The sequence below is a fragment of the Macrotis lagotis genome, chromosome 7 (assembly GCF_037893015.1).
Source record: "Macrotis lagotis isolate mMagLag1 chromosome 7, bilby.v1.9.chrom.fasta, whole genome shotgun sequence".
NCBI classification, from domain to species: domain Eukaryota; kingdom Metazoa; phylum Chordata; class Mammalia; order Peramelemorphia; family Peramelidae; genus Macrotis; species Macrotis lagotis.
Window position 1 is genome coordinate 85,228,614 of NC_133664.1, and position 924,882 is coordinate 86,153,495.

General features: G+C 35.4%; 1 protein-coding gene across 1 annotated transcript; it reads left to right on the top strand.

The window, feature by feature from the left end:
• The first annotated feature begins 28,389 nt into the window (after positions 1-28,389).
• Positions 28,390-681,820, top strand: LOC141492675 (receptor-type tyrosine-protein phosphatase N2-like). Its single transcript, XM_074193252.1, has 11 exons — positions 28,390-28,555; positions 181,923-182,040; positions 203,298-203,457; positions 227,355-227,820; positions 260,865-261,113; positions 262,847-262,887; positions 264,498-264,883; positions 320,440-320,526; positions 369,828-369,907; positions 657,043-657,107; positions 657,802-681,820. Exons 4-11 carry the CDS (start codon positions 227,688-227,690, stop codon positions 657,907-657,909), a joined length of 1,149 nt encoding a protein of 382 aa, XP_074049353.1. The 5' UTR covers positions 28,390-28,555; positions 181,923-182,040; positions 203,298-203,457; positions 227,355-227,687; the 3' UTR covers positions 657,910-681,820.
• The last annotated feature ends 243,062 nt before the right edge of the window (positions 681,821-924,882 follow it).

Here is a 924,882-nt window from a genome sequence, read left to right on the forward strand (position 1 = left end):
AAGTCACATCCACCTCTTTAATGAGGATCTTCTTTGACTCTGGTGGAGATAACTGATACTTGGGTATCATCTCGTTCAACTCTGCTCTTGTTTCAGCCTTGATTACTTCCTACACCATGAAGGAATATGAGTGTGTGGGTATCTGTCTGTGTGAATGATGTATACACACACACACACACACAGACCTTTTCAAAGATATTGCTGTATTGCTGCCTGGTTGCTACATGCATACAAGTGGTAACAATAACTGAAAAGTCTAATCTATATTTTAGGGCATATTCTCTTATGGTAAGACTATGACTCTAGTTAAGTGTGAAATTAAAAGCAACTCTGCAGAACTGACTGCTTTTGGAGACTGTCCTTTGATTGACATTAGTTCCAGAGGTAGACGAAACTACTAAAAAAAGAGACTAATATTCATCCAATTCCTTTCAAACCAAAGGGAGTCAGGTGATTCAATGGATAAAGAATTAAATTAGGGAGCAGCTAGGTGCTGCAGAAAATAGAGCACCAACCCTGGAGTCAGGAGGACCTGAGTTCAAATTTGGACTCAGATACATAATAATTACCTAGTTGTCTACCAATAATCATTTTACCAGTCTAAAAAATAGTAACAAATTTCAGCTGGAGCAAAAGAGAGTTAAGAATATCAATGTAAAGGAAGATGGCCTAACTCTACCAAAATTTCCTGGGACTGTTTAAGAAATAGAGTAATGGGGGGGGGGGTGGCTAGGTGCTGCAGTGGATAGAGCATCGGCCCTGGAGGCAGGAGCACCTGAGTTCAAATCCGGCCTCAGACACTTAATAATTACCTAGCTGTGAGACCTTGGGCAAGCCACTTAACCCCATTGCCTTGAAAGCCCCTCCCCAAAAAAGAAATAGAGTAATGCATCAGTGGATTAGGACAGGTTCAAAAGGAAAAATAGTAAATGACTGCAGTAATCCCCTATTTGACAAACGCAAAGACATTAGTTTCTGGAATAAGGATTCACTATTGGATAAAAATTGTTGGGAAAACTGGAGAATAGTATGACAAAAACTAGGCATAGACTCACATCTCACTCTATACCAAAATAAGGTCAAAATGGGTACAGGATTTAGACATAAAGGGCCACACCATAGATAAATTAATAGACCAAGAAATAGTCAATAAGATCTATGGAAAGGGGATAAATTTATGACCATGCAAGAAATGGAGTACATTATAACTTGCAAAATGAATGATTTTGACTATATTAAATTAAATATTTTTGCACTAATAAAATCAATGCTGCCAAAATTAGAAGGAAAGAAGAATGCTAGGAAACAAACTTCACAACTAGGAGTTTTGATAAAGGTCCCATTTCTGAAATAAATGGAAAATTGCTTCAAATTTATAAGGTTACAAATCATTCCCCAATTAATAAATGGTCAAAGGATATGAAAAGACAGTTTTCATATTAGGAAATTAAATCTATACATAATCATATTTAAAACTGTCCCAAATAATTATTGATTAGAGAAATGCAGATTAAAACAACTGTGAGGTATCACCTCATACCTGTCAGATGGACTGAGATGATAAAAAAGGGAAATGATCATTGTTGAAGAGGTTGTGGGAAGACAAAGGCATTAATGCATTACTGGTAGAGTTGTGAATGGATCCAACTATTCTGGAGAGCAATATGGAACTATGTCCAAAGAGCAATAAAACTAATCATATCCTTTGACCCAGCAATTCTAATTCTAGGCCTATATCCAGAAGAAATCATGAAAATGAGATGTCCTACATGTTCCAAAATATTCATAGCAGCTCTTTTTTGCAGTGTAAAAGATTTGAAATTGAGGGGTGCCTATCAGTTGGGGAATGGTTGAACAAGTTATGGTACATGAATATCATGGAAAACTATAGTTATGTAAGACACCATAAATGATTGAAATCTAGAGAAGCAGAACCAAGAGAACATTGTACACATTAACAACCACCTTGTGAGTTGATGCAGCTCCTCTCAGCAGTTCAGAGAGCTAGGACAATCGTATTAGACCAGCTATGGGCAATGTTATTCCCATCCAGAGGAGGAAAAAAAAAGCACCAAAAACAAAACAAAGAAAAATCCTTCACATTTAAAATTTTTTTCTTTTATGGACTTCTTTCTCTTTATCCTATTTCCTTCTGTAAACATGTTTAACACAAATGTGTATGTACAATATTAACCTGAGGGGAAGGAAGTAGGAAGGGAGTGTGGAAGGAAACTTAGTAGCAATATGCATTTGCAAATGCATATGAAAAACTTTCATGGCATGTATTTGTAAAAAAGAAAATATCAGTTAAAAATAATTACCTAGCTGTGTGACCTTGGGTGAGTCACTTAACCCTATTGCCTTGCAAAAAAAAAACACAGAGGAAAAAAATAAAAAAAAAGATAGTTAGATTTGGATTCAGGAAGACCTGGGTTTGAAGCCTCTCCAGATATATAATAATATCACCTACTTGTTGAGGTTCAAATTAAATAAAACAGGTAATGAGCTTTGTAATCCTTAAAAGTGACTTGCTTAAAGCAAGCTCATGACAGGTTTGTGGAGGAGTGGTATAAGAAATTAGATTTCTCCATTTCAATGATATTTGTGCTCTCTCACTCTTTTTCTCTCCCCCTCGCATACATACTATATATATATGTGTATGTATATGTGTCAAATGTGTATCATATGTAGCTCACTGTGCTAGGAATTTAGAACAATGCCAAGGTCGACTAAAATAAGTCACACACCTTGCCTTCACACAGCATGCAATGTAATATAAAGGTTTGGCAATCCAGGCAAATGAGAGGTCATTTCTGTCTTTTTAATGGTCTTGTATTCTTTTCCCCGAACCAGACCTAGAATTTCATGAATATAGAAAATTACTGAGTGAGAAAATGCACAAGCTTCAAATGCTGGCGCTGTTTTAGGTGAACTCTGAGGGGTCTTGCAACTCTGACACATGAACCTAATAATGTCCTTTGGGTTACAGGTTTTTTTTCTTAAATAAAGAAGGGTCAGAATTCAGGTGATTTCTTCCTTCATCCCTTTCTTCTCAACTTAGAGTTGAGAAAAGCACAGAATCTTTATAATAAGATTTTCTCATTTGATAGAAGACTTTTACTCGAGTCCAGCTATACTCACTTCCTCCAGAAGTTGCCCATTTCAGTTTTGGATAAATAATTATGATGATGATTTTTCTTATAACAAATTCATCTTTTTGCACCTCTTCCTTGTTCTACTCCCCTTGATTAAGCAGAAGAAATCTAATTCCTTTTCCAGAGAGATGCTTAGTCATTTAAGTCATGTCTGATTCTTTGTGACCCCATTTTGGATGTTTTTCTTTGCAAAGATAATGGAGTACTTTACCATTTCCTCCAATTAATATTTTACAAATGAGGAAACTAAGGAAATCAGAGTTAAATGACTTACCCAGGCTCATATGGCTAGTAAGTGTCTAAATTCAGATTTGAACTTAGGAAGATAAGTCTTCCAGTCTCTAGGTCCAACATACTATCCATTGTACCACCAGCTCCCCCTGAAAACAGCTAGAGATCATCTAATCCAATGCTCTGATTTTATAGATGAGGAAATTGAGGCCTGAGAAAATGAAATGACTTTTTTCAGGGTCACATTAATAGAAAGTAGCAGAGCTGCAATTAGAACCCTGGTCTTTTGATTTCCAAATTCTGTGCTCTTTCTATAATAGAATGGCTAAGTTTTTTTTCTAATTTTTAAAAAGTCTGTCATATCTTAGGCATAAATGGACAACATAAATGAACCTGTATAAAGACCAATTCTGAACAATAGCAAAGTGGTTTATGATGAGGTTTTATTGTTTATTTACCATTTTTTCTGTGTTTTTTGCACCCCTGCCTAATGTCAACAGATCATTTTGAAATGATTGTACCTTGGGAATTGAGTAGGAGGGCGGGTAGAATCATTCTGAGATGGAGAAAAATGGTTCAACAAGGTTAATGTCTCGATTTGAAAATCTATTACTGCTCTCCCCTAAAACATTTAGATTCAAGAGATTGAAAGCCATATTTGATGACATTAACTGATGAATTTTCTTTTCGGGTAAGGCTCAGTGTTGGAGGCTCAGGTGTGGTTCATTTTTGCCAATCAATACTGAGCTGAAGAACACCAGTGCCAGTGAACCTGAATCATTTCTTCCTTGCAAATGGCAGGACCCAAAATTTTCCATTCTTTGAAGCTCCTTGAACTTTAAGCATTCTTACTTCATTTTTAAGGGTTAGAAATCAATAAAAGATTAAATTAAAACCTTGTATCAGTCATATGTTTTAACAAGTCAAATCCCTCTTCAGTATTTAGTAATTATACAAGAGAGGATGAATGACTATTCAAAGAATTCAAATATTTGAGGGTAATGTGAAATATAGGAGAGAAGTAGCAGTGTAGCTAAGTTAACTTAACACTCCAACACAAGGATATGATGGTATTTCTTTCTTTTCAAATTACAATACTTAGATGACTTATTTTTTTTTTAACAAATGGTATTTCCTGCCTCCATATCTCTTGAATTACAGCAAAACTAACCCAAGTAATGCAATGGATATCTTCTGCTGTAGTGAAAGTATAACTGGAAGATCACTATGTTACAGCTAGGAATAGGAAGGGAAATTGTATCTCAGAGTCTGTTTGCACTAGAAATGTCATACTTTTTTGAAATTATTTGTTCAGTTATCAAACATTTATCATCCTTCCCTCCCTCCTCCTGCTCCCTTCTTCAAATGAAAAAAAACAAAAAAACAAAACCCTTGTAACAAATATGTATAGTCAAACAAAATAGATTCCTGAATTGGCTATGTTTAAAATAAAATTTCGTTCTTTAAGCAATCTATTTCCTCTCTCTCAGGAGATGATTTTCATGTTTCGTCATGAGTTACTTAGAATCACAATTGGTCATTCTGTTGAACAGAAACAAGTCTTTCAGAGTTGTTATTCTTTGCATTGTTATTATAGTGTAAAATGTTCTCCTGGTCTTGGTCAATTAATTCTATATCAGTTCATGCAAGTCTTTTTCCAATTTTCTCTGAAACTATCCCTTTCATAATTTCTAAAATTATAAAATATTTCATTATATTCACATGATATACTTTGTTCAGCCATTCATCAATTAATAGACACCCAATTTAGTTTCTAATTCTTTGTCACCATGGAATAATCTAAATATTTTTGTGTGAATGGGTCATTTTAGGGTTAAGTGACTTGCCCAGGGTCACACAGTAAGTGTCTGAAATTTGATTTAAACTCAGGTTCTCCTGACTCCAGAGCCAATACTCTATCTACTGTGCCACCTAACTGCTCAACTCCTCTGCTTGCTTTGATCTCTTTATTCATGGTAATGGATAATGATAATACAAAAGTTTCTTCTTCCTGCAGTGTCCCAAATGGAAGTCTCCTCCCCTTATATGCTACTCATTACTTTTCTAACTAAAACTTCAGTTTAACATCAATTCAGATTATAATTCCTAACTCACTTGAATGATACTTTCACTGACATTCAATTTTCATAGTAGAGCATTCTCATCCAACCATCCAGTTTTTTGTTTCATTGTTTTGTCCAATATTTGTGACCCTACTTTTTCTTGGCAAAGATAATGTGTGTTTTTCAATTTCCTCTTCCAGCTTGTTTTAAGATAAGAAAACTGAGACCAACAGGGTGAAGTGACTTACACAAGGTTATATAAGTAGTAAATGCTTGAGACCAGATATGAATTTAGAAAAGTGAGTCTTCCAGCCTTCAGACCCAGCATTCTATCCATTGTACTAACCAGGCTGTCCATCCATCCATCCATCTTGTTTTAATTAGATGTCAGACTTACAGGAGTAGAGCAAAATTAGATGGAAGGTTGTGTGATGTATGTGAGAAGCAACAATCTGGGAGTCACTAGCTTAGGTGCTAATACTCACTGTGCTACTTAACTGGTAGCTGAACCATGGGGATAAAACTCAGTGTCTCACTCTCAGATATAAAGTGGAAATCATAATACTTATATAGTACAGGGATGATAGACAAGCTTCCAAATATATAATATTGATATATTTATCTGTTTGGATGTAGAAAATAATTTTCTTGGAGAGAGTGGCCAATTTCTTTTTTCATTTTTGTTATTGTCAATGCCCAACTCTGGGTCTTGTCCACAGTAGATAATTTATAAATTCTTGTGGAAGTCATTATAATTTAATATGAGGGAATCCCAGGAAGTGTGTTTTACACACACATACACATACACATACACACACACACACACACATAAACAAAATAAACTATGTAGGAAAAGTTTCCTGGAAAAGGTGTGAAAACTAATTTTAAAGAAAAGGGATTGATATGTTGTAGTGTTTTCTGGAAACTTGTTGTATAGGTTGGTGTTGATTGCATATGTTTCATGGTAAGTAGCTTAACCCTTCAGAGTTAAGTCTTAGATGAGAGATATTCGGGAGATCTCTGTTTCTTGTTTATGGTTAAGCTCATTTTTTGGTCTTGGACAAATTACCTCTCTAGATCTCTATTTTCTTATCTAAAAATGTAGACATTAATCTAATACTCTCTAACATCCCTTCTAGGATAGCTACATGACACAGTGGATAGAATGTTGACCCTAGAGTAAGAAAGAACTGAGTTCAAATTTGACCTTAGATACTAGCTGTGTGACCCTGGGCAACTCACATAATCTTGTTTTCTTCTTTGATAAAATAAGAAGAAATGGCAACCTCTCCAGTAACTTTGCCAAGAAAACTCCCAAAATGGGTTGCAAAAAGTTGAATATTACTGAAGTAACTGAACAACAATTCCCTTGCAGCTCTAAAATTTGAAGAGCAACATTTTTTTTTCCTTCTCCTCTAGTTTCTTTCTTGGTGAGTATTTTTTTTTAAATGATGGAATGTGGACCCCTTTTGTAGTGGCAGGATCTATTCAGTGTGTTTTGCCTTTAAAAATAATTTCATTTAGCTTCCATCCCTTTAGTTCTATTATAGTCTCTTCAAAAATCCATTTAAGGAGATGTTTTCTTCTCTGCTGTGAGCTCACAAAGTGTATGTTGATAACGGTGGAAGTTTTGATAGCCTTTTCAGTCCTGTGCCCTTCAAAAAGCTTTCTGTCTCCCTTATCAAACATTCCATTCCCCTTGCTCTTGGCTCTGATTAAGATATCATAAGAAAATCCTAAAGTTAAGCAACTGTAATTTATTAGATGGGGCTGGGCTGGGCACAAGGTTGTTTTTTCTCATTAACCTCTAGCTACTCAGATCGTGTTTCTGGTTTGGGGAAGCATTGCTAATAAGGGCTCTTCATTTCAGAGAGAGAGAGAGAGCACAGGCACACTAAGCTTCTGAACCCAATCAGAACCAGTCATGCATACGGCAAGTGAAAGTCACATACACATACCCTTCTGAATGTTTCCCCTCTAGGCTGTTTTCTGTGATACCTGGGATTCTTGATGGCCAAGATTACCACTAGCAACAATTTTGCTAGAAGAGAAATTAGGATCTTGTAATTTTCAGTGCCATTGAAGCTTGGCATTTTAATTACTTAATTATTATTTAAAAAATCCTTTGAATCTTTATTATTTCTCTCCTTTCTAGTAGAGTACATGCATCCCAAACCCTTCTCTTCATAATCATACTAATGACCTGATGTGAGGTCTTGTGAGGCTTTGATGTTTTGTCAAGATGTCTTTTGAAGCTTACAGTTCCCCTGTTACAAAAAAAGTGTGAAAGTGCTTGTTCATTGAGTGGTGTGGGAGAATGGGTGGCAGTATCTCTAGGCTGACCCAGATTTCTGAGGTTCCTTCTAAGTATGGGATCCTATATGTTTGTATGATGGTCGTTTCATAAGAAAGTGGTGGAAATGTTATATTTGTAGTTATCAAAACAATAGGAGGTAAAATCTTACAAAATAATTTTGAAATAGATAGACAAAATGGTTCTTTGTTTATTTTTGTCAAGATCAAAGGGAAGTTATTTTACTTCCTTGGACCTCCTATTTAATGGGAACGGTACTATTTGCTCTTCTATCTCATATGGTTGTCATGAAGAACCCTTTGTTATGTTGCTATCAACAGTAGTTGATGTTAAAAATAAAACAAAAAAAGACTCAATGCAAGCTACTTATAGTGAAAGATTACATCAAATTGGAGCAAATTTGATTAGTCTAAAAATGCCAAGTTCATTCTGTACCATTCCTTCTTTAAGTGCTGTCTCATATGTCTGCTTCAGTAGAACCCAAATTCTTGGCTTTAAGTTTATCATTTCTATTGTGAACTTGAGGGAAAATAATTCAACTCCTGGCAAAACCACTGGATGATATCTCTTTTTATCTGTCTTATATCTGGTGCCTGAACAGTATTATAATTTCCCTCTCTCTCCTTGTGAGGGAGGCTCTAATCTTCCTTATTAATAAGCAATTCCAATTTCCTACATGAAATATTACTTAAAAATAATTCTTTGGAATTTATTGCCTTAGAAATGAGATACTTTGATTAGTCAATTGGTTGAACTTAAGAAATCAAAGGGGGGATGGCTAGGTGGCACAGTGGATAGAGTACTGGAGTCAGAAGGACTTGAGTTCAAATATGACCTAAGATAAGTAATACTTACTTAGCTGTGTGACCTTGGGCAAGTCACTTAAACCAATTGTCTTGTGATAACAAAAAAAAGACAGAAAGGAAAGAAAGAAATCTAAACAGAAGGGAACTTAGGGCTCATCTAGACAAATAATCTCCTTTAATAGATAAAGAATCTAAGCCTCAAAGCGATTAAAGATCACTGATTTCTGAGTTATATATCCAGAATTAGAACCTTGTTTGTAGATATTAGTTCAGCTGTAAGGTGAAATCAGTATCCTTGGGTTTAAAAGAAGTTAGATTAGATCTAATGAAAAGTAGTCATCTAAGTTATCTAAGTAGTCATTTAAGATCAATAATATACCAAGGTTCTAGGTTTTTTTTTTCCCCCCAAGGAAAATCTTTGTGGTAGAGTTAATTAGGAAAGAAGATGCTTCTAAAATGGGTAAAAAATAACAAGAAATGAAGTGAAAATTAAATCTGCTTCAAGGTTCTGTTTCATACCCATCAGCTTGGCAAGGATGACAAATGAATAAAATGACAAATGTTGGAAGACTGCAAGAAAAGAGGTCCATTAATGCATTGTTTGGAGCTGTGTGTTGTCTAGACATTCCAGAAAGCCATTTGGAACTATGCCCCCGAAGCTTTGAAACGGTGCATGCCTTTTGACTTAGCGGTACCTCTACTAGATACATATTCAATGACACCAGGGAAAAAAATAAGGGAGCCCAGAGATGCAGAAATATTTCATAGTGACAAATAACTGGGAAGTAAAACTATGCATATCTGTTGGAGACTAGCTAAATAAATTATAATAGAAGAATATGAATAAGTATAAGAAAGGAGAAAATGGACAGTTTCAGAAGAAACTGGGAAACCCTCTAGGTAATTATGTAACATGAAATTAGCAGAACCAAGAGAACAATTTCTAAAATGACAGTATAAAGAAAAACAACTTTGAAAGTCTCTAGATCTATGATTAAGGAATTAACAAACCCTGAATCTAGAGGCTCAAAAATGATGCATGCTCCCTACCTTATAAGAGAGATTCAACAGACTCAAGGAAAAAAAAAAACAAACATTTTTGGATGTGATCAACAAAGAAATTTATTTCAGTTGGCTTGGCATATTTGTATTGAGGGTTTTCTTTTTTCTTCTTCTCCCTCCATTCCTCATTTCTTTCCTTCTTCTCTCTCTCCCTCCCATCTTCCTTTCTCCCTAGTTGGTGGGGGAGGGGGAATAAATAGAATGAAAAAAATAATATTTGTTGATTGGGAAAGTAGAAAACAAAATTTTTGAAAGAAAATTCTACAATTTACTAATCTAGTAATGTAGCAATGTTAAAGCAGTTTGAAATAATGGATAACTGGACTTGGCAGACCTGATATTGAAAATGACATTAAAAGCTTACTCACTGTATGACCCTGGTCAAGTCGCTTAAAATCTCTGAGTCTTGGTTCCTCATCTATAAAAAGGTGATAAATAATGTCCCTACTCCAACAAAGTTGTGAAAATAAAATAAAATAAAATAAAATAATATGTGTTAAGTGCTTAAAAAACTTTGAAGCCTATACAGAAGTGGAAAAGGGAAATAAAAATAAAGGGAGATAATGCTAGAAAATATATAATTAGCGTGGGTTTGGAAGATCAAATAAAACTTCTGGAGAGGGGAAAGTGAAGAAGCAGGGTGTTAATGAAATTTGAAAATTATCTGAAAATCTGGCTGATCATTAAAATGATAAACAGTATAAAGGGAAGCTTAATAACGTATTATGTAGTGATTTTTAATCTTTTAAGATACCTTTGCAACTATTTTCCTCCCTGTTTTCCTCAAAAAAGTTCTGGGAGGTAGTAGAGCAGATATTATTGTTCCTTTCTGCTAAATGGGTAACCTGAGGCATTGAGAGTTAAATTCCCTGTCCCGGGGTGACCCAGTGATCTTGAAAATAAAAATTTTTTGGGGGGGGCTAATCTATTATTTCTTGGGTAGGATTTGCCTTGTTGTCTGACCCAATTGCAAATCATAGTTTCAATGATGCACATTCATCTATTTGGATTTTCTTATACATAGTATATGCAAAGTAAATATAAATCAGGGTGGGTGGAAAGAGCACAAACAAGACTGGGTGGTAGCAAAAGTGACAGGGATAAAAGAATTGCCTCTCTTAAAGGGTAGCACTTGTTTCCTCCCCCACCCCTTCCTTCCTCTTTTCTTCCTCCTTTCCTCCCTCCTTCCTCTCCCTTCCCTTCCCTTATCTATGAATGCAGCATGTAATACTTCTTGATATCCTGAAAGACATCAGGCTATTGGAGATGTATATTAAATGCCTGCTGGTCTCAATCAGAATCCCCCCCCCCCCCCCACACTTTTCTCATGCTTAGTGTCCTGGAGAGTTTGCCCTTCCATGTAAGTGATAAAGTTAGACAGACTCAAAGTTAGACTCTCTTACCATAAGAAACTGTGAGAAAAGAAGAGGAAGGGGTCAGAAATAGAGTGGTAATGTAGTAAAAAAAAGAAAAAAACAAAATGTTCTCTAGATCGAAAGATTAAGCTTAGATAACTCAGGTTATAAGAAACCCAGGTGCACACACACACACACACATACACACACACGAGTTAAAAGGATGAACAAAGACACAAAAGAGAGGACATGGATGGCATAGTAGAACAGAGCCAGAAGGAAGCAGAGGACCTTAATTTAATTTTATTCAATTCAACAAAATTTATAAATTATCTGTGGTTTGTAGTTTGATCTTACCATTCACATATGAAAGAGCTGATAGATTAAGAAGGTCTCTTAATGCAAAGACCTTAAGTGTCTCCAAACTCCTACCAGAAATAACATCTTATAAAATCCCAAATTATATCAGTTATGACAATACAGAAAACACAACAGTACTTGAAGAATTAAAAAATAATCATACAGAGAACAATTGTAAAGTACATAACAGACATGGTCAGGCTGTAACAAGGAACCAGTGAGGAACCTGAAAAGAAAGTAGGGAAAAAAAAGATAGTGCAGGAAAGTAAATGATAGAAAGAGAAGATGAGCCAGTCATGTGTTGTGGGTGAGACATGGAGGCTAAATAGTGCAGGTGCACCCTTGTGAAATCAGGAAAAATCAAGAGAGGGCCTAAATTCTTGGGGAAGTTATGGAAGAGCTTGGATGAGGGTCCTGTGGGATGGTCAGGAATGAATGGATATCCATCTCTGGAGAGTATCCAAAATCAATGAGATCATGGATATGTTATACTAGTTTGTGAGTGTAATATACACAAGTCTTATGTTTGGTACTAAAGATTAAAAAGCTACTATACAGAGCCTATTCTCAGTTTTCAGAAATATGAAGCAAATTTGTTTTTTCTATTATAAAACCTTGACAAATAGAATTATTTCCATCAACAAAGAATCAAAAAAGAGGATTGCAGATGAAAACTTGAATCTTTATTACCAAATTTTGTTTTTAAAAGTTAAAAAAAAGTCATTTCATGTGGAGGTATTAACACAGTGCTGTTTGTTTGCCTCCCCTTCTAGATATCCTTCTGTTCTGTTTAACATAGTGCCTAGCACATAGTGGAAACATAATAAAGGTAGCACCTGAACTAATTTCCTTGAAAAGAAGTTAAGAATTCCAAGAACTGGGGAAGAAGAGGGAGACCATTCCAGACATGGGTTGGGGAACTGCCTAGGTAAAGGCATGAAGGGGAGATGGAGTATCTGTAACTTGAGCAAATGGACTATAGAGTGTTCAAGGACACATCATGCGAACTATCTAAGTGTAATGATTGGAGACAAATCTTGAAGATCTTTAAAGAAAAATCTCATAATAGAGTGCCTCTATAAACATGATCATCACATTTCTAATACATTGCTAAACACAATCTATGATTCCATAGAATAAATGTTGAAGTTAAGAGTAACTATTTTTATAACTGATTCTCTAATGCAAGGTTTCTGCTAGCTCTTAATACACAAAGAGAAGATGACATTTTATTCCTTTGTCTTATATGGACAATAAGATTTGGATTTGCCTAACAATCATTTCTGTGATTCTTCTTCATCACAATTCATAACAGCTCTTAATGAACCACCATTATAAGAATAATTCAGTTTCTCAAAAAGGGAGACTCTTTCAAGTCTTTGCAGGCAGTGTGATTGAATCTCAGATTCTGAATCCTTGAAACCTTTAACCAGAGGGAGTCTCCAGAATTATTTGGCCTTTTCTCTTAGCTTCTAGAAAAAGTTCCCTTCAGCTCTCAGAGCTGGAATGAATCCAAAGTGCATCTAGTCCAGTTTATGTCTAATCAAGAATCAAGTAATTCATTCTCTAGCTCCTCTTTGAAAATCTCCAGTGCTGCAACTCTTGCAACTTTTGGGTGATGTTAACCATTAGGAAGCCTTTCATTTCCTTAAGTCAAAATCTTCTTTCCATTTTCGTCCATCGTTCCATATTCAACCTTCTCAGGCCTTGAAGGGAGTTCCATATAGCAGTTCCAAATCCATTTATCAGTTAAGTCAGTCAATAAACACAAGTATCTGCCATGTGGCAGACATATTGCTATGTGCTGAGGATGCAAAGAAAGGCAAATGACACCTTTTTGCTACTGTGAGTTAGAGGCAGGCCTTGAACTCGGGTCTTTCTGCCCCTACAGTTAGCTTTTTATCCACTGCATTAGGCTTTTTCCCCAAAACCCCTTTAAATACTTATCCCAAAGTTGTCACAGAATGGGTCAGGTAAGTGGTTGAGCACTGGATACTGGGATCAATAAGACCTGATTTCAAATGTGATCACAGATCCTTAATAGCTGTGGGACCCTGGGCAAGCCACTTAACCTCTTCTACAAAAACGGAGATAATGATAACAAATACCTCCTAGGGTTATTGTGAAAATCAAGTGAAGTCATAGTTGTAAAGTGCTTCGCAAAACTAAAATCACTATATGGATGTTAACTCTTGCTATTAATCTGATTTTAAAGTTATAGTTATGAATTCATAGGTCCAGAAGAAGAAAAAAGAGGAAATGACAAAGCTTGATCCCCTGATCTTTGGGAATTTATTATCTAGTTGCGTGACAAGATGCATTCAACAATTAGAAAACATAAACAAGCAATATATAATTAAGTACTAAATTATGTAATCCAGACAATAAATGACACAGTTCAGAAAATGGAGAGTTTGCTCTGTGTTTCCACATTCTTAGCACCATGAATTAAAGTTGAACTTTTTCTTTTTAATTAATTACAGTTGTCCAACAATAGAAGATTCTGTTTTAAGATGAAATAAAGTCAGCACCATTGAAAATCTTCAGAAACTCAATGTCCATTCAGGGATATTTTTGATGCGCTCCCTCTATTCAAAAGAAAATTGAACTAGATGACCAGTAAGGTCTCCTCCAGTTCTAATATTCTGTGATGTTTTTAGACAGACCTCAAACAGCTCAGCATTGGATGTGGGTCAGTCTTTGCAAACTGTTAGCTTTCTCTGCATTGAACCTCTCTGCCAGCAGCTAATTAACCGATCAGACTGAAAACAGTGATTTAACTGCTCTCCTTTCAGTCTCCAGTGAGGCAGCCTTGTAACTGTTAGGCAGTTGGATTCATCTTCTTAGCCATTATTAGATCATTTGGATGATGGGATGAAACAAAGATCATGTTATTCACAGAAAGGGAGAGTTGTTACATTCGGAATCGGAAGCTCTCAGCCAGCTGGTTAGCAGTCCTTGGGACCTCGGGCTCCTTTTTGTTTGCCATTGATCTACCATGTTGCTAATGCATAGGTGGTGTAGGGACATGATTACTACCTTCCGGAAGGAACATCATATTGTTCTTTAGAATAGAAGTGTTTGTGCTGGCCTGGAAGCTGCACCAGTGTTGTCTGTGCCCTGCTCATGAAAGCCTCCATTCGGCCTGGACAGCACCTCCCTTCTGCTCTTTGTCAGTGTATTGCTCTCCAGTTTTAATGAAATAGTTGAAAAAGTCTATGAATTTCCAAGTAAATAGGGCGCCAGCTTATCTACAGGTTTCATTAAGGGCTAAGCTGCTCCAATTCCACCCTCAATCACTCTACCTCTGAAAAGGTGCACAGGCTGAATGACTTATTAAAACTGGCCTGGTACTTGTTTGAGCCACATGCCTGCTTCCTTTGGCCTCAGAAACCATTGTTTTCTTACAGGACCTGCCTCTGACTTTCTGACATTTGCTTGGACGTAGAATAGGAATAGCAGGAGAGGAGTGAAGTAAATAGACATATAGTCCAGAAGGTTTGGGAAATTGTAAATGAACTTGGCCACTAGGCTTCTTCTGTATCTTTAAAAAAATGACTAGATTTCTGCGGTAAATAGAAGGATCCCCCCCCCCCCACACCCGTTAGTATAAGACACTTTTAAGAGGAAATCTCTACTTTAGTGACTCAAAGGACATTTACATTTTCTTCATCACTTTCCAAATGGAAAATTCCAAAACACTGAAAATTCCTTATCTTTTTTGAATTCTAAATTTAATGAGCACAAAGAAATAAAATTTTTATATGCAAAAAACAACAGAAAAATGTGAAAATGTAAAACTGATATGTACTGCTTATTTAAAAAAAATATGATAGGAGCAGCTAGGTGACAGGAGTACTGGCCCTGGAGTCAGGAGGACCTGAGTGCAAATTTAACTTCAGACACTTACTAATTGCCTAGTTGTGTGACCTTGGGCAAGTGACTTAACGTCATGGCCTTAAAAAAAATTTTAAGCTTAAAAAGATATGATAAATTTGGCAAATTGTTTTCAAAACTCTGTTGTTTAATGTTTCTGACTAAACCCCTCTGTTATAGTTTTTAAAAAAGGCTTCAGTGATTCTCTTTAATATATGTATATATACATATACATATATATATATATAAAATGTACATTTTAAGTATAAATTTGGGGTGTTTTTGGAGGAGGAATAGGTAATCCTTATCCTTAGCTTCCCTCCCTCCCTTCTCCAAATACCTATTTCAGTAAAAAAGAGAGAAAAACCCAATTCTTTTAAGAAATAAAGATAATCAAGCAAAAACAAAACCATACACTTGCATTTTCCAGAAATAAAAATCTCATTAAAAAAATAAGACAGGTGTGTCTAGGTGGCATAGTGGATAAAGCACCAGCCTTGGAGTCAGGAATACCTGGGTTCAAATCTGGTCTCAGACACTTAATAATTACCTAGCTGTGTGGCCTTGGGCAAGCCACTTAACCCCATTCGCCTTGCAAAAACCTAAAAAAAAAAAATAAGACTAATCAGCACTCACTTCATACCCTTCCAATTAGCAAATGTGACAAAATGCAAACCTGAAGAAAAGATATATGTGTGTGTGTGTGTGTTTGTATAATTGTATATATACACATATTTGTGTGTATACATTAATTTATAGTTACTGTGAAGTTTTATATATATATATATATATATATATATATATATATATATATATATGGTCATTTACATCTGTAATTGTTTGTAGCAACATTATTTATTGTAGGAAAGGAATAGAACCAAAGTGGGTGTCTATGTGTTGGGGACTGACTAAAGAAAACTGCAGCATATGAATGAAATGTGATAGTGTTTTCCTGAAGAGAGAGGGCACACATATATAAGGAACTTAGAGAAGTATGAGAAGATTTACATGCACCAGTACTGACATAAGAAGAGTAAAAAAAAGATGTTCAATGACTACCACAATGTAAAGGGAAAGATCCTTTAGATACCAAACACTGAGTAAATAAAAAATCAGTGATAGCAATAGAAAAATGTTGAAGCATATCTCCTTTCTCCAGGCAGAGAGGCAGGGAAGACACCAGGCTAGAATATTTCATGTCAGATGCAGTCACTGGGCATTTTTACCTCATAGATTTTTTCTGTGTTATAGTAGAAGATTAGGTCCTAAAGTAGTATTAGCCCCCTTTTCAGTAAATGATCATGATAAAATTAAGTGTGTGCATATTATGTGTGTGTGTGTGTGTGTGTGTGTGTGTGTGCTCAGAGCAAAACAAACAATGACATGGAAATCTCAGAGTAAAAAGAGTCTAGAGCATAGAGAATTTAGGAGAGGGAAATATGAGATAAAACTAGAAAGATAAGATAGAGTCAGATAATAGAAGACTTTGGGTATTGGTATATACGTTCATAAGTATATATTCATAAGTATGTATTCAAATACATTTGCACATATGCTGTACATTTGAACCTATATGCCTACAATATAAAATATGCATTTATAATTTAAAAATGTAGTCTAGGCTTAATATACACAGACATAATTTACCATAACACTCCATTGTGCTGTTAAAGCCTAGTGACATCTTTCATAGAGCAAGCCAAGGACCTGACTGGAATGGAGTGAATCTGTTAGTTACCTCACTTGACCATGAGTACTAATAGAATATTATAGTTGAAGGTAGAGGGTGGTTTGAGAAGGGAGAATATAGATAGAGATCTCTTCTTTGAGTGAACTTCAAAGATTATGTTTTTATAGAAGTAAAAAATCTTCCAAAGAGAAAAGGACCACCTGGAATTCCTAGGGAAGTGTGACTCTCACAGAGAGGAAGAGATTGAGTGTGTGAGATATGGGGGAAGGGGGTATCCTGGAAGAATACTTGAAGGCCTTATATAAGGCAATGTCATTCTGGACTCTCTTGCTAGGGTCTAAAGACTATATGTGAAAAAGGCTTGTAAAGTTAATGTAGTAACCTCATAATAAATTTTGCCTCTTTCCTCTCCATTCTCCAATTCTATACTTCATGGGGCTACTAAAGAAATCTTCCTGTTACTTAGATCTAGCTATACCATCATTCAGTATCGTTTATTGCCTTTTAAGGAAAGTTCAGATTTTTTTACCTGGCATCCAAGACCCTTTCTTATCTGTCTCTGTCATATCTTCCTACTTTTATATTATGTCCTTGAATATTCTTCAGGCTTCAGCCAAACTGTCCTCTTTTTAGTCCTCACATGCCCCCTTAGGTCTTCATGTCTTTGTTTACATTATTCGGTGTGCCTTTTTCTTCTTTACCTGTTGAATCACTAATGATTTTTTAAACACAGCTCACATACCATTTCTTCTATAAAGTATTTCCCCATTGGAGAGTAATCCACATTCTTCACATAGCAGTTTGCCAACCTCAATCTACTTATGTATTAACAGTAATAGCACTTGGAGTTTTTGAAAGAATATGTCATCTCATTGTTCCTTCCAATAATTCTATAATTTTATAAATGAGGAAACAGACTGTGATGCTATATGATATGACCAAGGTCACCAGGCTAGGTGACTGGGGCAGATTTCAAAGTCTTACAGACTTTTCAACTCCATGGCTGTGTGCCTTCACCGAAGGGACAGCTCCTAAACTGGAGCACTGGTATGTAACTGGATTATTCTCACTCCCCATTAAATAGGTTGTCAGTTTTTACTTCTCTTTAAAGTAATTTTGCTGTGTTTTTTGTTTAATTAAAAAGGACACACACACACACACACACACACACACACACACAGAGAGTATAAGAGCTCTTAATTTCATCTGTTAGGTAGATCCATTAATCACCATGGAGAACAAGCTATTATAATAATAGTAAGTTAGGTGGTACAGTGGATAGACTCAAAGTTGGGAAAGTCTATCTGAATCAAGCCCCAGATATTAGCCATATAACCCTAAGAGAGTCACTGAACTCTCAGTCCCAATTTTTTTCCTGTATGAAATGGGGATAAAAATAGCACCTACCTTACAAAGAATCAAATGTACTTAGATATAGAAGTGTCTTGCAAACCTTAAATGACATATAAATAGTGTTGTTGTTATTATTATTATTATCAGTAGCATATTATAGTAATTGAGAATAATTGTTTTGGAGATACACCTTCATGAAACAATATTCTTGGTGCTTGTGGAAAGAATTCTTCCCCGTGTATGTGCAACAATGTAATGATCCATTGGACAAGATCTAAGTCATAAATTTGTGCTTCAGAGATCAAAATCAGCTTTAATTATTGGCCAATGAATGTTCAGAAAGTCAGAAATTCCGTGTTCAGCTGCTTATATTGGCATTAACTGCTTAGCTGAGATTCCCCTTGGTTAATAGCAGCTGAGCCATTTGACACGTATTGTTTTGATTCACGTCAGCATCCCTCATTTGCAGATGATACTTAGAATCTGTAGAAAGCTCAAAACCTCTCATCGGTGGGGAGCTGTCTCAGTGGGGTGTCCACTAGGGGTCACTGTTGTTGCTTATTATAGCCAGACCTCCAAACAGCTGCTTTGGGAGCTGACCAAGGCTGTATGCAAGGGAAGGAGTAAATGAACTCATTTAAAAAAATATAATCCAGCGAGATTGTTTCCTAGGAAGCAGCTACCCTCCATGGACTGATGAATGCTGCAGGTACGGCATAAGCTTCCATTATTACAAGCCTCGGTTTCTCCAAGAAATGCTGCTCTGACGTTTGTCAGCATTTGCTGTTTCAAAGCACTGGGTTAAATTTTCAAGCCCTTCCCCAGGAGGTCCAGTTGTCAAACCTATTATTACTTAACAAGTTTCCCATGCACGTTCTCAGGGAGCTGCTTTAAAATGGACTCACATGCTCTCTTTTGTTGGGGGGGAAGGGAGAAGGGGGTCATCTGGCTTTTGCATAAATAGAATGTGGATATATCTATGTGCTGTTGGCTGATACAGCAGCTTGCAGACTTGAATGCCAGCTCTGGGCTCATTGTCCCTGGAATTGCAGAAAGAAGCGAAGTCGTTGCCTTGTATCAGAAATAGCAAATGTGTTCCAAGCTCTCTTTGATGAGTTCTGCCTAGCCACCCCACAATTCAACCGCCCCTGCTTCCTCGGGGGGCCATTCTCTTTTGCAGAGATTTCCAAAGGGAACTTGTGCCAATCTTGAAGCCCTCCATCGCTGGTCTTCTGTCCTCATTTAATGACTTCTCTCTAAGACTTAGCCTGAATATATTTTGCAAGTACATAGATGCTTGGAACTGCATCATCAAACTAGCTACATTAGACTATGAGTTCTTTGAAGGTTTTGCCTTTCTTTGTATTCCTGGAGCTTAGTACAATGCCTCACATGAATACTTGTTGACTAAACATTCTACCTGCTATTTTCTTCTTCCCAAATAAAGAACATACGCAATTGTAAACCTAAATTCCTGTAATGCATCTAAATATGTATTGTGTCCACCTAAAAATGCTATTTTAGTATTGATGTTACCAAGCATTCACAGAGGACAAAGCACTTTACTACCACAACTACTACTACTACCACTTGTACTACTACTACTACTACTGTTACTACTACTACTACTACTACTACTACTACTGTTACTACTACTTACTACTACTTACTATTCCTACTCCTATTACTCCTACTACTCCTACTGTTACTACTATTATTACTACTACTACTACTACTTACCACCATTACTACTACTGCTACTTACTCCAACTTATTCCTCCTCTTCCTCCTCCTCCTCCTCCTCCCTACATTTATATAATACTTTAAGGCTTGCAAAATACTTCACAAATATCTCATTTTATCCACAACGTTGGATGTCATGTTGATGCTAGGATTTTCCCTTGGGCAATATGCCTGCTAACTGACTTCACTTGCTATAATTTGCAGGAGCTGCCAGAAAATAGCAGGAGTAGTGGAAAAGGGAAGATGGATAAACAATCCTGAAAATTTGAAATAGATAATTGTGGATAAATATTATAACTTTGAATCTAATTACACACTGAAAATATTTCAAAATAATGCCTAAAAGCTAAAAACTACAAGTAACTACAAGCTACAAGTAATCTATAAAATGAACACATACTTTAACAGTTCTCAGACTTGCTGAGTCTTTCTGGGATGCTTCATGGAGCTCAACAGTTATTATAAGCCTGCAATAGTTTGAGTATTGGAGATTTGGCATCAGTAAATGATACAGGTTAATCCAAATTCATTCTTATCAGAAAGCATGAATCTACCTGCTTTCTCCTGGGGTAAAAAAAGGGCCGAGTATGGATCATCTCACTTTTTAGTGATGGAGTAAGATGGAGGTCATTACTCAAGAACTGATGAATCTGTAAGAAAAATTAACTGAAAAATCTAAAGGGTTGGAATTATACACTGCAATTGATGAGAAAATAATCCTTTGATATATGTATGTAGACATACATATGTGTATATATACATAAATACAAATAAATAGAATGCATACATAATTATATGCAACATTCAGTTTTATTATATAATAGAATGTGTATGTCATATACATACATGTAGAATACATGCATACAGTCATGTGTGCAGGCATTCATATACACATGCATTTTTATATACACAGCACCAATACATGCATATATCTGCACGTGTATACCTAATAAAATAAATGCAAATACATAGTATATTAATATAAATATTATATTTATATATGTGCAATATGTATATAGACATATGTGTATATAAGTGTATATGGATATGTAGTTTCAAAACTTTCTCCCTACTAATTTAATTTCTTCACTGACTGACTGACTGTTGTGATTTTCCACATCTGCTTCAGAATGAAGTACTTGTGAAAGTGAGACCATATAAGCACCTCAGAGACTCAAAGGCAAATTTAATTGAACAATTCTCTTCTTAATTTTCACATTCTTAGGATTCCTTTTAAGCACCAGCAAGAGCAATATTTAATGAATAGAAAATATCTTGAGTTAATGATTGATGTAAGCAAGGCTCTGGTCTAGGCTCCATAAAGGATACAAAGAAGTTTCTTAAGGTCCTTGACTTCAGGTAGCTTATAGTTAAGGTTTTTTTTAGGTTTTTGCAAGGCAAATTGAGTTAAATGGCTTGCCCAAGACCACACAGCTAGGTAATTATTAAGTGTCTGAGACCAGATTTGAACCCAGGTACTCCTGACTCCAGGGCCGGTGCTTTATCCACTGTGCCATCTAGCCACCCTTATAGTTTAATTTTGAAGTAATTGTTGGTTTTAAAATTTAAATAAAGGTGAATGTAGTATAAGTAGGAGCAGAATGAGTGATAATGTCAGTTTGTTCTTCATTTTTCAAAGAAGACCATGACATCAGGGAGATGATGCCATGAAAACATATGAATTAGATTTGAATGAGGGGCTTATGTGCTAAATCACCAGCCTCACTTTCTCCTCCAGAGCCATCTGCATCCAATAGCCAGATAATCAGGATGACTAGAGATGGCCCTGGATGGGAGGCAATCAGGGTTAAGTGATTTGTCCAAGATTACACAGCTAGCTATAGACTAGTGTCTGAGGCCACATTTGAACTCTTGTCCTCCTGAATCCAAGGTCAGTGTTCTCATTGCACTACCTAATGCCAGGAAAGGAAGGATGGAAGAGCAAGAGTGTCAGGGAGATTTTCAAGGGGCAGTATGATTGGGAAGTGTGGAAGGGAATGAGAAGGGAATGTGAAAAGGAGTGAGAAGAAAAGGTGAGGGGAAGGGAATGAGAATTTATAGAGCACCTACCACATACAAGGAACCAAGCTAAGCCCTTTACAAATATCTTATTTGAGTAAAATGGTATAAGTAAAAACACAGGAATAGTACTGGATTAAGTGGATTGGAAGGGTAATGACAGTTACTTTTTTGTTTGCATTTATGAATGATGTACCAAGCACATAACTTCCCCCCCTTGATACATAAATCCACGAATTTAGTGGGAAAAAAACCCAACATCTTGATCTTCCAGAAAGAGAAACTAGCCCAGCAAATTCCAGATCATTAAAAAACCCCAAACCAAAAAACCTTGAAACTGTAGTTCTCCTGATAAATAATTTCTTTTGCATCTAAATTATAAAACCCTCATCCTTAGAATAACATTTTAGCCTTGAGTTATTTTCTATGACAATTATAAATAGCTCCCTCTTCATCAATTGGAGAGTGATAATTCAATTTATTTGTTTGATTTAAACCTGCCTTGCTAGTTTGATCTGAAGACACTTCACTTTAGCAGCATAACCAGGGGGAGTGAAGGGAAAACCCAAGACAATGAAAAATGGGGGGGAATGTATTACTGTGCTAGTATGTGTGGGGAATTTAAACTGTTGCTTGGAGAGTATGAGTTTTTAAACTTTTTAGAATTCTGTGCTGTTCAGACAATACTTAGGTGACTCTGACCTAGATCCTACAAAATGATTAAAGTAAATATTAGAGTAAATAAAAATTCTTGCTGTGAGCAGGGAAGTCCATGTAACATAAAATATTCTATGTTCTTTATTTTTTAAAGATTTAACATTTAATCCTAGTTAGGGAAATCAGAGATGAATACAGAGAGGAGTGAATGAAAACTAGAAATATCTCCCTAATTTCTAATACTGCACTGAGGGTATACTTTAAAATTATTCTACAAAGACTGACTTGGATCTGATCTCCTATTTTGATTTTTGACTCTGATTTTACAGGCTAATTTCCAAAAGCACTAGTTTCTACCTTATAGACCACTTTGCTTAATGGAGATGAAAGGTTCTTAAAGTCAAAGGATATTGCATTAAGTAGGATGCAATACAAAACTTAATAGTCATTAAACATCCAATGGGCAGAATTTATTTTGTCTGGATGGTGGGGCTAATGATAAAGTAACAGGGCACAATATTTAATAGTGATTTCTGGTGATATAACATTTTTGAAAGTTATGGTACCTAATATTAGAAGGTAATAATTTGTCTAACCTCTGCCTTTTTCAGACTTTACCTAGGGATAAAGAGGCTGGAGATTATCCAGAGAAGGACAAATGGTATGGGGATGAACATTTCTGTTGTTCAGGCCATATTAATAGGCTAATACTATTAATAACTAATATTTACCTAGGATTTTAAAGTTTGCAGAGTGCTCACATGTATTAACACTTTTAATTCTCACAATCACCCTTGAAGATTAATACTGGTATTATTTCCATTTAACAGATAAGCAAAGTAAGGCTGAGTGTTGTTAAATGGCTTACTCAAGGTAACATAGCTAACAGATATGTGATGTAGGATATGACCTACATCTTGATTTTAAGATTAATACTCTTCACCTTGATAAATAAACGATGACTCTCTTAACTTATTTGAAGAACCTTTCCATGGAAGGGAGATTAGACTTGCTCTCTTTGACGCCATAGGGAATAAGTTGGGGTAGTAGGCAGAAGTTCTGAAGAAGCAGATTTACATTTCCAAGATTTCTTAATGGTTAGAGTTGTCTCAAAGGGAAATGGATTGTCTTGGAAGGCAGTAATTGCATATATTTTTTTATAAAGGGAAAAGATGGAACACAAGTTCATCATGTTTACTGATTTCTTAAAAGCAGACTTGGTGGAGAAGGAGATTGAAGGTTGAGAGAGATGGGGTTACCTCTGGGATTTTATTTTCTCACCTGTCCCATGAAGATAGGCATCACACTGTAACTAGGGAAGCACCACTCTATTTTCTTATTACTCCTGGGATATCAACCTTGATACTTTGAAGTTAATCTCTTCCCATTTTAGGTTGTATTTCCTGAATGGAGTCATTCTAAATTGTGTATCTGTATATAGATAGAGTTTCTTTCTCTCTGTGTGAATATGTACATATATATATATATATATATATATATATATATATACACACAAAGAGAATGAATTGATAAAGTAGTAAAAGAACATACTAAAATATAAAATCTTTTGATAAGAATTAGAATTATATAGGTACCAACTAACAAGGACACAAATTTTTCTAGCAGTAAATTGTAGAAGACAGGAGTGTGTTCTATACGAAAGAGCAAATTAGAATAATTCACTAGGAGTTGGAAATGCATGCTGTATATAGTCTAGGGATGTCTGTGCAAAAGATGTTAGGAGTTTCCATGTATTTTAGAAATAGCACTACCATCAAAATCTAGATTCAGAGCTAGAAAAAACTCTATATGTCAACAAATCTAGCATTCTCATTTCATAGGTGAGGAACTCTTCAGAGACTTTGTCTTAGAAGAGGTAAAGTAAGACCTGTGCAGAGCTCTGTGATGTGAGATGTACTAAGTTGACATAAGATCCCCTAATAATACATTTGAGAAGCTTGAGCAAAGAAGGGGATAATTTCCTGTGAGAAGGTACCAGATTATGGAATCCTGGATTAAAGGACAATTTTAGCTAGGATGTAATAGGGTTTTTTGAGTAAGTGACCAGATCTCTAAATAAGGAAGATCTGATGTCAACCTGAAGGATGTTGGAGGAGTGTAAGTACTTAGAAAGTAAATAGAAAGAGAATTGATTGGATTCAGAGGATCTATGTTCATACCTTTCCTCTTCTACTTGATACCTTGGAGCTTTGTCATCTGTAAAATGAGAGAATTTTTTCAGATGTCTTTTGAAGTACTGTCCGGCTCTAAATTTGTGATCCTATGACTTGTTAGGAAGCATTTGCCTCTGGGAAGATGATAATAACTTTTATTATGGTTGTAGTTATGATAATGTGGGGAAGCTGAAAAATATGAGAGTTTATAGAAGAAGGAATTGACAACACTTGGATAATGATTAGATAAAAGTGGCAAAAGAAGGGGAAAGTCAAAGAAAACATAATGGCTTTGGGTAGATGAGAGTGGATGAGTACTTGTAATGATGGGAATTGAGTAGTCAGAAAGAGAAACAGGACTTCTTACAGTGATAATAAGTTCAGTTTTGAGCAAATTGAGTTTGAGGTTCAGGTATGATATCTAGAACCTGTAGCCAGTTGGAAATATGGGTGTAATAGTTCTCAATTCTTTTGTTTCTCATGAAACATGAGGGATTATGGAACACTGAATATTTAAACTGGCAATAATATAGAAGTATCAGGAGATTCATATTATTTTTTTCCTTCAATAAAAATAGCCATCTTGTTAAAAGATCTTTTCAGGTTCAAAGGTTGATATATTTTTAGGTTAGTGAATATAGGCAAGAGTCAAATTGTGACTATATCATATTACATAAATTAAGTAAAACTTATATTATATAAAACACAATTTCCTTGATCTGTCATAGTGTTGGATAATGTATGGTTTGGTGGATAAAGAGTCAGTCTCAATGGCAAGAGTAACCATTTTCATACTCTTTTTTACAGGACCCTCTCACACAAACAAGATATTTGACACTAGGCAAGTGGCTCAACTTCTCAGGTCTCTTGGCTACTCTCTAAGTTCCTACACATAAACAGATCAACAAAGTGTTGACTGACATTTGTAGAGGCTATTGACTAAGGGGCCATAATAAGGAAGATGTTTTACTAGGGTGGTAGCAATAGAAATAACATAGAGAGGAACAGATATAAAATATTTTAGGAAATGGAAACAACAAACCTTGCACGTGAGAGGCAAAAGAGAATGAAAAGTCAAAGAAAACAGTTTTTAGGCATAGAATATTAGGTAAATCATCATATCACCTATGGGATAAATATAGCAAGAAGGCATTTCTTAATCAAATGAAATCACTTTATCCCAATCAAAAACCCTGGAATAACCTAACAATCCAAAGTTTCATGACATATCTCATGAAACTGATAGTACAGATCTTACTGATTAGTTTCTTTGTATTACATTTTTTCTTTTAAATAATGAAAAAATGTGCTATATTGTTTATTTCCATTCATGTTTTGCTTTGGTTGTTCATTTGTGTCATGTCTAATTATTTGAGACCCCATGGACATTCACTGTCCAGGGGTTTTCCTGGCATAGATTGCCATTTCCTTCAGAAATTAAGTGACTTGCCTAGAGTCAAACAGCTAATAAGTGTCTGAGGTCAAATTTGAACTCTGGTCTTTCTGACTCCGGGTCCAGGTCTCTATCCACTGAGTCATCAGTCTTACCTCCCCATTTATGCTTTAGCAGAGAATTATAGCTAAACCAATTACCTTTTTCCCTCTGGAAATAATTTATTGTATTATATAAATCCACCACAGATAGAGTGGCATAGTCAGAGGAATGAGGGTGAATTACCAAATACTCTGACACTATGTTTTGGTAGGCAAATTATGGTAATTTAGAATATTTTCCTTTAAAAAAAAGATTCTTAAAAGGGACGAGGAAACATCTTCCCAAACAGAGGCCACATTTATTCCCACTTTTTTGTTTGCTTAAAACAAATTGATGCTCTGATTCATCCTTGGACTTGTATCTGTTATGTATACACATACTAATTTTGGTCCAGTTTCTAGGCTGGTCCATGTGGCCCAAGCTTAAAGAGGTGATTGGATTGTTAGTTAATTTGAAGGAACTTCATGGGATAAGTTTCTGATGGTAATCAAAAAGAAAAACTCTTTCTGAAAGTCTAATGCATTATATAATCATTAGTTATTATATTTCTCATCTGGGAAGATAAATCCAAAGATTTGAGTGCAATTTAAGTTGTTTCTAACAAGAACATACAAGCACACATATAGATTAGCTCTTTCCCATACAAAGGATAGGGGGGAGGAACCCAACTAAGAAATTAATTTTGTATATGCATGCTTGCTGGGCTGTGAAGCTCACTAGGGGATGAGGAGAAAAATAGGCCCTGCTCTCTCTCCAAGTACTTTTGGCAAATATTCTGTTTTTATTTAGCCGTTGCATTAATTTCAATGAGGCACTTGTATGAAATGCACAATACTGTGTAACCCTTCATGGAAAAAGGCAATGGTGCTAGGTTTATCTTCCATTGCATGGCCATTGTCTGCCTTCTTTGAGCAGCTGGGCCAGTTGTCTTCCCATATTCTTTAGACTCCGTGAAGTCCCATAGAAATCAATGAGATGCTTGCAATACTTAAGGCTCTATTCTGCTAATCAGATGGAGCTTTGGTCTTAAGCATATATGTGATATCAGACCAGTAATTACTGAGTCAACCTGGCAGAAGACAGAATGTGTTTCTGCTAATTAAACTTGTTGCATTTGAATGGTTTCCTTTGGCTACACTCTAGTAGTAAAACTAGGGTGAACAATAAAAGGAAACCATCCCCCCCCTTCTTTCCTCCCCAAGACCTAAAACTGCAGATGGCTGCACTGTGTGTGAAGCACCTAGTCACTGAATTAGCCTTTTGTGTGCAAGAAAGGAAGGTAATTTGAATGTTTGAACCCCCCACAGGAAGCTTGTCTCAAAATGAACAATTCGCCAAATAAAGACTAATTAGGGCCTAAATTAATTAGAAGGTGTGGTTTGAAAGGACGTTGATGAGAAGAGTCTGTCATTTTAGACAAATGGAATAGAGCTAAATAAATTAGGCCCCATTAATATCTCATTGTTCTGTGAGCAGCTCTCTTTTATTGCATTCATTAGAAACCCTACTTGAATAAGCCTTCACTGGCCATTACTGATTCAGCACTCATTTACTAGAGCCTAACACAGTGTATGTGTTAAAAATATTTCCACAAATCCTCATGGCTTCTGCAAATTAATATTTATATTTTCTGGGTGCTCTGCTTTTCATTTGAGATGCAAGTACTGGATACTATTGTCTTTTTCTTTTTTGTTGTTGTTCACCAACTTGTCAGAAGTGAAAACTCACATTTAAAAAAAAAGAAAGTCAGAGAAAGGAAATTACAAAAAGAATGTGGAGAGGAAAAAGAAAACAAAATAAAGGTGAGAGAAGTAAAAAAAAATCGAATCTTAATGCATTAGTAAATGGTATTTTCTCTTCTAACTTCAAGCTTTCCATGACACATTGTTGCATTATTTTATTTTTAAAGCATCTCCTAACTCCTTCAGAATTCTAATTGTTCTTTGATGACTTTTTAAAGTCAGAATCCTAAGTCTTTCTATCTGTAGTCAGATAAAGTGCACATTGTAAGTATGTTTCTTCCTTATGGTAAATGAAATGTCTTTTTCTCTTTTTCTCTCCCTCTGCCCCCTCCTTTACCCCCTACAGATGGAGTATTTGGAAGATGCCAGCAGGGGCCTGTGATAGACATATACCGCTATGAAGTTTCACCTGCGATTCTTGAGCATCTAAGGACCGTTTTGCAGAAACTCTCCCACAGAGGTACAGTGTGGGTCAAATGGAAAACTTGGTTCATGAATTTAGGATAAGAGCTGTGATAGGTGCTGCATTGATGGACTCTGCAATATTAAGGTTTTTTTTAAGCAAATGATTATCACTTAAATAACCCAGTGAGGCTCATAGTGTTCTTATCTTAGTTATCTTGGAAATTACTTTTACCATGAATCATGATGATCAAGATCAGCAAAATTGTTTTGGTAAAATGCATCCAGAATACAATGTAAATCTGAAAGCAGAGCACTTAACAGAATTTAATTTACATTACCAAAACCCTAAGACAACTTTCCAGAAAAGTGTGTTGTGAATAAGTATCAATGAAAAGTAGAAATACAGGCATTGTAACTTGGTGGATGGATAGCTAAGTTGGTCTCAGGTATGGAGCTATAAGTATCAATGAAAAGTAGAAATACAGGCATTGTAACTTGGTGGATGGATAGCTCAGTTGGTCTCAGGTATGGAGCTAGTTCCAGTTCAGCAGCTGAAAAACTATGACCTTGATTGAGTTTTGAAACCTTGTTTTCTTTTGTTCCTTCTGTAAAATTGAGGTAATAACATCTGACTGTTTATCTAACAGGGATATTAGGAAAAAAGGTAATCTCTGAAAAAATTATTTGTGATGACCAGAATCAAAGACAAAATAATATCACTATTATTAATGTCAAAATGAAGTATCTCTGTATTCAGAAGCTTTATAATGGACTCATATCTAGAGCAAACATACAGAAACATCATGAAACTTTTGAAGAGCTAATTGCATAGTTTCTAAGATAGAAGGCACATGGCCACTTTGAACAGGTGGCCTAGATATGGTTAGGAAGGGACAGGAGTGAAAGGCATTTTTAATTAGTGTTAACATGTATTCTACTATTAAGGTCTTATATAGTTGGGAAGATTACATTCAATTCAGTGTGACGTTTATTTTCTTCTTTTGTGTCACCATTTTGTTTCTAATTCTTGGCATGCCTGAGTCTAGTCTAGGATAAATTTTGTTTTTCAAAATATAATCCAGTTTATCAGGATGATGGACCTTGTTTATACTATGGGGATTCCCAATATTTAATAAGCTATATAGTTCCCCTTGCCCCAACCCAGATAAGTTAGTGAACTTTTGAAGTTTGCATGTCTAGTGTATTCAGTTCTCCATCTGCTAGGAAACCAAGGTTTATAAAAATATAGAAAAATACTCAAAGTATAACTGACAAAATATCTCATCTTCCTTCTTTCTAAAAAAATTTGGTTCTCAAAACTCTTCTAAACACTTATGACCCTAACAATAGCCTTGACTGAATCTTTCTGAAGATGAAATGAGAGGTTGAAAGATTTAGTAAAGGTACCATCAGTATTTTTGTCCAGGTCTCCTATTCAACTTACAAATGTGACAGCCAGGACATTAACTCTCCGTGCTCCATTTGGCTTAGTAATGTTCTGCCACTGGTCCAACAGCCAAAGTCATTACTTCTGTTCTTGGTACATTCCTGGTCTCATCTGTTCCTCTTTCTTCATTTCTCTTCCTGTCCTCCTCTGTTTTTCTTTTTTTCCTCCTTCTAATAGTATTACCCCCCTGGGCCATGTAGTCTCCTAGGAAGCAGAATTCTTGTTTATCTCCAATCAGTTCCTATGTCTTGGTTTTAGTGTATTATGAGAATTAAAGGAAATGAAACCCAATAGAGGACAATATTCTACACTAATTTTATATACATCAGTTCCCTTCTCTCTCCTCTTCTCTGCTTCTACCATCTGCACACAAAGGGCAAGAAAGAAAAAAAATTTATGATTGTTTGCTATTAGTGTCCTATTTGGGTGAAATAGGTGAAAACTTAAACCCTGAAGTATTAATATTTGTGATGAATCCTTGCAAATAGGCACCAACTTTAGTCTCTGTTCAGGAAATTATAAGTGATGCCAGTTTTACCTATTAAATATGAGGAAACTTTAAAATGAAAAAGTTAAATGAAAAATAATTGTTTAAGGTAGTGATTTTAATCTTCATTGTTAGGTTGGGTTAAAAAAAAATCACAGACAATATAGGAACCACATTGTACTTGGAAAGGAGGGAACATCCAATTATTAGTTATATGACCTTAGACAAGTCATTTCTTTTCTAGATGAATCACTTCCTTTGTCTATAAAATGAGAGTGTAGAATTAAGTTACCTGCAATCTTTTTCAGCTCTGAAATACTGTGATTCATGATAGAAATGAAGACATGCAAGACTATTTGACTGAGAGTTAGTATTTGAGTCCAAATCCCAGCTCCAACACTTACTAGCTCAGTGATAAGTCTTTTAACTTCTCTAAGGTTCTGTTGCTTAGCTATAAAGTGGGGATGATATTACTCAGAGAACCCACTTAATTGGAGGCAATATGAAGAAAGTATTCGAGAATTGTTAAGATGCGATGTCAGTGTGAATATTAATTAGGATCCTGAGGCAGAAAAGTATGACACAATATTGATTTGAACTCTTGAGCTTTTTAAAAATATGTTGTCTCAATATATTTCTGGAATCATAGAAAATGAATTAATGAATGAATTGAAAAACATTTGAAGAATTATGATTTCCCAGGCACTGTGCTGAGAAATGGGTAATATCCAAGTAATACTCAAGGGAGAAAGACACAAAAGTTTAGTCCTTGACCTCATGGAACTTACATTCAAATGGAGGATAAAACCCCACAAATAAGACAGTAATGGCATGGTAAAAGTATTTTAATTTGCGAAGTCATAGAAATGGTGAATGAAACAACAGAAAACTCGAGTAATACCCTTTATGCTACAATGGAAATTTTGACTTGATTCATTTTCCTAATTAAAGAAATGCAAAATGTGGGATAGGAACAAGCAATACTTGAAGAGGATGCCTAAAAGACTGGGATAAGTCTTGCTTGTACCTGGGGCTGCCTAAATAGAGTGAATTCTTGCCAGTCAGGAAAGTGCATTTCCAGGGCAGGGATTCCAAACTCAGTAGTTTAGTTTTTCCTGAGACAATCTCAAGAAGTCTGATGATACTGACAAGATAAATGGCACAAACATGACCTTATAGCTAGGATGGACCATAGAGGTCTCCTGATATGTCTCATGGAAATTGAGGCTCACAGAGATTAAAGGATTGGTTTATACAGTTAATAAGTGACAGTGAAGATTTAATCCTAGATTCTATGATATCTTTCTTCATAAATTAATTATTATTGAATCACTGTATTAAAGCTATACTTTCCCCCATTTTATAGCTAATCTTTTAAATGGCAAAGGATAGCTTCTTTTTTTAACCCTTTTTTTCCAATAGTCACTTGTTAACCTTTGCCACCCCTAACTATGTAGCTATAGGAAATGGGCTTTGACAGTCTAATGTCAGTTAAACAATGGAATGTTTCTGACCTTCTGGGACCTGCCACCTGCTCGGACAGGAGTGACAGGTCCCTAGACTCAGTCTCATTTTGTTAGCATATTTTGTGTGAGACCACCCAGTACTCAAGAATGATATGAAAAGCCATTCATCGTGTGAAACCAGCACTTTTGACTAGAAGGGAAAAGGATTTGTGAATGAAAACTCCAACTTTATTCTTGGCGATTTTTTTCCTGAGGGAGGAAGGCAAAGGAAGTATAGATAGAATAATTCACATAGCACCTGTTTATGCAACAGTAACTAGATAACCAGCCTTTAGTTTGAACAAAAATGAAGTTTGCTTAAATCTATATTGCAGCAGGACTCAGACACATAACAGCAACTTCTTGTGTTCATTATTGATAAATAGTATGTACATGGTATCATTAATTTTATCTTACGCTTTGGATTTCTATTACTGACACATATGAGCAGATTGTATTATGTCATCTACTGCCAGCCTCATAACATCCTAGTGAAGAAACAGATTTTAGAACTAGAAGATACCTTCCAGGAAATGTAACAAAATCCCTATTGTTTTTCAGATTAGGGCCTTTGGGGTTCAGAGAAGTTGTGTAAGGGATAGAGTTGGGATTTGAATTCAGATCTCCTGACTTCATTTCCAGCTCCTCTTTATACTTCTTGTTTTCACTATTACTTAGATTTTAGGGGTGAATCAGAGAGAGCCAGAATAAAATCCCTAAAATTCGAGGTTTACATATCAGACTATACTATCTGTTTTTCATTTTCTTTACTACTGGTTCTGGTCTTGAATGTGGAAGGAAAAATTAAAACCATTTTCTGAGAACAAAACAATGGAATGCTATTCATTTATGGCAAGTTAATTCAAGACAGTATTTCCATTGAAATTATAAAGGGAATCAGGATACTAGCTCTTGATTCCATTCTAGCTTTGACATCATCTAGAAGAATTGATTTGAGTAATTTGTATACCTTTGCTTGGCCTCAGTTTTACCCACATAAAATGGGATTAATTCCTTTTTCCACTTTTTAAAATGATTTTATGAGAATATAATTTGATTATTGGTAGAAAAGCACTATGGCATGTTAAAAATAAGTTAGGTGGTGCAGTGGATAGAGCAGCAACTCCGGAGTCAGAAGGACCTGAGTTCAAATTTGGCCTCAGACACTTAATCATTACCTAGCTATGAGACACTGATACAAGTCAATTAACCCCATTACCTTGCAAAAAATCCCCTCCAAAAATAATATACAAATTTTGAGAGTTAGTGTTCATAAATTAAACTTCCAAACACAGGGTAATGGCAGATGTGACTAGATAATAAGTTCATAAGGAAAATACCTGGGAGTCCTAGTGAATTGCAAGCATATCTGCTATGGCTGTCAATAAAGCTAATCAGACCTAGCCTATGTTAAAAGAAGAATAACATTTTTGGTGCTAGAGAGTTGACTTTAGAGTCAGGAAGACTTGGGTTCAAGGTTTATATTGACTGAATGATGCTGGCAAGTCACTAAATCTCTCAGTGCCTCAGGGAAAAACTTTTATTTTAAGTTTATATACGGATTGTTATTCTGTATTGGCAGAGAGAGTTTCCTCATCAGGAATCCCCTATATCATTGAAATCCCAGATCTAGATGTAGTGCCAACTGAGAGAAGATAGAGAGAGAGAGAGAGAGAGAGAGAGAGAGAGAGAAGGAGAAAAGACCTGTTTGTGAAGTTGAAGTAGGAGGGCAGTGAAGTCCAGTGGGGAGTTGTGCCTAGAGGGGACTTACAGGCAGAACAGAAATTTAGATAAAGTGACTTCAAAGGAATATGCTACCTTAGAGAAATAGACCCCTGCCTCTTAATTTGATGTGGATTAACTCAGGATAGAAAGGAATAGATGTGTCCTCTTAGATGAGTGAGCTATTTGTGGGTAAGGAAGGGCTCTCTTGACTTTATGAGCTAAATGTCTTTTATGAGCTGAAAGTGTCTTTTAATTTATAAATTTGTCTGTTTTGTGATTTAAGCCTTGTGATTGTGACTACTTTTCAGCGGAGTTGATGACTCCTTTTGGGATAAATGCCAATACCACATGTCAAGATTCCCAGAATGATAATTTGTATAGATCTGAAGGAAAAAATGTTTTCTTTGTGTGCCTATATCCATGTGGAAGCCTCTGTCTTGAGATAAATGCAACTGATATCATGGGTTTTGTGCATTTGTCTTATTATCCATTAGATTATATGTTCCTTGAAGGTAAGACCCGTGTCACATTTCTTCTTGGTTTTCCTAGTATACTTATTACTTGAAGTCATTTTCTGAGAATAGGAAAAAAAATTGTGTGTAAGGATTCAGAAGCAAATCTGCAGCATAGAACATATGTTTCATCTATTTGGAGGAATTTCATGCTATAGACCAATAGAGGCAGTCCTCCAGAAACAAACAGGTTCTTTTGAAGGACAGATAGGTGTTACAGTGGAAGAGAAGAAAGGTAAATGGAATTGTACCTTTCCTAACTTCAAACATTTCTGTGAAATAAAGGAAGTCTTTTCTAATTACTATACTCTACTAGTTCAGCTGTATGACAGTTATTCATGGAACAAAATACTATGGGTTGAGTTATGAGATTTGTTAGACTTGCCTCCAATGGGTTGGTTTAGAAACAAATACAGAGAGAAAAATTGGGGGTTAAATAGCAGGAAAAAAATCCTGAGAGTTTTCCCTAAATGGAATAGATTTCCCTTAGAAGCAATGATTTCCTGTTCAGTAGATGTCATCAAAAAGAAACTGGACAGGGGTGGCTAGGTGGCGCAGTGGATAAAGCACTGGCCCTGGAGTCAGGAGTACCTGGGTTCAAATCCAGTCTCAGACACTTAATAATTACCTATCTGTGTGGCCTTGGGCAAGTCACTTAACCCCATTTGCCTTGCAAAAACCTAAAAAAAGAAAAAGAAACTGGAAGTTACTTCTTGGAAATGTTATAGGTAGGATTAAATTAGGCTAGATTATTTTTTTTTTTAGGTTAAAGTAGGTTAGATTATTTTTGAAATAGCTCTCTGTGTGTTTGGTTTTGTGATTCTCTTTTTAAAACAGAAGTGGATCTGGTCTAATCACCTCAGTTAAGTTTAATTACCATTGGTGGAATAAAGATCTTCTAAGGTATTCTTATACCTAGAAATGTTATTTTTAAAAATTGTTATCAGAGTATTCCCCAGTTCCCTAATAATGTTCAATGAATTTACTTGCAACTACCTTAGTTATATATTTAATTTTATTATTATATAGTTTCTGTATTTTAAAATTTGGTTTCCTTAATTCATACATTAATTCATTATTATTAATTTATAAGAATTGCTTGAGAATTTTCTGTATGGAAGTCGCTGCAAGGTATTTATTATAAACCCTCTGTCAGATCTACATTTAAAAAAAAAGTCATTGAAAAGTCATCCAGGCTTTCCCAATCCTAAATGGAAAGAAGTTTCTTTCTTTCTTTCCTTCCTTCCTTCCTTCCTTCCTTCCTTCCTTCCTTCCTTCCTTCCTTCCCCTTTATTTTATTTTGTTTTCTTTCTTTTCTTTTCTTTTTTTCTCTTTCTTTCTTTCTCTCTTCTTTCTTTCTTTCTCTTCTTTCTTTCTTTCTTCCTTCCTTCCTTCCTTCCTTCCTTCCTTTCTTTCTTTCTTTCTTTCTTTCTTTCTTTCTTTCTTTCTTTCTTTCTTTCTTTCTTTCTATCAATTTTATCAAAGAGCAGAAAGATTTGCCTGTGCATTCACCAGGATTTTTTGAAGCACTTATAATGATGAATTATTAGTCATAAAATTCTTGGATAGCAAGTTACCCAATGAAGTCCCCAAATCTCAGTAAGTTGACTTTTCTTTATAGGGATGAGCATTTCATAAACAGAGGCACTGTTTTCCCCCTGGCTGATTGTCAATTTGGGCTGAATACCTGAGGTGTGAGTTGGAATAGATGCTCTAACACTGCCATCCTTGCCTGGGCACCACATAGCTAATGGGAATCAGAGCTTGTTTTCTGATCAGTAAAATCAGCCACTCAGGGAGAAGGTCTGATGACTAATTTGTTACAGTTTTGCACTTTCTCACTTCTCCAGGTCATAACTGAGTTCTAAACTCCCAGTTATTTCTTCTTGCAAGACTATAAATAAAATAAAAGCTTGAGTGAGAATGGAGTGGCTCATGACCTGTAAAAAGTGGTTTTGGGAGGGGAGAAAAGAGGGAACAGAACAGGTAGGGATGAGAAATGTAAGAACTAAGCAGAAGGCCTTGCTGGGATCTACATTTGACAGCTGTTATGGAGCTCTCCAAACAGATGGGGCTTCTCCACTGATCATTCCTACTTCATACTAACTACAACCCAACAGCAATAAAAAAGCCACAGACAATTGAATATAAATAATAAAACAAAAACTAGCTCAAATTACTTCATAATTACTTATTGAAAACCTAGAGTATGTCCAGCACTGGACTTAAACAACATTTACTACATGCTTTCTTTTTTTTGCTAAGCACGGTGATAGATATTGGCAATCCAAAGGAAAAAATGAGTCTGTGCTCAAGGATCTTATAGTCTAATTGGAATGATAGCTATACAAATGTAGATAATTTTGTCCTATTTTGTATTTAATAGTTTAAGAAGTACAAAACATAATCTCCACTTACAAGGCATCTACAATCAAATCCATAGTCAGAAGAATCTGAAATTAATTATCTAGAAGACTCAAAATAGTATTTTTTTCTTTCATAGGCTTAGTTAATAGACTATCACTGTATCTGTGCCTATATTTAACATGCTTACTCAACAACATACAAAAAAGGGTGATTTGATTCATTCACATTAAGAATTATAATGTAAGGTAGTCCTGTTAATGTCACTGCAGTATATACCCAGAATGAATGTAATTTTTTTTCTGTATCCTTAGATATCTTTAAGTTTTTTGGTAGTTAACAATGGATTCATTTTTTTCTTCTCTCATTTTTTTGTTTATTATTTGGGAAAGAAATGCTATGATTTTTTTTCTGTAGCCTGTTTTGATAGTGTATTGGTTGAACATGAGAAGTAGAGTAAAGCTTTAGTCACAATTGCCTAGAAGAACATAACTTTCTTAAGGGCAGGGATTTTTGTCTTTATATGTTTTTGTCTAGCACATAATGAAAATGAGTGGAATTGAATGGACACGTACATTTTTGCTACTCTGAGATTCATTTTGATCTAATTATGAATGTATAGAGTGTTTTGACTTTTGGGACATCCTTTATTAATAACTTGCCCTCAATCTTCAAACAGAAGTCCACTTTGCAATCTTGGGCAAGACTTTTGATTTAGCTGTATGACAGTTCCTTTTGTAAAATGAGAAGGTTGTACTGGATGAAGCTATGTAACCCTTCCATCTTTCCATTCTTATCATAAGTCCAAGGGTATAACTATCACAATAAGTATTCAAGAAATGCTTATGGGTTGATGTGAGCTGTGGCCAAATTCCCTTTAGTCTCTGATTTGGAGGATGTGAGAGTTAGGGTATTAGCCATGTTCTCTTCTTGATACCATCTTAGCCTCATCTTCACACTAGAGCTTGCAGGTTTCAGAAAGAATGATGAGAGGAGCCTGAGGTTGCTAGTCAAGGCTCAGGAGAATATATAACAAATTTCTTGTGAATCATTTAATAAAGAAGCCCAAGGATTGCATTCATTGGAATTGCTGGAAATGCTGCTTGCCTCTGATATCTTGATAAAACCCTTGGGAAGCTGAAAATGTTTAGTGGACTTTACTTACTAAATATCAAAAAGTGTTTTCTAGTGCTCAATTATTGACACTCCTTCTGGGAGCTGTTGAAGCAATCTCTCTCTGTCTCTGTCTCTGTCTCTCTGTCTCTCCCTCCCTTCCTCATTTTATCCTTCCCTATTTCTCTGCTTCTCTCTTTCTCTTTCTTTTCTTCCTTCCCTCCTTTCTTCCTCCCCACCATCCAATTTCCTTTCTTCCTTTTTCCACCCCTCTCTTCCCCCCCTTCTTCCTTCTCTCCCTCTTTTCTTCCTTCCTTCTTTTATTTTCTTGCATCTCTCCTTTTTCCTCCCTCCCTCCTTCCTTCATCCCTCCCTCCTTCCTTCTTTCCTTCCCTCCCTTTATCTCTCCTTTTCTCTTCCCTCCCTCCTTCCCTTTATCCATCCTTTCCTCCCTCCCTTCTTCCCCCTCCCTTCCCTCTTTCCTTCTTCCTTGCCTTCCTTGTTTCCTTCCTTCCCTCCCTTCTTCCTTCTCTACTTCTTCTTTCCTTCCCTTCCTCTTATCTCTCCCTCTCTCCTTCCTTCCTCATTTCATCTTTCCTCCCCCATTCCTCCCTGCCTCCCTCCCTCCCTCCCTTCTATCTTCTACCTTTCTCTTTAAGATACAGAATCTTTAAAAAATCTCTCTCTCTCTCTCTCTCTCTCTCTCTCTCTCTCTCTCTCTCTCTCTCTCCATAGACAACATGCAAACAATGCATTAGGGAGGTTTTCTAAACAATGCTGGAGGCCAGTGTTGTAAAGAAGCCATTTCTGTCAGGTCAGCGACACTTTAATTAGACAGTGTTGCCTCTCCCACCTCAGCCCAGTGGTTGTACTTTTCAAACAGCAGGTTTCACCAGTGACACCAGCAGACTGGCTGCAGTTTTGATGCAGCGGGGGAAAAAGAGAGAGTACATTTAATAGACTTGCACAGAAGCCATTACCTTAATGAGGATTTTTCATGGTCTGCTCTTTTTAACCCTAGAGCTTGCAATTGGAAGAGAGGTGGAAGCTCTGACATTTGAAAATCTGTAATACCCCTTAGGGGTTGAGCTCATGAGTCTCCATCCAACCTGGAGATTTACCATTGCTTCAGAATCCTGAACTAGGCTACTGTTCCACTAAGTTTCACGCACTGCCCTGTAAACCATCATAGAAATAGGCAGGATCTAATGTCATTTGCATCTGAATAAATTCATGCTTTTTTTTTCTTCCCCTGCCAAGAGAAATCCAGCATATTCTGCTAGAAAAATTCAGGGCAAGGAATTACTTTAATATGTGTGTGAATTAGGGCAGATAGGGTGGATGCATTGTTTATTACTCCTGATTAATTCCTATCTATAGGTTTTGTATTGGTGGGTGGCTGGGAATCATGTGTTTCCTTTTTGAGGTAGTCATTATTGTCTTCTAGCATCTGGGTCCAAAAGTTCCCTGGACAGCCATGGTTGAATAGGAAAGAAGGAGAGAGTCCTGGGGCTAAGAAAGCAGGGTCACACCTCACTCCCCAATGAACTTCCCATAGCCAATCCTAGAGAAGGGTTAATGGGATCCAGAGGGAGCCGTGTGTATGCCTGCTGGCTAGGCTGGGAGCATGGCTCTACTCGGTGTGGGGTCTCAGAGTTGGAAATAATGGGGCCAGCCCCTGTCCCTGCCCCTCCATGATTGTTTGCCTCTTTAGAAAGCCCCAAGAGAATGTGTAAGAGAGATCAGAATAGCTTCTAAATGTAATGATCAATTAGTGTGTACATATAAAAAGGAAAGCTTCACTTTCCCCCTTTTTTTGGAGGCACTAGAAAACATCCATTGAATGAGAAGCTATAGATAGTATAAGTAAGTATGAAAAGGGATTTTGAGACTAGTTTAGTGTGGGGGTGGAAAATGAGTTTGTGCACAATACCAGGGCCAGACCACACTGATTCTGACTGTCCCTTCTGAAAACCACACAGATGCCTCATCCTGTGAAGAGACTGTCCCCAAGGGCAGCCTCATCGACTGTGTTCTTTATGTCCCATTTCACCACATGGAGCGACCTGTTCAGGGAGTCTTATTCATCAGTTGGTCCTTGACTGATAGGTCCTCACCCTGCTTCTTTTACCCTCTGTTCCTCTTGCTTCAAGCCACCTTTCCCCCCCCCCCTCCTTTTTCCTTTCCACCTCTAGCTCAGCCAATTCAATGAATGCACATGCTAAAAAAAAGAGCTTATAAAGTGACAGTTCAGGTCATTTTATTTACTCTCAGGTTCTTAAACCCTTTAGTAGTCCACTGTAGTCAATGGATCACTTCTTAGAATAATTAAATGCATAAAATAAAATACACAAAAGTGTGAAGGAAACCAATTATATGTAAAACCGAGATGGCCAAATATCAAAACCAAGAATGAGTTCATATACCTGACTTCTCAAATTTTAGTCTGGAATCTCATTATGCCACTCATGCTCAGAACCCATCAGTGGTTCTCTTTTAACTGAATTAACTCTTGATTTTCTTAGTCTAGAATTAGGGGCTCCCCATATGTCCAGGATTGTCTGATACTTGTCCTACCAATGTGTACCTTCTTGTAATGATGATAACAATATATTTGTTGATTTTTTTCCCCTTGTGCCTTTGTTTATTCCCTTTGCCTGAAGTTCCTTTGTTCCCCTATATCTGCTTTTGGAGAGCCTCCAAGGTCAGTAGGGTGCAAACTTGTTTTCAAGGAAGCACAGTAGGGGTCTGAGGTAGGATCCAAATTCTTTTTGATCTTAAGGTTAGCCATAGCATGCTTCTTCTCATAAATCACTTGCCCTCTTTGGTAGAAGGAAGAAGTTGGATTAGGTGAACTCCAGGATTCTCTTGAGCTCTAAATCATATATCTAGCTACTGGAAACATGAGTCTTTTCTCTCATTTTCTTTGATGTTCCACCTATCCCCTGGTACCCTGAGCCTTTGTACTACCTCCTAATTTCCCAGGGGCTTTACTTTCATTCTTTTTCCAGATGTGGTTTACCTGTTCATCACAGTAAATCCTTTATTATTAGAGGATTTCCTTTCATGATTCTTATACATTAGGGGCAGGTAGAATGCTGCTTAGTGGTTAGAGCTTTGGCCCTGAAATCAGGAGGACTCTTCTAGTCTCAGACACTTACTAGCTGTGTGACCTTGGGCAAGTCCCTTAACCCCGATTGCCTCATATCCAGGGCCATCTCCAGTTGTCCTGATCCACTTTTGGTTCTGGTGGAGAAAGTGATGCTGGTGACTTAGCACAGCAGCCCCTCACTCAAATCCAGTTCACCTGCTTGTCCTAACATCATCGCCCTGATGGTATGGGCTTTTTTGAGACCAAAGGAAAAAACAAAGTAAAATAGACAAACAAAATTACACTCCTACCTTGGCTGTCATGACACTTCTAGATGACTAGCTAGTCAAAACACAAACTTTGTAATGATAGATAAGCCACTTATCCTTGTACAGGCTGTCCTCAGGACCTGGAACTTACATACCCTCCTCCCTGAAGCCCCCTTATCTCTCCTTTGTTCTTATAAAACTCAACTCCACTGCTATCCTTAGCTGAAGGCTTTTTCTGATTTCCTCAACAGCTAGTGTTCTTCCTTTAGAATGACCTTGTAGACAGACAGAGACAATTTTGATTATCCTAGAATGGTAATGGCATTGGAGGAAAAGGCGTTCCCTCAAACAATAACAAAAATAGCTAACATGGAATATTTTATGGTTTGCAAAGTACTTTACATATAGTTTCTTATTTGATTCAGACAACCTTCTGGGGGGGGGTATCAGTTATATCTCCATTGATAGAAGAGGAATCTGAGATTAATAGACATTTTGTACTGATTTATTTTGTTTCTTCTAATAGAATGTAAACTCCTAGAGGGGAAAAAAAAAAGCATTCCAGTTTTTGATATGGTATCCCTAGTGCCGACCACAATTATGCGTGTGATTCATAGAGTCACTTAATGAATACTTATCAATGATTACCCTTTCTGAACTGTTTCTTTTTTAATGATTAATGTAGCTATTTATTTATTTATTTTTAGTTTTTACAAGCAGTGGTTTAAGTGACTTGCCCATGGTCACATAACTGGATAATTATTATGTGTCTGAAACCTATGCTCTACCCACTGCACCACCTAGCTGCCCCTGAACTGTTTCTTAATCTGCAAACTGATGATGATGCTGATGATAATTTTAATAGGAATTTAATTTAATAGGAATAAAACTCATAATTATATTATAAAAATAAAGTAAGATAATGTATCATAAGTATAAAATAAGGTAATATATTATAAATATAAAGTAAGACAATAAATAGTACAACTAGATACTTCAGTAGATAGAATGCTAGGCTTGGAATTAGGAAGGCTGTTTCTAGAGTTCAAATCTGACCTCAGACACTAGCTATTGACCTTGGGCAAATCACTTAACCCTTTTTGCTTCAGTTTCTTCCTCTTCCATAAAATAAGCTAGAATAATATCTATCCTACATTCTGGGAGAAGACCATAACATGAGGTGATGCCATGATAAGCAGTATTGAATATGAGTAAGAGGGTGCTGTGCAAAGTCAACAATCTTACGTTCTCCTCCAGAGCCAACTGGATCCAGTGGCCAGATATGAATCAGGATGACTGGAGACTAAGAAGCAATTAGGGTTGAATATCTTGCATAAAGTCACACAGCTAGTAAATATTGGATTGGATTTAAACTCCCGTCCTCCTGGCCCTATGTCCAATACTTTATTCACTACACCATCTAGCTACCCTTAAAATGAGCTGGAAGAGGTAATGGCAAGCCACTCCAGTATCTTTGCCAGTAAAACCTCAAATTGGATCATGAACAGATACACTGAAAGAACTGAACAACCAAAACAAGATAATATACATACAATATCTTTGTTATAGTGAAGTCATGTCATCACTACAGTTGCTAATTTTGTATGAACATGCATTCATATTCGACTGTCTGATAGCAGACTGATCTATTATATTCCAGGAGCATTTACACTTTGAATACAGGGGTTTAGGAGGTCAAATGCCTTGATCCAAAAAAAAGGAATCCTTAATGGCAGGAATTTTGATTATCATAGAATGGTAATGGCATTGGAGGAAAATGGGTTCTCTCAAACAATAATAAAAATAGCTAACATAGAGCATTTTATGGTTTGCAAAGTATTTTTTCATATAATTTCTTATTTGATGCAGACAATAACCTTCTAAGGTGGCTATCAGTTAAATCTCCATTGATAGAGGAGGAATCTGAGATTAATAGACATTAAATGACTTGCCCAGGACCATACAACAATTTTAAGTGTTAGTAAGGATTTAAGCCCAAGTTCATATGACTAAGTCGAGAATTCTTTTGGCTATTTAGCACATGATAGACAACTTGGTTATGTGCCCATTTGCCTGTACTTTTCCTACTTTTTCAGGGTGTCTTTGTGTGTGTGTGTGTGTCTGTGTGTGTGTGTGTGTGTGTGTGTGTGTGTATGAGAGAGAGAGAAGAGACAGACAGACAGATGGACAGACAGAGAGACAGAGACAGACTCAGCTTTGTTTTGGGAATCAGGAATTATGGGTTCTAATCTTAATATATCTATCTATGTGATCATGACCACACTTGCACACATCTCTGGAACTCTTCCCTTATCTGCAACATTATGTAATTTTCACTAGATGATCTTGCAGGTACTTTTTAGTTCTAACATTTCATGATTAGATGATTTTAGAAAGATTTCTTTTTCTTCCTGGTGTCAGAAAGTCTTCAGTTGATGTTAGCATAACAGAATCTTCACTGTGGACAAAGAAAGATAGCTGTGAATTAATTGTGTTTTTTTTCTCTATGAAGATGCACTTATAAGTTCATGTTGTATTTACCATCCTTGTCTACTACAAGCAGCATTATTTCACAGGCAGAGACATTGTTCTCTTGTGTATTAAATTTTTTAAAATACATTTCATTTCTCCTGACAAGCCATTAAAATTCAGCATTTAAATGTCATTCTTTGGCATGTAATTTGCTGTCATGAAAACAACTATGGATTTATTTCTTGGCAAGAATCTCCCAAAGTATTGAGCTATATGTCAAACGTAGGGGGCAGGAGGAAGAATAAGAAAAAAAGTATCATAATTCCTTAAAGGGGAATGAAAAGAAATACCCAAACAATATTAAATAGAACAGAGAAAATCAATATTGACTTCAGCAATTGTTAACTATATGTGACAGCTATTGGAAGATTTGGTTGTTTGATAGGGAAGTGTAACATGTTTATTCTGAATGGGTTTAATGATGATGATGATTCTATAATATAGATCACTCAAGTCTTAGTTTTACCGTGTGTGTGTGTGTGTGTGTGTGTGTGTGTGTGTGTGTGTGTGTGTGTAATTTAGATATGCTCCACCCACTTCTTTCAGCTAACAGCTTATCTCCCTATAGCCACCATTGCTTTTTTCTCTAATTTTGTTAGTATTATTATAAGAAAGTGTTATCTCCAGGATCTCCTTAAGAATCTTAGATATTTCCTGTAGCCAGAATCTAGTTAATTTTTCTTGTTTTCTGAGGTGGCTCATGTTGAATCGTCAAGGAATAGAGCAAAATTAATTTAATTTGTTTTTTTAATAGAGGTCGCAGACTGGCTATGGAATATTGTATCAAACTGTTTATGGACTAGTTAAAGTTATAGATGTGTTCTTCCTCTTCCCTTTTTGTTATTTGTTCCATGGGATGATGCTTGGCAGGGTGGTAAGGTGAGGAAGATAATCTTCAGTCAGAATTTAAACACAAAGTATAAACACAGAATATAAGCACAAAAGTTTATCTGAAATTAATCATAAATGTTGTGGTGCAATTTGGGGAAATGTAGTCAAACCCCAAGTTATTTTCAAGGATGGAGTTCAGAGGGCAGGGAGCATATGGAGGGACTATATGTCAACAGTAACAATATAGGTCCCTAGTCAAAACTATGAGTTTTTTAATTTATTAATATGTGAATGTGAGAGTTGGAGTATAAAGAAAGCTGATTGCCCCAAATTTAAATCTTTCAAATTGTGATGTTGAAGAAGAATTTTGAGAGTTCTTTGGACAGCAAAGAGATCAAATCAATCAATACTTAAAGAAACTAAATTCAGACAATTTCACTGAAAGGTCAAATACCGAAGCTGAAGTTTAAATACTCTAAAGAGGCCTTTGAAAAATACTCTGCTATTGGAAAATATTTAAGCCAAAGGAAAAAGGGATGACCAAGAATGAGATGTACAGATAGTTTAATGGAAGCAGTGAACATGGGTTTGGGCAGACTTTGGGAGATAGTAGAGGACAGAGGAGTCTAACATTCAGTGGTCCAAGGAATCACACAACCAAAAGATTTATACCATAACAACAACAAAAGGGAAGTGTGGTGTTCACTAGAGAAAATAAGTTTCCTTAATTATTTATGGACCTGGGTATGAGTATTTTTTTGTGGGGGAATGGAGTTAAGTCACTTGCCCAAGGTCAGACAGATGAGTAAATATTATGTGTCTGAGGCCCAATTTGAATTGAGGTCCTCCTGACACCAGGGTTGGTGTTCTATCCACTGTACCACCTAGTTGCCCCAGTATGAGCATTTCTGATATTTTTGTTGTTTGTAATAATCTTGTTCTGTATTGAAAAAAAGAACTTAGATATGGATACAGTTTATGTGAGAATTGGGAAGTGAGGCACAGAATTATAAGTACTTGCCTTTCACAATTGAAATAGGATTATGATTAATGTATTATTTTACTGATCAGTTATATATAACTCATTTAAGAGAAAATTGTGCATAAGAAGAAAAATACAAGCAGGGAGGAGGGGAATAGAACTAATACAGATAGAAAAATTTCAGGAATGGCAAACCCTGATGAGGTTAAAGCAAAATTCTATGAAGATCTGGAGACTCTAATGATCAATATGCCAAAAGAGAAGTTTGTAATTCTGGGTGACTTTAATCCTAGAATAGGCACAGATTATCAGACATAACACAGAATCCTTGGGAGAAATTGAGAAGGAAACAGCAAAGGCAGTCAGTAGTCACTTACCATTGAAAATTTATGTATTTCATGATTTTCTTGTCACTAACTCTGCTTTCTACTTACCCAACAACTTGCACATGGCAGGTACTCACAAGGTAGTTAAAAATCATACACATTCTCAAAGTCTCTGAGAAGAGTTTTGGTATAAATTGGTACACATGGGAGGCATTGGCACAGGACCATCCAGAATGTTGTGCCCACATCAAAGAAGGTGCTGTGCACTAAGAGCAAAGCAGGATTGCATTGTCACAAAGGAACTGTGACCTCAGCTTGTGGTTGAGCCTTCCAAATTCATACTGGACTAACCAGTCACAGTCAAAATTGCTGTACCTTGATCCCAACACTGTGATATTAACAGTCTTCTTCATAAACACAACCTACATCACTGTTGTGATAGTGCAATAATGGAGAGTATCATCTCCCATTTCTATAGAGTTTTATGCTTTTAAAATCCTTTAAGCGTATGCTGGGAACCCAGTTAAACACAACTGTAGAGTACTCAGGACTAATGGTACTTGGCATTTTCTGATTTTATAGTTTACTGACTGTTACTAGAAGAGAAAGATGTGGGTTTCAGCTTCATAAACTTGTCAGTGTTGACTTTGTATCACTTCCAAATATTTCTTTAAAATCTTCATATTGGTTTTTCTTTTCAGCACAATACAAGTTAGTCATAGATTTTGGTTTGTTCAATTATCCAACATTCATTGGACATCATGCTTTGTTTCACACGTTAAACCCTTCAAAGTACTTTCACATTGATTATATCATTTGAGCCTCATAAAATTTGCATGAAGTAGATAGGGAAGCTATTGCTTTTCCTGTTGTACAGACAGGCACTCTAAGACTTGGTAAAATTTCAATTATTTGTCTTTCTTTCCATTTATACAATCACTACCCTAATTTAGACCCTCATCATCTCTTCCTTTGAATATTAGAATAACTTCCTAAAATGTCTCCCTGCCTCTGGGCTATTTTGTCTCCAATCTATCTTCCACAAAAAGAACAGTTCTTACTATACCATTCCACTACTTGAGAAGCTCTAGTGAAATTCTCATCTCTAGTATAAAATGAAAACTCATTTGTTTTGATTTTTAAAGATTTTAACAATCCGACTCCTACCTTCCTTTTTTCCAGGTTTATTTTATGGTACTCATTTCCATGTCACTTTTTAGCCAAATCTGCCTTGTTTGCCTTTCCTTTTTCATGTGTTATTGTATCTGTTAGAGGGAAGACAATCTTGGTGAACTGACAGGTAACTGTTTTGGTTAAGAAAAAGTATATTAGGTACAAAAAGGAATAAGAGAACACTTTTCCTGAGAGATTACATGAGCTGTCATCTTTGAAAGAAGCTGAAGAGACATCATCAGGAAATTATTTAATTTTTATCCAGTGGAGAAAAAATTATTGTAAGTGAGATAAAGTGAAGAAAAATCTAGCCAGATTTTGACTGCCATTTTGAGGGATTTGAATGGTGGGACTGAATGGTTCCAATGTTGCTGGAGAAATCAACGGTTGCAGTTGATAGAGGTAGCTTTGACTATGATGTTTCTCACTACTGATGCATTATTGAAACATATAAATATGTCTGTGTTATATATATAAAATGGTTGTAATGACCTTTGCTTAGAATGAAGTGCTTTTTCTTTTTTTAATTAATTAACTTATTTTGAATTTTACATTTTCCCCCTAATTTTGCTTCCCACCCCCCACAGAAGGCAGTCTGTTAGTCTTTATATTGTTTCCATGGTATACATTGATCTGAGTTGACTGTGATGAGAGAATCATATCCTTAAGGAAAAAATCAAGTGTAAGAGATAGCTAAATTAAATTATAAGATAACAGTTTTTTTTAATTAAATATAATGGTCTTTGATCTTTGTTCAAACTCCACAATTCTTTCTCTGGATACAGATGGTATTCTCCATCACAGATACCCTAAAATTGTGCTTGATTGTTGCACTGATGGAATGAGCAAGTCCATTAAGGTTGATCATCATCCTCATGTTGCTGTTAGGGTGTACAATGTTCTTTATGTTCTGTGCATCTCACTCAGCATCAGTTCATGCAAATCCTTCCAGGCTTCCCTGAATTCCCATCCCTCCTGGTTTCTAATAGAACAATAGTATTTCATGACATACATATACCACAGTTTGTTAACTCATTCCCCAATTGAAGGACATTTACTTGATTTCCAATTCTTTGCCATCACAAACAGGGCTGCTATGAATATTTTTGTACAAGTGATGTTTTTACCCTTTTTCATGATCTCTTCAGAGTTTTATACCCAGTAGTGGTATTGCTGGATGAAAGGGTATGCACATTTTTGTTGCCCTTTGGGTGTAATTCCAAATTGCTCTCCAGAAAGGTTGGATGAGTTCACAGCTCCACCAATAATGTATTAGAGTCCCAGATTTCCCACATCCCTTCCAACATTGATCATTGTCCTTTCTGGTCATATTGGCCAGTCTGAGAGGTGTGAAGTGGTACCTCAGAGATGCTTTAATTTGCATTTCTCTAATAAGTAGTGATTTAGAGCAATATTTCATATGACTATGGATTGCTTTGATTTCTTCATCTGTAAATTGCCTTTGTATATCTTTTGCCAATTTGTCAATTGGAGAATGGCTTGATAAAGTGCTCTTTCACCAAAAGCCCTTGCTCATAGCTCAAATGCTTTTAACCTTGGTAGCAGCTTCACACCACTTGTCCAGAAGATGAAATTTGAAAAAGAACTGCTCAGAGGCACAGATGACTCCCACCAGGAGCATTTCAGTTTTGATTTTGCATGTGCCTGTCTCAGTATCAGGCATATGGTTGGTGTTTAATAAATGCTTATTTGATATATTAATGCATGCTAGGTCCATAAATCAAATGGTCCAAATCAAGGGGTTTTTTGACTGCTAATTCATATTCTTTTCACTCTTATTCATCACATTTCCTTCCTTACTGGGTTAATTAGGACAGGGCAAGAGGACTACTGAATATAGCCATAGAAATAAGAAGCATGATTTACATGTTTATAATAGAATAGAATCTTACTTGGATATGTGGAGACAGAGCCTTTAATATTGATTAGTCTATCTTTCTACAATTTAGTGCAAAGCAATAGAAATGGTTTAGCGATAGTGCTCTTGATGTGACTTTATGTAATCTCTTTGTGATACCTCTTTATGGATTGAAATTTTGTAAAGTAAGTGTACCTTTTTAATTGCCCTATGTTATAATTTCAGGGTTAGTTTCCCAATGGTGAAAAGTTGGTTCAAAGCCACATAAATTTTGCTTGCTGCTAAAATATTCCATTTGGTAGGTAGGCAGAAAAATTTTTGTCATCTAGTCAGACTTTAACAAAATTATTATTTATCTTTGTATAGTTTTTTTAAATATTTCCCTCAGTGCCTAGCACCTAGCACAGGACTTTCCCACAATAGGTACTTCATTGTAAATTTTTTGTGAACTGAATGACTGATCAAATTAATGAGTGAATGAATAATAATACGTGATAATATTGAACTGGTGCTTATTGTATGCCAAGCACTTTAACTTATATTTATTATTTCATTTGATCCTCATAATAATCTTAGATTATTATCCTATTTTTTTTTTACTGGTGAGAAAACTGAGGCAAACAGAGCTTAAGTGACTTATCCAGGACCACACAGTTTGGAGGTCTCTGAGACTGGATTCAAAGTCATGGTTTTCTGAATCTACAATTAGTATTCTTTCTTCTGTGCGACCAGATTAGCTTTACTTTCCCCAGAAAAGTCTCCCTTGGAAGTCTTCTGGGATAGGCGTGTAAAGCTATCAAATTTTTAAATTGCTTAAGGAGATGAATTTTGAAATGTGGTATGTTATAGATCTTATTGTTTGGTGGGTAGACGCAAGTTTGAATCATAGCTCTATTGTTTGTTGTGGCATGTTGGGCAGGTCCTTTCACCTTTCTGGGCTCCATTTCTTAAAAAAAATAAGAAGGTTGTATTAAATGATTTTTAATCTCTTTCAAAATTTTCAGAGGCATCCAGGTAATGAGTGGGTAGAGAGAGAACTTGAGTTAAAATTCTGCCTTGGACACTTATTAACTGTGTGATCTTGGATAAATCACTTAATCTGTCTCAGCCTCATCAATAAAATGAGGATAATAATTGCATATACCTTAAAGGATTGTTTTAGGGGTCATATGAAATTTGTAAAAATACTTTGCAAACTTTAAAATATTTAAAATATTGCTATTACTTTTATTATTATTATTATTATTATTATTAATTTCAACTCAATTATTTAACCTATAACTGATTATTTTGAGGAAGGAAGGACTGAATTAATCGATAGAAGGGGACTGATTTCCTTCTAAATTGAAATAGATTACAAAGACAGGAAAGTGTGGTGGAGAGCAGTAGGGGATATAGCTAACATTTGTTTGGCCAGGGAATGGTTTCTTTTTTTTTTTTTAAGATGTTTGCAAGGCAAATGGGGTTAAGTGGCTTGCCCAAGGCCACACAGCTAGGTAATTATTAAGTGTCTGAGACCGGATTTGAACCCAGGTACTCCTGACTCCAAGGCCAGTGCTTTATCCACTACGCCACCTAGCCACCCCTGGGAATGGTATCTTTATCACAAAATGATGAGAAATGAAGTTGGTGAAATTGGGGAGCAGAGAACAGAAGGAGCAAAGTTAATGTAGGGCTTCGAAGGGCAGTTAGATAAGTATCAGTTTGATATAGTTCATGATAAAGGTTCACTCTAGATTCTTGAGCATGAGATTCATATGATAAAAACCTAATATTTTAGGAAGATCATTTTTTACCAGCTTGTATAGCCTGGCTTACAGTTATGAGAAACTCAAAAGGAGGATATTGGTCAGGAGTGAAGCAGTCTAGAAGTAAGACATAAAATGGCAACAGTTGATGTAGATAAGGGAGAAAATCATGGATCCTGAGAGTTAGAACTCCAAAAAGTTTTCAAATAATTATATACCACCTAAACTTTTAAAACTAATTAACTACTAAATAGGGGGATCTTCAAAAACCTCCATCATGATATCTCTATCAAGATGGCTCTGATCTCAGAGTCATGGAACTTGGGTTTAAATCCTAGTCCTCTTTAATGTTAGACAAGACAAAACTTTTCTGGGTTCTAATTTCCTTGTCTGCAAAAGGAAGTTGGTGGGCTTTCAACTTTATTCTTTAATTTTTTTGTAATTATGAGGCAGAATATAAAAAAGAACATTCTTATATACACAGGATATAAAAATGTAATATGAAATTGTTAATTTTCAGTTTTCTACTGCTCACCTAAGAAAGTAGAAAATAATTTTACTTATTTTCAAATCTGTTATGCTTTTTTCTTTTTTTCTTTCTGAATTTTATTATATTCCTTTTTGTGGATTAAGAACTTTCAATAACCTTTTTTGACATAAATTTAAATGAAAAATTACATAGTGAAATGATTTTCATCTTTTTTTAGAAATTCTGAGTTTCAAATTCTTGCACCTTCTTCATCATCCCTGAAATGGCATGTAGTTAGACATAAATTATATATGTGCACCCATGCAAATATATATTTCCATATTAGGCATATTGCAAAAGAAACTAAACCAAAGTAACAACAGGAAAAATAAAGTTAAAAAAACTCCATAACTTCTTTATTTGATGAATTGCATTTTTCATCAAAAGTCCTTCCGAATTGTCTTGTCACTGTCTTGCTGAGAATAGCTATCATTCAAACCTTGTCATTATGCTGTATTACTATTAATGAGTAAAATGTTTTCTTGATTATTCTCACTTCACTTTGCTCACACTCACTTCATTTAAGTGTTTCCAGATTTTTCTGAAAGCTTTCTGCTTATCATTTCTTATAGTACAATAGTATTCCTTCACAATAATATACCACAACTTGTTCAGCTATTCCTCAATTGATGGGTGGATATCCATTCACTATCCAGTTCTTTTCCATCACAAAAAGAATTGCTATAATAATTTCATATATATATATATATATATATATATATATATATATATATATATCCATTTCCTTTTTTTGTCTGTAATCCCTTTGAGATATAGACCTAGGAGTGATATTGTTGGTCAAAGGATATGTCCTCTGAACATAGTTTAAATTGTTTTCCTGAATGGTTGGATTGTACAACTCCACCAATTGTTCCTTAGTGCCCCAGTTTTGCCACATTTACTAAAATATATATAATTTTTTCTGTCACATTAGTCAATCTGATATCTATGAAGTGGTACCTCTAAGGTGTTTTAATTTGCATTTCTATAATGAACAATGTTTTATGACTAAAGATGCCTTTGGTTTCTTCTTCTGAAAACTGCCTGTTTATATGCTTTGACCATTTGTCAACTGGGGAATGACTCATATGCTTATAAATTTGATTCAGTTTTCCATGTTTGAGAAATTAGATTTTTTTTTTTTACTGGAGATACTTGTTTAAAAATTTCCCCAACATTTTTATTTCCTTCCTCTTGCTGCTGGATTTTATTGGGAAAGTATAGAGATGCTGATGATTTATGTGGATTTATTTCATATCATGCTACTCTAATGAAGTTTTAATTATTTCAACTAGTATTTTCTTGATCCTCTGGGTTACTAAAAGTATCCCATCATATCATCTGCAGGGGTGAGAGCTTTTTTGTCTTATTGATTATTCTAATTCCTTCAATTGTTTTTCTTCCCTAATTTGCTGAATCTAATATTTCTAATACATTATTGAATAATAGTGATATGAATATAATTGCCTCACTCTTGATTTTATTGGAACAAATTCTAGCTTACCTTCATTAAACATAATGCTTGCTGATAGTTTTACAGAGATATTACTTGTCATGTTAAGGAAAACTCAAGTTATTCCTATGCTTTCTAGAGTTTTTAATAGGAATGAATATTGTATTTACTCAAGAGGTTTTTCTGCATCAATAGAGATAATCATGATTTTTGTTGGTTTTGTTATTGCTATGGTAAATTATAATTCTTTTAATTCTATGTAGTTTTCCTAATATTGGTCCTTTCTTGGCATAACTTTTTCTAAAACTCTATTGCTCTTACAATTCCCTTCCCTAATTAAAAACAGAATGAAAATAAATTCTTATACCAAATAATCATAGTCAAGCAAAACAAGGTCACACAATGACTGTGTACAAAATTATAGATCTTTTTCTGTATTTAGAGTCCCATACTTCTGCCAGGAGGTGAATAAAATGTTCATTATAGATTCTCTGGAGATGTAGTTGATCATTGTGTTGATCTGTGTTCTAGTTGCTGTGCTTATATATCTATTTTCCTGGTTCTTCTCATTTCACTCTATATCAGTTCTAACCACCCATGATTCTCTAAATTATCTTTTTCCTTACAGCATAATAATATCCCATTATATTTAGATATCACAATATATTCAGCAATTCCCAAGTTGATAGGCACTCTTATAGATTCTAGTTCTTTCCTTTTTAGTATTTCCTTCCCATCCTCCCTTCTGGATCAATAATTTTATTTTCCTTGCAGCTATTCACTTTGCAATATTATCTTCCCTTTTTATCCATACCCTTCAATCCATCCTTGTTTATTTCTTTGATGAGTTTGATAACTTTCTTTGCTAAATTCCATTTGTATTCAATTCTCCCTTGTCCATTTCAGAAAAAAGGAGGATTTTCCTCAAATGTTTGTTCTTTCCTATTTGTACCCTCTTCCAATATACCCCAATTATGGGTAGTAAAGCTTCTTCCTTTATGAACTGGTGTATTCATTTTACCTTCTTTTCAAAGCCTGCAGAATAGCACCAATTCAGTTCTTTGCCATCATAAAGATGTTGTTTTTCTTAAACTCCCACAATATATTTAAAAGGCCATACAATTCAAAAGCAGCACTTGTTTCTTCTTCCCATTATTAGAATGCAAACATTGAATCATCATAAAACCTGTCTAATTATTCATACTGACATTTCTTTGTTTCTCTATATTCTACTCATCTCTGGTCTTTTCGTCAGAAATATTTAAAAGTCCTCTATTCCATTAAAGTCCCATTTTACCTCCCTGTAGGATTTTATTTAGCTTCTCAGATAAGTTATTCTTGGTTAAGTAAGCTTCTGTCTTTTGTGTTTCAGAATAAAGTATTCTAAGAGCTCCTCTTTATAGTACAACCTCCAAGGTCTCATATTCTATTGACTGTGGATCCTTGATTTTTGGATTCTAATATTCTGGATGCACTACTTTTGTCATGAAAAGTTTGAATTTCTTGAGATTTTTTCATTTTTTTCAGGAGGTAATCAGAGTATTTTTTCTATTTTTATCTTACCTCTGGTTCTAATATGACAGGGAACTTTTGATTTATGAAATTAAAATATACAGCTTTTTTAAAATCATGATTGTTCAGAGTCAAATGAATTACTAATTTCTCTCTCCTTGATATGTTTTCTGCATTAATTGTTCTTGATTATATAGATTTTTCATTGAATTGACTTTGTTTTAACATTTCTTGATATTTCATGAAATTAATGCTATTTATTTTAATTTTCAAGGAATTCATTACTTAGGTTTTTCATTTTCTCTTTTCCAAGCTATTTATTCTTCCAATTCTTTCCTTGAAAACTTATATTTTACTTTTTTATGTGTTTCTTTATTTCTTCTAGCTATTTGTGTAGTTCTTGTAGAAAATTCATTTTGTTCCCACCCTCCTTTACAATTGTTATGGATCTCCACACTTGCTTCTTCTTTGGCAGGAGTTTCTTGGATCTAAAATAAATTTTAAACTATTTAAGTATTTTAATTTGCTTTATAAAAATCTCTTCAGTTGAATAGAACGAATATTCAAGCCTTTTTGCTGACATTTGCAGACATTAATGTCCTGGAATGAAATTCCCAGCATTCCCATATTAGTCTCTGCTCCTCTCAGAAGATCCTAAAGTGTCCACTCTGGGGCTTTCTGAGGAAGGGAGAGAGAGAGAGATATGCTCTTGCTGCCTCCAAACAATTTCAGATTTCATGTACTTTTTTCATATGTCGCCAAGCTGGGAACCTGAGCTTTTTTTTGGTCTATATTAGTGCTGCCTTTGCTAGAAATTTCCCTTCCTTTTGCCTGTGGGCTCCTAGCTGTTTTTTGTGCAGTTCAGGTATGGAAGAAGTTCCTTACTGTAATATCTTGTTGGATTTCTTGATTTTCCCTCATTAAAGCAACTCTCTAAGCTAGAGATAGTATGATTCTATGAAGCTGAAATTTCACAAAAGCCAAACTAAAACATATTTATAAATGTAGTTCAGTTTGGGAAGCCATGAAAGGAGGGAAGACTTAATACTGGGCAGTTTTTTGATTGTTTTTTCAATGACTAGATGAATTTCTTTTTAGCAATGTTCCTTCTCCTTTTCTCCTAAGCCATCAATCTAGTTTGTTTTTTGTATAGCACTTTTAGAAACAATGCTTCATCACATGACATATCAGAAGAAAAGGATGGCAGACCCATGCTGAAAACCTATGATGATGATGTAGAGAAAAGGTAAAATTAGTACAATTGAACTTTAAAGTTAAAGCTCTGTAAATTGGTTGGAGGCAGTCATGGAATTGCTAGGAAAATAGAAGGGGGAGGAAAAAGAAGAAGAAAAATATGAGAAAACAAATTCAAGTATTCCACTATTTCATTAATGTACAAGTTACAGAATGCTTTTGAAATGAAGTATTAGTAAAATTCTCAGTCAAAGTCAGGAATTCAAGGGAGTAGATAGCTACTTAAAGATTGCCACTCAGAGGGACACTATGAGATACATCTTTAAATATAATTTAAAAATAAATGTACACAACATTTCTTTCTAGAAAATTCTCCTTTTCTATTCTATTGTGGGGTATTTATTATAGAGAAGACCCAGAGTCTTTGGAGAGAAGGGGCAAATGGAGAGGGTCAAATTTTATATCATGTTTAGGATACACAAAAATGTCTTTTTCCAGTCTTTTGTCAGCACTTCAGGTATATGGGGGAAGGGTATGTCCTTGAATGGATTTCATGTTCTCTTTGAACTATGCCTCCCAGAAACCTTTTTGTCTCTTAAACCCCACTCATCTTCCCACCTCCCCTGTTTCCAAAGTGACTCCTAGCTTCGGTTTTTTTAAAAAAACAAACACTTGATCCATGTTTAATCAAACTTTTCATTTTATTTTAATCTGCAAAACTCAACCACAGACTTCTAGGAGGCATAGTCCAAAGATAATATGGAGTTCATGAAGGAACACATTTGCAATTCTACATAATTTCTGATTTGTACTGGTAAACTAGTGCATTTAAAATTTTTCTTACCACAGAATTACATATAATGTTTTCAAATAAATTGGATCCATGAGCCATACATGTTGTCTACCAGTTACCAAAAAGTTTATAAAAGACATATAAATGGAAGAAGTCTTACTGAGCCACTATTCATTTACCTAGTGGAACAGAGATAGGTGATAAATGCATTAAATAATGAGAACAACTTTGTGTGCTCACTTTGTCACATATACCTGACGATGAGTACTAGGAAGATACTGGTTCAAGTCTTCTTTCTGTTACTACTACCTGTATATAACCTTGGAAAGTCACTTTACCTCTCTTGGATTCACTTTCCTCATCTAAAAAAACCAGAATATTGGGACAAAAAGACTAATTAAGTAAGCTATTAACTTAATCAACCAAAGTTTTTTTCTCAAGCTCTAAATAATAAAGAAATCATTGTTTCCTTTTTATATGACTTCTAATTTTCAAATCCTGTGGGATATTTAAATACACATGTTTCACTGACTGCATAATGCTAGGTTAGTACCCTTGCTCAGATTTGCTAGAAGAGTTTTTTCAGAGCTTCCTCCTCTGCTTCTTCTTTCTTTCTTTTTAGAGTCCAAAAGCATTTCTCATTCTTAAGGAAGGACATCTTTGTTGTTTTGGATTTTAGAAGGGAGACAAAATTCCATTGTTGGTTTACTTATTTATCTTTGATAACTCATTGAAGTCTGTTCCTTATCATCCAGGAATATAAGTTATATCAAGCTTTATTGATATTGATGATCTTCACATGAAATAGGTATAGTTCTGGGGACATGATCTAGGACTATTAAAATGACCAGAGAAATAGTATACTCATTTAAATTATCCCAAAACACTGATTTGTCTAGTCTGTGTTAATGAGCTGAGAAGGATTACATTTTGAGAGACAATGTATTTTATACCAAAATCAAAAAGACCTGTTTCTATTGAACTAGCAATTGAGTCTTTGAGTGAATGAATATTTATAGGGAGAGTTATTTATTTGATCAGAAGGCTAAATTCTTTCTAGAAAAGGAATAGGAATGGAGCAAGATGCAGAGTAGGAAGAGAAGGGCATTAATGTAAAAAACTTGCCTTCTGTTTAAGAGTGGTTAGTATGATGGTCACTGGAGAGCTATGATGTTTACACTGTACTCATTAGTATTTACCAAAAAATGGAGAAAAATATCTCTGAAATCAAGAAAGCTATGGATATCTGTGATGCCTGCTCCTTCTTACGTCATATCAGGGGAAAATTTGACATGTGTACATCATTCAAGCAAATAGAACACTGTTGTACTAGTGGCATTCTGGGAGTATCATACTCACACTCAGATGAAATCATCCATGCCTTGGAGTCATGTAATCTCTCAGTCTCTCTCTCTTTATATATATATATATATATATATATATATATATATATATATATATATATATATATATATATATATATATATACATATATTTATGTGTGTATAAATATGTATATAGATGAAAATACACACATATATATGCAATATATGCATATATATATATATACATATGAAAACAAGGGAAGAGGAAATTTAAAAAAGGAATACAAATAGAAATAAAAGTTTGGAGACTTCCATTGATTTTTTCTTTAAGATTGAGCAACCTGCTATTACTGATATTCTTCATCTTCTTTGTGCTTTGGGCTATTGTCACATTGTTGTGAGATCATGTTGTTTGCATTATCGTTCATGGGAAGGCTGTTTAATCACTTAAATATCTTGCTACCCTCTTATGTTATGAGCAATGAGTCAAAGAGAGAATTTTTTTAAAGTTGTTTTTTCCCAACTTGAAATAAATCAAGGAGCTCCTTGAGGCTAAATTAGAAGTGGAATGACTAAGGAAATAGAAGCAGGATGGATAGATGCTACCTAGTTCTAAAATTTTTTTTCAACCTGTTCAAACTTCCTTTTCAGGTTGCCCTTTTTATGCTAAATTAATATCATTTTAAAAAATATCATATTTATGTATTTTCCAACTACATGCAAAGATAGTTTTGAAGTCATTTTTGCAAGGTTTTGAATTTCATATTTTTCTTCCTCCCTCCCTTCTCTCTTCCTTTTCCCCCTCCCCCTGACAGAAAGCAATCTAATATAGGATCTACATGTATAACCATGCTAAACATAGATCCATATTAATCATTTTGTGAAAGAAGAATCAAGTTTAAATGGGAAACAAACTATTAGCGAGAGGAGGGGAAAAAGCATTGTAACTAAAACAACTTTTAAAAATTGAAGATAGTAATCTTTGACCTGCATCTAAATTCTGTAGTTCCTTCTCTGGATTTGGATGGTATTTTCCAGAACGAGTCTTTTAGAACTGTCTGATTATTGAACTGCTGAAATGAGTAGGTATATCATAGTTGATCTTCACCCAAGATTGCTGTTAGGGTGCACAATCTTCTTCTGGTTCTGCTCACTTCACTCAGCATCACTTCATGCTAGTCTTTCCAGACTATTCTGAAGTCCCATCCCCCATGATTTCTTATAGAGCAATAGTATTCCATCACAATCATATACCACAATTTATTCAGCTGTTCCCCAGTTGATGAGCATCCCCTCAATTTCCTGTTTTTTTGCCACATTGAAAAGAGCTGCTATAAATATGTATGTGCATGCGATTTTTCTACCCTTCTTTGTGATCTCTTTGGGATGCTGACCTAATGGTGGTATTGGTGGATCAAAGGGTATGGACAGTTTTATTGCCTTTTGGGTGTAATTCCATCAAGTATTTTTAAATATCGAAGAGACTGTAAAGTATTGAACACTGAGCTAGTTTATGACTCTAAAGCCAGCTCTCCAGTTCAGTGATTTTCAAATCTTCCTTGACTTTGCTTCTTGCTTTGCATCAGAAATTAATAATTGTTTTTGTTCTTTCAGTTCTGATTCTTCATAACAGTGGACTAAACTGTACATGGGATTTTCTTGGTCAAGATACTGGAATTTTTTTCCATTTCCTCAAGGTCATGTAACTAGTATATATCTGACACGGGGCTTAAACTCTGATCATCCTGATTCCAGGTCTAGTAATCTTTTCACTGAGCTGTCTCACAGTATTTACTATGTCATACTCATTACCTGAGTTCAAATCCATCCTCACACACTTACTAGCTGTGTGATGCTGGGCAGGTCACTTAACCCTGTTTGCCTCAGTTTTCCCATCTGAAAAAATGACCAGAAGATGGAAATGGTAAGCTAATTCTTCATGACCAAATGGGGTCATGAAGAATTAGACACAATTGAAAAGACTGAAGAATAACAAAAAATAACATTAGCATTAACCTTTTGTGTAGGAGATTATCCCTTGGCCCAAAAACGTTGTTTATATTGATATAAGATATATGTCTCTTAAGCCAACTAAGTATAATTGTGTGTATGTATGTGTCTATATAGACACACACATATATGTATGTACACACATACATATGTATCTGGGTATATATATATATATATATATATATATACATGCAGGTATATTTGTAGTTATATCTATGAATCTCATTGGAATCACAGAATAACCTTGTAAGGGAAGTTATACAAAAAGTAATGCCATTTACAAATAAGAAAGTTGACTCTTATAACATGACTATCCCAAGGACCCATAGTGATTAAGAAGCAGAAAAGTCACACAAGCCAGGGTCTTCAAACTATATGATTTAGATTCTTCCCATTATACTGCACTGTTTCTTAGCAGCACTTTAAATGAAAAAAAAATAAGGAACTTCCACTGGCATAGGTGTTGACTTAGTTTTCAAAAACCTTTTCAGGACATTACACATTGCATCTAGCAATATACATCCTCTGTCTCAAGGTATATTCAACTAGTATAAGCAGTTCAAATGCCTGAAAAGGAACCATAGCCATTTTAATGATGAGAAAAGATGAATTGCCAAGCCATTAGCAGTGGGACATGTAGTTTTGATATCATTCCAAAGGGGATGTTGTGTCCTTTCCATGGTTGACAGAGGATTTTAAGGTGGTTTGAGATATGAAGTGGACTTAAGCCCTGGAAGAGAAAAATTCTCTTCTCGAATGTTGTATTCCAATCAACTCAATAAATGCACCCTTTGGGTATGGCACTATTTTTCAGATGTTTCTCCCTAATCCATAGATATTTAGGAATTACTCACCCAACACCATCTCTAGTCAATTTGGACACTGAGGCAAATCACACTGTGTACTTTTCCTTTACTGCCCCAGTGTTTTCACACAACTGCCCCAGTTTTAGACTGCAGAGAATGTTAAGGAAAGAAAGGGACAAGTGTTCAGAGTGAAGTATTCTTGTGAAAGAGGGAGATCTGTTCGTTAACTTTACCTTGGTTTTGATGAGAAGAGAAGGAAGTATGGCTTAACTACATATGTGGCCTTTTCTTATTGTTAATTTGGCATTAGCTAATGCAATAACCTTAAAATAATTTCTTAAATAATTTTTGCAGTTTTAAAAAAAAGTACTGTCACTTCCCATCAGCCCCTCCCTCCCATCTAATTTTTAAAGTAAAGTCATCCAGGTAAAATAGCCAAGGTTAACAACATATATTGTAGTATGCATCATTAGTCTACCCACCTTTGTAATAAGACTAATGAAATAAGTTTCACGTCCTGACTTCTCGGGCTAGATTATTTATTGTATTATTATATTCTGATTTCTTCAAGTTGTTATTCCTACATTGTTTTGGTTGCTGAATACACTTTGTTTCTCGCTTTTACTTTGTTCACTGTGCAGCAGTTAAATGAGGACTTTCTATGTTTCTCTGAATTCTTCATATGCCTCATTTTCTGTGGCAGACTTATATTCCATTAATTCAGATACCTCAATTTATTCAGTTATTTGCTATTCAGAGTTATCTTCTTTGGTCCAATACTGGTAGTATCCTTGTACCAGCTTCTGTCCCCTTCCTGGAACTTGCCAAAGTTGTAGGAACAGAAGAACCAATTCACTGTGCCTCTGCCTTAGCGATGACTTGCTTTTTGCTTTAACTACTGTTATTTCTGTTACTTACCTTTTCACTGTTCATCAACATCTCCAATATTTGGGTTTGGAGAAGGAAAGGAAACTGATAAATAGATGTTGTTACTACATTAGTTAGAAATTCTGGAGGCTGGTTTTTAATCAGCAAAAATGTCAAAACATATATATTTACCAAGAAGCTTGTGGATTATCTATCTATTGTATCATTATCTTATTTCTCAAAATCTTTTTACTAAGATGTAGATAAGAGATAGCCATAATTTGAAAGGAAGGGTATTTCCTTTCAGCAGTGTTATAGAACAAGTTAATATTTTTTTCCATATTTGTTTTATTCTTCAGCAATTTAGCAATTATCAAACCAAAGCCATATGTTTTCTCCAGGAAATAAAGGAACCGGGAGGCTAGGTGGCACAGTGGATAAAGCATCGGCCCTGGAGTCAGGAGTACCTGGGTTCAAATCCAGCCTCAGACACTTAATAATTACCTAGCTGTGTGGCCTTGGGCAAGCTACTTAACCCCATTGCCTTGCAAAAAACCTAAAAAAAAGAAAATAAAGGAACTCAGTCAATAGAAACTTGGCTACTTCTTACTCACTCAAAGCTTTGAGAGGCAGAGAGATTGAAAAAAGAAAGAAAGAAAAGGAAATGACCTAGAAAAATTTTGATGAATCCTTGATGCATGAAGCAAAAGTATTCTCCCATCTTATTTTACAATTTACTTATATTTATTTATAAATTGCTAATATATTAAAGAAAAAAACAACTAGCAAAACCTTTGGCCAAACTAAAGGAAGGAAGAAATATAGGTGAGGAGGATTGAGAGATTTCCCTTCCCAGTAAAAAAGGGAAGAGAAATGAAAAGTGAACTAAACAAAATGTAAGCATTAAGTCAGAGAATGAGTATTAGTCTTGTGGGGTATTTTAATCTCCTATCCCCCAGCATATAATCACTTATTAACGTAACTTCCAGAAAGCAGTAGGAACACATTTTGCATACTACTCTGCAGGTGATTCTTGCTTACAATTAATTTTTTTGTCCCTTGTCATAATTCTTCACTCAATAACTGCTTCATTGAGTTAAAAATATGATTTTGGTCTTGTTTTTACGGAACTTGGTTCCTAAATAGCAACCAAGTCAAATCCAAATATTCAGAGTTTCTAAATATTTGTGAAACTCTCTGCCCCATTCTAAGCCACATCAATTCCAAGGTCTTATAGCAAGGTGTGTGTTCAGAATGACTCTGCTTAGAAAATAAACGATAGTTAAATTTGCCTCCAAATCCTTCATTTTATTGATTGAGGTTGAGGTTAAGAAAATAGGATTCTTTGGTTTTGTTTTGTTGTTATTGGATTAGGACATGAGCAGAGCAATCCCTAGTAATTTTTCATCCAGAGGAAGAACAGTTATATAAAGGGATAAAGACAGTGATCAGATGTGGTATGTGGTGACACAAGATATTTCAACCATGGATTTGGTCATCCTAGGAAAGGAAGCAGTGGAGAGAGCTTTTCCCTTTCCCTTCACTAAAGTCAGAGGAGAAAATGCCGTTCCTGAAGAGGGGAACTGGGGCCAGTTGCCTCTTTGTGGTTGTGCTGGTCTAATAAAAACTAGTGGATGCAAAGTACAGGAACAGTTGACAAGAGGGAATTTGCACCTAAAAGGGCAAACTTCCCTTTGGATGCTGACTCCTTGATAATCCATTTCTCCTTGGGTTAGTTTTGTTTGTGAACCATAATGTCATTATTGATCTGGAAATTAATCACTCAATCAGTATTATTAAATAGTGAATGGTTAAGGCACTCCCCAAGACCGCAGAAAAAATTAGTTTCTACCATTAATAGACTTTTGTCTTAACATACCTGTAGAGGGATTGTGCCTAGAGTTTAGAATAAAGCAATAACAAAAAGTGGTTCTCAAAAGCTTGGCAGTCAGTAACATTGCAGATCACTATAGTTTATGGTGCTCAAAGGGATTGTGAAATCATTTCTTTAATTCTCTATGTAGTCTGAGCTCTGCAGGTCAACTGGAAGGTAGACTGGTACATTGCTTGGGTAACTTACCTCTGAGGGAGCTTTTTAGCAATTGCTGTAAGTGTGAAGCATGACAAACCATGTGATATAGTTATACCTGGTCCAGGTGTTGTGTTGAACAAATGGTAAGTTAAAAAAGCACACAGTCCACAAATTGTGGTACTTTGGTGTTAGGCTTTGTTTGGGGATATTCAGCTGCTGCTTATTGATTAATCCACAGATCTTCCTGAAGTCCAACTGTTTCTAGGAGTTTAGTTTTTGAGGACAGTGTCTGAACTCAGTTGGAAGCTTTAGGAATGCCTCCACTAAAAATTTCTTCTTAGTGTTTGGGGAGAGAAATTGTAAGCTTTTGAAGTTCAACTAAATCACAGAATAAAAATGTAGAATGGGAGATCTGTATGTGTCTGTGTGTGTGTGTGCATGTGACATATACTTTGGAGTTTTAAAGAGCAGAGAGCAATTCTAGCAGATCACCATCAAATGAGGGAGCATGGTTATGGCTTCTCTGCCTTTTGAGACAGTCTTTTCTCCCCCTGTCCCCATCTCCAATCATCCTATGCACTGAATGATGCATCAGTATTTGGAAAACTTACCCATTAAGCAAATGACATTTCCTGATTTCTGAGGCAAATAGGACAAGAGAGGTATTGGTCTGAAACAATCAAATTCAACTGGGAGGTGACCTTTTGGACTGGAAGGACTCATCACCATTAATGGTCTGGAGGGAATTATGGTAGTGTAGCACCAGTGAAGCTGATTCAATGAACTTCTTTTTAGGATCATACACTTAGAGCTGTAAGGGATCTTAGGGATCATCTGGGCCTTAGAGATGTTCTTGTCTACCCTTGAAATTTCAGGTGGGGAAACTGAGGTCCATAGACATTATGTCATTTCCTTGAGGTGACACAGTTATTAAGCAATTTATTTTATGATCTGTATATCTCTGTGGACAAATTAGACAGTCCATATATTTATTGGGAGCCCTGGTATCAAACTCAGAGTTTATAAAGGAGCAATTACCAGCACAATCCTTAAAAATTATCTTTGGCATTAATGAAATCTGATTAGTATTAGCAATTATTTCATCTCCTCCCACCTATTATCTACAGTTTTCTTCCATCTCTGTTGTCTGTTTCCCTTTTAATAACTTCTCAGCTGTCAATGTTCCAATCAATATTGGGCGGGGGTTGTGGGGTAGGGAGAGGGAAAGATGGGAGATGTAGGAAAGTATCCAGTGACACAAGATAATTTTAGACAATAGAGGTGTTCCAAATTCTTTTTTTTACTGAAGGGATTCTTTATACTCATAGATTTGGATATTATTCCAAGCTGTGAGTATAGCTAGGAGTAAGAAGCTTCTGACAGATTTATTGAACCACTGTATGAAGAAAAAGAATAAAGGTTCAGTTCTTGCTATATTGGGTCATAAGAATGTTTAGTATTTAGAGGTTTTGCAAAAATTGAACTTGATACCTTCTGGGAAAGAAATCATCATTTCTAATGTTTGTCTCAAAAATCGCTATTGGGGCAACTAGGTGGTGTGGTAGATAGAGGATTGGCCCTAGAATCAGGAGGACCCGGAGTTCAAATCCAGACTCAAGACACTTAATAATTACCTAGCTGTGTGACCTTGGGCAAGTCACTTAACCCTATTGCCTTGCAAAAACAAACAGGGGAAAAAACTCCTTGAACAGATCCTTAGTTTATGAGGTTATGTGTAGTTGTTACTCTCATCCACATTTCTTTAGAAGTATCTTTTTCAGGGCTAATTCTAGAGAATTCAAGTTCTGAAGTAGGATAATACATGTCTTGTATATCCAAGATGTTTTATTTTTGTGTTGATAGGGGAAAAGAGCAAGACCCTATGGATACATTCCATGTTTCATTGATGCCTGACCCCTTAACAGTCACCACTAAAAGTATTATCAACATAGTGATGTGTTTTCCGTAAAATGGGCAGGCATCTAGTTTATAGGATTCCTTTTTCTTAGTTGTTTAACCAAACATGAGTTCTCTGAGAAATTCAGATTTGGTGGATTTGAGTGATGGACTATGGATTTGATATGTAAAAAATTGGAGAGGTAGATAGTATTTAAAAAAAAAAGAAAGTCAAGGGACAGAGCCAAGATGGTGGCAGGAGAACAGCCTCTCCTAGGAACTTGCTCCAAAATATTTCAAAATCCTTAAAATTATGACACTAACTGAATTTTTGAGAGGCAGAACCTGCAGAAAGATCCAGTAAGGCAATTCTCTAGCCCAAAGTAATCTGAAAAATAATGGGAAGATTCTGTTCCATGGGTTTGGAGGGGGCAGCAGTGGCTGAAGCAAAGGAATTCCAACTTCTGTGAACAGCCCCAGGGTTCCTGGGTGCCTGGGGGCCCTGAGTCCCAGCAGCAGAAGCAATTTTCTGACCTGCCACACCAGGGAGCACCAAGCATGACTTAGAAGACTAGCAGGAAGACCTCTGCCAGCGTGAGCCCAAAGCCCAGGCCCTCAATGTAGCCCAGATCCCAGGAAACAGAAGCAGGCCTGTGGAGCTGCCAGGCAGCTGCTCCCTAAGCACTCAACCCACATAAGGTAGAGGGAGACTGTTGAGGTTTGTCCTCTGTCCCTGGGACAGGATCTTGGGGCTTTGACCATAGAAAGATCCTGGTCACATTCTGGGGCCCCCATAAAACAGGGACTTTCCTCACAGCCCCAGAGCAAAGAGGTGAGCTTGTGGTATTTCATAGACAAGGAGAGCAGTAAGAACCTCACATAAAATCTTGAATGAACTGAGGTCCTTGCAGGGGTGTCCCAATAACACTCAAAAACTCAGGAAGCACCCCCCAAACCAGGCATAGCCTAGGGAAATGAGTAAACAGAAAACAAAGGAGCCTAACTATAAATTACTTTGGTCCCATGAAGGACCAAAATACAACATCTGAATATGAGAAAGTCCAAGCTTCTGCAACTAAAGACTCCAAGAAATATAGAAGTTGGACTCAGGCTATGACAGAGTTCAAAAAAAACTTTGAAAATCAAGAAAGGGAGGTAGAAGAAAAATTGGGAAGAGAAATGAGAGAGATGGAGGACAAACATGAAAATGAAGTCAGCAGCTTAGACAAGGAGTTCCAAAAAATGCTGAAGAAAATAACATATTCAAAACCAGTTAGGTCAGATGGATAAAACAGTTCAAAAAGTTATTGAGGAGAAGAATGCCTTAAAAAGCAGAATTGGGCAGATGGAAAAGGAGATAAGAAAGCTCTCTGAGGAAAACAAATACTTCAAATGTAGAATGGAGCTAAAGGAAGCTGATGACTTTGCAAGAAATCAAGACACAATGATTCAACATTAAAAGAATGAAAACTAGAAGAAAATGTGAAAAAATAACTGATATGGAAAACAGATCCAGGCAGATAATTTAAAAGTTATTGGACTACCTGAAAGTCTTGATCAGGAAAAGAGCCTTGACTTCATTTTTAAAGAATTTCTACAGGAACATTGCCCTGATATCCTAGAAGCAGAGGGTAAAATAGAAATTGAGAGAATCTACCAATCTCCACCAAAAAGAGATCCAAAAATACAACCCCAAGGAATATTATAGTCAAGTTCCAGAACTCCCAAGTCAAAGAGGAAATATTACAAGCAGTCAGAACAAAACAATTTAAATATTGTGGTGCTGTGGGGTTAGGATCACGCAGGATTTAGCAACATCTACATTGAGGACTTGTAGGGCTTGGAATATGATATTCCAGAAGGCAAAAGAGCTTGGAGTGCAACCAAGAATCAACTACTCAGCAAAAGTGAACATCTTCTTCCAGGGGAAAAGATGGACTTTGAATGAAACAGGAATTTCAAATGTTCCTGTTGAAATGACCAGAGCTGAGCAGAAAGTTTGATCTTCAAGTACAGGACTCAGGTGAATCATAGAGACAATAGATGAGAAAGGTAAATTATGAGGAACTGAATGACAATAAACTGTGTGTATTCATGCATGGAAAGATGATAATGATAATACTCATTATGAATACTCTCATTTAATAGAGCAGGTAGAAGGAGCATATGTAGAAAAGATACAGGAGGGAGCTGAATTTGAAGGTGTAATACATTGTAAAAGTGGAGTAAGTGGGTGAAAGGGAAATACTGGGAGGAAGATAAGGAGAGGTAGAATAGACTGAGATATTTCATATAAGAGTCAAGAAATTGCTTTTGCAATGGTGTGGAAGCGGGGGAGGTGAGGGGGAATGAGGGAGCCTTTATTCTCATCAGAATTGGCTCAGAGAGGAACAGCATGCTCACTCTATAGGAGATAGACATCTAGAGGAAAAAGGAGAGAAGGGGGACAGGGGGAAGGGGGGATGTGGGTGATAGAGGAGAGGGTAGATCATGGGAGAGGATAGTCAGATATAATACATTTTCTTTTACTTTTTGCAAGGTGGTTAGATTGGGTGGCCTGTCTGGAACGATGGGACCAGGTGGTTGCTGGGTCTCTGGGGTGGATGTAGACTTGGGGCTTCTTGGCCCCAGGGCTGCTGCTTGGTCCACTGTACCACTCAGCTGCCCCATAGCCCATTCTTGAAGAGGGACAGAATGAAAGTAAGGAGAAAATATAATAGATGATACTGGGGAAGGATGAATGGAGGGAATTACAATCAGCAACAGAAACTGTGGAAAAATATGGAAGTAACTGCTATGATGGATTTATTATAAAGAATGTGATCCACCCGAGACAGAGCTGATGGTATCAGAACACAGACTGAAACACATATTTTCTCTCTTTCTTTCACTTTATTTCTCATGAGGTTTTATATTTTGTGGGGGGCAGTGGGGTATTATGTTTACTCTTACAACAAGAATATTTTAGTAATGTGTAAATAAATTAAAGAAAATTTTAAAAAAGAAAGTCAAAACACCAGGTTCTGACACTTAAAACTTTCTTAACTGTGTGTGACTCCATTGCCATGCAGAAAGAAAGAAAGAAAGAAAGAAAGAAAGAAAGAAAGAAAGAAAGAAAGAAAGAAAGAAAGAAAGAAAGAAAGAAAGAAAGGGTCTGCCTAGGAAAAGAGTTCTTCTAATTTTAAAAATATTTTAATTGAACATGTTAAGTCCATTATCCCTTTTTCTGTTTACATGATAAACTCACTTTTTTCTGATCATATGTGCCTCTGATTAAATATTATGCAACACTTCATGTGAATGGATCATAATGGGTCATGTACTGATTTCTAGTTATATCCATGCATCAACCCATTGTGCCTTTGCGTTGTCCTTTGGATCTCCTGAAATTTTGATTCTTTTGAGATACTGTACGTGTGTGTGTGTGTGTGTGTGTGTGTGTGTGTGTGTGTGTAAATATATATTTATATATTCACACACATATATATATGTATATAGACACAGATAAAGAATTGCTTTAACTCAACTTCTGATGGATTTTTCAGTTTTTCAATCAATTTTTCAATTGATTTTTCAATCAATTCGATATGGCTATCAACATTTGCTTTTAGCACCTCTGACAGGCAGTTAGTTAATGATCTATAAACTAATACTTAAATTTACCAGGGACACGTTCTCTACAAGATCCTATAGTGATTCCTTTGGCAAAGTGAAACAAGTTCTTGCATTAAGACCCTTCTTCCCCCAACCTTACTTGTTTTAAAGGATCAGATTTCTGATTGGTTAGACCACATCTGAGACAGCAAGTTTGCCACTAGCCTTCATTCCCCTCTTTGCTCTGCTTCTGAGGGGAAGGAAACAGCTCCTGATTGGAAAGTCATTCACTCATCATGACCTATAGCTTTCTTTTCTCTTGTCAGAACTGATCAATAAAGGGGAACGATTAGAGGCCCTAGGTGCTTGACATAAGCAGAAATGAATTTAAAAAATATATCTATTAGAGTCCCTGATCCCATGATAAATAGTTAACATTTTAAATTAAACTTAATCATTTGTAACTTCTGGAATTATATGTATATATCTTTATGTGTATCTGTATATAGATGTTGATGTGAACATACATAAAGGATAGATGTATTATACACACACACACACACATACGCACACACACACAAAGAACTGCTTTTTAACTCAATTTCTGATTAATTTTTCAATATATATATAATGTAGCACATATGTCTACAATGTCACATGTATTTGTATTTAGATGCATATATATGTGTGTGCATATATATGGATTTGTATAATATAAAAATAGATTTATATGTAATATATAGTATAGGTGGTTGTTATTATAATAAATAACATGTTGCCTGTAAATTATATAGATATGATATATATCTGAATATTGCATCTGTAGATAAGAAATGCCACTATATTTTACATATGTAGATACATTGTATACATCCTTATCTATTTTATAATATTCATATATCATTAATTTTAAGCCTTAAAAATAAATATTTATGTAACAAATACAATAATATAAATATATATACATACTCACATATATATATATATGTGTGTGTGTGTGTGTATGTATGTATGTATATAGATTAAAGATAGTTTCCTTAATTATATCATTAAGTCAACAGGAAAAAATTGTTTAATTTGTAAGAACTCAGTTTACATGTAGCCATTTAAGAAAATAAACTAAGATGCCATGGAGCTCTGTTCCCTTTGTATACTGCCTCGGGTAATTGACTCTGAGAGAGTCGGTCTTTCAGTTTTCACACTCATTCCTATCAATATCTTTTAAGAAGCAGATTGTCTAATAAGGCATTCAACCTTGGATTTAAAGATCTCCAATTATCCAAGGAGTTTGAAGATTCTACAGCCTGCAATTGCTCACCTAGTCCAACATAAAAAATGAAACATAATTCCCTCCCCCCAACCCTGGCTAGTAATCATGAGTATTGTCTGTTCCTGATGAGCTTGTTTGGGTAGAGCATTGGTGATAATAAATCCAATATTCCTGTTTCTTTAACTGGAGGGAGCCACTTTTGAAGACTAACTCAGATTATTCCCCATCTGTCAGGAATGTCTGCCTTTCCTCACCAGGGAGTCTACTCAACAGATTGAGGATGCCTTACTGTAAAAATAACCCCAGTATTGGAAAAAAATGACAAGAAAAATCTATGTACCTACTAGTTATGATTCAGTTGTGACAATAATCTTTGATTATGAAGTAGTCAATTAGATAGATCAATTCAGTGAGAATTTCTTATGTACCCATACCAAATACATTACTGTGCTAGTTAAACCAAGGAGATATACACTGTAAAATTAAAAACAGTCCCAGCTTTCAAAAAGTTTATATTTTACTGAAGGATACAACATGTAAGTTGGCATGTAAAAATAAGGGAAGTTTGGCAAAGGAGAGAGAGAGAATTACATCGTGAAAGACTTCTTTAGGAGGTAGAAAATGAGTTGATCTTTAAAGGAAATTGATGACTATAAAATCGAGGTAAGAGTGCTTTCCATGCATGGGGCTGAAGATAGCCTAGTCAAAGGTGTGAACTCTGGAGATGAAACACCAAGTTTAGGAAACAGTCAAAAGATCCTGTTTGGCTAGAATATAGAGTGTGAGAAGAGATTGAGGTTAAATAGATTGGGCAAGGTATCTGGAGTCAGATTGTGAAAGACTTAAAATGTCAACCTCTGGAATTTGTTTTTGGTTTTCATGGTTAGACCATGCTTTAGGAAATTTTGCTTTGGCAACTGAATGAAGGATGATCAAGCAGCAGAGAAACTGAATACAGGACACCAAGATAGGAAATTTGAGATATAATTCACTTAAGAAATGTCAAGGTCCTTAGTTCCATGAGCCACTAGTTGAGAACAGATGTGTTTTGGACAACTGCACAGTTTTTAACCTTGGGCTACTCATGCTATGATATTTTCCTCATCAGCAAAAAGAAAGTTGGGAGGGGGAAGAGGTCAGATTTGGGAGTAAAATAATGATTTACTTAAGATACTGATATGTAAAGGTTCAAAAGGTAAATGATGATATGGTACTAGAGCAAACCAGGGAGATTAGGATTGGGTGCTTGTTCGACTCTTGGGTTTGACTCTATGACTCCATTTGAGGTTTTCTTTCAAAGATACTGGAGGGGTTTGCTTTTTCCTTCTCCAGCTCATTTTACAGAAGAGGAAAACGAGGCAAAAACAGGTTAAATGATTTGGTCAAGTTTACACAGCAAGTGGAGACTGAATTTTTAATTCATGAAGACTGATCTTCCTGATTCCAAGCCTAGGGCTCTTTCCATTGTGAGACCTAGCTACCATCAGTATATATAATAATTAAGTCAATGAGAACTGATTAGATAACTATCAAATGCAACTTGTATAAATTTGTCTTTTTAGGCAAAGGGAAACACCAGGAAAAAATAGCATCCCAAGAATCTTCATATCTTGACATTAAAATATGAGCATCACTTGTACACTTGAAAGGAAAATTAAAAACCTATGCAAGGCTGAATATAGTAGGAATTTCTATGATTAAATCCCCTAGAATGTAGAGTGCACTAGACCCAGAGAATTGCAGATTACTCAAAATTTTCTGTTTGTCCCTTTTGACCCCCCATAGCTTTATTCTGATTTTCTCAAATTTCACTTCCTTAAATTCTCTGAGCCAGCCTATTCATGATCTCCTAATTCATTTCATTCAGTTTTCTCTTTCCCAGTGCCTCCTTTGAAATATTCACATCCACTCTTACCCTATTACCACAAGATTTGGATATGGTCCTTAAGAAATATGACCTCTTCAGTTAAAGCATGTATTTCCTTAGACAGTGCTCCAGCATAGCATCTATCTTCCCTATAGGAACTGACAAAGGGAAATGTGGTGGTGCACATTTAGGGTCAGGGCAGAGTTTGAGCTTGAAGGTCAACTTCTCATAATCTAACCAGGTACCTGTATAACAATATTACTAACTACAGTCAGCCTACAGTAGAGCTGTAAGCATTTCACTAGAAATGCATGAAACTATAGGAAACAAAGCTTCTCTCAGATAAGATTATATCCTGCCATGTTTTAGTTTAGACAGCTGCCTGTTTGGCTCTGGTAGGATATTTAGAAGTTTTTATGCATCTAAGAGTTTTACTGAAATGCATTGTAAACTTTGGAAAAGCAATCAGACATTGTGTGTTTATTTGACCCCAATGGTATATCTTTGGAAGCTTTTCTTCATATGAACATGGATGTGTCTTTCTGGTACCCACTACATATTTCATTTATTAAATAAATGTAAAAGTGAGGTCAGGTGGAACACTTTTCTATTTAAAAATTTAAAAGCTAAAAGCTTGTTTTAGGACAGTATTTAGTTTTAATGGAAATGCCACATAGTGGGGGTGGGGTAGGGTTGGTGCCTGCTTTTGAACATGCTAGAGTGGGGGGGTCAGTCTTTGTTCAAAAGAGGCTTCATCTCTCACACGAAAGAACCTTCACCCTCAAGAGAATTAGGTGTATCAACAGAGGAAGAAATTGAGAGCTATCTAAATCTGGAAGCTTACCAGATGGAACAAAAACCCTGGCATTTTTAAAAGAAGGAGGGTGAAGAGAGGAGGGATCCATTTATGAGCTGTATAAAATGTAATTTTGTTTTAAACCTCACTAAAAGCTATATAGGTCATGGAGACAATCAGTCTTTTATTCTTTGAAATAATTCACATTACAGTCTTGTGTATTACTTGCCTTATCAAATGAAAGCCTTTAGACTTGTGTGGGCAGATAATTACAAATTGATTTCTGGACCTCTCATTTTGGGAATGGTTCTTACCCATACCTCCTCCCTCTCTCCCCCCCCTCCCTCTCCTTCTCTCTTATTCAAGCCTCTTATGGTTCTCCTTCCCCCACCAAATCTCATATAGGTGGTAGACTAGTCAAATTAGCTGTTTGGATTCGGTAAACTGCAAAGATATAGGAAACAGCCATTTTTATTTGAAACTGGAAATTGAATTTAAAAAGTGTTGAGTGTACATCCATTCCGACACGGTATTTATTTTGAAACCAAATCCTGCCTCTGTGATCTTCAAACTGGAAAGGATGATAGCAGACTGGAAGCAATAAACCAGGAAGAAATGGCTACGAAGCTCCCAAAATCTATGCTGCAGTCTGTCCTCCTATGTTTTACTTTTTTGCTACAAAATCCATGCTATAAAAGATGGAGAATTTGCTAGAAGATAGAATCCTGGTCACTCACCAAAACATGGACCCTGATCTTAATGCTGAGAAAGACAAAGCTTCAAAAAAAGGAGTATATGTTAATTCTACAACACTATCAACAGGTCTTGTGTGAATTATATGAATTTTGTCAAGTCCTATGCCTTAAAAGTCTTAAGGTTCCCTAAAATAAACTTAGGGTTTTGGATTTCGAGCTAAAAGAGACCTCAGAGGCAATTTCATCTAAGCACCCTGATTTTACATTCAGTAAAACTAATCTCAGAGAGGGAAGTTATCCTAATCGGCATAACAGTTAGAACCCAACACATACTATGTACTAGCAGCTATTTGTGGGATCCTCAGAATCCTGTGTGTCTTAGTTTTCAAATCTATAAGATGAGAGAGTTGGATTTCATTACACCTCCAGGCTCTTCCAGCTCCAAGTCTATGATTAAAATTTAAGGTCATTGAAATAGTAATTTGAAGAGTATGGATTTGAACCCAATTCCCTGAGCTAAATTTTTTGCTAGTGTGTATGTAAAGATATCTGTATATACATGTATATATATACACACCCATGAAGGTACATATATCTTTGTGTCTATATTTATATGTCCAGAGCATAATTATATACATGAATTCCATTACCCAGTAGAAGAGGGAACAGGCAAAATATTTGAAATTCCTTTTTCTTATCAAAGTCTTTTTGGGCTGGTTTGTAGTAATTGATGTTAATTATCTCCTTAACACCCCCCTGCTACTTAGAGAACATTAACTGCTTTTATTTTTTGCCAAGGCAATCCTGAAACTCTAAGCCCTTTTGCCAGTGACTGGGAAGAAGTTTCAAAATAGAAACATTTTCTGTTCTGTTTCCTTTTTACTCATCTGTCATATTCATACACTCCTGAGGTGCACAGGATTTCTCCTATTCCCTTGGGCCTGAGTCAAGAGCATTCTTTAGTTGGAAAGTTAAGATGTATTCACATTTCCAGATGACTGCTAAAATTCTATAGTATAGGAGTGGTTACTCAATTAAGTTTTAGTCCAGAAGGGGCAGTTGGTTGGCTAAGTGGATAAGACATTGGCCTTGGAGTTCAAATCCTGCTTCAGACACTTGATATTTACTAGGTATGTGACCATGGGTAAACCACTTAATCCTGATTGTGTCACATTCAGAGCCATCTGCAGTCATCCTGATTCATGTCTCATCACTGGACTCAAATGACTCTGGAGGAGAAAGTAAGGCTGGTAACTTAGCATAGCCCCCCCTCCTCAAATCCAATCTATGTACTTACCATGGCATCACCTTCCCTGATGCCATGGTCTTCTTTGAGAATGAAGAACAATCATCATCATCATCATTATCATCATCATCATCATCATCATCATCAATCCAGTATCATGCATATTCTATGTTTCAGGTAGTAGTAGTAAGGGATCATCTACCTGGTTTTTTAAGTGAATTGTGCAGATTAGATCAGATATCATGTGCTTGTTTCTGGCCAGTCTATGGGCAGATCAGACATCATCACCAAATATTGGCTTATTCTAGTCATATGATGACCCAGCATTGAATGAACTTAACATTTTTTGTATGAGGTGGCAAACTCTAATCTCTCTATTTTTTCCCCAAATGATGACATTATGTATATGTAGGGGAGGAAGAATGGTAAATACCTCTTCTTTCAAGACTTCAACCCAAGTCATTCAATGAAAAATTCATCCTCCATTATTGTAAGCATTTTAACATGGTACAGAGAGACTTGAACAGGTGAGCTTGCACCTGGGTCCTCTGATTGTCTTTTCTTCATTGCCTTTTCTGAAAAGGTGCCTGACCATTAACTTTGAGGTAGATTTGTCCAAGTTTGGAGATGGCCATGTGAGTTCTAAAAGTCTAAAGGTCCAAGCTTCTTTAAATACAACTGATTAATAGCAAAGAAAATGTAACAGATGGTTGAAGGTAGAAGGAGACAAAAACCTTAACTTGACTTACTACATAAAAAACATGGATATTGAGGAAGACAATACAAAGCCAAAGTGAAATGTAAAATGCCTAATTGGTTCCTTATGAATCATCTTATGTCTGATGAGATTTAAGTATGAGCCTCCAAAGGATTCTGTAACAGCAGCTATAAATTGTTACTGAATCCTCTTTTAAGTTATTATGTTAGAGTGTGTTGGGTTTCAGTATTTTGTGTCTGTGTATGATGTGTCTGATTTATATTGTGTATTGATTATATTCTCCCTTTTTAGAGTCTCAGACATAAAGTTATAGCCTAAGACATGGGCATTTTCTCCATAGTTTCTGGTTTGGAGTCTTTAATAAAAGGGTGCCAAGCTCTCTTCTTATAGGAGGATTTCCTTCCCTTTCTCACTTTTTATTGAGAAATTTAATAATTTAACAATTTAAATAACATCTCCAAAGATGTGTTACTCCTTAGGGTGAGAGTCAGAACTAGAATACAGTTGTCCTGACCCCCCCCTTCTTTGAATGATATCATACTAGATATTTTTATTAGACAAAGAAAGTTTGAATGAATTAAAAAAAACAATTATTGACCACTGTTAATGACATTTATTATTAGATGCTATGCATTGTGCATAGTTACTGGAAATAGGGGGAATTCAGTGGTACAGTGACTAGAGTACTGGTCTTGGAGCAGGGAGGACAGGAGTTCAAATCCAGCCTCATACCATTTGACTCTTACTATGTGACCTTAGGCAAGTCACTTAGCCCTAATTGCTTCCTATCTAGTGCTATCTCCAGTCTTTCTGATAGCCACTGGACCCAGATGGCTCTGGAAGAGAAAGTGAGATTGGTGATTTAGCATAGCACCCCCTCACTCAAATCCAGTTCACATGTTTGTCATGGCATCACCTCCCTGATGTCATGGTCTTTTTTGAGAAAGGACAAACATTATTGTTAGTGCTAGAAATAAGAATACCCAAATCAAAAGAATCCCTACCCTCAAGGAACTTAAATTTTAATGGTGTGGAGGAATATAGAGGAATCATAGCCAGGGAGGGGTGTTTGGGTTTGCTTTAGAAAGTGGTGAATTAATGGTGATTGGATCCATAGGTTGACTCAGTCTTTTTGGGGGGCGTAATGACAACTTTCATTTGATTATGGTTCCAATCCTGGAAAAGAGACATTAAAATAGGACCACCTAGTATGGTGTGCCCTCATCACTGAGGGTATGCTGAGCTCTATAAGCAAGTCAGAAGTGAAGTAGTTCAAAGGGAATATGAGATATATAAAGTTTAGAGTAACCAACCAAGGTTTCCAACTTGTCGTAGAATATTCCCAGCTCATATTGGTTTGATCAGCTACAGTCAAACACACTGTAACTCATCTCTAACATACTGATGTCATTTTGGTTTTTTTGATAATGAAGGATAAGAATCAATCATTTCTTCATGGTTCCAGTACTGGAAAAGGGAGAAATCATTCACCTGGATCTCTTATCTAGGCAATGTCAATTCTTTCCATTGTAATCAGAGTATATGGGGTGCTACGAGAGGACTAGCACCTCTAGTGAGAGGAACTGCTGAGCTCTTTTCAGAGCTCTTACTCACGTTTGGAGTCTGTCACTCAACATTTACTTAGGACTCCAAAAAGTTGTAGTGTGTACAGCAGCCACACCCCTGCAAAACTATCTCAGTAGACAATCTAAACAAGATTGAGGGTAACCAACAGAACTTAAATCTATTTGTGAGTTAAAGGAATACCCTAACCCAAGCATGCAAAGACTCCTTCCAGTGACATGAACAGATGAGAACAATTTCTTCCATTATCCATGAATACAGGTGAAGCAAGCCCTGTGGAATGCTTGCAATGTGGTTGAGACATCAAAAACACTAAGGTCACCAACTCCTGTCACCAATAATCCTGACTTTTGTAACAGGACCTCAGTGACTGTGGAAAAGAATGAGGTTGCCTTACTAAAATTCAGCTCATGTCCAAGTCATTATATCACTTTCGTGTTATCATTGGTCTTTTTCAAAAATAAAAGATGAACAACAGTAACAATTTTAGTGACTAAACCCAATTCTTCCCTATGTCCCTCTAAAGTCTTACATCATATTCTTGACCTTGGAGATAGGGTTGAAGTTGGGGAAGAAAAATTGATCTGATCCCATGGAGAAATTCAAGGATGAAGTCTTGAAGTCTTCACACAGAAGCAAGGTAGTTGGTAGAAACATATCTAGAGAGTATTGTTAATCATGGCTTTAGCCAGATTGAAATTGTGGGACCCTAAGAGATGTGTGTTAATTTGATCATTTGAGCTGGAGTAGATGATTAAGATCTTCTAGCGTGGTTTCTAGTGGAGAAGGGGGCAAGATATCTGGTAAGAAAATGATTGGGAAAAATTCCTTTTAGAAATATTATAACCCAGAGGTTTATACCTCAACTGGTATGATTATGAAAGGCTAACTTTTCCTTTTTTAAAAAATTTACTTATTTTCATCAATATGTACATGTATATTTTTAAGTTAAAAAATTTCCTTCCATACTCCCTTCCCACTCCCCACTCTTCACTAGCGAACAGTCAGGTTAACGTTGTACATACATAGTTTGATAAACATTTACAATTTAGTAATTTTTGGTTTGAGGAATTAGGATTAAGGGAAAGGAGATACATGAGATAATTTTTATAATGTGTTCATGAGATTCTGAAGGGTTGGTTTGTGTGTGTTTTGTTTTGTTTTTCTTCCTCTGGATGGGGATAATATAGTTCACAGCTAGTCTAATACAATTGTCCTAGTTCTCTGGACTGCTGAGAAGAGCTGCTTCTATCAAGGTTATTCATCTTTTCCAATAAAATGTAAGCTTCTTTGGGGGCAGGATTATTTTTGCCTTTTTTTGTCATTTTCCCCCTTAGTCTTATCTTCCAGGTTGTTTTCCCTCCAAAAGATAGAGGAGGGAGAATAATCAAAATGGAAGCTTTCCTGGCTCCATAAAGCACCGGCCCTGGAGTCAGGAGTACCTGGGTTCAAATCTGGCCTCAGACACTTAATAATTACCTAGCCATGTGGCCTTGGGCAAGCCACTTAACCCCATTTACCTTACCAAAAAAACTAATAAAAAAAACATGACTCTAAATTTTTTTCTCTGATAAGTCATTTAACCAAGGCAAGTCTTTTGATCTCTTTGGTCCTCAGTTTCCTCTTCTGTAAAAAGGGGGTTTGGTGTAGGTAATTTATGAGCTTCCTTCCGGTTATTAATCTATAATCCTATATTTCACTGCTAACAATTGTTCACTTCCACATAGATGTATTTTTCCAATCCCCTCTCCAATGTTTTCTTCTGAGGAAAATTTTCTGACTCCTCTGTGGATCCATATTTGGATCTTTAATGAATGCTCCCAGTTCTGAAGCAGGGTAAAAATCCTTTGTGTCCTAATACACCCTCTTTCTAAGATTTTGTGATTAAAATAATTCAAAACTAAGTAGTCATGTTTCTGATCATGAGCCTTTATGGCCTTCTTCTATCAATTAATCTATCATTGGTCCGGTACGCTAAGAGCTTTTAGCTTAATACTTCTTATAATTTGTGTTCTATTGACATTACATTTGAGAAGTCAGAGTCACCTCTGTTTCACCAGGAGATATCAGAGTAAGATTTTAATGGATATTAAAGTATCCTTGTATTGACACAAAGGAACACACAATTCAACTTTCATTTCTTATTTGTGTTAAGGTAGTCCTTTTCTTTGCCTCCCATTTTGGGGAAATATATTTATTGCATTTAGAAAGAACTCATTCTGCAGTTCCAGAGAAGGCATCCTCACTGGGTGGGATATTATTTGGACAGATGGTTCTTTTCTTCTGTTTAACTGTTTTTTAAAAAACCCACTACTTCCCAGTGATAATTGTAGAGTAAAAGCCAGTGACTCGGATATCATGCTCAATTACTCCTTGCTCTTTTGGCTCATCTTGAGGAATTCTAAAGGCCTAATCAATTGGTGATCAAAATTCCTTGGCTAAATACAAAAAATCTCTTTATTCACATCCCAAAGGAGTGCATTGGTCGAGTAGAGATGGTCTCAGGATTTTCAAAGGGTAAATTCTTCATATAGCTAGTTTCCTCAATGGTATGTTTGGATATTGTGTCAATTCACAGAGTTGATGCACTGAGGGAGAATTAATCTTTCCTAATACTTAGAGTACTTTTAAAAATCATAATTCATTTCATTGCATAGTATCATTATTCACAAAGTCTTGAGAGAAAGAACACTAGCTTAAATACTACCTGTCATCACTTATGTGATCTTGGGAAAGTCATAGTCTTTCTAGGTCTCAGATTAAATATCTATCAAATAAGGGATTCAAGTAAATAGTTTTTATATATTCCTTCCAACCCTAAATCATGACCACCTCCCAATGTATAATGGCTTGAGAGTGTCTCAGTTCACCAAGCTCCTATGCAGAAGATAAATTGAATCTGTTATAGAGACCAGCCTGGCAAAGTACATAGTAGCTCATCATCAGCTGACTGACCACAAATGATGAATACATTTGGCATGACAACACATGAAATAAATAAAAATCCAAAATGACTTTTATTCTTGTATCATCTTCCTCTACTTCCATAGAGATACTATACTGATAGTGGTAAAAAGAGGGGAAAAGAAGACATTGAATTGCCCTTTTTATATTGTTTATAGACATTAACTCATATGTAAATACATTATATATCTGATTAGTGATCAATAAATTGAATGAGTGGATGAAAATAGATGAATGGAGAAAAGTATTTTTAGACCCTTGCTTTTTGGAAGTGAACCACATTTATAATGATAAGGACAAGTGACATCAGGAGACAAAAAGATTTCCTACTTAGGTGAATGATTAGATGGCTTCCCCAAGATAACACAGTTAATAAATGATAGTGACAGGATTTGAACAGAAATTCTTGGGCTTCAAATAGTGGCAACAACAATAATTTCTGATGTTTTTGTCCAGTTGTTTCAGTCATGTCCAACGCTTTGTGACCCCAGTTTGGAGTTCTAGACAAAGATACAATAATAGTTTGTTATTTTCTTCTCCAACTCATTTTTCAGAGGAGGATACTGGAGGAAATGGGGTTAAGTGACTTGGCCAGGATCATACAACTAGTGTCTGAGGCCAGTTTTCAGATAAAGAAAATGTCTTCCTGACACCAGACCCAGCTTTCTATCCTCTGCATCACCTACTTGCCTCAACTATCAGTTTGACATTTTAAAATTTGCTAAGTTTTTTATACTGATCTCATCTAATTCTTACAACAACCTTGTGATGTAGGTGTTATGATAATCCAGATGTGGACATAGAGGCAGAAATAGATTAAATAACTTGCTAGAATCAATGAGGTAAAAATTGATAGAAACAGCATTGGAATCTTCACATGCTAGTTGCCATTTTCATTCCTTTGCCCCTCTGTCAACATTAAACTGTTCAGTGGATTTCCCATTTTCACTCCTGAAGTTTTCTGACTCTTATTTTTTCTCAGTGCTTTAATGTTATGGGCAGTTAGTGGATAGAACACTGATCCTGGAGTCAGGAGGTCCTAAGTTCAAATTCGGCATCAGTCACTTGACACTTACTAGGTATGTGACCTTGGGCAGATCAATTAAAATCATTTCCTTACACAAAAAAACACAATGCTTTAATTTTAACAATTCAAATACTGTTTGAAAATATAATTGTTTCTATTATGGCTGAGGGTTAGTACTTGTGAATCCAAGGAACTTATTACTATAGTCAAATACTATTCTATATTTATTAAAGCATTGAACTAATTGAAAATAATGATTTTCTCTTGAGTTGGAGCTTCCTCCTATAAAAGTCTTTGTGATCCTGTCATATCCCCTCCTCTTTTCCATAGTATCCTTCTCCAAAAGCCTCATCACAGGGAGCAGTACGGCTTTCCCTGGGGTGTTAGTTGGCAATATGGTCCTCAGAGAATGAGGTTTGTGATTTTTACTCCTTTTAAGTTAATGAATTGGGCCAGTGAGTCTACAATAGATAGGCATCCAAAGATTTGCTTTGTGTTTGTGTCCCTTTTCCATGCTATTGGTGAATCCCTTTTTTTCCTTTTCCTACCTCACTCTATTTTTCTTCTTTTATCATTTTCCTGTGCCTTTCATCTTCTGCTTCTCTTTTCATCTGCTCTTCGCCCCTCTCCCCTGTGCCCCCACTCTTTTTTCCCTTCATCTCAATCATAATGAAAGTCCTAGTTTAAAAAAATCCCCCAGAGAGGTCCAATTAAATATATAAAACATGGTTTGTGTGTGAAGATCGGAGTCTTTGGGCCCATGAAAAGCAGGAGTCTACAGGTAGAGAATGAGAGATACGAAGGATTCTCCTTGTATTTTCATTCTGACTCCCTCTTTCCTTGGCAGATTATCTGACTGGTTAGGGACATTACTAGGAAATGAGCCTTTGGCAATTTGCCCTTCTCCCCTCTTCCAGCAGTGTAGACAGTTCGTCAAATAATTACATTCTCTAGCAATGTATTGGAGGAAATAAAGCATTTACTAAAGTTTCGTGAGAAACCAAGGCTTTTCTCTCTCTGTCTCCTGGTCTACCCAGGTACAAGCAACCCATTCCTTCCAAAATGGGAACTTTTCTAACCTTGTCTGAGTCTTTTTATGTCTAATTTATATATATATATATTAGTTATCTGTGTAAATGTATTTTCTTTGATGCACCCTTTTGGAGTATATATTTCTCCATGTCAGGGAATGCATTGTTGCTCATTTTTTTATTATACCCAGCACCTATTAGCCATTAATTTGTTGCTGTTATTATTATTATTATTATTTATTATTATTATCAGCAAGATTATCATATTCAGGTACAGGAGACAAAACTACAGAACTTGATTGAGTAAAACTTCAAAATTTCCAAATTTGTAATAATTGGAGTAAAGACTAAAACTTGAGTTGTGCTACTTTATGAAGACAGAATTTGCTAAGCAAATTAATTGCTGGTTTAAAAAAAAAGGTGATATTTTAAAGTTAATTTAAAGACTACTGGGGAGCAGAATTTGAAAGTACCTCCAAACAGTCTTGAAAAGCTACATAACATAGGCATACAAATTATATATATTAATTAGGAATAATTGTAACCTACTCATTAAAGCAAGTCCTCTAAATCCTCTACTAGTCAATACTTGGTTAACCTAATTCTATTTAATGAATAATAAAAAAATCATAGATCACTTTGATGTGGGGCTTTAAGGTTTACAACACGTTTACCCTTTGGGTGAGTATTAATTCTCCCATTTTTACACAGAAAGAAACCAAGACCCAGGTTTTGAAATGACCTGTCTAAAGTCACACACAGATAGTTCTGGGGCCTGGATCAAAACATACATTTCCCGAAACCAAATAAATTCTCTTCCTACTTTCCTTCTACTATACTTGAAAATAATAAAATGGCATTTTGGAGGAAAATTGTATAATTTATATTTCACTAATTCAGAGTGATCTTCCCTTCTCTTAGGTCAAGAATGAAGTTTTTAACCTTTATTTACCTGGGCTTGAATATTTAAAAAAAATAAATGGAGGGACAAGATGGTATGATGACTATTATTTCCTACTCCTTTATTTTGGGAAAAATGATCATGAAATATGATTTTAGACAGGTTGTTATTTTTAGGAAGCCTCATAGGGTAGAGTTTCAGCCAGTAGGGCTTTAGGACCAGGTCCTCATCTATTTACAACTTTACCAAGAAATCTACTTAGATTTCCAGGACTTTCTGTCCCCTGAGTATGAATGAGGGGACCCTGTACTTGTTGGTGGGTGATGCCTTTAGAATTTGACATACTTGCCAGGATAGCAACAAGGTAAAAACTTAGCCTTTTTATGTCAGTCAAGAGTTTCAGGAAACATCAAAGAACAAAGCCTGTTCTGCATACAAAAATTAGTTTCTCTCTGTAGTGCTCTTTTCCTCAGTGATATTGTAGGCTGGACATTTTTCAATTTTTCAGTTACCGAGAGACTTTCTCAGATAAGCTGTATATGGTGACACAAATGAGAAGAACAAAATGGGGAGGGGGAGGATGGAACAGCTCTCAGAGACAGACAGAATTTTTCAGTCCTTCCCCCCGAAGATACTGGAATATTTGTCTAGCCTTTGATCTTGTCCTGCCATCTCTGCTCACTATTTCTTAAATGAAAATAATTGGGGAGAGGGGGGGAGTTAAAATGCTTTGAGTGAATAAATCTATTAGAATCTTGGGCTACTCTGTATATTTCTCTGCCTCTTTATTTTTTCTCTCCTTCTCTCCTAGATGATGTCCTTTTCTCTCCCGAAAGATGTAGCTCTTGCCTTGATCCATCTCTTTCTCTCTTTTTGCTTCTATTTTTCCCTTTCTCTCTTTGTCTCTACGTTTCTGCAAAGGTTTAGTGACAAACATTTCTTGGCTTAGTCACACAGCCCTTATCCCTGTGTTTACTATGCTTCTGAAATAAACTCTATACAGCAGGGTGGGGAGTAATATGTGGGGAGACCTTAGTTTAATAAATTTTTGCTTGCAGTTTTAGGCTGCAGGAAGAAATGGGAGGTAGAAGGACTAGAGGCACCCTTTTTTTGTTTGCAGTTTTAACTTAAAACAAGGACATGGCCGTTTGAATCCTGTTGAATCATCCTCATGAGTGCACTAAGCAAATGGATGATAGGCATAATTATTGGGAAATTTCCATAATTGGAGGAAGCTATAAAACATTACAGAAAACAGTGGTCCCAGGGATGGTGAAAGAATTGCTTTTATAAGGTAGGAAAATAATGGAGGGGAAGTTGGGTGTCTGTCACATTCACTGTATTGAGGCCATGATTCCTTTCAGTGGTTTTTTTGAGAGGAAAAATTCTTTCCCATCCCTGTCTCACCAGAGATTTCTTTTTTTCTGGTGCCAGAAGAACATTCACTCCTACCATCCTCACAGCTGATATTTCCTCTGTATCTAAAGAGCCCTCTGATTTCTCTCACCTTCAGCTAATCCTCCTGAGTTAGTGGGCTATGTCCAAGAAATGATTCAAGTGAGGAAAGCAGAGCCTGGTCCAACATCAGTTTTCTAAATCTGTCTTAAAGTGGTCTCTCCTGTTTAAACAATTATTTTTTAAAGCAGTCATTAAAAATAAATCAAATCTTTGTTCTCAAGGCCTGCCATTTTCCCAGGATTATTATATTTGCTGGTAGGTGGGTTATGTGGGACACTGGGGTACCTAATGATACCTGTGGAGAAACAGAGGACTATTTATAGACTGTGAGCCAGGAACAGAATTGCCTTAATCCTTTCTATAGAAAATAAATTTTAAGTCACCCAACAGAAAGAAGAGATGAATAATCATGATACAACAGAGTTAGCAAGCCTTAACTTGAGATCAGAGTGACAAGGGGGCTAGTTTGTATTGGTATTCTGTTCTCATCCACCACCAAGCTCCCCCTTTCTACTCATTAGAAGGACAGCTATTTATTAATATGCTGGAGATCTCAGTTTGAGTCTTTTAGTATTTCATGCATACTAGCCCATCTCTCTGTTACTCTCTGTCCTTAATACAAGACAAGTTCACTTTATTTTTTTCTTGCTAGTGTACCTCAGTACCAGTTCTTGCATGCAAATGCTAATGGGTAATGATTGGCTTCAGTCTGTTCATGCTCACCATATGTCTTCCCACTGTCCTCCATCCCCCCTGCAATTTTAGTTCTGAGTTCAAGGTGTTTGTGATTCTAAACCATTTACTTAGAAGTTTAATATGCCGCCTCCATTTTACCAGTATCCACATAAATGAGCATGTTTAGAAAACTTTGTCATATGATGTGCTTGTGTGTTGGCAGGGGCAACATTATTTAATAGAAATTGGAAGATGGGCAAAAAGATATCTCGGTTGATGTCCAATTGGAGCCTACATAATAGATTTGGATTTTCTTACCCCCATTATGGTTCTAAGCATAAAACATGTTTGGTGATCACTGTAGAGATGTGTTATAAATCATTTCAAGAGTATGCAAAGAGATATTCTTGGCCACTGGTTCTTAAAAATTTCGTGTGTGTGTGTGTGTGTGTGTGTGAGGTGTTTCAGTTTAAAACTGCCCACTCCTCATCTAGCTGTGCATAAATGTCACACTTTCAAGTCCTGTTGAGTTTACCTTTATAGCATCTCTTGCATATGCCCGCTTCTATCCCCCAGCACTGCCACTGCCTTGGTGCAGACTCTCATCACTTAACACCTAGATTCTTGTCATAGTCTGATGGTTGGTCTTGCTGCCTTTTCCTTCTATAGTCTCTCCTTCACTCAGCTGTCAAATTAATCTTCCTAAAGCACAGATGTGACCATGTTATCCCCCCACCCCCATTCAATAAATTCCAGTGGCTCCCTATCTCTTCAGGATCAAATAAAAATCCTCTGTTTGATGTTCAAAGTCCTTAATAACCTAATCCCTCCTACCTTTCCAGTCTTCTTACACCTTACCCCATTTGCTCTTTGATCGAGTGATGCTGGCTTGCTTGTTCCTCTCATAGAATACTCTGTCTCCAAACTCTAAGAATTCTCACCATCTGTCCCCCCATGCTAAGAATTCTCTCCCTCCTCATCTCTTCCTTCCTTCAGGCCCCAGCTAAAATTCTACAGTGCTCTTTTACAATGAGCTTACTTGAACCACCTTAATGTGAGTGCATTTCATCTGTAGACAATCTCCAATTTTCCTTGTAAGTTGTTTGCATGTTGTCTTCCTTGTTAAACTGTGAGGTAGTTGAGAGCAAGGATTATCTTTTGCCTTTCTTTGTATAGCCAGTACTTAGCACAGTGCCTGGGATTTTAAATAATTGTTTATTAACTGACTGGCAAACTGACTGAATAAAAAGAAATGTATTAAGTGCTATATCCCAGGCTAAGTATTGAGGATATAAATGCAATAATCCATTACAATAGTTACTTTTTTAAGTATAGGGGTGATGTAATGTTTCCTATGATCTCTGTAGTTTCCTCTTCTCTATCTGTAAGAAGTTTATTTTTTGATGAAAAGCTGAGTTCAATAACTCTGAGCTCACAGTTAAGAAATTTCTTATCATTCCAGCATTTGTAAAGTTGCACATACATATTATCTCTAGTTAATTCATATTAATGGAAATTTGATAGTAAAAGGTAGTAGTCAAAGAACAGATTTAAATTATAGTTTCTGTGAACAGTCATTAGCAAGTGGAGTTAGGGGAAAAGCACAGCTTTGCTTGGGACTTCCCTTAGTCTTTGGGTACAATTTTGGCTTCAATTGGGGTCTTCCACTGTAAACATACTGTAATATCAGTACTTCTTTGCCATATTTTAGTCATTCCTTCTTTTTTTCATCCTTCACTGATGATTGTTAGAACACACTATATGAAGGGTAACAAGTAAACCAAAAATGTTTAAGATGGTTCTTGTGGTCAGGACAATTACTATTTAGTGTGGAGATATAATCTTAAAAAAATGTTAAAAAAATTTATATCTAATTGGAAAATGCTTTTTTATTAAAAAAATTAAAAGGGAGTATGATGAAGACTCGGGTTATAGTTTTAATATCGAAGGAAATATTAAATTTCAGTAAGAGATTAGTGATAATAAATACATAATTTTCTTCATCCAAATCTGAACCTCTTGAAGTCTAGCTATGGACATTTGGTTTAGAATCTGTAATATCATGTTTTATGATACAAAGATAAATTTTATAAGAGTCAGGTGAAGAAGAAAAGATTGGTCAGAGAAAACTTCATGGAATAGATGAGGTGCAAATTAGACTTTGAAAAATTAATATATAGAATATGAATGTGTAGAGAAAGAAATGGGGAGGATATTTTAGGTGGTGAGAATAGTATGAGCAAAACCATGGGTATTGGAATGTAATGTATTTGGAGGCTGAGTGAGTTGGAGGAGTGGCAGATGTGTAATGGTGTATTGGGATATCCTAGAGAGGAGATCAAATTCTAGACTAAGGAGTTTGGACTCCATCCTAATTTAAAGACAATTGAGATGTAAATGGTGTATTGTTTTCAGAAAACCTGGGTTCTATTTGGCATAGGGTTGAACTTTCTGTAGCTTTTGATAGATATAGTCATTCCTTAGAGATGTTTGAACTATAGCTTTGGTTTTGTGATAATCATTCCAGGTTGATCACTTCCCCTTCACATTCTGACTACTTTTTGGCAGATTTCTTACCAGAACCCCAGAGTCCCCCTTGTCTAAGAATCACTTTTTAAATGGACAATTTTGAATCTCAAGGGTTTCTAATAGTACCTAACTCTCTTTTTCTTTAGGACTTGGGCCTAGGGCTGCCCACACACGTGTCATGCCAGCTCTGTGCATTCCTAGGCAAGGTTTAGCTCATCAGGGTGGAGGGTAGGGGTAGGACAGCCCCTCCAGGCACTGTACATGTGCAACACCTTGCAGCTTACCCAAAGAACAAAAATTACTAACGATTACATGCAATTAGCAATTGAAATTATTAATGGTGGTGAAAGAATGTGTCTATTCAACAAGTAATTAGTTGTAATTTTTAGTAATTGAAAGTAATTTCTAGCAATTAAATCCCAATTTAGTGCATTTTCTGGGTGTTGCCTTTATTCAGGGGACGGCTCTGATTTTTTTTTTAATTACTTTATTCAGTAACATTTGCTATCTGGTTTTTGTAAAGGGGCAAATTAGATAACCAAACTTTTAGGCTTAAATAACAAGGAGGTTAGTAAGGCCCAATCCATTGAGCTATTTTCCACTTGGAGGGCCATGAAAGGCAGTGTGGCCCCTTGCCTTCTTAATGCCAAGACTCCTCAGGAGAGGGAAAACTTTCCTTCAGTTTGTTCAGTCATTTAAAGAAGGTTGGGCAATGGGCCTGTAGGGAAGAGCTGACACCCTCAGTTCTGCCTCTGCTCCCTTTTCTAATACCTCCCGGTGTGGCCATTCATTTTGTGACTGCCTGCATGAGAGTCTGCAGCTGGCACTCAACTGAATGCCTCTTGCCAATGTACCGGGCAGTGGCAGGGGATTCAGAAGCTGTGACTTTTGGCATGATGGTTGCTATGGACTCAAAGACATGGCCAAATCATAAATGCAGTGAAATCAGATCTGATATGTTTTCATTATATCTTTCTCCTCATTCCCTATCTTTTATTTAATATAAAATTATACTCTATTTCCTTCCAAATTAAAAAAAGCATATGCATTTGTGTGTTCTTTCTCTCTTACTTTCTTTCTCTTCCTCTTCCTCTTTTCCCTTTTTCTCTCTCTTCCTCTTCCTTTCTCTTTTCCCTTTTCTTTTTCCCCTCTCTCCCCCTCTTCCTCTCTCTTCTTCCTTTCTCTTTCTTCCTCTTCTCTCTCTCTCTCTCTCTCTCTCTCTCTCTCTCTCTCTCTCTCTCTCTCTCTCTCCTCCCCCACCCCGTGTGTGTGTGTGTCTTTCACACACACACACACACACACAAACACAGGATCACTAAGCTCACCACAGGGAGAAGAGGTAGGAAACCTAATAATTGATGGATTTAAATATGAAAAGCAGCTGTATGATTGTCTTTGTCTAAAGAAGGAAGTGAGAAGATTTTTATCCCTTATGAAGTCTGTCATCTCTTTTGTCAAGTAGTGAATAAATATTCTGCCTAAACTCTTCAGAAATGAAATGGCTTCAGTTTATCTGGAATTGGGTTTTATTCCCTTTGCAAATTAGCCATTTCAGTTATGCATGACTTCTTTCCACCATTCTGGACTGTAATTGAAACTTTAGTAGTTGATACTGCTTTTACATATTTATTTCCTGTTGAAAATAGTTTAGACCCAAAGCCAGAGATAGGGAAGATGAAAACCTGATCGTGGATATCAACTTTTATGTCTTCTCCCCAAGAAACTGCTGTGACCAAAGTGATTTCCTGTTCAACAGAAACCTGATCCATGTAGGGTTCATATTCGCAGCTACAGCTATGTTTAATAAAATAAAAACTATCATCGCATTTTAGTGAAACCCCCTTTTAAGTTCTTTGGGTCTGAACTATGGTGAATTGTCCCTACCAGCCTTCTGTTTAAGATAATTAGATCAAGCAATTCTAATTTGAGGCAGTAAGCTGACCACAAGCATGAGTAAATTGTGACTGGTGAGACTGAATAGTGTTCACTTTGCATGGGCCCGTCTTGGTGCCTCTGCTCCTATTTCCCTTATGTATAAGGTCTTCTCCTTGCCACTCTCCTTAATTTTATTCTTCAAAGCTCAGTTCAAGGTGTATACACACACATACACACACACACACACACACATATATGCATATATGCATGTGTGCATACATATCTCTGTAGAGTGGTATGATGTGTAAAGATTGCAAGTTCAGAGGAGAGAGAAATGATTGAGGTTTAAAATAGCTAAGATAGGCTTCATGGAAGAAGTATTCCTTGAAGGATGAATTCAAGGATAAAACACACACACACACACACACACACACACACACATATGTTTTATACTGTGTATAGTGTATATAGTATATAAATACTATATATTTATATAGTTAATTATTAGGTTTATAAATAAAATATATTATATCCTAATATATTTAATTATTAATGTATATTATATCAATATATTAATATAATAATATATTATTTAATATATTATTGTGACTATTATACATATTTAATGCTCTATAGGGCAACTAGATGAGTCAGTGAATAAAGTACTGAGGAGGACCTAGGTTCAAATGTGACCTCAGAATCTTGATACTTTCTAGCTGTGTGACCTTGGGAAAGTCACTTAATCCTGATTGGGTCACATCTAGGGCAATCTCCTGTCATCCTGATTCATATCTGGTCACTGGACTCAGATGACTCTGGAGGAGAAAGTGAGGTTGGTGAATTAGCACAGGACCTCCTCACTCAAATCTAATTCATCTGATTTTCATGTCATCACTTTGCTGATGACAAGATCTTTGGAAAATGTAGGATAAACATACATTTTTAATACACACACACACACACACACACACACATATATATGGTGCTTTGCAAATCACAAAGTGTTCTGTAATTACAATTATTTTTATAATTCATTTCATTTTTTACATCTCTTTCAATGGAGTTCAGATAAAAACCAATCTGAGAAAGTCAAAAATGGCTGTAGAATAGGTGTTCTTGACTTTTTTGTTCATCATAGACATTTTGTGCAATCTAGTAAAGTCTGTACTTCCTTTCTTAGAATTGAATTTTACATGCATAGAACAGAATACACAGGAAAACAATTATATTGAAATCCAGTTATCAAAATATTTACAAACATTCAGAAACCATCAAGTTAAGAACCACTGGCCTAGGTTATGTCTCTATGTTGCTATATTTCTCTGTATTTAATCTCCTGTGAACTATTGTTTAGGTGAATAGGTAGGATATGAACCAATTTTCTGTGGGCTCACTGAGAACATCTTTGGGATTGCTGCAATAGCAGAGAGGTTGATAGAGCAGGTATGAACTTCATCCTTTTCCCACATAGTTTTGTTTTCTTTCTTGGTCTCCTTTTTTTTGAAAGGGTTTTTTTTTTTTAATTTCAAGTAAGTTGGGGATGGATAGTGAGTTTTGGTTTGGAGGCATCCATTGAACACCCAAATGAACTAACTTGCATTCACACTGGAAATTTAAGAATGGGGGTATATTCTTATGGAGAATACTATAATACCCTCTTTTAGTGTATGCAAGGTAGCTTTGTTGGAGGGAATATGGAGGAGTTCATATTTGATTATTTAACAAAGACTGTAACAAAATTATTCATGTAAATGGTTTAATTTCTCTCCTCACCAAATTTTTAGTTGAACTGTATTTTGTGAAAGTCTCCTTATGAATGAGTCTTCCTATGAGACAGTAGGTTATTTCATTATATAAACACCATAATTTAGGCAAAAGGAGTGGGTCCAAGAACCAAATGTAACTAAAATAATTTGGCCTCTTCTGCCTGTGAAAATTTCATAAAACGACAGGAGAAGCTCCTGTGAATTTACTGGATCTCTTCTCCTTTACTTTCCTCCCCCAAACTCCCTTTCCTCGGCCTTAACCCCACCCCCCACCCCAGCAGAGCTGAATTACAAGTCTTTCGGTGCTCAGCTTCCTGCTAGGAATCAGTTAAAGTCCTGGAGTTCAAAAAGCACAAGACAGTTCCAACCATTTCCCCAAAGGCTCTGTTTTAAGAAGTAACCAAGACCTCCAACCTACAGTTTCTGTGTTTAGTAAATTATGCCAGGAGGAAGGTCAGGTGTCTAGAAGGAAAGCTTATGTTTTTAGCTTTTCCAAATCATTTGTTAAGGGCAATTCTGCATGGATACCCAGGAGCACCAGCGGTGAGGCACGACCTTTTCCATTTGGGTTTATTCTGTCTTTGTGAACACACAGCAGCTGTACCTGCCAACCTTCCATCAGGCAAAAATGGTTGGGGAGTGATGTGGAAATTGAACAATTATTAGCTTTTTCTTCACTACTTTTACTAAAGGTAAAATATAGGTGAGATGTGAACCCAGGAATATGAAATCTATAATTTAAATAGAGTGATTTATTAAAAATAGATTATATATCAAACATTTAATTGATCAATAAGTATTTATTAAATTCTTATTATGTGCTGGATATTGCCATAATTGGTGGAGATAAAAGGAAAAAGCAATTTCTGTCCTCAAGGAATTTATATTCTAATAGGGAAAGAAGTATATAAAGAGGAACATAGAAATTATATGCATTGCTGGAAGTTAACCTTAGCAAACAAAGGTCTAACATATATGGGTAGGGGGAATGGAGAAAGGAATCAGAGATAACCCTTTTACAGGAGTTTAACCTTGTAAAAAAGTCAGGAATCACAAGAATTTATGGTCTGGAAGGATAGTGCTCTTAAGTGCAAAGGAAGTTTTGTTAATTGGAGAGGCAATGTCATATGTAAGGAATAGAAAATAGAATAATATGGATATACAGTAGATTAAGAGAAGTAGAGTAAAAGAAGGGGTTCAAATATTCATGGATTGAAGTTGACTTTGATGAAGAGGGGAAAAAATTCTCTTCCTCAAAGTTAGGAACAATGGAAGAGATAATGAGGGATGAAGTCAGGGGAAATGAGAGATGTTTGTAGTAAATGACTTTCATGAAGCTTGAGGTGTGATCTTTAGCTGAGGGAAATGGTGAGAGATTGCTTTGGAGGCTTGAGGATAAAAGAAGTTTGGAACAAAAGCTCTGGTGAGTGAGATACACAATTGAGCAGGGAGAAGTAGAACAAACTTGTAGTGAGAGTCCTTTTGAGATTTCCTCACATACATTTGTAGTGAATCCAGGCAGCATAGTTTGATGATTTCTTCTAATTCTATTCTTTGGCATATGGGTAGGTAGGAAGGAAGTAAATGATGAAAGTAATCCAGTATTTGGGTTTCACAAGATGTGCTTGGTAATAATCAAGTGATTCAAGACTAGAGGATAGTGTAGATTTAAATTATTTTACCAAGAGATAGAAATGTGGAAAGAACTCTAGGAGAACCGAAGCTGGTGGAATGGTCTGATGGTATTAGAGATTATGGTAAGGGGGGCAGCTAGGTGGCACAGTCAATAGAGCACCGGCCTTGGAGTCAGGAGTACCTGGGTTCAAATCCGACCTCAGACACTTAATAATTACTTAGCTGTGTGGCCTTGGGCAAGCCACTTAACTCCATTCATTGCCTTGAAAAATCTAAAAAAAAACAAAAGAGAGAGAGATTATGGTAAGAATGAAGAATAAATTTAGACAGTGTGAGATGTAGAGGGAAGGAAATATAAAGTACTATGATTATTTAAGCAAATTTTGAGGTCTTCAATATAAAAATGAAACATATGTGAGAGCAATGGCAAAATCAAGGAATGATCACTCCTGGATATAACTTAAGTAAGATGGAAGGAAATTCACAGAAGCTGAGTAGACTGAGAAACCTAGAAATTAGGGCATCTAAAGGAACAAAAACATTTATCCTGAAGTACCTGGTGGCTGGTAGGTAGTATCTACCAGAATAATTGATTGATTGATTGTAAAAGGCTTCAAAGCATAAAGTTGCTGATTGATGGCAAAAGAGAGAGAAAACTGAAATGTCTTTTCGAAGCCAGAAGTATTCTGATTACCCCAGTGTGGTTCATGGGATCGGGGAATGGTTGGTGAATGAAAGTGCAGTCATCATGGGAGAGCCACTTCGCAGTGAATTCCAGAAGAGGGAAATAGTTAATTGCTAAAAGGAGAAGAAATTTGTTACTGATGGAACAGGCATTTCAGAGAATGTGGTTTAAGAGGCTGGTAGATCTATATGTGGACATTGTGGAAATATAGTGGAGTTGAATAGGAATGAGTGAGAGGACAAAGTAGGGTTGAAGAAAGGGATTTGTTCTTTGAAAGTTGAAAGTAGGGGTGGCTAGGTGGCGGTGCAGTAGATAAAGCTCCAGCCTTGGAGTCAGGAAGACCTGGGGTTCAAATCCTACCTCAGACACTTAATAATTACCTAGCTGTGTGGCCTTGGGCAAGCCACTTAACCCCATTTGCCTTACAAAAACCTAAAAAAAAGTTCTAAGTTTAGACATCTAGGATTATCAAGAATAGGAAGAGAAGGGGTATATCAACTAACCACTGGGGGATGCATAGAAATGTTGGGGTCAGTCAATGAAGGCAGGTGTTTACAAAGGTCAAGCTTTCTAAGTTTCAGCTGTGCTTCCTGTTACGGAGTTGGTTCCAAGGAAGATGCTAGAAGCCTGTCTCCCTAATTGGGAAGTGGTGTGTTCCCTAGAATACTCTCACTGTGTACTAAGGAACTTTGGGGTCTTTTCTCTCCTTTTAATAGGTTGCCTGGGTTCTGGTGATGCTTCTGTAGCTTCAATTTGGGATATATCCCAGGATTTCTGTCAGCAGTTCAAGTCTATTCAATATTTATTGAATGATCGCTCTATGTTTAATCTCTTTTTTTGAATCAGTATTCTCTGCATTGGTCTGCTAAAGACTCCTAATAAACTTCATCTACAGTGGTCCTACTTGCTTTGGCTAAAAGTAGAGACATCTCTTCTTAGAGAAGTTTCAGGGACAATGGAATGATTATTTTTAAATATCTGAAGAGTTTTATGTGGAAGAGTGATCCAGGCCATAGATACCCAAACTAACTGTTACGGAAGGAATTTGGAGAGAAAAAGAATAAGGATAGTATTGGAAAAACTTCATAATAATTAGAGGATTTTAAGACAGATGGGATGGCACTTTAAAATAATGAGTTCTCCCTTATTTGAGATAATTAATCATGGGCTCCTTAATTGTGTAGGTGGTGGGTTTTCAGGTATAGATTGGATTATATGTTTTCTCCAGTACATCTTCATTCTGAAATTCTGAATTTCTGTGACCTAGGAAATCCTCTGTTACATAACATTTTTGGCTAATTGTGTTGTAGGCCAGTGATAGTGGATAGATAAAAAGAAACTGAGCTACCATACCCTTCTCATGTCATTATCATGCTGTCCTTTGCTGGGCTTATTCCCTGCTAGTTTTCATGTCTCTCCTGCTTTGGAGATTGCAGCATTGCTCTATTTGGTATTCTCCAGGGTTTCTCTTCTGCAAGCGGGGTACAGTTTTTCAGTGAATTATGTTAGTTTTCCATTGGGCCTTCACTATACTCTTTAGTTGAAGAACTGTCTTTCATGCCATCAACTCTGTCTATCACCTACTGGGGAAGGCTGTGATTAGGAAGCCTTTCTCCAGGTGGAGGTGGGGGAACTATAGCTTTCCTCAGTCAACTCTTTCAGCCAGTGACTATGAAGATCTTCCTTTCATCCAACCTTTTCAAAGAATTTAATAGATGTTCAAGCTCACATCCCTTATATCTTTTGAGCTCATCTCTTTTCTACTGTCTCGTCTGATTTCTTCATTCCACCTTCTTCTGACCTGTCTTGAGATATCCTCTTTGTGATTATTCAACTCCTTGGCTGGTGAAAACAGCTTTAGGGCTCTTACTTTTTCAAATGGAACATAAACATAATGAATCAACTTCAAAAACTGTTCTTAATTTCCTCAACATACTTGTCTGTTTTATGTAGTCACAAGTCATGTACTAGTAAGGGAAGATTGAAGAGTCTTGTGACCCCTTGTCCCATTTCCCCTCAGCATGAAATCATAGCTTGGCTCATCATGCAAAATTAGATGAAGAGTGCTTTAGAGAAGAAAGAAAAGGCTATGTGAGATCTAAGAGAAAGATTCATTTAATCATTCATTCATTCAACAGACATTTCATAATAATAGTAAATAGCTCCCCTTTGTAGAGCAGAAGGTCTTAACAAATCTATGATATCATTGAATCTTCATGACAACTGGGATATAGTCAAAAGTATTGTTCGCATTTTACAATGAGAAACAAGCTCAGAGAAGACAAGTTATTTATTTTCTCAAGGTCACAGTATTGGGGATTGAACAAGGGCTAGGACCCAGAACTTGTGACTCACAATTCTCTTCCATCATGTCACATTGATTAAGTTAATACCATTTTAACTTTAAATATTTTCTTCTTTACATTTTACTCCCCCCCCTTCCTTGTCTCATGTCACTCATCCTTTTTCTTTTTTCCCCCCCTCTTTATATCTCTAATCAGTCATTAATCTCTTGGGACTTTTTCTATGAGTGAGATTCCTACCAAAACACAGTGTAGGCCCTGATTGTTCTAATTCTTCATTCATAACATTTCAAATTATGAGAGCACACTAATTTTTAATTATAGGCTTTTTCATTTTCAAAAATATATATATATATATACAAAAAAGTTACCTCAGTGTAAGTTTCATTCCCAAAAATTGAATCAGCATTTCTTTTTAACCACCCATAAAGGGAAAGTTACTAGAATCTCAAATCTCATGAAATTGAATCATTATCAGGGACAAGTAAGGTTATTTCTAACAGTTTAAAATAAAATAAAGTTTCCTGCTTTGACTACAGGAAATGTTATATTTGTTTAAATGGTAAGGGAGTAAATTGAACTTTCTAAAATCTCATAGGACTATATGAAATCTCAAAGCAAGGTTAGCTTTTTACTTTCTTGTAGGATAATCCTGAAAGTTACAGGAAAACCTTAGTAGCCTCCTTTCATTATGTGAGACTGAGACACTTGGTAGCACCTTAATAGCTTTGGGTTTGTGAGAGGAACCTTTTCAAAACTGTGTAGTCCAGGGTGTTGGGAAGGCAGAAGTTCTAGTTACAAAGAGACTGAATTTTTCTCTATAAAGTGTGTAGTTCAATACATGGGACATATAGATGATCAACTGTGTTGGAGGAAACTCCTTTCCGCAGTTCAGGAGCAAGGACACTCCTGAGAGATCTGCTATGGACAATGCTATCCACATCCAGAGGGAAAAACTAGTCTGAATGCAGAGCAAAGCATGCTATGTTCACTTTTTAAAAATTTCTTTTATGTTTTTTTTCTTTCTCATGTTTTTCCACTTTAGCTCTAATTCCTCTTTCACAATAAGACTGATATGTAAATATGTTAAATATGATTATACATGTACAATCTATATACAATATATACAAACTATATTAGTTCATTATTTTAGAAATTGGAAAGTAATCACTAACCTAAATATGTTTAAAAAGATTGTGCATGTATAACCTATATCAGATTATTTACTGCCATGGGGGTGGTGAGGGAAGGGAGGGTGATAGAAAAATGTGGAATTCTAAAACTTGCAGAAAGATGAATGATGAAAACTACCTTTGCCTGTAAATGGAAAAAAATGAAATAAAATAAAAAAAAATTTCATTAATAATGAAAATAAGTCATTAACAATAAAATTCCTTTTGTTGAAAAGCACAAAGTAGGTGCTTAATAATGCTTATTCCCTTTACTATATCCTTCTATCACCTAATAGTGTATTACATGTAGTGGATGCTTAATAACTTTTATTTTCATTTGAATACTTCTTAACCAACAGGCAACATGGTATGGTGACAAGAGCACTTGTTGACAAATTAGGGAACCTAAATCAAATTCAAATTCAAAACCTGTCTCCAATGCTGTCTGGTTCCTCTTGGTTCTGTCACTCATCCTTCATAGGTCTGAATTTCCCTATCTTTAAAATGAAGGGACTGGATCAACTGGTCTCTGAGTTTCCTTCTAGTTCTAGTTATATGATCCTGTGATAATTTTAATCTGATCATGAAACCATTACATGACTAATTCACTCAGTTATAAAATTTATGGTATATAAGGAACCATGTTGTCAGTCATTTTAGTTGGATCTGACCTTCATGACTCCATTTGGGGTTTTCTTGGCAAAGATATTAGTTTGCCATTTTCTTCTCCAACTTATTTTCCAGATGAGGTAGCCAAGTCAAACAAAATTAAGTGATTTGCCCAAGATCATACAGCTGGTTAAATATTTAAGGCTGGATTTGAATTGAGGTTTTCTAACTCCAGGTGCAGTGTTCTGTCCTTTTTGCTATCTGCTGTTGCTTAACTGGTAATTTATTAGGTAATTCTCTAGGTGATTATCTAGGTGTTCTCAGTTTCTATCTTTGTTGAGCTATCCTTTTGCTATTCCTAAGTACATCTCTATTTGTTAACTATTGAATAACAATAAATGACTTGTTTTCATGAACCGAAAGGACTGTAGAACAGGCACAGACCCAAATCATTTGTTCATTGGGAGGGCTTTATCTTAGTGGGAACAACTACCTTTTCATATGAGACAGGAGTAAAAGAGGCAGTAGCAGAATGTATCTGAGTGATATAAAATGAAGAGGAGGTGAGGATTTCACAATAGATTGTCCAGCTGAACTGTCTCCAGTCCTCCTGAACTACATTATGCCACTGGATTCAGATGACTTCAGAGGAGAAAGGTGCACGACCCTCTTCTATTCACTTGCATGTCATGGAATCCCTTTCCTGATGAGAATGAAGGACAAATAACAACAATAATAGCTGATCTATGAGTAATCTTAGGCATCATTTAGTCCAACTCCCTTATTTTACAGATAAGGAAATTGAGACTTGCAGGTCATGAGTTCCACAAGTTCACATGGGTTGTAAGTGGCCAAACATGATTCTACCACTCTGACTCCAAATTCAGTGCTGTTTTCCAAGACTTTCTTAATTAATACACCATCTTCCTAATCACTGGTTGCTTTGTCTAGCTTTGTGAATTGGATAATCCATTATCTGCACCTGTTTTCAAATAACCTTTCTAAAAGGAGCTTTGTCTTTTTTTTTTCTATGTACACCTTGAAATACAATTCAAATGCAACAGTTTTTTTTTTTATAAATAAAGGTTTAAAACTGTGGCTCTACACTTATAGAGTAGTTCAGAGGCACTGATCATGATCATGACCATGACCGTGTAGGATGAAATTGTTCATACTGTTGTTTCTGTTGCACTTCCTGGTCTCTCAGCAGTTGTGACTAGTTTGATTCCCTGGGCGAATGGCGATCACAATGCTTCCTATTTCAAGTGAATTGAATCTGCTCAAGCGGGATCAAGGAATGGGAACCCTGAAAGCTTCCTCTTGGCATGGAATGTAAAGACAGGGGTCTACCTAGAAATAAATAACCTGATTGGTTTTAGACATCACATGGATTATTTACTTTTCTGTTCATATTATTTTAAAGATTTTATTTGAGTTTTGAATTTTACAATTTTTCTCCCAATCTTACTTCCCTCCCCCCCACAGAAAGCAATCTGTCAGTCTTTACTTTGTTTCCATGTTGTACATTGATCCAAATTGAGTGTGATGAGAGAGAAATCACTTCCTTAAGAAAGAAACAAAAAGTATAAGAGATAACAAGATCAGACAATAAGATATCTAGCTTTTTTCTAAATTAAAGGGAATAGGCCTTGAAATTTGTTCAAACTCCACGGCTATTTATCTGGATACAGATGCTATTCTCCATTGCAGACAGCCCAAAATTGTACCTGATTGTTGCATTGATGGAATGTGCAAGTCCATCAAGGTCGATCATCACCCCCATGTTGCTGTTAGGGTGTAGGGTGTTTTTCTGGTTCTGCTCACCTCACTCAGCATCACTTCATGCAAATCTCTCCAGGCTTCCCTGAATTCCCATCCCTCTTAGTTTTTAATAGAACAATAGTGTTCCATGACATACGTATACCACAGTTTGCTAAGCCATTTCCCCAGTTGAAGGACATTCACTTAATTTCCAATTCTTTGCCACCACAAACAGGGTTGCTATGAATATTTTTGTACAAGTGATGTTTTTACCCTTTTTTCATCATATCTTCAGGGTATAGACCCAGTGGTGGTATTGCTGGATCAGAGGGTATGCACATTTTTGTTGACCTTTGGGCATAGTTCCAAATTTCTCTCCAGAATGGTTGGATGAGTTCACAGCTCCACCAGCAGTATAATAGTGTCCCAGATTTCCCACAACCCTTCCAACAATGATCATTATCCTTTCTGGTCATATTGGCCAGTCTGAGAGGTGTGAAGTGGTACCTCAGAGAAGCTTTGATTTGCATTTCTCTAATAATTAATGATTCAGAGCAATTTTTCATTTGGCTATGGATTGCTTTGATCTCCTCATCTGTAATTTGCCTTTGCATATCCTTTGACCATTTGTTTATATTATTTTAAAGTAGCCTCTGATAATTAGCAGATACCTACCTTTCCATTCCTCTTAAAATGCAGCAAGCTGGCACTTTTTTAAAAATTTATTTATTTGTTTTTTGCAAAACAGTGGGGTTAAGTGACTTGTCCATGGTCACACAGTGGGGTAATTTTTAAGTGTCTGAAGCTGGATATGAAGTCAGGTCCTCCACTGTGCTACCTAGCAACCCCCTGAGCTGACATTTTAATACTTGACCTTTTTTAGACATTTGTACAATTTATTAATCCTCTTTTATTTTAAGTTTCTAGTAGACACATTTGCAGATCATTAGGTACAAAAATTATGAATAGGCTTATTTATATTTCACTATATAAGATACTAAAGGTATAAAAGAATTAGTATATAGCTAAGTTATATTATAGCTATATTTTCTTCTCAGTACTAGCCAGTAAGAAGTAAGAAATGTAATGTTGCTTAAAATTAAAACAAAACGAACACAGAAACACAGCGGTTAACACAGTGCGTTCCCAAGGTTCATAAACTTTCATAGCAAGAAAGTGTTGGGGCAACTGAATGGATAGAGCACTGGCCCTGGAGTCAAGAGCACCTGAGTTCTAGCTATGTGACCTTGGACAAGTCCCTTAACTCCACTGCCTTGCAAAAACCAAACCAAACAAACAACATATATATACATATATATATATATATATATATATATATATATATATATATATATATATATATATGTATGTTTGTATAGATATATAAGTCTATGCATGTTACTGTTATAGGTGTTAAATGAAATATTTGGAGCAGGGGTCACCCACATCAGCTTTGCCCTCAATTTGGCAGCATTGTGCAAGATGTTTTGAAGATCCTTAAGGCTAGAAAGGCCAGTGAAGGGACACATGAGTATTCTCTCTAATTTTATATGGTTTGTCTGGAGGAACTCTCCACCACTGTAAGCTGGCACCTCCTAGTCACCATATAGTTTCAGTTGCATAGACCACTGAGAAGGTGTGAATTATCTAAGTGTGAATAGCCAGTATGAGTTAGAGGCAGGACTCAACTCATTTCTTCTAACCCTGAGGTCAACTCTCTAGCAGAAGATTTCTATGTTTGTTTTCTGGAGAAATAGCCAGGGAGAAAAATGATTAGTCTATTCCTTGAATCCCTGGGCAAGTTACTTTACATCTGTCTGCTTCAGTTCCCTCTACTGTAATGTGGAGATGATAAAAATAATACCTCAGCTTCCCAGGATTGCAGTGACAATCAAATAAAGCATTTGTGGACCACTTAGCATGTGACTGGCAATACATCTAGTAGGCACCTAATATATCTTTGATCTCTTTCTTCCCCCCCCTTTTCAAAATGATTAGGAGGTTCAAACCTTTCCCCCCTAATCAAATGAGAACAATGAAAATAAAATGGATTCAAACATGACATTGATGAGTTAGAAATTAAAAGAATTTCACTGGCAGAGAAAGTGAAGAAAAGCTAAAGACAACTTGAAAGTTAACAAGAAGGATGGTCACTATCTTCTTATCTTTTTCTATTGAGAACAGAATACTTAAATTACTGTATGAAAAATTCAGGTTAGTTCCAATGGGTAACTTTCTGAAAATGATATTGTTAAGTACTAAACAGCAATAAGAAATAGTTGGTGGAATTCTCTTCATCGAAAGTCTTTTGAATAGGACTGCATTTTTATTATCTGATACGTTAGGCATTTTAGTTATTTGTTGTGCAGTGTTACAGTTTTGTCCAAATTTCTTGACAAAGATTCGGGATTGGATTGTGATTTTCTTCTCTAGTCTATTTTGTTGTTGTTTCATCATAACTGACTCTTTTGATCCTATTTGAGGTTTTCTTGGCATGATACCATAGTGTAGTTTCCTTCTCCAGCTAATTTCACAGGTAAGGAAATTGAGGCAAAGGAGTTGCCCAACATTATGCAGATTATATCTGAGGTCTGATTTGAATTTGGGAAGATGAATCTTTCTGATTCCAGACCCAGGTTCTATAAACTGTCCAAAACACTAGGAGTAAACTGAGCTGGGGGTAATAGAAGGTATGGGGAAAGAGGAATAGGATGCTTTTCAGTTAGGATTTTGTCTCCTAGCTGTGACCACTGTCAACAGTTAGCCAAGCCAGCTGTTAAATGTGGGATGGCAGCCACTCTGTTCTTATGAGTATAACAAAGACTCAGATATATAGTATTTGCTTTAGAAAAGCGGCAATTTGCAGGCTGAGCAACTCCTTTCAATAACAATGTCATAGGGATATTTAGCAGTCAGATTCAGCGTGTGTATTTGCAGCTGCATCATTGACACTCTTATGGTCTATATTGTGTCATTGATCCACTAAGAAATCTCTAATTAGCCCTTGGTATGATAGACTGTAATTGCTTCAGAGAAGCTGTCATGGTCTATTGTGTTACGAATCCACATGCCCTGAAGAACAGTCCAATAAGGCCCCACACCATGGACTGGAGCAGAACTATCTTGAAAGGCAATCCATTGGGTCAGCAATCTATGTTTTTCCATAGCCTTTGAATATATATGTAAATGATAGATGAGGAAGAACCAATGGTATTAGGGTTGTTTTTTTCATTTAATTCTGTGTTGGGAATGGGTTAGAGGACACAACAATAAATGTACAAGTATTGACAAAAATGGGCAGAAGGAAAAAATATGCTACGGTTTTTGATTGAAAGGTTAGAAAAGGAAGAATAGGATTTGGTTAATTTTAGCTGCTAGAATTTAACATAGCTGTTTTTTGTCTTTTGCACATCTGCTAAAAGAAAGAAGGAAGCAAATGAACAATTATTAAGTATCTACTGTGTACTATGTTCTGTGTTAGTTGCTTTCCAAGTCAATTCCCATCAATTGATAATAACAATAACCCATGGAAAGGATGCTGTTATGATCTCCATTTTACATTTGAGAAAACTGAGGCAAATGGAGATTATGTGACTTGTCCAAGATCACAGAGCTAGTAAGAGTCTTACAATGGATTTGAGCTGTCCTCCTGACTCCTGGTCTGGCACTTTATTCCTATACATCCACTCTGTCTAAAGGACTAGAATTTTGTATGCTCTTTAAATTTCTAAAATGTGAAATCCATTTATTCAAGAAGAGAACATTAACTCTCTGAAATCAAAGGATAGCCTTTCTAAAGAAAGATAGTGTGATCTAGTGAAAAGAGCCCTGATTTAGAATTATAGGGACTTGAATTCAAATCCTACTATAATCCCTCTTAGCAGGACCTGCAGTTCTCTGGGCCTCATCTGAAAAATGTTTCTTAAAATGTAAAACATTGGGAGTTGACTTGATTTTTTCTAGTTTCTACTAGCTTAGATCTTTGATCTTAAAAGTAGGTAGGAAATGTTTTACATTCATTTATTTACTTATTAAAAGAACAACATATATTGAGTGCTAGAAACTGAATAATTTACAAAAATACAACAAATTCATATCCTACTTGCCAGGAACTGACACTAAACATTGCTCTTGATAGTCTAACATGGGCAAGGTACTTCTGACACTAACCTTTATGAACCTAGACAAAGTCATTGAACATCTCTGAATCATAACATCTAGAATGAAGGGTTATTATGAGGCTTAAATATAACCTGATAAGCATTTGTTAAGGATCTAGACTAAAGCTTGGGATGCAAAGATAGTCCTTGTTCTTCAGGGACATGACATTCAAAATAATGTGTGTCAATATACATCTGAATTATATTTACTTTATTAATATTACTTGTTAATATTATTGGAGAAGATGTTGCCTATGCCTAGTAGATAAAAAAAGAGCCCCAAAGCCAAGAAGACCTGGGTGTTTGAGCCTCACTCTGGCTCTGAGAGCCTGCACCAGTCATTTCACCTCTTAGTGGTCCAGGCAATTTTCTAAGACTATAAATTGGAGGAAAGGTATAGACCTACCTTGGCAAAAGACATTTCCTTTCTCAAGGACTCCCTATGCCAAGACTAGTCCTTATCTGGATTATTATCCTCATAGCCTATGACACAGTTGAAGGTTCATTAAATTAAAGGTTCATGATTAAAATTTGACTTTGTGAAGGGTTAGGGAATATTTTCCTAGTCTTCAACTTTAACAAGCTTGGACTTCTAAATGGATGTCTTTTACCTCCTTTCAGATAATTATCTATATTTTAAGTGTAGCATGTTAATTAAAGGAACTACCAATGCATTGTGTGACTCTAGTACATTGCATCTAGAAAACAGGCTATAGAGATAATACTTTTTTCTCCTTCTTTCTGTTTTTGTCTCCCTCCTGATTAAGCAGTCTTTAAAATACCAAAGTGAGGTGTAAACATTTTTGAACCTCTTAAATTAAAAAGCTTCCTGAGTGTTCCGGCGGAAGCTTCTGCAGGTGTAACAGCTGTGTAATGTATAAATCATTATAAACAAGGCTTGAAAGTAAGTTGGGCATTTATACTGCAGCTTCTTTGCCCTTTAGCAGTAGAGAAAATTGAAAATACCAGTGCATCCTGAATTCAGAGACTAAGGAGAGAAAAAGCAGGATGTGAGATCACATAGGGTGCCAGAGTTCAGTGAGAACTCAGCAAGTTGAGAATATTAAACAGTCTTGACCCATGCTGAGCTGGACCTGGAGAGCAGATTCACCAGGCATCATCCCTTATGTCAGGACCCTGATTAACAAAGACATTTAAATAATGTCACTGTACTTCATAACAATTTGATCCTATTTTCTCTTTTGTACGACCAATGAATGTAATTTTTTTCCCCAACACAGCTTATTTGAACTCTATCTCCTAACAGTGTCAGACATTGATACTTTGAGTTATTAAACTGGATATGAATTCATTCTTTGGAAATAACAAAGCCTCTGTCTCCTCTTTGATTAAAAGCACAATATTATAGTGGCTTTGATATCATAACCATATTCACTTATTGAGGTAGCTCTTGCCGAAATTCACATCAAACCCTTACATCTGGATATTCCTAGTGATTCTTCTACCTATATTTCAGCCTTTGTCTTAGCCTTGTCTAAATATTACATTGTGACTAAGATTTTACTACATGAGACATCCTCTTCGAAGATCTTCGAGCCTTCCTTAACTGAAGGATAATGAAAGGATTTTCGCTTGGCTGACTTCTTCTGCTTGTTTTCCTTTGTTTCAAACTCCCATCTTGCTTCTGGTTCTGTGCCTGAATATGCCTTTGCTAACATCTTCCCTGGAGAGCATGGAGAAATTTAATGTTAGGCTAGGAGAGAGAAGTTAAATGACAAAGCCACATTTGCCTTCTGAGTATGTTTAAATAATTTCAAGGTTCAGTGATTCCTCCATTGAGCTAAGTGACCCAGTGGCTTATTGTGACAGCAGTGACACAGAGAATAGTGGATGCCATCAAGGTTTGATTCTGATGGCAAAGCCCAGGCAGGAATCCTAAAGAAGGAAGCTTTCTTTGAAAAGGCATTGGCATATGAGATGGCTAGGTGGCGCAGTGGATAGAGCACCGGCCCTGGAGTCAGGAGTACCTGAGTTCAAATGCGGCCTCAGACACTTAATAATTACCTAGATGTGTGGTCTTGGGCAAGCCACTTAACCCCATTGCCTTGTAAAAACTAAAAAAAGAATATGATTTCTCTCTCATCACATTCAACTGAGATCAATGTATACCTTGGAAACAATGTAAAGACTAACAGAATTCCTTCTGTGGGGGCTTGGGGGGAAGCAAGAATGGGGGGAAAATTGTAAAACTCAAATAAATTCTTTCTAAAAGAAATAAGTTATATGTACTCTTTCTAACTGTCCAATTAAAAATACAGTTCTCATGAGTTACAAATATTATCTTTCTGTGAAGGGATCTAAACAGTTTAATCTTATTGATTAATACTTTTGTTTACCTTTTTTTATGCATCTCTTGAGTCTTGTATTGAAGGTTGAATTTCCATTCTAGTCTTTTTATTAGGAAAGCTTGAAAATTCCCTAGTTCATTGAATGTCCATCTTTTTCCCATGAAAGAATATGCTGAGTTTTGTAGGGCAGTTGATTCTTGGGTTGTAATCCAAGTTTCTTTAACCCTCTGTAATATCATATTCCAGGCTTTCTGATTCTTCAATGTTGAACTCCTTAGTCCTATATAATCCTGATTGTGGCTTATTTGATATTTGAATTGCTTCTTTTTGCCCTTTAGCTGATAATTCTGAAATGTGACTACATTAGTCCTTGGAGTTATTATTTATGGAATCTCTTTCAGGAGGTGATCGATGGATTCTTTCAAGACTATTTTACCTTTTATTTCAGGTTATTAGAGCAGTTTCCCTTGATAATTTCCCGAAGCCTATTATTCGGGTTCTTTTTTTTGGTCATGGTTTTCAGGTGGACCCATAATAAGTAAATTATGTCTCCTGAATCTATTTTCCAGGTCATTCATTTTTCCTTTGAGGTACTTTGCATTTTAATCTATTTCTTCAGTCTTTTAATGTTATTTTATGGATACTATTATACAGTTATTAGTTTTCCTACTTGCCCAATTCTCATTATTAAAGATTTATTTTCTTCATTTAACTTTTTTATCTTCTTTTCCATTTGGCCAATTCTACTTTTAAAGATATTGGGGATTTTTGGTCAATTTTTGTGCTTTCTTTTCCAATTTTTTCAGAATTCTCCTGTATAACTCTCATTTATTTCTAAATTTTTCTTCTACCTCTGTTATTTGGTTTTTAAAATCCTTTTTGATGTCTTCCAAGAGAACTTTTTGGTAAGATCAATTTATAATTGCCCTTGAGGCTTCACATATAGTCATTTTGTCACTGCTTTCCTCTTCTGAGATGGCCTTTTGATTTTCCCTGAGATCATGATATATTTTTAGGGTTAGGGTTCTTTTATTCTGCTTGTTTTAAAAATTGAACTTTGTTCCTGGGGTGGAGGGGCACAGTTCAAAGCTTCTTGTTCTGGGGGCCAGGGGTCTGGTCACTGCCTTTCTTTATTGGTACCTCAGGTGCTAGTGATGTGTTCCCTGCATAAGGGTAACTGAACACAGTCCCGCCTTTTGGACCAGTGATCTGGGGCTCACAGTATGTCTTGGCACTGGGGTTGGGGCCCTCATTGATGGCCTGTTATACCACTAGTACACTGAGCTGGGTCTCAGAAACCAATTTATTTATCTGTCCTATGGTTTAGAACCTCCTGCTGTCTTGCCTGATCACTGCCTGGACTGCAGCACCCTCCCCCCTTACCCAAATGTGATAGATGTTTCCTGAAGTCCCTCCAAGATATCTTGAACTAAAACATTGTTTCACTGTCTTTTTGTGGGTCTTGATACTCTAAACTGTTTAGAGAGACTTCATTTAAATTTGTTTCAGAGGGAAACTAGGAAAAACTTGGGGAGTTTAGAAGCTAAGAAACTTCTCTCTATCATTTTGACTCTACCCTAAATATTCTCTTCACTAGTCTCCCCTGTACTCCTTCTGCTCTACCTTTCATGTAGCAGCCAAAAACAAAATTTTCCTGGTTTACAGGTCCATCTTAACCATTCTCTATTCAAAAACATTTTTGTAGTTTTTTTTTCTCTTCATTTCCTGAACGATAAAATGCCAGCTTTCCACTCTGGCATTTAAGATCCTCGGTAATCTGACTTCAGATGACATTATTTCATGGCATTCCCCTTAATTCAGACTGTGTTTCATCTAAATGATTAATCATTTCACTATTTTCTCTTCTTCTGCAGGAATATCTCTTCCTCATAGAGATAACAGATCTGGAAACTGTTTTGTACAACCTCTCAAAAATAGGATCTTAGGTTGATAAGATTTGGTATCAGAAAAGATTGTAAATATTTTCTTGTTCATCCAGAAAAAAATTTTTGACTCTCAAAGTGAAATGTTTTGCTCAGTAGAAAGTTGTTTCTTTGACAATAGAGATTGTGATTACAAGGCTTTGACAGAACCATTAATCTCTGATGTCACTGAACACACCCATGCCTTCTTAAGTCCTGTGACTCTTATTTATAACTTCCTACACAACTTCTACAAGGGACCCAGTTAAAATAGTAGGAGATTTTCCCCTAAGTTTGCTGACATTATGTAGGTAATAGTGGACTAAATTGTGATATACTATGGAGATAAGAGTCCTCAAATGAAAGTCAATAAGACCTAGCTTTGAGTTCTCCCTTAATGATTCCAGGCAATCCTGAATCCTTTTGGGGGCCCCATTTATTCCCCTATAAAAGAAGGAGATTGGACTCATTAACTTAAAAAGTATTTTCCTGTTCTAAATCTGTGATTCTATATTCTGTTATCTTTCACTTGCATCATGATAGATCTCAAATTTCCAGTCATTCTGCTCTTTAAGAATTTTTTTATGTTGATTTATGTACATGGATTTTTTGGGTTTGCACAGAGCCATTTAATCTAATCTGGTTTAGTCAAATCCAGTAAGCATTTATTTAGTGCCTACTCCTTTGCATGGCACAGTACTAGGTATTGGTGACACAAAGACAAAGTGAAAAATTGAGTCTTCCCTCCAGGAGTTTACATTTTATTAAAAAAGTAAAATGGTCAAACATATTTTCATGCATGATTCATAGACTAGGGAGAGAGAACAAATAACTAAGAGCTTCCTTAAGGACATGAAACGAGCTAAGCCTTGGAAGAAGATAGAGATTTTAAAAAATGATGTTGAGGAGAGAAGGCTTTCCAGGTTTGGAACATGAGTTGAGTAAAAGTGTGGAGGCAGGATATGGAAGTAGATTAGTAAATACTGTAGTTTGGCTAAAACCATGAGATAAGCCTGGAAATGTAGGATTAGCCAAACTGTGATGGGCTTCAAATGTCAAGCTGAGGAGTTTGTATTTTTTCCAAGAAGCAAAAGAGAATCAGTGAACATTCTTGAGAAAGCATTAACATGATCAGACTTGTGCCTTATGAAAATTTATTTCAGCAGCTTTCTGAAAGATGAATTAGAGGAAAAAAGAAGATTGGAATCTGGGAGTCCAATTAAGAAGCTGTTATAATACTCTAAGAAAGAGATGAAGATGATTTAGACTAGGCTAGGGTCTCTTTTAGAAAATTGAATGGAAGTGAATTGAGATGGAAAATAGATAAGACTCAGTTACTGATTGTATATGTAGATTGAAGAGAGAGTAAAAATGGAAGGAGGAATCTGAAGTTAAATTACCTCTATGTCTAAATGGATAATGGTGCCATTGACAGACATTGCGAAGTTTGGAAGAGGAGTGGGATTTGAGAGAAAGATAATGAGCTCTGTTTTGAACATATTGAGTTTGATATACCTGTGGGAAAATCCAAGTGGAGTTATACGATTTGCTGTTGATAATGTAGGTCTACAACTTGGCAGTGAAATTAGGAGTGGATAGATAGCTCTCTAGAGGAATGCTCTTTCACCAGTTCCCATGAAGACAGATGAAATCAATAAGAGAGAGGGTATGGGCAAGAGGAAAGTCCAGGAAGAACCTTGGGGAAGTGTTCATGGTTAGGAATAATACACAGCAAAGGAGACCAAGCAGAATGGGTCAAAGAGGTAGAAAGAAAGTCAAAAAAGAATATGACAATCCAGGGAGGAAAACACTTTTGCTAAGAGGAAGGTAAATTGGTTATAAGCTGTTTACAATTATTCCATGTCTCTCCATTGCCCCCTGATAGCAGGTGGCAGAGTGGATAGAACACCAGCCAGGTGGACCTGAGTTCAAATTTGGCCTCAGACACTTAATAATTGCCTAGCTGTATGACCTTGGGCAAGTCATTTAATCCCATTGCCTTAAATAAATTAAAAAAATAAAGCTGGTAGCAGATATATCTACTGTGCTTTAAGGTTTACACATGCAATTAAATCATTTATTACCCAAGTATCTTTAGGGAGTTGGTACCATAGGCATTATCATCCACATTTTATTCTATAGTTTAGGATAATGACACAAAGATTGTCTTGTTTATTATGTTCATATAGCTAGTAAGTATTGGAGATTGGATGTAGTATTCCCCAACTAGATTGAGTATTTCAACTGTGTTTTGATCATCATCATTGTCATTATTATCTTGTTATAGATGATACACAAAATTTGTAAAACACTAAATTATCTCTTGATTTTTTGTGCTGTAGGTGGGTGCCACCAGTTAATCTCCTATTTTAAAAATGAAGAAACTAACAGTTAAGAGACTTTCTCAGTTATTGTTTTCTCCAAAGTAGATAATAGGATCATAAGTCTAGAGCTGGAAGGGACCTTCAGAGAGCTTCTAATCCAACTCCTTAATTTATTTAATAAATGAGGAGACAGACCTCATAGAGGAGAACTGACTTATCTAAGGACACATAAAAAGCAAATGGTAGAGCTGGAACTTGAATTCACTTCATATGATTTCAAGTTCAATGTTTTTTTTTCCTACTGTTCCATACAGTCTTCCTGATGCATTTTGTTAAAATGCTTAGAAGGAGGGATAGTTTGTGGAGCATGTCAGAACATCTGGGAAACCTAGTGTCTCAATAGTTGTAAGATAGTGGCACTCAACTTCCCATTGGCTATAAGCATCAGCGAAACTCACAGCTCTGTGGTAGAAACATGCTGGTTTCAGAGGGCCTGGATTCAAATCCAGTCCCATTGGGTCCTTAAGCAAGTCTCTTAATGTCTTAGGGCCTCATTTTTTCATCTGTAAAATAAGGAGAGTGGAGAAGATAGACTTCAAAATCTCTAATCAGGATCTAAGATCATGTGAGAACTATAAAAAACTATTCTGCATTAGGGTTAGAATTCACTTCAGCATTTTCTGACTACTTCTGGTATTTCTTTCTTATTCCCTGCTTTCAATCTGGGTTCTCCCTGCTTTTAACCTTTGAGATTTGAACCCAACTTCAATAGCAATTGGGTAAACAGTTATTAAGCATATACTATTTCCAAGGCACTCTGATGAGTGCTAGGGAAACAAAGAGCATCTTCCCTTGTTGTTGTTCAGCTGTTTCAGTCATTTCTGACTCTTCTTGACCTCACTTGGGATTTTTCTTTGCCAAAGATATGGAAGAGGTTTGCCACTTCTTTCTCCAGCTCATTTTATAAGATTAAGTGACTTTTTCTGGTAGCTGGTAGGTATCAGAGGGTGAATTTGAACTCAGGAAGATGTCTTCCTAATTCTCAGTCTAGTATTTTATCCATTGTTCCACTTAGTTGCTTCAGCATTCCCTTAGGGAGGCTGAAATCTATTAGTCAAGGTTGCCCTATCTTAGATGATTCACTTGACTCTAGCCTCTAACCTATTGCTTATCTGTCTAGTCATATCTATTATTCCACTCTTTCAAGATGAATTCCTAGACTTAGTCCATCTAGGTTCTCCTGCCCTATTTTGGCTGTGCCTCAGTGTGTCATAGCAAGTCTTTTTCTACCTCAAGTTCAAAGGGAAGTTCAAGGTTAGCAGTAAAAGATCTGGTTATTACTACCAGTAGCACACCATCAAGTTCCCAGATTTCTACTGGACTACACTGTGAGAAAGCCTAAGAGGAACACTGTTTAGGTCAGGTTTATTATTGAGATGAACCACTATTCACACCAGCCAGAACCCAAGGAGGATCTAGAAAAGGAGGAGGGAGGAATGGGTGCCTGAAAAATATGAGGGAGATTTCAGAAGTTCCCAGGCTGAAAGGTGAAGCCAGGGTACCAGGCAGAGAATGAATGCATCTCCAAAGGGAGGCTTGAATATCATAACAACAGGTCCTTGACTCTTTCAAGTGCTGACCATTTGGGCCAGAACTTTGAGCTGAATGCTGAATTTCCAGAGGTGGAGCCCTGTTCCTATTTGGCTGAGGATGTGCCAGGTCTTTTTTTCTCTGGACTCATTGTTTCTGACCTGTCCTAAACCAGAACCTGCAAAGGAAATCTCTGGAGACTGTCCTTTCAGGATTGACAGACAGATCCTTTCAGACCAAAGCAGCTCAGATCAGTTTGCAAGAGCTTCAATGAACAATCCAAGCCTTTTGAGCTTTCCCCATCTTTAGGAGTAGACAGCACTGAATGTCATCAGAAACTTGTTAACATTTGAAACAACTGTTCTGTCCTTAGGAAAAAAAAGAGAGTGGAGTTTGAAAGGCATCTGGTTCTGCCAGGCAACTTGACTGCTAATAATAATTGGGAAGGTGACTTTTCATCTCCCTCATTCTTGCAAATTAACCCTTGACACACTCTTGGGAAGGGTACAATTAAGGAGTTCAGACATTACATATGCTAGCCCTTGCTTACCCTCAGTTGCCATCTCATCTCAGGGAGAGGGCAGTTAAGTGGATAGAATTCAGAGCCTGGAGTCAGGAAGACCTGAGTTCCAATATAACCCCAGATACTGACAGGCCATGAGACCCTGGCTAAGTCACTTAATCTCTGCCTGCCTCAGTTTCTTTATCTATAAAGTTGACATGATAAGGAAACTGAAAGTTGACATGATAATAGTACCTATTTTCTCAGGGTTATTCTTGAGGTTCAAATGAGGTTAGATTTGTAGAGTGTTTAGTACAGTATCTAGCATATAAAAACCTACTATATAAATGTCATCATCATGATCTCATCCCAAACATCCCAAGTGGTGGTAAGAGAATTAACTAGGATCTAGGAATTCTGGGTTTCTCATCTCTTTATGTTATTGCCAATTTATGACCTTGAGCAAGTCAATTAAACTTTCTAAGTCAGAATTTTAAGGATAATAAACTTTCCTAGTCTGTAGATGAGAGTCACTTAGCTACTAAGTATCTGAGGCTGGTTTTGAATTCAGAACTATGAGTCTTCCTGGCTTCAGGACCAGAACTCTAAGTCTGTGCCTCCCTTGCAGCAACTCCTCATTCTCTTTATCCTTTTAGATGCAAATAAAATCCCAAGGTGAATGACAATTCCATCTAATGTTATATTTTCTTTTTCTAACCATTTACTGGCTTGTTTCCTATACTTTGAAACTTTATTTTGGTACTTTATCACTATCTCTAACATTCATCTAGTGCTTTAAGTTAGCAAAGCACTTTGATCATTTGAATTGATCCTCACAACAACCTCTTCTAGGTGAATAGTGCATGTGTGTTCTTCTACCATTTTTGCAGATGCAGCCTCTGTGATTTGTCTCTAGTGACACAGAGGTAAGATTCAAAGGCAGGTGTTTCCTGACTTCTGGTCTAGATCTTTCTTGCTAGGATGCCAATTTGTGTTATTCTCTGATTGTTTTATTATGTAAATCATCATCACCAGGAATGTAATTTCTTAGAAGATAGAAATATTGTCTTCTGTTTTTCCCAGCTTACCTAACGGTGATCAGTAAGTAGTTTATAAATTTCTCTTAAACATACAATCCCAAATATTATTAAATGGATTTTAGGGGTATTTTTGCAAGGCAATGGGGTTAAGTGGCTTGCCCAAGGCCACACAGCTAGGTAATTATTAAGTGTCTGAGGCTGGATTTGAACTCAGGTACTCCTGACTCCAGGGCCAGTACTCTATCCATTGCACCACACAGCTGCCCCTGATTAAATGTTTTAAAGCAAACAGAAAAAAATCTCACAGTAATCAGATTTAGCATGAAATTTTAATGACTCCTTCCAATTTTAGTCAGAAATCTATTTTTATCCCCTTCTTTTTTTATTTTTATCCAAATTATTTTGGATAGTTTAATTCTTAGCAATAGATAGCTGGTAGGACAAGATTCTTTTTTTCCCTGTAGTTATTAATTAGAGAAGCTGCATTTATTTCATGGAGAACTATCTAGGTTTTTGGTGAGAGACTTATGTTCTTGTCTTGTCTAACTGTGTGATCTTAATCGATATGCTCAACTTCTCTGTTCCTGGGATTCCCATTGGGTAAAATGGTGTACAATTTGGGAGCTTCTCATAAATATTCAGGAATTGTAAGGCTAATATTGTTTTTGAATTGTACTAGAGAAAATTTCAATAGAGGACTGTCTATGTCCATAAAAAATATTATATCATAATATTAATAACTTAGTCAGAGTTTCTTAATTGTTTATTATTTTGGTGTCCAAATCTCTGAGATCTCCAATTTCTTTTAATGTAGATCCTAAGCCTTAGTCTGGCACAGACTGAACTCTATTATAAGAATTCAATTTCTTATGATCGAATCACAGTGCCATTATGGACGATCAACAGAAAAATTGTCATTTGTTGTTTGTTGTTCATTTATTCAGTAGTGTCCAAGTCTTTGTGACCCCATGGAGTCTCTCCATGGGGATTTCTTGGCAAAGTTCCTGGACTGGTTTGCTATTAAGTGACTTGCCAAGGGCCAAACAACTAGTTTCCCATGGGCAACTCCACATAGTCAGGTCTTTCCCAGAACATTGAGACTTTTCAGTGGTAAGGTACTGTCAGACAACAAACATGGGGGGGGGGTTAAACCCCACATGCCACTGTGACTAAATGACCCAGGGGTAGGAGACCTGCTCACCAGCACATGGCTACCAGCAGACCCAACCACCACCCTTTGTGGGATGTGAGGGCACCAAGGATAGGCCAGTGTTTCTGGAGGACAGAAGGGGAACCATGGCTCAGGGTGCATCTAGGGATGATCCCAGGACCCTAGCCATGCCAGAGGCAAGGTGAGGGATCTTAGTCTCTTGAATTTCAGTAAGTGTTGAAAAAGTAAGGCCAGGGGGGTGGGGAAAAGGAGAGGTGTGTGAGATGACTCAGGCTAGGTATACAAGGAAACATGACCTCAAAGAGCTGGTTAGGAAAATTATGAAGTATATACTTGCAGAGAGAAGTAATGATGGAAATCTGCCCTAGACCATATAGGCTAAGTGTTTGGAGGAAGGAGAAAAATAATAGAGGGAGTAGAAGAAAGTCAATATGCCCTCAATCCGAAATCTTTTCATCACCTGCTGTGTAGGAAGAGGTGACCAATACACATCAAAATAGATTCATTGATTGTTTAGCTGGAAGCCATGGATCCTCAAATGCAAAATGTTCATATTACAGATAAGACTGAGGTCCATAGAAAACAAATGACTTTTCTGGGCTTTGGGAAAAGCTTGGATCAGAAACTACCTTTCTAACTCCTTATTGGAGTTAGAATTCTTTTTACCACCAAACTGTACTGTAGGGATAGCAGTGAATCAGCAGTAATGGGAGAGGGAAGGAAGAACAAAGTAGAAGGCAGCGATCCATAACCTATAGAGATGGCCCATGCTGTTGTCAGTCCATTTGTTTTCCTCTTTCTCGCTTCCCTGTCACTAGGTCCAACCATGCCCTTTCCTGGCACTCTAGCCAATACCATCACAGTCTCTCCATTACAATTTAGGACTTGGAGTCACACTAGATTAGGCTTAGATTTTGTTTTCTCTTGTCCAGAAGCAGGCTTCTTCCTCACTTCCCAGTCACATTTCCAAGCCAAAGCAATAGATCTACTCTCCCCTTCAAGCTGATTCCCCTTGTTCCCCCCATTAAAATGTAAATTCCTTAACGTAGGAACTATAGCATTTTCTTATATTTGTAGCCCTAACATTTAATACATCACTCAGCACATAGCAGATGGTTAATGAATGTCTCCCTTTCATAATATACTATTATTTCCCACCAGCCCTTCTAATTTCTTACTCCTGACCACCAAACTGTTTTTTGGGTCTTGAATTGCCTTTATGTATGTTCTGCTGTGGGGTAGCATCTCTCTGGCACCCTATTGCTCTCTTGACTCTTTTATTGCTGAGTCTTCAATTCCTTTAACTCTGCTACTGAAAGGAAGTTTGCCTTACTGGCTGTTCATTTGCTATGTTGTTAGGAATTGCTGTTATTGTAGGTCCAGTTCCTTTGCCTACATCCTCTGATATCCTGTGGTCAGCAAATGTCTAACTCTGAACCAAAGAGCCAACTTAGTTTAGATCTGTTCTGTTTGACCTTGGGAATCCAATCTGAATATGAAACCCCCAGGGAACAGTATTCTTTGTATACTCCTTTAAAAAGAGACTCAGTCTTTCATTTTTTCCTTAACCCCTTTATTATCTTTTAAAACACTTTGCTGTGGTTACATTCTCAGTAAATGTTGGGGACCTAGTTGTGTGTTTCTGGTTAACTGGAACCAAGAAATTTTATCATTTGGCCCACCTGCACTCTCACATCTCTGGTTGCCTTTTATCTGCTCTGGCAAATTGGGGCACAGACCTGCTCATCTTCAGGCTATTCTTCATCCAGTCCAGTTGGAAATAAGTTGTATTTCCCACTTCTATTACTGATCTTTCTAGGTTATTTTTTAGATATATCGCTTTTCTGAGTACCGTTTCTATAGTCTGGTATGAAGAAATCATCCTTGCTATTAAGAACATTTCTCCCTTGGGGCACTGAGGTTGTTCAACCACCTTATCTCAGAGCTTTCCTAGCTTTAGAGGAATCACATGACTACTAACATCATTACATGTCATTGATAGTATGTACAAAAAAGTCTTGAAAGCATCTCTTCAGTGTTTCATTTCCAGGTCATGGTTCTTGCTTTAACTACCCCATATCTATATCAATCCTGTTCACCGTTTTTATCTTCCGACTGCTTACTGCCTGTATGGCCTTGGGTTAGTCACTTAGCTTCTTTGGATCTCAGTTTTCTTAATTGTAAAATAGAGAGGTTGCTCCTGATCATGTCTAAGATTACTTCCAGTCTATGGTCCTGTGATCAATTAATTTCTCTTATTTTTTTATTTAATTAACAGATGAATCCTCTATAAATTGTGTATGAATCTCTCAAGAGAGCTAGGAAACTGTTTTTTGACTGGCTATGGACTATATTAGCCCCATCCAGAGAAATAAAAACAAAACAAAACACACACACACACACATACATACAGCAACCAAAACCTTCCAAATGCGATGAACACTTCATAAAAGTTATCTCTTATGTATCTCTTTTTCTTAATCCTATTTCCTCATACCAAAAAATTACTAATTTGTTAACTTGTTTGTACATCACTAACCTGACTGTTCATTGCTGATGGGAGAGGGGTGGAAAGGGAGGATGGAAGGAAATTTTTTTTTTTACTTTAAAATACGCGTGTGCATATGGATGAAAATAAATAAATAAATTTTTAAAAATTGTGTATGAATCGATATTTCCATGTTAAATGTACTCTGCCATTGGCTTATATTATATAATTTACAGTGAGGGGAAGGAATGATAGCTTTAGGTAGATGTAGTCAAGGGAATTTATTGGAATCCTGCCTCTACCACAAATTACCTGTATATCCTTAGATAAATCACTTAACCTCTTTAGAAACAAGAGTTCTCATCTGAATTATGAGGTGGTTAGATATAAGGTGTTTTCCAATACTATATTTGTGATCCTATATGCTCTTAAGCATATAGTCTTTCATTGATTTGAATGAACTACTTTTGACAAAAAAAGTAAATCACAATTAAAAAGAATGATAATCCATTTATGTCTTAGAATTCCTTGAGAATTGTTATCGAAACTATCATTATTTTACTTTATTGACAGGAAAACTGCCTCAGAATAGGGAAGCTATTTACTCATTGTCACACCAACTAGTATCAGAGTCAGAATTGAAACCCAGATTTCCTGAATCCAAACCCAGAAGCCTTTCCTTTCCTATCTCTATATGACAGATGTCTCGGGACCTGGAATTTGGGGTATTGTATTATTAATCCTTAACATTGTCCTTAACTATTGAGGACAACTTAACATTTCTGAAACACCTGAGAACTCCCACTCCTATTTATTTCTATAATATGAACTAGGGCAGTTAGATAAGGTGGCATAATAATGTATTAATTTTGGGAGCAGAAAATCACTATACAATGTAATTTGTACATCATTATTATTATTATCACTATTATTCATTTTGGTACTCACTAAAAGCATATATCTTGATAAGCAGTAACATTATATGCCTATATAACATGGAAGAATAATTCAGTTATCTGGCATCATCAAGGGACAATAGGATACACAAGGTTTTCAGGTAATCGAAACTTAGCCTTTAAAGGCATAAACTTTTTTTTTTTTTGCAAACTGAAACTACTTTTGATGGTAATCATTTTAACGTGTATTGTACCCTTCATCTCTTTTTAATTCAAAACTTTGTTGAAAATCCCTCTAAAATATATGATGCCCATTGGGAAAATTTCCTGATTCAACTGCTTGTAATTGCTAACCTGAGTAAAGCCTTTGTGTGTCCTCCACCTGTGCTTTCTGTAATGTTTGGAAGATGGACAAAGTCCTTAATACTCACAACCTAGCTCCTTTGCTTATGATAGGGCTGAATCCTTAGGCATCGGCCATCCCAATTTTCTGTTAAAAATCTTACCCTTTTATTTCCTCCTGCCTTCTGTTTAATTCAAGCCTTAGTAGTTTGCTGGCACTACAGATAAAGACCTGCATATACTTCATTAAGATAGAGTCAACCCCTCAGGAATCCACTGCCAAGATAAAATTCTCTGTTGCCTTGGGATGTTTTCTTAGTAGAGATAGACAGAGTGAGAGAGGGACCATGGAGAAGGGAGAACTTGGTTATCTGAAAGTAATTGAGGCTAAAATGATAAAATCTAAATTGTGTGTGTGTTTGTGTGTGTGTGTGTGTGTGTGTGTGTGTGTGTGTGTGTGTGTAAGTGTAAAGACTAGGAATTGAGACAGTTCTGCTAAACTTGGCCTGGGGTAAGCAGACCTCTTTTGGAGTACCCCTATCTCTTCCAATTCTCAGGGTTCTACTGTAGAAACAAGCATGCGTTCAGATTTGGAATCTTCCAAGTCTTTGTTACTTAAAGGGAATAATCTCACTTTCCTACCTTAGGAAAGTAGAACCTGATGGACATAACCTAGACTTCAAAGACTTTGCTGCAGCTCAGGATCATTGTTCGAGACATCTAGAAGTCACTCTACAGAACTGCATCTGTGATTTAGGAGAATGGGCCAAATGTCTCCTGGAGCTATTAGTCCTTTTTTCTGGACTAAATTCTCAATCTTAGGCAGTTTTATCTTGTGACTTTCTCCTGCAGTTGAGAGGAAAGAAAATCATTCCTTTTATTCCAGGTTTCAGCTAGTCCTGTCCCTGATGTTTTGTTTTATTGAATTCATTTATAACAAATTATGGTGAGCTCTTGAGATGTTAAATTTCACCTAGGTGAAGAACACATGTTTCCTGTGGAAAAGAGGCTATATCCTTGCTTCATACTGCTCTGAAATACTGGTTCATGACAAAAAGCCTGTGGTTACCTGTAGCTTCTCTCTTCAGAGTATTCCTGAGTAAAGTGTATACCTTTTTGTGTTCTCTCTCCCCAGAGATACTGGTTCAGGTGTGTGTGCATGTCTTCACCCTGCCTCCTGTGTGAATTTTCCTTAAGAAAAGAAAGGGGTGAAGGACATTATCTGCTCTGATGTCTGAATTAAATTGAAATGGATAGTGGCAGGAGCTAGAGACTTCCTAGATCAGATCTGTGCAGTGTGCAAGGAGTGCAGGAGAAAGTGGGAACTATACTTGGGAGGACCCAGAGTCAGTCCTTGGTTATAATGCAAGCACATTTTGTCCCTTGAATTCTATTCTCTTTGTGTTCTTTACCATAAAGTCCAGTGTGGGGGACTGCTGAAAATCTGGCATCTTGTGAATAAATAATAATAATAATAATAATAATAACAATAATAGTAAAGATGGTAGTAGTAGTGGTAGAAGCAGTAGTAGCAGTATCATCTAGGATCATAGCATATTTTGAGGCTTGGAAAGTGTTCAGTATTGTCTGACTCTGTGATCTCATTTGAGATTTTCTTGACAAAGCCCTTGCCATTTCTTCTCCTGATCTTACAAATGGAGAAGTAAGACAAATAGAGTAAATTTACTTGCATAATAAGCTAGTAAATGTCTAAGGTCAGATTTGAACTCAGGGAGATCAATCTTCCTGACTTTAGGCCTATTGTTCTATCCACTGTGCCATCTAGCTGCCCATAAAAGTTTGGAAACTATTTCATGTATATAAGAACCTAATTGAAGAGAATAAAATGTGGTATATAATAAGCAATCTTTCTGATAGGGAAGGAAGGCATCACAAAAATATATATTTATAAAAGTTCTTACAATGTCTATATCTGTTTGTCTGTCTTGGGGTGAAACCTTTGTATGTTTTTCACCTGTGTTTTCTGGAATGTTTGGAAGATGGGGAAAGTCCTTAATACTCACACCTAAATTCTTTGCTTATGATAGGACTGAATTCTCTCCCCCCCCCTTCCTGCTCTATAGAAATACATACATTTCATATACATATATATATATGTATATGTATATATGTGTGTGTATGTGTATACATATATATAATATATATGTATATGATCACATATATACATCTTTCTGCATTGAAATCTTGATTCTTACTCTTGTGTTTGTGTGTGACTATAATCTTGTCACTTCATTTTTCAGCCTTAGCTTTTTACTGTAAAAAAGGAGAAGTAATGATACTTGAACTATTTACCTCCCAGAGTGGTTATGGGAAAAGTCTTCTTGTAGACTTTAAAGCACTTTGCAAGTAGGAGGTTATTATTTGTTGACTCCAACGTTTTTGTTGTTTCTGTTCATGAAGATACTGTCATTTCTTTCCTGATCTCTGCCCCCATTTGTATCCATATCCCATTTTTCTTTTTTTTTTTGAACCTCACAAATGACCAGGACTTTAAAAATCATTCAAAATTGATTGCAGAATGATTGAGATTAGGATTCAGATCCCAACTGTGGCTTTGCCTGGCCATTTTTTCAAGGGCAAAGACAACATTTCTTGTCATTGATCCTGCATAGCATTTTAAACAGAAGTGACATTTAATGGGACTTGTGCTAAGGATTTATTAGTTCAATATATATATTTTTTATTTTATATTTATTAGTTCAATATATATATTTTTAGCAAAGAAAGGCTAAATACCTAAATATGAACCTGAATCTAGCAAAATTCATCATCTCACGTGTTACCTCTGTGATAGTATAGATTTAATAAACTTTTAGTAAAGATGCTATTCCCCTTTAAAAAAATGGTAGCAGCATGGGGTAGTTTAAAAGAATATCAGGCTGGATGTTATGAGGCCTGGATCATATCTTTGCTTGTGTTACGAGTTTTGTGTCCTTGCAGCAGTCACTTAACCTTGGCCAGATCTCCCAGTGGAAAGTAACCTCTGAGGCCACAGAAACTGAATCTAAATAAAAGTTGCCTGACCAGGGCTCTTTCACTCAATAATAAAGGGCATTATTCAGTTTTCTGAGGAAGCTCAACTTCTGAATAACTCTAATCATTATAACCCTTTTTACTTAGATCAGGTCTAAATTACCCACTTTGCAGCTCTCTCCCATCATCATTTGTTCTGCCCATTGGAGTCAAGCAGATATGATCTATTATTTCCTTGATATTGTTCTAGAAATCAGATCTCATACTCATGTCTATACTCTAGGTTAACCATCTCTCCATCTTATTAGAAAAGAAAAAAGAAGTAAAAAATCCCCTTACGAATATGCATACTTAGGCAAAACAAAATCCCTCATTGGCTGTTTCTCAATTTTGTAATCATAGTCCATCAATTTTTTTCTTAAGCTGGATAGCATGCTTCATTAGCAGTCTCATGGAATCATGGCTAGTCCATGGTTAATGTACTTGCAGTTTTCAAATTTGTTTTATTTGTTTTATCATGTTATTGTTGTTATTACATGAAATTGTTTTCCTGGTTTGGTTCTTTATATTCTTCATCAGTTTACTTTTTAATTTATTTTCTTTTGATAGTCTATTTTTTTACATTGTGTTTATTTTCAAATATATCCCTTGTAACAAAGCAAACAAGTAAAACTAATAAAACATTGAAGATTTGCAAGTGCATGCATCTTTTTATAACTATTGTTCCCTTCTTCCTTAAGTATCTATTCTTTTATTTTTTTGCAAGGTAATAGGATTAAGTGACTTGCCCAAGGGTACACAACTAGTAAGTATCAAGTGTCAAAGGCCACATTTGAATTCAAATCTTCCTGACTCCAGGATCCTATTCTTACACACACATTTATAATTCTGTTCTCTAAATCTATCACCCTCTAAAGTGGCCATCATGTTTCATTTGTTCTCTTGAAAATAAGCCTAAATAAAAAAAAAAAGAAAGGAAATCTAAATAATTGGGAAAATATTAATTGTTTATGGTTAGGATGAGCCAATAAAAGCTATTTCTTTTTTTTAAAATTTATTTATTTTCATCCACATGCACATGCATATTTTTAAGTTATAAAACTTCCTTCCACCTTCCCTTCCCACCCCTTTCCTTCAGCAGTGAACAGTCAGGTTAGCATTATACATACATATTTTAGATAAACATGTTTACATATTGATCATTTTCAGTATGAGGAATTAGGATGAAGGGAAAGAGACGCATAAGAGATAATTTTTATAAAGCATTTATCAGATTCTGAAGGGCTGGTTTTTGTTTTATTTTGTTTTGTTTTATTTTTCTTCCTCTGGATGGGGATAGTAGCATTGGTCATAGCCAGTCTGATAAGGTTGTCCTAGCTCTCTGAACTATTGAGAGGAACTGCTTCCTAACATTGATCATCTCACAATGCTGTTGTTGATGTGCAACTGTTCTCTTGGTTCTACTCCCTTCACTCAGCATCAGATCCTGTAAGTCATTCCATGCTTCTCTAGAGTTCGGTCATTTATGGTTTCTTATAGAACAATAATATTCCATAGTTTTCATGTATCATAACTTTTTTTTTCTTTAGGTTTTTGCAAGGCAATGGGGTTAAGTGACTTGCCCAAGGCCACACAGCTAGGTAATTATTAAGTGTCTGAGACCGGATTTGAACCCAAGTACTCCTGACTCCAGGGCCGGTGCTTTATCCACTGCGCCACCTAGCCGCCCCCTCATGTATCATAACTTGTTTAGCCATTCCCCAATTGATGGGCATCCCCTCAATTTCCAATTTTTTGCCACTACAAAAAGAGCTGTTACGAATATTTTGGAACATGTAGGACTTTCCCTTATTTTTTATAATTTCTTCTGGATAAAGACCTGGAATTGGAATTAATACAGACTGTTTCAAAAGTTTTACTGCATTTTTAAACTTTTATAACCTCAAAATAACTGTTAAAAACTTACATAAATCATTTAAATACTTATTGAAATGTATTTTTGAGCTATTTTGTTTTAGTAATTTTTTACAGGACTTCCTAGCAGAATACTTTTAAATGTTATTTTATTTATTCCAAATTACATGCAAAGATCATTGTCAATGTTCATCTTTCTGTAAGCTTTTGAATTTCACATTTTTCTATCACCCTCCCATTCCATCCTTCTCCCCTGGTAATGAGTAATCTGATATAGGTGGTGCTTGTACATATTTCCATATTAGTCATGTTGTGAAAGAAGAATCAGAACTAAAGGGGAAAAAAATTCCATCTGTCATTATGCTTTTATGGGTGTGATACTCAGATTCATAGATTAGTAGAGAAGATCTTCTTCCTTGGTTAGTTTGACCACTTAATCTATCCCTGTTAAACTTTTTTTTGTGTGGTATTCCATCAAACCTGAATGTATCAAAACTTAATTCTTTGAATTATCTAGAGGCTAGGATTACACATAACATTCTTTAAGTCACTGGTAAATAACTGATGAAAGTCTTTACAAAGTTCTAAAATAAATTGGGGACTTATATAGGACAAGAAGATGGTTATGTTGAATTTTAATAAGAAATACATCAATGGTTTAATATTTAAATATTCAAATACTTTTGTAAACTTACAGGTTTTATACTTCTAAAGTTATAAAAGTTTAAAACTACTCTAAAACTTCCAGGATTTTTTTGTAAAATAAAATGTACAATATTGTCTAAAATAATATACTTATTTAATGCCTTTCTAAAAGACTGATTTATGGAACTGGAAAAATTATGATAAAATTCATACGGAGGGGAAAAATCAATAATATCAAAATAAATAATGAAAAGAAATGGAATGAATGGTGTTGGGAAGTATCAAATCAGAAACTATCTTTACTGTAAAGCAGTGATTATTAAAACAATTTCATGCTAGTTAAAAATAAAGGGACTGATCAGTAGAATAATATTTAATATTCTAGCATTTGATAAATATGAAGACCAACTACTGGAATAAGTATTCAATATTTTATAAAACCTGGAAAAATTGAGTAGCATTATGAATATTACATCTTATACCATATATATAATATCAATGTATTTATATATAAAGATAAACTTCAAATACATATATATCCTTGATATAAAATAATACAGCATAAACAAAACATAGAAAAACTATTACTTATCACATCTTTGCATAGAAGAAATATTCAGGGCCAACAATGAATCATTTAATATAAAATATATAATTTTGATTACATTAAATAAATACCAATCATTTATTATTGACCATTTTATCATTAATAAAATATTCTAATCTTAATTGTTTTATGCAAGTTTTTCAAGTTGTTAATTTTTTGATATTGGTGTTTATAGCCTAAATTATTCCTCTAGTTTTGCTCACTTTTCTTTATATCAGTTTATGCACATTTTTTATATTTATTTGAAATCATCTATTTGTTTAACATTAATATAACACAAGACATTTATTCATTCTTCAGTTAATGAACATCCTCTTGTTTGACTTCTTTTAGTTATAGGTCTAGCAGTGGTATAGCTGATCAAAGAGCGTGAAATGTTTAATAATTTTTTTTTTAGGTTTTTTCAAGGCAATGGGGCTACGTGGCTTGCTCAAGGCCACACAGCTAGGTAATTCTTAAGTGTCTGAGGCTGGATTTGAACTCAGGTACTCCTGACTCCAGGGCCAGTGCTCTATCCACTGCGCCACCTAGCCGGCCCTATAATTTTTTAATGTTTAATTGCAATTGGGTAAATGAAGCCATTTATGGCTTCACCAACAGTATATCAATGTGTTTATTTTATTTTCCAGTAAGCCCCATCATTTGTTATTTTATCTTTTTTTTTTGGTCATCTTTGCCAGTCTAATGAGTGTGAGAACATCTTTCTCCAGAGCTTCTTTGATTTGTATTTCTCTAATTGTTAAGAATTTAAAGCATTTAAAAAATATGACTATTAACACCCTGGATTTCTTCCCTTGAGAATGACCAGTTTCTATTATTAAAACATTTTCCAATTTTATAGTGACTTTCATTCTAGAAATTTGGATTATTTCCTTATGTACCTTGCATATGAAGTCTTTATTAGAGAAATTTGCTGCAGAGAATTCTTTCCCTCACTTAATTATTTACCTTTATTTTATTTTATTTTATTTTATTTTCCCACAACTAATCAGGCATTGCCAAACCACAGTTCTAGTTACTCCCATTATTTACTACCTTGATCTTACTTATGTTTTGCTTAAAGGACCTAGAGGGAATAGAGGAAATAACTTCTGACTAAGTCCACTACAACCTGGCCTTCACTATAATGACAAGACAGTCTTACTGCTTTGCCTTATTTTATTCTTTACACTATTCACAGTTGCTCTTTTAAACTTTTGCTACACATTTCACTGAAAAAAGTTGAGGCCATTCACTTAAAATCCCCCCCATCTTTATTTCCTATCACCCTGATATTGTCTGGACTTCTTCGTTTCAATCTTTGATGAGTAGGTGGCCTTTGTTTTTGCCTAGGATAGCTGTCCTTCATATGTCCTTAATATCTTTCTATTTTTCTTCCCCAGTGATTTGGCTCTTTCATCAAACCTATTCTTTCTCTAATCTTCATTTTCTCTCCATTGGTTGGCATTTTCCCTGTTGCTTACCTGCATGCCAAAATCCCTCCTTGCTCATAAAAAAATCCTTACTGTATTCTACCAGATATGATCCACAGTTATCATTAGTCTCTTAATTGTACAATTTAGTGGCTTCTTCTTTCTCCCCATCCTTCCTGGTCTATCTGAAGTCTTTGATACTTTTGACCACATTCACCTCTTGGTACTCTTTTTGCCTCAGTTTTCATAACTCGATTTTTCTTTATTGTGTGATGGTTCTTTTATGTCTCTTTTGCTAAATTTTCATCCTTTTCATACCTAATAACTCTTACTGTTTCCCAGGGCTCTGTCCTATATCTTCTCTCAAAGTTATCTTTCATTACTCATTGATCTCATCAGTTCCTCTGGATGCAGTTATCATCTGCATGATTGCCAGATCTATTTATCCATCTAATCTCTTTCCCTGATTTCTAGTCTCATATTGCTAATGGCCTGTTAGCCATTTCAAACTGGATGTCCTCTAGATATCTCAACTGTAACCTTTTCCAAAAGAGAAATTTTCTTTGTTTAATTTCTTTCCAATTCTTTCCATTTTAGCAATTTTATTCTTATTATAGCAGATACCACCATTCTTGGCTATCACCAAGGTTTATTACCTCATTGTCATCCTTGACTTATTTCTCTTGCTTGCTCATGTATGAAGTCATTCACTGAGTCCTGTAATTTCTTTCTCTCTTTGCATCTAATATGCATCTCTCTGATTCCACTCACATAGCCATGACCCCAATTCTGACCCTGATCACCTCTCACCTAGAATATTACAATAGTGTTCTAATTGATCTCCTTGTCTTGACTCTTGCCATTCTTCCATCTAGTCTTGACAAAGCTGTCAAAGTCTTCCTAAAAATAGGTCTGATCATTTACTTTCCTTCCTCAATGGATTCTTGTGGTTCTATGTTCCTTTCTACCTGAAATATGACATTCTTTGGCATTGACAGCCCATAACCAACTGGTTTCCTCTTGTCTCTTTAGTTTTATCACACATTATTGGATTTCCAATGCCCCATAGTTCAAGCATACTGGTCTTCTTGCTTTTCCTTGTACACAATATTTTATCTCTTATCTCAGTATCTTTCTAGGGACTATTCCTCTTGCCTTGAATGCTCTCTCTCCCAACCTCTAACTCTTAGAATTTCTGACTTCCTTTGGACTCAACTCAAGTGCCCCCCTCCAAGAGACTGAAAGGAAAGGTTAATATTTATATAACACAATTAGGTGCCAGGCACTGTACCATTTCATTCTTACAAGAAGCCCGAGAGGTGGATGCTGTTGATATTCCTATTTTACAGTTGAGGAAACTGAGACAAGCAGAGATTGAATAATATGTCCAGGTCATGTTGCTAGTAAATCTTGAGGGTAGATTTGAACTCACATTTTCCTAACTTCAGGGTCAACTCTCTATCCACTGAGCCCCCTAACTATCCACAAAATAATCCACTGAAATTACAGTGACTATACATTCTAGGTGTTCTGGCACATTCCCTCTTTCAAGAAAATAAAAAAAAAATTAATGAGGCTTGCAAAAGAAATAGTTTTAGGCCAAATCTATTGAAATATTCAATATATTACCAGGTTCTGGTTAAACCATCATTTGAAAACAGTTGTAGACAAAAAGGTTTTTGTTCACTTATAATTTTTCCTTAAAGATATTAGGATATTGATCTGGAGGGATCAGTTAGGTGGCATGGTAGATAAATGCACTTTGGAGCCAGGAATTAAATGCATTATTAAATTCATAATTAAAATCTTGTGGGGCGGCTAGGTGGTGTAGTGGATAGAGCACTGGCCCTGGAGTCAGGAGTACCTGAGTTCAAATAGGACCTCAGACACATACTAATTACCTAGCTGTTTGGCCTTGGGCAAGCCAATTAACCCCATTGCCTTGCAAAAACTAAAAAAAAAATCTCGTGTCAAATACATTCTGTGTGACCCTGGGTCAGTCACTTCATTTTTTTCATTCTCATTTTCCTTGCCTTTAAAATGGGGATAAATAAAAGTCTCATAGGATTGCTGTGAGATCATATGTGATCATTCATATATAACCCTTTTCAAAGTTCTAAGCTTTATATCAGCTTAGCCATTTATCATTTTACATCTGGGGAAACTGTGGTCCAAGAGGTGAAGTAACAATCTGAGGTCATAAGAACAGATTAAATATTCATTGGATGAATCGATGAATAAATACCTGAGCTTATATTGAATATAATGTTCTTCACTTGTAGATAATAGCCTATGTTAGGATGGATCTACTATTATTTCTAATTCTTCTAACCACTAGAGATTCACCAGATCTAAATCATAAAGACAGAATTTTTGGCCTTTTGATGTTTTTCAAAAAGAACACAGTTCTCAGACACCTGCTTAGAATACATTTTTCCGGATACCACAAGAGTAGTTGAATGAATGAATGGATGGATGAATGAAAATAACAATCACAAGTAATATTTATGTAGTGCTTACTTTGTGGCCAGGTAGCGTGCTAAATCATTTATAATTATTATCTCATTGGATACTCAAGAATCCTGGCAGGCAGGTGCTATTATAGATTAATGTTATATTATTTTATTATTTATGTATATATTATATATTTTCAGATACATAAATATTATAGATGAGGAAACTGAGACAAACAGAGGTAAATTGACTTGCCCAGGGTCCTACAGATAGTATCTGAATTTAGTTCTTACTGATTCTAAGCAGAGCACTTTATCCACTTAACTGCTAGGTGGTATGCCAGACTTGGAGTCAAGAAGAATTGAGTTTAATGTGGTTTCAGATGCTTACTAGCTATGGGACTCTGGGCAAATCATTTAATCCTATTTGCTTTAGTTTTCTCATTTGCAAAATGAGTTGGAGAAGGAAATGGCAAACCCCTCCAGTATCTTTGGTTTCTTAAAAAATGTATTTATTTATATTCATCCCTGTGCACATGTATATTTTTAAGTTACAAAATCTCCTTCCACCCTCCCTTCCCAACCCCCTCCCCTCAGCAGCAAACAATCAGGTTAGCATTGTACATACATATTTTGACAAACATATTTACAAATAAGTCATTTTTTGGTTTGAGGAATTAGGATCAAGGAAAGAGACACATGAGATAAAGTTGTACAAAGTGTTCCTCAGATTCTGAAGAGTTGTTTCTTGTGTGTATGTTTCGTGGGGTAGTATAGTCCATAGCTAATCTAATATGGTTGTCCTAGTTCTCTGGACTGCTGAAAGGAGCTGCTTCCATCAAGGTTCCATCTCACAATGTTCTTGTTTTTTTAAATTTATTTTTATTAAAGATATTATTTGAGTCTTACAATCCCCCCCCAATCTTGCTTCCCTCCCCCTGCCCCCCCCCCCACAGAAAGCACTCTGTCAGTCTTTACTTTATTTCCATGTTGTACCTTGATCCAATTTGGGTGTGATAAGAGAGAAATATCCTTAAAGAAGAGAAGAGAAGTCAGAGGTAACAAGATCAGACAATAAGATATCTAGTTTTTTTTTTCTAAATTAAAGGGAATAGTCCTTGCACTTTGTTCAAACTCCACATCTCCTTATCTGGATACAGATGACACTCTCCTTTGCAGACAGCCCAATATTGTTCCCTATTGTTGCACTGATGGAATGAGCAAGTCGTTCAAGGTTGAACATCACTCCAATGTTGCTGATAGGGTGTACAGTGTTTTTTCTGTTTCTGCTCATCTCGCTCAGCATCAGTTCATCACAATGTTCTTGTTGATGTCTACATTGTCCCTCCAATATCTTTGTAAAGAAAATCCCAAGTGGAGTCAAGAAGACATGACTGAAATGACCCAACAATAACAATAGCAGTAGCAGCAGCAACAGCAACAACCAGCTGCTTACTATCTGCAAAGCACTGTTCAGAGCAACGGGGAAACAGAAAAATCAAGATAGTCTCTGCTTATAAGGAGATGGAAGACAAAATACATGAGGTTTCAGATTCAAGGTAGTTATAAAGGTCCCATGGTCTTTAGGCTACAGTGGCAAAGCAGTTGATTAATGAATCTTCTTTAATGCCGTTTCCATTGATAACATTATATCAGTTTTGACAGTGTCAAGGACTTTGGTTTAGAGAAGAGCTGTCCAACTCCTTGCCAACTTGCAAAACATTAAGCATAGCCAATATCAGACTAAAATGTAATTAAGAAATGTTTAGCAAAAGAAAGAAAAATGCAGTGCCACTCAGATAATGCTAATTTGTGGTTTTCTAAGTCAATATGCGGCCATCAGAGTTTAATACCATTATTATACAGGACTTGGTTTCTCTCTCTCTCTCTCTCTCTCTCTCTCTCTCTCTCTCTCTCTCTCTCTCTCTCTCTCTCTCTCTCTCCCCCTCTCCCTCTCCCTCTCCCTCTCCCTCTCCCTCTCCTTCTCCCCTCCCAAGACCTTCTGTAGCAGTGACTGTGAAGGAGATGGAGACTTCAACCCTTGCAGAAGGAATCACCAAGTCATGTCTGCACAGAAATTGGTTGAAGAGATAACCCTTCTAAGGAATGAGCTAGAAGGAGGATCAGTGATCTTAGGGGCACTGCCAATGCCACAAGTCCAGTTTTGGGGTCCCGAGCTGTCTCCACTGAACTTTGAAACGAAATGTGAGCTGAGGTGATGGCAGTAGTCTGATTCATCTGTCACTAAGAACCTTAGCATTAAGAATATGCAGAGATATTGCTGAAATCATGCAAATGTTTATGGCTAGAATAGCTTCCCTAACTTCTCTTGTGAGGTGATTTACTTATGGTGACATCTGGTGACAAATTGTTGAATTGCAACCATCATATCCACAATAAACAAATGGAGATCATCTACATTCTTAGAGCCAAAGGATTATTAGTTTAGAACTGCTATAAACCTCAGAAGTCATCTGGTCTAACTCCCATAATGATGAGGATATGGAGGCTCAGAAAGGTTAAAGGATTTATCTAAGGACATACAAGTAATAAAAGCTGGGATTTAAACCCAGATAATTGTTGTTTTGCAGTCATGTTCAATTTTTTTCTTGCAATCATTTGGAGTTTTTGGCAGAGATAATGAACTACATTTCTGTTTCCTTCTCCAGCTAATTTTATAGATAAGGAAATGGAGACAAATAGGGTTCAGTGACTTGCTTAGGGTCACACAGTAAGAGTCTGAGTCCAGATTTAAACTCAGGAAGATAAGTGCTCCTGAATTCAGGCCAGGAACTCTATCCACTGTACTGCCTAACTGGCCTGTAAATAGATAACACTTATACAGAGTTTTGTACCTAGTAAAGCAGTTTACATACATTTTCTCATTTGATCTTCATAACAACCCTGTGAGTTAGTTGCTTTTTTATCCTCCTTTTATAGGTGAATAAACTAAGACTGAGAAAAGTTAAGTGATTTGATCAGTCACATACCTAGGAAGTATCTGAAGCATGATCCAAACCTTTGTTTTCGTGACTTCCCACATTGACTCCATGCTTTCCTGCTCTCAATCTGTGATTACTTATCCTGTTGTGAGGTGATTTTGGATAATTCAAGATAATGTCATTGGAGTGAATATATTGGCAGGTTCTGTCATACTGCAAAGGTTTTAAGTACAATCTTAGTGAAAGATCCAGGAGGCCTGGAGAGAGACATCTCTGATAGATTAACTATTGGACCATAGCAAAAGAGCAAAAACATTTAAAGTAACTTTTTGTCCTCCTAGTCTTGATAGTTTCTTCAGAAAAGTTAGACATGAAGAGGAAAAGAGGTCAGAAGATCTTTATATAATCTTTAGACAGTCTAGAAGTAATTCTAATTTAACAGTTCATAGTTTCAATACCAAAGTCTTTTGATCTTATGACTCAAAAGTTAGAATACTATAGGAGTACCCAAGACATATTTATATTGATATTTTCACTGTGACATCAGAAGAGATAAAGAAGCTGCAGCCCAAAGGATGGTTATGCTTGTCTTAGAAAAGTACATAGAAGATGTAACTTTTTTAGGTATTCAAAAACAAAAAGAAGTTTTTTTGTGGGAAGTATAGTCACTTTGACTTGCAATACTCATATAAGCAAAAATACCACCATGAGGATAGTTAGATATTATACTCCAACATTTGAGCAGTAGAGAGGGAGAGATCCTCTAAATTAAGCCAAAAAATGAGTTAAATGACCTCAATAAAAACATGGATATAAAGGAGAATGACAAAAAAAGTTTAAAAATACATTTCAAGATGAAGAAATGAAAAAGATCAAAGGCTTGTAAGCTACAACCTATAAATTATGAATACATTCTTCAAGAAGAGAAGTCAGTAGGTACTAGATATAGGGAGCATTGAATGATATTAAAATGTCAGAATGGTCTATAACAGAAAATATAGAAATATGGGAAGAAAATAACTTGTTACTGATGACCAATCACTTCTGAATCTTTAGTCAGTCAGGTCCTTGTTTCCTTGATAAAAGGATGAAAAATAACATCAAATTAAAGGAAAGATTAAGAATAAAAAATGTTGCACATAGCTGAGGCAACTCCAATCTAGCCTATTGAAGCAATTGTTTATGCTATAAAAACTGAACAGGAAATTAAAAGAATAAAATAAACCCCAGATATTAACATGGACCATTGAAACTTCCAAGGCAAATATAACCTAGGAATATCAATTCCTTTTTTGGTTTGCAAGTATAGGACTCAAGATAATTCAACGAAGTCAGAAAAATAGAATTAACTTGGTGTTAATAATTGCTGATCATATGGTCAACTTCTTAAATTTATAAAACCTTTGTGACAACAATCTATAAATTGAAGGTATTGTCTTTGGTGATTAATTCTTATTTAAGTTTCTAATATTTTAAGGAATGAATTATTCATCTTTGAATTCCCAAACCATTAGAATTATTTCACACATGGAGCACTGAAAAGTTATCATCAGGAAAAGGATGGGCTATAGTTATATAGAAGGATAGTCTAAAATGATTCATTTAGGATATGACTACATGTTGTTGAAAGCTTTAAACATTTCATACATTGATGAAAATCCCATGTGAGAATAAAAGTAGAGTTGCAGAAATCATACCCGGCTGTTTGTCTTTCAGGTGCTTCTAAAGTGAGATACACTGTTCTTCCAGAATCTTATCTCTCTCTTTTTTGAAAAAAATGCTATCAGCTTAATATCCATTTACAAGATTTTCAATGATGAGTCCCCACCAATCAAGGGGAGCAAACATTTCAGTGGACTTCCTATATTGGAAAAATTGAATATGGGAATATCACAAAAACATAATAGCAGAATACTGCTACACATACATATATGTGCTTATATGGAAGATAAATATATATGCGCACACACATATTTAGGCCAGTTTTTTTGTTGAAAATGTAGGAAGGATACAGGTAGAATTATTTTCTACCAATATTATCAAATTTTTGCTCATGGAACTGATTCTAGTTCAAAGATGAAAGGTCCTATTTTTCTTATTGTTTGTTGATATTTTTAATTATTGAATGGGGAATATAAGATTGCTTTAGCATTGGATGAACAAAGAACATAATCACAATAAAATGCAAAACTTATAAAACCATATGATTATTTTACTAGATAGAAAAAAATTCTTTCAGAAAGTACAGTACTCATTTATGCTAAAAGCCTTTCAAGGTTTGGGCAGAGATATTTAAAAAACATGTTTAAAAGCATCTATGTACAACCAAAAGTAATCATATATAATGGTGTTAGATGAAAGCATTTGACAATAAATATGAAACTGAAACAAAGATGTCCACTCTCCCATTATTATTTGATAAAGTTCTGGAAATGCTAGCAACAAGTAGTAAGAGATGAGAAATTAAAGGTATAAAGGTAAGTAAAGAGGAGATAAAGCTATCTCTGCTGATGATATGATTAATTAGCATTGATAATAATTGAGATTCAGCAATATTGTAGCTATAAAATAAATTCACAAAAATCAGCAGCATTCCTATTTAATAATAACAAAATCCCAAAAGCAATAGTGGAAAGGAAAATTCCATTCCAATTAACACCAAATTTGTAAAATGTCTGGGATTCAATGTAGCAAAGGACCTAAAAGACTTGTATAGCTTCACTTTGAAAGTGTTCTTTTTTTTTAGGGTTTTTTTTTTGGCAAGGCAAATGGGGTTAAGTGGCTTGCCCAAGGCCACACAGCTAGGTAATTATTAAATGTCTGAGACCGGATTTGAACCCAGGTACTCCTGACTCCAGGGCCGGTGCTTTATCCACTGCACCACCTAGCCACCCCTGAAAGTGTTCTTTAAAGAAATAAAGACAATTTAAATAACTGGAGGAATAATCATTTTTCATGACTAGACAGTGCCACTCTAAATTACAAAACTACCAAGTGCAATAGATATTTTTTAATGCTATACCAGTCAATTCACCAAGAAAATTAATGCTTTATATATAATCATACTTTAATATGTATAATACATATATAGTATGATATACAGATATAATATGTATTATATTATCCACAAATATAATTTGTGTCATATAATTTTTATATATACATATAGATGTTACATTATCATTTCTTAATAAATATATGGTCAAAAGACAGGAATACAGTTTTCCAAAAGCAAAACTGTAAAGTATTCACAATTATATAAAAGAATGCTCCTAATCAGAAATTGTTCAAGAAATGCAAATAAAAACAGCTAAACAGCTCTAAGATTTCACTTCCTACTTTGAAAATTCACCAAGATGACAAAAAAAGTGGCACTAGTCAAAGTTGGAGGACTTGTGGAATGTTAGGCTCACTAATATATTACTGGTGAAGCTGTGAAGCAATATAACTATTTTAGAAACCAATTAAAAATTAATGTATGACTAAAATGTCCATATTCTTAACCAGAAACCTACTGGGCTTAACCTCAAAGAAGCCTTCAAAAAGAAGAAAGTTCCAATGTACCCCAAAATATTTTAAAAAGCACCTTTTGTAGATCACAAGTAATAAAAACAAAGTAGATGTCCATCAGTTGGAGGATGACTAAACAGTTTGTGTTGTATGAATAAACTGTAATATTATTGTACTGTCAGAAATTATATTCACACTCATGTGTATGTATGTATACATAAACATGTATATATTCAAAAATATATATACACAGAGAGAAATATGAAATGAGTTACATAAACACACAGAGTAATGCAGAATCAAGAAAACAGTATACACAGTAACTAAAAATGCAAGTGGAAAGAAAAACATGTTTAAAAAATCATGCATGAAGATAACAAATTCATAATAATAATAATAATAATGAATAATGAATAATAAAAAATAATATAAATAATAAAGTTCAAGCATGACTCAAATGAAAACATATAGGAAGATTGTCTCTAGTCTCCCCATGGGGAGGCGAGATATCTACAGTTGTTATACATTACATATATTTTCAGAGTTTTTAAATGTATTGATGTGTTGGACTATTTTTTTCCTCCTTTTGTTGTCTTTAAAAAACACTACTTGTTATATGAAGTGGTTTTCTGTGAATGGGAAAGGGGAAGGATACTTGGGAAAACTATGATAAGGTAAAATACAGAAGATGGCACAAATGAACATTTTTTAAAAGCATTTAATTAGAGTAAAATGGTACCTTAGAGGCTCTTCTTCATGATGTTTCCCATGAATGCATTAAGATTATACAAGATTTCCTGGAAAATAATGGAGATAGTTTTGGTGAAAGTCTCATTCTTATCAAGCATTTTTTTTTAATCTAAGGTGTTTCCCCCCCTGAAATGGGAGATGTTCAGTGCAGGATGGAAGGAGAAGAGGTATTCCCTCAATTGCTCCAAGATTTCATGACTAGTTTCATCTATACCAAGGCATTCTTAACATTTTGTTTGGAGAAATTATTAGAAGGTGGTATTGTACTTTCCCCTGGGGATCCTGGATAATTTTCTAAAGTTAAATATTCACTTAAATCCTTTAATAGAATTTCAGGGTCAGCTGATTACAATATAGATTCTCAAACAAAAGGAGGATGTAATTGCCAAAGACAATGTGGATCACAGGCACTGATATAGGAAAACTTTGGTTTAGTTTAATGACAACTCCCCAAGTATCAATTCTAAGTTTTGTGATGCTGAGCCATCTTCTTTAGTGAACAGTCTGACTGTCCTTGACTTCATATCTAAAATTGATGATGGCATCATTATCATTGACTGTGCAAGATCTATATTGTTCAGTCTCTCAAGAGCTATGTTTTAAACAAACTGTCATTTCTTAGTAGCAAAGCAAAATGGGAAATCACAATACTTTTCTTGGGCCCTTTATGGGGTTTCCTTCTACTATGATATCTTGCCTTGTTGTTATTATTAGAGCTGACACTTGTACACTGGAAACATCAGTCTAATGAAACTAGTTTCTCAAACTACCTAAACGTGAATGAAACAATTGTTTCAAAAACAAAGTTTATCTGGTTAACTTTAAGACATGTATCTTTCAGATGGTTATCAGGCTGTTTGTACAGATTGTCATCTGAAAGGATTGCACATCAAAGGGTGCCACATACCATGTGATTGCCTGCCCTTGGATTGTATCCATCATCCATCTTCACAGAAATGTTCATGTTAATGGGCTTGTCTCCTGCTGGGTGTTTCTCTCACATACAAAGAGCTTCTGCTGCAAATCCATGGAGTTGGCAGAGGAAAGAAATCATGAGTAAAGCAAATATGTTTGAGGAACATTTCATAAAGTTAGACTCAAGGGACCATTTGTGTAGGTCATCTGCATATATACTGTGACTGAAACCACAGCAACATGAACTTGATGTTTCTTCCTTGATAAGTTCATTCAATGTGAAGGACAATGGTTGGGGCTTTAGAATAAGTCATAAAACAAAACACTGACTGATTCTGCATGTTTCCATACATGATTTCATCTTATTTAGCCTCAGTTGTCTTATCTGTAAAATAAGGGGATTAAATGATATGATCTCGGAATTATGTTCAGTTCAAAATTCTATGGATGTTGAAAAAGCATGTCAAGAACTAAGCTTAGGGACAACTAGGTGGTGCACAAGATAGAGCACCAGCCCTGAAGTCAGGAGGGTCTGAATTCAAATATGGCCTCAGAAACCTAATTGCTAAACTGTGTGGCCCTGGGCAAGTCACTTAAACCCATTAGCTTGGAAATCTGCCCCCTCTCCCCAAAAGAACTAAGCTTAATTCCAAATAGAGTTGTCTTAGTAATAAACAAAGCTATTTATTTATTTTTTTGTCATTCAAGAAAGATTTTATTTATTTTGAGTTTTACAATTTTTCCTCTAATCTTGCTTCCCTCTTCCCACCCCCACAGAAGGCAGTCTGTTAGTCTTTACATTGTTTCTATGATATACGTTGATCTAAATTGAATGTGATAGAGAGAAAAATCATATCTTTAAAGAAGGAAAATAAAGAATAATATCAATATAATATAAAAAGATAACAGTTTTTTTTCTAAGTTAAAGGTAATAGTCTTTGGTCTTTGTTCAAACTCCACGGTTCTTTATCTGGATACAGATGGTATTCTCCATTGCAGACAGCCCAAAGTTGTCCCCGATTGTTGAACTGATGGAATGAGCGAGTTCGTCAAGGTCAATCATCACCCGCCATGTTGCTGTTAGGGTGTACAGTGTTTTTCTGGTTCTGCTCATCTCACTTAGTATCAGTTCATGCAAATCCTTGCAAGCTTCCCTGAATTCCCAACCCTCCCAATAGTGTTCCATGACATACTTATACCACAATTTCTTAAGCCATTCCCCAACTGAAGGACTTTTACTTAATTTCCAATTCTTTGCCACCACAAACAGGGCTGCTATGACTATTTTTGTACAAGTGACATTTTCCCCTTTTTTATCATCTCTTCAGAGTATAGACCCAGTAGTGGTATTGCTGGATCAAAGGGTATGCACATTTTAACCAAAGCTATTTATAAAGCTTCTATTACTATTATTAGTGGTAATAGAAATAATGATATTTATACAATTAAACACTCATGGAAGCATGTTCACTGTAATGCTATCAGATGTAATGTGGAACCCTACATGTCAGAATTTGGAAAATGGAGCAATCTCTGCAATTTTAGTATTATAATTTTCAACTTAAACAATTCCTGTGTATTTATTGTCTTCCTAAAGAGGACTGAAGTAATGCAGATTATTCCTTCTTATTCTTTACCACCATCTTGCACAATCATCTGACAGCTAGAGGTCATGTTACCCCCATCTTCCTGAAAGAGAAAATATAATGAAATATATCATAAATGCTTCTTGCTGAAGGTCATAGAGTAAACATTGGCAAGCTTGAGTATAAGATGCATATTTCTAAATGGATGTGCCTTAGATGGCAACATGCTTTTTTCATGATGCAGTATATAATAGATACTCTCATGAGTATCCAAATATGATGAACAAAACTATTTCTTAGTGTTTTTTCCCATTTATGAGGATGATGAGTGACATTAATAATAATCATAGCCCTTAAGTAATGTAGACAGCCCTATCTAGAGATAACCTTATTTTTCATTATTTATTTCAAGATTCAGTAAATTTGCTTTTTGCTACAGATATTTTAGTTGGCAGATCAATGATTCCATCAATATAGGGATTTCAAAATGAAGGAGTTCCTCCACTTAATATGGTTTGGCAACTTATACAACTTACTGTCATAGAATATTGTCTAGGGTTATACCACCAATGGTGTATGGACCGGAAGAAGAACTATTTGCATTCCAAATTTTGTTTTTAAGACCTGCCTTTTTTTCTAGTGTGACCTGCTACCTTTCATCAACAATGACAACCACAAGAAATGTGTCATTATTATGATGGAGTTCTTTAAGATTTTCAAGACTTCATAGAAGTCTGTAATGCTGTGATCACAAATTTTATAAATATTTTTACATATGGGGAAATTGGGTCACTGAGAAGTCAAGTGACTTTCCTATGCCCATAAAAGAGTAAACATCTAAGACAAAGTTCAAGTAATGTCTCCAGACTCCAGGATAAAAAAGAAGTTATTTGTCTTTTCCCTAAAATACACAAAACACATTTGCTGTTTTACTTTCATTTCTGTTTTATTTTTCAGAGGACTAAATAGACATCTATAGATGTTAGTATGTTAGTATGTCAGTCCTAAAGTTCTGAACCAAGTTTCCTACAGTAATGTTTAGTCAGTCATGGTGTTTATGGACATATACATGCATACATGCACACATGCATACATACATATATACACATGTATGTATGTATATATATATATATGTATATATAATTTCCCATTTCTGTTTTGTTTCATGTTTTATTATTTCTATGCTGGATATCACCATAGTATGGCCCTGGGGTCACTATCGTGTGGTTTCTTCAATGAACACATCCATCTATCCTAACAGAATACCCCAGGACTTTGCTCTCTGGTGTTTTTGCTTCCAAATACTAATTTCTCCAGTTCTGAGCTATGTTACTCAAATCCCATCTTAATCTGTGGATGAAGAAAAAGAATTCATTTTCTGTGGAAAGTACATCATTTCCCCCCTCTTTTTTCCCCTTTGTTTTCATCCATATGCACATGTAGATTTTTAAGTTACAAAATTTCCTTTTACCCACCCTTCCCACCACCATCCCCTAAGTGGTGAACAGGCAGGTTAGCATTGTACATACATATTTTCATAAACAACTTTATGGATTAGTTATTTTTGGTATGAGGAGTTAGGATTAAGGAAAGGAGATATATAGAAGGATAGTTGTTTTTTTTTTTAGGTTTTTGCAAGGCAAATGGGGTAAAGTGGCTTGCCCAAGGCCACACAGCTAGGTAGTTATTAAGTATCTGAGACTGGATTTGAACCCAGGTACTCCTGACTCCAAGGCCGGTGCTTTGTCCACTATGCCATCTAGCCACCCCTGAAAGGAGATATATAAGAGATAATTTTTATGATGTATTCATCAGATTCTGAAGGGTTGTTTTTGCACGCACACATGTGCGTGTGTATGTGTGTGTGTGTGTGTGTGTGTGTGTGTGTGTGTTGTTTTGCTTTGTTTTTCTTGCTCTGGATAGGAATAACATAGCTAGTCTAATACAGTGGTCCTAGCTCTCTGGATTGCTGAGAAGAGTTGCTTCCTTCTAGGTTATTCATCTCATAAGGTTGTTGATGTGTACATTGTTCTTTTGATTCTACTCCTTTTGCTTAGCATAGATCCCTTAAATTATTCTATGCATCTCTAGAGTCTGACCATATATGGTTTTTTATAGAACATAGTGTTTCATAGTATTCGTGAACCATAACTTGTTCAGCCATTTCCCAATTTATGGGCATCCCTTCCAATTCCCAATTCTTTGCCACTACAAAAAGATCTGCTATGAATATTTTGGAAATGTAGAACTCATTTTTCTTTAAGGTCTCACTATAGTTCTCTCTCCACCCATTGGAAATGTGATCATAAATATTATTATTAAAGAATGAAAGTTTTCTATCTTGATATTGTAATAATAGAGACCTGCTATTAATGTGTATATTTGTGCTGACTCTACAGTCTTTCTGTATGTTGTGTCCTTCCATTTCATGATTCTCAGAGGTCTATGTCCTATTTCTTGTCACATATATTTGGTCAGCATAGTCTCTGATTTAAGGTTATTTATGTTCTAACTTAGTGGAAAGGACTTAACATTTTTTAGCATTCACTTTGCTTGGTACCTAGCATAAAAATGCTTGAAAAATACTCAGTGCTTATAGAAACATCTTTGTTGGAAAAAATAGAAGGTCATTCTTTCCTTTTTTCAGTGGAAATTATTTCATGAGAGGTCATTTTCCTTTGCTTTAGAAACAGGGATTATTGGAGTGTATTTTTTCCAGGAGGCAGAGGTTTGAATTATAATAGATGACTTCTTGAGGTCATGGGAACATATGTCCAGCTCAGGGGCTCTTAACCTGTTTTGTCTCATTGATCCCTTTGACTGGCTGGTAAAATGTGTAGGTTCCTTTTCTGAGTAATATTGTTAAATGTATAAAATGAAAGACCTAGTCTCTCAGAGGAAACTAATTGAAATAGCTATTAAAATATAATTTTTAAAAAGTCAAGTTCATAGAGCCTGGGTTAAGATCTCTGGGACTAGAATCTGACCCATTACAGAACTCCATAGGTTTTTTTTTTTTGATTTTTGTTTTTTGTTTTTAATTTTTGGTGTGGTTTCATATTTTAGTGAAACAATAAAAAACCCTAAGAACAAGTTTTAAATCAATTTTTTGTTCAGTGAAATTGAGTTTCCAGATCTTGTAGGGCTTTCCCTGAAGTTGCTTCATCAACAGGTTTTGACCTAGAACATTTTCAGGGCTTAAGGATTTCATTTTTCTCTTTTTCACAAAGGTTTTTGGTAAAATTGAGTTCATTTTAGTACATTATGGACACCCTTTCAAGAATTAATTTTCACTTAAGCTTGTGGGGAAGTTCTACTGTGTGGGATATCTCACTGTGAAACTCCAAGGAATTAGGAAGAAAGATCCAGAAATGTTCTTTGCTTTAAGCAGCACTTTGGAGGTCAGATAGTGGCAAAGTGCTCCATTGCTTTTGGTGGGAACAGATAAGAATGAACTACTTTAGTAGTTACTTCCTATCTATGGAAAGAACATGGCTTTTAGTCTTGTTAAAGAATATTGTCTGGCAAGGACTTTTTTCTGCAAAACAGACATTGGTTTGTATCTCTTCTGGTGTGGTGTCACACCTGAAATTATCATCATAGTTCATTCATGACAAGTGTGTTGCCCCCTCACATTTTTCCAATTAGAGTGATGGGTGTTTGTCTTATGTCTACCACTGCTTCACTTGAGGACTTTCCCCATGGTACTCTATGCTATATATCTTCGCAGTTTCTCTCTCTCTGGAAAATGGAACTACATGTCTCTTACTATCAACAGGATGGATGAGACTGTTGTAAAATTGCTGTTGAGCTGTTTCAGTTGTGTCTGACTCTTCCCAACTTCATTTGGCCTTCTCTTGGTTAAGAGACTGGAGTGGTTTGCTATTTCCTTCTCCATCTCTTTTTCCAGTTGAGGAAACTGAGGCAAACAGAGTTCAGTGACTTGTTTAGGATCACACAGCCCAGTACTCTATGCACTGAACCACCTATGATGAAGTTATTACTTCTGCTTCATCTCTCCCCACTCCAACCCAAATTCCCCAGAAAGCTAATATAAACAAATATTATCGTAATCATTTTAATTCAGTCCCCTCAACAAGAAGTTAATATATTTTAATAGTATATTTTAGATATGAATTTCATTGCTAGAGTTCTAGAATTTGTTGTATTTCTTTCCTAAAATTCATCCATGTAAAGTTGCATGACCTCAAATGGAGTGAAGATGTTTCTGTCCATTGAGTTTTGGGGACATATGTGATCGTTTCTATTTCCCTGAAGTAGTAATAGCTAAATACTTCTAGCAAAATAGCCAAGAAAATTAGAAATCTTGGATTAGATGGATTCGATTATGAGGTGCCTACATGACATCTCAATTAAATAGTGGTTTAAAAATACATAAGAGATTTAGACCTACAAAAGCAGAGTGTATTCTGTGAGCCAACTCAGGTCCACTAATGTCTGTTTTGTTTATAGTCATTTAATACCCAAGAATTTTTCAAAGCCTTCTTTATTTAGAACATAGGGGAATGCAGGAAGGATATATGATATTATTAGTTGGGTTGTCTAAGGAATATTCACCTAACTGACCCCATTTTACAGATGAGGAAAGTGAGACTCAAAATTAAGTGGTTTGCTCAGGTCCACAGAGCTAGCAAGGAGCAGGGGTGCCATTTGAACTTGAAATTTTACTGACTTTCAGTCTAGGACTTGACTCACTATTCCAGGGTTGTTGTTGGAGTTGGGAAGACCTCACTTGACCAGTCAGTCATTAGCTGTGTGACCATGGGTAAATCATGCTACCTCTCTTGCCTCTGTTTTCTATTCAGTCAAGAGTATTTTGGATTAGATCATGCATGAATTTCTTTGATATTTCAACCTTCCGGGACTCTAGCATAAAGTTGAGTATATCAAGAAAAGGTTTTCAGTCCCTCAAGTTGATAGCTAATAATCATTTTCCTTAATGAGTAAGTCAGTCCTATTTCCCTAAATCCACTGATTATTTCCACAAAAGCAGTGCTAAAGAAGCTTGTTACAAAGGGCCCTAGGCTTAAGAGACCACTTAATCCATTTCTCCTTTTTTTCCATGCTTTTAGATGAGGAGCCTGTGGCCCAGAGAGGTTGAGTGCCTTGCCTTGCCTTGGCTAGGATATCACCTGCATCAGAGACACTCTCAATGTGGTTCCTCTGAAACTGCATTCAGTGATCTTTCCACTATAGCTTGTTGCTTAAGTAGTATAAACAATCCAATAATTGGGTGATTAATTCAGTGATATTAGAGTGGGATTTCTGGAAAATTAGTTGTGGCTTTAATATAATATCTTAATAGTATTTTGGAGGGTTGAAACATCATACTATTTATCCTTATCCATTTACCTCCTAGGTTTTATCTCACAATATGGGCCAAACTACCTTCCTTATCTTATATTCTATTACTGGCCTACTTGAAATTTCTCCTTAACTTAAACCAGAATGTCATTTGTATTGACCAAATTTCTCATCATTCCCCTCCATCAAATAGAAAGATAACCTTGTACATTAAAACTTAACATCTTTGCTTAAACTACTCTTTCTATTGGTCAGAGAATAGATAAAGGCAATCCTTGCCCTCAGGAGGTTCATGATCTAATGGGGAAGTCACCAAGATATGTAAAAGCAATACACACAGGATACAAAGAATATAATTAATAAAGGGAACCGGAATAAATAAATGTTTCCTGTGGAAGATGAGATTTTAGTTGGAATTTCATCTGCCTGGAATATTCTTTCCTTGGCTCTCAATTCCCTTATATCTTATCTCAAGGCTTAGTTTCTTCATGAAGTTCATTGTGATATTTACCTAACCTCCCTATTTCATTTATTGCATGCACCATGAATTTGGCATTTACTGTATGGTGAAGTGTGGAGAAGTGGTCTGGAACTTTCATTTAACTGGTAGAGTGAATTCTCTTATGAGGAAATTTTCTCATTCAATGCAGATTAGGATCATCTCTACAGATTAGAGATTTAGAGAGTTTACTAGGAAAGGAGCTAAGTGATTAGAGCAAATGAACATGGTTAGTAGGGTCTGTCATATTATTTAGTTTTTGTCTACCCTGCTTCTTATATTCTGCTATAGTATTTGGAAAGGATATTTGTCTTTTTTAATGTATTAAGTGCCAATTTATGTACCCTTAGCTAATGGGAATCCTTTACCTATACTGTCACAAGAAAGTTTCTTACTTTCTCTTGCTAAAGCTTGAATTTTATCTTCTGTCCAACCTAATGTTCCCTCCTGGCTTGAACCTGAAATCATTTCCTCCAATTTAGTTCTGTCCCTTTTTACCTGGACCAGCCCAGGGAAGAATTGGAAGAGAATGGACTGGAGATGACACTTTATTAGATCTTTACCCATGGTGTTGTTGCTGTTAACCAGTTGTTTTTCAGTCACATCTGACTCTTCATGATCCATTTAGGGTATTCTTGGCAAAGATACTGGAATGGTTTGCCATTTCCTTTTCGAGTTCATTTTACAGAAGAGGAAATTGAGACAAACAAGGTGAAGTGACTTGCTAAGGGTGACACAGTTAGTAAGTCAGATAAGATTTGAACTCAGGAAGATGGACTCTAGGCATTATATCCACTATGCCACCTAGCTGTCACTATGCCATTTAGCTGCAATGACATGCAATTAATATCTAATATCATGAGCCAAAAAAATCAAAGCAGTCTTGAGTTCTATTAAGAAAGGAATAGCTTCAGGGAATAAGGAGAAGATGGTCTGTCTTGGTCAGTTCACAGTTGGTATATTGTGCTCAATTTTGAGAACCATATTTTAGATAAGACACTAATAGACTTGAGAGCATCTAGAGGAGAATAAAAAAGGATTTTTGAGGACCACAAGTTCATGCCATCTGAGAAGTGCTTGCAAAAGGGATTCTTTTTCTCATTATTTAGACTTGATGCCTCTACAGTCCTTTCTGATTATAATGTCTGTCCTTCATTCTCAAAAAATACCACAGTATCAGGAAGGTGATGCCATGACAAGCACATGAATTGGATTTGAGTGAGGGAATGCTGTGCGAAGTCACCAGTCTCACTTTCTCCTCCAGAGCCAACTGGATGCAGTGGCCAGATTTGAATCAGGATGACTGGAGATGGCCCTGGATGAGGGTCAATCAGGGTTAAGTGACTTGTCCAAGATCACACAGCTAGTAAATGTCTGAGACTGGTTTCATATTTCCATCCTCCTGACTCCCTGGCCAGTGCTCTATCCATTGCACCATCTAGCTCTCCCCTTTCTGATTAGAAAATTATGTTGATACAATATTAATAATAATAATAATTAGTATTTACATATCCCTCTAAGGTTTAAAAAAATTTTACAAATATAACCTCATTTGATTCTTACAACAACCTTGTGAAATAGATGCTACTATCCCAATTTTCAAGGGGAAAGCTGAGACTGAGAAAGGTTAGGTGATTTGCCTAATGCAATTTATCCAATAAGCATATGAGGCATTATATGAATTCAGTCTTTCCTGATTCTGAGTCTAATCTTATCCACTCTACCACCTAATTTTGTCTCTATAGAGAGGAATGTTGAACTAGAAAAGATGGGAAGCTCATCTTTCTGATTCTACATTCAAGACTATGTCTACTATGTCACTAAACTGAAGACTAAATAGTCTTCAGACCTTTTTTTAAGACATGGAATGGATGGTGTCTCTCTCTATGTGTATGTATGATGGGACAAGTTATTTTCTCCTTCTCTGCTCCCCCACTTCTTTACCTAGATTGCTGTTAATAGTAAAAATCCTTTAGAAGTAGAGAAGAAAAAAGCCCTATTCAGTAAATTCTGGGGATGCAGAAAGAAGGTGAGCAAGGAACCAGCTGTAATTGAAGTTAGAGACTTCTGATTCCCCTTAATTACTACTCCTGATTTAAAAAACCCATATTTTCAATCTTTATCCTCTCCTAGATCTTACCTACTTAGAATCATATTTCAGAATATAATCTGAGACCATAGAAACTATCATCAATTTGTAGTCAGGGCTGAGGTAGGGAAATTAGTATCCCTACCTTTTCTAGGTGAAAGATGAGATGGTGAATAGAGAAAACGTTCTCATTGATTTCAGGGATGGAGATGATTAGATACTTTCAGCATTTTTAAAACTATATAGAATGCTACTTTACTTGGATGGTATAATTGATCTTATAGATGGAGTCGATGTGTTTTTTAATTTAGGCATGATTTTAAGGGTGGAAAAATTTTCTTTGTACTTACTCTACTCTATCCTTTGGAATATAGGGTTTCTGCTAGTATTTTCCCTAATTCTTTGCATTTGCATTCATTAACTCTTTCTCTCTGTCTTCAGATATTATATATATATATATATATATATATATACATAGACAGATATCTATAATTCTTTCTTTGATAATATTTTATTATGCTGTTTTCAATAAATGTTCCCATATATGAATCTATATTAGATTTTGAGTCCTTTAGTTAGTGTACTAGTTCCATAAATGATATTTTGTAATGTACTTGGCACAGCTCCATTTACAATTGGTGCTTGTTAAATATTTTGTTGGGGCTTCTGTTTACTATTTTTATATTTTGAGAGGTTAGTGATTCATCCTCAACAAAGCAGTTTTTCTCATAAAACCTCTGACTTTGGAAAGTCTAACTTGTATTTTGCAAGTTCTGCAGTAAAACATATTATGTCTCTCTGTTAAAATATAGTAATTCAATACTGGTAAGATATAATTATAATTTCCACATTAAACTCTTGAGTTTATTGGATCTTCTTATCAGTAACTGCCAAGTGATCTTTTTTTAATCCAAAGGTATAATCACAAGAAGATTAATTTCTAAGAATTATCTAATTAAAGGAAGTCTCAGTCAGAAGAAACAGCCAGTAATAAGCAAGGAAAGGCAATCAGGAAATTCGAAATGAAACTGGTAGCCTGAGACTAAAGTGTACTTTTCTAGGTATTAATATCAAATCAATAAAACCTCATTGGAAAAAAGTAAAAAACATAATCACGAGAGACAGCCAAAGGAATGTAGGATCAGAAGTACCATTGTTTGCAGGCTGATGGGGAAATGGTAAGATTCTTTTTTTTTTCCTCAATTGATATTTTATGTAAGAATGCTTAAGAGAGTATGGGATGGGAGTTTGATAAGTATATTTATTAAAGGAGAAATAAAATGAGAACAAAACCCATCCCATATTCTGGTGCAAAACTTGTTAGAATGTAGCAAAACATTATTTGGTGGGAGCATGATAAAAACTGTTGGAAACTATTCTAATGCAGAAGAGATATAAAAAAAAGCCAGCATAGATCTTTGTATTCATTAAATCTCTTCCCCACTAATCCCTTTGTTCTTTTATAACCAGAACAGCATAAGCAAGAGGTATCCTGTCTGTATCTTGACTGGATTAGATTAAGTCAGAAGCCTCCACATTTAGACTTAGTTTTGATTCACTGATACTTCTCAGTGGATTTAAGAAAATGACAATCCCACTGCATAAATCATCCATCTAATTTCTTTTTAGAAATTTTTATGATAGAACAAGATGGTAATGTAAACCTCATTTAAAAAGTAGCCACCGGGACTTAAAAGAACTTTAGGTAGTTATGGCAATATTAAATTCTGACCACTCTTAGAGTTAAAATCAGAGATCCCATTAGGAAGAATACTTTCAAGATAATTTGGTGCCATCCAGGGTATAGTCAAGTTCTTAGTCCCCTACCAGATTTAAAAAGAATCAGAGGAGCAGAGGATTTAGAACAGCAAGAGATCTTGGAGGTTATCTTGTTTAAGATAATTTTTCAATTGAGGAAACTGAGGACCTGAAAGGTTAAGTCAATTATCAAAGGTCACAGAGGAAATAAAGGAAATTCCAGTTCCAGGATATGAACCCAGGTCCCTTGATTCCAAATTCATCACTCTTACTATTTTGCCATAATGATCAGATTTCCTTCCCACCTCCAACCTATATCTACAGTTTCAGTTGTGGAATAGGCAATCCTTATTTGGTGATTATACTCCCCAAAGAGACTGTCCCTTTGTGGTGTAATGCAAGGAGGGGGGGACTGCCAGAAAATCCTTACACGCAAAAATGTTTTCCCTATTTTTACAATTACAAAGCCATTCTTTTGACCTGATCATTATTATCTTTAGACTTTCGACCACCTAGAGCAAATAATAGAGCAAATCCCTAATATTTTAGTGGAAATGAATATTTTAGATGACTCTGAGAGACTAAATATCAGGGAAACAGATTAGCTTTGACTATTATATCAGTCAAGCAGTCAATCAACATTAAGTGTCTTCTATGAGCTTAGCTGCTAAGAGCTGGTGATACAAAAAGGTAAAAGAATTGACCTCAAGGATTGCAATGGGGGCATATGACAAGCAAAAATATATACATACACGCTATATAGTATAAGTAAGAAATAATTAACAGAAGGAGCTTGCTAGAATTAATTGGTATTGGAAAGTTTACTGTAGAAAATGGAATTTTATTTTGTATTTGAGGAAAGTGGGAAGACATAGAGGAGGACAGAGAAATATAGGTATGTGGAATAGGCAGAGAAAATGCTGAGAGTGAGGAAATAGAGTGTCTCCATCATTTTTTTCCTCAGGCTAGTTCTCTGTTCTCATTTGTGTTGGGATGCCATATTTCCCACTTATCCTCTGATGTAGTTTATTTTAGAAAATAAGAATACCTGGAGAATAACCAAGAGACTCAGGGAAAAATTAAATGTTGTATGACTTTACTTGTGTTCAAGAGGGAAAAGCAATATCCCTCTCCTCCCCCACTCTTCTACTACCATGCCTAAATATAAAAATCATATGTAAAATGTATGCCAGAAAAAACTTGTTATCTTCTCATATTAAAAAGAAAAATGATGCTTCAGTGTGTTTAATAAATACATATGTTAGGATATATTAGAACATTCTTATATAGGCTCTATCTAAACTACAGGAGTACTATTTTTTAAGATGGATTCAATGATCTGTTGAATCTCTGCTCCAAATTTTCTCCTTCTACTTTAGATGATTTTTTTTCTTAGCTCTCAAAATATTATTGCTTAATGAACTTAAATTCCAGTCTTCCTGTCTATTATACTCCACTGATTCTCATTGAAAGCACATAAAAAGTTAACTAAGTAGCTACGTGCATCCAGGAGCCTTCTGATCTTGTCAGGAAATCAGAGCTAGGACTCCCTGGCCAAAGTATCTGTTTCCCAATTAACTGGAAGTTTCATATGCCATTTATCTTTAAAAAAGCATTTCCACATTTTCATATAAGCTTAACTAGCCTTTGCTTCATTCATTCATTTAAAAATGTTTGTTGAACATGTACTCTGACCTAGTGTTCAAGGATATTAAAAAAAAATTGAAAGGTGGGGTTGAGTTCAAAGATTTGTAGGGGAGATGAGACATATAAACAACTAGTTATAATATAAAATAAATTATGATAAGTGTATCAGAAAAGTACTTTTGTTTTGAGAAATCTAAGGAAGGAAAAAATATTTCTGTGTTGCTTAGAGCAGGAAAGATATCATAGGAGATGGGTCTTGTAAGATAGCTATAATTTCTATAAATGAAGAAGGTATGGACAGAAAGATATTCTAGGATAGGAGATGGAGTGAAAGAAGACTTAAAGATGGGATATTTTCCCCCTGTATAGCAGAGAATCTTGATTTTTTAAAATTCCTTTGGAAATCTGGTGACATTTAAGGAACCCTTCTCAAAATATATAGGAATATAAAGGACATCAGCTACATTTACGTCCACAACCCCCAAGTAAAGAACAAGTAACCCGGCTTTACTAGTGCACTATGTATGTAAATAGGAATCTTGTGAAATGAGAGTAACAAAATAGATTAGGTCTATATTTCAAAGGACCTTGAATCCAAAGTTCTCCTATAACCCAGAATAAACTATTTGGACTTTTAGTTTGTGAACTAACATGTCTAAAATTTTTTTCATGGAATTCTGAGTTTCTGAAAAAGTCTGGATTTTTCGAAGTAAAAAATTGTCATGACTTACAAACTTTAATAACAGATGTATCTATTATGCTATCTATATGTTGTTTGTCAAGAGTATACACATATAGAAAATGCAGGAGACCTATGGACAGTGATTTGATTTGGTTTTGTGACCCAAAAGTTGCTTGCACGATGATTTGGACTAAATTATTGAACATGCCTGGTAATGTGTGATGCATTATCACACTGCTGGTCAAGTAACTTGGGACAGTACAGAAGAATTAAAAATTATGTAGGGTGAAGTTTTGTTTTATTTTAGTTTTAGAGTAAAATTTCATTTCATTTTTCACTACAGCTAGTTGAGTAAAATCAGGAAAATAAAACTGTGAATTAAATTGCAAAAAATTCATTCTCTTGATGAAACAAACATTCTTGAATTGATAAGAGGACTAAATCTCAACCACAGAAGAAATATAAATATAAAGATACTTAAGGATATATTGGGTCTCCTTCTAGTAATTCTACTATCCAATGTACATTGTGCTGCCAAATTCTTTAGTCCTATGGTTGTAGCAATACTATTAGTGTTTCAAATGATAAACATTACAAATTGGAGTCAGTTTATTTTTTTAGACTAAAATATAATTAATGCAACCCCTAGGAATATGACTAATATTTGTAAAAGGATCAATGAAAATTATTGTAAAAGTTAACTAGCTTGTCTAATACTTTCCAATTTTTAAACACCTATTGATATTGAATAATCACATTCTTCTCAATACATAATTTGTATTAATATTAGATTTGAAAGAAAATGGATAGAATTTTAAAAATTATTCTTATATATATTCTTATATATTTATATATATATATTATATATGATATTATTGATCAATTCACAACTGTATATTGAATTCTCACTGAGCCACGCAATGTACTTGGCACTGGAGGTACAAATATGTAGAATAAAACAATACTTATTGGAAGGCACTTACATTTTAATGGTGAAGGCAGTAAGTGTGGATAAAAATAAGCAGCATAAATACAAAATGAATAACTGCACATTTGCACAGCATAGTTAAATTCCAAATAGTTGACAAGGTTGACAATGGATTTAAAATATTTTGCATTAAAGTTCCATTGAAATATTTGGGAAAAAAATTTTTACAGCATGTTTCTCTGATAAAGACCTCATTTTCATATATAAAGGGAACTGAGTTAAATGTGTAAAAAAAAGCTATTCCTCCATTGGTCAAATGATATAAACAGATAGATTGCAAAAGGAGAAAACAAAGCTATCAATAGTCACATGAAACATATTTTAAATCACTACTGATTAGATAAATGCAAATTAAAACAACTCTGAGGTACCACCTCATACCTATCAGATTGGCTAACATAACAGAAAAGGAAAATTACAAATATTAGAAGGTATATGGAAAAGTTGAGACATTAGTATATTGTTGGTGGAGTTGTGCACTATTCCAGCTGTTTTGAAGAACAATTTGGAACAAGGTCTTAAAAAACTATAAAATTTTGCATGCACTTTGTCTTAACAGGACTACTAATAGGAATGTATCCCAAAGAGATTGAAGAAAATTAGCAAGGGCCTATCTGTGCAAAAATATTTATAGCAGCTCTTTTTGTGGTGGCAGAGAACTGAAAATCAGTTGTGGAGTGACTGAAAAAACTGTAGTAAATGATTGTGATGTAATACCATTGTACTCTAAGAAATGATGACAGAATGGTTGGAAAAAACCAAGACTTATATAAACTCATGCAAAGTGAAGTGAGCAAGAAAACATAACAACAGCAACATTCTAAGGATGGCCAGCTGTGATAGACTTAGCTATTCTGATCAAGACAACGATTCAAAGCAATTCCAAAGGTTCCATGATGAAAAATGCTATCCTTTCCAGAGAGAGAGACAGAGAGACAGAGAGACAGAGAGACAGAGAGAGAGAGAGAGAGAGAGAGAGAGAGAGAGAGAGAGAGAGTGAACTGTTGACTTCTAAATGTAGTTTGAAGTCTACTTTTCTTTTTTAGGTTTGTTTTTTTTTTTGCAAGGCAGTGGGGTTAAGTGGCTTGCCCAAGGCCACACAGCTAGGTAATTCTTAAGTGTCTGAGGTCAGATTTGAACCCAGGTACTCCTGACTCCAAGGCCAGTACTCTATCCACTGTGCCACCTAGCCACCCCTTGAAGCCTACTTTTGAAAATTTTCTTTATTTTTCTTATTTTGTTCATTTTCTTTTGCAGCATGTCTAACATAGAAATATATTTTGCATGCCTCTAAGGGGAAAGGAGAGGGGGAGAATTTTAAATTCACAATGTTATTTTTTTGGGGGGGAGGCAATTGGAGATAAATGACTTGCCCAGGGTCACAAGACTATAAGTATCAGGTCCTCCTGACTCCAGAATTAGTGTTCTATGTATTTCAGAATTTTAAAAAAAATATTTAAGATTGTTTTTGTGTAATTGGGAAATGTTTAATGAATAAATGAAAATCATTTAAAAAGAAAATAAAGTTTCTTTGAAGTTTTGCACAAAATGAAGGGTTTAATCATTTTAGAAAGTTGGAGAATCATTGTTATATTGACTAAGGAGTCATAGTTTTTGAACAGGGACATATTAGCTTAAGAGCAATTCTTTAGGAATATTAATCTGGCAGCATTATATAGGATGAGTTAGAGAGGAGAGAGAGAGAGACTAGACATGATTGAGATGATGGAGAAGCTATTATAGCTTTCTAGATTACTGATCTTCAAATTTTTTGCATTCAGTGTTTTAAGTATTTCTTTAGGACTATAAACTGCAGAGAAGATTCTGGTTTGCATTAGTAGAAGTAGTTTTTTTAATCTGGAAATTCCCTTTATCAATGAAATTGCACCTCTAGTCCCTATTATACTAATTATTATTGATTTTTAAAATTATTAAATACAGAAATTAAAGATAGAAGGATGATTATATAGACAATAGGGAGCCAGAGATGTTGCTTGAGTAGTGAAATTTTACATTCAGACCTGTGCTTAAAAAAATCTATTTGACATCATGTGGATGGTGCTTTAGACAGAGGAGAAACCTTAGAGAGGGAAATAAATCAGACTGCTACTAAAATGGTGCAGGTAATTGATGATAAGGGCTTGTAGCAGGGTGGTGACCATATGTGTAGAGAGAAGGGGACATACATTAGAGATTCTGTTTGTTTGTTTTTTGTTTTTTGGTGTTGTGACTTGCCCAAAGCATAGATAGGTAATTATTAAATGTTTGAGGTCAGATTTGAACTCAGGTTCTCTTGACTCCATTGCCAGTGCTGTGTCTGCTGTAGCAACTAATTGCCCCCCCCCTTAGAGCTATTAAGAGAGAAAATATAATATTTGACAACTTATTGGATATGTAGAGGAAGAGAAAGAAGAATGGAAGGTGACATTGAACCTGTGAATTCATATAATTGGATATATGATGACAGCCTTGAAAGAAGAAAGTTCAGAAGAGGAGTGGGCTTGGAAGAGAAAGGGAGTGTGATAATATGTGGTTTATAACTCATCAATGCTTGATCATCTTGTTCCAGTCATTCTGAACCAGCTTAAATGAAGGAAAGAATAGGGTTCTTTATCATTAGTCACTGACTCAGAGCTGATTACTACTAAGAGTATAGTGGCCATCAGATGATCTGGGGTACAAGGAGTTTTATGCAAGAGAAGAGGGGATTTTCCCAATGGCACCTGTGTAGATACTGTTATGGGTGCTAAGTAATGGTTGATTTTCCTGAATGATTGAGACTTGGATAAGAATGGGGAAGGTGGGAGTTTCTACATTGAAGGGATAGAGTAAAGAAGCAGAGCATGTGGGGGATTAGGATAGGTAACATTTATTGGAGACAAGACAAGATGAGGTCTGATGATGTCACCTTGGTTCATCAAACATTACTTAGGGTCAGGACATGGCCCCATTTCTTGCTTTGAAGACTATTCCTTTAAATTATTCCATCTAATATATATTTATTATCTACCTTCATATGCATACACTATATAATGATAGAGATTCAAAAAATTAACATCAATAAGAAATAAGATTCTATACTAAAGTATTTACAGAGGAAATATAAAAGAGGTGATGAACAAGGTATATTTGAAAAAATAAAAATCATTCTTTTTTATCTGTGTGTTTTTACTGTGAAAGAGAGAAATAATAGCTGTTTATTAATAATAGATTAAATTTATGTAGCACTCTAAGGGGCTTCGTAACTGTCTTGTGTGATAGGTATCCTTGACTTTATTACTGTATTTTACAAATGAGAAAACAGAGGATTGATGGGCCTAAGTGACTTGTCTATAGTGGAAGTAAGAGTGAAAGCCAATTCTTTCTGATTCCAAAGTCAGCACTCTACAAGGCCAGTCTGCCTCCTATTACAGAGATAGCTCTGAATTTTCACTTGTGGATTACAAGGATAAAAGTGATACTATTAATAGATATGTCAGGAGAAGAAATAAAGTTGAGATCAAATTGAAAATACTTGAATTTTATGATTTTTTGGATTCAAGATACATTGTGTTTCTTCTAATTGGTGTGAATATCATGTTGCTTTGGCAAATGCTGGCAGATTTGAGCATCCATCTAGAGGCAAACTTGCTGCTCAATGTGGGTTCATGAATGCTACTCAGAACCCTTCTGCTCACCTTCTCACTCTATCTTCTTTTTTTTTGAGATTTGTGTTTCTAGGAGTGTCAGCTTTCTTAATCCATCTTGTTTTCTACAGCCACAAATACTTCTGGGTTGTACTCTTTCATGGTTTGTGAGTGCCTGAAGACAAATTAATGTGTAGACTCTCTATCATATTCCTTGTTCTCTGGAAGAACATGTCTCTTATTCACCTGTGATCTCCAGTGATAGAAATAATCTTGGGAGATGGCCAGGAGTGTGATGACAGGACTATTTAGCCCAAGGTGTATACAGACCACCCAACAACCTACCACTAATTTAGCAACTATGTGATCAGCAATATCCTCAAGTAAGATTCCATTCCTATAACCAAGCATGCTGTTTTAAGCTGAGAGCTTCAAATGGTGATGCCACTTGCTCTCCAGAGGCAAAGCAATGATTTTATTTTCCCTTTATGTAATTGGCACTGGGAGGTTTACCCATGTGGGGTGGTCTAGTTCTGTTGTTATTGCTCTGATCCTGTTGCAGTAGAGGTGAGAGGAGACTGAGGTAAACCTGTCAGGCCACAGGGTGCTCTGTTTACATCAAATTTCCACCCCCTCTTAAGTGGTGGAGAATTCTGGGGGTTACACCGAGAGCTAGACCTGTGGTTTCTATAGCAACCAGAGAGCCATGCTGCTTAGCATCGGCAAGTGGCAGGGGGACCTTTGCTTTCGACTAATCCTTCTCCAGAGAAGGGCATTGTGCTAAAACTGATTAAGGGGCTAGAAGCAATGGACTTTTGAGCAAAACCTCTACTGGGATCTGTCCAGCATGGTCAGGATCTCTAGCTACCCATGACACTTACTCGTCTTCTCGTTTTGCTTCTGAAATACTTGGGTTTTAGAAATAGTTTATAGTGATCTTTCTAGTAGAGTTCAAATGATGAAAGGCTTAATGTAGAGGACACCTGGGCTAAATATACTAGGTAAATGTTAATTGTTATGGACTCTACAAGCTGAAGGCCACTTTGAAAGCTATTTGCGAGGTTCTGCTTAAAAATTTTAAACATTTGCAAATAGGATTTTCTTCCTATACTGCTTTCAAATTTTCACCAAATTTATAGCCACTCTTTAATGTGCAGTATTGAGGGTGTGGGCTGGGGCATGCCCTATTAGATGATAGGATCACAGAATTTAGAACTGGAAGAGTTAGGTCCCTAGAGGTCATTTAATTCAACCCTTTAATTTTGCTGAAGAATAACCTGAGATCAGTTAGTCAAAAAGCATTTATTATATAAATAAATATCAGACACTATGCTAAGCATTGAGGATTTTAAGGAAGGTCGAAGAAAAAAAATCTCTGCACTTAAGGTACTAATTTTCTAATAAGTGAAACACCATGCAAATAATGATGTATGTATGTGATGTGTGCACAGTAGCTACAAGCAATCTAAAAAAAGAAGGTATTAGCTGTTGTTGGTGGTGGTTGTGTGTGTGTGTTGTGGTGGTGAGGAACTTGTGAAAATCTCTTGTGCGTGTTTGTGTGGGGAGTGGGGGGAAATTTGATCTGAGTTTTGAAGGAATCCAGAAAATCTAATAGTCTTTGATTGGCTGAATGATTTGCACTGAAATGAAACTCTTCTCCCTGATGGCAAAATTCATTTTTTTTAGCTCTAGCTTTTTTTTCTTTTATGTCAAATGGTGGTGGAGGAGGAGGAGAATGTTAATTAGTATTTCACAGAAGAAACATTCCTAAAATTTCTTATCACAGAGATCTCAGCAGACTATGCAAACTACTGTTCAGCTCCCAGTAGTTATTTTGTTATTTTAAAAATCTGGTAGTGAATGCTGCCATTCAGGAAATTGTTTTGAAGGGATAGGAAGAGTTAATGTGCCTGCTACACATAATGTACTTGTGGATGCTCCTTTTTTCACTGTACTGAAGAGAACCATGTACTATCCTCCAGAATAACATTGGCAAGGACAATTTCATGCCTTGTTACCCATCCGGTTTATGAGGATTTTCCCCCTGAAATGATCACAGAACAACAGTCTTCAGAATTTTGTCACCTTTTGATCAGTTCCACCAAGGTTTCCATTCATATATGTTTCTTTGGCTCATTCTTCCCCAACTCATAAAGGATTAAAGTGAGAACACCATGTCAATCTTACTTGATTCCTCACTTTTGTAGCAAAAAATTATCCCCTAAATATCATGACAGCCCTAATCCTTCATCATGACAAGTTCTTTACATTTGCTAATGAAGATACTGTTTTAGAGAAATATGATATAACATAACATCACCATATAATACAATATGATATAATGGTATAGTCCAATATAATATAATGAACATGGCAATATGTTATAATAAATGCCCATTCAATGATATGACTCTTCCTCACCCCTAGCTGTTCAACTTAAGAGAGGTATTGTTCACCTTTTGATGTCCTATGTTCTGTATTATGGTACCCATATAGTACCTTAATCTATAAAGATACTTTTATTTACCATCACTAAATGCTTTCTTTCCTACCCTTTGCACCCTTTTTCTATTTATCCAAATCTTTCTTGAATTTCAGACTTCCTAGTAGATGAGTGCAGTTTTGGATTTTGCTAATATATATATATATATATATATATATATATATATATATATGTATGTATATATCTGATAGGCTTAGTTGCAAACTTGTTAATGTTTTTTTAAATGGTCCCTGATGACTTTGTGAATCTAATTGAAAGTGACTCTGATAAACCCCCAATTACCTGTAAGGTGTGTATATGATACAGTGAAGAAAGGAGGAATTGTGTGTATGTGTTTAAATGAAGATGTGGCTATATCTTATGGATTATATGGTCTCTTTTCTGAAGTCTCAATCTACTCTTGCATGTCACTCTTGGTGGCAAAAATGTCTTCCACTCTTCTTAAAATCAAGATCTTCCCAGAAATATTATTTTGCCACAAATATGCTTGCTACATTGTACTTCAATATTACCAGAAAGTCAGTTCTTAAGTTTTCACCTTTCATTATTTTGTTTCCAGGTTCATTTTATATTCCTCTTTCTTTGTTGTTGGTCTGAATCTGTAATCTCACCAGCACATGAAACTCTCAGAGCACAGACTTTCTCTACCAGTACAGATAGATATCTGGTCTACATTTGCATTCTTCCAGTAGCCTAGAACCTTGAAAAATTGATAGATTTGTCCATGGCCCCATAAAAAGTACAGGTCAGAATCAGCACTTTAACCAAGGTCTTTCTGTAACCAAGTTTAGTCATTTATCTATTATATCTACTATATCACATGACCTAATCATCAAGATAGTTGTCATATAAAAATTGCAGAACAGCTGGAAGTGTGTGACATCTCAAGGTATTACCAACCTTATGATTTCTAAAATCTCAAGTCATGTGAAATTGGCACTTTCATTTCACATCATCTTATATAAAAGATGATTTAAAAACTTATTCTCCTTTAAAAATATAAACTTTCTCTCAAAATTGAACAATTCTGGTGACCACCACATGTGGTAGAGTTCAGTTATGAGACCCTGAGCAAATATCTTTGAGCCTCCATTGTCTCATAAGTAAAATGAGGATAACAATTGCAACAACTTTCAAGATTTGTACTTAGATGAAGTCTGTTGTCATTTTGTACAAGAAAACTCAAACAAAAGAAAAAAGGAAAGAGGAAAAATTTGCTTTAGTCTATATTCAAACAGTGTCAGTTCTTTCTCTGAAGGTAGATAGTATCCTTTGCTAATCCTTTGGGATTGCCTTGGATCATTGTATTGCTAAGAATAGCTAAGCCATTTACAATTCTTTACAATATTGGTGTTCCTGTGTACAATGTTCTGGGTTTGTTTTTTTTACCTCACTATGCGTGAGTTCATGTAAATATTTCCAGGTTTTTCTGAAGTCATCTTACTTGGCATTTCTTATAGAACAATAATATTACATTGCAATCAAGTACCATAATTTGTTTAGCCATTCCCTGAATGATGGGCATCTCTTAAGTAGAGAAATAGCATTATAAATTGTACATATAGATCCTCTTCCTTTTTTGAGGAGGAGGTTTCTTTGGAATATAGCAGTGACATTGATGGGTCAAAAGGTATGCACAGTTTTATAACTCTTTGGCAAAGTTTCAAATTGCCCTGCAGTATGGTTGAATCAGTTCACCACTCTGTCAACAGTATATTAGTATACCAGTTTCCCCACATCCCTTCCAACATTAAACATTCTTCTTTTTTTGTCATATTAGATTATCTGATAGGTGTGACAGGGTACTTCAGAATTGTTTTAATTTGAATTTCTTGAATCAATAGTGATTTAGAGCATTTTTTATATGACTACAGATAGTACAAAACAGACTTATAAGGAAGAACTGGGTCAAAAGAGAAAGACCTAACCAGAAGAAAATAAGAGAAGGGAATACATGATTAGTAATTATGAATATTAATTAAAAATGGGATGAAGTCACTGATAATACAGCAATACATAGCAGAATGGGTTAGAAACTAGACAGCAACAATATGTTCTATGCAAGAAATATTGCAAACAGAAAAGTAAATACTGAGCTAAAATAGGAGACTGTCATAGAATATATTATGCTTAAGCTGAGGTCAAAAAGACAGGGGTAGCAATCATGAGCTCAAGTGCCAAAAAGTAAATAAATTCTTGGTTAGAAGAAATAATAATTTTAAGTAAATTTATTTATTCAGTGCTATCCTAATCAAACTACCAAAATTATTTTATAGAGTTAAGGAAAAAATAACAAAATTCATTTGGATGAGAAAAAGGTGAAGAAAAACTTGGGTATCAATGAAAAGAAAATAGCTTAGCCATACTAAATTTCAAACTGTATTGCAAAGTGTGATGATCATCAAAACAATCTGGCCCTGGCTTAGAAATAGAGTGTGGTATATTGAGGAACAGATTAAGTATATTATACACAGTAGCAAATAACCATGGAAATCTTGCATTTGATAAACAAAGATTCAAGCTTTTGAGACAAAAACTCATTCTATGACTCCTGGAAAAACTGGAAAGCAGTTTGGCAGGAACTATGTATATACCCCAAATCTCACACCATATATTAAGATAAGTCAAACTAGGAAGCTAATCTAGATACAAAGGGAGTTACCAAAAGCAGGATAAGGGAAGAATTCCTGACCAAAAGTCAAAAGGCTATAAAATAGATTAAATTAAATAAGTTTTGAACAAACAAAATCAATGCAGCAAAGATTAGGAAGAATCAAAAAACCTAGGGGAAAATTTTTATAGCAAGTTTCTCTGACAAATGCTTTTTTTTCAAATATATAGAGAATTGGGTCAAAATCATAAGAATATATCTTATTCCACAGTTGATATATGGTCAAATGAAGAAATCAAATCAATCTATAGTCATAGAAAAATGTTCAAAATCACTGTTAATTAGAGACATGCAAATTAAAACAAGTGTGAGGTTCAACTTTACATCTATCAGAATTACTATGACAGGAAAAAATGACAAATATTGGAGGGGATGGGGATAATTGGGACATAATGTGGAGTTGTGAACTGGAGAGTAATTTCGAACTATGCCCAAAGGGCTAAGAAAGTGTCCATATCTCTTTTTAAAAAATTTTTTATTGATGTTTTGCTTTTTCCAAATATATGTTATGAAAGTTTTTTTTAGCATTCATCCATATGCCAATGCATATTTTAAAGTTCCAAAATTGTCTTCCACCCTCCCTTCCCATCCACCTTCCCTTAATGACAAACAAATTGGATTAATATTGTGCTTACACATTGCTTAAGTATGTTTATAGGTTAGACATTTTTGATATGAAGAATTAGGGTTAAGGGAAAGAAACACATGAGAGATATTTTTTTAAAAAAAGTGAATGTGGTGTTCCTCAGATTCTGAAGAATTTTTTTTTTACTTTGTTTTGTTTTTCTTCTGATGGGTATACCATTGTCCATAGCTGGTCTAATAGAGTTGTCCTAGCTCTCTGAACTGCAGAGAGGAGCTGCTTCCATCAGGGTAGATCATCTTGCAATGTTATTGTTAATGTGTACATTGTTCTCTTGATTCTGCTCTCTTCACTCAGTATCAGATTCAGTGATTCCTTCCATGTTCTCTAGAGTCCAAAGATTTATGGTTTCTCATAGAATAATAATATTCCATAGTATACATGTACCATAACTTGTTTAGCCATATTGATGGACATCCCTGAAAATTTTCAATTCTTTTCCACTACAACAAGAATTGCTATGAATATTTTGGATACTGTGGACTTTTCCCATTTTTTTAAATGATTTCTTCTGGATATAGGCCTAGAATTGGAATTTCTAGGTCAAAGGGTCTGAACAATTTTATTGTTCTTTGGGCATAGTTCCATATTGTTCTGCAGAAGGTTCGGATCTGTTCACAACTTCACCAGCAATACATCAATGTCCTAAACCTTCTATAAGCTCTCTAATATCGATCATTTTCCCATTTTCTCATCTTGGCCAATCTGATACATGTGAGGTGATTCCTCATAATTATTTTAGTTTGCATTTCTCTAATCAATAATGATTTGGAACATTTTTTCATATGATCATAAATAACTTTAATGTGTACACCTTTTGATATAGCAATAATACTACTAAGTCTGTTATCTGAAGAGATTTTTTTTAAAGGGGAAGATGACTTTTTTGTACAAAAAAAATTTACAGCTCTTTTTGTGATAACAAAAAGTTGGAAATTGAGGCAATACCCATCAATTGGAGAATTCCTGAAAAAGGTATCATATGTGATTATGATGTAATATAGCAAATAATGAGCAAAATGCTCTCAGAAAAACTTAGACATGTGAACTGATACAAAGTGAAATGATCAGAACTGGTAGAACATTGTACACAGTTATAGTATCATTATAATGATGTAATATAATGATGATAAATATATAAATTTATAAACTTATAAATATATAATTCATATTTATATATAATATATAAAATATATATGATATATGTGATAAATATAATGATGATAATGTAAATGACCCAGTTATTCTTATCAATGCAATAATCCAAGATAAATTTGAAGGACTTAAGATAGAAAATATTCCAGAGGAGGGCAAAGCCAAGATGGCGGTGTAAAGATGGAAATTCCTGGAAACTCATTCCCCAAAAAACTCCAAAAGCCATCAAATTATGACACTAGCCAAAATTTAGAGTGCCAGAACACACAGAAAGACTGAGTGATACAAGAAAACCTAGAAGTTCTGCAGGAAATGTCTGTTTCACCAGGACTGGGGGGTTGGAAAGAACAGCAGCACACTGCAGCTGGGCTGGAGCAAACCCAGTTCCAGCCTTCCAGGAACAGCCTGTGGGGCACCTGGGTCCCCGGGGATGTCTGGATCTGTTGTAGAGGGGGCTTTTTTCCAGACCCCCCTGGCCCAGGGATCACTGGAACAGCTTGAAGGGGAGCTGAGAGAACTCTGCCACACCAGACTGAGTATGGAGCACCAACCTCAAACCTGCCCTGATGTGAGAATCTGCAATAGGAATCAGCAAAGCCACCCAGCACTTGCATAGTTCACAGCCCAGAGAGGTGGGGGAAGAGACTGCAGAGGTCTCTCTGCTCTCCCTGGGGCAGGACTCTGCTGTTGGCTCACACTCAGATCCAGTATGGGCCCCCATACTGCCAGAGCTGAGCAGGGACCCTCCCCACAGCTCCAGGACAGAGGGGATGTCCTGTGGTCTTTCACATACCCAATCACAGGCAAGAGAAATCATAGAGTCTTATAAGACCTTGGAGGAATTAAGATCCCTGTGGAGTGTCTTGTGAAATTACCCCAAAGCCTTGGAAGTGCAGTAAACCAGTTGTAGATAGGCTAAGGAAATGAACAAACAATAGAAAAAGAAGAATCTGACCATAGAAAATTACTTTGGTCCCATGGAAGGTCAAAATACTTTCTCAGAAGCTGACAAAGTCAGAGTTTCTGTATCTAAAACCTCCAACAGAAATAAAAAATGGGCTCAGGCAATGGATGAGCTCAAAAAAAGCCTTTGAAAAGCAATTAAGGGAGGAAAATTGGAGGAGAAATGAGAGAGATACATATAAAACATGAAAACCAAGTCAGCAGCTTGGTGAAAGAAACACAAAAAAATACTGAAGAAAATATCAAGTTAAAAACAAGTTTAGGCCAAATGGAAAAAGCAACCCAAAAAAGCCAAATGGGGAGAAGAATGCATTAAAGAGCAGAATTGGCCCACTGGAAAAGAAGATAAAAAAGCTCTCTGAAGAAAATTACTCCTTCAGATGTAGAATGGAACTAAAGGAAGCTGATGACTGTGAGAAATAAAGAAATAATAAAACAATACCAAAAGAACCAAAATTTTAGAAGAAAATACGAAATATCTCATTGGAAAAACAACTGACCTCGAAAATACATCCAGAAAAGATAGTTTAAAAATTATTAGGTTACCTGAAAATATGACCAGGAAAAGAACCTACACTTCATTTGTCAAGAATTAATACAGCAAAATTGCCCTGAGATCCTAGAAGCAGAGTATAAAATAGAAATTGAGGGAATTTGCCAATCACCTCCTTCCAGGAATATAGCCAAACTCCAAAACTCCCAAGTCAAAGAGAAAATGCTAAAAGCTGCAAGAAACAAACATTTCACCTACCATGTTTCCATAGTCAGGATTACACAAGATCTGGCAGCATCTATATTAAGGGCTCATAGAGCTTGGAATATGATATTCTGGAAGGCAAAAGATCTTGGTTTACAACCAGGAATCAACTACCCAGGAAAACTGAACATCCTCTTTCAGGGGAAAAGAAGGACTTTCAATGAAACAAGGGACTTTAAAACTTTCCTATTGAAACAGCCAGAGATGAACAGAAAGTTTGATCTGCAAGTACTGGACTCTGGTGAACCAGAGAAGGGATGGATGAGAAGGACTAACTATGAGGAACATAATGTTAAACTGCTTGTATTCCTGCATGGGAAGAAGATACTGATAACACATATGAACTTTCTCATTCATAAGAGCAATTAGAAGGAGCATATATCGACAAGGCTCAGGAGGGAGCTGAATATGATGATATAATATACTAAAAAGATGTAGTCAATGGGTGATAAAGCAAAGTATTTGGAGGAAGGGAAAAGAGAAGAAGGAGCTAAGATATTTCACATAAAATATTTAAGAAAAATCTTTTGGAGTAGAGGGGGAAGGTGAGGGGGAATGAGTGAGCCTTCTTTCTTATAAGAAATGGCTCAGAGAGGAAATAAAATACACACTTAATAGGGTATAGAAATCTATCTTATCCTAGAGAAAAATGAGAGGAAATGGATAGGATAAGGAGGAATGGGGGAGGGAAGGAGGGAGTAGGTGATAGAAGAGAGGGAAGATCATGGGAGAAGGTACTCTGATAAAACACACTTCTGAGCAGAGACAGGATGAAAGGAGAAAGGAGAATAAATGAGAGTGTGGAGGGAAATAGTATTAGCAACTGTGGGAAAAAGAAACTTTGCTGGTAGACTTATGATTAAGAAGGCCACTCCTCTCAGAGACAGAGCTGTTGGAATCTGAACACAGACTGAAGAACACTTTTTTTTAATTAAATATTTTATTTGAGTTTTTGAGTTTTTACAATTTTTCCTCCAATCTTACTTCCCCCCCACCAAAAAATCAATCTGTCAGTATTTACTTTGTTTCCATGTTGTACATTGATCCAAATTCAGTGTGATGAGAGAGAAATCATATTCTTAAGGAAGAAACAAAAAGTCTTAGAGATAACAAGATCAGACAATAGGATATCTGTTTTTTTTTCTAAATTAAAGGGAATAGTCTTTGAACTTTGGTCAAACTCCATGGCTCTTTTTCTGGATACAGATGGTATTCTCCATTGCAGACAGCCAAAAATTGTCCCTGAATGTGGCACTGATGGAATGAGTGAGTCCATCAAAGTTGAACATCACCCCCATGTTGCCATTAGGGTGTACAGTGTTTTTCTGGTTCTGCTCATCTCACCCAGCATCAGTTCATGCAAATCCCTCCAGGCTTCCCTGAATTCCCATCCCTCCTGGTTTCTAATAGAACAATAGTGTTCCATGACATACATATTCCACAGTTTTCCTAAGCCATTCCCCAATTGAAGGAAATTTATTTGATTTCCAATTCTTTGCCAGCACTAATAGGGCTGCTATGAATATTTTTGTACAAGTGATGTTTTTACCCTTTTCGATCATGTCTTCAGGGTATAGACCCAGTAGTGGTATTGCTGGGTTCAAGGGTATGCTCATTTTTGTTGCCCTTTGGGTGTAGTTCCAAATTTCCCTCCAGAAAGGTTAAATGAGTTCACAGCTCCACCAACAGTGTAATAGTGTTCCAGATTTCCCACAACCCTTCCAACAATGACCATTATCCTTTCTGGTCATATTGGCCAGTCTGAGAGGTGTGAGGTGGTACCTCAGAGAAGCTTTAATTTGCATTTCTGTAATAATTGATGATTTAGAGCAATTTTTCATATGGTTATGGAATGCTTTGATCTCCTCACCTGTAAATTGCCTTTGCATATCCTTTGACCATTTGGCAATTGGGGAATGGCTTTTTGTTTTAAAAATATGATGCAGTTATCTGTATATTTTAGAAATGAGTCCTTTGTCAGAATCATTAGTTGTAAAGATTGTTTCCTAATTTACTACATTTTATTTGATCTTGGTTATAGTAATTTTATCTGTGCAAAAGCTTTTTAATTTAATGTAGTCAAAATCATCTAGTTTGTTTTTGGTGATGTTCTCCATCTCTTCCTTAGTCATAAACTGCTCCCCTTTCCATAGATCTGACAGGTAAACTGGTCCTTGATCTTCTAATTTGCTTATAGTATTATTTTTTATGTCTAAATCCTGTAACCATTTCGATCTTATCTTGTTAAAGGGTATTAGGTGTTGGTCTAATCTAAGCTTCTTCCATACTAACTTCCAATTTTCCCAGAAGTTTTTATCAAAGAGAGAGAGCTTTTATCCCAATAGCTGGACTTTTTGGGTTTATCAAACAGTAGATTACTATAATTGTTTCCTGCTATTGGACCTATTCTATTCCACTGGTCCAGCACTCTTTCTTAGCCAATACCAAACAGTTTTGATGACTGATGCTTTATAATATAATTTTAGATCAGGTAGGGCTAAGCCCTCTTCTTTTGCACTTTTTTTCATTAAATTCCTGGAAATTCTTGACTTTTTATTTCTCCATATGAATTTACTTACAATTTTTTTCTAACATTAATTTTTTGGAATTTTGATTGGTAGGGCACTAAACAGGTAGTTGAGTTTTTGTAGAATTGTCATTTTTATTATATTAGCTCTACCTATCCATGAGCAATTGATATTTGCTCAGTTATTTAAATATGATTTAATTTTTGTGTGAAGAGTTTTGTAATTGTTTCAAAAGGTTTCTGAGTCTGCCTTGGCTAATAGACTCCCAGGTATTTTATATTGTCTGAGGTTACTTTGAATGGGATTTCTCTTCCTAGCTCTTCCTGCTGTATCTTGCTAGACATATATAGAAAAGTTGAGGATTTATGAGGGTTTATTTTATAACCTGCAACTTTGTGAAGTACACTTTTTTACTCTCTCACTATTCTTGAGGTCTCTCTTAACTTTTGGGGGAGGGGAGGTTTATGTTTACTCTTACAACAAGATTATTGTAATAATATGAAGTAAATAAACCAAAAAAATAAAAAAGCTAAAAATATTATAAAAGAAAAATGTAAAGGAAAAAGAAAATGTTACAGAGAAAGAACTAATATTGTCCGAATACAGACTGAGGCACACTTTTTTAAACTTTATTTTGTCTGTGTATTTGTCTTTGTATTTGTGTCTGTGCTTTCTTTCACAACATGATTAATATGGAAATTTGTTTTGCCCAACTTCACATTATAACTGATATAAAAATGGTTACTATTTCAGAGAGGGGACAGAAGAAAGAGGGAAAGAATATGGAATTCAAGATATTTATAAAAGGAATGTAAAAATTCTTTTTATGTATAATTGGAAAAATAAAATATTTAAAAAATAAATATTCAGGGAAACTACATTTTGCTGAAAAGTACTATAGACAGTAAAGTAATATAAAATTGGTGTAACTCATTTATCTAATAAGTGCATCATTTCTTAAATATATTGGGAACTGAACCAAATTTATAAAAATAAGAGCCATTCCCCATTTGATGAATGGCCAAATGATATTTACAGGCAATTTCCAGAAGAAATTAGAGCTATCTATAATCTTATGAAGGAAATGCTCTAAAAATCACTACTGATTAAAAAATGAAAAATAAAACTACTCTGAAGTATCATCTCTGTTGGATTTGCTAATGTGATAGAAATGAAAAATGACAAATATGGAAAAATTGTGACAAATAATGTACTATTAGTGGGGTTGTTAAGTAATTTGGGGTAACAATTTGGAACTATCTTCAAAGGACTATAATACTATGCATACCCTTGAACTAGTGACACCACTATTAAGTCTGTATATGAAAGAGATCAAATAAAAAGAAAAATACTAAAATATTTATAGCAGCTCTTTTTGTGGTGTCAAGGAACTGGGAATTGAGAGGATTGTGGAAATGTCTGAATAAGTTGTGATATGTGGTCATGATGGAATACTTTAGAAGAAATGATGAGGGGAATGGTTTCAGAAAAACTTGGGATGACCTATATGAATTATTGCAGAGTAAAGTGAGTAGAATCAGATCACTATATACAGTACCAGCAATATTATAATAATGATCAACTGTGAAAGACTTAGATACTCTGATCAATCCAATGATTAAAGACAAAGACAAGGAACTCAAGTTGAAAACTGCTATGAAGAGAGAGATGGAGATGGACTCTGAGTGTAAGAAAGGGAGAATCATCAGAACTAAAGAGGGATATGTGTGGGGGGGTGAGGTGGGTGTATACCTTGCTCAGAGTGAATATGGGGCTGGCCTGTAGAAGAGTTGAAATTATCTTTATAAGGTTCAAATATGTTGGTTTGAGGATACCTCAAAAAAGCTCATTTTAAAAAGGAGCTGGTAACAACTCCAGAATATGATACATCCTCAGGAAAGCGTTTCAAAGCTAATTGGAAATTAGAGATGAATGTACTGGTAGAAGCAGAGAGTATGACAGAAGGAGTAGAAATAGCAAAGGAGAAAGCCTAGGGCATAACTAATTTTCTGGAAGCAGACCCATGGAAAATCTTCTAAGCCAGGCCATGGAGTATTATATATCTGGGGTGTGGTTGTTCTTGATTAGAAGGAAAATTGTAATTGTCTGGGTAAAGAGTATAGAAGGTTCCTAGTATTTTTAATCACTTTATTATTCACTTTGCTTTCATTTGTCAGTTAGATACTGTCTTTGATGAATGTTTCTTGTCTGATCCATATGGTAGAGAATACCTTGCATTGATTCATAATTCTGTCCAAAAGACTTCCACTGGACCTGGTGTAGTTATATGGCCTAGAGTCATGTGGGATCCATGTTACAGTAGATGTCAGCACATTAGTAAGGGAAAAAAACAACTTCCTAACAATTAATGCTTTGCAGAAGAAGGAAAAAAACTTTCTATGGAAGTCACAAGTTCATACTTCTCTCGAGATCTCCAAGTGAAGTTTATTCTACCGACCACTTTTCCATGATATTTTAGAAGGAATTAGATGGACAAAATCTTTCAGTAATTATTGGATCATAGGCTTAAAAGGGACCAAGTCAACTTCGTTATATAAATTTGAGAAAACTGAGGTTAGAAGAAATTATCTCTAGAAAAGCTAAGATGAGCCCTGATACTCTGAGTCCAAGCATGTTCATTCTGTTAATACCATAAGTTTTAGTTGTCAAATTCCATTTGATTATCTGAAGAACTAAGTGATGAAGAGTTACGATTGACCAGAGGCAGGAAAAGAATCAAGGTGTCTCCAATTCCCATTCTAGCATTCTTTCAACCACCCTACCCCCCCCCCCCACTCAGCTTGAAAGCAATTGAGTTTTTAAGGAAAATAAATCATTCCACTTTACTTCTGCTGGGAGTCTCTGTGTATTTGTGTTCATATCTGTACATTACAGTGCTGTTCACATTAGATTAATACTCTTACTAATTACTTGACCCTTGCCCTGTCTATAACCAAAGTTTTATCTTAGCCAATAAGAAATCCACTGTTGGCTCAGCACTTACACTGGTCCCTTGCTGCTAAATTGCAGCCATGCCTAGGTCTATTTATTTTTCTTCTTCCTATTCCTGGTTGCCATGTGCTAAAGTCAGAGTGTGACTGGGAAGGCTTCATCTACAAGGCAAAAAATAATAAATTTATTGATCAAACAATAAAAATAACATAATATTTCCAAGTTATATGATCAATATAAAGTTGACTGGCCATAACTTTGCTGACCTCAGTCCTATCTTTCCTACTTCCATTCAAGGGGATGGGTCTCCTATCACTTGCACTATTAAGCATATGAGATAATCTCCTCTGACAGTCTTCTTTCAGAATACTTCTTTCCTATGACCAGTTACAGTTTTCAGTTCCCTTGGATTTACCTTTTTCTGCATTTAAAAGCAAATGCCAATCATCAGGGATTGTAATCTCTTGGTTTTGTATTATGTGTTCTATTCTTGCCTTTCCCTCTATACTATCTGTACACATCATAGTATCATCACTTGTCCCCATCTAATTCACTAGTTTGCTGTTTTCTTTTTCCAGTGCATTAAGTCAAATAGAGGTTAAATGACTTGCCCAGGGTCACACAGTAAGTTTAAGGCCAAATTTGAACTTAGGTCTTCCTGATTCCAGACCTGGCACTCTACCACTGAACCATCTAACTACCCCCAAAGTGTTTACTTTTGTTGCTTAGTCATATGAGGACATTAAGGCAAACAGGTTTAAATGACTTGCCTGGGATCACAGAAAAACACTTACTATTAATGAATCCAAAAATTATTATTTCAACATCCCCAAGTCTTCTCCCAAGTAATCATAAACAACCTTTTGAATCCCATTCATGCTTTCACTTTTCAAAATATAATCTTTGATTGTCATAATTTCATGTATGTCTGTTAATAAGAATCTAATGAACATTTACTAGAGAGATACTGTGTTAAGTGCTGTGGATGCTAAGAAAGGAAAAAAATGCATACCTTGCCTCAAGGAGATTGCTTTCTAAGGAGGAAGATAACGTGTAAATCACTATATGCATACAAGATATATAGAGAGTAAAAGGGAGGCCACCTCATAAAGAAAGGCAATAATAGGTGGGAGTATTGCAGGTCTCCTGCAGAAGGTGCTATTTGAGCTGATTCTTAAAGAAATTAAGGGAAGTGAAGAGGCATGACATATAGGTCAGGAGGCAGACTCCTAGACCTGAGGGAAAGTCATTTCAAAGATTCAGGAGGTGGAGTGCCTTCAGGAAGGCAGAGTAAACACATCCTGCTGTGAAGCTAAATCCTAGAGTCTGTGAAGTGGAAAGGAATCGTACTAATCATCTAGTCCAATCTTCCTATTTTACATATGAGGAAACTGAGGCAATGACTGGGAATGTGACTAACCCAAAACAACATTAAATTTGTTTATCTCCTGTCTCCTATCTCCTTACCTGTTTACTAAGGGATTTCTAATTCAATTTATCTGCTGTATTTATATTTTGTTACATATGTCCCCAGGCCTTAGAGAAATAGATATAACTGTGATAAATAAATAAATTAATTAATTAATCAGTGAATGTAACCCAACTGAAATCATTAATTTTTAATGAGCTTTGATATCACAAAATCCAGTGTCATTACTGGAAGGTAACATCATGCAATATTTATTATCACAAGTACAGGTGACTATTTTGTAAATCATGTTTCTGTGAACTGTGCACTGACTTGTAGCTTAACATCAACTGAAAATTACAGATGTAAAAGAATTGCTGTCTGGAAAAATACCTTCCTATCTGTCTCCATGTGTTGGTAATTGAAGATGTCCATAATGTTGTAATTGGGACATAAGATATTTGGCATTTTAGAGGTGAGGGATAATAAAACAATACAATTTAAAAACAAAGCCTCCTCAAAATTTGGAGAAAAATTTCATCAAAAAGGAAGTATAAAGAAAGTATCTTGAGAGAAATATTTCTGGTTGATTACCCTTTTTATTATTGAATCCAATTCCCATACCTAATTCCATGAAGAAAAAAGTCCTAGCTTTATTTATTTTATAGCTTAGTGCATTTAGACATCAATACTTTTTCAGTTTTAAATGGTCAAATTATCCTTTATTTGACAATATTATATCCTACCCCCAGTAGAATAGAATGCAAACTCCTTGAGGGCAGGAAATGCTTTATTTTTGTATTTACATCTTTAGTGTCCAGGACAGTACCTGGTACAGGGTAGGGGCAAAATCAATGCTTGCAGGATTGAATTGTTATAATTCGGCTTGATATCCCAGGAAATGGACTTACATCCCAAGTTAGATCATGTCTCCCCAAAATAAAATGCATACTTAAAAAGTGACTGATATGAGCCAGTCAATTTTTAAAATGTATTTTAGTACTACCTCTCATACCCCAGTATGATGATATAGATACTCCACTAAATTTTTAAAAGATAGATTTCAGTGAATGAAAACTTGACTTTGATTTAAACTTGGTAGTTTTCAGTAGAGAACACTGAGAATAATGTGGCTGCATAAGGTACATGTTAAGTAGATGCCTTTTAATTGCCTAATCAATAAAATTCAATAGACCATGCTTTCCTAGTCGAGTATTGTTTATAGGGGTGATATATTTGGAAGAGACCCCCCCCCTTCCATTAAATGATCCCTATTCTAACTAGGTGTTCTACTCTTACAGGCTTCCTAGGGTTATGCCTGAGGAAAATTTGCATCTGCTGAATTTCACAAAGTCTTTATTGGACCTCTCATAAACTCTCAACATCATGATCACTTGTAACCTTGTACTGTCAGGAAAAAGTACATTTTTATAAGAAATTCTGTTTATTTTTTAAATGAAATTTTATTTTATTTTTCTATTAACACTAAAGACATCAAAAAAGAGGGAAAGAATCACTTTGTATAAAAATACAAGACATCAAGTTGTGTAGTGTCAAAGAACTAGAAGCTAAAGGGGTTAGGGGAATGGTTGAACAAATGATTTATAAATATAATGGAATATTCTTGTACCATAAGAAATGAGAAGGGAAGTAGTTTCAGAGTAAATGGGGAAGATTTAGATGATCTGAGGTGCAGTGAAATGATTCAAAAGAGAATTATTTTTATGGTAACAACCATTTAATGACTTTGAAAAAATTTTGAAAGACTGAGAAGTCTGTCCTCTGGTTTTTGACATTGTCTGCAATCATGCATCCTCTTAGAGAAAGCATTAGGAAAACTGAGACTTGATTTAGTTCTGAGCAGAAAATAAGGTTCATTTCTTCTAAGTGCCCCCTCAATTCTTAGCATAATTTAGTATTGAGTAAAAGAAAATAAGAACAAATGAGGGGTCAAAGCCTAAAGGAGGTCACTTCATTGAAATTTTGCTCATACTTTTATATATTTTGATTCCTGTCTTTGAAGTTTGTGGTGCTGTTATTTCTCATTTGATAAATTCTGAAATAAACCATATTTTAAAAATGTTTTTATAAGGTCAGGGATTTTTAAAAATATTTAAAATACAATGGAAGAATGAATGTGCCTCATTATCCAGGAAAATAAACAAGCAGGTCATTAAATCCTAAAGGAATGCTTCTCACAGTACATATATATATATATATATATATATATATATATATATATACACACATATATATCTTTATTTAGTTTTACATTTAAGTAAACAGGAACATTTTAAAGAAATGAAAACTCAAATCTCATTTTTATTTTTTAAAACCAATATTGTTCTACAGAAGGCTATAAATTTATTAGCCCATGACCCTAGGATATCAACATAAGCTTTTGGGAAATATTTGTAGTCTTCTTTTCCATTTAAACCATAAATTATCATTTATCTAAAAGATAATAATGCAATATTACTATTAAATCAACAGTTTCAAGTAGGTTTTGCACAACCATGGCATGTTACTTTATTTTAATTTTGCCATAACCTATACATCTTAAGTAAAAGGATTTTGGGGGAAATACTTAGCTGTAGCCATGGTTGGTGATGGTACTGTTTTGCTCTAAAATTTTCTATCAGATTGGAATAGAAGCTTCCTAGCTTAAATAAAATCACCCCCCAGACAAATTAAGTAGTTGATCCTCTATGGAACTAAACATTTTTTGTGCTAAGGAATGGACCTGAGAATAGGAAGAAATAATAAAATTTCATAATTAATGAAAACTGCAAATAGAAATCATGTATGTACATGGAATGTCAAATGGTGAGTTTAGTTATTGTGGTAGCCCAAGGACCTCATTATAAGGGAATTTCACACTTAGGGCAGCACTATGTCAGAATTAGTGACAATTCAGAGTACCTTCATGTGAAGCAAGGGACAAAAGATAATAAATGGAGAGCATACCAAAGGACTTCTGCTGGGAAATCCAATTAAAATCTACATTTTCTTTTTATGTTTACTGAACACTTTGCCTTAAAATGAGAATTTTATTTTATTTGCTTAATTTTTTTCTCTTTTTTTACTATTAGGAAATATCTCTCCCCACTGAATTGATGCATCATAACCTAGCTAGATGTTATGCTGGAATGAAAGACAGTCTTTTCTTTAACTGTTTATTCTACTGCTAATATGGTAGCACATAAACTGGTTTCAATACATCCATTTTTACTAATGTTATTTTTTAAAAATTTTCAGACATATTTGCTGTCCTTTTCTGTTTTCCCTTTATGTTTCCCCTTCCCCTTCTCCTTACCTTCCTGTTTTCTTTTTCCTTTCCTCTTTAGTTTTTTCCCCTTCTCCTTTTCTCACACTTTCTTCCTCTCTCCTTTTCTTTCTCCTTCCTCCCTCTCCCCTTGCTTCTCTTTCCTTCACTCTTTCCTTCCTTTTATCTGCTCTCATATAATAATATTACATTTTGATTTGTTTGCAAGTATGGATAGTGATAGTTATTTTTTACAAAATCCTCTGTCTCTTGTTTATTACTCAAGGTTCCCCAAAAGTCACAAGAGTTTAGTAAACAAAATGTTCATTATTCTTTCCCATTTTAATTTAACATTGCATTAATGCCTCATTATATTTAACTTCCCACTGGAATGTGAAGTATTAATGGTGTTCTCTTTTTTTCTTTTTATTAGGCTTCTGACATAAAGGTCAGAATATTTTTTTCTTGAATGTTTAAGCTATGAAATAGCTTATGTCACAAATTCTACCACTCTTTCTATAAGGGTTACATAAAACTTATGATATCTGTATCTACAGTAGATATAGATCAATATATACACAACTGTAAGCACCTTTTTGTATATATGTATGCATTTTTAGGAATACATACACATACATATATATGCAACATATATATTATATATATATATCATAAGTATACTTTAATTCAGGGGAAGATTGCTATTTAAGATCTTTGTGAGTGTGTGGACTAATCAGTAAGGAACTTATTATAGTATAGTCTTGCAAAGCTTGTGCAAAGATGTGTCTGACAACATTCTCTTTGACCGTATTCAGAAGTGGGAAACACGCTGAACATTTGGTAACAGCAATCTTATTTTTGCGTAACTGCTTCAGTCACAAGGAGAAACACATGAAATGATGCGGACATCATTTGATGTGTCCTTGAGCTCTGAAAATGGAAGTATGAGATGAGAGTGAGTGCTGTGACTCTGGGGATTGTGGAACAGCAGCTGGAGAAAGTCACGTCTCTGGCTTGACCTATCTGTTGTGAAAATAGGGAAGAAAGCCAATCACACACAATCCTGACCACATTCTGACAGCTAAAGGAAGCATTAACAATTTGCAACACATGGCATGGGGGGCCAGGGTCTGCAATGGAGAGAAATTATTTTCTGATTGAAATAACACAGGAAGTAAAGGGAATCCAGGAAACCCCCCCAGCCAATCCTTTCCCTTTGATCTCTGGTGCTTCAGAATTTAAGCCTTAGGTAAAAATTTTGACTCAGATTTCATAGAACAAAGCTTTATGGATGCTTCAAGAAAGCAGGACTATTTTTGTGTTAAAAATGTGTTGGGTTTTTTTTTTTTTGGTCTCCTGTATTACATCTTGCTATTTGGTGTGGATAGTTTTAGAAAAAAACTCATTTATCCTGGTGTCTCTGAACTCATGCAAAAGTGACTTAGACTAATATTAATGTCTGGCTACAAGGTAGCCAGGCCATCAACTGTCAGTTAGATTTGTTTATCTCTTTGTTGCCTCCTCAAAAGGAGCAAACGCTAGGAGAAAAAAAAAAGATCTTTACTGTAGAGAAATTAAAAATATTTTGATCATCTATATGGGTGGGTCTATGCATGTGATATATATATATATATATATATTTATATGGAGATGGAGATAAACTATGTAATATACATGTATACAAATGCATATGCACACACAAGTATGTATGCCCAAACATATATATATAGTTTACATATGTATGCACACACACAACTATGTAACCCAAAAATTTTATTATAGTTTTTAAGTTTTTACAACTTCAGAAATATAAATTCTATAAACTTTCTGGAAACTCAGTATTTCAAAGGTTATTTAAGTTTTTAAAATATTCTTTTAGAAAAATCAGCAAGTGACTACACACTAGTCATTTTCTAAACTTTGTAAAAACTTCCATTATTTGCTAATCAGAGACTGAAAAGATTACATTTATGATTGTATCCTTAAAATTATCCATTTGTGTGTATATTTATCTTCTGCCTATCTATTTTTATATATCTATGTCTCTATTTTATTGGTTTAATGAGCTTCCATTTTAGAACTTCTTTTGCCAAGGTGGGTCATCACCTCTACAATGAAGAGTTTTAAAGAGTTGCTCTGAGCAGCCACATGTGGCTCACAGCACTCCTGAATGGAAACCAAACCAGAATAAAATGTATTTGGATACAATATAAATAAAAAGAAAAGAAAACATTGATAAGGTTTGTCAAAGTCATTATGTGACTCCAGGGAGCCTTCTATATAGTATGGTGTCCCTATCTCTATTTGAGTTTGACAAGACTAGTCTTAGAGCAGAAGTTAAATGATTATACAAGTAAAATGAGATTTAAACCAAGATCAATTTGGATAGCTTTCATTCCCCTCTTGAACAGGTTTTTCCCCCTTCATATAATATAGACTTATAGTCCTATTATTCAGATAGAAAAATTATTGACCCAAGATAATGAAAGTATTTAATTGAGAAGAAAATGACAAACCAGTAAAGGCTTAATGCTCTTCATGTCATCCACTGTCTCTAGATAAGTGTGAAACTGGTGACAGTTCTCCATCCTAAAAGTGGTTACCATCTGAAGCATGGTATTGCAAAAGTATTGGAAAAAGCAGAAAATCTGATTTTTTTTTAAAATGTGATATGATGGAAATAGCCTAGTCTTGTAGTCAGAAGATTCCACTTTCTTAGTTTTCCTGAATGACTTTAGGGTATTTTACTAAATCTCTAAATGTCTTCATCTATAAAATTTTGAGGGTTGACTCGGTGACCTAAAGATCGATTTCAGTTCTAAATCTATGATCCCATGAATTAAAGGACTCTTGATGCTACCAATGTTTTGAATTCATTTGAACTTGGAAAGGATTACTCACTGAGCTGTTGCAAAGTGTTAGAGGATGAGTTAAAACTGAGCAGTATAGCCCAAAGAACCTCATGGAGTTTGTGGTCTTACTCTGCTTGGCCCTGGTTCTGTCATTCCTTTCCTTCAGTGCCAGATAACCTATTCATTTTATTTTAAATTAACCGATACAATCTGATGAAGCCTGTTCCCTTTGCTTCCTGCCTGAGTGGTCCAGGAAGAGAGGGAGAGAGACTGTCTTATATGTGAAAACAATCTTCATGTTATCTGGAACTATTCAGTGTGTGTGTGTGTGTGTGTGTGTGTGTGTGTGTGTGTGTTTTGTGTGTGTGTGTGAGAGAGAGAGAGAGAGGGGAGAGAGAGAGGGAGACAGAGAGAGAGAGAGACAGAGACAGAGAGAGAGAGACAGAGAGAGAGACAGAGAGACAGAGAGACAGAGAGACAGAGACAGAGAGGGTTTGGAAAACTATTAACTGGGCCCTCTCATCCTGCACCTCTACTTTGACCATTCTTACTCAGCACCTCCCCCTTCCCCATTAATCACTGACAAGGATCATTCCTTCCTATCAGATACTGTAGTTGTAGCTTTGAGGGGGTTGGCATTGTCCATCTGTGGGAGGTCGTAGCTAAAAAAAAATAGACAACCTAGTCAGAACTCCAGCAGAGCTGGTCAATCGGTAACTCAATGTCCTACAATACCTCCCCTTTAAGTGACATGGAAATAATGTGTGTACATTACAACCCTGCTGTGATCCTGGGCAGTCAGCAGAGCAAAATTGTTATAATTGGGGTGTGAGCCAAGAACATCCACTAGGTATGGCGACAGAGACAAAGAGAAAAACAAGACGTTGCCAACCTTTCATTTTGATCGCAGCTGTTAGCTTGGTATGACGGTTTCTTTGTATGGTCTCTTTGTGGAGTTTTTTGTAAGGAGACAACCTCTTTTTCCTTGCTTTCCTCCCTCCTTTATTTCCTTTCTCTCCTCCCTTTCCCTCCCCCTCCTCTTTTTTTTCTTTTATATTTTCTTTTTCCTCTTTTCTTTTCCTTCCTTCCTGGCAGAAAGTGCATAAGGTATATTTTTAAACGTAATTACATTTTCTGGAATGGTGATAGTGTGAAGAATCATGATCGTACTGACCAGAAAGAAGTGAATTATTTTCAAAGTAAGAAATGGCTTTGATTTTTCCATAAGTTTATTGACCCATGTTATCTATTTCCTAGTAAGTTACTTGTTGAAGAAGAATGAAGGTTAGTGGTGTTGGCAGGAAAGAGAATCTCATCATAGAAAGAGTTAATGAGGATATATTCTTTTCTTTTTTCTCTTCTTCTTTTTGTTCTCTCCTGTCTTTCATACCTAGTGTTTATTTTTTAACCTAGGTGACTACTAATAGATTCCAAGAAAGTTTAAAGAAATTATCTTTATCTTCCACTTTATAGCACCATATATTGTAGAAGGGAGAACAGTAAGGAAAGAGACAGGTCAGATGGTGTCTTCTTCATTCCCATTATGATGGTACCTTCCTGGAACCAAATGAAAGATTAGGGTTGAATATCATCAACTATTGAGGCAGAGAAAAAGAGAAGGAGGGAGAGAGAAATAGAGAAGATGTGGAAGAGAGGGAGAACATTGATTAGTAAAATCCACAGGTTATTGTGGAACCTTATTTTAATTGATAGTTGTAGTCTGCACTTACCTCATGAAGTTCTATCTCAAAAGAAAAAAAAACTGACTAATATGTGCTCTATCCTCTACTTTTTTCTTGATTCTCCTCTAACAGAATTCTAATGAGCAGCAAGATAACCACATACAGGTCTAATATATGAAGGAAAAATAAGAGGTGTGGAACAAATTCTTTCAACCAGAACTTGGAAAATTTAAAAGTATAATTTAATAGCAATAGGACTTGGAAATGTTGGGTGGGGTAGATGGGTTAACCTATAGTGAAGAAAAAATAGCTTATATGAGGTGAGTTCTTATAGAATAGGGAGGCAGGATGGCAAGAAGGTTCAGGGAATTTCATTAACTGAACCAAATGAGATTTCTATTTGAATGCTGCCATTCAGCATCTTATGTATCTCTCTTTCATGAAGATTTTCTGGGTTTTTCAAATTTGATAAACTATTGAATAGAGCTATAGGATACCAGAGTACCATTAAGATGTCCTTAAATTTATTTTCATATTTGACACCTTAAAACAAAAATATACCTAATAAATTTCTATACTGATACTTATGATGTTTAGTGATTTCCAGTTATACTTTAGGTTGTTCTCAAAGAACTGTTGAATTAAAGGTGTATATGATTATAGGACTCAACTAGTGTAGGAGTTCTTAACATTGGGTCCATAGATCCCTTAAAGAATAGAATGGCTTTCAAGGGGTTCATGAACTTGGTTAGAAACAATCCATTTTTATCTTTACTAACTTTTAATCAAATTCTTAACTGTCTCCCCATGTCTTTGTCTCCATGTCTTTGTCATTCTGTCACTCTCGTTTCACTGCAAAAATAAAATACATAGGAATATTAAGGAAATTAATTATATTGAATTCTTTATTGAATTTAAAAAATATTCCCCAACAAACTTCAGTTTAAGAATTTCTCTTGTAACTGAAATGTAAGATTTTACTTAATTATTTGGAAATATTGTTCTGACAATGGGTCTATAGGTTTCTTCAGACTGCTGAAGGGGAGGGGGTCATCCATTGTCCATAAAAGGGTTAAATACTCTTCTTTTCTATTTCCCTTCATTCACGGGTGAGGAAACTGATTTCTGGAAGAGTTAAGCGACAATTTTATATAGATACATATAGCCAAAATGGAATTCCTAGATTCTCATGTCTTGATTTAGTAGTCTTTTACAATTCCACATAGAGTTCAAGTTATGGGGTTAGCAAACTATATTCTTTCCATATGATGTCCAGGGAATGTCAATGCCTTGTTCATACAGTGGATTCATGAAAGTCAATATATCTGTAACTAAAAGATCAGCTAATTATTCATTATCTATTAAGCCCCAACTCTGTGCCAGGAACCATGTCACTAGGGACATAAATGTAAAGAATTGAACAGTCAAAAAAAAAAGAATGAAACATTCATCCCTTGAGGGTTTTATATTCCAACAATATATTATATTTCAATTTATCTGTTCTACACAGAAATACAAATTGTTTTAAGACTTGTTCCTCTTTGTTTAAAAAGAAGCAAAAGAAAATAAGAACTGGCAAAATCTTAGTATGGCCTCTCTATGGAGTGTTTAACTCTTAACATTTCCATTTTTAACTCTATTCTGCAGATTTTATATGATTTTATGGAGTTAGAAAGATCTTTGTCTTCTAGTTCTCATTTTACAGATAAGAAAACTGAGACCCAGAGAAATTAGCCAATTTACCCAAGGTTCCATATATAATGGAAGAGTCAGGATTTGAACCCAAATCCTCTGATTCTGAACCCAGCACTCTTCCCATTATTCACACTGCTTCAGAACTCTACTTCATCAACTTTGCTCCAGGAAAGCATTTGTGTGATTGGTTATTGATCACCACATCCTTTCTCCATCTCTGCATTTCAAGCTAATGTGACACTTGATTTTTGCTAGCTGTGGGCAAGTCACTTGGACCCTGAATGCCTTGAATCCAGGGCCATCTCCAGTCATCCTAATTCATATCTGATCACTGAATCCCGATGGCTCTGGAGAAGAAAGTCAGGCTGTGACTTAGCACGGCACCCCCTCGCTCAAATCTAAGTCATGTACTTGTCATGGCATCACCACCCTGATGACATGGTCTTTTTCCACAATGAGGGACAAACTATTATTATTATTATTATTATTATTATTATTGTTATTATTGTTATTATTATTATTATTATTATAAAGTATAGTGAACTATGCTAGGAGCAGCCAATTGCCTAGCTAAGAGTTACTATAAGCATTAATTAGACTCTTAGGTGGTTAACTATCTGCTTTTCCGGAGTCCATTTCTGATATCCTTTCTGTGGGTTACAGTTCTAAATGTTTTTCCTTTATACGAAATGAAATTTCATAGGTCAGGGAGAGATTAATTTTCCTTTTTGCATTCTCTCTTAATATTATTGGTTTCAACTAAAGATGACTATTAAATCTACTTCATTTTCTGGATGAATTGTTACTTTTGAATAAGCATCAATATCAACCAATATGGAAGAGTAGAAAGTTTTGAATTTGGGGCATAAATATATATATATACACAGAACTGGGAGGAATTCCCAGTCCATGCTTTATGTAAAGATGATCTAGAGTCAGAAGGCATGAGTCTAAATTCCCTCATTGCACCGTACCCCCTGTTTTATCTTGAATAGATCATTTAATCTTTCTTGACCTTTTTTTTGTCAGTAAAATAAAGGAGTGGATAAGATAACCTTCAAATTTCCTTTGATATTGGCATCTTTGATGCATTGATCTCAACTCTTTTGTGGAGTATGATGCTGTTGCTAACATGCACAAATGTGTCTTTATGAGTGAATCAGGAACATTACCAGACATCAGTTTTGGGGGGGGGACTATTTTGTTCTGGTCTTTTTTTAATGAGTTCAGGACAGATGAAACAGACCCATCTCTTAGTAGCATCTTTCTTCAAATCATTTGCAATACTTAGATTGTACCTTGCCTTCATGGGTACAATCGATGATTTTCAAGGAATTGTGTTGAACCAAACAAAGCTTCTTAGAGCAACGTATTGTAGGAACTTGTTCTGATTGGTGACATTTTCCTCCATCTTCCATCCTGGGTAATTCCTGGGAGTATTCTAAAATTTAGAAAGGTACAAACAGTTTGAAATCCTGCCACCTGTATGTTTAGAAAGGTGAGATTTGCATTTGAAAAAGATTTTAAGTGGGATCCTGCAGGTAGCTTCTATCTCCTAGATTCTTTTCAGGGTCCTTGCAGAGAGCTTGTTTCTCAACAAGATTACTGTCATATCTGAACACAGCCACCACATATTTTTGCGATGTATGTTCACACTCACATGCACACACATCTGTGCACACACACACACACGCGCACGCGCGCATATATTCATTTATATTTATGCATTCATGGGCTTAGTCTGTGCATGCATATGCATACACATACACACACACATACATACATATCCCCCACACACATATTCAGGGATCTTGATTTGAAGATTTTGGTAATGTGTTTTCGTACGGGGCATAAAAATATATCTCTGTAATTACATGATATTTAGTGATTAGATAATTATGGATAATTGCATGGGGGTAGTTCTAAGAGCTAAAGTGTTACCATAAGATCTAAAATGTACAAATTGCATAATAATTATTCTTGGGAGTTATTTGGTAATTCTGAACATAATTATCATGTGATCTGCAGTGCATGTAATTAATGTATAATCGCATGGATTTTGCCTTCATAACTACACTTCACCCTTGTTATAAAGCTCTTTGTCATAACATTTGAGTATAAATATAATGTAAATTGGCTCCCAGATACAGTACATTAAGCCCCATGATAATTACTTTCATTGTAACGATACCCCCTTATTCCATTCCAAATGCTTGACTCTTTAGCAAGATTGAGTTAAGGGGGAGGAATGACCTGGAGATTCAAAGACTGGGCAGTGTGTCTGATGAGTGGTGTAGGATTATACAAATTGCTCACAAAATGTAACTTTTCCTTATGATTGTCATCCTACTATTTGGAAGCCACTTGATTATCCTTCATAATGTCTAGAAATAACTCTCCTATTTAACCATATCATCTCTCTCTGGTTTAGGGTGCTTTGGTGTCTGTCACTACAACACCAACTGTCTTATTTGAGAGAAACACTTTTGCAGTATTGGGCCTTGAGGACTAGGAAAGTTTGATTAATTAAAAGGCATATAGTAGAGGACAGTCTTCTTGGGATAAATTGTATTGTCAGGTGTGGTTAAAAAAGTAAAAAAAAAATTCTTTTCCCCCAACTACATCTCCCATATTCAGGCATCCCAGTAACTTTACTGAAATGTTTGCATTACCTGAAAGTTGTTTGTTCTCATTTCACAGGTTTCACTTGGCAGGATGATTATACTCAGGGCACTGTAGCCCAAGAACTTGAAAACATCCCCAAAATCTACCAGTGGCACCCTGAATCCTTAGCAAGGGATGGAATCAATTCAATCAGGTAAATTCTTCATGATACTTTTTTCCCATTCCTCTACAGTCTGATCAAGAGAAATATTGTCATTTTCCATTTATACATACATACATATATATATATATGTATATATATATATATATATATATGTAATTTTGAGTCTAATTATAATCAGGCTCCAGGTTCTACCTAATCCTGAAATTTAACATGGACTATAGACAAATTCTGCAATTCTCTATGAATCCTCTATGGAATAGAAAGGAATAATAAGGGTAAATGGTTACTGTGAGGGATTTTGTTTGTAATATTGAATTGGGCAATAAAAAAGAATTGGAAAGGTTAAAAAAACCCTTCACTTACTGTAATAACCTTACCTCATGTCTCATTCTAGGTGAGGTACCCATATTCTGCAGGATTTGTGAATAAAATCTACAATTTTCTCTAACCCCCCCCCCAACCCTTCATATTATATGAAAGTTAGAGCAGGTCTTTTTGATGTGTTAAAAACAGGATTACTCAATAATTAAATGTGATCTAATCTATAGTGGTCCTCCTTCTAGTAATGTAGATTGCAAGTAACTTACATATTTATATGTAGAATATAACCTATGGGCTATCTATCTAAGCTAAAGTTTTATGTAGACTAGATATTATTCATTTTAGGTAGCTGTAGGAATATACATAAAGATTGCCTCTCTTGTAATCTTCATAGCATTAATGATGGGATTTTTCTGGGCTATGTTCCTCTCAATCTATATGCTGAATATATCTGGAGGATTTGCCACTGAGGGTGCAGACTTGTAGTCAGAAAGACACACTGAATTTGAGATGCTCTTTGATATACTGACTGAATATGACTCTGACTCTGACTCACAAAAGAGCAAAAATAGCCCTAAACCTTGAACAGGTTCATAAAATGACTGTAAACTTCTCTATTTAGAAGTAACCTATCAGAGCAAGGTATTAGTTGTCAGTTGAAACTCATTGGTAAAGCAGATTGGTAACAGTTCAGTAAAGAACATAGCCTAAAAGTTGATATTGATAGTTTATAACCTTACATAGAATATCATTTGCTCTTCAGAGAAGCAAAAAGCAAGTATTTTGGCAGCAAAGAGTAATTGTAGCTGGTATACAATCAAAGAAAAATAAATTGTTCCATCAGCAGATATCTCCTCTCCCACTTATTCTGAGGGAGTCTATGAAATTGTATTCCCTTTGTTCATTGTATGGTACTCATTTCCTTATTATTGATTTTATGATTATGTTTAATTACATATCTTCACTTTGAAATGATGTATCTCTGCATTGGTCTGTCTCAAGAAAGATATCATATTAATACTTCTTTCTAAGCTATGATTCTGGATAGATGCTGTCCTGAATAGACCCTTAATCCTGGGTTTAATGTTCAGGAAGAAATATAGAGAGGTAATCCAGGTTATATAAAGATAGCATATAAGCAAATAGAAAGAAATTAAAGTTGGAGAAGGAAGTTAGCAAGGATCAGTTCTCATACCCTTTAGAGTATTTTAGCATCTCGGGACTGAGAAATAGAAGAATAAAGAATACTAAGATTGCCTGAAAAGAGGTTATAGTCAATGCACTTGTTATGTCCTATGGTGTAACATAACTTTCTTTTAGATTTTATTTAATATTTGGTGCTATTGACCTCTACTTAGAAATGTTAAACCTTTTAAAGTACATTACCTAGATGACTTTTTTCCTTTTGGATAAGCCATGATAATGTCTATTTACTATTAGGAATCTCTCTCTGCATTGGTATGTTTAATGCTCTCTCCCTTCCTCCTATTCCCAGTACTGGGTAGGGAGAATAAAAGTCTGATCCAAAAAATTATGGTTTTCCATATGGCATTCTAATCAGTCTGAAGATTGTTCCTTAAAGCCTTCTCTTCTTTGGGTAGCTTGAACCATTATTTTCAGCTATTACTTAACAATCATTTTCTAACCCTTCAATTTTTCACTTTCTATTTTTAGGATTAAATTCTCAGTTTTTCTACTTAATTTTATGAGCTAGATTTGGATTCTTAATTCAAGGAATAACTTGATCAGTATAACTTGCTATTTTCATTTGTAACAATAGCATTATATTAATGATTCCTGTTTTTACTCATAGTAAATCTATTCTCTGCTCATCTGCCATAATGGCTTTCCTAAAGCATAGATTTTACCTTGTCATTCTCTCTCCTTCAGTAAGTGCTACTGACTTCATATAATTTTTAATATCAAATATAAAATCTTCTATTTGGCAATCTGAAGGTGTCACAATCTGACACCTTTCTCCTTTTCACTAAGGCAGGGGGAAGAAACTTTAGGTTGCAGGAGATTGAGGAAGTGATAAGACAGTGAAGGCTGTGAGTGTATTCTTCTTTTGTTGGAAGTTCAATAGGAATAGGGAGGCAAGTTTTAATCCTGTTACTAGATCAAAGAAGGTATGTCTGTTTTTAAAGGACTGGGAACTTTGTATTTGTATGTTTGGGAGTGTGAGATGGTAAAGAGAAAAATGTGGAAGAATAGTGAAAAAAGAGGGATAATTAATGGAACAAGACCTTAAAAGAAACAGGAGAGAATTGGATGGAGGGTACAAGTGAAGGCATTAGATGCTGCAAAGAAGAAATGTAACCCTTCTTTTGTGATGAGATGGATGGAAAAGATGAATGAGATGTATAGAATGAGAGAATTGAAATGGAGGAAACATAGAGTTCACATCAGTGAAAAAATGCAATTACATGTCTTGAATGAGGAAGGATGTGATAGGAGCTTAAAGAAAGGAGAAAATATTGAGAACAATAGGGAATGGTAGAGAGATAAATGAATAAGAAAAAATAATCACTGTGCAGTTGAAATGTAGCCGACTAGTTGAGATTAGATACCTTAAATCCGAGGTGAACCAAATAAACACTATTTCGCAATTTCTTCTAGCAGCTCTGAAGAAGTCTGAGAAATAGATATTAGTAATGTCCTAAAGTTGAGGATTAGCAGTGGTGAGAAAGCTGAGAGACTGGGTGAGCAAAGGATTCAAAAGCATAGAAGAATGACCATAGGATCAAAACTGCGAAGAGAAGAAAATGAGACCAAAATAATTTAATGAACTTGATTCTTGGGAGGAACCAAAGGATTGAAAGAATGATGGCAAAGAGCAGGTATGGGAGGGGAAGAAGAGAAAATAATGGTCAAAGAGGGGTCTCAATTCAGTATCTTGGAGGAATCACTGTATGAAGTACTTGTGACAGCAGGAAACTTTTATAAGTAGATCCAGATAATCTCAAAGGGGAAAGGGACCTCATAGATCAAGTTTAATCTCCTCAATAGCTATCTCAACACATAGTCATGTATAGTATTCCCTTGATGACCTCTAAGAAGGGAAAACTTGCCAGTTGTCAAGGCATTTGTGGCTACTTAGTTAGAAAATTTTTCTTTGCATTCTGCCTGAAATTGCCTCTCTGCAAAATCAATCCAATATATTTTTACTACATTCTTCTTTTAAATATCTTAAATACTTTATAAATTGATATTACCCTTGAAATCTTCTTTACTTTGTAATTAAGAAACCCAGCTCTTTTAATTCAACTTCATTTTCATAGTTTGACATTCCTTCTTCATCCTCATTCCTCTCCTTTTGTCATATTCATATTTATCAATATCCTTCTTAAAGTATAACCCCCAGAAACTAATATAATATATACAACATATAATATGTATGTGTATATAACTGTAACACAATAATTGTATGTCAGTTAGATGGGGTTGTACAATATGTTATGTTCAAATATATATAATATATGTATATACATACTATATATATATATATACATTTATATAGGTGTGAACACATGTGTATACCTCTGATTCTCTGTATCTCTATATATATTATATCACATATTTTATATATCTTTCATAAATTATATGTTTACATATATTGCATATTCTCAATATGGACTTACATATAAGAAGTGATGCACTTTTTTCTACTACCAAAAAGGAAATGAATTAGTATAAATGAAATATAACAGATATATGGGTAGTCTTTTGTTGGTGCTAGGATGTTGAAAGGGAGGACTTCATATTGTTTTATAAATCTTCTATGTAGAATTTATAGTAGAACCAATAAAATGATTATCTAGCATGAGAAGGCAGGCATAGTCTTTTAGCTGTCCTCTTGGACATAGAACCAATAACCATAAGGTCATAGCTCCGCTGAGTTACTGAGATAAACCTCATTGTAATAGATTTGGCCCCTTCTTCTAATTGTTCATATTTTTGGGGATCATAGTTCTATCATCCAAAATTATAATTATCCTGCCTAGTTTCATGCTCTTTGCATCTGTGATAAGCATAACTTCGGTATTCCTCCTGCCATTCCAAGAAATATGGTAACTCAGGACATGATACTTCTAGAATACAAACTCACTTGTGAAGTCATGGAAGAAAATTACAGAAAAAATGAAAAGTCATTGAGAAGAAAATGAACCCACAGAGATCTTACTATGAAATGCAGCTAAGCTAGAATATCCTGAGAGCACTTAACATCAATATACTTCTGCTGATATTGTGTGGAGACAAAATATACTGCAAACAAAGAATTTTGCAGGAGAAACAATGTCATCAAAGAAATGAATGATCAGAAAAAAAAATGTATAAGGAGAACTGCTTGGTCCACAGTGTCTCAATGAATGGATCCTTAGAGATAAACTTAGAGAAGGGTATAAACTAAAGATACACAAACGAGACATTTCATGATGGACTGCACTCCACAAAACTGAAAGAGATGCTCATAGAGATAAGATCACAAAGTCCTTGGACTATGGTTCAAACTGCTTCACAAGACAATTGCAAGAAGAATGCTTTGTGAATCATAAAGTGCCACATAGATAAATTATTATTGCTACCCATTTGCCTGCTTTCCATTCTGTATAAAATCTTTATGAAAATATTATGTACAAGTTCTGAAGAAAAGAGAATATTGATGCATCTTTCTTTGAAGAAAAAGATGGAAGCAACCAGAGTTTCTTAGATGTAATCTGTTGTTGAAAATTATGTCAATAATGAGAATGTGAAATTCCTTTGCAGCTATTGTTTAATAATTTCTAAAAATAATTCAGTGTGTAGAATAAAAAAAAAGTTTTAAAGATACTCTTCGAACCATGGATTCTATAGGTATATGTTAAGATTATAAAAAAACTCTAGAGAAGATATGACTAAAGAAGCTACTTTATTTTTATAGGCAATATGTTCTAACATCTTTTTTGTAGTGGCAAAGAAATGGAAATTTAAGGGATGGCCATCAATTGGGGACTAGTTGAGCAAGTTGTGCTATATGGTTGTGATGGACTACTGTTATGCCATAAGAAATGATAAGTTCAACGATCTTAGAAAAGGCATGGAAAAACTTGCATGGAATAATGTAGAGTGAAATAAACAGAATGAAAATAGCATTGTATTCAGAAACAACAAAATTGCTTTAACAGTGACCTTGAGCAAATCATGATTTTGACTATTTTACATTGCAAAATTAACTAAAAAGAACATATGAAGAAAGTATCCAGAGGAAGAACTAGAAAATAGAAGTATATATAGAATAATTTTACATATATATATACACATACATATATATATATTCATACATACCTGTTTGTGACTGAGAGATGGCTTTATTTAATATGCTAAGTTGGCATCAAGTCAAGTTAAAAACAAATGCTTACCTTTAATCTTTATCAGTGTTAAGAATAAGGTCTTGGTTATAACCCAATAAAAGGATTCCCTAATGATGGTTGCTGTTATTGGTCCATTCTTCAGGAAGGTGATAGCACAACTTACAAGTGAATTAGATTTAAGTGAGGTAAGGCTGTGTAAAATCAACAATCTCATCTTTCTTCTGGAGCCATCTGGGTGTAGCAACAAGATATAGATCTATTTGATCAGAGATGGTCCCAGATTTATTTGGAGATATTGTCTTTTTTTTTTTTACCTAATGATGTCAAAGTTCACTAAATGAAACTGTTTTCAAATTAAAATATACTAATGATATCAAGTTACAAAGGTGAAAACTATAAATTGCTGTGAAATCCACAGCAGTGCAAAAAGAGAATTAATCGTTCAGCCTAAAACAAAGTGGATGAAAAATTCCTATTGTTCAGACTGTCATATCCTGATTAGCCTATGAACTTATACTGATTTCTCTCCTTTCCTCCCTCCCTTCCTCCTCCCTCCCTCCCTTCCTTCCTCTCCTGTTTATCTGCCTTCTCCCCCTCCTCTTTCTTCTGCCTCTTCCTATGAAACCAAGTTGAGTTAAGCCCAGATTGAATAGACAGAGAATATATTAGGCTAATTGATTTCATTGTTTGCAAACTGCCTTCTGCAGAATAGTCCATTTCTTTGGTATCAGTATGCAATGCTATTTAGAAAATTATAATTAACTCCAAAGGCAATGGAACTATACATGATAGACATAAGAAAACTGGAGCCTGCTATTAACAATGAGAAATGGCATAAATTACGAGATGGAGGAAATACATATAAAAGAAAAGGTTGTGGGATAGTCATTGAGTGAAAATGGGAAAAATAGAGGGCATCATAAATACTATGCTTATATCTCTGACATACTGCTAGAACCAGAGGAAAACCCAGTGTCATTATGGAGAACAGGAGATATGCTTTGAAGCGTTTATTACTAAACTTCAAAAAGGATCATATTGGTTATAGAGGAATAATGAAAGTGTTCTGTTCTATTTTAATCAAGGGAGTATCCACACTGACAACCATAGATTCTTCATTGAAAAAAACCTTTATTAAGTACCTCCTTTTTACAAGGAAGGCAGCTAGGTGGCAGAGTGGGCCACAGTTAGGAAAACCTGAGTTCAAATTTAGACTTACATATTTATCAACCGGGTGACCCAAGGAAACTCACTTAACCCGGTTTCCTTAGTTTCCTCTTCTGTAAAATAATTAAGAGAAGAACATGTCATACCACTGCAAAGAGACATATTAATATTTGTGATATGCACCTAGTCAGTACATAGGGGGAAAATGTGTATTTCTCAATTTTTACATAAATAAAAAGAGAGAAGGGATTAAATCAATAAATTGGGCATGATATTTAAAACATTAGGAACTAACAACTAAAACCCTTTTAACACTGAGATAGAAAAACCTTAAAAATCAAAGGAGAGATTAGCAAAATTGAAAGTAAAAAAGAAAAGCAACATTAGACTAATGAATAAAACTAGGAGGATTTTTGTGGAATAGTGGTAGCAAAGAAAGATGCATTACAGGGGATAAACTATTGACACATTTAATTTTTAAAAAAGAGAAGAAAGCTAATATTAAAATAAAAAAGTTAAATTCACAGCCACAGAATTTTATTAATACTTATTTATTAATAAGACAAATATTAATATATCTTACTGCAGTGGCTTTACATTTTCTTCTCCAGATCATTTTACAGAAATGATTAAGAAAACAAGGTTAAGATTCTATACTGGACTGGTGGAAACTTTTTTTTTCTGCCAAGAAACAATTGGTTATTTATAACATTATTCTTGAGCTATATTTGGTCAAACATTTAGTTAATTCACCCCTAAAAAACCAGGTTTATTGAATTTTGTGTCCTGCCTCCATGTGCCTTGGCACCATCAGACCAATATGGCCTATAGAGCCAGAGGTTTCCTAAGTATACCAACTTCAGTTCCAAATGGACATATGATTAAGACAAAAAGGGTACTACTATACCTTAAGGTAATATACCCAAAAGGTAATATTCAGTAACCAAATTAGCAGAGCAGGAAGAAGTTACCTACAAAATATATCTGGTAAAGGAAAAAAAATCATGACTAAGCTAGAGATAGAGAATTTCACAGGAGCTTAAGCAGATAATTTTGATTAAATAAAATTAAAGAGACTGTACATAAATGAAACCATTGTAGCTAAAATTTGAAGAAAAGCAGGAATCAGACAAAAAAATCCATGCATCAAATTCCTTTGATAGAGGTCTCATTTTTAATATATATATATATATATATACATTAAATTGAGTTAAATTTATAAGAATAAGTCAATGTTCATTAGGTAAATGATCAAAGGATATATATTAATAGACAGTTTCCATAGCAAAAAAATCGAAGCTATCAATAGCAAAATTAAAATATGTCACTAATAATTAGAGAATTATAAATTAAAACAACTGTGAGGTCAAATAAATCATACTCGTCAAATTGGGTAAGATGATGAAGGAAAAATACAAATGCTGAAGGAGAATGTGAAAAAATTAGGCATACTGATGCACTATTAAGTGGATCTGTGAATCAATTCAACCATTCTGGAAAGCATTTTGGAACTATATCCCCAAAAGTGTTATATTATGCATATCTTTTTACCCAGTGATAGTTCTACTTGGTTTATATTCCAATATCCAAAGCAGATCATGGAAAGAAAAAAAGGATGCATAGGAATAGCAATGAATTTCCTCTTGTGCTAACAGAAATTTGAAAAGTGAGAGTATTTGCAATTGAGGAATGGCTGGCCAAGTTAAGGTATGTAAATACAGTGGGATACTGTTGTGCTTTAAGATATGGTGATTGGGTTGATTTTGGATGAACTTGGATGAACTATTGCTGTGTGAAATAGGCAGGACTAAACAATTTAAGCAATTATAGTAATAGTATTAAAAATAATGAAACTTAGTAGCTCTACAATAACCAATAATAATTCTGAAGACTCATGATAAAACATGATATCTGCCTGTAGATTCAGGACTAATAGACTCTAAATGTACATTGAAATATTTTTCTTTCATTTTTTCTTGTTTTTGTTTGAGGATGGCATGGCTTACTGAATATTTGTTTTGCATGTGTCTACATATTTGTGATAGATTCTAATTTTCTTACCTGCTTAATGAGTGAGAAAGTGTTGGAGATAGGAGAATAATTTGAAAGTGAAAATAAAATAAAATTAATTTTAAAACAAAGGGAAGCTAGGAGAGAGAACATTTCAGGTATAGGGAACAACCAGTGAAACAACACCAAGTTGGTAGAAAGAGTTTCATGTAGGAGAAACAATGAAAAGACCAGCATTAGTAGATTATAGAAAATTAGGGGGGGGGTTACCAGAAAGATAGGAAGAGACAAGTTTGTGAAGAGCTTTAAAAAATAAAAAAAAAATGGAGGATTTTCTTCAGTTTTTGCCCAAAAGTCCTAGTGTAGTTTCAAGCTTTACTAGTTTTATTGTGTAGGTAGTAGTGAACCTGTGGAATTCATTGAATAAGAGAGTAACATGGTTAGACAGGCACTATAGAAAGGTCACTTTCTTAACACAGCAGGGAAAGACATAAGTGTGGAGAGACTTGAACCACTTAGCTAACCAGGATACTGTCATAATAGTCCAGGTGTGAAGTGATGATGGCCTACACCAGAGTGGCGGTATTATTAGAGAAGAAAAGGGAGTGCATATGAGAGATGTTATAAAAGTAGAAATGACAGGGTTTGGCGCAATTTGGTATATGTGGGTTGAATGAGAGTCAGAAGTTGAATATAAAGCCTATGTTACAAATGTGTTTGACTGGAAGGCTGGTGGTAGCCTTGTTAGTAACTGTGAAGTTTGTAAAAGGACATTTGGAGGAAAATAACTGACTTCAGTTTAGGGTATGTTGAACTTGAGATATCTGTGGTACAATATGCTCAAGTGGTAGCTGTAGATGTTAGGATGGAGGAAAAAAGTTAAGCCTGGTTAAACAGATTTAAGAATCTGCATAGAGATCATAATTGCATCCATGAAAGCTGATGCAATCATCAAGCAATATCATGTAAAGGGAGATAGCACTTGGGTTCCTCCCATTAAGCATTTGTGACCTGGATCCTGCAAAGGATGAAAAAAATGTCCATATAGTGTGAGAAAAATCAGGAGAAACCAATATCATCAAAACCCAAAAAAGGAGAACCTGGAGAAGGGAATTGTGAACAAGAATTAAATGGTATATAGAGTTAATAGGAGTTCAGAGGAAGGAAAGGAAATTTTAGCTCAGTGTGTTTGTGGAAAATGCCATATAGAAGTTTTATAAGACTGTACCAAAGTCCAGTCACAATTTTTTTTAGGTTTTTGCAAGGCAATGGGGTTAAGTGGTTTGCCCAAGGCCACACAGCTAGGTAATTATTGAGTGTCTGAGGCCGGATTTGAACTTAGGGCCTCCTGACTCCAGGGCCAGTGCTTGATCCACCCCTACAGTCACAATAGTTGAGGGAAATGAAAAGAACTCTTCAAGCTTGCCTTTGATTGATGGCAAAATAGGAGTCAGCATCATCCTGATATGTAATATCATAGTAATTAACTTTTAAGTTGACTTTTACCAAGTAATTCTGCCATGAGTAGATTAAATTGTTTTAAATACAATTTGTTGCATCTTAAATATTTTAAAATATTTCCACTATGGTTGTATTGTCAATGGAATATGTTGTGAATATTTAGAAATGAAAGAGATGATCATCAAGAGCCAGCATGAATTTGTCATGCTAGGACATATGAACTGCATTAGCTGTTTTGACAGGTGGCTTCAGATATTCTCTGGTCAAAGAACACATGGATGTCAAAATTACATTTGACAGAGGTCTTTAAACAAAGACTGTCCAAACCAGTTTTTTTGGGGGGGAGGGTTAGACTGAGTTGGTGTTTTATGGAGAGGATTGCTGCTTATACTAAAGATAAGATAGATGATATTTGAGTTCCCTTTAAACTCTGAGATTCTGTTATTCTCTGAATCTTTGGTCAGGGAAGGCTGCCTGGTGGAAACAAAATTTGGTACAGATTCTGAGTTTTAGATCAGCCGAGAAATAAAAAAATTGCATATGGCAGCTGGGTGGTTCAGTGGATGGAGTTGCTACATCTGGATTCAGAAGTACCTGGGTTCATATCTGATATCAGATACTTACTAAAAGAGTGACCTTGAGCAAGTCATTTGCTGCAGCAAACATCCTCATCTGTACTATAAGGATAGTAATCATACCTACCTCTAAGGGTGATTGCAAAGATCAAATAAGATAATAATTGTAAAGTGCTGACAGCACAGTTCCTATCACATAAAAGACTCTGCTTGAATGTTAGCTCTTAGTTATTATATTGGTTACAGTCTTTTCTTATTTGCTTGGATTTTTTCTATGAAACTGAGACAACTTGCTACCATCATTATGACCCCACTTTTCAAAACATGAAGTGCAGCATCTTAGGAAACAGGAAATAGGGTAAACCATAGTGAAAATATTTCAAAATATTTAATATGTAGAAATATTGTATTTAAAGCAATTTTGATCTATTTGTGGCAGAATTACTGGGTGAAAGTCAACTTACCAGTTAATTGCAATGATATTGCACACCGTAATGATGATGACTCCCATTCCCATAATATATTATAGTGTCATAAACAAATCTGTGAGCATGAACAAAGACACAAGGAAGATGAATAAGACAATTTAAAGGTACATTTATGAGATGGTTTTATCTGCATTGATTAGCAATTAGTGAGAAAAGGAGACAAAATACCAGAATGGTAAATTAACTTGAGTTAAATTATACTATGAAAGCATAGAACATAAAATTTCATCCATTATAAAATAGTCAATGAATATGTGCTCTGATTTTGAGGTTTAGAGTCTTCCAGTCATGAAACCTAGAGGTTAAGTGATTCAACAGAAAGAATGCTGGGTTGGGAATCAAAAGACCTGATTTAGAAACTCAACTCTCCACAACATCTCTCACTTTTATAAGGCTATCCTAACAGAAACTGAAAGGTCATGAACATTGTCAACTTAGGGATGAAAAGTTGGAGAAATCAAACAGGCAAACCTGAGTAACTGGCAAACTATTAGCATAAATGATGGCCAGTTATTGCAGTGGGTAAAATGTTGAACCTGGAGTCAGGAAAATCTGAGTTCAGATCTTGTCTCATACACTTATTAGTTGTGTTCCCCCAAACAAATTCTTTAACATGTGTTTACCTCAATTTCCTCATGTGTTTAAATTACGTCTTATTCCATATCCCATTATGTAAAGATAAAATAAGATAATATTTTGTAAGCACTTTACAGACCTTAGAGTGGTTTATAAATGCTGGCTATTGTTATTATTGTTACCATTATTAGGCAAGGAGAGGAGCAGCTAGGTGGTGCAGTGGATAGAGCACCAGCTCTGGAATCAGGAGGACCTCAGTTCAAATTTGGTCTCAGACATTTAATAATTACCTAGATGTGTGACCTTGGGTAAGTCACTTAACCCCATTGCCTTGCAAAAACCAAGAAAAAAATCAGTAAGCAAATAGAATTCAAATAGGTGACATAGTAGTAAAGCACTTGACTTGAAGGCAGAAATACTTGAGTTCAAATCCAAACTCAGACACTTATTAGCTATGTGACCCTGACAAATCACTTACCCATTTCTTTTTCTTCATCTATAAAATATGGAAAATTAGTGAAGAATCAAATTAAATATTTGTAAAGTGTTCGCGAAGCTCAAATACTATGAAAAGGTAATGATGCTGCTGCTGTTCCTGTTGATGTATACAGACAGATTTGGAGTAGAGAGTTTACAATGGTTTTGGTTATATACTCTTTGAAAACAATAATTTCTTCATTTTAAATGGAAAAGAGCTCAGTGTTATTTGGGGGTTCTTTTAGGATGTTAAGAAATGGAAATATTTTTTTTTGAAAATTTTATCATGGAAAAGAGGAACAAGTTTGGTAAAAGTTAACTTTTCATAGTCTTAAGTAGTTGACACATGGTAAACATTTTTTAAGGAATTATTTAATTGGCAAATGTAGGAAAAATTGGTTAATATTCCATGGATCTATAAAGGTATTGCTTATCCTAGATCTATTTTCTTATCCTACAAAACTGACTTTCATGATGTCAATAATTTCTCAGTTCTTATTCTTAACCAGAATATTTTGGTAGTGTTTTAGATGACAAATTATTAGATCACCAATAATATTACTTAACCTTTATCCATGAAAGATGGATAAAAATATTTTGCCTACTAGGTTGGTAAAAATCAACAATCCCCCTTTAAGTATAAGTAAATCTATAGTCAAAGGCATTTTATATGAGATTCAATTGTGAACATATTTGCTATTCCCAAATGGATAACTCTTAATTAGCCCATAAATAAAATCAATATTAAAAAGTCTAAAGGGTTAATTTTTGGGGGAAAAGAATTTCCTTCAATTACCTGCATTAGGGATAGCAAGTAGATTTTCAATATATGCCATAGTTATAACTTTGTTCAAACTCAAACTAGATAACCTTCAAGCTTGAAAAATATAGGCATGGGTAATGAGTATATGCATGTTGATGTAACCCTTAGACCAAGATTAGCTTCTTACCTTTTCCCCTCTCCTCTAGAGACTTTGTTGTGATTTCCATAGATTGCTATAGCAAAAGTAGAATCCTACTGATGGAAAATTCCCAGACTTTGTCACCTGTCTAGCCTTTTAGTCATATATTATTGGGAATAACTGAAATAAGTCCCTATGGACAATTCAGGGAAGTTCTGTGTATATATATCTATATCTATATATCTATATCTATATCTATATCTATAAATATATATATATGTCCATAGATGTGGGAATTCTAAAGTTCTACTGGTCAAGCCCTTTGATGGGTAGAGTTTCCTTTATGGATTTTTTTCCTGGATACATTAAAAAATAGAATTGGAGAGGCAGCTAGGTTGCTCAGTGGATAGAGCACCAACCCCTGGAGCTCAGGAGGATCCGAGTTCAAATCAGACTCAGACACTTAATTACCTGTGTGACTTGGGCAAGTCACTTAACCCCATTGCCTAGCAAAAAACCTAAAAAATTATGAAAAAGTGGGATTGGGAAAGTTAGGTTAGTTCCATTTTAACTATCAATTTTGATAGTTTATTTGCTAAATTCTTCCCAAACATGAGGCATGTTAATTCAAAACCACATAACATTGGAGGACAAAAAAGACACACACTCCCATCAGTCTTATTAGTTCAGGTTACCCCTACAGAATAAAGAAAAGAACATTCTAGGACATCAGTTTAGAATCTGCTTCTATCATTTGTTGACTATGTGACCTTTGGCAAGTAATTTAACTTTGCTGAGGCTCAGTTTCTTTATCTATAAAATAAGCATATTGGATTAGACAACCTCTAAGCTTCATTCCAATACTACATTTATGATCCTATGAACTCTGTGTCTCTGAAATGCCTATGATTTAAAAATTCTCTTTATTTACATTTCATCATAAATTTTATTTGAGTTCCATTCTCCCCCAGTGAGCTTAAGTTTATGCCTGTTCAATGACCAGTTTTCTCCTGTTGTTCATTAAATCTAAAATAACAATTACCACCATTAAAAAAAATTGATCCATCACCCATTTCTTGAGCATTTACTAGGTGCAAAACATTGTGGGAAGGTAGGGTTGGTTCCCATAGCAGCCATAAATTGAGCTACTGTGAATTCCTGAAGAGGATGTTAAATTTTATGTCTCAATGCAATACCTTTTGCATTTCATTACCATGTTTAAAAGAAATAAAGACAAAGAAGAAAATGTTTTGTTTTGTCTGAAAATAAATTAAAAACTGACATTTAAAAGGAATGAATTCATTTATATCATGCAGTGCATTTTTAAACCATTGTTATTCTTTTTACTGTAATCAGCACTTAGATTTCATAGATATTTTAATATTTGAGAAACAAAAATAACTGACATTTATATACAATAGCAGAGAGAGAGAGAGAGAGAGAGTAATTGATAGAATGCCAAACTCAGTTCTTGAAAAACCTGAGTAGAAACACCACTTTGAATACCTGCTAACTCTGTAACCCTGGGAAAGTGAGTTAACCCTTTTGAGTCTCAGTATCCTCAGTTGTAAAAGAAGTTTGGATTGATAGCCTCTAAGGTCCCTTCTAGTTATAAATCTATGAGTTTATGACAATATTAGCTAAATGGCTCTGAGCTAGTCAGTCAGTTTGCCTTAATTTTCTTCATCTACAAAATGGGCATAATAAAACATGTGGAAAAAACTTTGCTAAACTTTAAATGCTATGTAAATATTGTTGTTTTGTTATTATTTCAAATAAATGTATTATATGCACATATACCTACATGATCACATATGTCAGGCGTATTCACTATTGTTAAGTACTAAATTTCTAGAAAAGATGACATTCTAGAAAGTCAATTTATTATAGGTTGAGAATCTAAAGGAATAATACACCCCATGAAGATGGGGACTAGGTCATATCAAAATTGAATCTTGCTATGTCTTCTAGTACTTAGAATCATGCTATATACACAGGAGAAAGAGGGAAGGAAGGAAGGAGGGTGGATGGATGAAGAAAGAAATAAATGTTGGAAGAAAGGAAAGAAGGAAGAAAAGAGAGAAGGAAGGAAAAATGAAGGAAGGAGGAAAGGACGGAGAGAGAGAGAGAGAGAGAGAGAGAGAGAGAGAGAGAGAGAGAGAGAGAGAGAGAAGAAAGGCAGGAAGGATGATGAAAGAAAAAAGGAATGACGCATGAGATAAGGAGAGAAGAGAATGAAAATAAAGATTTATTAAGTTCCTGCTACATGCCTACTAAGACACTATGCTAAATACTCTACAAATAGTATCTTGTTTGATTTCATCACAACTCTCCTAAAGTATCTACTATTATTAGCCCTTTTTTATAGTCCAGGAAATAATCTGAGGCATTAGGGATGAAGTGACTTGGCCAGGTTTATGTATCCAGGAAGTGTCTAAGGCTGGATTTAAACTATGCTCTGCCTGACTTCGGCCCCTGTTCTCTAACCACTACACAATCCAGCATTTATTAAGTATTTCTTATATGTGAACTGTAATCAATTAATTTTTATTGAATGTCCATGTGGTACAGTGCAAAGAATATAGAATTTGCCATCTAGAAACTTGGACTGCTCTCTCGACTATTTTTTATTAATTGGGTGACCTTGGGCAAATCACTCCATCTTTCTAAACTTTAGTTTACTCATCTATAATATGAGAGCATAAGACCAATTGCTCTTTACTGGCCCTTCCAGTTCTAAATGCTACAGACTGAATGGAGAAAAGGTCATCTATTCTCCAATGCTCTTTATGTCATACTAGATGACTAAACCAAACAAACAAAATCTTGCAGAAATTTCATCAAACATACAGTTCCCTCAAAGGTAGAAAGAAGAACATAATGGGAGGTTTATCCTGTGCTATTTATTTTTAGTAAGTGCTTTATGGTCCAAGAGGAAGTCACTCAGGTCATCACCCTGACTACATAACCCAGTAATTCTCCCCCCTCAAACCCTAACAGGGATTACATAGTCTTCCTTTACCACCTAGATTTTAAGACACAAAAGCTATTCAGTCTATTGAGGAATCTGGAAACTAGGAACTTTGCTAAGAATTTTGATTGATAATTCTTAGAATCTTGCCCTTTGGGAAATAGCTAAAGGTTTAAGAACAAGTTTATCAGGAGTAATATTGATTTCTTATTCAAGGTTTAGGAATAATCTCTGAGGTTTGAAGACTGGTCCCTGCCTCGAATGTGTGTGTGTGTGTGTGTGTGTGTGTGTGTGTGTGTGTGTGTGTGTGTGTGTGTGTGCAGGGAAAGGGAATTGGGATCTTTTTAAAGATTAAAAGAGGAGGAGACTTGTAGTGTGGGAGAGAATTTTACAAAAGAGGAGAATCTTGACAATGTTTGCAAGAGGTTGAGCTTTCTTTGGTTGTGTATCTGTGTGTTTTCTGGTAATGGCCATTCTGATGAAATCTTGGGCAACAGGAGAAGCTGCAAATTTGGATGAATGACAAAGCAACTTGTTAAGAAAATGAGGATCTAATTTTCCTGGTATCAGGTCTCTCTAAATTGTATCTGAGGGGTTTACCTGGCCATGAACAGGAAACATTACAGGTTTGGGGATTGGAACTTACCTGTTGCAAAACTTCAGAATGAGTAGTTTCTGGACCTCTACCACCCCTCTAATTAGTTGGGGAAGGGGGAAGAAAATGACTACAGATGATAGGCAAGATAGGGAAAAATAGACAGTACTAGGAACTGTGCTAAGAATGCAAAATGAGGTATCAGCATCCTTGCTCCCATCCTACCAAGGAATAACCCTGCCCCCTTTACAAGAAATTTAATATTTTATAGATACAGGCATGATGTAGGGAGAGGTAGACATAACATTCTGACCTGAGCTTGAATTTGTCCCTAGATTTTGACAAGGTTGTAGGAGTCTGGGCAAATAATTATTAATCTCTTTTGGTCTGTTTACACATCTGCAGAATAGAGATCATAAAATTACTTACCTCACAGGATAATTGTGAGGATCAAATTAATTCATAAATATAAAGTGCTTAGCAAATTAAATCCTATATAAATGTTATTTTATTAATATAATAATAGCACTTATGTATCATTTTAAGCTTTCCAAAATGTTTTATAAATAGTATCACATTTGATTCTCAGTATAGTCCTGGAAGCTAAATACTATTATTATTTCTACTGTACATATGAGGAAATTGATACTGAAAGAGATTAAGTGACATTTCTAGGGTCTCATAGTTAAATGCGTGAGCCAGGATTAGAATTTAGATCCTCCTGATTCCAGGTCCAGTACTCTATCATGATGCTCCCTAACTACATCCCTTCATTTTTGCCTTCCCCAACACCTTTGATATATAAAATTGGTCCTCAGTGATTTCTTGGTACTTGGGTGACAAGAATAAAAACTTATATTAAGAAGATAATCTATTGCTTACCAAGTATTTTTCTCACAATTCTTTGATGTGAAGATGGAATTATCATCATATCTATTTTACATACAAGGAAACTGATGCTCAAGAGGTTATATGACTTTCCTTTGATCTTATATATCTTCTAAATGCTAATGCCAGAATTGGAGCTAAGGTCTCATGTTTCCAAGTCTTTCTTTCTTTTCTGTTTCACATTTCTAATTGTATTCTTCCCTATGGAAAAAAAAGATAGAGATGTAATCATATACTTAGGGTATAAATGCTTGATCTCATGACATAGTACCATAGAGCTGCATATAATAAAAAGTTTGGGTTTTTGAGATACTCAGGACAGGAAGGACATATCGTTAATTCTCTCCAAAGCTTTTTGGGAATCTGTCCCATTGCTTCTGCTTAGCTCTTGGCAAACCATAGTTAACAAATGGGAAAAGAGCCAATCTACACTGGAAGCAGTCTAGATTTAAAAGCATTTCTTCCCCTTCCCCCTATAAAATATGGTTCAGTTGAAAAATTTTAACTTTATGGCTTAGAAAGGTACTTATTAGTACTTGGTGTTGCCATGACTCCAGCAATGGAGTCATAAGAACTGGACCATGATCATTTTCTCACTTTTCTTTTGTTAAACAACACTTGCCTGGAGATACTGTTTTCAAGTCCAGTCAGTTGGAGATGAGAATTGATTAACTTTGCTTGCTGTCTAGTGTTATTATACAAAGAGAGAAATTTCATTTCTTCCTTTCAAATGTCTCCCAGATTGCCCCTTTCCTTTTCATTCCCACTGTCATCATTATGATTCAATACCCTATCAGCTCTTGACTACAGCACTGGCTATCTCCTACCAGCTGACTGCATTCTCTTGGTCCCTCTGGACCATTCAGCATACTGATGTCATTGCTATGATGCTGTGGAAAGAATATTGGATTTCCAGTGAAAAGACTTGAATTCTGTTCATAAGATTTGTTAACTTAGTCAATTTACAATCTCTCTGAACCTCAGTTTCCTCATCTGTTGAAGAAGAATAATATTTTCACATTTTTCATTGGGTTGTGTGAAGAAAGTAGTTAGAAAACTTTTAAGTGCTACGTAAATGTGAGCTAATGGTATTTTTCAAGTATTTCATAAATATAATTATCTTCCAAAAGTACCACTTTCAGCACATAACTTTCCTGTGTAAGAACCTATGGTTCTTTTTAATTCCACAAACATTAATTAAGCTACTGGATGCCAGATGCTGTCCTAGGTTCTGTAAATAACAACAAAAAAAGTTTTAAAAAGTTCTTTCCCTTACAGAACTTATTACTTTATTGTTATTTGCATCCTGTTATACTTCTCTTCTTGTCTTTCTAGGTCTCCCATGATTTGATTTTGCTTCTCTTACTAAGCTCATCTCTTATTGCCCAATTTAGGGCAGCTAGGTGGTACAGTGGATAGAGCACTAGCCTTAGAGTCAGGAGGACGGGAATTCAAATGCAGCCTCAGACACCTGACACTTGAAACTTACAGCCCTGTGACCCTGAGCAAGTCAATTAACCCTGATTGCCTTTTATCCAGGGTTGTCCTGATCCATATCTGGTCACTAGACCCAGATGGTTATGGAGAAGAAGGTGAGGCTGGTGACTTAGCCCAGCACTTCCTCACTCAAATCCAATTCATGTGTTTGTCATGACATCATCTCCCCTGATGACATGGTCTTCTTTGGGAACAAAGGACAAACATCAATGTCTGTTCACAATTTCTCAACATTCTTTGCTAATTTTAATCACTGCCTCTGTGTTTTTGTTCATTCTTTTCCTTCTTCTATATTTTCTAAAACAGACATATGAAATGATTGTAAAAATTTATCTATTCTTCCCTCACAGTTAGTTTACTTAAATTTCAAATTCTAAAACCTACATAAAATTCTCTTTGATATAGTCACATAATGACCACTCTTTGAGTTTGGTTATTCATTAAGGACTTACTAAGTCCATATTTTGTACCAGTCTCTGTACTAGGAGCTGGTGATATATATACAAAAGATCAAAACAAAACAAAAAATATGTTGTTGTTGTTGTGATTGTTCAGTCATCCCCCACTCTTTGTGACCCCAAGAACCATAGCATGTCAGGTCCTTTTAGCTTCCATTATCTCTAAAGTCTGCACATGTTCATGTTTATTGCTACCATGATTCTCTCTATCCATCTCATTCTCTGCTATCCTCTTTTTCATTCTGTCTTCCATCTTTCCCATCAGGATCTTTTCCAATGAGTCCTGTCTTATTTCGCCAAAAGATCTAAGTTTAGGTTTCAGTATTTGACCTTCCAGTAAATAGCCTGAATTTATTTCTTTAAGTATTGGCTGATTTGATCTCTTTGCTGTCCAAGGGATTCCCCCAATATCTTCTTCCAGCACCACAGTTCAAAAGTGTCGATTCTGAAGCTTCCCTTACAGTCCTTCTTCACAGTCATAAATGACTTTGGAAAAACCATAGCTTTGACCTTATGGATATTTGTCAGCTAGGTGATGTCTCTGCATCCAGATTTTCCATAGCTTTCCTTTCAAGGAGCAAGAATGATGTCTTCTATTGGGAAGAGAGAGGGAAGGGGAGGAAGGGGGAAAACATGAATATAGGTAGGTAAATACAATTCAGAGGGGAAATGAAGCTATCAGCTAGGACAATCAAAAAGGACCTTTTGATGGAAGCAGAACATAATTGGAGCCTTGAAGGGAACATGGAATTCCAAGAAGTAGAAGTGAAGAAGAAACCACTTCAAGTTGGGGGAAAAAGATGGCAAATGTATGGAGGCAGAAAATGGGATGCTATATACTTGGGACAACATGGATACTGGTTTGACTGGCATTTACAGTGTATTGGGTGAATTACTGAAACCACTTAGGTAAGTTGCAACTCCCAACTTAGAAGGACATTAAGTCTGAAGAAGGAATATATTTTTCCTGAGGCAATAGGGTACCCCTAAAGAATCTTCTTACAACTTCAGGAACATTATTTTTAAAATCGAGTAGAGAATGAAAAAGAGAGGCAAGAGGCTGAAAAAAATAGAGTTCACTTATGAAGATTTTATAATAGTCAAGGTGAGAGGTGTGTAGGGCCTACACAAGGATGGTTCTCTTATTATTAAAGAGAAAGGAACAGATGGAGAGATGTTAGGGTGGTAAATCTTGTGTAGACAAGACTTGTAAAGTGGATTGGATATGGAATTGAATTAGAAGGAGAAGTTGAGAATGACTCTGAGGTTGTGAATCTAGGGGATTAGAGTGAAGGTTGCCTCTTGGAATAGTGTCTGGATTTTGTTGTATCTATGCTTCAGTTTAATATACTTAATTCTGTATTCCTATTCATTTATATGCATTTCACCTTTCCAGTTAGAATATGAATTCCTTCTGACTTTTGTCTATGTCACATTTCTCTTATATTCCCAGTAGTACAAATGCTGGACATACAATAATCAATTGATGAATTTAATGACAATTAATGACAATAATTAATTGACTTTTTTGTTTGCCTTTTGCTGTATAGGACTTCGAAGCTGAAGATTGATAATAAAAGGTCATCTGCTCTTGAAAAGGATATCAACTTGGCCAAGAGTCTTCAGCAGTATCTTACATACCTGAGAATTCTCAACCATGCCTCGACTCCTGATGTCTATTCCCGAATTAAGAGTGAAGTTGCTGTTCAGGTTGTAACTTGTGACTTTGTCTGACTATATTCTTACCCATTCTGTCTTCTCTCACCTATTCTCTTTTGCAGCGCATTTCTTTTCCTTAGTTATCTCTATATTCTTGGTACTTTTAGAGGTTTCTCACTCTTGAGGATTCTTATGATTTCTGATGCTTTCTGTCAGAAGCTGGGGCAAAATAATGGTGTAGCAGAGTCAGAGCCCCAAAGAACTGGGTTCAAATCCTGTTGCTTAAACTTATTGTTTGAGCAACTCTGTGGACAAGACATGTAAACTTTTGGATGACCAAAATTTACCGAAATTTCTCAGAACTTATCTACAAAATATCTAATAGTTTTAATTTGCTTTGGTGGAAGCAATGGCCCTCTGGATGAAATCATAAGTTATTCTAGTATTTGCATAGGACAATACAAGTTTATTTCTGGTTGTTTTATAAAATAAATAAGTTAGAGATGAAAGTGAGTAGAAATGGAATTACACTTGATCTTTTGTTCATTCATAAGTATTTATTTTCTATAATAGGTCAGACAATATGCTAAGTATTGCTTAGCATATTCTCCGTTCTCAAGAAGCTCGATCTTATACTGTCTTGGCTTCAGGTGGAAAATATACAAATTTACTCAAAGGTTAAAGGAAGCAGCTGCCTATATGTTATGATTTGGTGTAGGAGGAGTACTCTCAGCTATATCGAAGATCAAAAAGGTTTTGAAAGAAATGACTCCTTCCCCACACCTCCATATTTCCTCTCACCTAATTTCTCCAGTGTTTCCTGACAATACCACATAGAGAGCCGTTCCTTCAGAATAAGGCACTGTATCTCTAGAAAGACCCCTGTAAACATGCACACATGCCAAACGTGGACACATGCCATCTGAGTAGGATCATATTTTAATATCAGCAGACACTGAGTACATTAGTGCATGTTTGCTAGCTGTCACTTAATAAAGAGCAGGGCCTGAGGGAATGCTACCAAGGATAGCTAAGTTTGGAGGGGGAAGATGTTCGAAAAGTCTTGAGTGCTCTCTAATGAGAGTAAGAAAAACAGAGAGACCCCAGTAGAAGGCCATGGGCAGCCAGGAAAGAGCAGGAGGCATCACTGGCTCCCTGCTGGGTTTGAGAAGGATAGGTGCTAATAGATAACAAGAGTGTGCTGGACGGGGGAGAGAGATGGCAGACACAATTTTCATGACAAACTTCAATTACATCTCCATGTTACCTCGTGCCAGTCCTGGCTATTGTCATCATCACACCTAAAATTTAATCCCTTGAACATGTCAGCCACATTCTGAGAGGAGTGTGGATCCCAAAGAGCATTTTAAAGAAGCAATGGATAGCCAATGCACTTAAAAATAAATGCGTAGCCATTGTGATACTTGGTTGTTCTCGAGTTGCTAGATTGTGTTTGGGAGAATCAAATCACATTCTGACTGGACTCTGGAGGAAAGGCAGTTGTTTGCTAACTGAGCAATAGCAGAGCCTGGGCACAATCAGATGTGAGACTGCTATACATTCTGACAATCAAAAATGGGACAAGACAGTGAAATGCAAGATGTTCCTTGGCATGCTGGGCATCTGGCAGCTCTCTCCTGCTTGTCTTTGTCATTTCTTCTGAGAAGCATCAGCTTGACAAATTTTCTTTCTTGATACTAAGACTTAAACTAGGTTATTGCTAATCAAATTCCAACCCAGCTGTAGCTACGAAACTAGAAGGGATCTCAGAGCTATCTAGTCTAACGTAATCATTTAATATGAAGCCAGTGTAAGCTCAGATGCATCCTCATTTCATTTCCTGCTCCCACTGAGTTTCCAGAGATAAATCGGCAAACTCCCCATCAGTAGCACCCCCTAAGTGGTCAGTTAGCTAGCTCCCTGTCAGTGACACCCCTCAGTGGTGAATCGGCTAGCTCCCTGTCAGTAGCACCCCTAAGTAATACCAATGATTTGAGCCCCCTATATGTTTACAGGATTATCAGTTAAGAATTATTTAGGCAGTCATCTTAATTTTTTTTAGAAAGGGATATTTACTGAAGTTACAGTGAGTAGCTTTCAATCTAAAATGTCCTTGCAGGTATCTGTGATACACACTGTAAAGAGAATTTAGGTAAAGAGAGTTGAGGTGACTATGGATGACTATGGATAAATGTGGTAAAATTAGATTTAAGAATTTAAAGTTAGGAGACCTTGGTTCAAATTTGAACTTTCCTACTTGTCACTACTATGACCTTGAGTAAGTCACTGAATCTTTCTTTGTCTTAGGATCTTTACTTTTAAAATGAAGTTGATTGGACTGTAAGATTCTTTCTAACTCAGAATCTATAAGCTTATGAAGTCCAAAATGTTTTATAGTATTATAGAATCATTGCTATTAAAACTATTATACTGGTGTCTTGGAGATAAGACTTAGGTATTGTCAGTTCAAAGCATCCTCCTTCAGTTCATTAAAAAAATATTCTTTTCTGATAATCTAAATTTATTTTTCCCCACCAATTGCCCTCTCCTATAGAAAGAGAAAAAGAAAAAGAAAACCTTTGTAACAAATATGCATGGTTAAGCAAAATAAATTTCTGCATTCATGACTGATATGTAATGAGTCTCCTTTTGCATCCTGATTTCATCACATTCCCCTCAAGCGATGGGTAGCATTCTTCATAGTGTGTCTTCTGAAATTATGATTGATTACTACATTTATCAGTGTTCATAGGTCTTTCTTAAATCCCAAATATCTTTTTAAAAAGCAACCAAAACTTATATTCCTATGAACAAAGCATCCACATGTAAAGATATGATACCCAATGTAGAGAAAGGGACTACATGCAGCAAGGGGCTGTGGTTGTATGTGGCTGCAGGTGATTCACCCAGGTACTAAAGCAAAGCCATCATTACTTGTCTTTTGTTCCTGCCTCTGGACTTAAAAAACCCCAGCAACAACAAAGTTTTACCTGCCCTCCTTAAAGCAGAAACTCCCTGAGGGTAAGGACTGGCTTACCTTTTGGATCTGTATTCCTAGCACTTAGTATGGTGCTTAACATAGAAGTCTTAGAGGTCCTATGAATCTGCCTTCCAATCTTTAACACAAGAGATTTCAAATTTCTATAACTCATTAGTGGGAAAATGCTTCATGTTGTCCATCTAATTTTAGCTTCTCATCCACATTTGCAAGTTGGTCAGAGCAGGAATTATTTTTCCTATTTTGTGCATGAGGAAACTGAGTTTAGTATGGTTTACTCAGTGTTGAGCTGCTTGAATTAGAAGTCATCTGAATCTCCTAGAACTCATTTCAAAGAGATTTTGAAGAATTTGTAAACCAATGAGCATTTAAAAAAACATTTTATTTGGAGCTTTAATAACACATAATATTTTGATACAAAGTAGATAGAAAAAAAGGATTGTGCCTGAAACTGTACAAATCTATCCCATATAACTTATGTTTCTCATTTCAGCATATTATAACTTCATCAAACATATTTCAGTGCTGTCCTATTCATCTGCATATCCTTCTGGCTTTTCTTACATGAATTTTTTTAATCATCAATGAAATTTTTATTTTTTAAGTTCTTCTTTTTCTTCTTCTTCTTCTTCTTCTTCTTCTTCTTATTATTATTATTCCCTCACTCTTTTCTTCACTGGAAATAAAAAAGTAAAACTCTGGTAACAGTTATGTTTGTCCTTCTTTCTGAAGAAGACCATGACATCAGGGAGGTGATGCCAGGATGAGCACATGAATAAGATTTGTGTGAGAGGGCACTTTGCTAAGTCACCAGCCTCTCTTTCTCCTCCAGAGTAATCTGAATCCAGTGCCAGATATGAATTAGGATGACTGGAGAGGGCCCTGGCTTCAAGGCAATCAGGGTTAAATAACTTTCCTAAGGTCACACAGCTAGTAAATGTCTTGAGTCTGGATTTGAACTCCTGACTTCCTGCCTCGCAAGACCAGTGCTTTATCCACTGTGCCACCTAGCTGCCCCTTTGTAACAAATAAGTATTTTTAAAAAGAACGAATTTCCACATTTTCTAAATCTGAAAATGTATGTCTCCTTTTACACCCTGAGCCCATGGACAGCATATTTCATCATTGTCTTCTGGAAACTGTTATTTGACTAATATGTTTTAGAAATGAAAAAGAGATAAAGCGACTGACTGAAGGAGGTCTCCCAACACCTAGACTCCTATTCTTTTTTCCCCACACTATTTTCTTCTTAAACAATTTTTAGATACCCTTTCAGTGATCTGTACCAGTTATATCAAAGTCAAATAGAAACAAATCCGTACAGACTGCATATTGACTTAGAAAAACACAAATCAGCTAGCTAAGTTATATTGTATTTTGATTTATTTTGTTAAACGTTTCCCAATTGCATTTTAATCTGTTTAAGCAACATTCAGGAATTAGGGTTCTGAGTTTGTTGTCTCTTTTTCTTGAGTTTTAAGGTCATCTCACTTTAAAGCAGCAGATAAGTGGGGTTGTTGAAATAGTGAGGACAGAAGGGAAAATCTCTGTTTTACTATTGGGGGTAGCCCAGAGAAGGCTTTGACCTGGCAGGGAGACCCCAGAAATGTAAAGTGAGTGTGTTGCTGCTTGCTTCAACTTGGGGCCCACAGCGACGACCTCCCTCCTGGAGGGGAGCTGAGAATAAAGTCAAGCCACCACTGCCTTATGCCTCCAGCTCAATTTTATTACTATTAACTTTTACATATATACTGTTAGGTCTTCTAGGGGTAGAACAAAGAAAATGAGGGAGTGGGGGGTGCACAAGCAGTGTATGCAGCATCTTGTGTTACAGGATAAGGGGGTACATTGGGGGGAGGTGGTAAAGCACAGCTGTGCTCTGTGCCCTTGGGCTGTGGGGGGGAATGACCAGCTCCCAAGGACTCCCGCACCTTATCTCTCAGGGTGGCATGCCAGCTCCTGAGACTGTCCAGGTGGCAGGGCCATTAGAATAGCCTTTGTTCCCACATGAGTGCATGAAGTAGATTCTATTCTGATATAATGCACTTTCAGAGCAGGTTTGGAGCTAGTTGCTATTACTAGGAATCAAATATCTTTTTAAATGGATGAAGAATACATAAGATGTCCCAGAAAGACACCAGTCACATTACCTCATTCATAGTATTTCCAAGGACATTTTTATCTCTTTTAAAATGTAAAGGTAGAGACAAAACTTTCAGAACATACAAATAACTATGTCTACGTCCAAGTGGTGTGCAGATAATAGTATACACTACTAGTACATGGCAATGACTGTTAGGAAGAAAAACGTTGAGGAGGAAATAAGCACCTCCTCATCTATTTTCTCCTTGACCTCAGTGACTTTTCTAGGATGTTGAAGTCTTAGAGGTTATGTGAATCTGCTTTCTCATGGCTCAGATTTCAAATCTCTATAATCCATTAGTGGAAAAATGTTTCCTATGGTCACTCTAATTTTAGTTTCTGACCTCCATTTGCAAGGTGGTCATAGTAGGAATTATTGTTCCCATTTTGGTTATGAAGAAACTGAGTTTAGTATGGTTTACACGGTCATATAACCTCTAAGTGGAGCTTCTTGAATTAGAAGCCATCTAAATCTCCTGATTCCTGGTCCCATGTTCTTTCTGGGACTTCATGCTTCCTCCTAAAGAAAACCACTCTGTCAATTTGGATCACTAGCATAATTTTTCCCCCTTACAATTGTATGCCTTTTTATTTTCAACTGAATGATATGTTCCAATGAAAACAGCTGGTTATGTGTTTGAAAGCCTTTCTATGGTTCGAGTTTGGTCACCTAACAAAAATAAAAGGGAAGGGTAAAGAAAGGAGAACAAAAAGAAAGGAAGGCACTTTAAGCATGAGGTATATTTATTCAGAGTAGCTTAGCATATTAGGATCCCATGAAGCAGCTTGCTCCTATGGAAGAGAATTTTTCCCGAATCTCTTGAACACAGGTAATTTAAATATATATAGATAGATAATCTTTTTTGTTGTATTTGCCCTCTCCTTTGTTTTCCTACTTTTTTTCCTTTATCAAAAGGGGTGATAAAGTGGATTTCTGGATTTCTATAAAGACACATTCTATTATGTCCTCCTAGTATTTATGGTGTGATCAATAGCTGCTAACCAGCCTGTTGTCCAGCAATATTTTTATTTATTTTAATTTTTTACACAAGCTACATACAAAAACACTTTTCAACATTTACTTACAAAACCTTGAGTTCCAAATTCTCTCCCTTCCTCCCATCCCACTTCCCCTCATTGAGAAAGCAAGTTCCTTGGTGTAGGTTAAAATGTGTAGCCATGAAAACCATTACTACAAGTCACATTGCAAAAGCAAACAAAATGCCACTCCCCGGAACACACACACACAAAGAGAAACCTTGAAGTAAATAATAAAATGGAACAAAAAAGTATGCTGCAGTCTGTATAAAAATGTACAGACACCATGAACTCTGTCTTTGGAATGGATAATATTCTTTATCATAAATCCTTCAGATTACTCTTGGGTCATAGCATTGCTAAGAAAAGATCGATATTTTAGAGTTGTTTATACCAACTTTGTATACAGTACATAGCTTGTATAGCAGCTGCTACTTTGTATACAGTACATTTTCTTTTGCATCTGCTCATGTAAGTTTTTTACTGACAACATTCTGTTCATCATTCCCTTAACAAAATAGCATTTCATCTCAATCACATTCCACACTTTCTCCAGCCATTCCCCCCCCAACAGTTGGGCATTTCCATAATCTCCAATTCCTACCACCAGAAGAAAGTTACTATAAACATAGTATACACATAGATTCTTTTCTTCCCATATTTCATCTTTTCTAGAATATAGATCTTTCAGTGGCACTGTTAGACCAAAGGGTAGGCATGGCTTGAAAGCCCTTTGGGCATAGTTCCAAATTCCAGCAATAGTTTTAGTAGGTGAAGTGGGGAGAGAGAATATATTCATTATATGAGGCAATGACTGAAGAGAAACATGGAGAAGAAATGGGCAAATGTGTCACTTCTACGTAGCCTTGATCCCAGCTAAAAGATGAATTTAGGGTCTTCTCCTCAATTGCCTTATTCTTTTTTTTTTTTTTAGTTTTTGCAAGGCAAATGGGGTTAAGTGGCTTGCCCAAGGCCACACAGCTAGGTATTTATTAAGTGTCTGAGACTAGATTTGAACCCAGGTACTCCTGACTCCAAGGCCAGTGTTTTTATCCACTATGCCACCTAGCCGCCCCTCATTGCCTTATTCTTTACAGAATGATGGAGAATAGTAATAATCATCGGTGGCATTTAAATAGTGTTTCAAAGTTCACAAAGAACTTTCTGCACAGTATTTCATTTGATCCTCATGCAACATAATGGGTGAGATACTGCTCTTCTCTCCATTTTATAAATGAGGAAACTGAGGTCAAGAGAGTACAAATGACTTGCAAAGAATCACCCAACTAATTAGTGTCCAAGGAAGGATTTGAATTCAGGTCTTTCTGAATCTCCAATTTAGTGTGGTATCTACATACAATGCCACCCTTCCTTCCATTCTCATAGGGCATCTAATTTACTTTAAACAGGAGCATTTAACTAAGGCTAATAGGAGAGAGCCAACAGATTTTGCAAAAAGACTCAATTCTCCTTGATCTAGGTATAGTGGACAGTGGAATATATATAGTGGACTTAGAATCAGGAAGACAAAAGTTCAAATTCTGCCTCAGATACTTTGCTTATTGACTCACTCTGAACACCTGTGCCTTAGTTTTCTCACCTGTAAAATGGGAGTGATAGGCTGAATGACCTTAGAAGTTCTTTTTATCTCTAAATTTGTGGTCCATTCAATGAAATTTCAAAGTCAAGCTTCATATGAGCAAGTTCAAATAGTACATGGAAAAGATGAATGTCTTCACTCCACTTGCTGTATGCTGCTAAATATCGTCTTCTTTTATCAAAATGAAAAACAATTACATGGACCTGGAACCTTCCTATGGCAGGAAATTCACCTGAAAATCAGCTCTATCCTCAGGTGCAGCCCAACGCAATGGGAGACAGATGAAACAGCTGAAGAACATAATTAAAGAGGCCTCTGTCAATACTTTGTCTTGTCTCACTGTTAGCAACAGGATGGAAGTCCTGAAAGCAGGTATTTAATTAGGTTTTTTAAAAAACTAGAGTAATGGCAAAAACTTGCTGAAATTGAAAATCGGTGGCAGAATATTGGGTATTTCATTCCATGAGTCATCAGGAGGCATTTTATACAATGCCAAAGGGAAATGGGGAACTGCTACTCTTAAGGGGAAAAGTAATTTCTCTCAGTTAACTCAAGGGACTCTTTCAAATTGTCCCTTATGATATTGTGCATGACCCTATGGGAATCCTAATATAAAAGCAAGAATTTTATTAGCTCACTATCTGTTGCTTATTTAGAGGGTGCAGGAAGAAGTGTTCATTAAATTAACTGAAAAAATGTGTATAACCTAAAGGATTTATTAAATCAGTATAATACGCTTCAACACAACCTTTCAAATTCAGGGAAGGTGCCAGTCTGTTTGATGGAGGAGGGGAATAGCACATTGAGCTATGCTGGATAGGCATGAGGAAATTTCTGTCATAGTTCTCTTTCTTCTACTTCTGCAAACTTGAAAAAAGCATTCACTAACAGGAATGCTAGCAGCTAATGATAGTAATGTTAGCAACCAATATTTGTAGAGTTATATAGATGGATGGATGGATAGATAGACAGATAGAAACAGGCGTATATGGATATTTCAAGAGACAAAAATTTATATATGTAGATGATAAATAGATAATCTCATCCTCTAAGAAAGACTTATAGAAAAACATGAATTAAGAATCACAAAGGAAGAAGGTGAATGGAGGATGGGAAAACCACATTTATATTCTTTTTTTTTTTTTTTGCTATAACTCTAATGGGTATTCACTTTGATGAAATCACAGATCAATCTACCAACCAATCTATCAAGTGCCTAGGCACTAGGGAAAAAAAGACCAAAATGAAACAGGCCCTGTCAACAAGGAGTTTATAATTTATTGCAAGAATTCTATAAATTGTAGTTTTCATCTTTCTTTTTTTCTGAATGAAAAAGACACTAAAGAAAATTAGCATTTCTACAAAAAAGAAACAAAAAAGATTGTATATGAAACTTCACATCTAAATTCTATAAATTTTATTTTTCCTTATAAAGTAAAAAATGCAATATAAATAATACATTTTCTCAAAGTATTTTAATATATTTTATTTTCCAATTACATGTTAAAATAATTTAAATTTAAATTTTAAAAACTGTTTAAACAGTGTTTCAAAGTTCATAAAGAATTTTCTGCACAGTATTTCGTTTGATCCTCATGCAACATAATGGGTCAGATACTGCTCCTTTCCATTTTATAAATGAGGAAACTGAGGTCAAGAGAGTACAAATGACTTGCAAAGAGTCACCAACTAATTAGTGTCCAAGGAAGGATTTAAAAATTTAAAGTTTTAAAGTTTTCAGTCCCAAATTCTGTCCTCTCATTTTTCTCCCTACCACTGAAGGTAGACAATTCAATATAGATTATACATGTGAAATCATGTAAAAATTTCTTTATTAATCATTTTTTACAGAAGGATGAATAAAAAATAAGAAGAAAGTAAAAAATGGCATCCTTCCATCTATATGTCAGGGTTGGTTCTTTCTCTGGAGGCAGATAGCATGCTTCATCATTAGTCCTTTGGGATTGTCTTGTATTGTTATTACTGAGAATAGGGAAGTCATTCACTGTTCTTCATCTACAATACTGCTCTTACTGTGCACAACCTTCTGCTTACTTCTCTTTGCATCAATTCATTTAAGTCTTTCCAGGTCTTTTGAAGTCATTCTACTTGTCATTTGTTATAGCATAATAATATTCCATTACAATCATATGGCAGAGCTTATTTAATCAGTCTCTGATTGAACTACATCTTCTCAGAACCTTGTATATTAGGAAGGGCGGGTAATATGCCTGGGGATCTTAATGACCACAGTACCAAGGGGAAAATAGGTTCAGAAAGGTTACATAAGTAAGCTGCATAGTCATGACATGAATGGCCAGTGCTCATTATTCTGCCCCTTGCTTGTATAATATCATAGTGTCTCTATGTCTCTATAATATCATATTTTTGTGTTAACAATGTTTGGGACTTTTGTGGAGGAATTGTCACTGTTGAGACGCTGCTCCTGATGTTACTGAAGGGGAGAGCTATGGCATGATGGAAAGAGCACTGACTTTATCCTACCTCTTTCATTTAGTGACTATGTGACCCTTAAGTAAACCTCCCTGGGCTTTAGTTTCCTTATCTGCAAAACAAAGGAGTGGACCTCTGAGATCCCTTGAAGTTCTCGATACATGATTCTATTACTTAATGGTTTTTCTGTTCCTGTCAATAATTCTTGAGGGATGGGGACAGATCAGCAACAGAAATCTGGGTCTAGAGTCAAAAAGACATGCATTCAGGGGCAGCTAAGTGGCCCAGTGGATACAGTACCTGCCCGGGAGTCAGGATGACCTGAATTCAAGCCCATCCCCAGACACTTATTAATTACTTAGTTATGTGACCTTGGGCAAGTCACTTAACCCCATTTCCTTGCAAAAACCTAAATAAATAAATAAATGAATAAACAAATAAATAAATAAGGCTTGCAGTCAAATCTTACCTCAGACAACTATGTGATTCTGGGCAAGTCACTTCACCCCGTTTGCCTCGGTTTTCTCATCCTTAAAGTGAGCTGAGAAGAAAATGGCAAACTAATTCTGTATCTTTGCCAAGATAATTCCAATTAGGATCCAAAAGAGTTCAGTACAAATAAAACAGAAAACTGACAAATCAAAAAACCAAGCACCTGAACAACAGTAGCATTCTTATCCCCAGAAGAAGGCTATTTTTAAGTAAGAAAGGGGGGAAAGTCTTTATTATATATCTTCCCATTTAAATTCCTACTTTGGGGGAATCCATTTTTTTATTGAAATGACCCTCAGATTTTGATTTTATATGAAGAAATATGATCTTTGTCTGGCTTTATTATGGGGAAAGGGTTTGTGAATGAATGTGACAAGGATCTGATTTCTCTTGCCTAAGGAAAAGCCTAACCTGGAGAATCATCTTTCTCTCCCAGCTTGACTATCTGAATTCAAATGTGGTCTCAGACACTTGCCTCTTATTACCTGTGTGACCTTGGGCAAGGCACTTAACACTGATTGCCTTATACTCAAGGCCATCTCCAGTCCTCCTGATTCATAGTTAGCCACTAGACCTAGATGGCTCCAGAGGAGAAAGTGAGGCTGGTGACTTAGCACAGCACCCCCTCACTCAGATCTAGTCCACTTGCTTATCATGGCATCATTTATTTGATGCCATGGTCTTTGAGAACAAAAGACAAAAACAACATCATCATATGATGGTTAATTGCTCAGTCACAATATCCCTTTTCAAGACCATATATCAAGTTCAAGAGAGCTTTATAGCCTCTTCAAAAAAAATGAAATTATGGATCCTTGAAATTAGAAAGTTCTCTCTTGAACCAAGGAAAAATGCCCCATGCCGATTCTTCATAAGTGATTATGAACCAGAGCTGTCATTTGGGCTTTTCTGGTCACATTAAATAACTTGGACTCTACTGGTCACTTTTCTGTTTTCTTTATTCCCTTGGCTGATGAAATTCCTCAGTTGCAAGTTTGGGTTTTATATGCCACTGACTTTTCTGGGGTGCAAAGCAATTACCAGTTCATGCTTTTATAAATCATCCTCTTCTAATTCCTCTGTCATCAAAAATCTAAATCCACTATAGACAATCTGGGGAGTATTCTGAATTTATTCTCCAAGGAGGTCTTAGCACTGATTACTTGATAAAAGAAACCATGGGGAATAAAATCACTACTCTTTTTAAATCAGGCCAACTAACTCAGAGCTATGGCACCCTAATTGAACTGTTATTGATCACTAAATCAAAATGTTAGTAAGGCATCTGAACTGCTGATGGTAGCAAACAATTTTCTTTGGCTATAGAGTACAGACCTTTTCCACTGTTGCTCAAAAATCCTTTGGCACCTAAATTGTGCTACATAATAATGTTTGAACCATATTCTCATACTGCATCATTTCAATATTTTGAAATTAAACATCTTTATTTAGCATTTCAATAATGTTTGACTTTGAAAAGTCCTTCATAAGAATTTCTTTTCTTCTTCTTCTTCTTCTTAAGATTTACCTGAATTGTAACTCCTCTGTCCTCTTAATATTCACTGTACCTCTCTGGACCTCTTTTCCTCATCTAGAAGACAAGACTGTGAAAATAAAATTATCTTTAAGGTTATTTCCAGCTCTTAAATTCCAAAAGGCTAAAAATGGTCAATGTCCTTTCATCCTTGAGAAAGGAAAGGAAACTGAGGACTAGGGAGGTTAACTGTCTTGGTTAAAGTTTAAGAATAGAAATGGGATGCCCAATCCTAATCTTATCAGATTGTTCCTTTATAGTGATTCCTTAATTTTGAGTTTTAGGGTCTAGGACCAAAGGTACTTTTTCTTACATGAAAATTTTGTTTACAATAATGAAGATGGGAAAAAAACCACAATCACAAGACAGCAATAATTTAATGTTGTGAAATAAGAATGACCAATTCTAGTCCTACAGAATAAAAGTGAGAATATACTTCCTCCAACTCCTTATAAGAGATGGAGGTCTGCAGATTTAGACAACTGTATATAATATCAGACTTTTAATATGTTTATTGGTTTTGCTGGTTTTTCTCTTCTTTTTCCTCCTTTTTTTATTCCCTGTTATAAATGATGGCTCCCTAGAAGTGGAAAGGGGTGAGGATACAGAGATGTAAAAACAAGATGTAATAAAATTCTATTTAAAAAAAATTAAATAAAAGGCAATATGTACATTTCATAATAACCTCTTCTGATTTGAGGTAGAGTCAGGACTGGTTTAATCTCAATTTGATATACTACTTGAGAAGTTTGAGGGTATCAAGAGAAATTGTGGAAATTATAAAACATCTGGAAGGCTAGGTTTCTAGGAATCAATACAAACAATTTATGTTCTTATCATTAACAGTACTTTCCTAGTAGATTCCATCCTAATTCTTCAGTGTGCTTATGATATCACAAGTCAGTCTATAGATAAGGACTACCTATATTAAGATAGAGGGCAGCCTTTCAGACAAAGTTGGAGAGCAAGGTCCAGGCCTCAGATTTTATGGCAGAACATCTAAGGTTTTCTGGCAGAATAAGTAGTGAAGATGATTAGTTCTGTGAACTTGATTTGCCTCTTATGTAGATAGTGGAGCATGTTAACAATTTACAAAACTGCCAACTCTCATGGGGAGTTGAGATAATAGCAGCATTTCAATGTCATCATTTAAGCTCTGGTTTTTCCACAAAAGTAGAAAATATGCATTCCTGATGACAGCATATGATTTTAAACTACAATGTGGTATGGTGGATACTATATTTCTACTATAGATACGTGATCCAAATCTTACGTTATTTAATAATCTTTACAAAGTATAAGCTAGACTCTGCTAATGATTAAACTGATATAATAGTTTCCATGAGATCTGTTTATTCAGAAAACAATTAAGTACCTTCAATGTACAGTAAGTCACAGTGTTATAGACTGTACATAAATATGACTGTAGACTGTAAAATATAAGATAGTCTGTATTTGCACTGAGACACACTAGTTAGAATATAAACATATGATATGTTATATAATGAAATGATTTATTGTAATAATTGGAATAACATAACATGATAATAGAGATCATAAGCATCTGTGAAGTTGAAAAAGAAGGGAAATCATTGTGGAATGAGGAAATTGTAAGAAAGTGAGAAGACTTAAATTGGTTCTTCCAAAAAGAAGTAGGTATCAAAGAGAGGGAGGAGAGGCATTCTAAGTAATGGCAAAAGAAAAAGAAAAATCAAAGAGGTAAGAAGAGTCAAGTCATACTTAGAAGTCAGTGAGTTAAACATATTGACTAGAGTGAAGAACTCCAGAAGAGTTACTGGAGGAAAGCCTAAGCAGATGGTCAACATTTTGGTAGACTTTGAGAACCAGGATTAGGAATTTGAACTTGATTCCTTTGATAATGAGAAGCCATTTGTGGGTTTTGAGCATGATCAGAGCCATGTTTGAGAAAGGCAGTTAATTTTAATCTTAATCCATGATGATTATATCATGAAGTATGTCCTTACCTCTATGTTAGGATAGTGAAATCCTAAATTCTTAGCATTTCAAAGAGAAGTTAGAGGTCATCTACTCCAATATTTTGTATAAATTCCTTCTACATCCCCCCTCCACAAATATCCCTCCTTCTTTTTCAGTGAGCTTGCTCCTTTATGAAGCAGCACATTTAACAAATGATCTAGTTGTTAGAAGTTTTTTCTAATATTGAGTCAGCATCTACCTCTCTGTGATGTCCATTCATTGGAGTCAAATAAATTGAATCTAATTTTTATCTCACATGACAGCTCTCCATATACTTTAAATTATCTGTATTATTCTGTTCCAACCCTGTTTTATTTCTTCTAGCTTAAATATATCCTGTTCTTAAACTGATTCTTTTATTACTTGACTTTAGTACATATTATATCCCAATGATATTCCTCCAAAATCCACTCAAAATTTGATATTTGGGAATGAGCATAGTTCTCTAGGCATTCTCTCATTATACAATTGGTCTATTACCTTCTTTCTTTAAAATACTTCATTGTTTTAATACTTAGAGGATCTGACACTTTTCTGCACATCTCCACCTGGAATGACTTAGTGTTCGAACTTTAAGCACTTTTGTAACCAAAAAATACATTGCCATATAGTCAACAATAATAAGTCTTTCTCAACTTAGTACAACTGGTCTTTACAATATATATATTTGTCCTTCACTGGACTCACATACAAAGACTTTTCACATGAATAGAGTATGCCAGAGATTGATCTTTGCTGACATAACCTTCAAGAATGCAGGGTCATCTCCATGACATAGTGAGGCTCTGGAAGAAGACTTTGGTTCTGGATGCTTTGGGAGTCAGGATGGACTTACTGCTTTCATTATAGTGAATTCATGATGTAGAATCCCTTTGCACAACTGTAGATAGGTAGCTCTTTTGTAAGTTAAAATATTTAGGGAAATGGAGGAGTGAAGTGACTTGTCTAGAGTCACTTTATGATTCAGAGGGAAGAACTGAATGTGATTTTTTTTCCTGATTTCAAGACTGGAGCACTGGGGCACAAGGCCTCTGTATACTTTGTGGAATGACTTGCATTGCACAATTCTTTGACGGGCTTCTCTGTGGATTCTTAATAAGAATACAACAAATTAAGGCATCTTTATCTTTTTCACTTGACATGTTGCTACCATGTTTTCCTTACTCAGCAGTGAACTGAGATATAGCAATCTAATGCATTAAGCTGTATTTATTTGTACTTGATTATATTGGTGACTTGAGGGAATACACTTCTGGTTTGCTGGAAAATCTTCACCATCAAATAAATTTTGAGCATAATGAGAAGCTTTTCTACCAGTCATTTCCAGGATTCCTAATGGTAATTTTGGTGCTGTGCTGTTCAAATTGTATATAGTATACATTTATGGACTGAGGTCTGAAGTCATTTGTTAGCTTGCATTGGAGAAAGTTTATCCATAGAACAAATTCTATTACAAAAATGTCATTACAGGGGCAGCTATAAAGGGTGGTGCAGTGAATAGATCACTGACCCTGGAGTCAGGAGGACCTGAGTTCAAATCCAACCTCAGACACTTAATAATTGCCTTTGTGACTTTGGGCAATCACTTAATGCTCCCCTCCTATTGCCTTGCAAAAACCAAAAGAAAAAATTGGCACTACTGCATTTCTGTATAACAACAAAAAAATTCTATATTTCTTTTTTTTAGATTTTTGCATGACAGTGAGGTTAAGTGATTTGCCCAAGGTCACATATCTAGGTAATAAGTAAGTGTCTGGGTTGGATTTGAACTCAGGTCCTCCTGACTCCAGGGCCAGTGCTCTATTCACTGTGCCACCTAGCTGCCCCAAGATTTCTGTATTTCAATCATTACTGTTCTATGTGTATTGTTCTAAAGCTACCAGTTTCAGTGTAATTCAGGTATCTCCTTAGAATTTGACTACATAGGTTAAATCGTAGTATGATAATGATAAAGTGATTTATCATCCATACTCATGTGAGATTTGTTGCAAATGAAACCTAAGAAATAACCTGACCATGGACAAACTAATGAGTAATTATTATTAACAATAATAACATTATCATCAGCGACAATATTAATAATAATAACTTCTTGTTCTTGTTCTAATTCTTATGATAGGGAGTAGACTTGTGATTTCATTAGAATGGGAAACTTCACAGAAATGGATTTGGGTCATGGCTCTCTCCTTAACTTATAGTCTGAGTTAGTCAAGTGATTTGTCCAGGGTCCCACAATCAGTGTGTGTTTGTGTGTGTGTGTGTGTGTGTGTGTGTGTGTGTGTGTGTCCCAGTTTAACAGATGAGGAATCTAAAACCTCATTTTTTGACTCTAGTACGCTACTGCTTTGATGAACATTGTAGGTGAGATGGCTCCTAAGAAGACTACATTATGGACCAAGTTCTAAACCCAGTCCAGCAGGATCACTAATGTTCAAATGTCCAAGTGAGTGATGTTGAGATGTGGATGTGCCAATGATATGGAGGCTTGATAACTACTTGTCTATGGCGATGTAGAAAAGGTCTCTATATGAATTGAACCAGATGAGTTCTTAGATTTATTTCATTTTTAAGATTTCATGATCTCACCATCTTCTTTCCTTAATGTTAATTCCTTGTGTTCCAGAGAACCAATTATTAAATAGCAACATCATAACCTAAATTCACCACTTTGAAGACCCTAAAACTGGATTGTTCCCCAGTCAAGTGGTTTATTGAAATCTTGTTTTATTTTGCTAAAGGAATTGACAATAGCAGGATACACAAGTAGCTACTTGTTTCCTGGTGAACTTGAATAAAGCAAATGGAGAAGAATCTGTAAGGATCTAAGAAGAGAAGAATTTGAGTTCAAGCTGTGAGATAACTTAGAAAGAGAAGACTATCAAAGAGGAAATTTGAACTGCAGAAATCAGAGACAAAACAAAGGAAAGAGAATCAGTTCAAGAAATATTGAATCTGCAAATCCTTTTTCCTCACCCCATGTCACTTACTAGCTATATGTATTTTTGCAAGTGATTTGATCCCTTGGGATCAGTCATTTGAAGAAGGAAAATGTTAGAGAGGAAAGAGAATGAGTTTGGTTTTGAATATATTCAACACAAAATGCCTAAAGGAGACTCAGGAACTATTCCTCAGGCAGCTAATGGTTCAAGACTGGAGTTTATGGATGAGTTTAAAACTGAATTGAAAAGATTTGAGAGTCATAAAGAGGATGGTTAGAACCATGGGAAATGATTAGATCCCCCTCCCCCAAAGAGAAGGCTCAGGTCAGAGACTAATGAATATCTATGATAAGTATGTGGGAGTTAATTCATGATGGAACAAAGGAAACTGAGAAAGAGCCACCAAACAAGTAAGAGAAAAGTTGTGGGAGATCATAGCCATGAAAATCAAGAGAAGAATGGAGACTAAGCAGGAACTAAGGGTAGTCAGTGTCAAACATCACACTGATTGAGAAGAAGCCATAAGATTAGCTGAGATATTGCTGGTAATCTTGGAAAAAGTAGTTTTAGTTGAGTGCTGGGGATTTAAAATTAAAATGAGCAATGGACAGAGGAGTTGAAAGGTAAAGGAGTGAAGGCAGTAAGTGAGGATAAGTATAGGAATATGGAAGTGAAAGAAAATGAAGGGGTAGTAGAGCCTAGTGAAAGGTTGTTTTTTTTAAAATTCTTAGATAAAACAGAGTATGATTTTAGGCAGTGGGAGAATTAGTAGACAGGGCAATAGTATAGTTGAGGAAAAGGGAAAAAAAGCTTTCAGAAAAGAATGGAGGGGTTGGGGTTGAAAGTAGAACTAGAGAGGATTGAACTTAGCAAAGAAAAAAGCTATGCCCTCCTTGAAGTTAGAAAAAAAAGGCAAAGAAAATGGCTCAAGATCTTGAAAATAGGCCATTTTGATACCAAGAAAAATTGTTCTCCATAATAAATAGTTGATCTATGCTCAATAGAGACCTGTAACAATGTCTCATTATGAAAGGAAGGGGACCCAGAAGTCTTCAGAGGCTGTGCTAGGGAAGCACAAACTCTGGCCCCTTCTAACATTCTTACAAAAGGTTCATATACAATGTATACAGTACATTGTTCCAAAGACCAACTTGTCTGTGTATGGAGTGACTTACTGATATAAGACTGTTGCCTTTGCAATGAGTTTTACATGGTCTCAAAAAATGTATAAAGCAAAGAAAAATACAAAATTATCTTTAGTCCTTGGTGACTTTTATTTATGTGTGGAATTTGACAAAAAAAAAAGGAAGCTCGGAGCATTTTAAAATCATAAGTTCTTAAGATTGTTGTTAAACACTAATTTTGCTGATGGTCTAAATGGGACTTCTTCATTCTGCAGTCCACTAGATATGCAATGAGAGTAAATTAATCCTATAAGTACTAATGATCTTCCCATAAATAGAAAGAGAAGTCAAATGTGAGTTGTACCTCTATGAATATGTGAATCAAAGGATTTTTTCCCTAGAACAGGTAAATAAAGGAGTTGGCCAAGTTGTTTTTATTTTGTGTTCAAAGGCAGCAAGAAACATAGGACAGAACCATCTTATTTTGTAGTAGTCATGATAAATATGTCCAAAAATACCATGGTGATGGTGATGGTGGTAGTGATAACTAACATTTATATAGTGCTTACTATATGTTAAACACTGTGCTAAACACTATAATTATCTCATTTGAACCTCAAAAAATCCTGGAAGGTAGGTAGGTAGATGTTTGGTTGAGGCAAACAAAAGTTAAGAGACTTTCCAAGAGTCAGCAATCTATTTTCTATCATCAGCTATAGAGAATGTGGGGTCAGATAAAGTCTTTGAAGAACTGATTAAAATCCAAACTAATTCAGTTGAATTTGTTGGAAAAAATTAATTTACTTTAAATTTTCACAAATTGTGGTTCAAAAATAAGCAACCAGAGAGGACCAAGGCTTGTAGAATGATTCAAAAAAATCAAAGGCTCAAACCAAAATAAGTGTCAGTTAAGCAGCATTTAAGTATTTAATTATATATGTACATACACACACACCCATACACACACACATATATATATATATATCATATACATATATATACATGCCTTATACATATATAGGTAAATTATCTTGCTAATTATATTTGTATGCATAAAATATTATCTATCGATTTATATACATATGCCTTATTATCATCACAACCCTGAAAATGCTTCATCTTAGATACTTTTTCAATTCTTTGGATTCTATTAACGCCATAAAATTTTTCTTCTGGAATTGAGTCTTAACATGAAAGCTCTATATTTCTTCTGTGATGCTATCAGGGTGTAAACCAGTATACCAAATATGTGTTCCTCTGCATGAGATAAAACTCTTGTCAAAACAATACCAGATTCAGTAAAAGCAAGCCCTCCCCTCCTTTCTCTCCTTCACAGTTCACATATGGCACTTTCTTTGTGAAGGCTATTACACACTGAAAGAGAGAGAGAGAGAGAGAGAGAGAGAGAGAGAGAGAGAGAGAGAGAGAGAGAGAGAATGAGAATGAATGAGAGAGAATGAATAAGAGAGATAATGAGAGAATGAATGAGGGAGAAAATGAGAGAGAGAGAGAGAGAGAGAGAAGAACTTGTATAAGACAAAGTAAAGACAGCATGATTTTTAAGTACTGAGATCTGAAATATGACATTGAAGTCACATTGTCTGTTGAATGAGGTTTGGGCTTCCTGAGACTCCCCTCTGTGTTCTCAAGTCTTACACCAATTTGATGGCATTGTCGATACTGTCTCATTAGGAAGTGTGGGGACAGTCCAGTAGGGGCATGCTTTGTCATGCCAGCAATAGGCATCTCCTGAATTAAGTGTGGCTTGAAAACTGCCTGAGGACTTTCAGTCTGACAGACCAGAATGTTTGATCATGCTCCAAGTTGATCGGGGAGAGAAGTCCAAATTTTGGTTGCTAGTTTCTTTTGACACCTTTGCGCAAGCTATGGAGTAGTGAAGCGAGGAAGGTGCCAATACCCCTGACTTGTATTTGGATGTAGCTAAGACCAATTAAAGCACTAACTGTGAACAGACTTCTTGAGCATTTCTTTATAGGGAATTAATTGTTAATTTCCCAATTGTGGAATAAGCCAAATGGATTGCTAAGAGATAAAGCATTTATTTTTGCAAAAAGGAAAGGCTCTTATTGCCTCATCCTTGCCCTGAAAACCCAAGCCAGGGAGAAAACTGATACTGACCCTATATCTGTTTTCTTATATGTATTTCATATGCATTCAACTGAAAATATATCAATTAATTTCACAATTCGATACTACTTTAATGACAGCACTGATAGATTTGGAGGCAGAGTTTAGAGGTAGATTATTCTGGTATACCTTATTATGAAAGATATTTTCAGAAGCCTTATGCAGTTTAAAGATAAGCTTTATACAGGTTGCCCAAACCAAATGTCTCTAAGATTTAGCTTAAAAGGTCCATGTCATAAAAATAGATGCCAACCAAAAGTTAGAAATTGGTTAAAAAATATTTTTGAAAATTCCTTAAAATTGAGTGTGATCCAAGTATATTAGAAAGAAAAAAAAACATTTAGTGTCATCTTTAAGATATTATTAATAAAAAAGGTACCAGTATTCTAAAACTGTGGCATCTTGAATACCAGTGAATTCAGAGGCAGACTGCACTTTCTGAAAAAGGAAGAAAAAAAAACATGAGGGAAAAGATTCAAAAATGACTCCTCCTCAACCCTTATTATGACTCCTTTATTCATTTAAAAAAAAGACAGTAGGAGAAAGGTGATGGTTCATGAAGTTTTAGAGACTGCCTTTGACCTTTCCTTGCATTTTCAGTGTTTAGCCGAATGTCTGATACATAGTAGATATTTAAAAATATTTATCGAGAAGCTTTGTTGAAAATAAGAGAAAAGAAAATAGAGAATGGTAAAGGAAGGTTAAGTGATGTTATATTTAAAATAAGAGGGGAAGTGAGATTCTATGATCATTGAGTTAGGAATCAAAATGTTACTCTCACAAACCATGCCTCAAAGCCTTTGAAGTCATAGCATGACCTACATTTGGAATTATTGTGTAAGTATAATTTGGGAGACAAGTTTAGTACCTATGATGTTCTACTAGAGTATCCCTTAAAATTGAAAAAAGATCCCTAGAGGTCATCTGGTCCAAAATCCCCATTTTACCAATGAAAATACTGAATTTCAGAAATGTGAAGTTAATAAACATTGATTAAGACCAGATGGGTGGCACTAATGGAGCATTTTATCCCTTCAAAATTCTTTTTTTTTATGTCAATTGGCCTCTAAAAGCAAACGTCATATAAATTATTTAGCCTAGACTTCTACTTTATGGATTTCATTTTACCTTGCTCTTTTATATGAACTCTTTTAAGCCTGGTTTTGCCTATCCAGTATAAATTCTCCAAGTGTGACTATAATTAAAGGCCTTTTGAGTGGGCCTGCAGGGCTTGAACATACTCTGAGGGAAGAAAGGAGTAGCATCGGCACTTTAAAGAGATCTTTTTGTTTGGATCCCAAGCTGTCAGGGCAGTAACCTGACTAGATGCTCAGAGATTGTCCCTTCTCAATCTAAGTTCAGGTCTGAGCTCAAGATCGACACCTGTCCAATTTATTGGAAATAGTTTGAGGATTCATTGTGTTGTAGCATTTTAGATTTTTCTCTCTAATGCCTTTTATTTATTTATTTGTTTGTTTTAAAGAAGAAAACAGTTGAATGAACCAGTTTTAAAAAGTATTTAAATATGTTGAAGAGCCGTCAAAGTCAGTCTTCAAATTTAAACATTATTAAGTGTTTGGTCTCTTTCTTTGACAAATGAAGGGACTGAAGCGCAGAGAGGTTAAGTAAATTGCCTCAAGTCACAAAGATAATTTGTACTAGAACAAAGAACAGAACCCAGATTTCCTGATACCCTGTTCAAATTCCTTTTTACCATAGTATAGAGAGTAATTGAAATTTCTGGTTGTTGAAGAGTTCATCCAGTTTTAACTTTCATGAAAATGCTTTGGCAGCATCATTGATGAATTGACAGGGTATTGAGTGTCTTTTTAAATCACACTATCACTTTAGTAGCATCTATTTTTACATTTATTTTTTAGTAAAATCCAACCCTGAGTTGACTCTTAATCCTTTGTAAAATTCAAATTTTGGAGTTAAACTAAGTAGAAACAAAATTGTCTTGATTATTGCTCTCTCCCAAAACATTTACACACATGCACACAATCCAATAGTAATTTTATCAACATATCTGTAGCTTTAAGGATTACAAAGGTCTTTATATAACCATGAAGAAAGATGATAGAGTGTGATCTTGAGGACAAAGGGCAATTCCAGACCTGTGATTTCCCAGGATGTGGGGAAACACCTTCCACTGGGAGCTAGCTGGGACACTGAAAGATTGAGGAATTTGCCATTGGCTAAATAGTGAATAGATGGCAGGACCAGGTTTTCCTGGTAATGTAATAATTTTTGCCATCCCCTCTTTATGGATAGGAAAGTGGAGGTTCAGAAAGATTAAATGAATTGTCCTTGTAAGTACTAGAGAAGGGATTTGAACCTAATTCTTGTGGCTCCAAATCTTTCTACTCCCTGCAGTGTGAGTACAGATGGAATATATAAATAGATTTTAGGTGCCCCCCCATGTTGCTACTTTTATTTTGTAAATTCATGGTTGTTCATGAACTGTCATGTGGGTACAATGTGATTAGGTTATTTGACTTGGAGTCATAAAGACCTAATTTTGAATCCTGCCTCAGACATAATAGCAGGGTAAATCATTTGCCTCACTCAACCTTAGGTACCTCATCTCTAAAAAAGAAATAGGAATAATACCTCCCTACTACTAAATGAAATATATATGTAAAATACTTTGTCAATTCTAAAGCATACTAGAAATATTAGTTGTTGGTATTAATCTATACATACCACACTATTAATGAGACTTTAAGGATGTTTAGATATCAGTCTAGACTGTCTTAATGAAGTTCTCATGGTTGACTTCTTAGGGATACTCTCATGGGCAGAACTCTGGACTGAATAGAATCAGGGTCTACTCCAATATGGTATCCTTATGTTCTGATCAAGTCAGCCTACCCCCAAAGTAGAACTGTCTTCAGAGGCCTGTTTTTCTTAGAGCAGATTCAAAGTATATGAGCCGATCCATCTGAAGAGAATTACTAATCAAGTCAGAGTGAGGGAAAATCGAAGGTTGGGTACAAACTTTAAAAACCAATTTTGGTCAGAAGATAGCTTATTTATTTGGGAGCTTTTTGGCATGAAATGAAGGTCCTTGCAATTATTCTGATGTAGAATAATGTTTTTAAAAAGAATGATACTTTTGAAATAATTTATTGGCAGACAAAAGATGTCAGAGTCCAATGGGGACTCCCAAACTAAATCCTCTGAGGCCTTCTTTCAAACCTGCCTAGAGTTGACAGGCAACCATTTGGGGGAGAACTGATTTTACATTAATAAAACTAAATATAAATAACTCCCATGAAATGGGGAAAGAGATCAAAAGGACGAGAATCAGACAGCAATTATTTTTTGTTCTGTTGTGTTGTGTTGTGTGTGACTATATGAAGATGCTAATTTAACTTCATGCCAGACATAACTCCAAAAGGAAAGAAATGTTTTATATGCAGATTCTTGCTCAATTGTAGTAATTTGACTTTGTCTTTTTTTTCCCTTTCTCCTCCAGAACAATATCTACCCTGAACGATTACTAAACTACATAGTTCAGAAAGTCAGAGGAAGTAGCCCTGAGCTGGCCTATGTTACTATATCTCATCCAAATTATCCTGATGATCCCTCCCCAAAGGCCTTCAACAAAATCCAGCCAGACACGTACTCCTATAACCTGGATCCAGACATCGACAAACTGAATCTGTTGGCTGCTCTCAAGGCCTATGTGACCCAGAATGTGGCAGAGAGGAACTCTGACAAAGACTCCAGTGGCAGGACTAGAGATGGCCCTCATTTTGGTGATCGGTTCCTCTCTCCATACAATGAAGTCTTCTCCAAAGAGGAGGAAATGGATGTAAAGGCAAAACCACTTTTCTTCCTGAAAACAGGATTGAGAGAGTTAAGACCAGGCTCTGGAATGTCAGTTCAAAAATTAGTGTCTGTGCCTGAGGATGCCAAGCACTCTTTGAGTTCACTGGATGGTAAAGTATCCTTATACCCTTCCTTCCCTAGAACTAGGGTATTCACTCCTGAGCCCTGACCCATGCTTATTGTTACTAGGCCCCAAGCAGTCACTGAATCTTGAGTTCATTATAAATTTTCATGGCTGTGCTTTCCTAGGTCCATTTCAACTGAATTTCAATTTTTTTTGTTATATTCTTAGAATAATGTTTTTAAAGAAGTTTTCAGAACATACTGCACAGGATTGCTGCACAGAATCATTGTGTGACCTATCTACCGTTACTTGCATTAGGACATAATAAATTATATATAGCTTGGGAGCTTCAATCTTTCCAAAGCAAATGACCTTTGGCAACTATAACACAAAGGTGTAGTGGAAATAATCATACCTTTTACACTTGTTAGCTGTGTGAGCATGGGTGGGACACTTCGTTACCTCATCTTTAAAAAGTGAATAATAACTTCAGTTCTTTATTTGCTTATTTATTGTGAGATTCAATTAAGATCTGAGCAAAACACTTGAAAGCACAATACAATGTAGGTGGCTGTTATAGTTGTTATTCCCACAACACTAGTGTGATTGTAAATTTCTTGAAAATATAATCTTATCCATATTTTTACATCTTGAAGCAAATTATTTCTTTGGATAGAATGTTCTTTGGAGTTATAAAATCATGTCCTCATAAATATATCTATAGTATAGGAAAGAGCTTATAGTTGATATGTTTGGAAAGCTTAGACTTGGAAGCTATATGAAAGTTGAAAATACACATCTAAGAAAAAGTTGAGAAAGCATTAGTTTAAAAATGAACTTCTTATTCATTCAAATACTCAAACCTGTTACCAACTTCAATTTGAATAAACTATCATAATGATCATACCTATGGATTCCTTCACATAATGATGTTTTTAAATGTCTAAAATAAAAATATATTGGATTGCAAAGGAAACTAATTATATTGAAATGTATTTATCAAAGTACAAAAAGAAAAATAAAGGTTATGGGTCATAGGTTAGGAACTTTTAATTTAGGTAATCTGACCCTGGTTCCCTTTTTTAAAAAATTAAAATGTACTTCTGGAATTCAGTGATTCTGTGATTCCAGGATTTATTTTGAGCATCTGCTTAACTCAAAGTATCATATAGAACAGTGATATCAAACTCAGATCAAAATCAGAAATCATAAATATTGACTCAGAAAACCATATATTAACATTAACTGTGTTCTATTGTATTTTTTTGGTAAATGCTTTTCAATTACATTTTATTCTGTTTCAGATGCATTAGGGAGTATTGCCATTGTGGGTCTAGCTGTGTTTCATTTCTCTTAAGTAATGCCAGGATTGCTGCCATTAAGCAGTTTCCATTACTAGTAGAAAAAAGATACAGACTAGTGACAGCTAAAATACAAGATGAACTAGTAAAAAGGAAGTGCCATGTGAACAGGACAATTAATATTTTGGTCATCTAAAGGGAGAAGAGAGTACTCTTAGCTGAGATGGTTTCGAAAGATAGAATAAAAATTTCCTGACCCAATAACCCATGGAAAAGTAATATACATGTACACACTTTTTTCCAAACAAGTTTAGGGCCTTTTTCTCTATTACATGTCCCATACTTTGGGCACTTTGGGGATTTAATCAATATTCAACAATTTCAGACACTCAAAGTAAGATCATTTTCCTTTTCAGCCTCTGCAAAAACTGAATACCATTAAATACAATAGCCAAAGAGGCCACTGGTGTAAAGCCAAGGCTGATTAAATGAAACAGTTTCCTCTCATCTCCAGAATCCCTTGTGGAGATGTAGGATACAAATTGGCACCAACTCTGCAAGAAATTTTAAAATAAACTGATAAATTTAACTCTGACAAGTATCAAGTGGGTATAATCTGCAAGCTGGCGGATAGGACCTTTGTCTTGTCCTCTACTGCTAGTTCTTTGACCTCTATTCTTTCAGACTCTACAAGAAAGAAGGTGAACTCAGTATAAGGTGGACAGTATAAGGACAAGCTGATATACAAACAAAATTAAGGCTCACATAAGAGTAACCTGATCAAGATGGAAAATCTAGCTCAACAATTCATTTTCCAATTGCATATAAGGGACAGTCCATCTAGACCAAGAAGGGTGCTGTTTAATGCTGGTAGAAGTGCAAGAAAAAATAAAATCTCAGATTTCAGAAAAGAGAAGTACATTCCCCTATAATTTAGCTGATCACTCATCTGCATCCTAGGAATGGAAACTGCTTGAGGGTAGGAATTGTAACTTCTCTTTTACACTACATTAGTTCTCATGCTGTGTTTTTCAAATATGACTAAAAAGACAACATAACAAATTACACCTCCCCTCATATACTCCCTTAGATAAATTCTTATAACAAATACCAACAGAATATAAGTCTCTCAAAGAATCAGAGAACTGGAAGAGACCATATAGTCCACCCTACTCATTCTCCAGATGAAATATCTGAAACACAAGCTGCAAATGCTATTGCCTTGGTCCCATAGTGTTAGACTTGAGACTAGAAATCCATTTGCTTGATGCTAAATTCAGCTCTTTTTAAGTGCCTTGATGTACTAGGGATGTGGTTGTTCTCTAGATTAAATACTTTCCCTTATTTACCTATTAGCAATGAAACATACTCTCTCCCTCTCCTTTCTCATGCTCTTCTTCTCCCTTTTTTTGACTGAACTTATGGTTTCATTGGTGCCTGAATCTCCCATTGAGAAATTTCCTCTACAGTTTATGTATTTGCACTTTTCTTGCAACTTCTAGATTTAGGGAGGGTCAAATAACCATTCTTTGTCATAGGTAGGATTTTTGATTCAGGTCTTCCTGAATCCCATAGCCAGCTCTCTATCTACTGTGTTGCTTCTGTCAGTCTCTAATTTGTAAGGATTATTAAAGGTGGTGGTGGGGGCATCTCAGATAGTGTGGATTGTGCTCCTCATTGTATGAATCTGGGCAAATTGTTTCCATGCTTTTTTAACCCTAGTTTTTAACCTATAATATGAGAATTGAACTATATAATTCAAATCAATAAGTGCCTTTGATATATAAATCACTATATAAAGATAAAAAACAATATAGTATTTGGCATCAAGGAGCTTGCATTCTTCTTCATTTTGAGGGAGAGAGAAAAATAAATTCTCAAGTAAGCAAAGACAGTCTATATTAAAAAACTAGTGTAATTTCAAGGAAAGGGTGATCATAATTGATAAATTAAGGGAAGTTTCATGTAGGAGGTGGTATCTGCATGGTGATTGTGAACTCTTTGAGGGAACAGATTGTCCTTTGCCGTTCTCTGAAACCTCATCACTTAGAATTTCTTGGAACTGAGTTGGTCTTTAATAAATGTTTTTTTGACTGACTGACTTTGAAGGATGCTAAAGATTCTGCAGTGAGGAGCTGAGGAGGGAGTGTATTTTAGATATGGGAAAACATCCAAGGGAAAAGCAAGGAGGAAGAAGATAGAATAATAACCATGGAGAAGATCAAACTGGATAGTTAAGCTGGAATCAATAAATCGATCAATATTTATTAAGCTCTTAGTATGTGTCAGGCCTGGAGAAGAAAAAAAACATGAAAGGGAATGCTATGAAACCAGACCAGAAAGGTAGATGGAAGCCCAGTAATGCAAAGGGTTCCTTTATGCCAAACTCATGATTTTTCATTTTAGCCTGAAGGAAATAGGGAACCATTGAAGATGGGGGAGCAAGGTCAGCTTTCTAATGTCTCTTCCTTAGGAGTGGGAAGATCTGATATCTAAGGGACAGCTAGGTGGCATAGTGGATAGAACACTGGCCCTGGAGTCAGGAAGTCCTGAGTTTAAAATCTGACTTTTAGACACATTAATAATTACCTAGTTGTTGACCTTGGGCACTTCACTTAACAACATTGCCTTAAATAACCAAATAAATATTTTTAAGAAAGATCTGATATCTAAGACCTCTCCCTGCTCTATTGATCTGTATAGTAGTAGTACTGTATTATCTTACTACTGCATATACAATTGGAAAATGATTTGTTGAGCTAGATCTTCCACCTTGACCAGGGTACACTCCTGTGAGTCTTAATTTTGTTTGTGTGTCAGCTTGTCCTTATCCACATATGTCTGTCAGCTTTACCATTTTTAGACTGAAAACTGTAAGAGAACAAAGTCTACTCTCCATTCATAGAACATCTAATCAGTGTCCCTTTGATAATGATGATTTAAATTTTTGAATCAGAAAACTTCATTGAAACACAGACGTTTGCTCTGAAGAAAATCTGGCCATTTTGAGGTCATTTTCACGTGAAAGGAAACACCTGCTGCCTCTATAATACTTCAAGAAGGCCATTCATATTTGAGTGTAGACTAATGTTGTTCACTGTTCGAAATCTAATTATACCTTTTGGCTAAGAGTTCCATCTCCTCTCTCATCCACCTGATCTCTGGAGCTGAGGTTGTTTTCAATGGATTGTGTACTGGTCACATGAATCGCCTTATGCAGGAGGCTTCCCAGTATGTTTTCCAAGCCAAATCAGCCCAGGTTCCTATTGAATTGAGTGGTTTATCGGTTCAGTTTCAGCAAACCCTTGAATATAAGCTCCCCTCTGCATGCTATGGAAATTCAGCAGAATGAAGCAAAGGAACCATCTGTGTTCTTAAAACTTGTTAATTTAAGACAACTAAGTTCTCATCCAGCATCAGAGGAACACATATCCTTTTGTTTTTGTATATAACTGCAAATTATAGACTTAGAAAGGAAAAAGCTATGGGAGTCCAAAAACAACCTCTTGTCTAGGGCTTATTAACTTTTTGTGTCATGAAATTCTCTGGAAATCTGATGAATCCAATGGACCCCCTTCTCAGAATAATGTTTTTAAAAGTATAAAATGAAATAAAGAGCTTTGTGAAGGAAGGTGATGGCAAGTCAAAATAAAGATGTTTTATTCCCTCTCCAACTCCTGGGATCATACTGAAATCTATTCCTGAATCCCTTCATAAACTGTAGACTTTAGGTTAAAAACCCCTATTTTTGTCTAACTCTCATTTTACAGATGAGAAAATTGAAGCTCTGCTATGGTGAATTATTCACCCATTGTGAATTAGTGATTAGTGACCTTCAGAACTGGTCCTCAAATCCCTTTCACTTTTTTCATTCACACAATGATTTTAAATCCTAAACTTATGTCTGCCACCCAGGATGTTTCTTGGTCATCTCCCCTTGATTAGAGATGATGTGCATTCAGAACATACCAATTAATTTTCATATTATCCTAAACAAACCACCATTAGGAGTGTTGGATGCTCTTAATCCACAAAAGTATATAACAAGACAAATTGCAAAACCAAATAGTTTTTTTTTTTTATTATGTCCCCACCCCACCTCTACTGTTACTCCATATTGCACATAATTGAAATTTAACTGGAGTGAGTACGTGTATGACTGATGTTGGAGCAACCTTCTTGATCTTAGAATCCGGCAATGATTTTGGGATGCCTCTCACAAAAAAAAAAATCTCTATTACTCATGCCCCCAGCCAAGGAATCCCTAGGAAATCAGCATATGGTACATTTTGCTTCCCCCAAAGGCCCTTAAGCTCCTTAGCAAATATTGAGGGTAGCAAGAACACTAAAAACTGAAAAGGATTTACTAAGATAATATATATGCATACATATATATGGATAAATACACACACATATACCATACACATATACATATTCACATGTGTATATATATTAATATATATACACACATACATACATACATATATACATACAAAAAAGACACAGCCAAGTCCATTGATACTCAAAATTGCCCTGACCTTTTCTCACAGGGACCCATATAATTTTTCCAACTTAAAGTATTCCTTTTTTGCTACTTGAGATAACTAGGACGTTGACCCATCTGTGCTTCTCAGAACCTGCACAGTCTGTGTTACTCAGATTAATAGCATGGAGAAAAAAATTAGTTTGCTCCTCCAAGTTGAAATTCTTTGCCTCATTGGTCTTCAGTTCTGTACCAATATGTAGTTCTTCATTCTGTATGCCTTTGCTCCACTGCCATTTGGCCAATGGCATTATTTTATTTATTTTTTTTTTGTTTTTGTCTACTCTTTTTTTACAGTTTTATTTATTTACACATTATGAAAATAGTCTTGTTTTAAGAGTAAGCATAACCCCCCCAAAAAAAAAAGAATAGAAAAGCCTCATGAAGAATAAAGTGAAAGAAAGAGAAAAAACGTTCTTCAATCTGTGTTCAGTTACTATCAGCTCTTGTCTCTGGGGTGGATCACATTCTTTATCAAAGGTCCAACAGAGAAGTTGCTTCCATATTTTTTCCCAGAGTTGTTATTGCTGATTTTATTTCCCTAATTCTATTCATCTCCACTCCCATTTATTCAATTTTTCTCTCTCCTTTCACTTTGTCCCTCCTCAAAAGTGTGCTGTGGGGCAGCTGAGTGCCACAGTGGATAGAGCACTGGCCCTAGAGCCAGGAGGTCCCCACTCAGACACTAAACAACAATTTAGTTGTGTGGTTCCAGGTGGGCCACCCAATCCCATCATTTTACAAAAGAAAAAAGTTTTTTGTATCTATCTACCCTCTCCTATGATCTACCCTCTCCTCTCTCATCTGTACCCACCACCTCACCCCCGTCACTTTTCTCTGATCCTCTTCCCCTCCTGTTTCTTCTAGGATAAGAGATTTCTATATCCTATTTAGAGGGTATGTTGTTTCCTCTTTAAGCCATTTCCAATGAGAATGAAGTCTCTCTCATTTCCCCCTCATCTTCCCCCCCCCCCGCCTTCCGCTCTATGGCAAAAGCTTTTTCTTGATTCTTTTACATGAAATATGTTAGCCTATTCTACCTCTCCTTCCCCTTTCACCCAGTACATTCATTTTTCACTCATTGACTCCATCTTTATAGTATATTATACCTTCATATTCAACTCTCTCCTGTGCCTTTTCTAAATATGCTTCTTCTAACTGCTCTATTGAGATGGTTCAGATGAGTTATCAATCTCATCTTCCATTGCAGAAATGCAAGCAGTTCAATATCATTAAATCCCTCATAATTTGCCCTCCCTGTCTACCCTTTCTATGCTTCACCTGAGTCCTGTATTTGGAGATTAAACTTTCTGTTAAGCTTTGGTCAACAGGAAAGTTTAAAATTCCCCTATTTCATTGAATGTCCATCTTTTCCTCTGGAGGAGGATGTTCAGTTTTGCTGGGTACTTGATTCTCTGTTGTATTCCAAGCCCTTAATGCAGATGTTGCTAAATCCTGTGCAATACTGAATGTAGCTCCATGATATTTGAATTGAATCTGGCTGCTTGTAATATTTACTCTTTTAATGGGAGTTCTGGAATTTGGCTATTCTTGGGAATTATTTTTTTGGATCTCTTTCAGGAAGAGATCATTGAATTCCTTCAATTTCTATTTTACCCTCTGCTTCTAGGATATCAAGGTAATTTTCCTGCAGAAATTCTTTAAAAATGTAGTCAGGGCTCTTTTCCTGATCTTGACTATCAGATAGCCCAAGACTTTTTATATTGGCTCTCCTCAGTTTTCCATGTCAGTTGATTTTCCAATGATATATTTCATGTTTTCCTCTAGTTTTTCATTTTTGGTATTGTTTTATTGTTTCTTGATTTCTCTCAAAGTCATCAGCTTCCTTTAGCTCTATTCTACATTTGAAAGAGTTGTTTTCTTCAGAGAGCTTTAGGATCTCCTTTTCTATCTGTCCAGTTCAGCTTTTTAACATATTCTTCTCCAAATTAACTTTTTGGACTGCTAAAAAACCTAAACTGGTTTTTAACATGTTATTTTCTTTGGCATCTTTTTGTATCTCCTTGATTAAGCTGCTGGCTTGGTTTTCATGTTTTTCCTGCATCTCTCTCATTTCTCTTCCCAATTTTTCCTCTACCTCCATTACTTAATTTTCAAAATCTTTTTGAGATCTTCCATAGCTTGATCCCAGATTCAACTTTTCTTGGACTCTTTGGATACAGAAGCTTGAACTTTGTTGTCTTCTGAGTCTGTGTTTTGATCCTCTATGGGACCAAAGTAATCATCTATGGTCAGATTCTATTTTTTCTGTTTTACTCATTTCTGCAGCCCATATCCTGGTTTCAGGGTGCTTCCCAAGCTTTTTAATGTTTTTGGGACACTCTCACAAGGACCTCAGTTCCTTCAAGGTCTTATAAGAGGCTCTAATTACTCTCCTGGCCTAGATTCTGGTCTGTGCATGACCATAAACTCTCCAATCTGTCCTGTAGCTTTGAGAAGGGTCCCTGTTCTGCTTTGACAATAGGGGACCCCAGACTGTGACCAAGGTCTGTACAAAGCACAGGAGTCCCAGGGATAGTGGAGAGACCTCGACAGTCTTCCCCATCCCTGTACCTTCAGTGGGTTGAGCAGTCTGGAAGCAGTTGCAATGCAGCTACCTGCTGGGTGACTCCACAGGTCTGCTTCCCTTTCCAAGAAAGGGGCTGCATTGAGGGCAACAGCTGCACTGGGGGCCGCACTGGCCTGGGCTCTGGGCTCACTCACTCTGGCAGAGTTTTCCCCACTGATCTGTCAAATTGTGCTTGTTAATCCCTGGGTTGTGAAGTCTGGATACTGGTTCTGCTGCCACGAGCCCATACCCCAAGGGACCCACTCTAGTGCAGCAACCCTGACTGCACTGCCTCACCTTCTGACCCTGGTAAAACAGGGTTTTCTCATGGATTTTCAAGTTACCTTGGACAGGAGAATTGGTTCACTGGATCTGCCTTGGCACTATTTTCTGCTGCTAGATCACCTATCCATCTGCCTCATGGAGGTTCCCTTCAGGTCTTTATCAATGACAGAATCTTTGGTGATCTCTTCCTGCCTCTTCAATCTTCTTAGCCCTCATTCTCCTCTCTGTACTCTACATTCCAGCTACAATGATCTTGCTTTTCCTTGTATATAATACTCCATCTCCTAATTTGGGATCTTTTCCTATGCATGAAATACTATTCTTCCTCATCTCCTCTTGCTGACTTCTCTTTTTTCAAGCTCAAATCTCAACTTCAGGAAATATTTTCTAGCTCCTATATACTTGCTCCTAACATCTTCTGTCTTAGATTATCTCCAGTTTACACTATTGTTTATATTCCATAGGTGCAGTGTATAGATCACTGGTCTTGGATTTAGGAGGACTGGAGTTTGATTTTGGCTTAGACTTATTAGCGGTGTGACTTTGAACAAGTCACTTAACTCTGACTGCCTCACATCCAGAGCCATCTCCAGTCATCCTGATTCATCTCTGATCACAGGACCCAGATGCCTCTGGAAGAGAAAGTGAGGCTTTTGCCTTAGCACAGCTCCCCTCACTCAAATACAATTCATCTGCTTGTCAAGGCATTGTCTCCTTGATGTCCTGGTTTCTTCAAGAACAAAGGTCCAACATTATTATTCTATATGTTTATATAAATGAGGGATTAAATGATGTTGAATTGCTTGTGTTTCTGCATTGGAAGATGATATTGATAACATATAAAATTATTTGCGTGTGGCCTTACCTATTAGAACAAACTCTATGAAAGCAGAATATTCCATGTTCTTACCTTTGTATCTTCAGCACTTAACATGGTACTTTTCACATAGTAAGCACTCAATGAATTTTTTGACTGACTGAATTGAGTCTTAAGTTTGCAAGGATATGAAAGTTTCTATCTTACGTTGACGTCCATCTGCTTACCTGTATCTTTAGGCCCATTATCTTTCTATTTCTCTTTGTCTTTCCTCTGAAACCCATGATCTCTCTTATATAGAAGCAATTTTTCCCTTGTACATTGATTTGAGAGTCACCTGGCAAGAATGGAGGGAGAGGCTTAGCCTACTCTTCTGGAATATGAGCTACACATATATAAAATTCATAATAATAGAATGAAGAGTGGAAGGGTCTTCAAAGTCAGGAAGTATAAAGCAGTATAGTCTTTTTGTAGCTCACTAGGATTCAAAAATCAAAGGTGTCAGATTCTATTTTTTTTCATTTTATCTAGAGAGATAGCATACAATATGATTTCACCCAAACTCATCAATAATCATAAAATTTGGGAGGATAGCATAAGTCATTTGCCTCCTACTGATTTAAGTGTTACTTGGAGAATGGACCACATTCTGCTCAAATTACCCCCCCCCCCCACTTAAGACCTTGTGTTTTTAAGGTATGAGTAAACTGAACGCAATCAAAATTTTAGGTATTATCAAATTTGCCATAGCAGATAAATAGAGCATCCATGTTAAATTGCAAAAGTCCTCAAACCCTGATACCATTTCCTATGTTTAATGTTGTTCAGTCATTCAGTGGGGTTTGACTCTTCCTTGATCCCATTTGAGATTTTCTTGGTAAAGATCCTGAAGTGATTTGCCATTTCCTTCTCCAGCCCATTGAACAGATGAGAAAACTGAGGCAGAGTTAACTGACTTGCATAAGGGTAGCTAAGTGGCACAGTGGATAAAGCACCCATGCTGTAGTCAGGAGGACCTGAGTTCAAATCCGACCTCAGATACTTAATAATTGCCTAGCTGTGTGACCTTGAGCAAGTTGCTTAACCCCCATGGCCTTAAAATAAATAAAATTTTAAGAAAATAACTACAATAAATGACTTGCCCAGGGTCACACAGTTAGTAAGATAAGATTTGAACTTATGAAGATGAATCTTCCTGACTTGAGACTCAGCACTCTATCCACTGTGCCAAAAAGTTGCCCCACTTTTTGAAATACCATCTCCAAAATTTTATTCCTTAGACTATCTAGTGTTACACATAATTGAATAAGAGCTCTTTGAGAAGATATTGACAGTAATAAATTTCCTTCTAAAATATGAAAAATGAAATTTGGTATATATGTTATTACATGCATTCATTTTTCATTTCTCTTCTATTTTGATCTAAAATTTTCCTTTCCTTGAATACTTCTCTGAGAATTATTCATGGGAGTCATAATATTCAATCTTAAAGGGGGACCAGAGAGATTATCTAGACCAAGGTTTCTTAACTTTTTTTTGTTGAGAATCCGTTGGCAATTTTATGCAGTCTATGAACTTCTTGGAATCATGTTTTTAAATGCATAAGATAAATGCAAAGGAAAGCAATCATATTAAAAAAAAACCTGTTAAATATATGTTTTAAAAGCTTTTGATTGCGGGATAAAAATTTGAGCAAAATGATGTTCCACATTTTACAAATAAGATTTTATCCATTGAGATGAAATGATTTGACCAAGATCTCGCAAAGAACTTCCAATGTAGATGCAAGATTTGAGTTACAGACTGCTGATATAAACTAGATTCTTTCTGTTCCAAAGTCACTCATTTGCCTACAAAGACAGTTATTACATGCTTGGTGATGATAATGAAACCTAATTTAATGAAGAATCCTAGAACTTTGAGAACTAGAAAAAAAACACATGGTTCCATTAGTCCATTCCAAGTTGGATACTTTCATACTACTAAAAATTCATGGTACTTAAGAGCAAATGAAACTGAATGGGATTTGTATTGATCTCAAATGAAGCTGATGTGATTAGGAGGCTTACAAAGAATCATTGTTCCTTTTGTGAAGCTCATCACGTTGTCATTTGAAGACCCCTATAGAACTGCCCATTCTCTGTAGTGTAAGCCTGTGCTTGTTGTTTACCAGGAGTCATTGGAAGTTGATCTCCATTTCCAATCCTTACATATTTGATATTTGACATTTTGTGTAATTGCCTTACGATATCACCCTTAAAACACCGAAGGCTACTTAAAATGTCATCCTGAGCAGGTCAGAGCCTCAGTTTTGTGTAGTGCACTTAATGGAACAAAAGAATTACCCAGTTTGATCCTTTTGATCTTTGATTGTGTTCCTATTTCATGTTCCCCATCTGCTCCATCTGGGTTCTGAGGATTTTAAAATGTGCAGCATCTTGCTTTTTCATCTCATGTAGGCTTGTCAGTTCAGAACAGAAAGGATCTTTAGAAATATCTAGTCTATCCTTTTTTTTTACCTTTCCTTATATCTATAGTGCTTAGCATAGTGCCCAGTCCATAGTGGGAACTTACTTTTTTTTTAATTAAATGGTGAATGTGGAAACAAACACAGAGAGAGAGAAAGGGAAATGCCCAAAGTCACAGAAGCAGTACATGGAAGAGGTGATGAGAACATGTTTGAGGAAATGTAGTGTATTAATAAGTCCAAGGAGTTTTGTTACAAAGGGCTGTTTAGCATTCCTTTTTAACATATGTAGGCATCTACTTGGTGTGATAGATAGCATGTTCGACTGAGTTCATATACCATGCCTGGGACACTTAATAGCTATGGAACTGTGAGTAAGTCACATAACCTCTTGTGCCTCAGTTTCCTCATCCATAAAGTTATAGGATTGTATTTGATGGCATCTAAGCTATAGTCACTATAAAACTATCATTATTCAGAACTTGCCTGCATAATTATGCACTAGCCCCTTTTCCAACTTGTGATTTTTTAAATTACAAATTCCTTATATTGAAATCATTTCCAGGGTTAGTTTTTATGGTTAAATTTTTTAAACAGAACTTTAACAGGGCACTTCTTTAAAAAGAACTACAAAATGCAGGTGACCACTTGTTTGGGATGTCTAAGAATATAAAAGATAATTCTGAGCAGGGATATACTAAAACCGTCTTGTTCAGGCTCTTAATTGCCAATTTTTAATGTGAACTTTTACACTTTTAGAAATTGGCAATCAATACAAATCAGGAACTGATTTAATGTTTTGCTGATTGTCTAGACTTAAGAATGTAATGGAGAGAATGTTGATAATGAATATTCAACCAGAAAATAGGTGTTGCAGTCAATTGTTAAATATTTATCCTGATTTTGAGGCACTATCTTCCTGCTCTTTTCTAGTTCTAATGAGGATAAAGAAAGGGAATTGGAGGGAGGGAGATTCTTGGTGGTTTAACAGAAGAGTTTATTGTTGTGATCATTAAATTCTAGGATGGACTGAAGGTGGTGATGAACCTCTGTTAATTGTAGACTCTAACAACAGGCTGCCTGCTTAGGCATTCCTGGGTCCTCTTTTGGCTTTATCAAATGACGGGCCTGAAAGTCAGTGTCATCTTTCTAAGCAAAGGATGTATAGTTTGAGGAGATTCTTTCCCTGACTGCCTCTGTGAGTAGTTACAAGTTCTACCAGAAGAAATTTATGACTTTGGTTTAAGGTATTCCATCTCAGGAAGTATTCTTTTAGAATGGAAAGATCCTCAGGAGGTCAATCCCAAGCCCAAGTATTTTCCATCTCATGGGTGGTAGAGAATCATAGCCTTAGAGATCATCTCGTTCAATCCATACCTGAACAGAAATGCCCTTTTAATTTATTCCCAACATGTAATCATCAAACCTTCACTTAACATTTTCATTGATGGGGGACTTGCTACCTATCAAGGAAAGATAAAAAGAAAGAAGAAAAGTAGGAAAGTAGGAAGGGGAGAGGGAGGAAGGAGGGAAAAAACAAAAATGGAAGAAAAGAATTAAGGAGGGAGAGAGGAAAAAGCAGAGGAAGGAAAGTAGGTAGGGAGGAATAAAGAAGGAAAGAAGGAAATAACAAAGGAACATGGAAAGAAACAACAAAGAAAAGGAAGAGGGAGAAAAGCAGAGGAAGGAAAGGACAGAGGGAGGGAAGAAGGAAGGAAGGAAGGAAAGAAGCAAGAAAGGAATAAAAAAGGAACAAGAAGAGAAGGAAAGAGGAAGGGAAGAAAAAAAGAAAGGATAGTAGGAAGGGAAAAGGACATATGTATTTACTGATTATGTACTTCATGCCACCCATTATGCTAAGTGCTGAGTATACAAATCTCAGCAAGAAGGATGACAATACTTTCCCTCAAGGAGCTTGTATTCTGGTGGAGGAATACAAGTCAGAAAAGGGATCTGGGGTTAGGGAAGGAATGAAACATTAATGGGAGATATGTGGGACTTGAGGAACACCTGTTTCTTTTTAGGATATCTCTGACTTTGTTGGCTTTTTTTAGTTGATATTTCATTTTTCCAATTCCATGTTATGAAAGTTTTTCAATATTCATCCACCTGCATACACATATTTTTAATTTACACAATTTCCTTCCACCCTGACTCCTTACTCCCCTCCCCTTAGTGGCAATCAGGTAAATATCTTACATACAGATTTGTATTTATCATATTTACAGAGTAGTCATTTTCAGTATAAGCATTAAGGAAAAAGGATTAAGGGAAAAGAAAGAAAACCATGAGATAGGAAAGAAATACATGAGAATTTTGTAAAAAGTTAATGTAGAGGTCATTCAGATTTTGTAGGGTTTTTTGTTTTGTTTTTCTTAGCCATTCTCCTTGGCTTTTACTAGCTCTCTAAACTGCTGAGAAGATCTGCATCCATCAAGGTTGATCAATTGAACATATTGTTCTTAGGGTGAATATGCTCTCTTTGTTCTGTTCCCTTCACTCAGCATCAGTTGCTGTAATTCATTCCAGACTCCTCTAGAGTCTGACCATTCATGTTTTCTTATAAAATAGTAGTATTCCATAACATCCATATACCTTAACTTGTTCAGCCATTCCCTAATTGATGGACATCCCCTCAACTTCCAATTCCAAAAAGAGATGCTATGAACATTTTGGAACCTCTGGGACTTTTCCCATTTTTATGGTTTCTTCTGAATATAGGCCTGTTATTGCTCAGTCAAAGGGAATGATGAGCTTTATTGCTCTTTGGGCATAATTCCATATTGCTCTTCAGAATGGTTGGATCAGTTCACAATTCCACCAACAATGCATTAATGTCCCACTCCTCCCACAACCTCTCCAACATTGATTGTTTTCCCTTTTTTGTCATCTTAGTCAATTGGATAGGTGAGGTAAAACCTTATAGTTGTTTAATTTACATTTCTCTAATCAATAGTGATTTGGGACATTTTTTCATATTATATTTAGCTTTTATTTCTTCATTTGAAAACTAAATTTCATATCCTTTGATTATTTATCAGTTGGGGAATGTCTTGTAACCTTATAAATTTGATGCAGTTCTCTATATATTTTAGAAATGAGACCTTTTGGGGAGGCTAGGTGGCACAGTGGATAAAGCACGGGTCCTGAAGTCAGGAGTACCTGGGTTCAAATCTGGTCTCAGACACTTAATAATTACCTAGCTGTATGGCCTTGGGCAAGCCACTTAACCCCATTTGCCTTCCAAAAAAAAAGAAAGAAATGAGACCTTTATTAGAACCCCTAGTTTTTTTCCTACTATTTCCCAATTTTCCTAACAATTTTTGTCAAGTAGTAAATTCTTATCCTAGAAGTTAATGTCTTTGGGTTTGTCAAATAGTGGATTGCTGTAGTCATTTACTACAGTTTCTTTTGAACCTATCCTAATCCACTGATCATTACGCTTTTTCTTAATGAGTACCAGACAGTTTTGGTGACTGCCACTTTAAAGAATAGTTTTTGATGTGCTAGAGCTAGGCCACCTTCCTTTACATTATTTTCATCAATTCCCTTGATATTCTTGTCCTTTTGTTGCTCAAGATAAATTTTGTTATTCTTTTTTTCTAGCTCAGTAAAAATAGTTATTTGGTAGTTTGATTGGAATGGCACTGAATAAGAAATTTAATTTAGGTAGAAATGTCATTTTTATTATATTAATTCAATCTAACCATGAACAATTGAAATTTTCCCAATTGTTTAGGTTTGCCTTTATTTTTGTGAGAATTGCTTTGTAAATGTGTTCATATAGTTTCTGTCTTTGTCTTGGGAGGTAGATTCCCAAGTATTTAATGTCTGCAATTACTTTAAATGGAATTTCTCTCTGTCTATTGCTCTTGGGCTTTGTTATTCATATATAGAAATACTGATTTGTGTGGGTTTATTTTATATCTTGTTACTATCCTGGATTTGTTAATTTTTTCAAGTAGTTTTTTAGGTGATTTTCTTGGGTTCTCCAAATATTATATCATCTGCAAAGAGTGAAAATTTTGCTTCTGCATTGCCAGATCTGATTTCCTTCAATTTATTTTTCTTCTCTTATTGCTAAAGCTAACATTTCAATTATATTCAATACTGTATTGAATGGTAATGGTGATAATGGGCATCCTTATTTTGCCCCTGCTCTTATTTGAAATGCTCCTGATTTATCCCCTTTACATATAATATTTGTTGATGGTTTTAGACAGATTCTACTTAATATTTTAAGGTAAATTGCATTTATTCCTTTATTTTGTAGTGCTTTTAATAGAAGCTTATGTTGTATTTTGTCAAAGGTTTTTTCAGAGTCTAGAGAGAATCATAATATTTCTGTTGGTTTTGTTATTGATGTGTTCAATTATGTTGAGAGTTTTCCTCATATTGAACCATCTCACCTACCTATTAAAAATTATACCTGATCTTAAGGTATTATCCTAGTAATAACTTGTTGTAATCTTATTGATAAAATTTTATTTAAGATTTTTCCATCAATGTTCATTAGGGAGATTGATCTATTATTTGCTGCCTATTTTGGTTCTTCCAGGTTTGATATCAGCACCACATTGGTGCCAGAAAAGGAATTGGTGTCATAAAAAGAATCCTTCTCCTATTTTTTAAGAATAGTTTATGTTAATAGGAATTGATTTTTCCTTACATGTTTGTAAGAGTTCAATTGAAAATCCATCTGGACCTAGAGACTTTTTCTTGGGGAGTTTATTGATGGTTTCTTCAATTTCTTTTTCTGAAATAGGGTTATTTAAGTATTTTATTTCCTCTTCAGTTAATATGGGCAATTTATATTTTTGTAAATATCCATCTATTTTACTCGGGTTATCTAATTTATTGGCATATAGTTTGACAAAATAGCTCTGAATTATCTCTCTTTAATTTCCTCTTCTTTGTTAGTTAGTTTTCCTTTTCATTTATGATACTGGTAATTTGGTTATCTTTTTTTAAAATCAGATTAACCAAAGGTTCATCTATTTTATTATTTTTTTCATAAAACAAATTAGTTTTATTTATTATGTTGATGATTTTCTTGTTTTCAGTTTTATTAATCTCTCCCTTGATTTTCATAATTTCTAATTTGGTGTTTAATTGAGGATCTTTAACTTGTTCTTTTTCTAGCTTTTCTCATTGCATATTTAATTCCTTGATCTCCTCTTTCTCTATTTTATTCATATAAGCTTTTAGAGATGTAAAATTTCCCCCTAACAACTGTCTTGACTGCATTCCATAAATTTTGGCATGATATCTATTTGTTATCATTTTCTTGGATGAAATTATTGACTATTTCTATGATTTGGAGTATGATCCACTCTTTCTTTAAAATTGTTATTTAGTTTCTAATTAATTTTTGCTTTATCTTTCCATGACCCTTTATTACATGTAATTTTTATTGCATCATGATCTGAAAGTATTCCTTTGTTATTTCTGCCTTTCTGCATTTTATATAGGTGCCATGTATTACAGAGAAAAAGATATATTCTTTTTGACCCCATTAAGTTTTCTTCAGAGGTCTATCATATCTAACTTCCCTAAGATTTTATTCACCTCTTTAACTTCCTCCTTGTTTATTTAGTGGTTAGATTTTTCTAGTTCTGAGAGAGGGGAAGTTGAGGTCCTGCATTATTAATGCTTTGTTTTTTATATTTTTATATATGTTTATATAATATATGTTTTTTATATTTTCTTGTAATTCACTCAGCTTTTCCCTCTAGGAATTTGGATGCATACATGTTTGATAATGATATAACTTTGTTGCCTATGGTGACTTTTAGTTTCCTTTCTTATCCTTTTTGATAAGATTGATTTTTGCTTTTTGCTTTATCTTGAGATCAGAATCATTACCCCTAGTTTTTTTTAAGTTCAACTGAAGCATAAAATATTTTGTTCCAATGTTTTACCTTTACCCTTTGTGTATCTCTCTGTTTCAAATGTGTTTCTTGTAAACAACATATTGAAGGATTCTGGCTTTTAATCCATTCTGCTATCCACTACTGTTTTATGGGAGAGTTCATCTCATTACAGTTAAGATTACTAATTCTAAGGGGCGGCTAGGTAGCGTAGTGGATAAAGCACCTGCCTTGAAGTCAGGGTTCAAATCCGGTCTCAGACACTTAATAATTACCTAGCTGTGTGGCCTTGGGCAAGCTACTTTACCCCATTTGCCTTGCAAAAAAACCCTAAAAAAAAGATTACTAATTCTATATTTCCTTCCATGCTATCTTTTCCCAGTTATATTTTTTCTTTCCTTTCCTCTTATTCCTCCTTGCCAAAGTTTTACTCCATTTCCCCTTTAACTTTTCTTTTTAAATTTTAACTTTCAGTTTATTTTCTTTTTTTTTACATAAAACAAAAATTTATTTAAAAGGTTACAAGACATAGGAAGGGCTAGAGAGAGAGAGAAAGAGAGAGATAAAAGAATAGCCAAACAGCCTTGGCTGGGCTATGGTCAGAGAAGACTGAACCTGCCTCAGTTTATTTTCACTTATACATTTGTCTTCCCTTTTATCAATTCCTTCTTCCCTTTTCTTTCCCTCCCCCCACCAATTCCCTGCAGAGTAGGATAGACTTTCAAACTCAAGTGGAAATGTATCTTATTCCCTCTCTGTGATAAATCTATTGAATAAGATTTGTTCAGTGTTCACATCATCCTTTCTTTCCTTCTACTATAATAGATCTTTGTGCTCTTCACTTGATGTTATTTATCTATAGAAGTACTAACAATCAAGTACCATCAATCAAGTCCTATCAATCAAAGTAACATCAATCAAAGGTTGATTAATTGATTGCTTGATAAGCTCAAAGTACTGTCAAAGTAAAATTACAAGTTCATTGACTAATTGCTTAATTGCTTGATAAACAGCATCGCATCCTAGATTCTAAGCCCCTCCCCTCTTCTGTCTCATTAGAAATACCCTTCTCAAAAGTCATGCATCATATCAAATTATAATCACTTTATACCCTACCCCTTTTCAAGTACTCTCCATGAACACACAATGCTCATGAGGTAAATCATCATACATAGCCAAACCATTTATATACCACCCAAGCATGCTCTCTCCCCCACTCCCCCCTTTAGATCCTCAACCATAGACTTTAACTCCTTGTTCACTGAAGTATGGATTAAGAGAAATTCACTTCCTAATCTCTTTAGGTCTAACCCTTCTAAGAAGGTTCCCATCTTGTGCACCTAAAATCATTTCTGATTTAATTTGTAGTCTGGAACACTCTGAAGTTCTCTATTAAGAACTTTACAATTGATTGTAAGGTATGGGAGACACTGTCTCAGGACCACCCAGCATAGGATGTGCTCATCAGATTAAGTGCTTAGAATAAAGTAGGTTAATGGAAAATGAGACACATACATTTAGAGCAAACACCCCAGCTTTTCATCTGGCCTTTTTTCCTCAAATATAGTTGATGTCACCTTGATCCTCTTCAATGGAAAGACAAGAACCAGTCATACCCATATCATTTAAATTCAATCTCTTCAACTATATTCAACCCTTTAACTGTCCCAAGAGAAATACAATTCTCTAGAATTATAATTATGGTCTTGACAGCATTTGTTTTTTCCCCCCCTTTTCATTTACCTTTTTAATGCATCTCTTGAGTCTTCTATTTGGAGATTGAATTCTCTGTTCAGTTCTGGTTTTTTATCAGGATATTTTGAAATTCCTTTTCTTCATTGAGCATCTATCTTTTCCTCTGGCAGAATATGCTGAATTTTGCAGGGTAGTAAATTCTTGGTTATAATTCAAGGTCCTTTGCCCTTCAAAATACAGTATTTCAGGTCCTCTGTTACTTCAGTGTTAAAGCTAAGTCCTGAGTAAGTCTGATTGTGTTTCCTTTGTATTGAAATTATTTCCTTTTTGCTGCTTGCAGTATTTTCTCCTTTATTTGAGAATTCTGGAATTTGGTTATGATAGCGCTTGGAATTTTTATCCTGTGGTCTCTTTCTGGAGGAATTTTGCATATTCTTTCAATGCCTATTTTGTCTTTTTGATCTACCAAATTTGCACAGTTTTCCCTGATAATTTCCTGTAAGTCATTTTCCAGGTTCATTTTTTTATCTAGACTTTCTAGTAATCCATTCATTCTTAAAATATCTCTCCTGGATTTATATTCCAGGTCATTTGTTTTTCCCAAAAGGTACTTTATATTTTCTTCAATTTTTTTAGTCTTTTTATTTTGATGGAATCTTGTAGTCTTGTAGATTTATTTCTATTTGTCCCATTCTAATTTTTAGGTTTTATTTTTTTCAGCTAGCTTTTATGTTTCCTTTTCCACTTGTTCAATTTGAGTTTTAGACGAGTTGTATTTCTTTTTCAGTTGATCAATTTTAGTTTTTGAAGAGTTACGTTTTTCCAGTTGGTTATTTTTACTTTTAAAGGAATTGATTTCTTTGGTCAGTTTTTTAATAATTTTCCTGTATAACTCCCATTTCTTTTTTTTCCATTTTTCTTCTTCTCTTCTTTAATTTTTAGATTTTTTAAAGCTCTTCTATGAGCTTTTGGATTTGAGTCAATTCATAGACTCTTGATACTCTTCCCATCTTCTGCTCCTAAAATCACTTCTGATTTCATTTATAGTCTGGGACATTCTGAAGAACTTTACAATTAATTTTTCACTACTTTGTTCTTCTAAGGTGGCATTGTTATCATCTTTCTCTGCTTAGTAACTTTCTGTAGTGAGGGCTCTTCTTCTCATCTTGATTGTTTGAGCTCTTATCCTGGGAATATAGGGAGGATGAACTCAACTTTTTACACTACAGCTGGATTCTGATCCCTGACTTGTCATTGGCCAAACTGTTGCCTATGCAGTCTAGGCCTGGCCTTTACAAAGGTTTGTTTCTTCCTTTATGTTAAGGTTCTGCCTATGCAGTGGCTTCTTCCCAACCCAGTCCTACTTTTTGCCCCAGTGTTCCCAGGGTTCAGACTTTGTTTAGGGTTGGGACCCTCCCTGGCGGCTTACTTTATAGCTGCTGGTATCTATGCTGTTGTCAAGCTATTGGAACCACTGTGGCTCTCTAATTGGGCTTTTTCCCAGAGAGACAGACCTTCACTGGAGATCCTCCATGATGTCTCCAAATGAAAACTTCTTTGGATCTTGTCTTATTTGTGGGATCTGTAGCTTTAATGTCTTGTGTAGACATTAACATTGTGTATGTAAAAGCTCTGGGAACCTGCTAGCTTGATGCTGCCATCTTGGTTCTGCCCCAGAAGTTCCCTCTCATTGTTAAAAAGTATTTTTCCCCCTCTGAAGATTCACCCTGAAGTCCCACTTCTGAGAGTCAAACAGCAAGAAGCAAGGAATCAAAAGACTTCTTGATCTACTTCAGAGTTTTGCCTAAATCTCACTGTGCTTACATAATCCCAGCTTGCTTACAAATGAGCATCTAAGAAGTCACCAAGAAAATACATGCTCTCCTTTTGCTGTGTAAGATTAAAATTACGTGTACAACTAAATTATATATATATATATATATATAATGTGTGTGTGTTTGTATGTGTGTGTATGGCATAATTTATCTGACAGCAAAGAACACTTTGACTTACTGAGAGGAGACCTTCCACAGTTAGCCCCTTTCCACTGCCCTAAATTTTAGACCTTCCCTGTTGTAATCAACAACCAAAAATCACCTTGAAGAAGTCGTTTCTGACTCTTGCCTTAGAATAGCTTCTGGTCTTTCCCTGCTGCCCATAAGCCTGCTAAATTACTTGGGAGAAAGATCTGTGAATGTTTTGTCTCATCAATCTAATTGGAACTTTTGGAAGGGTTTATTGTACAAGCTTCTTTCTACCTAATATTTCCCTTGATCTTAAAAAAAGCATAGAAAAACTATGACATTTCTTAAGTCTTTGTTTAAGGATCTCAACTGATGGAGAGTGCATTGCCTTCAGGATAGCCTAGTCAATGTTGTGAATCCCTCTATTTGTTAAGTTATTTGTTAAGTTTTTTCTTCTACCAAAATTTGGAACTCCACTGCCTCTCAGTGGGTCCCCTTTAGGATCTTGGGATTGCATAATCATAGGTATAGAAATCAAATAGGGGTTGAAAGACGTGTCCATTTCCCTTGTTGCACAGTGAGGACACTGAAGCACAATACATTTTAATGACTTGTTCAAGGTAACAAAGGTAGTGAGTGACAGACAAGACTCAAAACTAAATCCTCTCCAAATCCAACATGTTTTCCATTACATCTTCAGTCTTGGTTCAAACAAATCAACTCTAATCTTTATATTATAACTAAATCCTGATTACTGAAAATAATGAATCCCATAAAATGGTCACATTATTTAAATCTCCACTCCATCTATTTCCATTGAGTTGGAACCAATTACTGTACTTTACATAATTAGGACTTTGAATAGTACAATTTCAAATATATGCAATCTCTGCAGAGGATTCATTATATGTACCACTTAGGATATTTGCACATAATGTGACCACTTCAGGATATTCATTATTTGAATTAATACAATTCATTATGCTGGAGTATTGTGCTAAGCACTGGATATACAAATGAAAAAAGAAAAAAAAAAGAAAAAAGAAAAACTATCCTTTCCCTCGAGGGGTTTGCAATCCAGTAGGGAAAGACAACATATAAAAGGAACTTCAAAAGATGTAGTGAACTAGAAGGTAATAAGTGTGGAGTATGATATTTCATGCTCACATTGTAACCACAAAAAAACCACTTTTATAAAATGAAGTTATAAAATGAAGTTATCTGTAAAGTTCTGAGCATTCTAAAAAGGAAGGCTTTGGTAGGCATTAAAACTCTGTTGCTCTGCCCTCCCATATTTCAGTCAAGACTCAATGAATCATGATGGATCTTCAATGATTAAAGGTTGTTTTATGTTGTACTTTACCCCAGTCAACTTTTCTCCAGACAGAATATCTTCCCATAGTACCCCCTCACTAAATCCAGTTCATGTGTTTGTCATGGCATTACCTCTCTGATGTCATGTTCTTGGAGAATGAAGGACAAACATCATCCCTCAAATCTTCCTATGGAAGAGTTTTAAGATCTTTCCTTATAGGAAAACAATCTCTGAAATTGCCTGTCTTTGTTAAAATGTGGTACTAAGAACTAAAAGCCCAATGAGACTATCGCATTTCTTGTCATATGGTGTTAGATCAAATCATCCAATGTTATTGATTTGTTTCAAATTCTTGTCACTACCACCTGCCAATATTCAGGACAATCTCTTGCTCTCCGCAATGGCTTTTGCACTTCACTCAGAAATAAAGAATGAAGTTTCAAGTTGAAAAGAGAATTCAGAATCAGAGGGAAACTAGAAGGTTGTAGTTGACAAAAGGATGAAAGTTCAGAGCCCCTGGGAAGGAGCCTAGAAGTTTCACAGGAAGTGATCCTTGAAGACAGAGCTGAGATCAAGATGGCAAGCAGTTGGAAAACAGAAGCAAACATAATGTGCTAAAAACTCATAGGCTGAAATTGAAGAAAAGTCTTCAAGCAGTAAGATGACTATTTTCTTTATGTTATAATAGGAGTCACTGACTGACTTCCCATCCCCCCCAAATACAAGGCTTCCTTGGGCTTTTTTTTTTTTTGGAGCCTTGGGTGGTATCTCCTCAAATAGGTACCGAGGTGAAGTGATAGGACTTGAGGATTACGAATAGACCTCTCCCTCTGTCACAATTGATAATTCTACCAGGTCAGACCTGCAACTGAAGTGGCAAATGGACAGCCTTAGCTCCTACTCACACCTACTGAAGAGCTTCCCCTAAAGGGCAGTGATTTTAAGCTAGGAGAGTCTACTGAGTCTTTTCCTTTAGAGAGGCATTTTTTTCTCTTTGAAATGGTGAGAGGTGCCTTTTGAACATTATTTATTACTTTAGACCATATGTAGATTGGTATTATTTTCTTGTCATAGAACATAGATGTAACCCTGGAAGGGACCTTTGAGATCATCCAATCAACCCCTTGTATTTTACAGATGAACAATGTGAAGCAGAAATTAATTGATCTGCTCAAGACCACACAGCTAGTGAATGACAACCAGGACTCAGATTCAGGCTAGCTCTTAAACTCATAGGGGTCTGTTCAATGGTCAGTGACCCTGGGTGTTGCAGGCAGAGCAGCTGCTGAGGAGGCAGGAGGCTGTTCTAGCCCTAGTTTACTTAATGAAGGCAGAGAACCTGGGGACCTTGTCATAGGGAGTCCACAAGAGCACCTGTGGCCATTAGACTTCCTCCCCCCACCCCAATGTAAGTCTTTTTCCCCCTTCTTATTTCCATTTTGTCTGAAAGCCAACTAGTTCTTTGTTATAAGCATTGAACCTGCAGGAGTGGAGATAAGACTTTCCTGATATAATAGATTCATGGGAAAAGAAAAGAAGTGGTTTCTGTTTTTGGTTAAGGGAGACAAGAGAAGTAGAAATGAAAAGGTTATATTATGAGCTATTCAGTTATGGTGCTTGTCCTAATGGGAAACTTTCCCAAGAATGAACAAAGGATGACGAAAACAACAGCAATGGTGACCGACAAGGAAACACCTTTAATTTTCAAAGTGCATCTTTTATGTTTTCTGTAAAGCAGCCAGCCCTTGTATAGAAGCCCAGAGGGAAAAAAACCCAGTAATGATATTGTTTCTATAGAATTGTCAGGGTCCTCTTTGTTGAAATGCCAGTTTTAGGGAGGAAAGTAGCTGCTGTTTTTCAGCAGGCATTCTTTTCCCTGACTTTGTCAAAATACTTTCCCTTGAGACAAAAGAAAGGGCAGGATTTTGTGTCAGAGGATCTTGGGTCCTCTCTGTGATTTTCAGTAAGTATTTAGCCTCTCTAGGTTTTGGTCTTCTTACCTGTAAAAGGAAGGAAGTTGGTGGAACTAATTATCAGAGCCATTCAGAGGAATCAGATTTGTGTATCCAACCCTCTTGGCTTTCCCAAGCTTCAGCCCTCCATGACCAAATCTTCATTGAGCATCTCAGAATCAAAATGCACCATATCTCAAGCAGAACTCATTATCTTTCACTTAAAATCTAACCTTCTACCTAACCTCCATATTTTTGTTGAAAATATTACTAACTTCTAGTCTCCCAGGTTTGTAACCTCAATGTTATCCTCAACTCTTCACTCTCTTTCACCCCACATGCCCAATTAGTTGCTAAACCTTGATATTTTTACTTCTATTAACATATCCTGTAGCCAGCCTCATCTCTCTAAGCATACAGCTAACCACCTTTGTTTGGGCCCTATCATCTCTCACCTAGATTATTATGTTGGTTATCTAATTGGTCTCCTTGCTTCAAGGCCAGTTCCTCCTCTACAGAGCTGCCAAAATAATTTATCTTAAACTCTGCTCGGGCCATATCACTGTCCTACCTGATAAACTCTAGTGATTCTGTTGGGACTGGGACCAAATATAACTTTCTCTGTCTGGTTCCTTATGTCATTCGCAATCTGGTTCCAATCTATCTTTCTAGTCTCATTATACATTATCCCACTTTCTATCCTTTATGGTCCAGGCAAATTGGCCTTCTCTCTGTTCTTCACATATAATAGGCCATTTCTTATTTCTCTGCATGCCATCTCTTTGGCCATCCCAATGTTTGGAATGCAATTGCTCTTTAACTGTGCTTCATAGAATTCCTCACTTCCTCCAAGCTGCAGCTCAAACATTATCTTCTGCATGAAATCTTTCCTGGTCTACTGACGTTTACATTTTCTAGCTGCAAATAATTGATTTTTTTGTTTTTATATAATTCTATTATAGATGTTGTCTCCACCAAAACATGTAAGCTCATTGAGAAAAGGAATTTTTTCATTTTTAGTTTTGAATGTCTGCCTATAATTTAATATTGTACCTATATATTTTAATGAATATTTGTTAATTCAGTGAAACTGAGGTCATGACTTGAAGATTGATCCTCTATTTTTGATACCCCACTGCTTCTTACATGACTTAATAAGTTGATTAATCAACTATTTTGGTTCCTCTCTCTTAGTTATGTTTTTAAGGGAAGAATTTGGGCTATGATATGTCTGTATTTATGATAGCAATCTATTATACTAAACTATAAAATGACTCTAATAAGAAATCATAGCATTTTAATGCTAAACGGACTTTTATAGATAAATAGGTTGTCTTAAGCAGAGATATATGAATAAGTCCTTTCAAACAAGCCAGAGTATTATTGGGGGTAGGCAGTGTTTCTTCTCCATTGAAAAGTTTTTTTTCCAGTATTGGAGGCAAAACAATATTTTTAAATGTTCCTCTTTTAAATTCAAGCAAAAATCCTTCAGAACAGCAAACCTCTTACTTGATTAAAGGGTAAAGAAATGTGAATGTGGTCTCTCAGAAGATGTAATAATGTTCTAACTGCTTATCTTTGTAAAAATCTGTAAGGTGTCTAGATAACCTCAAACTCTGTTTTCATGTCTTCCATTATTCTGTGAATAAAGCTTTTATTGACCAGGCAAGATTGTCAGTTGGTTACAAAAGCAGTTTCAGAGTCCTGTACTGTCCCTGGTTGATAGGAGGAGGCTATAAAAGACAGAAAGGTTTTTTTTTTCTCACCATGTAGCGTAATAGAGGATTTCTAAGTCCTGTTAGTATGCTTTTTTAAAACCTTTGATTCACCAGAGAGATAGTCACTGTCATTTTAGATGGTTCTGGCTCATTATGATAAGTATTCTTATTCTTGTTCTTGCCACCCCAGAATGATAATGTGTATCCAAGAGGCAATGTGGAATAATAAAGGACCTAAAGTCAGGGATATTTTGGTTTAAATATGCTCCTTAGATACTTTCCAGTTGTGTGACCCTGGGTAAATCACTTAACTTTACTGACACCTAGTTTCTTCACCTTTAAAATAGAGATAATAGTTGCAGAACTTCACAACTTATAAGGTTCAGATATGATAGATAACAAATTGAAAAAATGATGAATTACTATATTGGTATAAACATATATATATATATATATATATATATATATATATATATATACACATAACAACTATTATCATCATAATCAGAGTATTGAAAATCTTTCTCCATTTCTGTATTGGTAGCTAGGTGGAACAGTGGCTTGAGATCTGGGTTTGGAGTCAAGAAGACCCAAGTTCAAATACAACCTTAGATACTTACTAGTTGTATATCTCTGCACAAGTTACTAAACCTCTCAGTCTGTTTGCTCATCTGTAAAATGGATATAATTATAGCACCTCCTTCATAGGATTGTTGTCAGGATCAGATAAAATAATACTTGTAAAGCACTTTTGATGTGTGTTTGCCATATAAGAAGCACTTAATAAATGCTTACTCTATCTTCCTACCCTATTAACATCTACTAGATAGAGTTGTTATAAGGATCAATTGAGATAATAAACATAAAACATTTTGTAAACCTTCAAGTGCTCTATAAAAGGTAGTTTTTGTAACTGGTGCCTGCTTAAAGTCTAAATATTCTTGGGGCAACTAGGTGGTACAGGAGATAGAACACTCACTCTGGAGTCACGAGGAACTGAGTCTAATTTTTACCTCAAATATATGACACTATGAACCCTGATTGTCCTATTAAAAATTATTTCTATAGATCTCTTGTTTGCTACTTTAAATAAAATTATTTCTTCCCAAATACTCTAATTAGTTCTTGGTTGGTCCAAGGGAAAATCAGGGAAGGAAGATGTATGGGTAAAGTTGCAAGTCATCCAGAAAAGAAAAAAGCTAAACTTTGAATCTCTGTATATTACAAGTTTAATAAGAGTCATCAGTGAGCTGCAACAGCAAAAAACGTGCAATTGAAGATGACATTAAAAAGTTATGGTGTCCATAGTGAGGATTTGGTCCTCTGCTGAAGTGAGAGCACTGTGAGTGTTGTGTTCAGTTTTGGATGATAAACTAAATGGCATCTGGAAGAGGGTAACCTCAAATGGTTAAAAACACCCAGAAAATGCCATAGATGGTTAAGTTGGGAAAAAACTTTTTAATCTAGAGAAGGAAGATCAGCTGTTTTCTATGAGGCTAGATTTGTTGAGTGGCATATATGTAGACCACATATGTAGACCAGGAAAGAGTATCATGACAAAAAAAAGTTCAGATTTTTTTTCAGTGAAAGTGAGCCAAAGCTTGCTTTTAAGTAGGGGAATTACTTGAGAATCATGTTTAAGGAGAGGGCATTGGTCAAGTTAGTGAAAGTATAGTCCTTGGGTTCACTTCTGTTATAGGCAGTAGAAATTTCAGGTAAAAAAAAAAGCACTCTTTTCTGCCTCTTGTGAGCCCTTATTTCATTTAAAATACAGTTCCAGGGCCAGTTTCTACTTGAAATCTTCTCTGCTAAGTGCCTCTCTTCCTTCCCCCCATCCCTTCCCTTTTATCTTTCAAACAAAACTTATTTATGTTCATGTTATCTCAATTGAAAGAAGGCAAGTTTCTTGGAGTCACAGTTTGTCATGTTTTTTATATTCCCAGCATCAAGAATCCATTCCACCCATTATTGATGCTTAATTAATGTTTAGTTATTCACTAAATGTATCCTGAGTTTGAATTTGAAAAATTCTATCTAGAATTCCTGGGTATCTAGGCCAATATTGAACATTGAAACTATAAAAGTTTTTTTCTTTGTGATGCAACCATTTTGTAAAGGGTTTGGTGAATTGTAGGCTGAAAGGAGACTTTTGTATGAATTCTTTCTTTTTGCCAGTCTACCTTCCCAGACTTATTTCCTATTAGCTCCTTCCTGGCCCAAATATTCCATCTAATCTGGCCTACATTCTGTTCCCCCAGTTTAGCATCCCATTTCTTATCTTGATGCTTGATGTTTAGAATGAACCTGTTCTTCATTTCTTCCTTCATGGTTGAGCTCAAGTGGTATTGTCTACAAAAAAACTTTTGTCTCCTGAGTTGTTAGTTTTTTCTCTGTCCCAACTATCTATTTATTTATCTTTTTACATGTTTATTTTCCAGTTTAATGTAATTTTGTCTTTATGAAATTAGCAACATCTAGCATAGAATCTTTTTTTTTTTAGATTTTGCAAGGCAATGGGGTTAAGTGGCTTGCCCAAGGCCACACGGCTAGGTAATTATTAAGTGTCTGAGGATGGATTTGAACTCAGGTACTCCTGACTCCAAGGCCAGTGCTCTATCCATTGCGCCACTTAGCCGACCCTAGCATAGAATCTTACACAAGTTCAGGAACTTCATAAATGTTTATTCAATCATTTGCTTACTCATCTTCAGCCAATTTTTTGACTACTTCATTTTAATGTATTGAAATATTTTTGTAATGAAGTAATTTATTTGCTGTTTTGAATCCATTCACTGTTATGTCATTGAATATTTCTGATACTAAACTCATGTCATCTTAAAAATTTCTCAGTGAAGGCAGAAACAATCAGTCATTCTTTGATTATTTGCAAGACTTGTTTCAATATTTGCAAGGCGAGTCTTGAATCATACCCTATTGAAATTCCTTTAAGACCCCAAGGTTCCATTTTCTGATTTGTTAATCACATTTAAATGACACCATGTTGTAGTGCCTAGAAAATTGACTTTGGAATCATAAGGGTTTGTGTTCATATCTCACCTCTGAAACATGCTGTGTTAAGAAGGATAAACTTTGAAAACTTGTCAACATTCAAGGCAATTTCATAATGCTTTAATTTATAAATGAGTTGACCATTTACAGTTAAGGAGGGAGTTTGTATGCTGAGAATTCCTTTATATTGATGAAACCCCAGATATAGACTGCTACCCTTCCCTTTTCAAGTCCAATCTTTGGTCAATAGAAAGAAAAATTTTATGATGTTCTTCTGAATTCTCTACAGCAATAATACTGTTCAATTTTTTTTTTCAACAAGGCAATGGGAAGAGAAAAACCCAATGGTAATTGCTTCCTTATAGCTGTTGCAGTTATTTTATTTTTTTTGCAAGGCAATGGGGTTAAGTGAGACTTGCCCAAGGTCACACAGCTAGATAGTTATTAAGTGTCTGAGGTCAAATTTGAACTCAGGTCCTCCTGACTCCAGTACTAGTGCTCTTTCCACTCAGCTCTATCTAGCTGCCCCTTTTTTTCTTTCTTTTTTTAAAATTTTGTCCCAGTTCCAAAAAAACCACAAAATAGAACTGGCTTCCTATTCCATTATTCCTAGCTGGGGTATTTAGTGATTTGGGCTAGTTTTGAATAATCTAATTTTTTTTCAAAGTAAAGGTTTCAAGTCCCTCAGGACACTCTGCTGCAACAAGTGGGCATGGAAAGGCAGGAGCTGAAACAGTAGTGGCTCAGCTGGAAGCAGACCCCCAGCTCCATCCCAAGATTCAAGATATTTAACTACAGCAGCTTTAATATGCACCATTGGAGCTGGAATTATGGTGGTGCTGGCACCAGACTTGTCTTCCAATCGCTTCTCTTTAAAGGATTTAAAGAGTACTCATTTCAGTTGCAGGGCTCCGAAAGAGTCCTGTATAGCTATTTTCCCTTACTACTGGTATGGGAGTGGATAAGTTGCATGTCTGATGCCTTCCGTGAATATGGTAGTAATTCTCCGGCTCCTGTACATTGGTCAAACAGCCAATATGTGTCAGAGATGAGGCAGGTTATAAAGAGGAAGAGGATTAGCTATGGTACTAAAAATCATTTGAAGAAATGAAGATGTTGGGGGTGGAGGGAGGGCAGTAAGATTAGGAGAAAAAAATATAAAACTCAAAATAATTAAAATCTTTAAAATTTAAGAAAAAATGATGTTTACCCTATAGAAAGCTTGAAGGTTCGAACTTCAAAATCATTTTACTGAAACACCAGAAGTTCTCAAATTTGCACACCCTTTAATGCTTCCCACTTGATGTACCAGAATAGGCTGAGTTCCTCTCTTGTTTCTGGTGCTGAGCTTTCAGCCTATTCAAATTCCTATTATTCGAGGTTGGATGATGAACATATTGGTGAAAACTCTAATTCTGATGAAGGGGAAACAGTACATAGAAAATGTGAACAATCAAGGGGCCATCGTAGTTGTCCTTAATGAGGCAAACTTGTCATCCAGTAGGATCCCCTCGGCCTTGGTCCTGTGCCTCCTCACTACCCTCCAAACCCTTAACTAACTTCCCCATTTCTACTTCCTTTTTGCCCATTGTCTTTCCCCATTGGACTGTAAGCTCCTTGAAGGCGAGGCTTGTAAAATAATCCTAACGCTTCCTTCCAGTTCTGAATTCCATTTCTCTATTTCCTAGACAGGATTGCAAATCTTTTAAGATTCCAGTCTAGGGGCAACCAGGTGGTGCAGTGGATAGAGCACCGGCCCTGGAGTCAGGAGGACCTGAGTTCAAATGTGGCCTCAGACAATTAATAATGACCTAGCTGAGTGGCCTTGGGCAAGCCACTTAACCCCATTGCCTTGCAAAAGCCTAAAAAAATTCTTAAATTAAAAAAAAAAGCAGAATTGGACCTTAGGGGCAGCTAGGTGGCGCAGTGGATAGAGCACTGACCTTGGAGTCAGGAGGACCTGAGTTCAAGTTCAACCTCAGACACTTAATAATGACCTAGCTGTGTGACCTCGGACGAGTCACTTAACTCCATTGCCTTGCAAAAAACTAAAAAACTAAAAAATAAAGAAGACCCCAGCCTCTATATGCCCAGCTGGAGTAGAGTGTGTGGCTTGAAGGGCTGGACAGGGCCCCGAGGGCTCTCTAGTCCAACGCCTAGTTTATAAGATTGAGATGGCATTTGAATCCAGATCCTGAGCCTGTGCTTTTGGGCTTTATACCGCTTTGGTCATCCCCACCCTATTTGTGTGCTGTAAAGCACGATTTATGGAAGGGCGGCATACAAGTCTCTGTAGCTTGACCTTCCTCCCACAATGCCAAGGTGCACTGGAAGGGGGAGGGACTTCCGGCCATCCGGGCCTATTCCCCCCCCCCCGCACATGCGCATTACCTACATTTGGGAGCCACTTCCTGTCTCCTTCTGACACTGGAAACTGGAACTTCCTTCTGCCACTCCCTTCCGGAAACCACCCACCCGCCCCTCCCCCAACCATCTCTTCCAGCTGCAGGAAACTGCTCCATATGGTGGAGGGAGATGACAAAAGTCCAGAATAGGAGCAAATTAACCCAAGATAGGAGATTCAGAGCAGGGCAGCAGGTCAGAGGCCATTCAGCACAGTAAATAAATGAAAAATAAGCTATTTGTCAGCACTCAATTATGTGCCATATACTATTATATTAAATTATATATTATATATGTATTATTTGTATAATATATATAATATAAATATATATATATATATATATATATATATGTATATATAAATTACATACCAGGTAAACAAATATAAAAGAAGCCAGCCCCTGACCTCAGGGAGTTGACTTTCTAATTGGGAAAGGCAGCACATAGAGTGGGAAGTGGTGGCCAGGGAAGGGATGTTTTGGTTGGGAAAATTACAGAGATGGCAACTGGAGTCATCAGGAAATGAAATTTTACACTCTTTCTAGGAGTGACGACAGGAGTTGATTTGACTCTGATTGTTGGATGGGAAGAGCATGAGAGATGAGAGGGATAAGTGTGCCAGCTGCCATACTGAAAAATCCAGGATTTGAAGTCTAAAACTGGAGGCCTGGTCTAGATATGGGATGGGGGCTGCTACTGAAGCATCCCCCAGTGAGAACAATTCCCTCACTTCAGAAATGAGAAACGGAGGTCAAGAAATGTTAAGAAACTTGACTAGGTTCATCCCTGTATTAAATAGAGGAATTGAGATGAAAAACGATGTCTTTGGTAAACAGGGATGAGGGAGGGGACATTATTTCCTCAAGGACTGATGAGTAAAACTAAATGGCAGAACCAGAATTAGAATAAAGATCTAATACTAACTACATGGACAACCCCTTGTGATGCAATAGATTTTGATTCTTCATCCTCCATCCTGAGGAAGGGGCAACCCCTCTTTCACCATTTATTCCCAATGCCCACCTTGAAATCTACTTCTCATTCTTTTTCTATTAACATGTAAGTGGGTGGGGAGGGAAGTAAGATTGGGGGAAAGGTTGTAAAACTCAAAATCTTTAATTAAAAAAAAATGTAAGCAAGTGTTGCATTTATGTGTGTGTGTGTGTGTTTTTGGTAACACAGAAACCTTGATTCACAATGTCCTGAAGGACCTGAGGAAGCAGCAGGGTACTGTGGATAATCTGAGTCCCCTGGAACTGGAAAAGATGGTTGATGTGATCACAGATGCCATGCAAGAATCGAATGTAGAAGTGCCAGGAAACATGGCAGTTGAGGCAGAAGGAGAACAAAGGGAACAAGAAATGAAAGGGGTCAACAGTCTAGAATCAAAAGAATACCAGAATGACTTGGTGGTTGATAATAGTTTACAAGGTGAGAGGCCTTGATTCTTGAATTGTCTCTTGAAATAAAATCTCATCCATGGTCAATTAGATTTTGTATACTGCTTTTTGGGGGGGAGGGAGGGAGGGGTTATTAAGGTGCTGCTGAGAGATGTAAGGGTTATCTGAAAGCTGAGATATGGTTTCTATTGGGGAGACAGGGATTTGTGGTAATGATTTTTATCCGTTTGAACTTTGCTGCTACAAGCTCTCTGAACAGGCTAAATCTACCCAGGCAATTATGTTGAAAGCAAAATCATTGTCTCTAAGGATGTATAATTCTTTGGTGAAAAGACTGAGATTTTAAAAAATAATAATAATATCAAATGTTTGGGATTATGAAGGTAGTTCATATATGGGAACAATAAAATGAACAAAGAATTACTCCAATTTGGGTCTTATGCTGTAGGTCCATGAAGAAGTCAAAGATCATTCCCCAGACAATAGCATTCCATTTGATTGAGATTGTCAAGAGACAATCCTGGTCTTCTACCTTCAGGACAACTTCCTGATAAGCTGGTCATTACTTAGATTTATTGAAGATTAATATCTACTCCTGCTGCTGCTCTTTGAAAGGGGTCAGTCAGGATGTGAAGAATGTCCATAAGTCTGCTTAAAACAAAGCCTGGCTTGACTTCATACGAAAAAAATAATGTTTTTATTATTGGAAAAGTCAGCTCCTCGTCAGCACAAATTTCCATTGATCAACAAATGTTGATTCAATATCTACATTCTAAATGATGAGTGATACAAGGATCTCAAAGCACACTTAGTGAACCTTGAAGAGTTATTGTGTAGTTGCTTTTTAGTTATATCTAAGTCTTAATGGCACTTTTTTCATGACAAAGATACTAAAGTGGTTTGCCATTTCTTTCTTCAGTTCATTTTACTGATGAGGAAACTGAGACAAACAGGGCTAAGAGGCTTGTCTAGAGTCACATAGTAATTGTCTGAGGCTGGATTTGAACTCAAGAAGAGTTTTCCTGACCCCTTGTATGGTACTCTGTCTGCTGTGCCACGTAACTGCCCCCTAGTTTTTGAACAGTTAGCACTATTCTTTTCCCCCATCGTTCATTTGTTAAACATCTGTATGCTATTTTTGATATTTAATTAGGAGAAAATCTGGGGTTTCCCCCATCCCACTAACAGCCTCAACCATTTAATTATATAAATAATATAAACATCAATTAAAATATTAATATAAACATTAATTAAAACAAGCCTTTCTATACACAGTAGAACAAAAAAAAGATTCTGCATGAAATCTCAATTCTACATTATGAGGGCAGTTGCTTTAAACACTATGCAATAGTTTTGACAGGTAACCTGAAATCTGTTCATCTGAATACTTTTAATTCTGAGAAGTCAGTTTAATAGTGCTATATGCTTGTGGCTTTATTTTATTATTGCATAAACATGAATGACTGCCAGGCATTCTAGATATTTTGTTGATTTGGGCAAGAAGAGTTAAGATACTAAGTTGGGCAATGATGTATGACTGAAATGGATGTATATCCCTCAGCTTTTATCCCACTTGAATGAATAAGAACACTATTTCCTGCATTCCAAGTAGATTTAGTTTATCTTTTTAATTAGAACAGTTCATTGCCAATCTACACTATAAAGGCAGTATGCTATATGATTATCTGATTTAAATATGATATGACACCTAGCAGTGATATGAGAATGATGAGAATGTTGATAAGAATTTCATATCTTTTACAGGTAACAGATTGCGGGAAAGTGATGATGGAGTTGATGAGAAGGTAAAATCTTTCTCTTTTTTTTTTCATTGTAATATATGTCATGGGGAGGTTTATTAATTCTGGTATGGCTGTAAATGATATAACAGTTCTTTCTAGAAGGAAATCAGGAGAACAAATTAATGCTGTAGTTATCAGTTCATAAAACCACAGAAGAAACTCATTTTAAAAACATGTGAACAGTAAAAAAGAATGCATCATTTACACAGAACTGGTGCTGACTTTGGACTTATGAGTTGAAGTCCATTCAGAGCATAATGCATTCATTTTTCTTCCTTTTGCTTTTGATAATCTCAAGAAGGCAGTTTAACATTTTTTCCCTTGGGGGAAATCTTTAGCTGCTGGATTTGGCTAGATAATAGAAAATGTTTTGTCTTTATCTGAGGAAAGTATTGCAGCGAGTTTGCATATATTAAATAAGCTAAAATATTTCAAACAGTAAGGTCATATGATAGACACATTGGATAAATTATAAAAGTATGTCTGAATTATTGGTTCAAATTTAAATCTTTGTGATTTGTACCTTAAATGGTATATTTTGACTCCTAATTGGATCCTAATTTGGGCTAGTGTTTATATTAGGATGATCATTCTGCTTAACTGTCCAAACAATTTGAAAATGACTCCAATTGTTTGTATTGTATTTCTCTCTTGTTTTAAACAATAAATGTAACATAGGACAAATGACTATAAATTCTAGTGTTTTACTTCTATTTTGGGAAATGTGTTATCATGGTAAAAAATAATAATAGTGAGTTAATTGCATACCAGTAGACCATTCAAAACCTTGTGTGCTCCAAAGAGAACTAGTTCTATAGTTAGCAGAACTGAGACCAAACTCACTACCTGAATGACTTTGAATGTAACTTTGGTCTCCTGAGGCTTCAGTTTCTCATTTATAAAATGAGTGGGTTGGGTTAGATGACCTTTGAGATCATTTCTAATTCTATCTCCATGATCCTATGTATTCATACTATTAATAAAATTTCCTGTAATCTTCTTCAATGAAACTGATAAAAGATTATAGACTCATCTGAAAAGGCCTTAGAATTCAAGATATAAAAGTTTTTTGCCCAAGGTCAAACAGCAAGTGGCCATAGCAGACAAATTCTCTGACTTCAAATTCACCACAGTGTCATTCTGCCTCTGACATTAGCCAGGTGGTGGTGTCATCACAGCAAGAGTTAAAGATGGACAGCTCTTTAATCTATTTATTTAAATAGCTATACATATCCTTTAGATGACCTTTTATTTTTCCCTTGATGTTTTCTTTAGCTTTTGGATTTAGATGCTAAGGGATCCTCTGTTTCCTTATCTGCAAAATAGAGATAATAACACCTACCTTCTAGGATTATTGTGAGGCTAAATCAGATAAAATTTATTGTGAGTTATTATTATTGCAAAGATAAAATAAGATAATATTTATAAAGCTCATTGTAAACTTTAAGGTATTTTCTAAATACTAACTCTCCTTATTTTAATCATTTCTCCTTTCTGTAGTATTTTCATTCTTATTTAGTTCCAAATGAAAGTTTTTAATTACAAATTTTCTGGATCATAGTGACCTGTTCTCCTTCAGCAAGGTTTTACAATTGGCTTTTCATTTCTACCAGGTTAAAGGTTTGAATACCCAATTGGTGGGCCTTGAGAATGAGCCAGAGACTCAAAATCAGCCTGAAGGACTCCTTTCTGAAAAGCCCTTTAAAACAGAGACCAAGAAATCAGAAGATACTGAACCTTCCTTTTCCTCTGAAGAGGAGAATGCTGGGGTTGAAAATGTGAAAAGTGAAACCTATTCTCAAGAACTGACAGCAGAGAAGAAACCAAATGCTGACTCTGATGCCAATGAATTTGTGGAGTTTCAGGACTGGATGCAGGGTGGTCTAAAACAAGATGAAAGACTCTCTGAAGGATCCCCCAAAGTTCCTGCAGAAGGCCTACAATTAGAAGTGAAGTCTTCTGACAAGGAAGAATATGGCTATATTGTGACAGAAAAAGAGTAAGTAGAAAACTCCAAATTTCACAAATGTATATGCAAATGTACACAGATTACATATATATATATATATATATATTTCTATATATATATTTCTATATATGTATGTATAAATATATGGATATACATTTTGGGAATGTTAAATGAAAATATTTGAGCTGTATTTTTGGAGTAGGGTTCAGGGAACTCAAGTCATTTCAGTTCGATTTATTTATTAAGAATTTATAACTTGGTAGGCACTGTGCTACTTGGTGTGGATTAAAAGACCATTAATAAATGTTTTCCACCCATTACAAACTCACAATCAGAGAGGTAGGGTTAAAAGGGGGTCATATTTACATAAAGACGTAAATTCAAAATATCTAAAAGGTAAGTTCAAATAATTGGTAGATTTAGTAGGTTTTAATGAGTGGGACAAGGAGGAAATGAATGCCAATAGCCAATGAGATCAGGCTTACCATAGTTTAAAGGGAGTTGAAGGTTACAAGAGCTGAGGTAAGGAGGAGAGAGAACTCCAAGACGGACAGTCTCGGAAAGGCAGCTGAGGCTGATATGGAATATCGTTTATGGGTCATAGCCTGTCAGTTTGAGTAGAGCTTATGAAAGATTAATGTAAAATCAGACTAGAAAAATAGATGGGAGTGAGACTTCTTAAGGTTTTAAACAGCAAAGGATGGAGTTATTTTATCCTAGAGGCAAGTAGAGCTTCTGAAGCAGAGGAATAACCACCAGAATCATGTTTTAGGTTTATCAGTTTCACAGCTCTATGGAGAATATCTTGGAGAAGGGAGAGACTGGGGACAAGGAGGTTCCTTGTGAAGCTTTTGTAATACTACGGGGTATGAAAGAGGGTAGAATTAGAGAGAAAGGAACAGACTTAAGAAATCATTTCCTTTTGTCTAGAATCATAATATCATAGAATGTTAGAACTGGAAGAGACCCTGAGGATGATAGAGTCCAACCCTCTGATTTACAGAGAAGATTAAATTGGAGAGGTTTAATCACAAACTCAAGGTTGCACAGCTACTGAGAATCAAAGCCCTTCTGTGAAGTCCTATATCTGAGATCCAGCTCTGAGATCTGGAACAATGCACTAGTCTTTATCATCTAATGTGAATTCTGTTCCAGTCACTTCTTGAGGTTCTTTTGGCCACCTCCATATCACTTATCCCTGTGCTCCATAATATGGAGTTTGGATAATGGCTATTATGCCTGTGTTTCAGTTGAAAAAAAAAATGTAGTGACTGAAACTAGTACAGTAGAAATGTCAATATTCAAGATAATATGGTTTTTATTTCTGAATTCAACACTAGTTTTTTGTCTTATGGGAAGCTGGCTTCAGGTAGAAAGATAGTGGAGGACTTCATTTTTCTGTTAGGGCTGGGCTTTGTCTTTTTTTGGCTAAACTTGGTAAACTTGTGGTATATAATGTTCTAATAACTTATGCTATATATTAGTTTCTTTCCCTCCTTTAGAAAACTACAAGCTTTAAATATTTGACATCAAAGTATCCCAAATAGCAGGATGTGAGTCATGCACCAGGGGAAAAAGATTCACAGTCACATAGTGTTCTTCCTCTGTCTCATTTTGATCCGAAAGAAACATAAATAAGAATCCAAACATCATGTACCCAACAAGCTAGAATCAGTGGTCTCCATTTTTGCAAGTTATATCACTAATGAATCTGACATTTGATGCTGTACTTTATTTTTTTTTAAATATGCTATTTCCCCCTAAGCAACCAAAACAATATTTCAAAGTAAAATGCATTCAGTAGTTCAGACATTCATTTTTTTTCTGCTTTCCTTTTAAAAAGTTGACAGCACTTTTGTTAAGGTTGATTATATTGGCATTAGGATAGATAAAAGGGATTCAGAAATCACTGACTTTTCAATTATTTTGAGCAATGAGAAAAAAAGTTTTTGTGAAACCTGAATTTGTCTCTCTGGCAATGACATTTCAAATGCATCCCCCCCCTTCTCATATCCCAACAAAAGCTTAAATCTACCAGCATGTGTTAGTTCTTGCCACATCTCAGCTATCAGTAGTATCATTAGTAGAGAAAGCGTTCCATACTAGAATTGACTAGAAAATTTGTTGGTTTGGATTTGTACCTCATGGTTGGGATGACAGCTTTCACCTGAATGCCTATAGTCTTGAAATTCAAGACTATTTTTAGCTTTTGTTGATTGTGTTTTGGAGGTAAGTTCTTGCAGTTGAGATACTCAATCTTATAATAGAGAGCGAATTGACTTATTTTTTCCCCAACAGGATATTTCATCAAGTCAACTCTATTTTTCTCTCTTTTGTTCCAAAAAATATGCATTTGTCTCTGTCCTTGTGGCCTTTATTGTGGAATTGTCATATAGTTCATTTCTCTCCATTTCACCAAGTATTTATTAATCCTCTATCATGTGTCCACCACTGTGTCAAACACTAGGTACATGAAACAAGAAACTAAATATTCCCTGTCCTCAGTGAGCTTACATTCTGTGGTGGAGACAAAACATATATATGTTTAAAGCAATATACCACATATGCATATAATGTAAAATTTTTTTAGGATGACAGTAGCAATACTGGCAGAGTCGGAGAAAACTTCCTGTAAGAGGCTTTGATCTTTGTAGGAAGCTTGGAGATCAATGAGGAAGAGATGAAGAGGAAGAGATTCTTGGCATGGAGCAAGGCCAATACAAACAGCTTGCCATCCATTTTCATTTGTCAGTAGCCAAGTCAATGGATACTCAATAAGTTGCTAATGACTATTATAAGCTATTGAAGCAGAGAAAGGTGCTTATATGATTACACGTGATAATCAGTTTAGAATATTGATGTATTCGTTTTAGCCAGCTCTCTCTTGCTTTTTATAAAGAAAAACCTGTGGAAAACACATCTATCTCCTCTAGAAAATGACACTTTACATTTTCTGTTGACATACCTATTTTTGTTTTTGTTGTCTAGCGATTGTGATTGTGATAGAGCTTCTGTTTTGCAGCTACAACCTGTGGCAACTGGGTTAAGAAGCCTCATGGATTCATATGCCAGGACTTGAGGCTTGTTACTTTCTGCCTTTCTATGTTCCCAGAGAGACTGTACTCAACGGGATAGTTGACAGATGTCAGAGGTGATTCATTCACTATATTAGAGTCTCTGGCTGCCCAGATTTTGCATATATGACCTGAGATGGCTAGAACTGCAGGCTTTAGTGTAGGGATTCTGGATTTTAATTGTGCCTCAAAGTAGAGATGAATATCTCCATGTAATTCTTAAAGAAACAGATTTCTGATAGTTTTAAAGACTTGTCAAAATGGCAGCTGACTTGTCAACAGGGAGAACAATAGATGACTCCTGCTGTTTGTCTAGTGACCTTTCAGAAGCTTAGAGCAAGGCGATCCATACCAATCCATACTATACATCAGGGCTAATCTCACTAGTGAAATGACAGTTCCAGTGTAGGCAATTGTCTAGGAAAGCCTCTCAGGTGCTGCCTCAGCACTTTCTGATAGAGAGAAACCTCTCAAAAGGGACCATTTCCTGTTGGCTGTTGGTGACTTTTCAGGAGAAAATGAAGCTGTTATTAGGATGAAGATTTCAGTGTGTTCCTCTATTTCCACAGAGAAAATAGACTTTAGACCCAAACATTTCACATTTAAAATATGATCTGGAATCAGAAAACCATCATTTAGATTACATTGGTTTACTTTTGTTTGTTTCTCCTTTGCCTTTTCATTTGTTTGCTAGATTCATGGTGAAGAAATTGTAAGCTTTACTCCTATAATTCTTCTGTCTCTGACAAAGGATAGGGCTCCAGCTGATGTTTTCCCATCAGTGGTGCCTGCAGAGTGCTGCCTTTATTGACTGATAGTTTGACAGTCAACAAATTTAGATTTTCAATTGGACAAGAGACCCAGGAGCTCAATTTCAAATTATAGGGATCAGGAAATGGATTGTTTTAATAATTTGGGAAGGGAACAATTGTGGATTTAAGTGATTAGGAAATGACTCTGTGAATGAGAGGTAATCTGGTATTTTTAAAAAGGAAAACAATTAGGGTTATCATTTAATATAATAATAATAGTAATAATAATGTTACCTAACATTTACATGGTGTATACAATGTGCCAAACACTGTGTTAAATGCTTTACAATTATTATCTCATTTTATTCTCACAACCCTGGAAGCTAGTTGCCGCTATTACCCCATTTGGCATATTTGCATACTTATTGATACAGCCAGAATCACTAAGAAAGATATTCTAAACCTGGAATTTAAGGACTGATTACAAGGAGAACATAGATGGGAAAATTAATTGTATCTTTATTTTCACTAGTCTCATTAAAATGTAGCATTTTCTTCCATTATTAATTTCTTAAAAACTGCTGAAAATGGATCCATAGTTTTTATCAACCTAACAAAGGAAACTATATATACATTAAAAAATTAAGAACATCAGAGACAGACTGTACTTTAGAGTAGACTGTGACTTGGTCACAGGCATATAGTGTAATTTTTTTCCAGTGAAATTTTGTTGACAGAAGAATGTGTATGTTTTTTTTTTTGCCAGGGCATCAATTTGCCTTTTACATTTTCTGATTTAATAGGGTATGGCTTAATGGCTTGCTATTTTGGTTTAATGATTTGTCATTTTCACTTTTATCCTCTTTATGAACTGGAAGGTTTAGTCAAGACTAAATAAAGAGCAGGCCATACGCTCCAAGAAGGAATATTTTATCAACCTGTGTTTGAACCATTTAATCTTTGAATGAGAGAAAGAGATCACAGGGTAGAAATGTGTTTTGAAGCTTAGAAGAATAAAAAAACCAAGGTCCGCTTTTCTTCTTAACAGAAAAGAAACTGCGGCTTTTAATTGAATTCAATAAATCTTCCACAGACCTATGACTGGGATATTTCATACCACACATGGACCTATAGAACAGTACTGGAAGAGAAGCCATGTAGTATGTTGAATAGACTACTGGAATAACTAAGGAATTCAATCCTTAGTCTTAGTATTTATTTTGTGGTCATGGAGAGTTACTTTGCCTCTGATCTTTAGTTCACTTATTCATAAAATAAAGGATTGGATTAAGTGGTCACTTATGTCACTAGAGTTGAGGCAGCATGTCTAGGGCATTGATCTTGGAGTCAGGAGAGCCTAGGTTGAAATTCTGACTGCTACTTTCTCTGGATCTCAATTTTCTCATCTATTAAATAAGGTTATTTAACTTGGTATCTTCTAGTGTTCCTTTGAGCTTCAAATAATTCAAACAGGGATGAAGGAAGCAAACCATATGAACTTGGGAAAGTTATTAAGCTTGGACAACTGAGATCAAGTACTGGACCTGGAGTCTAGAAGACCTGAGTTAATATCTTCCATCAGTTACTTACTAATTGTGAAACTCTGGGCAAGTCATTTAATCTCTATGGGTCTCAGTTTCTTCATCTGTAAAATTGGAATAATAATGGCATCTACCTCGCAAGGTTATGGTGAAGTTTAAATGAGATAATATTTGCAAGTACTTTCCAAACCTTAAAGTTCTATATAAATTTTAGCTATAATAATTATTAGTAGTCATTAATATTAATTATTATTGGTTGCAGTAATTGACTTGCCAATTTAGGGGTTAAATAACATCATTTCTTACATTGCTTACAAGCTCTATCCTTCTAATATTATATAAGACAAGCAAGAATAGATATGTTTGAAGGACCCTATGAGTCACCCTAAATGATAGGCCAGCTACATGAACAGATAAAAGAAGCTGTTGAAAAAGAGGGCTCTTTGCAGTCTTAATTTTCTCTTGTGCAAGTGGTAGTGTCTTCCTAGGAAACCTGCTGGTAAACCCAACCGGCTGGACACTTTCTTCCTCATTTCAAAACATTACTAATACATAGTGCAACATAAGAACTGTCCATTTATTTTTGCCCAGTCCTGATGCATATCTGGTCCACCCAGTTTTCCAGGTACTTCTCTCTTTATATATTTCCCAAATTCAAGCCTATTGTTCAGTGCTCAGGTCATTCATTGTTGGCAGTATTTGTACCTGTGGGGAGTAATGCTTAAGAGATCTATTTCAATTAGCTAGGAAGTAGGAGTTTTTGGAAATATCTAGAACAAAGGAATCTGTTGGGAAAGGAAAACTGAGAAAAAAGGACTTGTAGAGAAACCTGAAGGAAATCAGGGAGGAGTGTGAAAGGCAGGGATGTTATGACAGTCAAAGGGAATAATGGGTTCAAATCATTTTGCAAACAAAATGCAATGTATATATATTTGTGTGTGTATGTATATATACAGTGTATATGTTTTATGTATATGTATATATATATATATATTTTATGTGTGTATATATTTATGTATATATATATATTTATATATAAATATATATTTCCCCTTCTCCTCTTCCTTCTCCTGTTTCTCTTCCTGTGTTTCCTTCATCCTTTTTCTCTTTTCACTTCTATTTTTTTTTTCCTTTTCTTTTTCATTGCCACTGTCAGCAGCAGAAGCAGCCTACCATCATGGGACCTCCATTCTGATGTTGACTTTAATCTCTGAGTCTGATGAGTTCAAACAATGTTTATAGCATAATACTCAGATGTGTCAACAAATGTTTAACAACCGACTCACCAGGAGATGAAAGAAAATAGCTGTACACAGTTTTTAAATTTAATCTACATTATTAGCACTTTATTAAGTCTTAAAGATCAAGAAAGCACTCAAGGAAACCTTATTTTGTAGCAGTTACTAGTTTCTGAGGTGGAAATGTTTTCATTGAAAAACTCACAGTGGGTTCATTGTTTGCTCTAGAATATTCCTGGAGAAAAGGTACAGGTATACCTAAAAGGGAAGAAACTGAAGCAAACTATTCATTTCACAGTTTTCTCTTAGTTTTATTTTTCTAGCCCGACCCACAGATGCCTTGTACTGTTCTCCAGTTAGAAAATTAATTATAAATTCCCTTCCTCTTTTCTTCGTGTCAGCTAAGTTTTCCTCCACTCAGAAAAGTCAATCAGTTAATTTGCAAATCATACATTTACTTTTCTAATTATCATTTATTTATTTAATGCATGACTAGCCTTATAAATATGTTATTACTGTCGTCATCTTTGACAGCACCATATTTCATGAGAATTTAATCAGAATACATAATTTAGAGAAATATTACCATAAAAAAATCAGGTATATTCCCAGTATTCACTGCTTGAACAAGGAGAATCAAAAGGTTTAAAAAGGGACTTCAAAAAATCCTCCTGTCCATTCTCCTATCTCCAGGCAAAACTGTACATAAGCTATCTGGACAGATGAGAATCTATCCTATTTTTAAAGTCCTCTAGGGAAGAAGATTGCAGAACCTACCTAGTTATCCATTATAAAATTTAATAACCCTTGCCATAAGGAAAGGACTAGAAAAATTGTCCTTTCATGGAAGGCACTGTACTATAATAGAAAGCAAACTCTTCTAGGAGTCCTAGGTTCTTTTCCTGCCTCTGATACCAACTTGCTGAATGACCTTTGGAAAGTCTGGGCCTCCATATGATTTTCTCTTCTGCAAAGTGGTGACAAGGGTACCTACTCTTCTACCTCACAAAGACCATAACGTGAAAGCACTTTTAGAGATTAAGTTATAATGAATGTTACACAAATGTAAAGCAGTATTGTATTGTATTTTAATTTTATCCTTTCTATCCTTGCAAATGGAAATCAATTAAAAAAATATGATTGAAGGGAAAAAATTCCAAACATGTATGAGATTTATTACTGTCCAAACTCTCCCCCCTTGTCTCTTGAGGTGCTGTCCACTATCATGCCAGACCAACATGTTAATCACCTCACTGAGCACAACCTAGCCCAGTCTGAGAAGGCAGAGATAAGTTTATCCAACAACTCAATGTCAGACTAGCCTAAATCTATTCATGCATATATAGATTTGTATACTTGGGAATGAATAATCACCATCCCTTTCTGTTTTTATAAATATGTGTTGCTGATTATTCTATTAGCATCACAATTTTATGCTGAAGGACTTTTATGACTCTCAGGGGTTCAATTATCATTTCTGCACAAATGACTCATAAATCTATATCTCTAGCCATGATTTCTTCCTTGAGCTTGATTCCAATTTTGATGGACATAGGCATCTGTAAATCCTATCATCACTTAAAACTGAAAATATCTAAAAAACAATTCATGCTCTTCCTTGCTTAACCTATCACTCCTCTAAATTTTCCTCCTTCTCTTATCCTATTGAAAGCTGGCATATAAACTGCAAAGAACAACAAAGGAGGTTAGTATAACATGATCATGAAAGAAAGTTAAGTGTAAGAAGATTTATAAAGGTAGGTCAAGGTCCAGTTATGAAAGCATTTAAAAGCCAAACAGATGAAAATATAAATTTCATTGTGGAGCCACTAGAGATAATTCAATAGCATCTGTGACATTTTTAGTCTTGTCACTCTGATAGCTGAATGGAGATAGTAGTAAAGGTAAGGAGAGACTTAAGAATCAGTAGGATACTGCAGTAATCCAAATAAGAAGTTATGAGGCACTGTACTAAGGTGCTGCAATATTTTAAGAATGATGTTCAGTAGGTAGAATTTCGAAAGAACTTAGCAACTTATTGGTTATTGTGAAGTAGAGAATGACATGTAGATTTTGATCCTGAATGAATAGAAGGATGGTGGAGTCCTGGACAGTAATGGTTGTCTATTGTCCTTCGTTCTCATAGGTGATCAAAATGACATTGGTATGTTAGAATCCAGTTATAGTAGTCTGACTTTGTCTAATCAGACCAATATGAACCCAGAATGTTCTATTAAAGGTCCATAAGTAGTCCAGTGTGAATATTTGGGGTGGATTCTTTGAATTTGTGCATCTTCCATTTCTTTTGAGCTATATCAATTCTGCTTAGTTCATAAAGCACAACACCTTTTCTGATGAGTTAAGACATGCTAAGTGATCTTGTGCCAGTGTTTTTCATGTTGTGCAATCAGTTCCAAAGTTCTTAAGAGAGACCTTGAGAAATATTATTCTAAAAGGCTAGTGATGAAAAATGTCATCTTCTACATCCAACAGGGAAAAAAGCTATGGAGTCTGAATGTAGTCCAAAGTGTACTCTTTTTCACTTTTAAAAATTTGTTTTCTGTTTTTTCTTTCTTGTTTTTTTCTCTTTTGTTCTGATTCTTCTTTCACAACACGACTAATATATAAATATGTCAAACATGGCTATACATGTATAGTCTATATCATGACATATACTATTGATGTTATGACTTGCTGTCATAGAGAGGAGAGAGGAGAGGGAGGGAGAACTCAAAAACTTAAATTAATGTTGAAAATGAATGTTGAAAATTATCTTTGCATTTAAGTGGAAAAATAAAATAACATTCTTAATAGAAAAAATACAGATACCTTGAGAGTATCCTTGTATCAATTCTTCTGATCACGTGCTGAAAACTTTTCCTTATGTGAATTCTCCATAAAAGTGCTCTATGAGACAATTATATATTTGAGTTTTGAACAATGTGATTAGCCAGAGTTATGATTTCTGCAGTAGAGTTTGACTGTTTGACAGTTTAGTTTGATCAAGAACTTTAGTGTCTGGTACCCTATCCTGTCAGGTGATCTTCAGAATATTCCTGTGAAAATTCAAATGGAAGAGATTCATTTTCCTGGCAAGGCATTGGCAGGCCATTGTCAGTTTTTCATTGTCATACAAACAGTAAGGTCAGCACAGCTTCTCTTTAGATTTTCAATATGGTAGTTGGTCTGGTATCTCTTCTCTCCTATACTATCCTGCGAAGTCTCCTAAACACTGAGCTAGCTCTGGCAATGCCTATTGTGCATCCTTAAAAGTATGCCACCAAGAAAGCAAACATGCTCAATATATTCAAAATGTCTCCATTTGTTATAACCAATGGTTCCATCTATGTATGGTATGATACTGATTGATGAAGAACCTGTAGTTTCTTGATGTTAATTGTTAGGTCAAAATCAACACAAGCAGCAAAGAATCAATCCCTATTTTGTTACATCTCAGCATCAGAGGCTGCATTGAATTCTTAATCATCTGTGAACAAAAAGTCCTGGACCAACTCTAGGGAAGTTAGGAAGAGGGGAAGGTTTGAGGAAAAGATAAATTCAGTTTTGAACATGTTGAACTTAAGATTTCTTAAGCCATCCAGTGTGAGATGTGCTATGGGTCATTGGATGTGCAATACTGGAAAGATACCAGAGAGGTTAGGCTTAAATGAATAGGTCTAAGAAATAGCTGCATGGAGATAATAATTAAATTCCAAGGAGAGGATGAGATTCTCAAGCCAAATCATATAAAAGGATGAGAGGGAATGGCCTTGGAGGGCATCTACTGTATTGAAATATAATCTAGATGAAGATTCAATTATGGAGAGATGTAGGTAGGAAGCAAAAGCAGAAAATAGTTTTATAAAGAAGGATGAACAGTGTCGAGCAAGAGAAGGATTATGAAAGCATCCTTTGATTTGACAATTAGAAGATTGTTTATAATTTTGGAGGGAGCAGTTTCAGTTGAATGATAAGAATGGAAGTCAAACTGAAAACAATTAAGAAAAAATAAGAGGAAAGGAAGTGGTAGCAATGATCATAGATAAACTTTCAAAAATTTAAATTATAAAAGAGAGGAAAGATGATTTGTGGAAGATAGATAAATCAAGTGAGAAAGTTTTGATGAAAGAGGCATGGCCTCTTTGTAGGTATTAGGGAAGCTATTAGTATATTGGGAGAGACTGAAGACAAGTGAGAGCATGGGGTGATAGAGGGATCAATGTACTGAGAAGGTTGAATGAAGTATGTTTACTTGTGCAGGTAGAAAGGTTGACCTGGGGAAGGAGAAAGGCTACATCTTCTTGAGAGGCAAGAGATAATAGTGGAAGACATTTGATTGATATGAGGCAAGGAGTGAATAAGAGGGAGCTCTAGTTGAATTGTCTCATTTTTTCAGTGAAATATGTGGCAAGGCTCTCAGCTGAGAGAATAGGAAATGGGGAACAATGGAAAATTTGAGAAGAAATAAAAATATTTAGAAGAGATGAAATAATGAATCAGTTAGGGATGTGGAAAAATATTGCCTTACCACAAGAAGGACTGTGTTTTGGATAAAAAAAAAATAAATTTGTAGTGGACCCAGTCAGCATAATTTTGTGATTTTCTTCAGTTTCATTCATTAACATACAAATAGGAGCTATGGCAGCAGATGTTGGAAATAATTTGTCTGAGTCTTGATAATATAAAATCAGTAATAAGATATAGGGGTAAAGAAGATAATATGGAGCTCAAGTAGTTCACCAAGGGTTCTATTTGGGGAAGAGGGGAAGAAACAAATTTCAAGACCTGGGAAAGGACTGAAGAGAGTCATGATTGAAGTTCATGGTGAGGACAAAGAACAGGACTGGAGGTTGCAGGTCTGAGGAAGAAGTGGAAGAATAAAAATTATGATTAAATCAAGGAATTTCAAAGTTTACTAAGATGGAAGAAGGTAATGGCAAGATGAAGAGAATGATTTCTGTGTATGTATAAACTGAAGTAGAGTGGAGAAAAATATCATGGAAAGTAAATAAATTAAGGAACTGGGAAGATAGGGTATTTGAGAGAATATAATATATATATATATATATATATATATATATAATCATAGATTTGATATATCTATGCTGATTTGAGAGCAAGGTTTAGGAAGGAAGAAAGACTGTGAGCCATGAACTGACATAACTGAGGTATGGAGAGTATCCTTGATGTCAGGAGATAGCAGTTACTAGAATTTTGATTGGATGATGAAGATATATTAAACGAATCTTAATTCAGGAAATGGGCAGTGGGAAGTGCACAGAATTGGGTTAGTACAGTGTCATCTGTAGATTCAGAATCACTGAGATGGAGAGAATATGACAAGGTAGAGATTATTACTTATCAAGGACTCATGAAAAATTGATAACTTAGACCTTCAAGGATAGAATTTTCTAAGATACTGATCATGTAGAGCTGGCATTCTTAGGCAGAAGAAATGTATGAAAAAAGCTACCGAGGTTGGAAGGCTCAAGTGGCATTTAGTGAATAATCAACAGAGAATTGATAAGAATGTATCTGTAAACAAAAAAGAAATATTTCCATCTGCTAGACTTCTGGGATAAATTGAGGTAAGAAATGGACTTGCCGGGCAGCTAGGTGGCGTAGTGGATAGAGCACCTGCCCTGGAGTCAGGAGTACCTGAGTTCAAATCTGGCCTCAGACACTTAATAATTACCTAGTTGTATGGTCTTGGGCAAGCCACTTAACCCCATTTGCCTTGCAAAAAAAAAAAAAACCTAAAAAAAAAAAGAAATGGACTTGCCTTGAAAACCATAAGATGCTGGGGCCAATATTTTAGGTTAAGTTAAAATGGCCTTCTTAATTGATTTTTATGGTGGAGCTCTCTTCTTTTCCTCTATAATCATTCAAGTAGAAAAATTTTGAACATTTATTAAATACCTACCACTAGTGAGGCAGAAGATGTTTAAGACATAGTCTCTCCCTACTTGTCATGTAGCTTTGTTGGTAAGATAGAACCAGTTTAGTTGTCATTTTTATTATTTTTAAGTTTTCCAAACTTCCTTAGCTCACTATAGTATATAAAGGAATGGGTGAAACAATAGACAATGCAGAAACATCCATGTTTATTAAATTATGTGAGATAGACTTTTAAGGTTTGTAATGGTTCAAAGGGAGGAGAGATCATTATGAGAAGTCTGAGAATGCTTTGTGGAGGAAGTGAGAGATGAACTGGACCTTGATGCATTTATAAATTTGTATATGCTTTCTGGGATATGGAAAATGGAAGAATGATCTGTTTGCATATTTGCAGAAAGACAATGTATTTTAGTGGTCAGGATATAGTGCTAGTCTACTGTGTCAAAGTAGGGAAAGGACCTGACTCTTACTGTCTCTAGAGAACAGTAGGCCTTTTCCTTTAAAGACCCATGTTCAAAACTAAGGCACATTGAGAATAGACAAAATATTCTCATCTACTGGTAGTCCAGGGCCTGTGATTCTTACTAAATGATTTTTACTAAAGCTTTTCTCAACCTGCATCAGTGGATTTCCTCAGTGAAGTATTTCAATGTGAAATATAGTGACTCTATACAGCACCCTGAGATTACTCTTTTCAAAAGTGTGATCTGCAGAACCCTAGGGGCCTTAGACCTTTTCAGGGAGTTTGTGAAAAATATTTTCATAATAATAGTAAGATATTATTTGTCTTTTCTCTCTGTTTATGTTTATGAGAATCTATTTTCTTCACATACTTTATCCAATACAACATAACTGAACCAAAGCAGATGTGCCATTTTTCTCAGAAATTTTTTTGATTTGAAAAATGTAACTTTTTTGTAAAGTATTTTATTATGCTGACATTTAATAGGATTGTTTCCATTTTAAATGAATTAATAAATATTTTAAAATATATCAGTTTTAATTTCTAATGAAATAAATATTGATAAATAATAGTTTACAGAGAACAAAATCTTTATAGAGTCCTCAATAATTTTTAACAGTGTAAAGGAGTCCTGAAAATAAAAAAAAGTTTGAGAAGTGTTGTCTTAGACTGCATACTGAGAATTTGCCTTCCTTCTCTAATCCAACTTTCTCCTACCAAAACTCAACAGATTTTATTGTCATAAATTACTGATATTTATTACATAAATTAAATTACTGATAATTATTATATAATTACATATATATGTATATGTTTTCTCATTTGATTCTCACAACATAACCTTGTGAGGTAAGTATTGTGAATATTCCCATTTTTTTCAGATGTCTAAATTGAAGTCGAGAGATTTTGCAGTATTATACAACCAGTAAGTCTAGGAGTTGAGATTTGTGTAGGAGAAGGGACTTGAAATTCAGTCTTCATATTAAATTTTGTCTCTTTTGATTTTCCTTTCTGTTGAAGCAGTCAAAATGGAAATATTCATTTCAGCCAAGTATATGCTAACTGGCTTAAATAAACCAATATTTGTTACCTCACACATTTGGAAATGATATTCAGAATCTGCAATAGGATTTACAAAGATTCTTATTGTATTCTACAGTACATATAATGTACACAGTGTAGGATTCAATCTTTAGTATTATTCCTAGGATATCTAATAAGAGAAGGTTGGAATAGCTGAAACCTCTCAGACTCCCATCCCCATCTTTTTCTTCATTTTAATGATAAAGTAACTTGAGATCCAGAAAGGTAAAGTGATTTAATTAAAGGTGAGGAGGAAGATAAGTCACAAGAGAAGGAGTTCTCTGCCTTTAAATCAAAATTTCTGTATAACCATTTCACCTGTATTTCATTTCTTCTGTCCAGGCTCTGACACTTTGGTTTAGTCATCTTTTTAAAGTTTCTATAATCCCTTGGTTTTCCATATTAATCAGAGGAATGAACTGATCTAATGATGAAATGGTGACATGAAGAGATGAGATAAAATATTCTCTTCATTTCCAAAAGTTGAGTGCAGAAAAGGAATCTGACACTCCAGTCACCTCAAATCCACATTTAGATCCAACCTTAAGGCAGTTGACAATGTCTCATCTCAATTTCTAAAGGCAATATTCCATATTTTTAGCGCAGATGGTCTGAAATATTTAGGTTTTTAGAAGGTTCATAGAAACACTGTGACTTTTCTATTTTAGCCATGCAGAGGTGTGTGTGGGTTATGGTATGTTTTTGGAAGACAGCATAGTTTGGCATGATTTTTCTGTAATAGCTCTGGAAAGTAGATTTGCTTCCTTTTTAGTATTACTATCTTTTATGGTGTAGTAATCTCCAATGACCTTCATTGCCCAACTACTGAAATTGATTTTTATCAAAGTGTTATCTGTGTTATAAATTGGTCTGGACTTAAATCTGTTTAACTTAAGTGGTTTAAATTTCACACCTTTGGGGTTATAGGAGGGGAAGAAGAGAAAAAAAAAGGTGTAAAGTAGATATTGCCTATACTATCAAAATAGGAATTAAATATATGAACATTGAATAGTTAATGAGGCCAAAGAGAAGAATTTTTTAATGGATTGTAACCTAATGTAGTTCAACTATGGAGTTTTACAACTCATTACTATTGACTTACTTGGGTTGTTAAAAATATTAAATTCTCCTTAAAAAGTTAACCCAGGTATTATTTAGCTATAGCATGTACTCAGAGATCTTAATTAAATGCAAGTCATTTTGTAAAATAATGTTTTTTAGATTTAGATTAGCATATATTATTCTTTTGGCAGAATTTTGGATTGAGCCTGGAAAATATTTCATCCAAATCAAGTAAAAATCTATGAGTGATTTAAACTTAAATTGCATTCCTTCAGTGATTGTTTAGTGTTTATCAAGTGTGTCAAAATCCATATTAGTTAATTGCAAATAGTAATTCTCTCCAGTCTTTATTAAAAAAAGAGCTCTCTGTGATCACAAATTATCTGGAAGGGAAAGGTTTTGGAAATTAAGGGAAAGGTTTTTGGAATTTGACTTCTCTGATAGTTTCTTACCATTATGTCACATTTTATGTGTAGCACTATAGAGGGTGTTACTTATACCAAATGAGAGGTAAAAAGTTTCCATTGATACAATGAGATGAAAGTACTTTCCTACCTCTGGAAGATTTAAAGGTTTAAAACATCCTCACTGTATTTATACAAGACAGCAAAAGTGAATGGTAGCCTCAGATACTCTTTCTCCAGATGAGTCCAAGTGGAGTGCAAACCAACTGGGGTCAAGGAACAGTACTATAATACTCTCTAGTCAAAAAAATAGATCTACCAAAAAAAATAGATGTACCCCAACTTGTTTACAAAGATGCCCATCTCAGAACTCATTTCAGACAAGTTTGGGTTGAACTCTATACTTGAAATTTTCTTTCTCCATTCATACTTTGGATTAAATATATCATCTTTTATCAGGACTAGGTTGTTAGGGGGGATAGGGAAGCACTTTGCAAGGCAATAAGTTTAAGTGACTTGCCCAAGGTCACACAGCTAAGTAAGTATTTAGTATATGAGTCTGGATTTGAAATCAGATCCTCCTGACTCCAGGGCTGATGCTCTATCTGTTGCAACACCTAGCTGCTCTCTCAGATTATTTTTTAAAGAATCTCAGAGCTGGAAGGGACCTTTGAGACCCCCCAAGACCAATTCTCTCATTTAACAGATGAGGAAATTGAGACCCAGAGAAGTAGAGTGATGTGCCTGAGGTTGCTCAGGCAGTAACTGACAGAATCATGATTTGATCCCTGGTCATCTGATATCAAATATATGAAGGGGGAGATATCTATCCTTTACTTGAAAGCATCCACCTATGGGGATTTCATGATCTTCCCCAATCCCATTTCACCTTTAGATAAGAAGTTAGAAAGAAAATAGTTAATAGTGTAAATTGGGTGACAAATGGTCAAAGGATATGCAAAGGCAATTTACAGATGAGGAAAGCAAAACGATCCATGCTCATATGAAAAATTCCTCTAAATCACTACCTATTAGAGAAATGTAAATTAAAGCATATTTGAGGTACCATCTCATACCTCTCAGAGTGGCCAATATGACCAGAGAGGACAATGATCAGTGTTGGAATGGAATCTAGGAAATCTGGGACACTAATACATTTTTGGTGGTGCTGTGAACTCATACAACCTCTCTGGAGAGCAATTTGGAATTATGCCCAAAGGGCAACAAAAATGTGTATACCCTTTGATCCAGCAATACCACTATTGGGTCTATACTCTGAAGAGATTATGAAAAAGGGTAAAAACATCACTTATACAAAAATATTCATAGCAGCCCTGTTTGTGGTGGCAAGGAATTGGAAATTAAGTGAATGTCCTTCAATTGGGGAATGGCTTAACAAACTGTGATATATGTATGTCGTGGAACACTATTGTTCTATTAGAAACCAGGAGGGATGGGAATTCATGGAAGCCTGGAAGGATTTGCATGAACTGATGCTGAGTGAGATGAGCAGAACCAGAAAAAATACTGTACACCTTAACAGCAACATGGGGTGATGATCAACCTTGATGGACTTGCTCATTCCATCAGTGCAACAGTCAGGGACGATTTTGGGCTATCTATGATGGAGAATACTATCTGTATCCAGAGAAAGAATTGTGGAATTTGAACAAAGACCAAACACAATTATGTTCAATTTAGGGGGGGACCTGTTATCTTATTATGTAATTTTGCTGTCTTTTATACTTTATTTTTCTTCCTGAAGGATATGATTTCTCTCTCATCACATTCAACTTAGATCAATGTATACCATGGAAACAATGTAAAGACTAACAGACTGCCTTCTTGGGGGTGGGGGGGTGGGGGGATGAAACAAGATTAGGGGAAAAATTATATAATTCAAAATAAATAAAATCTTTGTAAAAAATAGTGTAAACTGAGGAGGGTTTCACTGAGGACATGAAATTTGAGTTGACCCTTTAAATAAGGTGGCATTTATGCAACTGAAGAGGAATGGGGAATGTATTCTAAGTTATGGGGAAGTTTAAAAAAATGTGCTAAGAAGAGGACCACAGTGATAGGTGATCACTAAGTAGATCTTTCTTATTGGAAGAACAGGAATATGTTAGTGAGTTGTGGGAAATGAAATTGAAAACAGTTAAAATCTTACCAGATGAAGGAAGGTTTAAAGTCTGTCAGATTTTAAACTCCAAATCTCTATGTTTAGGTTCCACACTACATCTCATTCTGGATCTATTGTTCTTTACTCTCAATTACCTAATACCTATCTCCTCCTTGATGTCCTGGCTACAATTCAAATTCACCAGGTCTAAAACTGAACACAAATTGAACTCATCCTTTAAGCTGTGCTTTCTCCTAAATGAGGCTGGAAGCTTAGAGGGTATAGCATAAACCCCCAAATCAGGAAGACTTGAGTTCACAAAAAGTCTTAAAAACTGATTGTGTGAGCCTGAATAAGTCACTCAAAACACTGACTGCCTCCATTTCCCCATCTTTAAAATGGAAACTAAATTATCACGTAACTCCCAGAATTGTTTGGAAAATCCTTAGCATAGGGTCTGGCACATTAATTAACAATGGTTAATTAATGCTCTTTTCTTTCTCCTAATTTCTTTTTTTTCCTATTGACTGTATCATTATTTTTACCGTGATGTAGTCTCCAATTTCATTCATATTTGACTCTTTCTTCTACTTTGACCCATGTAATAAATCATTTGACTGTGTAACTCAAAAACCATTTTCCAAACCCTTAGACTTACAAACACAAAAATAACAAATGACTGTGCCCTCACGAAGTTCACATAATATTTAGGGGTAGAGGTAGGTGAGAGGAATTGTACTCATTAAATATAACACAAAGACACTGGAGAAGGGAAAGCTTTCTAATAATTGGGGAAATAAAAAAGACTATAAAGAAGATGGCATCTGAGTTGAACTTTTAAAGAAGGTTGGGATTCTAAGAGAAGATGAAGGAGAGCAAATATTTCTTCCAAACATATGGAAAAGTTTGAGGAATATCTTTTTGGCTGGAATGTAGATGATGAAGGGGAGTAGTATGAAATAAAGTTAGAAAGGTAAGTAGGAATCATACAATGAATATCCTTAAAAATCACAAAAAGGAGCTTGTATTTTATTTTATAGATATTAGTAATCTACTGAATGTTTTAGAGCAAGAAAATAATATGATCATTCCTTATTAATATTATTTTGGCAGGTATATGAATGATGTATTGGAGAAAGAAGAGGTTGAAAATAATGGAATCAATTAGGAGGCTATTGCTGTAGTGCAGGTGAAAGGTAAAAAGAACCTGATTAAGGATAACAATTCTGCAAGTGGACAGAGAGGGGTAGATGTGAGCAGTGTTGTGGAAACAGAATTGACAAGACTTGCCAACTCTGGATGATACAGAGGCAGTGGTGTGTAAGAGGAATAGTCCAGGATAACTCAGTTGTTATATACCTGTGGCTAAGGATGAGGTCCACTATCAGGAGAAATACAGCAATCTAGAAGAAGGTAGGAACTGGGTGAAAGGTATTGAATTTTCTTTTGGATATAACAGACATGAGATGCCAATGGGTCAGAGGGGAGAAGATGTTCATCAGGCACTAGATTTTGTAGAATTGGAATTTAAAATAGTAAAACTCAATATATAATTTTAGGAACCATCTACAAAGAGATGATAATTGAAGCTTATAAGATCACCATGGTAAAAAGGATATTTAGATGAAAGGGTCCAAGACAGATCATTTAAGGATAATACTAATGACATTTATACATATATATATATATGTGTGTGTATATATATATATATATATATATATATATATAGTTAAAATAACAAATGCAAATAAATAACAAATATTTAAACATAATGTAGTCTGGGGTGATAAATAAAATCAATTAGAGTGATAAAAATAAGAACTGACAATGCCAGCTAATATTAGAATTATAAGCATTATTGAGTGCTTTACAACTTTCTCATTCCTCATAAAGACTCTTGAAAGGAGATGCTGTTATCTACATTTTACCAAAAAAGAAGCTGAGGCAAATAGATTTTAAGGGACTTGCCCAGAATTACATAGATAGTAAGCATCTGAGATCAGATTTAAATTCAGTTTCTAAGTTTTTTTGAACTGCAGCAACTAACCTCCTCAGGAATCAAGCAAGACTTCCTTTAGAAGACCATGCTTGAATTGTGTCTTTAAGAGAGATATTCTATGAGGCAGAGAGAGGAATGCATCTATTCCAGGAATAACCAGTTTGAGCGTGTGGAGGCAAGAGAGCAAACATTATGTTTGGGGCATAGTGAAAAAATCAGAGGGATTGATTTGAAAAAATGCAAAAAGAAGAATAATGTACAGTGAGCGCAAGTTAGGTTGCATAGTGGTTAGAACATTGGAACTGGAATAATGAAGACCTGAGTTCATATATAGCTTCAGGCATTTCATAGCTTATATAACCCTGAGCAAGTTTCTTAACCTCTCTTTGTTTTAGTTTTCTCCCCCGTAAAATGAAGGCAATATTGTCATCTAATTCCTAGGGTTATTCTTAAGGTCAAATGAGATAATATTTATATTTTTAAAGAAAGATTTTATTTGTTTTGAATTTTACAATTTTACCCCCATTCTTGTTTCCCCCACCCCCACCCCTCCAAAGAAGGCAGTCTGTTAGTCTTAAAATTGTTTCCATGGTATACATTGATGTAAGTTGAATGTGATGAGAGAGAAATCATATCCTTCAGGAAGAAAAATAAAGTATAAGAGATAGCAAAATTACATAATAAGATAATAGGGTTCCCCCCTAAATTGAATGTAATAGTCTTTGGTCTTTGTTCAAACTCCACAATTCTTTCTCTGGATACAGATAGTATTCTCCATCGCAGACAGACCAAAATTGTCCCTGATTGTTACACTGATGCAATGAGCAAGTCCATTAAGGTTAATCATCAACCCCCATGTTGCTATTAGGATGTACAGTGGTTTTTCTGGTTCTGCTCATCTCACTCAGCATCAGTTCATGCAAATCCTTCCAGGCTTCCATGAATTTCCCATCCCTCCTGGTTTCTAATAGAACAATAGTGTTCCATGATATACATATACCATAGTTTGTTAAGCTATTCCCCAATTGAAGGACATTCACTTAATTTCCAATTCTTTGCCACCATAAACAGGGTTGCTATGAATACTTTTGTACAAATGATGTTTTTACCCTTTTTCATCATCTCTTCGGGGTATAGACCCAGTAGTGGTATTGCTAGATCAAAGGGTATACACATTTTTGTTGCCCTTTGGGCATAATTGCAAATTGCTCTCCAGAGAATTTGGCTGAGTTCACAGCTCCACCAACATTGTATTAGCATCCAGATTTCCCACATCCCTTCCAACACTAATCATTGTCCTCTCTGGTCATATTGGCCACTCTGAGAGGTGTGACATGGTACTTCAAAGATGCTTTCATTTACATTTCTCTAATAAGTATTGATTAAGAGGAATTTTTCATATGACTATGGATCACTTTGATTTCCTCATCTGTAAATTGCTTTTGAATATCCTTTGGCCATTTGTCAAATGGGGAATGAATGGCCTGGTTTTTTTTTAAATTCTACTCAGTTCTCTGTATATTTTACAAATGATTCCTTTGTCAGAAATACTAGTTTTAAAAATTGTTTCCCAGTTTACTACATTTGTTTTAATCTTGGTTACAGTGGTTTTGTCTGTGCAAAGCTTTTTGATTTAATGTAATCAAAATTATCTAATTTGTTTTGAATGATGTTCCCCATCTCTTCCTTGGTCATAAACTGCTTCCCTTTCCATAGATCTGACAGGTAAAGTACTCCTTGATCTTCTAGTTTGCTTATAATGTTGTCTTTTATGTCTAAATCCTGTATCAATTTTGATCCTTTCTTGGTATAGGGTAGGAGGTGTTTGTCTATTCCAAGTTTGTTCCATACTAACTTCCAATTTTCCCAAGTTTTTATAGGAGAGTTTTTAATCCCAATAGCTGGACTCTTTGGGTTTATCATACAGCAGGTTATTATAATCATTTCCTGCTATTGTGCCTAGTGAATTCCACTGATCCACCATTCTGTTTCCTAGACAATACCAGACAGTTTTGATGACTGATATTTTATAATGTAATTTTAGATCTGGTAAAGCTAAGCCACCTTCTTTTGTACTTTTTTTCATTGAATCCATAGAAATTCTTGACTTTTTTTTCTCCATATGAATTTACTTATATTTTTTTCTAACTCATTAAAGTAATTTTTTTTATTTTTGATTGGTAGGGCACAAAACAAGTATTTTAGTTTTGGTAGAATTGTCATTTTTATTATATTAGCTTGACCTATCCATGAACAGTTGATGTTTTCCCAGTTATTTAAATCTGATTTTATTTGTGTGAGAAGTGTTTTGTAATTGTTCTCAAAAAGTTTGTGAGTATGCCTTGGCAGGTATTTTATATTGTCTTTGAATGGTATTTCTCTTTTTAGTATTTTTCTGCTTTATCTTGCTAGCGATATATAGAAATGTTGGGGGCAGCTAGGTGGCATAGTGGATAAAGCACTGGTCCTGGAGTCAGGAGTACCTGGGTTCAAATCCGGTCTCAGACACTTAATAATTACCTAGCTGTGTGGCCTTGGGCAAGCCACTTAACCCTGTTTGCCTTTCAAAAACCTAAAAAAAAAAAGAAATGTTGAAGATATATGAGGCTTTATTTTATATCCTGAAACCTTGCTAAAGTTGCTAATTATTTCTAGAAGTTTTTTAGATAATTTTTTGGGATTCTCTAGGTATACCATGATGTCATCTGCAAAGAGTGAGAGTTTTGTCTCTTCCTTCCCAATTCTAATTCCTTCATTTTCTTTTTCTTCTCTTATTGCTGAAGCTAACATTTTTAATACAATATTGAATAGTAGCAGTGATAATGGTCATCCTTGTTTCACCCCTGATCTTATTGGGAATGCCTCTAGACAATCACTGTTGCATATGATGCTTGCTGGTGGTTTCAGATAGATACTACTTATTATTCTAAGGAACAATTCACTTATTCTTACACTCTAGTGTTTTGAGTAGAAATGGGTGCTGTATTTTGTCAAAAGCTTTTTCAGCACCTATTGATATGATCATATAATTTCTGATAGGTTTGTTGTTGATATAATTGAGTATACTAACAGTTTTCCTAATATTGAACCAACCCTGCATTCCTGGGATAAATCCTACTTGATCATAGTGATAACTTGTTGTAATTGTTTTGATAAGATTTTATTTAAGATTTGGGCATCTATATTCATCAGCGAGATAGGTGTATAATTTTCTTTCTGTCTTTTAATTCTCCATATTTTAGGTATCAGCACCATATTGTTGTCATAGAAAGAGTTAGGCAGAGTTCCGTCTTCACCTATTTTTCCAAAGGGTTTATATAGAATTGGAATCAAATGTTCCTTAAATGTTTGATAGAATTCACTTGTGAATCCATCTGGCCCTGGAGATTTTTTTTCCTAGGGAGTTCAATGATGGCTTATTGAATTTCTTTCTCTAAGATAGGGTTGTTTTAGGCATTTAATTTCCTCTTCACTTAACCTGGGCAACTTATATTTTTGTAAATATTCATCCATTTCACTTAGATTGTCAAATTTATTGACATAGAGTTTGGGCAAAATCATTCCAAATTATTATTTTAATTTCTTCCTCCTTGGTAGTGAGTTAAACTTTTTCATTTATGATACTAGCATTTGGTCGTCTTCTTTCTTTTTTTTTTAAATCAAATTGACCGAAGGTTTATCAATTTTATTTCTTTTTCATAAAACCATCTCTTTGGTTTTATTTATTAGTTCAATAATTTTCTTGCTTTCAATTTTATTAATTTCTCCTTTAATTTTTTAGAATTTCTAATTTGGTATTTAATTGGGTGGGTTAATTTGTTCTTTCTCCAAGTTTTTTTAATTGCATATTTAGTTCATTGATGTCCTCTTTCTCTGATTTATTCATGTAACCATTTAAAGATATAATATGTCCCCTGACAGCTGCCTTGAGTGTATCCCATAGGTTTTGGTATATTGTTTCCTTATTGTCATTATCTAGGATGAAATAATTAATTCTTTCTATGATTTGTTGTTTGATCCACTCATTCTTTAAAATGAGGTTAATTTCCAATTAGTTCTGGGTCTATATCTCCCTGTTCCAATATTGCATATTGTTTTTATTGCATTATGATGTGAGAAAGATGTATTCACTACTTCTGCCTTTCTCAATTGATCATTAGGTTTTTATGTCCTAGTATATGGTTAGTTTTTGTGTAAATGCCATGTACTGCAGGGAAAAAAAGCTATATTCCTTTTTATTCCAATTTAGTTTCCTCCATAAGTCTATCATGTCTAGGTTTTCTGACAGTCTATTTACCTCCTTAACTTCCTTCTTGTTTATTTTATGATTAGATTTATCTAAATCTGACAGCAGGAAGTTGAGGTCTCCCATTAGTAGAGCTTTGCTATGTCTTCCTGTAACTCTTTTAACCTCTCCTCTAAGAATTTGGATGCTGTCCCATTGGGTGCATACATATTTAGTACTGAAATTACTTTATTGTCTATGGTACCTTTTAGGAGAATATGTTCCTTCTTTGTTTCTTTTAATGCTATCAATTTTTCCAGCTGCTTTGTCTGAGATAAGGATTGCTACATGTGCTTTTTTTACTTCAGCTGAAGGAAAATATATTTTGCTCCAACCTTTTACCTTTACTCTACATGTATCTCTCTGCTTCAAATGAGTTTCTTGTAAGCAGCATATTATATATATATATATATATATATATACATACATATATATATATATATATATATATTTAATCCACTCTGCTATTCGTTTACATTTTATGGGAGAGGGGAGAGTTCATCACATTCACATTCAAAGTTATAATTAATAACTCTTTATTGCCCCCATACTATCTTCCTTCTGATTGTATTTTTCTCTTTTCCCCTTTATCCATATTCCCCAGTATTTTGTTTATGAATACTGCCACCTTCTGTGTTTGCCCTCCTATATCAACCTCCCTCCCCTTTTCTTTCCTTTTTTTTTCTCCTTCTTCCTTCCCTTCTCTGTTAGTTCCCCCATTCCCTCATCCCTGTCCCCCCTCCCCTTTCCCCCTACTTGAAAGGTAAGATAAGTTTCTTGACTTAACTGAGTGTGTTTAAGTTAACTTTAAGCCAAGTCTGATGAGATGAAGATTCAGGTGAATCTCACCTCCTCCCTTCTTCCTCTCTATTACAATAAGTCTTTTGTACCTCTTAATGTAATGGCATTTACCCCCATTCAATCTCCTCCATCCTCCTGTCTCCTTACTGTCCCTCTTTTTAGGGAGATGTTTTTAAATCATTCTGGGTCTCAGAAAATTCATGAGTATCTATCACTTCTGGCTAAGTATATTCTCTCTGATAAAGGAATTTTTGAGAGTTATGAGGGTCTTTCTCCCAGCTAGGGATATAGCCAGTTTCATCTTATTGGATAGCAGTTTTTTTTACCCTTTCTTTAAAACCTTTTCATGTGTCTCTTGAGCCTCCTGTTTCATGTCCAAATTTTCTATTTTGCTCTGTTTTTTTTTTATCAGGAAATGTTGGAAGTCAACCATTTCATTAAATGTTCATCTATTCCCCTGGAAGAGAAGGCTCACCTTTGCCAAGATAGTGGATTCTTGGCTGCATTCCAAGCTCCCTTATTCTTTGGAATATCTTATTCCAGGCCTTTTGAATCATTACTGTTGATGCAGCCAGGTCCTGCATAATCCTTACTATGGCTCCTTGGTATTTAAATAATTTCTTTCTGGTTGCTTGCAGGACTTTCTCTTTTATGTGATAGTTCTGGAATTTGGCATTTTCATTTTAGGATCTCTTTGTGGAGGGGATCAATGTATTCTTACAATAACTATTTTGTCCTCTGGTTCCATGATATCAGGGCAGTTTTCTATCACTAAATCTTGTAATATGTAGTCCAGCCTTTTTTTAATCTTCTGTGTTTTCAGGAAGACATATAATTCTCAACTTGTCCCTTCCCAATCTTTTCTCAAGGTCAGTGGTTTCACTAATGAGGTATTTTACATTTTCTTCTATTTTTTCGATTTGGTTTTATTTAACAGAATCTTGTTGTCTCATAAAGTCAGTAGATTCCATTCTTTTTTTTAGAGAAGAATTTTCTTCATTTGCCTTTTGCAACTCCTTTTCCAATTGGTCAATTCTATTTTTGCAGGAGCATTCCATTTGACCAAGTGTAATTTTGAAAGAATTATTTTCTTTTTTGCATTTGCCGATTGAGGATTTGAGAGAATTATTTATTTTTTGCATTTGCCCAGTTGAGGATCTGAGAGAATTATCTTTGTTTTGTATTTGTCCAGTTGTATTTTCCAAGGATTTGTTTTTCTTGTTGTGAGATGTTAATTTTCTCTTGCAATGTGTTAATTTTCCCTTGAGTTTGTTTTCCCAATGTTTTCAGCTGATTTTTAAACACCTTCCTGATTTCTTCAAGGAATATTCTATTCAGAAGTGCTAGATCTCTCTAGGTTAGAATCTGTTTCTTCTAAGAATTTCTCCATGGGCCCCCCTTTTCACTAGCCTTTCTTCATTTTCCTAAGATCCTGTGGTGGGGGAAGGGCTGGGTCTCAGAGGTTTGCTTTTTTGAAAAACCCTAGAGACTTTCTTCACTTGGTTTAGTAATTCCAAGGGCCGGCCAATAGGAGGTGCTAATTACTTCCTCTGGAGTTTTTTGAAGCCCTCTCCCTAATCCTGGAATGAGTGAGGAGTGGCTCCAGGAGGGTTTGGGTTGATCTTGAACAATGGGCTGGGCCATGGGGGAGGGAGTTAATGTCCCTTTCAGCTGAGTGAACTCTGTTGCCCATACCTGAGCCTGAGGGGGTGGGGGGGGGGCTGCTACTATTGATTCTGGGATGAGGGCTCCCCTAAAAGTATGGAACTCAGGTCCCTTGCCCAGATGGTCAATTTTCAGGCATGCTCTGCAACTCTCTGTGTTGGAACTCACCCTTCCTGTCTCCTGGGGCTCAGCAAAGCTCCTCCACTACCACCCCCAGCCAAAGATTCCACTACTAAAGTTGGTTCTCAGTCCCACCATCCACCAGTCTTAAGGCCAGCCCTCTGGCTTCAACATGCTGCTGTCCCTTCACTGGCATTTTTGGTCTCCACTCCCAGTTCACCCCTGGTCCCCTGAGACAGACCTTGTTGGTAGGTAGCTTGGTTGGTAGCTTCTTTTGGGGGGTTTTGTCCATCGAATTTCTGTTGAGGTTTTTTTTTTATTATTTTATTTTTGAAGGGGAACAGGAGCATTTAGCACAGTGCCTGTCTTCTCTCCATCATCTTGGTCAGAAGTTCAAATGAGATAATATTTGTAAAACTCTTAGCACATTGCCTAGCACAGAGTAGACATTTAATAAATATTTGTCTTCCTCCCTCTTTTCATCCCTCCCTCCCTCTATTCCTTCCTGAAAGGAAGTGAAAATCACTTGAGATATTTGTTTATTTATCTTACTTAATGTTTCCTGTTTATATGTAAAAACAATTTTAATATTTTTTTCAGATTTTGAATTCCAAATTCTCTCCACACTACCCATTTAGAAGGCAACCAATTTGACATAAGCTATATATGTGTAGTCATGCAAAACACATTTCTGTGTAAGTCATTCTGTGAAAGAAAACAGAGACAAAAACCCCAAGATAAAAACAAAGAAAGAAAAAGTATCTTTGATCTGCATTCAGGTTCTACCGATTCTCTCTCAGATTGGACAGCACCCTTTATTTTAAGTCCCATACACATATCTTGATCATTGTATTGCTGAGAATAGCTCAATTATAGATAGTAGATTATCATATAGTATTGCAATTATTGTATACAAAGTTTTCCTGATTGTGCTCATTTCACTTTGTAGTTCATATTAAGACATTGTATCCTTTTCTTAGATCATCTTACTAATCATTTATTAAAGCCCAGGAGTATTCAATCACAATCTTTCAAATGTAATTGTATAGCCATTCCCCACTTGATGGACATCTTTTCAATTTCCAATTTATTGCCACTACTGAAAGAACTGCTATAAATACTTTTGTAGATACAAATCCTTTTCCTCTTTTAAATCTAAAATTTTTTTGGGGGGGGGCACATAGACCTAGCAGTGGTGTTACTTGCCTAGAGAGTTTACATGGTTTTATAGAACTTTGAATAAAGTTCCAAATTGTGCTCCAAAATTGTTGAATCAACATATAACTTCACTAATAATATCTTAGTAATAATTAATAATTAGATAAAATACATTAATTTCTCTGTATCACCAATAGTTTTTGTCATATTAGCCAATCTGAAAAATGGGAGGTATCTTAGTTAGCTCAGTTATCTTAATTTGCATTTCTTATAATGACAATAAATTTGATTGATTTCTTTCTCTGAAAACTTTCCATTCCTATCCTTTAATAATTTATCCTTTGATGAATAACTTATTTTTATAAATTTAACTCAGTTTTGTATGTATGAAAATTGTAATCTTTATCAGAGAAATTCACTGTAAAATTTTTTTCACATTAATGATTTCCAGCTATATATTTCACTCCACCCCATTTCTCCCCTATTTATCTTGCTCAGTCTCTCCTTTTACCCTGTCCATTCTCAAAAATGTTTTCCTTTTGACATTTACCTTCCTTGAACTGCTCTTCCATCATCTCTCCCCTCTTCTCTTATCCCCTTCCCTTCCTACTGTTCCTGTATGGTAAGACAGATTTCTACATCCAATTTATGTTGAAACTCTTTGAGCCAATACCAATAAGAGTAAGATTTTTATTCTCCCCTTCCTACTTCTGTCATTTCCCCCTCCAATGTAAAATATCTTACTTGTCTCTTTTATGTGAGATAATTTATTCCATTCTATCTCTCTATCCCCTTTCCCAGTACCTTCTTCTTTTTCATCCCTTAATATTATTTGTTTAGGATAATCATACCTCTACTTTCTGTCTATGTATACTCCTAACTGCTCTAATAATGAGAAAGGTTTTAAGACTTATACAATTATTTCCCATGTAAGATTATAAACAGTTTATGATGCTGAGTGAGATGAGCAGAACCAGAAAAACATTGCACACCCCAACAGCAGCATAGGGGCAATGATCAACCTTGATGGACTTGCTCATTCCATCAGTGCAACAATCAGGGAAAATTTAGGACTGTCTGCAGTGGAGAATACCATCTGTATCCAGAGAAAGAACTGAGTAGTTTGAACAAAGACCCAGGACTATTAACTTTAATTTAAAAAAAAATAAACTTTTATCTTATTGTCTGATCTTGCTATCTCTCCTTAAGGATATGATTTCTCTCTCATAACATTCAATTTGGATCAATTTATGTCATGGAGACAATGTAAAGACTGGCAAATTGCCTTCTGTGGGGGATGGGGGGAGGGAAGTAAGATTAGGGGAAAAATTGTAAAAAAAAATAAACAGTTTTACCCTATTGAATGCCTTATGATTTCTTTTTCCTTTTTATGCTCCTTTTGTTTCTTGTGTTTGAAGTTTAAATTTTCTATTAATTCTGGTCTTGTCATCAGTAATTCTTAAAAGTATTCTATTTCATGGAATGTCTATTTTTTCCCCTGAAGGAATATATTTAGTTTTGTTTTATAGGTGATTCTTGGTTGTAATCTTAGCTCTTTCTTTCTGGAATATTGAATTCCAAATCCTCTGATCCAGTATGGTAGAAGCTGCTAAATCTTGTGTTATCATGACTATGATTTCAAGATATTTGAACTGTTTTCTTTATGGCTTCTTGCACTATTTTCTCCTAGATCTGAGGTCTGAAATTTGTCTATTACGTTCCCAGGTCTTTTATATCTTAGGATCCCTTTCAGGAGGTGATAAGTGAATTCTTTCCGTTTCTATTTTACCCTCAGTTCTAGAATATTAGGTCAGTTTTCCTTACTAATTTTTTGGGAAATGAAATGCAGGTTCTTTTCTTAATCATGACTTTCAGGTAGTCCAATAATTTTTAAATGATCTCTTCTGGATCTCTTTTCCCAGTCATTTGTTTTTCCAGTGAGATATTTCACATTTTCTTCTATGTTTTTCATACTATTGATTTTGTTTGATTGTTTCCTGATTTTTCATAGATCTTTTGCTTCTATTTGCCCAATTTTAACTTTTAAGAAATAGCTTGCTTTAGTGAATTTTTGTGCCTTTTCCCCCATTTGTCCAATTGTACTTTTTAAGGAGTTTTTTTCAGTGAATTTTTGTGCATCTTTTTCCATTTGGTCAATGATTTTCAAGGTTTTCTTCCATTCAATGGATTTTTGTATCTAGATTACCATTTGACCTAGTTTGTTTTTGAAGGTTTATTTTCTTCAGTATTTTTGTGCGTTCTTTATCAAGCTGTTGATTCTTTTTTTCATGATTTTCTTGTGGCTGTCACAATCTCTTCCCATTTTTCATCTACCTCTCTTATTTGATTTTTTTAAATCCTTTTAAAACTTTTCAACCTTTCACATGTTTTCTTTGGGGCTTTGTATTCAGGAATTTTAACTTTGCTATCTTTGACTGAATGTGTTTTAATTTTCCTTTTTAACATAGTAACTTTCTTTAGTCAGATTTTTTTCTGTAGTTTACTCATTTTTTTCAACCTATTCCTTGACTTTTAATGCTATAAGAAAAGTGGGACTCTACTTCCCAAGTGGAGGGGATATTGCCCCAGATTTTTTAATAGCTGTTTTCAAAGGTAATTCTGGGGACCTATAAGTTGTTGACTCTTCTATAATCTAGGGAGAGGTGTATTACCCCTCAACTGTATACTGGTTTGTGAGCAACCACAATCACTCCTTTCAACCCTGAACCTATAACCAGGGTCCCTGCTCCCTGTGGTAGCCACTTCTGCTTACCATTGTTCTTCCTTGCACTGGAATTAAAACCCAGACCCAGCTATAGACAATGCAACAGAATCCTATCCCTCTTGCCCACAAAGGGTCGCCTATAAATCTTCTGAACTGTTATCCAATCCCTTTACCAACTGTAGGCTGAGAGGTCTGGAAGCTGTCACTACTGCCATTGATTCAGGCACACCAAGCCCTGCTCCTGTTTTCCTGGGCCCAGGTCTGCATTGGGGCAGCATGCTCTGAACCACACCCTTTTCTCCCTCTGGTGCAACAGACCTTTTCAGACAACCTTCTAAAATGTCTTGCTCTGAAAAATTATTTCACTCTTTCTTTTCCTGCTCTAAAATCATTTAAAACTATTTGGAGGAACTGTAGGGGGTGGGGTTCAGGTGAGGTGAGTCCCTGTCTTTACTCTACCATCTTGGTTCTGCCTCTCTTAATATGGTATTTATAAAGAATCTAGCACAATTTCTGGCACATATTAGGGACTTAATAAAGTTTTCTTCTCTTCCATTCTCTTCCTGTGAGGCTAGAAATATATGTTGGGGTCAGGTCATGAAGGGTCCTAAAATCTGCACAGAGGAGATTTTATATATATTATATATATATATATATATATATATATATATATATATATATATATATATATATATATATAGTGTGTGTACATATATATGTATATATATACACATATGTATGTGTGCATAATATATAAGTATAGTTATATGTATATTATGTATATTTATATTTGTTAGATCCCATAAGCAATAGGGAGTCCCTGGAATTGATTGAGGAGGACAGTACATTTGGTGGCTTTTTGCCAGATATAGGACAGTTTGGAGAGACAAGAGTTGGGGGCACCAGTTATGTGACTATTGCAAGAATCTCAGTGAGACAACATGAGAAATATGGAAATATGTTTAACAAAGTTATAGAGAGAGAGTTATATAGATAGATATAGATATGCACACATATATATATTAATAAATACATATATACATATACGTGTGTATGTATGTACCTCTATCAGATTACTTGCTGTCAAGGGGAGGGGGGAGGGAAGAGAGGGAGAAAAATGTGGAACTCAAAAGCTTACATAAACTTACATAAGTTTGAAAACTATTTTTGTATGTAGTTGGGAAAATAAATAAATTTATTTTTAGAAAAAAATTTTAAAAAAGAATCTTAGTAACATTGGTTATAACTATGTGAATGGAGAGATGGGGTTGAATGCAAGAGATAATGGCAAGATTTGGATATTTGGTGCTCATGCAAGCTTTTGTGTTTCTCAGTAAAGTGGGACCTAGAAAAGGCAAGAGGTTTGCAAGAGGCAGATCCTACTATTTACCGCTTGAATATACCTCACACCCTTACATGTATTTCTTCTACTGTATTCAATTACATTATTTTAGAGCTTCATTTCTTTTCCTATTTTATTGTAATCCTACCTAACTGGAGAATGAAATTGGACTTGAACTCAAGTCTTTTGAACTGTAGACCCAGCTCTCTATCCACTGTTCCATCTATTTGCCTCATAAAATATGTCTACCAAACTGTATCATTTCAGGTATCTTTAGCAATATTGCATTATCACTCAACTTCAAAATTTAAGCATCCACCATTTTCCAGGCACTATACTAAACTCAGGAGCACACAAAAAGATAAATCTTATTCTCTATATCTAAATCTATATCTCATGGAGCTCCTATCCTAATGGAAAAGACAACATGCAAATAAATATTTCCATCAAATACGTAAATGGAAAGCAATCCCACAGAGAAGGCTCTAATAGAAGGAAGGAGGGGGTTGTAGGGAAGAGAGAAGCTGCCTTAATTTACTGGCTTATTTAATTAAACAGCAGTCAAAGGTGAATCTATGAATATTGTTTACTTTCATTTATTAGGGAGGAAAAACTAATTTTGATGAAAATTGTCAGAAAAGATCACTAGAAAAAATAAATAGCTTAAATGTGAATGAGGAATATAATCTTGTCAAGGATTTTTTTAAAAAAATTACTTGATAGGATACAATGAATTATCATGCATTGTTGCTTCTAACTGTGAAGAGAGGTTAATAATGGGTTATGCTGTGAACATATTGTCTTGATTAGTAAAAATTATTGAATACTGTTTGAGCCCCTATGAATTTAAATGCATTTGGAGCTATAGAACTGGGGCCAGCAGAATTCAACTTGGGTATACAAATAAATAAATTAATAAATTGTCCCAGTGACTCAAGTTATGAATGAAATTGTGTTTGATTTGATAATCATCTAAAAGTAAAAATTTTTCTTTATGTTGAAAGTGTAAGGGGGCAGCTAGGTGGCACAGTGGATAGAGCACTGACCCTGGAGTCAGGAGTACCTGAGTTCAAATCCGGCCTCGGATACTTAATAATTACCTAGCTATGTGGCCTTGGGCAAGCCACTTAACTCCATTTGCCTTGCAAACAAAAAAAGTGTAACCATTCTTTGGCCTTTTAGATTCACTCCTTTCAAGATTCACCATTACTCTTCCCTTAACAAAAGAAAATTAGCCGGTGGAAAATATTGTGCTCTAGGAAATTTTTAACCTAGTTTCAAGGTGGGAAATATAATTTACAGTTTATATCACCATTATTTATTTTTAAACCTCAAATGGTAATAGGTATATGATATTAGAATAGAGGAATAAATGAAATAACTGATTTAACTGAAGCATATGTATAATTTAATTTTAACCATTAGCTTCAAGCATCTTCTTTAGAAATTCAGTAGTAAACTTGACTAACTTGAGTTTCTTTCAGTCATTTTGTTTCCCACCTCAAAACCTATGAAATGAAAGAAATGTAAAAAAAGTACCTACTTGATCAATTTCTGAATCATAAACATTAACTAAATATGTGTATCTCCGAACCAGAAGGTCAAACCGGCAAACTTCTGTCTTATAGGCCAGAGTTACTCTGCAATTTGATTTTACTTGACCCATGAAGCAAGAAATAAAAGCAATGAAGCTATAAACCATGAAATAAAAATAAAAATCATGTTATATTTTGAATACATATCTCAAAAAAGTTAGTCATATGGGAATTTTTAAGAAATATCCTATGAGGGCAGCTGGGTGACACAGTAGATAGAGCACCAGCCTGGAGTCAGGAGGACCTGAGTTAAAATCTGTCCTCAGACACTTACTAATTACCTAACTGTGTGACCTTGGGCAAGCCACTTAAACCCCATTGCCTTGCAAAAAGTAAAAAAAAAAAAACTTAAAAAAAAAAGAAATATCCGAGATAAGTCCTAGTTTGATTAAAAAGTTATTGGGATAGAATATCTTCTCAGAAACAAAGCTTTAGCCATGTCATCCCTTGATCTTCTTGTCTCTGGAACATTTAAGCTTAATTTTTATAGTAATTTTTTCTGACAATTACATCTCTTTATATACTCTCTTTTGGATACTTACTATAGGACATGGGTATTGATTTATAAATATATTTTAAGATAATTTCATAATCCTTAGCTCTCCTACATCTGTTAGCAACAACACATTTAAAAGATATTAAACAGTAAAGAGCTAGTGATTTTGGTTGGCTGCTTACTTTGGGGCTAAAGGCTAGAAAACAATGGTGTCAACATCATATCCTTCAGAAAATATTTTCTGAAAGTCTCAACAAGTTAAACTTCTAGACTCAGAGCTAAAAGTCCTCCTCTCTATACTTGGCCTTGTCCCTGACCTGCTTAAAGTGTTGGTTTTTATCTTGCTCCCATGGCTGCACTGGGTGTCTAGGTAATGAGGGTGACAGCTGTCACAGATAGACAGATAAAATTGTACGTGCTGTATCCTGTTATTGATTTTTGAGATTAACTCCAACTGCTTTCTAAGGAAGTTCAGAGCATGAAATGATGGATGATAGCTGTGTATTTTAAAACTAAAAAAGAAGGAGCTGCACGCTCATTTTGTGTGCAATCAGCACCATCTTATTCCATTTATTGTCTGTAGACAATCAACCTTGTGGGGAGTCATTTGTTCCCCCTACCTAAAACTTGTAGCAGTTTATGATGGGTGAACAGTAAAGCATACTCATTCTTGCTAATTTGGTTGCTAGTCTAGAATATATATAGCATATAAAATCAGGTAAGTTGATTAAAAAACATTCCAGGCTGGTAAATTTTGTTAGTTATATTCAAGGTTGTATTATAAAATTATCATGAAGATGATCATGAATTGATACCACTATAAAAATATGAGTGAGAATAGATTGTACTTCATAGCAATATTGAAGGATTCAAGATAATATATTAAAAAGCAATGTACAAAGCTGAAAGTGCTATAAAATATTGGCTAATATTATGATTATGATCATTGTTAAATTATTCTGATTTTACAGATTTTTAAATGGAACAAGAAACATACCATTAGAAAACACATCTGTTTAGTATAAATGAAGGAACAAGAACTTGTTACTCACATGCCAATTCAAATTTTTGTTTCTACTTGAGTTAGCTGCCGTCTTTTGCTTTTAAATAGCAGAGAAATAAGAGTTGCAGTTCACAAGACAACCAATCATTCAATTACAGGATAGATAAATGCTTGTTGAAACCATCTCATTGTGTTATGTGTCTTGAACAATGCTTTATACTCATGTGTATGTATATACATATACATACATGTGCACACATAGTCTGCAATATAAATTTTAATTTTGTACATATGCACGTATACTTTTGTAAAGCATCCATATGTAGCTGTGTGTACAAATGCATGTTTGCATATTTGTATTGTAAGAAATAAAGTTCCTTTGTGAAATTTGCATTCTTCTGAGGGAGACCGTATGTATGTATTTATGTGTGTGTGTGTGTGTGTGTGTGTGTGTGTGTGTGTGTGTGTAAAACAAATAGAGAATAATTGAATGCTTAGTTTTATTATATGGCCTAGAAATACAAGAAACTGGATTTGGAATCAGAGGATTAGGACCCAGATTCCGACTGCCATTACTCTCTATATGACCTCAGGGAAGTCATTCCAAACTCTCTAGATTTGAGCTTTTGACTAGATTAGATGACCCATAAGGTCCTTTCTGGCATACTGGAAGAATAGTGGCTTGAGAATCAGGAAGACTCACTTAGGCTTCTTCTCCTAAGGTCTTTCTAAGTTTATGTTTCCTTTTAAGGGTCACATTGTCCCTTCTTAGGTTCAACTCCACCCCCTTGAGGTACAGGTCCTATTAAAGCTCATATCTTGTTTACTGCGAAATGCTTTTAATTCCCCTAATGTAATATGTCCCACATGACTGAAAGAGCTTAGCAATACTCAGTCATCATGGAAAATTAGGTCATGCTGACTTCCTGGCCTGCTATCATTCCCAACATTTCATCAAAATTTAACTTAGACCACTAGAGTGAGCAAGAATGATAGCTAACAACTGACCATGTAAAGCAAGAAATAAAATTTAATGGGAATAATAAAAAACATATTTTTTTCTGGTGTTCACAGTGAGTCTCCCCAAAGTCTTTATTTATTCTCTCAAAGGAATATTCTTCATCCTATTAATGGTCACTACTAAGTAACCTGTTGTTTCTTACAGCTGAAACTAAGAACTTTACATTCACTATCCTATCTTTTACTAGTGTGCCTCCCTGTAATCACTTCAAAACTTTTCATGCCTAGAAAAACAGTACTGAAATGTAATGCTGCTTGAAACCACAGCAGCATATTTCTTATTTCTGTACTTAGCTCTCATACTTTATTCTGTGGCTAATAGGGAAACCAAAATATATTTTTAAAAAAGATTTGCAGCCCCCATGGGTTTAATTTTCTCTCCTCCTCACTCTCTTGGTAATCCTGTATCTCCCCCAGGGATCTACGAGAAGGCAGGAAGAATTCCAAAATAAAAAAAAAATGATACCTATGGAAGAGAAGGTAGGGGAATAAGATTGAGTAAGCAGCAATTAACTTGAGTAAATGTTCACACATCGTTGATCACTACTGCCACTCTCTCCTGATTTCCAACCTAATGTCACCACAGGAACCATCCCTACAAATCTACTCTATAGTCTCGGCCAATTGCAACTGTAGGCAGATTATTAAAGCTTCCAATGCTTTTTATGTTTCTCAGTATCTTCCTAATTTTTAAGGCATGGGGGTGAAAGCCCAGTAGTCCCCTTATGGATAGGTCTTTCTCCAGATATGGCCTTGTTCTTTGGACTCTAGAGATGTTCTTTTGAAAAGATGTCCTTGTGGCCATGATTTGTTCCAGTTTCCCTATAATCTCTTTTCTACTACTTTCAATTCTCTTACACTTCTGGTTCAAACCTGATGTTCAATTTAAAAGAAATTATACCAGTACCAGTAAGGGGATTTCCTTTTTATGGATGTGTGTGTGTGTGTGTGTGTGTGTGTGTGTGTGTGTGAGAGAGAGAGAGAGAGAGAGAGAGAGAGAGAGAGAGAGAGAGAGAGAGACAGAGAGAGACAGAGAGAGACAGAGAGAGACAGAGACAGAGAGGGAAAGACAGAGAGAGATGGAGAGACAGAGAGACAGAGAGGGGTAGATAGAGAGAGAGACAGAGACAGAGCAGAGAGACAGAGACAGAGAGAATCATGGAATTTTCTATTTCTTGAATCATCTAGTTTCTTTTATTTTTATTTTTTCATACATATGCACATGTATTTTTTAAGGCAATGGGGTTAAGTGACTTGCCCAAGGTCATACAACTAGACAGTTATTAAGTGTCTGAGACTGGAGTTGAACTTGGGTACTCTTGACTCCAGGGCCGGTGCTCTCTACCATGCCACCTAGCTGCCCACATGTATATTTTTAAGTTACAAAGTATCCTTACACCCCCCTCCCCTAGCAGCAGTCATTTTAGCATTATGTATACATATTTTTGATGAACATGTTTACATATTAGTCATTTTCAGTATGAGGAATTAGGATTAAGAGATTAAAAGAGATAATGTTTATGAAGTGTTCATTAGATTCTGGAGGGTTGGTTTTGTGTTTTAGTTTTGTGTTTTGTTTTGTTTTTCTTCTTCTGGATGAGGGTAACATTGTCCATAGCCAGTCTAATACAGTTGTCCTAGCTCTCTGAACTGCTGAGAGGAACTGCTTCCATCAAGTTTGTTCATCTCACAATATTATTGCTGATGTGTGTACTTTCTCTTTAATTCATTTCATGCTTCTCTAGAGTCCTACCATTTATGATTTCTAATAGAACAATAATGTTAATATACAGTATCCATGTACCATAATTTGTTTGGCCATTCCCCAATTGATGGGCATCCCCTCAATTTTCAATATTTTGGAACATGTGAAACTTATCTTATTTCTTATTATTTCTTCTGGATAGAGGCCTAGTTTTAGAATTGCCAGGTCAAAGAGAAAGAACATTTTTATTAATTGTTTTATTAATCATTTAGTTTCTAGTTTATTTTCTCATATGGAGTGAAAGAGGTGCAGAGTTCAAGTCACTTGCTTTATCAAAACTAGTAGGTAGTGAAGTCAAGATCTGAAATCACTTAAATTCTCTTGGGTCTTAATTTCCTTATTTGTAGATCCCTTTCTTGGCAATAAAGCTGTAGCCCAGGTCCACTGATTGCAAATTCATTGCTTTTTACTATGCCTTCAGGTATCTCTAAGATGTATAAGAATTCCTGGTCTGGGTTAGATCCGTGGTCCATTCAGCTTGGTATTTTGTAATGGGTCAAGTCAAGCCAAATGACATAAACCTACCAACTAGATATATTGGACTGGTAATCCATTATGAACCTGAGTCTTTTAGAGAACCTCTTAGGCCTTTGCTACTTATTGGGATAATTCTTTCCCCAAATTTGCTATCCACAGTGTATTGAAGTGTATTTGTATTACATTTGTGCTTTTTAAGTTTTAAGTTCACCTGGTTACAGTGTTCCAAAAATTGGAGAAAATGACTATGCTCCTTATCTCTCTTATCATATTCCCCTCTCCCCCATAATCCTTTCAGAATGAAGAGCCCTCTTTTTAGGTCATCTTTGTATTAAACTTCTCCATTCTGATTTTCTGACTCCTGTTTCTTTGCACATTTGTTAGTGCCTTTTTATCTGTCTCATGGGCCAGAAACTACCACTGCATGCTGTCATACAGTTATGGGCATGCCACCATTTGGCACATGAGTGGAATGTATTCCTGCTTTATGTGTGATCATAATACCTTGATTTTACATAGCACTTTTAATTTTTCAATGCATTAACCTAATTATCTTATTTTAGCAATAATAGATTTCTGGTATGTAATGTACTTATTAAAATAAATGGAACTCCCTTTGAAAGGATAATATTCAATTCTGAGAAGCCTTCTAAGTGAGGATTGAACCTAGGGCACTTTGACCAAGATAACATTCACAGGGAAAGCCACTAAAGGAGTTAGTGAGGGAAGCCATTGACACAATGCTCCATCCAATTGGAGTGCCAAGGTCTTATCTTTCTTCCTCCATCTCATGGAACTCTGTACATCTCCATCTTTAGTGAGGAGGAAAGAAAATCTAAGAGATACTGCTGACCTCTTTTCATTTCTGTCACTCACATTTTCTTTGAATTAAAGCAAATTTCCTCATTTCTTTCACAGACCATGGAGAGAAGCCTGACTTTACCATCTGCTTTTCTGCTCGATGGACTGATTCTTCATAGCTAGATTGTGGATGTTATAGTAATCTTTTTATTTTTATGTTGTTGACATTTTTATTTTCCTGGAATTCCAGATTTATATAAGCAAAAACTGATGGAATAGAATAATCTCTTTCTATTTGGTAGTCCTCTAGTTATCAACATTACCATATATTTCTTCTTCTCCTCCCTTCCTTCTACTCTAACTGCAAACTTAACCTTATCTTTCTTTAAAGAATAAAGAAAATTTTTGTATTGTGTACTTAATAAACATCAGTAAGCATCAATTTTTCAATATATAAAAACAAAAAAGGGAATTATATACAAGACTGAATTTCTTATTTATTTAACTTGATGTATTTGAATGTATTTTGAATTTGACACAGTAAGAGCAAAACTACTCTTCTGGTCTATATTCTTTTCCGGACATTCTTCTGTTCTCTTTTGTATATTGCAAAATTTTTCTGTTGATTCTCCTTTTTTTATCACTGTAACTAACTACACTTCCCACACCCCTTCCCCTTGAAGTCCTCCCTAATAATAAATAGGAATAATGAAAAAAAGCAAATTGGTATTTTGTTCTTATCTGAAAATTTGTATATTATTCTGCAACTCTAGTCTTCCAAGAGGTGGGGAGAATATTTGCTTTCTTTTTTTTTCTTAGTTTTTTTTTTTGCAAGGCAAATGGGGTTAAGTGGCTTGCCCAAGGCCACACAGCTAGGTAATTATTAAGTGTCTGCAATCGGATTTGAACTCAGGTACTCCTGATTCCAGGGCCGGTGCTTTATCCACTGTGCCACCTAGCTGCCCCCGGGAGAATATTTTCAATATAGATTTTCTGAAATCATGATTTGTTCTACTCATTGCTGCTAGTATATACATATATATATATATATATATGTATACATATATATATATATATATATATATATAACCACAGCCATACATATATACATGAATGTATGAATATTTACAGATATATAAGCATATACATATGCATGCGTGTATAATAGATATATGAGTATATACGTATACAAATTCATGCATGATATAATATATGTGTGTGTATGTGAAATTTAGTCTGTATTCTGACTTTATAATATTTCTATCTGGAGATAGGGTAGCATTTGCTTTGGGGGAAGCTAGGTGGCATGGTAGATAGAATGTTGGACCTGGAGTAGGATGGCTCATTCAAAGTTCAAATCTAGCCTTAGATATTTACCTGCTATGTGATCCTGGACAAGTCACTTAACCTCTCTCTGCCTCAGTTTTTCATCTGTAAAATGAGATGGAGAAGGAAATGGCAAACCATTCTAGTATCTCTGCCAGGAAAACACCAATTGGGGTCACAAAGAGTCAGACAACTACTAAAATATGTTGCATCATGAATCCCAAGATTAGGCAACTTTACACTTTGCTCTGGTTCACACTACAAGTTTCCTCTATATCTAAAATCCTTCAATATTATTTATCAGTTCAAATTCCTTATATTTTCATTGTCAGGATTCGACTTGTCTCAGTAGACTCTCCCTCAAACTTAAACTCAAATTACAATTTCTCAATATGAGCCTGTCCCTCTCTTTGATTCACCAATGCCCTTCAAATTGCCTTTTCTTTGCTTCAGTCAGTGCTTCACCACTGTGTGTTGATGGGAATTTCTTAGCTTTCCAAAATTTCTTTCTTTGCAGTTTTGTTGTTTTTGCATGTATTGTTCAAGAAACATATATTATGATGGAGACAATACAGAAATATCTCAGTGCATAGACGTGTGTGTGTGTGTGTGTGTGTGTGTATGTGTGTATGGAATATAGGAAGATAAGATAGGGGAAGGTTTTACCAGCTGGGAAGACCAAGAAAAACCTAAGAAATTTGAGCTGTCTTGAAGTAAGTCAGGAAACCTCAGATAGAAATATAAGGGGGGGTAAAGCAATCTAGTCATAGAGAACATGGAATGCATAGGCTAAAGGCCAAAAATAGGAGACCGAATGCTGTATTCAAGGAACAACAGTAAGGTTTTGTTATATTTGAAGGGGATTAAAGTGTAAGAAATCTGGAGAGGAAGGAAGAGGAGAAAACACGTGGGTATAGTTTTAATCCTGAAGGTAATAGAAAGTCATTGAAATTCTTTAAGCAAAAGTGGTCATGGTAGTGGGGAGAATTGGGAGATTTGTGGTATGACTATCATCCTTTTCCTTTGCCAACTGAGGTTGAGTTGTACTTATTCCTCTGGAAATAGCAGGAACCCCTCTTCTGGTCCCCATTGCATAGCTCCTTCCTTCCTTTATCATTTGAAATAGAATGTCATTATATTTCTAGGGTCATTCTACAATAGGTAGAATGCAGATCCTGGTCAAAATTCATTTCAAATTCTTTTCATTTTAAGATTTTAGCAGTCTCAAGTTTTTGTCTCCACAAGCAGAACATTTCCTATCCCTCCATCTACCTTCATAATTTACTATAACTCACCCATTCTGACTTGTTCTCTGCACACTATAAAAACTTCTCTTTAGAGATTTACAGAGAAAAAAAGAGGGTGGGAGGGGGAAGAAAGAACAACAAAAAAGGAACAATGATACATTTGAAGCTTCCCTTGCAATTTCCAAATAGTAAGGAGAATAGAAATATGTATGCAAAAGCCTTGGGGATTAGAGAGACAGGAAAAGCAAGGGAGAACAGTTGTGCTATCTCAAGTTCTGAGCCCAAGGACATTCACTGATACTGGTCATCTGAGGCTTGGATTAGAGAGAAAAGCTTTTGAGCCAAAAGGTCCGACAAAAGAGGCCAGGGAGGCGGTAACAACTAGGGTAAACAGAGATTGAGGATATACATCCTCTGCTTCCATGTTGCAGTTGCCAAAAGAATCCCAGAAAACTCATATTTGAAAAGAGAAAAACCGATTCCATTACAGATGGTTTAATTGTTCATGTTGACCAAGCTTGTTCTCTAGCCAAACTGGACTTGGACAGTAGCTTACAGTTGGCTGTGTTAATTCTCATGCTCCAATTTAGAAAGGAAAAATATTCTTTCCGAGGCCTCTTAAGCAGTATAGACCAAAAGATTCCATCCCTCTATTCTCTAAAGCTAGATGATATTTATACTCTAATTATTATCTGTACCTCACCATCTGGAAGGGGCTGAGACTGCAGAGGGACAAGCCCAAAATAATACTATTTGAGCTTAAAAACAGCTGTGGACAATAAATTTCAGAGCACAACTATACTAGAACCTGGGGTGTACCCCTGAGCCTGTGACTCAGCATCACCTCCTAATGTCTCTCTTTTCTGAATTCCAAGATTAGGCAACTTTACCCTTTGCTCTGGTTCTCACTACAAGGTTCCTCCATATCTAAAATCCTTCAATATTATTTATCAGCTCAAATCCCTTCTATTTTCATTGTCAGGATTGGGCTTGTCTCAGTAGACTCTCCCTCAAACTCAAATTAGAATTTCTCCATATGATCCTGTCTCTCTTTTAAATCAAAAATGCCTTTCGAATTGCCTTTCCTTTGCCCAGTCAGTGCTTCACCACTGATGAGTCATCACAACCACTATGCAGTTAAGTATCCTTTTTTTACAAAACAAATACTTGATGCATGATTTGGGATGCGTATATCATAGAGTCATAGATTCTGAGTCATTTCTGTCAGACTAGCTAAAATAAATCATTATTTACCCTCCCCAAATGAGGAATAATCTGACAGTTTAAAATGTGATCTGATATTATCTACTCATTGAGAAAAAAAAGTAATTTATATTCCAGCTAAATATGAAGTAAATAAAAGAATCTGAATGATCTTTTTTTCTAACTTCCTTCAAGAAATGAGGTAACTTAAAGGTAATTCCTTTAGTTTCCAGTTGGAAAATTGTATAAGAAATTGACTAAAAGAAGTCATATATGAAGAATTTGCCAGGATATTTTTTCCTGTAGCTTTCAAATTATGTTTTCCCCTAACAAATTAAGACATGGAAAAAAAGATGTTAATTTCTTTTTGTCAGTCAAGAATTAAGTCTTTCAAAATTTGCTTTGCCTCATTGACTTGATATCAGTCTATAGATTTAAAAAAGTCTTTTTCTTACTTAAAGATTTTATTTATTTTGAATTTTGCAATTTTTCCCCTAATCTTACTTCCCTCCCCCCACCCCCCAGAAGGCAATTTGCCAGTCTTTTTCCATGGTATACATTGATTCAAATTGAATGTGATGAGAGAGAAATCATATCCTTAAGGAAGAAACATAAAATTTAAGAGATAGCAAAATCAGACAATAAGATATCAGTTTAAAAAAAATCTTTAACAAATACCAGTGTCTCCTTTCTGAGAGCTTGTGTTTCAAGTTAGATTGAACAGTTCTTAATAACTATGAATTGTAGTTTAGATTTTGAAAGTTTTGAAATAAGTTTTGAAATAAGAATCAAGAAGGTTAAAACATTAAAGGACATAGGGGGAAATTATGTTTTATTTTGTTTTTACTTTCCTAACTGCCATCTTAACTTTGCATGATATATATTTTTATATGACCTTTTTTCCTTCCTTGCTATATGACATATTCTCTCTCTCTCTCTCCCTCTCTTTTTCTGCCTCATTCCCTTCCCCTTCTTTCTCTCTCCCTCTTTCCCCTTCCTCTTCCTTTCTTCTCCTCTAAACATACATATGCTTATAATATATACATATATAGGCTCATAGAATAATTTATCCTTAGTGTTCATCTAGTCCAATTTATCCTTAAACACAGAAATGTTTAATGATTTAATTAAAGTCATATAAATGGAAAATTCAGGATCCTTGATTCTAAGTCCACTGTACAACTTTGCACACTAAAGAGTGTAGGAATAATGGTTTGTTCCTTAGAATAATAAGCAGTATCTATATGAAACCATCAACAAGCATTATATGCAGTGGGGATAGGCTTGAGGCATTCCCAATAAAATCAGGGGTGAAACAAGGATTCCCATTGTCCACTACTTTTCAATATCATATTAGAAATGTTAGCCTCAGCAATAAGAGAAGAAAAATAAATTGAAGGAATTAGAGTAGGGAAGGAAGAGACAAACTCTCACTCTTTGCTGATGACATGATGGTATACTTAGAGAATCCCCAAAAGTCATCTAAAAAACTACTAGAAATAATTAGGAACCTTATCAAAGTAGCAACATATAAAATAAACCCTCATAAATCCTCAACATTTCTATATATGACTAGCACAATACAGCAGAAAGAGCTAGAAAGAGAAATCCCATTCAAAGTAACCTCAGACAAAATACAATACCTGGGTGTCTACCTGCCAAGGCAGACTCAAAAATGTTTTGAAAACAATTACAAAATTCTTCTCATGCGAATAAAATCAGATTTAAATACCTGGGCAAACATCAACTGTTCATGGATAGGTTGAGCTAATTTAATAAAAATGACAATTATACCTAAACTAAACTGCTTGTTTAGCACCCTACCAATCAAAATAACAAAAAAAAATACTTTAATGACTTAGAAAAAGTTGTAAGTAAATTCATATGGAAAAATTCAAGAATTTCTAGGGATTCAATGAAAACAAGTGCAAAAGAAGGTGGCTTAGCCTTACCAGATCTAAAATTATATTATAAAGCATTGGTCCTCAAACCTGATATTGGCTAAGAAATAGAGTCGTGGATCAGTGGAGTAGACTAGGTACCATGGCAGGAAATGATTTATAGTAATCTGCTGTTTGATAAATGCAAAGATTCCAGCTAATGGGTAAAAAACCCTCTCTTTGATAAGAACTGTTGGGAAAATTGGAAGTTAGTATGGAAGAAATTTAGATTAGACCAACACCTCACATCCTATACCAAGATAAGATCCAAATGGATATAGGATTTAGACATAAAAAACAATATTATAAGCAAACAAAAGATCAAGGAGTAGTTTATCTGTCAGATCTATGGAAAAGGAAACAGTTTATGATCAAGGAAGAGATAGAGAACATCATTCAGAACAAACTAGATAATTTTGACTACATTAAATTAAAAAGCGTTTTCACAGACAAAACCAGTGTAACCAAGATCAAAAGAAATCTAATAAATTGGGAAACAATTTTTGCAACTAGTATTTCTGAAAAAGGACTCATTTCTAAAATATACAGATAACTGAGTCAAATTTTCAAAAAAACAAGCCATTCCCCAATTGACAAATGATCAAAGGATAAGGAAATGCAATTTACAGCTGAGGAAATAAAAGCAATCTATAGTCATATGAAAAATTCCTCTAAATAATTACTTATTAGAGAAATGCAAATTAAAGCATCTCTGAAATACCACCTAACATCTCTCAGACTGGCCAATATGCCCATAAAGGACAATGATCAATGTTGGAAGGGATGCAGGAAATCTGGGACACTAATATATTGTTGATGGAGCTGTGAACTCATCCAACCTCTCTGCATACCCTTTGACCCAGCAATACCACTACTGGGTCTATACCCTGAAGAGATGATAAAAAAGAGTAAAAACATCACTTGTACAAAATGTCCTTCAATTGGGGAATGTCTTAAAAAATTATGATATATGTATGTCATGGAACACTATTGTTCTATTAGAAACCAGGAGGGATGGGAATTCAGGGAAGCCTGGAAAAAATTGTATGAACTGATGCTGAGCAAGATGAGCAGAACCAGAAAAACACTGTATACCCTAACAGCAACATGGGTGGGGGGGTGATGATCAGCCCTGAAGGACTTGTTCATCCCTTCAGTGCAACAATCAGAGATAATTTTGAGCTATCTGCACTGGAAAATACCATCTGTACTGAGAGAGAATTGTGGAATTTGAACAAAGACTAAAGACTATTACCATCAAATTAGAAAAAAAAAGCATGATATATATATATATATATATATAATATATATATATTACTATCTCATCCTTTATTTTTCTATCCTTAAGGATATGATTTTTTGTCATCACATTCAACTGAGATCAATGTGTAACATGGAACCAATGTAAACACTAACAGAATGCCTTCTGTGGAGGGTGGGGGGAGGGAAGCAAGAATGGGGGAAAAATTGTAAAACTCAAAATAAATAAAATCTTTCTTTAAAAAAAAGACAACTTTGCATCCAAATGAGCTTTTTAAAATGAAAACCAGTCTAATATATATATATATATATATATATATATATATATATATATGTATACACACACACACATACAGTGAAAAAGCATGGCAATATCAATAAACGAGTCTTAAAATCAGAGTAACTGAGTCCTAGTCCTCCTCCTAATCATTACAAGATGGATAACTATGGGCATAATTATTACACTTTTTACTGGCCCAGGAAACTCCTTAAAGCTATAAATTATGAGAAAGTTAATTATAGTATGGTGGAAAGAATGTTGAATCTTGAATGTGAGGTCTTTTGTTCACATCCCATCCAATGTCTGATGATTTCAACCCATTTGACCTTTGACAAATCTTATAATTTTTCCAGGTCTCAGATTCTTTAGCTAGATTATGAGGATATTTGGAAGAAATATACTTGAAAGTCTCTTCTAACTTTCCATCTATGATGAATTAAAGTAAGGAACTTCTAGACTTAGAATTTCCCATTGAGTTGTAATTGCAGGTCTTGTTCAAGTATATATATATATATATATATATATATATATATATATATATATATATATATATAATATATGTATATATGACTATATATACATATATATTAATGTATAAATTATAAATTAATGTATAAAAGTGCCTACTGAAAACTTTCATGTCTTTTCCCTCCCATACCCAAGCATCCATAGGTATATTTCAGACTTCCTCACTAATTGGAAATATATAACTAATTGAATGGGATCAGCAACAAAGGTGAATTTACACATTTTTACAGATGTTTATACCCAATATTTTCTTGTTACCTAAAAACATGGTCTAACAAGGGTAATAGGACAGTGTTTGGCAGATCCTTCTTATAGCCACATGGGCACATTAGTACCTAGACATGAGATGGGATATGGAAGCATATGGTAACTCTGATTTTTCAATTTTGATATTTTATTTGACTACTTGAATTTATCAACTTGTATCTGGACACTGATGGGGTAGTATGTTCAGTGGATAGTGTTAATTGGTTTTTTTTGGTGAGTGCTGCTTATAAACACAAGACTATTTCAACTCTTTTGTGAGTCATATTCTAATTCTTTACCCAGCCAGCTCAATTTATGTCTTCTTTAGGTTAAATCTATATTTTTACTACTTCATTTACCTCTCAGTAGAAATATTTCCAGTTTGTATTCCCTTTAGACCAATACTGTGTGGATTATTCAGTTAGTCATTCTAAAAGGGCATGACAGAACTCTCAATCTTTCTACTAGATTCAAATCAAATGCCAAACCCAAATCACAATCTAATTTTATAAAATGATGTGACTGCTACTAAAAATTATTATATGATTAATTATAAGTAAATACTTAGTGCCTGTATTATAAATTTAGAGATGTCAGATAGTTTTCCCTTCAAGAAACTGGTGACTAATTGTTTTTTTTCCTAAAGTATTTTGAGAGAACCAGCTAAGGGGAAACAATCTTCTATATCTTGGAACAAAGTTATCTCTTCATAGTGATTAAGAAAAAGTGAATGTTGACAGTGAGTAGAATGGATTTAGTGAATGAGATTGATTGGTGCTGGGAAATAGAGGTATAAGCCCCCATGGTGTTCTGTCCTTGAATTTTCATCCCTTGCATCATTTTTGGTGATGTGGGAGTGATCATAGCTTCCAAAGAATTGGTTCAGGTTGTTCCAGAGCCCAACAGCGTGTGTACCAGAAACTGAAAAGTCAATTATCATGAATATTGTGCTTAAATTCAGCCATGAGCTCCCTAATCTGATTTGTACCTTCAGTTGATTATACTTTCAGTTCCCTATCCCTAAAAAAGGGTGCCTGACAGTAGGTGGCAGTAATATATAATAAGAGGATCAAGGGATCATTCTGGTTTGAAACAGACTGGAGAGATTTTGACAGAAACCTTAACAGAATTTTTTTTTTTATTAAAATTGAAGTTGGATCCTGAAAATTAGATTAGATTTGAATGGATGGGTTTGGAAATATTGTCTTCCTACAGACACATTTAAGTGCATCATGATTAAAACTAGTTCACAATACCCTATCATCTCTTCAAGTTTTCATTCTATATTTCTTTTCCTTTTAGTGTTCAAAATACTAGAAAAACCCTCTACTTCCTCTTTTCCCCACTCATTTCTCTATTCCTTATAGCTTGACCTCCAACATTACAATCATCTGAAAATGTTCTCTCCGAGGTAATAAGTTTAGTTTTTACTAGATCTTAAGGTCTTTTCTCAGTTCTCATTCTTTGTTTTCTTGGCAGCATTTTATTGCTGATTATCCCCCCCCCCTTTTTTAATCTGGATTTGCTGTTAATGGTGCTCTCTAGTTGTCTTCATACTTGTTTGACCAGTCTGATCTTTGTTGCAACATCATGATCCATGTCCCCTCTACCAAAGATGGGAATCTTTTCAGATTTTCTTCTCTTTCTATGCATACTTCTTAAAAATATCATTGAATCCTTTGGATTCATTTATTATCTCTGTGCAAATGAATTGCAGATATATGAATCATCCCTATACACACAGCACTAATAATTTGTTGAACATCTTCATTCATTTTCCATTGTATCTTGAATTCAAAACATTAGAAATGGGACTCAGTTAAAACTATCTTTCTTCTACATTTCTCTATTTTGAGCATCTTCCCCATCCTTTCTTTCACTTAGATTCAAATCTTGAAATTACTCTTGTCACTATCTTCTATTTCCTTTAGTCTTTAATCAGGTATTATTACTTCTAAATCTACTACATAATTCATCTCAGATCACATGGGGCTTCCTATAAACTAGGCTGTCATTTTCTTTAACTTGAATTGTTGCAAAAATCTCCTAATTGGATTCCAGGTTTTCTTGCTCCTTTGCAACTCTCCTCCATATAACTCCTTAAGTAATCTTCCTAAATATATATACATATATATATATGTATATATATATACATATGTGTATGTCTGTATGTATGTATGACTATGTCATTTTGTGGCCTTTTGTCTCTAGAACAAAAATAGGAATTCTCAGGTCAGAATTTAACATTTGTCAAAATCTAACCTGTTTTACCAGACTTATCTTGTGCTAATTTCTTTCACATAATTTATGTGCTTGCTGTATTGACCTACTTTTTCTTTCCCAAATTTGAGATTCAGTCTCTTTTCTCTGTGCTATTGTACAGGAACAAGTACAATATATTATTTATTATATTTAGCTTTATCTAACTACATTCGGTAGTCTTCTATAGTGCCAGTAGTCTCTCATATCACCTCAGTGAATGAGAAGTTTCTTGAGGACAGAGACTGTTTTTCGTTTTGTTCTTGAATTCCCCATAAGACAACATTATATAAAAATAGAAACTTAATAAGTAGTTATTATATTGCTTTGGTGGGTTGAATGACAGGAACAAAACACAACAGAAGACTGGTCAAACTTCAATGGATTAGATAGAGAGTTTGTGAATGAAAATGAAGGGATATATGGTTGGAAATAAAGATAGTAACCCATGTTGTGGAAGCCTATATGGTATAATGTGTAGTAAGTTGAGTGAGAAGGGACAAAACAAGTTTCAGATTTTTTTTTATTTCCCCTTAAGTCCTACAGTGTTATCATTTGACAGTATATGCACCTTATAATACAAGGGCAATCAAAATTCTGAAATCAGATTTTTGCACCAAAAACTCTAATTAACACATTATTCCTTGAACCACTATCTGGTTTTCATAATGCTTGGTAAGAATTCCGAGTTCTGAAAAGCCCTAAAAATCTTTCCACTTTTTACACTCTGTGCTATATTTCTCCTACTGAAATGCTCAAGCCTTTTGATTATTGGACAGGTACATCTTCTTTACAGATCCTTACAAAATACAAATGTATACATGGCCTGCGGGGCTACATCTGTTCCTATGACAGGGACTCCCTGGAGCATTTGGGGTTGGGACTTTGGGAATGTGATAGACTATCTAATGTTTTATGTCCCAATCAGATTTGATTTAAATGTAGATATCCTTGGGGCACTGGATAAGTTGATGAAAGAAAAAAAGGTGAATTGTGGTATCTGAACAGATAAGGCGTGAAATGATGACAAAAACCTGAAAGTTAAAGTTGAAATTTTTTCCACAATTACCTAGAATAAGAGTCAAGCTCAGCTCTTCAGAGAGTAAACTAGTTGAAATACTGGTTTGTTCATTAGAAAAATGAATTCTAATTTCTTAGCAGTAATTGGGGAAACAATGTCTAGGTGTCTAGGAATGAAAGTCAGGTGGCATGTCTTCTCAATTTTGCTTCTGTCAACAGCAAACTCCATACGTCTAGAGGAAGTCCTTAAAACAACTGGATCTACCACAAATTGATGTTGTGTTATTTTTTTAATTGGGCCCTCACTGTTGCATGGCAATCTATTTATTCTATCTTGTCTGAAAATCTATGGCACTTCCTAAATTGGTTGTTCTAAATCCTCTCTCTACTCTTACACTACCCCCCACTAACTTTTGTCTCTGAAGAGAAGACCTTGCTTCTTACTTTTCCAAGGTAATAGCTACTTTTCCCTAATTCTACATCTCAAAAATCGTTAAGGTCTTGCCTTATTGTCTTTTTTCTTTTGCTAGGTTTGGACAAAGAGATGGCCTGTCTTCTTACCAAAATGAAGCTCTCCCCTCTGGTCTTAAATTTCTTTTTAGTAAAATGGATGATTTAATAAATAGTCTTTGATATGTCTTCCCAGTTTAAAATTTTCAGGAATATCTCCTTCTGTGAAATATCATCTTCTTGATTATTTTTCTACCAATGAAATAAAAACATTATTTTTAATTTTATTATTGTGCTGATTGAGACATGCAATTCAACTGATCTTGCCAAGTTTTAAGTGTTTGGGGGCTTTCTCAAAAAGGCATTTCATATATATGTATTTTATTTCACAAATATTTATTGAAGAATAATATTTTATTACATACTCTTGCAAATGTAGAGAAATGCAAGAGAAATATTTTGGGGGAGAATTAATAGGATTTTGACTTTGGATCAAAGAGGAAAGTGATTTTGATGATAAATGCAATATGTTAAACTTGGAAAATTGGAGAATGGTTTTTTCATGGATTATCAAGACCTGGTTTTGTAGAGACAATGAATCATTTTAGATTTTAATATGCTGAATTTGAAGTTCAGTTAAAATAGGTGCAAATAGCTAGCAGTCATTTTGAAGAAAGTCAGAAGTGTGTGAACATTGGTCATTGGAGAAATTAGATCAATATGGGGGGTGATAAAGACATGTGATTGGATGAGAGCTAGTGGGAACAGGACTGGGGAATGGTAGGTTCAGAGTTTGCATTTTTTTTTTAAAAAATGGAAGCTTTTTTGCAAAGATATTTGCAAAAAAATAGAAGTATTTCTTTTGCAAAGATAAGGTAAGTCAAACAACAAACAGTATTTATTAAATACTTGCTTTCTGTCAGGCAGCTAGATTCAGTGGACAGAGTTCTGGGCCTGGAATCAGGAAGACTCATCTTTCTGAGTTCAAATTTGGTCTCAGACACTAAACTAGCTGTGTGGCCTTGGGCAAGTCACTTCATCCTGTTCACCTTAGTTTTCTCATCTGTAAAATTATTTGGAGATGGAAATGGCAAATTATTTCAGTATCTCTGCAAAAGAAAAAAACAACAAAAAGAAAATTCAGATGGGGTCATGAAGAGTTGGACATGACTGAAAAAAAAAGCTGCCTTGTGGTAGGCATTGTGCTAACTGTTGGAAATACAAATAAAGGTAAATGATAGTCCCTGTTCTTGAGGGTTTCATAATCTATTGACTGAGAAAGGAGAGATCTTTTGAAAACATAGGAAAGGTGGAGGAGATGTTAATGATATAGATATAGTGATGTGTTAGAGAAAGGAGAGTATGAGGGATATTTTACTTTATGGTCTTAAAGGTATCAGTCAAGAGTTCAGGAGCTTGAGAAGCTTTGGAGTAATTGTTGTGGAGATCTTCAAGTGATGAATAAGAAATTGCAATAATGATTGTCCAGATGAAAATACACATTTTGTGATCTGTCAGGTCAACCCATGACTTAGGCAACATTTTTGATATGATAGGTCAACCTATGACCTGGGTAGAACAATGGAATATATATTGTGGAATCAAAAATTACCAGACGGGCGGCTAGGTGGCGCAGTGGATACCTGGAGTCAGGAGTACCTGGGTTCAAATCCCGTCTCAGACACTAAATAATTACCTAGCTGCGTGGACTTGGGCAAGCCACTTAACCCCATTGCCTAGCAAAAACCTAAAAAAAACCCAGAAAGTTTAGATGCCCTACGATGCTACTAAAGCAAGTAGGAAAATAGTCCTAATTGGACAAGGATGAAAGAATAGGTTTAAAAAATAACTAGTGCCTTGGATAAAGTTTCAAGTATCTAGGGATTTGAAGTACCATTGAAGGTAAAAATAAATGGATGAGGTTTGGAAGAGTGAACATTTTGGAAAGTAATAAAGATTGTGGTCAGAGGGGGAATAAAGTAATGTTTCAGATTATTATTTGGAGTCAATCAACAGGAATTAAGTAAGTGGCTCCTAGGGTCGCCCTAAGATTTTACATTTTAGCCACAGGGCACTATACTAATCCCTGGGGATATAAAGAAAAGCAAAAGACAGTCTCTTCTATTGAGAACCTCACAGGTTTCAGGTTACTATAGCAAGTAGGTAAGTAACATATAAAGGTGCTGGAGGTGTGGACAGACAAGGGTATAAAAAAAGCTGGAATGATGATCTAGAAAGCAGTTCTACTTAAGAAAACATCCACAGGGGCCACTAGGTGGGGAAGCAGAGAGAGCCCCCGTCCGGAGTCAGGAGTACCAGAGTTCAAACCCGGTCTCAGACACTTAATAATTACCTAGCTGTGTGGCCTTGGGCAAGCCACTTAACCCCATTTGGCTTGCAAGAAAAAAACTTTAAAAAAAAGAGTAAATATTCACTTTGACCTCTCAAGATATTCAGTCTTCTCTTTTCTCCATTATTTTCTTAAGTAATCAGAATTGATGGCATTAGTTGAAATACAAATCCCAGATAATCAGTTGAAAACTAATATATGACTTTCTTTTATTTTCCTATGACACAAAAATTGCATTACTTTGGTTTTGGTTGCTTTGTTTATTTTATTACACTATACATAGGGTTTTGACTGGGAGGGATGAGGGAGGGAAATAGAACCTGTTACTTCTTTGGTACAGGGAAATATAGATTTGGCAACTCCTTTTAACAATGCAGATAAGCAGTTGCTCTGGAATTTAGGGCTTTACACCATCATCATATGTCACAGGCAAGATTTGAACTCAGGTCTGCCTGGGTTCTTGGCTGGTTTTCTTTCCCTGGCCATAGTGCCTCTTTAAAGTATAGTACCATATACTTTTGTGGCAGTTAAGTGGTACAGTGAGTAGACAGAATACTAGACTTGGAATCAGGAAGACTCATCCTCATAAGCTCAAATATGGCCTTAGACACTTATTAACTGTGTGACCCTGCGAAAGTAACAACCCTATTTCTCTCAATTTCCTCATCTATAAAATGAGTTGGATATGATAAATCACTCTAGTATCTTTTCCACAAAAACCCCAAATGGAGTCATGAAGAGTCAGAGGGAAATGAAATGACTGAATTACAAAGTCACATAATTTGGCAACTACTCATATATTTCCTTGTATCATTCACTGTGGAATGAGAATCACTATCACTTTGATTTCAAGCTCTTCCAGGGCATGGACCATGCCTCATCTTCTAATGCACCCCTCCCATCCCCACCCTGAGCACCCGACTAGACTGTCAAAGCTCCATAGATAATTGTTGGGTTTTGGACACAGTTTGCAAAGCAGCTGTCAATATAGATGTAATTTATTCTTTTTCATTATATAAAGACCATGTGTGATTACCCAGGTGATGGGTCAAGGATGTTATTTTGGCAATGTGGAGAAATCCTGTTGTGGAGACTTTCTCTCCAATTATTGTTGGTATTTAAATCCTAGGGAGTTGTCAAAGACACTTTATATTAAATGAGTTGCCCAAAATCAAGTGGCTGGTAAGTATCTGAGGCAGAACTTAACCTTGGATCTTCTGGATTCTAAGTCCAGTCTATTATCTGGAATATTTAGTGATGAAATGGATAGACTGGTGGTCCTAGAGTCCTGGAATTCAGGAAGATCTGAATTCAAATAAGACCCTAGATACTTGCTAACTGTGTGATCCTGGACAAGTGATCAAACTTCTGTTTGCTCAGTTTCCTCAGCTGTAAAATGAGGATAATAATTGTGCTCACCTCCCAGGGTTGTTGTGAGGATCAAGTAGAAAACCTGTAAAACAAGCTTAGCATACAATAAATGTGACATTAATTAATTATATGAGTATATTAATTATATTAATAAATGATATATAAATGCATGTTCCCCTTCCCTATACATTGCATAGTGTCCATACTGTCACTAATTATATTTTATTTTCATTTTCATGCATTGAGCTAATAGATTAGCCATAGCCTATAGATGATTTTGCAGCATCTCCTTTATATTTTCCCAACTGTCCAAATGGTTACATATAGATTAAATTTTGTAATAAATACCAGTATGAGAATAATCTCTTTTCACCAAAGAGATCCTCCCTTCCCAACTGATTACCCTCTTCATTTGAGCAATCTGTTATACAGCACCTGCACCCTTAAAGTTTTTTTGATTTGTAAAAATGCTTGTGGCATCCAGCCCTTTTTAATGGGAATGATACATTTACATTAGACTTGATTGCACCTCAGCTTCAACACAATAAAGCAGTTCTATTTATGGAAATATGGTCTTTATGTGAGTTACAGAATATAAGGCCATTGTGTCATCACAATACACAGACATATACACCTCTGATCTCATGAATCACCCTTCCTGGGCTCATCTGTCTCTTTCTATTGTTTACTCTTAAAGACGGAATATTTGGGTGTCCTTTCAGCAGGCGGGGATTCATTTCAGACACTAATGAATTTAAAAATATGCTTTTGCCTTGTCCATTTGATACTCAGCCCTGCAATTTGACTTTCAGCATTTGTTTCTATCTCAAGCCCCTGTCCTTCTCCTTCCTTTCCCTTTCTTCCCTCCCCTTCCCACCCCCTTTATTATATTTTTTATTGAAGGCTGAGATGAGCCAGTTGCTGCATCATGGGCCCATTACACTTCCTAACAATTCCATTTGCACCTTATTGTTTGTCTTATTGCTGGAAAATTCAGGTGATTCATCATGCCTGAAGAAGCACCTGATCCCAATTCCCCTGATATCATGATCACTATGTGACAGGAATACAGTAGCAGTGGTGGCTTTCAGAGTCTAAGAGGCCAAGGTGATAACTCTTTGGGGACTCTTAGCCTCTCAAGTATTGATGAGTTCCATTTTTGTAACAATGTGTTTTTTTCCTTCTTCCCCCCTTCCCCTCTTGCTTTCCTTCAACAGCCCTCTGAGCATGGAGCAGGGGAAGAAGTTGATCAAGGATGTGGCAAATCTATTGAAGTTGCCCCCAACCACCATTGTGGATATCAGGTAGGTACCTGAAGGAGGGGGACATCTTTTCATTGAATCCTTGCATCACATTGTAGTCAGTTTCACAAATCAAAGTATGAGAGAAAAGCAAGTTGCTTGAGTTTTTTTGTTAATTATATCAAACAGAATCTATTTGGGAAAAAAAATGAAGAGGAAAATCCCAGTGGTTTGGGTAAGTTATTTAAATAGTAAGTGAAACCTGAGTTTAATTATGAAACATCTGAAATAATCTCCAAAAGGAAAGGTAACTCAGCTAGAAGGGATGAAATGAGATAGATGAAAGGAAGGAAGCCAGTTACCATTTATTAAAATCTTTTGGGGCGCACAGCTCCTGACTTGTCACTAGCAAACATAAAAAAAAGATTTGGGATATTTGATCCCTTTATGAGCCAGCAAATTATCTGGAAAGCAGGATGCATAACCAGGAAACAATATAGTAACGTGTTTTAGGTTAGGCATATCAACAAAGTACAAGTTAATATGGCATTACCCAAGTATGTAAGTGCTGAGGAGATCATGGACAGATAAGGGAGAAAGAAGAATTGTGGGGAATACATTGTATAAGACTTCCTGGAGAATATGAAGTTGGAAAGAAGTTCTGAAAGGGGTGAACAGAGAACATATAAAGACACAAAAGCATAACAGAAATGAGCTAGCCTATCACCTACCTCTTACTGATGAGAAAACTTGAGACTCTCAAAGGTTTAATGGCTTGGTCAGATTCACAAAGGCAGTACCACTGTAGACTTGGAATTGAAACTCGATTTGTCTAAGTCTAAATGGCAAACGTAGGATTTGAACACAGGTCTCCTATTTCTGAATGCAATTCTCTCTGTCTTTGTGTCTGTCTGACTCTCTCTGTCTTTCAGTTCTCCCTTCTTTTTTCTCTTTGTTCTCCTTGATTCTTCTCTTACTCTCTCTCTCTCTCTCTCTCTCTCTCTCTCTCTCTCTCTCTCTCTCATTCTTATATCTAGATCTTATCTTCCTCATTTGCCACAAGGAGGGGAATGGGCTAACTATTTATAGGAGGTCCTTTTTAGCTTTAAAACTCGTCACTCTAAGATCTTCTATGATTTTCTGATTTTCTACATTCCTGGATTTGACTTGGCCATTTTTTGTTTGTTTCCTTTTTTAAGAAGAGTAAAATACTTCAAGGTCATGGACAACAGATGACTTCATGGCAAAGAAATGAGGCTTACTTCCTTTCCAGCTTTGTGCCATAACACTATGGCTATATAAGCACTCAAAGAATTGGATTCTCCCTCTTAGACTTGGCTATTCATTCTAAGTTGAACTCCTTTGAAAATAGCATTTGCTCTTTTAGTCCATGTATTTTCCTGGTATAGAAGCAAACATCTCTCTTAATCACCCGAGAGAGTTAATACAAGAGTCCTGAGTCTAATTCTGAATCAGAAGACTGATTAAGGAATATTATTTAGTAGGGGTTAAAGTAAGATTTTTGTTTTTCTCAAAAACTGAAACAAAGAACAGATTATTTCTGTTTTTGAGAAAAATGAACCCAAGAATTTGATTGCTCTTCCTCAGAAATATGGAGGGGGTTAGTTCCATGGTCACTTAATTTCATCATGACAATTAATTAATCATTAAGCTTTTATTGATCACTTTCTTTACATTCTGAAAGTCCTTATACCCAAGTGTTCTCAAGATGATCTTGAAGGCAGAAGACCTGGATTCAAGTTGTATGCTGATACATTTTAACATCTGACAAAAAGCAAACCACTTGACCTTTGAATGGTAATTTTCTAATTTTGCAATTATTGTCTCCCATAGGTGGTCCTCATAAAGGACTTTAGAAAATAGTAAATGCTTGGTGAATAAAAATGCCCCTGAGTCTTGCTCTCTTACCATCTGGCTTCCTTTAATGGTTCTTTTATCAATGAATATTCCCCATAATGAGATTTTGTGGTTTTGTGCATATGGGAGTTTTCTGAGAGAGGCAAGGGGGAGTTCTTGAATAGCTAACCTTGTGCCAAAATGGATCATTGTGTTATACTGAGTTTCATGCAATAGTAATGACTATAGCTGTAGTAATGATTCCCTGATGACTTGGAAAATCCTCCCCAATTCAAGTCAGCTTGGATATTGATAAGGTCATCAATATAATTTTTTGGCATGACAAATCTAAATATGTGTTGGAAATTGCTATCCTTGAAGCCTTATCATTTTTTGATCTTTGACACATTTTAATTTGGAAAAAAGGGGGGTCATAGTAAAAGCCCACTTATAAGCCAGATTGCTGATATCTACTAAAGGACTTTATTATCATCCCATTACACACAATTAGTATAAGAGATGCTTATATTTGTAAATGAGTTCTCCTTTGAGTTAAAATATGTAACAAAAAATTCAATATGCTCCCTTCATTAGAAAACTGAAAGCAACCCAATGAAAGAGATAGTTTTGTAGATTATATGATTTAGACAAGTTTATCAGATCAGTCCTTTGTTTCAAGTAGCCTGGTATTGCTTTATGTGCTTTTTTGCTTGTAGGTGGAATTATCATATCAGAAACATAAGAAAACTGTAAATCTTCATGGAACTGTTGTCTTCTTTCTTAGCAAAAGTGCTCACACCCTCTTCCTCGTTCTAGAGAATTTCACTTAGCCTACTGACTCCAAGAAAATTCCATCTATCCAGAAAACAAAGACTAGAAAGTTGGAATAATCATGTGTCTTATGCTCTTTGTTTATGAAAAGAAATGGAAAAATGAAGAATTGGCTGAAACCTGTGGGGGTTTTTTTGTTTGTTTTTTTAAGAAGCAGCTCTCACAGGTTACATCATGGGGTCAGTAAAGTTCCAATTACTGATGCCTTTTACATCTACAGGCTGTACAGTGATAATTGGTGTTCAAGATGAGGACTCCTACCCCTCCCAGGAACCCTATGAAGTGTGAAGTGTCTTCTCATTTACTCCCCAGTGTGACCCCTCTAACCATGCTGGGTCTTGGCAGCATCAGACCAGAAGAAGGCATCACTGGGAGTCTTGTTAGACCAAGACAGTCTAATGAATATTGAAGATCTCAGTAACAAGATAGCAAGGGGTCTTGGACAAGGATTCAATCATCAGAGAAGGATGCATGGGTACCGTAATCCCACAGGAAGGGAATGCAGATCTAGAATGTGGAAAATCTGCCCAAGCAAGAAGAGGCAAAAATAATCATTCAGACTGTATTTGAAGGTTATCAGAAGCACTTTCTTTACAGTAATTCTGTGAACCAGGTAGGCCCCCAGAGTTCTACATAGTTAGCCTAAATTTGAGGATGAAGAAGATCAACATAGCATGAAGAAAAAGACTTAAAAGTTAGTCAACACGTACTTACTATTCACCTACTATGTGGCAGCTCACACCATGCTAAGCACTGGGTATAGAAAAAAAGGTTAAAAAAGAATTAGTTCTTGTTCCCAGGGATCTCAAATTCTAATGGGGAAATCAACACACAAACACATAGAAAAAAATAAGCAAAGAAAAAAACAAATAAATATAGGAAATATATATACATATATATGTATGTATGTATGTATGTATAATGGAAGTTAACTTTAGAGGGTAGACCCTAGGAGCCACAGAAGGGGATCTGGGAATTGTGATGGTGGTGGTGATGGTCGTAGTGAAAATCTCTTCTTACAGAAAATCACATTCAAATTAAGTTTTAAATGAAAAGGGAAAATTATGAGTTGAAGGTGAGGAAGGAGAACATTCTAGGTATCAGGTGACCAGTATAAATGTATAGAATCAGGAAAATGGAATGTCCTATAAGAACAACATGGAAAAAAAACTTCATAGGAAAGATAAGAACATAGGAATGATATGAAGGGGGGCCAAGAATATATATACAGTCAAAGTCCTAGGAAATTAGGCAGCAGGGCTCCATAACAGTAGGACTCAAGAATATAGTTTAGAAAGAACTCTAATAATGATTGAAATATTCAGCACAAGTAGGAACAAACAGGTTGTGAAAAGCACTACCAAATATCTTGGTTTGTGTGCTGATTTAAGTTCTTTTGTCTAATGTGATTAGTACTGGGCAGGTTTACTCTGAATCCAAGTGACATGACTCTATAGTTTTTAAATATGGTGGAAGGTTTAAAGAGTAAGGCATCTTGGGGCATTCTAGTACTAGCTCAGTCTTTCTCTTCACTGTGGGATGATCACAATGTTCTTCTCTGAACTTGATCTTGGGTTTATTCTCAAATCCCAAGCATTTTCTCAATTAATTTTTCTTTCTTTCTCTCCATATTTATAAAAGTCTTATTCATTATCAAGGTTTTCTTTCTTGCAAGTCAACCTTTTCAACCCCTGAATAATCGAAATGATCAATCTAATCTTACAAGCATTTATTAAGTGACCACTGAAGGTAAGGCACTGTGTGCTTGGGACACAAAAGCAAAATAAAAAAAGTTGTAGCCCCTATTTTCAAGGGGCTTCACATTCTTCTGGAGTGGCTTATATTTACCTTCCCTTTCTTTGAATTTTTATATCATGTATTCTATTTAATCCTTATTTTGCCTTTAATAACTATTGTTTCACCATCAACACACATTTATTTATAAATTAAAAGTCAGTTATTAAATGCTATGAGATAACTGACTTTTAACTAGTTGGTAACCATAGAAGAGGAGTTTTGTATGAGTGGAATGAATAGGACATAGCAACCATCTGTATGTTTGTTGGGATAAGAGACAGGGAGTGAAGAAGGAGAGAATAAGGGCTTAGCCTTGATGACTAAGAGGAAGGTAATACATCATTGAAAAAGGTAATACATCATTAGAAATAGGAAAATTCAGAAGAGAGGCTGACAGAGAATGCAATCCATGTTTTAAAACAGTGTGCTCATCATTGGAGACATGATTACAAAGTCAAAGATAGCTTTTGCCTTCATGGATCTTGCATTCCACTGCAAGGAGACAACATATAGATAAATAGATAAATGGATAGACATAAATAGACAGACAGATATATAAATGATGGCCAGAAGATGCCTTGGAAAATTAAAGTGATAGCGAGTAAAACAGTGCACCAACTGTAGAATGTGACCCATCCTTATCAGACTGACACATATCAACATGCATATTGATTTTATTATTGTTACAGTGTCTATTATATATAAGGCATTGCTCTAGGTGCCTTGGGGTATACAAAAAAATAATTAGAATATCCCTTCCCCCAGGGAACATCATAATCTTATTGATATAATATGAACACACATAATGCTAATACAATTGGCTGGAACTTACTGTAAATAAGAACTGGAACCAGCTAGATTGTTCTAGACTTAGATGCAGGTATTTGAAGTTTTGACTTTATTTAGTGGACAACAGGGAGTTACTGATGCTTTTTGAGCAGAAGAGTGACAGGATCAGCAAAAGAAGGGTTAATCCAATAAAGATTTAGAGGCAGAGAGATTGGAGACCAGGTAGAAAATTAACTATGCAGGGGCAGCTAGGTCTTATAGTGAATAGAGCATGGGCCCTGGAGTCAGGAGGACCTGAGTTCAAATTTGACCTCAAACACTTAATAATTACTTAGCTGTGTGACCTTGGGCACTTAACCCCATTGCTTTGCCCCCTCAAAAAAAGAAAAGAAAAGAAAATTAACTACTCTAGACCAATTAAAAGGTAATGAGAGTCTGAACTAGTTGGTAACCATAGAAGAGGAGTTTTTGTATGAGTGGAATGAATAGGACATAGCAACCATCTGTATGTTTGTTGGTAGAAGAGACAGGGAGTGAAGAAGAAGAGAATAAGGGCTTAGCCTTGATGACTAAGAGGAAGGTAATACATCATTGAAGAAGGTAATACATCATTAGAAATAGGAAAATTCAGAAGAGTAGCTGACAGAGAATGCAATCCATGTTTTAAGCAAACTGGCTTACTTAGTTACCCAAAGTCATCATGCTGTCTCCTTCCTCTGTTTGCAAAACTATCCCCTTTGCACCCTTCTTATCTTTGCCTCTCAGAATCCCTGGCTTCTGTAATGGCTCATCTGCCATTTGCTATGGGAAGTTTTTCCTGATCCTCCTAAATTGAGAGCATTTTGTCCCTCTTCATATAGTCATGTGCTTATTTATCTATTTATATGTTTTATTCCCCTCTGACAACCTTCTTAGTAATATGTTAACTCATTGAGGGTAGGGACCTTTTTTTTTTGTCTTTGTATATTGGCTTGTACTTAATAGGAGCATAATTGACTTGGATTGAAATTCAGAATACTATCTGAATAATAATAGCTTTTAGTTATTAACCAATTTTGAGAAAATTACCTGAATGGAGAAAACAGGTATATTAAAAAATTAGTCCTTGGTTCCAAGTAGTCTGCATACTCACTGGAATGGGTAAATGGAGATCAAAGAGGCCGTTGCATCAAGTGCTATTTAAAAAACTGACTCTACCAATGTTACTCTGCCCTCTCATTTAACAGTTTTGTAGGGCAAAGTAGATCAGATGCTGTTGATTATTTACAAGTTAGTATGTATATAGTACATTTGTAAATAGTCATTTACATGTTTCCTCCCCTGTTAGTCTGTGAGTTCCTTAAGAACTGGGACTGTTGTTGTTTAATGTTGTTTTGCCTTTTTTTTATATTGTCAGAAGATGGAGGAGGGGATGGGTCAGACAGAGTTAGACAGCCACCTGTGAGAATTGGGGGGGATTCTGAAGTACAGGAAGAGGGAGAGAGACCAAATAGGCTAGGGAGAATGATAGGGAAGGCAGGAGGCCCTTGGCATAAGGTCTTGCATAGAGTAGGCACTTACTGACTGACCTCCAGTCTCAAATACTTACCAACTCCAAGAACCTAGACTAGGGATTCTTAGCTTTACTTTATATCATAGATCTCATGGGTGGTTTGATGGCCCTTTTCTCATAATAATATTTTAAATGCCTAGAATAAAACACACAAGATTACAAAGGTAAGCCACTGTATTAAATCCAGTTATCAAAATAATTAAAAAGTCAGTTCATGAACCCAGAGAGAAGAGCATCTTCTTAGGAACATCATGACTTTGTACCTCATTTTCCTCATCTGTAAAATCAAGAAAAATACACTTGTGGAATCTACCTGAAAGGATGATGTGAGATTCTAGTAGTATGTGAATACATATATGTACATGTGCATGTAAATATTTATCTTTATAAAATATGCATATATACAGATTTTATATATGTAGCATATAAAACAAATACAGTGCAATGTATATGTGTATATGTGTGCCTTGATGAATGTGTTTAAATGAATATATACTTTTATATACACATGTAAGATATAGGATTGTATATTATAAGATTATGTATAATCTTCATAAACTTTAAAGTGCTACATAGATATCAGCTATCATTATTACAATTCTAGCATTATTTATTCAGTATATATTGAATCCCTGCCATATGCAAAACACTGCTGTAGCAGGTGCAGTGTTTCAATGAACCATAGATAGGATATAGCTCCTGACTCCTTGGTGTTTACCATCCATCTACACATATGAATATATTTCATTTCTAACTACAGAATCACTTCCTGGAAACCAAAGATAAGGAAATATTTCCTTTATAGCCTTCTGAGAGCTTAGGCCAGGGGTAGGGAACTTTTTTTCTGCCAAGGACCATTTGAATATTTAATCATTTGTAGGCTATATTTGGTCAAACGATCAATTCACCCCTAAAAAGTTAGTAGATTTATTGAATTTTGAATCTGCACCTGCTGTTACCTTGGCAATGCCAGACCAATACTGCCCGATGGCAGGTTCCCAGCCCCTGGTTTAGGCCATAGCATTTGCTCAGTAAATAATGATTGAATGAAGAGAGGACAGATATATCACCTCTGATACAGGCCTTCAGGGGATCCATCAAAGTCTTGGAGTGAGTTATATGGAAGGTTAAGTCATTATGGATCAACTTTTGGCCCAAAATAAAGTAACTCATTGTATGTGAGTTAGGTTAATTCAGCATCACAATACCTGCTATGGAAACTTCATCTACCGTTCCATCTCAGCCTCCTATCCTGGCAGCAATAGTTATGGAGAAAGAAAGTCTTTCCCCTAGTCCTGAAACTCATTAAAGTCAAAAGGAAAATTAATCCCTGGACTCCCAAGAGTCTCACTTTTACCTGCAAACATCCCATTTTTCCCATAGAAGAAGAGGCTTTAATTAAAAATAAGGACCAAGAGAGCCAAGTGAATTCAACTGAAAATCCAAGGTGAGTAATAACAAGAAGGGACAATGCTCCAACAAAAAAAAAATGACCCAGAGCTATTGAGGGGATGTTTAAATAGTATTCAAATGATATTATGACTGCCAATAAACTTTGGACAAAAGAAGTAATATCTCCTCCATCCCACCAGTAGCTGGACAAATTGAATTTTCATTTCATTCTTCTAGAACAAACCCCTCTATTGTGATTTTACAGTGATAAAATTCAGTGATTCAAGTGTGGTGGGAGACCTTTATGTTTACTTTAGGGTGGCCTGAGCTCTTTTTCCCTCCCTTCCCACTGATTCTGCTCCATGCCTTGGTTTCCATCATAAAGATCAATTGTTTTTCCAAGTAGGAGAACTCTCAAACTAGAAGGCCATGTACTCTTAGTTGCAGGTCACAGCTCAGCCAGGTGAAAAGCGGATCCATTTGGGGAGAGGGTTTTAATCCTTTAAAGGCCAAGAATAATTTTTTTACTAGAAGGCTAGGACAAAGAATGAAAATGTACATTAGCCTCTAAGGTGGCCTTTGGAAGTGGACTTAGCAATAGATAATAATTTTATGGAATCTTTATAGGACTAGCTCCATGGGGATGGAGGGGAGACAGGTAGGGAGTGGAAATGGTCTTTATGTTCCTTCCCAGTCTCCTTTCAAAACTTTCCTATCCTGATTTCTCTTCCTTCAATGTCATCCACACACACTTGGCTATTCAGGGCCCTCCTTTAACTATATAACTCATTCTTTCCTCTTGCCTTTAAGAAGCAATAGCTATTCTGGATTCAATGGTAAGTTGGTAGAAGATCTTGGATGGGTAATAGCCTCTTATCACACATCCCTTTCCTCCTCTTATCCTTCATCCCAAGCACTAATTTCTCTTTCTATTTTAGAAAATTTCCTAAAGATTTATTTTCAAGAGACTATCCAGTATTTTTACAATTATTTATCAGAATTTGCTGATATATAGCAGTGGTTCTTTCAAAATCCACTGTAGGAGTTGGACCCTGAGCTTTCCAAATGAACCAGCCATAAATCTGATCAGTAAGCCTTAAACACTATTTTCATCATATTTTCCCCATAATCATTAACCTTCAGTGGCTCCCTATTTCCCATTAAACAGGAAAATGAAATTCTATAACCAGCCTTTTAAGACCTTTGATAATAACTCAGCAAATCACTTTTTCATTACTTAAACTGGCCTCGTTGTCTCACTTTATATGCCATTACTTAGCCTGCCATACTATCCTTTCTTCATTTATTTTGATCTTCTTCTCTTTTTCCCTTCCCTGATTAATCTTGTCCTTCAAGACACACATCAAGTAGGGCATCATGACTCCCTGCTACCAGAAAGGTTGAGGTTGGGATATCACTTTAGTTTTGGGAGTGCAACTGAGATGTCTGTCAGCAAATTGTACTTAGCCTGTCCCTAATATGACAGGCTCTTAGGAGAAAGGGATCACAAGGTTTATAGAAAGATAAACTGACCCAGGTAATAGTTTGAGGACTTGGCAAAATAGGTAAGTCCCACTCACAAAAAAAAAGATATCCATTGAAATTTCATGCACCCTATCTTCCATGTGGTTTTCCCTGACCATATAAATTCTTAATTATCTCCTTTATTTTCAAAGATCTACATCATTGATCATTTAGATTACCCAATTTAGCAATCCATTCTATACTGCTTTTTCTTACTTCTGCTTCCCTGTGTGTAAGCTTTTCCCTCTGAAAGAAAGGGAGCACAGACTAGACTTTCTGAATGTACCAATGTTGTCCCGTGTTCTATGGAATACATAGAAATTCAGTAAATAGTGGATTCATCAATTGATTTGCAGAAAACATTTCATCCCTGGTTATAGGGCAGCTCAGTGGTATAGTGGATAGAGAGCGGGGCCTGGATTCAGGAAGAATTGTCTTTTTTTTTTTTTTTAAGGTTTTTGCAAGGCAAATGGGGTTAAGTGGCTTGGCCAAGGCCACACAGCTAGGTCATTATTAAGTGTCTGAGACCGGATTTGAACCCAGGTACTACTGACTCCAGGGCCGGTGCTTTATCCACTGCTCCACCTAGCCACCCCAAGAATCATCTTCTTAAATTTAAATGCAACCTCAAACACTTAGTGGTTTGTGACCCTGGGCAAGTCATTTTTGCCTTAGTTCTCTAAGCTGTAAAATAAACTGGAGAAGGAGAGGGAAAGTATCTTTGCCAAGAAAACCTGAAATGGAATCAGTCACACATAACTGAAACAACTGAACAACAGCAAACCTAGAGTGAGAGGGATCAGCAATTAGGGGGTCCTTGTAAAACTACATCATTGTTTGGGGGTGGGTAGCTGCCACTTTTAGATGCTGCCCACATTTTTATGGAAGTGCTAGTTACGCTTAATCTGTTTTGTTAATGGTTATGTAGCTGTCAAATAAATTCCATTATTTCTTATTACATCATTAGATACCATTAAAAGGACATTAGCATGCTGATGTAATTATGCCAACAGACGTAAAATGACTACAGTTATGATTTTATAATCTAATTATAGGTGTCCACAGCCGCTACTGATTGATTGTGGAATTGGGGTAGGCCATATCTCATTCAGGTGAACCATGCTCCCAGTATGAACAATTCTTAAAATTTACTTTCTCTTCCCTGAACAACATGGATTCTAGAGCTGTTTGGAGCAAGAACACCTAGACTGCTCCCAGATATATTTTAACCTGAGCTTCTAAATCAGCCACATAAAGTACTGGATCAGCTGAGGGCATTATTGGGAGGACAGTCTAATTCTGTGATCAATCTTCATGTATTTTCATGATGCAAGAAGCGATTTAACTTCACATCTATGTGATTTACTGAATTGATGAATACAGTGTTCTCTGGTCTCACGATGGTTACTAAAGAAGCAGCGATGGGAATTTACCAAAGTGACACTTTTCATTAGGATCTCATAAATGCAAGAATGGAAAAGAAGATGCTTAGACTGGTATCTCAGGTAGAGTTGTATTGAATTCTCAGGATTGGAGGATTTGGACCTGGAGACAACTGACTAATCCAACCTCCCTTACTTGAGGGGTAAGGAAACTGAGGCCCATACAACTATCCTAGCTCACCTAGGCAGCAAGGAGGAATCATAATTAGAATTTAAAATAAGGGACTCTGACTCCAAATCCATTATTCTTTGTACACCTTCTCATTGATCTCTGAAGGATGTGCCCATTTTAATTCTCTTCTCTTGATATCAGAGGAATAATTTACTATGAACCACTTCACCTATTCTTCAGGTGAACAACCTCTTTATACAGCCATTCATAGAATCCCAGAAACTTGGTCAGGAATATGATGGAGCCAAATTTACTCTCAAGAGCAGATTGTTAAATTTTTAGTGTTTACTTTGGAAATTGGCAAATACTACAAATCAAGACTTGATGTATTGATTTGTTGTGTCTAGAATTAATAAAATTATAAAGAATATGTTAATGAAGATTAAATTTAAAGTATGTTGTATGTATAAATATATATTTACATATGTATATCTGTATACATATATGTATATGTATATTTTTTCTTTTGCTTTAGAGAGTTGTTAAACATTAACACATTTGGCTGTCAGTGTTTGGGAGGAAGCCTCTTGTGAGGAGGCACCTCCATCTTCTTGTTGCTTAATCATTTTTAGTTGTATCCAATTCTTTGATACCCCATTTGGGATTTTCTTGGTAAAGATATTGAAGTAGTTGTAATTTTTTTCCCAGTTCATTTTACAGATGAGGAAGTTGAAGCAAGTAAGGTTGAGTGACTTTCCCATGATTACAAAGTTAATAAGTGTCTGAGACCAGGTTTGAATTCAGGAGGATGAGTTTGCCTTACTTTTAGGATAGCTACTTTGCTATCTTCTTAGGTCACCCATTACAGTTATCACTTTGACACTGCAGCTTTCCCCTTCATGGTTTCAATATATTGTAGGTCAACATAAGAAATTAAATGAGAATTTTGGTGGTGTTTTGCAGAAGCCCCCGATAACAGCCTATGACCAAAAAACTTAAGTCAAGCTTTACAATGAGGTACTTTATACTTGTATTAAAAATAAATTAACTCTCTTACTTTTGGAGGAAAGATGAATAAATAAAAAATTGTTAGGGAAAAAAATCTGGAAATTTAAATACCCTATGAAAGAAAAAAGAAAAAAATTCAGGCTTCTTTTATGATAGAAAGGGGGGGGGTCAAAAAAATCTTATGTGAATTTGCCACATCAAGACGTGGAAAAAATAATTTTATACTGTTGAACAGATTAGTTTTTGTTTTTTTGAGTCAAAGTCTGCCTCTCTGTAACTTTGAGATTTTGTTTCTGGTTTTTATCCTTTGGAGTCATGCAACACAACTATGTTGTTAGCTTGAGAGGCTTTTAAATTTGTGACAAGAATTATCATGATCTCTTTTGCAAGATAAATGTCCTCATTTCCTTAATCTGGTTCTTACTTGGCTTTATTTCTGAACCTCTCAGTACCTGTGTATTTCCCTCTTCTAGAAGTACCCCATCTCATTTTTATCCTTCCTCAATGTAGTTCTAGTATGGATCATGGGATTTAAACCCTATTCTGACAAAACTTTCTGGAAGCCAGCTAGGATATATTACTTTTAAAAAGTTTTTTTAGGGGGCAGCTAGGTGGCGCAGTGAATAGAGTACTGTCCCTGGAGTCAAGAGGACTTGAGTTCAAATGTGGACTCAGACACTTAACAACTACTTACCTTGGGCAGGTCACTTAACCTCATTGCCTTGCAAAAATGAAAAATAATTTAAAAAAGGGGGGGTTGATTGCCAAATCATAACAAAGATTCATATTGAGCTTGTAGTTCACTAAAATCTGATTTTCCCCCTAAGAATTTTTATTTATTCACATTTCCTCCATTACTGGTGAAGTTTATTTATTTTTAACACAGGTATAACATTTTATATGCAGCAACTTTAAGTTTGATATTATTCTATATGGCCAATTTTTCTATTCTGTTGGATTTGAACTCTGGCATCTGCCATTTCAATATTTTATTCTGTCAAGAATTAATTTAATGCCATCTGAAAATTTGATAGGTAGGTTTTTTCCCCACCTTCTGTTGAATGAATATTCAATTTTATCAAGGTAAAAATGATATTGAGTAAAAATAGATCCCAAAGGTACTTCATTAGAGACCTCTTGCCAAGATGACATTTATCTAGGAAACTATTCTCTGAGATCATAGATTTAAAGAGGGAATGAGTCCAAGAGGCCATATCCAATTCTTTCATTGTACAGATGAAGAAACTTACTTCAAAGGTAGTGTTTTTCCCATTGTAGGACCTTGAAGATTGACAAGTTCATGTTGATTTTTAATTATGAAGGATAATACACTCTTTCATTAGGTTTAAAAAATTCCATGCCTTGGTATCATGCTTAAGTTAGTTGCTTGTTAAACACAAAGAGTTGATATTTATTGTGTGTTTTAATTGAATAGGTTATAACTGCCATGATTTTATACTGCAAGTCTCTTTCTGTTGTGAAATGCCATAATTTAATAAGTTTGAGTTGTTAAGACTAACTTACTGGGGGCTGATTATTTTTTATAAGTCCTATACCTGATTTGAGATAGCTACTATCAGGTGAATTGTTCTAAATAATTGCCTAGAATAAATGATTGGATTTTCTACAGATGGGGCTAGTTGAGATAGCAAGGATTAATACTCTTTTTCTAATGATCTTAGCATTTAATTATTTACTATAAAAACTCTACGAACAAAAAAGAGAAATAGAAATTAAGTAAGAGCTAAAGAAATGTGAACATTGAGAAACAAATATGGTTGTTTAGCCACCAAATTCCAAGTGTTATGTATTACTGATAGACAACTTTTATTTTCTTGTTAGAGTTTAGCAGAAAACAACTTTCACTCACCCTGAATCCTTCCCTATAGTCAGACATAATCCAGGTCTTACCTCATTCCAGCAGTTCCTGAGAGTTCTATATTTCTTTTCATTAAGAGGTTGCTGCAGGCAATCCCCTAACAGGGCAAAATTCATGTAAACCCCCAGAAGTCTGAAAGAGATTGTCATTCCCTGACAGGCTCAAAAAGTCTGTAATAGAAGCAAACTATTTAGTTCAAACAAATGATTGAGCCAGGATTCAATGGAAGTGTAAATATGACCCTACTTTCCCTCAGCAAACCTTTATGGAAGTACCTTAGCAGATTAAGCATTGAGTTTATTAATTATTTCCTGTTTCTGAAATAAGCCTAGGTTTGAAATTTGCCTGTTTGTGTACTCACATAGGTAGATACATGGATCTGGATCTATGATTTCATTCACATTGAAAATTCTGCATAAGGATATTCCTTCTATCAATGCTGATCATCAAATGTTTGCATCAAATATCAGAGTTGTTTGTAGGCACTTCAAGGTTAATTGAATTATACAGTCCTTCAGCCCATTGGTATCAAAGTTTATTTTTGTATTGTTAAGACTTACTCAATAGGGGCTGATTATTTTTTATAAGTCCTTCCCAACACTACCTTTCATATATACATATATATATATATACACACCAAAAAATGTATATATACATATATATGTTTTGTTAATATACAAATTATAAGCATATGTATATCACATTATGTTTGTATTTAAAATATGTGCATATTATATTTATATATATATATATATAAAATATAGTGTTATATAACATATAGTAATTATCATGTCAAAAGTTCCTAGTAGGAAGTTATTGCCTTTCTTTGCTTCAGTAAAATAATCTGGAGAAGATGATATTGTAAAAGGGTTTTATCAAGATTTTTTTAAAAAGATTAGAAAACACTTAAAATACAAGCTACAATATAAATACTAAATAATCTGCCTTTCTCCAAAATATTCAGGAAAATAAAAGTGTGCTATGTAAGGCATTCCCTAATGATAGAGAGGTACTCCCAAATTACACAATAATCACCAAGTAATTGCAATAAGATAAAATCTGTATGGCAAGGCAATTTCTCAACTCTTTAAAATGATAAAGAATAATCAGTAATTATGTTTTGGTTAAGTTCTATGTTATGTTAAATTATCTTACAATAACTTAAGAAATCTTTGTTTCCTCACATATTCAAATAGGAATTGAATTCTTTTCTCCACCTTTCTTACTCTGTAAACCATCAAATTCAATCTGCTTTAGAATGCTATTTGCCCAATGTTTAGGAAAGGGGGGGATTCAGTTATCTATAGTATAAAATAATGGAAAGAATTCCTAAGAAATGTGTAAATTCTTATCTGCATAAAGTTCTCATTTTCCCCCAGTGTTATGTGAATAGCAGAATATGATTGTTTTACCTTCCTCCTAGATTTTGCCAAAGCTATATGGCAAGTTTTTTACCTATGAAAAAAGGCTTAGTCTTCCCTGTTTACCTTAACCTTTACTGTCATACTGAGACTTAAATATTCATACTGACAAACTTTTTAAAACCTTTATTGCATAATTCTTTATTATTCTCAAAAGCAATGACCTCTTTCTGTACCTTACACACCTGGTTCTGCAACTCAGAAGCACCCTGGCCTTAACTTAGGCTTTATCATCCTATGGAATTGAATTATCTCTGAGATCTTGAACTTTGAAATTTGAATCTCTGACCATCATATCCTATCTTTCTGCCCCTACATTTGCTACCCTCACCCTCTCACTCTAAATCTTTTTGTTGCCCTTCTGTTTTCTCTTCTAGTCATCACTTTCTCCATTTATCTGATCTTGACCCCATGATCTACCCATCTTGATCCATTAGCCACCCTTTTGGAAAATAGCAACTCCTAACATTTTGAGTTTACTAACATGATAATACTCTATATCAAGGGTTCTTAACAAAGTGTTGCTGTGTATGTTTGTGTGATGGTAATGAAGTCCATGGATCCTTTCTCAGTATACAGTTTTATTGTTTTTTTTTTTCAAAAGTTCATCTATTTTATTTTTTAACATTCATCCATATGTATATGTATATTTTTAAGTTACAAAATTTCCTTTTACCTACTCTTCCCACCCCCCTCCCCTCAGCAGCAAACAATCAGGTTAACATTGTACATAAATATTTAAACATGTTTACAGATTAGTCATTTTTGGTATGAGGGATTAAGATCGAGGGAAAAGGATACATAAAAGATAATTTTTATGAAGTGTTCATCAGATTCTGATGGATTGTGTTCTGGTTTTGTTTTCTGTTTTGTTTTATTTTTCTTTCTCTGAAAGAAGATAACATTATCTAAAGCTATCTAATAAATAGTTGTCCTAGCTCTCTGAACTGCTGAGAGGTCAGTATAATATTTGAAATGTAGAAAATAGCATACATATAATTACAGAGAAATTTATTTAAATTGAACTGTGATTATTAAAAATATATTTTTGAAACAAAATTCATGGATGCAATTAAGCACCCCTGTTGTATTCTGAGTTATCCCTATCATATTTATTTCAGATCATATCATTTATATCAATGCATTATATATTATATTATCATTATATTAAGTTTTTATCCTAAGACTATTGGACATCACCAAAAGAAGCTGCAAAGCCATGTAACCCCATTGCCTTGCAAAAAAATCTAAAAAAAAAAAGAAAAAAGAAAAACCTGAGGCATAGAGCTATTACATGACTTGAACAGGATTTAAGTTTCTAAGACCAGATTTAAAGTCAGGTCTGCCTTACTTTACAAACTATCCATTTATAGGGCTGTAACTTCATTGTATCTTTTAGTTTTCTTTTTAGTGAGAACATCAATATTTGGTTTTTCCTAGTACTATATTAAATTGTTGAACATAAGGCAAAAATTACTAATAGAGGGTACAAATAGTCAAAAGAATGTTTTTAGTTGTATGACTTTTTTCCCCACAGTATTCTTCTTACTACCATTGTGTTGATGAAAATGGACCATAGAAGACTCAGGGTTTTTTTTAATGATTGTGTTAGTTTCATGGAGTCATGAACACCATGACCAACTCTACTTCTCCAAGAAAGCAATCCATCACTTGGAAGTCTGCCTCTATTAAGGAAAGTCTTTGCTTTTATCTGATTTTGTTCTTAAATAACAGACACAAAAGCTCTTGCTAGGTTCACAGTCAAAGTCTTTTCCATCTTGATAGGACAGCCCCATGTTGTAGTCTTCCGTCACTGCCTTCAGAAAACAAGGTCACCTCCAGGACAAAAAAAGATATGTGTTGAACTTCAAAAGATTATTTTCTCATACTTTGATATTGTGACTCTTCAGTCATTTCAGTCTTCTCCAACTCTCCATGACTCCATTTGGGTTTTCTTGGCAAAGATATCAGAGAGGTTTGGCATTCACTTTTCCAGATCATTTTACAAATGAGGAACTGAGACAAACAGGATTGTGACTTGTCCAGGGTCACATAGCCATGAAATACCTGAGGCCAGATTTGATTTCCTGCCAGGAAGTCTATCTACTGAGTTATCTAGCTGCCCCATTCATTATTTGTATGCGTGATGTATGTATGTATGTATGTATGTATGTGTATGTAGATGCATATATAAATGTTTTGTTGTATATTTATATTTTGTGGGGATGTATATATGTGTGTGTTTAATAATTATAATAATAATGATAATGATAATAATAATGTTTGTCCTTCATTCTCAAAGAAGACCATCCATGACATCAGGAGGTGATGCCATGATAAGCACGTGAATTGGATTTGAGTGAGAAGGGAGTGTCCTAAGTCACCAGCATTACTATCTCCTCCAGAGCCATCTGGGTCCAGTGACCAGAGATGAATCAGGACAACTGGAGATGGCTTTGGATTCAGGGTTAAGTGACTTGCCCATGGTCACACAGCTAGTTAGTGTCTGTTGTCTGAGACCAGATTTGAACTCTGTTCCTTCTGACTCCAGTGCCAGTGCTCTATCTTCTGTGTGTATGTATTTGTTTACATATATGTGTTTATGCATATGTTTTTGTTTGTATATGTTTATATGTATGTGTGGATTTGTATGATTTGTATGTACATGTGTGCACATTTTCCCCTCATACTATTCCCTGGTATATTTCCTTACAGGTTAGATTCAATAATAGTAAATATTAACAGAAATAATGCTATATTTAAAAACTACAATCATACTTCTTGTTGTAATAACCAATATAAAAGCTCAACTGTGTAGGAGTAGTTTTAATCATAAAAAAAATCTTTGTTTTTATTCATATAGGGTACTTTCAATGGGCAAACACCTTTAATCAGTACCTATCAACACTTATTTGGCAACTTACAGGCTTAAGGAATTGATTTATTTGATGAAGGACTTGGCCAGGATCCCATAATAAGTATATGTCAAAGTCCTGCATTTGAATCTAGCTCTTCATGCGTTTGTCACCTATGCTATAATATGTCTTGTGGTTGATTAATGATAGTAAATCAGATATTCTGAAAATATTCAGTCTAGGTGAAGAATCTTTCCTGGACCTCTGTCTTGTCTATAAAACAAGAATTAAAATAGAAGAATTCTAAGATCTCTTCCAGTTCTGATAATCTAGGATACTATGGGTCTATGTATCAGCCACCCAACCTCATTTTTTATATGACTCTGCTTGTGGCTTTTCTGTTTTTAGTTGGAGATGCTTCATTGCTGTAGTCTCCTCTTCTGATGAATTCCTGCTCAGATTCTCCATTTGAGAAAATGTCTAGGTCAGCCATGCTACTCTCTAAATTAGAAATTACCCCAAAATGAACATGTAACTCATGTTCCTAGATTTTAGTTATTTATAGATTTCCTATTTAAATATCTCTCCATGGGGCAGCTAGGTGGCTCAGTGGATAGAGCATGAGCCCCGGACTCAGAAGGACATGAGTTCAAATCTGGCCTCATACAATTATTAATTATCCAGCTGTGTGACCTTGGGCAAGTCACTTAGCCTCATTGCTTTGCAGAAAAACAAAATATCTTTCCTTATAAACATATTGAACAGCTTTGTACAATATACAATAATGCCTTGTGTCTCATGAAAAATTTTTTCTTTTACTTGAAGTAAAAATACCAGAATTCATGATAACTGGAGTTTGAGCTGTGGATTCCCCCCACTTCTACCCATTTCATTATGATATTTCCTCACTTTAAATAAGTCTAACCCACTGCAATAAATAAATTTGATTGGCAAAAATTCAATATCTTGACATAAACAACACAGAAAATCCCTCATGTCCTTTTTTTTGTCTAAAGCAATTCTCTGCTGGGTTGTACCACGTGCTCCACTATTACCATTGGAACACTGTCTTCTGAACATGTCCTATTACTAATGTTTATGGAATAGTCATAATCTGTGAATTATAAAGTGTCTGTCTTATCCATTCTTTTGTCTTCCACTAAGATACAACCAAAACATTCAAGAGAAGATTCTATCACAAACACACCTAGTGTTAGGCATATATATGTTTACATAGAAGCATAGACGTATTTACATATATACATATATAGCTATGTCTATAATAAAATGAGCAAATATTTAAATGACCCTTAAAATTTTGCAAAATGTCTTATTTCATTTAATTATATCAAGCCTGTAAGTTGAATACTTTGTTTACTAATGCTTACTTTCATAATGACAACTTATATTTATATATTGCTTTAAATTTTGAATAGCACTTTTATATTAACTAGATTGAAACTCACAAAATTGCTTTGTGGTATCATTATTTCCCTTTTACTTGAGGAAACTGAGGTTCTAAAAATTTATATGAGTTACCCTTGGATACATTAAGTGTCAGAATCAAGATTTGAAACCATATCTTTTTAGTTTTTGTTGACATCATTCTGCCTCTATTCATGAAAATCTTTCCAGATTTTTCTGAAATCACCCCTTTCATCATTTCTTCCATTGCGCGTGCACACACACACACACACACACACACACACACACATGCACACAAACACACAGACACACACACACACACACACACACACACACACACACATATATATATATATATATATAGGAGCTATATAAATTATGGGATATATATCCCATAATTTATATAGCTCTTTCCTTATAATAGGCATCACCTTGGTTTCTAGTTCTTTTATTATTTCAAAAATATACAATTAATATATATACTTTTTTACATATGGCTCCTTTTTTATCTCTCTGAAGATATTGCTGAATCAAAAAGGGATACAGAGTTAAATCATTTTCAGAATGACTAAACTAATTCATGCTCCAGTAAATGTGTGTTAATTAATATGTGTCTTCTCATAGCAACTTCAACATTTGTCATTTTCCATTTTTTTGTCAGCTTTGATAATCTGATGGACGTTAGGTTAATTATTTGGAGTATTTTTTATATATGTTGAATGAATTCCTTTCTATTAAAACTGCTTATTTGCATCATTTACCCATTTGTCAATCAGGAAATGGTTTTTATTTTTATGAATCTGAGAAACTTGCCACCCACCAGAATTCTTTTTTTCTTTCCCAATTAATTTACCCTCTTCTAATTTTAATTAATGGTTTTGTTTGTTTGAAAACTGATGTTATGTAAGCAAAGTAGCATTTTCTCTTTGGTGATTCTCTTTATCCCTCATGTGATCATGAATTTTCCTCCCTCTGTAGTTATGAAAAACTCTTTCTTGCTCTTCTAATTTGATTATACATAATATCTTCTATCTAAGTCATATCCATTTGTATCTTCTTTGGGTATATGGTGTGAGATATTGACTTAAACATAATTTCTGCTGAACCGGTTTTCGGCTCTCTTAGTAGTTTTTGCCAAATAATGAATTTTTACCTGATTAGCTCATGTCTTTGGCTTTAACAAATACTATATTATTAGGTTGATTTGCTTCTGTATGCTGTAGAAGATCTTAGTATTCCGCTGATCAATTTCTCTGTTTTTAAGCCAATAAAAAATCATTTGGGTGATTACAAATATGATATTTCTAGACCCTTGTTCTTCCCACTTTTACTTTGATATTCTTGACTATAGTATTATTTTGTTTAATCCTTATCTTGCCTTGTTTCATTTTTTTTTATTTTCTTAGCTTTTGAATAGGAGTGTAGAACAGTGGTTAAAGGTCAGTCTTGATCTAGTAAAAAAATGACTGAGTTTGGTGTCAGAAGGTCTGAATTCAATTCTCAACTTACTACTATTACTACTAAATTCTGAAACAATAATCTAATTACTTTACCTTTCCTTCCATGTAAAATGAAAACAATCCCTTCTCTGTTTACTTCATAGGGTCCTAGCAAAGATAAAATAAAAAGAATATATAGTGCTTTCTCCTTGTTGAGAATGGAGAAATGACATCTAAGAACAGCACTGGTTTAGAATATGCTTGTAAAAACTTAAGAGAGAGGAGGTAAAAGGTTATTTTAAAAAAGCATGAAATTATAAAATTGAGAATGACCAAAGGGTAACAATGTTTGCAAAAAGCTTACCAAATGATTCAACTGAAACTAGAAAGTGAGTAATAAAAATATAAAAAATGAAATATATTTAGGTATTTCTATAACAACTGTTTATTCATCACTAATAGTGAAACTGTTGCATCTGGACTCAAAACTTTTTTTAGGTTTTTGCAAGGCAATGGGGTTATGTGGCTTGTCCAAGGCCACACAGCTAGGTAATTATTAAGTGTCTGAGGCTGGATTTGAACTCAGGTACTCCTGACTCCAGGGCTGGTGCTCTATCCACTGCTCCACCTAACCATCCCAGGACTGAAAACTTCTAAGACCCTGATGTACTTACTCTAGAAAAATGAATGAAATGGCACAAAAGTTGAAGTTTGTTTTAGTACTGAAGAAGAATAAGATGGGGAAGAGTTGGTAGATCCGCTCTGGCAAAGCGGACTTGAAAGTGATATGCATTGGGGATGACATCATTTTGAAAGTACCGAATTATTGTTGCTCTACAGTTCCCCTGAATGAGGGGAGATAACTAATGACTGGGGGGGGAGGGAGCTAAATCAAGAAGAGTGTCACCACTCCCTCCAAAAAAAATAATTAAAAATTAATCAATAACAATCAAAAGCAATTTGGTTTAGTTAATAGAGAACCTTAGTATAAGGAAGACCTGTCAAATTCTACCTCTGATCCATATTAACTATGTTCCCTTGGGTAAATTGCTTAGTTTCTCAATGATCCAGATATAGATTGGTAGCTCATTCTGTGTTGAGAGATAGAATTTCCCCCTGAGAATTCCTTATGAAAATGTAATCAGAGGTCTGGTCAATCAATCACTAAATACTGATTTAAGTATTTGTCATGCAGGAAGCATTGTGCTAAGCAGTGGAGATACAAAGATAGAAAAAAAAATATATAGTCCCTGCCATCAAGGTGCTTACAATCTAATGGGAGAGAATGTAAGCAAATATATATAAATAAGCTATATATGAGATAGATAGGAAATAAATAATAATTATAAGACACTAGAATTAAAAGTTGTTTGAAAAAGTCTTTTGTAAAAAAATTGGATTTTAGGTGTATCTTAAAAGGAAGACCTTACCTTAAAAGGTAACAGTTATGGATAGCATTCCAAATATGGACAGACAGAAAATGCCTAAAGTCAAGAGATGGGGTGATTTGTTTGTGGGACAGCAAGGAAGCCATTGTCACTGGATTAAAGTGTGCATGGCAGATAGCAAGATAGAAGATTAGGAAAGTAGTGCCTAAACTATGAAGGACTTTGAATGCCAAACAAATTTTGTACTTGATGTGGGAGGTGATAGGGAGCCACTGAAGTCTGGGGAGGAAGTGACATGCTTGACCTGTTCTTTAGGAATTCATTTTGGTGACTAGAGAATGGCTTAGAGTGGAAAGAGATTAAAGACCTATGTAGACTGAAGAACAGGGAGGATGTGCTGCCCTCTATAACCATAGAGCATATAAGAGGGTTAGAGAGAAAATAATGAGTTCAGTTTTGGACATGTTGAGTTTAAGAAGTTTATTGGACTTCAGGATATCTAAAGCTTAAGATAGGATAGCTAAATTTGAGAATTACCAGAATAGAGATGATAATTCAGTTCTTGGGAGTTTCTGAGATAACCAAATGAAGCAGTCTCAGGAGAGAACCCCATGAAACACCAGAAGAACCCAAAGATAGTGGTATCCCTAAAACCTAGAGGGAACTGAGTAGTAAGGGAGAGAGGACCCTAAAAAATAAAAATTACCTAATATATCTACCAAACCATATGTCTACTTTCTCATCACTATAAAATAGGACATGGCATATCTATATATGAATGATATCCTTCATGCTAATCTAAAGGAAATAGAGTTTTGAAAGTAATACTCTACAACAGTCTGCTTATAATCTGATTTGGTATGAAGAAACCAAGGTTCCATTGTGTTTGTCTTTTATAGTTTTTATTGTTGTTAATGCTGTTGTTTTCATTCCAGGAATGGACAGAGGGAAAAGAACAAATAGAATAAATCATATCAATAAGAAAAATTTGACAAAACAAAATTACCTTAAGAGGTTGGCCTCCTCAAAGCATCATCCATGTATGTTTTAAGATCATACAAACATGCAACAACAGTGATAACTTGAAGATATCTGGTGCATAATAACTGCTTGTTCAGTTAAATTGAAATGTATTCAACAGATACTCCTCTGATTATAAATATTAAGTATAAAATGAAACAGGGATGCTATATTCATCACAAATATTGGCACCATTATAGATGATGTCCAGTGCTGAGCATAAATGTAAAAATTATTCCTTAGAAATGAGATCATCCAGATGTTTCTATTTGTGGATGAAATGGTACTAATTACATTAAATTCTGAAATACTTTGCTACACTATTCAAAATGAAGTATACAGTCACTCTAAAGAATTTGTTCTAATTATCAGCTTTGGGGGAAAAAACAAGTGGATGAAGGCTCATAATCCAGACTAATATATGTATTTAGATGGACAGTTCTTAAAACAGATTATTAGCACATCTACATGCAGATGATCAACGAATTGGCCTAGAATAGAAGATAAAGAAAACAGGCTACATTGCTTCTGGGAAACTGCCAAGTACTTTCAATGATTCAAAACTGCTTGAAACAAAAAAAAATCTATTTTCTTTTACTATGTTGATATCAAGCGACCACATATCATGAAGCACAATTCTAAGGGATGAAGATGGTGATTATATAAATAGTGATGGAGAGTATGGTGGGCATATATATATATATATATATATATATATATATATATATATCAGAATAATATTAATTATGTAATGTAAAAGAAGCAGCATAAAATATATCATCTTTTTATATAAGATAACTACAGATAGGGAGATTGCCCATGAACAGACTGACTAGTGGTTCTCACATAACATTAAAAGGCTCCAGGGGAAGATCTCAATGTGAGAAGACATGAAAATGAGTAATCAAGAATACTAAATGCATAGTCTGCCCCATATGAATAGAGCCTGCATCATAGAGATCATGTATCAATTAAATTTTGAAATGAAATTCGATCAAATTCCAAGTAAAAAATTGTGAACTATCAGAAGTACAGGTTTACATGGATGTTAGAAAGAGATCATTTAACAATGGCTGAGTTAAAGAAGGAATCATAAAAATGATAACCTATTACCTTAATGATAATGACAATTCAAAATACATGGGATGTAACCAAGGCAGTGGAAGAGACAGCTATATAGAACTGAATCTCTACATTAACAAGGAAGAAAAGTGAGTGGAGACTGCTTTTAAAGAAATTACAAAAGGAATAAAGTCAAAGGAAGCAGAAGACAGGTTATTAATATGTGGGAAAAAATTAATAAAATGAACAAAAGAGTAATTAAAATGAAAAATAAGAGACGATTTGTAAAGGCCAATTAAATTGATAAACAATTAACATTGGTAATAAAAAAGAGAGGGGGGAAAAATCAAATTACCCAAACTGGAAATAAGTGAAGTGATTACCATAAATGCAAGAGAACTTAAGAAAATTATCTGAAATTACTCTATATATAGCCTTATGCTCCTAAATAGGAGAAAATAGAATAGATGAATATCTACAAAAATTTAATGCCATAATGGGAAATGTATAACCTAAATTGACCAGCCTTAAAAAGAGAAATCAGCTAGGCTGTTAATGGGTTGTATCATAAGAAGTCAAAAATTCCAGAAAAAATTACAAATACACTATTTCAAACATTCAAAAAATAAATAAGCCTTGTAGTCATAGATCACTTTTAAAAATAGAGAAAATCATTGTGCTTCCTAGTTCTCATAAAAACAGGAGATGATTTCAACACAAAATCCTGGCAAAGATAAAACTGCAAAGGAAAATTGTAGGTCAATATTATTAATGAATATTGATGGAAAAATGAAAAGAGAAAAAATATAATAATATATACAAAATATTCACTATGATCTTATGAGAAATGGATAAGTGGTTTTTCCTTTGGAATATTATCAACAGAATAAATAATATCAATAAGAAAAATAATTATACAATTATATTCATAGAATCAGGAAAAGAATTAAATGATGATAATAAATTTAAGAGTATATGATAAACTTTTTTCATTATACTTTGAGTGTATATATTTGAAATGGGGTTAAAATTCTACATAAGGAAGAAATAGACATATACTGAATAAAAATATATGAAATAAATTTGTTTAGTTTTCTCCCTGCTATTCAAAATTTCTTTTAAAAAGAGTTAGCTATAGCAAAAAAGCAACACCTCCCCCCCAAAAAAGAGTGAAAGGGAAAATAAAAGCAAAGGAAAATAAAAGCACCAGTGATGGAAAAAAAGGACATTTTTATTTGCTGGAGATGTTATTCTGGAGATTCAACAACAAAATACAAGATACACCAGTAATTTTTACAAACATTAAGTGTTATATTCATTTTGATGGTACCAAATAAGGATAAACTGGTAGAAATATAAATACCATTTATTATTCAAACCAAGAAACATTCTCTCCTTTGGAGACTTTCTATGTTGTTTTACAAAGCAGGAAACATGAATAGGCAAACCCCCTCCCAGATTCATCTTTGCAAATCAATGTTTAGGGGCAGCTAGGTGGTGCAGTGGATAGAGCCCCCACCCTGGAGTCAGGAGTACCTGAATTCAAATCTGGCCTCAGACACTTAATAATTACCTAGCTGTGTGGCCTTGGGCAAAGCACTTAATCCCATGCCTTGCAAAAAAAAAAAGGAAATCAATATTTACTAAGCTTTTATTCCATGCAAGGTCCAATGTTGAATGCTTTTTGTAGGATAAAAGGAAGAAAATGACAGTCTCTGCCCTCAGGAATCTTACAATCTATTTGGGGAAATAGTATATATATATACATATATGTATATATATATGAATACATATATATATATATATATATATGAATATAAACAAATTCCACTTCTTTTCCTCCCCTCTCTATTAATCTATCCTTCCTCTCACCTATAGGACTGCCTGCACTGAACATAACATTATATTGCTCAAATAAGATACACAGCATACACTAGACACAGTAATTTGTGAACTTTGCTTCTCAGCCATAGCTTAATTATGAATCCCATGTGGGAAGTCAAAGAATGCAGCCCCCTCCTTGTGTTCTTCAAGCTCTCCCCTTGCCAAGTAGCAGGGATGGGAGCCAGAGGTGATGTTGAGAGCCAAGGACATGGTGTTCAACTGGTGGGAACACTCAGGAAATTCATGAAATTTCTGGTGTTATATTTATCAAGATGTTGACAGGACTTTAAAAAGTACAACTGTAAAACTGTCTTCATAGATATAAAGGAAAAAAATAAATAATTGAGAATTGATTCTATGTTCTAAGCTATACTAGTCAAATTAATATAATGATATTTTTTCCATTAATCTTCAGACTTAGCTTTATACTTATCAAAATACTAAAGGCATATTTTTAGAACTTTTCCAAAATAATAAATTTATAGTGAAAAATAGGACAAGTTTTTCAAGGAAAGTGATTAAAATAATTAGAAATGATTAAATCTCAAATTATAATATAAAGTAGCAATTTTCAAAATTATTTTGTACTTGTTAAAAATTGAAAAGTGGGTGAAAATAGACTAAAATCTAGACACAAATGAGTAAATTTTGGTGTTTATCAGATCAAAGAATTCAAACTGCTTTTTGAGGGATTTCCTGTCCAATTAAAAATAGGGAGGAAAAACTAGAGAGCAAGGTAGTAAAAAGTAGTCTTAATCAGGTTGCGCCATACACTAAAGTACATTCCTAATGAATAAACTATTTAATTCTAAGTGGTCACAACACAAAAATTATAGAAGAATGAATGCTCCTCTTTTCAGGTATGATAAGGGTTATATTTATGAGCAGACAGGAAAAAGAGAATTATAATTTTGGTTCTGTAAAATTAAAACACTTTTAAAGAAACAATCAGTTTAACTAAAGTAAGGAGAATAGCTATGGGTTGGGGCAAAATACTTGCTTTAGACAATTATAATAAAAGTCTGACCTCAAAATCTGTAAGAGTCTGTAGAGACATTCTCCAGGATAGTTGCTTCCTCAATCCACGTTAGACATTTAGGCAATCAATAGGAATTTAGGGAGTTTTTTTGCTTATATTAAATATATATATATATATATATATATATATATATATATATACACACACACACATATATATATATATGTATGTATATATTTGACACTGGAAGAAGTTAGAATTCTTCTCATAGAATCACCTTCTCTTTGTTGACTGCATTTTTTAAAAGGAATGCCACAGTAATTCACTTTCCCCCTCTATTAATATAGAAAATTGATCAAATTCTCTAATGAGAACATAAACGTTCTATTTATGAATAGAAAGTGATGAACATAGTGGGGAAAGTTTTTAATAATGTTGACATTGGACAATGGAGTTATTGAGAATTTTTATGGAAAACTAGAAAACTAGAATGTATTTCTTTGAGAAAATTTTAAAATACCTTAATTCTCCTCCATCTGGTTTGATTTGGCAGAAAGATTTCTTAGATGGCCTGTATGATCTTGCAAGAGATTTTCAGGCATTACAATTGTATTTTGCATTCCCACTAGAAGAACAATCATTTGTGGGGGGCATTGAATTTCCCAATACAATTTTGGAACCTTCTTTCCTTCTTTTTTCCCTGGGAAACTTGAATAACTTTGTATATATTTGCTGTGATCATAACTGTAGGAGCAAACTCTTAAAACCATAAAATCAGAGACCCAATTGAGTATTCTATATACCACTGTGTATTTTTGAGTCAGTATGCCTTGGTGGATAGGATACTATGACTAGAGATAAAATTCACCTTCATGATACTTATTAGTTCTATGAGCCTTGGTAAGGCACTTAACTTCTCTGCTCTACAGGCAACTCCCTAGGATTTATCAACTAGATCATCAGTTCTTAAAGTGTGATCAGTTGACCTTTTGGAATCCCTGATAGTCTTTCAGAGGATTCATGAGGTCAAACTATTTTTATAATAATATTAAAACGTCTTACTTTCTAATACAGTAAATATTATTAGATCTAAACTTCATAAGCAAAATTTCTTTGGGATTCCTCAAATATTTTTGAGCATAAAGGAGCCCAAGTCCAAGAAGTTTCAAAATTACTTAATTGTTACAGATCAATTTCAACCTGCTTCATAGAAATGAGCTATCACAGTGAGTGTTCCCCATCCCAGAGAATTCAGAGATCCTTTATTGTTGCTATAGCATCATTAGGTTCTAGTATAGTTTTCAAAGGAGTTAAATTTATTATTGAGTAATTGAAAAGTTAGAAGCCTTGAGGAGGACACAGTACAGGGCTCTTGCCCCCATGTAGCTAATAATCTAGTAGGGAAGATAAAATGTGAGCAAATAATATGAAATAGCACGTACCAAATTGAGTAAGCTAAGGTCTAATGAAATGACTACATTCAGAAAAAAGGATAGATCATCTTAAGCTACAGGGAATCAAAGATGGTTGCAAGAAAGTGGCCAGACTTTGAAGGAAAAAATGGGGTTTCCTCATTATATGAGGAAATAGTATTTTGTGTATAGGGAAGGGAATGGATAAATCCTATAGTTACAGCTGGAAGGGATCATGGAAATCACTGAGTCCACTTAATATAGCTATGGATGGGAAAACTGAGTCTTACAAAAAGTTAAGATACTTGTTTGTGGTCACCCAGTTAATAAAGTATCAGAAGCAGTGTTTGAAACCAGTTCTTACTCCATTTTGACATAGAATCCTAGCCATTGTACTGCATTGTTTTGAATGGACTGTCATGTTTGAGGTAAGGTTAATAAATCAGTACAATGGGAGCTCTGGGTAAATGAAAGGAAATAATGATTATAAGTTTGGGGGCAGAACAGTTAGATGACAAACTTTTCATTAGGAAGTTTAATATAGTAGTGTTGTAGAAAAATGAGATGTTGCTAGGGGTGTGGAGGAGAGTCTGAGAATGGAGAGTAATTAGAGAAATATTACTGTAGTCTACGTGAGTGGTAATCAACCTTGAAGCAGTGTGAGGGCAATGGGAATGGATAGGGAGGAGAGGAATCAAGAGATATTCTTATGGTAGAAGCAATGGGGGTTTATTGGATAGGAAGAACATGATATAATATGTCAATAGTGCTGCATTAAAAATAGCAAAGTTAGAATGATGAAAAGAAATTTAAGATATGGGGGGTAGAAAAGGAATTGAGAGCTTGGGCACTTTTTTTTACTTTTGTTTGTGGCGTATTTGCTTTGGATATTTTGAGATGACACAAATTCATGAATTCCCACAAACAAAAGTGAAAAATTTATATAAAAGTATGTGTGTGTATAATATATAAATTTATATAATATATATTACATATTCCCTCTCAACCCCTCCCTTTTAATATAGAGACATGTGCACACAAACATACATATACTGTTGACTATATCTAGCACTCTAGGGAACATTAGGAAAGCAGACAGTATGGTAGTCCTAGCTTAGAAAGAGAAGTTGGATGGCCCAATGGAAAATGCTAGATCTGGAGCATAGAAGAATTAAGTTTGAATCTCAATTCTGAGATTTGGTACAGAGACCAAGCTTTTAATCTCTTAAACTCAGTTTTTGCTCTTTGAAAATACAAGGATATTTATAATAATGATTACTTTTTAATTGAATCACTGTAAGGCTTCTATGAATGATCTGTATAAGGCTTTTGCAAACCTTAAAATGTTCTATACCAATTATTACTATTTTTTGGACTGCACTTGTGATTTCAAGGCTATAAGACTCTTCCAAGAAGCCCATCTTTTCTGCCATTATAGATTTGCACCTGCTCTCCAAATGGTAACGAGCTGCTGAGGTTATATGATCTGTCCAGGGTTATACAGTCAGTTATGTGAGAGAAGGAATTGGAACTCATACTTTCCTGGTTCTAAGTTCAGCTCTCTTCCTATTATATTACACTAACAGATCCTAATGTTCCTATGGAGAGTTCTGGGTAGGGACAAAATGGTTTATGGAATTATTATTGAGAAACATTCAATACTAAATCTGGTCTATTTGATCCCAAATATTATTAGGGAATTTTAAAAATCTCTTTAGGTGAAAGAGAGGAGAGCCCATATTCATGAAACTGCTAGAGAATAGAAGCAATTATTTGTTAATGTAATTCTAACAGGTGGCCCATTATCCAAGTTCCAGGATCCCTGGCTAGGTTTAGTGTTGAAGAATTCTCAGTCATGAGAATCTTCCACCTCTGCTCTCAGGCTGCCAAATTTGTTATCTAGCACCTGAAGACATTTAAATACTATAACCTGAGGGCATTTCACTTAATGCATGTGTAAAATTTCAAAGATATATCCCCTGGGGCTCTCTGGAAATCACCAACATTTCCCTGCCTAACTCTTCTCTTATATCTAAAGTATGTTTTAACCTGGACTTCAAAGGTCTCCTCTTCAGGTCAGTAGAAACCCCCATCCCCAACTAACACCCCATTAGAAAAAAATCATTATTATTTTTCTAACTTTTCTACATGTTGAACAAATTTATCATTATAGTCCAAGCCTATGCCTTCAAAAATCTGAAGGGATATGTAATATAGCTTTACACGTATAACCTATATAAGATTATTTGCTATCCTAGGGTGGGGTGGAAGGGTAAAAGGGAGAAAACTTTTCAAAAATGAAGGTTAAACATTATCTCTACATATAATTGGAAATTATATAAACAAAATCTGAAGGGGGGTGTTTTTTTTTTACCAATCACTTTATTTTTAATAGTTCTTTTCCATGGTGAGACCTCAGGAGAAGTTAAACATTTAATTTCCAAGTTCCCTCTCTTTTAGGGATCTGGACTATGTAATATTAGGTTTCTGTTTTGGTCACGTTTTCAAAAAAGCACTGCATATACCTACCCTTCCTAGAAAAGGCCAAAAGCATATGCAAATTTTTTTCCTTTTGTTTCTTTGTCACAGTGCATTCACTGGGAAGAGCAAGTGTCCTCGGTGAGGATTTTAATGTATACTAGCTCTTCAATAACTCGGCAATCATAGTAACCACTTAGCCCTAATCCACACTTGCATATTAGGCTCACTCATTATTTGCTGCTCTCATGGTGTTTACAAGGCTAACATACTGCTAATGGATGTAACTCAAATCTCCCTTCCATTTACCAGCCCCCTCCACAACCAATATAAAAGACATTTCATTTGAAACTCCAAAACAGAACCTGTGATGCATAACAGAAGTTCAATGCTCTCAACAGACCAAGTTCAGTCTTGAAATTTTCCCAATAATAACTCTATTACTTATTGGGCCCCTACCCAGAAGTCCCTGAGGGAATATAAGAGAATTCGATTCATATCTCTCAAGGTCCCATGCTTCCTCAAGCAACCATAACTCTATAAATTCATTAACTTAGGCTTATTGAAAAAAAACATTTAAATGATAGAGAAGGAAGTCATTATTTGGCTTAGCTAAGGCAGATTTGTAGATCAATCTCTCAAGTATATCATTTCTTCATTTCACAAGTTCAGGAGCTCAGTCACAAAGTCCCTACATGTAATCTGTAGATTACATGCCATCAGTGGGTTGGGTCCCTCTGTGATTCACTGTTGCTGTAGGTCTTGGGATTTGGACAGTGTCAGCTGTGCTTTCTCTTCTTTCTAGCTGTATTTCTTTTCTACCAATATCTGTTTTTATCCTAGGTCTGGCTATCACTATTGCCTGCTCACTGCTCCCTTCCTCTCTTCCTCCCTCCCTCCTTCCCTCCTTCTCTCCATGACTTTGTTTCCATTTTTTCTTTCTTTATCCTTCCCTTCCCAACTCATTTTTTTCTCCCAATGTGCATATATGTACTCTAGGGATTTTCTTCTATTCTGTACATAGGAAGGAGGGACTGAAGGGATTCCTAATCCCTTCAGATGTAGTCTGATTCTGTTAGCATGGAGCTTCTCTGTGAATGCTCTCCACTTGGTGTAATTTGCACATTTCAATGCTGGAGAGGACCCACTTATGTAATCACATGTAAAAGAGATGCTTTGACAGTTTAAGGAGTGCTAAGTTTCTCCTCAAACAAACAAACAAAAAAAGGATCTCTAAGTTGTGCTATCAAAAGGACCATTTCTTAGGAACTTGGAAATGTGGCCTTGAGCTAAGGATTTTAATCCTCTGTTACTTTGTTTACCATTTGGTCTGATTACATTTGACTTAATTACTGTTTCTTGGAATACCTTTGAGAGAAGACCTTAGGGAGAATTCCAGACTATCACCAAGGTTACTCAATTCCAGAGAAGACTCTTGATAACTCTTCAAACTGTTATTTTCCAGTTTTGACTATCTGTGTATTGTTGCCTTTGTATAGGGTTTGACTAAGGGTGACCTCAAATCACATTGTCACATTCACCTCACTTTTTTAAATCCATCTTTTTCTTTGGATGTTAAGATTTGGAGGGAGATGAGATGAATTAGTTGAAGGATGTTAAAAAATTCAATAATTTTGAAATCCTAGTGTTTCTGTAATGTAAGATTTTCAGAGGAAAGTAATCTGATCATTTCAAAGCAGCTTCTGCTTCCCTCCTCCCAAATAAAACACCTCATTTTCTCCCTCTGACTTTCCTAATTTTTAGTAGTGCTATCATCAATCTCTCAATCCAATCAGTCTACAAGTTCTCCAATTTCTGACTTAGAATGGTTGAATTCATGATTTCCTTGCCACTCCTGCTGTTTCCACACTAGTTTATAGCTTCTTTAAAATTCCTACTGTGATTTGCCCACTAGTGTTTCGGTCATACTATTTTCTTCAATTCCATGAATATTTATTTGGTATAATGTCCTTTGCTAGGCACCATATGAAGGCAGTATGGGATGGTGGAAAGAAAACTGACATCTGGAGTCTAAGGACTTGGGTTTAAATCAAAATTTTGCAACTTAGTAACTGGGTGATTTTAGGAGAATCAATTAACCGTCCAAGAACTTGGGTTCTTTATCTAAAATGTAAGAGGGTTGGAGTAGTCACACCTCATAGGTTCTTTCCATATTTAGATCTCTGATTCACTACCTTCAATTACTTTAATTGAATTTCAGAATTCATGATGATGATAAGTAGCTCAACTAGAATGATAACTATATTACTTAATGATACATATGTAATGTTATTTACTTACTAGAAGAAACCACACAAGCAGCAAACACTCCTTAGCCACCAAAAAGGACTTATTACTAGTATTTCATCTCAACGTTGGTTTTATTAAATCAATGAAAGTATTATGTTTAGGTTTAGGTGAAACATTCAGATGGAATATTTTAAGTATATTTTGTTGTTTGTATGGTCATCCCTGGTTAATAGATGGCATATTATGTGCACGCCATTAATTAACATAGCTAATACTCTAGCTAAGCTACTTATATCCATATGAATTCATTGAGTTATAGATCTAAGCATGGAAGGGGTCTATGAGGTCCACAAATAGACTTGTTTCTATTTCCCCCCTACTTGCCTAATCTAATCAGGCATAATCTGAATGAATTTTTCCCTTTTTCATGTTTGTGCTCTTTTATTGCAATTGTATCTTGTCATACTTGTTGTTTGGTTGTGTATTACTTTTCCTGATTCCATTTAGGGTTTTCTTGGCAAAGATACTGGACTGGTTTGCTATTTCCTTCTTCAGCTCATTTTACAGATGAAGAAACAGAGGCAAAAAGGAATAAGTGATTTGTCAAGGATCAAACAGCTGAGATCAGATTTGAACTCAGGGAGCAGAATCTTCCTGACTTCAGACATAGCACTCTATCCATAGTACCACCTAGCTACCTATAAAACAAATGTATTCTAGCATGAAAATAGCTATCTACATAAACTTACAATATGAGAATTAGTATAGTCATTGTCCTTTCATTTTTCCACCTGAATCTGTCTATACCCAGGCATAAACACCGTACTGTTCATTTGGTTCAGTTAATAGAACCAGTATAGAGATGAGATGCTAGTAATGAGTCCTTTTGGGTGCTTCAAGAGCTCAGTCCCCTTGGACAGGCTCCAAGTCTAACTTGTCTCATATGGAGTTCCACCTTATAGTGAATGGTGGTGGAGCTAGGCTCCACTGTATTTCATATGTTTTGGAGTTCATTGTTTTTAATTGCCCATTAATGCTCTCTCAGAGAAGCATTAAATGAGGATAGTGAATGTGGGATGTATTACTTTAGTCCTAGGTATAGTAAGCACAGAATGGAGTGTATATGTACCTTAAGGCATTTTGTTCAAGCCTGATGAACATTCACAAAAACAATTATCTCCACAACTACCAAATTTACTTGACTTGATTTTCTGGAACATTACTAGTAGGTTTATTTTTTAACACTATAAATGCATGAGTACACACACACACAAATAAACATAACAAAAGTATGTGTATGTACAGAAATAGATGTTCCATATGTGACTGTATGCACATAGACTCACAGATACGAGTATGTCCAAACAGTTCTGCCTCATAACCTGCTCATGCTGGTGGGATCAGTTTATTGAGACATTGTTATTCTTACCAATGGAGCGTATGCTTCAGTGGAAAGACAGACTCACTTGTGGAGAGACTCATCCCATTGTGTCCCTGAGTCTTGTATCTGTCTCCTCTTTGCCTCACACTAGTGCTTGTTTCTCAAATTATTTTCCACTAGGGGGTATGGTAGACTGCAGCTGTATTCCAATGCAACCTTATATGTAATAAAGAAACATGGGAGAATACAGACCAGAGAAAAAACTAGGGACCTGCCTGAAGCTTGGAGACTACTTTTGTAAGGATTGAAATCCTATCATTCATAAACATCATTTTGACCTAGGGCTTGTAAGTGTCTTGGACTTGAGGCCAGTGATCAGTTTGCCTCTAAGCTAGCTGAACCATTTTTTTTTTTTTTTTGCTGTTGTTGTTAATAAGCAGGACAAAATAAGCCTAGGAAGCTGTTTGAGAAAGGAAATGTTTCATTCTTCTCCTCCTCAGCCCCAGGGTCCTGTCTGCTATACTTAATGGATGACTTGAGGCTCTGGGCAGGGTGAAGTTGGGGGTGTGGGTGCCAGTGTCATTACCTCAACAATCAGCCTTCGAGTTATTTCTGTACAAACACTGTAATTACTTCATCTCTTGTAAACAGAATCGAAAGCTGAGGCACATAAGGGTAACAATTTGCAATATGCTGCAAATGTCTTTATAGGGGGAATAGAGGATGACTTTATGGCTGAAGGCAACATTATTGAAATAAGAAAAAAATTGCTAGCAGAAGTTCTGACATCCAACAGAGGGGGTAATTAGTCTGTAAATTTCCAGTAATATATTTAGGAGATCATTAAAGGAAACGTTCCACTTTTCACAGGGATTGTTCCTTATGTGCTGCTCACCAAACTAGATTTTGCTTACCTTTGTTGAAAGGGGGAGAAATCCACCAAATTACACTCAGCAAGGATTAGGAGAGGGTATGATCCTTCAGGAAGGTTGTATTGACAGGATTGCTAAAGAAACAATAACTGTCTCTACAACTATCTGTTTCCTCCCTGGAATTATATATTGAAGGCTTAAATGTAGACCCACGTTTTACATTTTAAATAGTTTCCATCAAAAGAAACCCAAACTTTTTTCTTATTGTTTTGTTTGATGTACCAACCTGATGAGCCTTTGTCCTCCTACTATATGTCATCTTTCCAACATGACAGATGTGATTGTGATGTAACCTGTCCATTAAGGTTGGAAAACGTGCCATAAATGGTGCCATATCTTGGGCTGTTTGTTTGCACCAACCCATCTGTAAACAACCTTGCCATTGGAGGAAACTACTCAATTTTAGTGATGTAAAGATAAATACAGTTAATATTTGCTTGGCTCCAGACTACTTGCATCATTTAAAAAAAAAAAGAAGGCTAATCCCATCTTGATCCTTGTTAACTAATTTTGAGTTCTTTTGTTATGAATGTTGTAGGCTCATTTGTACAGCTTACGCCCCTTTCACTGACTGAGTCACCCATTAGAGCACTCTTAAAAATATTTATCAAATAAATTCTCATTTTATTTAGGGGTCTGACACATTCTGGCTGGAGATATGCAGCGCGGGAGTCCCTGGGGTTCAGTCACTCTCTCTGAAATGTTTATTTATTGAGTGTTTTATGCTAGGAAGCCCCTGGTGAGATAGCTTTTTTCCTCTTTTATGAGCTTCTTGGCACGAGCAGCTCCTGTGCATTCAGTTGAAATGCCATTGGGGAAAAGTCAGAGGGCAAGTGATGGCACTTTGTGAAGGGGGTGACCGTCAGATGTTTGGGTGACTTTGGAGAGGAATGTGGAATATCATCATTGGTTGTGTCCCTAGGTGGTTTCCAAATCTCTGACTTGACTCATTCTTACCCATTCTCCTTGTAGCGTTCTGTTCCCATGCCCCTTCTTTCCCCTCCTTTCTCCCTTTTAGGATACATTTATTTAATGCAGTGCATTCCAATTAGAAATTGAGCTGAAGAAATCACAGAGATAGAGGGGACTTAAGAGATTCTCTGACTCTTTATTTTAAAGAGTTGTTGAAATTAAGACTTAGATAGATGAAGATACTTGCCAAGGTCACACCATTAGCTAGAAATAGAACTGGACCTAAAGCCCTTCTGTTCAGATGCCTAATCTCGGGCCCTTTTTATTCACTTTTCCTCTAAGAAAGAGAATTTTTAGGTTTCACTGATAATCACCTTTGTGATAATAACCTTCCTGATATCTTGGTCCTCTTGGAAAAGAAAGGATAAACAATAGCAGTAAAATGATCATATTCTTGGTCATCTCATGAGTTTTCCTCTACCTTATCTCCACTTTCTACCCTCTCTTAACTTTAGGTTTCAGAGGGCAGGGAGACAGGGGAAAATGATGGTGTGGTGCTTAGAGATCTGAGCAAGTCAGTTTGATCCCATCTATAAGTGAGAAAGCAGATTTCACCTTAAGAAAAAGGATGGAGGGCACTCTTCACTCATATTCCATTACACACACACACACACACACACACACACACACACACACACACACACAAAACCTTGCATAACCCTCTCACCATTAATTTATATTTTATTGATGTTATTCAGTTATATCCAACTCTTGGTGATGACTCCACTTGGAGTTTTCTTGGCAGATACTGGAGTGAATTACCACTTAGTTTTCCAACTCATTTTACAGATGAGGAAAGTGAGGCAAAAAAAGTTTACTGACTTATCAATTGTCACCTGGCTAGTATCTGAGGTCACATTTGAACTCGGGTCTTCCTGACTCTGGTTTTTATACTCTGTCCTCTGTATTGCCTAGCTACTTATATCATATTACTTTATATCTGTCATATTATATCAAATTATATATGTCTTATATCATATTAAATTATATTATATATTATTATTATTTCTGTGCTTGTTTCATGGCATAATCTAATTTCACTTGAAAATTTCAATTGAAATAACTATATTATGAAATCACTTATTCTGTTTTTGCACAATTCCATAAGGATTTTTTTTGTCTTCTTTATAAATATGACTTGCTGCAATTTTTACCCATTATTCTTAGTTCTACTCCCTGGGCAACACCAAATAGACTTGATTTTTCTTTCATATGACAACCCTATAAATGCTTATCAAATCCCCTCTAAATCTCTTCTCAAGGCTAAACTTCCTGAAATACTTCAATTGATCTATATATGGAATGGTATCCCCTTGTCTTTGTTTATGAATTGCTCTTTGTTATGTTAGTTAATCTTAACTGGACTTACTTTGATGTCCTTCTCAAAATTTATTGTGTTGTGTTTGTTTAAAGTAGCAAGACCAATTCCAGCTGTCCTAAAACCAAAGCAAGGGAAAAAAGTGAGATTATCACATCTTTTGTTCTGAACATTATGTTTCTATTGAAATAGCCTAAGATCAATTTAAAAAAGCGTTTTGGCTATCATGTCACTGTTGCTGCTCTACTTTAGATGGACCTTTCAATTTTCCTCAGATCTTATCAAGCATTCATTTATTGTAGTAAATCTCAAAATACAGTACATAGCTAGGCAAGGAGTCCTTTTCAGGGGGTATGAGTGGTCAAAACTATTTTCACATTTAACCTCTCATTTGTAGTTTCGGATTACTGAACCATATGAAGACATTTGGTATCTTTGTTAGAAAATTGTGTTATTTTTCCAGTGTTACACTGAGTTATGAATATGCATGATTAATACTTCATACCTGATGGAAGCATAATTTCATTAGTGTGGCTACTCTTTAAATTCATAATAATAACAATAATAAGAAGAAGAAGAAGAAGAAGAAGAAGGAGGAGGAGGAGGAGGAGGAGGAGGAGGAAGGGGAGGAGGAGGAAGAAAAACAAATTGCAGTTGTCTTATAGCTTATTCTCTGATCAGAGCTGTGGTTGAAAAATCCATCACTTTGCAGCCACTATGATGAGCCTCTCTAAATTTGTCTAGTGTCGTCCTTCTATAGCAAGCATATGGTTGGTACTCTTAGCCTTAATAGCTTCAGAGAAACTTTGAAAGTTCATAGTTTTTTGGCATAGTCTTTGAGAAATTTAAGACTAGGATTGGGGTTTTGCTGGGGAATGAACAGTGAAACCTGTATTAAAGTCATATTTTGATCATTAGCATTCTCTGATTATACTTTTTGTTTCAACCTTTGTGTTAGATACTATGATGCTTGGGTGAATGATTCCATTGAGTATGGTTAAATCATTATTTATTAATTATGGGGTTTTTATACTTAGGATAATCTTTCTGAATAAGAATCTTTGTAGTATTAGACCATAGTCATGAAGTTTTAAAGGGTCAAAAAAAATGGAACAGATAGGGAAATCCTTGGAAATTATGAACCTGTGTCTTCCTACCTCTAAGACCAGCAATTGTTTTGATAGTTATTTTTGACATTATGGATCAAAATCTTTAATAAGGAGATTGAAAATTTTCATTCAATGAACTATTAAAGACCCTTCTTTGCAAGAGGAAGAAGTTTATATATGGCTATGGGATGGGGATGAAGAATTTCATCAGTGTTTCCTGTTATACTAATGATACATTATTTCAGGTTAATAAGCCTTTATTTCATCAGGCATTCACATTTTTATTTTGAATTACTTTATATAAATCAGTGAATTGCTTTTTTTTTTTAATCAAGCCTAAAAGGTACCTGATAATTAGATCAGGATTAAGGCTTCTGTTGAATGAAAAGTGGGGAATTTGAAGTTTCCAGACAGTGAGACAAAGAGTGGTGAAAATTTCCTTTTGGCAAGTGTTGAATCCATTGCATTCCAGGTAAACCAGAATTGTAACAGATATATGCAGGGAAGTGTGATCATTTGGGAGCTGCTACTACAACCCTCTCACAGCAGCTGAATTAGAGGTTTTCCTTTACAATTGGAGTTGCCCCCTGGGCTTACAATCTCTTCCACCTAACCCCTGTCTCTTTTAGGTACTTAACCTGAAGTGATATGTGGAAATATTCAAGGTTTTTTTTTTCCCCCCACTGAACAGTCAGGCATAAATGATATGACTGAGAGTAAAAAATAACAACTGTCAGCAATCCAAAACTGAGGTTAGATTAACACAAAGAGTTCTCATCTGTTATCCCAAGTTTGGGTTGAAAACAAAGCAACGTTATGTCCTGAGCTGCAGGATCACATGGTGTACGGGGCGCCACTGAAGACAGAACATCGGTACAAACTGACTACATCAAAAAAAAAATCAACAAAATCCTTGCAGTAAGGACATCCTGCAAACAAACCATACATTTAGTTAACAACTAGGGTTAAAAAAAAGAGTTGCACTAAGAAAACAAACCTCAATGTTGGGGATATTTTTAAAGAAGTGTTTCTCTGAAAGAATGCATTAAAATGTTGAAAATGAGAGGGTTATTGAACAGAGTATACAATTTTAAATTTTAGTCTCCAGTTTAATAAAGCCAATATTGGTATAAAATGAGGAATCCTGAAAATTAGGAGAGAGAGATATTTAAAATGGATAATTATACCATTATTAGTTTTCTACCTCAAAGTTTTATAAAGGAAAAAAAACAAAAATTCATATAGAGAAGAATATTTACAGTAGCTCTTTTTTGTGGTGGCAAAATTTTTAAATTTAAGGAACTTTCCATCAATTGAGAAATAATTGAGAAAATTTTATTATATGAATGAGCTTAAATACTATTGGCTCTAAGAAATGAAAAAAAGAATAGTTCCAGAGAAATCTGGGAAGACCTGTATAAAAAGTGAACTGATAAGAGCTAATAGAGCAATGTATACAATTAGATTACAACATTGTTAAAAAAACTTTGGGAGACTAAATAATATTGTTTTGATCAATACAAAAATGATCTGCAATTCCATAAGACTCATGATGAAAGACCATTTAACTCTATCAAAAAGGTGATGAACAAAGGAGATTGAGTGTTTGTGTGTGTATATATGTATTTGACCTGGGTAATACAGCAAACTTTTTTTTTTCTTCTGTGTATTTGTTACAAGAATTTTTTCTTTTTTTTTTCTTTTTCCTTGGGATATGGTAATGGAAGGGAAAGGAATAGTTTTGCTAAAAGGAAAAAATAAAATGAAGTATAAAGATTAAAAAATCAACAAATTTTTAAGTAGTGAAAAAATTAATACCCATGACAGTGATAATGAGTTTTGATAGTTTGTAATTTCAGATGGATTCAGTATCTCATTTTAAAAAGATTTAAAATTAATAAACCTTTAGACTAATCCAAGAAAAGAGAGGAAATTCACAGTACTAAAAGTTTTTTAAAATGTACAAAATGAATTGAAAGCAGAGGGAAGACAAAAAAAAATTGTCAGAAGCCAAAATAAATGATATAAGATAGCCTAACTGAAAATTTATAATAAATTTTTGTTTATCTACAAAAATATAAAATACCCAAATTAGTGGAACATAAAAAAGACATCTTAAGTCACCTAATGTTTGAGAGTAAAATTTAATATGACATAAAAGTACTGCCAAAGTATAAAGAAGGAAACCTCAGATCCATTCAAGGTTAATTTTACCATTTAAAGAGCAATTAGTACTTAATGCTCTAACAAGTTATTATCAATGCTTAAAGAAGAAAGCTGTAAAAGTTCCATTATTAGACAAATATTATCCTAATTTAAATAAGGGACAGCTAAAGCAGAAAAAGTGAATTATAGAATTATAGAAAGTGAATATTGTTAATATTGATGAAAAATTTTAAATAAAATTTTAGTAGAAAAACTCTAACTATATATATATATATATATATACACATATATCAAATATTTTTTCTGTGACTGAGTTGCATTTATGGCAAGGGTAATTCAATGTTTAAAAAGCAAGGTACATGTTCAGAATAAAAACAGCAAAATAGCAAGTCACATAATTATATTTATGGTTGTAGAAGAGATCTCTGATAATAATCAACCTTGTTTTAGCCTAAAATTCCCCTGAAATACAAGCCTAGTTGAGCCAGCTTTAATATACTATTGTTGCTTAGTTGTTTTTAAATCATGTCCAATTCTTCGTGACCACTTTTGTGGTTTCCTTGGCATAGATGCTGGAGTAGTTTACCATTTCCTTCTGCAGCTCATTTTATAAGTGAGGAAACTGAGGCAATCAGGGTTATGACCAGATTTAAACTCAAGAAGAGGAGTCCTCCAACTTCTGTTCCAGTATTTTATCCATTGTGGCACTGAACTGCATAATATCTAAAACTAGAATTACCACTAGAAAGGTGGAAGAGAAAGTAGACAGTGCTCGAACTAACATTAGGAATATCTGAGATCCAATCTGAACTCGAGACAATTACTAGCTTTTTGACTCCAGGAAAGTCATTTAAATCTTTTTTTTTTCTTCAGTTTTCTTCATTTGTAAAATGAGGATAATCATAGTGCCTATCTTCTAGAGTTGTAAGGATCAAATGAAATAATAATCATAAAATCTTAGCCAAGTACCTAATATATAGTAAATGTTACATAAATATTTTTACTGTTGTTGTAATTCATTTTTTTAGAAACATTTGAAGATTTCATAATAAATGTAGGGGTGAAGTAGAGGTAGTCTTTTACTCATTATTATTCTTTACAGTCCTGTAAAAATAATGATTTCAATAAGAAAAAGGAAATAAACTAAAAATATAAACATAGTCTAATATGAAACAAAATTAGCCCAATTTGTAGATGACATAATGACTTAGAAAATGTTAAAGAATAGCAAAGAATTAGGTAAATATAAGTTAAATATCATGATAAAATTCACAAAATAATCATTATGATTTGTATCTACCTGCAATAAATACCAGTAGGAGATAACGGCAAGAGAGCTTCAATTCAAAATAAATATGAAATAGAGAAAATATCTGTCAGTTTTCTAAGATATCCTAAGATGCTAAATGGTATTATAAACTGTTTTTATATAAATGAAGGAATACTTAATTGATAAGATGTTTATTGTAAAAATGGAAGTATACTAATATAATTAAAATTGCTGTAGTACCAAAGAAGTTTGCAGATATATTGCTATACAAATCAAATCAAGAAAATATATTATAGAACTAGATGAACCCATAGTCATTTATGTAAAGGAACAAAAAGTCCATAATCAAGGGAAGTAATTGGGGGGTGGGGTAGGTATGAAGTGAGTGTTAGCATTTCCAGTCCTTAAATTCTATGATAAAGCAGAAATGATCAAAACTATTTCATAAGAGCTATAAAACTTAATGGGAATAGATATGATAGGTAAGAATCAGATGCCACTGAACTCAATAACCCAGTAAAACCAAAGACATAAACTTCTTGAGAAAAAACTCCCTTCTGAACAAGAATTAATGAGAACTTTAGAATGAAGTTCGGTTTAAAAAAATAGATTTAAACCAACATCTCAAACCTAATACTATAATAATTTTCAAATCCTTGACCTAAATATAAAAGGCCATATCACTAAAAAAGAAGTGAAAGGAAGTAGATGGTATTTTTGCAAAAAAAATCTGTAAGAGAACATTAAAATATATAACACATAAAATTTAATTTCATGAAATAAAGAAGCTTTTTTTATACCCAGAAGCTAGGACAAGGAAGTAAACACTTAATTGAGGGAAAAAAAAAACTTTGCATCATTTATTTCTGGAAATGGTCTGATAATATATGTATGTGAAATAAGCACAAATATATGAGCCTTTTCAAAATAGATAAATGTTTCAAAATATAGATACAAAGAACTATTGAAAGAAAAATGTCAATCTTTAAAGCTTAAAAATTAACACATGTGGAAGATTGTTTCAAATTACAAATCATAACAGCAATACAAATTGAAAAAAATTCTTTATGATTTCACCACACTTCCAGCATATTGGAAAAGGTGGAGGGGAAAAGAAATAGTGTCGGAAGAGCTATAGGAAAACTGATACCCTTGTAACATTGTTGGTGGAGTTACAAATGAATATATTTTATTGTTTAGTCATATCAGTTGTATCTGATTCTTTATGATCTTATTAGGGGTATTCTTGGCAGAGATATTGGAATGGTTTGCCATTTCATTCTCCAGCTCATTTTACAAATGAGGAAACTGAAGCACAAAGGATTAAATGGCTTGACCAGGAAATTGAGTCGGAGACCAGATTTGAACATGGGAAGATAAATCTTACTGACTTCAGACCCAAACTCTATCTACTGCCTCAGGAAAGAGTCTTACCTTTCTGGAAAACAATTTGGAATTTTTAAAATAGAAAAGTGACTAAAATATCAATATATCCTGCTTCAGATAGTAAGAAGTCAAAGAAAGAAAGAAATATTCAAGATATATCAAAATGAATTTTCTTACAATGATAATAAAGTGAAAAATCAAATGGGGACTAAACAATTTGATCAATCTAGCAATCAGTTAGCATTAATTGCATGTTGACAATATGTGCCAGGCACTGTGATAGGCCCTGGGAACATAATTATAGAAATGAGAGTCTAACCTCAAGAAACTTGTATTCCCTTAAGTGATATATAAACTCACACAAAAGAAAATATAAAATATATGCAAAATAAATTCAAAGTTCTTATTGGAAATGGGCATGAACAACTGGGAAAGTTAAGCTCCCATGAAAGCAGTAGGGATTGATTAGACAATATGAATGCAATAAAGTATTATTTTTCTTTAAGAAAAATGAATATAATTTAATCAGGGGGAAACAGGTGAATTCATATGAACTAATATAGAGCAAAGTAATCAAAATCAGTAAAACCATATATTCAATGATTCAACAATGTTAAAAGAAATAATGATAATATGAATTGAATAAGATCATTTTTAGGACAGAGTTTGGCTTGGAAGAGGATGCGAAAGTATATTCCTCTCTAGTCCTGGGCAAGAAGAGATTTTGAGGACAACATCCAGGGATATGAGGTGATAATGATGATATGGTATAAATTTCTACTTATTTTGTTTTTATCTTTGTAAAAAAGAGAAGACAGGAAGGGTAGGGAGAGAAGAAATGTGTTTTCAAAAGCATACGTGAGTATGATGAATATAGAAATATGTTAAACATGATTTTACATGTGTAACTTATATCAGAATGTTTGCCACCATGGAGAAGGGAGTGGGAAAGGAGGGGCATTGGAAAATATAGAATTCAAAAACTTGCAAAAGGATGAATGTTGGGGTGGCTAGGTGGTGTAGTGGATAAAGCACTGGCCTTGGAGTCAGGAGTACCTAGGTTCAAATCTGGTCTCTGACACTTAATAATTACCTAGCTGTGTGGCCTTGGGCAAGCCACTTAACCCCATTTGCCTTGCAAGGAAAAAACTTATTAAAAAAAAGGATGAATGTTGAAAACTATCTTTGCATGTAATTGGAAAATAAATTAATAAGTAAAAAAACCAGAAGTCGATAACAAAACTTCAAAAAGTACAAAAGTTTGCACATTTAAAAAAAAAGGTCTTTGATGCAATTAAGTAACCCTGAAAAAACCACTACAACTAATTGAATAGCTCAATGATTTCCAGACTTTTTTGTTAAAGGCAAAGTACAGTAAGTTTTGGGGTCATTTGGGCTGTGTGGCAATACTAGTCATCTAGCAGATGAGTTGGATTTAAGTAATTAGAGAAGGTAGAACATGCCAGTAGAAGGTTTTTACTATTCTTTATTATTCTAGTAAAAATACCTCAAAAGCCTCAAAACTACAAAGTGCTTAATCAGTGGTTATTGTCACTGGCTATTAACTAACATGAGCAAACTTAACATAAGCAGAAAGGAGTGTGATATGTTCATGGCACAATGAAGAGACCCACTGTCCACTTAGCACACTACAAAGTGTGTATTAGAGAATTTTTACACTAAATCATTTTAGGAACAATGGAACTACATTGAGAGGATGTTAAAAGTCAGAGGAGATTATAGAGAGCCAATCTAGTTTTAGGAATAAACTTAGTGACTGAAGCTTTATGAATGGGAGTGTTCTAAAGAAGTAGCATCAAATGATGCAATGGAAGGATAACTAGTTTAGGAGTCAGAGGTCAAATACCACTTCTATTGGTAGTAATACTCAGTATTAATACTCAGTGGACTGAATAAACTTAAACAAGTCACTAAACTTCTGTAGTCTGGCCTTAGTTTCCTCATTTGTAAATTCCTTTTTGTGAAAAAGATAGTTGGAACATATGACCTCAAAGATCCCTTACAGCTTTGTGTTTATAAGAAGCAATCATAGAATTGAGATTTTGGGGTTTGTCTGGAATTTCATCAATAGAGAAGGATGCTTTGGATTGGAGTTGGAATAAATAATTGCTGAGATTTTTTTCCTTTCTCTAAGATTCTGTTATTTAAATGGAAAAAACCCATATTTCTTATTTATCTTCAATAAAGCCTGTTTCATGTCTATTTTTTAATATGGTATCTCTCTCCCATTAGATTCTAAACTCCCTGAGGTCAGATTACTCTTTTGCCTCTTTTTGTATCCATATGTTTATCACAGTGCCTAAATACCTACATATTAGATACTTAATAAATGTTATTGAATTAAATGAAATTGAAAATTGAAATGTTATTTAGCTGCTAAATTATTTAGGAGATTTGTTATTATTGCTCTTTTAATTTTCATTATTCAAAGTATGTGATTAGTTTTTGCATTTCCTGTTAGTAGTTGATCTTTCAAGTCAGAGAACAAAAGTGCTGAGGAAAAATAATGATATATGGTTGTCTAGCAGTGAGCTCCTCATATAGTAGGGTCTGATGAAGGGATAGTTCAAAAACATTGTTCCTTTAAAGGCAGGTGACTAAAGCATCTGTGGATTTTGGGGTACTGAACTTCATCAAGAGATACTAGGGATTTCCTGTTTCTTTCCTTTTCCTTTGTCATTTCCATACTCTTCTTAGAATTCATAGAACCCTTCCTTTCCTATCATTATGGTTATCTGGGTAGATTTATTCTTTTCTTTACTTAATGATAAGCTCCATGAGCTTAGCTGTCATGTTTTTTTTTCTCTGACATACAACTTAGTATAGCAAAATACACATAGTAAATGCTTTTTAAAAATTGGTAAATTGGATTGAATTCACTTGTTAGTATATTCTTCAGATTTTCCATCTTAAGAAGAAAAGGAAGAGAAAAAAACAAGTAGAAAGGATAAGTGTTTGAAATTACCCCCCCCATGAAAATTCTGTTAGACAGAATTTAGTTAAATTTATCATGATAAGTCATTAATACCTTCTTTTGGGAAGTTAGGAATGCTTGAGTGAATTTGGAATGAAGCCAGAGGAACTGGCCATGAATTTGAGTTTGTCTTTGTGAATTTTTCCCCTTTGGGAGCTCTGTTTCCTCTCTTCTAAAATGAGATGGCTATACTAAGAAGTTTAGGGTGCATGTGAATTTTAAATCTTTTATCCCAATTCTGCTGAAGTGATTTTTCTCAATTGTAGATCTGAACATATCAGTCATGTATATATGTATTTTAAATTTATTTTATTTTTAGTTCATGGAATAAAACAAACATTTCCATAATACAATAGACTGAAAAAGTCATGCATGAAACTTCAAATCTACTACGTAAAACATGCTACTCCCTCCAATATACAACAAAATTGTCATGTAAGTTTCTTTTTTCCTCTTTTTTTCTTCTCTCCCATCCTAACTCCTGCCCTAGAGGTGGTTATTTACATTTATTTAATTTCAGTAGGCAACCTTCCAAACATTCCAGTTTTCTTGAACTCTACTCCCTTGCTATTTCTCATCAAAGACTATCTTCTGTCCCTGTATTTTTTTTCATTGACTGCTCTCCATACCTGGAAAGGTTTCCTACCTTACCTCTTAGCATACCTGGATTCTTTCAAGATTTCTGATTTACCACCTTTTTTAATGATATCTTTCCTAATCTACTCAGTTCCTGGCTCTTTCCCTCTAGTATTACCTTTCTGTAATGTTTCTTTTCTGCATTTATCTTGAATGAACCTATGTTCATGCACATAAAGTGAGGATAAGCCCTTAGTTTTCCCCTGGTGCTTTGTATAAATAAGCAGCATCTGATAAGGTTTGTGGATGAATTGTTTGATGCTATGTCTTTAAGGATAATAGCATAGGGAATAGCTACCACTTTTTGCCCCCATGTCCCTAGGTATTACATTGTGAAGCAAAATATGATACTTGATAGGCTATAGGTTTCACCCAATATAAAGCTTATATGTTCTAAGGAAAGACTTTACAATCTTTTCCCTTTTGGGAAACTGCCCTTTATTTCTCTAAAGTCTTATTATTGCTGATAGGGCTATATGCCAAATGAAGACAGTGTATGATGCCATTGGTGGGAATTGTTGATGATGAGAGAAGAGCATGGCAATGGTGAATGATCTACATCACTAGACCAGAATTGACCTGAAAGAGGTTTTCTCTATGGGACTGCTCAGTTCTTTACCTGATTACGGACATATTTCTCCATTGCAGGTTAATCTATAAAGCTAAGAATCTGTATGTTTTCTGTCAGGGAAGCTAAATAACCCTTTTAAAAAGGAAGGTTCAGGTCCTTTAGCCCTGGTCTCATTTTCATCAAAGACTGGCCTGAATCCCTAGTTGTTTTTGATTTAGGATAACATAGGATTCTACTATATTTGTTTCTAAAGTGTATGGGGTTCTGGCATAAAATGACCTAGAGAAATCAGTGTTCCACATGTTCTTTAGGGAATTCATACTTACTTAGTTATTCGCGCCTAGCATTCATTCTGCCGGTCTTTTTTCTTCACACAATGCAGAAGTCATAATGCCTTCTAGTAAATATTCTTTTGTTGTTGTTGTTGTTGCTGCTGCTGCTGCTTTTAAGGATCCAATTATTTATCATAGTCCCTTCGGAACTTCAAAGCTGAAATCTGTTTCTGTGACAATTTTCTTCTCAATCTTGCTTGCATGAGCATTTGTTAGTTGTTATAGGGTTACTGGGGTTTATTTGAATTTTTTTAAAGATATGTGCACTGAAGCATATGTTTTGTAAAGGAAAGCATATTGGTTGAATTACATGAAGAGGGAACCAAAGAATAATGCTACCTATGAAATATAAAACCCAAGGAAGGTCAAAATGGGGGGGGGTCTAACAATGACCCTCAACATTTTCCGTTTAATATGTCTATGGTTTTCATTTGATTTTTATAGGAAAGGAACATTATGTTAGAATTCTCAAATTTTGTTTTTTTAATGATCTCTTCCAGTGTGCTGGGACCCGCAGTGACCTTCAAAGTGAGCTCCAATTTCCAAAACATAACTACTGCAGATGCAGCAAAGGCAGCAGGTAAGGCCATTTTGACACATGTATAGACACATGTGCCAATGGAGAAAATGGTGAACCATAAAAAAGGGGCTGCATAGAAAAGGCATACTTTCCTTGGGCAGACTGACATTTAATGAAGGAGACAGTTGAAGGGTTAGTGGCACTGAGGGCAAATTGAAGTGTAACATCCCTGAGTCAATTAAAACTGCCTGAGACTTCATTGTTTGCTGAGCGACTGGATTAAACAGAGAAATGTGAACATGGCCTCACATAGAAGAGAAAAGACCAAAGAACTGTTCTTTCTGAGGGAGAAAAAGACAAGCTTTTTAAAAGCAAGGATTTGGCATTCTTGGTAACCCTGGTGTTAAAGAATGAATGTGCACTTATGTTGAGGCCATTTGTTCTGGACAAGACAGGAAGAAAAAGCAGCTATCTTTTATTCATCTATTATATGTTCTATGTTCTGGAAGACTTAAGATAAACACAGTCAGTATCCATAAGTAAATGGTTTCACTGTATGATTGTTGTGGTCTACTTAATTGTGGAGTCTTATTTACTCTCTTATGTGACTTGGGTTTGCCTTAGTTATAATAGTCAGTGTCTCCTCATTGAAGATAAAGAAATATTACACTTAGTGGAATTCTTAAGGAATAGTGTGTTGGGGTTAATTTGGATATCAGATTAATTTTTAATTAAATGCTTTTTTTGTTTCAATCCTCATTGTTGGAAATTTTTACAAATATATTATTCCTCTTTTTGCTTTGATGAGTAGAAATCATAATTGTGTGCATAACTAAATATTTGATGACCAAGGTCCATTGAAAGACTTGGATAATTAGGATTATTACATTATAGTTGGGTCTAGCATAAAATTTTGGACATCACATAAAATTGTTGCTTTCTGAATATGTCAAATGAACTTATTTAGTTTTTAACTTAGTTATTCCCTTTAACAGCAGTGGTATTAAATGAAGGTTCTTTTCTTGGGCTCCTGGCTAAGAAAGACCATGCTTTGTTTTCTCAGTAATATTTTGAGGTTAGACAGTCAGATTTGTTTAACAAATATAATCAGTTGCAGAAATGAATCTTTATAAATGGCTAAAACATAGCCTAAGGTATCTTAATACTCACTGAATTTTTAGCTTTTTAGTGATGTCCCTCTGTGATCTTAGGAGCTCCCATTCTCTGATCATAGTGATTTTTGAGACAGAAGGTGATGATTCAGGAAATTTATGTTGCTAAGGTAGAATTCTCTTTCTCTCTCTCATTTGTTCACACAGAATTATTAGTCAAATAATTTTATAGTTACTATTCAAGTTAGAATTTCAGACATCAGTCTCTTAGCTAAGAAAAATCTTCACTGCTAAGATTTTGAGTCATGTGTTATGGTACATGTAATATGGTATGGTATGTGATATGTAATGTTAAAGCATTTCAGCTTTTAAGAGGGAAACAAACCATTCTTGAAATATCTTTGTGTCCTGAAAGGAATTCTTCATTGATTGCTTGTATTTTTTAGTTGTAAGTACTACTGGCCTACATTCTTTCCTTTTCCTTCATCTATCATACAGATATCAACATCAGTCATAACCCATCTTGTTGCTGTTACTTTTACAAGGAACAGAACTAGTTAGCATTTTGCTGATTTCAGAAATGTGTTCACAATTGCTTAAAAAGGGATAATTCACCAGAGTACATGGAATTTAACTTTGAATTTTAGTGTTGGTGTTGCTCAGTTATTTTTTAATTGTGTCACTTTGTGACCCCATTTGGAGTTTTCTTGGTAGATCCTGGAGTAGTTTGCTGTGTCCTTTTCTGCTTCATTTTACAGATAAGGAAACTGAGACGAACAGGGTTAGTGACTTGCTCAGGGTCATTCAGTTAAGGCCAGATTTGAATTGAGGAAGATGAGTCCTCCTGACCAGACCCAGCGCTCTATCTGCTGTGTCACCTAGCTAGCCCAGTATGATCTCACTATTACAGATTTATTGATGGAAAGACCCTGTGAGAATACTCCCTCTGCTGATCCTGTTGAACCTTGCTCTGCAATCTATAATTCATAGTCACTTGAGGAACTGATAGGGCAAGTGATTTGCCCAGGTTCAAATGTAGCATGTTTCAGAGAGAAGAGTTGAACACAGTTTTTTTTTTTCCCCTGAGGCCAACTCCCTCTCTTCTATTGCATAATCAGATTATCCCTAATTTTACCATGAGAAACCTGAGGTCCAGAGAGGGGAAGAAAAATTAAGGGGCAGAGTTAGGATTTGAACCCTCCTCTTCAAACTTTTAATTCATTCAACCTTGCTGTTACTGAATCATAGTGTCTCCTTTTATTTTGAATGGCCATCTTATTTCCCCACTTAAAAACTTTCAGTGATTTCCTATTTTCTTCAAAATGTAAAACAAAATCTTCCATGATTCTGGCCACAGTCTATCTTTTCTCACTTCTTTTCCTGACTGCCCATCATGCCCTATATGTCCCAGGGAATCTTACTAACAATAGCATTTATATAGCCCTGTGCATAGTATTTTACAAATATTATTTCATTTGATTCTCCTGACAAACATTAACCATTAACCGAGCCTCAAATTTAACCCTCTACCTCTGGGATTCACCCAGATCTTTATTTCTGGAGTACAATCCTTCCTCAATGTCACCTTTCATAATTTTTATTTTCTTTCAAGGATCAGTTCAGATACCATCTTCTCAATGAAGTCTTCCTTTAAGCCCCTCCACTGAACTCTCCATCTTCAAAGTTTTTCTGAGCCTTTGGTCTAGGCCCTTTTCTTTACTCTGCACATTTTTCACCTGAAATTTACATATCTGTGCATGTACCAGGTCCTCCCCCCTCCCACCCTCTGTTCCCCAAAAAGGATGGGAGGGGTTTCAAATCATTGTATCCCCCAGCATCTTGCACAGTACTCTGCATATAGTTGATCTTTCCTAAATGATTGTTGAATTAAAGGATTTAATCTTCTAACTCTAAAGATAGAATACTATCATCCTAGGCCAGTACAGAATCTCTTTGGGGACAGTTTTTGACAACATGAAAGAAAACAATGTGCCTTTCATTAAGTGGTGGGTTATCCCATTGGGAGGCAGACTTCATCACTCTGTTGGTAAGGAAGTAAATTAAGCTAGAAAGAACTGTTATTTTCAGCCTCAGAAGACTAGGTAAATCTTGAGGTAGGGTAGCTTCATCTTAACTGTTGTATAGGTTATCAACAGTACAGACACTTTAGATGGAATGTGGTGGTATTGTCTGTAAATGTTAACAGGGTTATTTAATAAATTAATAGACCCTTATATAGAAATTACTTCTGAGATTATGCTTTTCCCGTATGTTTAAGCTGTCTTAAATCCTCCTGAAATGTTTACAGTTGTAGCACCACAAGGGGCTTAATGGGCCCTTTGCTAGGGATATCTTTTGTTATTGATAATGAAAGGAGTCTAGTATTCTAGCTATGGTATTAAAAGTGCAATTTTTTTTTACCAATTTCTTATAAAATGGCACAAAACTTCTAAGACTAACCATATGTTTAATACCATATAAATTCTCTTCAAATATCATTTAGTATTTATCTTGAATGACAAATGCACTATTTTATTATGAAACAGAATCTCATCATTATACTAGATAATTCTTGTCAGGGCATTCTGCCTAATTTATAACCTTGGGTTTGAGCATAAGGTATTAAAGAATATTAAAGAACAAATGGATGTTGCTTAATAGCACAAAGAAGCATTACTGTATTGCATATGCCCTTAGTATTAATGCCAGAGATAGCTTTTAATCTTTGCTGTCAAGACATCTAGTCAAATTGAACAGACCTGAAATAGATATAGATGGGAGTTCCTTTTCATTTTAATATTAGTTTAAGGTACAAATAGCTTACTGATCAGCTCTAAAATTCTTTCTTTCTGTGCAAATGAAGTTGACCATGTCTTAGAAACATATACAACCCCCCATATCATACTAGGTATTACATATATTTGTAAATGTATGGCCTATATTCAAAAATTTCATATTAGTATATCTATAATAGCAACTAGATAGTTTATAGATAAACTACTGAACCTGGAATCAGGAAGACCTGAATTCAAATCCAATCTCAGATACATACCAGCTATTGGACCTTGGGCAAATTCCTTAATCACTATCTGCTTTAGTTTGCTTTTTGTGAAGATTGACTCATAATATGGTGAGACACTAGGCACCTTCCCTCCTCTACTTCCTTTTTTTGTAGCACAATTGGTGGGCCTCTCTCGTTCCCCAACCCCAATCCTAAAGGAATCTTGTTTCTGCAAAGCTTGCTGATCTAACATCAGCCTGAATATAGTACTTAAATACCAAGCCTTGAACGTTCAGCACTTAGTATCTATTTGGTGCTCTGTTGGGTTCATTTGCTAACTCTTCAGCAGATGATAGAGCCCATCATTATGCATTTCTCTCTCTATCTTTGAGTTTACTGTAATACAACTAGCCATTTTCTGGTATATAAACTCAACTGTGTTGATTGCCATTTTCTTCCCTGGCTTGTCACACTCATCTTTCATTCACAAAGATGTGCCAGAACTTGTCACAAGTAATAGGCCTTCCCAAGTGGAAGACAGTTTTTTATGACATTTTTCATCTATTCATATGGGTTATAGACTAATAGATTCCATCTCTAAAATTCTTTTGAATTTCTCCAGCACCATCACTAGTTGTCTAAGAGGAGAACCTCAGCTTGATGTGTTAGAAAATTCTCTATGCACTTCGGATTTTCTACATAGGTCCGGAAAATCTGTCTGAGTACCTCCCTAAGACCTCTTCTTCACTCTGATAATTCACTTTTTTTCTTCCAGCTTTGAAACTTAGACTATTTAATTCAAAGGTACGTAAAAGGACACGAGGAGGAAACTGTTGCATTTTATTGTAATAATTGCTCTCTTCCCAAATTTTTTTATATGCAAAATATCTAAAAATCACTGAAAATGTGATTTAGGGCCCTTAGAATAACTTTCAATTGTAATCATAGGATAAAAATTTAGATGTCATCTAGTTCAATGGCTTCATTTTATTAATGGGGAAGTTAAATGTAAGGTATAAAATATCTGAGAAGCCAAAGTGGACAAGTCTTTATATAGAATCTGCTCTGTGTTGGGCAGTATGCTAAGGCCTTTTATGCGTATCTCATTTGAATCTGATAACAATCATGAAAGATAGGGGCTCTTATTATCCCCATTTTACAATTGAGAAAACTGAGACAATCAGAGATTAAGTAACTAACCCTGTATCACACAGATAATAAGTATCTAAGGCTGAATTTGAACTCAGGTCTTCTTGATTCAGGTCCAGAGTTCTGTTGACTGTAGCATGCAGCTGCCTGTGAAACTTAACTGTGATAAAAACTGGCAGAACCAATTTTTGAATCCAGTTCTTTTTTAACTCTAAATTGTTCCACTGAGAATGACTGTTACTGTATATTGGAATTCCCTTGAAACTGTTATAGACCTTTCCTGGAGCTTTTGGTCATTGATGATAAATAGTTTCTTTTTCTTTTGTTTGCTTTAGCATAGGAATTTCTGAGTGATTCCTGAAGTGGTGGACAGAATTCTACACTTGAAGGGAGATCTGAGTTCAAATATTTTCAGCATGTGGACCCAGAGCTTTTAATCCCTTGGGACTCACATTTTCCTTCTCTATGGGGATAATGATAGCTTCCCATAGGCTGCTTTTACCTCTCCCTTAACTGGACAGAAGGAAGTATCTCATATGCATTTCAAATTAACACTTCATATAGTGGATACAACTGCTTAAAAAATACAAACAATAAAAATTGTTCACTTGTCCGTATGATCTTAAGACATGCAGAGTTCTTCACATGTCAGTATTGTACAATGCCTTTAGGCACATGACTTAAGGCTGTTAAGAACTGGTGGAACCTCTCAAAGTTTTTGTAGTTCTGTTGACTGGGATTCATCCTCATGGTGTTTAGAAGATGCATAAATGATGTTATCCTGAGGGCTAAATATTGCCTTTTTTTTAAAAAAATAGTTCTAATACACAAATATGATAAAACTATTGAGTTATGATATTGTCCACTTATGCAAAATATGAAATATTGACCCTGGCTGATATAAACATCCATTAGATATTCTGGACATTTGAACAAGAAATTCAAAGAGAAAACTCCTCACAACTTAAAGGAGAGGAGAAGAGTTTATTTAAAGAATTTGAATGGTTGTAAAAGAGTTGTCATAGGGGTGGCTAGGTGGCTCAGTGGATAGAGTACCAGCCCTGGAGTCAGGAGTACCTGAGTTCAAACCTGGCCTCAGACACTTAATAATTACGTAGCTGTGTGGCCTTGGGCAAGCCATTTAACCCCATTTGCCTTGCAAAAAACCTAAAAAAAATAGTTCTGCATTCATGCAGAATCCTGCATGAATGAAATTCTGATCTCAGTGGATAGGGTGGTTATTTAATCTTCACAACTCTGTATATTGGGGGGGGGGTTGCTGGGGGAGCTTGACAAATGAAGAGAAACTCTAAAAGGGCAATTTTAAAAGGAAAAAAATTGATTACTTTTTGATTCTGAATCTGGCTAGTCTGAATTCTATGTTGATTATTTCTTTGAAAAGGATGGAACATTTTGTTCTTTATTGAACTGAACTGATTGATTATAGGTTTTGAAAGGGGAGGGCATGAAAAGTAAACCAGCTTCTACTTTGTACTTCATGAAAAGGAATGTGCACAGTCTGCAGACTGAGAAGTCAGAAGTCTTTGAAATCATCAGGGTGGTTCTGAGCAGAAAGTACTTCCTGATAAGAAAATGCCATTTTAAGGTACTGTACCCTATCCTGTCCTTTTCTTTTCCTCAAGCCTTTTATTGATTTAAAAAAAAAAGGAAAAAAGAAAACCACAAATCTAAAATATCAGACTTTTGAAGTATGGAGAAATTCAACCTTAGGGTTTGCCTCAAATGATGTGAACTCCCTTGCCACCTTTTTCTGCATCGGGAGTCAGTGAAGCCTGAACACATGTCGTGCTGAGAGATTGGTTGAGATGTTCCATTTTTGCTTGATTTAATAACATGTCTGTAGCATCTACCCTATGTGACAAGATGTGGCCCTTGCCACTGAAAAGCTTAGAGTCCACTTCTAGCCTATTATCATTTGTGGGAGGAGTAGGATTTTTCAATCCTGAAGATGAAATTTAGGAATCAAATTTGATTCATAGTTTGATTCATTCCCTCCCACATACTTCTAAGACAACTAGTCTTGCTTGCATTTGGGGGGGGGGGGAAGATAGATCAGATAATTAGATCAGAAAATCTAGAACTTATGATATATGTAATTATCATTAGTAGAGTCCTAAGAAGAGGGTTTCTTAACCTCATATTCACAAGATAAAAAAAAATACAATCACAGTAACTGCATTTCAGTATAGTTGATTTGTTTGGCAAAACTATAAATTTTATTTTTTATACATTTAAAATTGTTCTTCTGAAAAGTGGTTCATGGACTTTGCCAAACTGCCCAAGGGGTTCAGGACACATACCAAAACTAAAACAAAACAAAGCGAAATCAAAGATCCTACTCTAAACACCACCCAGGTATGTTACACATAAGGAGAATGAAGATAAGATGTTTAAGCTTAAGCAACTAATTGGTGGGAAATCTGGAATTCTACCCCCCTAACTTCCTTACTCCCAAAGTAGGACTTTTTTTTTGCTTTTGCAAGGCAATGGGGTTAAGTGACTTGCCCAAGGCCACACAGCTAGGTAATTATTAATTGTCTGAGGTTGGATTTGAACTCAGGTACTCCTGACTCCAGGGCCAGTGCTCTGCCCACTGTGTCACCTAGCTGCCCCTCAAAATAGGACTTTAAAAATACCCAATCCTGTATCATACTATTTCCCTCTTCCTTTTCATGAAAAAGTTTTGACATTTTGGGCTTCCAAATAACCCATAAATATTGCTTTGTATATAATATAGTAGAGCCTAAATTAAATAAAAATATAAAGCAAGTGACTATCCAAAGAAAGAATTTGGAATATAAACATACCAATGTAATTGTCCCTGTCCTCAAGGATCTTACATACTGTTAGGCAATATAACACTCATGCAAATAAGATAGGGACTATGTCTGCAGTTGCTTTGATATAGGGGAACATGGATGAGGAAACTCCTTCTGTTAATAAAAATGAGCCTCTTCTTTGAAACTTTTTCTTAGAGACTTGCCCAGATCACAGAGAGCTTGAATAATTTGCCTGGGGTCACATTGTCAGTATAGAAAATACATTCAAGGAAACTTTAGGGGGAGGTGCTTAAAGCTTGAGGGTACAAGAAATGTCTCATATGGGGGTGGTATTGAATCACCAAAGTTCAGGGTCCATAGACCTGAATAATCTATCAGCATCAAAGCATAGGATAGAATCACTGGAGAATTGGTGATATCTTTTGTTCTAGTTGATGCTGGGTGACAGGTCCTTGGCCTCTCTATTTCTGCAGATAACCTGAGAATAATATAAGGACATACTTATAAACAGTCAGGTCTAGACTACCAACTCCATATCCTCCTTAAATCTTAGAGCTCTTCAGAAATTAAGGTGCTTCTCAAAGTTTGTATTTAATACTTTCTTGATGAGATATCTTACTTAGGTTGTGTTATTCCTTCTTTGCTCCTTTTGTGCCATCATAGTAATCACATGACAAGGAAACCTTTTATCTAATAAGAGGAGAGAGTGAGCATCCATTCTCACCCAGAGATGAGTGGTCTGCCTGAGGTAGTGTATATGGCTAATATGTATTAGAACATTAATAAGAAATGAGGGGGAGGTTTTGCATGCCAAAGAGCAGCAGATGCCTAATGGCTACAGTTTCATAGATGTTTTAGATTAGTAACAAGAAAAGGTAGATAGATACACCCCATTACTCCTTCCTAAACAGTCAGGTAATTACTTTTGGCATTTTGACAAGTGTTTGCTGGAGTGAAGGTCAAAGCTGTCAGCATATAAGATCTATGCTAATCTGCTCAGCTGGAGAAGATTCAGGTAGCCAATGTTTTTGTAATTAGAAGTTGTGAAAGCCAGCTTTCATCATGGCTTTACACTGAGCATAAATGAGCCAATAATATAAAGTAATTTCATTTGTCATAGTTTACAGGGTTACCTGTGTTGAGATGCATGAGCAGCTTGCACTTGGAGATTAGAGAATTATGGGTAAATTAAATGTTATGGTAGATATGGAAGTAATAATGTAAAAATGATGCTCTTTCAAATGCCTTAACATACAAAGGGCAAAATCTACATTCAAAGACTAAATCATGGAAGGAATTAGGATTTATTGTGCTTGGAAATAAATGAAATCATGTAACTCATAGAATCAAAGCTGAAATGGACTTCAGAGGTCATCTTGTTCAATCTTTTAGGTGAGGAAATTAAGGACATGAGATTTCCTCAAAGTAATATGGCTTTCAGTTAGAGGATTCTGTATTTGAACTTGATTCATCTACCTCCAAATCTAGGATTGGTGGTATCATGCTACATGGGAGGATGGATAGAGAACAAAAGGAACATCAGAGACCATCTCATCCAACCTTCTTTTAGCTATTAGAAATCTGAGCCTCACAAAAATTTAAGTGACTTGCTCACAGTCAAACAACATGTGTCAAAGAGAAGATGGAATACAACCTTTCCCCACTATTATTAAAGATGTATTTTAGATGTACTATAGCCAGAAAGTATTTCTTCCCCTGGGGACTTTATGATGAAGCTTGCTTAATGGTCATTGGTCTATAGATAGGGTCCATCATGAACTTTTATCTGAAACTTTCCCTTCCCAGCACTTGTTCTTCATTAGCAGGACCTCTAAGACAGGGGATACTAATCTGCGACTTGTGAATTTGGTTGTTTCATTTCTTTTTTTTTATTTTTCTTGATAACCATTTCAAAGGGCTACTTGATACAAAGAATTTTAAAACTCATGACTTGAGAGCCCCAGTTCCATCCTAGACCACGATGAACTATTGGACAAGGAATTTTTTGTATCACCTTCTTTGGTGAGCCATAAAGGTTAATATTATTAGAAAAGTCATCCAAAAGGGAGGTACAGTGATAGGCAAAAAGAAAAAGTGATTGGGATGTATTACAATGCCATGATTAAAAGCATGTATTTTTTGACTATTGATCTGAGCCAGTATCTAAGAAAAATGTGGAGCTACAACTCTGAGGGGAATTCTTGTAGACAATGCTTTGTGTCTTAGCCTATTTGCTAAGTGTACTTTATGGACATAGTTTAGAATTCTTTATGGGGGCTGTTTTTGCTCAGCACCAGTTTTTTTTTTCCTCTTCATTGCTGCTTTACCACTTGGGGGCATGTTGTCAGACCAGAAATTTATGTGAATGTATTGCCATTTAGCATCAGTGGCAAAGGCACAACTGAAAGTTCCCTTGCTGGTCACTGATTATGCCCCTTAGTTGTCAAGTTAACTGTTTATCCTTAAGAGTTCAAATTAAAATTATTTTTATTTCATGATGAAAATTCAACTGGACATTAGGCTGACATTAAGATACTTAGGTTACTGCTCCTATTTTCATTTGTTATTTCCTATTCTTATTGAGTCTTTTGAAAAAATTGATAATAGTTGTAATTCAGTAATCATTTATTTTCATTCTTAATTTATTTTAATTTGTCTATAAGTGATTCCTCCACTGGCTTAATTTTTTAAAAGGCAAATGGCAGTGCTTTTAGATCTAAACAGAGGCCAGATCATAGAAAATCAGTGTCTTAACTTGAAATAGACAAGGCACTATCAGGAAAGCAAAATCCAACTGATAAGGCACAAAGAGGTGTTGATGAGGATAGCCTAATTCAGCTTTGTAGTAACATTTCTCTCACATTGATTTGCCCCTTCCTCTAGCTTTTATTCTACTTATCTTTTAACTGTGAGAATACCAATATCTCTGTACAGCAAATATCCTCTAAGTTCTCCCACAAATACAGATTCCCATGGTAACCCAACAGAAAGAAAACAAAATGGAGAAGCAGAGTTTACTTAATTTCAATAGGTTTCCTGGTCTATTCATGTTAGACTTTGACTGAGAAGCCCTGGTAGAAAGGGACAGGATTGTTATATCTTTTGGATCAGCATTGGATTGTTCTAGTTATTTTCTATCATTGAGCTTAGAATGTGGGAATGTAATAGAGATGATCAAAGCATTCTTTCTTTGAAGCAACTCTTTCCATTTCCTGCCAAACCCCTAAATTTCTGTAAGGGAAGGTGAGCAGAGTATTGCCCTGACAGACAAACCAATCAATGCACAGATTTGAATTAAGAAGTCCAAGAAGTGACTTGTGTAGTATTATGATTAGAGAATAAAGTGAAATTTATTAAGGATGTTCATGTAAGAATGAGTATAGATTAGCAGTACTGAATAAAGGGCAAGGATTTCCACTAAGAATCCCAAACCTAAACAATCATGTATCACACTGGACTCAAGGACTTTGGTTTACTAGAAGCTTGTTGTTACTTACTTAGTTGTTTTTCACTTTTGTCCAACTCTTTGTGACCCCTTTTGGAATTTTCTTGGCAAAGATACTAGAATGTTTTGGCATTTTGTTCTAGGGCTCATTTTATAAATGAGGAAACTGAGGCCTACAGAGTTGTGGTTTGCCCAGGGGTTATACAATTAGTTGAATTCAAGAAGAAAAATCTTTCTGATGAGGCTCAGTATTGCCCCCTGGACTTATATGCATCCTATAAATAAAAAAATCTGGAATGTGCCATCAGTAGGTAGGACTATTACTTCAAATGTAAAGTGATTTAAAGATCCCTTCTCAGGTGAAAATTATTTATACATTTTAGTGCCTAGGAAACATAACTAGAAACTTTTTTTCCCAACTGGTACTGGTTCCTATGAGGTGAAAGAATATATATATATATATATATAATATATATATATATATACATATATATATATATATATATATATATATATATAATATATATACATATAATATATATATATTATATATATATATATATACACACCTTGGGCTTATAGCTTCATCTTCTGTCATTCCCTAGTATACTTTCATCCAAGACATCCATAAGAAATGGATAGAGGAAGACAGGATTGCAGGGTAAAATATTACTGGCCCTCCTTATGTCTGTTAGAAAAGTCAAAAGACTAAGAAATGTGAATACCTACAGAGGAAACAAGAAGAAAAAATTTAGGTAGGAATATATAGTTGTCTCATAGAAAGCAAATAGGGTGAGTACAGGATTTGTACCTTTTCAAAGAGATGAGTACTGAACTTGTGTTTTAAACCTTACTTCAATGATTTATTAGATGTGTGCCCCTGTGCAAAGTATTTAACCTCTCTGAACCTCAGTTTCTTCATTTATAAAATTGAGATAATATTTAGTACCTACATCACAGGGTTATTGTAAAGATCAAGCAAGATAATTTATATAATGGAAAAATCAAAGGGCTAAAAAATGTGATGTTGTCAATGTCATCATCATCATCATCATTGTTAATAATCATAGGTGAGTAATATAGCTTCTCTTTGCAAAGGGTATTCAACTATTGAAGTGATGTGAGTCAATGATTTGAAAAAGTCTAGCTGCCACAAAGCATCTCAGTTACTATGCTTTCATGGTGCATGCAATTCCCACCATTATTTTTAGTCCCTTGGTCATGGAGACATTTTTGAATATCTCATTTGGAAAGACAATTAAATTAAGCTGTTAACAGATATAAGCACCTAATAACACCAAAGAAATTGTCAGATTATATTGTTCTCATCTTGGAAAGCATTTTGTGAGAATTGGATACTGCATAGTCAAATTTTGACTGAGCTGCAGATAGGGAAAGGTTGAAACATATTGGGAAAAAGTCCAAATAGTCACAAGTGGAGATCCTGAAGAATGAAGAAGTAAACGTGATTTACCAGGACTATTTTTTAAAATTGGACTTTTGAGAGAAATTTTCCAGAGAAAGAGGATATGTAGGGAACAGAATCTTTTAGCATGAGAAGGGTACAGGGAAGAGATGGTGAAATCATCTTTGAGGGTCCTTCAGAGGGTTTAGACAGAAGGTCTTAGCCTGAATCTGAAAGTGGATTTCAGGGAATTCGTGATTTTGGAAGGGGAAAAAAATCTTTATTTTCACTAACCGGAAACATAGCATTTCCTTTACATGTTTAAAAATTATGTTGTGAAAACGGATCCCTAGGTATCACAAGACTGTTAGAAGGATCTGTGATTCAGTAAAAGTTAAGAATCCTATCCACTAGTGCTGGGGAGAGATCCTTTAGTAGCGTATGGTTGATGGAATCCTGGCTGGGGGGGGGGGGTGAAGAGTGGCTATGCTGTGTGTGTGGTTGGCAGAGGATTAAAAATGGGGCCCAGGAATGGTGATCGTTGAAAAAGAAACATATCAACATAGGATCCCCAAATAAAGCTTCATGAAGCAAAGTCCTCCTCAGAGAAACCTAGTTCCAAAGAATGACAACAATCTGATGAACTATTCATTATTTTGTATAGTTAATTTGCTTTGCATCTCGTCGAATTGGATGAAAATTTGAAATTGAAAAGGAGGGAGATGAGAATAGATTTCTGTTCCATATTCTTGCGTATCTGCATTCCAATACGTTTTCTCTGACAATACGAAAACAATGCAACTTGAAAAACCCAACAGTGCTTTATGGGTTTGAGAGCCCAATTTCACCTTTAAACTATAATAGGTCACCAGAGAATGTTTTGTGGCAAGGAAATGATATCGACTCCATGTCTTCCATTTTAAAATAAGTGAGATGTACCACTAAGTACATTTGATCATGAATTTACCCATTTGTTTATTAATCATTGACTGTGAACTAATCACTGTGCTAAGAGCTTAAAGTACAAATGTAAATAGAAATAAAGATAGTCCCTGCCTTCAAGGAGTTTACATTCTAATGGAAAGAAGACAACACATGTAAATGAGATCTCAAAAAGGGAGGAAGGGAAAGGTGAAAAAAATGGAGATGAGTCAGAGTATTACCTGGTTAAGAATAAAGACCTATGATATAATAAAATTCATATATAGTACTTGGGCCATCCCTGCTTCCATCTAAGAAAGCTTTCCATCCTATAGGAAAGGTTATAAGCATTCTCTGGTGAGTAGATCCCACTTGAAAACATAACTTATAATCTCTCACCAATGTTTTTACATTTTTGAGCCAGCTTAAAGTAATTAAAAAGACATGGATTCAAATTGCTTAGAAAATGGAGTGACCAATAAAAATCCCTTCAGGTACTCATGTTATATATTCTCCCATCTGTTACCATCCTGTCTCCTATGAGTGAGAATGAAGAGAAAACACACTTTCCATGGAGCCCAAGGGAAATCTAAGTTTCCAATGGAAATCACATATATGGGAAATGCATATGGCCTGGAAACCTGCATAAAAAGCATCAGGGATCATACAGCTGGGACACTCACATGAACAAAATACATTTCACAGATATATATATGACTGGGTAATTCCTACCTCTCCAGATATATGATTGCTAATATTATCAGTTGATATCATCACTTGTGGCTCTGTTGAGTATTATCACCCATCTTTCTTATGGACATCATCCTGCTAAACAAAGTAATTCTGCTCTCCATTTGTTCCAGTGTCTCTGTGGTTATTGTTCTATTGACTTTGGGGTTGCTGCTTCTCTCTCCCCCTTCAATTTCTGGGTTTCATCCTAGTTCTGATCTGCTGGGTTTCAGTGATTGGCTATTTAAGTGCCCAGTCACTAGGGCTGTGAACCACCACACATAGCTATGCATTACTTAAATAATTCTTATTCCACACAAAACTTTGTGAAGTAGATTTGTCTAACTGTCCTTATTTTATAGATGATGAAACTGAGGTCCAGGAAGCTTAAGTGACTTGGTAAAGCTCACATACCTATAGGAAGAGAGCATCAGAGCCAGGATTTCTACCCAAGTGCTTTAACTCAGAGCTGATGCTTTTTCTGCTTTACCCTTATTTTTATCCCATTCTTGCCCATATATGACAAAAATTAATCCTCTCATATCTGAAATTTCCTTCCTCTTCTTCTATTCTAAGTAGAGATGGAGACCATGCTCTTTCAGAGTCATGGAGTTCATCAAACCAATACATATTTATAGAACTTCCCTTACTGGATCAACAGCCTCAATTTCTTTAAAGTTTCTTCTTTTTCTACCTTTTAAAAAACTACCTTTCATAAAATTTCCAAGCTTCCCACTTTCCCTCTTAAATTGATATGTGATATATTTTTTCATGTTAAAGGATTTTGATTGTAAGAATGAAATTATATTGCTTGGAGAAAATGATTGACCAATCATACTGTTAAATTCATAGGAGTCTCAAGTGTATTTCATGAAAACACAGGTCATCTTGTAAGTTTGAATAGGATTGAATAGGATATTAGCTCTCAATGGACCTTCTTCCATATAAATATTAAATGTACTCATTAATGAAAAGTTGGTAGTTTGTATTATGCAAGGCAAGACCCTAAAGTTTGGTGAAGATCACTTGAAGGAAACATCAGCATACAGAGTTAACACATCATCAAGCAGGCAGATAAGGAAGGAAAGAATTCTGTGTTGATACTTTAGCACTGATTAAAGGTGGATTGTACAATTATACCTTTTAAATTTAAAGACAGTTTGCACTCTATCAACACCTTCCTTATCTCATTACAATTGCAAAATATGAAAAGGCAAACTCAGTAGGAAAAATCCTTAGTAAATGCAATTAAAGAATTTTCCTCAGTGGTAAAAATATAGCAACTCCCGGCTTGAAAACTACCACTAATAAAACTGACAATCTCAGCCAACTCCTAGAGAAGCCATAAATACCCTGCTCTCTTCTCTGAAAGTATCTATTTCTTCTTTTTTTTGAGGCCCAGTTTGCTGAATAGTCAGTGATTCTTCTTTTTAGGTCCCATTGAAGGTGATCAATATGTGATAACTTGCTATTCTCTTCAAATGTATATGTGATATTTTCTCAACTGACCATAAGATCTTAGTTATATATTATAGCTGATAAATTGCTAGACTTCAGTCAGGAAGATCTGGGTTCAAATTCCAACTTAAAGATTTGTTAGCTCTATGCCCTGGACAAATCACAATATTTTTAGCCCTAGTTTATATTTAATCTACCTATTCTGTGGATCAGACATGATAATAGATGGAAAACACTTTCCAAATCTTAATATTTTCTTCTTGTTCTCCCAAGTTTTCCATAATTGATATTATTGCTGTTATTCCAGTACATTGGCTTGCATATATTAATAGTGCATTTCTGTCTTTTATGATGACATTGATCTAGGAAGAATAAACTAAGAATTAGAAAGATATTTGTTTTCTCATTTTCATAGGAATGATTTACTGAAAAACATTTGGCTGGGGTATCTTGGTCCATATTTATAAAAGGAATTAAAAACATGCCTAGGCACAATTTATGTTAAAGTATTTTTTACATCTAATTTCACTTGACTCCAAAATAAAGTTTAGAAGTACAAAAATACATATAAATATATGAATGTATATGTATAACTCTTAAATTTGGAATAGAGATTACTAATATGAATGGATAATATGAACTCATTTATTCATGAACAAGTGACATATTTTTGCTCAAATTCTAATTTGAGTTTTTACCTCTGGCATTCTGTCTTTCACCATAAGCTTGAGGAATTATGAGGGGACAAAATGAGATTGTAATGATTTGTGTAGAAATTGGTGGCAAACCTTTTGCAAAGATGTTTTCTGCTTGGATGGCAGCACTAGTGACCTGCTAGGGGAATCAGTTAAGGCAAATAAGCCTCTTGTTAAAGCATTGGTAATTACTTCAACTTGTCACAGGAGATTTGTTTAGGATGCTATAAATGCAAACTTGTTTTGTCAGTTTGCTGAGTAAAAATTTACATTCCAAACTTGTTTGTTGTGAGCCATTCATTTTGTTATTTATTTGTTTGGGGGGAAGCTGAAGAGGAGAAAAGTTATTTTCTGAAGAGAACATGTGAGTTGTTTAAATTCATGTCATATTTGGGGAAAAAAACATAATACCAGTGATGAATGAAATGTATATGTGCAATTTTGATGTATGTGTTTATTCATTTAGCCTCTAAATAATCAAATGACATAGGTACTAGAGCCATTATTGCTCCAATATTTGTTGAAGTATATAAAAAAACACTCTTATAGTTGAAGTAACTTGCTTAAGGATCCAAACTGGTAATTATTAGAGGTAGGTTTTGAGCCCATTTCTCCCTGACTTTAAGTCCAGGATGCTATGTCCTATGTATTAATATCCTGCTTATCACTCAAGTTTTTCCTTTGTAAGAATTAATTTCTTTGTGAAGCATTTAATTTATTTATATCTCTGTGATATGTCACAAAGCCTCTTACTAGAGGTCAAAACCACAAAAAAAGAGGTCCCATATACACTACAATATTTATAGCTACCCCATTTTTATGATGGCAAGTTATGTTACAGGAAACTAATTCGATATTTCTTCATTGGGAAATGATAAGCTAATTGAAGTACATAACTGTAATGGGATAACTATGCTATAATAAAATCTTAAATAGGAAGACTTCAAAGATTCATGGAAAGACTTACATGAACTGATGTAAAGTGAGTCATCACTGGCATTTATTAATTTATATACACGAACAACTTGCTTTCTTTCTGAGTTTCATGTTCCTAATCTTTGAAATGGGGATATAATACTATCTATTATATCTACCTCATTCTATGAAGAGTATGCTTTATAAACATTTAAGTACTATATGTGAGATTATTAGATCATAAGAGCATAGATGCAGAGCTGGAAAGAAGCTTAGAGATCTAATCCAGAGTGTAAAACACACAGCCCTTGGAGAGTATTTTTTGCCCAAGTGTTCTGGAAAGAGAGTGAAATATAATTGGGAAATATTTAGCAAAATTTTTAAAAGTTCATTAGAACACAATGTTAATATATAGTTTTCTAAGTCAATTTGTGGCCAATAAAGATCTTTAAATTCTGTTCAGTGGCCCCATTTCTATTTGAATTTGATTCCAGTAATCTAATCCTTTACTTTTCCTTTATATGCAAGGAAACTAAATTTCCCCCTAGAGTAAATGAAGTATATAGCACCATGTAGTAGTGAGAGAATTTGAACTAAGACCCCCTGAATCCAAATTCCACATTGTTAAAAGTTTATTTTGTTGCTCCCATTTAACTTCGTTTTCCCAAATTAAATATCAAAATATTCAATAACTCATAAAAATAATGGAGGCAGAGAGAATGTGAGGGAGCATTGTTATTAAATATAGACACTACCAAATTTTTGAGCTAGATGGAAATATAGGAATCATATATTCTATTCCTATTAAAGATTTTGAAATATAAATTCAACACACTAACTGGATTTCTAGAGAATCATGTTCTCAAGGATACTTTCTTTCAAGTTAATTTCTATTATTTTACTTGTAAATATTTGGAAAAATCAAATGATCAACTAATTTCTTTTTTAAAAATACTTAGCCACTTCTAAAACTCTCAGACGTTTTCCATTTGTGTGTACATGATTTTTCAGGTTTTTAATAGAGCCAAAATTATTTTATCTGAAATTAAATCCATAATTTATTACTTTTTGGAGGTCCTTGTATCTTGTGACCTTACTGTTCCCTCCAAAATGAATGTTTTAAAGAGTTTTCAATGCACAATTTACGATGTGAAGTATTCATTTATAATTTAGAAACCATTGACAATACATTAATCAGAAAGGTCCCCCCAAATTGGAAATGGGGTATCAGACATTTTCTAACACTTCAGTACAACCACTATGATCAGTATTTCAAATAAATGGTACTCTTTATTCGAAATAAATACTTCAACTTTTGAATTTTACCTTGTACATGGAATATATCCAAAAAAAGAGTCTCTATTACAGGACACTTAGGAAAATATCATCAAACTTTCTCTTGTCATTTCAAAATTTCTTTCAAAACAATATAAAACAATAAACATTTCTTAAGTGCCTAATATAAATAGATCGCTTGTGTACAAGAGCACTGCAGAATGGAGTACAAAGATTTCGAAGGACACAATACCTGTCCTCAAGGAACTTTCCTTCTGGTAAAACATTCTGGTAATTGAGACCTTTCAAGGAAATTGATAAATGCCTTCACAGACAGAAGGTTTATACTTAGAAAGCTATTTTGTTTTTATGAGTCAAATAAAAGAAAACTAATTGTATATACATGTGACCTTGCTTTAATTCTTTGCTGGCCAAGGGTGGAATTGCTGAATAATGGATTGATCTTCAGTTTTTCCCTCCATCTCCTTATTCACGTAATAACTGGTTGTCTTGTTCTGTCCCATAGCTACTAAAGGACCCAACTGCATTAGTCTAACTGAATATGATTTCTCTGAGATACCCTTTTAGTTTTAACCTTTGCAAGCTCTCCTCTTCCCTTAAATTTTCCAATCCTTTTTTGTGTTGTCCTAGGGCCATATGCTCAACTTTGCATACTGGAAATATATTCTAACATAAATAGAAGGATTTTAGTTTTCTCCTTTTCCCTCCCCTATGAGCAATGTATTTTATTAGTGCCCTTCTGGAATGTGTGTATTGTTTGTGCTCCTACCATTTGTTCTCTAATCAAAGAAATCACTCCAGTGGCAGGAGTTTCCCACAGAGTAGGAGGAGAGGCACTCTATCAACACCTTCCTTATCTCATTACAATTGCAAAATATGAAAAGGCAAACTCAGTAGGAAAAATCCTTAGTATTGTTTGTGCTCCTACCATTTGTTCTCTAATCAAAGAAATCACTCCAGTGGCAGGAGTTTCCCACAGAGTAGGAGGAGAGGATCTGGGTTCAAATTCAACTTAAAGATTTGTTAGCTCTATGCCCTGGACAAATCACAATATTTTTAGCCCTAGTTTATATTTAATCTACCTATTCTGTGGATCAGACATGATAATAGATGGAAAACACTTTCCAAATCTTAATATTTTCTTCTTGTTCTCCCAAGTTTCCATAATTGATATTATTGCTGTATTCCAGTACATTTGCTTGCATATATATAATAGTGCATTTCTGTCTTTTATGATGACATTGATCTAGGAAGAATAAACTAAGAATTAGAAAGATATTTGTTTTCTCATTTTCATAGGAATGATTTACTGAAAAACATTTGGCTGGGGTATCTTGGTCCATATTTATAAAAGGAATTAAAAACATGCCTAGGCACAATTTATGTTAAAGTATTTTTTACATCTAATTTCACTTGACTCCAAAATAAAGTTTAGAAGTACAAAAATACATATAAATATATGAATGTATATGTATAACTCTTAAATTTGGAATAGAGATTACTAATATGAATGGATAATATGAACTCATTTATTCATGAACAAGTGACATATTTTTGCTCAAATTCTAATTTGAGTTTTTACCTCTGGCATTCTGTCTTTCACCATAAGCTTGAGGAATTATGAGGGGACAAAATGAGATTGTAATGATTTGTGTAGAAATTGGTGGCAAACCTTTTGCAAAGATGTTTTCTGCTTGGATGGCAGCACTAGTGACCTGCTAGGGGAATCAGTAAGGCAAATAAGCCTCTTGTTAAAGCATTGGTAATTACTTCAACTTGTCACAGGAGATTTGTTTAGGAGCTATAAATGCAAACTTGTTTTGTCAGTTTGCTGAGTAAAAATTTACATTCCAAACTTGTTTTTTGTTGTGAGCCATTCATTTTGTTATTTATTTGTTTGGGGGGAAGCTGAAGAGGAGAAAGTTATTTTCTGAAGAGAACATGTGAGTTGTTTAAATTCATGTCATATTTGGGGAAAAAAACATAATACCAGTGATGAATGAAATGTATATGTGCAATTTTGATGTATGTGTTTATTCATTTAGCCTCTAAATAATCAAATGACATAGGTACTAGAGCCATTATTGCTCCAATATTTGTTGAAGTATATAAAAAAACACTCTTGAAAGGTTGAAACATATTGGGAAAAAGTCCAAATAGTCACAAGTGGAGATCCTGAAGAATGAAGAAGTAAACGTGATTTACCAGGACTATTTTTTAAAATTGGACTTTTGAGAGAAATTTTCCAGAGAAAGAGGATATGTAGGGAACAGAATCTTTTAGCATGAGAAGGGTACAGGGAAGAGATGGTGAAATCATCTTTGAGGGTCCTTCAGAGGGTTTAGACAGAAGGTCTTAGCCTGAATCTGAAAGTGGATTTCAGGGAATTCGTGATCTTGGAAGGGGAAAAAAATCTTTATTTTCACTAACTGGAAACATAGCATTTCCTTTACATGTTTAAAAATTATGTTGTGAAAACGGATCCCTAGGTATCACAAGACTGTTAGAAGGATCTGTGATTCAGTAAAAGTTAAGAATCCTATCCACTAGTGCTGGGGAGAGATCCTTTAGTAGCGTATGGTTGATGGAATCCTGGCCGGGGGGGGGGGGTGAAGAGTGGCTATGCTGTGTGTGTGGTTGGCAGAGGATTAAAAATGGGGCCCAGGAATGGTGATCGTTGAAAAAGAAACATATCAACATAGGATCCCCAAATAAAGCTTCATGAAGCAAAGTCCTCCTCAGAGAAACCTAGTTCCAAAGAATGACAACAATCTGATGAACTATTCATTATTTTGTATAGTTAATTTGCTTTGCATCTCGTCGAATTGGATGAAAATTTGAAATTGAAAAGGAGGGAGATGAGAATAGATTTCTGTTCCATATTCTTGCGTATCTGCATTCCAATACATTTTCTCTGACAATACAAAAACAATGCAACTTGAAAAACCCAACAGTGCTTTATGGGTTTGAGAGCCCAATTTCACCTTTAAACTATAATAGGTCACCAGAGAATGTTTTGTGGCAAGGAAATGATATCGACTCCATGTCTTCCATTTTAAAATAAGTGAGATGTACCACTAAGTACATTTGATCATGAATTTACCCATTTGTTTATTAATCATTGACTGTGAACTAATCACTGTGCTAAGAGCTTAAAGTACAAATGTAAATAGAAATAAAGATAGTCCCTGCCTTCAAGGAGTTTACATTCTAATGGAAAGAAGACAACACATGTAAATGAGATCTCAAAAAGGGAGGAAGGGAAAGGTGAAAAAAATGGAGATGAGTCAGAGTATTACCTGGTTAAGAATAAAGACCTATGATATAATAAAATTCATATATAGTACTTGGGCCATCCCTGCTTCCATCTAAGAAAGCTTTCCATCCTATAGGAAAGGTTATAAGCATTCTCTGGTGAGTAGATCCCACTTGAAAACATAACTTATAATCTCTCACCAATGTTTTTACATTTTTGAGCCAGCTTAAAGTAATTAAAAAGACATGGATTCAAATTGCTTAGAAAATGGAGTGACCAATAAAAATCCCTTCAGGTACTCATGTTATATATTCTCCCATCTGTTACCATCCTGTCTCCTATGAGTGAGAATGAAGAGAAAACACACTTTCCATGGAGCCCAAGGGAAATCTAAGTTTCCAATGGAAATCACATATATGGGAAATGCATATGGCCTGGAAACCTGCATAAAAAGCATCAGGGATCATACAGCTGGGACACTCACATGAACAAAATACATTTCACAGATATATATATGACTGGGTAATTCCTACCTCTCCAGATATATGATTGCTAATATTATCAGTTGATATCATCACTTGTGGCTCTGTTGAGTATTATCACCCATCTTTCTTATGGACATCATCCTGCTAAACAAAGTAATTCTGCTCTCCATTTGTTCCAGTGTCTCTGTGGTTATTGTTCTATTGACTTTGGGGTTGCTGCTTCTCTCTCCCCCTTCAATTTCTGGGTTTCATCCTAGTTCTGATCTGCTGGGTTTCAGTGATTGGCTATTTAAGTGCCCAGTCACTGGGGCTGTGAACCACCACACATAGCTATGCATTACTTAAATAATTCTTATTCCACACAAAACTTTGTGAAGTAGATTTGTCTAACTGTCCTTATTTTATAGATGATGAAACTGAGGTCCAGGAAGCTTAAGTGACTTGGTAAAGCTCACATACCTATAGGAAGAGAGCATCAGAGCCAGGATTTCTACCCAAGTGCTTTAACTCAGAGCTGATGCTTTTTCTGCTTTACCCTTATTTTTATCCCATTCTTGCCCATATATGACAAAAATTAATCCTCTCATATCTGAAATTTCCTTCCTCTTCTTCTATTCTAAGTAGAGATGGAGACCATGCTCTTTCAGAGTCATGGAGTTCATCAAACCAATACATATTTATAGAACTTCCCTTACTGGATCAACAGCCTCAATTTCTTTAAAGTTTCTTCTTTTCTACCTTTTAAAAAACTACCTTTCATAAAATTTCCAAGCTTCCCACTTTCCCTCTTAAATTGATATGTGATATATTTTTTCATGTTAAAGGATTTTGATTGTAAGAATGAAATTATATTGCTTGGAGAAAATGATTGACCAATCATACTGTTAAATTCATAGGAGTCTCAAGTGTATTTCATGAAAACACAGGTCATCTTGTAAGTTTGAATAGGATTGAATAGGATATTAGCTCTCAATGGACCTTCTTCCATATAAATATTAAATGTACTCATTAATGAAAAGTTGGTAGTTTGTATTATGCAAGGCAAGACCCTAAAGTTTGGTGAAGATCACTTGAAGGAAACATCAGCATACAGAGTTAACACATCATCAAGCAGGCAGATAAGGAAGGAAAGAATTCTCTGTTGATACTTTAGCACTGATTAAAGGTGGATTGTACAATTATACCTTTTAAATTTAAAGACAGTTTGCACTCTATCAACACCTTCCTTATCTCATTACAATTGCAAAATATGAAAAGGCAAACTCAGTAGGAAAAATCCTTAGTAAATGCAATTAAAGAATTTTCCTCAGTGGTAAAAATATAGCAACTCCCGGCTTGAAAACTACCACTAATAAAACTGACAATCTCAGCCAACTCCTAGAGAAGCCATAAATACCCTGCTCTCTTCTCTGAAAGTATCTATTTCTTCTTTTTTTTGAGGCCCAGTTTGCTGAATAGTCAGTGATTCTTCTTTTTAGGTCCCATTGAAGGTGATCAATATGTGATAACTTGCTATTCTCTTCAAATGTATATGTGATATTTTCTCAACTGACCATAAGATCTTAGTTATATATTATAGCTGATAAATTGCTAGACTTCAGTCAGGAAGATCTGGGTTCAAATTCCAACTTAAAGATTTGTTAGCTCTATGCCCTGGACAAATCACAATATTTTTAGCCCTAGTTTATATTTAATCTACCTATTCTGTGGATCAGACATGATAATAGATGGAAAACACTTTCCAAATCTTAATATTTTCTTCTTGTTCTCCCAAGTTTCCCATAATTGATATTATTGCTGTTATTCCAGTACATTTGCTTGCATATATTAATAGTGCATTTCTGTCTTTTATGATGACATTGATCTAGGAAGAATAAACTAAGAATTAGAAAGATATTTGTTTTCTCATTTTCATAGGAATGATTTACTGAAAAACATTTGGCTGGGGTATCTTGGTCCATATTTATAAAAGGAATTAAAAACATGCCTAGGCACAATTTATGTTAAAGTATTTTTTACATCTAATTTCACTTGACTCCAAAATAAAGTTTAGAAGTACAAAAATACATATAAATATATGAATGTATATGTATAACTCTTAAATTTGGAATAGAGATTACTAATATGAATGGATAATATGAACTCATTTATTCATGAACAAGTGACATATTTTTGCTCAAATTCTAATTTGAGTTTTTACCTCTGGCATTCTGTCTTTCACCATAAGCTTGAGGAATTATGAGGGGACAAAATGAGATTGTAATGATTTGTGTAGAAATTGGTGGCAAACCTTTTGCAAAGATGTTTTCTGCTTGGATGGCAGCACTAGTGACCTGCTAGGGGAATCAGTTAAGGCAAATAAGCCTCTTGTTAAAGCATTGGTAATTACTTCAACTTGTCACAGGAGATTTGTTTAGGATGCTATAAATGCAAACTTGTTTTGTCAGTTTGCTGAGTAAAAATTTACATTCCAAACTTGTTTGTTGTGAGCCATTCATTTTGTTATTTATTTGTTTGGGGGGAAGCTGAAGAGGAGAAAAGTTATTTTCTGAAGAGAACATGTGAGTTGTTTAAATTCATGTCATATTTGGGGAAAAAAACATAATACCAGTGATGAATGAAATGTATATGTGCAATTTTGATGTATGTGTTTATTCATTTAGCCTCTAAATAATCAAATGACATAGGTACTAGAGCCATTATTGCTCCAATATTTGTTGAAGTATATAAAAAAACACTCTTATAGTTGAAGTAACTTGCTTAAGGATACAAACTGGTAATTATTAGAGGTAGGTTTTGAGCCCATTTCTCCCTGACTTTAAGTCCAGGATGCTATGTCCTATGTATTAATATCCTGCTTATCACTCAAGTTTTTCCTTTGTAAGAATTAATTTCTTTGTGAAGCATTTAATTTATTTATATCTCTGTGATATGTCACAAAGCCTCTTACTAGAGGTCAAAACCACAAAAAAAGAGGTCCCATATACACTACAATATTTATAGCTACCCCATTTTTATGATGGCAAGTTATGTTACAGGAAACTAATTCGATATTTCTTCATTGGGAAATGATAAGCTAATTGAAGTACATAACTGTAATGGGATAACTATGCTATAATAAAATCATAAATAGGAAGACTTCAAAGATTCATGGAAAGACTTACATGAACTGATGTAAAGTGAGTCATCACTGGCATTTATTAATTTATATACACGAACAACTTGCTTTCTTCTGAGTTTCATGTTCCTAATCTTTGAAATGGGGATATAATACTATCTATTATATCTACCTCATTCTATGAAGAGTATGCTTTATAAACATTTAAGTACTATATGTGAGATTATTAGATCATAAGAGCATAGATGCAGAGCTGGAAAGAAGCTTAGAGATCTAATCCAGAGTGTAAAACACACAGCCCTTGGAGAGTATTTTTTGCCCAAGTGTTCTGGAAAGAGAGTGAAATATAATTGGGAAATATTTAGCAAAATTTTTAAAAGTTCATTAGAACACAATGTTAATATATAGTTTTCTAAGTCAATTTGTGGCCAATAAAGATCTTTAAATTCTGTTCAGTGGCCCCATTTCTATTTGAATTTGATTCCAGTAATCTAATCCTTTACTTTTCCTTTATATGCAAGGAAACTAAATTTCCCCCTAGAGTAAATGAAGTATATAGCACCATGTAGTAGTGAGAGAATTTGAACTAAGACCCCCTGAATCCAAATTCCACATTGTTAAAAGTTTATTTTGTTGCTCCCATTTAACTTCATTTTCCCAAATTAAATATCAAAATATTCAATAACTCATAAAAATAATGGAGGCAGAGAGAATGTGAGGGAGCATTGTTATTAAATATAGACACTACCAAATTTTTGAGCTAGATGAAATATAGGAATCATATATTCTATTCCTATTAAAGATTTTGAAATATAAATTCAACACACTAACTGGATTTCTAGAGAATCATGTTCTCAAGGATACTTTCTTTCAAGTTAATTTCTATTATTTTACTTGTAAATATTTGGAAAAATCAAATGATCAACTAATTTCTTTTTAAAAATACTTAGCCACTTCTAAAACTCTCAGACGTTTTCCATTTGTGTGTACATGATTTTTCAGGTTTTTAATAGAGCCAAAATTATTTTATCTGAAATTAAATCCATAATTTATTACTTTTTGGAGGTCCTTGTATCTTGTGACCTTACTGTTCCCTCCAAAATGAATGTTTTAAAGAGTTTTCAATGCACAATTTACGATGTGAAGTATTCATTTATAATTTAGAAACCATTGACAATACATTAATCAGAAAGGTCCCCCCAAATTGGAAATGGGGTATCAGACATTTTCTAACACTTCAGTACAACCACTATGATCAGTATTTCAAATAAATGGTACTCTTTATTCGAAATAAATACTTCAACTTTTGAATTTTACCTTGTACATGGAATATATCCAAAAAAAGAGTCTCTATTACAGGACACTTAGGAAAATATCATCAAACTTTCTCTTGTCATTTCAAAATTTCTTTCAAAACAATATAAAACAATAAACATTTCTTAAGTGCCTAATATAAATAGATCGCTTGTGTACAAGAGCACTGCAGAATGGAGTACAAAGATTTCGAAGGACACAATACCTGTCCTCAAGGAACTTTCCTTCTGGTAAAACATTCTGGTAATTGAGACCTTTCAAGGAAATTGATAAATGCCTTCACAGACAGAAGGTTTATACTTAGAAAGCTATTTTGTTTTTATGAGTCAAATAAAAGAAAACTAATTGCATATACCTGTGACCTTGCTTTAATTCTTTGCTGGCCAAGGGTGGAATTGCTGAATAATGGATTGATCTTCAGTTTTTCCCTCCATCTCCTTATTCACGTAATAACTGGTTGTCTTGTTCTGTCCCATAGCTACTAAAGGACCCAACTGCATTAGTCTAACTGAATATGATTTCTCTGAGATACCCTTTTAGTTTTAACCTTTGCAAGCTCTCCTCTTCCCTTAAATTTTCCAATCCTTTTTTGTGTTGTCCTAGGGCCATATGCTCAACTTTGCATACTGGAAATATATTCTAACATAAATAGAAGGATTTTAGTTTTCTCCTTTTCCCTCCCCTATGAGCAATGTATTTTATTAGTGCCCTTCTGGAATGTGTGTATTGTTTGTGCTCCTACCATTTGTTCTCTAATCAAAGAAATCACTCCAGTGGCAGGAGTTTCCCACAGAGTAGGAGGAGAGGACATCTCCTGGGAGGATGAAAGAAATATTTTGTAGTAGGAAGGAACTTAGTGGTACATCTCAGGTTGTACTTCAAAGGTGGCTGCCTAGTCTGTCTATGATAGAGCTGGTGCTACTTCTATGTCTGTTCCTCTCAGAATCTATCTCAGATACAACCTAACTAGAAAGAGGTTTTCAATGTGGCTATCCTTTCCCTTTGAAGTAGATATTTTGTCAACTGCAAAATTGTACAGCTGGTGGCATCATTCCTTACTTGGAAAAAGACAATAGGTAAATAATCATTGATTTTCCTCTTATTCTACTTTCTCCTGATCAAGAGAGTAATTAAGATTCATTCATGTGAATTTTGTTATCAAGAACCAAGATTTGAAAAAAAAAGAAAACAAAAACCATATATAACCACACACACACACACACACACACACACACACACACATACACACATATATATATATGTATATATATATAAACTTGCTGCACACTGTTCTGATTAAGGGTACAGGAAAAGAATTCAGGGTCTCAGAGCACAAAGAACCAAAATATGGAGGCAGCTTGCTAATGCTTTACTTACATATCTTAGCTACCATCAAGCCATTATTTAAATTTTGGAAAAATCTGCTGTTCTGTTCAGAACAGCCTCCTGGCATTCTTCCATGAACCTTTCAAAGAAATTCTTCATTTATGCTGCCCATTTTCATTAGGAAAAATAGACAGCCTAATATAAATATCTGGGTAGTCAAGCAGACAAATCAACCAAAAGGATACAGAGCTCCTTTAAGTTACTTCCTAGGTCACAGACACTGGTGAGTGGTGGTGGGGAAACATGAGAGTAAGAGATAAAGGAATCAAAAATTGACTCCTAGGTCTTCACTAAGTAACTACCTCTGTGATCTTAGTTTAGTCACTTAACCTCCCTGGTTCTCAGTTCCCTTACTATAAAATGAGGTAGTTAAAGTGACATAGTAGATAGATCTGATTTAAAATCTTTTCTCAAAAACAAGTACACAGATAAATCTGTTACATTCAGCCAAGTACCTTAATTTTTGTGAGCCTCAATTACCTATTTATAATATTAAGATAATAATACCTACTACATAAGGTTGTTGTGTAGACTGTCACTTAAAATATTTTTCTTATATATTCAGTATACACACACACACACACAGGATCAAATAAGCAAATATTTAAAAGTGGATATCAAAGTTAAACTTACCAAGATAACATCTATAAAGTACTTTGTAAACCTTGAAGGGATATGAAAATATTAATTATTATTAAACATAATAAAATGAGCAGATTGAACTAAGAGATCTCTAAGACCCTTTCCAGTATTAGCTATTATTTCATTCTATAACTGGATTCATATGGTAAGAGTAACTGAAGTATAAATAAATGAAATATGAATTAATAAAAAAAATGATGCTTTTCTACCTGTCAGTTCTACAAGTCGGATTGATGCAAAGCCAGTGTTAGAAATACTGATTTTCCTTCCTTCCTGTTCCAGCTTTGTCATCATATTCCCCAAATTTTCCTGTTATTCTGAACTTTATCCCTGGAAACTTTTTCTTATTTATTTCAGTTTTGGATTATATTGGCTTCCTGAGGGATCAGATTGTGGTAAACTTGGTCAGGGTCATCTATAGAAGAAGCTTTGGTGTTCACAACCTAATGTGGTCCAGATAGGGCAATATGAAGCCATAATATATATAATTTAGTAATGAAATAGAAGAGATAAATCATTCCAAGATAAAGCATATTATTAGTAAGCAACATTAAATATTAAGCAAACAAGCAGGAGTACTTTTCAAAAGAATTGGCTTGCAATGAAGCAATGATTGGAATCAAGGAGCAAATATGGTAGTATGGTTCAAAATAAATGAAGGGTTTGAGAAAATGACTATTCAAAGAAGCTTGAGCTTATGCTGATAGTCTTTTACATATCTGCTTTTTCATAGTATTAGATATGAACCATAGCATTTGATGATAATCCTCCACAGTTGTTTCTCTGAGTAAACTTCAGGACTGGACAGCTCCCAGTAACAGGTAATATTTTCACTGATGAAAACAATTTGCTTGAGAGGAGTGAAAAAGGAGGATCATAGATAAGCTTGAAAGGATAATTCCATAACAGCCTCAGCCATTATAATTATAATGTGGTAAATATCAACATTCTCAGACCTTCAGGGTCATTGAGGTATCTTGATAAGCTGCTAGAATGGAAACTTTTTACACATGTTTCAAGTTGAGTTTGAGTTGAGTAGGAGGTAAACTGTGAGTTGAGTGTTTATGAGTTCATGTGTGCATGCACGGACCTATACACATATGTATATGCCTGTATGTGTGCTTGTTATTTCCAGGTGAATAATGTAAAATTAACCCAGCATTTTCTTATTCAAATCATATAGGGAAAATTTGTCCTATTTTTAGTGAACTGTTTCTTCATAACCTTGAATTAGTATGCATAGATTTTTGTATGTTACTATTAAGTTGAGGTGTTTTCTATTAATGAACTGATGGAAGAACAGATCATAGAGATATAGTTCATGAGTAACTGCATTGAATAAAACTGCTTGTGAATGGGCTTGTTACTTGTCTGATGGTGATTCTCTAAAATTAATGGTACATGTGCAAAGCAATCTTCTCTGAAAACTCTTCTGAAAATATCCATGCTATCATAAGAATGACTTTTGGAACAGGAGGTGAAATGTTATATGTGCTTATGATAAAACCATCCCCCCAAATTATGAATTCATATTTTTGATTGAATTTGGATATTTGTGCAAATGTTTATCCATGACCTCATTTATAGGTCAAATCGTGAAAAAATAATATTTAAGAGGGTGGTTTATTGCTCAGGTTATTTTTTAAAACTAGAAGTTACTTTAAATGGATATATGTACAAAATTTGAAACCCATAAGAATTCAAATTCACAAATTTTCCTCAACTAGTTTTGTTATATTGATCAAGTTATTTAACCTCATCTGGTTTGAATTGCCTCCTCTGTAGGATGAGGAATGAAACATGAACTTTAGGGAAACTTCCAGCTGAAACATCCTATGTTAGATATATTATTAGTATTAAATTTTTCTTAGTTCTCTAAATCTTACTGTTTTGTTTGGAGCAAACTTAGTATATAGAATTTTGCAGAAATTTGTGTTTTAGTATTCATCAAATTTTGAAGTACAATGTTTAGCTATTTAAAAAACCCAACAAAACTAACATTTGCATAGCACTTTAAGATTTTCAAAATACTTTACATGTATTATGTATCTCATCTGATCCTGAAAAAGTTCCTGGGAGGAAAATGTTATTATTCTTTCCATTTTGCAGATAATTCAACTGAGGCTCACAGACATTACGTGATTTACTCAAGGTCATATAGCCAGGATATGAACTCAGGTCTTTCTTTTTTTTTTGAAGACTTAAGGAGAATTTTAAAAATATTTATTGATAAATTTTATACCATCATCATTTATTAATATTTCCCCCTCCTCTGTAAACAATTTTTTCTTTTTTTATTTACACATTACTAAAATATTCTTGCTTAAGAATAAACAGAATACCCCCCCACAAAAATATAAAACCTCATGAGAAATAAAGTAAAAGAAAGAGAAAAAAATGTGTTTAAATCTGTGTTCTGATACCATCAGCTCTGTCTTGGGTGGATCACATTCTTTATCGTAAGTCCATCACAGAAGGTATTTCTATATTTTTCCACAGTTGCTGTTGCTGATTGTAATTCCCTCTGTCCATTCCTCTCCACTACCATCTATTATATTTTCTCTCTTTTCACTATGTCCCTCTTCTAAAATGTGCTGTAGGGTAGCTGAGTGGTGCAGCAGACAGAACACCAGCCCTGGGGCCTAGAGGCCACAAGTCCACATACCACCCCAGAGACTCAACAACTAACCCAGCCCAGTGGTCCCAGACAGGCCACCCAATCCCAGCACCTTGCAAAAAGTAAAAAAGAAAATGTGTTATATCTGACTATTCTCTTCTATGATCTACTCTCTCCTCTATCACCCACAGCCCCCCCTTCCCCTGTCACCCTTCTCTCCTTTTTTCTCTAGATGTCTATGCCCTCTTGAGTGTCTGTTTCCTCTCTGAGCCATTTCTAATGAGAGTGAAGGTTCCTTCATTCCCCCTCATCTTCCCCACTTCCATATCATTACAAAAACTCATTGCAAAATAATATCTTTCATAAGAAATATCTTAGCCTATTCCACCTCTCCTTTCTCTTACTCCCAGTACATTTCCCTTTCACCTATTGAGTCCATTGTTACAGTATATTATATCTTCAAATTCAGCTTTCTCCTGTGCTTCATCTATAAAAGTTCCTTCTATCTGCTCTATTAAATGAGGGGGTTCATATGAGTATTATCAGTATCATTTTTCTATGCAGGAATAAATGCAGTTCATCATTATTAATCCTTAATGTAGTTGCTGCTAAGTCCTGTGTGATCCTGACTGCAGCTCCACAGTATTTGAATTGTGTTTTTCTGACTGTTTGTAATATTTTCTTTTTGACTTAGGAGTTCTGGAACTTGGCTATAATATTCCTGGGGGTTGGTTTTTTTGGGATCTCTTTCCCGGGGAGATTGGTAGATTCTCTCAATTTCTATTTTGCCCTCTGTTTCTAGGATATCATGGCAATTTTCCTGTAGGAATTCATTACAAATGAGGTCACAGCTCTTTTCCTGATCATGACTTTCAGGTGTCCCAATAATTTTTAAATTATCTTTCCTGAATCTGTTTTCCATATCAGTTGTTTTTTCAATCAGATATTTCACATTTTCTTCTAATTTTTCATTCTTTTGGTGTTGAAGTATTGTGTCTTGAGTTCTCACAAAGTCATTAGTTTCCTTTAGGTCCATTCTAGAGCTGAAGGATTTGTTTTCCTCAGAGAGCTTTCTTATATCCTTTTCCATCTGGCCAATTCTGTTTTTTTTTTTTTTAAGCATATTCTCCTCAGTAACTTTTTTTAACTGTTTTATCCATTTGACCTAAACTGGGGTTTAAAAGTTTTTTTTTCAAGGCAAATGGGGTTAAGTGGCTTGCCCAAGGCCACACAGCTTGGTAATTATTAAGTGTCTGAAACCGGATTTGAACCCAGGTACTACTGACTCCAGGGCCAGTGTTTTATCCACTGCGCCACCTAGCCACCCCCTAAACTGGTTTTTAACATGTTATTTTCTTCAGCATTTTTGTTGGATCTCCTTGACTAAGCTGCTGACTTCATTTTCATGATTTTCCTGCATCTTTCTCATTTCTTTTCCCATTTTTTCTTCTATCTTTCTTGATTTTCTTTTTTGAGTTTTGTCATCACCTGAGCCCAACTTCTATATTTCTTGGAGTCTTTAGATGCAGAAACGTGGCCTTCCTCATCTTCAGATGGAGCATTTTGATCCTCGATGGGATCATAGACAAAGTATTTGTCAATGGTCAGGTTCCTTTTGTTTCTGTTTACTCATTTCCCCAGCCCATGCCTGGTTTGAGGGTGCTTCCTGAGCTTTTGAGTTTTATTGGGACACCCCCACAAGGACCTCAGTGTGTGAAGTTCTGACTGCTCTCCTAGTCTGTGAATGACCATAAGCACACCCCTCTGCCATAGGGCTATGGGGGGGGGGGGGCTGTTCTATTGGGGGGGTGGGCCTAAACTGCAACCAGGGTCTGAATGTAGTCAGAGCCTCAGAGTCCTGTTCCAGGGACAGAAGATAGACCTTGGCAATCTCCTTCCACTCCCTTACCTTCAGTGGGCTGAGCACTCAGTGCATAGCTGCCTGGAGACTCCTGCTGGCTGGCTTTCTGGACTTACTTCTGTTTCCTGGATCTGGGCTGCCAAGGCCACACTGAGTGCCGAGGACATGCTGAATGCTTCAACCATGCTGAGGGCCTGGGCTTCATGCCCATTCTGCTGATCTTCCAAGCTGTGCTTGGTGCTCCCTGGGGTGCAGGTCAGGAAACTGCTTCTGCTGCAGGGAGTTAAGGCTCCCAGGTGCCCTGGGGCTGTTCCTGGGAGGCTGAAGTTCCTTCACTCTGGCAGCTGCCCCTTGAACCTCGTGGGAACACAGTTTTCCCACTATTTTCCAGGTTACCTTGGGCTGGAGAATTGTCTCACTGGATCTTTTTTGTGGGTTCTGTCCCTCAAAAAGTTAGTTACATTCATAATTTTAAGATTTTTGAAATATTTTAGAGATAGCACCTAGGAGAAGCCTTTCTCCTGCTGCTGTCTTGGCTCTGCCCTGAACTCAGATCTTTCTAACTTTGAATCTAAGTGATCTGTGCCACCAGTATAATGGTGATACTCTTGTTGTTAAACTTGATATGTTCAAATTTTTGATAACTTTCAAAATATTAATTCAAGAAGTAATAGTTGAAATGTTTGTAAATTTTAAAATTTAAAAACAGTTTAATGTATTATATTTATATATGTATATTCTCTCATTAGTTATTCACAGTAACCTTGGGAAGTTATAGATAGTATTATGCCCATTTTAGAAATAAATACACATATAACCAGATTGGTAGTTACTAGCTTAGGGTAATATAGTGCCAGGTGTCAGAGATAAGTCTAACTAGTTAAATGATGACTAAGTTCAAGTCTATTACTCTTCCTATATCATATTGATGTTTATTTTTCTTTACTGAATTGACATTCTCATATTCTTCATCATAGATTTTGGTTTTGAAGTCTTATCTCATACATCTTGAGAATTTACTGCAATCTTTTTCTATTAAATATTCTATTAAATTTCTATGAAATCATAAGAATTAATTAGTTATGGCAACAAAATTCCCAGGATCTATAGGTATAGGCTTTATAGTAATGACAGATGAGTGCCATAACTTTAAATGACAACAAATGATGCTCTTGGCTTCTTCAGCATGAGGAATTGTGCTTTGCTTTGTTTCAGAGAATAAAACTAAAACCTACAGGGAAACAGTTTTTATTCTTTACAAAGGAAAGATCTTGCCTCTACAAATAGATGTACCCAAAAAATGAAATGGTCAGCCTTCATCACTGTTGGTCTTCAAATGGAGACCTACTTTTATTGAAGGGCTTCATAATTCAAAAAAGGGTTGGTCTAGGTGGTATCTGAAGTCTCCTTCAGTTTTCATATCCTTAAATACTAAATCAACCACAGAAATCTTCTCTGGAAGCATACTTTTTAGACAACACTTAAAAAACATTCCTCATAGCTTACCAGATATTTATTTGGCTCTCATGGTAGTAGTCAGTTATCTCTTCTTTGTATTCATTGAGATTGAAGAGAATTTACTTAAGCAATATGCTGCACTGTAGAACTTTGACTTGGGAATCACTCCTACAGTCCAATGGATGAATTGGCAATACATTTTGACAGAAAAAGCAACCTGAACAAAAGCAACTTTTTGTTTGATCCCTGATTTTAATTTGATTACTTGTTTTTTTAATGTTCTTGGATCATTTATGTTCATGAACAATCATAAGGATGGCAATAAATGTTATTGATGCAGAGAAGTTTTGCTATTTGGTTATGTTTTTCCCTTTAACCTACACTATGTTGTAAAAGATCATTCTATTTAAGTGTTCTTTGGATCTGATGCCTACTCTGACCTTTACTGACATATTGTGATCAGGTGGCATTGGAAAAAGGCATGCCTGTTTGGTTTCTGTTGAAGGCATTATTAGAACAGTAGATTAAAACCATATTGCTTTACCTATAATAGGGAAATATCACTTTGGCTTAATAAGAAGCATGATTATAGGATATTTAAAAATCAATGCTTTTTTAAAATATACATGTATATACAATAATATTCTGACAAGAAAAAGGAAGAATCAAGATAATAATTATAATAAAATCATAACAAATTTACTTGTTAGATCACTGGATTTGAACTCAAGTATTTCTTCTTCAGATTCAGTGATCTATTCACTGATATATTTGTATTTGACATATATGTATATACTTAATATATATGTAAGAATGTGTTCAAATGCCTTTTATTTATGCATACTTTATTTAAATATAATAATGCCTATATAATATTGCTTTTAAATAAGTCAGTATAGTGCTCTTTACATATTTCATTTACTTAATAAAATGCCTTTTCCAATCCTATTCCTTACTGCTAACTTATAACTCACTTATTTCTGAACTATAGGAGTCTCCAAATTAATCAAGTCAACAGACATTTGTTATGAACCTAATATGTGTTATAGGCATTGTATTAAGAGCTGAATGAGACAATGAAGTTATTTCTGACGCTTGTGGGTGAGATGCCATTTCTTGATGTTCATTGAATCTGTTAAGTGAACCAATGATTCGCTTGGTTGAAAAGGATCATATCTAAATAACTTTTGGTCTAGTGCCTTTTGATTAAGGAATAGAATTCTGCTCGTGATCAGATTTCTTGTATGTATTATTAACCCAGTCTGTAGAAACCTTGTGGCTTTGATGAAAGTATACTGTATTTGTATAGGTATTTGATCACAGAGTCTTTGCTGTTTGGATATGACCTCTGTAGGCTATGAAATACAAAAAGGAAATGATATTGAATCATTTTGCATTGTTTTATTTCTTCTTGGTCAGAGCAACTGCTTCTCTTAACTTTATATAGTCTTGGGGCAGCTAGGTGGCACAGTGGATAGAGTACCGGCCCTGGAGTCAGGAGGACTTGAATTCAAATCTGACCTCAGATACTTAATAATTGACTAGCTGTGTGACACTGGGCAAGTCACTCAATCCCATTGCCTTAAATAAATTATAAAAAATTAAAAAAAAATCTTTGTTTAGTCTTAGCTCTTTCTTACCTACGATTGCTTGCTGAACATTGTACTAATTGAATTAAAGAGATTTCAAAATATACTTTATTATTTATTGTACTTCTTTAGCGTGTAATGCTTAGCCTTGAAAATTTGAAGGAATATACTTCTATGAATGTCCTGGTCAATAAGACTCAGTGGTGAGATATGACTACCAAAAAAAGTAAATGTAATCCGAAGCTGTATCAACAAAAGTTTTGTGTTCAGAATGAAAAAGATAAGAGTGCCCCTTACTTCCTTATTAGTTTGGGTTTCTTATTATTGGTTTCATGATGAGAAAGTAGGGGGCTTTGGTCACTATTAGCCAATATTGTTTCATTATAATAAGAATATTACCTTATAGAATTTTATACTTCTCCTCCCCCATTGTAACAAGCAATTGGTGTATAGATAAAGAATAAGGTAGGAGGGAGATAAATCTTTTTTACTGAATTATTCATGCTAGAGAATTTTATTGTAATGATATTTTTAAAATGCACACACACTTTGTTCTTTGGACCAGTAAATAAGAGTTTGATATCTTTTGCTATAGTGATTTTCCTGCTGTAATTATATTTGTTGAAGTAGGATTTGATCTGATGTTTTTTGTGTGGTAGAAATACTGCAATTACAAATGATCTTTTTGAAGGTGATTTCATATAAATTGAAAGGAAAAAATTTAAAATCCATTCCTGGATCAAAGGAATTTAAGCAGTCATTAATAGGTATATACTTTTTTATCCTAGATTTATAAAATAAGAAATGATTATACTTCATCAGTTTAGAGTGAGTGTTGATGATAGATTCATAGAGGTCTCCAGTCCTAAGAAATAATTTCATAGAGCTTTAATGGAAGTCAGAATAGTTTGCTTGTGCTGAGTATTCTAGGAGCTTAATGATAGCTGAAAAAAAGACAATTGACTGAGTTTTTCATTGCAGAAGTCCTAAAGGTATTAATTCTCTAAGAGATCCATAATTGGTCTCAATCTCCATCTTTATTCCAGTTTTCAGAATTAATTTCTTTGCCCTTAAAATGAGGCCATAGTGAGTTAAACTTTAGTTTTGTGGCCATCATTATTTTTCTCATTTCAGGATTATATAAAATGGTAGACTTGTTGTCTCAGTGTAAGGGGGGACAAGAATGATGCATGTTTTATTGTAACTATAGCATTACGGGTCACAGTTATGTTTCTGATGATGTGGTTTTTGGCTTATACTATAATCAAATTCAATAATAAAGCAGTCATAAATAAAAGTTCTAATTATTGGTTGAGTTTCTCTTCCATTATCCTTGCCCCCCAGCAATTATGATCCCCCATTTCAGAAGACAAATATATAGGAAGTTATCTGAAAATAGTCTACCCTTCTAGGGTCAGTAAAGAAATTTCCTATTTCATCTGGGAAACAGGCAGAGGAAAAAGGGTAGAGATTGTTGAGAAGGAATGAATGGGGAATTTTTAAAAGAGTAAAATTCATTATCATTGAGTATAATCTACAAATGGTAATTAGAAAAGGCATTGAAAGAAAATCAAGTAATTGTTGTTTTTAAAGAGGGCTTACTGCAAATGAAAACTGCCAGTTGTTTAAATTTAGTACTGCATTGTGCTGAATGTAAATACTAAAATTCTGTTTTGCAGGTGTTGAAAAAAAATCTAAGTAGAAAAACATTAATAATTTTTTTTAAAAAATCTATAGGATAAAATCTCTCATTTTAGAGTTTCATACTTATGTGGTCCAGAAGCCAGAAAGACTTGTTGAAAGAATTGATCTGTATTCTGAGTCAGTGGAATATAAATACAATAAACTATATCCCTGTTTTCATTGAGCACTATCTCCCTCTTCTTCAGCACAGAAAGGAGCATGAAGCTCCTATTTGTTTTCCTAGAATATTCTAGAGACCTAAGACTGGTAAGAACTTGGTGCTCCCTGGTTCCTAACTACCTATTATGAACATCCCTTTATCATTTAAAACTCTTGCTAACCCATGATTCTTTATTGAATCTTTCACAAACTGAATTAAAGTTATAGTCCTATATGTTAGGAATTTACCATCTATTTTACTCTTCAGCATGACATAGTGAATGTTGAGGTCAAGAAAACTTAGATTCAAGTCCTGCCTTTCACATATACTCAACTGTTTAAAATATGTTCGTTGCAGAACAGATGTTGATTTGCATTAGTAGAATGAGTTTCCCCATTATCAGTCTCTCAACATGTATGAAATCACAGATGTGTACATAAATTCACAAACTGCAGTTCATCCAGAGAAGGGTGATCAAGATATAAAGAAAGCAGTCTTCAGTGCTTAAAAGACCATCTTATGGAAGTTAGACTTCTTAGTTCAAGAGCAAGCAAGGAAAAAAAAGGTAGAATTTGCAGAGATGTAAGTTTAAACTTGGCAAATAATGTTCATAGCTCTCCAAAAGTGGAGTAGCGTGCCTTGGGAGCTCTCATGACTTCTTCACTGAAGATCATGAAGTAGAGACTCATTAACCACAGGTAAAAATAACTTAGAAAACTTAACTGTTTAGATATGTATGAATTTCATTAAAATGACAAGACAGTATTTACATAGGAAAGTAAATATATTTGTTAGTCATGTCCAAATCTTCATGATCTCATTTGGGGTTTTCTTGGCAAAGATATTGGAATGACTTGATATTTCCTTTTGGATTTGTGTGTGTGTGTGTGTGTGTGTGTGTGTGTGTGTCGATGTGTCCATTTTTACAGATAAAAAAAACTGAGGCTCATAAAAGATAAATAACCCCTTTAGGTTCATATAATGTACATGAGGAAGGATTTGAATCTAGTTCCTTTCTGACTCTCAAGAACAGAATTCTTTCCACTATACCACAGTGGTCTCTGGGCTACATTTTGATTCTGAGATTCTGAGGTCTCTATGATATCTCTGACACTTAAATACTTTTGAAAATCTATAGTGAAGGAGAATCTATGGTAAGTCATTTTATTATTTTACTTCCATTACTTCTCCTTCTTCCTAATGCTTAACTATATCCCTAGCAATGCTTTGGTCCTTTTCTTGTTTGATTCATAGAGACATACTTTTCGTGTATTGAAAAGCTATTATTTTTATTGCTACCTTGCTGAAGAACCCTATTTTGAGTAAACAGCAAAACTGAAACTACCAATCCTATAAAATATTAATTGGGAGGTATTTCTGCTTCTCTGATTTACAAAACATCACAATTAAAGCATTCTATTAAATGCTTTCACATTGTGTTTAAAGCTGACTCAGTTGATGAAAAATTTGTACACATTTCTTCAAATATACTCTTACTGTCTGTATTTTGTTTCCTTCTCTTACTTCATAAGAGGACATGACAGAAAAAAATCCTAGACAGGTACTTGAAGTTTTGAGCACTTCTTTTATTTTGTAGATGTTAGATATATACCTGCTATTCTAAGAAGAAGCCAGTCAGTTCTTTTTTATCTTTGCTGATTAAGCTCTTTTGTCTTCCCATATTAATCATGTAGATTAAAATATTCAAGAAAGTCAGCCCCACTTAGAGTTGGCTGACACAGCACTTAGATGGAAGATTTTTGTGTAGTATGAAGCATCTGAATGGACTTCTGGAAGGATTCAAATTGTGAACTTTGTTTTGTACCATCTCTAGATTACTATTTCTTATATGTCACCCTTTTTGAGTCATACAATTTTCTCCCCATTTCACTTTGAATATTTAGCCTTTTTTAATAACCAAAAGTGGTTACCTTGATGTCATTTACCTCGGAATGAAGGGTTTGCTCTCTGAAATGCCTGCCTAGAGGGTTATTGGATTGCTCAACCACAAAAGTCAATTCCTGGTCATTCTATTAAAATTACATTTATTGAGGTGATCTGATATTCATGAGGATCTTGAAAGTAGTAAGTTTTCCCTCAAGTCTGTGAGGATTGTGAAATAGTCTGAAATTGGAAATTATGAGGTTTTTTTCCCTCTAATTACACTCATTTTATAATCCTAAATCCTAGAATACTTTTATCAAAGAGGCAAATGATTTTGATGGTGAGTAGCCAGACTATTTTCTGCTAGCTTTCAGATCATTTCTAACATTATTCAACATACTCAGACCACTTATTTTAAGAGGAAAATCAGTTTAATTCTTTTGTTTTTCTTTAACCTTTTCTGTCTGAACTTCATCTGTGGGGGGGGGGGCTTTCTCTTTGAAAAGGGGGTCAGAAACCAATGAGCAAAGTGTCTAAAAAGATCACTTATGATAAGTAGATGCTATGCATAATAAACATTAGCACATGTTTAACAAAAAAAAAATTTCCTCCAGTAGAAGTCATTCCCATATTAATTTAATCCTGCTGTCTAAGATAATACAATCTCTTTGAAGCAGTCCCCATTCTTAGTGCATAGGGACCTTTTCTGGATCAGAGGCCAAATTTCCATTACCTGATGAGCTAATCTGACGTGACAGCCTCATATGCAGATGGAGAATCTCTTGTCAATAGTTTTTCGTCAGAAACAAAGAGAGACAAATGTCTATATTCATTCTCTCACTTCATGCATGAGTAACATTACCTTTTCTGTCTCTCTACCCCTCTATCTTTGTTCAGGTAGTCATTGCAAATTTAAATTTAAGCCTTTGTATTTGGGAGTTAGCTTATGCATGCAAAGCTGTTTACAGAAGCCTGGCAACCTTGTCTATTTGTTTAAGTACAGTATGTATTTTGACATGTAAATTTACATGAGGCATATTTAATCATCCACAATGATATGCTAATTGGATTCATCTGTGAACAACATAAAAAAAGTATTTGAAAAAAATGAACTTATTACCAGCTGGGACACTTTGTAATCAGTGTTATGCGTCATCAAAATGCACAAAGATAAAAATGCCATATATTTGTTGGGAAGTGAGTGGGGCAATAATATTTAACTTGTTCCAGCTTCCTTATTTTTTTTAACTTGTGACCATCTACCTAATAGATGGGTTGTTGCTTTCCCTGGGTACTGATCAGCAGTAAGGCCTGGGTTTCACAATCTAATGAAAGGAGTTGCTATTACTAAGAGAACTAGGATGCATAATAGCTCTAAAGTTAAGTTCTGATATATAGATAATAGAATCTCTAATGTAGTGTTGCCCAGTTCTTTTAAACAAGCAACATACATATGGATCAGCTGGGGTTAATTAGAAATAGGGATGTGGGAAGGTGACATTTATTTGTCTCTTCTTGCCCTTTGTTTACCTATCTGGTCATTTGCTTCCATATTTCTAGCACATATCCTAATAATTGCTTATTATGGTATTAAATGATTTCTGAGTCTTTTCATATATATGAATAGGTTTAATTTTTTTCAACAGTCATGTAGACATCTAGTCCATATATAAGTAACAATGCCATACTGAATAGAATGAAGGCTTTGGAATCTGGAGGACTTGATTTTGAATTCTGACTTAGCCACTTAGTGGTGTGAATTGAGTAAATTACTTAACCTCAGTTTCATATCTCTAAAATGAGGATAATAATACCAACTTTCTCAAAGGATGAAATGAATTAACATATAAAATTGCTTTACCAACCTTAAAACGCTCTGCGTAATATTGTGGTTTATTAAATACAAAAAGCATCATCCCTGTTATGAATCAGACAAAAATAGTCATTAAGCCTATCAACTTAAAGACTTCCAAGGAGGGCAAAACCATTATTTGTCAAGGCAGTAAATTTGCCTTCTTTCAGTTTTAACTCCTACTTTCTGTGTACAATAACTCATCATGTGAATAAAATGTAGAGCTGAATAGGATCTTAGAGGTCTTCTCATCTACCCCTTTTTTTAGATAAGAAATAGGCTTGGAAAGTTGAAGAGACTTGCCCAAAATTGCACTGATAGTTTCAGAAGCAAGTTTTGTATAATGTTTTTTTTTTTTATTATTGCCAAGCTAGTTTTCTTTCTACCACTCCTGGCTGTCTCCACAAATAGACACAATGACCAAAACTGCCTGGCTTCACTTGCATAAGTAATATATGTTATTGCAAGGGTGTGAGCCCCTGATCTCCTGACTCCAAGTACATTGTTCTTTTCATTCTTAGCAAAAATGCATTTATTTTAGTGAGGATACTATGGCCTAAAGAAGTCTCAGTTACTGTGATAACCAAATTCTGAAAGCATACATAAATTGCTTTCCAAATGTGAAAATACTATATAAATTCTCATCATTATCATTTGATTAGTGGGTAGGGTTCTCTTTGTATCCCCACTGCTTAGAGTAGTTATACCTTAGGTGCTTGATAAGTGATTGTCAAGATTTTGATATTTGTTGTACTTTTATTGAACACCTTGTCCAGGTTCACATAAGAAAGAAAACATAGAACTCGGATTTGAAACCATTATCTCCTGTACTAATAATTCCTTCTACTGTGCCATAAGGATCTTCTCCAAAATTTTCCTCTTAACTTTTCTGTTACATTCACTGGCATCGCAATTCTTCTAGGCACCACTAATGACAACTTCAAAGTTATTTTTTAATCTGCCTTCTCAAGACATATAATTAGTCATCAAGTCCTATTGATTCTCTCTTTGTAAGATTTCTTGCATCTCTCCTTTCCTTAGTATTTCCATTGTCGCTACTTTAGCTCTGGCCCTTATTACCTCTTAGATGGACTATTATAATATTCTTTCAGTTAATCCACCTATCTCTAATTCTCTTTTCCCATCCATCTAACTAGGTGTTTCACTGCCATATTAATTATTCTAAATCCAGTGCTCATCATTTTATTCCTTCAATCAATTACCAAGCATTTATTAAGTGCTTGCAATGATTTACTAAATAAAATCTTGATTACTTATTCTGATATTCATAGCCCTTAACACTCTGGCCTTCCAGTTAATCTCATACTATTTATCCAGAAACTGATTCAATAACTAACATTTACATAGTACCTACTATGTATCAGACACTATACTAATCTCTTTTTAAACATTATTTCATTTGACCCTCATAACTATATTATCCCAATTTTGCATTTGCAGAAATGGAGACAGAGATTAAGTGAATTGTCCAATTCTGATCTCAAATTTGAGCTCAGGTCTTCCTGACTTGAGACCTGTGTGCTATCCACTGTACCACCTAGATGTCTATATTCAAAAGCATTTTTATTTCAGCAAAACACTTTAGCAATTCCCCCAAAACCAGCCAATATATTCCTGCATCCAACAATTTGCTAAGACTACTTCCTATGCAAAGAGTATTCTCTTTTGTTCCTATTTCTGGAAATACTCTCCCTTCTTCACAAATAATCTTACTATATCCTCCACAAAATCTTCCTTGAAATTCATAAGCAAATGTGATAGTCTCTTAAGAACTCTTCACCTTATGTTTCTTGTTAAAACAGGCTCTGCTTTGGAGTCCATTATGAATTATATTCTAGACTGAAATTATTGATCTTTTATATTTCCCACTAAATGACAAGTTCCTTAAGGGCAGGGACTATTTCAATGTCTTTACAAGTTAAATACCGAACACCATAAATGGGTCAGACTCTAGATAAGCATGGAATTACTTAGCAGATCTGATCTGAGTGAAGGGAGTAGAACCAAGAGAATAATGTACACATCAACAACAACATTGTGAAGTCATCAACCTTGATGGAAGCAGCTCCTCTGAGCAGTTGAGAGAGCTAGGACAACTGTTAAATCTGCTATGGACTATGTTATCTCCATTCAGAGGAAGAAAAACAAAACAAAACAAAACACAAAAACAACCCCTTCAGAATATGATGATCTATAAAAATTACCTCTTATATATCTTTTTTTCCCTTAGTCCTAATTCTTCATATGGAAAATAGCCAATCTGTAAACATGTTCATCAAAATATGTATGTACAATACTGACATGACTGTTCACTGCTGAGGAGGGGAGGGGTAGGGAGGGAGGGTGGAAGGAAATTTTGTTACTTGAATATATGCATGTGCATATGGATGAAAATATATTAAAAAATAAACAAATAAGTTAAGTACTGAGAAGTATTTGTTGAGTTATTAGCTCTTATTCATATAATCTCTAACTCTGTTTTTGGTAACTTGAGAAAATAAGACATAAAAAATCAAATGACCTTTCCAAAATTATATTAAATTTTAGCAAAGAACTCAGACCGTTTCTCTTCCATTCCATTATTCTTTCTACCATGCCGCAGGATACATATAGCTGTGCTGTCTGTGTTCTATTAAAAATATTCTGCAAGTTTAAGTATTTAAATAAAAATTATATCATAGTTATCACTACTTCTACTTTAGCCCTGGACTAATTATTGGCAAAAGGGGGAAAAGAAAGCTAAGGACATTTCTCGATAGCCCATAAATACCTTTGAAATTCTGGATCATATTGGATGGCAAATTGTTCCTTCCTAATTTACAGAACAAAAAATGACTAATTGAGTGTTGCTTAATAAGATGATAGTGAGAAAGCACATTGCTGCCCTAGATGAATTAATGTTATCAGGCCCAGAAGAACTATATGCTAATAGATGTGAATATAGAGCCACTAGTGATCTTTGAAATATTCTGGAGAAGAGGAGAGAGATACTGCAGGTAGAAGAAAAGGGAAATGCTGCTTCAGTTTTTAAAAAGGACAAGAGATTAGAATTTGCATCCTTGAGGTAAAAAACCTTGGTTTCATTTCATGGAAAAATTCTAGAAAATATTATTAAAAGACTGTTAAAAAAGACATCTTGAAAAGAAAATGGTGATCCAAAAAGCTAGCCTGGCATAATGGCGAGCATCTTATGGCACCCTAACCTACTTAATTTAATGATAGGGATAGTAAATGGGTATAACAGGGAAATGCTGTGCCTTGGAAATGGCATTCCTCCTAGTTCAGTCGCTGAAGCAATTGTCTGGAGGAAGCAACCTCTCTGGAGAAATGACTTAGTGACAGATTCAACAGAGACTGAAGCCATAACTAACTGAAGGCCCAGAAAGGAAAGTTCTTACTTCCAAAGTCCTTGACACTCTCAAAAAGTTCATCATCAAAAATTGATATAATATTCTCAATGAAAATGACATTAAAGAAAAAGCCTTACCATCTAATTTGGAGTATACCTTAAGAACCATGGGACCTTTCCATCTCACTTTCAGCTAAAAACTTTTATGTATCATGTATCTTTGAGAGAAGGGACTGTCTTACTTTTCTTTTTGTATTCCCAGAAATTAGAACAGGGATTTGTACATAATTAGCATTTACTGAATATTACATTCATTCATTCACTCCTTTCTCTCACTCATGGTGCTACTGCCTTAGTTCAGAATCTCAACTGAACTATTTCTTCTTTTCTTTCCAATTGAACTATTTTAATTCTACCCAAGTGAGCCCTATTCAACTCCTCTCTTCAGAATCCATATCTCTTTGAAAGGTTCATTCATTGTGCAAAACATCTGAGAAGCTTTTCTTGATGCCCTCAGCCATAATGCTTTTTCACCTTAAATCACCTCCTGTTTACTTAAGTGTGCACTTGCTGTATCTTCCACACTAGAAAATTCTATCGTTTATAGGTTATAGTATTTATTATGTGGCAAATCAGTTTCCCTTTCTTTCAATAGACACCATGAATGTATTTTTAAAATTTTATACTTTCTGAAAGTGGATAAATGTCCCCCTTTAACTGATGGTCAGTTTTAGAGTGCAATGGAAATGGGTTTGGTTGGATCATTGGCTTTAAGCATTCAAATGTGAGGGAAAACTTGAATGGAAGGGTGGATATAGATAATGGCAATCTTTGAATGCCAGGATAAAGAAAATAACAGATGCTACATAGTGGAAAAAATAAATGAATTTCTAGTTCCTAATACATCCTAGAAATTGAACAGTGATCACCTTTCCAGATGGAAACTTGCTTGTTAAAGTAATTGACCTAAAGTTAATAATTTTATTGGATGTGAAAAGAAATGTTTCCAACCTGGAAACTAACATCAATGAAGAGAAAATAATAGTTTTAAAAGCCTATATAACTTTTTTGGATCAGGATTTGGTAAAAAATTATTTGCTGTATTCCATTTTCTAGGTAGTCAACCATATACTCCAATTTTAAGTTCACATATCTAGGTTTTTGTGTGGATGAGAAAGAGTAAGTATATTTATAGTACTGTTTCCCTTTTGCATTTATCAAAGTTGAATTTAGATGCTCCTCAAAGTAAGGGATAATTCCGGTCTCACTCTCATATAGTTGCTCTTGTTATTTAGTTCATCTTGTAGACTGAGAGTTTCCTGAAGTTAGGAATCACATCTTATTTTTTTCTGTATTCCTTATTAGACAGCACAAGATATATTCTTATTATTTACTTCACTAAAGTTAGTGGGGAAGAAACTTAGATTAGACCAACACCTCCCACCCTTTACCAAGATAAGATCCAAATGGTTACAGGACTTGGACATAAAAAACAATACTATAAGCAAATTAGAAGATCAAGGACCAGTTTACCTGTCAGATCTATGGAAAGGGGAGCAGTTTATGACTAAGGAAGAGTTGGAGAACATCACTAAAAACAAACTAGATGATTTTGACTACATTAAATTAAAAAGCTTTTGAACAGATAAAGCCACTATAACCAAGATCAAAAGAAATGTAGTAAATTGGGAAACAATCTTTACAACTAATGATTCTGACAAAGGACTCATTTCTAAAATATAAGAGAACTGAGTCATATTTTTAAAACCAAAAGCCATTCCCCAATTGACAAATGGTCAAAGGATATGCAAAGGCAATTTACACATAAGGATATCAAAGCAATCCATAGCCATATTAAAAAAATTGCTCTAAATCATTAATTATTAGAGAAATGCAAATTAAAGCTTCTCTGAGGTACCACTTCACACCTCTCAGACTGGCCAATATGACCAGAAAGGATAATGATGATTGTTGGAAGGGTTGTGGGAAATCTGGGACACTATTATATTGTTGGTGGAGCTGTGAACTCATCCAACCCTTCTGGAGAGAAATTTGAAACTACGCCCAAACAACAACAAAAATGAGCATACCCTTTGACCCAGAAATACCACTGTTGGGTCTATATCCTGAAGAGATGATGAAAAAGGGTAAAAACATCACTTGTACAAAAGTATTTACAGCATCCCTGTTTGTGGTGGCAAAGAATTGGAAATCAAGTAAATGTCTTTCAATTGGGGAATGGCTTAGCAAACTGTGGTATATGCATGTCATGGAACACTATTGTTCTATTAGAAACCAGGAGGGATGGGAATTCAAGGAAGCCTGGAGGGATTTGCATGAACTGATGCTGAGTGAGATGAGCAGAACCAGAAAAACACTGTACACCCAAACAGCAACATGGGGGTGATGTTCAACCTTGAAAGGCCTCGCTCATTCCATCAGTGCAACAATCAGGATCAATTTTGGGCTGTCTGCAAAGGAGAGTGCCATCAGCATACAGATAAAGAGCCATGAAGTTTGAACAAAGTTCAAGGGCTATTCCCTTTAATTTAGGGGGAAAACTGCTATCTTATTGTTTGATCTTGTTATCTCTATCTCTTAGACTTTTTGTCTCTTCCTTAAGGATATGATTTCTCTCTCATCACACTCAATTTGGATCAAGGTACAACATAGAAACAAAGTAAAGACTGACAGATTGCTTTCTGTGGGGGGGGGGGAGTAAGATTGGGGGGGGAATTGTAAAACTCAAATAATATCTTTAATAATAAATATTTACTTCACTAAATGAATTATTGAGGGAGGAAACACTATCAAAAATCCTGAATTCTTATAACTTTGATCTGGGAGAAATAAAAGAAATAAACTTGTTCCAGAATTTAGCATCATGTCTAGAACATAGTAGGTGCTTTTATATATGAGGAAAGTGATGACCTGAGATAGCAAACAACTTGTTTCAGATTATGCACACAATGAGCAGCAGAGCTAGTTCTTGAATGAATAATTCAATGCTCTTTCCACTGTGCTTTGTGTCTCCTTCTATACTATTACTCATCAGAGAGAGATGTCCATGTTTTTTTCCATAATCATATATATATATATATATATATATGCATAAGTCCTCCCCCTCCCAGTCTATTGTCCTTGCTTACATCAAGCTTATAGAATAGTCTGCACCAACATTGATCCTCGAAGATTAAAGTAATATTTTAAAAAGGTGTTGAATGTGTTCTGACATCAGAAGACAGAAATAGTGCAAACCCAGGGTAACACAAGATGAGTTGAAAACTGAGAAAACCTGTTCAAATAAACTGTATATCTGAGTCATTCATTTCTTTCTTGTTCCAATGTAAAAACCAGGGAAATTTAGATGGAAAACAAAATAACTATTCTAGATGAAGCTGCTCTTATTTTTCTTCTCCTAACATTCTTTTTCAGGTGCCTATCCATTGGTCCTATAATCTTAACTATTTGGGAGTCCCACCATCTTATAGCTCTGGATATATTTTCTCCCATCCATTGTATCCTTAACTCCTATCATACATCAATCATATTTTCACTGAAAAGATAGTATTAAGTACTTTGGAGGCGATGTGTTTTTTTTTTAAGTTAGAGACCTCTTTATAGGAAAAGAATGTTTAAATAATCTCTTAGAAGACAGTAATTCGTGGTGTGGCAGGAAGAAAGTATTGGACAGGGAGTCTAGTGATCCTAGTTCCTATTAGTGTTGCTTCTTGAATGAATGACAAAAATGAATAAAAAGTATTATTTAAGTGATTACTTTGTGCTAGACACTATCCTGAAAGCTGGGAATACAAACATAAAAAAGAGAAAATTCTTTACATTATATGACAATATAAATAATAGAGTAAAGGGAGGGGAGGGAATTTTGTCCTGGCAAGTCACAGGAATAGTGGGTTAATATTTGGGCATTCAACTGATCTAACTTTTCTATAAATAATGGAATTACTTATTTGAATGCTATGTTGTACAAAGGAAGTAGAAAATGGGACAGAAAAGGCAATAAAACTGTGTATACCCTTTGATTCAGCAAAACCACTACTAGAGATCACAAAAAAGTGTAAAAAACTCCACATGTACAAAAATATTCATAGCAGCTCTTTTCATGGTGACAAAGAATTGGAAACTGAGGGCATGCCTATCAATTGAGGAATGACTGAACAAATTATAGTATATGAATGTTATGGAACACTATTGTTCTATAAGAAATCAGGACTTCAGAAAAATCTGGAAAGACTTATATGAGCTGATTCTGAGTGAAATGATCAGAACCAGAAGAACATTATTCTCACTAATAAACATTGGATGATGATCAACTATGATCAGTTATGATGAACTTGTTCATTTCAGTAGTATAAATAATTAAAAACAATTCTAAAAGACTTGTGATAAAAAATAACATTCATATCCATATTTAAACTGTGGAGTTTAGATCCAGACCAAAGCTTACTGTCTTCAATGTTTAAAAGTTGTCTCAGGTATTATATCATTTTGTTTTCTCTAAATGTGTTTTTCTTCCATTTGGATTCAATTCTTCTTTCACAACATAATTAATATGATTGTTTAGCATAACTGCACATGTAAAGCCTTTTTAGACTGCTTCTGTTGGGGGGTGAGGTAAAGAAAAATGTAAAGCTCAAAACCTTGCAAAACTGGTTGATGAAAATTACTATTACATATTGATAGAAAAATAAATAAATATTTTAAAAAGAAAAAAAATGGAGGGAGGGTGCCCAAGTGGGCATTTGAAGTGATAAGTTAATGTCAAGATAGTATGGGTGGAAGGCTAAGTGGGATATGAAAGTAAAACATATATAATAGGCTAGGTAGACTAGTTTAGGCTGACGCAGTCACCAAGTAACTGAACTTGCTCCTAGGTGAAAGAGTCAAATAAAGGAAATTAACTTCAGGGACTCCAGAAAAGTCCCACTCAGATCTGGTGAAGAAGGTACTAGGTCAGGTAGGGACAAGTAGATGCATTCTGGAAATACAGAATACAGTTCTAAATGTATAAATAACATTGAACAAGTCACTCATGTACTATGATGCTACAAATGGAAGGATTGTATTAAATATTCTTGAGGTAACTTCCAGTACTAAATTCAGTTACTCTCTGTCCACCAGTATTCTGGATTATGTGTTTCAGCTGAAGTCTGCTGCTTCAGAAATCCCCAAGTCTTTTTGCTTTCTTACCCATATCTCCACTCTTCTTCCACCTCTTATATCTTATAATAGAAGTAAATATTTAAAATCATGGCATGAGGTCAGGACTGTTAAGGTGATTGAATATGCTTCAAATGACAGTTATCTTGTTAGCTATGATCTTTACAACAAAAGCCAAAAAATTGGAAATCTGATGAGTGTAAACACCCTTGCAATCCATTTTTTCCCCTTTGGTAATATATTTCCATTCATTGGGAGCTGTCTGAGATAGACACTGGATTGGCTTCACTCACTCTCTCCTCTCTTGCTAGAAACAAAGAATAGTAAAGCTATACATTGTGTGACTGTCTGTCTTCAGTAAAAGCCTTTACCTCTTTCAATAGGATACAATTCCACTCATCTAGCCATCAGACTTTGGATAATTTCAGTACTGATAGCTCATCAGTCGAGTGTACAATCTTAATTCAGAAAGATTTAATTGGACAACACTTTAAAAAGAGAGCTCAGGTGTGTGATGTTTAAATAATAATAACTCACATTTATACAACAATCTAAGGTTTACAAAGCATTGTCCTCACAAGAGTCATGTAATGTGGTGATACAAGTATTTTTTGTAATTTTCCATTGTACAAATTAGGATATTGACTTTCCCCTAGCCAAAAACCTGATGTGATTTGAACCAAAGACACTTGTTTCATAGCACTACATAGCATCTCTTGAACACTATCATCTTTCCTCATGAAATCACCTTCTATCTATTATCTATATTTTGTAGGTACCTAATTATTTACACATTGACTCACTCAAAAATGATATGAACTCCCTGAAGACAGGGACTGTTTGTTACTGCTCTTTTTAGTTCTAGTGCTTAGCATAGTGCTTGACCCATGGTAAGTACTTAATAAAGCCTTTTATTAATTTATTTGATTCTGATTTAGAAACATTTGAGTAGTTTAGTGCCATTTATTGAAGATGCCTAGTGCACTGAGTAGATAATATTTTCTGTGATATTGCTAACCATCTTTCTAACAGTGAGTCAGGTAAAGATAAAAGAAACTGCCTTGGTTGTCAGCTTGTAACTTCACATCATTTACTCATCCTTGATGATCTTGTCCTGATTTCTTCACCTTTCTGTGCTAGATTGAGACCAAAAGGACCCTTAGAAATCATTGTCAAACCTCCTCATTTTAAAGATGAGGTGACAATCTCAGAGATGTTAAATGATTTGCCTATTGTTACACAGGTGTCAAGGGTCTGAAAAGACTTGAATTCCAGTTTCCTTTACTCAAAATCTGATATTTGGTTCATGCCATCCCAATGGCTCTTCAGTTTCTTCATCTATGAAATGGGTATATTATCATCCTCCTTACTTATTTCATAGAGTTGTTTTGAGGGGATCAAGTGGGATAACATATGTGAATGGTCTTTGAAAACTGTGAACTGCTATGCAAATATAAAATATAATGATGATTATGATAGTCTGTTATTATCTTTACCTATGATGCTGATCATTGAAGTCCCTAAGTGTTCTTGTTGGGGATAAAATGTTATTCCTGTAGCATTCTCTTCTGTATTTAATTATAATTGTGCCCAACATCTGTTGGCTTATTGTGGGGAAGGATATCTTCCAAATAACAGAGAAGATGATAACCCAGGGGCCTTTAGAGCATTTCTTAGAATCATTTTCCCCATTCATTCCTCTTAGGAGCAACTCATTATCCCAGCAGCTTAGCATCTTCCTTCCTCCCATCACATCTCCCTTTTCAATTTGTTCTCCTCTACTGAATCTGGTTTAAGTTAAAAAACTTTATAGTGTTTAAGGATTCCACAGACTCTGGCTCTGAACTGGATTTCTGATGCCTTACTAGGTAGTGTTATTATGACATACCCATTATCAGCAAAAATTAATTAAGTACTAATGGAGTCCATGGCATTGATAATTATGATGTTCTGGTGAGGAGACAACAAAAGAACTCATCTAGTGGAAATGAGAGACAGACAGACAGAAACAGAGAGAAAATATGCAAATGGATATCAAAGGAGCAAGGATGATAAACTGATCTAGGTGGTGTGTGTGGCCTCCTTATGATTAATCACACCATTTTTCTTATTCTTCCCTCTCTGAATTTAGAGCATTTGACTTCAGATTCTGTCTTTGTCACTTGCTGCCTATATGATCTTAGGCAAATGATGTAACTTCTCTAATTCCTTTAGCATTTTATACCATAGAATCTTTTACACATCTTTTGTGATGGTCTTAAAGCTGGAAATAACTTTGGAGGTCTTAAAATTCATTTCTTCAATTTTGCACTAGAGTTGGAATTAAAATCCAGTTCTTTTTTATTTCATTTTCAGTTCCAAATTTTCTTCCTCTCCCCCCATCCACATCCATTGAGAATGCAAGAAATATAATGTCCATTATACAAATCAAGTCACGTAAAACATTTCCAGATTAGTCTCATTGGCAGGGGCGGGGGAGAAAAATAAATTTTAAAAATATGTTTCAATCAGCCTGCACTGAGTCCATTAGTTCTTTCTCTGGAAGAAGATTGCATTTTATTGATGAGTCCTTTGTATTTAAATCCACTTTTTCTGCCTGCAAATCTGTTCTAATTTTTCCTGCTCCTTACTTCCTCTTTGCTTCACTGACTTATTTTGATATTTAAAATTTTCCTCTTTGAATATTTTATTACCCTTATTAATATTTTATTTCCTTACTAGATTATATGCTCCTTGAAGGTAGGTGCCATGTCTTGTTCATTAAATAAAACACAAAACTTTTTTCATGCTACTAGGTATAGGGCTAAGTATAGAGTTGTGTTAAGTGAACATTTTAATGAATGTTCCTGATTTACTTAAGTTTTAAAACTATTTTGCAAGGGTTGAAGGAGTTATCTCTCTATTTCTTGAAACTTAAGACCTTCTATGCTTCCTGAAAAAGAGTTTTCTGAACTGTGAGGTACTGCAGTGAGATTTGTCTCTGCTCTAGGAAGTATTTTGGAATGTGGTAGAAAGGTAGGTATGTGAGTATGTGTCTGTAAATGTCAGGTTATACCCCATGACACCACTGCTCTGTACTAAGAAATTGATCTTTTAAGCACAGTTGTTCTGAGAGCCATGGTCGGTCACTTCTACCATTGCTGCTCTTGGGTCTTTCCCAGAGTCAAACTGACATTAATGGCATTTCCCTTCCAAGTGGGCTTTCATGTCTTCTGTCATAGAGAAAGCTGTTTTTGGAGGATCAATAACTTTTTGGGAAAAATTTACCAGCTGCGTAAAGACAGGAAAAAAAAAGACTCTATGGCTTCTTGAAAGATTTTGTTTCCAACTGCTCGGTTGGAATACTTGTTTTATAAAATGAAGGGAATGTCTGTTGTTTCATTATAATAATATAGTTAAGAGGGAATTAAGCCTACCTGTCACTGCATCTTTAAAATTCTAAATTTATGTCTTCGGTGGTTATAACACCCCTCCCCTCCAGGTCCTTTCATGTATGAGATGTCCTTGTCTGCTTAGAAATATTTAAATTCAATTTCTTAGTTTTCACTGTGCCTTTATATAGTATTCTGCTGTGCTTTGAAAATAGGATTTTATAAATTTACCTTTATTATGCCACTTATTTTGCTTAAAAAATTGTCATAGTTCATACTACAAATTGGCATATACATATATATGTATATGGAGAGAGAGAGAGAGAGAGAGAGAGAGAGAGAGAGAGAGAGAGAGAGTGTGTGAGTGAGTTGTTACTAGCATTAGTTATTAGTACTAGTACAGAATACTGGTAACCCAGTATTCTATTATCTATGTATCTCAATGAGTGAATAGAACATTGAGCTAGGACACCTGGATTCAAATAATATATGTGAACATATGAAAACCATCCAAAATCTCTGAGCCTTAATTTCCTTAACTGTAAAATGAGAGATTGTTATATCTTCCTTGCAAGGGTTCTGTAAGAGAGATTGCTAAGTAGATTTGTTTGTTTTGAAATGATATTGTGGCTGCAGGAAGTGTAGGGAATTGTACTGAATAAGTAATGGGGCCAAGATATCCCCTGAATTTTTAAATTTTTGATTTTAGCTCATTTTCTCATGATTTGTCTCTTCTGTTAAAAAAAAAATAAGGTAAAAACTTCGGAACTTGTCCAGTTATTTGGCTTCCACAGAATCAAGTTGTGACTTTTTTAGTCTTTGATGCCCGGTATTTGTTGTTGTTGTGGCTATTGTTATTGTTGTCATCATTATTATCTTTATTATGGAAGATGGCAACAGTAACAGAAGCAGTCTTTGAAATGGCAGAGATCCAAGAACGGAAACAAAAAGCTCTTTAGTTTTCACAAACCAAACTAGCAATATGTCAACAAAATGGTTTCAGATAAATGACTGGCATGCAGATTTGCAGAAATGTGTTAATAACATTTGAACTTATCAAATGATGTAGATTTTGCAGAAAACAGTAGAAACTTTGTAACATGGCTGCAGATTGTAAAAATTTAACACCTACTGAATTCCTTGAAAGATGTAATCATGTAGCCAGAATTCCATATAAGAATTTGCTAAGCTTCATAAACTAACAGACAATAAATCTGTGTATTATGAAGATATACTACAAATTCAGCCTCCCCTTGGAGATCTTCAAGCAGATGCTGTCTGACTACTTGTTCTTTGTGTTATAGCAGAGGTTCATTCTACATATGGTTTGGACCAGATGCCCATTCCATCTCTCAAATTCTGGGATTCTATGAAACCAAGATCCCCAAATATTCTTTAAAATTCAAGGGGGAAAAATACTGACCCTTAGCATTATGACCGATAAGATTTTTGTGCACTCACACAGCACTGATCCATAAAGTACAGGAATAATGTTTAAATATAGCTAACCTTACCCAAAACTTTTAATCACCAAACTATGTTAAATGAAAAGACTTTGATATTTGAGACTCAGTAGACAAAAGAAAACCAAAAAAATAAAAAAAAAACCCAAAACTAAAACCATGTGGGAAGAGAAGGAAGAACATATCGTTCTTCTTACTCCAAGGGTTAACAAAAGTGGTTCCAAAGTTGCCTTCAGAAAATCAACTTGCCTCTTAATAGTTTTATTCAACTGTGTAAAATATTCGTTTTATCCACATCTATTATAATATGCTGATTTTAAATTTAAAAGAATAATATTATAGGAAAGCAGTGTGGCCACAGAGTACTTCTACCTGAACTACATTGAACATAAGATGACAAACAGCAGCAACATGAGATAGTAAACAGAGACCTGACCTCAAAGTCACATTAATAAGGACTCAAGTCCTGTCTCTCACAAATACTGGTTTTGTGACCCTGGGCAAATCTTCACAGAGAAATATGTAAGAGCCTAAGTTGTTGAACATTTGTTTATCTTACTTTGCAAAGCATTAGGTGGTATTGTGAGTTGAGCCCTGGAGCTGGAAGTCAGAAAAGCCTGAGTTCAAATCCTTCCTTAGTTGTTTACTATGTGACCTTGGTAGGTCATTCACCTTTTCTTATGTTGCATAACACTTTCTATCTCACAGTGTTGTGGTAAGAATCAAATGTAATAATATACCCTTAGTGTTTTGTAATCTTCAAAGGATAAATAAAGTGATGATGATGATGATTCCTTACTCCCTACATTGCTGATCAACTCTGTATCTAAGAGCTTCTGTTCAGATTAATTTTGTACTTCAATGTTTACACGATGCTTCCTTCATAGGAACCCTGCAATTTAGATAGTGCAAATATATTATCCCTATTTTTACATTTGAAGTAACTGAAGTTCGGTGGTATTTGATGACTAGCTTACAGACTTTTATCAAGTGTCTAAGTTGTCTACTTCTAGGTCTTCTAGGAGCCCCTAAGTAGCTCTCGTTAAAAAGAACCACTAGCAAAATCATATACCTAGAAAGAGTTGTTCCCTGTTCAGTATTACATTGATTATATAACCATCATAGAGGAGAGAGACATTCTTAATGTTCAGGTGAATGTATAGTTGGGGAATGAATGCTGACCCAAGGATATCCCATTGCTTTGGTGTCCTATTTATCCACTTAAGCCTGACACGGAAAATTGAATAACATTCAGTATTTGAACTTGGAATCCTTTGTTTTGGGCTTTTGTATCTTTCTTAGGGGGGGACAAAGTGATGAATAATGGAGAAGCACTTATACACTTCAATTTAGCAAAAACTGACTGCATGCTTACTATATACTAGTTACTGTGATTACCAATAGTAATACAAAGACAAACTGGAAAGAAAAAAAAGGAAATCAGTCCCTCCCCTCAAGGAGCTTATGCATCTTGCTGGGGTAGATAAGAGAGTTATTAATATTTTTTAGTTTTATTTAATAAACAAATATCTATTTTCTCTTCATCTAATTGCCCCATTGAATAAAGAAGGAAAACAAAATATAATTGATAAACAATATAAAGCAAAATAAATTCTTAAGAATCTCCCTAAATGGTAGAGATATTAAAATAAACTTTGACCTTTGTATAGTTTTTTAATTTAATTTTCATGAAAATACTTGTTACAATAGACTTATAAGTTTCTTGTTGATGCGACTCACAAATTAAAGATCTATAACCAAGCAGAAAAGAAGCAGAAGAAAATATTGTCATTTTTAATAGAGAGCAATGCAAATTCTGTGACTCAATAAGGCTAGCTGCACCAAATCATTGATCAATTATTTGCATGGCTAGTCTACTGTTATTGCTTTGGAAAGTGAGTTTTAAGAGATGAAAATTCTCATTTTCAACTGAATCTCCATGGACAGGAGGAAACCACTGCTTTATTTCTCAACTTATATTTAAAATAATACCGTGATGAATATATCAAAGCCATTACCCTTTAGATGTAGTCCTAAATTTAAAATGAAGACAGTAATCATTGCCTTCATTTTAATTTCTGCCCTCATTCTACATGGGAGCTGGGTAGAAGAGGAAAATAACTTCCAGATACATTGGACCTCACTGACATTCCTACATAGATATATTACAAATATTACTTAGAAGTTAATAGTTGCAACAGTGAGCAGAAATCTGAATTGAACTTCCAGGTATTTACAGAGAATTGTGAAGTTGGTGATAATGAGAAGCTAAAAGAATGGGTACTTTGTTTGGTGCATTAGAGCCAGATATGATCAATGGATGTGGGGAAAACTTGGAGGGAAAGAATGAGTAGATTCTTGCTCTGGAGAATATGGACAGCAGCAATATTTTTAGGGAGCTGTATTTCAATTTTATGATGATAACTATTTTGGGAAAAGATGGTAGATTGTTTGGATAAGTGATCACCAGATGAAAAAAATCAAATTATACTCTTCTCAAATCCATAAAGAGAGATCAAAAGAAAAGAAAGAAACCCCTTTAATGTGCAGTTGAATTAGCAGTCTGTGTGTTGAGGTTGGATGAGAGGAGGAAAAAGACCATTAGGTTTTGCTATATTTTCTTATTATGCTTTATCCTAGAAGGAGAAGCAGAAATCTACCATTTTCTGGATTTTAAAATAATGAGCTAGTAACATAATTTTTAAAATACTTTTTTTAGGACTGGGCCTCCCTTACCTGTTTCATGCAGTGCTAATTAGAGTATGTTAGCTTTAAATATAACAAGTCTGGCACCATTCCCATGTGTTGACTTTGTATGTAAAGTGTACAGTATTTAGATTTCTTTTGTCAGTAAAAAAAGAACATTAGCTACCTTACAGTATTTTCCTGGTCCCTTGACTGTAAAGCTCAGTAGTTAGAAAAGTGAACAGATTACCTTCAGGATAATTTTATAAGAAAGGAAATAAGAGACAGAGGGTATATAAAAGTATTTTAATTAACAAATGGTAATTAAATTTATTAAAGTGGTGTGTATGTATGTATGTATGCATATGTGTTTATATGTGACAGACAGATTTCAGTGAATTATAGATATCAGGAGTGTGAGTAGATCCTTCACTGATGTTGATTTCAACCCAGCTACATCATCTTATCATTTGTGAGTCTTATCCATGTCTTCACACAGTAGATCCTCTCCCCTTCCTTTAATGATATGTTGTTGTAGGTGCTACTATAACACTTGAATTTTATTTTTGCTTGTTTGGTTTTTTCAAGACAATGGAGTTAAGTGACTTGCCCAAGGTCACACAGGTAGGTAATTATTAAGTGTTTGAGGTTGTATTTGAACTCAGGTCCTACTGATTCCAGGTTTGGTGCTCTTATCCACTGTACCACCTAGCTGCCCCACATTTGCACTTTCTTTATGTGATCCATCATTCTTACTATATGACTAGATCAACTTTATTAGTTAAATATGCCCTTGCTTAGTTCTTTCTTACGACTCATTAGTAGTACTATATTGCACTACTCACTGCCTTGCCCTAGTAGTGATCTCCTTTTTTAGGTATGAGAGATCACTTTTAAAAATATGAACTCTGAGAGATATCAGAAGTGACAGTACATCATTGTTATTGTATAATCCATCTAAAACATAGAACTTCCTTAACTTGAAATATAAAATGACTGTAAAACTCTATGAGCCAGTGAGAATCGAGGGGCTCTTGGATCATAGACTTTTCTTTGTAACAAATCATTAACGGATTGGGAGTCAACTACATAAGCTGTTTGTGATCCCTAGAAAAGTGGAATATCATATTGCTAAAAGTCTGCAATTTAACCCAAGTCTGTATATAATCCCCCATCTTTCCATATTTGAGTTAGTTGCCTCAGTTGTTATTTACAGTTTTCTGTCTTGTCAATTTGATGACTATCTGATCCATGATTAGAACTTGATGCCTATATTCCTTGGTGAAAGGAATTTTTTTGTACTAGTCCTATTCTTTGTTCTTGGTTTTTGCAAAGCAATGGGGTTAAGTGGCTTGCCCAAGGTCACAGCTAGGCAATTATTAATTGTCTGAGGCCAGATTTGAACTCAGGTACTCCTGACTCCAGGACTGATGTTCTATCCACTGCACCACCTAGCCTCCCCTTAGTCCTATTCTTTTATAAATTGAATGGTCTCTGTACATATACAGTGAGCTGGATCCATGATTGAATAAAAGGGAAAAGAACAAGCTGCATTAGAAAAATAAAAACTTATAGGGCAACACCAAAAAAGAGTCTCGCATACATTCAGGGCTTAATGTATGCAGTGAATCAGAGTTGCTCCTTGAGATAAAAGCAATTTACCTTTTTTTTTTTTTTTGCAAGGCAAATGTGGTTAAGTGGCTTGCCCAAGGCCACACAGCTAGGTAATTATTAAGTGTCTGAGACTGGATTTGAACCCAGGTACTCCTGACTCCAAGGCCAGTGCTTTATCCACTACGCCACCTAGCCGCCCCCTAGCAATTTACCTTTTGAATGCCAATATTTTCCCAGCAATACCATAGGGCTATAGTGGAACCAGTGCTATCTTGGAAGAACAAAAACTCCAAAAGGACAATTAAGAGATTTATAAGTATGGATATGACATATGTATAGGTAGATTGGAAGAATAAAAAGTAGAAAAGGGCAATTGAGATAGATTGTATTATGTTATCAATGATGACTTGAATGCAAGAAGTAGGTGAGACAGATGATATCCAGGAGAAACATGATCAGAAAAGAAGGTAGGTCAGTCATTTAGTGAGAGAGGAATAATAGATGGAAGGATATAGAAAGGAATCCAGCAGAATGAATAAGTATGGAAGGGTTGCAATCTTTCCTATTATTTGAAATTTCCACATAGTTGAACTTATATTAAGAAGTGGATGTATTTAATATTGGTTGTACTTAACAAAATACTTTATGTATAATCTCTGCAAGTATATGCACTCAAAGCACAGCTTGACAAAACAGAGGGCAACATGTAGCTTATCACTGACTGTGAGGCAAATATCTCAAGTACAACTGTCAAAAAATTGACTTTCTGAACTGGACTCCTGAATAGAAGGACCTTGGTAGCCTTGACTCTTGACTGCTTGTGTCTTTATTTGATTTTGCATGAGTGGAGACATCCTGATCTCTCCTAATATGGCTCCTGAGATTCCAGAAAAGAATTTCCTTTCCAGTATTACCTAGAGTTAATTTAATTTACAAACAGAAACAAATATCTATAGTTGCAATCAGATTGTGTAATTGAGAGGGTTATTCACATATAGTGTGTTCAGCAGGTAGTGCAGTGGATAGAGTGCTAACTCTGGAGTCAGGAGATAAGAGTTATGTAACTTTGAAAAGGAGACTTGACCTTTGTTTGCCAAAGTTTCTTCATCTATAACATGGGTGTAGGAATAGCATTTACATTGCAGGATTGTTTTGCTTCTCAAATGAGATAATATTTATAAGTTTTTAAAAGAGTGCTTTTCAAACAGTATGTGCTAAATAAATGCTAACTATTATTATTATGTATATAGTGCTGTAATAGAACCTGGCTAATTTTGTAAATATATGTATATATATATATATATATATATATATATATATATATACATATATGTATGTATATACACACACACATACACATACAGACATACACACACATACACTATATATATATATATATATGTATATAATATATACATGAATGGCGTGGTTTGCCATTTCCTTCTCCAGCTCATTTTACAGAAGAGGAAACTGAGGCAAGCAGGATTAAGTGACTTGTGCAGGGCCATAAGCTTATGTGTCTGAGACCATTTTTGAACTCATGAATATTTAGCTCGACTTGCCTTGCTTGATGACTGATAGCAGTGAAAACAACAAGTTGATTGATCTAGCTCTGTTTTTTTCTGTGCAGGATAGATATAACCCAACTGGTACCTTGTAGCATGATGCCTCCCTGAGGGTGATAACACAGAAATAAGGCTCTTTTTACACTACAGAAGGATTTTTTCCCTTTACCCCTGAAGATACATAAAGGGTCGTAACTTGTTTCTCTGTCTCTTCTTGGGTACATAGGAACACAAGATTGCCATTCTGGGACAGACCTATGCTCCAATAAACCCAATATCCTGTCTTTGCCAGTGGTACCAAGGGATGTATTTTATAGAAAGAGCTAGCAGGCTCCACCTCCTAATGTCAATGGCTAGAAATATCCTTTAACATTCTAGTTCCTTTATAAACTCTTTATCAATCATCCATTAATTCATGCAATCCTTTAAAAATAGGTTTAAGGTTTGAATCTATATTCCTGGAGTTATATAAGTTTACTACCTGGCCTTGTGAAGTCATCATTTTTTTTTAATTTTTAACTCTTTCAAACTTTACTTCTGAGTTTTTAATATATATAAATTGAGGAAAACAAGTTCATATTTAATCAGTTGATACTATGAATAATTTTCTAAGCTTTGATGATATATTCTCTTATCTTTCTTCTTTGCAATAATGAAATTCTTATTCATTTTAGTCCAGAGCATGTGGTTGCCCTTTCTCATCTTCTTCTTTATTCTAATTGCACTAATTTAATATCTTCAGTCTTCTACTAGTTTTCTTAAGGCAAAACAGTCAGAACTGCACCTTTTGTCTTAGGTTAAAAAAATCCCCCCCCCCATTTGTTTAAGTTTATGGTTTATCTCCTCAATTTAAATGAATTTTTAGATTTGGGTTTTTTTTTTTTTTTTAGATTTTGCTAGGCAATGGGGTTAAGTGGCTTGCCCAAGGCCACACAGCTAGGTTATTATTAAGTGTCTGAGGCCGGATTTGAACTCAGGTATTCCTGACTCCACAGCCGGTTCTCTATCCACTGCACCACTTAGCTGCCCCCTGAATTTTAGATTTCACATCATATAACCAAGTGGGAATATTCTTTTCTTATTTGAAGAAGCAGGTGGAAACAGTCTTCTTGTTTTGCCTTCCACACAACACTCCCTCTCCCCTCTCCCTTCTTTTTGTATTGTCTGTCCCCATGCCCAAAAGATTATTTCTTCTTCTCTTTCCTTCCTTTATTCCCTGATTTCCTTTAGGATTCAGCTTAAATCTTATCTTCTGCAAAAGACCTTCCTTGACCTGTTACACTGCAAGTTTCTTTCCTCTGGGATATTTTGCCTATGCTGAGTTATTTACATGTTTGTTTCCTCCATTATAAGATAAGCTTCTTGATAGCAGGAGTTATTGGACCCCAGTGCTTAGCATAGTGTCAGATATATAATAAAGATTGTTGTCTGACTATATGTGATCTAAAGGGAAGTAAGCCTAGAATAAAAATTTGAGGTGACTTAGCATTCTTTTTATACTGTAGAAAAAAATATTTTTCCTTCATTCTTGAAGACACATGAAGGAGGATCTTTAACTTTCATATCAATTCAATTTAACTTTGTCATTATGGTCGTTAAGCCGTTTTTCAGTCCTGTCCAGCTCTCCCTGATGCCACTTGGGATTTTTCTTGACAGAGATATTGAAGTGGTTTGCCATTTCCTTCTCCAACTCATTTTACAGATGAGGAAACTGGGGCAAATAGGGATAAGTGTCCAAGGTTATTTCCGAACTCATGAAGATGTCTTCCTGATTCCAAACCTGGCACTCTATAGTACTGTATTATCTAACCACTCCACCAATTTAACTAGCATTCATTAACAATGCTATGCTAGGCACTGGAATCTAAAGGTAAAACTCAAATTTGTTCCTGCTTTGGGGGTTGGGGGTGGGTGGGTAGGTGATGATGGTAGTGAAGAAGAGAGTATGTACATTGAGAAGTGAATAAAAAATTGTACAGGGTAAATGCAAAGATAATTTCATGGGATGAGAGTGCTAACAACTGGCCATGGGCAAGGCATCAGAAACGTCTTATGTAGGAGATGCCAAGTGAGCTTCAATCACTAAAGAAAAGAATTGGTGATTTGTTTTGGAGTCAGCAGGGAGTTCCAAAGCCTCCTGGAGCAAGGGAATAACATGACCAGATGCATGCTTTAAGGACATCATTTTGACAGCTCTATGGAAGATAAACTGGAGGCTACTGATGGTAATGATGGGCAGCCTGGACTAGGGTAGAAGTTGTGTGAGTGGGGAGAAGGAGAAAGAAAGATGCAAGCAATATCATGGTGTGAGGAGATAGATAGATAGATAGATAGATAGAGAGAGAGAGAGAGAGAGAGAGAGAGATACACACATAAGTACATATACACTTATGTGTAAACATGTAGACACATACATATATTCACATGTATATCTGTGTACATACATATGTGTATATGCTCACTGTGTTCCTGACAAGATTTGGTGACTGCTAGGCTCGGACAGAAGGAAAAGAGAAAACACAAACTTGACTCCAGGCTTTTGAACCTAGCACTTTGGAAGTGCTTAATAAATACTTATTTACTGACTGATAGATAAAAGGGACCTCTTATTTATACATATGGTCCCTGCAGGGCACATATTGCTTCAGTTTTAGAATACAATGCTGTCTAGGTTTTATAGTATTTTTATTTATTTTGTTGACTATTTCCCAATTTTATGTTATTCCTTTCCTGGTTGTATTTGACATGTTTGACTCTTTGACATTTAGCAGGTGGAAATAGAGAGTAGAACAATTTAGGGGCTACTGGAGCTCAGGAGAACAATTAATGATGAATTTGAAAACTCATCAATTTAGATGGAAAGGCCCTTCAATTTACAGATGAGTAAACTGAGGCTCGGGGTCACAGAGTTGATAAGAATCAGATGTGCAGAATGAGAGAGAGAGAGAGAGAGAGAATGAGAATTTAAGGACCATTTTAGAGAGACTTGTTAACACGTTGACTATGGGATAGTGAATATTTTAGAGAGAAAGAGAGAGAGAGGATATAAGTACTAGCTTAGAGAGACTTAATAACAGGTTGACCATGGTATAAGTGAGTTTTTCAGCTTCAGACATTCTCAGAGACCATCTGCTACGTGGTAGAAGGATTAACATATGTCTCAGTGAAAGGAATACCAACCATGGCAAAATTGCAGATCATTGAGCTAATGAAGATGAGTTGTGAAAACTGTGGTTATTTGTTAGGCTATTGTTTATAAACAATATAAATATCTTTAAAACAATTTGTATAAGCTTCCGTATTTTGTCTATCAAAATCCACAAATAGCCTGTTTATTGGTGATGTTGCTTTAGTCCCTGAGAATTTCAAATAACCTTTTGTACATAGACACAGTCCCTTAAAGTGTAGATAAAATGACACTTGCTGTGTGAACTCTGTACATTCTTATAGAATCAAATGGACAAAAGAACCCAGGTTTTACTTTGCCTTCTATAGGTTAATTTATTACAAAAGTCACATTTTTTTATTCTGTTCTAATCACAAGAGGATTTTGTAAGTTGAGTACTATGGACTTAATAGTTTACCTGCCCTCAGAGAGCTTACATTTTACTACGGGAAAAATGAATATTCTGTTAAGCAAATGTAAACTGTGTATAAAGTAAATGCAAAATTATTAAAAAGAGTAGAGTTCTAACAAGTTGGACAAGGGGGAGGAAGGAAGGCAGAGGGCTCAGGTGTTTTCACTTAGATGGCATCTTGTGGCCTGCCTGGGTCCACTCCACTAGAATTAATGAAGGGTCTGTTTAATTTCAGAATGCATGGATGGTATCATTGACCACATTTGTTCCCTAATGAATGAACAGACCACAGACCTTTCAGTGAGCTTGCTCTTTGCTCTTAAGGAGTAACAAGGAAGAGAGTGAAAAGGAAGGGTAGGAGAGTCTGGGCCATCTCTCAAGTGGCACTTGAGAGGAATCAGAAAGAACTTTCATGCAAAATCTACCCACTTCATTCTGTTCTTCGCTTCTCAGAGAAGACATCTTTGTGCTCCCAGGCCAAGCAATAATTGTAGAAAATGAGGCATTAATTGAAATGGGAAAGCCATGCTGCCGCCTGACCCCTCAATGTTTAATTCAGGCCATCAAATAGGGAAGCTGCCTGGCAGAGGGTTGAGGGCAGAGAGGAGAGAGGCTCTTTGAGTTGTCTGCCTTCCTTCCAGAAAGGGGAGCTGCCCTATATGCTTAGCAACCCTGAGCCCCTCAGCCAGGAATCCCCTGGCCAGGCAGCAGTAGAAATGTTGGATCTTGTTTCTCATTAATGGGGTAACAAACAGGAAAAGGTCCCTTGAGCAGTTAAAGCTTAGCTGCTCCATAGTGTCCTCATGTATTATGAGTGAGAAACAAAGGAAACTGAGAAACTTCAAAGCTTCCTGTCGTATTCAGAGCTTTCTGCCTTCAAAGCAGCCCTTCTCTTTTGTAGTTTTATTCTGGCTATAATTAATACATTTTCAATATTGTTCCTGTAAACAGCCTCATCTTTTGTTTTCTGCCTACTTCCCTTTTTCCTGGGTAATTTGAATTATTTTCTGACACTATCTGTCATCTTTATTTAGTGGCTCTTAACCTTTTTTTTTTTGCTTTTTGCTTTTTTTTTTTAAACAAATGAGTAGTCACCTCCAACAGAGATTAAAATACCATTTGATAGGTATGTGTGCATGTATGAGTACCAATCTTAGAAAATTATCCTTTGCTTGCCCTTCACCTAAATTTCTCTAAAGTCAGACTAAGCTGACTTTATACAATCTTCCAACTCCTATAATAAACATTTTTATATATTCTTAAATATTTTTATATTATGATTTTTAAAATATTTTTCTTCTTAAAAATAAATATATAAACAATGTAATAAACAAAAACATCCTTAAAGGTTCCATCCATTTCCCAAATATCTACCCTTTTGCCAGCTATTCTGCGTAGATATATAGAATCATTACTATATTTTTTCTCTCATGAAATGAAAACTCAAAAAAAACCCCAATTCAATTGACATTAAGTACTTTATATATACCCTTGGGTACTGTTTTGGGTGATAGAAATACAAAAATAAAAAAAAAGTAAAATAATCCCTGTCTGAACAGTTTAGATAACTAAATACAGATATTATTTCCTGATACTCTTGGGTATTTTCATTTCATTTAGTGGCACTTTCTGTAGTTGGATTTTTTTATACTCCCATGCATTTTTTTGGTGACCCTTATCCTGAAAACAAATTAAACCTTCTCACCCCCTTCCAAAAAAGAAAAAAAAAGGAAGAAAGAAAGAAAAAGTGAATATAGAGAATCCTGCAGTGCAAGGAAATTTCAGATGGGTCCATTGTAAAATTAATATCTTGGCATTGATGTTTCTATCACTGTAGGATGAAAGCAGCTTGTCTGAGCATTCATTGTCCTCTAGAACAGCTGCCGGTATGGTTTTGAAATTTTGGATAACCTCGCAAGAGTCGGGAAGTGCCGAAGATGAAATGCTGTAGTCTCATTAATCAAATTGTTGTATTATATTTGTTAGCCTTCCAGATTCTGACTGGATAAATTAACAACTGATCATTCACTGTCATTAGATGTTCTGTAGGAGCATTAATATCACCTAGGGATATTATGTGCTATGATTCACTTCTTTCCCTTTTCTATTCAGAAACAGTGGCTTGGAAGGGCAACAGTTTCCAGGAAGAGAATCGGACACAGTGATACGAAAGAATCAGGGGTGTTGATCTTTTCATTCTTTTGGTGACCCATGTTGGAAGGCATTTTATGGCCTCACCTCTGCCTCTGGGCAGTCTGAGTCTCCATTTTCTGGGTAGTTATCATGTGCATAAGTTTCATCTTTGAATCCCCCAAATATCTGTTACACAGCCTGACAAGACTCTGCAGGTTTCTCTGGCCTTCTGGGAAGCAGGATATGTCTGATCATTTTTCTCTAACTATATAGTAAATTAATTTGGGTGCTATTATCCCTCAAAGAGGCAGCTAGGTGGTTCAGTGGATCTAAGTCCAAATCCATCCCCAGACACTTAATAGCTGCATGACCCTGGACAAGACATTTAACCTTTATCTGCCTCGGTTTCCTCATTTGTAAAAGTGAAAATAATAATTGTACCCATCTTACTGGATCATTGAGAACATAAAGTATTATTCAACCTATTCTATAGAAATTTTAATTATATTATTGGTAGTATTATTATAGCTATTTTAGTTTTTTATTAAAAAGTACACATCTTACAATTGATAAGCATCCTGGATCTAGAGTTGTAAAGGACCTTAAAGGTCATCTATTATTTTCCAATAAACTTGCTGGGTGGTAAAGAAGATTGCTTTCTAATGTAAAGGATTGTGTAAACAAACCTGAATAGTGGTGACGGTGGTAGTGGTAATGGTTATTATTATCATTATTAGATATTCCTTTAGGGAACACTTTTTTATTCATCTTTTAGTCCCTTACTCCAACATCTTGCTTAGAGCAGATGATAAATCATTGTAGAATTAAATTGGATTTTAACTCCTGAACTCACAAGAGTGAATTCTGTCTTTTCTGGAACACACAGAGATGAACTCGGGAAGAAATTCTGTAAAAAATGAAGTCACACATTTATTTTTTCTGTTAAATGTAGAAGTGATATTATTGGTAAAGAAATATAGGAAGGCTAACTCCAATAAATCACTTATTATGATGGACAATGACAGAAGGTTATGAGTACATGAAGAAGTGGTCTGTAGCCATTTTAATTGGTTAAAATGGGCATAGTTCTTTTTTTTTTCAGTTAGAGAAAGAGCACCAGGCAGATTATTAGGTGGCAGGATGGGACAGTGGAAAAAGCATTATTATTAACTAACTACCTGACCATAGATAAGTCACTTAACTTTCCTGAGCTTCAGCTTCCTCATCTGTTAAATGAAGGGGGCTGGCATTCTGAAAAGATATTGGGAGTTATATCTCACTAAATCATACTTAGTCTTTCACTCAGAGATACCACTATTAAAATTATATCCCAGAGATCAGAGACAAAGGAAAAGACCTAATCATACAAAAAATATTTATTCCAGCATTTTTTATTTAATTAAAGTACTGGAAATAAAGCTGGTGCCTATCAATTGGGAGATGTCTTAAGAAATATAGTATATGAACAAAGTAGAATATTCTTCTAATAATGATCTCTATAGAAGAGAGTACAGATTCAGAGAAATGGAAAGACTTGTGTGAACTGGGGCAAAATTAATTGAGCAAAACCAGAATAATTTATATGTAACTGGGTGTGTCTGGACATTCCCAGACATTACTCAGTTATATGATAACTGCAGTAAAGAAAAATAACTTAGGAGGATTTTAAGAACCTAACCCTGTTCAATGACGAAGCAATGTTTCCAAAAGACTCATAATGAAACTTGTTTTCCTAGCTTTGGAAAGAGTGATAGTACATTGTATAGGCCCAGTGAATACATGATTTCCCCTGAAAATCCTTTTTTTTTAAATAATTTACCCTAGGTGACAAAGACAGCAAATGGCAGAACTGAAATTTGAACCCAAGTCCTCTGACTTCTACATAAAACTGCGATGTTGCATTAAATGATTAAGGAGATTAGTACAATAGGAATCAGACTGGAGGTAGATTGTTGTGGGACTGATAGACTAAGTACCTTGGTTTTTTGATATGCACCTCCATGTGAGTACTTCTTTAGGTATCCCTTGATAAATGAATCCACACTTCAACCTTGCAAAGCTAAAGACTGCTTTCAAATGTTCCTTCTTGAGGTGCCTTTTGCACCTTGATTGGAGAGTAAAGCAATTTTTATGGAGTTAGATATAAGGATATGAAATAGTGGAATGATTACAGAGCTTGGTGTTAAAACAACTGAGTTCAGATCCTAGCTCTGATACCTTAATAGCTGTGTGACCTTTGGCAAATCATAAAATCTTCTATTTTGGAGGAAATCAGGAGTTTCAGTTTCTGTCTCTGCAAAATAAGAATTATAACTGTGTATTGCCTAGTGTTCTTCTCACTTGATACCATGAATTCTAAAATAACATGATCTCTTTCTCAAAGGTTCTCTTCATTTCCATCATTTCCAATTCTCTAACCATTAGAGCTAGTTTTTGTTAGTTTCAATATCTTATTTCAGCCATTTTGAGTTATCTGCTTATATTTCCTTGAGCTATCCATGCCCTTTGAGTCTATCTATCTTTCTTTTGAGGATATTGAATCATTACTGTATTTTTCCCTCATGAAATGAGAACCACAGCAAGCCCAGTTCAACAGACATTAAGTACCTACTACATACCCTCAGGTTCTGTTTTGGATAGTGGGAATATAAAGATTAAAAAAAATAAAATCATCCTTGTCTGAATAGTTTAGATAACCTATCATTATTATAGTTTGCCTCTGTGCTAGCTTTGTTCTCTGAACCAGTAGCCCATCATGCATTACTTTCTTTGTTAAATCTGTAATTCACCCTTACAATGCCACTTTTGTTTCCATCTCCCTTGATTTTCACTTAATTCTCTATCATGCTTTTCCATTTAGGTTCTTGAAATCTTCGCATAGATCTACATTTTTTATCTTTCCCTGCTATTTCTTCCATTTTAATATGTTTATTTTTGTCAGAATATTTCCCGTCTGTTGCTGATTTTAACTATCAATATAATGTCATCATATCTTGTTAGTACCTAAGAAATCATATTAATTTCCTTATGTTGAATTCCCAGATTCCTTTTTTAAAACTCATATTCTTGACCACCAGTATATAGGAGAAATCGGGGCCATAATCTGTCTTAGATCTTCCCATTTATTTACTCCTGTCAATTACTTGGTTCTTCTATATATCTTAAAAATGTCTCTATTTCCAAATATTATCAAAGTTCTGTATGATAAGTGAAATTTTGATCAATATAAGTAATTATTATTATGTTGTTATCTTTTTTGAGCGGAGGAGTGGGGAAGGTCTCATGCTGCATATCAAGCCTACTGTGAAACCAGCATTTCACAAAATTCTTAATGAATGAATGAATTAGCCATAATCAAAATCAACACAGTCAAACATCACTCAGGGATTAGATACCTTGTGTAGTGTGACAACCCAGTACAACTGGACAATGCTGGTGGGATAGAAAGCCTCTTCCCAGAATCATGTATTTGTCACTATCCCAAAATATTTATGTCTGTGCTGTTTCAGCTTAGTATGATATATATTTTACTTCATCCTTTTTTATTAGTCTGATCAATTTATTTTTAATCTTTCTTGGTGATGATTTGTAGTAGTCTTCCATACAATATCTGCCTGAATTTCAGGTCTTCTGAATTTTCTATTTAAATTTTTTTTATTTATCTCTCTTCTCTCATTTATCTGATTTATTTATATTCTTTCAGCATTTTCTTCCATTTGTTTTGAGAAAATGGCAGAGAATGAGTGGGGTGGGGCAATGAATAGCAGACCATAGCCATCTTATTTATTCTTTTTTCCTCCTACTCCTTTCTCTTAGGCTTCTCACCTCCTCTTCCATCTTTTTTGTTTTTGCTTGCTGACTGTCATTCAAAATGCTGTACTAGCAGAAGTTAATCTCAGGAGATTTGAGGAAAAATCCTGTGAAGGCAGCTCTTCTCGGGTGTTTTCAGCTATCAAAATGTCCAGAGAATATTGACCTAACATGGACACGCAATTGCAGGCTCTGCCTGCCATTGTGTTTGCATTGGATATTATCACATCTGGAATAGAGAGAAAATGCAAATTCAACCTAGAAATCTTTCTTTATCCATAATTATCCACCAAAAGCACTATTTTCCAAGTTTCTTAATGCTTGTGAAACCTTATTCTCAGCAAAAAATAAAGTGGTTAGGGCCAAAGTCTCAATTTGAAATACTCAGGTAGAGTTCTCCTAAATTTTCCTCTACCTAAAATATGGACCCAATGAAGTATATGGACTCAATGAAGTATATATTGAACATTGCCAAATAACCCTTCCCCCCAAAATGATACCATTTTTAGAATACTAAGGACATGGAATGAGGAACTTCTGGAGTTACAGAGTAGGTCAATACCTTCTGGGTGGCTCAAAATCTTAGAAAATTTCTTAGAGAGTTTGAACAATTTGCTTGAAGTCACGAAGCCAATTCCTGTAAGAAGTAGGTCTCAAACCAGACCGTTCTGGCTTATTGGCCAGTTCTTTATTGTATTGCTTCACACTCAAAAGTACTACAAATCTTTAGCCCATCATTAATTCACGCGAATAAATTTTTAAATAATGGCAAACAGTCTTCCTGACTTTCTCCCAAACCAAAACGTGTACTCCTGTCCATTTAAAGATTGTGAAATATAATATTTCAAATGATGAAAATTATATAACCTGATTTGAACTTGAAAACTTGTAAAGCTAATGTCATTGTAGTATCAAATGCATTTGACTTAAAAATAATGCTTTGATTTGTGCTTCTGCAAAAAAAAATAAATAAAATGAAACTTTGGGTTTCTTATTGTGAATTAGAATCATTTGTTATCTGTCAAGTGGCTGGCTGCTGGGCTAATTAGGGAAAATAGTTTTTGCAGCCATGGTCACAGATAGGTGGTACAATGAATAGAGAGCTGGACTTGGAGTCAGAATATCCTGTATTCAGATTTGTCCTCAGACACTAACTAGCTGTGTGAATTTGGGCATCTCACTTAACTTCTGTTTGCCTTAGTTTCCTCATCTATGAAACAAGTCTAATAATAATTTATAACCCCCACAGTTGATGTGAGGATCAGATGATGTAATATTTATAAAGCACAGTGCCAGACAAATAAAATAAGTGATATTTAAATGTTTAGAGATGATGATGATGATGATGATACAAGAAAGGAGTGAAAGGTATAATCTGAGTGGTCCATATACCATAGCACTAAGGAAAAACAAAAACAAAATCTATAAATGAGCTGAATATAAGATAGGCAGCATAGTACAATGGTAAGTATTCTAGATTGGGAATCAGGAGACCCAAGGTTAAATTTAAGCCATTAGAATAGAGTAACCTTGGGTAAGTCACTGCACTTCTCTGTCACTCAGTACAGTTATCTGTGAAATGAGGGAGTTGACTTAAACTTAAATGAACTCTACAGCCCCCACAACAATAAATCCTCTGAGTCATACTTAGATTCCATTGAGACTCTTCCATGATGTCCTATTTAAAAATAAGTAATTTGGCATAATTATCCTAAAGGAGCTGGCAGTTCTCAATGACATAGATAGTAGTATTTCTGCACTCATACACGACCTCAGGAACATCAGTCTTTGCCTTCAAGAAGCTTACATTCTATCATCTTTGACAAGTGTAGACTGATTTGATAGATCTCTACCTAGATAATTGGAAATGGCATTCTCTGAACCCAAAAGGAGCTTCCGGTGCACTTTGTTGATTCGTGGATTCATAATGCAGTTTGGCATGTGATTTCTTCAGATCACAAACCTTGTATACCTTCTCCCAGGAAAAGTTGCTAAGCTTAGGTGAGTGCTCTTTGGAAGACTGTTTTTGTTTGGTTTTATTTTTCCAGAGAATCAAGTGAAACTTATTAAAACACAAATATTCCAGCTGCTCTTAAAGATGTTTTCACTTTTCAAATGAGTGATTCTCTCAAATCAATCTGTGGACTTTTAGAAAGGGGGGGGGGGTCCTATAGATGCTGGATGAAGAATCTTTAAACTACATTGATAAATTTAAAAGTCAAAAGAACTTGATGTGAGAATTACCCACCATTTGAATTATGTATTCCTCTATTCTCTACCATTGGAGCAAATGTTTGAGCATTCCTTGTGATAGCTTTGATGTGTCACTGACAAACTCTGTTAATCTTCCATTTTGTAGCTGAAGTTATTTTGTTCAGTGTTTTTGAGAGGATTTTGTAAGGGCTTATAATTAATAGACTGTAATGACCCTTTGTCTCCCTGTACCACACCACATGTCCAATTCCCATGACAGTGTATAGATTTGAAACAGGACCATTATACTGAATTTTATCTTGATAAAGGTTTTTAAAAATACACAATGTAAGAAAAGACAATAGACAAAGCAAAAGAAATTGAATACTAATGAGCTTAATTGTCCTTATTATATGTGCCTAACAGGGCAGGCAAATCCCCATATATTTATTGTGGGATGTCTTTCTTCTTCCCAAACCTCCTTGCTTTTTTTAGGGAACATCAAATTCCATCTCCTATTTTTTCCCTAAAACTCCTTTTATATATGTAGGGTCCTGAGTTAACCATGTTAATAATCTTTCAGAATATCCAATAATCTAGACCTTTAGGGAATTTTCCAAAAGGCCCATGTTTATTTAATCTATCTAATAGAAACACATCAGGGTCAACTAGCCCAACCTTCTCTTTCAAAGACTTCATTTGTTTTCTGGTTTACACCAGTCTACAAAAGAAGCCCAACCGATCTTGCCAGGTCCTTTCCCCGTGAACCCCAAGTAGAGATTAATTCCATGGCTCCTGACTTCTTAATTCCAAATTAATTTGACGGTCACTCTATTGATAGCAGTAATAGTCATTCTATAATTTTACCTAAATAGTCACTAAATTCAGTTGACACCATGAAAGCTAAATAATCCATAAGTATCTGAAAGCCCGCTGTGCCCTTTCTATCTTCCCCAGCCCTCTGGTTTCTATCTAAATCGATATCTGTGTACTGCTGAGATGACCCGCAGCCTGCTGTGCCACTGGCATACACAAGCACTTACATGTTTTTAGGCAGCCAAAAGGGCCTTCAAGAAAGCTGCTTCCCTTCTGCATTGTCGCTGCCTTTGAAGCTGCCTATTAATTGTCAATAAAAACTGCTACCTCTATTACAAAAGGAATTGAAAGTGAAAATAAAACCCAGACAATGGAAAATAAACTGAAGAGCAAATCCCGCTCTGGATTTAAATTGGCTGTTCTAGCTTGTTAATCCATAAGGCCCAGCATTGGGAGCATGACTTGATTCTTTTCTTAGCATTTGCTTCCTGATCTTTGTGTCAATTATGATACAAAGCCTTCTCACAACATGCTGAGTCCTTTTTAGAAGGGTTTTGATTATTTTCTGTTCAATAATTTGGGTCTTTCCATCTTGTCTTATTTGTTGATACTCTGCTCATTAGTTGAATCGAGACATAGAAATACCATGTTTCCCCAAAGAGGATTTCTATGATATATGTGTGTGTGTATGTGTGTATATATCTGTGTGTGAATATATGTGTGTGCATACACATGTGTATAATAAATGTGTGCATATATACATTATACACACATAAATGTGCATGTACCTATATATGTGTAGACATTTACATGTATACTACAGCTCACTATAGACACATAATATAACATGTGGTTATATTGTATGTCATATTATAGATATATTTATGTATAATCATATGTTCACAATATTTTTGTGAGTTTGTGTATTATATTTGCTAAACTAAGGTGAAGTTACTTGATCCCTGTTTTGTATGGTATTAGAACTATTACTGCTTAACAAATTACATTCCAGAAAATCTATTAGGCCAAAAAAAAATGAATGGAGCTATACCACTTAGAGTCTCAAATACGAACACCATTCTCTGAGGGGTGAGGATATAAAAGGAAGAAAGGAGAAATGAAGGGTAAAGAGGAGAGGAAAGAGAAGGGATGGTGGAAAAGGGATGGAAAAGAATGGAAAGGAGTAGAAGAGAAGGGAAGGGGATGGGAAGAGAGGGGAGACAGGAAAGGGAAGGGACAGGAGAGAGGAAGGCTAGGGGAAAGGATAAACAATATATTGGTTGAGGAAGACCTTAAAAACATCAGCAGAAATTATGATAATTATAGGAAGGGATCTTAATATCAAATTTTAAAGGTCACAAGTCAGTTTAGTAGCAATGCCAGTCTTTTCTTTTCTCACCCAAACTCAGATTCCAATTGTCAGCTGTCATGTGGCAAGGCAATATGTCACCATTTTATAAGTGGACATGTGGCCAATTGCAACATTGCTCTAAATTTTGACCCAATTACCACATGGCAGGTCAACTTCTTCATCTTTCCCTGTGATGAAAAGTGGCAACTCCATCTTCTTTTGAAATGATGTTCTTCTCATCTGTGCTCTTGAAGTACAGAACATTTGTCATACTCAAAGGTCAATCAATATCCAAAACAGCACAGAACATTTCTTTCTCTGTTCATGTTTGCTAAAAACTATTATCCAAGCATTTGCCTCTCTATTTCTGGACATCCCAATCATTGTGACTTGGCTACCCACCTGATCCGATCTGAAAAAGAGACCCTGCAACAAAGAGTTCTTGCTGGCTTCTCTAAATGATCTTGATAGAAGTTGAAGATTTTAATATTCATTAAAAAAAGAAACACCAGAATGTCATTTTCCTATATAAGCATCAAACATATTTTCACCCCCTTTCCCTTTAAGAATCTCTAACAATATTAAATTTATTTTCTTTCAAGCTATCAGACCTAAAATACTATTTGGTTTCATTAATTCAATAATATTCAATAAGAATTTATTTAAAATCTACTGGGTCGATAGCACTTTTCTAAATTCTATAGAACATATATAAGATATAGAAAATAGGGTTACTGCCCCAGAAGAGTTTTTAACATTGTTAAAATTAGCATTTAACATTCAACATTTCAACATTTAACATGACCTACATAAATATATACATTTGTTTACATACGTATACTTATACATATATATATATGTGTGTGTGTCTGTATAGGTGGGTAGGTATGTGCATATATATATATATGTATATGTATGTATATATACATATATATGCATCCTGACAGCTACTCCTTATACCTACACATACACATAAATATATATATACATATATATTAATACATATATATATATATACAGAGAGAGAGAGATAAATAAAATTTTTTTAAAAATCAAATTAGTTCAGAATGACTAGGACTTCAGGTTGCTGAATTCAGAAGACACTAATTATGATTGCAAAATTTTGGCAACTGATAAAAAATAAAAGTGTATCTACTTAATTAGGAAGAACAATTATTTAAAATATTAAGTTTACTTTGACTTTTCCCCCCTCTTTTTTATTCACTGTTATAAGGGAATATTCTTTAAGAAGAAGGAAGACAAATAGAATGAGAAACGGGGTATATAAAATTTAAAACAAATTTATTGGAGTTTTAATGATTTGAATTCAAATTTACTTTTTATGAAAATATATGTACATGAATATATGCATGTAGGTATGTATACATAAAGTTTATAGTTTCCTAATGAAAAATAGGTAACATTGGAAAATGAAAAGAATAATAGGAGAAATAATTCCAGAGGCTGACAAAAAAAATGGGGAAGTAGTCAGTTGAAGAGAATAGGGATGTTGAGGCTGAAACATTTTTTTCTCTAGACTCAGAGGAATACAGAGACATTTTGGGCTTCTTTTTTTAATGGTCTTCACAGCAGAATTATAGGTACCTAGATGGCACCGTGAAATATCAGAGCATAAACTGAACTGGAAGTCCAGTCATAGGCAACAATAAAAAGACAGGTGTGTCTTATGGATAGTTTGGACTAGTTATCATATTAACTAACATATATGATGTTTGACTGCTATACACTTAACATATACAGGCAAGTAGTGAAAGTCACAAAAGAAAAGTTCTTTGTCTTAGTATATTAGACAATGGCTGCTCCATGCCATTATGTATTTGGGGGTCATCATCTAAATTTTTTTGTCATGATTACCTAGACCTAAGGAATAGAAATGTTCATAGTCTTCAAGGATACTAATGAAGACTATGTAACTTTTATATCCTGGATATAGAAACCAAGATATGTGAACTCCATTTATGGAGGAGCACCTCCATGCTGCTGCTTATTTCTAGAAATCCATTTTGGAGATGAATATGTTCCAGAGAAATATAACGTAAAGAATTCCTGCTTTTGGTTGTATGCTGATTGAAGGAGCTTTCCTTTGTTTCCCAAGTTGCAAACAATATATTCAGCACATGGGTTATGTTCATTCAATAAAATAAGACTTGATGTAGTCAAAAACACTAGTTATATGGCATTCCAGACTACATATGAGGTTCTTTTGTCCCTCTTTGACCTTCAGAAGCTAAACCAAAATGTGTCAAAGTGCCCTGCTCTCCCTCCCCTCTAGGAATCTATTTTGAGGAAGGGTTCAGATCAACCATCCTTCATTCTTCTGATTTTAACCATCATGGTGCCACATAGATACTTCTCTTCCCCCCCCCACTTCCACTTTTCAGCTCTTTTTTATTTGTTTACTTCTCCAAATAGAAGGCAATAGTTTTTTTTCCTTTCCTTCTCTATATTTGTGAATTTGTCTCTCCTTTCTTCTCTCTCCCCTCTCCTTTTTTCTTTTCTCCCTCCCTCCCTGCCTGCCTTCCTTACTTCCTCCTTCCTTCCTACCTTCCTTCCTTCCTTTCTTTCTTTTTTATTTTTATTGTGAATACTTTTAAGGTTGGAAGATAGTAAATTTCTCTCTTAATATTAATAATTATTAATTCTTATTAAATCCTTTTTGACTTTACTTTGAGGCTCTCTGCTTACAAGCTGCCAATAAACTTGCCTGATTGAATAAACTAAGGAAATTACAAACTCAGAGTCGGTAAAAACCTCAGAAGCAGTTAATCCTGTACTTATCACAGTTGAGTAAGGATTCCACTCTCTAATATATATAATGAAATGGACAATGCAAAGATAAAATTGAAGTCAAAAGTTTCTAGTTTTTCGAATGGCTAGTGGATCATTCTACAGACTCAGTATGAAGACCTTTAAAAATGGATTTTACTTTCTTGAGTAAAGGGTCAGAATCATGTCAAGTTCAGTGACATAAATTTAAGTTTTTAATATGTTCTCTAAAAAAGTTCAGAAAGATTCCCCTATTCTCTATTAATTAGAAGGCAATCAAATCTCCTGAGGAGTGGGATTCTCTCCTCTGATTAGGATCCCTGAAAAGCACAAGTTAATCTGTTTTTCACATGTATATACCTACACATTCTCCTTTAGCATAGAGTTGTTCCTCTTATGTTTTTTTTTTGTTTGCTTCTTCCTTTAGTGGCACCAAGATGACCACATTCTATCCAGATAGGACTCATTGGAGAATTTCCTTTTATTTATGTCAGTGCATTGTTACAGAAAAAACACTGATTTAGGAATCAGACTATGGCATAATCCAATCTCTCTTGTTTATTATGTGTGACCTCAAGATTTCAAAATTCTGATGGAACAGGATGATCCAGAATACTAGACTAGGAAGGACCAGAAAATCTATCATTTAGATTAGACAACTAACTTCTCAGTTTACCCATTTCTAAAATGAGATGAGTTAGACGATCATTAAAGTTCCTTCCAACTTTAATATTCTGTGACTTTTATAAGTTATTGCTTTGAAATTCTTACATGAAACATGACTATCATCAATCTGTTAAATAGTAAGGCAGGAAACATTGAAAACACTCAGTTGGCATTTGAGAAAGGGAAACCAAAGTGTAAGAAGGTCCTGATGATCTTATCCCTGCCTCCAACCTCTCACTCTCCCTAATTTAGATTCTCTTTCAAATAACCTCGTCTATAAACCACTTCCACCTTAAACCATTAGACTACATCTGGACCCATATAAGATAATTCCAAAAGAATATGCATGAACTAGTTATAAGGATAGGATAGGCATAGGATTTATAACCATATGCTTGTTGTTCATCCTTTTTTCTCATAGAGGACCCATGACATCATGAGGGTATTAGTTTGACTGGTAAATGAATTGGATTTAAGTGAGGTAGAGCTGTGCAAAGTCATGTCTCATTCGCTCCTCCAGAATCACAAGAGTCCAGTAGTAAGATATGCCTATATCAATTATATACCAATTATCAATGTTCCAGGATGACATCCCTTTGAAATCTAGATAAGATTTGATTGTCATGCTATCAAGGAAAGTCCTAACTATAGATCCATGTGAAATTTTCTTCTTTTACATTCAAGTAATGTTGACTTATAGACTCAAAGGATACAATTCTGTATATGACCTAGGAAGTGAAATGATAACCCTAGCATCTCCTACAATTATTTGCCAAAATATTTTCCTATATCTCTTTTCTTCAGGAATCTTAAAGTACAAGACTTTATTTAATCTGCCTGCCTCCCATGAAAACAAAACAAAATAGAACAGCAGCAAGAAAGGTTCAGTTGCTCATTGCTTTGTAGTCTTTAGTGTCATCAAATAGAATAGTGTGTAATTGTCCATTGGTCCTTATTTTTTTTCATTTTCCTCTCTCTTACAATTTTGATTCAAGGCTTTCAAACTTGTTATCCGTTATAATTACTGTAACTTGAATTCCATCCAAATCTTTCCTAATACCTGCTGTGTTCTAACAAAGTAAATACAGCCATTTAAAACCTTAGAAGCCAAGAGATGTCAACAGTTGGAGGGAATTCAGAGAAAAGCAAGGGAAATGATTAAGAGGCTGGAAGGATTTATTTGTGAGAAAAGAGTAAAAGAACTAAATATTTTTGGCTTGGCTATGCAATGACTAAGGGAGGGATGTAAGGGTCTCCAAGAATTTGAAGTTTAGAAATATGGTGAAAGAAAAATGATTTTAAAGGTGGGAGAGAGAATTTAATTATGGCATTGCATTTTTAAAAAGGAGAAAAAAATAGATTGATGATCAAAGAAACAGTTTTTTAATTCTCATATAGAGTTGCTTAAACATATGCTAGTCTACAGAAGATACAGTAAGGGAAGAAGTGAACTAAGAGAGTAGAAGTCAGAAAGTATTAATAAATACCTAGTATAGGTTAGCTACTCTACATATTGGGAATACAAAGAAAGGCCAAAATGAAATAGCAATCCCTGCTCTTGAAGAATTCACATTGTAGTAGATGAGAAGGATGGGATAATGGAAAGGATACTAGACTGCTGGACTTGGTGGTCAGAAAACAGGTTCATTTCCTTTTGACTCTAGCTGTATGATTTAGAAACAATTTAGTAAATTCCTGTGAGATCCCATTTTAACATGTGTAAAAAATAGATAATTGCATTTCTACAATATCTCATGTGATGACTTTAAGGATGTTCCTTTGTAAATTGTAAACCATATATATATATATATATATATATATATATATATATATATATATATATATATAACCATTTGCATAAACATTTATATACTAATCTTTCATAAATCAATATTATCTACTGTCTGACCTAGAGAGGTATTAACATTATGAAAAGGAGGTTACTTCAATGGTCAGACATCCATTGAATTTTTTTCTCAGTTCCTGAAAGTTCCATGAATGCAAGTTCAAGTCATATTTGCTTATTATAGACCAGTAAAATGCCACACCTATGGGTCTCCCAAAATGGATGCAACCCTCAAAGGACCAGAGAATCAAGGATTTTAAAGTGGAAGGTGTAGTCTAGAAATCATCTTATAAAACCTCTTCATTTTGCACAACATCCCAGTGAGTTTCATGGTTGTTCATGGTTGCCTTTGTTCAGTCATTTTTAAATCATGTTTGACTATTTGTTTATTTTTTATATTATTGTTGTTATCGTTTTAGCAAAGATATTGGAGTGGTTTTTCTATTTCATTCTCCACTTCATTTTACTGAGCAAACTGAGGCATAGAAGGATAAATAACTTACTTAGGGTACCCATCTAGTAAGCAAAGCTAATAACTTGCCTAGGGTCACCCATCTAGTAAGCAAGTGAGATCAGATTTGAATTCAGGTCTTCATCTCCAGACCCAGCTTTCTATTCCCCTGCTCTTCTATTAAGTTACATAAGTAGAAAATAGCAGAGTCAATATTTGGATTCCATATCTCCAACTCCAGATCCAGTATTCTTTCCAGGATTCCAGGTTTTTTTTCTTTTTTTAAAATGTACTTATTTATTTTCATCCATGTGCACATGTATATTTTTAAGCTACAAAATTTTCTCCCACCCCCCTCCCCTCAGCAGTGAACAGTCAGGTTAGCATTGTACATACATATTTTGATAAACATGTTTACAAATTAGTAATTTTTGGTAAAAAGATTAGGATTAAGAGAAAGGGATAATTTTTATAAAGTGTTCTTCAGATTCTGAAGGGTTGGGGGTTTTTTTGTATATATTTTGTTTTGTTTTTCTTCCTTTGGATGGGGATAATATAGTTCATAGCCAGTCTAATACAGTTGTCCTAGCTCTGTGGACTGCTAGGAGGAGCTGTTTCCATCAAGGTTGTTCATCTCACAATGTTCTTGTTGTGTATGTATGTGTGTGTGTATGTGTGTGTATATGTATACATATATATATGTATATATATATGCATATACATACATATATATATATATATATATATATATATATATGTATATTTCTCTTGGTTCTACTCCCTTCACTCAGCATCAAATCCTGCAAGTCATTACATGCTTCTCTAGAGGCAGACCATTTATGGTTTCTTATAGAACAATAGTATTCCACAGTATTCGCATACCATTACTTGTTCATCCATTCCCCAATTGTTGGGCATCCCCTCAATTTCCAATTATTTGTCACTATAAAAAGAACTGCTGTGAATATTTTGTAACATGTAGCACTTTACCCTTTTTTAAAATAATTTCTTCTGGATATCGACCTAGAAATGGAATTGCTGGGTCAAAGGGTATGAACAGTTTTATTGCTCTTTGGACATAGCTCCATATCGCTCCCCATAAAGGTTGGATCCATTCACAACTCCACCGGCAATGCATCAATGTCCCAATCCTCCCATAACCTCTCCAATATTGATCATTTTCCCTTTTTCTCATCTTGTCCAATCTGATAGGTGTAAGATGATACTTCATTGTTGTTTTAATTTGCATTTCTCTAATCAATAATGATTTGGAGCATTTTTTCATATGATTTTATATATATAGCTTTAATTTCTTCGTTTGAAAACTGTCTGTTCACACCCTTTGACCCAGGATTCCATGTTAAGATAATTTTTTTCTAAAAAAAATTGACCAGTTTTAGAAGATGTGATCTTTTATTCTAATATTCTTCCATCTTCTTATTACTTTCAGTGCATATACAAAGTAAGGTGCAAAGTAAGAATTTGTTGATTTACTTTTCACTGTCCTCACCTCATAGCTGTGTGTCTTGGAGGAAAGACCCTATGAAAATCCAGAAAACAAATGAATACAGCAACAAATTAGACTCTCTGCTTTGCAGGCATATTATCTTGCTCCATTAACTGCCTCCATTAAGTTGTCCAGCATGATCACTCAAATCCTGATTATTCTTTCACCATATTGACATTTGTGTCCACTCCCTATATAACTTTGGTACTTTCTGTCAGCTAGCTGTTTTTCTTGTGTTATCATGTGTCCATTCTGGGAACTAGCTAAATACAAGTCTCATTAGCTTAGCAAAAATTTGTATTCTGGAAACCCTTGACATATTATCATATGTCAACTATTGATACTATCTTCTCTAAATAAAATGGTACCAATTCTAGATTTAGATTATAGATTTGGAGTGACCCAAAAGCAATAATACTTAATTTACAGATGAAGAAATGAGGCCTATATATGTAAAGTATCTTGCCTAAGGATAACTTGATTTTCTCTAAAGAAATGATGGTGCTTTATATGTCATAATATGTTAAAGATGAATTCAAATGTAAAATTAGTTCATTTGGTTACTTTGAAAAACAAGCCCGTTGGGATGATTTCCTAAATCAGTTTTGTTTATTTTTAAATCCTCTGCTGTAGTGAAGTAGAAAGGGTTCTAATGAAGTGCCTGATCCTTTTCCAAGTCAATAAACATTTTTAAAGCACTCTACCACACCTATAGGTCTCCCAAAATGGATGCAACCTTCAAAGAACCAGAAAATCAAGAATTTATAAGTGGAAAGTGTACCTCAGAGATCACCTTATAAAACCTCTTCATTTTACACTATATCTAAGCCTTGTACTAAGCACTGAAAATGCACATATAAGCTAAAAGAAAGATGATTCCTTCCCTCAAGTAACTTAACTTCTAGTGGGGAAGATGGCATATATTAAGAAAGAGGAGAGGAGTCACAAAAAGGCAGGGGTAAGAAAGAAGTGAGGGGCTAGTGATGAACTGAGAGGAATGAGGGAGTGAACATATCTAGCCTGGAACCATACCTTAAAATGGAGATTCCATAATGAACAAATGAAAAGAGTAAATGATATTGGAAGACCGATCTTATAGAGTGAGAAAGAATCAGGGATGGAGTGAATTTCTAGAATGAGAAAGTTCCTGGAACAAGAGGCAGCATGCTCAGTTTTTTTTCTGCTTTCTACATTGTATGATCAAAATTGTTAATTAGTAGATTGGGATGATGTGAACAAAAACACCACTCAGTATGGCACTGACAGAGCTTCTGAGAAGACACAAGACATAGTCCCCACAAATCATTTTCTCTTTGACTGATATTTTCTGAAATACAATTTCCCTTTAAGATTTTCTGAAATAACTTTCAGTATCAAAAGTACATCACTTGTAGTTCACTTTAAGAATTCCCATTTATTTAAACAAACAAACAAAATGACCTTGAACACACTCTCTGTTCAGAGCACTATGCAAGGATGGTCTATATTTGCTCCTTAGTTTTTTGGGGTTTTTTTGGGTTTTGTTTTGTTTTTAGATTTTTGCGAGGCAATGGGGTTAAGTGACTTGCTCAAGGCCATACAGTTAGGTAATTATTAAGTGTCTGAGGTCAAATTTGAACTCAGGTCCTCCTGACTCCAGGGCTGGTACACCACCTAGCCACCCCGCTCCTCAGTTTTTTGAGATAACTGTTCTTCAGTCAATATGAAATGCCCACAATGTGTGCCGAGAACACACACACAAAAAAGGCAAAAGACAGTCCCAGTTGAATGGGCTGTGTCTTCAGTAAGCTTGCCCTTGACTGCTCTTTTCTGTTGAAGTATGTATATAGAGTCAGATTCAGATCACACTTTTCTTTAGATAAATACTGTCATTCTATTAGTATCTCAATCCTAGATTTTTTACTTCTAATTGTTTTTTTTTCCATCAGGAGCCACGTGTGGCTCAGTCTCTTCTCTGTAGTTATTCAAAGGCAATCTTTTTTTACTGCAACCAATATGAAGTTCAAATTGCTTAAGGCAAAGATAATAGTATTACACACATCAGTCTTCTGTCACATCTATCTAGTTGGTTGATTAATATGAACTTACAAACAGTTGCAAAGAACACAGTGCCTAGCCTGGATTAATAATTTTGATTTCTGCAGTGCAAATGGTGACATCTTACCTTGCTTCTTGTGCTTTATTTAACTTGCTAAGATATCCCTCATGCCTTTTGGGGAATGTTATACTTCAAATTTCAGGGGTACTCATTAATTCTAGATATGCCAGATCTCAAAAGGTTTACCTAGGAGGTATATAAACCAATCAGTGCTGCCATATGCTATTCTCTGAGATTTGCTAGAATTTTCATCAGGAAGGAGAACAGGACCCTCTTTGCTTGATCCTCTATTTCTCAATGTCCAACATATTTCCTTTCCACAAAAGTTCAGGGAGTCTGAGCATAGGCAATTGAGATTTTACTATGCTCTTCCCTAGATTAGTAAGGGAGGTTCCAAGCTGCTTGAAAGCTGTTAAAAGAGATAATACTGTAAACATATTTCTTGCTCATTGATTTAAAAATAGAACTTTTCTTCGTATTTCCAGCTGGAAAAATTGTCACTAATTTCTCATGACCCTTCCTTCTCCATGAGAAATACAATATATTTTAGTTTGAATTAATTGTATGTTTCAGGGTATCCTGATGTTCTTTAAAATAAAACACTCATTTGCATATTTTAACCCTTCCCTGCAAATAAATCACAAAAGTACAACCCTATCTTCAGCTGGAGCATTCGTTCACATTATTAACCTGATTTATGTGGAAATTATTTTTATGTTATTCCCCACCCCCCATGACACTTTCTTTTTTCCTTCTTTAGAATTAGAAGGTTATACCAAGTGCTGTGTTTTGCTTTCCTGAAAAGATTTATGGACTGTTTTAATACAGATTAGTGAAAGCGCAATACCAAAGCACTGTAGGTGGTGAGACTCAGTTATCATGTGTATGATTAGTTTCACCTTGTAGCTGTGTCTCCGAAAATGCAATTAACAGTTTCATATTCAGCATAGCTAGCTTTTATTCCTGCTGCATGGTGTGCAACATTTGCATCATAAAAAAACTAATTGGTAAACACAGTCTTGCCAGCTTCTCTGCAATTCACCCAATTCTCTTAACGTTAATTGGCTCAGCTTCAACACACATTGGATGGGTTTTCAAAGGCTGCCGCAGATTAGAGAGCTCGCGAGCACTTGTGTTTCACAGAACTGACTCTAAGGAGACTCAGGGAAAAAAAAATATATTTTAAATTAATGCTGAATACAGGCAGCCTCTCTTGTCCAATCGTTGCTATGGAAACTGTTTTGTCTACTAATCTGATAGCAGTGTGTATGTTTATTGGTACACATCTCTAATGACCTTCAGAGACTAACTCAGTTGGAGAGGACTCTTCTACCACTGTGGTCAGAGGCAATGGCTAAGTGATTACATCCTAAGCTCAGTTGTTGTTGCTTGTAGTGAACTCTCTTTTTTGCTCTTTATAACTCTCCACCCCTGCCTTTTGCTCCTTCAGCTCATCTAGTCCTTAGCAAACATTGTAAAACCTGTTGTGATGGTTCCAAGCTCCAGATGTGTGTCTGACACTAGGGTGTCAGCTATGTAAAGTTTAAACAACCCACTCAAACTAGAATTGTTGTGCCTTGTGAAATTAGGCACTTTGCCAGTTTTCTGGGTTTGGGATTTCATCACAGAAATCTTTCTCTGGGGTCTTTTGCTCTCCTTTACCTCTTTTGCCCTTCTCTGCTCTGACTCCACCTTGTCTCTCCACATTTACTCATCCCTGCCTCAATAGAGTCAAAGATTGATCCAAAATAGTAGCATATATTTTTAAAAAATAAAAAATATATATTTTTATTTCTTTCTGGGAGAAATAGTATGTCATTTGATTTATTGGTTGTTGGTCTGAATTTAAAATCCATAAGGGAAGCTCTTATTCCTAGAGCTGAGAAAAAGAACCTTATGCTAATCCATGCAATTTGTGTATGTCCATTGAAGATGCCAAATAAGGCTATTACCGACACACTGTCAGTTTCAAAGAACAGCGCCATGTAATATATGAGAAAGGCTACCTGAACTTCTACAGCAACATGGACGAGGTTTTATTAGCCCAGAAGCCTTTCTTTAGTTTTGAGAATCTGTTGACTTCACTTTTAATTACCAGGACTGAATGCATGGATGTTTTTCCATAACCATTTAACACAGGAGCTGTCAGACAATTGAAATAAACAGAAGGATTCGTGATTTGTTTTTGAAATCCTACAGATAACTAGAAGTTGTAGTAGGGAAAGAAAGAGAAAGAGAAAAATGGAGGAAGGGAGAGTCAAAAAAAAGGGGGAGGAGAAATGTCTTAAATTTACTGTTTGCTGCCATAATTAGCTAATTTTTAGAAATGTATCACACTTTATAATAAATAGCAACTAGCAGTATATATCAATATGGATAACACAGATATAGGTTTATATGGGAGCATCATACACAGATGAGGGCAGATGGACAAGATCCATGGAAGAATAAAGAAGTAATATGAGATTTTGGTTAAAACTGAAAGGTACTGTTAGGAGAATAGGGAGTAGTTATTATTGGCAATGCCATTTGACCATATTTATCATAGGTCACACTGTCCAAACACATTTTCAGGGAAGACTTTTGCTCTATAAGTTTTATACTGTGATTCATCTCTAGTCTAGCTAATTCTCTGCCATGAAGTAATAAGAAAAGAAAAGAAATGATATCTCAGAGAAGCATGTAGAAAGTCCCCCAAACAATCAAGTTAGAAGTCTTACAATAAAATAAAACAAACTGAGGCCTTGTGATGTTTATGAGGTGAAGCTCGAGTCCCCAAGTGAACATCTACTGTAGTGACCCAAGAATGAGGTAAGGGGTGGGGGAGAAAAGAAATTGTTCTTCTCCACTCTCAACTCTGGCTAAGTCCACAACCTTGATTTTCCATATACCCCTTGGTATTTGTAAAAGTAATAGAAGTGAAAGGAAAGAAAGGGATGTTGAGGAAGGGAGTAAAATAAATAGATGATAAAGATTTAGGAGTAATTTATACCCAAAAAGAAATGGAGGAATGAAATGAGAGCTCCATAAAGACCAAAGTCCACTGCTTCATAACAAACTTAAAAAGGAGTTTTTCTTTTAACCTTAGGTGAGAAAAGTATTGAGTAAATGGTTTTTTTCTTCTAAATTTGTCTAGTAGATCAATAGATGTAGAAAAAAAGCTTTTGAAAAAATACTACCTTTTCTATTAAAAACATTGGAAAAAATAGGAATAATTGAAGCCCTTTTAAAAATAAGTAGTACTTATCTAAAGCCAAGAGCAAGCATTATCTATAATAAAGATAAACACAAAACCTTCATAATAAAATCAAGAGTAGAGCAGCAGTGTTCATTATCAACTCTATTTTTTATTATATTCAAAATGTCAGTTATAGCCATAAGAAAAGAAAAATAAATTGAAGGAATAAAGATAGCCATTAAGGAAACAAAACCATCACTCTTTGCAAGTATGATGATATACTTAGAGAAACCCTAGAGAATCAACTAAAAAAACTAGTTGACACAATTAATTTTAACAGAGTTATAAAATAAACCCATATAACTTAAAAGGATTTCTATATATTACCAACTAAATTCAGGAGGAAGAATTAGGAAGAAAAATTTTATGCCACATCAAACTCAGTCACTATATGAACATAATTTCAAAACAGTTTTAACATAAAGACATATCTAAACAATTGGGGATATATTAATTGCTCATGGATAGACCATAATATAATAAAAATTACAAGTCCACCTAATTTATTCAGCACCTTGCCAAAAAAACTACTAAAAATTGTTTTGTATTTAGAAAAATAATATAATCTGGAAAGCAAATGGTGAAAGATAGAAAGGAAATCAATGGGGGGAAAATATAAAAGTACCAAATTTCAAGCTCTATAGAACAGAAATCATCAAAACAATCTGATACTGGCTAAGAAATAGAGCAGTGGGTTCAATGGGATAGATTAGAAACAATACTCAGGATTAAATGACCATAGCATTCCAGGGTTCAAAGCTTTAGGGGGATTCTTTTTTTTTAGTTCCAGCTTTGACTCGAGTTTATTTTTAAAAAAAATTGCTAGGACAACTAGAGAGCAATTTGACAAAAACAGTAGGCATCATCCAACATCTTAAGATGAAGTCATGCCACTTATGATTTAGATATAAAGTTTGACATCATGAGCTAATTAAGGAAGCTTGGAAAATTTTACCAGATCTATGGCTAAGGGAAGAATTTATGAACAAATGATAGAAAGAAAAACAGAGTATGTGAAATTAAAAAGGGTTTGCACAAACAAAACCAATACATTCAAAATTAGAAGAAAATTAAGAAACTACAGGAAAATTTTTGCAACAAATTTCTCTGGTAAAGGCCTAATTTCGTGAACATATAGGAAAGCAGACCAAATGTTTTGAAAATATAAACAATCCACCAATTTATAAATGACTAAAGTATATAAGCCAGAAGAAATAAAGGCTATCTATAGTCATATCAAAAATGCTTTAAGCTGCTATTGGTTAAAGAAAGGCAAACTAAAACAACACTTGGGTACCTCCTTATACCTATCAGATTGTTTACCATGACAAAAAGGGAAAATGATAAATGCTGGAAATGATGTGAAAAAATTGAGACACCAATGCACTGTTGGTAGAGTTGTAAACTGCTCCAGCCATTCTGGAAAACATTTTGAAACTATATCCAAAGGGAAATACCACTACTAAGGTTTTGTATTCCAAAGAGATCTAATAAAGGGGGGAAAAGTATCTATAGATGCAAGAATATTTATTGTAACTCTTTTTGTGGTGGCAAAGAATTGGAAATTGATGATACTCTTCAATTGGGGAATGACAGAACAAAATGTGTTGTATGATCATGATGTTTTACTATTGTGTTTAAGAAATGATGAGAAAGATGATTTCAGAAAAAATAGGAAGACCTATATGAACTGATGCAAAGTAGAGAGCAAAATCAAGAGATCATTTTACACAGTAACAGCAATATTATAATAATGATTACATATGAAAAACTTGGTTACTAAAAGACCCATGGTAAAAAATTCTATCCAGCTCCAGAGAAATATCTTATGAACTCTGAAATGCGGATTGAAGTATTTTTTAACTTTCTTCATGTTTCTTGCTTTTTACTACTTTTTTTCTACTTGGTTAATATGAAATGTGGATTGTTTGATTTCAAATATATAATTGATATCATATGTTTGCCTTCTGAATGTGTGGGAGAAAAGTGGATAGAAAAAGAGAATTTGGTACTCTCCACATTTTTAAGTGAAGTTAAAAATGAAAAATGAAATATATAATTAAATAAACTTCTCCAGTAGCAATCTGGTACTTCTTAAAAACATGATGATGGTGATGATAATGATCACAATAGCATATTACAGTAACAATTACAATAATAGTCTATAGCACTTTTAAAAAAACGATGTTTTTAATGTACATTGCCATAGCAGAAATTCAGTCTCCAAGGTATGTGTAATGAAAAACATTCAAAATAAAAAAAGAACTGGTAGGAGTAAGCAAAATCATGTTGGAATAGATTGAGGTACTTATCTATGTTATGCCATCGGATACCAGAATTTTCCCAAAGATCCTTTATTGAACTAGTAGATAATGACTCTATATTCCAATGTTTTTATCTGCTATCCCCCTTTTCCCCCAAATAGTTATTTTAATCACTTATGAGATACCCTGTATTGTCAGTATGCTAGGATCTACAACATTCTTTGAATAGCAACATAACAAGTCTTGAACTATTCATTTTTTATAATCTTTTGCTCTTAATAGATGATTAGTTCAACTCCTTTTATAATAATACATTTCCTGGATGAAATCTTCAAATTCTTTTTGCAAGTGTTATTCGCCTCATTTTGAAGGATCAAAAGCTGTAAGTGACCGACCCAGTCATGAAGCTAATATTGAAGCTAGGCCTTGAGATCAGTTTCATTTCAAATCCATTGCTCTTTTCATTGTACTACAATACCAACTACTCTGGTTTCTTCAGAACTGACTCAAACAGCTTTAGAGGGTTTGTAGAGATTTGCTACAGTAGAAAGGGTCCAAGGAATTATTCTGAGAGTAATCATTTATGGAATTGGTTTCCCTCCTAGGAAACACACTGCCCGCTTGACCATCACAGTGCAGAAGGTTTTAGGCATAAGGCATTTTCCCTCTCTTTAGGTCTTCAGTTTTATGTGTCACCACACCCATCCTCAACTGCTTAAAAAAATCATAAAGTAGTGGGAAGGCTCTCCAGAGATTTTGATAGCTTACTCATCTAAGCTCCACTGTACTGTGAAAAATAAGAGCCCAAGGTTACAATGGGAAATGCAAGGTATGATTCAAAGCAGTGAGCTGATAGGCTCTACATTTCTTATAAGTTCCAACTTTGTGAATGGCATTTGTCCTCAGCCTCCCTAGCCACTTTGTGCTCCCTTTCCACCCCCTTGATCTGCCCCCCTCCACACACGTAGCTTTACCAGGTCCCATTCTGAGTTACTGAGACTAAGGAATCTTATGATGATATGTATGGTTCCAAGTGAAGCCGAAGGTGTGAATTGTAAGAGAGTTAAGCAAGCCTAGGATCCTTGCAGTAGGATAACAATGGAAGTTGATCCATTTCTTTTAGATTGTCAAGAGAGGGACTGTGTCAGGGAGTGGGGAAGGAAGCTGTCAGAATGTTCAAAGAGAAGGTCCAGGGAGGAAGAAAAAGAAGCAGGGCTAAGGAAGCAGAAGGTGGAAAAATCAGTAAAAAAATAGGTTAAAAAAATGCATGCACTGGTCAGGGCAGTGGCTTGCATGCCTCAAATCTAGAATTCCATAATCATGAGTTCTTTGAAAAAAAAGTGACGTGTTCTATTTTTTATCATCTTCAGGTCCCAACAGATTCCTCTTTCCATTTCCTAGCCATCCTTTTCAACAAAGAATAAAAAAGGGTGAAAGTTCAGCAAAATTAAATAGCACACTGACAAAAATCTGACATTATATACAGTTCCACATCCATTGTCTCTTTCTACAAAGAAAGAAATTATTTATAAACATTTTAATATCATCTTTGGATCCCACATTACATTGAGACACCATTTCCTTTTTGATTTTTTTTTTTGGTTTTTCCTCATTTTAGTCATTGAATCTATTTTTCTCTGGTTCTGTCTACTTTTCATCAGATCATCTAAGTCCCTCCCATGCTTTTCCATGTGTCTTTTGAGGCTAAAATGATATTGCCTTACTTTCTAGTACCACACTTCTTTTAATCATTTCCTCCCCTTGATGGGCATCTGTGAGCAGTTCTTATGATCTAGAACCATGCCTACACATGTCTCTGGAATTCATCTACTCTTGTGTCAATGTAGGGTCTAGAGAGTTTTGCTCTAAAATGAATCCACATTTAATGGAAGACTTTCCCTGTTCTTCCTCAACAAATCCTAATAATTTGGCCAGTTTTGAAAAAAAATTGCATTCCCATAATGGAGAGGCTATTATTTTACTTCTCTAGTATTATAGACTTGAAGTTAGATTTCCATTAATTATTTTTAAAAAGACAGATGATCTGAGAACTAGGACCTATCCCAATTTGAACAAGTCAATTGTTTATTTCTCCTAAGTACAAGATTGTTTTCATATTCATAATGAACATATTTTCTTCTCTTGTATGAATATCCAAAACTTGGGTCATAGTGTAATGAGTTTGCACTATATATCATATCCCTCAAAATTCCTGAAGTGGTTTTATTCTTTTTATAAGAATGATTCTGACTTGTTCCTTTCCATACCCTGAATCATCAGACACCTCAAATAAAGGATTTGATGAGAGGGACCTCAGAAAGCACTCAGAATGCACCTAAGTGATCACTAATAAAGATTACAGCAAACTGCTAAAAGGTTTTTATAACCATTACCTTTCTGTAAGAGTTGTTTAATTGATATTAATTTTATCATAAAAGGAGCATAGCTCTAGAAATGGAAACAACCTCAGAGGTCATATAGTTCAACACATTCACTTTTTCACATAAGGAAACAGGCTCAGTGAGCATAAGTAATTGACTCTAGGTTATTCAGGCAGGAATTATCTCAGAAGGGATTAGAACTCAGGTTCTCTGACTTCACAGCCATTACTTCCATCTGGAATCTTTGAATTAGTGAGATTGGGTCTTCTTTAACAGAACAAGCAAAATATGAGATATAATCCTTACTCTGCTTTTTCCTATTTTCTTTTGGTCTGGACATGAGATTTCATTGTTGTAGGGTGCTTCCAGTGAGGGAAATTCCTCTATCAAAACTGATAAGTTCTGTGAATTAGAGTCTTAAAGAGTTAACTAAAGTCACTGAGTGAGTTGCCCAGAGTCATATCAAAGCTTAAACCCAATTCTTCCTGACTCTCAAGTTAACTCTTTATCTTCCACACCATGATGTCTTTCATTGTTTCTAAAATGAATTTTTGAGTACTATTTTTCTTTCTTGCTTTATAATTGTTCATTTCCTTTTCTTTATACTGTACAACTTCTGCATACATAATATTTAAGATTCACAGAATACTTGCTGTACAATACTCTTGTTAGATAAATAAAAAGTATATTATAATCTTCATGGGGAAGGCGAGGTCCTAAGAAAAATAAATGACTTTTCTCTGGTCACATAAGTGCTAGAGTAAGATTTTGAAACTAGATATGTTGAAATCAAGTGATGAAAGAATGAAGTCATCATTCTTTTCTTTACACCATCCTTCTTCTCTGTCATTTCATTTTTAAAACTTGAATATTCTTTCCCTGACTTGGTTTGAAATTAAATCAACAAGCAGCTAATTATTTTTTGCTAGATACCTATGCTATGCACTGAAGCTACAAAGATGACGATAATGATGGCGATGATGTTGGCAGCATTTCTATAAGATTTTAAGATTTGCATAGAACTTGATAAAAATTTCACAAATGAGTTCCTTCCTCCAAGTTTTATAGTCTATCAGAATGGTAAAAATATAAGCCATATGAGGAAATTCCCTTTGTTGATGTCTAGGGACCTTTTGCATCCTAAACATTCAATGGTCCTTTGCTTTTGTGGAGTTACTATGTATGGCATGATGATTTTTTTTTTAGGTTTCTTGTTCTGTGGTACTCCCACAGCTTGAATAGATGCTTTGGCAGAAAAGGAACTAGAGTGTCACTGAGTTGACATATGGCAGTGGTGCTTTTTAAATCTGTCAGTGAAGGATTGAAAAATAAATATAAATATAACAAAGAGGGGAATTCCTACCAAATGATGGCAATAATTGTAAGATGTAGATTTTTGTATCTGACAGCATTCCTTTGTAAATCACTTCATCTTCATATATTTATGCAACAATGGGCTAGAATGCAACAGTATTTCAAAATCTGTCAGGGAGAAGTTGTTCTATGATCTTGATTTTAGAGTCTTGTTCTCCTTTCTTAGTAACCAGAGGGAAAAAGGAAATTTTTACCTAAGGAAAACCATCTTCCACCCCATCCCACATATTTAATTAAAAACTAAAAAATAAAACTTTCGCTTACTTTAGGTGTCACTTACTAATAATACTACCCATATTCATTAGAATACTTTAGATTATGAACCTCTCCTATTGAGAGTAGAGGCAGTCTTTTGCCTTCAATTGTATCTAGTAGACACGTAATAAATGTTGATTGATTCTGACTGATACTTCACAAAGCATTGCATTCTCAAAATTGTTAGGCATTCAGTGAAGTGAATCCTTACTTCAGAACAAGAAAATATTTCCTGAAATAGATACATTCAAGGCCCATCATGATCCCACTCAATTAAGGATGAAAGAAAATTTAGCTTTAAAATGGATAAGCTTTAGAAAGTAGAAGCATATGTCCTATGTCCATGACCTGCAGAACCAATTCCCATCATGTTCTTTTAAAAAAATACATTTATCTAGAATTTATTTCTCAGGAAATATCACTTGTTTAGAACATAATTGGAAAAAATCAGCAAATAAACACACTACACATTTTATAAGACCAACAAAAATTCATATAATTTATTTAGAGCACTTCCTCAACCTATTACACTGTCTTTTTTGCTTACTTCTACTAACTAGTACCTATCACTTACTCTCCTTCTATTATGTAGTGCTGCCACTATTACTACTACAAACTACTCTTACCACTACTACTGCTACTACTAATGTCCCAAAAGCTTTTAAACCTTCAAACTGCTCTAAGACATTTCTGAACGTGCTATATAGTAATTTTAGGTTTACAAACCACTTTCCTCATAACCAGCATTTGAGGCAGGTAGTTCAAATATAATTATCTCCATTTTAAATATGAAAAACTGGCTTTATAGATATTTAGCTCATGGGGCGGCCAGGTGGCGCAGTGGATAGAGCACCAGTCCTGGCGTTAGGAGGACCTGAGTTCAGATCCGGCCTCAGATACTTAATAATTACCTAGCTGTGTGGCTTTGGGTGGGCCACTTAACCCCATTTGCCTTGCAAAAAACTAAAAAAAAAAAAATAGATATTCAGCTCATGCTAGAACCCTAATCATGACTCTACTACTGTCTCTAAGTCCCTATCTCTAAGTCCAGAGCCCTTTCCATTATATTAAGTGTATCTACTGCTCAATTTGAAGCTAGTTTACTGGTTTATAAATAGCAAATCAATTTTGTGTCTGCATGTTTGTGACACCTCTTCATTGTTTGGGAAAGGGAAAACTTCTTAAAAAGTGTTTTCATATAAATTTCATAGATTTAGAGTAGGAAAGGTTCTGAGGCAGTCTCCTCATTTTACATATGAAGAATCTTTGGTCTAGAGAAGGTAAGGGACTTACTCAGGGTCACATGATGAAGTGCTAAGATTTGAATGAAAGACTGACTCTCCTTTTAACAACCTGGGAAACCAGTATTTAAATTCATAATTCTGTTATGATATGAAAGTATTGTTACTTATTTGGTACCATCCCATGTGCTCCAGATCTCTCCACAAAATCACCTGCTATATTAGCAGCAGAACCATGCTTCTATCATCCCAGTCAATATATCCTTTGCACTAACACATATAGACCCTTTCAAATACATGTATGCAAATATTTCTGTAATTTCTCTAAATCTTGAGCTCCACTCTTTAACCTCTGATTGACTCTTGCTCTATTTTTAAAACAAAATTTCTCATTCACGTGGAGAGCAGCAGGTAGCTATCTAGAATGAAGATATTCTTTCTTTTGGAAATTTCACTCATTTGCAAAGAACTTAGATTAGTGGTAGCTGCTAATAGCATTTAAAGCATGTGACTGACTCAGAACTACTTGAATTTAAATTGGGTGGATAACAATTTGGTGATTAATTAAGGTATTTTCAAATCCAGCTTGACAAGGGTGATTAGAAAATGTCTGAAATACGACTTTGTGTATGGCTGCATTTAAATGACCTTGAATCTTATGGAGTGTGGAGAGAGACATGCATGCACATGATGGCTTGCCAGCTTTGAGATTTAACCACTATAAGAGGAGATGGATAGTGGTTTCTTTTGAATAGGTTGAATTATAAACATCTTTTTTCCTTTATCCCAAAGTAATCAAACAAGGAGTATCTAAGTATACTAGAATTCCAGGAAATTGTATAAATAATAAACTAGATTTTTCAAATTAAAGAATAAAGAAAGAATATGCCCCATTGGATATGTAGATGTATTTTGGTTGTTTCAAAAATTGAGCAAATAGAGTTGTAGTATAATTAGGGAGGGTTCAAGGTGGAGAAGGGGAAGAATCATTGAGGAGCAAGAGAGATCTTTAAAAAAATAAAAAGTATCAACAAATTATTTTTAAAAGCTGGATTTAAAAGTGAATTATACTACAGGCACATTTGCTGAAAGAAAATCATGTAATCACTGGATTTTAGAAAACTAATAATGGGGGAAGCACTATCCTATATTTAGTGTATGGAATTTTACTGTATTTCTAATGTGATAGTATACTGAAGACCCTTGATTTCCTAAGAATTTAAATTCTAAAACTCTAAGGGGTTATTCCTTATTTGTCTTTGTGTACTAGATATCTATTATAATGCTCTGTGTATAATCATCACTTAATAAATGTCGGATGTATGAAAGGATGATAGATTTTTGCCAGTCTGGAATGATACAAAAGAAATGAATGTCATTGTACATAAGTTTATATGAAACAAATTGTCCTGGGGAAGAGTTTGTTGTACCTTTATCTGACCAAAGTGTAATTTATATTATACCATTAAGTTTATATTTGGTTTATAAGTGATATGATTACTTTCTGGTCTTGGGTTGTAAGACATAGAATGGATGAATAGTAATTATGAATGCTTATCATAATGAGCATGATTGTTCACCAGAATGATGATCTTTTTAAAAAAAAGCTTATTCTACTTGACAGAATCTATCAAATATCCATTTTTATATTAAAAAGTATTTCCCAGGATGTATATCAAATATATAAATGAAAAAAATGTATAAAGTTGATCTTGTCTAGGCATTAATTTAGCACATTACATAACTGTGCAGTGAGTATTAGGGAGTCTTGATGATAGTCTGTGGCCCAGAAAACTCTGTTATCAGCAGATCTGGGAAATATGGTCTATTGATTCATAAAAAAGAATGGGGAGTTAATAATAATCCAAGTTGACTCTATCCTGATCAAGCCATATCTGGGGTATTGTGTTCAGTTCTGGGTGCCTCATTTTAGTACAAGTATTCTTAGCTTTGAGGGACTCCAGGAAAAAGACAGCTAGGCTATTGAATAACTCTGGACGCATTCTATATGAGGATCAGTTAAAGACACTGAGGCAGCCTAGAGAAGATATCCTCAAGACTAAGTTATGATTTAGCTATATCCTGACAGCTAGCTTCCAAATATTTGAAAGTCTGTCACTTGGCAAGGGATTAATTTTGTTCTGTTTTACCCTAAATTGAACATCATGTAATAATGAGTGGAAGCTGCAAAGAGGCAAATTTAGATTTGATACAAAAGCAAATTCCCTGGCAAACTTCATGGAGGGGGTGGGGAAGGCAGGGCAGTCAAGCAAAGCATGGTGAGTAACCCATTATAGTCAAGGAGATTTGTGTTCAGTTATAAGTTGAACTATAAAGTTCTTGAATGTCTATCTAATTCTGAAAATCTGTGATTATTAAGAATTTCAATTAATTGTGACATGTCTAAAAGTCATGAGACTATTTTTTTTTTGGTTGGGGAAATTTTTTTTTTCCCTGAAAGCAAACTTGCCAGAACCCTGTATGTCCGAGTGACAGTTGTTTTTCAAAATCACTCCCTTGGGAGTCACTTAGTCTGACAGTGTTGCCATTGCTCAAAACATTTAAGAAATTCTCTTTTCAGAATTTTCTTCGTTGTCCATTATGAGCCATTGTCACAGCTTGTATTTAGCCATAAAAGATGACATCTAATTTGATCAACTGCTTCATTCATCAGAGATGGTTCTAAATGACTTTTCCATATCTCCAAAAATAAAAAAATCATTCTCACCCTTAAGACTAGATTTTCCACTATTGAAGATATTCAAAAGACTGTGCTACTGGTTTGAAAAATAATTCTGAATGAGGAGCAGTAGGAATATTCAGAGCAGGTGGCAGTATTCTTGAAACAAAGGTTTGGTTTCATGAGGTAACTGCTTTAAAGGGACAACATTAATTTGACTCCAGAGGTTCAAATGTAGGAATGGGAAATTGTGATTTCATTGGCATAAAGAATATTTTCTCAGGTGGGGAATCTCCTTTTACAATGAAGTCTGTAGTTTTTTGGTAGCATACGTTTTGAATTTCTAAGAAACTGAGAGTGTGTGACTTTTCTAGTCACCCAGGCTATATGCATACTAGCTCCAGAGATCTTTCTTTGCTACATTATTATGCCTTCCAAATTTTGATATTTTGGCTAAAAATTAAAGACATTGTAATCCCACTTTGAATGCTAATTTAGGAAGAAGCTATGATTTTATGGACTAGGAAACTTTTGGTGGTAGGAATTCCCTCAAACAATACAAATTTAAATTCCTCTATGCTTTAATAGAAAATCTAGGGAAACTACTTAATATTTAAAGAGGTTAACACACGCTGATCATGGTCACAAAGTTGGAGAGTGTTTGATTAGAAAGTCAGTCTTCTTGACTTTGAAAGTAGTATACTCTCTACAATGCCAGGTTGATTTCCCATTTTGATTCATGTCTCTATTTTTAGAGAATTAGATTATAGTCCAATAAATTTTATCTAAACATTATCTTTCATTCACTTTAATTCAAAGAACCTATATTAAACATCTGTAATGTGCTGGACAAAGCACTAGACTAAATGAAAAGCTGTCCCTGCTTTGGAGGAGTTAACATTCAACTTGGGGGGGAACGATGATTCAGAAGGCCCTTAAGGGTATTGCAGAGTTTCATTATTGTATCAATTGTTCTTGAACCACAGGTGTGGAGGACAGAGGAAACCAAGCTTAACCCACTGGGCTTATGACAAGAAAGGAGTAACTTTATAAAAAATCAAAACAGTTTATTTTCCTGGCATTCACTGTTTTCCTTTACCTAATGCAGACCCTACCCAGAATGTTTGAACAATCATTTTTCCTTCTAATGTCACAGGTTGTTTTCTTTAATGGCCTTATAATCATATTCTGATGTCTTTGATTATCAATCAGCAGTATTATAATTGAATTCTATACTTTTTCTTGAGAAGAGAAGAGAATAAGTATTTTATTATGTCTATACTCTACTAAGTACTTTACAAATATTATCTAATTTTATCCTTATGAGAACCTTTCCAGAACTGTTATTATCCCTATTTTATAGTTGAGATTCCTGGGTCATATAGTGGTCAAATGACTTGCCCAAGAGTCCTATACTAAGTTCCCAACACTGGATTTTTGTTTGTTTCTTTATTTGGTTTTTTGTCAAGGCAATGGGGTTAAGTGACTTGCCCAAGGTCACACAGCTAGGTAATTATTATGTGTCTGAGCCCAGATTTGAACTCAGGTGCTCCTGAATCCAGGGCCAGTGCTCTATCTACTGTGCCACCTAGCTGTCCCCCAAGGCTGGATTTTGATTCAGTTCTTCCTTATAATGGATCCAGCAGTCTTTCCATTGCGCCAAATAGAGGTTCTTTATAATCATCTACTTTGTAGAATTTTCTCCCTGTCATTGTCCCAGTAGCCTAGAAGCTAAAGTAATGTCAAGTGTTCAGGTCTTTCCCTTTCTTTGGATCTTTATCACCTTCATTCTATACTATTGTCATACCTTCTCTCTGCCTCAAGTGTCTCCCTTCCCTAATCCAGCCTGACTCAAGTGCCCAAATAATTTTACTAATTTAGGAGTTTCATCATGTCACTTTTCTATTCAGTAAACGCCTATTGCTTCCTGGATAAGTCAAAAAATTCTTGATTTTTTCAAGTTTTCCTCAACCTGTATCAGATCCACCTATCCAGCTTTATTATGCATCACTCCCCTTTGCTTACCCTCCATCTAGTCCAGCAAGTTACCTCATTGTTGCTCTTATATGACACTGTCTTTGTGCTAAATCTGTTCCATGTCTGGAATATTCTCCCTCTTCCTATCTCTTCAAATCTTTTGTTACCTTCAAAATTCCAGTGACATCTTCTACATGAAGCTTTTACACTCCTTTCTGTTTTTTGTTGCTTGATTCTCTAGTTATGTGTGTGTGTGTGTGTATATATATATATATATATATATATATATATATATATATATATATATATATATAGTTACGTTTTATCTATTTATATTTACATGTTTATTTCTACTTCTTTTTGTATAATTTTTAGAAAGTTATGTATTTCCTTTCCAGTATAATATTAAGTCCTTGAGGTTAAGACCTGTTTCATTTTTGCCCTGATTTCCCAAATACATAGAGTATCTGGGACATTGTATGTGCTTTTAAAAAATGGTTTATGATTAATTGACTGGTTGGTTAAGATGTGTTAGTCATTCTAAAAGTCACAAATATTCACATATATTTCATAAGATATGGTGGGTCATTTCCCCCTTTTGATCAATCTATAGATTCATGGATCATTAGCAACAATTTATGCTATGAAAAACAGGGAGAGAAGGGAAAAAATTGAGTTACTCTGTCTCTCTTCCACCCCCCCCCACAATTAATAGGTGTATACCCATACACTGATTTTTGTTTATTAAAAAAACCCTTAATATTTGGGTATTGAGGCCAATGATGACCCTCAGATGCTTGAGTTCAACAAAGTTTAAGCAACTATTCACTGAACATCTACTTTGTCTGCACATCTACTACATCTGTACATCTAGCTTTGCCAGTTACTGTGTTAAATCCTATTGATACAAAAAAAAAAAGTAAAAATAAAACCAAAAATTAAGGTGCATGCCCTTCTAATCTAAAGGTGCAAAAATTGTTTGCATATATATGTATACACACATACATATATATTTACATGTAAATATATATATATATTTACATGTAAATATATATATGTATGTATGTGTGTGTGTAGTGGGGGGGGAGAAGTAATCTCAGAGAAGAGGGTAGAGATGTTCAGAGAGAAAACACCAAGAAAGATCTATTGAAGCACTTGGGATTTGAGTTGAATAATGAAGGAAACTAAGGAAGTCAGAAGGGGAGTGGTAAAATGAAGTATTCCAGGGATGGAGAGCCATCCCTTGTAAAGAGACAAGTCAAAATAACAAATGGTTTCCTGATACAGAACTGGAAGAAATGATGGAAGCTCTGGAGCACAACCCTTCATTTTACAGATGAAGAGGGGCAGCTGGTAGAGTACCAGCCCTGGAGTCAGGAGGACCTGAGTTCAAATTCAGCCTCAGACACTTAATAATTACCTAGCTTTGTGACTTTGGGGAAATCACTTAATCCCATTGCCTTAAATAAATAAAAATTTTAAAAAAGAAATTATAACTGAAGAAACTAAGGTAGAGAGAAATTAATTTACTGATCCTTGATCTTATAACTAGTAGGTTTGCAAGACAGAATTTTAATTTGGGTCTTCCTGGCTCCAAATTCAGTGATCTACCCAATGTGTCAGCTAGCAGCTCAAAACTTGGTTTCTGCTGTGGTGTTACCACACATATGCAAATAAATATTAAAATATTTTTAAAAGGGAAAGATCAGTAATTAGCAGAATCAGAAGGCTTTGGGTAGGCCTTATACTTGAAGTGAACCCAAAAGGAAACTAAAGTTTTAAGTTCATGGAGTAGGAGAGAAGGAATGCCAAGCATGACCAATGAGGAATCCCTCAGAATTGTTGAATTGGGGCTGTTAGATTAGAACATCAAAGTTATAAACAAAAATGATAGGAAATCAGTCCGGAAAAGTGGAATGGAAAGAATGTATCTTATACAACAATATTGTTTATAATTGCCTTTGCAAGTTTGTTATCTAGCAATTATTTGCTATAATGGAATGAACTTTTCAAGTGCAGATAGGTTACAATCATTATTCAGATGTTCATTTGGTTTTTCTATATCTCAGTAGTTAATGGAGGGATGCGAGTTTAATGAAGAGACCAATGACTCTTGTTCAAAGGAAATGAATTCAAATCTAGCCTCTATTATAATACTAGTTGTACGATCTTGGACCAGCTACATCATTTATCCGTGACTCTCTTTCCAAATCTGTAAAATTAGAGGATTATGTGAGATAACTTTGCATCAAGCCCTAATTCTTACATGCTATAATTGTAGCTGTTGAATAGATAAGACAGAAGCCTCCTAAAGAATTTATCTGTGGGTTAAAATGCCAAAATGAGAAATAAAAAAAAAAACTGTGTAAGTCTACATGGAAAGTATTCAGTCTTATTGAGACAATTCAAAGAAGACTAGTAATATTGAATGATCAATCCATGGCTAAGTGTACGCCTACACTTTAAACTAAAATCTTACTAGATAGCCTAGTTATTTAAATCACATCAATAAGTCAGCCAACACAATGGTCTATATGGACAAAAAATCTATACAAAACGGTGAGGAAATTAATGAAAACCGTTTCCCATTCCCTTTTATTGAGAAATTCCCAAATCATTTGCAGCTCTAACCCATGCTTTTGCTTTATTTAGTTTGTAAATATTTACCTAGTGATCAAAGTCAGAGAGACTAGCTTTGTCCATTATTCCTCTTTACTCCCTCCCCCACTCCTTTTAACTCTCTAAAGAAGGCTTCAAACCAAAATGCCACTTCTAATCTTATTTTCTGTGTCTAAAGTATATTTTATTAACCCCTTTATTTTTTTTTTTACTCAGTGATAGATTAGTGGATTCCAAACTAGCTTAGGCACATTGCTTAGTGACCTTTTTCTTCTTTGCATTTTTTAGAGGAAATCAACAAAAGACAACAATAGTAACCTTTCCATATTCATTATCATAAGCTGCACTGACCTTAAGAAATAGTCACTGAACGGCCTTTGAATCCCTTGTACTGTATAGGACTACTGCAGCTCTGCTGATACCCTGAACTTGGAAATTTGTCACATCCCTTCTCCTTCTCTTTGTTCATAAAACAATTAGAATTTAGCATTTCTACAGCCCATTCTTTTTTTTATTCTTACAAGAAGCTTTAAAAAAATCATCCATCACTTATATTATCATTGTTGTAAGAAGGATTTTAAGGAGGATTGTTATACATATTTTAAAGATAAAATTTTGGAGAATGATGGATAGTAATTCTGCAATGATCCTTTAAATGGACTCAGTTGTCAGAGTAGAATTTGCATTTATTTGCTTAAAGGACATGGTTTATGAAACCTCTCGAGAATAAAATGTGCTATGATTTTTTTTAAGAAAGCAAATTTAGGGAGGGCTGAATGAACCCAGAAAAAAAAATATTTCCCACACAAGCATGTAGTGTTATAGGATCTTGAAAATGAAACTGTCAACAAAGTGATATGATGTGCCTTTGTTTCTATCATCTTAGTGAAATATAAACAGATTATATAAATAATAAGAAGAAAGTTTGATTAAAAAAGAAAGCATCATTTTCATAATTTAAGGTATTATTACTAGGGAAGTTATGCAGGCATCTTAAAAAAAGAGAGAGAATGTTAGCTTTATTTTTTTTAATAAGGACCTTAGCCCCTAGCTACAAATACAAAAGAAACCAGTAGAATAAATGAACATATAAGGGTGGTTGCATTTCCAGTGTAAGATTTCTTTCAGTATTTGTATCCGCTATTCAGAAAAGGTGACATTTCTTTAGTGCCCAAGGGAGATGTCTTTAAAGTCTAGGTTAAGTGGACATTTTCTCTTAGCCTCAACTCATAAGATGTAATGGATTATGAGTTGTATTGTGCATAAACTCATGTAAACCCTACATTCTTTTCTTTGGCATAAACCTGTATATTTTCTTTTGTCTTTTATGATTTGCTCTCTTTATTTCAAATTGTGTACCAGACAATTTTGCCATCTCTTCAATCTCAAGTTACCTGTTTTTTAAGTGAACTGAAAAGTAGACATAGAAACAATCATCATTTTAGATATGGTATATTTTGACTTAATATAGGTTTGATGCAACTTAGTAAAAGGAGAAACACAAATCAGGTATACAAAATGCTGACAATTTTCCTATAATGATAATGGTATAACAGTAGTAAATGATTTGGGGGGTTTATAGAACTATAAATTGATTTTGCTAATTAAGTGACTCAGTGATGAAATTAATACTTTTACAAGCATTTAGACAGGTATGTTATCCTTTTTTTCTTAAAAAAAAGAAAAACCCCAGAAAATTGTGTGTGTGTGTGTGTGTGTGTGTGTGTGTGTGTGTGTTTGTAATTTTATCAGTGACCTCAGAAGCTTTGGAAAAGGACTGATAACCAGAGGCTGTTTTAGAAGCCATCTTACTGCTACAAAGATTGGTCCACACTGACATGATATAAATATAAAGAGTGTTCTGGGACTATTACCCTCAAAATCACCTGCAGTATCTTCCATGCACTCCAGTACCTACCCAAAATCTATCCAAGATACAATTCAAAATCAAGTTCAATTCACATCTTAGCCACAAAACTTTCACTTGACAACCACAGTTCTTTCCTCTTCTCCAAACTTCTATAACACTGATTGTCTGTGACTTATTATTTGCTACATATTGCATTTATTGTAGCCATTTCATACTCATCTCCCCAACTCATACTCTAAGCTCCCAGTGAAAGCAAGGACCCAACTCCCAAAGGAAGTGACATTTCCCTCACCAGAAGTCTTATAGTTCTTATTCACATTATGCCTTCTATTTGCTTATTTCTGTGCATGTTCTAATTTTCTTGGTTATTTGCAAGTTCTCTGAGGGAAGTTTAATCACTTCTGTATCTCCAATAACACTAAAATTCAATAAATGTTTGTGGATTGTCAATTGGAATACAAGTCCAATCTTTTACCATAATGGGAGAACTCCTTAGTTAACAAAACTCTTGGTTCTTTCATTTTTAATTCTGCCAAATACCTATTCTGGAGGCAATGTGTAAAGGAAGGGTGTGTGTGTGTGTGTGTGTGTGTGTGTGTGTGTGTGTGTCTTTAATGGATTGTTGTTGGAGTAGATGGGAAGCATAAAGATAAATTAAGTCTCAGTGGACACTGAGCAGACAAAACAGCAAAACAAGGTTATCTGAATAAATCCTTTGGACATTCCATGTTGTTGTGTGTGCTTTTCTATCTATTTATTATTCTCTATATGTTACCTTTCTCTTTTAAATTTTGTGTTCCTTGAGGGAAAGGGCTTTCTTATTTTTCTGTTTATTTCCCTACACAGTATTTTATACATAAGTGTTAAATTAATACTTTTTTTCCTTCATTCATTTGTTCATTCATTGTTAGTTCATTCATTCATTTTCTGTTGAGAGACCTTAGAAGTCATAGGGGAGGGCGGTTAGGTGGCACAGTAGACAGAGCACTGGCCATGGAGTCAGGAGTACCTGAGTTCAAATGTGACCTCAGACACTTAATAATTACCTAGCTGTGTGGCCTTGGGCAAGTCATTTAACTCCATTGCCTTGCAAAAAACCTAAAAAAAAGTCATAGGGGAATATGACTCTAGAAGCAGTATGCAGCTTGAATTTAAAGTAGTAGTTTCATTCTATATAACTCAAATACTTCGGGATGATATGATGCAGCCTTATCACTCTTAGTTCAGTGACTTTTTTTTAAACTTATCAGAAAAGAAAATAGTTTATACATATCCTTTCCATTTTGTATTGTAGCAAATCTACCCATTGCCTGTTAAAGGGAATATATGATGGTTGCCCTTTGTTTTCAAAGAAGACCATGACTTCATAGATATGATATCATGACAAGCTAATGAGTTGGATTCGAATGAGGGAGTGCTGGATCCAATGATCAGATATAAATCTGGATGACTGGAGATAGCCCCAAATATGAGGCATTCGGTGTTGTGTCTTGCCCAAGATCACATAGATAGTAAGTGTCTGAGTTTGAATTCAGGACTAACTGCTCGAAGGGGATATAAAGGCTTCCCATATATGTATGTGTGTATGTACATATATACATATAAAACCACTCTCAATTAATCTCATGAATTCAGAGGTTATATTTGAAGCCTAAGGATCCTTTACTCAGAATAATATTTTTTAAAAAATGTATAAAATTAAATACCTGGTATTACAGTAGAAACCAGTTACATTAAAATACTATTATCAAAATTTATTTTTACAGCAAGCTCATGGATCCCTTGTTAAGAATCATTGCTCTCCCAGAAGAAACAATAGTTATATCTGAATACCCAGGGCAGGAGTTAAAAGACTTTTCCTTATTATTTAGTGATAGTTAATCTAGTTTGTTCTCTGGGAGTATCTCCTAAAATCATGATCTTGGAGAATTTGACTTCAGGGTCATCCAGAAACTGACTTGTACTATGCAAAAGCTGAATGCCAGTTTACCCTCTGCTTTTAAAATCTGTTCTAGAGATGGTTTAATTGTTTTAGATATTTGGTCATGTGACCAAACGCAATACTTATCATGTTACCCTCCTCTCCATCCTCTAATCTTGACTCCTGCTTCTATTCTGATTTTTATCTTGAACATCATTTTTGTCTATATACTGCTATTCTAATTCTTTAGATATTCTCTGTATTTTATACTTCAACAAAGAGTTAAAACACAAGATTATCAGGAGGGCAGTGAGTGACTTTAAAATGAAGAGGCTGAATTTATCAGTTAAATATGAGAAGCTAAATTTGGGGTTGTGACAGTGATCAACCATCCATGCATTAATAAGGTTCCTCTTCACCCACTCTTTCCAGACATCCAAGCAATAATGAATGATAGAATCTAGCAGGGGCTCATCCTCATCTTGAAATTTCCAGTTAAAGAACTTTTTTTTTAATCAAACCCACAGAGGAACGGACTCTGAGAGAGTGATTGCAAGCAGTAGATCTTTCCCTTGATTTGATAGTATGGATTGGGTAATTTTCCAAATCACTAATTCCTCAGTGACCTCACTACATAGCACAGGTGACTGCTGATAACTCAAGCCAGCAAGAAGTCACAGAACTAACATTCGTGGGCCATGATTGTCACTCCCTGTGTCAGTTGAAAGTACTGGGTGCTGTGGGTGAGTAGGAGGGAGCGAAAAATGATAACGTTAAATCAATAGTCTTATTTGAGCACTTTTATCTTTGTTCACTGCTGAAGCACGAGAAAATGAAAGCAGAGGGGTTTTGTGAGAAATTTGGGTAGCACGGGTGCTCAGCCACCATGAAACTAATTTCATTTCGGGAGATGAGTTGTGAAAATGACTTTGCTGTTTATTTAAAGGATAGACCAGAATGGACAAACTGACTAGAACCCATTGGGACAGTTTCAGGTTGGCAAAGGTTGTGTGTGTTTTTTTTTTTATTATTTGTTTAGAGGACTGAGTTTCTTCATTATTTTATTTCAAGCTAGAAAATGAGTGAAAAAACCCAGAATTTTATGAGGTGACAATAGAGACAACCCTGCTGACTAACAAAGATGGTAGGGCTATTTATCAAAAGCAGCTCACCAAGAATAAATGGAATATTCTTTCTGGTCTGCTCAGATTACTGAACTTCCTGACTTCCTTTAAGGCTCAAACTTTTTAAGAAGTTTTTTCCCTAACCTTTCTTAATTTCCCCTTCCTTTGGTTATTTCCTATTTATTTTGAATATTCCTTTTGTTATTTAAATGTTATCTCCTCCATTGGAACATAAGCTCTCCAAGTGTAAGGGACTGCTTTCTAACTCAACTCTACCTCTTAGAATACCTGATTTCCTTTAAGAGTCAACTGAAGTGCAAAACTTTTCTTTATGCATCCAATTGTAAGTGCCCTGTTTTTGCTCTACTTCCCAAATTATTCTGTATTTACTTAGTGTAGGATATTTAGTGTAACATAAAATGCAAGCCGCTAATGTGGAATTAAAAATCCTTTTCAATCTGACTTCAACTCTCTTTCCGTATAATATTTCCTCTGCATGTAGTTTGTGTTGCAATCAAACTAGCCTCATTGCTGTGACCAATGTATTTCATTCTGCCTGCAATGTTCTCCCTCATCACCTTTGCCCCTTAAAATTCTTAGCTTCCTTTAAAGCTCAGCTCAGCATTAAGTTTCTTGATCTCTCATATTGCTAGAGCTAGATACTACCCTCAGTATCCCCCCCCCAGGAAAACATAAACTCTCTGAGGGTAGGGACAGTTTCGCCATTATGTTCCTAATTCTTAGCACTGTCTAGTGCCTAGTCAGAATAGGTGCTTAATAAATACTTATGCGTTGATTGACCAGGAGGGAGAAAGAAGTAGTTTATGGGAAGCAATTTCAGTTTCATTTCTTCTGTCTTTTTGTCTTTAATCTCTCTTTGCATCTGCTTTCTCTATTCTGATGTGTTTTTATAATCCTGTGACCACTTGTATTCTTGAATTGCAGAGTTTGTGGTAGTGCCTAGAATTAAATTGTATTGATGCTATTCATCAAATATCCAGTATATGTATGTATTAAGAACAAAACACATGGCTGACAACTTGTACCTTTGCATTGATATAGTAGAATCTACTCCTGAACTGATTCAGAATTGTTGAATTGTTAAATTTTCAGAGTGAGCATTTAAATCCTATAAATGGGTAAGTGTTGCAAATAATGACTTTGAGGTTTTGCTAATTGTTTACTTTTAACAAAGTGAAAGAGAAAATGTTAGCAATGTAGTTTAAACTTAACAATGTGGCATGCACACTTTTTTTAAAAAAGGGCTAGTTGTTAAACATTTACTACCACAATGTCTTTATCTTAGTATTATTTGTGGATTTGACTAACCATCCCTTCCACCCGCTCCAAATCATGTGATTCCCATAAAAGTATTTTCAGAGAAATATTGGTGACAAGATTGTGGCCATCAATAGGGCAAACATTTCCTATTTCTAGGAGGTAACTAGCTTAACAGATTCAGTATTAGAAAATGATATTGCTTGACATTAAATGAAAGTATGATGGATAGTGTTGAAGGAGATAAAATATTTTAGATATTGACGAACTAGGAAGAACTTTCTAGCTATTTTTAAAATTATTTTTACTTTAAATTGGCCTTATTTTATTTTAAAGGGAGATAAGGTAGAAAAAGGTCAAGAACATATCACCTACCAGCTGAGACTCTTTAGCCTAGTATCCATTTATATATTATAGTACTAACCCCTATTTATATAGTAAAGCACTTCAGTTAACCCCATTGAATTGTATACTTATGTACCCAGACTGGGAGAGATAGAATAGCAAAATGCAAAGAGGAGCTTTTCTCTTAGTCTTGGATTTCCTTGGTGGGTGTCCATTATTCTCTGAATCCTTGAGAAAGTTAAACCTAAAGCCCAGGGGCAAAGAAATCATATTTGTTCATATTTTCACTTTATCCTAATATGAAGTCATATTTCATGTGCATTTCATAAATGACTTGCTTTCAGAATGATCCTTTTCAGGTAATGTTATGGGTAGTCCCATTCCCTTATAGACATGTGCCCACTAGTATTTCATCCTATCCCAAGTTTCTTAATTTAGAGTATTTAAAAGATGACTTTTAGTTGATTCCAGTCATTAGAAAATTACAAGTTTTACTGCCTAAACCCAGGATTCTATCCCTAGTCCGAATATAAGTGGGGACGTTGTCATTATTTACTAGTAAACACATTGAATTAATGGATGGACTAAAAGAGAATTTGTGCCACATGACTAAAGGTCACCTGTTTAGTGTTTGGCATTAACAATGAATGTCATCTTGGTGGAGGTATGCAATCAGGTCATAGAGACAATGATACTACTTGAAAGGTCATTGGCCTTTAGGTTCATAGGCTTTAGAGTTGGAGGAGACCACAAAGGTCCCTTTATCCATCTCCCTCATTATCTGGCCTCTGCCAGATAGGGGAAAGATTTTGTTAATAGATGGGAAAGATAGAACTGAGAAAATGAAAGTAAAGTGGACTGAGTCAGGGTAAGAATATAACTCCTGATGAGCAGCAAAGGTTTCATTGTTGACTTTCTAGCTCTAGCAGTAAGTGCCATACATATACATAGTAGGCACTAACTACGTTCTTGTTGATTGATTAATTGATTGGCTTGTAATTGATAAAGGGAATTCATAAGAATGAGTTGGGTTTGAGTTTAAGGACTTGGTTTTAAAGTGATGGTATTCTTGTGGGAATCAAATATCAGGAGTCAAATGAACACATAGGAATCATCAGAATAACGATGAAAAATAATACTCGAGAATGTCCAAACTGAGTCTGACTAACCAATATCATAGAATGGTTCTGGATATTGATGACTTCTCAGGCTCCTTCCAATTTTAAGACTGTGTGATTCTATATTGCTCTATTCTAGTCATAGAGCATGTTATTGTTTATTTGTCTTTAATTGTTGAAGAAGACCATGATATCAGGATGGTGATGCCATGACATGCAAGTGAGAGGGAGCTGTGCAAAGTGACCGGCTTCACTTTCTCCTCTGGAACCATCTGGGTCATATGCCCAGATATGGTTCCAGATACCTGGAGATGGCCCTGCACTGCTAATTCCACTACCAGCAAACATACTGTACCTAAAGGTTAAATGATGCATTTATATCCAAAATTTTGGAGGTAAAGGAAAAAAGGGAAATTTCCCCTTTAGCAAAATTTGCACGTCCTTAGTATAAAAAACTTTTTTTAGTTTTACATTAAAATTTCAATTAAGCTTCACAGTAAATGAATTCTGTCATCTCAATGTATTATTGTTGATGGAGTACTGAATTTGAAGTTAGGAAGACATTGGTATAAATTTCACTCCTGTTATTTATGAGTTGTGTGATCATTGGTCAATCCATTGACCTCTTGGGATCAATTTTCCCATAGGTATAATAAATGAGTAAAGCTCTCCACTGTTGCCTCACTGGCCTTTTGTGAGGTTCAAAAGAGATTGTATATGAACAGTGCTTTATTACTTTAAATATGAGATAAAATCTTGGTTATGATTTTTATTTTATTCCACTAGGAGTGTTTAAAGTTAACCAAGACCTTACCTGTAGATATTAAACTCAAAACAAAGGTTGCACTGATTTCTTAAGCTACCTGCTATTCTATTCATTTAGTGGTAATTCATAGTACTCATTTAAAATTGCCACTTTGTTGTGCATAATTCCCTGCTAAGATGTCATTCAATGGGAAAATTTAGGAATCATATGTGATAGATTTATAGAAATTGCAATGATAATTCAATGCCAAACAGCAGGAACTATGTTGTAGTAGCAATTCAAAGATGGTTTATATTTACTAATCAAAAGGAGACTTTTTACCTCTGGCTTAATATCCTGTTTTCATTTATTTCAAAAATTTAATAAGGTTATCATGAAATATGATGGTGTTTTTCAGTAATCTGCCCTTCCCTCCTTTGTTTCTGTGATGCTGAAATAACTTCCATTTCCTGCTCATAAACATGTGTATACCCCTACACAAAATCACACACATGGTAAAATGAAGCAAAATTCTTTTGAGATTCTGATAACTTCCCCCCCCCATGGGATTTTTTTTTTAAATTTAAGGCAATGGGATCAAGTGACTTGCCCAAAGTCACACAGCTAGGCAATTTTTAATTTTCTGAGTTCACATTTGAACTCAGGTCTTCCTGACTCCAGGGCCACTGCTCTAGCCACTGAATCATCTAGCTGCCCCCACAATGGGATTCTTGCTGGCTATTTAGATAGGAAACATTAAAAACCAGCTATATTTTTCTGCTGGTCTAAAAGGAACCACCCAAGAACATTATTTGCTAAATGCAGAGTGAACTGAAACAACCTCATCAAAAACCAGTCAAAGATTGTGGACCTGCAGAGAAATCTGTTTCACCTTTGGCAGGATAATAAGAGGGAAGTGAGTGTCTGCACATGGGTTGTTTGAGATGACATTTCCAAGCAGTGTTACAGCCAGACACCTTTCAAGATCAAGATGGTGGTAGCATTGTATTGTACACTCCTAAACTGGGCTTGGGAGTTTCTTCTATTGAGTCTGATTATGGTCATGGCAGCCATCTGACAAAGAATGATATCTCTGTTTTGAGTTTCAGGACAGGCAGACTTTTTTGGATTACATTTTAGATATATGAATTGGGGAAGGTGGGTTAGACGGGGGGGGGGGGGGGGGATCCATGAGTTTTTGTCCATTTTAATACACCTAACATATATTAAGTGCTTACTCTATTTGAGGAATTTTGAGAGATGTTACTTAACACAAAGATGGGGAAAAAGACCAAACACCTCGACCAAATACCTCCTTTTCTCAAGAAGCTTATATTCTTCTAGAGGAATATAGCATAATACCCATATAGAAACATTTTATATATATATATATATATATATATATATATATATATATGGAATAAAAAGTACTGGACAAATTTCTTTTTTTTAAAATTTTATTTATTTAAGGCAATGGAGTTAAGTGACTTGCCCAAAGCCACACAGCTAAATAATTATTAAGTGTCTGAGGCCAGATTTGAATTCAGGTCCTTCTGACTCCAGGACTGGTGCACTATACCACCTAGCTGCCCCATAATGTAGTAATTTCAAGAGGTAGAACAAATAACAAATTAAGGGAAATAGTAAAAAAAAAAAAGGTGTTCCTGTTTGACATGGAACATAAGCAGTGGGTTAAAGAAAGATGAAGTTCATACTATATTAGGGGATTACCTTTGCAAAGGTTGTCACATATGAAAGTATCTAATAGGTTGCTTTGAATAGAATGGATTCTGTGTTAAGAGTAATAAAATAAAATGAATTAAAAAGTCATTTTATCTGAGAGGCTATAGGGCGCTACTTCAGATTTTTGAGTAGAGGAGTGATATGGTCACATCTGTGTATTAGAAATATCAATTTGCCAATCATACGGAAGAGAATTGTAAAGGGGAGAGTCTGACAATTGAAAGGAAGAGGAGAAACTGCTGACATAAGAAAAATTAGAAAAGCAAGCTGTATTAGTAGACCACATAAAGTGATCTCTAAGCTCAGGTGTCAGTGGTAGAGAAAGAAAGGAAGAGATGAATGTAAAAAAAATGATTAAAACACCAGAAAGCATGACTGGAAGTACAAATTGTCCACTTTCTGGGGGAAATCATAGGCAGAAGGTGTCTATGCAACAGCAGGCACAATCAGAGTTCACAATTTGGAGTTATTTCTTTCCTTGTTCTTCATTTATTTATTCTTTATTCTTTATTCTTCTTTATTTATTTAAGGCAATGGAGTTAAGTGACTTGCCCAAGGCCACACAGCTAAGTAATTATTAAGCATTAGCCTGAAGGCTAATGTGAGTATTAACAGTAGCTCTCTATCCAAAGCTGCATTAGCCAAGAACATAATAAGAACACATTAAACTGTTACCACTATGCCACTTAGTTTAATCCCACATGTGATCATGAGAACTGGGTCTAATATATCAGTCACTGAGGAAAAATAGAGTAAGACCATTGGACTGGCTTCTGCTTAGCTAAATTCATTACGATCCAGGGTCCAAACTCTATGACTCAGATCCTCAGACCTTTTCCCACCAGCATTTTCTTTGTGATGGTATTTGATTTCATGAACATAACTGCAAGGATTTTTTTTTAGGTTTTTGCAAGGCCAATGGTGTTAAATGGCTTGCCGAAGGCCACACAGCTAGGCAATTATTAAGTGTCTGAGGTCGGATTTGAACCCAGGTACTCCTGACTCCAAGGCCGGTGCTCTATCCACTATGCCACTTAGCCGCCCCTAGTGCAAGGAATTCTAATTTGAAATATACTTGATCGTTTCTGATTATCAGCAGAATCTGAAGAGTGTTAGGCATGTAATTTTAGGAGTAAAATAATCATATTAAATTAGGAGAGAAATGCTGCACATTTGAATAAAGTTTTACTGGTTTTCTTAAAAGCATTTTAAACATCTCTATGAGGGGTGGCTAGGTGGCGTAGTGGATAGAGCACCGGCCTTGGAGTCTGGAGTACCTGGGTTCAAATCCGACCTCAGACACTTAATAATTGCCTAGCTGTGTGACCTTGGGCAAGCCACTTAACCCCAACTGCCTTGCAAAAACAAACAAAACTAAGTATTTCTATGCACATGCTATAGATGCATTTCTACAAACAGGTAATATCTTTGAATATTGCCACTTGGTCATTAGAAAAAAATATCATTTTGTATAAATCATGTTAGACAGTGACTCATCCTTTATTTGTAGCTACAAATTAAACTAAAGTCCCAGATTAACTCTCTATGAACCAGCATATGAGATTTATAGAAATTATTATATTTAGAGTTTAACCATGCCACATGACAAAGGGTTTGCTGTAAGCATGCCCTGCAAGATTGATTATGCTTCTAGTCACAATATATTTAATAATATTCCAAATCAAAAATAGGGAAATGCTTGATGTGACAGTACAGATTGGTACCTGCAATTTAAAGCCTTAGGCAGTGACCTGGAGGGCACTCGATGTTCAGTGACTTGCTAAGGGTCAAAACACCCAGTATATGTGATAGGGAAACTAGGAACTAGACCTACTTCTTGAGAGTCCAGCTCTCTATGTCGGACATCCATGCAGTAGTTGATTTTTGAAGAATGAAGAAGATACCAACTACCCAACCAGTGATACTTACCTACAAGGGGGTATAATACTAATGCGTCTTAAATGTGTATGTTTTCAGTATTTACAAATTAAATCCTCCAAACAATACTTGCTCCCAGTTAAATGGAATAATTGTTGAAATTTTTATGCCATATCAATTTTAATCATTCTAGTTTCTTTAAATATCTGTCTTGTTTTCTCTACTGACTGAGTTATTCTTGGGCAATAACCTAGGGGCATGTTGAGATGCCTTAGTACTAGGGATATAGCATAGAGCAGGAGACATTATTTAAAGGAAATACCTATATCCAACCTCATGGGGTTAACTCCTCAAGAAGCAATCCTTTTTTCCAACACATGTACAGCACTAGACATCAAAAACCAAAAATCATATAATACACATGGCCCCCAGTAGACTTTGCTTCTCTTGGGTTTTTCAGCACATGATAATCTACTAAAGCTCCCATAGCTCCTGCAGTTCCCCACAGGCCTCAGGAAATTAGGAATGTATCTTATCCCTATTACTTCTAGTGTTGTGTCTGAGATGAACACTGAATTGGATAGCATGACCTCATTGTCTGATTATCTTCCTTAGCTCTGGGCAAGACATGTCTTGCTCACGTCAGTGCACCTCATGAGACTGAAACCTTGGCAAAACAAATAAACAAAAAAGTCCACCATTTCTCAAGTCCTCAAAGCCCTTTAGAATACATCTGGTCAGGTGTTATTCAAATTACTTAGGAGTCACTTTCCATTCTTTTTTTGAAGTAAGGAGCCAAGCACTCTCTATTGTTGCCAGATATGAAGGAAATTGTTAAACATGCATACACATACAGACACACACAATATAATTCCTTTGCTGAACAAAAGAAGAAAATAATATTTTCCTTTGAATTGTAGGGAACACTAGATTCCAAAATTTGTTGGGGGGAAAGATCATATTTAGACTTAAATACAGAATTCCACTGATATGTCATTGAAAAATGTAGCGCTACATATCTAGCTTTTATAATATGAAAAATCAGAATGAGGAAGGAATGTGTTTTCTGACAAGAAATACTCTGAGGATGGTAGAAAGAGCATGAGATTTAGAATCAGGAGATTGCTCTTTCAAAACTTGGTCAGTTCATGTCTAAGACTGAAGCCTTGGAGCCAAGTCATTTCACTTATGGGAGTTAATGATGCTCATCCTACCAATCATATAGAGTTTTAAGAAACTACTTTGTGCTGTACTGCATGAATGTGAGCTATAAAGATGATCCCAGAAATGGAATCTATCTATTCTGAATTTGAATATTTGATTTGAATGAAGGAAGGAATATTTTTTATTAAGTTTACTATGTTCTAAACTAAATTCTAGGCATAAAAATACAAAATATAGTCCTTACCTTCAAGAAACTTGTAGACTTAAAAAATATAAAATAAAATTGTAAAATAGCTAATTGTAAAACAGACTAACTGTGGAAAATATTCCCCAATTAGAAAGTTCAGCTATAAGAAGAATGAAGAAGGGGAAATAGCCTTTAGTCACAGGATATATTTGCTAGTCCTAGGGATCTTTAGGTTAAATCAGTATATCAGATGACAGGACCAGATTCTACTCAGCATAGACTCAAGGTAGATGATAAGGCCATATGACCTCAGGAAACATTGAAAGAAAAGATTTTAACACCTGGAAGTCCTCTATTTCACCAGGAAGAACAGTCAGTGACTCCCATCTTCTCTAAGCTTTGGGAGCAGTGGAAGAGCCTAGTCAAATTGAGTTGGGGGCCACTCCTCTCAGAGGGAAAAGGGAGAAGGGAAGTTTATTCCAGATCTTTCCACCAAGCAACTGAAAGATTCTAAATAATGTAAGAATGGCTCCTTAGAGGATATAAACTCTTGAAGAACTAGAACTATTTTTTTTAAATTTATATCCCCCAAATCTATCATAGAGCCTAGTATGCCACAGATGCTTAATAAATGCTTGTTGTTTGATTGTCAGTGTCACAAGTAGGAAAAAAATGGGTATTCCCTGCTTCCAAAATACTATGTAATGGGAAATTCTTTCCATTTTACTAACATTCAAAAGAATTCTCATAATATTCTAAATAGGGAAGTCCTGTGTTCAAATTCCAACACAGCCACTTACTTCTAGTCTTTATTATGGACTTATCACTCAGCCTCCCTCTGGCATTCAACACTTTCTTCATTTCTAAAATAAAGAAGTTGGACTTTAGATGTTTCATGATGCCCTATTTCACCTCTATTTCTTTTGATTCTATGTTGTATGAAATCATACTTGTAGAGTAGTGAAGAAACATACTGTTTTTAGCCATTTGCTTGTCAGTTCCAGAATCCTACATCATAATCATCTGGATAGTTTCCTATTCTTTGGGACCATTAAAATGCTCAAAACAATTAAGAGTCTGTAGCTTTGATAGTCTTGCCCTTGACCATTAATAGTTCTGACAATTTGTTTTAGAAACATTGCCTTTGTCATCTTCTTAAGGCATCTGAGGTGACAGTCCTATCTCCTACATCAAAAGCTTGAAAGATGCTGCTTGCTTACAGGCTGAGTCATATTTCCCTTACCATTCAGTGTTTACTTGAGAGGGGGGAAAAACCCTCTTTAATAAGTTTTTTGTTGTTATTGTTTTGTTTCATCAAAATCCCTACTGGGCCACACAAATTACCTCCAGCCTTCCAAGTCCTTTGCCTCACTTCTAAACACCCAAAAGATAATAAAGCAAGTAATGAAAGCATAAACTTTGGATTAAATGTCAAACTTTATTACTTTCCACTTTGAATACTGAACAACTTAGCTATATTTCAGTTAGTGTCTCTCACAGTAATATGCGATCAGGATGACTTGCTGACTGGAGCATCCTTTGTCCTTCTTTAGGGCTTGCTAACAAGTTGTGACCTAAATCCAGCTTAGAAAAATCACAGAGACCAGATCAGTCTTTGTGCTGTCTCTCTATTCACAAATATGATATCTGGAGTTGGCATGTGATTGATTATGAAAACTCAGGAGACATACATCCCAGGGGAACTGAATTGACAAATATCAGGAAGCATTTACAGCTACATCTAACCCTTCCTGGAACCAGCCAGCCATGGAGCACAATCCTTTTTGGTATTGCTGAATAAAAGTGGAAGCTGGAGCATGGAAGAGAATGTGTCAAATCATTTCTGTGCCAAGGGGAAGATAGTGGTCCCCTCAGTACAGATTTGGAAGCAGTGAGAGATGGGTTTCTCTTTGTTTTGTGCTTCCCCAGAGCTTGAAGCTGCTTGGTCACCCCCACAACCGATCCCACTTGAACCAAACCCAGATTATGAAAGTAGGGGCTATATGACAATGAATATAGATTATTGCTGTTGTCTTCTGGGCATATACATGTGTGTGTGTATGTGTGTGTGTGTGTGTGTGTGTGTGTGTCTGGTTTATAGAAAATATATACTGCTTTTGAATTAAGTGAAAGAAGAATCATGTAAATATAATGTGTAAGGGGGAAATGTAGTCATTGCATCTATTTGCTTTGTTGAAGTCTTACATGAGAGAGTCTTATTAGGGTGGGTGGGAATCACTGAAAAAAAACATGTTTTTTTAAAGCATTAATAAAATACCACCACCATCCCCCAAAAGAAAATAATGTGGGGCCTGATTCCATTAATGTTAATGCAAGATTTGAATCACATCCTCTGTGATGCTAAAGTTGGCTAGAAATTGTATTAATTCTTAGGGAACTCAAGTGCCCAAGTTGGAAAGGACCATCTAAGCATTCTTTAGATCTTTCAGTGGCTGTTTAGAACCAAAAAGGGCATAAGAGAGCATCTCATCTGACTCCCTCTATTTCATATGAGAAGTGATCTAGTCCTTTCAACTTTGCCAAGAAAGCTACTGCATATGCAAAGACAGGGATGAGGAAATGAGGAATTAAGTGGTTTTAAAAGCCATTTTTCTTAAGCACAAAGGATTAGTATTTAGTCATTGTAGTAATTGAATGTTTTTCCTTTGACTGTCCTGAAAAAATGAAGCATTTGGAACACAACGAAGTCTCAAGACTGCTAAATTAAATTGCACAACTCATTATTTTCCTTGCTATTTCTTATACTAATTTGAGAATATTAAATTCTGTCATCCAGTACTGACCACTCCACAGATGTCGGCCTTTACACTCAACCTAACTGATTGTTGCAATTAACTTCTATTTGATGGAGCTGAAATACAGAACAAACAAAAGGAAATGGGAAGATGGAGGAAATTTAGAAACCCTCCAGTTATCCTGATTGTAATTGGCTGCATTTCATGAGAAAAAGCAGATGCATAATCTTTATCTCAAGGGTCCCTTATCAAAGTATATCCATTGATAGGAGCACACAATATGAGTAAGGAATCAAACAATTGTGTGATGGGGAAACAGAGGTCTGCTGCATATGCAGCAGCCCAACAAGGTACCTGATTAAAAGTGAAATTTGGGACTAAGACACAATAAACAGCTGCTTTGCCTTGCAATAAGAGTATAAAGGAAAGTCCTGAAAAAACCTGAAGTTGATTCAATGAGTCATTCTAAAGGCAATTATTAGGCACCTACCATGTGCTTTATCAGTGGCTTTGATAAGAGCTCTGGAAAATTCTCAGCACAAATATTAAATTATCTCAATTACCTATGTGGTGGGAGAAAGGGGTGAGGAAAGGAAGGAAGAAAAATGAGGGGAGACAGACAGATGTCAGTTTAGATTATGGCAGAAGAGCAGAGCTAGCAAATTATTATATAGGGTCATTGTGATGACTTCCTTGGCAAGCAGATCTCCTGAAGGAGGGTCAGGGAAATGATAGGAGAGTGGATGTGAGAGTGGATGGGAAAAGGATAGATGGTAATTTTGAAAAAATAAGTTGGCTTTATACCATAACAGAGAAGGGAAAAACCCCTTCCTAGCTAAATCTTCATGGGTCATGATGTTGTCCAAAAATCACTTCTGGGGTGAGATATATATATATATATATATATATATATATATATATATATATATATATTCACAAGAAAGCATAAAGATGCAGAGATGAAATATATTAATAGCCCACAAAGTAAAAGATTTTGGAAAACCAAGACCACTACCAATAAGATAAAAAGTTCTTAGAATAAAGAAAATCATAACTGAAAAGATATTGCTTTCTTCCTTGCACATCATCCCTTGAGAGAAAACCCAAGGAAAGTCTCAGTTTCATTCAAATAGCTACTTAATTAGTTTAGTCTGAGGCCAAGTCTGATTAGCATTCTGACCGGATGAGACCAGTTGGTCAGTTCCTAACTGTTACTCAGAGAGACAGACTAGCAGATTCCCAAGGGGGGGAGGAGGGAGAGGACTATCTTGAAAACATCCTGCCCTTGCCACTTAATACTGGTGCTACTTGGGCAAGTCACTATCTCAATTTCTTCATAAAATGAGATGTGGACTAAGCAGCCTTTAAAGTCTCTTCCAGCTCTAAATCTGTGACCTTTTGGGGAAGTCACAGATAATATGGCCCAGAGGGATCATTCCCTACATGAGAATTCTCTGAGGTATATGAATTATGGAATGTGCTGGGTGTGAAGTCACAGGGTATCTCTCTCAAGAAAATGAGAAAGTGGCTGATCAGGTCACCAGCATTTGAAGAGTTCCTGTGAGTGGTACTTATACCTGCACTAGCTTTTTTCCAATGAGCTTGACAGGTGGAGAGAAGATAGTTCTAGGTGAGCACCAAAAGCCCATGGCTCTCTCTGCCGTGAACTTGTCCCATTCCTGCCTGAGATCCCTTGGTGGATATGGATTTCGTTTAGTGGGTGTATTCATTCCCCTTAGAAGATGTGAATTCTGAGGCTTTAGACATTTTCTTCTTATCAGGGATGACCAAAAAAAACCCCAAAAACTGCTGACAATTTTTTTCTCTTTTACTTTTTTTTTCCCACTCCAACTCCAACTTCCTTTAAAATTTATGCTCCTGAGAAAACAATGCCTGGAAGGAGAAGAAACCTTCTCCTTTCTTGGTATAATTGCCTGTCCATATTATCTGGAAGTAAATTAGTGGCCATCAGGTCTGACAAGTGCGCAGAGCATTAGGCTGTAGGTTGATTCAGCCTCTGAAACTGGCAGGGGTCAGCTAGGTTCAGATGAGCTCCCCATATGGTCCTACTCACTGTCTAAGGCACAGCCTGTATAAAAAAAGAAGATCAGAAGTAAAAGCAGGAATTAAAAATCCCCACACAGCTATTGGCACAGTGGCTGAGTCGACTCCAAGAACAGATGATATCTTCCACAATCAACCTGACTGATAGACCTGCTGAGTTATCCCTCATCAAGATTTTGGAGAAAAAATTATACACAACAGCTTTTCACAATTTAAATTTTATGGTGAGTTGGAAAAGGAGGATTCAGCCAATTTGTCTTTCATTTTTTACAAAACTGACATGCAATATAGATTGCCCTCTACACACATTTAATATAAGGGTTGGAAATATACCTAATAATCTTCTGTGTATATAGGTCATGGGACCTAGTCATAAAAACCAATATTTTTCTAATTTTATATCATTTACCAAGAGCATACTTTGTGACAAAAAGCCTTTGTTGCCACCTACTTGCTTTTGCCCAGTTTCCTGTTCCAAGATTTTTCCACCTCTACTCTCTCCTTGCTTCAATTCCTTCCACTGTCAGAATATTTCTTATGCATAGATCTGATCATGTCATTGCTCTGCTCACAAATCACCTCTGGCTCTTGATGGCTTCCCAAATAAATAAATAATAATTGTAGTAATATTGGCACAATGCTTTATACATAATCTGATTTGATGCTCAAAACAACCTTTTCAAGTAGCATATTACAAATCTTATCATTGCGCATGAACCAGGGACCCTCATGGACTCTGGGCTCACACAGACTCACATATGGTAACTCACCCTGATAGGGCACATTGACTTTTTTTTTTTTTACTTTTTACTTTTTCTTCTATTCTGAAGTAAAACTTCTAGGAAGTATCCAAAACGAGTTAGAAATGTTTCACCAATTGGTTTCCTCAAATATAGGTAACAGTATCCTCTCTACCAAAGATATTTAGTGTACAATGTGAGTTTCGAGTATAAAACAGCTTTTTTTTTCCTCCACCATAGAAAAGGAACAAAATGAAAGAACTCACTGGAGTCCAAGAATAAATGTAGAAACATAAAACACTCAAATAGCCTGTTATGCTCATCCTTCCTCTCAGAAGCAAAAACATTTTGTGGAATTATTGAACAAATATCATCTGAACAATTCACAGCAATATCTTGAAAAATTATCCATTGTCTGTTCCCTTTTAAAATGGCTTTAGTTTTCCAACTAAAGGGAAGTCCTAATGGTTTTCTTTCTCTAAAAAGAATACTATTGAGGAAGTTGTCCTTCTCCTAGAGTTTGATGCCCAACTTTCAAATTCAGAAACTCAAACTCAGTATAACACATGAGATGACCTCCAAGATTGGGCATATACTTTCTCAGAACTGCTATTCTGTAGTCAGAAAAAGACAAAGGCAAAAAAACAGTAGCCAAGAACTGGAGATCCCCAAACTCTCTTCAGAGTTTCACTTGAACAAGTGCAAGCCATTGACTATGTGTTTCTTCTGCCAGTGGCCATTTTCTACCTTGGGGAATAAAAGACAACCATTCTCCCAATCTCACCATTACCCTGTACCCCCACCTTGTAAATCCAACAGAGGAAAAATGTGGGGTAATAAAATGAAAAATTACCAGACTATTTCACCGCTTGCTCTTATAGACCACAGAAAGTCTCTCATTACTTATACTTGTGCCCTCTTTAACTTCTGTCAACTTATCATCAGGAGGCAACTTCAGGCACTGAAAACCAATTGGAAGAATTTCTTGTGTCCTCTTCAGAAGAAAATAGTGCCATTTCTTCATCTTCCATAATTTCTTCTTCTAATAAAGGTGCATGCCTTATCATGTCATCAAATTGATGAAGATAAAGTCATCAAGTGTCAATGAAACACTATCATGATGTTTTCATTCCAAATTTACAAATAAGCATGTGAGGTTCAGAAAAAAATAGACTACTAGACCTTGACATATAGCTAGTCCCCAGGCTCCTTTGCCTGGCATTCAGTAACCTTAATCATTTAGTCTAAATCCATGTGGCCTTAGAAGACTTATTCTTAGCCTCCATACATTCTATGCTCTAGCCAGATAGCTCTACTTTTCATATGCCAAATTTGCAGTGACCTTTCCTGCTTTTGGACCTTTTTCACATTCCCTATATATGGAATACTTTTCATTTTTCTTCAACAGTTGAATGACTTTTCATATTCTAAAACCCAGTTCATACGTGAATTCCCCCATAGGAGCTTACTTAATTCTCAGAGCTTTCTCTTCAGACTGCACATAAAAAGTTTTGTATTATGTTTATCATTTAGCATAATGGGTTTAGAGATTGTCTTATCTCACCTTACTAGATCATAAGAACTGTGTGGGCAGGGATATTTTATGAGAAACTTTGTGGGTGTAATTCTATGACAAAAGGGTAGACCATTGATAGGAAGACATAAGTTCAAATTTGGATTCAGACATTTATTGACTTGTGACACTGAAAAAATAACTCTTAACCTCTGTCTGGGTCAGTTTCCTTAATTTTAAAATGGATATAATACTAGTATCCACCTCCTAGGGTTATTTTGAGGACAAAATGAGATATTTATAAAGCATTTGACACAGTGTTTTGTATAAAATAAAATCTTAAGAAATGCTTGTTTTCTTCCTTCCTTCCTTTCTTCCTTTTTTTCCTTATTTCCTTCCTTTGAAGAACCATTTTACCTTTCCATATTATTATAAAATGAGGGCTTGCCCTTGATGGCCTTTATATGCCCTTTGAACTAAAAAATATAATTCTTATTATCCTTTGTTCTAGAAAATATTCTTTATACTGTGAGCACTTAAGAACTTTTGTGGAGTAAATGAAAAATTCTGCAAAATAATTAGTGCCATTATCATTTTCCATATTTCATGTGTGAGGATTCTAAAGCTCAGAAAGGTCCACTGTCATCAAATGTCAGAAGAAGAACTCATCAAGATATGTGGCTTCAGGTCCCCTGTTCTTTCTGTCCTTCAGTACTGCTATTTGTCAATGACAAGCCAGTTCTTTGGGATTTGGGGTATTTCAGGGATCTCATCTATTGCCATGATAGATTTTTCTGATCTTTAAAATTTTGTCATAGATGACCCTCTTGAGGAAACCCAAGTTTCCCAATCCTGGGCCTTTTCTTGTTGACCAATAAGTTAAAGGAAACATTTGGAAGTTTGAAAATTCTTTCACATTGATCATTTTCAACCAGAACCTAGATGATCAGTAGTTCCTTGATAACTCTAAATATGATGATTTTTGTGAGTCTGTCTTCCATGAACTGTGACCCTTCTATTCTTCTAAATGAATCCTAACCAATCATTTGCGTTTTCTTGGATAAAGTTCTGAATTAGGAATCTTACTAGGTTTGAATTCCATCTCTGCTATTTACTAGCTAAGGAACCCTTCTGGATCTCAAACTGCAAAATTCAGTTGGATTATGTGCTATCAAGGAAACTTTGAGTGCTTTTTAATACAAAAATCTTTAACATTATAGTTAAGCTTTTTTAAAAGTTTGAGTGAAAACAATTGCTTAAAATAATAGAAATTACAGAATTTAAAATCACAGATATTCTATATACATAGATATCTGGAGGGACATGCATTCATATATAGACACAGATGTGTATGTATATGAATGAACATATATTATATATATCATATATATATGTGTGTGTGTGTGTGGATGTGGATACACCTACAGCAGGCATGCGTGCATTGCATGTGCGCACACACATGTGCACACACACACACACACACACACACACAACACAGGATAGAGCACTGGTCTTGGAGTCAGAAGGATGGGAGTTCAAATCCAGGCTCAGATACTTGACACTAAGTAGCTGGACAAGTCACTTAACCCTGATTGCCTCACATCCAGGATCCTCTCCAAACATCCTGATCCATATCTGGCCACTGCACCCAGGTGGCTCTGGAGAAGAAAGTGAGACTGGTAACTTACCACAAAACACCTCAATCAAATCCAGTTCATGTGGTTGTCATGACATCATCTCCCCTGATGACATGATCTTCTTTGAGAATGAAGGACAAAAACATCATCTTACATAGACATAAATATTTATATCTATATCTATCTTTATCTATGCATATGTAATATATATTTATGCTCTATACCTATTCAACGGATGCTTGTCTTTAATCTCATCCTTTTGTCTTATTGATGAGGAGTCTGATTCTTCAAGAAAAGAAATGACTTGGTTAAGATCAAGCAGCTTAGTGAGAAACAGAGGAAGATCCTTGGTCTGCTATTTCCTAATCCATTGAACTAAATTCAATTTAGCTGATGTGCATTAATGAACAAGGCACTGTCCTGCATAGTGAGGATACACATGATTAAAAAGTTCCTTTCTCGGTAGTCATTCTAGTCTGCTGAACACTGAACACTAGTCTACTGAACTAGTCTGTGAATACTGAAAAGTGTGATACAAAGGAAGGGTGAAAGGGATAAAGAAGGGATGACAGAAAATGCTCTAGGAATATTTGAAGTAAGAAAGAACACTAACAGCTGGCAAGGAGGTGAAGTAAAGAATCAGACAAGGCTTTCGAAGAAAGAGGTGGCACCAGAGTTGAGCCTTGTAGAAAGATAAGGGATTTTCAAGGAGAGATGAAGCACAGAGGATGGCTTATGTAAATACTCCTTCCACTATACCTTGATGTTATTTTATAACTTTGACTTTCATCTTTATGGATGCTGAAAAACATTATATTTCTTCTCCTTCTTCCTCCCTCCAAGCTTTAAATTTTCTTTCAAGAATAGGCTCTTATTTTTCCATTAAGTTTATTAATTTTAAAATGTTTAATTCAGAAATATTAATAAATCTACTATGGTACTAATGGAATTAAATTAAAAATAAAACTGAGTAAAAAAAAATCAATTAGCTCCAAATAAAAGTAGTTTAATGTAGTGTGGCTATAGCAGCCTGTTTCTTCTCCTCACCCCTCACATGCTATATGTAGGACAATATTAATGGTTCAAAGTAAGGTATTGCTGAGTTGCAATTTTTGAAAGTAGATGAAGAATGGCACAATGTGTGCTTTAATTCTGATTTTTTAAAAGAAATGCTCATTACAGATATTAATAATTTTGGAAGCCAACCAATAAATTATTCCAGTTTAGCTTTGATTGGGTGAACTGTACCTTACAGTCTTATAATTAAGGTGACAAGTATCTCATCAAGGAGAACTGTATGAAGCCAAATCAAACTTTCTGGGTCCTCAGTGTCCTTCTGCTTGCCATTTGATAAGCTAACCATGGCAGCCTGGGTGAGGAGCAGTGGAATGACCAAACCACTTTGACTGAATAATTAGGAAAAATCCTTTAATTTTGAATGTAGATTGAGAGAAAAAAAGAGGGCATCAGTGAAGTTAAGAGATTTGATAATTTCAATAAGTATTTATTACATATCAGCTGACTCATTGGATATCATTATGGCAGGAATTTGGGGAGATAACAAACTTAAGAAAGACTTGATCTTAAGATGCTTACTCCTTGATAAATGGATATAAAATATATAAATAGCTATAATGCAAAATGCAATATGTGGACAAAAGTAGAAACCAAAAAAAAAAAAACTGAGCAAGGTTCAAAACAGGAAGGCACTTTTTGAGTGGGAATTAGAGAAGGCTTCATGGGAAAATTACCATTTGAGCTGGATCTTTAAGACTGGAGTAGGGGGCAGCTACGTGGCACAGTAGATCAAGCACCAACCCTGGAGTCAGGAGGACCTAAGCTCAAATCCAACCTCAGACACTTAATGATTGCCTAGCTGTATGACCTTGGGCAAGTCACTTAACCCCACTGCCTTGCAAAAACAAACAAACAAACAAAAGACTGTAGTGGGAAGCAGATCATTTGCTTAGAGGGGAAATTGCTCTCAGAGACATTTTAGGATATTATAAGACAGCTGAAATATAGACAACTCACTTTGATGAGGGAAAAATAAGTTCATAGGAGCACGGAAGACTGGACTTCCATATTCAAAATGACTTCATACTCTCAATAAATATTCCTGAGAAGTCTGGGACTCAAAGTTTGCTTGTTGAAGGGCATGATGATATCAGTTGCCTGGAAAGGAACATCAGGGTATAAGAATAGCTAGATGTATCAAACCTAATACCATATCTTCAAGGAGGTCTATAAAATGTGCTGTACAAAATGAGCTTTATCACTTCTAGCACCCTTTTCCAAAATTCATGGATACATATTTAAAAAAAAATTTGTTTCCTCTAATAATTCATTCTTCATAAAATTTTCTTTAAAAAATATTGAATTTTTTTTGTTGTTGTTTTAACTCCTTTTGGGAATGATGTACTCTCCATATCTAAAATTCAGGATTTTCTAGGCTGTAGGTATCTCTGGTGTGAAGTTCAATAATGAATAGTGTTTGAGTTTCAAAAGTATAGGAGAAGACATGCAAGCTTAAAAAGTCATGTTGTTAGGGCAAAGGTCACACTCAGTCTACAGTCATTTGTCAGACTACCTGTCTCACCCCCATTCTGTTCTTCTGGCTTCCTTGCTGCTTGGATTTTCTTTTCCCCCCTTATCAATTCAGAATTGATTCATACTTCTGGTCTAACTTCAGAATTATGGAAGCTCAAGGTTAAAAGATACTTTAGGTAAGAAAGAATATCCTTTTCAACAAATGTCTCTGTCAAGTGTCCAACTGAAGATCTCAAATAATGGAGAACACTCTTCTAAGTCGGAGTACTCTACTTTTGAATAGTACTCGTTATTTGAATTTTTTTTAATCAAAATCAGCCTTGTTGCAATATCCAACCATTGCTTTTAACTCTGTTCTCTGAGGTTAAATAAATCAACCACCAGTTATCTTCCAAATATTAATTCCTGAAACACTGGAAGATAGCTGTTATCTAGACTCCTTAGTCTTCTCTTTTCAGGGTTGAATATCGTAATTTTAATAAATGAATGCTCAAATGGATTAGTCCTTGGTCCTTTCATCTCTGTTGTTTTCTAGAATTACTTCCATTTTCTTCAAAATCTAACTCTCAAAACTGAACACAGTAATCCAGATGTAATTAGACCTTGGTAGAACATAGCAGAACTCTCAGCATTCACATTCTAGATGGAACGACTTTCATTGGTGCAGTATAAGATTACATTAGCTTTTGAGTTGGCTTTCCTATAATGGCTCATAGCTACTAAGACTCCCAATTTTTTTCTCCCACATCCAATTCTTTTGGTGTTGATTTTTTTACACTTGAATGTAGAACTTTACATTTATTTCTGTTTAATTTCAAGTTTTAGCATTAGCCCCATCCTTTCATTCAGTTCCACCAATTGGATCCTCTTAACATTACTGCCACTGTTCTTTTAACCTTTGCTGGGATGATACTTCTTTCATTCTGGGCATTATTTTTGAGACCTTACCTTGTTTCTGTCCTTGTTTTTGCTATATTTTCTCATTTTCTTGATGCTCTGCATTTGCACTGCTCCTGGTCAAGACTCTTGAAGATAACTGCATAAGACTGGATAGAACCAGTGAATCCGAGTTATTTCCTTCACTCTCCTCAGGGGTGATTATTGCACCAGTCCACCAGGTAAAACAATGTTACATACTTTAGATACTACTTATACTTGTTTTAAACTGGTCTAGGTAAAGTACAAATGCTCATAAAACAACTTATTTCAAAAGAAAACTTAGCTTTTATTTGTAACCTTTTATTGCAGCAAGTGGATTATGATAGGGGGAAAAAAACCATTGAAAATCAGGACAACTTCAATGGTCAAGTCAGAGTTACTCTGGAACTCATTCCTTATTTGGAAAATGAAAGAATGTAGTTAGTTGATTTCTAATGTCTTTCTTCATTCTAAACCCTCACTACCACTCCAACTGGTTATCCTTGCTTCCTTTTCTCAGAGAAATTCCATGAAAAAAATTGTCTATATCCAGTGTTTCTACTTCCAATCCTCTTACTTTGTTCTATCTAAACCCTCAGAAGTATACTTTTTGCCAAATTGCCTTCTGACTTCATCAGTCAACTGAAATTGTTTTGTCTAAAATTACTAAATTTAATAACCTTTCTTCAGTCCTCATATTCTTGTGATATACTTTCTCTTTATGTATGTTTGTTTCTGTCTTCACTTTTCCTCTTTCTCTTTCTCTTTTCCCCTCCCTCTTCTATTCTATCTTCTCTCTTTCATTTTCCTCTACTCTCTCCCTCTCCCTCCTTCCACCTGTACCTTTGCTGGATCCTCACAGATATCACATTTCTTTCCTAGCCTTTCTCCTTTCTCTCTAGATTTCTCTCTCTCTCTCTCTCTCTCTCTCTCTCTCTCTCTCTCTCTCTCTCTCTCTCTCTCTCTGCTTTTTGCATGGCAATGGGGTTAAATGGCTTGCCCAAGGCCACACAGCTAGGTAATTATTAAGTGTCTGAGGTCGGATTTGAACTCAGGTCCTCCTGACTCCAGGGCTGGTGCCTCCTAGGATCTATATATCCAGAGTTTCCCAATACCCATGATGCTTTCCTTTCTCACCTCTGCTACTTGAAATTCCTGGGTTTTTTTTCAAGATTTAACTTAAGTACCATCTTCTATAAGAGTTCTTTCCTATTCCTTCACCTCCCCAATCAGGTACTATTTATCTTGCATCTATTATTTATGCAATTTGAAATACTAGTATGTGAATCCCTCCCCTATTTAAATATAACTTTATTGAGGGTAGAGACTATTTCCTATAGTCTTTGAACTGTGAGAACCTGAAACACTTTCTGGAACATAGTAAATGCATAATAAATAAATAAATAATAACTGAGTGATGGATTGAATATTCTATGAACTCTGTACCCTCCCATCCATTGTTTTCTTCTTCCCTATTAAGAGCTACCATAGAACAATAATTACACTTGGTTTTTGTTCTAATTGTTCATTCTTTAATCCAAAACCCAAATAAGATTTTGGGGATTGAAGCTAGATTGAGGGGGGAAATAATATTGTAGTTGCATCTTATAGCATATTCCTAAGCATGTATCACTTGACTTTAAACCTAAAATCAAAATGAATAATTGATCCAGAAGCATATTTCTCAGATATTTTATCATCTCATCTAATTATTTTAGAAATTATCATCTGGGGCAGCTAGGTAGTGAAGTGGATAGTGCACCAGCCCAGTAGTCAGGAGTACCTGGGTTCAAATCCGGCCTCAGACACTTAAGAATTACCTAGCTGTGTGGCCTTGGGCAAGCCACTTAACCCCACTGCCTTGCAAAAACCTGAAAAACAAAAACAAAACAAAAAAACCCTATCATCTGCTTTTTCTCTTTCATGAAAACAAATTCCTATTGTTCTAAAACTTTCTATGCTGGGAATGTCCCCTTTAGCAATAAGATGTCAAGAAGATGCTAATTTGCATTGCTAGAGGGACATTCTTGCCCTGGGAGTTTCTATATGGAGGAAATCCAAGGTCTAATCTCTATTCCCTCTATTTACTTTGTAAATATTTTGTATTTATGGTACAAATTTCACTTTTCCTCTCTCCTACCTTCCACCCCACAGAATATAACCTCCCTAGAGCAGTGGCTTTTTTGTTTTTTTCTTTGTTTTCACAGGGTCATCTCAGTGCATGGAACAACACTATGTACTTAGTAAATTGTCTAGTGGTAGCTAGTTAGCATAGCAGATAAAGCACTGACCCTAGAGACAGGAGGACCTGAGTACAAATTTATTCTTTGATGTCACAACCCCAATTACCCCTGAAAAGAAATAAAAATAATAAAAATAAATGAATGCTGGATGATTGAATGGATGGGAGAAATAAGGAATGATAATTTGGTTTTAATATTTCCAAAGATTTGAGATTTCATCTATCGAGAAGGAGGAAGAGAAAAAGGAGGAGACAATATTAGTAGTTTTCATCTTGTGTCTGTCTAGTCTTCTGCTGATAAAAACCTGTTATTGAACCTCTACCTAATACTGTTCCAGTTTGATATAATTAACAAGAGCTCTAAGTCAGTTATTCTCAAGGTTGATTTGAAGAACATTAGGGTTTCTGAAAACCTTTTGAAAGGTTTGCAAGGTCAAAACTATTTTCATGACATTTCTAATTGGTATTTTATTTATTTATTTTTCCATGCATTGATAGTTTGCAACAATTTGTTCAGTCATGCCCCAACTGACGGTCATAGCCTAAATTTCCAATTCTTTGCCTCCAGAAAAAAAAAAAAACTGCTGATAGATATTTTTGTTCATGTGTGTTTTTTTACTCTTTTTCATAATCTCTGGGATACAAACTTAGTAGTGGTGTTACTAGATCAAAGGATATGTAATTTTATTGTCCTTTGGGCCTATTTCCATATTGCTCTCCAGAAAGGTTGGATCAGTTCACAATTTTACTAACAATGCATTAGAGTCCCACTGACATGCATTTGACTACTAAAATACTCTTCCCTTTCCCAACACCATATCTTTGTGAAGCTGAATTTTTTTCCATACACTGTAACTAATAAATTTAACACAAAAATAATTCTAAGAATCAGTTATCTTGTATTAAATCAATATTAAACCAAGATTAAAGAAAACCAAAACTAAAGAAAAATTTTAGATATACATACATAACCATGCCATCTTTCTCAATAATTTTATTTGTTTTTAGAAAGTGTTATTTTTTCATAAAATGTTATGGGGCAGCTAGGTGGCCCAGTGGATAGGGCACCAGCCCTTGAACTCAGGAGGACCTGAGTTCATATGTGACCTCAGACACTTAATAATTGCTTAGCTGTGTGACTCTGGGCAAGTCACAACCCCACTTCCTTAAATAAATTTTAAAATAATAAAAATAAAATGTTATTTGTGTTAATAGAATTAGCTTATTATTGTTAATGTAATGAATTCATAGTAAACTATCTTTGAGCAATTAGTTTTCATTTCTAATACAATAATTATCAATAGTTATAACACAAATAAACAAAAGATCTTTGGGGTTCTCAATAAGTGTCTTAAGTGTATAAAGGGATCCTCAAACTAAAATGTTTGAGCAGTGCCATTCTAAAGAGCTGCTCTGATAGTCTTTTTTCATTACTTTTTGTTAAACTGGTTTTGTTGTAAATTCTTTAGATATTGAGTCAAAATTTTTGAATGAGATTTATGTGCTCATCTAACTGTCTAAGAAAGTTCCAGCTCCTCAAACCAAAGTATTATTAGCTGGCTGGTTTGCTAAAGTATTAGGCTGAGCTGGTTCTCAGGTCTTGACTTTATCTTAAAGTGAATGCAAGGAGTAGGAATTAGAAAACCTTTCTGGAATCCACTGTCTTGACTATAGCCTGAGTATATTGCATGCTATATTATACTTACACTTGCATTTCAATATCCATGGGAATTACTTTATTTGTCCCTTGGAATGGGTATGCTATAGATTAGGCCAAAAAGGCACAAGTTCATGTGCTTTTACATGAGCTGTTGGGGGTCCGTTAGATAGGGAATTTTTTTAAAAATCCCATAAATCCATATCACCTTAAAAAAATTCTATTTTCCTATTTAGTCCTCAGACTTAATGTTGAAGTGGGCTGGTACATACCGATATGGGAAACCTGCTTTTCAGAGACATCTGAATCTATTTATGTTTTGATAGAAAATCTTGCAAGCAGCCCATAATATATTGTGGAAAAATGAGTTCGAGCTAGCTATCAGAAAATGGAAAGTTGCAATACATGGCCAAAATAGAAGCAAACCACCCAGCAAATGATCTTTCTGAGAACTCCATATGCATGCTTATGAGCAAATCTATGACCGGGGTCAGCGCTTGGCTTCTTTTATGTCCCTGTTATAATGGAAAACCTACAAACAAGATAGGAAAGCCTCCATATGGGAAGCTGCTATCATCATAGCCACTTTTCTGGGAATTACCTAAGACTACTTTGGCTAGCCCTTGGTATTTATTTATTCCTTTTCAACTAGAGTACTGTGGATAATACAGAAGATATTTGCTGATTTTTTCTGAACTGATGAAACTGAAATCTCTTCCCCCTAAGAAAAAAAGTAAAATTTTCATTTAATCTTTTAATAATTTGTAAAAGCTCAACATGGAATCTAAAGAAATATAATAAATTCTAGTAAGAGCAAATGAAATGCTTTTATTTGCTTTGTGTTCTAGGATGAGAGATAAATAGAAATAAGACGGGCACACTAACTTCTATTTTCTTGCTCACCCTTCAGTAGAAAATTAATATATAAACCCACTTCATTTTGTTTGCGGTATGGCATATTGCATATTACATCAGATTTTTTTAGCATGCTATGATCATTTTGGTTGACATTTTTTTCTTCTGGCTCTTTTTTTAGGTATAGTTCAAGAGCATGATTTTCTGGGAGGAAGTTGGGGGAAGAGTTGAGGAGCAAATCTAGGTGAAGAAAAAATAGATGTCAATAAAATCTCTTTTTAAAAAAATCTTAACTTTATGTAGTCCATCAACACTCAAGACAATAATTTTATTATTGTGTGACCTCTTTCTTTCCATACACATCACAAACACCTATGTTCTTCACTGTAGGAATCCTTCACTTCTTCAAGATCATTCATTTCTTTGAAAGTCTATCATAACCTATAGACGTTTTCTCAGAATAACATTTTTAAATGCAAGAAATAAAATATAAATATTGTAAAATAAATCAAATGTATGGAAATCCAATTATCTTTATAGTAATTTCACAGACTTTATGTTAAGCTTTAGTAGAAATTTCTTGATTTGTTGTGGCTTCAAAAAAAGGATAGTTTCTATCCTTGTGCCTATGAACAGTTCCAAATGTGGCTAGGCTAGTCCTCAGATGATGGAATTTCAGGTCATAAGCCTTGAAGTCTTTCCAGTTGAGTGAGGATCTGTCTGAGTTTATGATCTATTTTAGAAGTTTAAGGTTATCTCCACAGCAGTGGAGATTTAAGCATTTCCTACTGACACAATTATTTACCTTCTAATGGGGAATACCCAAAGTGTGTGTGTGTGTGTGTGTGTGTGTGTGTGTGTGTGTGTGTGTACATTTCTGTATAGCTATAGTTATATCTTGTTCTCTTGCTGGCTGCTGTTAAGAACATAATAAATATCTGATGAATGAAGGGAGGCATAGAGATGTGGTATGCGGAGCAAAACTATGTGCTTCTTGTTTTTTGAGTCAATGATAGATATTGAACAAGGTTCTCTATGAAATATGTTATATCATCTTGAATATTGAAAAAACATCGGAATGTAGTCATCTCTTCACAGTGATTAACTCTCTACTACAGCCAAAGTTCTCTTTATTGCTTGTGTCTTACACACACACACACACACACACACACACACACACACACACACACACACACAAACCTCTCTCTCTATATCTATCTATCTCTATTTCTATCTCTATACCTATATCTATATCTATACCTATATCTAATCTAATTTCTATCTCTATCTCTATGTCTATCTCTATATCCATATCCATATCCATATCCATATCTATATCTAATCTTTTGTATCTCTAGCCCTTCTTGGAATGCTCCGTTCCCTTCTGTTTGTTTAATTTCCTAAATTTCATTGAAGTCTTAGACTAAGTCATATCAACCGTATGAAGCTTTGGCTCATGACCTAGGTCTTATAAACCAACCAGTACTTCAAACTGTTATAGCCTTTACTATCAGTATCATTTATTTGGTGTTTAACTTGGGCTCTTTATATTGTTATTTGTCCTTTTACTTTGTTCATTGTACATGCCCAGCTAGCTTGTCAGTCCCACAAATAGAGGGACTGTGTTTTGTATCTCTGTATTCCCACATCTTTATATGTAACTCAGTTTCAAATACTTTCTTGACTCACAGGATTCAGGTACACTGGAAGACTTTCTCTTTCTTTCCCCCTAAAAAATCATGAGAGCAAAGCTAATGGTATCTATCCAGTAAAATGAGATTGACTGTCCAATTGTAAGCATGTAGTTAAAACAGTAAAGGGAATTTTTTGTTTTGTTTTTGAGGAAAGGAAAGGAAACAAGATAGAAATTATGGAACGAGTAACTTTTAGTCCCCAAGATATGTAAATCTCTGAGTTGCAGGAAGTCAAGAATAAAAATATTCATCTACTGGTGGGCCTTCTATTATTTAACTCCCCCCCCCCCCCCCCCCCCCCCGCCCACAGTTTGAAAGGATGGAAGTTGGGAATGTTAGCTTTGTTTTCTTTCTACTATTTTTTTATTGCCCCAAAATTTGGCCACTGAGCCATCTTGTTTTCTGTGCAGACCAATGAATAGAGAATCCTTCAATATTTTGATGCTATCTCCCTGAAGGAAGATTCAGGGCAGATTATTTCCTTGAGTCACTATCTTTTCACTGTCTCTTATCTCCTCATTACTACTATTTTCTTTAAATAGGTTATTCTCTATTTCCCCCACTATTTCCTGTATAATATCTCATTTTGCAGGTCCAAGCCTAACCATGCATATTATTATTATTATTATTGATGTTTTTGTTATTGTTTTTCTTATAACTAACATTTTTATAGTACCTCTAATTGGCCACATACTTCAATAAATGCTTCTAAAGCCTTATGGCATTTAATCCACAAAATTGCCCTGGAAGCTTGGGGCTAGTCAGGAAAGTTAGATATTGAGCAACTAAGTGATTTGAACTCATCAAGTCTTCTTGAATCCAGACTCTTGGCTCTATTCCTTTCACCACCTAGGTAATTCCTATGAGAAAAAAAAATAGTTCTTCCAGTCAATTTACTCTTAAGGGAAAGGGAAGAGCAATGGAACAAATATCTCATTATTGACAACACAAACATAGCAGGCATGTATGTGTCACACTGCATAGTTGATTGAGCCCTAAGTATGGAGTCGGCAAGACTTGAATTCAAATTCCTTCTTACTAGCTGGATGACTCTAACAAGTTAATTAATCTCTTTTTCTCAGTTTCTTTACCAATAAAATGGGATCACCAATAGCACATATGTCTCAGGATTGTTTTGGGAATCAAACTGGATAATATTTGTAAAACACTTAGCAAAACTCAAAGTGCTGTTTAAATTTTAGTTATTATTATTGGTATTACTATAATGCATTTGATAAATATCATTATTGTTCTTGATGACAATAGTGACAAAAATCCTTCTTTATTGGAAGTGGATTAGTCTCCAGTTGAGCAGGAAAAGCATTATATGAAAGTCATGGTTCAGTTGCTTTTATCACTGTTGTTCAAAGTATAGAACTCATTTATCTAAAGTGGAACTGTTTTGGATTTTAAGGGTTCACAAGGTTAGTCAATCTTGAAAAAAATTAAAGATTTTCATTCAGCACAGGGTATAACATTTTGTACTTATTTAGTATCTTTCATAGAAGATGTGCAAAGAGGTCTTTGAAAGTTAATTCTTTATTCACCATAATCTCTTAATGATTAGAAAATATCCTGAAGCACTAAGTAATGATTAGTAATGATCAGCCACTCATATACATAGTCCCACTATCAACAAGGAAGACCTTTGTTTTTGACTTGTTTCTTATAAAATTGATTGCTAGAGGCAGTCTGCTTTGTAACCTCTCCAAATAATGGCACTCTTAGGTTTATAATCCCTCCATATGGAACAGTTCTTATTTTCTGGGTTTTGAGGGGATTCTTCAGTGTTCTGAATATTGCTTTCATTTTATTATTAGATATTAGTTATTAGATAGTAATTATTAGATATTAGTCTAAATCTTGAGATTTTTTTAATCTAACTCTTTAAATGATCATAATAAACTGTTCCCCCAATTGCATGTTGCCTACAGGTCCATCAGTTTGCTGCCTATGTCTTTATCAATGTCACCAATAAGGAAAAAAATGAACAAAACTGACTGAGCTCAGGCTAGAATCCTGTGACATATCTTTAGAGAATTTCTTTTTATTTTATTTTTCCAGTTACATCACATGAAAGTTTTTCAACATTAATCTGCTTGCAGATTTGAGTTATACATTTTTCTGCCACCCTCCCTTCCCAATCCATTCCCGTCAGAAAGGAACAATCTTATAAAAGTTGCACATATACATTTGTATTTAACATGTCTACATATTAACCTGTTTAACATGTCTACATTTTAATATGTGTACAGTTTGTTTATGATGAATTAGGATTAAGGGAAAAGAAAGAAAATTATGGGATAGGAAGGAAAAATATGAGAAGTGTTTTCTAAAAAGTAAATTTACTATCCATTCGGATCATGTGTTTTTTGGGGGGATTTTTTTGGTTTGTTTTTTTTTTCCTCTGGATGACATTGTCCATAATAGATCTCCCAGGGTTATCCTAGATTTCTGAACTGCTTAGAGGAGCTATATCCATCATAGTTGGTGAATTCACAAGGTTGTTGTTAATGTATACAATATTCTCTTGGTTCTATTCCCTTTGGTCAGCATCAGTTCATTTAATTCTTTACATGCTTCTCTAAAGTCTAACCCCTCATGGTCTCTTATAGAGTAATAGTACTTTATAACATTCATATGCCACAGTCTATTCAGCCATTCCCAACTGATTGACTCACCCTCAGTTTCCAATTCTTTGCCACTACAAATAGAGTTGTTATAAATATTTTTGAACACGTGGGACTTTTCCCATATTTAAAATTTTTTTTGGATATAGGCTGGTAATGATATTGCTGGTCAAAGGGTATGATCAGTTTTATTGCCATTTGGGCATGATTCCATATTGCACTCTAGAATGATTACATGTTTACAACTTCACCAACTGTAAATTAATGTCCCAATCATTCCATAACCTCTTCAATGTTGATCATTTTCTCTTTTTAGTCATCTTAGTCAATCCAATAGATATGAGATGGTACCTCATAGTTGGCTTAATTTGCATTTTTCTAATCAATGAGTATTTGGAGCATTTTTTCATATGACTATATATAGCTTTAATTTCTTCATTTGATAACTGCCTGTTCATATCCTTTGACCATTTTCATTTGGGGAATAACTTGTAACCTCATAAATTTTTGATGCAATTCTCTATATATTTTAGAAATGAGACCTTTATCAGAACCCATAGCTATGAAAATTGTTTCCTAGTTTTCAGTTTTCCTTCTAATCTTGGCTGTATTCATTTAATTAGTGCAACCCCTTTTTAATTTAATATAGTCAAAACATCCATTTTGCATTTTATAATGTACTCTCTTATTTGGTCATATATTTCTCCACTTTCCACAGATTGGATAGATAGAACATTTCTTGATTTGTTAATTGATCTGTGGTATCATCCTTTATGTCTAAATTCTATACTCATTTGGGCCTTATTTTTGTATACAGTTTTTGCTATCATATTTTCCAGTATTCCCAGCAGTTTTTGTCAAACAATGAGTTCTTGTTCCAGAAGCTGATGTCTGGGTTTGTCAAACAAAAGATCACTATAGTCATTTACTGCTGTATCTCTTGTATCTATTCCAGTCCACTGGTCCATTATTATATTTCTTAACCAATACCAGACAGTTTTGATTACTGCCACTTTCTAGTAGAGTTTTAGATTTGGTATGGCTAAACCACCTTTCTTTGCTTTTCTTTTCATAAATTCATTTGATGTTCTTGAACTTTTGTTGCTCCAGATGAATTTTGAATTTTTTTTTCCTGAGAATTTCTTTTTAGGGCAACACCAATTAACTCACATTGGGTCTAGTCAGCCTCAAGAATCATCTACCTTTTAAGATTAGTATGCTTCTAACCTACATCTCTCAATTTTGGGTACAAATATACTATGAGAAGTTTGGGCATATAATTCACCGAATCGGGGTGGGGGGGGTCCTTTGGAATCTGAAGTTCATGAATACTGTATACTTTTCATCTAACCAGCCTTGTCCAAAATCTATCATCCTTGTTCTGACTGAACTCATGCTCAATTATGGCGACTGCTACTACCTTAAGTGCTCACAAACTATCCCTTTACGTATTGCACTATAGAATTTTGCCAGCAGTCAGTGTTAAGCTTAGCAGTCCATAGTTTTAAAAATGGAACCATTGTGGGGGGAAGGGGCAGAAAGCAGGACCAAGATGGTCGACTAAAAGTGGAGACTCTCCTTAGATCTCCCCTAAACACCTGCCTTTACATCTATATCTATACATAATCACTCTAAACAAATTCTAAAGTGACTGAACCACAAAACAGGGAATGAAATAATTTTCCAACCAAGACAATTTAGAAGGTCAACAGGAAATTTTTTGGTTTTTTTTTTTTTGTTGTTGTTGCACCAGGGTAAGAGATGAGTACAGTCCAGTGCAGGTCATACCTGGCAGTAGTAGTAGTAGTAGTAGTAGTAGTAGTAGTAGTAGTAGTAGTAGTAGTAGTAGTAGTAGTAGTAGTAGTAGTGTTTCCAGACCTTAGCTCACAGATGGCAAGAGGCTTGGACACTGGGTTAAAAGGAGATTTACAGAGATCCCTTTGCCAGAATCCAGGGCAGAACTCTGTTGCAGTTCCTATACTTGGATCCAGCAGTACTAGGTCTTAGCCACAATGTGAGGAAGAGAACTAACACAATAGAGCTTTCAGTCAAAGGAGAGCAAAAACCCTGGTAATAGTTGCAGGATTAAAAAGAGTGCTTGTGGTTGCTTATAAACAGGTGAACAGTACAGGAGGGAAATAATCATGCATCTCCTTAGAACATACTGCTTTTGGAAGAACCAAAAATTTACAGGTTCCTAAAATTATCTATGAAAATAGCTGCACAAAAATCTGAAGCTTGGCACAGTGCCCCATCCACTTGGGAAGCAGAGCCCAACTTTAGAATAGAGTTAAAAGTCAAGGAATAGGGGTGGCTAGATGGTGCAGTGGATAGAGCACTGGCCCTGGAATCAGGAGGATCTCAGTCCAAATCCGGACTCAAACACTTAATAATTACCTAGCTGTGTGGCCTTGGGCAAGCCATTTAACCCCATTGCCTTGCAAAAAAAACTAAAAAAAAAGTCAAGTAATAGATTGGAAAATGAAAAAAAAAATTCTTCATTTGAAAATATTCTGATTGTAGAAAAGTTCTATGGTGACAAGGGAGATCAAAACACATATTCAGAAGAAGACAACAAAATCAAAATTTCTGCAACCAACACCTCAAAGAAAAATATGTATTGATCTCAAATCATGAAAGAGCTCAAAAAGAATTTTAAAAAAATCAAGAAACAGAGGGAGAGGAGCAATTGGGAACAGAAATGAGAGTGATGCAAGAAAATCATGGAAAAAGTGGCAATGGTTTGATAAAAACAGGTGCAGAAAGTAGTTAAGAAACAATACTTTTTAAAAAGGAATAGTCAGATGGAAAAGAGGCACAAAAATACATTGAAGAAAAAAGGCAATTTAAGAGGCAGAATTGGCCAAATAGAAAAGAACATACAAAAATTCACTGAGGAAAATGATTTCTTATAAGTTAGAATTGGGCAAGTGAAAGTTAATGACTTTCTAAGACATCTAGAAATAACCAAACAAAATAAAAAAATGAAAAATAGAAGAAAATATAACTATCTCATTGAAAAAAAATACTGATCTGGAAAATAAATCCAGGAGAGATCATTTAAAAATTATTAAACTACCTCAAAGTCATGATGAAAAAGAACCTACATATAATCTTTCAAGAAATTATCAAGGAAAACTACCCTAGTCTTATAGAACCAGAGGGTAAATTGAAATTAAAAGAATTCAACTATTACCTCCTAAAAGAGATCCCAAAATGAATACTCCTAGGAATATTATAGCCAAATTCAGGACTTCCCAGATCAAGGAGAACATACTTTAAGCATCCAGAAAGAAACAATTTGAGCATCATGGATCCACAGTCAGGATAACACAAGATTTAGTAGATTCTACATTAAAGGATCAGAGAGCTTGGAATATGATATTCCAAGAGGGCAAAAAAAAAGTTAGGATTACAATCAAGATTTGCCTACTCAGCAAAACTGAGTATAATCCTTTGGGGGAGGGGGAGAGCAGGGGGGAGAGAATAGCAATTCAATGAAATTAAGAACTTTCAAGTATTTCTGATGAAAAGATGAGAGCTGAACAGAACACTTAATATACAAGATGCATTTCTCATTACTAGAACGATGTATGCATAGACACAAAGCAAGGATAAAAACAAATGTGATGATATGATTACCTAAAAAAATTAAATTAAGGGATGAAAAAGAAGAAAGCACTGGAAGGACAAAAGGAGAGGTTATGATGGTCTAAAATATCTGACATAAAAGAGGTATGAAAGTTATTTCACAGTGGAAGGGGAAATAGGGGAAGAAGAGAGGGAAGCACATGAATCTTGCTCTTATTGGAATTGGCTCAAAGGTGGAATAATAAGTACACTTAAAAAATCTATCCTATTATACAGAAAAGGAGAAAGGGAACTGTATCAGGAAAAGGGGGCAATTGATGGAAGTGCAGTTTGGAAGAGGTAAAAGACAGAAGCAAAATACTTTTGAGAATGGAGAGGCTAAGTAGGACAGAGAGAGTAGGTTAAATAGAGAGAAAATATAAATACATATTTGATAACCATAACTGTGAGAAAAATTATAAAAATTTTCTCTCATAAAGACTTTCATTTCTCAAACATGTAGAAACTGAGGCATAATAGATATGAATCATTCATCAGTTGATAAATGAATAGGCATTTTTGAAAGTGATCAAAACTATCTATAATCATTATTGATATAAATACAAATTTAAACAACTCTGAACTACTGCCTCATATTTATTAGATTGATTAAAGCGACAGAAAAGGAAATTGACAGATTTTGAAGGGGATTTAGGAAAATTAAATCCCTAATGTACTACTGGTGAAGTTGAATAGGGATTCAACCATTCTGGAGAGCAATTTGCAACCATACCCAAAAGGCTATGAAACCACGCATACCCATTGACTAAATAACAGTATTACTATGTCTATATTCAAAAGAAATTTTAGAAAAGAATGAAAAGGCCTGGAGCAACTAGGCAGCACAGTGGATAGAGCACCAGCCCTGGAGTGGGGAGGAACTGAGTTCAAATGTGACCTCAGACATTTGATAATTACCTAGTTGTGTGGCCTTGGGCAAGTCACTTAACCCTATTGCCTTGCAACCCTCCCCCCCAAACAAAAGGACTTTTGCGTACAAAAATTTTTATAGCAGTTCTTTTAATGCTGACAAAGAATTGGAATTTGAAGTGATGTCCATCAATTGGAGAATGGCTGAACATATTTTATATATGATTATGATGGAATGTTACTGTGCTTTAAGAAGTGATGAGCAAGATGCTCTCTGAAAAATAGGAAAAGACTTACATGAACTGATGCAAAGTGAAATGAGCAAAACAAGTAGAACATTGTACACTGTACCAGCAATATTGTTTGATGATCTGCTATGAATGACTTAGCTATTTTCAGCAATAAAATGATCCAAGAAAATTCTGTAGACTTATGATGAAAGGTGCTATCTATTTACAGAGAATAAACTCATAAAGCCTAATTGCAGCTCAGATTCACTTTTTCTTTAATTTTCTTGAATCTTTTGTCTTTGTTTTCTTCCAAAGAATGACTTAACATGGAAATATGTTTTACATAACTATACATGTCAAATTAGAATAATTAAGTCATCTAGGTTAAGTTTCTTGCCTTTTCAATAAGGATTTGGGAGAGAGGAAGAGAATTTGGAACTCAAAATTTGAATAAAAATATTTTAGATGTAATTGGGAAAATGAAATATTAAATAAAAATCAAATCATTTGCCTATCTCTCATTCTGAAGCAACTTTTTTATTCTTTATTATTATTCAGAAATCACCAACAGTGATTCAGCAATCATATCCTGAAGTTATTTCAATATCCTAAGTACTGAAAAGGTAGCCCTACCTCAGGTTGAAGTCACAATCAGTGGATGCAGAAATATATGGCAAATTGATGGAAAGAATAGCTATTGCCATTTATCCTGCATTGAGGGAGGAGTAGGTGGATTCATGAATCATGTAAATTGTCCTGCTCCTTCTTGGAGAAGTTTCATGCAAAAAGTCTTTTGCTATCATCTCATTCTTTTGGAAGAATTTTTCACAAAAGGGGAACAATCCAGTACTCTAAGAATAACTGAAAATCAGTTCTGTATCAAGGAGAAAAGTGATTTTCAGATCTATAAAAGTGTTCTATTGAAATGAAAGTTTGGGGAGTTAGATAATTTGTACAACCTTATGCTGTTAATTTTTAAAAAATGCTTCCTTACTCATGTGCTCATAATTTCCTTTGCTCAATCCATATTAGTATTTTTGGCAATGAATCAATGAGCTCAATTCAACTCAACACAATGTTTATTTGCTGAATGCCTACTCTGAGATAAATTCAAAATTATATTCTATGTAGACTATACAAGATAGACCACACCCTCATGGAGTTTCCAGTCTAGTGGAGAAAGATGACATAAACAAACCTATAATATAAAATAATATCTGATAAATAATGGTGATACCTTTAAAAGGAATAAGACAACATAAAGTTCCAAATGTTTGATATGAAGGAGAAAATCTTAGGGTTGAGGACTGGGAGGGAATCAGAAAAGACTTTCTATAATTTTTGAATCTGACAGATTACCCATTTATATACCATATTGCTAGAGATATGAAGCATCATGACAAATTTTTAATCTTATTTCTTGGACATAGCTATATGCAACTTCAAGAAATTTTCATTAGCTCTTGAAGTTTATTTTTCATAGGAAATGTAAGATTTTAAAAGTGAAATTTGCTTTAGAGATCTAGTCCAATGGTGCCAAGCTTGAATAGAAATGGGTCACCTAACTATACATAAGGATTCCTGCAGACACATGATTACTTAGAAAACTACATATTGACATTATCTATTTTCTATTATATTTTTATTTATTTTGTTAAATTTTCCCCAGTTCCATTTTAATCTGATTTTACCAGTATTTAGATGGCCTCCTGGCTGTGTATTTGGCCTCTGCTCTGTTCCATCTCCCTTATTGTATAACAAAGGAACCCCAGTCCCAGAGAAGAGAGGTGAATTAACCCAGAACACAGTATGAGATAATAATCAAATGGGATTTTTGTTGGAATTTTTTGATTTCCAATTCAATGTCCATTCTGCATAACATTTACAATGTAGCTACTGCCTATTTGGTGTCATGAAATTATGAAGAATTGGACAAAGCTGAAAAGACTCAAGAACAACATTGTCTCTTTCTGTAGGTTACATAACTCCCCTTAAATGCCCCAAAATTCAAAATGAAAGTTAGAGACTGAGTAAGCAAAGATATTGTTTAGAGAGCCTGAAGTCTTGTTCCTTTTCCTTACTTTAAGGCTTGATTCTTTGATCAACATATTTATCTCCATTTCCATCACAAAGAGGAAGAGAAATGTGAGAGTTAAGCAATAAAAACCCTATTAAAGACTCTGGTACATCATTCATCATAGAGAATATGAAGTTAGAGTGAGCAGGACCCATTCATTCTATTATATTGTTGTATTTGGTCATTTGAGTCATACCTGACTCCTTATGACCCCATTTGAGATTTTCTTGGCAAAGATACTGAAGTGATTTGTTATTTCCTTCTCCAGCTCATTTTGCAGATGAGGAAACTTAAGACAAACAGGTTTAATGACTTGCACAAGGTCACACAGCTAGTTTCTAAGGGTATATTTGAACTCAGCAAGGATAAGTCTTCCTGTCTCCAGGTCCAGGATTTTATCTACTGCACCCTAGTTGCCCTTCATTCTATACTAGTGACCTTGACTATGGACTATGAAGAGTATAATGGCAATGGACCCTAACTGACTCTTGTCTACAGATGAGATGTTCCTGGTTATGCATGGGGTTTATTTAGTTTTAGAAGCTGTAGAAATCTGTTTTAGAGACAATTGGCCCTGGATCAAGTTTAAGATTTGTTAAACTTTTTGAAAGCTGAGGTGTTCCCCCCCCCAGTTATTCTGTATGCAGTCTGATAAATTATTTATGTTAGAATTCCTTTCTGTTTGCCAGATTCTTATTAATATTAATCTTTTGTCTTTTCCATATATTTTTGCATATAAGTCTTTAAAAAATCTTTCTCGGTTTCTGCTGTAAAGAATGACTTGCATTTTTTCATGGGGAAAGAGGAGTTTTATTCCAAAATGCAGCAATACTTTAGCTTTTTTTTTTGCAAGAAAATAGTTTTAAGTGTCAAGGGAAAGACAGAATACATGTCTCCTTTTGACACTAAACTGCAGAAGCAATTTTCTTTCCTGGCTAATGGTGAGCTGGGTAGGAGAGGAGTGTCAACCCACCACCAAGTCATAAGCTCTATAAGAGCAAAGTAGCTGCTTCACTTTAATTCAACAAGCATTTATTAGGCTCCTCCTATGGTCAAGGAGAAACCCATTTAATTAGTAATTTAACCTGAGTCAGACCTGATTTCAAGTCCTTTTCACTCCCATCCTCTAACAAGTCACTTAGCCCTAAGCTGATGGATCACCTGAAATTCCATCACTTAGCTGGCTGACTCCAATTTTAATACTTAGCATCATTTCAACTACCTCAATTGCTTCTCTCCTCTGACTTGGGTTAGAGGGTTGAGGTGGAAGTGGAGGAAACATTCAGGACGGAAGGGAGATTGGAGGGGAGAGGAACTATAAACTCCTCCCAAAGTCTTCCTCTATTGAAAACTCAGATGTGAACTACCCAGGGAACTCTTAGATCCTTCAGCAGGCTGTTTTTCAACTCCATGAAATATCATGCTCCCTTACATGCCTTCCCAGGTGACCCCATATGGTTTTTCATTTTCCTTTCCTGCATAAGTCTTTCCTCAATGATTATAAGCTTTTTGAAGACTTTCTTTTTTTCTTATTGCTATCCCTGGCAATTATCACAGAGTGCATGAGATCTTAAAAATGTTTATTGAATTAGCTTCTTTTAGAACCTCTAGACAACATTGAGAAGGTGATGATGATGATTGTGCTTCGTTCTTGAAGAAAACCCAACATTAAGGATGTGATCCCATGACAATGAATTGAATTTGAGTTGGGGCAAGAGGGCTATGCTAAGTCGCCAGCCTCACTTTCTCCTCTAGAGCCATCTGGTTCCAATGGCCAGATATGAATCAGGATGACTAGAGATGGTCCTGGACATGAGGCAATCAGGGTTAAATGACTTATCCAAGGTCACACAGCTAGTAAGTGGCAAGTGCTTGAGGCTGGACTCGAACTTACTTCCTCCTGACTCCAAGGCCAGTGCTCTATCCATTGTATCAGCTAACTTCTAGGGAATGGAAGTGAAGAGCCTCATCTCTACTGGTAGGGGAAGCTCTTCATTGAGAAAGAGTACCCTTGGTTGATGAAGAAATCATATTATGGTTATTTTAATTCCACACAATTTCCCTAATGCTGAGTATACAAAACTAAAAATTTTAGCAATAGTTTCTGCCTTCAATGAGCTTACAGTCTACTGAATAATATAGGAAACTAAATGCAAAATCTCTGAGAAGCAAATACATAAGAGAGGGCTAATAGGTAGGACAATGCAAGAAACATCTGATTTAGGTAGGAGGTCTCTTCTAAGCTGTGTTTGAATGAAACTTTTGCAAGAGGTGGATGTAAGGAGGAGATATGTTCTCAGCACATACAAAGGTCAAAGTCTAGATCTAAGGGATCATAGAGGTCCTTTTCTCCCATTAGAATATGAGCTCCTGAAGAGCAGAAACCCAATTTTTACATTTCTTTTCATTACCACAGGACCTGGAACACATAAGGATTTAATAAAAAAGATGTTGAACGATTCACTTATGTTTCTGATTTTGCATATTGTCTTTGTTTAGCTATAGCTAACACATAATACCTTTCTACCAGAGAACTCCCTTTTTATCCCCTATAATATTCTCATGCTCACAGGGAGAGTCTGCAAAAATTGGGAAGTCAGTTTGTCTTTGGCAGTCTTTTAGTATTCCTTTTCTCCAAAGCACCAAACTATTTCTTGCCCCAGTTTACTCTCCCCACATTCTGCCCTGTATTCTGAATCTCTCTTTCAATTTCACTCTCTGTATATATGTGTGCTCCTCCCCATCAAAACTATTCTTATGTAACTGTCAGATAGGAAAGAATTGATCACCTGATTCCTGCCAATTATATAGGATATCCTTCCCAAGTAATATTTTCATTCTGATAGGAAATAATGCCTTCCCTCAAAGAGGTTCTAGAGGGCATCCCCTCTATCATTGCAGGGCTCAACTCAATTATGCCTTCCAATCCTGGATAGTTCTTATCTGTATTCTACTGAAAATCTTTTTATAAAGAATTCACCCAAATTTAAGAGCTCTTTCTTTTGATTTTTTTGACATTTTATGAATAGCAGAGAAATACATGGTTTATTACTGTGCATTGATTATCCCACTGATTATCCTCACTTTCACCAAGTCACTGGCCCATTTTCCCCCCAGTCAGCCAGATGGCACAGTGGATAAAGTGCCAGCCCTGGAGTGAGGAAGATCTGAGTTCAAATTTGGCCTAAGATGCTTAGTTCTGTGTCCTTGGGCAAGTCATTTAAACCTGTTTGCCTCAGTTTTCTCATCTGCAAAATGAACTAGAGGAGGAAAGGGCAATAACTCTAATATTTTTGCCAAGAGAACCCCAACTTAGGTCAAGAAGAGTGAGACTAGACTGAAATAACTGAACAATAAAATGTATCTCTCTGAACATTTTTCTTAAATTCTTCCTCCCAAATAATTCTTCATTGGAAATGTGTTCCACCCAGCTCACACTGATCATTTTATTGTTCTTTGCTATTTAGGTCATCTTTAATTTTAGATCTCTTAAGACTATGGTTCTCCATGGCATATCTTGCACTACCAGAATATATCCAATGCTAAAATTTCATGTTCAGAAATAGGTAGTTGATTTTTTATTTTAAGCCATAGAGAGTTCCCTAGTTCCAACAAAGTCACATTGATGGTGGCTGCACATTGGCATCCTGTGCAAATGCAAGAAATAATATATATGGACAGAATGAAAAACAGGATAAGATAGCAAAAAAAATTGAATTAAAGGTATATTTTATGACTCATAATAAAATGACATTTTCCCTCCCCTAGTCCTCTATGTAGTTCCATAAAATTCAAACTCTATTATTTTGCATTGTTGATCATGTAAATGATCTTTTTTTTTTTTGAGATGCTGTAGTATAGGAGAAAGAATACTATTCTTGGAATCAAAGGCTATAGATTCAAATCCTGATTCAAAATCTTCCCAAATGTATTACCCTGGTTAAGTTATGTCATCACTCTACTTCTGTCTTCTCATCTATAAGATGGGTCTCAAAATAGGAAGACTATCTAGAGTTTTTTTAGGTTAGCTCCTTTGTTCCCTTTAAATCAGCAAAAATTCATTGTTTACTGAGTGCACTAAACTTTGATACTGTATAAATATGAATTTTGGTTGAGGTTTTTATCATTCCATCCTCAAAAATTTTAGAATGAAATTCTATAAACAAATTAAATTTTCAATGCCAGATTGATTACATGTATTTTAAAAATCAAACTTCCTCTCCTCCTATCACCTATTTTGTTCTTAATTGTCCCCTTGCATGTTTTCCTTTATGAAAAACACCTTATATTCTGCTAAAAGTCACCCTGGATGAAAGTCTTTAGATAAACTCTCCACTACTTTACATTATTATTATTATTATTTAGATTGTCTCTAATCATTATCACTTGATTATTTGAGTTTCTAGTCTTTGGTCCTCCAGGGAATTTGTAGGTGTAGTCTTGTCAGCAAGTTCAAAACTGTGGGGAGTGCCCTGTCTGCAGAAGGAATCTTGCTCAAGGCCAAAATTCAAATATGCTGGTTTGCTTTCAGCTTAATCCCAGAGGTTTTAATTGGTTTAGTTGAATAAACTTAATATACAACCATTTAGTAAACAAACTTTGGAGAACTTCTGGTGGTAGGTGAGCCACAGATTTTTGTTTTAAGTGGCTTAGGCTAGCCTCTTACTGACTTTTTGGTTTCATTGATAGGGTTCATGACAATTTAAAAAGAAAAATAGAGAGAAGATGCCAAGTTTTCTCTTGTTAAAGTTTTTATTTAGACAACCTAGAGTGGAGGAGGTAGGATAAAGAACATTGGTTTTGGGGACAAAGACTTGTATTCAAAGCCCAGATCTTCTACTTAGGTAGACTATGGGCCAATCTCTGGACCTTAATTTCCTCTTCTGACTCAGTTGGACTAAATGGTTCTCAAGTTTCTTAAGCTCAAAATCTTGGGATTTTACTGCAAAGTAGTACTTTGAAATGCTGATAGAATATTTTCATTAAATACATGTCTACATACTGGCAACTAGAAAATGTTTTTAACATTCATTTTTACTTTTTGAGTTCCACATTTTCTCCCTATAGCTTTTCTATGATCCATTGGGAAGGCTAACAATGATAGCATGATAACAATGATAAAAATGATAATGATGATACAAGTGAATACATGAAAAATATTTCTTTATTTACTACATAGCAAAAAAAAGGAAAAAGGAAAAACAAAGAAAGTGACTGGGGAAGTATGCTTCAATCTTCTGAAGGTGATAGCATTTTTCTTCTTGAGATCTTGGAACTGTCATGGATCATTCTACGGAACAAAGTAGCCAAGTGTTTCACAGTTAGTTGTTATTATAATAATGCTGCTACTATATAGATTTCTCTTTTGGTTTTACTCATTTGGTTTTGTTTTAGTTCATATGTTTTTCCAAGTTTTTCTGAAACTTCATGTCTTATAACACAATAATACAGAATCATAATCATTTAAAATAACTTGCCCATTCATTCTTCAATTGATGAGTTTCTGCTCAATTTCCAACTATTTGTCACTCCAAAAAAGTTATTATACATATTTTTGAGTGTATGAGTCCTTTTCCTTTTTCTTTGATCTCTTTTTGATATAGACCTAATAGCAGATAAAGAATGCTAAGAAATGCTGACAGAAAAGTTTCATGCCTCTAAAATGAAATTCTCAAATAGGTATATCATAATAACCACTTTCAGAAAACACTCTGGAAAAATGACCCTGTGAGATTATTTTGTTCACTGATTCTAAGCTTGTTTTTCATTCTGGAATTCTGGATCTATTTTCTTGTAAAAGTATAACTCAGGAGTAGAATGTATATGGGATTTTATAATTAACAATATTTATTATGTATTTGACATTGTGCCAAATATTGTAGATACAGAGATTTCTTTGGTATTAAATTAAATTGCCAAATTCCTTAGAAATTAGCAGCCACATAATAGTTTTGGAGCATTTATTCTCTTTCATGGTAAGTCATTTCCTTGCCCAGGATTATGGGAAAGAAGGGAATATTTTGGCCCCACAAAGGAAAACAAAATAGGCAAAATGTGAATAAGTTCTAAGAACTCTCTATTTGAAAAAATTACTGGGGTAACTGAAAAATTATATAGCAAAAGCTAGGCATAGACCAACATCTTATACCAAGATAAGGTCACTGTGGTTATGGGATTTAGACATAAAGGATAATACCATAATCCATAAAGAAGAACAAAACATAGTCTGTCAGTTCTATAGGGAGGGGAGGAATTCATGACCAAACAAATTGCAAATTTAAATTTAATTGTTTGCATAAATAAAACCAAGGTAACCAAAATTAGAAGGAATGCTGAAAACTAGGAAACCATGTTCATAATTAATATTTCTGATATATAGAGAATTGAGTCAATTTATCAGAATACAAATCATCCTCCAATTGATTGATGATTAAAGGATACAAACAGAAGATGAAGAAATGAAAGCTGTCTATATCCCTATGAAAAAATGCCCCAAATCAAGTTTTTTGTTGCTGTTTTTTTGCCAGACAACAGGGTTAAGTGGCTTGCCCAAGGTCACACAGCTAGGTAATTATTAAGTGTTTGAGGTAAGATTTGAACTCAGGTCCTCCTAGTTAGTGCTCTATCCACTGCACTGCCTAGCTGCCCCCAAAATCATTTTTATTAGAGAAATGCAAATTAAAACAACTCCGAGGTATTGCCTCACACCTCTCAGGTCACCTTTTTTTTTTATCATTTTAGTCAATATTGGAGAGAATGTGGGAAACATGGGACTCTAAAGCAGCTCTTTTTGCAGTGACAATGAATTGGAAATTGAGTGAACGTCCAACAATTGGGGAATGGCTGAACAAATTGTGGTATATAAATGTTTTTTTGTATTTTTTTAGGTTTTTTTTTTTTTGCAAGGCAAACAGGGTTAAGTGACTTGCCCAAGGCCACACAGCTAGGTGATTATTAAGTGTCTGAGACGGAATTTGAACCCAGGTATTCCTGACTCCAGGGCCAGTGCTTTATCCACTTTGCCACCTAGCTGCCCCGGGATATAAATGTTAATGAGTACTTTTGTTCTGTAAGAAATCATGAATGGTCAAACTTCAGGAAAACCTGAAATGATTTGCATGAACTGATGCTGAGTGAAGGGAGCAGACCAAGAGAACATTGTGCACGTTTAATAGCATCATTGTGAGATGATCTGCTATGATGAATACAACTCCTCAGCAATTCAGTGATCCAGGACAGTCCTGAGAGACCTGTTATGAAAAATACCGTCCACATCCAAAAAAAAAAAAACCTGTGAAGTCAAAATACAGAGCAAAGCATGCTATGTTCATTTTTTAAAGCTTCTTTTATTTTTTTTTTTATTTTTCTCTCATGGTTTCCCCTCTTACTCCTAATTCATCTTTCACAATATGACTAATATGGAATTATGTTAAATACAGTTGTACATGTATGACCTATATTGAGTGTTCACTGTCATGGGGGGGAATGGGAGGGTGGTAGAAAAATGTGGAATTTAAAAGCCTGCAAAAGGATGAATGTTGAAAATTATTTTTGCTTGTAATTGGAAAAAATGAAATCTATTTTTATAAAGTGTGAAAAAGCTATATAAAAATATTCCTCATTTCATAAGATTTTGTTAGAGTAGGGGATAGAGCACCAGGTCTGAAGACATGAAGATCTGAGATCAATATGACTCAGACATTTATTAGTTATGTTGTTTGCCTCAGTTTCCTCATCTGTAAAATGAGAATAATAATGGCATCTATTTGTCAGGGTTATTGTAAAAATTAAAATGAGATAATTTATGTAAAGCAGTTTGCAAACCTTATAGTGCTATTTAAAAGCTATTTAGTATTCTGTCCAATATCATACAGATGATGGATTGATAAACTGAGTACTCAAACCCAGGTTTTCTGGAAGATCTAGTGACCTTTCTATTATAGCAAACTATGTGAGTTACTATTGGTATGATAAAGTTGGGGAAGAGCCAAGATGGCAGCTTGAAGGCAGTATTTCCCAGGAACTCCTTCCCCCACAAACTCTAGAAAACAAACTAAGGATGGCTCTAGCTAAAATTAAGAGGGGGCAGAATCCACAGAAAAATTGAGTGATACATTTTCCCAGTCCAAGATAACTTAGAAATTCCACCGGAAAGGTGTGTTTCACCAGGACCAGGGGTTGGAAAAAAAAAGCTGGTGCGGCAGCACAGCGCAGCCCAGCCCAGAGATCACTGGCAACAGCTTGAAGGGGCGTGAGAGAACTCTGCTACACCAGAATGAGTGTGGAGTGAGGAGCACTGGCTCCATAATCTGCAGTGAGAAACTGGAGAAAGCAGCCTGCAGCCCCAGAGATGGTAAGGGAAGTCTGCAGAGATTTCTCTGCTCTCCCTGGGGTAGGACTCTGCTATTTGCCTACACTCAGATCCAACTTGCAGTTTAGGTTTCCATACTAAGATAGCAGGATCCTTCCTTATAGCCCCAGGGCAGAAGGAAGTAAGGGGGCCATCTACATATCAAAGCCCAGGCAAGAGAACATAAAACCTTGGAGGAATAAAGGTCCCAGTGAGGTGTTCCCCCCTAAAAAAAGCCCCAAACCTTGGAAGTGCTGTCTTAGGCTGAGGAAATGAATAAACAACAGAAAAAGAAGAATCTGACCATAGAGAATTACTCTAGTCCCATGGAAGATCAAAACACATACTGAGATGATAACAAAATCGAAGCTTCCATATCCAAAACTTCCAAGAGAAATAGAAAATGGGCTCAGACTATGGATGAGCTCAAAAAAGACTTTGAAAAGCAATTAAGGGAGATGGAGGAAAAATTGGAAGGAGAAATGAGAATGATACAAAAAAATCAAGAAAACCAAATCAACAGCCTGATGAAAGAAATACAAAAAAATATTAAAAAAAATAATATCTTAAAAGCCAGTTTAGGCCCAATGGAAAAAGCAAAACAAAAGGCAAATGAGGAGAAGAATGCCTTAAAAAGCAGAATTGGCCAGCTGGAAAGGGAGATAAAAAAGCTCTCTGAAGAAAATAACTCTTTCAAAAGCGGAATGGAACTAAAGGAAGCTGATGACTTTGCAAGAAATCAGGAAGAATAAAACTCTTCCAAAAAAGCCAAAAATTAAGAAGAAAATGTGAAATATCTCATTGAAAAAACAACCAACCTGAAAAACAGATCCAGAAGAAATAATTTAAAAATTATTGGGCTATCTGAAGGCCATGACCGGGAGAAGAGCCTAGACTTCATTTTTCAAGAAATAATTTAGCAGAATTACTCTGAGATCCTAGAACCAGAGGGTCAAATAGAAATCGAGAGAATTCACCAGTCACCTCCTGAAAGAGATCCCAAAAGAAAAACTTCCAGGAATATTATAGCCAAATTCCAAAGCTCCCAAATCAAAGAAAAAATTCTAAAAGCTGCCAGAAACAAACAATTCAACTACTAATGCTCCATAGTCAGGATTACACAGGATCTGGCAGCATCTACATTAAGGACTCATAGGAATCAGAATATGATATTCCAGAAAGCAAAAGATCTTGGTTTACAACTGAGTATCGACTACCCAGCAAAACTGAACATCCTCTTTCAGGGGAAAAGATGGACTTTCAGTGAAACAGGACTTTCACACTTTCCTATTGAAACAACCAGAGCTGAACAGAAAGTTTGATCTCTAAGTATAGGACTCTGGTGAACCATAGAGAGGGTGGATGAGAAGGGCTAACTGTGAGAAACTTGATGTTGAACTGTTTGTATTCCTGCATGGGAAGAAGATATTGATAACTGAGATGAACTTTCTCATTTATAAGAGCTATTAGGAGGAGCATATATAGACAGGACACAGGAAGGAGCAGAATATAATGATATAATATAGTAAAAATATGGAGTCATTGGGTGATGAAGAAAAGTTCTGGGAGGAAGGGAAAGAAGATGAAGAAGAAGCTAAGAAATTTCACATAAGAGTCAAGAAAAAGTTTTTTTCAATGGAGTGGAAAGGGGGAAGGCAAGGGGGGATGAGTGAGCCTTCATTCTCATCAGAAATGGCTCAGAGAGGAAATAACATACTTAATAGAGTGAGGAAATCAATCTAATCCTAGAGAAAAATAAGAAGAAAGGGATGGGATAAGGGGGGATGGGGGAGGGAAGGGGGGGAATAGGTGATAGAAGAGAGGGAAGATTGTGGAAGAGGCTACTCAAATTCAACACACTTTTGGACAGGGCCAGGATGAAAGGAGAGAGAGAATAGAATAAATCAGAGTGGGGAGAAAGAGAGTGGAGGTACAGCTAGTAATAGCAACTGTGGGAAAAATATTGAAGCAACGTCTCTGGTGGATTTATAATAAGTACAGCAACTCACCCCAGAGACAGAGCCATTGAAATCTGAACACAGACTGAAGTACAATATTTTTTTCTCTCTATTCTTGAGATTTCTCATTTTCTTGGGGGGGCAGGGGTTTATGTTTACTCTTATAACATTCAGTTTACATTAATGTATGGCATGGAAACAATGTAGAGACTGTCAGACAGTCTTCTGTGTGGGGGGGCAGAGAAGGGGGGAATTGTAGAATTCAGAGCCTTGCAAAAAATGATGGGTATATATTACTATAGTATATAATTGGAAAACAAATAAAATGTTAAAATGTTAAGGGGAAAAAAAAACCCCGATATGATAAGGTAACCATTATCCAGAGGTTGTTCAGGAAACCTGTAATAATGATGGATTTTTAGATGCAATCAGAATTAGTTCTCAATACCTTCTTTTTATACAATATTAGGGAATCAAAATTATTAGAAGAATAGATTTGTATTATCTTTTGCTAAGTTAAATTGCTTTGCCTAATTTTCTCTCTAAATGGGACCAAAATCTACAATGTATGTAGACTTGAGAAAAGTGTAATTGAAGCTAATTAGATATCATTTCCAGATTAAGTAGAAACATTGGCCAGGTCTAGATATCTTCCTATTAAAAAAAAATCTCATAGGTCTTTAAGAGGTGGAATTGGAGGCCTGTCTTTTTGATGAATGAAAAATAGGAGCTGAACTTATAACTGCCTCATTGCTATTCTGGACATTAATAAATTCCCATGAAGATACCTTCTACTAGATCCTTCCCTGATACATTATTGCATTGTCCTAGAATCTTATTGTCCTCTGATTTGAATGGTATTAGCCTATCCTTTAAATCCATAATCTGAAAAAAATGACAGTTTACAATGGTGATGCCATCCTAGATTATGAGACTTGTCTACATTGTATTGTAAACTTTTTTTTTAAATCCCCAAACCTCAGGGTAATAAATTAGAGTGTCCTAGATAGGATTAAGCCAGGGTCCACAGAAAATGATGAAAATCAGCTCATCATTGCCCTTTCTACCATGTTGAATAGAATAGAATAGAATTTGAATTGCATTTAAATCTAAATATATTTATCTAATAAGGCAGAAGAATCTTGTGCCACTCATCATTAGACAATTCTGGCTGTTAAAAAAAAGTTTTCTTCCACTCAGGCAAAAGTTTTCTCCTGCAACTTCTATGTCTTAGTTCCTTTTCCACCTTCTAAAAAAAAAATACAAAATTATTTAGCACTCTCTTGAAGATGAGAGTCCTTCACATAGCTGCAGAAGGCTAACAAGCATTCTTCTAGATATTTCCTATATAGTCTAAATATCTCCTGATTCTCACATAAGGTTTCTGACTTCTCTATTCCTCTGGATACCCTTCATCAATGTCATTATTAAAATATACTATGACCACATAGTGGAATAATTACATCCTTTTCAATTAATGCAGCCTGGATTTCATTAACCATTTTTTTTAATCAGGCATCTTAAATTGGTGGTTTACATTAAGCTTATGATAAATTAAATCACTTAGAATTGTTTCATGTAAACCCTTCTATTCAAATAGCATTTATGCAATGGTGTTTTTTAAGCTAAAATTTAGATATTTGAAACTATCTATTTATGGTAATTTGTTTTTTGTTATAAACCAGTAGTATCAAGCCCAAATAGATATGGAGTTGAGCACTAAGCCATATTAAGGATCCCTTGGTCTTCCTTTTGACTGAGAAATTTACCTATTAATTTTATCAGTTTTATTGTAATTTTTAAATTTTGTTAAATATTTCCCAATTACACTTTAATATTGTTCTGGTTCTGTTTTGTAGTATTTTGAGCCGAAGTCTGGACTAAGGTTACATGGTTGATGCTTCTGTTGTACACCAGCATTTCAACCCATTGAGATCAGGAAAGTTAGTATATTAATTATCCTCTCTCAGTTTTACTTTCCTTAAAAATTTAATAGTTTTCCTTTTATACTTTTACCAAAAATATTTATAGAAAATAGCAGTAGCCAGGCAGCTAGGTGGCACAATGGATATAGCACCAGCCCTGGAGTCTGGAGTACCTGAGTTCACATCCAGCCTCGGATACTTCATAATTACCTAGCTGTGTGGCCTTGGGCTAACCACCCTATCGCCTTGCAAAAAAAATTTAAAAAAACCTAAAAAAAAAGCAAATAGCGATAGCCCTGTGACTTACCAAGTAGGGAGTTTGACCAGTTGTTCAAGTAGCTATGAATCCATCAAATAGTACTAGTGTTCAGCCTAATTTTGCAAGACTTTTTTTTTAGGTTTTTGTAAGGCAAACAGGGTTAAGTGACTTGCCCAAGGCCACACAGCTAGGTAATTATTAAGTGTCCGAGGCCGGATTTGAACTCAGGTACTCCTGACTCCAGGGCCGGTGCTTTATCCACTGCACCACCTAGCTGCCCCTTTTTCATTGATTTTCTCATGTGACCTTTGGATTCACTGCCCTGAATCTCAGTTTCTTCTTCTGAAGGGACTAGACTAGATCATCTCTGTGGTCCCTTCCAGCTATGCATCTTCAGTCCTCTGACCAAGACTTCTGCTTGTGAGTGTCTCCACCTACATGTCCCATAGACATCTCCAGATCATTAGGTGCAAAATGGAATTTAGTCTCTCTTCCTCCCACAAAAAAATTAATCAGTAACTAGAAAACTTCCCTATTTCTGTGTTCTCACAATCACACAAAGTTTTCCCAACTGCTTCTTTTTCTGTACTCCCATATTCAGCCCCCTAAGCCTTATCCCTTAGACTGGAAGTGACTTACACCAACTATCACCCTTACCTCTCTTGACTTAATTCTTTGGGCAATGTTAGGTGGAATTGCTATAGGAAGACTGAATATACCCCACCCTTAAGCAGGTACTTTTTCTAAAAAGTAGAAGTTTGGGAGGAGAATCATTGAAAGTGAATACGAGTTATAGTCAGATTAACCTGGAGTGCTATCTAGCTTGATTGTTTTTCTTCCTCTTCAGCATTTTGTAAACAGTGGTTGCTTCTCAGAATCTTATTCCTGGAGTCAGTTGTACAACCAACTGTACAGGGTTGGTTTTGCAATACATAGAAGGAAAATGCTGTCATTTACAAAAAAAAAAAATTGATAAGTTAAAAAGGTTAGAAACTTAAACCTGGCAGTAACAGATCTTAGGGGTGATTGAGTCTTAAACACTATACATATTCCTTTCCCACCAAGGGATCCTTATAGAACAGTATTTTTCATCTCTAATCACTGGTGCTACATGTCAGTATCTTTTATTTCTTTCCCATTTTGAGTGACACAGTGTGATATGTCTAATGACAACTAGAACAAATTTCAGTAATGAGGTCACCTTGGGCCTGTATTACTGTCTGTCTGCTGTTTTCCATAGAAATTATTTGTGAAAGCAGACCACGTGCTCAGAATAACTTCCTCTGCCTTAGTGAGAGTGACGAAAGGAAGATATGTTAAAACTTGCAAGATAGAAATGGCTTGTGTTGGCCTCACCCGTGGCTGTGAGCTGTAAATTGGTATGTAATGAGACAGCTCCAGCTTTCATCCTAAGGATGGAGCGATTGGTTGATTGAATTGTTTAGTGTCCCTTCTTAGTGAGGCCTTTCGTGAAGAATCCTCTCTGTAAATGTAGGTAAACAAAATGCTACAAGAAAACCTTCCCCCAGTCTGAAGAAGAGAATATTTATTGAACACCTGCTAAGAACCTGATATTGTATTAGGGCAGGTATAATAGATGTAGAAGATACGATCCCTTGTCCTCAAGTTGGCTGCAGTCTAGCCAAAGAGATGAGATAGTGAAAAAAGAGAGGAAAAAGAGGGAGAGAGACAGACAAAAACAGAAATAGAGATCATTTTAGAGGAGAATATAAGCAAAGGTATATATGTGTTTGTGTGTGTGTGTGTGTGTGTGTGTGTGTGTGTGTGTGTGTGTGTAGATAAAGAATCTAAGCCCCATAGAAGTTCCATAAAAAAAGAGAAAATTATTAGCAAGAGGATTCAGGAAAGCTTTTTCAGATGAAGTAGAAATTCATCTGGGTCTTGAGTATTGGGCAAGATTTAGATATTCAGAAAGGAAAAAGAGGACTTTCTAGTATAGTAGCATAGCATGCATGAAAGTCTGGATTGTGGATCATTCTGATTTGTGTAGGAGATAGTGAGAAGAAATTATTTTGGTGAAGTGGGGGGGGGTCTCAGAGAGAGAGGGAAGGAGTGGAAAAGAAAAATCCTACAATCAATAGGAGAGAGCCAGATCATAGAGGAACTTGGAAAGTCAAGGAAAAGAAACTGGATCCAATATAGTAGACAGAAAGGAATGTCCCTGAGCAGATGATTGACAGATTGAAAGTGGTGTTTTGGGGAGTTGTGAACAAAATACAAGCTAGATTCAATGGAAAACAAGGGACCTACTAAGATAAGCATTAAGATAATCTAGTGACTTTTTAAAAAATTGGATTTTTATATGGATCAGGGATTTCACTACCTCAAATAATCTCTAAATAGTTTTTTCAGTCTTTAAAATTCTCATCCTTTGCCTTTTCAAAAACCATCCCAAAATGATCTCTTGGAGGCCTTACTATGATTCTCCAGAGTACTTGGGTAGCCCTCAGCCAGTCTATTATCTATTTTCACTTGTACTCATTATATAACTGGTGGCTTCATTTTAAAGGTATATGCGTCCCTGATGTGTCTTTGCACCATTTTTGTATGTGTGCACAAATCATCCTTGGTAAAATGCAAGCAGCCTGTTTCACTTAACTATGCATCTTTACAGTTCTTTTTGAGTCAGCTAAAATTTTTATTCTTCTGAGAGCCTGATTTCTTATGATTTGAAGTCATGGAATATCCCTGGGAAAATATTAGTGTTTGTATTTTTGCAGTGGCAGATCATGAAGGATATTTGAAAATACAATGTTGCTTCCCAAATATAATATAGTCTTGTCTCTTCCAAATAGTCAATTTTATTTTCTTCATTGTCTGTCTCAAATGTCTATCCAAACTATGGATAGAGGAACTCATGATTTCCATCCAACTTCAAGTCATAATCTGAGTAATATGTGTTTTTTATTCATTTTTTTCTTTTCAGTATGGATGATTGGATCAGCTTTTTCCCCCTCTAAAAATGATTACATTTTTCAGATGAAACTTTGCTGGATTAGTTAGTACAATGAATGTCATTTGGAGAATCTTGCTGCCAACTCAGAATGCTTAAAGTCATTTCTCAAATGAGGTGCCATCATTGTATCTTAAACTTATATAAGATCCTGTAACAGATTTCACAGTGGAGGTAGTTTTCAACAAATGACTTGCTAAACATAGAGACCAACATGTAAAACATGGAGGAAGTGGCCATATTAAGTCCAAAGAGAAAAAAAGATTTTTAAAAAATAGCAAATTAACATCTTCTGTTTTTACTGAAATGAGTAGTCTACTTCAGAGAATTCTATGTAAAATAAAAAAGAAAAGGCTTTTTTATGCTAAGCATCATAATCTGAGTATTAGATTGATTGCTCTTTGGCATCACAACCCTAGTATGAATCATAAAGAAAGATAAAGACGGAAAGTCACTCAATCAATAAACTTTTCTAAAACTCCAATTATGTGCCAGTCCTATAAGAGCTAGGGATACAAAATGTTTAGGATTTAGATACAATTTTTGAGATTCATAGGAAAATGATATCTTGATTCTTTACCTGAGCAAATATTGGTATGTGTGAATATGCTCCCTTGAGGAGTTACTTGTGTTTCAGTAGACACTAACAGAGATTTAATTTTCTTTTTTTAACTTGGTCTCCATATGTCCTCTTTGAGTTGTAATTTTCTTATCTTTTTTTAGTGCTCCTGTATAAATTAAGAGGAAATAATTCCACATTCTTTGGGAATTTGGTGCCAGATTAATAAGTTTATGTGCCAGCAAGAAAATTTACCCTGTTGTGCTTGTTTCAGAGTCTGCACCATTTTTCCAGAAGACCTGAGCTACTTCTCATGTTGGTGTGATCCCTGCTTCTTCAGTGAACAACCTTCATTACATTTCAACAAGTTCCATTTATAAGTATCCCTGAAACTCATCAGTAGGCTAGCAATCACATGAAGTCTGAATCAAGTCAGCAATTGGAGAGAATATTTTCTAATTAATTCAACTAATAATCTTTCTTAGATTATGCACAGAAAAATTAGCCCTAAATTCCTCTCTAGTGGTATCCAATGAGATTGGTTGACTGTCTACAATTCTTAAGACCCTCTTTGAGAATATTTTGATTACTTCCTTTCTGCTTTGTAACTCATAGCAATCAATGGGTAGCATTCCTTTCAGATAAGGGGAAATAAAAAATAATGTAGATACCTTTGCTCCAGTCTTGCTCTTTTTTGTGATATAAGGAATTCTCCATGTAAGAGATCTCTTCCTTGATGGAGTTTTGCAACTTATTTTCTTAGAGATTAAGTAACATGGCTATCATTATAATACTAATATCTGTTTGTAGCAGGATTTAAATACTGGTCATGCTGAGTTCAAGACCAGTTTCTAATCATTAAAACTCTTTGTCCAGCGTCAACTAATTTAGATAGATATTTATCAAATAGAAGTCTCCATTGCCAAACAAAATGCCACATTTGCTTGGGGAGACTTTGTATGGAGTATATTGGTACAAATACTCCATTATTAGTTATTACATTTTCTGTTATTATTATAAATTATTATAAATGAAATGGGAGAGAGTACTGAGACTAGGATCAGATAATTTAGCATAAAATTCCACTCTTACACTATTGGTGTCATCTTGGTTGTTAACTTTTAGGCCTCTGGTTTCCTCATGTACAAAATAGATGGGATGGAAAAAATTATCTTCTTTCAGCTCTCTGTTTATGATCTTATAATAGCCATCAATAAAAAAGCATCATTCATGAAAAACAAAATGTAGCATTAAACCCATAAACAAAACCAAGGATAGATTCAAATAAAATAAGAGAAAAGAGTCAGGAAGATTCATCTTTCTCAATTCATATCTGACCTCCAACACTAGTTGTGTCACTTTGGGTAAAACTCTTCACCCTGTTTGCCTCAGTTTCCTCTTCTGTAAGATGAACTGGAGAAGGAGGCAGCCAACAAACTAGTATTTTTGCCAAGAAAACCCCAAATGGGTTCCCAAGAGCTAGGAACAACGCCAAAAGGCTTTGGCTTGTTCTGCCCTAACTCAGATTTCTCTCTAGGAAATCTTTGTATATAGTTTATATTTACATCATGAGGTTCTCCAACAACCCTAGGAGAGGTAGGCATTATTATTCCATTTTTACAGTTGAGAAAACTGGGTCAGAGAAATGAAGAGATATGACCAGGATCACATGGCTAGTAAGCATCTGAGGATAGATTTGAATTCATATCATCCTGCCTTTAAAACTAGAATTTAATTCACTGTACCACCTACCTACTATCTCTGAAAGAATATATTCAAATTTGAACTTGTCTACCCAATATGGATATATTTATTCATAAAAGATATACATTTACTTCCTTTGTAATATTTATATATATACTATAAATACATAAACATAATTAAAAAGATGAGATAAAGATAAAGTGAACAGTTTTAAAAGTAATTATTTTAAGTGTACACATCTCTTTCACTAAAAAATTAATAATGATTTTATCCACAACAGTGTGACTAAATAAACTTGATTGTTTTTTAAAATCCTGATTTTTCATTTTGTGATAGTGATTAAAAAAATCTAGTTGTAAGCTCAGTTCATTTCAGTTTGATTTCAGTTGTAACAGTTGATAATCATTTTTTTAAATCCCTTGCAGAAATTATACTAAATTTTTAAAGTTTAGGAAATTCAGCTAGCAAATTTCTACATCATTCATGTAAATCAATTTTTCATGTTAACTAATCAGAAGGTGTTGCATTTTTTATATTTTTAAGAAATGAAATCAAAATCCATTGAAATTATTCATTTGGAAGATTTTAAGCAGTTTAGAAAAATCAATTTTATGTTTTTATAAAATATGTAAATATGAAAGTTTTTTTAAATTGGCATCAGCTTCAGCAACAAAAGCTTATATTTTAAACTGTCTTTTTTACATAATATCTTGTAACTGTTATTAGCTTACATTTCAGGGTACAAATACATTTAAGGTAAGATTTATCATTATTGCTGGTAGATATAAAATCATATTTTAATTAATCTTTATAATTTCAAATTTTTGGCAATTCTTGACAGATGTGATTAAAATGTGCCCTGTAGTAGAAATTTCTTTCCAGCTACAGGTTCAAAGGCCACTGAATTCCCTTCCTAATCTTGCATTTTGTGAATATTTTTTCCTTCTTGGTTGTTTATGGTATTATTGTTCAGTCTTGATCCATACTCCATGATCCCCTTTGGAGTTTTCTTGGCAGAGATACTACAGTAGTTTGCCATGACCTCCTCCAGTTCATTTTACAAAAGAGGAAACTGAGGCATGGGTTAAATAAATTTCCCTGGGACACAAAGGGAATGTCTGAGGCCACATTTGAAAGCTGGTGTCTCTGACTCTAGTTCTCTATCTACTGTGTCACCTGAGTTTCCTGTTACTTGAGATGATGATGATGAGAGTATTGTATGAATAAAAATATCAATTCTGCTATTTTTCTCATTTTTTAGGTCCCAATGTTAGTATTACCTTCAATATAGAATTTCTTTGTGATAGTCTCTTTTAGTTCATTTGATTAGGTTAGTTTAGATAAAACTAGACAATATAATCCTTAAGTCCACAAAAAACACATAAATTACTCTATGTTACTCTATTTTGAAGGCAAGTGAACAAGAACACCACTGTCACCCCCTATATATGATGGAATTTCTGCTGTGTGTGACAATAACTATTTAACATATGGACTCAGTGAGGGTACCAGTGTCAATCTGTATGCAGAATATCAATAAAATTTATTTTTTTAGATAAAAGTTGAGGAAGTCTAATTTTTGTATTATCTCTATGTCCAACTTTATTATATTATAGTCCACTACTTAGGAGAACAGCTAGAATTAAACCTGTTTCTTTTCTGTTGGACTTAACACCTTCATCCAGAATATATATTATCCTTTCAGTTCATCCTAATAGTCTGTTTGGGCTTCCTCATGTAGAAAACGAACATAAGTTTCATTAGAACTTCTATTCCCTGATTACACACAGAACAGGTGAATCACTATGATATTGCCTTAAATAAGGCTCCAATTAAACAGTAAGATTGAGTTTTTTGCTCTTTGACTCTTGTTCCTGTGGTTCCCTTTCAATTCTGATCTTTCTTTCATCCTTCAGTTCTCTCTCTGTCCAATATTCATTGCTTTACTTTGACTTAATTTTGCTTTACTGCTCTAATGTTTTGGCTTGCTTGCTCTTTTTCTCCTTTTAGGACTCTATGATGATACCTCTGCTGTTCTTATTTCTGCCTGTTGCCTTTTGTTGGCAGGCATCGTGTTTCAATAATGGGCATACCATATCACAATGTCTCCTCTTAGGGCTGCTATGGCTCCTATGTCCTCAGGAAAGTGTTAAACTCTTTAGGAAGGGGATAACCAGGACCACTACACTTTTGGACCATTTAATATATCAGTTCTATTTCAATCATGTCCTTTAGCATTATTTTCCACAGAAAACTTATTCACACATTTGTAAATACCTCTTGGCACTCCCTCCATTAGCCAAAAACCTCATTCTCACTTCTGGCAAGGTTAGAAATAGTCATTTTCTTTTATCACTTTTGTTATTCAATTGCCAGGTAATGGGCAACTGCTTGATTAGCTTCTACCACTATGGGATTTTTTTTTGAGATCAAGACAAACATACATCTTTTTTTATTCACCTTTCCATTTCCCATTATCTTCTTGGGTAACTCGGATTAAACTGTGTAAATTTCTACTAAGATTTGAGGAAATGTTGAGAAAGCAGACTAAAGCTTCCACCATGTCGAGAAGCCACTGTGTGTGAGATAAGTGAATTGGAGAGGGGAAAGGAGAAAGATCACCAATTATATCATAATAATGAAGCCTCATATCCCCATGGATCAGAATACATCTTTTCTATGTTCTGAGCCAGTCTGAAATCTTGGGAAAGGAGAATTTCACTGTATATCTCAATGGTCTTTCATATATATGATGGAGGTAATTTGATCTCAAATAGAACTTAACTGATTAGATATGTGGGATCCAACTCATATTAATAAGTGCTTTGGGGGCAGCTAGGCTGCTCAGTAGATAGAACACTAGCCTTGGAGTCAGGAGGACCAGAGTTCAAATCTAGTCTCAGACACTTAATAATTAATGTAGCTGTGTGGCCTTGGGCAAATCACTTAACCCCATTGCCTTGCAAAAACTAAAAATAATAAGTGCTTTGTTGAATCTTTCTGGAAATATTAACCAAGAGGATAGAATTTAAGACTATGGAAAAGCAAGAAGAGAGATCTGATGTTCATGCAAGAGCTATTTAAGATCTTTTGAGTTCCATAGTAGAGTAAATTAACAGTAAGTGTTTCTTTTGTAAAGGAGTGAGAATAAATCACTTTAATTTTCATTATCATTTAGTATTTAAATAAATCTATTTATTTTTTCCAGTTTACATATAAAGATAGTTTTCAACAGTCATTTTTTTGATTAAGGCTTTGAGTGCTACATTTTTCTCTTTCACCTAACCCTCTCCCCTCCCCTAGACAGAGAGTAATCTAATATAGGTTATACAAGTATAATTGTATTAAACATTTAGTTTTTTTTCTAGATTTTATGATGTGATAGCCACTAAAATGATATTTTATGTTACATTAAGATTACACAAGGGCAACTAGGTGGCGTAGTGGATAAAGCACCGGCCTTGGAGTCAGGAGTACCTGGGTTCAAATCCGGTCTCAGACACTTAATAATTACCTAGCTGTGTGGCCTTGGGCAAGCCACTTAACTCCATTTGCCTTACAAAAACCTAAAAAAAAAAAGAAAGATTACACAACAGTGGCTTTAAGGTGCTGAAGGTTGCTTTGTTAAATAAAGGAAAATCACAAGGTCTTTTCCCACATGTTTATACCAGAGGTTACACCTGCAATTTTTCTCATCTCAAAGTATGCTCAGAGAAGTTATTTGAAACTTAAAGTTCTCCATGCTAGGGGGTTTGTTTGCTTTGTTTTGTTTTCTCCAGGGTAAACCAATGAGTTTGGAATTCAAAGAAAGTAAGCCTAAAATCACTCCCCAAAGATGAATAAAGAACACTTTCTTACATTGGAAGGAAGGTTCTTAGTACAGAAAATGGAAAGGATATCAATCTGGAAGTAAAAGCACTTGACTTCTAGTCTTAGCTCTTCTTCCCAGGGTCCCACTATTGATGGCCTGTTCTTAACTTCCCTTAGGAATTTATATGAATTAGAGAACTGTAGACTGTTAGAAGTGAAGGAATTTTACAGAATATCTAGTTGCAGGGCATTATGATCATAGCCTTAAGGATGGAAATGACCTTAAACTGCATAAAATCTCATTTCTCTCCTTTTTTATTTCATAGCTAAGGTAATGAAGGCCCTCAGAAGTTGAGAGACTTGCCAGAGACACATGGGTAGACTGAGCCATGCTTTTGTTCTCTGAAATTAATTAACTTTCCCCTACTTCTGCTCTACTCCCTTTGGATCATGCTTTCTGTCAGTGCAACATCCCTATGGAAAAAAGTTTTTTTTAAAAGAGTTTTCAAAATATATTCGAGCAAAATAGTAATATTGAACAAGAATGTCAACAATAATAATATTGACATTGCATGGTGCTTTAAATTTTGCAGTCTTTATTCAATTTTATCTTTACAACAGCCTTCCAAGGTAATTCAACTGAAATGATTTAGAGGCTTCATTGAACCCACAGTCTTTGAGTATCCTAATCAAATCCAGTCTCTGAGACCAAGATCCACCAAAGTATGGGTGGTACTTGTCCTTATTTTGTTCTAATAATCAACATTTAGAAAACAGCTTCTCCACCTTGTAGCATATCATTAATTTGTAGAACCATCAGTTTCCGCAAATGGAAAAATATTGAGTTGTGTAGTTAAGTTCATTTTCATTGACAGTACAATTTCCAGGGATGTCCCCATAAATTGCCAGAGACAACTCAATGTTTGAGAGCCCCCCCCCAAAATTAATAAATAAAGGTTGAAAGAGAAGAGATATTAGATTGCCCACCAGACTGAAGGTCTATATACCTATTGTGCTTACAACTTTGTGGGGTATATCTATGAAACCTGGATGGCTGCTAGCACCATGCCAAGCAACTGAATAATTTCTGTTTAAATTGTCTTAGGGAGATTTTAAATTTACTTGGCAAGATAAGATACTGGACACTAAAATCCTTCTAACTAAACTTCCAAGAATTCAAGCTCTACTGCAGAGAAGGCAACTTTAATGGACCGTTTAAACATACATTTGCCTAAAAGATTGTTTTACAGAAGACTCACACAAGGCAAACATTCAAACATGGTGGTCAGAAAAAGCAAAACGAGGATATGCTCAAGGTCTCTCTGAAGTACTTTGGAATTGATTGCATGACATGAAAGATGTCTGGTACGATGTCCTACTTCAAAGGTCCTGTATTCATTGAACAAAGCAGATTTGTAGTAATTCAAAACTAATGAGATACTCAAAGTTATTGGGATCACTACTCCAAATGTCAATATGGACTATTTGTGCCAAACCCTATAGAGCCTCCTTCTGAGCTCATATTGGTTTGATGAGCCACAGACAGATACCCTGTACCTTGAATTCAACATAGTGATGTCATTTTGATCATCTTGAAGAAAGGACAATAACCAACCACACTTAATATCATTTTTATAGAGAAAGAAAATAAGGATAGAAGGGCTGAATTACTTGTTCATTCATGGTCACTTGGGTGCTAAGCCCAAACGACCCATTTTATAGATGAAAAAAGTGGGACCCTGGGAAGAAGAGCTAGGACTAGAAGTCAAGTGCTTTCACTTCTAGATAGAAATCCTTTCCATTTTCTGTACTAAGAGCCTTCCTTCCGATGTAAGAAAGTGTCCTTTATTAATGTCTGGGGAGTGATTTTAGACATTCTTTCTTTGAATTCCAAACTCATGCAAAGCTACTGAGGCACTAGAGGGTGACACAAGGTAATTCTCTCTGTTCCAAAAAACTGAAAAGCAACCTGTGCAAAAAAGATGCAGTGCGTAATTGAATTTGTGTGTATGAAAATTTACAGACAGGCATTTTCTATGTTGTATTTCAACACAGAGCTAGAGGTAACCTCAAAGATCTATTCATCAGTCCTTTTATTTTACAGATAAAGGAAATGATAGCTTAAAAAGAATCTGTTCCCAGCACTCCTCCCTCCCATTTTACAAATGAAGAAACTGAGGCCATGGGAGATTGAATGACCTCCAGAGAGGTTATGCAACTTGCCTAATGTCATATACATAGAACAAGATAGAGCCAATACTTATACCCAGATTCTATGAATCAGAACATTGAGCTCTATTCCACATCACTGCACAGATTCTCATTTTGGGGGAATTGTTTTAGACTCACCTGACCTACAACTGGCTATTCATTTGTACTGAGAGTCTGTGAATGGTATAATCTTGAGCAAAACTGGGAGAACTAGAGTTCAACAGTAATAGATGCATGCACCTAGTTAGAACACCACAAAAATACTTCCTACAAAAAACAAGAGATCTAGCTCATTGTGTCAGTAGGATAATTTTCTCTAATGGTCTACACTTTCTCTTTGCTTTGGCAGGATGAAAAGTCATAATATTTTGATGTTGCTGTGTCTATTAGGAACAGTTAGGCTTTTTTTAAAAAGATAAGGTCAAGAAACATATGCAGCACATTCAAGATTATTATATAGTACACATCTATAAATGTGTATGTGTGTGTATATATAAGGCCATATGGTCCTGGAAGTTGGGCATACTCTTTTCCAATTTAATCTGAGTGTCAGTACAAATAAAGCTTGAAAAACCCCCTTCAGTAACAGCAACAAAAAAAACTAAGTAAAGCAAAACAACCCCCCAAACCCCCAGATCCATCTTTTATAGTGCGAAGAGATATGACTGCTAATTTTAAGCCATTCCAAGTAACTGTCATTGCAGCACAAGTACATCTAATCAGCTTCATTTAGTCTAATTAATGGTAAAAATTAAAATCCACCTGACCTATCATTGACCTCATTAGGAAGGTATTTTTAAAATTGCTCTTATTTCAGTTTCTTGGGAATTGAATCAGCTTTTTAGTGTACAGATTTGTCTTGCTACCCTAGATGCTCATCAGTGCTGTGGAGACTAGAATATGAATTTTAATATATTTTAAAACAAATAGTGATATGGTTCACAATACCCACTTGACTGTAGATATCATCATTACCCACTAGTATTTGCTTTCTCTACCTAATATGCTTGGTTTGCTGTACAAGAAAAGAAAAGTCTTGGCTAAAAAATTTTTGGTGTCCAGATTTCTTTCTTGATATGTTAAATGTCCATCATCATTGTAGAGATCATCTAACCTATTTTGCCCACTCAAATGTAAACTCCTTGAGGACAAGGACTATTTTGGTTTTACCACTTCATCCCTAGCACTTATCTCATCCTCTCACATATTTTCTTTACTTTTATGGACCTGTGACACCATTCACAGGAGTTCTTAACCTTCTGTGGCTTATAAACCCCTTTCTTTTCAGTCAGGTAAGGACTCTGGACCTCTTGTAAGACAAATGGCAGTTTAATGAATGTATAATTGAAAACAGGTCTACATTTCAGTTAGAATTTGGTGAAAAGAGAGATTATTTTTTCATTCTTCCAAGTTCATAGGACTCATAAAATCTTATGTTTGTCTAGATTCTAGGTTAAGAACACTTAGGGAAAAAATTCTCTCTACAAATGCATTTCATTGTTTTAGAAGGTTGCCTAAGTGACCTTGAACAAATCATTGAATCTTACATATAGAAAGTCCTTAATATTGAATTGATTTAAATATTTGATGAGAGCAATACTGATATGAAATCATAGCACACAAATTTTCTCTTTCTGGCTATTTTGTCTCATCTAGCTCATGTTACATCATCGATGTTATTGATGATGTTTAAGCCAAATCATTTTCTTAGCTCTCATGATTTTTTTGAAATTTAAACACCCCGCCCCACTCATATAAATCCTAAATCAAATTACTGCCCACATACCCAGAAAAATCAAGAGGAAAGGGACTGTTGTATTTTAAAACACAATTCTGCTTAGTTATGCCCCTTAGTATAAATATATTTTAGAAATTTCTAGTGAGTATTCTTCTTTGGATGGGTTGGGGCTTCAAGCTGTGTATTATTTTAAAATTTAAATTTATCCCTTTTTATCAAAGAGAGCCATAAGGAATGTACCCTTTTCCCTCTGTCTTATCACCAGAATTTCACTCAACACCATTACCCCCCCAACCCCCAGCTCTGAAAATGCTCCGACTTTTGAGATATGAGGGGCTGTGATATTCTTCTATGGGAAAATATATCTCTGGTTGATGAAACCAAGAAAATCCAAAATAAGAAATGAAAAATGTCCCCTTTTCTATTGCAAGATAAAATTCACATTTTGGCTGCATCACTGCCCTTAGTTCCCCACTGAAAATTAAAGGTACGATCCTCAATACGTCCCTATTTTCTCCCCTTCATCAAATTGGTTCCTTTACCCATTTTTAAAAATAGTGAAAAAAACCCTGAGGTCTTTATGGTCTATTCAGGGGCACGGCATCAGAAATTCTAAAGGAACCAGTCCCTTATTGTTTAAAATGCAGGACTAGTTTCAATGACTTAAACAACTGACTGATTTCTTTCAGGATTGCTCACAGTATTAACAGTTTCTGTCTCTTTCGGCCCAGAATGAATAATTGACAGAGCAATATCTGGACTAACAGTACCCATGCTATATTCTGTGTCAACTTTTCTACAATTCACTAATCAACAGTGAAAGTGTAAGCTGCTTAACACTCGGATCAGGACTTGGAATTCCATGTCATATCCACATTTCATATCCCTCCAACCTAAATGGTCAGGGAGATCTAATTATAAATGTGTCATTCAGTATTTATTTTAAAAGAAAAGCTCACTGAAGGACTCTTAATATCTCTGACAACTGAACAAAATGAAGGGTACCCCAAGCTGATGGCCAACAGAGAGATTACAGGATTAAAGCAACTCTTTTATTTTTCCATTGTTTCCTTGAAAAAAATAATAAATAAAATAAAAGATATCCTTCAACTCGTATAGTACCTTAACCTTTCACACTGTATCTCCCCTGATAGCCAGGTATTGAATATTTAACAGAGGCCTTAGACAGTGAGTGAGCCCACCCTGGAGATAATGCAGCCTCACCATTTTCCTTATTACCCTGTTATTGTGATTGGCTTATTCATTAGGGAACATCTAGCTAGTAGTCACCTGGTATTTGATGAATGCTTTTTTTTCTAGGAAATATTTGATTCCAATTAGTTCTTTGGAATTACTTGCCAATTAGTTTTATGAATTTTGAATACATGTGATCTACCTCCTCTTCCCCTAGCATTAAGAAACAAAGAAATAGAAGAGAAAAAAGACTTCAGTAGACATCTTTATATATAATATATATATATATATATATATATATTCTTATAGGTCCTATCAATAACCTCTATCAATAACAAAAGTTTAAAATATCATCCCTGCTGATATATTTTTCACAGTTCTATGTCTCCTTAAATTCTGCTCATTACAACTCTCACATTGATCATCTCAACCATTTTAGCTGAGTCCAGCAACAGGACAGAAAATTGGGGGGGGGGGGGGGGATTTTTGCAAGGCAACAGGGTTTGGTGACTGGTTCAAGGTCTTAGGGCTAAGTAATTCTTAAGTGTTCTGAGTTCAGATTTGATCTCAGGTTCTCCTGACTCCAGGGTCAGTGCTCTACCCACTCTGCCACCTAGCTGCCCCTAAGGCCAGAAGATTTTTGAAGTCCACTAGTCATCAATCTGTTAAAAGGCTTATTGTGAGAGGCAACCAAGTGACACAATGGAAAGAGCACCAATGCTGGAGTGAGGAGGACCTGAGTTCAAATTCAGCCTTAAACACTTAATGCCTACTTAGCCATGTGACCTTGAGCAAGTCATTTAACTCCATTGCCTTCCCTGCCTCCAAAAAATTGAAACAAATAAAAAATAAAAAACAAATAAAAAGTTACAATTGGGAAATGTTTAGAGCAGCTAGATGACATAGTAGATAGAGCATCAACCATGTAGTCAGGAAGACCTGAGTTCAAATCCAACCTTAGTCACTTAATAATCACCTAGCTGGGTAGCCTTAGATAAGTCACTTAACCCTATTGCCTTGCAAAAAAAAAGGTTAATTGTGAGGGATTGTGTAACAATTTCCTTCTACTCTAAGGAAAGCCTGGTCTACATTTTGGTGAGGGTCATCTGTTCTGGAATATACTCTGAATTCCCTATTGTCTGAAGTTTTGTTGTTGTTTGTGGTGGTGATGATGAATTTTGTTATTGTTGGATTTGTTTTTAGTCTGCTCTTGAGTGACAAAATCCCATGTTTGTATTTTTGGTTTTTTTTTCCTCCAAGAGACTGCAAACCATATTCTGTTGTATAGATGATGTCAGCATTCTCTTGTCCTTGGATATTTGTCAGTCCGCAATTTAATGCATCACCCATGCGCTCCAGCTTTCATCCTTTAAGGACTGGGGTATTATTTGCTATATTTCAGGTGCCTCTGTGAGTGTCTGTCATCCCTAGAAAGATGGGCTTTTGAACTAGTGCAGGGAAAAAAATAGCATGATTGACGTGACTTTTGACATGATTTTTGTCAAGACTTTGGCATGCCATTTGCTGAAAAACCTATTCTAATGAATGCCTTTTACACTTCCAAGATGTGCAATCTAGTGATATGCTAGCGTTTTTCCACCTTGATATCCAAATGCCAATCATCTGGAGAAAATTATGCCAGTGAATAAGGTAGCATGCAATTTACCCTCTAGAAATTGAACATCTACCTTAAGTGGTAAAAAAGGTGTTTTTCCATACCCTGATCTAAGTTTGCATATAAATCTGCCTGCCTACACTTTATCCATATGCACCAAACATCCATCTTTATGAGTCATCCCTTTTCTATTTGAATGGAGTGTTTAATATACATTTAAAATTACTTTTGTATATATTCAGTTACTATATTAATGTAGAGGGAAAGGAATTGGTAGGACTACAGTCTCAATCTGCACCTTCCCTGAGGAGGCTCCCCACCCTTTGAGTTAGAGAGAAGTAAGTTTTGGGCAATAGTGTCACTACTATTTTTACCATAGACTTCATTGCAGAAACCCCAAAAGGCTTAAAAAAAAGGAAACCCCAAAAGGTACACATGCATTTTTTTTCTTTTCTTTTCTCTCCTCTTTATTGGCTTGGGATTTGTGTCCTAATCAAAGTATTCTAGAAATGTACTTCATCATAAAGGGGTTGGAGGGGAGTGCGACACTTTTACATGATGCTCCAGTTAATTAATGCCGGATTGCTGTGGAATGTTACAGGAGTACTCATGAGCTTCCCATTTATACCAAATGAATTTGCTGTGATTAATGTTATCATAGAAAATACCAAAGGAATTAATAATGATTAGGCCATTACTTCCAAGTGTTGCTGGAAACTCAGAGATCTTTATTCATTACAATAAGAGCTTTTTTCAAAAAATAAAAGTCAACAAACTTTCAGTTCTCTCTTCTACTGTGTGTGTGTGTGTGTGTGTGTGTGTGTGTGTGCACCATACTCAAATTTTAAGAAATTTATATTCTTTCCAAAAGTATACCTTTTCATTTTTTCTTTTTAAAGTATTCAAACTTTGGGGCTGATATGCAATAAAAAAGAAAGTTTCTATTTTTTTCTGCAAGTTAATGTGAAAGAGGACACAGTATAAAAGATATCTAGGAATGTCAAATGCTATATTTCTATGATACCCATAGTGAGACAAAACCCAGTAAAAAGCTGGTATTGGGGGCAGCTAGGTGGTGCAGTGGATAGAGCACCAGCCCTGGAGTCAGGAGTACCTGAGTTCAAATCTGGCCTCAGACACTTAATAATTACTTAGCTGTGTGACCTTGGTCAAGATGCTTAACCCCATTTGCTTTGCAAAAACCTAAAAAAAAAAAAAGAAAAAGAAAAGCTGGTATTGAAATAGTCTAACGGTGAAAAGATCTCTTATGCAGTTATTAGCCAGGACTGGTACTGTGCTCTACAGTAATCAACACCTAAATGTACCTTCTCTTTGTTCCTCCCATGTTAGTACTTCATCTATCATGTCCTTGACTTTGCACCAGTTGTACCACATGGTTAGAATGCACTCCTTAATCTTCTCATCTTCATAGAAGACCTCATTTCTTTTAAGATATAGCTCAGGTACCATAATGCTATTCTTGATCACCCAAATATTAGTACCCGCCTTCCCTAATTATCTTGTATTAATTTAGTTATATTTTTTGTAAGAAGAGAGATCCCACACTTCTCAATGAATATAACTAACAGAAGGAAGGCTTATTAGGTGAGAAATGCCTCTTTGATCAAGTTATAGAATCATTCAAGCAAAAATGTAAATTAGTTCTCAAACTTCCTCCAAGACTCAGATTAAGTTCTTTCATCTACATGAGAGTTTTTCCAATTACCTAGCCTTTCGCTCTCAGATTACTTTCTGTTTATCTTGTACACACCTAATTCCCCTTTAGAATGAACACTGTCAGGATAGGACGTTTTCATTTCTTTGTCCATAGGTGGCATGAATCCCTTGAAACCAATTCATGTGGCATTATTCTAGAACTTGGATTAAACAGCAAGTCATTTGGAAATATGAGACTCTGAAAGTTGGTCAGACAAATGATGAAGAAGGTCTCATTAAGGCCCTGAGATATTATCACCATATTGAGAAAAGAGCTTCCTTTCCTTGTCCTCCCCATTGAGCAGAGAGTGGTCTTGAAAGCCTTAAAAGTTAGAATTGCTCAACTTCCCATCAGTGTCCTATTTAAATGACTAACTAGTAATTGTATCAGGAACTAAGGACGAGTAGCTTTCAGATCTCACTGACCCTTAGAAAAAAGAAAATACACACTGAAGGTGATCCCATGAGGATTCCTCCAAAAGAAAAGAGGAACTATGGTTGGTCTTATGTAGTCTCCAAGACCTAAGGCAGAGAACTTGAGTGTTCAGTGGGAAATTGTATACCCAATTTGGAGGGACATTTTTCTATCAATTTTCTTTTTATACCATTTCAATTACTAACTTCTTTCTAAAGGCTAATCAACTTGGTGTGACTGGTAAATAATGAGTATACAGTACAGGTCAGAGGTCATGATTGATATTACTAGAAAACCCTCAACCCCTTAAGTTATCCTTAGAATCTTGGGTGGGGAGAAAAGTCATTAAGTTCTTGGGGCAAAAGCTGCTACCTTAGTATGAATGAGAAACTTAAGCCCTGAAAAGGAGTTATACAATATCTATTTATTTGCTAATGCTGTTTCTTATAGAATAGAAACCTATTAAGGGCACTTAATAGACAATTTATAAATACTAACTGATGACAAATTTCTAGGTCCTAGAAGTATATTTTATTAGAGACAGATTAGGAAAATCTAAAATATAGCAATCTACCTGGGCAAAGTCCAGAATATCTGGGTTTACATGAGAAGAGCAGAAACCCTTGGGGAAAGTGTATACTTCTCTTTGTGGGACTCTGGGATTCAGATAAAGTAAAAGAACTGGGTTATGGAGTGGTTATATAAACTTCTAACTTCAGAGGTAGATCCTAGGTAGGTTTGTTGTACTGACTTTGGAGGTACACAGTTTGACTACAGTGTTTTGCATTTCAGGTAAAAAAGAAACGAAGTCATAAATGCATATTATATAAATGTCAGTCATTTATGGTTCACTTTTCTTTCTTTTGTTTAGGAAAAAAAAGGTCTATGTATTGTTATAGTTAGCAGAAGTTATAGGAGAGAGAAAGTACAGGCACTTGGGGAAGTTGGAAACCAGTATCAGGGGATTAAAAAGTAAGGAAGGGTATAGAGATATGAGTTTATTTGGGGGATCACTCTCTGCATGAGGGGATTGACCTTCCAAAGGGAGTCCACCTATGGTTAACTTCAATGATAGTGAAAGAGGTAATTGGAAGGTAAAATTGTTCATTTAATAAGTCTTGACATTAGTCTGTGTGAACTGCAAAAATTATACTCAGTTTCAAGCAACAAATGTTCTTTTAGCCCCTATTCTTATTCTTGCTAGAAAGGTGTTGAGAATGATATAAAGCTATATTAGAAATTGTCTTATCTTTGGCCTATAGAAGTTTATAGTCTAGTTGAAATTATTTTTTAAGTAGTAAGTCTACTCAGTACCAAAACAACTGGTTTATTTTTATAGGGGGTGGGGGTAGGGAGTTTATATTTATAGGACTTTTGCTTTGCCAATACAGCCAGGTTCTGGCTAGTAAAAATAAAAAATTCTGTGAACTGGTTCCATTATTTACATTTTCTTGCATCTTTTCAAAGGTCTAGAACTAGTTCACATATTTTATACATAATTTTAGCTTTGAATGAATTTTAATAAAGGGGTCACATCATGGGATTCCTTATTTGTACTAATCAGGACCTAGTTAAATCATTCTTCACCTTTCAACATCTTATGTTAGCATTAAATGCACTGAGCTGGTGATTGTACTATTAGCTCTTTGAATGCCATCAGTAGAAATATTGATTATTTGTGAGTCATATCCTCACAGTTTTCATAATTTTGTGCCATTTTTTAGTACTTTTAAAATTTTCCCTTATGCAATATAATTTTGTTTACTTTTGTGCTTTCCTTTTGAGATTACCTCCTACTTCCACTGTAAATGTGTTGTATGTACGTGATTGTTTGTATGTTCTCTGTCCTTTGGCATGTGAGATCTGAGAAGTCATGCACTTTCATATTTCTCTTTCTTTGTATCATCAGTATTTAGTATAATACCTGGTGTATAGTAAGCACTTATTAAATGTTTATTGATTGATTGCTTATGTTATCCTTCTAGTAATTTATGTTTTTAAATGAAAAATGATGTACCTCAGTCATCTTGTTACCTCCCTCAAGGTTTAAAACATTGCATTATGTATAAAAAAACACTTAGGAAATATTTGTTAATGAATGGATTGATGACTGCATGAATTTATTCATTCAACCCCGTTCTAGGAAGACTGTTTGATCTTTTATCAAATGGCCATTAATTATAAGGGAAAAATTAATGGACTTCCTGGTTTCCAACCAATTACTATTATTTTATGTAAAAGAAGGATCACTCACTTGTTGATTGAGCTCATTATAAAATTTGATTGTGATGTTTATTAAGGATAAGGAATTTAGGATAAACTTCTACTATTGGTCTAATATTTGTTGTTGCACTCCATTCCAACCACCTAGGAAAGAGAGATAGTTATAGACCACTCTCTGATCAGTGACATTGATGTGGAAAGGCCATGGATGAATAATTTATTCCATGATATACACTCAGATAGTCACTCTATCTTTTGCTTTGCTCCCAAACTATAGAAGAATATTCACAGGGAAAATAATACAAGTAGAATATTAAATAACATGGTTTAACATTAGACAAAAATAGTATGATTATACATTATTCCACTGGGTATTCAAATAATAAAAACCCACATTTATAGATGGTTTTATGGTTTACAAAGCACTTTTGAAATTAGAGATGATTTGTGGATAACGGCAAATGAGGGACTATCATCCTATTCAACTGTTGACTTTGGGGTATTGAAAGCCCCAGTACTAATCAAGGAAGGGCATCAACAATTTAGCCACATTTTCCTCAACCCTTTGACTATTTAATATGAAAACTAACATTGTATTCAAGAAATAAGATCTTTAAAATTATTAGTTTCTTTACTAGGTTTCTTCTTCTACCTACTCTCTGTAATTCACATCTAGTAAGTGCTTTGTATTTCCTTAATTGCACTTGAAGGGAGTTTTGGCGAATCCTCATCTTAATGACAACAGTGGCAGCATGTTAAAAAAATTCCAAAATATTACCTGAAGGACTATTTAATTGAAAAATAATAAACTCTGAAAACAAAGAGATCATTTGAATGTAACTAATATTGGCTTAACATCAAAAGGAGACTGTTCTGGGACTAAGATCCAGACATGTAATAGAAAGGTCCTATGTAACAATAATTACATGGAAACAGCTTATATGTGCTAATAAAGAAATGATGAATAAATGGGTGAGACATTTCTTTTTAGAAATGAGAGGTGTTACTGACCCAAATACAAAATTAAATTAAATTATTGAAAATAATTTTTAAATAATTGAAAAGGATACTAATTGAGGTTTAATCCTTAAGGAGCTTGGGCATAGAGATTGATAGAAATGTATTGAGAACAAATGATGATTTTATTTTTCTGTACAGTTGTGCACTAGACATTAAGCATAAATGTCCAGTAGTAGATACCAACTTTTTCTAAGACTGTTTTCATATGAACTCAATAAAACAGAGAGATGAGAACAGAATAGAGGTAGTACTAAAAATAATTAACAATGACATTTAGTTGTCTTATGGTTTGCAATGCTCTTTGTATACAATTATTAATATCCATAACATAAATAACTAAGAATATTTTTTACCTAAGACAGATAGCAAACAAAATCAGCATAAGTACAGATCAGCATTCTAGTACACACATAATGTCAAGAGCCCCAGAAGAATGCTCGCAACATTTGGATGGGGGATGTGATTTTTTAAAAACATTATCAATGAAAAATCAGTATTACTTTTTTATGTGTATATATTAAAAAGATAATATGGAGTAAAAATAGGATTTTTTCTGAGGATATAGAAATTAGTAGACAGAAAGCTATGTTTTGAATGATTTCATTGCTTAATGTATTAAGTTAACCAATAAATTTTGTACATAGTAATATTTAATAAATATTTCATTAATTCATTTATACATTTATTAATCAAATTAGACTTTTCCTTTTCCCAGCTATGTTTTATTAGACATCAAAAAGTAGAATTCTTGAATTTCAGTTTCTTCACTCTCCAATTTATTTTCTATATAGTTGGTAAGATCTGATCATAATACTTTCATCCTCAAGACTCTTCAATAACTCCCTATTATTTCTACTTAAACAATGAAGTTTAAGGGACTTCACAAAATTTCACTTTATTCCCATTAACCCCTTTTATATACTGGCAGAAATAACCTACTACAGTTCCCTGTACTTGTCCTGCTCTTGTCATTACTTCTCCCTCTATGACACTACACAAGTTTACTTTAATGCAAGGGCAAAACTCCTTGCTTCCTGTTACTTCTTAGACTTTTAGCTTTCTTCAGGGTTCAGCTGCTTTATCAGCTCCTATGGAAGGCTTTTCCTTACTCTTTTAATCATTTGTACTCTCTCCAGTTTATTTTATATTTGTCCCTTCTCTTCTTTATTTCATTTATTTATTTTGGTTTTTGAAAGACAATGGGGTTAAGTGACTTGCCCAAGGCCACACAGCTAGGTAATTATTAAGTGTCTGAGGCCTGATTTGAACTCAGGTGCTCCTGACTCCAGGGCCAGTGCTCTTTCCACTGTGCCACCTAGCCTCCCCATTCTCTTCTTTAGAGTCACACAGTAGAATGGATGCTACTTATGAATAAGGCTTCATTTTTCTTTTGGTCATTGTAACCCTAGCACCTAATCTTGTGTTTTGTGTATAACAGGCAAGTAATAAATGCTTATTGAAGTGAATTGTGTTGGTCATAGCTTAGCAACATTGTCAACATGATTCTGAATTTAGAATATAAATTTTCTTAGGAAATGTTAGTATGACAAATAAAGTCATTTTCTAAGATGGCTTCTTGAGTAATTAGAAGGGGGGGGAATGTCACCCCATCAACTCATCCACAATGTGTAATATATGGGAAGATTGTTGATAAGGATCATGATGTACGTTTATGATCCATGATTAAGTAGAGTCAGTTTTAGCATTTTATTCTTCCTTTTTCAAAGTAAATTTTGACCAGGCCAAACTGATTTTCCATGATCCAGCATGTTTTTATGACATGAGGATTCAAAAGATTTACTCTGCCAAAGCAAAGGAAGGAAGCCTTTTCCAGGCTTCTATTGCCCTTCCTTCAGAATGACTCCAATAGATGACAGAAAAAAGTGTTCTAGGAAGAATGGGGTTAGTCATTTGAAAGGCATATCATTGCTACAATTAAATCCTGTTTATCCAGCATCCAATCACAAAATAACTGGGAAGTTCAAATGACTGGAAATTACTACTATTAAATAATATATCTTGAAATTTGCCTTTTAAGAGAAAATGACCAAGACAGTCATAGAATCTGATATTCTAGATATATTTTAAAAAGCAATTTTTAGGGGCAGCTAGGTGGTACAGTGGATAGAGCACTGGCCCTGGAGTCAGGATTACCTGGGTTCAAATCTGGTCTCAGACATTTAACAAATAATTATCTAGCTGTGTGGCCTTGGGCAAGCCACTTAACCCTACTGCCTTGCCAAAAAAAAAAAAAGCAACTTTTAGAGAATGTGACTTAATTCCGGAGAAGATACAGGGATAAGCCAAATTGGTAGTACATTGATTGACTCAGATGGTTAGAACTAGTCTTTTGCACCTAGATTAATTAGTCTGCAAGACTCATCACACAAAGGAAATTGAAAGTTCTTTGAACAAGCCTGAACTCACCCTTTAAACTGTCTTTTGTGAAATTTTCTGACCCTTTGGTTTCAGTTCCTGGATTTTAAATTTTGTTGGATTCATCTTCCTCCTGCTACTGACCATTTTATTTCTCTTAGAGATAGCTTCTTTGGCTTTGACTGTACTGATTCTCTGTGGTAAATCTGGTATTGATCTCTCCTTGCTAGAGTGGAGCCATCCTTTGCTTCTGACCCTTTACAAACTGTTTCACCATTCCCAAGACTGAACATGGCAGCCTATGAGACCTCAGTTAATATCACAAAAGATTTCCAAATACTTGTGCTTTAGCTTGTGCCTCTGAGCCCAGTGTTGCACTGGACAGAATAGAGTTCTGTCTGCTCTCTCAGGGCTGATTTATTCCCAGTCCCTATTTATCTTCCTTGTAATAATTCATTTTCAAGTTGTAGTCAATATGTCTGATGACATCTATGAAGAGAGATATTAGGGCAAAAATTAATTTGCAATCATTAAAAAAATAAATTTTTAATACTGATTCAGAAAACTTGACTGTGAATTTATAATGAATCACTGTTATATGGCATAATACATATAGAATTAACAAGAGTACAAATAAAATGAGATAACTATCTATCTTTCTCTCCTGGGACTTATAATTATATACCCCTCAGTTTTGCTAATAACATTTAGGTCCTTTATTTGATAAGCTAATCATTTATTTTTCTTTATAACAGACCCCAAATCACACTTATCGAGTCTCACAAAAATGTATCACCAACTTTATTTCTTCCCTTTTGGACCATTTTTCTCTCCCCCTTTTTTTTCTGTTATGGTTGTCCATCTGTTTAGTAGCATTTCTCAAATTCTCTAAATGGGGTATGTCCTTCTACTTTCAAAAAGGAGATAACGTGGAGAAAAGTGTGGGGGGAGGGGGAACAGAGCCAAGATGGCAACAGCTTCTCTTAGGTGCTCTCTCCAAAATATTTCAAAAAACCTTAAAATTATGACTCTAACTAAATTTTTGAGAGACAGAACCCACAGAAAAATCCAGTGAGGCAATTTTCCAGTCCAAGGTAACCTGGAAAATAGTGGAAAAGCCGTGTTCCACAGGGTTGGAGGGGCAGCCTTGCCAGAGCAAAGGAACTTCAGCCTCCCGGGAACAGCCCCAGGGTGCCTGGGAGTGCTGACTCCCAGTAGCAGAAGCAGTTTTCTAATCTGCACTCCCGGAAGCACCAAGCACAACTTGGAAGATCATTAGGGAGCCCTGTGCCAGAGCAGCCTGAAGCCCAGGCCTTCAGTACAGCCGCAGCACTCAGCACAGCCCAGGCTCTCAGCGGGGCCATGGCACTCAGTGCAACCCAGATCTAGGAAACAGAAGCAGGCCCCTGGAACCGGCCAGCAGGAGCCTCCAGGCAGCTACTCCCTGAGTGCCCAGCCCACTGAAGGTAAGGGAGTGGAGGGAGACTGCCGAGTTCTGTCCTCTGCCCCAGGAACAGGACTCTGACCACATTCAGACCCTGATTGCAGTCTAGGCTCCCCCATAGAGTAAAGCCCCCCCCCAGCCCTGTGGCAGAGGGGTGCACTTGGGTCATTCACAGACTAGGAGAGCAGTCAGAGCTTCATACACTGAAGTCCTCATGGGAGAGACCCAATTATACCCAAAAGCTCAAGAAGCACCCTCAAACCAGGCACAGGCTTGGGGAAATGAGTAAACAGAAAAAAAAAAGAAGGAACTTGACTATAGACAATTACTTTGGTCCCATGGAGGACCAAAATACTCAATTTGAAGATGAGAAAGTCCAAGCTTCTGCATCTAAAGACTTCAAGAAATATAGAAGTTGGGCTCAGGCGATGACAGAATACAAAAAAGATTTTGAAAATCAAGTAAGGGAGATAGAAGAAAAATTTGAAAAATTTATGAGAGAGATGCATGAAAAACATGAAAATGAAGTCAGCAGCTTAGTCAAGGAGTTCCAAAAAAATGCTGAAGAAAATAACATGTTAAAAACCAGCATAGGTCAAATGGATAAAACAGTTCAAAAAGTTATTAAGGAGAAGAATGCTTTAAAAAAGCAGAATAGGACAGATGGAAAAGGAGATAAGAAAGCTCTCTACATCTTTCAGATGTAGAATGGAGCTAAAGGACTCCGATGATTTTGTGAGAAATCAAGACATAATAGTTCAACACCAAAAGAATGAAAAAATTAAAAGAAAATGTGAAATATCTCATTGAAAAAAAAACAACTGATCTGGAAAACAGATTCAGGAAAGATAATTTAATAATTATTGGAATACCTGAGAGTCATCAGGAAAAGAGCCTTGACCTCATTTTTAAAGAATTCCTACAGGAAAGTTGTCTTGATATCCTAGAAGCAGAGGGTAAAATAGAAATTGAGAGAATTTTCCGATCTCCTATGGAAAGAGATTAAAAAAAAAACCAGCCCCCAGGAATATTATAATCAAGCTCCAGAACTCCCAAGCCAAAAAGAAAATATTACAAGCAGCCAGAAGTACACAGTTCAAATATCGTGGAGCTGCAGTCAAGATCACACATGACTTAGCAGGATCTAAATTAAGTGATCATAGGGCTTGGAATATAAATATTCCAGAAGACAAAAGAGCTTGGAATGCAACTGAGAATCAACTACTCAGCAACTCTGAACATCTTCCAGGGGAAAAGATGGACTTTCAATGAAACAGGGGAATTTCAAATGTTCCTGGTGAAATGACCAGAATTGAGCAGAAAGTTTGACCTTCAAGTACAGGACTCAGATGAAGCATAGAGAGTAGAGAAGAAAAGTAAATTGTGAGGGACTTAATAATGATGAACTGCATATATTCCTGCTTGGAAAGATGATACTGATAATACTCATATGAACCTTCTCATTTAATAGAGCAGGTAGAAGGAGCTTTTATAGATGAAGCACAGGAGAGAGCTGAATTTGAAGATACAATATATTATAAAAATGGAGTCAATGGCTAAAAGGGAAATATACTGGTAGTAAGAGAAAGGAGAGGTGGAATTGGCTAAAATATTTCATATAAAAGATATTACATGTAGATTTTGCAATGGTATGGTAGGAGTAAAGGCAAGGGGGAATGAGGGAACCTTCATTCTCCTCAGAAATGGCTCAGAGAGGAAACAGCACACACACTCAATGAGATATAGAGGAAAAAGAAGAGAAAGGGGACAGGGGGAGGGGGCAATGTGGGTGATAGAGGAGAGGGTAGATGATAGGAGAGGATAGTCAGTTATAACACATTTTCGCTTTTACTCATTGCAAGGTGCTCTGGGATTGGGTGGCCTGTCTGGGACCATGGGGCCGGGTGGTTTCTGGGTCTCTGGGGTGGGATGTAGGTTTGGGGCCTTTTGGCCCCAGAGTCGGTGCCACTTGGTGCCCCACAGCACATTTTTGAAGTGGGACAGAGTGAAAGGAGAGAGAAAATATAATAGATGGCAGTGGGGAGGAATGGATAGAGGGAATTACAATCAGCAACAGCAACTGTGGAAAAATATAGAAGTAACTTCTGTGATGGACTTATGATAAAAATTGTGATCCACCTGAGATGGAGCTGATGGTGATGGAACAGGAAGTGAAACACATTTTTTTCTCTTTCTTTTACTTTATTTTTCATGAGGTTTTATATTTTCGTGGGGGAGGGGGGATTATGTTTACTCTTAAACAAGACTATTTTAGTAATGTATAAATAAAAAAAATAAAATCTTTCTTTTAAAAAAGGAGATAACTTGCCCCTTTTCTCTAGTTTTTGCATGTAATAATCAGAAGCAACTAAGATGAGGGTTCTCAACTCTTTTTGTACTATGGCTTCCATTGGCAGTCATGTCAATAGACATCTGCTATGTAACAGATGGGGCAGCTAGGTGAAGCAGTGGATAGTTAGGTCTGGAGTCAGGAAGACATCTTCATCTTAAGACACTAGTTTGACCCCAGGCAAGTCACTTTACCTTGTTTGCCTCAGTTTCCTCATCTGTAAAATGATCTGGAGAAGGAAATGGCAGACTACTCCAGTATCTTTGCCAAGAAAACCCCATATGGGGTCATGAAAGAGTCAGAATCGAGTGAAACTACTCAACATTAACAATGTGTCAAATACTGTCATGCTCTGAAGATACCAAAAAAGGGCAAAAACCTGGTACTACTCTCAGGAACAAGAAACTCTTTTGTCTAATGAGGAAACATTGTTCAAATACTATGGGAAAATAAAAGGTATACAGGATATATTGGAGATAATCTCAAGAGGGAAGGGCATTAGATAATGGAAGACTGGGAAAGGCTTACTGCAGAAGGTGAGACATTCCCTGAGACTTGAAGGAATTCAGGGGTGGTGTGGGTAAGGGAATGAAGCAATCCAAGAATAAGGGATAGCCAGGAAAATGCCTTGAGTTGAGGAAAGGAACAGGAAAGAGGCCAGTGGCACAGGATCTTAGATTATGTGGGTAACAAAAAGCTTAAGAAAACTGGAAAGGTAGGAAAGTGGCAGATTGCAAAGTGGTTTTTAAAAAAGAGGGTTTTATATAGATGGTCCTCAATGTGATGCAGAGTCACTAGATTCTCTGGACCTCTTTTTTTTTTTTTTTTTTTGCAAGGCAATGGGGTTAAGTGGCTTGCCCAAGGCCACACATCTAGGTAATTATTAAGTGTCTGAGGCCAGATTTGAACTCAGGTACTCCTGACTCCAGGGCCGGTGCTCTATGCCACCTAGTTGCCCCTAGACCTCTTTTAAGAGCCATGTTTTATTGTGAACATTCAGAATTAAAAGAAATACTCAATTTCAGTCAGAGGTTGATAAAATTAAACTATCTTTTTATCCGAGTTTGTCAGTTCCCTGAAATCTAAAACAGATGAAGAACCCCTAAACCATGGTTATCTACCATGCAAACCTATAATCACTGACATTCAGAATAATAACTCAGACCCACCACAGATCTTGAAAGTGCCTTCTGAATCATCAAAGAAAGTTTAAATGATGATTATGGAGTCTCAGTAAATGGTTAATGGTTTAGTTAAGTATTATTATATTTCATTTTGCTTATAGGAAAAATGAGATCCAAGCATGCAAAGCAAGTCTCACAAGTGTTTAATTATGAGAATTTCTCCTCACAGATTAAATTTCTTGAACTGAAATTTTTTTCCCCATTTTCTCTGGAAAATTTCTTGACTTAGAAAAGAACCTATTTCCTGTTTTCTTTGAAATCATACACATTTAAAAGGTTTTTCTCTCATAGTGAGGAAAGTGTAGCAGAAAGAACAAAGCAATTTACCATGTTTAAAGGGGGCTGGTTTGCAAACAACCTTTGAAACCACTCATCTTTTTTGTGGAATTTGTGCTTGGGATTCTTTACAATTATTATGAAAGTATGTTTCCATATGGTCCTTTGCATTTTGCCTGCTCTTGTATTCCTTTGCCATTTTTAAAACTTTTATCCTTCAAACCTTCTCCCCCAGATTGAACTACTCTCTTCCATTGATTTCTGTCACACTGTAATTTCTTGGTTTTTTTTTAAATCTTTTCTGACCAGACTCAGGTTTTAACCTCACTTCCAGAACAACAGCCCACACTTTCCAATTCCTCTTTTTTTAATTTTTAATTTTTTTTTTAGGTTTTTGCAAGGCAAATGGGGTTAAGTGACTTGCCCAAGACCACACAAATAGGTAATTAATTATTAAGTGTCTGAGGCCAGATTTGAACTCAGGTACTCCTGACTCCAGGACTGATGCTCTATCCACTGCACCTAACTGCACCACCTAACTGCCCCCTCCAATTCCTCTTAATGTGTTGTCTTCCCCCAGTAAAAAGTCACCTTCTTGATGGTAGGGATTGCCTCTTTAATTAGTCGGAATTGTTTTCCCAGTGAGTGGGGCACAGGAAGCACCTGAGGAATGCTTGTTCTTTGTCCTCTGTGTCCTCTCTTCTCTTTTCTCTCTTTCTGTCTCTCTCTCACATATCTATTTTACAACTTCTTCTCTTTCAATTTTTCTGACTCCTCTTTTTCAGAGGTTTTGCCCATAGTACCCTTTTTCTTTGTTCTGTCTATTAGTGATATTAACCATGCTTCTGACTTAATTAAATCTATCCACTTGAAATAATTTATTAATAACAAGTATTTATATTGCACTTAAAGGTTTATGAAGTATTTTATCTAATGTTTTCACATTTGATTCTCATAACAACCCTGGAAGGTAGGTGCTTTTGTTATACTTGTTTTACAGCTGAAGAAACTGAGGCAGGAAGAGGTTAAGTGACTTGCTCAGGGACACACAGTCATTATCTGTGACTGGATTTGAATTCAAAGCTTCTTAAGTCCATGTCCACATTCTATCCATTATATCACTTGGTTGCCCATTGGCCAAATCCACATTTATACTTAGCATTTCTAGTACTCTTGCCTGTATTCTTTACTTCTTGACTGATATCAAAGGGCAACTAGGTGGTGAGTGTAGATAAAGCCTTGATTTGGACTCAGGAAGATACATTTTCCTGAGTTCAAATCTGACCTCAGACACTTACTAGCTATGTGACCCTAGGCAAATGGCTGAACCCCATTTGCTTGAGTTTCCTCATCTACAAATGAGCTGGAGAAGGAAATGGCAAACCACTCCACTATTGTTGCCAAGAAAACCCCAAGTGGGAGCACAAAAAATCAGCCATAACTGAAAAATGACTGAACATTCTAGACTAATTGCTTGATATTGCCTCCTGAATATCCTCCCAGTGCTCCAATCTTGAAATCTCCAAAAACGAAGTGCTCATTTCTTCATCCGGTCTACTCAAAACAATCAAATAAACAAAAAGCAAAACCAGGAAGAAAAAAACCCCTTTTCTTCCCAACAGCTCTTACTCTTGCTGGCATTCTCCCATTCCCTCAGACTGATAAGCTTATAATCATCTTTCACTCTTACCTCTCCATCAATCCATCCACCCAGTCAGTTCTAAGTCCTGTCAGTTCTATCTCCATTGTTATTCTTAGGCTTTCCCTCTCTCCACCCTGCTGCTGCATCTATCCTAGTTTGGGCACTTGCCTCTTTTCCCTTAGACTGGAACAAACCTTTTTTTCTCCATTCTAATCCCTTTTCATTCTTCATCCTGGAAATGGAAGGATTGTCCAACTTCATCTTGTTCAGCCCATCATTTTAAAGATGAGAAAACTGAGGGCCAAGAAGATCATGAATTACATAAGTAAGAAAAGAGAGATTTTTTTGGCAGAACTGGAACCCAAGCTCAGTTCCTCCTGTGGTAGAATATTGTTTCAAAATGACAGAGAGCGAGAGAGTGAGAGCGAGAGCAAGAGTAAGAGAGAGAGAGAGAGAGAGAGAGAGAGAGAGAGAGAGAGAGAGAGAGAGAGAGAGTTAGTTGACAGACAGACAGACAGACACAGAGACAATCACAAAGTCAAAGTCAGAGAATCAAGTGAACTCCACAATCAGGGTTTCTTTGACATTCTCCTGGGAGTCACAGAGTTAAATTTTGCCACAGTCCTGAGGGATTTTTGTTGTTGTTTCTAATGTGTTAACTTTTGAACCTAATCAAAGCAAGTTATCTATAGATAAGTATGTAATAATACAAATTAAAATTTCTACGTGGAGCAATTACTGCTTCTAAATTAGAATGATAAATGCAAACCAATTAGTGACAGCGATTAATAATTATTGACTGTTTGAAATGTGGATTTTTCCTCTCTCTGCAACCACAGGAAGGTGACATGAAGATGAATTAGGGTGGTTAAGAGTTACCTCCGAAGAGTTTATTTATTTTTAGGTAAAGTGCTTCAGGAGTCTTCCTGAAATGCTCAGCTGCCCTTAAGTCCCCTGTCACACCTTAAAGCTGTTCCATATTTTCAGCCAGGTTTGCACAGGTATCTTGGGAATTCAATGATTTATATGAAATACTGCCACAAAGAAACTGTGAAATAATTAAATCTAAGCTAATGGGATGTACAGCAACAGAACTGATGGGAGTTACAGCACATCCTTTGCAATATTTTTGAAAGCTGTGGTTTCATTGGGGCCAATATCTGAATTCTTTACAGTAAGGGGAGAAAAGGAAAAAGGTAGTGAACAATTAACTCTTTCTTAGCTGTAGTAATGTATGATAGTGAGACACTATACAAATTCACAAATTATTCACAATTCTCATTTGAGTTATTGTTCAAGCTTCCCCCCACCACATATTTTCCAGGCGCTAACAGGTCAGACTGGTGAAAACTTGTGACCTGTTATCTCCTTTACACTCTTTATTCTCTGATGGAAATATTAACAAGTTAAGTGACCCATGTGGAGATGATAAAAGTGAGTCAGGAAAAAAGCAAGAGACCAAATGACCCTCCAAAGAAACTTTCTCAAAAGTCACCCTCAGAAGATCCCAAGTTGTTGATACTAACCTTGATTTGGCTAATTCTTCATCCTTTCACAATGGGACTTTCACTGGGGGTTTTCCTGCCTAGCAAATAAATAACCAACATCAGGTTTGACATCAACTGTCAGAGGAGAGCTGAGTTATGAAAGTAGGTCAAAAAATATTTAATTCTTTTTTAAAACTTGATTGTCATAAGTGAATGAAGAATTCATTGTCTAGAATCAGCCTCAAAATTTTAAATATCTGTCTTTTCTGATTTCAAAAGGGAGAGTGCTTGCAGTAATTATTTTTCAATCTTAAGAGATCTTCAGTGGACCAAGTTAAAACATCATGACAGTTATGTTGGACATCTAAAAATTGGTAAACATGTCAATAAAAAAAGAGGTTCAAGGTAAATAGGGATTATTTTGATGGGAAAGGAGTCTTTTACCTATGATTTCTTCAGTGTAAGAATTTCTTCTATCAATCCAGGTGGGTAACTGTCTTTCAATTTAATGCCTTAAATAGTTGTCTGGATGCTTAAAAGATTGTGATTTGCCCAGGTTTCCACATCCAGAATGGGAAAGAGCGGCTTTTGAATCCAAATCTTCCTAATTCTTGACACAGCTCTCTATTTCCTGCAAACTGCCTTTCAACATGGAATTTATACATATATATATATATATATATATGTATAATATATATATATATACATATATATACAGCTTTTAAAAAATGAATTAAATGTTATTAGTATTGTTATTTACAATTATTAGGAAAGCATTTTTAGATTTTATTATGCATTATTATTAAATTTTAGACTTTGTTATAGTCATTCCTTATTTCTAAACTATTTCTCATCCACATCTGAAGACAAATAAGATAGTGTCTAGATAATATAGAGTAGTAACGGGAAGGAGGGTTTTAGGATCCTCTTTTGTTTAATCCTCTTCACACTAATAAAATGCTTCCACTTGTATTTATCTCATTAAAACAAGTAAAAAATTTTTTGGAATCCAATCATCTCATTAGTTGCCACTGCACATTTCAGTTCAGAAGCATGGGGTTTCTTTGCTTTGATTTCTAAAACAAGAAGAATCGGGGCGGTTAGGTGGCGTGGGGAGGCTAGGTGGCGTAGTGGATAAAGCACTGGCCCTGGAATCAGGAATACCCCGGTTCAAGTCCGGTCTCAAACACTTAATAATTACCTAGCTGTGTGGCCTTGGGCAAGCCGCTTAACCCCGTTTGCCTTGCAGAAGAATCATGGGAGTTCAGATTTCAAGTTGGAAAAATCCTTTTAGATCATCTAGATTCCAACCCTTCATTTTATAGATGAAAGCGACCTAGCTGAGATAGAGAAAATTTCAAATTCATATTTGTGAAATGATAGAACAGCTCCTCAAATATCACTGATTAAAGTGTACTGCCTGCCTCATCCTAGTATCCATAATGATACAAAATCCAGCTTTAATACTTTCCAGATATAGGACTATGGGCTACTCATGTTTCCTCTACCTCCTCCATGGACTTGTAGAGAAAGTTCTTTGTAAGCTATAGAATACTCAACAAATATGAATGCTTAGTGTTCATGAGACAGATGTTCTAGAGATCCTGATAAGTGAGGAAATTAATATATTGTTTGGGTGATTTTTTAAGGTTTTTATTGTTCACTTTCTGATATCTTAATAACTAAAATACTCCAGTATAAGAATGGAAAAGTGTCATTTTTAAAGGAGTCATGAAAACATTAAAGTCAATGCAGGAAGTGAGTATCAGTAGTATGGCATTTCATAAGCCCAGGAAACTGAATTGTGAATGGATAGATATTATGTTTCCCTGATATCCTTATACTCAACACTTCTGCAACGTAACAGCCTAGATTTCTATATAGCCTAGATTTCCCCCTATATCTCTCACCCTTTTACTCTCAGAGAGCCATCCTTTAAAACAAAGAATTTTAGTCATCTCTCAGCCAGAAAAGGGGGATTAGGAAAATGGGAATAAAAGAAATTTACATGATGACTTTATTTTATATTTGAAAGGAATAGCAATTTGTACATATAGTTTTCCAATTTCATGTGCAATCAACTATTTTTTATTCTACTTTGCTATAGAAATGCTTGCTTTATTTCATAATTTAAAAATAAAATAAACCAAAAACACAAAGAAATTGTTATAAGGGGGAAAAGACAAAGAAAAAAATCAGTGTAGTCAATCCATGCATTAAAAAAAAAGATAGTATAGCTTATACTCCACATTTGTGGATTACTACTTCTCTAAAAGAATGGGGAAAGCTGTGTTCCCCTATCTCTTCTTTTGGTGCTAAATTTATTATTTTAAGTTTTGCATCATTCATCTATGATTGTTTTGTGGTGGGGCTTTCCATTTACATTGTATTCACTGTGGATATTGATTTTTCTGACTTCATTTGTTATTTTATCTCAATTCGTGAAAGTCTCTGCCTACTAATCTGACTTCCTCATGATCATTGTCTCTTATAGCACAATGATAATATTTCATTACAGTCATGTACTGCAACTTATTAGGCTATTATTTAATCAGTGGATATTTGCCTTGTTTCTTCTTTGCTTATGGAATTGTTTTTGTTAACAACCTCTTCAGGTCTTTGCATGCTAAGAATGGAATCTCTGGGTCAAAAAGGTATGGCCATTTTAACCAGTTTATTAGTGTAATTCCAAATTATTTTCCATAATAACTACATTAATTCACAGTTTCACCAATAGTCTAATAATATTTCTTTTACAACTTGTCTAACATTGACTATTTCTATCTTTTGTCATCTTGCCTCAAGATTGTTTTGTTTTGCTTTTCTCTTACTGTCATTGAGGGACCCACAACCTAGAATCCAGGCCATGACCTAAAGTCCTGTTTCCTACTAGATCAGGCCATGGAATGATGATAGTTCTAGAAAAAGCAGTGAGAAAAATGTCTTTGCACAACATTCCCCTCACTATAATCAACATAATGTGTTTGTCATGTCATCATTCTTTTGATGTCATGATGTTCTTCGATTATGAAGGACCACAATTAATCAGTCTTTGCTGTAAGTTATAAGGTGTTTGAAAACATTTGACTAATTGTCTTATGGGAGATGACTTCTGGTCTTATATATTTGTTAGTTGTAAATATCAAAAAGATTGTTTTTCCCTCAATCACTTTTCTTCTTATCCTTGGTACATTAATTTTGTGCAAAAACTTTTTAATTTAATTATGGTAGACTTCTAATGGAAATGTGAAATGGAATTCTACTGTAAAGTTGAATTATGGGACTTCCACCCAGATTTTCAAGATCCTCTCAGGTTAGCTGCTTGGCTAGAGCCTGTCTACTTCCAGTCATTAGTCCTATCCCTTACCATTTCCTTCCCTAGATGATATTCTTCTCTCCAGTCATATTCTAGCATAAGTACTTTTCACCAGATAATATTTATGAAGCACTCATATGCATATCTTTATAATATGATTAATTAGGTATACCAACTGAGGCCTATTATTAAAATGATGTCTTTGGTTTGATCTGCATGAATTGAAGTCAGTTCTTTGTAGGAATTCTTAAAACAAATTAGCTATGCAAATTAGTTCAACCTCCCGGGATCAGAACCTTAAAAAAAACTTCAGTCCTAAAAGAAAGCAAATTCTTGAGAAGTGATATTTTTACTAATAATTTAGTTGATAACCATTGTATATACTATTCTTTAGGCTCTTCTGAGGAGATTACAAAATTATGTAAGGGGAGACACCCTTCCATTGTGGGACATGTTATTAATGTTCTTTACAGTTGCTCAACATTACTCTAGTTCTCTGGAACCATAGTTGTCTTGGTAGTTGTTTATAAATACACACTCATGTGTTTGTGTGTTGTGTCAAAAGAATGAGAGTATTCTATTGTCCCTAAGCAAGGAAGATCTAATAGATAATTTATTAATAAGGTTTATACTACTTACTTAATCATTTGTTTATTTTAATTCATGTCTTCATCATTGATTAATGTCAACAACTTTCAACAAATGGCCCAACTGTTTGGATTTATGTATTATACAATTCTCACAACAGTAACAAAAAAAGACCTAACATCAGTATTTTCAAAATATCACTATTTTCAAACATAGAAAACATAATTAAAATGAATGATCTTTCTTCATCTAACAAGCAGTTAATTATTTCTTACAAAATGTGCATCAACAATTTATTAAGCATGATGTTGTCAAACTAGTAACAGATTGGCAGCTGGGAGACCTTGGTTTAAGTCCCAACTCTAACCCTCTCTGGCTGTGCTTCATTAAAGAAGTCATTTCGGCTCTCTCAATGGCAGGTTTGTCATCAGTTAATAATAACACTCATAGTTCTTGCTTCCTAGGAATTATCATGAGAAAAATCCTTTGTAAATTATAAACTAAAATAGTAAGCTTATTAAACCAACATAATCCACCACAATTCTGTTTTTTAATTTGACCTCTATATACAGAATCTTCTCTTGATTATAAAAATTGAAAGGGCAAGTGCTGTCTTTTCTGCCAGCTTTGATCTTCTCTACTGCATTTAATACAAAGTGCTATGCATTTAGTAGGCACTGAAAAAAATATTCTTGTCTGAGGTTGAAAGACCTTTCTTGTAAGGAAAGTTATCAATAGAAGTTTATCGCAGACTCATGACTTTTTGAGAAACTAACTGAAAGGTCAATCAATGACCGAATTTGAAAGAATTTAATATTGAATTAAGAGGTTTTCAAAGTTGTATGACTCTTCTCATGGAGATTTTCATTCAATATAAATTAGAAATTTAAAAAACTAATAATCCATTGTTTCAGCAATCTCTCCCCTTCTGCTCAAAATAATATTATGGCAGAGGGCAGTACATACTCTGGAAAACTTCTATTTTTAGGGCTTTCACAAGGTTTCCTTTTATGAAACTATTGTTAAGTCTGTATTTCAATCAGAATGCTGTTGAGAAAGTATATGACTTTAAGAAATGACAAAAAGACTGGTTTAAGAGAAACCTGATAAGACTGAACTGATGCAAGGGAAAGTGAGCAGAGCAAGAAGAGTTTATATGCTATAAACAACTTTGAAAGACTTCAGAACAAGAAGTCATGACAAACCCATCTCTTGAAAGAGGGGACTTAGGGGTCCTAATGAGAAATATAGTTTTGAATATGGTCATTATGGGAATTTGTTTTTTCTTTATTGTAAGAGTTTTGTTTTTCTTTCTCAAATGATAAGGAAACAGAAGAGGGAGAGGGGAGAAAAGTTTGTGAATTGAAAAAAGGAAAATTTTAATTTTAAAAAAGAAAATGCATGATTTCTGTGTATTCAGATAGAGAAGCCCTGCTCCTTTGAAGATCTGAGAGTTGTGGGGTAAAGCCAAATCTTTAATCCATCAGTTTTGTGGTGTTTTCCCTAATATCTTCTTGGATATGATTGTAGTATTAATATTACCTGCATATGGCAGTTCATTTCTTATCATTGAGTTGTGATTTCATAATAATGAAAAGGAATTGTCCAAAGAAAGTAGTTATTAAAAATGTGAGCATAGCTTAAAAATATAAATGTTCCCAACTAGTACTTGCTGTCTGGAAGGCTCAAACTTTGATTAATAACTGTAGGAATGCCTGGAAAATGTTTGTTTTATTCCTGGTTTTTTTCCATTGATGGAGTGAAAATGGTTTAAAAATCATCTACAAACCCACTCAGTTTGCTGATTAAATGTGGAAATTGATCCCCACCAGGGAAGATGTGAGTTTCTAGATTCTTTGATAGCTTTCCCACAGAGTTATAAAGAATTTTAAATACAGCACACATTATTGTATCTTTACCATATTACTCAGAATTGTTTTTCTTCCCCGGTTTTCTTGTTATCTAGTATAAACTGAGGCTATTTATGGCAAAAGTATATAGGCTGCACAATCAGCAGAGCAGCAAGCATTCTATCCAGATGAAAAATACCATATTTTGCAAAGTTATATAAATTTCATTTGTAGTTATTATTCTACTTTAGTGGGGGGCAGGAAGGAGAATAAAAAGTGTCTATTGAATGCCAGGCTTTACAAATATGATCTCCTTTGATTTTTGCAACTTTGGGGAAACTGGAACAGAAAGGTAACTTTCCCAGAAGTGTCTGAAGCTAAATTTGAACTTAGGTCTTCCTGGGTTCTATGCTCTATCTATTGTACCACCTATTCATAAATTTCTCTTCATATAGAGAAGTGATGTTGCTGAGCCCCCATTTGTTTACAAGCACTCTAAAGTCTTACTTCACATGGTAGGGTCTCTAAAGACTCATCTCAACTCTCACCCATTTTATCATTTCCCCACTCTATGGAAAAGAATGCTTGCAAAGTAATTTGATGGCATAGTCAGAAATTTCCAGGCTTAGAAGAGTGGAACCTTAGCATTCCATGTGATTTAAAAATTCAATTAAAAAGCATTTATTAAATATGCACTATAAGGAATTTTAGAGGACCACTTTCTAGTCCCTCCTTTTACAGATTAGGAACCTCAAGGTCAGGAATATGAATTAAGTTGGCCAAGGTCATATAACTAGGAAGTAGCAGAGCTGAGATTAGGACTCCAGATTCTTATTCCCAGTCCATTAACTTCCCTACAACATACTCCCTCCAGGGCTACCAAGTAATAGTTATTATGTTTTAGGGGAAGACTCTGGCAGAGTAGGATGATGATATTCAAAAATGTCAGTGAAATATGGACGTATCTCAAGATTTAGTTTTGAGAGATTCTTGGTCCTTGTATTTAAAAATGGATCTCAAAGCATATGTTAATGCTCTACCACTGAAGAAAAATGAACTAAGACTGAAAGAGCACTCTTATTCCTGTCCTACTGCAAAGAAAATTCTTGCACACATCCTCAGTTAGAAAGTGGAAAATAGTTATTGATTGGTTTGCAATGGTTCTTTTTAGGAAGACCAAATACTTTCTAGCTCTCGTCCACCCAGGTATTATCATTTGCCCTTTTCTATTTGGATAGTTCTTCTATAACTGGAATAAAATGTCAAATTAAAATTTATAATACATTTTTTCCTATACAGTAAGAACTTTTATTAACATGACATTGAATAAAAAGAAAATCCTCATGTCTTTGACTTCCCTGTCAACTTATGGGAAAATATGGATGTATATGGATGTGTGTACAGTCATATAAGTTATATACATATATGTTGATAAGGAAGGCAAAACACTTTATCTAAAATAGAAATATTTCTTCATCTAGTTATGTATTACAGGATCCTTCCTGACCCCTTCTACATATTTTATCTGTTTTAATTAATTTTCTTCTTTCTTTCCCTTTATTTTCAGTCCTTTCCTTCCATTTTCCATTTTAACTACTTTGACTTCTACACTAATTACTATGGTTTACTTTTCTGAAGTCTATGAATCTCCTATCCTAGGATTTCTCTCCCAAGATTTTGGTCTACATGTGACACCTCCAAGTAAATCTATGGAAAAATTTAGTCCCTCCTGTTTCTTCCCAAAGTGGTTCCTCTTCTTAAGATTTCCATTTTTGTCTACTGTACCACCATTATTTTTTGCCCATTTGCCTAAGGTCAAAAAACTTTCCTTGATATTCCCCATATCTATTTACCAAGTCCTGTCATTTTCTTCTTTTGAAGTACTTTTTGTGGCTTTCATTTTCTGTTCATGTCCATAATTCCATACCTTATTTAGGGCCTCATCACTTCATATCAACGAGCATCGATAGGATCACTGTGTATCAGTGAAGAGAATTGAAAATATAAAGAAAGGCAAAAGCATAACCCTTGTTTTCATGGAACTCACAAACTTCATTTTTCCATCTTTGTTTTTCTCATCTTTTTAGCAGCTCTTTTAAACCTCTCTTTAAAACATCTCTATGCCCCCTTCATGTCTTTCTTTTAGCCGAGGTTTTCACCTTCTTTATTGAGAAAATCAAAGCCATCATTAACTTCTCTAATATTCCACACCTCAAAATTCCTTAATATTGTTCCATGTTCTCTATTCCTCTTCAAGTTTACAAGAAAGAAGCTCCCTTTTCATTATGAAGACCAATTTGTTTTACTCTTTCATTCTGTCTCCTCCTTTGTCCACTGGGAACTTGTCCCTTTAGTTATTCTCCATCATTTTACCTTTGAATTCTCCATATCTCCTGACTCCTTCCTTAGTGCTGATGTTTTTCTCATCCTTAAATTAAAAGAAAAACTCTTTATCCTTTCATCATTTCCAGCTTTTTATTTAATAATTCCTCTCTTTCACAGTCAGACTCCATGAAGAATGTTATCAAAACTCATATGCTGCCTTTATTTCTCAACCTTCTACTCATCTCTCAATAGCTTGTAATCTGACTTGGTTCCTCATCATTTGATGAAACTGTGTTCTCTCCACCATTACTAATGATTTTTTAAGAGCTAAAGCTAATGACCTATTCTAGGTCCTTTCTTTCTTTATTGTTCTTTCTTCATCTTTTGATACCATTGACTACCTCATTCTCTTAGTTACTTTTTCCTTTCTAGGTTTCTGGAAATCTACCCTTTCTTTGTTCTCCTCCTGCTTGATTTTTTTCTTCTCCTTTTCTGAATGATCAATCATCCAACTGATAATTATAACTAACCTACTAGTCACTTTCTAGGGTCCTTTTTTCCCTTTATACTCTCTTCATGCTCTCCCATGAATTCATTTATCTACCTTAGAACTCCCAAATGGCCATGTCCAATCTTAATCTCTCTTCTATATTGCAATTCCTCACCAACTGCTGAGACATTTTCACCTAGGTATAAAAATCTGAAACTCAACATGTCCAAAACATAATTCAATTCTCTTCCCTGCTTTCCATTTACCAAATTTGCTTTTTTTTGTTGGCTGACTTGCATAGATCATGCAAAACATAGCACATTCAGAATCTTTCTTATAAAATTCTTCTCTAAAGTTATCTCACTTTTTGGTTTTATTTCCCTCCTTCCATTAGCAGCCATTATATTAAGTTGCTTTCTGGGACTTTTTTCATAATAATATAATGAAAGATGAGAGCTTCTGTCTCTTTCACATCTACTGAATTTAACCCTGAAATTTTGGTAGTCTGACATATATTTAATTTTGAAAGACTGAATGCACCTTTTAATATGGAAAATATGATTGATTCAGCTTGAAAAGAAAATAAATGTTCAGAAAACCTGACCTTTTGGCTTTGAAAACCATCTTTAATTCCCTTGGGTTCCTCCTGCCTGTGTTTCATGTGTAGTTGTGATTGTAGCCTTTCTTTTTCATTTCTTTTTCAGTCCCCATTTCTCCCCAAGGTTTATTTGTCTGGATTCTGCTCCAGGTTTTATCTTCCAAAGCAAAATATGAAGCATCAGTTTTGGATGAAAATTTGGTCAGCAAACTTATTCAGAAAGAGAGGAAGTTTTCCTGAGGACAATTCCTGTCAGCTGCTTCATTTGTCAAGCCTTGGGTTTCTCTCTGGATTGGAGGCCAGATTTTTAGCTTTGATTTCTTCCTCCCTTTTTCCTTTGGACCACTGGCCTCATTGCAAGGCCTGCTGAGGCTGATAGAGAATGTGACTTCTGGACATATGGCAGCTAGCTCTTGAACTTTGAAGAAAAATGGCACTGGGACTCACAAAATGAGTCCCAATCTGGAAAAATGCAAAGAAGTACAACTGGAGAATTCTGAAATATTCTGGATGAGAAGCAATGATATTGGCAACTGAGTATTGATTTGTAGATTGGTTTTGCCAGAGGAGCACCGAGGTTAGTCAGCACATTGGGAGAAGTGCATACATTGTCTTATCCCCTTGTGGACCAGGATGCTTTAGAATTCCCCTGGGCATTCTGAAAGGAGAAATATAAATTAGAGAAGATTTTCAAAATCCATTCACAGGCTGAAGGGATAAAATATGGGAAAGGTCTCAAGGGTTAAGTGCTTTTGCAATAAATTGGCCACAAAGCACTGACCTAGAAGGAACTGGGCAATCATAGCTCTATGGATGTCAGATTTGAAATGGGAATGCAAATTCCCTTGAGACCTTGATTAACTGTGATAATTAGAGCCTGGTTAATTTAAATTTCTTTTTGAATCAAAGATTTAGAGTCAGAAGAGCCCATAGAGGTATCTAATTCAATCCCCTCATTTTATGGGTGAGGCTACTGAGGCCCAGAGTAACTTAGCCAAAGTTATGCTAGTACTAAATGACAAAAGAGTTTCATTTGCCTGTTATTTATATCCTCACTGCTGAAAATGTTTCTGAATATCATTCAGTTTCTGAATTTTCACCAGTTTCCCAAGTTAGGAAATTGAGTCCTGGACACAATAATGTGTCTTTGTTGCTGCCTTTGTACTTTGTATACATGTGTTATTACAGAAAGTTAGAATTCAAAGGCTCCTTAGAGATAGGATTTAATTTGCAAGTGTAGAAGCTGGCTCTAGAAAGTTTGGATTCCTGACCCATGGTCACAAAAGGAACTATTGGTAGGTCTGCAATCTTGTACCCAAATCTCTTCACTTTCAATCTGCTATTATCCTTATTCTTCCATGAAACTTCCTCTATTCTGCTCAGTGAATGTTTCTGTGATTGAACAGAATGATTGTATTTTTCTTTTATGTAGGACCTCTCCATCATTCTGGACAGTAGAATAGTCTACTTCAAGTGCCAAAGCTGTAGATGTATCAACTAGTGTCAATCAATCAATAATATTTATTAGCAACCTACTATGTGTCTGAATCTATGCTAGGTGTTGGAGATAGAAAGGAAAATAAAATTAGAGTCTATGTCTTTAAAGTGATTACATTCTATTAGCAGCAAGAGTTTGGTTAAGTTCATATTCACTGTAATTAGAGTTAAAAGCACTAACATTTAAGCAATGCTATAAGGTTTTTGCAAAGTGCTTTGCATATGTTACCTCATTTGATCCAAGCAACAATTCTGTAAAATAGGTGATATTATTATCCCCTTTTATAGATAAGGAACTTGAGGATGAAACAGATGAAGTGATTTGTCCAAGATCACAAAACTATTAAGTATTTGAATCAGAATTGGGACTCATGACTTAGCTACTTGGGCACAAACTCATCCCTTTGTGGAGCTCTCAGACATTGTGTCTTACCTTGATGGGAACCATCAAGGGGTTCCTGGGCTTTGAACAGGGGTATACTGGAGGCAGATCCAATTAGAGCTGAGAGTTAACTTTTCTTTGTGAACATTTACACTTCAGAAATTGGCAAGTCCTACAAATATGAGTTTGATTTATTTTTTTTATTGTCTAAACTTAAGAAAGTGAAAGAGAAAAAGAGTTGCAAATCAGGGTTAAATTTAAAAAAAATCTGTTTTCCTTATATTTCCCCACCTATTCATTCATCCTAGGCATTTTTAAAAACATTTACCAGTACACTGATACATTTAGGTTCAATGTTACTCAAGATAAATTCAGTCAGAATATCCAACAAGGACAATATTTTAAAAGAGATTGCCTTCCCTGTTGGCAGCTCATACCATTTAAAGATGATTGGCCAATGTCAATAATGCAACTGTTGCCCTCAGGTTTCTTATTATGGAAAGAAAATTATTTAAAAAATTGAAAACCAAAAATTTTTTATCTGGACCCATGAATTCCATGATACAGGGAACCTTCCTCTGCCAGTGAAATGTTTACAAAGTTGAGTCTTATTTGGAGTTCCAAGTTCATTAAGTGATGGGCCCAGCAAATATGTGTCAGTGGTCAAACTTATCCCAAATCTTTCTAATTCAGAAATTTGTTCTCTATCTACTGTCTAGCTCTGCCTCTCCTAAGTGGGACAAAGTCATAAATGTGACTAAATGTCCTTTGAAAAGATGACACATTTGATTGGTAAAAAAACTAGAGGATGGAGCAAAGCTTAAAAGTTAATGCACTTATTTATTCATAACTAAATTGCATTCTTAATAAAATTAAATTTTAGTATCATAAAAATGGAAATGTAACAAGTGCTTAAAAAACGAACAGCCAAGTGGTCTTTTAGTGCAACTTGACTTATGTACTGAAATTAATTTCCTTTGGGTCTTCTTAGCTTGTATTGGTGTTCTGCTGTTCAAACAATAAAAAAAACTGGTACTTTGTTTAAAAAATTATAAAGCAAGAATAGGAAATATAAATTACCCTTATCCAATAATTATGATGGTCCTGTTAATTTCCTGCCATTTGCCTTGAGTCCCATCATCATGTGTATAGATTTCTCCAGTAAACAAGAATGATACATAAGATTTGTGGAGAACCATATAAGAAAAAAAGAAATATAGCTTCATTAGATCTTCCAAGCACCTCTCCCTTTTGTTCCCTGAGAGCAGAGGTATAAGAAGATGGAAGAGAGGGGTCCAAAGAAGGATGTGATTATATTCTAAGTTTCTTACAGTTCTAGTGTTAACTTTCTTAATGCTATGCTTTCGAGGAGTCCCACATTCTGCTAAACACTTCACAATTATCTCATTTGATCTTCCCATCAATCCTAGGAGGTAGATGCTATGATCCCCATTTTATAACTTAGATTTATCTAAGTTACCTAAGCTCTTTTTAAATAAACATTTAATCAATATTTATTTGGGAACATGACTGGAAGAAACAACAACTTGTCTTTAACAGCAGTATTGCATTGTAAAATTACTTTATATCCCAACTTACTTGGTGACCTATGCACTTTGATCATGCCCACGATAGGAAAAGTTGACAGGACTCTAAATTATGTTCAATCTAGAAAGAGAAGGACAGTGTGGAAAGAAAGCTAGCTTTGAACTCAGAGGACCTGACATTTAATCATGGCTCTACTAGCTGTTGTTTTTGTAATCTTGTCTAAATGACAATGTAACCTCCCTGTGCATGACTCAGTTTCCCCATTTGCAAAATGAGGAAATTGGGTTAGATAATTCCCTTTGGTTCCTCCTGACTCTAGTTCTTATGATCCTGGAGAGATGTTCCATTTATAATTACATTTGAAATATAATCAACACATTCTACAGTTAGCAAAGACTTGTATGCAATTGTGGCTAAGAATGAGTTGGAAAGTAGTCTTTTCCATGATGAATAAGCACTGTAACGGGAAGATTATGATGTACAGATAGTCCAAGTTTTAACTAGTTTTCAACATCAGGACCTAATGCCTTCTAAGATTTTCTTTGATCCAATATTCTAGTTATCTAGATCATATGAAATGGATGCATAGGGTTACTTTTGAATGAAGCTATTCAAGTTTGATCATAACGTAATGCATTCATAGTTACCTCTCATAATGTAGAATCTCATACCTTCCTCATATAGAACATGTGATTATCTTTTTATTCAACATCTGGTTTGGTTTTCACTCAGTCTAGTCTTCTCTTACCTTTTGTGATGCTGGCCTGGGGGTGGGGAGGAGTCCTAGGTTTCCAAAGAAGGATGTGATTTTATTCTAAGTTTCTCACAGTTCTAAAAGCTATGCTTACTATGAGTCCCGCACTCTGCTAAACTCTTTACAATTATCTCATTTGATCTTCACAACCATCCTAGGAGGTAGGTGCTCAGAAAAGTGAGGCAAGCTGGTTAAATGACTTGCCCAGTGTCACATAGCTAGTAAGTGTCTAAAGTCAAATTTGAACTCATGTCTTCCTGACTCCACACACCAAACTCTATCAACTCTGCCATCTAGCTACCTACATTCCTAAAGGGGAAAATATTCTCTTTCTCACCCTTTTAGCACTTGAGCCACTACTTATGTATTTCTCCTTACAAAAAAGTGACCAATCACAATAATAACACTTTTTTCCCTCCTAAACATGACCATTTACTTATATAAAAAGGCAAAAGAAACAATAATATCAACATGTATTTGTATTAAAATTAAAAGCAGAAACAATAAAGTATTTCAAATTCCACATATAAATCAGGGTCATACTTTCCCGTAGTGCACTCCATTTCTGTGAGGGAGAGAAAGCAAACATTTCCATAACCTGCCAAAGAGGAACATGATTGAAGAAAACCCATGTGTTCAGAGTAGCTCACAGCTGTGGAAGTATAAACTCCAGTGTCCTTTTTCTGCTTCATTAACTGTCAAACAGATGCTCCTTGATGAATGAAGCTTCTGTTTTCAGAAGCTCTGAGTCTTAAAATGCTATTATCTGAGTAATGGGTTGGGATGTTAGACAGATATAACCTCCACTTGGCTTGAGAACACTCACCTTAGGAAACTCAACTGAAACTTAACTTTTTTTCAAAATCAGGAAATATGGTGATGGTCTTAGAGTGGGAGAAAAGAATCTTCCCCTAAGGACATAAAAGGGAAAGCTGAAGATTGTAGAGCAATTATTATATCTCATTAGCTCATAGGTTTATAACTCTTTATATTTCTTCCAAGATATTAGCTATCTGGCTTGCTCTATTGTGCTATCAGGTCCACTTAATCAAAATATAATAATAGTACCTTTATAGGACATAGAATTTGAAGCATCCTTGAAAATCATCTGGCCCTTCACCCTCATCTTGCAGATGAGAAAACTGAGTCACAGAGAAATAAATGACTTTGCCAAGGATATACCAAAAAAAAAGAGAGACAGAGATGGAATGGCAAACAAGACCATGTGACTTCAAATTTAATATTTTTGTATATCACAGACTGGTGTTCTAGGGCAGCCAGATAGCACAGGATATAGAGCCCAAACCTGAACTCAGGAAGATCTGAATTCAAATTTGGTCTTATATATTTACAAGTTATGTGACCCTGGGCAGGTCATTTAATACTATTTGCCTCAGTTTCCTCTTCTGTAAGCATGAATTAGCGAAGGAAATGACAAACCACTTAACTATCTTTGTCACAAAACCCCCAAATGGAATCAAGAAGAGTAGGACATAGCTTTAATGACTAAATAACAAACAGTGTTTCAAGGTTTATTGAACATCCTATCCATTCCTGTGAAGGCATTGGGCTACCATTCACTTAGTTTATAGGAGAGATAAAAACCTCTGTTCTGTGCACAATTCCAGAAGTATCAAATGACAATGTCTAGACTCAAAGTCAAGTTATTGCTCAGTTTTAATTCTTTTCTTCCTTTAGAATATATTCTCATTTTAACAGAGGCCTTCCAGGTTATAACTTAATGTTTTAGTGGATTAGGTGAAAATTTTTGCAACTCTGCTGGGTCACTGGGGAAGATATTTAAAGATTTAGGAATATTTAAATTACTGACAAACCATACCAGTCAAAGAGCTTCATATACACATATATAAATATACATATACATATATATATATGTATATGTATACCTATATACCTACATGTGTCTATCTCTGCACATCAGGTTGCCTGACAGTGGAGTGAAGTCTCAAATATATCATTTAATATATATCTGCTTGAGTTTCCTCAACTGTAAAATGAGGATCATAATAGCATCTACTATTATTGTGAAGATCAAATGAAATAGTAATAGTAAAGCAATTGTGCAGTAACTGGTACATAGTAGATAATAAATATATATTGCATATATATAAATAGATAAATAAAACACTATTTGTTGTTTAGTGATTTGTTGTATCCAACTCTTCTTGATACCATTTGGGGTTTTCTTGGCAAGGACAGTAAAGTGATTTGCTATTTCCTTCTCTAGCTAATTTTTACAGATGAAGAAACAGACAAACAGGGTTAAGTTACTTGCCCAGAGTCACAAAGCTATATGTGTGTATGTGTGTGTGGTTATGTATATAATATTTCTTTACTTCCTACTCCTTCTCTTCCTTTTCCTACCTTCTTTCCTTTCTTTTCTTCCTTCCTACTTCATTTCTTTTCCCCTTCCTATTTCCTCATATCTACTGCTCTCAACAATAGTGTGAGAAAAATGTTATACTTCCCCCCATTTTACAGATGAGGAAACTGAAACTTACAAAGCTGATTTGCCCAGGGTCATATTTTCTAGCCAGTTTTTCCCAACTTTGTTAGCCCTATCATTCTCATGTTAAGTATGAAAAAGTGAAGACCACATCTTCTTTGAAGATGGACTGTAAAAGGAGAATCTGGACATAGTTCTACCACTGATCCAGAGTGTTTCCTGCATGTTCCAAAGTATGATTGACTGTGTCTGCTTCCTAGAGGAAAACTTGTAGCAGTTAGGACTTTGGGGTACTCTTCATGCTCGAATGATTCCAGGATACTATTCAAATTGTAAGCCTTTACCAGATCAGTTATCTCTAAAGAAGTGACAATTTTTATTAAATATAATTCCAGACTAGTCAGCCAGCTTCCATCTTATTGAGTGAGAGAAAGACAATATAAATTCTAGGGAATGGTCATTGTGCCCTTTCTATTTTTGTATAAACTCTGCGACCTTATTTGTTAGATTTGCCCTGTGGAATATATTTTAAACCTACTGAGCAAGATAAACAAGATAAACAGCAGAATCACTAACCCCTAGACTGTTAGGAACAAGGAAAATTCTGAAGACAGACTATTAATCAAAAAGCATTTAATAAACAGCAACTTATATGATATGATGTTCAGTAGCAGGTAATAGAGTGATAGATGAAAGTAATAAATAAGATTGTGTGGAAAGTGATCAGAAGATGTTGCTTATAGCCCCGATTTTACTAAAGTAATAGGGACTGTAAATAATTCTGTATGATCTTGGACAAGGAATTTAATCTTGGTTGGTCTCATTTTCCCAATCTGTAAGATATAAAATAAATAACCCATCTAACTCTCATTGAATGCACATGCAAAGATTTCTCATTTTGTCAGCCACTTGTAGCCAATGTTGCAAAAGATAAAGCTGCCTTTGGAGGTCAAAGACCAGGTTTCAAATCTTATCTAAGTCATTTAATTCTGAGATTCACTTTCTTCACCTGTGAAATGAAGGTATTGCTCTAAATGACTTGTTTTTAGGTCAAAGGAAGACTTATCAACTCCCCTCTAACTCTCAACCTATAATCTTCATCTCTCCAAACCACTTGGATGCCCCTGATCTGGAGCATCACCAAAGTCCCTGATAATTTTAAAACTTTATGGTCATTTAAGCAACAAAACAACAAATTTATTTAGGATGACCTGAGTGGGGTTTATGTTAGTAGTTGGGTCCAAGAAGAGATGGGACTTGGCATGATAGTAACTATCTGACAAACATATACAACATCAACCAAAAAGGAAATGAGCCTGGGGAATTCCCTAGAAGGGGAATGTGGGATTACCTTAAATATTTAATAAACAAGCACACATACAATTTATTCAAAGTCCCATCTGCTTTGGCTTTGGAGCGTGGATGAGAGACAAGCCTCTACTTTTTCTAAGGTAAGGGAGAAAAACAATTGTCTTCAGACCTGGCTTCAGTTCAAAAACAGAGCCCTGTGTAAACCCAATTTTAAGATACTGAATCAACTGTTAAGTGCATTAAGAAATCTTGCTGTTTAAAGGATATCTCCTTTGGAGAGAAGGAAGTGAGACATTTTGCTACCATGCAGCAGGCTCTTTTAAAATATTTAGTCTCCATGGAGTCTGATGAGATCAAGTTAGAGGGAAGGAAAGAGATGATGATATAGGACATAGCTTTAGGTATTATTAAGGGATGTGATAAGAATATTTATCTAATAGTGGAAACTGAAATTTCAGTCAGACAGGTGAGAAGAGAGTCAAGGTAAAGAAGTGTCCTAAAAATCCCTAAAGGAGAGTGTCCAAGAGGAGAAGGACCAAAACTAGCTGAGAAGTAAGGAAAGATGAGAACTTGGAAAAAAATTAACCCTGTCAATTTTAAGTGATCCCTAAGAAGTTTGGAGAGAATAGTTTCATTTGAATGATGGGTTCAAATTGCAAAGGGTGAATGAGAGGTGAAAAAGTGAGTGCAATGAATGTAGGAAGCTCTTAGGGAAGGGAGGGGTAGGAGTTTTGTTGAAAAGGAGTTTAGGTAAGAAGAGGAAGACTGTTATAGCTCCAGGGGATGGTAGGGTTTAGGGACACTGGGTGACCATAGGGTGGGATAATTTTTAGGATAAAGGAATGTTGAAAATGTTTTAAAGCAGTGAAGAATTCATGTAGAAATTGATTTTGAAGAAGAGAAAGAGAGAGAAGGAAAAAGGGAGGGAGGATGAGTGAGGAAGGCAAGAGATAATCTGCTTGAGCTAACAAGTAGAGGAGGGTTACTTAAGACAAGGAGAAAGGTCACCTTATTCACTTCATCCGAAAGAAAGGCAAAGACAAGTGTAAAGATGGGGTTTGGAGCAGAAGAAAAGCATTTCAACCGAATCAATCTGTTCACTAATCACCATGGTCACACATCCTCTATGCTTTTTTACCTTGGTACCTTTGTTCTTACTATTTCTTGAACATATGAGTCTCTCCTTCCCTTCCCTCTCTTTATCCACGTCCTAGCCATCCTTCAAGAGCCAATCAACCCAAACTTCATCTCTTCATAAAATTCTCCCTGGCTATACAAGTGAAATGAACTTTTAATGCCTTTTACTCTGAATCACTCTCAGATACTATCAGAGAGCCTCACACATAGTAAGTGGTCAATAAATATTGATTGATAAAGAAGCAGCAGGCTAGTGATTTGGATTTGTGCACAAAGTCTACATTTTCTTTCATCTTGTGTCTCAATAACCTATCAGCCCAAATTGAAGCACGCAGTTTCGCTTGGAAACATTTCTAGTATTTCTCTATACTTTTTTCTTAGATTTTGTTGTTCAGTCCTGCTTTTCACAGGCCCATTAGGGGTTTTCTTGGCAAGGCTTCTAGAATGGTTTGTCATTTCCTTCTCTGGTTTATTTTGCAGATGAGGAAACTGAGGCAAATAGAGCTAAATGATTTGTCCCAGGGTCACATATCTAGCAAGGCTAGATTTTAACTTAGGAAGATGAGTCTTCCTAACTCCCGGGCTGATACGTCATCTGCTATACTAACTGCTCTGGAGAAATTTGTAACAAGGGGGAAAAACACTGCTGCCCTTTTCTGCAATTTGTTTTTCAAGTGTCCTGAATTCTCCAATCTCTATTTCCACCAGTAATATAACAAACAGTGACAGGCTGAAGAAAAGTCTCTTAGAAAGAGGATCTAAGAGGGGAAGAGTCCACTGGCTGGTCCACTTTGGGAAGCAATTAGCTTCACCCTGTCTTCACAATCACTCCTAAACCTATAGATGGTATGCTACAGTGGAAACACCAATGGTCAGGGAAATTGGTTTCAGGCTTCCACTCAGCAACTAGTTAAGAACTATAATATAATATTAGGAAACGACTTTCACCTCTCTGTGCCCCGGTTTTCTTATTTGCAAAATGAAGCAGTTGGACTACCCAGGGTCCTTTCTAGCTTGGATTTGCTATGATTTTTGACTTTCCTTTTTGCCAGCCTCCCAGGATTCCTCTGCCCCACAGTTTGAGAAGCACTTGACAGAAGTAAGGCCCTTAATCTTAAGACTAATAGTTCAGTGAACAAATTTAGGTTACATTTTTAAAAGTCTTCTTCCAAATGCTGTTATATATAATATCCAGTCATTTTCTTCCTTTTAGATACTTCGACTTAAAAGGATATGAACGAAAGTCTTAGAAATTTCTTAGGAAATATTTCAGAAGGAAATCTAAGAGTGTCGTTGAAAGCTTACATCCTTTGTGACTTGCCTCCAGTCAGACTGACAAGATGCTCTGTGAACAAAGGCTTAACAAATGAAAATGCTCTCAGAGAAGAGTACAGAGATTTCCCAGCCCCCAGTAGACATACCTATACTATCCTAAACTCAATTTTGCATTAAAATTATATTATAAAAAGGTCATTTTGCAGGAATGAACTTTTTGGTGGTTCAAAAGAGCTGAATCAGTCGATTCTTCCTTTTATACTCTGACATCTGTTACAAAGAAAAACTGGAATCAGGATGAACACTCTTCTTCAAGATAGAGAGCAAAGAGAATACAATATTCCAAAGAGTCAGCGACATTGTTCATTCTTCATTTTTAGAACTGGACTGAAAACACTGGCATTGGGACCTAAATATCTCTGAGTCTCAATTTCTTTTATCCACAAAATGGAAATAATAATTCATTATCTATGTCAAAAAAGATATAACAAAAAGGACATCCTTTGCAAAGCATAATGTACCATGTATGTGGAAGCTACTTTTTTGTGTGTAATTCTTTACAGAAGCACATAATAAATACCTTCTATTCGCAGCAGCATGAAGGCACAGGTGATAAAGTGCCAGGCTTCCAGGAAGGTCTGAGTTCAAATTCAGCTTTAGATACTTATGTGACCATTAGCAAGTCATTTAACCCTGTTTACCTCAGTTTCCTCATTTGTAAAATCAGATGGAGAGGGAAATGGCAAATCACTCCACAGTCTTTGCCAACAAAACCCCAAATAGGGTCATAGAGAGTCAGACAAGACTGAACAGCAACAACAACAATTTGTAGCCTACAGTACAAGGTGATGGAGGAGCTATAAAGGTGAATTATGTGGTCCTTGGGAGCTTGACCTTGACAATTAGACTCTCAGTTTTTTCAACTCATTTTAATGAAAACTTACCTATTCTTATCATATTTGTTAGTTTATTAATATATAATTAAGTATGTATATACAGATATACATATAATATAAATAAAACATACATATAATACCATAATAAATTGTTTTTATAATAAAATAATATGTGTAGCACTTTACAAGTTTACAAATACTTTTCTCATAAACAGTCAAATGAGGTGGGTATATGTCATGTGCTAACTGCATTTTATAGCTAGGGAAACCCAGGCTTAGAGACATGACACTGCTAAACTTCACTCACATTCTCTGACATCAGACTAGTGTATTCTTTCTACTACTTCTACTACTACAGAGTACTTCTCCAAGCTTAACATGATAGAGATTGATATGGATCCTACAGATACTGACTGAAGGGAACAAAATTGGAGCAAGTCTCTGGAAAGATTTTGCTTGATAATGACATTGAATATATAAATATATATATGGATATAGATATATATAGATATATATATATAGATAGATCCTATATTCTTTTTAGACTTAAAACTATGGGATATATCTACCATTACCTAGAACTTAATTGCCATGTAGATAAGATTACTCAGTACTTTTACAATAGTAGGCATAATATGGACTCATTCAAGGGGATTATAAATGTAAATATGGAAAAGACCACAGAGACTACCAAGTTTAATGCTGTCATTTTGGTAATGAGAAAACAAGTTCAGAAGAATTAAATGATTTTCCCATAGTGACCCCTCTATTTATGTGTCAGAGGCATGATTCTGGACTATAAGGCCGGCACTCTGTTGAATACAATATATTGTCTCAGAGATAAGCAAATATGTGTGACAGGACAAAAAAGATGGGTGTTAGAGAAACCTTATTTTCAGCAATTTCATAAAATACAAGAATAATATTTCTTCCCTATTGTACCTCTGAGACCTAAGGTATACTTTATGATTTCTTGAGAATCTTCTTAGGAAAAAGATCAACAGATTTTGTAGGACCAGGGTCATCTAGGGTGACAAAATACGGTGGTTTGAATATTTTTATTATTCCCTGAAGTGATTAAATCATATCCTGAAAGCTGAAGTAATTTAATCTTTCATTGTGTTACTTTGAGAAAAAAATTCTAATGACCTTTTTGTCCTTTCTGTCCTAATTCTTAACTTTCCTGATTAGAAGGAGATCTGGGAAACACTGTTTTTTGGAGATCTCTCACAGGGAGAATTATTATCATTGCATATTTACTGAATTCTGTATCTTTGTTGGGGCCTTTGCAAGCCACACTGGTCTTGCCTCCTTGGCCCATAACCAGTGGGAGATAGGTTTGTAAGAAAAAGGAAAACCTCTAACCCAGTAGACTCAGAGAAGAGACTAGGCTGAATCATGTTCCTCTTTGGTAATCCTAGAGTCATAAAGACAATCTCTGAAAAATTCAGTCTGTTCTTATCTTTGTTCAAGATAATGCTCCAAATTCCAAGAACCCTCTTTATGCTGAATGGACTTCATGAATAGTGACCCTTCTATAAAATTGGATTGAGAAATTCTCAGTTATAAGAAGCTGGTACTTGAAGCCTGACAGACTAGAAGCACTTGGGATATGGTACATAGAGATCCTGAAATCTTATAGTTTATTAAAGCTAAATTAGATGACCCTGAATGGAAAACCAAGGTACTCAGTGTCTTTTTTCCATTTCCTGTTCTATGTCTAGCAAGTAATTGTGAATCTGAGTCTATCTTCTCTCTGACACTATCCTAGCATCTTTTGGATTCAGCAGGGATCTTGCAGAGATTAGTTTGATTTTGAGGGCTCCAAGCAGTTCATATTGACAAAGAAAAGAAGGGGGTTACAATGAAAATTCAGATGATAGAACTAATTTAGGGTAACCTAGAAAGGTCACAGTAAGTCGTATGTACCTCTATCTAGTAGCCTCTGAAGTCACAGGTAGAGGGAGCTCTGTGTTAAGGGCAGGAAAATTTATGTGAGAATGGGAAAAATTGGAGAGATTTAGTGAATATACTAGTATAAATGACAAGCCCAGTAATTTTGTCCTGTGTTTTCATATCCAGGTATGTTTCTGCATGTATACTCTCTCTACATCTAATTAAATTTCCCCCTTCAAGATGTCTACCTCTAAACTTCCTTTGATTCCTCAACCCCAACCAATTCTCTCAACTTCAAATAAAATCCAATAATTTAAGAAGGCAAAGAAATATATCCAGTACTTTCAAAGGGCCTACAATATTTAAAAAACAGTTTAAGAAATTGGTATACATATTATTTAAATATATATGTATATATATATATATATATATTTATTCTCAGTAATCTGAAACAGTCTCTTATTCATAATAGAGGGTTATTCCCATTAAAGCATAAGTAAAAGTTCTATATGGTAATGTTTTTCTTTTTTATTTCACTATGATCAAATATAATTCATTTTCTTGGGAATTTCCTATTTCATTTTGAGGCAGTAGTGTAGTGTAATAATCAATGGATGAAGATAGCAGGTTTTGGTTTTAGTTTTACCATTGATTAGCTTTGTGACCTGTGATACATCACTTAAATTCTCTGATTACTACTTCATTCACCTGTAGAATGAAAGGTTCAAATAGGTGACTTCTGAAGTCTCTTCCCAATCTGAAATTCTGTGAAGTCACTAAAGGCACTGAAATTGTCAAAAATAAAACTAAAGAAGCATTGATGTGGACACACAAGGTTCATATTTCTCAAGGCAATGTGATCTCATAAACAGTTAAGTAATTGTGTCATTTGAATAATTCAATAGTATCCTTCACCATTTTGTTTTGCTTTTTCTAAAGTACAGATGTCCCTGTCAGATTCTGCTAAGTGTCAACTCAGTGGGGCAAGCTGTGATATTCTATGACTTTTAAAAAATCTCTTAGGGTAAAGTTGGTTTCAGGGTCACCGGATTTCTCAAACATTTGCCTGCGAAGTTTTAAGAGAGTCCTGGTGATGGAAGCTTTGTGGCATCCTCTTGAATGCAAACCTTAATTAAAATGATTATTTCAGGGAAATTGAAATATGGCACCTAAAATATAATCTATGAGGAATATTAAACAGATTTATTATTTATAATTAGATTATAGAGTTTTTAGAAATACATATTGCTTTTAAAATCTTTATATAATAACATTTATTATTTATTCTTTTCTTTTAAAATTTTGAGTTCCAAATTCTCTTCCTCCCTTCCCTTCCTCACTTAGCAGGCAAGCAAAATGATATCAATTACACATGTGAAATTATGCAAAACATATTTCCATGGTATCTGCATTGCAAATAATAGATAGAAAGTGAGAAAATTCGACTCCAATTTGCACTCAGTTCATCAGTTCTCTTTTTGGAGGTTGATACCAAATTTTATCATGAATCCTTTGAATTTGTTTTAGTTCATTGTATTGATCAAAGTAGCTGTCTTTCACAGTTGATCAACAGTATAGCATTGCTGTTTTTAATTACACTGTTATACATACACACATATAGATATAAGCACACCCCTCTCTCTATATGTATATATTATATATGAACACATATATATCTTTTCTTCCCTTTTTAACCAATTCTGATGAAAATTAGTTTCAAGCATTGCCCATTTTCCCCATTTTCCTCTCTACTATAAAAGTTCTTGTGTACCTCTCCTCTTTGAAAAAAATTCCTTCCCTTCCTTGTTCTCCCAGTGCATAACTCTTCTCCACCCTTTTTTTTTCCTTTTCCTTTTTTGTTTTTGATGATTACTCCAACATAAATGACTCACACTCACTAACCTCTGCCTATGCAGACTCTTTCTAACTGTTCCAATAATGATAAAGTTCTAGGAGTTACATGTATCATATGGGAAGATGATGTATCATCTTCCCATATAGGAGTATAAGTAGTTTAAATGTGTTGAGTCCCTTATGATTATTCTTTCGTGTTTACCTTTTATGCCTCCCTTGAGCCTTTTCTATTTATCTCTGATCTTTTTATTAGAAATACATGAAGCTAGATGGTGTAGTGGATAAAGCACCAGCCCTGGAGTCAGGAGTACCTGGGTTCAAATCCAGCCTCAGACACTTAATAATTACCTAGCTGTGTGGCCTTGGGCAAGCCACTTAACCCCATTTGCCTTGCAAAAACCTAAAAAAAAATACATGAAAGACTCGTACTTCATTAAATATCCATTTTTTTTTTTACCTTGAAGGTTTATTGTACTCAGTTTTGCTGCATAGGCTAATCTTGATTACAATCCTAGTTACTTTGCCTTCTGGAATATTATGTTCTAAACCCCCTGTTCCTTTTATATGGAAGTTGCTAAATCTTGTGTGATCCTGACTGTAGCTCTGCAATATATGAATTGCTTCTGTCTGGCTGCTTGCAATATTTTCTCCTTGACAATAAAGTTCTATATTTGACTACAATATTCCTGGGTGGTTTTTTCAAGGATCTCTTTTAGGAGGTGATTGGTAGTTTCTTTCCATTTTTCTTTTACCCTCTTGTCCTAGGACAACAGGAAGTTTTCCTTTCTAACTTCTAGAAATATGACCTTTAGGCTCTAAGATACGTTTAGGCTCTTTTCTTGATCATGGCTCTCAAGAAGTTATTAAATTCTCTCTCCTAGATCTATTGTTTTAGGTTTTTTTTCCTATTGAGATATTTAACACTTTTCTATTTTTTTTCATTATTTTGACTGTATTTTGTTTCTTGATGTCTCATGGAATCATTAGTTTCTACTTGTCCAATTCTCTTTTTTTAAAAGGTCATTTTCTTCATTGAACTCTTATACCTCTTTTTTCCCCCATTTGGTCAGTTTTACTTTTTAAATAGCTTTAAATAGCTTTAAATAGCTTTAAATAGCTTTAAATAGCTTCAGTGATTTTTTTTTGTGTTTCTTTTACCAATAGACGAATTCTGCTACTTTCTTCAGTAGTTTTGTGCCTCTTTTACCAAGCTATTAATTCTCTCTTTTTTAAATCTTTTTCTTTCATAGCTCTCATATCTTTTTTCCAGTTTTTCCTCTATCATTCCTGTCTTTGGCAATTAATTCTTGTCTTCTAGGAATTCTTGCTGGGCTTAGATCCACTTAGCATTTTTCTTTGAGACTTTGCTTGTGGCATTCTCACAATTCTGTCTTCTAAATATATGCCTTCTTTCCTGACATCAGATTAGCTTTTTATATTCAAGATGTTTTTTGTTGTTTTCTTATGTCTTACCTTATTGTTAACCCCTTTGCCTAGGTGGATAGAGGCACTGTTTCAAATTTCAAGCTTTTTTGTGCTGCTGTTTTTAGAGCTAGTTCTGCTGGCCTCCAAGTTTTGGTGTTTCCAAGGTGGTATGATCTGGAGAGAGGCTGTCATCACTACTTTTCTGGTTTGAAATCAGCTTTTTTCCCAGGAAGAAACCATTTACCCTGTCCCCACAAGTTTAAGTGCTCTTCTCTGCCTTGGAATTAGGACAAGGGTTCCTACTCATTTGTGACTGATCCCACACACTCCTCTCTACAATGAAACTAGGAAGTAAAATTAGTAAAAGCAATAGAGTTAACAAACAGCTCCAGCCATTCCCAGTGCCTGCAGAGAGGCCCTTGAAATCTCTTTCTGACACTGGTTTACCCACCCTCATATCTCAGACATCTGATACTAATGTTGTAAGTTGTCTTAACCTGGCAGAATATCCCTCTCTGACCTTTTGTTCACTCTACTGTTTCAAAATTTGGTTTAAGGAGTTCAAGTTGTTTGGAGGGAGAGTTGGAAGAATTTCACTCAGTTGCTGTCTCTAATGCACCATGAGATTGCAAACTTCTTGAAGACAAAGGTTCTTTTCTCTTTGTATCTCTGTAACTTTACATGTTCCTTGAAAGTTAGTATTTGTTGAATTGAGTTTTTTCAATTATGTGATCCCCATGGGTTGCAAATATTAGACACAGTCAGCTCTCAGTTTTCAGGTGATGATATAATTATTATTTCTTTGTTATAGTTCTAAAATCAGGAACATTAAAGCCAATGGGATTTTAAATCTCATCAGATTCAATTGGTCAGGTTTTTACAAATGAGGAAATTGAGGCCTAAAGAAACTATTTCCAAAATATCAAAGGCTTTTGGACTTCCTTTCAGCTCATAAAGACAATCTATTTTTTTCCTTTACTTTTATTCTTTGAGGAATTGAACTTTATTTTCTTTTTTGGTATTTCATGAGAAAAGAGACAGGACTCTATATGGACAATAGATTTTTTGTTGGTTTATGTCTTATCTTAGCTCAGAGACCCAGAGATGATACTCATGATAATGATGAAGGAATAAGAGGGGAAGTGAGGGAAGGATAGGGGAAGGTAAGTTTTTTTTTCATTCTGGAGATATCTAGATAACATTCTAATAAATGTATTCAAAATTTTAAAATCAACCAAAATGAATCACATCTGTTTTTGGTTCATTGCAAAACACCTATGAACATGAAAGGCTTTCATAGACCCACAATGAGTACTCTTATTATTCTTTTTTGTTAGTATCTAATATATTTGGAATTCAAGTACTCATCTTGGTTGGATTATTCCATGCTATAAAATTATTAATTATAAATTACAAGATGGTTTTTCATCCTGTTTCTCTATTGGAACGGACTGGCATCATAACATTTTTCAGGGTGTTCTGAATCTATCATTCTCTCTGTATTAGTGAAGAATAGTGAAAAGGAAATTACAGAAAGAAGCAGGAATTATTGGATTCTTTTCTCCTCCAGTTCCTCAAGAGAGGCTTTGTGTTTTATTGTCTTCTGTTGTTGTTGAGTTGTTTCAGTTATGTATAACTCTCCATGACCCATTTGGGAGTTTCATGGGAAAAATACTAGAATAGTTTGTCATTTCCTTCCCTAACTCCTTTTATAGACAAGGAACTGAGGCAAACAGTGTTTAGTGATTTGCCTGGAGTCACCCAGCTAGCAGGAGTCTGAGCCCAGGTTTGAACTCATCTCCTCCTAACTCCAGGGCATGTCTATCCACTACACCACCTAGCTAGCCATTCTCTCCCAAGGGGAGACTATAATGAAAAAATAGGTGTATATAAGCCCTTTGTATTTGGATATAATACAATCCCTTGAGCTCAGTGACTGTTTGATTTTTTTTCTCTGTTTCCCCATAACCTGTAGAATTTAAAGTTGGGAGGCACCTTAGCAATTACCTTTGGCCAAATCATTCACTTTAGGGATGAAATCTTTTCCTAGGGAAGTGTTTCTTGTCCAAGGTCACATAGATAATAAATACAGAGGCAGCACGCAGTCAAATTTAATGTTCTTTCCACTGTCCCATATAATTTGTTGGGATGGAAGTATTTTGTTCTCTAGGCTAACCTTGGCAATTACGATGATTTTCCTTGCCTTCATCCCTGTGACCATCATCGCAGCACTTGAACCTTCTGTCACAGTAAAGTATGTGGCTAAAAATACATGTGAATTTATTTTAAAAATTATAATAAATGGTGTGGCTAGATAGCACAGTGGATAAAGCACCAGCCCTGGAGTCAGGAGGATCTGAGTTCAAATCTAGCCTCAGACACTTAATAATTACCTAGCTGTATGACCTTCAGCAAGTCACTTAACCCCATTGCCTTGCAAAAACAAAAAAATTAAAATAAATACCTATATGTCATAATTATCTCAATGCATCTATGATCTCTCTTAGACATTCTTCCCCCCAAGTCTAATTTTCAGTCTCATGACTTCTCATCTTAGGCTGTTCTTACACATAGACAATGCATTGGAGGTCCTCCACTAGGTTCTTTACTATTTTATGTTTCTGGAGCAGTAAGGTGGCTCCATGGATAGAGCACCAGCACTGGAATCAGCAGGACCTGAGTTCAAATGTGACATCAGATACCTAATACTTATTTAGCTGTGTGACCTTAGGCAATTAATTAATCTCTTGCAAAAATCAAAAATTATTTTTTGCTGTTTTTCTGATGTCCATCAGTTATTTTCCCATACACTATATCTGTTGTCTATTTTTTTTTTGTTCCTATGCATCCATGATGATGTCTTTTAAGACACTTTTTTGCGTATAATTCATTGTCAGTAATGGGCTATCACCTATGGGAGCTTATTTTTCATATTATTCATAATTTTGAGTCTTCAGAGATAATTTTGTCTTTAGAACCTGGCTTAGAAAATATCAGAGTAGAAAAGATGGACTTTTGTGGCAGAAAACAAACAAACAAACAAACAAATACAAATTCCTCCATTTCAACTATGGGTCCATCTCTTCATCAGCGTATGTGACTATTGATGATATGCATATTGAATGAATAAACCATCGAGCTACCCATCCAACCATATGTAATTTCCATTCTTCATCCACTTTATTTTCCCTGGGTGAATTGCTAAACATATGTTTTCTGAGAGGTTATAATCTTATTGAGAATCACCTCCATCATACATAAGCAAGGTATATCACGACAGCCTCATCATCTTTATTAATTCCCTGTTCCTTTTGTATTCTTCAAAGGATATTCACCTTTGTCCTGGCAAACGCCTTTGGTGAGCATAATGATTCCCCATTTTTGTGATGTACTTTATATTAATTATCTCTATACCATGATTTTATGATATAAATTTTATTTTATCCTCCTTTATATACCACTGTGTTTTATAACCAGGCTCCTTCCTCTTTACTTTACTCCATATCATCTTTTAGACACATATTCATCATTCTAATAAAAAAGATTGTGATGGCAAAGACAGTAAGATTGTTTAATCACCATTGCAGAGGCAGTTCTTTTAAATCACCCTCTTTTGGCATAGAGGGCAGTTATATAATGACATGGAACAGGGATCATTGTTTTAATGGATGGGTATCAATGTCATAGGACAGAAAGCAGGGTTTACAATAAAAATAAGTAGGAAGTTCAGGAAGCTCAGCAAAAGAAATTAAAGAATAAATAGAAATCAGTAGTCTAGAAAAACAGATATCTCATAGTCCACTAGCCAGACTTAGATCAAACCATGCTTTTCATCCCATCTATTCACCCTGGTCATCTTCTTGCAGTGTGTCAGGGTCCCACGTCCTCTGCCTCTTCTACCTCCAGAAACAGTAATTTAATCATTATTTTCATTGCTTCTGGAAAGTGTAAGTCAATCCAGTATGGCTTTATTCTCCACCCTTGAGACTTCTTGTATTTTTTACATTCATTAGTCATGACTCCTCAAATAGATTATAAGTTCTTTACACTTTTATATTTAGTGCTGAACTCTGAATATACATACACTCTAGCAAACCCCATCTCATTGTTGCTACCTTGAGATTCAAATAGATACTCTGAAGATGCTGACTTTTAAAGTTAGAGTTTACAAGCACCTACTTTTGTACTTTCTGTTGACAATCGTCCAATATATGGGTTTAGTTCTTAGTGTAGATATTTACTAAGAAGCAATAGTAAAAACTTGCTGCAAAACATTCTTCTCATAAATACAGATTTTATTTGTTGGAAGAGTTGTCATTTACATAGAGAACAAAGATAATGAGGCACATGGGAAAGGAACACATGTGGCCAAAGGAACTTATCAGCATATTTGTAACTCACCAATGGTCACGCAGTTGTAAATTCAGAAGTAGGATTTGCACCTGGCTTTCTCTTGACTCAAGGTTTAAGGTTCGTTTCAACTATGACAGATTTCTTCCACTGTATTATGAAAGCTATAAAATATGGTTAGCACAGTTTTGTTCCCTAAATTTTAGAAGATCCTAATTTCTTAGTTTATGGACAAATGGAAGAAGTTTTTTGAAGCAAACAGAAATATGTCCTCAAATTTGTGGTAAATGCATGGAATTTATTAGCCAAAGAGAAAACACAGGAAAAAGACTATTGTCTCCTCTGCTAAGAACAAAATTTTAGAAGAATAATGACAAAGAAGATGGAAAATTATGAATGGTACTTCATAGAATAGAAAAAAATAGAAGAAATTGCAAGACGGCAGAAAGATTGGTTTGAGACCTCACAAAGTTAGGTTGTCCCAAGGTATTTGGGGAGGATAAAAATGAAAGATTTAAAAATAGAACAGATGTTCAAAGTTTCTATAGTGATCTCTTCCTGATCCTAATGTCAGTAGAACTACCACATTTGGAATCTACATCTCAGTACCCCTTGTTCTAGATGAAGAATTGAAAATGGCACTTATCACCAGCCCTGGAGTCAGGAGTGCCTGAGTTCAAATCCAGCCTCAGACATTTAATAATTATCTAGCCGTGTGACCTTGGGCAACTCACTTAACCCCATTTCCTTGCAAAAAAGAAAAAAGAAAATGGCACTTAATCATCTTTAAATACCTCCTATTTTCCAGGTACCAAGATAGGTTCTGGGAATATAAATTCAGTAAATGAAACAATCCTTCTCTTAAGGAGCTTGCAAATAGGGAAAGCAATAAGGAAATTTATAAATGTAAACAGAAGAAATGTAAATTTAATAACAATTGACAATCATAGTATTTCAAGGTTTTCAAAAATACAAGTGTTTTCTCATTTGGTCTTCATAACAATCCCACAAATCAGTGTTATATTTCTCATTTTGTAGATCAGGAAACAAACAGAGCTATCAAATAACTTCTACAGATCACTCAGCTAATAAATATCTGAGACAGGATTCGGATTTAGCCTTTCCTGAACCCAGTCCAACAGTCTGCCTACTGGACCACCTAGCTGTCAATGGTTTGAGAAGGAGGAGGAAATAAACTAATTAAATATCGGTAGTTGAAGAGGAGGATATGTTGAGTATAGGAAAAAAAAGGACCTTTCTGACTATGAGTAAAACTATCCAAAAGCAAGAATTGACATTATTTAGGGATAGTTATTTAGCAATAGTGAATCACTAGATACTTAATAAGAGAAAGCTGAAAAGAGCAGACAGACTTGATAAAAAAAAGCACCAAATAAATCTGGGTTACATCATTTTAAAGATACTCAGAGACTAATGTACAAGATTCCTCAAAGTGGGGATGATTCCAGATGAAAGAAGCTCAGAAGTGCCATTGCTACTAAATAGTGCCCTTAATTTTTCCATTGGAAATGTCTTCTTTTCCATTCCTTTATGTTTATGATTTGGAAATGATATCCAGTTTCCCCATAACTTTTTTAAATTACCTGGGCATATGGTAAAGCCTATTAGAATCAGGAGGACTAGAAATTCAGAGCTTTTCCTTACTATTTGGATGTGCTTTTAAGACATATTGAAAGAGGATGTTATTTCCACTCTGTACAGGTTCTAAGTGAAGAATGTAGGAAACTCTAGATGCAAAGGAGAAGTCCCAAAAGAGATCAGCCTAGTGAAGGAGGAGCGGTGAGAAAGAATAATCAAAAGAAATGAGGGAAAGGGAGATTAGAAAAACTATTCACTAGGTGGCAAAAATAGAGAGGATTTGTTGATATCTTTAATAACTCAAGCACCAGGTATCTTTCTGAGTCTCAGTTGGAGATGAGACTATAGTGGAATCTTGATGGGGGTCAGATCTTGTTTGGTATTCAAAGCTGAAGGTCGTTATGACTAGATGGCATCAAAAGAAGACTGAATAGGTAGGTTTGACCTTTGGAAGCAATCAGTGCATCAGAGAGCTTAGCTCCATTCTTCTGTGATTATATGTCCTGTTCAGGCATGTTGTTCACAGTGTTCCATGTTTTTTGCATTTATCTGAGCTCTCTCTCGTAGTGCATGTTTTAGGGTGATATTCCAAAACTGATTGACTGGAAAAGAAGGTGGGTAGGATTCTTTCCTTGGCTCAAGAATTGACACTATCTTCAGACAGAAGTGAACATCCAGACTACTAGAAATTTCTTGTTTAAAAATTTATTTATTTATTTATTTTCATCCATATGCACATGTATACTTTTAAGTTACAAAATTTCCTTGCACCCTCCCTTCCTAGTCCCCTCCTCTCAGTAGCAAACAGTCAGGTTAATACTTTTGATAAACTTGTTTACAGATTTGTCATTTTCAGTATGAGGAATTAGGATTAAGGGAAAGAGTTACATAAGAGACCATTTTTATAAAGTGTTCATCAGATTCTAAAGGGTTGTTTTTTTTTGTTTTTCTTCCTCTGGATGGGGATGCTATTGTCCATAGCCAGTCTAATACGGTTGTCCTAGCTCTCTGAACTGCTGAGAGGAGCTTCTACCCTCAAGGTTGATCACTTCACAATGTTGTTGTTAATGTGTACATTGTTCTCTTGGTTTCATAAATTTCTTAAAATAGGTATGATAATATTTAAAATATTTATTTCACAGGATTGTTAGAAGGAAAATTCTTTACCATCCTAAAATGCTATTAAACTGAGAGTTATTATTATTATTATTAATTATATTTTGTATATCTTATACAGTGTGAGGTTCTATTATTAGAAAGCTATTATGAAACACAAATGAGTTATGTTTGAAAATACTTTGCAAATTACAAATCATGTTGCAGTTTTTAAGATATTTATCATTATCATTAATAATAATTATTATAGATTATTATTGATTATTAGAAAAACCTTGTGGTTTACTTCATAGGGAGCCAGTCTTAAAAGAGGCATGGCTAGATTACCTTTTCTATTAACAGAAGATTTTAGGGTTTTAGTGGTCTTCAAATTGAACAGATCAGCTACTTGTCCTCTTGTTATGAATCCTATAAGGTGCATTCTTATTCAGGTATGGGAATGGAGCTGATGATCTCTGAAATCCCTTTCTATATTGAGATTTTATTATTCTGTGGTTTTTGTGCCCTAAATCATCTTCCCTCCTTTGTACCAAAATTACCTGTTATATTTCACATACTCTGTTGCATTTGACATTATTTCATTTACTCATTAATGGTGTGACCATAGAGTAAATAGACTTTTTGGTTTATGGTGGTGATTTTCTTCTATTTTTTACATGTTTTTGTTTTGTATTTACCACAAAAGTTATATCATTGATGGATAGTGTCAATTTGCAAGCATTTATTTATAAGAACCTTCCATGAATCAGGCACTAGACCAGTTGCTAAGGATATGATAGCCAAGAATCCCTATTAAAAATCCCTATTCTCAAGGAGTTAAGTCCTAATGGAGGAACAAAAAACAAAGAATGTTGGCATCTGATGAATTAAGATCTGGGTTCAGGTCAAACTCTCCTGTTTGCTGGTTACTTGTTCAGATCAAAGCACTTCTCTGACTCCTTTATTCAGGATTGGATTTAGCTATATATTCTGTGAGATCAAGACAATATGGTACCTTTTCTGTCCCCTTATTTAGAAATGGATTGGATTACATTCTTTTTGATATTGAACTTCTCTGATTGTGTCATTATCAGAAGATTTAGTTTCCTTTGTGACTTCTGGTTCCTTGGATATCTCCAGAATAGTAAAGGAACAACCCCCTCCTCCCATACCTTACAAGTTTGTCTGTCCACATCTGGTCATTGTATGGTGCTGAGTCCTGCACCATCCCTAGTGCCTTCTCTGTGTAGTTTTGGGAGACAGTTTGCTGGTTTCCCCCTCATCTACCAAGATGGCTATTCTCTTGGTAAGATTATTGCAGAAGAGGAGAGAGGCTAGCAAACACAGGAAAAAAATAGAAGAGGTGTCAAGATAGCCCTACTTTTCCTCTCTTTAAGGGACTCAGTTTGGAGTCTTCAGATCTAAGTTGCTACTCCTAAACAAGAAGAGGGGCATCCCTAAGTGTTCCAACCTCTACACAAACTTTATGATTCCCTCCTAATGAAGGAGCTAGGTGGTACAGTGGTTAAAGCACTAGCCCTGAAGTCAGGGGACCTGAGTTCAAATCCAGTCTCAGACACTTAAACACTTTCAGGTGTGTGGCCCTGGGCAAGTCACTTAACCCTGACTGTCTTGCATTCAGGGCCATTTCCAGCCATCCTGATTCACATCTGGCCACTGGACCCAAATGGTTCTGGAGGAGAAAGTGAGGCTGGTGATTTGGCACAGCACCCAGTCACTCAAATCCAATTCATGTGCTTGTCATGGTATCACCTCCATGATGTCATGGTCTTCTTTGAGAATGAAGGATGACAACAGCAAAGAAGGGCTTATGCCAATAAATTCACGGCATAGACTTATAGGATTAAGAGCTTGATAGAAACTTTAAATAGTATAGTTCCATCACCTCCTTGTACAAATTAGAAAGTGAAGGCCAAAGATATTAAGTGACTTGTCAATGATCACACAACTAGCAGCACTGATAAGATTCAAATCCAACTCCTCTGGCTGTTGCCCCAGGATTATTTGCTTTTCATCACTGAAACTTCAATGAAGTTGTCATTATGTCAGCAACCTTACTTCTCATCCAAATATTTAGAATTCTGAAGAAGATTAGATGTCAGACCATAACTGGAGCTTTTACCTGATTCTCGAGTTTTCACAATAATCATTTTCCTGTCTCCTTTATCATAGAATTAAAAGTCAGATCTGAAAGGGACTGTTAATTTTGCCAAAGTTCACACCTAAACTTTCAATAGACCATTGAAGATCTCCATTTATATAACATTTAAAAGAGAATTTTATAAACTTGTTTCAGTGAAACCTTTTCTGACAGCTTCTCTACTAGGAAATTCTGAGACATTATGGTATATGGAAACAGTAGTGGAATGTTATTATATCACTTATTATTCATGTGATCCTGGTCATTTTTACCTCTCTGGGTCTCAGTTTCTTCATCCTTAATAGGAAGGAATTGGATTAGCTAAGAAGTTTCTAACTTTTTTTGAGTCACATACCCCTTTGACTATCTGGTGAAGTGTATGGATTCCTCCTCATAATGTTTTTAAGTGAATGAAGTAAAATAAATAGTATTATTAAGAAAACCAATTATGTTGAAATAATTTAAAATTTATTTTTAAAACATTCCTGGATCATATGTGAAGAACCCCTGGAATGGATGATTTCTAGGGTCCTCTTCATTTTTTGATACTCCCAGTGGTAGAACCCCAATATGAGGCATTAAATGACCATCAGTGACAAAACCAGAAACTAATCCAATTCTCCCTCTTTCCTAAGAACTCAAATGGATCTTGAGTTGGTTTCTAATTTTCAGTTTTTCTATGCAACTTTATAGACCATGCCATTTAATTAGTCCTTAGTCTTTCCAAGAAGACATGCCCCTGTAAGTATCTAACCAAGAAAGGTAATGCCTGCTTAGAGAATGCCCCCTCTGCTTGTTCATTGCTTATGATTCCACTGCTTTATGGCATCTTGTGCCCCTGGGATCAGTCTATGAACAAGACAGGTCAACCTGGACATGTAGGGTCTCTAGGAGCATCTTATCTGGCTCCTTAATTGCCACATGCCTTGAAGAAATCCTCCAGCTGATGGCAAAAGTTTAACTCAATCATTTCAAAACAAGCTAGGACAAGCAGAGACTGATGTGCTATTAGAGAGTGTTGCCAGAGAACAAAAGCATCCCAGGTTAGTCCTCCCACTACAGCAGCATGCAAAGCTGGAGGGCTTGGGGAGGGTCTCCTAGGAGTCCAAATTAAATTTAATCTTAGAGGCTTGAGTCTTGAACATTGCCATCTCATACCACTTCATTACTAAGAACACTGCATAATCCACCCCATCCCCCTTAAGTGGCTCAGCAGTCATTAGTATTCATTTGCAAAGGAAAGCTATGTATGAAATCAGACAAACAAGGAGACATCTGCTTCCTAGATTGTTTGAGGTAGAAGAGGGTTTAGAGATTAACCTAGTCCAACCTTTCATTTTATAGTTTCAGATACAGGGACCCAAAGAATCCAGTGACTTTATCTAGTTTAAACTGCTATTGAAATTGATGGGTCTATCAGTTTCTAGCATAGTCTTCTTGGGGAAATTTTGGTAAATTATTTTATTTATAATCCCAAAGACTTTTCTATCAGATTTATTACTTCTTTAGGTATCTTCCCTTCCCACAGGTCCTGGTATAACATCTGAATATAGTAAATAATCTATTTTGATGTGCAATAGAATGAATGAATAAATATATTCATATATGTCATGAACATAATACAGAATACATATATTCTACATATAATATATGTGTGGCATATAATATATACAAAAATATAAAATATGTGAAACATATACTATATACCTAGATATGATATAATTAAAAATAAATAAAATATAAATGTAAAAATATTCTATGTATATATTTTAAAATAGTAAATGCCTATTTATCTGTAAACCATGCATCTAGAAAACTCACATAATTAGACTTTAAAATTCATTATTTTTTGTTGGGAAGAAAAACAATGAAAAGCATACCAATTTTTAAAAAGTTAAGCATTTAGTAGTCTGGATCCATCCTAACTCAACCCACACTTTCATCTTTTAATCTCCCACACTTTCATCTTTTAAATTACTCACAGTGAGAACTGATGTTCAAATGAGTGGTCTTGAAGTTACTTTGCTTTCTAGCTAGGTACGGATGAAAAGATTAGTAGTCCTTTTTTATGTTAAAGTCACCAAACTTATCTTCATAGATGTACTTTGGAAAAGTGACTAGAAGTTCCCCCCTGGGAATCATGATGATCTAGATTTAAGGTCCATTTCTCATAGAGATTGGAATCATAAACCTAGGGGAGTTATTTCACCTCCCAGGCACCTCTTTTCTAGACACTGATGAAATCACAGGAAGAGGCAAACAAACAAGAGTCCCATGTCCTTTAGTAATACCTCTATTCCCTTGGTCTACAGCCAAACTCCTAGAGGGAAAAAAAAATTCACCTATATTTATTGTTCTCAATTCACCACCTAGTCATTTCATAATTCTCTTTTCTCTATGCTGTAAATGAAGATTTGAAATCTAATATAGAAAGGAGCATACTGATTAATTTCAATATTTATTGTGACCCAAAAATCTTAGTGCAATTTTGAGCTGTTAAATCAGGAAAAAAATGCAATAAGACTTTTGTGGCATCCTTTACTTGAGCCTACTATATACAAAGCATTATGCTATGTACTTTGTGAAAATCTTGTCTATTTGATCCTTACAAGAACCCTGAGAGGTTGGTGGATATGATCCCCATTTTACAGATGTGGAAACTGAGGTAAACTTGTTCAGGATTGTACAATTAGAGAGTATCTGTAGTTTCCACTCAGATTTTCCTGACTCCAAGCCTAACACTCTGTACCCCCATGCTGCTAGCTGCCTAAGTGGAATTTTTGTCTCTAGGATTTCTGTGCTGTGAGGTGATAACAGAAAATGGGTTTCCATTAGGGGAAGGAAAGTAAAAAAAAAAACCTGATAGAAACCCTAGGATATCAAGAGAAGACTGCTAATGGGAGATTTTCACATGGAGTAGGGTAGAAGGATGGAACCAGGAAGGAATTCACCACAAATAGCCATCTCATAGTGTCCTATTTTAACCAATTATTCTTACCAACTATGTGCTAAGTTCTGTCATTCATATATTACAGCAGTACTGCAATGTTCTGGCACTGCCCTGTAAATTTGGCACCCTGGGGCAAAACCTTGGTCCCTCTGCCCTAGTTTCGGCCTTGCTCCAACATAACCTTGTCCTGATTTACTGTTCTCTACTGTACCATTCCTTTTCTTCACCATCTTTTTAAGATGCTAGAAATTCTGAATTATAAAGCAGGTTCCACAAATGGACCATAATTTTAGTGGTATTGATATTCAAGCAGGGAGATGAAATGAGACATACTTCTTAGTAAGTTCTATAAAGGAGCAGAAAGAATATTCTAATGTGAATAAATAGGACAAAGAATATCAGGTTCTGCCTGTGCCTAAATTTAGTGATCCCATGCTGGAAATGTAATGTGACCCTAGATGGTATTCCATATTGAAGATGAGACTTTAATCTAGGATAAATTAATTCAGGAAAGAGAAATAACCGACTTCCTGGAAACTTGAGATACTGATGCATTGAAAAGGTAGAACAGAATCTTAAGAAAAAAAACTTAAGAAAAATCTTAAGAAAAAAAATATTGGTGACCTAGAAGGAGTTTGCAAAATACTTAAAGCTCCATTGTAGTAGTATTCATTAGAGAACATATTTGGATAAAAAGTGAACATAGTAGGGGTAGATATGACCTAGAACATTAGGCATATTTGTCAACTCTCTATGTGGCTGTAATGTGAGAACTGAATACGAGACTCCTGCCCACAAATACCTCATCATTTCTCTTATGAGGTATCCAAAATCCTTAAAGATTCAATAGTTTGGATTGAATTTTTCAGAAATATTCTATTAAAATGTAAATATGCCTAAGAAGAGTGACACATGGAATAGAAGAGAAATCCAGAGCACAGAACACTCCTGGGAAAGGCAGACTTGGTTGAGGTAATTAATTTGGGAGAGGGAAGAAGAGATATCTGTGTTGCTAGAGAAAGCTAGCAAAGTTAAGCAAAGAGAATTGAAATTAGAATCAGAGATTCAAGTACCAGCTTTGCCACTTAATAGTTATATGACCTAATATGATTCTCTTCATTTATCTTTGATTCATTTTCTTTGTATGTCAGTTAAAACATTTGGATTAAATGATCTCAAAGGTCTTTTTCCATTCCTAGTATTTCTAGAAAGTAGACAATAGATTTGGAGGCTCAAAGATATCAGTTCAAATAACATCTCAGAAATTTACTTTTATTACACAAGACAAGTATTTTAATTGCTCTATGCTCTATCCCCATTTTATGGATGTGGAAACTGAGGTAGAGGTTAAATGACTTGTCCAGGATTGTACAGTTAGAAAGTAGAGGGTTGGATCTAACAGACTTTTGATTCTTCTAACCTTGTCTATGATTTTAGTATCAGGATCCTAGATTTAGAATCAGGAGAGACTAGAATTCAAAATGCAATGCTGACATAATTGTTTGCACTTAAATGAATGACATTACCTTCCTAAACTCCAGTTTCCTCATTGATAAAATGGCAGTCATAATATTTATGTGACTTTGCTCACAAGTTGGTAAGGAAAGCACTTACAAATTTACAGTTGATTTATGTTGTGATTATTTTTAGTTTTTGCAAGGCAATGGGGTTAAGTGACTTGCCCAAGACCACACAGCCAAGTAATTATTAAATGTCTGAGGTTGGATTTAAATTCAGGTCCTCCTAACTCCAAAGCCAGTGCTCTATGCATTGCGCCACCTAGCCACCCCATGTTACGATTTTTGTTCAATGTTGTTGAATAGAAAGGTGGGGAAAATACTGAAGAATCACTTTGTCCACTTCCCAAGTTTTACTCTTATCTCATAGCATTAATAGCTACCCCTTGAGTAGCTAGGGTCTGCAGCTCCACAGTAGAAAAGTTCCATGCCTCAGTGATCCAGCTGCGATGAGTTAGCCATGAATTCACTTATGTTCAAGTTGCAGCAGTGACCATAGATAACCACTGATTCTTTCCCAAAGTAGCCATTATATTTTAGCTAGTACTCACAATTTCCTGGAATCTGTGATTCTCAAGTGCTCCTTCCTTAGCTTTCCTAGGCAAGTATTGCAGAGAGGTTTTTTTCCTATATTCTCCATTTCTCTTTTTTAGCAGCTAAGTAGCCCAAAACAATTTTTGCATATTTCTGTGGATATGTGAACTTATCCATATGCTGTTCCTTCACAAATCATCCTTGTCTTATCCTCTTTGATTGCTGCCCATGTGTTCCTATAGATCTGATTTACCCAACAAGATGGAAACCTTCTTCTAGACCTTTTCATATTGTAGGAGTACTAGTATAGCACTGACATTGTACATCTGTTATTTTTTATTTTTGTTAGATGAATACAACTTTTCAAATTGTATTTTCCTTCAATGATCAACTCCCTTACACCATTTCTCATACATAAATGACCAGTGCTGCAGCTTGTTTGTACCTAGTATTCATCTCTCCACTGTCCCTAGGATCAATGGTATTGCAGACATTTATGAGTTCCAGGATCTATAAGCATATATCACCAATGGGAAAACATCTACATTAAAAAAAATGGGTTGTTGCACTGGAGAACAATTTAGAAACATTGAAAGCACAGTGTGGTTATAATGCATTCCACCCATATTGTCTTTCTCCTCCTCTACTCTGGATCCAACTCACTATCCAACTAGTGCTTATTCTCAATATTGTGGTACCAATTCAGTGGAACATTGAATTCAACAATCCATTGGCAGTAGACATTTTTCATTTATTTAGTCTTTTTATAAAGACTATTGGGTGAATCTCTTTTGAGTAGTTGTGGTTCTCATAGAAAGAACCTGCAATTAATCTGGAACTTGAATCAATCAGAACAATGTCATTTACAAGCAAGAGTCTGTCTATGGGGAAGAATGTTGTCATTGTAGCATTGTGCAATTGGGTTTCATGCCATGCTTTCTATAATCTACTTTCATTTCCATTAGTGTTACTGTTTCATGATCCTCACATTTATTTATAATCTGACACTCTCTTCCATAATACTGTACAAATGAGTTTGTATTCTAAACCTGCATTACTTTTATCTGCCAAGTCTGTCCTTGGAAAGGAACCAAGTATTTGCTGACTGAGTTGTTTTCTAAGCTTTTCTCCATTTTTTGGTGATGACCTTAGCTCTGGTAAGATTTTATAGGGAATGATCAAGACATCATGTGATCTTCATTTGTCAGATTGAAGCTGTTGGTATTGCTCACCTTGCCTTCTCTTCTTTACTATTCTGATTTTTTGTTGATTTTAACTTAAGTGAATAGTCTGATTCTACACAAGATAGCTGTTTGTGAGACGACTCTCATATCTAGTAGCTGATTGTTTCTTGACTATTAAGAAATAGACAGTTTCATTTTTCCTGATGATATTTCTTACTTTCCATGACTAATACTTACAGACTATTTTATTAGTATGTTTCTGTGTATAAATATGCATCTATACATATATATGTATATGTATATAATTACTTGGGACTTCTGAGTTGTCTACAAGCCTCTTATCTCTTCCCCTATTTTCCAATGTACTTTTGCCATATTTCCTTTTGTTTACCTTTGGACTGAAGTCACTAACTCTATTTTGACTTTAGAATCAATCAGTTAGCCAGCCCATGCTAAGCAGAGGGAAGATAGCACATGAATAGAAGCTGAAAAGATGAGATAAAGGAGAGGATACTTGATGTAGAAGCAAGACTGAATCCTGCAGCTGGGAGAGAAATTATTGGATGGCTACCTTGGGTACCCTTCTTAAGTGGAGGATCTGGAAGTAGTGCTCTGATAACTGCCTTCCACCTTCCACATTCAGAGAAAGGGAAAGGCTCCCAGATTCCTGGGTTACTGAAGGAGGCATGTGGATGTTGTCCAGTTTTTATGGAATTTCTTTACATCTTTGTTCTCCTTTAAAAATATTGTAGCATAACCTGCAATTATTTTCATGTTGGCCTGTGTGCTAATTCTTGTTGTTAGTGTTCCATGTGCTTCTTAAAATGGTATTTCTTTTCTCCTTTAAGTACGGGATGAAGCTAACTCTTAATACTTTTGTTTACCTCTCCAAGAAGAATCTGTAAACCATATTTCTATCCAGTTGCAATTTCCTTTTCATCTTATTTCTTTCATTATTGATATGGTTTGAATTTTCTAATAGTATATAAATTATTTTTCCTTGAACAAAGGTCTTATAATTAGAGTACTTTTCATTGAATATATGTTTATAAATTTACTGCATACTATGATTCTTAGAATGCTTTGCTTTTTTAAAATCAAATTCCATCAATGTAGTCACATATAGGCCATTTAGAGCTGAGTTAAATGTTTTTTTTGTTCCATTATAGATACATGAGAACTGTAGGATTACTTCCTTTTGTCCCTGTAATGATATTAATGGGCCTACTGTGGTAGGTCCATTTCATACTTCTGTGGCTGTCTGTCTTTGCATTTCCTTCTGGACTTTATATACTGGTTCAAGGGAGATAGGACTTGTTTTTCTATTACCTCCAGACACTATGAATTCCTACTGGATTTCCTGTTGATCTTTGCTCGTAGGTAGCAGAAGTAGCTTGATCCAACCTAGTCATGTTATTGAGGGCAACCAGTGAAGCTCTGGGGGAAGTCAGCCCCCAGATGAGCACTTATCCCATTTTAATCCAGGTAGGCTTGTGAGAGTATAATTCTGAGAACCTTCTAGCTCAGTGAGCAATACTTTTATTCAAACATCTTTATCCAGAGACTTTTCTTAACATCACAGAAGGAATAACACAGCAAGTAGAAGATAAACATCCTGAGGACAGAGTCAACTTTCATTCCTTTGTTCTGTATCTATAGTGACTTTCTTGATATCCATGATGTCTTGGACATAGCAGTTGTGGAAATGCTTGGCACCAGCATATTTTTAGTCGTTCTTCTTAGTCCCTCACCATCTGTAAGCTGATAGTAACAAGGTCTGTCAGTTGGCAATAAGAGTCAGAACCCAAGATTTAGGTGCTGGTAGTCAACTTAGCCACTGCTCAGTTTCAAAAACATGGATAAACCAGAACTCTGTAGGTTTTGAGCTTATCTCTGGATGATATGTGAGACAGGACATGGAATACAATTATAACTTACTATTAAAATTGATATATTATATTTACCATAAATAATATTCCATAGGATCTTCCCATTTAAGAAAAAATCAGGAAAAATGATTTGTTAGAACATGAACTTAGGGTACATAGGATCCACTGTTTCTTAATAGAATATAAATGTCTTTTACAGGTATCAGGACTCAGCATCATGAAAATCAGTACTCAGCATCATCACAGATTTAGAACATAAAAGATTCTCAAAGATCATCAAATCCACTCTTTTCATTTTATATATTAGGACAATGTATCTCAGTAAGTAATAGGGCCAGATTTCAAGCCCAGTTCTATTCCGAACTTATGCTGTCTCCTAATGTTTCTCAGATTTTTTCATAACTATCACTCCTTATGATATTCCATATTATTTACATATCACAATTTACACAGTTATTTTCAAATCATTGGGCAGATAATTTGTTTCCAGCTTTCTGCTCCTGCAAATAGTGCTCCTATGAATATTTTGACACTTATAGTCAAATTTGCCATATCTAGATCAAATGATATCAGTCAGTTTTTTTTTATTAAGGGTCTATAATGTGTCCAGATGTTACTATGTGAAGAGGATGCAAATATAAAAGTGAAAGTTTTTGCCCTTAAAGAGCTTATAGTCTAATGGAATAAGTAATATCTAAATATATAGTTATATACAAGGTTTGTAGAAAATGCTTACAAATAATCTTGGAGAAGATGGAACCAGTAAAAAGGACCAGAAAATATCTCATATAACATCTTGTACATGAGCCAAGTGCTGAAATAAAACAAGATTCAGGATTTAGAGGTGAGGAAGAAGATTACTCCAGTCATCTGTGATAGCCAGTGCAAAGGAATTGAGGTTACTCATCTTGTATGAGGAACTACAACTAGATTAATATGACTAAGAGCATAAAAGAATGTAACATGGAAGTAAAATGGAAAGATTGGAAGGGGCTAGGTTGTGAAGAACTTTAAATAGCCAAACAGAGAAGCTGTTCCTAGAGGTGATAAGGTTCACTGAAATTTGTTTTTTCTTTTAGTTAGATAGTGATATGGACAATGAAACAGCTTTTTTTTCCATATAATTTTAAACAGTTTTCTAGAAAAGGTAGCCCAAGAAAGCAACTTATCCCTAAATGGTCACTAACATCAATCTATCTGAAGGAGATATGTTGTTTTTGTCATTATTTCTTTTAAAGTTTTTTTAAAATTCCTTTTCTTCTAAACAAATGCAAAAAAGCAGGCCTTTTCTCTCTTCCCATCTACAGACCAACCACAGAATTCTTTGTGGAGTTTAAATGAATTGGTTTCAAATTATTCTATGAATAATTTACCGAGGAATAGAACACATGCTTGTAACCTTCTAGGCAGAACAATTTGATTCATAGGGTACTAAAGGCTAGGAGCAAGACATCACAAGAAAAGCTTTGGTATATTATCACTGCTTTGGAAGGACAGTGTAACATGAGTAGGCCAGTATTTACTTTTGAAAAAATTTCTGTTTAAACCTAGTACATCTTGAACACCTTGCCGTTGGAGCTGAGGGCATAGCAAAGTGCTTAAAAATTGAATTTGGAATAAATGGGTGAGAATCTTCACCATGATTTTTGTGCTTCCCTAGCATATTGACTTGGTCCTAGTCGGTAAGTAACATGAAAAATCACTCCTTATTCACCAAGACATTTTTATAAATCTACAAGTTGTTGATGAGGTATGAATATATGGATTGAGAGAATTTCCAGGCCAGGAGTTTCCTATACTACAGGTTCATATTTACTTCCAGCCTCTAACTTCCTTCTCCAAAATTTGATAGAATTTTATATTAACTGACTTCTGATCCAAATTCATGGTATGAATTTACTTCAGTCCAACAGACATAAATTAAATGCATATTATATGCAAGGACCTCCTTTGTTGGGTACTGGGGTACTGAGAATATGAGCCAAAGTATAACAGACCCTGTGCTTAAGGAGCTGACATTCTACCAGAATGCTATATCATGTAGACATACAAATAAATACAAGAGAATTTAAGAATGTATAGAATACAATTGTAGGGATCATGGAAGACTTCAAGGTGAAGGTATCATCTGAGTGGATTCTTCTAGAAAGTTGAAGTATCTGAAAGGTAGCTGAGGAGGGAGTGTGTTCCAGAAATGGAGACTATCTTGGGCAAAGATGCATGAAATAAAATGTCTCATTCAAGGACTAGCTAATAATTCACTTTGGCTGGAACACTGAGTTGGGGGGGGGGATTCGATTTCATGGAATCATGCTGGAAAGACAGATTGCAACAAGATTGAGAAGGCCATTAAGTGTCAGCATAAATAATCTGTATTATTTCCATTGGATAGGAAAGGGAATAGTTATTTCATTGAAGGAATAGGAATAGGGACCACTAAAGATTTTAGGCCAGGAGGGCAACTGGGTGGTGCAGTGGATAAAGTACCGGCCCTGGAGTCAGGACTACCTGGGTTCAAATCTGGTCTCAGACACTTAATAAGTACCTAGCTGTGTGGCCTTGGGCAAGCCACTTAACCCCATTTTCCTTGTAAAAACCTAAAAAAAAGGATTTTAGGCCAGGTAGCAACATGGTTAAAAGTATTCTTTTGGAAGTTGTTAGTTGTATAAGTAATAAATTAGAGTGTAAACAGAATGGAAGGTGAAAGGTCAACCAGCAGCCAATAACAGTCTAATCAAGAGGTAATAAGGGATAGAATTAAAATGTTTGCAAATCTACATGACCAGAAGGATTGTGATCACCTCACCACAGACAGAAATTTGGAGAAATAAGTTGAGGAGGGAAGAAGATGAATTCTTCTTTGGGCATGTTAGATTTAAGACATCAACAATATTTTCAAGTTGAAATTTCCAGGCTAATCATGGCTGTTGATGCAGTTAGTTACTAACAGTCAGATGTTCATAGATTTAAGGGTCTTCTTTGTAAAGGTTGAAACTATCAGAGTTGCTAAGATTTGTGGGTGGATATTGTACAAAGAATAGGATTTTATGAAAGAAAATGACACTGTAACTTTGTCATTGGTTTAGAGGAGATACACGAATAGAAGAAATGAATAAGAATAAGTAGTCATATAGTTAAGAGAAAATTTAAGAGAAAAAATGTCAAGCAATTCAAGGTAGGAAAGTGTATCAAGAAGAAGGGGATGATCAAAAATGTCAGAAACTGCTTAGAGGTCAAGGAGAATCAAAAATGAAAACTTTACTCAGCTAAGAGGTTATTGGTAATCTTGAAAGAATATAAAATGATAGAATAAAAAACAATAAATTCAAAGAGAATTAAATGTGAATCACACATAATCTATTTTTTTATTTTAATTTATTCTGTATATAACTTGTTTGTGCATAACTGTATGTTTTCTCCTTTCTGGGCTGTGGGCTCCTTTAAAGTATGGGCTCTATTTTGCTTTTCTTCACATGCCAGTGCTCAGCATAGTACCTGATACATAGTAGTTGCCAGGTCAATGTTTATTGATTAACTGAGGAAGTTAATTCAAGGTTGAGAATACAGAAAACTTGACTGTGAGAAGTTGGAAATAGAGAACTCTTTTGATGAGATGATGGGATGAAGTGGAAGTATTTGGGGGGATAGTGTTCATTTTTAAAGACTAGGAAAAACCCTGAGCATATTTGTAAGCAATGGGGAAATATAAAGAAAGAAAATGATCAGTGGTATGAGCTCCTAAAAGAAATGGGACAGAATAGGATCAAAGGTTATAGATAGATGAGTTAGTTATTTCAAGAAAAAGACCATCTCTTCTTCAGAGATCCAAAGAAAGAGTATGTAGTGTTAAGAAGTATTTTGAGGTACATAAAAATAATTTCTTTGGGGCCAGGGTAGCATTAGAGGCTTGGGGAAAGAAAATAACATTCAGAACTGAAGGAACTATAATTAAGAATCATTCATGGAAGGGTAAAAGGATCAATTTGCAATACTGAGTTCAGCATTGACCAGGAATAATTTTTGTGGGCCCATTCTTCTGGATTGTGTGACTTTCTCCACCAGTGTCTGCCATTTTGGAAGTAGAAATAGAGAAAACTGATGGAAGGGGTGACTTAAGGTTAAATGTTGCCAGGGACTGAAAGGTGCCTTATAGGTACTATATTTTGATTAAAGATTAAAGGAGGCAAGAGAATCGAGAGTGAAAGTCAGTGCAAATGAGAATAAATTAATTACATGACCACAACCATGAAAAAATTAAAGGAAACAGATTGAATGATGGATTAAGAAAATAAGGAGGAAAGAGGAAATGGAATTATGGAAATGTGAGCCAAAGGGAGAATAGGACAGAGATTATTATCAGAAAGCTGAATTTCAGATTTTACAATTATGCAAATGAATTACCTATTGGAAATTTATTTATAAAATGCACATAAATCCAGAGACCATGGGTACATGACCTTTGGCAGTTCCTTCACATTCCTGAAGTTCAAGTTTCTCTTCTATCAAATGCGGATACTATCCTTTGAACTATTTCATTCACAGACTTGCTCTGGGAGGCAAATGAGATGTATAGCAGAGCATTCTAGAAAACATAAGTTATTATGTAAGTGTAAATTATTATTAATAATAATAATCAGAATTCTTTTGGACAGCACTTTCCCATCACTGAAACTCTCCTTTTGAATGCCTTTGATTCCAGAAGGCCAGTGATCAATTACTATTCACTTTCAATGTCAGAGAGAAGCGAATTTCAGATCTCAGATAACACTGAGAATTTTTAGGCTTCTTTATTTTTTAATCTCAAATATTATAATGTAAGCATCAGCTGAAAATGGGCCTCGAATTCTGATGATGGCAAGAAAAGAATTTGCTTTGAAAGTAATGAACATGGACCTTTTGAAGGTCTATAATACATTATAAAATTTAATAATAAAACAAGAAGTGAAAATCTGCTACTATTCTTTTTAAAAAAGAGCCAGTGTCAGAATTTAGAATCTAGTTCTGAGTATAATTGCCATTAAACTACAGGAAGAGAAACTCTCAGTATGGTAATAGGATACTATACAATAGAAAATAAATCTCTAATGGTCCTCTACCTGGGATTATAATAAATCACAATGTATGTTGTCCATTGTGGGTATTATAAGCATTCTTGTTCTTATGATTCCATCCTGATTTGACCCATTATTCCTAGACAGAAGCACCCAGTGTCATTTTCATTATCAAATACCCATATGCAATTCAACCAAAATTTTTAATCACCAACTATGTGCAAAACACTGTCTATAAACACTTATGAAAAGTATTTATGATCATTCACAAATAAGGCAAGAAGGAGCTCTTTATAAGTATACTGAGCTCTTTATAAATATCTCACAATAGCCTCTGTGGTAAGTACTATTATTTTATGTATTCAATTGATGAAACTGAGGCAGAGAGGTTAAGTGTCTTTTATGGGATCACACAGCTAGTAAGTGTCTGAATCTGAATCTGAATTTGAGTTTTCCTGACTCTTAAGAACAGATTTCTATTCACTGTGTCACCTTTCTAACTGTCTTAGGGTCAGTGACCCTGCCTCTAAAATAGCAATATGGCCCTTGTCCAAAAGCACAGAGTCATTTAGAGACCTTTCTAAATCAATTTTAGCATAAATGTACCTTGAATAGAGTTGACAGATCACAGGGCATAAGGTTGGAGGGGACCTAGAAAGTGCTTGGGTATTGAGAAATTCAGGTCCAGAGGATTGGAGTAATCCTACATTGAATATTGAGTCTATAGTTGATTTGGAGCTGCAAGTTGAAATTGCAGAGTACTAATCTGATGCTTTTTCCATTAGTAAATGAAATCAAACTACCCTTAACTGGAAGGACTATGGCATAGTCAGTAGCCTTCTGAATCAACTGACTCTACCACTTGCCTATGGTGTTGCCTTGGTCAATTCATATAAATCTCTTTGTGGTCCCTTTTTTTTTTCACCCTATGACCACTATAAGTTGAACTGCATAAGACTGAGAAAAAGGTCAGTAGGCAACAAAGAAACTCAAAGAACTTTAACTGAGATATTTTTAGAAGGCTTACTCTAAGATCAGTACCCATTTAGTCATGGAATCCTAGTATTCAGACTGAAAAGGACTTTGGAGATCATCTAAACTTTTGCCATCCTCTTTTAGCAGCTGAGGCACAAAGCAGTTAAATGAGCCAACATAGGTCACTTAGTGTGGGGGCAGTAGAAGGATTCAAGTCCATGATCTTACAAGTCACAATTTAGTGTTCTTTCCACTATAGTAATCTTCCTGGATCATTGGGTTCCCTTGTAGTGACTAGATAGAGTGATTGCCCTCTTCTTTTTGGAACATAATATAGTACACATGTTTCTCCAGATATAGAAAACATTTTCTCCAATAAGGAATTTTTAAATCATGTCTCTAAGTTGTTTCTTAAATCTAATTATTTTTAGAGCTGGAAGGGACAATCTAGCCCAACTTCCTTGTTTTACAAATTAGGGGAACTAAAGCCAAAGGGTTAAAATGAATTTGCTCAAGGTTGCACAGAATATGGCAGAGCTAAGAATCAAACATACCATTCTTGATTCTCCACAAAGTGTTTTTGGTCCCTACATGATTCCTCAGGGAAAGGGAGTTGCAATTTGGTCCACCAATTTGCCTGAGATGCTGGAATTAACCTTGCCTTTTTATGTCCTACGGTGGCAGCATCCTTCTTCCTTCCCATGAAACCTCCCTTTCAGAACTTTGGCTAATGCCATGTCTTTTGCAGAGCAGATGATAGATGAATAAATATTTAGCTGAGTTTGGCCAAGCTCTTCCCCAATGACCATAGCCTCTGTGGCTGAGAAGACCATCGTTCCAAAGAACCTGGGGTCTTCTAGTTGCCTGAAGCTATTGCCCCTGGGTTTCTTCATTCAAATGATACAATTTCCCTATGGATTTTATCCTGGCTAAGAAGGGATTTTCATCTCTGTGGGTACCTTAATTTTGCTGAAGCAGCTTACTATTCAAAACCAAAGAAATCTTTCAAAATGTGAAATCAATCCATGCATTTGGTGTCATCAAATGACTGGTCCCACTTTGATGCAGTGCTTCTCTCCTCTCCCCTCCAGAGCACTGGATTTTCCACACCAAAGGCAACATTTTACTTTGAACATCTGGTATTCAGATCATGCATGAAAACAACCTATTTAAATCCCCTTGGTGTGCTCAATGCTGCACATCTGGGGGGCTCTCTCTTTCTCCTGGGCCATTCTTGGTTCTCTTTTTTACCCAATCATCAAAGACAAAAAAAGAGGAAATTTGGGGAGGAAAAAAAAGAAGAGAGGAAGGGAGGCAAGAAAGGAAGGAAAGAAGGGAGAAAGGAAAAAGATGGTGTAAGAGGAAGGGATTGGAGGCTGGCAGGAAGCAAGAAAATAACAAAGAAAGGAAGGAAAGGTAAAAAGAAAAAGAAAAATAGTATTTTATAGACACTAAGTTCCTAGTGTTTATAAATGGTGCTGTCAATCTGGGTTATATTTCCAGAAGTTCTCCACAGGAGTATTTTTACAATAAATGAATAATGCTTGGTAGACGAACAACACTTTACAGGACAAACCTTTCAACATTATCTGTAAATATTAATTCATTTAATTCATTAATTTAATTCATTAATTCAAGTTAGTGGCATAAGAAGTCATAATCATTCTCATTCTAGACTTTTAGGTAAAGAAATTAAGGTATAAAGGAAAAGATGAGATATACCCATGATTGAACAGCAAGCCAATGTCTGAATCAGGAAGGAAAACTCCAGAGCCCAGATTTCTCTCATCTAGGCAGGCTTTGCAAAAACGCTTTGATGTAGAAAATGACAAGTTGAGAAAGCTTGATTGCTCTTTCCTTTGAGAAACCTGGGCTTATCTTTGATGAGGAAACTGAAAAGCTGAACCATTGAAATATAGAAAAATAGGTACACATGCATGTACTGATAAATATATCAATTACTTACTGTACACCAAGCACTGTGATATACTCTGGAAATACATATACAAGCAAGGGAGATAGTCTCTCCCCTTAGGAGGTTTCATTCTAATGGGAGAAGACAGTACATAAAGGAAAATTGGAAACTAGGATTGTGTATAGTTCATTCTTGAAAACCATGACATCAGGGAAGAGATACCATGATAAGCAATGAATAGGATTTGAGAGAGATGGGGCTATACTAAGTCACCAGCCTCACTTTTTCCTCCAGAGCAATCTGGGTTGAGTGATCTTATATAAATCTGGATGAATGGAGATGGCCCTGGATGTGGAGCAATTAAGAATAATTAAGTCACACAGCCTATGAGAGTCAGTTGTCTGAGACTGGATTCAAACTCCCATCTTCCTCACTAGGCTGGAAGAAGTGGAAAGAAATCCAGGGCCTTGGCAAAAAAAAAAAAAAAAAAAAAAAAAAAAAGATAAAAGATAAAATTCCACCCCTGCCCCAGGAATTCAGGTGAGAATACCATCTTACTGGTGAGGAGGAAATGAAGCTGGTGAGCCAAGGAGACACAACCCAGCATAGAATGTGTCAGGGTCACACACAGAATATAGGGCCCTGGAGCCAAGTCATGTATCAAGTAGCCTGCTGTGAAGGTGAGAATGTTGAATTTTAGAGTCAGAGGCAAGGGTACCCAATTTTGTCATCATAGGGCCAAGTTGAATCTCAGATCTTCTGAATCTCAATCTCTCTCTCTCTCTCTCTCTCTCTCTCTCTCTCTCTCTCTCTCTCCCCCTCCCTCCCTCCCTCCCTCCTTCTCCTAAGAAAGTCTACTCAGTGATTTGTATTATTTCTTGGAGATCTAGGTTTCATGTCAACTTATGGAGGGAGGAGGGAGCCGTAAGAGAATATTTCAAAGCAGGTGATCATGATGTTATCTCCCAAATCACAGGATGTCAATTGCTGACTATCTGTTAAAATCACAGTTCTTCATACTCCTTTTGAGCAAAAAGTATGAATTTTTGGTATTTGTTAATGTATGCATCTTCTCCTCTTACTGCATTATATTTCCCCTGCTCAATGCTTTTCATATACTTTTCTTTAAAGATCTATGGTTTCATCTGTATGCTTACTTCATCTACCGATGTAGCTCACAACCACCCCCTCTTCAACTTTCCTGTTTAACTAGTAAGTGTTCTTTGAGATTACCTTTCCCAGAAAATTCATCAACTCCAAGAAACCTGGTGACAGACCTCTGAAATGAGCTAGGACCTGATGTTTAGAAAATAGGCACCCAATTCATCGCCAGGCCTATATGGTAATCCTGTGTTTTTCTAGCTTGCACTCTGCCAACATCTCTTTGAGAATTCAGGTTCATTTCTGTGCTGCAATGAGGAATCAAACTACACAAGTTAAATGCTTAATAGATCGTTGTTGAATGAATAGATGAATGAAACATGCAGTTGCTTTCAAGTACAATTTGCAAAAAAATATATAGTTTATGCACATGAGATCTTAAAAATATTTTGTATGAATTAAATGACACAAATCTGTTCATTGTGTAGGCTTCAGAACACTAAGGAATGTGTTCCAAAGCCATTAGATCCGCAACCAAATAACCCTCCTTCTCACTGTGCGCTGCAAAGCAACTGGGTAACAGGAGGGACATTTCAATTATGCAACATTTGTGATCAAATATTAATAAAATCAGACCATTGCTTTAATTGCTATCATTTAACACACTGTATGCTATAAATATTTTATAGCAGTGGTCAAATGAAACATGAAGAGGAGGACAGAGAAATTCTGATTTTTGAGTCAGCGCCTCTCAGCCTTTCCCTGTGACTACTTCCCATTATGACTTGACAATCTAGTATGGCTTCTAATCTTACCCAAAAGAAAGTTCTGAACATTAATTTGACATAGAGGTGAGCACATAGTAAGGAGCTCAATATTTCTTGAATGAAAAGTCAGGGCAATCAGGTCACCTCCCTGATGTTGTGATCTTTGAAAATGAAGGACAGGGGAAGGTTGGTGGAGCAGTGGATAGAGCACCAGCCCTGGAGTTTAGAGGACTTGAGTTCAAATCTGAACACTTAATCTCAGACACTTAATAATTATCTAGCTTAGTGACCTTGGGCCGGTCACTTAACATCTTTGCTTGCACCCCCCCGCAAAAAAGAAAGAAAATGAAGGACATTATTAAGAAAACCACATGCCAGTATCTTCAAAGGAATGCTCCCATTCATGTGCTACAGTGATGGCATGGAATCAGACATATTAAATTAATCCTAGGGGCTTAACTAGAGTATCTTTTGGGGTTTTCCCTAGTTTTGAGGATCCAGGGAGTTCACAATTGAGATGAGCCTTCCCAAGTCCAAACTGCTTACCATTTAAGAACAAAGAGACACTTGTGGACAATGTGGATGGGAGGAAGAAAAGGTCATTCTGACAACATGACCAAAGATAGCACTTTTTTCCCTTGTAAATTTTGAAGGAGAACAAAAACAAAGCTTGCTTGTGCTGTTGGTTTCTTTTAGCTTGTATCTCTCTGCAGGTCTCTAAAATGATCACTCAGTAAATGCCTTTTGAGAACTTGTTCTGCTAAGCCATAGCAGGGGGTTGGAAGGGAATACAAGGAGGATATTAGAGAAAACTATATGATCAGCTCACATGGCTGCTCCCTCCTCGCACCCACAGAGACCCCAACCTCTCCAAAACTTAATACGTGGTGTTTGAGAATTGCTGTAGCTAAAAAGGAGGCATCCCCATGGCCAGCATAGTAATAAGCCTCTTGCAACTCAGCTAAGCATGCTAAACCAGCAGGCACAGTCCATCACCGAGCTGTACTCAAAACCTTTCCAACTTGGGAAAACTGTTGGTTTCTATGTGCTAACCAAGCATTCAGGACCCTAGTCTCAGCTTTCTACCAAGATGAGGTGTTGTAAGAGAAACTTAGTAAGGATGAGGTATATGAGGTTTATTCCTTCCGAGAGACTATGATATTCTTTTGAACTTGGCCCTTTTGAAGTTCCTGTTTCTATTCACAAAGTCTATTTTTTTTTTAGAATGGGTTTTTTGGCAGGAGTAATTTTGTACCAGTAAAATTCACTGAAACATGAGGTTCACTCCTCACCTTTTCCTTTTTTTCACCAGTATTCATTGTAAGGAAAAATCTAACTGGGGAGACAAAATGATTACACATGAAACAGCAGACCATAAATGGCAGTAGGGATGAAGTTGGATTTTTTATTCCTCTGGTATTAACAACTCCCCCTCCCAATGAACGTTAGCACCTTCTCTTCAATTTATATAGTATATCTTGACTAAGAAATTGAGTGACTTGTCTAAGGTCACTAAGCCAATGTGTGTCAGTGACAGGATGTGACCCTAGGTCTTTGTCCATATACACTGTCCATATACAAGATGATATCAATATGAATCGTGATTGTGCTGCTGAGACAATACATCCTGGAGAGTCAATACCAAAATAGCTTCTGTGAAGACTTGAATAGTTAGGTGAGCCTTTGTGGAGCAGCAGCACCCTTAGTTGGACCTCAAAGCATTAGGAGAGTTTGACCAGCTAAAGAAAATGTAGAAGAACGTGGAGAGCTTTGCTTTGCTGCTGCTGTTCCCTATACCTGGGTCCACCCTCTTCCCCTCAATATCTGATGAATACTTAGCTCTTCCTTAAAATTGAATTCAAATGCCATCTCTTCCAGGAAGCCTGACCTGAAACCTCTTTCCCTGAATTTACAAATAATTTTCCCCCTTAGATGTATACTTATGTATGCCTCCATCTCATCCATTTATGTATTTCTTTTCACAGTAGTTATATATGTGTGTGTATCATATCTCTTTATTAGACTGAATGTGCAGTGAAGGAAAAGACCAGTCCTATTGAAACTTTGCATCTCTCCAAAAGATCAAGCTCAGTACTGCATTTATCAGAAGACATTTAAAAATTTACTTGGAGCAGCTAGGTAGCACAGTGAATAGGGAGCATCAGCCTTGGAGTCTGGAGGATCTGAGTTCAAATGTGTCCTCAGACACTTAATATTTACCTAGGTGTGTGACCTTAGGCAAGTCACGTAAGTCCATTGCATTGCAAAAAACAAAACAAAACAGAAAAGTATCTGTTTAATTGTTTTCTATTAATAAAGACATGGAGGTGGAGGTGAATATACTGTGTTTGTAGGACAGTGAGGGGGCTGGTCTAAGAGCTTATCAAAATGGAGTATTTTCAAAAAGCAAACTGAGCTAGATCATACAAGATTCCCTACTTATCTGCCTTTTCCCTTTCCTTCCTCCCTCTTTTCCTTCTTCAATTTTTTTTTTGGCAAGGCAATGGGGTTAAGTGACTTGCCCAAGGCCACACAGTTAGGTGATTATTAAGTGTCTGAGGCTGAATTTTAATTCAGGTCCTCCTGACTCCAGAGCTGGTGCTCTACTCTTCAGTTCTTCTTTCCTTTTCTAGTTTTCTGCTTTCTTCTCTTCCTCCCTTTCTTTTTCCTTTCCTTCCTCTATTCAATTCTATCCTGTAATCCAATCATTTGTCCTTCCATCTGTCCTTCCTTCCTTTGAAACATCCTTTGTTCCTTCATTTACTCTTCCTTTTTTTCTTTCCTTCCTAGATGTTTTTTAAGTTCTCTTCAAAATTTCACATTTTGTGACTATAACAATGCCTATAACTCTAAAGCTCAGACTTACTTTATAAATTTTAGAAACCATGTAACCCTTTGCCCATCCGTGAGAATGTGTACCAACCCCTACCCCATTCTACCCTAAGAATAATCACGATTATTTGAACCTACACTCTGTTTCAATTCTGCCCATTTACTTATATGATTTGGTTCCTATGTTATGCTTGCAGCATAATAATAGTTGCTAGGAAGAGAATATTGAAGTTGACTTACGATGCCAAGTCACTTGGAGTCAGGAATGGTGACCTGGATAGGATCTCAAAGTAAATGATATCCCTTGTGATTAAGCTAGGCAGGGGTAAGATAAAACTCCATAGCTGGCCATGATTTTTTGTTCATCTGTAACAAAAAGTCTTTTCTTTGGCCTCTGACTCTTTATCCTCTCACTTTTTCCTCTCTCTCTCTCTCTCTCTCTCTCTCTCTCTCTCTCTCTCTCTCTCTCTCTCTCTCTCTCTCTCTCTCTCTCCCTCCCTCTCCTCTCCTCTCCTCTCCTCTCCTCTCCTCTCTCCCTTTTTCTACCTTTCCTCTCTACCTCTCTTTTTCCCTTTCTCCTTTCTCGCTCCCTCTATCCCTCTCTACTCTTCTTCTTCTTGCTCCCTCCCTCCCTGTCCTTCTCCTCCCTCTCTCAGTCACACACACACACACACACACACACACACACACACACACGCACATCCTTTGAGGGTATCTAAGCCTTTAGATTTGGCAGTGTGGACCAAGTACAGGATGGAGAGGCAGATGCTCTGAATTTGGTCAGGGCTTAATCAGTGGCTTGCCTTATTTATCTCAGCAAGGCAGTCATGTAGCAAATATTTATTGAGTGCCTACTGTGTACAAGTCTGTCTCCCTGAATCTAATTCTCCATCCACAGAAGGAAGAGAGTAGTTTGCAACCTTTTTTTCTTCATGGGTGTGCATGATTTGTATGCATTTTCCAGGCAGTGCGTTATAAATACAAATAAACTCATTCTAGTTTGCTCAGCTTAATCAGAAGACTCACTGGCTTCCAGAACAGAACTCAGAAGGAAATGTTCTGACTTCCTGTGCTGAGATAAATATTTGCATTTTAATAAGTCCCTCACCGCATCACCCCCCCCCCTTCTCCATACATAAACAAAGCCTAATAGAAGGACATCAGCTAATTAGCCCTCTGTGCTAAGGACTCTGCTCCCAAGAATGAGAACATATTTTTTGTCCTAAGGGACCTTCTTCAAGACAGTGAGCTGGCAGCTGGACATCTCCAGGCACAGGATCAGAGCCAAACATTCACAATAGTGACCTAAGTAAAAATGGCCCTTCCATAGCCCTAGGCAGAATTCTCTTCTCAGGTTTAAGCAGAGAATGAATAGCTCAATTTTATATTATGCTACAGCTTTTAAGTTATTCTATCTATGGTATTGCTTTTGATCTTTACTAAAATTCTCAGAGAAAGTCAAACAGTATGATTTTCCCATTTTATTGGTAAGGAAACTGAGGACTACTGAAGACCTGTCCATGGTCTGAAAACTGGTAAAAAATAAATATTCAGTTAGTAATTACAAGAGGAGGAAGAGACATGACTATAGAATAATGCATGTGGAAATCTGTGGCACTTTAGTGGTATGATTGCTCAACATGAGTCCACTGAAAAATATATTTTTAATCTAATATGTGGTAAGGCACTTTACTTGGATGTTGGAATCCAAAACTCAAAACAAAACAGTTTGCTTCAAGGAGCTTCTATTCTGCTGGAAAGATACAAGATGTAAATGTATATATAATATACATATATGTATTTATATATTATATATATTTATATGAACAAAATTATTTCATATCACAAAGCTCTAAGAAGTGGAAGAGTGAGGAAATCTTTTGCAAAGAAAGTGACCCCTGAAATGAACTTTGAGGAAGCCATGAAGGAATTCTAAGAAGCAGAGATGAGGAGACTGAAAAATACAGGCACAGGGACAGTTTGTACAAAGTCATAGAGACAGGAAATGGCATGTTGAGAACTGTTTATCTGAGACAGGTCTTATGAATGGGTGGTAAAGTAATGTAATTACTAAAGATAGTCTTCTGCCAGGCAATGAAGGTCATGAAATGCCAAACTGAGGAACAAAAATTGTGTTTTATCCTAGAGTTAACAGCTACTGAAGATTCTTGAGTGAGGGAGTACCATGGCCATCCTTGTGCTTTAGTAATATTATTTTCCATCTATGTGGAGCAGGGAATTAAAGAGGGAAGATACCAGAATTAGGAAGAGTGATGAGAAGACTACTACATTGGCACACATGACAGGTGATGAGGCCCTGAATGAGAATGATGGTTCACTAAGTGGAGAGAAGGGGATATAGGTGAAATATTTTTCAGAGGAAGAATTGACAAGACATGACAGCTGATTGAATATGTAGAAGAAGGTGAGAATTGGAAAATGTCTCCTAGCTTTGTATACCTGGATGACAAGGATACCTTTAACAGAAAGACTTGTAAAATGGTAGCCATATAAACCAGTAAGATCTTTAGGTGAACCAATTATAGTGTCTAGAACAAGGAAAAGGTGACTCTCCCTCTCGTGCCCTGATGAGACTACATTGAAATTCCTATATTTGATCTTGGTCACAGTCTAGCATTATTCAACCTTTCCAGCCTTATTTCTTAAGGCTGAGTGATACAACATTAGACCTGAATACAAATCCTATCTCAGATATTTGTTATACCTGCATGATCCTAGACAAATCATTTAACCTCTTCCAGCTTCAGTAATCTTATCACTAAAATGAAGGAAATAATAATATCTACCAAAGTTGTGAAAAATCAAATGATATAATATACAGAGGTTAGCAAAGTTTCTGGTATATTTTAAGAACTTTGCATATGTTAACTATAATGTGAACCATCTTATTCTACAGCCAAATTGAATTTCTTTCTTCTTAACACCAACCTCTGAAAATCCTCTATGTTACCCTACCTTTGTACCACTGGCCATTCTATTCTCTTTGCCTAGATTGACACTTTCATCTTCATCTGTTAAATTCCTACTAATCCTTTATCTCAAACAAAATGTCCACCATGATGCCTTCTTTCTTCTCTTCTATCCCTGTGACCTTTCCCCTCAGAACATACACAGCACTTAATTTTGTAGTTGGCTATTGTATTAATCATGCAGTATTGCCATGATTTATTGTGTTTTTTTGTGTTATTATCCTAATTAGACTGTAAGCTCCATGATGGCAGACATGCGAACATACCTAAAGTTTGTTTCCCCTGTTGCCTCAAGTACTATGCTTCACATGATGGAATATTTGGAGATTGAGTATATATCTACAAATAAGTATGCTGAGTTCAGAGAAGGAAAACCAGACATCAATAATTGGTCAAAGGAATGAGGAAGGATTAGTGTGGGTACTTAGCAGGAATATATTGATGTCTTCAAATATTTGGATTTTTTTTTGTTTGGACAGATAACAAAAGTGGAAACAGTAAGGTGATGTAAAAAAGTCAAATTTCAGCTTGATATGAAGTACAACTTTCTATCAATTAGAACTATCCACAGTTGAAATGGGACGCTCTAATAGAGTGGTGGACCAGTGGAATAGACTAGGTGTAAAAGCAGGAGATGATTATAGTAATCTGCTGTTTGATAAACCCAAAGAGTCTGGCCATTGGGATAAAAACTCCCTCTTTGATAAAAATTGCTGGGATAATTGGAAGTTAGTATGGAAGAAACTTAGATTAGACCAACACCTCACACCCTTTACCAAAGATAAGATCCAAATGGTTACAGGACTTAGACATAAAAGAAAACAATACTATAAGCAAATTAGAAGATCAAGGACTAGTCTACCTGTCAGATCTATGGAAAGGGGAACAGTTTATGACTAAGGAAGAGTTGGAGAACATCACCAAAAACCAGTTAGATGATTTCGATTACATTAAATTAAAAAGCTTTTGCACAGAGAAAACCAATGTAACCAAGATCAAAAGGAATGTAATAAATTGGGAAACAATCTTTACAACTAATGATTCTGACAAAGGACTCATTTCTAAAATATACAGAGAACTGAGTCATATTTTTAAAACAAAAAGCCATTCCCCAATTGACAAATGGTCAAAGGATATGCAAAGGCAATTTACAGATGAGGAGATCAAAGTAATCCATAGCCATATGAAAAAAATGCTCTAGATCATTAATTATTAGAGAAATGCAAATTAAAGCTTCTCTGAGGTGCCACCTCACTCCTCTCAGATTGGCCAGTATGACCAGGAAGGATAATGATCATTGTTGGAAGGGATGTGGGAAATCTGGGACACTATTACACTGTTGGTGGAGCTGTGAACTCATCCAACCCTTCTGGAGAGCTATTTGGAACTATGCCCAAAGGGCAACAAAAATGTGCATAGCCTTTGACCCAGCAATACCACTACTGGGTCTATACCCTGAAGAGATGAGGAAAAAAGGTAAAAACATTACTTGTACAAAAATATTTATAGCAACCCTGTTTGTGGTGGCAAAGAATTGGAAATCCAGTAAATGTCCTTCAATTGGGGAATGGCTTAGCAAACTGTGGTATATGTATGTCATGGAACACTATTGTTCTATTAGAAACCAGGAGGGATGGGATTTCGGGGAAACCTGGAGGGATTTGCATGAACTGATGCTGAGTGAGATGAGCAGAACCAGAAAAACACTGCACACCCTAACAGCAACATGGGAGTGATGTTCAACCTTGAAGGACTTGCTCATTCCATCAGTGCAACAATCAGGAACAATTTTGGGCTGTTTGCAAAGGAGAGTGCCATCTGTATCCAGATAAGGAGCTGTGGAGTTTGAACAAAGTACAAGGACTATTCCCCTTAATTTAGGAAAAAAACAGTTATCTTATTGTCTGATCTTGTTGCCTCTTAGACTTCTTTAAGGATATGATTTCTCTTTCATCACACCCAATTTGGATCAAGGTACAACATGGAAACAAAGTAAAGACTGACAGAGTGCTTTCTGGGGGGGGGAGCAAGATTGGGGGAAAATTGTAAAATTCAAATAATATCTTTAATAAAAATAAATTAAAAGAAAAGAAATGGGATGCTCTGTGAGTTAATGAATTCAGCATCACTGGATCTTCATTAGAATCTAGATCACTGGTTGGAGAGATTGGATTATGTATTCAACTAGAATTCAGGGAGTTTTAAATAGTTGTCATTTTTTACTTTTTGATTAATTTATTTCAATAGACTTGGCTTTCTTTGTAATCTTATGTATTTTATTTTATGTTTCTAAAAGCATAGTTCTGAGAAGGAATCTATAGCCTTTACCAAATTATCAACCTCTGGACTAGATGGTCTGTGAAGTCCTCTCTGATTCCAAATTTCCTTAATTCCAAGAAGCCAACTCCTGGTTTCAATTTCATCATTTGTAAAATGAATCAAAGCATATTGATGTCATCAATTAGCCTATAATGTATTAAAATCTTGGAAAAGATAGAATTCTATTCACAAATGGTTTCAAAAGCCCTCAATCAAACAGAGTTTGGAAGCCCCTAGAAGCAAATATCTCCTGTCTGACTGAGGCATTTAACCCAGGCAAAACTTCCCAGATATAGACTTTCTTTTTTGGCAAAACAATGGGGTTAAGTGACTTGCACAGCTAGGTAAGTTTTATGTGTCTGAGACAGGATTTGAACTCAGGTCCTCCTGACTCCAGGACTGGGGCTCTATCTACTTCAAAGGCTAGTTGCCCCTAGATGTAGTTTCTGCTTAGCCTGAAAGCACAGAATGATACCAAACTCTTCTCACTACTCTTCTGTGCCCCAGACTTTGATCTGTGTTGTTAGCCTCACTACAGGAACACCAGAAGTCTTAGAACTAACCTCATGTCATGGACATCCATTGAGAAAAATAGACATATCCCAGGATACCAGATAGCAGCCAGTATTCCTGATACAAGCAAAATCCTACTCCTCCTTTGTGTCAGAGAGTTTGGAATGTTCTTTTTGTGGAGGATTGTTTACCTCATACACTGGAGACATGACTTGGAATACTGGAAAGAACATTCTATCTGATTTCAAGAGACCTGGGCTTGAGTTCTAGCTCTTCCAGTGACTTACTTCTATCCTCTGGGCCATGGTTTCCCCATTTAAAAAATTATTAACAAAGTTTTGTAGAGAAAGAAACTTTATAGATAACAAAAATAAGGCAAGGCAACTTGCCAATATGGGTCAATATCCAAACTCAGATGTCCCTAACTCTCAGTCTGACTATATCCACTACTACTGCTTAGGAACTAATTGATGACATCAATATGCTTTGATTCATTTTACAAATGATGAAATTGATTCTAAGAAAAGAAACTCTTTGACAGGGGTCTCATATTTGGAAAGATTTTGAACCCACATCCTCTGATAGTGTTCTTTTCATATTACCTCCCAAAATAACATTTTTCTTGCCTAACAGTATCAATTGTAAGAGAGGGTTTAATTCTCATTCTCTGGTACCATAAATAAGTCTGTGAAAGGATAAAATCATTTTTTGAGATTTATCAAATGTTCTCCCTATCCAAAACTGGCCCATATTTCACTGTCCTATCATGTTTTTCTTTCTGTCCAAATACATCATTTCTGGCATTTGAATCTTTGAATCTGATGCCATGATGTGCCTCCCCACCCTCCACTCATATAATTTGAAAAGAGCCAGGAAGGGCATTTTGCTATTTTAAAAAATCTCCAATAGTATATTTCTGATTCCTGCAATTTCAAAATTAGATATCCTGGCAATTCAACATGAATGTGTTGTAGAATAGCACTGTTTTTAAAAAACTAAAATTGAGGGTGACCTAAGAGCAGTGGAAAGGGGCATTGTGGATGTGAGCAGGCTGCAGTGCATTCTTTCTAATGAAATTTCAAGGGAAGAGAAATGTAAAGCTTGTGAATGGAGTTGTAATAACAGAAAAAAATATGGACCTATTATTTAGTGAGAATAAGAAATAATAGGTTAAACAATCGATAATATATGATGCTCCACCAGAGAGCATACACCATCATGTAGTGGATAGAACTTAGAACTTGGAGGCAGAAAAATTTGAATCCAAATCCAGCCTTTGGGTGTTTGCCAACTGTGTGACTCTGGGAAATTCCTTTAAAATTCTCTAGATCTAGTTTCTTCATCTGTAAAATAAGAAGACTAAATAGCCCCTCAGGTCTCTTACAGCTTCTAATTTAGGAACCTGTAATACAATACTGAAAGCTCTGGAAGAATGTCCTTACATTTTTGGTGGACTCCATGTTGAGAATTAATTGTAGGACGTTGATGATAACTACAGTGATGGACAGACATCATAAATGATCTGTGACATCATTGAAGGGAATGTCCACATTGATGGATATAAATCAGAGATGTTTAACCTTAACCTCACCTTTAAATGATCTGTGGGATGTAGATTAAGGAGATGCAAGAATTCTGATATGAAAATAAGTCTTTTAGTAAACTTAGATTTTCTTTGTCATCTAATGTACTTTATTCTATGTATTTAAAAACATGATTCTAAGTCCACAGGATTATCAGGCTACCAAATAAGTTTAGAAAACACACACACAGATTAAAATATTCAGATATTAAGATATCTGAATTGATAGCTGATAGATATGACATCAGATATAAAGATATCTGGATATTCATTGTTTTAGGGAAAAGTCATTATTTCCTGTGAAGATGAACCTATTACCTAGGAAGATATTTCAGATTGACATGGAGTAGTTGATCAAGCCTTTTCTCCTTAACAGTTATCTGAGAACTTTTCTTATAAAATGGATTGTTTAGATAGGTTCGGAATAGAGAGTACTATTCCAGGAGAGAAGATACAGGCAACAAGCAACAACAGGTCCATATTAGGCAGAGAAAAACTGAAAACAGAAGTGGAAGTGTGACTAAGAAAAACTCTTCTTAGTTCATAATTTTTCTAAGGGCAATCCAATGGACTTGGGAACATTAGAGAATGTGGCAAGGGAATTCTTGGATAATCAGATACTGAATTATTTGAGGGTCACAGTTAAAGCAATACAGAGCAGCATCAGCAACATCAATAAATCTATCAGCAAGCATTTATGAAGTACCTGCTTAATGTATTAAGCTCTGCACATTTGAAGTTATTCATTATGTTAAGTAAAGGAACATTGCAAAATTGTGTGGACAGCATCTTTGAGGTTACTTGATCTAACTTACACCTTTATGAAGAAAGAAACAACATTATAGAAATTTGCTCAGCTTATTTTGGGAGTTCATCCCAATCTCAGATAGAAAACCAAATTTCATAGAATTTCAACAACAACAATAATAATTGTTCTTATCTCTATATTGCATTACTGTTTACAGAAAGACTTTTCTCACGCAGCCCTATGAGGTAAAAGATAAGATAACATTTCATCATTTTACAGGTGAGGAAACTTTAATTCTAATATTCTTTAGGGGAAGACCTTTCAACTTAAAATCATCAGCTGTGATTTAACTGAACTATTGATCTGAATCTAGAAAGCTATGATCGCCTTAGCAGTTAATTAGACCAGAATTACCCTTATGCCCAGGGAAAACCTGTTTTGTTTTCAAGCTAGCCATCTAAAAGCATTTATTAAGCAATTATTGTTTGCCAGGGCCTAACCAAAAACAAAAACAAAAAACAAAAAAGAGTTTGCGTTTTCCCCTTGATTATACCAGATATTCACTCAACTCTCCATCCCAGTTGGCATAATTTGTTGAGGAAGGGATATTGAGAAGTTCCCAAGTTCATTCCCCTGACTTCTGACAGAACAACATGGGACTATCTTGGAGAAATGAACATGTATATATGCATACCCACAGGTATATCATTATTTTAAGAGTCCTCCAGAGAAGGAGCTTTTCCTTAGTTTGCTCTATTACCTGCTCCAGAATTCATCACCCAGCAAGGGAGAATTTCCCATGTCTTAAAGTCAGAAACGTTATTCTGATCCATCAATAGGCTTCTGCTTGTTTCAACCTCAGAAGAAATTAGTAAGAGCTTATCTGACTTAATGGTTTCCTATGGTTTTTGACAAGTTATGTGAACAGGTTTTGCCTCTTTAAAATAGAAAGAAATGAAGTTCTTGCCTGAAAATTAGAAAGACACAAAGAGAAGTAAGTGTGAAAACTATCTGTGAATAATGATCTGTTTGGATACTTAGGTTGTTGTCAGCTTGTCTTCTGGGAGGTGCCTTCACAGCCCCAAGCAAGTGACATTGCAATTTATGAAATGTTTGGAGAATATTTTTGAAAGGGAAAAGGAAACACGTAATGTAAATCACTGTGTTGACATTTGGAATGCACTTTAAAAAAACTATTATATATTTAGGCTCAAAATTCTGGATGGAATCACTGTGTTGCAGGAACATTGCCTTTTTTTCTGTTTTTAGACTGGACTTCTAATTTTATTGTTTTAGGGATTGTTAAGTGTGTGTACCTGCTGCACAATTTATAACAGCAGATTATAGCCTTGGGACACAGAGAGATTAAATGACAGAGCCAAAATTTTTTCAGCCAAGTGGCTTAGAGGATAAAATGCTGACTTGTAGTTAAGAGACCTGTCAAATTCTACCTCAGACACTTCTCAATTGCTTGACTTTGGGCAAGTCACAACTCTCTGGGCCCCAGTTTTTTCATTCATCAAATGTTTTTTTTGTGACAATCAAGAAAACATGCAAAACAACATAGGAAATATTTGTAGGGGTGACTAGGTGGTGTAGTGGATAAAGCACTGGCCCTGGAGTCAGGAGTACCTGGGTTCAAATCCGGTCTCAGACATTTAATAATTACCTAGCTGTGTGGCCTTGGGCAAGCCACTTAACCCCATTTGCCTTGCAAAAAAAAAACCTAAAAAAAGAAAAAAAAGGAAATATTTGTAAATGAAAACCTTAAAGTCTTATATAAAAGGTTCTCATTATAGATCAGAGTAGAACCTGAATCCAATTCTTCCTGTCTGAGAAACCAGCTGGCTCTTCACTCTTTTCCACTGCTATATTACATAGAAAGAAGCAGTGAATAAGAAGGTTGGAAGTGAATCTATCCTGCCCAGGTACAAAAGGAATTCCCATTATAATCCAGCTGACAAATGATCATCTGGCATTTCCTTGAAGATCCTTAATGAAGAAAAACCTACTATCTCTCAAGATTGTGGTCTCCAATTTTAGAAAATTCTAAGTATCAGGAAATTGTTCCTAACATACAGCCTAATTATAGAAATGGACGACAGAATGCTATTTAATCACATTGATTCATGAGTGCCAAGGCCTTTTTTTCACAGTGATTCTCATTAACAGTCAATCAACAAGCATTTATTAAGTATCTGCTATGTACTAAGAACTCTTCTAGGAACTACAAAAACAAAAACCAAAAGGAAACAGTCTCTGCCCTGAAGGATTTTTACCCTCTGTGGGGGGGAAAGCAGTATCCGTGTGTGTGTGTGTGTGTGTGTGTGTGTGTGTGTGTGTGTGTACATATGAACTTTATACTAAGTAAATTCAAGGTTCTCTATTTCAGATACCTGGGCAAGTCATTTACTTGTTCTCCTTTCCCTAGTTTCCCAAACTGTAAAATGAGAATAATGATAGCATCTACCCCATAGGGTTGATATGAAGATAAAATGAGATATCTATAAAGCACATAGCAAGGTGCTATCTAAGAGACATTTCAGCCAGTGCTTGTTTTCCTCCCTTTTTTCCCTCCTCTCATGTAGGAAAAGAGCCCAAGCTTAGGTTAGAAGCAATCTAAGAGATAGGGGTGAGAAGAGAGTGAGCGCATTCCAGATAAGAGGCTCAACTTGGGTAAAGGTACTAAGAGAGCAGTTTGGCTGAAAGGAAGAAGGGATGTACAAGAGTAATTTGTAATGATGCTGGGAAAGACTGGATTCAGGTTGTGAAGGACTTTCAGGAACAAGTAGAAGACTTCCTATTTTATCCCAGAAGTTAATGGGGGACAGACAAAGTCAGACTTGTACATTAAGAATAACATTCTGGTGACGTAGTGGATAAAGCACCGGCCCTGGAGTCAGGGGTACCTGGGTTCAAAACCGGTCTCAGACACTTAATAATGACCTAGCTGTGTGGCCTTGGGCAAGCCACTTAACCTCATTTGCCTTGCAAAAAAAACCTAAAAAAAATATCATTCTGGTAGCTATGTGGAAGGTAGATTGGAGAGAGATGCAAAGAAGAGAGGACATTTAGGAGGTTTTTATAAGTCCATTTAAGAAGGATTTGAGTGATGAGAGTGGCCATATGACTAGAGAGAAGGGAAGACATTGAGAAATGTTGTGTATGGAGAGTTGGTAATTCTTCACTTCTTGGATATTGGATGTGGATTAGGTGTTTAGAGAGATAACAGAGTCAAAGATGGCTCCAGAACTGTGAAAGCAGGCAAATGGAACACCACTAGCAGTAGTACCCTCAATAAATATAAGGGAGGCATGAAGACAAGTAAGCTGAAGGGGGGGTGGGGTGGGGACATTGAGTTCTGTTTTGAGCAGAGTGAAATTGTGGTATAAATATAGAACATCCAATTACTTTGGGCAATCCCATACCATAATCTTATTGCATACACTGAAAATCTTAGAGACTTTTTTACAGGGGAAATAACAATTACAAATTAGACTCTTCATCTATGGTGGTTGGGGGAACAATGAAATAGGAGATATTTAAGAAATCTATTAAATAGAAAAACCCAAAATTATTTTTTCCAAGTAAAATGCTTCAAATAGCAGTCTCTCTTGTGAATATTTTTTTTAATTCTTCTGATTGTATCAGTGAGCTTCAATAAGTTGCTGGTCTCACTTTAGCCTCTTTCCTAAACACTATATAACTTTAGATTGTCTTGCACCAAGGAGAGTGGGCAAGCTGAAAGAAATAACAGGCCTGACAAGCTAGGAGGGCCCTAGGGAAAGAGCATTCTGTATTTGATCCTATGATAAATAATTAAGGACAAGTAGCCAATACTGGCATACATCAGTTTGGGGTCACATGAAGAAGGAACTCACTGGATCCCATTTGTAAAAGTGAAATGAGACTGGAACCTGTCATGGTTTATTAGGTAGTCATGGAACCAATGAGTACAATGGAAGATTCTTATTGGCACAGCACAGAGGCCAGATGAATGGACTGTCAATCAGATCATTAAAACATCTAGAATCATGATACCTGCTCCTTATCATTTTAACAGCCAAATCAAAGGGTCACTTCACCCTGTAGTCTGTGTATAGCCAAGCTAAGCAATTGTCTAGACACTATCTCATGGTCATTTGTTTGACTTCAGAAACTCAGGTCATGTTTTTGTGTGAATTCCTGATTTGATAATGAATCAGGGTGAGATAATTCCCCCACTAACAGTAAACCTTTCCATAATGTGAACATTGAAGATGATTTAATTCATGAACAGAAATGACTGATACTATCCTGTTGCACTGGAATAAAAATTGGTATCATAATAACCATTGTATTCTTTTTTCTTTTACTATATAAATATTTTATCTGTTTTCCAATTACATATAGTGGTGGCTTCTACTAAACATTTTTTGTGAGGTTTTGAGTTTTACAATTTTTTTCCCTCCCTGCAACAGAAGGCAATCTGATATAGTCTTTATATTTGCATCCATGATGAGCATAGATCAAAACTGAACTTGTAAGAGAAAAATCCAATCCAAAAGGAAAAAAAGAGATAGCCAAATTACATATTGCTTAAAATAACTTTTAAAAATTGAAGATAATAAACATTGGTCTTTGATTAAACTCCTCAGTTCCTCCTCTGATTATAGATGATATTCTCCATCACAAATCCCCTTAACTGTCCCTGATTATTGCACTGATGGAATGAACAAGTCCATCATTAACCACTGTATTCTTATTGGATACTTAATTCTTCTTGGTTCAGGATGGTATGAAGTCCATCTAGGAAATTCTGTGCTCTTCCCTCCCCTCCCCCCCAAAATAAACCAATAAAATTTTAGATGCCAATTCCTGGAAAGCAAAGTAAGTGAATCAACAATCATTCACTAATATTCACTAACTATGCCACTGAGTGAGAACTTACCAGCTGTGTTTATTGGTCTGACATATATGGATTTCTTTTCAATTTAGGATTGATAATGGCAGAAATAAGAAACTTTTAGGTCACTCAACAGTTAACAAAATGAAGTTTACTTTGTCATAGCAGAAAAAGGATATTCAGCAAATATATTTAGTGAGGACACTGCATTGATTGATTGAGCACAGTTTCCTGGTGTTTGAACTTTCAGTTAGAAAGCTCAGAAAAGGAAATGGAATTCCTTATGGTCTTTTGTGCTCAGAGACTAAGAATCCATTTCAACAACCTGAGATGATCCCCTTAATGTCTCAAAGAGAACTTTTTTAACCTTTTAAAGAAAAGAAATAGTCTAATCTGTATAAGATATAACCTGAAGAGACACTAAACCAGACTACATGGCAGGGCCCTAAGAAATATGGGATCTATCACATAAAGCAAGTTTGTAAAACATACTTGGTTGTTTTATGAGTTATTCATTGATACATTTGGACTTTGATTTCTTCTTCAGTCTTCTTCAAAAACCAGGAGACATGGAGTTTCAATCTTGCCAAGGGAAATGTTTCCTGATGCTTCTAGTTCATATCAGAAATTAGTCCTTGGTTCATTGGATTATAGATTTAAAACAAGAAAGTACATTAGAGAACATCTAATCCATCCTTTTTATTTGAAAAATTAGATACAGGGACTTAGAAAGGTTAAGTGACTTGCCCATATTCACAAAACTGATAAGGTAATAAATGACAGAATCAGTATGTGAACACAGTTTCTTGACTCCTTATTCATCTTGCTTCCCTCTGTACTCCATTGTATCTGTTCCCTAGTCTACTTTCTCTACAACTCCTTTAAATAAGTCAATAATAGAATCAAATATCATTGAACTGGAAGAGATCATGGAAGTGATGTAGATCAACCTCCTAGCCAATACAAGGTATAGTTTTACAATATAATTCAATGGTAATTTGACCTATGTTGAAAACTTCCAATTACAAGGAACTCACTATAACATTAGTCAAGTTTTTCCATTTGTAAACCAGTATAGTTAGTCAAACAATCTTCATTTTAACAGTTAATAGAGCACTGGACTCAAAATCCTAAATTCAAATCTGGACTCATTTGCTGTGTAACTCTGGACAAGTCACCTAAGCTGTCTGCCTCAATTGCTTCACCTGTAAAATGGCAATAATTATAGCACCTCCCAGAATTATTGAGGAGATAGAAAAAGATATTTGCTATTGTTATCATTCATCTTGGTAGCAATTTGGTAGTAATTCATCTAGGACTTCTAACTTCCTTCCATTGTTTGTAGTTCTGACCTTGAGAGTAGTACAGAATAGTCTCATAGAAATGCACCAAATTTGAACACAAAGGCACAGTTTATATTTAATTCAATGAATATTAAATGCATTAAACTGATTTGTATGATGTAGTAGGTTTCAGAGAGGATACTCTGACATGTCTATTCATTCCTGAGAGTGAGGTTGGACTTGGAGGTTGGTAGAGGAATGAGCAGGGGGAGTTCTGTCTGCAAGCCTCTTCTCCATTCTTTTTCTTTCAACTATTTTCCCCTCACTTCCTTTTCTCAGTGATTTGCACCCTAGTGGTTGTTCTGGCAGAATGTAGACTAGAATATTTAACTTTTTTTCTCAAGCATCACTGCAGCCTTTTCAACCATTATCATCCCTCTATTGTAAAGCAAACCCTCTTCCTCCATTGATGAGTCCCTCTTGGATGCTGCCATTTTATAGATGGACCCAAACTGGCATTCACTCACCTCCCAGCCCTGGTTACTAGACTTCAAAATTATATGAGTTAACTCTTATTTCCCAAACTTGCTTTTCAGTTTCTCTTTTAATCCTACTTGAAGGTAGGATCTATTCTTATTTGTTTGTATTTTTTTCTTCAGCACTTAGCACTGGCAAATGTTTGCTATTGTTCAGTAATTTCATTTGTTTTCAACTCTTTGTGAACCCATTTGTGTTTTCATGGCAAGGCTACTGTAGTTGTTTGCCATTGTGACAAGTGTTTGAGGCTAGATTTGAACTCAGGAAGAGAAGTCTTCCTGACTGCAGTCTGGCACTCTATATACACTGTGCCACCTAAATGCCTGCTTAGCACATATTTCCTTTTTCTTTTCTTCAAGAGGTAGAGATATAGATGGGTTTGACTGTTGGATTTAATATACAAAAAGTTTAACATAAAGAGATGATTAGAAACTATTCCAGACATCCAGTTCCTATGGGCTACTTTCTTCAATTCCTAGCTTAGTGACTTGAAAAGGGAGTAGTTCTTTATACTAACTTTGAAATATTCTGTTTTAATACCTAATTGGTCAAGTGGATTTTAATGAAAATGTTTACATTCCATAATTGCTTCAATGTATTTTAACCCATGAGCCTGTATCATTGACCTAGACTACCTGATGCCAGCCTTAGAATAATGCCTACTATATGTGCCAGAATCTGGGACTTCAAAGCTAAAAAGAGCTGTTCTGTCCTCAAAAAGCAAAGTTAGATTAAATTATAAGTTAATATAAAATATCTGCAAAGCAATGCAAAGTGATTTCAGTCAGAAGAGGATTCTGACAAGCTAAAGGTTCAAGACAGGCCTTTGATAGGAAATGAGAGCAGAGTTTTGTATTTCAGGAAGTTTGGGAGTTTGAGAGGGGAAGTGTGGGAGTACTTTCCAGATGTGAGGGTTTTAAAAATGAGGAAACAGATACTCCAACTGTTGGCATGACATACAGAGAGCAAGTGGTAAAACTGGCATTTGAACCTAGGTATCTTGATACCCAAGACCAAAGAATTTTCTACTAGACTGCTTTCTCTTCCAGAAAAGCATCCAAATATTACTAGTATTTTGCATTTTTGCCTGGAAAAATAAACTAACATTTCTCATGTGCAACCTCATCATTTGCAGGCACATATAATCTTACCTATGTAAGGCCCTGAAAACTACCAAATTTTTCACCTCATCCTTACAGTAAACTTGCTTGTTTGAGTCCTAATCTTGTGCATGTTAATAATTAATTGCCAGCTGTTCCTCTACTGAGCAGTATGTAGGGATGGTTTCTCCTTACTGATCCGATTGTTATAGGAGGGTAAGCAAAAAGTTCCCAGTGGAGACCCCTACTTGAATACTGAGTTGTGTAAATGTTGTGATGAAGACAAAATACCCTTAGAATGATGTTTTATTTATAGATCTTTATTGAAATACAAACAGGTGAGGTTGGAAATTTTATGTGAAACATTGGTTGCAAGTAAATATTTTCACCTGAGCAAACAGTCTCTAGAGTCTTTATTAAAATGGCATTGTGGAGGAGAAAAAAGCTTGCAGGTTTTGGGGAACAATGGAAAAGTCAGTCTGACTCATCTTCATTTCCATCGGATAGGTTTTGGGAAGGCTTGTTACCAGTGACATAATTTACAATACATATTCTCATTTGTTAACAAGGCACATAAGATAGATTTGTCTTTTGTAGTAAATGAATGACCTTGTGAATTAATTGTGTTATTCATGACTTAGTGCACTAGTCGATTGAAATATTGAAAATGTTTTCCTAGCTCAAAGACTGAAATTGTATTGGTATGATGACATTACATTAACATATACTTGCCAATGAGTAACAAAGATAAGTTTGCTCTATGTCCCTTTGAGAGTAAGGAGCTTCTAATACATTTGCTTCCTCTAACCAATATAAAAGAGCTGAGATCAAGAAACTAAAGAAGAAAAAAGAGAAAGCTTACTGATTTATGTTTAAGAAAAAAATAAATCCTTATTTATTTGCATATAAGGGATATTGTTTGCTAAACTCATTGTGTATATAAAATTAATGATATACCATAGATGTAGAGCTAAAAGAGACCTCAGACATCTAGTTCCATGTCCTCTTAGAAGAAAGCTAAGGACCAGAAAGGTCAAGTGATAAATACAAGGTCACAGAGGACTATCATACAATCTAGGACCATGGCCAAAATTTGGATTCTCTCACTTCCTTTTTTTATATTTTTATTTATTTTGTTAAATATTTTTCATCTACATTTTAATCTGGTCTGACAGACTTGGGAGTATTATGAACTAAGGACCACATGTTTGACACTTTCTATTCTACCTCATAATGCCATCTCTGGCATTCTACAAAAGTTCCTTCCAGCTTCGTTCTAGTGTTCCTTCTGTCTCTGCCTTTCAATATTCTAAGGTCCCTCCTGTCATTCATGTATGACTCCATTATAGAGATAGTAGTGCCAGAAAGGGAAGAGAAGCATGGGAACTTGGTGAAAGAAGCAATAAATTAGGTCTTTTCTGTGTTAATTTTAAGTGATGGCCTGTATTTGATGAGGCATTTCAGAGGAAGCACTGAAGATGACCTTTATTATTTGTACATCTCCCTTCTAAGATGTTAAATGTTTTCACTTGTCAAAGTTCCTGATTTTAACAATTGAGTTCAATTCATAGCCTTGTTTTTTTGTTTGATTTTTTTAAATCTTCTGTTGTCTATCCAACCTCTGCCTCACATGTGGGCATATTGTAAAATGTCTATCCTCTTTTTTAAAATAGTATTTTATTTTTCCAATTAAAGATAGCTTTAAACATTAATTTTTATAAAATTTTGATTTCCAAATTTTTCTCATTGCCAAGTGCATCATATGAACAACTTCCGCATTAGTCATGTTACGAAAGAAAAAAACCAACAGAACAAAAGGGAAAGTCACAAAAATTTTAAAAAGAAGGAAAAAAAGGTGAAAATAGTATGCTTTATTCTGAATTTAGATTTCATAATTCTTTCTCTGTATGTAGATAGAATTTTTCACCATGAGTCTTTTGGAAATGTCTTAGCTGATATAGCACAGTGCTACTGTTATTGTCCTAGTTCTGTTCACATCATTCAATATCAGTTCATGTAAGTCTTTTCAGGTTTTTCTGAAGTCTGCCTGCTCATTGTTTTTATAGAACAATAACATTCCATTGTTTTCATATACCACAACTTTTTAGTTGATGGGAATTCCCTCAATCTCCAATTCACTGGCTCCACATAAAGAGCCGCTATAAATATTTTTTTGCATTTTCCCTTTTTTATGATAGCTTTGGGGATATAGATCTAATAATGGTATTGCTGGTGCAATGGGTATGCACAGATTGATTGCCCTTTGGAAACAGTTCCAAATGCTCTCCACAATGGCTGGTTCATTTCCCACCCCTACCAGCAATGCATTCGTGTTCCAGATTTCCCATATCTCCTCCACTACTTGTCATTTTCCTTTGCTGTCATATTATCTATCTTAGAGGTGTGAGGTGGTACCTCAGAATTGTTTTAATTTGCATTTCTTTAATCAATAATGACTTGGAACATTTTTTATGTAATTATAGAAAGCTATAATTTCATCTGAAAATAGCTTGTTCATATCCTTTGACCTTTTATCAACTGTTTTGATTCTTATACATTTGACTCAGTTCCTGCTCTCCTAAACTTTGCTGTATTTGTAAAACCTTTTTAATTTAATGTAATAAAAATTAATCATTTTGTATCTTATAACATTCTCAATTTCTTACTTATTCACAAATTCTTCCTTTCTCTGTAGATCTGATAAGTAAACTATTCCTTGCTCTCTTAATTTGCTAATGGTATCACCATATCAAAATCATGTACCCACTTTGATCTTATCTTGATATTGGAGGGGTGAGATGTTCATCTATGTCTAGTTTCTGCCATACTATTTTGTCAAATAGTGAGTTCTTATCCCAGAAGCTTGAGACTTTGGGTTTATCAAATAGTAAATAGTCATTTACTAATATTTCTTGGGTACCTAATCTATTCTCTTAACCCATCACTTTAATTCCTCAGCCAGTATCAAATAGCTTTTACAATTGCTGTTTTTAATATTAGTTTTAGATCTGGTACAGCCTGGCTACTTTCTTAGTATTTTTTTTCATTAATCCCTTTGGTATTCTTGACCTTTTGTTCTTTAAATTGAATTTGGTTATTAATTTTTTCTAGCTCTGTAAAACAATCTTTAGTAGTTTGATATGGCACTGAATAAATAAATTAATTTAGATAGAATTGTCTTTTTCTTTTATTAACTTAGCCTACCCATGAGCAATTAACATTTTTCAGTTGTTTAGATGATTTTATGTGGAAAATATTTTGTAATTATGTTTATATAGTTCCTGGATTTGTTTTGGCAAATAGAGTCCCCAGTATTTTATATTTTCTGCAGTTATTTTAAATGGAATCTCTCTTTCTTGCTGTTGAGCTTTGTTGGTAATATATAAAATTGCTGATAATTTTGTGGCTTGATTTTATATCTTGCAACTTTGCTAAATTTATTATTTCAAATAGTTTTTTTAGTTGATTCTCTTGGATTCTCTAAGTATACATACCATCATATCATCTGCACAGAGTGATAATTCTGTCCTCTTAGAGAATACAGATGTCAAACTCTGAGTGACAAAGGAATTAGACCCCATCCTCACCTTTGAGTTGACGTATAGAAATCATGCACCTACCAGCATTCAGGAACCTTTAAAAAAGATGTCTGTTTTTAGTCTCTTGCATAATCACACATTTTTCTGTACATGGGTTTGAATGCTGAGTGGGAGGTAGAATCAGGAGACCTGGACCCATCTCTGCCACTTAGTAGCCCTACACACCTGGATAATTTAATCATCATTTCCTCACATGTAAATTATTAGACTAGGTGAGCTCTAAGGCCCTTTCCAAACACAAAAAAGCCTATATATCTGATTTTCACATCTTATGATTCTAGTTCTAAGAAAAAGAGAAAATATGATATGGAGACTAGAGCCTTGGGCTAGAATAAATAAATGTGAAAATCTGGTTCAAACTTTACTATTTTCATGTAGCAGAGAGCACTGGACTTAGAATTAGGTCCAAAATTAAAGTCTTGACTCCAATTTTTAACCCCAATAATAGTTGTTGAGTTATTATCAATAGATAATAACCTTTCTGAAACTTCTGTTTCCTCATCTCTGTAGTCAGAATAATACTTGTAATACCAACCTCTGGGCTGATATGAGAAAAGTGATTTATCAGCCTTAAAGGCCTGGGTAAATATGAATTATGACCTTGTTCTTGAACCTTGGGAAAACTAATTCATTTCTCTAAGCTTCAGTTTCCACATCTCCTACTTGCCAGTTGCCCTTGGTTTTCTCAGTAAAGTAGGTGACAAGATTCTCTCCTAAGAGGGAAGTGGCAGAAGGCATCCTCCCAGCAGAGGACCTCCCCTCCTTCTTCATGAAGTAGATTAGAGTCATTCCTTATAAATTCCCTCATATCCTCTTCATTGTACTTAAGGACTTCACTATGTCTTGACTTAACCCCTCTTCATTTGCTTCAGTCTCATAAAGGGGAAGGTGAAGCCCTTCTCCTTTCCAAAGTTAATACCTTCCTTTGTGTCCTTGATCCCAAAAGATACTGGCTTCTTCAGAAGCCTGGTCTACAGACCCTTCCAACTGTCTTCTTCTTCAGTCTCTCCTTTTTTTTAAGATCCTTGACTATAGACATGCTCTGGTCTCTATCAGTCTTTTAAAATTTTTATTTAGTACTTTATTTTCCCTGGTTACATGAAAAATCAGTTTTAACATTTGTTTTAAAACTTTGTGCTCCAAATTCTCTCCTTTCCTCCCTCTTATACCCCCAACTGAGAAGGTAAAAAATTCTATATAGTTATACACATTTAGTCTTGCAAAATATTTCCATATTAGTTATATTATAAAAGATAACAGATAAAAAACATCAAAAAAGTTAAAAAGTATGCTTCAATCTGTATTTAGACAATATCAGTTCCTTCTCTGAGGATGGTAAGTATTTTTTCATCCTAAGTCCCTCAGAGTTGACTTAGATCATTGTATTGCTGAAAATCACTAAGTCATCCATACCTTATCATCTTATAATATTGCTGATACTTTTTACACAGTACATTTTATTTTGCTTCAGCTCATATAAATCTTCCCAGACTTAATATTTATGATAGAAGAATAGCATTCCATCATAATTATATGCCACAGTTTGTTCAGTCATTCCTCAATTGATGGGTATCCTTTCACAGTTATTATTGCTATGTTTCTCCTGTTCTCCTTTGCATTTATTCTGTTCTTTCTCTTTTCATCCTATCTCTCATCAAAAGTGTTTTGCTTCTGACAATCTCTTCTCCCAATTTATCCTCCCTTCTATCAACTTCTCTTTATCTTATTCCTATTTCCTTCCTATTTTTCTGTAGGGTAAGACTCAATTGAGTGTGTATATTCTTCTTCTTTAAGCCAATTCTGATGAAAATAAGGTTTAGTAGCTCTTCCTCACTTCCTCTTCTTTCCCCTCCACTGAAAAAGTTTTTTTCTTTGTCTCTTTTATGTGAGATGATTTACCACATTCTACCTCTCTCTTTTTCTTTCTTCCAGTATAGGAGATGACCAGTATATTCTTCCAACTTCTATTTTGCCCTCTAATTGTAGAATATCAGGGCAGTTTCCCCCTGATAATTTCTTCAAAGGTGATGTCTAGATTCTTTTTTTGATCATGTCTTCCAGGTAGTCCAATAATTTTTAAATTTTCTGGATCTGTTTTCTAGGTCAGTTGTTTTTTTTTTTCCAATAATATATTTTACTTTGTCTTCTATATTTTTATTTTTTGTTTTGTTTGTTTCTTGATATCTTTTAAAGTCATTAGCTCCCATTTGCTCAATTTTAATTTTTAAGGATTTATTTTCTTCAGTAAGCTTTTGTACCTCCTGTTCCATTTGGCTAATTCTACTTTTTAAGGAAAATTTTCTTCAATAAATTTATCTACTTCTTTGTACATTTGGCCAATTCTACTTTTTAAGGTATTCTTATCCTTATTGGGGTTTTTTGTATCTCTTTTAACAGTTGGCCTAGTGTGGGGTTTTTTTGTTTGTTTTTGCAAGGCAAATGGGGTTAAGTGGCTTGCTCAAGGCCACACAGCTGAGTAATTATTAAGTGTCTGAGACCGGATTTGAACCCAGGTACTCCTGACTCCAAGGCCGGTGCTTTATCCACTATGCCACATAGCCGCCCCTTGGCCTAGTATGTTTTAAGGCATCTTTTTCTTTAGTATTTCTCTGTCTCTTTACCAAATTGCTAATTCATTTTTCTTAATTTTTCTTGCATCACTCTCATGTCTCTTCCCAATTTTTCCTCTGCCTCTCTTATTTGATTTTAAAACTCCTTTTTGAACTCTTCCATTGCTTGAGGTATTTTTCTTGGAGGCTTTGACTTATTTTCTTTTGTGTATTTTGATCTTCCTTGTTGCCATAGTAACTTTATGTGGTCTGCATTTTTTCTATTTTTTGCTGATTTTCTCATTCTATTTCCTGATTTTAACTCTTTTTTAAAGTGGACAGTGCACTGTTCCAGCTTCAGGAATTTTGTACAGTTGTTTTCAAACTAAATTTTCAGTTCTTCCAACGTGGCAGGATCTAAGGAGACGTACACTTACTACTCTCCTGGCCTGGGTTCTTTTGGTCTGTAAGTGACCATAAAAACTGTTTTCTGTTCTGTAACTGTGATGAGGGTCTGTGACCAGAAGTTCAAACATGATAGTCTTCCTCCTCACTGTGAGATGGTCACCCCGGACTGCCACCCAGAAAAGAATATATACAAAGCAACAGAATCCTGCATCAGTGCTAGCAAAGAGACCCCTGAATCTCCTTCTGTTTGATCCCCTCACCTTCCGTGGGTTAAGAATACTGGAAGCAGCTGCTGCCACTGCAAATTTAGTGGCTCCCAAGGTCTGGTCCTGGCTTGCTGGGCTTGGTCTGCACTGGTGTGGCTTATGATGGACTGTGCTCCACTCCCGTAATAGATTTTCCAATTGATCTATGCCATCTTTGGCTGGAAAATTGTTTCACCCCATTGTTTTGTGGGTTCTGCTGCTCCAGGAATTATTCTATGACATTATTTAAAGGTTTTCAGTGGGGTTTTAGGAGATCTCATGAAAATCATTGCCTTATTCTCACCATCTTTGTTCTACCACTCTCTTCTTGATATATTTTGAATCTTGTCTGAAGAGTTAAGGAAGCAGTTAGAAACTGAACTGTAGAAAGTTAAGGAGATATAGAAAAAAAGTGTGAAGAAGTGGTTATAAACTCAGGAGGTTAGCCACAAATTGGAAGAGAAATATTACTCAATAGGGATGGATAAATCAAGGGAGACATTTTTGAGGTTGGGGGAAATGTGGGTATGATTATGGTTCATAGGGAAGCAACCAGTTTACAGGTAAGTGAGAGAATAGAGATAAAAGAAGGGTCGATCTCTTGCACAATCAGTCAGTCAATCAATATTTCTTTTGTGCCTTTTCTATGGCAAGATCTGTTTTAATTCCTGGGGATGAAAAAGGAAGAAAAAGAAGATCCCAGTCCTAAGATGGAGTAGAATGGAACTTGAACATGTAGAAAGGTGGGAAGGGTCTCCTTTTTATGTGAAACAGGGAAAATAATTCTGGAGGTCATCTGAAACATATAATATGAGGGAAATGAGAAGAGGAAACTTTCAATAAACATTCTCAATTTTTTCAGCAAAGTATGAGACAAGGCTTTCAGCTGAAAGAGTGGAATGTTAGGAAAGCTATAGGAAGTGTGAGAATGAATAAAAAGGTTTGGAAAAATTTTCATGGTAAGTGCAAGATGAGTCATTTAGAGAGTTGTGAAAGGGTTCCTTTGCTGAAATGAGAACCTTGCTGAGATAATGTAACATAAATCTGTGATTGGATCAGATCAACACAATTTCATGTTTTTCTCCAGCTTCTTTTATGTGAGAAAGTGGCAGTTAGGGAATGCAGTGGATAGAGCATCAGCCCTGTATCAGGAGGTCCTGAGTTCAAATGTAGCTTCACATACTTTATTCTTACCAGCTGTGTGACCTTGGGCAAGTCACTCAACCCTGATGGCCTCGCATCCAGGGCCATCTCCAGTCATCCTGATTTATATCTGGCCACTGGACCAAATGGCTCTGGAGGAGAAAGTGAGATTGGTGACTTAGCACAGCACCCCTTCACTCAAAACCAGTTGATGAGCATATCCTGGTATCACCTCCTCAATGTCTTGGCCTTCTTCAAGAACAAAAATATCTTCTTTTTCATTATGTAAGAGAAAAAGCAAATGATGACAATACTCCAAAAGACTGAGACTTGTTGAGACAAGATAGGTGATGGGTTAAGCAGGGGTGGGGAATCTTTTTTTCTTCCAAGGGTCATTCAACCAGTGTTTGTACAAACATTTAATTAATTCTCCCTTAAAAAGCTACTAGATTTGTTGAATTTCGAGTCCCTCCTGCAGTTGTCTTGGTAATATCAAAGCAATACACAGCCTGGAAGTTTCCTGCCCCTGGGTTAAGGGAATAAGGAATAGGAGAGAAGAGTACACTGAAAAGTTGAACTAGTTAACAAGATGCAAAGATAGGAAAGGGAGAATACTGGAGTCAGTCCATGGGTAATGTCCTGGGAAAGAACTGAAGGGTGACAGAGGGTGGAAGTAGACTGGAAAACAGAGGTCATATTTGCATATGTGAAGGGCTGTCAATTAAAAGAAGTATTAGATTTTGTGCTGACTTTGTCCCAGGGGTCAAAACTGGGAACACAAGGCAATATTGCTGCTTCAACCAGTATTGTGTTTCCCTGCACAAGAATTCTGTAAGAAAATCCTGACTGACTTGTTGGACACATTGTAGAAGATATTCTTTACTGGTTTTGTGTTGGAGGAGATAGCAATCTCTACTTTTTCAGTCACTAAAATTCTGTGATACTAGTCTAATGGCTAAGCCAGTGGTCAAGCAACTTCTCATTGAATAGAAAGAATTAAATAACAGAAAACAGGAGCATTTCTGACAATTGGGACATAGGCAATCCAACAGTTGACATGATCTTTGATCCAGCTTGAATGCTGACCATAAATACTTAAGTGCGTTCTGGGTATCTGTATATAAGATGAGCAGATGGTAGACCCCCTTCTAGATAAGTCTGGACTTCTAAACTAAGACACCAGGACTAACCTTGCAAAATTCCAAGAACCCCATTACTGGAACATTGACTCAAGATGATGAGTATCCTTGCCAGAAGAGCTCATTTATTAAAGCATGAGAGAATCAGAAGTCACATCACTGGGAAAAAAAATAAACACATGGATCAAATCTCAGCTTGTTGCCAGGTTAGCAGTTTAGTGATCATACATTTTTTTTAAACTGGAATCTAAATAAGTGTGAATTAAATTTAATTTGCCAAAGAAGTAATAATAAAATGAAAGTTTTGGTCCTCAATTTACATAATCTTGAACAGTTTTACTAATAATAATTTAAGTGCATATGTGTTGTTACTAAAAATGTCCCTCTCTTGAGTTAACTTTTACAAAGAGACACTGTAGGTCAGATCCATAGTCTGGAGCTTTCAGGTACCCAGAGTGAAACCTCATTAAAGCAACACCACCCATGGTTCACTGAAAAGTTGCCCATTAGGGAAGGGTTCATAGAATTAAAAACTGGTGATGAGAAAATATGTCCATTTATGCAGGTGCCCTTCAAATCCAGGTGGCCTCTTAGGTCCCACTGAGATTTGCATTTTTGAGAGGCCAATTACATAGTGAAATTGGTGGAAAATCCTCTTATTGTGAACTTGCAGCTCTCTGCCATACTTTTACTCTTTAATGTGTAAAGAGGAATGATCAGAAGGAAAATTGCCCATGCTCCTGAGAGACAGTTGTGACCCTAGCTCCACCCTCCTCCTGTCACTTTTATTGGACATAGCTGCTTGCCTAGGACCCATGCATTGAAAATTGCTGAAGATAAACACTGTATTTTAAATTACTCAAGGCAACAAGGCAGGGTGGAAAAAATCATTTGAACAGATTGGAAACTGAAATGTTGATATCAGAAATTAAATTAATGTAAGTGAGATTGAAACAATATCTAATTAAAATCACTTGAAAAATGACTTCGAAATTGAAGCTGACATTAGCTTTTACCAGGCTGTCATTATTGCTACTGGGTGGCTAAGCTCCCATTTTCAAAGCAAGACCTGCCAGTTTCCTGGAGATCTCACCAGAGACCCCAGCAGATAAAAAGACTCATTTATTTACCCCCATTATGGCTGGAAAACAAGGACTAAAGAGCCTTCCTCTGTAACCTGTAGATTTGGATTTGACAAATTGACCTTTAAGTTTTGGAGGAGAGGTGAATGAATGCCTTTCAAATGAGTGCATCTGGCAAGTCAGCTCACTCTCAAATCTCTAACATGTATCTTATTGGACATCTTCTTTAAAAAGTACAAGTATAGATGGTGAAGAATATTAAGCAAAGAGCAGCCCTGAGTGAGATTAACTTGATGATAGCCTGGCAGAATCATCAACTACTCCTTGGAACAAGAAACTGTGAGAAGAATATATTCCACAGCAACTACTTATAAAAATACTCTCTGATATTGAAAAGAAAGTCTTTTCACATTGTCAAATGAAGGAAGATCATGTTCCACAGGTGATGTGGATGCCTTTCTAAAATGTAAAGAATGATAATGGGGTAGTGAGGCATAGTAGATGAAGCCTTGGAGTTGGAGACTTGAGGACCCAGGTATAATTCCCACTAGCTTTTGACCATGACCTTTATGACTTATGAACCTTACTAGCTTTTTTACTATGGCTAAGTCATTCTACCTCTCTAAACCTCAGTTTCTTAATTAGCAAAGTGACAAAATTGGATTGGATGAATAATTAACTCCCTTCCAACTCTAAATCTATGATCCTGTGACAACATAATCATATATTCTTCATGATTGAAAATGATAATGGTGATGATGATGATGTTGATAATAGCAAGGGAATCATTTCATAATAGTAAGATAGTCAACTTTTGATTATTTCAAAAAGGGAAGAAAACTAGACATAATCTTTTTTATCTTTTCCTTTATATTTATTTATATTTATTGATATTTTATTTTCTAATTACATATTATGAAAGTTTTTCAACATTCATCTACTTGCATATTTATGTTACACACTTTTCTACCACCCTCCCTTCCCACCCCCTCCCCTCAGCAAAAAAGAAGTACATGTACATTTGTTTGTAACATGTTTAATTAAAATACTTACATAATATATGAATTTGAATTAAGGAAAAAGAAAGAAAACTATGAAATAGAAAGAAAAAATATATATTCAGTTTCTGCAGTTGTTGGTTTGGGGATTTTTTTCTTCTGGATATAGATGGTGTTATTTCTATAACAAGCGTCCCAGGTTATCCCAGATATCTGAATTGCTGAAAGGAGCCGTACCCATCAGAGTTATCAACTCACAGTTTTGTTGTTATATTGTGTACAATGTTCCCTTGGTTCTGCTCCTAGACAAATAAGCTAATGCATCCATGAATCCAAGAATTACTTTATAGTTTTTCCCTTCAGATTTACTTTTCCAATTTTTCCTTTGCTCAGGCTAACATTAAAACCCTATTTTAATGTGATTTTTTTCCTGGAGGTGGCACAGTTTTTCAAGACACTGTCAATAAGATAAAAGTTCTAGTAGGTTCTAGCTACTAGGAAGCTTTGAGAACTAATCCATTAGGCAATTACATACATTACATGCACTATATACATACAGACATACATATACATACTTTCCCCTTGAAGACTAGCATAATTAAATTCATAGAGGTTCATCACCATATTGATTTTATAAGAATAAATTCCTAACAGCTCTTAATGATAATCAACCAACGTATAACAGAATTCCAAACCATCTTGGTAGAGATAATACATATATCTGTGAGGCTGTAGTTTCTTAAAATATGGAAGTAGGTATTAACATTAATTTGTATTCTTTGATGACAGAGTAACTGAAAAAAGGATAAAGTTAGCCCAGATTGTTATGCTTGACTTTTAAAATTTCCATGGATTATCCATGCATATATAATCAGTAATATAGTCACATTTATATATATATATATATATATATATACATAAATATTCACCAATATTATATATGATCCCATATTTGATAGCCACCACAAACAATTCCTGTCTACATTTGTCAAGAGGGGAAAAGGAACATTTGATCGGGAAATATAGGGCAGGGAGCTGAACTTGATAAATCTGGAGTTCTGCGATCGTCGTAATAAGACCATTTATGCTGTCTTTTAAAATGTTCAGATACTTTACATGTACATATTAATGATAATAATATCTAACATTAATATGTATAAACAGAGTGAGATGAGAGCCTTACTTCCACTTGACTTTGCTCTGCATACTGGGTTCACTTGTGAACATTTTAATGATATAACAAACTGGAGCATATCTGGAGAATGACCAGGATAATTAGAGGTCAGGACCCATTGAAGGAGATGAGTAAGCCTAAAGAAGTCAAAATTTATGGGAGTCATGGTAATCAATGGGTAGAAGTTGTAGGGTATAAATGTTAAAGAAAAAAATTCCCTTACTCTTCAAGCTATTCAAAAGTGAAAGTGACTGGGGGGGCGGTTCTTCAAAATGGAGCTTCCTCAGCCTCTTATCTGGAATATCGTATAGAAGTTTCTTGTTTGGGGATTGATTGTTCTATGGACCTGATAAACTCAAGTTACTATCTCCCTATGATTCTTTAATCTTAGGAGTTATTTCTTTAAATATGCTTGCCTGGAACTCTTCTAAGGGAAGATCAATATGTAAAAACCAGTGACTAAGTCATAGGTGAAAATTTTGCAGTATAAAGGAGCATTTGCTTGTCAGTCAATAATCTGCAGCAGACTAACTTTGGTAACCAGACAGGCAGACCAAGTTCCCACAAGTATTCTTCACAGATTGGGCTCCAGAGAAATCTGTGTCACTTGTTTTGAACTTTACATGTCAATCTAGGGTACTACCAGTTTGCAATACAGACTCATTCATAAAATAACCCAGAAAATAATGGCAGAAGAATTATAAGCAAGCCATCTCCTAAAACAGGGAAAAGCAGTGAAGGCAAAAACATCTACAGAAAGCTTGGCATGAAAACCACCATGGCTTTATCATTCCAAGAACATTCATAAATGAAACTTTCATGAGAACAACAAATAGATGGAAAATAAAACAGATTTTTTTTGGTGTTTCCATGACAGTAGAAAATGCCACATTAGAACTCTAACATTTTATTTCCTTATATGAGAAAATAGAAATGGCACTTAATAAAATTTAGTCTGGAAGTCCAGACCATATACATAAAAATGAAGGAAATTTGTGATGAAAATAACAAAGTCTTTAAAAACTCTGAGGAAACATTTTATATGATATCTCAGGGAGGGAAAGGTAACGGAAGAATAGAAAAAGTTATGGATCACATTACTACCCCATAAAGGGCAAGAGGAGAATATCAATAACTATAGACTCATATATCTACTTTTCTCATCTATAAAAATTGTTATGAGAATCACCTACATGAATGTTAATGCAATATGAGAAGAGAAAAAGCAAACTTTTTGTAAATGATTTTCCGCATCAGGCCAGATCCTTTCAGTCACACACTTGATTGAAAAGTATGGAAAATCCAAAATCCCACTAGGTTGATAGTTTTGTTAATTGCAAAAAGCAAAATAGAACCAAACCAAAAAAAACCCCACATTTAAACTTAGAAGGGAGAACATAACCTCATTCACTTTTTTTCCCTATAAGGGAGTCTTTCCTGTATATGTAAAGATTATGCAAGATCCTTTGATAAATGCAGTAAAAAGATGACTATTCAGTGCCTGCATTACCATCAAAGGAGACATAAAACAGGGAAACAGACAAAAGTATTTGCTATGGTCAGGGAAAAATGTTCTCCCATAGTCTAATGAAAGGATGATGCTCTCAACATGATAGACACTTTCTGATGATCTTCAATCCATCAATAAATCTATAAGCTAACTTCTGGTTATGTACCACACATTGTGCTAAACACTGGAGCTACAAAAAACAAACAAACAAAAGCATACTCTGCCCTCAAGAAACATCACATATTTTGAAGGCTTAAAATTAGGAGTAACCCTCAAAGACAATGCGCAAGTATAATGTTAATATAAACTGAAAATACCAAAAATGACCTACATCAAGAAGTTCCATCCAGGAAATTCTTGTTCAGAAAAGAGGTTAGTTGGTCATGAACTAAGAATGTGGGATTAAAAAAATGACAGACCAAGGACAGCAGTGGCCACCAAAAATATTGATTGATATTATTCTTGATTGATATTATTGATTGATAAATCCTAGGTCAGATTCTTCCTAGCTCTACAACTTCAGGTTTCTCATTTGTAAGACAAAAATACTGACCAAGGTCTCTTCTAGGTCAAAATTCTGTGATACCTCACATGGGTAAAGAGGTAGAAGAAACCTAAGGAGAATAACAGGGGTTGAAAGCTATTGATAGAAAATTGCCTCCAGCAATTCAGGCAAATCCTCAATAGAAGTCCCATGGAAGAATATGGATGCTAATTGCACAAAATGAGATTTGAATATATTGCAATCTATACACAAGGAGTAAATATCTACCTCTTTGAAATACTAAAATGCTGAAGAATTGAAATATTTCCTTCCTTCCTCCTTCTTCCTCATTGTCAAATGGAAGAGGAGGGGAGGAGGCAGGAATTCCAGTCAATAGAATGGAGAGAAGTGAAAGACCATCTCTTTTTTGAAGAAATAGATCTATTTTCTAGAAGATGAATTAAAAGGTTCTTTTGCCTCTTCACCCTTTCCTACATGCAAAACTAAGTCTGCTCTGGTAGCTCTGATGTTGGTAAATAATTGTCATGAAAGTAGTTGTGTTCTAAAAGCATTTTAATTCTTTCTGACAGGTAGCAAAATTAAATATCCAAACATTGTGGCAACCTGTTCCTTTTGGATGACGTGATATAAAATGATTAACATCAAAACATTTCCCCATGTTTTGTGTCTTTGCAAAGCAGTGGATAACAGCATGTTATGGAAACATGCTCCAACTGCCTGGCAAATGGCAAACACTCTAAATAAGTACATTTCCTGCATATAATTTCCAGTTGTGTTTTGACATTGTAGCTTACACATTTCTTTGTAACACAGTGAGTAGCATCATGGAATCCATAAAGTAACTGTATAAGAAATATGACATCTTGTCCAAGGATATGGGAACTTTTTGTTTTGAGAAAAAGCCCTTTTTGATTTTCTTTCTTTTAAACAAAAATGCAAAAATTCTTGATGGCTTTTGTTGTTTTTTTCTCCTGGATATTATCACCAATCAGTCAATAAACAGATATTTATGAAGCATCCACTATTTAGCAAGTATTGTGCTAATCATTTGAGGGTATGGATAGAAAAAAAAAATGAAATGATCCCTACTCTCAGATTTGCATTCTTATAGGGAAGACTATAAATCCCTTATGAAGAATTACTTTTTTTAAATTTCTAATCACAGTGCCTACCTAGTACAGTGCATATAATAGGCACTTTATAAATATTTATTGATTGATTCCTTAGACTAGGAGATGCAGACTAAATATAAAGGGAAAGAATACAAATAAATTCAGAGTAAATCCAGGGGAGGGCCCTAGCAGTTGGAGAGGAACAAGAAAACCTTCATTTGAAAGATGGTACTTGAGCTGTGTTTAAAATAAAGAGAAGGGATAGAGGAGGTAAAGATAAGGAGGGAGAACATTCCAGTCACATGGTACAGCATTACAAAGGTACAGAGGTGAGAGATGGAGGAACCCAAAATTCTTTTCAGTTGAATTGTAGCGAGATTCCCAAATCTAAGGAGCCTGATTTGAAAAGCAGGAAAACTTAAAACCAAACAACACAGTGCAGATAATATTCTATATCCATAGTTTCATGATTTTCTACTAAAAGGAGGAATATGCTATTTAGTATTTTTACTCCTCTGGGGTCAGAAATGGTTAGATACTTGATGTTTGGATTCACTTTAACATTCTTTTTATTTACATGAGAGGCATCATGACATAGTGGAGAGAGAGAAATCAATCAGAAAGCCAGGAGAACATGAGTTCAAGACATGCCAATGATTTATATTGGTTGTGTGACCTTGAAAAACTTATCCAAGTAGTGTTATAGGCAAATTTCTAAGATTATAAATTACAGGAAAAGGGTCAGTCTGCATTGGTGGGGAGTTTTCTGGCCTCGGAATTCCTTCTATCAATTAAATCACAAGGCCAGATCCTATTCCTTTTCCTCCAATTTTCAATACTGCAGACTTTGAGAACACTGTTTCTATTTATTTCATTTTGCATCAGTTTATGCAAGTCTTCCCACATTTCACTGAATCTTTCATGTTCATTGTTTAATAATCATATGATTATATTTATCTGTCAAAATTTCTTCATCTATTTTTGCATTCTACTTGGTGCCCACCCACTTCCCCCCCACAGTTTTAGTTCTCAGAAAAAGGACTGCCACAAATAAAGTGATATATAGTGCCTCTGAGGTATTTTAATTTTAATTTTTCTTACTTTTTCTGACTTCAAAATATCTCATATAGTTGTTAATTGTTTACAGTAATTTTGATAATTGTTCAAACCCTATCTTAGTTTCAAACCCTTCAAACACTTATCTATTGGAAATAGATAAAACTCTTAAAACTCTAACCCTTAAAAATATTTCAGAAAACATAGGTTCTTGGATGGGGCTAGGTTAGGAAAAAAAGTAAGGACCTTTTTGTAGGAAGGAATCTTCTTTATTTTTTTGAATTCTTCATTTTATTAAGTAGGTAAGGCAATAGGTAATATGAAACTGCATGCAAACTGTAACTAATGTGGTATCATTAATTGGCTCCACAAAGACAGAAATTTATTTTAAACAGTAGCATAAGATATCATAAGTACTATAGGACCAGTGTTTTTAAGGAGAAATTATTTATTGATGGGGTGATATTGGCTTGCTTCTAAGTGGAATAAGTACCTGCTGCAGTGGAGAGAATATTGGATTTCGGAGCAAAAGACTTTGAATTAAATTCTAGGTCAGATTCTTCCTAGCTCTACAACTTCCGGTTTCTCATTTGTAAGACAAAAATACTGACCAAGGTCTCTTCTAGGTCAAAATTCTGTGATACCTCACATGGGTAAAGAGGTAGAAGAAACCTAAGGAGGATGACCTGGGGTTGAGAGAAATTGAGCTAGACTCTCCAGGCAGTGAATCCCTGATATGGAAGAGAAGTATTCAAGACAAAGAAGGGTCCCCTAGGTGGGAAGGATTTAAAACTCAACAGAATCAGTAGAGGAAGAGTTGGTCAGATATCATAGACTTGGTGAAGAAAGAATGAAACTCCTTCACCAAGGGAGACCCCAGGATTGAGAAGAGTCCTAGATTATAGCAAAAAAAGAGAGAAAAGATTGAACCAAATGAACGTTTGGGAAAATTAATTGAGGAAGGGGAAGGAGATGGGAATGAGACTGAGATAAGAGGAATGAGGATGGCACCTGAAGGTGGAGCACTGGACTGTTTTTTAAGAGAAATAGTTTAGTTTATATCAGATATTTACAATATATATATAGTCAAAATCTTGTCCATAATAAAATATATTATTATAACATTATTATATTCTTTATAAGTTCATTTCAGATATATTTTAATAAATATTAAATTATTACATATTATCATTGAGAATAGAGTGATTAGGTGAAAATAATCTGTGAGTATTTTTGTCCACTGTGAATGTGACCCCAACTCCCTTTAATATGAGCCTTGATGGCTATTTTGTATGTATCTGTCTTTTTAATTTCATATTTTAAAGCCCCAAACTTTTTGAATGTGAAGCCAGCTTTGCTTGTCAAAGTGATAAGCCACAGTTTCTTCCCCACCCCTTTCTTTCTACCCCTGAGAATTCAATAGAAAGGATATTCTGTCACTCAGTTCCCATATTCCCACTCTGCTGGACCACTGAGATGGAAAGCCCAGCCCAGGGGATTCTGGGTGGCATGATTATGCTTCAGACGGGATGAAAAAAGACATACTGGCTGCATAAATACAATTAGGAAAGGACCCAGTGGGTTTCCTGTTCTCTCTTCTGCCATACTGTGTTTTTATTTGCCAAAGAAACTGCTGGTTCTGGACCAGGTTTCTTTCCTGGATCAAAAAGAAGGTAGACTTGGCATATAACTGGGGCATTTCTCTTGTTTTTGTCATATGTGTTCCTACCAGTTCTTCAGGAACATACATGATGATTTAAATTAGCAACAGAAATAAACCAAGTCCAAAATAATGCCTTTGCAGTAATTCCTTTTCTACAAAGGGTAGCAGCAATTAAAGGTCCTCCCCACCATCTCTGTCTCTCTCTCTCTGTCTCTGTCTCTCTCTCTTTCACACACACACACACACACACACACACACACACACACACACACACACACACACAACATGAATAAATATACCTGCTTAGAAAAGAACTCTTCACTGAATTTCTCAGGAAGGCAACTAAAGGATCTTTGTAAAATACTCCCGATACATCCATTAATACCCCCCCTCAAATTTCATATAATACTTACCTTGGGATCGTAGATTTAGAATTTGGAAGAGCTTTGAAGCCGCCTAGTCCTTCTCCATCATTGAACAGATGCAGAAACTGAGGTCCAGAGAAGTACACATACATGTCATAAGTTTCATACAAGTCATATGTGATAGGCATAAGTTGAGGTCAACTCCATGAACTCCAGATAAAGTATTTTATCCATTGTACCATTTGATGACATCAAAATTTGCTGTAGAATATATGGTACGATTCTGTTGTTGTTTAGTCTTTTCAGTCATGTTCAATTCTTTATGACCCATTTGGGGTTTTCTTGGCAAAGATAAAGGAGTGTTTTGCCATTTCCTTCACCAGCTCATTTTATATAGGAGAAAACTGAAGCGAACAGGATTAAGTAGTAAACATAACTAGTAAATATCTGAGGCCAGATTTGAAGTCCTGAGTCCAGGACCAGTGCTCTATCCATCAGTGACTTTTTTGTATTGCATATGGTGAACTAAGAACCCAGTATTTGGTTTCAACAATGCTGTTTTCTAATTCATTTTGTTTGCAATTGTGTGTTCCTGTTTCTGTCTCTTTCTATTACTGTCTCTGTGTCTCTGTCTCTCTGTGTCTCTGTCTCTCCCTCAATTTGAAATCCCAGAAAAACTCAAGCCTATTTTACTAAACTGGGAAATTTTAGTTTATTTTGTTTTTGTCTTGACAGGTATACAAGACAGATAAATTGAGGACCGTGAAAAACTACAGATTCCACACCCCTAATCTATTGAATGTGACCCATAAGAACAATCCTCTTTTCTTATTCATTATCATCTTGGTCTTTTTCACTGGTCATTACCGACCCTAGCATGCTACTTTCAGACAAATAAGCAAAGACCAGTGGTGAAAGGAAATTGGGATTATCTGTGATTTTGTATCCATTAGTCAATATTTAATTTTATAAAAACATATATATATTTATCATGCTCTAAGGCTAGGTCTATACAATATGAGCTGAAGGAAAGATTGGCATACTTTTGGTGAAAAAAAAAGAATGCATTGGTCTCAACAATCCATATTGATTTTCTTTTACCTCTAACTTTGTCCCAATAATTTACATACCTGTCTCTTAACTATTCATTAAATAAAAGCAATATAATCAAAGGCTCTTTGGAGAAGAGAGGAAAATGTCTCAGTCCACATCCCCTTTTCCAACAGGAAAACTTATAAATAATATGCATGCATATCTACATGTATGTATATATATATATATATATATATTGTTTATGACGCACATGGATATGCATGTCTAGGACTCATCTTAGTGAGTTAAAACCTGACCTCAGACACTTACTAGTTGTATGACCCTGGGCAAGTCACTTAACCCTGTTTGCCTCAGTTTCCCCATCTGAAAAATGAACTGGGGAAGGAAATGGCAAACCACTCCAGTAGTCATGAAAAGTCAGACATGGCTAAAAACAACTGAAATACAGACATAAGTGTGTGTGTGTGTGTGTGTGTGTGTGTGTGTGTGTGTGTATACACATACATATATAAACGTATATATAGTTGTCTGTTATAGATATATGTATATATATATATGTATATCTATTTCATATGGATTTTAACTATTAAAAAAACTCTGCTTGCACAAGATATGCGGCTAGGAAGCCTTCTGGCTCTGTCCTTTAATAAATGGTGACCTTTGCTAAGGAAAATAAATGATGCTGTTCAGAAAGGGAATGAGGCTTCCCTCAGGTTATTGAGGCCTGCGCCCAGTGACAGCCTTTACCTTTCAGTACTCAACTTCACTCTCCCGTGCTTTCTAATAGAGCAAACCCATTAAGTTGTCCCCATTGTAATTTAGATCACAGAAGAGACTTCTACAGATTCTTTCAGGTTAAAATAACTGGTATAAAGAGAGTAGGCAAAATTATTCCACTGTAGCTACGTGCTTAATTATATGGAATACTGCATAAATTGTCAAGTGCAAAGAATTATTCTGATAAATTAAAATACTAATTAAATAGGCTATTGCAGAATTTTGAGAACATTATAGGGTTCCGCTTCTTCAGGTAATTTGCATATCCTTCATCTAGTGAATTTAATTTTAAAGGACTTCTTTTTTGTGTGTTTGGAAACCCTTTTTGTCTCCCATGAAGATAAAAATGGGCTTTGTGCGTTGTTCCTTCCTTTTTATTAAAGGCCTCTACTAGTTTGTCTCCACACTGAGGTTTGTCAGCCCTCTGTTAGAAATGCCAATTTGGACAGTTGAAAAATTGGTCCTAAATATTAAATTGGGGCCAAAGTTTGCATGTTGAACCACTAGTTGAAATAATGCCTTTTCTAAGGAGTTGTGAAAGTAACTGTGAGGAAAGATGGTAATGCTAAATATACTTAGATGTGTCACCTAGACTTTGTAAAGCCAATTTCAACGTGGAAACTGTAAGAAAATAAAGGTATTGTCTCAGGAATCAAGATTTTAAAAGATGAGTATGAACTTAAAGAAATCTGTTATACTTTAAAAAATGAAGTCCTTTATGATTGTTGAATAATGTCATTGAAGAAGTAGCAGAGATTGTTAAAGAAACAAATGTGACTACAAAGGGGGCTCTCTGGTGATGCAATATCTAAAATGAATCTATACAAAATACAAAAAGAAAGGTATATAATCAAGGAAGAATATAAGACAACATGAATCTATGAGAGTAGTGTTAGACAAAGCCCAAAATTAACTGAAAATATAAACTATGCTTTTTTTTAAAACCCAATTTTTATTATTTTTAAAACAGGAATCGAAAAAGTAGGCAATAGGATCATTTCTTGTAAAAGATTCTCATTCGTCCATCCATTTATTTATTTATTTGTTTGTTTGTTTGTTTGTTTGTTTATTATGTGTTACAGCTGAAAACTAATGTAACAGATAGTCAAAGCCTGGCCTTGAATCTTGCTCAGCCTAGCTATGTGACTTAGTCTCTCTCTCTGATCTGCATTTTTCTCATTCTTAAATTGTAAGTAATATCTATAGTACCTACTTTAAGTTGTAATTTTACAGATAAGGAAACTGAGACAGAGATTAATTGACTTGACTACATTCATACAAGTAGAGAGTACAAGAAGCAAGATTTTAATCTAGGTCTTTCTGTTTCCAAATTCCAAATAGTACCCTATCTAGTATGACTGATCAGCAATTAATAATGTCAAGGGATGTCAAGGAATTAACTTGACATGATTGTAGAACTCATTAGATACCAGACAGGACTCAAACACAGACCTCTTCAGACTACCTAGCCAGGTTATTTCCCATTATCCTATGCTGCTGTGTGAAGGAAATGCTAAATCAAAATTCATTGATTTGAATTATTGTTCTATATATACTGAAAATAAAATTTCTTCCTTTAGAAGGCTTGCAGTCTAATCAGAGAGTTAGGAATATGTACAAAAATAACTCATCATATTTCAAGGTATGATGGGATGAACCTTACTCCTTTAAGAGTAAAGAGGAAGGTAACAAGGCAAAGCAAGAAACATTTGTTTAGTGATTATTATATGTCAGGCAATGTCCTTAGTGCTAAAGATACAAATATAAGCAAGAAAATGGCAGTTCTTACCCTTAAAGTCAACATACAAAAGGGACCAAAAAAGTAGGGAGGGAAGGGAAGAAGAGGTAGGAATGAAGGAACTTCATGAAGTGGGATGGTGGAAGAAGGACATGGTTTTAAATCCAAAGAAAATCATAAACAATGCTAAGAGGTAAATGTAGGTAGATCCCCCTACACTCTTTCCACAAAATGGAGACTCCAGGAAGAACTCACCAAATTTGGGAGGAGAATGGGTATTCCAGTGGAATTCTCCATGAGTAGTCTCCAGAGTGGTAGGCTGTTGACAATGATGATGATAAAAATAATAACTTACATTTATAGTACACTTTAAAATTTAAAAATCGTTTTTGTATCAGTCATTTAATTTTAAGAGGTGATATAGGCAAATCACTATGACCTAACAAGATAATTCAGTGTGGAATGGGAGGAATTTAAAATGACTCCTAGGTCTGAGTCAAGGTAACGAGAAGAAGACTGGTGACATTAAGACAAACAGGAAGTCAGAAAGACGACATAGCTTTGCAGGGATGATGTGGCATTAGATTTGGACCTGTCTAACTCCATGTGCCAATGGGATATCCAGGTGGAAATGTCAAGATACATATACAGAGGATTTTGCACATTTTTAAAGCACTATATAAATACTAGTTGTTGTTGTGATCTCTGTCATCTGACATTTCCACTTGGATATCCCCCTGGCACAAGGAGTTAGACAGGTCTAAAACTAATACCACATTATCCCTTCAAAACTATCTCTTCTTTCTGACATCCTGTTTTGTCTTAATGGGCATCTGCATTCTCCTGGTTTCCTAGGCTCAGACCTGGCAGGTATTTTAGATTCCTTCCACTCCATACTGAATTATAAGTAAAGTTCTACTGATTCTCCCTAAGTATCATCTCTTAAAATGAAATGATTGTTGCAAAAGTTTTTTTTTAACTCTGTCCTATAAATGCGAGCTGCTGTTTTTGTCATTATCATCACCAACCTATCATCCCAGATCCTTCTTATTGGAGAACCCCTCTGCAAGGCTCATCCTCCTTCCATTTGGTCAGTTCCACTTGGAGTCATCATTTTGTAGAAAAGTTCTCAGTAGAACTTGTAGCAGCTATGGGACTACTTGATTTGCTTAGCATCTCACACCTGGCTGTTGTTGCTTTGTTTCTTCTGTGACTTTTTTTTCCCTGTAGGTTTTTGTTTATGTCTTTCCTGCCTATGCTAGGTTTTGATCATTAGTCATCCCTGAAGCACCAGGTCACATGGTTGATGAAAAGAAATTGGAATCTATGGAGAACAAGGAAGCTAGGAATGAAGCAATCAGCTATTTGGGGTTTAACAAGCAATTCAGCAAATATGTATTAATCTCTTATTGTATATGCAAAACACCAGGTTAACTGAGTACTGCACAAATTTCAGATTCTAGGCCCAGATCAATGAAACCTCCGTTAGGCTAGATCAGATCTTAAGAAGAAACTAATTACATAGGTTCAAAAGCTTCCTAAGATTTGTCCTTAGTATAGCTTTGATACATGACTAAATATAAAAGATGGTGATGGAAATGAACAATAATCAATTAATCCATCCCAATCAATAGTTGATAAACCATTTATTATTTGCTATTTATGAATTGTTATATTATCATTGCTGAACTTATATTTCTTAGAAGTGTCAATAAAAGAATCAGTGTCAATAAATATTTGTTCTGAACCTAATATTTACTCAGAACTATGCTAGAACCTCTGAAGGAATCAATAATAGTTGATAGCTAATAATTATAGTTGATATTTATATAGCATCTACTATGGGAAGAGAATGTGCTAAGCACTTTGCAAAAATTATCTTTTTTGAACCTCACAATACCCTTAAAGTTGGTGCTGTTATTGTACCCATTTTTACAGATCAGAAAACTGAGGCAGATAAATGTTAAGTGACTTGCCCAGGATCTCACAGTTAGTAAGTAGCTAAAGTCACATTTGGACTAAGGAAGATGAGTCCTATTTGGGAAGACAGGGCTAATTTTAAAAAATGCAGTTAAAGACCATAATATAGCAAATAAATTGTCTTAAATCTTTAGGACAGTTCTGAAGGAATTCAGGGAAGGAAAAGATCAGAGAAAATGGGATTTTCTAGCTACTTTATTCAAAGCCTATATGCAGAGTGACCCAAAAGTCATAGCAAAGCTTTAGGCTTTTGAGATATCCTGTTTTCCTTCAAAGTTCTGTATAAATGCTAACTGTTCAGGAAGTGAAGATTGAGTTGGTCCTTAAAGGATCAGCAGGATTTTCTAGGTGAAGAGAAAGGAGAGCATCCTCCTTCTTCCTTTGAGAAGTCTATTGCATATATTTGTATAACTATCCCAGTGACTCATTTCAGTGTGATATTACCAATTGTTCTGTAAGAAAGTTCCAAGGGAAACCAATTGTGGATATTTAAAGAGGATTCCATCCACAAAGCCAGGTCATATAGATTTTTTGACATGAGCACATTAGTCTTTAGTTTTTGTTATACCTCCTAAAGTGATAAAAATTATTCATTTAGGTTTGGAATGTCATATGCCAAATGACCAGTGAAACTATCCATTTTCCTATTCCAATAAAATATAAGTCCACAGGGCAAAGGATGTTATAGTTTTATCTTTATATCTCTATGGCCTCAAACAGTGATTGATACATAGTAGATATTTTTGATTACTTGTTAATTGATTAATTTTCTGGTTCCATACTCACTAGTATAAGTTTTGTATAAGATTCTAAATAGGTTTATATTTCAGGAAAAAGAATGCTTTAAACATTTTTCCCCAGAATAGGTAGATATAACTTCCATTGGTAGATTGTCATTGTGAATTATTACTCCTGAGGGGTCTTGGCTTAGCACAAACCAGTTCTCTAATACACTTAGTACTTACTTTATGCAAAATTTATATTTGAAATCCATAATCTGCAAGAGCTTTCTTTGTCCCTTCCTCCCCCACCATTAACTAGCCTTGGTGTTCTGATCAATTTAAATAAAAATTGCTTATATTTCTAAACTGTTATAGACACTGATCAGGGGCTTTAAAAAGTTGGTTTCTAAGACAGTAAGTCTTGGATTCAAATCCTATCTTTGACTGAGAGGTCCTGGACAAGTAACTTCTAGGTTAGTTCTCTAAGACTTCAAGGGGAAAATATCAATTTATATTAATCAAGGAAGTTTCCTTACCTAAGGGCTTACCTATACCAATTTTAGATACATCCCTATTCCTCTAGATAGAAATACAGGTAGAGATTGCCTACCCAGCTCTAAGAGAGCTCATCTTGGTCATTTTGTCAAGAAGCATCTTTTTTGAATTTCTCAACAAACGTTATTGTCTTTTATGTGCCAACAGACAGAAGTAAGGAAGGAGAACAGGCCAGTTGTGCCCAGGATGTAGTAAGGAGACCAGTGTCACCAGATTGAAGAGTGTATGGAGGGATGTAAAGTGCACGAAGACTGGGAAGATAGAAAGGGGGTCAGGTTATGAAGGGCTTTAAAAGCCAAACAGAGGATTTTGTATTTGATCCTAGATGTAATAGGGAGTTAATTAAATGATGGGCAAGGGGATATGAACATGGTCATACTTCTGCTTTAAGAACATCAATTTGACAGCTGACGAGTGTGGACGGGAGTGAGGAGAGACTTGAGTCTGGGAGATCAACTAGCAGGTTATTGCACTAGCTTAAAAAGTTAAAAGTACACAGCTTTTGTACAAACTGCCTTTTTCATTTCAAGATCTATGGTCTAGTTGCTCTTGATAATAACAAGGAAGCTTTTTTAAACAGTCTTCTATTTTTATGTGCCTTATAAGACTAAACCCAATTGTAAAAGTTTATCAACGATTATCTTTAAAAGCAAGCTGCTACTCAAGAAAATGTTATCTTTTGTTAATGGGAACTCCATTTTAAAAAATGATTGCTTTATGAATTGCCATTAAAAAAATTCTCTTACTATTCAGGGTTTTCTTCATTGTATTACCCTCACCATATCCCAATTAAATGTCCTTATTGAGACTCTCACATTGCCTTTGCTCTAACCCAGATTGTTTCTTGTCGGCCTCAGCCTTTTTTGCAGTATATATAATTACCTATATGTAAAAATAATGTTCATTCATTTGAAGGGAAAACTTTCTATAAGACAAAGAAAAGACCCTAAAGGTGGAGATGGTAGGCTATAACAGGAGCTCATTTGTATCATGCTCAAAGATATAATTTCATTACCCAAGATTAAGTAGGTGTATTACACTGAGAGGTGAAAGTAATTGCTATTTTCTTGCTTTCCCTTTCTCTATTCATCACAATTCCAATGCATTCTTCATTCACAGAGTTTTCAATGCAATCCTTTTTTTTTTCTGGGTTCTCATTTCCAAAATGACAGGAGCTTTGTCCAGTGAAATATTTCTTCAGAATCATAAGTGAAGGTCAATTGCTTTTGACACAACTTCCTTTGGACTGAAGTGGGGACAGGCAGGCTTTCCATATTAGTGTTAGGATTCCTGAGTTTGCATTTACATCCACTAATTGTTTCCAAAGCTCATTTCTCTTAGAGTGATTATTGAATGTAATTCGTTCCTTGAAAGTCTTCCTCATTTTAAATCAGGAACCAATTTGGAAGAATCCTTTATTGGCTCTAAATTATTCTAGTGCATTTCTTCTAGGAGTATGGGTAAGAGAGGATAAAAGAGTGAGGAGCATAATGAAATGAATAAATACATTCCGTTTTTCCCTTCTAGTTGGGCTTATTATGAAAGACTAATGCCACAGTCAATTTTGTTTCTTTTCATGAAAGCTGGTCCATTGATGAATAAGGATATCAGCAGTAAATTTATTGAATTTTTCAACAGGGGAAAAATAACCTAAAGGTTAGGTGTATCTTGAGCACTGAATACTCACCAAGCTGACAACTGTGCTTCTCAATTTTTCCCAACAGCTGACAACAAAGACAAGCTTGAAAAAGCCTCAGGACTGAAAATTCTCCGAACTGGAATTGGGTCGGTAAGTGATAATAAGGCGAGAGTGTTATTCAAAATGTCAATGAGAATGCTTGCCAGTTTTCCCCATGAAAATATAGTTGCTTGCAGGCTCAAGGGAAGTAATTACATGGACCATAGAATGATGGCATGATCATTAAGGATATTTACATCCAAAACTGGTCTTTTTTTGATGGTCAAAAGTACCAGGCAGCTATACCATGTATAAAGATTGCAGCACAAATACAAACAAAATTGGTGTATGATGATGCTTTTGAAATTTTGCCAGATTACCATTATGTCTCACTGAGGAAAAGTGTTCATTTATGAATGGCCAGTGCCTTTAAGATGCATTTTCTTCTTAAATTGTTTCATGGGGTCACCATATCTTGAGATTTGGTAGAATATTACTTTACCTACATTATTTAAGTAAATAAATCATCTTGGATCAAGGTTAATTGATATTTAAGTGGTCCATTTAGTGAATAAACTACTCAGAGGAAACTACAGAGGAATACCCCTTGAAAATGCATGAAATATATACAAAAACATGATCACAACCATATTTCTGTCACAAAAACCCTCCAAGTAAGTTCAAGCCTTTGTCTACTTGGTTCTGACTTTATAACTACAATATTCTTACAGAGAAACATTTAGTAATGCCCCAGTATGTGAAGCGGGGCTCAAACCACCATTCAGGGTAGCATCTGAAATTTTAGGTTTCAAGACTTTCACAATGGAAGATCAACACTAAGAAACCGATTTCTCCCCGTTTGGATGTTTCTTCTTCTCCTGTCAATCCCTCCGTAGCCAGCTTTGTTTCATGAATCTGTCATTTACCAGTCACATCTCAGATTGTAGAAATAAGATCTCGTCTAATTGGTTGCTCTTTCCCTCCCACCCCCAAGTAAAAAGGTTTTTATGGTTGCAAAGTTGTTCGCTCTTCAGAACAACTTTATAGAAAGAGTGCATTGTACCTTGAAAACATCCATTTTGCAGCTAAACGATGGACAGAGTGCAGTAAAAGAGTAAAACAAATGACTGATAGAAACTTTTCAAAAAACGCTTGAAGGGGTCTGACAGATACTATTGTACTTGGTGTTTTCTCAGTGCCTTTCCAACTCAGACTAGATTAATGAAGCATTTGACAGCTGACAACATTCTGCATTTTTTTTTTGCAATATGCTGTATCTTCAACAACCAATAAGTGGAAAGGAATAAGCCAAGAGGCAGTGGGGAACCAAATAGCTGTCTGTATTACACAGAAGGCACAGTGACCAAAGGGAAATGAGACCCAAGGAGCTTGGCGGATTAGGGTGACTGATGGAAGTACTTTGATTCAAGTGACTCTCTTTTTGGTAGAAGGGAACTCACGAAATTCTTTTCCCCTTTCCATCTCACATCTGCTCCCTCAATCTTATCAAATGTGATTTTTATATATTTTTCTGCATAATCATTCCTCCTGGAAGAATAGAGTGCTGTAGCTAAGTCAATTTTCCAGTGATAGGGGTTCAGACACAAATGGATCCAGGTGAAAGCCATGCTTATTAACCCAATCATGCAGTTGTTCTCAGGTCACCCTTTGACTTACTGTATTTGGACCAAATGGGATGAATCTTTTGTGGAAGCTCTGGTCCTCTGAGTAAGAAAAAGAGTAGCAGGAAAGGAGCAGTTATGTATACTACTAAAGCTGGGAAGTAAATTTCTAATGGCAATTAGTTCAAATAGAAAAAACTTGTCATGAGCTTTGTTCAGTCATTTTTCATTCATGTCTGATTCTTTGAGATCCTATTTTGAGTTTTCTTGTCAAAGATACTGGAGTGGTGTGCCATTTCCTTCTCCAGCTTATTTTATAGATGAGAAAATGGAGGCAAAAAGATTTAGCCAGGGTCACTCAACTAGAAGAGTCTGAGGCCAGATTGAACTCAGGTAGATGAATCTTTCTGACTCTAGGTCAGATATTCTAGCTATCCCAACTATGAATTTACTGGATTTTAAATCTGATTCCATGTTAGGCTCAGGAAATTACTTTTAGTGTATTTAGGTTGGGAGTTCTATGTGTCTGCTTAGCTAGCTACATACAGCTCTCTTAGCTGGACCAGCAGTGAGGCATAATTTATTTATGTTTCAGGTCAGATTTTAATTTCTTGCACTTCTGTGAACCTAGTAAATATGCCTACTATTTTAAGAATGTTAACTAATTTATGAAACACTTTTGCATCTCCCTTTTTAAAAATTTGATTGATTTATTTCCATTTTATTTACTATTGTTATTACTTCTATTACTACTACTTATAACAGTAAGAATATCTAGGTGGTGTAGTAGATAGAGTACCTGACCTGGAGTCAGGAGGACTTGAGTTCAAATCCAGCATTAGATTCCCACTAGGGGCAGCTAGGTGGTGCAGTGGATAGAGCACCAGCCCTGGAGTCAGGAGTACCTGAGTTCAAATCCGGCCTCAGACACTTAATAATTACCTAGCTGTGTGGCCTTGGGCAAGCCACTTAACCCCATTGCCTTGCAAAAAATAAAAAATATAAAGATTCCCACTAGCTGCATGACCCTAGGCAAGTCATATATGCTGTTTGCCTCAGTTTCCACATCTTTAAAATAAGCTGGAGAAAGAAATGATAAACCACTTCATTATCTTTGCCAAGAAAACCTCAAATGGGGTCATGAAGAGTAGGTCACTAATAGAAAAAATAGAACAACTAATAATAATAATGATAGTATATTATATACTATCATTATTCTACAGTATAATATATACAGGAGTTTAAGGTTTACAAAGCATTGTTGTCTCATTTAATCACACAAAAACCCTAAGAGGTACTTTTATTATCTCTTTTTAACAGATAAGGAAGGTGAGACTGAGGTTAAGAGATTTCCCTAAAAAACAATGTAAAGACTAACAGACTTCCTTCTAAGGGGGTGGGGAGTGAGAATAGGGGGAAAATTGTAAAATTAAAAATAAATAAATAAATAACATGAGAGACAGACAGACAGACAGACCCTGATTGATTTACCTAGGATCCCATAGCTAGTATAAGGCAGGATTTGAACCCAGGTTTTTCTGAATCCAAGTCCTACACTTCATCCATTGTTCCATTTAGCTTCAAAGGAAAATTATAGAATTGAATAGGTTTATGCAAAGTCATGGCTTCTTACTAACATAAAGAGAATTAGAACTCAAGTCTCAAAATTCTTAGAATAAAAGAGCAAGATGCCTCTAATTTCTATTCTCTTTTTAATACTTTGCTGTCCTTACTGTTTCATTTATGACATGACTATTTTCCTGAAGCCATAGGTTACTTATTGTATGATAGGAAATAACTCTGCAAAAGAGACTGACTCCTGGGCAAGAAGATCACTCTAAATCTGACCTATGACCATCTAGTGTGATAATACAGTTCTCGATCTTGTTTGTTTGCAATTATCTGGTGTGACAGAGATTTAAATTACCCCAAAGGCTTCTTCTTCCTGAGATTGTTGGAATCTTTACACCATTATCTACACCCTATGGTACCCTCATCTAGAATTCACATTTTAGAATAAGAAATATCTGAATCCGTGTCTATTTGTTCATTTTGCCATTCCAAGAAAACTCAGCCACAGTCAATAAACATTGCCTCCCTATAAACTTGATATGTCTAACTGACCATCTCCTAAGTGTTAATAAAAGTCCCTCCAGGACCTTAGGGTACTCAGTGGGAAAGAGATGGAAAAATCTCCCTCATTCCATTTGTAGAGCAACTAAGCATACAGTGGTTCCCTTCTGAAAGGGCTCCATGCCCATACGACACAACCTGTAATGAAAGGGACATTATGGCAAGAGCAAAAACAGAGTAAATTCCCCTGATGTTATGTTTCCATGAAGTTGGTTTCATGCTGCAGTTCACAAGACACTCAACTAAATATCAAAGTAGCATATAGAGTTGATTCCCTCTCTGATCCTCACATAGATATAAATTATGCTTTTTTTATATTGACTGAGTCATTCTTGGGGGCATCTGGGGCAATAATAAGAGAAGCAAAGGACTGTAGCCAACCCATGGGTGTTAATTCCATTAACTTATTAAAATTTTGACATGAAATGACAATCTCCCTTGTCTTACATTCTTGATGATTCAACTTCTGTCTTCCTCCTGGGGCTCTTAAACTTCTTAGAAGAGTCCAGATGTTTTCTTGGTTGATCATATATTTGGAGACTCATTCTCAGGATCTCCTGTCCTTTTCCAGATGGTACTTTTTCTTGTCAAAAGGTAACTTTTCTATTATGTTTGAAATTCAGTTTCAGAATTCTCATATGGCATCTCAAATCTGAATACTTCTTGCTTACCATGAAGTTTTTTCCCTTATATTTCAAGTTAAAACCTTGTATATTTCATGAAGCATTAAAAAATACTGTGTGTGTGTGTGTGTGTGTGTGTGTGTGTGTGTGTGTGTGTGTGTGTGTATTGAGGGAAGAGGATAGAAATAAGAATAGAAAGGTAAGAGGTAGGGAATTTTTGTAAAGTAAATAAATTTTTTCCAAAAATCTTATTTACCTTGTTTCTATACTCTCATTTCTGATTTTTCATAATTATGACTAAAGAAATAATTCTGTTTGATATAAATATCCCTAATAAATTCTAACTGTCAAATGTAAGGCAGAGTTTGATTACTGGAAATCTTACAGCCTTAATGGAATCTTTCCTCTGAGTTTATGATTCACACATCTGATGACAAATAACTGAATTAAAACATTTTTAAGCTGAGTGGAAATATCTCAAAACAAATTTAAGGAAAACGAATAGATTAGAACACATATATACATTTTAAATAGATTACTGATGTTTTGACATTTTTCAAAAGCTATGGTTTCTGATATTTTGAAAGGATTCATAATTTTATTCAAATTACATAAATCTATGTTTCTACCAAAATAAATTTGAAAATCATTATGAAGTATTTTTAAAATGCTGGAAGAAAAACTAGATCAAAGAAGCCAGTACCTGATGCTCTAAATGTTCTCTAAAGTGAAGCATTGTTTTCTAATTTTATTAGGGAGAGGAATTAGACCTATGATTTTGTGAGTCGAGAAAATTCCCAGGTGGGTAAATTCCTTCTAACAGCTCAGATGGGTATCCCCTTTGAAACATATAGAGGCAACTTAAAGATGTGTTTAGAATGTTAGGTAATTAAGTGAATTACCCAGAGTCATAAGATAGTTATATAACTAAGGAAAGACTTGAATCTAGGTCTTCTTGGCTTTGAGGCTGGCTTTCATTAGTGAATTTGTAGAGTGATGTGATTCTCTGTAATCCTTTAGTGACACATATTGAACCCACAAAATATGGTGAGAGGGTCAACTAGAAAGCATGGTAGATAAAGCATCAGCCCTAGAATCAGGAGAACCTGAGTTTAAATTCGACCTCAGATATGTAGTATCTGATCCTGTCCAAGTCAATTTAAGCCCTTTATGGAGGGAAGGGGAAGATGTTGAGAACCCCAGAAACCATATGATAAATGGTTAGAGAAGCTGAGCGTAATATGCTTGGAAAAGAAGACAAGAAAATTATCTTCAAATGTTAAAAAAAACCTGTCGCATAGAGCACACTTCCTAAATTTACCAGACCCAATGAGTGAAAGTTACAGAGAAGACTTTGATTCAAAAGTTTATTTTAAATGCATTAAAGCTCCCCAGCAATGAAACATCTGCCTTGAAAGGTAATGAGGCTTCCATTACAGTAAGTATTAAAAAAAGAGTCTGAATTATCATTTGTCGTGGATTCTTTAGAAGGGATTGTCTATAAGCTTCCTTCTAACACTACAATTATCAGGTCTCCATAATGTATACAAATTCAAAGAAAGAGTAGACAGCCTTTAAGTGAGAATTTAGTTCACAAAATGGAATTGTACAGTGAATAGATTTAAAAACTAACTTAATTTTACATACAAAAAAAATCTATTCAAGTGTTCTGCTCTGTTGAAAAGAATGATGACAGTTTAAACAGTAATTATCAGAAGTCAGTTATTAAGGACAAAAAGAGCTTCACTTAGGCAACTTCAGTACAGGCACACAGAGGCCATTGGTCATTCTTCCACCTGGGGAAATGTTTTCCCTTTGAGGAGTTTGGGAGAATTTGTGTCCCGATAGCGGAGTGCCACAGTGATAAGATATTGAGGTTGGTAAATCTGTATCAAATAAAGAATCAGAATGAATTGGCGCTATCTAATACAAGCAAAGAGAAAACTATGAAATGTGAAACATACAGAAATGTGCTTCTTCCCTTGAAGTAAACATATCTTCCCAATGAAAGACTGTATCTCTCTCTCCCATTTGTTGATAGGTTATATAAGAATCTTCTCTTTATCATAGTGATAGTCACCATTTTTGCTAATTGCATCTAGGAAAATGTTATTTTAGCAGTAATAGTGTGAGTGCCTCAGGAATAATGTTACAAATGTATGAACAGTTACACATATGTGTGTGAGTGACTTTACATCTGAATCTGGTAAAAATATATTAATGATGCTATTGCAAAATTAAATGAATCGGGGTAATTTTGTGAGGTGTGACTATTATATGCAAATCACAGACAAAAACAGCAGAAAGCATTTATTGAACATGAATATATATACACCAAGAACTCTGATTTGTTGTTGGTCATTTCAGTCATGACCACATTTGAGTTTTTCTTGGCAAAGATCCTGTTAGTTTGCCATTTCTTTCTCCAACTCATTTTATAGAAGAAGAAACTGAGACAGACAGGGTTAAGTGACTTGTTAAGGGTCACATATCTAGTAAAGTCTCTCTTAGGGCAAATCTAAAGTTTGTCCTGACTCATTCATAGAGTTCTATCCACTAAGCCCCATAACTGCCTAGGAATAGGAATACAAACCAAAAGAAAATCAATTCCTATCATCAAGAAGTCTATGTGCTGATGGGAGAAGATGATACACAAGATGGGGAAGGGGAGAGATGAAAGAACTCAAGTGAAAGGGCAGTGTTGAAAAAGCTGAGGACATTCAGGAATGCAACTTGGAAAGGAATGAAGATATGCTAGTCTGAGCCTATTCCTTACAATGGAGGTTCTGAGTGGAACCAACAGTCAGAGGGAGAGCCTGTTGAGGTGAAAGGTGCTTCCAGTGTGTGAAATCCAGGGGTAGAGGGGACTTAATGGATGATGAGATTTCTGGGCCATCATAGGGGGAAAAAAAAACACAGGATAATCAGGAGTGTAGGGAAGTAGTGTCATAGGAAGGACATTATGGTCCAGAAAGCTACTGGAATGATGAGGGAGCTATTATTGAGCTATATGATTTACTCTATCCAAGAAGGATGACTGAATTGATCCAATTTGATTCTCTATCTCTGAAATCAGGGAAGTAGAGTATCTTCCAAATAAAAAATCAAAGAAAAAATATAGAACTGTCTCCTTGAGTTGCTCAAAGAGACCTGAAGATTTTATTTTTTCTGATGCAGGGAAACATTTTGCTTCTCTTCTTATATAAGGAAACCATAAGGAAAATATATACTAGGAGGGGCAGCTAGGTGGCGCAGTGGATAAAGCACCGGCCCTGGAGTCAGGAGTACCTGGGTTCAAATCCGGTCCCAGACACTTAATAATTACCTAGCTGTGTGGCCTTGGGCAAGCCACTTAACCCCATTTGCCTTGCAAAAACCTGAAAAAAATATATGCTAGGAGAGGGAGAGAGGGGGGAAAAAGGAGAGGAGAGGAGAAGAGGAAGTATATCTTTCTCACATTAGCAATTCTTTAGGTGACTCAGAGAGAGAGGTCTTTAGGAAGAAAAAATGAAATGACACCTGCAAAGTACTTTGCAAATCTTAAAGTTCTATATAAATGCAAGATATTATTGTGAACTTAAAAAAACTCTTTTGAGGATATGGATAATATCTCCTGTATCTCTGTGGTTTCCTGCTATACCAAGTAAAATGCTGAAAAGTTCATAAGATTGTGCAGTCTTCAGCTAGAAGAAAAGCAAATGAGACACTGATATTAAGCTAGCCTTAATAACCCAGAGAGCCAAGCAAAAATAAGGAGAATTTTGTTAGCAAGATAAAATCCAAAGTGAATTGTAAAGGAGCATCCTCATTTGTATGATTGGTTGTGTAGTAAAAAGTTAACATAAAAGTTAAGGCTAATGAAAAATAATTAAGATAAATAAATGTATCTTTAGTTCTAATTGCTTTCAAGTATATGCTTTAAATATAATGTTTATTTGAAGTTATTTAAGTTTACTAAAGAAATGCTACTTATAAATAAATGAAATTTAATGTTTATAAATCTACAGGGACATTAGCAATCACCATTTAAATTTAAAGGAAGGTTTATATCTTGGAGTTGAAACCACTGAACAAAAACAACTCATTGTCACTTGGTTACACCTTTCAAAGAATTGTATAGATAGCTCTTGAATGTAGAAATGGAATATTTGAAGTAAATCTACCAGACTAAAGTCATGATGTAACAGCTTGGTGATAGAGAACATCTCCTCTCTTCAGACTAAATTCTAGGATCAGATGATACCTCTAGAATTATTATGACCCAGTCACATACTTTAAATCACATTTTACAGAATATTTTAAAATCCTGAAGAAACTCAATGATACCTCATCATAAATCTTGTAGACTGGGGCAATTAAACTTTAAAAGTGCTTATCAATTGCCTCTCACATATCACATACTAGATACCATCCTTAGTACTAGCAACACAAAGACGATTTTTTTTAAAAATTCTTGAACAAAAAAATGATATGAAAAATTCAGTGGAGAGGAAGGTCAGTGAAGGCAAAAATAATCAACGAAGGATTCCTGAAGAGTTAGGGCTGGGGATGAACTTTAAATGATTGTTAAAATAGAAACTGGCAAAAGACAAGAAGAGTATGAGCAACGACTTGTGAGCAAATATGAGCAAAGGACTGTGACATGTTCGTGTGAAAGCATGAAGCAAAGGAAGAATAAGTTAAATTCAGTTGGATTAGACAGAACTAGATATTAAAAGACAAGTTGGGAAAATCACTTGAAGTAAAACATTGGGGGTATGTTAAAAACATTTTAATAGTGTGCAACATAATGAAACTAATGTTGATAGAATATCCATTCCAAAGCAAAGGCTATTGATAGTATCCAGAATTATATATGTTGTCTCTCCTGAGAAACTGTATCCTCCATAACAAAACTCTATGAGGAGCTTCATTTTTTCTTAGTACCCCCAGAATCTAGCATAGTGCCTGGACATGTAATAAATTCTTTTATATTAAATGATTAATGAGATGACAGAGGATTCACCTAGACTAGATTCAGTAGGAATAGGGAAGCTGAGATGAATTCAAAGAACAATTTTAAAAAAAGATCGGCAAAGACTTGATGATAAGCTGAATATAAGTGATATAAAAGAAGACATCATCACATAATTAACCATAAGATTTCAAATTAAGGAAAATGGCAGTACCATTAACAGAAATCATTAAGTAAGAGGGGATAAACTCTTTGAAGGGACTTTCTTTTTTTGGAATTCACCCAGTTATTTATTGGAGATGATTCCATACTTCAGATTTTAACAGTTTGAGTTGGTGACAAGATAATCTTGAAGAAATCTCCACTGTAAAATACAGATTTACATAGAAGTAGATTTGGGAATCTTCAACCTAAGCATGCTTTTTTTTTAAACCCTTATTTCTGAGTCTTTCTTCCCCATTTATACAGGCTTATTATGAAGAGATGCTAGAAGCCTCCAGATTTTCAAGGGAAATATAGCCAAGTCTCTCATTTGGAAGAAATAATAACTAGCATCATCAGAAAAATCAGCAAGGAATTCCATAATGACCAATTTCCATGAAGCACAGGTTGGACATCTCAGGCCTATGGCAACATACTTTCCCAGCTTCTTTATAAATGGAATCCTTTGACTGAGATAATCTCATCTTTCTCCAAAGTATGAGCAAAATACCATTTCTAAAAAAACCCATTTACTTTTAGTTATGCCTGCTAAAAAGTTAGAAACCTTCTAAGTAGGTTTTTTTCTTCCTGGAGCCTTACAACTTAGACTGCATTCTTTACTTTTGTTTATTAACTTTTGGGGTGTTTCGTGATGAAAAGTTAAAAGGTTATCTTGAATAATCCTTCTTTTGGTCTCAACTCTCTATAATACTACATTTTAACTTATGAATGATCATTCCACATTTCACCTTTACAATACAACACTTCCTCTTTCCAATCCAAACCAACTGATCTTTTCCATTGTCTAATTCTTATATTCAGAAAACAAAGCACAGTAAGAGAAAACATTAACATGAAATATAATTAAATACACTTAACATACCCATTTAAATATGGCTTCATTACACCACAGCATCTTTTGAAATGCTATACAAAGTACACAGAGTCCAATGTCACATTGGTTCATGAATGTCTTTACAATAGTCTTCTGTGATTTAAAGGCAGCAGAAGTGCCATGTGATGTGGCAGTTGCTATGGCGACAAATTCAATTTTTATTCAGCATCAGAGTAAATAGTCACGTAAAATGAAATAAGTAATGTCTGCCTTGTGGCTACAACAGCTCACGCATCTCCACGCCCCCCACCCCCAATTTTCAACTGCCTTTTTAATATAAATGTATGTAATGTATATGTCAGTTGTGAGGACTTGGCTTACTGTTTGATTCTGGAATTTTTTTCATATCTCAGTATTGTATTACCCAAAAGAAATGGAGAAAAGCAACTTTTCTTGTGTTTCAATAAAGTACAAGCAAGAAGTTCCATTCTTTGGAGAAAGTAGGTTGGAGTGATTTTCAGTCATTTATTGTATTCCTTTTTAAAAATTGTACTACAGAGTTACTTAATAGAATTCTATAGATTTCACACTATCTAAAAATGGAATGAACAGCCTCAACAGGTAGCATATCTCTCTTCACAGTAGGACTTCAAATAAAAGCTTTGTAAACATTCGTATAGTTTAACGTGGGGATTTGTGATGTGGTATGGATTGAGCTACCTGGGGATTGAAATCCTTTATTACTGAGATCTTATAAATGCTTATTTTCTAAATTAAAAGTTCTAAAAAATGTAGGATTTGGTTTGTTTGTTTTGTTCACTCCATGTAGTGAAAAAAATCTCTGGAGCTTGAAGGAAGAAAGACCTGCTCATGATTTTACTTACCTATTAGCCTTTGAGGAGTTTGATAGTCAATAGGAACAGGATTGTTAGATGACCTTGGTTATGAGGCAAAAGGGCTCATTCTTGCTAAATTTCAGCTGCTTGGTTTGACTCCTTAGGGCATTTGCCCTTTACATTTGGGCATGCTTCCTTTAACTTCAAGGTAGTACCACATATCTCCAAGTTCCTATGACTTTCTCAGCCTAAGTCTTGGAAGAAGGCCCATAGTTTGCCTCTTAGCTGTCATGGTCTCATTAGAACCATTAAATTAGAGAATACTTTTGGGAACAATAATCTTAGTAATTAGATTTCTGTAGCATTTTATAATACTTGTTTTTATTTTGTTATATTTGACTCTTCATGACCCCATTTGGAGCTTTTTTTGGCAAAGGTAATGGAGTGGTTTGCTACTTCCTTCTCCTGCTAATTATACAGATGAGGAAACTGAGACAAATGAAGTTAGTTGATTTGCCTGAGATCACAGAGCCAGTAAGCGTTTGAGGTCGACTTTGAACTTGGGTCTTCCTGACTTCAAGGCTGCTTCTCTGTGGATTGTACCACCTGGCTGTACCATTTTAACATTTCTAGAATCCCTTTTTAAAAACTATAACCCTTGAGGTAAGTATTACAAGTAACATAATCCCCCTTTTATAGACCAGGAAACTAAGGCTTAGAAAAATGAAAAAAAGTACTTGTTTCTGTTCATATAGTTTTGAGTGTCTGAGTCAGAATTTGAACCCATGTGTCCTATCTTCAGAACTAATACACATGCTTCTCCTATTTCTCTTTCCTTCTCCTATGTCCAACTCTGACAACAAGGGTAACACTGAAATGCTCTATCCCAGAGCTTCTCCTACCAGCAGAACAGACTATCATAGACTTAGGAGACATACCTAATAGATTTTTATTGTCAGTTAGTTAATCGTATTCTCTCCAAGGTTTGGTTGTTTTTTATTTCATTAAAGTAGGTGATGTATAGGTGAAAAGAACACTATTAAAATGGCTTATCCTCCCCTGATCCTTTCAGGAATTTTGCTGTTAACATCCATTTTGCCTAATTGGTCATTTTATGACTTTGGGGAAATAATTAATACCTTTTTCCACAAATTAATTTGTTCAATAAATATTAAATATATTTTTTGTTCAGCTGACTTTGTTTCCTAAAAATGAGATAAAGAACTCAGAAAATATAATATAATCTAGTAGAGAGCATAAAATTCTAGTGTAAATGTAAATACTTAGCAATAGTGCATGATGAGAACCCTAGAGAGGTACAAATGAAAATATGAAATGAGGACAAAAGGAGTTAAGTTCTTACCAACTGAATATAAGGTAAAAAGTGGCATTTGATTATATATTTAATATAGACAATACAAAAAGAACTGAAAAATTTAAGGCATATTGAAAAACATAGAGGTGGGAAAATGTGAACATTTGGACAACAAAATAAAAGTTCATTTTAACAATTTTGTAATTGAGTAATTTTTCAGTCATTTCATATCTGATTCTTCATGATCCCATTTGGGGTTTTCTTGGCAAAGATACTAGAATAGTTTACCATTTCCTTCTCTAGCTCATTTTATAGATGAGGAAACTAAGGCAAAAAGGGCTAAGTGACTTGTCCAAGGTCATGCAGTAAGTGTTGGAGGCCAAATTTGAACTCAGGAAGATGAGCCTTCCTGATCCCCAAGACTCTATCTACTGCACCATTGCCTTCCTGATAGTAGCATCGAATATAAAAAGGAGAATAATAATAGTAAAGGTTAGCTGAGAAATCCTAACAAATTGGGGTGGGGGGGTCTTGGATACCTCACACTTTTCTCAGAAGACAATGGAAAGTCACTGAAAAGTTTTAAGCAAAGAACTAGCATGACATTATCCACGTAGAAGAAAGATTATTATGGCTCTGGTATAAAAGGAAAGTAAGTCAAAGCAGAAACTGTTGTAAGAAGACTATAGCATTTAACCAGGAGAAAATTAATGAAAATAGAGAAGTAAATGAATGCAAAAGATGTTATACAAGTGGAATTGACAGACCTGGATGATAAGCTAAAAAGTAAACTAAGAATGAAGAGAATAAATTTAAAATAAATTTTTTCTATCAGTAAAATGTGGTTGCCCAAAGGTCTGACCATGTTCATTAATGAGTTCTCCAAAGTCATCCCCTATATTTTGTACTAAACTTAAAACCAGAGTGGAAACTCCAGGCTCTCCATAGTTCTCAAAGAGCTGACTACCTTTATGATTTTGTACTACACCTAAAACCAGAGTAGAAACTCCAAGCTCTCTATGTTCTCTATCTTCTAGCCCTGGCACTCTAGTTAGCTAAGTAATAAGAAGTTGTATTGATTTACAGAAGTCAAATTTACTGTTATAATTGAGGATGACCCCAACTATCAAGAAAATCTGTTTAATCCCCAATCCTACTAAATTTTAATGAACTATAACCACATAAATTTGGTCTAATGAAGCCAGTCACATGAGTATGACTTGACTGTGTACTTGTGAAAGAAGCCAAAGGGATAAAATCCAAATGAATTAAAATCCCCATGAACTCAAGTAGTTCAGATTTGTTTTTACACATGTCCTAAATTCAACAGTTCTAGAACCAGCTTGGCTACCTAGTTTCAACCTTCTCCTGAGTGACTCTCAAAGGGATTGAGTAGGAATGGACTAAAGTTATCCTCCTCCCAGTCAAACCTCCTAAGGTCGATGACCTTACTGTTTGGAGTATTCAGTATTAAAGGAATATTCTTGCAGATTTTCTTCAGTCATTGCTCCCTCTCTTGTGAAGACCTTTGATATTTCCTTTTCAATGCATTCTTTCATGATTGACTTATTGACTTAGCTATTTCAGAGCTACTTAGCTTCTGGAGGCTTATTCAGCACAACTAGAATGCTTGTTTGCTTCAAGGACAAGTCCAGACTCCTTCCATTCTTCTAGCCTGTCCTTTTCTTTCTTCTTACAAAGCCTATATGCTATAGAGACAGGGCACAGGAAGGAGTAGAATATAATGGTATAATATAGTAAAAAGATGGAGTCAATGGGTGATAAAGTACTGGGAGGAAGGGAAAGGAGATGAAGAAGCTAAGAAATTTCACATAAGAGTCAAGAAAAAGCTTTTGCAATGAAGTGGAATGGGGGAAGGCAAGGGGGGGAGTTGAGTGAGCCTTCATTCTCAACAGAAATGGCTCAGAGAGGAAATAACATACACACTTAATAGGATGAGGAAATGTGTCTTACCCTAGAGAAAAATGAGAAGAAAGAGATGGGATAAGGGGGAATTGGGAAAGGGAAAGGGGAATAGGTGATAGAAGAGGAGGGAGAGGGTACTCTTTTGGACAGGGCCAGGATGAATAGAATAAATGAGAGTGGGGAGAAAAAGAGGGAGGGAAATACAGCTACTAATAGCAACTGTGGGAAAAATATTGAATCAACTTTTCTGGTGGACTTATGATAAAGAAAGCAACTCACCCCAGAGACAGAGCCATTGGAATATGAACACAGACTGAAGTACATTTTTTTTCTCTCTCACTATTCTTGAGATTTCTCATCTTCTGGGGGGAGGGGTTTCTGTTTACTCTTATGACAAAATTATTGTAATATTAGTAATAATAAATTAAAGTTCACTTCCAAGTCACATGACTAGATAATTATTAAGTGTCTGAGTCCAGATTTGAATTCAGGTCATGAACTCCAGGGCCAGTGTTCTTTCCACTGTACCACCTAGCTACCCCTGGACCAATATTTATTGATACTCTTAACCCTGTGGGTTTTGGGAGGTGGTACTGCTTGTGACAGGCTCATTGGGACAAGATTGAAAGAATGGTTATTTAGCACATTCTTGAGGTTGGACTCTTTTGACTCAACTTCTCAAATATGACATCCCACCTGGTAGACTTAAATTCTGGCCTTAAGGCATTTGGTCATCCATATGTCCTCTACCTGGAAACTGCATTGAAATAAATAAAGGAATTTTCTTTTCTGTTGTCAAAATATGTAAATAAATAAAATTAGTGCTTGGTAAAAACAAACAAACAAACAAATAAATATAGCCTATATGCTGACCCAGCCTTATAATTCTGATTATCTCTTTTTCATAATGATTCAGGGAGTCAGAGCTTTTTAGTAGGGTCCTTTAAGTTCACTTATTATAATAACAACTAAGAAGAAAAGTTCAGTTTGAAACATATTGTAAATTTAAGAATTTTAAAGTTTTTTTCCTGTTGACTTAATCATATATAGTAGCCTACCTGCAACAAAAATCAAAACTAAGTAAAGTTATGTGATTTATAATCCAAAGAGACATAAAGATATATTTGTTCAAAAGTCCTTATAGCAACTTTTTTATATTAAAAAGCCTGTATATTAAATTTGCCCATCAATTGGAAAGTAACTGATTAAATTATGGCATATGAATGTAATGGAATAATATTGTCCCCTAAATGATAAAAGTCAATGTTTCAAAAGAACTTGAAAAAATTTGTATGGACTGAAGTACTGAAGTGAGCAGACTCAGAACAATTATATAGTAACAAAATTAAGACAAACTTTGGAAAATTTAACACTAATCAATTCAGTGACCAACCATGATTCTCTAGGATTGATAGGGTCTTTTGCTTTCCACTTTTTGTCAGGTGATAGATGCAGATTACAGAATTAGACATACATGTGTGGATCTGGATGATGTGGGAGTTTTTTCTTTTTTTCTTTTTTTTATATTTATTTTCATCCATTTGCACATGTCTACTTTTGAGTTACAAAATTTCCTTCCACCCTCCATTCCCACTCCCCTTCCCTCAGAGATGAACAAGCAGGTTAACATTGTACATACATATTTTTGATAAATATGTTTACATATTAGTTATTTTTGGTATGAGGATTTAGGATTAAGGGAAAGAGATACATAAGAGAATTTTATAAAGTGTTCTTCAGATTCTGAAGGGTTGTTTTGTATATGTGTGTGTGTGTGTTTTGTTTTGTTTTGTTTTTCTTCCTTTGGATGGAGATAACATTGTCCATAGCTGGTCTAATACAGTTGTCCTAGCTCTCTGAACTGCTGGGAGGAGCTGCTTCCATCAAGGTTATTCATCTCACAATGTTGTTGTTAATGTGTACATTGTTTTCCTGGTTCTACTCCCTTTGCTCAGCATCAGATCCCATAAGTCATTCCATGCTTCTCTAGAGTCCAACCATTTATGATGTCTTATAGAACAATAATATTCTATAGTATTCATGTACCATAACTTGTTTAGCCATTCCCCAGTTGATGGGCATCCCCTCAATTTCCAATTCTTTACCACTACAAAAAGAACTGCTATGAATATTTTGGAACATGTAGGACTTTTCCCTTTTTTAAAAATTTCTTCTAGATATCGACCTAGAATTGGAATTGCTGGGTCAAAGGGTGTGAACAGTTTTACTACTCTTTTGGCACTATTCCATATTGTTCTCCAGAAAGATTGGGTCCATTCACAACTCCACAATCAATACATCAATGTCCCAATTCTCCTATAATCTTTCCAACCTTAATCATTTTCTCTTTTTCTCATCTTGACCAATCTGGTGGGTGTGAGGTGATACCTCATTGTTGTTATAAGAATTTTCTTTTTCTTTTAAGTAGGAGGGAGTAAGAGAATAAGAAATTAAGTACTTATTAATTCAAAAAAATAATAACTATTTAGAAAAAAGATGAGATATTTTATTCTTAGATCAAGCTAAGTTATCCAGTTTCTGTTGATTGAGTGAAACTTCTCTAGGAAAGTAAATATTGTTAGTACATAATGATAATACATATTTTTGTATAGAATTTTTCAAAATATTTTCATTGTCATTAACTCATTTTTTCCTCAGCACAGAGGGGGAAAAATGGAATTTAGTAAGGTAGGCATTAGCCCCATCTGAATTCTTCTGAATTTCATCAGAATCTTTGTTTCATCAGACTACCAAGGAATTCTATAAACACAAAACAAGTTTAAAACACCCTATAATAGACCACCCTTCTTTTTATCCTCCAAAAAACTAGGTCATATTTCATTTTTCATCATCCTCTAATTTTCTTTCTTCTCCCTCTTCACAGCCATAATCATCCCCTGATTTTACTCTTCATCTTCCTAACTTTACTATTCCTGATTAGACTCCCCTGCCTCTAGTATCTCCTGCTTTAGTGAACCCACTAACCTGAGGTCTTCTGCCTGTATCATTTCTTGAGACCCTACCTACTGTGCTGCCTAGGTCCCTTGTGACCTTATTTTCAACCCAGTTTTGTTTTTCTTCTCAAGGCCACTGAAGAATAAATAAGACACATTTATAACTTCACCCACTTGCCTCCTGTCCCTAAGCAAACACTAAGCTATTTTTTCAGGGCTTCTATGAACCTTCACTTGTACAAAATTCGAGAAATGTGGAAAGTAAAAAAAAAAATTTAGAAACACTGGGAAATTAGACTCATAAAATCATATATTTAAGGCTGGAAGAGACCTTAAAAATCTAACCTTCTCCTTTTGAAGATGAGGAAGAGAGGTTAAGCAATCTACACAAGAACTCTAGGTAGCAGAGGTAAAGTTGAAAACTGTAACCTAAGACTTACCTTTTGGAAGATATTGTAATATAGTAGTTAGTGTTAAACATGGATTTCAATCTTCCATCAGACACTGTGTGTGACTCTCCAAGTCAGTCTTCACTCTCAAATTCAGTTTCTTTCTCTGTTTAAAAAAATAGACAATGCTAGCACCAATCTCACAGGGTTGTTGTAAGAAATGAGCTAATCTAAAATTTTAAAATTCTTTGTTATATGCTATTATTATTTTCTGAACTTAGTATAATATGTTAGTTCAAATAATCCTCTTTTGGCATGATCCTCTCGTCACCTTAATTCTCTTCCTCTTAATGTTTTTCAACTTGTCACAGCCTTCCCTAAAATATAATACCCAAAATTAAACATAGTGCATTGGGGTTGGACAGTTTACCAAAAATAAATCTAAAAAAGCTTTAAATTTATGTTCATTTCTGATCCTTGTTGGAATATAAATAGAACTTACTATGATCATAGAGAGTTGAATAAATAGTGACTCCATTTAGGACACAACATTTTAATGTATATAAAAAAATACATTCCTCATACCTATGCAATGAGGTAAGCAATACTTATATTACTGACTCCAACAAACAGATGGACAAGGTGAGATACAGGAAATTAAATACTTTGCTTATGTCTTGAAATTAATTTAAGTTTCAGAACCTTAGATATGAATACAAATTTCCTGACTTGAGTTAAATAGTTTCTTTGATACTCTGCTAACTCATCATGTATTAAGTAGTCTTTAGGTAAGATTTATTCACATTTGGGGAGGGGGGGCAAGACAATGGGGTTAAGATCACACAGCTAAGTAAGTATAAGTACCTAAGGCTAGATTTGAACTCAGGTTCTCCTGACTCCAGGGCTGGTATTCTATCCACTGTACCACCTAGCTGTTCCCTTTATTCACCCTTTAAAGAAAATTCATGACTTGACCCCTAGTATTAAAATCACCTTGATCTCTACCTCACAATCAGACTTTTCTCTTATGAAGGGGAACTTTCCATTCTAGGGAGAAAGAAAAGAGACCCATTTGGAACCTAATCAGGACTTAAAATATGTGTCAATCAACTGAAAGTTAATATTAGTTAGATCCTTACTATACATACCAGACTCATCAAAACACCAAAATGAGTGGCATCTTATAAACTAGACAATAAGCATCAGAAAATTAATAAGAAAAAAGTTACTAGAGTTTGCCATGTTCTTGTGCCTTCTATGTATGATATTTATTATTTTGAATATTCTTAAAGTTTTTCTAATGCTTTTCCTGTTTTCAGTTGAGGTTGATATAGAGTAGAAAATTGAAATTTTTCTTTCTTCAAGCTAGTTAATTCTTATTTAATCTTCAAATTATCCTGTTTTTTTTTTTTTGTCATTGAGTTATTTGACAGCCCAACCCCTTTAATAGTCTCTTTCACCAGTCATATCTATGAGATAATACCAATGTTTGGTGTCTCCATTTAATGTATAATAATTTGAGAATGAATTAATGAACTACTTTTTTCCTGTCTACGTTAAAATGAGAAACAGAATTTCCCTAGGTAACACAAATGGGAAAACAGGTCTTGAATATATTTTATTGTCATGAAGTTCCTACTTGCAAGAAAATGTCATAAGATAAAAGTAGAAATTTCAATCCTTCCAGTTTCAGGATGAGATAGACACATGGATGAATAAATCCTGGAATTTTCTATTTTTTTAAAGATTTTATTATTTTGAGTTTTACAATTTTTCCCCAATCTTACTTCCCTCCCCCCACCCCCCCCACCAGAAGGCAATTTGCCAGTCTTCACATTGTTTCCATGGAATTTTCTATTTTAATGAGAAATCAGCAATGTTGAGGGCCCTTAAAAATATTTTGACTGGAAGCAGAGTTTGGATGCCTTAAATATATGTCCTGAGTCATAAAATCACCACAGTATCAGTGGTAAGTTGCCCTTTATCAAGTTGTATGGAATAGTTTCACTAAGTACATTAAATCAAGAATCAGAGAACCCAGGGGCGGCTAGGTGGTATAGTGGATAAGGCACTGGCCCTGGAGTCAGGAGTACCTGGGTTCAAATCCAGTCTCAGACACTTAATAATTAATGCCTTGGGCGAGCCACTTAACCCTGTTTGCCTTTCAAAAACCTAACCAAAAAAAGAATCAGAGAACCCAAAAGTGCCATTTAAACCTATATGACCTTAGTTTGGTCATTTCATGTCCAGTCCCCAGTTCTCACATTTGTAAAATGAGAGGATTGTCTTTTGTGACTTTTAGTAAATCTGCCTATTCATTAGAAAAGGAGATAAATTCCAGAGTTAACTGAATATGGAATGAAATTATACCGTTAATTTTTTCATTAAAAAAACTTTATTTTAGACATCAAAATATATTTAGTATCATAAAAGTCATTCTCCATTTCACAAAGTATTTTCACTAATGCTACTACTTTTGAAATATTTTAATAGAATAATTAGCAATTATTATAAATATTAATTAATAATAACATATTCCCATATTCCCTTGACAAGCTTCTCATAGCCCCAGGATTTACATGCACCAAGGTTGAGAACCCCTGAACTGAATTATCTCCTTTTCAACTATGAAGCTATTACTATTTCCAAGTGCCTGCCTAGCAAGATCTGTCCAAGTATTTTTGAAGTTGGTCAGCTTGGATCCCTGTCACTTAGCTTGTTTTAATAATAAAATTGTGGTGTCTGACTACAATGACTAAAAGGTAACACTAATGATAATGTTAGGAGATGGCTGTAGCTGCACATAAAAAAAGAAGGGATAGGCAGAGGATTGGGTGAGCACAAATGACCCTCTCACCTCTGATGGATTCTGCATTTGAACCTAAGCCCTGGCCTTTGGGGTTTATTATTTTAGCATTTAGGTTGGACTCTCTATTGGTATGACATTTTTACAGTCATTTGTTAGCTAATCCTCAAAGCATCCCTGGGAGAGAGGTCAGCATATCTTTCCCTCTTTACCAGATGAAATGACTGAAAGACAGAAAGAGGTTAAAGTAATTGCCCTAAGGTACAAAGCTAGTCCTTGGGATAAGCTGTCATTAGACAGGGAGCTCCCAGTAGTGAGCAAAGTCCCTGATGGCCAGGTACCTCTTGAGTTCATTTACATTTGCAAAATTTCACTTTCTCTTTCTGCAAAACAAAAGACTAGGATGGCATTTAAAAGGCTAAAGAGGCTTCTGCGTACCCAGTCTATTCTTCATTGTAATTGTTATTAGATAACAATTTTGTTTCGACACTGAGGGAAAGAAGAGGGCAAAATAAAACAACTAAGAATTAACTTTCTTCCCTTGAAAGGAACAAGTTCTCTAAATTTTCTCCATTCTTCCCTCTGCAGCCTTTCTGGGGCCAGGTCTACCTTTATCTAAGAGATAATGAGAGATAAGAAATTAGAGAACCTAGTTTTACATCTGGCTTAAATGTGGAGCAATAACTTCCACATTATCCCTAGGACTAGAATAAGATTCTGACAGACCTTCAACATGTGTACATTAGATATTTGCTTTTATTTTGATTTTAGCTCCAGAAGACAATTTGAGAAAATGAACTTTTCAGTCTTTTTCAGGATGTTTCAGAAATGCTCTATTGATGTTAAAAAAAAATAAGTCACGCTCACTGATTTCATGTCCATTAAAAACAAACAAGTTGTATTGATTCGATCAGGGAAATTTATATCTGATCTGCAAATAAGATGACAGAATTAGAAAATCAAACCAAAGATTGGAAAACTGTATTCTGAGAAAATGTTGAATTCCTGAACCAACCAGATTCAGCTTGCAAAATAGGAGTAGAATACGGAAGAAATACACTTCACTTTACTGCTATCATCTTGCTTAGGGGTGAAAAGGGGAAAAAAAATTGTCACTGTACCAGGGAGGAAGAATTTGACTATGTTTGCATATAGGTCTGATCCTGTCTTGGGGCAGAAGAATAATCTCCTGCTAGGATGCTTTTTTGTTTAATTTTTTTTCTCAATGAAAGAGAAAGGCGAGATGTTGTTGCTTTGCATCAAAGGTAGGAGGAATCTATTTGCCTCCAGTAGCCAGGATGGAGGGGACAAGAAAGATACAATAGCATCCAATAGCAGTGGCACGTCATATTATCTAGTGTATATGCGCCTAGAAAAAGAAAAAAATACTGACATTGAAACAATATAAATTGTATTACAATTGTATTTCTCTAGCAAAAGGTTGTCTCTCTATGAGTTATTTACTGATAGAGGCCTTTTCATTTTGGTGTGCGGCAGGTAGAGTAATGAATTTATTTTAGAAATGTCAGTGATGTTTTATGATGCTTGCTTTCACCAGAGACATAAAAGGGGCTGATTGTTAAAGTGCTAATTTACAGATCTCCTCTAAGTGAATGCAAACAAATTCTGGTCCTCAAAGCCCCGCTAATATACAATGTTCAATTTTTAATTTCCAGTCCATCTTAGATTATGGTGATGAAAAACAATATTTAATCCCTCGTTAACACATGAATAATCGGAAGCTGTCATTTTCAACTAGACAATAACGGGATTATCTCAAGAACTGTCAGTTTATAGGAAAACATTATGTTGCCCAAATTTTCATAAAAATTAGCAGTGGATAATATTCAAGATCAGAGCAATGGAAAGAGGAAAATCTGCATTCATGGTAATAAATATTCATATTTGTCTGCTCAGGAGATGAAAATCTAATCAAGGGGCTATTGATGCGCTGGCTTCTTCTTTCCTTTTTTTTTTTTAACCAAGACGTTTCATCTAAATTGGGTTTGATATGGAAATTAGTTTCACTCCAAGGCCTCCAGGCCATGAGCATGCTGGGATAACACGGGGGTGTCCAGTGTATCAGATGTTCCTTCTGGCATATGCTGCCACAGAAAACAACAAATTTTTTTTTTTGAAAAGTCAGCAACTCTCCAGAGTCATTGTCCCAGGGGCTTTCCAGGGTGGGGTGCTTGGAGTTGTTGGTTTTTTTTTAATATGATTTTTATACCAGTTAACTCCTAGCTAACACAGGGTTAAAATCTCCTGTGTTTTAGCTTTTGTTGACAATTACCATAAATCAGAAGACACTCTGCATGAAGCTTAATGAAATATGTATGATTTAAAAAAGGAAAGATGATAACCGCAATATGTTGCCGTATGGGCACATGTTCATGTGTATGTGTGTGTGTGTGTGTGTGTGTGTGTGTATGTGTGTGTGTGTCTCCCTATTACAGGGTTCATTTTCCATAGCATCAGCAGGCCCTTGAATATGCCAAAATAAAGAGACATGTAATTAATAAAGATGGGTGAAGATCACAGCAATCTGGGAAAAATTCTGATCTTGGTGGAATCTATCTTCACCATTTGACTGGACCATAAAATAGACTGAGCAAATTCCAGTGAGACAATGCCATGAAATAAAGTTTCAAGGTTCAGACCACAGTTGTTCTCTTCTTCAAAGATGAAAAATGGGCCAAAGACCCACATCCCCCAGCCAGGTTCCTTCAGAGATGTCCAAACTTCTCTTCTTATATGACAAGTTCATAGAAGACAGAAACTATGTCTGAGTAGAATCAAAAGCTCTTCAAATCAGAATGAACCCCAGAAGTCATCTAGGACAATTCATCAATGCATTCTGTAATATCCATGAGAGATGACCATCCAGCTTCTCTTTGAATACTTATGATGATGGAAAGTCTACAAGTTCCTAAAGCAACATTTGTTCATTTTTTCATGTGCTTCTTGGGGAGAATGAGAGAAACTTGTCAACTGTTAGTATTGTTTTTTCTTCTTTGTTGACTATTTATAGTCATGTAGGATTCTTCATGAACCCCATTTGTGCTTTTCTTGGTGGAGATACCTTGAGTGGTTATTTTACAAATGGGGAAAGTGAGGCAAACAAGGTGAAGTGACTTGGCCAGGATCATGCAGCTTAATGTTTGAGCTAAGATTTGAACCCAGAAAGCTGAGTCTAACTAACTCCAGACCATCCTGTAATTTATGATCAAAGATAAAGGACAGGCAAGAATCTGAGTTCATCTATTCTGAGTTCATCATTTGCTTTACCTTTGAGTATACTAAAGTAAAAGATGGTTAAGTGACTCACCAAAGGGGAAACAGGAAGAAAGTAGTGGGATATGAATCCAAGGCCTCATGGTGTTCAATCAACTGTCCTGTACTTTTCCTAATGACCTTTTCTCTGGAAGATATTAACTATGTCTAATTCCTCTTTCATGTGATAGCTCTTCAGGTCTTTAAAGGCATCTGACTTGCTGGCTTTTTTTTTTAGTTGACTTTGTGATAAGATGAAGGAAGATGTAGGAAAGAGTAAATGTTAAACTCTTCTCTGAACTGCCCATTTTACTTCCTACAATTAAGAAGATTTAAGAGATTGAGTTAAGATTTAAGGACACATTTTGGAAGGTAGGTATTATTGGTCCTATTCTACAAACAAGAAAAGTGAGGCTTGAATAGCTGATAATCTTAAAGCTAGCAAGCATCAGGTGCAGAATTTGGGTCCAGATCTCCCTAATGTCAGATTCATCATATTCCCTGCTACACTGCCATGATTACCCCATATTTATGAAGGAAATCTTACAAGAATGAGATCCATCGCACCTTATTTGGCAGAGCATCCACTTTTTAACATTTGGGGTTTATGGGAGACAGACATACAACTTTCATTGGTATTCACACTCCTATTGGTAGTATTGCTTGCATAAGGAGGATAAATAACTTCTGCAATTCAGGTGCACTTTGACCAGAAATCTTCCCTAGACTTTTCACCTTTATGCTGGAGCAGGAAAACAATTGGTATAAACTTTTATACCCTCAGACTTTTAAAATTGTGTGAACCTATCAGCAAAACAACTTGTAGCATACATACTCATATGTATCCATTGAAAATTATATTCACATACTACTGTATATGGATTAAAAGGGGCAGCTAGGTGGCGCAGTGGATAGAGCATAGGCCCTGGAGTCAGGAGTACCTGGGTTCAAATCCGGTCTCAGACACTTAATAATTACCTAGCTGTGTGGCCTTGGGCAAGCCACTTAACCCCATTTGCCTTGCAAAAACCAAAAAGAAAAAGAAAAAAAGTATATGGAATAAAAATCAATGTAAGAATATTGTAGAATACAAATTCAATATTTTGAAAACAATTATTTTATTTATCAGTACTATGCGATCATTTATGCTTTTACTAATTGTTTTTCTTCCTTAGCTTGCAATTTAAATCATTCCCTTTTTTTTCTAATTGTTGATTTCTCCTCTACTGCCCTTCTTCAGTCAGTTAGTAACAAGCAGCTACTACAAACTTGATATTTGCTAGGCAGTGTTAAGGATGCAAAAAAATATAAAAACACAATCCCTAGGTGCAGCTAGGTGGCGTAGTGGATAAAGCAAAAACACAATCCCTACCCTCAGTGAGCTCATATTCTAATGACAGATACTCCATGTAAACAACTCTCATCATTCAAGAGCTATACAAAATAAATGAAAAGTAATCTTAGGGAAAAGGTGGTAACAGTAGAAGGGGAAGAGAGGAATAGGATGCCAATCTTTCAATATTTTATACCAGCATAATGGTTTTCTTATTTTTTTTAGGTTTTTTTTGCAAAGCAAATGGGGTTAAGTGACTTGCCCAAGGCCACACAGCTAGGTAATTATTAAGTGTCTGAGACCGGATTTGAAGCCAGGTACTCCTGACTCCAGGGCCGGTGCTTTATCCACTACGCCACCTAGCTGCCCCCTAAGTTTTCTTATTTTTAAAGTAAAAAAATAGAAGTTCTAATGCTTCTTTGCCATGCCCCGTAAGTGATCTTGTGGACCCCTATTTCGGATCTAGATTGATCCAGTTTGTGGATGCCTTTTCACTTTCCACCCCCAACCCTTCCAATCCTGAGTTGCTTTGGTCTCCCCTTGAATTCTATGTTCACCAACTCCCCACAGATAAATTGTCAAATTCTTTTTATTCCTTGTTCACAACCAGAGAGTTAGGAGATTGTCCAGATTGGGATTAGCCAGATATTCATTGCTAGTCTTGTGATTTCTCTAGCTGGGCCTTGTCTTAACTGGAGTTTAATTTATGGTACTTTTTTAATTATAGGAGAAAGTTTCCTCAATACATAGTTGGAAGTAAAGGTTTATTTTTTTATTAATCTTTATTAATAAAATTTTATTTATTTATTTATTATGTATTTCTTTATTAAGGATTTCAAGTTATTTCTGTCTTAAATTGTTTTTTAAAGATTCTGCTGACAATAAGGAGAACCAACCCAATGGATCTTCTCAGATATAAATTTTCCATATTGGCATTCATTGTTTTCCATAATCTGACTTTCTCAATCTTTTTCCTAGTACTATCTTCTTAAATCAGTTTTATTTCCAGGTGAAGATGACCTGCTAGTTACTAACCCTTGACTCATGAAATTTCATCTCCTGCCTCTATGCCTTTGCATAGGATGTTCCCTAAGTTTGGGATTCATTGCCCTCTCCCTTTACTTTCACCTCTTGAATTCTTTAACTTCCCTTCAAACACAGTTCAGATGTCTCCTCATATAGAACTTTCCTGATATCTGAAGTTATCAGTGTTCTCCCTCTCTTCATATTGCTCTGTTTTGGTTTTGCCTTTGTAGTATCAGTGCCCAACTTAGTGATCTAAACATAGTAGCTATATAATAGATGAGTATTAGTAGGTTGTTGAATTTCATCACTTATTTTCCCTGAATGCCAAACAGTCATATATGAAAAAATGTTTTTCTCTATGTGACTAGTATCAAAAGTACAAAGAAAAGAATTTTCTTTAGACCAAGGGTCTGAACTTGAAAGAGAAATCAGTCAATTATTTTATATAATATTAATATAATGTCATATAATGCATATTATGTTACACATAATATATTATAAATGAATAATAAAATATAACATAGCAAATCTTATTTATTATTTTTCATTAAATTCCTACTATGTACTAGACTCTGGATAATGGACTGGGCCTGTTGGAGAGGAGTCAGAGAAAAATGGAAGTAGGAAGATCAGTTTGGTCAACCTTGCTATTATTTATAATAGTAAAATATTGAATGCCCAGAGTCTAACTAGCTGACACATTCAAGTAAATTATATCCTTGCTATTATTTTATACATTCTGCCAGCTAGGGCAAGAGACACATGACAGTAGAATAACATCAGTAATTTAGTTGCCCTCCACCCAACAAAACAATTTCCCATTCAAGAATATATCCTGTAATCATTACAGATATGACTCCGTTATCTATATACTGCATATAAATATACTTATTGGGAAACCATAATGGATAATTTTTTTTCAGAATGAATGATTACTGCAATTCATCAAGATCCAGCTCTGTTTACTCTCATTATGTAGGCAGCAAAATAACCTCTTGGACTTTATAAATATGAGCAAGAACAAGAGTTGGTACCAAAAAGGGATTTCTAGTGAGCCCTTATTTATGCAGAAATTCAGTTGAAACGAGATACCTCATTTCCTTAGCATCCCAACAATTAATCTGGAGTTTGTTTTGCAATGTGAATAGAAAAATATGAAGGTTTAAGGATGATATAAGACTAAAAGAAACATAGTCTTGGACCAAGGATTCTACCTCAATTTCCTCAATTTAAGTGGTAAGATTTTTAAAAAGTATGTTCTTATTGGGGTAAAATCTCTGAAGCATATGATTTATGATCTTGCAAATTAACAGGAATGAAGTAGTTGCAATTTTGCCAAAAATAGTCATAAAATAGCAAACAAATGACTTCCTAGGTAGGATAGCAAAGAGGAGCTTATCCCTATTAACCATTTTCTTGCTTGACACAATACCAAGTTTTGAACTAGTAAAACCTCCAGTTACCAAACCATGGTTGTACAATATGGTATTGTGGACTCTTGGTACATTCCACTTAAAATTGTGTTCTCCAATTAACAAATCATGGTTGTACAGCATGGACTCTTGGGACTTTCAGCTTAAAGGTGTTCTCCATGTTTCTTGATCTTCCCCACTGTCACCCTGGCTTGGGTGACTATCTAAGTTGTTGGAGTTGAACATCACCACAAGAGGTCACACTTACACATATCTTAGTAAGAGTAAAACTGACCTATATTTGCCCAGAGAACCCCAAAAGGGTTCACGAAGAGTTGGACATAACCGAAGTAACTGAACAACAACAAACTATCCTCACATTAGTGTGACTTATTCATCACAAATTGACATGATAAATAGAATTTGATATTGGACAGTGGAAAATAAGTAAATATACAATGAAAGAAAGGAGGTTCTGAGCATAAGTAGATGAAAATCCTGAGCCCTGTAAAATATCAAATTAAATCAAATGTAGAGGAGGGGCTTCTAATGTGCGTGGAGGCTCTATGAGAGAATATGGACCAAAATCACCCAAGAGGAAAAAAGCATCAGTGAGTAAAGGGAATACCATTTGTTTAACAATCTATCATAATCTCCTTAACTTTGTTTCCCAAAAGTATCTTCTTTCAATTCAGTCTTGTCTGACTCTTCATGATCTCATTTAAAGGTTATTTGTTGACTTTTTTTTTGGAGTGATTTACCATTTCCTTCTCCAGCTCATTTTGCAAATGTGGAAAGTGAGGCAAACAGGATTAGGTGACTTGCCCAGGATCACCCAACTAGTAAGTGTCTGAGGTTGGATTTGAATTCAGAAAGATGAGTCTTTCTGATTCTGAGTCCTGTAATCTATTTACTGCACACTTAGCTGCCCTTATTACATCATTTCCTTAAACTCTATGGGGAGGACTCTCCTAATTTTTCCATTTGTTAGTGCTTGTTCCATGTCTTAACATTGTACATATTTTATTTTTTTATTTATGTACTTTTTTTGCAAATAGAAAAAAAGCTCCTTGAGAGCAGGAATTGTTTCTTGTTTTTTCACTCTCATGGTGCCTTACATATTATATGTGACTACATACATTTCTATTAAATTGAATTGTGTTCCTTTGACCCATAAAAACTTTTTTTTAGGTTTTTGCAAGGCAAATGGGGTTAAGTGGCTTGCCCAAGGCCACACACCCAGGTACTCCTGACTCCAGGGCCAGTACTTTATCCACTGCCCCACCTAGCCACCCCCTGACCCATAAAAACTTAATCACATCACCTGGGAACTGGGTATGTTGAAGAATCTACTATTGGATCCTTATGAAAGAATTTGATTTGATATTTCACAGGCCTCATATTTCTCATCTATTCTATATAATATATATGCATATACATATATATTTATACATTTTGCAGTCGAAACATTTCCTTTCTGTTGAGTTAAATATCTAAGGATAGCAAAGAAAACTTCAAGTAGTATATGAAGAGGAAGAGAGTAGCTTCTCAGACAGCACTTCCCAGTGCTAGCAACGTGTTCTTGTTAAGGTTAGAGGAGCCTTGAAGAATAAATGATATTTTGTGATCATCAACTGTTGTAGAAAGAGCAATAAGGCTTTACCTAATATCATTTATTCATTCAAGTCACAATAAAAAAAATTAACTTCTGCCCTATACTAGCTAGGATAGTTTTATTCTTTTTCTTCAACAGCTATATAATTGAAAAACCAAGATTAGAATCTAGATGCCCTAGCACCTACTTACTCCTTGCGCTTTCCACTTAATTGGTATAAAATATTGAGTTAGGAATAAGGATTTAAAAATTTGAGTGGTCCATAAGGAAGTCATTAGCTTGGAGGACATTTTGGATAGATGAACTAAGAATGTGGAGATAACACAGTGAAATGAAAAGGGTCAGGACTTAGAGAACCATTTTCTAGACTTAGCTGCACCAACAACTTATTCTGTCTTATGATGCCATTTTTAACAGGTTGAATTTAAGGTGACAATAGGACATTCCGGATGGAGAAAGAGATATTGTGTTGGAGAGTGGAAAAGGAAGTGTCTAAAGGTTAAGGGATATATATCTGAGACTTTTCAAATCCAAATAGAAGTGATAAATCCATAAAGGAATTGTGAGAAAAGAACTCAGTTCCTCAATTTCACTTCTACCCACACTTTTTGCTTTTATTTCACCCAAGATTGGCGTAGATCAATGACCCATGGTACCAACCTGGGAAAAGGAAGCTCTCCCTAATGATACAGGAAGCACAGAGACAGTTTGTGGAAGATCCTGGTCTAATAGAGTTGCTGAGAAGTAGGTAGGGTCCGAGTAGTAGAAGTGGCTTGTCTAGTGAAAAGCCACACTTGCCTCTGAGTGATCAGAAAAAAAAAAAAGGTGAGAGCTGAGCAGCAACATGCTCCTTTCTTTCCCCAAGGCTTCAATGGCTATCCACAATGCTCCTTCACAGAGTTACCTGAGGGATTAGAAACTCCCTCCTGCCTGGCCCCAAATCAATCAATCAATCTCTCTCTCTCTCTCTCTCTCTCTCTCTCTCTCCTCTCTCTCTCTCTCTCTCTCTTCTCTTCTCTTCTCTTCTCTTCTCTCTCTCTCTCTCTCTCTCTCTCTCTCTCTCTCTCTCTCTCTCTCTCTCAACCCTGGCATAGAGGAGAAAACACTTGGATCTATTTTTTGTCTGGCTTTCTTATAGAGGCTTAATATGAGATAGCACTGTTACCCCCATCATGGCTGCCACTGTTCCTCATGGCCTACTGAATGAAATCCAAACTCCTTGCCTTGGAATTTAACCCCCCCCCCCCCATAGTCCAGTTCCAGATTAAATTTCCTGGCTTATTTATGATAGTGTTACTTGTATCCCTACATGAAACCTTTGCTTAGAGTTACTTTTTGTTCCTAAATTTGCTTTAATTTTCCTATGCCCTTCCTATTTCCCCCACTTAAAATGTGTCTTGTATTTACTGATCTTTAAACATTTTGCTTCCTTCAATAGAGGCTGGTAGTAGCAGAGTCAGCATGTGAATCCATGTCCTCTGATTCCAAAACCAATTCTCTTACCTGTACCACATCTGCATTGAATTGTTATTATTATAAAATACATGGAATTTCAGTATCTTGTCTTATATCTCTGCATGTTCTACACTCCAGGTAATTCTTAAACTGGTATTCATAAATTTTTTTGCTTTTAAATATTTAGTAATTATATTTTAATTTAATTTATTTCCTTTCTAAGCCTACACATTTTATTTTATGTATTTATAAATATTCCGAAAAAAATTCTTGGTCTTCACTTGACAGTCAAAGAGGCCCAGGTTTTCCCCCCCTACCCCTTCCCTGCAGTCTCATGTCTTGAACATAATAGATGCAAGATAAATATTTGTTCAAAGAGAATTGGGAAAATATCCAAAAGAGCTCAGCTCAGAGGTACATTGTAAGTATCAGGTATGAGTCCAATGGCACTGCTTCCTTTGTAGGATTTAGAGACTTCCGATACAACAGTGATCTCCTAGTCCAACCTCCTCATTTTATGGATGAGGACACTGATGTCCACAAAAGTTAAATAGCTTGCTCTAGTAGGCAAAAATTAAACTGGGATGTTTCTATTTGCCCACTAACTCCAAATCCAGTTGTATCATGTCAACTTGGCATGTCTAGTCTTTATTCCTCTAGAGGAGAGAAGGGAATCTACATCAGCCTCAGTCTCCCTAGTCAATCTTATTTTGCATTACTTCCCTAAAGAAAATCCCTATCCTCTGATCTCCTTACTGAACATGCTTGTCCCAGCCATTTGGTTCATGGAATTTTCTTGCTCATTATGACCTTTCCCCTTCTTCCTTCCCTACCCTAATTGTCCAGGTGCTAATCTGCCTTCAGATCCCATTTTCATAAAGCCTTCCTAAAAGAGAAGTCTGTAAATAAACATTGTAAATAAAACTGTAAATAAAACATTGAAATAGGAATTCTTTGGGTAAATTCAGTTGGGGATAAAAATGGGGATGGGGGGTATGATAGCAAATAGCAAAAGTGCAGATTTGCTTTGGAGGGGGATCATTCTTCAGAGAGGCCAAGGTTCAGCCCAGAGGTCTTGGTGTTTTAGGACTCTGAGATAACTTTTGCTACAGGATAGCTTAGATAAGAAGGCGACTGAAATTCAAAGTGCAGGAATGGCAGGTTACTATAGGGTGAGAACTATTCAGTCTCTCCTGAAGACAAAATATAACTCCCTTGAACATCACCACTATGGAGTAAAACCCCCTCTACCCCTTGCTAGTTCAAACTCTTCTCAAGTTCTCTAACCTTCCAGGTTGACTTCCATTTCTGAATTTCATTTTCCCAGAGCTTTTTTCATATGTGTCCTTTTTTCCTGTAAGCCCCAAAGCACCAACAGAGTTTTAGATTGTTTGGACTCGAGGCCCCAGAATGGTACCCTATTCACTGTAGGGCTTTGACAGATGCTGGTAACCGTGCTATTGATGATGCTATTGCACCTGTGGTGCCACATGATTCAGTGATTTTTTTTTTTTTGCTTTTCACATAGAAAGTTAAACAAGAGAATAACCAGGAACAGAGGCAGGTTCATCAGTAAAGAGGCCTTTATATGCAGAACCTTAGTATTTAAAACATAAACAAAAGATGCCCAAATGATTTTTCTCCCAAAGCAATTAGTCAAAAAAAATCTATTTCCTTCTGGCTAGGATGGAGATAATAGGGTAGAGAAGATGGAGCCCTGAACAAACCATCAAAAGAACTGTGTTCTAAGCCTCACTCTACACATAATATCCCTGTGATCTTGGCTGAGTCAAGTACTCTGTGACTTGATTTCTCCTTCTATAAAAGGAGGGGGTTTAACTAAATATTTCGTATATTTCCTTGTGCCTATATACCTCAGAAATTCAAAAATAATGTCATCTAAAAGGATTTTTTCTTTTTTTTTCTTCCTTTTGAAAGTTTCTTACCCATTATAGCTGAAATAGTTCTGGATTGGGTATTCTTAAGAGGCCTCAGTTCTTTTCTTAGTTTGTCATTAACTCACTGTTAATGACCTCCAGGCACTTCTCTAACCCTCAGTTTCTTCATCTGTAAAATCACCTTCCAATATCCTGGTATCCTACTTGTATTTAAAGGTCTGTAGCTCATCTGTCAATGCCATTCATAGCTCCCCAAAGAAAATCTTTGCCCTGACGTGCCTTCGTTTTCACCACTAGAACAAACCCAACCAGTGAGTACATTTCTCAATTTTCTTGTTGAGGAAATTTGTAGTTTCACTAAATCAAATTGGGAACAAGGTAGGACATGAACAATTTCTGCCTGGTACAATGTGAGAAAAATCATTTTTTTCCCTCAAAGCTTCAGCTTATAAACAAAGACTGACAGCTCTTCTGGGAAGCCAAACCCCCAACCAACCCCAAGGGCTTCAACACCCTATTTGCCTACAAAAATATTTTGTATGCATCCTATATTTCCCCTTTCGTTATTACAGTTTATTATAAGGAAAAACAGGCAGCCTAAAGGCCTGAAAAGAAGACATCACTCAATTGACTTCATCACCTTATAATATCTCATAAGGCCAAAGGAACTCAGTCAAAGTGAGTTGGCTCCATTCAAAGTTTACTTATTAATAATAATAATATTTTTGCTTTTAAGGTACTTTACACATCTGATCTCATTTGATCCTCTTAACACCATCTTATCCTCTGAGCAACCCAAAGGGGAAGACATTATTAACTTACTTTACAGATGAAGGAATTGAGACATTCAAAGGATTATATAGCTAATAAGTTTCTAAAGGGGGATGTGAACCCAGTCTTCCCCGATTTGAAGTCCATCACTCCATCTCCTACTTTTCTACCCAGCCACCAAGATCAAAGTCACATAGGCAGTGACACTTCATTCTTCCACATTGTCAGGAAAGGAGAGATTTCTCTTGAATGAATTTTAAAGTAAGTGAAACTCAATCTTTCAATCCTACAATTTGTTTCATTTTGACCTCAGATGAAAATCTTCCTCAATTGTATCCCATAGTACTCTATCCCTTCTTAAAAATGAAGATACTAATTATAATTGACCTTTAATCAGTGTTAGCTGACTTCATTAACTCTTCAGTGAATGGCTATTCCAGTCAAACCTGAACAACCATTCACCATTCTCCACTTCTGGATCTTTGCTCACATCGATTCCTATGGTAAAAATAGACACTTTTTGTTACCAGTTTAAATTCTTGTGAACCTTAAAAATCTCATCTTGATTGCTACTTCCTCTCTAAGGTCTTTATTGATCCTCCTAGGAAGAGGCAAATTCTCTGTCCTGAAGCTCTCCCTTTTTACCTCTCCTATTACATTTATATTACAATGTGTGTTATGAGTTTTCTTTTTCCTATCTCTCCTGATATATTTTTTCTTTTTGTTACATTTTGATTTCCAAGTTGTTTTCCTCCCTTCCTCCCAATCTTGCATTCAAGAAGGCCAATTCTCTAGAAGCATATATATGGGGAACCCTGCAGTACACATATATAGCAATTCTTTCTCTGGAGATGAGTAGCATCTTCCCTCATGAGTCCTTTGTAGAGATGATATGAATGATCATATTAGTCAGAATAGCTCAGTCATTCACAGATACCCTCAAAAAGCATTGCTGCTACTGTATACTACATTCTCTTGGTCCTGCTCATTTTACACTTTATTATTGCTTATCTTTCCACGTTTTTTCTAAAACCATTCTTTCTGCTCATCAATTCTTATATAATAGCAGTATTTTATCACAATTTTATATCACAGATTATTCAGTCATTCCCCAGTTGATGGGTATCTCCTCAATTTACAATTCTTTGCCACCTAAAAGAGAGCTGCTATAAATATTTTAGAGAGCATATAAGTTCTTTTTTCACAGATCACCTTGGGAAACCAACCTAAATAATGATATTGTTGGATCAAAGTTTATACACAGTTTTATAACTCTTTAGCATAATTTCAAATTGCTCTCCAAAATGGTTCGATCGGTTTACAGTTTCACCAACAGTCTATTAGTATCCCATTTTTTCCACATCCTTTCCAGTATTCATCATTTTCTTCCCCTTCTATCATTTTAGTCAATCTGATGGGTGTGAAGTTTTGCATTTCTCTAATCAATAATGATCCAGAGCAGTTTTTTTCCTCTGATTATATGTCTTTCATTTCTTCTTCCTAAAACTGTATGTTCATATTCTTTAATATTTATTATTTGAGAAATGACTTGTATTATTATTATAAATTTGACTCAGTTCTCTATATAATTGTGATATAAAGTCTTTATCTGAGGAACTAACTATAAATTTCCCCCCAGTTTTCTGTTTTCCTTCTAACCTTGCCTACATTGGTTTTATTTTACGAAAACATTTTAATTTAGTGTTTTAAAAATTATACATTTTATATCCCATAGTGCTCTATAACATATTTATTCATATGTTCCATGATCCTCTAATTTATTTATGATATCTCCCTTCATATCTTCTGATATTTTAAGCAACGACTGTTATTTATTCATTTTATCCCCTATAGCTAACACAATAACTCATAAAATAAGGCCCTTTCTATTTGTTGAGTGAAATAGAATAGGTTGGAATAGAATATAATGAATCAGGAAATCAATAGACATAGGGGTCATTTTCTTAGTTCTAATCTCTCTCTGATCAGTGAAACTGGTAGAGGATTATAGAATCATAGATTTAAAACTGAAAGACACTTTAGTGATTCTCTAGTCCAGTCTGCTAACTTTACAGAGGAGGAAAACTGAGGGCTAGAGAAATATAGCAACTTTCAGGTAGGACATGACAGGATTGGAATTTGAACCCAAATCATGTGACTACAATTGAATTTTGTCATTTCAGTTCTGTTGCTCAGAACTATTGATGACATATTTGCATAAAGGAAAAGAAAATAAACTGCAGTGAAAATAAATTTATATTTTCCAGATTCCTACAGAAGGAGACTGAGGAAGAGAATGGAGAGAAAAAAATGTCTTTTCTTAAATAAAAGCAAATTTATTTACCCTATGCCACTAGATTATGGCTCTGCATAATGATACAGAGTGGAGGAAGAGACAAAGAGTATTTTGAATGTCTCTCAATCTTTTAGCAAAAACAAACCCCAATAATTCTTTTGACTGAAAGTTTGCAGAGATGAGGTGACCTGAGGCTGTGATGGAAGAATCTAGCCGTGGCTAAAGGGGAACTTTTGTTGTGTTAAACACCTTCCTTGTTTAGCTTCTGTCTAGTGGTCCTCACCCATCACCTGCTCTCTGCAGGAAAGGCAGGCTGCTTGAGGCCACCCTGACTCCCATTGTTCAGGACTGGTGTTAATGAGATGAAGGTCACAAGTTTGATCTTCATATGAATCACTTGGCCTGCCTTTGTTCCATGACCACAGACTGTACCTTTAACCCTAGCTAGACTTCCTATATGCATGCCACTGGCCACAAGACAGATCACCCAAGAGAATACAGATGAATCAGTCCAAACGTTTTCCCACAATTGGGAAAGCAATAATATATTATTTTTATTTTACATTTTATATGCTTATGCAATATCTTATTAGAATGGTTTGAGAATATTGAAGTAACAGTCTTTCCTGGCAGTGAAATTTATATATGGGACAGAAGGCTCAGAACTCAAATGATCTGAAGACCTTGAAGGGAGCTCCTTCTTAGCTGGAAGGACCACTGTTTTTGAAGGTATAAATGTAAGCCATTACCTCTATAAATAATTCAGACAATCCTACTGAGATTGGTTTTAATGTTTTAAGTCTCAATTGGAAAACCATTCTATAGGCAGAGTTTCTTTGTTTGTCAAGGCCAACCATTCAAAGATAGAGCCCTAAATTTGGAATCGGAAGACCTGGATTCAAGTCCTGGTTCTAATAATCAATCGGTTATATGATGGTAAATTAGTTACTTAATCTCATTGAATTTCAATTTTCTCATCTATTAAAATGAGAATAATTATTCTGGTTCTCCTTCCTACCAGATTTTTGTGAAGAGAGCACTTTAGTAAAGAACTAGCCATATAGGAAATCATATTATTGTCCAACTTGTACTCACTTCTTTAGCTTAGCTTTATGGAGTCTATAATAGAATCTGCCAGCCTAAAAGCATTTACAATTATTACATTACATTATTTAGATTAAAGGCAAAAAGTGAGGTGGATCATTGTCAGTAGGTATTATAAACTAATGGCCGCTAAATATTTTTAATCACATACTCCATCAATAAAAAAAATATTAAGCACACATTCCCAAAGTGTGAATAGTTGCTTATTTGTAAATTACAGTGCTATTATACTCATAATTGTGTATATTATAAAAGTCACACATAAAAAATAGATAGTAAAAGGATAAGATAAAAATGAGACAATCCTTGGTTAAAAAGTCATTAAGGAACTGCTGGCTTTCTTTGGTAGGTGACCTGCCTTCATTGGGGAAAAAAAAAAAATCACTTCAACACCTTTGTGGCAAAAGGACTAGAAGAGGTGAGAAACTTGAGTTGGGGAAACCAATTAGAAGAGGCCAGCTGGGACAGCTAGGTGGTACAGTGGATAGAGCATCGGCCATCAAGTCACAAGGACTGAAAGGCCTCAGACCCTTGATAGTTCCTAGCTGTGTGACCTTGGACAAGTCACTTAACCCAATTGCCCCCACACACACTCACACACATAAAAGAAGGTCATTGCTGCAGTCTAGACAAGAGTGTTAACTATTGAAAGGGTGTGACACTCAAATGAGAGTATTAGCTGTTTAAATAGGATGTTTTAAAGATAGAAATGGCAAAATATGGTAAGTGATTGAATATATATATATGTGTATATATACACATATCTACATGTATACTTATATATTCACATACACAAATATTTTATATGTATATAAATATATATATATATATATATATATATATAGAGAGAGAGAGAGAGAGAGAGAGAGAGAGAGAGAGAGAGAGATGACTGAAAGGTAGGATGTTAGATTGAACTCAGGAGAGAAACTAAGGCTAGATGTCTAGAATTGAGAATTGTCTGAATAGAAATGAAATGAATTCATGGACATTGATGAAATCACCAAGTGTGATAGAGAAAAAAGGAAACCTTGGGCAAGGGTTTGAGGAGGAGGTAGAGGGAGATTCATATTTAATTGGAATGATGTGGATAAGGAAATAGCAAAGGAAATTGAAGAGAAATCTGAGGAGATTGTGGCCATCAGAAAAGAGTGGTCAGGTGTCAAATCCAGATGATCAGGAAGGATGAAGATTGAGAAAAGGTCATTAGATTTGTAAAATGAAAGATCATGGGTCACCTTAGAGAGAGAGCAGTGGCAGCTGAATGAGGAGGTCAAAGAAGGGAAAGGAACAAGTATTTATTACATGCTGCCCATATTCCCAGTCTTGTGCTGTGTTCTACAAATATTTCATTTGATCTTCACAACACAGCTATAAGGTGGGTGATAATTTAATCCCAGTTTTCCACTTGGAGAAAATGAATGAGGCAGACAAAAATTAAATGACTTACCCAAGATCATGCAGCCACTAAGTGTCTAAATTCAGATTTGAACTCAGGTCTTCCTTATTTACTGGACCCAGATTCAGGAAGACACATAGCTGTGTGACCCTGGACTTAATACCTGCTTGCTTTAAGCCACTGGAGAGGAAAATGGTGAACCGGTCCAATATCTTTGCCAAGAAAATCTCATGGAAGATATTGGTGTGCTAAGGTCCATGGGTCACCCAATCAGATACAACTGAACAACCATAATTTCCTCACAGCAGGTCCAGTTTTCTATCCACTTTAAGACCTAACAGTCTCAGAAAGCTATCTGAAGACAGATTAAAGAGTTTAAAATAGAGATGGCTTTCTCAAGGAATTTAAGTACATAGAGGAAAGAATGGAGCAGAGTGGAGGCATCTTGGAAGACTAAAAAAGATGTGTTTGTAATGGAAACAAATGATTCTATTGGTTATCAAGGAGGCAGTGAGATGCAGCCCATTATGCCTCTGGTTGATCTCTGTCTTTCTCTGAGAATCTCTCTCTCTCTCTCTCTCTCTCTCTCTCTCTCTCTCTCTCTCACACACACACACACACACACACACACACACACACACACACACACAAAAACACAATTTACCCAAAGGACCAAAAGTATGGGAGCACAGGTATTTAGAGGAGTAAGTAGTCTTGGTTGGAATTGTCACTTGCCATAAGGGAGAAGACATCTAAGAAGATAATTAGCAAGACCACTATTTTGGAGTTAGAGACTTCAGATTTTCATTTGCATTGGACTCTTAATGATAAGAACAAATCACATTTAGTCTTTTAAGATATAGAGAGAACTGCCCTCACAGCATTCTGGTGATGATAAATATTATAAGGATTTTCCTAGTTTCAAAGATTTCAAAACGTGAGACATTAAATACTTTGGACCAGAACCTGTGTCAATAAGTCATTAATCATTAAGTATTTATTTATTACCTACTATGCTTTCAGACTCTGTGCTAGGTGGTGGGTTAAGTAAGGGAGGGAAGGGCTATAAAGGCAAAGCACACCCAACCTTCAGGGGGCTTCCATTCTATTGTGAGAAAATAACTTATACTCAGGTAAGTAACCAGAAAATCATGTACACAATGAATAGAAAGTAAATTCTACAAAGTATGGCATACCCTGATTTGAACGAAGATTTTACTTGGCTAATAGTTTCTGACTAATTGTTTAACTATTGCTTATTAATCCACTCCAGTTTAAGTGGTCTTCTATGCTTTATTGTCTTTCAGTTTATTCCCTCAGTGACTAGGACAGTTTCTGAAATACAAGCTCTAAATCTATAAAATACATGGGTGAGAGTCAGTTTATAGAGGACAATACATCTTGGACGTCGTTGTTTTTCAGTATCCTTCACTAAGGAGCCCAAGAGTAGCAGATTATTGCATTGCCAATTCATAGGAGCCTAGAATAATCAGACCTTGACATCACAACACTTTAGAGCTACAATTCAGTGGTGGTTAGGTGGCACAGAGGATAGAGCACCGGCCCTGGAGTCAGGAGGACCTGAGTTCAAATCTAGCCTCAGACACTTAATGATTACCTGGCTGTGTGGCCTTGGGCAAGCCACTTAATCCCATTTGCCTTGCCAAAAATAAAAAAACAACCTAGAGCAACAATTCAGTGAACTTCCTTGTCCCCTGTTTTTATGATGATGTTTATCACAAGTCTAGCACAGGGCTTTGAATTTCAGTCCCGCCTGACTCTTATGACCCCATTTGGGGGTTTCTTGGCAAAGATACTGTCATGTTTTGCCATTTCCTTTTCTATTTTTATTGATGAGGAAACCGAAAATGACTTGGCCAAGGTCACACAGCTATGAATTCAGATAGATGATTCTAGCCACTGTGCCACCTAACTGAACAGAGTAGGTGCTCCCTGAATGTTCATTTGTTTAATTTGATGTGAAGTTTTGGCATTTCAGCATCATGGATGTATATGTGTCTATATTTATATATTCCCCTCCAAAAGGTTACCTTTCAGTCATCTTCCTCCTGAATTTCAATTAGCTCTAGCCCATTACAGCTATTCCTGTTCTGGATTCTAGGCCAATGATGACAAAATTAGCTTGGTCAGTACAGTGAAATAAGTGGGTAAAACAAACCACCCATTTGTTGGATCAAACTGACACTCAGTCCAAATGATGGATCTGGCCATTCCATAGAGACAGAAAGGGATGTAGTCTATGTTTCTGTTTTACTTAAGACATATGTATTTGTATAAACATGAGAAACTGCCTGTTCTCTTTGCCCACTGAATAATTGTCTCCTTCTATTACCTAATTATGTGAACACATTTTGCAAGGGAGATATTAAAGCAGAAGATTAGATATTAAAAGGGGCCATTAAAGAGCAGAAATGAGGTTTGCAAAGACGTATTTCCAATTCCAGACTGAAGAAGCAGCCATACGGCATATGATTAGATATGTAAACTTGGGAGAGAACCATTAATATAGGAGAGGAAAAAAATGAAAACACATTTCTGGATCCTGAAAATAGGGACTTTGTCACAAAAGTGAAATGGTACAGATCTCTCAGGGATGATTGGTGATTAATGAGATGTGGGACCATGTTTGCCAAACATCCTGAGCTCCTTGGAGGAAAAGAAAAAGGCTCCTCCTAGTTACAAAAGCCAGGACTGATGGGAGTAAGGGACTTACAGTCTAGCTAGATTCCTGGGCTGTTGTTTCCATCCTTAGATGGCTTAACCTTCTTCAACTAGTCACGATTGCCTGTACTGATGCAGCCAACAGAAAGCTTCCTTCCATGCTAAGTGAACCCGACTCTGTAAATTCTGGGTGACTACCAGAGGAGTAATTACACATTCCTGCGCCCCTGTCACCTCAAGCTGTGATTTCATCCGGATCTCACTGCTTAACAGGGGGTTGTGTCTGGTTCATAATTAGACAAGATCTTCCAAGCTGAGCTGGTGATTCAGTAGATGGCACTCTTTGCCCTAAGTCAGTTAAAAATCACTTTTTGAGAGGGGTTCCCTGGGCTGTGTTTTAGACATTAGCTCTGGAAAATGCAAAACTCAGACTTGTCCAAAGACATCTGAAATTCCCTTGTTACTATAAGGTATCAGTTTCCTTGGTGATTGAGAAAGTTGATACTTTTTTTCTGGAAAAGCAGAAGTGTTCATGAATAATAATAATAATAATATTAACAATAATCATCATCATCTAGTATTTAAGAGAGCTATAAAGTTTGCAAAACACTTTACATGTTGATCCTTATAATAATCCTGAGAAGTGTGAATGAGGAAACTGAAACAGGGAGAGGATAAATTATTTTTCCAGGTGTAACACAGTTAGCACATATTTGAGAAGGATTTGAACTTGTTTTCTTATTTTCAAGTCTAGTACCCACTTCCCTAGCTATTTTCTTTTTTCTAATTTATCCATATTGATCTGGGTCTGTCCTGCCTCATTCTCGTCAGTGATATTTCCCTGGCTTCCCAACCCTCTCTTACCTATGTATTGTCAGTACAATACCTACTACTGCTAATTTTCTATTTCTGTACATATCCTGCCTTCAAAATTTTTATGCCAAGTAACAAGGACTGCTATTTTTTTTGTTGTTCCACGTGCCTCTTGGTATCTCATTTTCCTAGCCCTAAGCCTACCACCTACTAGAAACATAAAAATAAATTCTATTGTTGTGGGTGATGGTGGCACTCCTAACCAGGAGGATCAAGGAATAAGGGGTAGCCATCATCTTCAACTGGAGAAAAATGGTTTAGAGGATCTACTGTGACTGTTAAGAAATTTCTATATTAAAAATATAAATAAAATTAATATTCTCTCTGCTTTTGAAAGAATATGTTTCCAATCATGGCAGATGAGCAAGAGGAAAGCACAGTGGGGTGAACCTTTTGTGGTAAAACAGAGGGAAGACATGAGTAAGAGTCACAAAGGATAATTAGTCATGGATCAAGTTATGCACTACATGGTAGAGGGGGTCATTCAAATGGATGAACTCACAGTTCTGAGTATTATTTGAATTGGTGATGATGTTGGTAAAATTTTGGAATCCATCACTAGGGGAATGGGTGACTCATGGACTATATTCTCCCAGGACAGGTTAGGGACCCTTATTAAGGACAGGTATTTTGAGTCAGTCTCTATATTAAGCAGAATAATAGTTGAATAATCCCTTCCAGACTTCTATATTTAGAGGCAGCTAGATGGTGCAGTAGATAGAGTACTAGTCATGGATGAGGAGGACCTAAACTCTAATCTGACTTCAGACACTTAACACTTATTTAGCTATGTGACAGTGGGCAAGTCACTTAACCCCATTGCCTTGCCAAAAAAAAACAAACAAACAGATTTCAGTATTTATTTTTCAATAGTCAGTTAATGGCCCTGGTAAAATGAGAAGTGATTTGATAAAAAACAGAACAAATCTTCATTGAGATCTTCTGCCTCCATAGTATTTTATGTAGAAATCTGAATTCATAGAACTCTGTCTTCTGTAGGCAGCACAGAGCACATTGTTGAAATAGCAGTCAGGAAAATCTGAGTTCAAATCCTGCCCCTGGCAAGAAGCATAAAATTCTGACTGCTTCAGTTTTCTCATCCATAGAAGATAGTGATTTGTCATTTCCTTCTCCAACTCATTTTTACTGATGAGGAACTGATAGTGTTAAGTGACCCTGGGTCAAACAGCAATCAGTGTCTGAGTCTCAGCACCTGGTACAGGATTTGAACTCTGGTCCAGTACTCTCTCCACTGTGCCACCTAGCTGCCCAATAAATGGTCTACCTTCTCAGATAGTTGGCAGGATTAAATAAGGTAACTCCTAATGTGTTTGGCAACCTTCAAGTGCTCTCTGTCACTTTGAATGTCAGCTATGATTAAATGCTAGCTATTTTCCCCCTCTAAGCACATGATTATAACAGACCTGATCCCTCTCCCACATTTCTCTACCACCTCCCCTCCTATTGAGTATTGCTGCTAGGATAAATGGATTAGGAGGTTGAGCCATCCTGTAAAAATACTAAAAAAGAGAAAAGGAAAGTGACCAGATCAGTTTTTAAAGCACCCAAGAGAAAATTCAGTTACTTTCCTCAATACACAATGAAAACAAGCAAACAAAAGTTGGTCACACTTAGACCCCCCAAGCTAGTTTAGACCTCAGTGTCAGGTGATAGATAGCCATAGCTCTGTATTTGATTAAATAATTGTAAATTACCCTACCAAGGCAACCTTTGGTTAATGGAATTGCTAGTTATAGAAATACTTGAAAACAACTGGTTTCAGTATTTGTAAATGATGAGCAGTGGGCTGTTTACAGAGGAGAGTTGAGCTGGGAAAAGATCTAATATGGTCCTTTTCTCTGCATCACCTGAGTGTTGGGTAACTGCATAGACAAGATACTGTTTACTGTGGGAAAGGCTATGAATTTATCTGCACTTTCCTTGTCCAGGGTCTGGATTCCTTCCCTACTGTAAGGGGCTACTTCAATTATAGCAGAATCTAAAGAAGGTCTTTAAATAGATGTCCACTTCTGAGGAATATTGTTGTGACACAGACAACCAGATGACTCAGAGATTCTATGATTTTGCAACTGGGCCCAAAGTAATCTCTTCTTCCTTATATTCACTCTTGGGCCTCTCTCCTTCACTATTTATCAAAATACCTAGCCCGTGACATTTCCTTATATCTGCACACAGTAGGGAACAGGGAAAGGTCAGGGAAAGATTTTGCCAGGCCCTCTCTTGTCCTCCCTCCATTGTTAAGTCTTCCAAGCCCTGGCCCATTGACATGCCCAAAACCTAACTGCCTTGCTTTGCATTTCTATAAGAGGTCTCCAGATTCTATTCATTTCCCACCCCCACCCCCCCTCCCACAGAGACTAACTATGCCAAGAGAGAGTATTTGGATTATTCATAGGAGAAAATGCTTTATAGAAGGCAAATCAACAAAGCCCTACTCTTCCTGAGCTCCAGCTCCAAAATGACCCTTTCTTTCTAATTCTCTAGGGCTCCACAACCCTGTTAAAGAAGGGCTGTGGGAGATGTCAATAGTGAAATAATATTTTCTAAGAGATAGATCTCTCCTCCCACCAAAACCAAACAACAACAAGGAAACTACAATGTCTATCAGTCATTAAGCATTTATAAAAGATTTAAGGGACTGAGTACTCACCTGGCTGCTAAGGATACAGTCTCTGACCTCTCAAGGACTAAATATTCTAATTGGGAGATTAAAATGTTAAAAAAAAAGAAAGAAATAGACATAAACAAAGATATACATAGGTTAAATGGAAGTAATAATAGCAATGATTAATAATAATAAATAATTAGCACATATATATATATATGACTTTAAAATTTGCAAAGTATTTTCATCATTGATAAAATAGGGAATAATCAATACATATTTCCCTTATTGTGAGGATAAAATGAGAGAATCTTTTTAAAATCCTTTTGCAAACTACACAACTTTACTATGTTACAGAAATGTTTTCTATAATAAAAATAGTGGTCATCTAGGTGGCACACTGAATAGAACACAGAACTCATCTTCATTAGTTCAAATCCTACCTTAGACACTTACTAGCTGCATGACCCTAGGCAACTCATCCAATCCCATTTGCCTCAATTTTGTCATCTGTAAAATGAGCTGGGCAAGGAAATGACCAACAACTCCAGTATCCAAGAGCAGTCTAAATGGGGTTCCAGAGAGTCAGACACAACTGAACAAGAGCAACAATAACAGTGGTGATGACTAATAATGGGGAAATCAGGAAAGGCAGAGATCTCATGATAATCATTCCTTGTATTTAGGTAACTTTTTAAGGTTTGCAAAAATGCTTTACAAATATTATCTTACTTGTGCATCACCACATTACTAGGATTTGGGGCAAATATTTTTGTCTTAGTTGTTCTAGAAGAAAAACTGAAATCTAAGAATATTAAGGGAGTTGGTAAAAGTCAAACATAGTTGGTGTTAGAGCTGGGACTAGAAATGGGTACTCTGAATATTTGACCTAGTGTTTTTTTTTTAGCTGTAGGAAGAATTATAAAGTAGGTGAATAACAGAGTCTCATTTTGGAACAGGCCTCAGAGACCATTTAGTCTGATTTATATGTGGACAAAAAAAAAATCACCATATAACATGCTCAATCCTGTAGCTTTTTTTTTTACCTTTTCTCCTTGATAGCCCTTCAAATGCTTGAAGACAAATACTCTACCCTTCACTCCCAGAACCTCTCTTCTCTAGGCTAAATATTCTTACCTCTTTTAACCACTCTTTGAATGATTTAATGTTGAACTTCCTCATCATCATAACAGACAAGTAAGCCTCTGAGTCACAATTTACTCATCAAATTTAGTCAAAATTTATTTTCCCTGGGTTCAGTGGACCAAGAAACTCTTCTTGGCTAAGGAACAGCCACTTAATTCTTCCACCTAGATGCATTAATGATCCCTAAATAGCTCAATGTATAATTTCTCCAGGTAACATTCACATGTTGTTCTCCAGGTAGCATTCATATGTCTTCAGAATGATACAGTGCATCAAGTCAGAAAGCACCAAACTTGGGTATGTGAACTTTAAAAAGAAATTTTATGTTATAAGGCAATAAGGCAACATATGAGTCCCTAAAAATGCGCAATTGCCCAATAAAAACCATAGAATTTAGGGGATATAAAGAATATAATACTCATTGACAAATTTTAAAAGATAGGAAACTAATAAAAATAGTGCTACAAATTTATATAAATATATGTTTTATAGTTTTGTTGTATGTATATATATCTTTGAGTCTGTCATATATATATATATATATATATATGTATAAAATATATAAAGAAATGCATAAATAGTAATGGTATCCTCCCTTTGAACTAACCCTCCTCAGCCTACAGTTCCTATTTGATACAGTCAAAAAAATAAAAATTATCTTTCACCTTGAAAAGGACTTGAAGTTTGGGGAATTTTCACTTTTTTTAATAGAAGTGGTCATAGAAAGAGTTGCAGATTATGAATAATTATGAAGTTGAATTTTTTTCTATTTCTCAAGTAGGAAATCATGAATAAACTAAAGAAAATTTTGAGTTATTCTCAAAATGTTCTCTAGTATATCACTCATTCATATTTTCAAAAGAAGCATTTTAATGGAACTGGCTTTGTAATCCTATACATTTTATTATTAAATATTAACATTAAAATGATAACTAAATGATATACCTGTAAATATGATAATAAGAGCACCTACCTTCCAGGATGATTGTGAAGATCAAATAAAATAATATTTGAAATGTGCTATATGTATGTATATGTGTGTGTATGTATATGTATATATATAGATATAGATATAGATATAGATATAGATATATATGGATATGTGTGTGTTAGCTATCATTTTAAAAATACATTATTCTGAGAAAGGACCATAAACTTCATCAGAAGCCCCCTGTCTAAAGTATCTATTATACAAAAAATGTGATGAATCCCTGTCTTAAACCAGAGTTTAAGTAGAAAATAGCCTCAATGTGTTAGTTTGGTACTAAACTATATCTAGGTAAGGCAATTTTTCTTTGACACTTCTTTCATAGCATATTTGTTGCTGTTGTTCAGTCATTTCAGTCTTGCTCAATTCTTTATGACTCAATTTGGGGTTTTCTTGGCAGAGATAATGAAAGGGTTTGAAATTTCCTTTTCCATACTATATATAGGTAGGCTGTCTGCCTACCTCTTCATTCTCATAGCCTAGCCTTTTTGGCATTAGTTTTTCCACTTTGTTTGCAAAAAGAATGGTTAGTTTAAGACCTACAAGCTCATATCTCTAGAGTATTTCTCCTAGGACTTTATGATAGTCAGAATTCAATTATAAAATGACATCTATCCCCAATGAGAAGAAAGGGAAATGTTGCTCTCAGCCACCTACTTCCTCTCCACAGTCTTTCCTGATCTTGGTGTTAAATCTGTTTTTCCTTGACAAGAATCCCATCTGCACACTTCAATCTCGCTTTCCAGGTTCAAGATGACGCATGGCCACTTTGCCCTTGAAATATGAAAATAAGTCATATGACATATGGAAAATAGTTTGAATTATAATCATGTTTTATTAAATACTTAAGCACTCTGCAAAATGCTATTATGAGATAATTCTATAGAATTATATTTAAAGGTGGTTCAGTGGATAGACTGCAGGACCAAAAGTTGGGAAGATCTGAATTCAAATCCTGCCTCAAATATTCTCTAGCTATGTGATCCTGGACAAGTCAGTTAACTTTCTGTGCATTAGTTTCTTCATCTGTAAAATGGGGATAATAGATTTTTTTTTGGTTGATTAATGGATTACAACCTTGCCTAACCCTATTTTTGGATTTTTCTTGGCAAAGAAATTAGAATGATTCAATATTTCTTTCTCCAGTTCATTTTACGAATGAAGAAACGGAGGCAAACAGGGTTAAATACCTTGATCAGGGTCATACAGCTAGTAAATATGAGGTCAGATTTGAATTCAGATCCTCCTGATTCCAGAGTAGGCAAATATCACTTAGCTGTTCATAAATCACATTAAACACAGAACCTTATTAAATATCTAATTTGAGCACCATATAATATTTGGGTAGGGGAATAAGAGGGAAATCATAGCTTCCCTTCAGTGATCATCCCCTAAGCTGACAGTTTGTGGTCCTTTCCAAGATCATATTTTTTAGTTATTGTTGATGAAAGTACAAACTTAATTGTGAAAAATCCTACAGAGACCCCACCCCCCCTTTGATAGACTTTTGCCTTTTCTTATCTGGCTGCTACCTGCAGGTTTAATCTTCACAGGTCTCATTTCTGAGTGATGAGAGTGATTAAAAGAAGAAAAAAACATGAGGGAGAAATGAGGGGATGGCAAGGAAGTCCCTTTCACTCTCTACTGGTATTGCTGCTCTGGAATAGGTTTAAATCTTTGATTTCAGCTTTTAAACAAAGGTCAAACAAAAGAAATCTTTTGAATTGGGAATATGGAGGTTGGGGAGTACAAACAAGAGCAAATGCCTTTTATTGGGATTTCAGTCAAGTGCTTTTCTTTTCGATGACTTTTTCCTCTGGATCAGAGAATGTGCTCCTTCTGACTATCCTTTCATGTGATTTTTGAGTGTTAAAAATCATCCCAAGTTGTATTACTTCCCAGGTCTTTCTCTTCCAAGTTTTTCAGTTTGAATATCCTCTATTAGATCTCCTTAAAAAAAAAAAAAACTAAAGTTCATCTTCCTTCCTTTCATCCCAACCTAAACAGAGGCCTCCAGCAGTGCCTTGCTAATAATCCATGTTCATTTGTGGACCTGGCTTGATGATCATGAACCATTCCACTAAGGAATGCTGACCACAGAATGAGGCCCACAATTACAAATTGCTAATAATGGGCTATTTTGGCATGATGACTGGAAGGCAATCACTCCTCATTTACTAATTTGGTAGAAGTGACTTGCCTGTGATTAAGTAAAGTAATATCCCTTGGTCCTATCCTGGTTTCCCAGTTTGTTAAGGGGGACTCTAGGGTCAGAGTAAAGAGGAGATTTGTTGTTGAGTTAGTTCAGTCATGTCCAACTCTCTAGGACTTCATTTTGGGGTTTTCTTGGCAGACATGCTGGAATGATTTGCCATTTCCCTCCTCCAACTCATTTTACAAATGAGAAAACTGAAGCAGAGTGAAGTTATTTTCACAGGATCACACACCTAGTAAAGTATTTGAGGCCAGATTTGAACTCAGGAAGATGAGTCTTCCTAACTCCAGGTCCAGCAGTCTACTACATTAGCATCAGACAGGGAAGGATGGTTTTATCACTAGACCACAAAACCGAAACATCCAGAATTCCATATATTTCTTTTCAGAAAATGTGCTCCCTAACAATTGTGACCCAGGCTTACTTAGTTTTACTTGTCCTAGTAATGGGTTGAATAAAAATTGGTTCTGAATCCTTGAAGACTGTTAGGAATATCAATGATGATTGATATTTATAGTGCTTTAAGATCTCCAGAGAATTTTATCTTATTTGAGCTTCTCTCTGTCCTCAGAATCCTATGAAATAAGTACTATTATTTATATTTTATAGCTCAATCAATCATTCATTATGCATTTTTAAAAACATATCCTGTATCCTGGTCACCATGCTACAAATACAAAGAATGAAACCAATCCTTTTTCAAGGAATGTGTTACAGTTCTAGAGAAAGGTACATATAACTATAGATGTGTTACTGTTTGTCCTTCATTCTTGAAGACCCTGACATCAGGTGGGTGATGCTATGACAAGCACATGAATTGGATTTGCATGAGGTGGGGGGAGTGGCAGTGCTAAGTCACCAGCCTCATTTTCTCCACAAGAACCATCTGGATCCAATGGCCAGATATGGATCAGGATGACTGGAGATGGCCTTGGATGTGAGGCAGGATTAAATGACTTGGCTAAGGTCACACAGCTAGTAAGTGGCAAGTGCAAAACCTGGATTTGAACTTTTGTCCTCCTGACTGCAAGACCAGTGCTCTATCCACTTCACAACCCAGCTGTCCTGAGATATATAGATGTAGATGTAGATATAGCTATGGACACACACATATACTATATATGTATGTGTATATATATATACATATATATATATATACACATATATATGTATGTATATATATATATATGATAAGAAAAGAATAAATACCAAAAAATACAAGGCAGTTAGGAATATACGATTTGAGGATCAGGAAAGTCTTGCCATAGTATATCATGCTTTTACTAAGTTTTGAAGGAAAAAGGGAAATCTTATAAGAAGTCAGAAAATATTGTATTTCAAGCATAGAACAATGACCTTGAGAAAGAGAGATAATGCCTTTTTGGCTAGATCATAGAATGTGAGAGGGAGAGTAATATACAGTGAGGCTAGAAAGATAGACTAGAATCAGGTTCTGAAAGACTTAAACAGCTTTAAAAAAAACTTACAGGATACTCCATTTCCCAACTGTGACTTTCCCCTGGTTATCCCCCTCATCTAGAATATTAGAGGTATCCCTACTTTCCCTCCACCTCATTATTAGTACCTTTTCTCTGAGATGACCTTCCATATACACTGTCCATACTTTGCATATGCAATTAATTATATATTTTCTCCCTATTTGCAAAGACAACTCCTTGAGGGCAGAGACTATGGTTTTCCTATTGTCTGTATTCCCAGGCTTCAGCACACTGTGATATTCAGTAAATACTTAATGAATGCGTTGTTGACCAATGAACTAACTGATGGAAAGGAGAAGGAAATAAACCAATATTAGGAAGTGGTGAAAGATTCTAGACAAAGGAAATAATTTAAATGGAAATCTCCAGGAGAAATAGGATGGGATGGGATGGGATCAAGTGCTTTTGTAGAAGAATTGACCTTGACAATAGAAAGGCTACAAGGTCAGTGTCCCAGTTCTGGTCCTGGAATTAGGAAGGACCTAAATTCAAACTGAGGTTAGCTAAATAGTACATTGGATAAAGGGTCCATCTGGAGTCAGGATTCTCATCTTCATGAGTTCAAATCTGATCTCAGATGCTTATTAGATGTGTGCCCCTGGGCAATTCACTTAACCCTGTTTGCCTCGGTTTATTAATCTGTAAAGTGAGCTGGAGAACAAAATGACTAAATACGCCACAGTATCTCTGCTAAGAAAATCCCAAATGGAGTCACAAAGAATAGGACAGGACTGAAAAAATGACTTAACAACAGCAATAAGGAATTCAAATCCAGCTACAGTCACTTCCAAAATGTGTAGACCGAGGCAAGTCACTTAAACTTTGGGTTGGTTGCTCCATCCGTAAAACGGAGGTCATCCCAACACCTATCTCCCAAGTGGTTGTGAGAATGAAATTAGATAACCTTTGTAAAGTCCTTTGCAAATCTTACAGTGATATATAAATACAAAGTATTACTATTGTTATTATTATCATTGCTGTCACAAATAAGAGAAAGGAGAAAACTGGAAAATGACATCAAGGGGTTCTGTGATGGAGTGCATGAGACAAGAGGGATCTCAAGTCAAATAGTCTCAATTTTCCTGACTCCAGGTACAGCACTCTATGTTATTTTCTGGCCAGGGAAGCAGGGAAGGTCATTACACACGTGACCAGGGAATGTATGTGGTTAAGACAAATGCAAAGCTGGGAAAATTCACACTTCTAAGTTGCTCTTTCTACTGAGACCCTTCTCTGCTTTCTACACGGCTGCTTGCTCCTCTACAGAGCAGCCCATGGCATGAGGCTAATAGCTAGCATCTCTACTGAGCTGCTGTTTGCCACTCTGATGCTACCTGCTGCTGTGTGACTTCTTTCCTCAGGGTAGGAAGGGTCTATCAGCTCTTTTAGCTACCAGCCACAGGGGGTGGGTAGCTCTATTGTGATTCCAGACCTCATCTAGTCACATCCATCTGGTTAGGTAGCTAGAGAAGCCCTTTGGCATTTAAGTTTGTCTTTTCAAATGAACTTCTCAGCTGGTACTCAGACTCCCCTAGGATAATCTCTTATCTGATCTATGGTCAGATAATTCCCTTTTAACTAGTTGTACCATTAATTGGCAACCTGGGTTACAACAAATCATCCTGAGAATATGACTGAAAGGACTTCACTGGGATTGGTGAAGCTGAGAACTGAATGGGTGACTGGATAACTAGGAGCAGAATCAGAACTTAATCCAAATACTGGAATTCCATTTGAGAGGGATAGCCCAATATTTCCATCAAGACATCAAAGATATAATGTGGCAACATAAAATGCTGTACCTTAAGTAAATCACTGGAGAGAGTGAAAAACATGGAGTCATGGTCAAATTCTACTTCAGAAACTTATTAGTTTCTAGGCAAGTCATTTATCCTCCCTGTGCCTCAGTTTCCTCATCTGTTAAATAATGATTAGGGTTATTGTGAGGATCAGATAAAACATATAAAGCACTTTGCAAGCCTGAAAACATAAAAATGATGACTATTACAATAATTGTTCTTATTTTGATATGATGCAAGGTTACATATGATAAAGTCTGATAGGATTCCATGTAATGTAAAATGCTACACCACATCCTGGATTTCATATACATATATTATGTGTATGTATATATGTTTATATAAATTGTGTATATATATGTATATGTATGTGTGTGTGTATATATATATATATATATATATATATATATATATTAGTTACTTGACTCAAAGTACTAACACAACAGGGAAATAAGAGGAGAGAGAAGGAAGTTTTGGTTAGTTTTTACAATAAATTTCAATAAATTTGAACAAGAATGTAAGTATTTGTATATAACTAGATATATACTTAGACACATATAAAAAAGTAAAGCACATTTTTATTCATGAATTGTATTTCTATGAATTTTAAAATCTGTAATGAAGATTTTTAAAAGTTAAAGGATAATTTAGATTCTCAACTGATATTCTTTTTATTATTTAAACAGCCAGTGTGCTTATTAAGCATTAACTACCACTCTGTAGGAGACGGGAACAAGATGCAGCCTCATTAAGCCTGTGATAAAACGTAGCCTTGTTAGAGAACCCTTTTCAGGAGGTTAGTAATTACCACTAGGTAGTTATTGGGGGGGGGGGTGAGGCTAGGAGAAAATTGGGAGAGGATTTCTGGATTTACTACAGTCACAAACATGAGGAAGATATAATGGAGCTGACCCACTCATAAGCCTGCTTAGGAACTAGAGACAAATAATGCTCTGGTTTCCCATCCTCTCTCTTTATTAGCCCTTTGTTCTAACTAGACTTTCCATCCTTTCTCTACCCCTAGTTTCCTAAGAGGGATGTGTGTGTGTGTGTGTGTGTGTGTGTGTGTGTGTGTGTGTGTGTGTGTGTGTGTCTGTGTGTGTGTGTGTCTGTGTGTCTGTGTGTCTGTGTGTCTGTGTGTGTCTGTGTGTCTGTGTGTGTGTAAACATATTGCAGGAGTCCTGCAAAGTTTTATGGGGGGGAAAATTCCATCTTTATTTCAGCATAAATGGTTTCCTTTGTAAGCCTAAATATTTTTCTCTTGTGCATTTAAAAACTCAGTGACTAGCACACAGTAAAGAGCATATTCAATTTGACTTAATTTGAGAAAGGTTAATGCCGACTTAATTTGAGAAGGGTTTCATAAATTTCACCAGACCACCAAAATAATCATGAAATAAAAAGGTCAAATATTACTATTTTAAGGAAACCCCTACATGAAAATATATGAAAATTCCAATTTACAAAATAATTATAGATTGGGTTGATGGGATTTTTTTGCCTTATATGGTAAACTTCCTGAGTGAAAGCCAATGATTTGTAAAAATGAAAGGAAGGCTTCCAAGTGTTGGATGGATCATCTAAGGATGTTTATGGGGAATGATATAGAAAAATTCTGAGCTACCACGAGAAAGGGGAAGCCTTCTACAGAGCCTTCAAAGAAAGATGTATAATTTATTATTATTATTATTATTATTATTAACAATTAAAATTATATAGTGTAAACAATTCTATGACATTTGCTAAACACTTTACATATATTATCTCATTTGGTCTACCAATAACCCCATGAGGTGGGTCTTATTACTATCCCCACTTTCTGTTAAGGAAACTGAGGCAGACACAGGTTAAATCATGTGCCCAGGCACCTGCAGCTAGTGTGTGGGGCAGAATTTGAACTCAGGTTCCATGCCATCACCATAGAACTTACTTTATACAGACTAAAGCACAAAGCCTATAGATCTACATTAATGCAGGCTGAAAAGTCAGTTTATATGGATGGATAATGGCAAGAACATTTCAAAACTTCCATGACTTGGAGTCAGAAAGTTCAAATCCAGCCTCAGACACTTAATAGCAGTGTGACCCTGGGCAAGTCACTTAATCCTTTCTGAAGCAATTTCGTCATCTGTAAAATGAGCTTAATAATAGCAATTACCTCTCAGGGTTGTTCTGAGGATAAAAATGAGATAATTTTTATAAAAAGCCTCGCAAATTTTAATGTGCTAAGGTAATGCTAGTTATTATTGTAGGTTTTTTCCAGTACCTTACTAAGGAAAATGTTGAAAGTCCCCTAAAACTCTAAAATACTCAAATTCTATGATGTCTCAGCATAAATACTCTTTGATCCAACTCCCTTGATAGCTTCTCTTTCATGCTCAGTCTCACTTTCTTTTGTTTGCAAGAAGAAGTTTTCAGAATTCATGTGATATATTTGCTTTATCCTTAGCAAAATGCTGTCCACAGCCAGTTGGCTCCTGTCATCTGGACTCAAAGACCTGGGCTCAGATTCCATGTGAAACATTGTTCTTTTTTTTTCCCCTAAAACCATAAACCTTACTTCCTTGGGTAGCTCACTAGCTAGCCACTTTGTCAGTGTGTGCCATCATCCCAAGAAGGATGACCTGAAAAGCCATGACTTTCTCAGCGGAAATCTTCTGTTACTGAGAAAAACATTCAGAGTGCATGCAAGTCTGATACAAAGAAAATAGCCCCTGAAGAAGAACACATACCAGTTTTTTTGTTTTTCACAAAAATTTGGTCAAAGTAAGCCAGATTTAGTTAGTGGTGATCTATTAATTGACTCAAAACTCTGTCAGATTATTTTTAAACAGATGACTGACATATAGCTTAGAAACTGTTATGACTAACATTTTTGGAAACAATTTCTATCTAAGAAAAAAGTCTAAGATTGCTGCCTAATAAAGTACCATTATGAGCATTTTGAGCCCCCAAAAATCATGTATCATAAGGAACATAAAAACAGATGAGCAGATGCTGCTGATATGTACCAGGAGATACTTTAATGTGTCTTTAGTGAAATATTCCTTAAAACTAAATAAACAGATATGGGTGAGATTTATGTATTTTTTAAACAAATATACTTCCCTTTGATGACAGATGAATATAGATTTCCTGGGCCTCTGACCAATATGAAAATAAATGCTAAATTTCAAATTCACACTGCCATTTTGTACTTCAAAAACACTGATATTGAGAAGAACACTAGATATAGAGACAAGAATGGATCTGAGTTCCAGTTCTGATCCTGGCACTAATTAGCACCATGTGGCAGGTCATTTAAACTCTCCAAACCTCAATTTCTCATCTATAAGATGAGAATGATAACAATTTATTGTCAACAACTCAGGTTTGTTAGAAGGAAAGCATTTTATAAGTCTTAAATATTTATTGTTCCAAAATGAAGAGCAGTTGGGAGACTTAAAAGAGGTTTTCACAAAGGTCAGACAGGCCACAATGTCAGAGCAAGGCTTGTCCAGAGTAGAAGTAGCCTACTACAAATTCTCAAAGAAGATCAAAACCCAGAAAGGTTTTTTGAACTATTATTTGCTATTGTTCAGTCATTTCAGTAATATCTGATTCTTTTTTTTTGTTTTTTTTTAGGTGTTTTTTTTTTTTGCAAGGCAAATGGGGTTAAGTGGCTTGCCCAAGGCCACACAGCTAGGTAATTAAGTGTCTGAGATCAGATTTGAACCCAGGTACTCCTGACTCCAAGGCCAATGCTTTATCCATTATGCCACCTAGCTGCCCCCTAATATCTGATTCTTTATGGCCCTATTTGGAATTTTCTTTGTGAAAGATATTAGAGTAGGTTACTATTTCCTTCTCATTTTACAATTAAGGAAATTGAGGAAAGTGGGGTTAAGTGACTTGCCCAGGATCACAAAGCTATAAGTGGTTTTACTCTAGGACTGCCACTCTATTCACTATACTGCCTAGCTGCCCCTTTTGAACTGTTTCAGATATATAAAAGTAAGTTGAATTGCTTGTTGACTGGCATTAATAGTTTTTACTAATAAAGTTAAGTTGAACTGAAATTTATCTCCTAATAAAGTCTCCTTTCAATAACAGATTTGACAACACACGGATAATGAACAGGGAAAGTTCTGTCCAATGATGGTGGTTACTTATACTAGGTCACAGGGAACACAATTATTTTCATGTTGTCTGGGGTTACTGCTTCATTGATGGAGGACTAGGAAAGATTATATATTCTGCCCTTTGTTTTTCACTTTTGCCTTGGCATCCATAGCAAAGTATTTGACATATAATAGACACTTTAAAAAAAAATTGCCTCTTTATTGATGTTGAGTAAACACTGTGGATTTACTGGACTAGCTGCCCTCCTCACATTCTACAGACTCTCAGTTATAAGAAACCTCCAGAGCCCTCTGCTCCAACCCATACCTAAAAGAGAATCTCCTCTCCTCCATAATTAACATCTCGCAAAACCATTCAGCCTTGACTGGCACATCACCAGCAAGGAGGGGACCGACTACCTTCATGGCCAGCTATTTCACTTTTAGTTAAATCACATTGTTTGATTCCGCACCCCCGGCCACCTTACATCAAGCCCAGATGTCAGCCTCAGAATTCTGCTGCAGAATTCTGCAGAACACCTCCAGAAAAGAATTGGTAACACCTCTCCTAGAAATTATCTATCCCAACCCACATTTTAATAAGTGAGAAAATTTAGGTGAATGTCATACAAATTCATGGTCACATAGGCAGTAAGGTACAGAGTTGGAATTTGAACTCAGATTTTTTTAAAGACAGGTAGGTGATGCAGTACTTGATGTTCAATAGCTTTGCTTCAGAATGATCTGAATTCAAATATGGTCTCAAATACCCATTAACTTTGTGATCCTGGAAAAGTCACTTAACCTTTCCAAGCCTGATTTTTTTCTTTTCTTTCTTTTTTTTGTTTTTTTTTTTAGGCTTTTTTTTTGCAAGGCAAATGGGGTTAAGTGGCTTGCCCAAGGCCACACAGCTAGGTAATTATTAAGTGTCTGAGACCGGATTTGAACCCAGGTACTCCTGACTCCAGGGCCTGTGTTTTATCCACTGCGCCACCTAGCTGCCCCTCTCATTTTTTTCTTACTATAAAAGTAGGGATAAGGCTAACTACCTCGAAAGATTTAATGAGGATCAAATGATATAGTAGTATATCCAATAGTAGGTGCTTTAATAAACGCTTGTTTATTTCCTTTCCTCATTTTCTTAAAGACTGTTCAAGCTTGTTTGCAAAGAGAGACAGAAAGCCCTAGTCCTATGGTGAAGTCATGGCATTCTGTTTGGTCCTTTTCCTTTTTCTTCTTCTTTGACATTGACCAACATGTTTCTACTGTTTTGATTTTGCTTTGGGTCTAAGTTCTGTCCTTCTAGGGAGCCTGGCAGCCCCAATTCCTGGGAAGAGTTTCCACGTCTTTGAAAGTCTTCATTCACTCTCTCCCTTGCTTGAGACCCACAAGGTCAAACAGTTTGTTTCAAACCTGTAGTTATTCCTAGTCCACATTTTTTTGGAGTCCACATCCAGATGTGTGAAATAGCCAGAAGGACCACAAGCACATTTGGCATGATAATTGATGTTATATTTGCATATAATTTGCATACTCAAGATATTTTGTCCCAGGAACCATTCAAGTTAAAATAGTTATTAATAAATTCAAGTTTTTGATTCTGCATTCTCACTATGTCTTTTAAAAATTCTTTTGAAAATTCTTACGTTCTACTCATTGTTATTGAACTCCATATAAGCTGTTATTGACATCCACTTAAAAATCTGAACCCAAAGGACTCAGCATATTCTTTCATTTTACTAAACTTCTTTCATTTCAAAGCACCTCAAATTTCTCAAGAACAAGTGTGATGTCGATTTCATTTCCCTGTCTCCTGAGTTTTCCCACTTTCACAACTTTATTCATTCTGTTCCTTTGCCTGGCATGTCTTCCTTGCCAATTTTCACCTGCTGAATTTGTACCTATCTTTTAAAACCCAGATCATATGCCATATCTTTTAGGAGACTTCTTTGTTATTAGTGACCTTCACCCATCCAAATTTACTAATCACTGAGGTTCATTTTGGACTTTTCCCTATATTCAAACATAAGCTCCCTGAGAGTAAAGATTTTATCTAAACTTTGGGAATTCCAAGTATACCATCTTGTTTCTCTATACTAGTGAATTTTATTAAGAAAAAGAGTTCAACAAAAGCAACACAAATTTGACAGCATCTACATTACTATCTATGGTCAGTCCCCCACTTTTTCAAGGCTCTTATCTAGGAAGTAAATGAGGAAACTGAGACTCATAGAGGCTAAGTAGCATAGTAGATATCATACATAGGATCAGTCAATAGACATTTATCAAAAACCGTGTACCAGATTCTGTGCCAAGTACTTGGGATACAAAAAGAGGCAAAATATTGCCTCTGCCCTCAAGGAACTTACAATCCGATAGTTCACAGACCCAGAGCTGGCAAGAGTTTTAGGAGATGTCTGGTTTAACATCATCATTTTATTAATGAGGAAAGAAGACCAAAAAGATGAAGTGAGTCAAATAGTAAGTGACAAAATCAGCCATCAGATTCAAGTCTAATTCTCCCAATTTCGCCCTCTTTAGTTCATCATTCTTTCCAGTACCCTCCAGGGAGTGTCAAATTTAACTTGACTCCAGTCAAATTAAAAGCTCCATCTCCTCCATTCCCAGTTCATAATCTATGCTAATTCTGTCTCTCTCTAACTATTTGAAAATTCAGTTATACCATCTCATTCTGGTCTTCTGTCTGCTACCAACACCCAATGATTCAGATATTTTGCTTTCCCCTCTTGTCCTTTAAATCTCACCTGTCCTATATTGTTTCTGAAAGTGTTCACTCTAGAGTATGTGACAGTCAAATAGCTTGGTGAATTTGCTATTGGGATAATGTGCCGCACCTCCCACGTAACATATTTACATTTTATCAGGATTGTCTGAAGATTGTTCTCCAAAGGGAACTTTTTAATGCTAAGAATTTCAAGTAATGGAATATTCTATGGGTTTAGCACACTCTGCTTTTGCATTGACCCAGGTCTATTATCTTAACTTTTATTGAAGTTTGAGAAGGACTCAAGAAACTTTTCTGGCTTCTTCTCTCCTCCCACTCCTTAGACTTCTAAAACTAGTGATCAATATTTTTGACATGTGGCAAGTCTGAATTCTTTCTTCTGAAACTTTTCTTGCCATGGAAAGGCTAATGTTTCTGGTAGTTGGGTAGAGATGGTATTGGATCAAAATAATCTTGGGTGAGAAGACATCACAATACAGTTGTCTAGAAATGATGTAACAGTGAACCCCTATCCACAGCTTCCATCCCCCCCCTTTTATCAACAAATTAACATCCTGTGCAATAAACCTTCAGCACATGAATAATCAACTGCAAAGCAGAAATTCTTTTTTAAATGTGTGTACGAAACAAAGAATCCTATTTATTAATATGTTGTGTAGCATTTAGGAGAGAAACCAAAAGATATTTATATATGTTAATATATGTTCATTAATTTTCTCAGACACCTGCACTCAATGAGCAACACCAGACTTTACATAATTTTTAATATGCCTAGATTTCTCACTGCTTCCCTCCTACAAAGAGTGTTTTCCTGTTTTTGGTAGCCAAGAAGAGAATGGGGGTGGTGGGAGGATTACAAAAAAAAAACAAAAACAAATCCAAACTCCCTAACTCTCCAAGGGAAAACTTGCATACACACATTTGCTTGGGGGGGAAATGCTTTTTTCTTTTTAGGTAGGTTCTTTTGTTTTACATCAAGCTTTAAGTTTAGGGAGGTAGACAAAGCAAGATATAAGTACTTACATGAATGGAAAGCTAACCTAGAAAGCCCACAGGGAGATGGGGGAAGCCTTCCAACTATCAATTCATTAATGCTTGAGACCGTCATTGCATTGTTTTCTTGTAATTATACACACCTCATATGCTGGCTTTTTAAGACATTAATTGCATGATTAGTTTTATGATTTCTTCTGATTACCAATTAAGTTACCTTTTTTTTGTATTTCATACATACCATTAGACTTTATAGTGCTGCTTTTTTAATTTCTCACCTAGCAGGGGTTCTCACACATTCGAAGGCTACATTATCCACTCAATAAACAGAGAGAGTTTAATTTTCTGTGTAAAGTATTGGTGTGGACTTGGAAAGATGATGTTTCAGATATTATGCTATCAGGAGTGACATTTAGTTTTACAGGGGGGAAAAATCGTGTTTTTCACTGTCATAATGATGTTCATAGAGCATGATTTTAAAGATGTGTAGAAGCCAAATCAAGGGACTGTATGCCTGGTGGATGGGTTGAAGTTGTCATACAACGGGGGGTGGGGGGGGGAGGGAGAGGGGATGAGAGAGAGAGAGAGAGAGAGAGAGAGAGAGACAGAGACAGAGACAGAGAGAGAGAAGGGAAATATTTTGTTAGGTCTTGTACTATTTGATTATAGTTGTTTCTTTCATAAATGCATGTGCCTAATGTATAGATGCACAGTATAGTTTTCATTGCATTTGTTTTAATAAACTTAAGTAAACACATTTTCTAAGAGATGTGTTAAGGCTTGGCAGGATTCTGGCAAAGACATTCTCCCCAGAATTCTAGAGAAGATAACTTATGAAAACTCCTGCAACTTCTCACAAAACAACCCCAATTGTAGTCCCCTTTGACTACCCCAACATTCTCCCAACCAAAATGAACACCAGATCAACAGAACAACTTCATATACTGTGCCCTTCTAAGGAGAGAGTAGATGGTGTATGGTAGCTTTGATTCCCAGCCCTTTACACAAAGGGTTGGCCAGTAATACCCTTTATAATATTGTATAGGGTCTGCAGGCATGCCACATTGATTTGAATGGATGTCCAGTCCTGATACCCTGGCAGTCACATGGGCTTTAAAAAATGAATCCTCCAGGAGGTCCAGGATACCTTTAATTGGATGGGGCGCTGGAAAATGAAACTCCCAATTTTGCTGTTGATCCTTAAAGTGTTAGATTGACAAAGCTTTTCATTGAGGACCCCTTAGAGTGTGGAGGAGAAAGGGGTGGGGAAATATCCAGGAGGTACCATATGCTGTCTTCGTTGTGCTCGGCAGGCTGCAAGTCGGCATGGAGAAATGTGCAAAATTGAAGGTATCTCTGTGATAACAAGTATGAACATCCTCAACTCCTTAAAAGCACCTTTTTTTTTTCCTCCCATAAATTGTACGGAAAATAGTAGTTTCCTCAAATAACTCTTATTTTATTCTGGTGGTGTTCCTTTTTTAATGACACATTAAAAAAGCAAGTCTCCTGTATTTATTGTCCTCATTACCATTGAATAATGTATGAGTTAGGGAGAAAGTTTGTCCATCTTGGAAGCAAAAAGAATTTCACTAGCTGGGAGGCCAATTTTAAAAGGGGAGATCAGACAATAATAGACATTTGTCTACCCCCTCCCTCCCAGTTTGTATATGCCTTTATCTGATGTGAGTGAGCAGTTATTGAGGAGAGGGTTCACTGCTCAGAACATATTTGTCTAAAATGATAAAGTCTTACTTAGTGTTGTATCCTATAGAATTAAAAGGGAAGAATTTAGGAAGCCTTAGCTTGATTTCACTGAAACAAAAGAAAAAGTTTGAGTGATTTTTTAATTCTGCTTTTGTTGACAGAGAGTTAGAGACAGAGACAGAGAGAATACATTAGGTAGTTGGTGATGGAGGTGGAGGCAGCTGAAGCCTGGGTTCAAATCCTACATCTGACCATTTCTCTGTTCCAATGCGAAAAATCACTTTCCTTTTAGAACTTCCTTCTTGTCTATAAAACAGAAATAATAATATTTGTAGTATTTACCTCATATAGTTGCACAAGTCAAATGAGATTATAGATCATAGACTTTTAAATCTGGAAGAGACATTTTAGTAGCCACATAGTCCGAATCCCCTTATTTTACAAATAAGCAATCTGAGACCCAGGGGAAAGATGAAATATGTGGCCCAAGATCCCACAGATCATAATTGATAGAAGGAGTGATTGAGTCTGAGTCCAAATCCTGAATCGCTGATTATGAATCCAGAGCTCTGTTCTAAGTCATAGATATAGGTGTGTGTCAGGGGGAAATCTCCTGATTCCTAAGCCAGAGGATTCTTCCTCAGGGGAGTTTTGTGAGGACTCAAGGCAAAGGACATCAACCCTGCTGTTTCACCTTGGCTGCCGTGTTCCTTACTTGTATACCTCATATTGTATTGCTAAATTGTAAATTTATGCCCTTTCTTACCAGAAATGCTCTGTTTGTGGGAGAGTGCACCCCCATTTTTATGGGGATATTTTTTGTTACTGATTCTTCTGTTATTGTCTTATAAAAATTGTGTTTCAAGTGCTTTGTAGACATTAAAGTACTGTATGTTTACTATCAGTTATTGCTGGTTGACTTTAAGTGAACATCATGCTGGTGGGACCTTGGAAAACAAGGTGGTGGGAATCAGAACTCACAGGGAACTTACTGGAATCTGGGAGTATTAACTTCCCTCTTGGGACCTAACATATATTATTGGAAGTTCCTGGAGTAGCCTAGAAGTAGATACTCCAGTTAAATTCTGTATTTATTTATCTTGCATACATGCTGTATTTCCCCATATAGAAAGTAAGCTCTTTGAGGGCAGGAACTCTCACTTTCTCATACTTAGAAGATGTGTAATAAATACTTACTGGTTCAACAAAAAAGGCATTGAGTGTTCTTGCCATTGCAGCACCAACTTATGTATGGAAAATTCCTTGTAAATTTCAAAGAAATATGTGTGTAGATTATTATTTTTATTTTTAGTGATGATGGCAGTCGGAGCTGGTTGAAAACTGTGGTTTCATTAAGTTTGAAGAACCTTTGGTGTGGAAATTCTACCCATTCACTGGATACCAACTGTGTATGACCTTGAAGAGTTCCTGAAGGGCACTGAGAGGTTAGGTGAATTCCTTGGGTTCACTTGGGTCCTACATGACTTCATTTCAGTCTTCTTCATATCAGGTCAGGTCCTCTGTTTTCTGCCTCACTACCTTAACTCATAGATTGTAGATTCTGCTCTCTTACTCATGAGGATTTGAGTTCAAGGCCAAGTTTTTCCTTTTGATTACTGTCTTTCTCATTATCCACTTGTAATCAACCACAAGAAATTATGCTAATTTTGCACTGTGTTACAGAGCACTGTAGAATGCCATAGCCACCACTTTATAAAAAAATAAAAAAGATCAGTAAAACAACAAAGCAATAGCCATGGTCTTCTCCAGCTGGGGGGCTTAAAACTTTGTGTAAAGACATTGGGTTAAAGGAGTGACCAAGAAAAGGAAGACTCATGGAAAAAAAATCACTCAAAGACACAAGTCATCTGTGTGACTTAGACTCTAGGACAGGATCCAAGTCATACCATTGATCTCTCTATTCAGTATTCATATTTGTGTTCTTGATCTGCCATGACCTTCTCCAGTCTGATGATTCAACCAGGGCTTGGGAATTCTTGGCAGGCAGTTGTAATTATTATGCAGTCCATCAAGACAATTTAGAATCATTGTTAGGTACTCTTCACTTCTTTTTTAACAACCCAGATCTTAGAAAGCTGAATCAAACCCATTTTGATTATAGAACACAAATCACCCAAGATTCCCAGAAAACATAAGTGGAAGGCAGGAGAATAACCTGGGCCTAGATTCCTGGATGCTCTTCTTGAGTACAGAATGGAACAAACAACTTATTGATATGATGTTTAAGGACAAATAGGAGAGACATTCCCCACAACAGCCTTCCAAGGCAGGATTATACAGGTATTCTTAATCCCATTTTATAGATGAAGAACCTAGTGTTCTCCTTGGGAAATTACTTACTTATGAGCAAAAAGCTAGTAAGTGTGTCAGAATTAGGATTTGAACCCATATATTTTAAATCCATTGATCCTTCTATGCACCACAATGCCTCTTCAAAAAAGTTAGAAAATTGTAACTTTTTTAGCATAGCTATTGATCTGCTAAGAGCTTCTAGCAAGAATGAAAAAAAGTTGAAAATCTTGCTTCCATCAAGGGGAGAAGTAGAGAGAATTTTACAATGACCTGCATAGAATGAATAAAAATTTGTCTTTGTGTTATAGCCAAGTAACATCTATCTATACTCAAAATCTCCCTCAAAAAAAGAAGATGAAAGGGATCTAAAATGTCATTCCATGTTCCAAGTTATCATGTCAAGGACAATGAAGTGTTGCTTGAAAAAAGAAATAGAATAAGAACTTCAGGAGAAAAAAGACATAGAGAGTCAGAAGAAGTATGATAGGATTGTGAAAGAATGTGATCCAGATTGAAAATGGTTGGGGCAGCTGGGTGGCGCAGTGGACAGAGCACAAGCTTTGGAGTCAGGGGGACCTGAGTTCAAATGTGGTCGCAGACACATAATTATTACCTAGCTGTGTGGCCTTGGGCAAGTCACTTAGCCCCACTGCCTTGTAAAAACTAAAAAAAAAAAGAAAAGAAAATGATCAAATTTTCTATAGAACATATGGAGCTAAGCAATAGGAATGCAATCTTTTTAGACATGAAGAACTCAAACCCTCTTCCTTCAAAATATACTGATCTGCATCTGTAGATCCCAATTAGCCAAGAGATATGCCAGCAAAAGTCAGAAGGAGGGGACTATAATTATGGTTTCATTTCTATATGTGTATGCATAATATATATGCATATATATATTTTAATGTATATACAAATCAGAAATGGGACTTGAAATCAGGTTGGTTCCACCCAAGTCAAGTGATTTGCCCATAATTTATGTCAAAAGTGCTACAATTTTGAAACTACCTTAATTTTTTTTCTTAAGTTATAGGTATAGAATTTATGTCTTGGAGGGCAGGAGACATTGTTCTATTTTTGCATAACCCGATGCTTCAAATTTAAATGGATTTCTTTGTGGAATATTTTAGACAATGCTACCCTCTGGAAAAGTGGCCAAATCTCTGACCAACTCCAGGTTTGCCTGTTTGATATTGAGAGTATTAGAAAGAGTGATTAGATAGAAGAGTAGATAGATACTGAGAATTAGTTACTCCCTGATGGAAAATGCCAGGTCAACTATTGGTGATCTGACTCTACACTATTAATATATATTTTTTAATTTTTTGAGGCACATAGAACAGATGGGAAAAAAGAATCTTTCAATTTTTATCATGTGGTGATTGCTACCTGCTTCAGATGCTACATGAGAGCATAAAAGATAGCTCATGAGGAAATCTAGAAAGCATTGCTAAGGACTTTGAACAGACAAAAACCTTATGCCTGTAAGGCATAACAATGTTTTCATCCCTGTTGCTGATCAAAGGCAAGGACTGCACAAGAGAAAAGCAAATTTGAGAAATATCAAGCTGTTTAAAAAGTTGGTATCAATTCATCAATCAAAAAGAATTTTAGTGCCTACTGTGTGCTAAGTATGATACTAAACACTGGAGGTACAAAGATAAATAATAAAAGAGAATAGGTTTTGGATTTCTGCACCTTAGCTTAAAATATGGAAATAATGGGTCAGAGATTGAATGCACCCAATATGGTCTGGTAGAAGAGAAGCAGAGGGAGTTTTGTTTTCCTTCCAAAGAGTTCCTTATACTAGTGAAATCATAAATCTTAACTGGGAGAAGGAGAAGGAGGGGGGGCAGTGAGAGAGAGAGAAGAAGAAGAAGAAGAAGAAGAAGAAGAAGGAGGAGGAGGAGGAGGAGGAGGAGGAGAAGGAGGAAAGGAAAGAAGAGGAGAGAGGGAAAGAGAGGGGTAGAGAGAGGGAGAGGGGGGGATTACAAAACAACAATGAAAAAAGGGTACCCAATAGGAACATCCACATTGCCTACTTCCTTCCATGACTTTGAAACCAATGTTACTTTCTTAGTGATGGGCAGTGTGTTCTTCCTTAAAGCTCCTCACAAAGAGGAATTTTGACCAGGAGCAATATGAAACATTAATTAGGAATTGAGAACAGCCGCGAGCACACTAGGAATTTCAATACCCCCATGGCTAATAATTTTCAGCACTATAGCTGAATTACTGCCAGTGTCTCAAAGGATTCAGCAGTGAGCAGCCATGTTCCTCCGGCTATGTTTCAATTAACTTGATTCCGGTGGTGTTATGTTCTTAACTTGTGTTGAGTTAAATAGGAATCTCTTTGCTCTTCTCCTTTCAGGAGAATTTGGGTGGGGTCTGCAAGCTCTCTTGGGCTAATTTTTAGAGAACTAGATAAGGTCCTGGAAAGGAACTTTACAGGTCATCTCATCCACTGCCCTCTTGTTACATTTAAGGAAACTGAGGCACAGTGCATTTAAGTGACTTGTTGAAGATGATACAAAAAATGGCAGATTCAGGATTCTAACCCAAATCCTCTGTCTCCATGCCCAGCATTCATTCCACTTCACTAAAGTGTCTGTTAATTGTGTCCATACTTCCTAATGAGTTGAACTGATTAAGTACTCATTCTCACAATTGAGCTTTCTAACTTATCTCCACAATTGCTTTAGTTCCTCAGTAATATACATGAGTAGGTTGAGGAGAACTTGACCCAAGCTCCTACCCTAAACCTGTAATTTTGGTTTCAGTTAGAAGGTTGGAAGGTTTCCATTGACTGTCTGTCTCCCCCCCCACAATTCCTCTTCCTCTCCTTTCATCTTACTCTCTTTTTCCTATTGTATGTCTGCCTCTCTGTTTCTTTATCTCTCTCCATTTCCCCTTTTCTTCCCCTTCTCCCTCTTCTCCCTCTTCTCTCTCTCTCTCTCTCTCTCTCTCTCTCTCTCTCTCTCTCTCTCTCTCTCCCCCCCTCTCCCTCTCCCCTCTCCCCTCTCTCTCTTCTCTCTTATTTTTATCTTCTGTGTATTACTGGGGCATCTGCAAGAAAATACCAGAAATCTCTGGGGTTTATGAGAGCTTGTGTCCCGTGACAAGGACCAGGCAATCTGGCAATAAACCTTTGGCATTTTAGGTGCATCTGTGAACTCAACTGAACCTCTCTCTGCAACTTCTTGGCTTCTACCTGTCACTCAAATCCACGTTGAAAACGAAAACAAAAGTAGTGTGTCTCTTGTTTGCAGAGATGTAGCCAACCATAACAGACCCAAATGGATTAGAACTGCTATATCAGAAGTCCATTTAGCAAAGTGTAAAGTACAGTTGCAGCATAAGGCACTTTGTGAAATACAGCTGCCTCCAATCAATCTAAAAAATCCTCCTGTTTATAAAAACAGAACATAAAATGCAGCATCAAGCCAGATGCCAATTATGCCAGTAACATGATTTGAAAAATAGATCCTAAGCTCCACAAGTCAGTGGGACTAACCAAGCATTAGCTTGCAGGTTCAGTTATTCCCTTTCACATCTTTGGTGCTTTTGGGGTGCAATTGAAGAAAAATTAATCATATGGTCATGCAAGTAGTTTCCATCTACAGGAATTAAGGAAGGTACCAAAGTCCCTGTGACTCACACCAGAGCACCATTAATAATTCTGCCCACAGTTGTGTGAAAAGACCTATTCGGACTTTCTGAGACCTCATCTCTAAGACTGACACACTTCTCAAATATTTCTAAGTTGGATCCTTGGTTAACTTTTCTTGTCTTTGGGAAATGAGGACAGCTTCCTGGAGGCAGAGAATTCTCTTGTTTCAAAATGACAAAACTTTCTCTGGGAGAAACTTGTGGATGTGGGTGGTTAAGTGTCCTTCCTTCTCAATGTCTCATCTCTTCACCTATAAAATGAGGGGGCTAGACTAGTTATCTTTAAGGCCACAGCCAGCAGAAAAATTTATAGATTCTTTAGTGCTTTCAACTCTTTGTGTCTCCTGTACCCATTCTTCCCCCCTTTTCCTTTCTAATTTTTCCCATTTTTCTTCAAAATACTCCTTCCCACATTGCCCAAGATTAAATAAATGAAAAAAGTTAGGTAGTTCTAACCCTTCTCTATAATGCCTTATATTTGTCCTGTATATCTATCTATATCTCTTTATATATGGATATAGGTACATAGAACTTGAACTCAGAAAGATCAGAATTAAAATCTGGTCTCAGATATTTGAAAACTATGAGGCCCTGGGCAGGTCACTTAACCTCTATTTGCCTTAGTTCATTAGAAAAGAAAAGGGCAAACTACTCCAATATAATTGTTAAGAAAACTCCATGGACAGTATTGGCATGACCACAGAGTTACAGAAAGTTGGACATGATTGAATGACTAAAAAACAGCAATATATATGCAGCATTTGTACTCTCACTCTCTCTCTCTCTCTCTCTCTCTCTCACACACACACACACACACACACACGTGTGCACATGTATACATACATATGTTGTCTTCCTCAATAGAATTCATTTTCCTTAAGGTCAGAGACTTTCATTGTGTATCCCCAGTGTCTGGCACATAATAAAGGTATAGGGTTGCAATTGTTATTTTATTGGTTTAGTGAATCCCGGAGGGAGGAAGTTACCTGCACAATTGCAGATCAGCACCTTCCTGGTAACTTGTAGTTTTACTAAGTTTCTTAGAGACTAAATGAAATATTCCCCATCATAGGACTAGTACTTATCCAAAGTGAGACATGACTCTAGCTTTTTGGTTTTATGTCCAGCTATCTATTTACTATTCTAGGGTCTTTTATCTAATAAAAGTCTTATCTAATAAGCCCTTGTTGATTGATTGATTGAGCCTGGAACCCAGGCCTCCCCATTTCTTGGACAGTACTTTGCCCTACATCTAACTGCTTGGGAAAGAATAAACTCTTAAGGTAGAGAGTGATGAAGTGATAGCAATAATCTATCAGTGGCCATAAACACACATCTCTTTTTAGTTTCAACCCAGCCTTTGATTCCGGGACAATGTCTGGTCCTTGCTTCTTTGCGGAAATGAATATAGGACCTGGTTTTAGCTCATAGAGATAGTGATTTTTTTCCCCCTGATTAATTCTTCATATGCCTACCTCCCCATTCATCCCAGCTAAACAAGAATCTGACTAGCAAATGAGAAACATTTATTTTTTTCCTGGTGATGTTCCAAGGACTGAAGACACTTAACTGTTAGGTTCAACATGAACAACAACAAGATATAAACCACTCTTACAAAACATTTTTCAAAATTCAATTGATTGCTTAACCATGATTTAGGGCAAGGATAGGGACTGGTCCTGAAGTTTCATTGACATAAGGAACTTCTTGATGAAGCAATTCCCTATCTTAATATAGATTGGCTCCTTCTCTGCAACTTCTTTTTCATTTATTTATTTACTTCTTTCTTTTTTCTTTCTTTCTTTCTTTCTTTCTTTCTTTCTTTCTTTCTTTCTTTCTTCATTCATTTATTCATTCATTCATCTATCTATCTATTTATTTATTTGTTTGTTTGTTTATTTATTTATTTGCAAGGCAGTGGGCTTAAGTGGCTTGCACAAGGCCACACAACTATTTAATTATTAAGTGTCTGAAGTTGGATTTGAACTCAGGTACTCTAGACTCCACGACCGGTACACTGTGCCACCTAGCTGCCCCCTCTGCAACTTTTTTTTTTAGGTTTTTGCAAGGCAAATGGGGTTAGGTGGCTTGCCCAAGGCCACACAGCTAGGTAATTATTAAGTGTCTGAGGCCAGATTTGAACTCAGGTACTCCTGACTCCAGGGCCCGTGCTTTATCCACTGCACCACCTAGCTGCCCCCCTCTGCAACTTCTTAAAGAATTTCTAGAGTACTGGAAAGTTAGGTGACTTGCCCAAGGTTACACAGTCATTGTTTGTTAGAGATGGAGCTTGAATTCTGGTCTTTCTGGCTCTGAGGCCATCTGTTGATTAAGTAGATTTTATCTAAGATCTTAGACTATATGAGTTCTACTCTTCTGATCTTTCTAACTGTATGAGTTTACTTAAATATATAAAAGATCTGTAAGGACTCCTGCTGTGGAAATTCCTTCTGTCAGTACATTTTGCTACATGTCTGTAACTTAGTGGGTAGTGAAGTGGACAGAGTTCTGAATTCAGAGGTAGAATTTGGGTTGATTTGGATCTGGTATTTTCTGTGTTGCCTTGGGAAAATCACTTGACCTCCACTGGACCTCAGTTTCTACATCTGTAAAATAAAGGTTAGGTAGAGTGGAAGAGCACCGAATTCAATGTCATAAATCTTGGGTTTAATTTCTCAGTTTCTATTCACTATCTCTGATGATTTTAGGAAAGTTATTACATATCTCTGGATGTCACTTGTGGGTATGGGAATTAGAATTAAAATGATTCTGAAGCTACATCCCACTCCAACTGTGTAACAATAGTGACTTACCTCAAGTATATAGAATCAGTTATTACTACTACTACTACTACTACTACTACTACTACTACTACTACTACTAGTAATAATAATGGCTAGTATTTTTAGTACCTCATAGGTTGTGCAACACCTTGTATTTGTTATCCTATTTGATCCTTTGTGATAGGTACCATAATTATTCCTACATTATTTGTTTTTATGAGACAGTGGGTTTAAGTGACTTGCCCAAGGTCACACAACTAGGAAGTATCAGATATCTGAGATCACATTTGAACTCAGGTCCTCCTGACTCCAGAGACAGTGCTCTATCCACCACACCACCTAGTTGCTCCCTATTCCCACTTTAAAAATGGAAAATTGGGACGAGAGAAATGACCTATGCAGGGTCACATGCTTATTAACTGACCCAGATCTTCTTGAAATCAAATCTGCAAGTCTTTCTTCATGATCATTACTTCCTCTGTGAGGTTATACACAAATTCACCTATGTGAATGTATGTACTTATGAGTATTTGTATGTGTTTATATATATATATATATATAAATATATACATATATATAAATATATATACATATATATACATTTATACTTGTATGTGCATATTATATAGACAAGGTGACAAAAAAGGTCTTAGTATGGCTTTAAATTTTTGTTTTAAACCATGCTAAGATTTTGAGGATATCTAGGATATCTGTGTATCTATATAGAGATAGATATTTTGATATTATTTACCATGTCTATATCTGTATTCATATCTATATTCTTTTGTTATTCTCCCTTCCAAGCACCCAAATAAAGGAATATATGATATATATACAGCCATATATATATATACACATACATATATGTTATATCTATTTATATGTAACTGTCAAATCTCTAATCTCTATAAGTGGTATATATTTATAGATAGGTATCTATATGTAAATTTTTAGAAATACACACACATGTCTACAAATAAATAAAACTATGTATGTATATTTTTAGATATGTATTGTTTATATGATGTATGTATATATTACCTATACATATTCCATTATTTTGGGGGTTGAGAGCAAGGATAACAAAAGAATCTAGTTCCCATGTTAAGACTTGTTTGATATGGAAATGCTATATGCTTGGCCACTTTTAAAGCCACCTACTTACATATCAAGTTTATGAATCATCACTAAAATCTACAGCCTGTCTTTTGTGCACCAACAAATTCAGTTTTTAGTATGCACCTGCTTAAGCAATTGCTTTGAGAATGGAGTCCTTGAATTTTTGTTTTTGCCTTTAAATAGCTTTCCTTTGTAGATGGCAGCTTATTACAGGCTCTTTAAAATACATTTCTAAGGAAACAAATTTGGTTGTCCTTATTAAAAATGTATTACATATTTCAAAATTAAAGTTACGGCTCACACGAAGCCAGTGTGCTGTCGCATCTTCTGCTGGCATCAGCATAGCCCACATGAAAGAGAGCGCTCTGAATGTGCTCAAAATTAAAATTGTGTTTTAGTTTTAAGATGGGGATGTAATCAATTTTCCTTAGAAAATTACAGAAACTTTGATGCACAGCGAAATGTGGCATTAAGGAGAAGTGACGACATCTTTTTATTGAATTTATGACTCCAAATGACTTTCCCCCTTGGCGCTCACTTCCTTACATGGTATTGTACAAAGAAAACTGAGTGGCATCATTAAAATTTTCCACTGCTCGCTCCCATTTGTCTGTGATGGGCATTATTCAGGAATCGATGACCCAGGCAGGTCCCTGAGAATTTATCAACTGTTATGGGGTGGGTTTTTTTTTTTTTGGCTTGTTGCAAAATATACGTGTGTGTGTGTGTGTGTGTGTGTGTGTGTGTGTGTGTGTGTGTGTGATTTGGCTTTGTTTTGTTTTGGCAGGAAATTGGTTCTTTGCCATAGATTCAAGTTTGCCTGGTTTTATTTAACTTTTCATAAACAGATATTTGATTTAATTACACCATCTCTGCAGTACCAGAATCCTCATCAAGATCTCTTTATGAGATAGGTTAACATTGCTAAACATTTCCTTTTATTCCATTCATTTTACAGTAAGAATACAGATGGTGGCAGTGACTGGGAGGCAGCCATGCTGAGGCTAGGTCTGGGAATGGAAGGGCTGGCTTATGGAGCTGACAATTCCTTTTCCTTGTTGCTCCTCTGATCTTGCATCTGTTTTCCTCACTTTCATGCAGAGTTGTTCAAATGTTCTCAGCTCCTTCAGTGTGATATGATTGAAGACCTGGTCAGCTTTATGTCCAAAAAATGAGCCAAGCTGTCTTGGGGTTGGCAAGAGCAAGGGCTAAAAAGAATAACATTTGGAAGAATGATCACTCAACTTTCATTAGCACTATACAGTTGACAGATTGAAGTAAGTAGTCTGAGGATTATTATCCCCATTTTACAGATGAAGAAATCTAGATTTTCCTTTGGCCAAATAGCTAGTAATTGTGGGAGGTTTTCTTTTAAGTCCCAGTGCTCCTTTGACTTCATTTCTAAATGTTATTGGAGTGGGGAAGTAAAAAAATAAAAGATTGTGGTTATCCAGGAAAATATTAAAATGACAAATATCAGTATATGTTGGCTTTGATATATCTATGAGGTACATTTGAATGGGTCTTTATAACCTCACTTTGCAAATGAAGAAACCAAGATTATTGTCGATGACTGAATTTTATTAAATCATATAAGTATATCCAAAGAATCACAAAATTTTTAAATCAGAAGGGATTTCATTAATTATCTCATCCAACCCAAAGCTGAAAGATATCCCCATTATAAAGTGCTAAGCAGGTAATTGTGTTGCTTCTACCTGAAGAGGAAACGATAAGGAGCAATCACCCCCTTAAATAGTTAGTTATTAGTAAGGGTTGGGGAGAGAGGGGCATGGTTTGATTGTTTTTCTTTGCTTTGTTTTCAAAGCAAATGTCTTCCCCTGACTGGAAGGCTAAATTTGCCTCCTATACATCATTCCTTGTTCTTCTTCTGTGGCTCAATAGAGTAAGTGTAACCCCTCTTCCAATTATAATCCTTCCAATATTTGGAGTTAGCTCCCAGGTCACTGAATTGACAGCATTTACTGAGTGCTAGGCATTGGGGCTACAAAGATAAAGGAAATGATCCATACCCTCATGGAGCTTATATTCTTTTCAGGAAGATAGCACCAATTCTAGACCAGCTCACCCATTCTTATAAGACCTGAGCATACTTTCATATTTTTCCTTAGTTGTTTCCCTTTGCACCCATCTTCTGTTCTTTTCTTTGCAGTAGGGTAGGAGGATCGTATTACTTAGAGGACTGAAAAGAGAAGACTTATGCTATGTGAAATGAAATAGAAAGTTAAACTTCTGCTTTGTGAAATGAAATAAAAAGTTAATCAAAGAGGAATAAAAGGTTTTTGGTGCAACAATGAAATGAGATGACCAATTTGTTTGTACCCAGTTGGTATAATTGCATGTCATCTTCCATTGTTGTTTCCTGAAGGAAGATGTCTTGAATGACTTGTGGTTTGGGAAATTTTGGCATAGAAGAAGAAGAAGGCAATGATTTCAAAGAGTAACAAATGTCTAAAGATTATTAAAAAGAGGAAAATGAGGTCAGAGAAGGAGAAATGAACTAGGGAAGCAAAATGACTTGTGTTGACCGGGAAGGACAAATTCAAACCTAGAAGTGAGACAAAAGTACTGGATAGTTTGAATGAAAAGGCAAGGTCTGATAGGAGAACAAGATTTTCCTTGAAGAAAGATGTCTAATAACCATCAATTAAGCACTTATTAAATACCTGCTGCATGTCAAATAATAAATTCAATAGTGATCCCCACAGAGACAAAGGATAGAATAGTACCTGCCTCCATGGAGCTTACATTTGGTTAAGGCTGTGATGAAGGAATATTAAAATATTAGAAGGGGCTAATTCTAAAGAGCACAGTGGGTAAAGGAAAGAAGAACAGGATGGGGATTTTGGAAGAGTGGATTTGAAGTACATGAAGCTAGAGGAGCTAGAGAAGGGTTTTTTTTTTTCATTTACTCTCCCAGAGAATTAACTCAAAGAAACTATGAAAGGGGGCAGTTGAAGATCAGGAAAGATTCATTCCACTAGTAGAAGTCCTAGGGTGAGCAACAAAAGTCCACCCTGGAGAGCAGAATTGCTTATCTTCTCCAGATAGCCCCATACAAAGGAGAGAGGTTGGATCAAGCATCTGGATCACTGTAGCTAGCACATTTGATTCTCAGACAGTCCTTTGAGGGAGGTGCTAGTATTATCTTCATTTTATAGATGACGAAATGGAAGCCAAAAGAGATATCTGGGTATTTAATGGTTTTGAAGATCTGAGGCATTGTTGCTGTCTTGACAAGGCCCATTGAAATAAAAAGAGGGGGCTGCTAGGTGGCACAGTGGATAGAGCACCTGCCCTGGAGTCAGGAGTACCTGGGTTCAAATCTGGTCTTAGACACTTAATAATGACCTAGCTGTGTGGCCTTGGGCAAGCCACTTAACCCCATTGTCTTGCAAAAACTAAAAAAAAAAAAAAAAAAAAAAAAAGAGGCTTCCACATATGACTTTGGATTTTATTTCCACATCTATTTACTAGGTGCTGGGTGGTAAGGTAAAGCTTTAATCTCCATCATGGTACATGTCCCCTACTAATACTAGTCATATGACCTTGAACAAGATACTTAACATCCTGGGGCTTTACCTTCTTTACTTAAAATGAAGGGATCAGACAAGTTGATATCAAAAGTATCCTCAAATTCTTGACACTCTGTGATCTGTTCCTCAATTTTAATACCTAAATTACTTTGACAGTCAAATTCTTTGAACAGTAACCTCTGGCTCTCCCCCACAAGATGTCGGCAAGAAATCTAAATGACATTTTTGCCGAAGTACGATACACACTGATCTAAAGAGTAGAGAGTGGGCTGTGATTCTCCAGACAGGTCTTCGTAGGCTCAGTGAACCAAATAGTTCAAGCTAAGGTGTTTTACCTGTCTAAATAACCCAGGGGAACTTGGGAAGGAGATTTTCTACCCACCCTTTACTTCACTTGGCTTCTAAGTCATTCTCCAAAAAGTATCTTGGATGAGACTTCACAAGACTGGATTCATCTGTCTTCCCATCTCTGGACTAAACCTCCCTTGCTTTCCTGTTGTTTTCCCTTTCTTATCTGGGCTCAAAACCATCAATAATAGTTTCTCTACCTGCTATTCATGATGCTTATGCCCAAACCTGTGATGTGTTCATAAAATAAAAGTTCCCTGACATGATGGATGATATTTTAGCAGTAATTAGAGCGAAGGCTGTTGCAATCTCTTCATTGAAACAACTCCAGTTTAAAATCCCCCAGTGCTGCCAGGGACAGAGATCTGACATGCCCTCCCACTCTCTGCTTTTTTTTTTGAAGGATGGTCCATGTCATTTGACTGCCTCAGCCCTCGGTGAGCCTCATGCCCTATTTCAGAGTTGTTTCAAACACACAAAGCATTTTCTATTCCTTTGCCTTCTGGAAGCGAAGGGGGGGGAGGAATCAAAAGAGGAAGGTCAGTGAGATTTAGTATCCTCAGAATACTAAGCAATAATCTCTAGAACCAAAAGCACCACAGACATATAAAGTTTGAGATTTCCAGGCAGGTACTCTGACTGCTTTGGGGGATTTGTTTATTTTTTAATAAGCTGATTATTTGGTTAGCAGATGATTCTGATTCTTTGAAAGAGGTTTCTCACCAAAATGCTGCTGTATTCCTTGGCTGGAGGTTATTTCCCTGTGCCATATTACATCATCTCACAGCCAACTTTGGCCTCATAGGACACAGTAAATGGATTAAACATGAAAAAATTGCAGGTTACATTTACATAGCATTTCAGGATTAGGAAAAAAACTATCCTCCAGACAAGAAATTACCTTCTATTCAGGACAAAAGGGTCTCAAGAGGTCATCTTGGAAATCCCCTGTCTCCAGACAGGATTGTATCTAAATAAGGAGCTCAATAAGACAAGGTGAAAGTAGCTAATTTTGAAAATAGGTGTACTGAAGCTGAAGACTGAAGCTCTCAACCTGATTTAGCTTTAAAATCATCTGAATTCAGTCTGTATCTTTTTTAGCAGACCAAAGAAGATATACATGCTTTTAAAGTAGAACATTTGGTTGACCGTGAAAGAACTAGCAAATGAATAAGAAAATACATTTCACCACTTATTCTCAAATGATTACAAATTCATGTCTAATTTTCATGAGAGTAACTGGACAAAGTAAAGTCTCTGAAACTCATGCCTCTGAAATAAGGAATAATTTGTCTGTCTCTAACCTGATCTCTGTCTTTTGGTCTCTCTATCTCTGTCTGTCTGTCTTTATCTATCTTTCTGTCTCCGTGTCTGTCTGTCTCTCTCTCTCATATATACACAGACATACAACACAATGAAGGAGATGTCATTTTTATTGCACAGTCTTTGGTTTATTTGTTTGTTTATTCATTTTTAGCCTAGTTCATTTTTAATTTAATTTTTTTTACTAATTACATATTATGAAAGGTTTTCAACATTCATCCACTTGCTTAAGTTACACATTTTTTCACCACCACCCCTCAGTGACAGTCTAGTAAAAGTTGTATATGTACATTTGTGTTTAACACATTTACATATTTTTTATTTTGTGTATGAAGAGTTACAACTAAGGGAAAAGGGGAAAAAACATGGGATAGGAAGAAAAATCAAACTTTGAAAAAGTGAACACAATATCCGTTCAGATTCTGTGGGGGTTTTTTTGGTTGGATTTTTTTCCCTCTGGATGTGGATGGTATTATCCATAATAGGTCTTCCAAGGTTGTTCTAGATCTCTGAACTGCGGAGAAGAGCTGTATCTATTAGAATTGTTTAACTCACAATGTTGTTAAAGTGTACAATGTTCTCTTGGTCCTGCTCCCTTCAATCAGCATCAATTTGTATAATTCTTCCTATGCTCTATATAGTCTGACTGCTCATGGCTTCTTATGGAACAATAGTACTCCACAACATTCATATACTATAACTTGTTCAGCCATTCCCCACTGGATGGGCATCTCCTCAATTTCCAATTCTTTGTCCCTACAACAAAGAGCTGCTATAAATATTTTGGAACATATGGGACTTTTCCCATTTTTTTCAATACAAGCCTAGTATTGGTACTGCCAGATTATGATCAGTTTTACTGTTCTTTCAACAGAGTCCCATATTGCTCTCCAGAACGGTTGGATTAGTTCACAACTGCACATTCAATTATTTTTACACATAATAATATGAAAATTATTCCAGCTACTAGCTCCACTACCATATCTGGGAAATAATCTCCATGTGCATCAAAGGCATCAAAGTCTCTAGCATGATTGGACTGAGATTAGTTAGCTCCTCAGTTTCCCTGCATCTAGCAAGTCAAGATACCACTTATCCTTTTCTGGGGGATCTCACAAACATGCTACTTTTATTTATTTATTTATACACCTCTGGACAATGTCATTGCAGTGTCTGTCAATATGACAGACTAAGACAAAAGTCTTAGTTGACTTTCCTATGCAGTCATGCATAGCATGTATCCTTCTGATGCACTGTTTTTTTTGTGAATTATAGATCTGTAATCTTTCTCCCAAAAAAAAAAAAATCACTCTCTACCATCAGGAATCATGGAGAGTACAAAGGATATTCTCTCAGATTTGTACCTATTGTTTGGACATGGAAGTATCCTGAAAAAGTCATAATGCTACTAAATTGCAATTAATGAAAAATCCCAAGAAAGGCAGTTTTAAAATACCATAGTTCTTGAATGTTATTTAATGACTTTTGATATTTCTGTGCAAATGTTATTTGCAGGTTTATAATTATACCTCTCTGCTCCAGGGAAGATTAAAGCAACTTTAGAGCCCATAGGCACTAATGTCCAAAGAGCCAGTTGTGTTCCCTGTAAGTAGTGGTGCAATGTAGTAGATAATGTACTTAATATAAAGTAAGGAAAATCTATGTTCAAATACTGACTCAAGTTTTATTCACTGTGTGACCATGAGTTTGTCACATGAAACTTCTCAGTTTCCTCATCTACAAAATAGGAATAATAATCTCACTGATAATTACCTGACCAGATTGTTTGACATTATGAGATAATGTAGATAAATTCAAAGCTTTGAAAATTTTAAGGGTCTAAGTAAATGTCAGTGATCATATTACAAGAAAAACAAAAGCAATCTATCCATTAGACCTGGAAACATATGGCATGGATCATTTTAAATGAAAGGTCCAACTGCACTGCATAAGAGAAACATGATGCCCTATAAACTACATACTAAATTTCCTTCATCAACATGGGTTGGAAAACACTAATTTAGCCATTCCTTGAGGTGGTGTGGGCAAGGTGCCATCTGAATGAAAACAGGTCTTTCCAAATTTCCAATTTCCAAGTATTCCTTCTCACAGCTGTTACAAATACTCAAAGCCTTGAAATCCCCAAGGTAAAAGAGTAAGGGGATGAGGAAGAGGAGAGACTGACTATGAGGTCCCTGAGCAAAGAATAAGGGAAGGCACAGAAACATTGGAATGATGGCAAATAGAATCCCAGGAAATTCAAGAAAGAAAGGTCACGGATCATCATTCTTGGCTTTGCCCTCCTAAGCTTTCAACATCCCACCATGTGCATTTCCAGAGGTATTGGAATTAATGGGGCTCACTCCCCAAAGGAGCTGCTGCTTCTCCGTACAATTTGGTCCGAGGCATGGATTGCTACAAATGCTGACATGATCTGTTTAAGGATCTTCAAAATCCTGCCTGTGGTCAGATAATTTCCTGAAGATATTCTCAGAGGAATTCTTTTCAGGCTCCTTAACAGGTACTAAAGAGAGACTGGGTATTTCCAGATGCTATTCTGATTGACTTCAACTAATTTCATATTCCTTTAATAATCATTTAGCCTAAATTTATCAAAATGCTCATATTTTGTTGACATAAATTTTACGGGAAGATATTTTCTGGGTATTTCTTGTAGCAAACATAAGCAAACTCATCTAATTTTTGCTTGGTATGTTCTATGAGTCTGCCTCTCTCCTCCTTTATCCCCTCTCTCTCCCTCCCCTTCTCCTAGATCCCTTGCTGCAATGATCTTTAGACTCTGGGGAGAGGAAACATTTTTAAAAGTTAATTTGTATGCCGTCAGCATCTTTTTCTCTGAGAGTACCAAATTCTTTATTTAATATTTCTTGTTTTATTTTCTACACCTAATACCTCTATTTCCCTACCTCCTACTCTTTGCACTCAGGTTTCTGCCTCCTCCAATTCTACTGAAATTGTCATTGAAGGTCACTAATGACAACATAATTGCCAGATTCAGTGACTTTTGTCATTCCTCACCTTTCTAATCCTCTTTGTTGTTGGGAGTCTGCCTGCCTAACCTTTCTTGACAATACCAAAAAACTTACTGATGACTAGGTAAGTTCTAGTTATATTTAGCATTGGGCATAGTGTATCCATGCCTAGCCATTGTGTTTACAGTGAGACCCCAACACCCCCTACTGCTTGTTCTGAGATATTTCCCTATTGTTATTATAGCAAGAAATAGGTGATTCAAAACTGACTTGGAGGTAGGGCGCTCTCTCAATCTAGAAAAGAACTTGGAATGAATATTTGCTTGGTATCTCTATTCTTCAAGGAAGAGGTACAGGAATGTGATTTGGGGATTCTAGTATGTGAACTGTCTAGAAAGAGTTGCCCTGGCTTTACTAAGAGCAATGAGTCAAACTTAAGGAAAGTCTTTTGAGAAGAGTCTCATGTCATTCTCTCTTGTTTTTCTGATGGACAAAGGAGCATCCTTGTCTTCAGAGCACTCTACCCTCCTTGTTTTCATTTTACAACTCTAAATCTCCCCCATCTTCTTTATTGGATCATTTTTCTTCTACTTCCTGATCCTAGAAGATAGGGGTTGCAGACCATCCGACCTTTCTCTTTTCATTTTCTCTGGTTGAAATCTCCCATTGTTTCAATTCTAGGTTCTAGATTAATAATGAAATTTATATCTCTAGAGCTGACTTTTTCTCTTAGCTCCAGGCCTACATACTTAGTAAATGGATCTCACTTCCTGCAGAAAACTATTCCTGGCCTCTCCATTTTTCCAGTGCCTTCCCTTTTAGACTGCCTTCTCTTTAATATGTATCTTTCTGCTATGTGCAAGTTGTTTTTTGTTGCTTTCTCTTCCATTAGAATGCCAGTTCCTTGTCCTTGGAGTCAGGGAACATATATACATACATATATATATATATGTATATATATATATATACATATATATATATATGTTTCCCTTTCTTTGAATTATTAGTGCTTAGCACAGCCTAAAAATAATAATCTATTTCTTAATGCACATTGCCTTACTTAAGCCTTGAAATCCCCAGGGTAAAGGAGTGAGGGAATGAGAGAAAGGAGAGATTGACTGTGAGGTCCCTGAGCAATGACCAAGAGAAGGCAGAGAAACATTGGAGTGTTGACAAATAGAATCCCAAGAGACTGGGCAGCTAAGTAGCACAGTGACTAGAGCATCAACCCTGGAATCAGGAAGACTTGACTTCAGATATGATCTCAGACACTTAATACTACAATGTATGTGACCTTGGGCAAGTCACTTAATCCCATTGCCTAGCAAAAACTAGGGGAAAAAAAAGAATCCCAAGAGAGAAGGATCATAGAGAAATGGTAGCAGTCAATGGTTTTGATTTCCCATAAATCTTTCTTCGCTGGTTGGGAACCTTTTCTTCCCGATTAAAAGATGATCATATTTAGGGTATGATACCCTAAAACTGCCATGATTGGGAAGCTTTGTTTAAGGTACTGACGAACAACTGTCTCACGTCCTGAGTGGAAAGAAGCTAGTCATTTTAGATTCTTTTTCTACCTCTGCCTCCTTCATTTTTTTAAATTAAATTTATTTTTCATTTTATTTTTTCAAATTACATGTAAAGATGGTATCAATATTCATTTTTTTTCTCTCTTTCCTCCCCCCCCCCCCCGGCTGTGAGTAATCTGATATAGGTTATACATGTACAATCATGTCAAACATATTTCCATATTAGAAATGTTGTGAAAGAAATATCAGAACAAAAGGGAAAAATCATGAGAAAGAAAAAAGATACACCAAATTTTAAGAAGTGAAAATATTAAGCTGTGGTTTGCATTCAAATTCCATAGTTCTTTCTCTGGACGTGGATGGCATTTGTCATCACAAGTCTTTTAGAATTGTCTTTGAGCACTGCATTGCTGTGAAGAGTTAAGTCTACTGCTTCCTTCATTCTTTACCTCTAGCTTTGGGTTTAGTGGTTAAGTGTGAGATTTCCTCCATTCTCATCATTTTTTTTCTGAAAGAAAAAGGACTAATTGAGACTTTTGCAAGAACTGGGCATTTTTAAGCTGGTGGAAATCTCTATAATCAAATCCTAAATCCAAAGTACACCAGGTCTCTGGAGGAGTTTATAAGGGACTTTAAAGGTAAAAGCACTGGGAATTTAAAGAAATGCTACATTTAAGGGGAGAAAAGGGGGGAAAAAGCTTAATCAGTCTGCACCTGCTTATGATTGTGGTAAACGAAACACCAACATCAGATGTTAGGAAGCCTTTCGAGGCCCCGACTTCCCAAAGAAAATATCTCAAGAGGGGGAGGGCATCAGGGAAACCAAGAATCCTGTTCAAAACAGGGTCTCTCCACTTCAAGAATGAATAATAGATGGAGTCCAACTGTTTAGTGGCAGAGCACAAATTAGTGATTCATTGATTGTAATCAAAAGCAGCTGCTTGTAATCAAAGCTTAGGTACTGATAGGTCATTATCAAGTGCTATGCTAATTCTTTGCATACACCAAGTGGCATTGTGGTTTCTGTCTGGGGTGGTCTTGATATAAAAGACACTCTGTGTTAAAGATTCATCTGGGTTTCTTTAATTTATTCCATTAGCAATTTGTTATTTTATGAGGCTTTTAATATTTTAATTTTTATGCATATTTATTAAAAGTCCATTTTTAGATATAAAGACCTATAATATATGGTCCTTGCTTTACCCTAGACTTTCTATTCTTTGTTTTTAATGGGTACTCAGTAATTATCAGCTGAATAAATAGTTTAAATTGGCTTAAATGGTTTGACTAGAGGCCATATGCCATAGTGATAAGGCACCTCCTGAACTAGGGGAAGGAATATCTGGTTTTAAATTCCTTCTCAGATTTATGGACTATGTGATCCTGGACAAGTCACTTAATCCTGTTTACCTCAATTTCCTTATATGTAAAATTCATTAGTTGAATTTGATGGCCTCTAAAAGGTCTCTTTCTGCTCTAAATTGGTGGTAGTCTGTTCTATGGTCCTGGGAAAATCAGAACCATAGTTTGGGATAATAACCACTAAGCAGGATGAGCAAGTTAGCCTGATAATAGAATAATTGGATTATATTGATACAAGATGATAGAATAATAGGATTATAAAGTTAGAAGGGGCCTTAAAGGTTTAATTCCTTATTGAATAGATGTTAAAACTAAGGCTAAGAGAGTATGTTTCTTGCCCTAGGTAAATGCTAACTCTCTAGGTAGAGTTTCCTAAGGGATTTAAGCCACAACTTCCTGCTCCTTTAAAAAAAATAGACTACCCCACATCCTGAAGACAAATGCTGGTGTTTTATAAATAACATCCTAAATCATTAGAGTTAGAGGGGTCCTGAGAGATTTTTAAGTTCAGTCCCTTGATTTTACAGATGTTGAAACAAGATGGGAAAAAAAAATGACTCACAACATAATTAGAAATTCAGCATCAATCCCTAAACCATTGGTCTTTCTGTATTACCTCAACTGGCCAACATTTTACTGCTGTATTATTATTCCTTAAGACCTATGATTGTGTAGGATTTTAGAATTGGGCCTAAAAGGAAAAAAAAAAACAAAAGAAAACCTAGTTCAATAACAGCACCCCTCTCTGACTTTCATGTATAGCCTTTCATTGCAGAGTATTTTACATGTTGTCGCATTCAGTCCTCATGACAAACATAGATAACTATTACTGTCCTTATTTCTCAGATGAGGAAACTGAGGTATAGAGAGGTTAAGTGACTTTCCTAGGGTCACAACACTGATAAATGAATATCAGAGGTAGAATTTAAACTAAGCTCTTCCTGACTCCAAATCCTAAGATCTGTTCACTGTACTACCTGGCTATCAGATTTTATATACAAGGAAACTGAAAATTATGACTTACCTGGGTTCTGATGGGTAATTAATTTTGTAGCAGAACCAATAATCACTCTCAAATGCTCTAATGTAAATCCGATACTCTTACTATTAATAATAATAAAAATAACTTTTATATAAATGTTAGCTAATTAATTATATAAGGACTTGCAAAAATTTATTATGTAGCATAAATATAATATTACACATTATAATATGTGAATTTATTCTATATAATATTACATATTAAATTAATGTATATTATATACCAATTATATAGGACTTATAGATAAGCTCTATATAAATGCTACAGCTGTCATTATTTAAAGTTTGCAAAACATTTTACAAACATTATCTCACATGATCCTTACAAACCACCCTTGGAGATAAATAGAGAGACCCTATTTTACAGCTGAAGAAACTCAGGCAGATTGAGGTTAAAAACAACTGTTTCTAGGCAGTCTTCTCTGATCCCCTTAACTGCTAGAGCTCATTATTGCACTATTTAGTGCAGTATATTTAAATGCTTGGGAAACAACAAAAACATACATGTACATATACATACATGTGTATATTTAAACAGCATCTACATATATATTTAGATCCAAAGATAAGATTATCATACTTGCACAAGACATGCTAGAGAAAACTTCTTTTGCCAATATGAAAAGTTTTTTCCTTTCTGCCTCTAGCTCCTTCTGAGAGTGGTTTTCATGGAAACACAATAGTTTCGTTTCCCTTCATTTCCCTTTTTGGCTGGAAACAATCTATAGTTTCGTCTTTTATTTGCAATGGCATTGAATAACATATTAAGAATGTAACTCTATTGATTCCTCCTCTCTAAGCATCTCTGAAGCTTTTATTGCCAGAAGACACTATAAAGATGTATCTGGCATGGCCCCTGCCCTCAAGGAGATTAGAATCTGGAAGGAGACATAAGCAGTTATACAGATATATTTTATCTACATTGTACTATGAACTAAGGGAAGTAGCCTACACTAATATAGCTCCAAATTTGAAGTCAAGAAGACCTGAGTTCAACCACCATTTGACTCAGTTTCCTATCAGTAAAATGATGATAATAAAAGCACTTACCATCCTGGTATTGCTGTGAGAATCAAATGAGATAATATTTGTAAAGTGCCTAGCATGTAGTAAGCACTCTATGAATGTTATTTATTGTTATTATTATTATTACCTAACTTTCCTTATTATTAATAGGAAACAATAATACAATCATTATTACTATTAATAGTAATATTTATAACAATAGTCATTGATCATATTATTGATATTCTAAATACAGAATGAAGAATACTGTGTACTATGGAACAGTATGGGAGTAATCATTTCTGCTAAGTGGGAAGCAAGCTCAGGAAGAGGTAGCTAAGCTAGACATTGAAAGATAAAGGTCAGTAATTAGAGATATAAATGAAAAAATATTTTGGAATAATCCATAAGAAGAAAATATGCTTTTACCACCACCGTCTAGCAAGGACATTTCCACTGAGATATAATGGAAGAGAAAGAAAAATAGGAAGGCAGAGAGGGAAGGAGGGAGGGACAGAGAAAGGGGGGGAGAGAGAAAAAAAAGATGCCAGATGAGAAATTAAACAACAATGCATCTTAAATCATTAGAATGGAAATACCTTCCAGACAGGTGTTGTGCCTTCTCTGTCCTCTAGAACCCAAGTGGCTACTCAGTAAATGATTTTGACTGACTACTTAGAATCATGGAGATGAAGCTAGTTTAGTCAAGTGGATTAAACAATTCCACTTAACCCACTTTCAAAAGAGACTGTCAGAGATATGCTAATGAGACACTAGCTTATGGGGATTTCTTCATAGGACCCAACATTAAATTAATGTACTTCCAGTCTTCCCTTGGAGTCCTCCCTTTAATCTCCTTAAATCTCCTTTTTTCCATAGGTTGACCACAATTCAGATGACTCCTATTCCTTTGTACCTGCTTTCTCCTGTGCATCTATTCTCCTCTCAGCTTCCCTGGCTTCCTTCATAGCACTAATTCTATAGGAATCCTTTTTCAATCTTCCTATCTGTTACTCCCTTTCCCTCCTGTATCACTTTTCATCTGTTTTGGCAGCTAGATGGTGCAGTGGATAGATCACCACCAGCCTTGGAGTCAGAATGAACTTAGTTTGAATCTGATCTCTGACCCTTGACATTGACTGGCTGTGTGACCTTGGACAAGTAACTGTTTGCCTCATATTCAGGGCCATCTTCAGTTGTCCTGATTTTCATCTGGCTACCGACCCAAGTGACTCCAGAGGAAAAAGTGAGGCTGGTGACGTTACATAGTCCTCCCTTACTTAAATCTAATTAATTTGCATGTCATGGCACCATGTCCCTTCTTTGAAAAGCAACATAGCTTGTATATAACAAGTTTTTCCATTGTTGTTTCATATATGAGCATGTGAACTCATCGGGCTTGCCTCACTTCTGTACTCACTTCTTTACCACAAAATGCTTAATGACCAATTAGCCATTGAGATACTCACAAAGATTAAACTTAGCTGCTTCTCACTGGAAGCAGTAGCTAAATATGGTATCCCTATCTAATCCACATGGAACAGTGATGGTATCTGCTCACTCACTTTCCCCATCGCTAACCTATAATGTCATTCCCACCCTGACCTTGAGGAAGGCCAGCTTATTTCCATCCTCATATAACAAAAATTCATTTCTGTGTCACTGTAACTTTTGGCAAAAGGAAGAAGTTGACTGTGTGATTTTTTTTAGGGTCACTGTCCTCTCTGGTCTGCCATATTAGTTTAGGGAATAATACCTCACATTTGTGAAGTATTTTCTGGTTTATAATGTACTTATACACTTATACACAATATCCCTTTAAGACAAATTAAGTCAATAAGTATTTGTTAAGACCTTACTATGTGCCAAGACATAGAGGAAGCTAGGTGGCACAGTGGGTAAAGTTACCCAATCTGGAGTCAGGAAGGTTCATATTCCTGAGTTTAAATCTGGCCTCAGACACATACTTTCTATGTGACCCTGGGCAAATCACTTCACCCCGATAGCCTCAGTTTCCTTATCTGTAAAACTTTCCATATTTATAAGAAAGGAACTACTCTAGTATCTTTGCCAAGAAAATTCCAAATGAGTTCATGAACAGTTAGTCAAGACCAGAAAAAAAAAAAAAGACTGAACAACAATAGCATTGCCAGGCACTATGATGATCTGTGGGAGTGTAAATATAAAGAAATTAAAGATAGCCCCCACCCACCCCATCTCCCTGCCCCAGTGGAGTTTACATTGTAATTGGAAAAAACAACACATAAAAAGGGTAATAGGACAAGCGTTATTCACCATCATTCTAAGTCTGAGGACACTGACTCTCAGGCTAAATAATGACTTTGGCTACATAGCTATTAAGTTTTAGAGCTACAATTAAAATCCAGGTTTCCCAAGTATGGTCAGCACAGTTATATTGATAAAAATGCATTGCACTGAAGTAGAATCTTCACCTTAACAGCGCCTGGTGTTGTAGACAAAAGCAGCAAGGTTGCTTTTTGGAAAAACCTTTGAACTTAGAACTAAAAAGTGATATGCTCAAATCTCCAGTTCTACAATTTTTTGCTGATGGGGCACGTAAGTCACTTAGCCTCTCTGAAATTGTGCCCTCATTTATAAAGTGGAGGAAGAATATACTTCCTACCTTGCAAGAGTGGTGTGATCAAAGGGTTTGGTAAACCTTAAAATGTTTTCAAAATATATGCGATTAGTATATCTAGGTTCTTGTTCTAGCTCTAAAATCCTTAGTCTAAGGAAAAGATGAGAAGTGTCCAAGAAGTGACAAAGAGAAAGAAAACTGAAGGGCCTTGTCTCTGATATAAGAGATCTTTCCCTCCTGGTACTGGCAAATGAAGAGAAAGCAGCCAATGGGGTCTTCTGCTTCATCTTTTGTTCTCCTAGTCTCTTCAGGTTCAACTTTAAAAAGTAAGTGTTTCTTCCCTTTGCTCTGTAAGGAAGGCCTAGAATAAACACTACCCATCAACTTCATGACAGGCAAATCCGAAGTCCCTTCTCCTCTTGGCTTTTCCTTTGTTTATGACCCTATCACTCCCTCCTTATATTAGTTTGTGAGGGCTAGATGGGTCCCTTGTCAACAGGAAATAAAAGTTAGATTTTTTTTCTCCTTCCCTCTGAGGGTAAATCTGGCATTATTTGGTCTTCAGTTGCCTAAGAAGTGAAGAAAATTTGATGGGGGTGAAATAGGGCACTGATAACTACCCTCACACCAGGGCTCAGGCAATAAGGCCATCAGTCTGATATTCCTTTAATTGCTGGGCCATATTTCTTTCCCCATCTCCCTCTACATTCTGCTTGTCATACTCTCAGCAACTAAATTATTTCTCTTTGCAAGGAAGAATAAACCAGGGAGAAGTGTGTAACCATGGGACATTCCCAAGTAAAGACAAACATTTTGGAGAACACATGAGCTTCAGTTTAGACATTACCATCTGAAGTACACCAGGAAAAATGCCTTCAGCTAGTTTGCAAAGAAGGGCAGGGCAGCTGGAGAGGGACAGAGGCTGAGGGTAAGTGTATCCTTTGGTTGCCTCCCTACCTCCTGCCATTGGTGAAGCATTCCCTTTCGATGGTCATAGTGTAGAGGGTTAGAGCTTCATAGATTTCAAGCTAGAAAGACCTGAGAAGCTGTGGAAGAAACTGAGGTAAAACTGAAGAAGAATCAAAGTATCACAGAATTGGCTTCGATTTCAAGCTCTTAACCTTTTTTTTTTGTATCAAGAACCCTTTGGAAGTTTGATCAAGCCTCTGGACAGCTTAAAATTATGTTTTTAGTTAATTGAAGGAAATGCCAAATTATAATTTGAATGTAGTGAGAATAAAGATGTAATAATTTTTCCATTTGAGTTTGACACCTATGAAACTCAGGGTAAGAAACCTTTATCTGGTCCATACCCTAGAAACTACAATTTGAAAATACCTCAATTAGATTAATAAATGGAGAATCTAAGGTGTATGGGAGGAGAGGAAACCAAGATAAGAGCTTTCAATACCTTGGCTAAAGTCCTGCCCCTGCTTTGCTCATTTTATGGAGTGGAGGAAATCTTGGTGAAATAGTCTGGTTAAAATGACATTAGGTAAAATAAAGTTGCCCAAGGTGGCCACATAATAAATAACTGAAGAACAGGCTTCAAAATCAGATGCTGAGTTCTAGTCCTACTGGTAATGGAAGAGTGACTCCAGAACAATCGCCTAATCTCTCATTGCTCACAGAAATTCTTGGTTTTGATGCAGTGAGTTCTTGGCCTTGTTAGAGTGAGCTCCCTCTATCTATGAAATCACAGGTTAATTTCTTTTTAAAGGGAAGGGGCATGACATTTAGACTGCGAATAAGAGAAGTAGATAACTTTTAATGGGCTGCACTTTCTGTTCCCCATCCCTTCTAACACATATCAGAATTTAGGTCTAGGTATGGGTGTAAATGTTTAATGTTCCACCAAGAATGCTCAGATCTCTATCAGAGAGTCATAGAAACTGAGATTTTAGAGTTGGAAGAGATCATAAAGATCATTGACTCCATCCCATTTAGGTTGTAGAACGGGTTACACAACTAGTCAGTGGCAATGTCAAGGCTAAAAACCACAGGTCAGATATAGGCACAGCATGCTTCCATGCCAGGTGAAGAAGAGACACAGGTCTCAGTCCTATCAGTAAATATATTGGGATATCCTAGGGACCATGGACTATGGGAATAAACCTGTCTCTTCACTGTCACAGAATCAGCAATAGACAATCACTGCAACTTGTAAGAGACTTGTTTTTATGAGATTGGAAATGTGATTTGGCTGTCCCTTTCTCCTTCCAAAGATAACTCAATTATAACCCTTGTAGAAAGTAGTCAGTCATGGGAATAAGTCCATGCACACTCTTTTGAAACCTCACAGTTCTAAATCTGGAAGGGATTTCATAGGTCATCTAGTCCAACTTCCTCATTTTCCCAATGAAATAACATAGACTCAGAGAGTCAAGTAGGTGGTATGGAGAATACCATGTTGGTAAATGGTGGTTGAAAGGATCTAGGCTTGAATCCTGTCATCATTTACCCTTTCTCAGCCTCACTTTCCTTCTCTGTAAAATGAGAATAAATAATAACAGCCACTTCACAAATTTATTGTGAGATTGTGTAGGGAAAGCACTTTGCAAATCTTAAAATTCTATATAAGTGCTAACTCTAAGAAATGACTTGCCCAAGGTCATGAATGGCACAGTTGGAAGTCAAATTCAAGTGCCATGATTCCAAGTAAAGTTTAAAAGCCCAGTGTTTTGTGCCTCACAGAAGTCAGGAAACTCTAGAGGAAATAGCCAACCAACTTAGAAATTTTGGAATGAGGCTGAAAGGAATCTTGGGCATCTTTCTTCCTTATTGTTCTCTTTGAATTGATTCTCATGGGAATTTTCTTTTGGTTCTCTTATAGCCTGTTGTTTCTTTTTGAGAAGCAGTAGGAGAAAGGAAAGAATAGTGGGGGGTAAGGAGGGAGAGGAGAGAGCACATACTACTAAAGGGAAACAAGAAATAGAGGAAGTGGAAAGAGATGATACTATGGTTACAATAGAAGCTAACATTTATCTGGTGGATTATAATTTTAACAAAATTGTTTAAAAATTTTAGATGCATTATCTCATGCGATCCTCCTTGCACCTTGTGAAGTAGGCTATGTAAATATTATAGTCCCCATTTAACAGATGAGGAATTTGAAGTTCAGTGAGGTGACTGTAAAAGTGTAAGCCACAATTTTTGACTTTCCTTCTTTGTGCATGATAGATTTGAAAGAAAAAAGGATTTGCAATTTCATGTGTAGTCTTCTTATTTTGTCTGTTCTACTATGCTATAGAAATGTTTGTTTTAGTACTTAAATTCAGAATAAAATAAATAATTTTTAAATCACATGGGGGGGAGGGACAGTATAAGCCCCTTGAGAGGAAAGTCTATATATTATCTTTTTTTATACCTCCCTCCCATAACTAGCACTGTCCCTTGCATACAGTAGGTACTTATATATTTCTTGATTTGCTGTATTTAATTAAAGGTCCTATAGCTAGGTTGTAAGAGATGGGCTAATGCAAAAATAGTTTGGGTATATTAAAATGTCTCCTTGAAAAAGTTGTTCAGATAGTCAGTAATTCAACAAACATTTATTTTATGCCTACTGTCAGACAATATGATAGCCACTGGAGGATACAAAGAAAAAATAAACAAAAACATTATCTGCACTTAAGAAGCTTCCATAAATCCTGTGACACCCTTCCCTAGTGTATATGTACTATGTATGGACTCTGTAGCATATGTATAGTATATACTTTGGATAGAATATATATATTACAACATTCATTCAAATTCTCCATTACTTTATGTCTATTCCCACATCATCTTTCATAAACCCATACCACAATGTCTGGACTTACTTGAGGGGTTTCAGAGTAGGCAGGCAGTGAGGCTTCAAACGAAGGCAATAATAATGGACTAGATATTTCTGGGTGGAAAGAAATTCTGATATGAAAACTCTCTTCACTAAAGTTGATTGACACCTGCTCTTCAGTGCAGTGTCTCCAAGAGTAGCCTTGGACTGAGAGATGAAGGGACTTACCCTGTGTCACAGAACTTTGTGTCCAAAGCAGGACATCCTCCTCACTGGAGAATGATTTTCTATGCATTGCATCATATTGCCTCTCTTATAAATAATGATTCTTTACATTTCTAAGGCATGAGAAAATTAGGAAGATTGCAGAAGGGCTAGGTATAAAATAGGAATGATCTTATTTTTTTAGATTTTTTTAGAAGTGAAATAACTTCCCCAAGATCACACAACTTATTAGTTGTAGAATCTTTTTCCACTTTATGAACCCCTCTTTTCATTTTCCCTTAGACTTTATCACAAAGAAAGATTTATATAAATAAGTTCTAATTAAAATTAAGAAATACTTTCATAACAACAATCCTGAGCTATGTAAGACTCAGGGAAGAAAAGTAATTTTCCATGGTCAAACATCCAGTAAGTTCTTAAGTATAAGTGCATACTTAATACAATGCTTCTTCTATTGTATTCCAATCCTCCAAAGGTAGACTGTCCATGGAACATTTTACCTAATCTCTAGTTTCTCTGCTTATACAGCTAAGCCTTGAGCCTATTAGTGACTCAGCAGAGGAGAAATAAATATTAACATTCATTTTTTTCAGCCACTCATATTCACTTAAGAGACTGGTGTACAGAACACTGAACTGGGAGGTAAGAGAGCTGTGGCAAGGCCTACTATCTCTATGATGATAGGCAACTCTTCATGACTCAGTTTTCTTAGTTGTAAAATCTCCAGTCATCCTGATTCCTATCTGGCCATTGGACTAACATGGCTCTAGAGGAGGAAGTGAGCTGGTGACTTAGCACAGCCCCCCTCACTCAAATCTAATTCATGTGCTTGGCATGGCATCATTTCCCTGATGTCATGGTCTTCTTGGAGAATGAAGGACAAAATAGAGATGATAATAACATATGCCCTCCCTAGCCTACAGAACTGTTTTGAGCAATGTTTTTGAATACCTTGAAATATAAATATAAATTTGAGTTGTTTTGATTATTTGCTTTTCCTGAGGCCAAACAATTACAATATTGATATGATCAAACCATTGAACTCTGCTCCAGAAATAAAGCTTTCTGTAAAGGTCAACTTCAGCTAGCTAGCTGTTTGCTCTTTAGTTTTTTCTTCTTGGGTTAGGAGAGTATAGGGAAGGAGACACAACTGAAGGCTATTAGAAGGAGTGAGTATGGTCTTCAAGTTGGAGAAACCATAATGAGCCAGTCATCCTGTTGTGGCCCAAGAGGGCAGGGTGGGATTTTTTTTTTTTTCTGATTTCCTCTTCTAGTTCTTTTAAAAAAGGAAGAAAGGAGGTTAAAACATGGGCAACCAATTTTTAAAAGAGCAAAATGAAGGTCTCTAGCCCAATAATAATAATAATTTACATGTGATTATTCAGCTTCAGTGAAACAATCATTTAGAGGAGGCTGAGATTGGTTTCTTTGTCTATGTGACCAGGACGTGCACCGCAGTGAACTCAATCACCTCCACAAAGCCTTATGGCCTCAATGGTCTGACATATAACAAAGTAATCAAGATTAAAAAAAAAAAGACTAGACAGCAAATGCTGCTGCCACTGTTTCCAAATGAAAAATTAATTTCAAGATTAATTGAAGTCCTTTCTCTGCTTCCTAACAATGGAATTAGCATGTGGCATCAGTGCTGCTTGCTATTCTTTGTGATGTGGCCTGGGAGCTGTGCGTTGAACTATGGCTGGCTGTATTTTTATTTTGGTATTCATGTGGCTTCTCTGAGCTCTATCATGAATGACATAGTCAAGATGAAAGAAAATCAAAACCCCAGCAAAATTGTGAAGTTGCCTAAATGGCAGCCCCTAACTCTCAGTTTTCTCTCTTTTGTACGGACCCCCTCATTATCATTTTCAGGGACCCAGTCCCTTCTCCCATACCATCAGCCTATCCTGTGTGTTGGAACATTAGAGGATTATAATTGTGCTTTTGACGAGTATAAAGACTTAAGATTTGGGGTATAAGGATTCATTATTTGGCAAAAATATTGGGAAAACTGAAAAGATATTTGGCAGAAACTGGGCCTAGACCAATATCTTACACCATTTACTAAGATAAGGTCAAAATGAATCCATGACAGTTTTCAAACCCTGTCAAGTTTAAAGGGCTGAAAGGGTTTGGCAATTTCAAGGGAGAAACTCCTGTACAAATAAAAGCAGTCTATAGCTTTCATTAAGCACCTACTATGTATTGGGTATTGTGCTGGACATCCTAGAGATACAAATACAATAAAAATGTTGGAAATGATTCTTATTCTTAAGAAGTTTACATTTAATGAGAATCAGTGCAAAGATATCAAAAGTAAACATTAGGCAAATGAGTCAGGTTCATGAAGGGGCCAGGAGGAAGCAGTGTCTTGGATCCAAAATAGGACTCCCAACTGAGTATGAGGACAGCCTCATAGAAGGCCAGGTCTGGACTTCGGCTTCAGCACCAGTCAAAAAGCAGGGCAGCATGTTAGACAAAGGCTTACTCTCAGGTTGCTGTACTCATTTGGTCTATGGTCAAGTATGGGGGATCAAGCCTGGGCTACACTACTCTCCAGTTTCTTCTGAGATGCCTTTAGCTCTTCCTGCTTCTGATCCATGTGATACTCTCTGTCATCAGCCAAGTCCATTTGGAATCAATATATTCATGAGCTCTCCCTCTTCCACCTTTTCAAAATCTGCTTTTGGGAAAGGACCTATGTTAGTCAGTGCAAATTTAAGTCTCTGTCTCACCTCTCTCCAAGGAATTTGTAGTTTGACACTCGTTTTTTCATTCTGGAACGTCTGTTGTTTGATGGCAGGGGTTATGTAGTAAGTGGGGCAGTGTTTGGGAAGTTCTTCCTATCAGCCCCTGAAAGAATCCCAGTAGCTACATTTCCATTCTCTCTATGCATTAGACTAAGTTTGAAATGATGCAGTCCCTAGGTCAATGGAAATGGGATAGCCAATATTAACCCAAGTTGGGAGGAGGTCTGTGCTAAGACATCCACACTGGAGTACAAGAGCCCATTTTTCATTCTATGTGAATTATGTTTCACCCTCCTGGGAAAGGGAGCATCCTTCAGGAAGCACAGAGAGCCTAGGGCCTTTTTCACTCAAGTGTGTGGCTCTTATTGATTAGCTGAAAACTTATGTATAGCTGCATACCACATTGTCACGTATTCGTAAAGATAGCATTTTTGGAGAACATCTTAAGCACGCATCTCTGTCTGTGATTATAGAAATACGCAAAGTGCCCCAGGATCATCATGTGGAATTTCTGTGCTAGGCTGTCTACCTTCAGAATGATATTTTGATTAGGGGAGCCACTCACAGCTAGGTTCCTATGTTGTGCCATACTCTCTTTGCCCCATGGGCATACCTTGTGCCCAACAAATTACATCTCTGTGTCTCTCATGAGTAAGGTAGATGGCACTGGCCTTTCATCTCCCCCAGTGACCAGTGAATGACAAATATATCATGTCATTTCATCCCAGTCCTCTTTGGAGCACATCATAAATATAATAGGCAGTTTTGTCCCAGGATCTGCCCAGGGCCCAGAACAATAGCCATGGAGAGGGGGAGTTCAGAGCAGCGCCTTCAGTAAATATTAAATAATGATCAAGATGAAAAGAATGCAGCATCTCTCTGCATTTCTGTCATCATCACCAGGCAGAACATGGCAAAAATGGTAATGATTTACCCTGGGAACCTTGGTGACACTATTCTAAAATATGAGTTGATGGAGGCTTATTTTGAATATTCAGGGGCATCGATGTGCACAGCATGGGGTTAGATTTGATTTCTTAAAAATTACACATATCTCTTGCAGTACTGAACAGATGTGTTTCTGTGGTATTGGGTGTAAAGTTAATTTTATAAGATGGCAGGGACCAACTTGATCCATCTATGTTTTTCCTTCCTAATCTATCATAGATGAAGGAATATGAGGATAACAATGATGATGATGATATAATAATAGTAGCAATAGTTATTATAGTAAATAGTGCTTTAAGATTTGCAAAGAGAATATTATCCTACTGTATTTTTATAACCTGCCTGGGAGATAAATAACACAATTATTCTCATTTTATGGTAGAGGAAATTGAAGTAGAGACTAAGTGATTTGCTCTAGGTCACAGAGCTAGTAAGTATCTGAGGCTGGATTTGAACACAAGACTTTCTCCCTCCAGATCTAAACTATTCATTTTAATCACCTTTTGCCCTCTGGCACACAAGTGTTTTTTTCCAGGTTGTATGACTTAAAGTTTAATTTCTACTGACTTTCCTCAAAACAGGTTGAGAATAGTTTTCAAGCATGAATAGTGATTTCTCTCCATTATGAGTTTGTCACATTCACTGTAGTTTGGGTACTACAATACTATAGCTGCATGCCACATTGTATTTATTGTAAAACATCCTTTAGATTGTTAAACTTTTTAGATTGTAAAACATTCTTTCTTTTATAATATCAGTAATGATGATGATGATATATTTATTCAGCATTTTAAAATGTGTAAAGCTGTAATATGTTATTTCATTTGAGCGTCAAGTCAGCAGTCATTTATTAAGCACATACTACGTTTCTAACACAGGCCAGGCTTTCCAAATTACTGTTGCTCCCAACATCTTCTTCCATCTGTCACCTGCAACCAGATTATGGCATTTTTCCCCCGTTATTTGGAATTCCCTGCCAGCAAACTGGCCACTCTCAAAACTTTGCCACCGTCCATCTCCATTTGTCCAGTTATAGTGTAGTGTTGAATAGAGTTAAGGTGTCCTAGGCTGATGTGGATGAGATGTTTCAGTTTCTCTGCGACCTCATCTGAGGTTTTCTTGGCAGAGATATGGGACTAGTTTGCCATTTCTTTCTCTAGATCATTTTAAAGCTGAGGAAACTGAGGCAAACAGGATTAAATGACTTGTCTAGGGTAACAGAGCCTAGTATCTGAGTCAGATTTGCATTCAGGTTGTCCTGACTCAAGACCATTGTTCTATCTACTAAGCCACCTGATCTGCCTAACAGGTAGTACTGACTAAAATTCTTCAGCCAAAGAATCACTTAAGTTTAAAGAATCAAGTTAAGCAAAATGAATCAAGTCCATAACTTGTTCTTAAAGTTCTAAATTCTATCCTGGCAGCTTATTTTTTAAAAAAGAATAATCATAATTAAAGGAATTTCCAAACTGTGCTGATTCTGTCACAAATTATCTATTTGAGAGGATGGGGACCAGTAATAAAGATCTTGCAAAGACTTTTAATTTTTTTTAAATGGTGACATTTTAAGCTAGGAAAGACACTATGGCATAGTAGGTAGAAATATAACCTAATAGCCAAGGACTCAGGGGATTTCTGCCCTCATGGAGCTTGCAGATTAGCAGACTGATAGAACACTTGTACAAACATCTGTAGTAGTAATTCTGATCCTGATCCTGCTTTGCTCCTAGACCGAAAATGGTGGAACCCTTGCTATCTCAGGTAGAAGAAAAAAGGGAAACTGAATTTGATTCAAGCTGTCACAGATATATAGGAAGTTAGAGCTGATTTTCACCCTACTCAAGTCAGTCCAGAATTAGCAGTGGCAAAAATGACAGAGAGAACAAGGTGCACCAGAGTACTTTTTCTTTCTCCTTTCCTTTTTTCTCTATTTTTCCTTCCCAAAGTCCTGCCAGCAAAGATAGAGATCAGTGTGTAAGAAGCACATCCTTTACCCTGTCTTGCCTTTCCTGTTTTTCCACCTAGGTCTCACTGGCAAACTTGGGGAGAATTGAGTATCAGTTCAAGTCTGATCTGTCATTCTAACCATAGCAAATCCTTCAGTGACTCATCTTTGTGACCATCCCTGTGGCTGGGTCTTATTCACATTAATAAAAAGAAATTGTCGAAATACTGTGTGATGATCCAGTTGAATTTATTTTCTATTAAATTTTCTTTGTTAAATTTACTATTTTATTTTTCTCCAGCTCCAGATACATGTAAAAACTATTTTTAACATTCATTTTTAAACCTTTGAGTTACAAATTCTCTCCCTTTTCTCCATCCTAACCCCACATTGAAAAATCAAGCAATTGGATACAAATTAGAAATGTGAAGTCATGCAAAATATGTCCATAACAGTCATGTTACAAAAGAAAACATAGACCTCCCCTCAAAAAAGAAACCTCAAGAAAAATAAAGTAAAAAAAAGTATATTTCAATCTGTTCCTAGACAGCTCTTTCTCTGAAGATGAATAACATTTTTCCAACATAAGTCCTTCAGAGCTATCTTGGGTCATAGTATTGTTGAGAAATTCTAAGAACAATCGTCCTAGAATATTGTTGTTACTTTGTATGTAGTACATTTCACTTTGCATCAATTTATGTAAATATTTCCAGGTTTTTCTGAGACCTTATCACTTGCTTATTGGTTTTTTTACAAGGCAATGGGGTTAAGTGACTTGCCCAAGGTCATACAGCTAGGTTATTATTAAGTGTCTGAGACTGGATTTGAACTCAGGTCATCCTGACTCCAGGACTGGTGACCTATCACCGTACCACCTAGCTATGCCCTCATCATTTCTTATAGCAGAATAGCATTTCTTCATAATCACATACTACAATTTATTTAGCCACGATGTTCAGCCCCTCAATTTTCAATTCCCTATCACCAAAAAAGAGCTGCCATAAATATCCTCATACACATAAGTCCTTATCCATCTTGATTTTTATTTCTTTGAATACAGACCTAGTAGAGGCATTAATCAGTCAAAGGGTATGCATGGTTTTACAGCCCTTTCAACAGGGTTCCATATTGCTATACAGAATGTTTGAATCAGTTCTCAACTCCACTAAGAATGCATTAATGTATCATTTTCCCTCCATCCCCTCCATCATTTGTTATTTCCCTTTTCTCTCCTATTAGTCAATCTAATAGGTTTAAGGCAGTATCTCAGAATTGTTTTCATTTGAATTTCGTTAATCTGTAGTGACTTAGAACTTCTTTAATATGGCTATCGATAGCATTGATAACCTCATGTTAAAACTGTTGATTTCTTTTGATCATTTATCAATCAATTCAGTTGAATTTAAGTTAAATGTCATTGCCAGGCATCTCCTACCTCCAGGACCAGAAGGCCTAAGAATGAATGCCTGCCTTTCCTCTCCCTTTGCCAGAATTTAAATTTTTCAGAGACCTTACCATTCTGAGAAGCTGAAGAATTTTTGACTAATATTTCAAGAGCTTAATTAAAGAAGGGTGGGGCCTGGTATAGTGCAAAAAAACCCTGAACTATTAATATAGATCCCTGAATCCAGGCTCAAGTAAAAGTATACTAACAAATAATATCTTTTACTTTAGATAATTCATCTTATCTCTCTAGTCTCAGTTCCCTCATCCAAGATGGTAGATAAAGATGGTCTCTAAAGTAACCTTCCAGTTCTGCACTTTTCCATATAGATTAACAGTCAACCACATTTAGGAAGAAAATAGAGCTAGAAATGGAAAGGGATCCTTGTGGGTAATTGAGTGGTAGGGAAGCCTATAGTTCAGCTAAGCTGGCTAACCGAACTACCGTTAAGATAAGATCCAAATAAATGCAGGAAAAAAATCACAGACCTGTCCAATGTGATACTACATGAGTTCTTATTGTGGAATGAATCAGTGTGATACAAAGGAAAGGCCACTGGAGGCAAGATTCAGTGAACATGAACTTGAAATCTTCTTGCTTGTTGCCTAAAAGACTTCAGACCATTTATATACTCTGTTAGACATCAGTTTCATCCATAAAATGGGAGATGTGATATAGGTGCTCTCCAATGAAATTTCCAGCTCTGAACCATGTTCAGCTAAGACTTTCTTTCTTCCTGTTTAGAATAGAGCCTAGTTTGGGACCAAAGGGAAAATTGGTCTTACTGAGTCACCATAGAGATGTTGGAACTAGAGTTCATCTTGTCCAACCTCTTCATCCATACCAAGGCTCTGGGCTTCAGAGAGGTTGTGATTTTTCCCAGGGTCATACAGCTAATCAACAACAAAGCTTCTAGCCCAGTGTTATTTCTGCTGTATTACTGGCTTGTGTGTGTGTGTGTGTGTGTGTGTGTGTGTGTGTGTGTGTGTGTGTGTGTGTGTGTCTGCTTATGTTTTTTTATAAACAAGGTAAAAAGACATGAACCAAAAACAGAAAGAACATTTTATTTTATCTCATTTTAAATTAGGATATTATGAAACTTGAAACTTGGCACTGATATAGCATTTCTTCTCTAAATACACTCGGCTTTTCCTGTATCTCTGTAGTTCCAGCTAGAATTTTCCCTCATGGGGAGAGAGTCAGGGCATTGACTCTAGAGAAGCTGTGTTGTTAGCCGTGGGCAGTAGGCTTGGAGAAATATTACATGAGGACCGAGGTGGGGGGGCTTGCCAGCTATTGATTCAAACAACAAACTGAATCTTTAGGTTACCAGTTTTAGGAAGGCAGAACGATTGATCTGTGCAGCAGGAAGGCAGTAGCTGTTGTCAGTAACCCTGAGCAGGACATCAGCGCCACTCCCTCCCTCAGGGCTAACCTAGAAAGCCTAGGTTTCAAGGCCAGTGTTTCAGAGTGACCAAGTTCATGGAAGACTGTATGGTTAAGAAGGCAAGTCCTGGAGCAATATAAGTCCTCTCTGTGGAAGGCTAGGATAAGTCCTGAATGGTTTTCTTTGTGTTTATTCCCTATTTGTGTATGTGTCCATAGGGCATCTCATATAGTAGAGCTGTACTGCTCATTGTTATATGTCCACAGCCAGAAAACTGGATGGTGATGCTTCTAGGACACAAGAGAACTGAATTCTTGACCACACCAACACCCCTTGAGTACATTCTGTTCTTGTAGGCATATCTTGCCACTCACAGATCACAGTTCAGCACCTTCACCAAGGCTGGAGATCATCAAATATAATTTTCTTATTTTCTGAGACATAGAAAGGAGAAATGAGTTCCCCAGGATAACATGATTCATAAAATGAATCCCTTTAACTAGAAATCTGGTGCTCCTACCACCATGCCAAGGCTTCTCTCTTCAAAACAACAGTGTGAAGTAGGTAGTTTATCTCTTGGCAATGTGAGACTTATCAACTGAAAAGAGTGCTATAAATAGGCTGAAATGAAACCAGAGGTGCTGTCATAAAATCACACACTAATTTGTGTGAATGAATTAGAAGCGTGAGGATTTGTTTTCTATAAAGCAGACTTTGAGAGAATCCAAAATGTACAGAAAAAAATTAGTTTTGAGCTGTTACCAAAAGCCATATTCTACCTTCTCTACAAGAGAGAGGGAGGGAGGAGAAGGAAGAGGAGAGACAAAGAGAAAAGATACAGAGTCATAGAGAGAAAGATAGAAAGAAACAGACCAAGAAAGAGAAAGGAAGGAGGAAGGGAGAGAAAAACAGAGGCAAAGAGAAAAAGAGAGGAGAGAGAGAAAGAAGGGGGGGGAGAGAGAGATTGAGATTGATTCTATTTTCACAAAACCCTCTCTCTCTCTCTCTCTCTCTCTCTCTTTATATATATTTATATATATTTAGTAACTAGGAAATGTGGAGAGATCCAATTGGATCTAATTGTGTCATATTGATCATTGGAAATTGCTGTGGCTGTTCATTCTTCATTTTCCAAAAGGACCAAGGAAATCACTCCTTCCTTTTCTCCCTTTTCTCCCTTTCTTCCAATAGCATATACAATGAAAATTCTTAGTAAATTATAATGTAATTCATTGGATCATATATTATTATTTGAATTATTTATTAACTGGAAATCAAGATTTACTGGAATTTAATGGATGTCTTATCAAATCAATGATAGGTGGCCCACATTTTTGCTTTATAAATATACAAAATTGATAGCTTCTACTATCCAAAAATAGTTTCTTCATTAATTACAGAGAAGGTAAATTCTGGTTCAATAAAAGGCAAACCATTCCTAGAATTATCTCTATCAAAAATTGGAATGGCTTGTTTAGGAAGTAGTGAGTTCCCCCATCACTAAATTTAAACTTAACTTTACAGAACGTTTTTAGTGGGTGATTTTTGAGGTAATTTTTTATTTTGAGGGTACATGATTCTGACTGATAGCTCACCAAGGCTGCAGAAAAACCTGAATATGGAGTAGTGAAAACCAAGTTCATTGAAAGCTCTAGAACCTAGATATTAGTGCCAAAAGAGAAAATAACTCCATAGCAGCAACAAGTCAGATAAATATTTTTGCCATTAGGTCAACTAGAACTACTGGAATAAATAAAGCAAGTGTGTGTGTGTGTGTGTGTGTGTGTGTGTGTGTGTGTGTGTATGTAAATTCATACATACACAATCCATATATATACAAATGAGAGCACTTGAAGACAGAAGCAGAAATGAAATTAAAGACCTGGAGGAAAGATTTAAAAGACTAAACTGCTTAGTAAAAGAAGTTCAAAACCTTATTCAAGTAATAGATTCTCTTATAATTGAAATAGATCAAACAGAGATTAATCACTTCATGAATCAAAAAAAGACACCTTAGGAACAAAATATAAAGTTTTGGAACAAGGTTTCCATATAGAATAGAAGAAAATGTAAGGTGTTTCACATATAGAAACAACTGACCTGATACATAAATGAAAAAGGGGAGGGATCTAAGAATCACTGGTATTCCTGAAAGCCATAATACCACTCTCCACTCCCCCCATGCTCCTGCTCCCAAAACAAACAAAATAAATCCTGAATGCTGAATCTGAAGAAATTCTAAATTATAACTGCTCAGCTCTATTAGAGAATAAAGCAAAATGAAAATAGAAAGGATCCGTTACCTTCTGAATCTAAAATCAAAATGAAAACTAGTCAAAATTCTGAGCATCCAGATGAGGGGAAAAAATATTACAAGAAAGAAAGAGTTCAAGTAGTGAGAGGCCACAAACAGGATCACAAGAGATTTCCATAAAGAAGAAGAGAGCTTGGAATATAAAATCTGGAGGAAAGATTTAAAAGAATAAGCAGCTTTGTAAAAGAAGTACAAAACCTTACTTAAGTAATAGATTCTCTGAAAACTGAAATGACTGAGAGTTTAACAACACCATGAATCAAAAAAAAAAAATACATTAAGAACAAAACCAAAAAACTTGAAACGAAAAGGAGAAAATGTAAGGAATCTCATTTCTAGAACAACTAACCTGATACATAGATTAAAAAGGAAAAAAAAAATCTAAGAATCACTGCTATACCTGCAAGCCACAATACTACTCTCTACCCCCCATGCTCCCGCTGCCAAAAACAAGCAAACATATAAACCTTAATAGTGGATTTGAAGAAATCCTAAATTATACTTGCTCAGATCCATTAGAGTTAGAAGGCAAAATGAAAATAGAAAGAATGGTTACCTTTTGAATCCAAAACCAAAACAAAAATAAGTCAAAAGTGTGAGTATCCAGATAAGAGGAAAAACAAATATTACAAGAAAGAAAGCATTCAAGTAGTGAGGGACCACAGTTAGGATCATTCAAGATTTCCATAAAGAAGAAAGCTTGGAATCCAATATTTCAAAAGATTAAAAAATATTTAAACTTGTAACCAAAAATAGTTTATCCAGAAAAACTGAGTAGGATCTTGTGGAGGAAAATGGAATTTAAATAAAATAGATAAATTCTAAACATTCCTGATGAAAATACCAGGGCTCAATAGAAATTTTAAAATGCAAATGAAGCAGTAAAGAGAAAGGAAAAAAAATAAAACTTTTTTTGTTAGCATTTGTTTAAATATTTCCACTTTTGCAGAGAAGATTTAAGAATAGGATAAAGTTTACTCTTAGGTTAATATTGTCCATGAATGTAAGGTTGGTGAAGTCCCATTGCACTATGCTTCTAGCTAAGATTAACAGATCAGTTCAACTTAATATGACACTAAGAACATACTATGAAAAATTGATGCATGTAGCTTCTGACAGATGGGGAGGAGCTGTAATGACACAGTTTCCCTTTCTATGTAGTTCCTGTGTTTTCCTTAGGTTCGAATCATCTGAGAAGTCAGTGGTGATGCTCCCACTGCAATCCTGACTTCTTGTATAACATGTTTTGTACCCACTCCAGCATCAGGGGACAACTAACTCAAAGATTAGTCTGATGACATGATTATTTAGATGTCATCAAGGCTACATATTTTTTCTCTACTTTGAAAAAAAAGTTCCTTTTTTTAATAAGCTAATTATTTCCTGATCTTGCACTATCCTGACTCCTCTCATTTCAACACCAGTCAAAAAATTCCTTTAAATATTAAATAAATATTAAATTAAATATTAAACAAATTTTCCTTTAAATAACATATGCAACAATCTACATCAATAACCTCTTGTCTCCCTACCAAGAGGAAAAAAAATATTTCATTGTGTGTTTTCTGATTTTGTTTGTTCATCCCTGGGCTGCAGACCTAACAAAGCAGGCTGAGACTCTTCCTTATGGCTTTAAGGGATGTGCTTGAGCCTCAAATTTAATGACCTGCTGTATGATGCCCAGCCTGAATTCCAGCCTTTCTTCCATTCTAGACCCTGACCCATTTCTAGCCTTACTACCATTTGTTCATCAGGTACTAATTGGCTTAAGAGCAAAGGACTGAGATTTCTATGTATTTTAGGTGATGTCTTTCTTATTTGAGATCTCAGTTTTCAAAGTGTCTGCTTCCAAAATGAGATTTTCAAGAGGGAAAAAAAAAAGTGTATGACAATAGAGGCCTTGTTCTTCTTTTCTGTGAGCTCAGTCTCTTTTTTACCCGAACTAAGGTGTTTTTCCTTTTGTAGGTCAAATGGATGATATTACGGGCCTCTCTGATACAAATTAGATGGAAATTGGCCAGATCCCTAGTTAGAGTACGATGACATTGTTATAATGACAGCTAAAGTGCCATGAAATGAACTGTCTTTCTTATTGCTGTTTAACTCCTCAGTCTGGTTCCAGAATACTTTGGTCCTAACACAGGTCCCCTAGTCTTACCTTCCCTTTACAAGATTAAGGAAAAAAAACCCCTAAACTTCAGATTATTAATATTATTTACATAGGGAAAGTCAAAAGAGTTTTCTCTACTTATTAAAAAGGATCTAAAACTACTTAATTTGTCCATGACTCTTTTGCATGACTATGTATCCTTGGTTCAAGATATGTAATTTCCATTAACTTCAAGATCCCTTTTGAAAGAGAGTCCCCTTTTCTTGGATCTATCCAACTCCCATAGACTTCTTAGATGAATAATGGAAGCCATTAGTATCTCCCCTAGGAAAAAGCACAGCTTAGGTTGTAAAAATGATGAATATAGTAAATGGAGCCACTTCATCCATTCAGAAAGCATGTAAAAAGTGCCTACTATGTCCCAGGGTAGGTCCCAGAGATACAAAGGAGAAAGTTAAACAGTCTTTGCCTTCAAAGAGCTTAATTTACTTTAGGAGAAACCTTTTACATCAGCAAGTACATACAAAATACAAAGTTAATACAAAGTAATTTCCTGATGGAAAGCACTAAAAAATAGGAAATCAAGGTGAATTTTAAATGTGAACTGTCATTTGAGGTAAACCTTGATGGAATCTGAGGATTCTCAAAGGTGGTAATGAAGAGGAAGAGGATGCAGGTATAGAAAACAATTTGCACTAAGGTATCAAGATGTGAGTGGGGTGGGTAGGGTGGCATGTATCAAGAACAGCAAATAAGCCAATTTAGCTAGAACATAGAATTTATGAAAGAATCTAATGTGTAATAAACTTCAAAAGGGAGGTTGGAGGCATATTAAGTCAGAGGAGAGTAAGGAAATCATGAAGTTATACTTGTACTTTAGGAATGTTAGAAATATTAACTTAGTAGCCATAGGGAGGCTGGATAGGGAAGAGAGGAGATTAGAGGCAATTAAGAGGTTATTAGAATAATCCAGGAGCAAGGTGGTAGAGGTAGAAATTGGAAGAAGAAAACATTTGGGAACTGTTTTGGAATTAATTAGATTAATTTTGGAATTAATTATACCAATAAATGAGAGTTGATTGTACATGAAGAGTGAGAAAGATTAAAAACAACCTGGTTGGCTAAAAAGTGTTATAACTCCAACAGATAGAAGGACATTAGGAAGAGAGGAGGGTTTGGGACAAAAGTCATGAGTTTGATTTTAGAATTCTTGTGTTTAAGGTAACTATAAAGCATCTAGTTGGAAATGCCCAATAGGCAGAACTTTGTGCAGTAATAGAGCTTAAGAGAGAAACTAGAGCTAGATAAATGGATCTGGAGTCATCTGAATAGATACTTATTAAATCTATAAAAGTTGATAAGATTACAAAAAGAGAGTGTGGAGAGAAAAGGAAAGGGAACCATGGACAAAAGAAAGACATGATCTCTCTAACTCTTCAAAGAGCAAGATATATGGCTAATGATCCAACAAAGGAGATTGAGACAGAGGCTCAAATAAAGCAAGAATTAAGTTGGAAGGAGCTTGGTGGCCTTATTTCATTCAAAATCCTTTGGCCATAAAACTTGGCACAGTTACTGTTTTACTAGGGGTTTTTTCCCCTCACAAGATAGTACCAGGCAGTGGATCTGCCCTGACTATTCAGAGACTCTATAGAGCTTGTGTTTATTTACAAAATTGTTGGGGGTTAGTTAGTTGTAGCCAGGCAAAAGAAGTTTGTTACCTCCTGAATTTGTAACAGTTAAGTAATGATAGAAAATGAGTTGACGATATAATCCAGCAACCTTGTTTCTCACAGTCTATGTAGTACAGAGCCTGGTGTGTACAGCACATGCTTAATAGGTAATTGCTAAATTGAACTGAAGGGCCTGGACCTGCAAGCATTTCTGATATTCATATTCCTTGAACATTTCATTCACTTGTCAATTTTGTGACTTTCTCATTTTAATACAGATATTTTTCCTGACATAGAAAATTCCATAGCCATCACAGGCACAGAGGTTAGGATAATCAAGAGACTGATAGCCAGAAACTATTATATCTCCTTTATCCTAAGAAGGAAAAGATAGTAATAGATACTATTATAATCATCATGATCATTTATCACGATTTTGAGGTCATTCAGTATTCTGGTCATGATCCAGATTATAAGAGAGACAGAGCCATAGGTAGGAGATGTGTGTGTGTGTGTGTGTGTGTGTGTGTGTGTGTGTGTGTGTGTGTGTGTGAGAGAGAGAGAGAGAGAGAGAGAGAGAGAGAGAGAGAGAGAGAGAATACTTGAAGTAAGGAAATGAAATTCCTTCAAAGAAAAGAAGAAAGAGGGAGGAGAAAGGAGGCAGAAAAGAAGAGAAAACAAGGAAGAGGAAGTAGAAGAAGGAGAAGGAAAAGGAAGAAGAAGAGAAGGAAAGGTAGATGGATGTGTGGTGGTAAGGAGAGATGTGTGGCGGGTGTTTTAAAGTAATTTTAACCAACTCAAAATTCTAAATTAAACTAAAATAAATCCTATACTAAGCCTGTCACATCTTCTTTATTTCCCTGGTTGTGCATATGTGCAATAAAGTTGGTGGAAAGGAATGTATCTTTGGAATGAAGTGGGAGTGAAGAAACTGGAAAGAGAAGTCTCTTTGCATGTGTATGGCAATATGTAAGCAATGATTATATTTAGAGCTTTAACGTAATTCCTAAGATATCAATAAATGTGGAAATTAGTCTCCAGTTGCAAGAAGATAAAATCGAAAGCAAAGATACAAAATACAATTAGCAATAAATGATTTTAAAATTCAGTTTTTAAAAGACTTGTGATTATTGAAGATAAGAATATAAAATGAGCCTTGAACATTGTAAATTGGATCCAACATATCTAAATATATGATTTCCCTTTAATTTTTGAATAAGGTCATATTCAAGGCTACAAAAGTATTTTGTCCAGAGTTATGAAAAAGATCATTTAAGATCAAGTCCAAGGCTATGTGGGATGTTGCTACAGGTTTAAGATGCAATTCAATAGGAATAAATGTAAAATTCTATGCTTATGCTTAATACATAAACTTTATTAGATTATGGAGCTATGGAGAGACAGTAATTTATAGAGAAATATCTGGGGGTTTTAGTGGACTATAAGTTAAATAAGAATTAATAGTATATTATGGCATCTCCCAAAGCTATGATAATCATTAAGAATCATAGGATCTAAAATAAGACAGATTAGCAATTTATTTTACTTTGCCTTAGTCAGTGACATCTAGAGGATTTTATTCAATTTTATATGAAATATTTTAAGAAAGATGTTGACAAAACAGGGAAAGCAGAGAAGAAAATATATCCAGACTGGCAAAATACCTCATCATCATACCATATATGAATAACTTGAATGTAGAGAAGAAAAATGTAAGGTGTGTATGTGTGTGTGTGTATAATAATTGTTATCAAATATTTGAAGGATTGACAAAAGAAGCTGAATAGAATTTCTTTAGTTTAACCTCAAAAAGCAAAACTAGGAGCAACAAATGGAAGCTGGAGAGAGGAAGGTTTCTCAGCAGAAGGAAAATCTTCCTACCATATAGATTTCTCTAAAGATGGAATACATTGTATGATGTCCCCTTCACTAAAGATTTTCCAGGGAAAACTGGGCTAACCACTAGTGGAAAATATTACAGAGAGTCTGTACTTGTAGACATTGAACTAATAGGCATTTGATGTGCTTTTTAATTCTGAGATGCTCTTAAATCCCTCTTCTGCCAAAATAGAATGTACACTCCACAAATGGTCTTAGCAGAAACATGGTAAATATTCAAGAAAGAAGAATATATAAATTATAGAATGAACAGCTTTTAACATTTCTTCATTACTGCAAATAATGAAGACTGACTCTATTAAAAATTATTTTTAGAAATTTTTCTGAAATGTTAATGTGGAAAAACAGATGATTTAGGAATTAATGGCCATTGAAACCCTAGACCTTAGTAAAGAACAATAGAAAGCTTCTCCAAGGTCACTGTCATAGCAAATTCTTACAATATACCACTCTATGAGAAGCAATGTGGTCATAGAATAAAGGAAGCTGCCTTCAACCTCAGAAAGACTAGGGGTTCTGTTTTGCTTTTGACACACACTCACCCCTGAAGACTTTAAGTTACAGAGAAGAGGTCAATATACACTAGAGAAGCAATTTCTTACTGAGAGTTCGGAAATCATGTGAGAACAGATCTTTGTGTTTTAATAAGGCGATAGGAACCAGGTTCTAACTAGTCTATTTTCATGGCATTCTTTTCTTTACCTTAGAGTTGGATTGTTTGGCATTGAACATCAGATCATAGATTTAGACCTAGAAGCAATACTAGAAGTTATCTAGTTCTCTCATTTTCTGGATAAGTCAACTGTAGACCAGAGAAGTTCAGGGACTTGCCCAGCTTGAAATGTTGAAGCAAAAACTTGGCCCATTTCCTCACCGTAAGTCTGATGCTTTTTTTTTTTGTTCTCTACCCTGTTGCTTTACTGTAGCAGCTACCAATTTCAATAAAATTATATTTTTAGAACGATTTTATCTATTTTGAGTTTTACAATTTCCCCCCCATTCTTGCTTCCCTCGCCCCAGTCCCCACAGAAGGCAGTCTCAGTCTTTATGTTGTTTCCATGTTTCTATGGTATATATTGATCTAAGTTGAATGTGATGAGAGAGAAATCATAACCTTAAGGGGAAAAGTAAAGTATAAGAGATAGCAAAATTACATAATAAGATAATGGGTTGTTGTTGTTTTTTTAATTATAGGTAATAGTCTTTGGTCTTTGTTCAAACTCCACAATTCTTTCTCTGAATACAGATGGTATTCTCCATCACAGATATCCCCAAATTGTGCCTGATTGTTGCACTGTTGGAATGAGCAAGTTCATTAAAATTTACCATTACCCCCATGTTGCTGTTAGGGTGTACAATGTTCTTCTGGTTCTGCTCATCTCACTCAGCGTCAGTTCATGCAAATCCCTCCAGGCTTCTCTGAATTCCCATCCCTCCTGGTTTCTAATGGAACAATAGTGTTCCATGACATACGTATACCACAGTTTGTTAAGCCACTCCCCAATTGAAGGACATTCACTTAATTTCCATTTTTTTGTCACCACAAACAAGGCTGCTATGAATACTTTTGTACAAAATGAAATTATATTTGATGTTGATTCTTTAATTCCCAATATTTCTTTGTCAATCCTATGACATCTCTGGGTCTGTCTACCATTCCAAAACTCATTGTGTTGAGAAAGAAGCAGTGTGTCTTCAGTCTCATAGGTGCTTGAGAATGATTTCATTTTGTCAGAATTATGAGAGTCATTTGGCTTGGTTCAGGAAAACCAATATGTTTACTGTGCATATATAAGAGAACAAGGAAGGAAGTGACCATCAGAATTCCTATCAACTAGGCAAAATCATCAGTTGCAGCTGGTAACAGAGCAAGATTGGATATTTGGTGCACTAATCCAGGATTGGGACTGTAACAAAACTTACCTCTTGGAGAAGAAAAAAAAATGCCTTTAAGATTCCTATGTATGAGTTAGTGGCCCTGGTTTCTATTTGAGCTTGACTCTAGAAAACTCTCATAATCTCTCAGACTATGAGAAGTAAAATATGGGCCCACCTGTTTTGATGAGGCAAAATTTATTTATCCATAGTTTCCTATATCAATTAAATCACAGGCCCAGTCTCCAGTCTCTAAATAGAGAGGGAAGTTCTATGAACAGGGAGAGGTAAAAAGTTCTCTAAGTCAAAGCATTCTCTTGGAACAGAGAAGAGACCTAATACAAACCAGTGTGCAATGAGTGGCTAAGAAGAGCCTAAGCTCAATGCAATATAAGGTCTGAGGGAAGAAAGGTCACTTCCAGATCTGCAGATCAGAAAAGGCAACATTTGACATGAGTTTTCAATTACTGTTAGAATTTCAGTTGGAAGGGGAAAAAAGACTTACATAAGGTGCAATGTGAGCAAATACCCAGAGGAAGGAAATTGTTAAGTATTTTCAAAGAATAACAAGGAGACCATTTTCTTTTGTGAATTGAGTAATGAATGGGAGTAAGACTAAATTAGACTTGTCAGTCAGAATGGTGCCAGTTTGGGGTGGGCCAGAATTGACCAACTCAGAAATTTGAGTTTCAACTCAATTCAGAAAGCACTAAACAGATACTGAGGGATTTTAGGCAGAGGAGTAATACAAGGAGACCTATGTATAGAAAAACCAAACATTTGGTACCTTTATAAAGCATGGTTTTGAAATTTCAAAATTGATTTTAACTAGATTTTATTAATGATTCCAATATAGTATTTCCTATTATTCTTGTAGAAGATGAAGAGTTGTGAGTTAGATGTTGACTTAATTTGGAACTGATTTATTGGCCAGACACAGAGTAGTCTTTGATGATTTGATGGAAAATTAGAAAGAAATCTCTAGTGGAATGCCCTAGGCACCTGTGTTTGGCTCTGTACTAATAGATATTTTAATCAGAAACTTAAATTAAGGCATAAACTGTATGTTTATCACATTTGTAGATGACCCAAAGCCTAACATATTAGATGATGAGTCAAAATCCAGAAAGATCTTAATAAGCTAGAATATTTGCCTGAAACTAATAAGATTTGATAAAAAAAAAAATTAACTTTAAAGGAATAGAAATGGGAAATGTGACTAGACAGCATTTTTGCTGAAAAGGAGTTGGAGGTTGTAGCAGACTTTAATTAAAATATGAGTCAATAATGAGATTTGGTGGTCAAAAAAAAGCTAATTTGACCTTTGGCTGAAGTGTGTGTGTGTGTGTGTGTGTGTGTGTGTGTGTGTGAGAGAGAGAGAGAGAGAGAGAGAGAGATAGTGAGAGTATCTAGTTCCTTGTAGTGTTAATCCCACTGTATTCTGCTGTCATCAGAAGACATCTAAAATGTGGTGCTCAGTTTTAAGTGCCACATTTTATGAGAAGGACATTCATTCTCTGATGAAGATCCTCAAAATCAGACTATATGTAGATTAGTTTAAAGAACTGAGGATAGAGTTTAGCCTAGAGGAAAAAAAAGCAGGGGGGAGATATGATAATTTTCAAGTATTAGAAGAGCTATCATATGGAATAAATGTCAAATTTGTCCTATTTGGCTCCAGAGGGCAGCATTATAGACAACAAATGATCTGATCTTGCAAAGAAGTAAGTTTGGATTTGAGATCAGGAAAAACATCCTATTCATCAGAGTTCTCCCAAAGGGAAAAGGACTATCAGAAGGCACTGGATTCCTCCTCTCCAGAAGACACCAGACAAAAGTTTGTTGGTTGTTTTGTAGAGAAGAATCTAGTTTAGAAGTGAATTGAAAGCGATAGTATCCTGTCATGGAAAGAGTCCTGGACTTGTTTTCAGAAGAGACCTGGGTTTGAATTCCACCAATGACCTTGAGCAAATTTCCTGACCTTTCTGCTTGAGAGTATTCCTTGTGTATTAAATAGTGTAATAAGAATTTATAGAGTACCTACCTTAAACTTTTATTATGAAGATCAAATAAGATTAATGGGTGTGATGTAGTTTTTTAAATGATAATGGTCTATATAAATGTAAGCTGCTAGTATAATTAGGTGGCTTCTTGAAGTCTTTTCTTTCCCTGAGATTCTATGAAGCAGGAAGATATGTTAAAAAGCTATTGTAATAATATAGGCAGATGAATGAAGTTTTAAAAAGCATTTACTATGGCCTAAGAACTAGAAATTCAAATAGCAAAAAAAAGATGATTTCTACTCTGAAGGAGCTCCCAAAGTAATCCGAGGAGAAAGCACATTAAATAAAATGAACTTCAGAATGTTGGAGAGACCCAGTATCCTAAGGGTACCTTAATTGGGCAGATGACAAACTCAGGGTACCTTAGGTTCCATTAGTAGGTTCAATGATTATCATTTGGGTCTGGTGGACATAGAAGTATGGTAGATAGTAAGAACTGGATAATTTCACCAGACTATTGTAGATATATGTTGCATATACATTTATATAGATATAATATGAGTGATGTCTACATGTATATGAATGACTATCATTATGAAACTTAAAGGGAAGCAGAATAAACATCTCCAGTCTATTCTTCCTGAACCTTCTTCAAGGGAGACTGTAATTTCTGCCAAGTGGGAAAGCAGGAAGTTTAGCCTGGAGTCACTCTGCTCTTCTCAGAGAGAAGAAATATCAAGCCAGAACTATATATACATATATCTATATATATATCTATCTATATATATATATATATATATCTGCTCCTTTAAATATTACTAACCTAGGACCTTTAAATATTGTTAGTCTAGGAGATATAAATGGGTTCCATATAAAATCTGATTATTTTGTCAGAATTGACTGGAATGAGGATATCAATTTCTATATCCAAAACTTAACTCCCTTCCCACCAAATACAGTTCTACAATGAACACTAATAGCAATGAAAACTAATGTATACAAGTCAGTAACTAAACAGAAATAAGAAAAGTTATGCTTAAGAAAATATATACCATACAATACAGAATGAAGTTCTTTCACTGGGATCAAAGTAATTAAACTCACCTTGATCTCATTCAAGAGAAAACTCCCTAAAGTCTCTAGTGTAGGTAGCTGGAAGTAGGGACATAATGAAGACTGCTTGCTCCTCTCAGATTTTTTTCCTTCTGCAATTTAAAATGGGCTTGGTCCCTTCCACTTTCCTTCTATAACTACAAGCCAGAAATAACCAAAGAGCCTCAAAAGTTTGAAGGGTCTCAAAGAAGACTTGAAGCTTGATGAGTCCCCAAAAGGACTAAAGGCTGGAGCACTGTCACTTCCTACCAATAATCTCACCTTTCCTTTAGGACAGGGCTTTCATCTCCACCAATGAGGAGAGTTGTATACCAGTGACTTTGGAATTGGGGTTAGATGTATACATGCTACATTAAAGATAGTATCAAAGGAAAGGGACAAGCCTGAAGGAGGAAAGCTTTCTTGCAGAAAATGGGACTTTATCTGAGACTTGAAGGAAATAAAGGAAGCTTCTCACTAAGGAAAATAATTGTCAAAAATAACAAGTTGTGCTTTGTTTTGTTTTGGGACAAAGGATGAAGATAGAAATAAAGTTTTTTATAGAAATATTGAGTTTGAGTTGTTGGCAGAATATTCATCCATTCATTTAATAAGCATTTATGAGACTTCCATTATATCAGGAATTTTGCTAAGTACTGAGGAATATAAAGACAAAAACCAAAACAGTTCCTGTCCTCCAGGAGCTTCCATTCAAGTGAAGATATCTTAGAGGCAGTTTGCAATGTAGGTAGGGAACTTAAAGGGAAGCATGGGTGGTAGATATAAATCTTCAGGCAGGAAAAGTAGAGAAGGTAGGAGAGAATGACCAGGAAGCTTTGGTGTTTGTTTGTTTGTTTGTTTTTCCATTTTCTTTCCTCATACCCATTAGAACTTAGTGCTTGAAAAATATACTGAGATCAAAAAAGAGCACTGTGCCCTCCTGTGTCCTAAAATCTAAGGTCCAAAAATGATTGGACATAAGAAGTATCTTTTTATTCCATCTTTCTGGAAATAACATGTTTCTGACTCCCTCATACATGTTATAATCATTTCCTCCCCAACCAGCCATAAATAGTTTCACCTTTCTAACAGTCCTAGCTCTCCTTTTAAGAGATCAGAAATGACTTATCAGACAGGAAGCAGATTCTTATTTTCTCTGCCTCCCACAATCCATCAGGAGAGGGTTAAGAAAAGGTCCAGTTATCTCATAGCTGACAAATTCCCTGTACATCATTGAGTTCTGCATTGAACATCTCTGTGGGCTGTCAGCTGCAGAGAAAGGAGATTACCCTGTCTGTCGGGTGGCTACCTGAATCCCGGCAAACACTCTCTGGGTAGAAGGCAGATTTCTAATCAAGCAGGAAATAAACAACAGTTACTAGTTAATTCACAATTTAAATGTCCAAGTATAGTAATGTGAATGCACAAGCAATCCATCAATGGTTTAGGACATAGATTACTGAGATCCAGTAGTGAGAAGAATTTATTTCCCTTCCTCCTTCAGGAATCTGACCAAAGATAGGAATATCTTTCAGAAAAAGAAGACTGTTGAATGGATAAGGTCTGGAGAGGTTCTAGGAAGAAAAGTAGGGAGATTTCAATGAAGGGATGAGAAAAAGTTGGGGGGAAGGGGTGGAGAGGAGAGAACAGGGTACCTTGGCATCCAGGATTGTCCTGAAACCATAAAGAGTTAGAGCCTGGAGAATACCCAAGCTCGGAAGCAACTGGAGCTTGACAATGAGCAGTTTTGAAGTCTGACAAAGGATCAGCCCAGTGTGAGTGAAGGGATAGACATTCACTTTCCAAAAGTGGGATTGAAGCAATGACCTTTGTGTCACTCACTTAAGATAACCAGCCACAAAGTGTTTTTGGTTTAGCCTTTCTCTTGGGCACTTATAGAAAGGCCCCACATTACTTGGCAGCGAAGATGTAATTTAGATAAGTTCAGAGGAAACAATGAGTCGACATACACACACACATACACACATATACACAAAGATACACACACACCTATATGTATATACACACATCTATTTATAGCTATCTATATAAACATATGCTCAAATCTGTGTAATGCAATATAATTTATACACATAAGCATTTTTTCAGGTATATACATTATATATATATATATGTATGTATGTATGTATTATGTTGATCCTCACAAAAGAAACAAAGTGAGACTTTTTGTGCAGTGTGACTCCATCCATAACTGATTTTAAAAAAATGGGTTTTGCCTTTAGCTTCGATTACACACTCACAGATGTAAATGCATGTGGCTAGAGCAGGCCAAAGAAAGGAGAGCTCTTAATTAGGTCTGTGAGATTTTATTATATCAGAGCCCACATGATACTCATATTTTTTCCAGAAAAGCCATGGTGTCATTTATATAATGACATAACTAATGCAGAATTGTACCATACACATGTGGGTTCTTCATGCTCTTTTGAGTTAAAATCAAGCTATTTCAATGTCTCAGTAGTTACTCCATGGGTAGAACTGCTTTGGGCCACCTCCTGGCATGGTGTTTTCCTCCATTGTTGAATTTCTTTCATTCCATATTGCAAGATATGATTTATTATAGATATGTTATTAAGCTAATTGATAGAGAGCTACATTTTACTGCACTGTTAATCCAATCACATGGGATCTATTTTTCCATACTTCTCTCTTCCAGAAAACATGGATGTAGGGAACCACTAAACTGGTGACCAAAAAAATTTTAAATGCATGTTAAATGCCAGAGACTTCATGTCTGATATATGTTCCATGCATCTAATTTTCCTCCCAGTTGCCCATTTAAATTCCTTGCATGTTTTAAAATCTTATTTCTTCCTTTCCTGTCTCCCTGAATTTTACTCCTGCCTAATTTATAAGAAAAATGTGCTTTGAACTTTTAACTAGGATGTTGGAGAATAAACCACCTTTCATTCTTGATAAGCTGACATCCTTTTCGTTTTCTTTAAATCCTGAATTGCTGATATATATTTCTTTCAGTCTTAATGAAACACCAAGATATAATAAAAAAAAAAGGTCCTTTCAAATTCATGGTATAAAAGGCAGTAGGAGGTAAAAGGGAGCTAACAATAATGGAAGGGGGAAAGATGGTTCTTCGGTTTTATTGGAATTTGGGTTGGGAGAATGAAATGATTTGGTGGAAAATGTGTCAGTAAGCCCTGGTAGTGTACTTAGCTGCAGCCTGTTGGTTTTATATACAATTTCAGGAATAAGAGGGAATAGGAACTAAGCAGCAACACATTCAGTTTGAAATTAAATTCTGCAGTAGAACAATCTTTGCATTCTCCCTTATTTCTCTAGTGAGACCATACCTGAGGTGCTGCCATTATCTTTGATCTCCCCCTTGTTAGAGAGAAACCAGCTTGGGGGGGGGTGTAATGCAAAGCGTATTGATTAGTCCTGGGTCTGACTCTGACAAGTTGGGAGATTTGGGACAGTTCCTTGACTCTCTCTAGGCCTCATTTTCTTCATCTGTAAAATGAAGAATTGGCCTAGATTATCCCTAAAAGTCCCTTCTGACCTCAGCATGTTGGGAGAATATGAACAATTAAAAGGGTGAGTATTATGATTAGGAAAGACTTAAAGACTGTTAACAACAAAGCTAATTCAAGAAGAAATGAAAAAGAGAAAATGAGAGTTTTCATCTTCAGCAACAGAAATGAGTTCTGAGGCCCAAGACATAAGGGAAAATCAAGTAGCCTAGTGCTTTGCACACAGTTGGCATTTTTTAATTGAACTGACAAAAGGAAATACTTTATAATGGGTAAATATGAAATAAGCTAAGGGCACTTTTTTGTTGAGACTTGTACCACCTACTACCAACCTAGTTAACTATTGTAAAGATCAAATGAGATCATGGATGTAAAACCCTTTGCAAACTTTAAATGGCTACATAAATGGAGGCTGTACTATTACTGATATCAATTTGGGGGCTTAGGGCTCATTGGAAATAAAATAAAGTTACATCCAATCCTTCCAGCCCCAGTAACTATTATCCTATATCTCTTCTATCTTTTGTGGCTAACGTCCTTGAAAAGACTTTCTATAACAGGAACCTTTACACTGTCTACTTTTCCCCTCTTCTTAACCCCTAGGGTCTGGCTTCTGATCTTATCATTCCACCAAAACTGCTCTCTTCAAAGTTATCAGTGATGTCTTAGCTGCCCTAACCAATGGACTTTTCACAATCCTCATTCTTCTAGGCCTCTCTGGAGCATTGGCTCAATTGATCACTCTTTCCTCCTTAAGATATGCTCTTCTCAAGGTAGCTAGGTGGCACAGTGGATAGAGCACCGGCCCTGGAGTCAGGAGTACCTGGGTTCAAATCCGGTCTCAGACACTTAATAATTACCTAGCTGTGTGGCCTTGGGCAAGCCACTTAACCCCATTGCCTAGCAGAAACCTTAAAAAAAAAAGATATGCTCTTCTCTTCAGTTTTTTAGGACTCCACAATCTCCTGGTTCTCCTATCTAATAGACCACTTCTCAGTCTCTTTTGCTGTATCCTCATTCAAATCAGACCTTCTAACCATACCACAGAGTTCTGTCCTAGGCCCTCAGAACATTAAGCCTTGAAAGGAAACTGAATTAAAATCTAATCTCTGGTTCTTACTAGCTATGTGACCCCGGGCAAATTACTTAACCTCCGTTTGCCTCAGGTTTCCTCAGCTTTGAAAAGGGGATGATAATAATAACAATATCAACTACCTTATTGTTGTGAGGATCAAATTAAAGGATCCGTAATGTGCTTAGCATAGGACCTAGCTCACCATAGGCTTATTTTTCTTTCCTATCTTTTGCCTTCTATAATACTTTATTTGATGCTTTCTTCATCTTCTGTGGATTTAATTACTATCTCTATGCCTGTGATTCTTGAATCTATCTAACTGCAAATTCTCTGCTTACCGCCAGTCTCTTATTGCCAACTACCTTTCAGACATCTTGAAATGGATGTCCAGTAGACATCTAAATTCATCATGTATATGTGCAAAATGGAACTGATTATCTTTCCCTTTACATTTTCTCCTCTTCCTTCACCTTCCCTATACTGAAAAGTGTATTACTATACTCCCAATCTCTAGGAATTATCCTCAACTCACATCATCACTATCCCTTACTCCTCTATCCTGAATTCAATCTCTTGCCAAGGCCTGTTGATTTCATCATTGCAACTACTCTTGAATATGCCCCCATTCTCTCCACTCTGCTGCCAGTACTCATGCTAGTCTTTATCACCTCACTGGATATTACAATCACCTATTTATTGGGTCTGCCTGCCTCAAGTCTATACCCACTGCAGTCCATTCCCCATTCAGCTACTAAAGTGAGTTTCTTTAAGCCCAAAATCCTTCTTAATAAATTCCAATGACTCCCTTTTGCCTCCAGGATTAAATGCAAAACCCTCTGTTGGCATTCAAAACCCTTCCTACCCTGGTCCCCTTCTACCTTTACATTCTCAAATAAGACACTCCATCTCTCCACTCAGATCATTTTCTCTGGCTGTCCCCCATGTCCAGAATGTATCTCTCTACAACTCCTCCTACTAGCTTTCCTGAGTTTAAGACCCAACTTAAACTCCATCTTCTCCAGGAAGAAAAGACTATTATTATTTCCTTTTCTTTCTTTATCATTTACTATTCATTTTCCTTCAGCTTTTGTGTGTGTGTGTGTGTGTGTGTGTGTGTGTGTGTGTGTGTGTGTGTTTGCTTGTAATCTCCTCTACTTACTTTTTGATTCTTTGAAGGTAATAATTGTCTTTTGCCTCTATTTTACTCCCCAGGACTTAAGCCCAGTTTCTAATACATTGTAGGTGCTTAATATGTATTTATTGACTAAATGGCATCTATTTTATCATGAAGACATTCTCAACTATGATGTTAACTTAAGAAACAGTTAAACCAGTTAAAGGACAATAGTAGTTCATCTTGGTTTCCAAAGTAGAACATACCAGTCAACTTCCTAAAGTGTGACATTTATCATAAAGGCTTCATTTTCTACCTAGTGAAGAGTTATTCACTACTCTAGTGCCTTCTTTCTCAGGATATTTTTTCATGGTAGGAAATTTATTTTACTTTATTTTATTTCAAAATATAAATTTATTTATTTTAAATACACTAATATCTATTATTTTGCCCATGTCTGTACCAGAGGTATCTCCAGTTGTCATCATATTTCCTTTGAAAAAATAATAATAGAGATGATGATGATGATTTTCTTGTTTTATTAAATGTCTAAGAAAAACCAATTTGTAAATCAGTCTGATTGTTTTTGACTAGACATCAGTTCTTTGGTGTAGGAAACTACTGGGTAGAGAGCTTCCTTAGCCAATGAAAATATGCACTTTATCTGGGGACAGTTGTTTGGAGTCTTGAGAAATTAAATCACTTTCCCAAGGTCATCTATTGAGTAAGTGGCAGAAGCAATACTTGAATCTTCTTCTTCCTGCCTTGTAGACCCCCACTTTATCTTTGGGCATGATGTCAACTGCCACTGTATGTAATGCAAATAAACACTCAAAAAGAAAGTTGCCATGTTTTTTTTTGCCTTCTACTGGGAAGACTTAGTTAATCTAATCCAATCCAACAATTGTTTTTAATTTTATTCAATGCAGACAGTTATGATGGGTATCAAATATACATAGTTTATCCACAAGTATTGAGTAAGTACCTGTCATATATCAGGAGCAGTTTGGAGGTGGAATGGATAGATACTGGACCCAAAATTAGGAAGACCAATCTTCATGAGTTCATGATCTTTTATGGTTTAGGAAGGTTAGTGTCAGTTAGAACACAATGAAAATATTCATTTCAGATAACTTTAAGATTTTGAAAGGGCCATCCCAAAGGATAAATGGTTAGCATTCCATTTGATTTCCCTTACTCTTGACAGAAAGAGGTTTTCTGCAAGTTCAATGGGTTCTTGTTTGGGGACAACTAACTGCACTTCCTTAACGGTGACCTTCTTGCAGGTTATTAGGAAGTCACTTTTCTTCACATGAATATTTCTTTAATCTTATTTGGTAATAAGGATGTAATGCATCAAGTCTATCAAATTAACATTTTGTGCATCTTTTTTTGTGTGTTTCCTTTTCACCATCTTGCATCATAACATTTGTTTTCATGCAGGCTGAAAATGTGCTTTTTGACTATGTTCTGTCACCCACAGATTTCTCAGCACAGTGGGGGCAGAAATGGGGATTTGTGTTCTGTTTTCATGTGGAGCTCAGTATTTAAAAAATATGTGCTGCCACTTGCATAGGGAGAGCATGCCATCTTTCCCAAATGGATTAATGAATACCTCTCATGATATGTTCCTGCAAACTAAATATACCAGCTGAATAAATCACTACAGTTCTTTCCCAGGAAAGGAGAAAACAATGTTCAATAAGTGATGGTATTTATTTGATTCGGCTGTTGCCACTCCACGTAGGGGAAATGGCAAAGTCTAATCTCTAATGAAGCCAAGCGGAATCAATTATGTTCGTCAGTATTAGTTCATTTTCTAGTTCTGAGTTACTCATACCTGCATAGAATAATCAGATTAGATGAGTGTAATGCATTAAAATAGACTGAAGATGCTGCTGGGAAGGGCAAGCTGCAGAATGGATATTCTTATTTTTAAAATGAAAAAAGTATCTCTAATAAGATATTGCTTAAAATAAAAAATAAATGAAATAAAGATGTATTTCTTTCATTCCCTCCCTTTTCTTCCCTCTCCCTCCACTAAAAAAAAGAAACCAATTTTTTTTTCTCTTAGGGTTTTTTTCACAGAGAGGTCCTGCCACTTCAGATGAAGCATTCAAGCCCAGAATGTTTGGGAACATGTTTTGAAGATGTGCTCATTAATCAGAGACAGCAAGCCTGAATTGAGACATTCCATGCCCCTACCCTATCGTGGCTAATCTCAAAGGTCTCCATAACATATCTCTTTCCATCTATTGCATAACATAAATACTTCTACTAATAGCAACAATAGTAATAACTTATTTCTACAGCATTTGAATATTTGCAGTGTTTTCCTAACAATAAGCTTTTTAAGAGATTAGTGGATTTTTTATTAGCTCCACTTTGCAGATGAGAAAACTGAAGTTGCAAAGGCTGTGACTTGCTTTAACTCACGCACTAGATAAATATTGAAATTCCAGGCCAGGTCCCCTGAATGAGTCTAATATCATTTCTGTTATGCTGTCCTACCTCTACAACACTCAGCACTTATTACTTATGCTGTTACACTGATATAGGGTGCCATCTACCTTTACCTCCATCTATTTCTTTTTTAGAGACAAAAATGATTTATTTACATAATCCTGTGGTTAGCAGAAGCAAAGAGAGAGAGAAATTACAGGCATTTGGAAGAAACTGATCCCCTAAGGGGATTAGCCACAGCAGCAGCAACAGCAGAAGGAGAAGCAGGAGCTATCATCAGGGTATAGGTAGTAAGGAGGATATAGGTGCATGAAAGTTTATTTGGTAGAATCGTACTCCCAAGAGTGAGCTGGCTTCCCAAAGAAAGACTTCAACCCAATTGAGGAGAGGTTAAGTTCTTAAAGGGGCAAGATGATGATGTAATTAAGGGTATGTTGATGGGAAGGTAGTATCTTAGAGAGCAGACGAGTACCTCCAGCTATCTCCATCTTACTTATTTTCTAAGGTCCAACTTAAGAACCATCTTTTGAGTTCACCCTGATCTCTTTCTCTGAATTCATATAGCACTTACTGTTAGAACCCTATGGAAAGCAGTAGCCAGCAGGGGCCATATGGAAGTGGAGGGAGTTCCAGGTGCAGCTATCTTTCTCTTGAAAGCCTAGTGCAGATGTTGCCTTCTCCATGTAGCAAATCATTCTTCTTACGATCCATGTAGGCAGACATAAGCCATCAATAGCTTATGAACTCATAGGGTTAAGGAATAAGCTCTAGATACCTAGTACCATTGCTGAGGTTACTTTTGTGGAGAATTTCCTCTAATGATGTAGGTCACAGCCATCTCTGAAACTTATCATCTGAGTGTTGCCTACAGTATTGAGAAGTTAGGTGATTTGCCCAGGATCAAAAAGCCAGTAGGTATCCAAGGTGGTACTTGAACCCAGGTCTTCCTGGATCCGAAGCCAATTTTCTCTATGCGTTATATTATGCTAACTCTTTTAAACTTAAAATACCTTTTTAATTTTGATTCTCTTTCTTTGTGTTTGTATAAATATACACACATACACACAAAATATATTTTTGATGTCCCAAAAGTTCTAGTATAATTTTAAACTTTAATTGCTTAAAACTGCACTAAGATTTTTGGAACATTGTATCTGTATCTGTGTGAATATGCACATATATCTATATCTATATCTATATCTATCTATCTATCTATATATATGGAAATAGATATTTGTAACACCCTCAGCACTTAGCACACATTAGCACACTCAATAATATGAATTGAATTACATATTAGCCATTTCTCTGACCCTTCTCAAATATGGAACTTTTCAATGTGTAACCAGTCAGGGAGACATGAAATACTTCCTAACAGAGGAATTCAAGAACACCCCCTAGGCTTTCTCATTTTTTATCATTTCTAATGTGAAACTAGTGAAAGTCAGTTCTCTGAGGTAAAAATTCCAGAAGTTTTCTAACTTGTCATTGGGCAACTCCATTTGCTCTTTTTGGTGAAGAATTAGCATCTTCAAGTATTGTTAGTTTTTAGCAAACTCACTAATAAGAGCTAATTTGGTTTGTCCCCCCAAAATGACTGCTTCAAGGCCAAAGAAGTGTTCCTTGGAGTATAAAAAAGTAGTATATAATATTTTCATTCTTCTTTTTTGAAGTAAATGCCTATTGGACAATGTTGCTGACAATACTCTCAGTCTTGATTCCAGCCTTGGGCTCCAGATGTGCCCCAAACCCTTCATAATTCCTTTTCTGAATTATCTTTGTAGCCAATATTATAAACATCTGAGACAAGCAGAGAAAAAAGAGCAGGGAAAAACTGTTTGACTCAGGGATTAGATGGATGACTTTGATGTAGGTAGTTCATGGCACAGGAAAGAGGTATGAATCCAATCCTACCTCAAGTACTTCCTAACTGTGTGATCCCAGGTAAATCCTTTCACTTCTCCAGACTCAGTCTTCTCTTCTGTAAATTGTTGCATTTCCTAGCCTCTAGGTTCCTTGCAATTTTCATTGTTTTTTGTACCTTCACTGATCTTACCTTCTATACAAGCACAAATTCTAACTAGACTAGACCAAAATTTTTATTTATCCCATGAGAGAAAAAAAGCTTATAGAAATCTTGTCTAGAGAATCAATTAAATCAGATAAAACTAAAAGGGGAAAAAAGGCGAAAAGTTAAAGTTATGTTTGGATTTTTAAAACAAATCCTTTTCTCTATCAGTGACAATGGAACCTTGTTAGTTACTGTAATAAATTTAAATTTTATTTATTTATTTTAAATACTTATTACTTTCCAGGTCCTGGACTAAATGCCTATGATTCAAAAATACATACTAACAGGAAGGTGTCATTAATGTAGTTCTTTCCTATATCCCAGGGAACTCTTCTTGCCATCAAAGCAAAGTATATAGGGGCGGCTAGGTGGTGTAATGGATAAAGCACCAGTCTTGGAATCAGGAGTACCTGGGTTCAAATCCGTTCTCAGACACTTAATAATTACCTAGCTGTGTGGCCTTGGGCAAGCCACTTAACCCCATTTGCCTTGCAAAAATCTAAAAAACAAAAACAAAAAAAGCAAAGTCTATAATCCCCAATATGCTGTGTAATGACACAAAAAAGAAAAAAAAAATGAGTGGAAGAGTAGCTGGATCAGGCCAAACTCAAAGTTGGAAGTAGTATAGTTCTAAAGGTTTTAACTTGGTTAATTTTTAAGGTATTTGAAAAAGAGGAAGATAGCAAATGACTGGAAGAAAATCCTCAGATATTATCCCACAAACACATATACAACAAAAAATTAATCACAAAGATATAAATAAATACAGACTGGTCTGCCTATTTTCTCATCTCAACAAAATCTTTATAAGAATAACTTTCATGTACTGGAGACACCCTTGATAAAAAAAATATGAGTAGTAGCAGGCAAGCTTTCACAAATGATATTGTATAACAGACTACAGTTTACAATCATACAATTGCTTGAAAAGTGCAGAGAATACAAAATCTCACTGAGCCTTTTGTTTGTTATTCATCAAAAAGCATTTGATTCAGGCAAGCAAAATGCATTTTCTTAAATCATCTCCTCAAGAAGGTGCCACCCATAAATACATCACAATCCTATGAGATTCAGTGAAACAAGCAATAATGGAAATAACTTTGTTCAATAATATTCTATTAATATCAGTTAAAATGTACAATTGTTCTCTTAATAAAGCTGCTTCCCATTGTCATGGAGACATCAGAGTCCAGGTAGAAATGGCTATTTAGTGAGGTAGAGATACTGTATACACATGACATCATATTGATTACATTAAGTCCTAGACATTGCAAAACTTTGAAAATGATGTCCTGATCAATCAAAATTTTCAGTCCAGAAATAAGAGCCAAGTACATTTCGCAAGTTTCCTATTTACACTATATCTTATTATTGATTGATCAATCTGGAAAACTGGTTCATTAGTACATAAATTTTGAATTATATATATATATCTTTTTAAAAATATTACATATAGGCAATAGATTGGGGTCTGAATTGAAAAAAACAAAAAGAGTTGACTAGATTGAGTATGAGAAAGTATGATCTTTTTATGACTCCAAACTCCTTCTTGGAATAAAATTTCATCTCTCCAACACCAATATATTGGCAATGCTACTTGGTCATGAAACACAATCTCTATAGAATCAAAATTATAGGTTGACCAAAGAGCAATGAGAGACACGTGACTAATCTGAGTATTCTGTACTTTATTGCCATAAAGGAGTACACAAGAAAAATGACATTAAAAGGTCCTAAAAGAAATATATAATATTAATATAATAGTAGGTAGACTAGACACATAGTAAGAAGGAAAACAATCTATGTGCTCCATTGTTTTAATGTGGAACTCTCCAGACTTTGGGAGGCATGATTCCCAGGAGGAGACGGTCAAGAGATGGAATGTATAGATGGTTATGAGGTTAGCAGTATATGCAGATAGGTACCATTTTATAGTTGAAGAAATTGAGATAGACAGGTTAAATAACTTGCCCAAAGTCACAGAGCTAATAAATGTCTGAGGCTAAATTTGAACTCAGGTCTTCCTGTCTCTAGGTCCAACATTCTATCCATTCTACCAACTAGTTGTCTGGCCACATAGTTTTCAGTCTTTTTCTATTTTCTGAGTTGTGATAACTCTTACTCTCTGTCACTTATTGGCATTTATCATATACTATCTTGGATTGTATGTTATCTCTTCTTGTCTCTGATGTTTTTCTCCAATGAAGAAAGCAAGCTTTTTGAGAACAGGGACTATATTTTTACATTTCTTTGGTATTATTATCCTTTCACCCCCAATCACCTAGCCCAGTGTTCTCCTTATACCATACATTTAATAAATCTTTATTGATTGACTATTTCAGAAATCCTAGTTTATGGCTCACTTATATGAGTGGCAGTATAGGATATAATGGGTACTAAATACTCTAGTTTCTGTTCTTGTTTGAGCCCCACATCAGCCCTTGGTAAACTAGTCATTCCAGAAAAGTATATGAGCTATTAATGAATAAGAAGATAATTCACTTGGAGTTTACAAAATCAGCAGTTAGGAGAGTCCATTGGAAAAAAAAAAGCCATAAATCCTTTCATCAATACTTGCAAAAACAAGATAACCTGGCGACTGATGTTTCATCACTTGGGTCTAAGAGGATTTGCCTTCCCTGTAAGAAGGATATTTATGTAATTTAGATGGAAAATTGATGGAACTTGACAATTCAGGCTGATTTATGTGAAAGCTTTATTTCACCCGCCTGGAATGTATTTATTTATTTGCTTCTTTGTCACACTGGACATTTTTTTCAGTCAGGCAAGGTGGGAATGCTTGCATCTAGCAGTTCATCCAAATCAGCCTATTATTCTGAGGCCTGCCTGCCTGGGCTATTGTTGTGATTAGACACTATAGCAACTCTTTAGACGTGCAAGGTGCTTCGCAATCAGTTATATTTGTTAGGTTTCATGTGATGGCTAGGTGATGGACCTGAGGATTTTTCAGAAGAGGGAACCAAGGCACAAGAGTTAAAGTGATTTGTTCAAGGTCACACAGGAAACTATTGGGAGAGAGGACTATACCTTGCACAGTTTTATATAGCTCTCCTCTGGCCTAATGCCATTCCCTTCTCTATGTACCTGAGGATCTCCTTTATACATGATGGACTTTGAAAGGACTTACCTGTGTGACTCACCCAGAAAGCTGATCACTATAGATGTTAACCAGGTCCCTATGCCCTGCCCTACATATATGCACATTCTCTATTATGTACAACATGTCTCCGAGTGTTGATTCTAAATCTGGGGCTGGTGTGCATTACTGAACCAGGTTTGTGTATAGGCAAAAGAGCATGCCACTGATCTAAGGGAAATTGAGCCCTTACTTCACAAGGGGTCCCCTTAATTGACCTGCCAATTCCTTCATTATACTGGATCTTCCCAGCCCTGGTTCTCTACTCCCATTCCCAAACTGGAAGAAGTCATGAGATAAGGCAACCTGGATCTATAATAAATTTATTCTCTTTTTAAATCCATTGGTCCCTCATTGCTCCATAGCAATCCTTTGGTACAACTCTGATAGATTGTTACACTCTTCTGCTCATCTTCTACTTGGGAAAGTAGAAGATTCTACTCTTCTACTTCATCAAGAAGAGTTAATACTGTTTATTAGAGTTTTTCATCTCACATCCTCTACAATTAAAAGCTTTTCTATTTCTGAGACAGCAATTTCTTTTCTTCCCTCCTTCTCTCTAGGCTCCAAAAGTGAGTAACTTCTTCCTTACCAAGGCTACTTCTTCTCCTTGGACCACTCTACCATCCCCCTCTTATCCTTGGAGTCCTACTTCATTAATCATTCCCTTTTTCCAGTTTCATTTCCTCTTCTCCAGGATCCCATCACAAACATGCTAAAATATCTCTTGTTCTTAAAAAAAAGTTTAATTAAACATTTCTGTGATCTTCCAGCACCCAAACTATTGCTCTGTATTCCTTTTGCCCTCTGCCACTAACTTCTAAGTCTCCCCCCACTACTTCTCTTCTTCTCTATTCACCTCCTCCTCAGTTTCAGTCCCCTGGATGCCACCATCTATCTTGACCATTTAACTGAAACAGATCTTTACAAACTTCCCTATAATTGACAGATCCTATGACTTTTTCTTAGCTCTTATCCCTTTCCTAACTTTCCAGCCCCAGGAAATTTTATTTTTCAACCCCTCAACTCAAATGAAACTGTGATTTCCAAAGTTATCAGCAATGTCTTGACCACACTACTCAATGGGCCTTTCTCTAGCATTTGATCCTATTGACCACCCTCACCTTCTTGGTGTCCTCTCCTTTCTCAGCTTCTCTGATATTATTTTCTCCTGCCAGACTTAACCTCCCTATAAGGAATTCTTCATTCACCCTAAGTCAGTGCATCTATCCTGTCTTCTCTTCTGTCTCCACATTCTTTAATATATGGGGGGGGGAGAAATTAAATATTTATATGTATATGTTATAGATAAGCATTCTCATATATATTAGAGGATTACACAATTATCTAAGTATATTTTATAATTAACCTACCTACTTCTGAATTCCAAGTCATTCATTTTTTTCTTAATACCTCAAGTTGTTCAACATACTCACAAACTGATTATCAATGCCCCTCAAAAATAAAAAAAAACTTACTGTACTGCATAATATCTCTATTTCTATTATTGACACCATCAAAATTACTTAATTGCCTATCTCTTGTGGTCATGGTTAAAACACAAATTCCTTTAACAGACTTTCAACAATTTTACTTTAGTTTGACTGACTATAAGTCATTGCTATTCTCCTGTTGTCATTGCTATACTTATCTAGCTAAGTGAAGGAGATGTGTGACCCACCCTATTCAAATAGATTATATTGACCAGGATCTAGAGAGCAACCACAAGATTCAATTGTAATTTCAAACAATCCCTCATATTCTTGCATTTCTCAAAGTCTATAAGGTTCTGCATTCACCTTGGATGGTCATGTTTTGTGGTCTATGTGCAATGAATTGGTTCCTTGGGGGGGGGGGGTAACAAGTAAATATCCCTGCTTGCCTCAAGGGAAGAGCTGCAGGTGAGAAGGGAACAAAGCCAGAATTGATGAAAACAGACAGGAGCTCCTATGGCCCTGGTGTGAGAGCCAGGAGAACTCCCACTGCCTGGAGATAATGAGAAGCTAGCAGGGCAAGCTATTTGGCACCTTTTCCAAGCAAATAAGAACTTGATTGTAAGACTGGATGAAACCAAATTACACATATCTTGGGTTCATACAGTCCCTTATTTTTTAAGTATTAAGAGAAGGACCAGTTCCCTGAGATTCAAAGCTGGGGGTCATTTTCAGGGAAACTCTTTAATCTTAGATGATGGGTTGAGACAGAGCACACTTTGTTCTGTGGATATCTTTTTCTTCTTTCTTCCTTTTCTCTTGGCTGGTCTAAATGGCACCATCAATTTATTAACAATTTTCACCCCTAAAATATCCTTATTCCCATAATTATCAGTGTAGTTGAAAAGATGTTTATTCTCTTCTCTATATGTGCCCTCTGCCATCAAAGTAACTTAGTTGAGTGCTGGAAACATCTTAAAGGAAGCTTGATGGATGTCAATTTAATTTATCCTATACTATTTAATACAGTGTATTTATGACCAAAAGAGGAACTGGCTAGAAACATCTTAAAGGAAACTTGATAGATATTAATTTAATTTATACTATACTACTTAATATAGTGTATTTATGACCAAAAGAGGAATTGGCTGGAAACATCTTAAAGGAAGCTTGATAGATGTCCATTTAATTTCTCCTATACTACTTAATATAGTGTATTTTTTTTTTAGGTTTTAGGCAAACAGGGTTAAGTGGCTTGCCCACACAACTAGGTAGTTATTAAGTGTTTGAAACCAGATTTGAACCCAGGTACTCCTGACTCCAGGGCCAGTGCTTTATCCACTACACCACCTAGCCACCCCAATATAGTGTATTTATGACCAAAAGAGGAATTGAAATATATGCCAGATGAAGATGAGTCTAATTTTTATAGAACTGTACCAGAGTTTATACTTCCAAATGGGTGTTGGCATTGGAGAAATGTGAAGATCAAATAAAAGTTTTGTTATACTTTCATGCACTCTTCTTCCTAGTCATGTTAGCTCATTAATTGTTCTCCATATGTAATATCTCAAGAACTCTGTGCCTGTGTACAAACTGTCCCACATGTTGAGGTTGCACTCCCTTCTCAGCTTAATGCAATTTTAAGCTGTTGTTTTAAATAACTTAAGTAGTTATTTAAGCTTGAAGTTCTAATAGCTTAAATGTTCATTAAAACTTTTGGCATGACCTGTATATTATTTCATTTGAACCTCACAACAATCATGTAAGGTAATTCTCTTGTTATACCCATTTTACAGAAGATTAAAAGAAGCTCAATGATTTACCCATGCTTATGCTAGCAGAACTTACACAGCCAAATGAGTGATGATCTTGGGAAAATAGACAATTTATCCCAAAGTTGTTACCACTTCAGATCTTCTTTTCAGCCAAAGTAATGATATTTGAACTTGTCTTTCTGACTCCATATCTAGCCAAGTACCTTGGCTCAGAAAGTGGCACTACTTCCAAAAGAGGGTCTCCAAAAATGTTTTTGTAATATAGCAGCATCATTGAAATAAGTATATAGTTTCCCAGGGGGACTACTTTGAGCGACTTTCCTCACTGAGACACCCTGCCTGGATTCTTTATCTGTGAAATGAAAGTAGTGATGATCTCTAAGGTGCCTTTTTGCTCCAAAGTCCTATGCTTTCTAAAATATATATTTTAAAAGAAAAATCCCATTACTTTATAATCACATTTCATACAAGTTCTGAAAATACACCAGGCCTCTTTTACTGTGGAACACTACATATGAGAATGTATGATAATGTGCCTTATCTCACCCATGAGGAGGTATTTTGTTATTTAAATTTTTGCTTCAAATATTTCAAAGAGGTTTTAGCTGGAAAAAGGTTATTGGGAAAGAGAGGTATCATAAGATTCTGCTGATGAAAATGGCCATAGAACCAAGCACATTTATTTTATTTCCAGTCTAGTTGCTTTCTGGAGTCTTTGAGTAGTTTTGTCATAAATAACATGGGAAAAATAAAATGTATAAAGAGCAAATGTTCTATTTTATGACTTTTTTTGTTTGTTCATATAAACAACGCAGAGATGAAATTTCAACATATAAACAAAGCCGAGAAAGCCAGGTAAAATCAGTCTTTTTATCCAACTTCCCTCCTTCCTCGTGCAGAGAAGGAGAGAGATTCGATTTTCATATTTACCTAAAGGTAGTGAATCTTCAAAGAATAGGCCAAGATCACAATGGACTTTTCATATAAAGGAATCTCCCTGCCATTGTTGACTGTATAATTTGCTTTCTTTTCCATTTAGTGCCATTCTTCCAATAGGCAACAGAAACATCAAAATAACATACAGTTAAAGAAGCTATTGAAATATTTGGTTCTAATACATGAATGTGTCATTTGAGAGAAGAAATGAGGAAGAAGTAAGTGCCAGCTCAAGCAGAGGAATAGGGGAAATGAGAAATACCTTTGAATAGATGCTCTTTCAGGTGGTCCAAGGGTGATAGTGACCAAGGTCTTACTCTGCTCAGTGAAACCATTATGTAGACAATTAAACTTGGTTCCCTATATGGTCTTTCATCATAAAAATGAATTTTTCACCCAGGGCAATTAATTCCTAAGAAAGAATAATCTTCAAAAATGGACCGTATTAGAGATTGTGGCTTGCTTGATGCAAGTTCATCCCTGCTCTCAGGGAAAACACTTTGGATGGAATGATTTGCCAAGGATAGATTGGGGGAAATCATCTCTCTTTCGAAAGGTCTGTTAACTTGAGAGAAGTTGAGTAGAAAAGTGAAGGCAGGTGAAGTTATCTTGGCCCAATGAAGAAGTCTAAAATGAGCCAAATCAGATTCCCAAACATTCCTTGAACTTGATATTACATACTATTCCCCAAGTCTGAAATGAACTATTCTTTTTAGAATCCTTTAGCTTCTTTAAAGACTTAGCTCAGGTGATATCTCTTAGTGTCAAAAAGAATTGAATGTGACTGAAATGATTGAACAAAAATCCTTTTCTGATCTTTCTAATTGCTATTGGTCTCTCCCTCTCCTAATTATATTTACTAATCTATGTATATATTGTATATCAATGGGTAGAATATCTATCCCCAGTTTTTCCCTCTTTCATTTTTCCTCTGAACTAGGTTCAATGACTCAATTTACCCTCATACTGACAAGTTGAATGTTTTCAGAAAATGGGTCCTTGTCATTATGACTCAATCTTTGTGTCCTGGGGGTGAGAAAACTCTTCTAAAATAGCATGCTTCCTGAAATCCCACTACTGAGTTTTCCACTTAAACAAAAAAAGCAAAAATAATTAAAATACAATATTTTATACATAAACCTCACATGTGCTTTTCCTCAAATGCATTCAGTGTTCATGTGGGAAAGGGGCACAGACTTACAGAACCATAGCAAGGGAGTACTGGTCTAACACACTTTGTGCCTTAAGTAATTCACAACTTAATCTCATGCCTTGAAAACCTTTATCTCCTCCAGGAAATGACTAAAGAACAAATCATTGGTTGATGGGGCCATTTCTCTGCTGGCTGCCTATTCTTCTCCAGGACCTTTCCGCTCATTTAAATAAACAGCTCATAACTATTTACCTTTTCTAGATCTGCTTCCTTGGCTGGTTTCTGAGAGCTTTCCATCTCTCAGGCAGCAGATGGCTATGAAATTACTGAGTTCTCTTCCCAGATCTAACTAATGTTTTCTCCTGTGCTCTTCACTTAGTACCTCTCTGACCCCAGCTCAGGTCTTCCCTGAGATCTAATCTCAGCTCTGTCAAACTCTACTTTCTACTCATCTCTTTTCTGAGCCCCAAATTCAATTCAGCTCCAAACAAGTGACCAGTTTTTCCCCCTATTCCATTTAGTTCTTCCAATAGCAGATAATGTAGTATAAGCTCTCATTCAGAATAGGAGCTCTCTCCTGGGTGCAGATCTGAGGATTTTTCTAAGACTCACCTCAAAGATCTGTTATGATTTATTTGGAGGTCTTATTTCAGGCAATTTTGCTGTTCAAAAAAGGGTTCTCTTATATACCATGACTCAACTTAATCTCATAGAGAAGCACCAAAATCTACATTTCTGTCAACCAACTCATTACAAAGCAATATGCATTTATTTCATAGTCATCAAACAATTATAAGCATCCAGATTACCCATCAAACAACCTCAAAGTCTTCACATCACTCATTTGCAAAATAGACATGATGAAATAAGATATTTTAGGTAAACTTAGCAGGATTTTTTTTATGGTCTGCTTTATCAATGGTCCTCTCACAACTATCCTTGTTTCTGCCTATTATTAACATTATCTAAATCAGAAAGGAATAATATGCTATATATTATTTTCTATCATCACCATCACCAAGTAGAATATAAACTCTTTTTGAGGAATTTCACATGTTTATTTGTTTTTGGTCTCTATATCTTTGGGTTTGGAATCATATTTTTTACATAGTAAGAGCATGTTAATAAAAGTTTGTTAAATTGAATTGAATCTTGCATCTGGGCAAAAGGACAATGAGAAGCCATTAACTTAAATATTAGTATCTGGACTCCTTGAGAGTAGTCACTGCTTCTACCTTTCTTTGTGTACCTGATACCTAACAGAGTGCTGGCATAGAAGAAATTTTTAATAAAGGTTTTTATGATTAATTGAGTTAAGCAGAGATGTTCTCTTCAGTTTTATCATCATTGTAACAGCACTCTCTCTCTCTCTCCCCTCCCTAAGTCATAAAATTGATAGCAAGCAGGAATGCCTCTAAGTCTTTGGCAAAATGGACTTTTTAAATGCAAGTCATTCTTAACACTCTGGCATCAGAAAGTGTTTCACAACAGCAGAATAAGCAAAACAAAGATCAGGGAAATGGAAGCCACCTAGCCAGAGTGTGAACCACACCACCCAAGAGCCTGAATAGAAATCAAGTAGTTAACTTTCATACAGTCTGCCTTTAAAGATGAGTTAAGTTGCTTTTTTTATGGTTTTCTGTGTGGAAAGTGATAGATGTCATTGTCAGCCTTGCTAAAAGAGGGTCCAACACTAAAATATCAGAATTGTACATAAGGTAATGAACCAAAGGATGTTGTATTGATTTTGGTCCTGATGAGAACACAGAACATTTTTCAAAGATTGCTTAGACTCAAGCACTGGCCACTGATGCAAGAGACACTTTGCTTCAAGGATCCCTTTGTAAACATCATCAATGAATATCTATGAGCATTCAGGTGAGACTAAGCTTTGTGACTTATAAAAGTCACCAGGAGTCTCAGATCCTACTCTCAAAGGGTTTATGTGCCATAGAGAAGAAACTACTGCTTAGCTTTCATTCATATTTATCTCATACTTGTTTTTTTCTCTTCCCTAAATTTTGTTGTTCCCAAAATTGATATTCCTAAAGCTTAAACTCCACCACACATTTAAGAAATGTTAATGGCTTATTCTTGTCTTTGGTATAAAATGAGAACTCCTGCATTTAAGTTCATCACAATTTGGGTTAGGCTTTACTTGCTCAGATTTTTACATATTGCTCTCCTTAATTCTGGCCACATTGGTCTACACTCATCCCCTAGCTCCTAATATTTTGTCCTTTATTCTTGAAGAAGACCACGAGTGGGAAAAGCACTGGTCTTGGAGTCAAAAGATGAGGGTTCAAATCCAACTTCAGATACTTGACACTTACTAGCTATGTGACCTTGGGCAAACCATTCAACCCTGATTGCCTCACATCCAGGGCCATCTCCAGTCGTCCTGATCTGTATCTGGACACTGGACCCAGATGGCTCTGGAGGAGAAATAATTGAGCCTGTTGACTTAGCACAGCTCCCTCACTCAAATCCAGTTCATATGCTTGTCATGGCATCACCTGTTGTCATGATCTTCTTTGAGAAAGAAGGACAAAGATCATCTCCTGAAATTCAAATATTCCCTATCAAAATCTCCTTCCCAATGCCCACAAGTATGCCAAAGTATGCCCTAATCTAAAAAACAAAAACTCTCTCCTTTTACTTAATCTTATCATTCCTTCAGACTGTTACTATATAAAACTTTCATTCTCTTTCCCTATCCGCAAAATCTATCTATGCTTGTTGCCCCAGTTCTTCTTCTCTCATTTACTTTTGAACCCTTTGAAGTATGTCTTCTGATTATATTATCCAAATAAAACTTTCCATTCCAAAGTTAGTAATAATCAAATAATCAAATCCAAAGTCCTTTTCCAAGTCCTCATGGTTCTTGCCATCTATGAAGCAGTTGACATTATTGACTACCCCTTCTATCTCTCTGGTATTTCATGGAACTGTCCTTTAATGGCTCTCCTATATGTCTGACTGCTTTTTCTTAGTCTCCCTTGATGGTTCTTTTCATCTACCTTTCTGTCCTGTTTCCTCTTATCTTTTTTCTCTGCATGGTAGCAATTATATCATTTTCTGTAGTTAAATAAGAATCTGCCTACAGATAACAGCTAGATCTATATCTCCATTTCTCTTTCTATCCTGAACTTCACTTCCATATTTACAATGGTCTATTGGACAGTTAATCATGGCTACCTTATAAGAAACTCAAACTTTTTATGTTTTTATAGCATTTTATTTTCTCACTTATATGTCAAGTCAGTTTTTAGCATTCATTATTACAAGATTTTGAGTTTCAAATTTTCTCTGCCCCACTCCCCTTCCTAAAATGGTAGGCAATTGATTTTTGACGCTATCTTCCAAAATCTTTCATATCTATCCCCTTCTACACTCATATAACTAATACCCTATATCAGGCCCTCATTACTTTTCCCCTGGACTATTATAATGAGCTTCTAGTTGCTCTGGTGTCTTGGCTTCCCATCTTTCCCTCTGCTCCAGTTTCATGTAGCTGGTGAATTGATGTTCTTAAAGCTTAAACTCCACCACACATTTAAGAAGTGTTAATGGCTTATTCTTGTCTTTGGTATAAAATCAGAACTCCTGCATTTTTTGAAGTTCATCACAATCTGGTTAGGCTTTACTTCCTCAAATTTTTCCATCTTGCTCTCCTTGCATGGACTCTTAATTCTGGCCAAATTGGTCTTGTCATTATTCCTTGTCCATAGCATTCAATTCCCCTTTTCTGTGTAGTTTTATATATCAATCCTAATTCCTGGAATGTTCTATGTCCTCAGCTTTGCCTCATAAAACCTCTAGGTTTCTTCAACATTTAACTCAAATGTCACTTACTAAATAAGACCTAAACTCATTCTTCTATTTCTTTGTTTACTCCCTTCTCCCTGGGAATTACTTCCTATTTACATGGCTTATGAAAAGTCTTTTTTTTGTGTAGTCAAAGAAGGAACTTAGTTTAGTTAGAATAGACTCAAAGTTTGTCTGAAAAAGTTGAACTCAAGTTTCCTTTTAACCTTTTCTTCCTTGTTTGGTCCCCTGACATACAGTACTCTGAATGCAACAACAACAAACAACAACAAAACCAAATCAGCTTATCTTTAGCTAAAGGGGAAAAACCCCACTCATAAGAGTGCAAAAATCAAATAAGCAAAATTTAAAGTAGCAAATTCCTGAGGGTACTAATGTCAAGTTGAACAGGCAGCTATGCCTTAGAGGAGCAAGAAGAGAGAAGGATAACTTTATCATGTTCCAAAGTGTGGTGAGCAGGTACATCTAGGGAATAACAATTTTTTTTATCAGTAGATGATTAATTAAGGTTATTAGTGATCCAGATAAAGCTCTAACAACTCATAATAACACTCATTTTTGGTGTAACAGAGACCATTTTGATGTGGTCTCATTAATGACACACATCTACCTGCATTCCAGTTCTCTTGGGAGACAACAAATTTCCTTGGGCTTCTCTTGTTGTATATTTCTTTCATCTATCATGATCCTCCAGTCCCTCCTTCCAATCAGGAAAACTATACTTTCCATGATCCCCTTTGCTAATAATGGGATATATGTGTATCTGTACATATACACAGACAAATACAAGGCAGGATGTGATTAAATTTTTTCTAGTGCAGGGCTTAGCATAGTGTCTGACTCTTCATGACAACATTTGGGGTTTTCTTGGCAAAGATAAGGGAGTAACTTGGCTTTTTCTTCTCTGTTTATTTTACAGATGAGGAAACTGAGGTAAGGAGGGTTGAGTGATTTGCTCAGGGTCACACAACACAGTATCTGAGGCCAGATGCAAACCCAGGAAGACGACTCTTCCTGATTCCAGGGAGGGCACTCCATCTACTTCATCACATTCCTACTCAAGTGTCTCCACATATCCTGTCCTTAATTAAATGCTTATTGACTGAATGGTAATAGCCTGAAGACATGCCTGTCCTGAGGACTGTTAAATTTAACCCAACCTCAGTGATAATGGAAATTTCCTCAGAAAGTTGTGTATATGGGAGGAGAGAGTGTGGTGAGAAGTGGGAAAGTCACCAATCAACTGATTTAAGAGATCTGTGATATGCTGCAGGGGAGCAATAAATTCTTATCAAGCAAGAACAACTCATGAAAATTCATTTTTCTTCCCTAGGACCATAGATTTAGAACTGGAAGGGAACTAAGAGAGGTCATCTAAGGCATTGTATAGGGGAAGAAAGGGAGAACAGAAAGGTTCAGTGACTTGTTCAAGATCACATAAATTGTAAATTCCTTGATGGAGAGACTGTTCCACTAAAATACAAAGATGTTGGGCACTTCAAAAATTGCCCCCAAAGAAGCTAAGAAAATTGTATAGCCATCCACACAGCAACTTGGAAAGTCCAGATTGGGGTAGGGAGTCTTAGCCAGAGAAACTACAGTAATGGTGATAGGAAGTAACTTTAGAGACTGGCACTGAAATCTTTGGCATCAATGGTTGTTCATTCAAGGATTTCTGTTTTCTTGCTTCAGGTAAACTTTGTTTGCAAGTAGAAAGTTGGCAATAGTATGATAAGATGTCAGGTTTCTTGGATTAGAGCATATTAACCAAGGAAGATTAGATATTGGGTAAAAGTGAATCTTAGACTTTTGTTCTCAAAATGTTCCATGGCATCCTAGAGCTCTGGACTTGCAGCCAGGAAGACATGGGTTCACATCCTGTATGATGTGCTTTGTGACCCTAGTGAAGTAACTTAATCACTCTGAACTTCAGTAGCCTCATTGTAAAAATCTCAATGGGAATAAGACACCTCCCTGGCTTCCTCCTAATTAAAATTCTGCCTTCTACAGAAAATCTGTCCCAATATCTCTTAATTCCAATGCCTTCCCTCTATTAATCATTTCTTTTTATTTTTTATATACTTTGCTTTGGGTGTATTTATTTCCATGTTATCTCCATCATAAGAGTGTAAGATCCTTGAGGGAAAGAATTGTCATTTGACTCTTTTCATAGACCCAGTACTATGTGCTTAACACATAGTAAACTCTTAATAAATGTTTTCTGAAGCAACTGAAACTAACTCACAGCCATTGTGAAGCTATAAAATACTTGGTAAAAAAATAGTCTTGTATAATTTTGAGCTGTTATTTCACAGAGCCCCATTTTAATACGTAAGAGAAAGAATCAAGGATCAAACTTCTACTACAGGTTGTGTAATCATTTCTGGGCTTTAGTTTCTCCTGGAAAATGATAAGTTTGGGTACTTTATAACCCGACATCTCTTGGTTCCATCATATATTCTATATTATTGTACACTTGTGACTATATCATATGTCAAATTATAACCCATAAAAATAACTTCATAGAGTAGAAACATACTTTATAGCATGGTCAACTTTAAACAAATCATTTTACATTTTAGTCTAGTGTAACAAAGAAGTTCAGTATTACATTATTTTTTCCCCTTAAAAAAATCATTGAGATCAGACTAAATGAAAATTTCTGTTCCTTAAGATTTAGACTTCTCCCTGATGCCCCAAAGTCACTGACTTCTGATTCAGAATTCAGATGTGTTTTATAACTTTTTATGAAATGTAAGTTGTTGTATGAATACAACAAAGAAATTGATCTATACCAACCATGCTTTTAAGTTAGTACTGAATGATCATTGATTTCTCATATTAAATTGCTTTAAAATATAAAACTTATAAATAGAAGGAACCCTCAAATTTATAAATATTTGAAAGTTTAGAGTTGCTCTCATTAAGACAACAGGACTTATAATAGAGAAAATTCTCTTAGTGTTCTCCTGGGGTGAAAGCTTGCTTTCTTGATGCCTAATTATATTGAACCTAAACTTGTATTGTGAAATAAAAGCTCACTATCTGTTCTTGTGGCCAGAATTCAACTATCTCTTCCTTTCAGAATGAGTAGAGTCTTAATGGTAGGATCAATAGGCAGTTTCTAGAAGGGGGCCTTGGAAGATAGGTGACAATCAGTGTAACAGACCAGAGAATAGGAGTTAAATATGACATCTTTTCTGTACCATGATTTCCCCATATTTGGAAAAGTATAGTAAGCCCCCCCAAACATTAAATACCCTTAAGATTCCCCAGAGGTAATGTAGCTTTGTCCAAGGCATAGAAAGGGAAGCCCTATCCTAAAAAAGGGAAACAAAAAGAGAAGCAGTGATCTATTCTTCCCTTCCCTTTGGTAAGTCAAGGACCTTGAGCAAATCATTTAATCTTTTTAAAATCACAATGTCTCTTATCTAAAAACTGGCAATAATAGTAGCAAAGTATTAAAAATCTTAAATAAAAGTGGCAAAACAAAAGGGGAATAGCAACTATTATCCACATCGAGGCTATGAAAGCTGTAGTCAACAAAATAGTTCAAAATTGGAACAGATTGATAATGCTCTTTGTATGACCTGTCAGGTATCAAGGATTCAGTAGACCTGAATATCAATCAATAAACTGCTCCTGAGTGCTTAGTACTGGGATTAGTGGAGAATAGGGGTTGTAGGTGGGGAAGAGGAAAAGGAGAAATATAACAAAACTAAATAAGGTACTCTCTTAGTTTCAATATTTTTTAAAAGATGGAGAAACAAATATTTAGATTTTTTAAAAAGTTACAAATCACAACCTTTGAAACAGCTGTACTACCACTACACATTTATCCTAAGTTACAAAAAAGGGAAAGGAGTTTCATAATGAAAAAAAATACATGGTTTAGAATTGAGGGGGACCAAGATTTTTTGAATCCTGGTTCTACTACCTACTTCCTATGTGACCACAGGCAAGACCTTTTTTCTACCAAGACTCTTTCAGGTTCTAAATCTGATGATCCCACTTGGAGAGAACTATGGGAACAATTGGCTAGACCTCTGCTGACTTAAGTCCTTTCCAAAACATTATAACCATGTGTGTCCCTTCATTCTTATCTTCTGTTCAACCCATTAGAATGGATGCTCCTCGAGAACAGGCTGCTTGTTTTTGCTATTATTATGTGTCACCAGTTCTTAGTACAGTGGTTCCCACTTCTTAGTTACTTAAACCCTTGTTGTTTACTGACTGATTCTCTTGACATTTAGCTTAGGCTGACTCATATTCCTAATTACCATTGCATGGACAGTATGTCCTGTCTCCACAACTAGATGATGATTCCTTTGAGACAGAGACTAAGTCTCTCATTTCTTTGTATCCTCATTGTATAGCTCAGGACCTTTTTACATCAGAGCTATTAATAAATGCTTATTGAATTGGGTTGAATACTTATTGTTTCTAATAACTTCCCTCTTCTGGTTAAGAGAAACACTGAAAAAGAAAATATTGTCTCTACCTTGTCTGATTAGGGGAGCCAAAACAGACACGTATACAGTTTGAGAACAGCATCAGGCAGATGATTCTTCAGTGCCAAGATAGGTAGTTTAGACTTCTGTTAAACTTCTTGCTTCCTTGTCTTGGCTTAGAGTTGCTTTTTGAGAAAAATCTCAAAATCACATTGGATCTAGTCCCAAAGTGTTTAGTTTTTTTAAATCTCATTCCATTGGCATTGAAGTGAACACTTTAGGATATCAAATGGTATGTATCAGAAAAAAAAATGATGATCTCTCAGGAATTCCCCAGAGGACTCCTGAGGGACCCAGTGCACTTACCAAGTAAATATAGGTCATTGAGGGACTGGATGCATAAATGCATAAAACAATGGCGAACTAGCCCTCAGGCAAATTGGAAAAATCTATGATATTTATTTTGTCTTTCATTCTCATAGAAGATCATGGCATTAGGAGAGGTGAGGCCATGACAAGAAGAGGAATTGAATTTGTGTGAGGGGGTGTACCCCATTCTTTCCATTGAATACAATTCAACAAGTATTTATTAATGTGTGCAATTTGGGTGAAGTGACTTGCCCAGGGTCACACAAATAGTTATTATCTGAGACTAGATTTGAACTCAGGAAGAGGAGTCTTCTAACTTCAAGCTCAGGACTCTATCCACTGAGTAATCTTGCTGCAGTTAGTCAATTCAGTCCATAGAACATCAGCCCTGGAGTCAGGAGGACTTGAGTTCAAATGTGACCTAAGACACTTGACACTAATAGCTGTGTGACCTGGGGCACATCACTTAACCCTGATTGCTTCATATCCAGGATTATCTCCAGTCATTCTGATTTATATTTGGCCATTGGTGGAGAAAGTGAGGCTGGTGACTTAGCACAGCCTCCCCCCTCCAAATTCAGTTCACTCGCATCACTTACCTGATGTCATGATCTGTTCAAGAAGGACAATCATCATCATCATCATCATCATCATCATCATCATCATCATCACTGTGTGCAAGGGATGTAGGGTGCTAGGTGAGTGCTAGCTCTCAAAAAGACCAAACCAAACCAAACATACAAACAAGCAAGCAAACAAAACTAGTCTCTATCCTTAGGAAGCTTATATTTCTTTCTCCCACAAGAAACCTCACCTTTGGGAAACTGTAATACCAAACGTTTCCCCCTGGAGTGGATCAAAGTCCTTTTGTCATTCCCCTCCCCCCCCACCCGAGGTAGTTGCCTCAATTCCCAACCTGGTTTTCCTTCATCTCCTTTTCTTTCAAAAAAGTATAACATCTCACTGTGGGCCAATCGCCCTTCAGCCAGTCTCTCCTTTCTATTAAAACCTCACACTAATGAATAGCCAGGCTTAGGGTAGAGGGATTAAAAAGGTAGATTTACTGCTGCTGCTGCTAATTATCAAAACAAGGGATTAAGCAACCCATCCATCTATTTTAGCATTTTAAAAATGTCTAATCACCAGAGCCATTGTATGTTCTGCAGAAAAAGACAGAATGAAAATGTTTCAGAGCAGGTGGGCAAGAGAAGGACCCTTTGTATATGTACAGTTTTGTTCTTATACAGACAGGCTTCTACATCCACCCACAAGCTGTTGGAAAATTAAGGTTCTGCATTTTTGGGAGACCTGCAGTGCTGAGCTTTACTACCTAATAGGCAATGGCGCCATCCAGTGTTGGCTCACCCAAATTTCAGTCAGTTCTCCCAGAATGGTACCTCTTCCCTACTGATGGCAAGGCTAAACAATTCCGCCCTAGAAATGGTGATTTATGCAGACAAGGAAGAGTAGGAAGAAAAGGGGAGGAGCGGAGAGAAGATGCAGGTGTTTTGAAAAGAAAACAGAGATTAAACACAGGGAAAGAGTGACCACTGAAATTATGAAAAGTTTCACCAAAGACATTTGAGATCCAATAGAAGAGAATGTTGCATTGTTTCAAGAATTTCTTAATACATTCTTTCCTTTGGTTATGAGTCAACCTTCATAATTTTATGAGTTCTTAAAAAGTTAGACTTTTCACCCAGTGGAAACAAATTGATTCATGAACATCCTGACCAAAAGAGTACTCATTCACTTTTATATACTCCCTTCATGCTTACACAGCAATGTTTTAAAGTAGATAATGCTAGAATTATCATGCCTATTTCATAGATAAGGAAATTGAGGCTCAGAGTTTGAGTGATACAGAAGATAGAGTGGTGGACATAAAGTCAAGAAGACTTAAATCTAAACTTTTTTTACATGACTACACATGTGTAACCTAGGTCAAAGTACTTTCCTTTCTCAGTGATGGGGGCAATGAAGGGAGAGAGAATATTTGGAATTCAAATATTAAAAAAAGAACATCATAACTATTTTTACATGTAACTGGGAAAAAAAGTAAAGCATTAATTTTTTTAAACTCCTTTCTGACATTGAATACCTGGGTGATGCTGGGAAAATTATGTAACTATTCTATGCCTGTTTCCTCAACAAAAAAATGGAGATAATTGTATCTCTTAGAGTACTGTTATAGAGATCACATGACTAATGTATATATGATACTTTGTGAACCTTAATGTGTTGTATAAATGTGAGTTTTCATCGAAATGATCTTTATTCTTTATAATTTACTCAGTCATATAACTACAAATATCCAAACTGGGGTTCTAATCTAACAGTCAAAGTTCATTATATCAGTTTTGAGTATAAATTGTGTTTGTTTTGCTTGAATACACTAAATAAATGATAATATACTCCTTAGAATAATTCTAAGAGAAGTAAAATGACAAATGCATAGACCAAGATGGAGAAATTTAGATAGGATTTGAAAACAAAAACAACAACAAAAATGAGCTGGGTATAAGAATTGGATTATGTAATAAAGAAGATGAAAAGGAAAGTTTGTGAAATTTCTAAGAGGTGGGAAAGGGACATAAAGCATAATATTTCTAAAAGCAATCATTTATAATATGCTGTTAAAAAATTGCAAGTCATGCAGTAAGTTCCTCTGATGAGGCTATTCTAGGTTCATGGTACCCCGTGGAACTATATCCACTCCAAAGGTTCAGAAACCTTTTCTAATAGTATTACCTTTATCAGTCAACCAAAGGATAGATTTAATTCAGAGCAAGGGCACTTAAATAATAGTAGCATAGTAAGAAAATCACCACAAATACACTATCATTGGGAAATGTAGGGAACACATATGGAGAAATATTTATATGGGGAACACATTTCTCATGTACAAGAATTATATAGGTCTCTGATACTTCAATGGATACCAATATCTTCTGGGGATGACATGAACAGTTTTCACCAGGAGGTTTGCTCCACACTACTCTTACAAGGGCGTAATTTCTACAAAACATGTATTCTGCTGCCAATTTTTTGTGACTACTACTCAAGTCAAGTCAAAGAGTACTTGCTAAGTTTCACTCCTTGGATAGATGGATACTACCACTGGGGATACAAAGGATAGAGAAAAGTGTCTCACACTTGACTTTGCTCTAATCAGATTAAAATTGGGTCATACTGAACAAAAATATTTAGCAAAATATAAAAAAGCACAACAGATCATAGATCATGTTAAAATCAAGTTTGCTAAGTCCTTTTGTGACCCACAGCTATCCTCATAAAGTTTAGTGGCTCCCATTGCCATTTATTAGCTGTGTGGCATTGGGCAAGTCTCTTAACCATGATTGCCTCGTATCCAGGACCATCTCTATTTCTCCTCATTCATATCTGGCCATTTGACCCAGGTAACTCTGGAGGAGAAAGTGAAACTGGTGACATAGCATAGCACCCCCCTCACTCAAATCCAGTTCACTTGCTTTATCATGGTCTTCTTCAAGAATGAAGGACAAACAACAGGCTAAGGTTGACAACACTGGTGTAGAGCTTCTCTCCAGTTCTGTCTTCTAGAGTAAAGTGGGGTGCTATCTCTTCCTCCTTGAAGAAGCAGACTCTGTCCTTTCTCTTTAATTTTAAGACCCATAGCATTCCTTGGTATGCTTCTTTTAGGAGGTGAGGGAAGAAGAAAAAGTCCTAATATGCCTATTGACCTATAGAGGAAAAAAATTCTTTCCATTCCCCGCCCCCCCATTTAACAGGTTTCCATTTTCTTTAGACCTTGTATGGGATATATTTCCTTTTAAAAAGGGAATAACTTTCCTAAAGTATTGAGTCCTTGGAAACACAGTCAAAGGTGCTCTAGCTAATAACAATCTTCAGACTTAAAAAAATGCATCCTCCCTCCATATTTCTTGGTCACCAGTGGCAGGATTCCTTCAGAAGTTTCATTTTAACAGGTACTCCTTATGGCTGTTCATGTTGTTTATTCTTCATTCTCAAAAAAGATCATGACATCAAGAAGGTGATGCCATTGACATGCAAGTGAGTTGGATTTAAGTGAGGGTGCCATGCAGTATCTCCATCCTCATTTTCTTCTCTGGAGCTTTGTCTAGTGGCCAGATATGGGTCAGGACCACCAGGGATGCTGGATACAGTGGGAACCTTGACTTTTTAAGCTAGATATTTCCCAGATCTCACTTCCTAGCCATATGACCTTGGACCAAGTCACATAGCCCTGTTTGTCTTGGTTGCCTCATGTAAAAATGAGCTGGAGAAGGAAATGGCAAACCACTTTGGTATCTTTGTCTGTAAAAATGGAGGTCATGAAAAGTTGGACACAGTTGAAATAACTGAACAGTAACAACAAAGAAATAACTTCGGCAACAGCACATCAGTTAGCAAAACGTGCCATAGACAACATATGTCAGTAGTTACATGGATGGCATGCAGAAGGCGAGAAAGCAAATATTTGGAGGATAGTGGTAAAAGTGTCACATATGGGACAAGAAGGAGTTGGAGATAAGATTAGAAAGGGCTCTAAATTGTGGACAGCTGGCTTCTCAGATGGAGAAGCTTGGACTTAATTTGGTGGTTAATTCAGTCAGTCCCTTGAAATTCCATAGGGCAAAGCTAAAAAGCCTTTTCAACTGCAAAATTTTGAACTGCAAAATTTAGAGATTCTTACATTTCCTACCTCACAAGTGCTTATAAACCCTGAGGAATACTTTCTAGTAATTTCTGCCCCTGGTGTAAATGTTGAAGATTACTTGGGCAAGGAGGGCATGGAAGCATGTCCTGGGATATCACAGAGATTTAAATTGACAAGGGAGAAGATAGCACTTCTCTGGGGAGACCTTTTAAGTGGGGCAGATACTAAAAGAAGCACCCAGGACTGTGTTCTTATTAAGCTCTGAATTTTCCACCCTAAGCCAAAAGCTGGTCTACCCTGATTATTGCTTAGATTTATAATAATAACAGCATCAATAATAATGTTGATGATGATAAAAGTTAAAAAAAATAATCATGAGTTAGTAGTACTACCTCACAAAGCTGTTGTGAGAAAAGCATTTTGAAAATCATAAGATTAGATAAATTATTTCTTGTGGTCTTTTTCAGCAACATTGCATGAATCAAAGAAACTCAACCACTTGCCTAGAAAAGGTAGAGATGTCACGTTCATTGTCTCCCGCCAGACTATTGGCTCTATTCACTATGTAAAACTGCCCTTGCTACTGTAAGGCAGTATAACTAAGTATATATATCTACTTGCTTCAAATCTGGCTTGGACAAGTCACTTAACCCTGATTTCCTCACATCCAGAGTTATCTTCATTCATTTCTGTTCACTGAACCCAAATGACTCTAGAAGAAAAAGTGAGGCTGGTGACTACCCCTCACTCAAATCCAATTCACTTACTTGTGATAGTATCACCTCCCCGATTTCATGAACTTCTTTGAGAAGGAAAGGCAAACATCATCATCATCATCATCATCATCATCACCATCATGGGTATTTGTTAGTTAAGTAAACACTCCAAGGAAGAAGAACCACATAGATGAAAATATCTTCTATGGTTGTCCTCCATGTTTGATGTGCTCACCATCCTCATTTCTATGTCCTAATTTCCCTAACTTCCTTCGAGTCCAATTTCCTGTTGATTCTAGTACCTTACCTTTGTTGATTATCTTCAAAGAATCCTGTATACAGCTCTGCAAGTCATCTCCCCCATTTCACTCTGGGCTCTTTGAAATAATGGACTATCCTTGCCTTTCTTTGTATCTCCAGTGTTTAACACTGTGTCTCCCACATAGTAGGTGATTAATGATAAAAAATTTACTAACTGAATACAGTTAGGTCCTGATTAGTACAAATGATTAATCCCTCTAAAGTAGTGTCAGATTAAATCTGCATTGTATATTTCTATTGAACAAGAACCAATGATCATGTTTTACATAATTATAACTTTGAATAGTGTGAATTTGAATACATGTGACCATTTCACTAATGATCACATATTCACTGATAAGTACCAAACTATCCTGTCCATGACTGGATCTTTAAAGAATCTCAGGAATTTCTTGCCCAAAATCTAGCAGTTTAAAATACCTAGAAATAGAAATGGAATTTGATAGAAAGATTAAGATGAGATGACCATGTTGAAGAGCTGACACCAAAAAATATCAGGAATCTCAGGCATCAGTGGTAACTTATGGTGTCAAAAGGAATGAAGGCAACAAACCCACTGGAGTCATTAGACAACTTCTTCAGGAAACTGTTGAAAGAACTAAGTATGTCAGGTGGCTCTGGATTCAGGATTCTGAGTTCAAATCCAACCTCAGACACTTGACACTTAGCTATGTGATCTGGGCATGCCACTTAATCCTAATTGCCTTGCCAAAAAAAAAGGAATTAAGTATGTTTAACTTGGGAAAGGAAAGTTGGGAGGGAATAGCTGAAGAAGGAGCATTTGAAAGATTATCACAGTGAATTGCTCACCAAATAAAGTCTAAACTCCCTAGTCTGATATTTAAGATTGTCCATAATCAAGACTCTCATATTCCATTGTCCTTGGAGGTCAAGAAAAGTTGTGAGTTCAAATTCTATTTCTAAGGCTCACTAGCCATGTGAATCTGGGCAACTCAGTTAACCAGTTTCTCTACCTCAGTTTCTTCATCAGTAAAATGGAAAAATCATATCTATAAGCATTTACCTCACAGGAAGAGAATCAAATGAGGTAATGTAAGTACTTTTGAAATCCTTAAACTATTGTATAAATGTGAAACAGGTCCAGGAACTTTTTGTAACTTGCTCAAGGCCACACCATTAACTGGAGACTTGGGTCCTCTTTGAGCAGCCCACGGCCATGTCTGTTCCCAGATTCAGGGCTCAGATTTGCTGTGGTTTGTTATTAAAACAAAACCCTGTCTGTCCTCTGCTCCTCTGACTCTAGAGTCATGCTTCATAGTGGTATGACTAGAGGGAAATGAGCTGGCAGCTTTTCATGGTGTGCAAGCAGATGTGAGTTTGCTCCAAGAGAAATCAGTACTAGATCTCCCAGCCTCTGGGTCTCTCATCCTGGGATGTGGCATGGGAAATCAGGCAAGGGGACTCCCTCCTCCCACAGCTGGGGCTATTCGGAAGGTACCAAGGGGAGTTTCTGCACCCCTCCACAAGAGCTACTGTTTCCTCTATAGTTGTATGAAACAAGTTGGGCAAGTGTGTGCAGTTTATATCCACTTCCCGACAAAATGGTTATAGTAACACAGAAGGAAAGTGTATGCAGTTAATGATGACTCTGTTGCCAAGAAATTAAAAAAGTAAAGGCACATCATTCATTTATATACATACATACATACACACACACACACACACACACACACACACACCGCCCCCCCCACAAACACACATACACAAAATTCCTGCCACAAACACATACACTGAGTATATAGTTCACTGTTTTCTTATCCTAACCAAAGAGAAGGCTAATTGGGCTGATAGAACAAATATGATTTGGGGGGGGGGGGGGTTAGGTTTTTGCAAGGCAGATGGGGTTAAGTGACTTGCCCAAGGTCACACAGCTAGTTAATTATTAAGTGTCTGAGGTCAGATTTACACTCAGGTCCTCCTGACTCCAGGGCCAGTGCTCTATCCACTGTACCACCTAGCTGCCCCACAAATATGTTTTAATGTTTATATTTGGCATTATCCTAATAATAAAAGCTAGCATTTATTTAGGATTTTAAATGTATCGGGAGATTTATATATTATCTTATTTAATCTTTTATCCCCATTGTTCTCCCCATTTAGGAAACTGAGGTTGAATGAAACTAAGGAATTTGTCTAGGGTCACACAGCTAGTAAATATCTGAGACAGAATTCAAAATCAGTTATCCTGACTCCAGGTTGACTATTCCCTCTACCACTTAGCTGTCATATTTAAAATGCACTTGTACTTGAAGCACATATAGAAACAGGCATACATTTAGTTGGGGCATTGTGCTGGGAGCCACAGGTGTGTGATCAGAAGTATTCCTTCATAATCAACTGGTAAATCATAACCTTATAGATTTAGAGCTGGACAAGATATTAAAGACCATCTTTTCTAACCCCCTCTTTTTGTACATGTGGAAACCGATACAGATAGGTTAAGTGATTTGACCAAGATCCTGTAGCCAGAAAAGGGCAGAGCTTGCATTAGAACTCAGTTTTACTCAAGAGGAGGCAGTTTTCTAGATGTGGTGGGAAAGATGCTATCCTTGGTGCCAGGGAAGACCTAGATTTGAAACTTTTCTTCCACAACTGTTAGAGGGATGTTGCTCAGATTATTCTTCATGAACATCAATGGTCTTATCTACAAAATGGAGATAATGTTCCATGTCATGGGAGATGGGGACAGGCCCTAAATTTGAAATTAGAGAATTTGGATTTGAATTCCAACCCCTCCACAACTTCCTACCTATGTGACTTTGAGTAAGTCACTATTTACCTTCTCTGGGTCCCAGTTTTCTCATATGTAAAATATCATCCTTGGACCTTGGTCCAAAGTTATACAGGTCTAAAATTACACAGGTAGTAAGTATTTCCTGTTACTTACCTTGGATGGAATAAGTTGAAGGTTTATGGAATACCTTTCCAGATCAAAGTCTGCAATTCTACAGTTCATTTGTTATTCAATCTTTCCATCATGTCTGAGTCTTTGTCACCCCATTTGGGATTTTTTTGCTAGAGATACTAGGTTTGCCCTTTCCTTCTCCAACTCATTTTGCAGATGAGGAACTGAGGAAAAATGGGTTAAGTGACTTGCCACAGTTAGTCAGAGGCCAGACTTGAACTCAGGAAGAGAAGTCTTCCTGACTTCAGGCTTGGCACTGTGTCACTTAGCTGCCCACCCTACAATCATGATACCTTCTATAAATATTATTTTTATATATTAATAGATATAAAACATTTTCCAAACTTTAAAATGCAGAATGAGCATTGATTTGTATTAATTTTATTTTTAATATTACAAAGATAGATAAAATATTGTCACTGTCCTCAAAAGAACTTACAATCTATTTGCATCAGTGGGAAATACCCAAATGAAACGTAAATGGGTAGGAAGCATAGGATATCAAAAGAGGAGGAGATTACTCTCAACTGAGGGGGACCAGGGAAGGCTTTATGGAACACTTTAAGTAGCACTGGTGTGGAACCTTAGAAGAACTGATAGAAGCTCAGAAGACAGAAAATAGGGAAGAAGGTACTTCAGAGACAGATAACAGTATAGTCAGAACTAAGGAGACCGAAAGCTGCAAATACTGGAGCTAAGTGTGCCATAGATGACCATCACAAAATGTTGCTCTTAATGTGTATGATGTTTTGGGTTCTGTTCACTTCACTCAACATCAATTCATGTAAGTCTTTCCAGGTTTTCCTAAGATCCTGCTCATCATTTCTTATAGAACAATAATATTCTAATACATGAATATATCCCAACTTGTTCGGTTATTTCCCAATTGATGGGCATTCCCTCAATTTCCAATACTTTGCCATCACAAAAATAGTTGCTATAAATATTTTTTGTTCATAAAAGTCCTTTTCCCTTTTTTATGATCTCTTTGGGATACAGACCTAGTAGTGGTATTGCTGGATCAAAGGGTTTGTGCAGTTTGATTGCCCTTTGGGCATAGTGACAGGTTAGTTTTGATGAAGAGCAAGGAGCCAGCAGGAAATATGAGGTCCTGTCCAAGAAGAGCAGGCTTCTCTGGGACTTCTCAGCATGGTTGGGTCATGGCCAGCTGTAGGGCTCATGAAGCCTCTAAGTGTTTTCACAAATAGGGTAAAAGCACTATGTAAGCATATTGACAGGGTTTTTTATGGTATTGTAAAGACAAATCCTTTTTACTTTATCTTTTTGTCTATAACATGTTCTTTTTCCCTATTGTCAAGGAACTATAGCTCTGGGGTTCAAACAGAAAAGAACCCAGAGGAAGAAAAAGAAAAAAACATTCAACATTTTAGATGAAGCAAACAAATGAGGAGTAATGTTGGTGTTTGAGGGTAGGTAGGGAAAAATAGGAACTTGGATCTCCATAGTAAGCACAAGTGGATATTTAAATCAATAGGACGTTTGGCATTCATTAACCTCTAAGAAATTGGGTAAGAAAAAGGAGAAGGATGACCTAATGTTTGATAAATGGGCGAGAAAGGTCTTTGCCCTTCAGAATTGATAAGTAAAAGACAAAATTTACACATTACAACACAAACATCCTCATTTCAACTCCTAAAGTCTACCAGAATGCCTTGATTATACCAATTGTGAAGGGTAGAGTTAGCCACATAATCTCTGAACACAATCTCTGAACAGACAGAGAAAGGCCTCTGAAGGTCTCAATCTTTTAAATGTTATCAGTACTGTCTTGTGTTTCTCATGCTTATCTCAATACATATCTTTATTTCTGAAATGATTGACATAGCATTAATTAATTTGCATTTTAAAATTCTGTTGTATTCAGAAATTGCAAATTTCTTCTGTTCTCATTGGCTGGTCTTGCTTTTAATCAATAAAGGATTTATCTGGTTGCTTAACCATGGAATATACAAATACAGAATCAGAATTTCATTTTTAAAACTCTTAAAAATACTAAAATGAACAAGTAGAGGTAACATGGTTTAGTGAACAGCATGATAGACTTGGAATCCAAAAAGCATACATTCAAATGTCACTCCTTATTGTTAACATATCTATAATATGCCTCAGTTTCTACAATGATAAAATATATTCCAGCAATAGTACCTGTTATCTATCTAATGGGGTTATTGTACTTGTAGAAATAAGAAGCGAATTCCTGCTTGCCATTGTAGTGTGATCTCTTAGAATTTTTAGCTCTGGAGTTCAAGCAGACAAGAATCCAGAGAAAGAAAAAGAAAAAAAGCACTCAATATTTTAGATGAAATGAAATTATGATTCTGTATTTGTAAAGATGGCATTTGATATATACTTTTTAAATAGAGTAATGTATTTTTAGAGTTAGAAGAGATCTCTGAGGTCACCCAATCCAAGAAGCTACAACCAAAACAGACTACTTGACTTGATTCAGAAATTACCAGTAGAAAATTATAGACCTGAAAATCATTCAATATTGACTCCAAATTCAGAGATCTTCCTATGATGACCATTTTTTTTTCTCCAGGCCAAACAGAAGTTTATGAGATCAAAGATACAGATTTAGAGGAGACCTAAGAGGACATTTAGTTCAACCCCGCTCTTTAAGGATGAGGAAGTTGATGTGGGATCGAGGTCAAAGTGGTATCCAATATCATTCAGGTCACCAGCGCACCTAGTTTCTTTACATAGCAAAAGCTCAAGGTCCTTCATTATTCTGGTTGCCCTCTTCTGGAAGATTTCTGACTCACCTGTATTCTTTCTGACATATGAGAAAATGAAATTAAAATGGAAAGTTCAAATTTGATTATATGCAACTGTCAGCTCAAAACATACTACTTATCTTATAAAATGTCTATATGAGACATTTTTATAACCAGGAAGAGGAACTAGTTCTAGACTTTTTTGTTGAAGGATAGAGCAGAGGTATATCTCTCTGATATATCCCAAGAAAATAAAGCAGATAGGGTTTATTGCCCTTATAAAGTCATTATAAAGGACCAATTTTCAGTCAGAAAATAGTAGAATATTACTTCCCACTTTGCATTTTATTCAGAAAATTTTTGATTTCTTATAATTAAGGCTACCAAACCTTTCAGTAATGTTTTAGATATCATAATTTTTGCCAAAAGGGTAGCAAGCCCAAGAAGGCTTCATTTGAATAAGAAACCTTTAAAAATGGTGAGGGGGAAAAGGAAGTGGGGTCACTTAAAATTTCAACGTGAGGATCAGGGAAAAGGTTTTGATGGATGGAGCATATGAGAGAGAGACAGACAGAAGGACAGAAACCAACCATAAAATGATATCATGTCCTGAAATGACAAGATAGTAACATAGAAAAAATATTTTTAAAGTATCATGTGAGTTCACAACTGATCTGTTTTTTGCTTCTAGAAACTTTGGGGCCTGTAGTGACTTCACTTAGCCAAAAATCTATACTGTAGGTATCTCCTCTGCGTGTAATTATTTCAAGATCTATAGGTAAGATTTTTCAGTGCTTAAATAAGTACTCTATGAAGGCCTCTCAGAGAGTGCCTTCCAAAGCCAGAACAAACTTTGGTTCCATTGATTTGAAGATGCAGTTCACCCTAGGGGCTCTAGACAGCAGTATCTAATAAATGCTGTAAAGGTTACATTACTTTTTTGCCCTCTTGTTTTTTCTTTATCTTTTGCTCAAGCTTTGTTTGAATTTTGATCATTTTTTTATAAAGGAGAGAGAGGGTTATCCTGGATATGTAGCATGTCTCTTCCCTTTGGACTTTTTTAGAAAATTCCCATATTGAAATGAGTGAATAAAGGGAAAAATAGTTTCTCCTGCTGCTGCAAACAAAAGTATTTAGGGTATCTCTGAAGTTTGTTTGGAATGGTAATTATTAAACACTATTCTCATTTGATTTAAGTGATATGACCTAAGGATCAAACATTTAGGTCTGCTGGGTTCTTTTATCCAAATATTATTAGTATTTGTAACCTAAAATTCTGCTACTAGTCTAGGTTTTAACCTGCCATTTGATTGATAGGGAAATAACAAATGGAGACATTACTAATTCCCTCTGTATCCTCATTTTACTACCCTACAAATTTGCAACCACTCAATAGCCATCAAAACTTGTACCACTCAAGAGGAATGCATGAGTGAAGTATTTATATTTAATAAGTGTTTTCTGTTTGCAAAGCATTTTGCCCTGTCCAATGGATACAACAGTAAAATAAGGTAGTCACTACTCACAAGGAGCTCAGATTCTAGGGAGACAACATATATGGAAAGTTTTAGCTATAAGTCGGATGGAAATATCTTAGGGTTTAAAGCCAGTGGTAATAATTCTTCTTTAATAATTTTTAATAATAATAATAATAATAATAAATCTTTAATAAGAAGAAGTAAATATAGAGCAGGGGCTGATACATTAGCAAAATGACCCTAGAATTGGCAAAACTAGGGTAGAACGATCAGGGTTTTCTCTTGGGGGGGGTATTTTAGAGGGTGCAAACCACACTTTCCTGGGAGTCTTATTTCCTCTTCTTCCTTGCCATATTGATCTTATCTATTAGTACCTTTGTTCCTCTACCATGACCACCTCTGGGATTGACAAGGGAATTCTTTCCCTCAATGGGATTGAAATCTTTTGCCTGAAGATGCACTTTCTCCTAGACCATACTTCAGAGCAGACATATCTCCTAATTACCCTCTCTCCTTGCTAAAGTGAAAATTTTGCTAGTTAGATTTGTGCTTTAGACTTAAAAAAAAACAAATTTCACTTTATTTTCTTTATTTCTCAACTTCCCAACCAGGTCCAGTTGTGGTTCAGTCATTTTTATCATGTCTGACTCTTTGTGACTTCTTGTAGGGGTTTTAGGCAAAGACAGTGGAGTCATATGCCATTTCCTTTTCCAACTTTTACAGATGAGGACGGGAAGCGAACAAAGTTATGTGACTTGCTCAGGGTCACAGAGCTAAATAAGCATCTGAGGTCAGATTTGAACTCAGGAAGTTGAGTGTTTCTGACTTCAGTCCCAACATTCTATCTACTGTACCATCTAGCTGCCCAGACTACACCACAAAAACACTGAAAGGTATATGATTAGAAAGAGTAATAGGATTCCATCAAATCAATCCATCTTCAGTTAAGATTCAAGGAAGAGAACTGTAATTCATTTTTTCCTATCACCTTAGTATGTCCTAGCTTAGCACAGTTTCTAGAACATATTAGATATTTAATATATACTTATAGACTGATTAACTGATCTCAGTTTTCCATTGAAAAGATGAAGCATCCCTTGTATCTTTGAAATAGCCTATTCAAAATTCCAGTGAACTTAGAAATGTATTGTCCACAATTTCTGTTCACATGTATTTCTGCTTGCCTTTGAGTCACAACTCCAAACATTACTCAGTAAGAATGCCAAATTTATCCCTTATCCAAATTCCCATTAAGCCATTGGAAGAAGTTCCAAATATTAAAGATTCTAGGAAATTAGAAGGCCAAATGATTCTCTTTCCATTCTTTTACATACATATACCAGCTGAAGTGACTGCCATGCCAAGGTGAGTTTGGTATACAGAAAGAAGTTTGTGTTCTGAGGTTTTAATTAAGGGCCATGGAAGAGAATTCCAATTTCTGATTTTCAATACAAAATTATTTAAACCTTGTGTTTGTGTATGTGTATAAAGAAAGAAAACTTGAATTCTGATTTTCAAGGCAAAATTATTTAAACCTTGTGTGTGTGTGTCTGTGTGTGGGGGGGGAGTTTAGTCAAACAACAAATAAGCATTTATTAAGTAATTTAGCTAAGTCACTTACTATGTGCTAAGCATTATAAGGAGATACATTTAAATTAGTGTGCCTAACTTTCCAAATCACTTCCTAAGACAAAATCTTTTCATGCATATAGTATATCCCTTGGGTAGTCTTTGTTTTTAATAGTAAGTTATATTTCTATAGCATTTGTAGTTTTATAGAATACTTTCTTCCTTAAACCCCTTGAGTAGGTAATGCCAGCTTTATTATTTCCATTTTACAACAGAGGAAACAGACTGAGAAAGGAAATATGACTTGCCTATGTTCACACAGCAGGTTACTGTTAGATCTAGAATAGGGATCCAGCCTTACCTGACTCCAAATCCAGTTGGCTCTCCACTGGACCATTCCTGTCTCTCAGAATACTGAGCCAGATGGACAACAGATTGGAAGCAATATGAAAATTTCTGTATAAGTGAAACTTCTTGCATCCCAGATTCCTATCTTTGAATACCTTTTGGAAGCTTTGAAGCTTGTGAAACCATCTCCTCTTCTCCCCAACGGGAGAGTTTGAAGGAGGCATTTGTGTTGTGGCGGGTCCCTGCATGATAGGTAATTAATGAGAATAGCAGTATTACTCACTGATTACCAGGCAGGTATTGGATATTGTGATCCTTGTCAAAGGCAGCAAATTAGATCCTTCCCTGCCCTAGAGCCCATGCCAAAAGAGTAAGAAATAGTCTTCCTTCTACGACTCCAGAAGAGTCTCCCCGGTCTCAGACTGTTTTATTGGATTATATCATATATAGATGGGTTTTCAAAAACATGTTTATTTAAATAAAACTGTTAGAGAGCATTAACACAGTAATTTAAATGCAGGGCATATGCACAAAAGACTGGAAATTCAGAGTTGAAAGCAAGTGCTGTCTTAGGTATTTATTCTGATTATTATTATTAATTCAGCACCTCCAGCAGAGTTTGTAGAGAAAAGAAAATTAAAGCACAGTTCCCTGCCTCAGGCATTGTGATCTAGGATGCATCTGACAAAATGCCATACGCCATCTGTCAGTATGTGTTTATTGGGTACCTACTAAGTGCTCAACAAAGTTCGAGGCATCAGGGGAAGAGGAAATAAACTGAAAAATCAATGGACAGACAACCTTGACTTTCAGCTTATTTTATAGAGATGTAAGAGAAAGAGATGGATTTAAAATCACATAACCTAGATTCATGTTCTGTCTCATATAGTTAGCTGTGGGAACCCTGGCCAGTCATTTAACCTGAGACTCAGTTTCCTTATCAATAAAATGAAGGGGCTGAACCTAGGGATTTCTCTCATCCCTTCATACTCCAAATCTATGATTTTATGACCTAATTCCGCTGCTTTGTATTTGTGTGACTACCTGCAGATCGTTCAACTTCTTGGAGTCTCAATTTCTTCATCTATAAAATAAGGAGAATGCACTAGACGTCCTTCAGGCTTTAAAATCATTATCCTGACAAACTATATCTTCTTAGAGAATAGTTACAAAGAAGTTATGTGAAGTGAGTTCTTGGGAGGGATGAGGGCATGGAAGAAAATTTTCTGGGAAGCCTTCTTTCACTACCACAACTGCAAATGATCTCTAACTCCTCAGGACACTTATCTGTACCTACCTGTACTAGCCATTGAATAATTATTTTTTTTCATTGTTTAGTAAGTCTTCTCTCCTCCACTAGATGTTAATCTGCTTGAGAGTAGAAATGTCACCTATTTCTTGGCTTCCCTATACCACCCACCACAATGCTAACAGGACATCCAGAAAACCAGTTTTGATGAAAAAGCTGCTCATCAAATTCTCAGGTGATAAAAAGTAAGGATAATTAACACATTGACTAACAGAGAGTGAGGTTCTAAAGTGACTTTGAAAGGTTATAACAATGGACTGAGTTTAGGAAGATGAAGCTCAGTAGGGATAAATGTAAAACCTTATACCCAGACATGAAAATCAACTTCACAGAGTATACATAGACAAAGGGTATAGGTGTGAGTTGAAAATTATGGGAGAGAGAGAGAGGCAGAATGGGCTAAATTATCTCACATATAAGAGATACAAAAGAGCTTTTATAGTGGAGGGGTAAACGGGGGACTTGGGAAGGAATATTTGAACTTACTCTCATTGAAATTGGTTCATAGAAGGAATAGTTCATAGAAGGAATTCTATATACAATTAGTTGTAGGTAGAAATCTATCTTTCCCTATAGAAAAGTAGGAGGGGAATTGGATAAAGGGGTGGAGTACAGATCAGAGGAGATAATAGAATTGAGACATGAAACTTTTTAGGATAGATAAGATGAAAGTATAGGTCAAGCAGAATAAACATGAGGATAGAGAAAAATGCAATTAGTAATCATTAACTATGAAAAATTTTTACAGCAAATTCTATGATAAAGCTCTCATTTTTCAACTATATAAAGAACTGAATCAAATTTATAAAAATAAGAGAAATTCTAATTTTTATAAATTTTGGTCAGAGACTATGAACAGGCAATTTTCAGATGAAGTAATGAAAACTATAACCATGTGAAAAAAATTCTCTAAATAACTACTGATTAGATAAATACAAATTAAAACAATTCTGAGGTACTAACTCACACCTATTAGATTGATCAATGTGACAGAAAAGGAAAATGGCAAATGTTGGATAGGATATGGGAAAATTGAGGACCTAGGGTAGAATTGGGAAATGATTCATTCTATAGAGCAATTTGGCACTAAATACAAAGGGTTATAAAACTGTCCATATCCTTTGACCCAGCAATACTGCTATGTATCCCAGAGAAATAAAAACAAAAGGGAAAATGTATACAAAAATATGTATAAAAATATACTTATATATAAAATATTTATAGAAGTTCTTTTTCTTGTGGCAAAGAATTTGACATTGAGGGGATGTTCATCAATTGAGGAATAACTAAAGAAGTTGTGATATATAATTATGATAGAATACTATTGTGATATAAGAAAAGATGAGCAGGATACTATCAGAAAAACCTGTAAAGATTTTACATGAACTGATGCAAAAAGAAATAAGTAGACCCAGAAGAACCCCATACATAGTAATAGTAATATTATAAGATAATCAGCTGCCAATGGCTTATCTATTCTCAGCAATACAATGACCCAAAACAATTCTGAAAGACTTATCCATCCTCAGAGAATGAACTGGTGGAGTCTGAAAGCAAATTGAAGCATACTTTTTTAAACTTTATTTTTGATGCATTTTTGTCTGTTTTCTTTCACAATATGACTAATATAGAAATATGTTTTATCTGACTGCACATGTATAGCTATATCAAATTGCTTACATTATTAATGAGGGGAAGGACAAAAAGAAGAAAATTATAAAATTTTAAATTTTAAATAAAATTTTAAAAAACAAATATTAAAAATTGTTTCACATGTAATTGGGGAAAGCTAAAATACTAAATTTTAAAAATTTACTTCAGAAGTATAAAATAGAGGAGATGTTTTTAAGCAATAGTTCTAAAAATAAAAAGTTTTACTAGTTTTTAAGATTAGTATGGGACAGAAAGCAGTCAGAAAACTAATCCCATCTTGGGCTCCATTAAAAAGGTCAAAGCTTCCAGTAATATGGTTTTGAGCATTGCTCTGTGCTCTTTCCTTATAAGACCTCACCTTGAGTAATGTGTTTGGTTCTAGACAATATAGTTTAAGAATGACATTAATAAGCTAGAGAGTGTTCAGGGAAGGCATTCTGTGTATGTGTCCTTTCTTTCAAGTGTGTTTCTTATAACAACTTATTGTTAGATTTTGGTTTCTAATTCATTCTATCTGTTTCTATTTAATAGGTGAGTTCCTCCCATTTGCATTCATAGTTATGATTACTATGCATTTCCCTCTATCCTATTTTCCTCTGTTTACCTTTCTTTTTATCTGTCACACCTTAAAAACTTGTTTTGCTTCTGGTTACTGCCACAATTAGCCCACCCTCTCTTTTATCATTCCCCACCCCACCCAAACACACTCTTTTCTCCTATTCCCTTCCCCTCTTATTTCCCTATTGGATAAGATAGATTTCCTCACCCTATTGAGTATGTATATTTTTCTTAGTGAGTGGATATATTTTTCTTCTTTTTTGAATCAGTTCAGATTAGAGTGAAGATCAAGAATTGCCTGCTCTCCCCACCTCATTTTGTAGAGGCTCTTCCTACCTCATTTTGTAGAGGCTCTTCCTTACATGTTTCTTTTATGAGATAATTTCCCTATTCTTCCTCTTCCTTCCCACTTCTCCTAGCGTATCCCTCTTTCTCATACCTCCATTTTTTAGATCATCCCAGCATAATCAACTCACACTTGTGTTCTCTGTCTATGTAGAGGCCTTCTAACTGCGCTCATAATGATAAAGTTCTTAAGAGTTGCTTACATGCATTATCTTCCTATATAGGTATGGAAATAGCTGAACCTTATTAAGTACTTTTTTCATTTCTCTTTCATTTTACCTTTTTTTGTACTTCTTTTAAAGTTTTGTGTTTGAATGTCAAATTTTCTATTCATTTCTGTTCTTTTCATCAGGAATGCTTGAAAGTCCTCATTCATTTTTAATGATTTTTTTCCCCTCTGGCTGCTTTCATTATTTTCTCCTTGATCTGGAGACTTTATTATTGCTGGGAGTTTATATTTGGGGATCTCTTTCAGGAGGTGATCAGTGGATCCTTTCAATTTCAATTTTACTTTATGGGTTACATGATATTAGAGCAGTTTTTCTTTTGTAATTTCTTGAAATATGAGCTAATTTCTCAGTTAATGAGATTTCACATTTTCTTTTCATTTCTCCTTTTTTTAACTTTGTTACATTGTTTCTGGATTTTTCATGGAATCCTTAGCTTCTCCTTATCAAATTGAATAATTATTTTCTTCAGTGAACCTCTTTTATTTACCATTTGGTTAATTCTCTTTTTTATGGAGTTCTTTCCTCCAGTGAGGTTTTGTACTTCTTTTTATCTTTTGACCACTTCTGTTTTTTTTAAGGTATTATTTTGTTAGTATTTTTTGTGCCTCTTTTATCAAACTAGCTAGATCTCTTTTCACAATTTTTTACACCATTCCCATTTCTTTTCCAAATTTTTGCTCTAACATTCTTGTTTTATTTTTAAAATCATTTTTGTTCTTTTTTTCCCTTTCTTTAGCTTTCAGAAATTCTTTTTGGACTTCTGTCCAATCTGCATTTTTCTTTCAAACTTTGTTTATAACTATTTTCACATAGTTATCTCCTTCTGAGTTTATTTCTTGATCTTCCCTGTCAGTGTTATAGTTTTTTATGGTCATATTTCTTTTTTTTCTTTTTTTTGGTTATTTGCTCATTTTTCCAACATATTTCTTAACTTTGAATTTATAATAAAATTAGGCCCTTTTCATGGGGTTTACTATTCCAAAGTTTTGCACTTTTTTTTCCCACAGACAATTTGGGGAGGGGGATACAAATTTGCAGTGTTTCTAAGAAGGTGTGATTTGGGAGAGGTGTGATCACTTATCTTTTTTTTTAGGTGTTTTTGCAAGGCAAATGGGGTTAAGTGGTTTGCCCAAGGCCACACAGCTAGGTAATTATTAAGTGTCTGAGATGGGATTTGAACCCAGGTACTCCTGACTCCAAGGCTGGTGTTTTATCCACTATGCCACCTAGCTGACCTGATCACTGTTATCTTTATCTCTGCTCTGGTCCATACCCAGGAAGAGGATCCATTCTTTTGCAACCACTTCTCTCTGCCCTGGGTCCCATTTCCCTTGCTAAAGCAATTGCTCTTCTCTACTCTAAGATGGCAATCTCTTTTTGACCAGAAGCCTGATTCCCATACTATATCTGGACTGAGGTGGTTGTTGCTGCTGTTTTTGCCATCTTAGAGTATGTGAGTTAAGACAAAAGACTTAGCCTCAATCTATCAAAACTGAGATTAGAGAGTCTGAGTTCTTTTGAATCTTTTCCTTTACACATGTTCAAGAAGGTAGCTGTTCTAGTTCATTAGTATAATGAGCAGGGTGGGGAAAATGTATGGGGATGAATGTATCAATTAGATTTGTGACCCCTGCCAATGATTGGCACAAAGGGGCAGAATCAAAGCCTTTCAAAGTACATATAACACCTAGCATTTCTGGGTTTCAGTGCCCCTCTCCCTTTGAGAGAGGTATGTCATTTATTAAGATATCTTAATAAAAAAATTTTAATCACTCTGGACTAAATATTCATGAGCCATTTATAAAAGTAGTACAATATAAAGGTGAAAATAGTTCCTTTCCCTCAAGGAATTTCCATTTTAACTGAGGAGATTATATGCTTGTTTATAATGATGAATACAAAAAAGATATAAAGTAACATTGGAAAGGTACCAGTGGCTAAGGGATCAGGAGTAGCAAGTATTTATGAAAAAGTAGCCTTAAACAGAGTCTTAAATCTGAGATTTTTAAGAGGAGTTGAGGAGGAGGTGAATTCTAGACAAAAAGGAACTGGAAGGGTTGCAATAAAGGTTTCATGGTAGGTTATGTGGAGTGTTCAATGAGAAAAACAGAAAGAAGACCAATATAGTTTAATCATCTTATGAGGAATTGATAAGTAGTAAAGTATGAAAGATGGGGTCAGATTTTTAAAGAGCTTTGAAAATTGAACAGAGGAATTTATATGTGAGCTGAGAGATGAAAGGGAGTCATTGAAGTTCACTTAGTAGACAGATGGCATGCCATACTTCTGTTTTTAGGGTAGTCACTTTGGAAGCTGTGATTGGGGAAGGAGTGATTGGAGTAGGAGGCAAAGACCAATCAGTTGTCTAGGACTGGTATTGGAAAGAAAGGGACCCATGTAAGATAAATGGAGTAGAAATTATAAAATTTAGCAACTTATTCAAAGGGCAATGTGAATGAAGGCAAGGAATTGAAGACAACACTTCTAAGATGTGAACCTAGGTGTCTAGATGCTAAGTTTGGAAAGGCAAGATACTATTAACCTTTCTAAATTATACTGGAAAAGCAGTATGTATTGTTAGAATTATAACTAGGTAGATTGACTGAACATTTGTGCAAAGACCCTAAAATTTAGAGGACACCATGAGAACTTCTTCAAAAAGTAGAAATAACTGAGCCTATCACGTTGTTTGCAATAATAGTTAAGTTAGATTCCAAATGAGCTCTACTTTGGTTCAGTTTCCTGTTTCAGTATCCCCAATAAAAGCCTCAGGTACTTTACATTAGGATCTCTACTGACTGGAGAATTGCTTGTTACTCCCTATGTATATTGGGATGAATACTAGGATAGATGTCATCATTTACATGCAAACTTATAGTAATTGTAATTACTTTTTCCATGCACATATGTCCTGATTCCCTTGACAAGATGATAAATTCCTAAGGAAAAGGGAATGACTTAGAGTACGTATTAATATGAAATGCAGTGTTGAATAGTGTATTGGCCTTAATAGTTAATTAATAGTTCATTGGACTTAATAGATTATTGGACTTAAAGTCAGGAAGACCAGTATTCAAATCTCAGATACCATCTAAGGAATCCTGGACAAATCTCTTAGCTTCTCTGGGCCCCACTTTACTTATCTGTAAAAATAGGGGAGATGGACTCAGTGACCTCTAAGATCCTTTCCATTCCTAAAGCTGAATCCTGGGATGCTTTAAGTTTTACAAACAGTCCTGGGAAGTAAATAGTGTTTTTTACTATTGCCATTTTTACAACTGAGGCTCAAAGTGACAAAGAGATTTATCTAAAGACATAGAGTTAAAAAATCTAAGAGTGGAGCCTAAGGTTCTCTGATTAAAAATCACTTCTTTGCATTGCCCACAGTGCCTAGGACAGAGTCCTATGCATATTAGGTACTCAATAAATGGCAGATAATGAGGATGAAAATAACCTTCTATATTTTGCTAATGCTGATTTTAATGAGACTTCAACAACAACAACAAAAAAAGCAGTCCCCATCAGCCCTTGAGCATGGTGCACTGATTGAAGTTAGAAGGCTAGAAGACACATTTGAGAGAGGCTTAGTAAATTGTTTTAGATGCAGTTGCTTCTATTTATGCAGCATCTGCCAAATAGCACTCTTTAACCTGCCAATAAGTGGCCCCATTCCAAGAGCTGATAAGCAAGCAGTTTGAGCCTGCCTTGGGAATGCAGTGTGCAATTTGGGTTATGAAAATAAGATGGCACTTATTGGCAGGGAAACTTTGTTCACCTCTTTCGTTTCCCAGCATTCCATCAGTTTTGACCTCTTCTTTGTATTGATAGGTGTTTTTGCCCCCATCTTGTCCAGAATGTCCTGAAGTTTTCAGATGCATAGTAAGAACTCACTCATTTGGTGCTCACTTGTCCATAGAGCCATCTGGAGCAAAGCCAAGAGATAGGAGGAAAGCAAAAAAAAAGGGGGGGGGAGAAGCCTCTCTGCAGCTGGAAGAGATTCCACAGAATTCATGCACTAATTCTCATGTACCTACCTTACAAAAGGCCTTGTTGAGTCTTCAGTAATGTTTGATTAACTTTTACCTTTTATATACAATTCTAAGAAGAATGGTAATTGGGGTTCCCCAGCACACCTAAGATTAATAGTAACAGTTAAAAAGGATGGGATAAACGATTTTATTCTAGAGACAGGCATGCCACTGAGAGGAAGGAGAGAGTTAAGAGAAAAGTGAGAGGGGACAAAAAGAGGGAAAAACTAGTTGTAAAATGAATTTGTACTAATCTTAATAACCTCTAAGGTCAATCTAGGGCACTATCCTAAAATCTGGTTAAACTCTACACCAGCCTTACAGACCCATAAGTATCTAGAATGGCCCCAAACTAGAAGGTAGCAGCTCCCTTCTCAAAAAAATTGGGAGTGAAGGAACTACCTCTATACAGTTGAAATAAGAGCTAAAGCAACTGAAATCCCTACAGACCCAAGATTACAGTTGATATGCTATGATTATTCAACTAGGTTGAAGAGGGTCAATGAAAATATATGACAAATATAATAAAGTTAAAGGTGAGTTTCTAGTCAGAAATTCAACACATCAACTTCCCTAGAATAAACAAACTAGCAAGTCAGACTAGATGGGTTGACTTTGTGAAAAATTCTAGTGGTTTTAATGGACAGCTAATTCAATAATTTTTTTAGTAGTGTAGCATAACAATCAATTTTATTTGTATTAAGGGGGGCCTAATATCTAGAAAAGGGGTGTCCAACCTTTTAGCTCTTCTAGGTTGCATCACCAAACAAAAACCCATCAAGGATCACATATAGAATTCAATACCCTTTCATGAATTCAATGCACCTCATCCCAAAGGAGCACAACAACAAATGTGATGGTGGGATGCACGAATGGTCCTGAGGGTAGATTGGACACACTGGTATAGAACAAGAAAGGTGACAGAATTTCATTGTGATCTGTTTGAGTTAGATCACATCTGCAGAACTTTGTTAATTCTGGATGGCACATTTTTACAAGATGTATTAAAGTTGAATCATATGTAAAAAACAATAAAAAAATAAAAGAAGGAAGAAGAAGAAGAAAAAAGTAGAGTTGGAAAGAGGAGCTACAGCCAACAATTTTAGTTACCATAACCTCACCTGGGCCTTATGCCTTTCCTTCCTTCTCCACTCTGAGCTTCCCTGCTACCTCCCCCCCCCCAAATATCAGTCTTTGCTAGATATCATGCTGGCTATGTGACAGTAGTGTTTCATTGATAAAATACAGACATTCAGCAGCTCTCCTTTTGGTTTTCTCTAATGTCTTGTGGCATTCTGCCCATTGTAAATCTGGAGGGAGATATTGGGGTTCTGTTAATTATCTGTTCCCAGATTCAAATCAGAAAAGAAAACCACTATCACTTCTTTTGATTCTTTGGAATGCAGCCAAGCTGCATTCCCCTAATCTAGCATTGCTGCTCCTGCCATCAAACACTGTGTGCCCTGCCACTGGCCATCTATTAAGCCTCTTGTATTTTTTTTTTTATGAAATAAAGCTGCCAAAATTGTGTCTGAGTCATCTGTGACCTCCCTCTTGGCCTTCTTGGGCAGTTTGGGGAAAAGGGATAGCTTTCTGTTCTTCTGTTATGAATGTTCAATGTTATATAGTTTTAATTAAGCTCTTGAATCATCATAAAAAAAAGAAAAAGATGTTATCCATCTTTTTTTTTCCATCCCTGAAGCAGAGATGTACAATAGAACTGTAGAGAATACAGTTAGAGCTTAGAATAGAAAATAGATTTAGGAATCATCCCATCAGAGAGGAGAGTTGCAACTAGGGGAGGAAATAAAATCAACATGACAAAGAGTATAGGGGGAAAATATGTATAAAAACTTAGCCTTTTAGTGATAACCAAGGTTTTACTATATAATTACTGACATTCATAATATTGACCCTCAGTAATTGAAGGGTTAATCTTATGGCAAAATAGCTCTCATTTTTTAAATCACTTTCCTCACAGCAACTTATGAAGTTGGTATTGCATGAATTAGAATCTCCATTTTATGGATAGAGAAGCTCAATTAGATAAAATTGTTTGCATAAGATAATATATGAAGGAAAGAAGGAAGGGAAGGGAAGGGAGAAAACAGAGAAGGGAGGAAAGAAAAGAGAGAGGGAGGGAGGGAGGAAGGGAGAAAGAGAAGAAGGGAAGGAAGAAGGTAGCAAAGTGAAAAGGAGGAAATAAAAAAAAAGGAATTTTAAAAACCTGCCATTTGCCAGTCACTGTGCTAAGCATTTTAAAAATATCTCATTTAATTCTCAGTAACCTTAGGAGGTAAATTCTATTATTATCCCCATTGTACAGTTGAAGAAACAAGATAGGAGAAGTTCATTGACTTGCCCAGGGTCACACATTTAGTAGATGTCTGGGGCTGAATTTGAACACAAGTCAGCCTATCTTCTGACCCAGTTTTCTATACTCTGCAGAGTTTAGTATATATTCAAACTTTGATCCTGGTTCTTTGAATGCAAAGTCTAGCACTTTTTCCGCTGAATGGTTCCTTTCAGTGTGCTTAGTAGCTTCTTTGAAAGGAAATAGGTGAAGCATGAGATTCATTTTTGATGGAAAGATTTCCATCAAAAATTGCTTAATTCTTTTTTTTTCATGTTGAAAGAGTTAAGCTTCATTTAGCTCAAAAATTCATTATGGAAACCGCCATCATCCTCAATGATGCAAATTACCATCTTTAAAAGTAGACTCTTAGAAACGTATATTCCCTTTTTTTCCCATTGTATGTCCCTTTCATGTTCCCTATCTCATCCTACCTCCCAGAAAACTAAACACTAATTTCCCCTTTTCTTTCCTCCTTTTTTGAAACTCCCTATTACCTCCAGATATGAAATTGAAAACTCAGATTTATATAGGATTTTGAGGATCACCATGTGCTTTAACTACAACAGCCCTATGGGCTCATTATCATCCCAGTTTTATAGATAAGAAGAAAAAATATAAAGGGACTTGTACAGTATGACACAGGGAATAAATAGCAGATTTAGGATTCAAATCTAGTTCTCTTGCTCATCAATGTAAAACTCTTTTTCCTCCATATGTCTTCCCTATATCAGGATTGGTGACCCCTTCTGTACTACTCAAAGAATCATTTCCTTCTTTTCTTCCTTATTTACTCTCAAAGGCAGGCTAGTTCAACAAAGGGCTTCTTTGGAATCCTGAGTGAGCCTCCTCCTAGGTTCTTGGTTCTCTTTAATTTAAAAAGCCCATCCTCCATGACCTTCCCTTTCCCATCTCTACCTTCCCCATATTCACCTGGCTGCCATATGCATCTCTTACTTCTATCTCTGTTCAAAGCCTTTGTTTGGGACTCTCCTTCTCAGATCTAGTTGCTAATTTGCTGGCTCAGGAGGTGAGAGTTTCTGCTGAGAAATCATTACCCACCAATTTGACTGAGTCTTGAAAATATACCAGCCTTATTACTTGCCAGGCCACACCGGACCTCTGGATCCAAATGGCATTATGTGTTTCATTTTCTCCTGTTTGCAGTGAACTCTTGGTAAAGCTAGAGGGATGGTTTAGCTGGCTCAGTATTTGCTCTGAAATACTAAGACTCTCTGGAACCAAAGCTTTGCATCCCAGCAGGGTCAACAGAGCCCTTCATCTATTTGGGGGGGGAGGGATCAATGGAGCTTCCTGTAGTTTGCTTTGAGGGGGGACAGTAAGGGGCTTATGCCTAAGACCTCAAACCTAGAGCACTGCCTTTATTGTTAGACAGTGGAGATTTCTAAGGATGCTTCGTTAGAATCTTGGTCCATAATTTTCCTTTTCCCAATGGTTTCTCTTTAGAGGCCCTGGCAAGCTATAGTTTTCCTTAAAAAAATCCTGGGATTTACTATAATGCAAATACTATCTTTAAAATAAGGTTTTGGTTATTATTTCTATTGTGATTCAAATTTAAGTCTGCAAAATTTCTCTGATGTGTACTATAGGCTATTTGCCTGTTCCCATATAGAACATTCAGGGTGGAGCTAGATGCTCCATCACTACTATAATCCAATTCAGTAAACACTTCTCAGATAACCACAGTTTTGTCATGTGTCCACTAACATCACCCTCATGATATGGAGCTGACTCAGTTTTCAAAGGCTACACCAATAGAGGATAAGCTTAAGAAGGTCCCAGCAAGTTGAAAAATTTTTAGGTGCAAGACCAGCAATAAACTACATCTCTGGTATGTCTGAGAACGAGTAGAGCTAACTTTAGATAGTCTCATCACCAAAGATCAAAGTCCCATCACCAGGAGGCATCAATTCAGAGGATCACATTTTAAGAAATGGTAGGAGAGTGGCCCCATAGTAATGAAATCATTAATCTCTTGAAGTATTGAGACCTCTGCAATGCTTTGTATTATGTACTGGTATTTCAAAGATATTCAGTTTAGTTACTGTTTTTTGAACCCCAAATCCTGCAACACACAAATCTTAAAGACCTATAGCAAAGCCCAAATATGTAAACACTTAAAAGGGAAGTCACTTATAGAAACTAGGAAAAAAGTATACTCTATGAATTGTGTATAACCTTACTTTTATGTTAAACCTGGCTCAAAATGAAGGGTTGGGGGATAATTTGAGGGGAAATATTTTTTACTCTTTTAGCTAGAGAGTAAGCCTGGGAACGGATATGCATACCACATCTGGTATAATCTCTTAATTGCAAGCAATTTACAATAGTGATGATGTTTGTCCTTCATTCTCCAAGAAGAACATGACATCAGTTTAGCAATTTCATGGCAAGCAAGTGAATTGAGTGAGGGGGTGCTGTGCTGTCATCAGTCTCATTCCCTCCTCTGGAGATGACTGGAGATGGCCTTGGATTTGAAGTAGTCAGGGTTAAGTGACTCGCCTGAGATCACATAGCTAGTATTTGAGGTTAAATTTGAACTCAGGCCCTCTTGACTCCAGGATCAGTGCTCTCTCCTCTGTATCACTTAGTTGTAGAACTAAATAGTTCTAAAGTCTTCATCTACTACACTACATTCCTGGAGCCAGATCCACCTGTGGTTCTTACACTACTAGTCTCTCCTAGTATTTTGGTCATGCAAAGCCAAAATGATTTACCAGGGCTAAACTTTTTTTTTTCTGTTATTGGGTAAAGTCACTTAGATTCAATTTGAAAAATACCCTTAAGTACCAAGAACATGCAAACCATTGTACTAAATTCTTTCTTGTTTTTGTTTTTGGTTTTTTTTTTTTTTTGCTTTTTGCAAGGCAATAGGGTTAAGGGACTTGCCCAAGGTCACACAGCTAGGTAATTTTTAAGTATCTGAGGTCAGATTTAAACTCAGGTCCTCCTGACTCCAGGGCTGGTGCTCTACTCACTGCACTACCTAGCTGCCCCGCCCCGTGCTAAATTCTAAGAATACAAAATACAAAAGGACCTTGACCTCAGAAAGCTTATCCACTGAAAGGACAAATCCTAAATTGGATGGTGGGGTCCATCAGCTGCTGCTTTTCATATTAGAAGTTTAAGAGAATAACTTATATAGGTTCACCCAACTAGGGGGTCTCAGACTCAGCTCTTTCAAAGTCCCCAGCTGGCTCTCCAATCATCAGCTATTACAGCCACTTGTGTCCCTCTGTACAAAGTCATTTCAATAGTGGGAAAGCACTAATATCTTGAAGTGGGGGGGGAGGTGAAAAGAGAGAAAGAGAATAAGGAAAGGTCTTTGCTTTGAAGGAAGGGATTTCAAATAGCGGAAATAAGGAGAGAATACATTATAGACAGGCTCTTCAAAAGTGCAGTAGTAGGGGCAGCTAGTGGCTTAGTGGATAGAACATTGACTCTAGAGGCAGGAGGACCTGTGCTCACATCTGACCTCAAACACACACTGTATGACCCTAGGCAAGTCACTTAACCCCAATTGCCCCCCAACAGTAGTGGGAAATGGAGTGAAATGTGCAGAGAACAACTAGTAAGATAGTTTGAGGAGATTGCAGAAAAATTAGAAAAGTAGATAGAAGATGCGACTCAATAAACTCCATTAGTTCCCTATTGCTGCCAGGAACAAATATAAAATACTATTTTTGGCATTCAAAGACCTTTGTAACTTAGCCCCCTCCAACTTTTCTAATCTTCTTACCCCTTACTTTTTTTTTAGGTTATTGTAAGGCAAAGGGGTTAAATGACTTGCCCAAGGTCACAAAGCTAGGTAATTATTAAATGTCTGAGACTGTATTTGAACTCAGGTCCTCCAGACTCCAGGGTTGGTGCTCTATCCAAGGTGCCTCCTAGATGCCTCCACACCTTACTTCTTAACATGGTCTCCTGACTGTTTTTTGGACAAAATACTTCAACTCTCCATTCTGGTATTCTGTCCATGCCTAGGAAGTTTTCCCTCCTCTCTTCTTACTACTTAACCCCCTGGCTTCCTTTTAGACCCAACTAGAATCCCACCCTTTATAGGAAGCCCTCTGTAATCCCTCTTAATTCTAGTCCTTTCACTATTTTAAATGCTTTTTTTTGTATTCTATGCATAGCTTGTTTTATAATCATTTGCATATTATTTTCCCCATTAGATTGTAAACTCCTTGAGGACAGGGACAATCTTTTTGCCTCTTTTTGTACCCCCCCCCCAAGTACTTGTCACAGTTCCTGAGATTTAGTTGGTAATAAATAAATGTTTATTGGTTGCATGATTGATGAACTGTCATAGTCTGTAAATGGGGAACTAAGGATTTTATATTTTATTCTAGTGGCATTTTGGAGTCATTAAAGTTTTCTGAGTGAGAATAGGCTTGGTCAAACATCTATTTCAGGAATATACATTTGGTATCGTGTGGAAACATAGGAAAGCAGAGTCTGAAAGCAAAAAGACTAGGATGCTACTGTACCAGTCTAGATAATTGGTAAGAGAGCCTGAACTAAATTGAAGATATGGGAATGGAGACAAAGACCTAGATGGGAAAGTTATGGACAAGGCAGAATCAGAAAAACTTCACATTTGCTTAAATGTGTTGAGTGGAAGAACCAAGAATGACTGAAGAGATGTAAGTTTGGGTGAATGGAAGGAATAGTATCTGAAAATAATAATAATAATAACAATAATACTTGAATAACATTCAGAAGTTGGAAGAAGGGATCTTTAATGGGAAAATAATGAATTCTGTTATGTTTATGGTGAGTTTGAAATACTTCTATCTCTTTAAGGCACATTCATTTCCACAAAGGAGAAAAACATCAGTCTGTAGGGACTTCCTCACCCTAGGTCTGTTCCCTTTGGCCACTACTCATATCCTTAACTAGTCAAACCAAAAAACTCATACAGACCAAGTGTCTGCCACTCTTCAATGCCAAGAAAGCACTTGTTACCAACTCTAGATTCAAATATGGTTAAAGACCTGGATATCCCTTTTCTCCCTTTGACACCTGGGAAGAGTATCATCCACACAATGGAACAAGCCTTCCTTGTCCAGAAGCGGATAAAAAAACAAGTCCATTTCTCATTCATTTGATCTCTAAAATATGGAGACATAACGTCTGATCAAATCTGATATTATTAAAATCAACTATGGCTCTAAGCATCTCTGTTAGTGACTAGTCCTGACTATGACATTCAAGTTGCATTTCTGTAGAAAACAGCATTCATTCTGGGAGAAAGGCATGAGAAAAGATTAGTAAGAATAATAGAAAATCTTGCTTGAAAAATATCACTTGTACAAAAATATTCATAGCAGCCCTGTTTGTGGTGGCAAAGAATTGGAAATTAAGTGAATGTCCATCATTTGGGGAATGGCTTAATAAACTGTGGTATATGTATGTGATGGAACACTATTGTTCTATTAGAAACCAGGAGGGATGGGAATTCAGAAGCCTGGAAGGATTTGCATGAATTGATGCTGAGTGAGATGAGCAGAACCAGAAGAACATTATACACCCTAACAGCAATATAGGGTGATGATCAACCTTAATGGACTTGCTCATTCCATCAGTGCAACAATCAGGCACAATTTGGGGATATCTGAGATGGAGAATACATCTGTATCCAGAGGAAGAATTATGGAGTTTGAACAAAGATCAGAGACTATTACCTTCCATTTAAAAATTATCTTATTATGTAATTTTGCTATCTCTTATACTTTATTTTTCTTCCTCAAGGATATGATTTCTTTCTCATCACATTCAACTTAGATCAATGTACACCATGTAAGCAATGTAAAGACTAACAGACTGCCTTCTGTGGGGGGTAGGGGAAGGAAAGCAAGATTAGGGGAAATATTGTAAAATTCAATATAAATAAAATCTTTCATAAAAAAAGAAAATCTTACTTATTCAGTGTAAGTGGAATGAAGTCAATCTGAATAAAAAATATGAATTAGGCAATATGCCTAAAGAAATATTATTTGGTTCCTTTCCGTTTCATTAAAATAATACACAATAGATTAACAAGTTGTTGTCAGGATATTTTGCTACAAAATGTCCTATATTTAAAAAAAACAAGAAAGAATGACATGCAATTCAAGTACTGTTAATATTCGAGTAGTTTATAAAATATGTGGGAAGACTTGAAAGAATTTTTGGAGACTGAAATAAATGCACCAAAAATAACCACAGCAAAAATTAATTATTATAGTAATGAGACTGAAGATATAACAAAATGAAAACTGAACTCTAATTAAAAAAATAAAACTGATTTGGAAGAATAGATAATGAAACATATCTTTCTTCTCAACAGAGAGGTGTGGAACTACTAAGACAAATGGAATATAGATAAAATCTTTTTATGGAATATTTTTGTTTAATTAATTTCAAGAATAGATTCAATTTTGATAGATGATAAGGAAATAGAGGAGAAGAAAATTGCTTCCAGGATGACTGATATAGAAATATAAACATATCAAATAAGAATGATTTTTTTTAAATTAAGATATAAAAGTGCTTCAAAAGTTTGTTCATCTAAACACTGCCCCTGAACTTTTGTTTAAAATCTGAAATCTCCTAGTCAAACTTTTTTTCATAAGCATTATAAAGATAAACTTTAGTTCAGATCATAGTTATTACAAGTCTCAAATTAGTACAATACTAAATCAATGATGTGGGATTTTTGTGCATATATATACAGCATGATTCACAGTATCTTAGATTCAGTGATTTATTTAATCAGTAAACATTTATTGTCTGCTGTCTTCCAGGCATAGTGCTAAGTCTAGAACATTTTTGATAGAAATGATCAAACAAGGTGTCTCAAATGTCTTGATCTAATTTTAAGCTATATAAGTTAAAACTTAAATAAAACAATAAAGCTTTAAACTGCAGTAAGACATCTGGGACACCAAATAATGATAAATGCTTTGTCCTGTGCTTCAGAAATATTTTGAATGCTAGAAAGATTGTTTTGGAAATACCTATAAGGATATTAACAGTAAAACCTTTTGTTCTGAGACTTTATAGCAAAAGTAGATTTTTCCTAATACTTAATAACTATATAACTCCTCCAAACACATGTCCCTATTGGTGTATGGTATATACTTTAAAATATTTTTTAAAAATTCTAAACCTCTGATTTCATCCACATATAGAACTCCAAGTGTAGAAACTTTCTATCAGCATTGTAGCTCAGCAACTTGTGTTTTCAACTGATTCTTAGAGAATTGCCTAGGCCACTGATAAGATAAATGACTTGCCTATGATCACAAAGCTAATATATATCATAGGAATGATCTGAACCCAATTCTTCTCCACCAGCTATGTTGCCTTTCTGTGTATGAAATAGTTCCTTAATGCATATTTACTGAATTGAATTGAATCTTTCTCTGAAAGAGAGATTCTCTCATACAAATATTGTACCTATTAGATCATCTTGATGTCTTATTTTTCATGGAAGAAAATTATGTCATTTTATCCTTTGATTCTTCTTTAAAAAAAAAAAGTTCCCAATTTCCTTTCCCCACAAGAACCCTGTGTGATTCAGTGCCCAACAGAAGGAATGAATGCTGATGAAATTATGTTTAGTCCTTTCCTGGATAGTTATTTTCAATATAATTCATTTTGGCCCTAAATACTGATTTCCTTCCCTTTGGGAGTCAAGTAGGAGCAGTTTGCAGAATATACATGTATGGTTTTTAGATAGTATCTCCATTCTAGGTTATTTCTAATCTTTCTGCTAAGATTAAGGAGTGTATATGACAAGGGTGTTTGATTCCAGTGTTTGACCTTGAACAACTTTCCAAGTCAGGGAAATCAAAATGAAAAATTAGAAGAATGTTTGTGGGATGTTTTGGTTTATCTGACTCAGTTCCTACCTTTATAACTAGACTCAGAATTCACCTCACTAAGAATGCTTCTCAAAAATTGAAACCTTTCAACAATGATGGAGTTTCAACTCTCTGATTCCTCTTGTTCTTTGGTCTACAGTCAGGACTCAGTATTGAGGGTTCAATCCCACTGTGGTCTGTACTCTGTTGCATCACTCCATCAATATTTATAAATAAGTGCTAGGTAATGGAAGTACAAAGTCAGTGAATGAAGCGATCCTTACTTTAAAGGAGTTGTATTCTAGTAAGGAAGACAGCAAACACATGATAGTGTATGTAGATTAAATATAAAAAGAATAAATACACATGAAAAACAAGGCAATTAAGGAAGGAGGGCATCAGAATCAGAAAAGGCTTTGAGTATTTGTATCTTAAGAGTACATGGCCTGGAACTTGCCAAACTTAAAAATATTTTTCAATTGACAAGATGGTGTTTGAGTTGTACCTTAAAGGGAGAAAAGGGTCCCATGAGGCCAAGGTAAGGAAGGGTATCATGGCCAGGACAGTGGCAGGGATGGGACATGGAGTGCCATATGTAAGAATAGATAGAAAGTTAGTTTGTCTGGATTGAAGGGTGTAACAAGGGATGCACCATGATTCTTCCTAGTACTTCCCCCAATCATTTGCCAAAAACTGTCATTTGTGGTTTTCTAGTAGTATCTCTCACCTTCATTTTTCTTTTTTACTCCACCCTATAGCTATTATAATTCAAGTCCTTATCTGTCCTAACCTGGACTTTTAGAATATCTATTTTATTGGTCTTATGTTCTCTAGCCTCTTTCCATCCTAAGCATCTTCAATAACAATACTCAAGAAATTTACTTAATGTACTATTATATCACATCTCCTATATTTGGAAATCTCCAGGGGTTCCCCATTGACTACTGTTTAAACTAGAAGCATCTGCCCTTGATTTAAAGATCTTTTCCATGAATTTACTGGAAATTATATAGCTTTATTTCATGACTCCATGTTATATGTTTTATATCTGAGAGCCATGCATTCTAATCCTGCTTTCTACTTGCTCTGTGCCTTTCCTCACCCCATCTTCTATACATACTGTGGACTCACTTCATGCCTTTTTCCACTGGTTTAACTCTGTTATTTCAGTATGGCACACAGTACTGGTTTTTTTGGGGGGAGGGGGTTGGGTTTTTTAGGTTTTTGCAAGACAAATGGGGTTAAGTGGCTTGCCCAAGGCCACACAGCTAGGTAATTATTAAGTGTCTGAGACTGGATTTGAACCCAAGTACTCCTGACTCCAAGGTCAGTGCTTTATCCACTATGCCACCTAGCCGCCCCAACACACAGTACTGTTAATAAATTTCAGTATGGTCCCACTTTCTCCTTGAAGCTTTACCTGATCATATCTCAGCGAAAGTTCATGGGATCCACTTAGTAGTATCTGTCCAATATTTCATTTTACAGAGAAAGAAACTGAGATCCAGAAAGATTACATGACTTTCCTTTGCTCTCACAATGGTTTCTATTTGAGTTCTGGTCCCTTGACTCCAAATGTAGAACTCTTGCCCCTCTGTCTCTTCTCCTTTCCTTTAATCTGGACCTCTCTTTTGCATTTACTTCAGTCTCCCTCATATCATCATTACTTACATCCTCACCCTTTCTACCAGTAGATTGCAGATTCCTTGAAAACAAAAATGTGTATCTATTTTTGGATCTTTACCCAGTAAAATGCCTTGTTGGTATTTAATAAGATCTATTTTTAAAAATCTGAATTCTTCTTTTGAAAATAAAACACATGCCCTCTTTTCACAACATAAACAAAAGACTCATCAAAGGTATAGAAAGATATCTGGAGAAGTGAACATTATATATAAAGACCAATAGCAATGATTCAAGATTCAGAATGTAGCACTTTCAGTAGTAAATCAGCAATAAATGAATAGAGAAAGAGGAATAGCCCAATTTATATATATAAACGTGAAAGCTCATCCTGCTTTTATTAAGGTTTAGTGATTCAAAATAATAATGCTTCCCCCTCAGGTTAGTGCAGCAAGAAAATATGTTGGAGCTAAGAGGTCTAAGTAGTTATTGGTATTGAAAATTCAGCCCATTAGAATACACATTTGTAAATCATTTGCTTCTACAAGGCACTATGCTAGATCCTGGGGACTTTTTTAATGGCAGGTTCCCTGTCCTCAAAAAAACTTAAATTCTATTAAGATGTGGGGATTAAAGGGTGCTCAAAAAGATCTTATGAATGGGCATAAAAAATGATTGTCTCAAGAATGAAAAAGCTAGTATATACCCACTAGAGTGCTGTTTCACTGCCAAACAGGGAACAAGACTCTAGAAAACTTGCAAAGCTTTTTTGAATAGGTTCCAAGATGGACTGTATGTTTGTGCAAGCTCTCTGAAGACAGCTTAGTTATATATATATATATATATATATATATATACATATATATATGTATATATATATATATATATGTGTATATATAGTGTGTGTGTGTGAGATAGTGAGATTCATCACCAGAAAGTTGAACATATTTGATAAATAGTATGACCCCCAAAACTTTTTCAGAGTGTCTAATAGAAGGGCAATAGGTGACCGATGGAGTACCAATCCTGGAATCAGGAGGACCTGAGTTCAAATGCAGACTCTGACTAGCTGTGTAACCCGGGCAAGCCACTTAACCCGGATTACCTCCAAAAAAAAATGTCTCCTTCAGGGAAGTGGACTTGTGATCTGTTTGTTGTTGTTGCTATTGTTGTTGTTTATATTTTTGTTTTTTGTTTTTACAAGGTAATGGGGGGGTGTTAAATGACTTGCCCAAGGTCACCCATCTGGGTAATTATTGTCTGAGGTTGGATTTGAACTCAAGTCCTCCTGACTCCAGGGCCGGTGCTCTGTCCACTGCACTACCTGCCTGTGTACTGTGATCTGTTTTGATGAAAAGAATATCCCTACTAGAGAAATCACAGAGCTTCTTAAGTATTCAGCTTAATGATTTCCATAGAATGCCAGGAGATTTTGTAGCTACACAGTTTGTGCAACATTCCTATGAAAAAGAAACAAACAGCAAGAATACAAAGCTAACAGCTAGGATTTTTTTTGGGGGGGGGGGACAGTCTAAATATAGCTTCAGCACAATTCAACTCAATATCTTTAAAGTGCTCATAATGATGAGACTGAGACAGCAAAGTAAATCCAATTCAGTAGACATTGTTTTTTTTAAGAAACCTACTATGGCCAGGCAACTAGGAATAAAATTGGAAAAAAAATTACTGAGCACAATATATATTGTTGATTGAGGCAGAATGTATTGTGTATTTTAGAAAGATCTCCATCAAAAAGAATTAAAAGGGGTGGCTAGGTGGTGCAGTGGATAGATCACCGGCCCTGGAGTCAGAAGTACCTGAGTTCAAATCCGACCACAGACACTTAATAATTACCTAGCTGTGTGGCCTTGGGGAAGCCACTTAACCCCATTGCCTTGAAAAAACTAAAAAATAATAAAAATGAACAAACAAACAAAGAATTGAAAGAGGAAGCTAGGTGGTGCAGTGAACAGAGCACTATCCCTGAAGTTAGAAGGACCTGAGTTCAAATATTACCGCCCATGATAGCTCTGGTGTGGGCTTGGACATGGATTTACGAGAGTCAGGTCGAGTAGAAATATACCCAAACATGCAAGGTTGGGATGTAAAAATCTGCTAAATTTATTTTTGGAAACTCAGACTTTTTATAACAAAAACTTATCTCAGGAATGACTGGTTAATGGAGACCCAGTTTCACAATTCCTTGGGTAAATTTACAATATTTGTTCTTGAAAATCTGCATACTTCTCTATCAGAGAATCCTTTACAACCACCTCTGGACCTACAGATTATCCCAGGTCAGGTTCACTGGAGAGCCAACAAATCCATACAATGAACAATAATACATACATACATATCTTTAATGGAAAAGGTCACTAAGGATATGTGAAAATCACTTCCAGGGGCTGGCCCTCTATAAAATATGACCTTAGACACATAATAATTACCTAGTTTGGGCAAGTCAATTAATCCCTTTGCCTTAAATAAATAAAATTTTTAAAAAAGAATCAAAAGCCCAAAATAAAAACAAAACAACAATTCTGACTTTTGCATGACTAACTTGTTAGCTTGAATTGCTTTACCCATAATGTTCCATTCTCTTCAAAACTCATATAGCTGAGGACCATGACTATTCATCTGTGGGTACCATGTTATACTCTTCATTTGCTTGAATATACTTCTATTCATTCAGTCTCAACAAGGGCAGCTCCCCTGTTTCTTTTTTTTAGTCTTTTCTACAATACCTAGCACATTCTTCAGTACAGATTCATCACTGAGTGAATGTCGAGTCACGATCTCTTTGAATGTCCTGACCCCTGATGGAAGAATTCTACTTTTGCTTCTCATAGTAGCATATCTAAGTCTCTTTTAACCATTTTCCCTAAAAACAGACAAACAAAAACAAACTGCAGGATGAAAAAAGAACCAAGAGAGGCAGATTGTAAGGATAACCAGAACAGGTCCACTAGCGCACACATTAGTTAATTCTGTGGAACAACAAATATGGTAGAAAAAAAAAATATATATATATATAATGCCCATTCCCTCAGATGCCAATTTCTGGGTGGTTACCTCCCTATTTTATAGTTTCCAGGTCCAGCAATTTAACAATGCTTTCAAGTTCCAACAGTCTTGTCTCTAATGCTTTAAACTTCCAGGACTGGAGTCCACAGTTCTATTGACCAACAATTGACCATAACTACCAAGAAACAATGGACTGCTACTCCATAGTTGTCTTCAAATTACATTATGATATTGAAAATTGTTGCTTCCAGTTAACCATGCTCTCATTTCAGGCTGACTGTCATAAGAATTCCCTTTTAAGTAACAATGGGCAAGGAGAGGTTCAGTCATTACTAGAATTTATCAGAAAAGTAATGCCAAAAAAGAAACTGAAAAATAGAATTTTCCCCACTTTTCCTTGGGGCAAATAAAATAATAAATTAAATTAAAAATTAAAGAAAAGAAATGTAAAGGCAAAAAAACCAAGTAACATGTCCTTTTTATACTGAAAATGATTGGCTACTTATATTATGGGAGGGATGCAATAAACTTCATAATAAAGGTCATTAGGTCATATTATTGTAGGACTTAGAGCTTGGAAGTCACCTTGTTCAAAAGACCTAAAACTCATCTTTCAGGCTGAAGATAAACAAACTGAAAGATCCAAGGTCCATGAATATATAGGTGTTTCTATAGGAAAAGGAACAGTGCTATTGCTGGCATGGGGAACCAGTATAAAATTTCTGCCTGGCAGCATAGAGCATCCCAGGGCATACAAAATTCGGTAGATGCCTATAGGCACATAGGGATTGACTTGGCCAAGGTTGTACATAAATTAAATAGCAAAATTATAAATTGAACATTGATCCTCTTATTGTAAATCCATTTTTCTTTCAATAGGTCCTCAATGCCTCATTGGTCCACAAATATTTCTTCTTATTTTTGCTCTCCTGTGATTAGTTCAAGATATGTATTTCAACCCATAAAAGTGTCAACTGAGAATGATTCAGCTTTCTTATCTTTTAAAGTCACAAAGAATTAATTTGATGATGGGGCCCTATTTTCAAGTTAAAGGGTCTCAAATCTGAATTTAGGAGAGCCTCTATCCCTGAAACAGCCCCAAAATAAGTGGATCTCTAGAAACAGTTGTACAAAAAGGTGATTTATGAATTCACCTTGCAAGTGCCCAAACAGGTATCTCCCTTTCTTATTCCAAAGGAAGGAATGAAAGCAATAAGTTTGCAAAGAGGACTCTCCATCAGCCTGACCCTTCGGATTACATTCCCAGAATGAGAAAGTGACCTGAGGAGGACCTTTGCTTTCATTCATGTAGGAAAGCTCAGTCAAGAAAATTCCCTCTACCAGGGTAGAACTGTAACTGTATGGAACTCTAAGCACATGCTCCCAAAACACCAAGTCCACATTGCTTCATGATGTGATTTCATAACTGTAGAGAAGTCCCAGTGAGAAAAGTTACAACACTGATGCAGTTCTGCATTTATTCTGCAACTTAGAGAGTTGCCTAGGAGCAAGAAGGCAACTTGCTTAAGGTTAACAATTCAGCAAGTTAAATAAGTCAGAGAACTAAGTCTTTTGAGGTTGCTTTCCAATTAACTATGCCAGATTCATTCCTGTACCTTCTTTATTCCTTATTCATTATCTATGGATTCTTGGTTTCTTATCAAAATGTTCCAAAGCCATAGCACCATCTTGACTGCTAATATTAGTAGATGGGTCCAAATGCCTATGCAGGTTTCCTGGGAAATTGCTTATTTTGGTTCCCAGAGCAATCTGTACCCTTTCCCCCAACAAGCCTACACCACTTTAAAAATCACAAGAGCAGACTGCTTTTAAAAATGGAGCAGTAGAATTAATACTGCCAGTGATTTGGCAGAGCTTCCAGCCCCCCAAACACAATCACATTCACACACACACACACACACACACACACAAACACTTCTGGTTCTCCATTCAGGTCATCCTGAGACTATCAACCTTTGTACAGAATCTCAAGCCAAAAAATAGTGAGGGAGGGGATCTACTTTGAATCTGTTGGTTATTTACAAGAGTGTAAACTGAGACCAAATAGGGAGAACTAAAGAGCATTTGTTAGCCTACTCTTTCTTTCTCTTTCTCTCTTTTTGCCATCTGTAAATTTCAAAAAAGGTTAATGTTATGAAAGTCAAAGCTGTTTGACTCATGAGGAACACTGTTAAGGAGTTGAACAACATTTTCTCTGAAATGCTCGACCTTTAAAGCATGATAATAAAAATTCCCAAAAAGAATTAAAATGGTGAAGGTTACCTTTATTAGAGTTGAAAAGAATACTGCAATTGGTTTATTGAACAAATGGTTCAATTGACAGACAGACCAACTCAAAGGCTAAAATGAAATTCACTTTTTTTTTTAAAGTTAAGAGTTCCTAGATATTCCCTTAATAGACATGAACACCCCAATGAAGCTTTGAGCAGAAGGAAATCTTTATCATCCATAAAACTAAATTGCCCCAGACTGACTTATTAGGTCTGGAAAGATCCTCATCTTTCAAGGTTAAGGTCAATACCTGGTTCTTCCTTGGTCATCCATGCCAAGGGGATCACTTCCTCCTCTGAACTTGGTTCTGTGGTATAGTATCTTCTATAGTGCTGCTAGACAGCTATATTGCCTTGTAGACTTCTTGATATTTTATATGCTTGTGATTTGTCTCTCTAACTAGATTAGCAAAAGCTTCCTGAGGGCAAAGACAACAAAGAACAGGACCTAGCATATGTATCTTAAACATAAAAAAGTCCAGTGGGTTTGCAGGTAGATGTATATGTGCTAAGGGATAAGTCATGAGGAGCATTTCTCAGGGTTTAGAGAAAGCATGAATGTAAGTATGCTAAGCTGGATTCTAGAGTCTGAATCAAGGTGATCTTTCTCAACTTGGCTTTTGTCTTACCCAGATCTTTCTCTGGAGCCCTTAAGGGGTCTTAATAGCATTCCCATTGATGCCGCTGCAAACTTTTTAATTCTCTACAGATTGCCTTGCTTTATTTCTTAACCAGTCTGGCATCAAACAAAACTGTGAATCAAGTAAACTCTATCTCATGGAAAGAATATTGTGTAACACAAAAAGATTGGAATAAGAACACCTATATTCCAATCTTGATTTTCTCCTACTAGTTGTGTGATCCTAGGTAAGTCTCTTGAGCTTTCTGAAGTTCCTCATCTTTGAATTGGGAGTAATGATATTTTTATTATTGACTCATAGAATTGTTGTAAGGGAAATCTTTTGAAAACCTTACAGATGTTATGTGAATATGAGTTACTATTTAAAATAAAATTTTAATAGATTTTGTTTTTATATTATATCTATTTCCCAATGTTTCCCTGAGGTCAGAGATTATTTCCTTTTTGTCTTTGTATAGGCAGCAGCTAAAGTAGTGGGGCTTCATATAATAGGTATTTGGGAGGGGTTTGGTTTTTGTGAAGCAATGGGGTTAAGTGACTTGCCCAAGCACACACACATCTTTTAGACCATATTTGAACTCAGGTCCTCCTGACTCCAGGGCCATTGCTCTCTCCACTGCACCATTGATATGTCCCATATTATAAGTATTTAATAAATATTCAATTGAACTAAATTAGAGACCAGAAGCTAGAATGGAGAAAAAGATGCTTAATCAACTTCTTACAATTTTACATTCAATTAAGTGGTATAAGATATACAATATTCCATTACAAGATAGTATGGATTAGAATTGGATAAAAATAGTAAAGGGAATTAGAGGAGGGGAAATGTCACTTTTACCTTGTAGTGATAAAGAAAAACTTCATAAAAGACATAGCTTTTTATTTACCATTTGAAAGATGGACATTGGTTTTCAATAGGCAGAGATGACAGGTGGGGCATTCTCAGTAGAACTGAAATGGAAAAAGGCAAGGCATGGTCAAGGAACTGCTCTCTAATTCCGTTAGAGCATAGGGTATATGTCATGTAAGGGACCAGTGGGAAATAAGATTGCAAAAGTAGATTTGAACAGAATTTCAAGAAACCTTTAATACTAGGCTGATGTTTCTGTACTTTTCCTTAAGGCTACGGTAAACCATGACAAATTTTGTAAGGAGCAAAGTGACACAATGTCATTGGTGTACAGAATAGATCAGGAAAAGATAATACTGGAAGCAAGAAGACAATTGAAGTAATACAAACATAATGCAATAAGGACTGAAATAAAGAGAGGTGACTCAAACTGGTTAAGAAAAGAAAGAATCAAGAACTGAATCTGTGGTGGTGTTTAGAAAGAAGATGGTGGATTTTATTTTGGAACTTTTGCAGATGAGGTACAAGTGAAAAAAAGTATGTTAAAATTGTCAAGAATGGAAATGTGAAACTATAGTTCAGGGGAACAAATTAGATAATAGATTTGGAAGGAATCCACAGGAAGAGAGAAAAGAGAAAAAAGAGAGGTGTAAGGTCAAACTCTGAATAAAGTTGAATATCGCTTTGTTTCTCCTAGATCACCTAGGAGACCTTACATGGTACTCCCACTCAGCAGCCCTGCCCTCTCAAGTAGAATTCCATTTCTCTGGATCTGTGTTTCCTGCCCTTGTTCTATCATCATGCTTTCCATCCTGTGATTTAGCAACCTAGTGAAACTGCTAAGCTAATTGTGATAAAGACTTATTTCGAAAGGTCAGTTTTGATATTTCTTTTCTACAGTTGAGAAGATTGATTGGTCAAAAGTCCACACATGTATAAGAGTTGAGCTTGAAGGAGGGTTTCATAGGATCACAGATTTTGAGCTAAAAGGGATCTTGGAGATAATTTGGTCCATCCCTCTCACTTTACAAATGAGCAAATTAAGTCAGAGATGTCATAGACTGATTTGTCCAGTGTCATAAAGATAGTGTTATATAACACAGGCAGGATTCAAGCCCATGTCTTCTGATTGTACATGTTTAAGTTCTTCCCCCCATGTGCCTTCTATGTGACCTGGTGGCCAAGATTCACCTAGTTCCATTGGAGTCTAATTTTGCTTTAACTCTCCTAAATGAGCTATATAGTATGCCTCATTATATTTGAGACAGTCAAATTTCTGATGTTCAAAAACACAAGAACATAAATCCTAATAATGCTTATTGATTTCATTATTGTAGGTCACAGTCCTTTAAGCATTTCAGTACTACACAGTGAAGGATTTCTACTAATGAATTACAAATGAAATAAAAACAGGGATATACATCAAATTTGGGATATACATCAAATCCTGTTCCATATTCAAAGGCTTTGGAATATAAAGAAATAATGGCCAAAGCAATCACAGGAAGAAAATCTAAATGAAATCCAAACTGTTATTCTTAAACCTTTTTACTCAAGTTTATCCCCCTCCAGAGAAACAATGATAGTTATTCAAGATAATGGTTATAATGTGTATGTAGTAGGTGATATCTCTTCCTAATTTTAGCCAACTATCTTTCTTAAAAGTTTCCATTTCAACTCAACAAACACTTAATAAGCCTCTGCATTGTACTAGATTCTATAATAAATATTTTGGTTACAAAGGCAAAAAAAAATGTGCCTGCCCTTAAGGAGCTTCCTTTCTAGTGGGATTGGAGCTACTGATGGTGATACAATAAAGGACCTAGAGTAAGGAAGATTTGAGTTCACCTCCTATCTTAGATACTTATTTAGCGATGTGACCCTGGGTGAATCATTTAACTTCTCATTGCCTCAGTTTCCTCATCTATAAAATGATAAAAACAATAATACCTATCTTTATGTAGATAAAATGAGAAAATATTTGTAAAGCACCTTATAAACCTCAAAATGCTCTATAATTGCTAGCATTGATGATGATTATGATAATGAAGGGAATACATATTCATATCATGAAAGTGTATACAAAATCAATAGAAAATTCTTTCTGAGATTAGGAGTGGAATGCCAAAAGGAGAAGTGAGGAAATGTCTCATTTAAGAAATGGTATTTGAAATGAAGGTAGCTAGGTAGGGAAGTAAGAATGTTGTTTCTAAGGTAAGGAAGATTCATTTTCTTGGATTCAAATCTCAGACACTAGTTGTGTGATATTGGTCAAGTCATTTAACAGTATTTCCCTCAGTTTCCTCATCTGTAAAATTAATTGGAGATGGAAGTGACAAACCACTCCAGTATCTTTGCCAAGAAAATTCCAAATGGGGTCACAAAGAATCTGAAACAACTAAAGAATGATTGGATAACAATTTGAAATGAGTCTTAAAGTTAGCTAGGGATTCAAGAAAGTAGAGATGAGGAAGAAAAGCACAAATGTGAACTTGTCATGCCCCACCATCTCTATTCAATAATCTCTAGTGCCTCCCTGTCACCCATAGAATCAAATATAAAATCCTTTCTTTGGCATTCAATGTACTTCACAATTTCACTTTGGCCCACCTTTCTATTCTTCTAATTTTTTTGCTCCCCCTTATTCCCATGATATTGGTCTTTATTGATCCTCACACAAGAAATTCTATCTCTAGGCATTTTCACTGGCTATATCCCCCACACTTGGGATTATTTTCCTCCTTATATCTGCCCCCTGACTCCCTTCACATCCAGTCCCAGGGTAATAGGTTTTTGAAGAAAAGAAAAAGATTCAGTGATGCAGAGTGGCCAAGCAGAGTAAATTGAGAAATTTAAAGATAGAGGGATGATGTGTTACTGAAATTAGTTATCTGGAGTAGATGACATTTAAGGGGGACCCGAAGGAGGGAAAGGCACAAAATCATAGATTTAGAGCTGAATTTAATGTTAGAAACCATTAAACAATCTTCTCATTTTACAAATAAGGAAACTGAGACACAGGGAGATTAAATGATTTGTTCAAGGTGACTCAATAAGCATTTGAGACTAGGTTTGATTTCAGCCTTCTTGATTCTGAAGTCACCAGAGAAGGCTTCCTCTCCAATATCAGTAGATGAAATGATGGTGAATGGATGAAGCAAAAACAGAGAAAGATGAAACAATAATAGCTAGTCATTTAGTTTGTCTAAAACAGGAAAGTCAAACTCAAATAGAAACAGGATTACTACTTTGTATATAAGAATTCCCATAGACTGAATATTGACTTATTTTAAAATGTAATCTTATCTCTGTTTTATTGTATTTTTATTTATTCTGTTAAATATTTCTCGATTATATTGTAATCTGATTTGAGCCATGCTAGGGAGTTGTTGACCACAGATAAACCTTGAGCAGCCTATTTGATATTTCTGATTTATAACACAGAAGACTGGAAGGGTCTCCTAGAGAAGACTGTAGAAGGCCATGAAAGAAGGCTGGAAAGTTAGGTTGAGCAAAATTATGGGAGTCCTCAAAATCTAAGCTGAGGTGTCTATATTTTATTCAAAAAGCAATGGAAAACCTATTTTAAGGGCATTGCTCACTTGGAAAAGCATGATTTGAGTATTTGGTCTCAAGGAATCATAGTAGTATTTAGTTCCATAGTGAAATATCACAGAGACCTCTTCTTGATCACATAAGATTTGTAAAGCGCTTAATAAATGCTTGTTCCTTTCTCTTTCCTCCCTTCTTAACATGGTCCAAGTTTTATATAAGTACATCATGTTTCTTCTAAAAGATCAGGAATATTTAATTCAATCTACCATATGACTCCTTCCTTCCCTCACCTCATAAAGCACCATCTTATGCAAAGAGTAGAACCAGTGCTAGAGAAATCTTTGAAATCAGTTAATGAATTGGAATTAACCCCAAAGCAGGTCTCTGGGAATATGTCACAGTGATCCATGAATGGATGGATTATTACCTTGAAGATATGTTTGTCAAATTTGCAATATGACACAACACTTGGAAGAACAGCAAACACATTCAGTGATGCAATCTAAATGAAAGAAGATTCACAGACTGAAATAATAGGTGAAACTGAAGATGGAAAATTTCAAGAACAATAACTGTATAGCCTAGCATTTACTAATATTTCAAGTTTCCCTTTGACATTCCCATCATTGTATATTCCTCACATTGATAGTGATCAGAGTTTCTCCACAGCATAATTTTTACTCTCAACAAACTCCTCTGGCTGGAAATTCCTCCATTTTTATGCCCAAGGCTATGAATGAGCCTGTTCTAAATATTAATTGAAGCTCCAAATGAAAAATACTAGGCTTGAAAATGATTCACATGAAAATGATGTTTTTGGTTGACTGTGAGAACTGGATGAACCAACAATGTGTACAGTATAATAAGAACTGAGAATTTGAAGCCTTAGGCTCTAATTTTTTTTCTCAACTGGCTTTGTGACCTTGAATAAGCTACCTTGAATCTCCAGGTCTCACTTTCCTCATCCGCAAAATAAAGGCATTGGGCTCAATCACTAGTATCCTTTGTAGCTTTAAGAAATGTAAGATTTTATTGTTCTAAAAGAGCTGATGTAAACTTTGACTATAAAAATAAAAGTCTATACTTTGTGCCATTCTGGATTTCTCTGCCTAGATATTGCTCCAACACTTTATGAGACATTAACAGACTTAGAAAGCATCCATAGCATGGTAGCAAGGATGAATGGTGCTCCAAAAAGCAATTTACATAAGGAAAAGTTGAAAGATATGGGATAGTTTAGCTGTGAGAAAGATCTATACATAACATTCCCTTACTCCAAATATTTCATTGGTTCCTCACTTTCTATCAAGTAAAGGTCAAAATTTTACCTGGTATTCAAAGTTTTCCAAAAGGCACCAGTCTAACTTCCCAGCATTCTTTCATACTACTTCCTATCAGGTACTCTATTACCTCTCCTTCTATGACCTAGGCATTCTCTTCAACTGTTGGATTGCATGTCCTTTGAAACAGGAATTTATTGGTAAACTATGAAACTTTAGAATAAATCTGGTCTGCTGAGCACTTTAGATTGTTAAAACCAGTCTTAACTTGCAGGTTGCACAGAAACAAGAGTCAGAGGTGGTAGTTTTCTCATTCCAGCCTTAAAGTATTACTCCAAAGCTACTTCTTTCAGGAAGCTTTCTTTCCTTTCTTATGGATTCATCTTAAATTATCTTGTAGTATACTTGCCAATAAAGTCCTTCCTGTAAGCCACCTGAAGAAACAGTATATCTTATTTAACCTTTGAATGGCTTCCATTTCTCAGCTCAGGGATCTCTGCATAGAATAAATACTAAATTAATGAATCAAAGCCAGTGAAGAAAATGATTTGGTCTAACTCATTAGGGATTTCAGCAAATCAAGAGACATATCATTGGAACAGTATTAAATGAATAAAGTAATGGAGAGCCAAGTTTTTGTTTTGCTTTACAAAGAATTTTCTAAGCATATTATAACACTATTAGCAATAATACTTTGAATAATACCACTAGAATGGAAGACGCTTAAAGGAAAATATGTTTTTGATTTTTTGCACACTCAACATCTTTCATAGAATCTTATACAAAGTATCACTTAATAAGTGGGTTTTTTTCTTTTCAAATAACTTTCATAAAATTAGTTGTTAATTTTTGCAATAGTGAGGTTGGAAAGTGTTTCATTTTATCCATAAGGAAACCAAGGTCCAGAAAGTCTAAGTGTCTTGCCTAGGATTGTCTAGTGACTGACAAGAGTCATGACAAGACCCTTAGTTTTCTGGCTTACTGCCTTTCAAATGATCTCCAAATCACTAGATCATATAGATCTCCAATTTTACCATCTGTAAAATGGAGTCAATACTTTCCACCAATAGTTTCTCTCCATTTTGAGAGGTGTGAAGGGCTTTGAGATTCCCTGAGTGAAAAACACCATGGAAATACATAGCAACTTATTAAATAAACCAAAGCCTATTTTCTGGCAAGCAGAGAAAATAAACTCATCCTCCATTTCTAACTGTGCCAAGTAGGTGATGATGGGTATCAATATTGGATGCCTTTTCACTTTCTGATAGGGATTGGATAATTTAGGGCTAAGTAGCAGGAACACTTGGCTTCAGTGATTCCAATAATTGGAGTTTATTAGAATTCTGTTTAAAAATACATTTAATCATATTACTAATCCCCCCAAGTGGAGCCAGAGAGCCCTTATGCTTTGATTTCTGTGGAAGTCTTTTTCAGCAAGGAAGAAGCTAGGACATAATAAGGAAAGGAAAACTAAAAACCTAAATTTCTGTCCCCTTTATTTTTATCTCATCTTTTTTTTCATCAATTTTTTCTGGTCCAGGATGGGGGAGAGAATGAGAGAGAAAGAACAGCACAGAGATGGATTGGACAAGGATGGGCAAGTTTGGTCCTGCTCACTTTATCTCATTTATTTTCCATTTAAATAGATCACAGATTCTTAACCTTTTCTGTTATAAAGCCCTTTAACAGTTTGGTGGAGTCTACAGACCCTTTCTCAGAATAATGTTTCTAAATGCATAAAATAAAATACATATTACAAAGGAAAATTGTATTGAAATACATTTACCTAAATATTTTTTAGAAGACAAGTTCATGGGCTCCAGTTTAAGACTCCCTAACATAGATGGGAAGGTAGGTGATACCTTCTATCTAAGTGATAGATAGATAGATAATTCCATAAATGTTTATTATGTATGAAGGCACTGTGCTAACCACTGGGGATATAGAACTGCAAAGAAAAGCATCTAGGCATATTGGAAAGCAAGTCAGCTTTGAAGTTCTAAAAATTTCAATTCATGACTTCCTCAGACACAAGAACAAATCACTTAAACTCTCAGTACCCTAGCCAATGATCCATATGCCTTCCAAATGAAGGCCAGTTACCAGTCTTTAAATATGGCTTGAGTTTCTGCCCTTGGATTTCCCTGCACAGGTGATATTGGAAGTCCAGATCATTTGTATTTCATATCTCAGTTTGCTTTTGTATCTCTCTTAGCCCTACTTCCTATGTCTGTTTGGTTCTTCCTTCCTCCCTCCCTCCCTCCCTTCCGTATTTCAGAATAGCCAATTGCCCTCCATGAAACAGAAGCCCCACACACCTTTCCTTCAGAATAAAGGAAAGAGGCTGCAGTTTTATTATAGGTTATAAATGGAAACTGCTCAAATAGTTCAAGAAATGCCGTTTCAATAACAGCAGACTTTCCAGTGAGAATACCATTAGAGAAATTACTGTTTGGAAGTGCATCGGCCTACCCACTACACAGCAAGATGAAACTATTCACTCTGGACCCCCGACCGCAATCTTTAAATTCATCCTTAAGAGACTGCCCAGTTGGGCTGTCATACAACTTGTCCTTTGTTCCCTTATATTCAGGACATTTTCCTCCAAAATATTAGAACAGCCTAAGAGATAATTCCCCCCCATACAGCTTTACCCCCAAATTTTACAATATGCCCAAAAGATGAGAGAGAGAGAGAGAGAGAGAGAGAGAGAGAGAGAGAGAGAGAGAGAGAATGCACACACATATAAATATTTTGGTCGGTGACTGCAACTATTCATTATTAAAAAGTCCTCAGAATTAAATCCCTTGTCATTCTTTATGATATTACTTATGTCTTTAGTCTACATTTGCTCCAAAATCATCCTTCAATATACTTTCCTGTTCCCTGATTCTGAAGGAAAAATGCAAGATATTTGAGAGACCAGAGAGTAAAATGACAGAATACCCCCCCCTTAGGACTGAAGGCCCCAAGAAAAGCATAATGAAAGGCAGATGTACAAAGGCAGAGGAAAGAAGGAGGAAGAGTAAGAGATCTATAACATTGATGTTTTAGATTCCTCCTCCTTTCTCCTGAATATATCCTCCTCTGATGTTTTCTAAGACTCATCTTAGTATTATCATTATTTTCTAGCTTAAGTAAACATCTTGGTATTTTCTTTTCTTATTTAATTTTTCCCTATTTATTTTGGGGTTTTAGCTTGATTTTTCTCCCTTCTTCATCTCTTCTTCAAAACTTAGGCATGTAGGTTATCTTGTTCACCTGGCCACAATTGGTGCTGAGTCAATTTCTTGCTATGCTTCACTCTGTAGCCAATTTTTTTCCTCCTTATAAAATGTTTATTTACATTTTCTGAACATATCTCTGTTCATTCTGATCATTATAACCAACCAACCATATATTTCATCAGACATTAAGTATTTACTAGGCAAGTATATGAAATGAAGAGAAGAATAGTGGATTACCCTTGGAATCAAAGATCTAGGTTCAAATTTTATCTTTTACACATATTAGTTGTGTAAACATGAACAAAGCCCTCTATCTCTCATTGAACTGGGCAAAGACCATAAGTTAGGAAAAACGTTGCTAATTTACACTGACAAAAAGAAATTCTATACCAGGATTTCCCTACATAGTTGGAATTATAGCTCTGACCCAAGGTGGCAAGGGAAGAGAAAGGAAAGAAGAAAAGAATGTGCACTGTCTATTGATAGGATAAATTAAAGGTGCTATCTCTACCCTCTATTCCTCTCTAAAGAACTTATAATCTATTTCTGACGCCTCTATTGGCATCTGGACTAAACAGAAATTGATAGTGAACACCAAAGGAGGGAAGTGTGTTTCCTAACAGCCAAACCTCAGAAAAGAAGATGAATTAACACTCATCTGTTATGAATCCCCAGAACTCTAACAGTTCCCAGTCTCTTAGAAAATGAAAAGTATATTGATTCTTAGAGCTACTGGAATTGAGTATTTAAGAAAAACTGCAATCCTTAAAATTGCGGTCATGGTTTAGCAACACCTCATATCCCTGGGGATCCCAGACAGGAGTTGACCAGGGTTCCTATCCCAGAGGGGCATTTTCTTCTTGGCCTCATTGTGTCAACAGAATACAACAGAAAAAGAGGCTACATTAGAGTCAGCAGAGGTGAACAAGATTTATGTATAGCCATTGGCATATCATAAATTTTCTTGGAAAGAGGAAATTCTTTTGATTTTGAAATTTTAATTTTTAGGCTATTGCTCTTAAACTTGATTCATTCACAGAACAGGAACTGATAATGATCAGAAAGTACAATCAACTGATGTAGCTAGTACCAAATTTTATTTGAGTAACATAACTTTACTGCCTACAATTGAAATAACATTGTCATTAAAAGAGAAGCAAGTATTTTAATGATAATGATCTTCTAATGAAACATTTTCTCTAGGAGGGTGTTCTTCTCAATGTTATTTCCAAGCCATTAGACACAGGATTTAAGGAAAACATTTTCATTTTCTTGAAATAGTTTTTAATCATGCCAGTCCACTTCCCAAAAGTTGTTGGTGGCTCCCTATTGCCTATAAAATTAAGTCCATCCCAATCTAGTCCCTAACCTACTTCTCCAACCTTAACTCTCAGAAAGCCTATATTTCAGACAGATGAGTTCACTGATTATTTCTCCTGAGTGTTTCCAGCTTATACATTCCTATCTCTGAAACTTAAATCTCCTGTTTCCTACCCAGAATGTCTCTGCTCCTCCTCTCTGAATCTTTAATATCCTATAAAGTTCAATTGTATTTCAGCTTCCTTTGTGTAACCTCTTCTGATAAGAAAGGCTCATGATACATTATGCTTCCATAGAACATGGTAGCAGATGGCAGTAAAAGGGTAGCATCTTTAATTTGTGTTCCTCATTTAAATTTGTACCTTAGTTCCTTTTTTATTGTATACATTGTCTTACAATGAAATTTATAGGCATATACTTTTTTGTGTCCCCTGGAATGCTTAGTGCAATGATTAATGCAGAGAAGGTACTTAATGCATTTAAGAATTTATTCAACTAGACATATGTAAATATACACATGTACATACCTACTCATATAAATATTTTCTATACATGCATATACACACATGTGTATGCACATACATGCATGCACATACACACATGCACACATGCACACACGTACATGCACACATGTGCACATGCATGTGTATGTATATGTGTGCTTGCATTGCAATACATGCATGTGTGCGTGTATGTACATGCATGCATGTGTACGTGTATGCATGTGCATGTATGTGTGCATGTGTGCGTGTACGTATACACACACATATGTATATGTGCGTGTGTATGTATGCATGTGTATATGCATATATGTGTATGCACGCACACACACACACACACTCTTGTCACATGCTTGAGACAAGTCTAGGTGATGGGAATACATTGTCCAAAAGAAAATGGTCCCTCCTATATCAATTAGCTTGCAGTTTTGTTTAGGGGAATTAATATTAATGCAGATGAAGAAATGCAAGCTACATTTAAGTAAATGGAATAATTTCAGAGGTTCTAGCATTTGGGATCAGGATAAACTTCTTGTAGGAGGTGGCACTTGAGCTGAATCTTAATCTATTAACAAACATTTATAGAACTACTGTTTACCAGAAACTATCATAAGTTCTACAGACAGGAAGACAAAAAATGGAACAGCTCCTGTCCCCAAGGAGTTTATGTTCTATCAGGGAAGTGATTATTTTATCTTAATACATATACACATATGTATATAGGTATATATCCACCCTCCTGTACACAAATAAATATGTAAATATAAATATATAACATACATTGTTCTATATGTATATGTAAAGTTACACACACCCAAAATAAATGCAACAGAATTAAAAGAATATTGATATTTAATTTTCAACCTGAAAAAGTCTGCTGATCACATTATCCCCCTTATTTATTTTTTTTCCCCTTATTTACATGCAAAGGGTCTTTTGCAAGCTTTTGAATTCCACATTTTTCTACCATCATTCCTTCCCTGTCCCCTTCCTTTGGCAGGGAATAATCTGATGTAGGTTTTGCATGTAAATATCATTTTTTAACATTTTCATATTACTCATATTGTGAAAGAGGAATCAGAACTAAAGGGAAAGAAAACCATGACAAAGAAAGAAAAAACAAAAGAATATTTTAAAAAGTGAACCTAGTATGCTTTGCATTCAGACTTCATATTTTTCCCCTCTGGATGTGGATGACATTGTCCATAGCAGGTCTCCCAGGATTGTCATTGATCACTGAACTGCTGAGAGGAGTGATATCCATCATAGTTGCTGATTATCACTGTGTATGAATTTTAACCTCTTTGTGTGTTTGGAGAGAGATGGTAAAGACATACCAAATTCCATTGTGCTTCTCCCTACCCTGCTTCACAGCTGTTATTTTTAACAAAATGAAGACTTATGGAATCCCCATAATGAGCAAGTCTATCAGTGCCATTTTTCCAATACCACATGATTATATTATGTCTCTCTGTAACAATTTGGTAATTCTTATAATATTTCAAACTTTTTCAATATTTTAATCTGATGTGGTAAGATCATCTTTACATATACACTTGTATAGATAGATAGATATAGATATGTAATTGTTTTGGGATATCAAAAACCATGGGCAAACTTAATTGGATAAATATTATGTAGATTATCATTAGTCCACTGACCAAGCATTCCACATCTCTCTCCCACTCTCTTTTGGACCTCCTATTCCCTGAACCACAACAGTATTGAAATTAGACTAGTTAATAATTCTACAATGACCTCTAAGAGTTTAATGACAAGAAGAGTTGTAAATCTTTCAGTTTAAAACAGAAGATAGAAAGGATTAAGCATAGTGCAGAAGACATGTTGAGTGCTGATAGAAGCCAAAAGCTAGGCCACCACCATGATCAGTCAGCAGCCATAAACATTGAGATAAGACACTCCACCAGCAAAAAGATTACAACTCACTCAAGGCTCACCTGAAGGCTAGCATTTTTAAACATTAAATTATTTCTTAATTAAGGGCATATACATTGGAGTTTTTAAAAATACAATACTATTGCACACTTTATTGACTACATGCAGTGAGAAAGTCAAAAATTCACCTAACTTCCCTTATTTCAGTGGTCTGGAGCTAAATGCTTAGTGTCTCTGAGGTATACCTGTATTTCCCCAGAGTGAATTAGGTAGGCCCAGGCCCTGCCTTCTTGGAGCTTTTAGTCATAGTTATATAAAAGATAGTCATGGATAAATATATTAAAGGCAGAGTAGAATCAGTCTTTATTGAACATGAAGAATTAAACAATGCATGAAACATTGTTCTTATATCTGAACAAGGGGGTAAAAATAATTCATTTGGAAAAAGAGTTAAGTAGGGGGAAGAGAGTTGGAGGAGGGACAGGGCAAGATGAAATCAGTGTTCAAGAAAAGCTGCTGCTCCCAAAGAGCTGCCCAAATCAGATTTAATATTTTTTATTCATTTCTTGATAGGGATATTTTCACTTACAAAAGAAATATCATAAAATGTAACCAAAGGCTCAAATATTTGCTTATGATATCATAGAAATAGACTTGGTAAAGACTTTGGTGAACTGGCTCATCCCTCTTATTTTTCAGATGAAATCATTCAGGTTCCAAAAAGTTAAATGTTGGGTTAAAGATCATGCAAGTGGTCAATGGTAGAGCTGGATTACCATATATTATGTTTTTCTATGGTAGAGATTCTTTCCATTCTCCCATCTGTATTGATAATCAATCTTAAAACAGGGGAGCCCAAGGGCAGCCAGGTGGTACAGTGGACAGAGCACAGGCCCTGGAATCAGGAGGACCTGAGTTCAAATCTGGAATCAGATACTTATTAATTACCTAGCTGTGTGACTTTGGGCAAGTCACTTAACCCCATTGCCTTGCAAAAACAAGGGAGTTCAACCATCACCATCCAAATCCAAAGTTTATCTCCTTCTATGGGGCTGCTTCTTATCCTTTTGAGATTTTCTTGCCTCTTAGAGGTTGCTTTTCACAAAGTTAAACCAGTCATGTAAGAAGCATGAACTATAACATTCCCTCCATTGTGCCCTGTATAGAGACTCAGAGGAAGTTATCTACCTATAAGGTGGAGGACCTATTGCTCAGATTAAAAAAAAGAGATTGATGACTTGTTGTCTTTGAGAGTTATAAGGGTCCATGAAGGCTACGTAACTTAACAGTTAAAGAAACTGAGGGCCAGAGATGTGAGGTAGTTTGCACAAGGTCATATAGGTAGAAAGCCACACAAATGGGATTCAAACTACAAATTCTAGAGCCAGGGCACCTCCCATTGTACAGTGCTACCTCTATATCATTGAGGGATTTCCCATATCATTAAGATCCCTAATCTTTTGAAATATAAAAAAGTATTCATCTGTTTACAAATATTGGTAGGGAGAAAGTTTCACAGTATGATTTGTCCTGAGCCTCTAGTTAAAGGAAGATACCTTATAAATTCTCTTTATGTCATTGAGAAGGAAGGAAGGATCAATTATATTGACCTTATCAGCAGGTAAGGAGCAGAAAAGTCAACAGAAGAATCACACAAATCTGTTCCCCATGTCATTCTACCACGGATGCATGGAACACAGGACATGGAGAACGCCAATTCATTCAATTGACATGGAAAACAATAAAACTTGCTTACTATAGTAGATATTGTACTAGACATTGACATCACAAAATCAAATCTAAAATAGTTCCTGCCCTCAAAGAGCTTGTATTCTACTAGACAGCTCCAATACATCCAAGAATGAGGAGATATAAGCTACATGACAGAACAAACAATGTTTGGGGGGAACAGTGGAAAGTGATTTGGGATACTACCAACCACGAGAATCAGATAGGCTGGCTGAACAGAATTTGAGAGAAGCAAAGAGTTCCAAGATGTTGACATGATAAAGGAAAACCATTCAAGGTTTGGGGGACTATAAAGGCAGAGAGAAGAGAGACAGATGAGTGTGTAAAAGAACTGTAAATAAACCATTGAGGCTGGAACATAGAGTGCATATGGGAAAGTGATGTCTAATCAGTCTCTAAAGAGAGACTGGAATCAAATTGTGAAGGGCTTTAAGTGCCAAAGGAGATGTTATTTTATCCTAATCACATGGTTAAACCTACCCTTTAGGAATATCAATTTGTCAGCTGTGTAAAGGATTTTAACAGTTCAGGCAAGGGCTGGTGAGGGATCAGATTAGAGTGGTTTTTGGCTTGAGTAGAGAAAAGAGACAGATGCAACAGATGTTGAATAGCTAGACTTGATCAGATTTGGCAACTAATAGGATATGGGGAATACAAGAGTCAAGAATGATTCCTAGTTTGCAAAGTTAGAAAACTGAAGGGATGATGGTGCATTTATGGAAACAATAACATTAGAAGAAAGCTTAGTTGGTTTTAAGGGAAAAGATGTTTGATTTTTAATATATTAATTTAAAGATACCTGTGAAACATCCAGCTGTTTGGATGACAGCAGGAACTGTCAGTCAGTTAGAAATGTGGGATTATAACTCAGGAGAAAGATATGGTCTGGATATATGAATTTGGTATTCATTTGCATAGAGATAATAGTTGAATCCATGAAAGCTGATGAAGATCCCAAGGAAAGAGATATAGAGAAAGATTAGGAGAGGATCCACCAGAGAACTCTGTTGTATACTCACAAATACAACTCAGTATACAAATGATGAATCTGTAAAGAAGACCAAGAGGAAGCAGTTAAGTAAAGTATATGAGAATCATATACAAAAGTACAGAGAGGTGTGAGTATCCAGGAGGAGTTGGTCAATCGAATCGAAAGTTGAAGTGAGGTCAAAATAAGAAATGAGAAAATCCTCTGGATTTATCAATGATGATCATGCTCTTAACTATAATACAGACTTGAAGGGTTCTCTTTAAGGTAGGATGAATTGGCATGGCTACCTCTAGCCCCAAGTTTTGGTAGGTGAACATTTAGTCAGAAGTAGGGAATGTGAGATTCCAGTTTTTTTCCATGGGTCCATTAGCTAAAATGATTCTTGTAGACAGACAAATAAGAAGTTCAGAGAAGCAGATTTAGGCTCAATATAATTTTTTACCATGATTAGAACCCTTCAAAGTGGAATGAATTGACTTGGGGGAGAAGGTAGTAGGTTCCCACATGTTAGAGGTCTTTGCCAAAAGTTGGGTGACTACTTTGAAGGGATGCCATAAATGATATTTCAGGGCAGGTAAAGTTTTTTAGACTATATGACCTTTCAGATCCCCTTCCCATTCAGAGTCTGTGTTTCTGTGAAATGGAAGCCTATAGATAAAAAATAATAGGGCCAGGAGGATCAAAAATTCAAATCCTCTAAATCTAAACTCCCTCTGCTTCTATAATCACAAAGGCAAATCCATGGGATGGCCCTTCATTCTATTTACTTCTTATCCTTTTATGACTTTCTCCTTAAAGTTTGGCTCTTAATACTCATTTTTTGCCTAATTTACCCCTATAAAATGGTGGCAAGAGGAAGATACATACTATGATTTATTCTAAGTCCCCTTCTCCACCCTACTCCACCCCCACAATGGTTCATTCTCCCCTAACATACCTTAGAACCAGGCTTAGTCCTCAATATTGGAAAGGTTTCTACCCTTAATCTTGATGCTCTAGAAGGAAAAAAAAGCTAAGCTCCTTTTCCCCTCAATGTCTTTAGATAATGATAGTACTAGCACTTTTAAGACATGCAAAACACTTTATAGACCCAGTCTCATTTTGTATTCACAACAATGCTGAAAGTTGCTATTATCTCATTTTACAAATGATGAAACTGAGGAAGGCAGAAGTTAAATGACCTATTCAGGGTCACACAGTTTGTAATTGCAATCAGATTTGGACTCAGGTCTTCCTGATTCTAAGTCCAGCATTCTATATACTTAACCAGTTAACTCTAAGACAAGCAAATAATTTATTGAATATCTGCTGTGTGCCACCAAGCACATGTAGTGAACAGGAGTTGTCTTTAGAATAAATGGAATAGATAGACAGCTGTGTTTCTTAAGAAACATAGGGAAAGTATATTCACCCTGATGCATCTCCTCCATCAGCTATGGACAATTCTGACATTAGAATCAAATTACTGTTGTTGTCGTTGTTCAGTCATTCCACTTGTGTCTGATTTTCTGTGACCCCATTTGAGGTTTTCTTGGAAGGGATACTGGAATAATTTATCATTTCCTTCTCCAGCTCATTTTAAAGATGTGAAACTGAAGTAAACAGTGTTAATTGACTTGCTTGGGTTCATAGAAGTTACTAAGTTGTCTGAGTCAGATTTGAACTCGGGAAGATAAGTTTTCCTGGTTCCAAATTAAGTGCACTATCTTCTGCACCACATAACTGCTCTGAATCAAGTCACTAACAAATTTTTTAATTATCTTCTATTGTTCAGGACCTGGAGATTCAAAAACAAAAAAAATAGGAAAAATCAAATAAAACCAAAATCTTTGCCCTCAAGAAAGCTTGCGTTGTTTTTTGTTTGCGTGTTCATGCATCCTTCAGTCTGCAAACAATATTTGTTCTTTTTAGAGGTAGATATCATTTATCATTAGTCTCTGGGATTGTCTTCAATTATTAAATTGCTAAGAATAAATAAGTTATTCACAGTACTTTATAATATTGCTATTATGTACAATGTTCTGGTTCTGTTCATTTCACTTTGCATCAGTTCATATTAGTCTGTCTAGGTTTGCCTGAATTTATCATGCTTGTCATTTTTAATAGCACAATGATATAAATAACAAAAAATAAAAACAAATAGCAATCATATGTCACAGCTTTTTTAGCCATTTCTCAATTGATAGACATCCCTTTGATTTCTAATTCATAACCACCACAAAAAGCGCAGAAGAAGCTTATCCTGAGAGATATAACAAATAATCACATTGTTTAAATAATATTTAGCTTTTTTATAATATGGTACTTGCCATCTCATTTAATCCTGTGTTGTTACCTTTTAAAGATAAAAAACTCTGAGATCCAGGGTGGTGAAGTGACTTAGGATCATAGGATTTAGAGTTGTAAAGACACTTAGAGATCATTTATCCCAATCCTCATGTATAACTAGGAATGTGGTGCAGGGACTCAATCCAGATCATCACACAAAGCTCTTTCCCCAAACCACAGCTGCCTGCCCTTTTAAACATCCTCTTTTAAAAACAAAAATACAGCTGGGAGCATTAAAGCTTATCAAGCTATTATCACTCATTAACACTTCAGTGTGAATTAGATTATCTCCTTTTTTTTTTCTTTAACTGAAATCTACCCCTAGAGAAGAAAAGTTTTAAGGAGGAGAGAGGGGAGGATAGAAGACATCTGAGGAAGTACTTGGCCTGAATAATAGTCCATTAGGTTCTTTGAAGAAGACACTTACCTGGAACCAGTAGAGGAGAATTTGTGGATAATGGCAGGTTGTGGTAAGGGGATATGGAAAAAAGTGCAATGGGCCAAAAGTCAATTTTGTTTAATTCCATTCAGTTCAATTCAACAAACATTATGTATCTCCTGCTATAAAGCATTGTGCTAAGTGCTAGGAATGCAAAGTTGTTTCTTTTTTATTTTTAAGGGAAAGTGCTCCCTGAACTCATGGATCCTACATTCTACTGGGTTTTATTTATTTATTTTATGACAATACATGCATATTGTGCAGACCCATCTGTTAAGGAAAAAAAATAAAACTCATTTTAGTTAAAGTGAAGCATCTAATTCTTAAGAGTATGAAGTAAAGTCTGTAGGACTCTTCTAGCTTTGCTTTATCATTGGATGAAAGTGCACAATATATTTTGAACAGAAGTTCCTTCCCAACAAGGAATGCAAAAATGTCTTTGGACTTCATGGATTTCATAGATTTTGGAAAGAAGTCAGCTTTATAATTCTGATATCTCACATAGTTTAGTGTTACTTAGTCTAACAATAGTAGAGAAATTCACATTTGATCATAAAGATAAAACCTCCTTAGACCCTCAGTGAGGAAAATGTTTTGATAGCCTGATAGTCTTATCACTGTATGTAGGTGGTTCCCTCCAAAGATACAAATTGAAATCCATCTGTGTTCTCTTTTAATTAGTGCAAGCAATTCTTATCCATATCCCACTATAAATCCTCCACTGGATAGTTTACCCCGTGTGCTCAGGACCTTCATTTAGATTTCTAGACACTTCATGGTATCTTCTCCTTGATAAGTGGCCAGTCTATCCCTTGAAAATACTTAAAATTTTGATTTCTATTCATTTTACTGTTTAAAAATCCTTAATTAACATAACCAATAAGTAATGATAGGTAATTAGGATGATACTATTTATTCAAAGGTTCATAGATCTGGAGCTAGAAGAGATTCTAAAGGTTATTCATTCCAACACCCTCATTATACAAATGAGGAAGCTAAGGATGAAGGACATCAAGTTACTTATTCAGGACCACATAAGTAATAAGCATCAAAGATAAAATTTGAACTGAACTTCTTTGATGCCACAGTTAATACTCTTTGCACTGTGTCATTTTACCAGCCCCTATGATGACAAGTTCAATCAAATCAAGCTTTTAAAAATCTTTTCCTGTGTTTAGGCACTGTGTTAAGCACTGTGAATACAAATGCAGGATAAAAAAAAAAGATAGTCCCTCAATGAGCTTACCTTCTAATGAAGAAAAACATATTTAAAAAGGTGAAAAGCATGCTAAAGAAGGAATGGTAGATAAAGAAGTCCAGAGAGTTCAAAGAGTAATAGTGGAATGAACATGGCTGCTCTGGGCACTTGTTAAAAAATAGAGGAGCTGGGGGAAAAACTGACCAAAAAAGAGAAAAGAACTTGATAGGTAGATTAATTTTTCAGAATGAAAAAGAAACTACAGATAATATGTTTTCTGTGAGTAATGGTTTGATATTTTTAAGAGAACCAAAGCCTCCAGTTTATACATATATATATATATATATATGATTTTTAATGCCGATATGAATGAAATTATGAGAAATTAATCAAATAGTACTAATCACGCTATAAAATCATACTGTACTATAAAGTTGTATGGAAAATGACTTGTCACTCACTATAACGAAGATTGTGTGCACCAATCAGGAATGATTATCAGTAGTAAATATTCATTTTGGATGGACAATATTTACTCACAAATGCACTATTGATTTTGTCATTGGAAGAATATTTGATTGTATTATTCAGAGGTTCTTCAATTTAAGCTTGGCAACATTTTTGCTCACATTTCTGAAATAAAGCACCTTTGAAGATATACTAAATATCTCCCCCTTATATACTTAACCGTATTTCTGATCATACATTTTTAATTTATAGAAATATAATCTCTATATATAACTTTGTGGACAATCCACTTTATAAGACTTATTAAATATTCTCAATCTAAAATTTTTAAAAAGACCAATGGGGAAGGTGAGGGTGTTATAAGAAAATCCTATCATAATAGTGAAAATACAGTAAAAATACATCCCAAATACTCTGTAACATCACAAGCACAGTTCTAAGTGTTGTTAGATACAAGGAGACTATCTCATATGATGAAATTGTGCTATCATGTCTAGTTTCTGTTAAAAAAACATGTTGGGGGGCATCAGAGATCCGTGTTATCCTGAATTCAACACTATATCACAACTTAGAACAGCAATATTCCGGTGGATTTGAAACATTATTACTCCTTTTTTTATAAAAGTGGCTCTGTTTTCAATGCATGTTTGAAGTTACTTAATAAGAAATTTTATGACCTTGATTTGTTTTTTTCTCTTTGAAATCTTTCTGTTCTGCTTGGGGTGGGGGAAAAAAGGCAGGAACCTTTTGGTTCCAAATCAGGGAATTTTGTTGAGGAGGATTGGAGGCAAGGAGGAGTCAGAGAATCAAACTGGGCAAGTTCCACCATTATTGCTTTGATTGCAGCTAGCTCATTAGCATTGGCCATGCTCTCTCAGATTAGCAGTAATTAAACTGTGAAATCAGACCAATTGCCTTAAGCCGAGACACCATACCAGGCTGTCAAGAGAAATCACAGGGGATAAATCACTAGCCCTGTGCATCACGTTTCCCCTTGGCATGGGCAAGGCATGCAAGAGGCGGAATAATGAGGACATTCAGCTTCCCCTATCTGCTGGACACTGGGCAGGCAAGCTTTGGGAGCGTTGTCATGACGATGACAGGAGCAAGGGTAAACTCTTCCCATCACTAGCTGTGGTTAATGAAGATGATAATGAAAAATTATGCCAACATTACTACAATTTTTTTTTCTGGATGCCGACTGGCACTTGTAACCTTCCGCCTAATGACAAGACACAATGGTGACAGTAATTGTGCATTGATAAATGGGTTAAAGATGCTGAAAAAATGTCTGACTCAAAGATACACAAGTTGAGTTAGCTGAGTAATTTCTTCCAATAAGCAGTCCCTTTGTTGCATGTACCCTCACTAGGTGGCATTGGACCGTGAGTGCCAAAAAACATCTCGAATCACTTTTCATTGTTTACTAAAGAAAGACCCCAGTAATTAAGGCAAAGCCTGCTGCTGGCTTCTTCCTCTTCTCCTAAACTGCGCCAATGTGATGGAGATAAATAACAGGGATAAAAGAAAAAGAATGAAAGAAAGTTTATTTGACTAATACTGAAAGATTCCCATTATATGCTGAAGTTTGGAGGGGGAGGAGGAGAGCTACTTTTTTAACCTGGATTCAAAGCTGACCCCTGAAAAATCAACATTGAGTCTTTTTGCATGTTTACATCTAGACAGAGAGATTTCATAGAAGCCTAGCTAACGCATCAGATTCTACATTAACATTTCACCTCCTTGGCCTCAAAGACCAGTGTTTGTTTCCCTTGAAAACTGGCACATTGTACCAGTATAAAAAGAAAGCAACAAAGATGGAACCCTGCCTTTATACAGTGAAAGGGGTGACTAGCTCAGAACTGAACTAGGTCTTGGCTCCACTACAACTATGGACTAGAGTCCACACACTCCTGCACTGTGGTAGACACACTTCTTGCTTCCAAAGAATAGCTTTATTAAGAGTATGTGTATTAAGGATTGGGAGGGAGGGGGTGATTCTTCAATAGATGCCCTCAGATTAAACAAATAAATGTAAATGAGTCACTTAAAGAGGCAAATTACATTTTATTTACTGCAAAATGAACTAAATAGACAAGCTCTTTTGGCATTTCCTGTTTCCCAGATCTTTAGGTCCTGCTTGTTGATGGAATTAAACAGAAATTTAGAAATATAGTGTATACCTGAACCAGTATTACTTTTTAATATTTTTTTAAATTGAATTTAGATTGGTTTTAAAGAGCAAAGCTGGATAGTGTAGGATGTTATATAATTGTGCTTACTTTAGTGAATTTTATCTTTCCAGTTTTTGAAGGACAATATTGGTTGTGGCACAGTGGTGGGATTTGTGATTCATGGAAGCAATTCTCTCTTTATTGTTCACCATTGACAGTAAGCAGGAGTTGTGGCAGGACATATTTTCCATTACTGTGTCTTCAGTTCCATAATGTTCTTTAACTGAACTCTCTGTGGGTTCGTGGGCATAAGCCCTATCTTGGTTTCAAATTCAACAACCAACACCACCAAGAAGTGCATTCCCGGAATTTGCTACCTCAGCAAAGGGTTTGCTTATAGGTTTCCATTTGGGGGCAACATCATGGTCCACTTTGCAAGTTCCAGCCTACTCTAGCTGGTTTTCTCAATAGGACATGAGGATGATTTAGGGATGGAATACTATACCAGCCCATCTTAGAGTCACTATCATCATGTCACATAGTTCCTTCAATTCAGGCTTTCATGGTCCATGGTTTATAAATTCAAGCAACATGTTATTATTTAGTTATTATTAGGACCAATAAATAAACTAACCTAATTAAACAGTAACCTCATTTTCATCACTAAGTTAATAAATATTTATCACAGTATACTAGAGAGTTGGGAGGAACCATATCTACCCTTATGTTTTCTCCACATATTATCTGGGTTATGTGACTTCACTACCAAAAAATTATATCAATTAACCCAAGCTATATAGAAGCACATCTTCTCTAGTGATGCTAGTTGATTCATTTATCTCTAACTGTGATTTATAATGATACAGATCCTGATTCTCTTCCTAATATCCAAGAAACTACCATCCAGAACAGAAAAAATAAATAAAATATCATATAGTAGATTACCACTGATTTGGGATTCCAAAGGACTAGACTTAAGGCCCAATTTCATCACTAAATGCTAGCTAATCTCAAATTGCTTCATCTTTCATGAACCTTATTGTCTATTAAGGTGCTTTGAGCCTTTGGCATATTATGAGTTCCATGACTAGAGAAGGTACCTACTTATAGAGTATGTTTTTAGAGGTATTGTGAAGCCTTCTATCTCCCTGCCATCTTATGATTAAAACAAAACCACACTGCTCCCAGCAACTCACTGAAGCCTGAAATTCCACAATTAAAGGTTCATGCCTTTGATTTAACAAATTTCATTTAACAGTGTTTGTTCTCTGGTAGAAATGCTTGTGGCATATTGGATGGAGCACTGGACTTGATATCAGGAAAACCTGTTGTTAACTGATATTAACATTTAAATTCTTTTATCTTTAAAAGCCTCAGTTTCCTCATATATATATAAATGAGGAAAATAATACCTTAGATATCCAACTGACACATTTGCCATAATAATGTCCTCAAGAAGTTAGTAAGAGAACAAAAATTTGAGCCCAGGTCTTCTGAGTTCAAATGAAGCATCATTTTGACTGTGTTGTGATCTTCTGGGACCTGGGGAAGGTACTATAAAGTGTCCCAGTGAAGCAGTATGAAAGATATTCTCAAATTAATGTTATAGGATAAATTTAGTTGAAGGAGAAAGACTTGGAGGAGAAACTTGTATCTCAGGACATAAAATTATATAGAAAGAGAAGCAGAGACTCTGGGGTGCTCACGACATGCTGTTTGGGAGGTTACTACAGAGGGAAGAAGTTTAAAAAAAGAAGTCAGGCCTAGGGAAGAGTGTACCTTCTAAACTCAGTTAATTATCTTCTTGTTGAAGGAAAATAAGTGATTTAAGCTGCCCTCTGTATTATGATGTCCCAGGACCAATCTCTGGTCACCCTACCCTAGTTACAGTTCTGTTTAAATCTTTTTTTTCTTTCCCTTAAGGCAACCCACAATCAGCTTCTTTCTCACATCAATATGTGAAAAACGATAGAAGAGGTTTCTACCTACTATTGCTAGTCAAGTGAAAAATTAATTCCTAATGAAGGAGAAATAAACCAATGAATCACATTAAGTTTTAAACTCTCTGTAATCTGTGGCTAGAATAGCTGTTGTAGAGTAGATCAAATAACTTCTGACCTTCTTGTATAATGTAAAAAAAAGCTAGGAAAAAAATGTTTCCAAGCTATTAAATTTAGTTGAAATTTAGAGCAGAGATGGACAAATGGAAAAAAAATACCTTGCTTATGATTGTTTAGATTATTCTCTTGCAGTGTTAGGTTTGGATATATAAAGATCATACAAAAGCAAATTGACAATTCATTAATTTATTCATCAAATAAATATTTTCCTCTTTATGCAGAGTTCTTGCTAGACTCTGGGAGAAATACCAAGTTTTGATAAAAGCTATCCTGAATGCTTAAGTTTCAGTGAATCTCTATTGAAAGTTGGGAGCATTAAAACTAAATATTATAGTGAGCAGGAATAGACAGTGTCAACTTCATTAATACATGGTCATTTACCTCATGAGATCTGAGAAATGCTTTTAAGAAAATGGCCCTACCTACAAGGATGTCTATAATCTCGCTTTTCTCCTTGAGTGAAATTCTACCAGTAACACTTTATTCTAGGAGTCTAGAAGGTATTTCCATTTAAAATGCTAATCTTGAATATAATATGAGGAATGACTCATATCTTAAATACAATGAATTCATATCTGACAGGGAGGGAATAGAATATGACAGTTAAGAACCAACAAGCACTGATTAAATAACCATTATGTATCAGTGCTAGACACTGGGGAGAGGTTAAAAAAAAACAACCAAAAAAGAAAATCTATCACTGACCTCAAGAATATTTCATTCTGTCAGAGGAAACAAAATGTGCATATATATACATATAAATATGTATGTTTGTATACATATATATGTACATATGAAGCATAAGTGGTAAATTAAAGAATTTCAAGATGGCAGGAAGATAGGACTAGGTCTAGAGAAATGGGGCATAGGTGCTCCTGAGAAGAGGAAATATATGGACTTAAGAATTTTTCTGAAGACCAACCTTGGTCTTGTACCATCTGAATCATAAATTAGTAGAAGACTTGAAGTTGAAGGGATCTTAGATATGTCCTAATGCAAGCTCTTATTTCATATATGAAGAAACTGAGGTCTAAGGTAAAAAATGTCCAAAATCACATAGCTCAGAAATATTTGGCTGACCTCTGTAGAATATAATTTTAAACATTGGAGGAATTGATATGATTTCACATGAAAACAAAGGCAACATGACCTAGAGCAATCATTGGTCTGGTCAATGTGACCTTGCCTACTCTAAAATCTTGATAAAAGTTGGTTCTCATGGAAATTTCCAATCCAAAGAATATAAAACAAATTTAAGTGAGCATCTGTCCCAAACATCTGGATCATTTGTGGTTTAACCACTCACTCACAGTCCACTTAATTCTGCTGTACTTTTAGGCAATAAGTGAAAACACTGTTTCAGTAGGAAGAAATGTTTAATGAAGTAGAAATAGACTCTGTATTTAGTTGTTGCCTTGTAAAGAAAGAAAAAGAACACAATGATCTATAATTATTGTACAGGTAACCTTTCTCTGTAACTCCATCTCAAAAAAGACATAATATAACTTTAAAAACTTCTAAATGTGGTAAACCTTAGGGTTTGCAAATCTGAGTAGAGAAATCATTGACAAAAAAAAAATACATACCTGAAATTGAAAATCAAAAGCAGATACACACTCAGCAGTATGAGGCCTGTAAAGTACAGAAAGTCATAGATTGTCCTGGTTTTTATTTGAAGAAGGCATTTGAAAAAAGAAACTTGAAAGTCTGACTTTAAATTTATGTATTAATGAATGAGTCCTTTATGTACTTATGAAGGGATGACACCAGATTGAGAAGAGACAAAGAGAATACTTAATGAAGACTCGGGCACATTTCTGGGAGTGTCAAAGACAGTTGAGATGAAAAGCAAGAGGCTGATAACAAAATCTCCATACATCTTACCAGAGAGAAATTTCTCCTGGGCTTGTCAGTAACACCTAGGATAGCATCAAATTGTTGTCTTCTAGGAGAAAACCAAATACCTGGTGCCCTGTAGTGGGCACTATGAAAAGCCATGAATTTATAGACAGGTGAAGATATAAGATGAGAATGAAATTAGTGTTGTTAACTAACTCCCTTAGTCTCACTTGAAAATCGTAACTCGGTCATCTGATTATTGGCTGAATAGCTAGAATCTGTGTCTGAGGAATGAGGTCACTCATAAGTCAACAAACATAATGATTCCTTTTCAGCATACTGTTTTATTCCTCTGTGTGATTGACTACCAGCACTAGTGGGTTCTTTGAAGCTGGCTATTCATGTATTAGCAATCAGAGTAACACCATTGGGATTATATATATATATATATATATATATATATATATATATATATATCTCAAGGCTGGGGGTAGGTAGGGGGGAGAGGGAGAGGGAGAGGGAGAGGGAGAGGGAGAGGGAGAGGGAGAGGGAGAGGGAGAGGGAGAGGGAGAGAGAAGATTGATTCAACCAAGAAACGAGTGGTAGGAGGAGAAAAAATGATAGAGCATTATTAAATGTTTAGTAGACATTTTACTAAGCACCAAGAATATAAATACAAGCTATAAAGTTCTCGGGTTCTGTGAGGGAAGAGAAAATATTAAGAAGAGGTGGAAAACTGGGAGGACACTAAAGCAACTAGTGAGGAATTGAAGAAGTATAGATACTGAGGAATGAAACTGGAACTGAAATGATCATAGCCTGGACGCCAAATACAATAGTGGACCCAGGGTAGGTCTCACCATTCAAGAGAAGGGCAGAAGAATCACTGGGGTGATAAAGCTACTGACAAGAAAATAGAGAAGTCAGAGGAATGAGGAGTAGAGAACAGCGTGAAATAAGAATGACCTGGAAACTCCGGTAATGGTGGTTCAAACCAGTAAATCAAAAATCACAGTAGGGAAAATACTCCACAAATCTCAGCAGGAGAAATGGGAGCCACATCTTCAGCCACAGTTAAACAAATACAGAAGGATTTGGGTAGAAATCTATACAGGAGGTACAGCCATGTTCTTTGGATGAATATACTGTCAAGGGGAATGAGAGCAGGTCAATGAAAGAGGTAGAGTTACTAGGATTCCTATAGTTCAAAAGATCACTCAGGATGTAGGTGTAGCAGCCACCAGTTAGCCATCTGGGAAAGCAGCTCCCAATTACTCCCCAATATTGTTCAGGAAGGACAAAGCTATTTCAAACACTATCAAAAGTGGCAGAATTTCAGACTTCATGACCATTTAGTGGGGGAAGTGTTTGTATTACAAGATCTCTTCAATTATTGGAGACTTTTATACTTGCCAATTTAGTCCTGAAGTAGGAAGATTAAACACATAGCCCTGATAGCAAATTTGTGCTAATCAGGAAAGGGATCACAGATGAGGGGACCAATCTAACAGTGATGTTGGTAATGGGAAAAAAGGACGTCAAGGCCCTTCTCCACAAACTTTGTTCCACTTCATAGTAACTGAGTCCATGGATTTACAATTCAACTCAATCAAATTCAACAAGAATTTGCTAAGCATTTACTATGTGAAAGATTATATGCTAGGTGCTGCTGATACAACTAAACAAACAAAAACAGTCCCTGCCCTCAAGGAGCTTACATACATTTCCTAAAGTCTATTTTCAGTTTTCTTAATTTAGAACTGTGAGCTTGGCCAAAATTATGTGATGTCAAATACAATTATATCTTTATAAAGCCAAAAAATTATACTAGTTTATAAATATAGGAAATGACGATTTATATTCATATCTAAATACTTTTGAACATACAGATGAAAGTTGATCATTTCTGTTGATTTTGAAGATTTTTGCAAACAACAAAATATTTGCCATCATACAGAAAAGGCATCTATATTTTAGTCATATTTTTGCATATTCCTTCATGTTTGTGGTCCATATTAAATCAGCCATGGCTATACTAAAAAAAAAATCATTGTGCATGAATAACTATGTTACTTAATCCACTGGGAAATGGGAAATGTTAGGTACTGTATCTCATTCTCAGGGTAATGCCATCCATCATTCTGCCAATATCATTAATCTTCCCATTGCTTTGGGCAAATTTGGCTGGATTTTGTCCTCAGTTGTTTCTATACTACTGTCTCTGAAGTCAGTTGGAATTGGCTCATAACTGAGGGCCAAATTTACCCCATTAATTAGAGTAATGCTCCAGAACAAATTTACCTTTTGATCATGTTAAATTAATCTCTTTTCTAGTTATCTTCAATAACACATTCAGTCAATCAACAAAATGTTCATCAGATGTCTGCTATGAATAGGCTAATATGTTAGGTTCTAAGCATGAGATGAAAGGAAGAAGAATGAAGAGTACACTCAGAACCTGCCCTTCAGGAGTGGATAGTTCAGTTGAAGGGACAATGTACATATGTAAACAAGTGGAAAGGGATAATGGAAGTCAGTTTAAGTGTCAAATAAGTGGTAAATATTTTAGATATCACAGGGGTTTCAGATGTAGAGTATACCTCAGTCTATTTTGGTAAATGAAAAACTCCATCATTTATGACTCATAGTTAGAATAATGCAATCTGGGAATCTTAAAAATGGAGGGAAAAGCCTTTACAAGTTCATTTAATACCAGTCCTGTGCAGACATGAATCCTTTCTCAAACATCCTGAACAGAAGATTATTAACCTTATATTACAGTTTCTTAGGGATGGGTAACTCAGTATGTAATGAGATATCCCATTTCACTTCAGCACAGTTCCATTTATTAGGGAATTCTTGCTTATAGTAAAATTGGCTTCTCCTCATGTGGAATCTTTTGGGGGCATAAGGAGAATATATCCTTGTTTACTTGTATGATCAGCACTACCTTACACAGCCTTCATTCAATAAAGCAACCATTCTTTTCTAGATCAGTTAAAATAAATACTTCATCCCATGATTTCTTGGGATGATCTACAATTTATCAATGTCTTTCCTAAGATGTGAATGTTTTGTCTTGCATTTAGAATAATATAATTTTATGGTTGAAAGGGATTTCAACTACTTAGTTAAATTCACACCTACAAGAGAATCTCCATTTCAATATACTCAACAAATTGCCATCTTGTAACTATCCATCTCTCTCAAAATATTGTCACCTGTAGATTTTATAAAAATTCAACCAGAGACTACAAGAAATCTTTTTTAACAGAACAGCACCAAGGATAAGTCTGGGCAATCCATTGATGTTATATATGTGTTCAGATTAATTGATCACCCCTCTCTGTATAAAGACATTTAATCATTTCCAAATAAATCCAACTATATTATCACCCATTCTGTATCTCTACATATTTTTAACAAGAATTCTGAGAAACTTTGTCAAAGATCTTCTTGAAATGAAAGTATACTTGATATTTCTTTGAATACTTTTAGTCAGGGATGTTATTCTAAAGATCCACCTTGATGTCTTGCATATTTGTACCCTATCTTTGACTGATATGCCATTCTAGTTCTTTTGATTTGGAATATATTCACAAAGACCTTGTAGAAATGGCAATGCCAACATTCATGGAAATGTTCTTTTTTTCTTAATCAGTAGTAAATTATCTTGTTTTGCCTCAAGTTAGATGCTTCTTTTTTTCCAACTGGAATATTCATGCTTGAAGGTATTACTTGACTATTTAATTCTGTCTTTTTTCTTTGGGACTGGGTGTCCAATTCAAACTCAGGTTAAAAGAACAACAGTCACAGACACAGCCCATTGCTAGCCAGTACCAAAACTTTCACCAAAACTCCAACCAGGGCCAGTTCACCTCTCCTTGAGCATTCTGATGCCATTTACTCTCCTCCCACGCTGGGAGGTTCACTATTTAAGTCCCACAGTGTGGACAAGCAGTCAATGACAACAAAAAATCCAAACTGAAACAATCCAACAAGTTAGTGGGAATTACATGTATGTGCCTGACCTGTATTTATTTTTCTAGAATCACTCTTATTTTTAAAAGGTCTTTTACACATGCTTGAAAATTTTCTCTTTAAAACTTCAGGTACAGCTGCCTGAGATATCATCCTAGCTGATTCTACTTATGCAAATTTTCTATAATTTGGAGATTTTAAAGGTTTATAGGAATTTTAAAAAGGAAATATTTTCTTTTTGACTTTTCATACAACTTTTTCATTACAGAAATATTAAATTTTAAATATACATTAAAATATTTGTGTGGAGACATTATTAATAATTAATAAGCAAAACCAAAAGATAGCTATATATGTTACTTATATATCACATCACTTAGCCCAGAATTTATGAAATATTTTGATCTAGGATACACAAAGCCAAAAAGTACCCAATGACAAATCTGAAAATGCATCAACATTTCACTAGTCAAGTGGGAACAACAAATGGTACTAATTCTGCTTTTAAATTCTCCCCAAAAGATACAAAGTTGTAAAGATATAAATCTTCTGAGGCTTGATTAGCTCTGCAGAGAAAGGTAGTCTCTAAATATGACACTAGGTAATTATTACAAAAGTAATAAAAAATCATGAGAAATGAATGTTTTGAATTATAGTTCTTCTGGTTTCCTCAAAACTTGTCAAAGTACCATCTTATAAATAATTATTCAGCTAATTTAAATCTTTGGCAAATTTCATAATCCAGAATTGTAATATTTCCTTTAGTTATAAAAAAGTTTATAAAATTCAAAGAATCCTTGCAAATTTCAATTCTTTCTTCTAGAAAATTCAATTTTTGCTGGGAAGCAATGTAGAATAACAAAAAAAAGTCTAAATTTGAAATCAGATGATCCCATTTTGAATCCCAACTCTCCTACTTACTAACTCCCTGTCTATAAGCTTCATTTTCTTAAACTATAAAACAAAGGGGTTCAACTGGACAACCTGTAAGGTCATCCATCCCCAAAACTCTTCTCTTGTATTCTGTTCAAGGCCCATGGTTCCAAAAAAAAATTAACTAGTCGCTTTTCTCAAGGAGCTTGCATCCTTCACAAAACAACAAATCTAGTTTCAGTTTGTTTTTTTTTTCTTTAATAATACAAAAACATGATGACATAGAAAATAGAAAAATTAGGGTTTATACTTTTTAATATTTCCCCTAATTGAATGTTTATATTTAGCTTGAACTTAATTAACATACTCAGTAATTAAAGGGAAAGGAGGCAGCTAGATGATTCAGTGGATAGAGCACTGGGTCTGAATTCAGGTAGATCTGAATTCACATCTGACCTCAGTCACTAACTGTGTGACCGTGTGTGACCATGGCAAGTCACTTACCCTCTGATGACCTTAATTCACTGAATAAAGAAATGGTGAACAACTTCAGTACCCTTGCCAAGAAAGCCATGTAGATGGTATAGTCCATGAGTTCACTAAGAGTTGGGCATAACTGAATGATGGAATAACAACAACTAAATATGATAATTCAGAAAAGATATGACTATTCAGTGAATTTGGTCAACATTTAATGAGTAGTAGTGGACCAGAGTGGCTGGAGACTGGCTTTGGAACCAAGAAAACCTGGGTTCAAGTTCTATCTCTGATAGACATTGGCTATATACCCTTGGGCAAGTCATTTAGCATCTCACTCCTTTAGGCACCTATGATGATAAATTGTAAAAGTGGTGTCAATCTGAATTGATAGAGATAGTTTCCTTACCTGGGAATCCCCTATACTATTAAGTTAATATCTTTATCCAATCATTACCCCATTTATATTATATGGAAACAACATAACATAATGAGAAGAGCACTGTCCTGGAAATCAGAAGACATTTGCTTCTTCAGATTAGTTCTGTAACTTGGGCAAGTCATTTAGCTTCTCTGTTTAGTATCTTCATCTTTGTCTTTCTTCTTACTTATACACCAATACTTAGCAAAGTGTCTGGCACGATTTTACTAAACACTTATTGACTTGAGTTGATGAGGGGTATTGGGGAAGAAGATCTCTAAGATCCTATATAGATGTGAGATTTTATGAGTCTTTTGTTCATTTCCCTGAATGATTCTGATTGGTTGTCTATAGGGACCCCTTCCCCCCAAAATAAGCCAAGTTTCCACTTGATGTTATACTTTGGCTGCCTAAAGCTTGCATTTATGCTAAGCTTATTATGTCATACTTTCTCAGAAGAATAAAACTTATCTCCTATTCACTTGCATAACTTCCATTGTTATATAAGGGTTGGCTAGGTCATTTACTCCCAGTTCTCCTGAACTCTACCTGCATCCACCAATAGAATGGATTTTGGTAGACAATAGAGATATATTAGCATGGTCCCAGGGGCCTTGACAACATAGGGGAATGAAATGAGTTTCTGCCATCAAAGTCTGGTCCTAAAATTCTCTCTGATCCTAAAGTGCATTTACTTCTTAGGATTCACTGGGGAATGGCCTCTCCTTTCTCAGCATGGCTGCTTCTATAATAGGATTGTCCTCAACACTGACACAACCCTCATTTCCCATTCTCCCTTGACTGGTAAGGCTAAGATTTTCTATTTCTAGTGCCTACAATCAACAGCATAAAAGTGATAATAGCTAATAAGAGTGTTGGTGGTATCAGTTTAGAAAATAAGGGAAGATCAAAGGACAGAGAATATCACAGGTAGAAGATTTTAGCACAAAAAGAAAGTGGTAATATGTGGGGATGGCTATCAACTGCAGGGAATTCATCACCCTAGAAAATGTTTCTAACCACTCACTTTTAGTCAGGAAGGAACAATGTAATATACTTGTGTAAGTTCCTCCCGATTCTTTCAAAACTGAATGATTCTGTGTAAGATTTATCAGACTGAGATTTGTGGCAGGTCTCTTGATCATCATAGTTCTCCACTTCCTTGGTATCAGGATCTTTCTAAGTGAGTCACATTGTTATGCTGGTGTCCCAACTCTCATGAGGAAGCAGCCAGAGGAGGGGACTGTAAATATGCTCTCTCTCTCTCACACACACATACAACACATGTACATGCACACACACACACATACATACAGTGGACAGTTACTTTGCAGCCTGGGCACAAGTACCATTCATGAACAAGTTATGTGATCAAGTGAATTCTGCATACCAGTGAACCTCTGCCTCCCACAAAACTGTTTAATAAATAATAAAAGGGACTGTAGAAGTCTTTGTGGCATATGGAAAGAGTGGAAAGAAGGTAGAGATCCTACTTTAATGCTTAACTCTGAAGCTTAGTTATGTCACAATGGACAAATATATGAGTCTCAGTTTCCTCATAGTAAAAGGGAAAAAAATGTACTCATTTTCCCTTATTCACAGGATTATTGTGAGGAAAGTGATTTATAAACTTTAAACTGCTACATAAATATGAACTGGGTTTTCTAGTCTAAAAATTTTATAGACAAGGAAACTGAGACCCACAAAAGTAAAGTGACTGACCCAAGTCACAAAGCAAATAACAGATGCTTTGTTGTGACCAGTGTACATTTTTTTCCTCCCTCTATTATCCAGCATCTGTTCACACAACAATGGCCATTTTGATATCCAGTTCTAATTTATTGAGAATAGCTAAAACAGGATTTATGTGGAAGGAGAAAAACTGGAAATAATGTTTTAATGGATATTAGTGGTAGATGAGTCTAAAAGGTTTGAGGAAACATCCAAAAGCTTGTAGCCTGAAAGCTGATGTTTATCTGAACATATCTATACCTCCTTGGTCTGGAAATTGGATTGGAAATCTCACAAGACTGGGCTTTCTAACATGATTTCTAGCTTGCTTGGCTGTAAAATCCCATGAGAACAAGTTTCCTCTGTATGTTTGTTCTAAAGCTGAGTCCACATCAGGAAATGCAGGGAGGCATATAATCCTCTTCTCTCTTCTTTAGACCCCTCTCCTCTCCCCTTTTCTTTGCTTCCTCCTATTTTTCCTTCTTCCATCTCCCTTTCCTTTTCTCTTTACTTTTTCTGTCCCCCATCCTTCCTCCTAGAGAAGCATGCTCTTTAGAGTTCTTTCTTACACTCAGAGATGTCCCATTTTTCTTTGTCTCACATTCCATTGCAACTTTCCATTCAGACTCATTCTAGTTCATCTGCTACTTCAAGGACCCTTGGAGTAGATATTGAGTAAAAGCCAACTAAGTAGGTGAGGCTATGTTCAATTAAGCCATCATTTAAAAGAACAACTTTGATGCAGTGACCCTATCTGTTTCCAGCAAAGCCATCTAGTTTTCATCTTTTAAAAAAGACTTCTTCATTGGAGTAGATTGAAGACTTACCTATGGAAAGTAGATCTTTTTATAAGGGGATTGGATGGGGGAGGGGGTAGCAATTAACCACTCAGAAGAGCTGTCAGTTTTTCCACGAACACCATCAGCCACTTCAAGCCTTAATGCTAAATTATATTTGACATTTAATTTAAGCCCACATTGCTTTCATTCAAAAATAAACTCTGCTGCATTAGTCAGAGGGATATTCCTTTGGATGGATTTTTCTCTGCCCCCACCAACTCTCTTTTGCCAGTTCACACTAACCTATCTCTTCAACTGTGAATATTTCTCTTGTACTCCCTATTCATAGGCCTCCCTTTGCATGTCAGGATATCTCCATTTGCAATTTGTAACAGAGAAGGAAATCAATTTCTGTGTTATTGCAGCACTCCTAACCCCAGAGTACACTAATAGATATTTGGAATGCCTTGTCCCCTTTTTACCTTTACAATCAGCAGAACACTGCAGATTCAAACTAGTCATATTTGGGATGATTTTGCCCACAGGGGCATGAGGAAGAGGTAGCTGGGGATGCTTACCAGTGAATAATTTTGTCAGGAAGTTCAAGTTTTAGTAACCCTTTCTTTTCAGCTGAGAAAAAGCCTAGAGGAGAAAATAACTCTTAAGATTCATAGCTGACAAGGAAAAAACCTAGGTGTATATATTTGAACATGTATATATATATATACATATATATATATATGTATATATATATATACACACCTATAATACATATACATATATTATACATATATACACTCAAAACAAGCAAAGGAAACTATAAGCGGAACTCACTTTACACAATAGATATGTCTTTAAAAGTGTGTTTGAAAATCAAGTTCTGTGTTCTCAACTTAAGATTGAAGGATCACTTTGCAATCCTTGATTTCTATTTATTCTTAAGTCATCAATGACTGCTAACACTTTTAAGTGTCTCTGTCCTACCTGCCTCTAATTTTATCAGTTACTTTTCTGTCTTACAAAAAAAAAAATAAACAATTTAAATTCACTGGGAAAACTCAACATTTTAAAAGGGAATTATGTGAATTATTTAGCAATATGAATAATTGCTCTCTAACATGGATTCATATATTTAGGCTTTAAGATACTGGACTTTCTCTATGCTATAAGATTTTTTTTTCCCTGTAGTCCATGAAGAGCCTCAGATATTGTGGTTAGATGACTCAACTAACACAGACCCCACTAAATACTGCCATTGCCCTATTTTAAATCCTTCAGTACTAGTATCAAAATTTTAATTTCAATTACACAGACAAGGACCAATATATCTCAACATATTCTGTATCTATTTCTTTAAAAGATGAACTTGTTTACCTGAATTGTGAAAGCTAGATATTTTTAAAGTAATAAAGTGGGAATATTCTTTTTTTCCCCCCAGACTATTAAAACTGAGAAAACAAGTGCTTAAAACAAGAATTGGCCCATACTTGAAGATATAATACCTGCTTACCAGTGTTGATATGGGCTTACTTAATTCCTCCAATCACTATGTAGTCTACATTGGAAATCTGTGTTTCCCAACCACGTTACTATTAAGTCATAGCTGTGATTAGCACACTTCTCTTTGGAGGGTGGAAGGAGGTTCAAACATCAGAGTAATCAAATACTTGTTTGTATACAGCTCTTAATATTCATATTTAACTTTGTAAAGAAGAGGGTCAATCTGGAATCAAGGGCACATAAGGAAGTCTTAATATATTAGATCTGGTGGGTCAACATCACCTCATAAGGTCATGTTATCCGTAAAGAGAGTAATCAGATGTCCAATCCCTATTTCTCTTTGGTAGTAAGAAACAAAAGAGTTTTATTTGTAGAATAGATGATTCCCATTGTGATCTGACTAGGTAAAGATGAGGGGAAAAAATCACTTGCTCATGTCTGCTTTGAAATGGAGGTTAACTATACAAATTCTTAATGTTTGTTTGAATTTACTGCTACAGGATTAACTATTTGGCATCTATTTGAAAAGGAGATTCAGTGGAACAAGGAAAACTGAACTTGGAGAATATCAATTTTATTTCTCAGAAATACAGTCAAATGTCTGTCCTTATGGGGATCTATTCTGTGTTAGGTATCCTTTCCTTACATCCCACATGACTAGGTCTCTTATGTAATTACAAACAATAGCTATCATTAGCAGTTGAATTTGAATCCTTTTAAAATGTCCAGAATCATTCAAGGAAATGAATAGGTTATTTTTTTTACTATTTTTTCTTTTTTAAGCAGTGAAATATAGTATGTTTACTTATTTGCAGAAGGTTAAAGAAAATCAATATTTACAACCAGAGGAATTTCTTGTTGCTAACCCCCAACATGGAGAAATATGTGGAGAGCCTCATTTCCTCTACCTTCATCCTGCCCCCACCACCTTCTTCTAATGCAGAAAATCATTATTACTAGCTCTGTGACATGGCAGGTCATTAATTTATGACAAAATTTACCTATTAACCTCAGCTTTCTTAGCAAGACCTGCCTCTTAGTTTCTTTGAAGTTCCAGAAATCAAATTTGGTGCCTGGTTATATTTGAAAAGGGATATGAAGGTTCCTGAGAAATCATTGTCAGTCAAAAAGTTTTATTTAGAACACCCACAATGGGCATACAACAGTGTAAGAATGTTCAAGAATTCACATACTGAAGGAATGGATAATTTTAAAATGTATTTGGGCTCAATTCCTCTTTTACAAAAATGGATTAGTGTCTAGGCCAAATTGTACTTAATCATTTATATTGTATATTTAATTTTAACTTTTTTACTCAAGACCTAGAGAAAAAAGATCCAAACATTTTATTTAGGTATTCAACACCATATTTATTGAGCCATAATTTCCTGATTAATCTAACTTATGTTCATCAGACACAAAAGGAGGAGTAGTCTTTGAATCAAAAAGATCTAGTATTAAATCTTACTTCTGAATGATATGATCTGTGTAATCATAGACAGATCACTTAACTGTCCTACCCACCCCCTGCCTCAATCAATCCTCTAAGACTGTAAGTCCCTGGTGAGTTACTGATTTTTATGTGTATGAGAAGTGTTTTAACTGGGAGTTCACTAGTACAATGGAATTAGAAGTTCTAATAAAAAAATCATCAATCAATCACCATTCATTAACTGTTTACTGAGTACACTAATTCAGGATTGGAGTCAGGGAAAGAAAAGCAAAAGTAAATAAATAGTATACTTTGCTCCATTCTGAACACTTTTATCATTTCCTTTGCTCACAAATCCCATCTGCCACAAAAAATTTTAAAAAAAGGAGAAAGAAAAGTGTAATAAAAAGGAAGAAAATATGGAGGGGAAGGAACTGAATAAAAAGAGAGAAAATAAAAAGGAAGGGTGATAAGGGGAGCTGAGGAAAAATAACTAAAATAAAAACCAGAAATAAGGTCCCTCATTGATCTCAGTCATTTCATCAGCCAAGTTGCATTATTTTATTTTCGACATCTGCAGAAGTAATGATAGTACCATTTATATAATGCTTTCAGATTTACAAAGCATTTTCTTTACAAAAATCTATATAAATATTGCATTATTATCCTCATTATATGTTTGAGAAAACTGGGCCTCAGATAAGGCAAGTGATTGATCTATGATGTCACAGATAATAAATATCAGAATTAAAATAGATCAGGGAAGTTTCTAGATTTCAAGGTGGTAATATCACTAAAATAAGCACCCTCAGAAACCTGCTAATTGTGGTACATTAATCTAGAGAAACATTCTGATTTCTTAAAAAAAAAGTAATGTGCTCTGAAAATATCCTTGCTGTGATATCTGAAAACATGCATTGTAAGAGAAATGCATGTATGGATGTTGCTATGGCCTCTCAAATGGAAGGATAGTGACAAGTTTAGCCACAGGATTTCAAATACCCAGGAAAGAAACATAAAGATGACATACTGTCACCCATCTGCTTTCAAGACAGCACACTGACAAAGGAACACAAAAAATTGCTATCAGAGAAGTTTCTTCTCATAAAATTCAGTTAATTCATGTCCTAGAGACTCACTTGAACTTTATTCTCAATCTGTGAATAATCCAGAATATAAAAAAAGGAACAAGAGTGATTCACCACAATTAAAACTACTTAATCTAGGTTCTGCTGCCAACTTTTGACTATACCAGTATAACTGACTGCAGTCTTGGCACTGTCCACTGCCTTGGTGCTGAACCAGCTGCTACTCTCAGTTCAACACAAGTGCTGGTCCTAATATTGAAATCAGAGGAGACAGGTATTAGACTCTGCTCTCCCACTAACTAGCTTTACAACTTGGACAACTTATTGATCCTCTCTGGGTTTTAGGCTGGTCACCTGCAAAAATGAAATAGGAATAGAATTATGTCTATGGTCTCTTTCTTTTCTATAATATTCTGTGATTTAACCACCAATTATCTATATAATCCTAGCTAAATTAATTCTCATATATGAACTTCATATTTACACCTGAAAAATGGAAACAAACTCATATTCCTGCCTACACTCTTTCATAAACTGTTCTTTGAGTATCTCAAGAAAAGAGGTTTCTTTGTAGACAATAAAATTTTATTATAGATACAAGTAAAAGAATAGTAGGTAGTAAAATAAAATTTTCTTCTTTATAGTACTATCTGAAAAGCTTACAATACTTACATGATACTCCCAAATAAATTATTACTTCAACTCTGAAATTGTAGGAGAAGAGGCTAGAGAGCGATCTAGAGAAATTATAGAAGGCATTGGTCATTTAGAGAAATCTTTCTTTTTAATATGGATAATTGACCTTTAATGTAAGCCAAGTTTGTTTTATATTCATGGTAGAGGAAAGTGAGCATGTCTTTACTTGGGTCTATGTAAAGATTAAGGGGGAAGAAGAGTTTGACCTTCTAAGGGTTTTGTCAATTGTATTCCTAATGGTTCCTCACCCACTGTCTCATAGTTATTCCCTAATAGTATTGAAATGTTTTTAAATTTTAAATATTATAAAATTCATTTTTTCCTCTGAAAAGTTCAAAAGTAGATCAATCTGAATCTTAAATTAAGCATATAAATAGATTACTGTTATGTGGCAAGTCTGTTTATGGGTTTAAAAATGTAGAGGTATTTTTAATTTTAAAAAATAAAATGAGATTCTGGGCATGTTCAGGGAAGAGTCATTGATTATTTCCAGAGTGCATTCATTTTTTATGTTCATTTCTACATAATAGATTCAAGTTCTCTTAAGAGTGAAGCACTCTGGCTCTTTTAAAGCAGTTGGTACAGTAGGACCCCACAGCCACCATCATATCCAGATATAAATTCTAGTAAATTTAAATTTCTTTATATTTTTGAAAACTGAGTGTGTTTTATAAGCTTAAATAAGACAGAAAAGTACACAAATAATCCACCCACTAACCAAACAATAACTCTTCAAAGCTTTGTCAGGCTTTGTGGTAGCAAATAGAAAATAAATCAATGCCTATTATAATTTCATTTATTTTTCCATACAACTTTCCCATGAAGCAAATATATTGCTAAGTATGAATAGTGTTCCCATGGAGCAGGGTGGAAAATGTAGACACTAAAAAACACTCCTAAGTGTTCTCCTAAGTAGAAGGACCAAACTATATTAGTTATTAACTACTGTAATCCCTTCCTTAGATTTCTAGACCATACAGCCAGTCATTCAACAGCGTTTATTTGAACTAGAAAATAAGACTTTCAGGTGTGTGAAGAAATAATATGTGCCTTACTACTGCCTTTGGTAGACAATGTCCCTAGGTTTACCTGGGGAGAGTAAATTTTTATCTGGTTAATACTAATCACTATAATTCCTCTTTTGCAACAACATAGTGAGTCATAAGTTCTATTTACAGAAAATCCTCTAGATTCCCAGATTGACAATTCACTGTTTCAAATATTTGAAATATATGAGGCCAACTCATTTAGACATTGCTACAAAAAGCCAATAAGCAGGCTGACCAACTATGTTTTCCTTTTCAGAATCTTATTTGATTCTTAATTCAGAGATTTCTCCAAACTATCAGTATAGTATTTATGACTGTTTTTGGTCAAAAAGATCTTTGGAGTGTGTTTCAGTGTAGAAGGAGAACTTTCTTCATTTTGGACCATTCTGATCCATTGAAATGGAAGTCATGCTCACAATAGTTCTTCAAAATGACTATGAGTACACACGAGTTGGAGGTTCTTTTATAGAATATTTGTTACATTAAATACTGACTATCCCCCACCTAGGAGCTGTAATATAATAATCTTCTTCTAAATGTAAAATTGGCAATTCAGTGGGCAAGTAGGATTTGTGAGCAAAAAATACAAAATACAATTCTTTGAATATACGAAATGTAATACAAGATTTATTTATCTGCTGATAATTCAAGTCAAGTGTCTGCAGTTTGCCAAGCACTGTATTAAGTACTGGGAATACAAAGAAAGACAAAAAAAGCACTTGTTCTCAGTCTATCATGAAAAAAAAAGGTTCAAACAAGATACAGCCAAGGGTTTTGCTGAACATGAAATTTTAGGGAAGACAGGAGATAGCGATGAGAAGAGAGAGCATTATAGCAATGTTTCCATGACTAAACTATAAAAAAATTTAATCAAAAAATGAATTTTTGTGCATTGCCCATATTCAAGTAGTAACAAAATGATACATCCTTTTTTATGGTGTAGATCTCTATGTGCTTGATTTAGTGATCCTCTAGATTCATATAAATTATGGGACCTGGGAATATTTAATTTCAGGTCCCAATGATGCTAACAAAATGCTTCCTCATAAGTTTCCACTGTGGTTTTATTTTAGGTTTTTGCAAGGCAATGGGGTTAAGTGACTTGCCCAAGGCCACACAGCTAGGTAATTATTAAGTGTCTGAGGCTGGATTTGAACTCCTGATTACAGGGCCGGTGCTCTATCCACTATGTCACCTAGCCGCCCCCCACTGTGTTTTTTATCTGTTTTGTTGCACCAGTAAATGATTTCTAATCTTCCAAACAAGAAGAAAATCGAGAAATCTATTTTTTTGCAAGATGTTTAAGTGATTTGCCCAAGGTCACACAACTAGGTAATTATTATATGTCTGAGGTCAAATTTGAACTCAGGTCCTCCTGACTCCAGGGCCAATGCTCTATCCCTGCGCCACCTAGATGTCCCTAAATCTGGAAATCTAGAAGAAGAAAATAAAATTAGCCAAGAAATCCTAACATTCTAAAACATAAGAAACAATTTAATTATAAATAAGAATTAATCCATCATTCAAAATTTTAAAATATCATGGAACTTGTGAGCTATATAAATATATAAACTGAAAATAATGCTATCCAGTTAATATTATTTTCTGTCAGTCTGCATTTATAGAAGCCAATGGGTATTTTGAAGGAGTTAACAATACAATGATCAAAGAAGTTGTGTTGGTTGGGGTTCTTAATTTAAATTAAGCTATTATTGTTAAACTAAGCTATTATTGTAAAGGAGGAGCTATTGCAATAAGTCATTTTATTGAGAGAAAAACTCAAAGAAAACCAAGTTCATTCCTTCTATCCATATCTACATGTATTCTCTATAAACATAACTCTCAAACATCAAGATGGAAAAATGGACATTTCTATCAGAATCAAGAAAACATGTGGATAGTGGGACATGTTTGTCATTTCCCTGACTTCTTCATTTATTGCCATGGAATTTAGTGTTGGGAAAACAAAACATAGGTATTAAAGTAAATCCTCATTTTTTCTTTCCTAAAGTAGGTTTAAGTTCATCTTTAGACAAGAAGAAAGTAATGATAACCTAGTTCTTTTTACTAGTGAAAAAAAATAATTGAATAAATTAAGAGGTGTTAGAACTAAAGCTTCTTCTAATAACAAAAGGGTTAGTTTGATGATACAGAGAACCACCAAAAAAGATGAATTACATGGCTATCAGGGAGTAACTATAAATTAGGAAGCAATGACAAAGATTTTGTTTATCAAAGAATTACAGGGCAGTAGTCTTTATTGTCTCATTTATTATCATAGACCATTTCATCTATTATTAAACCATTATAATAGCTAGTGAGAGAATATTTTTACTTTATCATTTTTTTCATTGCCCCACAGTCTAATTTTCTGTAGAGGTGATGCTGGTTTTGAAAATGTCATATAAAAATCAGCCTAGATAAGTTTTAAAAGTTTCATCAACAAAAGATTTGTCACAAGATCATGATTTTTTTTCAGTCACAGAAACTCATTAATATTTAGTGAGTCATAGAAGACTTCTGATCTTTTGTCAGTTTAGGAAAGTAGAGCTAAGGACTAGACCTGTAATTTTCCTGATTTGAGGACTCTCTGGTGATGAAACTCTATCTCTTCAACTTATAATCTTATAGAGTTACCTAGAACATTGAGGGACTAAGTGATTATCTGGGGTCTCAGGTAGTATGTGTTAGAGATAGAATTTGAATGTAGGTCTTTTTGAGTAGAGTTGCTGGTACATAGAAGGTACTTAACAAACGTGCTCATATAGATATATACACATACACATATATTTATACATATACACAAATATACATAAAATATATGTTTTATATATATATATTTAATATTTATCCTAACTCCAAAGAAATTTCCCTATATCTAATCTGTCATACCAATAAAATTATAAATACTTGAAATAAAAAGTTATGGAATTCTAGGTTAGTACACATGGCAAGGCAAGACAACAACTTATGGTCAAAATATTTCTTATTGGGGCGGCTAGGTGGCACAGTGGATAGAGCACTGGCCCTGGAGCCAGGAGTACCTGGGTTCAAATTCGACCTCAGACACTTAATAATTACCTAGCTGTGTGGCTTTGGGCAAGCCACTTAACTCCATTGCCTTGCAAAAACCTAAAAAATAATTCTTAGCCATTTAATTATATTATGAGAAGTCCCCCCCCAACTAAAGAGATAGAACTTAATAAGTAAAGCTAGCTACTTAGAAAGAGTAGCATTCCTAAATCTCTCAGAATGCTAGATTTGAACCTTAGTTGGTATTCCTTGGATTGGTGGAAAAGACATGTAGTAGAACAGTTCTTCTAAGGGCATTTATAATTCTTCTGACTTTCTTATGTTTAGATGATATTGGTGAATTCACGAAAGTTTAGCAAATGCAAAAGTGGTACCCTGAATAGAAGTCTGCTAGATCAAACCTCCCAAGTGATGATGCTCATGCCACAATCAACTATATCTTCTCATTAGGGCAGAGACACTTCAAGAACTTTTTTTAACATCTTAATTTACTGGTACCTTTTCTCCACTGGCCTCTGAAATAAAGGATTCTTACCCAAAATAACAAAGAATGCTCCACTGTTCCCTCTAAATACTATAAAAGTTAGATAGTGCTGCTTCTTTAAATTTATACAATTTAATACAAAACAGCTGCTCATTCAGAGCCATGGCTAAAAGGACTTTTAATAATTTTCTAATTGCAGTAGTAGATGCTGACTCACTTAGAAATGGACTGACAAGTTTGCATTTCTGTCTTTGTAAGGTATCCTTCAGTGCTATAGGAAGGCTTACACAAAAATTGGAAATAAGGCATCAAATGCTGAACTTCCCAAGTAGCTTAAATTCACTGCAGACTAGATCAAAACAACTTCTTTGTGTGTTTCTTAGTCATTTAGTTCTGAGGTAATTCTGAAGCAGGTATTAGTTTTAAAAAAATGTTGCTGACCTGTTAGCTTAGAAGGAAGTCCCCAAATAGCATTATAGATAATACTAGATAAGTGCCTCATATGTGGATTTCTGAAGATTGGGACATCAAGTATTGCTACCAGTTTTTTTTTTATTTCCAGTCTCATTTCTCCAAAATGATATGTGTCTGATGCTGTATGTTTTAGTTGGCCTTATAACAAAGGGGAAAAACTCTGGATGCTTTTTTATGATGACAAAAGTTTAGATTTTTGGTAATTTGGTATTCAAACAAGTTATATCATTTTTGAGCCAGATTTTGCAGGAGACTGCCCAGATAAATTAGATAAGGGATCTTCCAAAGAAGAAAAAACAAAGATAATTAAGAGTTATGTCAGTAGCTGGATCAGCATTAAACATAGTTAGAATGAATGGCCACCTATGTGATGTGAATTTAAAGACCCATAAAGAGACATAAAAATATCACTCCCAAGTGCTACTGATGCTTAAAATACCTTTTACAAGGAACAAAGCCTTTTGGTTCCACAAAGTAAGATACATTAAATTAATAGAAAATTTTAAGTGATTATCATCAAATCCCCTTTTTTATGGAAGGGAGGGCAGAAACATCATGGGGACATAAGGCACAAGGTGCCACAGAGTAAGGCAAAGGACTTAGAAAAGAGTCACTTGTAGGCATCAAAGACAAATTTCACATTTTTTCTGTTTTTCCCCAGGATTTCCCTTAATCAGCAATATAATTGTGTTTGGTAATTCATATTGAATTGTAGTTATTAAGGTAACTTAAAGAAATGATGCCTATCCATATCAAGAAAGGTGAAAGTTTGTTTTAATGCAAGACGTTTTGCATATTAGCCATGTGACTTTGGGAAAGTTACTCCCTCTTAATATCCCAAAGTTGCTTCATTTATAAAGCTGCTTCATCATAAGTATAGAAATTGTTTTATCCTATCCTAACTTGTTGGGAATTTGTGAGAATAAATTAAATCTGCTGTATGGAGTTACAGTGTTTTGAAATAAAGATGCTCTCTAAATTTGAGGTACCCTGCAAAAAATGTGTCTAATGTGAAATACAATATTAAATTAAAATAGTTCAGTCATTTCCTCCTTTTCTACTTCACACTCTCAATATGGCTTTTCTCAACTTTATATTTTTTTTAGGTTTTTTGCAAGGCAAATGGGGTTAAGTGGCTTGCCCAAGGCCACACAGCTAGGTAATTATTAAGTGTCTGAGACCGGATTTGAACCCAGGTACTCCTGACTCCAGGGCTAGTGCTTTATCCACTGTGCCACCTAGCTTCCCCTTATCCACTGTGCCACCTAGCTGCCCCATCAATATAGCTTTTTTTACCCAGCCCCCAAATTGTTACAGACATGGAAGGAATATTTCCAAAGGGGCACAGAGCCCTTCTTAACTCCATTCCTGCCCTCTCACTCTGACTATATTCTTCTGCAGTCACACCATAATTGCTTAATTTGGGGTAGTTTTCTGGTAGTTCTAAGAAGTGAGAAGTGTTAATGCTTATGGACTTAACCACTGCCATTGAGAACATAGAATGCAATAGTACAGCATGGTGGGAAGAGAACTTGGAACTTACTAGCAGAATATATTTGAGAAAAAAAAGGATGGGACTCTGAATTTATCTAGCCATTAAATAATGCCCATAGAAAAATTAAATGAAGTTGAGACAATATCATTAAGTTCTGTTGCTATTACTTGTCTGGTACCAAACAATTGAATCTGGAAAGCTAGGCATATTATCTCTCTGACTTCCTCTTAAACTTGTAGAATTTTGGCTTCGGCAATCATAACACTATCTGCATGGCATAGTAGAAAGAGTACTGGACCTGGAATCTAGAAGACTTGAGTTCAAATTCAACCTCACACATATACTTACTAGCCTCGTGACTTTGGGAGATCACTTAACCTATCTTTGCCTCAGTTTCCTCAATTATAAAATAGGAATAACAGTCCCTACTTCCCTCAGTTTTTATAATAACTGAATGAGATCATATTTGTAAAGCCATTAGTCTGGCTAATTGTAAGTACTCTATAAAATTCTTATTCCCCTCCTTTTATTCCCTTCTAACCAAGAATCTCTATCTCTAGATCATTCTTTTAAATATTCTTGACCCTTCCTGTTCAAGAACTTCTCAACCTCCATCAACTCTTCCTCTACCCAAACTAGGGAGGCTTTGATTAGTACTATGGAAAACTTTTAGTAATAGTATTTGGGGTAGAATCAGGGTACACAAAGCAGAACTTGCAGTTTTACCATGCTTTGGTTCAAAAGATGCAGCGCTGTTGGGTCAAAACATTTTCAGAATTCAGGGCCCAGAAATTCTTAATTATCCACAGATAACTCCTAAACGCTATCTTATCTTTGCCCTCCCCTCCTCATATTGGGCAATTTCTTAATATCTTCTTATTTTTTTATAGGCTTTTGCAAGGCAAATAGAGTTAAGTGGCTTACCCAAGGCCACACAGCTAGGTAATTATTAAGGGTCTAAGGTTGGATTTGAACTCAGGTACTCCTGACTCCAGGGTCAGTGCTCTATTCACTGTGCCACCTAGCCGCCCTGATATCTTCTTATTTTAAGCTTCTGGGTCCCGATCTTTAGAATTTTATTCTTGTCCTCTATTTGTGTAGTATATATACATACATATATATATATATATATGTATGTATATATATATATATATATATGTATGTCCTAAATGGATATAGCAACAAATTGCTTTCCAAAGTTTGCAAAGTTCATTTGAAAGTTGGTTATCAAGAATCTAAACCAGATTATCCCATAGAAACAATAGTGGTCATGCACCCCGCCCCCAAACTAGTGTGCAGAAGCAGGAGCACAGTGCTCAACTAAAATTTTATTTAAGCCTCTCTTAACTACTATAAATGAGGTTGTCTCTGTGAGAAAATGCACTCTTGTTATATTTCAAGTTCCCAGGGACTCAGAGAACACCTTCCTAATTTTGCTAGTTTCTTTGTGGGTGTGCATGTGAGATGAGTGAGATGTCTATGTCTACATAGAGGTTCTGGTATGAAAAGGGTATGGAGAGGTCCAAGATGTTCTGGAAGGAGGGACAAAGCAAGATAGATATTTCTGACTATTGGGAACTTGTCACCTCAAACTAGTAAAAGAAGGGAAAATTTGAGGACCTAATTTCTTGAATTTTGAATGAATAAATAACAATTCTAGGGGACTCATTCATTACCAGTGAGAGGAGTGGAGGTTCCAGGCAAGGATTTCCCATACCCTATTTATATCTTCAGGCCATTCCTATTTTGGTCCATAAGTCAGGAGCTAGTAATGCTATTGCTAGCTTTTGCTGAAGTAGTCCTAATAGAAAATAAACACTACCTTTACACGTTTGAGGGTAGTCTTGGGAAAATTCTCCATTCCTTCTGGTTTTTTTTAAGGTTTTATAGCCCAGCTCCAGGGAGCTAAATTTGTAATGCTACCAAGAAGAGAAATTGTATGAAAATAGAAGTGGGTGAGAGACTTGAAAATGTGTGCTGAGGCTCCAGGAAGTAGTTGTCAAATTAACTCTTTTTAATGAATGTGTGGAATAAATACAGCAGGAACTAGGGATACTGTTCATTTATGTTTATCCAAGATGTCCATTGCGATTACTGGCTGAGTTCTCTTCTTATTGAGAGGGTACATTGCCTTGGGAGCAAGCATGAATCCTTTGCAAAGGGCAACTGAAGCAGGAGCAAATTTATTCTACCCTTTAAAAATGTCATTTTCCCTTAACACCGATGGAGAAAGGAGTTTTTCGTTTGCAGAGAAAAACTGTTACCCCTTGGCTTCAAAACCAGTATGTCTTCAGGCTGCCATTTGGAAAGTTACATCCCATTCTCAGCCACTTTCTTGAGATGGAGACTAAATGCAAGGTGGATGAATAGAGAAATGAGAAGAGGGCATCAGAGTGGGGTGGGGTGTTTTTAAATGAAGTACTTGTGAACTGCAAGGATTTTCATAGTTGAAAATAGGATTCCAAAGTCTCTTCCTCATAAGGCCAGTAGCAGTTTTATTTTCTACAACTGTTTTTAACAATTCCCTAATAACCTTCTTTCTTCCCTTTCCACTCATGCCCAAAAAAAGTCAAATGGATTTTCTAAGGCTATCCATTATCAACCCAGGAAAATTCACAGGTTGTTGGAGCAGTGCAAGGAGTACCTTCCACCAACCACCTTCCTTATATTATTTGGTTGGCAGTAAGAAATGAGAATGCCAGGAGAGAGAGAGAATGATTATGAAAGTGTCTCACACCCTTTCTTGGTCATGCAGCCCTTGGCTTAGAAATATTATATCCCCTGAATCAAATCATATAATATCCTCATAAAGGGTATGATAAACTTTGAAAACATCTCTCTTCCTACCCCCACCCAGGAAGAACATAATATTTCAGTATATTAAAATATTTAGTAGTGTCTCAAAGTTAATGGTAAAACTTTTCCTTATAAATACTCAAACTTAGAAGACTTCAAAACAAAAAAGGTTTATTTATACACTGAAGGATAAAGAAAAGTCTAACAACTGAAGCCAAAGGAATCTTCAAGTAAACTACCTTACTTATCCAGGGATCGGTATACCCCTCAACAGTTATGATATTTGATTGAGACCCTAGCAAAGGGGAAGTCTGGAGTTAGACAAGACTCTTCCATAACTCTTTGTATCATGATTCTTTCACCCTAATTCTTCTTTTAAAGGTACTCTCCAGATGTCCCTGCTTCTGGCAAAGATTCTTCTTACCATTTGCACCATCCCCAGCTCTGATATTTTGCTTGACTAGTTCATCTCTTTTTACCACCTGTAAGCTACCCACCGGATTGTGAAGTGGTTACACTAGTATCTCAGTTAATAGTATTATAGTTCTTTCCTATCTCTAGATAATTCTTTTATTTGGCATCAGGGATCACAATCCTGCTTTCCTCACAAAGATTATTTTTCAGTGTTTATGGGACTAACCATTTTTAGCACACAAAACAAGTTCCCTTCAGTTCATAGTCTATAACTGTTTGTCTCTCCTATTATCCAATGCTTGGGCACAGGAGTATCCATTTGTATGATTATATTTTCTAAATCTGATGAAAAATAGGGCCGTTCTCATTCTCTTCCTATTTCTTTTTGTTTCCTTCCTTTTTCCTTTGGGACAGCTGGACCAAGCTGTGCAATTTCTCAGAGACTTCAAAAATCAAGGATTATAGATGACAGAGACCACTTTAGACATAGAGAGAGAGGGAAGAGAGACATTTGCCATAGTAAATCACTTCAAAGTCTAAGAGTCAATAATTAAAATTTTGTCAAGGAGACTAATGGCAGTCTGATAAAATATGTACACTTGTTGTATCCATTAAATATAATTTCTTTTCAATTTTCTCTTCATTTCTCCATCCATCGCATAGTGCCTGATACATGGTAAGCTCTTAATAAATTCTTGTTGACTAACTGAACTAAAGTTTCATTAAAATGGTATCACCAAATATTCTTTTTTTAAAAATCAACCTTCAATTTTTGTTTAGTGCCACCTTCCTTCATTGAAAGTCAAGCTTTGTTTCAGCCTTCACCATTTCTTTGACCCTTCATTTTGTTTTGGACCCTCATCATTTTTTTTAGATTTTTGAAGTCAATGGGGTTAAGTGGCTTGCCCAAGGCCACACAGCTAGGTAATTATTAAGGGTCTGAGGTTGAATTTGAACTCAGGTACTCCTGACTCCAGGGTCAGTGCTCTATCCACTGTGCCACCTAACCATCCTGACCCTCATCATTTCTTAAGAATCTATTCTCAACCTAATTTTCAAAACCATTCCTCAAGTCACTCTATATTTCTTCAGTTACTAGATGAGAGCCAGAAAATATCATATCTTTCCTTAATCATTTTCTAATAAATTTGGAAACCTGAAAAAGCCCAGGACAATCAGAATTGGTTACTGCAAACACTAGGCTATGTCTGTAGCCACAATTACAGTAAGTTTAACATGATAGCAATGCTAAGTTAAATCAAGCAAATGACAACTAGTTTGACTACATTTGAGAAATGAATCGTCTGATTAGTTGACTAGTCACTTCAATTAAAAATGGTCAAACCAATTTTATGTAAGAGCCCTGAAATATGTATAGTAATAATTTATGATCAGGGGTGGCTAGGTGGCGCAGTGGATAGAGCACAGGCCCTGGAGTCAGGAGTACCTGAGTTCAAATCCGGCCTCAGACACTTAATAATTACCTAGCTGTGTGGCCTTGGGCAAGCCACTTAACCCCATTTGCCTTGCAAAAACCTAAAAAAAAAATAATCTATGATCATTAAAAGAGCATTTTTGAAAAATAGAACTAGAGATCTATGCTATGTTACATGTATTATAGGAGCCATAGTCTAAGTAGTTCAGTTTGGAAGATTGGAAAAATCAGATTGTGATATATTGGAAAGAGATGGAACTGGAATCAAGAGACCTACATTCAAGAGCCAGATCTAGCAGATATTATTGCCTTTATGATCATGAGTAAGTCAGTAAGACTATTTCCTCTTTTATAAAATAATGATCTCAATACTTCTATACATATCTTAGTGAAACTTGACCTTGGAGCCAGGATGGTATGGATTCAAATGTTGCCTCAAAACGGTGTGACTCAAACTGATTTGAGGATTCTGGAAAAATTAACTTTTGAGTGCTCCTGGCAACTCCTGAAGGTGATTAGTGACAGAGGTGAAGAGTTGCATTGGTAAAAGGAGTTTCCTCATCTGCAAATTCCCTTTGTGAATGAAATCAAGGGTTCAGTTTTATATGAAGAAGAAAGATAAACTGAGTCAAAAGAACTTGGTTCAAGTGATGCTATTGACTAAATTAGCAGGTTATTTATCCTTTTAGTTCCTAAGACAATATGAGTTTCAGAATACTCTCCGGCAAGGGTAAACAATTTTACAGACTCAAGACTTATTAAAATGACAGGGAAAACTGGGAGAAGAAATTTTCTCATTGTGTCAAGACAAAACAAGTAAATAAATAAATATATATACTACTGAACTCAAAGGACTGAATGAGGAGAGTTCTGTCAACTTAAAATATTATCCAAATTGGCAGGTTTATTATTATATAATGCTCCTTGATTACACCTTCTTTAAAGGATAATCATTAAAGCCTGCACTTCCTGTTGTGTTATGCTGTTATTTGTACACTAGACAAGAAATAATTAATTAATTTAATTAATAAAATGTCTTCACAGTTTGAGTATTCACATTTTGTTAAGTAGGAATATAATAGATCACAAAATCATGTGATATTTTCAAGATGTGAAGGCCTAAAGAACTACTGCTTTCATCAGCAAGATGAAACTTTCCCCTTTAAACCAGTCTAGGTGACTAGTTAAATCTCCCTTGCATGGCACAACTGGAAATCTCCCAAATATCAGCATCAATGGCTTGGTTCTTAACTTGGGGCAATAAGGAAAACATGATGTAGAGGAAAGAGTGCAGGATTGGCAGGCAGGAGACTTGAATCCTCAATGTGATTATGTTCCCTTGCTGCAATTTCACCCTCTGCAAGATGACCAGATGAGAAATTCTCTGATTATTTTTTTCAGCATCAAGTATCCTGTGTTATCATTTTAGTTTTATGTTGATTGAAATGGTCCCATGCCAATGTAGATTTTGTCTCATGAAACTTTAGTAAGGCAGAAATATTGTTAGAAATGGAAATGATCAATTCAGGGAACCTTGACTGAACTACTGCTAAATCATGGGATTCCTGTTAAAATATTTGCAGAGCAGAAACTGTGCCTGCCTGCCTGCCTATGTATCTCAGAACCACTACAAATTGAGAGTCTTAGTTAAATATTAGACATGCCTTGCTTTATTCACAAAAAGGACTGAAGAGTTCCTTCCAGCTCTGAAAATCTCATTCTTTGATTTTATGTTCCTGAAAGTTGTTTGTAAATATAATCTTACTTACATGCTTTCAGTTAAAATAACCTTTTTTGTGAATATTTTCATAAAGATCATAATGACTCCTAATCTATCTTAAATATTAAAGTATTATAAGTATTTTTAATATGATAGCAAAGTTCTAACTTGCTCCTTAGTCAAGCCCAATATATGAACATAAAGTTTCATATGAAATAAAGGGAGGTCATAATTATCCCTAATTTTTATTCATACATCTTTTATGAATATAAGTTAGGAGATAATAATGAGTTTTACAAAAATATTTGGAACAAATTCCTTCATTTCATATAAATTTTGATAATTACATATTGAATTTGCCTAAGACCAGGGATACCTAGATATTGGAGCCTTCTTCTACTGCATACTATGGAGGCTCAGTTTCAGTTAATAATAAATATTTATTAAATGCCTTAGCTAAGTGCTAAGGATTCAAAAAGAAGCAAGACAACTATTGCCATCAAGAAGCTTACAATCTAATGAGGGAGGAAAACATGCACACAAACACAAACAAAACAAAATCTCTACATGATAAATAGAAAATAATTAGGAGTGGAAAAACTCTAGCCTAAAGAGGGTTAGGGAAGCCTTCTTTTAGGATGTGGGATTTTAATTAGGACTTAAAGGAAGCCAAGGAGATCAGTAGACAAAGCAATGGAGGGCAGTTTTCCTGGTATGGGAACATGCTAGAGAAAATGCCAGAGCTAAGAAATAGTGTATCTTATATGGGAGCAAACCTTGTGTTTTTTAAAAATCTTTTAAATTTTCAATAACTAAGATTCCCTTATATAACACCCAAGACGATTCCATCCTTTTCTGAATTTCATTCCAGTATGCTCAGATAGTGTTCAAAAGTTTCATAAAGAAAAAATAAAATTACATATTTTTATTTACTTTTCAAATAGACCTTACAAAATACATAGATTTTTTTTTAAAAAAATGATAGGTGAAACAGGGACCCCACAGAGAAATAGAAGGTGAGTAACTTTTTCCCTTATATGTTGTTATTTTCCATCAGCTATAACACTGCTGAGTTTTAACTGCCAAGTTGGTTGGCTTATGGATGTAGGCCTCAGGTGTGAAATGATTACTAGCCCTCAAAGTGACAGATTCTAATCCCAGTAGAGTTAACTCACTCCTTAGAAGCAGGTAAATTGAGTTCCAGGCAGCTGGCCCTATAGGGGTCTTCCAAATGAGATTATCAAAAAGTAACACCCTACCTTCCCTCGACAGACTTTTCTGATGGCACATATCACTTTTATCTAGACACAGTTTATCTTTGCAACTTGAATTAGTTTTCCCTTCCTTTCTACTCAGTTATGGGCATATCACTTCTGAAATAGTATGTATTTTATCGACCACACCTGTGAGATGCATGAGACAGAGAGTTCAATGATGACATTTCCTCTTATCCATACTGTTCAAATCCCAAATGCCCCTTGCTGGCATAGACTGTCTTTGAATTAAGAAAGAAGTTGTCCTCAAAATCATTTCCAAAAGCAGGTTGGTCATCTCTAACCAAAAGTTCTCTATCAACATTAAATTGGAACCCAAAGGCCAAATCAAAGATTGGCATCAGACTGAATCATGGGATTTAAAACTGGAAAAACAAAACTTAAAGACCATCTTCTTTAGTACCTTTGTTTTCTAAAGATATTGAATGGCAAGGTCACACAGCTAATTACTGAAAGAGCTACAATTAGTATATAATTTTTAGAATTATCAGTTCATTTTTAAATATTATGCCATACTACCTTCATTTACTATTATTAACAATATTATTTATTATGCTAATATTTTTAATAAAACCTTTCTTCACATTAGCCCATTATGAAATGTATTTTGAAGCAAGCTAAGGATTTGGTTTAGTCTGAATTTTCAACCTGATTTCCCCATAGATCTTTCAGGTCAGTGACGTCATAATTATAGATTTCTAAATTTGTAAGTATCCATAGAAGTCATCAGGAAGAACCTTTCCACATTGCAGGATACCCTTCAAAATTCCAGACAAGTAGTTATACAGTCTTTACTTATGTACCTCTAATGACAAGATTTCGCCTCATTCCATAGCAGCCTATTTGATTATCTTTCTGATTTTTGTTTCCCTTTATGTTAACCCCAGATCTGTGTACCTGTAAATTCTGCTCACTGGACCTAATTCTCCTTAGTTTTTTTTTTTAATATCAGCTTTGTGCTCAGAAATCTCTGTGTGCTCTCCATTCTCTTCAAGACTCATTGTTATCCAAACCCATTTCTTGCATTCTACCATCTGAACTCAATCATATTCTTCAGTATTACCTTTAACTATTCCCTGTGCAAACTCTCCAAGCTGGCTTGTTAAATGTTTCTTTCACAGTTCCAATTCCATGCTCTTTTATATGCTAGCAATATAGATGACCCTCCTCTCCCCCCCCCCCACCAACATCTTGTTCTTGCTTCAAGGATCTGATCAAAATCCACCTTTTTTGGAAGTCTTCCTTGACAAATATCAGAACACAGTGATTTCTCACTCCTCTAATCTAAAACAATTTTGTGTGCATCACTCTTTCACCATATATGGAAATAAAGATACAGGACTTGACGTCTGAAAGCATTTGAGTAAGGCCTAAAGTCTATAACTAATCTTTTCATTCCTTCACTCAGTCATTCAAACAGCAAGCCCTTCCTTAGCATGTTGTATAAATTATGCTGAGCTTTGGAGATACAAAGAGTGTGAAATAGGAGCTAGCATCTACCTCAGAGTTCTTTGTTGCCTTTAGGACAAAATTTCTTAGCAAGACTTTCAATGACTTTCAGAGATGGGTTTACCCTTCCAGACTTACTTCATATTACTCTACTTCATGTGCTCTATTTTCCACATAAAATGACTAATGTGTCATTCTCTTAATCTGTTATTCCATGTTCTACCTCTGTCTGTGCCTTTTCAGAAGCCTTGACTCATTTCTGGAATTGGTTCCATCCTCACCTCTACCTCTTAAAATCTTAAGGTTTAATTCACAAGTCAACAGGAATTGGAATGCCTTTCTTATTTCCCTTAGTTATCAAGAAAATAAATTGACAGTCTTTTGTTATGCTACACTTTTTTTGACAGTCTTTAGTTAATGCATTCTCCTTCACCCAAGTTGTCTATGCATTTTCTCTGTTTATTATGTATTCCCTCCAACAAATTGTAAGTTCTTGAGGAAAGGAAATGTGTTTATTTTTATCTCAATATAAGTAGCCCATAGCACTGTGACTTGTACACAGTAGTCACTTAGTAAATGTTTGTTAAATTAAATGCTCAGAATTCCCACCTCTTCCCTTCTCCTGGGAATATACTTTTACTTAAAATAGCTTAGAAGGAAAGTTTGCTTATTGGCATCATCTATTGAAAAATTGCCAAGGACAGGCATGACTATGCTTACCCATAGGATAGACAAATCTTTCCATTGTTGCCACATATCTGTGTAATAATCTGAGAAGTAAACAGCTCTGACTCTAGGCAAAAATTTGAGTGTCAAAGACTTTGTTGATGGTGTCAACCAACCAAATCACCTACAGTATACCCGGAGGCATAAGGATAAAAATGACACAGCTAAATTTTACAACAGAACAGGAAGTAGGTTCGAGGACCTCTAGATCTAGTCAACTCCCTTTCTCAGGATACCCTCTCCTTTAAGTAAGCCCCGGATTCCTTTTGGACAAGTATATTTGATAGCATGGCCATACAATTCCTGAAGTCTAAGGGGAAGGAAGTTTAGAAAAATCTTTGTTGAAAAAAAGACAAGAATTGGGGATATGTTTCTAAATAGAAAAATTCTGGTTATGTTGCCTTCTGCCCTAAATGACTGGAGTCTAGCAGTGTAAACATAATATAGCATTTAGCTATAATTTAGCTTAATTTATAAGAAAGAACTATTACCAGAAATCTATCTATGAAGCCTTGATTCAGATTTGGTTTTGTTTTAATTTTGACCAAAAGATTTCATGATCAACTACAAAGTCAAAGAAGAACCATGAGTGCTAGCAAGGACTACCCTCATGGTTGCTTAAGGGTATCAGATCTGTAAAATATCTTTTTAAAAATAGTAGTATGTCCACAAGGTTTTTTTCCCTTTGATATTTTTCTTTACAGTTTATTTTTGTTTCCTGGTTTTAGTAACCATATTAAAAGGCATAGATACCAAAAACACCCTCTGAATTCCATAGTTTGCTTTCTGACCTATACCCTTTGAATGACTTCTGCATCTGAAGTGTTAATCATTTCTTTGTCCTTGAACTTGACTCACTCCAAGGATGATAGAAACTACTTTTTTTTCAGGAAGGCTAAATTATTGCCTTTGGTTTCCAAAACAAAATATATACAGGTAAAAAGGAACAAAGGGTTACCCTTCCAAAAACAATATCTGGGTCATTGAAATGTGGTTTTGGGGAGGAAAGGGCCATAAAATTTTGATTCGATGGGTGGGTGACAGAAGAATTTTCTAGTTTAGGTTTGGGATGCTGTAGGGAGGGGTTCTTCTCCTTTTTTCCATTTTTATTAACATCAGATGGGCAGCAGGTGAAGGCAATTTATGCAAATCCTTTTCTCAATAGTATAAGACATTTTACCTTTTGATAATAGGCAGCCAGCCAGAGGATACAGCTCCAGACAAGCAAGTTTTGAGGACCCAATTTAAAATTTGAGCTACCTTCTTTTTCCCCCTTCTTCAAAAGCTTTTTCTGAGGATAAGATAAGAGTGTAATCCCTTAGTTTGGTACAAATGTTTTAAGACTTTGTGTTTCTAAAATCCAATTTGAATTAGCCTTGAACTTTAAAGCTGTTTTGTCTAGTGAAGCAAAAGACACCATGTGATACATATAATAGAGAGTATTGTACAGTCTCCCTTTCTTTGCTCCCCTTTTGACACTGGACTAGAGTCCATGCCAGGAAAATCATCCAAAGACAAAATGGCATAACTTCAGAAAGCTACAATGCTTGTCTTTTTTCAACAAAGATTTTTCTAAGCCTCCTTCCCCTTAGACTTCAGGAATTGTATGGCTTAATAGCAGTCCATGCTATCAAATATACTTAGGTGGAACTTGGGCATTGTCAGGGAAATTATTTGAAATGCTCTCACAGAAGCTGTACATTGCTTACTGAATAATGACTGTTCTTCACAGGAGACTTTTATCTCTTTTCATCTGGCCATCAACATACAGGAAGAACTCACTAGTCAACTCAGTGTCACCTTGTCCAAAAGGAAATCAGGGCTTACCTAAAGGAGAAGGTACCCTTAGAAAGGAAGTTGACTAGAACTTGGGTTCCTGGATTCTACTTTCTATCCTCTCTAAATAATTAAGAGATAATTCGGCTGGCCTCAAAAAAAGTCAGGGATCTACAACTGATTCTGTGAGTGAAATGAGAAAGCTTTCCTGGATTTGCTCATTCCGTCAGTGCAACAATCAGGATCAATTTTAGTGTATCTGCGATGGCAAATAATACCATCTGTATCCAGAGAAAGAATTGTGGAGTTTGAACAAAGACCAAAGACTATTACCTTTAATTTAAAAAAATAGCATTATCTTACTTTGTCATACTTCTATTTCTTATATTTTGTTTTTTCCTTAAAGATATGATTTCTCTCTCAACACATTCAATTTTGATCAATATATAGCATGAAAACAATGTAAAGATATCACCAGACTGCCTTCTTTGGCAGGGGGGTGGAGAGAGCAAAGCAAGATTGGAATAAAAATTGTAAAATTCAAAAATAAATAAATCAAATGGAATAAAAAAAGAAAAAGAAAGAAAGCTTTCCTGGAGGTCAAAGGTCCATAGAATCTAGAATAAAAAGAAATATTAGAGAATTAGTAATGACAATGGGAGGAAACAAAGACTCACAAAGATGAGGTGATTTGACACTTTAACACAAGTCTTCTGACTCCTGGATCCAGTGTTCCTTCCATTAGATCACACTGTTTCTTCTATATACTTGCAAGACCAGTCCTTCTTTTTGGACTCCATATATAAATTTGCAACATAAACTATACAACAGGTATATCTGGATGTTGCAACAGTATCTCAGAGTCATCAGACTCCAAATTGAGACTATTAGCTTCCTGGCCTTCTCCCCAAGCCTGTGCCTTCTAACTTCATTCTTTTCCTTCTAAGGGACGACCATTCACCCTGTCTCCTCTGTCCTGAGGTTATAATTGCTACTTTCCTTCCTTCATGTCTCATATACAACTGCTTACCAGGGCCAGTCGATTCCACCTCTGTAATCTTTCTCATCTCTGTTGCCTGTTCTCTGTTCCCATCGCCACCCCATTTTGTACAGGCACTATACCAACTTTGAGATTTGTTGCCTGAAGCTTACAGTTTCCTCCATTCTCCAGAGTTTTTAATCTATCCCTCAAACAATTGCCATATTAATCTTTCCTTTATAGAAATCAGACAGTATCACACCTCTGTCAAAAGTAGGTTTTCCAGGACTGCTAGGTGGAGCAGTTGATACAGCACCAACCCTGGAGTCAGGAGTGCCTGAGTTCAAATCTGGCCTCAGACACTTAATAATTACCTAGCTGTGTGGCCTTGGGCAAGCCACTTAACCCCATTGTGTAGCAAAAAAAATTTAAAAATAAGTAGGGTTTCCTACTGCTTGTACCCTTAAAAGTTTCTTCCCTGGAATCCAGGGCCCTCCACAATTTGTGCCAGGCTCATTTTTCTTGCATTACCTCATCTAATTTCTATAGACACAAATAATATATTTCATTAGACCTGTGCCACAAGGGAATTTAATTTTTTAAAGGTGGGTATTTATTTAATACTCATAGGATAATGGATTTTGAGCTTAAGGGCTAGATAGGAGTTATCTTATCCAAGCCCCCAAATTTTACAGATCTAGAATTGAAGTCAAGAGAGGGTAAGTGATTTGCCAAAGGTCACATAGATAGTAAATGGTAGAAACAGGATTCAAATCCAGGATGTTTTCCACTGAATCACATTCATTCTCTCTCTCTCTCTCTCTCTCTCTCTCTCTCTCTCTCTCTCTCTCTCTCTCACACACACACACACACACACACACACACACACACACACACAAACAGTTTTTTACCTAAACTAAAACTGATTTTAAAAAAAACTGAACTTTAATATTACACATGAAGTTATAAATGTCTTTTGAGACAAGGGGTGCCCAGACTCACCTGTCACATTCTGAATGAACATCTATGATTATTCCTTTTCCACAAAATCTATCTTTTACAGGGAATGGAATTTTGTTCATTATTCCCTTAGCATACTACTTCTTTTTGTTCAAAGGGCCTATCATACCCTTTTCTCACTCTTCACGTATTCTTTAAAGATTCCCTAAAATTCTGTCTCTTATATAAAACCTCCCTGATCTCTCAAGTCAATAACATCCTCCCATAGCACTTGACTTTTTATTTCTCTGTTACAATTATCATGTTATATTAGATATAGTTAAGAGTATATAAGTAAATATTGAACCCCTGACAGTCTGGTGGGGGGACAGGAATATAACTATGAAACTTTTTTTTTAAATCTTAATCTATACTATAAATTTATTCTCCATTACTTTCTTAAGTACAGACAATCAATAAAACAATAAATCAGGTCTCCATTTGTAATTTTTACCCATTTGTAAACTATAAAATGTTCAAACTGTAAATTTAACAATGGGCTCTCCCTAGTCAGATAGTCATTTTTCTTTGCCTGTTATTTGTGAATGGCATATTATTCTCTATGGTTCCTGGCTCTGAGTTGGGGAAAGGCCACCCCCACTTCCCTGTGACTCTGCCTGGTAGTATTGATCTTCTTTGGGATTAGTAATTGTTATTCAGTCATTTTTCAATTGTGTCTGATCCTTCATAACCCCATTTGGGGTTTTCTTGGCAATGATACTAGAATGGTTTGCCATTTCCCAGTTCATTTTACAGATAAGGAAACTGAGACAAATAGGCTTAAGTAACTTGCCCAGTTTCACACAAAGTTACATTAAGTGTCTGAGGCTAGATTTGAACTCAGAAAGAATCTTCCTGACTCCAGACCCGGCACTCTATCCATTGTGCTACCGCACTGTCCCAAGATGAGAAATGCCTAGGATCTAGCACCCTAATACTCTTTTCAGGTTCTCCTCAGCCATCATGTCCCTTGGTGTTGTTTTCTGAAATTCCTAGCAAAATAAAACTATAGGATGATGGAAGTAAAGCTACCTGAAAGGGACTATCTTTCTAGATAAACTATCTTTCTAGACTATTCTTCCCAGAGATGAGGAAACTGATCATGAAAAAATAGAGCTTTGGAAAAGGGTTTTACTATAAACCAGAAAATTCAATTGTTATAATTTTTCAGTAATTTCCCAGTTGATAAACAATCATTTTTTCCAATTCTTTGCTTCAACAAAAAAAAGGATTACTATCAATCAGTTAATCAATAATCGTTTATTAAACACATTTATTACTCTGACCCTGATACTGTGTTGGGAGATTTGAGAACACAAATGCAAAGGATGCAGTATTTTTGTTACAAATCCTTTTGTACATTTGCGCTTTTTCCTTTAATGGATATCTTTAGGTCACATGTTAATATAAGTTGTCAAAGAATGAGAGGGTATTTATTACTGAATTTTAAAATATAATTCCAATTTTTTCCCCATAATGGTTGAATCAATCAATTCATAGGTCCACCTACAGTTCATTAGTGGGGCCGTCCTCCCATAGCCCCTTCAAAAATTATTTTCCTTTTTGGTCATTTTGCCAGCTTAATAGGTGTGAGGTGGAACCTTAGAATGGTTTTAAGTTTTAATTCTTTTATTTTTTATTAAAAGAGCTTATCCATAAATTGTTAAAAGTTTGTTTTTTTCCTTTGGAGTACAACCCACTCATAGTCTATAAAAATGTATTTATTGGAGAATGGCTCTTGTTCTTTTGTATTTATTTCAGTTCCCAGTACTACATATAACTTGAAAAGATTTCTCTGTCATAAATATAATAAATTATATTTATCATTTTTACATACTTTATGTTAACTTATTAAAATAACCTAGAAATAAATATGTATTTCTAAAAATCTTGATTTGTCATTCTTCTACTCAGAAAACCTTCTAAAACTCCCTATTGCCTATATTATAAAGTCCAAAATTCTCAGTTTATCATTTAAATCCCTTTTTAATTGACTCCAATTTAAATTTCCAGTTTTTTATATTTTTTTATTTTAATTTACAGAATAAAACAAACATTTCCATAATATAGTATGGTAAAAAGATGATTGTACCCTGAAAATCTATTATGTACAACTTGATATCCCTTTTAAATAAATAATAGTTATAATGAAATTTTTCTTCTTTTTTCTTCCCTCCCCCTCACCATAGAGATAGCTACCATTAGACACAAATGGGCATATAAATATATATATATATATAATTTATATACATATTCATATTATTAAAATCATTCTATATATATATACATATTTCTATTTATCAATTCTTTCTCTGCATGCAGATTGCATCTTTTTTCCACATGTATTGTATGGTTAATTAGGGTGTTTATAGTAGTCAAAATTACTTATTTGCCCAACTTTGGCAAATAGAAATAGAAAGGTAGATCAGCAGAACCAGGTAGACATATACAGTTCACAGCAATAAAGGACTATAGCAACTTCATGACTGCCAAATATAAAGATTTAAGTTTTAGTAATAAAAATTCATTATTTGGTTTAAAAAAATTATAGAGAAAACTGTAAAACAGTCTGGCAGAAATTGAGCATAGACTAGTATCTTAAACCATGTACTAAGGTAAGGCCAAAATGAATCACATGACCTAGCTATAAAAGGAGATATTATAAGAAAATTAGAAGAACATGAGATATACTACCTATCAGACTTATGGATAGGAGAATAATATTTGAGAAACAAGACATAGACAGTTTTGTTAAGGTATAAAATGGATAACATTGATTATATCAAATTTAAAAGGTTTTGTACAAACAAAAGCAAAGTAGCCAAGATTAGAAGGAAAGCAGCAAATTGGGGGGGAAATTTTTCATAGACAATCTCTCAGATAAATGTTTCATATCTCAAATATATAAAGAAATTTGTCGATTTTATAAGAATATGAGTCATTCCCCACTTGATAAATGGAAAAAATATGAAAAGGAAATTTTTCAGTGAAGAAATCAAAACTATATAAAATCATATGAAAACATGCTTCAAATCATTATTGATTAAAGAAGTGCAAATTAAAACAAGTTTGAGATATTATCTTCCATCTATAAGATTGGGTAAAATTGAAAGATGATCTTCAGTTGAAGAAAAGCAAAAGTGGTGTATGATTGTAATAGAATAATACTGTGACATAAGAACAAAAGAAAACTTAGATGGAAGCATAGAAAAGCTGGGTAGATTTGAAAAGAATGTGTAGATTTATTACATTGGTTTTCAAAAGAAAAGTAAACTATTTGAAATAGAAATTTATTGTTTTATAATGAATCCTCTGTTCTGCTGTATACATGGAAATGTGCTTTTTTCTTTTCTCCTTTTGTATTTAAGTTTTAACTGAATAATTTTTTAAAAAGTTGACTTATACCTTAAAAGCAAATTATAAATAATGAAGTACAGTTTCATGTAAAATTATTTGAGATTCAAATTTTTTTTATGGATGGTAACTAAATTCATAAGAATTTTTTAAAAAAGACTTGTTTCAGAAGTATGATTTTAAAAATGTTGTCAACTTTAAATTGTAGGTATAAGCACCAACTACATTTGTTCAAATACAATCCTATAAATTCCTTACATTTATATGGTGCTTTTCAGTTGCTTTCACAAATGTTGTCTCCTTTACTCTTCTCATCCTTTTTAAGGAGTAGCATGTGTTGCAATCGCTGCTTTAAAGAAGGGGAAAAGTAGTCTCTAAGGAATTACCTTTCTCAAACTCACATAGATAATAAGAGTTAAAATCAAACTCAGACCTAGTATACCACATAATCATAGTGCTTAGGAATAATCTTATACACTGCCTAGTCCAAGGCAGGTCTTCTCATTCATAGTTCATTCTTCTGGTAAAATTCTGTGCTGCTACTTGGAATGAGGTTACCCAATTCTATGTACCTACAAAGTAAATAATATTTATGAAGAATGAAATTATACCTAGATCTCTCCTTCTTATACCACTTAGCAATGTGTCTACTGTGTCTACTTTCATGTTTAAACAGATCTATAATTTTGATAATGCTCCATTCAACTACCTTAAGAGTACAGTATCTTGTAACTGGTGAGGAGAACAAGAGACGACAGTATAAGGCCTATTTGGGGACCATCACCCCAAGGTGTAGTCCCTAAATCACTCCATGGGGATGATCCAAGTGATAAGGCAGGCAGAGACTGCTATTTTATACCTTCTTTTCTAAGAAGCAGAACTCTAAGTAGCAGTTATCGTTTGCAACAGATAAGAATCTTTAGATTTCCCAGTGTTGTTCCCAGGACAACATTTCTAGCTTTCTAGTATGGTTACGATATTGAGGCCAAGCCACCTTTTCTCCCAGCTAGTGAATTCTGATCCATCATAAATATTTCATCTGACTCCACATCCAGAGAATTCACTTGGCATTTTGTCTCCTTTCCCTCTTCCCCTTTCCCACCTTCATCTTCCCCCAAAGATTGCAGCCCTAAAGTACACTGTAGGGATTTTCTGAAGCAAAATAGCCTTTTCTCAAACTATCAGTGGATAGCAACCTCATTAAATTTTAGAAACACTTTGGTATCTCATGTTTTAGGGGGTGGAGGAGAAAAATAGATTTCCTGACTTTTCATATCCACAGCCTATTATAGCACCCAAGGAGGACTTTGAAATTACAGTCTTAGCACTGTAATGATAATGGGTGAACTTTATGCCATTTTCCCATCTTGTTACAATTTTTGTCACAAAAATAGATAATTTCTCACCATTTTCTGTTCTATTTACAAGCTTTCCCCACACATGCACATGTGTGGATGCACACACACACACATACACACACACACATACATACACACACACACACACACACACACACACACACACACACACACACACATGACTTGCCAGAGGTTCTGATGCCTCATCTATTCTGTTCATCTTAACAATAGGCTATTAGTTGGGGAGTTTCTCAAAGGTATGTATTTAAATTGATTGCGATGTGTTCCTCCTTTCAAGTCAAGCCAAAATCAATTAGAAAGCCCAGTTTATTCATTCTAACTAAGCAAGGCATCTTATTTTCACATTTCAGACTCCTCCAGCTTTCCGCCTCTCAAACAGCAAGATAGAAAGAAATAAGATAGATAAGATAGAAGTAAGATAGAAAATGTCAAGAAATCTCAATAAGGATTTGTACATATGACTTTCTGATGAAGCAAGACTACTAACATAAATAACATATGCACCAAATATAAAATGACAACACCTGAATTGTACTTAGTCTTCTCTACTTTTTTTCCTTGTGGTACCTACCCTTTTGTCACCATGTTATGCGAGTATTTGCTTTATTTTCAAAAACTGGCAGAACTCTTTCCCCAGATTAATGCAGGTGACCTCTTCTGTGCCTTTGATATACCCAATGGGATCAAATGAGGCTGAAGAATAAATCAGAAAAGATAGATTTTATTTGTGGATGCATGTTCCTATGGAAAGGCACTTTGCAATACTAATTGAAATGAAATAGCATTTAATAATGTTTTCAATATGCAATAGACATGATTTTTTTAGACTGCAAAGTAACGCAGGTCTAAAAATGTTAAACATATAATCAGATGTCAAGTGTGTCCCCCACCTCCTCCATAATTCACTACAGGCATCAGATATTAAAATACTGTGACAGTTTATTCCCCCAGCAAACTCTGTGTAGGGAATGATGTGTGGCAAGAAGTAACCCCCATTACTGTTGTTTCATTGACTTGATTGGTACATAATGCTGAAATCAATGGAAAGAAGAGAAGAGTTATAGCTGAAACAAAGTCTAGAAAGCCAAGTAAATCACCCAGGAGAGTTTGCCATGTCTATAGTGCCCCTACTGTCACTAACTGTGGTTTTAGTTACTGTTGGTTGTCTATAAAATCGGTTGTTCAGGTTCTTGTGTTTATAAAAGGATTCAGAGGTTTGGTGTGGAGAGAGAACTGAGATGAGGGTAAAGAGGCAACAATACCAGTATCTCTATAGTGCCCCAACCAGAGTACTTTGAATGCAAAGAGCTTGCTATTCAGATTAATTTTAGTTGGTACCTATTGTCTTATATTATCTAATATGATGGAAGCAAAACATATAGCTGTGTGAGGAATCACACCAAAATTCACTAGACTTAAAATTTTAGGGTTTTTAGAACTCAAAAGAACCATAACAGCTATTTAGTCCAAATTTTTATATGATGGGGAAAAAAAAATCTCTCTCCAGGATCTATGACAGATACCTCAGGGTCCATTTGAATACTCTCAGTGATGGGAAGTTCATTAGCATACAGACCAGCCATTTCTATTTCCAGACTGATCTTATTATTAAACAATTCTACTGTGATTTCTACTTATGGCCCTTCTTTCTTCTCACTGAAGATACACAAAATAATTCTAATAATTTCTCCATATGATAGTCCTTTACATGGGTTGTCATTGTTGTAATTTTTCATTCATATCCCATATATGTAAGGACAGCTTTTTTGAGACTGGTACCTCTTTTCCAAGTTAAACATCCTTAGTTCCATCAAGATTATGCATATGACGTGCTTCCTATCATCCCAGTCATCTGTTTCTCTGGCTGCTCTACTTTGTTGATGTTCGTCTTCAAATAAAGCATTGAATATGATCCCAGGTGTTATCTGACCATGCAAAGAATAGTGGACCAGTTGCATTCCTTGTTCTTGATGCTATAGCATCATTATATTATTTTTCTTTTCATAATGTAATATTAGCTTTGGGGACAGTTCTGTTATATTGTAGCCTTAGATTGAGATAGCAATGAACAAAACCCTAGATTTGCTTTCACATGTTCTACTAAATAAATATTTATTATTTCTATGCTTTATTTATACAATTGCTTTTTGTGCATATGTGAAGTTTCAGGTCTTTACATTTACCTGCATTGTTGATTTGGGACCAGTGGTCCAGACTGTAAAGAAACTTTTGAGTACTGTTGATTTTATTATCATGATTAATAACGCCTAGTTTTAATAAACTACAAGTTTGATAAACTCATCTTCCAAGTCTTCATCTCAGTTATTGGTAAAAATATTGAAGAGGAAAGGGTCAAACACAGTACTCTATGAGCTACCACTAATAACCATTCTTGGATAATGCTTCTTTGAAAGCCCTTCCTGATCATCTATCTCCATCTGATCTATAAATATATCATTGGTATTTGTATTGTCAGAATTTCATTTTCTAAATGTACCATCCCTCTTATCATTTTCTCCTTTAGAGCATCAGGTCATAGGATGACCCCTACTTTATTTCTTTTTTAAAAAAAAAATTTATGTAAGGCAATGGAATTAAGTGACTTCCCCAAGGTCATATAGTTAGGCAATTATTAAGTGTCTGAGGTCAAATTTGAACTCAGGTTCTCCTGACTCCAGGGCTGGTGCTTTATTTACTGTGCCACCTAGTTGCCCCCTCCCTACTGTATTTCCAAGGTGACATCTACATTCCCAATGCCTCCCACTTTTCTTTCCTTCTCAATTGGAGAATTTGAATTAAATTTCAAGAGGATGGAATCATTTTGTCCTATTACTAATAATAATTCATACTGATATCATACTTTAATATTTATAAAGTGTCTCAAGATGAAGGTAGAGTAAATATTATTAAATCTAGTCTCCTGTAACTTCTTCCTCAAGGAATGATTCCTCCTTATTAGTCAGCATGAGTAACATTGACATAGTAGATAAAGTACTGGCCTTAGAATTAGGAGGGCCTGAATCTATGTGACCTTGTGCCCATTTTTAAGTTCTCTAGGTCTCAGTTTCTTCATCTATAAAATGGACAGCATTTTTAGTCTAAATCTAATCAAAAGAGACCTTAGAAACCATTTAGTACAACTCTAAAGGTCTCTTATGGTTAAATTTAAAATGCTGATCATTTTATAGATGGAGAAACTGAGGTCTAGAGAAAGGACTGGTCCAAAGCCACACAGGTAATAAATATTAGAAGAAAAATTCAAATCTAAGTGATCTGACGCCAGATCCAGCAATCAATCACATGCATATGGATCTATGTCTTTCTGATAAAGCAAGATTACGAACCTAAGTTGTGCAACTAAATATAAACTGATAGTACCTGAATTGTGTCAGTTCTTTGTGTTTTTTCCCCTTGTGGTAACTAACCTTTTGTCATCATGTTATATGAACCTTGCTAAATTCAAAATAGCAGTTCCTTCATCCTTCCTTTTTTCTAAAAGAAGGGGCATAAGATAGTGGAAAAGGCATTAAATTTGGAGTCAGAAAAAATGGTTTTATAATTCTAGTTCTGAAGTGTGCTGCTTAAGAGACCATGGAAAAATCATTTCAACATTCTGGATCTTGGTTTTCTCTCCCTGCCTCATGGGATCATAATGGAAAAAATTCCCAGGAGCCTGTGTCTTTTAATACCATTCTACTATGCTCCTAACATCCTCCCCATATTAATTAACAAACATCAGCTTTCCCACACATATGCCAGTGATTTTCAAAGTGTGGTCTCTGGGCCTCTGGCAGTCCCTAAGATCTTTTCAGAAGGTTTGCAAATTCAGAAATATTTTCATAAGAATACTAAGATGTTCTTTTTTCTATTAAAATATTCTTTTTTTCATCTACATAACTGTATGAGTCTAGATTTTCTTTAGGTCCTTCAGCCAAAACAAAACATCACAACTGGTTGAATAAAGAAGCAGATATGAGAATCTTACTGTCTTTTATTAAGCCAGACAGTAAAGTTATTTGCAAAAATATATATATGTATATATATATATATATATAAAAATTAAAACAATACCACTCTTCTCACTAATTTTTTTTATTTTGGAATATATGGTTTTCTAAAATATTTTATGTCAATACCTGATGACTTTTTTGTTATTTTAGATAAATTAAATATTACAAAAATCTAATTTTAATTTCTGTTATGGCAAGTATTAATAGATAGGCTCCATATGAACACAAGCTCTTTAAGACTTTCAATAATTTTTAAGAATATGAGAGTTTTGACAGCAAAATATCTGAGAACCTCTCTTGTATACCATTCTTTTATGGTTCTCTTCTTTCTGTTGCATGACAATATCAGATGATGAATTACAAATAAATGAATCTCTGCTAGTGAATTTACTAACAAATATATCACCTTTCCAAAGAAACATTATGCCTGAATTCAGTTAAAATGCACATTTATAAGAACCCTAAAGAGTGAAGATACTGCCAAGAATTTCAGGTATATCTTTAGGCAGGAGGATACTCTTCAAATTAACATGCAGTAGAAATGGAATAGTTTTGATTAGAAAGGTGGAAATGTAGATTATCACCCCATCTTAACTTTTACTACTTAACTTTTATTACTATAAATGATAATGTCGGGAGGAGGAAGGTATATATTTAGAGAAAGTAGACATATGTTTCAAGACTTAGAAAGAGTGATTGAGGGAATGCCAGAAGGGATCATTGGTATAATTTGCTGATGAGTTCCTTGAACATAAAGCTGGGGAAAGCCCTCATTTCCTTCTAGAAACTCTTTCCTTAATAATTCCATTGCTACTTGACAGAATTCTCTTGAAATAGTATACAAGCCATTTTGTCCCTATTTCTCTTATTGTTGGGGCCAGGTCTTGGAGAGTTGCCATTACTATGTGGCAGACATTTGGTGGCCTGCTGCTTGTTCCCACCCTGTCCTCCCTAGAAGTCTGTGTTCAAAAAAAAGCACTTTCATTAATCCCCTATTTTACTTGAATATGGGGGCAAGGACAGCAGAAAGGGACTGTTAAAAATAAGCTTTCTTCTGGAAGTGATTTCTGGCAGAATTGGCTATATAGCTAAAAAGTCAAACATTTGTTGACCAAGTACAATTATTCACATTTGATCATTCTCATCCCCCCCAATCTAGTGTTCATCTCAAATTGATTATTCTTTTTCATGCTTTTGTGTTGGTGCGGGAGGAGTTTGGCGGGGGGAGGAAAGGAGAGGAATGACAAAAGGTGGTTTACAAGAGGAAAAAAAATCACAACCCCAAAATGTTAAGGACAAAGCACACCACATCTTCGAATGTAATTTGGATTTTTGTAAAAGGAAAGCCAGGGTTCCTGGCTGCCTGTCTCTCTGGATATAAATGAAAACTACTGTAGGTGTATTTCACAATCATTTAGAGGAATATTGACAAATGGTTTCATATTAACATCTTAAAGTAATGCAGTTGTAAGAGCGATTAATTTTCTTCAGTGGTAAAGAATCTAACTGCTTTGGAGGTGATGAATGTGTAGTGTGCGCTCTGGAAGGCTTTAGAGCTGACATTATAGGAAATGAAAAATATGGGTTGGCATCTAGAGCTAGTTTGGGGATATTATTGCTGAAGTCCAGGCCGGGGCTTGGAATGTACGATAACCACAGACTGAACCTGGCTATATATCAGAGGATAAAAGTCAATGTATTTAGTCTTTAGAAAAAGAAACCTCACTATGTTGGTTTTTCACCAGTTTTACTATAAATGGAAGCAGGAGTTCCTGTGAAAAACTAGATAGTCTGTGTCTACTAGAATTTGCCTTTGCAAAGGGCACTTCTTTATAACTTTTCTCATCATATAGATGAAAGTCACAAGCATTCCTTGTTCATTTTATTCACTAATAAATTGACAGAAGCCATTCATTTTTTACTCATACTTGCATTGTCCAATAAATGTTTTTCAAGAATATGGCCAATCAAGTATTATATTAGATTAATATATTTTCTAAAACATGTTATGAATAGATTTTGGTAGTGTCATAGGTCACTTTTCATAACTCTGAACAACAATCCCACAATACTTTTTCATTTATTCATTTATTTTAAATGAAAATATTCATTTTTTCATGTTGTTGGCATCTATAGCAGTTATTGTTCCAGCACAATTGAAGACTTTTACTGGGGATATCCACCATTTTTAAAAGAATATTGGTAATGAATTGCTCATTTATAATCATAAAGAGGTGCCCAAGGTACTGGAATGTGTATGCGACTTGACCTCCAGTTACATGTTATTGTCATTTTTCATTCATGTTCAATTCTTGGTACCTCTACTTGAAGTTTTACATAGATACTTGACATGCCATTTCCTTTTCCAGTTTATTTTATTGATGAGCAAACTGAGGCAAACAGAATTAAGTGACTTGCCTAGCATCATACAGCTAGCATCTGAGATCAGATTTGAATTCAGGAAAATAAGACTAGGACTCCATCCTTTATACCACCTCACTGTCTTTACTGATAACATTGACAGTATATATCAGAAGCAATAATTGAACTCAGCTCTTTTTAATTTTTATGCCAAATCACTATCCATTATTCCATACATAACCTAATTTGAGTTGTATGTTCACTGAAGCATGTTACTTCTTAGGAAGGATAATTCATTTTTCCTTGTTGGTGAGATATGTCTGCAATTGTCAGAATAGAATGATTGATTCTTGACTAGATTTCACAATATTTCAAAGTTTTAACAATATTCTATCATTCTCTATGATATCTGAGTCAGAAGAAATTAAGGTTCTAAGTCTCTGCCCCTGTGTCTTTTATTCAGAGGTCTAGGGTCAGTTGAATAGACCAATTATTACTATCCAATGATAGTTCCATTTAACATATAGAGAAATAGCTGTAGTCACATCTCTAATTATTTGCTCACTGTACACACCTGTACACTTTAGTTTTCATTCCATTATCCTTGGGAGAGATAGTTGTCTCAGATTTAAATGAAGAAAGTAGGTCAGATCATTTGTTCCTTGAGTTCATTATCCCTACTCTTTTATTCATCATTATGCAGTTTGTTGATGTTGTCATTGATCATTCTTTCCATTTGGAAGTCATCCATCTTCAGAGAAAAGTTGTTCCCTTCCCAAAAAAAGGAAATGAAATAGATTGTGTTGAGACAGCTTATTTATATTCTTTCTCACCAAGAATTTCTATAAAATTTGTGCATTCTTAAAGATTTTAGAGAATCTAGAGTAACACAGTTTTCTCTAGTTCCCCTCCATTCAGACTGCTACAATTTTATCATTATAATCCAGGTATAACCTATATATGTATGGTTCTCACCAACATCATATCACAATAACATTGTTAGCATATTAAAACCAAATCTCAACTTAACAGTATTTATCAAATTGTCCATGTGTTACTATATTTTTCACATGGAACTAAATGCCCCAGCAACTTCAATTATGTTTTTTATGTGACTGATTATTGGCTTTGGCAGGATTTGTCCTTACTCTCATTACTGGAAGTTACCATTGAGTTATCTGCTACAATGAGTGCCAGCCCTATTACTATTGTAACTTATATATTTTTTAAAATAACTGAAGTCTGAAGTTGTGTGCTAAATTACAAATTGTCATTGGAAATATATCAAAGTTATTGAACCTTATGTTCCTGTCCCAATGTAGCTCCCTTTTGATTCAAAAAAGAAGAATATATACGTAGGGAACAAAATAGCAGGTCAATTAGGTTTAGGACTGGCTTGCTTAAAAGCAAGGTTGGGGGCAGGGTAAGGAACATGGTATAACTATGTTTCTTTCTTTAGGGATGACGGAGGAAGATAAATCTATTCCTTTTGAAAAACATGCCAATTGTCTCCATACTTCTCCCCCCCAACTTTCCCTTTAGTTTCCATTCCTTTCAGTGACTTCTTCTAGAGTCTTGCCAGGCAATCAAGATCCCTTTTCTCCCTTCCCATACTTTAATCCTTGTCTAAAATGAACTTATCAGGAAATACAAAGTTAAGGGTCATAAAATCTCCTTAAATTTTCAATTCACATCACAACAGTTAAGGTTCTCTTGCTTCTTTCATCTCCAGTAATGTTCTGTGACCTCTCCCTTCATAATTAAACAACACTTAGGAAGTGTCTGGGATTTAGGAAGTGCTAGAGAAATGGAAACTAAAATGAAATAGTCCCTGACCTCATAAAGTTCATATTCAAATGGAAGAGACAACATGTACACTTAGAAGTAGATACAAAATAAATACAGTATAATTTTCTTTTGAAAGAAAGACAATAACTGCAAGTTGGAGGGATTAGCAAAGACCTGATGTAGAAAATGGCATTTTATTTGAGCTCAGAAGGAAATTAAGGCTTCTAACAGGTAGAGTTGAGGAGGGGGAAACGTTCCAAATATAAGGGACAGTTTGTACTAATTCATAGAAATTAGTGCTAGTATGTTGTGACAACAAAAAGATGCTTAGCTGGACTGAAGATGTCATAAAGGAAAATAGTGGAAAGTGAACCTGAATGGTAGATTGGAGCCAGATTGCAAAGACTTTCTTTTTTTTTTTTAGTTTTTAGTAGGCAGTGGGGTGAAGTGGCTTACCCAAGGCCACACAGCTAGGTAATTACTAAGTGTCTGAGGTCGGATTTGAACTCAGACTCCAGGACTGGTGCTCTATCCATTGCGCCACCTAGCCACCCTTGCAATGACTTTCATAGGCTTTCATTGCCAAATTGAGGAGATGGTATTTTATTCTAAAGGCAATAGAGAACTACAAGAGTTATCGAACAAGTTATTGACATGATCAGACTCATACTTTGGCAATATTGCTTTGGGAGATACTTTGAAAGGGGAGTGATTCAAGATAGGGAGACCAACTATCCGAGTACTGCTCTTGCCTAGGGAGAAAGAAATGAACTGGGTTGTTGCCTGTGTGAGTGGATGAAAGGGTATAGGTGAAAGAGAGGAGGCAGAGTAATAATTCATTAACAACTGACTAGATATGTATAATGGAAAGATTTGAGGAGGCAAAGATGATTCTGAGCTTACAAAAATTTTGTGACTGGAAGTGTGGTGATGCCCTTAACATAAATAAGAATATTCTGAGAAGAGGTGAATTTGGAAGAAAAGATAATGAATTTTGATTTGAACATTTTGAGTTTGAGATAATTATAGAACATCTAGTTTGAAATGTCCAGGAGACAGCTGGTGATAGCAGAATGATAATGAAGACACCAAGGTTAGATTGGGAGTAATCTGCCTAGAAGATGATATCTTAACCCATGGTATTGATGAAGTTACTGAGAGAGAGCCAGTGCATGAATAGAAGAAATGAGAATCCAGAATAGAACTCTGGGTTACACACACATAGTAAGGGACTGGTACATGATTCAGTAGCCAAAAAAAAAGAGACTGTGGAGCAACCATAAAAGTAGAAAGAGAATCAAGAAAGAGTAGTGCCTTGAGAATTCAAGAAAGAGTAGTGCCTTGAGAATTCAGAAAGGAGAAGAAATTCAGGAGGAGAGAATGGTCAACAGTGTTAGATTTAGCATAAAGGTCAAAAAAAGATAAAGATTAAGAAAAGGGCATTAGGTTTGGTAATAATAAAAGCATTAGTAACTTTGAAGAGAACAGTTTCTGTTGAATGATAAGGTTAGAAAACAGATTTTAAGGGGTTTAAAATTAAAAGAGAGGAAGTGGAGATGAGTGTTAGTAAATTTTACTATTAATTTGTCTTTGAAGGGACTGAGACAAGATTTTTTTAATACTGGAGAGTGTTTGGTTGAATGTGCAGAAAGCAGGACATGTGCCTGATAAGTAGAGACTGAAGATGAAAAAGAAAAAGGGAATGGTTGTGGTGGGCAGCCCTGTTAGAAGACATTGTAAGTAGGAATGAAGTCAAGAGTAAAAATAGCAAGGCTGGCCTTTAGTGATGTGCCATATTTTCATCAGAGACTGGAGCAAAGGGAGAGGATATTGAAATATAGCATAGGGAGGAAATAGGAGCCCAGAATGAATATCCTCTATTTCCTCAATAAAGAATGAGATAGTCTTCTGCTGAAAAGGTGGGGATAGTGATATATGAGAGGATTAAGGAGAGAAGAGAAGGTGTAGAATAGTTGTTATGGAAAATGTTATAGAGAACCAGTTCTGATGGTATAACATGATTGCTTTGCTTCAGTGAGGTCCCAGTTGAAATTAGATAATATAAACCTGTAATGGAACCATGGAGTGGGAGTACAGATCATTGAATTAATCCAAGATTTATGTTTAGCAAGGAAAGATTAGTGATAATGACAAATGGATATGACCTAGGAGAGTCCTAAAGAATGAAGGAGGGTATCCTTTTATCCTACTAAAGGAATAAAAAATAAATGTAGGAAGAGTGAGGCACAATGAGATGTGAAATGTTAGATGTCTATTATTGTACAATAATTGACCTCAGTGTCTCCTTATGAGTATGCTTTAGTCCCACAATGACCCTCTTGCCATCATATCTACTGCTCTATAAACTACCATATATTAGCACATGATCTTCCCTATCTGAACCAAATTTGTCTCCAGTAAATGCATTTTCAATAAAGTAAAGCCTCATCCATTCAGAATAAAAGGTATTTAATAACTATGTCCAAATTCATGTGAAGGCCAAGATAGAGACTGTTTTTGAGGGAAAACATATAGTCATTCATTTCTTTAGGCAATGGTGAAATAAATATCATAGCAAAATTTCTTAGTCATATACATAATGTACATATACATACTATGTGTGTATATGCATACACATATATCTATAGATAGATAGATAGATAGATAGATAGATAGATAGATAGATAGATAGATAGATGATGGATGGATAGATAGATAGATAGATAGATAGATAGATAGATTTATTTATGTCAAATAGAGGAGAGAGTTTATTTGAGAACCAGAAATAATTTGATGTCACTCAAAGAGTACAACTGAAGTGGCTAGTTCCTCCACCTACATGTAGACCTGCATGGTTCTAGAATTTAGAAAGATGGAAATGACTCTATTATATATTATCTGACTCATTATAATTAAATGACAGATCAGCTGTTCCAGTCTTTCCATTCCCACCCCCATCCACAGGACTTAGAAGATTTAAAAATATTGAACACTCAGTCTCTACCAGTAGTGCTATTGTATAATAGCATTAGCTCTTGACCTCTGGTCCAGCCTAAGATCTAAGTCATCTCTTTAAAAAAAAAACATTTCTTCCTTTATGATTGTATTGAGCTTTCTCTTTCATAGGAATAAAAATGCTTTGAATTCAATGCAAATTATGTATCATAAATCACAAATCAGTTAGGCTCCAATTAATAACATTTCCCATAAATGTAAAGCCTTGATTTGGAGCTTATATTCTTGATTTCAGAAACTAAGTACTTTCCTGATGATCAAATAATAACTGACATTTATATAACACTTGATGGTTTATTAAACACTTTACATACATTATCTCATTTGTTCTTCACAAATGAGAATAATATGGATGTTATTATCCATCTTTTGCAAATGAGAAAATGGAGTGTTAATATGGCTACAGAGACTTGAAACAAGGTAATGGCTTCAATAACTTGACATTTGGGTGAATCCTTTAGCAAGAGGGTTGAAAATTGCTCAGAACTAAATAATTCTTAAGTGGATAAAGGAATACAAAGAATCAAGATACTTATTCCTTGTATCTGTGTAACTGACCTAAAGCTATGAGCACATTATATAGTAGCTACTGGCAATATTCTACAGTTACTCATGAATTTTCAAACTGAACTATCCAGCAGTTTCTATAAGCTTTACCATTGCCTAAACCAGGTCTATTCTTTACCTTGTGTTCTAAACCCCTTTGGCAGGCTTGTGAAAACCTTAGGACTCTTCACAGAATGTTTTTAAATGCATGAAAGAAAACGCAAAGAATTTCAAAGGAAAATAATTGCAATGAGATAAAGTAAATCAAAATATTTTTAAATAGGTCAGTAGTAAAAAAGCAAATTAATAATACTTGTTTATGGAAGAAAACACTTATTAGTTTAATATTTTGCTCATAGCTTGACTGACATGTATGTATCCTCATGTATTCACACATATGTGAATGTTTTCATGTCTTCATATATGTATATATACACACACATAAAATTGTATGTATACACAGGGACTTATCTATCTTTACTAAGCATGCTATTTAATAACAGCAATTCAATTTCTAATGAGCTAGAAGGTCTTATGAGCTAGCTAGACATCATCAAGCTGCCTCAGTGCCTCTCATTCATAATACAAAATGTGTTGACTAGTTTCAGTTTCTGGCCATTCATCATTACCAAAGTTGACATCCTTTGGCAAAGAATGAAAATGGAAAAAAACTAATTAGTTTCTGTGATCTGTATTAGTCTTGTTGTGTCAATCAATGAATAAATACAAGCTAAATCATTTTAAGTGTCTGATCTTGCCTGTTTTCCTCAAATGTAAGCTTTTGCAACTTGGCATAAATTACACATTATAGTGACACCCTCTCAATATTTCAGAACATTATCCAAAAGAGATATTATCTCCTGAGTTACTTGAGGTCAGATCCTTTGAAAGGAGTTGAGATTCTATCAGAGGTCAGAGATAGTCCCTCTCATTACACAAACAATTATATGACCAGCCTACTGAGCTATTCTAGACCTCCTTTATCCCAAATAAGTTTTAGTTTTATTCCAGCCCAGAAACCTTGGTATAAGTATCACTCCTGGACAACATTAGATGTATGGATGTTTGAAACAGTTGCTTTGTTTTAGCTACAAGGGTAAATCAGGTTAATCTATATCTAATATAACTATATATATATATATATATATATAAATCAATGTAATAAATCATAATTAATGTAATACTGACTGCTTTGTGGGACCATGGGATTTGAGGTGATAAATAGAGGGAAATGAATATTTAAACAAATAACCTGCAAATAACTGGGAAAATGTTTCAGTTTTTAAAACTTGGGATCAACATACTATTCTTCAAAACTTCAATGGATCTACAACTTTGTAGAGGTATGTCATATTACTTCAGGTCACATTCTATCCAACTCTTTTTTTGCCATTAAATTCCATTACAACTCCCATAAATTCTCCAAAGAGGGTCCCCCTTTGATTCTGGAGACCTTTCTCTAGGTCTTTTAATATTATATGGATACCAGTAACATACTTGAACTGTATCATTCCTTGCTCTTGAAACCATGGTGGGATCCCTTTCCTTTTGAATGATATATCTCTTGAATAATATATTTTATGCCACTTCTCCGGAAGTCCCCATCTCTAATATGCTTCCATCTACTTATACCAATCATGTGTGCTTCCCATTTCCTTTGAATTATTCATAACATTGATTCTTCAGATATTGTGAAATTCCATGGTTCACAGACATGAAACTTCAACAGTAGAATATTAGTGTTAAAAAAAATGGATCTGGGCTTCAGGAAGCAGTTTAGGATCAATGAAAGTGTTGTAAGACTTTCCAAAATGACTATAGTCAATGTTTACTTTGACTGGTATGTCTCTCCAGGTGGTAAGTAGATGAACAATCTGCTGAGATAGATTCTGACTTCTTTTGACCTCTTCATTGTGCAATTGCTTTACATCAGTTAACTTTCATAGGAAAAAGTATAGTCTATGACAGTTGCTTTCTCTTGTTCTGTTTCCCAACATGAGACATTAATAGTTTATTTGGATAGGTCAGGTTGGAGTTGTAACTCCATTCCAGATCTTCTCAGATTTATTATGTCTTCTGATTTGATGCTGATTTCAACTTTTATTCTTTTCTATATCAATAAGTCATCATTTCTTTTTCACAGTAAAGATTAGGTCTGTTCCTTTTTTGGTAATATTGTTCAATATTTGCTATGTCTAGGGTTAGCCATCTCTCTTCTTCCAAAAAAGTAGTCATGACAATACAGCATGAAATTTTTATTAGGTAGTTTCTAAAGACTCTATCCTTTTTTTTTGTTTTTCTCTTTAAATATGTAGGATATTTTCAAATATGTTATATTATCTACCCAAATAAGTATTATAGGCAATTATCTATAAATTTCATTAGAACAAAGACTATCTTGATTCATTTAGAAAGAGCCAATTATCCTCATCTTAAAATTCATTGCATCTCAAAGAGTGATAGAGTTTTAGCTTGATAACTAATCAAAGTCTGAGCCATTTCTACATATTAAACCATGTCTACACAGTCATTTAGCAAATTGTTGAGCAGAATTTTCTGGTAAATTCAGTCAAAACATGCAATCTAGAAATCTCATGTAAATACAGCCTAAGTAGCATATTTTGAAATCATCTTCATTTAATTTAACTTTTTCATGAAATTAACAATTTCATGAATTCAAAATTCAAAATTTCTATTAGGGTACAGTACATAGGATCATAGATCAAGGGCTGAAAGGACTGAGGGGTCATTTTGTCACCTTCTTTAGAGGTAAGAAAAACTAAAGCTCATACTAGTTAAATTTCATTAAATGATCATATGTGTATGTAACAGCAATATATTTACATACATAATGAAAAATGCATTCAGGATATGTGCATTCTTAAATATTTATATAATACTATTAACTAACTTTTGTTTAGTGTTATAAGCTTTGCAAAGCATTTTATATATTATCTCATTTGATCCTTAAATATGTGCTTTTATATTTAATGATATATATATATATATATTTCTTATAGCAGTAATTTTCATCTGCTATTAGTGAGGACTGCTCTGACAATCTATGCTGATGCCAATGCACAATTGTCCATTCAATCAACAAACATTATTGCACACCTCCTTTGCACAAGTTATTATGTTTGGTATCTTGAAATATACAATGATAAAAAAGGGGGAAAGTATAAGCATTTATAAAGCATCTACTGTGTGCCACACACTGAGTTATATTTTTTATAAATATTATTTCATTTTATCTTTAAAACTCCATGAAATGGGGTGGCTAGGTGGCACAGTGGATAAAGCACTGGCCCTGGAGTCAGGAGTACCTGGGTTCAAATCCGGTCTCAGACACTTAATGATTACCTAGCTGTGTGGCCTTGGGCAAGCCACTTAACCCCATTTGCCTTGCAACCCCCCCCAAAAAAAACTCCATGAAGTGGGTGCTGTTATTAACCTATTTTACAATTGAGTAAATTGAGGCAAATGAAAGTAATGTGATCTGCCCAGGTTAACAAAACTAGTAAATACCTGAAGTTACATCTGAACTCGTGTCTTCCCAACTTCATGTCAGGGGTTTGGCCACTGACCTGCTGCCTCTAATAAAACATAGTTCCTGCCCTCAACAAGGTCACAGTCTGATAGCAGAGATAGACACATGCACAAATAATCATAATACAAATTAGAACATGATAAGTGCATTAAAACATGTATTTTTTTAGAAGTGCTATGGGAGAATTGGGGAATAACAAAAAAATTTCTCACTACCACCACCCCCTTGACTTTTTCAGTGGCAATACTCAGACCTTAACAGAAAACCTTCCTTGACCTGAAGGAAGCATGAATTGTTAGGTGATAAGTAACCTTCCTTAGTGTCCTTGTATAATCTAGATTCTGGCAAGGAGAAATAACTTAACTAATAAACCAGACTCTTAATGGCAACTTTTACTGGACTTTACAGGTTATTAAATTAAGAGCATGCTCCATATTATGTCAAAACTAAGAGATAAAGAAATTTCACATATATATATACATATATATATATATATATGTATATATATATACAAATACCTTAATTTCTTTGGTTTATAAACCTAAATGCCCACCTGCCAATAGTATCATCAATACCATGTTGTCCTCACTGGTGGATTTTGAATGGAGATCACTAAATTAGCTTTAAAATATGTAGACAGAATTTTCATTTTTGATTGCCCGTTACTTACAATGGGGAGGTGTGAAAATTTGGGTGCACAAGCAGCATACCAAATTGGCAAATTTCAGGAAAAAAACATGGAGATCATATATAGTACCTATCCCAACAATTATGCCTGTCTAGTACTGACTATTTCTTTTTAATCAACAAAAACATCCCAGGAGCTGATGGCATGATCAGGAACAGTCTCATGTCACACATGAGAAGATCAGAGATTCCATAGTGTTCAAAGGAGGGCAGTGTCTGTTGAAAAATGAAGTCTCTATGAAACACTTTTCTGTATCCAACAGGAGCCAGATGAAGAGGGTCAAGTGGATAGACAGACCAAATCCAGGACACAGAAAAAAGTTTGTAGATAATACACTCTACCAGTGAAGGCAGAAAGGAAAAGAAATCTGATAGGTAATAATTGCCAAGGAGTGAAGCTAAGAAAAATGCCTTAAGAAGTAAGGGACTTAATATTTGAAGGAGTTTGACAGCTTAGAGATAGAAGCCAGAGAATACTATCTCTTCCCTCAGTTTTCTGATTGGGTGCCTACATGGAGCATGATCACTGAGTTGTCATTCAGGACAAATCCAGTGGGTAGAGGTGTAATAGCAATACCCTACTTTGTTTATGCCTTTGTATGCACATGTTATTTCTTTTTTGCTAAATTGGAAACTCCTTAAGGGTAGGAATTATTTATATCTGTTCACTCAGCACCTAGGATAGCATCTGGCCTATAGTAGATAAATGTGCTGATTGATTATAATTACTTCCATGTCATGATAATAAGCTTCTATTAAAGATGAGTAGAAGCATTATATAATGTTAGATGATGTGCTCATTGCAGTGTAGGTCAGCAATTCTCAATCTCTTTCTAGTCTTAAAAATTATTAAGGACTCCCCCCACCAAAGAGTTTCTGTTTATGTAAGTTTTCTCTATCAATAGTCACTATATTAGAAATTAAAATATTGATATTATTTTGAAAATAGTATATTTTAAAGACCCCCTGACAAGGTTTTAAGAACCCTCAGATGACTGTAAACTATGTCTCAAGAACTACTAGTCCTAGGAGATTGCAGAAATTTTTCATTTATCCAAAAATAGAATTTAGAAGTTCAACACTACTTGTATAATGCTAAGCTTTTAGAGAGTACTAAGTTGTTATGTTCTCAAGGAGAGGCAGACCTTGGCAAACATTGTCTTGTAACCTGAGTTCCAATGTCTGCCTTCTCCTAATTATGTGACCTAAGGTTGCTTCTCGGGGCCTCATCTGGAGACACTTGGCTTGCTGAGTTGTAATGAGAAAAGTACCTTATAAACTACATAAATATAAGCTGTAGATGTTGGGTATTGTATAAACACAAATATAGTATGATAGTATTAAAAAGAAGAAAAGGTGAGGGAGTTGTTGATAAGATTGTTTTTCATATTTTCAATTTTTTATATAAAGTTATATTATGTTTTAGGTGCTTAAGGGGAAAAAAGATAAAAGAAAACCAAAGATAATCCAAAAAATTCCCATAGTGATTAGCTTATTTTTAAACTTCTCCCCATGCCTTGCAAATTTCTTAAGGCTGCTTGTGATGTTCAGTTGTTTTGGTTGTGTCCATTTCTTGGCAAAGATATTCGAGTGGTTTGCCATTTTCTTCTCCAACTCATTTTCTAAATGAGGAAACTGAGGTATACAAGATTAAGTAATTTGGCAGGAGTGACACAGATAGTAAGCTACTGAGACAAGACTTGAACTCAGGTCTTCCTGACTCAAGGTCTAGGGCTCTAACTTCTGTACCACCTAGCTGCCCATCTTAAGGCTACTACATGCAATTAAAATGACTTATCTGAATTTCAGTTCTCCCTTTCTCTTGGAAGAGATATTAATAAGCCACAAAATGGCCAGAAAAGCAGCAAAGGTATAAAGAAGAAGCAAGAATGCAGAGTTAATCCATAAAATGAATAACCCCTCCATAAATAAATAAGAATAATTAGCCTTGGTGTGGGGGTATATAGATATGTATCTTCTTTATTTTCTTTTCTTTATTGAATTAAATCATCTAAAATCATAATTTTGCATTCTACATTTGCTTTAAATTTGCCCAATGAAAGTGCAGTAGAAGAATCATTTGGGTTTATTTTATAATAGACAATTTTGTTAATATAAACAGAAATCTCTCACAATGATAGGTTGGGAAAAAGAGAAAAATTCTCCCACTGATTATCTTAAATCATCTAATATTTTCTAACAATTGAACTTTAGGTTCAAAAAATTAAAGGCCATTTTAACTTATGATAGTTCACTTGGGATTCTCCTACCCATTATTCTTTTTTACTATTTTATGTAGGAACGTAGATATTCAGTCATATCCAATTCTTTGTACCCTATTTGGGCTTTTCTTAACAAGCATACTGGATTACCATTTCCTTCTCCAGTTCATTTTATAGATGAGGAAACTAAGGCAAACAGGGTTAAGGGACTTACCCAGGGTCAAACAACTAGTAAGTGTCTGGGGCTGGATGTGAACTCATGAAGATCAGTCATCCTTACTCCAGGTCTTGCATTCTATCCACTCCGTCACCTAGCTGCCCTTGCAAACATTAAAGCTTTGTATACAAATGTGGTCATTTTCCATTGAAGTCTATTCATATTTCCCTTCATATATCTTCATATATATCCCAACCCAGGACCTAGTTTCTCAGCCATTGATAATTTGGCTGGGATTGATTGACAGTGATCTGAAAATAATTTGATAACTAAAATCAGTATCTGGGGTTGGAAGGGTGGGTGAGGGCAAGAGATATTGCCAACAGAAAAGATATGGGTACTGAAAGGGAGGTCAGCAGGCATTTTCTTTTAGGTTTTTCCAAGGCAAATGTGGTTAATGGCTTGCCCAAGGCCACACAGGTAGGTAATTATTAAGTGTCTGAGGCTGGATCTGAACTCAGGTACTCCTGACTCCAGGGCTGGTGACCTATCCACTGCACCAGCTAGCCACCCCAGCAGACATTTTTTAAAACTGCTAACTTCAATTTTTTTTTAGGATCAACCCTGGTAAATTTGCATAAATAGATGCTTCATGTTCACTTCCCCATTTACCTCCACCTGAAAATAGTCTAAGTTTCAGACTGTGAGGGTACTGCATCCTTCTGTGGATATCAGCCCTTAAAAGAAGAGAGGCCACAGATTCACATTGTGATTCAGGAGTCATGTTGTCTTGTCTAAGACCAGTTATCACTAGCAGTTGTCATTGCAGAGCAACTACAAACAAGATGAATATCAAATAAAAGGGTCCCATACCACTTTGGGTAGAGAACTCCTCAAATCACAGGCTCCATTCTTCACACAAACATAGGGTTTTTTAAATTTTTTATTTGTTTTGTTCTGAAATTAAATAATATTATAGGGGGAAAGATAGTTATACATGAAACAGCAAGTCCATTATGTATAACTTGCTAATTTTTCTTACAATATGTAAAAAGATTTAGCATCTATTGATCAACTCTGCTTATTTGTATCTCTAAATTTAGCTGGGTTAGTCCTTGGACAGCAAGCATAGAGAAACCAGTGTCAAGATTAGTATTTGGAGCCTTTGCACCTTGGAAAGACTTAATATAATTTATTCTCTCATGGCATAACCTTTAAGAACCCAGTGTCACTTCAGCTCCAGGATGAAATAGCCAAGTGGTACTTTAGCAGAGGAAATAAAGACATGATATAAACAAACAAATTGAATAGAAAATTGAACAGATTACATATCAAATGCATAACACTCCCAATATTCTGCCTTTCACAACTAAGTGTACTAAATGCAGACAACTTTTCTTTTTCTTTTTTTTATTCACAGTTCCTTGTACATAATGGGTATTTAATATGTCTGCTACACTTATTAGACATTAAGATGAAGTTGGTAGCACTCTTGAATTTGTACTAAACAACTTTTACCTTAAATAATGTGACTGTATAAAAATTCAAATAAATGAAAAATAATGCTTTGCAAAGCACTTTCTTCAACATTACCCCATTAGGTAGATAGTGTAATATTATGCATTTAAACTCTGTGTTTCAGTTTCCTTATCTGAAAGGCTTTGTTTTATCTTATCTAAAATCTGGTCCATCAAGTACAAAGAGAAATGTCTTTCCCCTTGGGAATGAAATAGCTGCTTCTTGAGAGTAGGACTGTTTCGCTTGGTTTTATTTTGCAATTCTAGTGCTTAGTAATGTCAGATATATAAACTCTTAATAAATGACTTCATTTCATATCATTTATAAAATGAAGAAATTGGACTAGAAGACCTTAGATGTCATACTGAGAGAATTTCAATGGGTTGTTCAGGATTGCATGGCTAGTGTCAAAGTTAAGAATCAAACCTAGATCTGGCTGAGTTCAGTATTCTCAGCATTAAACCACACTGCCTTTTACCACATGCAGCATCACTTCAATGCAGGTAAATCATTGTAAGAAAACCCTGATGTTGGAATCAAAGGATATTGGTTCATATCCTGACCCCCATCACTTTCTATCCATAAGAACTTATTTAGTAACTTATCTTTTCTAGCCTTATTCCTCATATATATAATAAATTAGACTCTTGAGAATCTTTCTACTTCTGAATCTAGCACCCAGATTCTTTACATATTTGTTGTCTCAATTACATCATTTGCCACATTTTGAAGCTTCATAGAAGGGTCGGTTTTTAGAATCATAATCATAAGATCATAGATAGCTGGAAGAGACCTCCAAGGTCTTAGGATTGTTTTAAAGGAGGAAGGAACATTAAAAGTCACCTAGTCCAACACTTTCATTTCAGAGATGAGTAAATTGAAGAACAGAGAATTTAAGGAAGTTGCCCATGGTTACATAGATAAGAAGCAGAGTTGGATCTTGAATCCAAGATTTTTGACGCCAGAACCAGAGATCTTTACGGACTATTATCATGTAACTGAGTCTTCACAATTACTAAAATGACTTAGATTGTAACATATATGATGGATTTAGATGGTGAGAGATTCATGAGTAGTTACTCTTTGTGCTGCTAAGAATTAATCATGATCAAGACAAATGTTCTAGCATTGGGATTTGGAGAAAGGGGCAGGCTCAAGAGATGGCAGGGTAGAAAAACTAGTGATATTTAACAGTAGGGTGAATGAGGAAAATGAAGGATAAGAAGGGCTAAGTACACCAAGGATAGACAGTTTTTTGGTACAATACATAGAGTGTTGGATTTGGAGTCAGTAGGAAATGAGCTCAAATATATCCTAAGACATTAACTTTTATGATCCTGGACAAATCACCTAACCTCTCAGACTGAATTTCTTCATCTATAAAATGGGGATAATAATCATATCTACCTCCCTAGGTTGTTGTGAGGATCAAATGAGTGAATATATGAAAAGTACTTTGTAAGCCTTAAAATACTATATAAATGCACATTATTATCATTATTATTGTTCTTGTGATGAGAATACTAAGTAGGAGAGAAGACTGAGCTATAAGCTGTGATTGTAATGTAGTGTGACTAAACAAATATATGAAAATGAATATTAACGCCTTCAAAGATAACCCCCATGAGAAAATATGTGCTTGTTCCAATAATACTGACATTGTCCAATAATATTTTTGGAAATATATTTATGTGTATTTTTGGAAATGTAGACACATATATGTAGGTACATATAGATTTGCCATCAATGAGAATATATGTGTATATTATATTTAATATATTTAATATACATTTAATATACAAGTGTGTTAATATGTGTGTATTTATATGTGAATTGTATGTATACATTCTATTTTTTTATACTTGATATGATATTAATATCAGTAACTAGGTGGCACAGCGAATAGAGCATTGGACCTGGAGTCAGGAAGACACTTATCTAGCTGTGTGAAGTGGGCCAAGTCACTTTGCCTCAGTTTTCTCATTTATAAAATAAGCTAAAATAAGAAATGTCAAACTACTCCAATACCTTTGGCAATAAAACCTCAAAGGAGGTCACACAGAATCAAACACAACCTAAAATGACTGAACCACAATATGTATATGTGTGTGTATTCAGAAAGCAAATCTTCCTTTGAGAATAGATGAAATCTTTGGAAACAGCCAAAATGCCATTCCTGATGAATCGAATGAAAGATGAAGTTGAATAATAATTTTGTTTTGTTTGATATGGCTTGATTTGATCTGATCCCAAATCAAGATGTCACTACAAATGACAAGTCAGATATTCCCAAAAGCTACCTGACTCTAAAGGCAGTTTCTGATTCTAAAAAGTAGTTACAGAAGTGTTTTGAGAAACAGTAGCATTGTTAAATATCTCCTAATATTTTAAAAGATATTACAAATTTATATTCATAATTCTGGTGTAATTGTATATGTATATATGTACATATGTGCATACATATGTATGTGTGTATAGTTGCTTTATATTAATATCATGCATAAAAAATCCTGTGATAATGAACAGTGCCTAATTGCCTAATAGATTTTTATACGCATTGCACACGCACAACTCACTGAGATATTTTGATGGAGTTGTTCAATGGATGTGTGTATGTTTATAGAATAAACATGAGTTAAGTGTTATTGAAGAATGAGTATAGAATTCCTGAAACATTTTCTACTCATTCTTCAGAAATCGATAGCCAATACTAAAGGTTTTTTTGGATAACTTTAATTAAGTATAAGTACTTTATTTTAAGAAAAATGATGATGCATTTCACAAATTTTATTCATGTTTAAATGAAGCAAAGTTAAATTTATGATTTATTAATTATGAATGATCATTTATATATTCCTTAAATTATATATAAACCCCTTTAAAAATATTATCTTGATTGATCCTCATAATGTCCCTGTGAGGTAGGTGCTATTCATTATGATTATCCCCAATTTATAGATAAGGAAGGTGAGGCTATTAGAGGTTACATGTCTTAACCCATAAGCCCAGCTAGTAAGTGCCTGAGGCAGGATTTGAACTCATCTTTCTAATTTCAAGTACAAGAAACAAGCCTTAAGGTTCCAGAACTGCTCCTTATTGACTTTGTAGCTCTGGGTAAGACATCTGCGTATCAAAATGAGGGTATTAATGCTTGCCTTGTCCATTTCTCAGTGTATGGCAATCATTAAATATAAAAACAGTTGAGTTCCTTCAATAGTTTGATAAATGGAAGTTTTCATTGATGTGGGTATTTCAACCATATTAGTGCCAATAAAAAATAATAATGATACTATCATTATTAAAAGAATTGCTTTAAAGTGATTCTTTCTCATTGGTAAGACAGGTACCAGGATGAATTTCCCCCAAGTAATCTTCTTCATATCTTTTCAATTGAAGTGAGGTTTCATTTTGTATATCACAACTTTTATTAAAAATTTTTGCGTGTGCATTTGTTTGTGATCATGTAGCACATTGCTGATTACACTTCTGAAGCCATAACTGTGTAATACACATTGATTTGAGCTAGCTCTGCCCGCTATATTTCTCATACAGTTCAAGGGAAAAAAGCTGTCTCCAAACTTATATAAAAGGTCTGTGGTAGATAACTCTACAAGTGACAAGGCTTTTAGCCAAAA

Bases quoted from the DNA above. Each gene is read 5' to 3' on its own strand.
- LOC141492675 (XM_074193252.1), top strand. From the start codon at position 227,688: ATGGATGTAAAGGCAAAACCACTTTTCTTCCTGAAAACAGGATTGAGA. The intron at 262,888-264,497 runs GTAAAATCTTTC...CATTTCTACCAG, and splicing joins ATGATGGAGTTGATGAGAAG to GTTAAAGGTTTGAATACCCA. The intron at 657,108-657,801 runs GTAAGTGATAAT...CTGAAATTTTAG, and splicing joins TCCGAACTGGAATTGGGTCG to GTTTCAAGACTTTCACAATG.